The sequence below is a fragment of the Lissotriton vulgaris genome, unplaced genomic scaffold (assembly GCF_964263255.1).
Source record: "Lissotriton vulgaris unplaced genomic scaffold, aLisVul1.2 SCAFFOLD_740, whole genome shotgun sequence".
Taxonomy (NCBI): Eukaryota; Metazoa; Chordata; class Amphibia; order Caudata; family Salamandridae; genus Lissotriton; species Lissotriton vulgaris.
The window spans coordinates 1-944339 of NW_028242705.1; the positions used below are offsets into that span (position 1 = coordinate 1).

Below are 944339 nucleotides of genomic sequence, written 5' to 3' on the forward strand. Positions count from 1 at the left end.
TTACTGCTGGCGGTCACGGTGACGTCACGTGACGTGCCTGCTCCCAGTGATTTCTTACTCTTACTCTCTCTTCAAGAGTTCCCGGCCGCGGCGCGGATCAGGGCCCCAGTGGGCGGGACATACAGTTGAGTGTTGTGTTGTTGCAGGGGCCAGGGCACTGGGCAGGGCTTTGCTGTGGGGGTTGGGGCTGTGCGCGCCAGAGGAAGCGACGCGTGCGCAGATTGCATGCATTTGAATGCACGCGCTTTTTCTCTGCCCGGCCCGCCCTAGCATACCCGCACCTCTCCCTGGCCTCGCCGAGTATCTAGGACTAGGTATTCGCCGCAGCCCGCAGGCCTTTCAAAGTTGCTGGACTCGGAGTTGGGAGCGCTCAGCAGGTGAGGGCGAGGCAGGGCCTGGCGCCCTTATGGTGAATTGGTGATTAATTTACTGGTGGTGGCCAGTCAGGTTTTTCCTGATCCTTATTGATCTGCAGTGCACCTGGACAAGATGGCCTGGGGGGGGAGGGGGCGGGCAGGCCGGCGCCGCCAACGGCCGAAATAATAATCCTCATGAGCTGCGTAGCCACAGGCAGGTGAGGCGAGAAGGGCAGCCAGGGCCTGCGGGCGGCGGGGGCCGCAGGCGCAGGATTCCTTTTTTTTAATTATCATTGTTGATTGGTTATCTAACTTATCTTAGTTTTATCTATCATTATGGCCAAAATAATCCTCATGAGCTGCGTGCGCAGCCACAGGCAGGCGAGGCAGGGCAAGGGCAGGCAGGGCCGACGTTTTTTTAAAATGATCATTGTTGATAATATACACTGGTAAGTGTTAGATTACAATTTGAGCATTGTACAAAATTCGGACCAAGATACGATCTGAGTGTGTTACACGTGTTCCTATCGTTCGAGTTAGAAACCAGAAATTCTTCCCTGCGTTTAATTTGTAAAAAAGTAAGTGTCCGGTGACAGGTCTCTGCTTTTGAGGCCGCTGCAGTTTGCACCACCCACTGCCCCTATCTATCAAACTCTTACAAGCGTGACAATTCAGATTATTCCAGACCCCCAAAGGTGCAAGAATGGTGCGGGCTGGCAGCAGGTATTAATAATTTTAAGGTAGATTGAAGTATTAAAGACTTGTTTTTGTTGTGCTCATCACAAAGTTAGAGGAACAGCGCAGATGTTGAGAGCAAAACTCCGGAGCAGAACACCAGAAACCACAGGCTCAAATGAAGCACTGGCACTATATAAGCAAGTATAAATAAGGGGGCAATGGTTTTGCCCACTGGAGTCGCAGAGGTGTGAATCTGCTTTAGATGAAACAGTAAACTTTAACTTGGACCCCCAGAAACAGTTAAAAAACCAGAGACATACATAGTCAGAAGAGTGAAAATACAGAGCTGGACGCTGAGTACAATTTATAATGTTGGTGCCGGCTTCTAAACTGGCATTGCAGGTGCCAGTGTGTTTTCTCAATGTATATAGCACCGTAGTGATAGGGACACATATAAGCGTGTAATGCAGGCCACTGCAAAGAGAGGGGAGGGGTGGGGGCAAGCCTTTAGGAGGGCCCCATTCAGACCAAAGTCAATGAATCGCGGTGAGATATGGGAGACTGAATTGGTCATTGTGATTGGTTGTCTTACTTTTTTCTATCATTATCACATGAAGATTGGCCTGGGATAGGCGGCGGCGTAGGCCGGCACCCGGCAGACATATCATGAATTAATTAACTAATAAATCTGCGCAGGTGAGGCCTGTCCTACAGATTTACTTTTTTATGTTCATGTCACGCTGCTTAAATGTTGTTTCTGAATGATGCCCTGGCTAGTTTGATCATCACGATGCACGATCATGTTTGTTGCCAGCAGTGTGCACTGGCTATTTGTTGCGCAGTGGCGGGCTGCCCGGAATCAGTACTACAGGATGCAGGCCCAGGGCAGGATTCACTTTCGTTTTCAGGGCAGGCCGGGCATGCTCATAAAATCTGTGGGGGTTGGGGCTGTGCCAGGCAAACAGCGTGCGCAAATGTTCTGTTCTTACACATTAACATTTGTAAAGCAGGGCTGGGGTTTTCTGAAGCAATTGATAATACGACGTGAGGTGAGAGAGACACACAAACCAAGTACACACTGAAGGCAGGAACAATGATGGCGATAGCGCTGTTATATTGCAAGGTGTAGTGTAGTCAATGCATCAACTAGGGAGGGAGGGACACACTAGAATTGAGAGAAAGTGTCCTTTCAGTTTAAGTGATTTTGGTGCTAATAACCCCCATGACCTCCTCCAGTTCTGTCAATACAGGTCACAGGTGCCTTTTACAAGACAGTTAGTGGACTCAGAGCCAGAATTGCCTGCTAAGGGCAGATGTATTATGAGATTACCTGGAAGAGCTGCAAGTCGCATAAGAGCTGCCCTCATCATCAAACATTAAGAGGAGTTGGTAAGGGGAAGTAATAGAATTTGGGGTTAAAGAAGGGGAAGTAGTATAGTGTGATCTTGCTTGCAAAGAAACCAATGGCAATCCGTCACCTGAGCCGGCTCTGCACCAAGAAGTGATGTTGGCAGGCATATGAGATGTGCATGAGGGCATGGGAGCCTCAGCCCCCTGGCCAATTAACTTGTCAGGGGCTCATCTTGCAATGACCCAGATGCAGAGCCACCTTCTTGTGCTACAGTAGGAATCATACAACTCCTTACCCACATAATAAAGAACCTTGAAACTAATTACCCTTGAAGCCAGCACAATTTTGCCACTGATCTGGCCTTAAAAGAAAGGTACCTTAAAGATCTCAGCAATATTTAAATGCACTTTCCCGTACTGTTACTGCAAGGAGAAAGAGACTGCAGTATCCTCAACACAATGTGGCACCAGCTCAGTAAGGCCAATGTATGCTGCCTATGCTGTCCTTTATATGCTCTCAGGCAGAAAGCATAAGGCAAAGCAGCTGGTGCCGAGTTCCTGGGCTCCAGTAATATTCAGGAAAATATTAAAATGTCAAGATAAGTCTGGTGATTAATAGTCTACCTGGAGAGAGCCAGCCAGGAGCTTTGTCTAGGGGAAGCTGTGACTGCTTGAAAGGCAGGTAGTACAGGCCAGGGTTATATACCTGCTGCAAATAACGTTTACCATGCAGATCAAAAAGTGCATATAATGTAAAATAGATCAGTGTGTTACTGCTTCTGTTGGAAAGATCCTTTTGTTACTTGCAGTTTGTAAGTTAAAATGCTACCATAGAACAGCAAGCTATTAACTAGTCTGTCATCAAAGAGCTGCATGCAAACGGCAAGTTATATATTACAGCTATATGTTTTTTGGGCTAATCTTTCTTTATCCTAATCTTGCAAAAAGGGTCTAATGTGGGTAGAAATAACTTCTTATTGAAGAGAACCCCTAACAATGCTGGTATGTTTTGAATTCTGCATTTGCGCTTTTTCAGACTTTGAACTCCTAAACTATATTGCCTACAATGACAATCATGGATGACGTGACTCCTATACCTTGTAGTCCTGTCTGATGTAACATTCCCTCTATACTGAGTTACACACATAGGATTGTATTTATGCAATGTGTGAATGATGCAAAGTGCTCTGACACCTTAGACTGGTATGAGAGGCGCTATTAAACTAAATTAATGTAAGAAACTGGGTACTCCGCTACATAATGCTTCCAAACAGGCCGTTACACGTCGGTGATTGTTCAACAACTTTGAGCAATGTTTTTAATTTTTAGGACACCAAGGTTTTGGTGAAAATATTTCTCTAGTGTAGCCTGCAACTAAACTGTAGTCCAAATTATCTAGAGGACTAAGTTATAATAACAAGCCCACTTGGTAATAATCTTTTTTCAATTGTTTCTCTAACAAAATACTCTAGTGTACTGAATAACCACATACCCATTTGGTCACTGGAAGTGCCATGACTGACTAATTCAAGTACATTGCATGATGTTATTCACTTTCTCCGTTTAGAGTGTTTTAACAACATTTTGGTTTATTTTGGCACATACGCTATGTAAAAGTTGTACCTTAGAACTCATAGACAGTTAAAAATGGCATACCCTACCCCAGTATTGTCCTTTCACCAAATCAGCACATACAGCACTGAAATTGTCCCTTTTCAATGCATTAGTGATTTTAGCTAATTTATTCCAAAATTGTGCTTTAAATGCACTTTTGAGTTAATCTTTTTCAAAATGTTCACAGGGCAAGGGAACCTCCTATCAAAACCTTACTATGAGGAAGGCTTCCTTGCTGAAATTCGGATCAGCCAGATATATATTACCTCTGACTTTTAGCAGAGCCAGTTGAAAATGTGGGTGGAGCTAATATAGTAAGTGGGTGGAGCCAGTGGATGAAGTGGGCGGAGCCAGAGAAAAGTAGGTGTGGCCTCTGACAAACATTTGAGCACCTGCACTTCATATTTTACAAATTACAGAACTACTTGTCCCCTACATAGCTATGTACGGCCAGATTTACTAATGCTTTTGTGCATAGCAGTGCAAAGTGGCGACTGGCGACAGGGATTCACTTTTACGCACAAAAGGTGTTTTGCTTTGGAAAGGTGGCCTTTTCACAGAGGCACATCTACTTGGTGCTGCTTGGCGTCAAAGAGGTGTGTATGGGTATGAATCACCGCCTAGTGAAAACAATGCCGCTCCTCCCCCCACCCCCTCACCCCCTCCGAATCCCACACACTGCACGCTTGCTGCGGTGCACCGCGCACTTCCAGTGCATCGGACCCTTCTACGGGTGTTTTACATAGAAATGTGTACTGGAAGGGTTTGCTTCCAGTACAAACCGTGCAGTGTGCAGGGCCTTTGCCCTATGGCAGGATTCTGTGCACGGTGCAAAGCTGCACCGCTCATCGGCAGTTAGCCTCCTCCCAAATGTATTGAAATACGATTTCATCACCAATATTGTAAAACATTGCAGAATAATATTCATAAAAATAATAATAAATAAAACACCTAATGCACACACGATTAAAAGAACAGCTAGCCAACTTGAGTGTATTTGGCTATAGGTTGTGTTTTGTCATTTGCACAGCCCATCCCTGTAAATTCGGATGCCCGTTGCGTGGAATCCAAGTAAATCTGGCTACAGATAGCAGCCAGCAAGACTAGTGTGTTGTAGCAGTCACTGCTGTGGAGGGCTTTGGTTTCTAGCACGTATATTGCACTCCTTTTTGTGGGTCGAAATCAACAAATGCTTACAAATGTGAAGCATAATTTGGATTCCACACGGGCTCCTATTTTCAAATACAGGTGTGGTAATAGCAGATCTGCAGTTTGTGATACTGCCAGGTGCAGCGTTTTGCTTGTGCACAATGGGAGGTGAGGGGAGGGGAAGGTGCTCGTTGCATTAACTTTCATTCATTCTGTGTCTCAAAACCTGAAATGTATGCTGTGTACTAACAAACATTTCACAAACGTTTTACCTACTGCTTTTTTGTGGTAAAACAACATGGGTTGCGGCAATAGTAAAGTGAATAATTCTGAATCAAGTGTGAACTTTCATTTGCTCCCGATTCAGAATTTGTGCAAGAGTCGAAGTGTATGCTGGAAATACCACACTCTTCACTCTGAGCACAATTGATTGATTGTTAAGGCCAGCGAGGGGACCTAATTTTGACCTGAGTCGAGTCAATAACTAGCGACGTTTGGTAAGCTCAAAAAAGAAATTGGAAAGATTGCAGCTGACTAAGGTTTATTTTAAGGCAAGGGGAGATTAAGTGATCTGCCTAGAATCACAGGATGTTGAGCGGACGCTGGGACTCGAACCTGGTTCCCCAGTTTCAAAGGTGGCAGTTCAGGCCATTACACCACATATCCCCACATTCTATAAAAAAAGAGCATTTCTGAAAACCCACAAAGATTTCTGTCAGGCGTGGTGATCTTTCGGCTCTCAGGGCATCAAGCAGCCAAAAATACCTCTCTGTATAGCCGTCTGTCAAGTTTAAGGCAGTCCAGGCCTCCGCACCGGGCAAGGCTCTGAAATCAGCTAGGCTGCTGAAGCCTGGCCGCTCCCAGTCCCGCCAGGCATGGTGGCTTCGGCCCCTGTGATGAGAGACTCTTCAATACAATGGCCTGCCTGCAGAGGCCTAGCATCAGGAGACCCTCTGGGAGTCTGTTTTACCTCAAGTGCCCCCGCGCGGACTTAGACACCTTGAAAATCTCAGAAGATTAAGTGACCACACAAGAAAAGGGGTAAAATATTCAAAATGTCCGCAATCATTCAAAAAAATGTGTGAGTAGGCTGATAAAAAAAAAAGGCAGCCAAATTACGGTCTAGACGACATTCAGAGATAAGGGATGCTGGGTCCAAGTCACATGGGTTTTACACAAATATGTGGCGCTTCAGAGCACTAAACAGGCAATACCAGTTCAAAAATCCACGTTGTGACTCAAAGAATCATCATAAATTATTGCACTTAAGATGCAGGGAATGGAAGAGGTTTCTCGACAGGTAGAAAAAATAAATAAATGTACAAATGCACATTACTAAATGAGCCAAATTGTTGAAGTGTGTACATCCACTTTAGTTCTGTCACTCTTCTGTGAACAGGGAAGATTGTGTCCCTGAAAGTGTGTGATCCCCGTCATTTAGACAAATGTGAGGCCAGCCCTTGAAATGGTGATTCACTAAACAGACTAAATGAAATGAAATAATATGAAAGTGAGACTTATAGAGCGTACTAATACCCTGAGGTGTCTAGGCGCTGAACTCGGAGCAAACAGGTAGCCATCTAAATTGGTAAGCAGTGAAGAAAGGAAGCTACTGATTGAAAATCCAAGTGTTAAGGCTTTTCTGAATGCTAACAGATTTGTTATCCGTTCAGGTGAAAGTGGAAGGGAGTTTTAGAGTCGTGATGTTCTGCCTACAAAGTTTCTTACACCCCATTGAGACTTTTTAAATTCAGGGACTACCAGATTGTGTGCTGCAACCGAGCGGAGTGATCTTGGCGGGAATTTGGGGGCATGTCCAACTAATCATTCAAGGAGCCGGCAAGTGTTACACTCATGGATATTTGCTCACCTGTTTTCCATTCCCTCTACTTTTTGTCCATGTTACTGATATCCACATTAGTTTGCTTCAGTGAAGCCAAATAACTAAGATCAAAAGTCCTGCGAAGTCACTTTCTGCGATGTCACTTTTAGCGACGCAATATGCAATTAGAGGGGCCTCACATCTTATTTATTATGAGTCTTATATAGCGCGTGGTTACCCTTGGGCATCCCAGCACTAGTCAAGGTATCCGCCAACCCCCTGCAAAGCCAAATCCAACATCTTAAGACGGGAAGAGATATGTTTTCAGAAGCATCCGAAAACGAAGAGTGCATGTCTCCAGACGCATTTTCAATGGGAGCGCATTCCAGAGGGTGGCAGTATGCACCAAAAATCTTCTGCCGCCAGTACGGGCCTTATAAACTCTGAGGACCTGAAGCAGAAGTTTCTGATCCGAGCGAAGAGCTCTGTTCGCTTTATAGGGCACCACTAACTTTCTTAGAGAGGGGGGTCCTTTCCCCTGGAGGATCTTATGGGCAGTGCAGAGAGCTTTAAACTTAACCCTCTCTCACACCGGGAGCCAATGCAATGTTTTCAGGGCGGGCTTAGCTGATTGCCTCCTTGGCGCGTTAGTCAGCATCCTGGCAGCAGCATTTTGCACCTGCTGCAGCTTGCTGAGCGTGGCTTCTGGGGCGTCAAGGAATATGGCATTGCAGTTATCGAGCCTAGAAATAATTAGCCCCTGGATGAGTAACCTCCTCGATGGCAAAGGGAGGAGGGGCAAGACTTTACGGGCTGAGCGAAGAAGCCCAAAACAGATCCCCGACGTTTACTTGGCCTGGGTCTTAGAAGAAAGATCTTGCTCCAACCATACTCCCAAACTCTTGATCTCCTGCTTGGGGCTGGGGAGCTCACCCAGGCAGCCGGGCCAAATGGTCGAGGGAAGAGAGGCAGTCTTGTGCTCCAACAGCATTATCTCGGTCTTACAACCGTTTAATTTGAGCAACGATTCACACATCCAAGTGTGTACATTGGTCAGGCATAGGCGCAGCGAGTCTGGGTTCTTCACCAGTTGGGATAATGCAACCACCAGCTGGGTATCGTCAGCATAGCTGACAATTTTTATCCCAAAAGGGGCAACCACATCTTCCAGGGGGGCCATATAAACGTCAAACAGCATAGGGCTCAACGAAGAGCCCTGTGGCACACCGCACTGGAGGGGGATAGATGTAGACTTCTCGCTGCCTTCCCAGACCTGATAGGTACGACCACACAGAAATGACCTAAGCCACTGCAACGCCACTCCTGTGACCCCCGCATTGGACAGCCGTTGGATCAACACTTAGTGGTTTACAGTGTCAAAGGCAGCACTGAGAAGGATCACTGCCACTGACCCTCCTGAATCCAAAATGCTCCTTGCTTCCTCAACGACTGCCAATAGGGCGGTGTCTGTGCCCTGCCCTGGCCGAAAGGCCGTTTGTGACTCTCGCAGCAGGCCGTTGGATTCCAGAAAGTCAGACAGTCGATGGTTGACCAGTCTTTCTGCGATCTTACCAAGACCCGGCAGCAGAGAAATGGGCCTGAAGTTTGCCAAATCTGAGGAATCCAGATTGGGTTTCTTCAGGAGAGCCTTTACAACTGCTCTTTTCCAGGTCGGCGGCACCACACCCTGGCTAAGAGATGTATTAATCAGGTTCGCAATGGGGGCCGCAACCACGGATGTCACCTGTTTCAGTAATCTCATTGGGGCTGGATCCCCTGGGGAACCACTCTTCATGGATCCTAGCTCCTTTGCGACCTCTGCTACAGGGATTGGACCAAAGGTGTCCAGGCGGGCACAATCTCCTCCTATCTGATTGCCTATGTGTGCAGTCTGCACGACTTGAGGCAATGCAGCTATGATGTTTTCTATTTTTAAGTGGAAATACTCCGCTAGCTCTCTACTCTTCTCAGCTGGATTATCCTGAGTCATCGGGTGCTCCGGAATTTTAAGGAGTTCCTTTACCACCTTAAAGGTCTCTCTCGATGAATTGGAGGAACTTTTTATCCTTTCCTCAAAAAATTGCGCCTTTGCACTGCGAAGGGCATTTTTATATGCTCTTATTGCAGCGCGGTATTCATCCCGGCTAGCAACCCCCCAGTTTTTTGTCCAAGTCCTCTCCAGCCTCTTACATCCTTTCCTGAGGATTCGTAATTCCGGCGAATATCAAGGGGCGAACCCGTCCTCTTTCCCCTCTTTGCCACTCTCTTTTTAGGGAGGATGGCATCCAGTGAGCTAGTTATCCACAGCTCAAAATCTGCATCAGCTGTAACCGGGTCCACTGCTACAGGAGGGCACGAGCTCTCAAGTTTTGCGATCCAGTTATCAACTGATAACCTGGGCCAAGCTCTTTCCAAAGTGTAAACTCTCGGAGAGGGGGCAGTTCTTGGATCAACTTGCAAACTGACCGGGACCAAAAAATGGTCTGTCCAAGGTAAAGGACAAACGAGCAGAGCTGTAAGGTATGGGATGTTTGAGAAGATGGGATCAAGGAGGCGGCCCTTGGAATGCGAGGGTCCTAAGTTTTTTAGACTAAGATTGTAGGCTTTGAGGTCACCCAGCAGATCAGCTGCCACTGAGTCCATCGGTTCGTTAAAGTGGAGATTCAGGTCCCCTAACACCATAAAATTAGTCGTCGAAGAGGCCAACTGCGTGACTGTTTCCATCAGGGAACTAACAAAGCTTCCCATGCCACCTGGTGGACGATAGATCAGGACGCCTGACACAGTCACCGTGGGGGATATCTGTAGAGAGAACTGACAGCTCTCACAATCTTGGACATCGCTGTCCTGCGCCCTACACACAAACGTATCTCTATATATAATGGCAATGACGCCTCCCCACCCCTTAGGTCTATCAAGATGGTATATTAGAAAACCTGGGGGAAGGGCTCGAACCATGTCTGCGTCTGAACTGGCAACAATCCAAGTCTCCTTCAGAAACAGGATGTCCAGATCATGATCTTGTATCAGGTTATTTATTTCTAGTGCATGACACGGGAGAGATCTACAATTAAGCAGAGCCATTGAAACGGTGTCTTTTCCCTTATCCAGTTGAGTAATATGGCATGTACTACAGGCAGTGTAAGGTTTAGATCCCTTATAGACATACTTACATGATGGCCTTTTAGGAGCGCGTAGCGACATAATGTCCTCACGGGAATAAGTTATCTGCGTTTCCAAAGATTGAACCAGGGAATGTGGCCCTTGGCCCATCTGGGCACAGACGGGCTGGACTCTGGCGTGACTCCGGCGTGACTCCGGCGTGACTCCGGCGTGACTCCGGCGTGACTCCGGCGCGATTACGGCGCACCCGCTGCGCGTCACCGCTGCGTGTTTTCATGGGAGGATTAAGTAGGGAGCTCGTGTGCCCAGGTGAGCACTAGAGTGCTAACTCGAATGGCCACTAACGTCCCCAACTACACCCAAGATGGCCGACACACTTCCACAAACAACCAGCTAATGGCCCTCCCAAACAGCGGTGGAAATCACCAAGTTAATGTGCAGGTAGGCGCTCTAATAGCAGTTAAAAAACTGCGATTTAAAAACCGGGGCAAATAACTCAATTACAAATCAGATACTCAACGGGAAAAAGGAATTAAAAAGCGCGAACGCCTTAAATGCAATACTGATAATTGCGCTGTAGATTTCAGGGCAGCGTTATGCAGGAAGCCTTGACCAAGGCCGAATAAACAAAATAACTCGCCTTAAGTAGGGAGCTTGTGTGCCCAGGTGAGTACTAGAGTGCTAACTCGAATGGCAACTAACGTCCCCAACTACACCCAAGATGGCCGACACACTTCCACAAACAACCAGCTAATGGCCCTTTCGCCCGGGGCCTTAGAAGGCCTAGGACCGGCTCAGAGAGAGAGAGAGAGAGACAAAGAGAGAGAGAGAGAGAGAGACAGAGAGAAAGAGAGAGCCAGAGAGAAAGAGAGACAGAGAGAAATAGAGAGCCAGAGAAAGAGAGAGCCAGAGAGAAAGAGAGAGCCAGAGAGAAAGAGAGAGCCAGAGAGAAAGAGAGCCAGAGAGAGCCAGAGAGAGAGAGAAAGAGAGAGAGAGAGAGAAAGAGAAAGAGACTCTGTTTTGTGTGTGGTTGCAGCAAATGGGGGTGTGCGCATGATTGGAACTTGTGTATGTAACCTGAGCCGAAGTATGTAATCTGTAGTTTGGTTGTATGTAGGTAATCGGAGCCCTTGTCTGTCATCCGACAGATAGGTGTCATGTGAGCTAATGAGTGAGCATGACTTGAGTGCCTGATACGAGTTGACTCACACTCCGAGCCCGTTAGGCGATTTGCATCGGGTTCGAGTGAGAAGTAAAGCCCCTGCTGTTGCGCCCTCAGCCGCGACCCTCAAAAAGAATGCAAATCCATATGTGTGTGTTTGCTCTGCTAGAGATGTGCGTGCCTCAGACTGAATTTTGCATCACTTTTAAACTTAAATTTACCGTACTTTGCCACAGTGTGATGTAGCATAATAATGTGGAGTTGGAGCTCTGCAGTGAAGGAATAATAATAAACTTTATTGCACAATTATTTCAAACCACTGCAGTGAAAGAACATAGCTGGTGATTTCTACAAAGCCCCGTGCCTAGGACAAGGAGCCTGTCAAGCGCACACATGAGTGCTGTCAATCACGGGCGACAGAGGCTCAGCTCCTCCGAGGCCCCACTACCCTATCAAACCCTTAGTAATACAACAGCAGCGGGGACGTTTCAAACGGAGGTCCCCCACTGTGCTGTATCATTCTAGACTCGGTGTACATTCCAATGAATACAGCCAGCACCGATAGAACAAGCTGGAAAGACCTTCTTGCTTGGACACAATCACACAATCAAAACGTGCAGTGCGATTTTTCCACAGCAATTACATCGAAGTCTGAGAGCTGGCCAAAATGATCTGGAACTTGGATCGCAGGCATGTTTAAACAAATTCTCCCCAGAAATCATGAAGTGAAATTCCACTATGGTCAGCTACTCAGAAAAGACAGGGAATACTGACATTACATTTAAGCCGCCATCCATTGATTTATCGGATTCTTTTATTTATCGCAAACAAGGCCTGCAAGCACTGAGGATTAAGTTGCGAACAAATAGACATAAGTCGTCCAGCCCGCGGGGAGAGAGTGGTACTAAACAAACTGCACATCTTAACAAAATCAAACTGAATGAAATCCACACGGGAGACACCAAAGTAACAATAACAAATCAGTTTATACTAGCGCCGCGAGTGGTGGAAAACGGTTGTTACAAGTATAACAATTAAAGGTTATATGAGCCCACTCATTCGAATCAATAAACATATCCGCTCAACACAGTTAGCGATGACAACTAACTCCCTCTAGTTCCACCACAAACTGGAGTAATTAATGGAAGTTTTTTTAAGATAACACAAGACTAAACTCGACAACCTAAACCACTAAATTAACCACTAAACTTGGGATCAGAGTAGCATGCTACTCACCATTGAGGTCTTCAATGCCTTGTCAGGAGTATGAAACAAGGGGGATAGTGGCACCTTCCTAGTCACAGCACTTAACCCAAGTAACTCATCATTTTCAAATTCCCTTTAATTTTAGTTGAGGGATTTGTGTGCACACTGATTGACACCCACTATCACAATGCTAGTTCACAAAGGAACTTTAACAGTATACATAAATGCACAGGTGCACAACACAGATTTAAGCAATAAAAACAATTTTAAGTCTAATAATCACAGAAGTAGAATTCCTTAGTATCGATTCTTTTTATTCCAAAAAAACGTGAAGGAAAAAGATTGTACAGCCGACACGTTTTGTCCACTGGGGACTTCTTCAGGGCGTTTTTTTCTAGTTCGAATAGTCGTGTTGGTAGGTCCTAATTCTGGATATAGTTGTAATGAGTAAGTACTCGAGCCGGATAATGGATATCTATTAGATGTGTCCAAAAAAAGTATCTTCACCAGGATAGTATGGAGACCATTGGCGAGAGCAAGGCTCGATCAAAGATTCAGCCCTTCAATTTGGAGTCTATACATCCCAAAACTGAGAGTTGAAAGTAGCCGTGTGGAGTTCAATATCAATGGTTCGGTATGTAAAGCAAGTAGTTGTGGCCGATGTTTTAAAAGAGCCAACAAACACAAGGTATAGCTCAAGAGACTAATCAGTTATAGGCGATTCTTGACTAAGTACATTCAATCTCATACCAACAATAAAAAAGAGCCCTCAAAAATTGAAGAGTGCTTCTTAGCTCATAAATGGAAGGCACAATTCCCATCCATGGAGAGCAGGACGGCTCCTAATAAAACCGTCACAGCCTGTCACGACCTCCTCCAAAAAACGGACAGCGATACCGGGTCCCGTGCAGCACCAGTTTATACTAGCGCCGCGAGTGGGGGGAAACCAAACTCACCAAACTCTGATGGGCTTTCTGCAAGCCCGCCTCACCTCACTACAACAAAGGAGTGGCTCGCTAAACTATTTTTATAATATTTTATACTTTTAATAAGCAGCGAAGCACATGAATCATGCTGCGCTGCTTACGAAAAGCATAAAATAATGAAAAATAGAGTTTAATGGGCCACGCCTTTCTTTTACACGGCACCGCTTACCAAACTCCTTTTGGGCTCTCTGCAAGCCCTGCCTCACCCCACTCCAAAGAAAGGTGAGGCTCGCCAAACTCTACTTTTTCAATATTTTATTCTATTAATAAGCAGTGTGGCACAGGCAACATGCTGTGCTGCTTACTTAAAGTATAAAATATTGAAAAAATAGTTGTGAGCCGCGCCTTTATTTTCTTTCTTTAGCAGACAATTGGGACGGGACAGCAGACCAAGAAGTTAACTGGCTTCGGTGACCAATGTGAGACGGGTATCAAGCTGTGGAGGAGGCAGACGTCAGGGGAGAAAGGGATCGCTTCCGCCTCGGAACAAAACAACAAAAGTTGCGATCGTTGCATACGGTACATATAAAGCAGGCCTGCCAGTGTATTACCTCCGTCTATTAATCAGTTAGTCTGAATCAAAGGAAAACTGTCGGCATATGGCATGCAGCAGAACAAGACGGTGCCGACAGCCTGGCAGCTTAACCCTGCCACAGACTCAGATGCAGACCGGATGCTGTAAAACAAAATTGCTCACTTATCGTGCCAGCATGCCAGATACTAACGTTGGACATTGTGTCTTTCACAGCATGACATGTGCGCCCCTTGCAATGGTCATTTAAAGAAGAGGGCATGGGTTAACCTCCACTGGCCTCGGTGAGATTCATCATGGAGCCATTAGTTAAAAGTACCGGCTTGTGAGCGGCCAAACATTTTGCATGGGCAGGTACAGCTTTTGGAACTCAGGCGGGAGGGAGGTCAGCTGCCACAAACAATTCAGTATTAAGTAGCCCTGCTTGTTTTTAACGTACGCGGTATCCACTTCATGGTGTTTTTAGCCATATTGGGGCAGCCCTCACACTCCATTAAAACTTTCCTCTGCAGAACACAAAACAGCACTGCCTCTTATCCAGTTTTAGCCAGTGCAAAGTCGCGAACAGAATGAAGACAGTGAGCGGCGTGGCTTGGACGACAAAAAAGATGGTCGTCTAGGTCCGTTAGCTCCGCTAACCCTGAGGAACTAAGGCGATTTTAACCAGCCAAACACGAGGATTTAACCTTGGAAAAGCAACCAGCGAGCTGTGAAGATTAGGGCTACAAGGTGGTAGGAGCTGGTGGTCTCAAAGCAGGCTCAAACAGTTAAAACGAACTTTGAAAAGCCACAGCAGAGAAGCGAGGAGAGAAGCAAGATGGCGATCGGACGGAGATAGGAAGAGGAGAGGACAAGACTGGTCGAGCGAAGAGGCTGTTTCCACACCAAGCGACAAGCCAGGAAGTCACGCGCTGCAACCGGTAAGTAGCCGAGGGGTGAGAGCACAAGCGGAGAGGAAGAGCGGGAGAAAGGAAAAGAGGCACCGAGGGGCTCGAACAAAGAGCGCAGAAAGCAGAAGGGAGAGAGGCTGAAAACTGAAAGCCTAACCACACGGGACATACCCGAGAAGGTGCGCCCTAAACAATTACCGGTGGAAAGCGCGGTAAAAGAACCGAAACCGAAAGCGCCGTCTGGAGGCAGCCATTGCAGAGGCGGAAGCAGAAGGACAGAAGCGGAATCGGAAGTGCGCAGCCTGAGAGGGAGGAAGCGGAAACCACGGTGCGAGGTCAGGCCCAAAAAGAAGACAGTCCCAAGCGGGCCGCGACCTACCACCCCCCACCCCCGTGGTACGCGATCGGGAGGAAAGAAGGCCGGAGTCTACAAACTGCAACGCACTACCCCCCTCCCCCCCCCCCCACGACAGGCGCCGGAGCTCACACGCCTCAACCTGCGGATCCTAACAAGGGGGAAAGACAAGCCACAGAACAAACACAAGCCAGACAGCGAGCAGGTTCAGGAACAAAAGGCGGATCGAGCAGTCTGGGCAAATCACAGCTACAGAAGATGGCCGAGGGAAAAAACACAAACAAATGACTTGAAGAAGCTAAAGAAAGACAATCTAGAGTCCCCAGGGAAGCTCAAAACAGAGACTGCAACACTAGAAACAGTGTTGAAAAGAATCAACAAAGTTAAAGATGTGGCAAGAGAAACCAAAAAGACAATAGATAACATGCAACTAGAACTGGCTGCGATCCGGGCTGACCAGCACAACACAAACAACACACTGGAAACGGTGGAGAGTAGGATAAGTGAGGTTGAAGACGCAACAAGCAAGAATATCAAGATCACTGAGGAGCACGCAAAGATAGCCAAGACAATACAGAAGCAGCTGGCGGAGCAGGACGACAGAGCCAGGAGGGGCAACATCAGAATCCTAGGGGTCCCAGAAGGCCTGGAGGACAAGGAGAAATCCTGCGCAGCAATGCTCGAAGACATGCTCCCCAAACTCACTGGCCTGAACTTTGAGAGGCAGTTTGAAGTCAACAAAGCATATAAAGTACCGGCCGGAAAACCAGCCACGGGGAGGCCTCCAAGAGCAATAATCTGCTCCCCACTAAGAGCAGATCCCACCGACGCAATCTTTGCCTTTGCCAGGAAAAACCAAAGCCTTACATGGGCGAGTAGCAAGATCGTGCTCACACAAGATTACTCGAAAACCACAGTAGAAGCCAGGAAGGGCTTCCTAGCCATGAGAGAAGCTCTGCGGAAGAGGAACCTGAACTACTCTTTCACTGGACCTGCCCGCTTTAAGATCACGGACAATTGGAAATCAATGGTCTTTGAGGACCCAGAGGAACTCAGACGCTACTTGAGAGGACCACCGACCGGGGACATGGAAGCGAAGGGCCAAAGCGCCCCAAAAAGAAGCGCCTCACCAAGCAATGAAAGAAAGTTGGAATGAAACTCTATAATTGGAAAACAGACACTAAATAATCCACCTCAAAACAAAGAACCCAGATACACCACATGACTCCCGGCATAAATCCCAGGAGACCAAGGCAAACAACACTAAACTGACATCTACCTCATACCCCGAACAAAGTAACCGGAAAGGACAAGGCGAGAACAACAAGTTTTAGCTTTTAAGCAAGAAGGGACGCAAACCCAAAGAGCGCGCACAAGACTCAGAGATTTGGGAACAGACAATTTGAGGTCCGATGAGAGATTTTGGAATCAGCAAACAACCTACCTCAGGGGATGCGGTGCAAAGGAACTTTGTTGTCGCACACCCACTATGCAAGTAAGGAGGGGCGGGAAGGGAGGGGGGAGGGGGTGCGGGGAACACACACATGGTTTGATACTATTTTCTTCTCTTTTCCTATCTTTCTATACCACTTTTCTATTCCTAGAGAGAGCAGACAGGGAAACAACACACAGAACTATGACGAGTAGGCAGGGGAGCCAAACAGACAGCCAGCTCAGCAAGAACGGAAAATGACACACAACACGCATCACAATCTCACAACGGACATCAAGGTAGTGTTAATGAACGTTAAGGGTCTCAACCACCCAGTTAAGAGGAGAAAAATTCTAGAACACCTGGCCAAGTTAAAAAGTGATATCTATGTCCTGCAGGAAACAAGGCTAGGGGAAGAAGATATAGATCGCCTAAAGGCCAGCGATAGGTCATGTAATAGGATCACCAGCAAGGAGCAAAAAGAACCAGGTCATCACAATACTTAGTAAAAAGCCAAAACTCACACCAGCCAAGTCAAAGATAGACACAGAGGGCAGATTACTAATCACCAGCCTGCTAAGGGGTTAGGAACCCATACATGTGGCAAACATCTACGGCCCCAACACCGAAGATAAGGAATTCTGGGAACAGATAGGCAAGGATCTGGAGGCACTACCCCTGAGGGAGCTCCAAATAGTAGCTGGAGACATGAACCAAGTACTAGACCCAGCCATAGATAGGCACCCACAAAGACAGAGCCAGAATACACAGAGGGGCAACCCGCTACAGAACCTTTGCACAAAACTAAGACTAGCAGACCCATGGAGACTACAAAATCCAGATGGAAGAGAATATACCTTCTACTCCCACACAACTCCTACAGCAGGATTGACGATACACTAATATCAGACACACACACACACCTCACAGAACACACAGAGATTGGCCCAAGAACGATCTCAGACCACTCACACATCTGCCTAACACTAACGGGCAAACACAACGAACGCCCGACACGTAGATGGAGGTTTGATGATGACCTACTCAAAAACACAAACAGCGGTGCTGAAATAGAGCTAGCCATAAAAGACTACCTCAAAAATAATGACAGCCCAGACATTGAAAGAGAGACACTATGGGATGCACTGAAAGCCACGGTACGAGGAACCATAATCAGTATCAAGGGAAGACAGAACAGAGAGAGAAGCAAAACGATAACTGACCAAGAGAACGAAATCAAAAAACTAGAATCAGGACACAGCCAACCTAGAGGACAGGAACACCCTCACGACCCTTACAAAGAAAAAATACGAATTGAACAGGATCCTTAGTGAAAGGGCAGGGACCTGGATTAACAAATACAAAGCAATAAACTTATGCACGGCCAACAGGGCAGGTAAAGCACTCGCATCGTACCTTAAAGGCAAACAGAGACAGCACACAATAGCAGCCGTCAGGGACAGCATGAACAAATCACAGACGACAAACAAGGGAATACTCGACACCTTCAGAGACTTTTACGTGCAACTCTACAGAAAAGACGAGACACTAAGTGCAGACGGGGGAAAAGAACTCCTGAAAAACATCACTACACCAGAACTGACGAACGATCAGCGGGAAAGGCTAGACTCAGACATCACCAGAGAAGAAATAGAAAGAGCTGTCAAAAGCCTGAAAGATAAAAAAGCACCAGGGCCAGACGGCTTCACAGCCAAGTTCTACAAACACTAAATCACCACACTTCGGTCAACGATGACGTCAGTGTTAACAAGCTGCGTACACAATGGTCGTATGGCGCAATCGATGGCTGAAGCCAACATTATAGTGATCCCAAAGGAAGGCAAAGATACACAACACCCGAAAAACTACAGACCAATCTCACTCATTAATGTAGACTGCAAAATCTGTGCAAAGATCCTGGCGACCAGACTTAACACGTACTTACCCTCCCTCATACACTGCGCACAAGTGGGATACCCGAAGAACAGGATGTCCCACGACAACACAAGACTATATGCCACGTAATTAACCACGCAACCAAAAGCAACAATGCGGCGGTCATGATCGCCCTTGATGCTGAAAAAGCATTTGATAGAGTGTCATGGCCATACCTAGACCAATGTTTGCTAAAATTCGGCTTAGGCCCCAACTACAGGAAGATGGTAATGGCCCTATACAATGAACCTAGCGCACGGGTGGTAGTGAACGGAGGCACGTCAGATCTGCTAGACCTAAAACGAGGAACGAGACAGGGCGGCCCGCTATCTCCGGCCCTCTTCCTACTGGCAATAGAACCCTTACTCAACATGATACAAGCAAACCCAAACATTAGGGGTATACCTGTAGAGGGAGAATCTTTCAAATTAGCCGTATAAGCGGACGATGTCCTCATTGTAACAGAAGACCCAGAAAGGTCGATAAACGCCCTGATGGACACTATAGATCAATATGCCCAGGTGTCTGGGTACAAACTCAACGGAGAGAAATCTGAGTGTAAGCCACTGAATATCCACACCAACAAGACGGCACTGGGGTCCTCGGGTCTGACCTGGCAGAGGAAAGCCATTAAATACCTGGGCCTCCTTTTCGAAAGAGACCTGCGTACCACACTAGACCAGAACGAACAAGCAATCTTAAAACAAAATCAAGGAGAAACTCGAGGGATGGTCACCCAAATTCACTACGTGGTGGGGGAGGATAGAAACTATAAAGATGATGGTCACCCCCATGGTTAACTACATGCTCAACATGCTACCACTAACTAACACATCTGACTTCCACAAAAAACTGGATAAATTACTGAACACATTTCTATGGAGGGGGAAGAAACCCAGAATCGGCCTTCAAAAACTTTGACTCCCCAAGGCACTAGGAGGTCTTAACATTACAAATTTAAAAACCTTTCAAACAGCCTGTATTGCAAAACAAGGCCTGCACTGGCTAAGCCCACAGAGTGGCTACACCCCGGCATGGCTCTCTTTAGAGCGGAGCCTGCTAGGGGGGATGGAGCCCGTTGCACTACTTACGGCAACGAAACACCCCGCAATAAAACAAAACGCAATACTAAGGAACACAAGACTGGCCCTACTAAGAATAGATAAACTACTAGACACAAGCGTCAGACAAACCCAGCTAGAGTCCCTCTGGTACAACCCTAGAATAAAGTATAGGAACAACACACTAGACATGCAGACATGGAACCGACACGGCATAACAACGGTGGGCCAAGTACAGAACAAAGGAAATCAAACAACCTTCGACACACTCAAAGAGCAATACAAGTTTGATGGCGTAGAGCTCTATAACTTCCTCAAAATAAGGGTGGCAATTGCCAAAGCAGGCATAAACAATCACACCCCATCAATAATACAATACGCCACCAGCCTGAACACAATAGGGCACCAAGTTGCGCACATATACAGAGCCCTGCGCCCCCAAACCACTAAACTAAATAACAAAATTATAATCCACTGGGAAGAGGCGGTGGGGAGAGAGCTCAGTGAGAAGGAAAGGGCAGACCTCTGGTCTTCCTCATCGAGAAGAAAGGTGACAACAACTCTAGATCAGACAAAATTCTAGCTATTACACAGGGCCTACTGGACCCCGGCACGTCTAGCCACCATGGGCATCAGAGAGAACTACTCCTGCTGGAACTGCAATAAGCAGAAGGGGGACCTGGCACACCTCTTCCATTGCACCAAGATCAGGAGATTCTGGGACTCAATAAATACTCTAGTTAATGACGTAACAGGAGCCACACTAACACTGGACTTTCACCATCTAGCACTAGGGTACACCGACACCTCCATAACAACCGATAATGACAGGGACCTGATTGACCTCCTGCTTACAGCGGCGGTCAAGACGGTGTTGAACAATTGGAAAGACACAGCAAAGGCCACTGTTAAACTGGTTCAACTGGGTCATATTCCTACCAGGAGCTGACACCATAACAACCAACAGCCTACCAAACTCAGGGAAAAAAGCGAGATTTGGTGTCGCTAGACAACTACCTGTCCTCCCATAAGCCACCCTGAATGGCCAGACCAGGTAACACGGCATAAACCACACACATCACCTACTATGCGACACAATGTGCCTCCTCTCTCTCTTTACTCTCTATATCTCTACACCTCTCGTTCTCTTCACGCCACCAGGGGAGCAAAAGACAATCAGACAGTATGTAAGGGGTAGGGGGGAAGCTTGAAGGATTGACGAGAAGAAGAAGAGGCAAGCACGAGAACATGGACAAACAGGCACAAGCAAACCAAGACAATGCTTGGCCTCACGTACCCCTCCTACCCCTCCCCCCACCCCGGGGCACTTTTTTTCCCCTCTTTACCCATCCCCGATGTGTTTCACTCTGCACCATGTATATATGCTTTTTTTTTCAATAAAAAATTACTGAAATAAAAAAATAAAAAAAGAATGAAGACAGTGAGCGTCTATGAGGCGGTAACGCCCATTAGGCTGAAAGGGCAGCTTCTCGGGCACACACACAGCCTCACCTGAGTACTTCACGGGCCTTAAAGCCCCTGCCATCTCCACTCTGGCTTTAAATGAAAGAATAAGCACCCCATTCCAAATTTTTTGTAGCACCCCCCCCCCCCCAAATGTGGCTTTAGTTACGCCTCTGGCACCTTCAGTCCATATCCATACTATGACATGCTTAGATATACACTACAGTGTTTCAGGAGGAAGATCGCTTGTTGCACAATGCCGCTTTGGCTTTTTTTTATATTAATCGTCAAAGGGGTTCATCCTTTCATACCTAGAGCTCTTTTAGGAACCCCTTAAAGCCCTTATTATTGGAACAAATAATATTAAACAACAAGCATTTGCAATGCAGTAGGTCTTGCATTTTCAAAACTTGGACCTATTGGTATTGTAAATGAAAATGCCTTTTATTATTGCAGGTTTTTTTAAGGACATAAATAGAAGGCATTGTCATTTACAATGCCAATAGCTAAAAATCTGACGAACGCGAGACCTATTGCATTGCAAATACTTGTTCTCCTCTCTGTGTGGGTCCAGGCTATCTCTCTGTACCTTTGGCGGCAGGTGGTGGTGGTGGGTGGGCGTGAGCTGTCCCAGGATGGTCGTGGTCCCCAAGTTACCGAAATATCAGGCCTATCTGTTGACAGTTTGGTATGCTTTTATGGGGGCAATTCCCCTCTTTCAAGTTACCTCTCACTGAGCTATACCAAGCTCGGCCACCCTGCCTATCAGTCATTGGGGTAATGGCTGAGCCCACACACCCCACTGGGATGATTCCCAATGTCGAATCTCATTTTCCAAGTTTGGGTTCCCTGGGTGGGGTGGGTATAGATGCTCAACCTAATTGGGAAGTTGGAGTGGGGGGGAGGGCGGGACGGCTTTTACTCCGAGGGATTCAAATCTCGCGCCACTCATGGTAGGCTTGTATTGTCTTTTGTTCTGTTTTAATCATTGCATGTTGTAATGGCGCGTACTCTGCATTGCACCGCATTTTATTGCTCCTGATTTCGTCACTTGCCTCATTGACTGTTTGCATTTTATGACTTACTCTTCCCACACGGATACATGGCTAACACAAAATTTTGGACCTGGAACATCAGGGGTCGGAACGATCAACGAAAGACATGTCTCATGTATGCGCACCCGGTCAGACACCGGGTGGATGTCTGCTACCTTCAGGAGACACACCATCTAGGTTATTATCTTGTCACCGGGGGGGGGGGGGGGGGGGGGGGGGGGGGAACATACACGTCCCTCCATTCGAACTACTTGTGCGGCATCTCCATCCTTTTCAGGAAGGGCCTCCCCTGGCACAAACTCACTCTCTTATTGACACGGAGGACCGATATGTGATCCTTGCTGGCACACTGTATAACAAACTGCTATTATAAGCTGCTCTGTATGGTCCCAACTTAGATGACCCTGACTTCCTCATGCACGTCTGGCAACTTGTATCCTCTCTAGGCCCTTTTCCCTTAATATGGAGAGGTGACTTTAATATAACACCCTTGCAGGAGCTGAACCGCTGTGGAGATCTTATCCAACACCCACAGGCCACCTCTGCCCTCCACTCCATTATGGCTGATAAGTCTCTCCTGGATGTTGGGAGGCATGCACACCCTGGCAAACGCGGGGGAACCTGGGTCTCTGGATCTTGGTCCAGCCTTGACCTCTGGATTACCACTCAGGATGCCGCCTCTTGGGCTACCTCCGTGGACCACATGGCGCGCACCCTGTCCGATCACACTCCTGTACGCTTATGTTTGCGACTCTCTGCTCAGGCTGCGTCATATGTTCACATGGTGCATGCCTCCGAACGCCCTTCGCGGTGCCGCCTTTCGCGAGGATATTCGCTACACTATTATCGCCTATTTCGAACACAATATTGGCTCGGTTTAGTGACCTCCAACCCTTTGGGAAGCCTTTAAGGTCGTAATCAGGGGGGAGTGCATCACCAAACAATACGGGGTGTTACAGTCCATCAGTGGATCCCATGAGCGTCTGGAAAATGACAGAGGCCCTAGTCCTCGAGCACTTACTTAGTAAGCATGACCAAGCTTACTAAATTCTATGAGGAGGCCGATAGAGAGGTCTCCTTTCTCGGTAGAGAGGCCCGCGCCCGGCGTTTTGGCGAGGGCGACAGCCCTGGCAAAACTATTGCTTATCTCTTCCGTCAACCACACCCGCCTTCTTATGTTACGGCACTGCATGATGACGCCGCGGGCAGGGCTACTTCGCCTTCTGAGATCCTAACTAGGATCTCCGACTTCTATTCCCAACTTTACACTGCGGGCATGGTTGCCTAACGTGAGATCATGGATCACAACTTTGACTCCATTGAACTGCTGTGGCTTGGTAACAGTCACCGGGAGTACCTGGATGAGCCTTTTAACCACGAGGAAATTTCTGAAGTTATTGTCGGACTTCCGTGTGACAAAGGCTCACTCCTGCATTTTACAAGCAATATGCGCCCTTCTCGTCCCACATTCAGCAGAAATATATAATGACTCTCTTGAACAGGGTAGACTTCCCCCTTCTCTCCACAAGGATCTACTTACCCTTCTCTTGAAACCGGACAAGACTTTGGAGTACTGCAACTCGTATCGTCCATTATAACTGAAAAATATTGACAACAAAATCTATGCTAAACTCCTGGCCACCCTTCTGCTCATGCTGCTGATTGTTCGCCCTGACCAGTCAAGTTTCATCCTGGGGCGTGCCACCTCACACAACCTGCCACTATCTTCACGGTTCTCCATCAGATCAACCCTACTCTCCTGGCAGTGGCCGCCTTATTGGATGATACCAACGCCTTTGATACACTGGAATGGCCCTTCCTCTTTTACCTTCTCCCTCTATTAGGATTCAGTCCAGATTTTGTGCACAAGATTCCAATGCTGGATACCCTCCCCACAGCACGCATCAGGGTAAACGGGCAGGTCACTGATCCCATCATTGTCTCGCGGGCACCAGGCAAGGCTGCCCCCTCTCCCCTATGCTCTTCGCCATTGCTATGGAACGCCTGGAGGCAAGTCTGCGTCAACATCACACACACCGGGGTATAGGTTTCTCTGCCCGGGCCCTTACATCTCCTTATATGCAGACGACATAACAATGTATATCCGGGAGCCGCAGGAGAATCTTGCACCCATGACCAGGGAGGTTGTCCGGTTTGGCAGCCTCTCTGGAGTCCAGGTAAACTGGAGTAAATCGGTCCTCTTTTCACTCAGGGATGCGACCGTGCCCTTTACCCCGGACTATCCTTTTGTCTGGGCGACTGGCCCCACCAGGTTTTATTGGATAAAATTTCTCGATACCATGATTCCAAAGGGATTAAATGACAGGATAGAAATGTCATGTTTCATTTTAAGGCATTGGCAATTGAGCATTATTTCCTTTCCACTGTATAAATTAGCACACAAGTATTACACATATTTATTCACTAAACCTACACACTTTAGAGATTATTCAGTTTCTCATCATGTTTTCTTACCCACACTGTTCATTCACACCATTAAATTAGAATTCATGACATACATAGGTTATAGCCAGCAGATTTTTCTTGTTCTTTACCACAATTTTTTGTTATCTTGTGCTTATAATTAAACACATGGAATTTTTTTGTATATTTCACACGTCATTTCAGCTTTCTGCATATGATCGACGATCCTAGTTACTTCGTTTCTCACCCCATCAGTATAAATAGCACAGCATTTGATTATCTTCGAACCAATAATCTCTTGGTGTGGAACTATATCGCACTAGCATTATCTATTATCTTTTATCACTATTACTCCATTGTACTTACTACTAGCCTTATTATTATAGAACAGCTTTTTTACATTCTTGATGTGAGTATTATGGCAGCTGCCGCGCTCAACTTTGGAGTTCGTTTTTCAGTTCGTTTTTTAGTATCCACTTTTTAGGTCTCGGCCTAGAGACGCGCGAAGCGTGTTCTCAGCAGATAACTATTGTAATCGTTTCAGCCGCCAAAAAGGAGACAAGAGCTGGGTACGTGCCCAGCATTCCTAATGGGAGAGGGAGCGACAAGTGCTGGCCACGCGCAGATTTGGTCACGATCACGGCGCCAGCCTCCCCGCCGCGCGCCGATGACTGCTCTCTTCCTGGCCGGCATCGAGAAAGTCCTGCCGCTGCGCGTCGCCTGCACTGGGCATGTTCAGATCATGTATGCTGGGCTCTCATGAGGCAACCGTCGAACAGTGCGATGCGGTGAGGTGCGGGAGGAGTGTGAATAAACACCGGAGACACCGGGTGACCAAAGCAGAGGCTGTCACCCCCTGCCGGGGCTGCCAACAGAAGCAGCCGTCCTTTCCTCCGAGGACCGAGCGGCCGCTGGTGAGTGAGGGGGCCTGGTGTGGGAACGCTGCAATGGTCGCCTCCGATGGCGAGTGGCTGGCTAGTGGGGAAGGGAAGAGTGGAGTGAAGTCTGCGCCTAATTCACTGCTTAACTTGTAACGTGGGATCATTTCCCGTGCTTCCTCCGGGCCCCCACTAAACGAGAAGACGTACATAGTTTAAAAGACGACAGCGCATATCTCAACTAGGCACGAACAAGGCTTGGTTGACATCAGAGGGTAGTCGGAGAGTAAATGAACGAGCGAAGTCAACGGATAATAATTGGAACCAATGAATCGTGAACTCGCAGCAGTGGATAAATGGAACGGGTGGGTGGAGAGAATCAGCGGGGAAGGTTTTTGTCTCCCAAACCACACACAACACCACACCATCAGTGCACACTTTCACCAAACACACACACCATCAGTCATCAATGCGCGCTTTCACCGGGCACAAACACCACCAGCCATCAGTGCACGCATTCATAAGACACACACCACCAGCCGACACTGCACGCTTTCACCAGGCATACACCCCCGCAAGCGCACGCTTCCACCCGGCGCACGCTTCCACCCGGCACACACACCACCAGCTCGCAGTGAACACTTCCACCAGGCGCACACACACCACCCGCCATCAGTGCACAATTTCACAATTTCTACAGACACACACAACCAGCCATCAGTGCACACATCGCCATCAGTGCACACATCAATTGTTAACGCATCCACAATTAACTATTGTAGCAATAGCAGTATGGCACACTTTACTTTTAAACATATTAATCTAAAGCGCAGCATGCCACGCCACCATTGCTACACACATTTTTTTGGCGTACAATTTATTGACTTTTGTTGCAGTTGGGGTTGCAATATTTAGCAATGTCAATAGCTCAAACTTAACTAACCCAAGACCTATTGCATTGTAAATGCTTGTTTCCTTTAGTATCCATTTTTTTCCTTCATCACAAGGACTTTGCATGTTCCTGCAAGAGCCTGGAACGTGATACATCCCATCTTGAAGAGGGCCCTTTCTCTAATTGGGAGCCAATGGAGGGATCTGAGAAGGGGAGTGGTGTGACTTGGATAAACCATAGGCTAGGCGGGCAGCTCGGTTTTGCACCAGTTGGAGCCTCCGGATGGCGTAAGCGGGGGCGCCGTTGTATAGGGCATTCCCATAATCCAGCCGGGAGAGGACCATGGCCATCAAGATCAATTTAAGGGCTGAAAAGGGAAAAAAGTGAGATCTTGCGAATGGTGCGCAAAGTAAAACAAGCATTTACAATGCAACAGTTTCGCCTTTGGAAAAGTTTGAGCTATTGGCATTGTAAATAACAAAATTTGTATTTATGTGTTGGTTTTGAAAACAGATAAATAAATGGCATTGTCATTTACATTGCCAATAGCTCTAACTTTTCCAAAGTAAATGCTTGTTTTTCAGGCTTTTATTCTTTTAGCTTCAGTCACAGCCAACATGTGTTTCGTCGCTATTGGGGCGTAATCCCGCGACTTTATCAAGGCTGTATAAAACAAACAAGCAGAATTCCTCTGTATTCAATTCTTCAAACACAGCCTGATTATAAACAATACCTAATGTACATTTAACTCGTTCGCTGCGGCGGCTATTCCGCCGCAGCGCTAAGAGGGCGGGCGGCCGCCGCATGCTGGTGACAGAACCGCTCCGTCACCAGCCGCGGTTGGGCTGTGCTCGTGACGGAGCGGTTCCGTCATGGCCCGCCCCGCTCAATAGAACGCGCCGCGCATGCGCAAAATCAGCGCCGCGCAGTCGCGGCGGCCGGGCCATGACGGAACCGCCCCGTCATCAGAACAGCCCAACCGCAGCTGATGACGGAGCGGTTCCGTCATCAGCATCGAACGGGTTAATATACTAGTAATAAACGTATGGATATCTAGAAACTTAACACAAGGTGTGTTCAATCGACTTGACAGTTCCTTAGTATAGTTGTACAAGAACCTAATAAGAGGAGGTAAATAATAACCCGAAGGCGATGGAGAGAATACCGACATGAGCATCATTTGTAAGTCAAAATGTAAGTGCCACCTTATGGCCCCCCAATAATTATACAGAGATGATCCATGCCGGTGGATAGCATTCATGTTAATCCTCTTTTTCTTTGTGTGGATTGTTGCTGTGATGATTCTGGGACCATGGACTTTCCATCCAAACAGAGCTCTGCTGGCTGCTGGCATTAGCATCAGTGCTACTCCCCGAGTATGTGGCCCGCTCTATTCCTCATGTCCAGAATACAGTAAAATTCCTACTGGAGCTAGTCTTTTCTTTCCAGACTGTGTCCATTCTGCTCTTGCTGATGTCAAGCAGGGCAAGGTTATATTTGTTACTCTCTGCTGTTACTTGGGCTATCTTGCCTGTCTAGTACATGGTCCTTACGTTCTATGTCCAGATGGAGAAGGTCTTGGTCAAATGCAGGTGGATCGACTTTGTGGCTTCCAGGGATCTCCGATTTTCACCACAACGTGTCATAGCACTCCATTAAGGTTATTCCTCTCTCCTCAAGGTCGGAATGAATTTGGTCTTTGGTTGAGGTTTCTGTAGCTAGGATTTTTTACTTTGTGAAGTAGCTAGCCCTACACATAACCCTCCTGCTTTCACAGTTGAACTTGGGACCAGCCATGGCAGATCCCCATACTGATGGGGCCTAAATGCCAAGATTTGAAGTGACAACACTGGGTACAAAGAAGTCATGGGCAACTATGGCCTTGGCTTTGGCGACATGAACAAGAATGGTGAAAGGCTTGCAGTTCTCTGTACCCTGAACAGTCCCGTGATAAGCAGTAGTGGATTACCACACAAAAGAATACACAAGGCAATGAGGGTGGCGCCGGACCATTCAACACAGAATCAGCTTGACTGTGTTTGCATTGCCAAAGGAGTTCCAGAGTTCCCTGCAGGAGTTGAGAGGAGTGAGGAGAGGAGTGGACGTGGCGTGGCATCAGACCATCACCTTCTCATGAACAGGCTCAAGCTGAAGAAAGCATGGAAAAAAACAACAAACCACTGCCAGCACAATAATACCACCCTCCTCAAAATACACAGAACCTGAGTAATAAGTTAGAGTCTGGTGGATGGCCCATCAACATCCTAGGATAGAGGAGGCTAAGGTACCAACTGCCCTGGCGCAGGACCAACTGCGATATTCAGAGACCCCTACTTGTCAGCTGTGGCAGATCCATTGATCTTTTGCTGATGCACCAATTCTGCAAAGAGTTTTGCTTTACAATAACAAACTACCAAAGACGAGGTTTGCTATTGAAAAACAAAAAAAATCAATGGGCATGATATGCTAGGAGCTTTTTCCCAGTGTGTGAGAACTATTTCTGCTGTTCCCTGTTTGGGGCCATCATTCTTTAATAGCGGCCACAAACAGGAAAAATATACATCTGAGGGATCATCCTAAAACAGTGTGACCGAAGTTTCCATTACAACACTGGAATGTCCCATAATTTTGAGAATTTCAAGTTAGGGTTGTTATGCGAAATTCCTGAAACTAAGCCATTAAACTACGCTTCTTAATTATGCTGTGTTCACAGCAAATTTGAGTGTGGGAACACGGTAATAATGCGAATGACCAGTTTGCCGCAGTTGTTTTTAGGGCGATTTTATTATAACAAACTGGGTCCCTGCGTCTAAAAGAAACGCGAGGACACATTTTGCTCTAAACGATACAGTTAAATGTCGGCTTTTCATTCCGTCCCAAAAATTTGCGTAATTTCACGTAATATTCGCTGCACTCCACGGAATTACGCGAGAGAAAATTACATACATTTTTCACACCCCGATAGCCGAAATAGGCTGGTCATGCTAATTCACAGTGATCAACTGGACAATGTCGCAGACAGGTGTCATGATTCAAAGCTTTCCGATGGTGGAGTCGGTTAGGTTTCACTGATACAACCTGGCGTATCTCGCACATCTAAACAGGGCAGGCGAACTGCATCTTTGGTAGATGGAGCATCTGCCAATTTTGGGTGATTGCCCTGGCATCCACCATGCTCTAAATGCGCCATAGAGACCTTCCAGTGCTTGAGAGGCACAGCCCTTCCGAGCGTCATTCCTAAAAGTACTTTCAGAGGTGTAGCTTGAGTTCTCTGTCTGTTTGTTTAGTGTATCAACTGTACTAGCGCCATGTTGTCCCCGGGTGCCCTCTGCGTTTGATGAATAAATAAATAAACAATACATAAATAAATACATAAATAAATAAATACAAACATGAATGAAGGCCCATAAAGCCTCAGGGGAAAACGCCATGCGACATCACTCACATGCACCTGCAAAATATCAGAGGAACACACACACACACACTAGCAGAAAGGGGTCGATTGGGATAAAAATAAACATTGGCAGCAAACAGAAAAGTGGCGCACTTTTATGAACTGTTTTTACTTTGGCAATGCTTAAGGGTAGCATGATTGGATAGATTTGTGAGATGTGTTTTTGTGCCTTCTCTACTGTATGCCTACATGCCTATATCCCTGGCAGTGACCTGTAGCCCCAGCATCTGTTCTACTGCTCTTTTTAAGTACATTACACACGAAATCTACTAACCATTAAGGAACTAGTCCAGCTTGACTCATACAAGCAGTCTACAATGACACTCTCCTTTTTGGGCCAGACCTTCTGGAATTTCATAATTAACAAATGGGTCAATTGGAGCCTTCCTGAAGACTTTCAGAGGCCTGGAGTAACGGAGCTTCTAAGGCACACATCCTAACATTCTCAGACGCACAACCACCAGAGGCACACAGCTGACATTCTCAGACACACAACCACCAGAAGCACACAGCCTCATATCCTCAGCTGCACAGCCACCAGAGGCACACTGCCTCACATTCCTAGACGCACAACCACCAGAGGCACACAGTCTCACATTCTCATAAGTACAACCACCAGAGGCACACAGTCTCACATTCTCAGACACACATCCACCAGAGACACACAATCTCACATTCTCAGAAGCACAACCACCAGAGGCACACAGCCTCATATCCTCAGACGCACAGCCACCAGAGGCACACTGCCTCACATTCCTTGACGCACAATCACCAGAGGCACACAGCCTCATATACTCGGATGCACAAAAACCGGAGGCACACAGACTCATATTCTCAGACGCACAACCACCAGAACACAGTCTCACATTCTTAGACGCACAACCACCAGAGGCACACAGCCTCACATTCTCACCCGCACAACCACCACAATCTTTGCACACTGTGAAAAATTGACTTGCAAAATGACAGAAAAAGCTCACCCGGGATCCTGGCTCGAGACACCCAGTGCCAGATATCCCCACCGCTGCAGCCTCGCGGGCCAGGTAACAGATGTTATGCAAATAATTCCCTAGCACCACACCAAAGGGCTGCAAAGATCAAATGCGCATATGCTCGACTGAACTTCAGACCGCGAAATGTGCAAATGCTCAGAATTGGGCGGATGGCACCAGATGCCTAAACAAACGCGCAGGTTGAGTAAATGTCTGCTGCTGGCAAAGCAGCACTTCACAGCTTGGCACCTGACACAAAGACCTTCCCTGTGCCACCCGTGGCCTCATTATCGAGCATTTTCACAGGCAACTGAACACGTATAGACGTAACATATATAGATGCATATATGCTAATTACTGAGATTGCCGCCTTTTTATATCGCAGATCGTAATTTCACTAGAGCGAGTGATGTGTTAATCAGATCGCTGGTTGTATTTGCATTCCGGGAACCCTGCCAAAAGTAGCGACTTTATGTTCCCCGTGCACCTGGCCACAAGCACGGTCTGTTGTCAAATTCTCTCCAACCGAAGCGGAATATTTGTAGGAAACCGTACAAAGGCAGAACATGCATCGCAAATAAATAAAAAAAATGCCAGAAGGGAAAATTCAAAATCGACTGACAAGTCTACAAACAAATTTAGCTTATTCACGTGGAGGTGACCTCTCCACCTGTTGGTACGGCCAGCTGCAGCAGATCTGGTGGGAACTTTCAGAACATGATCGGGGGCATGGCAAGGGAGCAGTGGGCCCTATTGCAAGGAAGAACAAGCACCTACGGGCACACGGACAGCAGGAGGGGGGACGGACAGCGGGGGGTGGACACGGACAGGGGGGGGGGGCGGGAACAGCACACGGTCAGCGGGTGGGGGGGCGGGAACGGGCACTCACATGGACTTCTTCCAGCGGCTGTGGCCAACATAATGACGGAAACAAACACAAAAAAAACTCCGCCCACCGCCCGATGACGATGCAAAAAGGGTGGAGAGGGAAAAAAATGCAGGAACGCCCACGAATCTGGCCATGACGGACAGATCTCTGTTCCAATGGCTAGCCTCCATTTATGGAGCTAGCCAATGGAACAGAGGGCGGGACTAAGCCCCACACTGTAGGGACATTAGATTTCTCCTGGGCGGAGCTAGGAGCTTCGGCCCCAGGCGAAACCTAAAAACAGGAAGAGACCACTGTGCTGATCTGAGAGTGTAGGGTCAGTTGTTGGTTGAGGGTGATTCCCAGTGTCTTAACAGCGGGGGTAGGAGAAGGGGGGACCAAAGGAGGGGGGCCAGAAGAGGGGGGACCAATGGTTGAGTTTGCCGCCAGTGAGAAGAAGCTCTGTCTTATCAGGGTTGAGCTTGAGGTGGTTAAAAGCACATCCAATCCCTGATAAAGACCATCACCGACTGGAAATTGGAAATAGAATCGGGGGAGTTAGAGAGGTTAAAAATGAGTTGGAGGTCATCGGCGTAATTAAACACCGTGACCTCCATCCTCTGCAGAGCACAAATGAGCGGGCGGACGTATAAATTGAAAAGAAGGGGGGAGAGAGAGGAGCCCTGAGGGACGCCACATAGCACTTTGCGGGCCTCGGGGGAAAAGTTTGCCAGGTGGACTGCCTGTGAGTGGTCGCTCAGGAACGAGCTGATCCAGGCCAGGGCAGAACCTCCAATGCCTGCCGCCTCGACACATGAAAGGAGGATGGTGTGATCTGTGGTGTCGAAGGCGGCCAACAAATCGAGGAGAATCAATGCCTGAGGGAGATTAGCATCTTGCCCCGCTCGGAGTGTGTCAATGACAGAGAGCACCATTTTTTCGGTGGAATGGAGGGGGCAGAACCCTGCTTGGCATGGTGATAGATAGCCGCTGTCCTCTATAAAAGAGCTAAGGACTTTGGTTATGTAGCGTTCGAGGACTTTAGCCAGGTAGGGGAGGAGGGAAATGGGCTGATAGTTTACTAGCACTGTGGGGTCTGGGTCTGGTTTTTTCAAGATTGGAATGATGGTGGCTGATTAATGACATTAAGGGACAGTGCCTGATTTAAGGGTCTCATTGAGAAAGGTGAGGGGGGGAGATGGGCAAGTGAGGAAGATATCGCGCAAGATGTAGGCCGGGCAGATGTCAACGGGGGATCCTGACTTTACGCATGGGAGCAAGGAGAGGAAAGTTTCTTTAGATAGTGAGACTAAGAAGTCGAGGTGGCAGGTGTTGGGTTGTGGGTCGGGGTTTAGGAAGGCTTGGGAGGGTGGAGGTATATTGGCCTTAATATCTGCAATTTTATTGATAAAGAAGTTGTTCAGCGAGTCACACAAGTGCTGGGAAGGTACCGGCTTGGATGAGGTCCTGTCCGAAGAGGCTAGTTCGAAGACTGTGGCAAAGATTTCTCTGGGTTTGTTCTCTGCCCGGAGGATCTTGTTTGAAAAGTAGCAGGTTTTGGCATCAAGGATGGCTTTTTTGTATTCTGCCTGGTTGGAGGAGTACAGTGATTTGGAGGCTGCGCAGTAAGTGCGTCTCCACGCTCGTTCTGCACGGCGGGCGGCCAGTTTTTCCTCCTTAAGTTCTGGGGTGAACCATTTGTTGACGTCGTGGGCACGTCTTACCCTAATAGGTCTTAGGGGTGCCACCTGATCGTAGGCGTTGGACAGCCAATTATTTAGTATTGCTGCCTGAAGGGGTGGGGCCTGTTCCTCTATTGCAGGGCTAGAGGATAGTAAAGAAGAACACAGCGATGGGATGTCAACTTTGCCCCAGTTGCAAGCCCAGATGTTTTTGGGCAGGGGGGTGGGGGGGGGGGGGGGGGGGTTGGTCGAGCTTGAGTTCAGGGAGAAGGAGATCAAGTGGTGGTCTGACCACAAGCAAGGAGTAACGGTAGGCTCACGGATAGGGATGTTAAGGGACCAAACTTGATCTAATATGTGGCCCTGAACATAGGTGGGAGAGTGAATATGGGATATAAAATTCAGGTTTTGAAGTGATTCCGTGAAATCTCTGGAGGGGGCATCTTCTGCTGGGTCCGATGGCCAGAAATTGAAGTTCCCGAGTACCAGGACTGCCTAGTTGTTCACGGCTAATGTGGCTAGCAGGTCCTGGAAGGCTGGGAGGAAGTGCAGCATATTTTTGGGGGGCCGATACATCAGGACACATGTGATAGGGATCTGGGAGGAGTTCGAGTGTGCAACTAAGAAGTCCACTTCTGGGATAGGGGTGTGAGGTAGTAGTTGGAAGTGTAGATCTGAGCGAATGATCAGAGCCACTCCCCCCCCCCTGTTTTGCCAGGGGGTCGATCTGCCCAAAGGGCATAGTAGGAGGAGGGCAGAGCCGCAAGCAAGTTGGGCAGGGAGTCCTGTTGAAACCAGGTTTCCAGTGAGAAACAATAAGTTAGGTTTCTGAGTGTCTAGGAGAATGAACAGGTCAAGGTGGAGTTTTACTGCCGACCGAGTGTTGAGTAGGAGGGCAGAGATAGTCGGAGAGTCACTTACTTGAACAGAGGTGGAACTGGTGCGGATCGGGAGTTGAGTTATTGAAGGCAGGTTGGGTGGTAAAGAGGGTAAGTGATGGGCGCTTAGGATCCCGGCCTCTAAGATATGATCCTTTACTGCTTGATTCAAGTCCCAATGGCCTTGGTGGGCGCACAGTGTTTCAGGGGGATAGGAAATAAAATGGGCATGGAGCTGTGCCCCTGGCCCCGTCCGGTCGCGGACGGGCGCAGTCTGGCTTGCCTTAGGCGCGCCTGCTGCGCTCCTCCGCTGCGCGTCTGAAAAATACACATAGTTATAGTCTAGGAGGGGGGCGTGGCCTCACGTCAGTGGGCGTGGCCTGAGGGTTGATGGCAGCAAAGGATTTCCCAACCCGCGGCAGCGCTAACGTCCACTACGCGGGAGTATTCTAGGTGCTGTTGTTGGTGGGGAAGTGCTAAACAAAAGAGAGCAATCGGGTAGGATCAGTGAGATTGAAAGACAAACAATTTTAAAACACGAGCATTCTCTCCCGGCTTCCGCCTCAGGAGTGTCAGTTACCTCTGAGCGCAAGCTTGTAATCAGCCCGGCTTTTATAAGATGTTTTTTTTAAAGGGGCGTGGCCTCACGTCAGTGGGCGTGGCCTGAGGATTCATGGCGGCGAAGGATTTCCCAACCCGCGGGAGTATTTAGGTGCTGTTGTTGGTGGGGAAGTGCCAAGCAAAAGAGAGCAATCAGGTAGGATCAGTGAGATTTAAAGACAAACAATTTGAAAACACGAGCATTCTCTCCCGGCTTCCGCCTCAGGACTGACAGACCTTGCTAGTTGCGGCACCCTATATTTAACAAGCATTTGCAATGAAATAGGTCTCGCAGCATTAAAGTTTGAGTTATTGGCACTGTATATGACAATGTGTTGCATTACATTTTTAGCAAAGTCTGTATTGGTGTATAAAGATGATTTGCAAGATGATAGCTGTTGCAAAATATTAAGCATTGTTGGCAATAATATTATAATAATATTGTAAGTTACTGTTGTACTTATAAGCATTTTGGTAGCGCATAGTGATGTTGTGGTGCCCCTGAGTGATGCTGTGGTGGTGCCGAGTGTTGCTGTGGTGATAGGATAGATAGTGAGGGCGATAGATAGATAGAGGGAGGCGCGAAAGATAAACAAAGGGAGGGCGAGAGAGAGATAGAGGGTGTGCGAGAGAGATAGAGGGTGTGCGAGGGATGGAGTGTGGGGCGAGGGATGGAGTGTGGGGCGAGGGATGGAGTGTGGGGCGAGGGATGGAGTGTGGGGCGAGGGATGGAGTGTGGGGCGAGGGATGGAGTGTGGGGCGAGGGATGGAGTGTGGGGCGAGGGATGGAGTGTGGGGCGAGCGATGGAGTGTGGGGCGAGACTGTCCCATTGTTCGGGTGCTCAAGGCGAGTTTGGGGATATGGAGCAAGATTCTGCCCTGCCAGAGAAGACGGCAGCTGACTCCGACCGAGGTTGTCCCGGCCTCGGACTGAGATTGACGGGTGTACTGAGGCCCCCCTGTTGACAGCCTCTCCACACTGTGCTTTCAGAGAGCAGGGTGGCCAGACAGCATCTGGAGCCGGAGTTCTACTGCCTAGTGCCGTCTGCAGAACACCCGGCGCTGCACAGGGTCTGCAGCTGGGTTCCTCTTACTAAGCGACCTGGATAAAAGGCGGAGTGGCGCCTGTGACGATCACCTTACTCAGCTCACTAAGCAATCTTTGGCTGTAAAAGTCTCTGCCTCGGATTGCACAGGCGGATCTCTGCAGCAGGAGCACGAACCCCCAGAGCTGTGTTATATTGCAGGATTCCGGATCTATGTAGCGGGCATATTGTTCATTGAGCTGTCTCACTGGGAACCTCACGCTCTGCAGAAGCTGCACTAACACACTGAGCTATCCCACTTGCATTGCACCTAGTGGCTAGGTCTCTGGGGAGGGAGCGTAGACCGGTTGAGCTGCCTTCCTGGGACTGGAACCTGTACACTGCACGCTCTGCAGCAGGTGCATGACTCATCTGAGCTGTCTCACTAGATTAGGGACCCGAGCACTGACTGTCGCGTCTACATCTCTGCACACAGGTCTTTAAAATATTGAGCTGTGTGACTGGGGTTGGAACTGCCGCCCTGCTTCATGCACACGAGCTCCGCTGAAGCATTAACCCACCGAGCTATCTTACCTGGACTCCCTGCTGCACGTGCACACAAACCTCAGAGAGTGCATCCGAGCTGTTTTCATTGGTTTGCAACCTTTCATGGTAGTTGCACTGAGATCTCTGCAAGGGGTGCATTAACCCCCCGAGCTGCGTGCCAGCAAAAGTTAATAGCTGAATTGTAACGAAGAAAATAGAATAATATAACGTTGCAAAGTGTTCCAGGGCAGCGCGTGACTGACAGTCCTCAAATGACTCACTTTCATTAACTGCAGTTCTCTTTGCCGGGTGCCGGCTGAAATCACACCCAGCCTTCACTGTATGTACCCTGTCTTGAAAAACAAAATAAAAGGGTTTGAAATACCTCTTCTCCCATTGAAAGGCGGCAGCTACCTTCCCAGCGTTAAGGCGACCAGCATAAGAACCAAAAACATGCGTTGGGGTGTGTGAGGCCAGAGCACCGCGGGAGCACGACGTAACAGTAACACACACACACATACAGAAACACAGACACACAGAAACACAAACACCCACACACAGACACAGAGGCACACACAGGTATACACACAGAGACACACCCAACACAGACACACACACACACACAGAGCGCCAACACAGACAGCCAGACTGTAACTCTGTACCCAGGCACAGCATTTCATGGGAAGCTCATTGCCTGTTACTAGAACCCTATGTAGACCAATACAACTAAATACATTTTAAAAAGAACATTCGAATGAAAACAGGAGCTAAAGAAAACACAGGCACATGTTACACCTATGTCACACCTTCTGGTAAAACTCCCCGTGATGAAATGCAGTGACAGGAAGCAGGTGCTCGCAGCCTCTGCTCATCACTCATCTCAATTAGGGCCTGGCAGAGACGCAGGCCCCGGGTCCAATTCTAGAGAGGCTGGAAAGAAACAGAGGCCCGGTGCCGTCGGCCCCTTTGAGGCAGTAAATTGCATTTGTGACCCAGATAATGATTCTTGCAGAGAGGGAAACGGCAAAACCCGGGCGCAGGGAGACCTCGCGTTCTCTCTTAGGAAAGGAGAGCTCTGGTGAAAGGCGGAGCTCCCTCGAACCTGCCTGCCGCAGTCTGTGAGATCATGGGGAGAGCTGTGATGTCATACACATGGCTCAGTGAGCAAAGAGTCGGCGGTGACGCCTGGTATCTTCAAAAGATCCCAGCTGGAAACATGCGAGGCGGACTCAGACTTCCATCCTCCCCAGGTCGGTAAATTGACTGCGGTAATTGTAACACCTGTTCATAAAAACACTTAGAAAGGCACAAGAAGGTATTAAAGGCTAAAAAAAAATTAAACACGCTTTTAATATTAAAAGGGGGTTCTTATTAAAAATAGCAATGTTGTGATCTAGACGAGAAATGGCACCGATGCCTTCTAGTCTAAAATGTGCTGCTAGCGTGAAATAATAAAACAGAAGAGTTAGTGGAGTTGCACACTGCAATATAGGGAAAGCGTGATTCTGGTTACCAACCATCACAAAAATCTTTAAACTGCTTATGTCCCTCTAAAGCAGCAGAGTTCTCAATGCAAATTAAACTATGTTATAGGTTTAGCTTGGTTCTGAAATTACACCCAAATTTTCAGGGAATCTGTTGGGAACTCGGGCAGTAGTAGGGAGGACTTGTCAAAGCATTATCGAAGATATAATCTGTTTCAATGTATCCACGCTTCAAGGTTTCGGACTGTTGTATCAGGCACAACGTGAGAACAGTGGCAATAAAATAGTAGTGGGTTAATTAAGCACATGCAACGAACAGAGAAACTGCCGGTAACATGCTCTAAACCCAATGAGATGGCTAAGTTGGGTGTCTGCAACAGCAATCTGTGTGTATACTCAATATCACAGATTCCATTCTAACGCCAGTAAAATAGGGGAAACACCCATTACAACGACGGTGTTTTCACGCGCTGCCATCGCAACGCGACTTTCACATCGCAGGAGGCTTTACATTGCATGCTTTTGGAACGCATGCTACTAATGCGCATTGACACTAACATCGCTTTGACAATAACAACGGACACGAACACGGAAGAAGATAGCAAGATATGCAACTGAAATAAAAGCAGATTATGTCATGAGGGCCAACTAATTGTTAACTGCAGATAACATGCACTTGCTCACAATAAAAACATTTTTGATATCGAGGCTGAAAGATGACCGCGCAGGCAGAAAGATGACAGCTCACAAAAACCTTTTTGCTATTGAGGCTGAAAGATGACAGCACGAGATTGGCTTGGTAGTTTAGTCTGCCCTGTTCCCATGATGCACTGGGCCAGGGACAGACTGATTTGCATATAGCCAGGTTCTGAGCTGGGATGGGGCAGTGAGATAAATAACGGTGATGGATCAAGCCCTGATCTTTGGACTGGGTAAGAGTGGTCTGTTTAACTCAGACACTCTGTTCATCACCACCCCCTTTTCTAAATCGTTTTTGGCCACTATAGGTGTGGCAGGGTATACTCAGACATGAGTCCCTTTCTCACTGCTCCATCAGGATTCAAGCAAGCCGGCCGAAGAAGGCTGAAATGCCAGAAACCGGTCCCCGGTAGCTTGTCTCCTTTCTGGTGAAGAATTGGCTTGGTAGTTTAGTCTGCCCTGTTCCCATGATGCACTGGGCCAGGGACAGACTGATTTGCATTTAGCCAGGTTCTGAGCTGGGATGGGGCAGTGAGATAAATAACGGTGATGGATCAAGCCCTGATCTTTGGACTGGGTAAGAGTGGTCTGTTTAACTCAGACACTCTGTTCATCACCACCCCCTTTTCTAAATCGTTTTTGGCCACTATAGGTGTGGCAGGGTATACTCAGACATGAGTCCCTTTCTCACTGCTCCATCAGGATTCAAGCAAGCCGGGCCGAAGAAGGCTGAAATGCCAGAAACCGGTCCCCGGTAGCTTGTCTCCTTTCTGGTGAAGAATTGGCTTGGTAGTTTAGTCTGCCCTGTTTCCATGATGCACTGGGCCAGGGACAGACTGATTTGCATATAGCCAGGTTCTGAGCTGGGATGGGGCAGTGAGATAAATAACGGTGATGGATCAAGCCCTGATCTTTGGACTGGGTAAGAGTGGTCTGTTTAACTCAGACACTCTGTTCATCACCACCCCCTTTTCTAAATCGTTTTTGGCCACTATAGGTGTGGCAGGGTATACTCAGACATGAGTCCCTTTCTCACTGCTCCATCAGGATTCAAGCAAGCCGGCCGAAGAAGGCTGAAATGCCAGAAACCGGTCCCCGGTAGCTTGTCTCCTTTCTGGTGAAGAATTGGCTTGGTAGTTTAGTCTGCCCTGTTCCCATGATGCACTGGGCCAGGGACAGACTGATTTGCATTTAGCCAGGTTCTGAGCTGGGATGGGGCAGTGAGATAAATAACGGTGATGGATCAAGCCCTGATCTTTGGACTGGGTAAGAGTGGTCTGTTTAACTCAGACACTCTGTTCATCACCACCCCCTTTTCTAAATCGTTTTTGGCCACTATAGGTGTGGCAGGGTATACTCAGACATGAGTCCCTTTCTCACTGCTCCAAGATGACAGCTCACAAAAACCTTTTTGCTATTGAGGCTGAAAGATGACAGCACGAGATTGGCTTGGTAGTTTAGTCTGCCCTGTTCCCATGATGCACTGGGCCAGGGACAGACTGATTTGCATATAGCCAGGTTCTGAGCTGGGATGGGGCAGTGAGATAAATAACGGTGATGGATCAAGCCCTGATCTTTGGACTGGGTAAGAGTGGTCTGTTTAACTCAGACACTCTGTTCATCACCACCCCCTTTTCTAAATCGTTTTTGGCCACTATAGGTGTGGCAGGGTATACTCAGACATGAGTCCCTTTCTCACTGCTCCATCAGGATTCAAGCAAGCCGGCCGAAGAAGGCTGAAATGCCAGAAACCGGTCCCCGGTAGCTTGTCTCCTTTCTGGTGAAGAATTGGCTTGGTAGTTTAGTCTGCCCTGTTCCCATGATGCACTGGGCCAGGGACAGACTGATTTGCATTTAGCCAGGTTCTGAGCTGGGATGGGGCAGTGAGATAAATAACGGTGATGGATCAAGCCCTGATCTTTGGACTGGGTAAGAGTGGTCTGTTTAACTCAGACACTCTGTTCATCACCACCCCCTTTTCTAAATCGTTTTTGGCCACTATAGGTGTGGCAGGGTATACTCAGACATGAGTCCCTTTCTCACTGCTCCATCAGGATTCAAGCAAGCCGGGCCGAAGAAGGCTGAAATGCCAGAAACCGGTCCCCGGTAGCTTGTCTCCTTTCTGGTGAAGAATTGGCTTGGTAGTTTAGTCTGCCCTGTTTCCATGATGCACTGGGCCAGGGACAGACTGATTTGCATATAGCCAGGTTCTGAGCTGGGATGGGGCAGTGAGATAAATAACGGTGATGGATCAAGCCCTGATCTTTGGACTGGGTAAGAGTGGTCTGTTTAACTCAGACACTCTGTTCATCACCACCCCCTTTTCTAAATCGTTTTTGGCCACTATAGGTGTGGCAGGGTATACTCAGACATGAGTCCCTTTCTCACTGCTCCATCAGGATTCAAGCAAGCCGGGCCGAAGAAGGCTGAAATGCCAGAAACCGGTCCCCGGTAGCTTGTCTCCTTTCTGGTGAAGAATTGGCTTGGTAGTTTAGTCTGCCCTGTTCCCATGATGCACTGGGCCAGGGACAGACTGATTTGCATATAGCCAGGTTCTGAGCTGGGATGGGGCAGTGAGATAAATAACGGTGATGGATCAAGCCCTGATCTTTGGACTGGGTAAGAGTGGTCTGTTTAACTCAGACACTCTGTTCATCACCACCCCCTTTTCTAAATCGTTTTTGGCCACTATAGGTGTGGCAGGGTATACTCAGACATGAGTCCCTTTCTCACTGCTCCATCAGGATTCAAGCAAGCCGGGCCGAAGAAGGCTGAAATGCCAGAAACCGGTCCCCGGTAGTTTGTCTCCTTTCTGGTGAAGAATTGGCTTGGTAGTTTAGTCTGCCCTGTTCCCATGATGCACTGGGCCAGGGACAGACTGATTTGCATATAGCCAGGTTCTGAGCTGGGATGGGGCAGTGAGATAAATAACGGTGATGGATCAAGCCCTGATCTTTGGACTGGGTAAGAGTGGTCTGTTTAACTCAGACACTCTGTTCATCACCACCCCCTTTTCTAGCACGAGATTACAGCATGATATGCAACGGAAATGAAAACGAATTAGGATTATGACATGATCGCCTTGACAATAACAACGGACACAAACACGGAAAATAACGGCACGATATGCAACTGAAATAAAAGCGGATTATTACGTATTAGGACATGATGCATATGCAATACAAAAGGCACAAACACAGAAAATGACAGCACGGGGCTCGTAATAAAAGCAAAAAGAACAAGCCGTACGTGTGCACATCTATCCCTACTCGTGTAATCGCTCAAAAATCTGAAACTCACACCCAGGGCTTTGAGCGGGCCAACTCCCGCCACGCGTTGGTATGCAGACTCCCCCTGCATTCCAGCAGGCGCGCGTCGCGATCCGGGCTGCATTGGCATGCTGTGGAGACAAGACCTGGCCGCGCGCACAACGTTATCCTATGGGGAAACGCTGCGCGCGGCCAGGTCTTGTCTCACTTAGTCGGTCTCAGACTGCTGAGACGACGACTATAGTTCTCGCTTGCGAGAACGCGCTTTCATCGCGCTCGTCGTAGGCTAAACCTAAAAAGGACAACAGGATTACAACGGAATGCACCTCTCACAATAAACACAAGTACCCACCAGGTACTTCGGCACCTGGCTAAGTAGGGATGTGGATGAACTGTGGAGGTCCAACATTGGCAAGGCAATAGACTAGCTGGAGTCTAAGATAAGAGCATTGCAGAGACTCCTCGCTATCACTGGCAGGGCACATCGCAATTGTTAAAATGGTGGTACTCCCCAGAGTCCTTTATCTCTTCTTGAATATTCCCATCCCTCTCATGTCCCGCTTTTTTTCCAACATTGCGCTCTCAAATCATCACACTGCTTTGGACAGGGCGCCAACCTAAAATCACCTATGACATTCTGACACTCCGCCAGGCACAGGGTGGTTTGGGGGCTTCCGATTTCAGCTCAATGCGCCCAGGTCAGTTTTCTCCACTACTGGATCCACGCTACGCCTTTCCAACCTCATGTGGCGGTCGAGGCGGGCTTAGCCTCCCCATGGCCGCTGCACACTGCTCTATTTGGGATGTGTTGCGTAACCACACTGGCGCTGAGGCGCTCTATGCACCATCCATACCACTTTCAAACCATCCTTCATTTTCCCCATTGCAGACTGTGGTTATGTCTTGCGGCGCTGCTGATCTGGACGTTCGCACTATGGCGGACATTTACCTCAATAATAACTTCTTCACTCTACAAGACAGCGCTGCACTGCTCGAAAAGCTACTCTATTGCAAGATCAGAGCAACCTGCATAAGCGACAACCCCGCTTTTCCACTCGCTCCCCAGCTCAATGCTGCGCTTGAGCTTATTTATTCTACAAACTTTCCACGGAAATTGGTCACTAGACTATGCTCTCACACTTGTTGCTTCCCCCACCAACATGGACCGTGCCCTCAGCGCATGGGGTGCGGACTTAAAGATTGACCTCTCCCTTGAAAACTGGCAGTACTGCTACAACCAGATTAGACGTCTCTCCCCAATCATTGGCCTGCGGCTTATCCATTTTAAGTATCTACATAGGCTATCGCACTCCAACATCACTACACAAGATGGGCCTGATGGACAGTGACAGATGGGTGAGGTGTTCGGCACCTGACGCGGACTTCACCCACCTGGCTCGGTGGTGTCCCGGAATCTCCTCGTTCTGGCTGGAGGGGTGTGCCGCCATTAGCGAAATTACATCAGAGCGCATTGCCCCTGATCCCTTGGTGTGCCTCCTAGGGTTCGTTAAACACGTATCTGACGCTAGCCGCAAATTGCCTGCAATGCTACTGATACTTGTTAAGCAGCGGGTGGCCATCCACTGGGGCCGCCAACTAGCACCCAGAGCTAAATGCTGGCTGGATGATGCATCCCACTGTCAGACGCTCCTGAGATTTGATGCCTGCGGCTAGCAGGCCTCCAGACATATGGGGCCCTCTTGTTGCCTATCTCCACCACCTTGCCTCTCCCGCAGACCTCACCATTGACACTCCCACTCCTGACGCTCAGGTGACCAACGTTGACCCAACTAACGCAACTCTTCCCACAGACGCGACCTCACATGTATGAGTAAAAATCATCGGACCTGCACAAATGTGCTGAGCTAGGTTTGCTTTTAACTATCAACTGCCATGTTGTGCTGAGTATAATTGTAAATACAACCTGCACCACGCTAACTGCTGGATTGATTACCAGTACATGCCTTGATTTCTTTTTTCAATAAAGGGTTTGCAAATAAAAAAAAAGAAAACTGGAAGAAGTCGAACATGTACTCCCACTCAGGGTGACGATACAGTGAGACGTGGCATTGCCCCATCTCTAGGGAAGAAAGGGGCTTAACATCCCTAGAAATAGACATAACTTCAGACTGGAAAAGATTCTGTGAACAAAACCTAAGAAAGCTACAAAAAAAAAAATCACTGGCTTCAGCTCCAGCTGTCCCTGCTGGGCAGGGTGGACAACAAAATCTTTCGACCGAGGAATAGCCTTGCCGGATCTATGCCTCTACAACAGTGTGACCAAATTTGTGGCAGTTAATGACTGGTCTTACAGAGAGCAGATGGAGCCATCACTAATGGAGGACCGCAAAGTCATGGACCCATAAGGGTTTGCCAACTGTACAGGAGGGATAAACTAACTACCATGCTGACTCAAATATGGTTGTAAAGACGTGGGAGAAGGCAACCGAGAGGACAAGATAGCAGGGTAGGCTAACTCTGGAAACGACACTATGGGAAACATAACTCCTGGCCCTCCTGTGGAGGGTGGAAGGTTACAGAAAATGGGACATGCTGGCCATCTCTACGTTAGGTAACATCTATCTGGGACGGCGCTGGGATGATAACCATCACTGATCTGCAGACAATATGAGCTAATAGGGAGCCAATATATGAGATACTTGAGGATTAGATACATTTTGAAAGATTGTATTGATACACTAAACAACATTCCTGATGAAAAACACATGGAATATAGAGTTTTCGGTGCTCCCCTCCACAGGAATGCCATATCTACAATATACAACTCTATATTGGCAAACAGCCTGCCTCCACTGAAGGTGTTAAGGGAGAAATAGGAAGCTGACCTTGGTATTCTAGAGGACGAGGACTGGGAGCGGCCTGAAAGTGACCCAGGGTAGTAACGACCTGGGTTAAGTTCAGACTGATTAAATTGAAGGTTTTTCTTAAAGCATACTTCACTTAAGCCAGACTGAACGTAATAGGCAGAGCGGACAAGGATAGATGCCTGAGGGGGATGTACACTGAAAGGCACGCTTTTTTTGCACATGGTATGGGAGTGCCCCTAAATTAGACTGTTTTGGATAGCTGTTCAGTAGGGTGTCCCAGGCCCTAGAAGAGCCACAGGAGGCGTTTCTATTTCTGATTAAACTAGGACCATGGGGGGGGGGGGGATCTCTCGCTGGATAGGTACTCATTCTCTTTTGTAACGTGGCACTAACAGTGGCTGTATGTGATATCATCCAAAAGTGGGGAACTGCAGCTATCCTGATGGTGGGTAGATAGGAAGCAAACATGAACTGGTGCATGTGAGCCAAGGAGGAAATGTATAAAGCACATGCATGCCCCCAAACATTTAACAAAGTATGGGGACCTTGTAAAAACCTGACTGAGGAGACAACCTAAAATACTAGGGTTTGAGATCAGATAACATGTACAACTGAATGTGGGAGAAGAAAGGATGAGACACGGAAAGTCAGATGGGTACAGATTGGGGACTGGAGCGCAGGGACTAGACTCCTAGAAGGCATGACATGTTGGAAACCATAAATGTACGCCTGTTTTCCGAAGGTTGCACATATTTCCTCTCGCTGGAGTGTTCTCATTTACTGTTAAAAGCAACATATCCGTAGTCAATAATGCAAAAGAGAATTGAATTTGAGAAAGAAAAAAAAACAACATAGTGAAGTATAAGTGAACATGGTGTGCGGTAGACAACATCATTTTAAAATCAAAGTAAAATTGTTTAAAATTACTATTTCTTATATGAAACAGCAAAATACAGAAACGGCGTCTGCTCATGCACACCTCAGTTTACAGCAGTGGTCAAAGTGCATTAAAAAAAAAAAGTATGCGGCATGTGATCCTGACTCCAATGGCGTCTGGTTCAGTAGACGTGTGGGTGGGATCAACGGTGCAGCTAAAACAAATATTCTGTAATTATTTGTTAGTCTTTCATCTTTAATAACCGCATATAAAGTAACATGCACCGTAAATGCAAAATAAATGCAAGTAAAACTAATGAGTGAAAGTTTAACTTTTTATGTTGTGAAACCACTATTAGTTAACACAATCACTGCAGATATCTGTGTGTTTAACCTGAAAGCCACAAAATTGCATTCGGGTTGGTGTGTGGGGAACAGTGAGTGAATTGAGCATTTTTTGTGTTACGAGGTCCCAGCCTGCGAGAGAAAGCAATGTGAATATGTACAGCATTATAAAAAGTATAAGATAGGCTGCCACAAAGTGGGGAAAAAAATGGGTTTAAGATAAGAGAGTGCTTCCCAAATACAATTCTGAGTAATATGCAGACTGTGCCTGGTGCAACTGTACCTTAAAAGCGCACACTCCAAAGCTTTTCAGGTCACCTTATAATACCTCTCTAAAAGAATGCTCATGTCACTCCATGAATCAAAGCAAATACCATCTACGAAGCAGCCTCTACATTTGCAGATTTACCAATTGCGCACATTTACATTTCTTTGAAGCGTAAGAAGGCTTATGCCGCTGACCGCAGGACCCGCAGGGGAGCATGGGCGGGGCAGCGCCTTAGTCCCACCCGGCTAGCGAGCATCCTATGAGCGCCCCTCCTTGCGTCCACCTCCCTCTCTCGAGCCAAAAGGGGAGGGCTCACCTGGGGAGGAGGGGCGCCCCCCTGGGTACTTAGCGCGGCAGCGCCATTGCTCAGCCTCTCTTCCTTCCGGATTCTCCCGCGGCTCTGCGCTGTTCTCAGCTCGCGTTGCGTCGTTGGATCGCGTTATCACGCGAGGTCGTGCCGGGGAACACGTCGCAGGGACTGGCAGCCACAAAAGATTACCAAGTATATCAGCAGGTAATTACATGGGTGTGAGTCCTGCGGTGGTTGGTTTGGTAACATGAAGCACGCACTAGTTAGCACAGCCGATTCGGTTGTCAGTAAACTCAGCAAGGAGTGGCGCTACTCCACGTGTTTTTATTGCCAGTAGACTCAGCAAGGAGTAGCACAACCTCACGTATTTTCTCACACGTAGGAACCCGCAAGGGCAGAAGCCACCGTGATGAGCACTCGCGGCGCCGCGTTACCACAAGAAGGGCTGTGGGCAGAAATGTTGGCAGTCGCACAGGCTAAAGGGCCAGCATGGGCTCAGGGCTTCATCGAGGCGCGTAAGCAAGAGGACGCTGGGCGAACGAGCGCCCCCAACCCCGAGGACGCGGCGGGCCCCTCAGGTGAAGCGACGCAAAGGTCCACCCGGAAGCGAAAGCACACACGCAAAGAATTCCCGGCCGAGCCAGCCCAAAAGCAACCCCAGTCGACGCCACTTCCCCCCGCGGCAAAGCCCGTTGAATTACCTGTGAGACCTGCCGTGGTGCATAAGACGGCCGCGGGGCTAACAGACTTGGCCCAAATGGGTAAGGCCATGGACGAAATGTTGGGATTAATGGCACTCTTTCAAAAACGTTTAGATGATGTGGCGGCGGCACAGAAAGGGATGGCTCCCTCCCCCGCGCCTACAACCTCTGATCCAGTGATGCAAGTGTGGGCTCAGCAGGGAACTACTGTGGGGTCACACGGTCCTGGGACTGCAGTAGCTGGCTTGCAGGTTCCCGCAGTTGCGGTGCTGCTACCAGCTGCGCCGCTTGTCACCCTCGCCACCCCTCAGAATGTCAGCCAGGTGCCCGCCACGGGGTCGGCGCCCGCCTCGGGAGTGCAGCAGGGGGCGTGGCAACAAGTACGACCAGCGGCACGGCTGGTCCAGCATGATTAGCACGACCTGGTCCGGGGGGGGGGGGGCCGCCCCGGCGCAAGTGGAGGCGGTACAACCAGCCGGTGTGGGGCCGGGCAAGCCAAGCGCTACACATGCCCCGCTGGCATCCGGTCGTTGCTCTCTGGCACAGCAGGTACCACAGGCTGCCAAGGAAGGGATATGGAGGAGGGAGTATATTGATATTTTGACGCTGTTGATGCATGACAACGCAGGTGCAGACACTAGGAGGATGTGGGGGAAAGATGATGAGAAAAAAGTTAGGTACCAGCGCTGGCCAGAGAAGACAATAGAAAATTGGACCGAGGCTTTTAACATCTTAGCGGCAGTAATAGTGCAGAAGGACCCAGCTCAGAGTGAGGCTTTGATGGAATACGCCAACACCATCCAACAGGGAGCAAGGGAGTCCGGGGGAATGGGCTGGTTCTGGTATGATCAGGATTTTAGGAAAACTATGGCTAGCTGCCCTGAATTAGGGTGGGACCATAAGGATATCCAGCTCTGGATCAAACACATGTGCAGGACAGGTAATAGTCAGAGAGACACACCGTACAAGGCACAGGGTGAGTTGGACACTAAGAAGTGGGAGCAGTTCCCGAGGCGTTCCTTCCAGCAGCCCTTTCGTGGGGGTCGGGGGAGGGGCCAAGGGTCCGGACCGAGACGTTTCAACTCTGGAACGTGTAGACTGTTCAACGGGGGAACATGTACCTGGGGTAGAGCTTGTAAGTTTGTCCATAATTGTAGCAAATGTGGTGCCCAGCACGCAGCAATCACTTGTACCAACGGCCAGAACCCCCCCCTCCCCAGCACAGGGAACAGACGGAGCACGGCAGTAGGGCATTGGGAAGCAAGGGCCCCTCTCCCATAGTGTTGCAGAATTTTCTCCCTTTAATCAGATTGTACCCGCTTGTGAAGGAGCAAGCGTTACTGGCTGAGGGTTTTGTGGATGGCTTCAGGATACCTTACAAAGGGCCTCTGGGTTGCAGGGATGCTTTGAACCTCAAATCAGCCAGGGACCTACCTCAGGTTGTTGGCGATAAGATTAAGAAGGAAGTTGATCTGGGGAGGGTGGAGGGCCCATTTCCTCCCCCCCTGAAATTTTTTTTAGTTTCGCCACTAGAAGTTGTGCCAAAAAAGCAGCCTGGGGCATCCCGCTTGATTCATCACCTATCTTACCCAGAGGGCAACTCTGTCAACCATTGGCTGGAGGAAGGGGCGTGTTCTGTGTCCTATTGTTCACCGGACATGGCCATAGATATGATTAGGAGAACGGGCAAGGGGGCGTGGCTGGCCAAAGCTGACATTGAATCGGCGTTCCGCCTCCTGCCTGTTCATCCCGCTAGCCAACACTTGTTAGGCTTCAAGTGGGAGGGCGCATTCTTTTTTGATCGCTGCATGCCAATGGGTTGCGCCGTCTCATGTGCCTATTTCGAGGCGTTCAGTTCCTTTCTCCAGTGGGTCCTCACCAGCAAGCATGGCATTTCCCAAGTCACACACTATCTGGATGATTTCCTATTCTTTGGCAGGGAGGGTTCCCAGGAGTACACAGAAGCCTTGCGGGCCTTTGAAGTACTGGCAGATCATTTGGGTGTTCCCCTGGCTCCGGGCAAAACAGAGGGGCCTACTCAAATACTCACTTTCCTGGGCATCAAACTGAATACCATTAAAGGGGAATCTAGGCTCCCAGCCGACAAGGTTAGCGATTTGAGGCAGGACATTAGGTCACTGATCGGCAGGAGCAAGGCAACACTGGAGGATGTGCAGAGTCTTTTGGGCAAATTAAACTTTGCAGCGCGAGTTATACCAGCAGGCAAGGTGTTCTCTCGCAGGCTAGCAAAGGCTACGGCTAACATTGGAAAGAAGCATCACCTAGTGCGCCTGGATCCTGGGTTGAGAGCAGACCTGATCTGTGATGAATTTTTGAGGAACTTTAATGGCACCGTGATCTGGAGGGCACCTTGGGAGAGCAGTCAGGAACTTTGCTTGTTTTCAGATGCATCTGGTAGGGAAGGTTTCGGGGTGATCTTTGGTGAAGTGGTGTGCCATGCGATGGCCAAACGCCTGGTGCAAGAAAGGGGTGACCGCAAACATAACAGTGCTGGAACTCTTCCCCATAGTGGTGGCACTACACTTGTGGCCGGGTGGACTGGGCAACAGGAAAGTCGTCTTTTGGTCAGATAACATGGCCGTGGTTCAGGCCATCAACGGGATGTCAGCCAACTGCCCAATGGTTTTGAGTCTGCTCAGGGAATTAGTCAGGGCAGGTTTGCGGAGTAACACTGAGTTCAGGGCAAGGCATATCGAAGGTGTGAAGAATGTGGCAGCTGACGCTCTCTCTCGCTTTCAGTGGCTCCGATTCCGAGAGGCCTGGCCGGAGGCGATGACACCATTCCCGGCGCCACTCTGGCGACTCCTTCAGTGGGGGAGCGTTTGAAGATGATGGGACAGCGTTCTTTGGCACAGGCCACCCGGAGAAGATATGCGGCCCAGCTGACCACTTTCCGGGCAATAATACTGTCGCTGGGAGCATCTGCGTTAAGTCCCGTAGAACAAGTTGAGACGTTTGTGGTGTGGGCCAAGGAGACGGGCAAGGCACATTCATGGGTGTTCGGCCACCTGGCAGCGTTCAAGCATGACACCAAGCTTAGCGGAGCCGAAGATCCCACGGGGGCATTCAGGATTAGGGCAGCGCTCAAGGGGTGGGCCCGTGAGGAGGTCAGGTCCTCCGACAAGAGGGTAGGGATCGAATTCCTCGCTTTGCAGCGTATGATGGACATTTTGCCATTAGTGACAAATTCAGCATTCGAAGCCCAGCTTTTTTCAACGCCCTTCTGCTTGGCGTTCTTTGGCGCCTTTAGAGCTGCGAGTTTGTGGCCACATCTAAGTCAGATAGATCTGGGAGAGCTCTGGATATGATGGATGTTTGTGCTAGGAATTCCCTGGTACTGAGGGTTCGGAAATCCAAGACTGACCAAGCCGAGAAGGGAGTGACAATCATATTGCAGGCGCTGGAGGACCCCAGATATTGCCCGGTTGCCACGGTTAGGGAGTACTTAAAGATCAGGCCACTGCTGGGAGGTCTCTTTCTCATCCATGCTGATGGCACACCACTAACTAAGTTTCAGCTTGAGCGCGTGATGGGCGCAGCCTTGGCCAAGGCAGGTTTGTCAGGGTCAGGTCAAAAATTCTCCAGCCACTCGTTTAGGATAGGGGCAGCTACAGCTGCATTCAGGGCTGGGTTGGGTGAGGAAGGAGTCAAAAGGGTAGGAAGGTGGTCATCCTCTTGCTACCAGCGCTACATCCGCCCTTAAGTGTTGCTCGGGCGCTATGCTTTACAAAGCGACTAGTAATCTGTAACATATGTAATTGAATGCCACGCTTTTGGGTGATCAGGTGACTGTATTTATATCTTATCACGTCTTTCGAGTGGAGTTTGCAGTGTTCACTAATAAACAAAGTGTTAACATGACGGTGTCTAATCCTCTCCCTCCTTTTTAGTGGTGGTTTAAACATGGTCTTGTTTCTTTGCAGCCGACTGTTGCGTGTGGGTGATGGGCCATTCTTATGTTCCCAGGCTAGAACAATGGACGACATCCAAGAAATGGAACGTGGCTTTTGCAAGGACACAAATTCTGTGGTTTGGTGTTCCTGGGATGAAATGGGGTCACCTGAAGTACAAGCTTGAACAATGCCTGGTGGTACAGGGCGGTCCTCCCAATATCCTCATTATTCATTTGGGAGGAAATGATCTGGTCACGTTGGGGAGGAGGGCCCTGATTCAGGCCATGCAGAAGGATGTGGCAGCGGTAACCAACAGGCTAGGAGCCACCGAGCAATTTTGGTCAGAAATTGTCCCTCGCAAAGTGTGGAGGGGCGCAAGATCGATGGTTGCAATAGAGCAGTCACGCAGGAGGGTCAACAGGTCCATGCAGAAGTTCACGGAGAAGAGGGGCCTGGGGTTCATTAGGCATGCACTCATGCAAGAAAGAACCGAAGGGTATTACAAGAATGACGGGGTGCACTTGTCTGGGTTGGGAATGGATGTTTTCCTCCTAGACATACAAGAGGCTCTGACAGCGGCAGGTTGTAAGTAGCATGATGGGTCGGCGGGGCTCTGTCATCGACGGGGGCCTCCTCCAGAGTTGTGGCGGAGTACAGGGCGATCTGGAAGCAGACGGACAGTAAGGGTACCTCTGCGGCAGAAGGGTACCTCTGCATGGCACAGTAAGGGTGCCTGAGCCAAGGACCTGGGGCCGAAGGAGGTTCTGGGAAACCGCAACGGTGCCCCGTTAGTCCTTTGGGCGGTCGGAGGGCCTGAACCGACCGGTGGTGTGCCACACCGCTCCGCCCTGACATCGGGGGCGGGAGTTTAACGAAATGGTAATGTGCTGCACCGTCAGAGCATCGACTCGCCGTGCAAGATGGCTCCTTAGGCATGCGGGACAGCGAGGGGCTGCCTGCTTTGGATCGCCCGTAAGATGACCCACCTGTACACATTCGCGCCCTCAACAACTTGATTCTCTTCAGACGGGCCATCAAAACCCACTTGTTCATCTCTGCTATCTAGTGTCCCTACTTTTCAGCTCTGATCTGTTGTGTTGTGCACATGATCAGGCTCCAGGACGCCCCTTCGCTGGGGCAGCTGTTGCGCCTAATAAATGTTATTAACATAACATAACATAACATAACGTCATACCTGTGTTGTATGAAATAAGCCTGCAGCAGTTCTTTCCCACAGATATGTCTCCTGAGTTTCCTTTGTGTGGGAAGTTTAAGTGTGTATTTGTACAAGCGAGCGCATGGCGGTGTGGGCACTATTGTTCAGATGTCTGCCCATCCCTCCTCGGCTACAAAGCACAGGAGACTCTCTTCTCTTCCAGTTCTGCAGAGGCATCTCAAATGTCAGAATTACCTGTCTTGGGATGGCTATTTTTAACACAAAGTAGGAGAACTGGTGTTGTCAGATTAAACAAGCATTTTCAAAGCAAATAGGTCTCACCCATGCAAGAGCTATTGGCTTTGCCAATATGTTTTAGCCATGTCGCACACAAGAGGGCCTGCTGTTCAGGATGGCTACAAGTTAGACAGCTAAAGAGAGTGGCGTGGAGTGGAGTGTTGCAAGGTAGAGTACAGTGGAGTGCTACGGAGTGATGTGAAGTAGAATTGAGTGGCGTGGAGTAAAGTGAAGTGTAGGGGAGAGGAGTTGGCCTAACGGCAAGGGCGGTCGACCTCCAATCTGGGGAAACGGGTTTGAGTCTCTGCAAGGACACTCAACATCCTGCGACTCTGGGCTAGTCACTTAATCTCCCTGTACCTAACAAAAAAATTAATATGTCCTCAACTGGTGCTCGTGTAAAGCACTCCGATACCGATACCTTTGGGTCAAGTTTGTGCTATATAAAATTATGTTAAAAAAGAGTGGAGTGTCATGGAGAGAGTAGAGCGAAGTAGAGCCGAGTGCCGTAGGGTCCTGTGGAGTGGCATAGAGGGTGTTGCATAGAGTGTTGTAGAGTGGCATAGAGCAGAATAGATTGATGTGGAGTAGTATAGGAAAGTGGAATGGCAGAGGAGTTGAGAGTTGTAAAGTCGAGTGGCATAGAGTAGCACTGAGTGGAGTGCCATAGAGTGGCATGGGTGTTTTAAAATCGAGTGGAATAAAGTGGCATGGAGTGGCATAAAGAAAGTTGTGTAGAGCGTCGTAGAGTGGAACAGTGTTGTAGAGTGCGTTGAGTATAATGTCAGAGTGAAGGAGAGCGCCATAGTGTGGGGCAGCCTAGAGTAGAGCCTCCTATAGTGAAGTGGAAAAAAGTAAAATGCTGCAGTGTAGATTGGAGTAGAGTGCATTGGTTTTTAGTAAAGTGGTGTAGAGTGCACTGACGTTGAGCAGAGTGGAATAAAGAATCGATTATTTCAGAGTAGACTGAAGTGGTGTAGAGTGGAGTGGGTCAGGGTAGATTCAAGTGGTGCAAAGTAGATTGCAGAGGTGTAGAGTAGAGTGGTGTGGAGCGATGTAGAATGTAGTGACGCAGAGTGCAGTAAAGTGGCGTAAAGGTGAGTGGTACAGAATGGAGTGCAATAGCATAGAGTAGAGTGGTGCAGAGAGCAGTGGCATAGAGTACAGCAGTGCTGGAGTAGACCACAGTGGTCGTAGAGTGAAGTCACGTACAGCGCAATGGTGCACAAAGCTGTGGTGCTGAGTTAAGTAGCGGAGAGAGAGGTGGAGTGAACTGGTTGTGAGTAGAATGGCATAGAGGGCAGTGTCACTGAGCAGAGTGGTGCACAGTAAAGTAGCATAGCGGAAAGTGGAGTAAATGTAAATGTACATGTATTTATATAGCGCAAATCGCCCACATCGCAGGCATCTATGCGCTTGCTTAGGGAACCCGTCCTGGTATTCCCCTGTGAGATACCCCGGCAGGGTATCCACAAGGTGAAAGCCAGGCATCCCGCCGCGAGGGGCCGTTGTGAGTAGAGTGGGGTACAGTGCAATGGTGTAGAGCAGATTGTAGAAAAAGGTGAACATGTTCCACTCAAACACCCAGACACCTTAATTTAGACTTCAGACAAACAAAACGACCCTTGCACATCCCCAGACTTCCCAGAGAGATCCAAATTATCAAAAAGCTCCCAACCTATACTCAGCTGGCCTTTTCACACGTTCAGTGAGCTCTGCAACAACTTCTGCCATCATCATGTCAGCTAAAACCTCTCTATTTTCCCTTTTGCCAGCACTCAAAAGACCCCTCTGCTCACCTGCGGTCATTCTCAGCCACTTCCAGTGGCCTGTAGGATCCCCATAAGAGCTCTATCAGAGAACATCTGTCAGGAGGCACCAGACACCTTTTGCGGTTGTTGGAGGACCACAGAGGCTCATGCTTTCATTCAATCATTGCTCACAGAATGTCAGCCATTCCTGACATAATCAGCCACCCTTTGTCTGGCGAAGGAGACCATAGTAAGCCCCACGTCGCATCAGCCAGTCCATGATCAACTCACTGAACCCTCGGGTAGTCTTCATAAACTGTGAATTGGCAATCACATATCCTCAACATGTCTGAGGGCACCCTGAGCCGTTGCTAAGAGACCCCCTGATTGGTCATCAGCAGGAATTTAAATATCCTCACCCAGCTCTCATGAAACCCAGGATGGACAGCAGCTTGTCCCAAGATAGACGCAATCTTCAACCACACATACTCAACTATCCCTCGAAGTCGGCCTGCCATTAGAGCCCGTCACGTGATCATCCTAGATAGTCTCCTCAATCCAAGGACACTCATTCCCCTCCCCCCCCCCAAGAGGTCTTTAAATCAACCCAGACCACATTTACTGACTCTTACTTCCACTGCTAGGTTTCCACTGCCTCTGCTCAATTCAAAGTATGTTCCGGCGCTTACTATACATTTTTTTATATTAAAAGCAAATTTGGAACGTTATTATAATGTAAATAATATAGCAGAACAGCGAAGCGGAGAAGGTATGAACTGAAAGAGCAAGGTTTACGACCGAGACCCTAGTAAACATTAGGTGAGAAGCATAGTCTACATTGATCTAAAGACACAGGGGTGCCAGTGTTTGAACACCCACGCCCAGCACGCAAGAAATTCTTATCAAGATCTCTTTACGTCAGACCAGCTTCTCCAACTGGACCAGTACGTCCTCCAGAACAACCACAGTTGCACGCGCCACCACTCGCCCATGTTATGCCCCCAAGCCGCTCCTCGGTGTCATTTCATCCCAGATAATATTCTGCCCAATGCTTATCTCCATTTGCTCAACCCCGCCTGGCCGCACTCTTCTATCAATCGGTCTCTGATTAGATCCGTCCGCCTACTGTCATCCCACCCTCCCCTGGCACAACTTTCCCCTTCGGTGTCACACGGCCATCTGGCCGCACTCCACTATCATTCGGGTCTCTGTCTTCCGTGTCATTTTGTTTCGGCCTTGTCATTCAGCCCCGGTGACCCCTCCACTCACCTGAGGTTAAAGAACGAGCCGCTGAATGAAGACTTGAGAGCAGCGATGCAGCGACGAGAAATCACACTACAGAAACTCAGCAACAACGAGCAGTCGCCTTACCCCTCCCACAGGCCACGCCCACTATCACGTGACTAGTAAAAGGCCGGAAGAATAGCCCTTTCCAGCAAGAGGTCTAGTTGTTCTAGAGTCCGGCGCTACCCTCAGTCGATATGTGCTAAACGGCTACGTCAGCCTCATCCAGCAATATACGGCCTAATTACAAGTACCTGGTAAATAACTAAACCATAGACTTCGTGTTTTTTCGGTCGATCCTGGGCAGCGCATGCGCTGCTCTGCGAGGCTAGCTGTATTAGGGTTTGCACTCGAAGCCCCGCCCATATTTTTAATTGGCTTGTGTCTTTGTAAATGCTGGCTTTTGATTAGAATTTTTTTTAAAGAATTTTTTTATTTAGTGCACTTTTTATAAAGCGCGGACATTGCCCGTAGGTGTCAGAGCGCTGTACAGTAGAGCTAGTTACGTTTTCAATAAAAAAGTGGTACACAATAGAACATTACAAAGACTAAAAATTAAGGGTACACAAAATCCAACACAGCACGCAGGGATGAGGAATGTACAGGAAAAAATACAAATTTACAATGAAGAGCGAACTTCCAAGAGGGGCCTGAGAATGAAGGGTACACAAGCACAAAATCCAACACAGCACGCAGGGGTGAGGAATGCACAGGAAAAAATAAAAAAAGTATTAATTCTGAAGAACAAGTTACCATAGGTAACGCCTTTTCTGGTGGATACAGTATCTGCCTGTGGATTCCTCACCTTGTGAATATCCCCTTGCGTTAGCAACATTCGGAATTTTGTTTGTAGCTTTGCGCCGACGTGGGCGACGTCACAGAGGCACGACACCGCGCGCCACTCCGCTGACGTCACTGACTCCATAATAGGCCCACGCCGGTGCGATGACGTCAGTTCCGCCCTTTTTTCCGTACCTTCGAGGCACATAGACGGACCAAAATCAGTAGAAATGTACACAGTATACATAGTACACAAATGTCAAGATAACACACATAGTGTGAAACCAAGCAGAAAAGCAATAGAAATAAAACTTTTCCTTCAACAAAAATAAAACATATCAACAACACTTTTACTCAGGTATAGAAGAGTGGACAACGGGGAGGCGGGTGGGTCAGTGAGGAATCTACAGGCATATACTGTATCCACCAGAAAAGGCACTACCGAAGGTAGTAACTTGTTCTTCTGATGGATACATCTGCCAGTGCATTCCTCACCTTGTGAATAGAGTCCCACAGCAGTCCCCACTCCCGGAGGAGGGTGTCCACTGTCCTATACCAGAAAATCCTGAAGGTCAGAACGCGCAAAGTGGCCCTCCCTCCTCACTTCGGTATCCAAGCAGTAATGCTTCGCGAAAATGTGGAGGGAGGCCCAAGTTGCCGCTTTACAAATGTCCTCAACAGGTACACCCCTAGACAAAGCAGAAGTTGAAGATTTCGCTCTAGTAGAGTGGGCTCTAATACCATGTGGAGGTTCCTTACCAGCCAGGGCGTAGCAGATCTTGATGCATAGAATTATCCATCTCGAAAGCGTGCGCTTGTGCACAGCTCTTCCTTTTCTGCAACCAGCAAATCCAACAAACAGCTGGTCATCAACTCAATAGACCTTAGTCCTATCAAGATAAAAGCTCACCGCCCTCTTAGGGTCCAGACGGTGAAGCCTCTCCTCCTCCTTGGAAGGGTGAGGGGGAGGATAGAAAGTAGGAAGGGTAATAGACTGTCCTAGATGGAAGGGAGTTACCACCTTCGGCAGAAAAGCAGCCCTGGTCCTAAGAACGATTCGTTCAGCATGAATGGTCAAGAATGGGGGCTTCGAACTAAGAGCTTGAAGCTCACTTACCCTCCTTGCCGAGGTAATTGCAACTAAGAAAAACGTCTTAAAAGACAACAACCTCAAGGGACAATTATGTAGAGGTTCGAAAGGGGAACCCATTAGAAAGGTAAGCACCAGATTAAAATCCCATTGAGGCACAATAAAAGGAGTTGGAGGAAATTTATTTGTAAGGCCCTTCAGAAATCTTAAAACAATAGGAGATTTAAACAAGGACGGCTGATCTGGCAGGCAGAGAAATGCCGACAAAGCCGAAAGATAACCTTTCACTGTAGCCACAGCAAAACCTTGCTGCTCTAAAGAAAGATCAAATAGGAGTATATCTGACAAACGAGCCCTTAAAGGATCAATGGACTTCTCCCCACACCAAGTAACAAATTTAGACCATCTGTAAGAATAGATTGCCTTAGTGGAGTCACGCCTGGCAGAATGACATCCACCACATCATGTGGGAGAGAAAAGGAATTCAGGTTGCCCCGTTTAATCTCCAGGCATGAAGGTGTAAGGTCTGCAGGTGGGGATGTAGAACCTGCCCCTCCATCTCCATCCAGAGAGGAGATCTGCCCAGAAAGGGAGACGGAGTCTTGAGTCCCAACTCAACTGAAACGCGTCCCCCAAAGCTCCCTGCATCGGAAACTGGAGGCTGCAGAATGACGGGCAGTGAACATTCCCTCGAGTGGGGAACAAGTCCACCTGAAGAGTCCCCCACGTCCGAAAGACGCGACGAACCACCTCCAGGTGAAGCCTCCACTTGTGGTCGGCTGAGAACTGCAGACTGAGACTGTCTGCACGCACGTTCAGAACTCCGGCCAGATGATTTGCCATCAGACAAATCTGATGATCCTGAACCCAGGACCAGAGACGCAGAGTCTCTCTGCAGAGACACTGCGACCCTACTCCTCCCTGCTTGTTCACATACCACATCGCAGTGGTGTTGTCCGTCAGGACCTGAACCGACCGCCCGTGAAGGGAGGGGAGGAAGACCTTGAGCGCCAGACGAACAAGTTACTTACCTTCGGTAACGATATATCTGTAAGAAACAGTAGTTAGTATTAGATTCCTTATCTTAGAATATCCCCAGGCGTCAGACTGGATCCGGAAACGTTTGCGTAGCAATACCCCTGCACGTCGGTAGATGTCGTCCGTGGCTCCGCGTCCGTCGCCGGCATCAATAGCGCCGGAATGACGTCGCCAGAGTACTTAGATGCCGCCCTCGCCCGCTGACGTCAGTTCTTATACACAGCTTTTCTGCGCCAGATACGCAGAGCCATGATAGAACCAACACTGGTGCCATGAAACTAGGGCCCTGAAAGGAGATGACCTTAACCCTAGATATCGGTTCGCAGAACGGGGAGGATGGGTGGGTCGGTAAGGAATCTAATACTAACTACTGTTTCTTACAGATATATTGTTACCGATGGTAAGTAACTAGTTCATCTGAAAGAAATAGGTTAGTATTAGATTCCTTACCTTAGAATAGATACCCCAGCAATACCAACCCTGGTGGTGGGTCTGCGAACCAATAATCACACCAGAAAGTCCTGGAGGACGGAACGGCTGAAGAAGCCATCCCTCCGGACTTGGCTGTCCAGGCAGTAGTGTCTTGCGAATGTGTGCAGCGAGGACCACGTAGCTGCCTGACAGATGTCCTGCAAGGGGACTCCCCGACCCAGGGCAGTAGTAGCCGCTGGGGCCCGAGTGGAATGGGACCTCAGCCCAACAGGAGGTTCCTTTTTAGCCAAGGAGTAGCATGCCTTGATGCACAAAACGACCCACCGAGAGATGGTCCGTTTCTACACCGCCCGTCCCTTCTTAGCTCCCACGTAACCAACAAAGAGTTAGTCATCCACTCGGAACTGGCGTGTGCGATCCTGAACGAAGGAAAGCACATGTTTTGGGTCCAGACGGTGGAGCCGCTCTTCCTCTTTAGAGGGATGCAGAGGCGGAAAGAAGGTGGGCAAGGTGATAGACTGCCCAATATGGAAGGCTGTGACTACCTTGGGCAGGAAAGAGGGTCTTGTCCGCAACACAACCTTGTCCGGATGGACAGAGAGGAAAGGAGGTTTGGAAGAAAGAGCCTGGAGCTCACTCCCTCTCCTGGCAGAAGTGATGGCAACCAGGAAAGCAGTCTTAAGGGTGAGAAGACGGATAGGACAGTTGTGAAGTGGCTCGAAGGGAGCGCACATCAGATAAGTTAGTACAAGGTTCAAGTCCCACTGAGGCATCAGGAAAGGAACAGGGGGGAACATATGAGTGATGCCCTTCAAGAACCTATTTACAATGGGGGACTTGAACAAAGATGGCTGATCAGGTAGCCTTAAGAAGGCTGGAAGGGCAGAAAGGTAGCCCTTGATAGTGCCCAGAGCAGAGCCCTGCTGGGCAAGAGAAAGAAGGAAGAGGAGAACCTCAGAAAGAGGGGCATTGAGAGGATCCACAGCCTTTGCTGTGCACCATGCCACAAATCTGTTCCACGTGCAGGCGTATACCGACTTTGTGGAGAGACGCCTGGCTGCCAGAATCACAGTACAGACTTCAGGATCCAAGTCAAATGGCCTCAACTGTTGCCACTCAATCTCCAAGCATGGAGGTGGAGACTGGACAGGTTCGGTGGAGGACTGTCCCCTGCTGCTGCAACAGTAGGTCCTCCTTCAGAGACAGACGAATCGGGGGATCGGCTGACATACTGAGTAGCTCGGGATACCAGTACCTTCGCGCCCAGTCCGGAGCCACAAGGATGACTTGGGCCCGGTCACGCTTAATTTTCTTCAGCACTCTGGGCAGAGGTGGTATAGGCTGAAAGGCGTACAGCAGACCGCAACTCCACTCACGACGAAACACGTCCCCGAGCGAGTGCCGCCTTGGAAATTCCAACGCGCAGAACTGATGACATTGCACGTTGTCTTCGGTGGCGAATAGATCTAATCAAGGCTCTCCTCACTGCAGAAAGAGGCCTTGCGCCACATCCAAGTTCAGACGCCATTCGTGATCCATCATGCACCTTCGGCTGAGCTTGTCCGCCCTGGCGTTCAGAGAACCTGCCAGGTGTTGAACCACCAGGGTCACCCCCTGATGTTTCAGCCACTGCCAGAGGTGCAGAGCCTCCTGGCAGAGGGTCCACGACCACACCCCGCCCTGTTTGTTGCAGTACCCCATGGTGGTGGTGTTGTCCATGAACACCTGCACTACACTCCCCCGGACAGAGGAGAGGAATGCCTTCAGTGCTAGACGAATCGCCCGCAGCTCCAGAAGGTTAATATGGAGCCGGGACTCCGCCGGAGACCAGATGCCTGTGATCTCCGCCTCTCCCATGTGGCCTCCCCAGCCCTGGAGGGATGCGTCCGTCACAACTACGTGCTCTGGTTGGGGAAGGGAGAGGGATTTGCCGCTGACCCAATCGCGGTCCGTGAGCCACCACTGCAGCTATCTTGCAGTGCCCTCCGAGATCAGGACATGGTCGGACAGGTTGCCCTCATGCTGGTCCCACTGAAACTTCAGGTCCCACTGCAGAGCCCGTATCCGCCATCGGGCGCGAAGCACCAAAAGGATGCAGGAGGCCATCAGTCCTAGAAGCCGCAGCGTCAACCTGACCGAGACCCGGGATAAAGGCTGAAAGATTGGGATCAGAGCCTGAATATCCCGGACCCGCTGTTTGGGAGGATAAACCCGAAACTACGCCGAGTCGAGGACTGCTCCGATGAAGAGGAGCTTCTGAGAGGGACACAGGTGTGACTTTGGCACATTGATGGAGAACCTCAGCTGGTGCAGGAGGTCCGCCATTGTCTGGAGGTGGCTGATGACTGTCTGGGGCGAGCCCGCCTTCAACAACCAGTCGTCGAGGTAGGGGAAGACAGAAACCCCTAACCTGCGCAGATGAGCTGCGACCACCTCCATCACTTTCGTGAACACCTGTGGGGCACTGGTAAGGCCGAAGGGGAGCACAGTAAACTGAAAGTGCTTGTGGCCTACCGTGAACCGCAGGTAGCGCCTGTAGGACGGGGATGTGGAAATAAGCGTCCTGCAAGTCCAACGCTACCATCCAGTCTCCTGGGTCCAGGGCAGCTAAGACCTGAGCCAATGTCAGTATTTTGAATTTCTCCTTCTGGAGGAAGCCGTTGACGTTCCGTAGGTCCAAGATAGGACGCAGGCCCCCTATGCCCTTCTTGGGTACCAGAAAGTAGTGGGAGTAACAACCACACCCTACTTCCGGCCCAGGAACGCGCTCGATGGCCCCCTTTGCCAAGAGGCCGTAATTTCCTCTTGCAGAAGTTGCAAGTGATCCCCCGACACGCGGTGGTATTGCGGTGGCATGGCTGGATGGGTCGCCTCGAAGGGGAGGGAGTAGCCCCTTCGGACGATTTGCAGCACCCACATGTCCGACGTGACAGTGCGCCAGTGGAAGTGGTGATGGCGGATGCTGCAGGGGAAGGTGTGGACTGGCCTCGCTGTTGTCCCCGACCGCCGCCTCAGCAGTTTCCACGGCCACCACCACTCTGTGAATTAGTCTGCGGTGCGTGGCTGGCAGCACGTGTGGGAGCGCCCCTTCCTTGGCCACAAAAGGAGCGAAAGGCACCTGTTTGCTGGCGTGGGGCCGAGAGGCCCAAGGACTTGGCCGTAGCCCTGGAGTCCTTAAAACGCTCAAGCGCATGGTCTGCCTTGTCGCCAAAGAGGCGACGGCCATCAAACGGCATGTCCAGAAGGGTGGCCTGGACATCAGCCGAAAAGTTGGCTGTCCTCAACCAGGCGTGGCGTCGAACCGCCACAGTCGTTGCCATCGCTCTGCCTAGTGAGTCTGTGGTATCCAGCCCACACCGGATGGAATAGCATGCCGCATCTCGACCCTCCGCAAGGGCTTGGGCGAGTTTAGTCCGAACCCCTTCCGGACATTGTGGCAGCATGTCCGCGACCGTGTCCCATAGAGTGTGAGTGTAGCGGCCCAAGAGGCATGCGGTGTTGACTGACCGCAGTCCCAAACTCAGGGACGAGAACACCTTCTTACCGAATTGCTCGTACCTCTTGGATTCCCGATGGGGCGAAGCCGTCGGGAAGGCGTTCTGGGAAGTAGAGGCCTAGATAACCAGACTCTCGGGGGTGGGGTGGGTGGACAGGAAGCAAGGGTCGCCTGGAGCCGGGCGGTAGCATCTGGCCACGTTCCTATCTACAGTACAGTAGCGGGCTTGGACCAAGTGCCCAAAAGAACGTCACACAAGGCCTCATTAAACGGTAGCAGAGGCTCAGCCGAGCTTGCCTGTGGTTTAAGGACCTCAGTGAGGAGGTTAGTCCTCACGGCCGCGACGGGGAGCTCTAGGCCCAATGCCTTGGCCGCCCGCATCAACACTACACTGTAGACAGCCCCCCTCCTCCGTAGCCATGGTTGGAGGGAAGACAAAACCAGTGTCTGGTGAAGTGTCCAGCCCACTGGCATCCCCAAGCTCACATATCCAGTCCTGTTGAGACTGGCACTCCTGTGCCAGAGGGTCCACAGACCCCTCCCAATCCCCCTCGTCACCCATCACCTGAAATTCAGGTTCATAGGATGGGGCCGGTTCATTCAAGTAAAAATCTCCAAGCGACGTCGAGAGTGGCGCCCAGCGGCGCCGCTCCGGCGCCGGAACCGAATCGAGGGTAGGATCGGGTCGCTCGGAGGCGGCGCCGGGGGTGACACCCTAGGAGCCGGCGCCGGCGAGGTCGACCGGCGACGACCCGGATCCGGAACCGGATCCAGTGGGGGCTTGCGGCGTCGGGACCGAAGTTGCCAGCTGCGCTGGGGCCGAATCGCCCGGCGGTGTCGGGGCCGAAGCACCCGACCCATCAGGCCCCCCAGTCGAGGCCACTGTGCCCGAAGGCGGCGCGAAACCCGACGGAGGAGGGAGCGACCTCATGGCCAGCGGCATCGCGTCATGCCCGGGGACCGGAAGGTATGGGGCAGGCCGTGACGCCAGCGACTCTGGCAGAGCCACGTGGGCGGAGTCACCTGAACCCCCGGCCGTGTTGCGCGAGTGTCGGGGGGGTCGGAAGAGCGATGACGCCTTCCCGACCTCTCATGCCTTTTACCTGAGGATCTTGAGCCCGAAGACCGATGCCGACTCTCAGAGCTACGATGACTCTGACCCCGCGACCGGTCCCTCGACCTCCTCCTGGACCGGGACCTTGACCGGCGCCGGGCCGACTACCGGAGCTCAAGTCGCTTGCGGGACCGCTCCCGTCTAGCCTTGGACGTCAGAGCCCGACAATCGGAGCAGGCTCGGTCGTCGTGGTCGGGGCCCAGACAATGAAGACACCGGCGATGGGGGTCGGTAACTGACATCAGTCGGCTGCAATCGACGCATGGTTTGAACCCGGGCATCCCTACCGGCACCGTAGGAGTCGAACGACTCGAGAAAAACAGATCAAAAGATCAAAAAAGTTTAGTCAAAAATTGAATAAGGGGTAGAGCTTCTCCGGATCTGCGCTAGCTGGCGTGAAAAAAGAAGAACTGACATCAGCGCGTGAGGGGCGGACAAGGAGCCGCGGACGACGCCTACCGACGCGCAGGGGTTTTGCTACGCAAAAGTTTCCGGATCCAGTCTGACGCCTGGGGATATTCTAAGGTAAGGAATCTAATACTAACCTGTTTCTTTCAGATGTATCGCCCGCAATTCCAGAAGGTTGATGTGAAGCAACCTTTCCTCTGGAGACCAAAGACCCTTGATCTCCAGATCCTCCAGATGAGCACCCCACCCTAGAGTGGACGAATCCGTTATCACTGTGGCCACCACTGGGGGAAGATGAAAAGGCTTTCCTTGAGACAGATTGCACTCCACACTCCACCAAGATAGATCCGCTGCAGCTTCTCTGGAGATCCTGACAGACTCTCTGAGATCTCCGTTGTGTTGATACCACTGCCTGCGGAGGCACCACTGGAGTGCCCTCATATGCCAGCGTGCATGGTTGACCAACAGAATGCATGAAGCCATCCGACCGAACAGACGAAGGACCTTCAGGACTGGAACAACCGCTTCATTGTGAAATAAAGGAATCATTTCCCTTATGTCGCGAATCCTTTAAGGTGGAGGGAATGCCCGACATACAGTAGTATCCAGTTCTGCACCTATGAACAGGTTGCGCTGGGAGGGCACCAGGTGAGATTTGGGCACATTTATCGAAAAACCCAACATGTACAACAACTGAGTTGTGACATGCAGATGACGGAGCACTTTCTCTGGAGATTCCGCTTTGATCAGCCAATCGTCCAGATAAGGGAATACCAGAACCCCTGACCTTCTGAGATGTGCAGCCACCACTGCCATCACCTTGGTGAAGACTCGAGGCGCAGTAGTAAGACCAAACGGAAGGACCCCAAACTGGTAGTGCTGCGACCCCACCGTAAAACTGAGATACTTCCTGTGCGATTTCAGAATGGGGATGCGGAAATACGCATCCTGCAAGTCGATCGACACCATCCAGTCTTCTTCCAGCAGCACTTGAAGAACCTGCGCAAGGGTGAGCATCTTGAACTTCTCCTGCTTCAGGTAAAGGTTCAAAATCCTGAGATCCAGGATTGGACGAAGTCTGCCATCCTTCTTGGGGATCAGGAAATACCGGGAGTAGCACCCCTGACCCCTCTCCTGCTCTGGAACCACCTCTATCACACCCTTATTGAACAGAGCCGGGACTTCTTCCTGCAAGAGCAGTAGGTGGTCCTCCGCACAAAAACCTTGGCAAGGAGGGTAATTGGGGGGGAAATTCTCGAAAGGGAAGAGCATACCCATTCTCCACGACATTGAGAACCCAAAGATCCGATGTAATCAATTCCCAATCTTGTAGAAAATGGGTAAGCCGGCCCCCCACTGGGCCCACATGATCTGGAATGGCGGATCTAGGGCTGCTTTGCTGTGTAGGCAGGGGGTTGGGAAGAGGTAGAGGAGGAGGAGGAGGCTTGACGACCCCTAGGACGAGCTCTTTGCCTGCCTCTGTACGACTTGTACAGCATATTTTGCTGCTGCTGCTGTTGTGGCTGCCTGTAGGTCCGAAAGGAAGACCTGCCAAAACCTCTGAACCTCTTCACCGCAGCACCTCTGGACTGTAGGCCCAAAGATCTCGCTGTCGCTCTGCTGTCCTTGAACCTTTCTAAAGCGGCATCAGCCTTCTTTCCAAACAATCCTGACCCATCAAAGGACAAATCCATCAAGGCAGCTTGGACATCCGCAGAGAATTCAGAGGATTTAAGCCACGCTGCTCTTCTTGTGGCCTCTGCAGAACTCATCACTCTTGCCACCGAGTCAGCAGTGTCCGGACCACTCTCAATGACCTTTCTAGCGGCAGCCTGAGTGTCAACAATAAACTCCTGAAAGTCCTTCCTATCCCCCTCAGGAAGCTTTGGAACCAGCTGTTTAACTGTATCCAACAACGCATGGATATAGCGTCCCATAAGACAAGTAGCATTAGTCGATTTGAGCACCATGCTTGCTGAGGAAATGACTTTTTTAGCAGCCTGGTCCTGCTTCTTTGATTCCTTATCCCCTGGAACCTGTGGAAAAGCACCCGCAGATTTCTTTCGAGCAGGCCGCCTGCACAACCAAGCTCTCTGGTAAGGGGTGTGTGGATAAAAAATCTGGATCACCAGGCACCACCCTGTACCTTCTTGCAATCACCCTTGAAACAGCAGGGGCTGTTAGCGGTCTTTTCCAAACTTCATATATAGGCTCCGCCAAAGCATCATTAAAAGGGAGCATAGGCTCGACCACAGAGGTAGGCGAATGAAGGACTTCAGTCAGTATATTAGCTTTATACTCTGCAGTAGGAAGTGTTAAATTCAACAAGTCTGCAGCCTTCCATATAACCACGTGATAAGGTGTCACATCCTTAGAAGGGGCGTCAGAAACATAGGCCAAATCCCAATCAGGGGACAGTTCAAGACCACTAGCCTCTCTCAGATCATCAAAAAGATCTTCTGAATCCTGCAGCTCACCCTCTTCCATTTCTGCTACACGGTACCTCTGCTCTTCCAGAAGTCTCTGTGCCTCACGCCTCAACCTCTCCTTCATAAATGAAGTCGACGGATCCGGAATCGACACCGTCGGAGCCGTCGCCGGTGTCGAGCCCGAAGCCGGAGGACCAGACCGCTGAACACGAGGTTGGATCGGATTCGGCATCGGCGTCGAGGGAGTCGGCGTCGATGGTCTTGGTGTCGAAGGCTTTGGCGTCAAAGGCTTCGGCGGCGCAGAGAAAAGCCAAGGCGGCGTCGGAGCTGGCATAAATGGCATAAAAGGCGCAGGAGCGTAAGTCTGGGGGATACCCAGATTGTATGCTAATGGACCCGTGGGATCAACCGGTGCACCAGAGTGGTACATAGCTCTTGAATATACTCCGTACATCATCGACATCCTTGCGAAGCAACTTCACCTGCGACTTCGGTCTCGAGCTCAAGTCCTTCTCAGAGTGATGTTGAGACTCATGAGATCTCTTCTTGTGCTTCTTCCTCGATGACTTCGAAGCATGCACCGACGACGACCTCGAACATGACTTTGAGCGAGACCTCGACCTGGAACGACAAGTCCGTGACCTCGACCTCTTCTTATCCTTTTTGCTCTTCAACTTTGCAACAAGGAGTTTCACCTCCCTCTCGCGGAGAGCCTTAGGATTCATTTTCTTACAGGATGAACAATCCTCGACGTCACGGTCCGAACTCAAGCACCAAACAAAGCACTCGTGCGGATCCGTAATAGATATGGTCTTGCCGCACTCTCCGCAGGGCTTAAATCCAGTCTTATTCGTGGACATCTTGACACAAAGAAGCAAAAGGACACCGAAATGAAACAAACAGTAACAAAGTTACCAACAGCTACAGAGGATCCCAAGAAACCGTTTGCGGCGACGACGTGGAAAAAAGGGAACTGACGTCATCACGCCGGCGTGGGCCTATTATGGAGTCGGTGACGTCAGCGGAGTCGCGCGCGGTGTCATGCCACTGTGACGTCGCCCACGTCCGCGCGAAGCTACAAAAAGAATTTCCTAATGTTGCTGACGCAAGGGGATATCACAAGGTGAGGAATCCACTGGCAGGTGTATCCATCAGAAACTGTCTTTGGAAGAGAAGAGATTTGAGATCAGCTTTGAAGATCCGGGTAGAGGAGGTGGCATGGAGCAATGGGGGAAGTGAGTACCAGATTCTCACCGCATTGCTTGAGAAGGACTGCGCCATCGATCTTTCCCTTTTGAAGACGATCTTTCCCTTTCTCCTTCCTACCGCCTTGTCTTCATTTGTAACCTCCCAAGAGGACTGGCCCTTTTACTTCTGATTTTTACACCATCTGTGTTATTTAATCTGTATGCACTATGGGTCAGATGCACGATCCTTTTTTGCGCATTTAAACGGGAGCTTGCACTTGCAGAAAAGGGTAACGGCATGTATAAACGCTATTTTGCAATCTCTGAATCGCAAAATAGCGTTTGCGACTCTCGCTATTAGGAAGGGGTGTCCTTTCCTAATAGTGAGACTCACTGGCATTTACAATAGTTTTGCCACCACTTTTGCGGCTGCAAAACACTCGCAGTTTACCACATACTTCACGTAGGAGTTAAACCACTCGCAAACGCTTCCCCTTTCTGAGTGTGTGAGAAAATATTTTTAAAGAGCAGGCAGTGGTCCTAGGGACCACTGCCTGCCCTTAAAAAATGAAACAGAAAAGTTTCATTTTTCTTTTTTAAATGCATCCCTTTTTCTTTTAAGGAAAACGATCTGCATTTTTTTTTTAAATCTGCTTTATTTAAAAAGCAGTCCCAGACATGGTGGTCTGCTGACCCCAGCAGGCCACCATCCCTGGGAGTGCTAGCCATTCCCATTGGGGTATCAGCTTGCCTTGTGAATATTGATTAGGCATGCAATTTGCTACCCCATTGGGAATCGCAAATAGTGTCTGAGACACTGTTGTACATGGCAATTTGCGAGTCCCAAATTGTGAGTCGCAAAGCTATACAATTTGTGAGTTGTAAAATGCAAGCGTCGTACATCTGGCCCTATTTCATTTGTGAGTTTTGTCTTACTTCAGGTACACGTGCTTTGCAGCAACATTGGGCACACTTTCACTTTCCAAGCAACCGGTACAATGGCTGCCGCTTCTTTGGAATGCCATAGGTCTCGCATTTAGGAGATTTTGAGCTTTTGGTATTGTAAATGACAACAGCTTAAACTCATCCAAATGCAACACCTATTGCTTTACAAATATATTTTTTGTGGGTTATTTCCAGGCACCTCATGCCGCACTTGCACTTAATAGAGGGCAGGCCCCTTTCTTTAGACGTTATGTTATGTTATGTTATGTTATGTTATTCAGAATTTGTTAAGCGCACGGGCACACAGAGGTTTCATGGCTCGTCTAAAGTAAGGGGCGTGGCCTTTAGTAAGTACAAGCGCAATAAGTTGGACTCATAGAAACAAACAATATTTGCAATTCAATAGGTCTTGCATTTGCTAGAATTTAAGCTATTGACATTTACAACGCCAATGGCTCAAAGTCCCGTAAATGCGAGACCTATTGCATTTCAAATGCCTGTTATCGGGTGGCATCTATAACGAGTTGTTGGGGAATGACAAGCGGATTTTCGTGTTTTAACACACCAAAATCTGCATGGAAGGGTAAATACCGTACACATTTTCCCTGTTAAATTTCGGTAGGTTTGGCCTTCCAAAATTCAACGAATGTTAAGTTATTTAACGCATTTGATAATTATTTAATGCGTTAAATAAAACTCCTAATTCCATCCTTTGCATAAACAGAGGTTTATGCATTGGACAGAATTAACCGCCCAACTTGCAATGAGGGCCCTAGTGTTGCTACCAGCCACATCAAATGATTTCAAAGCCAGATCAGCAGGGAGAAATAGATGACGGGCATGTGCTGTCTGCGTCATGGTCTGGCAGTTGTTGTGGCCACCAGCGGGGTGTGGATGGAACAGTTGGCAAACGAACAATATACTCAGCAGCACATGTAGCAGTATTCCTTCCTTGCTGCATTGACATTGACCAGGGTACTCTGGAAGCCATATTGAAATGGAGCTCTTCTATAAAAATCAATCAATGTCACATTGTGTCCTTCAAACCACACCCCCATTAACCCCTTCCCTATCCTTCCTCTCCTCCCGCCCTCAATAACTTCTAATGGTTTGCCATCAAACCGTTACAATTCACAGTCATTATTTATATAGCTGTCGGAAAAAAATAATCACAATAATTTTAAATACAGCATTTACATAGAAATCTGTGTAGTAATACAATTACAGATTTCCTAGACAGTTGTTAGGAGAGTCGTGATTTTATTAACAACAAGATAGGCGAATAATATGAAGTCTCATTTCCTGCTGTTTATCTAAGTAGCAGGTTTAAACTGCAATACATTTCCCATAATCCTGCTCCCCGATGGGAAGGAAATAACACAGAGTATAAATAGAAGCAGTCCACATTAAGAATTGCACATAGGTCAAAGCATGAACCAATTGTAGAAATGCTGAGTTTAAATAAGAGCAAATTTATTTCGGTGAGGGCATATGGCGCCGGGCTACGAGCCTCTTGTTTTATAATAAAATTGCAGATTCCATAACCCATATCTTCGTTTTCATGGTAATTGAAGTCAAAAGTACATAGAAGAAACAAACCAATGTAAAAAATCTACAGAAGCCACCATGAACCTCCAAAAGAAGCATGTCCTCTATCCGCGCGGAATGCTTCTCGCCAAACATATTTGCCACCTGGCATATTAGACCATCACCTGGTTAGTTAAGATTGGCATTAGGAATAATCACAAAAAATGTGTTATCGTCTATTTGAAGGGTGGGCATGCATGCCAGCAGCAGGATAATATTTACCTCCTTTATCTTTAAGAAAATCTGGACTTTCCTTCACAACTGGCTATGTTCTTTCTCGACACCCATCCTGTTAATCATGTCTCATAGTTTGGAGCAGTTCACTAGGTCAAAGGCACTCTATAAATCAATAAAGGCCAGATGTAACAAGCCCCTTTTGGCCTTTACATATTGTTCGACAGTGGCAATTCCAGGTCTAAATCTGGACTGGGCTTCTGTTAAAGCATTGTTTTCCACACCCCCATCTTTCAGGTGAGGCAATAATACTTGGCCCAGAATCTTGGCACTAATAGAAAAATCAGTCTGTAGCACATCGGCTCGAATCTATTCCCCTTTTTGAAGATTGGACAACGGTAGACATCCTCCAAGGGTCAGGGATGGGGCCTAACACGGCAGATCTAAAACATTTAGTATTAAAGGACCCGGCAAATTTATATAAATTTTAAAAAAAGTCAGCTGGCACACAATCCGGGCCAGGAGCTTTCCCTAAAATTAATTTTTTAATGACTTGGGTCACTTCATGGACATCAATAGGTCTTGGGAAATTGTGGAAGAGTTTAGAATTTAAGCTACAGTCTAAAACTGTATCAGTGGGCAAATTGTCAGATGAAAGGATTTTTGTAAAGTTGGTAAAGTTGGTCCACCAAGCATCCACTGTGATTAAAGTTTCTATTTTGGGTGTGTCTAGCTCAGCACAAAAAAGATCGATTGACGACTTCCCAAAACTTTGAACTGTCCCTGGACTTCCCTGCCGCTATGAGATCTCCCCAGGCCTTATTCCTAATCTCAGTTTTTCTTTCTTCTGAAGTCAATTTATATGACTTTCTTCCCTCCTTAATAACTATGCTACATGAGGGTGGCTTGTCAAAGCTGTCAACAGCTGTTTATGGGCAGCAGAACAAGCCGTATTAAACCACGGACACAGCAATGGTTGACGGAAAGATGTACTGAAGGTTAGATTATCTGAGATAGACCTGCAAATATTATTAAATGCAGATTGTATTTTAGCTGGCCCTCCTATTGTATCTTAGCTGGCCCTAAGTCACCAGTTAGACAAATTAAGATAGTACCCATAGTATCTTTCACATATCTTAATTAAAAACAATTGTGACTGCCTTATCTTTTATCCTTGATTCTTGGAGAACCCAATACAATTTTTACTTTTTTGGGCTTGTGCACCCAATGTGAGAGTTCAGTTTAATGCTAAGTGGGTTGTTGTCACTTGCGCAAATACTAGTCACAACAAAATCTATGAGGAAAGGGAAGAGCTCAGCTGATAATAGGATATAATCAATGGTGCTCGCTGCAGGATTTCCCGTGAAGGTTGGAATAGTAATATTCTAAAGGCAGGAAATATTGCTTAAAAAATGTAAGTTATACTTCAACATCATCACATTTTGTGCCTCGCCGTAAACTGTTTGCTTAAAATGGGTAAGATTATCATTTTTCAAATTGCTAAAACCACACACTCAACTGTCGAAATATTGACATAAATCAATGCTAAAATATCCAGCCCAAATTATATGAACGGTACTTGATCAAAATCCTCCAAAAACATCGAATTGATCAATTATATCACTCACCCGCTCATTGAAAATACTATCATAAAAATGTATCAACATGATATCGGGTTCAACAGGAAAGTTTGCAAGAGTGACCAGGAAATAAGGGGAGGACCAATATTTCAAGGTTTGAAAATCAGTTATTTTGATGAAAAAGATGGCGGTGAGTCTACCTTTGGCTCTTCCCGCCTTAGAAGGCATTGCTGGCTAACAAAAGGCATGATACCCTTCAATTCATCCGTCATATAACATAATGAGGAATGAGAAGTATTCTTGTGGGCAGGCCCTCAGCTTCCCGAATTCGGTATACTAAATAGACACAAGGACAGGGGAAACCTAATTTTCATAGGATTTCATGTCTGTTGTGTGTGTCTGAGATAAATGAGCGAAGGGCATCCAGGTAAATTAGTGCTCTCGTCACAATTTCTCAGATATGTGGGTTGTCTGTGTAATAGTATCTTTCTATTTAGTGATGTGTTTATTGTGTGTATATAATGTTGAAATATATTTAAGGTTATTTATTTATTAACCTTTTATCAAATTGTGACTATTTCCTTTTTGATTCTGAAATATATGTTTGGCAAGTAACATCTAAAACTAATGGTAATTATTTGTGCTCCTTGGAGGTAAAACAGAGTGTTGTTTCAGACAATGAAAGTATGTAAATGTTTCTTCTATTTTCACTAAACATCATCAATCACATGCAAAAGTGTAGCAATTTAAATGTTCTATCAACACTGATGACGTTGTCTTGTGGTCAAGGTGCTTTGAGGACTGAAACGCGTAATGGCCGACATTAAAGAGCTACTTTAAGCACATAAGTTTGGGTGCTTGTGTCGGCTTTGCCGAAAAAGAAACTTGACGAGAGGTGAAAAGCTTCTCCTTCAATATATATATATATATATATATATATATATATATATATATATATATATATATATATATATATATATATATATATATCCACGCTCCTAGTCTCCCCTCTCCCAGTTTTCTTTATTCTTTCAACGCTCGCTGCGAGCGTTGAAAGAATAAAGAAAACTATTGACAACTATCCCGCGAGTGCCGTGCTTCTTTCCCGGCTGGGAGAGGGGAGACTAGGAGCAAGGATATTAACACGGAGCACCACCGTGTTCTCGGCACCCGCCTACGAGTGCCCCGTTGCTGACTAGGTGCACTAGGAGCGATTATATATGTATATATATATATATATATATTACCTACTGGCGGTCGCCAGTAGGTAGTTATAGTTAGGATAATTTTCAATGTTAAATCTCAACATTCTATTTTGAATAACTTTGGCGCCGGTTGACGAATCTGCCTGAAATTTTCAGGAAAATGGTCTCATGGCGGTCCGGTCCTTCCCTGAAAGTTTGGGGGGGATTCGTCAAGCGGGGGCCGAGATAAAAGGGGGGTCCCAAAACGCGTTTTCCCCATGTTAATTTCCATAGGGCGGTCGATTTCACTTTTAGCCCGAACGGCTGAATGGATTTCCACCAAACTTGGCAAAATTGTAGGGACTGGTAGCCCGATGTGCCTTTGCTATGTCTCAAGATATGTGCTCCAGTGGATTTTGAGTAATTTAGGTTCAAAAAAATATATATATCTATAGCCGCGCTCCCGTGCGCGCACGGGAGTGCGCTCCAGGCGCGACACGCGACTTGCGCGCAGGAAGCTGATTGGATCTCAGTTGTCTGTAAACATTCTAAACAGTGCGGAGCGGCCGCCATCTTGTGTCTCGGTAAAATCGAGACACAAGGGGTTTGAAAAAAAAAGGGGCAAATGACCATAAGGGGGAAGAGTAGACCCCCTCTGACCCCCTAGGTTTGATGTAGGGACTAAAATAGGGTCCTGCAGGGCATTAAAATTTTTTTTTCGTTTTGCGCGGGGATATGCGCTCTCCCGTGCGCGCACGGGAGTGCGCTCCAGGCGCGACACGCGACTTGCGCGCAGGAAGCTGATTGGATCATAAGGGGGAAGAGTAGACCCCCTCTGACCCCCTAAATCCAGGACTATATTTATGAAGGCCTTGCGCTGTTAGTTTTGCGCTTCCTGTGCGTCAATTTTTGTGACGCATCAGCGGTGTAAAAAAATGCGCATTGTTATGCAATATTTAAAAAGTGACGCATCTATCTAGATGCGTCACTTTTTAAATATAGTGCAACGAGGTACATTTTATTACACTGCTGGTGTTATGCGTCACTTTTCTGTGCGCACTCCTTATGACGTTCCAGATGTGTCATATTTAATGTATGACGAATCATGTTGCAGATACAATATGGCGCAGAGTTTTAAAAAGTGACCCATGTACCTAGATGCGTCACTTTTTAAAAATAGCGTCAGGTATAATGTATGCAGAGGGGGTGTTCTCCCGCAAAAAGCTTTGTAATAGCGACGCAGTGAAATCTTTGAGATTTCACTGCGTCAGTTTTAGGATGCTGTTGCGTCAAAATCTTGTGCCTGCTTTACAGCAGGTGTTAGACTGAGGCAAGACCTTTCATATGCTGCTTTCCCCATTTGAAAGGACACATTACTGGAGTTGCGTCACTTTTGTGACGCACTCCAGCAATGCGTTACTTGGAATGTCATAAGGAGTGCGCACAGAAAAGTGACGCATTGCACCAGTAGTGTAAAAAAATGTGTTGCGTTGCGTTATATTTAAAAAGTGAGGTATCTAGGTAGATGGGTCACTTTTTAAAATCAAGCGCCACATTATATCTGCGTGAGGTATAATGCATGCAGAGGGGGTGTTCCCCCACAAAAAGCTTTGTAATAGCGACGCAGTGAAATGTTTGAGATTTCACTGCGTCACTTTTAGGATGCTGTTGCATCCTTTAAATATAGTGCAACGAGGCACATTTTATTACACTGCTGGTGTGATGCGTCACTTTTCTGTACACAGTCCTTATGACATTCCAGATGTGTCATATTTAATGTATGACGAATCATGTTGCAAGGAGTTACAGATACGTCAGTATTTCTGACATATGTGTAAACATAAAAGTGATGCGAGGCCGGCGCAAAATTTTGACGCAATAGCATCCTAAAAGTGACGCAGGGAAATCTCATAGATTTCAGTACGTTGTTATTACCAAGCTTTTTGCGAGGGATTGCCCCCTCTGCATACATTATACCTGATGCAGATACAATATGGCGCAGAGTTTTAAAAAGTGACCCATGTACCTAGATGCGTCACTTTTTAAAAAATAGTGTCAGGTATAATGCATGCAGAGGGGGTGTTCCTTGCAAAAAGCTTGGTAATAATGACGCAGTGCGTCACTTTTAGGATGCAGTTGCGCCAAAATCTTGCGCCTGCTTCACAGCAAACCTTTCACATGGTGCTTTTTCCATGTGAAAGGACACATTACTGGAGTTGCGTCACTTTTGTGACGCACTCCTGCAATGCGTTACTTTTGTGTTTAGAGATATGTCAGAAATACTGACATATCTGTAACTCCTTGCGAATTGATTAGTCATATATTAAATATGACATATGTGGAATGTCATAAGGAGTGCGTCCAGATAAGTGACGCATCGCTATTTTCACGTAGCGATGCGTCACTTTTCAGAAATGAGGCCTCCAGTTTATTCACTGTGTCATAAATTTCTTTTCTAACACTCACCTTCTTTCAGTCCTCCTACTTCACTTCCTTTCACCTCTCATACCTTTCTGTTCTTTCTTACTCATTCTCCTTTCAATTATCAATGCACTATATTTCACTTACTCTTCATTTTTTAAGATTATAGCTCTTTGATGAGAATTGGAGGTAGTTCTGAAAAGAACTTTTGGTTTTCTTCTTTTAACTGAAGAGGAACAAAAACAGGGAATAGAAACTGCTCAACAGGAGCAAAAAGAAAAGAAAAAAATTAGGGGTGGGAAGGGCAGTGATGGTTCTCTAATGCCCGAACCATGAGCAGGACACTTTGCTCCCCATAGGTGAGGAGTTGATTGCAGTATCTGCATCTGACGACCCCATGGTTGAATGCAGGTTGGATGTTTGCTACCTGCCCCTGAGATTGTTCTCTTCCAGAAGAAGTTGCTCCTCCTGTTGATGTAGAGGCCCCACCTCTGGGAACCTCCTGTGCCAGAGCCCTGACACTTTCTCGGGCAAAATTCTGGGGGTGCCTGGTCTCCACATGGCGAATCATGGTGAAGTTGCCAAAAGAGTATTTTTTTTGGGGGTTACCCCGTGACAGGACCTTTTTGCAGATCCTGCACTCTACTTTTGGTGCATTCACCTTCTTCTGGTCTGCTGGAAATTTAAAGAATTTCCAGATGAAATGTCCCTTCACCTTTGGGGTAGGTGGCTCTTCATCAATGAAGTCATCTTCACTGCTGGATGATCTGGCAGCCATGATGAATCCAGGAATATGGAGCAGCAAAAAAGGCAGGTCTTTCAGTCACAAAAGTGAAAGAAGAAGTGAAGGAAATGGGTGGGGATTTCATTCATTGTAAAAAAAAACTGTTAGCAACCAATGAAAAGTGTTATTTTAGGGTCACATGACCTGACGCGCTTACGATGCGCGCTCGGGTGCACTTCCGGGTGCGTTTACGCAGCGCGATCGTAGGCGCTTCCGGGGCGCACACGTGGCGCGATCGTAGGCGCTTTTGCGTGCGTTTAGGCGCCGCGCACGTATGCGCTTCCGAGGGCACGTACGTTGCGCGCCGAAGTGACGTCATCAATCTTTAATAGAAATGCATAATCATTTTCCATATTAAAAAAAACAAATTTTATTTGTATGGTACGAAATGTTTTGCATTATTATTAACTTTTCATTCATATTTTTTTTTCACGAACGACAGTTGCGCTCTGGGTGCGCTTTCAGATGAGCTCTCGGAGAAGCTTACAGGAGAGCTTAGCTGAAAGCTTCCCGGAGCGCGCACCCAGAGCGCAAAAAAAAAAAATTATAAAAAAAATGAATACTTAAAAAAAACAGCAAATTGTAAAAAAAAAAAAGGTTAGAAACTCGATATACAAAGGAATTAGCATTTAAAAAACCTATGAAATACAATGAAAAAACCATAGGTTTCACACCAGTTATAGTTAGGAATTAGCATTTAAAAAACCTTTGAAATTCACTGAAAAAACCATAGGTTTCACACCAGTTATAGTTAGGAATTAGCATTTAAAAAACCTATTAAATTCACTGAAAAAACCATAGGTTTCACACCAGTTATAGTTAGCTGGAAATTTTACTGATATAAAACCATTGAAATTCCCACGTTATAGTTAGTCGGACTCACTATAACTTGCGCGTGCAATGCACTGCTGATGACGTCACATATTACATCACTCATGACATGGTCAGTGACATCACTCATGACATCACTGATGACACCATCCAGTGAATATGTGTCTTTCTGAAAAATAAATATTAGTGAGTTATGTTTAAATATTTAAATACATATATTAGTGTTTCACTTTGTGTATAAGTGGCTACATGTGTTGATAAGTAGCTACATGCGTATGTATATGGGTTATTTGATATTTTTATTAGTATTAGTATGAGTGTCTATATGGTTTGGTGGAGGTATTACTTAGCACATAGATGCATGAGTGACTGACTCTTTGTTTGTATGTGTTTTGAAGACAGCATATGTACAGGACTGTATGGGTGGATGAGTGTCTATATGTGTTTGTTAGTGAGTGAATGACTGTCTCACTAGTGTCTTTATCAGTAACTACATATGTTTTAATCTAGTATATATGAATATTGATGTATATAAGTGAGTATATGTGAGAGTAAGAGATTGTAAGATTTCCTGTTTAAATAAGTATGTGTTTCTATAAGTGATTGTTTAAGAGAATAAATATGTGTAATTTTCAATAGAAGTAAGGTGGAAGTGTGTGTATAACTCTATTTTCAAATAAATGGTTGTTCAATAGTTTATTTGCACGTGTGAATATGTGTGTGAGTAACTTTTGGATGAATGTCGGTGTGTAACAGAATGTATAGGTGTATCTCTTTATATGATGAGTGAGTATATGTATGAGTGACTATATAGAACTGTTGGTGAATGAGTGGATGAGTATATAGATAGTGGAAGTACAGAATTGCTTGTTGTAACTGATATAGGTATGTCCATTTTTTAAAAATTTCAGTTTCTATTTTTGAATATGTGTCTCAAGGGTTACTTTACACTGAGAGGAGGTCTGTCACTGTGTCACAAGGATGGTGTCATCAGTGATGTCATGAGTGATGTCACTGACCATGTCATGAGTGATGTAATATGTGACGTCATCAGCAGTGCATTGCACGCGCAAGTTATAGTGAGTCCGACTAACTATAACGTGGGAATTTCAATGGTTTTATATCAGTAAAATTTCCAGCTAACTATAACTGGTGTGAAACCTATGGTTTTTTCAGTGAATTTAATAGGTTTTTTAAATGCTAATTCCTAACTATAACTGGTGTGAAACCTATGGTTTTTTCAGTGAATATATATATATATATACATATATATATATATATATTCCGAAAACGTCCTCCAAAAAAGAACGAGGCAGGACCCAGAGGGGAGCAGGTGAGACAGGCTTCATTGTTCAGAGCAACAGCAAGGGTGGCGGCAAATGCATTTCGGCGGGGTGTGCCTTCTTCAGTGCCCTGCACCCGATGCAATCCTGTTGTGTTGAGATTTCCTGCTGCCTAGAAGTAAATGGCGTAGGTCCGCCCCTCCCTAAAACAAATGCAGCACACCTGTGGGAGTTCGTGGTTGAATCCTGAACTACCACTCCCAGGATGCCACATGTTGAAAGCGTCACAGGCCGGTGGAATAGGGAGAGTGTGGAGTTGGAATCCCGCTGCGGCCCCTATGGCAGGATCCATGATGGCAATGGCGATCTCCCAAACAAGCAAGGCCGCCCTCGAGTCCCCTCACTTCGCCACCACCTCCGTTTCAGCGTGTCCATATGAGCAGTGGCTAGATTTGCGCAGTGCAAAAATGCCCGAAAAGAGGTGGCATACCTCTACTGTTCAGGGACCCCCGAGACAGAGGCGGGTTCCGGACAATCCAATCCATGGAAATGTACACTGCCGTGAAGCAACGCCAAGTTATGTCCAGACCCAGAATGTGGCGAGGGTTTCTGCCATGTGCAACTGGCAAGCACATGAAGTTAATTGCGAAAAAGTCCTCCAAAAAAGAACGAGGCAGGACCCAGAGGGGAGCAGGTGAGACAGGCTTTATTGTTCAGAGCAACAGCAAGGGTGGCGGCAAATGTAATTCGGCGGGGTGTGCCTTCTTCAGTGCCCTGCACCCGATGCAATCCTGTTGTGTTGAGATTTCCTGCTGCCTAGAAGTAAATGGCGTAGGTCCGCCCCTCCCTAAAACAAATGCAGCACACCTGTGGGAGTTCGTGGTTGAATCCTGAACTACCACTCCCAGGATGCCACATGTTGAAAGCGTCCCAGGCCGGTGGAATAGGGAGAGTGTGGAGTTGGAATCCCGCTGCGGCCCCTATGGCAGGATCCATGATGGCAATGGCGATCTCCCAAACAAGCAAGGCCGCCCTCGAGTCCCCTCACTTCGCCACCACCTCCGTTTCAGCGTGTCCATATGAGCAGTGGCTAGATTTGCGCAGTGCAAAAATGCCCGAAAAGAGGTGGCATACCTCTACTGTTCAGGGACCCCCGAGACAGAGGCGGGTTCCGGACAATCCAATCCATGGAAATGTACACTGCCGTGAAGCAACGCCAAGTTATGTCCAGACCCAGAATGTGGCAAGGGTTTCTGCCATGTGCAACTGGCAAGCACATGAAGTTAATTGCGAAAACGTCCTCCAAAAAAGAACGAGGCAGGACTAAGAGGGGAGCAGGTGAGACAGGCTTTATTGTTCAGAGCAACAGCAAGGGTGGCGGCAAATGCATTTCGGCGGGGTGTGCCTTCTTCAGTGCCCTGCACCCGATGCAATCCTGTTGTGTTGAGATTTCCTGCTGCCTAGAAGTAAATGGCGTAGGTCCGCCCCTCCCTAAAACAAATGCAGCACACCTGTGGGAGTTCGTGGTTGAATCCTGAACTACCACTCCCAGGATGCCACATGTTGAAAGCGTCCCAGGCCGGTGGAATAGGGAGAGTGTGGAGTTGGAATCCCGCTGCGGCCCCTATGGCAGGATCCATGATGGCAATGGAGATCTCCCAAACAAGCAAGGCCGCCCTCGAGTCCCCTCACTTCGCCACCACCTCCGTTTCAGCGTGTCCATATGAGCAGTGGCTAGATTTGCGCAGTGCAAAAATGCCCGAAAAGAGGTGGCATACCTCTACTGTTCAGGGACCCCCGAGACAGAGGCGGGTTCCGGACAATCCAAACCATGGAAATGTACACTGCCATGAAGCAACGCCAAGTTATGTCCAGACCCAGAATGTGGCGAGGGTTTCTGCCATGTGCAACTGGCAAGCACATGAAGTTAATTGCGAAAACGTCCTCCAAAAAAGAACGAGGCAGGACCCAGAGGGGAGCAGGTGAGACAGGCTTTATTGTTCAGAGCAACAGCAAGGGTGGCGGCAAATGCATTTCGGCGGGGTGTGCCTTCTTCAGTGCCCTGCACCCGATGCAATCCTGTTGTGTTGAGATTTCCTGCTGCCTAGAAGTAAATGGCGTAGGTCCGCCCCTCCCTAAAACAAATGCAGCACACCTGTGGGAGTTCGTGGTTGAATCCTGAACTACCACTCCTAGGATGCCACATGTTGGATCCTCACCCACAGGTACCACCCATGGCTTGCTTCATCATTGGACCCTCACCCAAACACTGAGTGTGCATGGGTGGGCTCAACGCGTTTGTAAGGAGAGCTCTTTTGTTGGAGAAAGTTGAGTCTGAGCAGGATTAAAATAGCCTCTGAATCATAATTTGTAAGTTTAATTTTGTGGATCTAGGGCTAAATTTAAAAAAACTGTGTGTTGCTCTTAGGATGTAATGCTCCCAAGCATCTACAAGTTCAACATGTTTTAGCCTTGGTGCTGCCTGTATAGGGTCATTCGGCTTTCCTCAGGACCAAGGTATAACTCTGCTTTAGTTGATTTTTACTTTTTGGTGTGCAATCAAATTTTAATAAACATGCATGCAAAAATACAGACCACACTTGTAGGACCTTTTCCTGGTATGGTCAAAGCTGAAATGAAAAAGGTGTATATCAGAAGGTGCTCCATTTTAAAGCACAACTTCTTTTTTGGTCATACTAAGGCATGCTTTACATGAGTGAAGAGAACCAATAGTTATTGGATTCGTGTGACACCATTTGTTTGACTCAGCAACCCATGTTTTCTTCAGCTCTCTAATCACCACCTGTGGTGTACTTGTGGCTCCTGTTCTTTCACGGCGTGTACCACTAAATACATCCAGGGCAGCTCTTTCCCAGTGTGCTTTGCATTCAGCCATATTAATGATATATATATCATATCAAGGAATCAGCGAAAAGTTTCCACAGGGCGAGGCGTCCCTCCCGCTCCATAGACAGACGCAGACACGGTCCAATTTAGTGCAACTCGTTTTATTTCAGTACAAGCATATCGTATGACGTTTCGGCTCCGAGGAGCCTTGTTCACATGACAGTGTCAAACTTAATGAGCTGTTCTTTTAAAGGGACAGCCTGTGTTGAAAAAAAGTTGATCACATGCTTGATTTTAAGAGTGGACATAGAAAAAATACTCACAACGTGGAACCGGTTTCCCAGTATATCATAATATTTTCTTACAATGATAGTAATATTGCTTATATATATATATATATATAACTATATATCTAACAGTTCTTTTGGTAGTACTGCACCACAAATATCACTCCGAAGATATAATCCAAGGGATCTCAATGTTGCCAGTAGTCACTTGCCGTGGCGGGTGTTGCTAAATTTACTGCATTGATTGGCAACCAATGGAATTGATTCTGTGTATTCCTGCCATAATCACCATTTTAATGCAAGAGAGCGAGGGATCCGACATAAACGCCCACTCCTAGACAAAGTGGCGGTCGGGCCGAGTAACGCCAGAAACAATCAACGGCCCTTACCGTCAGAATCCTAGGCTGAGCCCCCACCCCAATGGCCACAACCAATAGAGAGGAACTCTTACCACGGTCCGAATCAGCAAAGCGCTTCGTTGTTCCTTTGTTTTCCTTGAGTGGATCGGTGGAGAGCAACCACCTTGATTCCTCACTAAAAGTCCTGAACAAAACAGGGGCACTTCTCCTCTTAGTGCCCGGGACCACGCTTCCACAACGGCCATTGCTATCTGACAATCTAGCTGCACTCTCCTTCACTACTCATGAAAAAGTGCTGCAACACAAAGTCCAGGTGCTCATAAATAGTTATTATAATTTTATATGTCATAGCAACACTTCACATGGAAAGCCTACACGTTTTGGCTCTTCAACCGAGCTATCCCATCACCCACACATTCAGTGTTTAAAAAGCAATAAAAGACTGTTACGTCCTCCTAACACATTTCTTATTAGCAACATTTAGAGACCCCACTCGGCTATACCGTCCTGGGATGTCATTTATATTGAAATTCCAAATTTAATAATACAAGCCAATGCAAACAATAATCTTGATTTTGAACTCACAGTACATCACAGGGGATATAATGATCATTTTGGATGTATGTCACTACCACGCGTACCATTACCACGCGTACCATTACAACGCGGTTGTAACAACGCAAGTCGTTACAACGACTTGCGTTGGGGGGGGGGCGCAAATTTAAAAAATATAATTTACTATTCCAACACCAGTCCCAGTGGATAGTAGGGAAGGTGTTGGGATAGTAAATTAAATCATTTATTATCCTTGAGCGCCACCCAGCGCAATTCGTTGTAACAACTTTCGTTGTTATAACCGCGTGGTAATGGTACTTCGTTGTAACGCTCGCGTTGTCAACATTGTATGCCGATCATTTTTACTGCATTTACTTTAATAGAAAATACCTTCAGTGCCTCATATACAAAAGATGTACGTGAAACGGGTATAAAGATTCTGGGTTGTCTAACACGATATCTGGTGTACACGTGCTCTTATCCATAATATTATCAACATAACTCACTCATAAGTGGTACATATTAATCAAATGTTGTCATTTGATTGTGATATTTGAAACATAATTTTATAATTCACAATATTCTTAATATAAATATTTTCTGCATATACATAAAATGCGAGTGCCTCATATCATACTCATATTGCACCAACCCCAAAAAGTGCACATACTTATTTCTCAATAGTGTCAATATCCAACCTGACTCTAAATAGAGCGCAGAATGGATTGCATTATTCAATTTACTACAACAGCCTCATCCATTGTAAATTGCAAATGCTTCTGTAAACAGCCCACTCTTACTATTAATATACACCATAAAAAGATAAAGAAATCTCTAGAGGACCAAATAAAATCATAAAGCCAGCAAACAAGCATACAATAAATATTTAAATCTCATATCCATGTATAAAGTGCAAATGCATCCAATCCCAATCTTTCTTAAAAATGAATTAAATAAATCATAAATTGTTGCATCTGACTCCCAAAGGAAATGGCTGTACTCTACCCCACAAAAAAGATAAGTCTCAGATGTTGTAACTAAAGTGCTTAAGATCCCTATTCAACATTACTCAATGTTATATAAAGTGCAAATACAATACAGAACTGGCAATCCAAGATAAATACCGAAGGGTAAATCCATATAAAAGCCCATATGAAAGCAAGTGTGCCCCAGTTTTCAGATCATAGAGAGTCAAGCATAAAGAAAATCTCTTCTAAAATCTTAACCAGACTTGGAATGCAGAAATGAAACAGAAAATTTGAGGATAGAATTAGGGATAAGTATGAAACTCGTAAGTTACATGCAGCTCAGCATCAAGATTTTGACTCCACGATCTCTCAGTGCCTAAAAGAATGATCATCCATGGTTCACACTAGTGTAATTCCAGTTACCTATTACCTCTTTGCGGCTGGGCTTTAATGTGTTGTATGCCATAATATTGACAAGATGTTACATTTCCTTGACGCACTTCCCAAAAATGTTTTGCCATGGGGTACATTCGATCCTGAGGCTTGATCGTCCTAATATGCTGCAAAATCATCAGTCTTAGCCTATTGATTGTGCTGCCCACATATTACAAACCACATCCACATTCCAATACATGAATCACAAATTATGTTTCACAAGTAATCAATTCTCTGAACTTGATCACCCTACCCTCAAAGGTCTTGTACCGTTCATTCCAAATTTTCCGTCGTTACCAGTGGCACATTTTCTGAAACTCAAGCTTCTTCTGCTCAGCCAATCTGGTTCTTTGTAGTAAATTGATCTAGTTAACATATATCCAAATGATGGTGCCTTGTGATATCTTGGTATGCTGACCTATCACATTTTTCAACTTTTTCAAATGCTGATCATGTTTTAAAATGTGCCAATTCCTGTTGATTAAGGAACTGATTGAACTCTATTCCATATTGTATCCCATGAAAAAGCGTATCACTTGATCTTGGTTCCCATCCGCCCCCGTTATAATATATATTTATATGCGTAAATGTACTATATATATATGTACACAGTAAACACATCACTAAATAGAAAGAGGCTATTTCACAGACAACCCACGTATCTAAGAAATTGTGACGGGTGCACTAATTTACCTGGGTGCCATTTGCTCATTTATCTCGGACACACACACCAAATACGCAATTCTATGGAAATTTGGTTTCCCCTCGCATCATGTCTATTTAGTATACGGAATACTTCCTTCAACCATGTTTCTTAACAGCATATGTTCTCAAAATAGTTGACAAAAGTGACCCAGTAAGGATTTGTAACTTTTGAGTGAGCTCCCACAATATTCCATGAAATAGGGCTACAGGACTTCCTAGTAGAGCTTAATGTTTGAGTTCTGGGCAATGCTACATCATTCTGTGACTGCTGAATTCTATGAAATGCATTGTCGGGTGGAAGTCTTGAGTAGTAAGCAAGTCCCTTTTGCCCAAAAGTTAGGATGCTTCCTGTTTCGAGGGCCTTAGGTCACGTACACCAGAGACACAGACCAATTAAGACAGCATCAATCCTGGTCTTCCAAAGAGGCTAGTGTTTCAAAAGCATTAACTAGGTTGGCGCATTAAACATAGGCCTATTGGGAACGAGGTGGTTGGTGCTCCCTGTATTATTGATAGTACAGAAGGCCTATAAGAGTAGACCAAGGGTTACACCTATATAGATCCTAGGGGTTGGAATTGGCAATTAAAAAAGTTTAAGAGTTATTTCTCCAAAAGTTGGAGATCTAAAATGGATGAACACACAATCTCCATTTACCTCCTTTCTACCTGAACCTATCCATGGGTATCATCTGACCATTATAACTTCAGATGACGACTCTGAGAGACACCCACCCTTGCGTTTGAGCCAATGAGTTGTTTTGCTCTTCAGCCCAAAATAATCTTCATGTGTAGATGCAGGTATAGTCGGGACATCCTTCAACACCACAACGTACAGGACACAATCAGGGGAAGTTGGGAGAAATAAATTGACTTTATCCCATATATGTTACTGACTTCCACCTTAGCTCTGCCCGAGCCACCTTCCATTCAACTTCTTTACTATTGGGTCGGCTTCCACTTGTGCTTCCCTTGTCAACTTTTGGTTAGGTTACCAATGCTATTGTTGTAGGATGGGTGCCATCTGGTGCATTACTGGAGGCAATAGGAGAAGATGAAGTAGCTGTAGTCATGGCCAAAGGACAAATGGCATCTACTGGTGCCACAATTGGTTGGTTGTCTAGCAGCAGAGAAGGGTTCAATCTGCTTAATTGAGCTTCAATAACTTCCAAGCGAGCATAAATGTGTTCCAACTTGCTCAGCAGGGACTCCTTGCGGTCGGTACATAAATCTTTCATTTTATCAAAGAGAGAGTCTTCTTCTACTATCCCCTTTGCCTGCTTTGATGGAAAGTTTGAAGTCCATTACCTCTTTTAGAGACTACTGCAGCCCTCTTCCCTTTCCCCGAGCCACCTAGTTGTGGTGCCACAAGATTGCGATTTGAGTGCCTCCCCCAGTGCCAATGCCAATGCAGCTCAGAAGGCTCTAACTGCAATGCCAGATGCTTCTGGCGCCTAATCTCCGAGGCTTTGCTCTATGGCTACGGTAATATTTTCAATGCTAATGTCGCAACTTTGAGCTTCTGTCAGGGCCAGGAGGAGACTTTAAGGAGCAATGAGAGGGAAGAAAAGTGATAAGCGTCGCTTAGCAAACTTCCATCTCTTTGGTTATGACTCCAACTGCCCGTTTCAGCAACCCATCCAATGTAGTGCTCCTGGATCCTGGGAGGATTGCCGGGGTCTTGCGCTTTCCCATTTCGATATAAGTTCACTGAAAAGAAAATTACGGGTTTTAGGAGACAGTACATGTAAGTAGCTGTAAAGGGGGTGTAGGTTAATCAGAAAGGGCCACCTCACATTGGGTGGATGTGTATCCCGATGTCATTGGAATACACCATCTTTGTTAAAATACCCCTCACACACCAAAAGGGCCCTTGGTGTCATGCTTCATCATCGGGGTCTTCCCGTCCCGCTGCGGGGCGGGGCAGTGCTGCGACAAGCGGATACGCTGGAGCACCTTTAGATGGAGGTGCTTTATGTGTTGGGAGTGAGTGTCAGTGGGGTCAGGGGTGATATAAGGTGTGAGTTTAAAAAATACCTGGCCTAGTGGAAAGAAAATTTTTATTAAACACTGGCTGGTATTATTAAAAAAAGTGAAACGGAGAGATAGAGCAGGTTAATGGGCTCTCTCTCCTAAGTGGGTCAACATGTTTCGAGGCACGGGGCCTCTTCGTCAGGACCTAGGGGAGATCCCCCTGTCACTCACTAATGTTTTCTCCACAAAAGTAGAAAAAAGTGTATGTACAAATAGTGAACAAAAAGGACTATGTGAGTAACTACAAATTAATAATTACAACACATATATGCTACCACACTAATAATGTAGTATGCCTGCAAGGTAAGAGAGATAGATTAAAAAGGCGCCGATCCCAAGGTGCGCTTAATTCTAATTTACCCAGACCCCCTGGAGAATGAAGGGCCTGCGCTCGGCCTGGTATTCGCCCGGGCATGTGCCCAGGCATGTCCTGAGCTGGGGGATTTGAAAAGCGCTTTATAGCACTGGCATGGGGCAAGCCCCTCCTCCTCCTGGACACACTGTATGCTGGGGGACAAAGTCTCAGCCCAGCAATGGCCACAAACAGCGTCTCACCTGCGCTGCAGGATTAGAAAATCACCTTATAGCGCTGGCATGCGGTAAGCCCCTCTCCCCATGGACACATTGTAGGCTTGGGGACGAAGTCCATCCCCAGCAAAGGTAACCAAAAACACAGTTTCTTGCACACTTCCATACACTGTCTTGTCATCTCACTTGCCACACTACATTAACTATAACTCGCCCACACTTATGACATTAAAAATGATATTATTAGCCAGAACACAGATTATGGTACATTTGCGAGTTATAGTTAATGTAGTGTGGTAGGTGAGGTGACAAGACTGTGTACGAAAGTGCACAAGTGATATTAATTGAAAAGTGGTATAAATGTGAATTATAAGTTTGACTTACAGTAATATGATAGTGGTGCGTAAATTATCTTTTCAAGTAATAACTATAAGTAATGAATTTGTTATGTTTGTGCAGTTTAAGGTGTGTGTGACACAAATAAGATAGAAATAAGTGCTTAAGTGGTGCATAAATCATAAAACTGAGAGATATAACTGTAGAATTTCTAATGTTTGTGGAGCTTAATTTATGGTTTGTTTACCAAACGTAAATAAAGGTTTCCTAACTATAATGTAATGTATGTGGTCTTGTAAAGCGCACTGCTGCCCTGAGGCGTCGTGGCGCTGTAGACCGCTGGGAAACCCGTCCTGGCTATCCCTGTGAGATGGTCCCTACTGGGTATCTCCAAGGTGAAACCAGGCATCCCCGGCGAATGTGGGGGGCCGTTGTAGAGGTGTGGGAAGCTAATGCCCAGAGTTGACAAGTGTTATCCCTGGTTAGAGTAGGCACCGAGGCGAGAATTATCGAGTCCACTGACCCTGGTCCACGACCCTGCTGCGTCGGGAATTGAACCCTGGTCCCGGCCCGTTCTCTGCTTCCGGGTCTGCAGCCTCTAACCAGTGAGCCACACCACTCCACTAACTAACGTGTAACATTTGTTTTTTGTGTGAATTTCAAATGTTTTTACAATGTTAGTAACAATTTTTTAATATTTGTCTAGTTTACTTTAGTGGAGTGGGGTGTTATTAAGGGGAGTGTTGGACAATATAGTTGTGGATAGTGTTGTTAAGTGTCCTCTAAGAAAGTATTTTGCAATATAGTGAAGTGGAGTTAAGTGGAATGAGATATAATGGAGTAGTGTATAGTGGAATGGCACATAGCGATATGGCGTAGACTGTAGTCACATACAGTGGAGTGGCGTACAGTTAACTGTGATAAAGTAGAGTGGCATTTACTGGAGTGGCATAGAATGTAGTGGTATACAGTGCACTGGTATGCAGTGGGATAGCATAAAGTGGAGTCCACAATGCTATATAGTGGAGTAGTGTACAGTGCAATGCCATCCAGCTCAATCGTGTTTTATAGAAGTGTAGAGTTTAGTCGTGTACAGTGAAGTGTGGTTTCGTGAAGTGGTGCAGAATGTACTCTTGTAAAGCGTAAAGCATACAGTCGATTGTGGTAAAGTGCATTTGCTTATAGTGCATTTCAGTACAATTCAGTGGATTAGAGTGTAGCAGCGGAGACTGCAATAGTGTACACTCCAGTAGTGTAACATCAAGTGGGCTATGGTGGTATAGCATGTAGTGGAATAGCAGAAAATTGAGTTGGGTACAGTGGAATAGTGTTGAGTTGCGAGCAGTACAGTTTAGGAGTGTCCAGAAGACTGACATACACAAAAGTGTAATGAAATGCATTGGTGAACAGTATAATAGCGTAAAGTATTGTGGTGTACATTGCAATGGTGTACAGTCCAGTTGGGTCAAGTAGAGTGGAGTAAAATACAATGGATTAGCATAGAATGTCGTGGCATATACTATAGTGTCATAAAGTGGAGTAGCATACTGTAAATTCCATACAGTGCTGTGGCGTAAACTAAACACTTAGACAGTGGAGCAGCGTAAATTGGAATGTGTAGATTTAAAAAAAAGTAGCATATAAGTGTGTCTAAAGATGGATTTTTTTGCCAAAATATAAACTAAAATATGTAAATAATGTGGGGGTCCGAAAAGGTAGGCACATTCAATGCATGTTGCTTAACTTATTTCGAAGTGTGTATTGTGAAATCCATCATTAGGATTTGCTGAAAACAAAGATGGATTACATATTATGGTGCCCAGATGCTTATTTTGGGAAGTGCAGCTAAGTAGTATAACGGTTTTATAGCATACATTTTGTAAAGGTTTTGAGATCAGTGTGTGCGGTATGTTTGTGAAATATGGGTGCATTTCTCTGCACTACCACAGTACATAGTGATGCAAAATAATTAGCTGATTGGCTAATGACTGCCTTTACAAAAGTTACAGGCAGGCCTGTTGTTCTTAGGTACACTTTTCCCGTGTTCTGCGTTATGCCATTTGGATATAGGAAAGAATTTTTTTTTCGTTTTTCCCTACCTATTAGCACTTTACTAAAGTGGCAATAGGTTTTGCAAAATATTTTGTTTGTATATAACAAAGGAGTTGTGCGGTATTACAGCACTATCACATAATTATTTTGTAAGGGTACCATTGCTATTTCAAAAATTCTCTATACTGTTGTGGCAGTCTACTGGCAGCAGCATTTTTTTTTAGGGAGTACAGTAATTTTGAGTAATTAATACACTACTATGTACCCATTTTTATCCTATGCAAACATGATAACATTTGAAAATACACTTTAGCACACTTTATTTACAAAATATAGTGTCCTATTGTGTTTTTCAAAATGTAATTAAAAACAAAATTTGGTACAGCAGAAGTACAGAGGGACTTTGTAATTTGAAAAAATATGTATTTATAAATTAAAAAATATTTTCCATACCTATTACCACTTTAATAAATTCGTAATAGGTATCGGAAAGATACCAAACCTAATACTTACCTACATTGCAAGGTGTAACGCAGAACACAGGGAAACTCCACGTGAAAATAAAATGGCTGGCTTTAACTTTTGTAAAGGCAGTTATTAGCCAATCAGCTAATGACTTGTCATCACTAAGTACCTTGGGAGTATTGTGGTACTACAGTGGCGACAGATATAGATAAAAAAAAACAGCTTAAAACATTGAAATATCTGCCCTACTTCTGTGCGGTACCCCACATAATCATCTGCGCACCATAATATGTAATAAAAAAAACAAAAGTAAAAGTCCAACTGCCGGTTTTCATGCCACGAGTACCCGTAGGCAACAATATTTTTTTCAAACGTTGTATTTTCAGTTATATGAACACCAAAGGCCCTTATTTATATTGAAAACAGAGCTTTGGACTATACCATTTCCCACCGAAAGGCAATATTTCTTGCCATGTGTTCCCGTACCTGGTGTGTCACGCAGTTTGGTGCCTACTTTCCCTCCATGTTAAAGAAAAGTAGATGTTTCAGCACCTAGGCTAATGTGCTGCATAGCTAAATACATATAAGGTACCAAAGGCGAGACCAATTCCATTGCAAATGCATGTTTCTATTTACGTCTTTGATGAAACACCGCAAAACATTCAGGACTTTAAGAATGAAATGGGGCAGCAGGTCTGTGGAGTTTCACAGATATTCATCAAACGGGTGCAAATGTACAAAAATTCACACACACACTTATTCAACCATACATGTAATCACATACACACTTATTCACCCATATAGCTAATCGTAACCCTTCTCATACGCTTATACAGCCACTCAGACAACTCACACACCGATACACACAGTCACACAGCCACTCACATAATATATGTTAGAAATAGTATCAATCATTAGCAGAACACAAAGTATAGTAATGGAACTTTTGTAGTGACTTGGTATATATGTTTAGCACTCTTAAACGTTTAGCAAACACTCACGATCACTGGATGATGTCATGAGTGATGTCACTGACCATGTCGTGAGTGATGTAATATGTGAGGTTATAAGCAGTGCATTGCGGGGGCGTAAGTTATAGTTAGCTCACGTAACTATAACCACTGGTTTTGCACAAGGAAAATCTGAGCTAAACTATATTGTCCCTGTAATCTTTGTTTTTTCCAGTGAATTTCTAGCTTTTTTTTAAAGTTAAGAAAGATGCCCATCGCAATGCACAGTAGTTGGAATGCCAGAAACCGGTCCTCGGAAGCTTCTTTCCGGTCCAGGTAAGGCATGGCTTGGCAGTTCGGGCTGGACTGTTCCCATGAGGCACAGGGTCAGACTGATTTGCATATGGCCATGTCTGAACTGGGGTGGTGTGGAGTGCAAAAAAACGATGGATTTAGGTCCAGATCTCTGTACTGGGGTGAATGTATGACATTGTTCTGCATTCTGTCCATTAACTGTGGTTTTTGCATTTGTCACCCCGAGTGGGATGGGTATGCTCAGACGTGAGTCCCATGCTCTCCACACCACTGGATTCAAGCAAGCCGGGCTGAAGACGGCTGGAATGCCAGAAACCGGTCCTCGAAGCTTGTTTCCGGTCCAGGGAAGGCATGGCTTGGCAGTTCGGGCTGGACTGTTCCCATGAGGCACAGGGTCAGACTGATTTGCATATGGCCATGTCTGAACTGGGGTGGTGTGGAGTGCAAAAAAAACGATGGATTTTGGCCCAGATCTCTGTACTGGGGTGAATGTATGACATTGTTCTGCATTCTGTCCATCAACTGTGGTTTTTGCATCTGGCAGGGTCAAAGGGCAGGGCTGCTCACTCTTGCAGGAATGCCCCCTGCACCCTCATGCCCAGCTTTACCAAGCCCACTCTTTGCATTAAAATGAGTATTTATTTGCCCTCAGAAAAGAACGCCTAAAGCCATCAAACCCTAAGAGGGTTTGGCATGCCCTTCAAACGATGGCTGGAGGAAGAGACGCAGCAAGACGACATGCGCGTGCACACAGGGTGCAGGGAAGTGAGAAAACATGTACCTAGAAACAGGGCTGGCCCAAGGCATGTGCAAACTGTGCACCTGCACAGGGCCGCCAAACCCCAGGGACCGCCACGAGGATCGGATCGGAAGGATCACTGGCGGCCCCCTGGCAGGATTTGGCGGCCTCCGGGCAATGCGTGAGCGTTGTTGTTTTCACTGACTCAGTTTCACTTGCCCGCCCCATCAGCACCGAGACAAACACTTCTCAGAATTGTACTTTCATAAAATATCGATCCCTCTCACAGCCTCACAGAAAGATCTATTTAAATCGAGGTAAACAGTTTACAAGCAGCAGTCACAAAAGAACGAAAGAGAAGATTCATAAAAACGGCACTCAGACCTATTCTGCGTTATATTTCAGTGCGGAGAGTGAGACCAAGATACCGTACGTGCACCTCCCGCCGGTCGTGCAGTGTCAGCACTGAGATCCTCATCCACACATGCCCCCGCCCCCCATGGACCTCAGTTCTATCCTCCAGTACCCAAATGTTCAAAATACTGAAAGCAATATATATCCCGGTACTCCGATCCGCACACTGCCCTCCCATGCACCCATAGTCCTATCTTCAGCACCCACTTAGTTTTGCTCGCAATACAGGTGGGGGGGGACTCGGGAGGGGGGGGTGTTGCACGGGGTGGGGGAGTTTAAAAATAAAATACAAACCTACCTGACTGGTCCAGGGTCCCACGTTGGCGCCTTTAAGTTCTGGAACAGTGACATGAATAACCCAGTCCTGCGCGGTGTCTGGAGACTCAGCCAATCCAGACACTTCATTAGCAGCGCCAGGATACTCCCTACCCATAGAAGACCGGAGGTTGTTGCATGAAGCAACCCTCGGTCTCCTAAGGGAAGGCTAGTAGTGCGCATGTTCGGGCTGATTGTAACAATGATCAGCCCACAATGTAACATGTGCACTATTTGCTGCTGCACTATGCTACCCTGACCTGCAGGCTGTCACTCAGTCAAACACCAGCCCCACCCGAGTCCTACCCCCTTAGCGTCCGAATTCCTCGGGCGTGCAGCGTCAGTGAGCCGCAGCCGTGACTCCGGACGCGAGTTAATGTATTTTTCATTATTGATGAATGTTAGGTGACTGTATTTTCCTGAAGATGGGACAAGGTTAGTGGGGCAATGCCCCGGCGCCCCCAATGGACGCACCGCCACTGGGACTCACGGAAGGAGTAGGCGAGGTTGCAGACATTCTTTAGTGAGATAGGTCTCAGGTTACCACCTTGTAATATACCTGCTTAATGAATTATGAACCATCTTTAAGGAATTGCATGGATGGTAACTGCAAGGTATAAGTTTAGAAACAGTGCTTTTTGCTCAGTATTTCATTATTCAAATTTTTCCCAGAAGTGTTCCTTAATAAAGACGCATAAGTAGTAATTGCTTTTATACACTGTTATTAGTTTAATTACTCGTGTAGATAATTAATCTAGCATTCAGACAGTGGATGTGAAGCTCTTACATTCAGGGGTTGGAAAATTCAAAACCTGCCTTCAGTCATCTTTTAAGGACTTGTGTAACCTGCACACATGTCACTTTTTCCTTCTGTAATGCACTGTGTGCAACCTCATGTATTTTATTTGTTCACAATTGTCACTTTTGCCAATTGTAACTTAACGTTTGCTTTTGTAATTTGTTCACTTGTAATTTTCTCCTCGTGTTTCACTACTGTTCCTAGCAGCACGCGTGACATAATTTTCGCTTTTTTTTTTCAAGGGCCAACAACAATTAAAAGAATGATTTGAGCGGAAAGCTAGGGCTTATGGCAAGTGTAACAATGTGTGTGAATTATATGAGTGCACAAACCATAGATTGCTTAAAAACAACAAGAAAATGGCGCCTTGTTAGAACACCGCTGCTGGTATAGTTCCTTCGCCAAAACACATAACATTTCAGAGCCAACTGGATTAGGTCTTTTTTTTGGGGGGGAAGGCAGAGGAGATTTATTGTAAGGATGAAAGGCTTCCTATCTTGGATCTCACTGGACGTGCTCCTTGTTGTTTTTGAAGCCCGCTGGGGTATTGGTACAGTGCCCTCTCACCAGTCTAAGGGAGACAGGCAGCTAGCTGGTGGCAGCTATGACTAGTGAGTGGAACAGGGGAACTGATTTACAAGCCCCTTGCGCGACCAGTGCCTCACTTTTAATATGGGAAAAAGTGGCACACCGGCGGCGCAAGGGGCTTGTAAATAAAATAAGCCCCAGGGTTTTTACTGGTATCCTTGGTCCATGCGGTAAGTCGTGAGGGGGTGACACCATGAGTTACCTGCACCGGGTGACACCAACCCTAGTGACGCCACTGTATATAGGCATAGAAATCATAACCATATTTAGACTTGGCTCCGCCCCGTCCGGACCCCCTCTTCCGGGGCCCCCACCTACGCTTCCTGCACAGGGCCACCATGAACCTAGAGCCGGCCCTGCTAGAAATAGCTTGAGTTCCTGGTAAGCCGCCGGCCTGATCTGGCACGAAATCCAGAAGTTCGGGAGCGTCATGCCTGTTGTGGCGCAGGACTTCCGCCTTCCGCTGGAAGCCCGTGCCCACGGAGTGGCTGGCCGAGAGCAAAGTGGTGATGCGGGGCTCCCATGCCCGAGGGAGCGCCCCGCGGTGGCGGCAGAAGTAATGAGAATCCCTAGCTTACAAGTGGCGGCTGAGGCCGTCGATGCAAGTGTGGGGCTCCCATGAGTGAGGGAAGCCCTGCGTGTGCCACGTCAATGGAGGCGGAGGAGATGACACCAGAGGGGTCCTGAGACGGCGCCTGTAGTAGCCACAAAAGAGCCCGGCGAGTGGGGCTTAGTTGTACCGTGGGGGCTGGTGCGTGTGTTTGTTATTGAATAATCGAGTATGCGTGCACTGACTGGGGGCGGCTGGTGCGTGTGTGCGCGCCTGGGGGCAGCTGGTGCTTGTGTGCATGGCTGCTACGTGTGTGCGTGGCTGGAGGCGGCTGGTGCGTGTGTGCGCATGGTGCGTCTTCAGAAGCGCGTCCACAGACCCCAATCGCCAAAGCCCTGCGCGTGCCCCGGTCTGTACCACTTCGCAGGCAAGTCGATAACAATAGATCTCTCTGGCGCCAGGCGAGACCTAAAAAGGGGATGTTTTCAGCAGGAATCATATAAAATAAAGCCTATTCGGCTTCTTTTTCTTTTCTTCTGTTTCCCTTCTTAACAAGTTTGGAGGCGGGGAAGTGTAGGGGTAAGTGGAATATAATAAATTAATTTTAAAAAACGTACCTGCTGCTGTGCTGCAGGCCGGAGTCATGGGGTTCTTCTCCTTGGGGTCCCTACATTCTGTGCAGGCTCCTAGATGCGAATCAAGATGCTGATGTCATGAGAGCGACGCAGTGATTGGCCTGAGCAGCTTGTTTAATGCTCACTCAGGGCCTAAGAGCCTAAGCCTCTACTCCACCCAGTTGTACAATACAGCTCACGTATTGAGAGAGATCAGAGTGCGCATGACGGTTTGGAAAGCATTAAACAGCCGGCCAAACTGTCATGCTCACTTTACAGCGTGCACTACTCCTCTCCCTGCACTTCGTATGGCCCCGCCCCACCCAGTCTTTGCTGCCTGCAGCAAAAATAAAAATAAAATGATAATAAAATGGTTTTATTATCATTTTCTTTTTCCCGTTTCTCTGTGCTGCTTGGCACTGAAGCGTAGGGCGATGTTCCTCCGCCATAGAGGGGGAGCCATTGCTGTGTCTGAATCGCGTCTGTTGGTATGTATGGTTGTACTGCCTCTGCCTCTTACTTCTGCCCTCAATGGCCTACTATACTGCCACAGCCTCTCTTGCCTGCCCTCTGTCCTGCATTATTGTTTTTTTGCCCATACCCACCTTTCACCTGCCGTCCATGATCCGTTGTGCTGCCACTGCCTCTCCCGCCTGCCCAGCAAGGTCAACTTGTTGATTCTGCTCCCTTTCCGCTGCCCTCAATTATTCGAGTTAATGCCCCTGATCGCTGCCTCCCAACAGTATTCTAATGAACAACTAGATTGCTAACATTCTATATTTATTACAAAAGTGTCACGCCTGATGTCATCTTGTTGCTATCAAAGCTGTAATACCTAAAGTATTCACTTTAGAAATTATAAAAATTAGAGGGTCTTATTCCCATAGAAATTATGGTTAGTGATCTAAAAAACTAAAATGAGGGCATCTTTTCTAAGTTCTCCAATAGCGACAAAACATTTTAAAATGATTTGCTATCTTTTATGTTTTTTTATTTAGTTGATCAATTGATTATATGTTGCACTTAGGGGAGAGGATGTGGCATTAAGGCCAGAGCTGCAGACTTTGCAGCTGGGGAACCAGGTTCGAGTTTCAGCATCAGTTCGACATCCTGTGATTGTGGGCGATGCTCTTAATCTCTCCATGTCTAAAACCAAAATGAATGTGTTCTTGTGTAATGTAACTGATGCTCATGTTAAGCACTCCAATATCTTTGTGTCAAGCCCTATATAAAACTGCAAAAAACGGAAACATTAGGGGCTAGATGTAGGTAAAGTACATTTACCGATTCTAAAATACCGAATTTTACTGATTCAGTATTTTAGAATCAGTAAATGCTATGTAGGAAAAAATCGGTAAAAATTACCGAATCGGTATTTACCGATTCGATAATTCACATTCATTCCTATGGCTCTGGAGGCCCATAGGAATGAATGTGAATTACCGAATCAGTAAATACCGATTTGGTAAAATAGGGAAAGAGTCAAGGGTGGCAGGGTGTCACATTGACACCCTGTTGCACCCCTGAATAGTGCTTGTGTGCACATGTGGCACACATATATGCCCTAAGGGCATATATGTGTGCCACATGGCACTGGTGTAAATGCACAGATTTGCATTTACAGAGGTATTCCTTATTTACCACCAACTAATAGATGGTGGTAAATAATTAATATTTAAAGCACAGAAGCACTCTTCAAAGTGCTTCCTACATGTCATTTACTGATTCGGTAAATACCGAATCGGTAAATGATGATTCGGTAAATACCGAATCGGTAAATACCAATTCGGTATTTACCGAATCTGTAAATTGGCCACCTACATCACAAAAGCCTAATTCCGGTCGGTAACGGACGAAATTCAGTAATTTCGGCCATTACCGACCGGAATTAGGTTTCCTACATCTGGCCCAAGGTGTTTTGCACACTTCTCTCATTAGGCTATACATGGGCTACATTTGGTGATATTTGTGGTACATTTGTGCTCCTATTCTTTCCTGTGGTGGCCATCTTGGGAGACTTTTTTGTCATGAAGCATCCTAATTTCCTCATTTACTGCAGTATCCTCAGTAGAAAAAGCTTTCAGGTTTCCACTTCGATTCCATCAAAATGGCGTCCAGATGTGCCACACTTTTGGCCTAAATTCATAATGCTAGCACTCTAGTTGCTCATTAGAACACTGTAGTAAAGCTGCTGATTACCAAATGGGCGATATTATTTCCATTTGTGCGGAAAATAACGCTCCTGGTGGGTTGCAAAAATCTGAGCTTTAGTTGCTCGTTTGTGCACAAAATTTGAGGATGAGGCGGGGCCACAAGGAAAAACGTTGCTCATGCCCATACGCATATTGGCTGGGCCATCAATCGTTGATAATGCAAAAGCGCTACCTATGAAAAAGCGCTACCTATGATTGCCCTGCCTCGTGCTGCTGACCTTCCCCCAAAGTGTCTAGACCAATGTGGTCATGAGGGGCAGACCTGTTGTTTTTTTTTTTGTATGATCGGTCAGACCATGGGTTGGATGGGGTGGCAAATCATGCTCCCTCCGTGTGGCATTCGGGATTAGACTTCTGTTGGCCCTTGTAGAATGATGTATGGCAGAGAGGGCACCTCTGGCAGCGTTAGATGTGGGCAGCTTTCCAGTGATTGGCAGAGACACATATAGAACAACCCAGATCCCTGGGCTAACTGTTATTGTCCCTCCGTATCCATTAAGGATCTGCTATCTTGCAATTGACTTGCAGAGGCTGCACAGGGGCACAAGAGGAGAGTGGTGGTAGAAGTGCCAGTTAAAAAGTCCTAGAAGGGTCCAATATTCAAAATTAGTAATTATTAATTGAAGTTGGGCATGATTGTAGAAGTGCATAGGTCCCCATTAAAACTCCTCCCATTATATGCATATTGAACTGGAACTAGATTTATGGTCACAATGTTTCCTGAAGGCTGTTTTGCATACTTTGAAGGTTTCAACTTTGGACTTGTTTTTGAGCTGATACCAGTCTGCGTTGGGCTGAATTTGGGCTTGAACCTGTACAGCTTTGGGTTTGGGATGAGTCTCAAAATCTTGCAACACTGGTTAGCTGACAGTGTGCTGCAGATGTTGAAAGGGCATGTTTCAGTTTGCATGTCAGAATGTTTTAAAGAAATAGAGGAAGATATTTGGGGACTCATTTAAAATATGTACTAATTTTTCTTTTTACAGCACTAACCAAAATTTCTATGACAAACTGAACCTTCTCATTTTGTTCTTTCCTAAATTAAATGAGAGAGCTCCTACGCCACAAATACCCATAAATCAAATAGCAATAAGCTACAAAGACCTCCGTGATTCATATGTATCCAGCACACAAACCAGGCAGTCCAGACTTAGAAACAAAGTCTAGTTTGGGGGTCCAAAATAAAGATACCTCTGCATTCTAAATGTCAGACACACCACAATGTTCGGGATAAAGAATGGCTACCTGCCCCTCATGTAGGGAGTGGACGCCAATCATTTTATTAGACAGCAACTCCCAGTTCCTTTTAATCTTACCTAGCAGATGAAGAAAACGTTGACGACCATGGTGGGGTGGCCCTGCCCTGCTTATTCCTGTTGCAAGGGCACGCCCCCTTAGGCAAGATTCTTCAAGAGCGTCTCCTGGCACTTCAAACGTTGAAGGATGTATTCCCCTTGAGTGCTGTGAGTCTTTAGGCCAGGGGTTAGCTACCCCACAACAGCAGCTCAAAATGTCCTTCGCCACCGGTTTGCACTAGCGCTTTTCAGCGCATTGGTGCAAGGCCACGCCCCCTCAGACACGACTCTGCAGGAGAGTCTCCTGGCGTATTACACGTTGGGGGAAGGATTCCCCTTGAGTGCTGTGGGTGCCAGGGGTCAGCTACCCCAGAACTGCACCTCAAAATGCCCAGCGCCGCTAGTTTGCACTAGCACTTTTCACCGCATTGGTGTGAGGCTACGCCTCCTCAGTCAAGACTCTACAGGAGCGTCTCCTGGCCCGTGAAGCTCTGGGGAATGGAGTCCCCTTGAGTTCTGTGGGTCCCAGGAGGTCAGCTACAACACAACTGTGGCTCAAACTGTCTCCGCCGTAGGACTAACACAAAACCTGTGGTTTCTCAAATCCATCTAGGGGTGAAAGTTAGAGTTTTACAACACCCCTGTCCAATCTTGCCCCCTCCCACGATGTACTTTTCCCAGCAAGAACACAATTTAATTTCTCAGAAATCCCAAGCCTTTCTTGAAAAAATGAGCTATAACAGTGTCATTCCCCCACCCAGCTGTATCTTTCTGGTACAAAAGAAAGGGGGGGAGTCACGCTTAGTGTTGAACCTGAAGGACTTTAATGGGAAGATAGTCTTCTGCAATTTCAAGATGGAGGGTATCCTCCTTTTGAGGGACATTCTCCAAAAGGGTGAATGGATGGTTCGGATGGATTTGAAGGACGTCCCCATTTTTCTTGCACATCAGCGTTTTCTTCAATTCCTTTGGCAAGACATTTGTTACAAACTCCTTCCCTTTGGCCTAACCTCCACTCCATGGTATTTCACAAAGCTCATAAGGCCGGTCGTTAATTCTCTACGAGCATGAGGAGTGCATCTGATAATATACTTGATTTACATCAATTTCATGGCCTAATGTCCTCAGTTAGTTCAGTCTCATTTAGAATGTAAGGTCCTTCACCTTCAGGGTCTAAATTTCATTATAGATGCTCAGAAATTGTTCCTGCATCCTTCCCGGTGGCAGAAATTCATTGGCTTTCATGTGGATTCACTGCTGTCTCAACTGGTGCTACCTCCACACAAAGTACGGAACATCAAGAAAGAATAGACGTCAGTCTTGAGCACACAGACTGTATCCTTGAGGTCAACAGCCCGCCTGGTGGGACTGTTGGCCTCATTAATCCAGGCCATTGTCCCTGGTCCCCTCCATTATTATGCCCTTCAGCAATTCAAACACTTCCACAAGGGTCTCAGATATTCAGAACAGATAATTCTATCAGAGACAGAAATGACTTGGTGGCTAGACCACATGGAAGCCTGGAATAGTAAGGCAATTTCTGGCTAGATTCCGGAGATAATATAATTGGATGCCAGCCATAGGAGTTGGGGAGTTTGCTACTGTCCGATCTCCACAGGGGGTCGCTGCTCCAGGGTGTAGTTTGATCACCATATCTATTGTCTGGAACCCCTAGCAGGTTCTTTTGCCGTTCGGAGTCTCTCCCCGGAGAGGAGGTTTTGTTGCATCCACCTACCGATGGACAATGTTTCTGAGGTCAGGTATGTGAACAAGTTGGGCGGGACCAAGTCTTCTGCCTGGTGGAGGTAGCCAAAGATTTGTGGCATTACTGCCTCCAGCATTGAATTTCAGTAGTGGGAAAATATCTCCCGGAACAACGCAATCTGATTGCTGTTTGGCACTATTGCCATCTGCAGGATTTCAGCCACTGGAGATTTCACCAAAAGGTTTTCAACGCGATTCTCTGATGTTGGGGGCTGTGTACAATCTGTTGGCATCTTACTTTTATCGCCAACTCCCATTCTTTTTCAGTTGGCACCTTGATCCGGAAGCCCAAGCCATGGATGCATTTCTCCAGGACTGTTCACCCTCTCTGGTCTATTCCTTTCCCCCTTTCATGATGATTCCCAGGGTTCTAACACAATTGAGATGCCAGAAGGCAGAATTGATTTTAGTGACCCCACTCTGGAGAACGAAAGCTTGGTTTCCAGGGATTCTGGAACTGACTTGCGCATGCCCCTTACTGATCCCCTTCCCTTGGATTCTCCTTGTGGATCCATTTGGCCATCCCCATCCACTGATCTTTTCGGAACACCTGTCTTTGGTCGGTTGTAGGGTTTTCAGGAACTATGGTATCTCCCAGGTCTCGCACATGACGCTAATGCTTTCATCGGGCAAGCATGGTCCTCTGGAACACACAAGCGATAAGCTTTGGCATGCACATGATTCTGTAATTGGTGGAGTGAACAAAGTGCAGATCCGTTTAAAGCGGTTTGTAGTTTGGTCATACTTTTTTTTCTCATCATTAGTCTCCGGGGACATGGTCTACTGTACCGTGAATAGTTTCAGATCTGCTATTTCGGGAGGTCATCTGCCGATGGATGGTAAGCCCATTGGTGAGCACCATTGGTGTGTAAGCTATTGCGAGGAATTCAAATGGTTAAACCACCTCAACCAAAGTATTCCATCCTTTGGGCTGTTAATGTAGTACTGCATTTTTTGGCCCGCTCATACCTACTTCACTGAGAAAAGGATTCTCCTGAGTTTAATTGATGAATGGATGGCGACGAGAAATGGGAGGGGAAAGGAGTGATCTCTCCTCTGATCGACTTGGGGCTTGGGCGTTTGAAGTGATGTTCAGAAATGTGGTAGTTACCTGCAACTGAAAGTGAATTGCCCTGAAAGCTGTGGATGCCGTCATCTTTGGCTGCAGTGCTGGACATATTGAACGGTAAATATCTATTTGCACTGCAGTCCATATCACACCACAATACTCTTTATTGGTGCATTCTGGGTATTGTAGTACTCGAAGACAACAAAACTACAAAAGTCCATCAGGAACAGCTGTGGTCACTTTGTACTTGCATATCTATGACTAAGGCTCATGGGAGCCAAAAATCGTCAGATGTTACCGCCCCTTCTGATGCCCAATAAAACGCCTGGATTCCCAAGTAGAGTTTCAGCGCTTTTTTGTGATATATATATTTATATATGTTTAAAAGTCCACAAAAAGATCACTCCGGTACCTGGGCGGCCGATCATCTCAGCTCAGGGGAGTAACTTTCAAAATATGTAGCCACACGTGACTAGTCTGCCATCCTATCTAAAGGACACTATGGATTTTTAAAACAAAATTAGCGGTGTGACTTGGTGTTCAGATTATTTACTAGTTGTAACGGATATTGAATCCCTTTACACTAGTATCAACCACTGTCATGGAATCAATGCTACCAGATATTTTCTAGGAAACCGTGATCTAAGCTTGAGACATCATAACGATATGCTATTGGAGATCATTGAGATATGCCTTACCACTATTTTTTTCCAGTTCCAGAACGAGATCTTCCAGCAGGTGCGTGGAGTGGCAATGGGTTCATGCTTCTCCCCCAGTTATTCATGTTTACATGTTGGCTGGTGGGAGGAGCATGTGCTCAGAACCACTCACCACGGTTGGTGGAATCATATAATGCACTACTGGCGTTACATCGATGATGTTTGTCTCGTCTGGAAGGGGTCAAGGGAAGAAGCTTTAGCATTCATTAATGACATCAATTTGAATAATTTAAACTTGAGATTTACTGCATCCAGTAGCGTCTCTTCAGTTGAATTTCTAGATGTTCTAGTATATGTTGAAGGGGGCTCCCTCAGACCCGGTTATATTCGGAAATCTACGGCGGGGAATTCTATTCTCCATGCCCATAGTTCAGCCCTGATTAAAGCTAATGGCAGACAGAGGGAGGAGTTACTTCAGCCTAACCATAGGGAGATCGATAGTGAAGCTGTTGCTAGTAACAAGGAGCAACCAATTCGGCTTATAACAACTTTTTGTACTCAGGAGCAGGCTATTCATAAAATCATCAACTCTGATTGGCCTATTATCCAAACTGATAATATCTTGGGCCCCCCATGTGCACCCCCCTACTCACCGCATGCCTTTCCGTGGCAGCATCACCGCCACGGAAAGGCATCTCCTTTGGCCCATCATAATCTGTCTGGCGGTGTCTATTAGACACCACCACCATATTATTCCTTTTCCGCACCGGCCGCAAGGCGACCGGGGTGGAAAGCGGCAGACGGTCTTTCCGTCTGCCGCGGTCCCCCCGCCATCCTAATATGGCGGGGGGGGGGGGGAATTCTGGTGATGATGTCGGGCGGATTGCCCCCGCCAGGCAATCCGCTCAACATCATAATGGGCCCCTTTGTCTCTGGGGGACTGTGATTTGTTCTTAGTTGAGAACAGGATTAATCTAGCTTCTTGGACAGTGGTTTGAAGCGACAGGGCTCTGTGCTACTAATTATTTGTAGCCTTATAATTTGTAGCCTTGCTACATTGCATCTAACAACCTGGGGGAATCCTTATGCTGTTACTACTCTGAATAGTATTTCAAAGATTACCTTGAACAATGAGTAATATGTTCTTTAGGGTGTAACTAACCTGCTGATTTGTAGATAAATGCAAGGGCGTAAACTCTAGAGACCGAATATAGTTTTATGATGGGAGCAGGAGCTTCCGCCTATGCATTGGTTTAATTTTGAGTTCAGAATTATTTTAGTTGAATACTACTCTGTTCCTTTTACATACCCATATCCAGGGGATCCATATACAGATCGATGATCCATTAGTATATTTAAAGAAGTTGAGTTAAGGAGGCAAGAAGTGATGCTTAATAAAAATGACAGTTTAATAGGGTAAATAAATAGTTCATTTAAAGGTAAAACTAATAGCTCATGAGATCTATAGCTTTATCTTCCTTCATGTATCCTCTTTTACTACAGTGACCTTATACATGTGAACCACAAAGCAGGTATCTTAAGCTAAGAGACAAAAGACCAGGAGGACTTAAAGGCACAGATTTGAAAGGAAAAATTCCAATAAACCATAGTTGAAGTTCAGGTTTACTGCACAGTGAGATTCAATTACAATGTAGCGTCTTAAAAGAGACAAGGAGCGGGATGACAGATCAATTTCAACATTGGGTCAAATCAATGTATAGTGATAACTACCATGAAGTTCTTGAGAAATTCTACCCATTACAGTTATATGACAACTTCCATGCAGTCAGCTGAAAAAGGTGTCACATTATCTGACTCTATGATTCAATGACTTTTTTATTTATATGTTTGTATATTGTTTATAACGTAGTGTATTGTTAAATATGAAGGTAAAATGTTAGGAAAGTAGATTCCTGTGGATCAAATACGAAAGTATCGTGAATTGTTCAATTTTATATATTTTGCTATTTTTTTATTTTTGTCCTCATCTGTGACAATCCAATAAAAGGCAATAGTTATGGTGTGGTCAGGTTCTGGAATCGGACCGAGTACCCACATTGTGCTGAATGTTCCTGCCCCTGATGCACCTACCTTCAACCTTTATTTAGAGATAGTGAGGTTACCTCCGCTTTGCCACTCCATGGATTTGGGTGTCTTAATCCTTGGACCATTGACCTCCTATTCTCTAATTGGGTTTGAAGTGTGAAGTACAAGGGGTTCCCAAGTGCTAATTCTCCTCCCTGAACCATTCACCGTCCAACCTACCAAATTGCCTAGCTGCCCTTAACCAAGCTATTCAAGATGGTATGTTGCTCGAGACCCAGTTTATGCATATTTCCCTAAAGGCAATTATGATTCAATTTAATGAAAGTTGCTCTGATAATTTCCTATTCTTCCCAATGAAGCCAGCATTATCCAAAATCCCAAACCCAATCAGAGATAAGCTTACCTCTATTATTCTTTTCAAAATAGCCGTCAATATCTTAACCGCTTCTAGCCAGTAAGCATAAACTTCTGGGCACTGCCAAAACATGTGCACATCATCTGCTTTGGCCAATCCGCATTTCGGGCAGCACCTGATTTCCCCTCCTATTATGGATATTTTCTTGGGGGACCAATATACTCCTTGTAAAGTAAAAAGATGATTCTTCTTTAATGAAACGTATTTAACAAATGACCAAAGTCAGGGCCAGACGGGCCATAGCGGGCAACGGGCAATCCCCCGGTGTGCCACACGGGTGGGGGCTGGGTTTGGGCCCCTGGGGGGCGTTTTTGTGACAGGGCCGTTTTTGCAGCATAGCTGCAAAATCGTCCCTGTACCAAAATCGGCCGAAAACCGGGCCCGGCATAGAGCTCGACAGCACCTCCAACACCCCCGAGTGGGGAGGGTGGGGGCGGCCAAGCACTTTGCCAGGGCATTAGTTGTACCCTGACCAAAGTGTATTCATACATACTTGCCAAAGAGAAGTTAAGTCAGCATCAGGTAAAATATCCTTCCATTTTCCCTCCAGAGGTATGTTGTGGCAGTCTTCCTCCTGTACCAATATCCAATACAATAGTGATATATATTTTTTTTTGTAGTAGTAGTTTACCGCATAATGCCATCTCCCAGTTATTCGGCCCACCAAGTACTTGACTTCGAGCCCTTCATGTTAATTGGAAGTATTTAAATCGGGACAGCTGGTTATTAGTTTTCTTTTATAAGTGCTCCCAGGAGACTGTAGTATGCTCATCCATTAGTCAGCCCCATTTCTCAATTGCGGCTCCGTGAGTGGCATGGGCAGTGAGTCTTGTAAACACGCAGGAGTGCCAGGTGATTTCCAAATTGGGACCATCTGGCTATAATAAGGTAAGTCTATTAATTTCCAAACTTAGATCCACATATGCGTGCTGTACTCAGGACCTTTAGGTGGACCTTTTAAAAAAATCTAGAGGGCCCGTATTTAAACAGGAAGTAGCTGCCTTGTTCAACAAAGTCATGTGTTAGAGCTCCATAGTATGGCCGAGTCAACTGATAATTTTTGGTTAGGAGTGTTCTAAAAAGTTTCAGCTGAAAAGCCCAACAATCTCTAGAAGGGCAAACCCATCTGCTATTTTTGTCTTGCGTAACTATTTCCAGGCAATTCTTGAGTTCTTACTAGCCCACATAAAACTAACCAGGTCTATTTGTAATTCCCTGAACCACTTTGCCTCGAAGTGCAGTGGTAAAGCATTGAATATGAAGGTGTACTTCGGGAGAATCATCATCTTGATCAGATTTACCCTGCCTATGATTGATTGAAGGCAGGTGAGACAAAAGTTGTAAGAGCCTCTTGGTCCATCTCATGAGTGTCCGAAAGTTTATCTGTGCCATTTCTTCCATGTTTTTGACCACCTGGACTCATAAGTATCCTATCTCTCTTTTCAATCTTTTTTCCAAGATGATGCCAAATTGTACATTCCAAGATAATATCTGTCTTTCCTTCATTGACCTGTTACCCAGCTACCTTTCCAAAGTCTTTTAGTATATGCATGATAATTGGGAATGATTCTATGGGATCTTGAGTATATATCATTAGGTCATCAGCATAAAGAGCCTCTTTCTTAACCCAGCCTTGGTGTTGGAAAGGCTGGATCCTTTATTCTTTCCTAATTCTCCTAGCTAGGGGTTCAATATATAGCTTGAACAGTAGGGGGGAAAGCGGGCATCCTGTCACATGCCTCTACCGATCGTAAATTGTTTAGTAAGGGAGCCATTAATTTCAATCCTTGCTGATGGATTTCTATATATACTTTTTTTGTTTTTGTCTTCATTATCTACCCTGGTTGCACTGTTGAGGTCGAAGAAAGAAAGCGACTCACTGCCTCAGATAACTGGATAGGTGGCCCAGTGCTACCTCTGGGTCGCCTAATCAGTGAAATCGCGATCCCGAGGACCAGCAATCCGCAACTATAAGGGCATAAATTTGCTGCACAGGTATACCTGCCAATAGATCAAGATCAGTAGGACAGGATATGCCAGCTGACATAGGAAACGAGGGGGACCAAAGGCAGCATAATCATTGGACAAAACAAGGGGGGAAAATAAAAATAAAAAATTTAAAAAAACATAAGATTCAAAGTTAGTTCCATTTCAGAAGGTGCCAAAAAGCTCTCTTGTTTATATTCCCTGGTCTCAATAGGTCAAGTTTTGAAACCTGTAACATCGATGTCTGCCAGTCAGAGAAGGGTGGTGGTATAGGGTCCTTCCATTTTTTAAAAAATTCTCTTCTGGCCAGAGGAATGGAATAGAAGAGCAGATATATAGAAGAGCCAGTTACCCCCTCCATCACTCCAAAAATTACCAGTACACGATTTATCAAGATCTAGCAACCCAGGGAAAGTGCAAGTGCAAACCCAACTGAATCCCAAAATTGAGACAAGAGAGGGCACTCATAAAACATGTGTAAGTCCGAGGCTGCTATTGCCCCACACCTTGCACAGGCAACCGGTTGATCTATAGAAAATTTTGAAAGCCTTTGCGGTGAGTAGTAGGCTCTGTGTAGGGAAAAGAGATGGTTACGACAAAGCCATGCTGGTTTAACTATTTCCCATAATATCTGAAAAGAGCTGAACCAAAGACTCTCCAAATCAAGGTCTGAAAAAGTACTTGCCCAGACTTTTTCCAGCAGCTTGAAATCGCCATCAATCTCCTCGAGCAATAAATGATACCAGAATGATATCTCCTTTTATCTAATAGCAGCTGTTCTCGATGGTTACCAACCCCTAATAGAGATCTAAACTTGGCGATGGATTGTGCATTAACCCAGGTTAACGACAGGTTGGGGCCTATTCTTCTGCTCATTGCAGCCCAGGGTATTAGTACACCATCGACAAACAGGTCACCCCAAACAGCAAGCCCGGCCTCTCTCATTAGCAAAGCAAGGCTGTCTTTGAGCTAGCTAGGGCCACCTGGTGAATCCCACAAAGGAGCCTTACTAGAGAAATATCCTAGTTTAATGGAATTTCTAACCTTGGTCCAAGTTTTGGCCATTCCCTGTAAAACCTTCAGTTTTATTTGTTTGAAAAATTTGGGGTCCCCAAACTTATAAAAGAAACCCATTGTGCTAGATTTGCCCCACTGAACATGGCACTAAACATACAGCCAATCCCAGTATTGATGGGTGTTTTTAAAAGCATGCGGGAATGGGTGAGTTGGAATGCCCATGCATACAGTTGGAGATCTGGGGCTGTAAGCCATCCCTTCTGTCTACGGCGCCTCAGCTTTTTCCAGGCAATCCTAGAATTACAGTGGGCCCAAATAAAAGAATTGATGTCTCTATGTAATTTAGTTAAAAGTAACGGCTCAAAATAAAGAGGAATAGTGTTAAATTAAAAGGGGATCTTCGGCAGTATGGTCATCTTTATAAGGATAACCCTACCCAAAATAGACAAGGGCAATGAGGACCAGGAATTCATAAGTCTCCGGCATTCTTTAGCTATAACATAGAAGTTGGTCTCAAGTATTTTATTAACATCTTGAACGATTTCTATGCCCAAATATCGCATTTCCGGCTGGACTGGACCCCCACATCTAAATCATTATGATTCCAGGTCATAACCTCCGTTTTAGAGGCATTAACCTCGTATACCGAGATTCAACCAAACTCTGTGGCTAATTCAATAACAGAGGGAAGTGCTGTACTTATATTTGAGGTAAATATCAGGATATCATCCGCGTACAGAGCCACCATTTTCTCCCACCCCCCATAACTAAAAGGTTTGATGTTAGTATCTTCCCGCAATCGTTGGGCGAAGAGTTCAATATACAAATCGAACAAGACGGGGGAAAGAGGGCAGCCCTGATGCGTTCCCCTATTGATGTTAAAAGGGTCCGTTAATACTCCATTCACCAAGAGACAGGCTGAAGGATTTTGATAGAGTAATCCTACTGCTCGGCGAAATCCTACTCCCACATTGAACTTGCCCAAGACCCACGACAGGTATGCCCAATTCACCCTGTCGAAGGCCTTGGTCGTGTCCAATGTAAGAGCAGACAGAGGCATGCCAGCGGATGATGCAATATTAATTGCACCTATTAGATCGTACGTCAACTCAAAAAGTTGCTGACCCCTGACAAAACCTCTCTGGTCTTGATGCAAAATGTCACCCGCAACCATACCTAACCTGTTGGCCAATATTGAAGCAAAGATTTTCTCTGCGTTTAAGATGGAAATTGGACAATATGACCCACAAGAGGATGCTGTTTTACCAGGTTTTAGGATTAAAGTGATTCAATCACTTTAATCCTAAAACCTGGTAAAGTATATACTTATTATTGCGTTCTGGAACATGTCCACTTGCCCATTCTGACTCATGACAGCATAAAGGAGAGGCCAGCTAACCCTGTGAAATACCTTGACGGCGTTGACTGTCAAAATGGCTAATGGAAGGTTTTTATCTATGGCAACGTCTATGGTGCACACCAAGTCATGAGTGAGGTCATTTATCTGTCTGCCCTTCATGAACTCTTTCTGTGAAGCCCCAATTGGATCTCCTAGAACTGTCTCTAGCCTTTTAGCCAATATTTTATGTATAGTTTATAATCAATTCAATTCAAATATGCTTTATTCGATCACAAATATCATAAAAGCGGTACAGAACCATAACAAATCTGGAATACCAATGCATTTGTAAAATATGAAGAAGTTAAAAGATTAAAATAAGATAATTTGTGATACTAGAACAGGGGTATAGGGTGAGACACTTGACTGCACTCAATCTAATGAATCCTGGTCTAGTCCTATAAGTGGGTGCCAAGAACCTGAGGCCATATACCCCTAGGCCTCCAGATTCAATGCCAGAGGCACTGTGTACAATTTGACAGAATGGTTCAGCACACCATTTAATATACAGTGAAAATATCAATTTAGTCAAAAAAATATCAATAGGCCATCATGTATTCTCTTCTTTCTTTATTTCAAATCTTCACAAGGTAGCCAACGCGTTTCGTCCGAAGGACTTCTTCAGGGCGAAATGATAAGGTACTGTTTTGTATTCTGGACCTTAACAGTAAGAAAACCTCCAGGAATTGTGATAGAAAATCTCCAGGTACTGTAATAATACCAGTCTCCAAGAATTGGGAAGGTAGATGTCCTTTTGTTATGTAACGGATGGATAGAATTTTATGTGATGGAGATATTCCCGCAGAAAGGATGGATGTCAAATACAGATCCACAGACGGTGATAACAGTATTCACCTTGGTCGAGTTGCAGTCGGATGCGGTCTCCTCGGGCGTCGTCTCGGGAAACTGGTTGAACCGAGACGACGGTTTCCCGAGTGGGGGCTCCATGTCGTCCGAGGCACTGTATCAGAGCGGCTCCGTGTGTCAGTGGGCCGCTCCAACGAGAAGGATGGTTGCTCGGGCCCAGAGGGGCCCACACGGTGTTGTTTAGGGGAGGGTGGTGTCGGGGCACGTTGCCGGTGCCCACCCCCCCGTGCCCATACATGTGCAGCGGCCATCTTCAGAGTGGCCCCAATGGCAGCGGGCCGCTCCAGCCTATGGGGCATCATGATTCCAGAGCCTGAGAGCTCCAACGGTTGGGCAATTGTTTCCTTGAGCCAGAGGGCTCCAACGATGGGCCTGTTTATTTATAGAGCCGAGGTGGCTCCCACAGGCTGCCTGTCGGTTTGTTCTGAGCACTTAGAGGGCTCCCAGGTTTTGGTGCAGTCCTTGTTCTAAGGGCCAGTGAGGGCCCTGTCGCAGTTTGGCTGATTCCCAGCTGCCCAGCATTTAGTGGGCAGCTACACCGTTTGGCACCAAGGGAGTGAAAGTCCCTGGGAGGGACAGAGATGGCACAGAGGTGCCAGGCCTTCTACAGCTGCGCAGCACTTAGTGCCAGCTGCAACGTTTAGGCCCTGTTACTGTCATCAGCTGCCCAGCAAGTAGTAGGCAGCTGCCATGTTTAGGTTTGCGCCGTAGCGCACCCCTGACTGGCGCTGCATTGGCAGCGCGCCCTGACATTCTGGACACAGGGCTCTTGAGTCCCCTTGTTGGATGGCCAGTTGGCCAGGGGGCTGGTATGTGGGTAGGGCGCAAGGCCCTAATGTGATTTTTGCGCAATGTGATTTTACTATGTTTATGATAGTAATTGCCTAAGGTGATGTTTGCGCAATGTGATTGTGAGGTTATTTTACCTATGTAGGTTTATGCTAGTGAGAAGTTTTCACTCTGTGAGTTAGGCCCCTAAATATGATTTATTCTTAAGAGGCAGAGTCTAATGTGTTTAGACTAGTGAGGAGATTGCCTACTGTATTTTTACCTGTTAGGCTCAAATGTGAGTTATGCGTAATGTGCTATGCCATTATGCCTGTGACACCTCTGAATGTGTTTGATGCATTATGTGTCTTACCTACACCTCTGAATGTTATTTTGCATCATGTGTAATGCTTCTGACCTATACCCCTAAATGTATTTTATTCTTAGATGGTTGTGTTTTGCCTAGAATAATTTATACTAGAGAGGTTATGTGTTCATGCATGATCTAGGCCTATGGTTATTAGTATTGCGTAGTGTGTACCTACCTGTTACCAGTGGTTACTGGTTGTGATCGTTTATTGTTATTTTGTGATACACTTATTTTAAGTCCTAGAAGTGCTACTTCTGCTAAATGCTGATTCTGACAGTGGCCCACGTGGCCCTGTCCGGGTGTAAATAATCCAGTGTGAATATTGCCCGTGCCAGTTGGCACAATGTATATTGTGTGATTACTATCTGATGTGTTTTGACAATACAAAAGTTATTCTTATATAACCTTGTGTGGATTTCCTTTTGTGGTGTGCCTAGGATGTTGTTGCTGTTGTGTGCGTGCGCAAATGTTTTACACATTGCCTCCGGCATAAGCCTGTCTGCTCGTGGCAAGCTACCAAGGGGGTGAGCAGGGGTTATCTTGGCGTGTGACTCCCTTGCCCTGACTAGAATGGTGGTTTCTGCTTGGCTTTGGCGTAAGCCTTGGCCAACCAAAAATCCAGATCAAAAGCTGTCTTAAGGTCAATGAATGCCAGATATAAACTTCCCTTAGGAATGACTACCACCTTCCAATAAAGAAGAAGGAGTCTAAAAACATGGTCGACTGTGCTGGTGGCTTTCCTAAAGTTTGAGAGGATTCCCACCTCCTCCATCCAAAGCTGTATCCTATTCAGGAGGGTTCTGCCTACCACTTTCTGCATACAGTCTAATAGGCTAATAGGTCTATAGTTGGCAGGGTCCTGGCGATCACCTTTTTTGTAGATGGGTGTTACCTCTGCTTCTTTCCACGAGTTCGATACTCCCACTCCTTCCATTATGCTGTTAATCAGGAGAAGAATGTATTTGGCCCATTTAAGTGGGTCCAATAATAGCAGGTCGCCCGGGATACCATCTGGGCCAGCCGCTTTTGCAGGGGTAATGCTATTGATGGCAGACACCACCTCATTCAGAGTAAACAGGTTTGTGGCTTCGGAGGGGGTTGTTGCCTGGATGTCATGTAGATTAACTGGCTCTCCCTCAGCTATCCCAGAATATAGGTGAGCAAAATGGTCCCACCAAAACTGGCTCCCTATGTGGTTCGGGATCGGAGGATTATCCGACCTTTCTCTCCTCTTAATTAGATCGCAAAAAGAAGCTGAGTTTTTCTTGCTTGACGCCTCCCTTAGATCCTCCCAATGGGCCTCTTCCCAATTCCGCTTAGCAGGTTTTAGCAACAGTTTATAGGCCTTTCTCACAATTTTAATCAAGGGAGAGTTTTTTGGCTTTTAAAGCTGCTAATAGGGCTTGCCTTTTCTCCTTACAGCTCGCCGTGAACCATGGATCAGAATTCCTTTGATGGCTCTTATCTTGTCTCTGGGGAATTGTATAGGAGTCAATCGTTAGCGTCAAGCTCAGACGAAACCCCTCTACTGCCCGGGGAATCTTCCCTTTCTACATTGGAAGCAGATAGAATGGGGTTGCGCCTAAGCTGGATACGCGAAGAGTCTGGGGATGAAGTTCTAAACTCAAGTGCAACCAGGTTGTCAACCAGTGCAGGATCCACCAAAGTTAGCTCAATGTTGCCTAGTGGGGAGTTGGGAGAAGAGCATCTTCAGGCTTTGATAATGTCCTCCCTGATAACAGAATGGCACCCTCGTACATAGCGTATCCAATGGATCGATTTGTTGATTAGGGAGTCACTGGGTTCATATCTGCTGGGGTCGGTGGTTTTAGGAACATTGGCCCAAAAAACTATGTTGGGGGATGTACTCTCAGCCCCAGCATGTTTTGAGCCTAGGGAGGGCGTAAAGGCCGGGAGGGGACCCGAGCTCTGTGAAGTGTGCCGTGTACTTTGAGAAGTGGCTAGGTGACTTGATCTACCTCCCCTCTCGGGGCCATTGTAAGGATCATGCAGAGTCAGAGTCAAAAACACTTTATTTGATTACTTAAAAATCATAAAAGTATAAACATCTTACAAGGATAATATTTAGTGTACGTCTAAAAATCAGTGGCAAATACATATAGATCATCACATAGTTCACAGAATAATCAAAATTAGTAGCAAATATTTCATAGTTCACAACAGCAATATTTAATCTGGTACATGGAAGTTAATTTATACTATCTGGTGCAGAGTAAACATTTACCGCAACCCCAACTGTATTCATCCGGAGTCTCTTCCGTCTAGCACGGATTGATGCAATCAAAAAATGGCTACACAAAACATCACTAAAGGGGTTTCCATTAGTTGAAGATAAAGCAGTGCAGGTTTAAACTGTACAAACCCCTTTTCCCTTAACAGTGGCTTGGTAAATTTTTTCCTACTTTCCAAAAAGAAAGGGCAGAAAAACACAAAATGTATCTGATCCTGCTTAGAAAAATTGTCACATTCACATGGCACATTATCCTTTGGGGTGCACCACTTCTCATAAATACCCAGCAGAAAATGTGCCTGATTAAATCTAAATTTTGTTAGAAGCCACCAATGATAGGGTCTAGTAACAGTAGTAAAGTAAGGTTGTATTGACATTGAAGTGATCAACAAATAGTGTGACCTTACTGTTGGCTTAATGATTTCTCTTGCTTCTCGTTCCAATTCTCGGGTTTTTATAAAATTAGTTTTTACCCAGTTAATATCTTCCTTGCTCAGATTTTCCGGTTTCGAATATAATTCTGGTCGACCCAAATATACTGCTGTTGTTTTAATTAATAAATGTCAACCACTGAATATCAGCCACTCTGTCCCGCCCCATACAATCACTAATAATCTTTTGATTCAGTGTAAGGTTGGGGTTCAGCCAAGTTCTGATCCATAATAAAAGCGGCGCCATATTTAACATATCTGCAATGAACCCTACCCCCAACTCCATGTGAGCTGCAAAAGATGATGTGGATTGGGGGAGGCCCAAGAGGGATCGCAGAAATTTGTTTTCCTCTCTCTGTATCAGAGCTAGATCTTTATGGCCCCAAATTGCTGCCCCATACCTAGCTATGGCTATAGTTTTAGCTCTATAGATCGTCAGAATGGCCTCAGCTGGTTTCCCACCCAACCTTTTCGCAAAGCCTAATATAGCAGCCGACGATCTTTTCACGGCTACTACTTTCTTAGCGACTTGGGGTGCCCAGGACCCTGTGTCATCAAACACTACGCCAAGATAGGTGAAGACTTTTACTCTCGATATTACTGAGCCATTACAAGAGAGAGTTTTAATGTTATTCCTTCCTTTCCCTATGGACATAACATGAGATTTCTCTATATTTATCACGAGGTCCAGATTTTGCATAAAATCCCCAAAGGAATTTAAGAGATGTTGTAAGCCTATAGGGGTCCTTGACAGCAGCACCGTGTCGTCAGCATATAATAAAACAGGCAATGGGGTTCCCCCCATGCGCGGAACATCAACGGATGCTGCAGCCAAGTTAGCTCCCAGTGAATTAATATATAGAGAAAATAGCATTGGGGCTAGAATACACCCCTAGCGCACTCCCCTCCCAGACTTAAGATCAGCAGTACACTTCCCCTCTTGTGTCATACGTATAACCGCTGTCAAGTCTCTGTGCAGCTCTGCCAGGAAGTTCACCAAGGCCTGATCTAGACCCAGCTCCAGGAGCATTGTCCACAGCTTTGACCTATTAACTAGGTCAAAAGCTGTGGACAAGTCCATAAAAGCCAGGTCGATTGACCCTTTTGATGCAACAGTATATTTACTAACTATTGGATGTAAGTTCAGGCACTGATCTTCGGTGCCTCGCCCGGTTCTGAAACCATACTGCGCATTACACAGAATGTCGTTATTAGATGCCCATGTTGAGATCTTTGCTAGAATAACCTTCCCTAGTATTTTAAATGACGAATCCAGTAATGATATAGGCCTATAGCATCTTGCGTCCCCCCTCTGGCCCTTCTTAAAAATCGGGGCTATAATAGACCGTGACCAAGATGTAGGCAATCTAGTTTTGTCAGTACAAGCTATATTAAAAACATTTGTGAGGACTATTGACCATATGTTGGGATTTGATTTAAACATATCGGCTGGTACCCCATCTGGGCCAGGGGCCTTATGACCAGCCGTGTCCTCTATAGCCTTTTGCACTTCTTTGATTGTAAATCTCAGTGGGGGCTCCAGTTGCTCGCTCACTATAGGTACAAAGGGGTCTACTGGGAGGTTGCTACCATAAATTTTTTCCAAATGGTCTAGCCATTCCCGTTCTGATATGTTAAGTTCTAGCGAGGAATTTTCTTTATCATTGAAAAGTGGAGTATTGACAATTTCCCAGAATTTGGAACTATCCCTCAGGGTAGCCCTATCATAGAGTGAGTCCCATGCATTTTTTTTAATGTCATTCTTACGAGACTCAACAATAGTTTTATAATTTTTTCTTAATCTGGCCACTTCCTGGTTATCTCGAGGTATCTTTTTTAGTTCAACCAATAAGTCTCTATGGGCTTTGGAGCACTTTGAGTCAAACCACCCATGCAGTTTTAGCTCCTTATGTGTCGTCTTAGATGTTAGGTCCACAGCCACTTGCTGGCAAATAATTTCAAATGAGGTGATAATATCCCCTCCATGCCTTAGCGGATCTATACAGGTATTAATTTCCTTGCCCACCTTCTCTCTAAGTGTAGTATAGAAATCCTCTGGTATGATTTTACTCCACTTTACCCATCTCCCCTGGTCTTGGACGGCTAGCTCCATGGGAGTTACTGTATTTTATTTTTTCAGAAAGTAGGGATGGGTTTTTATTACGCAATTCCAATACCACTGGGTTATGGTCACTAAATGTAGTTTGTATAGCATTATAAAAAATAACATTTTGTAGCAAGCCTGGAGAAACAAATATAAAGTCTATAATAGTATTACTGTCCCTAGCACTATATGTTGCTACCCGGTCATTGGAGTCAATAAACTCCGGCTCGGATAAATCAACATATGACAGTAATTCTTCTAGAGTAGCCCCCTTTGTTGTATGTTCAAAGTGTGAATGGGGCAGACAATCTATATCTGTATGAACCCTATATTGGCAGTTTAGCTGACACAAATGTATATTAAAATCCCCTAGAAGAATTAGATAAACAAAAGTGGTTTGACCCTCCTTATAATTGACTAAAAACTTTGCTAATGCATTAATGTTTTCATTACAGTACGTACCGTGTGGGGCATTATAGAAGTTGACATACAGGATTTTATGCTTATTAGGCATAGTTAATTCCAAGGCTAGAAAGTTGGGTGTTGCGGTGCTTAAAGTTTTCACAGATCCCATGTGTTTGACAGAAATTAGGAACATAAGCCCCCTCTGTCTCTCCCTGAGCTTGAAGCTTGAGCAGCTTGGAAGTATGATAAGTACCCATCTATCCAGAAATTACATTCCCTATCCCAGGTCTCCTGAATTGCCACTACCTCATAATCCTTTATTTGTTCCAACCATATTCTGTCATCCCTCTTGGAGCGGAGTCCTGCAATGTTCCAGCTCATGATTTTAACTGTGTCCAAAGTGTGAATGGGGCAGACAATCTATATCTGTATGAACCCTATATTGGCAGTTTAGCTGACACAAATGTATATTAAAATTCCCTAGAAGAATTAGATAAACAAAAGTGGTTTGACCCTCCTTATAATTGACTAAAAACTTTGCTAATGCATTAATGTTTTCATTACAGTACGTACCGTGTGGGGCATTATAGAAGTTGACATACAGGATTTTATGCTTATTAGGCATAGTTAATTACAAGGCTAGAAAGTTGGGTGATGTGGTGCTTAAAGTTTTCACAGATCCCATGTGTTTGACAGAAATTAGGAACATAAGCCCCCTCTGTCTCTCCCTGAGCTTGAAGCTTGAGCAGCTTGGAAGTATGATAAGTACCCATCTATCCAGAAATTACATTCCCTATCCCAGGTCTCCTGAATTGCCACTACCTCATAATCCTTTATTTGTTCCAACCATATTCTGTCATCCCTCTTGGAGCAGAGTCCTGCAATGTTCCAGCTCATGATTTTAACTGTGTGCCCTGCTTCCCTTTCTATGGTAGAGGTACAATATATTTGACTTTTAGGGGCAACATGACGAGTCAGTCAATCGTTTTCGTCCAAGTTTGATAGGGCAGTGAATCTATTTGTTAACTCCAAAGTGGCCCTGTTTGTTGATCTAGTGGGATCAGTATGTTTAGGGGTAAAACCTGGTGTTTGCAGGGCCCAAGACGACAACCCGATATTCCGTCTCGGTGCACCTTGTTGACCACCATTACCTAGAGGCAGCTTGGGGGGGTTTGGCCGTGGATAAAAAAAAACCTAGAGGTGCAGCTCGGATCCCTCCTACCTTTATATCAGTAGCATCCCAAAATAAACGGGCAGCCTCATGGGGTCTATTAAAATTTACTATAATGCAATCACCGGGAAGATTTTTTACCGTGTGGCCCAACCAGTCAACTTGTCTCCCCATGGTGAAGTGAGTGGATATGTCCCTTGGGCCTGAGCAATTTTCATCACACCATGCCTTAATATTCTCTAATAGAGTACCCTGGTACTCCTCCTCCTTTGGGCTCAAAGGTGGGATGTTTACTAAAACAGCGACAAAAGGGGTTGCCTCAGGTGGTAAATTTGCACGGGGCTTCACACGCTGCCTCCTTTCCCCCTGTGGGACTCCTCCTTTATATACAATAGTTTTAACAGCGGGAGTATTAGTACAACCCCCATCATGGCCCAGTGCCGCTAATTCATTGTTCCTAGCTATTGTAGTAACTGCTTTTGGGGGTATTAGACGTATTGGCTTTGGTGGAACTGGAGGCAGAATAGATACTAATGGGATAACATTCCCTATCCCCTCCATAGGTGGGTCATGTTGGGCGGTAGCCCCAAGTGTATTAAGTGTTGGACATTCAAGCATTTTCGTTGACACCAACATATTTAACCGATCACATTTCCCCAGTATTTCTGCCACACACTCTTTCAAAGTCTCAATAATGTCGTTTGAGATCTGGGCAAGGGTAGTTTCTATTTTATCAGTGAGCACTTTTTCTACCATGTCCTTCATGCATGTTTCAAAGTTACTTGTAACTGGGCGCGGTTTTGTAGAAAACTGCGTGGTCTTCTTTTTTGGCCTCCTTATCAGCCTTTTAATGCGCTTGGTGACTGGGGTTATAGTCTCTCGAATGGGACCTTGAGCAATGTTTATACCCGGTGGATTAGGCTCATCGGGGCCTGTTGTAATGCATTGAGCTTGGGATATCATGTCATTAACTGTGATGATTTGAACCGCAGGCTCCAAAGGTAAAGCTTGCCTGCCGATCAATGGGGACACCAGTGTGTCTGACAGGGTTTTATCAAGCCCCAGTTCCCGTTCTTTCTCAGCGATCTCTTGGTTAAGTTTTCCCACAGCAGAGGTAAGGTAAGACATGATGTTAGCTGATGTTAAGGCTTTACGGGGAACTTTAGTTTTCCCCGCACCACCAGTAATGGAGGTTTGCAATTTGCGCTTACCCATGATGATGTAGAAGGCTTAAAGGGGGGAGCCTGTCCCGTCCCTCTTCGTCCCTAGACGGCCACAGACGGCCCGCCCTCTGCGCGGAACAGGAAGTGGTTGTGAGTGACCGCAAGGGACGCTGGGAACCGTAGTTCCTCCCCTCGGCGGCCGGGATGGAGGTTGGCACCGGCGGCGGAAGGAAACAGCGGTGTCAGCAGCCCAGCGCCCAGCAGTGGTCTTCTCCACGGCAGGTAAGCTTCTGCCTTGCCCCCAGCAGTGTTGCGGTCAGTATCCACGCTCCTTCAAGGGAGCTCCGTGGTTTTAAGCGCCTCCGGGCGCGCGGAACAGGAAGTGGTCGTGAGTGACCGCAAGGGACGCTGGGAACTGTAGTTCCTCCCCCTCGGCGGCCGGGATGGAGGTTGGCACCGGCGGCGGGAGGAAACAGCGGTGTCAGCAGCCCAGCGCCCAGCAGTGGTCTTCTCCACGGCAGGTAAGCTTCTGCCTTGCCCCCAGCAGTGTTGCGGTCAGTATCCCCCTGTTGCGGTCATGCAGTGTTTCATTTCGTGCTCCCCCAAACCTCCCAGAAGGTTTTAACGAGACCACCAATGTACCCAGAATTTTCAGTTTTTGGCTGTTCAGTGAGTGTGATGGCATTCGGACGGAACGCAGGGTCTGTCCGCCTCCGTTGGGAGTGAGTTCCTGAGTAACTGTAGAGAGAGTGGAAGCAAGGAAATCCGCCAGCATGAATATCAACCTCCCTAATTCCCCTCTAAGTTCCCCAATAACAGCTACGAGGTCCTTAGTTGAGTGATTACAGGGACAACAGAGTGCCGTCCTCTGGTTGACCAAAGGTGGCGGTGGTAGTATGGGGACAGGTTGATCACTAAGGGAGGCTAGGGGGGCATATCTGTTAACACATGAGACAATTGGGCCCACCTCGCCTACCCCTCTCTCCTCTAACTGTACATCCTCTTGATTGTGGACGAAGAAGTCTGGATCCCGCTGTGGCTGATTAGCTACCTCCTTTTTCCTGCCTAGTTTCGATCTGTGGAACAAGTGCGGTATTACAAGACTTTTGGGTTTAACAACAGGGGAATTGGATGTAACTTCTACCTCCTTTGCACTATGATAGTTTGAAAGAATATCTTCACATTCCTGTATGACACTATCTATCCTATCCATTACGCAATTCGCTGCGGCATTTTTAATTGTTTTCTTATGCCTCTGACACATTCCTGCATGACACTATCTATCCTATCCATTACGCAATTCGCTGCGGCATTTTTAATTGTTTTCTTATGCCTCTTTTTCTTGGATTGGGCTACTAGAGGACCATTAGTTCCCCCCGCTCCCTCCATTGCTTTTCTCTTTCCCATTGGTGTTGCTGCTCTTCACCCCTCAGGACACCTATCTAAGCTAAGAGCCGTTACACTAGCAGGTATGCAATAGAAACTCCCCCAGCGAAACTCTTTAGCATTGGTCTCCCTCAAGGTGTAAGCAAGCTTTAGAGTTTAAAGAGTCATACAGATAGATGGAGGGAACCAGTTCCAAAGCAAGTATTAGGGACCTGGCCCAGCCCTGCCTCATTCTGTCTCGGACGGGCTCAGACGGGCCCGCCCTTGGCCCGGGCTTCGCCCACGACGTCCCGCGACGCGGGAGCCCTCACTGCCTCTTATGCGCCACCGGTCGCAGGATTACTGTCGGCGGCATCAACTTCCTGCCGCGGGTCACGCCGGGACTTGGAGTCCAACCGCTGTGTCCTAGCCGGGACGCTGGGGCACTAAGGCGCCGAATTGGCTCACTGGGGCGCTGAGGCGCAGATGCGCCGGGTTTGGGCGGCAGTACAGGTAAGTGACAAGCCTGGAAAGATTCGCCCCCGCAGCTATGGGCTCCCGCTCCACCGGAGCCCTCGCTGCCTCTTATGCGCAACCGGGTGGAGGATTACTGTGGGCGGCGTCAACTTCCTGCTGCGGGTCACGCCGGGACTTGGAGTCCAAGCGCCGTGTCCTCGCCGGGAGGCTGGGGCGCTAAGGCGCCGAGTTGGCTCACTGGGGCGCTGGGGCGCAGATGCGCCGGGTTTGGGCGGCAGTACAGGTAAGTGACAAGCCTGGAAAGATTTGCCCCCGCAGCTTTGGGCAGAGGAAATCAGTCTTGTTACAGAATACCGAAGCTCTCTGTAAGTTTTCTGTAACTTTCACAGAGGTCTTTTTAGTTATTCCAAGCCCCTTAAACACTTTCACGTTCTTGGCACTTTAGGAGCAATGCGGAAAGCAGAGCATGCTGGATATTGTAGTCCTAACCCCCAGGGGGGCGAGAGAATGTCTCTGCTCGAACTTGCAGGAACCGGGTCTTCCTCTGGTTAAAAGTGCCCGACAGTATCGCAGTGAAAGTTCGTCTGATTTACGGAGGGTTTACACAGCACATTTTACGAATTCGGGGGCTTTTAGCAGACGTGCCGCTTTCTCTACCGATACCCAGAGCCTGCCGCCGCAAGCGCTGGTAATGTGGCTGGAAAAGACTCACCCACCGCCACTGCTGCGGTTTTTTTGGTGGGGTGCAGGTCCGCAGTGCTCAGGCTGGACACGGGCTCAAGCTCAGGAAAAGCTCAGAAAAAGATTTATCACCGCACTTCACTGTCTCAGACTGTCTCGGACTTCCTCAGCCACTCCAGAAGTGCCAACAACGCCGAATTAACAAAGAAGCCAGGAGCTCCACGACCGCCAGCTGCCTTCCGCCCTCAGCCTCGTGGAGGGGAGGAGGAGCAAGGAGCAAGGATCCCATGAGTTTATAATCATTGTTAAGTAGTGATATCCGTCTGTAGGACTTGTACTTTTTAGAATTTTTGTTTGGTTTCAGAATTGTTGTAATTGTGGCATCATTCCAAGAATCCGGGACTACAGCTTCTTCTATATAAACTGAGTTAAGTAATGAGGTTAATGCGGGAGTTCCCATTTTTCTAGACTTTTAATTGCTATAGATACTCCTTCCAGTGTTATTAATTTATTAAGAAGGAGTTTCTTATCTTGTGTGATTTTTGGCAGAGGATCAATTAAGATCCAATTAAACATTTGTTCATCAGATAATTTTATCTCTTCCTTGTATAGATTCTAAAAGAAGACTATAAAAGCACTCCCAATATCTTGGTCATCATATCAGATTTCACCTGACTCCCTCTAATACTATTTCCTTTATTGAGTTCTGTACTATGTCCCCCCTGGTCTTCCAAGCCAGTAGCTTCCCGCACCCCTCCCCGAATTCATAGTTTGAAAGTTTACTGGCAAACCATTTTTTGTTTACTATACCTTCTAAGTGCTCTACTAGGTCTTTTCAGTCAGTCAGTCAAGATACTTTTATTCGATTAATAAAAATCAAAAAAAGACATGAATACAAATACATCACAAGGAATAAACAGTAGCAGTCCAATGGGAACAAATATGACATTGGTATAAATAACACTTAATTAAAATACAATTTAAAATGTTTCTCAGCGTTACATTCAAAAACAGACAATTAATTCATATGCTAGGGGAGAATGCCCTGAGACCTGCGGCGACTGTTATTAACACGGACACGCGCTACCAAGTAGCTTGCTACATGAAAAGTGACTCGTGCTCTAGATAGGAGTTGCAAGAACAATAGAGCGGGCCTCACCTGGATGAAACCCGCCTCCCTTAAAATTGGCAGGAGGTATTTTTTCCTAATTTCTGCGTAATGGTCACAAAACATCATAAAATGTAGTGTGTCCTGTGTTGAAAAATTGTCACAGTCACATGGTTTAGCCTTATATGGGTTGGTCCATATAGGGAAGGAACCAAGCATAAAATGTATTAAGTTAAAACGAAATCTTGTTAAAAGAAACCGATGAAACGGTCTCGTTACCAAAATAAGATAGGGTTCGAGACCAGGGGTGGTTAAAAGTGCATAGTTTCTTCTTACAAGCAGTTTCTCCATCTCTGTTGCCTCCCGCTCAACAGTAAATAAATTTAACAGAGCAATTCTAATCTCCCTCACGTCTTCTCTTTTGATTCATCCTGGGGAATGAAAAAGCTCTGGTCTGCCTAATTTCGTGAGCATAACCTTGATAAAGGCCAACCATGGGATCTTGTGAGCTTTGTCCAGAGCAAGACAATCCTTGAGAATCAGGTGGTTAAGGGAGATTTCCTGGTTAAGCCAGGTTTTAATCTAGCAAATCACAGGGGCGGATTTCAATAAATCTGTGACAAAACCTAGCCCTAACTCTGAGTGAGTTGAAAAGGTGGGGGTGGACGGAGAGGAGAGATCTTAAAAATGTATTCTCCACCTTTTGGATGTTATCTTGATTTATGTACCCCCAGATAGCGGAGCCGTAGGTGGCTATCGCCAGACATCTGGTTTTATAAACTTTAAGTATAGCCTCCATTGGTCTGGCTCCCAGCCGTTTAGCGAATCCCAGCAAAGCCGCAGACGACCTGGCGACTGCGTTGCTTTTAGACTTTTGTTGGGGACCCCAGGTTCCTTGCTCATCAAAGATGACACCCAAATAAGAGAAATTGGGAACCCTCTTTACTTCTTCCCCCTCACAGAAGAAGGATCTGCATCTCCTTTTCCTACTACAGGCTCCCACCACAATTACCTAGGATTTAGCTGTATTAATTTTCAAATCTAATGATGGCATTAAGTCACGGAAAGAGGCGAGCAGTCTATTCAGAGCAACCCCCGATCGGGCTAAAAGGACCGCGTCGTCCGCGTATAGGATGACCGGGATATTGGTTACTCCTACACGCGGTACGTCCACAGTGCCCTCTGCTAGTGCTGGCTCCAAAGCGTTTATATATAATGTAAAGAGAAGGGGGGCCAGGATACATCCTTGCCTGACCCCCCTCTCCGACTTAAAGTGACTTGTGCACCTCCCCACTTGGGTGACTCTAACTGAGGCTAAGAGACCACGGTGAAGGTCAGCTAAAAAACCAACTAAGGGAGGATCGATGCCTAGTTCTAGAAGGACCTTCCACATCTTTGACCTATTGACTAAATCAAAAGCCGAGGAGAGGTCCATAAAAGCCTTGTATAAGGACACCTCCTTAGCAATCGTGTATTTGCTGATTAAAAGTTGGAGATTCAGGCACTGGTCACAGTGCTTCTTACGGCCCTAAAGCCGTACTGGGCGTTGGACATGATACCACTATCCTCAAGCCAGTCTGTGAGCCTGCCTAATATGACTCTGCCTAAGATTTTAACGGCAGAGTCAATTAGGGAGATGGGCCTGTAACAGGCCGGATCTCCACGTTGTCCCTTTTTAAAGATTGGTATGATAATGGACTTAGCCCAAGACTGTGGATGATTATTTTCTCTAGAGGCATTAAAAACATTTGTGAGGATCTTGGCCCAGAATTTCGGGACACTCCTATACAGGTCAGCTGGGACCCCGCCTTGTTGATTTGTGTTTAATTAATGGTTTTTTCAACATCTGCCTCCTCAAAGGCTATAATAGGCCATGGTTGGCACGACAGTAGGGTCACTTGAGGAGGCTCAGTACTCGGCTGGGAATAAATGCTGCCAAAGTGGGAAAGCCATAACTCATCTGGGATAGAGCTTTCCAAAATTTGGTTTTCCACCCCCGAAAAAAAGGGCTGATTAATAATGGCCCAGAATTTAGCACTATCTCGCAAGGCCTCTTCTCATAACAGTTCAGTCCAAGCTTCACTTTTAATCTGGCATTTACCGGCATGATTAGTTGTTTGTATAATTTCCGTAATGTTGCTATTTGTGCTCTATCTCTAGGCACTTTTTTCAGAGCTTTGTGAAGGGCAGAGTGTGCTTTAGAACAGTTATGATCGAACCATCATTTGCCTATTTGGCTGCCATTATTATTTTTAACCCTCAGATCATTATTAACTTGTTGACATATTACATAAAAAGCTTCAACAATCTCTGTGTTAGGTGCTAAATTGTCCAAACATATTCCCACATCCTGTTCAACCTTGCTCAGAACGTTATGTAAGAAATTTTCCGGAATCAGGTTAGCCCATTTTAGTCTTCTGCCCTGATCTTTAGGTGACAAATCCATAACGGTTTGAACATGCTTCTCTTTAAAACTCAGAGACCTCCCTGTAACCACCTCTAGAGTCACAGGGTTATGGTCACTAAAAACAGAGTCTACTACCCTATAATTAAAAACTTCAGACAAAACTAAGGATGACAAGAAAATATAGTCCATAACTGTTCCAGTAAGACCACCCTTAAATGTAATTGGTCTTGGTCTACCAACACCACATCCTGATTCATATAGATTCAGGGAGGCCAGGAGGTTCTCCAGAGCTTCACCTTGCTTAGTGTGTTGGAAGTGTGTAGTTAGCGACTTTGGGGGCCCCACGCTATCTTCCATAATACACTCTAGGCTGCATGGATGGATGTTAAAGTCGCCCATGAGGAAAACCTCAAAGATGTTTTGTTTACTTCTGTAATTGTCAAAGAAATCCTCTGGGGACACTAGGGGGCTGATTATGATGGAGGATTTTCCGCATCCTCCGGGCCGGCGGAAGCCACCGCCGGCCCAGAGGATGCGGAAACTCCTCTGCGGACCCACCAAGGACCCACCGCCACATTAGGATGGCTGGTGGGTCCTGGTTTCAGTCCGCCGCTTTTCCACCGCGGTTGACTTACAACTGCGGCGGAAAAGCTGTAAAGTGGCTGGCGGTGTCTATCAGACACCGCTAGCCACATTAGAATGGTGTAAAACAGCTGCCTTTCCACTGCGGCTTTTCCGCTGTGGAAAAGCATGTGTAACTTCACTGCGGGGGCCCGTTGCGGGCCCCCTGGGTGAAGGAGGGGATTGGGGTGCACATGGGGGGTACCATGGTACCCCCCTGCATTTGTATGCAGCAATCGGCAGGCACTGCACGGTGCCTGTCGCTTTTTACATACAAATGAAATGTATGCATTTTTACCATTGCGGCGGGTGCAGCTTGAAGCCACACCCGCAGCAATGGTAAAATAGAGGATGTGACCGCCAGGGTGGCGATCACATCCTAATTTGACAGAAGGGAACTCCGCAGGCCATGCGGAGGTTCCCTCCTCCTCTATGGTCGCGGACGGACTCAAGTCCGTCCGCGATCATAATGAGCCCCTAAGTGTTGATTCAGACCAGTACTATCAGGGGGATTATAAAAATTAATGAATAACACAGTAGGGAGATTCGTGACTGACAATTCAACGATTAAGCAGTTATAGGAACCAGAGTCCAACTGTTTGAGCACTCCATTCATATTCAGTGGTACTAAAAGAGCCAAACCTCCCTTTGGTCTACCTATCAATCCTGGGGTAGCCGGGGTGCTGAAAAGGACATGACCATCCAAAATAAAACCATGTGTTGTATCCCAGGTTTCTTGGAATGCTAAAATATCATATGATTTAACTAGGGCCAACCAGTTTTCATCTTGCAATTTGGATCTAATACCGGCGATGTTCCAGCTGAGGATTCTACAGACATTATCTCTGTGGGTGGCTTGGGGTCGATCACCTCTTGTATATCATTTAATTTGTTTAGTCAATCGATCTCCTCCAAGGAACACAGGGGGGAAAATGATTGGACAGATTTAAACCCCCACTCTGTGGGTTCGCTAGACCCTGCTCCTGGCCCCTAAGGCTTCGTCAACTTAACTAGGAATTCTATCGGTCGCAGGTGCTTTTCCATTTTTTAGACTTCTATTTGCTATAGATACTCCTTCCAGTGTTATTAATTTATTAAGAAGGAGTTTCTTATCTTGTGTGATTTTTGGCAGGGGATCAATTAAGATCCAATTAGATATTTGCTCATCAGATAAATTTATCTCTTCCTTGTATAGATTCTAAAAGAAGACAATACAAGCTCTCCCAATATCGTGGTCAGCATAGCAGCTTTCACCTGACTCCCTCCAATACTATTTCCTTTATTGAGTTCCGTACTATGTCCCCCCGGTCTTCCAAGCCAGTAGCTTCCCGCACCCCTCCCCGAATTCATAGTTTGAAAGTTTACTGGCAAACCATTTTTTGTTTACTATACCTTCTAAGTGCTCTACTGGGTCTTTTGTTTCCCTCATCAATTTGCGCCTGAATCTTATTATTTGAATCTTGATCAGTTACCTCATGCAGATTTTTTTGCCAGGTAGCTATTCTCTTTATCTCCTTGATTTTGTTGTCGTTTTTCTCTTCCTACGGATGGCATATCTGGTTATTATCCCTCTGATGAAGGCTTTATACACGTCCCATATAACACACAAAGAGGCGGAACCCGCATTTAATTCAAAATATTCTCTAGTGTCTCATTTCAGATTTTCTAGTATTTAATGTTCTGTTCAAGTACAGTATTGTATTTGAAATTGATATCCGTCTGACAGCCCACTCCTAAGAAACAAAGGGATCATTAACCGGAGTCCAATCTGAAAGAGCAATTGCTGAGTTTGTCCTGGGAACCAAGCAGTTCTTCCTGGTGCACAGTCAAAATATCGAGTCAATGATGTCGACATGCTGTAACATCGACACCAAAATATCGCAGGTAAGAAATATTGATGTTTATAATAGCGATGTAATAAATATCATTTTTTGATTAGTGTGTGTAATATCGATGTAGGTAATGTCGAGATAAAAAATATTGAAATGTAAAAATATCGTTGTATTATGTTTTGTAAATTGTAATATTTTATTTTTTATGTATGGTTATTTAATTTTTTAAGAAGTATTTAAGAAATTTCAAATTTTATAAATGTTTTGGGAGCGGGATGTTGGGTTTATAGGGGATAAGGGTGGGGAGTGTATTAAAAAAATATAATTGTTTTTTTTTTCAATTATTTCAAATAGGAAATTAAAATTTTGAATTTCGAAATTTAGTTTAAAATTTAGGAGTGGGATGTTGGGTTTATAGGGGATAAGGATGGAAGTGTTTTAAAAAAATATATAAATGAAAAAAAAATGTATTGAAATATGAAAGCAAAATTTCGAATTTCGAAATGTAATTTAACATTTAGAAGCGGGATGTTGGGTTTATAGGGGATAAGGGTGGGGAGTGTTTTAAAAAATATATACATTTTTTTAACAAATTAATTGAAATAGGAAAGTAAAATTTCGAATTTCGAAATTTAATTTAAAAATTAGGAGCGGGATGTTGGGTTTATAGGGGATAAGGGTGGGGAGTTTAAGAAAAATATATAATTTGTTTGAAAAATGTAATTGAAATAGGAAATAAAAATTTAGAATTTTGAAATTTAATTTAAAATGTAGGAGCTGGATTTAGAGTTTATAGGGGATAAGGGTGGGTAGTTTAAAACAATATATATTATTTTTTTGAAAAAATTAATTTAAATAGGAAATTATAATTTTGAATTTCAATTTAATTATAAAATTTTGTTGCAGGATGTTGTGGTTACAGGGGATAAGGGTGGGGAGTGTTTTAAATATTGATATTTTTAAAAAAATTATTTGAAATAGTGAATTAAAATTTGTATTTCTGAAGTAAATTTTAAATTATAGGAGTGGAATGTTGGTTTATAGGGGATGAAGGTGGGGAGTATTTTAGGAAATGTATATAATTCATATTAAAATTTATAAGAAAGATAAAATAAAAAACTTATATTTTTATAAAAATGTGAAATATTTATAAGTGGGCTGTTGAATTTATAGTGGGAAAAGGTTGGGATATTTAGAGAAAAAAATGTTAAATATTGTATATTATTTATTGAAATAGAAAATTCGATTTTTAAAATTTATGAATTAATTATATATTTTAGATTTGAGTGTGAATAGTAAGTTAATGTAGACTGGAGTGGGAATAGTAAATTAATTAGGTTCAGTGTCCAGCACCTACCCCAATTAAATGTACGATGGAGTGGGAATAGTAAATTAATTAGGTTCAGTGTCCAGCACCTACCCCAATTAAATGTAGACTGGAGTGGGAATAGTAAATTAATTAGGTTCAGAGTCCAGCACCTACCCCAATGAAATGTAAACTGGAGTGGGAATAGTAAATTAATTAGGTTCAGTGTCGAGCACCTACCCCAATTAAATGTAGACTGGAGTGGGAATAGTAAATTAATTTGGTTCATCGTCCAGCCCCTACCCCAATTAAATGTAGACTGGAGTGGGAATAGTAAATTAATTAGGTTCAGTGTCCAGCACCTACTCCAATTAAATGTAGACTGGAGTGAGAATAGTAAAATAATTAGGTTCAGTGTCCAGCCCCTACCCCAATTAAAAGTAGATTGGAGTGGGAATAGTAAATTAATTAGGTTCAGTGTCCAGTACCTACCCCAATTAAATGTAGACTGGAGTGGGAATAGTAAATTAATTAGGTTCAGTGTCCAGCACCTGCACCAATTAAATGTAGACTGGAGTGGGAATAGTAAATTAATTAGGTTCAGAGTCCAGCACCTACCCCAATTAAATGTAGACTGGAGTGGGAATAGAAATTAATTAGGTTCAGTGTCCAGCACCTACCCCAATTAAATGTAGACTGGAGTGGGAATAGTAAATTAATTAGGTTCAGTGTCCAGCACCTACCCCAATTAAATGTAGACTGGAGTGGGAATAGTACATTAATTATGTTCATCGTCCAGCCCCTACCCCAATTAAATGTAGACTGGATTGGGAATAGTAAATTAATTAGGTTCAGTGTCCAGCACCTACCCCAATTAAATGTACGATGGAGTGGGAATAGTAAATTAACTAGGTTCAGTGCCCAGCACCTACCCCAATTAAATGTACGATGGAGTGGGAATAGTAAATTAATTAGGTTCAGTGTCCAGCACCTACCCCAATTAAATGTAGATTGGAGTGGGAATAGTAAATTAATTATGTTCAGTGTCCAGCACCTACCACAATTAAATGTACACTGGAGTGGGAATAGTACATTAATTAGGTTCAGTGTCCAGCACCTACCCCAATTAAATGTAGACTGGAGTGGGAACAGTAAATTAATTAGGTTCAGTGTCCAGCACCTACCCCAATTAAATGTAGACTGGAGTGGGAATAGTAAATTAATTATGTTCAGTGTCCAGCCCCTACCCCAATTAAATGTAGACTGGAGTGGGAATAGTAAATTAATTAGGTTCAGTGTCCAGCCCCTACCCCAATTAAATGTAGACTGGAGTGGGAATAGTAAATTAATTAGGTTCAGTGTCCAGCACCTACCCCAATTAAATGTAGGATGGAATGGGAATACTAAATAAATTAGGTTCAATGTCCAGCACCTACCCCAATTAAATGTACGATGGAGTGGGAATAGTAAATTAATTAGGTTCAGTGTCCAGCACCTACCCCAATTAAATGTAGATTGGAGTGGGAATAGTAAATTAATTATGTTCAGTGTCCAGCACCTACCACAATTAAATGTAGACTGGAGTGGGAATAGTAAATTAATTAGGTTCAGTGTCCAGCACCTACACCAATTAAATGTAGACTGGAGTGGGAATAGTAAATAATTAGGTTCAGAGTCCAGCACCTACCCCAAATAAATGTAGACTGGAGTGGGAATAGTAAATTAATTAGGTTCAGTGTCCAGCACCTACCCCAATTAAATGTAGAATGGAGTGGGAATAGTAAATTAATTAGGTTCAGTGTCCAGCACCTACCCCAATTAAATGTACAATGGAGTGAGAATAGTAAATTAATTAGGTTCAGTGTCCAGCACCTACCCCAATTAAATATAGATTGGAGTGGGAATAGTAAAAAAGATAAATGGTAATGTAGTTTCTTATATAGCGCATGTATCACCACAAAGGGTATCTCGGCTTTGGGAACCCGTCCTGGTTTTTCCCTGTGGGATAGCCCAGCTGGGCACCCCCAAGGTGAAAGCCAGGCATCCCGCCGCGGGGGCCGTAGTGGAGATTGAGCAAGCTATTGCCCAGAGTTGCAGAGCGTGAACCCCTGATTCAAGTAGGCACCGAAGCGAGAATTATCAGGTCCGTGGACATTTGGGCTCCAAACCCTGCCGCGTCGGGAATTGAACCCTGGTCCCGGGCCGACCTCTGCTTCTGGGTCTGCCTCCTCTAACCGGTGAGCCACACTTCTCCAGTAAATTAATTATGTTCAGTGTCCAGCACCTACCACAATTAAATGTAGACTGGAGTGTGAATAGTAAATTAATTAGGTTCAGTGTCCAGCACCTACCCCAATTAAAAGTAGACTGGAGTGGGAATAGTAAATTAATTAGGTTCAGTGTCCAGCACCTCCCCCAATTAAATGGATATTGGAGTGGGAATAGTAAATGAATTATGTTCAGTGTCCAGCCCCTACCAGAATTAAATATAGACTAGAGTGGGAATAGTAAATTAATTAGGTTCAGTGTCCAGCACCTACTCCAATTAAATGTAGACTGGAGTGGGAATAGTAAATTAATTAGGTTCAGTGTCCAGCAGCTACCCCAATTTAATGTAGACTGGAGTGGGAATAGTAAATTAATTATGTTCAGTGTCCAGCACCTACCACAATTAAATGTAGACTGGAGTGGGAATAGTAAACTAATTAGGTTCAGTGTCCAGCAGCTACCCCAATTAAATGTAGACTGGAGTGGGAATAGTGAATTAATTAGGTTCAGTGTCCAGCCCCTACCCCAATTAAATGTAGACTGGAGTGGGAATAGTAAATTAATTAGGTTCAGTGTCCAGCACCTACCCCAATTAAATGTAGACTGGAGTGGGAATAGTAAATTAATTAGGTTCAGTGTCTAGCCCCTACCCCAATTAAATGTAGACTGGAGTGGGAATAGTAAATTAATTAGGTTCAGTGTCCAGCACCTACCCCAATTAAATGTACAATGGAGTGGGAATAGTAAATTAATTAGGTTCAGTGTCCAGCTCCTACCCCATTTAAATGTACGATGGAGTGGGAATAGTAAATTAATTATGTTCAGTGTCCAGCACCTACCCCAATTAAATGTAGATTGGAGTGGGAATAGTAAATTAATTATGTTCAGTGTCCAGCACCTACCACAATTAAATGTACACTGGAGTGGGAACAGTAAATTAATTAGGTTCAGTGTCCAGCACCTTCACCAATTAAATGTAGGCTGGAGTGGGAATAGTAAATTAATTAGGTTCAGATTCCAGCACCTACCCTAATTAAAAGTAGATTGGAGTGGAAATAGTAAATTAATTAGGTTCAGTGTCCAGCATCTACCCCAATTAAATGTAGACTGGAGTGGGAATAGTAAATTAATTAGGTTCAGTGTCCAGCACCTACCCCAATTAAATGTAGACTGGAGTGGGAATAGTAAATTAATTATGTTCAGTGTCCAGCACCTACCACAATTAAATGTACGATGGAGTGTGAATAGTAAATTAATTAGGTTCAGTGTCCAGCACCTACCCCAATTAAATGTAGACTGGAGTTGGAATAGTAAATTAATTAGGTTCAGAGTCCAGCACCTACGCCAATTAAATGTAGACTGGAGTGGGAATAGAAATTAATTAGGTTCAGTGTCCAGAACCTACCCCAATTAAATGTAGACTGGAGTGGGAATAGTAAATTAATTAGGTTCAGTGTCCAGCACCTACCCCAATTAAATGTAGACTGGAGTGGGAATAGTAAATTAATTTGGTTCATCGTCTAGCCCCTACCCCAATTAAATGTAGACTGAAGTGGGAATAGTAAATTAATTAGGTTCAGTGTCCAGCACCTACTCCAATTAAATGTAGACTGGAGTGGGAATAGTAAATTAATTAGGTTCAGTGTCCAGCACCTACCCCAATTAAATGTAGACTGGAGTGGGAATAGTAAATTAATTTGGTTCATCGTCTAGCCCCTACCCCAATTAAATGTAGACTGAAGTGGGAATAGTAAATTAATTAGGTTCAGTGTCCAGCACCTACTCCAATTAAATGTAGACTGGAGTGGGAATAGTAAAATAATTAGGTTCAGTGTCCAGCCCCTACACCAATTAAAAGTAGATTGGAGTGGGAATAGTAAATTAATTATGTTCAGTGTCCAGCACCTACCACAATTAAATGTACGATGGAGTGTGAATAGTAAATTAATTAGGTTCAGTGTCCAGCACCTACCCCAATTAAATGTAGACTGGAGTTGGAATAGTAAATTAATTAGGTTCAGAGTCCAGCACCTAAGCCAATTAAATGTAGACTGGAGTGGGAATAGAAATTAATTAGGTTCAGTGTCCAGAACCTACCCCAATTAAATGTAGACTGGAGTGGGAATAGTAAAATAATTAGGTTCAGTGTCCAGCCCCTACACCAATTAAAAGTAGATTGGAGTGGGAATAGTAAATTAATTAGGTTCAGTGTCCAGTACCTACCCCAATTAAATGTAGACTGGAGTGGGAATAGTAAATTAATTAGGTTCAGTGTCCAGCACCTACACCAATTAAATGTAGACTGGAGTGGGAATAGTAAATTAATTAGGTTCAGAGTCCAGCACCTACCCAAATTAAATGTAGACTGGAGTGGGAATAGTAAATTAATTAGGTTCAGTGTCCAGCACCTACACCAATTAAATGTAGACTGGAGTGGGAATAGTAAATTAATTAGGTTCAGTGTCCAGCACCTACCCCAATTAAATGTAGACAGGAGTGGGAATAGTAAATTAATTAGGTTCAGTGTCCAGCACCTACCCCAATTAAATGTAGACTGGAGTGGGAATAGTAAATTAATTATGTTCATCGTCCAGCCCCTACCTTAATTAAATGTAGGCTGGATTGGGAATAGTAAATTAATTAGGTTCATCGTCCAGCACCTACCCCAATTAAATGTACGATGGAGTGGGAATAGTAAATTAATTAGGTTCAGTGCCCAGCACCTACCCCAATTAAATGTACGATGGAGTGGGAATAGTAAATTAATTAGGTTCAGTGTCCAGCACCTACCTCAATTAAATGTAGATTGGAGTGGGAATAGTACATTAATTAGGTTCAGTGTCCAGCACCTACCACAATTAAATGTACACTGGAGTGGGAATAGTACATTAATTAGGTTCAGTGTCCAGCACCTACCCCAATTAAATGTAGACTGGAGTGGGAACAGTAAATTAATTAGGTTCAGTGTCCAGCACCTACCCCAATTAAATGTAGACTGGAGTGGGAATAGTAAATTAATTATGTTCAGTGTCCAGCCCCTACCCCAATTAAATGTAGACTGGAGTGGGAATAGTAAATTAATTAGGTTCAGTGTCCAGCCCCTACCCCAATTAAATGTAGACTGGAGTGGGAATAGTAAATTAATTAGGTTCAGTGCTTAGCACCTACCCCAATTATATGTAGACTGGAGTGGGAATAGTAAGTTAATTAGGTTAAGTGTCCAGCACCTACCACAATTAAATGTAGACTGGAGTGGGAATAGTAAATTAATTAGGTTCAGTGTCCAGCACCTACCCCAATTAAATGTAGACTGGAGTGGGAATAGTGAATTAATTAGGTTCAGTGTCTAGCCCCTACCCCAATTAAATGTAGACTGGAGTGGGAATAGTAAATTAATTAGGTTCAGTGTCCAGCACCTACCCCAATGAAATGTAGACTGGAGTGGGAATAGTAAATTATTAGGTTCAGTGTCCAGCACCTACCCCAATTAAATGTAGTCTGGAGTGGGAATAGTAAATTAATTATGTTCAGTGTCCAGCACCTACCACAATTAAATGTAGTCTGGAGTGGGAATAGTAAACTAATTAGGTTCAGTGTCCAGCAGCTACCCCAATTAAATGTAGACTGGAGTGTGAATAGTAAATTAATTAGGTTCAGTGTCCAGCACCTACACCAATTAAATGTAGACTGGAGTGGGAATAGTAAATTAATTAGGTTCAGTGTCTAGCCCCTACCCCAATTAAATGTAGACTGGAGTGGGAATAGTAAATTAATTAGATTCAGTGTCCAGCACCTACCCCAATTAAATGTAGACTGGAGTGGGAATAGTAAATTAATTAGGTTCAGTGTCCAGCACCTACCCCAATTAAATGTAGACTGGAGTGGGAATAGAAATTAATTAGGTTCAGTGTCCAGCACCTACCCCAATTAAATGTAGATTGGAGTGGGAATAGTAAATTAATTATGTTCAGTGTCCAGCACCTACCACAATTAAATGTACACTGGAGTGGGAACAGTAAATTAATTATGTTCAGTGTCCAGCACCTTCACCAATTAAATGTGGACTGGAGTCGGAATAGTAAATTAATTAGGTTCAGATTCCAGCACCTACCCTAATTAATAGTAGATTGGAGTGGAAATAGTAAATTAATTAGGTTCAGTGTCCAGCACCTACCCCAATTAAATGTAGACTGGAGTGGGAATAGTAAATTAATTAGGTTCAGTGTCCAGCACCTACCCCAATTAAATGTAGACTGGAGTGGGAATAGTAAATTAATTATGTTCAGTGTCCAGCACCTACCCCAATTAAATGTACGATGGAGTGGGAATAGTAAATTAATTAGGTTCAGTGTCCAGCACCTACCCCAATTAAATGTAGACTGGAGTGGGAATAGTAAATTAATTAGGTTCAGAGTCCAGCACCTACGCCAATTAAATGTAGACTGGAGTGGGAATAGAAATTAATTAGGTTCAGTGTCCAGCACCTACCACAATTAAATGTAGACTGGAGTGGGAATAGTAAACTAATTAGGTTCAGTGTCCAGCAGCTACCCCAATTAAATGTAGACTGGAGTGGGAATAGTGAATTAATTAGGTTCAGTGTCCAGCACCTACTCCAATTAAATGTAGACTGGAGTGGGAATAGTAAAATAATTAGGTTCAGTGTCCAGCCCCTACACCAATTAAAAGTAGATTGGAGTGGGAATAGTAAATTAATTAGGTTCAGTGTCCAGTACCTACCCCAATTAAATGTAGACTGGAGTGGGAATAGTAAATTAATTAGGTTCAGTGTCCAGCACCTACACCATTTAAATGTAGACTGGAGTGGGAATAGTAAATTAATTAGGTTCAGAGTCCAGCACCTACCCAAATTAAATGTAGACTGGAGTGGGAATAGTAAATTAATTAGGTTCAGTGTCCAGCACCTACACCAATTAAATGTAGACTGGAGTGGGAATAGTAAATTAATTAGGTTCAGTGTCCAGCACCTACCCCAATTAAATGTAGACAGGAGTGGGAATAGTAAATTAATTAGGTTCAGTGTCCAGCACCTACCCCAATTAAATGTAGACTGGAGTGGGAATAGTAAATTAATTATGTTCATCGTCCAGCCCCTACCTCAATTAAATGTAGGCTGGATTGGGAATAGTAAATTAATTAGGTTCATCGTCCAGCACCTACCCCAATTAAATGTACGATGGAGTGGGAATAGTAAATTAATTAGGTTCAGTGCCCAGCACCTACCCCAATTAAATGTACGATGGAGTGGGAATAGTAAATTAATTAGGTTCAGTGTCCAGCACCTACCTCAATTAAATGTAGATTGGAGTGGGAATAGTACATTAATTAGGTTCAGTGTCCAGCACCTACCACAATTAAATGTACACTGGAGTGGGAATAGTACATTAATTAGGTTCAGTGTCCAGCACCTACCCCAATTAAATGTAGACTGGAGTGGGACCAGTAAATTAATTAGGTTCAGTGTCCAGCACCTACCCCAATTAAATGTAGACTGGAGTGGGAATAGTAAATTAATTATGTTCAGTGTCCAGCCCCTACCCCAATTAAATGTAGACTGGAGTGGGAATAGTAAATTAATTAGGTTCAGTGTCCAGCCCCTACCCCAATTAAATGTAGACTGGAGTGGGAATAGTAAATTAATTAGGTTCAGTGCTTAGCACCTACCCCAATTATATGTAGACTGGAGTGGGAATAGTAAGTTAATTAGGTTAAGTGTCCAGCACCTACCACAATTAAATGTAGACTGGAGTGGGAATAGTAAATTAATTAGGTTCAGTGTCCAGCACCTACCCCAATTAAATGTAGACTGGAGTGGGAATAGTGAATTAATTAGGTTCAGTGTCTAGCCCCTACCCCAATTAAATGTAGACTGGAGTGGGAATAGTAAATTAATTAGGTTCAGTGTCCAGCACCTACCCCAATGAAATGTAGACTGGAGTGGGAATAGTAAATTATTAGGTTCAGTGTCCAGCACCTACCCCAATTAAATGTAGACTGGAGTGGGAATAGTAAATTAATTATGTTCATCGTCCAGCCCCTACCTCAATTAAATGTAGGCTGGATTGGGAATAGTAAATTAATTAGGTTCATCGTCCAGCACCTACCCCAATTAAATGTACGATGGAGTGGGAATAGTAAATTAATTAGGGTCAGTGCCCAGCACCTACCCCAATTAAATGTACGATGGAGTGGGAATAGTAAATTAATTAGGTTCAGTGTCCAGTACCTACCCCAATTAAATGTAGACTGGAGTGGGAATAGAAATTAATTAGGTTCAGTGTCCAGCACCTACCCCAATTAAATGTAGATTGGAGTGGGAATACTAAATTAATTATGTTCAGTGTCCAGCATCTACCACAATTAAATGTACACTGGAGTGGGAACAGTAAATTAATTATGTTCAGTGTCCAGCACCTTCACCAATTAAATGTGGACTGGAGTGGGAATAGTAAATTAATTAGGTTCAGATTCCAGCACCTACCCTAATTAATAGTAGATTGGAGTGGAAATAGTAAATTAATTAGGTTCAGTGTCCAGCACCTACCCCAATTAAATGTAGACTGGAGTGGGAATAGTATATTAATTAGGTTCAGTGTCCAGCACCTACCCCAATTAAATGTAGACTGGAGTGGGATTAGTAAATTAATTATGTTCAGTGTCCAGCACCTACCCCAATTAAATGTACGATGGAGTGGGAATAGTAAATTAATTAGGTTCAGTGTCCAGCACCTACCCCAATTAAATGTAGACTGGAGTGGGAATAGTAAATTAATTAGGTTCAGAGTCCAGCACCTACGCCAATTAATAGTAGACTGGAGTGGGAATAGAAATTAATTAGGTTTAGTGTCCAGCACCTACCCCAATTAAATGTAGACTGGAGTGGGAATAGTAAATTAATTAGGTTCAGTGTCCAGCACCTACCCCAATTAAATGTAGACTGGAGTGGGAATAGTAAATTAATTATGTTCATCGTCCAGCCCCTACCCCAATTAAGTGTAGGCTGGATTGGGAATAGTAAATTAATTAGGTTCATCGTCCAGCACCTACCCCAATTAAATGTACGATGGAGTGGGAATAGTAAATTAATTAGGTTCAGTGCCCAGCACCTACCCCAATTAAATGTACGATGGAGTGGGAATAGTAAATTAATTAGGTTCAGTGTCCAGCACCTACCCCAAATAAATGTAGATTGGAGTGGGAATAGTAAATTAATTAGGTTCAGTGTCCAGCACCTACCACAATTAAATGTACACTGGAGTGGGAATAGTACATTAATTAGGTTCAGTGTCCAGCACCTACCCCAATTAAATGTAGACTGGAGTGGGAACAGTAAATTAATTAGGTTCAGTGTCCAGCACCTACCCCAATTAAATGTAGACTGGAGTGGGAATAGTAAATTAATTATGTTCTAAATGTAGACTGGAGTGGGAATAGTAAATTAATTAGGTTCAGTGTCCAGCCCCTACCCCGATTAAATGTAGACTGGAGTGGGAATAGTAAATTAATTTGGTTCAGTGCTTAGCACCTACCCCAATTATATGTAGACTGGAGTGGGAATAGTAAGTTAATTAGGTTAAGCGTCCAGCACCTACCCCAATTAAAAGTAGATTGGAGTGGGAATAGTAAATTAATTAGGTTCAGTGTCCAGCACCTACCCCAATTATATGTAGACTGGAGTGGGAATAGTAAATTAATTAGGTTCAGTGTCCAGCACCTACCCCAATTATATGTAGACTGGAGTGGGAATAGTAAATTAATTAGGTTAAATGACCAGCACCTACCCCAATTAAAAGTATATTGGAGTGGGAATAGTAAATTAATTAGGTTCAGTGTCCAGCACCTACCCCAATTAAATGTAGACTGGAGTGGGAATAGTAAGTTATTAGGTTCAGTGTCCAGCACCTACCCCAATTAAATGTAGTCTGGAGTGGGATTAGTAAATTAATTATGTTCAGTGTCCAGCACCTACCACAATTAAATGTAGTCTGGAGTGGGAATAGTAAACTAATTAGGTTCAGTGTCCAGCAGCTACCCCAATTAAATGTAGACTGGAGTGGGAATAGTAAATTAATTAGGTTCAGTGTCCAGCACCTACCCCAATTAAATGTAGACTGGAGTGGGAATAGTAAATTAATTAGGTTCAGTGTCTAGCCCCTATCCCAATTAAATGTAGACTGGAGTGGGAATAGTAAATTAATTAGGTTCAGTGTCCAGCACCTACCCCAATTAAATGTAGACTGGAGTGGGAATAGTAAATTAATTAGGTTCAGAGTCCAGCACCTACCCCAATTAAATGTAGACTGGAGTGGGAATAGAAATTAATTAGGTTCAGTGTCCAGCACCTACCCCAATTAAATGTAGATTGGAGTGGGAATAGTAAATTAATTATGTTCAGTGTCCAGCACCTACCACAATTAAATGTACACTGGAGTGGGAACAGTAAATTAATTATGTTCAGTGTCCAGCACCTTCACCAATTAAATGTGGACTGGAGTAGGAATAGTGAATTAATTAGGTTCAGATTCCAGCATCTACCCTAATTAATAGTAGATTGGAGTGGAAATAGTAAATTAATTAGGTTCAGTGTCCAGCACCTACCCCAATTAAATGTAGACTGGAGTGGGAATAGTAAATTAATTAGGTTCAGTGTCCAGCACCTACCCCAATTAAAAGTAGATTGGAGTGGGAATAGTAAATTAATTAGGTTTAGTGTCCAGTATCTACTTCAATTAAATGTATATTGGAGTGGGAATCCATAATTTCATATTTTTATTGTTTAGAATTTTTTGTAAGAGAAATGTTTATTATAGTGGGAGTCATGTTTTAGTTATGTTGTAAAAAAAATAATTAATTGTTATATTTAAGTGTGTAAAGTGTTTAATGTTTTATTTTAAAGTATTTTCAAAATCATATGTAATATAATAATTTTTACATTTTATATTTTAATATGTGTTAAAATATGTATTATTGTAAATATAGTACATATATGTTTTTAAACTTTGTAATATACATATATTTATAAATTCTAAAAAGATACACATTTTTGTACAATGGTAGAAATAGTTCTTTTGAGGTATTAAAATAAATAACACATCTTTTTTAATACATTTTTATTATATAATTTAGAGAGTACATAAATCAAAGAAAATATTTATTATAAACAATAGTAAGAATGTTTTACAAATATATAAGTATTTGTATTTTTTTTATTTTATACAAATAATTTTTCATTTGTATAGTTGTTGAGACAAGTACATTATAGGGACATAGAAACAGTCTAGTCAATGCAAATGCATTTTACATTTGAATATATTTTGTACATATGGGGGTCGATTCCGATTCGGGAAAAGCCGCTCTGAATAGCCGTTCGGAGTGTTTTTCCCGTACGAATCGTACCCTGCAACGTCCCCCGTACGTACAACGAAGTACGATTCATACCAGGAGCTGGACTCAGTACAAATCGTACAGAAACCGTACGAATGAAATCCCTGTATGATTCTCCCTCGGAACCCGCTGTACGCGACATCCGTATGATTTGTGGCTGGTTTTTCCGACCCAGCAAGTACGATTCGTGTCGGGTACGCACCGTACAACCCTTTTCCTACGAGAGCCAAAAACAGCCATAAAAGCAGAGTTCACCTCGAAACAGGTACGGAAGGGCCTCCCCCCAGGTATGGTGCGTACCCCCCAGGATCGCTGGGGTACGGTGTGTACCCCAGCGATCATGCATTGTACACACCGTACCCCGCGATCATGGGTTGTATGGACTGTACCCCATGTTCGCAGGGTGTACGGTGTGTACACCCTTCGATCACAGGGGTACGATGCATACACCGCATGATCGCAGGGGTACGCACTGTACCCCATGATCATGGGGTGTACGGCCCATACGGTGTGTAGGTGATTGTGTGCTTTTCCGTACGAATCGCCCTTACCTGACGTGGGCCGTTCAAATCGGGTCCTCATACCCCGTTCCGGATCGTACTCCTCAGTACGGTTCACGGTTTCAGCCTTGCAATACGTACGGATCATGACGATTCGGACGGATTCACGAAATTCCGATCATACTACGCGACTCGGACGGACGGGTACGATTCGTACGGAGATGTCTCCGGATACGAATTGTACAGACGGTTTTTTACCAGGATTGAAATCGACAACATAGTTGGATGCATTTTTATTTTTCATACTCAAAATTTGTTTTACAATATATTTTTTTATTGATTTTGCATATTATTTTTTTCAAACAATTAGGATATACATGTCAATATACATTTAAAGAAAATGAATTAAATCATATATTGTAAATATTATAGTATACCATTTTTACATAGTAACATTTTAATAAGAATTACATTTTTTAATATTATTAATATTAATATTTCTTTATTAATATTGATAATTTTTAAATGTTAGCAAATTCTTTTTTTAAATAAATCAAATATATATATTATTTTTCACAATTTTTTAACATACATTTTTTGTAAATAAATATAATATTAAATATTATAATATGATAATATTTAATTTTATAATTTTACAATATATGAAAATATTAACACATTTTTAATACAGCACATACAATTTCACAAAATTTGAACAACGTTTTTATAATTTGTACATTTTTTATTGTGTTAAATAAATTATTTAGTCATTTATTTAACTATTTTTGGATTGATATTATTATTTGGGTCTTTTATTTTGTAACCGCTCTTTGTCTTTTTGGGTCATTTGGGAAGATTCAAGCTCGCGGTTGGAAGCTGCTTTGCGTCTGAGAAGGTAAGAGATTTTTTATCTATATTTTAACTATTTTAAGTGTGTTTGGAAGGTAGTAGTTTTATATTTGGGGTGTGTGGAGTTATGTTTTCCAAGTTGTGATGTTTGTAGTCGTTTATTTAGGTGTTAATTTTTTCGGCGTTTTGGGGATTTACGGCTTAGTTAGTATCATTGTGTTTGTATGTATTTAGTTAGATTTTGTTTTAAAGATGCATGTTCTGGTGTTTGAAAATGTGTAATTTTACGTTTTATGTGGGTGGGAATGTTTGTTTCTTCTATTCTAGGTTTTTGGAGGAAGCCTTTTTGTTTCTGGAAGTTTTGCGTTTTTTCTAAAAGGAAGTGTATTTTAGTTGTTTCAGCTAATGATTTTTTTACACTTCCTTTATTATTCGGGTTTCCTGGAGCGGTTTTTATACTTTTTTTACGTTTTTAGGTTTTTTATGGATTGTGGATTATCTATTTTTTATGGATATTCGATGGATTTGGCACAGTTGTATTTTTCCTTTTTGTTGGGGTTTATTTTTATTTGATATGGATTTATAACTACTTGGATTATTTTGGAGAAGTTGGATTGTCTATTTACATCCCTGCTAAAGGTAAGTGATTTTAAATATATTTTATTGTGGGTGGGAAAATGTGTTCTTTTTATATTGTTGGTGTTTTGTTATTGTTAGACCTGACATCATTGGCTTGAGTCTCTCCTCCATTTTTTCTGTTTGCCTCTACTGTTTTTCGATGTTTTGCTGGTATATGCTTTGGGCGCCGTGCCACTGCTGATCAGTGCCATAGCGCAAGTGCTCCCTATGTTAAATTGATGTATCTATGGTATCCATGTTTGGCTTATTTGGTTTACTGTCAGTCCCTAGTCTAGTGCACCAGGAGTGCCGGGGCTTGTAAATACAAATGCCGCTCGTGGGCTTGCAGCATGTTTTGTGCCACCCACAGGAGCGGCCTCGTAAAAGAATGTCTACGGGTCGGTCATTGCGAGACCCACGTGCAGCCTAGTGCTGTCACGCAGGCTGCGCAAGTATACCTACTTGCCAGCCCCTCAAACCTTCCCATGACTTCATGTTAGTCACCCCTATAGTAGGCCCACGGGCAGGGTGCATTGTAAGTGTAAGGTAGGACACGCCTGACCAAGTTGGCATGTCCTGATAGTGAACAACCGCCATCTTCGTTCTTCACTATTGCGAGGTAGCCTGCTCTCCATTAGTTAGAATGGGTCGCCGGGATTATTAATGCTATGATCCTAGCTGGCTCGGGGAGCATGGTGCAATGTCGAGTTTGGTATCCCTGAACTTGGGGTTTAATTACGCATCCATTGGTGTGGATGGTTTTTGGACTCTGGGTTCGAAAATAGCACTTTTAGAAAGTGTCTATTTTCTTGTCTAACCATTTCTGGTTTCTGCTGGTCTTGCGTGTGTGTGACAGGAGCTGGGTGGCTCCAAGAGGTCTGGATGAGTCAGTGTGGGATGAGTGGGACATTTGCGTTGAGAGTAGGGGGAGAGTAGTTGTTGATAGCCTGCCCTGCCTGGTACAATGCTGGCTCCACCTCCTGCCAAGCGGCTGATGGCTCTGTGCCTGCCATGGACGATCCTAGCCCCACCTCCTGCCAGGAGGCTGATAGCTCTGCTCCTGCCAGTGTCAATGCCGGCTCCACCTCCTGCTGGGCGTCTGAGGACCCAGCCCTGCTCAGTGAATAGGCCAGGTACTTCTGCCTGGCTCCACCCACAACAGACCCAGGATGTTGGGAAATTCCCCTGCATGGACAAAGGGATCAAAGCCGAAAAGGGGTATAAGAGAAGGACCCCTGAACCAAGAATTTAGATCACTTCTGACAAGGAACCCTGTAACCAAGGACAAGAGGCCTGCTGATCTGAGGACTTGCCTACCCCTTCTGCCAGTGTGCTGTTTGCTGGGGGGAATCCTGCAGTGCTTCTTTATTTTTGCCAAGGAACCAGGAGAGAGGAACTGTGTGTGTACTCTCACGCTTGCTAAGAAAATCTCCAAGGACTGGAAGAGTGCCAGTCTCCTGCTGAAGTCACAGGGCTAAAGGACTTCATCTGCTTAAAGTGCTATTTGCTGGAACCTGTGAATCCAGCACCTCTGAGAGAGCCGGCAACCTCGACGCCGACGGACGTCGCCGAATCCAGCTCGACATAGTGGGTAACGGCCCCAGTGTCCCGCTTCCTCGACGACCGGCCGCCGGGCCCGACCGACGCCAGCAGCAACGCCAGTGAGTGGGAGTACGGCTCCAGCTCCAAGGGACCTCGTGTCTGCACTGCTGCTGATCGCATCGCCCTCGTGCCCTCTCGACGCCGTGAGTGCTGCTCACTCTGTGCAACCGCATCATCAACGACGACGCCTGCTGAGTCCTGATCGACACCGAAGACGCGACGCCGGATTGCTCGACGCCGCTGATCATCGTGTGCTTCATTATCCAAAGGTACTGTGTTGTTGGGGGTCCGTGTGACTCCGGGCTCGACGTAGCGCTCCTCGCGGTCGACGCCGAACCCTTGGATTAACTTTGCCTCGACGTCGTGTAGCCCCCGTGTGGGTTACCCTGTTGCTAAGAACTGTATTGCCAAGAAGAAGATTTGCTTTGATACTAAAGACTTTTGTGCTAAAAGAAGAAACTACAGTTGAACTATCCTTTTTCCCTTCCCCGAGTATTTGTTAAGATTGTGTACATTTTTGTCGTTATTTGGTCTTGTGCTAAGCCTTATATAAAAATCCTTATTTTTATAATACTACTGTGTCGTGTCCGTTTGTAGTGTATTCACGTTATTACTGTATGTGGTCATAAATGCTTAACACACAGCCTCTGAGATAAGCCTGTCTGCTCTGCCAAGCTACCAAGGGGGTGAGCAGGGGTTATCGAAGGGTGTGATCCCCTTGCCCTAACTAGAAAAGGTGTGTCCTTATTTGTCAGAAGTGTATACTTCTGCCAACTAAAGACAGCCGGCTCTAACATTGGATGCAGCGGTGAGGATTTGGACCTTGCATTTATGACCCATGTGGAGTGATTAGTGTACGCTACATAGTGAAAGCAGACCATAACGCAGTCACAATCTAATTGGGAAGGATCCTATTTTTGGTTCTCCGCTTTTCTGAAACCTGATATTTTTGAACACTGCCAGTTTTGACCATGAGTGACAACGGAGTCACTACCCCTGTTGTTGTTGTTGTGGAGGAGTTTGATAGGAAGAAAATGAAGAAATACAGAAAAAAGCAGCTGCAACACTTTTGCGAGCAGCTCCAAGTTCCTACAACAGGCCTCGAAAGGAAAGAGGATTTTCGCAAAGCTTTGGAGGCCTGGTTGGAGTCCAGAGATCCCACTGATCCGGTGGTGGTACCGCCAGTGGAAGGGGATGAGGAGGCGCCAGTGAATGGGCCTGAGTCCTCTCCTGGAAACAGTGTTTCCTCCAAAGGTCTTTCCCCTGAAGAAAGAGAAGAAAGGGCGAAGGAGCGTGCATACAACATGGAAATGGCAAGGCTAAAGATAAATGGGCAGTTGGAGTTAGAAAATGCAAGAGGTAGAAGAGAAGCTAATTTGGAGACCAAAAGGTTAGATTTTGAAAGAGAGAAGTTAGATTTGGAGCGTGATACCAAGTTGAGGGAGTTGGACATCCAAGCTAAGAAGTTAGAATTGAATCCCTCTGGTGGCAGCATTCCATCTGGGCCTACAGAAAGTAAGTTTTACTTTCCGAAAGATGTGATAAAAGATTATCATAGGAACGAAGATATTGGTCAGTGGTTTAAAGCGTATGAGTTAGCATTGTTGGCCCACCGGGTCCCTGAGAAGGATTGGGGAGCGGGGTTGTGGGGTCGCTTTGTGAATGAGGGGAGAGATACCCTGTTAGACATGCCTGTTGAGGATAGGATGTCGTATGCTCATGTGAAAAATGCTTTAATGTTGCGGTATGGCCTAACCCCCGAGAAGTACAGACAAGCTTTTAGAGAATGTAAGAAGTTGCCTGGTACGACGTGGGTTGAATATGTGTCTTATTTTTGCAGAGCCATGGATGGTTGGGTAAAGGGCAGCAAAGTGGAAAGTTATGAAGCTCTTTATGATTTGTTTGCTTGGGAGCATTTGTCTAATAACTGTTTTCCAGAGCTGCGCCAGCACCTGATTGATAGCAAGATATCTAACCCTAGAAAACTTGCTGAGGAGGCGGACCGCTGGGTCAGTACCAGGGTCCACAAGGGTCCAGTGGGAGACTCAGCCAAAGGTGGGCAGGATCCCCAGCAGAAGAGTGGGGGGGACAAGGGTAAACAGAAGGAGTCCCAGAAAGGGCCCCAAAGTAATCCCCAAGGGAACCAAGGGAAAGGTTCCCAGCCTCCCCCTGAGAAGAAGCCAGGGGCCCCGACGGGTAAACCTGTTCATAGGGGCCCCCTAACCTGCTACACTTGTGGGCAGGTGGGACACCGGTATTACGATCCCCAGTGTCCCATGAAGAAATCGAATGCACCGCCGAGTGCACCCCCCGTCAGTTGGCGAGTGTAGCCTTGGGAGGGGAGGAGATGGTTGTCCATGGTGGGAGGGGTCCCGCAGAGATGTCCCTGGTCTCGCTAGGAGACATGCAAATGGTTCCTCTACCCCCTCTGCCTAGTAACACTAGTAAATATAGGCAGTGGGTGACCATTAATGGCCATAGAGTGGAAGCTCTCAGAGACACCGGAGTGAATGTGACAGCTGTCAAGTGTCACTTGGTGTCCAGAGAGCAGGTGGTTCCCCACGCATTCCACCCCGTGATAGCTGCCGACAACTCCCAGAAAGAGTGTGAGGTGGCTCAGGTTTCCTTTGAATGGGGGGGAGTTTCAGGTACTCTTCAGGTTGCTGTGAGGCCCGCCATGCCTGTCGATTGTCTCCTGGGCAATGATTTAGAAGACTCCCCATGGGCGAAGGTGGAGAGAGAGGCGCACTTGAAAATGTTGGGCGTGCCAGAGTGGGTGTGTGCAACCACTCGATCGATGACAGCGAGTAAGGGTGTTGATGGGGTCCCGGAGCCTGAAAGTACGGCCCAGGACCCAGCTGTGAAGAGAATAGGCAGGAGGCGCGGGAAACCGGCCCCCGTAGTTCCCGTGGTCCAGGAGGAGGTAGACCCTGAGGGGGATGCCCTGGAGCCGACAGGGGAACAAATTGCCGAACTGGGAGACTTGCCCGAGCTGACCCATTGGCAGCAGGATGGTGGTCCCTCCAGGGAGGAATTCTGTGCCGAACAGAAGGTGTGCCCTTCTCTTGTGGGCATGAGGCAGCAGGCCTCAGCCCAATCCTCAGGTGATCAGTCAGGGTCACATTTTGTGTACTGGGAGAACGACCTCCTGTATAGCGAGCCTAAGGCTGCTGAGCCTGGGTCAGCCCGTGTGCTGGTGGTACCCCAGAGCCTTCCTACTGGGTTTGGCTCATGACGTTCCGTTAGCTGGACATCTGGGGCAGGACAAGACCTATGACAGGCTTGTCACCCATTTTTATTGGCCTCAGATGCGAAGGGATGTAGACATCCATTGCAAGACCTGTCGCACTTGCCAGGCAAGTGGGAAAAGCGGAAGGAAGCAGAAGGCTCCCCTCCAACCTTTTCCAGTGGTCAGCACCCCCTTTGACCGGGTGGGTATTGACATTGTTGGGCCCCTGGACCCCAAGACAGCCCTGGGCAACAGGTTCATCCTGGTCTTGGTGGACCATGCCACACAGTACCCGGAAGCCATCCCTCTCCGAACAGTGACGGCCCCGTGGTGGGACGGGCACTGATGGGTGTTTTCTCCCGGATGGGGTTCCCCAGAGAGGTGGTGTCAGACCTGGGCACCAACTTCATTTCGAACTATATGAAGTCTCTGTGGAAGGAGTGTGGGGTAACCTACAAGTTCACCACTCCTTACCACCCTCAAGGAAATGGGCTGGTTGAGAGATTCAACCGGACCCTGAAAGGCATGATCATGGGTCTCGAAGAACCAATGAGGCAGAAATGGGACGTCCTCTTGCCATGCCTGTTGTTTGCTTACCGAGAGGTGCCACAGAAGTCTCTAGGGTTCAGCCCCTTTGAGCTCTTATACGGTCACCCGGTAAGAGGGCCTTTGAGTCTGGTCAAGGAAGGCTGGGAGCAATCTCCCAGGAAACCTCCCCAGGATGTATACAGTTACATGCTGGCCTTTCGAAACCAGACTAGGCGCTTCAGAGAACTTGCTCAGGCAAATCTGGAGGCCAGCCAGGAGGAGATGAAGCGTTGGTACGACCGGAATGCCACTCTGGTAGAGCTTCAGCCTGGTCAGGAAGTGTGGGTCATGTCCCCTGTGGAACCTTGTGCGCTCAAGGACAGGTGGACTGGACCGTTTAAGGTTGTGGAGAAGAAGAGCGATGTCACCTACTTGGTGGACTTGAAATCTCCCAGGAACCCCTTGCGGGTCCTGCATGTCAACCTTTTGAAGCCCCACTTAGAAAGGTCCGAAGTGGGCATGCTCCTAGCTACAGATGCTGGAATGGAGGAGGAGAGTGAGCCTCTTCCTGACCTCCTGTGTGCTAAAGAGCAAGACGGGTCAGTGGATGGTGTGGTCCTCTCTGACACACTGACCCTTGAGCAGAAACAGGATTGTCGCCACCTGTTGGGACAATTCCCGGATCTGTTTTCCTTGGTTCCGGGTTTCACTCATTGGTGTGTCCATGACGTTGACACCGGAGACAGCCCTCCTGTGAAGCACAAGGCTTACAGGGTGACTGACAAGGTTAGAGCATACATTAAGGAGGAGGTCTCCAAAATGTTTGCATTAGGGGTGGTTGAGTCCTCTAGCAGTCCTTGGGCCAGCCCAGTGGTCTTGGTCCCGAAGGCTGCAGCGCCTGGTGCTTCACCAAAACTCCCGTTCTGCGTGGATTACCAAGGACTCAATTCGGTCACGAAGACTGACGCGCACCCCATCCCCAGAGCTGATGAGCTCATCGATCGGTTGGGGGCTGCCCGGTACCTTAATACGTTTGATCTAACCTCTGGGTACTGGCAGATCGCCTTGACCGATGGGGCAAAGGAGAGGTCTGCATTCTCCACACCAGATGGGCTATACCAGTTCCGGGTGATGCCCTTTGGGATGAAGAATGCCCCTGCCACCTTCCAGAGGTTGGTCAACCAGGTCTTGGCTGGGCTGGAGGATTTCAGTGCCGCCTACCTGGACGACATCGCAGTGTTCAGCGCCAGCTGAGAGGAACACTTGGGCCACCTCCAGGAAGTGTTGTTGGGGCACCAAGTAGGGAGCGGCAAGGTTGCCCCCCTGCAACCCAAGATTGATACCATCCTGGCTTGGGCGCCGCCCAAAACCCAAACTCAGGTGAGAGCCTTCCTAGGACTCACGGGTTATTACAGGAGGTTTGTCAAGGATTACGGTAACATTGTGCACCCCTTGACTTCGCTGACTTCCAGGAAGCAGCCACGAAACGTGATCTGGACTGATGCCTGCCAAACGGCCTTCGACACCCTGAAAACTGCAATGTGCACAGCACCTATACTCCAGGCACCCGACTTTTCGAAAGAATTTATTGTCCAGACGGACGCTTCAGAGCATGGCGTGGGGGCTGTTCTAGCTCAGGTAAATGAAGAGGGCCGAGACTTGCCTGTAGCCTTCATCAGTCGGAGGTTACTTCCCAGGGAAACGAGGTGGAGTGCGATAGAGAGAGAAGCATTTGCTGTGGTCTGGGCGCTGAAGAAGCTAAGACCCTACCTGTTTGGGACTCACTTCCGGGTTCAGACAGACCACAGGCCCCTCAGATGGTTGATGCAGATGAGGGGTCAGAACCCGAAACTGTTGAGGTGGTCCATTTCCCTACAGGGGATGGACTTTACGGTGGAACACCGCCCTGGTACAGATCACGCCAATGCTGATGGTCTGTCCAGATTTTTCCGCCTTAGTGATGAGGACTCCCTAGGTCAAGGGTAATTCTCCCCACATTTCAGCTGGAGGGGACACGTGTTAGACCTGACATCATTGGCTTGAGTCTCTCCTCCATTTTTTCTGTTTGCCTCTACTGTTTTTCGATGTTTTGCTGGTATATGCTTTGGGCGCCGTGCCACTGCTGATCAGTGCCATAGCGCAAGTGCTCCCTATGTTAAATTGATGTATCTATGGTATCCATGTTTGGCTTATTTGGTTTACTGTCAGTCCCTAGTCTAGTGCACCAGGAGTGCCGGGGCTTGTAAATACAAATGCCGCTCGTGGGCTTGCAGCACGTGTTGTGCCACCCACAGGAGCGGCCTCGTAAAAGAATGTCTACGGGTCTGTCATTGCGAGACCCACGTGCAGCCTAGTGCTGTCACGCAGGCTGCGCAAGTATACCTACTTGCCAGCCCCTCAAACCTTCCCTTGACTTCATGTTAGTCACCCTATAGTAGGCCCACGGGCAGGGTGCATTGTAAGTGTAAGGTAGGACACTCCTGACCAAGTTGGCATGTCCTGATAGTGAACAACCGCCATCTTCATTCTTCACTATTGCGAGGTAGCCTGCTCTCCATTAGTTAGAATGGTTCGCCGGGATTATTAATGCTATGATCCTAGCTGGCTCGGGGAGCATGGTGCAATGTCAAATTTGGTATCCCTGAACTCGGGGTTTAATTACGCATCCATTGGTGTGGATGGTTTTTGGACTCTGGGTTCGAAAATAGCACTTTTAGAAAGTGTCTATTTTCTTGTCTAACCATTTCTGGTTTCTGCTGGTCTTGCGTGTGTGTGACAGGAGCTGGGTGGCTCCAAGAGGTCTGGATGAGTCAGTGTGGGATGAGTGGGACATTTGCGTTGAGAGTAGGGGGAGAGTAGTTGTTGATAGCCTGCCCAGCCTGGTACAATGCTGGCTCCACCTCCTGCCAAGCGGCTGATGGCTCTGTGCCTGCCATGGACGATCCTAGCCCCACCTCCTGCCAGGAGGCCGATAGCTCTGCTCCTGCCAGTGTCAATGCTGGCTCCACCTCCTGCTGGGCGTCTGAGGACCCAGCCCTGCTCAGTGAATAGGCCAGGTACTTCTGCCTGGCTCCACCCACAACAGACCCAGGATGTTGGGAAATTCCCCTGCATGGACAAAGGGATCAAAGCCAAAAAGGGGTATAAGAGAAGGACCCCTGAACCAAGAATTTAGATCACTTCTGACAATGAACCCTGTAACCAAGGACAAGAGGCCTTCTGATCTGAGGACTTGCCTACCCCTTCTGCCAGTGTGCTGTTTGCTGGGGGGAATCCTGCAGTGCTTCTTTATTTTTGCCAAGGAACCAGGAGAGAGGAACTGTGTGTGTACTCTCACGCTTGCTAAGAAAATCTCCAAGGACTGGAAGAGTGCCAGTCTCCTGCTGAAGTCACAGGGCTAAAGGACTTCATCTGCTTAAAGTGCTATTTGCTGGAACCTGTGAATCCAGCACCTCTGAGAGAGCCGGCAACCTCGACGCCGACGGACGTCGCCGAATCCAGCTCGACATAGTGGGTAACGGCCCCAGTGTCCCGCTTCCTCGACGACCGGCCGCCGGGCCCGACCGATGCCAGCAGCAACGCCAGTGAGTGGGAGTGCGGCTCCAGCTCCAAGGGACCTCGTGTCTGCACCGCTGCTGATCGCATCGCCCTCGTGCCCTCTCGACGCCGTGAGCGCTGCTCACTCTGTGCAACCGCATCATCGACGACGACGCCTGCTGAGTCCTGATCGACACCGAAGACGCGACGCCGGATTGCTCGACGCCGCTGATCATCGTGTGCTTCATTATCCAAAGGTACTGTGTTGTTGGGGGTCCGTGTGACTCCGGGCTCGACGTAGCGCTCCTCGCGGTCGACGCCGAACCCTTGGATTAACTATGCCTCGACGTCGTGTAGCCCCCGTGTGGGTTACCCTGTTGCTAAGAACTGTATTGCCAAGAAGAAGATTTGCTTTGATACTAAAGACTTTTGTGCTAAAAGAAGAAACTACAGTTGAACTATCCTTTTTCCCTTCCCCGAGTATTTATTAAGATTGTGTACATTTTTGTCGTTATTTGGTCTTGTGCTAAGCCTTATATAAAAATCCTTATTTTTATAATACTACTGTGTCGTGTCCGTTTGTAGTGTATTCACGTTATTACTGTATGTGGTCATAAATGCTTAACACACAGCCTCTGAGATAAGCCTGTCTGGTCTGCCAAGCTACCAAGGGGGTGAGCAGGGGTTATCGAAGGGTGTGATCCCCTTGCCCTAACTAGAAAAGGTGTCTCCTTATTTGTCAGAAGTGTATACCTCTGCCAACTAAAGACAGCCGGCTCTAACAGTTATATAATTATTTTGTCTATATATTAAAAAAATGTTATAAATATTAGACAAAATAATTATTCATTTTTTTAAAAGGAAAAGAGTTTGTTTACATTTTAGAAATATTTTGCCTTGTTTTTTGTTTATATAGCTTTTATTTTTAGATATGGGGTTTGGCAATCATTTTTAAGTATTCTAGTCCTTTTGTTGTTAGATAAAGTTGAACTTGTAGATATTGGTACATTTGGGCAGTTTGGGGGTCATTTTGATGACGGGCATACTTTGTCCGCCCGCCATCGTGCCGGTATGCGGAACCGCCCGCCATAAGGGCGGGGGTCCCGGGGGTGGTATTAGGATGTGCCCGCCACTGTGGCACAGTGGCGGGCACATCCCGCATGTAAAGCATTGTGGCGGGCGGTGCTCTCAGCATCGCCCGCCACAATGCTTAAAAAACACTTTTACATTTGCATAATCAAAGCGGCAGGCACCGTGCGGTGCCTGCCGCTTTGATTATGCAAATGTACCCACCTGTGTGCACCCCCCTACTCTCCTTCACTCTGGAGGCCCTCACAGGGCCCCCAGAGAGAAGTCCCCCTGCCTTTCCATAGAGGCATTGCCGCTACGGAAAAGCATTGCCTAAAGCACTTCATAATATGGCTGGCGGTGTCTGATAGACACCGCCAACATAGTATTCCTTTTCCGCCCCTGCCGCAAGGCGACCGTGCGGAAAAGTGGCGGGTAGTGTTTTACTTTGCTGCGATCCCCCCGCCAATGTAATATGGCAGGGGGTGATTCAGGGAAGGATGTCGGGCAGATTGCCCCCGCCAGGCTGGCGGTGGCTACTGCCAGCCTGGCGGGGGCAATCCACCTGACATCCTAATGGGCCCCTTTGTCTTGATAGTTTAGGTTTTAATTGTAAGACAGATTGCTCCGTTCTTATTTCTTGAAAACTTTGTTCTTTTTGGATTGCTATTAGGAGTTTGTGTAGGGTCGGAGTTGTTCGGCTTGTTGAAGATAGGAAGGCATTATGCCAACCCTCAACTGCGTTGTTTGTTTTGGCTTCTTGGTTTAGGGTTGATAGATATACATTCCACCAAGGGATTTGGAATTTTGGTTGTCGTCTACAGCCTGATCTGTGTAGTCTCCCCACCCAGGTGTCCTCGAAATAGTCTAAAAGGGGAGCTAGTTTTTGTTCATTTTTGGAGTAGAATGAACTTTCTATTAACATGTTGTAGTGCTCAGCTACGTCTGTGACTGGCACGTATGCTAGGGCTATTAGGTGTTTTATTTGGTATGCAAATGTCATGTTGGTTGCATAATCAACACTTAGGGGTCGATTCTGATTCAGGAAAAACCGCTCTGAATAGCCGATCGGAGTGTTTTTCCCGTACTAATCCTACCCTGCAACATCCCCAGTACGTACGACGAAGTACGATTGGTACCAGGAGCAGGACTCCATACGAATTGTACAAAGACCTTACGACTCGAATCTTCACACAAATCTCCCTAGGAACCTGCTGTACGCGACATCTGTATGATTCTCGGCTGCTTTTCCCGACCCGGCAAGTACGATTCGTGTCGGGTACGCACCGTATGACCCTTTTTCTACGGGAGCTGAAAACAGCCGTAAAAGCAAAGTTTGCCCCGAAACAGGTACGGAATGGCCCCCCCGGGTATGGTGCGTACACCCCATGATCGCAGGGGTATGGTGCGTACCCCTGCGTTCATGGGGTGTACGCACCGTACCCCGCGATCTCGGGGTGTACGCACCATACCCCAAGTTTGCTGTGTGTACGGTGAGTACACACTGCGATCGTGGTGTACGGTGCGTACACCCCATGATTGCAGGGGTACGCACCGTACCCCTGCGCTCATGGGGTGTACGCACCGTACGGTGTGTAAGTGATTGTGTGCTTTTCTGTACGAATCGCTCTTACCTGACGTGGACCGTACGAATCGCGTCCTTATACCCCGGTCCGGATCGTACTCGTTAGGTCATACGGCATGTATACGAGTCAAACGGTTCACTGTTTCAGCCTTGCAATATGTACGGATCGCGACGATTCGGACGGATTGACGGAATACGGATCATACTACGCGAATCGGATGGGCGGGTACGATTCTTACGGCGATGGCTCCGGATAAAAATCGTACAGACGTTTTTTTTTCCCAAATCGGAATCGACCCCCTAGTGTTGATTTTTGTAAATGTCTCCATAGGCATTGGTTGAAGTGGAAGTAACATCCCTGTATGGATGTGTGAGGGTATATTTTAAGGATGGTATTTATCATGACTTGTTCAAAGTCAATGATTATTTTTAGGGGAAAGAAGTCTGCTGTTTCTTCTTTTATTTTGTTCAACATTTCTGTGTATGTTGAAGTTTGTTTGTTTGGTAACAAACAATAGACAAATGGCATGCAGGTGTTATGGTATTGTCCATGTATTGTATATAATTGGTAGAATGGTTTAGGACATATACTAAAAGTGCCATCCATCATCCATGTTTGGCTTTCTTTTAATTTTTTTATATTATCTACTGTAGAAAAAAGAATTATTCTTTTATCTTTATTGTTGTTATCATAGAAGATAAAAGGTTTATCATTATGAGGTATGGTAAGGTCAGGGGGAATTATTACCTCTTCAAAAGTTTTAGGTGTTGGCATTGTTGGTCTTGTAGTTTTTTTAGTTCTAGTTCTAGTTCTTTTTATAGAAGCTATTGTTGGTAATTGACCTTTAGCTTCTCTAAGTATTTTAGGAAGTACTTCTTTAAGTATTACACTTGTTGGTAGTTCTGAGGTGCGGCTTAATTCTTTAATATTTTCTAGAGTAGATCTCACCTCTATTTCTTAGGTGGATGGTTGTGTTCAGTTGTATTTATCACACTTGTTTCGATGGTTGTTGCACGCCCATAACATTTGTTAGAGTAATACTTTGAACATTTCCAGTTTACTTTAAGGTCTTTTTGTTTTTCTTGAGTATAAATATACCTCATGTAGCACAACAGAAATTTGCCTTTTTGAGATTTAATACATTTTGCATCTTCAGTCATTGTGGAATTCTTAATTCTAGAAAACATGTATAAAACATTATAAGTAAATGTTTTTATATTTTAGGCATTAGTAATATTATATGCATTTTTAATATATACTTACCAATTATATTTTAGTAGAATCTGTATGTAGTTTTGGTCTTGTTTGGTTGATGCTGTTTTGTATTTCAGTGAAGTGGAAATAAAGTGAATTACATTTTAGTGCATGTTTAAATGTTTTTTGGTCTTAGCATTTTGTAAGATACAATGTTTTATGACTAGCATATTACCTTTCTTTTATAAGCATTTAATACAAGTATATAAAAAATGGAAACGTAGTTTAAGTTAACTTTTGACATTTTTAAATATTAAGCATTATTAATAGTACATGTGTTTTTTATATATACTTACCAAGTGTTGTTTATTTTGACTTCAATGTTGTGTTGATGTTCCTTTAATATTTTGCTGCTTTTCTTTATTAAGTTGTCTGTGGAAAGAAAGTAAAGTGTATTTTAAGCTATCAAATTTATTTTTATATGTATTTGCCTTTTTTTAAAGATTAGGTATATGTTATCTGTGTTTAAAAAATGTGTTAACATTTTTAGAAAATATTAAAAGGCAGAATGGCATTTGTTTGATAGTTGGAACATTTTAGTAGTTTAGTCTTTTATTTAGTGTTGAAAAAATTGGAATAGTATACTTACTATTTTGATTTATTGTTTTTGTAGGTAGAAAATGTTCATCTTTTTTTGTAGTTGGATCTGTTGTGGCTATATAGAGAGATAGAAATATAACATTGTATTTATCTTTTGATGATAAACGGCAGGTTACATTTAAATTGACAGTTTATTTATAAAGTTTTATTTACTTACTTTTTGACATTTGTAGTTGTCTTTCTTTTCAGATTAGTCTTTAAAGTTGTAGCAGATGTGGCAGAGTTTCTCTTTGCTTATTTTCCGTGAAGGTGTGAGAGTTTTTAGTTTAGTTCTTTATATAGTGAGTATTTAATTAGTTGTTGTTTTTTATTGGTCAGTTATATTTAAATGTGTTTCTATTGGTTAGTTAGAATTTATTTCACTTTGTTAATTATGTTTCTTGTATGTGAAATTGTAATGCAGTGTTTTTCTCATTTTATGAAGGGTATTTGGAAGGTGTGTTGTTTTTTAAAAGCTATTATATTGTTTCAAATTTTTTTACATATTAAGGGGCTCATTATGATCGTGGACAGACTTGAGTTCGTCTGCGACCATCAAGGAGGAGGGAACCTCCGCATGGCCTGCGGAGTTCCTTCCTGTCCAATTAGGATGTGACCGCCAAGAAGGATGCGACCGCCACCCTGGCGGTCACATCCTCTATTTTTAACATTGCGGCGGGTGCGGCTTCAAGCTGCACCCGCCGCAATGTTAAAAATGCATACATTGCATTTGTATGCAGAAAGCGGCAGGCACCGCGCGGTGCCTGCAGATTACTGCATACAAATGCAGGGGGTACCATAGGTACCCCCCATGTGCACCCCACACCCTCCTTTACCCAGGGGGCCCACAACGGGCCCCGCAGTGAAGCTCCGTATGCTTTTCCACGGCGGAAAACCCGCTGTGGAAAAGCATTTCTTTTTGGGCATCCTAATATGGCTGGCGGTGTCTGAGAGACACCGCCACCATATTAGAGCTTTTCCACCGCGGTTGTAAGCCAACCGCGGCGGAAAAGCTGCGGACGGAAACCAGGACCCACCAGCCATCCTAATGTGGTGGTGGGTCTTTGGTGGGTCCACTGCGGTTTTTCCGTATCCTCCGGGCCGGAGGATGTGGAAAAACCGCTATCCTAATCTGCCCCTAAGTGTGTTTGTTTAAAATGTTTTAGTTTATTTAGTATGGTTAATTATTTTTATTTAGAATGTTTCGTTTTGGTTGTGTTTGTTGTGTATATTACATAATGACTGTATATTTAATATTTATATTTAAAATATTTAAATTATAGTGTGTAAACTGCCGATATTTTTGTATTGTAGATAATATTGATGTATATATTTTTGTTTACGATATTTTTGATATGTGCTATGTTTATTTAAGATTGTCGATATTTTGGATTTCGAAATGTGTGCTTACGATTTTTGTGTGGTCGATGATTATGTTTAACGATATTGTTTACTCGATATTTATGTTGTTTGTTAGATAAATAGAGGAAGTTGATGTATTTGTCATCGATATTTAGTACACAATAATTTTGTATGTCAATTTTTCTAGTTTCGACATTTTGTCATAGATTCGTTCTTCCTGTGTGAGATGGAAGGAAGCTCCAACCCTGCAGAAGGAGCTGACAAAGGAAGGGACAGCAGTAACTGATCTTATCGTATGGGTCCATCCAACAGACTTGCCATCTAACATGACCTGTCTGTGCAGCTGCATCAAAGACATTGTCGAAGTCTGTCTGGCAGTCTCCTTTCATTACCTGCGTCGTTGCCAGCAAGGCACAGATAACGTGTCTGATTGGAAGGGCCCATAGAATCCATGATAAGTGTCTGATGTGGTATCCACTGTGTGTGAGTGCCCAACAGCTTGGATGGTGTGACTGCAGTACTGCTAATCTGTGCAGTTCCAACCAGTACCAAGAAGCAAAGACTACCAAACCTGAGGTGCCACAGGGTAGCCTATAATGAGCAGAGGAACCTGCATTGCTAAGAGGGCCTGTGAAAATTTGAGTCCTAAAGATGGCACCTGGCATCGGAGGTGGTGAAAACCTCAGCGCCCAATGGGGTGACTGCAGTCGCATTGCAGGCAGAACTGTGGCAGGAGCCTACCACCAGGGGGAGAGAACCGCCAGCACCTCATTCCCAGAAAAGAGCCCAGTGCGACTCCCCCTCAGAAAATCACAAGTGAATAAGGACTGGCCTGCCGAAGTCTCCAACATCAATACCTGGAAGAGGGTCAATACTAAATGCCTCTGCTCATTCCTTTGCCTTATGGAGGACTCACTCACCAGCTGGCAGCTGGTCGCATTCAGTGGGTCTCCTAGTAACTGTGTGGGGAAGGCAGGAGAATTGTGTATTAGAATGACCCAGGATGGGCTAGTTCTTCTCTTCTACTGGCCAGGAGGACTCAGACACAAAGATTCTATAGAGTCTGCCCTACTTGCTAGCTGAGTGGTAAGTCTGGAGGTAAAACAAAGGCCTTGTTAGTTCCTCTCCCAGTTGTAGGTGTTCCAATTGAGTCCACAGGAATAGATATCATTTGTCTATTCTACCAACACTAGAAGTCAGGCAACAAGTATATCTTGGTTAAAGTGGATCATTCCTCCTTGGTGCCATTCACAAAACAATGGTTGGTGGAGACTTTTGGCAAGATCTTCAAGAGCATGATAAACTCTACCAGAAAATGTCAGAAGAAAGTGGGATCTTCTCCTGCCATGTATTTTATTGATATGCCAGTAGATTTTGTAGACAAGAGTGGAAATCAGTCCTGTCGAGTGTCCGCCTGGACATCCCACCAGACAACGACTCACTTTGATCAGAAAAGAGTGGAAAGTAACTCCGGAGTCATGTCAAAACATTATTGTGAGCTATGTAATTAGCCAAAGTATGTTGATTACTTGAGCCGGGCAAAGCAAAACCTTCATGCTAGCCAAGAGCTGATGGAGGAAGGCTATGACCATAAAGTGAGACTGACTAGGTACTAGGAAGGGCAGGAGGTGTTGATGCTGAAGCCCATTTTTCTCCGAGCTTTATAGAATAAGTGGTGTGGGCCTTACAAAATAGCGCCGAAGGTTTCTGAACTGAAATATGTGATGACTGTACCTCTAGAGGGATTGCACAGTGAACATCATAGCTATGGCAGAGAAAGTTAAGGAAGACTGAGCCTTTTCCGGATGTGCTGCATAGGAACATGAGGGATAAATCTTCGGATGGAGTATTACTTGCCCCTGACTTGACGCTTAAACAGCAGAGAGAATGTAGTGGTGCTGGTACAGTTCGCCAACCTTTTTCCCCGTCTGTGTTCATGAGTGACACAGAACAGACTTTTTATTAAGAGTAAGACATATTGCAAGTTTGACCGAATCCACGATTCATCAAGGCAAATGTGGCCAAAATGTAGTACCTAGGGGTGATTGAGCATTCACTTAGACGCCCAGTAGTGGTGGTGCCCAGGCAAGGGTCTACAGACTTGTACTTTTGCCTGAACTAACATGGGCTCAACATGGTCAATAAATATGATGTACATCCAATCCCCAGCGCTGATGACCAGTTGTATGCTTAATGTATTTGAGCACTTTTGATCTGACCTGCAGCTACCGGCAGATGGTGTTAGTGCCAAACGTCAAAGATAAAAAATTGTACAGATGGATTGCTCAGACAAAGGAGTTGCAGCAGTTCTGTCTCAACCTGATGGCAATGGGGGCAGAAAACACGGTCTGCCTGAATGGGAAAGAACAAAACATTGGCTGTAATCTTTGCAAATGGTCACTCGTCCTTTAAATTGTGTTTATTTTGTCTCTCCCCTACCAGGAGTTTGTTCAATACACCATATTGCACTGTGGCCTTTTACCCAATGTCGGTCACGTTGCATTTTCCAGAGCCTTTGTTAGGTCGAAAATTTCATTAGTGGTTGCCATCTTGGGGGTATGTGTGTGTTTGTATTCCATTACGTTCTAGTTCTTTGACTGACAATGTGAATATAAGCACAGACGCAGCATGTCTGTGCAGGGGACACTTGCAGCAGATGCACCAAAGGTAAGCCTACCACCCATGCCGTGACCGGGGTTCGGGCGGGAACCTTGCCGTTTTCAGAAGAGAACAATTACTGTCCCATCGCTAATCTCCCCAATGTTACTCACTTCACCCAAAATCTTTACTCAATGCCCTTTTCTAAAACTTGCCCAAGCTGTCACCATCAACACTTTAAAATCAGAGCAATGAACTCCCAACAATAAGCCAGTCACTTTGCACAGAAACAGACCCTGATCTGTGCGGTAAAACAAGCACGGTCTTTAGTTAACATTATGCAGAATTACAAAATATATTTAAAGAGTATGAACTAGATTGACTATATTGTCTGTTTATCAAAGGCACCTAGCTAAAAATCGACTCCTCTCCTCAAATTTCCTTAGCAGCACTGCTTGCATATTTAAAGAAAACCTCGAAGTCTCCTTGTACATATTCCAACGAATATGAGAGCTAAAAATCTAGCCCTTGTATCTCCTTGCTCGTTGTACAAGTGCTTTGTAGGTGTAGACCACCAGGCCCTGTGGTCGTTTGTATCCTCTCCTTTAATTGAGTGCATACCCTCCTGTCTCCTAAACACCAAGAAGCTGATTCAGCTGGGGGATTTTAATACTCATGTGGAAGACAGGCTTGATAGAGAGGCCCAAAATGTGGCTAATTTCAGGGATGCCATGCATTTAGAGAGCCATTGTGTGTGGGTACCCTACATCTTGGTCTTATGACTGGTGGACTGAATTCGGGAACCTTGCCTTCTCCATCTACTCAGGCAAGAAATCTACAAGTCATTATTGATACCAATCTATCCTTTGCAGAACACTTTAGAAATATCAGTGCTACCTGTTTTTTGTCTCCTGATCGTCATTAGATAAATACTAAGGAAAGATCAAATGCAAACTCTCATTCTGTCGAGAGTGGATCATTGAAGCGTTTTGGTAAATTTACCAAAATCTCTTCAAAGATTGCAGATACTAAACAAATGCAGCAGCATGTCTGATTTTAGGGCAGTGGAGATGCTTGGCCATCTTAAATTTTTTGCATAAAGTACATTGGTTGCTGGTTGTGAAAAGATGGTAACCTTGTGTCTTTGCCATAACACAGTTCACAACTCGGGTAAGGGAATACACTGACATTTTTGTTTGACCGGTATCAACCATTGCATGCTTTAAGATCTAAATGTTTTTTTGTGTAAAGATCCCCACATTTCAAAAGGCAGAATGGGTGGTTGTTCAATAAGGGTTGTGACATCTAAGCTGTGGAAAAACCTGCAGCTTACCCTGTGCTCCGAACCTAGTACAAACCGATTCAGAAAAAAACAGAGACCCGTTTTTTCACCAACATTTTCAAATCTCGGTTGAGTTGTTGTTGTTTGTCTTCACTGCTGCTCATCTTTCTTCCTATCTGATTAACACAGACACCACAACTCGCTAGCACTGGGACACTTCTTTTTGAAGTAACTGCTACTCATTATAAATGGTCTCATTCATTCATAAAGGAGGCGTTATTTGCCATAGATTACTACCCAGAATGTAGATATTGACGCTCTCATCAGATGATCCAAAGATAAATCGCCTATGCGGGATCGTGGGTGTTGTTCTAAAGAACATATGAGTAAATGTACTCCGTAACAGATTAAGAACGACTATAATTAAAATATCTTGTTCAATTAAAGTAGCACTTCTCTTTAAATTAGAAACCATAAAGTTGTATTAAAAGATGTATGTATTTTAGAGAGGGCATCAATATGGTTAGTGGTTCAATAATATGCAGAGAATTTGCATAAAGCTTAATCAAATGCAGAAATCAATACCTAGAACCAAATACAGTCTAGTGTTTAGATAATAAATGCTGCATGAGGTCGAATTAGGGTCTTCCTCAAAAGTAGATAAAATAATCTAAATTCAGAGTAACTTAGACCCATGTGAGTCTGTTCTCTAAGAATCCGGGAACAACATCAACTGACTCTCGTCCAAAATGAGCTCTCTTTTATAGCAACATTCAAAGTAAAAATCATACAGTCAGAGCAAAATTAAACATTAATTGAGCAAACCACAATACCGAATACGACGCTACAATAGCTAATGGCATCTCCTAAATGAATAATAGTTAGTACCATTTTGCCCTTATGTCTCCAGATGTGATAGTACAACTCTGGTTCCATATAAACAATGGCAGACATATTAAATGAAGAGGCTCACTGCGCTGCAGGCAGGAAGAACCGTGAGCAGTAATATTTGACAGCAACGCTTCCTCTAGTGCTCCCCAAGAACATCTCATTGAAAAGAGAATTACAGGATCACAAAACCTACTACAGTTGATCATTTTCAATGCACGTTTTTCTGTATATACAGACAGAAGAAATTAAACACAATCCTGCTTGCATTCTAAAATGGAGACCGGGCATAGTGTAGAAAATCTAAGGAATGCATAGTTTTCTAGTGTTCAGGTAATTCATTCCCTATACAGGTTGTTCATGACACCCAGCAGATAATATATATATTTATTCATTAAGAATTCACTCTAATAAACCTCCCATCCTCTGATTATGAACAAATCATCATGATTTACAGTAGTCCAACTAACTCAATTATAACAGTCACCATCAGCTTTTTGCATCTAGATACTTCCAAAACCCTTAATTAGCCCGCCCCTTAATGACCGCCAGTTCAATATTATCTCTCTTCCATTTTTGGGTCATCATTGCCTACTTTTTACACCCACCGTCTAGACCCCTTTTAAAAAAAAAGATTAGTTCTAGTAATTTCGGTAAAGCAATGAAGACTATTTATGTTGAGAAGAATAACTATTAGTTTAATGGGGTTAGAACCTTAGGAGTCATTTTCAACCCACATCACCAAACCATTCACAAACCTTTGTAATTCCATTTCCAATTTCACTAAGCCATGAATTGACTGTCTCTTCAAGAACCTTTGACTCATGCACAATATTAGTATTGTTACTCATCAGGAGAATTCAGCTGAGTAACCCATGCCAGGCTTGAGCCTGGTAGAAGGAAAAGCTATTTTAGTCCATCAACGGCCTTCTCTCCATCTAACACAGACACATGAGCGGTAGATTTACAAAGATGTCACACAACACTGTGCTGCATTGCATGCGAGAGAGAGAGTGAAGGAAAGCACCATATCCAATAAGATATGGCACTGCCCGGCTCTCCACCCAGTGAAACTCGCACACTTTTGCACCAGAGTGCAAAGGTGTTCACATCATGTCTGTGATGTTGTACACGTTCTAGTAGTTGGGTTGGGAGGAGTCCAGGGGTTGGAGGAAGAGGAGGAGTCATGACAGGAAAGGGTCAGTTAGAGTAAGGACAGGGAGCAGTAAGGAGCACATGAATAAAGCTCTTGATAAACAAAGTTATTGTCTGTCATTATTAGAACCAGGACACGACAGCTGGCGACGAGGATGGGATGGTGCAGTCTGCCACCCACAGAAACCCACGAAGAAGCGCCCCTGTCCCTAGCAGCGTGAAAGAAGAAAACGCTGTCGAGATACGTGTGTCTGAAGTGGGTCCGCCGCCCAGATCAAGAGGCCAGCGGTAGCTACCCCTGCTCCACGACATGCTGGTCGCGTAGAGCCCAGAGGAAGAAGACTCCATCGAGCGCCAGGGTGTTTTAAAGCCGGGCGCTGGTTCGCGCCAAATTGCGGCTCACTCCAGATGCGTGCAAATCGGCACGCGATGAATGAGAGGAAGTCGGGTGCCCACCCCGATCTTGCCCACTGCTCCGGTGCCCAAGGAGCGTCTGTAGTGCTGCCCAGGATGAGTGGAAGTGTCCTGACAAGGAGCGCATCTGTGCGCGAAAATACCCAGCTCACCACTGATGCGTGAGGAATGGCGTCCCAATGACGAGCTGCAGCGAGGGGTTTTCCCTGATCGCACCTGGATGCTTTTGAAGTTCCAGAAGCATCGAGGGATCAAGGAAACGCGACTGCCTGCTGAAAGTACCCGTCGGTGAGTCCTGGAGAACATGTGTGCCTCGAGAGAATGACTGAGAGTGAAGTCTCGTGGGGGCTGGAAGTTCAAGAACGGAGGCCATCTTAAAGTCAGGCAACTTTCAGGACAGCCTCCATGTGCAAACTACTGGCGGCCATTTTGAAGTCAGGCAGCACAAGGCCTAAACAAATAGGCATTGATAATTGCAAAACAAGCATTGGACATTGCAAAAACAAGCATTGATAATTGCAAAACAAGCATTGGACCTTGCACAAAAAAAACAAGCATTGACAATTGCAAAACAAGCACTGATGAGTGCAAGGACAAGTATTGATAGCTACAAAACAAGCATTATTGAGTGCAAGTGCAAACAGTGACGACTGAAGAAACAAGCATTTGACATTGCAAAAGTGAGCCCTAGCCAGTATACAGGTGCGTCGCTGACATTTCAACCCAGCCATGTCGAACTCGCCATCCGGAATGGAGGTGGTGCAGCGGTGGTTGCCCCTGTCGTACCCATCGTCTCACACCTGCGACCTCCGGAACCACTGACTCTGGTGGCGGGCAGAAGCATGGGCCCTCGGTGGCAGGAGTGGCTGGAAGACTTTGAAGACTACTTAGAAGGGTCAAAAGTCATAGGAGACAGAGACAAGCTAATTGCACTCCGTAATCTAGTTGGCAAAGAAATTGGGAAGGTGATCAAAGAATTACCAACAGATGACAAAGGGACCGATGACAAAGTGCGTGATGCACTCAACAGAAAGTTTGTGCATAAAAAAATGTGGACTACGAGAGGTACGTGTTTCATCAGGCACGTCAGGACAGAGATGAAATGATGAGCACTTTTCTATCGCGACTGCGTCGGCTGTCGCAGTATTGCAATTTTGACTCATTCTCAACAAAGGATGCCATCCGACTGAGAGTCATTGAGGGCTGTCATTCAGAGACGCTCCGAAGGCGACTGTTAAGAAAGAGCCTTGATCTCTACGAGATTGAGGAAATGACGAGAGTATATGACCAGGCAGAAGAACACGCAAAAACCATGGAGACAGGGCGGGGCGAGAAAAAGGAGCAAGCCTATTGGATTCAAAGCTCCAACACTCAGAGAAGATCAAGTGATCATCAGAGAAGGTCTCGTCCAGCGTCCAGACACACACACCGAAGTCATCGACGATACGAATCGAGAAGGAGAGAAAAGAGGTCGAGTGACACCAAGAAACCAGAACGTCCACGGAAATGCTACAGATGTGGGTATGACTTCCCACACACAGACACCTGTCCAGCAATGGACCAACAGTGCCGGAAATGTGGACGTAAGAACCATTTCGAAGCCATGTGTGGAGTGTACAGCATGGAGAGAAGGAGGGAGACAACCAGATCTCGACCAGAGAAAAGAGACACCACGCAAAGGCTGTGCAAGACAGGGCACTGTCGTCTTCTGGCTCGTCACATTCCAGCAAGGAATGTCACAGATCTCAATGGATCAGAAGGTCACCGTTGAGGGAATTGAGGTCGACTCTCAAGAGACAACATTCACGATGAATACATATGTATGGTGGCTGACCCGGACCGGCTGAAAAAGTATCCTCCGCTAGACATCAAAGTAGGGACTCATGACACCAAATTTGTGCTTGATAGCGGGGCCTCATTAAACTATATGCCTGTGGCCGAATATCACAAGATGAAACCACTACCTGTCCTGAGTCCCGCACATGTCAGAGTGTTTACCTGGATGGCAAAGAAACCACTTCCCTGTCTGGGCAAGTTTGCAACGACGCTCAAACACGAGTCCACAGCGGTACCAGCTTACATTCATGCCATTGAGGGACCGGAGGCCGATTGCCTTCTCAGTCTGCCCACGGCAGAGAGACTCAGACTGGTTGAAATCCTATACAGAGTTCACGACAATCCAGACATTGTCCGAAAATTTCCCAAGTTGTTCAGTGGACTTGGCAAATGAATAAGTGTCTGATTCGCCTGCACATCAACGACCAAGTACGCCCTGTTGCTCAGCACCCGAGGCGAGTGCCTTTCCACCTTGAGCAGGCAGTCGAGGACGAAATTCAGGAACTACTGCAAGCGGACATTATCGAAAAAACAGACGGTCCCACACCATGGGTTTCACCGGTTGTAATCGTCCCCAAAAAGGGTACCCCGGAGAAAGTACGGTTATGTGTGGACATGAGGCTTCCCAACACAGCCATAGAACGGGAACGGCATCCAGGGCCTCACCTGAGTGACATGATATCGGCTCTAAATGGAGCCAGGGTATTTTCAAAGCTGGATCTCAACAAGGGTTATCATCAGCTGGAGTTGCACGAAAAGTCAAGATACATTACAACATTTGCCACTCATCTGGGTCTGTTTCGTTACAAAAGGTTGAGTTTCGGCATTTCTTCTGCAGCGGAAATATTCCAAGAGGTGATACGCCAGACCATCAGGCATATCCCAAATTCCCTAAACTACAGTGATGGCATTTTAGTGTATGGATCAAACACACAAGAACATGACAAAGCCCTGGATTGAGTATGCCATGCTCTCCTTGAAGCGAATTTAACTTTGAATAAAGATAAGTGTGAATTCCATCAGTCCACTCTTAAGTTTTTCGGTCACGTGTTCTCCGGGGCAGGAATGAGACCCGACCCCTAGAAAGTAACTGCGCTCAACACCACCAAGAGCCTTCAAGACGTCAGCGATGTCAGATCATTCCTGGGCATGGCAAGCTATTGCTCCAGATATATCAAGGACTATGCAACGATCAGTCACCCCCTTCTTGCCCGCACTAAGCAAGGACAACCGTTTGTGTGGAGCCCTCAGTGTGAGCGGGCTTTCAAAGAGATCAAGCAAGCGGTGGAATCGGCGAACAATCTGGCCAATTTCAACACCAAGAGGAAGACGGAGATAACGGTGGACGCCAGTCCAGTGGGTTTGGGTGCCATCTTGGCTCAATACGACAGTGACAATGAGCGGCGTCACATTGTGGCATACGCCAGTCGCAGCCTCTCCGACACGAGAAGGCTTATTCTCAGCCCGAGAAAGAGAGCCTAGCGGTCGTGTGGGCATGTGAACATTTCCATGTGTTCATCTTCGGCAAACATTTTACCATGATCACGGATCACCAGGCCCTTGTCACCATCTTTGGTAACCCCAAAGCCAAAATGCCGCCCCGCATTGAAAGATGGGGTCTGCGTCTGCAGGAATACACGTTCACCATCATTCATAAACCCGGGAAAGGTGAGAATCCGGCGGACTATATGTCCGGACACCCCCAAGCATCTCATGACTCACATCCGTCAATGGCTGAGGAATATATACACTTTGTGGTAGGTGTAGCCCGACCACCGGCAGTTCCATTAGAAGCGATCAAGGATGCTACGGCGCAGGACAATATCCTTCAGAAGGTAGTGCGCCGTCTTCACACACATCGCTGGAGACGCAATAGTGAGGACGAAGCGAGTGACCCCAAATGCGTCAGGAAATGCAAGCTTTCCAACATATCAGTGACGAGTTGTCAGCTACCTCAGAGGGGCTCCTGCTGAGGGACCATCAGATTGTGATCCCGAGGCAGCTCCGTCAAGGAGTGGTTAACCTTGCACATGAAGGTCATCGAGGAGTGGTTGCCACAAAGAGAGCTTTAAGGGAAAGAGTCTGGTCCCGCAACTCGATCAAATGGTTGAGCTCACTCTGAAGGACTGTCCCCAATGTCAACTGGTGAAGGCGGGAGAGCCTCCAGCTCCCCTTCAAATGGCACCGCTGCCCAAAGGAGTATGGCAGGAACTCGTCATGGACTTCTACGGACCCCTCCAATCAGGCCGGTACGTGGTGGCTATCATGGATGAATACTCGAGATTCCCGATAGCTCAATTTGTGTCTTCCACCAATGCCTCCAGCACAATTGCTGTGCTGGACGAAGTATTTGCAGCATGTGGTGTTCCCAAGGAACTCAAGACATACAATGGTCCTCCTTTCAATGGTCATGAGTTCAGGGAATTTGCTAAACATCTAAACTTTCGGCACAGGAAGATTACACCGTTGTGGCCACAAGCCAATGGCACCATCGAGAGGTTCATGGCCACCCTGAAAAAGACTTTTCAACAGGCCACGTTGGAAAAGAAAGACTTACAAATAGCTCTGAACGAAGTGCTAAGAGCGTACCGGACTACCCCTCACGCCACCACCGGCAAATGTCCTGCCACACTCATGCTGGGGCGACCCATCAGGACAAGGATCCCGACGTGGGAAGGGGCTCTGACACCGGTGTCCCCAACACGTATCCATCAAGAAACGGCTAGGGCTGACCAAGCGGGGAAGAACAGGATGAAAACTCATGCGGACGCTAGACGGCGCGCCAAGTCTCCATCCCTTTGGACAGGAGATTGTGTTGTGGTCAAACAAGAGCAGACCAAGAAAACGCATTGTTGGTTCAAGGAAGAACCATTGATCGTCACTCAGCAAAAAGGCACCATGATCACCGCCGAGTCTGAGCAAAGAAGGATCACCCGAAATGTGTCTCAATTTCAGAAATGTACCCCGGGCATGAAAGAGACATTTGACAGGGATACAGCCCAACGAGATGCTGGCGGATTGAGTTAACCGAGTCCCACCCTGAGACTTGACAGGCCAATGGGAGATGCGCCTGCAGATGCTGGAATGCATCTCCGACCACGAAGAGACATACTCAAGCCAAAGAGACTGATTGAAGAAATGGACTAGAACTGGATAAATTTCTTTTGTTAACAAAGGGGGAGATGTGATGTTGTACACGTTCCAGTAGTTGGGTTGGGAGGAGTCCAGGGGTTGGAGGAAGAGGAGGAGTCGTGACAGGAAAGGGGCAGTTAGAGTAGGGACAGGGAGAAGGAAGGAGCACATGAATAAAGCTCTTGATAAACAAAGTTATTGTCTGTCACTATTAGAACCAGTACACGACAATGTCTAACATAGATTTGGTAATGCAAGAGTATCCTTCCAATACAAAATACTTACACAATCATGAAACCTTTTACGCTTTGAAAGTGTATTGTACATTGCATCACCTTTGCAAAATTGGAAAAGTGTGGAGAAATAAAAGGCATTTCTCCAAATTAATGTCAATATGAAAGAGTAGTGTAATGTCGTTTGTAAATAGGGTTTTGTGTCAAAACCCAGGGGTGGTTGCAGGTGAACGCCCATGTACCATCCATGTAACATCCCAACACAAAGTAAAATGTTAATTCCAGATTTCTAGCACAAAACAGGTTTTACTCTTGAAAGTTAATTCTAAATAAACATTTTGTGTCTATTTGCACCACAGGAAATCCTGTTGTGTTTTCAGCAAGAACACTTGTTATTTGCGAGCAAAGATGCAGAACTTGTTTAACAGACCTAAAGAGCTGACTAAAACAGTGAAACATAACCCCAAACCTCAAACTGAACTTCCCCAAATGTAATCTATTGCCAAATACAAGGAATCCCATGTTTCTTAAATATTAAAACATTTCCAGCTCTCTTGCAAACTTTTTTGCCTGTTAATAATCTGATCCTAAAGAAGATCCTAAAGAAGAAATTTTTCCAGCTACTCTAAAAATATGATCAAGCTCACCATTTACAAACCGTCACAGTGCAGGGCGAGGCAAAATATATAATGCTAATTAGCTTATCTCACCGATTTCTTAATGGAATCTAACACCTTCCTAGTTTGACTTTCACAATGGCCACAGAACTCATTTGTTTCATATTGAATAAATAATATGCATGTCGTCACATTGTTCTTGAGTTTTGCGCTGAAAAGTAAATTCCAAATAAACATTTTGTCCGACCCAACCAATTTGCGAGTCACATATTGCGTCATTTTGGAACTCACAATTTGTAACTCGCAAATAGGAATGTACAACAGTGTCTCACTGTTTCTTAATGGGGTCGCAAATTGCCTGGCTCATTAATATTTATGAGGCAGTTGCAATTTGTGACCCAAATAGGAATGGCTGGCACTCCCAGGAATAATGGCCTGCTGGGGTCAGGAGACCACAATGTCTCTGACTGCTTTTTAAATGAACCTGTTTTTTAAAGTTTTTTTTTTTATTTTTTTTTTAAATGCAGTCCATTTTCCTTAAAGGAAAACGTGATGCATTTAGAAAAAGAAGAAATGGACCGTTACCATTTCATTTTTAAGAGTAGGCAGTGGTCCGTGGGACCACTGCCTGCTCTTAAAAAATATTTTGAATGTCAGTCACAAAGGGGAAGGGTTCCCTTGGGGACCCCTTCCTGTGTGCAAGTGGCTTACCACCTACTAGAAGTATGTGGTATGTGGCCAACTGGGTCTATTGTTTTGCCATCTCACTCCACCATTTTTGTGCTGTGCCCTTGTGACTGACTTTCTTTCTGTATCACGAATACTTTGAAGCTCAAACTTTTGACCTGTTGCATTCCTGCACGGACACTCTGTTCATGCTTTGGCCTGACACTGATTGACCAGCTAGTGCTCAACCAGTCAGGCAGGGAATTTCTCAGATGCTTATCGTCCTCACCCTGTACATTACGCCCTGCAGGCGTCCATTAACAGGCCTATCCCTGCTTGCTGTGTAATCATACCTCACCTGTGCCCTGAGTGGTAAACAGCTAAATATTTGTGGACTCCATTGTAATAAACATGCCTTTTGCCTACACCCTACAGGGTCCTCACCGTTACCTGTGCTTATCAGATTAACCTTTGTTTGACAAGTAATCATGCTATGCCCTGCCATCTAAATCAGATTAACCTCTGTGAACTATGTAATTATAATGTTTTGCCCATATCCTGCTAAAACCCCAAAGGCTACTCACCTCCATTTGTTTAGGAATGTAATAATGTGTGATTGGTACAACTCCCTTACATGCCCGGGGCAGGATAAAGAGTATATAAGCAGTGAAGTAAGACCATTCTAACAGACTGCCTCCTCAGACAGCTATGTGTATCTGTTGTTGATGCCCTCTCCATCTCATGAGACTGTAATAAATATCCTTTCTCTCTGGCTCCAGTGTTGGTCTCAGTTTGTATTCCGGACTCTAGTGGACTATAGGGTGATCCTGACACCTTTGGTGGTCTGCCAAAAGACCCCCAAATCCACAATTGCCGCCCAGACGTGGAGCCGATCAGAGATGCGGATTGCCCAGTCGTGGGGTCCCGATGAGGAAGTTGAACAGACGGTGGTGGGCCAGCCTACGTGAAAAAGACCCTCGTCTTTGTAGCCACCACCCGACCTTCACTACATCTGAAAAGACCCCCGCAAGTGGCTCCGGTCCTGACTCGGGCCCTCGATAGACTTGGACGATCTTTGCAGTAAAGAGACCACCTGGGGAACGAGACAAAGGATTCTGGTAGGGTCGCTGATTTGCGACACCTTTTTGTTTGTACTTGGTTTTGGTTGTCTGGTTTGTTTGATTTCACTCTTTGCAAAGATTGAAGAAAAAAACGGGTAATGTGGACTCTTTGGCCGACCTTTGAAGTTTGTAGAAATATTATTTAAGACCACATAGAAAAGCATGCCCGTACTTGGTAAATCCACTTGATAAGGTTGTTGATGACACCCTTCTTTTTTTTGTTGGTATTTTGGTTATCCAGACTTGGTATTTCGATATTTGTAAATAACGAAAGTTAAGCAGGTAAAGTGGACTATTTGTCCAATTTTATGAAATTTGTAGAGACGTTTTTTAAGAAACTAGAAAAATATGCCTGCATTTAGTAAATTTGCAAGATGGTTAGGTTGTTGTATATCTAGATCTAGGGTGCTAGAAGATAGTCAGCTGGCTCCCCCGGAAGGTACCTCAAGTAAGGATATGTACATAAATAAGGTATTTCTGACATAATGCATAATGTATAATTCATTATAGCATAAATACACGTCCAAGGATAAAGAGACTCAGTGGCCCACATATGGTTCATTTGAATCTCACAAAATTGAAGCTGTAGAAATACAGCTCTTTAAAAGGAGGTTGCGACAAGCAATGTTTGACGCCCTAGGCCAATGGAAAAAGGAGGGAGCTGAAAGAGAGAGAAGGGCTCAGGCAAGGTTACAGAAAGAGGCTAGAAAAAGCGATAAACAGAAATAGAATTACAACAGGAAAAAGTTGCATCTAACCTTGCGTGCACAGATAGAGAGCACAGGTTGCATGTGTCTGGTCAGTATCCTGTGCGTCATACACCACTAGCGCGAGCAGACCCCCATGAAGAGGAGCTTCTCCTCCATCCCTTACCACCACCATACCATGACCCTCCCCATCCTATCCTATGGCCGGCCAATGGAAATGTACCCTCTGACAATGCCCAACCCCTATCTCCCGATCCCACTGCCCCTCCCGCTCAATCTGACCCCGAGACCACATCTTCTGCTCGATCCCACACACCCAGCATCACATCTGCACAGAAACAGGCCTTGGATGGTCTACTTCACACCTGCCTGGAGGATCTTTTTACCTCTAGCCAGATTTGTGCTATCTATGAGGCTTATGCACCATCTCAAAAGGGCTACTTCCTACTACAATTTGCTTATGAAATATTTTCTCTTTATGAGAAATGCCACGGAGTGACACCAGCAGACCATGTTAGGGGATTGTATCGTAAGTTGACAGAGGGGAGAGAAAGTGTTGAGGAAAGCAACAGGTTGTTAGCGCTCACGCTACAAATGATGGAGGGTCTTAGGAGAGATCAGGAGGAAGAGGAAAAACCATTAGTAAAGGAGGGTGCGACTGGAGGTCGTATGGCACCAATAAGGGAAGCAGCTCCAGTGTTTGTCCCCGCTCGGGGGGCAGGTACTGCTTAGGGACTGGATAGTCCAGACACCAAAAGTAGGACATTAAATAATTGGGTGTACACTCCGTGGCTTTGAGCTGACATTTTAGCTTTCAAAAAGGACTTGCCTGACCCCCGGAAGAATATTACGGGATTCTACGAAGGGTTGGACACGGTTATTACTACCTATACAATGACACTGACTGACATAGACCAGTTCTTTGGGTTAATTTTGCCCCCAGATATTTGGAGACCCATAAGGAAAGTGGATGATGAGTCCTTGTTCAAGCATAAGTGGGAAGATTTGACGACAATGGATAGGGATAGAAAACCAGGTGAAAGGCCTGCAGAAGCTATTTTAGAGCTGCCAGGTAATATAGTAAAAAAATTGAAGGCCACAATTCCAGCTAGGAAGATAGATTGGGCAGCTATCACAGCTTGTAAACAAAAATCTGAGGAAACTACATTTGACTACTTTTCCCACCTCAGGCAGGTGTTTATTGACTATAGTGGTCAGGATGAGACGACTGAGACAGGTCGACACTTACTAGTTCAGACATTTGTTAAAGGATTGTTGCCACCCATCTCCACAAAGTTAAAGGGTAGCGAAAGCACGTGGCCTGCTGCAACACCCACACAGATCTTGACTATGGCCCAATATTATGAACGTCTGCAGAATAAGATAGAGGAGGAAAAAGATAAGAAAAAACTCCAAGAAAAAGTAATGCTCTCCTAAATAAGCATTAGAGAGGGAGGAAACGGTAGAGGTCCACAGTATAATTATATGCCCGCAACTACTGGAACACACCCACCCCCACGCCAACTGTCCCAGGACCAATGTGCATATTGTAAGGAAACAGGCCACTGGCGCGCAGATTGTCCTCTTTTACAGCGAAATGCAATGGGTCGGGGAAGTGGATTGACTAGAGGTAGAGGAAGAGTCACACCCTCCAACGGACAACGCCCCAATGTCTTTGATAACAATAGACAGGCTTTTGCACACAATTTTTTTGGTGACCACTTCCCCGACAATGAATTTGCATGAGACAGCCAGGGACAGGGAAAGGAACCAGTGGAACTTCCAGTTGATCAATCAGGCCCCTATGTCACAGCTTCAGTGGTTGGAACTCAGGGGAAATTCTTGGTCAACACAGGGGCATCTAGAAGTGCCCTCTCACATAAACTGATTCCTAAGGCGCCCCTGTCTGGCTTATCGGTCACATTTGTAGGATTTGACGGCACGCCCTCCACCAACCCCCTTTCTACTAAGGTGCCCCTGGACATACAGGGGAACGCAGTGATGGCCTCTTTTCTGCTCTCACCAAACTGCCCAGACAATTTGATGGGCATTGATCTCTTAAAGCACTTCAGAGCCACCATTCGCTGTTCTCCTCAGAATGTCCGAGTTATACTGTTTGATAATGATTGCCCCCTTGATTATGAATCCCACCTTTATTGTCTCACTGATTACGAACAGCAGGATTTGTCCCAGTTACCTGACACCCTGTGGGCCATCACGGACACCGACGTAGGGGAGATTGTGATGGAGCCTGTCCACATAACAGTAAAACAGAATGCACCTCTTCCCCGCCTCCCTCAGTATAAAATTTCTGCAGACGGCGAAAAAGCTCTCATGACTATAGTACAGGATATGATTGTAGCTGGGGTAGTTGAGGAAGTTCAGTCTAACATTTGCAATAGTCCCATTCCTCCAGTTTTGAAACGTACGTCCACCCCTTTTGTCATTGACCTCCGCGCAGTCATCAAAATCGTGGTCCCACAATATCCTGTGGTCTCTGACATAAATGGACGAGTGTGGCTCAATGGTTAGAGCGGCAGACCCTGATGCAGAGGTCTGGCCCGGGACCAGGGTTCAATTCCCGACACGGCAGGGTCTTGGGCTCATTTGTCTGGGGACTCGATAATTCACACTTCGGCGCCTACTCTAATCATGGGGTCCCACTCTGCAACTCTGGGCAATAGCTTGCTTAATATCCACAACAGCCCCTACAATACTGGGATGCCTGGCTTCACCTTGGGGGTGCCCAGGAGGGGCATCTCACAGGGAGAGCCAGGAAGGGTTCCACAGTGTTATACAGCGCCGGGACGCCCCGATGATGGGCAGCTGTGCGCTTTAAAAGTATCCTACATTTAGAACTATATTGACAATTATCCCCTCAACTGCTACCACCTTTACAGTAATAGACCTAAAAAATGCCTTCTCCATACCAATACACCCTGATTTACACTATCTTTTTGATTTCACCATAAAAAACACATCGTACAGATTCTGTCGGTCTCCTCAAGGGTATATTAAAAGCCCTAGTATCTACAGCGAGGCCCTTAAACAACAGCTCAACCAGATACAGTTACCACCCGGCGCTGTTCTCATCCAATACGTTGATGACATTCTGTTGGCTGCAGACACTCCGGCCCTGGCTCGCACTGCCTCTCTTACTACACTACGCTTTTTGGCATCACAGGGCCATAAGGTATCAAAGAATAAGCTACAGTATTGTAGACAGCAGGTGACCTACCTCGGCCATCTGCTGTCTAAGGAGGGACGTACTCTCACACCTGACCGCATCCAAACAATACAACACCTTTCCTCTCCCACCACCCAAAGAGATGTTTGTGCACTAATTGGACTCCCTTCCTTTTGTCGCCAATTGATACCAAATTTCTCCCTCATAGTTAAGCCACTCCTTGCTTTACTTATGAAAGATACATCCACACCTCTTCCTTGGACACATGAACATGACCAAGCCTTTCAAGACTTACGCCACGCTCTTTGCTCTGCACCAGTATTGGGCACACCTAACTACTCTAAACCCTTCTGCCTCTACACCCATGAGCGCTCAGGATGTGCTCTTTCAGTCCTGACCCAAATTCACGGCACCAAACAACGCCCATGTGCTTACTATTCAGCCACCCTAGACCCTGTGGCCAGAGGTCTACCCTCCTGCCTTAGAGCGGTTGCAGCAGCGGCCGTCTCTATCCGACAAAGTGAAGGGATCGTGTTGGGATCTAGATTGACGGTAATAGTTCCACACGCAGTCAACATATTACTGAATCAGACAAAGACACAACACCTCACTAGTGCACGACTAACAGGATACGAACTTAGGCTTTTATCACCCCATAGCACGCTAAAAAGATGTGCAACCCTGAACCCTGCCACACTCCTGCCCACAACAGATTCTGACATTCCAGACATACCACATGACTGCCTTTTTCGAACAGAAGAACAGACTAAGGGAAGGGTAGACTTAAAATACACCACTCTCACAGAACAGGATGGGCAATTGTGGGTGGACGGGTCTTGTATTAATCTATCAAACGGTACCACATCTGCTGCCTATGCCGTCACCACTACCAACACCATTGTTGAGACTGCACGCATACCTCAGGCCGCAGAACTTATAGCTCTCATCCGCGCTTGTATCCTTAGCCAGGATCTCGCTGTCACCATTTATACCGACAGCCAGTACGCCTTATGGGTAGCCCAGAGTTTTGGTATCCTTTGTGAGGAAAGAGGGTCTTAACATCACATGGTACGCCCATTCAGCATGGCGACTTAGTCACTGCATTGCTCCAAGCCTTGACACTACCCAGAACATTAGCTATTGTTAAATGCCACCATGACTAAAATATTACAGGAAGTGTGGGATAACAACCAACTCTGGTCTACTGCCTCTAGGCTGGTCCAACAGTGTTTGGTTTGTCTCCACTACAATGTAGGTAAAGGGACTCTAGTACCACGAGCAGGATATGTCATCCCTACATCACCTTTTGAAGTCCTGCAGATGGATTATATCCAAATGGAACAATGCAACAACCTAAAGTATGTTTTAGTGGTTGTTTGCGCATTCAGCAAATGGGTGGAGGCTTACCCGGTCAGAGACAACACTGCCCTAACCACCGCCAAGATATTGCTGAAGGAATTCTTTCCCCGCTACGGCCTTTGCCGGGTCCTATGGAGTGACAGTGGGAGTCACTTCATTGGAGAAATAGTCAAGCATTTACTATCAGTATTAGGGGTTCAACAAAAATTTCATGCAGTCTTCCACCCCCAATCAGCAGGCCTAGTGGAAAGATATAATGCCACGATCAAATCCAAACTAGCCAAAATAGTAGAAACAACAGGGCTAAAATGGCCAGATGCGCTACCATCTGTCCCGCATTCCCGCACCTCATTGACTCCATATGAGGTGGTCTTTGGACGCACAATGAACATCTGGGGCGCACCCCCCGCTACCACACTGTCTGATTCTCCTTGTGAATTATTGAGTGATTATTTGTCCGTACTTACACGTACTTTGTCTTCCATTCATCAGCAGGTCCAGGAAGCATTGCCTGATCAATCCACTGTGCCGGGACAACCCATCCTGCCCGGGGATTATGTGCTGGTGAAGAATTTTGCCCGCAAAAAGACGCTGGAACCCCGGTGGAAAGGACCGCTCCTAGTCCTGCTGACCACCAGAACGGCCCTGCGAGTGGAAGGCAAGAAATCCTGGATCCATGCTGTTCACTGCCGGAGGGTCCCCAGCATCACTCAAACTGATCCCACCTTGTCCACCTACAAGGAAGTTTTGACGTGCGACCCCCCTGTGTGTGGTCTACTAGAACCAGAACTGGAATTGTTCAAAGATAACACCGTGCCAACTAAAGAAAGATACAATCTCCACCCACGCACGGCCTCTGGGCAGGGGAGGTGAGCCAAAAGTTGCAGGGCTGTAGTATTATCTGGAAGGGTGGATTGGTGTTCCAGGGTAACGGGGTACTGAGAAGCCTAGCCAGGAGAAGCAACCACCAGCTATCGGCGATGCATAGGGCTCACCTTCACTCTCCAACTGCTGTAGGGCCCCAAAAGAACACTGATTATGACCGACAATGAAACAATTCAATTTTCCAAACAGAAGATAGCGCTATGCAACAAACTGCATAATAACAGGTAAATAGCTTTGACAACAGTTCTTCTCCTCACTATCATCTTCGCCATCCTCTTCTGGATCATAGAGGAAGGGGCACCAGCCAAGGATACCATATTGCCCACTGATGCCACGCCTCCTGAACACTCCCATGTCTCCTTGTCCCCTGATCACAAAAATAGGCGACAAGAGTTTTGGAACAACACCTTCATCCAAATGTTGAATCAACACAATGAGGTATTGAATAAAACGAACTGTTGGGTCTGTGGTCTCCTGCCTCACTCCATGGAGAATAACATACCCTTCCTCCCTTACTCTTACTCCATACATGCCTCTTGTGCTGCCTGGATGTCGCTCATCATGGGCGCCCATCAGTCAAGCGGCCTTGCCGACAGCCCTCTCCAACAATTGCAAGATGAGTTCTGGCAGAAAAGGACAGACAATGCTGTTTGCCCAAAGAACAGTTCTACAAGCATGTCTAAGGACGAGAAGGAGGAAATGCTGGTATTCGAATCTACCAGTAGAACACGCTTCTCCAGCTTCAAAACAAGGACACTTGACAAGCGGACCTCACCGCTAGCTGTTGTTCGCATTTCTGGACTAATGTGTATCAGAGGCTTGGGAACTGGGTACGTTGGGGACAGCTCTTGTGCCATGACAATGACTCTGAATACGACATCTCCACCGCCCCTTGTTGCCTCCCCAAACACCTACTTTGTGTGCAGAACAAAGGCGTACACTTGGCTTCACGAGAACTGGGGAGGCACATGTTACATAGCTTTCCTCCTTCCCCCCTGTCTACATTGCGCCTCCTCTTCATCATCGCGCCTGCCGCAGCGACAATGTGGCCGAACAAACAGACACAACCTCTCAACAATTCCTGGATGCCATGGAGGGCATCCTTCCTTTCTGGAGACCAATGGCAAACAGTGAAGCCATTCGCCACATGGAAGCCACCGTCAACATCACAGCTGGTATTCTGGCCAATAACACTGCGGAGCTCCAAGCGGTACGCCTCCTCACTCTTCGGATCAGAATGGTGCTAGATGTCATTCTAGCTGACCGCGGAGGAGCATGTCGCATCATTGGCGCCAGCTGTTGCGTGTATGTTCCGGATTATTCATCATCTGTCTACGAGGCTATTTCCACACTCCATCGAATAGCCTCCGACCTCCATCAAGATACAGGCTCATGGTCTCTTGGTTCTTGAATATGGCAACTCCTACTGACATGGGGATGGAAGGTACTAATGATTATCCTAGTACCTCTTGCACTGATCTTCTTCTGCTGTCTTTGCCTTCTTTGTGGCCCCCCACTTTGCGGTCTATGTGCAAATGCTATCAAACCAGTCCCCATGAATGCCCATGCCAAAAACGACAAGATAATGACTGAACGTGAGACACAGCTATTGATGAACATTGTAATTGACTGAAAATGGTTTCGCTTATGGTAAAAGGAAGGACTGTGGAAAGTGGGTCTATTGTCTTGCCATCTCACTCCACCATTTTTGTGCTGTACCCTTGTGACTGACTTTCTTTCCGTATCACGAATACTTTGAAGCTCAAACTTTTGACCATTTGCATTCCTGCACGGACATTCTGTTCATGCTTTGGCCTGACACTGATTGACCAGCTAGTGCTCAACCAGTCAGGCAGGGAATTTCTCAGATGCTTGTCGTCCTCACCCTGTACATTGCGCCCTGCAGGCGTCCATCAACAGGCCTATCGGTGTTTGCTGTGTAATCATACCTCACCTGTGCCCTGCAGTGGTAAACAGCTAAATATTTGTGGACTCCATTGTAATAAACATGCCTTTTGTCTACACCCTAAAGGGTCCTCACACGTTACCTGTGCTTATCAGATTAACCTTTGTTTGATATGTAATCATGCTATGCCCTGCCGTGCCATCTAAATCAGATTAACCTCGTTGAACCATGTAATTATAATGTTTTGCCCATATCCTGCTAAAACCCCAAAGGCTACTCACCTGCTGAACCTCCAGATTTTCCATTTGTTTAGGAATGTAATAATGTGTGATTGGTACAACTCCCTTACATGCCTGGGGCAGGATAAAGAGTATATAAGTAGTGAAGTAAGACCATTCTAACAGACTGCCTCCTCAGACAGCTATGGGTGTCTGTTGTTGATGCCCTCTCCATCTCATGAGACTGTAATAAATATCCTTTCTCTCTGGCTCCAGTGTTGGTCTCAGTTTGCATTCCGGACCCCAGTGGACTATAGGGTGACCCTGACACCTTTGGTGGTCTGCCAAAAGACCCCCAAATCCACAAGTAAACTGAGTGTTTTGCGACCTCTATTGCTGTTGCAAAACAATGGTATATACCATTGGGACTTCCTATTAGGAAGGTTTGGCCTTGGCATGCCCCTTCCTAATAGTGAGTCGCAAACCCTATTTTGCAAGTCAGTAGTAGGTTACCGACTAGCAAAATAGGGTTTGTACATGGGCCAGACCTACTTTGTGGTCGCAAACGGGCAAACTTGCCGATTCCACGTTTGCGACCATAAAAATAAAAAGCCGAACATCTGGCCCCATGTGCCTAATTTGCGTCACTTTTGTGATGCAAACCGGGTGCAAAATGTTAGTAAATCTGCTCCCAGGACTTCTGCGTCTTTTCAGCGATTCAAACAATGATGGCAAACAATTTAGGATTTGAATTCCCTGTCTGTTTTTAACAAAGCCTGTTTAATTAGTTTTCACCCAATTGCACAGGATGTTTTCCTTTCCAGTCTTCTGATAAGATCATTACCAATGGCGCTTAATGAACGCAATGCCTAGATAACATGGCTTCTTAAGAGTGTTGTCTACTGGTTCCAATTTGCAAAGAGGAAAATGGCGAGAGATGCAGGACGACAGGAGAGGAATCTGACTGATGGGACGCATGAAGGGTCTGGAATTCGTGGAGGTCTCCCTAGGATGATCCACAGACTGTAACGTTGGGGTTACATGAGGGTGAACACTGAACGGGGGTGGTTGGAATGTATGGGCAAACGACCGCACGGCCGGAATGGCCTTATATTGTCATACATTGCTATTGTGGTCACTATAGGACAGAACTATTTGTTGCTAATGCAATGGGTGTGGGGACCTGGGGTAGGAGCCTCAGGAGCTCGGCACCGACCAACCCCACCGTTGATGGTCTTGTTTGGGGTGACAGGCACTCTGCGAGTTGGGGTGGTGGGAGTTGTAGCACTCGATAGCAGACAAGGGGATAGGGACAGGGGGGAAACTGTTAAGCTTTGTAAAAGTTTTTTGTTGTAAAGTTGTGCATGTTCATGGGTTGTTGCCTTCGAGAGCGTCATGATGAGACAATTAAGACCGGGATGGTATTGCAGGAACGGGTAGTCAGGCAAGGAACGGCTCGGGCCCATTCCGGAGGGCTACGGGTGGGCACTCAGGGTATTACCAGCCTAAATATTATATCCTGGAATGTAAACAGACTGGGGAACCGTATCAAGCGTGGAATTATGTAATATTTGCATCGCCACTCCCTGAGTATTGTGTTGCTTCAGAAGTGCATCTCCAGGGTCAGATGTATCAAGCGCTGGATAGATATGGCTATAGATTGGTAGCACATGTGGGTTATACATCGGGATCCCATGGGGTGGGAATCTTGTTTAAGGCCAGGGTCCCACTAGTGGTCAATAAAGTGTGGCATGACACCCTGGGCAGATTTGTGGCTCTTGCTGGAAGTTGGGAGGCACAGGCTCTTAATCGAGTTTCCTGTTATATCCCGCAAATGGCGCACTCTGAGGCGTTCACAGCACTGGGAGATTTCTTGCTGAACCTTCCCCCGGGGGTGTTGGTACTAGGAGGTGATATGAACTCTATGATGGACTCAGGGCAAGACAGACACTGTGGCAGTGAGCCAGGGGTGTGGAGCCACTTCCCGTATTTACTGAGGCGTTTGGGCTGATCAATCTCTAGAGGTTACACAACCCTGGTGTCAGGCAATACACCTTTTATTCCGCTGCCCATGACAGTTATCCACGATTAAATCACATTTTTGGCACACCGAGGAGGTGAATGGTGGTTTATTAATGCTAGAATCGGACCCCTGGGTATATCGGATCACTCTCCAGTGGAAATAACAATATACGTTGCCACCCCGCTTGAATGCCTGGTTCTTTCAGATTAAAGTGAACACCCAGAAGGTCAAGGAAAGAGCACAACTTTACTTTCAGGAGAATTTAGGGTCAGTGAAGGAGGCAGGTACCCTGTGGGAAGCGTTTAAGCCAGTAATGAGGGGTTACATCCAAGCATACATTGGGATAGAAAACAAGGAAAAGAGATTGCACTGGGATGCATTGGAGACATCAGTACTTGAGATGGAAGCACTCTATTTGGAGGGTGGGAGGAAAGATGGGGAGCTGGTGAATCCAATCGATCTTCGGAGGAGTGAATTACAGGATATGGCTATTAACGCAGCCAGGTCGGCTGCCTTGGCTACACAAAAAAGAATGACCTGGGGATAAGGTTAATACAATGATTGCATGACTAGAAGAACACGATAGAGAGGAACTGGGTGGTGGAAATAAAGGACCGGGATGGGAGCACACACTCAGTGGACACGGCACACTTATTCGCTGACTACTATAAGGAGCTCTGATTCTACCCCGGTTAGGAGGCCCAAGACTGTTGTGACCTTCCTGCAGAGATTCTATAGATAGGGAGATAACATGGACCAATGGACTATTTATAGAACTTTCAAAATGTACAGCCAACACATTAGCTCCACACCTTCTAGCCATGTTTAATGAGGGGAGCGATCGTGGTTCGCTACAGATTAAACAGCGACAATAGTTGTGATTCCCAAGGTCGGTAAACCAACGGATCAGTGTGGCTCGTATCGCCCGATCTCGTTGTTAAATTTAGAAGTCCACATTCTGGCTAAAGTTTTGGTGAATCGACTTCTGGTGCCCATTCTTACTCTGATACACCCGGATCAGTCGGGCTTTATGCCCCACTGAAGTACCAGGCTCAATTTGCGACTACTGTATGGGGTAATGCATCTGGTAAGGTCCAATCCAGGGGTGGAGGTGGGCCTCTTGTCACTTTATGGCCGCATGACGTTTGATAGTATTGAATGGAACTATCTGTTTGAAATCCTGGCGAGGTTTGGCTTCAGGCCCCGGTTCCTCGCCTGGATCAAGCTGCTTTATACCCAGCCCATGGCCAGAGTACGGGTAAATGGCTCGGTAGCTCACTGATTTACTCTTCGAAAAGGCACAAGGCAAGGCTACCCCATCTCACCCATCTTGTTTGCACTGGAGCTTGAGCCCTTGGTGACATGGGTCAGAGGGGATCCGGTAATCTTGGGTATCTATGGGGGCGACCAGTGGAAGAAAAGTATATTGTTGTACACTGATGTCCTCTTGTACGCAACATGACCATGGTTTACAATTAACCTATTGCTCCAGATCTTCAAGCTTTTTGAGGGCTACTCTGGGTATCAGATTGTCACGTAGGAGTGGGGTGGGGTTGGGTGGAGAAGCAAAAATCGGCAAAACACCACTATTTTGCAGGGTCTTTATTTAAATTAAAGCAAAGGTCCAAACATCGATCCAAGGATTTGTAGGGGCCCGGCAGACTTGCTTCTGGGGTCGGGGAAGGGTGATCCTTGGAACCGCTCTCCTTGCCGTGGTCTCGCCTCTCCCGGGAAGGAGTCTCTGTGTTTCTCCGGCGTGATAGAAGGAAAGAGACCACATGTATTACGGATGGGGTTCAACGACCACAGGGTTTCAAGAAGGGGACCGGGTGTGAGGAGTCACCAGGGGCTGCCAGCATACACTTATTTTATGCACAAAAAGTAAGGAACGTAGAGAATAAGGGTGATGGGAGAAAAAAATACGAAACACAGCCCGTGACCTCCCCGACCTATTCTACCCAGTCCGTCCCCGTGAAAATGTAAAGCGCTGTATAAGATTTCGTACCTTCTCCAGCCACACTTCTCCAGAAGCGTGGCGGGCGAATCGCGGTCTAGTTGGCCTCCTGGCTCTTCGGTCCACCTGATTCCGCTGTCTCCTGACGTCCTTGTTCCGCTCTCTCCAGTACACTCCTCCAGCTCTTGCTCCAAAACTCTGTCTCTTCCTCAGGCTTTCGCTCCTTCGCCTTCCGCTCCTCTCCCTTTAACCGCCTCTTCCGCGTTTGACAGGCTCACTGAGGCTGACGTCAGCGTTGTGGACTCCGCCCCCGGGGAAGCCCAAGCCGTGTTAAAGGGGCCATACGTGTCCTGTGTACGGGGTGGAAACGAGCAGCTGTTAATGTCCCCACCCCGTCCGTCCTCCGCGGCGTCACCGTGACACAGATCAATTGGGATAAGTCCCTCCTCTATATGTGATCGGATTGGCCACCCCCGACTAGCCGCCAAAGCTAAACTTCAGATTAAAACTAATTTTAAATACCTGGGTATACAGATCGAAAAATCTGATACAGCGTTTTTGGCAAGGAATCTAAAGCCACAGTCGAATGGTCTGAAGAGTGGCTTCGCACATTGGAGGAAGCTGACAATTTCTCTTCAAGATGATGTCGCTGCCACAGATACTCTGTTCTACAAAATACCCTCTGTCAAATACCAGACACATTCTTTAAGGAGGTAGACAGTGAGTTTATAACATTGCTCTGGGATTGGGGGGGGTTCACAGATATTATTGGCCAAACTCCAGAAAGGTGTTTACGAGGGCGGGGTTTTGGCAGTCCCAGACATCCAAAAGTACTATTGGGCGTCACAACTTATGGTCATTAACGACTGGGCCTTTGCAGATAGGAATGATCCGGCATATAAGGTCGACCACTGGGCAATGGGGGAAGACGGATACCTGCAGGCATTTTATGGTCTGGAGAGACAGGAGGGTATGACCCCGCATATTCAATTAGTACGGACGGCATGAACTAAGGCTACTAGATTGTTGGGCTGGACGGGACGGCTGACGGAGCAGACTCCTTTGTGGACTAGTGACATGCTCTGGGAGGTGGGTCGTTTGCAGGGCTTCTCAAAATGGAAGCGAATAGATATTGTATGCTGGGGGATGTGAGTCCGAGACCGGCGGTGTTATCATTCTCAGAGCTGCAGGCAGAATTTCAGTTGGCACCCACGGAACACTATAAATATTTGCAGTTGAAGCATGCGCTGGGCAGACATCTTAAGGATGTAGACCAGATTCCCCAAGTATAGTCCTTTAGAAGACAGTTGCTGGACCCAATTCCGGAGAAGGCACTGTCCTGTACATACAAGAAACGTATAACCAACTCACCAGATTTACTAAACCAGGTCCGAGAGGTATGGGAGTCCTGCATATGTCCTACTACACGAGCACTTATGTTTAAATTGGGGCGCTTCTTAACTGAGGAGGGTCAGAGGGTTATACCCCGAAGGGAATGTTTTTTCATATCCTGTGGGATTGCCCGATCATACAGATTTACTGGACGAAGGTGGTCTGAATTATGTCAGAGGTGTTGGAACAGGAAGTCCCCCTGATGGCATATATTGTGTGTAACTGGGGAACTGAGGGGCATATTACCAAGCAATAGCGATAATTATCGCTATTGCTTGGTTAGCGGAAAAAAAATATCGCCGCACACCGAGGATTTTTAACGCTGAGATACCTTGATATTATCAAGGTTTATCTCAAAAGCGGTAAAAATCCGGCGAAATGCATGAATATCGCTGAAAAATCAGCGATATTCATGCATTATCATGACAATGCTCTTAGCCATGTTATCCACCTTCCATTGGCTAACATGGCTAAGAACTGCTTTTAGCAGGCGTTAGCTTTTGGAGATATTGCAGTGGCGTCACTGGGGTTGGTGTCACCCGGTGCGGGTAACTCATGGTGTCACCCCCTCACGACTTAATGCATGGACCACCTCTGTCGGAAATGTACGGCGCTAGGTACTGTCTTACTCCCTCTAGCTCCCTCTCTCTGTCTAGCTCCCTCTAGCTCCCTCTCTCTGTTTTACTCCCTCTAGCTCCCTCTGTCTCCCTCTCTCTGTCTTATTCACTCTAGCTCCCTCTCTCTGTCTAGCTCCCTCTAGCTCCCTCTCTGTTTTACTCCCTCTAGCTCCCTCTGTCTCCCTCTCTCTCTGTCTTACTCCCTCTAGCTCCCTCTCTCTCTGTCTTACTCCCTCTAGCTCCCTCTCTCTTTGTCAAACTCCCTCTAGCTCCCTCTCTCTCTGTCAAACTCCCTCTAGCTCCCTCTTCCTCTGTCTTACTCCCTCTAGCTCCCTCTGTCTCCCTCTCTCTCTCTGTCTTACTCCCTCTAGCTCCCTCTCTCTCTGTCTTGCTCCCTCTAGCTCCCTCTCTCTTTGTCAAACTCCCTCTAGCTCCCTCTCTCTCTGTCAAACTCCCTCTAGCTCCCTCTCCCTCTGGCTTACTCCCTCTAGCGCCCTCTCTCTGTCTTGCTCCCTCTAGCCCCCTCTCTCCTTCTCTTACTGCTTCTAACTCCCTCTCTCTCTGTCTTACTCCCTCTAGCTCCCTCTCTCTCTGTCTTACTCCCTCTAGCTCCCTCTCCCTGTCTTACTCCCTCTAGCTCCCGCTCTCTCTCTCTTACTCGCTCTAGCTTCCGCTCTCTCTCTTACTCACTCTAGCTCCTTCTCTCTCTTACTCCCTCTAGCTCCCTCTCCCTCTGTCTTGCTCCCTCTAGCTCCCTCTCTCTAATTAACTTCCTCTAGCTCCCTCTCTCTCATTGTCTTGCTCCCTCTAGCTCCCTCTCTCTGTCTTACTCCCTCTAGCTTCCTCTCTCTCTGTCTTACTCCCTCTAGCCCCTTCTCTCTTACTCCCTCTAGCTCCCTCTCTCTCTTACTCCCTCTAGCCCCCTCTCTCTCTGTCTTGCTCCCTCAAGCTCTCTCTCTCTCTCTGTCTTACTTCCTCTAGCTCCCTCTAGCCCCCTCTCTCTTTCTTACTCCCTCTAGCTGCCTCTCTCTGTCTAGCTCCCTCTCTCTCTGTCTTGCTCCCTCTAGCTCCCTCTGTCTCCCTCTCTCTGTCTTCCTCCCTCTAGCTCCCCCTCTCTCTCTTACTCCCTCTTGCTCCCTCTCTTTCTGTCTTCCTCCCTCTAGCTCCCCCTCTCTCTATCTTGCTCCCTCAAGCTCTCTCTCTCTCTCTCTGTCTTACTTCCTCTAGCTCCCTCTAGCTCCCTCTCTCTTTCTTACTCCCTCTAGCTGCCTCTCTCTGTCTAGCTCCCTCTCTCTCTGTCTTGCTCCCTCTAGCTCCCTCTGTCTCCCTCTCTCTGTCTTCCTCCCTCTAGCTCCCCCTCTCTCTCTTACTCCCTCTTGCTCCCTCTCTTTCTGTCTTCCTCCCTCTAGCTCCCCCTCTCTCTATCTTACTCCCTCTAGCTGCCTCTCTCTATCTAGCTCCCTCTCTCTCTGTCTTGCTCCCTCTAGCTCCCTCTGTCTCCCTCTCTCTCTGTCTTACTCCCTCTAGCTCCCTCTCTCTTTGTCAAACTCCCTCTAGCTCCCTCTCTCTCTGTCAAACTCCCTCTAGCTCCCTCTCCCTCGGTCTTACTCCCTCTAGCTCCCTCTCTCTGTCTTGCTCCCTCTAGCCCCCTCTCTCCTTCTCTTACTGGTTCTAACTCCCTCTCTCTCTGTCTTACTCCCTCTAGCTCCCTCTCTCTCTGTCTTACTCCCTCTAGCTCCCTCTCCCTGTCTTACTCCCTCTAGCTCCCGCTCTCTCTCTCTTACTCGCTCTAGCTTCCGCTCTCTCTCTTACTCACTCTAGCTCCTTCTCTCTCTTACTCCCCCTAGCTCCCTCTCCCTCTGTCTTGCTCCCTCTAGCTCCCTCTCTCTAATTAACTTCCTCTAGCTCCCTCTCTCTCTCTGTCTTGCTCCCTCTAGCTCCCTCTCTCTGTCTTACTCCCTCTAGCTTCCTCTCTCTCTGTCTTACTCCCTCTAGCCCCTTCTCTCTTACTCCCTCTAGCTCCCTCTCTCTCTTACTCCCTCTAGCCCCCTCTCTCTCTGTCTTGTACCCTCAAGCTCTCTCTCTCTCGCTCTGTCTTACTTCCTCTAGCTCCCTCTAGCTCCCCCTCTCTTTCTTACTCCCTCTAGCTGCCTCTCTCTGTCTAGCTCCCTCTCTCTCTGTCTTGCTCCCTCTAGCTCCCTCTGTCTCCCTCTCTCTGTCTTCCTCCCTCTAGCTCCCCCTCTCTCTCTTACTCCCTCTTGCTCCCTCTCTTTCTGTCTTCCTCCCTCTAGCTCCCTCTCTCTCTATCTTACTCCCTCTAGCTCCCTCTCTCTATCTAGCTCCCTCTCTCTCTGTCTTGCTCCCTCTAGCTCCCTCTGTCTCCCTCTCTCTCTCTCTTACTCCCTCTAGCTCCCTCTCTCTGTCTAGCTCCCTCTCTCTCTGCCTTACTCCCTCTAGCTCCCTCTCTCTGTCTAGCTCCCTCTAGCTACCTCACTCTCTGTCTTACTCCCTCTAGCTCCCTCTCTGTCTGTCTAGCTCCCTCTCTCTCTCTCTGTCTTACTCCCTCTAGCTCCCTCTGTCTCCCTCTCTCTCTGTCTTACTTCCTCTAGCCCCCTCTCTCTCTGTCTTACTTCCTCTAGCTCCCTCTCTCTCTGTCTTGCTCCCTCTAGCTCCATCTCTCTTATTCCCTCTAGCTCCCTCTCTCTCTGTCTTGCTCCCTCTAGCTCCCTTTCTCTCTATCTTACTCCCTCTAGCTCCCTCTCTCCGTCTAGCTCCCTCTCTCTATGTCTTACTGCCTCTAGCTCCCTCTGTCTCCCTCTCTCTGTCTTACTCCCTCTAGCTCCCTCTCTCTCTGTCTTTCTCACTCTATCTCCCTCTCTCTCTGTCTTTCTCACTCTAGCTCTCTCTCTCTCTGTCTTACTCCCTCTAGCTCCCTCTCTCTCTCTGTCTTACTCTCTCTAGCTTCCTCTCTCTCTTTGTTACTCCCTCTTGCTCCCTCTCTCTCTGTCTTGCTCTCTCTAGCTCCCTCTCTCTGTCTAACTCCCTCTAGCTCCCTCTCTCTATGTCTTACTTCCTCTAGCTCCCTCTCTCTATGTCTTGCTCCCCCTAGCTCCCTCTCTCTCTGTCTTACTCCCTCTAGTCCCCACTCTCTGTCTAGCTCCCTCTCTCTCTGTCTTACTCCCTCTAGCTCCCTCTGTCTCCCTCTCGCTCTGTCTTACTCCCTCTGTCTCCCTCTCTCTCTGTATTACTCCCTCTAGCTCCATCTGTCTTCCCTGGATTTGCATAAACAAGAGTGCGAGCAACGGGTGGCACTGTAGTGAAGAGCAAGCTGAAATTTGGAACTGGTTCACTGGAAAACTGGACTGTGCAAGATACTGAAAAATAGGAAACCATGCACCCTCAGATGAGCTAGGCTGCTATAGAGTTGCCTTGTGAGCAAAGAAAATTGCAGTCAAGCATTGCAGATCTCCTGCGAGACGCTGGCGAGTGTGAACAGCATGAGGAACAAGCTTGCACAGGGAGCGACAGTAAAGGTGAGAGCAGAGGCGAGGTTGCAGTGCAGATTGGTGTCACCCCATGTGTTGGTGTCACCCGGTGCAGTCCGCACCCCCCGCCCCCCCCTAGTGACGCCACTGGCGTGAATATTTCCAAAAGTTGCTAATAGGAGTTAGAGATGTTAGCGACTGTTTTCAGTCGCTAACATCTTGGCACGCCCACTTTGCATGTCATTAGCGATAATTATCACTGACATGCAAAGTGGGCCCCTAAATGCCCGCTATCGCCTACAAGCTGTCGCTAACTGGTGTTAGCGACAGGTTGGTAATAGGGCGATAAAATTATCGCCGCATTAGCGGGAAAAAGTCCCGCTAATGCGGCGATAATGCCCTTGGTAATATGCCCCTGAATTCGCCCAAATATCAAAGAATCTGGCTACAGGTGCCTGCTATGGTTGGAAGAGGAATATTGCGGGGGAATAGGGGGGGGGGCGATTCAACCGCCTAAGTTCTCACAGTGGAAAAGGGACATGGACTGGTGCTGTGCGCCAGAAAAGACCATTTATGAAAGCAGGGAATGCCCCGGGAAATCTGCGAGAATCTGGCAGGGCTGGGAAGACTACAGGGGGCGCAGGGGGGTAAGATCTAGTTAGGTGGGGAGGGCACAGGGGCTGGTGTGAATTGAACTGTTGAACGCCAAGAAACCATTGATATTATGACATGTCTATGTATATTAGAATGTGTATGCCGTCGACAAAGAATGCAACCCAATGTAAGACTATGATCATGTTTTTGCAAGCTGACTATTTAATAAAAAAAGGTTAAAAAAAGAATGTTGTCTACCTTGTATTTAGCAACTTTATTTGCCACTTCTTTAATTTTGTTAGGGAGATTTTAAAAATGTTTCTCAGCTGAACGCTTTTGGAGACCAAAAAAAGTATGTCTGCCTGTTAAAGTGCATTTATTTGTAACCCAAGCAGCCCTGATCATTACATTCATTTTTTGTCGCTGACCAAGGCATTAGTGAAAGTCTTGACGTGACATCTAAATGCTGGGGTTTTCAGCCCTACAGAGTTCAGCATCTGTCTGCCTTTCTTCCCCACTGGTGTCTCTGCGTTCAGAGGAATTGACAAGAATGACCTGGGTTACTGGAGCCAATGTCAGGTAGCCTATTCTACTTTTACTCAAATTAAACTTTGTTTGGTACAGCAGAATGTGGTTTATATTTATTCCAGATATGCTCTTCTCCTTTGGTTAGAGTTTAGTTATAGGTAATATTATTTGCTTTCACTCTTCTTCCTTGGTCATCTTTCTTTGTTCAAAAAGTAAGCTATTTGAAAGAATTGTTTCATAGAATGGCTTTCCTGTCCTTGGAAGGAGACCAGACGATATATCTTGTCCAGTAAGATTAATGGTGTTTTGAGTTCCTTGTAATCCAGCTTGAACCAAGTCCTTGTCCCATTTAGTTTTTTCAGATGGGTATTTTTTCTCTTTAAATGTGGTGATTGACTCCTCGGACGTTTTAATATAATATTTTAAGAGTCATCTTGCACTCTTTAGTGACCAGCTACCTTCTATTCGGTGTAAAGATCATAGATGTCTGTTGTGTACCAAACTGAGGAATGCAACCATAGGTGCCTTCATGGGAACTACTTTTTATTTTATCGTAAGAATCTTTTAAAGGCTCATAGGGCACAATACTTGATTTTGGTATGACTGGATCTGTTTAATGTCGATCGAAATTCACATAAGTAGTCTATCAAGGTTTATTTTATATGCAAAGCATTTTTAGAGCATTTGACAGAACATTTGGTTGAGCATTCGTTAACACAACTAGCAGACAGTCTGGGAGCCTGGCTTAGTCTCTAGTTGCTTACTGACAGTGATTGGAAGCAATTTCTTTTATTTCACACTTCGAACTGGATGTTGTGCAAAGGTTCTAAGGATACTCCAAGGTCTCAGTTAAAAAATTGATAGAATGTGCCTATTTGTTTTTATCAGAGGAGTTAATAATATAGGCCTCCTACAATTGCCATAAAAACCCACAATACAAGCCAGATGGGACAAGCTAGACCTCTGAACAAAGCTACTGACATTTGGCATATCGTTCAGTCTTCAGATCTTTCTTTCTTATTTTCTCTTGACTCTTTTTCACTATACTTAATAGACGCATACAATTTACTACTATTACACTGTTGTATCCTCTCCATATTGGTCTTTCTTCCCCTTCTTTACTTCTCTCCACGAAAATCTGCAATGTTCAGACATTTGAAGGGATTTCTTTGCACGACGCCATTGTTCTATGTAACTCTGTTTAATAAAACAATCAATATTTTGACATTAAAAATAACTGATTCCCTATTACTAAACATCGTGAACTATGCATCAATGGAGGGATGAATTATATGGCACAAAAGGCAAATGTTACGGTATAATGCGACCGAATCTGTGACATTAGTTTTTCACCTTTTTGTCATTTTAACAGCTAATTATACTTTTTGAGAAAAGTTATACCCCCACTTCGTTCAGGTGTTAAAATAATAATATCAAGCAAGTCAAGTGAAAGGACGCCATTTACATATAGATTCCTCAAAGTCCCCTTTTGCAAGTCTGTATTAGCAATTATTAAGGAATCGCTATTACAGACTCGCAAAACGGGATGCACGTAGAAATCGCAATATTTTTTGCGATTTCTACTGCTTCCTTATTTGCGATTAGCAAATTGCGAATTGCGAATCGCAAATACGGATGCGATTTCAAGGGTGCCAGGGTGTCCAAAGGACACCCTGTAGCACCCCTGAAATGCAAATGTACACAGGTGTTGCTCACATACATGTCCAAAGGACATGTGTGTGTGTGTAACATACAACTTAGAAAAATGCACTGAAGTGCATTTTTCTAAGTTTTCGCTATTTACCACAAAGTTACATTTCGCGGTAAATAGCGGCCCCATATTGCGAATTCGCAATTTTTAAAAGGTTCATGAATAGCATTTAAGGAACCTCTAATTGAGATTCCTTAAATGCGAATCTTCGCAATTTCGAGTTCTGTAATTGCGATTTTTGCATTTGGGATGATGAATCCCAAATGCAAAAATAGCGCTCGCAAACGGCCAGATTCTCAGAATCTGGCCCTTTGCGAGCCGATTTCACTTTGATGAATCTGGCCGTTAATCTTTATAATTTGTTTTGCATTGTGCTGACCCATATTTTAGCTGGTCGTTTACAAAATTTCGATCTGTTTGAGCTATAAACTATTTTTGGGGCGAATCTGCAAATTATGCAGCAGATAGTTTATGTGGCAAATGTGGTAAAACACTAATTATGGAAGAAAATGTGGCAGTTACTGAATCTAAGTATATGTAGGTTTCAAGGTACAGCCCCTGTGCTGGTTCCGACTGATTTTATTGTGGAACTCTTGACAATTTCATTAACACGCAACTACTTTGAGTTTGACGGACAGTATTATTTGCAGGTTAAGGGAACCTCGATGGGGGCTTCTTATGCCCCCAATTTTGCTAAATTGTTTGTGGACAACTTTGAACAGATTTTTATTTATGACTCTAATAAAAATCCGATATATTTTTCGTTTGGACTGGTACAAGCTCTGATTTATCCCTGGTTTTGAAATTGGCTTAATTCATGTTCCCTGTCAGGAATTAGCCAGCCGGCCTGCCTGGCCTCTGAAACACTACATTTCCCATGAGGCCATGGCGGGAGGTATTTTATGTATAGAGCTGACGTTGTGTGTGATTCTGTTCGTGGTTCGTGTTCAGGACGGTGGCTGATTTCCCGTTCTTCCCTGGAGTTCGTAAGACATTTGGCGCCTTTTATGATTGAGGTACTTTTGTTCCCTGGCGCTCCTTTCCCTTGTGGGGGTTCTTGATTTCCGACGGCAGACCCGCTGTTTGTTGCTGTGCGGACTGTAGCGCACGAGACACTTTGATGCGGTGAGGGGGGGCATAAGGTGGAGAGGCTTCTCTATTTTTGTATGTGGCGCCAGAGTTGCAAGGTACAGATTACATGATAGAGCTGTATCGTCGTTGATACAGAGAGAGAGCGGAATGCAGTGGATTTACCATGCATAACCGTTACGAAGAGAGTATGAGTATTGTGTGGACCCCCTCCTGAGGATTATAAATGCCAAAGCGGAAAGTGGTAGTGGTTTTAACTACACTTTGCCGTGTTTGGAGGACTGATCTGGAAATAGTTATAGAGCTCTGTGGCTCACTTGCCAATGCGGAAGACTGTGGTGCTTTCAACTACGTCTTTCCGTATTTGGACCTTACAACTTTGAGTACTCATTATTGGAACCCATGTGGGTCAGTGTGGTGACGGAACCCCATTGATCCGGATAACTTTGTTTTGAGGCGCTGGGAAGGATGCGTTCTAATTTGTTCTTCTTGTATACCATATGAGATGTGATGCAGTACTCAGTCCTTGGTTGGAACTCTGCCTTACTCCGATGACAAGCCTCTAGTCAAGGAGAGTTCCCAGTTGTATTTTGGTTTACTAAAACAGAGGGTATGTTCATAGGCTGAGGTTACACACACATGATATATGAGGCTGGTGATATTAGCCAAGATCGTTAATGTATGTCTTATGTTGTTTAGGGGAAGGAAGACTCTATGAGTTCAATGAAACGTCTGCAGAAGCTGGAATCATAGAGAGCATGATCCAGGTGAATAGTAAACTCTACTAGTGAGAAATTAATGAGAGTAGGTTGCTTATGTGAATGTAATAATCTGGTGTGCTTTCTTTTGCAGCATTCCTTTCCCTGCTGTTCCCTTCCTTCCCTTCCCTCGCCCGATCACTCAAACACCCTGTATAATTATTTATCTCAGTGTGTTGGTGAGGTCCGGAGGTGGAACATACTTGCTGCATCTGGATCCTGTGGAATGTATCCTGACAGAATCACGCACCCAAGTATTTCACTCCCCCGGTCCAGTTGTAGCAAGTATGGCCTCCATGGAGGATGTATTACATGCCCTGGTATTAGTCCAGCAGGAATTGGCCTCCTCCAAGGCAGAGACAGCGACATTAAAAGAGAAGGTAGAGCAGCTTACAAGGAATCCTTTTAATGCCTCATCTGTTTCATCACAGATACAAGTGACTGTTCCCCCACCCATACCTTTAGTCAACCCAGAGATACGCAGGGGATCCTCGCAAAATACAGGTGTTTCTGATGCAGGTGTTACACTTCTTGTGTAAACCTGCTTCATTCCCGAACAATCATTCCCTGAGTAGCATTTGCTATTTCATACTTAGTGGGGGATGCTGCTAATTGGGCAGTACCGTTGGTCAAAAACAATGATGCGATACTGTCCGATTGGTCGGCCTTCAGAGCTGAATTTGAACGGGTGTTCGACCGAAGAGCCACTACTTTCAGTGCCAATAGGGAATTGCTTGATTTGCGGCAATGAAAAGGTGATTTGATAACCTATTTAACTACTTTTAACAGTTTGGTGGCTGAGGCTGAATGGCCTGAGGAAAAACGCATGTCTCTGTTCTATCAGGGTTGGAGAGAGGAATTAAAGGACGTTGTGGCACAGATTGATACTCAGTCCACCTCATGTGTGGACATGATTAACTTAGCATTACAATTGGATAGTCGTATGGCTGAAAGAGGGGGTGACAGGAGGAAATGGGATAGAAGTTCTAATGAATCTTGAATGCGAGCATCAGAATCATCAGGTATTGGTTATGCTAGATTCCGGGGCAACTGGGAATTTCATGGATGATGGGTTGGTGACCCGTCTGGCTTTATCCCAAGTACCAAGGGAGAATCCTGAGGAGGTGTTAGCGGTAGATGGTCAGCCTCTAAAGTCCGGTTGTATCACTGAAAGAACAAGTGAAGTGGTATTGTCAGTTGACGCAAAAGGGTGAGAGACACTCAGAGGTACTATCCTTAAACATCATAGATGCTCCTCAGTATGAGCTACCTAACACCCACCGCTCTCCTGCGCCCTGGTTCAACGATATTTTACAAAATGAAAAAACTAGATGTAAAAATCTTGAACGTCAATGGAGGAGGAGTTACTCACCTGTAATCAAGGAAAAATACAAAATTCAGTTAATAGCGTATCAAAAGCAGTGTAGCAAGGCTAAAGCAGAATTCATCTGCACAAAAATCACAAATGCCTTAGACCACTCCAAAACACCTTTTAAGCTAGTAAAAGAGCTGGCTGGCTCGAATACGTCTCAACTCCCACCTGAACTTAATAAAACTCAATGTGACCTACTAGCTGCCTTCTTCATCAATAAAGTCGACAAAATTCACCAAGACATTAATCAGGCTTCTAATAAATATAAGTTAACCACTAAAGCTACCCCAAACTGTGCATCACCTACCTCGGGTAATGCCCCAGGCATTCCGGATTGCTCTACTCCGGTTAATGCATCTTCTGTCACACTTGATAGTTGGCCCTTGCTGAACCCTGATATGGTTCAAAGGCTGCTAAAAACTATTAAATCTGGCTCACCTAAAGACCCATTGCCATGCTCAGTCTTAAAGCAACTTAACAGCAACGTCTTGGTTACCATCACTGATCTTCTCAATGCTTCGTTACTGGAACAATTTGTACCCAGTGAATGGAAGCATGCAATGATTCATCCGCTCCTGAAGAAAGCCGGCGCAGACCCCAATTTGCCAGCTAACTTCCGCCCAATATCCTTGCTGCCCACCTTTGCAAAAATATTGGAGAAACATGTACATCGTTGCCTCACTGATTTCATTACCACTCATGACCTATTACCATCCCACCAGTCGGGATTTCGTGCAGGCTTTTCCACAGAAACTACCTTGCTGGGGGTAACCGAAAATATCCGCCGCATGGTGGACAAAGGCGAAACAGTGGCCCTTGTGCTGCTCGACCTCAGCGCGGCATTCGACACCGTGTCGCATGCGGTCCTCGCCCAAACACTCCACTCCCTGGGCATCCGTGGGGCAGCTCTCAACTGGATTAGATCATTATTGGAAAACCGCACGTTCTAGGTCTTCTCACAAACTGCCTGCTCCGATACCATGACATTCAAACACGGAGTTCCACAGGGCTCTATTCTTAGCCCGTTGCTTTTCAACGTGTATATAAGCCCCCTGGCCAAAATAGTGGAGGAAACAGGGCTTTTAATGTTTTCCTACGCTGATTATTCCCAGCTGCTTTTTTCTTTATCAGCTGCAGATTCTGATAATTCCTCCACCCTACAACTCGGACTCTGTAAAATCGCCGATTGGATGCAAAAAAACTTCCTAAAACTTAACGGCGAAAAAACCGAGTTAATCGTGTTGGGCAAAAATAAAGAACTTTGGGGACCCCAACATTGGCCAACTGAAATGGGCACCCCCCCTACCCCGGTTACTCATGCTCGCAAACTGGGCGTCATTATTGACGTCTCACTCAGTTTACATCAGCAAGCGGTAAAGACTTCAGCCACCTGCTTTGCCATATTAAAATGGCTAAAAAAGATCTGTTGGATGCTGCCTGAAAACACCAAGAAAACAGTTGTCAATGCCCTAATAACATCTAGGCTAGATTATGGCAACGTTTTGTACCTGGGGGCGAACAAAGCTACTGTCTGCAGGTTGCAATCAGTGCAAAATGCAGCAGCCAGACTACTCTGTAAAATTCCCATCTCTACTCCAACCACTAAATACATCAGGAAGCTACACTGGCTAAAAATTGAAAACCGAGTTAAATTCAAATCTCTATGTTTTATGCACAGGATTTCCACCAACACCGCTCCTAAATATCTGCAAAACCTGGTGCGCCCCTATCGTCCTTCCAGATCTCTTCGGTCTTCCACGGCAAATCATTTTGAAATTCCAAGGACCAAGCTGTCACGTATGGGTGGCAAGTCCTTTTCGTTCCTGGGACCTTCTCTCTGGAAATCAATGCCACATACATTGCGGTCTGAGTCGAATTACATCAAATTCAGAAAAGCCTTAAAAACATGGCTCTTTAACATCTAGTTTTCTGTAACCACATTGCTATTGGGATCTGCCGCGCCGGGAAAGCCTTTGTTGGGTAGCTGTGCGCATTACAAATGTAAACAAATAAATAAATAAATATGAGGTTATTCTAGGAATGCCATGGCTGTGCCACCATAACCCTGCCATTGATTGGAAAACAAAACCTTTTCGGTTTATGTCTGAGACCTGCAAAGATCATTTCGTCCCATATCTCACATCACAAGTAGCTGTTTTGGCTTTTCCATTCTTTGCAGCTACCGCTGCCGAAAAAGAGGTTATACTCCCTGAGGATTATGTTTCATATGGGGATGCATTTAGTGAAACCAAAGCGGAACTACTGCCCCCTCATAGGGAGTATGATTGCCGCATAGACCTGGTGGGTGGTGCTACCATACCTACCTGTACAGTATACGCCTTGTCAGTGCCCGAAAGCACCCATTTGAAGGCGTACTTAGACCATTATTTGAGCATTGCGTTCATTAGACCATCCTGTTGGGGGCGTGGCTTGGGCGCCGATGGTGGAGGTCGCTTGAGCGCTTGGCTCCGCGATCGAGCCGCCATTAATCCTGATTCCCTGGCGATACGGGCACCCCGACCCCCAGATCATTGAGTGCTGTGGGTGCTGACCCGAGGGGCGACTTTGGGGTCCTGCAGTGAGGCCCGATCGAGGTGAACGAGAGTCTACGAGGCGATCGGCGCGGAGCTCAAGATAGCTCAAGATGGCGCCCGCTCCATCTCTGTGGTCCTGAAGTAGCCTGTTGACCCAGGGCGACTCCGGCGACATTTTCCCCTTCCCTCCCTTCCTGGAGGAACGACACCAATGGCGACTACTTGAACGGTTGATGACACCTATGATTTTACTAAGCGGTGCTCATCGAGAGCGCCGGTCAGACGAGCTCTGAACACGACGTACAACCATGGAGGGAAGTGGAAGCGGACCTACGCCTTGCCTTCTTCAGGACGACGCCGATCGCCACCATCTCGGTCCTGGGAATCGGCAGCGAGTGGGCCTATTCGACCCAAACTGGCAGAGTTCTGAGCCCTAGCCGGACACCGGAGGACAGCGAGAGTAGCTGGGCGCAGATCGGCCTAGACACAAACTCTACATAGGCCGCATTGGTGGTCCGGAAGGCCTGCAATTGATGACGCAGGTGACGGCATCTTGTGGAGATCGAAGACCCCGGCTGCGCACTACTGCCTGGCGGTGACCATTCTCCCCCTCCGACACTTTTGCTTCCAGGGGACATGTTGTCGACCTTCACCCGGCCCATTGCCGCTGCGGCTTAGTTGGGGAGACGGTTCATCGAGGACGGATTGATTGACCCTCCTCTTGACTGGACGGCCTTCAGGCCCTCCGCTGGCGACCGTGGCCGCCATGGGGAAACCGAAGAGCACTAAGTGTGACTCCCAGGCCACATGAGACGTGGAGGCGCCTGATAAAGAAGATCGGCTAGACCCGGAGATGTCGGGGAGTACGCACATCCAGCAACAACTCGATCAGATCCAGGCGGCGATCACGGATACGCGGTCAACCCTTCAGCAAGACATTGCCCAGGTCGCGACGAGCCTGGGCTTGCTTAGAGTGGACCACGGTAAGCTCTCGGACAGGGTCAAAGAAGTGGAGAGCTCGGTGGAAATCTTGGGACCGGCGCAAAAAACTTTGGCTGCCGCCATGAAGGACGCTCTGACCCGCATAGATGCTTTGGAGAGGAGAGCGGAGGACGCGGAAGGGCGCAATAGGAGGAATAACATTCGTGTGGTGGGCCTGCCGGAGAAAATTGAAGGTGGGGACATGGTGGCCTACTTGGAGGACTGGCTCAGAACTGTGGTGGCACCTGAGGGGCTCTCCTCCTTTTACACCAAGAGCGGGCGCACCGGGTGCCGGCTAGGCCGCCGCAGCAGGGCCTACCGCCTCGCCCGGTAGTGGCGCGACTCCTACATTTCCGCGACAGGGATCTACTCCTCAATGCCGCCAGACAAAATGGTCCATACCAGGTGGCAAACAGCCGGGTGAACATTTTTCCGGATTACACTTATGAGACCCAGCGGAGACGAGCCTCTTTTTTGGCGATCAAACGAGAACTGAGGAGCGAGGGCATCCAATATTCCTTGCTTTTCCCGGCGAGGCTATGCATCATCCTGGATGGCACCACCAAATTCTTTGATACCCCGGACGACGCATGCAATTGGCTTGCACTATACAGAGCTGGCAAGGATGGCCCTGGGTCCTCCCTCTCGACTACCTCGGAGGTAGGCCTACAACGAAGGTCTAAGAGGATCCAAAGTCGCCGAGGCAGACCTGGCCGACCCTCGAAAGTGGAGACTGCGGCGGAACGGCGAGGGGTCCTGGAGATGGTTTCCAGTTTGTCAGGCTCCCAGGGTGGACCAATAACTGAAGATTCGGAGCCGGGCGGAGGTGGGGGTCACACGGACACGGAGGACTCAGAGACTGATAGTGTGACCCTCCCGGTGATAACTCCAGAGACAGCGGAGGGCCTGCTTGATGGCCAAGGAAGATCCCGGGTGAGCCGGTTTCAATGGAGGGGGAGGTGATGGGGGGGGGGGGGGGAAGAGACTATGTGGGAACTGCTGGGTGACTGACCGTGGGGTGGGATGGGGACAAGCCCTTCATTTAGCCCTCATAACCTAGGGCTCGATCGCACTTTGGTAGCTTTGAGGTGCGGAGACCCCCTATCGACACCCGACCCCCTTTTTGCCCTTAAGGCATACCTGCGGTGGCTACCGTCAGGATAGTATTGGGTTTTTTTGTGGGCGCAGTTTGGATGGGAACTAGATGGCACTATTTGGGATCTGTTCTGGGGAGGGAGGGTGAGGGGATGTGTTGGGGGGTTGTTTTGTTACTGTGGTGGGGGGTACACCGTCGGTGTGGGGCATTCACTGTATTTACCAGTACTTGAGCGTTGCTGGGGGAGGCTCGAAGAGGTACCGTGGGACAATAGCTGATCTTTCCACACTAAAGTGCATAACCTGGAATGTGCGTGGGTTGCATTCCATGTCCAGGCGACATAAGGTCCACGCTTACTTGGTGCGTAGAGGAGTGTAGATTGCTCTATTACAAGAGACAAACTTAACAAAGTCGGAGGGGCTGGCGTTGCAGCGTAGGTGGAGAGGTGTTATACAACACCACATACTCAGCTTATGCTCGGGGCGTGCTGATCTGGGTGCGGGCCGGGGTTCCCCTGCAGATAACTAAACACACAGTGGATCCGGAGGGGGGGTTTGTGGCCATAGCTGGTAAGCTGGGGGGAAAGGACCTGAACATATGCAGCATATATGCGCCTAACGTGGACCAACTGGCCTTCTTTGCAGCGCTGTCGGGCTCTCTGGCCCACTATCTATCGGGGCCTCTCTTGATCGGGGGGGACTTCAACTCGGTGGTGGACATTGATCTTGACAGATCTCATCCTCCCCTTCCGAACACCCCAACCCACCGGATGGCTAAAGGGAGACTGGAATGGCAGACTAAATGGGAACTGACGGATATCTGGAGAGCCCAGCACCCCCGCGCCCGTGACTGCATGTGCGTTTAGATGGGTTTCTGGGATTGGCAGAACTAGTTTCCACGGCCGTGAGATCTGTGTATCTGGCGAGGACTATCTCCGACCACAACCCTCTACTGGCCGACGTTAGGTGGCTACCGGGAACACCCTGTGTTCCGACTTGGAGGCTCTTCCCCAAGATGCTTGAAGACCTGGTGTTCCGGAGGGAACTGGAGGATAGGATCACCGCGTACTTCACGGAGAAGAGGGAATGATTTAAAGTGGTAATTAGGGGCTATTGCATAACGAAGAAGGTGGGGATGCGACGGGTCCTACTGGAAGATCTTAGTAAGGCTGATCGGAAACTCCGTGAGTTGGAGCTCCTCCGCCCCGGCCGCCCGGAACTTCAACAACAGACTGCGGTGCCGAAGGAAGCCGTAGCTGTTGAAGTTGAACGGCTGCGTAGTTTCGATTACAAGGCTTTTCTGACCAGGTCGCTCGCTGAGGGTGATAAATCGGGAGCGCTGCTGGCTTGGCTGGCCAACCCTACGAGGCGTATCTCTCCCACGGTTGCTATGCGGGACGCGGAGGGCGTAGAGGTCTATACCCAACCCGAAATCCTCAGTTGCTTTCTGAGCTACTATGAAAGGCTATACCGAAGTAGGATGTCACCGGACACTACCCACATTGATGTTTTTCTACAGGATTTACCTATCCCCGCTCTGGAGCCTGAGCAGGCAAAAGAACTGGGAAGAGACGTGGAGCTAGGGGAGATCCGCAGCGCCATTAAAAAGATGGCAAGGAACAAAACCCCAGGCCTAGACGGACTTCCGGTGGATTTTTACTCCACCTTCATTGACCTCCTGGCCCCGCGACTTTTGATAATCTACAGAGAGGCGAAGCGTTTGGGACGCCTCCCAGGTTCGATGCGTGAGGCCCTAGTGGTCCCCTTGCTCAAACTTGATAAGGAGGGCAACGATCCGGCGTCATACAGGCCCTCTCGATGCTTACGGTCGATTATAAGATCTTAAGTAGCATCCTGGCCTCAAGATTGCTGAGCCACATGTGCTCCCTAGTGCATAAGGACCAGGCGGGCTTCATCCCTAAGCGTAACACCACGATGAATATACGCCGTTTGTTCCGCCTGCTGGAGGAGGACCATGGTGAGGCCCCCCAACCCATGATCCTATCAGTCGACCTGGAGAAGGCCTTTGATAGCTTAGAGTGGGATTACCTCCGTAGGGTGCTTGGTTGTTTTGGACTAGGCGAGGGATTCTTGCGCTGGACTACGGTGCTATATGCCTCGGCATTGGCTAGGGTGAGATCAGGCCCGCTGATTTCCCAACAGTACCAAGTGGAACGAGGCACAAGACAGGGCTGCTCACTATCCCCGCTGCTATTCGCGCTTGCAGTGGAGTCCCTAGCGCTATCGATTCGCACCGGAGCCCATTATAGAGGACTACGGACCTTGTCAGGGCGCCAGTACATTTCCCTCTATGCTGATGACCTGTTGCTTTTCCTGGAGGATGCTGGAAAGGCATTGGCCGGGGCCGACGCAGTACTCACTGCCTTCGGTGAGGTGTCGTGCCTCAGGGTGAACTGGGCGAAAACTTGTTTGTTCCCGGTTCACGGGGGAGTGCCCTAACCCGACACCCCTAGAGAAATCAGGTGGGCGCCTAGCTGCCTAAAATACCTGGGGGTTTACGTGTACCACAGCCCTGCTGACATCCTGGAGGGCAACATTTCCCGATGCGTCCGGGCACTGAAGGGCAGCATGTCCTTCTGGGCCACCTTGCCCCTATCGGTGGCAGGACGTATAGCATTGCTGAAGATGGTGGCACTTCCTCGACTGCTATATTATTTCCGGACGCTTCCGGTCTGGATCCCACCAGCAGGAATTTGAGCTCACTGCTAGTGGCATTCCTCTGGGGATCCGGCCGCCGCAGAGTCGCACTTAGGACCCTAATGAGACCTAAGGCGGAGGGAGGGCTAGCTGTACCCGACTTTGAAGTATACTACTTGGCCGCCCAACTGAAGACCTACACCCAGGAGATAGCGCGGGAGTTTTGAGGACCAGAGCAGGAGCGTGGCTGGGCATTCCCAGACACGTTCTATCCTATATCGCGCTGCAACAGAGGCTGGCCCTGAGGGACCTCACACTGGAGGAACGCACTATCAGATCGTGCTGGAACCGGGTGCAACGCAAGTCGGGAATGAACCACCCGTACGCCCCGGAGATCCCTCTTGGGATGCTCACTGCATTACCGCATGGAGGCGATTGGTCACAACTACGGGCTTGGGAGGAAGCGGGCATACAGATCATCGGTAAACTTTATGAAGATGGAGTGTTACTGCCTTTCCAGGCGCTTCTGGACCGCTTCGACATACCCCGGGGCGACTTTTTGCTCCATGCGGCGGTCACGAGGGCACTCCAAGCGCACTGGCAGAATGATTTTGAGGAACCACAGACGTCGTCGGCGTGTCAATACGTTATGATGGCGGCGGGAACGGTCAAAACGGTAGCATGTTTGTACTCCAGGATGGTCAACGAGCGGTTGCCTCCGTTGTACAAACTCAGGACCCGGTGGGAAACGGACATAGGGAAGGACATCCCGGAGACCACGTGGGCCCAGCTGATGCACCGGGCCTGGAAGAGCACACGTAACGCTCGGTTCCAGTTGGTCCACTTTTACATATTACACTGCGCCTACCTGAACCCGGAGAAGATTCAGGCGTACTTCGCTTCTGACACGGCGGCCTGCCCGAGGTGCCGGACGATAGGGGCTGACCTTATTCATATGTCTTGGTCCTGCTCTGCTCTGTCCTTGTACTGGACGCTGATAGAGGATACTCTTACTAGGGTGATGGAGCGGTCCCTACAATTTGACGTTGCGGTGGGGATCTTACACTGGTTTCCTCATACTCCCAAAAACAAAGTCACCAGCAAATTTATCGATATGGTGTTACTCCTGGCGAAACGGGAAATAACTCGACACTGGAAGGCACGTGTTGGTCCAACGGGCACAAAATGGCGCAATGAATTTCTTAAGTGGGCTGAGGGAGAGAGCACCCTGCGATACCAGCTAGCGAGGCGGCAGCAGAACGAGAAGGCGCTAGAATCAACACAAGCGTGGGAGGCACTGGTGCAGGCCCTGCGCGATCACAGCACACCCAGCCACACTGACAGTGAGGCCGATGAGCAGCCTGCATCCCCGTAGTGCAACAAAGGCACGGTATTCCCGTCAGGATGCGTAATGTCTCCTACCACACGCTCTTGGCATATTGACCAGGACACCGATGGCGCGGGTGGGAGGAGGGCGGGTTATAGAGGACGAAGGGAGCATCATTAGTTTCCTATAATACTGTTGGATTATTGTATTTTCTGATTGGACACTAGGCCTCTGGGAGTGTTTTATTAGATGGAAGGGGGAGAGTGGGGGTGTTCTTTGTTTGGAAAAGCAGAAGTAAAACCTTTCTTATACCAGGTCATATTTGAAGGCCGCTGGCCCCGAATCATCATTTCAACATTACTTGCCGCCCGACCCCCGGGTTGTGGGCTGAATGGCCGTGTAACATTGTTATTTCATCGTCGGTGACACCATCACCGCTTGCCTTATCACTGACCAATGTGTAACTAATACTAATTCCTGCAATAAAAATATATTTACAAAAAAAAAAATTAGACCATCCAGTTCCCCTGCGGCCTCTCCTTTGTTTTTGATTGCTAAAGCCAATGGGTATTTACGGGCTTGTGTGGACTACCGTATGTTGAACAAGAACACCATCCGCAATAGGTATCCTCTCCCCCTCATTCCTGTTCTACTTGATCAAGTAAGGGAAGCGAAGATCTACACCCGATTAGACTGGAGGGGAGAATATCACTTGGTCAGGGTAAGTGAGGGGGATGAGTGGAAGACAGCTTTCAAGACATGATATGGCCTATATGAATATTTGGTTATGCCGTTTGGCTTGTGCAATGCCCCGGCGGCTTTTCAATTTTTCATCAATGATGTGTTGAAGGAGTATGTAGATCTCTTTGTTGTGGTCTACATTGATGACATTTTGGTTTTTCTATGGAGGAATCGTGTCACACAGAGCAAGTTTGCCGGGTGTTGGACAAACTGTGTGAGCATCGGTTATTTGTGAAACTGAGCAAGTGTGAGTTTGGAGTGACTGAGGTGGAATTTCTGGGGGTGATGCTTAGTCCTGGGGGGCTGCATATGTCTGACCGTAAGGTACAAGCAGTACAGGATTGGCCAGCCCCGAAGGACATGAGGGAGGTCCAAAGCTTCCTAGGGTTTGCAAACTATTATTGCACATTTATTCTTCAGTTTTCACAAGCGGCAATCCACATTACTAAGTTGTTGAGAAAAGGGATGCCTTTTGTCTGGACCAAGGAGGCTGGGGAGGCGTTTGACTATTTAAAAAAAGTCATTTATCACTGCTCCAGTGCTTTCCCATCCTAATGTGGAACATCCGTTTGTGGTAGAAGCTTATGCTTCCGATGAGGCAACTGGGGCTGTGCTATCACAAGGGGATCAACACACTGGGCAGCTCCATCAGGTAGCCTACCTGTCTAAAAAGTTGAGTCCGGCAGAAGCCAACTACACAACAGCCAAGAACGAACTCCTAGCTATTAAGAGAGCATTCCAAGAGTGGAGACATTATTTGTGGGGGGCCCGCCATAAAATCACTGTGTATACGGATAACCGTGACCTCCAATATATGTCATCAGCTAGGCATCTTACGCAAAGACAGATGTGTTGGATGCTCTTCTTTGCAGAATTTGATTTTTTGGTGACCTTTAGGCCAGGCAGTGAGAATCGCAAGGCAGACGCTTTGTCTCGGCAGGAATTGCCTGCCATACCAAGGGAGGAGGACACTCATGCCATTATTCCAGCATCTAGAGTGGTGTATGTGGTGCGTGCTGAAACGTTCTTGGAGGAGGTGAAGGTTCACAAAACCCCTGGTGAATGGGAAACCTGGGCGGCACAGAAAACAGTACGAGTGGTGAGGCGAGGTTTGCCATTTCACGGCAACAAATTGTATCTACCCGCAATTGAATTGCAAAAAAGGCTTTTGCATGGTGCCATGTTGTACCCCTGGCTGGGCATCCTGGCATACGTAAAACTGTTTGTTTGGTTCAGAGACATTTCTGGTGGGATACTTTGGCCAAGAATGCTGCATTGTGGATATTGCGCTGTGAGGAATGTACAAGAGCCAAAGGGGAAAATACCAAGAAGAAAGGAAAGCTCATGCCATTGCCTACACCTCAGCGTCCTTGACAGAACATCAGACTGGATTTTATATCTGGGTTATTCGGCCATTTTGGTGGTAGTAGACAGTCTTACAAAAATGGGACATTTTATCCCTTGTAAAAATCTCCCCACAGTGGGACAGACTGTGCAATTGTTGGCTAGTAATGTCATTCGCCTGCATGGTATCCCCAAGGTAATTGTATCAGATCGAGTCCCACAATTCATAGCACGTTTTTGGCGCATGTGGTGTCAGGCATTGAGTATAGACTCAACTCTTTCAACTAGCTTCCATCCTCAGACCGATGGACAGACGGAGAGGTTGAATCAAACTCTGAAAAAATATATATCTCAGGTGTTACTCCAAGGAGGCTCATGAGTCATGGGTGGAGCTGTTGTGGATGACCGAACTGGCTTACAATAATTCCTGGCATTGCTCCACTGGGATGTCTCCATTCAAAGCTAATTATGGGTATGATGCCAATACCCTGCCGGTTGATCTAACTGAGGATCTCAGAAACCAGCCCTCTGTTATGGAAAAGGTACAATTACTGAGGAGGGTGCATAAAGGTGTCCGGACACACTTGATAAAGGCCAAGGAGGTATATAAACAGTGGGAAGACCGTCACAGACTAAAAGGCCCGCAGTTTGCGGTAGGGAACAAGGGTTGGTTGTCCACCAAGTACATTTGTTTCAAGCCCCGTAGTGTGTTTCACCCTAGATATATTGGCCCATATCCTATAGTTAAAAGGATTAACCCTGTAGCCTACAAGCTGAAGTTGCATGGGTCTCTGCGCATTCACCCGGTGTTCCATGTCCACCTGCTGAAACCTGCCCTTACGTCCAGGAGGAGGACGCCTCCGCCTGTGGTGTGTGATGGTGGGCTTGAATATGAGGTGAAATGCATCCGGGACTCCAAGCTTCGTAGGGGTGTTCTTTGGTACTTGGTGTTTGGAAGGGCTATTCGGCGGAGGATGATTCTTGGGAACCTTGGAGCAACGTACATGCCCCGAGGGCTGTTAGATCCTTCCATCTAAGATTTCCTGCCAAGCCTGGTCCTAGAAGGCGCTTCTGACGGGGGCATAATGTCAGGAATTAGCCAGCCGCGCCTGCCTGGCCTCTTAAAAACTACATTTCCCATGAGGCCATGGCGGGAGGTATTCTATGTATGGAGGGCGGGCCTGAGCTAACGTTGTGCGTGATTCTGTTTGTGGTTCGTGTTCAGGACGGTGGCTGATTTCCCGTTCTTCCCTGGAGTTCGTAAGACATTTGGCACCTTTTATGATTGAGGTACTGTTGTTCCCTAGAGCTCTTTTCCCTTGTGGGCGTTCTTGATTTCAGACGGCAGACCTGCTGTTTGTTGCTGTGCGGACTGTAGCGCTCGAGACACTTTGAAGCGGTGAGTGGGGGCATAAGGTGGAGAGGCTTCTCCATTTTTGTATGTGGCGCCCGAGTTGAAAGGTACAGATTACATGACAGAGCTGTATCATCGTTGATACAGAGAGAGAGCGGAATGCAGTGGATTTACCACGCATTACCGTTATGAAGAGAGTAGGAGTATTGTGTGGACCCACCTGAGGATTATAAGTGCCAAAGCGGAAAGTGGTAGTGGTTTTAACTACACTTTGCCGTGTTTGGAGGACTGATCTGGAAATAGTTATAGAGCCCTGTGGATCACTTGCCAAAGCGGAGACTGTGGTGCTTTCAACTACGTCTTGCCATATTTGGACTTTACAACTTTGAGTACTCATTATTGAAACCCATGTGGGTCAGTGTGGTGACGGAACCCCATTGATCCGGATAACTTTGTTTTAAGGTGCTGGGAAGGATGCGTTCTAATTTGTTCTTCTTGTATACCACATGAGATGTGATGAGGTTCTCAGTCCTTGGTTGGAACTCTGCCTTACTCCGATGACAAGCCTCTAGTCAAGGAGAGTTCCCAGTTGTATTTTGGTTTACTAAAACAGAGGGTATGTTCATAGGCACATGATATATGAGGCTGGTGATATTAGCCAAGATCGTTAATGTATGTATGTCTTATGTTGTCTTATGTTGTTTAGGGGAAGAAAGACTCTATGAGAACAATGAAATCTCTGCAGAAGCAGGAATCATAGAGAGCATGATCCAGGTGAATAGCAAACTCTACTAGTGAGAAATTAATGAGAGTAGGTTGCTTATGTGAATGTAATAATCTGGTGTGCTTTCTTTTGCAGCATTCCTTTCCCTGCTGTTCCCTTCCTTCCCTTCCCTCGCCCGATCACTCGAACACCCTGTATAATTATTTATCTCAGTGTGTTAGTGAGGTCGGAGGTGGAACATACTTGCTGCATCTGGATCCTGTGGAGTTTATCCTGACTTCCAATGCAAGCAAAAATCAGGTTGATTTTTTTTTGGGTACTTGACAATCTTTCCTCATGACTGCAGGCTGTCAATGAGACTATTTACTAAACCTACAGCCCGTAATACATTGTTGGAATACTCTAGTAACCATCCGAGAGGTCTGAGGGATGGATTGCCGTTTGGGCAGTTTCTGCGTACTCGCAGAAACTGTTATTTCAAGGAGGATTATTTCCATGAGGCAGAAACTTTGGCAGAAAAACGAAGACAACTTGGTTACCCCACGAAGCTGATTAAGAGATCCATAAAAAGAGCATGGTATAATCACCACGAGTTTCTATTAATCCCTAAGACAAAAAAACAAACCAATCGAATCCCGTGTGTCACCACTTTTGGGACAAGAAGTAACAATTTCTGGCATTATCAATCAACACTGGCCACTTGTTATGTCAACTGGAATCACACAGGAACAACCCTTATTCTTTTATAAAAGGGGCAAAAATCTCAGAGACCATTTGGTCCGAGCTGCATTACCCCGCACTGAAGCCCCCAATTTGATGACTCTTTGGGGTCTTAATATGCTTGTGGGACACTATAAATGTGGTGGTTGTCTTATGTGCTGTTCTAGTTAAAACACGAAACAATTTGTCCATGAAAACATCTGTCACAATTTGCGTGATTATACCAACTGTAATACACACAATGTTGTGTATGCAATTTGGTGTCCGTGTGAACTCATTTAGGTGGGCCAGACCACTCAAAAGATTAAAACTCTCTTGGGACAGCATGAAAGCCGAATACGTTGCAAAACTGAGAACGAACCTTTTAGTGTCTCATTATTTGGAACTTAATCATGCCCCCTCTGACATGCGCTGGCAGGTCATTGAAGTGATTCGCACTCCTGCAAGAGGAGGGAGTATCACTAACATTTTGAATAAAACTGAATGTTAATAGATACTCCGCTGTGACAGTATTAATCGGGGCCTTAATTCTATGTAGGAATGTCATTCTGTAATATTTGGTTGAGGGACTGGCAAGTAAATATACATTACGTGTATTATATTGTGGTTACATTGTGATGCATTGTCAAATGGCAATATTTACTTACTGTAATTCCACACTGTACCTGCACACACTGATTGTAACCACAGTTTCACATTTTTATATGTAACAAGACAGTTTATTACATCTTAAAACAAATATTGTTATGCTTTGTGATCTGACTGCCATCCCCGCTGAAATTGAAAGTGAACTCTTGATGACAATATTGTGATTGTTTTGCCATTTGCATTATTTTTCATTAATTTACGATTTCCTCATCTAGCTGTGATTTGCTTTTTGAATAACTCAAATGGATTCACACTGTTCTAACTAAGCTGCTTCTTTGTGAAAATGCCTTTTGTTTTCTTCACTTTCATTTCTTGCAGTGGGCAGAATCTGCCATCCTTCACCACTGTTATTATGATTGGGTGTAGATGATACATTGCCCTTACAGAGTGAACTTGTTTTAAAACATGGATTCAGGCTCACTTTGACCACTTAAAGATGGCGCCAGTGGTCAAGCCTTTGAGATACATTGCAGCCCATATTGCATATGATTCAGAAAAGGGGGTGGTGATGGACAGGGCCAGGGACAGACTAATTTGCATGTAGCCAGGTTCTGAGCTGGGATGGTGCAGTGAGCTAAAAAACGGTGATGGATCAAGCCCTGATCTCTTGACTGGGTATGAGTGTTCTGTTTAATTCAGATACTCTGTCCATCACCACCCCCTTTTCTGAATCGTTTTGTTCACCATAAGCGTGGAAGGGTATACTCAGATGTGATTCCCTTGCTCATTGCACCATCAGGATTCAAGCAAGCCGGGCCGAAGACGGCTGTAATGCCAGAAACCGGTCCCCGGAAGCTTGTTTCCTTCCCAGTATAAGAATTGGCTTGGTAGTTTGGTCTGCCCTGTTCCCATGATGCACTGGGCCAGGGACAGACTAATTTGCATGTAGCCAGGTTCTGAGCTGGTATGGTGCAGTGAGCTAAAAAAAAGGTGATGGATCAAGCCCTGATCTCTTGACTGGGTATGAGTGTTCTGTTTAATTCAGATACTCTGTCCATCACCACCCCCTTTTCTGAATCATTTTGTCCACCATAAGCGTGGAAGGGTATACTCAGATGTGAGTCCCTTGCTCATTGCACCATCAGGATTCAAGCAAGCCGGGCTGAAGACGGCTGTAATGCCAGAAACCGGTCCCCGGAAGCTTGTTTCCTTCCCAGTATAAGAATTGGCTTGGTAGTTCGGTCTGCCCTGTTCCCATGATGCACTGGGCCAGGGACAGACTAATTTGCATGTAGCCAGGTTCTGAGCTGGGATGGTGCAGTGAGCTAAAAAACTGTGATGGATCAAGCCCTGATCCCTTGACTGGGTATGAGTGTTCTGTTTAATTCAGATACTCTGTCCATCACCACCCCCTTTTCTGAATCGTTTTGTCCACCATAAGCGTGGAAGGGTATACTCAGATGTGAGTCCCTTGCTCATTGCACCATCAGGATTCAAGCAAGCCGGGCCGAAGACGGCTGTAATGCCAGAAACCGGTCCCCGGAAGCTTCTTTCCTTCCCAGTATAAGAATTGGCTTGGTAATTTGGTCTGCCCTGTTCCCATGATGCACTGGGCCAGGGACAGACTAATTTGCATGTAGCCAGGTTCTGAGCTGGGATGGTGCAGTGAGCTAAAAAACGGTGATGGATCAAGCCCTGATCTCTTGACTGGGTATGAGCGTTCTGTTTAATTCAGATACTCTGTCCATCACCACCCCCTTTTCTGAATCATATTGCATATGGGCATATAATTCGCTTAATTATCTTCTAAAAGGTGTGTAGCAGCAGTACATGCTTTGCAAAGTCGGGCCAACTTATTCATATATCGCAACTTGCATTGTAAGTACAGATTTAGTTTTACATATTTTGTATTACACCATCTTAAAATTGCGCCTGGTGCCGCTGTCCGTTGGTATTTGAATATATCTTGTAGTCCTTTAACTATGTCTCAGCACTGAGAACGCGGTAATACTACGTATAGCGCCTAGAGGAAGCACGTCATGGCTTCCTGACTTTGTTGCTGCAGTACGGACGTTTTTGGTAAGTAGATGCGTGTTATAGCCACTGTAACTACACAAGAGCAAACTTAGTTTGCTGTTGGTCTCCCGTTTGGTATTTGACTCTGGCACTAACGCATCTTTATGAGATCTTAAGTTTGTATAGACAGGACCATTTTTTAGGTCTCGGCTAGCGTAGGCTGCGCACATGCGCAGTTTCGCTGGCGAGATTTAATGTCTCTGAGTAGCAAGGTTAAGCCCTGCCCCTCTTCTCCATTGGCTGGCCTCTTAACGGCGGCCAGCCATTGGAGAAGAGGTCCCAGTGGCGACATTCTCTCGATCTAAGCCCCGTCCTTTTCGGATTGGGGGGCGTGTTTTTTAGTTTCTTTCTCCCCTCTTCTCCATTAGCTGGAATGTAAACAACAGTCAAAAACACGCCCGTTGTTTACATTCCAGCCAATGGAGAAGAGGGGAGAAAGAAAAACACGCCCCCTAGTCTGAAAAGGATGGGGCTTACAGACATGGCGAGCGCTTGTCTAATGGATCATCAGAATCAAGTTTGTGACTACTTTCTTCTTCCTGTTTCTTGGAGCAGACAAGCAGCGTGGGCTAAAGTAGCACGATGGGAGTTGTAGTATTTACTTTGTTTATGATGAAGCCCTGCTCGGCGAGTAAATAGTAGCGTTCCCTATAACCCGGAAGTCACTCGCCAGAAGTCCCGCCCTGTAGCATGGTTTTTCTGAGCGGTGAAGCAGGGGCACTTCCTTTCTATTCGCCATCTCACTGGAGCAGCAGCATGATGGTCGGGATGGGAATAGGGCAAAGAAGAGCTGGAAAGCGGGTGAAAGCCTGGCAGCTCGCACAATAGTAGGATGACCCGAGGCTCCTTGGATCTGAACGCTAGGCTCACAAGGACTCTTCGTCCTCGACGTCGTGCCTGTGGTTCCGAGGCGGACAAAACTGTTATCAAGGGTCCTCGGCATGTTCTACCTCCTTTTTGTTTTTCTCAGAAAGTTAATAAAAATAAAACTCATCTATAAGGACCTCTTCCTTTTTTGGTGGGCTTTAAAGTGGCATCTAATTATGTTCCGTTTAGTCGGGTATATGCGAATCTAAGATGAGCTCAGGCCTTAGCCCACTGGTCTGTGACGCTTTGTAGTGACATCTCTGTATAGTAGGGTATAGATGGAAGGGGAGCAGTATTATATTGGCTCTGGAATTCCTGGCTTTATGTTCTGGTACATCATTCAAAAAGTATCTGATTTTAACGGAGCAGTACCTACAGTGGTGATGGGTCCCCTGTGGGTGTAGCCGGTGTGACATCAGTGCCTGGATTGGTGATGCCTGGGGCACCGATGCATTGTGGGATGTGGGGGGGGACAGGGAGCCGCGTCGTGCCCCCCTCCTTCCAGGGTTTCAATTGAGCCCGCTGTGCCGAGGGGACTGTATCCCTCCCTTTCTTCAACCCCCACGCTTCGGGAGTACTGTCCCTTTCTTGCCGGGTCAGAACGGGAAGCAGTCTTGTGCGCTTGATGCGCGGTGTCTGCGGCTGATGTGCTGGGGCCTGTTTGGGGAGAGGTATTGATAGAGCGCGCAGGTCACCCGGCTCTGAGTTTACCAGATTTTCACGCACTCGGGCCCATGATGTGATTGAAATACAATTTTGTGAGTCGGGCGAGTTTACACGCTACTATCAGTACTTTATATGTGTTTCCTGTAACACTATTACCATGGCACCTGACTTACCACAGGTACTTACTCTTCCTGACGGATCAGGAGCTGTTAGAGGATAGGTGACAACACAATTCTAAACATTTATTCTTTTCATTATATAACACTTGTAAGTCTTCAAAAGACCACAGACACCTGAATAGTTTTAAGAGTTTTTATATAAGAAGTAAAATTCAAAGTGACAAGAGTATAAGGCAGATGCAAATCAAAACATCAATAATCAGGATTACAATAATGATATAACTATGGATAAGGGCAAGCACCATTGAGTGCAAATGGGAAATCTATTGGGTAAGGGTAACAGGGAACATGCTATTAAATTTTCAGGCTTATACTAGGGACGATAAGTTTATACCACATTAGTCAGTGAATTCTTATAAACCTACGAGTGATTCAAACCCTAATCCTAATCTGTCTAACTTAGATCCTAAACATCAATAATAGTCATCACACTTTATTCAAGCAAAAACAGTTTAAATGTGCCCTACAGGAAGGGGAAAAATGGAACATACTAGTAAACAGTTTGCATATGCATCATTAGAGAGAACAGAGAGAATATCATGGGCATAGAGGCTTTATTAAAGAGCAGGAGGAAAGGATAGCATACGGACACCCACGGATATATTTACCTAGGACAGGAATGAGGACTAACCCTGGCCACGGGTCAGCTTCAGGAATAGACGAGGACAAGGACCCTCAAGGATTTAGGATGCCAGTAGGTGAGCAGGTACAGCTCACGGAAAACCAGGACAGGATACCCCTCAGGATTTGGGTCAGGACTGGGCTCACCAAAGGGCACGACCAACACCTGCAGCTTCGGATGCAACGCCTGCGCTACCCCCTCACTGCACGGAATCCGCCAGTAACCCCGATTGGGTTCTCGAATCTCCCAGCAAAGTGCTCCGCCAGCACTTAAGACTATTTCCACCCCTTGGAGTTTGTGGAAAATTCGGACAGAGCGCTCCGCAGCTCTCTGTATCAATCACCTATAGAGTCGTGGGGTCGGTGACAGGTCAGCTATTCGGACAAGTCGGACAATTTTCCCTAACTAAACTAGGCTAGTTATACCCTTTTTGGGTCCTCAGACCACCCACAAATGTTGCAAGTGACAGGGTCCCAATCTACGATTGGTCAGGAAAGGTGGTTAGGTCATAGTCACCACCTAAAATTCTGGGTTCCCATATTAAATATTCAAATGACAGTATCCACCCCTTACATTCCAGTTCCCAGGGTATGAGAAAGGTGTAAAACAATAGAGTACAGATAAGAATATACATTTGTATCAGTTTTAGATACAGCCGAATTCTCTTCCCAGCGCATGGAAGAGGTTCTCAGGCGCATCTCAGCTTCAGGAGCCAGCTGGCTTGGGCTTGCTTCTGCGCGGTTCGGCTTTTCCCTCATCACGTGACAGGGTAGTAGGAGGCTTCAAAGATGGCGCCGCTCCCCACTCCCAGGCCCCAAATACGTGGTACATGAAAAGTAAGCGAAAACAAATTAATATCACAGAAAAATAGAATACAGTGTACACCATGATAATCTACTCTGCACCCCTTACTTCAGAATAACTACAGCTGTTAAAGGTTAAGCGAAAATAGATAGAAATGCAAAGCTGCATGGGCAAGCAGAAAGCGTGTTTAGAGACAAGCGGCCATTTATGCTACAATGCGCATGAGCCAACTCTCCCTCCAAAACTGCGAGTGCGTCACATCACATGGGTATGACCGACGCATGCGCAGACTGAATTTCTGCGAAGCGGCCATTCTGTAGTATGCAAGCGGAGTTAGGATTAATAGACACATAGGCAAGCGTCTCTAGGACACCCGCGTGTACTGTAAAAGTGTAATATTAATGACGAACAGGGTTGGTTAATATTATTACAAGTTAACGAGGTTCATGAGAGAGAGCAAGTCGCTTTATGTGCGAATCCTTACTCCATCAGTATCGGACGGGCAGCACAGCAACGCGAGGGTGGCCCTCGGCTTGCGGTGAGGCACGGCCGGTTGGCTCAGTGGGGTTGCGGGGGCTCTCTCTACCAGGTCCCCGACTGCTGGCAGACTGGCGGTATAGTAGCGACAGGATGCTTTGCATGCCATTGGTTTTGCCCGGCAGCCAGGGGGAGGGGGGACAGTGCAAACGGAGCAACAGGGGTTAGGTTCTGTTCTGCTGCACGCTCCTTTTCCCTGCACTACATGGGCCTGCTCTCATAGCCGCTGGTGGGTTACAGCTTTGTTTGTGTGAGTGTGGGTCTGTGTTTGTGTGTGTGTGTGAGTGTGGGGGTCTGTGTGAGTGTGGGGGTCTGTGTGTGTGTGTGTGTGTGTGGTAAGCATGGGCGGAAAATCCGTTCCGCTCGCGGATTTTGCGGATTTTCGGGAAATTCGCAATCCGCGAGATTCGCGAATCTCCCGCAAAATCCGCAAATCCGCGAGCAGCGGATTTTGCTCGCACTGCTCGCACTGTTCGCGTGAGTTCGCGCCCCGCGAATAAGTGCAAAATTGCAGAAATACGCTCTTAGCAAAACTGAAAGTAACTACTTACCAGGTTCAAAAGTTCAGGCTCATCATTAGTAGCCATTTCCTGTAGTGCTTCCTGAGGGCCCCTCCAGAGTTCAGTTGCCAGTTGAAACTATTATGTGACCCTGCTCTGAACCTCAGAATAGTTACACATATGCCACAAAGGTCCTGAATTACAGCTAAGGGAGACAAGCAGGAGCCAGGCTGGAAGTTAAAATCCATTAATCAGCCCCTAATTCATTATTGTCAGTTGGGGCAGGGCAGGTGTTGTAACTAATTTTGCAACAATGAAAGCACTTAGCAAGTGCAAAAGATCACTAATCAGGGCGCACTAAGGAAGCAGGTGCCAGCTAAAAAAATATTCTGTGACACATTAATCAGCCCCAAATTAATTCAGGTCACTTGAGGCAGGGAAGGTGTGCTTTGCTTTGCCGAAAATAATGTACACTGGACAACCAGAGGGTGTGGTGATGAAACAGAGGGTGGCATGGGTGGGCCAGAGGGTGGCATGAGTAGTCAGAGAGTGGCAGTGGTGACAGAGAGTGGCAGTGATGAAGAAGAGTGTCCCAAACAGGCTGGACACGTAGAAACAACAAGTTCGCAAAACTTGCGACCCGACAGGTAAGTTCGCAAATTGTGAAATTGTAAAAACCCTCGCGAACTGGCAGAAACACGGGCGAACACAAAAAAAAATAATCCGCAAATTCGCGGGAATTCGCGGATTTTGCGGATTGCGAATCCGCAAATCCGCAAAATTCGCGAACGCGAGATCCGCAAAATTCGCCCATGCTTAGTGTGTGGGGGGGTCTGTGTGTGTGTGCTTCGTGTAGGTATGGGTCTGTGTCTTTGTGTGGCATTTGGGAGAGATTAGGCTATTGGCATTGTAAATGACAATGCCATTTATTTATCTGTTATCAAAACTAACACATAAATAAAAATTGTCATTTACAATGCCAATAGCTCTAACTTTTGCAAAGGCGAGACGTTTCATTGTAAATACTAGGATTTCTAATATTGCAATTCCGATGATATTCGGAGTTTGAGTCTAGCTCATGTTGTCTTTAACTGCATAGATAATATTAACACTGGGTTGGTACAATTGAGCCTTTTTTTAAATTAGTTTTGTTACTATAACCCCTGTAAAAGCGATTTACTGTTACAAGATAAGTTAGCCCTGCCTTAATTGCTTCGGCTTTTCACCAATTGGGGATGTAGCTGTGTCGAGGGTCTGATATATTCGATTCCTCGTTTGACGTAGAAGCCCTGGACTTGGTACTATATAGTTTGCTATATATTTAGGTCGTCTCCTTGTCTTTTATTTCTTAGCCTATTGCGGCGTGGAAGTACATTGGTGATTTGTTCACCTGGCATAATCTCCCAAATTATAATGACCAAATGAAGCCTATTGGATAGTTCAAATTCTCGGGGACTGTTTCCATTCATGTCCGCCCATTTTAAGTAAGTGATCGATAACTTAGGATCGTTTTTCTTAAGTTTCTATTGATACAAGGAATTGTTTCTCATTGCAGTTTCCTCTTTCCCCTTTTTTAGTGATAATTTTGGAATTCTACTCAAACCAACACAAATAAGTTTGGATTGTGTTTTTAAACAGGTGAATTTTTATATTCACTTTCTTGATATTTTGATGATGGTGATTCTTTTGCTCTTTTATTGTTCACTAGGTGTGGATAATAGAGTATTGATACAGTTTTTATTCTCTTTGGTATTTCTGGACTATTTTGCTCACGCTATAGGCGTTTTTTCACATCTTTTTTATTAGTTTCATTCTCACTTATCTCTAATTTCTTCCTGAGTAGGCCTTTTCTATAGAAGGAGCTTACCTTTTAAAAACTGTGACCCATATGCATTTTTATTACAGCCTTTGAGGCTCAATGGAATCTCAAGCCCTGATGGTGAGCGTGTAACTTTACAGTGGTCCAAACACTGTTGACTCTTATGTGGCCATAAAAACTAACGAAGGACACATTCATTTTGTCTATGTTCCTTTTTTTTGCAACATGTATTTTTCGGTTTGCCTGTCTGGTTTGTAGTAGTTATTGTTTGTATATCAGCATGCTGTATTGAGCACTTCTGTCTTAATTGTCTTATAATATGTAATACATTTGTTATAACCTTTCAGAAAGTATTTTTTGCATATGGGGTGTCTCTCAAACCTTGGGGGAGCACTTACTTTTTTACCGCCAGGATCTCTGCCATTGCTGCCGGTCTCCCCCCGCCGCCGCAAGCCTCCTGACATCTGGCGCGGCCGAAGTGAGGGGGGGACTACAGGTCCCACGAGTCTCAGCGGCAGGAAGTCGCTCCCGCCCGTTCTGCGCCCGGAGGCGCTTAAGTTCGGAGGAGAGCCCCGGTGGAGCGGGTGTCTCTCAAACCTTGGGGGAGCACTTACTTTTTTACCGCCAGGATCCCTGCCATTGCTGCCGGACTCCCCCCGCCGCTGCAAGCCTCCTGACATCTGGCGCGGCTGCAGTGAGGGGGGACTACAGGTCCCACGAGTCTCAGCTGCAGGAAGCCGCTCCCGCCCATTCTGCGCCCGGAGGTGCTTAAGTTCGGAGGAGAGCCCCAGTGGAGCGGGTGTCTCTCAAACCTTAAGGGGAGCACTTACTTTTTTACCGCCAGGATCCCTGCCATTGCTGCCAGTCTCCCCACGCCGCAGCAAGCCTCCTGACATCTGGCGCGGCCGCAGTGAGCGGGGGACTACAGGTCCCACGAGTCTCAGCTGCAGGAGGCCGCTCCCGCCCATTACGCGCCCGGAGGCGCTTAAGTTTGAATGAGAGCCCCCGTGTCGCGGGACGCATCGCGGGACGCGCGCAGGCTACGCCCGGGCAAAGGGCGGGCCGTCTGAGGCCTTCTGAGGCCGTCCGTGGTCAGTTGAGGCCGGGCTGGGCTACCTTATTGACATTGACATTGGCAAATTGAGTAAGACTGCTGGGGTTTTTCCCTCTTTTTTCTTCTTCTGTAATAACCCATGAGTTATATGATGTAGTAGGAGGTCTTGGTTAGCACCATTTTACATATTGCCTTAGTACGTCGAAACCAAAGTCTGCTAGGATATCATCTTCTGTGACCCACGATTTCCCATGCTAGCTGCTGTTGTGAGGGTCCCTTTTGATATATAGTATATATTTTGATATTACCTAACCATGACTAAACGCCGAGTAAAACCTCTAATGGATAAAACGCATAATTCTATTGATACCTACCTGACCAAAGCGGGTAGTGCTCTGGCGGAAGAAATAGACCGCACAGAAAGACATATATCTTTGGGAACTGTTACAAGGGGAGGGGAACAAGCTAGTTTGATTGCTGAGATCCATACAAATAGGGAGGAAGGATTGGCCATTACAGACTGGGCCATTGATACAATAGAGGTGATACCTGACACAGCTGTAGCTGAAGTAGAGAATTCTCACCTTTCATGCATCTCAGCTACACCCAAATTTATCCAGCCTATCCCCCTCACCCCCGGACTCGCCCCCACCCATAAATCCAACTAAAGGGTGTAAAAAGAAAAATACAGGTCAGGGATATAGAAAGACATAGAAAGACAGTCAAAGAAAAGCCAATTACCACAAGAGAGTTGCTCCTGATAATGAACAATCCAAGTGTACATTCAGTAAGGATGTTTTTATGGAGAAAATAACTGAGCAAATTGATGATTTGGCAAGAGAGATACATAAACTTAGCGGGCACGTGGATAAACTTAGACTAAGAGATCTAATATCCAACCCTAGGGACCAGGCTAATGTGACCACAAATAATGTTACCGCTAATTTGACAAATATTAATCAGCCAACCTTAACGATGGCTGGACCCAGTACAGGTATGACTGTAGTCAGAAGCTTAGATGACAATAAAAACTTAGAGGTACGAAATAAACCATCACAGGAGAATAATGTAATGCCACCAATAGGTAAAGGGAAATCCAGGGAGGAGCCCCCGGAGCAGGCCAGAGGGTCATGTAATACAGATAACCCTAAAGTTACTGATATACCAGCAGTTATAAACTTACCACCAGAATGTGGAGCATATGATGCAGTCCTCTCTAACGTACCCAAATTGCGGGGTGGTCAATCGGAAACATATGATACTCTCAAAAATAAAACTCTTCATTGGCTATCAAAAAACTGTGGTTTTCCAACAATGGGGACTGAACAGATAATACCTACATAAAGAGGGGGGTGGATAGGCCCACTATCTAAAAAATTCAATGGTGACTGTATAATAATTAATTTTAGGTCACCAGGTTGGGCATATAAAACCCTACTTAATGCACACCCCCTTCATGCTGGGATTGTAATACAACACTATTGCCATTGGGTTATTTTTATAGACATTTGTTGGCAAGTGACTCGGTTGCCAATCAAAAGGCTTATCATTCTAATATTAACCTATTGCCTTCACTAGTAGCCCGACCTACATGCTTTTCCATACCGTTGTATAATAGATTCCAGCCCTTTAGCCCACTGGAGGACAATGATTGACGCAAGAAACATGTGGGGGTATCCCCAAAGGATAAATTAGGTCGGAGGGTAGTTGACAGATTGACTGAAAGGGGAAATGAAATAAGTGATGCACAGCCCACATACACAGATCCCAAGCAGGTGTATACATGTTCTGATAGTATTGGGAGTGGTGATTATACTACCATAAATGTTGTCAAAGAATCTATGACTAGGTTACAGGGTGCTGAGATCCCGGTGAACGCAGCTGTGACTACAAACCCCACTGCTAGTCAAGGAATACAGACCGTAATACAGGAGGGTTATACACTTACAACATGGAATATTGCAGGCATTGGCAAAAAAATAGATACCCCTTTTTGGCAGGACTTTATCTCCTCTGGTAATTATTTTTTTTGCCTACAGGAAACTTGGAGTATAGACCCGGTTGAGGTGGAAGGTTATACATCACACTGTTTGAGTGCTATACCCTCCCCAGCAGGAAGAGCTAAGGGAGGACTGTTGTTGCTCATATCTAATAAACTACTAGGGTGCAAAATAATAAGCTACTCATCTATTAATAATCATAGCCAAGGGCTGAGACTTGAGTTTCCAAAGGGTAAGGACTTGTTTTTAATCAATTATTATAATAACACCTTTACCAGCGACAGGGGAGCACCATTAGATGCATTGGGAAATGAGATAGATAGGTTACTGGCACTCTCTGGTAAACTTGCCACCATTTTATGGGCTGGCGATTTTAACATACGAGTCTGTCCCTCAATACAAACTAAATCATGTGGGTTTATGAAGACCTACAACAATACCAACTGAAACAATGATGAATGTTACATTTCCCTCATTGTGGATATGGTATGACTTTAAATACGATAATGGCAAACTTTGACCTTGATTTACTCGATTGTTCTATGAGAAAGGGCCATATTAAATGTCCAACTTTTACTGGGAGGAATGCATACAGCAACATAGACCATATTCTAATTTCAAAAAACAGCTTTTACACTGATCTATGGATATCTGAACAGGTGGTCAGTGACAGCATGAGGAATGGGACCCCCTCAAAAAGAATAATTTGCGACCAAGGAACAGAGGGGAAGAGAGAAATTTGTTCTAGAAAGTTGTTCCTTCAATGGTCATATATATCTATGGGCAGTATACATCAGATAATTTCGAGGAAGGTGACAGACTTATATAAACATGTTTATTTTGTCATAGTTTTTATTTTCATTTACTTAAGTTTTTTTCATTTCAATTTCTCAAATGCAGATTACAAAATTCATCATAGATACATTTTACAGACTCAAAGTAATTTTTTGGGTTTTTTTTAAAAAACACACATTATAAATAACACACTACAAATACAAGAAAGAATTATTTATACACTGAAGAAATTGATTGATTTTTGGGAAGGCCACCTGATATACAAGGACACAGCTCAATTCGCAAACAAACACACATGCATACCACACTTACACTACCAAAAGGGGAAAAAAGGGGAAGAAAAATACGTATAAGTTGACAAGTTCACAGGTTGTCAAGTTTTAGGGTCTCAGAAAGACTTAGGACCCCCGCACATGATTGGTCGACGCGCGTTTCGGTGGATAACCACCTTCCTCAGGACCTTTTTTTCTCTTGTGGGTCAAAGATATCAGGGGACAAGAAAGGCTAGGCCAATATGGACTATCGTCCTCTCGCGATACAGTGGGACGGCATTATAAACCGGATTGGAATCACTGCAAGTCGCTTACCGCCGAGGACCGAGGAAGACCCGAATACACCCCGAGACCCCCCACGTCCAGATGGATGCAGTGTAATGAATGGGGTCAGATTCATCAAGCTGAGAAAAGCATTATCACCATTCCCGGTCCAGTAACTGACAACAGATCACTAGCCATATAAAGGAATGTTTCCTGCGTCTATGCAAATAACGAGACACCACAACTACTGAGACTACACCTTACCAATTCGCTTTATACTACTGAGGGCATCATCAGCCATTTAAAGTTTTTAATTGACTCCCTGGAGAACAAATAATCGTCTCTGAACAGGTTGAAGTAATCGAACCCTGTTTCACAATGAAAAGTGGTGTTTTTAACAAGTATTCAATTTGAAAATCTATCAACTGAACACGCAAGGAATCCATATTGGCCTAGCCTTTCTTGTCCCCTGATATCTTTGACCCACAAGAGAAAAAAAGGTCCTGAGGAAGGTGGTTATCCACCGAAACGCGCGTCGACCAATCATGTGCGGGGGTCCTAAGTCTTTCTGAGACCCTAAAACTTGACAACCTGTGAACTTGTCAACTTATACGTATTTTTCTTCCCCTTTTTTCCCCTTTTGGTAGTGTAAGTGTGGTATGCATGTGTGTTTGTTTGCGAATTGAGCTGTGTCCTTGTATATCAGGTGGCCTTCCCAAAAATCAATCAATTTCTTCAGTGTATAAATAATTCTTTCTTGTATTTGTAGTGTGTTATTTATAATGTGTGTTTTTTAAAAAAACCCAAAAAAATTACTTTGAGTCTGTAAAATGTATCTATGATGAATTTTGTAATCTGCATTTGAGAAATTGAAATGAAAAAAACTTAAGTAAATGAAAATAAAAACTATGACAAAATAAACATGTTTATATAAGTCTGTCACCTTCCTCGAAATTATCTGATGTATACTGCCCATAGATATATATGACCATTGAAGGAACAACTTTCTAGAACAGGTGGTCAGTGACTACAATAGTATTTCTATAGTACTTCTAGATTGGGGTAATAAGTTAAGTAACACTGAGGAATGTATTTCTGACATCCTCCGCGTTAGGACCAACGGTATGAAAATTAAGTGGGATGGAGTAGACCCACCAAAAGTTCAAAAGGAAGTGGTCACTAACTGTAGAAAAGAAATTGACAACTGCCTTAGTGAAGAGGTCATCCCTGACACGCTGTTAATTGCATTCTCTGATATGAACAGAGCAATTAAGAGTTTATTAACTAGAAGCACTTAAGGGCCCTAAAAAGGATGGCTCGAGGTGGTTTGATTCAAAATGTACCCAGGCATTGCATAAGTTGAAACTGGCGCTGGGGACTAAACCTCGTAACCAATCGTATATTCATGAGTTACGAGTCGAATACAAGCAAGTCATAATGGCCCACAAAAAAAGAGCTCCGAGTGGACGCATGGGACAAATTAAGCATGGCAGCCAATCCCAAGAACAGTAAACTTTTTTGTGAAACTGTAAATAGTCCTTTCTTAAAAGACAACTGTACCCCTGTATTGACGTCCTATGTAAACTGTAACGAATGGATTGAACATTTTTCTAATATTTTTAATCCGGATAGGGTACTTTTAACCTTATTTCCAAATGATGATTTTACGTGGCCCACACTGCCTGTGTTAATTGATGTGGAAGAAGTACAGGAGGGGCTAGTAAATAGTAAAGGGGGCAAGCACCGGGCCCAGACGGGGTCCCGATCGATCTATACAAGAACGAAATGGATCTATGGGCCCCGATCCTCACAAGGATTTTTAACACTGCAGCCTTGGGGAACTTCCCAATATCTTGGGGCCAATCATTAATTGTCCCACTTCATAAAAAGGGTTCTCGTTCCGAAGCCTGCAATTACCGTCCAATATCTTTGTTGGACTCATCAATAAAGGTGATGAGCAGGGTTCTTTTAAAAAGATTGGAAACCTGGCCCTCTGATTGTAAGATTTTATCTCCTGTTCAATATGGATTCAGGAAAGGCCTAGGTACCCTAGAACAATGTGTGAATCTAGACCTGTTAATTAACAAATATACATCAGTGAAAGGGGGCAATTTGTTTTTATGTTTTGCTGATCTGAGCAGTGCTTTTGATTTAGTGGATCACTCTCTTTTATGGACCGTACTGCTCGAATCTGGGGCCCCGAAAGAGATAGTATTCTTTTTAGCACGAGTATAGGAGAGACTATCCTGCAGTGTTCAATATGGGCCAAATGGTGAGCAAACGCTCTTTTTTGCTGTGAGAAGAGGTATCAGGCAAGGGTGTGTTTAGGCCCCCCTTTTATTTTCTCTATTTATTAACCAAATAGCCATGGTATTAAGTAAGATTCCAGCAGACGCAACAATGATAAACAACAAGGTTCTGCCGGTATTATTATATGCCGATGATGCTGTTTTATTCTCCTGTACCCAGATAGGCCTTCAACGGCTTATCAACAATTTTACAGATTTTATCAAAGGCAGGAAACTTTTAATTAACAAATCAAAAACATATACCATGACATGTGGGAAGAAAACAAAGTTATCAAGGCCCTCCCTTTTAGATGGTTCTAAAATACAAGCAGTTAAAAACTTTTTTTTATTTAGGTATCACTTTTGCGATAAATGGTAAATGGTCCAGTGAACAAGAAAATATTAAATACAAGATGGTCAGGAATACGAATGGTATATTCAGGTTTGCCGCCAAATTAGGGGATCGTAGGGTAAAGGACATGATGACCATATACAACACAAGATGTGTCTCTTCAGCCCTGTATGGGGTTGGAATATGGGGCTACTGTCCTGCTGTCCAACTCCAAACACACAAACAGTTTCCTCAAACGGTTGCTGAGTGCACCGGCCTCAGCTTCTACTGAGTTAATTCATGCAGAAACTGGACTTAATTATGTATATGATTTGGCTGCTTTACATCCCCTACTTTTATGGCGCTCCATCTGGTCCAAGAGCGAAACTGAGTTTACACAGTCTAAAATTAAGGACTGTTTACGGTTGGATCACTGCTCCCGCATACCGTGGTTAAGTTACATTACTCCCTGGTTTAACTTATTATTTGAGTTTAATATTCATGAGGAATTCGAATATCCAATACCATTATCCAAAAAAGAGATAAAAGACTCCTTTTTGTCCTATAAGAGGGGATAACGAGTTAAATTAATTGGGACCCAAAAGACATTTGTGTTCTAAAGTCAACTTGAACTTAAAAGTGGCCTTCAGGCATATTTGGTAGATGTGTCAAGATCTTCGCATCAATTTATATTAACATGCCTTAGGTTGGGAATTGCCCACCATCTCGTAGCCTTCCCTGTAATGGGAAAAAGTTCTAATGTGAAGTGTCCATGCGACAACATATCGAAACAGAGTTGCTGCCATTTTTTATTATTTTGTAAATTTTATGTATCTCTTAGGAAATTTTATCTAAAGCCTATCCTTTTAAAACATAATATCCGATTAACTGTAAATGCTATGAAATTATCACTTGAGAGCCCAGACATCTGTTTTTATATTGCGAATTTTATAATGAAATGCAGAGCTGCTTAAAATCGATAGTACTGTGAAATTCTGTTCTAAATTGCAAATTTGCACTTATGCATATGTCACTTTACAGCGAATTTGCACAGTTCCGAGTACTGTAACAGTGAGTTGCATATAGCGATTTTGCACATCTGGATCTTGGCACATGATATTTTATAGCACAATGCACTTCGTAAATTAGTATAGGATATTGTAAACATGTATAAATTGCCTATTTACTCGGAAGTATTTATTACCTTGAACTTATAATAGTATGTCTCTTAGTTTTGTTAAAGGTTTTTATGAAGTTTGATCCGCGAGAATGAGTTTATAACAACTGTATAGGAAGAGGGGTACTGATATATTTGTATTTATGACCGTTAAACAGAAAGAGGAGTACAGATATTTTAAACTTTGAATTTTAATGTTGATATAACTGTTCAGCTTATATGGTTGTGTTATGCAAACCGAATAAAGCTTTTTGAACTTGAACTTGCATATGGGTATTGTTTTTCCTTATTTTTTCTATGCTATTGTTTATTTGTCCTGTTTGTGATTTGGATTTATGTGTAAATATTGTACCTTTAAGCAAATTGCTTCTTGAACCATTTGTTAGGACTATACACTGACTGCCCCTGGTTCAGGTGTTTTGGGCTGCCCGGTGGTTGGTAATGACCAATGTTGTGGAGGCATGGGGGTGCCTGAGTGGGAGCGGTCATTCACAAAATAAAAAACAAGCATTTGCAATGCAATAGGTCTCGCATTTAGGGTAGTTTGAGCTATTGGCATTGTAAATGACAGTGCCTTTTAGTTATGTGTTGATTTTTAAAACATAAATAAAAGGCATTTCCATTTACAATGCAACTAGCTTAAACTATTGCAAATGTGAGATCTATTGCATTGCAAATGCTTGTTTTTAACTATGTTATCGTGGCTTGTGGTGTTTCATGCATTTAGGCGGAGGATTATGTTGCAGGGACCTGAGTGAGCCACGGCTCGATAGTGTTGTGCAGTATGTCAATTGCTGGTGTGCTATTGCAGCGCTACTGTGCCTGGACTAGTGGCTGATTAGTTTTGCGGGGTACTTTGTTATTTGGTGTTTACTTGTAGAGCTCTCTGCATACCTACGACCCCTGTGGCACCAGACTTCTTTCAAATGGCAGCATGGCTCTGTTTGGTTGTGGTAGAGTTGGACACATGCCGCAGGAGAATGACCCCCTCATTGGGCTTTGGGGGGAGAGGTTGAGATCGAAGTGCAAGACCCAGACAGGAGTCCGAGCTGAGAGGGGAGGAGTAAGGAGTTGCAGTTTGTAAGGGGCAAAGTCGGAGCTCGGAAGCAGCCGCCACAGTTGATTTCAAGCAAAAGGCAGTTGACCTACTCCCACCCGGCCATGATTTAGGAGCTTTGTTTACAGGGGAAGGAACCAGTGCTTTAGAGGTGCGTTCCCAGGCAGCGAGCGACGGATAAATAAAACAAGATCTATTTGTCTATTTTTTTCAATATTATATGCTTTTAGTAACCAGCACGACACAGGCGGCCTGGCAAGCCGCGCCAGAGGAAAGAAGTGCGGCTCGCTAAAGTCTATGCTTTCAATATTGTATGTTGAGTAGGAGTTGTGCTAACGCCGCGAGCCGTATGCATGCGCATTTGCTGTCCCTTGTGCTAACGCGACGAGCTGTATGAGTGCACATTGCCTGTCCTCCGTACGCGGGCACATGTCCTGTTTCCCTTCGGCAAAGAAATCGACAATAGATCTCGCCAAGGCGAGCATCGCATGCGCTGCGTCACTAGGAAAGACCTAAAAAGGTGGAAAAGCAGCGCAAGGCAGCCAACAAAGAAAAAGCAACAGTGGCTCTCCCCAGTGCTCATCTAATATTCACTGCTCCCGGCTGGAGCCCTTATAATGCACTGCAGGTCTTCATACTTAGCACATCTTTCTCCTTTAGTGCTGGCCTCATGATGGCAGAAGCCCCACAAAGAAGGCACGATGGCCTGGAGGAGTGTAGCAACTCCCCCCAAAGACGTTTTTACTAAGGACTAATCCTATGTTTGCGGGGTCATTAAAACCAGGACCCTGCTGGAATTTTTATTAATGTTTCAAAGGCCTCCCAAAGATGGAGCTTTTGCTCTACAGCTGGAAGTGCGGCAAACTCTAGGGGCTAGTTTGGTTGCATTTTTTATGGCCTAATGATGTGTAAGGAAAGTACATGCTGGACAGTGCATCAAAGGTTTCAGATTTTCGATTTAAAGTGATTAAATTGCCGGTTAATATTACGGGAAAGTGTTTTTCAGCAACAGCATAAATCTTGTTTTCCTCTAGGTGGCAGCAGAGTTTTCCCACCAGTATCCGCGAGGGGAACAGCTTGCTGTTCATCTCCCCCGGTCCTTTTCTGTCGTGAGGGGAACAGCTTTGGAGCCCCGCTGCTTGTGCCACTTTGCTGCTGTGGGGGAGACGGCCAGGCGGAGGAGGACACGGACTAAGCCAGACTGCAATATCCAGAGGGCCCCGCTCGGCGCAGGTGTAGCGCGTCACCTGAAGCCGCCAAAGGCCCTCAAAACTACAGAGGCTCTCCCGCAGCGCAGGATGCGCGTGGGCGTGCCCGGGCGCTGCCCGCGTTAAGCCTGGGCCAAGGGTGGGCCCGTCTGTGCCAGAACGTGGCAGGGCCACCCCATTTGGCCTCAGGAAACTGTACACGCGTGGCTCTATCCTGGCCCTGGAATGGGGCACCGTTTGGAAATAATCCCCAGAACTAACCAAGTGACGGCCTAATTATTACCACCCACTATCCATGGTACGTTAAGACGGCGAGACGATTAATGTACATTACCTCCTCAAAAGCAGCAGTGGGATCGTCCTCTTTCACAAGATTGTGTCTTGATTAGCACTAGTTGATCGGTCTCCTTTTTTAAGCTCGATTTTATAGGTCCTACTGTAGGTATCTTAACTGTGTATAAACTGTGCCCAGCCCTTCAGTATTCTCAGCCCTGCGGGCCCATTACCTGCACCTTGCATATTTTGCATACCTTAGCACCTAAGCACCTTCAGTCTTTTTTACTAATAGTATTTTTATTTGATCTTGGGCCTTTGGTCCACGTGTTTGCACCCTGCACTTTGTCTATATATATATATATATCGCTTAGCACTTTAGATTTTACCTTGCTGATTAATTGTTTTATGTTGTTGGGTATATAGCACTTTTGTGTAGTGTAGAAAAACAACTAGGCATTATTTTACCGAATCGGTAATTTTACCGATTCGGTAAAATAAAAATAAGGTAATTTTACCGATTCTGATGCACCCAGATGTAGGTGGGACTCTTCAGAGTCCCAGAGGCCTTACCGAATCGGTATTTTACTATCAAATCCAATTTGATGGTAAAATACCGATTCCGGTGTGCATGCACATGTGTGCATGCACACCTATGCCATGTGACAGGCAGACCTGCCCTTAGGGCATGTATGCCTGCCACATGGCACATGGCACCCGAGCCTGTTTTGGGGGTGCTAGAGGGTGTCAAAGTGACACCCCCTGCACCCTTGTGAAAATCGGTATTTACCGATTCGGTAACTACCGAATCAGTAATGCCCATTCATTCCTATGGGCTTCAAAGCCCATAGGAATGAATGGGCATTACCGATTCGGTATTTACCGAATCGGTAAATACCGAATTCTTCCGAATCGGTATTCCAGCACATCTGGAATACCTACATATCCATCCCTTAGATTTACCAATTTTTAATTACCGAATCGGTAAAATTCGGTAATTAAAAATCGGTAAATCTATTTTACCTACATCTAGCCCCTAGACCTTAGCCTGTTGAATTTGTCCGACCACATAAGTCCATTTATGATGTCGAAACAAAATTGTAAAAAAAAACGAAAACCCCTAAACCTGATGACCCCTTTCGCTCTACTAGTGATTCTTATTTAGTAAGGGCGGTAAGCGCCATTAACGTAGAAATAGATGGGGCAGAGAACCGCCTATCATTAGGTGTAGGTACAGTGATAAGAGAAGTAGCCGGGCGGGATGAAGAGCTGCCCCTAAGCAATGTTAATACTGCGACCCCTGATCTAGTTCCAGATCAATCTCTATCACCCGAGGCTCTATTAGTTCAATCCCATAGTGACCCACCTACACCGAAAAAGAAAAGGAGTTGTAGGAAAAGCCAATCAAAAGCAGGGTCTACTAATAAAGATAAAAAAGGGCCTCCCGTTAACACTGTTATTAAACCATTGGAGAAACCCTCTGACCCAGGGTATTTGTCTGAGCAAACCCATTACCTTGTAACGCTTTTAACATAAAAATTAGAAGTAACTATTAAACCTCTACATGATAAACTAGATACACTTAATAAAGAAGTTGATAAACTGAGCAACTTGATCAGACATATTAGTAAATACCCGCAGGAAATTGTGAATGGGTCCCAGGTGGGTCAATATGAGCTCCCTAAGCAAGGTATAAATATTGCTACAACCTCAATTAATACCTTAAACACCACTGGTACGAATAATAAGGATCGAGGTCTTAACCCTCCAGCATCTAAAACTGGTGCCAATAACATCCCAATAGGCCCCAGACACCCCGTAATAAATGCACGTATAGAGACAACTAAAATCCCTGTCACGCTAAGGGAGAGCGCGGAATTGGAGGAAAGTACACGTATGTTGATTTATCTTCCACCCGAATGCTGCCCTTATGTGGCAGTTTTGGTGAACGTACCTCAATTAGGGCCTGGCAAAAGGAAACACATGACTCTTTAAAGGACAAAGTAGTGTATTGGCTCAAACAAAATTGCGGTTTCGCTGCGAATCATGCCAAACAGATACTCTTGACGAGACGAGTGAACTGGATTGGGCCCTTAAGAAAATCACTGCATGGGGACTGTGTAATCATTAATTTTAGGAACTCTAACTGGGCCAGGACCTCTTTGGAAAAAGCGGCTACATCTCTGCATAGTGTTTCCAATGTATCACTTCTGCCTTTAGGGTTCTTTTATAGACATTTAAGGCCTGCATTCAATAAGGAAGGGGAACAGGAGCTATGCAGAATTAATCCAGTTGTGTTGCCTCAGTAGTATTAAGGACTACCCACATTTAATAGATTTTTACCACCTAGTTCACTTGATACTAACGATTGACAGGGCACCGTCCGTTTACCCATTGGGAAATCTGGAGGAAACGGGTCGATGGCCGTTGAACTGTCTGTAGACTGTGGATGTAACCCGATTATGTCTGTGCCCAATCTAAATATTCCTGAGATTCTATCTAGGGACACAAATCTGCCTGCATTAAACACTTTAGACAAGGAGTCAGATGCCAGTATAGGGTGCACCCACTCGGAGATAGAGGGTAAGTAATAGAAGAGGCTACTGAACCACTGATACTGCCCCCGCCTTGGACCGGGAGTGGAAAGTAATTGAACAAATGACCAACCCACTGAAACTATAGGAATCTCCTTAGCCAGTGGCTATACTATTGCCACCTGGAATATAGTGGCAAATAAAAAGGATGCACTGGGTTGGATGGACTTTGTTAATAAACATGGTATCTGCCTACAGGAAACGTGGAGTACCGATCATGTACATCTTGAAGGATTTGCCTCTTATAATATACCTGCAATCCCCTCCACGTCCGGAAGAGCAACGGGTGGGTTATTAATCCTTTAGAAAAATACTCTGCCTCTAAAAATCAAAAAGGTTATTAATGTAGGGCATCACTCACAGATATTGTCGTTATACCATAAAGATGTTTGGGATGTCTTATTGTTTAATTTTTATAACAACATATTTGATTCTACCCGTCATAATATAGTCACTAAATTAGCCCCTTAAGTGCTACCTCCCCAGTGCTGCGCACGACCATTGGACGTCCATTCAGCACTAGTTCCAATGGACAGCGCAGCAGTGGGGAGGGATGTTTACGAGCATCTATGAGGTTAGAGACAGAGAAGATAATTTGACCATGGCAGATAATAACAATTTTGCTATCATCTGGGTCGGAGATTTTAACATCCCATCCTGTAGTCTTGCCAAGACCAAAGTCTGCGGGTTTAGTAGCAATGAAGGAGACTTCTGTATCCATTTCCCGCATAACAGCTACGGAGATTCCTTAAACACCGTCTTGGCTAAATTTGACCTTGAGGTCATGCAATGTGCGCAGGATGGATTTGGGAAGGAAATACCATCCTTTATAGGAAGAAACGCAACTAGTATTATCAACCGTGTAATAGTCTCTGCTAATATTGTGCATTTATGTTCTACCCCATGGATTGATGAAATGTTATTGAGTGACCATAACTGTATTATTCTGCCATTATCTGTGTGGGGGAACAAAAGACCAATAGAACAAACGGTTATTAATAATATTGCCCTATGCAGATCAAATGGCACAAGAATAAGGATAAGGTGGAATGGTGTTAATTCATCTAAAATACTTAAACATATCATTTTAGAATGTGGCAATGAGAACTATGATAGTTTAGAAATTAAGGTTGAACCAGACAAGATACTAAGTGATTTCTGCAAAATTATTTACACTATTTACAAAATATTTACTGCACCCTCACATAGGAAACATTTGCGGAATAAGGGCTGGTTCAATCACTCCTGTACCAATTCACTGAACCGAGGACTGTCTAGTAAAGCTAGGGATAAGGTGTTAGTTCACAAATTAAGACTAGAATATAATCTAAATGTAAAACAGAGGAAGAGGGAACTCCAAGAGGAGGCGTGGGATAACCTCGTACTTGCCGCAGATACTTCTAGTAATAGATTGTTCTGGGAAACAGTCAATTCAACATTTGTAAAAAATTATACTTACCCAGAACTCTTATGCCATGTCAGTAGTGAGGAATGGGTGGAATATTTATCTACCATTTTTTAATCCATGCGATTGTAACCCTGTGAGCCCTTTTAATTTAAGTAAATGGCCAGTTATCCCGCTAAACATCCCTCTAGACGAGGTAGAGTTAGGTATTAGAAGTAGTAAAGGGGGTACAGCACAGGGCCCGGATGGGGTACCCATAGATATATAAAAAACTGTGTTGGACTTGTGGGGCCAAATCCTAACCAGGGTTTTTAATGCGGCAGTAACTGAAGGAGTCCCTACTTCTTGGGGTGAATCCATTCTTATTCACATTTTTAACAAGCATTTGCAATGCAATAGGTCTCGCATTAGGAAAGTTTGATCTATTGGTATTATAAATGACAAATATTTTATTTATGTGTTGGTTTTGAAAATAGCGAAATGAATAGCTTTGTCATTTACAATGCCAATAGTTTTAACTTTCGAAAGCGTGACACCTATAGCATTTGTAATGAAATATGTGTTGATGTATTAATATTACAAATAACAATGGCTTTTATTTTTTTGATAACTAATACTTAAATAAAAGTTATTGTAATTTATAATGGCAATAGCTTAAACTTTTGTAAATAACTTCTGGGAAGATTATGTTCAGTGTATTTTATTGTGATGAAAATCCAAGAACAGTAGTGAAATATTAGCATCTTTTGTGACATTTGTAATAAAGCTTGAAACATTGAGAGAAATACCAAAAAGGGTCAAGGCAGCAGACCAGGTCAAGCACTACTAGTTCCGTGTTTCTAAGTTTTGGGTGGTGCAAACTTCTTCCTACACCTGCTACCAATAGGTGTTTAGGTCAAAGATACAAACGCAAAAGTGGAAGGTGCACACAATTAGAGTCCAAAGGAAAGAAAGTGTATTGTTTATCTTCTTCTTTATTAGCAGTTTTTTTCAAATACAGGCACAGCCTACGCGTTTCGTTCCATTAACCTTGTGGAACTTCGTCAGGGCGAATTGGTTCAGTTTTGAGATTGGAATCTATTCAGACCCACCTTGTGGATCACACATTAGCAGATTCTGGGTTTTCAAAGGCATGCAACCTTCGTTTATTCAGAGAAGGTATTGAAAACTGGATACAGATTGGTGCGCCCAGTGGATGTTCTCATGCTATATCTCGCAGTGTTCAGAGTGAAAAGGAACTAGGTATAAAACTGGTTCAAGGTGGGGTGGACATTCGCAGAGAATCTAATATCCGCAAAGATAGTTTCCTGTTATGCCCTCTAGTGTCAGGCTCCAATACGGGCATAAACTCAAAAAGAAGAGGTCACCGGTCCGTAATAAAACTCGGTGTTCGTGGTAATAACCACTGAGCACCTGCAGTCGGGTGCTCCAATTTCGTGTAACGTCTCGTGGCGGCGTCCCGGGTTGAGAGAACATATTAGAACCAGTTGTTGTTGAATGTTGCACAGAGTGATGCTGTGGCCTTCAGTGGTGCTGAGTGATGCTGTGGCCTTCAGTGGTGCTGAGTGATGCTGTGGCGTTGAGTGGTGCTGAGTGATGCTGTGGCATTCAGTGGTGATGTGGCGTTGAGTGGTGCTGAGTGATACTGTGACGTTGAGTGATGCTGTGGCATTGAGTGATGCTGTGTCCTTGAGTGGTGCTGTGGTGTTGAGTGGTGCTGTGGTGTTGAGTGGTGCTGTGGTGTTGAGTGGTGCTGTGGCATTGAGTGATGCTGTCGCATTGAGTGATGCTGTCGCATTGAGTGATGCTGTGGTGTTGAGTGATGCTGTGGCGTTGAGGGATGCTGTGCACTGAGTGGTGCTGTGGCATTGAGTGGTGTTGTGGCATTGAGTGGCGCTGTGGTGTTGAGGGGTGCTGTGGCATTCAGTGGCGCTGAGTGATGCTGTGGCGCTGAGTGATGCTGTGGCGCTGAGTGATGCTGTGGCGCTGAGTGGTGCTGTGGCGTTGAGTGGTGCTGTGGCGTTGAGTGGTTCTGTGGCATTGAGTGGTGCTGAGTGATGCTGTTGTGTTGAGTGATGCTGTGGTGGTGCTGAGTGATGCTGTGGTGGTGCTGAGTGATGCTGTGGTGGTGCTGAGTGGGAGATGGGGAGAGGGAGAAAAAGGAGAGCAGGGAGAGGGTAAAGAGAGAGAGAGAGAGGAGAGAGGGGGGAGAGATGAGAGAGAGAGGGGGAGAGAGGAGAGAGAGAGGGGGAGAGAGGAGAGAGAGACGGAGACGGGGAGAGAGGAGAGGGAAGAGAGGGAAAGGGAGAGAGGGAGAGGGGAGGTGAGGTGAGGGAAAGGGAGAGAGAGAAAGGGAGAGAGGGTAGAGGGAGAGAGGGAGGGTAAGAAGAGAGGGGAGGACGAGAGCGAAGGACGGAGGGGAGAGAGAGGGGAGGGGAGAGAGAGGGGAGGGAGAGAGAGAGGAGAGCAGGCAGAGGTGGAGATGGGGAGAGGGAGAAAAAGGAGAGCAGGGGGAAGGTAAAGAGGGAGAGAGGAGAGAGGGGGAGAGGAGAGAGGAAGAGGGTGAGAGAGGAGAGAGGGAGAGAGAAGTAAGGGAAAGGGAGAGAGGTAGACGAAGAGAGGGAGAGTGAGAGAGTGAGGGGAGGGAGGGAGAGGGAGGATGAGAGGGAAAGAGGGAGAGGAGGGGAGATAGAAGGCAGAAACTGTTATGTCATGTTATGTTACCTGTGTCTTTTATAGCGCTCGGCTACTCCGAGGAGTGTCCCGACGCTTTTATTTATAACCTGTAACAGAAAACACAACGGGCCAAATGAAAAAGAGACCAGAAATCAAAAGAAAGAGCAAATCTAGAGAACAAAAAGCCAAGTTTTAAGGCCCTTCCTAAATGCTAGCAGGTTGGAAGTGCTGCGCAGTGACACTGGCAGAGTGTTCCACAACTGTGGAGCCAACAGCCTAAAAGACCAGCCCCCAATGCGTGCCTTTTTTACCCGAGGAACCACGGCCAGGAACAAAGACTCGGATCTCAGGGATCGGGCAGGATGGTAGAAAGCTAGCCTCTTTTGGAGATATTTCGCTCCAGAGGCATAGAGAGCCTTATGAGCCAACGTCAAGGCCTTAAAAACTATCCGTTTCCGGATAGGTAGACAGTGGAATGACTGCAGGAGGTCAGATGTTCTGGCTCGCCCGCGTAGGCCAAAAATGGCCCGCGCCGCCGAGTTCTGGACCACCTGCAGCCGTTGCAAAAGATACTCCGGCAGGCCGAGATAAAGGACGTTGGAATAGTCCAATCTCGAGCCAATTAAGGCCTGAACCGTGATCTTCCTATGCTCTGCCGGGAGCAAAGGAAGAAACTTGCGGAGCATCCTGAGGAGGCCAAGGCATGTTCCCGTTAGGCCCAGAATCTGGGATCTTAACGTCAAGCCGTTATCGATCTTCACCCCCAGATTCTTGGCTAGCTGGGAAGAACCTGCTGGAGGGAACATGTTAACAGGCCACCATTCCTGCCAGTCTGGATCAGACCGACAACCGTAGAAAAGTACCTCAGATTCATCTGAGTTGCACTTGAGGCTGTTTAGCTGGAACCAATTAAAAACAGCCCCAAGGCACCCACGGATACTCTCTCCGTCAAAATCTGCTCTCTTCCCACACGTAAAGAGGAGCTGGGTATCATCGGCACAGGATACGATCTAGGCCCCAAAAGACTCCGCCAGCGCCGCCAAAGGGGTCATAAAGATGTTAAAGAGAGTCGGGCTCAACACTGAGCCCTGCGGAACTCCGACCGCCAGTGGCGGTACCACGGACGAGCAAGGGGGGGCCCAGACCGTTTGTCGGCGGCCAGCCAAAAAAGATCTAAACCAGCTGAGCACCGTCCCCCTCAGACCGATCTCATAAAGTCTGGCGAGGAGACCCTCATGGGGGACGTGTCAAAAGCCGCCGACAAATCAAGCATCACAAGCATAGCCTAGCCTCCTGAATCCAGCACCTCCTTTATTGACTCTGAAACTTCCAATAGCGCCGTTTCGGTGCTTAAGTTGGTACGGAAGCTGGATTGGGTGGAATGAAGCACATTGTGGGATTCCAGGAAATTGGAGAGCACAGTGTGCACATGCTTCTCCAAGATCTTAACAAAAGCAGGCAGGAGAGAGATGGGCCTGTAGTTGGCAAGAACCTCAGGATCTAAACTAGGCTTCTTGAGTAGAGGAATGATCATCGCCTGCTTCCAAGTTTGCGGGACCACCCCCTCACCCAAGGAAAGATTCAAAAGAGTATTCACCAAAGGATTAATGACCTCCACCACTTTCGCCAGAAATTTGGCAGGGCACGGGTCAAGAGGCGACCCGGATTTTAATTTGGCCAGAAGTTCCAAGGACGTGGAAACTGAGAGCGGCAGAAATTCTACCAAAACCGGATCCGCTCTAGCTATTAAATCTAACCCACCCTCAGTGTTGGGAGATACTCCAGCCGCACTCAGGGGAAAAGAGTCCTCGATCAATTTTATCTTGGTGGTAAAAAAATTAGCTAGTGCACTTACCCAAGGCTCCGAAGGAGCTGCCTGGGTCGATTTCATACGTGGGGCCGTAAATTATCTCACGATAGTAAAAATCTCTTTACACGAGTTGGCAGCAGTCTCAATCCTCCTTGCGAAATAACCTTTCTTTTCAAGGAGGATATCACTATGGTAAGCTCTGATGTCCTGTAAGCAAGCTTGGCCGCGGAATCATACTGTGAGCGCCAGGCCCTCTCTGCCACCTTGCACTGCCATTGCGATGTCACCAGTGCTTCAGTGAACCAAGGGGCAGAGACCCGTTTAGCTGTTTTTTGGGGGGCCACCACAGGGGCAAGGTCGTCAAGCCTATCTGTCAGCCATGCTTGCAGAGACTCTAAATCCCTTTCCAGGTCGCCTGACATAGGACAGGGATGATCCAGACATGCCTGTGCCAGCATTTCCAGGGTCACCCGATGATACGCCCTCGGTGCTTGACACGGCCGCAGGAAAGCAGCCCTAGATGGTTTTTTTGCGCCCAACACATGAAATTTGACCAGCCAGTGATCCGACCAGAGCACCGGCACAGGTGCCGACATCTCAACGAGGGTAGTGGAAAAGACCTGATCCAGGGTGTGGCCTTTTTCATGAGTCGGCCCAAAGTGATAAGGAGAGAGGCCTAAAGGAGCCGTAACATCAATCATTTTGATCGTGTCCGCATCCAATCCATCATCCATATGGAAATGAAAGTCCCCCGCCAAAACACAATGCTCGGATCTCAACACCAATGCTGAGACTACCGACTGGAGCTCTTCAAAGAAAGAGCCCACCGATCCAGGGGCCCTGTAAACTAGGAGCCCTTTAAAAGATTGATGAGGCGATAACGCTATGGAGAAGGCCAAAGATTCACATCCAGTAATAACATCCATAGGAATAATAGAGCACGCGACCAGTTTATTCACCACAAGTGCCACACCCCCACCCCTCCCCTTCAGTCTATCCTGCATAAAGATGTTATAGTCAGGGGGAATTGCTGTGGCAATATCCGGGTTAGAAGACTCCCCTAACCACGTCTCTGTCAGCATCAGACACAAAGGCTTTTCCGTGACCAGGAGATCGTAAATATCCAGAGCACGTCTGCTCAATGATCTTGTATTAAGGAGCAGACATAAATGCTTCACCCTGTCTACCCCGCTATCAGAGATAGTGGCCGGGGCATTGCCTGGCTACCACCCACAGCCAGGACACCGCTTCTTACCCTTATACCGACCTGGAAAGACCCTGTGACAAGAGCACGCTCCCTTTTGAAGGGACAGAAGCTCCGCCGCCGTATACCGAATCATGATATCGGCCGGGGACGGTATCAAAATAGCCCAGCCCCACCCGTCGCTCCGTCCGCCTTCGGGACGCAGACGGGCTTTTCTTTGGCGCTTCTTCGGTGCGACCGCCCAGCGCGTCCGCTGCGCGGAGAAAGGACCTCTAGTATTATGGACGCGCAGGGGGAGTGACTGAGGAGCCGCACCACTGGTCAGCCGACCAGCGTGTCAAGCCTCCTCCCAATATGGCCTCCACAAGGATCCCTAGCTACTCAGCGGCACCTCTACAGCCGTCCTGGGCAAAGAAAGAGGAGTCCCCCAGCGGTACTGTTGCCACCCAACACACTCGGAGAGAAGAAATGCAGGGCAAAGTAAAAGAACGAGAACGCCCAGCCTTCCACCTCCGGCGAAGAAACAGGAGAGGAAGCAGGCAGGAAGCAGATGGAAAAGCAGGCAAGAAGAACAGCAAGGTAGGACTGACCCAAGATGAAATACAGCCTGTCCCAAAAGCGGCCAGAAAAATAGAGTGAAGCGCTAGCAGTCAGCGCGTTGTAGCGGTAACCAAAAGCAACCTCAAATAGAGGCAGGGAGAGGACGCGCTAGTAGTCAGCGCAAAGCTGAGGGAGGGCAACAAGATAAAGTGCTAATCAATCAATCAATCACGAGTTTGTTAAAGTGCGACTACTCACCCGTAAGGGTTTCAAGGCGCTAGGGGTTGGGAGGTGGGGGGGTGCAGGTTCCATTCCATCAAGGAGGGGGTCTGTCGAAGAGCCAGGTTTTGAGGTTTCTTGCGAAGATGGGGAGCGATGTTGTCTGTCTGAGGTGGAGCGGAAGGGCGTTCCATGCTTTGGCTGCAAGGAAGGAGAAGGAGCGGCCTCCCGATCTGGTCTTTCTGGTCCGGGGGACCACGGCGTAGGAAAGCTGGGCTGATCGTAGGGTCCTTTGGGGTGCGTGGAATTTGAGTCGACTGTTCAGGTATGCTGGTCCGGTGCCGTGGAGGGCCTTGTGTGCGTGGGTGAGCATCTTAAAGGTGATTCTCACCTCAACGGGGAGCCAGTGGAGGGTGCTGGGAGATGTGGCAGTGTTTTGGCAGGTTGAGGACCAGTCTTGCGGCGGCGTTCTGGATGTTTTGTAGCTTGCGGATGAGGTTTTTGTTTATTCCGGCGTAGGCTGCGTTGCCGTAGTCGAGTCTACTGGTGACCAGGGCGTGAGTGACTGTCTTTCGGTGTTCGAGGGGGATCCATTTGAAGGTCTTACGAAGGAGGCGGAGGGTGTGGAAGCAGGAAGATGAGACAGAGTTGATCTGGCGGTCCATTTTGAGCTCGGAGTCCAGGATGATTCCCAGGTTGCGTGCGTGGTCTGTGGGGGTTGGCGGGTTTCCGAGGGCGGTGGGCCACCAGGTGTCGCTCCAGGCATCGGGGTTTGGGCCCATGATGAGTACTTCTGTTTTGTTGGTGTTTAGTTGTAGTTGTAGGCAGCTGTTTTTCATCCATTTGGCGACGGCTTCCATGCCTTCTCGAAAGTTGCGTCTGGCGCTGTTGGGCTCGTTGGATAGGGAGAGGATGAGCTGGGTGTCGTCTGCATATGACACGATGTTGAGTCCGTAGGTTCTGACGATGGGGGCAAGTGGAGCCATGTAGACGTTGAAGAGCGTCGGGCTGAGGGAGGAGCCCTGGGGGACTCCGCATGTGGTAGGTGTGGGGTCCGAGAGGAAAGGGGGAGTCTGACCCGCTGCGTCCTGCCAGAGAGGAAGGAGCAGATCCAGGCGAGGGCCTTGTCCTGGATTCCTGCATCGTAGAGTCTGTGTATTAGGGTGCGGTGGGAGACTGTGTCGAACGCCGCTGATAGGTCGAGGAGGATGAGGGCTACTGTTTCTCCTTTGTCCAGTAAGGTGCGGATGTTGTCTGGTGCTGCGAGGAGGGCGGTTTCCGTACTGTGTTTTTTTCTGAAGCCGGATTGGGAGGAGTCGAGGATGTTGTGTTCTTCAATGAATGTGGCGAGTTGGCTGTTGATGGCTTTCTCGATGACTTTCGCTGGGAACGGGAGCAGGGAGATGGGTCTGTAGTTTTTGAGGTCGGTGGGGTCCGCTGAGGGTTTCTTTAGGAGGGGGTTGACCTCGGCGTGTTTCCAGTCGTCGGGGAATGAGGCGGTTGCCAGGGAGCGGTTGATGGTTTGGCGGAGTATGGGTGCGATGGTGTTGGCGGCTCTGTTGAAGATGTGGTGGGGGCAGGGGTCTGTGGGGGCCCCTGAGTGGATTGACGTCATTGTCTTCAGTGTGTCTTCGGTGGTGAGGGCTGTCCAGTCATCAATCGCTGGTTTCCGGGTGTCAGGGGTGGTTGGTGAGGGTTCAGTGTGTTGGTTGTCTTCGTCGAAGTTGTCGTAGATGCTCTTGATTTTATGGTGGAAAAAGATGCTGAGTTTGTCGCAGAGGTCTTGTGAGGGAGGGATGTCGGTAGACTCGCTGGTGGGTTGGGCGAACTCCTTGATGATGCTGAAGAGTTCCTTGCTGTTGTGTGCGTGGGTGAAGATTCTGTCTTCAATCGCTTTTTTTCCTTGTTTCTCTGATGAGTTGATGGTGGGCGTTGGTGGCGGCTCTGAAGTTGTTGTGGGCTTCTGTGGATTTGGTGTTTCTCCAGGCCTTTACGAGGCGGCGGCATGTGCGCCTGGACTCTCGAAGTTCGGTGGTAAACCATCTGGCTTTCTTGGCACGGGTATTGTTGTTTTTCTTGAGGGGGGCTATGGTGTTGGTGCTGTCCGAGATCCATCTATGCAGGGTTCGGGCTGCGGTGTTGGGGTCGTCGTTTTCCGCGATGGTTGGGGTGGAGTTGTTAAGTGAGGAGGTGAGCTGGTCATCTGTGATTTTGGTCCAGTTTCTTTGTGGAAGCAGGTGCTGGTGTCTGTGGATAGTGGGTGTTCTGAAGGTGAAGTGGACGCAACGATGGTCGGTCCATTGGAGTTCGGTGGTGTGGCTGAAGGTGATGGAGTTTCCTGTAGTGAAGAGGGGGTAGAGGGTGTGTCCTGCTGAGTGCGTGGGCTCAGTCACGATCTGGCGGAGTCCAATGTTGTGGAGGTTGTCCAGGAGGCATGTGGTGTTGGGGTCCAGTTGATTGTCGAGGTGGAAGTTGAGGTCTCCCAGCAGGGTGTAGTTGGTGGATGCGATGGCCTGTGGGGAGATAATGTCTGTGATGGAGTTGGCGAAGGGTCCGCAGGGTCCAGGGGGTCAGTAGATGAGGGTTCCTCGGAGGGCGGAGGTGGGGCTGGCCGGTATCTTGAAGTGAAGGTGTTCCATCAGTTCTGTGGACTCGTCAGGGAGTGTGCTCAGGCGGAGGGTGGATTTGTGGACAATGGCGATTCCTCCTCCTGGGTGGGTGGGGCGGTCCTTCCTGGAGATCTTGTATCCTTGGGGGATGGCGATGGCGATGTCCGGTCCCGAGGTGGTGTTGGTCAAGGTTTCGGTGAAGAATGCTACGTCTGGGGTGGTGCTGTCGAGGAGGTCCCAGATTTCTGTGGTGTGTTTGTGGAGGGATCGGACGTTGAGGAGGATGCATTGCAGGGTCTTCGGTTCTGTTGTGTTCATGTGGGCGGGTTGTGCTGGATCCGTGTTCTTGGCGGTGATGCAGGTGTGCCGGCAGCGGTGACAGCTGAAGGGTCCATGGGTGTCGGCTGGTGATGCTAGTTTGCAGTTGTTGTTGCAGCCTGGGTTGAGTGCGTGGAGTGCTGCTGGGTCGTAGCGTTGGCGGAACGGAGGTCCAGGGTTCCTGCTGCTGGTCGCGGACGGGTTGCAGAAGGGCGCAGACCTGCTTGCCTTTGACGGCCTTTGGTGCACCAGCGGCTCACCCGCAGCCCGCGGCCGCTGCGCGGCATCGCAGTGGCCGGCATTAAGTAGGGGTCGGGGAGGGCTGGACAGCTGGGAGGCGGGAGCGGGGAGGGGAGCTGGATTGAGCCTGTCGCCCTGGGGGGGGGGGGGGGCCGCGGGGGCAGCAGCGGCGGGGAAAGGTAAAGGGAGGAAAGAAGGGATAAAGAAAAAAGGGAAAATAAGCAGAAATAAGGCACAAAAGAGCAGAGATGCAGAAAAGAGCAGAAAGGTGGAAGATAGAAAGGGTAGAAAAACGAGTGAAAACGAGTAAAGGAGCAGATGGAGAGAAAGGGAAAATGGGCAGAAATAAGGCACAAAAGAGCAGAGGTGCAGAAAGGTGAAAGTTAGAAAGGGGAAAAACGAGTGAAAACGAGTGAAGAGGGAGAGAAAGGGAAAATGGGCAGAAATAAGGTGCAAAAGAGCAGAGGTGCAGAAAGGTGAAGGACAGAAAGGGGAGAAAAACGAGTGAAGGAGCAGAAAGAAAGAAAGGAGACAGCGGTCCACTGGACCACCAGGGATGAGTCGCAGGGAAACCTGCGGGTGGAGGAGGGCCTCGCTCACCAACACTCAAGAGTGCAGGGGCAGGGGCACCTCACTTAATGGTGGAGCTGCGAGGGTGGGAGAGCAATTTCACTGACAATGAGTCAGTGGTCTTGCTCGCCTGTCCCCGCAGTGGCCGCCATTAAGTAGGGGTCGGGGAGGGCTGGACAGCTGGGAGGCGGGGAGGGGAGCTGGATTGGGCCGGTCGCGCTGGGGGGGGGGGAGGGTTGCAGACGGGCGCAGACGTGCTTGCCTTTGACGGCCTTTGGTGCACCAGCGGCTCACCCGCAGCCCGCGGCCGCTGCGCGGCATCGCAGTGGCCGGCATTAAGTAGGGGTCGGGGAGGGCTGGACAGCTGGGAGGCGGGAGCGGGGAGGGGAGCTGGATTGAGCCTGTCGCCCTGGGGGGGGGGGGCCGCGGGGGCAGCAGCGGCGGGGAAAGGTAAAGGGAGGAAAGAAGGGATAAAGAAAAAAGGGAAAATAAGCAGAAATAAGGCACAAAAGAGCAGAGATGCAGAAAAGAGCAGAAAGGTGGAAGATAGAAAGGGTAGAAAAACGAGTGAAAACGAGTAAAGGAGCAGATGGAGAGAAAGGGAAAATGGGCAGAAATAAGGCACAAAAGAGCAGAGGTGCAGAAAGGTGAAAGTTAGAAAGGGGAAAAACGAGTGAAAACGAGTGAAGAGGGAGAGAAAGGGAAAATGGGCACAAATAAGGTGCAAAAGAGCAGAGGTGCAGAAAGGTGAAAGACAGAAAGGGGAGAAAAACGAGTGAAGGAGCAGAAAGAAAGAAAGGAGACAGCGGTCCACTGGACCACCAGGGATGAGGCGCAGGGAAACCTGCGGGTGGAGGAGGGCCTCGCTCACCAACACTCAAGAGTGCAGGGGCAGGGGCACCTCACTTAATGGTGGAGCTGCGAGGGTGGGAGAGCAATTTCACTGACAATGAGTCAGTGGTCTTGCTCGCCTGTCCCCGCAGTGGCCGCCATTAAGTAGGGGTCGGGGAGGGCTGGACAGCTGGGAGGCGGGGAGGGGAGCTGGATTGGGCCGGTCGCGCTGGGGGGGGGGAGGGGCCGCGATGGCAGCAGCGGCAGGGAAAGGTAAAGGGAGGAAAGAAGGGATAAAGAAAAAAGGGAAAATAAGCAGAAATAAGGCACAAAAGAGCAGAGATGCAGAAAAGAGCAGAAAGGTGAAAGATAGAAAGGGGAAAAAACGAGTGAAAACGAGTGAAGGAGCAGAGGGAGATAAAGGGAAAATGGGCAGAAATAAGGCGCAAAAGAGCAGAGGTGCAGAAAGGTGAAAGATAGAAAGGGGAGAAAAACGAGCGAAGGAGCAGAAAGAAAGAAAGAAAGGAGACAGAGGTCCACTGGACCACCAGGGATAAGGCGTAGGGAAACCTGCGGGTGGAGTAGGGCCTCGATCACCAACACTCAAGAGTACAGGGGCAGGGGCACCTCACTTAATGGTGGAGCTGCGAGGGTGGAAGAGCAATTTCACTGACAATGAGTCAGTGGTCTTGCTAGCAGTCAGCGCGGTGGGAAGTTGCACAAGCAATCAAGAAATAAAGACTAAAAAGGCGCGCTAGTAATCAGTGCTAAAACAAAAGTTAAAAGTGAATAGAAAAAGCACCAACACGCGCAGCGTCAATGGTTAAAAGTCAGCCTTAGATTAAAAGTGCCTCAGCACATCAGCCCGGAGACCTCCGTCTCAGGTTAAGGTGGTATGTTAAATGCAGTAAACCCTGCACTTACCCAGGCTCAGTATTAAGGACGTGCAGGGGGAGTGACTGAGAAGCCGCACCACTGGTCAGCCGACCAGCGTGTCAAGCCTCCTCCCAATATGGCCGCCACAAGGATCCCTAGCTACCCAGAGACACCTCTACAGCCGTCCTGGGTAAAGAAAGAGAAGGAGTCCCCCTGCGATGCTGTTGCCACCCAACACACACGGAGAGAATAAATGCAGGGCAAAGTAAAAGAACGAGAACGCCCAGCCTTCCACCTCCGGCGAAGAAACAGGAGAGGAAGCAGGCAGGAAGCAGAGGGAAAAGCAGGCAAGAAGCACAGCAAGGTAGGACTGACCCAAGATGAAAAACTGCCTGAGAAACAGACACAAAGATGGACTAAGAGAGAAAGGATGGCAGGCTTTGAGGAAGAAGAGTGCCGCAGACAGAGATCATGCGGTGAGAAACAGGAGGGGCAAAGGCAGATATGGAAGACGACGATCCATCGAGCAGGTCAAGCCGCGGAGAGGCACAGGCATAGAGCAGGCAGAGCACGGGGAGAGGAGGGGCACAGAGAGACTGAAGGGCAGTGGCAGATAGATTGTAGGTGCTATGAAAGGAGATAGTGAGTCTGAAAAAGGTACGAGTGGGCCAGAGAGATTGCGAGAGAGAAAGACGAGAGCAGACAATATGAATGAAAAGGAGAGAAAGAGTAAGACAAACTGGAGGGAGACAACGAGAAGTTGTGGAAAAATGAATGCATGGGGCTAGCAAATGAGGGACTGGGAAGTACGTAATACAGACGAGATAGTGGTAGTAGATGGACGAGTTGAAAAAAAGAGATGGGCAAAAGGCAGTACAGTGAGACACAGAGAGAACAAAAGAGAAAGAAGAGGGCATCATTGGGTAAAAGTGACAGAGAGAGAGAGGCAAGAGGAAGTGTAAAGTTTGAGTCCAAGAGAGGAGAGCTATACAGACAATAAAAGCATGGGTGCACAAACAGACACAGGCAAGAGATAGAATACTCAGGGAGACGTATAGCAACGAGAGATAGAGTGACAGCAAGAAAGAGACTAGGAGAGTGAATGGGAAACTCGGAATTCCAATATTTTAAGGGCAGAGTAGGAAAGAGACATGCATTAGACAGGCAATGAGGATGACAAAAACGAAGATCAACGCACAAGAGGAAGAGAGCAATAAAGAGACTTAGTGGAGACAATGAGAAATTATAGAGAAATGTTAGTGCATCCACGGGAGAGACTGGGTGGGGCAGGACAGACAAAGTGCGATACAGAAAAGAGACATGCATCATACAGAAGGGAAGGGGCAAAAAAGAGATAGAGACAGTAGAAAGAGATGGGCAAAAGGCAGTACAGTGAGAAAACAAAGATTAAAAGACATAGAAAAGGGTAGCAAAGAGAAAAGGAGGCTGGCAGAAGACAAACAACGGGTAAAATAAAGAATAAAAAGTTAAAATAAAAGGAGACACGGCCTGGAGGCCGAGAAACTGAAAGTACGGCCGGCCGTGAATGATTAGGGGAGCCTTTGATGCAGCAGGGGGCGGAGCGGGAAGAGCTGCTGGCGTCACCAAGCTGTGAGTGAGATGCAGAGCGTGAAGGGGTAAAACAGACAGAAGAGGGCCTGGGAGGGGGGCTGGGCAGAAATGCGAGTCACGGCCTAGCTGCCGTGAAGTGTGTAGCAGTGGGCGGGGAGGCAGGAGCAAATGGTAAGGGGAGCCTTTGAAGAGCAAGGCAGGGGGATAGAAGCGCATTCACGAGCATGTGCACTTCTACAAATCCGCATCGTGAATTCAGCTTTCTGGTTTGACTGCAATAGGTTTCTCTACGAGACCTAAAAAGGGGAACAAATCAGAAGCCAAGAATTACAAGCCGATTTCTCTATTGGACTCATCAGGTTGTAGGGTTTTATAAGTAAGACTGGATGCAGAAAATGGGATATTGACACAGGTACAATATGGTTTTAGAAAGGTGCTGGGCACGATTGAACAATGTATTAATTTGGAACCTTTAATTGGTAAAAACACTCATGCTAAACAAGGAAGGCTTTTTTATGTTTCGCTGATCTTAGCAGTGCCTTTGACCTTGTGGACCACAAAATACTTTGGCAAGTTCTACTTAATCTAGGAGCCCCAGAGCCCATTATTTACTTTTTAGCTCGGCTATATGAGAAACGAATGACCAGAGTATGGTATGGTCAAAGGGGGGAGTGTACACCTAATTTTAAAGTAAAACGCGGTATCTGCCAGGGCTGCATCCTAGAACCTTTTCTTTTACCTTATTTATCAATGAAGTCGACGCAGTCCTCAAAACGAGGGCCAGGAAGTTCCAGTTCTGCTCTACGCGGACAACGCAGTGCTTTTATACAGAACCCCGATAGGACTTCAACGGTTAATCGATGGGTTTGCAAATTTTATTAATGGAAGAAAGCTTGTGATTAACAAGGCTAAAACCTATAAAATGATCTGTGGCCCCAAACCAAGGGATATGAAATCCTTTTTTATAGACGGAAAGAAAATACGGAACATTGATACTTTCTGTTACTTGTTAATAACTCTTGCCTCCTAGTGTTAGGCGATTTTAACTTTTGGCCTTCTGATCCCCGGGAGGACTCCCATTCCAAAGATTTCACTGATCTCCTTTGTAATTTGAATTTTGCTCAGCACATATATTCCCCAACCCATATTCATGGTCACATCTTAGACCAGGTTTGGTCGGCCAATTTAGACATTTCTACTTCAACTATTAGCCCTGCCTTTGGTCCGACCACCATTTTATTTCCTTTTCTTTTGACCTGCAGGACAAATCTTCGCTCCCTCTCAACACCTGGGTTTGTAACTGGGGACGTGTGGACAATTCCCTTCTTTGTTCTTCGCTCTCATCTTCTTGCCCTGATTTTGCTGATTTTTCTTTCCATGACCAGGCCATGGCCGTTAACAACTGTCTTTCTTCTGCCTGTGACCATCTGGTACCCCTAAAGTTACTGAAGACTCAACGCCTTCACAACTCTAACAGATGGTAAAACAAAAAAACTGGCCCTAAGGCGAGCCGAACGTCATTGAAGGCTTAGTTACTGCCCCATTTTAAAATCTACATATCGCACCTTACTGCATGACTATGAAAAAATCTATTCTTTCTGCCAACTCGGACTATTTCACATCCAAAATTCTCCTTTCTTCCAATAAATCTAAGGATATCTTTTCTATTGTTCATGACCTTGCCACATCTGCAAGGGCTACTCTTAAACCTTCCCCTTCACAAGCGCTCTGTAATTCCCTTAATGAGTATTTCATTGATGAAATCATTACCATTAAAGCAAATATTCCCCCTCCCTCTCCCAATTTTTTTTGCCCTGTTCTTCAGCCCAACACCCAATTTCTGGATCAGCTTCCTCATATTTGCAGGGAAAGTTTTCTATTTTGCTTTCTAAAGTTAAATCGGGCTCCCTACTGATAGTTGCCCAGTTTATTTACTGAAGGAGGTCTTCTCTGCCTGTCCTGATCCCCCTCTTTCTTTGCTAAACTTCTCTCTCACACTGGGGGTGGTCCCTGACATTTTCAAATCTGCTAAAGTTATACCCATTTTGAAGAAGACAGGGGCCGACCCCTCCCTCCCCAGCAGTTTCCACCCTATTTCCTTACTCCCTGTTTTGGGGAAGCTTCTAGAGAGCCACGTTACAACCTGTTTAAGCCATTTTATCGAGACCTCGAAATTCTTGGATCCTCATCAAGCGGGTTTCCGTCCTGTGCACTCAACTGAGTCTGTCATTCCTACTGTCCTTGACGAACTTAGATGTGGCTCCGACGCAAATTATTTTCAGGCCTTGGTCCTCCTGGATCTTTCGGCCGCATTTGACACTGTAGACCATGTCATTTTGGTCGACCGTGTCAAGAGTGCTGGCCTACGGGGATCCTCTTTAGCTTGGATTTCCTCATTCCTGGAGAACCGTCATCAAGCTGTTCAGTTAGCCGGCTTTTCAGCCACTGCCTGCCCCGTCACTTGTGGTGTCCCCCAGGGTTCTTCTCTTTCTCCCCTTCTTTTCAATCTTTATATTCTTCTTCTTATCTTGGCCCTTCACAAACTGGACGTTACGGTATTTAATTACGCCGACGATCTCCAGCTTATCTTTAATATCTCTTCCTCCCCTTCTTCCATCCTCAATTTTCAATCTGTTATGATCTTTATCAGCGACTGGATAAGCATGAACCACCTTAAGCTCAATCCAGATAAGACCGAGCTGGTTCTTACCGATGGTGTTCTTATCCCCTGGTCTTCCACCTTCTGGCCCTCATCCCTTGGTTCTTCCCCTTCCCACACTGTTAACGGCCTAGGCATTAAGGTCAGCAGTGACCTTTCTATGCATCACCAAGTCAGTTTTGTGGTGTCCTCATGTTTTCTTAATTTGCGCATTATACGTAAGATCTTCCGTTTTTTTTCCACCGAGGCGCTTAAATTAATTTTGCTAGCCATGGTTATTTCGCGTCTGGACTACGTGAATACCCTGTATGTCGTTATACCCGCCTACGAGCTTCGCCATCTTCAACTTATTCAAAATCAAGTCACAAGGCTAGTCTACAAACTTCCTAAATACCATCACACCACCCCTCTTCTTAAATCCCTTCACTGGTTACCCCTCACTGAACGCTCTCTGTTTAAGCTTGGTTGCCTGATCTTTAAGGCCTTAGTTGGATCTGCCCCTGTCTTTGTTTCCACTAAACGTAAGCTTTATGTTCCTACTCGTGATCTTTGTTCTTCTACTAAAAATGTATTGCATATCCCCCGCTTCAAAAGGAAGAAACATGGTGGCCTGTGTTTTTCTTACCTGGCCCCTTCCTTTTGGAACTCCTTACCTTTTACTATTAGAACTACGGCTCATTACATTGAGTTCCGCAAACGGCTGAAAACCTGGCTGTTCTCACAAGCTTTCGCTGAGTGAGCAGTTCTCCTCTTACATCTGTCCTCAGCGCCAAGAAACCGCTCGGTCAACATGTGCTCAATAAAATCTTTTCAACTTCAACTTGGGGTTATCGTTTGCTGGCGATGGCAAATGGGTGAATGAAATGTCAAATGTTCGGGCTAAAATGACAAAGTGTGTATGGGGTTTTTAGGTTCGCATCTAAACTGGAGGATCGCCGCATCAAAGATATGATTGATATTTACAAAGGTAGATACACATCAATTGCATTATACGGTGCAGGGGTTTGGGGTCACCAGTCTAGCCAAGATATGCAAATAGAGGAGAATTCTTTTTAAAAAAAGCTTTTATGTCTGCCTGCCTCAGCATCGTCTGAATTGATTCATTGTGAGGTAGGGCTTAACTATTTGTCAGATCTGATTGCACTTAGACCCCTACTACTGTGGAGGTCAGTATGGGCAAAGGAGGATACCATATTTACTAAAACAATTATTAAGGATTGCCTGCAATTGGACAATTGTCTTAAGATCCCCTGGCTTAAATATATAGCTACGGTATATAGAGACTTATTCAATATGCCGATCCTGGAAGATCCAAATGTTGTAACTGGATTGGCTAAACAGGAGATAAAGAATATTTTCTTATACCATAAGAAGGAGAATAGGCTGAGAACTGTAGAGATGCAACCCACATATCAGCTTTACCATCAGCATATAGGGATTGATGGTTTTCAAGGCTATTTAACATCAGTTACGAGACCATCACATCGCCTTGTTTTAATAAGGATGAGACTTGGCCTTGCCCATCACTTAGTAGCATTCCCCATCATAAAACCGAGATCAGCCTTTCCGTGCCCATGTGACGGGCACACTAAACAGAGCACTTTTTACTTTTTACTTTTATGTGATTTGTACTTGAATTTTAGAATTGCCAACCTTAAACCACTGTTTAAGAAATATGTTAAAGGTATTAATGCTGCTATGAGTCTATTGTTTACACTAAGAGAGCCCAAGATTTTTTTTTATGCTGCAACATATATTTTAAAATCAATTAACGCCAGGAAAAGCATGATGTATTAATGATATTATACTGTGATTGGATCTTTGATACTTTTTAATAATTTGCATTTTAAAATTGCCTACTTGAAACCATTGTCTAGGTAATATAATGTTAAGACCATTATTGCTGGTATGAGCTTATGTTTACGTTAAGAGCGCTTGAGACATGACTTTTTGTTGTGATTAACATTCTAAGACCAATTCGTGCTAGAAATAATATGATGTTTTAATGTTAATATGAACTGGGATCGCATTCTTGTTGTTTATATATTTACTAGACTGCAGAATTTATGTATGTATATTTTCTTTTATGGTTGGTATTTCTTAACCGAATAAAGCTTATTGAACTGAACTGAGTGCAGAACTAAATGTTACTAGTGGAGATGAGTTACTGAGATTTCCTGCCTAAGCAGCCAGCAACGAACAAGAGCATCTGCACGGCAAGAGGTCACCCGGTTCCCAATCCACAACCTGAGTGACAGTGGTCATGGTAGCAGTCGCGCTTAACAAACTCCGGATTGACTATAGAACACAGGAAGGAAAAGTGATTTGTAATGAAGCTACCCTAAAACATATAGGACCCATTTTGAATTTGTGTAGCTGAAGCCCAACTATCAATGTACTGGATATAAGCAGCACCCTCAAGGCTTATACAGTCCTCAAAATACATTTGGAAGAAGAGGCAAAAAGTTTAGTCTTTTTTTCTTGGAGGATTAGGGAATATACTCCAGAATTGAGAAAAACAGTGCTGCTTTGAAATTAAAAAAAGAAAGAAGAAACACTACCTATCCCAGCATGGAGAGAATTTGCCTTACTTCTGAAGAGCTGGAGTCTGGCGGTTCTGATTGAATGTAAAGGGAATCAACTCAGCCGTTCTAAGATCTGCTCTGAGAGGCCCTATATGCCCTTATTGCACCGCACCTGCTGCAGCACCTGCGTTTCCCTGACAAGCAGTTCTGAGACCACCAGGGCCTGCTTCCTTCTCAATGCCCACTCCAACAATGTTCCTATGATAAGGGGCCAGAGAGCAATTCATACCTACCTATGCACCTTTGTTTAATGGCGAGTAGCAATAAACCTCAGTTTGTCCCTCATACCAGTAGCACTTTCGACCTCTACATTGCAGTTCTGCCGTGCATGTGCCAGCAGCTTCTGCTGACTCTGCAGCACATCTTCTCACCAGGAGCACACACCCTGAGCTAAAACGAAATTGAGATAGGAAGAAAGCACAACCGACACCCCACCATGGATGGTGCTTGAGCAGCGCAGTTCCACCAATGCTGCCCGACTAGAATAGTGTGTTCTATCTGCAGAACCAAGTAAGATATAGCCTTGCAAAACTGTGTCCTGACTTTGCGCTTTGACTAGAAAGATAGAAATTGAGCATTTATGACAAACTTACCATTAAAGCTCTGACATCATAGTTTTAGCTGCAAGCATTTACTTGGAAGAGAACAGATTATAATCTTTGGCTTCCTGAAGTTATAAAGTACGTCACCGGAGGTAAATTAAGTCATTTTGCTTCTTATAAAAGAATTGACATTTATTTTGTGTGATGAATGTCCCAACTGAGCAGCACTTTCCAGCCCATGTACAATACAGGAGTACCCCATGCGGTCCCTGTTCTAACCTGCTTTTCTGCAAAGAGAGCTGGGTGCCTCAACTGCCACAGCTTTGCGTGTGCAAGATATGCAGGCGTGGGGTGCAGGCCTCGGATAGCCATCTTGAAAGGAGCTCAGAGGTTGTGCTGCCCTTGTCTCCTATAAGGCAAACCGTAAGGTGCCTGCTGCTGGAGATGGGGTGGCTTCCTTGGAGCCAAGTGGATGTCTGTGTTGATTTCAGCTCCGGTACTCTTCTGAGATGATCCAAGAATACTAAAAAAGCCATCTCCTTTCACACATGGAAAGGGCAAAGGCTGATCAGCCCTAATTTGTTTCTCCATGTTGAGTGACTCTCCTACTAGCACTCTAGCTGCCCATTTTCATTGGTGAGTCACAAGGCCTGCTGGCTATTATCTAGATAGGAATGCATAAATAACTTTGGTCCAGGGGCTCCATGTATTTAAAAGATTGTTTTAAAGAAGAGATTAGTGCTGCTGATCCCTCCTCCTTTAACTTCTGAGGTCTAATTACTGTTGGACTTCCTTAACATGGAGGCTTGTGATCTTGTGTTTCCACATCTGGAATTGATATCAAACCTAACTAATAATAAGACACACTTACCTTGTTAAACAGCATTACATCACAATGCACTGGGAAACCAGTGTCCCTCCAATCAGTCATTGAGACGGGTTCCGTAGTGGACAGGATATGTTTACATCTATGATTATAATACCTTTAGCCCAATTATTTTCAGGGAGAATAGTGGAAGTAATGCAGATGCCTGGCTTGCATCCAGCCACCCATAAAAAAAATTCAAATAATGGGAAGCCGTAGCCAACGGCCAATAAGCTAAGAGAGCCATGCGTTGAAGAAGTTTGGGAACCACTGCAGTAACCCCAAGAAGAGCGGACTTGTTGCTGTGAGCCGCCCTGAAACCAGACTGCGAAGGATGGAGAAGCAGATGGGTCTCAATGGATGTGGAAAGTTGCATAGTAACATGCTTTTCCAAAATTTTGGAAAAGATAGGAAGGAGGGAAATGGGCCTTTTCTGTTGGTCAAGATTTTCCCAAGTCATCTTTTATTAAGCGGGGGAGCACCAGAGCATGCTTCCATTTCTGGGGTACAATATCTGAACTCAGTCTTTTCTAGAAAAAAACAGGCCAACTCATTTTTTTTTCTACATATTTTTATTGTTTTGTTGCACAACAATCATACACCTTACAAATACCCCCAAAACAAAACCTCCCCAACCCACCCCTCTTGGGACAGAGGATCACTGTAAGAACCAAATAATCTTCTAGTATTGATTGTCTAATAACCTGATCGAATCAACATGTCCGCAGATAGGTAAAAACACAGCCAACAATCCTAATCAATAACTACACTGAGTTCCCACCGCTCCTCCCCCCCTCCTAACCCCAACCCCTATAGCTCTACCCCCCTTCTCCTCCCCCTTTCTGTTCCCCTGGTGTCGGTGTGTTCCAGCTGTCAACGGATATGTGGCACATGGAGTGTGGCCTCTATTCAGGATTCGTCCCTTTTGGGCGTGTCAGTACTGTCCTGCATTTCATGGTGTCGACCCGGTTCTTCCAGTGACTGCTGTTCTACCAGCGAGCGAACCAGTTCTCTCCACGCTCGCGCTGTGTCCAATGCCTTCTCGTTGTTCATGCGCCTCGCCAGCTTAAGCCTGACTGCCTCCTCTGTGTTAGCCCATTTTAACAGCTCAGCCCTCCATCTCTTACTGCTGGGTCTAGGCTTCCAGCGCATTGTGATTTCTCTTTTCGCTAGCACCAGGCCCATGTCTACAAATTTACTCGTTACCTTTGTTGTGGGAGTATGTGGAAACCAGTGTAGTACACGTGGCAATATCAAAATCTAAGTTGCATTCCGTGACCAAATTCAGGAGTTCCCCCACTTCTCCCCAGTAGTTCCCCAGTCTCGGACAGTTCCATAACATGTGTTCCAATTCCACACCTACTCCGGCACACCTGGGGCACACCACGCACTCAACATTAAAATATCTCATTATCTTGCCCGGCATCAAATATGCCCTATGGATTATAAAAAAGTGACGAGCTGAAAACGCGCGTTCCTGGTGCTTTTCCATGAAATCATCGCACTGGTTTTGTGCAAGAGGGCAGAGGCAGGATGTTACTAGCCACAGAGTCCTTTCACCAGCTTAAAGAGTCTTCTGATAGTGTTGAGAGCTGACAATCTCCTCAGGTTTACAAAGAGCATGATATCTTTTCAGCGTCACCACATACTCAGATTTTGCCTCCTTAGCATAAATTTTCCGTCACTCTTTATATGATTTCACATGGTTTCTTTTCTAATCTAAGGGTATCATTTTTTAACTCCTCCATCATCCCACTTTCATCCAACCACCCTCCCTTTCGCTCATCCATTGTTTCACTCATCCATCCAACCACCCTTTCGTCCTTCCATACACCCTCCCTTTCATTTATCCATCCACCCTTTTACCCATCCATTCTTTCACACATCCATCTACCTTTCCGCTCCATCTGTCCATCCTTATTTCACTTCTTCTATCCATCCATACACCCGCTCTTTTATTCAGCCATCCATCCTTTCACTAACCCATCCATTCTTACACTCATCCAATTATTTATCCATCCTGTAGGTCATTCATCCACGCATCCATCCTTTAACTCACCCATCCATCCACCCACCCTTTCACTCACACATCCACCCTTTCACTCACACATCCACCCTTTCACTCACACATCCACCCACCCTTTCACTCATTTACTCCCCTTTGCCTGCCAAGTTACAGACAGAAGAGGTCCATCAAGAACTCCACCACGCTGTAGCTTATAAAGTTGGAGGTTCACGGCGTTCCAGCACTTTTATCATCTACAAGCTTTCACTCATCCATTCATCTTTTGACTTTCATTAATCTATCCATTGTTCCACTCTCCCCATCCACCCTTTCACTCACATACCTGTCCACCAGTCCTTTCACTTACTCAACCAACCAGTCACCCTTTCACGCTAATTAGTCTTTTTTTCAGCCTAACTGCAGACAGAAGAGGTCAATCACGAACTCCACTCCCGCTTTACCTGCTAAAGCTGGGAGTTCAGGGCACCCCTGTGTAAAGTGCCCAGGCAGATTCAACAGTAAGTGTGCTTCATCAATGAACGACTCCACGATCAATGCATCTTCAAACATAAACATGTTTGGAGGAGCACGCGTCAGTAGAATTGAACATGTGAATGAAGAATGCAGAATACAGAATGTTGAGTAAAGCAGTAAAATATGAAAGAAAGACTAAAACAGTACTAAGTATAGGTAACGTTAGAGATGGTGCAGGGTGTAAAGGGTTCATCTTTGAGTCAAAATGGCTCCCAAGCAAACAGGCCTGGCATCAACTCTCAGTTCTGTGTGTAGCATAAGATCAAAATAAGCAAAACATTCAGCATTTGTGATTTTCATGCAAAAGTCTTGAGATGCTATTCAAAACTTTTGAGACCCTTTGAATGTGGACCCCTTTTTTACTAGCTCTGTCACTGGTGCACTTGCCGTTGCAGTTGGTATGTATCTGGAGACTTAGGGGCATATTATCAAGGGGGTTTATCTCCACTTTTTTGGCTTAAAAGCCAAGAAAGCGGAGATAAAATTATCTCCCTATTACCTAGCTGTCGCTAACACCAGTTAGCGACAGCTAGTAGGAGATAGCGACCATCTTGGGCCCCACTTTGCATGTCAGTGATATTTATCACTAATGACATGCAAAGTGGGCGTGCCAAGATGTTAGCGACTGAAAACAGTCGCTAACATCGCTATCTCCTATTACCAACTTTTGGAGATATTCGCGCTAAGCGCGAATATCTCCAAAAGCTAACACCTGCCCTGAGCAGTTCTTAGCCATGTTATCCAATGGGAGGTGGATAACATGGCTAAGAGCATTAGCTCGGTAATGCATGAATATCGCTGACTTTTCATTGCATTCATGGTGTAGAGCTTGGCAGACTATAAGCCTATTTTGATTTTCCAAAGAAACAAGATGTCATCGCTATAGTTAAGACAGTTATGTATGCCTTGGATTACCACTATGACTTCTTGGAATACTTCAGCCGTAGATGAGACAGGGAAGCTAAGGTGTTGGTAATGATACAAACTGCAGAAGGTGGGGAATGTGATGTATTTTGACCTCTTTTCTAGCTCTTGCTGATATCATTTTCTTGAGATCTAGACTGGAGAACCTATTTGCTCCCTATATTTGATGGATCACGTCTTTTATCCTTGGCGCTAAGTATTCTTAGACTAGAAATGTTCACGTTAGCGCATTGCCCTATATATGATTAGCATTCGCTCTGCCATTTTCTGTACAGGCGCCATTTTAGGCCGTTCGAAACGGATCTAGTTTAATTCTGAGAAATGTTCCACTATAAGTTTCATGTCTGTCATGTTAGACTTGTCCCCTTAGTGAGTACACTGTTCCTTTTAGCGCATACCTTTCTCACTAGATAGAGGCCCTCACCGACTAGTCTGGTGACTGGTCCGAATAGAAGACCTTGAAATTGAGATACTTTGTAAATGATAGAATTGCTGAAATCGTTTTATTTTTATTTTACTGTTTAGCTGCACCTGCCTGAAAAATTCCACTGTGGGTGTGTTCTAGCCCGGTTGCAAAATGTACATAATGTATCTTTATGCTTGTCGATTTCAGCACTCTTAGCGGCTAGGCAGACTGGGCTCCGCTCTGAGTGAATGTGAATAAACAGTTATTGGTTTGTATTCTCTACTGTCTGACCGACTTCATTTGGTATGGAAGGCTGAGAGGGTGTCTTTAGAGATCCATCTGACCCTAAACAAGTCACTTCCTTAAGTTGTTGCCCGAACAGGGTCTCCTTCGGGAGATTAATCCATCCCCTTTCTGCGGATGGTGGCGGGAGGCCAAAGCCATCGTCGGGTCGGACTGACTGCTCAGGGATCTCTGCACAAAGAATATTATTTGCTCGCAGCTGACCCTGCCGGACGGTGCCTCGCCCAGTGGTTATCTTGACTGGAGTCCTGAATGGCAAAACCCTTGGATCTGACCGTTTGGTCTGAAGAGTCGGCAGTGGAAAACTGGTTCATTTGTACTACTGATATCAGGTGAGTTTATTTTCGTTCTTTTTGGATATAGTACCATTGTGGTTTGAGTTTGGTACGGTCTGAGGACTGTTTTGATTAAAAAGTACGTACAACTACTTTGACAGCTAAAAATTATGAATTTGTTTTCCTTTCAAAAGGCCTATTTTCTGTAACATTTGGAATTTGTGTTGTCTTTGTTCTGCATATGCTCGATTGGAAGAAGCTCATCCGGTGCCTCCTGAAGGCAGCCCTAAATTTGATATGCATTTAAAACATGGTCTTGGCCCTATTATGTTTAGTACAGTATGGCACAAATATAGGAGGGACAATGCTGAGTTGCAGTGGCCGTGGACAAGGCACTTTAGATGTACAAAAAAATGGGTTTTCACAGGAGCAGTTCTTTAAAAAAGAAGTAGACAGTCCATGTTTGACTCCATTATGACTTAGCAGAAGACAGAGACTGTTAAAGATGCGAAGAGATGCACAGAAGGGAAAAATGCAAACAGAAAGCTGCGGCCTATGATGGAGAAAAGCAAGAGTCCGGAATTGAATGTGAAGATTGGGTGCATATTGATAAGTCTTATTTGGTCAAAGAAGAAGATGATACTTTTGTAGAGGAGTTGTTAGATACTCGACCCCGCCTCCTTATGTCCCGCAAAGGAAATATTCCACTGTTCCCTTACAGTTCCAGCAGCCTGTTTCGTCTGCTTCGGCTGTTCCCGTATCTATGGCTGTTTCAACAGCTTTGGCTATGGCACCACCTGCTCCTTCTTTATCCTCACCATCTTTGACAACTGTGACCCCTAGTACATCTGCTGTTTCAACTCCTGTATCTTCTGTTCTTTCTCCTACCGTTCAAGCTTGAACAACGATTGTGCCTGTTACCTTTGTTGCTTCTTCCACTATGATTTTTCATGCTCCGACGCATTTGAATGCTGAGAAGCCGATACGTGGGTTTGAGGAAAGTGATTGGATGAAATTCGGGGAACTAGTGGGCCCGTTAGTGCGATCTGGGGTAGGGGATGAAGAGGAACAAGTAATAGCGACCTTTGACCCTGTCACCAGGCAGGTCGCTCCCCTCACTGCCACGCAGCCCCATGTGTGACCCATGAGCCTCGCCTGTATCGCTGCTAAATACTGTTCTGTTTCCTCTGTCCATTTTGCTTTCTGTGCCCTTTTTTTTCCCTGTTGTTGTTGTTCTGCCCATCTTGCTTTCTGTGCCCGTTTTTTTTGCCCCTGATTGTTGTTGTTCTGCCCATCCTGCTTTCTGATCACCTGTGCCCGTATTGCCTTCCTCCCTGCTCCTTCGCCCCTCGCCCTCCGTGTCCCCCCGCTTCCAATTTCCCGCCGCTGCGCCCCTGCCACCCCGCCCCCTTGCCTCCCATTGGCTGCCCCGCTCCCACTTCCCAGCTGCTCCTCCCTCTGCCCCTCTTATGGAGGCCGCGCAGCGGACGCGCCGCTGGCAAGCCGAAGGCAAGCCCGTCTGCGCCCATCCGTGCCTGGACCGCCCCCGGTGCCAGAACCCCTGGACCCCACAACAGCAGACTGCACTACGACTCCAGTACCCTCCACGCACTCAACCCCGGACGAAATCACCCCTGCTACCGGGCCATCCCTAAGCGCACCAAAGGGCCTTTCACCTGCCGGAATTGCAGATTCACCAGCATCCAGCCCACCAACCCACCAACCCACCAACCAGTGAACCCAACTACCTCTGCTGCATCCTCCTCAACACCAGCTCCGCCCGCAAGCATGCCATCGAACTCTGGGACCTCCTAGACTCTACCGCCCTGACGTCGCCTTCTTGACGGAGACCTGGCTGAACACCACCTCAGCACCAGACGTCACCATAGCCATCCCACAGGGCTACAAGATCTCCCGCAGAGACCGCACCAACGGAGTTGGAGGGGGGATCACCATCATCCACAAGGACACCCTCAGAGTCTCGACCAACACAGACGACACCCTCACCACTGCAGATCACATGCACTTCCAGATCCACACCGACCCCAACACGACCCTCAGAGGAACACTCGTCTCCAGACCACCCGGACCACGACCACAGTTCAGCGACACCATCGCCGACCTCGTCAGCACCCACGCCCACGGACTACATCCTCCTCTGGGGCATGAACTTCCACCTCAAGAACAACAACGACGCCTACTCCACCGCCCTGATAGACAATCTCGCCGAACTCGGACTCAAACAGCTCTTGACGACACCCACCCACGCCACCGGACACACGCTGGACCCCATCTTCTCCGCAAGCCCCCACGTCTCCTTCAACCACACCACCGAACCCCACTGGACCGACCACAGATGCGTCCATTTCACCTTCAGGAAACCCACCACACACCACTGCACCCAACAGCTGCCACGCCGCTGCTGGGGCAAGGTCACCAAGGACCAACTGACTACCACCCTCGGCCTGAGACCACCCGCCGACCCCGACACCGCCAACACCAACCTCAAACAGTGGATCAACGACTGCACCAACACCCTCGACCCTCTCAAAATTTCCACAACCAACCACACCAACAAGAAAGCCGCCTGGTTCACCGAAGACCTCCGGACCTCCAAGCACACCTGTCGGAAGCTGGAGAAGAAATGACTCAGCAACCGTTCACCAGACAGCAAGACAGCCCACAAGAATGCCACCTGCAGACACCACCAACTCATCAGGCCTGCCACGAGGACCACCTTTAAGGACCGCCTAGACAACAATGCACACAACACCAAAGAGCTCTTCAGCATCGTGAAAGAACTCTCCAACCCCAGCTCCAACAAGAACGACATCCCACCATCATAAGACCTGTGCGACCGTCTGGCCACCTTCTTTCACCGCAAGATCACCAACATCCACGACAGCTTTAACCCCGACACCCCCGCACCCACCACTGAGACTCCACCCCTGCGACCTCCACCCGCACCATTCGCCTGACCGCCTGGTCCAACTTCACCGACGAAGACACCATCAAAATCATGAACTCCATCCACTCCGGATCCCCATCCGACCCCTGCCCTCACCACGTTTTCAACAAAGCCAGCACAACCATTGCGCCCCACCTCCGGAAAACAATCAACATCTCCTTCGAGCCAGCAAACTTCCCGGAAAGCTGGAAGCACGCCGAGATCAACGCCCTACTGAAGAAACCCAAGTAGAACACCAAGGACCTCAAGAACTTCCGGCCCATCTCCCTGCTCCCGTTCCCGGCAAAAGTAACAGAGAAGATTGTCAACAAACAGCTAACCCGCTACCTCGAAGACAACGACATCCTGGACCCTTCCCAATCTGGCTTCCACAGCAACCACAGCACCGAGACCGCCCTCATCGCCGCGACCGACGACATCAGGATCCTGATGGACAAAGGAGAAACAGCCGCCCTCATCCTCCTGGACCTATAGGCAGCCTTCGACACAGTCTTTCACCGCACCCTATCAGCACGCCTCCAGGACGCCGGAATCCAAGAGAAGGCCCTGGCCTGGACCACATCCTTCCTCTCCGGCAGAACCCAGAGCGTCCGCCTCCCACCCTTCCGCCCAAAAACCACTGAGATCATCTGCGGCGTCCCACAGGGATCCTCCCTCAGCCCGACGCTGTTCAATATCTACATGGCACCGCTCGCCCACGTCGCACGACAACACAACCTCAACATCATCTCCTACGCCGACGACACCCAGCTGATTATATCCCTCACCGAAGACCCCCACACCGCCAAAGCCAACCTCCACAGAGGAATGAAGGCCTTCGCTGACTGGATGAAGGACAGCAGACTGAAGCTGAACTCAGACAAGACGGAGGTCCTCATCCTCGGACCCACCCCATCAGCCTGGGACGACTCCTGGTGGCCCACATCGCTAGGCACAGCCCCGGAACCCACCAACCATGCACGCAACCTGGGGTTCATCCTCGACTCCCCCCTCTCCATGACCAAGCAAGTCAACGTCGACTCCGCTTCCTGCTTCAACACCCCCCGAATGCTCCATAAGATCTTCAAATGGATCCCTACCGACACGAGAAAAACCGTCACCCATGCCCTCATCACCAGCAGACTCGACTACAGGAACACCCTCTTCTCAGGAACAACAACCAAGCTCCTGAAATGACTACAACGAATCCAGAAAGCCTCTGCACGACTGATCCTCAATGTCCCCAGCACAGCCACATCACACCCCACCTGAGAGGCCTACACTGGCTCCCCGTCAACAGGAGGGTCACCTTCAAGCTCCTCATCCACACACACAAAGCACTACACAATACCGGACCCACATACCTCAACGACCGACTCCGCTTTTCCACACCCCCACCTGCAGCCTCCGCTCCGCCAACCTCGCCCTCGCCACAGTTCCTAGTATCCGGAAAACCATTGCCGACGGCAGATCCTTCTCCTACCTCGCCGCCAAGACCTGGAACGCTCTCCCTACGAGCCTACGACAGACTCAGGACCTGCCGACCTTCAGAAGACTTCTCAAGACCTGGCTCTTCGATCAGTAGCAGCCCCCTCCCCCCTTTTAGCACCTTGAGACCCTCGTGGGTATGTAGCGTGCTTTACAAATAAAGTGATTGATTGATAGCTGACCAGGCTGCGCAGTCGGCTTGTAATGCGATTTATTGTGTTGAGAATGTTTGGAAAGTTATGCGAGATTTTGAACCCTTTATACAGCAACATGCTCTTAAACATATGTCTGCTGCATTGATTAGTCTCTGGAAAATACACATTGTGACAAAAGCACCCCAAATTGTATTTGATATTAGAGATCGTGTATTTGTTCCTGATTTGGGGCCAGGCCAAGTGTTTGGCAATGTTACAACTCTAGTTGCCTACAGGGGTAGATTACATGATAGGAGCCCTACCCCGATAACTCAGTGTCCGATGCGTGAGGTCCATCTTATATATCACCCAGAAATACCTGAGTTAATGGTTCAGCGTAGTAATGTAACTAGACCGGCTGTAGCGGCCCATTTCCAGGAACAATGGGTTTACAATCTGTGGAAAAGGAGGGATGTTTTAGCCCTTAAGACTCATTTGCCTGACCATAGGAAAAATCCTACAGCTTATTATAAAGAATAAACAGAGGCTGCCTCTTCTACTATAATGACTTGCTGATATTGAAATGCTTTTTGGTCTCCTTGTTCCGGTTGATGTTTTCGAGACTGGTTCATACTCAAGATCATGTCGGGGAGTTGGGTGGTACACTGGATGTGATTAAAGGATTAGATCAGGAAAGGAAGCCAGGTGAGAAACCCCAGGCTGAGATACTTGCTTTGCCAGGTTGTATTATTACAGATATGCATTCCCTTATTCCACCTAAGAAGGGGCGCCGTGACAAATTGACAGCTTTTCGACAGAAGAAGGATGAAAGTGTGTCTGATTTCTTTACCCGGTTTGAAGATTTGTTTTGGACTATACTGGACAGGATATGTCTATTGAGGGAGGAGTTTCATTGTTTGATAGGTTTGTTTCTAACCTTCTTCCTGAAATTACGACTTGTTTACAGGCATCTGAAAGTACTTTGTCCATGTCTTCCCCCTCTGTTATTTTGAATATGGCCCAGTATTATGAACAGGAAGAAACGGATAGGACTGATATGAAACACTAGTATTTAAAAACCAAGGTGTTGAACAAGTATTTAGGGGAAATAGTAGGGGACAAGGTGGTCCTTCCAGACAGCTTCCACGTACCAGCAGTCAGCCTTCAACGACACCTTTAGGGCCAAATCAATGTGCGTATTGTAAAGAGATAAGTCATTGGCGTAGCCATTGCTCTGTGCTTTGACAGAAAGTTGCAGCTCCTAGAGGGCGAGGTTCTAGTGGGAGAGGTCGTGGGACTGAGAAAGTTCAGAATGCTTCGGTTTCACAGGGTCGTTCTGATAATACTGACAGTCACAAGGGTCAAAGTAATTATTAGCATGATGATTATGATATGGATGAGGTGACAGGTATATCTTATAGCTAGGACAGCCGGGGACAGGGTGAGGGACCAGTTCAGATACCTGTGGATCAGCATGGTCCTAATGTCTCCGCGGATTTGCAAGGCTCGACTAAGGAATTTGTGGTGGACACAGGTGTGACAAAGAGTTCTGTTTCTTGACATATGGTCCCTGGGGCGCTTCTGTCTAGCCACAATAATGTTTTTCAGGAATACCGGTTGTAAGCCCCATTTCACACCCCCTTGCATTGGCTGTTGGTCCTTTCACTGTGGAATCTCTGTTTTTGTTGACATCCTATTGTGAAAATTTGATGGGTTTGGATTTGTTGAAGAAGTTGCATACTACTATCTATTGCTCTCCTCCAGGTGTCTATATTACTATGGGTTCGGATGTGAGTAGTAAACATTGTTTGTCTCAGGATGCACCCATCCCAGCTGAATTTGCTCTATTGGCCACAGTGACACAGCTGACGGGCTGTTGCATATTCCACCAGTTTTGATACAGGTTAAGGATCATTCTATTTTGCCTCACAATATTCAGTATGAAATACCACAGACAGGAGAATAGGCTCTTCAGATTATTCAGGATTTGATACAAAGTAAGTGGTTGAAGAAACGTCTGCCAATATTAGTATGGGTCCTATTCTTCCAATTCTTAAAAGGACACCCTCAGGCTCCTGTGAAGATAATGATAATAGTTCTCGCTTTGTGAATGATCTGCGCAAGGTTACTAAAATAGTAGTTCCACAGCTCCCTGTGGTCCCTGTTATTACTAAGCTTTTGACGAGGATTCCTTCTGCTGCTAAATTCTTTCTGTAATTGATTTGAAAAATGCTTTCTTTAGTAGTCCTATCCATCCAGACAGTAGATATTTGTTTGGGTTCACACTGGCTAGTGGGAGTTTTAAATTCTGTTGTGCTCCTCAGGGCTACACAGAGAATCTTAGTTTATATAGTCCAGCATTAAAAGGTCAGTTGAATTCCTTATTGCGTCCTCCAGGTAATGTATTATTGCAGTATGTTGATGACCTCCTTATCACTTCTGATACAGTACAGGGTTGCCAAGATAGTACAGTCAAATTGTTGTTGCATTTGGCCCATCGTGGACATAAGGTTTCTCATGCCAAATTTCAGTATTGTTGACAGGAGGTCACCTCTTTCGGTCACCTACTTTCGAAGGAGGGTAGGAGATTGACCCCTGAGCGTATTAGTACCATTGCAAAAAATGCCCATTCCTCTAACTCAAAAAAGATGTGTGTGCTTTTATAGGTATTACTTCCTACTGTCACCAGTGGATCCCAAACTACTCGTTATTAATTAAACCTTAGCTTGCATTAACAATGAAAGAAGTGCATGAGCCTTTGCCTTGGATGCCCGAAGGCCAGCAGTCTTTTGAGCAGTTGAAAACTGCGCTTTGTTCAGCTCCAGTGCTTGGCACACCTAAATATGGCAAATCCTTTGTGCTCTATGCCCATGAGATGGCTGGTTGCCCGCTTTCTGTCCTAAAACAAAAGTTTGAGGATAAGCAGAGGCTGTATGCTTATTTCTCTGCTGTGCTTGATCCCGTTGCAAGGGCCTTCCCAAGTTGTCCGAGAGTGCTCGTGGCTGTGGCCACTTCAATCAGACAATCAGCTGGCCTCGTACTAGATACAGACCTCACAGTTATGGTATCCCATGTTTTGGATACACTTTTGAATAAGACAAAGACACAGTACCTCACCAGTGCACGTCTCACCGGCTATGAATTGACACTGTTTGATAAGCATATTATGAATAAAAGATGTGCCTCTCTAAACCCAGCCCCATTACTACCCCTCCCTTTTGAAAATGATGCAGTTGACAAACATGATTGTAGCTTCCGGACGGAAGTAGAAACGAAGAGATAATTAGACCTGACTGATGTTCCCTTATCTGACCCCCAAGGAGAACTATAGGTCGATGGCTCTGGTTTTAAATTACCAGATGTCACCACGACTGCAGCTTATGCTATCACTACGTTGCACACAGTGGTAGACAAATCACTGGTCCCTTTTCAGTCGGCTTAAGCTGCTGAGATCGCAGCTCTTATTCGAGCTTGTGAATTGAGCGAAGGGCTGGTTGTCAATATCTATACTGACAGCCAGTATGTCTTCGGGTTGTGCATAAATGTGGGCGACTCTGGGCATAAAGAGGGTTCCTTACTTCTCATGGCACTTCTCATGGCACCAAGATTAAGCATGGGCACCTCATATTGAGACTTTTGGCCATAATTAAATGTAGTTCCCAAAGGCAGGTTACTGATGTGGGTAAAGGAAATGCTTTTGCAGATCAGACTGCTAAAGAAACAGCCCGAACAAAGATGAAACACATGTTTGTAGCATGTCCAGCTAGGTGAGTGTCTGAAGTTGTCATGTTTGAGAATACCCTTGAAAGTGTAAAGGAGATACAAAGCGAAACCACAATAGAAGAATTTGCGGAATGGCAGGAGAGTACAGCACAGTTGAATGAGGACGGATGTTGGATCGAAAAATCAGGGAAGCAGAGATGGATGTTGCCAGATGCATATGTTGTTCCTGTGGTGACTATGGCACATGTTCCAGCTCATATTCATGCAAAAGGCATTTGTAAGCTGTTAGTCCATGTATGGCAGAATGACAATATCTCTAGGACTGCTGTGCATTTAGTGAAATATTGCATGGTCTGCATGATGCAAACTCCAGGGAAGGGTACTCCTCTACAACACCTGGTAACTTTGCACCACCCACTTTTCCTTTTAAAGTCCTTCAAATGGACTAAATTGAACTAGAGAGATGAAATAATCTAAAGTATGTTTTGGTGGTTGCATGTGCACTTAGTAAATGAGTTGAGGCTTACCCCACTAAGGATAATACAGCCATTACGACTGCAAATGCGAAAGTGATTCAATTGATTTGTGAGGGTCTCCATGTAAAACAAATTTTATGCTGCCAATCATCAACAGTCAGCGGGTTTGGTTGAGAAGTACAATGGTACTCTCAAACTGAAATTGGCAAAAATTCAGGAGACAACAGGGTAAAGTGGCCAGATGCTTTACCATTAGCTCTTTTGTCAACAAGGACAGCACATTCTAGGACAGAATTGTCCCCTTACGAGGTCGCGTTTGGGCGCCCGGCAAATGTCTGGGGTGTCATGTGTCCTCGTACGTTCTGATATTGAGTACCCTGTGTTGCTTGATAACCTTGGCCAGTTAATAGAAATTTTACCTTCTATTCACCAACAGGTACGGTACTCCCTACCTACTACACCAGAGGGACCCGGCCACGATATCCAGCCTGGTGACTTTGTTTTGCTGCGTAACTTCCAGAGGAAGAAAAGTTTGGTGCCACGCTAGAAAGGTCCTGAGCAGCTTTTGTTGGTGACAGCTGCAACCTTCACAGCAGTAGGTCACTCCACGTGACCCACTGTCAGAGGATTCCCTTGCCGTTATCCTACAACCAGTGGGTCACAGACCGAGTTAGAGACATGGAGTGCAAACAGGTGCCCCGGCTTGTCCCTTTCAGCGATACCCAGCTAACATGGACACAAACGGATAAAGAGAATGATGATGTGTTGAATGAAGCTGTTCCCCCAGAAATACGAGCTATCCAAGAGCCTTTGTTCACTGATTACACAGTGCCTGGGGCTCCCAGGTAAAATGTGCGCCCTTGGCTGAAGGATACTGAGTCTAAGGAGAAAAGAGGTTAGGGATGGACTTTGTAAAACTGGTTGTACTGAGTTATAGTACCAACAGAATAAGCTGGAATTAGCGGAGAATTCTGCTTCCTTTATCTTAGCTGTTCGAACATTAGTTAGGGAAGGCTAAATTACAACTTGACGGATTACCATTTGGACCGACGTGGGATACATTAAAAGAGATTAGGACAGAGCAAGCTCCACCGCCGGAGTTCAAGAGCGCCAACGTATTGATGGACAATAGCAGCTTGTACCAGTGAGGCTCTGATAGACACTGGGAACTTGTATACCTTTTTTGCATTTTTGGCCCCCTCTAATTATCCATTATGCATCCCTTTGGCAGACAGACTGCCGTGGAAGAGAAGCCAATGATTCTTGTTGCCCAGCATAATATGGTGTGGACATGAAAACAGTAAATAACGTGTTGCTCTTGTGGTTTTGTTGCTAATAATATTGTGTGGGGTATCATGGGTTTTGGAACAAGATCAAAGTGTACATTTTGCACAGTAAGGGTAAGGTTATATCCCTGAAAAGAAATAAAAGGACAGCCCTGAGTAATTTATTTCTAGACACACATACAAGAGATTATTTGGAGAAGGGACAGCTTGCTACCCCACTGAATCTGTCACTAGTTTATGGACTGCATATCCACTGTCACTTGTAAATTATACATATACTCATCCACTGCAATTTACAGAAGTGAAGGGAGTTGTTGGTTTCGTCTATCCAGGACCTTGTTCATATTATAGAAAGCCACTGAGAATGGGTTACCCAGGTTGTGATAATACATATTGCAACAGTTTTTATATGGAAGAACAGAATGTTACTTTATTGGGCTGACATTACGAGGACTTGACAGTTACCTGGGAGTCTATCTATTATCCTGCTTGCTGCCCCATTGTGAATAGTATGGACACTTCTTTGTATATCAACTGTTCTGGAATAGTTCTGTATAAGAGTACAATCCACTAACTGAATGACAAAGATCTGAGTACTTTTGAAATGAACACTAGATATGCTGCAATAGATTATGAAGGGCTGATTTATGCACAACCGGGGTTTTATTTCTGGTCTAACGGTTCATATTCCAATGTCCATAATGGTATAGATGATGTAGCTCTTGGGTTGGTATTGCCTTGTAAATATGCTAAGCCAAATCTACAATGGGTTAAACAGACTTTGACTAAAGAATTCTGTGAGGGAGTGACCAATACAGAGGTCAATAACTATAGTAATGGGATCACTTTTGGATACATCCTCTCCTCCATTTTCACTTTGGGTGGTGCCTGCATGGACAGCGGTGAAAAAGCTAGAGAACATTTTGTGTGAAAGTTGCAAATTGTATCTAATACTACCATGGCAGCTTTACGCAACATCACCATTCAGTTGGAAAGCATGCACATATATATTCAGAGCAGACTAGATATGCAGTTGATTTTATCTTAGCCAAGAGTCGTGGTGTATGCGCAGTAGTGGGGAGCAAGAATATGGAGAAGAATATTACCAAGCACATTCTAGACATCCTCAAGAATGTCAAGGGAATGGAAAATGGAAAATGGAAATTGGAGTTGGTCTCTTTTTGGTAGCTGGGGCTGGGTTCTTGAAAAAGTGATTTACCGGATTGTGATCCATCATATTGGTGCTTTGCTGTGCTCTTATTTAGTGCCTCCCCTTCTGTTGCTCCTATTGCACCGCTATTCTCAACACTAAACGGAAAATATTGATTCATGATACCAATGCTGCAAATATGGTACAGAAAGAAATTGAACTCATGAATATAGACTAGGGCATTTTCGAGAATTCCTCCCTCCTTACAGTTTCCTCTCCTGATGTTGAAAACTTGGAGTGCTCATCAGGATTTATTGTCCTAAACTTGTATTATTGCTTATGGTTTCCTGTTTTTCTTGTTGTTGCTATAAAATGTTGTAGCGCTTGCTAAATGGAGGGTATGTTAGACTAGATATGTTCACATGTGTGTATTGCCCTATGTAAGTTAGGATTCGCTGCACCATTTTCTTTATAGGTGCCATTTTAGGCCGTTCGAAACTGATCTAGTTTAATTCTGAGAAATGATCTACTATAAGTTTAGTTATTGCCATGTTAGGCTTATTTGTGTAAGGAGTACACTGTTCCTATTAGCACATACCTTTCTCATTAGATAGAGACCGTTGCCCACTCGTCTGGTGACAGGCCTGAATGGACCACCTTGAAATTGAGATACTTTGTAAATGATAGAACTGCTGAAACTGTTCTTTTATATTTTACTGCTAAGCTGCAACTGCCTGGAAAATTCTACTGTGGGCGTGTTCTAGCTCAGTTGCAAAATGTACATAATGTATCTTTATGCTTGTCGATTTCAGTCCCTCTGCAGCGAGTGAGCAGACCGGGTCCCGCTCTGAGTGTATATGAATAAACAGTTATTGGTTTGTATTCTCTACTGTCTGACCGACTAATCATTTGGAATGGAGGCTGAGACATGGTCATTAGAGACCTGGGTGACCCTAATCAGGCCTCTTGCTTCAGTGTCTTTTCCTTTGAATTGCTTAGTCAGGCTGACCTATGTCATGTCGGGTGCATTTATTCCATTTGCATGTCAGTTTTTGCCCTTTTACCAGCGTAATGATATCTTACTCTAGTACGTTTTGGAGTTCTTTTACAGCTGAAAGCTGTCTATAGGTGAGACCTGAAAATGGGAAGGTTAACTTAGACACCATATATGCTGATTGAATAAACAATGGGTTATAAATGGCTTAAATGAATGAGACTAGAAGTCCTAATATGCTTCCTTATTTCTGAGTGGTACTACAAGACATCTCTGTCAGATTACTATAGACCATGGTGCTGTTCTCATATCAATCGGTCTGTAATGGGAGAAAAGAAGTCTAGTTTGGGATTGGAGAGAAGTATGAAGTTCTCTTGAATCAGGAGGGAGAGTGGCATAGTAGGCTAGAAAGGATAGAAACATGTATTTTGTTTGAGACTGTTTTAATTTGATGTTTGAGTGTCAAGACCACAATTGTGTGCAGAAAGTAAAGGGACGTTTTTTCTGTTAAATGGTAAACCATTTCAATAAAAAGATTAAAGAAATTGCAGATGCACAAGTCCCACTTAAGAGGAGGAATATAATACAAACATAACATGACAGTTGTTCTCTAACGTTACCCAAAGAAAGAGTGAACATTAGGAACGTGGAAAGACCTGGAGAAAAAACTCAGATCATAGACTTTTTAGAAAGTAGGCATTTTCTTGTTAACCCATTCTGTGTGTCTCTGCTGCTTTGTGTATTGACTGTCTGTTTTTTTGAGTGACAGGGGCTGGGGATGTGCATTCACAGAGCTTAGAGATCCTGGTTACAAAAAGAACAAAGAGTAAATGTGGTGTAAATATTGGGGCCCTGACCCCAGGACTTTAGAACTCTTTTGGATCAAGTAACCTGCCAAGAAGAGGTGGAGAAGCTGTGAGGTGGAACTACCACTTTTCTGTGTGCATTGTTGTGTTGGCCTGCAGTGGCTGCTTGTGTCTTGGTCAGAGAAAGGACTGGACTGAACCTTCTGCAATTTCTTTGTTTGAGTTTCTCCCAGGGCTAGAGCTGGCCCCTTGTTCAAGAAGTCTCAGGACCAGCAAAGACTTCAAGTTCCTCTGCTACCAGCACTGGGAACTGTGTGTTTTGTGTTGCAACAGAAGTAAAAGCAACCTGAGGCCATCAATGATGCTGCTGCCAGCTCCGTGTAGTGAAGGCACCACCGCACTTCGCAGCGTAACTCTGGTCTCATCATCGATGCTGCCACTGAGCTGCTGCTTGCACCGTGACCCATCGGCACTGCACTTCGCACCGCCTTGCTTCACACCGCCATCCTGTTATCCCAGACATTGCTTCACCATGCTGACGTCGATGCCACTTCTTGCACCATGATATGAGGGCACCGCTCGTGAGTTACATGATGCACAACACATCGCAAACTGCAGCCTTGGCCTACGGAAGCCAGGGCCATCTACTACGGTTCATGAGCCGACGACAGCGCTTCAGCAACGATGCCATCTCTATCTGCACTGTAGCCTGCTAGCACTACCCACTTCACACCACAACCCTAGTCTCACTGATGCCACCGATGACTGTCACTAAGCTGCTGCCTGCAAAGCAACCTGAGGGCACCACCCGCCTCTCCGTTGCACTCTGCACCACAGCCGCCGATGCCAGCGCTACCGACTTCAACTGCACGGAGGTCGATGTGAAACACATGTGACTACAAGGGTCCCGACGACTCCTGCACCGGCCTCTGGAACAGACGCCTGCCAATCCCGGCTCTTCGGAGCACCACCAGGTCCCCGACGCCCTGCATTTCTAAAGGTAATGTTTTGCCGGTCTTCTGGACAACGTAGATGGCCCGCGACGCCGCGGTCATCCAGAACTGTCCGGAATTTCTTGTTCACAACGCTGTGATAGCCCTGGATGGAGCTATCAACTTCAAGGAACTGTAGTTTAAGGCTTTTTTCGTTTATTGATATTTCTAAGAACTGTTTGGTGGAATTTTATCCTTTTTGGTCTTGTAATGTATAGATAAAATATCGGATATTTTTCTAAAACTGGTGTGGTGTCCTTTTACAGTCTTTTCACTGTTTTAATGTTGGTTATGTGCAAATGCTTCACACACTGTGTTTGAGATGAGCCTGACTGCTCGTGCCAAGCTACCAAAAGGGTGATCAGGGGTTCTTTTAGAAGTGTATTGTCCTTAATCTTACTAGGAAGAAGGGTCCCTATTTGGACAGGGTAACAACCTGCCAACAAGAAATCCCAACTTTAACACAACGTGTTCTTGGTGGTGGTGAACAGATCTAACTAGGGTCCTCCCAGTTGCTGGAAGATGCCCTTTGCAACCTCTGGATGTTACTGTCATTTGTGATCTGCTACACCCCAGCAACTGAGTTTGTGCTCCCTGACATTCAAAATTACTGCCAGGTAGTTCAAGCACAAGGAAATATCCTGATGAACAGCCAGCTCTAGAGATGGAGAACCTCTTGGCGCAGGACCCAGGACACCACCCCACCCTGCTTGTTGCAGTATCACATGGCGAAGGTGTTGTCCATTACCACATGACCCATTCTTCCTTTTATGAACAGTAAGAAGGCTTTCAGCACCAGGCACATGGCCCGCAACTCCAACAGTTCAATGTGGAGAAGGATCTCTGCTAGAGACCACAGTCCTCTGATCTCCACCTTTCCCAGATGACCTCCCCATTACAGCAATGATGGATCCATCATCCCTGTCATCTCTGGGTGGGGTAGGCAGTGGGTCCAAGGTTGGTCCAACTGTAGTTCAGCAGCAATCACCACTGCAGATCTTGTACAGTCTCTTGCAAAACGTGGTTGAAAGCTGATAGGTTCCCCTGGTGTAGGGTGCACTGAGACTTCAGGTTCCACTGCGGAGCTTGCATTTGCCAACTGGCCGGATGCAGGTTGCCAAGAGGCCCAGACAGAGGGGGAAGCCTTGAGATCACAGCACAAATGTCCTGGACTCCTTGTCGTAGAGGGAAGGCCCGAAACTGCACAGTAGCCAGAATGTGTCTAATGAAAAGGACTTCAACACATGGCTTGTTAACCCCTATGATGTCAGGATGTTCAACGCTGTCAGGAGGTCGTCTTCAACTGACTGTGGCGATTTTTGGTATGCTCAATGTCCCAGAGTTCATGGAGAAGTCTGTGTCAAACCAGATGCCCAGGAATTCAACTTTTTTTCAGTGTGGGTATGAATCCTACAGAACTTAATTCATTTAGTTGATTTTAATTTTAGATGGTAAGTCTTTATTGGGTAAAAAATAAACTGTCTATTCTGGATTTAGTATCAGGAAGTTTGCCAAAATCTATTTTATGGCTGTTAATAGGGTTTTTGAGAGTGATGACATTCTTGAGTTGTGTGACTTTCTAATGGATATTTCTAACCAGAGATTCCTCGCCTGTAGAAAATTAAAACCCCCATCTATCCCTGGATGCATTATTCTACCTACTTCCAAGATAGCGAGAACTCTCTCTCACTATTCAGACTTCCCTAGCCCCACCCCGTGGTGTGGCTGCTTCAGGGCTACACACACCATGCGAAAATGGCTTGGCAACTGGTTTCAAATCCCTGCTCTCTGTGCCTGCCTGCCTAAACAATGGGGCAGCCCTTCTCCCTAGTGTGACACATCTTCCCTTTAAAGGCTGCTTCTAATTTGAAGCATGCCTTTTTGGGCTAACACCTAAGTGGCTTCCTGCAGGCGTAGGTAACACCTCCTTGGCCAGCAATCCTATTGTGGTTCTGAAAATTATGGGCCCTGCTATAATATGGTACCGAGGTCCAACACTCGTGTCAGAAAATATCATCGTACCATGACGAATTTGGTATCGGTAGACCGGTAATGACTAGGACATTACCCCTGTGCATTTGCGTCATGATCGAGCAATGCAATCACCTTAAAACAGTAGTTTCTGTCTCGAACCTTCGGGTTCCACTTTGTGAGCGGCATCCATCTTGTGGTCGCTCTTATATAGTCAATTGACTCAGGCCGAATTCGAGCTGAAAGGACACGTCCACCTTTCCTGACTCCTCTCTGACCTGGGCGAGCTGCCTTCACTGCCTCCAGCCAAACCTGTTCGGGCAGTCCCCAACCCACTGGCCGAGCGAGATTAGCATCAAGGCACAACATGTCATAAACCATTCACCGCATACAAACCATGCTTATCATACACACACCTGTCCCTGTTTCTTCTTTATGGCTAGTTTTACAAGGAGGAGGTGCCCGATTTTATTGGGGTTTCATCGATATCTGATGGTAGTTCTAGGCCTGGCCGGGTAATCTATCACGAACTAGACATACGAAAATGTAGGCTGGCCATCATGACTTTGCTTTTTTTTGTTTTAGAAATATGTATATGGTTGCATCACAACAAAGAATTCTTGCCCGAAGTATAATATTGTGTGTAAAAAGAGAAGGCTGGCTCTGTAAAAACGAACAGTCTCCTGAGAACTTACAAACCGTGCTGTTGTACTTCTAGGACGCTTGTTACTTGGTTGCAGCCAATAAAAATCGATCTTTGACATCACCTAGAAGACTCTGCGTTTCTGTGGTCCAGAACAGGAAGAACTCAAGAGGTCTTTGGGTGTTTTCCCCTGGCACCACCGGGTCCCTAAAAACCCGGTACCTCAGTTTGGTGCCCAACTCGGGGCGGTATCAAGCGGTGTCGGTCCAAGCCAGATGTTCGTGAGGAGCTTCGTGTGAAAATTCCAGAGGACGGCCAGCCACTTCAGCGACCCCTGTATGTCGACGTGGTTCCGAAGGTCTTTGCTGCAAGGTTCCCCGCGTCCCGACGGCTACGAAGGACTGCTGCCCTGACTATCGCCCTGTTTTGGACCCGTTGATGCTTGGTAGAGCGAAACGATAGACGAGTCTTCTAGTGACGTCATCGATCATCGATACTTCAGCTAAGTATAAGTGGAGCGTCTCCCAGTCCTTAGTTTGAGTTTTGGTATGCTCGAGATGTAACTTTGTTTGGAACTTGCAAGCGCCAAAACCAAGGGATTCGTGTATTCACGAGACTATCGTAATCAATAATCCTTTGAAGTTTGAAGCTAGACTAGTGAGCGAAGATGCCTGGTCTTAGCAGACTTAGAAACTTGTTTTGTCTTGGTTGTAGTAGGGACTCCCGATTAGAGGATTCATGTCCGGTTCCTCCAATTGGAACTCCAACATATGAGCTCTATGTGAAGCACGGAGTAGGCCCCATCACATACAATGACGTGTGGATAAAATACACCAGGAAAGATGGTGTTTTAAAATGGCCCCAATATGGTAGCTTTGATACATAGATTTTAGATAATCTAGAGGTGAAACTGTTCAAGAAGAAAGCACGGCCGGCAATGTTTGACTACTTTCGCCTATGGCGCAAGGAGGCCAAACAGAAAGAAATGAAATTAGCAAAGAAGAATAAACGAAGTATGTCAATGGTACAAGCTGCCATTGCATACATGGATAATGAGGAAGAGCAAGAAAGTGAACAAATGCTTAGAAGTAAGAAGCTCGCAGTAGATAAATGCTACCCAGTGTTGCCACGTAGAGGACAAGGATCAACGGAGAAAATTGATAGCGATCCTCTAATGTCCCACTTGTTGAGTTCACCACCCCCCTATGCACAAGATGCCACTGCACCCCCGCAACGCTTTGTTATACCGCGCCCAGGCGCACGAACACCAGTTCTTACTCAAGCACCAGCTCCTCTTCAGCTGGTTTCTACTCCTCTGGCGCAGTCCTCTCAAGGGCCGCCGCCTTCGCTACATACTCCATTTACTTTTTCTGCGACTTCGCCTACTGCTCCAATTGCTTATCCTGATCCTCTTTCTGCTACTGCCTCGACTTCTACTTTACATCAGCCTGTCTTTTCTGGCACATCTGCCATTCCGCCAGCTTCTCCGTCTGTTCGACAGAGAGTGGCAAGTACTGTCACTGGTCTTTTCTCACCTTTCTTTGGGTCGCCTAAGACGACCCCTAAAACTGAACGAAGATAGTTGCGGAGTCAACTGCCTGACTATCAAGAGAGAGAAGTACTGAATGAGTTAGCACGTAATTGGATTACCAATACTGCAAAGTATGACACTCAGTCCGTTATGGAAGTCTTCAGTCAGTGGGAAGCATCTACACAGAGATATGTATTTGAACAGATGTGTGTATATCTCTGTGAAGATTTGAAGGGAAATGATCCAGAGTCCAACATGAATAAATTATTCCGTATGCGATTCAAGTTTGGGGAAGGCATGATTGTGGGTGCCGATGTTGAACCAGCAATCGACATGTTATTGTCATATAGGAGTAAGGGAAGCAATTCCCGATTACTGTCTGAGTATGACATGCCAGGTAGGAAAAAGGCGTGACAGTACCCCATGAGAGAAGTTCCTCCAGTTTGGAGGGAAGGTGAAGTGAATGCGAATCCAGCAATTCCGCCGCATTTCCAGCGTGTATGGGTACATGTTCCCTGGAAAAGATCTGAAGTTTTAGCCCTAAAACAGACATTGCCTGATCCTCGCAAGAATCCTGCAGGGTATTATTAGGAGTTATCACAGACTGCCAGTTCATGTATCATGAATCTAGCCGATGTAGACATGTTGTTTGGAAATGTTGTTCCACAGCCTTTATGGGGAAAGATTCGTCATGCAGATCATGATCAAGAGTTAGGCGATACATGGGCTAATATCACTATTGCCGATGCTAGGCAAGTTGGTGGCTCCAAGCCCGAGCCTTTAGTTGCAGAACTTCCTGGTAGAATTATCACGTATATGAAGACTTTAATGCCCGAATTGCGTGTGAATTGGGACAAATTGTCTGCATGCAAGCAGAAGAAAGATGAGAATGTGTCTGACTTTTTCACGAGGTTTGAAGAGACTTTCGTCGACCATTTTGGTCAGGATATGGCTACCGAGGGTGGCCAAAGATTGTTTGTAGACAAATTTATACATAATCTACTTCCTGAATTATGTAATAAATTGAAAGATTCAGAAAGTGCTTGAGCTGTTTCCACGTCAGCGCAGATTCTAGCCACAGCCCAGTACTACGAAAATAGGCGCAAAGACGAGCTAGAGAAGGCAGACAAAAAGACTAAAGAATTGAAAACTAAAGTTCTTCTCCAGCAAGCCTATCCGCCTCGTACTGCCAGTCAGCACGATTATCAGCAACCCCAACAGTATTCGAGAAACTCGCAAAGAAATGAGTCTTCTCAACAGCGTTTACCGTATGGTCCGAATCAGTGTGCATATTGCAAGGAAGAAGGTCATTTCAAGAATAGTTGTCCAGCTTTATTGCAATGTTTGAACGGTGTTTCTGGTACAAGAGGTAGAGGTGTTCAGCAGGCTCCTAGAGGTAGGGGCCGTGGAAACGTCCCCCAGAATGCTCGTCCATTTCCACCTCAGAATTCTATGAACAGCTTTGACCAACAGAATAATGCGTCTTCTAGGACAGCTAAGTACCTTGCTGAAGACTACTATGCAGAAAACGAGAATGAGGGTAATGATTGCTAGGACAGCCATGGACAGAGAGAGGGAGTTGTTTCAGTTCCAGTAGATCAGAATGGACCCTATGTTGAGGTGATTACATCAGGTGTGACAGAACTTTTTCTGCTGGATACTGGTGCTACAAAGAGTTCTATTATGCACTCAAAACTTCCTGGCGCACCTTTGTCTGGCGAAATGAATGTTTCAGTAGGTTTTTCTGGCGCCCCGGTTAGAAACCCGATCTCTAGTCCTATGCCCCTTTCTGTTGGGCCATATGAATTAGAAGCACCCCTCATTCTTACAACTGGTTGTGGTGAAAACTTGTTGGGACTAGATCTGTTGAAGAGATTATATGCGACTTTGTACTGTTCTCCTTCGGGAGTACAACTTACCTTAGGTAAGAAAGTGGTCTCTCCAATATATTTGTCAAGGGAAAATATTCCAACAGAATTGTTTTGTCTTCCAGATATAATTTGGGCTACTGGTTCTAATGATGTGGGTCTTTTGGGAATAGCGCCATATGTCATAACGTTGAAAGCCAATGTTAGGTTGCCACGTATTCCCCAATACAAGATCTCTAGCGAAGGTGAAAAGGTGTTGTTAGCGATCATTTACGATCTGATTGAGAAAGATGTCATTGAAGAGACAGCAGGTAATGTTTGTAACAGTCCCGTTTTGCCGGTTTGAAGCATACTGATCGCTCCCAACAACCTGTGTACAGATTTGTGATCGACCTTAGAGAAGTGAACAAGAGTGTTGTGCCACAGTTTCCAGGTGTTCCCGATATCACTGCCTTATTGACTATGGTTCCAGCTTCAGCCACTTGGTTTTCGGTGATTGACTTGAAGAATGCTTTCTTCAGCATCCCTATTGCCGAGGAGAGCAGAGACATTTTTGGCTTCAATTTAGGAGGCCGAAGCTTCCGCTTCAAACGCGCTCCTCAGGGTTACTGCGAAAGTCCATCTATATTTAGTCAGGCTCTGAAATCACAGCTTGACACGATTGTTCTACCTGATGGTGCGACGCGTATTCAGTACGTAGACTATTTGCTACTCGCTGCAGATACTGAGGAGATTTGCAAACAAGCCACTTTGTCATTGTTGCGTCATTTATGTGACATGAAGCACAAAGTCTCTCTTTCGAAACTGCAATTTTGTCGACAAGAAGTGACCTACTTAGGTCACATCTTATCAAAGGAGGGAAGGAGACTGACCCCAGAGAGAATACAGGCAATTGCAAATTTGAGTGTCCCAAGGACACAGAGAGAAGTGCGTGCTTTCTTGGGCATTACATCATATTGCAGACAGTGGATAGCAAATTTCTCATTGGTGGCCAAACCTTTGGTGGCATTAACTTGCAAGGATACACCGAAACCCATTCCATGGTCTGAAGAATGTCAGAAAAGTTTTCACGAATTGCGTGATGCATTATGTTCGGCTCCTGTGTTGGGTAACCCCGACTACAGTAAGCCTTTTACATTGTACTCCATGAGAAGGAAGGTTGCGCATTATCAATCCTGACACAATCCTTTGGGGACAAACAGCGTCCATGCGCGTACTTTTCAGCAACTCTAGATCCCGTAGCTAAGGCATTGCCAAGTTGCTTGAGGGCCACTGCGGCAACAGCTGTCTGTATTCGACAGTCTGCTGGGTTAGTAATGAATAATACACTAATAGTTATGGTCCCACATGCAGTAGACATTTTGCTAAACAGAACAAAGACACAGCACTTAACTAGTGCTCGACTATCAAGTTATGAGCTGACACTGTTAGCAAGTCACATACACATAAAGAGGTGTGATACACTTAACCCAGCCACATTATTGCCCATTCCAGCAGAGACAGATGAGGTTGAACGACATGACTGCTGTTTTAGGACAGAAGAAGAGACAAAAGGGAGAGTGGACTTACAGGACACTCCTCTTCCTGAATGTAATGATGCTTTATGGGTTGATGGTTCATGTTTTAAGTTGCCGAATGGTGATACGACTGCAGCATATGCTGTGACGACTTTGCACATGATTGTTGAAGCTGCTCGTATCCCACACAATTCTACGCAAGCAGCAGAGTTAATTGCACTTACAAGAGCATGTGTATTGGCAAAAGGAAAACGAGTGAATTTGTATACGGACAGCCAATATGCCTTTGGCGTGGCTCACAGTTTTGGGCGATTGTGGCGTGAACGTGGGTTCTTGACATCGCATTGCACAAAGATACAACATGGTCAGTTAGTGAACGAGCTCCTCGAGTCTCTGACCTTGCCACTACAAGTTGCGATTGTGAAATGCAGTGCACACAAAAAGATTCAAGATGATGTTGGTCGTGGGAATGCATTCGCAGATGAAGTTGCAAAAGAGACTGCAAGGAACGTGATGGGTCGAATGTACGTTGCAGGTCCCGCGAGATGGATTGGCGATGTTGGCATGTGTGAGGACACAATTGAGAGTGTGAAGTCTATACAATCCAAGGCCACTGAGAAAGAGGTGAATGAATGGAGAGAAAGCAAGGGTAGATTGGATGCGAATGGTTGTTGGGTCGAATTATCAGAGCATCAGAGATGGCTTTTACCCGACGCGTATGTGCTTGCAGTGGTGACAATGGCTCATGGGATGGCTCACATCAGTGTGAAAGGGATCTGTAAGTTGTTGGCTCCAGTATGGCAGAATAGTAGAATCCCAAAATGTGCAGAGAATGTGGTCAAGAACTGTATGGTGTGTCTGAAGTACAATCCTGGTAGGGGAACCCCAACTCCAGCTGGTCATTTTGCGCCTCCAACGTATCCGTTCGAGGTTTTGCAGCTAGATTTCATCCACATGGAAAGGTGCAACAATCTAAAATACGTACTCGTTGTTGTTTGTGCCTTTTCCAGGTGGGTGGAGGCGTATCCCCTTAAGGACAATACTGCCTTGTCCACAGCCAAAGCCCTGGTCAAAGAATTCTTTCCCAGGTTTGGAATGCCTCGAATGGTCTGGAGTGATAATGGGAGTGAATTTGTGGGACGAGTGATGATGAGAGTGTGTGAGAGTCTAGGCATACACCAAAAGTTCCACGCTGCAAATCACCCCCAATCAGCTGAACTAGTAGAGTGCTATAACGGCACTCTCAAGTTGAAACTAGCTAAGATCCAAGCCAGCACAGGCCTTAAATGGCCTGACGCACTGCCTTTGGCACTCCTATCTACCAGATCAATCAATCAATCAATCAATCAAAGCATTTATATAGCTCACTACTCACCCAGAGGGTCTCAAGGCGCTAGGGGAGGGGGGTCCGCTACTGCTCGAACAGCCAGGTCTTGAGTTGCTTCCTGAAGGCGAGGTGGTCCTGGGTCAGGAGTTGGGTCGGGAGGGAGTTCCATGTCTTCGCGGCGAGGTAGGAGAAGGACCGTCCCCCTGTGGTGGCTCTTCGGATGCGGGGGACGGCGGCGAGGGCGTGGCTGGTCGATCGAAGCTGGCGTTTGGGAGCGTAGAAGTTGAGGCGGCTGTTGAGGTATCCTGGGCCTTGGTTGTGTAGGGCTTTGTGTGCGTGGGTGAGGAGTCGGAAGGTGATTCTCTTGTTGACCGGGAGCCAGTGCAGGTCTCTCAGGTGTCCGGAGATGTGGCTGTGACGGGGGATGTCCAGGATGAGTCGTGCTGAGGCGTTCTGGATTGATTGGAGTCTCTTCTGGAGTTTGGCGGTGGTTCCGGCGTAGAGGGAGTTGCCGTAGTTCAGACGGCTGGTGACGAGGGCCTGGGTGACCGTCTTCCTGGTCTAGGTGGGGATCCACCGGAAGATCTTACGTAGCATGCGCAGGATGTTGAAGCACGACGAGGAGACGGCGTTGACTTGTCTGGTCATGGAGAGGGAGGAGTCCAGGATGAAGCCCAGGTTGCGTGTGTGGTCTTTTGGTTTAGGTGCGCTGCCTAGGTAGGGGGGCCACCAGGAGTCGTCCCAGGCGGAGGGTGAGGATCCCAGGATGAGGACTTCCGTCTTGTCCGAGTTCAGCTTCAGGCGGCTGTTCTTCATCCATTCGGCTACCTCTTTCATCCCTTCGTGAAGGTTGGCTCTGGCGGTGGCGGGGTCGTTGGTGAGGGAGAGGATTAGCTGGGTGTCGTCGGCGTAGGGGATGATGTTGAGGTTATGCTGGCATGCGATGTCTGCGAGGGGGCTCATGTAGACGTTGAAGAGGGTTGGACTGAGCGAGGAACCTTGAGGGACGCCGCAGATGACTTCGGTGGCTTCAGATCTGAACGGGGGGAGGCAGACTCTCTGTGTCCTTCCGGTGAGGAAGGAGATGATCCACTGCAGTGCCTTCTCCTGAATTCCGACGTTGCTGAGTCGCTGCACTAGTGTTCGGTGGCAGACAGTGTCGAAGGCCGCGGAGAGGTCTAGGAGGATGAGGGCTGCTGTTTCTCCGTTGTCAAGCAGTGCTCGGATGTCATCGGTGGCTGCGATCTGGGCGGTCTCGGTGCTATGGTTGGCCCGGAAGCCAGACTGCGAGAGGTCGAGGGATCCGTTCGACTCGAGGAAGGCAGCCAGCTGCTTGTTGACAGTCTTCTCGATGACTTTGGCTGGAAACGGGAGCCGCGAGATGGTGCGGTAGTTCTTGAGGTCGGTGGGGTCGGCTGATGGCTTCTTTAGTAGAGCGCTGAGTTCGGCGTGCTTCCAGCCCTCCGGGAAGGTAGCGATGTCGAAGGAGGTGTTGATGATGTCCCGCAGGTGGGGTGCGATGACGGCGTCGGCCTTGTTGAAGACGTGGTGAGGGCAGGGGTCAGTAGGAGATCCGGAGTGGATGGAGTTCATCGTGCGGACGGTGTCTTCGGTGCTGATCGGGGTCCAGGCGCGGAGGGTGGTGGTGGGGGGCGGTGGTTCGGTCATGGTGAGCGTCGGTTGAGTGCTGAAGCTGTTGTGTATGTCCGCGATCTTGTTGTGGAAGTAGGAGGCGAGGGAGTTGCAGAGGTCTTGCGAAGGGGTGATGTCGTTGTTTCCGGCATTAGGGTTGGAGAGCTCTTTAACGATGTTGAAGAGTTCCTTGCTGTTGTGTGCATTGTTGTCCAGTCGTTCCTTGAATGCGGTTTTCTTGGTGGCGTGGATGAGTTGGTGGTGTTTTCGGGTGGCGAGCTTGAGGGCAGTCATGTTGTCCGGTGTTGGGTCTCTGCGCCAGGTTCTCTCGAGAGCTTGGCAGTTCTTCTTGGAGCTCTTGAGTTCGTCGGTGAACCATGGGGCTTTCTTGCTACCGGGTCTGCTAGGCGGGGTCTTCAGAGGGGCGAGGTCGTCTGCGCAGTTGCTGATCCACTTCGCGAGGTTGGTGGCCGCCTGGCTTGGGTTCGTTGCGCTGGTGGGAGGGTTCATGCTCAGGGAGGTCGCGAGCTGGTCGGCTGTGATCTTGTTCCAGCTTCTGCGTGCAACCTGTTGCTGGTGGTGGTGGATCGTGGTCCTTCTGAAGCTGAAGTGGACGCAGCTGTGGTCCGTCCAGTGGAGTCCGGTGGCATGGCTGAAGGCGATGTCCTTGCTGGATGAGAACACGGGGTCGAGTGTGTGTCCGGCGTAGTGGGTGGGGGTCACCAGCTGCTTGAGACCGAGGTTGGCGAGGTTGTCCAGCTGATGGTGGTGGTGTTGCGGTCGTTGTTGTTCTCCAGGTGGAAGTTGAGGTCCCCGAGGAGGATGTAGTCAGCGGAGAGGAGGGCGTGCGGGCTGATGAAGTCGGTGATGTCTTCGCTGAATTGTGTGCGTGGTCCCGGGGGTCTGTAGATTAGGTTGCCTCTGAGGGTGGTCTTGGGGTTGATGTGGACCTGGAAGTGCAGGTGCTCGGCGGGTGCGAGGGTGTTGTCGGTGTTGGTCGTGATGCGGATGGTGTTCCTGTGGATGATGGCGATGCCTCCTCCGGTCTGGTAGATGCGGTCCCTTCGGATGATCTTGTAGCCGATTGTTCATTCTAGAATGGGACTTAGTCCCCACGAAATCGTGTTTGGCCAACCGGCCAACATATGGGGGGTGCCAAGACCCAAAAAGCTCAGTGAGATAGAGCACCCTGTACTGCTTGACTACTTGCACGAATTGACAACTAAATTGCGTGTTTTACACCAACAGGTCCACAGTTCCTCTCCGCCAGCGTCTGATGATCCAGGACACACAATTGAACCTGGGTCCTGGTGCGAAACTTCCAGCGAACCAAGAACGAGCAGCCTCGCTGGTCCGGACCCTTCCAAGTTTTACTGGCTACCTGCTCTGAAGTACGTGTCCACGGCAAGAAGAACTGGGTGCACGGCACCCATTGTAAAAGGGTCCCGTTACCCCTCCCTTATGACCGGTGGGTCCAGGAGGGAATTGCCGACTCTTAGACCGAGACTGTGCCCCGCTTCTTGCCCTTCAGTGATGCACGTTTGAAAGGAACTACTGCGGACAAGGAGAGCAATAACCCTGCAAGGATCTGTGCCACCGTCAGTGCAATTGGACACTACTGAGCCCGAACTCCTGTTTCAGGACAATACAGCACCTGGCCGAAACCGCTATAATTTGAGGCCAAGACCTATAACTGAGGACAAATAAAAACGTTTTTTTCCCTTTTTGATTGTGCAGCTCTCTCATCCAGGAAACTTGCTCATTTTTGATTTTCGAACCGCCATCCGGTTCTGCTGCTAGGGTCGCGGTTGCCACAGTCTTTGGAGTGCAGCTGGAGACGGTTAGGTCAACAGTTCTGGTTGGTCTAAGGGACCCTGGACTGAACAGAAGCACTCCTAAGCAGAATCAATCTCCCACCGCGGGCAGCAACTTAGAGGATGGAGTTTCCAAAGATGGAGAGACCTGCTAGATCTACGAATTTTGAAAAGACAATATGCACTGTGATGGCAAGAAAACAATTTTTAGTACTATGCATTTTAATGTTGTGTAGCATAATGATGTTTTTGGTGGGCTATGCTCTGTTCACCTTTCGAGTCACATTTGTAGACGACACTCAGCCCACACCTCCTCCTACTGTTTCCCCGCATTCTTTTCACCCCCTACCTGAACACGAGTCTGCCAGAAGATTAGAATTTGTAAATAACTCATTCGTCCAGCTCTTACACCAGCACCAGTCTGTAATAAACATCACGAATTGCTGGGTATGTGGCCTCATGCCACACACGACAGACAAGGGTATACCGTATTTCGTCCTGCCATTTGGCTACCATGGTTCTCTGTGGGCATTTCGAGCAATGTTCCTGTTTGCCCTCGAACCATATGTCCCAGGGAAAAACTCAAGCAACAAGGCACTAGTGGCGGGAATTAGAAATATGAGTAGGGATGTCGACACGTATAAAACGATTCCCAGAGATGAATTGACGCCTTACAGCAGGTGGAATATAACCCAATATGGGATTTCCTTGACTGAGAGTCAGAAATCAAAGAATTCCTCCCCAATCTGGATAGTACCCCACCAAGGTCACCTATGAATGCAAGGAAATGGCAAAAACCCTGGGGCTCAGTTAGGGAAGAGTGTCTGTACTGAGACTTACGTTTTCTCGTCTCAGACCTCTCCTTCATTCCTAGCAGCTAAGGGTACCTACTTCGTCTGCCACGATAGAGCGTATACATGGTTGCCCCCTGACTTCTTGGGCACATGTTTTATCTCGTTTCTGCTGCCACCCACCTACACGGCTGAGGCAGATTACCATCGGACAAGGACAGTTAGGGGTGTCGTGAGTAAAGACGACACTGCGGAACAGGAGTTTGGAGATTTCGCAAAGGGTTTTCTGCCGTTTTGGGGGCCTATGGTGAACAGCAGGAACATTCGCCAATTGACGAGGGTAGTTGAATCCGCCGTGATTGAAACGGCTGGTGCCCTTAGTAACTTGACTGCGGCGCTCCAGTCGGACCGCCTTATGACTCTTCAGAACAGGGTTGCCCTAGATGTCATACTTGCAGACCGTTTTGGGGTATGTAAAGTGATCCAATCCAGTTGCTGCATTTTCATCCCTGACAATGCTCCAACAGTATACCAGGCCATCTCCAAACTACACAAGATCTCTGGGTCCATTCATGTGGACAAAAGAGACTGGTCCTTGCTGGGGTGGTTCTGGGAACTGATATCTGCTTGGGGTTGGAAAATTCTGATATTCATTGGAATGATCTTAGCCATTCTGTTTATGTTCTGCCTGTGTGCAGTGCGCTCCTGCAATATGCGGCCTCTGTGCTACATCATGTGTAAGGAAGCCTGTGTCCAGGGATGAACTGAGCAACAGGATGATGCTACAGCAGCATCTCCATGACTTCATGAATACAGATTTGGACTCAGATTAGCATGAGTTATTGCCTATATAAGGGCAAAAGGAGGGTCTGTGGTTCTGAAAATTATGGGCCCTGCTATAATATGGCACCGAGGTCCAACACTCGTGTCAGAAAATATCATCGTACCATGACGAATTTGGTATCGGTAGACCGGTAATGACTAGGACATTACCCCTGTGCATTTGCGTCATGATCGAGCAATGCAATCACCTTAAAACAGTAGTTTCTGTCTCGAACCTTCGGGTTCCATTTTGTGAGCGGCATCCATCTTGTGGTCGCCCTTATATAGTCAATTGACCCAGGCCGAATTCGAGCTGAAAGGACACGTCCACCTTTCCTGACTCCTCTCTGACCTGGGCGAGCTGCCTTCACTGCCTCCAGCCAAACCTGTTCGGGCAGTCCCCAACCTACTGGCCGAGCGAGATTAGCATCAAGGCACAACATGTCATAAACCATTAACCGCATACAAACCACGCTTATCATACACACACCTGTCCCTGTTTCTTCTTTATGGCTAGTTTTACAAGGAGGAGGTGCCCGATTTTATTGGGGTTTCATCGATATCTGATGGTAGTTCTGGGCCTGGCCGGGTAATCTATCACGAACTAGACATACGAAAATGTAGACTGGCCATCATGACTTTGCTTTTTCTTTGTTGTAGAAATATGTATATGGTTGCATCATAAAACAAAGAATTCATGCCCAAAGTATTATATTGTGTATAAAAAGAGAAGGCTGGCTCTGTAAAAACGAACAGTCTCCTGAGAACTTACAAACCGTGCTGTTGTACTTCTAGGACGCTTGTTACTTGGTTGCAGCCAATAAAAATCGATCTTTGACATCACCTAGAAGACTCTGCGTTTCTGTGGTCCAGAACAGGAAGAACTCAAGAGGTCTTTGGGTGTTTTCCCCTGGCACCACCGGGTCCCTAAAAACCCGGTACCTCACTATGTTGTACTCCTTCCTAAGAGTCATTGGCACCTCTCTCTAAGATGGCAGAAAGTAATCTCGTGTAAAAGGTTCCATGTGTCCCGGAAAGGCACAGGAGTTTTAAAGGCAACAAATTGGCAGCTTTGTTAAAGCTGCACAATGCAATCAAGTTACATTAATTGCGACTTGAGATACAAATTGGGCTGAATGTGATGAGCTAATTGATGCCTCCGAGTGCAAACTCTGGTCGGGCCATTCAGGGGTTGGCACAACTAAGGGGTCAGCGTGTAATCCTGTACTCGCCACTGGACGACCAAATGTTTCTATTCTAAAAACCGGTTTGTGACTGTTTGATGTCATGACAATGTAAACCACATGTCTTGCCTGTCTCATATGTTGCACCTTGCCATGGGACACGGTGGGCCTGCCAAAGTGCTGACTTACACAGATGTACAGGGGAGTTAGTGGCTTTGCCATTGCTTTTGATGGCAGTCGGCTAGTAGTGTAGAACTGCTCTGCAAGCCTGCAGTGGCAGACTGGAGGATTCATTTTAATTGGGGGACTTCCAGGTTTGCATAACCAGTGCTGCATACCTTGTGGTACCCCTCTAGCTTACATGCCCTGGGGACCACGTTACGATATACTATGGACTTGCAGGTAAGTTAGCTCTTGCCAATTAGGTACAGCCAATTCAACATGCACTTCAGGGTCACAGCACTGGCACTGAGGTCCGGTTAGCAGACCTCTGAGCACTTTCAGGGTCCAAAAAACAGCAGCATTAGTCGAAAAATGTGGGTACCTATGCTAAAAGAACCATTTCGTTACAGTTCCCTTCTGTACTGTTCCACAAATGTTTCCCAATGACAGGTGAACACAGTTTTCTAGAGGACACCTGACTGCCAAGATTACATCAACCACCACTGGAGGAAGGTTAAAGGTGCTCAGCTTTTGTCGCTCAAGCTCCATGCATAGAGGTGGAAATTACAAAGGCCTGGGTGTATAACCCTCTCCTGTTGCTGCAACTCCTCCTGGAGGGTCAGCCTAATTGGAGGACAGATGCTAAAGCCCCAGAGTTCTGGATAATGTTATCTCTGTGGCAAATCCAGAGCCATTAGAATGACTTGAACCCAGTCAGTGCTCAATTTCTTGAGAACTCAGGTCAGGAGTGGTATTGGTGGAAAGGCATACAGGAGTCCTACTCGAGGCCGAACGTGTCTCAGAGTGAGAGAGCCTCAGAAACAACAACATGCAGAATTGCTGATATTGCGCATTCTCATCTTTGTCCAACAGATCGAGCCAAAGTTCTCATCATTTGGGGGAAGGGGCCATGCACCAACGCTGGGTCTAGCTGCCATTTGTGATCTGCTAGGCGTCAAATGCTGAGCTCACCTTCCCTGGCATTCATTAATCCTTCGCGGTGTTTCACCACCAGGAAAATTCATTGGTGGTACAGCCATTTCCAGAGGGGGTAGGCCTCCTGGCACAAGGTCTGTGACCCCACCTCGCCCTGTTTGCTGCAGTACCACACGCGGGTGGTATTGTCTGCGAGCACCTGTACTAGCCTTCCCTTGATGGACATCAGGAAGACTTTCAACACAAAGCATATGGCCCTCAGCTCCAGAAGGTTAATGTGGAGCCGGGACTGCACCGGAGACCAGAGGTTTCTGATATCCATTTCTCCCAGGTGGGAGAAACCCACCCAATCCAGAAGCGAAACACCAGTCAGCACTAGATGGGGAAGGGAAAGGAATCTGCCTCTAAAAAAATTGCGTTCTAGTTACTGCGACTGCACATCTTTTGCAACCTCCTACAAAATCTGATTGTGGACCGAGAGGTCCCCTTACAGTTAGTCCCACTGAAAATTCAGATGCCACTGCAGAGCCTGCATATTTCACCTGGCATTCTTGACCAGCAGGATATAGGAGGCCATCAGTCCCAGCAGCCTCAGAGTTGATCTCACTGAAATCCAGGACCAAAGCATAGAGATCGGGATCATAGCCTGGGGAAAAGGCATGTGGCCAAACCTTGTCCAGAATAGCTCCAATAAAAGGGAGCATCTGAGAAGGAGTCAGGTGTGACTTAACCACGTTGATAGTGAACCCCAAATATCACCAGATGTTCACTGCTGTCTGAAGGTGATTGACCACTGCCTGGGACGAGCCCGCCTTAAACAGCCAGTTATCGAGGTAATGGAACACTGTCGCCCCTCAGCCCCTGAGTGGAGCTGGTAAGACTTAAAGGGAGCATAGCAAACTGAAAATGCTCCTCCACCACAAACCACAGGTAATATAGAAACATATCCTGCAGGTCCAATGCTGCCATCCAGTCCCTAGGGTCAAGGGAAGACAAGACCTGGGCAAGGGTGAGCATTTTAAACTTCTCCTTCTAAAAGAAGGCATTGAGAGGGTGCAGATCTAGAACAGAAAGGAGACCTCTGTCCTTCTTGGGCAGCAGAAAGTAGCGGGAATAACAACCATGTCTTTCTTCTTGCACCGGCACCCCTCACGGCAGCTTCAAGGACTTGCGCTTCCTGCTCCAATATGGAGAGATGGTCCTCCATCAGATGCTGAGGAAATAGTAGAAGGTTTAGCCGAGAAGAAAGAAAGGGTAAGGCATACCACTTGCAAACAATATGTAGGACCTACCTGTCTGACGTGATTGCTTGCCAAACTAGGAAGAATCAGTGGATGCTGCCTGTTACCTAGTGGCTGTGTCCCTGCAAGGGCAAACTAGAGAGGCTTGGTAGGTGGGGTTTTAAGGGGAGGATAGGCTGGACAGTGCACTGACCTTAGCCCTGGTGGCGGTGAACACTGTAGCCTCTACCGTGAAACTGCTGGGGTTCCTGTGGGGGCCTGGTTGGGTTGGTGGTAAGGGATACCCCAGCTAAAGCCATGAAAGGAATGGTGGAACTATTGCAGTTGGCGAGGCAGGGCAGGAAGGCCCAGAGAGCAAGCACTAGCCCATCTCTCCTTAAAGCACTCAAGAGCAGAATCCGCTTTCTTCCTAGTCCTATCAAAGCTTATGTCCATCAAGGACGGGACATTGCCAGAGAACCCAGTGGATCGCAGCCACAATGAATCATGAACTTGGCAGCATCAGAGCCATCTTGAATCACCGATGAGAGTAGAAGGTGAAGGCCTTAGGGCACAACAGAGGACTTGAGCCACCAAATCCCAAACACATGTGAACAGCCCAACAAACTGCTGGCATTAGCAGGCCAAGCTGGTAGAAGAAAGGACATGTTTGCCAAATGTTTGCACTCACTTAGATTCCCTGCCTGAAAGAGTGGAGGGAAATGTGTTTGGATTCCAGCAGCAGGTGGAAGCTTGCACCACGAGGCTTTGAGGCTAGGGGTGCCTAGAAAAAAAAGCCAGGTCGCCGGCAGCAGGGTGATGGTGCTGTGCAATTTGTCTATTGACAGGAGGCCAGAGCAAGGTTTGACCCACACTCCCAAACTGGTGTCCATCAGTGTCTTGTTAAAGGAAACCAGAGACTCAGAAGATGTTCGCCCAGGTTGGAAGACTTCCATCAAAACATTAGTTTTCACCTCCAAGTTGGTGAGCTGGATGTCAAGTACTTCTGTTCTCTATGCATTACCATGGCATAGGAGGCGTATTCTTTTATGGGTGGACTGAGGGGGAAAAAAAAAACACCTGACTCCAGGGAGGTATCGAGGGCACTTGCCTCCTTTAAGTCCTCCTACCAATTGTCCTCTTGGGAGGACTGAGCAAACTCATCACCTGAGTTGTAACCAATATCAGAGTCCGTCCCAAAGAGGGATTGGGGAGAATGTTGTCTAGGCTGCAGTAGGTCAAGCAGGGGAAATGCGCCTTGGGCGGATTTGGATGTGATGTCGTCCAAGGTCAAGCCGAAGTCTGAAAGGACAATCTGGGCTGAATTGTTAGGTGAAGTTGGTATCAGTGCTGAAATGCCCGGGTCCAGCGTGGGTATTGGCAGTGGAGTCGGAACAAAAAGCCGGAGGCAAAGTAAAAATGGAGGGTCCAACTGGCCAATAGGTCGAACCTACCAGTGGTATCCCTGGCGGAATGCCTCTTGGCTCCTTGGATTCCGAAGGCATGTTTGAGGGAGTTGTTAGAGATCATAAGAACCGAAACATGGCTGCACAGAACTCTTTATTCTGACGCAGTGCTACTGAAGGCACCAGAAACTTAGATTGTACCAGAACTAGCTTAGAAATCGTGTTTGAAGTTGGTCCATTTCAGAGGCAAGATTGAGAAGGATGAGGTTGCCCCCATGTCTGTTCAAGTAAAGGAGAGTGACACGACGGAGTAGAATCCGGCTACGACCTCTTGTGTTCTTTACGCTTACCTAAGGACTTGGAGCGTGACAACGAGCAACCTCTGGTGTGGCTTCGATGACTCCCGAAACAAGACCAAGAGCCATGGCTCAACCCCAGGAACTACAGGTACACATGATAGGGATCTTTCACAGACATTTGTTTGCGGCAGTCTCCACCTTCCGGAGGAAGGAAGTCAGTGTTCTGCGGATCAGTTTGTTTGGGTAAAACATGGGATAACAGTGAGGGCTTCTAGGTTGTTCACCTGCTGTGCTGATGTTATGGCAATGAGAGACTCTTGTGAGGTTCAGGAGCTGTAGGGGACAGCTATGCAAAGGTTCAAAATGCATACACATGAGTAAAGCCAGGACTAAATGATTTCAAGTCTCATTAGACCTAATGAACAGAGAAGGTGGAAACATAAGTTGTAACCGTTTCAGGAAACGCATCACAACAGGTGAGTGAAACAACGACGGCTGATCCAGAAGCTGCAAAAAAAATTAATATTGCAGACAAGCACTAAGCCCAAAGCGAGGCCTTGCAGAGCTATGGTTACACCAATACCAACACTTCGGACATTGCATCACATGAAATGGGTCCATTGGTCATCATTACACCAAGCTGCAAACTTATCCCAACAGCAGGTGTATACTGATTTTGTTGAGGAATGCCTGGTTTAGCTAAGACTACATTGATAATATTGGGGTGGTGTCAAAAGCAGTCAACTTCTGCCATTTAATCTCCAAGTATGGAGGTAGAGACTGTGCTGGTCCGGATGCAGGACCTTACCTGCTGCCGCAACCAAAGGTACTCCCAAAGAGGCAGTCTGATCGGGGAACACATGCTTATGCCCAGGAGTTCTAGATATCACTTTCTCCTTGCCCAATCTGGTGTCACTAGGATGATTTAGGCCTGATTTTTCTTAATTTTCTTCAAAACTTTGAACAAGAGAGGTACTGTCGAGGGCGTAGAGTTTGGAGTTCCACTCTCAGCGGAGTGCATCTCAGATTGAGAGATGATTTGGAAAGTGTGATGTGCAAATGTGCTGTCATTCTGTGTTCTCAGTAGAGACAAATGGTTCTTACCATTTGCAGAAGAGACCTCCAGGTGTAACTGATATTTGTGATCCACAACGCATTGGTGGTGCAGATGAGTTTGTTTGATCAGGCATTTAGAGAACCCGTCAGGTGGTGTACCACCAGAAATATCACCTGGTAGTACACTCACTTAAGATGCGTAATGCATCCTGACACAGGATCCACAACCCCAGTCTGCCTTGTTTGTTGCAATTCCACATAGTAGCAGTATGGTCATTGAGCACATGCACAAGCCTCTCTTTCATGGATGGCCTACAATGCCAAGTGGGTGGCCTGCAGCTCCCATGTGAAGCCGGGTCTCCGCCCGGGACCAGATGGTTCTGATTTCCACCTCTTCCAGATTCCCTGTCTAACACTGAAGCAAACCCCACTATTAGTGAGATCTAGGTAGGGCAGGGAGAAGGGTCTGTCACTGACCGAATCAGGGTCCAGCAATCATCACGGCAGATAATATGCAGTCTCCTCTGAAATCTCAAAGTAATCAGGGAGGACCCAATGGTGCTATGCCCACAGAAACTTCAGATTCCAGGGCAGAATCTGCATATGCCACCTGATCTGCTTGACCAACATCAGTCAGTAATCAGTCCCAGCAGCCTCAGAGTGCTCCTTGTTTCAGTCCCTGCCCTGGATCTCATTAGGCTCATAGCCTGAATGTCCTGGACTCTGTTCCTGGAGGAATTCATAAAGGCAGCACTGTGTCGATAATGGCTCTGATGAAGGGGAGTGTCTGTGAAGGAGTTTAGTGAGACTTTGGCACATTGATAGCGAACCCCAGTAAAGTTAAGAGGTTCACCATAGCTTGGAGGTGGGTGACGACTGCCAGGGGTGAGCCCACCATAAAAAGCCAGTTGTCGTGGTACGGTAAGATTGAGACCCCTGACCTACGAATTTGCGCTGCCTCACCACCATAACTTTTGTGAACACCTAGGGGACACTGGTGAGGCCAAAGAGCAGCAAAAAAAACTGGAAATGCTCTTGACACCTTCAACCACAGTTAGCGCCTGGTGGCCTGCAGAATGGGGATGTGAAAATAAACGTTCGCAAGGTTAAATGCTACCATCCAGGGTTAACAGCAGACAAGGCCTGTGCCACAGTGAGTATCTTGAATTTGTCCTTCAGCAGGAAAGTCCTGAAAGATGAAGGTCTAAAATATGACAAAGGTCTCTTTCCTTCTTCGGTACCAGAAGCAGCTGGAATAACAACCACAGTCTACTTCTGACACTGGCACCCTCTCTATAGCCACTTTGGACATAAAGGCCTGCACTTTACTACTACAAAAGCAGCAAATTGTGCTTCTTCAGCCATCCTGAAGATGGTGGAAGATGCAGCAGGTGACAATGAAGGTAATGGCATAACCCCGATTAACAGTTTGTAGGGCCCACCTGTTCAAAATTACCACCGGCCACCCCAGTGGAAAGTGCTTGATCCTGCATTCCAAGTGGCAGTGTGTGATGCAAGACACACTAAAAAGGTTTTGAGCAGTGGAAGATAGAGGAATGTAAGACTGGGTTACACACTACCCCTGCTGTCCACGTAGTCTGTGGGTAGCACGGGCACAGCTATGAAAGAGCAGAGGAGTTTGACAGACTGGCTGCACCTGCTGGCAGTACTGAAAGTCCTTTCCATAGCCACAGAAAGGACACATTTGGTGGTGTGGTTGACCTTGTGGTGCAGGCAAAGAAAGTAGGACCACTGTCCATGTTGCACTTAAGGCGATTGCGAGCGAAGTTGCCTTTTTGCCCAAACTGGTGAGACTCACCAAAGGGTATGTCCATCAAGGTGGACTGGACGATGCTGGAAAAGCCAGTAGACCTCACCACGGCATGCCATCTAATGGCCACACTGATGCCAATTGCCTTAACAGGGGAATCCGTTGTGTCATGATGCAGCTAAATGGTAAATTTAGCTGCATCATGGCCATCTTAAATAATTTGTGTGAGAGCAGTACACAAATCTTCCAGAACACCAGACAAGTTTTGAGCAACATAATCTTCAAGGGAGTGGGTATAATGCTCCAGGAGGCAGCTGGCATTTACTAAGTGTAGGGATAAACTAGTAGAAGAAAACACATGCTTCCCGAATGTTTCCAAGCACTTCGATTCCTGATCTGTCGGAGTGGTAGTTAACTGTTGTATCCAAAGGATGACAGGAGAAGGAAGTAAACTTAAGGATTTAAGTTTAATCAGGAATATCAAGTACAGCACTAGATCAATCAGAGTGCACATCCAAGAAGCTTCAGTCTTCAACTGAAGATCAGAACTATAACATTCCATAATAGCCTAGCAACCCAGGCACTAGGATACAACCATATGAAAGAACACATATAAAGAAGAGTATAGCAGAGAGACAAAAGAAATAAGAAAGCATAGGGTATAACACACCTCCTTCCCCATAACAAAAGAAAACAAAAACATGTAAAAAAGGCAAAATAAAGGAAGAAAAGTAACACAGAAACCAAAAACTTCAAACAGGTAAAATAACATATCAAGTGGTATAGTCATCCAAATATTTAGGTGTAAACTTAATTCTGGTGGACCTTGAGCAAGGTACAGATACATCAATGGGCCTAGAGCAAGGTACAGATGCATCAATGGGTCTAGAACAAGGTACAGATACATCAGAAAAGTCGGTGCTACAACTGTCAGTAGTTACATTCTCGGCAGACAAAAGTATCCCATCCCCATGCACATTTGGATTGTCAGATAAAAACATCTCAGGATTATGAGTACTAAGGCTACCAGCATCACTCATCAAAGGAGACAAAACATTAGGATCAACTTCACTAAGAACAATGTTCGAATTCTTTACCTTGGGAACACTTCTTTTACTCCACCATTTGCCACCAGTTACCTTAACAGCATGTTTACTGATTTGAATAATAGTTGTTTCCGGATAAAATGTTGATCTCTTAACCTTACACGGTTTTCGGATTCTAACTTTATCGCCAATGTCTAAAGAAATATCTTTCACATGTTTATCTTGATCATACCTAATTTTGGATTTAAGCTGAGCAGATTCAACCTTATCTCTGACTTGATCTAAATCCGGTACCTCCTTTCCATGAAAAGTTTTGTTGACAACCCAACCAGGAGACAATTCATTAAAGGACTGTCTCCCTCTTAACAAAAGGAAGGGCGTCACTCCAGTAGTCGAATGTGGCGTATTCTTATATGACCAAACTCTGTCACTGACAACATCCTGAACACAAAGACCAGAAGAAACAGCTAATTGGACTGCATCCTTCAAGACACGATTCACTCTTTCCACCAAGCCATTACCTTGCGGAGAATATAAAGCAGTGTGTGGACGTGGGTGAAGGGAGGACCGTGACACCAACTGTAGGGTTTAAGGAGGGTTTTATTTTAATAGCTCTTAAGGGTTTGGTGACAAACGTCTTTCGTGTCCTGAATGTTAGTCTCTCCAGCGCGAAGGTACTGGGGTCCGTGGCGATGCTCGTCTACAGGTTCCTTCCCAGGAAGATGGTTCCTCACTTCGGGCACCGGGAGGGGTCTCGCCACATGAAAGAAAGAAGACCAACAAGGCGGAAGGCCGTTAGGACACAGTCCTCCAATGGGGTTGCACCAGGGGGCCCAGGGAGTGTTAGGTATACACCCAGTGTATCTAACTAATAATTGCCGTGCTCAGTGTAGGAGGTGTTGGAATAGACGGTAAAGGAGGGTAGGGAGAGGGAAAGGAAAGGTAAGACTAAGGGATAAATGCAGCGGGAGCGGAACACACAGTGGCGCTCTAAGCACTAGCGTAACACTTGCCTATCCAAGCCGCCAAACGCCGCCGTACCTGTGTCAGCCACACTCCTCCCTCGGGAGTGTGGCACAGCGGTCCGCAGGGTCGTTGGCCTCCTGGCTCGCCTCGTGGGTCGGCTTCTCCTTCGGCTCCACTGCAGTCTCCCGCTTCGGTTCTTCGGGTCCCGTCTTCTGTTGCACACCGGTTCTCCGTCTCTCCAGGTTCCGCCTTCTTCCTCGCGGTGTTTCCACACCCGGCATACAAGACTTCCTCTGTTTTAACCAATGTGGTCTCAGTGACGTCACGGAGGGCCGGGGCTTCCCCCTCGTACGTCGACGCCCACTTAAAGGGCCCGTTGTCCTCGAACTCGCTGGCAGTCTCGTTTCCGTGCTCCCACTCGAGATTCTGTGGAGAAGCCGGAAATGACAAATCAGTAGGGGTCGGGCTCCACCATTCCCGACGGGTAAGGACGCCGACTTTACACAGTGGTAAGATGCTTAATGGCAAGATTGTTCAGAAAACTTTTCATCTCATGTGACACAAATTGTACACCGTTGTCTGACACTAAAAAACTCAGAATTCCCTCAGATTGAAAGAGTTTTTTGAGACATTTTATGACATTATAAGTATTAGGTTCCTTCAAAAACTCAAAAGCAACCCACTTTGAGTGATAGTCAACTATGGTAAGTATAAATCTGAAACCCTGATTTAAGCCGCCAATGGGTCCTAGAAAATCCATGCCTAGTTTCTCCCATGGACTATCAGGAAATATGAGAGGACATAAAGGTTTGTTAACAGTACGTAAGGATTTCTCAGCATGAGAACACTCATTACAACCATTCAAGAAAGTGTCCACACAAATGTCCATACCTGGCCACCAATAATAAAGTCTCAGTCTCTTCTTGGTACCTGTAATCCCACCATGACCTTTGCGAGCGATGTTGATAACCTTATCCCGAATAGAGACAGGAGGAATAAGAGAAAAACCTCTCAAAATAAAATCACCCTCCAAACTTAACTCATCCCTGATTTTTGAGAAAGGAAGAAGATCCTTATCAACCAGGTTCTCCCTCGGCCAACCTTCAGTAATGTACTTTTTTAAGGTATGAAAGGAAAAATCCTGCAAAGACGCCTTAATCCAGTCAGACTCAGAAATGACGTCCTTTGCTACAACCAAGCCATCCAGAAAATTAACTACCACTTCTTTGTCATCAAGAATAGGGGAAAACTGTAGAGAACTTGATGGACACCTAGATAAAAAATCCGCAGTGAAGTTTTTTCCACCTGGAATATGTCTCATAACAAAATTAAAATCATAAAGTTTCGAAAGAAGAAGACTTAATCTTGGACTAGCATTCCTTAAACCCTTGTCATTCCAAATAAAAATCAAAGGTTTGTGGTCTGAAACCACCACAAATTCACGACCCCAAACATACGTAGAGAAGTGCTTAACTCCCCAAACACAAGCTAAGGCCTCCTTTTCAATTGCACTGTAATTTCTTGCCGAATAGGAGAGTTGACGGGACGCAAAGGCAACAACATTTTCATTACCGCCATTGGCTTGACTCAGTACAGCACCTAAACCAGTATTACTAGCACCTACTGTAATGAAAGAAAGAGAGTTCTCATCAAAAGGTTTGAGAGCTGGAGCACCTATAATTAGATCTTTTAAGGAATCAAAAGCCACTTTTTGCTCTTTGCCCCACACAAATGTAACGTTGTTCCTGGTAAGCAACCTCAAAGGTTCACTAACATGTGCAAAATTCTGTACAAATCTTGAATAGAATTCACTTAAACCTAAAAATGATCTCAACTGATCTTTATTATTGGGTTGAGCACAATCACGAATGCCTTGCAAGAGATCATGTTTAGGAGCAATGCCTTTATGGGAGATAGTATGACCAGGATACTCAACGTCACTGAGGAGAAACTTGCACTTCTGCTTTTTAACAGTCATACCATGATCACTCAAAATGCCAATGACTTGATCTAATTTGATGAGATGTTCAACAGTATTAGTAGAAATCAAGATATCATCCTGGTAGGCTAAAACATCACGAACTCCACCAAACAACTGAAACATCAATTTCTGAAAGACTGATGCTGCTGAGGCAAGACCAAAAGGTAATCTCAGATATCTATAGAGCCCAAAGGGAGTATTGAAGGCAGTTAAATCCCTAGACTCTTCGCATAACTCGATCTGATGGTATGCTGCTCGTAAGTCTATAGTAGAGAAGACCTTTGTACCTCTCAATTGAGCCAACATATCCTGAATACGAGGAAGAGGAAAACAATCCACTTGAATATTTTTGTTTAAAGCTCTAAGGTCTACACATAACCTGAGCTCATCACAGTTCTTCTTAAGTGCGACTACAATTGGAGAAACCCACAACGAAGAATTGATGTTTTCAATGACTCCCTCCTTACTCAGTTGGTGAAGATGAGTTTTCAGTTTTTCCATAATACTTAGGGGAACATGTCTGACCTTATGGATCACTGGAACACCATCAGGCTTCAAAATGATTTTGTGTTCGAAGCCTTTAACTGAACCAAGATTATCAGAGAAAACAGTACTGTATTTACTTATGATACCCTCTAAGGACAATTCCTCAGTAACCAGAGCATTAAATGTGGTAGATCGATCTAAAGAAATAGGGTTTTTTGTACCAGGTCTTAAAACTAACGGGAATTTTCCTTGATCTTTCCAACCCAAGACATTGTAACCTTTCTTAGCCACATAATTTTTTGCTTGAATAGAACGATCTTCAAAGGTTAAGGTATCATTGAAAAAAACCATTAAGTCAATAACCTTCCCATTAAATGCAACAGTACGAATGTCAGGAGGCAAAAGTAAAATTTCTTTCCAATGTTCAAGGAAAAGAAAATCAGCAATAATGGTAATTGGAGATCCAGAATCTACAGTGACCTTAATAAGTATCTCCCCAATTTTTAAATCACAGACAGGATCAACAGACAACAATATTTTCTTTACAATTTGCTCTTCACCAATATTAGATACATCTTCCGAATTAGTGACTTCGAGGTACATTGTTTTAGACTTGAATTTGCAAACTGCAGCAAAGTGACCAATTTTTTTACAATTGGAACATTGTTTTTTCAAAGCAGGACAAGAAGTCGAATTAGCAAGATGTAATTTAGACCCACATCTAAAACAAATGGGAGGTTTGTCAGATTTCTTCCACTCAAGTTTTGGAGGTTGAATACGTTGACTATTATTTTGAGAAGAACTAGATTTTAATAAATCTACATGTGTGGGTTTATTGTTGCTTAACTCTTTAGAGGCAAAAGCAGATCTTTTGATTCCTCTAGCTAATTCTAATGTTTCTAAGAGTGAGGGATTACAACAGCATAAAATCCTTTCCTGAACTTTGTTGCTAAAACAATTTACCACAATTTGGTCTCTGAGATATTGATCAATTGGACCTTCGAATTCACAAGTTGCAGCTAAAATCCTCAATTCAGCTAAGAATATATCAATTTTTTCGTATTCTCTTTGTTTACGGGTGTAAAATTTATGTCTTTCAACAATTACACTCGGTTCATCCTTAAAATATTTTTCTAAGCGTGCAATGGCCTCCGTATACTCATTCCAATCATCTGAAGGAGGTCTAATAATAGGGGGTTGATGATCAAAAATTCTTTGACCTTCAGCACCTAAAGCACTATATAACATTGCATTTTTCCTAACAGCAGAAAATTTTACAGCATCAATAGCAATTATATAACTATTAAAGGCTTTAAACCAATGTGTCCATTTAATCTTTGGCGTACCTGGTTCAGGAAGAAAAGAAGATGGGAGAACCGCAGTTTGTTGAGCCATCCTAAATCAGTAAAGTAGAATTGTAAATAAATATAAATGAAGACAAAATTGTAACTAAATATGTAATTAGCAGTTGTGTAAAAGCTTGAACATTGAAAGAATTAAAGTTTAAAGTCTGTAGTAACGTAGACGCAAAATGTGATAAATAGGCAATGTCAGCTGTGTGTATCAGCGTAAATGACACACGTTGTTAACATCAAATTCAGCTGTGTGTATCAGCGAGGACAAGTATATGTTATCAATTCCAATGTGAGTATGAATATAAACACATGATACACATTGCAAGCACCAAGTCCAAGAGCTGTGTGTATCAGCGAAGAGAAAGAATATAAAAGAATAGTAAACGAAAAAAAATACCTCGTAACAGCGTATAATGACAAAGCTTTCAACAGAAGTAATTGATGTGCGATCGTGTTTAACGTTACTAAGCAACTCAAAATGGCCGTTACGAGGTGCGAGATGACGTGTTGTCATAAACGTCAAATCGTCATGACGTGCATTGTTGTGCAGGCGGCTGATATAAGAAGCTGAAGGAGACGCTGCGTGTCGTTCTCGTGCTTTTCAAGCAGCCGGTGGATGAAGAATGGCGATTTTTGAAAAATGAAGGTTCTAATGAAGTAAGAGCAGTTAGATGATTAGTTTAAAATGTCAAATTAGTTAAAAACATGTAGTGGGAGTCAGAATAAAAGCTGAATATTTTTTTTTTTTTTTTAAACGATAAAATATTTAACAAGTCTGCCGCTTGAGTAGTTGAATGAGCGCCTGCCGCAGGTGCAATCAAGAGCACAATTAAAGTTACAGCCGCTGTAATATTCACGTAAGGAGTGACAGTTAAAAAGAAATGATATGCGGATACAGAAGATAGTTGTGAAGCTGCCGCTGGTGCAATCAGGGCACAATAAGGAGAAACAGGCGCTGGTGCTATCAAATCACAAGTAAAGAAAATAAATAGCTTACTTTCAGATGAAGTTAATGTTGTTTCCAAGTAGAAATCCAATTTTATGGTAGTTCATAGAAGAGTTGAAGTAATAGAAATTCGTAAAGATTCAGAAAATTGATGATGAGCGCTGAAGTCTGATGAGATCTGTTTTTAAAGTTGAATTTAGACGTAGGTTCATGGAAAAATGCTGACTTGACTACCTCGTCGCCAATTTATGTTGTATCCAAAGGATGACAGGAGAAGGAAGTAAACTTAAGGATTTAAGTTTAATCAGGAATATCAAGTACAGCACTAGATCAATCAGAGTGCACATCCAAGAAGCTTCAGTCTTCAACTGAAGATCAGAACTATAACATTCCATAATAGCCTAGCAACCCAGGCACTAGGATACAACCATATGAAAGAACACATATAAAGAAGAGTATAGCAGAGAGACAAAAGAAATAAGAAAGCATAGGATATAACATTAACGCATTTGGGTTGACATTACACGTTAATGCCTGCACAACAAGGCTTTTTGGCGTCAAAAAATCCAGTTAGCTCAGAGTGATGATATTATGCATTTTGCCTGTTCACTATAGGTCCGTAACAGGGTTTCACCCAGGCCCCAAGAAGGGTGTCTGTAATGGGCTCATTAAATGAAAGTAATTGGTTTGCTCAGGCTAGAGCACCTCAGTGAGGACGTTGGTGAGCACCTCTATTGTGGGCAACTGTAGGTTCAGGACCTTGGCCACCCTCCAGATAACCATTGCAAAACAGGCACTATCTTCTTTAGCAGGCCCTGGTGGAGAAACTAATCAGGGTGTGTTGAGATGTCCTGACCACTAGCATCCTGGCGAGCTTCATAGTACTTATCATCGTTATATAGTTGAGCAATTTCATTAGCAACATCATAGAGGTCATAATCAGAGTCCATTCCGAATAAGGCATGTAGGTTGTGGGCTGCAGCAAAGTTGGATCGGTGGCAGCCGCGGTCGAAGCATCTTGGACTTGGAGAGCACATTGGGTTACGCTTCGTTGTCTGGCATCTATAATCCATGATCCGACTTGGGCTATGGCACCACGATCGGAGTCGGCAATGAAGCTAGAATACACCCTTTATAGATCCAGCTGGATCCTAGGGCAAATCCGCCAGCAGAGTCCCAGGCAGAGGTCCTTGTGGATTCTTGGGCCCTGGATCCATGCCAGAAGGAGCAGATAACAAGCCATATAAGCGCAGCTTGGCTTCACAAAGCTCCTAAATTTGCTTTGGTGTCACCAATGCACCTGAGAATTAGGGTTGGCTCTGAACAAGTGTCGGAATTCAGCTCTGAAAGCGATTGGCTTCATAAACAAGACCAAAACGGTTGACCTCATCTCTTCTCTGGAATTCGAGAATGGCAAGAATGAGCCAAGTCCTGCTTGGAGTTTTAAGTTTCTTCTTCGTCTTTCCTTTTTTTTTTTTTATAATTTTTTATTAGGACATCCAACATTTTGTGAATATTACACATGATAGCATCGCATAAAAAAAACATATCGATGTCCAGATTTCAGATTTTACCCCCACCCACCCCCTGTGGATCCCTGCAGAAAAAAAAATACACCGACACAAAACATAGGGGGTCTTCACGTCACAATGACCAATTAGTCCTTATTTAGCCATTTAGTTAATGGTTCCCAAATCTTTTCGCCATTTGCCCTTGCCCTACTCCCCCTTCTCCTAAACACAGAAATCTCCCAGTTGTAAATAAATAATAATTTACTAAACCACACATATATCGAAGGAAGGGTTCTGATCAAGCCACGCAGTGACAAGGCAAAGCCGAAATACAGCCATTGCTATATACACCAATTTCCTATCAGCTTCCTCCATTTCCTGATTGCTTATCCCTAACATTATAACCTGGGTGGTCAATGCGACTAGATATCCCAAAATAGATTCTAGACGTTGTTCGATTTTAGCCAGCAATTGCAAAAGACCAGGGCAGGTGGCAAACATATGTGTACTGTCTGCAGTCAGCAACCCACACCGAGAACAGTGTATCCCCGAAGTCCATCCCCATCGATAAATATGCGCCGGAGTTATATACAAATTGCACCATGTCTTATAGCATTGTACCTGTAGACTTGCTGAGATATATGCCGTTTGGCTAAACAAGAGAGAATCTTCACATTCTACCTGCCCGGCTTGTAAGATCGTTTGCCATCTATCAAAATGTTTGGCTAAATCATCACCCATCTCTTAATTTCTATGTTTATATAGAGAAGATGTTGTGGATTGGCCCCCTAATAAAGGAATTCTGTTCCGGAAAATAAGTTATTTGGTGAAAAAATCCCTTAGCTGTAAATATTATTTTTTTTAATTGTTCTCAATCCCAAATTTCTCTTTTATAACCTCAAAAGTGAGTTTTTCAGCATTGGATATAAGATCCCCTATACACAGAATACCTTTCTCAATCCAGTGTTTGAAATACGCATCTTGAAATCTCTACGGAAGTAATGTATTATTTACTGGGGAATATCTATGTAGCCGCTCAATCCCAAACTTTTTCCTGACAGCTGTCCAGACCCTGAAAGCACCAAGCAAAACCTTAAATTTGACATCTTGAAATAGGCAAAATCTATGTGGCGCATAAGGAGTCCTCTAGCTTCTATTTTATAGATTAGATGATAAATTGATTCTTCCCCACATCCCCACATACAGAGTTTCCTCCTTTTAACAGTTCCCCCATCTGTTTCAGAGCGATTACCCAATAATACATTTGGAAATTAGGCACAGGCCACCCTCCCATGTCTCTGGTTAGGGTCATGTATCCAAGAGCCCTTCTTGGGCGCTGCCCAGCCCATAGAAACCAAGAGACTAGCTGATCTAACTTCTGGCACCATGTTTTATTTAGATCTAGAGGAATCGCGCTAAAATAATATAAGATTTTGGGCAAGAATATCATTACTTCTTCCAATTAATGTCAAGTATAGATTATTCATTCTCCGGGAATCTGATTTGATTTTCTGTAAGGAATTAGTTACTTACCTGTACACTATAGTTCTCCAGTATTATCTTTCATAGATTCACATGCTTGTATCTTCCCCGTCGTCATGGTGGGAGTCTCACGGTAACAGAATGACCAAAGCAGTATCATAGAGAAGAAAAAACTGCATAGAAAAGCCCATGGGGACTGTATTATTTGGTAACCAGACCTCCTCATTGTTTGGTCCAAAAGTCAGCCAATCAGCATTACTGCCCTGACCTCACACTCCCCAGCAGAACCTTCCTGCCTCAGATTTCCAGCCCCAAGTGCGAGACATGGATAAATACCGAGATAACAGGTTCTACCTGAGAAACGGGGAGGTGGGCGGGCGCATGTGAATCTATGAAAGATAATACTGGAGAACTATAGTGTACAGGTAAGTAACTAATTCCTTCTCCAGTATTACATCTTTCATAGATTCACATGCTTGTATCAGAGTAGCAAGTAGTACCCAAAACCTGGAGCGTTTCCATGGTAGAACTCAGTAGTATTGTTCTGCTGCGTAGATACCTATAAAACATCATTTGAATATACGCAGAGCAAATAAGAATAAAACCGAACATCATTCATAGTGTACATGGCAAGTTCTTCAAAGAAAGACTTATTAAACCATCTATAACAATAATAGAGGTCAGGCAGAGACACTGCTGCAAACAATGCCATAGATGTCGCCATCTTTCTTGTGGAGTGAGCATTCACCCTGGAACGGAGCAGCTTTCCAGCTTTTTCATGACATTTAATGATTGCCGACAATATCCATCTGGCAATACTCAGTCTTGACAGAGGCAGTCCTTTCCTCTGACCCTCAAATGCAATAAGTAATTGTTTTGATTTCCGAGACGTTTTTGTTCGCTCAATGTAGAATTTCAAACACCCGAAGATATCCAAGGAATGTAGAGCCCTTTCTGCATCAGAAGAAGGATTGCTAAAGAAAGTAGGCAAAATAATTGGTTCAGTAAGATGAAACTAAGTAGGAACCTTTGGTATAAATTTAGGATTTGTCCTTAGTATCACTCTGTCCTGCCGAAATTGGAGAAAAGGCTCTTCCACTGAGAAGGCCTGAATTTCGCTAACTCTCCATGCCGAGGCGAGTGCTAGAAGCAGAGCTGTCTTCCATGAGATAAATTGTAAGTCTACCTTGTGTATAGGCTTGAATGGTGGCCTCATAAGTTGTGCCAGAACTGTGTTGAGTTGCCAGGGTATTGGCGGCTGTTGAATGGGTGGAAAAGCTCTCAAGAGCCCCTTGACAAATTCCTTGATTAGTCTGTGAGACCAAAGAGACGGCTCATTTGGCACCCTCCTGAATCTTGATATTGCCGCCAAATGCATTTTTAACGAGTAATGAGACAGACCTGCTTTTGATAATGACAGCAAGTAAGGCAAAATACTTTCAGGGGGTACTGTAAGCGGGTGAAGTTCCTTACCAGCACACCAGTGACAGAAACGTGTCCATTTCGCTGTGTACGTTTTGTTAGTAGACGTAGCCCTAGATTGCGATATTATGTCCCTGCAATCTTGTGGTATGATCATGGACTGGAATTCACGCTCAGGAGGTTCCATGCTGACAATTTTAGCGATGTCAGGTCTGGATGTAGAATCTGGCCGTTGCTCATTGATATGAGGTTCTGGAACGCCGGGAACTGCAACTTGTTGCCCTTTGAAAGTTGTAGCAGGTCTGAAAACCATGCTTGTCTCGGCCAAGCTGGTGCCACCAGAATAACCTGACCTGGTTCTGATCTTATCTTGCAAAGAACTCTTGGAATCAATGGAAATGGTGAGAACGCGTAAGCGAACATTCCCGTCCAGTCCAGGTGAAACGCATTTCCTTTGGAATCTTGCTGAGGGTACCTGGACGTAAATTGTTTGCACTTTGAGTTGTCCCGTGTCGCGAACAAATCGAACGTTGGTGTGCCCCATCTTTGAAACACTCTGTGCAGCTGGGTGCTGTTCAGTTCCCACTCGTGCAACACACTCTCCGTGCGACTTAGGACATCTGCCCTTGTATTGAGAATGCCCTGAATATGTTGTACTTGAATAGAGATGTCGTGTCTTATCAGCCATTTCCAAATCCTTTGCGCCAGCGTGGAAAGCTGTTTGGACCGTGTTCCCCCTTGCTTGAGAAGATAAAACATTGTAGTGGTGCTGTCTGTCTGCACAAGCACCGACTATCCCTGAACTCTGGATAGAAAAGCTTGAAGCCCCGAAACACCGCTTTGAGCTCTAACATATTTATGTGAAGATGCGCTTCCCATTCCAACCAGAGACCCTGGATTTCCAGCTCCTGAAGGTGCGCACCCCATCCTTGCAACGAAGCATCTGACGTCATCACATATTTGTGACTCTGAGGTTCGATAGACAGACCCTGATTCAAGTTCTCCCGAACATTCCACCATGACATGGCGACCTTCATTCGATGAGATATGATGATCCGATCTTCGAATGTTCCTTTTAATTGAACCCACTGCTCTTCTAGCTGTTACTGTAAAGGTCTCATCCGAAGACAGCAGTTTGGAACCAGTGGGATACAAGATGATATCATTCCTAACAAGGATTTTTATATCCTCACAGAAGTGAACCTTTTTGCTTGAAGAGAGGTCCCTAGGTCTATCATTTTCCTTATCCTTACCTTCGAAGGATATGCTGTCGCTTCCTTTGTGCATGCATATCCATGCTTCTAGGAATTGGATGCCCTGTGCTGGGACCAGAGATGACTTTTCTAAGTTGGTCCGCAGGCCTAACCGTTGAAACAGTCTGATGCAGCAATGCAGGGATGTCTTGGCCTTTTTGAAGGATGGACCTGTCACAAGTCAATCGTCGAGATATGGGTAAATGCAGTGACCCTTCAACCTTAAGTGTGCCGCCACCAGGGCCATACATTTTGTAAATACCCTCGGGCCGATTTGAGGCCGAATGGCAACACTTTGAATTGAAAATGGCGACTCTCCACAACAAACCTTAGATACTTTCTGTGCTTCCGATGAATTGGTATATGGAAGTATGCATCCGTGAGATCCAACGAAACCATGAAGTCTTTCCTCTTTAGCATAAGAAGGATCTCTTGCAGCGAGAGCATTCGAAAAGGAATTTTCTTAATGTATTGATTTAGATCCCTCAAATAAAATACCTGTCTCCATTTTGTAGTTAGCTTCTTTTTGATGAGGAAGAAATGCGAATAAAAGCCTTTTCCTCTGTGATGTCGAGGTACTTCCTCTATAGCCCCCTTCTGTAGGAGTGAAAGGACCTCCTTTTGCTCATGAGTATGTTGATGGTGCCTGAACACCGGGGGATGATCTGGTGGTATTTGCACAAACACTAGGGTATGGCACCTGTTTATTACGTCCAAAACCCATTTGTCCGATGTTATGGACAGCCAATTTCTGAAGAATAGAGACAGATAGTGGTCGTTTTCGGGAACTTGCTGAGTGGAGAGTGCCATCATGAGATCATTGCTGTCTATTAGACTGCTGATTCTTTCCTCTGTTGGAGGACTTGCCTCTGGACTGCTGCTGAAAGGAAGAGTTGGAAGACCTATATTGTTGACCTGTATTGTATTGCCTATAGCTCTGCTGGTTATAGGGCTGATATCTGTTGGATTGATATGTAGATCGCTGATTGAATTGGCCTCTCGCACCTCTTTTGCGAAAGGACTGAAACCTTCCTTGTTGAAGGGACCCCAGTGCTCTCGCAGTATCTGTATCCGACTTGATGCCCTGCAGGGCTTCATCTACATGCTTACCGAATAGATTTTCGCCATCAAAGGCCATGTCGATAATCTTCGCCTGCACCTCCAGCCGGAACGAGGTTGCCTTTAACCAACCTTGTCTTCGAAGGGAAACTACTCCCGCAATCTGTCTAAAAGCCATAGAGGAGACATCCATGGCGACATCAATTCTGAGGCTGATTTCGCCCCATCACGAAGGATAGCAGTTGCCTCTTCCTTCTTGTCCTCCGGGAGTGCAGCTAAAATGGGTGCCAAATCCGATCACATTTGTCTGTTAAAGCGGCTGAGTAGAGCCATAGCATTGGCTGCTTTAATAGTAGAAGCTGCCATCACTGAAAACTTTTTCCAGCTCCGTCCATTCTCCTTCCCTCCTTGTCTGGCGGCACCATCGAAGTGGAAACTGGGTTTTTGGAGTTCCTTTGCGCCACTTGTGTCACCACCGACTCTGGCCTAGGATGTCCTATCAGGCAGGCCGGAGAAGACTCTGGTGCTCTGTATTTCTTTTTGAATCTAGGAACCGAAACCGCAATGGAAGCCGGTGTTTTAAAATTTTTTAGACCTTCCTCCCAAATATGTTGGATAATTGGGATTGATCGTGAAGACTTCCTAGCGTCGTCTTTGAAGTTGTATAAGAAACATTCAGTTTCTTGAACTTCCATCTCTAGATGGAATCTTCTAGCTGCTTTCTCCATAATGTCGTGGAATCCTCCAATATCTTGAGGAGGAGAAATGGATGGCGCCGGAGTAGGCAAGGGAGCTGATGGCAAAACATACTCATTCCATTCTTGGCCTCCCGAATTATCTTGTAGGAGTTCACCCTCCTCAAGCTGATCATCATCATCGGTTTTGGTCAGGTCATCTCTGATTGTCACCACTGGTGGCGAACGTAGAGTCTGCGTTTGATGAGTATTTTGGGCCCTCGGAGGTTGCGGTGCAGGTGCCGGTGTAGATGACAGAGGCGCATTTGCCTCTGGAAAATGACGATAATAGTCATTAATCATAAGCCTCAGGTCAGATACTAGACATGCAGGCATGGAGACTGACTCTTCTCTTGCTTCTTCCTGCTGTTCTTCATCCTCACCATAGTCCCCAGTCTCCTGGAAAGATTCATACCTTGAAGACTTTGACTGAGCCCGTTCCTTAAATGAAAAAACTTCCTCCTCATCTGTGTCCTGGCTCTTTATTTTAAGCTGTGAGGGACAATAGGACACTCCAGATGACTCCTCGACATCTGAGTCTTGTTCCAGCAGATTGGACGGAGGCAGAGGAGAAATTTGCATCCACGACGTAAATTCCGCCGATTTACTCATCGTCGACGATCCCCTCGACGACTGAAATGAACGGATGGAGATTAAGGTCTTCGACTTTGGCGATTTAAAGGCCTTCCCATCGAAATCACACTCATCGTCGACGCAGTCATCGTTGACGGAGCCATCGTCGATGGAGCTGTTGTCGTCAGAGCCATCGACGACGGAACACTTGACGACGGAGTCCCCGTCGTCGAGGTCATCGACGTCGTCGTTGACGAGGTCATCGTCGATGGTTTCCTCGTCGGCGAGATAGTCGAGCTCGTCGACGTAGTCGTCGTCGACACGGACTTAGATCCTGTCATCGATGCCGCTGTCGTCGTCAAAATAGTCGTCGTCGACAGGGCTGATGTTTTTACCACAGATTTTGAAGCAGAAACCATGGAACTGGTCGCCAGAGCAGAAGATGCCCCTTTCTGACCGGACGACTTCTTGAGAGGACTTAGTCTTTTTAGGCTCCACCATTTCTTCAGGATGTGAGGCCTTCCTCTTTCTAGGTGTTTGAGCAGCAGACTCCTCACTAGAATCTGAATCTGATGCGGCCTTCTTTTTTTGAACAGTGTAAACAAAAAAAGTTTTCCTTTCTGTGACATTCACTATACATAGACTCTAGACCTTGTTATACAGTTTAGATAAACCCTGAAGCATATATCTCCACACACAAACTTTAGATGTTACCTTGATTTTATTTTTTTAAAAACTGGCATTTGATGCCAAAGTTCATAATTTTTCATACATTTAATACAATATTCATAATATATCCAAAAATTGTCAGATTTTAACAAAATACACAATACATATTAAAAACAAATTACAATTAAAAAGAAGTCCTTATGTCGACGCGTTTCGGTGGCTTGTTCTTATTTTGTAAACACCTTCCTCAGGACAGGTCAATATTAAAAAAAAACATCAAATCTGAAAACAAATACATACAATTAATATCTGAAAAATTTGTGCGGATTTCCCTATACTTCATCTAGACTTATAAGTATCATAATAAGGTCAAGTGAGTCTTACTTAAAAACGTGTATCTCAGATTTTTCAATTTATTCAAGTTATCCTTCGAAGTTGACCAGTAATAAACTTATGGTCCTTCTTCCAGGGGTTCAACGGGACATCCTCCTATATTTAGAGATAGCATAAATAGGCTCCTAAGTATGGGGCATCTATTCATAGAAATCGCTTATCCCTATTTTCTTTTTTACAACTGCGGTAACTGGTTAAACTACTTACATTTATATCAGTATTTTAATCACATGGTATTTTTCAAAAGGCAGGGGCATCGTCTTGGATACTGTTGCTCCTGAGGGGAAATGATTCCTCCTTGACTATTTATATCGAGTACGCCTTTATCTTAGTGGTGCCACCTTTCAATTCTCGGTGTACATAGATAGAAATGCACCTACAGTTAAAGAGAAAATTTCATCAGTGATTCTACATGTATCTGTCAATTTTTTGTTAATTAAAAGACTAAACATCCTAACTCGATGTTCATACTCCCATTTCTGTTTATACACCATCATTCTCTTCACTTTTAGTTTAGTTTAAAACCCAGGTGTATTGACAGGCTCGTACCTCCCTAGTAAACCCACATGTCTAAGGGATAGAATTAGAACGTCTAGCGATTCATAATTCATTAGAAACAAGCTTCTTTCTGCCCATATCGGTTACGGAAAGAGCTCAGAATTCTAACGCATAAAAACCGTTGGAACCAATTTCTAATGTCGGGCTCCTAACAACAAATGGTTCCGGTTATACGTCTAACTGCAGGCTCACACACACCTAAGCTGATTCTCGTGCTCCCGAGTGTGTTGGCGTATTCCTTACCTGGCGTAAAAACGAGTGATCGTCCGCTTCGGCCACCTTCAGGGTTCCTTAATGGCATGGCCACGGGATCCTCACTACGCCTCTATATACCTCCCGCCTAATTTTTTAATTGACTAATTACACTAATTGTTTGTTTGCTTGGTTGTCATTATCCTAAACGTAATCGCGCTTTCGCATCACGTGATTGGCCAGCGTACGTGTCACCGGATGTTTATGTATTTTTTGGTTTGCGAGCGCCATTTTGGTAGTTTTAGATTCATTTAATGACGGTATTGTTATCTTCCAACAATAAAAGCACCCCTAAAATGTGCGATAATACTATTGTTAGTACAATCATTCACATTCAGGACTCTGCTAGTGTTATTGGAATTAATCTATTCAGTTCCGGGTTTCCAATGCACGATAGTTTGTGTCTCATAAAATAACCAGCAGAGGTTCCCTGTATATTAAATTCGTATGATAATCATTTGTGAACCTTTTCGATCATGTGTCTACAATACAAGAACCTTTTTTTTTACATATGAGGTTATTTTTCACAGCCACAGTATACTGATTCACCATCTCGAAATTTACTGTATTACCACATATCAAAACCTTATACATAGATTGTGTAGTCAGACATTATTCTCCATAGGAAAGGTGATAGTGCATAAATACAATGATTTTCAAAGGCCTATTTAGTGTCTAAGTATCAAAAATATAAACATCAGAGCTATGTCATAGATCCTATTTACAAACTATAAATCAAATGTATTAACATTATTTATACTCTTTTCATTGCCACCATTTCTAAATATACAGTATTAAAAATATTCACAAACATCAACATTTCAAAGCATTATAATTATAAAAAACATTATTTTCTTAATACCTAATACAACTGCGAGGCCTCTATCCAGATACATACAAATATTATTTCTTTATGCACTTCATGATTGTTATCTGATCATCCTTTCCCACTCTTCCCTACTGTTTAGACCTTGGTGGTAGGTTTTGAATTTTGACATGAAGAATTGCTCTCTTTGTTTACCTTTCTTTTCCATGTCACCACCTCTAAATGAAGGTTTGATTTTCTCTAGAATGAACCAATTCAGGTCCTCTAATCCATATTTGCTGTTAATCCAATGTTCTACCAGGGGCGCATTCTTTTTGTGATTTTTTAGGGCTGATCTATGCTCAGTTAGTCGCAGACGCATTTCACGTCCTGTTTCTCCTATGTACCCCTTGGAACAAGGACAAATGATCAGATACACTACATTTGCAGTCCTGCAATTCACATGCTCATATTCCGATCTAAAGAAGTCAGTTGGTTCAATTTAACCTCATTGAGATAACTCTTAATTTTAACTTTGATCCCACAGTTGTCATTTATATCTTCCGAATATAACTTCTGATAAAATGTTTGGAAGGCAGAGAGTATTGCTCCTGCATCAGTTACCAAACCAATATCTGGATCCAAAATTCCTGTAACCTGTTTGTGCCTCCCTTTCTCTAGCCCATACAGCCAACATATGACCCACCCTTTCATTGCTCTCATAAAGTTTAGACCGCCAGACATCTACCAGCGGATTTGGCAAATGAAATTTCGGTTATGGCAGATTTGGAGATAGTAATCTTAGTTTGTGCTACCTCGGCCTCCCCACCCTCTGATAACACCGTTATAAGATTGGTCTCAGCTTTTCCCAACACCTCTTACGACTTATTGATCGGTTTCCTCTCTTTCTTTTGAGTCTCCCAGCCAACCTGCGTCGTCTCGCCCCTAATCTCAGCTTTGAGAGTGTCTCAGACATTTTGTATACCAGTACCTCCCATATTCTCCTTTAAAAACCTAGTAATCCACTTTCCCATATGATCTATATAGGAATTGTCATTTAACAAGGCCCTATTGAAAGTCCAGCTGGTTACTTGTTTTTTACATTTAATATTCACTTCAAGTTATGGTCGGACATAACTCTAGGAAACGTAATCTAATTGAAACATACATTGAGAAATGAAAAAATAATCCAGTCTTGCATGAGTTCTGTCTGGGGCGGAAAAATAGGTAAACCCTGGATCGTTTCCTTCTAATTGGGCCCATATATCTACTAGCCCATGCAAAGCCTTTAATTGGGAAAGAGACTTCTAGACTTTCGGTTTTCGCCCTAGATGAACAAGTTACTTACCTTCGGTAACGATATATCTGTAAGAAACATTAGTTAGTGTTAGATTCCTTATCTTAGAATATCCCCAGGCGTCAGTCTGGATCCGGAAACTTTTGCGTAGCAGTACCCCTGCGCGTCGGTAGGCGTCGTCTGCAGGCGTCCCCTGCGGCTCCGCGTCCGTCGTCGGCGTCGTGCGCCGTGATGACGTCGCTGGAGTATATAGACGCCGCCTCCGCGCGCTGACGTCAGTTCTTTGTACACAGCTTTTCCGCGCCAGAAAACGCAGAGCCATGAGAGAACCAACACTGGTGCCAATTGAAACTAGGGCCCTGAAAGGGATGTCCATAACCCTAGGTATCAGTTCGCAGAACGGGGAGGATGGATGGGTTCGGTAAGGAATCTAACACTAACTAATGTTTCTTACAGATATATCGTTACCGAAGGTAAGTAACTTGTTCATCTGAAAGAAACACGTTAGTGTTAGATTCCTTACCTTAGAATAGATACCCCAGCAATACCAACCCCGGTGGTGGGTCTGCGAACTAATACATTCCTACACCAGAAAGTCCTGGAGGACAGAACGGCCAAAGAAGCCATCCCTCCGGACTGGACTGTCCAGGCAGTAGTGCCTCGCAAAGGTGTGCAGCGAGGCCCACGTAGCCGCCTGGCAAATGTCCTGCTAAGGGACTCCCCGGCCCAGGGCAGTAGTAGCCGCCGTGGCCCGAGTGGAATGGGCCCTCAGCCCAACAGGAGGCTCCTTCCGAGCCAAAGAGTAGCACGCTTTGATGCACAGAACGACCCACCGAGAGATGGTTCGTTTACACACTGCCCGTCCCTTCTTCGCACCCACGTAGCCAACAAACAGTTGGTCATCCACCCGGAACTGGCGTGTGCGATCCATATAAAATGAAAGCGCACGTTTTGGGTCCAGACGATGGAGCCGCTCTTCATCCTTTGAGGGATGCGGAGGCGGGAAGAAGGAGGGGAGGGTGATGGACTGCCCGATGTGAAAAGCAGAAACTACTTTGGGCAGGAAAGAAGGCCTAGTCCTTAGAACCACCTTGTCAGGATGAATGGACATGAAAGGGGGTTGGACAGAAAGAGCCTGGAGCTCACTCACTCTCCTGGCAGAGGTGATGGCAACCAGGAAAGCCGTCTTTAAAGTCAGGAGACGGAGAGGACAAGAATGAAGGGGCTCAAAGGGAGCACACATCAAAAAGGTTAGAACCAGGTTCAAGTCCCAATGAGGCATCACAAACGGAACAGGTGGATACATGTGTGTGATGCCCTTCAAGAATCTTGTTACAATTGGGGACTTGAACAAAGAAGGCTGATCAGGAAGCCTTAGAAAGGCCGAAAGGGCCGAAAGGTAGCCCTTGATAGTGCCCAGAGCAGAGCCCTGCTGGGCAAGAGAGAGAAGAAAAAGAAGAACCTCGGAGAGAGGGGCAGAAAGAGGATCCACAGCCTTTGCTGTGCACCATGCCACAAATCTGTTCCACCGACAGGCGTATACCGACTTTGTGGAGGGACGCCTGGCTGCCAGAATTACATCACAGACTTCAGGAGGCAAGTCAAATGGCCTCAACTGCCGCCGCTCAATCTCCAAGCATGGAGGTGGAGACTGGACAGGTTCGGTGGAGGACCGTCCCCTGCTGCTGCGACAGAAGGTCCTCCTGAAGGGGCAGGCGGATCGGGGGACCGACTGACATGCTGAGTAGCTCGGGATACCAGTACCTTCGAGCCCAGTCCGGAGCCACAGGGATAACTTGGGCCCGGTCGCGCCTGATCTTCTTCAGCACTCTGGGCAGAAGTGGTATAGGCGGAAAGGCGTATAACAGACCGCAACTCCACTCGCGCCGAAAGGCGTCGCCGTGCGAGTGCCGTCTTGGAAACTCCAACGCGCAGAACTGATGACATTGCGCGTTCTCTTCTGTGGCGAATAGATCTAACCAAGGCTCTCCCCATTGCAGAAAGAGGCCTTGCGCCACGTCCGAGTTCAGACGCCATTCGTGATCCATCGAGCACCGACGGCTGAGTTCGTCCGCCCTGGCGTTCAGAGAACCTGCCAGGTGTTGAACCGTCAAAGTCACGCCCTGACGTTCCAGCCACTGCCAGAGGCGCAGAGCCTCCTGGCAAAGGGTCCACGACCCCACTCTGCCCTGTTTGTTGCAGTACCACATGGCGGTGGTGTTGTCGGTGAACACTTGCACTACACTCCCATTGACAAAGGGGAGGAATGCCTTCAGTGCTAGACGAATCGCCCGTAGCTCCAACAGGTTGATATGGAGCCGGGACTCCGCCGGAGACCAGATGCCTCTGATCACTGCCTCTCCCAAGTGGCCACCCCAGCCCTGGAGGGACGCGTCCGTCACGACAACGTGCTCCGGTTGGGGAAGGGAGAGGGATCTGCCACTGACCCAATCGCGGTCCGTAAGCCACCACTGCAGTTGTCTCGCAGTGCCCTCAGAGATCAAGACGTGATCGGACAAGTTGCCCTGATGCTGGGCCCACTGAAACTTCAGGTCCCACTGCAGAGCCCGCATCCGCCACCGGGCGTGATGCACCAGAAGGATGCAGGAAGCCATCAGTCCCAGCAGCCGCAGCGTCAACCTGACCGAAACCCGGGATAGCGGCTGAAAGATGGGAATCAAAGCCTGAATATTCCGGACCCGCCGTTCCGGAGGATAAACCCGAAACTGCGCCGAGTCCAGAACCGCTCCGATGAAAAGGAGCTTTTGAGAGGGACACAGGTGTGATTTCGGCACATTGATGGAGAACCCCAGGTCGTGCAAGAGGTCTGCCGTCATCTGAAGGTGGTGGACGACTGTCTGGGGCGAGCCCGCCTTCTACAACCAGTCGTCTAGGTAGGGGAAGACTGAAACCCCTAACCTGCGCAGATGGGCTGCGACCACCGCCATCACCTTTGTGAACACCCGTGGGGCGCTGGTAAGGCCGAAGGGGAGCACGATAAACTGAAAGTGCTCCTGGCCTACCGTGACCGCAGGTAACGCCGGTGGGCCGGCAGGACGGGGATGTGAAAATACGCATCCTGCAAGTCCAACGCTACCATCCAGTCTTGCGGGTCTAGAGCAGCCAAGACCTGAGCTAATGTCAACATCTTGAACTTCTCCTTCCGGAGGAAGTCGTTGACGTTCCGTAGATCCAAGATAGGACGTAGGCCCCCCTTGTCCTTCTTGGGTACCAGAAAGTAGTGGAAATAGCAACCACGCCCTACTTCTGGCCCAGGAACGCGCTCGATGGCCCCCTTGGCCAAGAGGGCCGTAACTTCCTCCTGCAGAAGCGTCAAGTGGTCCCCTGACACACGGTGGTTCTGCGGTGGCATGGCTGGAGGAGTGGTCTCGAAGGGGAGGGAGTAGCCCCTTCGGACGAGTTGCAGCACCCACCTGTCCGATGTAATTGTGCGCCAGTGAGAGTGGTGATGGCGAACCCTGCCACCCACTGGCGTCACATGGGGCCGAAAGCACGGACTAGGAGGATTTGGAGGCAGATGCTGCGGGGGGAGGTGTGGCCTGACCCCGCCGTTGACCCCGACCGCCGCCACGGCGGTTTCCACGGCCGCCACCGCGTTGAAAGGATTGTTGCGGCGCGTGGCTGGCAGCACGTGTGGGGACGCCCCTTCCTTGGCCACGAAAGGAGCGAAACGAAACCGTTTGCTGGCGCTGGGTCGAGAGACCCAAGGACTTGGCCGTGACCCTGGAGTCCTTGAAGCGTTCCAGCGCGTGGTCCGCCTTGTCACCAAACAGGCGACAGCCATCGAACGGCATGTCCATCAAGGCATTCTGGACATCTGCCGAAAAGTTGGCGGATCTCAGCCAGGCGTGGCGACGAATCGCCACCGTCGTGGACATCGCTCTGCCTAGCGAGTCGGTCGTATCAAGACCACACCGGATAGAATATTTAGCTGCGTATCGGCCCTCAGCCACAGCCTTGCCGAGTTTTGCCCTCACCTCCATGGGGCATTCTGGCAGCAGGTCCGCGACCGTATCCCACACAGAGTGGGTGTAGCGGCCCAAGAGGCAAGCGGTGTTGCAAGACCGCAGTCCCAAACTCAGGGACGAGAAGACCTTCTTGCCATACTGGTCATACCTCTTGGATTCCCGATCGGGCGGGGCCGACGGGAATGCGGTCTGGGAGGTAGAGGCCTGGATCACCAGACTCTCGGGGGTGGGATGGGTGGACAGGAATTTGGGGTCGTCCGGACAAGGACGGTGGCGTCTGGCCACGTTCCGATCAACAGGCGAACCTGAAGCGGGCCTGGACCACGTGCCCAACAGAACGTCTGACAAGGCTTCGTTAAACGGCAGCAGTGGCTCCTGTGGGCATGACTGCGGTTTGAAGACCTCAGTGAGGATGTTAGGCCTCACGGCCGCGACGGGGAGCTCAAGGTGTAAGGCCTTGGCAGCCCTCATCAGCACCACTGAATATGCAGCTCCCTCCTCCGACGCCACGGAAGGAGGAGAGACAAAGCCAGGGTTAGGAGAGTCGTCCAGACCACTGGCGTCCCCCAAATCACCTGTCCAGTCCGGGTCATACTGGCACTCACGTGACAGAGGGTCCTCAGACCCCTCCCAACCTTCCCCGTACTCTTCATCATCTCCATACTCGGAGTCAACGATGTAGACCGGCTCCTCGGGGTTCACAGGCCTCATCGGCGTCGAGCCCGGCGTCGATCGGCGTCGGTCCGACTCCGCGTCCGGATTCGGGGAGGGTATGGGGACGCGCCGGAGCCCCGGCGCCGGCCGAAGCCGGCACAGGAGAACCGGCGCCGCGCGGGGATGTCGTCGGGGGTAACCCCGATGGAATCGGCGCCGGACCGGCCGGTAGGCCAGCCGGCGTCGACCCCGAAGGCCCTTGCGGCGCCGGGGTCGGAGCCGTCGGCGGCACCGGGGCCGGAGCACCCGATGGCGTCGAGCCAGGGACACCCGACCCGCTAGGGCCCCCAGACGGTAGCACTGGGCCCGAAGGCGCCGTAGGCCCCGTCGGAGAACTGAGTGCCCTCATGGCCATGAGGGACGCCTCAATCTCCTCAGGCGTCGCACCGTGCCCAGGGACCGGAGGGTATGGGGCAGGCCGCGCCGGCGACTCTCGCGGAGCCGCGGTCACCCGAACCCCCGGCCGCGTCGCACGAGCGTCGGGGGTACGATGATGACGCCCCGACTTCTTGTGTTTCTTACCTGAAGAGCCCGACGAATGGTAACGACTTCCGGAGCGCTCGGCGCGGCTCCGCGACCGCTCCCTCGAACGCTCCCTGGACCTCCGGCCGGACCGGGACCGCTCCAGACGCGGGGCCGACACCTGGAGCTCAAGCAGCTTGCGGGACCACTCCCGTCTAGCCTTGTTAGTGAGAGCCCGGCAGTCGACGCAGGCGTCCACGTGGTGGTCGGGGCCCAGGCACCGGAGACAGAGTCGGTGATGGTCCGTGACCGACATTGTGCGGTCACAACCGTCACAATTCTTGAAACCGGGCATCCTACCAGGCACCAAAAAGAGATTAGAAGTTTAACAAAGTTGGTCAAAAGACCGGAGTACTGCTCTTCGGATCTGCGCTTACTGGCGCGGAAAAAAGAAGAACTGACGTCAGCGCGCGGAGGCGGCGTCTATATACTCCAGCGACGTCATCACGGCGCACGACGCCGACGACGGACGCGGAGCCGCAGGGGACGCCTGCAGACGACGCCTACCGACGCGCAGGGGTACTGCTACGCAAAAGTTTCCGGATCCAGACTGACGCCTGGGGATATTCTAAGGTAAGGAATCTAACACTAACGTGTTTCTTTCAGATACATTACTACGTCTTTCCTGAAGACTTTGAGTGTGATCAAGTTTGGTGACAGGAACCATGTTGAGTGTGGAACTGGGTCTGGTCCTTCCCTACAGTCTTGACTGGTCACATCGTGGAGTTTTCCAGTGCTTGGCAAGGTAAAGTTTGGTTTTGAGCTACTGGATAGCCTTGGCATTCATCAAGGTGCAGTCGCTGCAGGCCTTAGAGTTGGGTTCCAACCAGAAGCACTACAGGCAAACCTGATGGAGATCCGTCAGATATTTGCTTGCAACAGACCCTTCAAGTCTTGAACCCTGTGGTTTTGAAGAAGGTTGGGTGGGGAGACATTTTCCCTAGCACACTGGTTTTTAGAATAGAAAAATAATTGAAGGCAAAACTGTTTCAAAGAGACAATTGGTAGCTCCATATACGCATCTAGTGGCGCAGAAAGAAAGAACTAATGTCAGCACACATCATTGGTGCTTATATGAGACTGCACGTCATTTCCGGGGCAGAATTTTGTTGGTTCCGAGATGCATGAGGTTACCTGCTGGCATTTGTGGATACTGCTGAAGATTATCCATATCCAGTCTGATGCATGAGGAATAATCACAGGGTGACGGCTCTCCGGTTAGCCCTATCAGAAATCTGGACACGAAGTTGAAACAGTCTTGCCCTGATGGAACGGGCCCTCAGTCCTTCTGGAGGCTGCTACTTGGCCAGTGCATAGCAGATCCTAATGCTACAGACTAGCCACTTGGACAAAGTCGTTTTCTGTACTGCCTTGCCTTTCTTTGCCCCATAAAATCCTACAAAGAGGTGATCATCTGCCTGATAATCTTCAGTGTGCTTGCTGTAAAAACTAGTTTTAAGTAACAAGGCATACCCAAAATTAATGGTAAGGGACCTTGGGTAGTGTAGTAGTTGGTTATAAATTACAAAGTAGTCCCTGACAAGGAAGATGCAGCAGAAAAACAATAAATATAGGCCTGAAATCAGTGCTATATTGAGGTTGTCCAGCCTGACAGGGTTTTTATAATAGTGTTTCAAATCACAAAAACAAGAATAAAGTGGGACACAGTCCTGCGTCCAACGCAACATATATTACAACAAGCATTTGCAATGCAATAGGTCTCGTATTAGGAAAGTTTGAGCTATTGGTATTGTAAATGACACATTTTTTATTTAGGTTTTGTTTTTGAAAATAGCGAAATTAATAGCTTTGTCATTTACCATGCCAATAGTTATAACTTTAGCAAATGTGACACCTATAGCATTTGTAATGCAATATGTGTTGTATTTATGTGACTTACATGTATTGATATTACAAATAACAATGGTTAATACATTTTTTTAATAATTAATACTTAAATAAAAGTTATTGTAATTTATGATGGCAATAGCTTAACCTTTTGTAAATAACAGTTGTGAAGATTATGTTCAGTGTATTTTATTGTGACGAAAATCCAAGAACATATGTCAAATATTAACATCTTTTTCTTACATTTGTAATAAAGCTTGAAACATTGAGATAACATATTTGAACCAGTTGTTGTTGAATGGTTGCACAGATTGATGCTGTGGTGGAGCTCAGTGATGTTGTGGTGCCACAGAGTGATGCTGTGGTGGTGCTGAGTGATGCTGTATGCTATGCTATGTTTTGTTTTGCTATCCTATGTTTTGTTTTGTTATGCTATGCTATGCTGTTTTGTTATGCTATGCTATGTTTTGTTATGCTATGTTTTGCTATGCTATGCTATGTTATTCTATGCTATGTTTTGTTATGCTATGCTATGCTTTGTTATGCTATGTTTTGCTCTGCTATGCTTTGTTATGCTATGCTATGTTTTGTTGTGTTTTATTATGCTATGCTTTGTTTTGCTATGCTATGATTTGTTATGCTATGCTATGTTTTGCTGTGTTTGGTATGCTATGCTGTGTTTTGCTACGCTATTATATGTTTTTGTTAAGCCATGCTATGTTTTGTTGTGTTTTGTTATGCTATGCTATGTTTTGTGTTTGTTTTGCTAGGCTATGCTTTGTTATGAGATGTTTTGTTATGCTATGCTTTGATATGCTATGTTTTGTTATGATATGTTTTGTTATGCTATGCTAAGCTTTGTTTTGTTATGCTATGCTATGTTGTGTTTTGTTATGCTATGCTATGATTTGTTGTGTTTTGTTATGCTATGCTATGTTTTGTTATGTATGCTATGGTTTGTTGTGTTTTGTTTTGCTATGTTTTGTTATGCTATGCCTTGTTGTGTTTTGCTATGTTTTGTTTTGCAATGCTATGCTTTGTTATACTATTGTATGTTTTGTTTTGCTATGCTTTGTTTTGTTATGCTATGTTTTGTTAAGCTATGGTATGTTTTGTTGTGTTTTGCTATGCTTTGTTTTGTTATGCTATGTTTTGTTATGCTATGGTATGTTTTGTTTTGGTATGCTATCTAATGTTTTGTTATGCTATGCTGGTGAGGGTGAGGGTGGGTGGGTGAGGGTGGGTGAGTGAGGGTGGGTGAGTGAGGGTGGGTGAGTGAGGGTGGGTGAGTGAGGGTGGGTGAGTGAGGGTGAGGGTGAGGGTGGGTGGGTGAGGTTGGGTGAGTGAGTGAGGGTGGGTGGGTGAGTGAGGGTGGGTGGGTGAGGGTGGGTGGGTGAGTGAGGGTGAGTGTGTTAGAGCGAGGGTGCGGGTGAGAGGGTGAGAGGGTTGTGAGGTTGTGTATCCTATGCTTTTTTTGTTATGCCATGCTATGTTTTGTTATGCTATGCTGATGAGGGTGTATGAGGGTGAGTGAGTAAGGGTGAGTGAGGGGGTGTGAGTGAGGGGGTGTGAGGGCGAGGGTGTGATGGTGGGTGAGAGTGTTGGGAGGGTGAGGGGGTGTGAGGGTGAGGTGGAGCGAGGGTGAGGGTGTGAGGGTGAGTGAGTGTGTGAGGGTGAGTGAGGGTGTGTGAGGGTGTGTGCGGGTGAGGGGGTGTGAGGGTGAGGGTGTGTGAGGGTGTGTGCGGTGAGGGGTTGTGAGGGTGAGAGGGGGTGTGAGGTTGAGTGAGGGTGCGTGAGGGTGTGAGTGAGGGTGTGAGGGTGTGTGATGGTGAGGAGGTGTGAGGGTGAGTGAGGGGGGTGAGGGTGTGTTAGGGTGGGTGAGGATGTGTGAGGATGAGAGGGTGTGAGGATGTGAGAGGGTGTGAGGATGTGTGAGGGTGAGAGGGTGTGAGGATGTGTGAGGGTGAGAGGGTGAGAGAGGGTGAGTGAGGGTGTGTGAGGGTGAGTGAGGATGGGTGAGGGTGTGTGAGGGGTGAAGGTGAGTGAGGGTGTGAGGGTGAGTGAGGGTGTGTGATGGTGAAAGGGTGTGTGAGGTGAGAGGGCGTGTGAGGGGGTGTGATGGTGAGTCTGCAAAGAAACAGCAAATACCTACAAAACATACCATTTCTAAATAACAGTCTAGATAAAGGTTACACTCCCACACATAAAAAATAGCCACACCACCCGAACCAGCTTTATTATTAACTGCAGACATTTGATTTACAAATGGCCACTGAAGCGTCCCTTTATCAGCGCAGCTCAGTCTGCAGCACACATCACGTTTGCACCTACTCGCTGGCCTGCCGCTTTTCACGAAATCGCTTTTCTTGGCACGAAAAGCAGGACATATTGCAGGGTGGAGGGAGTGACTGATGGGCTGAGAGCCCCTCCCTGCGAGGAGGAACCAGACCTTCAGCTATTGCAGAAATGCGGTAGTAAATGCAGCACTCACTGCTATGGAGGCTGGCATTGCTTTCCCGCAGATCGCTCGCGGTGCACACGTCCATTTTGGACGTTCTGTTCTTGAAGAAATGTATAAGGCACTGCCGCTCACTTAATGTCAGAACAAACCAAAGAAAAAGAATACAATTAGATGGGGTAATACAGGCGAGGCCCCTGGAAGTGGAATGGTGTCATGTCAACATGGACACAGTCACAGTGTTGGCGAGTCGCACGTTTTTTTTTTTGTTAGTTTTTTATTTATTTTGTTATCTTAACTAAGGCCGACAATTCAAAGTAGAATGGTTTTCGGTTATTCTCACAAGAAATCACGATGTGATCAAATACCAGATATGAGCCTTCTCCGGGATAAATATTCCTGTTTAAATGGTTTTTAAATAATTTCTGTACATGGCTGTTACAACAATGGCATTTTAGTAGCTAGTCGGATGCTTGAACTAAATCTTAATTTCTGTCATCTTTTCTCCTACTCACGTCTCTCACTTGTCCCTTCCTTCTTTATGGAAAACAAGGCAACGCTGGGAGGGGGGGGCTGGGCACGAAGGAAGGAGAAATGTGAGTCACGGCGGCCTTGAAGTGTGAAGCAGATCCCTTTGAAGCTCTCGGAGGCAGGAGCAAATGGTAAGGGGAGGAGAAATGCTGCTGGGGTGTATGCCTGAGGCCAAATCTGGATCGTAAAAGTCAGCTTTGTGGATGGACGGCATTAGGTCTCTCTCTACGAGACCTAAAAAACATAAAACATAAATGAACAGAAATTCACAGAATGCTCAGGCAAGACAAAAAAAATTGCTTGCCAATTATATATGGAAATGCAACAAGCAAACAATAAGTGGTGACACCGTTACACATCAATAATTATTTCAAATGTGTTTACAGTGTGTTTAAGGCTTGCGACGTTTCTTTTTTTTTATTTCAAAAGTTTTTTATTTAGAAGATTTTACAATACAGTACAGTAGTAATGCAGTGATGCTGGGGGGGTGTTACAGCTGGGAGATATTATGCATTTTATGGTTACCTGGGTACATAAAGCATACATGGTATAGGCTGTTTGGGTTGTAGGTCTGTAAACCCCCTGGAGAGTGAGAGAGGGGAAAATAAAGGGGGGGGTGCCTCGGTGTTGCCTTCTTAGCTGTGGCTGCTTGCTAGTGGAGTGTGCAGTGTGTGTGTTTACGGGGGTTTGTGTACCTCCAGGTGTTCATCCAGGGCCGCCCACATTTCATTCTTAGTGTTGTGGCAAGGTGAGAATTTCCCAGTGATGTTGTCTGCTCCTCTGAGAAAGGTGACCCAGTTTACCCAGCTCTTGAATGTTGCCTTGGCTGTGTCTTTCCAGTTTACTAATATGGTTTTGACTGCTGCTGTGAGTAGGATGTCTACTAGGTCTCTCTCCTCTTTGTTCTCTGGGTCTGGTGCCCCTAAAAAGAATATTGGGATCAGGATGTAACTTTTACATGCATGAGAACAATTGAGCCTGTAAGACAGTCGGAAAGGATAAAGACAAGAAGAAAAAGTATGTAAATCATAAAGATGATGGAACGCAGTATCTGAAACAAAGTGCCCATAAAAGACTAGGTCTTAAAACTTCCAAAAAAGCTTTGTATGCTAGGTGTTGTCAAAGGTACACATGCTGGATGAAAGCTACCGTTAATTGCAGAGAATACATTTGTGCAAAATAGAACAAGGCCTTTAAGGTGTAACACGAAGTGTGCTCGGGGTGACCAATGAGTTGTGGCCGTCCAGATTATCATGTGCTGCAGTGAGGTGTGGTTTGTGGGAAGACATAGGCTTACCAAGCAAAATAACATACGGCAGGAGGCTGGCAAAGTATGGGCAGAGGAAAATTTATTTACTCGCTTGTGGGCAGAGCTGAGTTGCGGTGCTGGTGAAAATAAAGGAGGGGGAGCAGTATTAATAAACCATCAATGGGTAGTTGATGTGAGAACTAAAGGAGCAAGGGCTGCTTCTTACCATAAGTGACTGCAGAATTGTTTAGAGAATGAAGGTCCATTCCCATGAAGGGATGGCAATGGAGAAGGCGTAATAACCTGGGGAATAAGAAGGTAAAATTACGCAGAGACAGGTAAGCACAGGATAGAATTTAATTTAACCGCTGCTGAGTTTTACCTAAGTGTGTGAACCCCTAGGCCATCCAAGCAAAGTGAAGCTGAAATAATAACGAGTACCGCAAGGATGATGCGGTTACCCACGCGATGGTGCAATGACCTATATGAGGAAGAAAAATAAACTGTGTCAAAAGCCCAGACGGGCGGAATCTCTGTAAAGAGTTCCGGCCGGTAGACAGGCTTACCTGGTTAACCTTCAGCAATCCGGTGCGTTCGGGGAGTGTGTGAGTAGGGAGTGAATGTAATAAAGGGTCCTGGGAAGGTCATGTGACTCATGTGAGCACCATGAGGCGGGCGGTTTAGCTTTGGTGGCCATATTGGAGTGGTGACATTGGCCAGGCCACGCCAGAGTACAAGGTGGCAGAGAAAAATAGGTGAGGTAGTAAGGGATATTGACAGTAGAAGACATGTAGATTTTATACGGTTTATACATTAATGGAGATATATAAACTAAACTACAAAACTGAATTGAAAGAATGAAAAAATAAAAAAAGACAATCCCATATCGGCCATCTTGAAAGTGGCAATAGGAGCATAATTACAAGAGGGCGGCCATCTTTGAGCTGGGAATCCAGGATTGACATGACTATACCTAGTGTATACATATGTTGCCAGGTAATTCAGAAAATACACAACATTACACAATGTATACAGGTGTTGCCCCATTTGCAGCTTTCTAATCGCATGATTGCTAATTTACTCTAAGCGGGATTCTCAAGATTTAGTTTAGTGGAGTTAAAGAGAATCACATAATACAAACACAGTTAAGTGAGCCTTCGAGTAGTCTAAAAGCCGGTGTCTAAGAATCTTTTAGTCACGCATCAGTGTTTGAGATGAAGAAATTGTGACGGACTGTACAATTACCATACAAAATAAACGAAAATCAAAAACTAAAAATAGAAATGTAAATTACAGAGTGGCATGCAGGAATAAAAGAAGAGCAAGAAAGGGAGGCTAGTGTTCATATAAGCCTCACAATAGGGCAATCCAGTCTTCAAGTCTGTTGAGTCCAGTTTTGATGCTTCCAAGGATGTACCATGTTACAACGCATACTATTACAACTACCTACCGTTACAACGCGACCATTACAACGCATACCATTACAACGCATAGCGCTTTGAGGTGCTGGATAGTGGTAAGTATAATTTACTATTCTAACTCCAGTCCCCGTGGACCCTAGGGAAGGTGTTGGATAGTAAATTATACTTATTCCCTATCCTAGAGCGCCCCCAGCGCAATGCGTTGTAATGGTATGCGTTGTAAAAGTCGCGTTGTAATGGTAGTGCGGAGTAAAAGATGCGTTGTAACGGGTGTATACCGCTTCCAGTGTGCAAGATCCACTTGAATGCCTCTTTGTTCAGGAGTGTGCGCACGTGCTGAGAGATGTGGCAGTGTCTTGGCAGGTTGAGGACAAGTCTTGCGGCTGCGTTTTGGATGTTCTATAGCTTGTGGGTGAGGTTTTTGTTTACGGCCACGCACTCTATGTCGGAATAGTCAAGTCTGCTGGTGACCAGGGCTTGAGTGACGGTCTTTCTGTGCTTGAGGGGGATCCATTTGAAGGTCTTACGTAGAAGGCGGAGTGTGTGTAAGCAGGAGGACAAGATGGAGTTGATCTGGTGGTCCATTTTGAGTTCTGAGTCCAGGATGATTCCCAGGTTGCGTGCGTGGTCCGTGGGGTGGGCGGGCTTCCGAGGGCGGGGGCCACCAGGTGCCGTTCCAAGCGTGGGGATTTGGCCCCATGATGAGTACTTCTGTTTTTTTGGTGTTTAGTTGTAGGCAGCTGTTTTTCATCCATTTGGCGACTGCTTCCATGCCTTCTCAAAAGTTGAGTGTCTGCGTATGACACAGTATTGAGTCAGTAGGTTCTGACGATGGGGGCGAGCCAAGCCATGTAGATGTTGAAGAGCACAGGGCTGAGGGAGGATCCCTGGGGACTCTGCAGGTTGTTGGTTTAGGGTCCGAGAGGAACAGGGGGGGGGGAAGTCTGACCCGCTGCGTTCTGCCGGAAAGGAAGGAGCGGATGCAGTCGAGGGCTTTGTCTTGGATCCCTGCGTCGTGGAGTCTGCCTATTAGGGTGTGGTGAGAGACTGTGTCGAACACCGTTGAAAGGTCGAGGAGAATGAGGGCTGCTGTTTCTCCTTTGTCCAGTAGTGTGCGGATGCTGTTTGTTGCGGCGAGGAGGGCTGTTTCCGTACTGTGGTTTATCCTGAAGCCGGATTGGGAGGAGTCGAGGAAGTTGTGCTCTTCGATGAATGTGGCGAGTTGGCTGTTGATGGCTTTCTCGATGACTCTCGCTGTGAACGGGAGCAGGGAGATGGGTCTGTAGTTTTTGAGGTCGGTGGGGTCCGCCAAGGGTTTCCTCAGGAGGGGGTTGATCTTGGCGTGTTTCCAGTCATTGGGGAACGAGGCGGTTGCCAGGGAGCAGTTGATGATGTGGCACAGCATGGGTGCGATGGTGTCGGCGGCTCTGTTGAAAATGTGGTGGGGGCAGGCGTACGTGGGGGCCCTGGAGTGGATTGACTTTGTCTTCAGTGTGTCTTCGGTTGTGAGGGCTGCCCAGTTGTAAATCGCTGGCTTCACGCTGGCATCTACACAATAGTGTTTTGTGAAAGTGTGTGGTGTAGCCCAAGTTGCTGCTTTGCAGATGTTATCTGGGGGAATGTTCCCTAAGAATGCCATAGAAGCCCCTAGTTTGCGTGTAGAACGCGCTCTGCTTTGCTTTTTGATAGCATATCTGAATGCACTTAATGATCCACCTGGGAATTCCACCTTTTGATATAGGATTGCCTTTATGTGGTGGTGAGAAAGATACAAAAAGTTGTTTAGTTTTGCTAAACGTTTTTGTTCTTTCGATGTAGTAAAAGATAGCCCTTTTGATGTCAAGTGTATGAAGAGCCCTTTCTGCTACTGAGTCTGGTTAAAGAAAAAATACTGGTAGCACAACAGACACCAGGTGGAAAGCAGAAACTACTTTTGGTAGGAATTTGGGGGTTATCCTAAGAACCACTTTGTGATATATTTGCAAAAATGGTTCTTGTATGGTTAATGCAGAGTTCACTAACTCTTCTGAGAGATGTGATCGCTATAAGACAAGTTACTTTCCATGTGAGAAATTGTAATTCACATTTATGCAAAGGTTCAAATGGGGGACCCATGAGCCTGGTAAGGACAATGTTGAGGTTCCACTGAGGAGAAGGTGGAACTCTGGGAGGAATTATCCTTTTAAGGCCTTCCATGAATGCTTTGATGGCAGGTACCCTGAAGAGTGACAAGTGTTGTCTGTTTTGCAGGTAAGCGGCTATGGCGGCAAGATGTAATCATATAGATGTGTATGCCAGATTACATTTTTGTAGATGCAAGAGGTAACAAATAATGTTTTGTACTGAGGCATCTAGTGGATTGATTATGTTATTCTTGCAGTAAATAACAAACCTTTTCCATTTAGCTGCACCGAACGCTCTAGTGGTAGGACGTCTAGCTTCTTTAATGATATTCATACAGTCTGGTGGGAGGTTGAGGTAGCCAAACTCTAATACTTCAGTAGCCAGATTGGTAGGTTCAGTTGAGTTGGATCTGGATGCCTTATTTCTCGATGGTTCTGTGTGAGAAGCTTTAGAGAAAGGTGTAACTTGTGTTGTGAAACTAATGAGAGTTCCAGCAGGGTTGTGAACCATGGTTGTCGTGCCCATGCGGAAGCAACTAGGATCATTGTGAGAGACTGTCGCTTGAGCTTGAGCATCAGTAAGGGAATGAGCGAGAGAGGCGGAAAACCGTACGCAAATCTGCCTGACCAGTTCATCCATATCGCATTGCCTTTGGACAGTGGGTGTGGATACCTGGAGGCGAAGCTTGGGCATTTTGAGTGTAAATGTGTGGCGAACAGGTCTATGTCTGGCTGGCCCCACATGTGAAAAAATGGATGAGGAACTTGCGGATGAAGTTCCCAATCATGGATTTGAGGTCTCTGATGACTGAGCAGACACATAACCTGATTGTGTTGCCCTGGAAGATGTTCTGCTAGAAGATATATTTTTAGAGGAATGGCCCATCTCCATATGGTTTGCCCTAGGCGTGAAAGCTGCAGAGTGTCCCCCCCCCCCATGTTTTTGTTTATAGTACATTGCTGTCATATTGTCTGTCCGGACGAGGACAGCTTTGTGTACGAGGTATACTTGGAATGAAATCGCCAGTAATTCGAGGTGATTGATGTGGAGCGTTCTTTGCTGATGGGTCCACATACCCTGAATAGTGTGGTCTAGAAGATGAGCTCCCCAGCCGGTGAGTGATGCGTCTGTTGTGAGCACTATCTGTGGAACCGGGTCTAGGAATGGCTGCCCTTTGGAAAGATTTTGTGTGTTCCATCAATGCAGAGAGAGATGTGTGCATCTGTCTACCTACACCATCTCTGTAAGCTGACCTTGAGCCTGGTTCCACTGATGTCCTAGACACTCCTGTAAGAGACCCCTTTGGAGCATGAGGTACGATTAATATGCAAGAGGACATCATTCCTATTAGTAGCATAAACACTCGAGCTGCCAGTGAGTGTTGAGGTTCAAACGTTGTTATGAGAGTTTGCATGGTTGCCACCCTGACTGGATTGGGGTATGCAAGGGCTTTGGAAGTATCTATTGTGGCACCTAGATACTGTTGGGTGTGGGGCGGTTGAAAATGTGACTTGGTGAGGTTTATTGTGAATCCTAAGCGGTGCAGCAGCTGGATTGTTTGGTGTGTGTTGTGCACAAAATCGGTGTGTGACTTGGCTTTTATAAGCCAGTCGTTGAGGTAAGGAAACACATGAATGTTGTCTTCGCAAGTGGGCTGCAACTACTGCTAGACATTTTTTGAAGACCCTGGGTGCTGTGGTTACCCCGAAGGGGAGCACTTTGAATTGATAGTGCTAACCGTCTACCACAAACCGTAGAAATTATCTGTGAGCAGGGTGAATAGGAATGGGAAAGTAGGCATCCTTAAGATCTAAGGTGGCAAGGAAATCGCCTGGTTGGAGTAATGGAAGGACCTGTTGGAGAGTGACCATTTGAAAGTGGTCAGATTGCATGTACAGGTTTAACGGTCCAAGGTCTAATATTGGCCTGAGAGTACCGTACATTTTTGGGTTGAGAAAGTAAAGGGAGTAAACCCCTGTGCCTTGATGGTGTATGGGAACAGGTTATATTGCATGCTTTTGCCATAGAGAGGGAACCTCTTGTTTGAGAAGCGTGAGATGTTCCGTGGACACGGGACACTGTTTGGGTGGTATGTTTGGAGGAGTAGAAGTGAGTTCTGGGCAGTAACCATACTGGATAATATGTCTCACCCACCTGTCAGTGGTGATGGAATTCCAAACAGGTAGGAACGGTGATAGTCTTCCCCCGACTGGAGTGGATTGTTTGGAGGGGGGAGGGGAGTGGTGGGAAGTCACTGTTTTGTGGTAGGAGAGGAGGGGTTATTATTACGGTGGCCTCTTCCTTTGGAGTTATTGACTCTGTCCCCCCCCTCTAAAATATCCTTTGCTAGAGGACGTTTGAGTGGGGCTTTTGTATGAAGAGTTGTCTGTACCAATGGTTTTGGAGACAACCCTATAAAAGGAGCAACGGAAGGAGCCACTAGTTGTTGGTAACTGTAGGGTCCCCATAGATTTAGCTGTCTCAGTGTCTTTCTTCATCTTTTCCAAAGACGAGTCTACAGTAGGGCCAAATAGGTGTTCTTGCTCGAAAGGCTGATTAAACATTTGAGACTGCACCTCCTGTTTAAAACCAGATATGCGTAGCCATGTGTGCCTGCACAGTAAAATAGTTGTGTTAACGACACAAGATGCTGTGTCCGCTGTATCAAGAGCGCATTTAATGGAGGTATTGGTAATAAGCTTTCCCTCCTGTATGAGGTTGTTAGCTTTTGCCTTGTATTGCTCTGGAAGATGTTGCATTAATGTCTCCAGTTCATCGTAATGTGCCCTATCGTACCTGGCGAGTAAAGATGGGCGTTAGCAATGCGCCAGTAATTTGCCGCCTGTGACGCTACCAGTTTACCAGATGCGTCCACTGATTCAGATTCTTTATCCGGCGTAGGGGCATCACTTGTTGTCTGGAAGTTTGCCCGTTGAAGGCATTTATAACCACTAGACAATCTAGAGGGAGCTGCACCTTGATATAAGATGGATCATTTGGAGCTGCTTTATATTTCTTATCAATCCTGAGGTTGAGAACTCTAGCCCTGACAGGGTCTTTAAAGAAATCAGGGGCGTGTTTAATCATCCTCTTGAGCATAGGTAAAGTACTTGTTGCACTTTGTGTATGTGTGAAAGTCTCTAGCAGAAAATCTTCGTCTGAAGGGGGTGAGTGTAATTCTACCCCGTGGTATTTAGCTGCTCTGTCTATGAGGAGGACAATGCATATGTTGTCGGCTTAGATGGGTATGAGTCTGTCTCCGGTATATCTAGGGCCTCATCATAATACACCTATGAGTCAGGTGGTGGAATACTCTGGATGTAATGATCAAATAGGACTAGCTATGTTTACAGGGGGGAGGGGGACTCAAAGAAGTACGCTAGCTGGCAAACCTGTTGGTTTGTTCATGAAGCCCTCACCCACCAACCTGGTTGGTGGCATGCTTCATCATCGGGCCCACCACAGTGACACCGAATGTGTCCCGGGTGTGCTTTGACGCCAGATTACTGCGGAGCTGGTATATTCGCTGAGTGTGCAGTGTAGTGAGTGAGAAAGTGAAGTTAAAAGCTATACAGTAGGGTAAATAAATAAGTTTAATAACTGGGCCTCTGTTAGCAATAAAAAGGCAGTTAGACGCGGTGGAGTGCGAATTAAGACCTCCTGCGTCTTGTGTGGTCTACATGTTTCAGCCGGGCCTTATTACATTTAAAACTGGCTTTCCTCAGGACCAAGTGAGTATGTGTATAAAGTGCAAAAAACTAAATTATAGTATTTGTGTTGTTGGTTGAACGACCTATATGCGGATATTAGCATTTATGAGGTAAAGTGAGTGAGGACCTAGAGATCGGGTTTAAGTAGCCCGATCTCTAGGTCCTCACTCACTTGTTCCGGGCACCGCAGAAGTTCAAGTTCAAGAATTTATATGGCGCACTACTCACCCAGAGGGTCTCAAGGCGCTTGGGGACGGGGTTCATTATTTATCGAATAGCTAGGTTTTAAGTTCTTTTCTGAAGGAGATGTGGTTCTGTGTAAGGCGGAGGTGGGTGGGGAGTGAGTTCCAGGTCTTGGCAGCCAAGTAGGAGAAGGATCTACCTCCCATGGTGGATCTTTGGATGCACGGAATTGCGGCGAGGCCTTGATCGGAGGATCTTAATTGGCGGGTGGGTGTGTAGAAGGATAGTCGAGTGTTGAGGCATTCTGGCCCTAGCTTGTAGAGGGCCTTGTGTGCGTGGGTGCGGAGACGGAATGTTATTCTCTTGTTGACGGGGAGCCAGTGGAGGTCTTTCAGGTGGTTGGTAATGTGATTTTGGCGAGGGATGTCCAAAATGAGTCTCGCTGATGCGTTTTGGATACGTTGGAGTTTTTTCAGTAATATGGCTGTAATTCCGGCGTAGAGGGTGTTTCCGTAGTCCAGTCGACTCGTGACTAGTGCGTGGGTGACAGTTTTTCTTGTCTTGGAGGGGATCCAACGGAAGATTTTTTTGAGCATACGAAGTACGTTGAAGCAGGAGGATGAGACGGCGTTGACTTGTCTGGTCATCGAGAGTGAGGAATCTAGGATGAAGCCCAGGTTGCGTGCGTGATCTGTGGGTGTGGGTGCTGTGCCCAGAGCCGAAGGCCACCATGATTCGTCCCAGGCAGAGCGGGATGATCCTAGGATGAGCAGCTCCGTTTTGTCTGAGTTAAGTTTTAGGCGGCTGGTTTTCATCCATTCGGCAACTTCTTTCATACCTTTGTGAAGATTGGTTTTGGCGGAGTTAGGGTCTTTGGTGAGGGAAAGGATCAGCTGGGTTTCGTCAGCGTAGGAGATGATGTTAAGGTTGTGTTGACGCGCGATGGATGCGAGTGGACTCATGTAAACGTTGAAGAGGGTGGGACTGAGTGATGATCCTTGTGGTACACCGCAAATGACTTCGGTAGCCTCTGATTTGAATGGGGGAAGTCGTACTCTTTGAGTTCTTCCGGCGAGGAAGGAGACGATCCAGTCCAACGCTTTTCCTTGTATTCCAATATTGTTGAGACATTGTATGAGGGTGCTATGACAGACTGTGTCGAAGGCGGCGGAGAGGTCGAGTAGAATGAGGGCCACTGTTTCTCCGTTGTCCAGTAGTGTTCGGATGTCGTCTGTGGCTGCGATAAGGGCGGTTTCGGTGCTGTGTTTGGCTCGAAAGCCGTTCTGTGAGGGATCGAGGGAGTTGTTGGCTTCGAGGAAGGCGGCGAGTTGGCTATTGACGGCTTTCTCGATGACTTTTGCTGGGAAAGGGAGGAGGGATATTGGGCGGTAGTTTTTGAGTTCAGAGGGGTCTTCTGTGGGTTTCTTCAGGAGGGCGCTGACTTCGGCATGTTTCCAGCTTTCTGGGAAGGTAGCAGAGTTGAAGGAACAGTTGATGACATCACGGAGGTGGGGTGCGATGATGGAGTCTGCTTTGTTGAAGATGTGGTGGGGACATGGGTCGGTTGGCGAGCCAGAGTGGATGGAATTCATAAGGCGGATGGTGTCTTCGGTGATGATTGGGTTCCAGGCGTTGAGATTGTTGGAGGGCGTTATAGGTTCTGAGGGGGGTGGGTAGGATTGTTCGTTGGTATTGTTTTCGAAGCTGTTATGTATGTCAGCAATTTTGTTGTAGAAGAAGGAGGATAACGAATCGCAGAGGTCTTGGGAGGGGGTGATGTCGTTTGAGTCTGCGGTGGGGTTGGTAAATTCTTTGACGATATTGAATAGTTCCTTGCTGTTATGGGCATTTCTTGGTGGATCGAATCAGCTGGTGGTGTTTGCAGGTGGCTGCCTTGAAGGTGGTCATGTTGTCGGTGGTTGGGTTTTTTCTCCATGTTTTCTCGAGAGTACGGCAAAGTTTCTTGGATTTTTTAAGGTCATCGTTGAACCAGGGGGCGTTTTTGCTGTCTTGTTTGGTGTGATGGTTTTTCAAGGGTGCTAATTCGTCAGCGCTGTGAGTGATCCATTGTTTGAATTTGATGGCAGCTTGGTTAGGGTCAGATGAGAGGGCGGGTGGGTTTTGGTTGAGCAATGTGAGGAGTTGGTCGGTGGTGATTTTGTTCCATTTTCTTCGGGGAATAGGTTGTGGGGGGTTGTGGGTCGAGGTGGTTTTGTAGCTAAAGTGAACACAACTGTGGTCCGTCCAATGGAGAGCTGTGGTGCGATCGAAGGAGATGTGTTTGCTGGAAGTGAAGATTGGGTCTAGCGTATGTCCGGCTGTGTGGGTGGGGGTGTCGACAAGTTGTTTGAGTCCGAGATTGGCTAGGTTATCCAGTAGGGTGGTGGTGTTGCTGTCGTTATTCTTTTCCATGTGGAAGTTGAGGTCTCCTAGTAGGATGTAGTTCTCGGAGGCGAGGGCATGTGGACTGATGAAGTCAGTGATGTCCTCGCTGAATTGTTTACGTGTTCCTGGAGGCCTGTAGATGAGGGTGCCTCTGAGTGTGGTTCTGGGGTCAGTGTGGACCTGGAAGTGGAGGTGTTCTGCGGTGGAAAGGTTAGCGTCGGAGCTGGTCGTGATTTTGACGGTGTTTTTATGGACGATGGCGATGCCTCCTCCTGTTTGGATGGGGCGGTCTTTACGAATGATCTTGTAATTGTCCGGGATGGCTATGGCGATGTCGGGTGTTGATGATGCATTCATCCATGTTTCAGTGAGGAAGGCGACGTCTGGTGATAGAACGTCAAGTAGATCCCAGAGTTCAGTGGTGTGTCTGTGGACCGAGCGGGTGTTCAGCAGGATGCACTTCAGGTGGTTAGGGTCGGACCTGTGTTTGGGGTTAGTGGTTGTGGTAAGGGTCTTGACGCTGGTGAATTTGCAGGAGTGGCATGCGAAGGGCCCATGAGTACGTCCTGGGGCAGCTTCGAAGCATTGGGGAGTACGTCCGGGGTTAAGCGCTAGGAGGGTGGCTGCATCATACTTGATGCAGCCAGAGTGCGGTTTGCGGGGGCCAGGGGGTCTGGCGCTGGGCGCGGTCCAGGCTCGGACGGGCGTAGACGGGCTTACCTTTGGCGCACCTTCGGCACGGCCGCAGCGCGAGGACGCTGCACGTAGGTCCATCAGTCATAAATAGATAGAGAAGGGGGCGGAGCGAGGGAGGGGCCGCAGGGAGGTGTGATCGGGGTGGAGGGGCGGGCTTGCAGGCACAACAACAAAATGGCCGCAAATCAAAACACAAACACGACGAGATCGGCACAAGCAGGGAATTAATTCTGAAATGTGGGCAGAGGCACAGATTATCTTAGTAGCAGGCAGAACCAACAATGTGAATAGCGCAGCAGGCAATTTTAATATTAACTCGCGCTACAAGAATAAAAATCACTCGCGCAATGTGGGCTAAAAGTAAAGCTAAATAGCGCTATGATAATGCAGAGCACAAACTGATGGTGGCAATTGCTAGTCAAGCGCTACGATACACAGTGTCCAGGGAGTGTGGGGAGCGACCGATGCTGCACGAGTCAGGCTGGTCACAGCGGAGGCTCAGGCGGGTCAGCTCTCTACTATCAGTGGGAGGGAGCGGCTGCAGGGAGGTGTGATCGGTGTGGAGGGGCGGGCTGGCAGGCACAACAACAAAATGGCCGCAAATCAAAACACAAACACGACGAGATCGGCACAAGCAGGGAATTAATTCTGAAATGTGGGCAGAGGCACAGATTATCTTAGTAGCAGGCAGAACCAACAATGTGAATAGCGCAGCAGGCAATTTTAATATTAACTCGCGTTACAAGAATAAAAATCACTTGCGCAATGTGGGCTAAAAGTAAAGCTAAATAGCGCTACGATAATGCAGAGCACAAACTGATGGTGGCAATTGCTAGTCAAGCGCTACGATACCCAGTGTCCAGGGAGCGTGGGGAGCGACCGATGCTGCACGAGTCAGGACGATAGGTCCAAGGAGGATCCAGACCGGGAATTCCACGAGTAACTCAACACTACCGCTACAACTGGGGTAAGCAACCTTTCTCTCCCTACAGGTTGGATGTAAACCATTAGTTTCACTATCCTTGTTTTAGGGTCTCTTTCTCTGCCAGGTGACCCAAGGAAGCTTTTGACAGCAAACAGCCTGTGTGAGGATACCAACCTTTACTTACCTGTACCTCACAAATGCTAATATCCGCTGTTTTAGCTCACCACAACAATCGGTTCTTATTAAAACCCATGCAGGTCAAACATGACCACACCATAGCCGCATATATGTCGTTCACTCACCTTACAAGTCGGCTACAAAATGTGATTATTTCCTTACAATACTAAAATGACTCTCCTTTGTACGTTTGTCTCTGTCTTTGTTATATGTAGCAAACCTAGAGGGAATCCCCCTCTTACATGTAATCGCACCTTAGAGAGTGCGACACATAAACCAACAACACAAACACTATAATTTAGTTTCTTGCACTTTATACACATACTCACTTGGTCCTGAGGAAAGCCAGTTTTAAATTTAATAAGGCCTGACTGAAACATGTAGACCACACAAGACGCAGGAGGTCTTAATTCGCACTCCACCGCGTCTAACTGCCTTTTTATTGCTAACAGAGGCCCAGTTATTAAACTTATTTATTTACCCTCGGGTACTGGGACCTAGTGTATAGCTTTTAACTTCACTTTCTCACTCACTACAATGCACACTCAGCGAATATACCAGCTCCGCAGTAATCTGGCATCGAAGCACACCCGGGACACATTCGGTGTCACTGTGGTGGGCCCGATGATGAAGCATGCCACCAACCAGGTTGGTGGGTGAGGGCTTCATGAACAAACCAACAGGTTTGCCAGCTAGCGTACTTCTTTGAGTCCCCCTCCCCCCTGTAAACATAGCTAGTCCTATTTGATCATTACATATAATCCTGGGGATACGGACTAGCCTTTCTAGTCCTCGCTCTCTACTTTGATTTGGTGGAATACTCTGGATGTCATCATCGTCGTCATCCCCTTGTGGGTCTCCCCCATCCCTATCCCCCAATGCATACTCATCTTCCTGTGGTGGCGGTGAAGAAGGAAATAGTGGAGCGTGTGCTGGAGAAAATGGCACAGTTGTAAGTGCTGGAGGGGGTGAGGAGGGTCTAAAAGGTGATGTTGCCATGTCCCTTCTCTTAGAGGGTTGTTCAGGTGCTTCTGAGGTGTCCAATGTCAACTTCCTATTTGGTAATGCTATCACCTGATCTGTAACAGGGTCAATGTGGAGAGTGTTTTGTTTTGGACCCGGTGGATCTGGGTGAAGCAGTTCTTCGTAGCCCTTGTCTTTCTTTGGTACCGAGGATTTTGTTTCTGAATGGTGCTTTGACTTAGTATCTGTAGCTTTAAGAGGGGTTAAGCTTTGGTGGAGTTTCGACTCCGAAATTTCTACGGTTCCGAAGTCTTAAGGGATTTTTTCGGGTCCGAGGCCTTGTTCTGGGTGTGTTTCGGTGCCGAAAGGTTCGGCGTCGAAGCAGTCTTTGGTGCCGATGTATCAGGGCGTGGCACTGTGTCCATTTTGGACCTGTGTTTCGGTGCCAAAGATTGATTGTTGGTACCGATAAGCGTCTGGCTCAGTTCTAAGCTGCTGGAAGGCTTGATTTTAGGCTTAGGAGCAGGCCCAAGGGCAGGGCATCAGAAGCGTTATCCCTGTGTGAACCTGAGCCCGAAGGTGAAGGTGTTACCGGAGCCCTATCTTTAGTTTTTGTTGGGGCAGGGGCGTTGAGGTCATTACTCACGGTCCGTTGCCCTCCAGTAATAACTTGGTCATCGAATTTGAGAGGTCTTCTTCGGAGACGCTGATGTCCTCATCTTCTGTTTGCTGTTATTATGGAGCCTCGGGGCTTGCATCAAAGATGTCATCCGGTGCCGAGGCCGTTGGTCGAGACATTATGTGACGTCGAGCCCGGTGATCACATATGGTCTTTTTCATTCGGGAGGAAGCACACTCCTTGCAGTCTTTATCTTTGTGTTCTGGAAAGAGGCAACGGTTACAGACCTCGTGGAGATCAGTGTGTGGAAATTTCGCACCACACAGGGGGCATTTTAAATGGAGTTCTTCCCATTGACTGCAGGGCCTGATGGCGCCGGTAGGCCCAACGGTCCGAGCAAACGACTGGAATCAAAGTTGTAATGAATACTTTGGATGAGCGTCGAAAGGGAACGCAATCGAAACAATACAGTCGAGCAGAGAAGGGATGTGCGTTGAACGACACCGACCCGGAGATCAGCAGTTTACATCCAAACCCGATGGCAGAAAAAAAAAATCTGAGGGTGGAGTTTATGCCCATGTGCACTATCATACCAAGGAGGAGTCACCTATCTCATGACTACAAAGAACTTCTTACAGGACAAGAACAAAGTGCAAACATCCGAGCCCAACACCAGATGGCGATCTATGCACAAGTATACAATCTACAGCTCATATGCCTCGAACAAATATAGTAGGCTTCATCACATAGGACACCCACTGGCTGCAGCCATGATTACCCTACTAGGAAAAGACGACATTGAGCTGAGATATCAAAATCATTGGGGCCATCTGGCCATAGAACTTATGCTCTCACGATATGTGAGGATAGTGAGAATAGTTCCAGAGAACCATGGTAATATTACAATGTGCTTGAGTTATGTGTTCCACTGGATTAAAAAAAGAGCTTCCCATATATTAAAGCCAAGATTAAGATATGCCACTATGGGAATCCAATTTACTCGATCCCCCCTCACCACCTATCTTAGGTCAGCCTCCTACTTCTACTTCGAAAATAAGTAATTTAGGAATCCTTTTTTTAACTCAATTTCCTTTGCTTTTTCAACTACCTCGGCCTCAGTAACTTCAACTCCTCAAAAGAAACCACTGGGTTGGGCAGACAAGAGCCCAGACTATGGCATGCTCCGACTATTCAGGCATCATTTAAACTGAACTGAAGGAGAAACTTATCAGTAGGGTACATAGGTTCCAAAACCAGGCTGTCAGAATATGACGTACGAAGGAGAATTTCACATATGAACCTGCCCTGAAAGTGCTTCACAGGCTTCCAGTAGAATAGAGAACTGAATAAAAGATTCTCTACTGTAGACAAGGCAATTCAGGGACGTAGGGTTGAGTGGATTAGCACCCTAAAACCCACAGACGTTCTTAAAATCAAAGACTGCACACTTGCTCACCTGAAGACTATTTGAATGACCGAAACACCAAGAATAGGCTCTGGAGTCATAAGTGCAAGGACATGTACGCTGTAGTTGCATTTGAAAATATATCTTTTTCTGCTAGCCAGTAACTGAACTTGGCACTCATAAGGGCTGCAACGGAGAATTAAGGCCTCCAATGCACTGATTAGATTATAATTTTCCCCTCAATGTACATTCTTTTTTCGATATATATTAGCATTCTAAAATAACTGCAAGGCAATGTTCTGTACTTTACAAAAACTTACTAAATGAATAATACAGTTAGATTTACATAAATATTTGGAAGTCTTGTCCCTTCTGATGGTTTATGCTTTCTAAATGAAGAGGCTACTTTAACTGGAGCTGCCTATCTATCTCTAGAAATGGAAGAAGACGACATGAAAACCAAACCTAATTATGGATATATTGAAGACTTTCCTCCCTAGGACGAGTGGTCTTGTTCGGATGATTTTTTTTAAAGCTGATCCTTCTGGTTTATTTTATAGCTGTCTCATTCAAGAAGTCCCTGCGGATAACAGTCTATTAGGACAGTAAAACAGCTGGCTGTGCCGTCTCTGTAAAATTAGTTAAGCATTTCATCGGTTCGAGGGCAAAAATAATTACAGCAAAGAGCAAGTACTGAACTCTTTACTCAGCTTCTTGAGTCGAACTGTATAATCTAACCAAATTTGGCATTTAGAGATACTTCCATGAGTAGTCATTGCTGTATTTTAACCTTGATCACAAAAGACAGTTCAGACACCGATAGGCTAGTCCGGAAGGAATCTTAAAGAGTCTATTCTGCATCTGGTCATCTGTAACAAAGCTTAGCGCTGAATTCAGATTTTTTTCTGAACTATCCAGACATTTTTAGCTATCATTGCAAACAAACCGTTTGACCCTTGAAGCAACAGAGTCATCACCATTCACCTCTGGTACTCCAGTATTAAAACTATTATTGAAACTGGAACCATAATAGAAATTATTACATTTTGCAATCCTCTTTACATTCCACAATTTTCCATCCTGGGTAATTACAGAATTAGCAAAAACTTTTTTGATTTGAATGGGTATCCCAAATTTGTTTAACCCCTTATTCATCAATCCTGGTCTTAGAATCTTAACCCAATTTCCCACAACAAAATCATGAACCTGGACTTTCCACTTGGTATATTGATGTTTGTGGGATAAGAAACGTTCGCTTCTCCAGATTTGTAATAGCCCTACAAGATTGAGTGACTAGACACGACTGCAGTCATCTATGGTTGCTGTAAATTTTATATCACACCCCCTGGATTGAGTCAAACAGTTTTTTCCAAATAGATCTGCCTTCTGAAATGAAACATTCTATATGAATGCCAATCCTGTACTGTTAGTGGGCCAGCAGATCACCAATAGGCTTATCTGATCTGAGGAAGCTTTTTCTGTTTTGATGCTTGATGAAGTGTTTATTGCATCTGTTGGTCATTGAATGAAACTGTCTCAAGGCAGACAACTTGTCCTTCCACACAGTTTGTAGTGTCGGTTACAATTTATTTTAGTTCAAGAGGACCCATCTACACATCACAACTACTCATCTTCAAGCATGACCAGTACTCACTTTCAATTAGCACTATTTATACATCCAACCCTCAACAAACACCAAATGCTCCCTACACAGAAAACCCTGGTACTTCTAGTGAGAATGTAATGCCTTATAAGACATACATTTCTATTTTTCTTGACCAAAGAATGCATGGATTGTAGCATGGATATGAGAGAGAGCACTATAGTATTTATTTTGGTGCTACTTCTCAAAATTTAACATTAGTTGTTGGCTTTATATGTCAATTTGTATTTGTTATTTCAGTATATTTTATGACAATTGTGTACGACCGGCTTCAATTTAAATAATCAATTTTAAAAGAAAAAACAGACCATTTTAAATATTTTTTGTGTGCACATTGTTATTGTGAAACTGCACAGTTTCAAAGTCTTAAATCCAATTATCTTTAAACATGCAATGAAGCAAGTTTTCATTATCAGTTTTATTGTAACTTAATATACATTTTTACAGACCATAATAAAAAGGCGTTTTTTGAGACAGGCCAGGGAGTAATCGGTTACAAGAACATTGCATGCAGTTTACAAATGAGAGGTAGAAACACTGTATTAAAGACCTAACAATACAAACTTTTGTTTTATATATATACACACACAAACATATATAAATAAACATTAAAATTATTGGAATTTCATTCGGATAAATAAGGTAAAAACAACCTCACTTGGTTAAAGTAAAGGAAAACTTTTTTAGTAAAGTACACAAAGGTGATGCATTAGGGATGTACAACTTTGCCGTCAAATATTGCAAATCACTTTGTCTATAAAAAAAGACTAAAAAAATGATTCCATTCATAAGTACAGTTTATTCAAGTATTCAAGCATCTGAGTAACAAAAAATAAAAATATTTCAACACATCCGAGCGGTTTCTATTGTGTGCCTAGACACCCAAGGACAGTTTATGATGAGAATGATGCTCAATTTAAATTTTCTGCATGAATCCTTGTTCTGAGGCTATTTAGAACGTGTAGGCCCTTTCAGCCGAACTGCTTTGTGGGACGAAACTGTGCCTGGAAATTAGTGCACAGAATTCTCCATTTCATTCAGCCATGTTGCTGCGGGTGATTCACCTGAATATTTGTTCCTTGTCCTAACACTGTCCAATAAAGTTGACAGACAAGAATTTGCAGTACACCTAATGGAGATCACAGGCAATAATGCACATTTCACATGCTCAGCTAACAGCCACAATCCATGTAAATCTATATAGATGTGTAAATAGCCAAGTAATCCAAAATTAATTCAGTACTAGGAAAATTCAAAGCAATGGTTGCTCCTTTTACTAGAGCATTAGACAAAAATGGAAACATATTACATGAGTGAAGTCTCAGTGTAGGGTTGCTACTGTTTTAAATGTGAAATATAACCAGTACAAACAAAGCAATAAAACCTTCTTTAGACAAATTATTTGTGCCTCGTTTTTTAACAGTTCCGCAAATGTCAGCGTAATATCGCTCAAGCTAATTAGTGCAAATTGACGTATCTGCATTGCCTGATGAAATAGTTTGGGAGATTTTGCCATACAGGTGAACGGCTTCTTCCGATGAGTTGTGTTGCTACCCTGTATTAAGTGCTTTTCTCATACTCAACGTTGATCCAACTTTGCATCTCTCTTCGAGTGTCAGAACTCATGAGCCGGGTAAACTGAAGGAAGATGCTTGGCTCCTGAAAGGAGTGCTTGTGCCATTTGTCCTGGTACACTCTATGGTTTCACCATGGGCCTTCAACCCAAGATAATGTCTTACCACAACTGCAGGCATTACCATCTTGTGCAGAGAACATAGCTTCACGCACATTATGTAGAACAATGGTGATTCCAAATACTTCTTTTACAGAGAAGGATGGCAGTCCTGTGTACTTTAGGGAGACACGGGTAGGTTGCAAATGTGAGTCACTGTTATTCCGTGGAGAAGAAATTAAAGGTTCCTTGACAGATCCTTTTTATCCAGGTAATAGGCTCTCCTTCACCTTGTTAGTCTCTGTCAAGTACGCACATACAAAAGACTCAAAGACACATAAGTGGTCTATCTGCCACTGTGAAGCAACAAGAACAGAGAGACTGTTCAGGAGCAGCCTTTTCTCTTCCCGAGGTACCTTCTGTAATTGTTAATTTTTCAAAGTTACACCTTTTCTTTGGTAGTCCCCACAAACGTGTTTTGCTCTTTTGCAAAAACAAAATAAGTATCCTTGCTGGAACTAAGACATGGGAAATATCGAAGGTGTGTCAATACAAAAAACCCAGAACAGATTCACTGAGAGGTGGTCCCTTGAGCACGTTGAGGCATGGTCCTGTGGGACTGCTACTGTTCGTACACTGCCACTGCACTGCAGCAAAGAGCAGATAAACGTCCTTCAACACTGGTTTTATCTGTGGATAATATGAAGAGAAGTCAGGAAACTTGTCCAGGTTATGCACTTCATTAAATCATCAAGAATGCTACCAAGCCTATCACATATTCTCAGGATACATTTCCACCCCAATCATGACAGAAACCAATTATTGTATCATTAGACTTATATCACTGACATCCATTTTAAGATATTGGATCTTAACTGATAATCCTTATGAATCTTCTGCAGCCTGGCAGTTTTCTGTAGAAAATATTCTATTTTTTATAAACCAATATTCTGTAGAAACTCATTACTGATTTGACTTCCAATTGCCTACAAACCTCTTTTATAGACACATGATTTCCAACTGACAATTATCTACAGATTAACATTTTGTGTATATGGACACTTTTCCATAGCTCATGGACGTTGGTAAACAGCCATCACAAGGAGATGGTGGCAGATAGCTTTTAGGAGCAGCATATACATCGAGGGTCAAAACCAGCATCATTTAATTTCACCAGTGAAGCTTAAAAGAATAAGTTACTTACCCTTGGTAACACATTATCTGGTAGAGACTTTCTAGCCAAAGATTACTTACCTCAGAATTAACCCCAGGTGTCAGACTGGATCCAGAAAGTGTTCATAAGCAGTAGCCCTGCATGCCAGTAGGTGACATCAATCACGGCAGGAGTGACATGCGCAGTGCATATACAGATGTCACCCCAGCATGCTGATGTTAGTTTCTTTTTGCAACTTTCCATGGCAAGAGTGCGGAGCCACAAAGAACATTGAGTTGGTCGGTAAGGAATCTGCTGACAGATTGAGTCTCTACCAGATACGGCTTTATCGAAGGTGAGTAACTCGTTTATCAGATAGAGACTTGTAGTGGCAGGTTCCGTGCCTTAGAATAGGTCCCTAAGCAATAATTACCTGGATGTGAGTCTACGAAACTGTTTCACACTAGTAGATCCTGGAGGACCGAATGAGCAAAGTGCTCATCCCGACCCACCTGACTGTCTAGGCAGTAAAAGATTTGTGAACGTGTTTAGAGAAGGCCACATTGCTGCCTGGTAGATATCAAGGACCCAAACTCCACGTGCTAATGCAGTGGTCACAATAATATAAAGATTACCAACTACACACTTCTTTTTATCCTCTAAATTGAGGGAAACAAACTAGTATTACTTTTTAGTTTGTTGGGTATCCTTTATTCATACCCCTTGATTTTGATATTTCATCATTCTTATATTTGCATGTATGAGAAAAACACTGGACATTTTACACTTTACACATAAATACAATACAGTTCAACAACACATCTATATACAATTCACATCAAATTTTTACCAACAAACAACTGATCTTCATAGGGTGTTTTTCGGCAATTTTTCTATTTTGGATTCCAGAGACTGAAGCATTAGTCACCGGACTGACGAACGCACAGGGAATGAGAGGTACGATGGTCCCACGCTGAGGAAGCCGCTTGAGTAACTAGAAGAAGCGCGTGAAGCACACAGCGCCTGAACGCGTGTACAGATAAAACAGGCAATGACCGGCCATCCACAGACATAACGACCAGGGAAGAGTGTGATTACAAATACAGAAATAGAGAGAAGTGTCCAAACAAAGACGGAGACACATGCAGGTAGAAACACAGAAGAATTATAGAGTAAAAAGCGATCCTGTGGACCGGCGACAAGCTGGAGAACAGACCAACATAAGAGACAGAGCCCTGAAGAGAACCCCGAAAACTGATGTCATCGGGTTCGAAGCGCGTCTTCATATAAAGGAAAATTGACACTAATTGTCTAGTAGACCAATGAATTAATTTGTGGTTTATTGAGCTTTTTTTCCGCATTAATTTGCTGTTTATTGAACCTTTAGTTGAACGTGACTTTGAACCTTTAGTTGAACGTGACTTTGTCCTGTCGTGGTGTTGCCGAAAAACACCCTATGAAGATCACTTGTTTGTTGGTAAAAATTTGATGTGAATTGTATATTGTATATAGATGTGTTGTTGAACTGTATTGTATTTATGTGTAAAGTGTAAAATGTCCAGTGTTTATCTCGTACATGAAAATATAAGAATGATAAAATAACAGAATCAAGGGGTATGAATAAAGGATACCCAACAAACTAAAAAGTAATACCAGTTTGTTTCCCTCAATTTAGAGGATAAAAAGAAGTGTGTAGTTGGTAATCTTTATATTATTGAGAATTTGATGGTCCAACCAACTACATGTCCCAGGACCTACCTCCTGAATCTAACAAAATGCAATGGTCACAGCCTTAGCTCTGGAGGAAAGAGCATACAAACTAGCAGGGGGTTGCTTCCTGGTCAATGCGTAGCAGATCTTAATGCAGAGGACGATCATCTGGAGATAGTCTGTTTCTGCATGGCCTTTCCCTTCTTCTTTGACACCCCACGAAGAGTTGGTCGTCCACCTGGGACTCTTTTGTGACTTCAAGGTAGAACAGCAACGTTCTTTTTGTGTCCAGTCGATTAAGTCACTCCACTTACTTAAGTTATGGATGCATAGCTACCCCAACATCGGGGCGTCCCAGCGCTCGTGGATGGGAGACCAGGGAAAGTGATGCTAGCTGGATGAAAGACAGCTAGGTATAGTCAGTTATTGAAAGACTAGGGAACACGGGCGCAGCAAACATACATATCATGCACTAGATGGATGAAAACAGCCATGTTTTGATGTGTTTTCTAAATGCCCAATGATCGTGTGTGCTGCGTGCCAAAAGAAGAATAGAGTTCCATAGGGCTGGGGCCAAGAACCTAAAAGAGCACCCTCCCGCTCTACTCCCGAGTACCCTAGGAGTACAAGCCAGATGCAGGTCTGCTGACCGCAATGCTCACGTAGGAACATATTGTGTACAGAGCTTCTGAAGTATCTGGGGGGCCAAACCGTGTAAGTGTTTGGAGCAGACGCTCATGAGAGACAGTGTCGAAGGCCGCACTCAGGTCCAATAAGATCAGTGCCAAGTTGTTGCCCATGTCCAGTGACGCCCTTAGCTGCTCTCTAACTGCCAGCAGGGCGGATTCTGTACTATGCTTAGGCCGGAACCTATTTTGTGACCTGTCCAAAATCCCATTACCTTCCAATTACTTGTTCAAGATGCCATTAAGATGGGATTCCATGATCTTGGCCAAGTAAGGAAGCAGAGAGATTGGCCAGAAATTTTCCGGCAGAGATGCATCCAGTGCTGGATTTTTTAGTAAAGGAACCACCTTGGCGTGTTTCCAGGATTTAGGATTTGCTGACGTCTTGAGCGATCTATTGATCAGTTCCCTGCCCTCAGTCATGATACAGTCCTGGAATTTACCAAAGGTGTCCGGTTTTATTGGATCATCAGGAGAACCTGATTTCTCCTTTGCTGCCAGACTCTCCAGGTCGTTGAAAGACATAGATGGTAAGTCTTGTAGAGAGTAGGGGAGAGCAGGTGAGGAATTGGGGGGCCACGTTTTAGCGGCGACCCTTCTGGAGTTGAGTGTGTTATAAATGCCCTCAACTTTACAGATGTAGTAGCGTGCCAAAGATTCACATTGCAGATTGGAGGATATGATGTTATTAGTTCCTGCTCTGGATTTTGTCATGTCATTTATAGAGGTACATGGTAAGCGTAAAAGGTAGGCAGGGTGATGGACTGGCCTACACAAAGGAGAGAAAACTTTCAGTAAAAAGGAATCAATCTCTAATGCGAAGAACCAGCTTGTTTGGATAGATGTTCAGGTATGGAGGCTTGGATGACAAAGCCTGAAGTTTACTGACCCTGAGGGCAGATGCTATTGCATCCAGGAAGGCCGTCTTGATGACAGAGCCTGCGAGGGCAATTGAGCAATGGCTCAAAGAGGGCGCACATTAGAAAAGTTAGGACTAGATTTAGGTTCCCCATAGGCATGATGAAGAGCAAAGGTAGGATATGTGTAGCAAACATTTCAAGAACATATTTACAACATAGGATTTGAAGAGTGATGGCTGATCTGGCAACCGCAGAAAGGCAGAGATGTCAGAAAGATAGCCCTTTAGGGCGCCCAGAGCAGAGAACGGATAAAGAAAAGGACCTGAGAGAGGAAAGCAAAAAGGGTGAACCGGTTTCTCTGCACACCATGCCACAAACTTGCCCCAACAGCAGGTGTATACAGTCTTGGTAGAGGGGCGCTTGGTTGCCAAGATCACTGTAGACTTCAGGCGGAAGGTCAAAGGCTGTCAATTGTTTCGGCTCAATCTCCATGCCCAAAGGTGCTGCGTTGACAGGTTTGAGTGGTGAACCATCCTCTGCTGCTGAGATAAAAGAACCTCCCAAAGGAGCAGCATGATCATAGGACTCTGAGCCCAATCCAAAATCACAAAGATGACTTGGGCACGCTCAATACTAATCTTCTTGAGAACTCCAGGCAGGAGTGGCATTGGCAGAAAGGCGTACAAGAGGCCTGAGTTTTAATCAAGTTAAAAAGCGTCTCTGATCCGTTTATGACTCTTCGGCCCTTCATGCACAGACCCATTCTGCTCTTCCGGCATTTTTGCTGACACTACCTACTGCAACACTACTCCTAAGGGGCGACTTTAATGATGTCCTAGACGGCTCACTAGATAGATTCCCTATCAGATCGAGGGTACAGGGTGGACGACGCCCCCTTGGTCTTTTAGATGCTTTGGGACTCACAGATAGTTGGAGGTACACACACCCTGACGAGAAGCAGTATACTTACTACTCCGCAGTTCACAACTGTCTTACACGCATTGATTATTTCCTGATATCAGCAGATGGCCTGCCTGGAATAGAAGAGGTAATAATCCGCCCTAGGGGCATATCGGATCATTCTCCACTGCTGCTAAAATACACACTTCACCAGACTTCCAGAAGGCGCATGTTCCCGCTTCAAGCTGGTTTTCTGCATGTTGGCCCTATCATGAAACATCTCACAGTCACTACCAAACAATTCTTTCAAGAAAATGCTGGGTCGGTGGACTCCCCTGGCACGCTCTGGGAGGCCTATAAGGGGGTCCTGCGCGGACAAGCATTAGCCTCAATTACGGGGCATAAACGGTCGCAGCGAGCTGAATTGGATAACCTAGAGGAAGAGCTAGCCACCACACTGACGGAACAGGCGGCGCACCCGTCACTCGCCGCCAACCTTGAGGTTCAGCTTAAACAAACTGCGTATGTGGCATATCAGTGGGAAAGTGCGAAAGCTAACCTCCAAGCGACCAGGCATAGGGTATACGAGCTGGGGGACAAGGCTGGGAAGATGCTAGCCTGGCTAGATAGGAAAGAATGAGCGAATAGGGTCATAGCACAGTTGCTGTCCCTCACAGGTTCCATGATCTCTAAGCCGGATGATACAGTAGACGTGCTGGCTGATCACTATGAACAACTGTATGCTCCCCGGCCGTCTTACACGTCTGAGGAGGCGTATGACTATATTAAAGATTTGACTATCCCTCAACTTTCCCCAGAAGCGGCACTCCTGCTGGAGGCAGATATCACCTTAGAAGAATTGCAGACTGCAACCTACTCGCTCGCGTCCGGTAAGGCGCTCGGGCCTAATGGCCTCCCAGTAGAACTGTATAAAAGGACAGCACAATTGACTGCTCCCTTTTTACTTGAGATGTTTCTTGCTAGCCTCGAAGTGGGAGAGTTACCGAGAGACCAGAGGCTTGCCACTATAGCTGCTATCCATAAACCTTGTAGACCAGATAGGGAATGTGCGTATTATCGCCCCATTTCCCTGATAAACGCAGAACCCAAGATTCTGGCCAAACTACTGGCGTTGCGGCTGACCCCCCCACCTCTCCTCTTTAGTACATCCGCACCAGTCTGGATTCATGCCACACCGCAGCACGGCCCTTAACTTGCGTAGGCTTCGCGCGGTGTTGGCACGTACGTCACATATCCGGGAACCGTCGGTCGTCCTCTCCTTAGACGCCACCATGGCGTTTGATACTGTAGAGTGGCCTTACCTCTTCGCATTGCTCTGTCATGTGGGCTTCGGACCTAAATTCTGCGCTTGGGTTCGCCTCCTTTACAACAAACCCTTAGCGCATGTCGCTGCCAATGGACACATCTCTCGGGACTTCCCACTTGGACGCGGCACAAGGCAGGGATGTCCCTTATACCCGCTGCTCTTCGCGCAGATTGTCGAGCCACTTGCAATCTGGATTAGGTGGGAATCCTCTATCAAAGGATTTTCTTGGACTGATACGTGGGAGGAACGCATATCCCTATATGCGGATGACATATTACTGTACCTCACCTCCCCCAAGAAATCCATTCTAGAATTATTGAACGTCTGTGAAAAGTTTGGTAGGGTATCGGTTTACAATATCAATTGGTCCAAGTCCGTTCTCCATGTACTGACCAGTCCCCCCTCTATTTTACCCTTGAGTTGCCCCCTACGACCTACTGTGACAGCATTCAAATACCTGGGTATTTTTATTACAGCAGACCCGAACGAATTTTACGATTTGAATCTTAATCCCCACCTAGAGCAGTTTCGAAGAGACGTTAAGGTGTGATTGACTCTCCCTCTTACGCTTTTGGGTAAGGCGGCGTTGTATAAAATGATGGCGCTCCCACGCTTCTATATGTCCTTGAAAATACGCCATTTCTGGTTCCTGACTCTTATTTTCGAACTATAGCTGTAACCGTCTCCAATCTTTTGTGGGACGGGAAGCCACCATGCATCGCACAGGACAAGTTGACAAAGAGTTGGTATGATGGGGGAATAGCGCTTCCAAACGTGGAGTTATATCACTGGGCGGCCCATCTTAAGCAGATTAATTACTGGTTGCACGCTCCGCAAACCGAGCCGGCGTATCTCCCTGATATACAGTGCTTGGAGAGCAGATGACTGATGGGTAATCTATATAGCCGACGCGTGCCCTCCGACTTACTCGGACCCACGCACCATTCTGTACACCTTAGGTTTAAAGCGAATAGACGTCTTAAATGCTCTGGGATGATCACACAAATGACACCACTGTGGGACTCCTATAGGTTAGGCTCCCTTGGTTCCAGAACTGGGATAACATCAGCATTTCAGTGGTAGGTGACATCTGGAAAGGAGGTAAGATGGTGGACTTCTCCCACCTCCAAACACATTATGAAATGGCGCAGACAGAGAAGTTCAGATACCTTCAAATTAGACATGCTCTCCAGTCGGTCATACCTCCAGGTACCGACCTACAGGAATCCTCTCCTCTGGAAGTTAGACTTCTGATGGAACACATGCCAAATAGGGCCACTTCTTTGACCTACCGGAAATTGATCAATAACCTTCCTGACTTGACGTCCACGCTGCAACAGAAATGGTCCTGTGATGTGGGCGACTTTGATGAGTCCGAGTGGCAGGAGGCCCTTTTGTCTCCCAGAGAAACGGCTATAACATCCAGGCTGAAACTGGTTAAACTCAAAATATTGCACCGCACATACTACACTAGAAGGACGTTATTCAAAATAGGGTCTACCTCTCATAAATATTGCTTACGACACTGCGGGGACGAGGGGACATTCTATTATACCATCTCGGACTGTAGCCGTATAGCTATGTATTGGACAGCTGTTATGCGTACGATTTCCCAAACTATAAGCATCTCCCCGACGCATGAACTCCGTCGTTGCTTACTGATTGTATGCGAGCCAAATGACCTAAATCACCGACAACAAGACTGGGTAATGCTGGGTCTGATGCTGGCAAAACGTAACATAGCCTTATTGTGGAGTTCGGACATGCTGCCTACCCTCCGTAAATGGTGCAGAAATATGGATGAAATGATGGTGGCGGAAAAGTCAGTGTTTATCCATCGTGGGTGCCCCAAGAAATGGGAGAAAATATGGGGGGCTTGGAATAAATTTTGTGGTAATATTTGTGACCCTCCGAACCTTGACGATGATGGCAGTGCCTCAGACTGACGTAGACTGGCCATGTAAAGATATAGTTGGGCTGCAGTGTTGTGTGCTCGTATAAATGACTCAGATGCTGAACAGGGCTGCTTTGTTCTTGTGATCCGCGCACTGTATGTTATATTGTCTGTATGTATCATTGCCATGCTTGTTTCTTGTTAATAAAACATTTTTTTTAAAAAGCATCTCTGAGCAAAAGCCGCCTTGAAAACTCCAGCACACGAAAGCGCCAACATTGCGTGCTCTCGGTGGTGGGGAACAGATATAACCAACTGCTGAAAAGGACCTTACGCCACCTCCGGATGGAGATGCCACTCATGATAAGCTAGGCATCTGCAGATGAGTTTGTCCGCCCTGGGGTTCAAAGAACCTACCAAGTGTTAAACCACCAGGGATATGCCATGAAGTTACCGTTATGCCCAGAGAAGCAGGGCGTCTTCACAATATGGCCACAACCCCACCCGCCTTGTTTGTTGCAGTACCACATGGCAGTGCTGTTGTCCGTGAACACCTGGACTAGCCTTCCTATAATGGAGGGTGCAAAGACTTCCAATGCCAGCCTAATCGTCCGGTGCTCCAGTAGGTTGATGTGGACTCCGAATTCTGCTGGAAACCAAGTCCTCTGATATCAACCTCTCACAGATGGCCACCCCATCTCAGAAAAGACCCATCTGTCACCACTGTCAAATTTAGTTGGAGAATAGAGACATCTGCTGCTGACCCAATTGCGGTTTGTTAACCACCACTGCATAACTTGCCCAGTTGTTTCAGAGATCGGATGTCAGAGAGATCCCCTGATGCTGCGCCCACTGGTACTTCCGGTCCCACTGCAGAGCCTGCATATTACAGCAGGCATGTGTCACAAGCAGGATGCAGGAGGCCCAGCAGCTTCAGAGTCAGTCTCACCGAAATCCAGGATCGAGGATGAAACACTGGCATCACAGACTGAATATACTGGACTTGTCATTCGGGAGGATAAGCACTAAAATTCAACATGTCCAGAACAGCTACGATGGAAGGGAACGCCTGAGTGGGAGTAAGGTTTCACTTAGGACTCCAGCGTGTGCAGGAGGTCCACCTTAGTCTGAAGGTGGGAGACAACAGCCTTGGGCAAGGCTGCCTTCAACACCCATTCATCAAGATGGGGGAAGATGGTCTTTCTTGGCTATTACTTCTTGGCAGAGCGAAAAGAGATGGTCATCCGTCAGCCTATCATAAGTAGGTGGCATGGGTGGAGGGATGGTCAAGAAGGGGAGGGAGATCTCCCTTCTGACAATCTGAAGAACCCAGCAGCGTGATGTTATAGACCTCTAGGGGGGTAGGTGATGGCATATACTACCTCTCACTGGGAGCCAATAATGGAAAGAGGGCAAACTAAAGGGGTTTTGAGGCTGTGACGGTTAACCTCTGGCTGCCCAACCGATGGGGTTTGTGGGTACCGCTTCCTCGGCCGCACAGAGGCTGGGAAACCTGTGCACTGTGGTGGCTGTGCGGGTAAGAAGTGGCTGGATGCCCCTCCTGTGGCCATGAAAGGTCGGAATACGCTCATATCCCACTTTTTTTTCTGGGAAATAACAATGGGAGTAGGGGGTAAATCTTTAATCCCCCTTTCTCGAATTCTATCTACAAACAATGTATGAGAGCACTTGGGCACCTAGGGGGATGTATGAGGTTTCTGGCAGATGTGCTATCTGAAATGTGTGGTTAGGACTATGCCTACAGTGATGCATGAACCACGTGACCATGGATGCGGTCGGGTCCAGTCATGGTCCTTTCTCATCAGGTATGAAATAAGAAATGTTGGTGGTTATATACTTACCACTTCTCTTTAACAATGTCAACATATGGATGAAGTGATATATATATCTGGCATGAAAAATGGTGTGGTGATGTTGGTGTGATTGGCGCATATTGATTAGGAGGTGAACATCATGAAGGAGTAGTTTCTTACCTGTAACTCCAGTTCTCTAATAGGGGTATCTCTGTTATAGTCCTAATCTAGTGAATAGTCCCGCCCATGTGCGTGGAACCCGGAGCAATCAAAATAGTCTCTTAAGTGGTCTTCTTCTGCAGTCCTGTATAGACACTTAAGAGAAAATCAAAGACAAATAATGCAGCCTAAAACTACAAGGCTACACTGGCCAGCACTTCATCTTGAAGTGAAAAAAGATAGCCAAATAATATTAAATTTTATACACTTTGTAAAGTTTCACACATAGAGAAACTCCCCTTCACAAAAATCCTTTGTCATGATAGAGGAAGGGTTGGACAAACAAGCCCCATTGGCTGCCATTATGTGTCTGGAAAAGGGATACCGTGCCTTTAAGGAACTCTCCAGAGACCCACGGTATCCCAGGATGCACAGCCAAAGGCCTTTTACTTTCAGTTCTTTTTGAAGGTGTATAAAGCTAGGCCTGTAGCATTCAGTACATTATCATTTCATCCACCGGGGAGGAGGGCAGGCGCTTATGACTATAACCGAGATACCCCTATTACAGAACTGGAGTTACAGGTAAGATGCTACTCCTTCTGTAGTAGGGGATCTCTGTGTATAGTCATAATCTAGTGAATAGAATGGCAACAGTTCCCAACAAACCAAACCAGCGGTGGAGGAAACAGATAAAACTATTACTGTGCAAACTGATTTCTCAACGAAGCCTACCCAACCTGAACATCTGCTCTGGCATCAGAATCCAAACAGTAGTCTTTCGCAAAGGTATAGACCGACTTCCAAGTGGCAGCCCTGCAGATATCTGCAATGGGAACATTACGAAGCAAAGCCGTTGTAGCGGCTTTGCCCCAGGTAGAATGGGCCTTAGGCTTACCCCCTAAGGTCTTATTAACCTTTTGGTAACACAACTGGATACAGGACACTATCCATCTAGAGATGAACTGTTTAGATGTGGCAAGACCAGTCCTCTTCCACTTGTTGACAAACAATTGGTCTGACCTACGAATGTCCTTAGTCTTATCTAAGTAGAACTTCAACACCCTTCTTAAATCCAGTGAATGAAGAGACCTCTCCGCCGGAGAGGAAGGATGTTGAAAGAACGTAGGCAAAGTTATCGTCTGATTGACATGCAAATCAGAAATCACTTTAGGCAGGAACTTAGGGTGAGTCCTCATGACAACTTTAGAAGCCTGAAACACTGTATAAGGCTCGTTGCAACACAAGGCCTGAATCTCACTCACCCTGCGGGCCGAAGTTATAGTCGCAAGCAAGGCCACCTTCCAGGAAAGATGCTGCAGAGAAGCCTTATGAATGGGTTCAAAAGGTTCCTTCATCAACCGAGACAGCACCACATTCAGCTCCCATGAAGGTGACGGACGCCTAACAGGAGGAAACACTTTCTCCAATCCTTCAAAAAAATCTTTAATTAAAGGAATGTGGAAGAAGGATGTTTGTGAAGGGCATTTCCTACATGCAGTTAATGCTGCGAGGTGAACCTTAATAGAATGGAAATTAAGGCCAGATTGAGCCAAATGCAAGAGATATGGAAGGATGACATCTTCCTTGCAGGAGGTAAGATCAGCATTCTTGGATGTGCACCAGATGCAGAACCTCTTCCACTTGTAGGCATAGGAAGTCCTGATGGGAGGTCTCTTAGCCTCCTTGAGTATCTCCATGCAGTCGTCAGGCAAGTTCAAGTGTCCATACTGTACTATCTCAGGAGCCATGCCGCCAAACTCAACGATGAGAGGTTGGGGTGCACCATCTGCCCCCCAAACTTCGTTAGAAGGTCTGGCCGACATGGAAGCCGCAGGTGGGGTTGGACAGACCGGTGAAGCAGGTCTGTGAACTACCACTGTCGAGGCCACTCCGGAGCAATGAGGATCATTCGCGCCCTCGACTGAGACAGCTTGATGAGCACTGCCGGAATCAGGGGAATGGGTGGAAAAGCGTACAGCAAACTGTTCGACCAGCTGATCCATAGTGCATTCCCCAGAGTCCCCGGTTGGTAAAACCTGGAGGCGAAGTCTCGGCATTTGCTGTTTTTGGCAGTGGCGAACAGATCTATGTCTGGAGTGCCCCATCTTTCGAAGATGTTTCCTAGCACCTCGTCGTTTAAGACCCACTCGTGGTTCTTCTGAACAAGCCTGCTGAGTGCGTCTGCCTGAGCATTCTGCACACCTTGTAGATGGGACGCCGTTATTGTCAGTCCTCTGGCTAACAGCCAGTGCCAGATCGCCTGCGCTTCTTGAGACAGTGTGCGCGATCTCGAGCCCCACTGTTTGTTGAGGAAATACATTGTGGTCGTTTTGTCCGTCTGTACAAGCAAGGAGTTGGTCTGGAAGGACGGATGAAATGTGGTACGTGGATTCCACCTGGGACCACGTTCCCTGGATATGAAGATGGTCTGAATGCCCTACCCAGCCTACGCATCCGTCACAATAGTCTGTGTGGGAATTTCCTTGTGGAAAGGGACCCCCTTGAGGAGATTCTCTGCCGAACAACACCATCTCAGAGACGGTGGAGCGTGTAGAGACAGTTGGATCCTGTCGTCCCAGCTCCCTCGTTTCTGGTCCCATTGTTCCTCCAAACACTCCTGCAGCGGTCTCATGTGAAGGCGTGCATGTGGTGTGAGGAAGATGCAAGAGGCCATCGACCCCAGAAGAGAAGACACCGTCCTTACTGTCGTTGATGGATCCTACAGGAGAGCATTCGCCTTCCGAAGGATCGATAAGCGTCACTCCTCCGAAGCAGACACGCTTGCTCTGATAATATTGATGGAGGCTCCCAAGTACTGCAGGTACTGAACAGGAGTCGGAACGGACTTGGAAATATTGATGTGCAAACCCAGGTGATTCAACAGAACGGCCGTCCTGTTGAAATGCAATTGCGCTTCCTGGAAGGTGGAGGCTTTGATCAACCAGTCGTCCAGGTACGGGTAGACAAACACCTTGTTCTTTCTCAGGTGCGCTGCCACCACTGCCATGCATTTTGAGAAAGTCCAGAGTGCCGACCTCAGTCTAAACGGTAGTACGGTGTACTAATAGTGATTGGTGCCAACTAGGAATCGCAGGAACTTCCGGTGTTTCCGTGCAATGGGTACATGGAAGTACGCATCCTGTAGATGTATTGCGCAAAACCAGTCTCCTCGCTGCAGCTGATGATAAATCTGGTGCAAGGACAGCATGCAAAATTTCTCCATGCGAATCCACTTGTTTGCTTGTCGCAAATCCAGAATGGGCCTGAACTCATTCTTGTCCTTTTTGCGTACCAGAAAGAACCGTGAGTATAGACCCTTTCCTCTTTGAGACAGAGGGATGTCTTCTATTGCCCGTTTTCTTAACAGGGTATCGGCCTCTTCTTGTAGTTCTCGCAGCTGGTAGTGCGAAGGAACCGGTGGAATAGATGAGGAGGGCTGACAAACCAAAGACTGTATCCATTGCAAATAATATTCAGCACACACTTGTCCTGAGTAATTATTCTCCACTCTGCCAAGTAATTCTGTATGCTTTCCCCCACCAGAGCGGGTAACGGACGAGGGCGAAGTAACTCCTCAGGGCTTAGACCCGGCCGGGCCCTTATTCGCCAAGGAGGACTGCTGTCCGCCTCTGCCCCTCTGACTTTTTGGGAATGGTTGTCACTGGTATTGCTGTTGCTGCTGTTGGCCAGCTTGGCCAGCTTGGCGACCTTGCCCCCGTAGATACCTCTGGGAAGTGTAACGCTTCTAGAAGGGAGGGTACGGCTTCCGCTGCTCCTTCGGTTTCTCCAAACCTACAACCTTCAGCTTTTCTTCCGCCTTCATGCGGGCCATCTCACCGTTCGCATGAGCCCCAAAGAGGGTTGATCCTTAAAAGGGCAAATTAGAAATCCTCTGTTGTGCCTCAGGCTTAAGAGAGGTAAGGCGCAACCAGGAATGTCGCCTCAGGTTAATGCCATGGCCTTACCCATGCGCGGCCAGGAGAGAGGCATCCGCCGCAGAACTGATGACCTGATTTGAGACCATCATGCCCTCATTCAGAATCTCCTGAAAGTCTTCCCTCCTATCTCTCGGGAGAAGCGATCACATCTGCCCAAAAGCGCTGGTGCTCTAGCTGCCTTCATCGAAGTGGCAGCCGTACTACATAATTTCCTTCCTGCCGAATCCATGTGTCTGCTCTCCTTGTCCGGAGGGACCGTATAAGACGGGGCAGTAGAGTGCGGTTTCTTGGCCGCTGTCACAATGACAGAATCCCGTACAGGATCTGCTCTCAAGAATGCTGGATCAGAATCCGGGGGTCTGCACTTCTTTTGAAGTCTCGAAGGCGCAGACTTCACCGAGGCCGGCGTCATAAACAGCTCCATGGCTGGTTCTTCCAGTCCTGGCACCAAAGGCAGCAAGGGTCGAGAGAGGTGCCTGCATTGCAACATTTCAAAGATCACGGAAGTGGAAGGGGTGGGCACAGTCAGTGTGATCCCCAAATTCGCTGCCCCCCTCAGCAGCACATCTTGAAAAGTCACAATGTCATCCACTGGGGACCCTCTCATTGGAGGAGAGTTCGACAAAGTGGGAGAATACCTCCTGTCACTGGATGAGTCCGTCCGCCGACAATGGCGTGACCTTGTCGGGGATTGACGCTCACTGCTAGAGCGATACCTCCTTCTGGATCTTGACCTTGGCTTTCTGAGCTTTGCAGGAACCACCGGCCGCGGGGGCTGCAGAAGCGGAACAGGCAGTGCCGGAACCATAGGCTCGGTAGTGGAGGCGGAGGAGGAGGTGGTGGAGGCAGAGGAGGAGGAGGAGGCGGAGGAGGCAGAGGAAGCTGCGGAAGAGGAGGAGGAGGAGGTGAAGGAGGAGGAGGAGGTGGAGGAGGAGGAGGAGAAGTAGGCCTTGAGGGCGAGTAGGTCCGGGAGTAATCAGATTCCGGACTCTTCTCTTCTTGTGAGCAGGCCTTGGGGAGGACACTCTAGAGGCCGATCTCTCCGAGCGCGAGCGCCGGTGCGACCGGTGACTCGCTGATAATGATGAGATGCTGACCACAGAGCCACTAGACACCATTCTAGCCCTCGACTTCCTTTTAGACATCGACTTTTCTCCCCTCGACGTCTACTTTTCCCTCCTCAACGTCGATCTCTTAGACGTCTCTCTTCTCGACGTCGACCTCCTTGACGTCGACGAACTCCCCGACGTAGAGTGTCTTTGCCTCGACAGCAAAACACACAAGACGTTGGACGGAATGTTGCACAATGACAAACATTCACCCCCAGTCACAGCTCTGGGTTTATTCCATCGTTATTTTGCTCACCAAGCCACTCCAGTTCGGGCTGGACTGTTCCCATGAGGCACAGGGTCAGACTGATTTGCATATGGCCATGTCTGAACTGGGGTGGCGGAGTGAGCTAAAGAATGATCAGTTGATTAGGGGTGAGTGTTTGATTTGCTCAAACGCTCCATCCATCATCCCCTTTCGTATCGCTTTGTTCGCGTCAACAGCGACATTTCCTTCCTCTGCGTTGATCTTCGCGTCGACGTTGACGCGAACGGCGGTGTCGCCTCGATAGCAAGTGCCTGCCTCTTTGAGGTCTCGATGTCCTACCCCTCGACGCCGAACGACAACGTCGCTTCGAACCAGAGCCCTGGGTCGATGGGGAGCAGATGATAGTCATACCTCTCGACACCGACGTCGAAGCAATAGACGTCGACCGGGACCGGTGCCTTTTATTGACTGGGGAGCCCCCCAGAGGCCGATGCACGGGCAGACGATGAAGATAGAGTCCCTCCATGCCCAAAAGTCTCACCTGTTTCTTGAGGTCTCCTCTGCTCCAGGCCTTGGAGACTAATCTTCTCCCTGTCATGCAGGGTCCTCCTGGAGAAAGAGTGACAAATATCACAGGAGTCAGGGACATGGCTGGAAGGGAGACGGAGTATACACACACTGTGGGGGTCAGATTTAACCTTCTCCGTACCACACCCAGGGCACTTGTCAAATAAAGCTGACATTTCGACAATATAGAGGTGGCAAAACTGGTCAAAAAATACAGCAACTGGAAGAGGAAGACCCAGACGTCGAGTGAAACACTCAAAACACTGGAAAAGTTCCAAAAATTGAAGATATACCCAAAAAGGTAGAGCTTAATGCTCCAGGGTCCTGCTAGCAGGAGCCGGAAAAAGAACTGAAAGTAAAAGGCCTTTGGCTGTGCATCCTGGGATACCGAGGGTCTCTGGAAAAGGGATACCGTGCCTTTAAGGAACTCTCCAGACACATAATGGCAGCCTATGGGGCTTGTCTGTCCAACCCTTCCTCTCTATCATGACAAAGGATTTTTGTGAAGGGGAGTTTCTCTAGGTGCGAAACTTTACAAAGTGTATAAAAACTAATATTATTTGGCTATCTTTTTTCACTTCAAGATGAAGTGCTGGCCAGTGTAGCCTTGTAGTTTTAGGCTGCAATATTTGTCTTTGATTTTCTCTTAAGTGTCTATGCAGGACTGCAGAAGAAGACAACTTAAGAGACTATTTAGATTGCTCAGGGGTCCACGCACATGGGCTGGACTATTCACTAGATTATGACTATACACAGAGATCCCCTACTACAGAAGTATGCTTTACTGCACGAGTTGATTCTGCTTCGATACACGGCGTACTTGCCCCTGGATTGAGCTAGTTTTTTTTGGCCATGATTTAATTATATTTGGAGAACAACAAAGTTACTACACAATGATCAATAGTGTAGGAGTAGTCAACTTTAAATACAATCCTCCTAGGCGTCAACTGTGGGCAACATTGTCACCCCATTGCAATATGCAGGACTACTATATTGCAGTATCTAAGTGCACATATTGAACAGAGAAAACCCTTTTGGAACTTGTTAATGGGAATACTTAGAATTATAAGTTATGTTGGCTATATATTGCTAAATAGGACAACTCTAATTATTCAGCAATCTCAAAAGATTTACAGCAATATTTGTTTATTAAATATAGACTAACTTTTCATTTTGTTACATGTTTTCACAATCAGTATATGCTGCGTTTATGTTCAGCCCTATGCCAAATGTTTGGTTTGGGATGTGGAAAATGTAGCTAGGCAGGACAATTTTTGTTTGGGATGTGTTGCATACACTTACCAACATTATTTTGAGTGTATTAATGAATTATGGGGTGGAAGGTCTGTGATGGAAGGACTGTAATTTTGAAAAAAGTGTTTTATTAAAATTTAATTTATGTTATATGTAGTTTGTGTTGGTTATATTTGTTGGTTTATGTATATCCTTTGTGTATTTTTTACTGCCCTGAGGAAGTTCAATGTTCTTGAACGAAACGGATTGGCTATTGTCTAGCCTGCTTTTATGGAAAAACTTGGAAATGCAATACAGAATAATTTGAAGATATATGCAATTGTTGATTGACCATTTCTTGGGTGGACCATTGTTGTATGGCGTTTTAGGATCCGAGCGAAATTTACCGATTCATGCCCTTATATAGGTAAAATTCACATTGCCTTATATAGACATAGAATCTATACCTATATTTAGAATTAGCCCATTCAGTCCAAATACAGGCATGGCTACTTCCACTAGTTCCAAAAAGCCACAACGATTTCTTGGAAAACTAGGCTTCAGCAATCAGGGACATCCCCTTACTTGAATATTGATTTGTCCTAGAAATCACGGCGTTTTCAAAGAACTACCATTCCCTTGGGGTTCTTTGGTGACCTTATTATGTGCGACTTTACGTAAAACAAGGAATCTTCAAGGTATAAATATGCCTACACTTGTCCTAGCAAACACACATTGGTTTGGAGCAGCTCGAATATCTACCTGCCCGACGCAGCTCGCTACAGCAAGTGCCGAAGGAAGCCGAGCCTCCAGCTGACGCACTGACAGAGAAGCTGTCCTTTCTCTTGCTGAGAATCCAGCTCCAGTGTTTCCAAGCTCCCCTCGCGGGGTGTTGGGAAATCGAGTCCCGAGACAGAAATACCAGACCTCCTTCATTCTAAAATCAAGGTACGGAGCTGATTAGACCCTAAGAGAAATCTTGATTAGATTCTTGGCAAAGAAAACTAAACCTATGCTACACCTCACTTACTTCTTCCCTCGTACTAGACTTTGGTTAGGTACATTTGGGGTAGGCGTATTTTAGAAGCACCAGTTGAGTACTTTTAGCCTTTGTTATTTATGTATGTATTTATCTATGGTCTAGGAACCATACAATGCTTTTACAGTATTATTTTATAATACTCTTCTTACTGTACGCATTATACTTTACAACCAGTATTACGATTGTAGCAGTCCACTTTACTTGCTTGAGAAAGAAGACTGTTCAATAAAACCCTTTTATTGAAAACGCCCTTCTCTCTATTTCTCTGCACCTCTGATGAAACGAAGCATGCACGATTGACTGAGTAAAATATCTATCTATTGTTTCCACGACTCTGAAGATCAGTTTTATCTTGGAGAAACAAAGTTGTCATGTTTATGCGGTTGTCAGAAATGAATCCCTTCTTGTTTATTCCAGAAAGTTTCTAGTGACCTCTGAGCTAGCTGGCACTCACAATTAAGTCTAATATATTTGATAGAGACCTGGTCAACTTAAGTCCTACGTCAAATCTATAGGATATATTATTCCAATGCAGAGCCTATTGAGAATATAGGAACTACACTACATGGCGCCCAACGTTTGGTGCGGCACTAATTTAACGCTAGATACTAGAGTAACTCAGTTGTGCTTTTCACAGAGACCCCTTTCTCCTGGAGTGGGTAAAATGATAAAATATCCGCCATTACTGAGTAGGATGAAAATCCTATGTATTAGTTTTTGCTTTGTTCAACATTGAAGGATACAGTGTTCCAAATTATTGGGCACCTTATCTTTGTTTCCTTTAAACTTGCTCTGCAAACTTTCAGTCAACAAAATGGCCGACGAGGATAATCCCGGGGCCAGTGGAACGGCAGCATCTACAGCCCGACCGGGTTTAGACATTAAAGGTTTCCAACAAACTGACGCGGATGCTATAATCATCCCGGAAAACCTAAGGAAACCCATCACTATAAAGCTTATAGAGGTGGTAGGGTAATTTTTGTCATAGGGGAACACGAATATCGGCAGACAGAGTTTTCTATTTCTATTCATGGATTGTCTTCCCTCAAGCAAATCCAGTAACACATGAGTTCCACTTTTACAAAGTAGAGGAACCTCCAACGGAATACACTCCTTTTGAGGACATTGAAATTCCACTAACTTACCAAGAGCATCAGCTCTAGTTTAAAGGCGCCCTACAACATCAAAATCACATTACCAGGCTCGGTCCACTAGGTAGACCAGGAGCAACATGGCCGGTACTAGAAAGATATACACTACATCCTGACATTGAAGAAATGTCAAGTGAAGAACTATTAGTTCAACTAACACAACTAATAAAAATATATAGACAATTGGTTCAATATGTCATGCGGACTCGGACAGTCACACCTCCTATAAGGATTCCACAACAAACCCCTCACCAGGGGAACACAAATAAAATTACACCACAGACTATACAATCAGTCATTGGTAAATTGCCCACAAAAAGGAAACAAATTCCATTCTGGATAGCTCAAGAAATTACTCAAATCGAGGCAGTATTTCCTGACAGTACAGCTCATTAGAAACACACGATTTTAAAAATCTGTTTACCATTGGGGATCGCACCACACCTGGAGGACTGCAACACTTGGAGTACAGTCTTTGCTGCAATCTACACAAAAATACATGGTGTTCCGTCTATGGCGGTAATACCAGATGTCCAGAAACAGATTCAAAATGAATATGGGGGAATAGGGGGAATATTGAAGGTGAAGCCGCATCCGTGGCGATCCGCCCAAAAATAAGAGAAATTGATATAACTGAGCAACCATATGAACTGGCCAGAATAATTGAAAAATCCTATGAAGAACTAGGAAGAGATAGTTTGGGTGGAAAACCAGTAAAGCCCCCAACTAACAGAAAATCCTGAAAAGGTCTTTGTTAAAAACACTCTCACTACTCCTAAAAAGAAGTGGGAAAATACCAAACAATTGAAGCGTTCTCAGCCCCGAGGAAGGTCTCCTGAAAAGGAGCCCTCTGAAAAGAGGTATAACCTCAGGAATAGGGATAATTTGAGAAAACCTGATAGCTATCAAGATACTGATAATCGTTCCTCTCGTACCTTTCAGACTTCCTCACAGAAATCGGAAAGAAGAGGACGGTCAGAACAGAAGGAAGAACGCGTGAAGTCCAAAGACGATCAACACGTTCCAAAAAATAAGAAAACCCAATTCACCAAAAAGAAGGTAGCAGGTCTAAAAATCAGACATGCCAAGGATCTTGAGGACACAGCTCAAGAACGAAGAGTGGGCCCAGACAATGCTGGACAGCGCAGCAGAGGCCACCATAGCTCGCAAGGTCTTGAAGGATCATCTGGAGACAGTGGACTTGAATGAGTACATTCAAGGTGAAACAGCTGATACCAGGGGTAATTGTACCCCATACGTTATATGAAGTAACGCTCCGGATGGAGGGGGACATACCTAGGAAAATAAGAGCAGTCTTTTGGGAGAAGCTCTCTAAAGGTTATGACATTCTTCTAGCTGAAAAAGACTGGCCACCAAAATTTGTCAGGGAGTGCCCTCACGGCGAAGACATCATTATGCCAGCCTTCTCGAATCACATTCCAATTAATTTAAAATACACCTATGCCAGAAAATGGGCAGTAGCCCAGGCTCCAGCATTATATAAAATTCATGTAGGATGGGATGAGGATTCTCCTCACCATAAAATCGAGTTAAAAACTCAACCGACTGCACAGAGGCAGTATTCAGTTAAGCAAGAAGCTAAAAAACAGGTCGAGGAGATATTAGATCAACTTGAATACCAAGGGGTGATTGAAACATGCATCTCGTCAATGAACAATCCTTTGTTTCCCGTCTCCAAACCAGACAATACATATCGTCTAGTTTTGGACTACAGACATTTAAACTCTTGTTGCAAAACATTTGCAGTACAAAATACACAAAGTGCAGCACTAATGAATAACACTGTGCGTAAAAAATATAAAACCACATTAGATATTTCTAATGGTTTCTTCTGTCAAAACATTGCACCTGAAAGCAGGAACTTGACCGCTTTCTCAATTAGGACAAACGTGGCGAGTAAGGCTGCGGGCGTGTATTAGCGCTACTGATGTTTTTACTACTTTATCCAGCAGACTACTAGCTGCTCTTTTTAAAAATTGATATTTTGTGTTTATGCGCAATTGTGTTTGTATTTTTGACTTAGTGGACACGGCAACTTGCTCACCTGATTCCTTCCGCTCTTGACCCCATTCCGCCCCGGCATTGTGCCGTTTGAGCAGAGGGTCGTCTACACGAGCGCCACTTCCTGCTTTCCACCACTTCCGCCCTGCCTCTCCACCTTGCAGGTTAGCGGTCTAGTGGCTGCAGTGCTCCTACCTATTTCTAGCGCGAAAATGGGCTTCCCAGGCTGACAAACGTGGCGAGTAAGGCTGCGGGCGTGTATTAGCACTACTGATGTTTTTACTACTTTATCCAGCTGACTACTAGCTGCTCTTTTAAAAAATTGATATTTTGTGTTTATGCGCAATTGTGTTTGTATTTCTGACTTGGTGGACATGGCAACTTGCTCACCTGATTCCTTCTGCTCTTGACCCCGTTCCGCCCCAGCATTGTGCCGTTTGAGCGGAGGGTTGTCTACACGAGCGCCACTTCCTGCTTTCCACCACTTCCTACCTGCCTCTCCACCTTGCAGGTTAGCGGTCTAGTGGCTGCAGTGCTCCTACCTATTTCTAGTGCGAAAATGGGCTCCCCAGGCTGACAAACGTGGCGAGTAAGGCTGCAGGCGTGTATTAGCGCTACTGAAGCTTTTACTACTTTATCCAGCTGACTACTAGCTGCTCTTTTTAAAAATTGATATTTTGTGTTTATGCGCAATTGTGTTTGTATTTTTGACTTAGTGGACACGGCAACTTGCTCACCTGATTCCTTCCGCTCTTGACCCCGTTCCGCCCCAGCATTGTGCCGTTTGAGCGGAGGGTCGTCTATACGAGCGCTACTTCCTGCTTTCCACCACTTCCTACCTGCCTCTCCACCTTGCAGGTTAGCGGTCTAGTGGCTGCAGTGCTCCTACCTATTTCTAGCGCGAAAATGGGTTTCCCAGGCTGACAAACGTGGCAAGTAAGGCTGCGGGCGTGTATTAGCGCTACTGATGTTTTTACTACTTTATCCAGCTGACTACTAGCTGCTCTTTTTAAAAATTGATATTTTGTGTTTATGCGCAATTGTGTTTGTATTTTTGACTTAGTGGACACGGCAACTTGCTCACCTGATTCCTTCCGCTCTTGACCCCGTTCCGCCCCGGCATTGTGCCGTTTGAGCGGAGGGTCGTCTACACGAGCGCCACTTCCTGCTTTCCACCACTTCCGCCCTGCCTCTCCACCTTGCAGGTTAGCGGTCTAGTGGCTGCAGTGCTCCTACCTATTTCTAGCGCGAAAATGGGTTTCCCAGGTTGACAAACGTGGCAAGTAAGGCTGCGGGCGTGTATTAGCGCTACTGATGTTTTTACTACTTTATCCAGCTGACTACTAGCTGCTCTTTTTAAAAATTGATATTTTGTGTTTATGCGCAATTGCGTTTGTATTTTTGACTTAGTGGACACGGCAACTTGCTCACCTGATTCCTTCCGCTCTTGACCCCGTTCCGCCCCGGCATTGTGCCGTTTGAGCGGAGGGTCGTCTACACGAGCGCCACTTCCTGCTTTCCACCACTTCCGCCCTGCCTCTCCACCTTGCAGGTTAGCGGTCTAGTGGCTGCAGTGCTCCTACCTATTTCTAGCACGAAAATGGGCTCCCCAGGCTGACAAACGTGGCGAGTAAGGCTGCGGGCGTGTATTAGCGCTCCTGATGTTTTTACTACTTTATCCAGCTGACTACTAGCTGCTCTTTTTAAAAATTGATATTTTGTGTTTATGCGCAATTGTGTTTGTATTTTTGACTTAGTGGACACGGCAACTTGCTCACCTGATTCCTTCCGCTCTTGACCCCGTTCCGCCCCGGCATTGTGCCGTTTGAGCGGAGGGTCGTCTACACAAGTGCCACTTCCTGCTTTCCACCACTTCCGCCCTGCCTCTCCACCTTGCAGGTTAGCGGTCAAGTGGGTCACGTCATCTAGTATAAATGGCGACTTGGCGGAAGCGCAGTGGGAGCGCCGACTTCGCGCCGAAGTCGCGCCTAAGTCAAGCCCGTCTGCGCCTGTCCGCGGCCGTCCGAGGCCCGGGGCCACGCATACTGGTTGTCGCATCACATACTCCTCCCAGGATTTACATTCTCTTCAATGCTTTGGTCCCCCTGCTCCCCATGTTGCTGGTATTGCTCAAGCCTGTGGCATATGGACGCCTCACTGCTCTCATCCTAACTGGGTTAGGGCTCCTACCCCTACTCTTCATATTAATGCGGTCCTCACCCCCACCCTGACTAGCTCACCTGACTCCCATTCTATCTCCATCGTCTACCTTAACACTCGCTCGCTCCCCAAACACCAACTGGAAGTGTTTCAATTGTTAGACAACGGCAACATCGATATTTTGCTCCTTTCTGAAACGTGGTTAAATGAGGACTCTTCCCCCGACATCCTTGCTGCTATCCCTTCGGGATTTTATATCCTCCAGTCCAACAGGTCAACGGGCAGATCGGGCGGCAGAGTCGCTGCTATCATTCGCTCTCAATTCCATTTCACTACTTTGATAAATACTTCTATCCCAAACTCTGATATTCTTACTTTGAAATTTACGTCCACTAAATATTCCTTCATCTGTGTCTTAGTTTACCGTCCCCCTGTTAATATGCCCCTTTTTTCTTCCCATTTTGGTGATCTTATTTCTCAGTTAGTTATTAACTCTGCAAGAATTTTGATTATAGATGATTTCAACTACTGGCCATCAGACTCTCAGGAAAGTGGCCTGTCGGTTGAATTCACAGATCTACTATGCGGCCTGAACTGTCAGCAGCACATTTCAGTAGCGACCCATAATAAAGGCCACATTCTTGACCAGGTATGGACGGCAAACCTGGACATTTCCCCCACCCCTCAGTTTATCCTTGCACCTGGTCTGACCATTCTTTTATTTCTTTTTCATTAAAATCTTCCCCGTCTACCCGTCCTCCACCAGTGTCTAATTTCACGGCACGAAATTGGAAGCAGGCTGATACTTCTCACTTTCACCACATCCTGTCTACCACACTCCCTAGCGACACCACTGATATCAACACACAAACCGCTATCCTTGATCAATGGATAACACAAGCCAGTGATGTGGTCGCCCCTGTGAAAACTATCAGAACTAAACGCCCACATGACGCTCAGCGCTGGTTTACTGATCAACTCAAACTGGATAAACTAGCCCTTACGGAAGGTGAGCGTCGGTGGAGACGAAATTATGACCCTTTACTAAGAACCACTTATATGGATCTATTAAAACTGTAAAGAAATCTATTCTTTTGGCTAAATCTTCTTATTACTCCCAGAAAATCCTCAGTTCAGCCTCAAAAACCAAGGACATTTTTTCCATTGTCGCCGAACTTTCTCTTCCTGATCGTTTCATTGTCCAACCCCAACCCTTACAGGCTCTTTGTGACTCCCTCAATCTATTTTTTATTGACAAAATCACAACTATTAAAAACAATATTCCTTCCCCCACCTCACCCAATGTCTGTGTTCTACCCCCCACGAATCCTTGCCGCCTGCACGAATTTCCTCCTATCTCTCAGTCTGAATTTATTTCTCTATTACATGTAGTAAGCTCTGGTTCCCCCAATGACTGTTGCCCCCCTCAAATTCTGAAGGATGCCTTCTTGGCCTGTCCAGGTCCCCCATTAGATCTTCTTAACTATTCTCTTGCTACAGGCTCGGTCACCGATGCTTTCAAAAAAACTGTTGTAATCCCCATTCTCAAAAAACCAGGCTCGGACCCAACTGTTTTGGGCAATTATCGACCAATCTCCCTCCTCCCCTATCTGGGGAAGGTGTTGGAGACTCATGTCACCCGTTGTCTGAGCGCCTTCATTGAAAAATCTCACTTCCTGGATGACCGGCAGACCGGTTTTAGACCGGCCCACTCTACGGAAGCGGTCATTGTGGCCGTGACGGATGCGCTGAGACAGGGGGCTGACAAGAACCTAGCCCAGGCCTTGGTACTATTAGATCTGTCGGCCGCTTTCGACACGGTCGATCATGCTATTTTGATAGACCGTGTCGGAAATGCGGGTATCCAGGGCCTGGCCTTAACTTGGATTGGGTCCTTCCTCCATCAACGTTCTCAATCGGTTCAACTTTCTACCTTCTCTGCCCCCCATTCTTCACTTTCCTGCGGTGTTCCCCAGGGTTCTGCTCTATCGCCCCTTCTGTTTAATCTTTATATGCAACCCCTCTTAGCCTCTCTTCGTCACATCCCTGTCACCATTTTCAATTACGCGGACGGCCTACAGCTCATCTTTCCTATTGACTCTTCTTCTACCTCTTGCTCTAACTTCCAATCCACCATGCTCACCATCTCTGAGTGGATGAATTTCAGTCAGTTGAAGCTTAACCCCAGCAAGCATGAGCTGGTCCTACTAGGAGGGTCTTCAAATCCTTGGAGCCCTAGCTTTTGGCCCCAAGCTCTCGGCCCCCCTCCTTGCCCAGTCAAGTCCGTGAAGAGCCTTGGTGTCATCATTTCAAGTGACCTATCGATGAGACCTCAAATCAACTCTGTTACCTCGGCCTGCTTTTACCATCCACGCAGAATTGGCAAAATCCGTAGGTTCTTATCCACAGAGGCTCTCATACTTGTTATTATGGCCCTTGTCACCTCTCGCATTGACTATGCGAACTGCTTGTATGTAGGGATTCCTGCATATCACCTCCATCGGCTCCAGCTGGTACAAAACCAGGCGGCCAGATTGGTTTTCCAACAGCCAAAATACCAACATGTTATGGCCCTGTTGAAAAGTCTGCATTGGCTTCCGGTCGCTTCCCGCTGTTTGTTCAAAATGGTTTGTACTGTTTTCAAATCCCTTTTTGCTCTTGCCCCTGCCTTTACCTCTCTCAGCCTCAAACGCCACATCCCCTCGAGGCATCTTAGGTCTTCTGCACATAACCTCTTAATCACCCCCAGGTTCAAACGCAAAAAACATGGTGGCTCTTGTTTTTCTTTTCTGGCTCCTTCTACCTGGAATTCTCTTCCTCTTTCAATCCGGCTTTCTTCTGACTACACCATTTTCCGTAAATCTCTCAAAACCTATCTTTTTCAGCTAGCTTATGATTCATTTCTCTGCTCACTCCCGACTGCTCTGTTCTTCCACTTTGTCTCTGAGCGCCATGAAACCAATTGGTGTCCGCGCGCGGTAACAAATTTCTTTAACATAACATAACTTTATGGGGTCACAGCGCCACTTCTCTCTTCTCTCGTCTCCCCCAGGGATTCAAGAATAGTCCAGGGTTATTTTCAGTCAGAGTAACAGAGTTATTACAAACGTATGATGATGAGGCATTATCTTATGTCGATGACATCTATCTAACAGACGATGATTTGGACAGGCACTTGAACAGAGTGAATATCGTTATACTTGGATTCGCCTCTGAAGGGTACAAATTAAATTTAAAGAAATCGAGAATTGCCCACGTCAACGTACTTTTTCTGGGATAAGAGTTATCAAGTGAAGGCAAAAGCCTGGCAGCCAACTTTTTAGAAAAATATGCGCTGCTCCAACCTTCAAAAACGCCGAAAAACTTAATCAACACACAGAAATGTTGCGTTCAGTGCAAACAGACATGTTAACAACATCACATTTACAGACACGCGTACGCAACCTTGTAATCAGAATAATTCCAGGAAGATGCAGATTTACGTACTTAACCTTTAATGAAGATGAAAAAGTACCAATTGCTTACAAATCACACTTGTACACACAAGCTGAAATGAAATTCACTTCAACAGAAAAAATTCTGACAGCAGTTCAAACTGCAGTAGCAAAAGAGAGAGCTCTTGCACAAGGTAAACACATAATGGTCATTACTCCTGTACCTGCCTTAGAAGCAGTGACAAAAGCTAGCATTCCTAATGCAAAGGCTTTACATCCAAGATGGATACAATGGGTTAACTCTCTTGCTGCAACAGACGTTGAATACGTTTTTGACCCCTTCTTGAAAACTCAAGAATTTCTATAACAGAACAAGAATGTCCTCTGCCAACTGATATTCTGCCTCTAGAACAGTACAAATGTATAATTTATACAGATGGATCAGCACAACCTGCAATTGGGGGTAAAAAAGCTTATAGTGCTGCATGCGCAATTGTTAAAGGTCGCTGGCGCGATGGTAAATTCCGACCTATGGTAACACAAACTCAATCAATCGGAGACTGTACAGGTCAGCGAGCTGAACTACAGGCTTTCAAGATGGCGCTTGAAAATACCGATAGCGAATTCCCCACACTCATAGTGTGCGATTCGTATTAATGCGTCCAGTCTTACAATGAATACTTGCAGAACTGGGTTCAAAATGGTTTCAAATGTGGCACGATCAAGCATTAGTTGCTTTGGGAACAAGTAGTTCAATTACAGAAAGAACTACAAAAGACTCACGTGATCGATACACTAAGTCATCAGCGTGATGGCGCTCACGTTGTAGGGAATTAATTGGCTGATGAAGCTGCGTAGGCAGCTGTGCAAACGGCTTCCGTAGCTGCAATCACTCGTTTTAAAACAAAAATAGACCGCGAAATAATGCAGACTGTCACCGCTTCCAATAAAGACAGCGGTAAAACGTTACCAAAAGGCTTTCCACTCAAGTACTCATATATAACTGATGCAAATAATGTTCCTTTTGCTCAAATACCTGGAGTGGGGGATAGAGTAATTCCAAACATGGAACATAGATTAGGACTAGTTTTAGCAGCACATGAAGGGCTCGCATCTGCACATGCAGGTGTTTCCGCCACAGTGTCGTTATTAAAACAAAGATACTGGTGGCCGCGCATGAGGAAACAGCCCAAAAATTATGTTCTGGAATGTGAAATCTGCCAAAAAAATGAAGGTTTCAACAGTAAAACGCACGGCACAGACGCCCCTTCTGATTTCAGATTTAGCATGTGTTTACCTGGACCACTGTGGTCCCTTACAGAGGGATGGTAACTATAAATATATCATGGTTGCAGTGGATTTATGGTCACGATTCATTTGGATGTGGCCTCAGCGCTCGGCTGACGCCCAAACTGTTATAAAAGATTTGCAAGTCTTTATCGGCACATACGCGATCGGCACGCTACATTCTGACCAGGGTCCTGCGTTTAGCTCTCGAGCTTACAAGGAGGCCATGGCCAATTTGGGCGTTGCATTGCGGTATTCGAGTCCATTCCATCCTGAGGAACATTCGGTTGTGGAAATAAAAAACCGTGGCATAAAGCAATCTATAACAGCTAGGGTACCAGCCTCAGGTGACGGGTGGATCAAACATCTAATAAGTGTCCAACGTAGTCTTAATCTGCAAAGAAATTCTCTGGGTGGAATCACTCCATATGAAATGCTTTTTGGTACTAGAATGCTTGTCCAGGACCTTGATCGTCACACTTCAGTGGTGGAGAAAAAAACCTTTGATATCAAAGAACGTTTGGCTGTTTTGCAGGACTTAAACGAGAAAAGAAGAAGAAGTCAAAGCAACACAATACAGAAGCCAACGACCACTGAAGGAGAACCACCCATCCCAGCAAGGATGTCTAGATTCCAAAGATTGGGGATCTAGTCAGAGAAAATATCGCGGATAAGAAGGAATTTGGGACTTCTTACAGAAAACCAGTACCTGTACTAGCAATCCACAGATTAAGAACAGTGTTACTGCCGCCCCTTGCTGGAAGATAAGAGAACAGGTTTGTATCCATCGACCTGGTCAAACCACATCATGTGGCCGATAATAACTAGTAGGCCCAGTGGACTACAAAGATGTAGCAGAAGACCAAATCTTGCTACTATCCAAGAGGTTAAAACTGAAAGACTCATCACCTTTGAAGAATCTGCAGTAAGAAAAGAAGGACAAAGCAATAAAGCAATGGAACTTGTACCTCTTGAGACCCAAATTACAGTTCGTCAAGACACTCTTCTCTACAATGATGTAGCATCGGACTACACTAATGGGACAAAGGATCCGGTAGCCCCAGCAATTTGAAATAATCCTGGTGCAATTCCAACAATTGACAGAACTGCCTCTGGCTATTTCATCAACTTTGATACGTTTTCTGAGGATCCCAGAGAGCCTGAAACTACGCCAGCAAATAAAACTTTTAAAGATCAAGTAACAGAACTCTTTCAGCAACTTGAAAAAACGTATCTGGTTTCACCATGGGTTGAACTTTGGTTTGTGCTAGGCGTACTTTTTCTCCTACTTTGGCTAATCATGGTATTAACTTTGGAGATGCTGCTAAATGGAAAATATAGTAAAATGGACACAGCAAGTAAGAACATCAACTTGCTCCTGAAGCCACACAAATCATCTCATCGTGAACAAAGAGACTTAACATCATTAAACATCACAGCCGTTCCTATACCTGGTGGTATAGCATGGGATTGAACGGATTATGATATTTATGGTCCGGCAGAGCTGCTGAAGATTCCACATCAATTTAAGGTTTCCTTGAGTGACTGTTTCACAAAGCACGTTTTCTGATGATTGGGACTTTGAGACTGTTAATAATATGGTGTCAGATTTAGAGATGTCTGCTAAATTTCCAAAACATGAATACTTAGAAGGTTCATCAAATTATGCACAAATGTATTGTTATCACTATGGCTATCATTACTTGCACAAATCTGCAAGCCCTAGAAATGTTTATACTTTCAATCAATGGGAACATTGTCCAACGCCACCAAAAGGTAGCTCAAAAACATTCTATGAAAAATGTCCATACTTCTCAGGTTTTAATACCACAAATCCGGAAACATTTTACTTTAGAAATGTTAATAAGACAGGAATGAAAAGTATGTTGACCAATACAAAGCAAATTTATTCAGCAGCCTTTTATGCCCAGTTGTCCTCGTTAGGTTTTTACTTCTGGAGTGACAACATAGAAACAAAAACTGTCTGGGGCTCAAAAGACTGGCAAGTGCAGGGAATAGAAGCTTTATTTCGAGCCTGCATTATTCCTGAGCAAATAATGTTTTTGAATGACACTGTTTAACAGACATCCTACCTTGGTCTAGCCAAGATAAAAGACTTAAACAAACCATCTATACTTACACCTGATAGTAAAAACACTTCAGAGGGAGGGGTCGACGTAAAAACAATTATACTTAAAAACAGAACTGATCCTGATTGGAAAAAATTGTTAATCTGGCCCCCAGACACGAATAACTGTCAAGATAGATTCCTGAAGAAGACACAAGGGTTTACAGTCTAGGCCAGATCTAAGATATGTCCAAAGACAACATCCAGGGATAGTAACAACATACAGTGTAGGAAAACTATGCCTTAAGTGGCTACATAAACCTACACTCACAGAGGTTAAACAACACTTATCTTTACTTAAAGATGGCGTTGATTTAAGGGACTTCTTACTAGGTCCTGCGAAACGACGTCATAAACGTTTCATATACGCACGTATATATGTCATTTATAATGAAGCTTGGAAAGAGACACAGGCAGAGACTGCAGAAAGAATATGAGAAATTAATCGTATTCATTTAGAGAAAGCACTCTCTGTAGTTGACAATGGGTTAACGACCCTGTCATCCAGAATGTATTCGTTGAACAGCATAGTATCCTTTGCCATAATGGAACAGGACTTGCTCATGCTACAGCATGGACTGTCAGAATTACGTTCTATAATGCTATGAGGCTGGATGTTGCAAAATCTTCGTTCTGGATATGCGCCATGGCATCTAATCAACACCACGTCATTGTTTTCTGTATTTAACCTTACAGATAAACAAATCACTTTGGCACAGAAAGGAGCAGACTATACTGTGCTGAGAATTGAAAAACTGGAAAGATAACCATCAGAAAAGCCTGCAACAGAATGGATAATATGCAGGATAATCACTCTGCCTGTCACAATTTTCAACTTTCAATACTGTTTGAAACATATACCAGTTGCCGTTTATGAAAGGTTGGGTAAGGAACACCTACAGTCAATCTGGGAATTACCATACACACACACATGTTGGAGTGGGGGAAAAGAGGTATTTCTTAATGGTACACAAAGAAAAAGTGCACTAAGTGGCACACTCTTATGCCAGGGTATTAATTTACACGGGCCTGTGAAGGTTCTTCAAACAACTTATCCTGCCACCTGCAAGGTTTTCCAGCAGAGGAGATAGATCCAAATTTTAGGCAGCTTTCTAACGGGAGCTATATAATGTTGAATGATCACAGCTGTTGTGGAATGATGCCAGGAATAGCCTATCTTCTAACTGTGTCGCCGCTATGGCCTTCACTGAACATCTCTGCTATTCAAATTGATACTTTAAGCAGAATGAAAGCCATTCTTTTACAAAACACTGTGCCACTGAACTCGTCCAAAGAGACGTAGGAACTTCAAGTTGCAAGGTCCTCTGCAGAGATACATGCCCTTTTATCCACGAACTGTCAAATACATTTCGTAGAAATGTTAGGTCGTATCTTAAACATGTCTGATACCAGAGGTATTGTACATGTATTTAAGTTTTTTCGGGACTGTTAGTACCTTTTGAAGCAGTCCTCTGCATTTTTCCAAATTTTGTGCACTGTGTTCGGCGGCCTGCCTCTCATTTTGGGACTCGTAGCAGGAATCCTATTCTTGTTCCTCCTGCTCATATATGGCAAGTCCGGTCAGCAATGACACCCAGATTACCATCGAGAACACTCTCCTGGCAATGAAGTATGAGCGCATGATAAAGATCTTGAGCTTGGCTAAGAGACCTGAATACCAAGCGGTTCCTATCATTGCGACCAATCTGGCAAGATTGCATCTTTCCTGTTCTACGATGCCTGCTATGTGAAGAAGAATGCGTGTTGGACATCTGTCTAACCTTTCCATCAGCACTGCCAACGGATGTTGATGCGTTGCTTGGTTTAGTAACAGCCCATGCATCGTGTTGTCCCCAGCGGCTACCAATCCTGATGACAGCATTCATTGAGATCTCACAGACACAATCTGCTGACAGTGAGATACGTGGGTCGACAGGCACACAGGTACCACATTCATCTCCATCTCTGACGAACATTGCTAATACGGCTATCGCTGACGGCGATGCTTCACATTTTTGTGCTATCGGTTTACTTAATGAAGTGGTCCAACTTTCACCTACTGTGGTAGACTATTTATTTGCCAGCTTAGAAGATTTAATGTTTTCTCCAAACAACGAGAATGACTTTTGAAGTTAGCACACAGAGTTCTTTGGGACTCTGTATTCGACCTTCACTTTTCAAAACAAAACTTCCAACTTTCAGAACTCTATTTTTTCCACGACTAGACTTTTTCCTAAATAGATTTATTTATTTTTTGGCACAAAGTAATCTGCTTAAAGTAGAACTATTCTTAGAGAACAAGAAATCTTTGAAACACTTCCAAGAGGCAATATTTAACCTTGTCCACAACCTAAACAGTTACATATTCTGTCATGGAATGGTCTCAACTTTTCTTTTGTATGTAAGAGCCATTTCATAAATGTTATTTCATGACTCATTCTGATAAGCATTGTTTTATAAGGTTCACATTACATGCTTTGAATGATGATATTGCTTTTCAAATGCGTACTGTACAACTGCTTATCTTTCGTTTACAACCATTTCGAATGCATTTTTTGTATTTTGGAGGGGTTTTTACACACCATGCTTTAAATATGTTTTAAATGCTTAGAATTTAGTAATATCGAACATAATAAAGTGGAGTGGTGTTGTATGGCGTTTTAGGATCCGAGCGAAATTTACAGATTCATGCCCTTATATAGGTATAATATATATTGCCCTTATATAGACATAGAATTCATACCCATATTAGACATAGCACATCCAGTCCAAATCCAGGCATGGCTACTTCCACTAGTTCCAAAAAGCCACAACGATTTCTTGGAAAACTTCAGCAGTCAGGGACATCCCCTTACTTGAATATTGATTTGTCCTAGAAATGGCGTTTTCAAAGAACTACCATTCCCTTGGGGTTCTTTGTTGACGTTATTATGTCCGACTTTACGTCAAACAAGGTACCTTGAAGGTATAATATGCCTACACTTGCCCTAGCAAACACACAGTGGTTCGGAGCAGCTCGACTATCTACTTGCCCGACGCAGCTCACTACAGCAAGTGCCAAAAGAAGCCGACCCTCCAGTTGACGCACTGACAGAGAAGCTGTCCTTTCTCTTGCTGAGAATCCAGCTCCAGTGTTTCCAAGCTCCCCTCGCGGGGTGTTGGGAAATCGTGTCCAGAGACAGAGATACCAGACCTCCTTCATTCTAAAACCAAATTATGGAGCTGATTAGACCCTAAGAGAAATCTTGGTTAGATTCTTGGCAAAGAAAACTAAACATATGCTACACCTCACTTACTTCTTCCCTCGTACTAGACTTCGGTTAGGTACATTTGGGGTAGGTGTATTTTAGAAGCACCAGTTGAGTACTTTTAGCCTTTGTTATTTATATACGTATTTATCTATGGTCTAGGAACCATACAATGCTTTTACAGTATTATTTTATAATACTCTTTCACTGTACACATTATACTTTAAAACCAGTATTACGATTGTAGCAGTTCACTTTACTTGCTTGAGAAAGAAGACTTTTCAATAAAACCCTTTTATTGAAAACGCTTGTCTCTCTATTTCTCTGCACCTCTGATGAAACGAAGCACGCATGATTGTCTGAGTAAAATATCTATCTATTGTTTCCGCGACTCTGAATATCAGTTTTATCTTGGGGAAACAAAGTTGTCATGTTTATGCGGTTGTCAGAAACTAATCCCTTCTTGTTTATTCGAGAAAGTTTTTAGTGACCTCTGAGCTAGCTGGCACTCACAATTAAGTCTAATATATTCGATAGAGACCTAGTCATCATAAGTCCTACGTCAAATCTATAGGATATATTATTCCAATGCGCAGAGCCTATTGGGAATATAGGAACTACACTACACCATTTTGTCTATGATCTTCATATATCCCATAACATGCATTGTCCAAGAAGGCAAAAGGCATTTACAAAACGGAGAGAGGTTGGCTGCGGAGAACATCCTCTTCCTAACACCTCCATACATTTTGATTCCCTGTCAGGAGGAGTAGCGGGATAGAGTTCAGGTTGAATCGACTCGTTGACACCTGGACCGCCAAGCTTTCACGTGTACAGTGTTGCACGCACCAGGGGCAGGTCTGTCTCTTCTGGCAACCTGTCTGTTGATGGGGGGCAAGAGCCAGGTTAGGCCCAAGGACCCTTCAGTGTGTCCATCAGGGCTTCATTAAAAAGTAGTAGCGTTCTGTGGAAGTCTGCCAGGGTTACCGGACGACCATGCGCAGCCCGTGCTGGTAAGAGCAGTGGGGTGGGGAGGTGGGAGGAGGGGAATGGGGAGGTGGGGGGGGGTGAGTCAACAGTCGATAACGAGAGAAACTTGCATTTTAAAGAAAACACTCACCTTGCACTCACCTCATCGGCGATGCGACGAGCGCAAGGTAAGTGTTTTTCTTTTTTCAAATTGAAGCTTCACTTGTCGCAGACTGTCGACTTCGTCCCACCGCTCTTACCTGCATTGGTTGCACCTGCAGACTACCATCTGCTGAAGTACAGATAAATGCCATGATGGAAGTTGCAGGTATAAATTAGCAGCAGTATATCTAATCAACGCAGCAAAAGCCACAGATTACTCTGTGGGTGGGCCAGGGTAACTATACTTTAGTGTCTGGGGAATGTGTCACCCACTAGTATCCTGCAAGTCCATGAAAAGATTGTCCTCATTAGAATAATGGGATGTTTCAGCCACATTATCACTATGTTGAGAGTTCGACCTAAGTCGGAAGGAGGCTAGACTGAATTTACTAAAGGTTGTGGAGGCCGCGACTTTGGCTGAGACTATGTTGAGTTCCCTTCGGAGTCTGTCAAGGGGTTCTTCTTCAGACATCGACATGCGAGAATCAGTGAATAGCATGGCGCTAGATTCAAAGTCGGGTTGGGCGTTGGCCACGGACTTGAGGCGGAATCTGCAGCAGAGGCAATAGGCCCAGACGACATTGAGGACGGTTCTGCCAATAATAGCTCACCGGGGGCCTCCTCACATCCTTGGGACCCAAAGGCTGGACTCTTCAAGGAAGAGTCACAACATGGCTTCCTTGAAGGCATCAACTTGTTGCAGTGTCGCCAATAGAGATTAGAGTTGCGTCTGTTTAAATTGTGAAATTGATTCCTCTGCAGGGGACTGGAACTGAGATCTGGAGCCACCTCGATGAGTGGCAGGATTAGGGAAAGTTACGCTTCAACTCCATTTTTTTTATTTTTATTTGGAATTACCTGACAACTTGGAGGGAGAAGAGGACCTTTTGTAGTAATGTACGAATTACTTACCTTCTGTAACGATGTATCTGGTAAAGACGATTCTAGCCGCAGATTCCGTCATGTAGAATTACCCTCCAGGCGTGAGCCTGGATCCGGAAACTTTTTTGCCACAGCATCCCTGCGCGCCGGGGGCAGGGCGACACCATGTGACTCCGCCCAGGCGTCGTCCGCGGGCGTAAAGTCAGCGAGGTCTCATAAGTCCTGCCCCGGCGCGCCTACGTCAGTTTTCTTCTGAGAACTTTTCCGCACCACAACGCGGAATCACCAGGTTAAAAAAATGTGGATGCATGGGAACAGTGTGCGAAGAGCAGAAAAATTGGAAAGAAGAGGTGACTAACCACACCACACAGAATAGTGGCAGCACCGTAGAACCCAAAGACAGTAAAGAAGAAAGAGCAAGCAGAGCCCTGCGCAGCCACCCTGGCAGTACATAGACAGCCGCCCACTCCCGTGCCTCAGAGGCAAGGAACATGCGTAAAGTCATGGTACACGTAGTAAACCTACCACCCCCATCCCGAGAACGGGGGACCAGTCCCAAGACATACAGGGACAACAACCCTCCAAGCAACCCCAACATAGTGGGCAACCACCACAAGGGACAAGGCAAGGTATGGCCAGATGACCCTTAATCAGGGGATAGCACTGGAAAAAAGGAAGGGGAGGGAAGGTCAGGGATAGAAAGCAACCTCCCCCAAGCCTGGAGTAGCCAGAGCAGCAGGGCACCGGAACACCGTACCCCATCCTCCAAGAACCAGGGAGGAATGAACCACCCCCAGACGGAGCGACAGTCAAAAACGAGGAAGGCACTCGCAGGAGACCCAGCCCCCACTGGGAGGCGCGCACCGAAGACCAACCCAAGGGTCGCGCAGAAAAGGGGAGGAAGGGGGCGGCGTGAAGGAATCTGAGGCTAGAATCGTCTATACCAGATAAATCGTTACCGAAGGTAAGTAACTTGTACATCTGATAGAGACTACTAGCCTCAGGTTCCTTCACGTAGAATAGATACCCTAGCAATACCCCCTGGGAAGGAGGGTCTGGCAAAGGACCCCTACCAGCCAATACAGAACAGAGGGCCCCCCAGGGGACCAGATCTGTGGACCAGGAAGAACCTTGTCCCTGCAAGGCAAGGGGAACCCCCACAAGCAGAACCCCACTGACCTCCAAGGGGATGTAGGAGAGAAAAAAGGCTGAAGAGACTTGTACACTCACAGCAAAGGAACCAAAGGCAAGGGCGGAGAGGCCGAATCATCCCACTCCCCCACAAGGCAACATAAATTCAGCCCAAGACCAAAACAGGAAAACGGAAGAAGAAGAAGACTAGTTGGTCCAAGGAAACTAGGGAAAAGAAGGTGGACCCACTCCAAATGGAGAGCAGCGTGCAAGCCAGAACAGCGCCCGCAGTCAATCCGCCATAAGCAGGAAGAAGAGAAGAACAGCCCGAGGCCCCAGGAAGGCTGAGTAGGCAGCGCCTGGCAAGGGAGAACACAGAAGCGACCCAGACCTCAGGACAGGAGCAGGAAAAGGCGCGAGATGCCTTGGCACACCACTACGAGTGGCCGCACATACGACCTCAAGGAGCAAAAGCAACCTGCACAACTGCCGCGGAGAACAGGCACCTGAAAGAGACCAGAACCCTCCAGCAGAGCGCAAGCCGTAAGACCTAGGGTACGATAAGCACAAAACATGGGAACCCTCTTTGGAAGAACTTCCGCAGCAGAGGAACAAACAAAAGAGCCACGGGGAAAAAAACACCCCTGCAAAAGGCTCGACAAGCAGACCAATCAAGCAGAAGGCCTAATCTCAGGGCCAAGTCTTCACAACAATTCCAACACAATCAACAAAAGTGCCGTCCAGCAGCCAACAATGTCAAAGTCTCAAGAAGGACGCAATGGCCACAAAATGCACTCTACAGTCAGAAGAACCGGCCTAAGAAGGCCCAGACTCAACCAGACTCAGGAATCACTGAGGAGGGGATGGAGGAGGAGGAGGAGGAGGATGATGATAAGGCAGAGGAGGAGGAGGAGGAGGACCGAGTCCTGCCAGGAGCCTCTGGATGGCGGAGTCGGCCTGGGCATGGAACAACATACTGCCATCGAACGGAAGACCAATGAGCCGCTCCCGAATATCCTCTGGGAATACTCCATCCCAAAGCCAAGCATGGTGACGGAGAGCGATCGAGGAAGCCATGGCCCGGCCTAACACCTCTGAAATAACCAGGGCAGAGTGGAGAATAAACGCCGCCAGCTCCCGGCCATCCAACGCATGATGCCATAAGTCCACCTGAGCACCCTCCTGGGACGCTGCAGATCCCAGAGACTCATCCAAGTCCCACAAACAGGAGGAGGCCCGAGCCAGCACACAGAAGGTGTTCAGGGCCCACAGGGCAGCGCTGTTTGAGGTGAACATATTGCGCCCCCAAGAGTCCAGCCAGCGGCCTCGCAGGTCGGCGGAGTCAGAAGGGAGGGAAAAGCAGTCCGCAAAAGAACACTGGAGGCAGAAGGGTGGAGGGAAAGGCATTCCGGGTCACACGGCGCCGGGTGATGCCGGTGCAGAAGATGCTGAGGCACCGGATCCCCCGAGGCAGGACGCCTCGAAGCCCCCGTCAAGGTAGAAAGAAGTGAACCTTTAAAGGGAAGCAAGATTTCCCACCCACCAGAGCCCTGGTGGAGGACCTCCAGTATATGCTCCCCCGGAAAGTGAGCCAACGGGTCACCCATATGCAGGTTGCCTATAGCCGTGGACACGCGCAAGCGAAGGCCACACCTGCCTCCTTTGGGCCCCGCGGCGGGGAAAGCAGCTCCTCAAGGGGCGATGGCTGCAAACTAAGGCGCCCGTCCCCAAGGCCAAGCGGGGCAGGAAAGGGCCAGATCTGGAAGTCAAAATGAGCCGACAAACACCTCTGCCTCAGGAAGGGCGGAGAGCCGTCCTTCGACGCCGGTGAAAAAGACATTACACGGCGACCGGTCTCTGGGGAGAATGACACCAAAATACAGGCTGCCTCCGGAGAAGAAGGAAGACGAATCTGCGGCACGAACCCTGCGCGGAGCCGTAGAGTCCGCCACTTGAAGCGGAGTGCCTGCATCCTCTGGCGTCGCCGGACCAGGTCCCTCCCAGGCACCCCGCACCGGGGACCGGAGCGGAGAACAGAGCCTGACCGGCCCCGGGACAGCGCCGACCAGACCTCCACCTAGGTAGCCATCCGCGCGGGTGAATGAGATGGCCTAGGGGAATGACACGAAGCCCTCCGACAACTGCAGCCCAGAATGAGGCGTAGATTGCTCCGCAACCCAGGAGGCGGTGCCAGGGACGATTCCACCTCTGACTTGCCCCCCGTCGAGGCAGCCGCCTGCGGGGTAGGACGAGAGGGGCGAGCGGTCCTCACGGTCGAGCTGCTGCCGGCACCGTAGTGGCGTCACCTCGGCCTTAGACAGGACCACCTTGTCAAGGGACCGAGAGGGGCTCGGGGATACGACCCGAGCCCCGGCGACACCACAGGGACTCCCGCAGGAGTTTGCGGTGAGGCGGAGATGCAGTGGCCTGAAGGAGGTGCCCAAGCAGAGCCGCACCCCAACAGAGCCACACCCTCCAAGCCTGGATCTGAGCCAGTTGGTGCCGGGGCCGGCGGCGCCGCAGAGGGCCCTGAGCAAGCGAGGGGTCCGCCGATGCCCCAAAAGGGGAAGTAGGGGGATACGCCAGCGAGGCCTGCAAAGCCGCCGCGTATGTCTCCATTTGGACTCTCGACGCTCCAACACTGGAGAGCGGTGGATAGGACGACACGCGGGCCGCATCATCCGCTGAGAGTCCACGCCCCCGGTCGGCCAGAACCCAGCCCCCGGGGACAAACTGCAACACTTACCCACTGGGGAGCGACACTCATGTGACATCGGAGAAGGGTGAGGACGATTACCACGGTCGTATCTGAAGCCGTCTGCTGAGGCTGATCGAGGGGAGGAGGTCGACCTGGAGAGATGTGCCGAAATAAGCGCGGCAACTTCGGCTTTAACTGTTGACAGGCCTCGCAGTCGGTAGTGCTGTGATCCTCCCTTAAACACAACATACAATTGAGGTGCGGGTCCGTCACCGACATAAGACGCCTACAAAACGTACAAGTTTTGAAGCCCGAAGGCATTCGCACACTGTTCTACCAAAAGAACTGAGAAAAAAGGGCCCGAAACAGGCCCGTAGCAAGGACCGGTTCTGCGGTATAAAAAAGGGCCCGAAACAGGCCCGTAGCAGGGACTGGATCTGCGGTGCACGCGGAAAAGGAAAAAACTGACGTAGGCGCACCGGGGCGGGTATTATGCGACCTTGCTGACGTCACATGCACGGACGTCTGGGCGGAGTTGCATGGTGTCGCCTAGGCGCGCAGGGATGCTGTTGCAAAAAAGTTTCCGGATCCAGTGTCACGTCTGGAGATAATTCTACGTGAAGGAATCTGCGGCTAGTAGTCTCTATTCGATTGCGAGCACAGGAAGGATACACATCTTTCACCGGGAAAGACACTCACGCACCTTCTGACAGTTTTCGGCGATATAGAGATTGGTTTGGTAGTCCTGGATCCCCTTCGAAATTTATCTGGGCACAGTCCTTGCAAGACCTGGAGTTGTGCAAAGACCCCAGGCACCAGAGACATAGCTAGTTGGGATCTGTCACAGCCATCTGTTTGTGACAGTCCCTGCAAGGTTAGACCCTATAGTCTTCAGAGGACCCTATAGTCTTCAGAGGGAACATATTACCTTGCACACTAGAGGGTGTTGAATGATGCCACCTGCTGGCACGTGGGAGCAATGATGAAAAAACATCTCCAGATCCACTCAGGCACCCGGGGTATTCACAAGGTGAGGAACTTTCAGTTAGCACTATCCATCAAAAGTATTGTATCCTACCTCTTCGAAAGCAAAGAGCCCAATCAGATGAACACTGCATTCATGAGCTTCAGTTCCATCAAAGCATCAGATCCCCACTGTCACAGCTTTCATTTACACCAAGTAGAGAAAAGTCTTTGATTTATACCAAGTAGCAACAGACTAGTGATTAACATCGAAGACTTACCAGGACAGTCTTCAACAATAAGGATGGAAAGGCCGACAAATAAATTGTAACGATGCCCACAGCAAAGCCTCGCCAGACAAGCGACAGTACGAAGGGCTACACTTCATAGGCCTATAATATAAGGGTGCCTGCCAGATGTTTCACAACCCGTCAGATACATCATGAGCCTCAGCTAAGGACCACAGTCTCAGTGCCTCCATACATGGAAGATGCATATCTCAGATCAGCTGTGTAATCTGTCAGGACATGCAATGGATCACCTGAAGCAGAAACATACAGAAACATACAGGCTTCTCTAAAGGGTCATAACATGCCCGTCTTTTTAACTTTATACACTGGAACACGAATAAAGTTACTAGTCCATGAGTAGGTAGTTTCAGTTTTCACACTTTCCCCCTATTTTCATTGATTGAACATCCATGCTGGAGAAAATATTTGGGCATCAAAATCTGACACCTTACGAACTCCCCCGTACATCAGATTTGTAGCTAACCTTAGTAACCATCCTAACCAATGTGAGGAGGAGCCCTACGATGAAGCATGCCACCCTCTGGGTGGGCGTGGGACTATGTGTTACAATTTTTATTTTGTTAAGCAATTTCTCATATGAAAATCAGAGACATTTAGAGATTTTACACATATATATATATATATATATACATATATATATATATATATATAGTTCCCGAGTACTTCATCGCTGTTCTATTGTCCATGAGGAATCTCCTGTGTGATGGATTTACTGCAATGCATGCATGTCACTGAGTGTGAGAAACCAGTAAGATGCAAGAGACAGGCAGGCCAGTAAGGTATAGAGCTGTCACAGAGTGAAAAAAGATCTAGTTAGAATTGTAGCCTGAATGCCCGAACCTGCTAGTAGGCACAGAAGGCTTTCAGGGAGACAGTGTCTAGCTCCACCCTGATGAAGAGGAGTTGCTGGAAGGGTTGGAGGGGCGACTTGAGGAGATTTGTCGAAAATCGCAGATGGACAAACAGGTAGATAATGGACTGCAGGTAGTCCAACAACAGTTGTGGCAACCCTGTGTTCAGAAGCCAGTCTTGGATACATAGTAAAAGAGATACCCAACCTACAAAGATGTGCCACACCTACCATCTGGTGCAGATGCTAATGCAAATGGTAGCCACAAAAGGTACTTTCTGTGCAACTGCAGGAATTAGATAATGACAAATGTGTTGTGAAAGTCACGAGATACCATCCAGCCTTCTAACTCCAGAGCCAAGAAGACCTGTGCTGAACTTATCCTTGAGGAGGCAGGTGTTCAATGTGCAGTTTAAGAATGGAAGAGAGACAAGTCTTTCATGGAAACAGGGAAATAGTAAAAGTAGCATCCTTGCCAGATATTGTTTTCTGGAACCAAACCCACAGCCCCTTTTCTCAAAAGAGCAAGAATCTTCTGCTGCAGAGTAGGACCGTGCACAGGAATACTACACCCCACTGCAGTAGGAATGTGTCTCCTAAGGATCGGGTCTCTTGGTGGAAACTCCAGTGCGCAGTAATCATGACATTGTGCATTCTTTGCAGTGGCAACCAGATCTAGCCAGGGCACATCCCTCTTGGAGGAAGATGTCCTGTGCCACCTTCCAGTGAATGCTTCATTCATGTGCTGCAAACTGTAATCTGCTGTTCTTGTCTGACCAGGGACTGAGCGAACCCACCAGGTGATTGGTGACCAGGAAGGAAGATCCCATGTTTGTCCAGCCATTTCCAAAGGCACAGAAACTCTTAACACAAGGTCCAAGACCTCCACACCACCCTGCTTGCTTATAGCTGTGTCTGAACTCGGGTGGCAAAGTGAGATAAAGAATGATGATGGATTCAACCCAGATCTGTGACTGAGTGTCTGAAAAGTTTCAGTGCTATGTCCATCATCTCCTTGTGTTTGCTTTGTTTGCCCTAAGTTGGCAGGGTATGCCCAGACATGGGTCCCTTGCTCACTTTGCCACTTGATGCAAGCTATCCCTGCTGAAGAGGGGTAGTTTCCTGAAATCGGTCCCAGGATGCTTGTTTCCGGCCCAAGGAAGAACTGGCTTGGCAATTCTGGCAGGACTGTTCCCATGTTGCACAGGGCCAAGACTGATTTGCATATAGCGGTCTATGAACTGGAGTGGCGCAGTGAGTTAAAGAATGATGGATTCAACCCAGATCTACGACTGGGGGAGTGTCTGAAAAGTTTCAGCGCTCTGTCCATCATCTCGTTGGGTTTGCTTGGTAGTACCACATAGCAGTCGTATTTACTGCTGAGACCTGCACAGACCTTCTCTTGTATTTGAAAAAGGATTTCAGAGCTAACTGAAAGGCACAAAGCTCTAGAAGATGGACATGAAGAACATAGATCTCCACTCCTCCCAGCTGACTGGCCCAACACAGAAACAATGCGTATATCACTACTTTGAGCTCAGGTTAGGGTTGGGACAGATTGGTGTCCACATGCCACTAATGAAGGTACTGGACTGTCCAACAAGCACCCTATTGTTGTGCCCACTACAAACCGAAATTCTGCTGGAAAGCCTGCATATGCTTGGAGGATCTATGAGGCCTGAAATCCAAGAAGCCTCATTAACATCCACACCAGGGATGACACCCTGAATGTCCTGGGTTGGTTGCAGGGAAAGAAAGGCTCTCAAAACCACCTCCAGCATAGTCCCTATGAAGTGAATCTTCTGTGCAGGCATCAGGTAGGACTTTGTTTCAGTGGTGAAAAACGCCATGGATGAAAGAAGCTTGGCTGTTCAGAAGAAGTTCAAGACTGACTGTAGTAAGACAGCCTTTAGCAGGCAGTCATTGAGATATGGGAATATGTGCATCCCCGATTTACAAAGAATGACTGTGACCACCATCATGACTTTCCAGAGGAGCATATGTGAGGTCAAATGGGAGGACAGTACATTGTAAATGTTCAGACACCATAACGAAAAGAAAGAGTAGGAAACATGAAAAGATGCATCCTGGAATTCCAAGTATACCATCCAATCCTCCTGATCCATTGTAGAACGAATTTGGACTTACATTTGTATTTCGATAGAAAGGCATTCAGGGGCAAAAACTTAAAACCAACCTTAGTCCTCTTTCTTGCTTGGGCACAAGGAAATTATAGACATACCACCACTCTTTTTACCTTCAGGGTTCTTGCTATGGCAAACAATGAATGGACATCCTTCAGAAGGATGGTTGCAAAATCTGCTGAATTTTCAGTGAAAACAGGTGGGGTGTGAGGGAGTGAAGATGGGAAAGACAGGGCATAAACCCTCTGAACAATTTTAAAAATAGAAGAGACCCATTTGACCTTTTTTCTGCTTAAGGCACGACTTGTACTTTAATTTACCTGTAGACTTGCTACCAGACAAGGACGTGGCACCGGAGAGGCCAGTAGCATAGCTAATCAGTTGTTTTGAGAGTCATCATTCATGTTTTGCGTTCATGTGCTCCGTTAGGATGCATTTGTTGGAGTAAGTTGAAAAGAACCTTTGTCGTGGTGCCACTGATTCCTGGGCGTCCGCTCCGAAAGCGGGTTTAGTGCTTCTTCAAAATTCGATATCTTCTTGAGAGGAACAGCTTGCCTGAGGATTTACTAGGATCATGCTGGTGCAAAGTTGAATGTGGATACTCCGCTAAATGGCGTCCTGATAATTCAAGTGACACATGGGTCAACACCGGCATGGAGTCCTTTCTATCGAGGACATTCTCATGTATCAAAGATAGTGTGAAAGACCTGAGGGGGCCAGGCCCCGAGCGGGTTGTGGAAAATGTCACATCCAGGGAAACCGAGTCAAAGGGCGTATGCAATTGGTCTTCTGGCGGATCAGAGCAGGCCCAGTGAGAGCGCAGCGATGAACCGGAGCTCACAGGGCCAAATCAGAACCTGACAGCGGAGAAAAACAATCTTACATTGGAACCGATGTACATGCACATTACCAGCAAAAGGTGGAGTTACAGTACATTGACACTCACAAAGACCAATGTTGCGCTAAGCATTCTTGCAACGGACGCATGTGTAACCTAGCATGTAGAACTATGGAAATGCAGGAGGCTAGCATGCCTAGGAGCCGCTGGACTATTCTGAAAGAGTTGTTGATTTATTTGGAAAAGAAGAGGCAGTACCTGAAACGTCTGGATCCTGGCAGAGTTTGGATAGGCTATACCTACTTCCGAGTTGAGAATAGCCCCAACATAGGGTTAGATCTGGAGGGGTTGGAGGTGAGATTTTGTGACGTTGATGGTAAAATCTAACCGATGAAGGTCTATTGTCACCTGTGTTTGTTTGGAGCACTCCAGGCGGGTGGCACTTTTGATCAACAAGTCGTCCAGAAAGGGGAAAACATGGACGCACTGTCAGCGTATGTGTGCAGCCACCACTACAAGGCACTTGGTAAATACCCGAGGTGCAGTGGAAACCCCAAAGGACAGCACTTTGAATTGGTAATGTTTTCAGCTGACCACAAACCTGAGATATCGGTGATGGCCGTATGTATTTGTATGCGGAAATAGGCTTCCCTCAGATCGAGCAGGGCCATGAAGTCACCTTGCTGGAGAAGCAGAATGACATCCTTAAGGGTGACCATAAGGAAGTGCTCTGACAGATTTGTATTCGGTTAGGGGCTTGAGGTCCAGAATGGGTCTGAGGGACCTGTCTTTTTTGTGTATTAAGAAGTACAGCAAGTACACTCCTGGTGCCCTGCTGATGGCAGGGGACGGGTTCTATAGCCCCTTTGAGGAGAAACGCTTTGACCTCTGAGTAGCCGTTGGTGTTCTGGTGAGAGTCTGTTTTTTAATGAGGTGGAATGGTGGGAAACATAGAAGTAAGCTCCAGACCATAACCATATTAGATAATGTGGAAACGAACGCTTGAAGGCGCCCCCCTGCCCTTCCAAGTGGCGGTGTGTGGTTGGGGACAGGGGAGAAGAGGCAATTTAGGGGTTGGTGGTGCCTGTAGCTCCTTTAGGGAAGTCACCTTTGCCTTTAACTCTAGAGTTGTTTCACCTGTAGGACCCTCCATAATAACTCTTGGGGGGGTGGGGAGGGGGAGGAGGGTTGTTGGCCCTGGGTGCTCTGGTAGGACATGGAGGCTTCAGGGAAGGTGGGCTTGAAGCCACCACGTTAAGGTGTGCGGAAAAAGTAGCTCCAGGGAGCAGGTCTTTGAAGTTCCCAATCGATTAAGCTGTGTCTGTATCGTTTTTAATCATTTCTAATGTTTGTTCCACTTGTGGACCAAAGAGATGCTGACCATCAAAAAAGGCATTTTCAAAACGTTACGCTGCATTTCCGGCTTAAAGCCAGAGATATGGATCCAGGTGTCTGTACGTAACAGGGCACTGGAATTTGTCCCCTGGCAGCAGTGTCTGAAGCATCTAGGGCATAGCGAGTAGAGGTGTTAGATATCTGCCTGCCCTCAAACTATATAGTGTCCTCTTTTTCTACGCTCCTCTGGAGGATTTGGAGGAGATGCTCCATATTGTACAAGTGGGCCCTATCATATCTTGCCAGATGGCCAACAAAATTAGTTATACGCCATGGGTTGGCCAATTGCACGGCCACCCTTTTCTCTCCTGCATCTATGCGTTTACTTTCCTTCTCTGGTGGCGGGGTGTCCCCGTTGGCCTGAGAGTAGGCTCGTTTACTAGCGCTAGAGTCGGGTTGGAGCAGACCACAAATATATATGGGGTCAGCAGGAGAGGCTTTAGATTTCTTATACACTTGTCTGTGTTATGACCCTAGCTTGGACCGTGTCTTTGAAAATGTCAGGTGAGTGACGTAGCATGCCCTCCCTTGATATTGGGGAGGTACTGAGTGGAGCAGTGAGTGGGTTTCAAAAAGGGAGTCCTTCTCTGATGGCTCTGTGTGAAGTTCCACCTTATGGAATAATACAGCTCTACTAATGAGTTCCTGACGTGGAATCATCTGGGGGAAAGGGACAGGCAGGGTTAAGGTCAAGGTTGTTGTCCCCTAGTGGATCTACATCGTAGAAGTCCCATGGGTCACCCTGCAGAGATGTGTTAAATGTGTAATCACACCCATGCCCACCCATGTCAGTGTGGAGAACCCTGAGGGTCCCCTGGAGAAGGCAGCGGGGAGAGCTAGGGCGGAGGAATAGGGTTAGGGGATGGCTGTGCATTGGGTAAATGGTTGGTAGCCTTATCTGCTTTCTGTATTGTTTTGTTGCTATCTGAGTGTTCAAGGCTTCCTCGAAGGACAACTATTGATTTGAGGGTGGAGCAGCACGGCCCATAGGGTGGGCAAGGGACCGGCCCTTCTGGGGGTGGATAGCCTGATGTTTCTGTCTTGAGTCAAGATCTTCTTGCAGCTTGTGGAAAATCGGCTCAACTGCGCCAGTGTTGGACTTGGTGGTCGACACAGAGGTCTTCAGCTCTGAGGGTACCTTCTGTTTCAAAGCTGATGGTCAAGAAGGCACAGAGGCAGATGTGGTCAGTGCTAAGGGTTGACTCTATGTTGTGTCTGAGTAGCCATGCCGTAGCAGCCAATCTTAAAGACTTTTTGGCACTGAGCAGGAGCTGGACAGAGTCCTTAGTGGTTTGTCGTGCCGACCATGGCCCGAAGGCAGTGGTAGTCTGAATGCCTGTCTCTGGAGCTCCAGAGGGGCTGCATGCCCTTTGGCAGAAGGCTGCACGGTTGAAAGTAGTTTTGAGGGGGAGGGTTGCCATTCTCAAGGACTGCTGGGCTGGCAGAAGGTCCTCGATCACCAGTGCTTTCTTTAGGGGAGAAAGCCTCTTCATCTGACAGTTGTGGATGAACCCTCAATGACCTCAGGACTGATGAGGACCAGGGTGTTGTTGCCGCCCCAATGCGATATCTCGAGTCAAATAGCACAATAGTCACAAAGAGTCTTCTTGGAGCAGAAGGAGCTGCAGGCGTCGTAGGCAGCCTTGCTGTGTTTGGGTGAGAGGCATGGATTGCAGACCTCATGGATATTGGTCGGAGGATATTTCGCGTGGCAGTGAGGACAATACCAAAATGGCGTTCGTTCAATCACTGATGAGGCATAGTGGAGAGTTGTGATGGAGAGACAGTCACTGGCGAGGCATAGTGGAGTGCTGCGATGGAGAGTCAGGAGTAGGCCCCCTAAGGGGGCCACATTCGACTTGGACCTTGCTCGAGCTAAGTAATCAAATGTCAACAGAAAGCAAGGGAGACCTGATTGAAGAACAATACAGACGGAGGGAAGGAAACCATATAAACCAAAAAGAGCATCGAGAAAGTGTCGACCCAGAGCACACAAACTAACCAGACGACAGAAAAAAAACAATCTAACAATGGAGTCTATGACCATGCACATTATCAACAACAGGAGGAGTCACAGTCTGTAAACAGTGCAAGTATGAACATTTCTTAACAGGATGAATATCTAGGGACAGTTCTTGGGTGGATCAGATAGCAGACTCAACCAATAGACCATCAAGCGCTGTTCTATTGATTTTAAATGACATTAAGAACCAAATCATTTAAACATTGCTTAATTAAGTGTTGGATTGTTCATATTAATTGTGCTTCATGTAGGCTGCACACATCCACTCTAACGTGATATATTTTTAGTAGCAGGGTTTATGGATTCACCTTTGCAACAAAAAATGCCAAATTTCCCATTCTGGAATGGCACTCACAGCTTTAGAAATGCTGATAAGCTACAGTGATGGTGCTTAGTATAGTAAGTGTCAAAAAGAGAAACCAATCAGCATTTTAGATATCTGATAGAAACAGCACCAGGTGTGCCACTGAGAGAGAGAGAGACACACACACACACACCATCTGAGCAACTCCCTGTCATAACTTATTGTGAAATTTAAAGCACTGGAATTCTGCAACTTTAAAAGCTGTGCATGCCTATTTCAATGAAGCATTTGATGTACAATCTGCTCTAGGTGTATTGCCCTCCATACTGCCATACTCACCAATTGTTATATCTCTAAACGCTTTTTTCTTAATTAAACCCTCAAAGACTTATGAACAAACAGTTGTGAAGCACTTTCTATGATGTACCAATCGGACAACACTAATTTATAGTTTGGGGCAAGTTCATGAGTCATTTATCACTTTCCACCCAGCAGTGAAAAGTGCATGTGGTTACAAACACGATCATTCACACATTTCTCAATCTCTTACATTTTTGAATGTTCTCAATATCTGCTGGGTCTTGCAGGATTTTAGTGAGGCCATCAAGCAGCATGGCAGCCTTGTGGTATCGATATGCAATATCCTCCGCCTGCTGAAACATCTCATCTAGCGCTGCAGACTTAACCTGAAATAAGAACCCATAGTTAGAGAGTTACTGACCACAAAGGAGGCTTGAAAGCACTTCGTGTTGTTTTGGTCCATCAAGTCTGGCTTTTTCGAAATAGGTTAATGGAATGACTTCTCCTCCTGCTGAGAGGGAGTTCTAGGAACGCATACCTTTTCAATAAAGAGGCAATTTATTTTAGTTTTCCCATGAACCTGCTTGTTGACAAATCACTTCGCAACCTATTTTTCTACAGTTTCATCTTTACTGGAATATGCTCACCATGATATGTCTCTATTGTATCTCTCCTCCATTGGGGCTCCTTCTGAATACGCATATTTAAGTCCTTACTGCTTACCCTTTACAGTATTCTGAGGCAGACCGAGCACAATATAGGTGGCATTTCTCTGGTTTCACATGTATCTTTATTGTTCTTGAGGTAGTAGACTACAAAATTAGCACCCCTTACTCAAGAGACAGACTTTTTCAGAAGTCGCCTCAAGAACAAATACTTTGCTCTGTACATGGCCAACAGAACTGGATCTAATACTTGATTTGGGTACAATACTTCAGATAACGCCCTGTTAAGGTTGTAAAACCCAAAAACTTAACATGTATGCATGTATCCGACAGACTAATCCCCCTCTGATAAGAGGTACTTCAGAATGTAGGTAAACCCTTGGAATATAGAAAAAAATACTTGTGATTATGTAGAAAGTGAAAACACTATCAGCCTCTTTATAGATTATGAGTCACCCTATGAACAGCTAAACACGTGAGCTCAGGGACTGTAAAGGACTGTCGAAGTACTGAAGAGACCGTAAAACAAGATTATATTCATTCACACAAAGGCTTGTGAAGTTTTTGTGGACCTTCATACTAGTATTTTCTGTGTCTGTCAGAATATCGTATTTATGTTCGAGTATCATACAGCACCAATCGCTATATACTTAAGCCAAACCCAAAAGTGTATCTGGTGTGGTAGCAAGGCAAAGGTGCATGTTACCTCGTTCCTCATCAGCAGCCGTAAGATACAGAAACCACAACTATAAAAAAAAACAAAAGTCATTATTACCATTTCCACTGCACAGCTGTAGATCAGTTTCTCGGCAGTAACGCTGTTAATCTCGTCTACAAATCGCTGTTTATCCGAAAAGAAGCGGTTCAGCTTCTCTGTGAGTTTCTTGCACATGCTGATGCAGAACTTATATCGTTCGTTCATGCTTTTTATCACTGTTGGGAGAAAAAGCCAGAAGTTGTAAAAGAACCTTTCAGGAGAAGGACTGAAGAGGGACAAGGGAAAGAATCTTGGAAATAATACTTGATTTTAGTCCACAGAAAAACCAACGTTTCTTTCTTTCTAGAACAACACAAATGGGATTATCTAGCATTAAAAGCCTGTCTGTCCAGGTACAAAATATAGATTTCTAAACCAATCTTTAAAACATTTGTGGACCTTATATTTTGGTAGAAAGATACATAGTCCAGTAGAAACAGTTATTTTACTGGCAACTTTAACAAGCGTAAAATAATCCATACCACATGCCAATATATTTAGGTTAGGTCATCTGATGAAGGCACGTAAGGAACTGAAGTGTGACACTGCTGAAAAGTGTCAGTCTCTTAGCCAAATGCTTCTTCTTGAGTTACCAAAGCTGGGATTGTAGAAGAGGAAAGTTTTCAGACTTTCCTCACAAAGATAAGGGTGGAGTGAGATCTGATGTGCCTGAAAGTGGTCTGGGTGCAAAAGCATCTGTCTTTTTCACTGACTTGTCAATTTCCTGCGGAGGTCATTATCAATAGGTTGGCAGATTTGAGGTGGCAGCATCAGTGCTTTCCTGTCATTTGTTTGAGACAGCATGAGCATGAGCATAGAACATTTGTGTGAAGTTGCATTATCTAAGCAGCTGAACACTGTTATATAGATGGTTGTGGGAGATTTGCAGGTGAGACAGTACCTAATTTGAATCTGTGGCTACAAGTGGGCCCACCAGCACTCGTATGTAGGAATCAGAATGTACTTATTTGTTTATAATAAGACTGACTCAGAACACGAGTGGGAAATACAGAAAAGGCAGAACTGGGAAATAAAGGAAAACCGTGTTAAAGAGAGAAATAATGGATGAAAAAGTACCTGTAAGAATAACAAAGAGATAGGAAGTGTAAGGTTTGTGGACGAAAGAGACAGGAGGTCAAGATTAGACAGCTTTGGACTTTGGAAAACTTGACAATTCGCAGTAGAGGCAGCAGGCTTCTGAGAAAAACTTTGGGCCTGGCACTTTAAAAACCTTGTGGGCCATGAACTATTGCCCAGGTACCATCTTTTGTTTGGTGTTTGTGAGCAGGTTATTGTAGAAAGTGGGTTGCAAGAAGCATAGGGTTTCATGTGAGTAAGGAGCAAGAGTTTACTATCAATGCTTTGTATTTGGTAACATTCTTCTTGAGGCCGATCTTTCTCAACCAATATCAAATGGCTGAAAAACTAATTTAATTTGGCGAGAAGGCTTCAATGTGGTAAGCTGCTTGTGAGGCTTTTCTTTGGGGTACTGGGAGAGTCAGAGATTACTGGAATGTCTTCAGGTACATGACCCTGTCAGGGTGCCAAGTGTGAGCAGTCAATGCTTGCTCTAAGACATGGGGGTGAGTCTAGAGGTCACTGTTTCAGTGTAACACATTGATGACATTCAAACACAACAAAAACCACTAATGTTAATGGGTAAGTTAACATTACACTTGCAATTATAATAAGGAAGTGGTCAGGTAATTCAGAAAAATAATGGCCTAACTGATGGGATGAAACCACATATATCTGTTTGTGGTACCCAAGGATGCCGAAGAATAAAAGTTATCTCTCATAATAATAGTCCTAGATTAAATGAGAGGATACATGAAATGAATGATGGTCAATGGCAAACACCCACCACCCAAACAACAAGCACACACTTCTAAGAGTTGCCTCTGATAAAGTCCCAGGTGACCCAAAGTCGAGTCATAGGTGTCCGGTTGGGATAGCAGAGTTCCGTTGCTGGGGTCCTGGGATCAATTAAGAGGCCTACTGGTGCCTATGGCTGCGGATGGGCTTACCTAGCAAATAATGGTCCAGTCCGAACTATGAATCCAAAGCGCGTTTTTCTTATAGGAGACTGATGTCTTATACAAGCATCTATCTAAGTATCTACCAGTCATGGCAGTTTATCCAGTGGTTTACTCACCTTTACTTTGCGCACCCAAAGCAAGCCATTATGTCACAAGCAGCAACTAATGACAACTATGGAATTATAAAGGATAGAATGATGATTCATAAAGTAACAGACTCCTAACGACTCCCACTTGCCTGCTGAGCTGGACCCCAAGTAGGAAGTGTGAAGATTAAATGTCTCATGGTCCTTCTGGATGAGAAAAAGGTATACGAGGCACCCTATGGGACTCATCAGAGATGACGCTCGCTTAGTCTTCTTGATTCCAGGTTGTGATGGGAGCAGTTTTTCGACCCGAATGTCTGCTTTGCATCTCTTGGGCAGCTGCGCTAGGGCAAAGATTTTGATCCTAAGCAGCCCCTTTTCCTCACAGCAGTCACTCCAGTCAGCAAGTCCTTGTGCTGCTGGTCTTGAGATCAGGTCACTCCTGATAGGCACAATCCAGCTTCTTTAGAAGCAATACAAGACTCCCTTTTTTCAGATCAAATGGCAAGGCAACCTTGCCAGCATTTTCCAAGACATACACCAGTCAGGAGCAATACTGGCACCCCAGCATACTTTCCACTTCTGGTCGAAGTCTCCATTGTTCACACAGGTTGGCAAGTCTGGTTTTATGTTACTGAAGATTAACTATGTACTGGCAGAAGAAGGTAGTATTTATACTCCATTGATGGCATTATAGAGTCAACCAGAGAGTCTACAAAATTTGAAAGTTTCAAAGCTCCTCCAGTGGGAGTATTTTTTTCTGCTGAAATAGGACAGTTTTGCAGGTTCCATGTCCAGTTTCCATACTGCAACCAGCAGAAGCTGGCTCAGATATGATATATATTGATTTCTGACTAGAGAGCCATTGTGGGTTTGAAGTCTGTCAGGGGAAACATGCTCTAAAACAAAAGGAATGGCAACTTCTCCCACTGGCCAGGTGCACTAGTTTCAGAGAGGGTTACTGGAGACTGTGTTTGAGTAAGCTGGAATGTTTTAGCTGAAGATCACTAGGCCAACAGAAAGGCGAACACCACCTAATGTAACTAACACACACGAGCACACATGCAAGTTCCCTGTCAGGTTGGATGAGGGGCACAAGGCTAGCACGAACGTTCTCTGACAGGATAGAAGCAAGGAATGTGCTAAGACAAAAGGGAGGGTGCAGCTGGAGCTCTCCCCACAGGGATTCAGGCAAAAAGGCTTATGCCCATGCATAAAAAGCCTGCAGTTAACACAGTCGATTGCAACACAGCATGGGCTTATAAGCTAGAAGCCACTTTCACTCAAAAAGGATTACACTGTGGGTGCTGTGCCATCACCCCCTCCCCCACACCGGCATCACAAATCACGTATGATGGTGTCAAACATGTAAATCAAAGAGAGCACCTCCAGTGTGCTTTCCTGATTTTCGTGCCATGAGGGGTAACACACGCATAGCTGATCAAAAAGGTAGAAGGGTAGGGTGGCATTTAAAAAAAAAGCAAAGTTGAGGATTTTTATCCCATCGCTACAGATGGACTAACCTGGTGATGAGCTGGTTTTGAGTTAGGTGCACTAGTGTGTAATTTTGGGTTAGTTTAACTAATTACAAATACAATGGAAAAAAGTACAAGGTAGGATAAATCTACTGAAGCAATGGCTCTATGTGAACATTGCCTCGATAAATACTTTACTCATTTTGTTCTGTATATACAGCAAGTATATAGAGGTGTGAAATCTGGGTGATTTACTATCTAAAAACTTGCAAAAGTGACCATAGCAAAAGTAATACACTTAAAATAAGCAATATTTGTCTAAGTGAAATAGAAAATTATATAATATCTGAGGAGAAAGGGAAAGTAGTTCTGCTTTTGAACAAGGGCTGCAGGGTAGAGGCGTAGATCGGAGAGTAGAGGGTTTCTGAATCCATAGCCTGAACAGGAATAGGCATATTAAGGGTTATTGACATTCTTTGTCTTCGGGATGTAAAGCCTTACTGCTTGTTTATTATGTGTCTTCAGTTCCCTGGGAAACAGGAAGGTTATTAAACAATCTATTATGAGCAGGCAGGAGACATCAGTGTAAGTATTGCTGAACAGGCAAAATGTGGTCTGATAAAAGCTCTGAGATGAGATGGGATGCTGCCAGCTATATGACTTTCAGAAAAGCACCAACAGAGTTGGAAAGTTCAATGAGGAAGACATTACTGCCACATATGCCATCATAAATTCTAAATAAAGGGACTAAGGCATTGATGTTTCTGAAAACATGGAGTTGATAACTAGCAAATTTGGTCATGCTAGACATAGGTTTGTGAAGTTAAAGTTGAAGGTCAAGTGTATATTATAGGAATTTACAATGCCACAATTTCGGGTGTGAAACAACTGTAGCGCCAACTAGATTTGATAAGCAAAACTCTTCAAGGTAGAACAGGATAAATTCAGTTTTTGACAGATTAGATACAACAGATAAGAATTTGGGGGCATGAAACCCCATTGCACATACATATACATAATTTACCCATTTTGGTATGTATATAGATCAAACCAAGGAGGTGTGAAATCTAGATGGTTTACTACCTCACAACTTACAAGAGTGACCATAGCTAAAGTAATAAACTTAGAATAAGCAATATTTGGCTAAGTGAAACTGAAAAATATGATATTTGAGGATTAAAAAGGTAATAGGAAAGTTGTTGCGCTTTTGCGCAAAGGAGGACTGCAGGGCAGGAGCGTAGATTGGAGGATAGAGGGTTTGTGACTGGCCTACACAGGAAAAGGGGTATTTGGGGTTACTGTCATTCTTTGCCTTTGGAATGTAAAGACTTACTTATTATATATTATGTGACATCCGTTCCCTGGAAAATAGGAATGTGGGTAAACATGAACAGCTCTGTAGGTAATATGACCAAGATTGAATCTAATGTTAGCAGGCAAGAGACATCAGTGTAAGTAGTGCTGAACAGGAATAATGTGGTGTGATTTATAAGCTCTGAGATGAGGAGAGATGTTGCCAACAGTATGACTTTCAGAATAGCAACCATGGAGTTGTAAAGTTCAATGAGGAAGACATTATTGCCATGTATGCCATCATAGATTCTAAATAAAGGGACTAAGATATTGATCTTTCAGAAGGGGTGATGCTGATAACTGGCAAATTTGGTCATGATACACATATTTTTGAAAAGTTAAAGTTGAAGGTAAGTGTGAACTGTTGGAATTTATAATGTGACAAATTTGGGTGTGAACTACAACTGTTCAGCTTGGTAAGCCACCTAGGTATAAAAAGAGAAATTCAGCAGGGTAGAGTGGGATAAGTAAAGGATTATGTTACTTACCCTGTAAGCATCTGTTCTTGGCATTTAGGGCTGAAGATTCACATGCTTTGCATACTCCTGCCATCTAGTGTTGGTTCCGGATGTTTGCAAGTTGTTTTTTCTTCGAATAAGTATTTTCCAGTCACAAGATAAGGGGACTCCTCCTTTCGGTGATAGTTCCCATGGGCATCGACTCCATTGTTAGATTGTTTTCCCGCAAGAGGGTGAGAATAAAGAAAATAAGTGTAATATAAAGATGTCAATGCGTTTACAATATGAATTATAATAATAATAACTGCAACAACCATAGGTGTCCATGGAGGAGGAAGAGGGCTTGTGAATTTACAGCCCTACATGCCAAGAACAGATGCTTACAGGGTGAGTAACATAATCTGTCCAAGGCTTGTGTGCTGTGTGCCATAGATACACGTGCTTTGCATAAGCTGTATAGCAACTCTCCCAAAGCAATGGCTAACCAGTGGATGCAGCAGTTGTTTGAAAACGTAGAATTACACACAAATTGAAGCACTCCACTTATAACAGCTTTAGGCAGGTTCATATAGAAGACAAGCCCTGACGAAGCCGATAGGTGTTTATCAACCTCGGCGAAACGCGTTGGTTTGGGATTGGATGTGGACAATAAGAATAAAAGAAGACAATCTTCATGAAAACTTTCTTGGATGATTTCATATGAACTTAGCTATTTTTAAGCGGTTATAAGTGGAGTGCTTCAATTTGTGTGTAATTCTAAGTGTGCCTAATCATCTTGATTACGCAGGGAGGAGTTGGGTGTTTTCCTCCCCTGAACCTTGTAAGCACCCATAGTGAATATTAGTTATAGTGGTAAAATACAGGTGTGTATTACTTCTTGAGCGCTTTGAAAACTCCCATAGCACCCAAAGTTTAATTTGTTTGAAAACGTGTTCTTAGGGCTGCCAATCCTACATTAGCTTGTCGACGTGCTAATACATCCACACAATAGTGTTTTGTAAATGTGTGTGTTGTAGACCATGTAGCTGCTTTACAAATGTCAGCTATATGAATGTTACCTAAAAAGGGCATAGATGCTCCTATTTTATGAGTAGAATGTGCTCTATGAGCTATAGAGAAAGTTCTTTTGGCTTTGATTTAACATGTTTGAATTCATTTAACGGTCCATCTAGAAATACCAGATTTAGAGATAGGATTCCCGTTATGTGGGGGAGCAAAGGCAACAAAAAGTTGTTTAGTTTTGTGAAAATCTTTTGTTCTATTAATATAATACAATAATATTCTTTTGACATCTAATGTATGTAGAGCTCTCTCTGCTACAGAATCAGGTTGAGGGAAGAAAACAGGTAACTCAACTGATCGGTTAATATGAAAGGCAGAGACTACTTTTGGAAGGAACTTTCTCTCTCTGGAAGGAGTTGGAAGAATGGTTCTTCCATGGTTAATGCATGAAGCTCACTGACACGTCTTAGTGAAGTGATAGCAATCAAGAAAGCAACCTTCCAAGAAAGGAATTGCAGTGAGCAATTATGCAATGGTTCAAAAGGTGGACCCATCAGTCTGGTTCGAACAATATTAAAAGGTTCCTTGCAGGTGGAACTTTTGGTGGTATCGCACAAGTTACTACTTGTGTAACGATATATCTGACATTAGTTAGTGGTAGATTCCTTACCTTAGAATATCCCCAGGCCTCAGACTGGATCCGGAAAGTTTTGCTTAAGAGTACCCCTGTGCGTCAGTAGGTGGCGTCCTGTGGCTCCGCGTCCGTCACTGGCATCGTCAGCGCCGAGATGATGTAACAGAGAGTACTTAGGCGCCACCCATGCGCGCGGACGTCAGTTCTGTACACGACTTTCCGTGCCAAGAACGCAGAGCCATGCAAGATACTGACCATTGGTGCATAAAACTAGGGCACTAAAAGGGATGACCTTAACCCTAGTAATCAGTTCGCAGAACGGAGAGGATGGGAGGGTTGGTAAGGAATCTATCATTAACTAATATCTCTTACAGATCTATCATTACACAAGTAGTAACTTGTGCATCTGAAAGAGGCACGTTCGTGATAAGATTCCTTACCTGAGAATACATACCCTAGCAAAACCAACCCCAGAGGTGGGTCTGCGAACCAAATTACACCAGGAAGTCACGGAGAACAGAACGGCCAAAGAAGCAGTCTCTCCGGACTTGGCTGTCAAGACAGTAATGCTTGCTAAAGGTGTGCAGCGGAGCCCACGTAGCTGTCTGACAAATGTCCTGCAAGGGAACGCCGCGTCCCAAGGCAGTAGGGGCTGCAGTTGCCCTGGTCGAATGGGCACGCAGCCCCACAGGAGGCTCCTTCTTGGCCAAGGAGAAGCATGCTTTGGTGCACAGATCGACCCACCGGGAAATGGTCCGTTTGTGCACGGCCGACTTTTTTTGGCGCTCACGTAGCCAACAAAGAGCTGATCATCCACCCGGAACTGTTGTGTATGCTGCAGATAGAATGCAAGTGCACGTTTTGGGTCCAGGCGGTGGAGCCTCTCCTCGGTGGAGCCTCTCCTCTTTCCTTGAAGGATGCGGAGGCGGAAAGAAGGTGGGCAAAGTGATAGTCTGCCCGATGTGGAAGGCGTGACAACCTTTGGCAATAAAGGACGGGTCCTTAAAACCACTTTTTCAGGATGAACTGAAAGGAAAGGAGGTTTGGAAGAAAGAGCCTGGAGCTCACTCACTCTTCTGGCAGAGGTGATGGCTACCAGGAAAGCCGTCTTTAAAGTGAGTCTTTAAAGGGACAGTTATGAAGGGGCTCAAAGGGAGAGCCCATCAGAAAGGTCAAGACAAGATTTAAATCCCACTGAGGCATAATGAAAGGCATGGGCGTAAACATGTGCGTAATGCCTTTCAAGAAACGGTTTACAACCGGGGACTTAAAGAGAGAAGGTTGATCAGGAAGCCACAGAAAGGTGGAGATGGCAGAAAGATAACCTTTGATAGTGCTCAGAGCAGAGCCCTGCTGGACCAAAGAGGGAAGGAACAGAAGGACCACGGAAAGAGGGGCAGAAAGTGATACACAGCCTTTGCTGTGCGCCATGCCACAAATTTGTTCCACCTGCAGGCGTATACTGTTTTAATGAAGGGACACCGGGCTGCCAGAATAAAATCACAGAACTTGGGAGGAAGGTCAAAAGCTGTCAACTGCTGCAGCTCCTACTCCACGCATGAAGGTGGAGGCTGGACAGGTTCGGGTGAAGGACCGTCCCCTGCTGCTGCGACAGAAGATCCTCCCAAAGAGGCAGTCGGATCGGGGGATCGATCGCCATGCTGAGTAGCTCGGAATACCAGTTTTTTCGTCCCCAATCCAGAGCCACAAGGATGACTTGGGCCCGGTTGCGCCGAATCTTCTTCAGCACTCTGGGCAAAAGTGGTATAGGTGAAAAGGCGTACAATAGACTGCAGTCGACTCGCGACGAAAAGCGTCACGGAGCGAGTGCCCCCTTGGAAATTCCAACGCGCAGAATTGATGACATTGCGCGTTCTCTTCGGTGGCGAATAGATCTAACCAAGGCTCTCCGCACTACAGAAAGAGACCTTGCGGCACGTCCGAGTTCAGACGCCATTCGTGATCAATCATGCACCGGCGGTTGAGTTTGTCCGCCCTGGCGTTCAGAGAACCTGCCAGGTTGAGTACCACTAAGGTAATGCCTTGACGTTCCAGCATGTCCAGAGACGCAGAGCCTTTTGACATAGGGTCGAGGACCCCACCCGCCCTGTCTGTTGCAATATCACATGGCGGTGGTGTTGCCCGTGAACACTTGCACCACACTTCCCTGGACAGAGGGAAGGAATGCCTTCAGTGCAAGTCGGATCGACCGCAGTTTTAAAAGGTTGATATGGAGCCGGGACTATGCCGGAGACCAGAGGCCTCTGATCTCCACTTCTCCCAAGTGGCCTTCCCATCCCAGGAGGGACGCATCCGTCACCACTGTGTGCTCTGGTTGGGGAAGGAAGAGGGATCTGCCACTGACCCAATCTCGATTTGTGAGCCACCACTGCAGTTGTTGAGCAGTGCTCTCCGAGATCTGGACAGGTTGCCCTGATGCTGTGCCTACTGGAACTTCAGGTCCCACTGCAGAGCCTGCATATGCCATCTGGCATGTTGCCCTAGCAGGATTCAGGAGGCCATCAGGCCCAGGAGCCAGAGGGCCATCCTGATTGAAACCCGGAATAGAAGCCGAAAGATCGGAATCATAGCCTGAATATCCTGAACTCGCTGCTCGGGAGGATAAACCTGAAACAGCGTTGAATCCAGAACCGCTCCGATGAAGGGGAGCTTCTGAGAGGGACTCAGGGTGCAACTTCTGCACGTTGGAGAACCCCAGCAGATGCAGGAGGTCGGCCGTAGTCGGATGGTGGCTGACAACTGTTTGGGGCGAGCCCGCCTTCAACAACCAGTTGTCGAGGTAGGAAAGACCTCCCCCCCTGCCCTGCGCAGATGAGCTGCTAACACCGCCATCACCTTCGTGAACACCTCAGGGGCGCTGGTAAGGCCGAAGGGGAGCACGGCAAACTGAAAATGCTCCTGGCCTACCATAAACCGCAGGTAACGCCGTTGGGCCGGCAGGACGGGGATGTGAAAATAAGGGTCCTGCAAGTCCAACACTACCATCCAGTCTCCAGGGTCTAGGGCAGCCAGGACTTGAGCTTCGCCTTCCGGAGAAAGCGATTGACGTCCCAGAGGTCCAAGATGGGGCGCAGCCCCCCCTTTTAATCTTTTATTTGTAAGTTTCATAGATTAACAGCATCTAACAGCTTGACATTCATAAGGCAATTTACAATACATAAGCATTAACTCACTATACATTCCATTCAGTCGTAGCACAATGGATATGGTTCTCACATAATGCTCAGGTGTATCATAAACAGAAAGAAAATAAATGTCGACATAAAAATCTGTTAGTGATTAGTAGCAAGTCATGCATCGTCATTACAACATCCATTATCCATAAAAGTGAAGCGTCCCCTGTCCTACAAGGTTCTGTTACTGCCCCAGTGGGATCCCCATATATCACACAGCATCTATAAAGCATTTGCGGGAGGTGAACATGCGCCCTCCATCCCCTCCTGAAGAAGGAAGGTCTGAAGCGGGCCCCAAATATCCCTAGGTCTGGAGGCCAGCGGCTGCGTCTCAGCATACGTAGACATTTGTTCCTGACAATATAAAATATCTGTCAACCACTCCTTAAACTTCGGGGCACGTCCCCTACCCCACCGGCAGCCCACCCTGCATTTGGCTAGCAATAGAGCTTTAGCTATAAATTTCCTATACTGTTTGGGTAAGTGCGCAGTGTAGCCCAGCAGCGCTATTAGGGGATCTTTCTCCAATGTCTTACCTATACATTTTTCAAGGGCCTTATGCACCTGTGTCCAATATTCCCACACCCCCGGGCACTCCCATGTCAAATGCAAGAAACCGGCCCCAGGCTTTCCACACCTCTCATACCGGTCTTCATCTGATAACTGAAATCTGTATTATTTTTTTGGGGCGTGTAATACAAGCGCTGCAGAAATGTATAATGTATCACTTTTCATCAACAGCTAGCAGAGATGATCGAGGTTTGTGTACAGCAATACAACCATTGTTCATCCGTCACTACTTGTCCCAACTCCTCACTCCAGTACTTGCAGCCCGAGCTAGTGATAATCTTTTGCTGTGCATGTATACAGCGATATAGACCAGATACCAGGTGTTTCCCGTCCGTAGAACTGAGCATGAAGTGTATTGGGACGAAAGTTTCTGGTTCCCGGGGAAAAGTTTGAAGAAGTGCCTTCATCCCTTGCCTCAATCGCACATACATGACCACATCTAATGGTGTTGGCTGCACTCCTTGGAACAAATGCTCTAGGGATCGGAACACACCATTGCGCACAGTATTTGAAACCCTTTCTCCTGGAGCAAGGCCATTGTTGGATGGTATGATAATGAGAGCTGTGGGGAGTATAGGAGAGGCGATTCGAGGAGATCTGCCATTCGCATCCACTGTACTAGTGACCGTTGTGGATTGTGTCCCGCGTGTAAGAGCAGGCTCATGAATAAGACCAGTCAATGGGACAGGGTGTGCGAGCCAATCTTCAGTAGCCACCTGTGGCATATACGCTGCGGGTCGCATCCAATGATATGCATAATGTGCTTGCGCACTTACATAGTATACCTCAAAATACAGAACATCAAAACCCCCTTGATCGTATGGCTTCGTGAGTGTCGCCCAGTTAAGTCACGATTGTTTTCCTCCCCAAAGCAGTCGAATCAGTTCAGTGCGTAGAGTTTTGAAGAAGTATGCCCCGGGGTGATAGGGGATTTTTTTAGAAAGAGATAAAGGAATAGGGGGAGCAATATCCTTTTTATAAGGGAGGCTCTGCCCGCAAGTGATAAGGGTAAAGAGATCCAGCATGTGATATTACTGGCTAATAGTGTAATAGCTGTACCATAAATGAAGTTGTACTGTTTCTTTCCTAGCTCTAGTCACCTGTATACCTAGATATCAGAGAGTCGCACCATTCCAGGGGAAAATCCGGTTGAAACTTATGAACCGCAGGTGTGAGAGAAAATATTTGTGATTTCCCCCAGTTTATATTAACACCAGACAGCCTGCCGAAGACGAGAAACTCCCTAAGCAGGGGGGTGATATTGTGTTGAGGGTCCCTGACGTATAGTGTTACGTCGTCAGCATAAAGTGATATAAGGATTTGACGCTGGTAACATCAGAATGCCTTATCCTGGTGAAGTTATCACAACCTAGACGCCAACGGCTCAATCGCTATGACAAATAGTAGTGGGAATAGCGGGCACCCCTGACGAGTCCCTCACGAAATGGTAAAGGCTGGGGAAAGATGTCCATTTATCAGCACCTTGGCAGTGGGTGGATGATACAGCAATTGTACCCATGCAATAAATACTTTAGGGAAGCCCATTCTCTAACACCTCAAGTAAATAATCCCACTCCACCGAATCAAACGCCTTAGTGGCATCTAAAAAAACGGCAGCAAGCGGAAAATCCAGTGCCACTGTTTGCCTCAGGGAGAACAGAGTGCGCAACTTATGAGTAGTGGCTCTACCAGGGACAAAACCTGACTGGTCAGGGAGGATGATCTTGTCCATCAAAAGAGTCAGGCGGGTGCCAGCACCTTGGCTAAAATGTTAGTATCGCAGTTTATAAGCGACAGTCGCCTGAGGGAGTCACAAGAGCTAGGGGGTTTTCCAGGCTTCAAAAGGTAAGTTATCATTACTTTCCTCATCGAGGGAGGGAGTATAGCGACTTCTAGGGATTCCTCGAAAACTTCCTTGAGGATCGGCGCCATAATATTAATGTAGCTTTTATAAAAATTCAGCGGGCAGGCAATCTAGGCCTGGCGCCTTACCATTCTTCAATGTCATGATTGCCTCTCTGATTTCGTCAATCTCGAATGGAGCACTTAGGAACTTTCTGTACACATCACTGAGCCAACACAATGCTATGTCTCCCATGAATGCACCCAGGTCCACTGTCCCCCTGCATTGTGTGGTGTATAGTGTGGCATAGTGGAAGGTGAATGTTTCAAGAATATCAAGAGTGTCTTGGGATAGTGTCCCCTCAGGCTTCTCTATTTCCAGGATTTGAGTGTTAAACCGTGGGCATCGTGTTACTTCAGCCAACACATTTCCCTGGATGCTCTCCTTCGCCATACCTGGGAGCCGTCCAGTAGCGTCCCCGAAATTTCACCTTTGTTACCAGCATCCCCATACTATCTTCCCATTCCTGGCGATGAACAGTTTACGATCCAGTATCCAGTCGTGTCGGTGCTGCGGTCTAAACATAGTAACAAAGGAGTTTAAAGTAGGCATTCGCCCCATTTCCTGAGGAGGTCATTCCACATCTGAGAGGTGTACTCCCGATAAGTCGTCTTGCGTAGATGAGGCATCCTTCTGTTTTTTAATGTTTTTTGAGGAACTCTTCTACCTGCTGTGGCTTTGTGTATATCTTTTGAGTGCCCTGGTGTGTGACCCGGAGGCGTGCCGGGTAGAGCAGCGCATAATCTATCTTGAGCTTGCCTCAGTTTCTGTTTTACTGCGGTGAATTTGTGCCTCTCCCCCTCACATGCGTGGTAAAATCAGGGAACATTGTGAAGGAGACTCCGTTATAATTCAACAGTTTTTTTTCCCTGGCCACACTCAATACTGTGTCCCTGTCTCTATAATTCAGCAATCGCGCAATGATGGGTCTGGGCGCGCTGCCAGGGGGAGTTCGTGGACCAAGGGATCGATGAGCTCTCTCCACGATGAATTGGGGGGAAAGAGATTCTATTCCGATCACCGCAGTGAGCATCTTCTCAATGTATTCCTCAATTTTCCCCGTTTGTGTGCTTCTGGTGTGCCCAGTACGCAAATGTTGTTCCACCTACTCCGTGCTCCTATGCCCTAATTTTTCGCAGCAATGATCTGCAGCAACTTGTCCATCTGAGTCAGCGCACGTTTCATTTGAGCCGCAGTGTCTTCCGTTTCTGATATCCGGTGTTCCGCTTCCTTGATACGTGTCTCGTAGCCGTCCAGTTTACGGATAATTGCGTCCATACGTGTTTTTGAGCGTGTCCATCTTGTCCGCAATGATTGTGAACCCTTGTCGAACTTCTGTCAGGATCAATTGCACATCATTACTAGGTTCAGTATGTTCGTCATGCACCTGTTCAGCTGCTTCGTTCTCCGCCTCCGCCATCTGCTGTCGCATGCCCTTCCTCGCCTCAAAGATGAGCCGCGGTTGAAGCGCGTCCAGTTTTCCCATCCTGTACAGGAGTGGTGCAGAAGATTATAGCGGCAGCAAAATGGCAGACCTGCGCCACAGATCTCTCCTAACTGTAGGCTCCCCTTGATTAGAGAGATGAAATATCTGCCTGTTGTATTGAACTGTGCAAAAATAAATGTCAGCCGTCTGAACAGGGCCCCCGCTCATGGTCTAGTGGGACCCGTTGCATGCGTCCACTGCGAATCCCATTAACTGAGTCTTCCTCGTGGAAGCTGGTATTGATGCTCCAGCAGCGCAAGGAACCTCCCCAGCGCTAGTCAGTATGCAACTCTATCCACCAGTAGGAAACTGAAGTGGGCCGTAAAGACGTTCTTTCAACTGTGCTGACAGGGCTTCTGAAACCATTCAGTTAGTTCCTGCAATCACAAGGATACTGCCAAACAGGTGCATGGCATACACTGCACACTGTTCTCAACTGCCGCCTACACCAGAACAGTGAACAGCCCCACGCTGTGTTCTCTCTCCGTGGCACTTCAGCAATGTGGCAACAAGATACGCTCCACGCAGTTGGGTATTAATCCCAGTCCGGACCCTGTGATCTCTTGTGTCAGCCCCTATTTATTGGATACCAGTCTGCGAATGCGTTGTACTGTGTGCAGCTAGGCAGCGTCACCTGCAAGTCCGTGAGCTCCGCTGTGCCAGCACTCACTTTTCCGACAGCCGTTAATTAAGAACGTGCCAAATGCCAGTCAGCGTTCCTTGCCGCCATGCGTGCCACATGAAGAAGCTATTCCATGCAATGACCTCGCGCTCAGTCTCTGTGGCCATATATCAGAGGGGCACATGTTTAAGCCTGCTGATTTATTATCGTGGTTACGCGAGGCATGTTTATTATCGTATAGTTCGCTGGCAGACTCACTGTGACAGGGTCATCGTATCTGTAGCTCCCCGGCCTGTGCACCGCGACACTTGCGTGCCTGTCATATCCCAGTCGCAGCTCCAGGACCCCCCAAGCGTCCGTCCGCACAGCTTTGTCGGACGTCTGCTGCCGCCTCAGGTCACGACTTCAGTCATTAAGAATTACAGCTCGCACTCTCCAGGAGTTCATCAGCCATATAGCGTTTTTTGCCGGTATTCAGTGAGGGCAGAACAAAGGATAATTGATGGATTTATGGCCGGACTGCGGGAGCCTCACCCGATGGTGGCCATTCCGCTTGTGCCCCAGCTAGCGCCCCCCCGTGGCGCAGGCCCCCCTGGTCCTTCTTCGGGACCAGAAAGTAGTGGGAACAACAACCACTCCCTAATTCCTGCCTGGGAACGCACTCGATGGCCCCCTTGGCCAAGAGGGCTGTGATTTCCTGTTGGAGAAGTACCAAATGATCCCCAGACATGCGGTGGCACCGAGGTGCATGGCTGGAGGGGAGGACTGAAAGGGAAGGGAATAACCCTGGCAGATTATCTGCAGCACCCACCTGTCTGATGTAATTTCGTGCCAGTGGTGGAGGGGGTGACGGACCCTGCTACCCAACGGCGTGGTTGCGCCCTGAATCTCTGATTAGGAAGGCTTGGAGGTGGAAACAGCGGGGTAGAGGTGGACTGACCCGCACACTGGTTCCCAGACCCACCCCTGCGGAAGCTGCGGCCGCGCTGAGGCTGGTTCTGCACAGGCTTGTTGGAGGAGCGTGCCTAGGTGCCTCTGCCCTGGCCACCAAAGGAACGAAACCGAGGAGTGGCAGGGTTCGTCGTAGAACGACCCAAGGACTTGTCCATGGCCCGTGAGTCCTTAAAGCGCTCCAGTGCACGGTCTGCCTTATTGCCAAAGAGGCGGGAGCCATCAAAGGGCATGTCCATGAGCGAGCCTTGGACATCGGGCGAGAACCCAGTCGAATGCAACCAGGCATGGCGCTGCAACGCCACAGTCGTGGAAATTGCCCTGCCCAACGAATCAGTGGTGTCCAAACCACACCTGATGGCAAACTTAGCAGCATCCTTACCTTCAGCAATCGCTTGGGAAAGGACAGTCTGGACCTCCTCAGAACACTGAGGCAAGACCTGAGCAACGGAATCCCACACTGCGTGGGAGTAACAGCCCGATTGCAGCCCTAAGCTGATCGAGGAGAACCTCCTCTTACCAAATTGTTCCAGCCTTTTAGAGTCCTTATCCGGCGGAGTCATGGGAAAGGCACTCTGCGACGTCGAGGCTTGAATGGCCAGGCTCTCAGGCGTAGGGTGAGTGATCAGGAAGGCAGGATCACCAGGCACCGGGCGGTGACACCTGGCGACATTTTTATCCACCGGCGCCCCCGTGGCCAGCAGCAACCAAGTGCCCAAGAGGACTTCCGTAAGGGCCTCATTGAAAGGAAGCAGTAGCTCCGACGATGTAGACGCTGTTGGAGCACCTCTGTAAGGAGGTTGGTTTTGAGGGCCTCAGGAGGAAGGTCGAGATTGAGAGCCTCTGCAGACCGATGGAGCACCATGGTGTAGGAAGCACCCTCCTCCATAGTAGGCGGAGGAGAGGCAAACCCCGGGTCAGAATAAACAGAGTTTGCCCGCGTCTCCCAGGTCGTCCACCTAATCTTGTTCGGAATCACATTGCCGAGCAAGAGGGTCCTCAGACCCGTTCCAGTCGTCGTCCGCCTCTGGCGTAGAGGGAGGCAGCGGCAGAGCACTTGTGGGACACCCCCGCGCCGCACGGCCACCAGCTGCTGCGTGTGCCCCTTGCCTGCCCTCTGCCTCGCTGCTGCCTTGTTTGTGCCTCGTTCGCCGGCTGCCGCCGCTGCGAGCGCTTTTTCCCCTTGTTTTGTTTTGTTTTGTCAGGTATTTGTGCTTGTATTGCTGATCTGTGTTTATCTCTGTTTTTTTCCCGTTTTTGTCGCTATTTTGTGCCTGTTTAGATTTGTAACGTGTGTGCTCTCCTTCCTGGTTGTCCGCCTACCGCGCCGCCCCCCGCCCTCCCTTCCCGCCACCGCCGCTTGTCCCCGCCCCTTTTTCTTCTGTAACCCTCCCCGCTCCCGCCTCCCAGCTGCCCCGCCCACCCGCGCACTTGGCCTTAAATGGCGACCGTGCGACGCAGGTGAGTGTGACCCACTTGTGGGACACCCCCGCGCCGCACGGCCACCAGCTGCTGCGTGTGCCCCTTGCCTGCCCTCTGCCTCGCTGCTGCCTTGTTTGTGCCGGTAAACATCGTTTACCACGATGTTTTAACAACGCAGTACCTTTAGCACGCATCCCTTACAACGCAAGTCGTTACCACGACTTGCGCTGGAGGGCGCTAAAGGATTACAAATAGTATATTTACTATCCCAACACCTTCCCTAGGGTCCACGGGGACTGGTGTTAGAATAGTAAATTATACTATTCGAAATCCGCACCCCCAACGCAAGTCGTGGTAACGTCTTGCGTTGTAAGGGATGCGTGGTAAAGGGATGCGTTGTGATGGTACGCGTTGTACCGTCATACATCCTTTGTGCCTCGTTCGCCGGCTGCCGCCGCTGCGAGCGCTTTTTCCCCTTGTTTTGTTTTGTCAGGTATTTGTGCTTGTATTGCTGATCTGTGTTTATCTCTGTTTTTTTCCCGTTTTTGTCGCTATTTTGTGCCGGTTTAGATTTGTAACGTGTGTGCTCTCCTTCCTGGTTGTCCGCCTACCGCGCCGCCCCCCGCCCTCCCTTCCCGCCACCGCCGCTTGTCCCCGCCCCTTTTTCTTCTGTAACCCTCCCCGCTCCCGCCTCCCAGCTGCCCCGCCCACCCGCGCACTTCGCCTTAAATGGCGACCGTGCGAACGCGCAGCGGTCACGCGCAGCGGGCGCGCCGATTGTGCGCCGAAGGCGCGCCAAAGGTAAGCCCGTCTACGCCCGTCCGCGCCTGGACCGCGCCCAGTGCCAGGACCCCTGGCCCCCGAAGAGCCCGACCGACCCGCCTGACGTACTCAGCCGCCACCCTCATCGCTCTCAACACCGGCCGACTCCCAGAATGCCACCAAGCCACTCCAAGACGCACCCACGGACCGTTCAGCTGCCACGCCTGCAAGTTCTCCTGTAGCCGGACCAGCCCCGCACCAGCACCCGCCAAGTCGAACTCCAGCAGCACCCACCTCAAGTGCATCCTGCTCAACACCCGCTCCGTCCACAGACACGCCATCGAACTCTGGAACCTCCTCGACACCACAGCCCCTGACGTTGCCTTCCTCACGGAGACCTGGATGAACGCCTCATCAGCTCCCGACATCGCCATCGCTATCCCAGAGGGCTACAAGATCGTCCGGAGGGACCGAAACGCCAACCAGATGGGAGGAGGCATCGCCATCATCCACAGGAACACCATCCGCCTCACGACCAGCACCGACAACACCCTGACCAGCGCCGAACACCTGCATTTCCAGATCCACACCAACCCGAACACCACCCTCAGAGGCACCCTGATCTACCGACCCCCTGGACCACGCACGCAATTCAGCGAGGACATCGCCGACTTCGTCAGCCCGCATGCCCTCCCCTCCGCTGACTACATCCTCCTGGGAGACCTCAACTTCCATCTGGAGAACAACAACGACCACAACACCAGCACCCTGCTCGACAACCTCGCCAACCTGGGACTCAAGCAACTGGTGTCCACCCCCACCCACCTCGCCGGACACACACTCGACGCCGTCTTCTCATCCAGCACAGACATCGACTTCAGCCACGCCACAGAGCTTCAATGGACGGACCACAGCTGCGTCCACTTCACCTTCAAGAGAACAACGACCCACCAACACCAGCAACACACCGCCCGCAGAAGCTGGAACAAGATCACAGCAGACCAGCTCGCCACCTCCCTGAGCCAACACCCTCCTGCCAGCTCAGCGAACCCCAGCCAGGCCGCCGATAACATCACGAAGTGGATCAGCAACTGCGCGGACGAACTCACCCCGCTGAGGACCCCGCCTAACAGACCCGGCAGCAAGAAGGCCCCATGGTTCACCGACAAACTCAAGAGCTCCAAGAAGAACTGCCGAGCCCTCGAGAAAGTCTGGAAAAGGGATCCGACACCGGACAACAGGACCTCCTACAAACTTGCCACCCGGAAACACCACCAGCTGATCCGCGCCGCCAAGAGAACAGCATTCAAGGACCGGTTGGACAACAACGCACACAACAGCAAGGAACTCTTCAACATCGTGAAAGAGCTTTCCAACCCCAACGCAGGAAACAACGACATCACCCCATCGCAAGACCTCTGCAACTCCCTCGCCTCCTACTTCCACAACAAGATCACAGACATACACAGCAGTTTCAACAACCAACCAACGCACACCACGACCGACCAGCCACCCCCCCCCACCACCACCACCCTCCACGCCTGGACCCCGATCAGCACAGAAGACACCATCCGCACGATGAACTCAATCCACTCCGGATCACCAACCGACCCCTGCCCCCACCACATCTTCAACAAGGCCGACGCTGTCATCGCACCCCACCTGCGAGACATCATCAACACATCCTTCGACACCGCCATCTTCCCCGAGAGCTGGAAACACGCCGAACTCAGCGCTCTACTCAAGAAACCAACAGCGGACCCCACCGACCTCAAGAATTACCGCCCCATCTCGCTTCTCCCGTTTCCAGCCAAAGTCATCGAGAAGACCGCCAACAAGCAGATGGCCGCCTTCCTCGAGACGAACGGATCCCTCGACCCCTCACAGTCCGGCTTCCGAGCCAAACACAGCACCGAGACCGCCCTCATCGCCGCCACCGATGACATCCGAGCCCTGATGGACAATGGAGAAACAGCGGCCCTCATCCTCCTAGACCTCTCCGCGGCATTCGACACGGTCTGCCACCGCACCCTAATACGGCGCCTCAGCAACATCGGAATCCAGGACAAGGCGCTGGAATGGATCATCTCCTTCCTCGACGGAAGAACACAGCGAGTCCGCCTACCACCGTACAAGTCAGAGGCCTCCGAAGTCATCTGCGGCGTCCCCCAAGGATCATCCCTGAGCCCCACCCTCTTCAACGTCTACATGAGCCCCCTCGCGGCCATCGTACGCAAACACCACCTCAGCATCATCTCCTACGCCGACGACACCCAGCTGATCCTCTCCCTGACCAACAACCCCGCCGCCGCCAGAGCCAACCTACACGAAGGGATGAAAGAGGTAGCCGAGTGGATGACGACCAGCCGCCTGAAACTGAACTCGGACAAGACGGAGGTCCTCATCCTGGGCTCCTCTCCCTCCGCCTGGGACGACTCCTGGTGGCCTCCCGCCCTGGGCACCGCACCCGAACCGACAGACCATGCACGTAACCTGGGCTTCATCCTGGACTCCTCCCTCTCCATGACCAGGCAAGTCAACAGCGTCTCCTCGGCGTGCTTCAACATCCTACGCATGCTACGGAAGATCTTCTGGTGGATCCCCACAGAGACCAGGAAGACCGTCACCCAGGCCCTCGTCACCAGCCGACTGGACTACGGCAACGCCCTCTACGCCGGGACCACCGCCAAGCTCCAGAAGAGACTCCAGCGGATCCAAAACGCCTCAGCCAGACTCATCCTCGACATCCCACGATCCAGCCACATCTCCGGACATCTGAGAGACCTTCACTGGCTCCCCATCAACAAGAGAATCACCTTCCGCCTCCTCACCCACGCACACAAAGCCCTACACGACCAAGGCCCGAGCTACCTCAACAGCCGAGTCAACTTCTACGCTCCCAAACGCCACCTCCGATCAGCCAACCACGCCCTCGCCGCCGTCCCCCGCATCCGAAGAGCAACCACAGGAGGAAGGTCCTTCTCCTACCTGGCCGCCAAGACCTGGAACTCCCTCCCGTCCGACCTGCGCCTGACCCAAGACCACCTCTCCTTCAGGAAGAAGCTGAAGACCTGGCTGTTCGAGCAGTAGCGGCACCCCCCCCCCCCAGCGCCTTGAGACCCTACGGGTATGTAGCGCGCTTTATAAGTGTCACTGATTGATTGATTGATTGAGCCGGAGAAGGGACGAACGGCGCCGAGAACGGGGCAGGGCCGGAGCAGCTTCCCAATGCTCATTCTTTTCCCAAAAATGGTGCAACGATTTCCAAGCATATAGATCAGTGGAGAAACATCACTACGGACAAGTGGGTCCTGGATCTCATCTCTTATGGCCACACATTGGAATTCTTCCAAAAACCGCCCAATACTCCTCCCAGGGGATCGCATCCCCCTCACCTTCACTTACTCAGAAAGGAAGCGCGGGTCATGCTTCAGAAAGGGGCATTAGAAAAGGTCCCTTTTTCCCAACGAAGGAAAGGTTTCTACTCCCATTTATTAATCATCGCAAAAAATCAGGAGAGTGGAGGCCTATCCTAGACCTCAGGGAATTGAAAAAATATCTATAGAGTCAGACATTCAGGATGGTTACTCTTTCAGACATCCTGCGCCGCCTCAACAAGGGTGATTACATGACATCATTAGATCTTGAGGATGCACATTTCCATGTCCCTATTCATCAAAAACATAGGAAGTTCCTGAGGTTCACAGTGGCTGGTACCCACAATCATTTCCGAGTTCTTCCATTTGACCTCAAATCGGCTCCACGGACGTTCACAAAATTGCTAGCTCCAGTGGCAGCAGCCTTGAGGTCCAAAGTTCATCAGGTATTCCCTTACCTAGAAGACTGGTTGTTAAAAGCTCCATCTTCTCGCTTAGTGGAAAAAGCAACAAAGGACTGCCTCACTCATTTTCACAAGCTGGGTCTTTTGGTCAATTTTGAAAAATCTTCAATTTACCCAAATCGAATAATGACATTTCTGGGAGCGAAACTAGACACCATCCAAAGCAAGGCTTTTCTCTCCGAAGAAAGGCAACATCGATCAAGAGCATTAGCACTCAAACTGTACAGAAAAAAGTGTGTTTCAGTGAGAATTGTACACGTCTCTGCTGGGAATGCTCTCTTCTGCAATAGATCTTGTTCCTCTAATTTGATTACATATGAGACCTCCTCAAGAGGAATTACAGACTCAATGGGTTCAAACCTCAGGCTCCTTCGACGATGTAATAAAGGTCACTTTTCGAATGAAAGAAGCCCTCAAGTGGTGGACTCGGACCTCTCATCTCAGACAAGGACAGTCTTTTCTCCCAGTCCTTCCGATTTCGTAGTCACAACAGATGCTTCTATGGAAGGATGGGGAGGACACTTGCAAAACCTGCAAGTTCAAGGAAGATGGTCCTTTACCTAGTGCCAGATGCACATAAACAGACTGGAGCTCAAAGCCATTTTCTTATCTCTTAGAGCGTTTCTTCCTCAAATACAGGGATCGTCAGTTTTGATCCGCACGTACAACACCACGAGGTGAGGAAGAGGTAGCAACATCACAGAACACTGGGATGCAAGGGCTTGTAGGGGCAGACTATGAACTGTTATATGACATGCAGAAGTTGGAGAGAGAAGAGGAAACTTTAAGGGATCTCTCCCAGTCATCTCATGTGGTATCCCTGTTGGAAAATGAAAATACACAGCCAACAAAAATAGTTGGGACTAATGTCAAGCCTCGAACACCATTCAAACAAAAATCAAAATTTGTACCTATCATGGTGCGGGATTCAATAGATGTTTTTAATGAACAATTGATAGCACAAGTAAAAAGACTCAATATTGCTACCGCAAAGTCAAAAAGGGAAATAACGAACCAGGAGAGGAAATATTGGCAGCTTGTTAACAAATTGAAGGACAATCACCAAATTATAATACGGAACTCAGATAAAGGGGGTAATTTGGTGTTATGGCTTGTTCAAGATTATCTGCAGGAGGCATACAGTCAACTGAATAACATTGAGTGCTATAGAAAGGTCCCATTTACAAAGAACAAGGTTACTCAAGAAGCTTTGTTTCCACAATTATTGGCCTGGAAAAATGTTGGGCTACTTAATTGGGAGGAATTTAAATATCTGAAGAAATAACATCCCATTGTCCCAGTGATTTATTTCATACCTAAAGTACACAAAAGTATGTATAAACCTCTGGGGCGCCCCATCATTGCTGCGTGCGATGGCCTCTTGGAGAACCTTTCGAAGTATAGTGACTTTATCTTGCAAAACTTTGTAAGAGGTCTGAAATCATACGTGCAAGATACAAGTGACTTTCTCAGAAAGATACAGAACACACAATGGAAGTCTACTTATTTATTACTAGCTCTTGATGTATCCAGTTTACATACATGTATCAAAAACAAAGATGGCATGCGAGCAATAGAGTACTTATTGCTTAGCAGGCCCATTATTTACTCTAATATGTTGCTCAAAATGTTAATATTCTGCTTGGAAAATAATATTTTTCTATTTGATGGTAAAATATTCCAGCAGACCCAGGGTGTTGCTATGGGGGCCAGCTTCTCCCCCAGTTACGCTTGTTTGTTTATGGGTTGGTGGAGGAGCTGTTCCTCAGGCAACAACATGAGCAGATTTTTAATAAGAGTGTGGTAACATGGCTGCACTATATCGATTTATTTATAGTGTGGGATGGGGACATTGAAAGTGCTATTGACTTTATTGAAACATTGAATTGCAACACAGTTAACCTACATTTTACAACGGAGATAAGTAAAGAAATGGTCACATTCCTTGACGTGAAAGTCCAGGTGGTTGATAATGAATTGACTACTACCCTATATCGAAAGCCCACATTGGGCAATACACTCTTGTATGCTTCTAGTGCGCATCCGTCTCACCTAATTAAGAGCATCCCTTATGGGGAGATGCTACGCATACGACGGATATGCAGCAGAGAGGATGACTGTAATAAGAAACAGAGTGAATGTAAAAGTAGGTTTTTGGATAGGGGTACAGTTCAGATGTTATTGAGTCAGTGTTTGTTAAATCAAAATCGTTGGCCAGGCAGGATTTGTTGAAGTACAGAAAGAAACAGAGCAGTGTGAATCCACAGGAGGAACCCATAAGACTAATCCTTGGTTTTTCACGACAAGAGAAACAGATCAGGGAGATAGTCAGAAGGAATTGGCCAATTATCAAGGGCGATCCTGTGATAGGGGGGTTACTGCCCAATATGCCATCTGTAACCTTCAGGAAAATCAATAGCATGGGTTCCTCTCCGGTTAGGAGTAATTTTAAGACTAGAAGTAAAGGCTCTTGGTTAATGGCGAGAAAGGGGTTCTATAAAAGCTCTGTTTGCAAGGCGTGTCAATATGGTGTAAATACTACCAACTATACAACGGCATTTGGCCCTGCGATCTGCAAAATTAATCAACATCTTTTTAAAAAAAAAAAAATGTAATTAGTTTTTATTGTGATGAAAAATATACAGTGGAGCGAGATCACAGCACATAATGGGACTTGGTCCAGAAGACCTAGATAAAACATAGCCATTCAGCCCACATCCCGGGGGCCAGGCGGCAATATGGTAAAGAGCTAAGGAGCTCCGCATCCATAACCACTTAACATATAGGAGACTGTATCATCACGTTTTGACATTTTTATCGGTGAAAAACTTTTAGGAACATCGAAACAGTCCCCCCCCAAACTAGGCATCATTAGCAAAACATGTGTGTACAGTTTGTTCATCTCATCAGGGCCCATTTGAGCACAGGCATCAGAATCCTAAGCAAACTTTCGGAACACAAAGCAAATCACAATTGCAACAGTGATTATACGTGCGTTATCAGCAGGGCACTACCCCAGGACAGTCCCCCCATCCCCGCTCCCGCCTCCCTCTCCCTCGGATTCAGACTCCTCCGGGGTGAACAGTTCAGCACTGGTGGCGTCCGAGTCACTACAGGACGACCCCACTGCACACATCATCCTCCATGCAAGCAGGTCCTCCTGCAGCTTTTCATCCCTACGGGTGTGCTGCATGTGTGTCTCCTCAGCTAAGGACCATTCCCTGACATCCCTAAGCCACAATGATATGTCAGGTCCCATCCAGGTAATAGCCACCCTTCGTCGTGCTAACACCAGGAGCAGCTGCAACATCTCATAGGATAAATTTCTCTTTTTGGGCTTGGGGACCAAAGCTAACAAACAATGAAGAGGGGGCAAGGTGATCCGGAGGCCCGTAACATTCCGAATGTGCTACACCACCTGCCTCCAGAAGTCCCCGACCAGCGGGCACTCCCAGGCCAAGTGCAGAAATCCCGCCCCCTCCACCCCACACCTAGGGCAGTCGTCCCGTCTGTCTCCAGAGATGCGCCGCAAGGAAACCGGGGTGATATAGGTGCGAAGTACAAAATTTAAATGAATTAATTTAAACCTCACGTTGCACAACACCTTACGGGTGAGAGCTCCGATGCATTTGCGCTGTCCGGGCTCCAGGCCAACACTGAGATCCGCTTCCCAGCCCGCCCAGGATGGTGAAACCGGTGGTTCGGAGTCCCGCCGCATGGCCGAATACAGCAATGTGATCAGCCGTTGTCCCCGGCCGCAAGAAAGGAGGATGTTGAGGGTGTGAGACATCGGAGGCGCCTCCGGGAACTGCGGCCAAGTCGCCTTCACCATCTCCTGGAGTCCCCTATAATGGAGGAATTGCCCCTCACCCAGTCCGAAGGCCTCTGTAGCTTGTTCAAAGGACAAAAAGGAGTCGTCCGGGTAAAGGTCCGCTAAGGTCTCACAACCACCCTCACGCCAGTTCCGGAAGGACATATGGTCCTCCATAAGCACCACGGGCGCCAGAATCCAGACTGGCAACTCCCTGTGAAAGGGGGCCCGTCTCAAAATACTTTCAACAAACCGTTGCCAGATCCCCGCAGCGTGTCTCACGATATATGGCAAGGTCTCATCCGCTCCCCTCCCCCGCATCAGTGCCGCCTGCAGCGTCCTCTCATCCGCTCTACCCGCCAGGAGTCTCATCTCCCAAGTATTCGCGCTCACGAACCACCTCGCAGCCGGTAGGAGCTGCGCCGCATAGCAATACAAACCAAACCTCGAGCCTCCAGGCCCCCCTCCTCCCAACTCCTGACAACGGTGTGTAGAGCGACTCTACTGCGCCTTCCCTCCCAGAGTAACAAAGTGAGTAAGGTGTTGAGCGTGCGAAACATACGCGGGGGGAGCGGGCACAGAGAGTTCTGTAAGACGTAGAGCGTTCGCGGCAGCATGACCATTTTAGCCACAGCCAATCGTCCCATGAGGGAGAGCGGGAGCGTGTTCCAGAAAGACACAGACTGCTGGAGGGATCGTAGCACCCGCCCGGCGTTACGGGCCAGCAATTGCTCGTCCGAAGAGGCCACCTGGATGCCCAAATACGGGAAGGCCTCCAGTTCCCATCTCAACCCCAGGTGCGGGAGGCCCACCCTCGGGTCCGGAGAGCAACCCGCCAGGGGGAAGATTAGGGACTTCCCGAGATTCATTCGCAGACCCGAGGCTGCCCCAAAGCGGTCCAAAAGTTGCAGCAGAATGGGGAGTGACTCACTCGGGGACGTTAAATAGAACAAAGCATTGTCTGCGTACAATGAAATCACATTCACGGTATCCCCCACCTTGATCCCCCATTGTGTCATTTCCGTGCGAACAGAGACTGCCAAAGGCTCAATCGCCAAGGCGAAAAGTAGCGGCGAGAGGGGACACCCCTGCCGAGTGTCCCTACCCAAAGGCCAATCGTCAGATCGTGCCGATCCAAGCCGAACTCGGGCTCGAGGCGCCCCATATAGGATCTGGATCCAGTCGCAAAAGACCGGCCCCAGGCCCACCAACCGGAGAACCTCCAGCAACTACCCCCAGTTAACCGTATCGAACGCCTTGGCCAGGTCAATGGACACTAGGACCTGGGGGTCCTCCCTATCTCGCACCTCATGGAGGATATGGTTCAGGCGCCGTAGATTCATTGCGGTGTTGCGGTCTGGGATAAACTTGCATTGGTCCTGATGTACCAAGTGCGCCATGTGCGCGCCAGTCGAGCGGCCAATAATTTAGTTAGGATTTTCACGTCCGTGTTGATCAGAGTAATGGGCTGGTACGCCGCGGGGTCGTAGCTGTCCCCACCGGGTTTCGGGATCATACAAACTTCACCCTGATTCATGGTAGGCGGGAGAGCGCCACAATCTAGCGCCTCACAGTAAACCTGTAGAAGGAGGGGGGCCAGGACCGCCTCAAAGGCCTGGTAAAATTCAGGCGGGAACCCATCACTCCCCGGGGTCTTAGCCTGTGGTAGACTGGCCAGCACCACCCTGACCTCACGGAGCAAGAGAGCCACGTCTAACTCCTCCGCAGCCTCCCCCGAAAGGGCTGGAGAGGCAATCCCCGAAGATAAGATATGATAGGAGATCTCCGTCACCGAGGGGTCTGCAGCATATACCGTCAGCAAATGCGATTGGAGGACTCCGAGAATACCCGCTTCCGAGTGCACTATGTCCCCCGCGGGGGCCCTCAGGGCAACTAACCGCGCCGGGGCGAACTCTCTCTTGAGAATCCAGGCCAATAATCGCCCAGACTTGTCCCCTTCACGATGGAGGCGCTGTCGGTACTGGCCCAGAGTGTATTTAACCTGTCGGGTCAGTATGTCGGGGACGCACACACGGGCCGTCCGTTCCGACTCTTGATCAGAGTCATCAGGATCCGACACAGTCTAATAATGCCGACGGCGATCCTCCGCTTCCTGCAAGTCACGGAGCAACTGGTTCCGCACCCCATAGGCAAGGCCCATACATTCGCCTCGCACCACCGCCTTCAGGGCGTCCCACTTAACCGAATAGGGTATATCTACCCCCTCCCAGTTCATGTCCAAATAGTTAGTCAGGGCCGTCGCCACATGGTCTCTCCCCACCTGGTCCTGTAAGAGGTCCATCGGCATCCTCCACGTCCGGGGACGGGAGGGTGCGGCGACCCACTGCACAGCACACGTCACCGGTGAGTTGTCGGAGAGGAAACGGGCTTGATGAGTGACCGTCAAGGAGAGAGACGCATCGATGTTAGCGGCGAGGACCCTATCCAACCTACTATGAGTATTGTGCGTCGGGGTATAACAGGTGTACAGTCTCTGTAGGGGGTTGCCCTGTCGCCACACATCAGTGACCCCCAGGTTGTGCATCACCTCCCGGAGTCTCGCCGTCATACGTGGTTTCGTGCCTGCACGGGGAGAGTGTCTATCTAATTCCGGGTCCAGTACACAATTAAAGTCTCCAAGCCAGGGGAGGGGGGCGTCGAGATCCGAAACAAGGACCTCCTGGAGACGGGAGAAGAAATCAGGATCATCAACATTAAGCGCATATGAATTTAATATCGAAAGATCCAGCCCATCGAGCTTCACCCGTAGTAGCAGGCACCTGCCCTCAATGTCTGCCCCAACATACTGAGGCATCTCCTGATGTCCAAAGAGTGTAAAGCTCGCTCAGCCGGTGATTGTGGATTTCGGAAAAATGTCTTGAGGATTACCGGCTCATTTAAATGAAAGTCCGATGTGACCTTGGGCATGTACCTTGGATTGGTACGCAGCACCACCGAATCCGAGGTAAATTGTAAAAAAGGCGATTTAGACGTGAATGCTTGAATGCCACTGACCCTTCTGGTAGAGGTTAAAGCCAATAACAAGGAGACTTCCCAAGTAATAAACTTAAGGTCAACCTTATGGATCGGCTCAACGGGGTGACGCATGAGCTGGGCTAGCACCACATTTAAATGCCAAGCAGGAGGTGGTCGTCGAATCGGAGGAAACATACGAAATAGACCCTTGAAAAATTGCTGGATTATTCTTGAAGAAAACAGAGTTCGATCCGTCCTGACGGAATCGGGAAATGGCTGCCAGAAATACCTTCAGGGTTGAATGCGCCAAACCCGATCTAGCCAGCTGCAGGAAGAAAGGCAATATTTGTTCTGGTCTAGCATAAATGGGATGCAGATCAACAGTCTGGCACCAGGCACACAAACGCTTCCACTTGAGTTTGTAGGTCTTAATCATTGACAGTGCTCTGGCGTTAGCTAGAACCTCTTGACAATCGTGAGGAATGTCTAAGTGGGCGAATTCATTGTGCTGAGGAGCCAAGCTGATAATTTCAGAGAAACTGGGTCCGGATGGTAAACTTTGCCCCTCTAAACTGTCAGGAGATTTGGTATTCGAGGCAGTTGTATTGGCCTGCACTCCGAGAGGAGGAGAAGCTCGGTGAACCAATATTGCCGGGCCACCTTGGAGCAATTAGGATTAGACGACATGGTTGACTCCTCATCTTCCTGATGATCTTGGGAATTAACAGAATTGGCGGAAAAGCGTATGCAAATATTCGACACCAATTCATCGAAAGGGCATCCCCGCACGAGTCTTTGTGGGGAATCCAGCTTGCAAAGCATTGGCATTTCAGGTTCTGATCTGTTGCAAACAAATCCAGGTCGGGATGACCCCACTCTCGGAATATCTGATCCAGGGATCGTTGATGTAGCTCCCATTCGTGATTGCTTCCGGCGGACCTGCTGAGAGAGTCCGCTAGGACATTGGCAACCCCTGGGACATGGACCGCCGACAGATTGATGTTGTGATCCAGGGCCCAATTCCAAATCTCCTGCGCCAGATGGGACAACCGGGCCGATCTTGTGCCTCCCTGCTTGTTCAGGTAATACATGCTGGTTGTGTTGTCCGTTCGTATTAACACTGTAGAGCCCTCCAAGATCGCCTGAAAGGATTTCATGGCGAGAAAAATGGCTCTTAATTCCAGCAGATTTATGTGCCATTTTTTCGGTCGCATGTTCCATTTGCCACTGACTGTCATCCCTTGGAGATGGGCGCCCCAGCCCTCCAGAGAAGCATCCGTGGTCACGATGAATCTGGGACCTTCTGTCTGGAATGTACATCCCACCTGCAGGTTGCCATCTTGCCCCCACCACTGGATGGAGTTTCTCATCCGAGGAGTTATGTTGATGACGTCCTTGAATTAGCCTGTTATTCGCACCCACTGACGACTGAGTTCCTCCTGTAAGGGTCTCATTCGCAGGCGACAGTTTGGGGTGAGAGGAATACAGGACAAGATCATCCAGAGGAAAGACTTGAACTTGCGAAGAGAAATGCACTTTCTTGTTAGTAGTGCTGAGGCCATCCATCTTCACCTGCCTTTCTTTTGATATAAACACTTGGGCGAGTCTTGTGTCCAGCGTGGCTCCCAAGAAAGACTTCCTCTGCGATTGAGTCAGGCGAGACTTTTTGAAATTCACCTAAAAACCCAGGCTCTGGAATAGTGATAGACATCTCTGAACTTGAGTTTTTGCCAAGTCGATGGAACCGGCCTTGATAAGGCAGTCGTCCAAATATGGATAAATTTGAACTCCCTCTAATCTCAGGTGTGCGGCCACCGGGGCTAACATTTTTGGCTGAACGTAGTCCAAAGGGGAGTACTTTGAACTGGAAGTCCCTGCCAGCCACTCCGAACCGTAAGAACTTCCGGTGTCTGGGAAAAATGGGCACATGGAAGTATGCGTCCTGAAGGTCGAGTGTTGCCATGAGAGAAACTGGAGGATTTCTTGAAGCGTCAACATTCTGAAAAATAATTTCTTGAGGTACTTGCTGAGGGCACGCAGGTCGAGGATGGAGTGCCATTCCCCCGACTTTTTGCGGATCAGGAAAAATCTTGAATAAAATCCTGTTCCCCTCTGATGTTGAGGTACCTTTTCTATTGCTCCTTTCCCAATCATTGAGTGTATTTGGGAAAACAGCACTTTGAGATGAGCTGGAGGTGGTCCTTTTGGGGGAGAATTTGGAGGGGCTTTGACTAATTCGAGAATGTGACCTCTGGAAACCACGTCCAGGACCCATCTGTCCGTGGTAATCTTGGACCAATTTGAGTAGTATCGGGATATTCTTCCTCCAATTTGCTTCAGGCTGGGACAAAGTTGTGGCAGGTTGTGTTTCTCACTTGCTCTTGTTGTTGTCTCTTCCTCTTGATTGAGAGTAATTATTTCTCCTTTGGCCATATGTTTGTTGACGGTATGGCTGGTATCTTTGATTTCCTTGGGTGTTATTGTAGGAGCGTTGCTGTGAATAACCTCCCCTGTTAGAGAAATTGCCTCTTCCTCTTGCGCCACGAAAGGAAGACTTTCGAAATTGGAGAGCCCAGCGACTGTGCAGTCTGTGTCTTTCTTTATGGCTTGTAATGCCTCGTCAACATGTTGTCCAAAAAGGAACTCCCCATCATAGGCCATGTCCATGATCTTTGTCTGGACCTCTCGACGAAAGGATGTAGCTTTTAACCAGCCTTGCCTCCGGAGAACAGCTGCTCCCGCCAGCTGTCTGAAACCTGTGGCTGCCACGTCCACTGCAGCATCAATTATTTCAGATAAAACGCTCTCTCCCTCTAGTAGGATCTTTTTTGCTTCAGATCTATCTGGTTCTGCAAGCTTTTCGATGAAAGGCGATATGTCAGACCACATCTGCCTGTCATACCTCCCAAGTATTGCAAGTGAATTTGTGGCTCGGACCGTGGTTGCCGCAATAGTTGACACCTTCTTCCCTATTGAGTCAAGACGTCTACCGTCTTTATCAGGGGGAGCAGAGACCTGTGCAGATGGATTCTTAGCCCATCTTTGAGCTGCCTGCGTAACTACGGAATCCGTTTTAGCCTGACCAATAAGGCATGCCGGTGACGAACTAGGTGCTCTATACTTCTTATCTACCCGAGGTAGTACTGCGGGTAGAGAATTTGGTGTAGCCATTATTTTCAGACCTTCCTTCCATATAAAGTCAATGATTGGAATAGACCAACTCTGTCTTTGCGGCAAATCCTTAAAATCATATAGGAAGCATTCGTCTTGTTTAGCTTCCATTGTGATGAGGAACATTTTCGTAGCTCTACCCGTAATCTTGTGAAAGCTGGCAAAGTCCACCGGTGGAGAATCCGCCGTAGGCGGGCCAGCTGGAGAAGGTGTTTGTGCGTGATAGTCGTCCCACTCCGATGATACTGACTTGTCGTCCAATTCACCGTCTTCTCGTTCGTCTTCCGAAGAATTCTCATCCCCTGCCTGATGAGATAGTACTGGTGAAGAAGGTACTGCGGGCCGTGCTTCCTCAGGTGTCATTTGAGAAACGGATTCTTGAGGTCCTAAAGTTGCCGTAGATGTTCTTGGCCTAGGCGTAGAGACATGAGAATCACCCGATTCTGAAGGTGGAAACCTGCGATAATAATCGCTCAACATATATTGGAGATTCTGGAATAAATCCATAGGCATTTGCATGTAAGGTGCAGAAACAGTCTACCGACTAGAGTGTTCCAGGAAATGTTCCTCCTCCTCCTGATCCAAATCTTGAATCTTTATGAGCAAGTCAGAAGGGCTCCTGGCCGCACGGAAAGTGTCGTCCTCATAGGACTCCTCTTCCTCAGAATCCAGTAATTTATCTGGCAGCTTTAATGGAGACAAAGTTGTGGAGTATGAACCACGCTTCTGTAGGAGCGAAGCAGTGGTAGCCGATGATGGCAAAGGTATTGTGGATGTTTTAGCTGACAACACTTGCATTGCCATACAGGTTGACAGTGGAGGCGTCGACGGAGCCACCGGCGCTGATGACAAGCCTGATTCCCTCTGTGTCATCAGATCCGTCGTCGACGGAGCGCCCGTCGACGGTAGCGGCTTCATCGACGATGAACTCGTCAACAGGGTTGCTTTCTTCTTCGTCGACGGTGTCGACGGAAGTGTCTGCTTCGTCGACGGGATAATTTTCTTCGACGGCGGTAACTTCGTCGACGACGTCCTCGTCGACGAAGTTACCGTCGACGACACCCTCGTCGACGGTAACTTCGTCGACGGGGTCGTCGTCGACAGAAACTTCATTGACGAGGATGTCGTCGACGGTAAGGCCTTCTTCGTCGACGGCAAGATATTCGTTGACGTCTGAATCGACGACGAAGAACTCGTCGACGGTACATTCAGGATTCCCGTCGACGGTGGAGCGTCGACGATCGATGGAACTATCTTCGTCAACAGGATGGGTCTAATTTGTACCTGAACCAACGTTGACGGTGAGGAGGCTGAAGACATCACCATAGCTGATCTTGGTGAGGAGAAAGTCACCGTAGAAGTGGAAGAAGTGGCCACAAGAAGAGATGGTGACGATGAGGCTGTATTTGACTCTGCTGTGGCCAGAGGTGTAAACTGAGGTGAAATTTTTTGAGTAGCTGCTTTGGAAGCTGCAGATTTTCCAGTTTTCCCTGAGGGCGCAGATTTCACAGGTGGAGACACCTTCTTGGAAGTAGTAGGCAAGCCAGAATCCTGAGAGGATTGGGCCTTCAACAATTTCGCCCTAGGAGAAGCCACCTCAACCTCAGTTTTCCTCTTCCTTGAGGATACAGAAGACCCCGAGGCAATGCTCCCTACCTCTGAAACAGGGTTATCCTTGTCCTTTATCCTCTGAAGCCACAGGAGAAGACGACCCTCTCTGTCCCTGAGGGTCTTTTGAGGGAAGGTTCTGCAGATCTTACATTCCTTCGCCTCATGATCCAGATACAGACAGTATATGCATTTTTTGTGAGGATCCTCCTTGAACAGCCTTAGCTTTCCACAGGAATCACAAGCCCTAAAAAGGGATTTAGAAGTAGACATCCTTTGAAGGTTAAAAAACCAACCAAAGTAAGAAGAAACTGAGCAGAGCTCAGGGAGACTCCCTTCACACGACGTGCGGTAGACAATCTGAGAGCCTGAGCCTCTGGGGAGAACATTCTGGTGGGTGCTGTCGCTTGATTGGCTGCAGTTTTGTCTATACAAAATGACTAGGATAGTCATGAGTGTGGGAGCTTTTGCTCCTGTAGCGGAGGGCTACTTTACTTCCTGGTTGGTTATTACCAAGGTTTTTTGGTTATTACAGGCATATTATTGCTTTTTTATATACCGTGGGACTCCCACTCCGACGACGGGGAATGATTCAGGCATGTGAATCTATGAAAGACACCCCAAATACTGGAGAAGTATTGCAGCCAACGCGCCCCTGTCCCGACCTCAGAAAAGACACTCTTTATCCCTAACAAAGCCTGCCACAACGAGTTAAGAGTAAGCATGGGCGGAAAATCCGTTACGCTCGCGGATTTTGCGGATTTTCGGTAAATTCGCAATCCGCGAGATTCGCGAATTTCCCGCAAAATCCGCAAATTCGCACGCAGCGGATTTTTTCTCTTTGCGGTGTAAGTTCGCAATTGCGAACATGTAGGTGCGGCGGGCAGCAACAATCTCGCACTCGCGAAATTACAAAAATTGCAATTCCGCACAAGAAATCTACCAGCAAGCAGCATAGACCTTCTGAAAATGATTATTTTTATCAGAATAACTCCTCAGGTTGACATTTGCCTGCACTTTTTTAGATTTGAGGCCTTTTGATTTTCTTTGGAAAACTTTTGGATTAGAAATCAACTTTCTCATATAAGCTTGGTGGGGCATTAAAGTTGCTGTAATGCTGCTCTGCAGAAAAACGAGTTTTGCAAAAGTGAAAGCAGGTTCAAAAGTTCAAACTCATCATTAGTAACCGTTCCCTGTAGTGCTTACTGACAAGGGCCCCTCCAAAGTTCAGTTGCTAGTTGCAACAATTGTTCAGTTGCTAGTTGCAACAATTGTAGGACCCTGCTCTGACCCTCACAGCAGGCTCATAGAATAGCTACAAGTAGGCCACAAAGGTCCTGGAAAAAAAAATTGCACTGCAACAGAAAGCAAATTACAGATAAGGATGCAGGTGCCAGACTGGAATTTTAAAACAGTGACACATTAATAAATCAACCCCAAATTAATTCATGTCAGTTGAAGCAGGCAGGTGTGCTTGCTTTTTCCCCCCATAATCTACAGTGATGATGAACCAGAGGGTGGCATAAGGCATTGATGTACCAGAGGGTGACATGGGTAAAACAGAGGGTGGCAGGGGTGAAACAGAGGGTGCTGGGAACCTATGATGATGAACCAGACGTAGAAACAACATAATCGTGACCGTTGCGAGCCGACATGTAAGTTCGCGATTGCGAACTGTTACAAAACCCTCGCGAACTGTCAGAAATCCTTGCAAACTGGCAGAAATCCTTGCAAACACACAAAAAAAAAAATCCGCAAATTTGCGAGAATTCGCGGATTTTGCGGATTGCGAGTTCGCAAATCCGCAAAATTCGCGAACGCGAGATTCGCAAAATTCGCCCATGCTTAGTTAAGAGCAGTTCAAGCCCACGGGAGGCAAGCTTTGGAGAACAAACTCCTTCCTCTCACTCCACCAAGTCTGCGATACTCCACGACTGGTTACTCAAAGTAATCATATTACAACAGTAGCTCAAATTCATGCAGGGCATCTTCCACAGGAATCTGTCATTCATTTAAGCTCCCCAGTCTCCTTAGAGTTACGATCCCCTCAAAGGGAGTTAATTCGACGTAGCACATCAGACCCAGAGTCTGGACCAATACCTGAGGAATTTTTAACAACTTTAAAGGCTCAAATAGATGCTCAAATAGAAGCATCACTGGCCCAAACGCCATTGTTCATGAAAGGAACTACCTCCAATTATTAGTCACTGCATCAATCACATGAAGGGGAGAGTGGTCAAGTCAGTACTGCAGGCCCAGTACATTTATTCCAGGAGGATTCTTCCATATGCAAACAGGATACAATAACCAAAGCCTTACTTTGGCAATCAAAAAATAATGAAGTTACAGATTGACTTAATTCAGTCGATAGCAACAATGTTCGCGGACTTAGGAAACCGGTTAATACAGATTGAATACAATCTTGGCCAGATAGACTAGTGCCAATTTTGCTCATGTACTCATTTGATGGATAAATTATTACCAGACATCTTGTGGGCCCTACTTGACAACGTAAAGAAGAACTGCTCCCTGAAAAATTCTCAATCAGATAACCTAGCAGTGGCAGCTAGCTCCCTTCCATTAACAGGGGAACCAGTAACCCACTTGGCAGCTTGCTCAATTTCAACAACAGCCGAACCAGTCCCCCACATGGTGTTCCCCACCCGAATTGGAAATATGGCCACTAATGACAATACTGATATAAGTAACTATGCCAATGCTACTGCAAACTCTGTAAAACAACTTCTGATACATGGGAGCTCTTCTCAGGACATCCCAAACTCTCACACATTGGAAGAGCCTTTCCTCTCTAGAAAAGAAAGAAGAAAGAGAAAAACCTTTTAAAAAAACAGCGCCTTCAATAAAGGCTATTAGGTCTATGGTCCAGAACTGGCCCAACCAAACAAGAAAAGCCAGCTAAATTATTTTCAATTTTTTTATCATAGTTCTAAAGCAAGCAAAAACCTCAGTATAATAAAATCAATAGCAGACAATCTAGGGGCCTGGAACCAGGAAAAGCAACAGCCAACCAAACTAGGAACACAGGGAACCCAAATAATGTCAATTACTAACAAACACAGATACTGGCAACTTACGTGACCCGCCGCTGATTTCCCTCCACACCACGGATACACTAAGGCCCTGGGGAGAAATGACACTAGAGCAAGAGTCCAGGTCGGGAAAATGGATTTCCAACTTTGAAAGTCTGACCCCACTACATGGAGCTTACCCCCAGAGTTATCTTCCCTTTCGCTGGTTCACTTACGACGTACAACCAAATTCCACAGGGCGCTCCCAAGGTAACCAAGAACACTCAAGCGAGACATGAAGAACAGGTACAGGATAACTCGAAAATGGGTAGCAGAATCTCTAGGGACTCCACAAGAACCACTTTACAGGGCATAGCCTCAAAAAATGAAGGCATACTGAATCCTTCGCAATTTAGTACCTCTTCAAAGGCTAATAAGAGTACATGGGAGACTGGCCGCAGCTACATGCAACAAACAAGAGAAGGTTAATTACAATCAAGCGCCCAGTGCCGCTGTGCCCAATGACCATCATATAGGCCGCTCAGAAAGAGAAAGTCCAGCACCTAGGAGAGCTAATACTTCTTAGCACCAAAGGAGCTGTGCGAATGGGGGAAGACAAGTCTACGGCCGGCCTAGCATTTACTCCCCCCACCCCTACTACACTTCCAAATGGCCAGCGGATATCCTGAACAGAGGTAACCTTTTAAGATTATTCAAACACTTACCAACACTGAATCATCTTACCACTGCAGAACTTAAATCGGTAACAATTTCCCCGCATCCCGGCTCAAGGGTACTCAAATCCACTATATCCAACTGGGACTCAGTAACAACCTGCGACACCATCCTCGGAGAGGCTCCAATCTTTAAGGACTGGGCAACTGAGTTAGAGCCCATCCGGCCTCGGAAATACCCACATGATATAACTGAAGCCCACAGATTTCCCCCTAGAGGACGCATACTGAAGGGAGTCTGGTGAGCCACCCATGAATGGCTGGTGGCATCCACGATGAAATCTAATCTCCTAATGATCCATTGCGGCTCTGTGCACCGGACCATCAGGTGGCAATCTGCAGCAGAGATCCAGGAGGGGTCATACCAGCAGCGAACGCCGAGGGATAGCAATTTTAATCTCGATTCCTAGTACTTTTTCCTTCCTACCATCCCTGCACCCTCAAGTAAGTAATCCAGCACCAAAAGATCAACTTTCAAATATCAGCTGGAATGTGGCAGAGCTGGCCTCAACGTTAAGATCGAAACAGGGGTGCAACTTTTTAAACACCTGTAACATCCTGTCTTCAGGGGACATGGTCACTGAATCCTATGACAACATATGGATTCCATGAAATCTTTCAAACCAGCCACGCAAACAAGCCTTTTTTGGGCGGCCCTTGGGGGGAGCCTCTCTATTTTTCTAAAGCAAGAAGATATAGTATCAACTTCAATACCCACGCAAGACTATAGGGACTTACAAGCTCTATCAACGGAAGGCCTAAAATGTTGCCAGAAGACCTTCTTCTTGTTCCTCATCAATTGTTATTTGAACCCTTGCATATCTTCTAAAGCACGCACCATAGGGGCCCTATGCACGAGTAAAAAAGAAATGATTGGAAACTACCCAACCCATGAAATCGTGTTAGCAAGGGATTTCAACACCAAATACCTTGGCCAAACATAATCACGCTGCGCAAAAGTCCAATGAACAAGTCCAATTTCACGAACTACTATCCACATTCGGGCTAATGTCTGCAAACCAGATACAACCGAACGCAGGGAACGTGACCCACCACACGTTCAAAAAAACATTCAACAATTAATTACATTTTCATGTCAAACTGCTTAATAAGGAATCTCCAGAGTTTTGACACAGTAACTCGTGGAGAAAGAGACCACAATCCCCTGAACATAAACGTCCTGGAAGCTGATACAGGCCAAGCGTTCGGTCTTTCAACAGGAGATGAACTAAACAACTTAGTCCGGAGAATCAAGGGGTATCCTTATCAATTGCCCCAGGTGGCAAAATGGCTCGAGGATTTGACACTTTGGGCGATGGACCACTCAGGTGACCAAATCTTATTAACTTGGGATCGTAAGATTAGAACACTAGTTGCATTTCTCAAGGGACACAGAAGACCTCGAAGGTGAAATTAGCAACATCCTAACCAGTACAACTCAACAGCAACAGACCATTAACCTCATGTGGAAGAACTTGAGGAAGAGAACCCGTCTGCTTAAATCCAACTTAACATCTGGAAACTAAGCAGCAGCAAAGGATGCACGGAAAGTACAGTAAAAAACACCTGGGCCTTACAACGTGCAAACCAAGAGGAGGAATGGAAAAAGATACTTGTAATTCTCAAGGAAGGATCTCTAGCCCGATTTGGCAGTATGTGAATAGGATAAAATCCCCTAGGCCACCAAAGGCAAACGCAGTTTCAGCAACAGATTAGGTGAACCATGTGAGGTGTCAAGTTCCTTGCTCACAATCCTTCAGCTACCTCGTAGCCCGCCAGGCCAAAAGCAGAAAAACACCAAGCCCAATTTCATCTACGGAAATGGTCAAATTAATCAAAACTATGAAAGCTAGCGGAGCACAAGACCCAAACGTGCTCCCTGCTGGGATTTTTCAATTTGCCCCTGATAGCTGGGCCGATATTCTAATCCCTCTATTTAACATTGCATACACCCTGGGCAAAACACCTGAATCCTGGAGAGGTTCAATAATATGCCTAAACCACAAAAAAGGTAACCTCCTCAATCCAAATAATTATCGTTTAATTACCTTGTTAGACCTGGAGGCAAAAGCATATGCTCGAATTCTACTGGAAAAATTGGAAATCTGGGCAGAAGAAAACAAGCTGCTGCCTTTTTATCAAACAGGCTTCCGAGGAGGAGCAGCTACCACTGACAATATATTAGCCCTATCAGCCCTTAGCCACCAAGTCACACAGACAAACCAACCTCCTCTCCTTTGCTGCTTTGTTGACTTAACTGCAGCTTTTGACAAGTGGATAGGCCTAATCTTTGGAGGAAATTGGCAAACTGGGGCATTCCATCCTCGCTCCTAATGGCTATATCCCTCTACTCGGACACCTGGGGTACGTGTGAAAACAGGCCACCTATCTCTGTCTGCTAAAATCTGCATGTCCAGAAATTAGAAGCAAGGATCTGTCCTCGCCTTTTTACTTTTTAATCTGTACACAGCGGACCTGGGTAAAGCTCTCTCCAACAGCCGTCTGGTCCCTTCTCGACTAGGCCACCGCTCCTTACATGTACTTGAATATGCTGATGACATTGTCATCATGGATCAGATCAAAGTAGGACTGCAACGGGCAATGACCAGCCTGCACATGTAATGTATCTCAAACCACTTTATCATCAACTCAGAAAAAAACAAGATTCTTGTACTTGGAAGACAAAAACACAAAAAGCAAATTACTTTCTGCAAAGGCACTAGGACTAATATTTCAGCCCCAAAATACAAATACTCGGGGGTCAGGTTTACAGAAACCGCTCAACCCTCTGCTCATAAAAAATATCTCATCAAGAAAGCGTTGGCTATTACTTATGGACTAATAAAATTAAGCAACAAGCTAAAAAGCCAGTCAGCAGAGGGCATAAGAAAAGTCACACAAGGATGTATGATTGAACAACTACTGCCTAAACCACGAATTCCTAAACCACGCAGGCTAAACGGTCAATGCCAAACCACTACAAACAAGAATCATGGTTGCACCTTCTGTGCTGCTGCCCAGCTGTAGCAAATGAGAGGAGAACCCTTCTTAGGGAACTAAACCTGAAAGGAAAAGCAAGTACCTGCCTACAGGCTTCGGCTATATGTTTTACTCAAAAGATACTCTACATCCTGGCTCGCTGCGGGCGTTTCATACAAACAATCAGGACAATCAGGGACGCTCTCCAGCCTCGCCCCGACCTAGCCCTAGGAAGGTTCAATAGGTGATCCCGGATTACTTTAAAGGGAAGTTAGCATGAACCCTAGACAAGACCAGATCAAAGGAATGCTCTTACTTACCTTCTCAATGATACGGCAGAAGCCGTAGCATTCAGTATTACAATAGAACTCCGTCCCAGCCCAGGAGGCATGATGTGAGACTAGAGTCTTCCAACAAATAATACTCATCAAAAGGCTCATACAAATTTGGACTAAATCGCAATGCATAGGCACTTTACCTGGGAGTACGTTCCAAAGATGGAGCTTGATAAATTCAAGGGGAATGGGAGGAAAGTAAGACAAAGAACTTTGAGAAACAGTTGGGCAATTGGGGCCGGTCGCAGAGCACAAGACAAATGTAACTACGCACAATAAGCTGCAAGTCAAACGAAAGCACTTAGTAATTGCACTTTATTAGAACTTTTGATACTTGCGTTTGGGCAGGTTCTGAACTATGGCTTTCCTTTTTATGTTTTTAATTTTAACTACTTTTATTACTGCATTGCAATTGTTTTAATTAACTTATGCAAGTAAATAAATACATTCCTTGATAATGCAGAGAGATTAAAGAAAGCGTTGGGTGGAAGTGAGGGCTTCCACAAGGAAATCATCCTCCTGCAGCAGCACATGGAGTTCTGCATTGTGGAAAGTGGCAGCTCTGTATAACACCTCATGGTATGAAGTGACATCATCAGGAGGTGATGGCTTAGTAGTGTACAGATCATGGTCTGTGTCCATGGAAATTAAGTATCATCCCATGTGTCCGAACCTAGTGAGTCATGAGGGTGGTAAAAGGGGTCACAAAGAAGCCTAGGACAGTCCCCACCTCTGAATGTGAAGAGCCTGTAGGTGAATGATGTGGCGATCCTAAAAGCAAGACAGAAGATACAGGTGGAGGAGGGTGCAAGGGAGGAGCGGAAGGCTGGTGGTTACCTTGTCATGCCTTTTTTGTTTTTGGGAGCTGGGAGTGTGTTGATGGCTTTCTCAAAAGTGAGTTTCCTCTTGTGAGGTGCAGAGTCCTTTGTTACATGCGGAGGCTTTGCCACAAGACGACCTGTACCTGGTTGGATATGAATGCGCTGTTGTCAAGTATCCAAGTGTTCCTGCTCGAGAATTGGTCGATTGAATTACTCTAAAGCAACAAAGGATGTTGTAGAGGAAGGATGTCTTGATGGAAATGCAGAGGTTTGTCGGCCAGACGGTGCTGAGCTCGATCTCTGCTCCGATTGCTTCAAATCGACAAGTCTCAACACAGTATATTGCCCCGGCTCAAAATGACACAGGACAATATGTCTCGGCCCCAAAGATTTCAACACCAGCTCTTTTGAGTCCGAGGGTGGCCGAGGATGTGCCTTCAGGTCCAGAACCAAAGCTGAACTTGAGGCTTGGAGTGGGACTTTGGTGCTAGATCGGTCTCTGAATGCCGGTGTCGCCCTAGGCCGGATGGCAGTGGAGCATCAGAGTCCTCATAAGTAACATGAGACAGGCAGGCCGAACAGGAGTACGAACAGTGGTCTTACGACAAACAGGTGTTGCAGATTTCAGGGAGGTCCAATTTAGAGAGAATGCATCTGAGGGCCCGACGAGAACACCACGAAGCATTGAACAGGAGCTACGGCTACGTCTCAACCAAAAAAACAATCTAACAATGGAGCCAATGCCCATGTGCAATACCACTAATAGGTGGAGTCACTAGACCTCATGACCCGAAAAGATTTTCTTTGAAGAAAAACAAGTTGTGCACGTCTAAGCCCAACACTAGATGAGGGAAGTATGCATAGCATGTGCATCTACAGCCTCGTATGCCATGAACATTCAGTTTTTGACAGGTTAGGCAAAACAGATAAGAATTTAATGGTACCAAAACCCCGGCGCATATACTGAGGTGGCTAGCGCATACCTTGCTTTACAGCAGAGGACGGGTTCATTTTACCAGACTTTATCTGGGATTTGGCGAGTTGCAACGAGGAAGCCAAAATCTGGGCGGCTTTCATGTACAATACAAGCTGCTCAACTTGCCTAAGAAAAGAGAACAAAAGAGAGCATTATAATGATAACATCAATAATACCAATATTGTAAGTTGCACACATCACAAACACAATTGTGTTTTGGTGTTTCCATTACCAAACTCAACAGTACTCACTTTGGCAAACTTGCAAAGCTGAAAGTATGGAATGGTGAGGTGTTGTGTTGCAGAATTCTGTATGGATTGATGCTCTGAGGGCTGATGTGGGAAAATGTGTTGTGGCGCAATGCAATGCATCATGTGTGGGTGTTGTTGTATGGCATGGTAGACGGTGATTGGATATGTACTAGTAAAGTGTTCTATAGTTTGGTATGCAGGGGTGTGACATAGGATTGGACAGCCTGGATAGCATCAAACACCTTAAGAGGGAAGGGTGAGATTTGACAGTTTGCAAAGAAGCGAATAAGTCTAGCAGAACTGGTAGAAATGCATTATAAAACTCGTGAGAAAAAGGTCACTGGGGACTTTAAAGATAAAAAAAAACTTGGTTGTTTCCCTGCCACTACCTCAGGCAGTTGTATATTTTAAACAGGAGATGCAAGCATATTGTAAAATCATGTTTGAAAGTACTTTCATCCCAAGTGCTATTTGGGTTTTATTGTCTGCCCAAACTGTACTGATTGCCCCGAACAGGTTATGCTAGACTGGCCTTTCAGCAACACAGGCACGGAAGGAGCATGAATAGGAGGTATGCCAGAGTGGCCAAGTTTGAAAAAGTTGGCTTGAGGAGCAGCACTGCAAAAAACGTGGTGTATTTAATCATGGAGACACAAGGTCATTTTGGTCAATTCGTAGAAATATGGGTTAACGTTGGCCTAACTAGGAAGATAAGATTCAAATATGTGAATAAGAAGTCTCCATCAAGTTTTGGGGACTTGAGTTGTGTGGGTTAGACCTGAGTAGCACACATGTAACATGGCAGTATGTTAAGTAAATTGGCAAACGGAGTAATATCAATGTGTTTGTATTTAGCCAAATGCTTTGTTTAACACTAACATGCTGATATGAAGGAAACATCAATATGTCTAGGAGTGTAAGATGCTAGGAGGAAATAAATGTATGCACAAGACATATCCTTAGTGTTAAGTCATATGCCTAAAGTAAACATGTATGTATATTGTGACATTTACATTTTTTTTTTTATTTAATGCGATTTTCTATAGCGCGAACTTTACCCAAAGGAGTCAGAGCACTTTACATAAGAACCAGTTGCAAAACATAAGGACTGATCTGATCTGGTTATGTGTTTGACAGTACTGCAAATTGGTAATGGACTGTTATGCCGCTCTGGCTAAAGCTTTTTTGAACAGTATAGCTCTTTTAATGGCTATAACAAGTTAATATGTAGAGCTGTAAGAAGACAGTGGTAGTAAGAAATCCATGAGCCTGTTTTATTTCCCAATACTCAGGATATCTGTGGCCCAAGACCTACCCCCATTCTTTGCTGAGCTGGCTGATCTGGTCCACGACAACGCTCTCCTGGATTTGGTAGAGGGATACTGCTGAGGTACACAAGTCTGAATTAGCTCCTCTGGCTGCTGTCAGGTCCATTACGCATTCAGTGAATGCCAGCATCAGATTCAGGTGGCGAAGAGTGTCTGTGTGCTCTCTCTGAAGAAGAGAAGACACAAAGCTTGAGAGGTGTTCAGGAAGACAGTATTGTCATGCTTATTAAAGTAAAGTTTCTGGAAGAGAATAGCAGGGCTTTCACCTACGTCTTCACCAGTTCAAACAAATTTAGCCAAGTGGCACTGTGTCTGAAGCATCCATTCATTTGTGCGGACATGTTTGTAACAAAATACAGGCTTTCAGAGCAGTTTCATTCTCTAGCCAAGTGGTGAAGACAGATCAAGAGTAATAATTGTGAGCCTTTAGGTCATACATTTGTAGAAATTGGGCTCAGCAAGTAATTAAACTATTCATCAACAAAAGTACCAAATTTAAAACATCCAAAGTGTATGCCTTATAAAATAAAACTACACTACTATTACACAATATTCGGACTTTATACTGAGCAATTGTTTTAGACACAGTTCAAAATATAACCAGCTATGAGCTATAAAGAAAAAGTGACTTACCTTTGGTAGTGATATTTCTGGTGGATCCTATATTGTCCTGCAGTGTCTCCACCTTATGAATATCCTCTAGGTGGTAGAATGGATCTGGGTAGAAAACTTTACTTACCCTGTAGGCATCTGTTCATAGCATGTAGTGCTGACGATTCATATGCTTTGCATAATCCTGCATACTCCGCCATCTAATGTTGGGATTGGACAATACAACTTGTATTTCATCTATGAAGCTTCAAATGACAGGATGTTGTGTGACTCCTCTCTTAAATCCGCAATGCACATAGACCAACACCACCTTAGTTTGTCCTTCTATCAGGGGGTGAAAGAAAGGTGAGAGTGAAGTGTAGGGTAAGACTAATATGATGTGCCCTGTGCACTATAAATTCACAAATTAAGAGCAATTAATAAAACATGTTATCACTGCAGGATCCTGGGAAGGAGGCTAGATGCATATGAACCTACAGCACTACTCGGTTTGAACAGATGCTTGCAGGGTAACAATTTTCATTCCTAGTGAGTGTGGCTTTGTATCAACTGTAAGGCAGTTTCCTCCCGGCACAGACTAGCGGGCATATGATGCAGATGTTTGTAATAACAAAAGTGGAAAGGAAATAGTAGCTACAGATTAAAATAATTAACATACACAAGGAATTGAATCAATGCGCAAATGAGCATTTCTTTTAGTATTGTTTAAGGCCCTCTATAAGCACCTTGACATCCGAAATATTGAAGAGGGATGAGTGTTCCCTGTTTTGCATGAGAGGAGGAACATTATTGGAAGGAGAGGAAGAGGCAATGATATGCTGGAATGTTACTCGACCAATAATAATGGAATAGAAAGGAAAGAGAAAGCGAGGGACAGATAAAGGAATGGGGTGGGCGAGAGGCTATAAAAGCCAGGTTTCATATCAAAAGACAGAGATTGGCTACGTGGCAACACATTCCCTTACCACTAGTCCTGCTTCTTTCCAGGCTAGTATAAGGGAAGAAGCTGTGGGAAACTGGCAACGTGGCAGCATCCTTCCTTACAATAGGTCATCTTTCTTTCCAGGTGGAAGGTGCTAGAATTCACTAGGACGTAGAAAATTACCTGGAGAAGCCAGGTGGATGAGACCGATTCCTGTGAATTACGAAGGAGTGCAAATCCATTCGAGCACAGGAAAGAAAGTTAACTCCAAGGAGGTAGGATTTATGAACTTGGGATCATAAGCAAGGCTAACATCGACAATCCTGCCTGTGAAGATTTACAGTGCAAGTAAAAAAATAACGACCCGTGGATATGCCATGAAGGAGGTTAAATTGATGCATGAAAATGAATAAACCGGTTTGTCATGAAACACAGCCTTTCTCGGGATCTGTCATTGGCTAGCTGACAGCTAGGCACTGGTGTCTGCTGCTGCTCTTGATGAGGCAGTCATCAAGATATGAAAGATGTGGCTGCACACTGTGTAGATGGCCACCACTACCAGACACTTGATAAAGACCCTTGGGGCCGTGGTGACTGACAAGAGTAGAACTGTGAATTGGTAGAGCTGTCCACTTACAACAAACTACAGATACTGCTGATGGGCAGGGCGGATAGGGAGGTAGATGTAAGCATTCTGTAAATCTAACAGCATCATCCTAAAAGAACAGCGGGATGATGCTCTGCAGGATTGTCATATGAAAGTGCTTTGAAAAGGTGCACTGATTGATTGGTATTCGGTCTAGAATGGGCAGGAGGGAGCGGTCTTTCTTTGGAATGAGCCTGTAGCCCTGCCGAACCACTGCTTGTACCCACCGATTTGAAGTGATCACCTCCCAGCAAGAGTCGAGCTTGCTTAACAGACCCCGCTCACACCCCACCGAAAAGTTGAGTGGTAGGCTGAAGACAATGGATGAGTCAGTGCTTGGGAACAGATGCTCCTTTAACAGAGCTGCCTCTACCCCTGCCCTTCTCGTTGTTATCTCTGTAATCTCCCTCAAGTATCCTCTGGCTGTCTGTGACTTGTGAAAGGCCGGTTGATGGCAGCAATAGCACTAAGCCTGAGAGTCTGGTCTTGCTCCTACCCCTAGAATAATATCTGCGAAAAATGCTCCTCTGTATCACAGACTGCAGGCCAGTGAAGGACTTTGAAATCTCAGAGTCCTTTTAATTTTCTTTAACATCTGATCAACCTGGAGATCAAAGAGACCTTCTCTATTGAATGAGGAGTTAAGGAGGTGTTGTTTACCTCCAGTTCGAACCCTGAGATACAAAGCCATGCTTGACGGCAGAGTAAGATTTGGTATTAACACTGCCTGAAACAGTACCCGTGGCATCTAATGTGCAATGGATATTAGCTTTGGAAATTATCTTTCCCTCGGCAATGAGATCCTCACCGCTCTTTTGGTATATCTACGGGAGGTGCCACACTAGAGCCTTCATCTCCTCACAGTGATATCTGCCGAACCTTAATAGCAGACCCACAGAATTGGTGATTCGCCAGTGAATGATTGCACCAACAGCTACACGTTTGCCTGCGGTGTCGAGGCACGTGCTCTTTTTATTTGGGGTGCGGAGAGGAGTGGAGTCTCAAGTTGGTTGGGCAGAGGCCCTCTTCCTTGCCATAGGGACCACTAGAGAGTAAGAGGGACCCTGCCCTCTGATGTAAAGGGGGTCATTTTGAGAAACCGTGAGCTTGACCACCTTAGCCCAGACCAGGTCTTTGAAGTTGTCAAGGCATGACTTGAGCATGCCCTTAAACATGCGCATGAGCTGGACCACGCATTCTGTCTAAGATAGGGTCTCCACCAAAATGTCGACCTCGACCTGTAGAACATGCATGTCAAACTAAGGGTGGCGGGCTGCTCTCTGAATGACAGCATAGTACAAGATGGCATCATTTGGGAAAGAAGGTTTTGCTGGGTATTGCTCAAGATCTTGATCGTCTGCATGGCCAACGCTGTAGTCGTCCCAAGGGGAATCCCCACCTCCTGCCGAAGCAGGTTGGTGATAAGGGTCTCTCTCTCCCAAGATGGGCTACCGAGTGGGAAGAGGAATGGAAATATCCAAGAGAAGATTTTGGTAGAGAGTGAGGGTTGGTGCATATGGTGGCTGTTACAGTGGTGGAGGAGGTGGTGGTGGTGGCAAGTGCCTGGGTGTGACAGTCTGGCAAGGAGGGCTTGTGGCCTTGTCCTAATGGCTATTAAGAACTGGGTGCTGTGGTGTGTCCAAGGGAAGCTCCCTCCGAAAGTTTAACTCCATTTTTGGGAATCAAGAATGGTGTGGTCAATAGTTTCCTAAATTCAGCTCTGTAGAAATCTTGCCAGTATCTGAGTATATGAACAGCAGCTTTTGATTATCATCAAGTAGCTCAACCAATGTCTCTCAAATAGGTGCACTGGAGCACACTGAACTCTGTTTTGAATGGGCCCTCGACATCGATGTGGCATTAGGTTTCAAAGGTGCTCTCTGTGTCGATATCAGGTCCGCAGGGGGAGACTCAATGCCCTTCGGGCAATAAGAGTGTTGCGGAATGTCCATTCTGGATGCCTACTGCTGGGAGCTTGTTCTACTCCGAAGGCTTTTCTTGTTGTCGAGCAGAGTCCGAGGGCAGTAGTGGGCTGGCGACCGAGGGTGTATTTTCTGTCCTGCTCAGGGCTTCACACCAAACTAACACGGGAGCAGGGCCCTGCCTCCCTCGGTGTTAGAGTGTTTGGGAGGGCAGTGCTTTGCCCCATGCTTTGGAGCTCGGGTAGTATTCATGGTACTCTTCTTTGTGAATGGTCCTGTTAGTGTTAACGCTGAAGGCAACTCGTCTTGATATTCTCTCTCAGAGGTGCAAGAGGAGAATGTCTTGGGGCTGGGCTTCGGTTAAGCTGCTAAGATGCCAGAGGGACATGCATTTTCTTCCTTGATTATGATCAGGACCTGTTCGCCAAATATGTCAGGAGTCTTGGAGGATGACAGTTGCTGTATTTTCAAGTGCACCCAATATCTTTACCTCCGATACCTCAGAGTCCTTTTACATGGAAAGGTCAGGCAGAACTCACAGGACAACTCATTTTGTTCGGGAAAGAGACAGATGGTGCAGACGCCATGCTGATCCTCCCATAAATATTTAGCACTGCACCTGGGGCAAAAGAAATGCGTTACTTACCTGTAACTGCAGTTATCCAGTATTGGTATCTTTCATAGATTCACAAGCCTGAATCATTCCCGTCGTCGGGGTGGGAGTCCCCGGTACATAAAAAGAGTAATGTCATATAGACATATATATAGTAATGGGCCAGAGGCCTCTCATTAGTAAAATATCCATGTCCTTTTGTAAAAAGGACCAAACTTTGGCTAAGAGCCAATCAGCTATCACCACCCTCTAGAACCTTCCTGGAAGGAGCCCTAGTCCCTCGATTTTCGTTTGCACAGTGCTAAGTAGTACATACTGAGAGAAACTAAGGTGAGCTCTTCCAGGGGAGGTGGGTGGGTTGCATGTGAATCTATGAAAGATAACAATACTGGATAACGGCAGTTACAGGTAAGGAACGCATTTCTTATCCAGTATTATGGGTATCTTTCATAGATTCACATGACTGAATCAGAGTAGCGAGCAATAACCGGCCCATTTCGAATGGTACAACATGAAATCTCACTCGATAATAACATATCAATTGTGAAATGCAAAAGGTACCAAAATGCAATATAAAAGAGAAATGTGCATGTAGACAGTAGGAAGGTGGGATGTAAAGAGAGAAGGCTCACCTCTAGTGAAATAGATGACGGAGCACAGCTTGTCCTACTGCTGCATCTTTCATAAGTTCAGTATCCAAGCAGTAATGATTGGTGAACGTATGCGGCGTCTTCCATGACACCGCTCTGCAGATGTCAATGATGGGCACTCGCGCAAAGAGCGCCATGGAGGTTGAGACTGCTCTAGTGGAATGAGCCCGAACCTTGGAATGCAGAGGATGTCCTGCTTGCTGATGGCAGAAAGCAATAGCTGCAGAGATCCAACAAGAAATGCTCTGCTTAGCCAATGGTAGACCTTTTCTAGGTCTGCTAAAGGCAACAAAGAGTTGGTTAGATTTCCGAAATGGTTCATTAAGGTGAAAGTCAGATGGGACCTTAGGAATGAATTTAGGATTACTACTTAGAATTACTCTGTCCTGCTTGAATTGTAGAAAAGAGTCTTGAATGGAGAAGGCCTGGAGTTCGCGTACTCGTCTCGCTGATGTAAGCGCTAGTAAGAGAGCCGTTTTCCAGGAAAGGTATTTGATGTCAGCCTTGTGTATTGGCTCAAAGGGATGTTTCATCAATTGAGCAAGCACAATGTTTAGCTGCCAGGTAGGAGGAAAAAGTCTTCAACGGAGGGAATGTCCTGAACAGGCCTTTCAGAAATTGTTTAACGAGTCTGCTGGACCAGAGGGAAGCACCAGTTGAGGAACGTCTGAAACGAGATATGGCCGCCAGGTGAACGTATATTGAAGCAGGAGCCAGACCTGAGTTTGCCAAATGAAGAAGGTAAGGCAAAATCTGAGCAGGTGAAGAAGAAAAAGGATGTATGTTCTTTGATTTACACCACATGCAGAACCTTTTCCATTTTAGGGAATACGTTTTGTTGGTACTGTCGGCCCGGGCCAGAACCACTCTGCAATCCTGTGGGATGTCTAAGTTGTGGAATTCTCTGAACTCAGGATCCAAGCCGATAATTTGAGAGATGCTGGATCCGGGTGCTGGACTTGTCAGTGGTTCACTGTGAGGAGAGTGGGGCATGTTTTGAATGGGATTGGCGGTTCCAGCGATAGGAGATGAAGCTCTGTAAACCAGTGTTGGCGCGGCCACGCTGGAGCTATCAAGATGAGGGTACAATGCTCCGCCTTCAGCTTCCGGAGGACCCTTGGAATCAGGGGAAATGGAGGAAATGCGTACGCAAAGATGTTGCACCATGCGATCGAAAATGCATTCCCTAGCGACCCCTTCTGGGGATGCCAGCTTGCGTAATGTTGGCAATTTGCGTGGTCTTTGGTTGCGAACAGATTCAGTTGAGGCCTGCCCCATCGGGAGAAGATGTAACTGAGAGGTTGGTGGTCCAGCTCCCACTCGTGGCACACAGAGCGCTGTCTGCTCAGTGAGTCTGCAAGAACATTGTCCGTTCCCGGGACGTATTCTGCCCGAAGGGAAATGTTGTGTAGAAGTAGCCAGTTCCAAATTTTTTGAGATTCTCGAGACAACGTCAGAGAGCGAGTCCCCTCTTGCTTGTTTATATAGTGAATTCTGGTGGTGTTGTCTGTTCTCACAAGCACTGGGGAATCTTTGATCCGAGGCAGGAATGCTCGAAGCGCCAGGTGACTGCTCTTAACTCAAGAAGGTTTATGTGCAGTTGTCTTTCGGCAGGGGACCACTGTCCGCTGATTCTGAGCTCTTGAAGGAACGCACCCCAACCTTCTAGGGACGCATCTGTGGTTATAACATGTGTGAGAAACTGGAAGCAGGAAAGGCAGACCCCCGCATAAGACTCTTTGGGTGAATCCACCACTGTAGAGCTTTGACCATGGGAGGAGTCACTCGGATTACATCGTCGAATGATCCTGTACACTGGATCCATTGAGTGGATGGCGCCTCCTGCAGAGGGCGCATATGAAGATGGCAGTGTGGAACTAACAGGATGTTTGAGGACATCATCCCTAGCAGGGATTTGTAAAGGCGCACCGTGATGGTCCTTTTGGTTTGTATCCGGGCCGCCAAGGATGCCAGCTTGGATTGACGCTCCTGCAAAGGTAATGCTTTCTTCTGAGCTGTATCTAGGACCGCGCCTAGGAAAGTGAGACGCTGGGAAGGTTGAAGGACAGATTTCTCGTGATTGAGAATAAGGCCCAGGTCGTTAAAAAGTCGAAGACAGGCATTGAAGGACTTGGTCACGCCTACAAAAGTAGGCGCCTTGACGAGCCATTCGTCCAAGTATGGGAAGACTTGGTGATGTTGCCGGAGGTACGCTGCTACTGGAGACAGGCATTTTGTAAAAATGTGTGGTGCCGACTTCAGGTCAAAGGGCAACACCCGAAACTGGTAGTGTTTGCCAGTCACAGCGAATCTGAGGTATTGCTTGTGATTCTTGTGGATAGGTACATGAAAATAAGCGTCTTGAAGGTCTAAAGACACCATGAAATCATTTGCATTGAGGAGTTGCAGCACTTCCTGAATGGACACCATGCGGAATGACTGTTTCTTGAGATATTTGTTTAGATCTCTTAAGTTCAATATAGGGCTCCATTTTTTCTCTTTCTTCCGAATTAAGAAGAATCAGGAGTAGAACCCCTTGCCTTTCTGACCACGAGGGACTCTTTCTATAGCTCCTTTCAAGAGCATTAGTGAGAGCTCCAATTGCAGCAGATGCAAATTCTTGTGTAGCATTGGGCGAGAAGGACTTTGAGGCGGAGTTTCGGCGAACTCCAGAGAGTGTCCGCAGCGAACTAGTTGGAGGACCCATCGATCTGTAGTAGTCTGTTTCCAATTTTTTAGGAAAGATTAAATTCTTCCTCCAACTTTGCATGGCGGAGAAGACCTGTGGCAGAGAGAAGTCATTGTCTTCTGGCTGTGTCTTTCTTTACCCCTCTACCACGAAGGGAAGACTTATTGTAAGAAGACTGTTGTTGCTGTCTTTGTTGTGGGGTTTGTACTGCTGATTTGAGCTGTACGAGGATCTGTAACCTTGAAAATCACCTCTTGAAGACTGGCCTCTCCCTCTTGAGCCCTGAAAGGGAGGATTTTTAAACTGGAGGGTACCCAGTGCCTTCGCTGTATCGGTATCTTTTTTAATACCTTGAAGTGCTTCGTCAATGTGTGCTCCAAACAGAAGTTGGCCATCGTACGGCATGTCGAACACCTTGGTTTGCACTTCCGGTGGGAAAGTAGCTGCCTTGAACCAGCCTTATCTCAGAACCGCAGCTCCAGCTAGTTGGCGGAACCCCGTCGATGCGATATCCATCGCACAGTCAATCCTCTCAGAGGCTGAACGTTCGCCTTCTAAGAGAATTTTTTTTGCTTCCTCTTTTTCTTCCTCCGACAATGATCCCAAATATGAGGCGATATCAGCCCACATTTGACGGTTGTAGCGCCCTAAAAGTGCCATAGAGTTTGAAGCACGAACTGTTAAGGCGGACATCGAAGAAAAACGCTTTCCAATATTGTCCAGTTTTCGTCCCTCTTTATCCGGTGGTGTGCTGCTTGAGTAATGACCAAGTCCGTCTTGGGATGGCCAGTAAGGCAAGCTGGAGCAGTGTCTGGAGCCCTATATTTCTTGTCTAGCCTGGGCAGAACTGGGGGCAAAGAAGAAGGATTTTGCATGATCTTAACCCCTTGGTCCCAAATGTAGTCGATGATAGGGATGGACCTCACAGCTTTTTTGAATGGTTCCTTAAAATCATAAAGGAAGCAGTCCTGTTGTTGTGTTGTGATTTGAATCTTAAACCGCAAAGCCGCCCTTTCCAGGATATTATGGAATCCTCCAATGTCTTGCGGGGGCGAATCTGCTTGCGTTGGCACAGGGGATGCTGGACATGGAATGACGTAATCATCCCATTCGTCATGTGAGTCCTGGAGTTCCCCTTCCTCCTGCTGTTGCTCTTCTTCTTCCTCATCTGATGATGGCGGAGGATGCGAAGGTGCAGGATCTGGATGAAGCACTAGAGGTGGAGGCAGAGGTCTAGGCGGAGGGGAAAAACTGGAGGTGGAGGAGGCGTGGAGGGAAACCTTTGTTTGTAGTCCCCAATCAGGACTATGTGACTACTGTGACTATGGATGTGGGTAGACACACCATAGGTTGTGGGGAGGAGGAGGCGGAAATTCCTCCTGGTAATCCACTTCGTCCTGTTCTCATACTCTGAACTTTCATGATATTTTATGTGCAGTTGAGATGGGCTAGTTGCTGTCTGGAACATAGAGCCCTCATCTGCCTTCGTTGTCCAGTAGATGCACAGGTGGTAAAGCCTGGACTCTGCTCAGAGAGGTTAAATCCGGTGTCAGAGTACGCTTGGTAATCCTAAAGTGAGTGTATGTACACTTTAAGGTAGGTGACTCTGTCGTCGACGAGCCCGTCAACGGGGTGGTTGTCGACGGAGGGATGTCGACGACTGATCCAGATGGCATCGACGACGTCGACGGTTGCGTCGTCAACAGTGATTTCTTCGTCGACGGCCTCATCGGCGTCTCGTCGACGGTGATGGTGTTGACGTCGATGGAGCCTTTGTCGACGTCGATGATGTTTTCGTCGACGACGATGGAGCTTTCGTCGACAAGGATGGAGCTTTCATCGACAAGGATGGAGCTTTCATCGACATGATGGAGCGTTCGTCAACAACGGTGATTTAGACTTCGTCGACGTGGAAGAGCTCGTTGACGATGGCATCGACAACGATTTCTTTATTGTAATAATAGAAGAAACGGACCTACCCGTCGACGACGAGGATGTTGTAGACGTCGACGTAGATAACAAAGATGACGCCACCAAAGTGGAGAGGGTCGTTGTCGACGCTGTCACAGGCAGTGCTGATGATGATGTGAATGGTTTCTTGAAGGTGGAAGCAGAGTCCTGAGGAGAAACCTTCACAGACACGGCCTTAGAATGAACCTCTGAAGACTTCTTTTGAGAAGCGTCTTCTTTTGAGAAGATGGTCCTGGGGATGTCACTTTAGGCCTTTTAGGAGAGGAATGTATACTTCTGATGGAACACTCATTCTCCCCTGAAGAGACTGCCTGGTCTTTATCTTTCAGTCTCTGAAGCCATATTAACAGGCGCCCCTCTCTGTCCTTGAGGGTTTTAGTAGAAAAAGTCCGGCAGACATTACAATCTTTAGATGAATGGTCTGGGTAGAGACAATAAAGGCAATCCTCATGCCTGTCATCTACATGAAGCCTCTACTTGCCACAAGAGGCACAAGGTCTAAAAAGTCCTTTTTAAGAGTATCAGCCATGGTAAACTGAAAACCCCACACAACAGAAGAAATTCTGTGAGAAAAGTTGTGGAAAAATCCAGAAAATGAAGGAAAACTGAGCAGAGCTCAGTGGAGACTCCCTTAGCACGACGCGCGGTAGAAAATCTGAGGGACTAGGGCTCCTTCCAGGAAGGTTCTAGAGGTTGGTGATAGCTGATTGGCTCTTAGCCAAAGTTTGGTCCTTTTTACAATAGGACATGGATATGTTACTAATGAGAGGCCTCTGGCCCATTACTATATATATATGTCTATATGACATTACTCTTTTTATGTACCGGGGACTCCCACCCAGACGACGGGGAATGATTCAGGCATGTGAATGTATGGAAGATACCCATAATACTGGATAACTGGAAGGGTGTGAGCTTCATCACCCCATTCCTGTCTGCATTCTCTGAGGTGAGCTCTCTGGATATCAAAGAGGACCTTGCGAGTCAACTACTTGGGTGTAGAGGCGAAGTGGTGGGTCGAAAAGAAGCAGTGAATCCATAAAGGGGATCTGAGAACAGAGATTGTTCTCCAGTTGTCGGTCTCAAGAAGTAGAATAGTTAGGCCCGAAGCTGCGAGGAATCAGAGCCGTTGTTAAACAATTTCAAATCCAATGGTGGGAAAAATCTATGGTGGAGTCGGGCCCGGGTGCATTGTGGGAGAGCCAAACATCATCCTGTGACTCAGAGTCTTAACGAAAAGCAAGTTGTAATGTCTGACCCCCAACCCTGGATGATAGGAGAATGCAAAGAATGTTTATCTACAGTCACACATGCTACGAACACTTTCTTTCCTAGCCATAGTTCTCCAGTGCCCCCAGGTGTTGCTGGGACTTCAGCTATAACTCCACCCACCCCATTCACAATATGGGAGACTATAGTGCACTAAAAGACACACGTGCTTCAGTTCTTTGTACTTTTTTTAAGGCCACAACAAGAGACACTGAGAACTCAAAAACATCAAAAATACAGTATACAATATGTTGTGTACCATAGGCTTATCAGCTATAGCACAAATTTCTTATAGAGAGGGGGAGGTGGTAGGGCACCTACTGTATACACCACAAATACCTTTATGTTATGCAGCTTTATTGAAAGCACTATCACTCGGGAGGGTATCCTGGTGCTGAGCAGTTGCTAGTCTTACCAAACCTAGGGCATAGCGGGAATACTCGAAAAGCCAGGTCTTCTGCTTCTTGCAGAATTCAAGAAGTGAGGAGGAGGCTCTTGTGCAACAGTACGTTCCACAATTTAGGAGCAATAAAGGAGAAGGCTCGACCGCTGGATATGGATTTCTGTATGTGTAGAATGTGTCCAAGTAGGAGTTTAGACAAATGGAGGAGACTAGAAGGTTTGTGACAACAGATGCAATACTTAAGGTATGCTGGGCCAGTGTTATGCAGTGCCATGAAAGTGTGTGTGAGGATTTTGAATTGTGCTAGTTTCTGTATCAGGAGTCAGAGGATCTCCTTCAAGTGTGGCGTGATGTGAGTGCAGTGTGGGAGGCAGAGAGTGAATCTGGCCTTTGAGTTTTGAACGGTCTGCAGCCGTCGGGTGAGTATGACTCCAACATAGAGGGTTTTCTGGTAGTCCAGCCTGCTTGTGACAAGGATGAGTAACACAACTTTCTTGGTGCAGACTGGGAGCTATTTGAAATTGTTCTTCAGCACAATCAGTGATTGAAAGCATGAGGCAATGATGGCATTGACTTGGACGATCATGTCGAGTTTGCTGTCAATGATGATCCCGAAGTCTTGGAATAGGTAGTGGGGGTGGCTATCGGTCCTAGCTCTGCTGACCACCAGGTGGAGTCCCACAGTGAAGAGTTCTTCCCGGAGATCACAATTTCGATCTTGTCATTCAGATTCTGGTCTTCATCCAGTGGGCAATTTAAGGCATGCTAAGGTACACAATTTATTATTCCGATTGTGATTTATTTCCTTACCTTATGAATGTTTCCCACCTCTAACATGTACAGAGCAGAGAAAGAGGCAAAGGGCTTTTAACAGATCGGTGAACCACATCCAACTTGCCTTGTTTGGGGCGATCATGGGCAGCTGTGCTTGATCCTCGTGCACATTAAACAGGACTCTCAAAAAAAGCAGGATTGGTGAAATGTATACAGCAGGCCCCAATTACCAAATTAACCTGAAAGCATATCCCAAGGAACCATTCAGAATTAAGTGTACAGCACAAAACAGAGGAAACATTTCTATTCAGAACTGTGTCAAGGAGATCAACTCATGTACACCCCAATCTGAAGGATAATTTCCTTCACTTTGGAATGAAGTTGCTCCTAATGGTCCTCGAATGAGAGGTAACTCCGACATTGAGCATCACGCTAAGGTGTGCCTTACTGGGAAAATACCCCAATGCTGCGCCCGCCATCACAGCCACATAGCCTCTCAACACAAGGACTATGATCCAAGAGTGCTGTGTCTTTTGATTTAATAGACATTGTTGTTCCTATGTGATAAAATCTGAATAGCGTTCCCTGAGGTGGTAGAAAGGAAAGCTCTCATGACAATATGAATTGCCCACAGCTCCAACACATTTTTATAAAGACGCTGTGCTAACAGGGACCATAAGCCCTGCATCTTGTTGTTGACCAGATGGGAGCTTCAGCCCAATGAGAAGGTGCCAGTAACAACAGAAGTCTGCAACGACTTTGGGGACTGCCTGCTATCAGATTGGAGGGACGCACCTATAAACTGGGAGATCTGTGAAAACAAAATCGAAGATCTGCAGCAGAACTGAGAAGCCTCATCGATGCTGGAGCCAAGCTATTATTTTCCCTCTTTTGAAATTAAGAGAGCAGTTAAGATTCTGCTTAGTGTGGCCACTCTGCAGCGACGGTGCTCCACACCAGAGGACCCATTATCGCCTTTTGACAAACATAATTAGTGAGCGTGTGGGTTTTTTTCTATTTATTTCCCCAAACTGTCTGTTATCTTTAGGGTGCTGCCTATCGATATGCTGGCCCTGTAAGACTCCTTGTAGTCATACCATCCTCTGGACCTCACATTATTAATTTTCTGTAAGGAACTAATTGTACCCGACATCTATCCCTAATTTGAAGCAGGTATTGATCGCTACTTATTCTTCAGGGATGATATTTACTATAGGCCCATTTGCCCTATTCTAATTGTATGTAGTTTTGTTCTTTTTAGATTAAGTATACTGGCGCAGAAGCTGGCTTAAATTGATAAGACGTTTATTGAGAGATACACATTCATATTTCTCATCGAGGGTAATCATTTCGGTTCGAATATTCAACACGAATTATACCCTATTTCATTTCATGTATCCACTAAACTATCTGCACTTTATCTATAGACCTCGGGACGTAACCTGTAATTTTTGGGTGTTTTCCAGCTCTTTTTCCATACAGATGCTGCTTCATGATCCTTGCTGCTTAAGTAATAATACCTATAGTAATTTAACTTTCTGAAGTAGGGTTGGCACCTATAATGGCATGACATTATTAGGTGCACTCTCTCAATTGGAATTTATTCCTCCCCTCACTTTTCCATCTATTAGAGAACTTTGATATGCCTGTGCTTTATCTTATTATCATTTCTTATATATGGTTCCTGATCTTGGGGTATTGGTATGAGCACTACAATTCATTTTTTCTCTCACTCCTACTTTTCATCTCTATTATTATGCTGCTGTAAATATTTTTTTATTTGGTGAAGGTATGTGGGTGATCGCCTTTAGTTTTCAACCTGAATCTCAATGTATTTTATTCAGTTTTTAATTCACTTTGTAGGTAATTTTGTGGCTTTCCTGGTGGAGGCGCAGTGTGCGCCGAAACGTGCGTAGAAGACCCATCTAACAGCCACTTTCTGTTTATCACTGTATTGTATGTCTTTTGAAAATTGTATTATTTACATAAATATTTGTTGCTTGTACCTTTTGTGTATGTGGAACAGTTGTGTATTTTTGTAACTGGTCTGTTTGTATCATGATGAGAAAACGTTTAAAACGAATTATCTTTATAAATTATACTTGGATACATTTTTAACTAAATTGAATTAAAGAAATGATTTATTTTAAATACTATCTCTGGTTGGGGCGTAGCCAAGATGGCGGCGGAGTAGGACATGCTTCTCAGTCCCTCCGGCGCCGCCTGACATTGCGCTTTGTAAATAGCCCCTGCTAGTGCCCATCTACGCTAGCAAAGGTGCGCTACGGTGTCCCCCAGTTGCCCTGCCGCTGTTGGGGCCTCTATTTTGGTGAGCGGTGTAGCCAACGAGTGGCTCTGAAGGGTGAGACCCTGACCGGCTCTGGGCCGGGCGAACCTCGTGGCGGAAGGACCGAGTGGAGGCCTGTACTCACCAGAACGGACGAGTGCTGGAGGGGCGGAGAGTGGCGCTGAGGCTGTGGCCGCAGAGGAGAAGGGCAGCCGCATTCGGTGCGGCGCCTGCAGGAAAGTGGAGCGGCGGGCTGGCCGAGAGGAGCGGGGGCGGCCTAGACGTCTGGGGCGGTGGCAGCAGTTGAGACCCCCGCAGGGCGGGCGTGTGCTCCCGCCCTGCGAGACCCCGAGCAGCGGCTGCAGGCGCCTTCAACCCCAAGTGAGGTGAGGAGTAAGGGTGGGCGTTAAATCCGTTTCGCGGGCAAATTTGCGGATTTTCCGCGATTTCGCGATCCGCGAGTCTCGCGAAATCGCGGTAAAATCCGCGAATCAGCGGGGACGCATTTTCAGCCAAGCAAGGGTTACAGCAGCAGGTGCAAAAGTTGAACCTAATTTCTTTGAAACCTTTTACAAAAGGGTTACAAACAAATTAACTTCAACTTGGACACCTGCTGCTAATTGCTTCCTGGCGCCTCGTTGCCTACTTGCAACTATTCTCTGACCCTGCTCTGACCCTTGAAGCAGGGTCAGAGAATAGTTACAAGTAGGCAACGAGGCACCTGTCCAAGGAATTAAACCTCATCAGGAAGCACTTACAGATATAAAAAACAGGAAGAAGGGAGAGGATGGCAAATACACCCATTTTGAGTTGTCAGGAGGGGTTAAACTAAAAGAGACCTTTACAGCACAATTTTCATATGCATTTTGCTAAAAATAAAAAGCTGTATGTTCTGTAGGGGCAACTCAGGAATCTGGCCCTTCAGAGATCCGGCCTCTCTTTCTTTCTCTCGTTCTCTCTCTCCCTCTCTCTTTCCCTCTCTTTCTCTCTCTATCTATCTATCTATCTATCTATCTATCTATCTATCTATCTCTCTCTCTCTCTCTCTCCCTCTCTCATAAACGACTGCATGGGTAACTTTGCTATGCAAGCGGCCCGCGAAGACGCAAACATCCCCGCGAACACGCAAAAAACCCCGCGAACACGCAAAAAAACAAAAATCCGCACATTCGCACAAATTCGCAAATTTTGCGGATCGCGAATTTGCAAATCCGCAAATTCGCGGATCGCGAATTCGCAAAATTCGCCCATGCTTATTGAGGAGTACAAGTGCAGCCCCAGGGAGACCGGCAGCGGACAGTGCGGGGCCTGCGCAAGTGTGCTACGCGCTATGGCCCCGGTGTTGAGGGCGGGAGCGGCCTGCCGTTAGTGCTTCCAGCGGCTCCTGGATCTGGGGTCTTGTGGCCTGGAGGGGCCGGATTCCTGGGGGTAGATCATCTGCGGACGGCTGAGAGAGGCCTTGTCGGGGGGGCATTGGACTGTGCATCCGCATCTCGACCTGCGGGGAGGCCCTGTTGCATGGTGGCTTTGGGAGCCGCCGGTCTGCTGCGTGGTTCTGTGGGCAATTTGGAAGCCCCTGACAGCTTGGCCCCCGATCCGTGGTGCAGCAGGGGCTCACAGGAGGATGCGAGGGGCAGGCATTAGCCCTCTGGAGTGGCCGGCTGTTGGGCAGCGAGGCTGGGGTCTCCCTGTGAACGGGCCCCGGCGGGCGAGTCCCTTTCACCCCTGTTTCTGGTCCCGGGTGCTGCAAACTTCTGTGTTGGGGTGCAGGGAGCCCCCCGCCAACTTGTACCTTTGGGCAGGAGGACTGTTACTGACTGTTACTGAGCTGGCCTAGACTGTGCTGCCCCTCTCCCTTTGGCGACGGACTGCTACAATCTGGGCGGGCCGCTGGGCAGTTGAGACAATGCCTGTTCTTCCAGGCACGCGGTTAACTGGCTTTCTCCCCACTCTTCCCCCCCCCGACCCCCCACTTTGGAGACTTCGGGTGGAGCTAGACTTGTGTCTGGGGGCGACGGTGTGGGCTCTTGGCTGGTGCCCTCTCCGGTAGCTACACTTCCTGCATAGCTTTGAGTGCTGGGGCACGGGCCCCCTCAAGGGGCAAGATTGCGGCGGCCAGAAATCTAAAAGATAAGCCCCTGAAGGACGTGCCCCAGAAGGTGCCGGGCAGTCTACCTCGCTGGCTGCTGATAAATCCCCGTGACCTGATGAAAGCGACGCACCGGCGACCAAGGCCTTCGTGCTAGATTTGTTCTCTGCCATCAAGGAGGACATCTTAGAGATGCGCTCACAGCTTACGTCCGACCTGAGGCAGATGAGGCGTGATGTGGACGCTGTGGGGGAGCGGGTGGCGACTCTTGAGGAGCATGACCTGGGAACGGCGGAGGACATCCATCAGCTCCAACAAGATGTGATGCGCCTCATGGAACAGAACCTGGACCTTCAGGCGCATGCCGAGGACTTAGAGAATAGATCTCGGCGGAATAACATTCGGATTCGGGCAGTTCCGTGGAAAGGCGAGGGGACTGATCTACGCGAGTATGCGGGAGCCCTTTTCCGTCAGATCCTTTATGAGGAGGACCTACAAGATATTCAATTGGACCGTATCCACCGTGTGGGTCTGCCGTGGAGGGCCAAGGCCCCTCTCCCTGACATATTGGTATGTGTGCACGATTTTCAGCTCAAGGAGAGAATCCTCCGGAAAACACGTGATCTCAATCCCCTTCAATTCCGCGACCACCACCCTGCGCTTTTCCAGGACTTTTCAGGCCTCCACGGTTGTCAAGCGCAGGCAATTCAAGCCCATCACTACTCACCTGCGAGAGCAGGGCATTCCCTATCGTGGGGACACCCGTTTCAGCTAATTTTTAAGTTCAAGAGCAAGCTGGTTCAGGTCTACTCCCTGGAGTCGGCCTTCGACATTTTGGTCCTGGAGCAGGCCGCTTCCGTGCCTAGAAAGGACAGGTCGCCTAACAGACAGTGCAGGCACTCCGCGGAGTGGCAAAGAGTTGGAAAGCCTGTTTCTGCTACAAGGCCTGACTTGTCAGCGAGCCTACTGGAGAGGGGGGCTGTGGTTGCTTCTGTGGCCCTAGTCACCGACACGTCTGGGATCTCTTGAGGCCTGAAGGCTTGGCACTAGCTGGGCCAGTAGCTGGCGCCAGAGGCGGACGTTTATTCGATGCAGTTTGGTGTCACCCTTATATCCTTGGACAGTGATGAGTCCTGTATCTGGAACTGGGAGGGGGAGATGTTGGCGCCATGTTCCCCTGCTATTGGGGCCTGTTTAATGGACTGTCGTTTTTTCTCCTCTTCTGTGAATCCTTTGTTCCTTTGGGTTTTCCTGTGCTTGGGGTTTGGGTGGGGGGCTGGGGTTTGGGTTGTTTTGTGGGCTCCGCATCAGCTTTCGGGGAAACTAGGCGAGGATCCAGGGAGCAGTTGGGGCAATGTGGTACAATAGGGGCCTTAGAATAGGAATGTGCATTGGCTATCTGTTCCTTTCATTGACACGATGGCAAGGGATTTGAAGGTAGTGAGCCTCAATGTCAGGGGCCTCAATAGCCCAGTGAAACGCGCTGCTATTCTATTCCTCCTGGAAAATGCGGAAGTTGGTGTGTGCCTGTTACAGGAGACCCATCCCCTCTCTAAAGATGTCCGGCGCATGGCAGACAAGCGCTTCTCGCTCCAGCTGTGGTCTTCGGGACCGAATAAAAAGAACGGGGTGGCCATTCTTTTTAGTGCGCGTGTGCATTGTAAAATTATCTCCCAAGTGGTGGACATTAAAGGTAGATTTCTGGCTGTTCGTGTGCAATGAGGGGGGAGATGCAACTCACAATAGGGGCCATTTATGCGCCAAACGTTAAACAGGAGTTGTTTTTACAGGCGGCTCTCTCACAGGTGTTGGCATCTCCGGACTCCCTGATTCTGGTGGGTGATGATCTAAACATTGTTATGGAGGCGGGGGATGACAGGTCTGAGCAGCTGTCCCACCAGACAGGGGTGATGTCACAGGGGGGAAGCAGTGGCTCTTAGAGGGAGGGTTGCATGATGTATGGCGCGTTCAGCATATCCAGGAGCACGATTACACCTACTACTCGGTAACCCATAAGACATATGCACGCTTAGATCACTTCCTGGCCGCACAAGGGGGGAAGCAGTGGCTCTTAGAGGGAGGGTTGCATGATGTATGGCGCGTTCAGCATCCCCAGGAGCGTGATTACACCTACTACTCGGTAACCCATAAGACATATGCACGCTTAGATCACTTCCTGGCCGCGTCCTCTCTTTTGCCTCATTTGTCAGCAGCAGATATTGTGCCGCGTTCCTTATCAGACCATGCGCTTATCTCAGTTGTCCTTACTTACAGCGGCGCTAGGTGGCCGCCGGCTGGCGCCTTCGTGACTCCTTGCTCCACTCAGACTCAGTGGTTGCGAAGATACGTGACACCATCATTCATTACCTTGCAGAAAATTAGGGGGGATACGGCTCTAGCATCGGTCTGGGAGGCCATGAAATTGGTAGTTCGGGGCGAATTTATAGCGATTGCAGCGACATATTCCCGTCTGTGCAAAGAGAAGCGCGCTGAGTTAGAGAAGGAAGTTAGTGGCTTGGAGACGATTCATAAGAGGACTGGGGCGCCGAGGGTTTGGAGGGAGTTAGAGGTGAAGCGGCGCATGTTGAAGCACCTTGACCTAGATAGGGCTGCGCATACCTTATTACGTCTGCAACACAAGTTGCCGCTTGTAGTCGCAATTTAAGCCAACTGTTGCTGGGAGCTGATCTTGCCCGATTGGATTGCACACTGTGGGACTGGTGTTCTCTGTGCCGTGTCTGGAACTGCTGCTCGGGGCTGCGGGACTGCGAGGACCACAGGTCAGTGCGCTACAACACCATGCACACCTGCTGCCTCTTCCCGCAGCTCCTCCCTGCTGAGCCTGCTGCCTGTAAAAGCGACTCGCGGCCCCCGCTTCTCGGGTGCCGCTTGTAGTCGCAATTTAAGCCAACTGCTGCTGGGAGCTGATCTTGCCCGATTGGATTGCACACTGTGGGACTGGTGTCTCTGTGCCGTGTCTGGAACTGCTGCTCGGGGCTGCAGGACTGCGAGGACCACAGGTCAGAGCGCTACAACACCACGCACACCTGCTGCCTCTCCCCGCAGCTCCCCCTCCACCCTCTACTTAAAGCACACCTATAACGCCACTGCGGGACGAAGCCCGGGCCAAGGGCCGGCCCATTGTAGCCCGTTAGAGACCGCTAAAGACCGGACCGGGCCCCCCCTCTAAATTCTTATTGTTAAGGTGTAGCCTTTAAATCGCATGTAATCTTGTATTACTTCTTTCAACTCCTTAGGCTATTCTGTAATCCCAAATCTATGCTCCCAGTGTATTTATTTAGTATAATCAAACTCTCCTTAACATGGCAACTCGAGGAAGCAGAAGCAAAACCGCTGCTGGGGAGGGTCAACTTATAGGCCCCTTAGATAGCTTTTTAATCAGGGCAAACTCATTAATAGATCAAAGTATTTCTATTATGGAACGTAGAGTGTCCCAAGATCTAGCCTTCTCGAGAAGATCTTCTATGGGACACTTAGTCGATGTAAGAACACCGGAACAGCCCAGGAATACTGAACGGAGCGAACCCCAAGGTCAAAGGCATAGCTTACCAAATATGGTAGATCTATCGGCCTCACAGCAATCCGATTCACAACTAAGTCTGGATCTAGAAAAGACCCCAGACCTAGTGATTCAAACCACCCCAGAAGATTTAAGGCAGTTGAGAGGGAGGAGGGAGGGTGCGGTAAGGAAAAAAAAAGCACCAGGTTTAAAATCCCCTAAAACTAACAAAACCAAATATGTCTGTAATAAGCCAGGGGAGAAACGACTAGGCACCCCCACAAGAGGAGATCAGCATAGTCACACAGTAATTGTACATCAAGCACCACACGATAACCAGGGCCCTATCAGTTTAGAACTTCCGACAGCTCCACCACCAACAAGCGACTCATTTGATAATAATAACAACCAATTTTTAATAAAAATCGGGGACCTACTCAAATCATTCCTTACACCAATAGAAGCCAGATTGTCACAAATAGAAAAGCAACTATCAGAATTGACAACTCTTGCGAAAGTCCAGCCAAATCAAGGGGCACAAAAGATCGGGGGAAACAAGCAGACAGACCCCAACCACCTCTACTGGTCAACCAATTAAAAAACAGGTACCCCCAGCTAAACCAATTCAACCTACATTAGCAAAAAGTAGCATAAAAGAGAAACCATCAAATCCTACCCCAACCCCAAATATCATTCCAAATATCACTTTAGAACACAATAACACGGCCCCAAAAGCACCAGCTACACATTCCAATAGAGGGTGGGATAAAGGATCGTTTGATGGCAGACTCCCTGTAAATATGCCACCTAAGGCCAGTCCCTTCGTAGTAGTAATGACCGGCGTACCGGAACTGGCAGACCAAATCTAGAACCTACCTGGTCCCTAAAAAACAAAGCCCAATATTGGCTTAATACGTACCGCCCACTTCCGCCCACCGGGTCAAGTAAGATCCTGATGGTACGAAGGGCCCCCTGGGTAGGGCATGGCAAAAAAACAATACAGGGTGAGCGTGTCCTTATCACTTTTGAAGACCCTAGAGTAGTTGACTATATCTGTTCATGGGATTACTCTGGTCTAAATGGCGGAATAGTAACAAAGCGCCTTTCTTTCTTCTACCCCCCGAGATACCGTAACGGTCCTCATTACGAAGGATCTTGGTATACGGTAGGTCCTCGACATCGGGGTGGAGACTGGGAAGAGTGGGGAGGACATCACCAGAGGGATTACCATAGAGAACCATCGAATTGGGTGAGCTGGAGCGGCATCCCAACAACTAATAGATATAGCTGCCTAGAGATGGTTGACTGACCATCATTGGTCGAAGACCCCTCTAGGTCTCAGCTAGTGCGGTCTGAGGCAAAACCTCAAACAGTTGACGTGGTCAACAATGACCTCCAAGTTCTAAGTGTTGTTTTTTGGAACATTGCTGGTCTTCGCACTAAGATTGAAGATGGGAGTGCCTTGAACTTCCTGGGGAGGGAAACAATTATTTGCCTCCAGGAGACATGGGCTGTGTCGGAACTTCATCTCCTGGGTTTCAGGACGTACTTTTCTCCAGCCTTGGCAGGAACAATGGGTAGGCCTAAGGGAGGATTAATTATCTACATAGCAAACACCATCCAGAATTTAAGAGTAATCAAGGTAGAACTTGACACAAACTTCTAGCCTCTCTCTCTCTTTTTCCAGCAATGAGATTGTTATACTTGTTAACTTTTACAATAACTTAGAGGAAGGACAACTCCTGAGGGTGGTATTGAATCTCTATGAGAAACTCTCCCATCTTAGATAGGCTAATGGAGGAAAAGGTACTGTGCACTTCCTAGGGGAGGTGGGGGGATTTCAATTTACATCCCTGTCCACATGATGGAAACAACGGTGGCGGGATAGTAAATGAATATGACATCCCCCTTATCCACTTTACCCATAATAATAAGCCAGGCACAGTCATGAATGAGGTATTATCAGACCTAGACCTCCAAATAATAAAGAATCCGATTTCTGACACCAAACAGCTACAACCAACATATCTGGGGAGGGGTCACCAATCAACAGTCGATTATATTCTTTTATCGGAAGGTCTGTCAAATAGAGTTAAGCATTTTGAGGTTCTACCAACTATACTAAGCGACCATTTGGCCCTTAGGAGAGAACTTTCTCTAATTCACCGACAATCCCTCGCCCTAACCATAGCAAAAGCACTGCACCAGAACAAACTATATATAGCACAGACAAATGGGTATACTTTAAAATGGGGGAAGATAAATCCTGGACAAATTACAGAAGATCTTATAAAAGCAGCCAACCCCCATATAATAAAATGTCTAGACCTAACAGCAACAGAGGAGGAAGTTTTAAGCAATTTCTCCTTAATATTAGACATAATAAAGGGGCTCATGACAGCAAAGCCAAAACTGGAAACATCAACCATGAAAGGATGGTTTAACCATAGCTGCACAGTGGCACACTCCAAATTAAAAGTGGCACTGATTAATGATACCAGAGATCCGCAGTTAATTACAAGACTCAGAAAAGAGTACACGTCTGCTCGAAAGCAAAGAAAGGCCGAGTTAAAACAGGCATTGTGGGACGAACTCTACAAAAGTGCCTTAGAAAAAAAACAGTGAGGCCTTCTGGAGGGTAGTCAAATCCCCATTTCTGGCTGACGACGATCTTCCAAAGATCGAAGTGGCCATTGAAGAAGAAGTCTGGGTGTCTCCCTTGTCCAAAATATTTCAGAAAACTCAATTTTCAGCAGGGGCAGAGATTGTCTACCCAGCGGTTGTCTACCCCATTCCCTTAGAATTCGACATCTCTGAGGTCCTTTTGGCCTTAAAACTAAGTAAAAATGGTAAAGCACCGGGTCCCGACGGGGTCCCGGTGGATATTTTTAAATATAACCAGGACCTCTGGGCTCCCATACTCACTAGGGTCTGTATGGCAGCCACAAAAAAGGGCTGTTGGATTCTTGGACCAAGTCCATCATGGTCCCAATATTCAAAAAGGGGGACCGCCAGGAGGTCTCATGTTATCGCCCTATCTCACTGCTGGACTCGCTGGGCAAAGTAGCTGGTAGGGTTGTCCTCGAGCGACTCCAGCAGTGGGCTGAAGGGGGTATTTTGTCCGAATTACAATTTGGCTTCCGGGAAGGCTTCGGCACAATTGAACAGGCCTTAAACCTATCTATGATCTTAGGTAAATATACCCACGCAAAACAGGACAAGCTCTACATGGTCTATGTGGACTTGTCCGCAGCTTTTGATTGTGTGTCCCACTCAAAGCTCTGGTCGGTCCTAAGACAAATGGGAGTGGATCCCCCCTTCTAGATTTCTTGAGGGAATTATATTCTAAAGCTTCCGCGAGAGTCCACTTTGGTGTGAAGGGTGAGTTGTCTAGATCTTTCGGCGTGGAGTTAGGCAAGGATGTGTCCTGGCCCCCTTTCTCTTTTCCCTGTATTCAAATAGCTTGGAAATAGAGCAACTGAGGGGGGGCCAGGATCTTCCGCAAGTAAAACAACGCCTGATTCCTGCTCTGCTCTATGCAGACGACGCCGTCATACTGGCCCGTACCCCGCGTGAATTACAGAAGGCCTTGTCCAGGTATGCGGACTACATGGGCAGTCTTGACTTACATATAAACATCAAGAAGACCTTTGAAATGGTAGCAGGCACAGGAAGAAAACATTCCAAAGATATTTTCCTCAACAAGCAAAAACTAGAAGTGACGGCCAATTACCCTTATCTAGGTATTATAATAGATAAAAAATTGAACTGGAAACCAGCAGTTGAGGCCAGAAAACATCTTTTTAAGAGAGCCATAGCCGCCCTGATAAGCTTTTCACAAAAATTAGGCAAAAGGTCCCCCGTGGAAATATAAAAAATTAATCAAGCCAAATGTCAAGCAATAGCATTATATGGAGCTGGCGTTTGGGGACACGAGGATGTTAGTGCTCTACAGGTGGCAGAAAACATATTCTTAAGATTCCTCCTTGCAGCACCCAGTGGAGTTTCTACATATGCATGCCACATGGAATTAGGGATAACACACAGAGGATCTGGCAAAAATTCAACCTTTGCTACTCTGGCGTTGTATATGGACCTCTGAAAAAAACATGCTAACAAAGGCAATTGTGGCTGATACAATGGCCCTAGATCACTCGGCGAAAATTAGATGGCTCCGTTAAATCAGAAATTTCCTCACTGATATAGGCCTAGAGACTTTCTATAGTACACCCCTAAAGATCAGAGAGATATCTAAGAAGGATCTGAAACTAATGGCCTTGAGCCATCTAGAAGGACTAAGTCTCGCTAATGAGTCAGGTAAAGCCTCCGTCCTCCATTCAACTATGGTTCAGACCACTATCATGATTCAGCCTTATTTAACGCTTGACATTAGTATCTTTGACTGCTTTCTGTTAACCAGATTTAGACTAAATCTCTTCCATCGCCTAGTAGCCGTTCCAACGAGGAACACCTGGGAACCAACCCTTGGGCTTTGCCCCTGTGATGATACATCAGCACAGACTACCATACACACTGTGTTGTTCAACAAATTTTATCATGTTCATCGCAAATTTTGGCTGTTATCACTGTTAAAGCTGTGGGGTTTCAGATAGTGCCGTCCAGCTATGTTGCGTTTCCAATTTTTAGAATCCGAATGTATCTGTTATCATGTGGTTAATTTCCTGAAATGTATTTTTAGGCACAGGAAAAACCTCTGAAAGAGCATGTTTAAATTCCAGAATAATGTTTTTAAAGTGCAGAGACTCTCTTTCAATTATTTTTTATGGGAACATAATCTCTATTGTGTAATTGATTAACTAATTCGTATTGATGTGGATAATGTTCCTTTTATGGATTTCTATTTTGAAATACTGAATAAAGAAATTTAATAATAACACAAGTTCTATCTATGTGGGGACAAAGGGGGAAGGATGCTTGCGCATAGGTTGCGGGCACGCACTTAATGACCACTATCCAAACCATCAAGGACCCTCAAGCGACAGAGCACACCACTGATGCTGCCATTGTGGAGACTTTTCGCCAATTCTATCAGTCCTTGTATAAGAGGGAGGGGGCGACTTCTAAGGGAGTGGCGAACTATCTCGTGTCGTGGGGAGTTACGCCCCTCCAACGGGAGTCGCCGGAGGCTTTGGACTCGGCGATCCGCATTGAGGAGGTCATCTCGGCTATTGCAAAGTTGAAGGTAGCTAAATCCCCTGGGCCAGATGGATTCTCCGCTATATTTTATAAAACTTACTGTGTGGAGCTGGGTCCTCTTTTGACTCACCTTTTTTTATTCCTTTCTTGATACGGGAGGGGTGGCTCCGTCCATGGCAGAGGTGGCGATAACGGTCATTCTTAAACCTGGGAAGGACCCTAAAAAGTGTGGCTCGTATATGCCGATCTCGCTGCTCAACATCGATGCCAAGTTGTTTGCGGGTGTGTTAGCTGCAAGGCTTAGCCCCTTGATGGACGGAATCATTGAGACAGATCAAGCGGGATTTATCCCAACTCGGCAAGGGGGGGGGACAACACTAAACGGTTGCTTCACCAAATGGATGTGGTTCATCGCTCTCGGACGCAGGCTTTCTTGCTTTCTATTGATGCGGAGAAGGCCTTCGACTGCGTAGACTGGGACTACCTGTTCGCTGTGTTGAGGGCTATCAGGGTGGGGGATAATTTCCTGCGGTGGGTTCAGTGCCTCTATGAAGCTCCTAAGGCGGCTGTGCGTGTAAATGGCTGCAGATCTGCCCTTTTCCCCATTACTAGGGGAACGCGACAGGGGTGTCCCCTCTCCCCATTGCTTTTTGCGCTCTATATGGAGCCCTTTGCTCAGTGCGTCCGGACTAATGTAGATATCACCGGGGTAAAATTTGGGGCCGATACTCATAAGATCAGTTTATACGCAGACTATGTCATTAAGTCATTAACCCACCCTCACTCCTCCTTGCGGGGCCTCTCGACGGAACTCTTAGAATTCCAGAAGGCAGCAGGATTTAAAGTTAACTTTTCCAAAATCACTAATTCTTAATATTTCCGTCCTTGAGGCAGACGTACTGGATCTGAGGCAGGACTTTGCCTTCCAATGGGTACACTCCGACATTCCATACTTGGGTGTCCCATTGGCCCCATCTATTACTAAAAGTGTCCCTGAACTATAAACGGCTGGTTGATCAGGTTACTAAAGCCCTTTCGGACTGGTCCTGTCTTAATTTGGCCTGGTATGGGAGGTTGGCTGCACTAAAAATGACTGTACTTCCCCGTATATTATACCTCTTTCAAAAGCTACCTTTGAGTCCCCGGCAGGGCACCCTGCGGAAGCTACAGGGGCTCCTCAATAGGTTCTTATGGAACAATAAAAGGCTGCTGCAGGCGCTGTCCGTAGCGACTACCCCGAAGGCGGCAGGGGGGCTGGGCTTTCCCCTTCTGATAGCGTACTTTCAAGCATCTTGCCTTAGGTACATAGTCGAATAGAACAGGCCCCTGTCTAGTAAGCATTGGAACTTTATGGACCAGACAGTGGCAGGTTGTAATATATGGCGGGAGTTGTGGTTGACGCGCAAGCATAGAGCTTGGGGTCTTTATTCCTTCCCAGTGACTTCCCCGACCCTAAAGACATGGTATCAACTGGTGCGCCGCAAGGGGAGGACTATGCTCCCCTCCCCAATGACCCCCATCGTTGATAACCCGGACTTTCCACCGAGCCGCACGTCCTCAGTCTTCAATCGCTTGGCAAGAGGAAGGCTGTAAGAGGGTGGGTTCCCTCTTTGATTTGGATGGCCTGATTCTGTTCACCCGGCTACGTACGGAGTTCTTCCAGCTGCCGATGGCTGATGCTTTTCACTACTCGTAAGTGGCACATTGGGTGACCCAACCAGCCAATGTTGCCTCTATGTCCTGGCCCTTGAAAAATGGTTGGTCTGCAAGAAAGATGACCGGAGACTCATCTTGGAGCTGTATGCGATGATTTTGCGTCAGCCTCGGAGGCAGCGTACGCCTGCACAAGTCCGCTGGGAAGCTGAGTTGGGACGTCCGTTGACGAGAAAAGAGTGGGAGCATGTTTTCTATCGCGCACAGCACACGGCCTCTAACACTGCGGGTAGTGAGTCGGCCTACAAGGTAGCGGCCTATTAGTACTACACTCCAGCGCGCATTAGGGCATGGGATGTCACCAAGTAGGGCCTCTGCTGGCAGGGGTGTGGTCTCTCAGGGACACTGGCGCACTTGCTATGGCACTGCCCGAAGCTGGGGCGGTATTGGACCACGATATTAGAGGAGTTGGATGCTGCGTTTCAGATTACACTCCCCCAGATGCCGGAGCATACACTGTTGGGGCTCCCCACCCTAAGTTCTATCCCCTGCGCTCGCTAAAGGGTAGGCAGATTGCGCTGGCTTTGTTTTCAGCGAGGCAGGTTCTGCTGCTGCACTGGGGTTCCCCGACTGTATCTGGCCCCCGAGACTGGTTTCAAAGACTCTGGCACATTCTAGCTATGGAACGACTCTCGCTGGGAATGGATGGGAAGGGTTCTGAATATGGTAAGCTTTGGGGCCCGTTCTTACAGCTCCTATCCAAAGACCTCCGAGAAGTGACTTGCCCGAAGTACCTGCAGATCCTGCAACTCATTCCTTTAGAGCAGGAGGGGGTTAAGCCTGTGGATTAAGTTTTGCCTGGTAGAACGGGTGGATCCTGGAGGGTGAACAGTGCAGATAGAAGCTGATGCGGAGCGGGGTGGGCATGGGACGGGGGTTGTTTTGGGGGGCAGGGTGTTGAGGGGGCTTTTGTATTTTTTCGTGTTTGTTACTTGATAAAAGCAGAGGTCATTGCTCAGGTGTTTTCGTATGTGTGGGAGGGGTTAGGAGCCCCGTCTCCATGTGTCCTCCATGAGGGCCAGGCCTTGCTGAGGACGCTGCACGATGCGCTGCTTTTCTTTTAGCAAGATTTTTATTTTGTGACCATCATAACGGCATGATTAAAAGCAGAGTGACAGACCGAGGCAACAACGGACAGAGCGTGGCCTCTTTGACCTGAGCGAGCGCCAGGCATGGCGAGGCCGTCTCCATAACATTTATGGGAGAGTTCTTGTTATATACGATATGAGACTACCATAGAGTAAAGTTTACCGGTAGGTCTACATCACTATCACCTATTGTGTCTTTCAATCACTGTTGCAGTAGTGCATATCAAAGGTCCTGATGAAAGCCTGTTGAGGCTGAAACATGTTGACCAACTAACATCTATGACTGATAGTAATTTTTCCATACTATCCTCACTCTGCTTTTAATCATGTCGTTATGATGGTCACACCCAATAAAGTAGTTCCTTGTCATCATAACAGGTATTTCTAATATCACCACATTTACTTTCCACACTTTTGAGCACTGCAACCTTTCCCTTCAGCCTACTAATATTACCTGCTGGCTGTCCATCTCACTGGAGGATCCAATACTAGTACTCCTCGAAAGAGATCAGAAGTGGTGTCTAGTGGATACCAGTTTCCAATTCCAAACCCAGATGATGAGGTCCCGCCAATGGGTGGGCTGATGGGTACTTTCACTCTTCCTTTCTCCTCTGGACTACTTCCTCCATACATTACAATTGAGTGTTTAGTATCCCCACAGTATCTTTAGAGACCCCTGGCATCCTTTCTGTGTTGTGTGATACTCATAAATATCCAAATACCTTTATTGGTAAAATAGGTAAAATACAAAGAAAGCAGGCAAGCGCCAGGACACACAGCTAACTGCTCCAGGGAACAGCTAACCACGGACTCCAGGAATTAGAACACAAAGCCTAGCTACATTCTATGGCTCGCTCAGTTACGAGAGTTAAAGATACACTGTGCATTAATATATGTAAGTAATAACTGATTAAACAGAATATAACAACCTGTTAGGATGTCATGCTTCATCATTGGGCACTCCTCGTCTGGCCGGCGCAGCAAGGCCGGACGGGCCTGGGGGCTTCTTTGTCAGAGATCTTTGATGATGCTGTGATGATGAATGCAGGTGAGGGAGTTTATTGAGTTTAGTGAGTGAATGAGTGGGGACTAAAATAGTCTCTGGTAACCACCCACAAAATGTTTTAATGAGAAAAGGGTACCAGGACTAGGTAAAAACAGTGGTGCTATCTTGTGGTCTTTAGGTACCAGGATAGCTACTAGTCAAAAGAGGTTACTAGTATGGTATGGTCATCTGGCCAATGCCCGGTGGAGCTACCTGATAGCTATAGATGAGATGGGTTGTGGACTTCCCCCTCGACCTTCACCTACCCAGCCGGACTTTGGACAGTCTTTACTTCGTCTTTCAGTCGTATATCCCTCTCACCTCTTTACCCTACCCCTCTATGCTCCTTTCCTCTCATCTTCTAGGCTCTTTAAATGTTTTTCAGTGGAGACCTAGCCATTTGGCCGATGCCCGGTGGAACTACTGGATAGCTATAGAGGAGATGGGCTGTGAACTTCCCCCTCGGCCCTCACCTACCCAGCTGGACCTTGGGCCGACTTTACCTTCGTCTGTCATATCTCCGCCCTACCCCTTTTACCATACCCATTTCCCCTCTTTCACTCCATTTCCGAGTCTTCTATGTTCCTTAAATGTTTTTTGTCTGTAACTAATGTAATTGTAACTGAAGTAACTCTGTAACATTGTTGAATCTCATGTAAAGCGCTCTGAAACCCTCGGGTCTAGCCAGCGCTATATAAAACTCATTAAATAACATGTTTTGTGCCATGTGAGCCTAATCTTCGGGCGGCACTTTGGCAGGACCAAAAGTCAGTTAGTCTCCTCTCTGGGGCGGAGGGTCTCCTCGAAAATCGAGGGGGACCTCTTAGTGTATGCCGATATCCCCTAATAGGGCGCCGGTCAGCGATTCCACCTAAGAAAGGGAGGCATAAGGCGAAAGGAAACAAGTAAAAGTTATTATTAAATAAAGGTCAAGGTGTGCCATACAGGTGCAATAATTTGTATGCAGTTGCAGTAGTGAATTTACACTAACTAAACTAACACTGCCTGGAATAAGCAGAAACTCTTTGAAATAGAGAAGCACTAGTTTTTCCGCCTCTCATCCCAGACTACAGGCCCGAATGACGAGATTCCATGGAACGAACTAAATATGTGACCCTCTGATGTTGTGCATAAAACCTTATCTGCACAAATACATTCCCTTTCAAGACCATGGGTAGACCACAAGAAATAGGAGGAGCGCATCATGCCCCACCAATTTCTCATACTCTATACATGCATTTTCTCTGTGGACGTGCGCAATAGCAACCACAGAGTAAAATGAGGGGGGTCTCAATAGGACAAATACCACCAGCTTCGATTAGCTCTAACCTATAAGACTGTAACATTATGGGGCAGCAGTCTTACACTACTCTTGGTAGCCAGACCACCAATAGAAAGACTATATTCTTGACAGTCTAAGATGGCCACCACACAAGCCACACTTGCATAGCCTTTGTCTTAAGTACAACACCCTCTGAGAGAAAACCACTAGCTCCGCACCCAGTTCCTACGGACTAGACTAGACACACAAGTGAGCGCCAACTTTGTGAACTAATTGTTCCCTGACCCCGACGCCCTAACTATACAACTTTTCACATACCCAAAGCTAATTCTGGCCCCTTCTCCAAGATGGCCGCCACATCGACCATTTAGCCTCTTCACATCGGGCACCACTGGGACGTGACATGGCCCACACTACTTAGACACGGACACTGCTACGCCGCCACTGCAATCCAGGACAGATGGAGGAGGGTAGGTTTGACAACAGTGTCCTGCTCGACTATCAAGTAAGATATGCGGGGAGGAGGCCGACATCTATTGCGTGCAGCATAGAAACCCTGTAGAGATTTTAATCGGTCCTGGGGCTTTTGCGGCCCTTATATCCTGCTCACAGGTGAACTACTTTACAAAACACCTTATTCTAGGGAGCTCCTTCATAATTGAGACACACAAAGCCCAGTACTAACAGTGCCAGGGGGTGGAATACAGGTGGGAACAAGTGGGAGCCCTGAGTCACTCAGTCGACGAACCGATATAGGGACACAAGTGATATATACGGCTGCACCTTCCTTGCCTCATTGAACAGAGGTAAGATTTGCACGAGTAGACGTCTCCTCCCTAACCTGGCCCTCGATACTAATCATTGGAACGGACCCCGGAGGATGGATAGCAGGCTCCAACACACTCACTGCACTATTACACCAAACTTGCATCCCAAAATATGAGATGACGTCCCTAATGGGTTTAGATCACAAGCACGTCCTGTGAAAACAAAGCACGAGTCACCAACTTGGTTTGCCATATCAGGGTGGTTCTGACTATTGAGATAACTACCATGCACAGCAGGGATTTCAAATTTCAAGTACGACTCATCCCATTCAAAAGAACATAAAGTGTAATGTTTTATCGCTAACGGTAACACTCCTGATCAGAGAATGTTTCTAATCAGTGACTATGGATGCTTCTCCTTTTATGTCTTATGAAGGTGTCCCTCACTGTGGTCGAGACCGTCCAATTCGCCTAAGAAGCATTACCCAACCTCAATTTAGATAAGTCATTACAATGCCAAAAAATACGGGATCCTTCATGTGAAATGTACAAGGCCATCGTTTTTTTACAATACATAGCAATGTCCTCAACCTACTTGTAGCGCAAAAGAATTTGTAATTCCTAATTTTTAATCCAATGCCTGTTGAACCATGCACGATGAGGAGTGATTACCTCACTGCAACACAGAGCAGATACACGTCGCCCCGTTCAGTAGTACTTGTAAATACACTACTGCACCTGTATACAAATTGTTGTACTTGTATGGCACACCTTGACCTTTATGTAAAAATGTGTTGCTTGTTTCTTTTCCTCCTTAGGTCTTCCTTTCTTAGGTGGAATCACCGACCGGCACCCTAGTATGGGGATACCGGCATACACTAAGAGGTCCCCCTCAATTTTCGAGGAGACCCTCCACCCCAGCGAGGAGACTAACTGACTTTTGGTACTGACGAAGTGCCGCCCGAAGATTGGGCTTACATTGCACGAAACATGTTGACCATACCATACTAGTGACCAATTTCAAGTAGTAGCTATCCTGGTACCTAAAGACCACAAGAAAGCACCACTGTTTTTACCTAGTCCTGGTGCCCTTATCTCATTAAAAAAATATTTTTGTGGTTACCACAGACTATTTTAGTCACTACTCACTCACTAAACTGCCTCACCTGCATTCATCATTACAGCATCTTCAGATCAAAAGATCTTCGACAAGGAAGCCCCCAGGCCCGTAAGGCATTGCAGCGCCGGCCGGACGAAGAGCACCCAATGATGAAGCATAACACCATAACAGGTGTGTGAGGGTATTAAGGCCTGATCTCCAGATCTTCTAGCGGCACGTACCCTAGCCATCCGGTTCAACTCTCTGTGTCCACTTGGCAGAAGAGGAATTACCCTGATATATGACCTAGTCACTGTCAAAAGCTGAGGAATGTTGCCAGAGAAGCACCAAGGAGAAGTTTGGACCTGCATGTACGAAAGACAGAAAAACAGGACCTAGCACGACTACTCCCATTTCGTGTTGAACATAATAATATTAATAAAGATTTATAAAGCGCATGGCTACTCCAACTGAGTGTCCCAGTGCTGGGGTCCTGGTACAATAGAACACAGGATACCCAACCTAAAGGGGAGCACACTCTAGATCTTCTAGCGGCACGTACCCTAGCCATCCGGCTCAACTCTCTGTGTCCACTTGGCAGAAGAGGAATTACCCCGATATATGACCTAATCACTGTCATAAGCTGAGGAATGTTGCCAGAGAAGCACCAAGGAGAGGTTTGGACCTGCATGTACGAAAGAAAGAAAAACAGGACCTAGCACGACCACTCCCGTTTGGTGTTGAACATAATAATATTAATAAAGGTTTATAAAGCGCATGGCTACTCCAACTGAGTGTCCCAGTGCTGGGGTACTGGGACAATAGACCACAGGATACCGAACATAAAGGGGAGCACACTCTAGACAAAAAAAACAGGTCTTTAATTTCTTTCGGAACAAGAGTTCAGAGGGTGCTTGTCGAATTTTCACAGGGAGGGCGTTCCATGCTGTAGGGGCTAAGTGGCCACATGAGCTCTCTCCCGCTCTTGCCCTTTTGAACTTTGGAATAAATGCCAATTTGGTTGCTGCTGATCTGAGGTTTCTGTCAGGCACATTGGAATTTACCATTGGTCTAATAGTGAGGACCTTGGGAGGAAAAAGCCTTAAAACATAAGCCAAGTGCTTTAAAAAGAACGCTGTGCTTTATCAGGAGCCAATGTAGTTCCCACAGTGCAGGTCTCGTGGAAGACTGCTTGGAAATCTTTTTTTTTTGAAGTTCAAATATCTTTATTTGGTCTTACACAAGTAACACAGCCGTACGCCAACAACCCTGGGGCCGGCAGCATGTATCAATAAGCATGTTCAGCAGAATAACACAGCCCTGTGGCCGACAACACGGGGGTCCGGCGGCAAGTCAGAGGTATATACAGTAAGGGCGATCAACTTTGTGTAGAATAGAAATGGTAAACCATTTTGTTAGAACTCATTTTTAGTTTTAGCATAAATAGCAAACCCTCAAAGAAACAAACATTGATCACTGCACCACAGCATTCTCCCTCCCGTCACCGTACAATTATATTTTAGCCTTTAACAGCGTGGCATACCTGTCATCTTCAGTTTACTCAGAGCATTCCAGCGGTCGCGCTTTCAGATAATCAATTAAATAAAACCAGTAGCCTTTGGGTCTAGAACTGGCTGGGAGATCCTCCTCATAGGTCGTCATTGTGTCTTTGCAGTAGGTGAGGTCTTCCAACCAGTGCCGCAACGATGGACACCCCGAACCGCTCCAGTGGAGCGAGATTCTACGTTTCGCCATTAACAACGCTATAACACAGAACTTGCGTTTCCTCGCTCTTACGTGAGGGACGAGGCCCAGTAAGCATACTCGTATCGAACATTCAATGGGTACCTCAAGCATAGCACTCAAAGCCTCCGTCACCTGAACCCAGTAGTCCGCAATTTTGGGACAGTGCCAAGCCAGATGAATGAAGTCTGCATCTTCCATTCTACATCTTTTACATCTAGAATCTGCACTCAAACCGTATTTATAAAGTCTTTGCGGTGTATAATACATTTGGTGTAGATATTTATAGTGAATTATTCTTAAATTGCCATTTGGTGTCAGCATGTTAGTTAGCATACATGTTGTGGACCATTCTTCTGTGGATAGCGGTTCAATCATTGTATTGTTCCATTTGTTCCTCATTTTCTCAGTGTTGCCTGCGATATCCTCCTGCAATCTAGTATATAGTCTAGAGACTTTGTGAGCTGCAGTAGGTGCCGTTAATATAAACTGCAGTGAGGACATTTGCTGGGGTTCTGCCGGATAGGTTTTGTAGAGTTCTTTCATTGACCTTTGCAGTCGGTAGTATGTGAAATTAAAGAGTAGTGTTGGATTGCTGATATAGCTCAGTCTCTCTAATGGCTTAAATTGACCCTCATTGTATAGATCGCCCATTTTGTCTATCCCGGCTTGTTCAAACAGACCCATGCCAACAGCCTCTTGGGTGACCGAGAGCGCCGGGTGATGTGTTAATGGTAGGGCCGGCGCATATAGTCGAAGTTTACCCGCCTTTTTTCCCATCAGGTACCAGGCTGTGTTGGTAGCGTCTATAGTGTTTATGTCACGAGTATGCAATGGTGGTCGTTTGTGTGGTAGTATGGCCGATAGGGGAATAGGGAAAGCATCTCCCGTCTCAACCGCAACATGCGACATGAATGGTATTTCATGATACCAATAGTGTGCAAATTGCGCTTGCGCACATAGGTAGTAAAGAAAGAAATCTGGTACTTTAAATCCTCCCTGCACATAAGGCAAGGTTAACGTTTGCAATTGTAATCTGGCGTGTTTGCCTGCCCAGATGAGATTGAGATTATTACAAAAAGGGGGGTTGAACCCATGCAGTCGCGGGGACCTGGGCGTTATGTAGTAAGTGTAAAGAGGAGTCCCAGGAAAGAGAACGTGTTGTGTGAAGCACACACTGACACAATTATAAGACAAAAACCATTTATCAAAAATAATCGCAGGTTACTCATAACAAGTATTGTCATTTATTTAACAACACTAGGTTTAAGTCAATAAGACATTACATTCATACATGTTAAGTGAATAGCCCCAAACGGGAGAAAGGAGAGGGGAGAGAAAAAAATTGTGCTTAAAGTGGTGTAAAGTCAAAAAAAGTACACAGAGTCGTAGAGAAGGGGTAATTTGCAGTCTTCAAATCAAAAGTGGAATTATTCCATGAAACACAAAGCCTACACAATTGTGGCGTACATTGTATCACTATTAACCTGGGGACATTCAACGGTCACATACATAGTTCAGTGTAGTCAGGGGAATGTGCCGGAGGTCCCAAAGGAGAAGGAAAGTCGTCAACCTGGGGACATTCAACGGTCACATACATAGTTCAGTGTAGTCAGGGGAATGTGCCGGAGGTCCCAAAGGAGAAGGAAAGTCGTCGACGTTTCGACCCCTAACCGTAGGCTACATTAGGTCCTTTAACGGGGTCTTCATCAGGACAGGTGCAGGGGGAGGGGAAGACGAAGTAGGGTGGGGCAGTCCTTTCTGTGAAATTAAAAAACCAAGGTCAATTCAATGAATTCAAGTGACCTAACAGTCATCATCCTGTCTAGCAGAGTACTTTATTTATGAAGTGAAACTAAACCATGGAGTCCGAGCCTGAAAAAGTCTCCGGACAAGGAAAGTGAGAGAGAGCAAGCATAGAGTCATGCTCAAACTCAATGATATAAATCATGCTTGCAGAGTGAAAAATATTAACCAACCAGGACTTTAAAAACAACGTGGTAAAAGAACCCTATTCAGTAAAGACTTACTTCAGCTTAGAACAATCAAATTGCTGAAGTAAAGTTGCTATTCCAGGTAAGACAAGCTGCTCCGAGGATACACCAACTGTCGGTTAGAGGTGTAACAATGTTATTAGTCTATTAGTGAAATTAAGCAAAACGTACACATAACAGTCTACAATTCCAAATATAACTTACATTAGCTACACAGGAGTAATTACGCTGGTAGTTTATGCGATTCGGATGTGGTGCCTGGTGTCACTTTGCCTCACGAGATATCACTGTTGGGAAGTCCCAACGGACTTTATAATTGAACTATTAAGTATTGCAATGAAACAAAATTTTTTCATCTTTCAGGAGAAATTCTATGTACAGACCAAGGGCGTGGCCATGGGTGCTACCTTTGCCCCCAATCTGGCCATCATTTTCATGGACCATTTTGAACAAGAACATGTTTTCTCACCCAACAATCCTTTCTCAACAATGCTGGCCCTTTGGGTCAGATATATTGACAATGTTCTATGTATCTGGGAAGGCAATAATGACCAGCTGAAAGAATTCCATGAGTGGCTTAACCAACGGAATCCCCACATTCAATTTACATTGGAATCTAGCAACATAGCTATACCTTTTTTGGACATTTCCATCAATGTGGATAACGATCACCTGCAGACCACACTTTTCAGGAAACCGACAGAACGGAACTCCCTGTTACAATATGAGAGCCATCATCCCAGAGGCCTCAAAGACAATTTACCCATCGGCCAATTTCTCAGAATTAGGAGAAATTGCTCGACACGAGCCAACTACATCAAGGAATCTGAGAACCTGAATGAGCGCCTTGTATCTCGTGGTTACCCTGCCCGAATGGTAAGACGCGCCAGGAAACGAGCGTGGTACAATCCACGGGAGAGCCTACTGAATCCAGAAACTCGTGATCTAACAGAGCAAAATCGAATGATCTGTGTCACCACTTTTACAACAAGAAGTAATGAAGTGAAACAAATCATTAACAAGAACTGGCCTCTGATAGCAGAAGAGATCAAACAACCACACCTCCCCCTTCATTCTTTCAAAAGGGCCAAAAATATACGAGACATGGTGGTACACTCATATTTGGAACCAGTGAGTCCTCCTACGCTTACAACTCTATGGAATCTTCCACCAGTGATCGGACACTACAGATGTGGCACATGTACTGCATGCGAGACCACCATCCAGACAAAGACTTTTGCACATGGCGATAAGGTCTATACCTTAAAGCACCACAACAATTGCAATACAAGTAGTGTAATTTACATCATAGTATGCCCATGCAATCAAATATATGTCGGACAAACGCAACAAAAAATCAAATCTCGCATCTCCTCTCACTGCAGCAGACTACGATGCAAGGTGCTGGGTGCCCCTTTGGTAGACCATTGGCAAACCGCTGGACACATGGTGTCTGATTTAAAATGGTTGGTCATTGAGAAGGTGTCCTTGGGAAGAAGAGGGGGTAATTTACCTACTATCCTGAATACACGTGAATCCAAATGGATATCCCTTTTGGATTCTATAACAAATGGGCTGAACGAACAAGACAGTAGCCTGGCACAATTAGCAGCATTAGGATGATGTATCCGATTACTGTTGTTGTGCCCTAGTGTTTGCCTTCATAATTTGTACTTATGCTTGAGAAATGCACTAGTTACCTTATTCGCATCTGGTCCACAAGGTTCTTATTAAATCTTTGTACAGGAATGTGTGCGCTCGTTTACACTCTCATGCTAGAGAAGTGCACGAGCTGTACCTTAGGTATCAATGGTCTTTAATTGTCCTATATCATAATATGTGTACCTGTTTATACTAATATGCAAGAGAATGGTATGAGCTGCTCCACAAGGTTTTTATAAAATGCCTGGAGTGTGTGCGCTCGTTTTCACTTTCATGTCAGAGAAGTGCACGAGCTGTACTTTTGGAATCATTTGTCATTTATTTTTCCTGTATTATAAAATGGGTATTCGTTTATACTAGCATGCAAGACAATTACTTATGTCCCAAAAATCCCTTCGTTGGTCTAATGACTCACGGTACCCTTTCACACGCCACCAAATATTGAAAGGGTTCGTTTCATAATTACCTATATTAAATATATGTAATTTCCCCTATCAATACCGAATATTGTTTTAGATCTGGAGTCGACTTTGTAGCACCGACATACTTGTAGCCATTGAGTAACTCTTCCATGTCCTTGAACACAGTCTAAGAGTAGCTCCGCCCCCAACTCCGCGTAGCTGCCGGCGGAGTTTGCAGGGACGAGTCGGACTTCCTCGACTGCGCCTCTTCGTGGTTCAGTAAGTAAAATCGCCTGAACAGCTTTTAAACAATGATTTCTCGGTCGAGATTCAATTAACACTCCCGTCCTCCTTGACCCGTGATTTGTTTCCTTCTTAGGATTCATCTATCACGGAGCTTTCATTTCTAACGGGACGTTGAAATATGGCGGAATCCTCCTTGTGTACCTAGAAGGGTTGTCTCAATTAGCTTTGCCCTGTCGCCAATAGAAAAAGTTTTTCCAATAAGGTATGCTACGGGGCACTTTGGCTCTTTACTCGGAGCAGTTTTACTGTTTCAATCCACTATGTTACCAATATCGCTTGTCTTACTTTTTCACAGCGATTGAACACGCAACAGTGTTACAACAGAATCCCTTTTGGTTTTGCCCACACAAATATAATTGGCTCTATCAGCATTCTCCTAAGGTATGACTTTTTAGCTTTATGTAGTGATTTTTAAGACGTTCAACCACATAAGTATGTTACTAATTAGGGTGTCAAAACTTCCCAACAGTGATATCTCGTGAGGCAAAGTGACATCAGGCACCACATCCGAATCGCATAAACTACCAGCGTAATTACTCCTGTGTAGCTAATGTAAGTTATATTTGGAATTGTAGACTGTTATGTGTACGTTTTGCTTAATTTCACTAATAGACTAATAACATTGTTACACCTCTAACCGACAGTTGGTGTATCCTCGGAGCAGCTTGTCTTACCTGGAATAGCAACTTTACTTCAGCAATTTGATTGTTCTAAGCTGAAGTAAGTCTTTACTGAATAGGGTTCTTTTACCACGTTGTTTTTAAAGTCCTGGCTGGTTAATATTTTTCACTCTGCAAGCATGATTTATATCATTGAGTTTGAGCATGACTCTATGCTTGCTCTCTCTCACTTTCCTTGTCCGGAGGCTTTTTCAGGCTCGGACTCCATGGTTTAGTTTCACTTCATAAATAAAGTACTCTGCTAGACAGGATAATGACTGTTAGGTCACTTGAATTCATTGAATTGACCTTGGTTTTTTAATTTCACAGAAAGGACTGCCCCACCCTACTTCGTCTTCCCCTCCCCCTGCACCTGTCCTGATGAAGACCCCGTTAAAGGACCTAATGTAGCCTACGGTTAGGGGTCGAAACGTCGACCACTTTCCTTCTCCTTTGGGACCTCCGGCACATTCCCCTGACTACACTGAACTATGTATGTGACCATTGAATGTCCCCAGGTTGACGACTTTCCTTCTCCTTTGGGACCTCCGGCACATTCCCCTGACTACACTGAACTATGTATGTGACCGTTGAATGTCCCCAGGTTAATAGTGATACAATGTACGCCACAATTGTGTAGGCTTTGTGTTTCATGGAATAATTCCACTTGTGATTTGAAGACTGCAAATAACCCCTTCTCTACGACTCTGTGTACTTTTTTTGACTTTACACCTCTTTAAGCACAATTTTTTTCTCTCCCCTCTCCTTTCTCCCGTTTGGGGCTATTCACTTAACATGTATGAATGTAATGTCTTATTGACTTAAACCTAGTGTTGTTAAATAAATGACAATACTTGTTATGAGTAACCTGCGATTATTTTTGATTAATTGTTTTTGTCTTATAATTGTGTCAGTGTGTGCTTCACACAACACGTTCTCTTTGCGGGGACTCCTCTTTACACTTACTACAGATGAGATTGAGGACTAATTTGTATATATTGCGGAAGACTTCCGCTGGCGGCTTAATGGGGATGTTGTTGAATAAATAGAGGAATTTAGGTAGAAGTACCATTTTTACTATGGCCCTATCCGCTAGTGAAAGTGGACACTTGTTCCAGCGGTTAATTTTCTCCTCCAAACCGGAAATGACCTTCCCATAATTTGTGCGGATGACCAGTTCAGGGTCTCTGTCGTACCAAATGCCTAGATATCGCGTGGGTTCCTCCCGCCACTCTAGCGGGTAATCCAATGCAAATGAAACTGTGCTATCTGATAACGCTATTACTTGGACCAGTTAATTTGCAGGCCTGAATCTTGACCCAATGTTATGTATTCACGCAGTAAGGGATTGAGGTTTTGGGCCGGATCTCTAACATAAAGCACCATATCATCCGCATACAAGGATATGTGGAGGGGTGGAGGGGTCGTGTTGGGAATGGAGTGCCGTGTGATGATGGTGTTGCCTAATCTTGCATGCAAGTGGTTCTAGTACCAGTGCAAATAGCATTGGGGACAGGGGGCATCCCTGCCTTGTTCCTCTGCCTATTTTGATCGGGTCCGAGACGTAGCCGTTCCCTTTTACGCGGGCCGAGAGGTCAGTATATAGCATCGATATCCATTGCGTGAACATGATCGGAAAGCCCAAGCGCTGCAACACTGCATGTAAATATGTCCATTCAATCGTGTCAAAGGCCTTGGAGGCATCTAACCGCACCGCCGCAGCTTTGGTCTCGGGTGACAGGTAATGAGATAGTGCAAATAGCATTTGTGTATTGTGTGTCGTGGACCTCTCTGGTATGAAGCCAGACTGATCCGGCCTAACCAGCAACGGCATCGAGGGCTTGACCCGTGAAGCAATTACACTTGCAATAATCTTGGTATCTACGTTTATAAGTAATAATGGCCTGTATGAATCGCAGTTTTCCTGATCTTTACCCGGCTTCAGCAGCGCCACAAGCATTGCTTCTCGAAGAGACGCTGGAAGAGTTTGCTTTTCATGAGCATCTCCGTACATTCTTACCAGATGTGGGGCTAACAAATCCGCAAATGCCTTATAAAACTCGCCGGTAAATCCATCCAGTCCCCGCGCTTTGCCGTTAGGGAGGGCTTTAATTATGTTGGTGACTTCCTCAACCGTGACAGGACGGGATAGGTATGTTATGTTATGTTATGTTATACTTTATTTTTATAGCGCACGGCTACTCCAACGGAGTGTCCCGGCGCTTTGTTTGGCAACTCAGAAAGAAAAACATAGCAGAAAAGAGGATTTACAGACCAAACAGAATAACATAACTAAAGAGTAAAAAGCCAGGTTTTTAAATTTTTCCTAAAGGACAACAGATTCGAAGTGCATCGTAGAGCCAGTGGCAAGGTATTCCAAAGCTGGGGTGCCCTCACACTGAAGGAGCCCCCCCTCCACCCGGGCCTTCCTGACCCGGGGAACCACCGCGAGAAACAAAGACTCCGAACGGAGAGCTCTAGTTGGACGATAGAGGGCAAGCCTGCGCTGAAGGTATTTCGCTCCCGAGCCAAAGAGCGCCTTATGGGCCAGCGTCAATGCCTTAAAAACTATCCGCTTTCGGATAGGCAGCCAGTGGAGTGACTGTAGCAAGCCGGACACTCTGTCTCGTCTGCGGAGGCCAAAAATGGCACGCGCCGCCGCATTCTGCACAACCTGGAGCCGCTGCACAAGATAATCTGGGAGACCCAAGTAGAGAGCGTTGGCATAATCTAATCTTGAGCCAATCAGAGCGTGCACCGTTATCTTCCTATGCCCTTCAGTGAGCAAAGGGAGGAACTTTCGCAGCATCTTTAAGATTCCGAAGCATGTGCCCGAGAGGCCCAGAATCTGAGATATCATTGTCAGATTGTTATCAATTTTAACACCCAGGTTTTGTGCCACCTGGGATGCCTGTGCTGGAGGGAACATGTCGTTCGGCCACCATGCCTGCCAATCCGGGTCTAAGGTACAGCCAAAGAACAGCACCTCCGACTTGTCGGAGTTGCATTTAAGGCTGTTCTGCCGAAACAATTAAAGACCGCACCGAGTCTCGGTGCTCACATTGGGCCGGAATCCAGATTGTGAAGGGTGCAGCAAATTGTTCGTCTCCAGAAAGGCGGAAAGCGTGCTATGTACGTGCTTTTCCGTAATTTTAGCTAACGCTGGAAGAAGCGAAATAGGCCTGTAATTGGCCAACACCTCGGAGTCAGAGCCCGGCTTTTTGAGGAGGGGGATCACCATGGCCTGCTTCCATGCCTGTGGGACCAACCCTCCCTCAGGGAGCGGTTCAAGAGTTCTATGCACATCTGACAGCCATGCAATTTCCATATCCGCCATGTAGTCTAGCATGTCAGCCGTCGACACAGTGAGGCGCGATTCATACAGTTGCCCATAAGTGACTCTAAATTCATCCAGTATGCCCTTCATGTCGTACTTGACAGTGCCCACAGGGTCTCTTACCGTGTAAATGTATTGTGGGGCATGTCCAGTGCAGATTTTTTGAGCTAGGGCCCTACCAGGTCTACCTCCCTCCCCGTATGCCCTCGCCGTCTAGCGTTTCGAGACATAGTTAAGCTCATCAGTGGCATACTCCTGGTGTTCTGACAGAACCGTCTTTATTTCACCGAGTATGGTGGAGTCTCTTGAGTGTTCATATCGTTGCTCTAACTCACACAATTTGGATTCCCAAATATGTAATTGCTGCCTAATATCTTTAAGGATTCCCGCAGTGGTGCTAATGCATTTCCCCCTTATTGTCGCTTTAAATGCTTCCCATAACAGCCCCGGGTCCGCAGTTGTTGGAGCGTTGAGGTCAAAATATTCCACTATAGCTGTGTGAATGGTGTCTGTATATACGGAGCCTAGGAGTGCCGTGGTAATAAACTTCCAGGTGAAGGGAGGAGGGGTGTAATATGGCATTTGTAAGGAGAGTAGCACCGGGCTATGGTCAGAAAGTGTGCGCGGTAAGTGCTTAATGGAGGTCGTCCATAGAGAAACCTCTCCCGTCCCTAACCAGTAGTCAATTCTCGACCAGCTATTGTGCGCTGCAGTTATGTGTGTGGCTTCTGAGTGGTCTGGGTGTTGTGTCCTCCAAATGTCGCTTAGACGTAAATCTATTATAGCATCCTGTAGCGCCGCTAGCGCCCTTTTGTGTGGTTCCGCAGTATTTGGTGAGCGGTCTAGTCCATCCTTCAGGGCAATATTGAAATCACCCCCCCCCCCCCCCCCCCCCCCCCCCCCCCACACTAGGTTCACTACGTGTAATTCAGAAATGGTGTGCCATAGTTTAGTGTAGAACCAAAGTTTGTCTATGTTTGGACCATATGTGTTTATTAACGCTACATTTTGATTACGAATAATGCCAATCACTATGACATATCTACCTTCCGTATCCTTTAGAACACTCGAGACCTTGAAGTGAACTCCCTTGCTTTTGAGAATACTCACACCTCGAGAATAGGAGGAATAAATCGAGCTGTGTACTGCTTCAGCCCATCTATTACCTAGTGTTGTTGGTGCGTTAGCTGCAATATGCGTCTCCTGGAGAAATGCAATATCCACCTGGAGCCTATTAAAATAAGCAAATATTTGGCAGATTTGTTTTGGGCTATTTAAACCCCACACATTCCAGGTGATTAGGTTCAGCTGCGCCGATTTTACCACATTAGCGAGTAAAATATTTGTAACACATTAACTTGGTGACCCACTCTTAAGTATCTTATGATTTGGTAGAGCATCAAGAACAAGGTAATCAATAATGACGTTCATTCTGTGTGATCTGGAGTTTGCAATGCGTCTCAGGTACAGTGATCTGTGCGTAACAGCCCCAAATGCCCCCTCCCTCCCCCCTCCCACTTCAGCATCCCAACCTTGCCAAAGCCATATCCCTAAATTAGTTAAACTGTAGAAGAAACTTGTGTTGGGGGACACCCACATAGAGGGTCCACCAGGTGCGCACATCTCCATCCACATTGTGGATGTGGATGGGTGCCCTGCTTCAATTAACCCCTTCCCTGCTCATGACGAGCTCAGCTCGTCATGAGGCACAGTTGAGCTGTGCTTATGACGAGCTGACCTTGTCATGAACAATGGGAAAATATAATATTCAGCACAGGAGGAAAATATCACTAGCACCCAAGGTGTTAACAAACGTGAACGTAGTGCTGCAAATCATAGAACAACCGGTGCAATGGACATTTTGCAATGGGGTGTGACATCATATAACATTTCAGCATTTGGTCATATCTAGCAATATCGCCTGGATCCAATCATCCCCACCCAGGCCATGGTGATTTAGTTCCATTGTTAAGTCGCAACTTGTCTGTCATGTAAACAAAGGCAGTATGTATAGTAGTAAGACATCTTACGTGCATATAACTATAGTTGGGTGTTTTAGAGTTGGCACATAGTGGGCTGCCCAGTTTTCGGAACACCCTACCGTCTGGCAGTTCAAAAAGGTAGATGTCAGCGACATTCAGGTGCGGGACCACTGCAAATAGTATCAATAGTGCAGTTCGCCCGATCACTATCGACTTACAAAAAATAAAGCAACTGTGAGGCATAGGAAAAAACTCCCAAAGAGTCCCTAGTTTTTTTATATAGTCATGGGCTTCTTGCGGCGTGGGAAGTATCGTGGAGCGGCCTGCATGGGTTACTTTGAGTTTTGCTGGGTAGAGCATGGAGTATTCGACGGCCAGGTCTCATAGCTTTTTCTTTGCTGGGTGGTATTCTTTGCGGGCCAGTTGGACTGCCATGGTGTGATCCGGGTAGAATTCCAATGTATTACCCTGATGAGTGATGTCTCCCTTTTCCCGTGCCAGTCTGAGGACCGTATCTCTGTCCCTGTAATTCAGCAGACGAGCAATGATGATGCGTGGGGGAGCACCGGGCTTTGGTCGAGGCCCAAGGGAGCGATGTGCTCGCTCCACCCGGAACACTGGCGACAACTCCCAGTCTCCGAAGAGGTCTTTAATTAGATCTTCCACATATTTTTTCCATTTTCCCAGTGTTCGTCAATTCCGGAAGGCTTGCTATACGAACATTATTGCGGCGGGACCGCGCTTCCAAATCCTCTGTCTTGTTACGTAGTACTTCCAACGGTTTCTCCATATTGGCGCAGGACTTAGTGGTGTTACTGGATTCATCCTCTACCGCCGACAGTCTCGTTTCCGCCTCTACTAGTCTCTCTCCGTGTTTGTCCAATTTGGCGGCCATGTTGTCCACTCTTTGCGTTAGATTATCCAGTTTCCCATTCATTTCTTGTAGACTGCGCTCTTTGGCTCGGAGCACGCCCTCTATACCTTTCCCCTCTTCTGTATCATTTTCCCCCTCTGTCTCTGACAGGGCAGCGGCCCCCTTGTTTTGTTTTTTTGCCTCAAACTGGAGCTTCGGTTGCTGTTTCTCCGGCTTACCCATCTTGTTTGCATGGCACGGTAGGCTCCAGCTTCCACGCGGGACAACGCTAATGGTGGAGAGTGCTCTAGTTGTTGAGGTCACACGGAGACAACAGGGCCACTAGAGTTGTGATGTAGTTGTAATGGAACAGATGCCAGGGGGCGATGACCAGGTCGACAGTTTTGCGAGTAGCACACTCCAGCTCTCCGTCACGCAGGAACGCTCAGTTCAATAGCCAATTACGCATATGGGGCCATACCAGCAGTACAGCCGGTGGCCTCGGGCTCCGCTCCAATATAAGATTTGCGCTCCCGGTTGTCCCGGGCGATGAGCTGCAACGGACTTCCTCTCAGGGGCGTTGGATCCATGGGCTGCGCGCCAGTGTGGTATAGCGCTCGAGTAAGAGTACGGTTTTGGCAAAGCACGTCTCCTTTCTCAGTGTCCATGCCAGTCAGGCAGGCAGGCGTAACATCGTGTGCGGACGGGGACCCGTGCCCCAGCCACCTCATAACGCACCTTCGCCGTTATTAATGCTTATAGCCCATATCGCAGTGTACTATAGACTGTACACGTATGTATTGTGTAAGTTACTTTAGGATCTCCGAGCCGGCAGGAATTTGGAGCACAGTATTTATGTTTGCCCTGGGAGCCCTATAGCAACGCCAGTCCGCCATGTTAAATCATATCCATCGTGTCTTGCCGCTTCGTGAGTAGCGCTACACCGAGACGCATCAGTTGCAATCACAGGTTGGATGCAGGTGCAGAGCGTCTTGTATCGGGTGGTTGTTGTATACAGTGGGTACAGGCATTAAAATATTGTCCTCGCTCCTTTTACAGTCTTATCACGGTCTCAGTCTCTTTGCGTTCCACCGGAGCCGCCATTTTGCCCACTAACGATGCCTCGTGCAACGCATCCCTCTGGGTACTCACATGCAGCGTGTTACGTGGTGAGGTGTCGGTCGCTCCCTCTTACAGCCTTGCTAAGTCCCAGAGAGTCTTCAGGGATCACGTTAGGACAGACCCCATACGCCGTAGAAGCTCCTCATTGCTCCGCTTCATATCGCAGGCGCCGCCATTTTGGGACATCGGCCGCAGTGCTCACCCTTTTTGCCTCACAAGCGGCTCTTCAAGCGATTATCGGCACAATGACACCCGCTGGTCATTGCCCAGGTGTTCCGACGCTGATATCTTCTAATAGAATTTATAGCGCTGCCAGCAGCACAGCGTTTTTTGCGGCAACAGTCACCCGTCCGGGGGAGTTGCCTCAGGAGCCAGCCATTCCGCAGTGCGCCCTCTAACGGCCCCCCAGACTGTTTGGAAATCTTCAACAGCTGCATTATAGACCTGCTGTAATCTATCAAAACTCTATTGTATGCACCAATGTTGTAACTTCTTGGGTGCGCAATGTCTCCACTGACGTGCATGGCTCTACCAGGTGGTGCTGGAGAGCTATTGCAGGGGAATACATGTCCAAAATCAGTGTGGTGACCCTGTAGAACATTTTTAAGGTGAGGAAACTGCAGGAAGAATCATTTATCAAAATTGTGAGTTTAATAGCTACTGACAACAAATGAATGATTCTTTTTTTCTTCATCACAACAAATTGTATGTTTTAAATGTGGCCCAAGTATTGGTACACATTTCTGAAAGTAGAACAATAAAATACATAATCAATAAAAGTGACTAATGAATCCATAGTGCAATAACATTTACTTTCAGATTTAAAAATGTCTATATTTAGTTGCCCATGTCACAAGTTATTAGAAATAAACCAAAAGAACTCTATGAACCAGGAGATCAGAAATAGCTTACAGTTAATGCCTGGGTGGCTTGTGTACCATAAAAAGGAAATAAGACTATTGATCAGTACTGTTAATTTCTTATTAAAACACATTAACAAAACTCCTATATGAAATGTGTATCTTCACCATAGCTAAGCAATCACTTCACAATTCAGGCGCAACAAGGCGACCAAATGTAATTTTGATAGTGTTTGTGCAATACAGTGGTGAAATAGTTTCCACAGCCAGCATTCAAGTAACTGCTACCACCTATTCCTCTACATAAAACCATCATGTTATGTACAAACTGTTGGTCACACACTAAATGTTTTAGGAGGCATGATTACAATATGTTAGAACCTCCCTTCCAAATACAGAAGACGGTCGGACAACTTTTTTTAATCTTACCTCCATCAAGGTCTCCTCTGGTAGCTCAGGGGCTTCGAACGTAATGAAGTCTTCCAGGCTAGGCGGGGACGTTCCATAGGACATATACCTTGAATATGGCGCTGCATCTGCCGCTGGCGGGGAGGAGCCCAAGTATGCAGCTGGGGGGGAGCCAATGTGTACCCGCCCACTGGTGGAGCACAGAGATCCCCCAGAGCTGTTCGAACCAACTGAAACGAATCGGAAATGCATTTATAGCACAGATTTCCACTTCATTGATTCGCACAAAGGCATTGGTTTCTAGTTTGCTTAGGAGCAGCCATCCCCAGAAGAAATGTAGGAGATATGATGGGATACAGTAAGAGAAAAGTGCAACTGGGATCAAGTGAGTCCATCACTAAGTGCAGATTGGAGGAAGCGATAATAAAACAACTGTATCATGCTCCATGAGGATATATCTAAGAAAGTTCTTCACAGTTAGAATCAACTGGCAAATATGAATGATGTACCGGTATTTAAGAAGGTGCGGCCAGTTGGCTGCAATACAGGTTAAGCCAGGCAGATAGCTTTTTGATCAACATAATGTTATGAGATGGATTGGTGACTCTATTATCTCATGGGGTTATGTTATCTTATGTTAATGTCATTTATAAGGCACTCGAATCACCCCAAAGGGTATCTCGGCGCAACCAGGCCACAAGGCAGGTGGTGCAGCTAGCTCAGAACAAAATTGTCTTCAGTAATTTCCTAAAACAAAAATGATCCGCACAGATCCTGATATAGTGTGGCAGGTTGTTCCAATATAAAGGAGCCAAATAAGAAAAGGACCTGCCACCCAAACGGGCCCTCTTAACACGAGGAATGATTAACAGTGATTTATTACTTGATCTCAAGTCTTGGTGGGCAATAGTGTCTATGTTTGGTACCCAAGTAAGCTGGGCGTGTACCAGGTAAGGTTTTATTTGTAAGACATCATCATTTTAAAATGATACTCTTCCAAACTGGAAGCCAATGCAAGGACTGAAGAAGGGGGGGTGGGGAACGTGGCCCAGTTAGCAAATTGCAAATGAGTCGAGCTGCGGTGTTCTGCGCCAACGGTAATTTTTATAGCAACGTCTTGTTTGCTGAAGCCAGCAACATGTTGCAGTAATCCAAGCAACTAATCACAAGGGTCTGGACCATCTTTTTCCTTGCAGAAAGTGGAAGGACGGGGGGGGGGGGGGGGGTCTTTTCAACAAGTGCATGATATGGTATCAGGAACCTGAAGTAGACATCACCTGCTCTTTCACTGTATGAGGTTGGTCCAGGCGAACTCTCAAGTTCTTAACCACCCACTTGGGTTTAGGAAAAATTCCACGTTCAGCTGGCTACCAGTCAGCAGTCCAAATTTGTTGCGCCTTGCCAAACAGCATAATCTCAGTTTTTTCCGCATTCAGCTGGAGACCGTTTTCTATCATCCATGCCATTATATCAACTGCTGTCAGCCCATCTAAAAAACATTGTTTTGTTTTGTCTAGGTCTTTCTCAAAGGAGATTAATAGCTGTGCATCATCTGCATATGTAATGATCTCGAAACTGAAGGCTCTTAAAATATGTTGAAGAGCAGAGGGCTAAGACAAGAGTCCTGTGGTACCCCTTTGTCTAGTAAAATGGTACGAGATTTAAAAGAGCCAAAAAAGATGTTTTTGGTTTTGTTGGACAGAAAATCGTCAAGCCAGTTTGGGGCTGTCCCATGAATGCCAATCTCTTGTAGACTATATATTAGTTTGGGATGGGACACTGTATCAGAAGCAGCCGACAGGTCGAGCAAAATTAGCTGAGCTGGTATATTTGCATCTAGTGAACCTTTAATATGGTCGGTCACCGCTACCAAGGCAGTCTCAGTGCTGTGGGCAGTTCTGAAACCCGATTGTGATGGGTCTAAGATGTTGATGGCCTCAAGGAACTCTGAAAGTTGTTTGTTAATTAGTCCGTCCAAGAGCTTACCCATTAAAGGAAGCTATGAGATTAGACCATAATTAGAGAGGTTTGAATATGCTAGATTAGCCTTTTTTTAATTTATTTTTTAATCAGCTTTTCCAAGTGGTAGAGATTTTTCCAGAGTTTACCGAAAGATGGAATATCGAATGTATGGCAGGATCCAACTGATAGGAGAGAGCAACAGTGATCTTGGCAGAACAAATATCCAGAGGAGAACCCGATTTGGCTGAAACAAGAGTCATCTGTATTTCTTCCAAGGAGAATTCTTTGAACTTTCTCAAGTTAGGGACGCCATAGACAGGAGGAAGTAAAGAACACCCAGTTTCTTCCAGATGACAGGGAAAATTCTAATAGATTATATTTACTGTTTCCTCAAAGTGATTAGCCAAGGAATCACAAAAAGACTCAGATTGCTGGATGGCTGGAGAACACGCTCTAGGGTTTACAAAATCATTTAGGACTTTAAAGAACTTTTTTAAAGTGTTTTTCGACTAAGAAATTTGATTTGAGATGTATAGTTTCCGAGCTATCTTTATGTTATGATGGTAGCATGTAAGTGTTCCTCAATACAGCTCCCCGTCACAAGTATTTTTTTTTAACACCTTCACCGTCTTTCCAATTTTTTACATAATGCCTTCTCCGTTCTAAGAGCTGACGTATACCAAGGGGCATTGATACCATAAGTCAAATTATAGTTCCTTTGAAAAGGGATGATCTTATCAAAGGCCGAGGCAACAATGAGGCAATCTTTGTTACAAACGTTCCTCGAGAAACACTAGTGGCAGTGTGCTAGATCGGCTTAGTGCACTACATCTGAACAAAAACAAAGCAATATATATAGCAGATAAACTTGAAATGGGATAGTATTAAAAACATTGCAAAAAAACGTACTTGTAGCATGGACAGAACGGAAAATCTGTGAGTATCGCAGACCACTGTGGGACATTTATAATCGGAGTCTGCCTCATTGTTGATGTTCGGTTTTACCTATGAGTATCTTGCTTTGTCTTATCTATATACATATGCTTGTGTTGACAAGAATGTTACATAAATATGTCAAACCCAATTCCCTCACCAGTAACCACCACTCCTGAAACTCGGCCATCCCCACCGGGATAAGCATGCTAACCATCAACTATGGGGCCTTACAGTTTTGACCACATAAGACCTTGACTGCTTTAACCACTTGATATTACTAACCCGATGAAAATAACGAGTCTGCCAGCTCCATCTTCTAACATTACTTTGATCAAAAAGTCATGCGCCTGACTTATCCTGGATTGCAAACAACTGGCAGCAGCTTTTTAAATCGCAATACATCGTTCATATTTGCCAATTGATTCGAACTGTGAAGCACCTACTTAGATATATCCTCATGGTACATGATACAGGTGTTTTGTCTTTGCTTCCCTCACTTTGCACTTGGTGATGGACTCAGTTGATCCCAGTTGCAATTTATGACTTACTATATCCCATTATATCTCCTGCAGCCTTCAGAAAGCCCCACGCTAATGGACAATGGGGGGGAAACACGTGTCGGCTGCCTCGACATCTGTCTACTTGTGAAACATTCTATGTATGATGTGAATACATTCTGAAACAACACACAAGAAGCGGTATTCATATTTATTACAGTGCAGAATATCTGGATAAAGGAACAATGATATATTCAAATCAATTGGGAGGAAGCGCTCACACCTTAACAAACTTTGATATAGAGGCATAGAAGGTCCTAAACCTGAGGAGCGATCCACTCACAACAAAAAGGGTAATGCCCAACAGGGAGGGAGAACTGGACCTTGTAACTCAATACCATCCCCAGAAGAAATGGTGAACTGTACAATGAAAGAGGAGAGCTCAGGGTAAAATTATGCCTCATATATAACAGAGACGTAACCAAACGTGCCTTTTACGATTAAGGTTTTATGTACAAGGCATACACAGTTTGCATAACCGAGCAAGCACAATGCTGGAGCTCACACTCCTATGGTGGCTCCTCTGGAGCTCACCAACTAATGACCCCAGGAGTCTGCAAGTAGTGAGCACTCACTCCCAGACAAATGTCCTGCCTCTGAAAGGAAGGGCAGGTGGCAGCATCAAGTGCTTGGAGGCAAAGCCTGACACGTGGCAGTCTACTCCTAGCTCTATCTGCCTGTCAGACAAGGCCAGGCAAGCTCGTCTGCGCTCGTCCGCGCCGAGACCGGGCCGAGGGCCATACCCCCTATGCCTCAGACACCAGAGACCAGGCTCTACAACGCTGAAAATCTTCACAGCCTAAGGCCCCCTGCTACGAACTGCCCACGGCACCGCTATGCAGCTGAAAACATTCCACAAACATGCCCTAAATGTAATTCTACTCTTAAACCTAAGCCCATAGCAGCACTAACCTACGAGTATCATATGCTCCTGTTAAATTGCAGATCCCTGCCGAAACACAGGACAGAAATCGCCCTATTAGAAGAACTCACCCCGGATATACTATTCCTAACAGAAACATGGCTCACCACAGACTCCGATCCTGCCTTAGCTAGCGCTCTCCCTCCTGGCTTTCAAATGACCCGGAAGGACCGGCCTGATGGGAGAGGTGGAGGTCTAGCAATTATCCATAAAGAGCAGTTTCAGTGCCGTGTTATCCCCGAAACCATCCCCGACTTTGAGTGCCTCGCAGTCAGCATTGACCTCTCACCGAATAATTTTTCTCCGGAACTCTTATCTACCGTCCCCCAGGTCCCCTTAAGCAATTCCACCTCCTTCTTCCGCAGACCGTCGCAGACCGCGTTAGCACCACGTCATGCTTCACTTTGCTAGGCGATCTCAACCTGCATTTTGACTCTACATCAGATCAGGCAGTCACCACACTGACAGACGACCTAGCTGGGCTACAACTCACCCAATATGTCAAAACCCCCACCGATGTCAAGGGCCACCTATTGGACCCATTATTTAGCAATTGTGCCTACCTTACAGCTGACCCGCCGATCCCTCTCCCGTGGACAGATCACTTCCTTGTGCCCTTCACATGGACCACATTTAAGCCTCTGCAGAACGGACCCACCACTAAAATTACCCGAGCCTGGTCCCGCCTCTCAGTTGACGAGTGGTCTTCCAAGCTCTCCATTAACCAACCCTCTTACAATGAGGATCTAGGCCTAGCCAATCAGGCCTATGCTAACTGGATCACGCAAACTCTCGATAACACCCTCCCAAAAAATAAAATCACGCTAAAACGCGCCCACAAAACAGATCCCTGGTATACGGAGTCTCTCAGGGACAAGAAACGCCTATGTAGGAAAAACGAAAGACGCTGGCGTTTAGACTACTCACCAGGCAGCAAACTCTGTTACCGAGAATCAATCAGAGAATATAAAGCTGAAATCAAAACCGCCCAGACCACTTATTTTTCGAACAAAATCCTCCAGGTCAAATCAAAACCCAAAGAAATTTTCCACATTGTGAAAAAATTATCCAAACCCCCTCCCAGCTTGCACGTTACAAAATCGATTACCCATTGCAACAATGCTGCTGAGTTTTTTCATCAAAAAATTAATACCATCTACTCTACCTTTCCCCCCAGCAACATCACCTCCCTAACCCAGTCCAACGTAGCTCTACTCACCTCTCCTCCCCAGCATCAACATACTCTGGATCACTTCCCTCTTTTTGATCTCGCCACTCTAGAAAACACAGCCCGGAAAATAAAAACTGGCTCACCTGACGATCCAGCCCCTCCAGACATCCTAATGTCAGCATCTCAACTCACTCTCTCAATCATCAAGGATGTACTGAACGCATCGATCACTTCTGGCACAGTCCCCCCAGTCTGGAAACGAGCTATGGTCCGCTCACTACTAAAAAAGCCGAACCTGGACTCGTTAGACCTCAGCAACTACCGGCCAATTTCTCTGCTGCCGTGGCGGAGCAAAATCTTAGAAAAATTCATTAACCACCATCTGGTAAATTTCTTAGAAGACTCACAACTGCTAGACCCCACCCAAACGGGCTTCAGACCCAAACACGGGAACGAGACCGCCCTCCTCATGGTCATGGAGGAAGCCAGAAAAATCCTGGATCAGGGAGGATCAGTGGCAATGATCCTCCTTGATCTCAGTGCAGCCTTCGACACGGTCAGCCATGACACCTTGCTGCACCGTATGTCCAACGTCGGAATTAAGAACAAAGCCTGGCGCTGGTTTAAATCTTTCCTGGAGGACAGATCCTTCCGAGTCTTTGACGGTGAGGCGGTCACCACTAGTAGGCCACTGAGGGGCTCCTCCTTAAGTCCCGCCCTTTTCAACATCTATATGAGGCCACTGGCTGATGCCGTCCGCCGTTTTGGGATTAAGATCATCTCTTACCCGGACGACACACAGCTGGTGGTCTCACTGGCGCAGACAGCCAACCCACCTGCGTCAGGCGGTCTGAGAGACTGCTTAAAAGAAGTAAAAAGCTGGATGTCCTTATCATCCCTTTAACTGAATGGGGACAAAACGGAGCTGATGCTTCTGGGACCCTCCGACCCCCTCCTCTTCAACTCTGTGGCCCTCCGAACTAGGCCACCCTCCAGCACCCAAGGACAACATCAAGAGCCTTGGGGTATGGCTGGACAGTTCCCTTTCATTCAAGACCCAAGCCACAAAACTCTCTGCAACCTGCTTTGGCCTCCTCAAAATGCTTAAGAAAATCTTGCCCCTCCTCCCTATGGAAGCCAAGCAGGTAGCAATACAGGGCTTGATACAGTCCCGCCTGGATTTTAACAATGTGTTGTACCTTGGCGCCCCAGATTACACCCTATGCAGGCTTCAGATAGTACAAAATTGTGCGGCCCGTCTACTGCTCGAACTTCCCCGATCACAATCAGTGAGGTCCGGTCTGGTCAACCTTCACTGGCTACCAGTGCGTCAAAGAATATGTTTCAAAGCCATGTACATTGCACATCAGGCTTTCTGGGACACAGGTCCTGTGATCACCCGGGATCTAATCACCCATTACCTACCCACCAGAAACCTCCGCTCTAGTCAGACCTTCTTAGCCACACCCCTCAGAATAAAAAAAAACCAGGTCGGGCGGCAGAACGTTTGCCTTTAACGCAGCCAAAACCTGGAATACTCTCCCTCTGCATCTAAGATCCAACTCCGACTACTCTTCATTCCGAAAGCAATTAAAAACTTTCCTCTTCAACCTTCCCTACTAATCCTCAGGCAGTCTCTCTAGGGGTCCCCTTTATTTATTTATTTTCAAAGTTTTATATAGCGCGAACAAGATCTTTGCAGATATCAGAGCGCTTTACAAGGACATGGGGTGATAGCATAATAGTAGGTAATAGTTGAGGTAGTTAGGTACGATATGCATAGTTACATAGGTAGGTCAAAATACAAGAGGTAGGTCATAGTTGAGGTAGTGTAGGTACAAGGTGCATAGTCAAACAGGTACGCCAATAATATGAAAGTACAAAAAGAGGGAGCATATACTTGTTTAAGCGTGCTTAAACTACTTTTGTAAATAGCATAGAGGTAGGCATAGTTGCGGTAGGAGAGTACAGGGTGCATAGTCACGCAGGAGAATCAGTAATACAACAGTAGGTAATATTTGAGGTGGTGTAGGTACAAGGTGCAAAGTCAGATAGGTACTTCAATAATATAAAATAAGATATACAGAGAGGGAACGTATACAATCAAGTGAGTCGATAATACAAGTAATACAAATAGACCAAGGGGTCAGGTAGGTAGTACAGCGCGGAGTCCTGGGAAATACAGAATAATAGTTCATGTGTATTTAGCCATGAGGATCGCTTTTACTTCTTTCTTAAAAAGTTTGTTGGAGGAGATGAGCCTGGTTTCAGGAGGGAGTGAGTTCCAGATCCTAGGCGCCATTTCTGAGATGGAGCGTTTATAGGTTTTTACCTTCCGAAATCTTCGAGGCTTCAGCAGAAGATTGTTTGTGCTTCTAGTAGTTCTAGAGCCGCCCGAAATTGTCAGCTTTTGAGAGAGGTAGGCGGGTGAGTTCATGTGTATAGTCTTGTGTGTCATGCAGGCGATTTTCAGATGTATTCTGGCTTCAAAAGGTAGCCAGTTCAGGGATTTAAAGTCAGGGGAAATATGCAAGTGTTTTTTTGAACCAGTGATGAGTCTCGCTGCAGCGTTAAGGGACGCTCTTAGGGGTGCCGTTGTGGTTAGGGGGAGCCCACAGAGGGCAATGCTGCCGTATTCTATGTGCGGGATGACTATAGATTGTACTGCAGTTTGAAAGTCTTTGGCTGGAAGGAAGGGTTTGAGTTTTCTCAAGGTATTGATTTGGAAGTTCGCTCCTTTGGTTGCCTTGCTGATGTGCTGATGCATGTTGAGATTGGCGTCAAGTGTTATGCCTTAAGATTTTGCTGAGTCAACGACCGTAGGTTATACATTGAGAGCAGTTAGGTGCTTGAGCTAAGTTTGAGCGGTAGAGATTTTAGCGGGCGGTGAGATCAGGAGGAACTCAGTCTTCAACGCATTGAGTTTGAGGTGATTCTCTGCAAGCCAGGATTGGGTGTTTCTGATCGTGGAGTTCAGAAGCATGATGTCCTTGGGGGATTGTATTTTGAGATAAAGGTGGGTGTCGTCGGCATACATGTGAAAGTGAACATTGGATGCTTGTAACAGAGTAGTGAGAGGTTCCATAACTAAGTTGAACAGTGTAGGAGATAGGGAGGAACCTTGAGGGACGCCTAACGATACAGGTACCGAGGAGGACATCAGGTTGTTGCTTTTGAATCGTTGAGAACGGTTGTGTAGAAAGGAAGTGAACCACTTGAGAACAGTCCCAGATATACCCATTCTTGTGTTTAATAGTTCGAGTAGGTTCTCATGTTTAACTGTGTCGAATGCTGAAGAGAGATTAAGAAGGATGAGGAGGCAGGTATCATTTTGGTCTAGGATTTGGAGGGTGTCGTCAACTATGTGAGTCATAGCAGTTTCGGTACTGTGCCCTGCTCGGAAGCCTGATTGATGAGGGTTGAGGAGATTATTTATGTGATTAGTCAGTTGTAGCTGTACGCATTTTTCCAACAGTTTAGCGAGCGTGGGAATATTTGTAATAGGACGGTAATTGTTTAGATCAGTGGGATCTCCTGTTGTTTTTTTTAGTAACGGTGTGACTTGTCCGACTTTGAGGGCGTTAGGGATGGATCCTTGTTGAAGAGAGCTATTGATGATCTTAGTCCAAAGTGGGAGGAGCGACAGGGTAAAGACTTTTAAAACGTTAGCAGGAAGGGGGTCAGAGAGGTGATTTGATGGTTTCAGGGTGCTGAGCAGTCTGCCAATTTCTTCTTCGGAGTAGGTGCCAAAGGATGACCATGTAGCATTGTTCTTTGGTTCAGGCACTGCTGTGTGTTGGGGGTTGGAGTAAAGGATTGCGTCATTGAGGAGATCGCTTCTTATGTTGTCGGTTTTTTGGTTAAAGAAAGCAGAGAAGTCTTCACAGGAAGGTGTAGCGCCCATGGTGCGGAGTGTCTGGGGTTGTTCTTTGGATTGTGTTCTGATTAGCTCAAACAGTTTTCTTGGGCGGTTTTTTGCTTGGGCGAGCTGGAGGCTGAAGAAATCTCTTTGAGCGTTTTATTTTCCTGAAGTAGGCGTTTCTCTCTTTTTTCAGAGTTTTTAGGTGCAGTGCAGAGGGGGCTGATCTCCAGGTGCGCTCTGCCATTCGCATGGCCCGTCTATCTTCATTGAGGCTCCCGTCATACCATGGGTTGGAGATCTTGGACGCGACTCTTTTCAGTTGCATGGGTGCAGCCTCATTGATTATTGTGGTCATAGCATTGAAATAATGGTCAGTCAGCAGTTGAACGTCCATAACGCCGGACAGAGGAAGTAAGAGATTGTAGCTGTTAGGCGGTAAGGAGTTTGGGTTGAGTTTCTTCATGTCTCTTTTCCAAACTTTGGGCTTGGAGGGTTGAACTGGGTTAAATTTAACTTTTTCATTGATGAAGAAGGAGACAATATGATGATCTGACCAGTCACAAGGTTGGATTGACTCAAGTTGAATAGAGTCCTCTTTGGAAATGATGAGGTCAAGGATAGAGCCTTTCTCATGGGTCGGGCTATTGCAAATTTGGGGGAGATCAAGGGCAGTCTAGGAAGTTTTTGAGGCTATTCACCACTGTGTCACAGCGATCATTCCAATGGAGATTGTAGTCGCCAAGGAAAATGTGGCTGTTTTGCCGTCCTGAGTTGGTTGAGATTATGTCCATGAGTTGTTGGGAGAAGGAGAGCTTGTCCCCAGGTGGGTGGTATATGATGTGTAGTGAGCATACCGGCTTGCTTTCGCTGATGACATCAAGGCAGAGGTATTCACAGGAGGTAAGAGAGGGGGCTGTCGCTTTAATAACTGAGAGGTTGCTTCTGTAAATACAGGCAATTCCACCGCCTGTCTTTTTGGACCTGTCAAGTCTACTGATACTGTAGTTGGGGGGGACTAGGATATCCATGATAGGTGTAGAAGAATCAGACAACCATGTTTCAGTCAGAATGGCTAGATCCGGTTCCAGAGACAAGATGAGATCGGCGACCCCTGCGGAATGTCTTTGGGCCGATCTGCAGTTGAGAAGTATGCATTTGAGTCTGGGGGCGCAGAGGGTGGAGGAAGGTTTTATAGTGAGGGGTAAATTTTTGAGGTTGTTGGGGACGGAGCCTCTGGTGTTATGCGTGTGGTGTGGTGCCTGAGGGGGTTAGAGAGAATCGTTGGGATGGACAGGTGGTTGGAGGCTAGGCGATTTTGGGGAGCCGAGACGTAAGAGTGGAGAAGGGTGTGTATGTCATGGTCTGAGAGCGTATTGGTAGTGCGTCTGGGGCGATTGGTGGTATTGCGGGAGGGGATAGAGGTCCAGAGTGGGGCGTGTTGTGTGGTAAGGCGAGTAGGAAGTGAGGGGAGAGTGTTGTTAGGTATAAAGGTGGTGGTGGGGGGGGTGTCTGAGGTGTGTGATGAGCAACTCTTTGACGGTGTGTAGTTCTTCTTTCATTTGGAGGAGGGTGGACATAATCATGTCCAGCTTGGTGTTGGGTACGGAGTTGGGGAAGGGTACTGGCGGTGAACAGGAGTATAGGTTACTGGAGAGGGGGGGGGGAACAGGGTGGAGAGGTGGTGCTGGGGAAGGGGTTGGAAAAGTTAGAGAGAGGGTTGGTGCTAGGGTGGGTGTTGGCTTTGTTGGGCAGGGCGACAGTGCTAATAGGGGAAGGGTAAGTGGGGGAGGTGTGGAGGCTGGGGGTTGCGGGGGTGGAGGTGGGATAGTGGGGAGTGAGAATGGGGGGTGAGAGGTTGAGGGAGGGGTGAAGGCTAGGCGTGGCGGGAGGGCCAAGTGTGGGGGGGAGATAGGAGGAGAGTCATGTTGTGTGGGGTGCAGTTGGGGGAGGAGGAGTGTTCTGAGAAGATTGGTGTGCGGGACGGAACGGGAGTGCAAAGTGTACAGGGGGATATGGGAAGAGCGAGAATCATGTTGCGTTGGGTGCAGTTAGGGGAGGAGGGGTGTTCTGAGAGGCTAGTCGGAGGTGTGATTGGCGGGATATGTGGGGGAGGGGACGAGGCTGTGGCGGTGTGTGGGACGCAAGAGGAGGTGGGTTCGGCGTCTAAGGTTGAGGGGTGTGAGGTGTCTGTAGATGGAGGGTGATAGAGTAGAGTAATGGGGGGAGGGAGGGGGTGCGTGTTAGTGTTAGGAGGTGCTGATGAGTCCAGGGTTTTGGGAATGAAGGCTGGAGGGTGTGGGCTCTGAGGTTTAGAGAAGTATTCTTTGAAGGTGGGGAACAGGATGTCAAATAGGTCTAGGTTTCTGTCTGTGGATTGAATTAAGATGGTGCTGTTGTTGTAGATGGTGATGGTTGCTCTAGCAGGATAGCGTTGTGATGGTGTGATTGAGAGTGTTACACCATAGGCAGTTTTCCTAGTGGTCGAGACGGTGAGTAGAGTAAGGAGTGCTTTTCTCCATTGTGCTCTGCGTGTAGTGTATAGGATGATATCTGTGCTCTTCGTTCCATTGTTGAGGGAGAAGTAGGTGTCTACAAAGGGGGTTTCAGGGTGGGACTTCAAGAAGTTGTGCTTAAACTTTTTTGCGTTTTTTTGGGTGAGCCCGGTGGGGTAATTTATTTTATAAGTGTGTTTTCCCATGGGTTCCATGTTGGAAGTAGGGGGTAGGTGTAGTGCTGTGCTGTGGGGATAAGATAAACTAGTAATAATAGTATCAGCAGAGTGGAAGACTAGCTAGTGTAAGATGGCCTCCAAAAAGGAGAAGGGGAGACAAGAATGGAAGTCCTCTGTCTGTTGTAGTTACAGTTTAGTTTCCCTTTCTAATCTGAGGCAGGTCGAGTTAATCCAGCTGCTAAGAGGGGAGGAGAAAGTCTTATCTGTTATTGGAGAACTCTGGCCGAGATGTTGCGCAGCCTCTTGGAAATCTGGGGGCCATGAAGGTGATTAATTGCTCCAGGTTTATGGCCACGGCCATTTTGGGCAGTAGAGAGGACAAGAATGCAATGAGAGTCAGCAGTTACTGTTTGAAAGTGCATACCTTGTATTCTCAGCAAACATTGAGGTCGATAACAAACACGATGTACCAGCCCTATAGTGACGAGCCAGACTATAGTTCTGTGCAGCAGGCAGGCATCCCCACGCCGCAGTTCAGGCACTCCAGAGCTGAATCATGGACATAAAGCTGCCGAGGGGATCCACACCACGTGACATGTGTTTTTAGCCAAGAGCCCTTTCCCTGCCGTGCATTTAATGTTCAAACTGTAATCCAAAATGATAGAATGAGGCTTGCAGGTGGCTACACCCCACGCCTTTGTTATCTCCCAGCGCTTGGACGCCTCCGGGCAGCAATTTGCGCTCTACAAATACACTTCCAGAAAAAATACACTTCCAGAGGCAAGTGCCTACACTGAGAGAGGCTGTCACTGAGTTCACATGACATCCCTTTCTGCCTCCGCGCTGAAACATAGCATGATCCTTGTCTTACCAGAAGTTGTCCTCGCTCTCATGACCATGTGGGTGCAGGTGGGAGGCGTGGAGCTATTGGGCGGGGACCCCACTGTAAACATCACCACCTTGGGGTTTGTTCCTGTTGTCATTGGGGGAGTCCCCATCGCACTGCCGCAACACCCTACAAGATTTGTGAGAAAAAAAAGATTTTCAGCAATCATGTAGCAGTCTGAAATCATGTCCAATAAATTGCACGACTACCGGTGTAAGCCCCTAAAAAATTTCAGACCCCCAGGATGGCAGGTGAGAAGGAATACATTACTGCTAAGTAAAGGTTAGGGGAGAGTTTGGCCATGGCGTTCCTTGGGCCATATGGTACGCCTTGTAGTGACACCAATAAGTCTTTCTAGATCCTGCCACAAGGTGGCAGCAGATCCAAGCGTGACAGGTTCCCAGACACTGCAGCATCAGCACCTGACTGTACTAAAGAAGAAGAAAAACACACTGAACCTGAAATATTCGGTTTATTGTGGAACATTTGACTGCCCTGGTGGAAACCCTCCGGAACAATTCTTTTGTTCTTACTCCTTTTCCATCCCTGCCAGGGGAAGTTGAAATGAATTGCAGCCAAAGAGAGCCAACTGAATTCGTAACTCAAGATGTCACACCTGCGGTGGGGACATAGGAAGAAGGGCCGCAAGCTGCCCTCTGCTGCGCACAGATCGTGCCCCAAGATGTGAGTTATTACCAATCCTCGAGTTTTACCCCATTTAAATTCCTCCAAGAGTCACAGGACAGTGGTGGAAATTAGCAAGTGATTCCCCATTCTAACCTGTCAAACTAGTAAGAGATGTACCCAGGGCTGACTTTACCATATGGTCATTCTGTAACAATCGTAATGAGACCATTTGTAAAGCTACTCTGATGAAATAAAAATGAATTTGTCAATTAATAGCTAGTCAAGCTCTGCAGATAATCTAGTCTGATATTTTTGGAAGACATTCTCGTTCCAGAAGAAAATCCACATATTATCACACAATAGCCTGTACCACGGTTGCAGTGAGCACCCACAACCAATATTTTAGTGCTGCCAGGCGCTGCGTCTAGGTGCTCTTAAGTCACAGTTGAACACATTTGCAAAGGGAAATAAAGAGCATGTACCAAAATCGCATAATGTTAAGCGTTTTACTCAATAATAAAGGGCCTGAAATCACCCAGTATGTACAAAACCCATTCAAGCCACTATACTGCTCACAAGGAAAGTTTAAAGCGCTGGAAATGATGTCGGTACAATTTCAGCCATAAAATAATTTGAACATAAGACTATTTGCCGTGTCCACTTTCAATTTCCCCAAGTGAAGCAATAAGCCCATGGCATCAGGACCCTCCAATAATTTCAAAATGAAACCTTTGTGGGTGGGGGTTTTTATGGTCAAAGGAGCCGAAAAGGTAATGGGAAATTGCACCTATACTGGCCCTAGGAGATGAGCAAGCCCTACCTGTGTCCATTGGGCGTTCTGCGTTGAGGCTGTCGGTGCTTCCCTGATAAAATTGGACACCCAGCGATGGTCTGGCCTGCTGGTCTGACAGTTTCCCTGCGCTCACTGACCTGTGCAGAAAAACAAGAGAATATTTTACTTACCCAGTAGAGGTGGCTCACGCATGCTAGGGACTGAGCAACTTAACACTTGTAAAGGGGAGACCAACTAAAATCCTCCTCATTGTTGCCCTATAGCACACAGATGAAGGGATCTAAGTGTGTGATTCAGTGACTGAGATTCAAGTTTATGCCCTCGTCTGCCAGAATCCTCGTGCCATGTCACTTGAAAATAAATACCTGATCTCAGATTCTGGCTTTCCACCCTTAATTACATTGATCAATTCAGCACATAGGACAGTACTGGAATGTGTGCATCCATTGCAAACATCCATTGAGAGGAGATATTTTTGAAAAATACTGCATCACTGACATATCAGGTCTTCACATTTCCACCAACACTGCACCTTCACATTTCCACTGACACTGTTCCTTAAGTAGGGAGCAGTCTAGCAAATATTGCACAATTTCTACCTACTTCTCTGTCCACAAAAAGCGTCACACATGCAAAATGTATGATAGGATCAGCGCAGCTACAAACAGGCTTTTTAAAAATGGAAGATAACACAATCCACTGTAGGCGATACAGTATATCTGAATTCAGGTTTCCCGATATGCTAAGCCAGTGTTAACGGAGCGGAACCTTAAACAGAAACTAATTTCTTTTTTTTAACAATATTTATAAATGTATACATGATAACAAAGCATTATTTAATTAACGCTGCAAATCTATTCCAAAAGTGTTCCCAATGATCAGCATATCAAATCTGCCTTCCACTGAAATTGAACCATGCCAGAACAGTAATGTGAGCTAGGAAACAGCCACCAGAATTCCCAAATTCATTCTCTGCCCAGAATAATTAGCATCGAAAGCACTGAGAAGCTGATTTCAGAAACGGTACGGATTAAGAACACCACAAGGCCAAGATTAGCACCTAACTCCTCGCAGGGCACTTCCACACACCAGCTGTCTGAGGTTTTTCCCACAACAAGAATTAAGGAAAGCGTCACAGTCTGTGCTCTGAAAAGGGCTAACCCCAGTATACAGCCAAAGTTAAAATCAGCAGTGAACCTTAGATGTGTGTACACAGAATTGATCCTGTGCCCAGAAGCACACGGATTGCACAACGCAAAGGTTGCAAAAGAACTGTCCCTCAGAGAGACTGCCATCCGGAGGCCTACATGGTTACCACCGAAAAACAGTGATCTCAGTAAACAAAAATCTGCTGCGTTTCCTCCCGAGTTACATCACACCAACAGACAAAGCAAAGCAAGGGGAAGTGTGTCTGATGACAGCGCACAAACAGAGGCTGCGTAGACAACCACTGGACAAAGCAGCTAGAAGGACACTGTGGCAGAGACTGTGTGGACATTCATTTCTACCACACACTCTGCATCCCAAGACGTCTCGCTACAGGGCCACTTACTACAGGCCTTCTATGCCTACACAGGAACACTAAAATAATTGGGATCTCTTCTGCCATGTTGACTACTTAGGTCTACCTTGGGATAATTCCGTAGTGAAACTGTAGGTTTGCTATCATTTTCTGGAGTTTTGTGATATCCAAGTGATGCGTAACCTTCCCACTCGGAGCAGCAGAGTTGCAGGAGCTCTGAAGGTTACTGAGGGTGGGCAGGCCGGTTAACAGCTTTACAAGTGGGGTCTGAAAGGGAAAGTGTACTTACCTCCCAAACGTGGTCTTGCAGTATTCACCAGATGCGTGCCTCTCTGCTCCATGGGCACAGAGAAAGTGTGAGAAGTCCCTTTGGTCTGGCATGTCCTTCGAGGAAGCGGGATCCCCCACGCCCTGGCATCTTGCCAACGCCAGTAAGTTTGAAGACGCCTGCGTTTTCGGAATCTTGCAGGGAGCCGTTGCCTAGACAATGAAAGACATTTAATTAGGATAACCTTTAAATGGCAAAACTTTGCACAATTTCGCTGAAAATGAAAACCTCTAAATTTCACTTCCTCACAAAACGATGCTCTAATACCAGGCATTGTGAAAAAAAAACAGAGCATCCCGGCTAACCCCATATAAAGCCGAGCTGCCCGGTTGATTTGCAGTTGCATATTATTACTAGCTTCTAGTTGCAGTTGCATTGACTTGAAAGTGTTTGCCTTCTTCACACTGTAGCCTGAAATCAGGACCGTTACCACGGTACATGAATAGTTTGTCCTTACTTGGCTGAAAGACTTTTACAAACATCAAACAACACATCTTAAGTAAAGTCTTAAAGGGCACGCGATGTTTTACACACATGCAAGAGCCTTAATAAATCCACTGTCCTCCCACGCCTAATATTTGCTAAGGGTATCCTTATGTTGGCTTTGAGCTGCATGTAAATGTAACAGATATTAATATCGTCTGTTATCCCATGAACAGTAAAAAACACACGCTTGTGTATCAGGGTTCTTTTCAAAGGAGTCACCCGAGTTGCTTTGAGTAAACATGCCTTTAGGAAGAACTGACCTGCCCTGCCAATACTTTGCACTATATTATTGCAGGAATGACTGACTCTTCCGCATCTGCCTATGAACCGTAGAAAGAGTTGGGAAGCAGTCAGTCACAGCCAGATTAATGGCCAATTTTGAGCTATATAATTGCCAAATAATGTCTGCTTAGAGCTATATACCAAGTGCGATATCCACAGTGTACTCTACCATATTAGCAAATAACACTGCGAAACTCTGAAGCCAAACGTAATGTTAAAAAAGTGAACTTGTAGTCCCACAGAGCCAAGGGCTGCTGATTGAAAAGTCCAGACTGGGCGAAGGTGTCACACTGTAACACATGTTATGGGGAAACCAGACAGCATTGCAATTATCTGTCAGAATCAGGAGCACAGAAGATGAGAGGCAACATATAAGCGAGGCGAGGCGAGCCGGACGGCACTGCCGAACAAAGTACTTCTCAGGCGGGACTACTGCTTCCAGAATCTATTACTCGCTTGTGCGAACAGGTCACATGTTGGTTCACCATAAGCGGTGGATCACACATAACATTGACGTGAGTTGGATAACGCTGGATCTGCGGACCCTGATACGACCTTGCTGCTAACAAACTTCATTGTTACCAAAACAAGACTTTTTTATGCCCAGAAGAAGCCGTTGTTTGGGACGAAAAATGTGGTTGCGTCTGTTTGTCATACTTTCAAGACTGAAAGACAGAAAATAAAAAAGAAACATTCAAGCAACACTGGACTCTTCGAATAATACTGGCAATTACCCGAATAGTTGATTTGATGCCCTAATTGATTTTCCTTGCTTAGGTGTTGCCTCTCATCATCTGTGTTCCTTCATGTATGATTTGTGAGCATTTGGCAGCTGGTCATTTGAGGAGGGCAATACTGGTGTTAAATATATGTGTGCCTTCATTATGTGGTGCAGTTACTGAGCTTACCGAGCTGCCCCTATTTCTTCGATCTGTCAGAATCACCTGGGCCCAGTTGGAGCAGAAACCTGCGGGCTAGCATGACCGCAGGCAGGCAGAGGAAGGAATAGATCTACATCCCAGCCACCAGTGCTGGGTATGGGTCAGTCACTGATGGGCTGGTTCAGAACAGTTACTGATTAGCGGTGATTCCCGGCTGAGTTGTGGAAAGAGCAGTCATCTCGGTCTGGCATCGGAAAGGTCAACAAGTGCTGGGCCAGAGTCAGCCACAACCCAAGCACCCTCATACTTCTGAAAGCCCATGTCTCAGCACTAACACATCACGAGAAATTCTAAGTAAGCATTAAAAAACACAGATGTCAAAGTTGAAGAAAACTCTCCTGCCTGGATGCCTTTCCATACACAACAATAAAGCAGGGTGCTGAAGGCTTTTCTGTGACATGGTTTATGACCCCGAGCAGGGATCTGTGGTCTGGAGCGGTACAACATGTGCACCCTCCTTACAGGACGTGATTACCGGCAGCTCACCAGCTTGAAGATGACTGATTGTGGTGGCAGCGATAAGACTGTGGTGGCATAACAGACATTGTTTCCTATCTCTGCCAGAGAGACTTATTAACTGGCCTCTCTAGATTTTTTTTAATTGGTCTGTGGGTCCACAGAAACCATGTCTGTAGGCCATCCATGTAGGACATTAATATCACGTGGATACATTACTCCTGTGTGTAGACGACGAGTGTTCAGTGTGTAACATGTGGTAACGGGAAACATCATTTTCAACGAAGGCTTTTCTACGCGTGACGTTTACTACGAGGCACTTACCTCGCAAACGTCTTTTCCACGCGTATGCCTTCAACGACAGTCTTTGCCACGCATATACGTTCTGGCTAGGGGGTCGGCTGGGGGAGGGGCTGGGGGGGCCTGGGGGGTCTCCCCCCCAAAAATAAACAAAGGAGCGGGTTAATTAAATAAAAAAAAAACGCACTTCAGTACCAACGAGGTAAAAGGAAAGTGCCTCCCCCAAAGACGTGCCGTTACGTCAAAATAGCAGTCCTTTTTTAATTTTGGCAGACGTGTTTTGACGCTTGTTTCGATGGTGGATGGAAGTACGGGCTGCTGGTGAAAGACAGGAAGGTGTCAGGTAAGAAAATAATCTTTATTATTTGTGTTTAATGGAAGTTAAAATGCGTGGTGTAATCCATCGTTGCAAATTCCAGCGTGGTAAAGCCACTTGCGAACTAAAATTTGCGTGGTATTGCCATGCGTGGAACTTGTATTCGTGGTAACATCATATATTCGTGGTAACGACCACACTGGCACCCCACTTAGCTCGTCATTCATCCAAGTGGTACCTAAAATGGAGTGCTGGAGGATGTCCCAGACATGCATGTGAATTACAGGGCGCCTCCAGGACATTCCATGGATCCTTTGCAGTGGATAAACATTCAGGTATTGATGTGTCACAGGGCCCTTTTGATGCTTGGAGAGTTTTCCCTGCCTTTCCTGCCCCACTGTTCCCTAGAAGGGCTATCTCCCTCATGGTAATACGTAGCTAAGTGGGACATTTCCTTGTCAAGTGCGATATCCACAGGTTGTTCTGGCAAAGTCAAACTAGGAGAAGGGGAATAGAAGAGAAATGGTAGGACAAACAAATGCGGTCTGCTGCACCACAAGATAAGGACCTACACCACTGTGCACGGATGAGGTCTGGAAGCCCCGCAGTCACTACAACAGCATGAACTGAATCAAATAAGCCAAGAACCAGAGGGTGCTGTATATTGCGACCCCATCCAAGTTTCTCTGAAGAAGCCATACACCAAGAAGCACCCAGGCGGGAGAGAACCGGACTATGATGCATACTCTCCTGTGAAATATTCAGAGGGAGAGTAGAGACACTACTGTGACAGGGAGGCCTGCACCCAATCAGCACGATCTGCTGGACCGTGAGCACTGCAACCCTTACGCAGACCTTACTCGAGGGGATCCTGCTGCTGCCAGAGACCTAAACCAGTATGTGCAGGCCCTAAAGTCACAGATTGCACCGGCTAGCCCGCGGCAAGCACAGTGCCATCCTCAGTCAGTGAGCCACGCTGAGTGCCTGCAACACAACCAGCCTGTCAACAGACAACTCAGGCATTGCATGTCTTGTCAGGCATGACATTGACAATTAGGTCATGTGCAACTGGGGAAGATACCAAACTTAGGGGGCGGGGGGAGTAACAAACTTATACAACAGGGAAGAAGTTGGTGAAAGCTTTGCCCCAGGCTAAAATCACCTTCCTACAGACAACCAGTGTTCTTGACAACCCCGTGAAGAAACTAACTGTTCGCAACATTCTGCATTTAGTGCACCACTGAAGGTTGTGCAACAAAAGCAGCCTGAGCTATCTCCACCATCCGCATTAATCATATTGCAGAAGTATAATATGACTGTTGCTGTCTCTATATGTACAGTATTGAGTTGTATGTGACTAGTAAAGTACTTTTTCTCTATCAAAGACCAAACACTAACAGGATGTTGGCTTATCAACTTAAAATGAATGATTTGTTGACTTCAGAGTCTCAACCCCACACCACCTTCCAGAGTAGGGCTTGGGCTGTTGCACTTTGCTACACTGTGGGCCAATGGCTAAAGGGGTGTGATTGGTGTTCACTATTGGGCTCAGTAGTCAAGTTCAAGTTTGTTTCACGTTTACTTGGACCGTTGGTCCACAAACAATACATATCGATAAAAAGTTCATCCAAAGAGTTAAATAAAACATTTCATTAACACACATAGAAACCCTAAAACATATTTTAAAAATACTAATTATTAAAACTCGTTTAAAAGATATAAAACTGCCTTCACTTTTTGCATATATTTCCCCATTGCCACAGCAATATCTAAGTGGGACATTTCTGTCATCAGTGTCACAGCCTGGGTCCTAGTTTTAATATCATATTTCATAAGAATCGGTTTTAAAAATTTGATACGCAAGTCCAAAAACTTCAGACAATCAAATAAGATATGCAGCATATCACATTTAGACCCTAGAGAGCAAGTACAGGTTCCCTCCTCATTGATCATGGCCCACTTTACCGAGTTGTTCATATAACAAGGGTTAACCCCAATTCTAACCCTCAGAACCTCATTTCGTAATCGACGGTCCGGTAACTTATCTATGTAGGGGAAGCAATAAACACTATTCCATGCATCAATCATAAAACTGGTCGAAGTTTTACTTGCAAGATAGATTTTGTCATGTGCATGCGATATTTCCTTCCCCGTCGACCTGAGTAACTTTTTATCAATATTAGCCACGGAGACAGTAGGGCACACATTAACTCTCATCTTAAAGCATAGCTTTGTTACTTTCCCCCTGGTCTCTCTTGGCCATTTTAGTTCGCTGTCCTGTATTTCATTTTTGCCCCATTGAGATATTTTGGTAATTGTGCCTATTTCTAGGCGTTGCCAAACGCGCAAAAGGGCCATTACAACTTGTATACCCCATGAAGTCAGGCCTAGTTCCAGTCTTACTGCCTGAACCATTGCTGACCGGGGGAGCGTAAATAACTTTTTTAGGTTTTTACCTTCTTCCACATCCCAGTTTTCCTTACCACTTAGGAACAACAGTTCAGCGCCATACAAGTAATGCGGGGGTACAATAGCAGCATAGGCTTTTAGCACTGGTTTGTCGGTCATAGCACCATAGGCTTTATTAAACAATATCAGACCGCTAATCGATGCAGAGGTTCTTACTTTAGATGCCTCTAAGTGGGTATTAATTTCAAATTCTGCTGGAACCATAACCCCAAGTATCTATACTCTGTTACTGATTCCACTTTTTCTGACCCAATCCACCATGAGAACTCAGTTTTCCTCCGGCCAAAGCTCAATGTTTTGGTCTTATCCATATTTATCACAAGTTTTTTTCTTAAGCAGTAGTCATTGAAAGCATTTAATTTTCTTTGCAAGCCAACCTCGGTCTGGTCCATAATCACCAGATCGTCGGCATAGAGTAGGCATGCTATCTGCTTGCCATTTAGTTTCGGGCTTGCCCCAGTTGTGTTCCCCAACATTGATGGTAGGTCTGCTAGGAACAAGGAGAACAACAGGGGAGCTAATACACATGCCTGACGTAGACCATTTCCAATTTCTATTTTCCCTGATAGACTACAATCTATGTCTAAAATTATCTGTGCCCAGTTTTTTAGTGTGGAGCATTTGTAGCAGCCGCAGTATATCATTAGGAATTCCCTGACTAATTAGGGCCGCCCACAGCAGCTCCCGGTCCACTAGATCAAAGGCTGCACGGAAGTCAACGAAATAACAGAACAACCTACCCCGCGATTCCATTGACTTCGGTGCTAAGGCCCAAAGAGCAAAACAATGGTCGATAGTAGAGTGGCCGGCTTTAAACCCACCCTGTTCCGGGGGGATGGTTTGGTTTTCCTCTGCCCAATCTTTTAAAAAGTTTAAAATTACTTTTGCAAAGACTTTTACCCCTATATCGTGTAGGTTTATAAGCTTATAATTTTTCGGTATTGTGTGGCTACCCTTTTTTATGAATAGGCCTAATATTTGCGCCCTTCCAACTTTCTGGGATGATTCCCGTATCCAGGATTACCAGGAACATCTTTGTAAAGAACTCTGCCCACCATTCAGGCCTCGTTTTAATTATCACTGCCGGGAGGTTATCTGGTCCTGCGGCACAGGTAAGGTTCAAACTAGCTATAATCTCCGTTATATAACTTGGGGTAAAGTAGTCCTTTATATCATCCCTCATCCGTGGCCAACCTAAGGTTTCCGGTATTGGTTGTGTCGGCCATCTTCCATAGATTTCTTTCAGATAGCCTACCCAATCATCTTCCGGGACCATACAGGTCAAGGAACCGGATTTACCGCCCAAACTCTCTTGGATTAATTTCCAGAACCCTCTCACATCCTTGAATTCAATCACCTCCAACATATTTGCCCAACATTTCTCTTCATACCTTCTTTTTTTATTCCGAATTAATGTTTTATACTTTAACCTTAGTTGCTGAAGTGTCTGATATAGGTCCACTTTAAACATGGCCCTTACTCTTCTCTCCTTCTGTCTTATCAGGGTCTTAGCTACCCTGCATTCTTCGTCAAACCAGGGTTTCCTATTTTTATTAACTACATAGCTGCCCAGTCCTGACTTTTTTACCTTGAATTCCTTCTTGAGGGAATCTGCCAGCTTACCTATGGTCAATTCAAACCATGGGATTCCTGCATTAGAATGAATGTCTTCAGTTGGGATTGACTGTTGAATTAGCCCAAGCTTTTCTATCTGTTCGTCTGATATACAGGTTGTTAATCGTTTGGGGTAATCCACATGGACCTGTAGAACTCTCTCTCTACTTCTACATTTCGGAATGCGTATTCCTAACTTCAAAGGGAAATGGTCACTACCTGTCATTTTCGCCACCTCAAAATTTCTTATTTGATTAAAGCACCAGGCCTGACAGAACATATAATCTATTGGGCAAGGTTGCTGGCCCCTCACAAAACTCTTTCCCGCGGGCTGGTCTTGCTGAAATCTTCCATTTGCACATACCGAGCCCAAGGACCCCATTAGCTGACTAAGTGACTCATCCTGCTGTGAGAGCTCCCCCCTTGGAAAGAGTGCAGCTTCAATGTTATGTGCTTCTAGCAATTCTTTGTGCCAACTATCTACCTTTTTGCGGTCCAATCTATGGTTAAAATCACCTACTACTAGTACTAAATCCTTCAGATGCTTGCCACTAGTTGACTCCAGATCTTCTTTCAGTCTACCCAAATTCTCCTTATATTCATGGGCTTTCCCTTATGTATATGCACATTCATATTGCATATTCCCTCATATCTGGGATCTGCCTTCTGCAATAGGATTCTGCAACTTAGTGCCCACTCACTAAGTAAATTTAACCTTTCAACCCTCCTGACTATCTGTGTGGAGATTAGCGTTAGTTGACCCCCTGATGGCCTCCCCAGATTATTTTTCTTTGCTGCTTTAGAGTATTGGGCAAATCCTTCTATAACTAAGGGTATCGTCACACAGCCATGTCTCCTGAAGGCACACAATGTCGTTACTCTTTATAATTTTATCGAACTTGATCTGTGCCGATATTTTCTTGTAGCCATTTATATTCCATGATAGAACTGAAAGGCTGTGTGACGACCCATTCTCCTAATCGATTTCGCTTGGAAATCCCTCCTCATCGTACTCCCTAGATTCTAGGGGTGCCTAGACCAGCATGGTTCGTCAGGAAATACTGTCCCTGTATTTCCTACTTCCTTACCAGTCTGATCCCCTCCTTTTGTAACTCATTTTTCGCTTTTTCCACCGCTTCTTTCACCCAAGCAGAATGAAAGAGGACTTTAGTCGCCTCTTCTCCTGTGCTGCTTGCAACAAATCCTACTTCTTTGAGGTCCATTGTACCAATACTCCCAAGACTTGCACATTTACCCATTATGTATAAAAGCTGAGATCGATTTAATGGGTGTAGTTTCCTAGCTTTACCACCATTTTCGGCTTTTAGGAAAATCCATAGATCATTAGAGCCTGTTTGTCTGGCCCCGTGGTTAACCCCCTTTGAGGTAGCTTCCCTTTTCATAGACATTTGGTTCCTCTTGTTGTCGTCAATCCCGACCCTGCTGCACCTTGACGTTTCTCGAGATCCTGAAGGCTTCCTTTTCATACTTTCCTCCTCTAACCTCTAACTCCCTTGTTATAGGAGCCAACCCACTTTTATTAGGCTTTGGTTTTACTGATCTGTTCCATTGTTCTTTCTGTTCCATTTGTGGCTTTACATTATTCACCTTTGAACTCTGAATTTTTCCCCCCTTGTTACCTCCTACTTCCTCAGTTTCTCCTTTCCCTCTACTCAAGATCCTGGTAGGGTTTTTTTCCAGGCAACTTTTTATACGAGTAGCCTCCCTTCTTGGGAATCTACCCGTATGATATCTCGTTTCCCCCCATTTTTTCACAATCATTGGCTGCCTAGATATATATACTGATGGTTCCTCTTTCATTAAGTTTGAGGCCCCTAACACATCTTCCTCCACCTTATTACTGCCGTCCCCCACCTGGCTTCCATATATTGGCCTAACCAGGGCTGGCATTAAACTTCTAATTTGGGTCAGCTCACCCAAGATTGCTTTAGACTGGTCCCCCTGAATTTTTAAAGGATTGTTATTTATTATGGAAATCACTAGCAAGCCTTGCAGGGTTTTTTGGAGGATACACAAACTCAAGCATAGAGGTACTAGAGGCTCCTGTAACCTCAAGCCCATGCAGTGGTGATTGCAAATGTTCATTTCCTAGATGTTCATTTCCTAGATCAAAGGAGCAGTTTACATCCACATTCAAGTCCACATTTTCCTGAGGTTGCTTCATAGTTCCATTTTGAACATTTGAGCTTAGACCATTAGTATGTATGGATACGTCATCATCTTCGTCCTCTAAATCCCCTTCAATTGACTGCTGGAATAATCTAGGTGAAAAAGACAAACGTGGGTTCAGCAGTACTCCTGATAAATTAAGGGTGGACTGATTCAGGGAGGCTAAGACATCGTCGCTCCTGGACTCAGAGTTTATGTCTATATCTATGACAGCATTTGGCTCTTTACTGGTTACATCCTTCCCCTTAAAGTGTTTTTCCAGAAAGACTTTAATTGGGTTTGATACGGACAAGTCATTGCTTGTTCCTTTTAGCTTCACGGATGTAGGTGTTAGCGACAAGGATTGGGTATCTCTTAAGGCTCGTTTCTTTTTTCTTGTTGGCTCACTCAGCACTGCATCCGGAATACCTATCTCATTATCATCCCCGGACTCCGAGGAGTTCTTCTCTGGCTTTTTCCCCGTTTTAAAATTTTTACGGCCTCTTGTTTTAGCCGGTGCCATTTTTATTAACTTATATATTCCTTCTCCGGGCTCGGATTAGCACTGATAAGGCCTGGAATTATGGTATTTCCTCCCACTCCCGCTGTTACGGGGGGAGAGCAACTCCTTCTCACCAGGCTTAGCTTTTTTGTATTGGAGGACCAAATTTACAATTTTCCTGTATTTAAATTACGAGTAGAACTTGGATAGACTACACCCCACTTACCTCTGTTCCTCGGTCTGTTGTCACACACACTCAAAACCACATGTCAAGGTCCAATGTTCCACAAAACCTTACTGTGTAGTCCAATCAGCGCCTGGGTACCCAGATTTGCCAGGGCCCTCCTTCTGCCGGGCTACTGAATCAATAATCGTATTTGAATTCTTTATTGGCGCCTTTTCCTCCACCGCCTGCAGGGTCTGCAGCCGAGGTTCGCCAAGGTTAGTCTTCCCCCAGGTTCGCAGGCTAACGAGCCCTTACAGCGCCGTCCTGCCGAACTTCTGTGTATCCTCTCCCCAGGGGAAGTGTTTTGGGCGTTGTGGGAACGTTTCCTTCCCTCTCCGCATCTACTAACTGCTGCGGGGTTCTTTGACGATGACTGAGGACGCGAGAGTCGCGAGAGACGCGAGCCGCAGGAGCCGTGAGAGCGCGCCTGCGCGCTGGGCTCATTCGAGCGTCTCGCTGCAGCTGGTGAGAGATTCCCGGTGATCGTCCTGAGCGCTGGGTGTGTGGCAGCCGGTACGGAACAGAAGTGAGCGCTACAGTCAAAAAGTACTCAAATGAGGACTCAGCCTATGGTGGTGAGAGACTGGCTCAGTACTAAGTAAAAGCCCCAGAACACCAATGGTAATAGACCCAGATTGCCACAATAGTGGCCCGGTAAAACCTGAATATCCCAGGGCACCTGAAAAACGTTCTACAACAGAACAAGGGTATTTGTAGAACGCATGTTTAAACTCGGTGGGTCTCTTGATGCTACTGATAGACCATGGCTGACTGCCCCGCCTTAGTGGAACGTATTTTTATCAATCTCTGAAAAATAAAAGGCTCAGAGAATCCACCAGGACCTGAACCTGTGCCAATGGGGTCAAAGTTGCATTAACTTTCTTAAGCTACTCCTCCATGTAGGAAGAATCCTCTTTTCCCAACTTTAGAACCAGTTACAAGAGTGGAATGATAGAGACCTAAAAGTACCGGCTGTGCATTTCACACATTACACTACTGCTTTCACAGGGAGTGGCCAAGAAAATATGCCTTTTGCTCAAAGGTGTCTTACCATGATATCTGTGATAGTATGATAGTATGTCATGTTCATCTTTCTTCTTTAAAGCACGACTTGCAAAGTTTGCAATGGGTTTTGTACCTTATTATAGAGCCCCGCTCTAAAGCTGCACATATTTCGTCAGAAACAAGGTAAAGGAAACCCACTCCAGTGAGAACCAGCTGTCCAGTCATGGGTCGCCCTTGAATTTTGAGTCATGTTTGCCCTGTACTGTTTAAAGCTTTTCCGCATCACTTCTGTACCCTCCATGATACAGCCTTTATGTCTAAGTACAATCTGCAAAGTTCTCTGAGCAGAGCTTCCGTCTCAGATACTATACAACCAAATGAAGCACATTACTCCAGTGTAACCATGGACTTGAATCCTGTAATGTTGTAGATTCATCACCCTCTTCTGCCAAAAGCACTAGGTTAGGAATATTATACTGTACTTATCTTCAAAACTTATTTCGGTTTTTGGTATTTACGCATCCAAATATGAATGTATGTTACTTGAAAGAAATGTGAACATACATAGACCTTGTGTCATCTTACAACTGCAGCAACTACTTCATTATACCTCCATGGTATACCATGGCTTTGTGCCCGTTATATGCCAACTGAGCCATAGCAGAGTCACATATTTAGTCAGATCTTAAAATGATACATAAAAAGTGCCCCTGCACTTAGACAATGCACATAAAAAAGAGAGATCGATGCAAACCTTGGTGGGAGATCCAATAATGGTTGGAAGGGGAGATTTGTAGAGCCAGTCTGAAGTCCGGGGCGATGTGCCCATATGCTTGGTTGGCGAAGCCCCAAGACTGACAGGTCTGGGGGGTGGAGGCGTGTGGCTGTATCCGCACCCCGCATAGGAAGGGTACACCGGGTCCGAATGCTGTTTCCTGAGCTTCTGCTTGGTCTGGTAGATATCTGTTAAAGTGGGAGCACTCTGGAGGCGAGCACCGAGCAACAGAGACTGCGGTGAATGTGACGGTGGAGCCGGAGACCCTGGGGAGAAGACAAGTGAGATCTCTTCTATTTAACCAAACAAACAGTCGAAACAACAAAAAATGTCACATTCAAGTGAAGCACAATACTGCTTGCACTGTACAACCTCGGAAGGCACTGTGGATGCTGCAGCACTTTAGAGAAATGTGTGTATGTGGCACAAAATAAAAACAACCACAATGTGTGCCTACACAAAACAGAGAGACTGAGACGGAATCTCACAGTTTAATTGGGTCTCCGAGTTCGGTATCTGGCCAGATGGCATGAATGGATGATGAAGCCTCACTCTGGGATCACATGCACCGAGGAAAGTCATTGAGAAAATGATTCACAACGTGAGCAGTGTCTGTGGGGGCTGAGGCAGCTGGCAGGGCTCCCACTGAACAGCTGGACTGCTCGAAGAGTGCGGCAGGACGTGTGCTCCCCGCCTCTCCAGGAGCCAGCACTGAAAAGCAGGTCACAGTAGCAGCATGACGCGAGGGAGACCCAGGGAGAAGGTATTAAAGATGAATGGGGCTGCCAGCTGCTGTGTGCAAACCCATCTATCTCTGTTCACGTGGAGAGAGAGCACGCATGCTGAATCTGCAAAAGGAGCCCAATTAGCCCTTGAAGATTTAGAAAGAAGTGTTTCTTTATCTGTGCACGAGGTGCAGGGGTAAGAACCTCTGAGCGGAATAAGCCTGTAAGGCTTGGGCAAGGGGCAGGAGGCAAACTAAACGTTAATTGGAGTATGTGGTGGGTGTTAAATCGCCAAGTGTAAATTGTTGGGAGCATCCATCTGTGATGGATTCAGAAAATGGCCTTACGTGTACACAATGTGTTGCTAGGGGTGTGGGAGATGAAAGAGGGATTTAAAAAGGTTTATTATGTGCATATAGAATTCATGGACATTCATGGTAGTTGTTGGCTAAGTAGGGGTTATGAGTCCCACAAAAGGCACTGGATTGCACTGTGTTACGTTTGGGTATTTGCTTGACATGATGCAGACAACCTGGCATCATTGCTTCAAAAAATGCTATAACGCTAAGCAGGTGTAAGGAATGGGTGGTAGGAGTAGAAGTGTGGTTATGCGGATGTCGTTAGAAATGATAGGGCTTCAATTTAGGTATGACAAATCTTCCCGTCTGCCACTCACTATGGTTTCTCCTCTGTAGAGTATTCTCCAGCGCCAGGAAGCCTGCAAGGTATCAGTTGCGCTTTATAAATACTCAAAATAAAATAAAAAAATAACAATAGGAAGACGAGATGGGCCTGTACTCAATTTTCTGCTTTCAATGTATGCATGGTCAAGGCTGTATCTTATGGTAATTTAACAACTGCATTTCTCAATGGCATCAGAGTCACAGCAGCTAGTGAGCAGCCTTCCATGGTACTTCAGTTGAGAATACAAACTCATTAAGAACGGTAATACAATGTCCTTGCAAACAGTTTATGGTGTATGCTACATGTACAGTGCTGTGATTCTTCTTATACCATCACTGAAAGTGGAGAAATGAGGCCGATTCCAAAATGCACATTCGCTGGTTGAGGTCGATAAGACAATTGGCATCTACCTTTTGATTCACTGCTCCTTGTATCCACGCCTTCTAGGGTACTGGGCATAGTGCTCCATATATCCACACCTTCTAGGGTAGTGGGCACAGTGGTAAGAGGCAAAAGCTTGGCGATCTAACTCAAGGCAAAGGAGAAAAGTACACCCTTGCCATGAATCTATGTTCAAATCAGAACTATTCAGGTCTAACTGGTACTTCCATCTTAGAGAAAGGATTCAAGTAGAAGCGCAGAAAAAACACAGAAATGAATTAAAGAAAACTGCTATTGGCGTTACTGGTAAGCATCTTTGATGAATTTGGTAACAATATGAGTCGCGGTTGGTTGCTTAGGTTATATATGAAATGATGTACTAGGTGTTTTACATGAGCTGTCACATTCCTCTTGAAAATGTTCCTATGGATTGAATTAACTTGGTAACATTATGACTCTTCCCTGATTGTCTATGCTGAATATATACAAAAATATGTATAAGGTTCTTGCACATGAGTCACCTAACTTCTCGTAAAAAAAATTCTTATGGATTGAAATATTACATTTAGTTGTAGTCAGTCTCCCGGTCCATGCAAAAGTTTCAGCAGGTTAAAATTATGTGAAATATGACAAATAAATCAGAGAAAATATATTGTTGCAATGTAAATATTTGTATATATGGTTACCTTTTGTGACATATTTTGGTAATATGATTTGCTCTTTCAATAATTTCTCGCCAGTGTTTGTTTGAGCACTGGTTTTAAAATGCAAATATTGTGTGTTGTCAGTACTTATTTTAATGCATATATTATGTACTTATTTGTAGCCCTGAAGAAGACCTTCTGGGTCGAAACGCGTTGGCAATGGTTGTCTTTAAGTAGATTTTTTCAATAAAGAAACCAAGAAATAAGAACCTGCTGAAGTCATGTGCCTCTTCTTACGCTGCTTATATATGCAAATTACACTAATTTCTTAAATTATTGGAGTGCTGATAGGCTGTTTTTGTTGTCAAATCAGAATTATATCACCTGGCATGGGCCCATTGAGAATGTAATAAACAATAATGGTGCAAAGACGATGTGAATGGGAATAAAGTACAGGGACTGTCCAGGCATACGGTCTGCGTCTGTCAAATGGTCTTAAGATGCTTCACAAAGTAAAGAGGCAATTTATATCGACATAAACCCCAAAGAAAAAGAACATACCCCCGGAAGAGTTTCGGCTTCGTGACTCGTGGCCTTGCGGGTTCCCACAGCAGCAGTGTCCGAGCTGCTCAGGTATCGTGCCCACTGCAGTAAGGAGATGATGCAAGTGTGGTAGATTAATGCCACTTAGATTACAAAAAGGAAACAACAAAAACTTTTTCAAAATGTGGAGCGCACTGCTTTGCAGCGCATAGCACAACTAAGTGCCTGGGTTCTCTACAACTTTAGAATGATAAAGCATGACCCTCCGCAAACCAAAAGAGCACTGATAAGGGGAAAGGAGAGAGAGAAAGAAGGCGAGGCAGTGTACTCAAAGGACCCAGGCGGGACAAGATGACTCAACAATGAGCTCTGCTTAGATGCTGTGATTACTTTCGGAAGGCTTACAGCACACAGTGTGCACCTATTGGGGTAAATGTGCCTCACCCTGGGATTACTGGTCTGCCTGCTTACACTGACCCTTTGGTCACAATCTCTGCCTAACAACATGGTGCAGATAATCTGCTCAGCTGTGGGCAGTAACTTCTGTGGAAACACTGAGGGATGAACTAATAATGCAATAGTTTGCTTATTTCATCAGTGTCTTGTGATGGGCTAAAATCTGTGCTTCTGCGCTTTTAGGTAGTAACAGGACCAATGGACTCCGCTTCAGAAAGCAGGTGTTCTTAGTAAGAGATTGCAAACTCACAGCTTCTGCGCGAGGCTAGTATCTGGGCTAAATCTCCAAGTAAACAGCATGTAGGATGGCAAGATATAATAAATTATAAGGCTGACAATCAAAACCATTTACTACCGAAGCAACTGATAATAAACAAATGAAAAAGACCACAGTAAACATTACCCAAAATCAACATAGGAGGTATGAAACAGCGAGGTAAGTGTACAAGACAAGACGTAGAAGTGATCTAATTTCTACAACATGCATAAAAAGTAAGCCTGGGCGTAGTTCGCGAAGTGCAAAGAAAACTCCGCTGTGTTACACAGAGCTCTGCGAGCGGCGGAGTGCGGTAGATAAAATGCTGTTCGCAGTGATTTTCAGTGCCGGGTGTTTGTCCGCACTGTGCAATCTTCGCAAACGGCACCATGCACAGGGTCAGGTTGCACCGCTTCCTTTCTGCCACTCGAGTAGATATTTTTACTCGAGGGGCAGCTTTCTCTCTGCGAACAGATGGTTTCTCAACACAAGCGGTCAAAAGCATACATGCCCACTCACAATGAGAAATCCGGCTGCCCGCGTAGAGAAATCTCGCCGGGATGTTGATTTTCCAAGCTCGTGTTTGCCAACTTGACGATCGCGAACAAGGAAATATCTCGCTAGGAGTGGATTTTGCTCGCTCGCGCTCGCCAACTTAATGTTGAAGAGCGCGAGCGAGGAAACAAACCTCTGTGAGCTTTGTGAAATGCAGAGTGCGGAAAACTCTTCAAACTCAGCGAGCGGAGTTCACTGCCCAGGGTTAATAAAAACCACCAATATAAAAAAGATTCAACTAAAAGGCCAAAGTGCCATGGGGCTGCTAGCTACCACAATCTATATTTTCTCCACCACTGCGGTGGCTACTTGATGTCAGGCTTTATGATCTGAAGATGTGACAGGCTATAAAGCTTAAAGCTCCTGAGGGAATGGCTGCATTACCCAGTGGTGACGGGGAGTAAGGCCTCGATGATCCTGTAGATAACCTACGAGTCACGATATTGTCCGATGGGGATGGAGAACAAGAGCCAGACTTCGCAAAACCCATGGGGCTGGTGTTGGATCTTCTTACCACGCCAGATCTGAAAAGAACAAAACATAGTGAGCTTCAATGTGCTGAGAGGATGGCAAGGCTTGGATAGTGCTGCTTTCAGTGTCATCGAACTGGATGCGATGACGGAAGGGTCTAAGCATTTAACAGTTGACCAATCACTCAAGCTCATGGGAGAAACAATGCTTATTGTCTAAAATTTTAAGTATTGGTGCCCTAAGTGCTGCCCAGATATCCACAGCCGGATCTATTAAATCTCAGTGCACAGAATAGCCATGCTTCATAGTCTGGAACCCACCTCATTCCTCTTTAATCCACTATCAGACACCCTCTACCACTGCTCTTGCAGGTTCTGGTTTATCCTCTTGGCGACTGATATTCTGTTTTTCACCTACTCCTTCTTTCTCCTTTGTGTCTTTTCTCCATCTCTTGCTCTTGGGAAATAATAAGTGCTGGTCCCCAAAAATTTATGTCAGTGGCCCACACCGGTGACCACAAGCTCACATTAAGCACAACACAGCACATTTTTAATCGATAAACACATGCTGAATGCTACCTGCAAGCGAGAGCAACACTAGCAGCAGGTCCGGCTGTAGATGTAAGACGTAGCAAGACAGACTGGTCTCAGTGGCAATAGGAAGGAAAACGTGAAATTAGGTGCTGGAGTTTTCTGGCCTAACTATTAATTCAAAGCGTTATTTCATTTCTGGTCATACAGTGTCATTATAGAAAACTGCCAAAAATGTCTAACCTTGTTATTTAAAAGTGAAATAGAAAGTTAAGTTAAAAGCAAAGGACAGAAACCAAGATGAAGTTTGATGAAATGCGACCCAATGCTTCAAATTCCAGAGTAAACCTTTGTTACAATGCCGACGTGGAGTAGGAGGGACTAAGAATTCAACGAGATCACTATTTGATTAAACCTTCGAGGGCATCAAACGTTTCCACATTTCCTAGGGGCAACTGAAATCATCAAATGAATAACGTGTGGTACAGTTTATCGCAGGGCCACCGTGAAGGCTTTCCGCTGTTCTTTTTCTACTGCCCTCGCCTGCAACTCTTGTGAAACTCCTTCCGCCACCTAGCTTCATCAGCCAGGAGAACTTCTTGTTCTAGTTGGAGGGAGGAAAACCCCATTCTACTTGTATCACCCACCCCCCTCAAGTTTGCATCTGGTTGTCTAGCTTAGGCGTCCGCTTACAATTACTTTGTGTGTGTTGATGTTTTTACCACTCACCTCAACAGTACTCGTTTGATCAAGAGCAGAAACATGAAATGCTGAGGCCTCCCCCTCCAAATTGGGATTCCGACCCTTTGCCCTACAACTACTGCGCTCTCTGCAGCAGGCACACTGCCCAACACAGCTACCCTAGCAGCACCTAATCAATGAATGCTGCACTAACAGCATTACCTGGCACAGCTCCCACAACCGTGGGTGGTACTCCTCCAGCGGCCACTGCCCAGCAGCCATCTCTGTAATTCGACAATAAAAACGAATGGAGCAGAATGGAAACGCAAGGACTTCACCTCGGGGTTTCTTACCTGCTCCGTGGGTTTTATTGCTAGTAGAACATAAACTGGTGTTCTCAAGTGTGTTAATGGGCATGGTATTACCAAATGACCTGGGCATTAGCAGGCCCTCGGCGCGGATACAGCCAGAGAGCTCTTGTATGTGAACGAGAAGCTAGTAGGTTTGGGAGGTTCTCGATGGAGCAATAAATGATCCAATTGAGGTCCTTCTCTGCATGTTCCAGTTCTGCTGGTTGTGAAACTCTTCTCTATGGCCTCAGGCCTGCGCTACACCCATGCTACCAACAGTCAATGAGCCTACGTGCACTAAGCTGTGCCACAAGTATGATTCCAGGGAACTATGGATAGTGGGTCCACAAGCGAGACTGGTTGATCAATCAATCAATCAATCAATCAGAGTACTTGTAAAGCGCGCTACTTACCCGTGAGGGTCTCAAGGCGCTATGGGGAGGGGAGGTGCTGCTACTGCTCGAAGAGCCAGGTCTTGAAGAGTCTTCTGAAGGCGAATAGGTCTTGGGTCTGCCGTAGGTGGGTAGGGAGGGTCTAATGTTATATATGATATAACTTCTCTCTCAGGTTACTGAACCCCATCCTTGTAGCCGCAACATAATCTGATGTGCTCTCTATATTCTGGTAGTGTCTATGCTTTAAGTCCATTACTGTGAGTTACACACAATATTTTGTTCTGGATGACCATGCTTTCTTGCTATTGGTCTGGATTTCGCTGCTTCTGTTGTTCTGGTACCCACATGTTCTGGGCGTCTCCGTGTTCTGTCACACTTTCCAGCTGTTGTACTGGGTGCTCCAGTCCCACATGTTCTGGACGTCCCTGTGTTCTGTCACACTTTCCAGCTGTTTTACTGGGTGCCCCAGTCCCACAAGTTCTGGACGTCCCTGTGTTCTGTCACACTTAACAGCTATTGTACGGTGTGCCCCAGTCCCACATGTTCTGGGCATCTCCATGTTCTGTCACACTTTCCAGCTGTTGTACTGGGTGCCCCAGTCCCAAATATTCTGATTTTCTGTGTATCTCGGGGTTCTGTCACACTTTCCAGCTGTTGTACTGGGTGCCCCCGTCCCACATGTTCTGCGCATCTCCATCTTCTGTCACACTTTCCAGCTGTTGTACTGGGTGCTCCAGTCCCACATATTCTGATTTTCTGGTTGTCTCCATGTCTGTCACACTTTCCAGCTGTTGTACTGGGTGCTCCAGTCCCACATGTTCTGATTTTCTGGGTATCTCCGTGTTCTGTCACAATTTCCAGCTGTTGCACTGGGTGCCCCTGTAGGAAGGTGGATATCTGACTATGGTTGCCCTCAACTTTTTGCCTGGTGTTTTGCTGGTTTTTCGACTTAGTTGACCTGGGACCCTGCTAGTCAGGACCCCAGGCCCACTGCTCCCTCTGTAAAATGGATTCCATGTACCTTAGGTACATATCTAATTGGATACTGAGTCACCTTATCAGTCCCTGTACAGTGTACCTTAGGTACCCAGGGCATAGGTGCACCCAGGGCCTACCAGGGCTGCAGCATGTATTATGCCACCCCTGGCTGGCCATCCAAATCTGACAACTGGCTGCACGACAGCTGGGGCAAGGTGGTGTAAACACCCTTTGCTTTAGATATAGTGTTCCTATATCTAACCCTAAAATGGACACATATATTCATATCAGTCACTCCTATGGCAGGCCTTATCAATCCTGAAGGCTGAGTGCTTGGAATTATGTGAGATGGTGCTCTGGCATGAGCTGAGCCCGTTTGCAGCTTGCGGAACCAAGTCCTAATAGCTGTTCCATGATAACGCTATACCATATACTCTTAAGTGCATTATGAACCTCGCGGTCAAATGCTAACTTTGGCATAGCATTATCAAAACATGTCGAGTAAGGTGTCATACGAATTGGAATACTAACCCCTCGCCAATTCTGGCGACGGGGTTAGCCTTCCACCCTTCTAGAGGGACACGACATGTATGTAACTGTGAACCCCGGTTAAAGTTAACTCGAGCCTCAGCATCACAAAATGGATGCTGCCACCACAGACACAAGTCTGACCACCTGCTGCTGGGAGTCCTTCCAGCGAGGGAGGTTTAGACAAAGGGTTTCCTGCCTTGGGAGGTGCTAGCACCACCCCAGACAGAATTTTGTGTATTAGGTAGGACAGGGATCAAAGGAATGAGACATGCCTGGGGCACACAAGGTGCCCTGGGCATACACCGGTCAGAACCAGTTCCTGCGGCACTCCTACCCCAGAGCTGGCGCAAGACCGGACAAAGGAAAGGGGGTGTAACCACCCCCCTTCCTGGTCCCACCCAGAGGAGGGACCTAGTCGTAGTGCAACCCCCTTTAGCCGGCTAAAGGTAGGAGCTGGTCCCATTCCAAATCAGATTATCCTGAACAACTTCCCAAGAAGAAACTCTGGACTTCGACGTTCTGCTCCACAGAAGACTGAAGATATCTCCCTTGTGGGCAAGGAGTGTCCACCCTGCTCCAGCAGGCACCATCAGCGTACAGCGGCTTCCCTTTGTCGTCTTCCTGCAAGGATCCAGACTTCAGAGCCCGACGAGACACGGATTCCCAGACCTCTCTGACCTCTACCCACATCTGCAGCACAGCTGAGACCCGTGGGTGCGATGAGACACGTGGGACCGGCCATCTTGGAAGAAGCAGCACTTCGCTCCAGCACGACTTCAGAGGCATCCTTGTCCAAGTGCTTTGGGGACTGAGCCCTCGCAGGCGGTCGCTCCCTCCACGCTGCTCTGCCGCTCGCCTGCCTGCCTGCTGACTCAGCTGCTGCCTGGCCGCTCCCTGATTGCTGAGACCTCCGCTCACCTCCTCTACGCTGCTGCCCTCCGCATCTTCCTCGGGCTCGCCTTCTGCCCGCAGCCTGCCGCCTCTGCCCCCGCTCCTCACAGGCCCCGCTGCCCCGGTCACCTCCGTGCTTCCCGCCGCCGCTGACCCGTAGCTCCGCCTCCCCTCCTCTCCCATTGGTCCTCCCGCCTCCCGCCTCCCGGCTGACCCTCCCTCCCGGCTCCTACTTATGACGCCCCCTCAGCGACCGTGCAGCGGACGCGCGCAGCGGGAGCGCCGACTGAGCGCCGAAGGTGCGCCAAAGGTAAGCCCGTCCGCGCCCAGTGCCAGGACCCCTGGCCCCCGCAGACCCCAGCCCACCCGCCGGACCTACGACGCCACCGAACTCTCCGCACTCAACGCCGGAAGAATCCCGGGGTGCTACAGTGCCACCCCGAGACGCACCCACGGACCCTTCTGCTGCAACGCCTGCAAGTTCACCTGCAAACGGACCTGCACCACTCCAGCACTGCCCAAGACCTCGACGAGGAACAGCAGCAGCCACCTAAAGTGCATCCTGCTCAACACCCGCTCCATCCACAGACACGCCGTCGAGCTCTGGAACCTGCTCGATACTACGTCACCAGACGTCGCCTTCCTCACGGAAACCTGGATGAACGCCTCTTCAGCGCCCGACATCGCCATCGCCATCCCAGACGGATGCAAGATCATCCGAAAGGACCGCATCAACCACACCGGAGGAGGCATCGCCATCGTCCACAGGAACACCATCCGCATCACGACCAACACCGACGACACCCTCGCAACTGCCGAGCACCTGCACTTTCAGGTCCACATCAACCCCAAGACCACCCTCAGAGGCACCCTCATCTACAGACCCCCGGGACAACGCACACAATTCAGCGAAGACATCGCCGACTTCATCAGCCCGCACGCCCTCTGCTCCGCTGACTACATCCTCCTAGGGGACCTCAACTTCCACCTGGAGAACAACAACGACTGCAACACCACCACCCTGCTGGACAACCTCGCCAACCTGGGACTCAAGCAGCTGGTGACCACCCCCACCCACTACGCCGGACACACACTCGACCCCGTCTTCTCATCCAGCAAGGACATCGCCTTCAGCCACGCCACCGGACTCCACTGGACGGACCACAGCTGCGTCCACTTCAGCTTCGGAAGGACCACGATCCACCACAACCAGCAACAGGTTGCACGCAGGAGCTGGAACAAGATCACAGCCGACCAGCTCACGACCTCCCTGAACATGAACCCTCCCACCAGCACAACGAACCCTAGCCAGGCGGCCACCAACCTCACGAGGTGGATCAGCGACTGCGCAGACGAGCTCGCCCCCCTGAGGACCCCGCCTAGCAGATGCGGCAGCAAGAAAGCCCCATGGTTCACCGACGAACTCAAGAGCTCCAAGAAGAACTGTCGAGCCCTCGAGAGAACCTGGCGCAGAGACCCAACACCGGACAACATGACTGCCCTCAAGCTCGCCACCCGAAAACACCACCAACTCATCCACGCCACCAAGAAAACTGCATTCAAGGAACGACTGGACAACAACGCACACAACAGCAAGGAACTCTTCAACATCGTCAAAGAGCTCTCCAACCCCAACGCCGGAAACAACAACATCACCCCTTCGCAAGACCTCTGCAACTCCCTCGCCTCCTACTTCCACAACAAGATCGCGGACATACACAACAGCTTCAGCACTCAACCGACGAACGCCACGACCGAACGACCGAACCACCGCCCCCCACCACCATCCTCCACGCCTGGACTCCGATCAACACCGAAGACACCGTCCGCGCGATGAACTCCATCCACTCCGGATCTCCGACCGACCCCTGCCCTCACCACGTCTTCAACAAGGCCGACGCTGTCATCGCACCCCACCTGCGGGACATCATCAACACCTCCTTCGACACCGCCACCTTCCCGGAGAGCTGGAAGCACGCCGAACTCAGCGCCCTACTCAAGAAGCCATCGGCCGACCCGACCGACCTCAAGAACTATCGCCCCATCTCGCTGCTCCCGTTTCCTGCAAAAGTCATCGAGAAGACCGTCAACAAGCAGCTGGCCGCCTTCCTCGAGACGAACGGATCCCTCGACCCCTCGCAGTCTGGCTTCCGGGCCAACCACAGCACCGAGACCGCCCTGATCGCAGCCACCGATGACATCCGAGCGCTGCTCGACAACGGAGAAACAGCGGCCCTCATCCTCCTCGACCTCTCCGCGGCCTCCGACACTGTCTGCCACCGTACCCTAGTACAACGCCCCAGCAACGTCGGAGTCCGTCTCCCCCCGTTCAGATCTGAAGCCACCGAAGTCATCTGCGGCGTCCCTCAAGGCTCCTCGCTCAGTCCAACCCTCTTCAACGTCTACATGAGCCCCCTCGCAGACATCGCACGCCAGCACAACCTCAACATCATCCCCTACGCCGACACCCAGCTAATCCTCTCCCTCACCAACGACCCCGCCACCGCCACCGCCACCGCCAGAGCCAACCTTCACGAAGGGATGAAAGAGGTAGCCGAATGGATGAAGAACAGCCGCCTGAAACTGAACTCGGACAAGACGGAAGTCCTCATCCTGGGATCCTCACCCGCCGCTTGGGACGACTCCTGGTGGCCCCCCGCCCTAGCCAGCGCACCCAAACCAACAGACCACGCACGCAACCTGGGCTTCATCCTGGACTCCTCCCTCTCCATGACCAGACAAGTCAACGCCGTCTCCTCGTCGTGCTTCAACATCCTGCGCATGCTACGTAAGATCTTCCGGTGGATCCTTACCGAGACCAGGAAGACGGTCACCCAGGACCTCGTCACCAGCTGTCTGGACTACGGCAACTCCCTCTACGCTGGAACCACCACCAAACTCCAGAAGAGACTCCAGCGGATCCAGAACGCCTCAGCACGACTCATCCTGGACATCCCCCGTCGCAGCCACATCTCCGGACACCTGAGAGACCTGCACTGGCTCCCGGTCAACAAGAGAATCACCTTCCGTCTCCTCACCCACGCACACAAAGCCCTACACAACCAAGGCCCAGGATACCTCAACAGCCGCCTCAACTTCTACGCTCCAAAACGCCAGCTTCGATCGACCAGCCACGCCCTCGCCGCCGTCCCCCGCATCCGAAGAGCCACCACAGGGGGACGGTCCTTCTCCTACCTTGCCGCCAAGACATGGAACTCCCTCCCCACCCACCTCCGCCTGACCCAGGACCACCTCACCTTCAGGAAGCAACTCAAGACCTGGCTGTTCGAGCGGTAGCGGACCCCCCTCCCCCAGCGCCTTGAGACCCTCTGGGTGAGTAGCGCGCTATATAAATGCGATGATTGATTGATTGAGAAGCCACGACCCCGAGCAGCTCCTGCATCGAAGATCAGCCCTCCACGAGATCTGCATGGGGCCCTTCTGCCTGGTTGCTGCTCGACGCGTTGTCTGGTCACCTGCCGGCTGGCTGGTGACCTCCTAGACGACGAACTCCGACAACTTTGCTGCTGGTCTGGTTGCTCCAGACTGGCCCTTGCTCCCTTCCAAAAGAGGAGCACCCCGGACCCTCCTGGTCCACTCCAGACGCCGTTTCCACTCACCGCGTGGGTTGCCTTTGCCAAGGCCTGTTGAACCCGAATCCAGAGACGACACCGCCGACAGCGAGAGCCTGCGTGGGACAGCTCGTGCCTCCATACTGGTCGTTGAAGACACCACCTGGTCCACGTGGCTGCAGAGACAAGCGTCCACCTTCACCAGATCGTGACGACATCTGGTTCCACTCCAGTCACTGGCTAGTGACTTTGAACATTGTCCCCTCTGCTTTCAGGTTCTTCTCTTCACTGATCCACCCTTGGATCACACCGGACATCTTCCTCCTGACCGCCTGCAGCATCTTTTCCTCCAGGCTCCATTGACTTCAACGCGGGAACCCGACATGACTTGGCACCTATGCACCCGCAGCCTGTGGGTGAGGTAACACAAGCATTTCGGTGCTCAAGGGTAGCTTGACTCTCCTAGTGTCCAGTTCCACAGTCGTTTTAGTCCTATCTAGTCAGGGACGTCCGTACTCACCTTTTCTTTAAACGGTACTGTCCATAGACGATTGTACGCATCTCGCGTGTGAGTTCACACTCTGCACACGCGTTCCGTGGGCCTCCTATTACTTACCTCCAGTTAGTATAGTGTGGTCCCAACGATCCTACAGCCTCTGGACAGCTCCATTCCTTTGATTGACTTTCGCATTCCATTTATTTAGTATATGGTTTGTTGCACCCCTCAGGCGTTCTTGTAAATACTGTGCGAACTCGCATTTCCTTTCAAGTATTGTCATGTGCTTAGCCCTCTGACCTCAAAGAGTTCAGAGGTGTATGTTAGTTAATAAATATCTGTTTATTTTCATAACAACCTGTGTGGTGTCTTTTCACTTGGTATTCAAGGGGTTATATGTGGTAAAACAGCTGGCTTCACATGCCATTCAGAGTTTAGCCTAAAGACTGCTTTTGTCCACGCTACTAGGATAGCTGGTCTATAAGGTTGACGTACAACCAATCACCATAAGGGTTGTTTGGACTGATACAAGGTGATCACTAGAACTAGTGAGCATCATATATCAGACCAACTTCTCACATTGGTGTGCAGCGGTTGGGATTTGAGCTTGCTGTTTTTACCAAATATAATCTTGAGATATCATTTGAAAGATCACATAAGGTACCATAGGTACATATAACAAAGCTTAGAAATACTCTGAGTTCTACTGAACCAGCTGTTGTAGTAGAAAGGGAGTAGCACACCCTGACTACAACTCTTAGCAAGGGATCAGTAGGTAAACCCATAGTGTAGCTAAGTGCACCACTTACACCTCACTAGAAGCATGTCTTCCCATGGAGAGTCTGCAGAGACTCCCCTTGTGGTTGTTGCCCCTCCACAGGTCACTTCCAGATATGCAGTCCTTAGCTTCCAGGAGATGAGACAATTGTGTACCTCCAGGAAACTAAAACAGGGTTCTAACCCTCCCACTCCTTTTCTGATAGGTCTCTTATAGACATATGATGCCAGAAGGGCTTCTAACACAGGCCCCTCTAATCCAGATGGGAGCATGCCCCCCTTAGAGGGAACCCTTGGTGATCCTGACCTTAACCTCCTTGGAGCAGAAAGTGAAGAGGAGGATGAGGAAGAATTATCAGGGGACGAGGCAGACAAAGGTCCAGTAGTAGTCAGTAGGCTCACCAGGACCAACTTAAGCATCCATGAGAATGGGCATGGGGGACCCCCAGGACCACTCTCAGGCAGGCTTAACATTGGGAATAGACTAGTTAGGTCTCACTCCAGAGGCTCTAACAGATCTATTCATACCCATGTCTCTCAGGCATCTTCTCAGAGAGGGATGACATCCCCTCAGAGAAGAGAGCATGAAGCTAAGATGAGGGAAGTCAATCTGAAGATTGAGAGGAAGAACTTGCCCTTCCCAAAGAAAGACTTGCCTTTGCCAGAGAGCAGAAATTGAGTGGGGCAGACCCCACTGGTGGCAGCATTATCCCTAGAGATAAAGACAGGAGTTTTGATACTAGACACCTCTGTAAAATAGTGCCCCCCTTTAAACAAGGGGATGACATCCACAAATGGATGACTGCTTTGGAGAGGGCCTGCACTGTCCAGTGCATCCCCCAGAGTCAGTGGGCAGCTATACAGTGTCTCTCCTTTGAAGGTAAAGGTAGAGATAAGCTCCTCACTACTAGAGCTGAGGATGCTAACAATTACCAAGTCCTGAAATACACTGATTGATGGGTTTGGCTTAACAGCTGAGTAGTACAGGTTGCTGTTTAGAGACACCCAGAAAACTCAGTCTCAGGATTGGACTGACTTTGTTGATTGTGCCACTAAGGCTCTAGAAGGCTGGCTACGGGGGAGTAAGGTTACTGATTACACAGGATGGTAAAATCTAATTATGAGAGAGCAAGTCTTAAATAATTGTCAGAACCAGTTATTACACCAGCACCTGGTAGACTCTGATCTGACCTCTCCACAAGAATTGGGTAAGAGGGCAGACAAATGGGTCAGAACCAGGATTAGGCCTAAGAACCAGGGTGGTGACCAAAAGAAAGAATCAATCAAGCCTCAAGAGAAGGGTGGGAATAAATCTTCAGATCAAACCCCAGGGCCCCAAAAATCCTCAGAAGGGGGTGGGTGTCAGAATCCGTCCAATACCCAGAAGAAACTTTATTGCCATACCTGCAAACAGGTAGGCCATTGGAAAACTGACAGCAGTTGCCCAAGAGCCAACAACAATAAGGAGAGTATACCCCCAAGTAACACTTCTAAACCTCCTGTTACTACTAGTGGTAATACCCCAGGTGGTGGGAGTGCCCCCAAGAATTTGGGTGCATTTACTTTGGGAGTTCCTGGGGACTCTGGCCTAACCAGGTCCCCTGACTTAGATACTCTTGTCTGTGAGACTGGCATGGGGTTTGCCAACTTCACAGCTTGTCCCAACACTTTGGACAAGTACAGACAGGAGCCCCTCATCAATGGTATAAAAGTTGAGGCCTATAGAGATACAGGGGCTAGCATCACCATGGTGACTGAGAGCCTAGTCCCCTCAAGACAACTTTTACCTGGGGCCACATACCAGGTGACCAACATTGATGGAGTGCAGAGAGATCATTCCATAGCAGTGGTCAATCTCAGCTGGGGAGGTGTCACTGGCCCCAAGAGAGTGGCAGTGTCATCAAACTTGCCTGTAGATTGCCTACTGGGGAATGATTTAGAGATCTCAGCCTGGGCTGAGGTAGAGCAAGAAACCCATTTTAAAATGGTAAACCTCCATGGTAAGGTTAGTGGGGCAGTGATAGCCACAGCCCCAGTCCAAGATTTCCTCCCTGAACAGGTCAGGAGGGCTGTGCCAGTCACAGCCCAATCTCAGACAGATTCTTTCCCTGAACAGGTTGGCAAGGCTGTGATGGTAACAGCCCATACCCAAATGGAGTCCCTTCCTGAAAAGGTTGGTGGAGTTGTAATGGCCACAGCTCAAACTCAGACAGATAATAGTGTTGTGAAGCCTGAAACTATGGATCACTCCACTCAGACAGAGAGCATTGAGGAGGAAGAGAAATCTCCCTCCCACCAGACTTTAGGAAAGGATCAGCCTCCTAAGGGAACTGATCTGACCCCTTGTGAAAAAAACTGTCCCAGAGGTAGTCAGGCCTAGCCTGATGTCAGTGGACCCTTCCAAGGTGGGACCCAGTCTGGAGCAGGTAACCTGCCCCTCTCTACCCTATCTCAGTCAGCCCAGGGCTGTAGAGGTCAGGAAGGCCAGTGGTGAACCCCAAAGGGCCCCCTGTCCAAAAGAACTCCCCAATCAACAGATTAAGGGCACTGAAGCTAGTAGTCCTAGCCAAGTGAAAATAAAACAAACTCCTGAGGGATCCCCCTTAAAATTAGCTAGGGACCTCCCACAGATGGACACTGTTGGGCACAGCCAAACCTGGGACCTGAGGGCCCCAAACCTGACCTGTCCCTCCAGGAAGCCAAACAGAGGGACCCAGCCTCCAGCTTTAGGTAGCCAGAGGTTGACCCTGAGAGCATACAGCAACTCAGTCCTGGAGAGAAAGGCATATATGGTGGAAAGTGATTGGAGGAAGTTGAGCCCAACATTAGTGGAGTCTCACTTCAGTACTCCACCCCAACACCAGCCTTTTACTTTGCCAAAACACACCACAGGTAGAGATTCCCTATGGTGGAGACCCTCAGATACCCTTTGGGTGAGGGATTGCTTAGTGGACCATGAGATAGGGGGTAACCATGCCAGTGCATATACCACCTCATATGGCCACTCAGGCAATATAGGCTTACCTGGTCAAGGATAGCCTTATCTCCTTTCGTTGGGGGGGGGGGGAGGGGTTATGTAGGAAGGTAGATATCCGACTATGGTTGCCCCCAACTTTTTGCCTGGTGTTTTGCTGGTTTTTCGACTTAGTTGACCTGGGACCCTGCTATTCAGGACCCCAGGCCCACTGCTCCCTCTGTAAAATGGATTCCATGTACCTTAGGTACATATCTAATTGGATACTGAGTCACCTGATCAGTCCCTGTACAGTGTACCTTAGGTACCCAGGGCATAGGTGCACCCAGGGCCTACCAGGGGCTGCAGCATGTATTATGCCACCCCTGGCTGGCCATCCAAATCTGACAACTGGCTGCACGACAGCTGGGGCAAGGTGGTGTAAACACCCTTTGCTTTAGATATAGTGTTCCTATATCTAACCCTAAAATGGACACATATATTCCTATCAGTCACTCCTATGGCAGGCCTTATCAATCCTGAAGGCAGAGTGCTTGGAATTATGTGAGATGGTGCTCTGGCATGAGCTGAGCCCGTTTGCAGCTTGCGGAACCAAGTCCTAATAGCTGTTCCATGATAACGCTATACCATATACTCTTAAGTGCATTATGAACCTCGCGGTCAAATGCTAACTTTGGCATAGCATTATCAAAACATGTAGAGTAAGGTGTCATACGAATTGGAATACTAAACCCTCGCCAATTCTCGCGACGGGGTTAGCATTCCACCCTTCTAGAGGGACACGGCATGTATGTAACTGTGAACCCTGGTTAAAGTTAACTCGAGCCTCAGCATCACAAAATGGATGCTGCCACCACAGACACAAGTCTGATCTCCTGCTGCTGGGAGTCCTTCCAGCGAGGGAGGTTTAGACAAAGGGTTTCCTGCCTTGGGAGGTGCTAGCACCACCCCAGACAGGATTTTGTGTATTAGGTAGGACAGGGCTCAAAGGAATGAGACATGCCTGGGGCACACAAGGTGCCCTGTGCATACACCGGTCAGAACCAGTTCCTGGGGCACTCCAGCCCCAGACCTGGCGCAAGACCGGACAAAGGAAAGGGGGTGTAACCACCCCCCTTCCTTGTCCCACCCAGAGGAGGGACCTAGTCGTAGTGCAGCCCCCTTTAGCCGGATAAAGGTAGGAGCTGGTCCCATTCCAAATCAGATTATTCTGAACAACTTCCCAAGAAGAAACTCTGGACTTCGATGTTCTGCTCCACAGAAGACTGAAGATATCTCCCTTGTGGGCAAGGAGTGTCCACCCTGCTCCAGCAGGCACCATCAGCGTACAGCGGCTTCCCTTTGTCGTCTTCCTGCAAGGATCCAGACTTCAGAGCCTGACGAGACCCGGATTCCCAGACCTCTCCGACCTCTACCCACATCTGCAGCACAGCTGAGACCCGTGGGTGCGACGAGACACGTGGGACCGACCATCTTGGAAGAAGCAGCACTTCGCTCCAGCACGACTTCAGAGGCATCCTCGTCCAAGTGCTTTGGGGACTGAGAAGCCCCGACCCCGAGCAGCTCCTGCATCGAAGATCAGCCCTCCAGCATCCACAAGATCTGCGTGGGGCCCTTCTGCCTGGTTGTTGCTCGACGCGTTGTCTGGTCACTTGCCGGCTGGCTTGTGACCTCCTAGACGACAAACTCCGACAACTTTGCTGCTGGTCTGGTTGCTCCAGACTGGCCCTTGCTCCCTTCCAAAAGAGAAGCACCCCGGACCCTCCTGGTCCACTCCAGACGCCGTTTCCACTCACCGCGTGGGTTGCCTTTGCCAAGGCCTTTTGAACCCGAATCCGGAGACGACACCGCCGACAGCGAGAGCCTGCGTGGGCCAGCTTGTGCCTCCATCCTGGTCGTCGAAGACACCACCTGGTCCACGTGGCTGCAGAGACAAGCGTCCACCTTCACCTGATCGCGACGACGACATCTGGTTCCACTCCAGTCACTGGCTAGTGACTTTGAACATTGTCCCCTCTGCTTTCAGGTTCTTCTCTTCACTGATCCACCCTTGGATCACACCGGACATCTTCGTCCTGACCACCTGCAGCATCTTTTCCTCCAGGCTCCATAGACTTCAACGCCGGAACCCGACACGTCTTGGCACCTATGCACCCGCAGCCTGTGGGTGAGGTAACACGAGCATTTCGGTGCTCAAGGGTAGCTGGACTCTCCTAGTGTCCAGTTCCACAGTCGTTTTAGTCCTATCTAGTCAGCCACGTCCGTACTCACCTTTTCTTTAAACGGTACTGTCCATAGACGATTGTACGCATCTCGCGTGTGAGTTCACACTCTGCACACGCGTTCCGTGGGCCTCCTATTACTTACCTCCAGTTAGTATAGTGTGGTCCCAACGAACCTACAGCCTCTGGACAGCTCCATTCCTTTGATTGACTTTCTCATTCCATTTATTTGGTATATGGTTTGTTGCGCCCCTCAGGCGTTCTTGTAAATACTGTGCGAACTCGTATTTCCTTTCAAGTATTGTCATGTGCTTAGCCCTCTGACCTCATAAAGAGTTCAGAGGTGTATGTTAGTTAATAAATATCTGTTTATTTTCATAACAACCTGTGTGGCGTCTTTTCACTTGGTATTCAAGGGGTTATATGTGGTTAAACAGCTGGCTTCACATGCCATTCAGAGTTTAGCCTAAAGACTGCTTTTGTCCACGCTACTAGGATAGCTTGTCTATAAGGTTGACTTACAACTAATCACCATAAGGGTTGTTTGGACTGATACAAGGTGATCACTAGAACTAGTGAGCATCATATATCAGGCCAACTTCTCACAGCCCCAGTCCCACATGTTCTGATTTTCTGGGTGTCTCCATGTTCTGTTACAATTTCCAGCTGCTTTACTGGGTGCCCCAGTCCCACATGTTCTGGGCGTCTCCGTGTTCCGTCACACTTTCCAGCTGTTGTACTGGGTGCCCTAGTCCCACATGTTCTGGGCATCTCCATGTTCTGTCACACTTTCCAACTATTGTACGGTGTGCCCCAGTCCCACATGTTCTAGCAATCTTCATGTTCTGTCACACTTTCCAACTGTTGTACTGGGTGCTCTAGTCCCACATGTTCTGATTTTCCGGGCGTCTCCATGTCCTGTCACACTTTCCAGCTGTTGTACTGGGTGCCCCAGTCCCTCATGTTCTGGGCATCTCGATGTTCTGTCACACTGTCCAGCGGTTGTACTGGGTGCAGTGCATCTCGATGTTCTGTCACACTTTCCAGCTGTTGTACTGGGTACCCAGTCCCACATGTTCTGGGCATCTTTATGTTCTGTCTAACTTTCCAGCTGTTGTACTGGGTGCTCCAGTCCCACGTTCTGATTTTCAGGGTGTCTCAGTGTTCTGTAACTTTTTCCAGCTGTTGTACTGGGTGCTCCAGTCCCATATGTTCTGATTTTCTGGGCGTCTCCATGTTCTGTCACACTTTCCAGCTGTTTTACTGGGTGCCCCAGTCCCACGTGTTCTGGGCGTCTCCGTGTTCCATCACATTTTCCATTTGTTGTACTGGGTGCTCAAGTCCCACATTTTCTGATGTTCTGGACGTCTCTGTGTTCTGTCACACTTTCCAGCTGTTGTACTGGGTGCTCCAGTCCCACATTTTCTGATTTTCTGGGTGTCTCCATGTTCTGTCACACTTTCCAGCTGTTGTACTGTGTGCCCCAGTCCCACATGTTCTGGGCATCTCTGTGTTCTGTCACTTTTTCCAGCTGTTGTACTGGGTGCTCCAGTCCCATATGTTCTGATTTTCTGGGCGTCTCCATGTTCTGTCACACTTTCCAGCTATTGTACTGGGTGCCCCAGTCCCACATGTCCAGGGCGTCTCTATGTTCGGTCACACTTTCCAGCTGTTGTACTGGGTGCTCCAGTCCCACATTTTCTGATTTTCTGGGTGTCTCCATGTTCTGTCACACTTTCCAGCTGTTGTACTGGGTGCTCTAGTCCCACATGTTATGATTTTCTGGGCGTCTCCGTGTTCTGTCACACTTTCCAGCTGTTGTACTGGGTGCCCCAGTCCCACATGTTCTGGGCGTCTCTATGTTCGGTCACACTTTCCAGCTGTTGTACTGGGTGCTCTAGTCCCACATGTTATGATTTTCTGGGCGTCTCCATGTTCTGTCACACTTTCCAGCTGTTTTACTGGGTGCCCCAGTCCCACATGTTCTGGGCGTCTCCGTGTTCCGTCACACTTTCCAGTTGTTGTACTGGGTGCTCAAGTCCCACATTTTCTGATGTTCTGGACGTTTCTGTGTTCTGTCACACTTTCCAGCTGTTGTACTGGGTGCTCCAGTCGCACATTTTCTGATTTTCTGGGTGTCTCCATGTTCTATCACACTTTCCAGCTGTTGTACTGGGTGCCCCAGTCCCACATGTTCTGGGCGTCTCTATGTTCGGTCACACTTTCCAGCTGTTGTACTGGGTGCTCTAGTCCGACATGTTATGATTTTCTGGGCGTCTCCATGTTCTGTCACACTTTCCAGCTGTTTTACTGGGTGCCCCAGTCCCACATGTTCTGGGCGTCTCCGTGTTCCGTCACACTTTCCAGTTGTTGTACTGGGTGCTCAAGTCCCACATTTTCTGATGTTCTGGACGTTTCTGTGTTCTGTCACACTTTCCAGCTGTTGTACTGGGTGCTCCAGTCCCACATGTTATGATTTTCTGGGCGTCTCCATGTTCTATCACACTTTCCAGCTGTTTTACTGGGTGCCCCAGTCCCACATGTTCTGGGCGTCTCTGTGTTCCGTCACACTTTCCAGTTGTTGTACTGGGTGCTCAAGTCCCACATTTTCTGATGTTCTGGACGTTTGTGTTCTGTCACACTTTCCAGCTGTTGTACTGGGTGCTCCAGTCCCACATGTTCTGGGCGTCTCTATGTTCGGTCACACTTTCCAGCTGTTGTACTGGGTGCTCTAGTCCCACATGTTATGATTATCTGGGCGCCTCCATGTTCTGTCACACTTTCCAGCTGTTTTACTGTGTGCCCCAGTCCCACATGTTCTGGGCGTCTCCGTGTTCCGTCACACTTTCCAGTTGTTGTACTGGGTGCTCAAGTCCCACATTTTCTGATGTTCTGGACGTTTCTGTGTTCTGTCACACTTTCCAGCTGTTGTACTGGGTGCTCCAGTCCCACATGTTCTGGGCGTTTCCGTGTTCCGTCACACTTTCCAGTTGTTGTACTGGGTGCTCAAGTCCCACATTTTCTGATGTTCTGGACGTTTCTGTGTTCTGTCACACTTTCCAGCTGTTGTACTGGGTGCTCCAGTCCCACATGTTCTGGGCGTCTCCGTGTTCCGTCACACTTTCCAGCTGTTGTACTGGGTGCTCCAGTCCCACATTTTCTGATTTTTTTTTAGGTGTCTCCGTGTTCTATCACAGTTTCCAACTGTTGTACTGGGTGCCCCAGTCCCACATGGTCTGTAAATTAACAGTCACTCTTGACAAATTTCAGCATGAACACTTTCGCTCGAGCTCTTCTCTCTCTATGGAAACTACCCTTCTCTCCACACCTTTCCAAGACATCTGATCTGTGGCTCATATTTTGAGCCTTTTTTGGATGAACGAAAGGAGCCTAAAAATGAACAACTGGTGGGAGCGATAGAGCCTGTTAAGTGTTGATTACAAATAACTATGGAATACAACTGGTTTGTGTCCTCTGCATTTTTGTTTTCAATGACATTGTCACTCACTGTACAACACAGGCCCGTCCGCTCCCAGAACACTATCATGACTCTAAGGATAGAAACATTTTGTAAAGTAATATGTAGCGGTACAGCGGCATAAACTTTCAAATAAATAGATTGCAGTTTGCCCAGTCTCTGACTAATGAAATCTACCGACCCCTTAAATGAAACATACTGTCAGATTGGTACGAACCTGAGAGTTAAAGCAAATTTGTGCCCACAAAAATAAATCAAATGGTTGGTTGCAGGGGCTGTAATTTAATTCGATTTACCAACCAGAGACAAGTCAAACTTTGAGCAGAAAAGTGCAGGATCTTTGCAAAAGGTCGAGCCCTGCAAGACCCGTTTCATGCCAGTGACCACTGGACAAGTTCAACAGGCTCTGTACATGCTATGCCATCCTGGTGCAAACCATGCGTGCCAAGCAGATACCCCATGCCAATGTCATATTCCTTTGATAGTCGGTCCTCTTGTTCAACAGGTCACCTGTCAGAGAGAGAAGCTCAAGAAAAGTCGATGCATTTTATGAGTCTCAGTTTGCAAGGTACTGTGCTATTGTTTCATCTAAGTAACCATTTACGTTTCCAGAATTGATATACTTTGGATCGATTTCAAAATAGTATCTTTGTTACATTACTGTTTGTAAGCATCATGTTTACAGTCTGCGCATCATGAGTGTAGACAGCTTACGGCTGCACTACCAATGTTGGGCAGTGGTACAGCACCTATACAAAATGCCAAGGTATCTTTTTCTCAGCACAGCGCAATTTGGACCGTGCTGGTTAATAGGACAATTTGACACATTCCACAATTCACTCTTCCGTACTTGTCATGTTATAAATGGTAAAGAAGTAGTGGGGATATTAGAAAAATGGTTGCACTCAGACCTACAGTAATTTGTGTTGCCATTGTTTTAAGCTGTTATATTATCTTTATGTGCTTATTTTTAAATCGCTCTATCTGAATTCAAGAAATGTACTAGAACCCATCAAATATATTGCCGCATAACTAACGTGTAGAAACGAAGGCCCCAAGAAAGGAATGGACAAGCTACGAGCTTCCCTAAAGTGGTGCTAGTCGGGTCGAAGCCGGATCTGCAGCGCCTAGATGTATAGATTGTATTAGCTGCAGACAGTTCTCAAAGCCTTGGCAGGGTTCAGTGATTAGCTCCATGGGCTAGAGGGGCTGAAAGCCGGAGAAGTGGAGGGAGGGAGGGAAAGTTTGAGAGATGGAGATCCAGACAGAAAGAGTCTAGGGTGACAATAACGGTAAGAGAGGGACAAGGTAGATACGAGGAATGAGAAAACCATGTGCGGGAGAGCGAAGAAGTGTTACAGGAAATGTTATTTAGGTGGGAGAAATTACTTTGGAATACAGGAAGATGTTTCTGTTAAAGATGGGGATGCTGTGGTGGAGTTATAGTGAAGCATTTCCTATTGTTATTCCAAGAGGTTTCTGATACTATTTCCTCCAAATTGGCGTTCTTTGAATGACAGATTAAAATCTGCAGAACGTCTTCAGGGATAGCTTTGCAAAAGAGGTATCTTCCAGGACCCACGATTCAATGACGCCGTCATCTCATACAAGGGAAACGTCGGTTTTACCAAAGAATTTTTCACAAATAGTCTTCACAACAATCGCTATACATACTCAACATTGTATAGCAGATCCCTAATACCCCCCAGAGGACATACCCTCTCCGTTGAACAGTACGGTTCTAGAAAAACGTTCTCGATACAAAGGGATTGGAGGTCCAGAATGTTTACTGGAATCACAATCCCAACAAAATACGTTTCAGTGTCTAATTATGGAAACCTGTAAGTTCCTGTACCCAGGAAAGTTCTCTGAGGACAGCTGTCATTCAACACAGGCTGATAGTTTATCCACATTTAAAGCAGGTGACACGGAGAGCCCACATTGTCTCAGGTAGACAATGCAGTTGGCATCATGCTTCCACTCCAAAGGAGTCTAGGATGGTGATACTGTAGAGACTAAAGCCATCAAAGTATACTTTAAAGGTTACGTAGTGATATGAAGGCACAGCTCCATTGCCTTGTAGGACTCTTGGGTTCCTAGGGAAAGGTGATCTTTTTTAAAGGCACCATCTTGAGCTGTTACTATTAACAACATAAAATTAAAGAATCGTCTTTGGCATTCGGCTAGAGCTAGTCTTCTTGATCATTGGCTCAGCAGTCTTCACCAGGGACACAAAATAGAAGCCTGGCTTGATAGTACGGCAAGGAAGCCCAATTATTTTATTTGAGGAGTCAAACCACTTTAACTTGTTTCTTAACATGTAGCGTTCTTTTTTTAACTTGATCGTTTTATATAGCTCTCAAGCTGCAGCTGGCTGCTTCAGAGTGCGTAAAGAGAGGTTACACAGGAGTGGGTGATTATGTCGATACGCTAGAGCATTTGCAAGAGGCGCTGTCTTAGGAGGTATTCTATAGGAATCCTATAGAGAAGAACCATTACCATGTAGGGATCTGCTTAGAAAATGTTTTGATGATGCCTGGGGGGTGTAAGCCGTGTTTTTGCAAGGCGAATGGTATTCCACCATCCACTGGGTAATGTTTAGGGCACCTGATCAAGCAAAACGTTAAGCACCTGGACCGGTATGCAGACCCTTTGCTTGATCTGAAGCTAATGAATACTCTTCAATGGGGTGAGATAACATGCAATCTATTTCAATGGATAAAATAAGGTGCGTCACCTGATTTTAAACACATGAAATCACGAACATCATCTTGGCGGGTAGTCTCCCACACATTTCGCTTTACCATCTCAACGGGAGATGACATGAGCGAAGACGAGCACTACCTGCTGCAAAAGGAGCAGCAGAGACATACTTTCAAACATGCCACATAGGCACATGCCAATCTCCTAGTAGAAGAAAGAGGTTACCAGACAAATGTTTCTCTATCAACTGAAAAATTCTGTAGCTGGACCGCTAAAAATTTAACAAAGTTTAAAAACTTTTTTTTTTAAATGCTGAACTACACATTTCTGTATCCAAACATTCGATAGAAAATAATAGCAAGCTTGTGTATCTATAACAAATAGAAACTTTCTCTAGACTAAAACCTACCACATTATGATATAACATTCCATAAAAAGATCATACCAATCTGTAACACACCAAGCTCTATGGAGCACAACATTCTTATCATCTCACGAAAACTACCATAACCTAACATGCATAAAGTAAACTACCACAAAATACCATGTTATGTCATAACACTATCATGTGAAATAAAAAACCTGTATTCTGTTATGTACCACACTATAAACTACTATACTATGACGCACCATGCTATAACGCACCACATTGTAAAACAAAACACCATCACAAACATATTGTCTTATTACATACATTGCATAACATTCTGCCAAATGTCATAACACACTGTAGCTAACACCCCCTAACACAATATAACACGTATAACCGAACATACCATAGCATATCTTATTAGAAAATATCACAGCATCCACTTATAACACATCCCACACCAGGCAGCATATGCCCTGTGTGGAATGGTATGTGATATTAAACGATCACACAGTAGGGGCCAACAAAAACGTACCATATCATTATTCACAACATACCATAACAATACACTTGCCAAGCTATGTTTAGTTAAGGACTTTTATACAGTATTGCATAGTGTCTTGTAGCTACTAGCACGCATACTAGAAGATTCAATACTGGACTCCATTGCACTTTCAACAACCAAAACATCAAAATTATAATATGCCATATTAAAAGTTTAAAACCATTGCGCGTACGTGATGACAGCAAATAAAAAGTGCCTTTGGATGTCAGCATCTCACAGCCAGCAGGCTAAAAATGTTTCCCTAACCGAGTCAGGGCATAGCTGCCCACAGTGCCCTGGCACCGAGAGTCTTGGGAACCAAACGCACTCGCATGATGGTAATATTTCACTATCAATGAATGGACTGGAGCCCACAACAACCTTGCTACGCTCCGGACGTCAGTCGAAACCACAGTCAGGCACGGTGCGTCGCACATACAGGCCAGGGGCTCCCCTTCCTACCTGGGGGATCCGTGCGGGTTGGACACCGGGCTGGTGGACGTCAGGTTCTGCTCCAGACGCTGGTAATTCCGCAGCTGCGTGGGGACCGGGATGGGCGCCGTCTCACTGCGTGGAGACACCGCCGGCTGGCTGGGCCTGGAGTGAAAGAGCATTAAAAGAGGCAGTGAGCAGCGGCTGCGGGGCCGCTCGACCGTCTGAACCATGGCGGCAGCAAAAGAACAACCTCAGAACCAATGTCGCTATAGCAGCGATGGCAAAATACGGAGAATCGGTCGCTCTTGGATTAACTCGATGTTATTAAAGGCAAGTCTAGAACAGAATGAACTGGCTGCCAGTCCCGAGGCTCCAGCTGTGAGAGCCGAGCAGAGACTTAGCACACACCCTCCAAGACCGCACTGAACTCGGCATACGAGCCCGCAATCTGCTCTTTTCCCGGGTCAGAACCCCGTGTGCCCTGCATGCCAAACACAAGATTTCATTCCAGGAAAAATCCGCAAGTAAAGACCAGAAAACAGGGCAGGTCAACTACTGTGTTCTCAGAAAGTCACAGAGGCATGGAAAAAATAAATACTCGCCAAGATTTACTGAGCAATTTAAAAAAAAAATGAAAACACGTTATGCAAGTCTACAGTTACAACAACAACAAAAAAAGACTTCCCCCTGAACAATGAGGTCACCGCGAGATAATGGTTAACTTTCCAGAGAATGTACAGGTGCTCGGAGTGAGTTCAGGTGTCCCTTTATGTACAGATAGGTGTTCAGAATGTTTTGATAGGACATTTGTAAACTCAGCCGAGTCTGGGTAAGTGAGCTGAGGTCCACAGAAGGTGGCAGAATCGTGCTCTGTGAATATACAGACCCACAATCTTTGTTACACCAAGCTTTCATTGCGGCATAATAATACGGCTCCTAACGAGCCTATGTATTTAGACATTTTCTGTATTTTTTAAATATATTTCCCCAAAATTCCAAACAAGTTTAACACATTAACTTCATCCCTGATGTGAAGTGGCTTGATCAGCGTGGCTCGAGGGTCTACTGGCTGAAAAGCCAAGCCATGGACTGCTGCAGCTCACTTGCCTTGACTGGCCACATTGGCTATTTAAAGTTTTTACCTTTATCTAGTGCTCTGTGCATGAACAGAAGAAGTTACAAATATTAACAGCATAAACCTTGATGCCACAGAACACATCTAACACAAGGTTGACTCTATTTTCTGTAAAAGTTGGAAAACCTGACTGGTTTTCCAACTTTTACAGAAAATGGAGTACAGTGTTAATCTTAGCTAACAGAAGCCAGCTCCAGGGACGTGAGCTGTTAGCTGTTCTAGCCCATTTTTTTACTATTGGCAGAGCACAGAAAGTGTAGCTGGAGCTCTTTTCCAAACACGGGAGACAGGCAATCTAGGCACTGGGGAAAGCTACAGATCTGCACCGTGCTCCATTGGCTGGGTTGTAGCTACAGCAGCCTTCGCTTCCACAAAGCACAGGAGCGGGGAGAAGACAGGTGGCGATCAGAGGAGGTGGTGGGAGGTGTATCTACAGTTACAAGCCATTTTACCCCACAAAGTAATTGATTTGGTTAGCACAGGGGTTACTAGGTGGGATAGAAACGCAAATCATGATGTTGCATGAGAGGACGCTGCATGGTAAACTTAATGTACAAGTTACTTACTTTCTGTAACGATGTATCTGGTAGAGATGATTCTAGCCGCAGATTCCTTATCTTAGAATTATCCCCAGGCGTGAGACTGGACCTGGAATTTTTTTTTGTTGTCACAGCAGCTCTGCGCACCGGGGGCGGTACCACGTGATTCCATCCAGCAGTCGTCCGCGGGAGTGACGTCAGCGAGGTCACATAAGCCCTACCCCGGCACGTGGACATCCGTTTTCTTCGGAGAACTTTTCCGCGCCACAACGCGGAGCCATCACAAACCAAAAATGATGAGAATATGGGAACAGTGTGCGAAATAACAGATAAACTGAAAGGAAAGAAGCGAATGGAGGGGAACAGCCCCATTCTGGGAAGTGCCAGGCACTGTGGCACCGAAAGTCATAGAAGGGAAGAGCAGAATAAAGCCCCTGCAAAGCAACCCTGCAAGCAAATACAACATTCTCCCTGGAGACAGAAATAAACATGTGAAAAACTGTGCAGCATACTAAAGAAACCTGCAACCACAGTCCATTAACAGTGAAGGACAAGGAGTCCAGAACAGAAGAGTAACGACAATTTACCCCAAGACAACACCATCAAGTAGAGTCGCATCCCCTGAAAGGAACTAAGGCTGAGGCCCAGCCAAGAGACCCCAGCTCAGAGGAACTACACACGAGTCAGAAACTCCAAGCAAGAAAAAAGGGGAAGTATGAGAAGGCCCCACACTGGAAACACCAGGGTGTAGGGATGTAGGAGTACCCATGAACCTACCAATCAAGTACCAGAAAGGAAGGAGTGGAGGCAAACACACCGAACAAAGCTTCCCGCTAGGGAGGAGTGAAAGAGGGCACTCGCAGAAGACAAAGCACCCAGAGACAGGCAAGTGCGGAAGACCAAGCTAAGGGTCCTCTCAGAACAGGGAGGAAGGGCAGGGCGTGAAGGAATCTGCGGCTAGAATTGTCTCTACCAGATACATCGTTACCGAAGGTAAGTAACTCGTACATCTGATAGAGACTACTAGTCGCAGATTCCTTAACGTAGAATAGATACCCTAGCCATACCCACTGGGAAGGAGGGTCTGCGAGAGGAGCCCACCAGCCTGGACATAACGGAGGGTCCCACAGAGGAAGAGTCCGACGGACAGGGCGAGGCAGAGAGAACCCCTACAGTCAGAACACCACCGATCCCCAGTGGGGATGCAGGAAGAAGAAAAGAAGAGGAAGCCTGTTCACACTCAGCAGAGGAAACAGGGGCAAGGCAAGAGGAGGCAGAAGCACCCCACACCCATATCAGGCCACAAAACCTCCATCCAAGGCCAAGGCAAGGAAGAGGAAGAAGATCAACCTGGAGACCCCAAGGAGACGAGGCCGAAAGAAGGCAAGCCCCCCACCGGGAACACACCCCGCAAAGAGGTTAGCTGAACCTATCACAGCCAGAAGTCAATAGACCAGACAGAAGTAGTTTCTTACCTGTAACTCCAGTTCTGTAGTAGGGGTATCTCTGTTATCGTCATAATCTAGTGAATAGTCCCGCTCATGTGCGGGGACCCCGGAGCAATCAAAAATAATCTCTTAAGTTGTCTTCTGTGCAGTCCTGCATAGACACTTGGGAGAATTAAAGACAAATAGTGCAGCCTATACCTGCAAGGCTACACTGTCCAGTACTTCAACTAGAAATGCAAAAGATATTCCACCAACATCATATTCAGCACAGTCTGCCAAGTTTCACCATAGAGAAACTTCCCCCCTTCACAAAATCCTTGGAATGATAGAGAGGAAGGGATGGACAGACAAGCCCCCCATAGGCTGCCATTATGTGGCTTAAAAAGGGATACCGTGCATTTAAGGAAACTTTCCAGAACTCTTGGTATCCCAGAATGCACAGCAACTCCCTCCACTTTCAGTTCTTTTTGGAGGTGTATAAAGCTAGACCTGTAGCATTCAGTATTTTATCCTGTTCTCCACTGGGGAGGAGGGCGGGCGCTTATGACTATAACAGAGATACCCCTACTACAGAACTGGAGTTACAGGTAAGAAACTACTCCTTCTGTAGTAGAGGATCTCTGTGTATAGTCATAATCTAGTGAATAGAATGGCAAGCCCATCCCCACAACCAAACCGGCGGTGGAGGAAAAAGACAACACCACTACTGTGCAAACAGATTTCGTAACGAAGCCTGCCCAACCTGAGCATCTGCTCTGGCATCAGAGTCCAGACAGTAGTGTTTCGTAAAGGTATGGACTGACTTCCACGTGGCAGCCCTGCAGATGTCTGCAATGGGAACATTACGGAGCAACGCTGTTGTAGCCGCTTTGCCCCTGGTGGAATGAGCCTTAGGCTTACACCCCAAGGTCTTATTAGCCTTTTGATAACATAACTGGATACAGGACACAATCCATCTAGAGATGGACTGTTTAGAGGTAGCAAGACCAGTCCTGACTGACCTATTGTTGATAAACAATTGGTATGAACTGCGAATATCCTTGGTTTTATCCAGATAGAATTTCAACACCCTTCTGACATCCAGGGAATGAAGAGACCTTTCCGCTGGAGTGGAAGGATTCTGAAAAAACGTAGGTAAAGTTATAGTCTGGTTAACATGGAAATCAGAAATCACCTTAGGAAGGAACTTAGGGTGAGTATGCATCACAACCGTAGCAGCATGAAATACTGTATAAGGTTCATTACAACACAACGCCTGAATTTCACTCACCCTGCGGGACGATGTAATGGCCACGAGGAACGCTGCCTTCCAGGACAGGTGCTGCAGCGAAGCCTTATGAATAGGCTCACAAGGCTCCTTCATCAACCTGGACAGCACCACATTCAGTTCCCATGAAGGCGAAGGAAGCCGAACAGGAGGAAACACTTTCTACAAGCCTTCCAAAAAATCCTTTATCACAGGAATCTGGAAGAAGGATGTCTGTGAAGGGCATTTCCTGTAGGCAGTCAGCGCAGCAAGATGAACCTTAATAGAATGGAAGTTAAGGCCAGACTGCGCCAAATGCAGAGGTATGGAAGGATGACATCTTCCTTGCATGTCGTCGGATCATAGTTCTTGGACGTGTACCAGATGCAGAACCTCTTCCACATTTAAGCATAGGAAGTCCTAGTGGAAGGACGCTTAGCCTCCTTCAGTATATCCATACAATCTTCGGGAAGATTCAAATGGCCATATTGCACTATCTCAGGAGCCATGCGGCCAAACTCAAAGACGAGAGGTTGAGGTGCACCATCTGCCCCCGAACTTCGTGAGAAGGTCTGGCCGGCACGGCAGCCGTATGTGAGGAGGGAGAGACCGGTGAAGCAGGTCCGTGAACCACCACTGTCTGGGCCATTCCGGAGCAATGAGGATCATCCGCGCCCTGGACTGGGACAGCTTGATGAGCACCGCCGGAATCAGGGGAATGGGTGGAAAAGCGTACAGAAAGCTGTTCGACCAGTTGGTCAATAACGCATTCCCCAGAGTCCCTTGCTGGTAATACCTGGATGCGAAGTCTCAGCATCTGTTGTTGTCGGAGGTGGCGAACAGATCCACGTCTGGAGTGCCCCACCTGGCGAAGACGTCTCCGAGCACTTCGTCGTTTATGACCCACTCGTGGTTTTCCTGGATCAGTCTGCTGAGTGCGTCCGCCTGAGCATTCTGCACACCTAGCTGATGGGTAGCCGTTATCGTCAGTCCTCTGGCTAGCAGCCAGTGAAAGAACGCCTGCACTTCCTGTGACAGTGTGCGCGATCTCGAGCCCCCCTGCTTGTTGAGGTAATACATTGTGGTCGTATTGTCCGTCTGTACAAGCAGAGAGTCGGCCTGGAAGGACGGATGAAAGGCCTTTAGGGGCAAGTGAACAGCTCTGAGTTCCAGGAAATTGAAGTGGTCCGTGGACTCCGTCGGGGACCATGTTCCTTGGATCTGGATCTGTAACTGTCCGGAATGCGCTCCCCAGCCGTGGAGAGAGGCATCCGGTCACGATAGTTTGAGTGGGAATGTCCTTGTGGAACGGAACCCCCTTGAGGAGGTTTCCCGCTGAACACCACCATCTCAGGGACTGCTGAGCGTGCAGACAGTGGTATCCTGTCGTCCCAGTTCCATCGCCTCTGGTCCCACTTATCCTCCAGACATTCCTGCAGCGGCCGCATGTGTAGGCGTGCATGTGGAGTGAGGAAGATACAAGAGGCCATCGACCACAGTAGAGAAGACACCGTCCTCACTGTCTTAGATGGAACAGCCATGAGAGCCTGAGCCTTCCGAAGGATCGATAAGCGTCTTTCCACAGAAGTAGATACGTTTGCTGACAGCGTATTGATGGAGGCTCCCAAGTACTGTAGGCACTGGACCGGAGTCGGGACACACTTTGACATGTTTATGTGCAACCCCGGCTGGATCAACAGAACGGCTGTCCTGTTGAAGTGCAATCGAGCTTCCTGGAAGGTGGAGGCTTTGATCAACCAGTCGTCCAGGTATGGGTAAACAAACACCTTGTTCTTTCTCAGGTGTGCCGCCACCACTGCCATGCACTTTGAATAAGTCCTGGGCGGAGACTTCAGTCCAAACGGTAGTACGGTGTATTGATAGTGATTGGCACCGACTTGGAAGCGCAGGAACTTCCGGTGTTTCCGTGCAATGGGCTCATGGAAGTACGCATCCCGCAGATCTATTGCGCAAAGCCAGTCTCCCCTTTGCAGCTGAGGGTAAATCTGGTGCAAAGACAGCATGCGAAAGTTCTCCCTGCGAATCCATTTGTTTGCTTGTCGCAAATCCAGAATGGGCCTGAACTCGTTCTTGTCTTTCTTGCGCACCAGAAAGAAGCGCGAGTAAAGACCCTTTCCCCTTTGAGACAGAGGGACGTCTTCTATCACCCTTTTTCTTAACAGGGTATCTGCCTCCGCCTGGAGCTTGCGCAGTTGGAACTGCGAGCAAACTGGTGGAATCGCTGGAGGCGGGCTGAGAAAACGAAGACTGTATCCATTGCAAACAATATTCAGCACCCACTTGTCCGGACTAATTTTTCTCCACTCTGCCAAGTAATTTTGTATGCTTCTCCCCACCGGAGCGGGTAACGGACGAGGTGGAAGTAGCACTTCAGGGCTTAGACCCGGCCGGGCCCTTTTTCGCGGAGGAGGATTGTTGACCACCTCTGCCCCGCTTATGGAATGGCCGCTGCTGGTACTGCTGCTGCTGCTGTCCAGCTTGCTGACCTTGCCCTCTGCCCTGCGCACCGTAACGTCTTTGGAAGGGCCGAAGGTCTTCCTCTGTTCCTTCGGCTTCTCCAACCAGACAGCCATCAGGGTTTCAGCCTCCGCCTTCATGCGGGCCATCTCCTCATCCACATCCACAGGGTCGCTCCTGAAAACGGTAGGTTGGCGAACCTCAGCTGCGCCTCGGGCCTCAGTGACGTTAGACGCAGCCAGGCATGGTGCGCAGGTTGATCCCATGGCAGTACCCGTGGGCTGCCAAGAGCGAGGAATCCGCAGCCGAGCTATCACCTGGTTGGAGACCATCATCCCCTCATTAATGATCTCTTGGAAATCCTCCCTTCTGTCCTTGGGAAGGTGTTCCAGGAACTGCTGCAGGGACTCCCATAAGGACCGGTCGTAAAGGCCCAACAGAGCCGAGGCACTCGCGGCCTTCATAGACGTGGAGGCCGTACCGCAGACTTTCCTGCCGGCCGAGTCCATCAAGCGGCTCTCCTTGTCAGGAGGCACCGTCGACGACGGGGCGGTGGAGTGCTGTTTTCTCGCCGCCGTCACTATCACCGAGTCCGGTACAGGGCCCGAGCGAAGGAACGCCGGGTATGAGTCCAGGGCCCTGTATTTCTTTTGCAGCTTGAAAGGTGCCGATCTTGTAGAGGCAGGGGTGAGGAAGAGCTCCATGGCAGGTTCCTCCAGCCCTGGCACCAAGGGCAACAAGGGGCGAGGCAGCTGTTTCTTATGAAGGGTCTCGAAGATGACTGAAGTCGATTGCGTGGGCACCGTGAGTGTAATGCCCAGTTTCGCCGCCCCACGTAACAACACCTCTTGGAATGAGACGATGTAGTCTACTGGAGACACCCTCATCTGAGGGGAGTCCGACAATGTAGGGCAATAGTCCCAGGCACTGGACAAGTCCATGTGGCGGGACTCAGACCTGTCCCTCCTGTGGCGCCGTCTGGACCCTGTGGAAGAACGACGGTCACTTCTTGATCTGTCCCTCCGCCTGGAGCGAGATCTCGTCCTCCTTGGCCTTGGTTTGTCCACTGGCCGTAAAGGAGGGATCTTAGTACGTGGCAGTCCCGTAGGTGGTGTCGGGAGATAAGGCAACGAGAGAGACCTCGGCGGAGGTGGCGGTGGAGGAGGAGGAGGAGGTTTATGAGGAGGGGGAGGAGGCGTAGGATTACGCGGAGGAGGGTCCTTGGGCAGCGGGGGAGGCGTAGGCGTCCTAGGCCGTGATGGCGAAAAGGCCTGGGAGTACTTCGAGCCCGGAGACTCTACCACTCTCCTTTTCTGATGGGGGTGACCTAGAGGCAGACCTCCTCGTGCACGAGCGCCGGCGCCGCCACGACCGTGGGCTCGTGGAAGCTGAGGAAAGGCTGACTACCGAGCCCTGGGACTCCGTCCTGGTCTGAGAACGCCCCCTGGACGTCGATCTTCTCCTTCTCAACGCTGACCTCTTTGTCGACGTCGAGCATGTTGGCGTTGAACGCCTTCTCGACGTCTATGATCTTCCTCTTCTCGACGTCGAAGATCTTCGTCTCGACGTCGATGATCTTTGTCTTGATGACAAACGTCGAGTAGACGCCGAATGGCGGTGTCGCCTCGGCGGCGAGCACCGATTCCTTCCGGACCCTTCACGATGTCGATGGCGTCTCGACGACGAAGTGGTCCTCGACGTCGACCTCGTCCGAGGTCTCGACGTCACTCCACTAGACGTCGAACGTCTATGTTGCTTCGACCCAGAGCCCTGGGGAGACGGGGAGCAGACAATAGTCATCCCTCTCGGCGCCGACGTCGAGGCTGTTGACGTCGACGGAGCCCTGGGACGTTTTCTGGCCTTCTCTTTCCTGGGGAGCCCCCCAGAGGCCGAAGTACGGACAGAGGAAGAGGCCTCTCCATGCCCAGACCCACCTTGATCTTGCGGTCTTCTTTGCTCCAGTCCTCGGGGCAGAGTCTTCTCCCTGTCCTTCAGGGTCCTGTTGGAGAACTGATGGCAGATCTCACAATCCACAGGGACATGAGAAGAAGGAAGACATAGGATACACACCCTGTGTGGATCAGATTTGGCCTTCTTCCTGGCACACTCAGGGCATCTGTCAAATAAGGAAGGCATATCTGACAAAAGAGTGGCCAAACTCACCAGAAAACTCCAGCAAAGGGAAGAAGGAACAAAAACACGTCGAGTGAAACACTCTAAACACTTGAAAAGTGAAAAAAATTAGACAAAACACCCAAAAAAGGGAGAGCTCAATGCTCCAGGGTCCTGCTAGCAGGCGACGGAAAAAAGAACTGAAAGTGGAGGGAGTTGCTGTGCATTCTAGGATACCGAGAGTTCTGGAAAGTTTCCTTAAAGGCACGGTATCCATTTTTAAGCCACATAATGACAGCCTATGGGGGGGCTTGTCTGTCCATCCCTTCCTCTCTATCATTCCAAGGATTTTGTGAAGGGGGAAGTTTCTCTATGGTGAAACTTGGCAGGCTGTGCTGAATATAATGTTGGTGGAATATCCTTTGCATTTCTAGTTGAAGTACTGGACAGTGTAACCTTGCAGGTATAGGCTGCATTATTTGTCTTTAATTCTCTCTTAAGTGTCTATGCAGGTCTGCACAGAAGACAACTTAAGAGAATATTTTTGACTGCTCCGGGGTACCCACACATGAGCTGGACTATTCACTAGATTATGACTATACACAGAGATCCCCTATTACAGAACAGCGCCAACAGCAATATAGGGCTTTGGGAGGGGCGGCCGACCAGCAGGAGGCCTGCCCCCCCAGGGGGTTTTGGGCCAGGGGGCAGCCAGTACCTTAGTGAGGGCTGGTTGGGTTATTTTGGGCTCAGATTGAGCTCGGGGCCTTTATAACCGGCCTACTCGGGTCACAAGCCACCATTTTGGTGGAAGTGACCCAACAGGGTGATCACGGGGGGTTTTTGCCTTTTTTCGTGGCTTCTGAGACTGTTCCGCTAGCAGCTGTCGATGTGTGGTTGCGGGGATTGCTTACCGCTCGGGTGATTGTCATTGTGCGATGGCGCGTTTGGAAGACTCGCGAGTGCTGGAGGCCATCCGCCTCCTTGAGGACGCGGGCCGCATGGACATCTTGCGGCCCGACGCAAAAAAGGTGAGGCTGCCGAGTCGCGCGGCAAATGACGCGGCAGTGCTCGCCTGCGAGCCTCCGCGTGCGCGGCAACTGCTAGACGCGGAGGAAGGGGGGGCGCGGCCGTGTGGCACATGCGGCAGCGCCGGGGAAACGTCGGCGTGAGGGGAGGTGGGGCGAGGCACCGAGGCCCGCTTTGATCTTTAAGGAAGGTGCTGGGAGGGCGATGCGGGCGAGAGACAGGACGGCACCGCGGGAGGCTCAATGGGAGGGGGCGGCGCACAGGGCGAGGCAATGGACAGTAGGGGGTGATGCTCCTGCCCAGAATACGAGGGGAGGGCATCGCCCCTATTGATTGATAGCTCAGAGGATGGGGAAGAGGCGGAGGGGGATGGAGCAGGAGGGGTAGGTGGGGGTTTCGGAGGTACACGAGGGGGAGTTGGGCTCCAGGGGGCATCAAGCAGGCAGCAGAGCCCGGGGATGGGGCCTGGTGATCTAGAGGCGGGGGTTTGGCATGAGGGGCGCGGGGGTTGGCAGAGAAGGGGCTGGGGGCGGCGGGTTTGGGTTTGCAGCTGTTGGGGTCTGGGCCGGCGCAGGATGCGGCGACAAGGCGCGGGAGGGTTATTGCGGAGTGGGGGACCATTTTAACCGAAGTATGTTGGACGCCACTTATTTCTTTCAACAGTAAAGTATGGTGAGGTGCTCAGAAGAGCAGCATGTGGCTCGAATGGATGGGCCGCTCTGCGTTATGCGGGCGGTCGCGCTTCCACGAGGGACCAGGCGATGGCGTCCTACGGGAGGTGGGGCAGTAAGTCCCTGCCAGCCCCACCCCGAAGAGTCGAGACGGGCGCCGCGGGATGGGGCGGAGGTCCGTCAGTGCAGATCGGGACCCGCAAGAGTGCCATGCGGAGAGGAGGAGGAAGAGTGTGGATTTGGGAGAACTGCTTAGTACTTGTAGAGAACGGGCAGGACTGAGAGAGGCTGGAGCCCACGGAGGGCGGCCGATGGCAGGAGCGGATTGGGTTAGCAGGGTTGGACCACTGGGAGGGAGACATGTCCCAGCTAGACTATGGCAAAGACAGCACTGAGGAGGGAGAAATACGGGAAGGACGGGGGGAGGGACGGGATGGGGTGGGGGGGATCGGAGTATTGCTGTTCCTAGTTTTTTGCAGGCACAACAGAGGTGCAAAGCGGATAGAGTGGCGGCCCCCCCTGCTACACTGGTTAGGCGCAGGGATCCGGTGTGGACGCCAACCTTGATGCCAGGTAAGGAACGGCGCGGAGAGGGGAGCGTGTCAGGCAAGGCCCAACGGGACAAGGTCTCGGTCGGCACAGATGTGAGGGGGAGAATGGGGGGTGCGCCTGAATAAAGGAATGTAGTGCGGGACACGGGGGTGGGACCAGACGAGGCGGGTACCGGCAGGGGCGGGTCTGCGGACTCAAAGAAGAATGGGGGACGCCCAAGGATGGTAAGGGAAAGAGTCATGATATACCAGTGCGCAAGCTGGCGTATATGGGCATCACAAAACCCTGGGGGCGCACTTGTCATTGGCCACCAAGGAGAAGATTTGGAAAGGGGACTATGTAGATATTTTACAGCTCCTGCACCGCAAGCTGACAGCGAAGGAGGGGTCGAAAGAGGAGGAGCAGGAATTGGCCAAGCGGCTGAAGGTCCCCATGAAAATAGAAAATTGGACCGGGTTTCTTGATTTTTGCCAGCATGTACTGCGAGAAGTATCCGGACTGGTTGGTCGCGCTTTTTAAATATATGGACGGTGTCCGGCAGGCATAGGTCGCGTACGGGGGTTGAGCGTGGTCGCACTATGAGGAAGAGTTTAGAGCACACTTGGCGGCGGACACGGAGGCGCATTGGGGGGAAATCGACTCGGATCTGTATCAGCAGATCGTGGGGGTGGGGGCGCGAAGTTTGGAAAAATTATCTACACAGTCAGCGGTTTACTGCTCGCGCCTCGCCCCTTTAATGCCCGCCCCACCTGTGGGGGGGTGGGACAGGGAGAGAGTACCGTTGGTGCCACAGAGGGAGCATGTTGGGACTACAACAAAGGCGCGTGTGCCAGACAGAATTGTAGATTTCGACCCGAAATGCTGGGGTATTGGGGGCGGCGCTCATAGTCAGCAGTCCGCAGTGACGGGGCCCCAGGCAGGGGGCCGGGGAGGTAAGGTGGGTCAAGGGACATTGGAAAAAGGCTCCTACGCCAGTTAAACAGGACCGGCTGGAGACCCTTCTGGCATCTTATCCACAGACCAAAGATGCGGGTTTGGTATGACAAGGGTTTCCGGCTGGGGTACGGGGGTCCGAGAATTGCCAGGTGGGTCGAAAATCTGAAATCGGCCAACACGCACAAGACGGTGGTACTGGACAAATTGGGCAAGGAGGTGCGGGAAAGGCGGAGGGCGGGGCCCTTTCTAGAGACCCCCATTCCGGACCTGATCATCTCCCTATCGGAGTGGTGCCAAAGAAGGAGCTGGGTAAATATAGCCTGATTCAACATCTGTAGTGGCCGGAAGGGACGTTGATAAATGACTATATATCGGCGGAACTATCGGCGGTATCTTACTCTACCATGGATGTGGCACGACGGTTGGTGGCGACTTTGGGTGCGGGTGCCCTCATGGCAAAATGCGATATCAAGTCGGCTTTCCGGCTGTTACCGGTACACCCGGATGACTACCAACTGTTGGGGATCTAGTTTGACAGCACCATATTTGTAGACAAAGCCTCGGGTGTTCGTGTGCGCTTTGTTTGAGCGTTTTAGTATTTTCTTGCAGTGGGCTTTTTCCTGGCACACAGGCAAAGAGACAGTGACGCACTACCTGGACAGGGAAAGAGACGGTGACGCACTACGTGGACGAAGACTTCTTGGTGGGACGGCCCGGTTCGGTAGATTGCCAGAAGCAGCTGGATGGTTTCACGGAACTCATGGGCTACCTGGGTGGGCCCCAGGTGCCAGAAAAAAGACATGGTCCCAGCACAGTGCTGTCATTTCTGGGAATAGAGCTTGACTCCGTGGCCATGGAAGCACGCTTGGCAGTGAACAAGAAGGCACACATGCTGTAGCTGGTGGACAACATGCTGAAGAAACAGAAGGTGACGGTACGTGAGGCGCAGGTTCTTCTGGGGCATTTGAACTTCGCGTGCCGAGTCGTGCAGGCCTTACATTTTGCGGACGGCTGGGCCTGACACTGTCTGGACTGACACTGCCACATCATCACTTGCGATTGTCGGCGGGGATGAAGGAGGACCTACGCATGTGGCAGGCCTTTTTGGAGCACTTCAATGGTATACCTATAGCGCCTCCCGAGGACTGGGACGTGACCATCTCCTCAGATGTGGCGGGGGTGGGGGGTTTCGGTGTGTACTGGCAGGGGAAGTAGTGCGCAGAGGCCTGGCCACCGCATTGGCAGGACGGGGGGAGGAGCATTGTTTTCTTGGAATTTTTCCCATTGGGAATCGGCCAAGGACCCACAGGAGCTCAAGTTGATGAGGGTGTTTGTACTGCGATGTTTGGAACACAACATCTTTTTCAAGCCCGACATGTGCCAGGGGTGTACAATGACATTGGGGATGCTTTGTCTGGTTCACAGTGGCAGAGGTTCCATAGGCTAGCCACGGAGGGGGACAAACGCAAGATGCCGGTGCCAATGGGACTGTGGTCAGTAGGAGAGACAGGGTCGTACAACTGGTAAGAGGTGGCCATTTCTACCTGGAAAGCGTATGAGCAGGCATGGCGGGAATTTTTGGAAAGTGGGGCAGTGCGGCAGGACAATCGCTGACTGCGGGGCGAACAGGTAGTGCAGTTTATGCTGAAGATGATGGACAAGGGGATGTCGAAAGCGACAATTGCCAGCAAGTTGTCAGCCATCGCTTTCATGGGGAAGTTGAGGTGGGACTACGCACCGTCAGCGGGGGATTCGGGCACGCGTATATTGGAAGGTTGGGTGCGGGGCGCCAAGGTTAGTCAGCGCCGGCCCATCACAGCGGGTATGCTTTTTGGCTTGATACAGCTTTTGCCGACGATTTGCCGCAACCGGGAGGAGACCATTCTGTTTTCCACACTCATGTCGCGGATGTATTTTGGGGCCTTTCGGGTGTCAGAATTTGTAGGGCCCAGAGGGAGGCCGGTGTACGATGGGGGAAGGTGGAATTGAGGTCTCGGGGGGGGGGGGGGGACGGTTCTGTTACCGCGATCAAAGACCGACCAACGGGGAGTGGGGAAGTGGGTCGTCATGGGTCCTGTGGTGAAACGCGCGGTATGCCCAGATGGGTGGGGGGAGGCTCTGGCATCCAGGAGGAGAGCGGCAGCAGGGGAGGTTTTTTGCCGGGTCGACGGGGGAAGGGTGACTGCGGCTCAGCTGCTATGGGTCCTTCGGCACGCCCTGAGCGCCATGGGTGAGGACCCCAGGTTTTTTGGGACCCATTCTTTCCGCATAGGTGCGGCGACGGATGCAGCAAGGAAAGGGTGGGGGCAGGAGGAGCGAGGAGCACATGCGCTTGGGGCGTTGGATATCGGACTGCTACAGGACATACATCAGGTTGATAGGTGTTGGGATGAAGGATCAAGCCTGATTTACGGTTCCCTTGTCTTACATGTGTGTCTTTTCAGGTGCAGTGGCGGGGCCGGGCGAGGCAGGCATGTCCATTCTCATTGTAGACACTCCTTTATGAAACGAGTGGAGCGTGCTGAGTGGGATAAGAACAGGAATCTTAATCTGGAATTGGACCCTAGACTTTTCACTTGTCGTTGGCAGGGAAAAGGGGGCATGAGGTGGCAAGAGCTATTGCCATCATTGAGTGAAGTGGTCAGGAGGGGAGTTTGTCCGGACGTTTTAGTCATCATCTGGGACAGAACGACCTGGTATAATGTAAGGGCCTAGCTTTGGTGAAGCAAATGAAGCGGGATTTGCTGGAGATTCGGCAGCAGTTGTCAGGTTGCCATATAATATGGTCAGAGTTTATACCTAGGAAGATTTGGAGAGGAGCTGAGCGGCGGGCGGCCAGAGATAGGAAGATTAATAGGGATATGAGGATTTTCTGCAATAAAGAAGCTTTTGCTAGGATGGAACACCCAGATCTGCGATATGCGGCAGTAAACTTTTTTTAGAGAGGAGGGGGTTGACCTTTCGCGATATGGGATAGACTTGTACATAGTGCAACTGAAGGAGGCTCTGGACAAAGTCATAGGGGTGCGCAGATATCCGAAATGTCAGGATGCCTAAGGGGGGGGGGGGTCAAAAGCCATCAGGACGACTTTTAAGTGGCGTTTTTCCTAGGTCCTGGGGGATTTAATGAGGTTTGTGTTTACAGTTGAGATAAATATAATAAGTTACCTAGTTAGGTAGGTGTAGGAAAGTTAGGAATTGCAAGTTTGTGTTTATAATTGTTGCAGGGGGAAACATGTTATGGGGAGGGGTGGGGGGGTATGTTAGGAGGACTATATTTAGCTAGCTTTAGTTTTTTACGGCACAGGCAAGTTATTTGTAAGGTGCACCTGTTTCCAATAAAGCGGCCTTTTTCACACCAACAAGCTGGTCTGTGCTGTCCCCCCCCCCCCCCCCCCACCCCCTTGTGGGTCCAATAGGGCTTTGGGAGGGGCGGTCGTCCAGCGGGAGGCCTGCCCCTCCCGAGGGTTTTTGGGCCAGGGGGCAGCCAGTACCTTAGTGAGGGCTGATTGGGCTATTTTAGGCTGCCTTTTGGCTCCTTGGGCTCCGGTTGGCCTGGCTTTCAGCTGGGGACCTTTATAAAAGGTCATCTCGGGTCACAAGCCACCATTTTGGTGGTAGTGACCTAGCAGCCGAGTGCAGGGTGATCACAGGGGGTTTTGTCTTTTCCCGCCCTCCCTCCCCAGATTGTTTTTTTTCCTTTTTTTTAGCTCACCCTTTTTCAGCAGGTTTCTACAGCATTAATTCATTTTTGAGGTGGTCTTCTTGGGAGCCTGAGGGATTTAATGAGATGTGGTTTACAGTTGTGATAAATATAAGAAGTTACCTAGTTAGGTAGGTGTAGGAAAGTTACGAATTGCAAGTTTGTGTTTATAATTGTTGCAGGGGGGAAACCTGTTTAGGGGAGGGGGTGGGGGTATGTTAGGAGGACTATATAGTGAGGTTTAGTTTTGTACGGCACAGGCTAAGGTAAGTTATTTGTAAGGTGTTTCCAATAAACCTGTTTCCAATAAAGCAGACTTTTTCAAACCAACAAGCTGGTCTGCGGTCTGTGCTGTGCCTCCTTGTGGGCCCAAATGCAGGAGGAAGCAGAAAGAGTAGCCCGGGGGCACCCAGGAAGACGAGGCAGGGTGCGCCTGAAAGAGGGAGGAACAGAAATGCATGTCAGCCACCAGGACAGAGCAGGAAAGTGAAGAAGTCCCCGGACACACCTCAGGGAGGGGTCTGCACACATGACACTAAAAGACGTGGAACCAGAGCCATGACGCCAGGGCCGCAGACAGTAGGTCGTACCAGGCTAACAGCGCATCGACCCTGGAGAAGGATACCCTTGGGTGCCATCAAAGGCATTCCAAACTAGAAGGGAAGTGCATCTGCAACGTACTTAAACGCCAGGGAGAGCAGAGGCCCGAAGGCTACCACAACTCCCAAGCACAGAACAAGCTATATAATAGCTACCACTACCCCACATAGGGTATGTTAAGCTCCAAGACATGGGAACCCTCTTAGGAAGAAACTTCTACAGCAGAGGACAACAGAAAAATCTGTGTGAAAACCCCCCGCAGAAGGCTTGTCAAGCAGCCAAAGAGAAAACAGAAGGCCTAATCTCAGGCCAACCTGGTGTAGATAACTCAAGCAAAAACACAAAGTCAAGAAGAACCGGCCAGCAGCCAACAGAACCACAGCCCCAACAAGGAGGACTCTAATGCACATGAAGCACACAGATCACACAACAGGGGCGATCCGCCGCAACGAAAGAACAGTTCCCAAAAACCATATCAACTCACAGGTCACTGAGAGGGAGGAGGAGGAGGCTGAAGCTCCGCCAAGAACCTCTGGATGGCAGAGTCTGCCGGGGCGTGGAACAAAAGAGTGCCATCGAAGGGAAGATCTACCAGCCGTTCCTGAACACACTATCCGGAAGCCAAGCATGGCGGCGAAGGGCAACCGAAGAAGCTATGGTACGACCAAGCACCTCCAAGCACCTCCGAGATGTCTAGAGCAGAGCGGAGCGAAGAATAAACGCCGCCAGCTCCCGGCCATCTAACGCATGGTGCCGCAAATCAACCCCAGCACCCTCCTGATAAGCGGCAGATCCCAGGGACTCCGCCGAGCCCCACTAGCAAGAAGTGATCCTAGCCAACACACAAAGTGTTAAGGGCCTGCAGAGCCGCATTGGTCGAAGCGAATATATTGCGCCCCCAAGAGTCCAGCCAGTGGGCCTCCCGTGATAGCGGAGACCACAGCGGCAGGGAGGGAAAGGCAGTCTGCAAAAGAGGGCTTCTGGCAGAGAGGTGGAGGGAAAAACACACCGGGTCACGCGGTGCTGGAAGGTGGCGGTGCAGAAGGTGTTGGGGCACCGGATCCCCAATGGCGGGACAACCCCAAGCCCCCATCAGAGAAGAATGGAGCGAACCCTCAAAAGGAAACAGCAGCTCCCTCCCACTAGAGCCCTGGTGGAGAACTTCCAGAAGATAGTCCGCGGGGAAATGGGCAGCCGGATCACCCGTGTGCAAAATCCCCACAGCGGTGGGGAAAGCAGCTCCTCCGTAGGCAACGGCTGCAAGCTAAGACGGCCATCCCCTAAGCCAAGAAGAGTGGGGAAGGGCTAGGTCCGGAAAGGAGGAAGGGGGGCCGAGGAGTGGGGGACCTGTGGCTCCTCTGGTGAAAAACGCGGAAACGGCGAGGAGCCTTCCTTTGAAGACGTCGGGGAAAAAAGCCACGACACGACGGCCCATCTCCGGCGAGGAAGACACCAGCAGGTACCCAACCTCCGGGAAAGAGGAGGCGTCCGAAGAAGAGTCCACGACCCGACGCCTGCCCGGCGCCGTAGAGTCCGCAACCTGAGGCAGGATGTTGTCGTCGTCCAGCGCCAAAGGAGGTGCCAGACTTTCCTCCGCCTCCCCACACGGCGCAGGAGACCGGGGCAGGGCTGGAGCCGAGGCGGCTAAGGGACGGCGCCGACCCGACCAGACCTCCGACGAGGCAGCCGCCTGTGTGGAGGGATGACAGGGACCCGGGGAATGACAAGGAGTCCCTCGCCAGCCTTGACCCATGAGGGGACGAGGGGGGTCCACCGACCCCTGTGGCGCTGCCAGGGCCAGCAGCTGCCGGTGCCGAAGTGGCGTCACCTTGGCCTCGGACAAGATCGCCGCCTCTCCATAGGGCCAAGAGGGGCTCGGGATGCGACCCAAGCCCGGTAACCTCCGTGACACCACGAAGGAGTTTGCGGCGAAACAGGGGCGCCATGGTCCGAAGGAGAGTTCCCCGAAGGGCTGCACTACAACAGTACGACATCCTCCAAGCCTGGAGCCGAGCCAGTCGGCGCCTAGGCCGGAGCCGCCCCGGAGGGCCCGCACAACGCAAGGGATCTGCCGACGTCCCAGGAGTAGAAGGAGGGGAAGCCAGCGAGGCCTGCAAAGCTGCCACATAAGTCTCCATCTGGGCTCTCGACGCCCCCTTACCGGGAAACGGTGGATAGGGTGATGATCCGCATCACCTGGGGAGAGCCTAAGACCCCAACAGGCCAGAAACCTGCCCTCGGGGACAAACTGCAACACTTACCGACAGGCGAGCGACGCTCTTGCGGCGTAGCAGAGGGACGAGGAAGACGCCGGCGGCTTCGAAAATCTTCTGCAGAAGCTGATGAAGGTGAGGAAGCCGATCTGGACATGCAAGCCGAGAGAAGTTTTATCCGGCGCTCCCGCCGCGACTTCGGCTTCAATTGCTGCCATGCCTCGCAATCAATGGAGTCGTGATGTTCCCCCAAGCACCACATGCAAATGAGGTGAGAGTCCGTCACCGACATCAGGCGTCCACAAGACGAGCACGTCTTAAAGCCTGAAGGCATCAGCACACTGTTCCCACAAACATATGCAATAGCGAAAGAGAAAGGCCTAAACAGGCCCGGAGCACGAACCGGTTCCGTGTTGCACGCGGAAAAGGAAAAAACTGATCTTGGCGCGCCGGGCTGGGGCTTATGTAACCTCACTGACGTCAGGCCCGCGGACCACGTCAGGACGGAACCATGTGGTACCGCCCCCCAGCGTGCAGAGATGCTGTGGCAAACAACATTTTCCGGATCCAGTCTCATGCCTGGGGATAATTCTACATTAAGGAATCTGTGGCTAATAGTCTCTATCAGATATGCAAGCTGGTAAAGGTGGTGAGTTTATCTCAGACAGTGGAACGGGTGATAAGATTATAACGTGAGCTGGTGAAAAGGGTGGTGGTGTTATACGAGGAGAAGCGATGATGGGTGAAATTATTTTATGATATGCAGAAGCAGGTGGCAAAGCTCTATGATCTTGACAGGAATGTGGGAAGGTTATCTGTGGCAGCAGCATTCCCATGCTAACCACAGAAGTGAAGGTTAAAGCTATAAAATCAGCCAGTGAAGTGAGTGTGACCAAGTTATTATCTGATCTTGTAAAGCAGGAGAGGAGATAAAGTTAAACAATAAAGCTGGAGGTGAGTGTGGTGTGTATATACACTACAGTTAGATACAAGATATTAACTGACTCATGCCTTATGATCTGAGGCTAGGCCTGTATAAGAACCCTCTGACTAAAATTAGAATGTGGTGATGTCATAGGAACATTAAGCAATAGATAAGACAGTTGGTGGTGCAGAGTGTTGGGTGTCAGAGCTATTATGTTTGTAATACAAAATAAGTAAGTGGGGGTAAAAGATGCAGAATATAACCGCTGCTCCTTTTTTTCTGACAAATCCGGGGGAATCTCCTTTAAACTATAAAAAATGGAAAAATGTTTTGAAAGATATGCTTAAGAATGTAGGATAAATTTAACTCTGGAAAGAACAAGCATTTGCAATGCAATAGGTCTCGCAGCATTAAAGTTTGAGTTTTTGGCATTGTATATGACAATGGGTTGCATTAAATTTTTAGCAAAGTCTGTATTGGTGTTACTAATAGCAGAAGGATTGGGCCAATCAGTATTATACGTTAATATGGTTTCAAAAGAATGTCTTTGTTGAGGAGATTTGGAAATCAGGTGAGTTTCCCTTGAAGAGGGTAGGACCGGATAGTGGTGGGTAAGGGTGAGGCCCTCAATAAATGGTCGGAAGTCCTCTTTCCCTGCTTTGTTTTTGTGCTTGTGTTTGTGGCCCCTGAGATGCTATATTCTTTTGGATGATGTCACTGAGGTTCAAGACCCTAAAGAGTGAGGCAAAAATCTAACATCTGTTGATGTACCAAAGTCTAAGAATGTACCATTGAAGTATGGGTGGTGAGCAGAGATGGAGGCTCAGGAGACCAGGCTGAGGGCAGTTGTATCTGAAGGGGAAAGGGACGTCAGGACAGAACTTTCCATGGAGAGAGGCTGGGGTGGGAGCAGAAGCAGGGGGTTTTGAGGATTTGATCGACTCAATTAAAATAAATAAATAAAAAAGCTGGTGTGAGGTAGAGCGGTCGTAATGTAGGAGCGGGTGGGAAACGGAAACAAGTCAGCCCAGCACCATGTGACTCTGGGCAATAAATTGCGTAATATTCCTGACGGCCCCCAACGCCGGGATGCCTCCGGGTAACTGTTCGTGCTTTACAAATACAGGATTTACAACCCCCCTTGACTGTCTTCAGCTTGGGGACAGGGGAGAAGGGAAAAGTATGTAAAAGGAAGATGTGGAAAGACCGCGAAGAGAAGGTTAGGTGTGGTAAGGGGCAAAGAGAAGGTGGGGTGAGGGGAAAGTAGAACAGAAAAGGGAGAACACTGAAGGAGCAGAAAGGTGGAACACGGATACAAGCACTGTGGAGAGAGAGGAAAAAACCAAACGAGAAACCACACAAACACGGGAGGAGCACATGAGACAGGAGGCATAGAGAAAGAAGAGGTTGAAATGGAGAAGAAGAGAAGACAACTGGGCAAAGAATGGGATGAGAGGAAGAGCGTGACTGAGTGACGCTGTGTGCACACGCCTAGGTGCCTTGAAGCGAGCAGCAGCGCAGTGCCTGGTGACTCTCCTTGATGGCGGCAGTGTGTTTGTAAGCTGGCAGGGCACACTGCACTTAATTACTACCTCTAGGCGCGGTCTAGTGTGTGTTGCGGCTTCCAATGCACACTGAGGTAGTGACGCTTTGTGCAGCGCCGAGAGTGCATCTGCCATTACTGCAAGGCGCTGTCCATACCACGGGGCCTGCGTGAGGGTGCTACGAAGGCAGAACTGTCACTGATGTCAGCACAGCGCTCTCTGCTGCTGCCAGGCACTTTATCGCACATGACCTCCACTCTGCTTCTCTCCAAAAGTCATCCTCTGTAAATTAGATGCCCCGCCCACATGCATTAGACACCCCCAAAAAGTAAGTCACGTAGAACTTGCCGCTCCCTTACCGTGTAGTACGACAAGAGACCCGCGTTGTAATCCAGCACGAACCAGCGGTACTGCCAACTTTTCATAACGTTCGTCCATTTGCTTAGCGGACCTTCCATGATAGACGCCATATTGGGACAGAATAACAACACCACCAGCGACGTCACGTGGCACGTTTTCTGTCGGGCGAAGTGATGACGTGATGACGTGGACTGTGGCGCGCGAGGAGAGGGGATGCATAAACTGGTGTCCTGCGCAGCTTGTGCACGAGATGAGGGGAAAGACCGGACTGGCGGTAAGTGGGATGGGGGGCGGTGCGCTTGTGTGTGCGAGCGTGTGTGTGTGTGCAACGGAGGAGCGTGTGTGTGTGCGCGACGGGGGTCTCTGTATGTGTGCGTGCGTGGATGTGTGCTTGTGTGTGTGTCTGTGTGTGCGCATGCGTGCAGAGGGTGCCTGTGTATGTATGCTTCCCAGGAGACAGACACGGCGAGCGCGTTCGCGCGCGCGCGGCCGGCGGAAAAGGCAAAGCGCGCGACCCAGACTGTCTCCTGGGAAGCATGCTCCCTGACATAAGATCTCGGCGAGTACAGCGCTGACGCGCTGTATCGCTACGAGACCTAAAAACTGAATTACTAATACACCGTTTGGGCTCGGCAGGTCAAGGAGTTTTGACCACTTGGTTGAAATTACTGAAGTGGAGGCAGGGGATCTCAATGAATATAAGACATGTATTATTAAATTAGATAAAAAATACTTCCCTAAAGAGAGTGCCATTTTGGAAAGGTAGCATTTTGGTAGACATAATCAAAAAGAGGTAGAAAAGTTAGAAAACTATGTATAAGCCTTCAGAAAATTGGGCTCTTTATGCAAGTTTGCAGGGCTGGTAGAAGAAAGAATTAGGGATCAATTCATGTTGGGGTGTAGTATTGATCTTGACATTTTTCAATTTTAAAAGAAAAATCACTCACAGGAAAATAATTTATTGTTTTGTTGTTGCGTGCCAGCAAATTGGGATTGCTAGACCACACAACCCCCCTTGAGTAGGCTTTGGGTTAGTTTGCTTCACTACCCTGAGAGTCAAGTGCTACAGTGAGGTACTTGGTTGCCAGTCAGAAAACAATTATGAATCTATTACTTGTGAAGAATTCACATCCTTTGTAATTAATAAGAAATGCGTTACTTACCTGTAACTGCAGTCATCCAGTACTGGTATCTTTCATAGATTCACATGCCAGAATCATTCCCCGTCGTCGGGGTGGGAGTCCCCGGTACATAAAAATAGTAATGTCATATAGACATATATACACTAATAGGCCGGAGGCCTCACATTAGTAACCTATCTGAGTCCTTTTGTAAAAAAAGGACCAAACTTTGGCCAGGAGCCAATCAGCTACTACCACCCTCTAGAACCTTCCTGGAAGGAGCCCTAGTCCCTCAGATTTTCGTAAGCACAGTGCTAAGTAGTTACTGATAGAACCAAAGTGAGCCCTTCCAGGGGAGGTGGGTGGGTTGCATGTGAATCTATGAAAGATACCAATACTGGATAACTGCAGTTACAGGTAAGTAACTCATTTCTTATCCAGTATTATGGGTTTCTTTCATAGATTCACATGCCTGAATCAGAGTACCAAGTAAAATGGAACGACATTTCGCATAATATAGCATGTTATGTTATGTTATGTTAATAACTTTTATTCGGCGCTCAGCTGCCCCAGCGAAGGGGCGTCCTGGCGCCTGATCAGGTACAATAACATAACAGGTCAGAGCTGAAAAGGGAAAGAATCAATTAGCAGAAGCGAACAGGTGGGTTTTAATGGCGCGTCTGAAAAGAGTTAGGCTATTTAGGGCACGAATGTGCACAGGAAGGGAATTCCACAGATCAGCCGCCAGAACACGGAAAGATTGTCCTCCCATCCTACTCAGTCTGAACCTAGGCTTAATGGCCAGATGGTGAGATTCAGACCTGAGGGACCGCGTGGGGACATACGGAGAGATAAGGCTCGCGAGGGCAGGAGGGGAGGAAAGCTTCAGGATTTTAAATGTCAGACAGAGAGCCTTAAATTTGACTCTCTGTCTGACCGGAAGCCAGTGAAGGGAGGTCAGAACAGCGGAGACAGAACATCGTCTCGGAAGGCCCACAATGGCCCGAGCCGCAGCATTCTGCACCCTCTGAAGCCTAGTAGCCTCAGCCTGATTAACTCCCAGAAGCAGAGCACTCCCGTAGTCCAGCCGGGAAAGGATAGAGGCCTTAACCACCAGTTGCCGCGTGGGAGGGTCGAAGAACTTGAGGATCGGTCTCAGTCCTCGCAGAATACCAAAACAGGTAGCTGCTGTCTTCTTTGTATGACTGGTGAAAGAGAGGTTAGAGTCCAGCCAGACCCCCAGATCTTTAACTTCGGCCGCTGGAATGGGGGACACCCCCAATTCGGGAGGCCACCACTGGTCTCCCCAAAGTTCCGCCTGCTTCCCTAAAACCAGGACCTCGGTCTTCTTGGCGTTGAGCTGTAGGCAGTTGCTACGCATCCAGTTGGCCACAGCTATACGTCCTGCCCGGAATCTGGGCGCATTCACCTCAGGGTCCCCACTAAGTGTCACCGCCAGCTGCGTGTCGTCGGCGTACGATGTCATGGTAAGGCCACATTGCCTGACGACAGCAGCCAGCGGTTTCACATACAGGTTGAAAAGTGTGGGGCTTAAGGCAGAGCCCTGAGGGACTCCCAGACCCAGAGAGCGGAAAGAGGACTGGCCAGGTGGAATGGCTACTTTGAAAAACCGGTCCGAGAGGAAAGAGTGGAACCACTGAAGAGCCTTCCCCACAATACCTACTTCCTCCAGGCGCCGCATCAAGATGTCGTGAGACACCGTGTCGAACGCGGCGCTCAGGTCTAACAATAGGAGCGCCGCAGTCTGTCCCGCGTCCAGCACTGACCGCAAATGCTCGGTCATAAAGAGCAACGCAGTTTCAGTGCTGTGTTGTGAGCGGAACCCATTTTGACTCTCGTCAAGAATATTATTACGAGAGAGATGGGCAGACAGGATGGAATTTACGTGTGCCTCAGTGACCTTGGCGGTCCAAGGCAGGAGGGAGATGGGCCGATAGTTCTCTGGGAGCAAGGGGTCTAGATTGGGTTTCTTCAGAATAGGGCTGACCACCGCTTGCTTCCATGAGGAAGGAACCACGCCCTCACTGAGGGAGAGATTGATCAGATCCAAAATGGGCTCACGACAGAGGGGCGGGAGAAGAGTAAAAAACTCCGGCTTCAGCGGGTCTAAGGGAGAACCAGATTTAATTTTGAGGCTCAGAGTGTCAAATACCTCTTTAGACATGGCCGGTAAGGAGGACAGAGCTTCAGACACCGAGACCTTCACAACACTAGGAGCATCTCCAGGAGCAGATGGTATAAATCCTCGGTAGATTACCTGCACCTTCTCCACGAAAAAGGATGCCAAACTTTCGCAGTGCGAGTCCGTGCAGATTTCTAGCAAGATGGCCCGCTTCCCCATCAGGTCTTTGAGTACCTTGAAGATTAATTTGGAAGGGTTGGGGCTGTTGGAAAACTCAGTTGCGTAATAGGCGGCTCGGGTTTGACAGATAGCTCTGTGGTAGATCTTCAGCTGGGCAAAGTACAGCGATTTTAACGTGGAATCAAAGGATTTCCTCCAGGCCCTCTCAGCTCGCCGGCAGGTTCTCTTAAGCTCGGCAAGAGTCTCATTATACCAAGGACTGCGGGTTTTGGCGTGACATTTAGACCAACGCAGGGGTATAAGAGAATCGAGGGCAGTAAGGACCCAGTTACAAAACTGTTCGTATCCCTGTTCCACATTCTGCGGTTTGCCTAGGGGCTGTGCCTCCAATATCCTAACAAACTCCTCCAGCTTGAGTTTGCGCCAATTGCGCTTTAGGATCTGTTTGTCCACAGGTTTAAGTTGTGGGTTATCTAAGGGACATGACACTTTAACCAACATATGGTCCGACCAACCCACCGCCATCGGGTCAGATGTTCTAGCCCGGACTAAGGTGGTAAAGAAGGGGTCAAGTATATGTCCTCCTGTGTGGGTGGGGGAGGTGACTAGCTGTTTAAGTTGCATCGCTTCAAGGTCCGCTAACAGAGAGCTGATGGGTAGAGATGACGTCTGATCGAAATGTATGTTAAGGTCACCTACTATGTTAAAGTTGGCACATCTAGGAGCCAACGAGCTAACCACATCAGCAAGAGCGGCCTTGAAGGCAGTGTCGTTCCCAGGTGGGCGATAGATAAGTACGCCACTCAAGGTAAATTGATGACGGACCGTTACCTTAAAAGAGGCGCTTTCACACATCGGAAGATCCAGAGCTTTCCACTCAGCCGGGAAGCAGGATTTAGTAGCCATGTAAGACACTTGATGATACCTTATCAATAGTGCAACAGAATAAACTGCAAACAGTAGCAGGATAAGAAATGTGCAATTAGGAAATAGGAAAGGTGGGATGAAAGGAAGAAGGCTCACCTCTAATGAAATAGATGAAGGAGCACCGCCTGTCCCACTGCTGCATCCTTGATAAGTTCCGAATCCAAGCAGTAGTGCTTGGTGAACGTATGTGGTGTCTTCCATGTCGCCGCTCTGCAAATGTCCACAACGGGCACCACAGAAAAGAGCGCCATGGAGGTGGAAACCGCTCTAGTGGAATGAGCCCGAACTTTGGCGGGCAGAGGATGTCCCACATGTTGGTGGCAGAAGGCGATGGCCGCAGAGATCCACCTTGAAATGCTCTGCTTTGTCAATGGTAGTCCCTTCCTGGGCCTGCTGAAGGCAATAAATAATTGGTTGGACTTGCGAAATTGTTCTGTTCTATGAATGTAGAATTTCAGACATCTTTTCAGGTCTAAGGAATGTAGAGATCTCTCCGCTGTTGAAGATGGATAAGGGAACAAAGATCTCAGGACAATAGGTTCGTTTAGATGAAAAGCAGACGGAACCTTTGGTATGAATTTGGGGTTAGTCCGTAGAATGACTCTGTCCTGTTTGAACTAAAGGAAGGGGTCCTGAATACAGAAAGCCTGCAGCTCACTCACCCTCCTTACTGACGTGAGAGCCAGCAAGAGAGCTGTTTTCCATGACAAGTATTTGAGATCTGCTTTATGCATTGGCTCAAAGTGGTGTTTCATCAACTGCGCCAGGACAATATTGAGCTGCCATGTAGGGGGTAAAGGTCTCACTGGAGGATAAGTCCTGAATAAGCCTCTCAGAAACTGCTTGACCAGTCTATTGGACCATAGGGAAACACCAGACGAAGAGCGTCTGAACCGAGATATGGCTGCCAGGTGTACTTTGATTGAGGCGTGAGCCAATCCCGAGTTGGCCAGGTGAAGCAGATAGGGCAGAAGTTGTGCCGGAGATGACGAGAACGGGTGCAGTTTGTTAGCTTTACACCATAAACAGAATCTCTTCCACTTAAGAGAATATGTCTTGTTAGTACTGTCAGCCCGGGCCCGGGCTAAGACGACCCTGCAGTCCTGAGGGATATCTAAGTCCTGGAATTCTCTGAACTCAGGAGCCAAGCAGATAATCTGAGAGATGTCAGATCTGGATGCTGGACTTGCCCCTGGTTCATAGTGAGGAGATGCGGGTAAGGCCTGAATGGAATCGGAGGCTCCAGCGATAGAAGGTGGAGTTCTGTAAACCAGTGTTGGCGTGGCCACGCTGGGGCTACCAGGATCAGTGTGCAATGCTCTGCTTTCAGTTTCCGAAGGACCCTGGGTATCAGGGGAAATGGAGGAAAAGACGTTGCACCATGCGATCGAAAATGCATTCCCTAGAGATCCTTTCTGGGGAAGCCATCTTGCATAATGTTGGCTTTTTGCGTTGATCTCCGTCGCAAATAGATCCAGGTGAGGTCTGCCCCATCGGGAGAATACTGCGTTGAGAGCATGTTGGTCGAGCTCCCACTCGTGGCAAATGGAGCGTTGCCTGCTTAGTGAGGCCGCCAGGGCGTTGTCTGCTCCTGGGACGTACTCCGCCCTCAGCGAAATGTGTTGGAGTAGCCACTTCCAAATTCGCTGTGATTCTTGAGACAACGTCATGGATCGAGTTCCCCCTTGCTTGTTTAAATAGTGCATTGTGGTGGTGTTGTCCGTCCTCACAAGCACTGGGGAGTTTCTGATTCTGGGCAGGAATGCTCATAGTGCCAGTTATACTGCCCTCAACTCTAACAGGTTGATGTGGAGCAGTTTTTCTGCCGGCGACCACTGACCGTGTATCTGAAGTTCCTGCGGGAACGCACCCCACCCTTCCAATGATGCATCTGTTGTTATCACGTGTGGGGAGATTGGAAGCAGGAATGGAAGGCCCTGGTTCAGGTTTTTTGTTTGGAGCCACCAGTGCAGGGCCTTCACCATGAACGGAGTGATCCTGATTAGATCGTCGAAGGATCCCGTACACTGGATCCACTGAGATGATAACGCCTCCTGTAAAGGACGCATACGGAGGCGGCAGTGTGGTATTAGGAGGATATTGGAGGACATCATTCCTAGCAGTGACTTGAAGAGTCGCACCTTGATGGTCTTTTTGACCTGAATGTGAGCTGCCAGCGACCTCAGTTTGACCTGACGCTCCTGTGATGGAAAGGCCTTCTCCTGGTGTGTGTCTAAAATTGCTCCCAGGAAAGTGAGGCGTTGAGAGGGCTGCAGTACTGACTTTTCCTGGTTGAGTGTAAGTCCTAGACTCTCGAAGAGCTGTAGACAGGCGTTGGAAGATCTGTTCATGCCTTCTAGAGTGGGAGACTTGATGAGCCAGTCGTCCAAGTAGGGGAATACCTGGTGATGGTGCTGGCGAACGTAAGCTGCCACTGGAGATAGGCATTTCGTAAAAATGTGTGGCGCCGACTTCAGGCCGAATGGCAACACTCTGAACTGGTATTGTCTGCCCGCCACAGTGAACCTTAGGTATTGGCGGTGACTGTTGTGGATGAGTATGTGAAAATAGGCGTCCTGGAGGTCTAAGGACACCATGAAATCTTTGGAATTGAGTAGCTGTAACACCTCCTGAATGGATACCATACGGAACAATTGTTTTTTGAAGTATCTGTTGAGGTTCCTTAGATCCAGTATAGGTCTCCATTTCTTCTCCTTTTTTCGTATCACGAAGAACCGTGAATAGAATCCTTTCCCCCTCTGACCTCTCGGAACTCTTTCTACGGCTCTTTTCTGAAGCATTAGTGAGAGTTCCGCTTGAAGGAAATGAAGATTCTTGTGCTGCATGGGACATGGGGGGTTCGAAGGAGGAGTTTCCACGAACTCCAGAGTATGGCCAAACCGAACCAGCTGGAGAACCCAACGATCCGTCGTTATTCTTTGCCAATTGTGGAGGAAGTTGGAAATTTTCGCTCCAACTACGTAACGTGGAGAAGAAGTGGAGGCCTGTTGGAGAAAGAAGTCATTGCCTTCTGGCGGAATCTTTCTTTCCTCCTCTTCCTCGAAAGGAAGACTTATTGTACGAGGACTGGCCTTGTTGCTGTCTCTGTTGGTATTGAGGCTTGTATTGCTGGGACGAGCCGTAGGAGGATTTGTATCCCTGATAGCCACCTCTTGTCTGCTGGCCTCTTCCTCTGGAGCCCCGAAAGGAAGTATTCTTTTACTGGAGGGTACCCAGGGCTTTTGCGGTCTCGGTATCCTTCTTGATACCCTGCAGCATCTCATCAATATGTTTCCCAAAGAGAAGCTCTCCGTTGAACGGCATGTCCAGTACCTTAGCTTGGACTTCCGGCCGGAAAGATGTAGCTTTCAGCCAGCCTTGGCGCCTAAGGACCGCTGCCCCCGCCAGTTGGCGAAATCCTGTAGAGGCGATATCCATCGCCACGTCAATCTCCGAGGCAGCTGGGTTGTTGGATTTCCGCTGCGCAGCCTGTGTAATAATGGAGTCCGGTTTAGTATGGCCTGTAAGGCATGCCGGAGCCGTGTCCGGAGCTTTTATACTTCTTATCAAGCCTCGTCGGCACTGGAAGTAGAGACAAGGGATTGTTCATTATCTTTACCCCCTGGTCCCAGATGTGTTCAATAATAGGGATTGACCGAACCGTCTTCTTGAATGGCTCCTTAAAGTCATATAGGAAGCAGTCCTGAGGTTGCGTTGTCATCTCTATTTTGAACCTTGCTGCTGCTCGCTCTATAACATTATGAAACCCCCCGATATCTTCTGGAGGTGAATCCGCCTGTGCCTGGTCTGGGGATGCCGGATGTGAAATGATATAGTCATTCCACTCATCATCCTGTATTTCTCCCTCCTCCTGTTGACCTTCTTCGTCTTCTTCCACTGCTTCCTCTTCATCCGAAGATTGTTGAGGAGGCAAAGATACAGGATCCGGATTAATGACCAGCGGAGGTGGTCTAGGGCGAGGAGGAGGAGCTGGTGTCACAAGTTGTGGTGGCACTACTGAAGGTGGCGGAGTAGGCGGAAACCGCTGTTTGTAGTCCGCTATGAGGAATTGGAGGTTCCTTACTATTGAGGCCGGGTGGCACACCATAGGTTGTGAAGGAGGAGGCGATTGATATTCCTCCTGGTATGGGACTTCTGCCTGACCCATATCTTCGTAATCCGAACTCTCATGGACCTTGACATTTAGCTGTGATGGACTAGTTGCAGTGTGGAACATGGCACCATCATCAGAGTCCTAGTCTCCAGTAAGAGGACCGGGGGCAGTGGCTGGACTCTGCGAGGAGACGTAGCCTCTGGCGTCAGCATACGCGTTGACATCCTGAAGTGTGTATAGGTATACTTCAGCTTAGGAGAGCCTTCCGTCGACGTGGTGGTCGTCGACGGTGGGATGCTGACAGCCACAGTAGACCTCTCTGTCTTCTTCATCGACGACTACGTCGTCGACGGTAGCGTCGTCGACGGCAGTGTCGACGTTGGAGTTGTCGTCGATGGCGTCGTCGACGGCTTCGTCGACGCTGGTGTCGACGTCGATGGCTTCGTCGTCGATGACATCGTCAATGACGATGGTTTCGACTTCGTCGACGAAGAAGCTGTCATCGATGGGGGGCGTCGTCGACGCTCTTTTGACAGGAATAATAGATGTTATAGACCTACCCGACGACGACGATGCTGAGGTAGATGTCGTCAAGGTGGTGAAGGCCGATGCTGTCGACGTAGAGATGGTTACTGTTGGCGCTGTGACAGGCATGGCAGAAGACACCAGCACAGGCTTCTTGAAGGTGGCTTCCTGAAGAGGAGTCTTAACTGCCATGGCTTTTGGACGACCCTCTGAAGACTTTGGCGTCTTCTTTTGAGGTGGCATATCAGACGGACCTGGAGATGTCTGTCTTGGCCTTTTGGAAGAGGAGTGTGAGCTCCTGAGGAACACTCGCTCTCACCTGAAGAGACTGTTTGATCCTTGTCCTTCAGTCTCTGAAGTCACAGAGGCAGGCGTCCCTCTCTGTCTTTTAAAGTCTTGACGGAGAAAGTGCAGCAGACCTTACAATCCTTGCATGCAGTCTCAGCTTACTACACGAGGGACAAGGTCTAAAGAGCCCTTTTGTAGGAGTGGTAAACATAGTATAATCTATCACTCCTCCACAAGAGTAAATTTGAAGAGAAAAATATGGAATAAATCCAGAAATACCAGAAACATGAGCAGAGCTCAGTGGAGACTCCCTTAGCACGACGTGCAGTAGAAAATCTGAGGGACTAGGGCTCCTTCCAGGAAGGTTCTAGAGGGTGGTAGTAGCTGATTGGCTCCTGGCCAAAGTTTGGTCCTTTTTTACAAGAGGACTCAGATATATACACTAATAGGCCGGAGGCCTCACATTAGTAACCTATGTCTATATGACATTACTATTTTTATGTACCGGGGACTCCCACCCCGAGGACGGGGAATGATTCTGGCATGTGAATCTATGAAAGATACCCATAATACTGGATAACCCAATTTCTTACAACCATGACACATAAGGAAACGTGCAGGAGGAAGCTTAAATGCCATGATATCGAATGCCCTTTCTGAGAAAGATCTAAAATATCAAGTTCCATGAAAAGCCGTTTGGTGAGATTATTACGCAAGTATGAGAGACAGTGGTGATATGATTAGGTGAGCCAAAAGAAGAGGTGCCGTTATAATGTGAGGTGAACTGGTTGCCAGTGAGGGTAGTATGTGAGTATTAAAAGGGAGCTGATAAAGCAGTGGGTGGAGTTATGTAAGCTGATTAACAAGAGGGGTTGTTATTTGAGCTTTGGAAGCAGGGAGTGAGAATATGTGAGCTGGAGAATACGGTGGTGTGGCTGTTGTGTTCTCAGCCACAGCAAGTATTGACACTTATGTGAGCGAGTGAAGCAGTTGATGAGGTTAATATGTGATCTGGAGTAGCCAAAATCAGAGAAACACATGGGAGGCACTTTATTTGGAACTAGTGAACTTGGTTAACTAGCACAGTTGCTCATTCAGCCTCTTCACCGCTCTAACAACAAAGCTAGCATGTGAATTTCACAGCAAACAATCTTTGTTCAGAAGCTCCTTAGCACTGGTCTGTATCTAATGTACACATAAGCTAATTTATTTATTCATAAGAGTGAAGTACATATCACCAAATAGCCTAGTGCTTTCCTAGTTGGAAGATATGGAGTGACAAGCATATTGATGCAAATCCAGTGCAAGCCAGGCTTTTGTTGTGTATGTCAAGAGAAAAGAAATGCGTTACTTACCTGTAACTGAAGTTATCCAGTATTGGTGTCTTTCATAGATTTACATGCCTGAATCATTCCCCGTTGTCGGGATGGGAGTCCCCGGTACATAAATAAAGTAATGTCCTATAGACATATAGAGAATAGTAGGCCTAAAGGCCTCACATTAGTAACATATCCATGTCCTTTTGTAAAAAGGACCAAACTCTAGAGAAGAGCCAATCAGCTGTCACCTCCCTCTAGAACCAACCTGGCAGGAGCCTCAGTCCCTCAGATTTTCGTACGCACTAAGCTAAGTAGGCGTGTTACTGAGAGAATTAGGTGAGTCCTTCCAGGGGAGGTGGGAGGGTTGCATGTGAATCTATGAAAGACACCAATACTGGATAACTGCAGTTACAGGTAAGTAACATTTCTTATCCAGTATTATGGTTGCCTTCATAGATTCACATGCCAGAAGGGGGGCGTGGCTTGGACGCCAAGGGTAATGGCGGCGTGAGCCCAGAGCTCCGTGCCTATTCCCCACGTTAATCCTGATCAATAGTGCAAGGAGCCCAGGAAAGCGCCGGAGACGAGGGGTCCTAGCACGGGGGCTCGAGGAGCACACGTGGAGCCGTCGTTGGTGCTGCCTGACCGAGTGCAGCCGCCGAAGACCGGAGCCGGAGCGAGGAGGAATCCAACATGGCGGCCGCGAGGAGAGGCTGATCGCGCTGAGGCTAGCCTGGCCGTCCGCCGGAGCGCGGCTCTGCGGCCGGATACTGCCGCCGGCTAAGGAGTGATCGCCAAGCGGTGTCCCCCGGGAGCTGGGGGAGCAACGTGTCTCGCGCCCACTGTTGCTGGGGACGGTGGAACCGGATAGCGGTGTGACGCAGGCGGCTGCGCCGCGGAGGGGGGGCCGCCCGAGAGCGCCCAACACTGCAGGCGGAGCGGAGATCGGGCCGGCGAGACCGGGACCCGTGAGCCGGAGCCTGCCCCGGACCCTCTCCCGCGGGAGAACTGGTGAGAGGAGGGACCGAACAGTGGGCCAGTGGCGGGAAGGAACAGACAAGAGCTACCGGCGGCCCCGAAGGGGTCAGGTCGCTTCCCAGTGCGAAGCGGTCTGCTGGAAGGGGCGAGAGCCGATAAGGAGGCCGGGGCTGCTGCCAGGAGACGCCGCGAGAGGCGACATCGGCCCGCCTAAGAGCTGCGGGGGGAGCCCAAAATTGCACAGGGGCAGCTGGCTGAGGCCGGGTTGTACCCGCTGAGCGGCCAGTGGAGAGCGGCAGGCAGGGATCGGTCGCCGGAGTTCGGAGACGGCAGGGATAGGCGGGATCCCCCGCTACCCCAGGAGAGAGCAGCAGAGACCGCGGCTGGAACCGCGGCGGCCACACAGAGGGACCACACCATCTGCTAGGGGGCCCACGGGACGGCAGGAGGCCCGCGGGGGGGGGCCGGACGCTGAACAGGTGCCTGAGGTGAGACACTGAGCAGCATGGGGAAACCCAGAGGCAAAACGGAGGGGACGGCGACCTCAGATGCAGCGGACGGTGACCCTGTTGAACCCACGGAACTGCAGCGGCTGCAGGATCGCATCATGGAGGCCATAACGGCCACGCGAGACACGCTGCAAAAAGACATTGCGCAGGTGGCGTCGGGGCTGGGCCTACTCCGAGCGGACCACGATAAGCTGAAAGACAGGGTTAAGGACGCTGAGATCACCCTAAGGGACATGGCTCCCGCTCAGAAAACCTTGGAGAGCAAACTTACAGATGCCCTGGACCGAATCCAAGTCTTAGAAAGGCGAGCTGAGGATGTGGAAAACAGGAGTCTACGCAGCAACGTTCGAATAGTAGGTGTGCCGGAAAAAGAGGAAGGGAAGGACATGGTGACCTTTCTTGATAATTGGCTCAGAACTGTGGTAGCACCAGAGGGTCTGTCGCCCTTCTTCACCTTGGAGCGAGCACATCGAGTCCCGTCCGGATCGCCTAAACCAGGACTGCCGCCTAGACCGATTATAGCCAAGCTGCTACATTATAAGGACAGGGACCTGCTACTACAAAGAGCCCGAGATGCTGGCCCATTTCACCTTTGAAACACAAAGACTGCGGGCCTCCTTCTTAACGATTAAAAAGGAATTGCGAACCGAGGGCATATCATACTCCTTGCTATTTCCAGCTAGACTCCGAATAGTGGTGGATGAAAAAACGCTTTTCTTCAGTACGGCAGCGGACGCTTGGGACTGGTGGGAAACATATAAGGCGGGAACAGACGGCGCCAAGGTCCAGGAGGAAAGGGAGAAGGAACGGGAGCGAACACCAGCGGGCCTGCGGAAGTCGAAAAGACTGCGAAAACGGAGGCATGGGTCGCGCAAACCGACGGCCTCTCAAACCGAAGCTGAACGGAAGGCCGCGCTACATGAAGTGGAAAAGTTAGCACGGGCCTGGGACTCCCAATCCAAACAGGGCACGGACACGGAAACGCATGCTTCGGCCTCAGGTTCGGAATCGGACCTGTCTGGGATCCATCAAGCCAAAGGCCTGTTGGTGACGCCGCAGGCGTCGGAGGAGATCCTGAATGTTTGACTTGCACCCAGCGGGTAAAGGGTAAAGGGTGGGGCAACTGATGGGAGTACCCAAACTGGCAAGTATGAGGAACCGGGGCTGGGCACTGGGCTCACAGCTGGATCCTATCATTGGGGACTGGGGGAAGGGCGCGGGGATGGGCCGCGTGGCTCCCTTCTGTGCAAGGCCGCGCTCCATAGGCCCTTAAGGCACCCACGGTTACGGCCGTGTATTAGCAACCTGGGTCGGCGGTCAGGTGCGGGAGTTTCGATGGGAACTGATATCTTGGTATTAGGGCCTGTTCTGGGGTGGGGGGGTTGTACTGTTGGGGACTGTTTGCATTCTTTGACACCGCTGACCCCGAAACTGCTGGGGGTTGGACGGTTGGGAGTTCATGGTTTGTTTGGGGGGGGGGGGGGACCACCATCTGCGAGGGATTGACAATGGAGGGGAGACACCGTTCTGATCTGAGAGACAATGGCTAATATGAACTTGTTGAAATGCATTACCTGGAACGTGAGGGGGTTCCAAGAACTTCAGGAACGCTTCGACCTCTCAAGGGGGGGATATCTCCTTCACGCGGCTGTGAGCAGAGCAATTCAGACGCACTGGGGAACGGGGCTGGCGGAGCCTGAGACGTCTACGTCTTGTCAATATACTATGATGGCAGCGGGTACAGTCAAGGCGGTGGCATGCCTGTATAATAGGATGGTTCGCGAACATTTGCCACCCCTCGCGACGCTAAAGGCTAAGTGGGAATCTGACTTGGGTAAAGACATCCCTGACACGACTTGGGCGCAGCTCGTGCGCCGGGCCCGCAATAGTAAGAGAAATGCGAGATTTCAGATCATCCACTACTATATACTGCACAGGGCATATATGACCCCTGGAAGGATTAAGAGGTATTTTGGAGCGGTAGAGGCGGCGTGCCCTCGTTGTACAGAGGAGGGAGCTGAGCTAGTACATATGTTGTGGGCTTGCCCGGCCCTTCGGGACTATTGGCAGGCTATAGGGGAGACCCTGAATGAGGTGACGGACAGGACCATCGACTTCGACCCGGCGGCGTGTATACTGCATTGGTTCCCTCATACCCCCAAAAACAAACTCTCGAGCAAATTCATTGATATGGGATTGATAGTAGCCAAACGAGAGATAACCAGGCACTGGAAGGCCAGAACAGGCCCAACTCACAGACGGTGGCTCAACGAATTTTTGAAATGGGCGGCCTGTGATAGCACACACAGGTACCAGATGGCGCGCAGGACTCCTAATCCAAGGGCGCTAGAAGTGGCGACAGCCTGGGAGGTTCTAGTACAGGCCCTCAGGGATAGCGGGGTGGAAGAGGATGAGGAGACCCTCAGCGCAAGCAGGGATGGCACGATAAACTAATTGAAAGAGAACAGAACCATTTGTTGCTGGAGACCAGAGGTCACGCCCTAGGCGGACATATACGGAAACCCTCAGAGACCCTTTGAGCAGATGGTGGGGGGGCGGAGGGGGAGAGGGGGAGAAGGAGTTTCACTAGTTCACGGGAGGGGCTATATAGACCAGTTAGGAGAGGGACAAAAAGTAGTCATGCACACACTACTGCAGAACGTTATTCCTGCAACATCGTCATCAGGCATGGGGGGGCTGAGAGTTTGCTGCCGCCCGGCCCCCGGGATGTGGGCTCGCAGGCTGTGTATGATGGGATAAGAAATTATATACAGCAGCGCCCTGATTAATATGGTACATGTCTGAGCAATGGCTTGAGCTATGTGTGGCTACAATCAAAATTACTTAAAAAAAAAAAAAAATAGATTCACATGCCTGAATCAGAGTAGCAAGCAATACAGAGAGCCCATTTCGGATGGTACAGTATATACAAGTCATTAGATAATAACATATCAAGCGACTAGTAAAAGCCAATAGACGCCAACAACAAGAATCAGTAAAGAAATGTGCATACAAGAGAAGGATGGAGGGACGAACGTGAAATAGATGGCGTAGTACTGCTTGTCCCACTGCTGCATCTTTCATAAGCTCCGTGTCCAGGCAGTAATGGCTAGTGAAGGTATGTGGCGATTTCCATGTTGCCGCTCTGCAAATATCAATGACCGGCACCCCTGCAAAGAGTGCCATAGAAGTGGACACAGCTCTCGTGGAGTGGGCTCGCACCTTAGAGCATAGTGGCTGTCCTACTTGTTCATGACAAAGAGATGGCTGCAGAAATCCAGCGTGAGATGCTCTGTTTGGTAAGTGGGAAACCCTTCCTAGATCTGCTGTTAGCGACAAATAGCTGGTTTGACTTCCTGAACGCTTTTGTTGTGTCGATGTAAAATTTTAAGCATTGCTTGAGATCCAAGGAATGCAATGATCTCTCTGCTGCTGTACTGGGATTTGGGAAGAAGGAACGCATAACCACAGTCTCATTAAGGTGGAAATCCGACAGAACTTTTGAGATAAACTTCGGATTGGTCCTCAGGATCACCCTGTCATTTTTAAATTGCAGAAAAGGATCCTTAATTGAACACGCCTGCAGTTCACTCACCCTCCTTGCAGAGGTGAACGCAAGAAGGAGCGCTGTCTTCCAAGAGATTTATTTCAGGTCAGCTCTGTGCACTGGCTCAAATGGATGCTTCATGAGGTTATTAAGAGCTACATTCAGATGCCAGGTAGGTGGCAACATCCTTACTGGAGGGAAAGACCTGTATAATTCTTTAAAAATTGTTTGATCAAACTGTTTGACCAGAGGGATGGACCCGCAGAAATTCTCTTATAACGGGATATTGCAGCCAAGTGGACTTTAATGGAAGAGTGGACTAGGCCCAACTTTGTCAAATGTAACAGGTAAGGTAAAACTTGTTCCGGTGAGGAAGAGAAAGGGTGTATCCCTTGATCTGTACACCAAACACAAAACCTCTTCCATTTCAGGGAATACGTTTTGGTGGGGCTATCTGCTCCTGCTCTGGCTAGGATGTCTCTACAGTCCTGCGGAATATTCAAATTTCAAAACTCCCGGAACTCAGGAGTCAGGCGGCTAACTTGAGAGATTTCAGATTTGGATGTTGAACTTGCCGGTTGTTCATTGTGAGCAGAGACGGACACTGCTTCAGACGGATCGGCGGTTTCAGGGATAGACGGTGGAGTTCTGTGAACCAATGTTGTCTTGGCCAAGTTGGGGCTATTAGAATGAGAGTACAAGGCTCCAATTTCATCTTCCTGAGGACTCTGGGAAGCATCGGGAATGGCGGAAAGGCGTACGCAAAGACGTTGCGCCATGCGACGGAAAATTCATTCCATAGAGACACTGACTGGGGATGCCAACTTGCGAAGTGTGGTCATTTGGCGTTGATCCTTGTAGCGAAGAGATCGTTCTGTGGCGTGCCCCATCTGGAGAAGACTTGGTTGAGGATCTTCTGATCTAGCTCCCACTCGTGAGATGATGTTTTCTGCCTGCTCAACGAGTCGGCGAGTACATTGTCCATGCTTGGGACATATTCCGCCCGTAGGGCTACATTGTTCGTTATAAGCCAGTTCCAGATTTTCTGCGACTCGCGAGAGAGTGTCAGCGAGCGCGTCCCTCCCTGTTTGTTGAGGTAGCGCATCGTCGTAGTGTTGTCTGTCCTGACGAGCACTAGGGAGTTTTTGATCCTTGGTAGGAAAGACTGCAGGGCCAGGAAGACTGCTCTCAGCTCGAGCAGATTGATATGGAGTTTCTTCTCTGCAGCTGACCATTTTCCGCTTATCTGCAGCTCCTGTAGGAAGGCTCCCCAACCTTCTAAGGATGCGTCTGTTGTGATGACATGAGGAGCCGCTGGAAGCAGGAATGTCAATCCTTGAGACAGGTTTCGTGATGACATCCACCATCGCAAAGCTTTGACCATCTGAGAAGTCAACTTTATGCGGTCGTCGAATGACCCTGTGCATTGGACCCACTGCCTCGAGAGTGCCTCCTGCAGAAGACGCAATGGTAGACGGCAATGAGGGGCCAAAAGGATGCACGATGACATCATCCCCAAAAGGGATTATGAAGAGGCGGACCGTCAACACTCTTTTCGAGGCTACTCCAGAAGCTAGTGATAGGAGTTTGTTTTTCCTCTCCTGAGATGGGAACGCTTTTGCAGAACGTGTGTCCAAGGTTGCACCCAGGAAGTTGATGGTTTGAGAAGGTCGTAGGGTTGATTTCTCCTGGTTGAGCATGAGACCCAGGCAATTGAAGAGACTTAGACAGGTGTTGGAAGACCTGGACGCGTCTTCGAAGGATGGTGCCTTGATCAGCCAGTCGTCCAGATATGGAAAGACTTGATGGCGCTGTCTGAGATATGCCGCCACTGGGGAAAGACATTTCGTGAAGTGCAGGCGCAGACTTGAGTTCAAAGGGCAGGACGCAGAACTGAAAATCCCTACCTGGTACTGCAAATCTCAAGTACTTTTTGTGATTATTGTGAATTGGTATATGGTAGTAAGCGTCCTGTAAGTCTAGTGACACCATGAAATCTCCCTCTTCCAGAAGATGTAAGACCTCCTGGATCGTTACCATGCGAAACGACTGCTTCTTCAGGAATTTGTTGAGGGGCCTTAGGTCTAGGCTTAGCCTCCATTTTCTTTCTTTTTTCTGGATCAAAAAGAAACAGGAATAAAATCATTTTCCCCTTTGGGATTGTGGTACCTCCTCTATTGCTCCTTTCTGCAGCATAACAGAGATTTCTCGTAGAAGCAGCCGTAGGTTTTTGTGATGCATTGGGCGAGGCGGAGTTTGTGGAGGGGTGCGTATGAATTCCATAGAATGGCCGAATTTTATTAATTGAAGGACCCAACGGTCCGTAGTAATTATCTTCAAATTTGACAGAAAATTGGTAATTTTTCCTCCAATTTTTAATAAGTGAGATAAGGTCTGGACTGGCTGAATAAACAAGTCATTGTCTGCGTCCATTGTTTCTCCTTTGTCCTCTACCCCGAAAGGACGACGTTCCATACGAGGATTGTTGGCCTTGTTGCTTCTGGCGTTGCTGGTACTGTGGCCTACTCTGATTGGAAGAGTAACAGGACCAATCGAGGGATCACTGGCGAAACAGAGGCGGGATTCTGCATAACCTGAACCACCTGTGTCCAAAGATAATCAATAATAGGAATTGACCTCGTTGATTTTTTGAGAGGTTCCTTGAAATCGTACAGGAAACAGACCTGCTCCTGGGAATCCATAGTAATTTGGAAGCGCTTAGCGGCCCTTTCCACCACATTATGGAAACCACCGATGTCAACAGGTGGAGAATCCGAGGTTGCGGGCACTGGAGATGCTGGCGAAGGTATGACGTAATCCTCCCAGTCCTCATGGACAGATTGATCGTCCTGCAATTCACCTTCTTCTTGCTATTCCTCCTCTTCTTCTTCATCAGAAGATTGAGGACCTGGCAAATCCAACCGTTCCTTTTGAATGGTTAAGGGCGGGGGTCGCGGTCTTGGTGATGGAGCTGCCGTGGAAGTTGGAGGAGCCGGAGATTCTGGGAACCTCTGCTTGTAATCTTGGATGAGGTATCGCAGATCTGTAACTAGGGATGCTGGAAGACAGACCATAGGTGTAGGTGGTGGATGAACTACCTCTTCCTGAACATCCGCCTCATCTGAGCTCTGGCATTTAACATGCAGTTCTGAGGGGCTAGTTGCCAACTGGAACATATCCCGGTCGTCAGAATCCTCATCTTGAAGGAGACATGCTAGTGGCAATAGTTGCACACAGCTAGGAGAAGTTAACTCCGGCGTCGGCGTCTTTCTCGTGATCTTTAGACGCACAGAAACTGTTTGGAAGCCAGAATCAATCACCGTCAACGGTGAGATAGTCGACAGTTGCCATAGGCCGTCGGCGATGGTATAGATGTTCCTGCCGTCGACGGTACCTTCGTCGACGGTGCCTTCATCAGCGGTGTCTTAGACGATGAGGCCTTCATTGACAGGGCCTTCGTCGACAGTGATGATCTCGGTGATGATCTCGTCGTCGACGCGGTCGTCGGCGAAGCTATCGTCGATGGGATCTTGGGCGTCGACGATGATCTCTTGATCACTATTGTAGACAATAAAGCCTTACTCGTCGTCGATGATGATGATAATGACAACGATGCCATCGTCGTTGAGACCGTCGTCGTAGACACATAAGCAGGAGACACTGCTTTCTTCGTCGCTGAAGATGTCGTCGACGATATTGTCATTGTCAACAGTGCAGGCTTCTTGAAGGTGTGAACCTCTTTCTCAGAAGCTGTTTTTGACATAGCCTCTGAAGACTTTTTTGATGTCTTCTTTTGAGGAGTGTCCAAGGGGAGAATGGAAGCTACCCTTGGCCTTTTCAGAGATAATTTTGAGGAGATTGAAGAACATTCACTTTCCTCAGAGGAATCCAAGTTATCTCTATCTTTAAGCATTTTTAGCCAGATTAAAAGGCGTCCTTCTCAATCTTTGAGGGTCTTAGTTGAAAAGGTTCGACATACCTTGCAGTCCTTAGCAGAATGATCTGGGTATGGGCAGTATAGGCAGTCCTTATGTTGGTCATCAATGTGTAGTCTTTTCTTGCCACAAGAGCCACAGGCTCTAAAGAGACCCTTCTTTGGAGTGTCAGCCATAGTGTATAGCTTTCACTTGAGGAAAAACAGGAAAATATTCCAAAATACTGAAGAAAAAGCTGTGAAGAAACAAACCTGAGCAGAACTCAGGGGAGACTCCCTTAGCACAACGTGCGGTAGAAAATCTGAGGGACTGAGGCTCCTGCCAGGAGGGTTCTAGAGGGAGGTGACAGCTGATTGGCTCTTCTCTAGAGTTTGGTCCTTTTTACAAAAGGACATGGATATGTTACTAATGTGAGGCCTTTAGGCCTACTATTCTCTATATGTCTATAGGACATTACTTTATTTATGAACCGGGGACTCCCATCCTGACGATGGGGAATGATTCAGGCATGTGAATCTATGAAAGACACCCATAATACTGGATAAAAATAAGTTATTTTCCTGTAACTGTAGTTCTCCACTATTGGAATCTTTCAGAGATTCACATGTTTGAATCATTTGCCGAAGTCGAGATGGGAGTCCCAGGTACATTTAAAAAAATTATATCACAATAGTTAAAGGACTCAAAGGCCTAAGGCCTCATTATTTAGCAACAGATCTGTGTCCTTAGTTAAAAAAAGTATCAAACAAACAAGTTACTTACCTTCAGTAACAATATATCTGTAAGAGACATATATTAGTTATGGATTCCTCACCTTAAAATTACCCGCAGGCGTCAGACTGGCTCCGGAGAATTTTTATTCAGCAGTACCACTGTGTGTCGGTAGGTGGCATCGGTCGACATTGCGGTATCTACTTGGACTCTGCCCTTGTGTGCTGATGTCAGTTCTTTACACGACATTCCACGTCAGAAGCGCAGAGCCATGCAAGGCACTGCCCACTGGTGCACAAAACTAGGGCCATGAAAGGGAGTCCTTTACCCTAGAAGTCAGTTCGCAGGATGAGTGGGGTGGTGAGGCATCCATAACTAATGTATGTCTCCTACAGGTATATTGTTACCAAAGGTAAGTAACTTGTTCATCTGAAAGAGACTATTCGTTATGATTCCTCACCTTAGAATAGATACTCCAGCAATACCAACCTCGGAGGTGGGTCTGCGAACTAAGTTCGCACCAGAAAGTCCTGGAGAACTGATCGGCCAAAAAAGCCGTCCCACCGAATTTGGCTCTCCAGGCAGTAGTGTTTAGTAAACGTGTGCAATGAAGCCCACATGGCTGCCTGGCAGATGTCATGAAGGGGAACTCCACGTCCCAAAGCAGTAGTGGTTGCCGTCGCCCTGGTGTAATGGGCGCGCAACCCCCCTGGAGGTTCATTTTTTGCTAAGGAATAGCAGATTTTGATGCAAAGAACGACCCATCGAGAGATGGTCCGTTTGTGCACGGCCCGAGCTTTCTTGGCACCCACATAGCCAACAAAGAGCTGGTCATCCACCCGGCATTGCTTTGCGTGATTCAGAAGAAACTAAAGCGCACGTTTTGGATGCAGACGGTGGAGCCTCTCTTCCTCTTTAGAAGGTTGCGGGGGCGAGAAGAAGGTGGGTAAAGTGATGGTCTGTCCTATGTGGAAAGAGGTAACCACTTTGAGAAGGAAAGAAGGCCTAGTGCGAAGGACAACTTTGTCCGGATGAACAGCAAAGGAAAGGCGGTTTGGAAGAAAAAGCCTGAAGCTCACTCACCCTGAGAGCAGAGTTAATGGCAACCAAAAGACAGTTTTAAGTGTCAAAAGTCTGTGAGGACAAATTTGTAACGGCTCAAAAGTAGCGCACATAAGATAGGTCAGAACCAGGTTCAGGTCCCACTGGGGCATTATGAAAGGAATGGGAGGGAACAAGTGAGTAATGCCCTTAAGGAAGCAATTTACAATAGGGGACTTGAAAAGAGAAGGCTGGTCAGGAAGCCGAAGAAAGGCCGAAATGGCTGAAAGATAGCCTTTTAGAGTGCCCAGAGCAGAGCCATGCTAGGACAAAGAAAGAATGAAAAGGACAACCTCTGAATGGGGTGCAGAAAGGGGATCCACAGCCTTTGCTGCACACCATGCCACAAATTTGTTCCATCCACAGGCGTATACCGTTTTGGTGGACGGACGCCTGGCTGCCAAGATAACGTTACAGACTTCAGGAGGAAGGTCGAATGCTCTCAACTGTCGCTGATCAATCTCCGCGCAAGGAGGTGGAGGCTGGACAGTTTTGGGTGGTGGACTGTCCCCTGCTGCTGCGACAGAAGATCCTCCCGAAAAGGCAGTCTGATCGTAAGATCAAGGGCCATGTGCAAAACCTCGAGATACCAGACTCTTTGTGCCCAGTCCGGTCACAAGAATGACTTGGGCCCGGTTGCGCTTGATCTTCTTCAGCACTCTGGGCAGAAGTGGTATAGGCGGAAAGGAGTGTAGAAGACCACAACTCCACTTATGACGAAAAGCGTCGCCTAGCAAGTGCCGCCTTGGAAATTCCAACGTACTGAACTGCTGATATTGGGCGTTCTCTTCGGTGGCGAATAGATCTAACCAAGGCTCTCCCCACTGCTGAAAGAGACCTTGCACCATCTCAGAGTGAAGACGCCATTCGTGATTCATCATGCACTGGCGGCTGAGTTTGTCCACCCTGGCGTTCAGAGAACCTGCCAGGTGTTGAACCACCAGGGACATGCCCTGATATTACAGCCACTTCCAGAGACAAAGAGTCTCCTAACATAGGGTCCACGACCCTTCACCGTCCTGATTGTTGCAGTAGCACATGGAGGTGGTGTTGTCCGGGAACACCTGCACTACTCTCCCTTTGACAGAAGGATGGAATGGCTTCAAGTGCACGTCGGCCAGAAGTTCCAGAAGGCTGATGGAGCACAGACTACGCCGGAGACCTGAAGCCTCTGATCTCCACCTCTCCATGTGGCCGCCCCTCCCTAGAAGTGATGTATCCGTCACCACTGTGAACTCTGGTTGGGGCATCAAAGGGCATGTACATAAGCCAGTGAACCTCAGCCAGGTGTAGCGTCTCTGGGCTACTGACGTATGGCGAATTTCCCTGCATCTCTCCCTTCTGCAGAAGCACGTGAGAGCACGCCCGGGACTCCTCTGGGAACGGAGGCAGCACCTGCATGACCGTGTCCCACACAGAGTGGGAATAGCGGCCCAGGAGACATTCAGTGTTCACTGACCGCAGTCCTAAGCTGGAGGAAGAAAACATTTTCTTCCCAAGGTGGTCCAGCTTCTGGGATTCCCCATCAGGTGGAGTGGTAGGGAATGCGCCCTTGCAAGTTCAGGCTTGGACCACCAACCTCTCAGGGTTGGGAGAGGAAAATGGGGTCACCCGGGGCTGGGCGGTGGTGTTGGGCAATCATCCTATCCACAGGATGTCCGAGAGGGACTCATTGGATGGCAGCAGGGGCTCCAAAGAGACCCATCCGGGTGAAGCACCTCGGTCATGAAGTTAGTCCTGACCACCAACGTAGGAAGCTCAAGGTTTAAGGCCTCAGCCACCCTACGACACCACTGCGTATGATGCACCCTCGTCCATTGCCATGGTAGGGGGAGACGGCATGCCAAGGTCTGGGGAGGTGTCCAGAACACTGGCCTCACCCTACTCCTCTCTCCAGTCCAGTTCTTCTAACTGGTCTGCCAGAGGGTCCACAGACCCCTCCCAGTCCCCCTTACGCTCCTCTGATAGCCACTCAGGGAAATCGGGAACACTAGGGGAGAACAGTGGCACAAAAGTACCAGTCGGTGCCCGTCCCGATGTCGGTCGACGTTGGCCGGGTTCCGTGTCCACATCGAGGGGGAGGCTGTGGTCCGCGTCAGCTGGGCACACAACTGGCGTTGAAGGGGGCGGAGTGTAGCCACTGGATTTGGCACCGGAGGAGGTGTCACGATGTTGACCGGTGCTGATCCGGATACATGCGTGGATCCCTGGGGACCCTAGGCGCCGAAGCCGCCGGCATCGAAGACCTAGGGCCCCCGGCAGAGTTGACGGAGGCCCGAAGGCACACGGGCAGAGTCAGACTGCCCAAAGATCAAGTGAAGCGCTTCGTAAAAACGACGAAGTTGGGCAGGGGCGCCCCGGCTCCCAGAAAGAAAAGGAAGCTCAGGGTCGACCCAACAGGCTCCGCAGGCGGAGCCAGACGACTACCTTCCCCAACATGCATCGCGTCAGCCGACAGACGGGGAGAACGTGAAGAGTGACCATGCTTCTTCATCTTCTTTTTGTACTTTGACTTACCCTTGGACGAAGACTTCGACGATGAGTGGTGGTGATGGCTCTGCAACCAGTCCCGCGACCTCCCTCTCGACCTGGACCTCGAGTGGAGAGGACTGCCAGGCCTCAACAAGCTTTTGGGTCCGCTCCCGCAAAGACTTCGGGTTCAAGGCCCGGCAGTCGGAGCAAGACTTAGGGTCGTGGTCGCGCTCCATCCACCAAAGTCACACGAGCTGCTGGTCCATAACCGACATCAATTTGCGACAGGAGTCGCAAGCCTTGCAGCTGGTTCGAGGACGGGACATCCCTACGTGCACCAGGATTCGAACAGCTCGAAAAGATGTCAACAAAAGGTCTCAAAAGGAGAGTCAGAAAGTGACTTGAGGTACTGCTCACTTCGGATCTGCACTGATTGGCGCGGAAAAAGAAAGAACTGGCGTCAGCGCGCATGGGCGGTGCCTAAGTAGATACTGTGACATCATCACAGCGACCACGACGTCAACGATGAACGCGGAGTCGGCCGATGCCACCTACCGACACACAGGGGTACTGCTGAAGAAAAATTCTCTGGAACCAGTCTGATGCTTGGGGGTAATTCTAAGGTGAGGAATCCATAACTAAAAGTCTCTCAGATTCAGAAAACAACCAATCTGATGACACCACCCTGTAGAACCTTCCTGAGAGAAGCTCTAGTCCCTCAGATTTTCTTAAGCACAGTGCATTTAAATTGAAGTAACAGAGACATAAAGATGAACCTTTCCAGGGGAGGCAGGTGGGCCGCATGTAAATCCATGAAAGATTTCAATTCTGGAGAACTACAGGTAAGTAACTTATTTTCTTACTCCAGTATTGGAACTTTCATAGATTCACATGCATGAATTAGAGTAAAGAGCCATTATTAGCACTTTTGTCATGTAATTAATAAAGATACAAACATAACTATACAAGCAATATGTAACAATGCTCTGTGTGTATATATATCAGTAAATAAATTGTAAATAAAATTGTAAATTGATACTTGTATAGCGCACTACTCACCCGCAAGGGTCTCAAGGCGCTTGTACGAATATCGCTGTGGAACCCATCCTGGCTTTCCCTGTGAGGCGTCCACTCCTGGGCACCCCCAAGGTGGAAGCCAGGCATCCTTAGCATTGTGGGGGCCATTGTGGAGATTAAGCAAGCTATTGCCCAAAGTTGTAGAGTGGTACTCCATGATTGGAATAGGCACCGAGGCGAGAATTATCAGGTCCGTGGAATTTTGAGCCCAAGACCCGCCGAGGCGGGGAATTGAACCCTGGTCCCGGGCTAGATCTCTGCATCAGGATCTGCCGCTCTAATCATTGAGCCACACTTCTGCAAATAAATACACTTTACTCAGAAATAGAAAATGTGCACCAAAAAATGGATGATGGGAAAAAGAGGTCTCAGCACCACTTGTCCTACTGCAGCATCTCTAATGACCTCAGAGTCCAAGCAGTAATGCTTAGTGAATGTGTGTGGCATCTTCCAGGTTGCTGCCCTACAGATATCCGATAGGGACACACCGGCAAACAGTGCCATAGATGTAGATACGGCTCTAGTAGTGTGAGCATGGACCGTTGACGGCAGAGGTTTGTCCACCTGTTGATGGCAGAAAAGAATTTAACTAGATATCCATCTGAAGATGCTTTGCAAGAGGGAAACATTTCCTAGGTGTGCTGTAAGCTACACACACTTGAGTGGTGTAGGGAAGGATTTGGTTCTGTCAACGCAAAATTTTAGGCATCCTTTGATATCCAAGGAATGCAAAGCCTGTTCAGCGGACGTTTGAGGATTTGGGAAAAAGATTTTAGGACAATCAGTTCATTAAGTCTGAGGGTACTTAAGGGATAAACTTGGGGTTAGTGAGTAGAATGACCTGATCGTGTTTAAAGTGTAAAAATGGTTCATGGATAGTGAAAACTTTGAGTTCACCAACCCTTCTTGCTTAAGTAGGGGCCAGGAGGAGAGCAGTCTTCCAGAACAGGAACTTTGGATCAGCTCTATGTATAGGTTCAAATGGGTACTTCATCAGCTGTGCAAGGAAAGTGTTGAGTGGCCATATAGGAGTAGGAGCGCTCACAGGAGGAAAAGTCTTGAACAATCCTTTCATGAATTGTTTTACTAGTTTGCTGGACCATAAAGAAGGGATCTCAGGTGATCTCCGAAAACGAGAGATAGCCGCTAAGTGTACTTTGATTGAAGCATGAGCCAAACCTGCACGTGCCTGATGTATGAGGTATGGCAAAATCTCCTCTGGAGATGACCAGAGAGGGTGCACCTTAGCTGATTTCCCCCAAATACAGAATCTTTTCCACTTTAAAGAGTATGTTTTATTGCGGCTGTCTGCTCAAGCCCGAGATAGGACTCCTCTGCATTCCTGTGGAATGTTTAGTGTGGAAACTCCTGCCACTCAGGAGCCTAGCAGATAACCTCAGAGAACTGGGATCTGGATGTTGTACCTGTCCCTTGTTCATCATTAATAGAGTTGGAATTGGTTCGAGGGGTATCGGATGTTGCAGTGACAGAAGATGGAGTTCCGGGTACCAGTGTTGGTGGGGCCATGCTCAGACTATTAAGATAATTTTGCAGGGTTCCGCCTTTATCTTCTTTAGCACCCTTGAAAGGAGAGGAATGGGAGTAAAGGCGTAGGCAAATACACTGGACCATGTTATTGAAAAGGCTTGGGAAGTACTGGCATTTGGCATTTTCGCAAGTTGCATACAGATCTAGGTTTGGTTTTCCCCAGTGGGAGAAATTTTTATTCAGAATGCTTTGATTCAACTCCCACTCATGGCAGGATGTATGTAGCCTGCTTAGCATACCTGCTATGGTGTTCTGCTTCCCTGGTACATACTCCTATGCTAGTGAGACCTTGCGCTTAATTGCCAAGTTCCAAATCAGTTAAGATTCTTGAGACAAAGAAAAGGAGGTAGTGTTCCCCTCTTGCTTATTTAAGTAGTGCATTGTCCTAGTATGTGAAAAAAAGAGGAATTCTTTATTCTGGGTAAAAGATTCATATCAATACCAAACTCTCTCAATAAAAAAACTCTGTGAAATAAAAAAAAAAGGCTTGTAGAGCAAGGAACACCACTCTTAGTTCGAGAAGATTTATATGAAGGTTCCGTTAAGATGGTGGCAATTTGCCACTGATGTGAAGTTCTTGTAGAAAAACTCCCCAGCCTTCCAGAGAAGCATCTGTTATCACCAGGAGAGAGGCTTGTGGCAGGAATGGAAAGCCTTGCAACAGATGACAAGGCTGTGTCCACCACAGTAGTGAGGAAACTATGGGGGAAGTTACTTGAATCAAGTCGTTGAATGTCCGGTTGACCTGCACCCATTGGGTGTTCAGAGCTTCCTGGAGAGGACGCATGTGCAGGCGACAGTGAGGGATGAGAAGAATAAAAGAGGACATCATGCCCAGGAGAGATTTGTAGAGGCATGCGAAAAGAAACTATCTTTTTTTTAATGCGGTTTGCCAAAGTCATTACCACTGTTGTCTTTCCAACATGTTTAAGGTAGTACCCTGGATGGCTCCTAAGAAAGTTAGTCGCTGGGAAGGTTGGGGACTGATTTTTCCTGATTTAAAGTGAGACCTGGTTCACTGAAGAGGTGTAGACAGGCCTTGGTAGATGCTTTTGAGGTGTTGAAGGGTAGGAGCCTTGACTAGCCAGTCGTCGAGGAAAAAAAAATCTGGTGATGATGTTGCCTGAGACATGCTGCTACTGGTGCTAGGCATTTTGTAAAAATGTGAGGGGCCCATTTGAGCCCGAAAGGCAATACTCAGAATTGATAGTGCCTGCCGGCTACTGCAAATCTGAGAAACGTTTTGTGTTTCTTGTATATGGGTATGAGGAAATATGCCATGTAGTTGTTTCCATGAAGCTGTAACACATCCTGGATGATGATCTTGCGGAACAACTGTTTCTTGAGGAATTTGTTTAGATTTCCCAAATCTAGAATTGGTATTCACTTCTTTGACTTCTTGCGAAGTAAGAAGAAACCGTAATAGAAACCTTTCCCCCTCTGGTGAAATGGAACGATTTCTATTGCTCCCTTTTTAATCATGGAAACTATCTCCACTTTAAAAGGTGTAAATGCTTGTCAACCAGAGGTTGCAGAGGAGTTAGAGGCGGCAGTTCTTTGAATTCCAGAACATGACCAAATTGTACTAGGTCTAAGACCCAACGATCTGTTGTAATTTGTTTCCAATTTTGCAGATAATGGGAAAAGTTGCCTCCTATTTTGGAAGGAGCTGGGAATATAGCAGCTGGCAGTAGTGGATGGTAATTGCCAACGGTTAGTATCCTTTTTCTGATGCCCTGCCTTCCCTCGGAGAGTGGACTTGTTGTAGGCAACTCAAGGTGGCTGCAGTTTGGCAAAATGTGGTCTATATTGTTGGCTGGAAGAGTATAAGTGGGATACCAGCACTATTGGTAGCTTCCTCTGTAGGATGACTGACCCTTGCCCCGTGCACCACGAAAAGGCATCTTTCTATACTGTAGAGTGCCAAGGGCTTTAGCAGTGTCGTAGTGAGCAAAAGAACAATAGATTTAACCCAGATCTCTTGACTGGGTGATTGTTTGATTCATTTAGCATTCTGTCCCTAATTTGTTGCTGCAGCACTTTTCGCCCTAAGTGTTATAAATGCCAAGACATAGTCCCTTGCTTGCTACGCCATTGGATTCAAGCCAGCCTGGATAATGAGGTGTGTCACCCTGATTATGGTCCCAGGATGCTTGCTTCCAGTCTACGGAGGACCCAGCTTGGCAGTTCGGGTCGGACTGTTCGCATGAGGAACAGGTGTGAGACTGATTTGGATATGGCTGGGTCCAAACTGGGGTGGCGTGGTGAGCGAAAAAACAATGTCCCCCCTCCCCAGGCCGTTTTCTGCCCCAGGGACCCCATCCCCCAGGGTCCGAATTATGTTTTGAGGGCAGATGGCGCACGGCACCCCTAACTGAACCGCTTGCGTCCGCAGGGACCCCACCCCTCGGGCCCAATGTCTGTTTTAGGGGAGGGGGGAGTGAGGGCTTTCCAACTTAGGTCGTATTGGGCCCCTGGGACCCTATTCCCCAGGGCCCACTGTATTCTGAAAGGGGCAGGGGGCACGCACCCCCACCCTGAGCCTATACCATACTCCAGGAATGCTAAACTTTTGAAAAGGGAGGAGGGCCCAGTTATTAATGGCCCTGGGGTCTCATCCTCTATTGCCGCCACACTAGCTATGTGCCAGGGAGCCGACCCTTGGGACACAGTGGTGTGAGCATTTTCAAAACTCCTGCAACGAGGGAGCAAACACAAAGTTTGTTCCCAGCTGGCGGGAGCTTTCAAAATGCTCCCACAATTTCTGATCAGGCTTTTGATCTGTTTTCCTGCCCACAGTGATGCAAGCAGGGAAACAGATCAAAATATTGCTTCCGCCTAGAGGGAGCAGCAAAAGTTGTTGCTATACTTGCGCCCTCGCCATGTACTGCTAATTACCCCACATATTACACTCATGACATTTGACTTTTGATAATATCACTGCAAAATTTGCAGTTAAATTATTGACGAGAAAACTGCGCATGGAGGGGGTGCTAATTATAATTACCTTTGGGCACGAGTTATAGTTACTTGAGATAACTATAATTTGTGATTGTCAGTGGTTTTTAGAGTTTAAAACGTTACTTTGTTACTGAACATTTCACCTAACTATAACGTTACTTTAACCTTTGGTTTTGTTTAGTGAATATATATATAAAACTTTAACTATAACTCCAGCCTGTGTGATGCACAATGTTATATATATATATATATATATATATATATATATATATATATATATATATATATGAAGACTTTGTATCGCTCGATGCTGCCTGCATCCCAGTTCCTCTGCTCCAACTGGTTTAAAACGAACAAGCCAGACCCGGTTCTTGTGCAAAAAGGAAGTGTTTTATTCCATCCAAAAGTTATTAACACTCAAGCAGTCCTGCTGTGTGAAGCACAATGATATATATATATATATATGGCCCATGTTTGTTAGAATATCTCTTGATCTTGCAGACTGTATATTATAAGTTCATGAGATGCCGTTTGGACCATTGCTACCATCTAGTCCTCCTGTGAAGGAGGGGTGGGCGATCTCCATGGTCGTAGAATACAGATTTTAGTAGTAGTGCGGTGTGCATAAAATGCCGTTGTGGGCGTGTAAGACCAGGTGAATCTTTTATATTGTGCAGTAGGATGGTAGAGGGGGTAAGAGGAAGATTTAAGGGTATTGTCTCACTTAAGAGTGTCTTCTGTGTAAGCCCAAAAACGGTGTATAGAGGGACATTCACAAAGGATGTGGGGGAGGCCACAGTTTACTCCTGAACATCTCCAGCATTTGGAGTGTGACAATAGTTCTGCTCGTTATAGTTTCAGAGGTGTCCAGTACCAGTCATGTAAGGTTTTGAACTAACCGAACTTCAGTTGTGCCTTCCCAGTACCTTTGTCTAGGGCTACTAAGACATCTGACCAGACTGCTTCCTCTCTAGGGACATGTAGGCATGTCTGCCTTTTTTCGTGAAGGCTTCTAAGAAGGGGTTGTGAGTATAGGTGGTCAGTTAGTGCAACATATAGTCCCAGCATTACACCCTTTTGTCGTCCCACCAGGTTAGGAGATAAGTCAGTATTGGTGAGGATTTAAGAGTCCAAGGAGTAGGGCCAAGGCATCTTCTCAGAAAGCGCTGTAGTTGTACGTTTTGCCATGCTTGTTGCATAGGAAGATTAAATTCCTCTTGAAGCTGGACAAAAGACCATTAATTTGAATGCTATCATAATGCCCCATAATGGAGCTTCACGATGTATTCAGTGGCTCCCACAGAAAAGGCGATGTGCTCTGTGCCATGCTTTATAAGTAGTCTGTAGCACTGGGTGTGGAGGGGATGTGCCCAAGGTGGAGGTTCCATATAAAAAATCAAGTCTGTCACAACAGCAGAGCAGTGCTATTTATTTATTTATGGGATTTTTTATTTATGGGATTTTTTATGCGCAACTAATACCCTAAGGTGTCTAGGCGCAGCGAAATACTCCAGATTCCAGCACAGATCAGCACGTTCTTATTGATTAAAAAGCCAGGTCTTCAGTAATTTACGAAAATTAATAAGGGTGGGAGCGGTTTTAATGTGCAAGGGGAGTGAATTCCAGAGCACCGGCGTAGCTACCAAGAATCGCCTGTCACCCCAGGTGGCCGTTCTTGTGCGGGGGACAGTCAAAAGATAGCTAGCTGCTGATCTTAGATTCTTTTTGGGGGTATACACCTGAAAAGCCTCTTTTAGAAACTTTGGTCCTGTCTGATGAATGGCCTTATAGGCTATACAAAGAGCCTTAAATTTGATCCTGCTCTCAACCCTTAACCAATGAAGGTGGCGTATGGCTGCAGAAGTGGGATGTCGCCTAGGGATGTTAAGCAGGATCCGTGCTGCCATGTTTTGGACGGACTGAAGCTTGTTTAGGATGTATTTATGTGTGCCAAGAAAAAGAGCATTTCCATAATCTAATTTTGAAAATACTAGTGTGGTGACTAACGTTTTTCCTGCAGATACTGGTAAGTACGGCAGGAGTTTTTTTATTTTCTTCAGTACAAAGAAAGCAGCCGAGACCACCTTATTAATATGGCATCCAAAAGTTAACTTATTATCAAAAATCACTCCCAGATTCCTGACCTTGGTGGCTGGCACTGGAGGTGGACCCATCTGACTAGGCCACCATATGTGAGACCATTCTGGAGAAATTGTGCAAAAAGTCATGACCTCAGTTTTCTCCGCATTAAGTTTCAGGCAGTTACTGTGCATCCATGATTGTACATCCAGTAACCCCTCCTGAAACCTAGCTGCTGCCACGGGGCCATTCTTGTGCACCGCCAACACAAGCTGGGTATCATCAGCATAGGTGGTTAGGCGCATCCCATGGGATTTGATGACCCTCGCCAAGTCCGAAACATAAATGTTGAAAAGAGTAGGACTTAGCGAGGATCCATGAGGAACCCCACAAGGCAGTTCAGTGGTGGGCGAGTAATAATTGCCCAGCTTTACTGCCTGTCTACGGTTGGCTAAAAAGGAGGCTATGAGATCTTTGGCCAGATGATTGATCCCAAAGGTTGCGACACGGTCGACCAAGATGGTGTGGTCGACCGTGTCGAAGGCCGCCGACAGGTCTAGTAGAATAAGAACTGCAGCTCCTCCTGAGTCCATAATCTCTCTAATTTCGTCTGAGGCTTTTATTAATGCTGTTTCCGTTCCGTGTTCCCTCCGGAACCCGAACTGAGTATCATCTAAGTGTTTATGATGTTCAATAAACTCCGAAAGCTGTTTATTCATAGTTGCCTCTATGATTTTGGACGTAAAAGGGAGACAGGCAATAGGCCTGTAGTTAGATGAAATAGTGGGGTCTAAAGAAGGTTTTTTGATTAAAGGTTTAACAATGGCCTTCTTCCAGCTTGCTGGGTAGACACCAGATGTAAATATGGAATTACATATTTCAGTTAGCGGCTGTGTGATAACGTTCTGTAATTTATTCATTGTTGTAGGTGGGCAAAGGTCAAGTGGGGAACCTGATTTGATCTTACAGATCAGCGCACTGATCTGAGCTTCAGTAGCTGGCTGAAACTTATCAAAAGAGGGATTATTGGGCATTGGATAAAGGACGGGTGTAGCATCAGCTTTTCTTGCCTGTTCATCAGAAAAAGTGGAATAAATGTCCGTCACCTTGGTTTTGAAGAAAGTGGCCAGTGAATCACATAGTTCCTGCGAGTTTTCACTTATAGGTCCCTTTGGACTAGAAAGAGAATTCACAACCTGAAAGAGCATCCTGGCTGAGTTGTGTGCTTGTTCAATTTGGCCAGTGTAGAAAAGATTCTTTTGTGTGTTGATGGCTTTTTTGTAGATTGCTAGAGCGCTCTTATAATCCTGCTTAGCCGAAGGACTGTAATGTTTCCTCCAGCGTCTTTCAAGATTTCTACAATACTGACGTTGCAGGCGCAGTTCCTCTGTGTACCATTGAGCAGATGGCGTAGCTCTATTGGGGCGATAATATTTTTCCGGCGCAACTTGGTTAGCTGCCTTTACAATCCATTCCTGAAAATTTGTGGACATAGTCTCAATATCACCTGTGTTTTCTGGGATAGATGACATCAGGAGATTAATAAAGTGCGGCATATCTGCCTTATTCCAAGTCCATACCCCCACTGGCGGGCGGACTTTATTCACCATACTAGTTCCATAGTAACCCATTGAGGGGGATCTGATATGTTTGGGAGGAGGTAAACTACTTGTGAGAACTGGAGTGCCAAGCAATAATACTCTAAAGATGGCAAACTCAGTCCACCATGAGAGCGACGAGCTATGAGTTTGGTTGCTGCCAGACGAGGGCGAGTGGAATCCCAAATAAAGGGCCGAATACGGGCTTCTATGTGATGCAGAGTTGCCGATACTACAATTGGTAACATTCCCAGAACATATGTGAAGCAAGGTAGTGTGACCATTTTAACGGCCTGCACTCTGCCCCATGTTGAGAATCCCAAGAGGGATCATTTGGCAAAGTGTTTCCATTTGTGCTATGAGGGGCATCAGGTTATCAGTGACCATACTTTCTAGACCGCGATTACTCAAGATACCCAATAAAAGGTTAGTCAACCATCGATGCCATCTTGGTGCCCGAGGATAATGGGAGGGCCTCACTCTTATCCCAATTTACCTTGTATGCGGATATAGTTGGAAATTCATCAATAATCTCTAGTAAAGCTGGTAGAGAATGTGGGAGGTCCCTGAGAGTGAGGAGTATATCGTCAGTGTAAAGGTATATTTTGGATATGTCACCTGCTATGGGAATGCCCTGTACCCGCGGAGAATGGCGAATGAAGGATGCAAGGGGTTCCATGGCTAACCGGAATAGAAGGGTGGATAGAGGACATCCTTGACGAGTGCCTCTTCGAATGAGAAAAGCGTCAGATATAAATGCTCCGCTGTTGACCTGGGCAACAGGGTTGTCATATAGCAGGCAAACTTTGGAGATAAACTGGTCTCCCAGGTCAAAGTGTTTTATGGTAGCAAAAAGGTAATTCTAGTCAATGCAGTCTAATGCTTTCTCTGCATCCAGGGAGAGTGCCACTGCAGCTTCTGGCATATCGTTTGCAGCCCACAAAGTATGAGACAAAGTACGAAGGTGACTTCTGGAAGATTGACATGGGACAAAGCAGACTTTCGTATGGTGGATGAGTGACGGTATAACCTTACATAGTCTTGCCCCTAGAATGCCTTAGGTGAACAGTATCTTTGAATGTTCAGCCACCATAGCTTGCGGCATGGAGAGGTCAGACCCACATCGATAGCAAGTAAAACCAGGGAATTGTCAAAAAGAGCAGCTTCCAATATATGAGATTCGCTGGTGATGGAAACTACCAAATGAGATATTAGGAAGTAGTTTAACCTAGAATTGAGTACCGTGAGCTGAGGAGAGAAAAGTATAGTCCTTGTACGTAGGGTGGCATTGGAGCCAGTGATCCACTATTCCATGGTCAGATATATTGTTGTCTAACAAAACTCTGTCTCCGTTGTTAACCCTGTCTAGAGGGCCTGTCCTATCTAGGATGGAGTCACGGGCAAGGTTCCAGTCCCTGCCAATGACGTAGTTAGACGCTCCAATTTCCACTAACAGTCGGTTCAGGCTGAGGAAAAAGGAGCGTTTTGCTCCTGTGGGGGTATATACTGAACCCAACATAAGGATCCGTCTCCTAGTCTCAACTTGGCGAAGACGTACCTACCATTTGGATCTATCCAGATTTTGACAGTTGTCACTGGTAGTGGCTTACACAAAAGAATAGCCACCCTGCATTTCCGTGGGTGACCCTCTTCAGCAGAGGCCTGCGATTTTACACCACTATGAATGACCTTGCCCACCCACTCTCAACGTAATTTGGTCAACTCAAAGGCATCTATAATTGTCTCTTGTAAGAGGGCTTTGTCCGTTCTTTTCATTTGTAAATAGGAGAGTATTTTCTTCCATTTTATATAGTGCGTGAGGCCATTAACATTCCATAAGATTATAAGAAGTGCGTGGAAGAGGGGAGGGGTTGTAGTCGCCATCTGTGTTCTGGAGATGGAAATAAGTAGTTGATCGTAGAGAAAGAGTGGGGGAGAGGAATTGGTGGGTTGTAGAGTAAGGGTCCAGGGAGGAAAAACTGGAATAGAAGTGGATGCTGTCTTAGCAAAAGTGGATGGGTGTCGGGGACAATGTTTAGTAGAGAAAAAAAGGGGGAAGAAGGGACAGTTCGAGCAAGGGGAAGAAATGAGGGAAATTAACTACAGATAAGGGAGGAAGGTCAGATGAAGGGGCAAAGTTGTTCTCAGGTGATCTATATAATCTGGGAGAGGGAGGAGTGAAGGAGCTTCTTGCATTCGCTGGAAGGGATAAATTGGAAAAGAAGGAGGGGATTAGTATTGATGAAGGCTGGTGAGAGTAGGAGGTGCAGATAGGCGCTGATGTTCCATACACAAAGGTGCCGCTCTAGGAGAGAGTAGAAAGGGTAAAGAGGGGGAGAGGGGAGAAGGTAAAGGGCTGCTTTCTGCTGGTCTAGACTTTCAGGATATGCGTGTCGGAGGAGCTCCTTCAGGCAGCAGAGTCAGCCATGAGTTGCAGGATATCACTAAAATTATCAACATTAAGGGTGGTAGGTGGTTCACTGTGCAAGGAGGGGGATAAAAATGAAAATAGACGGAAGGAGGGGGAGAACTGCATATACTGGTGGTTCAATGCTAGTGGAGAGGAGAGGGATCAGAAAGGGAGTAGAGGGTGTAAAGGTTCACAACTTCAAAAGTAACTTCAAACAGGCTTCATAAAACTATACTGAGGCAATTTAGGCATCATTGTAAGTACATTGTGATAATAAAAGCGAAAAGAGAATAGGGAGATAAAAGAGTATCAGGGTGAAAAGAGCAATATATGACAAGTACTACATATACATAGTAAATAAACATGCACTTAGCCGGCTAGCTTCTTCGGTATGCATAGAAACAGCAATGTTCAATCTTAACCTCGATTGTAAGGGGTACAGTTAGTTACAGTGCAGGATACCCCTTCTTCTGACGAAGCAGGCTTTAGAGGAGAGCGTGCCTTCTCCCTATCTCTCCATTTTGGTGGAGGCCACTGTCTTGTAGAGCTTCTGCCCTATTTCCCAGGGATCGTACAGGTCGATCCTGATCATACCCTCTGCTCCGGGATTGGCTAGAGTTGTGTCGTAGTCCGCCAGAAGGTGTCGGAGAGTTCGTTGATATGAACTGAGATTTGACCTCCGATAAAGAAGTAGCATTGTCCATTCCCTGAGGAGTGAGGTTATCCAGGAAATAACAAAGGACCTCTGGATTGAATAATTCTTTGGATATTCCATCTTTAGTGATCTGCAGATGCGCAGGCTCAAGAGGCCATATTTGATGTCTAACTGTTGTAGGCGGGATCTGAGAGAGAGAAAGCTTTGAGACGATCATTTGTTTTCTTTGAGACATCCACTGCCATTCGTACTTCATGACCTTCAAACATGTACGTACCATGAGTACGATCCACCATGATCAATAGGCGAGCCTGCTCGTGGCATAGGAAGCAGATCACGAGCAGGCGCGGTAGTGTATTCTGGCCTGTTTTGGGTGGTCCTATGCGGTGAGCCCTCTGCATCTCTAATTACAGATCAAAAGTAAGACCTGTGAGTTTTGAGAGGGCTGCCTTCAGAAAGGATTTGGTGTTTGAACCTTCTATTTTTTCCGGAAAACCAAAGAGACGGACATTGTCCCAGAGACTTCTGTCTTCCAGATCAATCCCTTTGCTCCTGAGGGAGAGAAGTGGTATCAAAATGTGCCTCTACTGTGGCAACCTGGTCTGTAAGGCCATCCATCTGTATATCCTTGGAATCCAGCAATGTCTGCACGGATGGACTTCGTGTCAGTTGTGAGAATAGATATGGATGACTCCATACACTCTAGATGACGGCCCACAGTGGAAATTTCTCGGAGTATCCTCTCCAAAGTGAAGTCAGGCAAGGTGGATCTAGCAAATAGGAGTTGTTTTTGCAGGCTTTCCAGTCATCTTTTTAGAAGGCATTCCAAACACGTCTGTGATGGTCCTCAAGTGTGTAAGCTTTGTCTACCACTTATGTCTTTGTTTAGTGAGTACAAGAGCTTAGAAAGTGGGCAAAGGAGGAACGACCCAGAATCAGTACAGACCGCTGCTCTGATAGAGGTTTACAAGGAGGCTTCTTACTGAAAGGTTTTACACAGCCCGTAGATTACTCCAGGTGTGCCCGTGGTTGGATCTAACTTTTATTTCAAATAAAAGGATGATGGTGGGATCAGTATGAAGCAGAAGAGCTGCCTCGTGCTTTCAGGTCCCCTGCAGTATAACCTCCCTTGCAATAAAAACCTGTTGTTGGTAGTCAGACAATTAGCAGAGGCGAAAGTCTTGGGTATAATGATCTACCTTCTCTCAAATGGGTTTGGGAGACAATAAGGGAGCATCCACATGTGGGGGGATACACAGGCAGTATATCACATCAGTATATCACATCACCTGAGAGCATAACATAAAGCTGTAATGGTCAAATTTTCCAGCTGTACACATCAAGAATAGGTTCCTGTGTGAGGATCACTAGTAGGCTTGCTTATTGAAGGGTTGAAGTGCAATGCTCCTATCCAGCCTACCACCGTTGTGGGAGAGGAAATAATGACAAACGAAATCCGCTATGAAAAAATGAGGTGAAGGTTGGTCACTCATTAATAGGACGTCCCCTTTAGCATAGAGCTGTGCAAGTCTTCCATAAAAACGTTTAACCCAGATTTATTAATGGCGTTGCATGGGTTCTTCTCAGTTAATCTCCTCAAGACACTTGAAATACAATGTCTCCTCAGTTAATAGTCACACTTGGCAGAGCCAGGTCTCTCCCGCCAAAATCACCATAAAGTCTCACAGCTAATTGGACACAGCAGGCAGGAGGGAATACAGAGTCTTACTGGAGAAACTGCCCTCAGCCGGCAAAGAAAAGAGAGGACGTCAGCAACAATGTATCTCAAAGCCTCCCTCTGGATACAATGCTGGCAGGCCACAGTCAGACAACGATTGCAGAAGCCCAGAGCTGGCCTGTTTTGCCGGAAGGTGAAGAGAGAGAAGCCCACACCTGGCCTGTTTCGTTCAAAGGTAAAGAGAGAGAAGCCCTGACTGAATCACTGCACGCTAACATGACCAATGAAATAATCCGTCAGACTCCACGTTAGAGAATCCGACTGTGGCTTAGAGGGGGGCCAGAACTTCCGTTTACCTCAGCATTGTACGGCAGCACGTCTGCCTCACCTCACCACTTTGGGCTGTGGACTCTCTCACAACACCAGGCCTTGCGACTGTGAGGGGAGAGATGGTATGCCAGTAGACGGAGCACACACTGCAGCATACTTGTCTCTGCGTATTCCTTCGTCCTCCCCAGTCTAAAGACAGGGCGACAACATCAAAATAGTGTCCTGGGAAGATCGCGCTGCCATTCGGGGCTCCTAACAACGTGGAGCTCCGGAGTCAAGAGGCCATCGTCTTGTATGGCCAGTCCACACCCTCTGTGGGCTCACAGTTTTAAACTTTAAGGGAGAGAGGGGTACATTTTTTACCACTGGTTTCGGTCTCTTTCAAAGTCACACGTCGAGAACACTAGCTCAGCAGGGTGTGATGAAGCAGACGTAAGGCAGGGGTTGTCCCACTGTACAATGCACCCTTGGCTTATGTCGGAAAGAGGGTGTAAGTGAATATAGATATATGCATAAACTGCATCATTTGTTAACGTGCAGGCAACAAAGTAATAGAATGCTGAAGACTGAAGCCTATGACTGGACAAAGTCTTGCTCGACTGTTTGCTGCATCTTTGTACAGATATAGCGCCTTAAAGCATTTTGCAGCAGCCAAAATACACCACAGCTGCACTATATAAAATATCGGATTTCATATTTTGGGGGAGTGGTGTATTGGATGGGGGGGGGAAGAGGAGGAGGAGAGTATTTTAAGAAACATACCCTCCACACATTAGGAAGTCGCTGGAGGCACGTCTGCTGGCGGCAGCTCCTGTTGGCATATCATCTGCAAGGGAAGAGCAACTTGTGAGGAAACAACCATGGCTCCCACAAAGGTCTTGAACGTGTGAAATCACATCTTACTGAACATCCTACGCCATTACATTCATAACAGTATCCATTTGCCAAGAAAAAATATGTGCAACCCAAAGCAATCACATGTACATTTAGAGAGCACAGCCAATGCCCACACTAGCAAATCGCGGTAACATTATTTGCATACAAACAAAGAAACCCACTTACAGGTGTTTGTTTTCTCACTATTACTAGCACTTTGTCTTGCCAACTTCTGATTTATTCATTATTTCATTTAACCTTGAGACCTCGGTGAAAGTTCAATTAAATGTTACAACATGAGACAAAAACTAAAATCTTAATTTTTGCCTTGTTATCAAAGAAGTTTATTAAAAAAGTAGCATCCCTGAGATTTCCGTTTATTAATGTATGCTCTAGAACAGTTTAAATTGGCGGTGGGAATGTAATGAACACTCAGAACAAACTCAACAAGATGATGGACGGAGTGCTGAAATTCTCCAACCACTCAACCCCAGTCAAGAGATCTGGGTTTAATCCATCGTTCTTTTGATCACCATGCTACCCCAGTTTGGACCCAGCCACATAAAAATCAGTCTTGACCCTGTTCCTCATGGGAACATTCGAACCTGAACTGCCGAGTCAGTTCCTCCCAGGACTGGAAATAAGCAACCTGGGACTGGTTTTGGGGTATCACCCCTCATCAGCCAGGTTAGCTAGAATCCAGTGGTGCAGCGAGCAAGAGATCCACGTATTGGCATACCCTTAGCCACTTATGGCAAACATAGCAAATATAACAAGTTTCTGTTTGCTATAAACACTCGGAACGGCACTGCAATTGTTAATTAGAAAAAATAACAAGTTTCGCCAGCATTCCTTTGAGCATGAAATCGTGTCTTCTCGCTCTCACAGAAGGCCGCACCTTCATATATACTAGGTCTACATGGAAACGTTAAGAAAAATACCCATTACCTCCTCAACATATTTCTTGCACCATTACTTACTACATGAGGTGTACAACCTCCCATACAGGCACCACATGACCCAGACTGACCAATTACAATTTGAACCCTACCACCCAGTCTCCCTTCATCTGCCCTCCTCTTGCTCGTGTAATGAGGAGTGGAGAGGCCTACCATTCTTCCTGTTCCTTCTGTCTGACTCTGCAATCATCACTAGAACCCGACCGTCGGATTAAGAAGATCCAGCAGAAATATGGCTGTGGGAACTTAAGGTAAGCCCTGGGGCTGCAAAGTTATCTGGTGTAAGTCCAAAGTCTTCTCATCTTAGAACCTACAGTAAGTATGACAGTTTGCTGGGCAATCTTTCAGGGGTTAACAAGACTGAAACTCCAGGGTTATTAATATATATTTGAAGGGCTGTGCTCTTTTTCAATTATTTGATGGTCCCTATGGAGTTGTTCTTGTTCTGGGAGGAAGCTGGGGGGGCTCATGGGTGTTCCCAGAGAAAATGCTTTTAGGCATTATGAGGAAATGATGGGGTTCTGGGATGGGTCCTAGTGCAGGACCTTCATCTTTCTATGGTTAATATTTATAATTTTGCCACAGCGTTTGTTGTGTCATGACTGTGAAAAACTTGGAGACACGGAATACACTGGTATGGGCCTGCGAGTAGAGTTGAGAGTCACCTTGGCAGTGAGACTTTAAGTCTGGAATGCCAGGAAAGCATAAGCACAATCTGGAAGCAGGACAGCCACAAAGTTCTGTGAATGGACCTGCAGCCCTGTCGCTTACCTCTGAGTTGATTGGTGTTAGCCAGTTTGCCATATGTGTTCCCTTCTTTGAGGCCTGACTGAGTGCACATGTCCTGGTCTAACATACCTGGGCGGAGACTAGCCACAATTTAGTTTCTTTAGTTGCTACTGAGCTGATTTATTGCTTCATTCAGCTGCTGCTTTCAGAATAAATCAAAGGTCTGCTGGGGTGCGGGTTTGGGTGGCAGACTCTTGCAGCAAAATGTAGGAATTTAAATCTAATCTTGTCATATAACTTTTGGTAAAACACAGCAAGAAGAACAAAGATAATGATAACCTTTATAGTTGGGCATTACTGCTGAATTGCATTTATTTTTATCAAACTGATATATGCATAAGCATGAAGTATTGAAAAAAATAAATGAAGGATTTAGAGGAAAAGAGAATACCTCTGCGCTGACATTGAACAGGTCACCCTGGGTCATTTGTAGGCAATTAAACGGCATTCTTTCAATGTAATGCTTTGTGTGTGCTTTGTTATGGATCACATGAAACATTTCACTGACAGACATCATTGTCCTAGAGATGATGATGATGATGGTGGTGAAGTCAGGAAGAAGCACAAGGAGGAAGGTTCTGCCCCTCCAACCTCTTCCTTCTGGTTCCGGGCTATCGGAGGAACAATGGCATTATTTAATATCTGCTTTAATTGAAGGCCTTCGGAAGTCAGGGACATTGCTAGCACTGAGTATTCCCCTTCTCCCACTTCCTCTGTGTCTTTGGTAAATATTTCTTCCACCTCCTCTGGATCGCCCTGGCCTTCTCCTGAGTAAAAGGTGGAAAAGTCAAATACCTCTACCTACTCCGAAGGGTAAGGTAAAAATCAAAACTGGCTACCCTATTTAGATATCTGAGGGAGAATTTGCAGATACGTGATGGAGGATGAATTACCAAGTACCAGTTCATGGATGTTTCAACAATTACAGTTTCATCCACCCCCTTTTTAGCAATGACTTTAAAGATTAAGGAAATACATAAAAAAGAATGGAAAGATCCTTGGAAGGCATATGTTTCAAAATTCTTAATTCGTGTGTATACTCAGAGTAAAGGTACTTGGAATAGCTGATGTAAACAGTGACATTTTACAAGTCTTAGCTTTCTCTATGTTGTCCATTATGGCGGCTCAACTCTATGCTTTCCTCCGGGATTGGAGGCAAAAATTTACCAGAAATCTGTACAACTCCAGACTGGAGAATTGTGTTGCATACCCCTTAAGAATCAGAAGCATGTTCAGTTATTCAAGTCTCAGTTAAGAAAAATCTTCCTTGCAGAACCTTTAAATAGAGACGTCACAGGGGTTAACAGCTGTATACAGGTATGAATAATTTCAATCAGTTCTTTCTGTTTATAGGTCAAAATTCCAGACATCCTCCTCCTCCATTGAAACCCGAGAAGCAGTCCCGAAGAGAACAGAATCCCAGTAGGGCAGCCGCCTTTCATATTTTCATTATCCATGGCAAGAAGATGAAGTGGATGCATGGGTCCTGCAGATAATAGAGCAAGGTTACTCCGTGGAGTTTGAGTATATATTCCTGTGGATGCTGGCCCAGTGCAACTAACCTATGTACAAGATTCTATTAAGAATTTGACTTTGACCCAGGAAATTTCAAAGCTTCTAGCAAAAAATGTGATGTGTCCTGAGCCAAAACTAGAGTAAGGACAAGGTTTCTATTTTACAGTCTACCTGGTGGAAAAATAATCAGATCAAAATAGAAAAACCAGATAATCCATAAGTTATTTTCGGTTTATAATATCAAATCCAAAATCAACCATGTAGAATGAATTACTATAGCATAAAAACTAAATACCAGAAAAACGCAGGCGCAACAAAAACACTCCACAGAAAACTCACAAAGTCAAACCCAATAGCAAACTCATTTATTCACACATGCCACAGAATCAATCATGTCTAGTGGTTTACAAATAATCTCTAAAGAGAAACCTCGCCCCCCTTCCGATACAGTGAATAACACTTGGTAAATACAAAATATACATTGGCGAAACCAATGGTATCAAAACAAGATACCATTGGACCAGAAACAGGTATCCTGGTACTGGTTTCGGGGTATCACCCCTCATCAGCCAGGCTAGCTTAAAACTGGTGGCACAGCATGTACGGGACCCACATCTGGGCATACCCTTAAAATGGATTAAGAATTTGAGGTGTATGGCTTACACTTCATAGAATGCTTTCTAACCAATTACAATACAATGCTGATTTGCATGTAGTATGGCTGCAACTTGGGTGGACGCATTTGGAGCTTCAGCAGCAGATATATGTAAAGCAGCTGCTTAGACTACGTTGTCTGCTACTGTATCACACTAAAGGGTGGATGTTAATGATAGTGAATTATTGGAATTTGGTTTTAGAATATTAGCACCTGCTATGTCCTAGATGACTGATTGTTCCATGTATTTTTGCAAAGTTTAATTACATCTGTTTTTAGCTCCATTTTGTGAGTTCTGGGGCTCAAGTTGCTATGTAGTGCTCTGGTATATCTCATATAGCAAGGAGTGGTACAAGAAATGAGGAAGGAAAATGCTACTTTCCAGTATGCATCTGTTCTTGGCATGTAGGGCTGCTGACATTCATATCTTAGCATAGATCGCCGCCTAGTGTTGGTTCTGGATGATTGCACCTTGTTGTCTTGGAAGAATCTTCGAAGTATCATGAGATAGGCGACTCCTCCCTTGGACTACAGTGCGCATGGGCATCTTCTCCATCCTCAGATTGTTTTTCGCCATTGTGGCAAAGATGGAGTATAGTAAAGTAAGAGATGACCATGCAAAAGAGAATCCTGCAGCTGCAAGAGGCACCGGGGGGGGGAGGGTGGGGTGATATGAATGTCAGCAGCCCTACATTCCAGCTGCAGCAGTCTGAAAAAGAGTTTTAAGGACAGCCTGGCCTACAGCAGCTTGCTGCTTTGTTTGCACGTCTACACAATAGTGTTTAGTGAAAGTGTGTATGGTAGACCATGTAGCTGCCCTACATATAACTTCAAGGAGAATATTCCCTAGGAAAGCCATGGATGCCCCCATTTTACCCGTAGAGTGTGCTTTTGGGGGAACTGTTAGAGTGTGTTTAGCCTTTTGATAGCACATCTGAATGCATTTAACTAGCCATCTGGCTATTCCTGATTTTGAGATGGGATTACCTTTATGTTGTGGTGAAAAAGCAACAAACAGTTGCTTTGTTTTCCTAAATCAATTAGTCCTGTCAACATAATATAGCAGAGCTCTCCTTACATCTAGTGTGTGTAGGGCTCTTTCAGCTACTGACTGTGTTTTGGAAGAAAACTGGCAATTCTATAGATTGATTGATATGGAAAGTGGATAGGACGTTTGGCATAAGCTTCGGGTTGGTTCGAAGTACTACCTTATTTGCATGTATTTGCATGAAGGGTTCTTGAATAGTTAGTGCCTGTAGCTCACTTACTCGCCTGAAGGAGGTAATGGCAATTAAGAATGCCACCTTCCATGTTAGAAATTGCAATTCACATGAATGAAGTGGTTCCAAAGGAGGTCCCATAAGTCTGGTAAGAACAACATTTAAGTTCCAGACTGGTGAAGGTGGGTTCTTTGGAGGTATTATCCTTTTAAGACCTTCTATAAAAGCTTTGATTGGTGGTACCTTAAACAGGGAAATGTGTTATCTGTTCTGGAGATATGCTGATATAGCAGCAAGATGTAGCCTTACAGAAGAGTATGCTAGATTGCTTCTTTGAAGATGCAAGAGGTAACAGATAATGTTTTGGATGGAAGCATCTAATGGATTGATTTGGTTATTGTTGCAATAAATTACAAATCTTTTCCATTTAGCTGCATAGCATGCTCTAGTAATTGGCCGTCTTGCCTCCTTGATGATGTTCATGCAATCAGGAGGTAAGTTAAGGTATCCGAACTCTAAGACCTCAGGAGCCAGATCGTTAGTTTCATCTGATTGGGATCAGGGTGCCTGATTTCTCCATTGTTCTGAGTTAAAAGATGGTGCGAGAGGCGCAGTCTTTGGTGGGGAACTACTGAAAGTTCTAGGAAGGTTGTGTACCATGGCTGTCTTGCCCATGTGGGAGCAACCAGGATCATTGTGAGTGACTGCTGATGTAGTTTGCGTGCCACCAGCGGAATCAGTGGGGCTGGTGGAAAAGCGTACGCAAATCTGCCTGACCAGTTCATCCATATCGCATTGCCCTGTGACAACGGATGTGGGAACCTGGCGGCAAAGTACTGGCATTTTGAGTTTTCGTTTGCGTCAAACAGATCTATCTCTGGATGGCCCCATTTTTGGAAGAATGGTTGGAGAACTTGAGGGTGAATCTCCCATTCGTGTAGCTGTTGGCTGTGTCTGCTTAACAGATCCGCTATTTGATTGTCTTTCCCTGGCAGGTGCTCTGCTAGGAGAAAAATGTTTCTTGGAATTGTCCACCTCCATATGCTCTGTGCGAAGTGGGACAGCTGTGGAGAGTGTGTCCCTCCTTGTTTTTGGATGTAGTACATGGCTGTCATGTTGTCCGTCCGGATCAACACAGCTTTGTTGTACAAGTATTTCTGGAATCCTTTTAGTGCCAGAAAAATTGCTAGCAACTATAATTGGTTGATGTGCAGTTTCTTTTGTTTTGTTGTCTCTCACTCAGCTATCCCCCAACCTGACCTCAATCCCAGCGCGTAATCGCAACAACCGGCCTCGTCGCACCCACAACTCTTCTTCTGACCTCGACACACTCACCCTTCTCCACTCCTATGACCCAGCCCCCCAAAATCACACAACCACCCCACACCTCAACATTGCCACGATACACTCAAATCCCCTTAGACCCCCCACACTAAACAGCAGATTCTCCATCCCCAACAACCTTAGAAATGTCCCTCTCTCTTTAGAACCATCTACCACCCTCAACACACCCCGTCTCAAATGCACTCTTCTCAACTGCAGATCGGCTACGAAACATTCCGCCGCCATTGCTGACCTCCTCTTATCGCGGGACCTTGACCTAATCATCCTGACTGAAACCTGGCTAACTGAATCTTCAACACCTATAATGGACATTCTGGTTCCTCCCAACTACCACATTATCAGACTCGACAGAACAGGCAAAATAGGTGATGGAATCGCATGCATCTACAGGAACAACCTCTCTGTTCAGAAAGTCAATTCCACCGCCCTACCATCCCCAACATCCTGGGAACACATCTGCCTCGACATTATTAGTGAGGGCAAACCGATATGCTCTCTTCACAGCATTTACCACCCACCCAGGGACAACTTCACCTTTTCCCAACAAATCATGGATATGATCTCAACCAATTCCGGACGGCAGCTCACCCAAATATACCTTGGTGACTTCAACCTCCACTGGAACGATCGCAACGACGCGGTGGTAAATAGTCTTAAAAATGTCCTCGATGCCCTTAACCTCACCCAAATTTGCAACAGCCCGACCCACGAGAAAGGTTCTACCCTCGACCTGATCATCTCCAAAGAGGACTCTATCCAACTAGAGTCCATCCAACCCTGTGACTGGTCAGATCATCATATTGTCACATTCTTTATCAATGAAAAAGTCAAAGTTAACCCGGCTCAACTCCCTAAGCCCAAAGTTTGGAAAAGAGACTCGAAAAAACTCAACCCAGGCTCTTTGCCCCCTAACAGTTTCAATCTCCTACTCCCACCGACTGGCGCTACGGACGTTCGAACCCTGACTGACCACTATCTCAACGCTATGACCTCTATAATTAATGAGGCTGCACCTATGCAGCTAAAAAGAGTCTCTACTAAAATCTCCAATCCATGGTACGACGGGAGTCTCAATGAGGATAGACGAGACATGCGAATGGCAGAGCGTACCTGGAGATCAGCTCCCTCTGCAATGCACCTAAAAGATCTGAAGAAAAAGAGAAACGCCTACTTCAGGAAAATATAACGCTCAAAATCAAAATTCTTCAGCCTCCAACTCGACCAAGCAAAAAACCGCCCGAGAAAACTGTTTGAGCTAATCAATTCACAATCCAAGGATCAACCCCAACCACTCAACACGGGGCGTGAGGCACGCTCCTGTGAAGACGTTGCTGCTTTCTTTATCCAAAAAAATGACAAAATAAAGAGCGATCTCCTCATCGACGCAAGCCTCTACTCCAAACCCCAGTGCCTAGCACCCACTGAACCAAAAAACAATGCTACATGGTCAACCTTCGGCACATACTCGGAAGAAGAAATTGGCAAACTGCTCAGCACCCTGAAACAATCCAATCACCTCACGGACCCCCTCCCTGCTTCAGCAGTAAAAGACTTTACCCCTTTGCTTCTCCCTCTCTGGACTAAAATTATCAACAGCTCTCTCCAACAAGGAAGCATACCTGACTCCCTCAAAGTTGGTCAGGTCACACCTCTAATAAAGAAACCTACAGCCGACCCCTCTGATCTCAACAATTACCGTCCCATCACCAATATTCCCACTCTCGCCAAACTGCTGGAAAAATGCGCACAACTACAATTGACTAAACACATTGAACAATTTGATCTCCTCAACCCTCACCAGTCAGGCTTCCGAGCAGGACACAGCATAGAAACTGCTATGACTCACATAATTGACGACGCACTTCAAATGCTAGACCAAAACGACACCTGCCTCCTCATCCTTCTTGATCTCTCTTCAGCATTCGACACCGTTAAACATGAGAATTTATTAGAACTACTAAACACAAGAATGGGTTTATCTGGAACTGTTCTCATGTGGTTCACTTCCTTTCTTCACAACAGGTCGCAGAAATTCAAGAGCAACAACCTGATGTCCTCGCCAATACCGGTAACGCTAGGCATCCTCCAAGGATCCTCTCTATCCACAACTTTGTTCAACCTAGTCATGGAACCTCTCACCACCTTGCTACAAGCATCCAATGTACACTTTCATATGTACGCCGATGACACCCAACTTTATCTCAAATTACAATCCCCCAATGACATCTTGCTCCTGAACTCAACGATCAGATGCACCCAATCCTGGCTTGCCGATAATCACCTTAAACTCAATGCCCTGAAAACAGAGTTCCTTCTGATCTCACCTCCAGCGAAGATATCCACCACTCAAATTTGGCTTGAACTCCTAACCGCACTCAATGTCCAACCCACCATCGTGGACTCAGCAAAATCTTTAGGCATAACACTCGACACCAATCTCAACATGCAGCAACATATCAGCAAGGCAACAAAGGGAGCGAACTTCCAGTTCAATACTCTGAGGAAACTTAAACCCTTCCTCCCAGCCAAAGACTTCCAAACCGCAGTACAAGCACTAGTCATCCCACGAATTGAATACGACAGCACCGCCCTCTGCGGACTCCCCCTAACTACAACCGCACCACTAAGAGCTTCTTTAAATGCTGCAGCGAGACTCATCACTGGGTCAAAAAAGCACTCCCATATTACCCCTGACTAGAGATCCCTGAATTGGCTGCCTTTTGAAGCCAGAATTCATCTGATAATCGCCTGCATGACACACAAGGCGGTACACCTGAATTCACCCGGCTACCTCGCTCAGAAACTGACAATCTCTGGGGGAACTAGAAACACGAGAGGCACAAACAATCTGCTGCTGAAACCTCGAAGATTCCGGAAGGAAAAAACATATAAGCGCTCCTTCTCAGGAATGGCGCCTAGGATTTGGAACTCACTCCCTCCCGAAACCAGGCTTATCTCTTCCACTTCACTCTTTAAAAAAGAAGTAAAAGCTATCCTCATGGCTAAATACACTTGAACTAGCATCTCGAACTCTGTTAACACTCTGCACCGACCTGTACTTCATGTTTGACCCCTTTGCTTATTTGTATGAGTTGTCTTATTACTCACATGATTGGCCTTGCAGCCACCTATTTGTACTGTGCTATCTATTGATTTATCTGATTGACTATGTTCCCTCATGTACCCCTCTATGTAAAGCGCTCTGATATCTGCGAAGATCTTGTTCGCGCTATATAAAACTTTCAAAATAAATAAATAAAAATTGTCCAGAGCCCTTGGACTGTGTATAGAAGTAAGTGGGGTACCCAACCTGTCAGTGATGCGTCCGCTGTTAGTACTACTTGTGGAACCGGCTCTTGGAACAGTCGCCCCTTGGAAAGGTTTTGTGTATTCCACCACTGCAGAGAGTTGTAAGTGCGACTGTCTACCAACACTAGGTCTTTTAGTTGTCCTTGAGTTTGGTTCCACTGCCGTGCTAGGCATTCCTGCAGTGGACGCATTTGAAGTCGTGCATGAGGGACAATGAATATGCAGGAGGCCATCATGCCTATGAGCTGCATGAACACTCGAGCTGGAAAAGAGTGCTGTGTCTGAAATTTTTGAATGAGAGTCTGCATGTTGGCTATCCTAGCTGGATTTGGATATGCCTTTGCTAATGAGGCATCTATTGTAGCTCCCAGATATTGCTGTATGTATGAGGGCTGTAGATGTGATTTTGGGTAATTTATGGAAAATCCCAGGCTGTGTAGCAGCTGGAGTGACTGAGACGTATGGCTTGCACATTGCGTGTACGAGTTGGCTTTTACGAGCCAATCGTCCAGGTATGGAAACATGTGAATGTGTTGCCTTCTGAGGTGTGCTGCTACTACCGCTAAACACTTTGTGAAAACTCTTGGGGCTATAGTTACCCCGATGGGGAGAACTTTGAACTGATAATGTTGACCTTCTATTGTGAACCTGAGGTATTTCCTGTGAGCTGGATGTATAGGTATGTGAAAGTATGCATCTTTGAGGTCTAATGTAGCAAGGAGGTCGCCTTGCTGGAGTAACGGGAGTACTTGTTGAAGAGTAATCATATGGAAATGCTCTGAGAGTATGTATTGGTTCAGAGGTCTGAGGTCCAATATTGGTCTGAGGGACTCGTCCTTTTTAGGAATAAGGAAGTATAGTGAGTATACTCCTGACCCTTGGTGTTAAAAAGGGTTTGGCTCTATGGCTCCCTTTGCTAGCATGGATGTTATCTCTTGTTTTAACAGCGTGAAGTGCTCTTTGGACATAGGACGGTGTTTGGGTGGTATGTTGGGTGGAGTAGAAGTGGGTTCCAGGCAAGAACCATACTGGATAATTTGTCTCACCCACCTGTCTGTGGTAATTGCGTTCCAGACTGGTAGAAATTGTTTGGCTCTGCCTCCGACTGGTGTTAGATGGTCTGGAGGGAGTGTGATGAAGTCACTGTTTGGCGGCAGTGGAGGCTCTGGGTTTATTGCCGCCACGTCCTCTGCCCTTGTTCTTGTTGATCCTATAACCACCTCTGCTGGAGCCTTTATTAAAGTAACTTTGGGTTTTGCTTTTGTATGTAGAGGAATTCTGTGATGTGTTGCCTCGTGCAGCGCCTCTGTATGAGGAGCGACGAAAGGAACCTCTATGTTGTTGAAACTGCAGTGCGCCCATAGATTTAGCAGATTTAGCAGTTTCTGTATCTTTTTTCATTTTGTCTAAAATGGTATCTACTGCAGGGCCAAACAGGAAGTCTTGGTTAACTGGTTGCTTTAGGATGGTGGATTGTACCTCGTTCTTAAAACCAGAGATGCGTAGCCGTGCGTGTCTGCACAGTAATACGCTAGTATTAATGGACCTGGCTGATGTGCCAGCTGCGTCAAGCGCACATTTAATGGAAGCATTAGTTCTAAATTTGCCTTCCTGTATGAGGTCGTTAGCCTGAGCTCTGAAAGTTTCTGGCAGGTGTTGCAGTAAACCTTCAAGTTGATCGTAGTGTGCTCTATCGTAGCGAGCCAGTAGAGCCTGTGTGTTTGGAATCCTCCATGAATTAGCAGCCTGTGAGGATACTCTCTTGCCTGAGGCTTCAAATATTTTAGACTCCTTGTCAGGAGGGGGAGCATCTCCTGTTGTTTGTGAGTTAGCTCTCTTGCGAGTGTTTGCTACTACTAGTGAGTCTAAAGGCAACTGGCCTTTAATATAAGTAGGGTCTGTAGGGGCCGCCTTATATTTGTTCTCAACCCTGGGATTGAGTACACATGCTCTGGCTGGATCTTAGAATAAGTCTGGCGCGTGTTTTAGTAGCCCTTTCAGCATAGGAAGTGTCCTGACATTCTTCTCAGAGGTCGGAAAAGTGTCAAATAGAAAATCTTCTTCTATTGGGTCAGTGTGCATGTCGACCTTGTGGTATTCTGCTGCCCTATCTAGCAATTGGTTAAAGACGATGGTGTCGTCAGTAGGCGACAGCTTTGTAGGGTATGGAGAGGTGTCTGGGATGGGTTGTGTGTCATATGGATCATTCTGGTCCTCCAATGTGTCATCCTGTGCATGAGGATCCTCTGGTTCATTAAAATCATCCTGAGGATCTTCCCCCATTTTATCCCCATCATTATAATCTGAATGTGTAGGAGAGTAGGGCAAAAAGGGCATATTAGGATAGAAAGGAGGAGGAGTAAAAGGCCTAGAGGGAGATGTCCCGTAGTCTTTTTTCTTTGGAGGAACAGGGGAAGGAGTGTTTGTGTCCAATGGTCTCTTTTTCCAGTGATAAACTCTAAGTTTTCCTGTTTTAGGGTCTATATAGTTTAGATTGTTCATCAGATACTGGATCAGGATGTAAGAGTTCTTCCTCAACTGTCCGTGGCTTTGGCGCCGATGTTTTTGGCTTACTGACTTGTTTTTGACTTTTTGGTCTGAGGGCCTTCGGTTGTGGAGTTTGTTTCGGCTCGACTGTTGCTTTGTGGTCGGTAACCTTTTTTTGGTTCGATGTCTATTCTTGGTTTACCAGTCTTTTTTGGTTCGGCGACTTTGCTTGGGTCGACGACCTGTTTCGGATTGACCGGAGCTTTTGGTTTGATACGTGTTTTATGCTCGACGGCTTTTTTCAGCTGAAGGTTTTTGGTCGAGTCGATGCCTTTTTTCGGTTTGACGAGCTTTGTGGTGTGATCCTGTTTTTGTTGATCAACACTCTTTGTAGGATCGACGGCCTTTTTTGGGTCGGGTGTTCTTTTTGGATCGACGACCCGTTTTGGTTCGAGGCTCTTCTTTGGCTCGATAGCTTTTGACTCGATAACCTTTTTGGGTTGGGCGACATTCTTTGGTTCGACCACCTGTTTCGGTTCGACGACCTTCGGTTCGACAACCCTTTTGGGGTCGACAACCTTTTTGGGGAGAATGTTACTCGGTCCTGGGCTATCAGAAGGCTTGGTTTTGGGCTTCGGAGCAGAGCCGGAAGGTTGGGGCTTCTGAAGGAGCTTGTCGATCTCGGCTAAGGTCTTTAGGCGATGCTTCGACCGGAGCCTTAGGTTTTGCGGTAAGCGATGTTGGGGGCTGTGTACTCACTGTTTGACCCGGCGTGATCTGGTCATCGGAGTCCGACTGGTCCTCAACGGTGACGATTTCTAGATCCAAGTCCGCCGCTTCTGCAAGGTCGTGTTCATCATCGAAGATGTTCTCCGGTTCCGGTGTCGGTCGCTGCATCTCTTGCCTAGCGGCCCATCGAATCTGGATGGTCTTCTTCGAACGGAATTGGGCACACGCTGGGCAATTTCCTTTGTTGTGCTCCGGTGAATAAGCACTTGTTTCATACTGTACGTTTGTCAGTATGCGGGAATTTGGAGAGGCATTGTGGGCACCTTTTGAACAGGCTCCTTTCCATCGACAGCAGGCCCACATGGCGTCGAAAGGCCCAACGGCCAGCGTCGACGACCGGATCGAGATGGAAAGTTTGGTCGAGTTAAGGAGTACCGAATGAGAAAAATACCGTCGAAGTCAAATGCCTTTTGGCCTTAGAAAGTAGTTTAGTTTCGGTTCGGTTCCGAAGTTGGGGTAGAGGAATAGCATCCGAACTCAATGGCGGAAAAAAACAATCTGAGGATGGAGAAGATGCCCATGCGCACTGTAGTCCAAGGGAGGAGTCACCTATCTCGTGATACTTCGAAGACTCTTCCAAGACAACAAGGTGCAATCATCCGGACCCAACACTAGGCGGCGATCTATGCTAAGATATGAATTCAGCAGCCCACATGCCTCGAACATAATGATATGGTTGCTTACTGGTAATCCTCATTACTTCTTAAACTCCTTACTACCTGCTCAAAGAAAAATAAAATAGTGTCAGCAGCACTGTCGTTTATGAGCCCAAGATGTTGATCACACTCCTCACAGAACTTAAGAGTTGCAAGCAACTCCTTTTGTAAGAAGGGCTGCTCTCCATTCACATTTCCACTAATGGGAGTCGCCCCAGTGATATTAAGATGACATGGCGTCATGTTAACCTTTTCAACAGTGCCATGTTCTCTATCTGGGTCTAGGAGTATACAGTTTCCAACACATCGCCCTTGTCTACTGGTTCACCATTACAAGTATGGAACGAGAAAGGTTTTCCTTTCAGTGTGAGTTGGCACAATACTCACATGGATCCGAAGAGATGTTGTGTGGCACGAGGACAAAGTCGTCAGTGTCACAGGAGGAGGTCTTGCTGCTGGTGCTTGCAGAATCTTTGGAGACTTGAAGGTAGTTTGGAGGTCCAAGAGGCGGGGAGGACAGAGGGTCTTCTTGAATTTGCTGCATGTCTGGCAGGGACTGGAAGAAAAGACATGAAACCTTAAAACCTGCATTAACCGTAAGACGCTGGAAAGCATACAGTATTTTTACCAGCAGACAAACTAAACAACCTGCATTATATTCACTCATGCTCATCCAACTTTCCTACTTTTTATGGACGTTCTAGGCAATTAAGTGCTCTAAAACAGTCAATTGAGGCCTAAAGTGATACTCTAAATACTAACAACGAAATGCTTACAGGATGATTGTATAAAGAAAGTAACATGAAAGAGAAGTGTGGTAAGACTTTGAACATTTTCATGAAAAGAGCAAACAGGTGAGGGGTACTGCAGGCCACACAACATTAAGTCCCTTCTATAGCACCAAGGCGGATCGTAAGACCATTTAACAGGGAAATTGATTAATATAAGTCAATATGTTGGAATCAGTTGATGTTTTGACCAGAGAGGAAGCACTGCAAAAAACAGAACGTGTGGCAACCCAGCAGCTGGAGCATTAAAGAGGCTGGCATTAGCAAGATCTGTTTCATCAAAACTCATAAATAAACAAGAAGAATCCTACTACCAGTGTGTAAAAGGAAAAAAGGGGGGAACACTTAGTGTTGTGTAAAATACCCCTCACACACCAACAGGCCCCTTGGTGTCATGCTTCATCATCGGGGTCTTCGCACCCCGCTAAGGGGATGCGGCACGCTTCGACCTGCGACTACGCGGGAGCGTTGACAAATTAGACTATGTGTGGTGTGTGTTGAGTGTAAGTGAAGGGGAATAGATGTGAGTGGGAGGTGTAGTGAAAAATTAAAAAGTACCTGGCTAGTGGGTAAAATGAAAAAAACTTTATTTCGTACCCCTGGCTGGTGCTGTTAAAAAGTGTGCAAAAGAACGAGGTTTTTTGTCTTAATTAGGGACAGAACCTCTGGTGTGCGTCGACATGTTTCGGTACTGGTGTACCTTCTTCAGGACGGGGCACAACTCCCAACCCTACTCACGTTTTTCTAAGGAAAATGGGTTTATTTTAATTTTTCTAAAAAGTGATAACACTCATTAAAAACGGCTACAATGTGCCTACAGCGGTTCTCTGGATCATGTAATTACATGTCCTGAAAAAAAGAAAAAAACATTAGGTTTGGTTACCATATAGGATTGGCTCAGACAGGTGCAGCCTGGGAACCTATACCAGTGGCCAAAAACGTTAATCATTGGGCCATTGTATGTACCACCCTCTGTACAGATAATAAGTCGCCACAGAATTGAATATATCTGAATGACAACCCCCTCCAAACAACCAATATAGTGCACCAAATCCCTGAAAATATTAAGCAAAAAAGCAGGCACGGAAAGAGACATTGTCATTTCATACTTAAACCAATGCCCTTTCTTGTTTAGATAACTAACTGGCAATCAACAACCGAATGCACCCTGAATGATGATATATTTTGGTAAACTGGAGACCAAGTACCCTCAGTGACTAGCGCCAATAACATAAACATCATCGCGCATGCTCTGTCGACAATCGGCTTTGCGCATGCTCTGTCGACAATCGGCTTTGCGCATGCTAGAAGAATGCGCCGAATAACCCGTTGTGCGCATGCGCGTACGAGAGACAGCCGCGCGGCAGCTGCACCCCATGGGCTCTCGATCAACGCGAGTCACAGCAACAGCCAGTGAGTGGCTGACGAGCGGAAAGTCCATATTTGGACATACCCAAACCCGGCAATGAACGAATAACAGAGGGTTACATGTTACATGTGACTAGACCACATGCGTGGAGGGGGCGGCAACACAGGTATCCTCCGTACATGGTCACTTGCCATTTCCGCTAATCAACCAATGGAAACACACCCAATCCTCCTTTATATACCGCCTAGCTCATCCGTACTTCATTCACGGCGGACCAGCTCAGGGTGGTAGAAGGAGGCCAATATAGGCGGATTTCGTGAGTATTTTTCAAACAAAGTCCAGCCTGTCTAGGTGTATGGCGGAGTTGAAAAGTGAGTAAAAGCAACAACACTGAATCCACTTCTCTATCCTTATAGATTGTGGATCCACCTACCTACCTTGATGCTCAGGACTTGCTCATGAGGCAATAGACAGCAAAGACCATGAGTATGTCCAAAGACAATAAGTACAAAAAAAAACTAAATGTGTCTTATATGTTGTTGTGTGTTTTGTATGTCTTTTTCCTTTACAGGTTTAATTAACTGTTTGGGGCTCCAGGTGACTGCACCTGTCTGAGCCAATCCTATATGGTAACCAAACCTAATGGTTTTTTCTTTTTTTCAGGACATGTAATTACATGATCCAGAGAACCGCTGTAGGCACATTGTAGCCGTTTTTAATGAGTGTTATCACTTTTTAGAAAAATTAAAATAAACCCATTTTCCTTAGAAAAACGTGAGTAGGGTTGGGAGTTGTGCCCCGTCCTGAAGAAGGTACACCAGTACCGAAACATGTCGACGCACACCAGAGGTTCTGTCCCTAATTAAGACAAAAAACCTCGTTCTTTTGCACATTTTTTAACAGCACCAGCCAGGGGTACGAAATAAAGTTTTTTTCATTTTACCCACTAGCCAGGTACTTTTTAATTTTTCACTACACCTCCCACTCACATCTATTCCCCTTCACTTACACTCAACACACACCACACATAGTCTAATTTGTCAACGCTCCCGCGTAGTCGCAGGTCGAAGCGTGCCGCATCCCCTTAGCGGGGTGCGAAGACCCCGATGATGAAGCATGACACCAAGGGGCCTGTTGGTGTGTGAGGGGTATTTTACACAACACTAAGTGTTCCCCCCTTTTTTCCTTTTACACACTGGTAGTAGGATTCTTCTTGTTTATTTATCAGTGCCCGTGGAGTAGGAATCCTACGTTGTACTCTACCTCCCTTCTTTGTTAAGTATAGTCATCAAAACTCATGCCATGATGCTATGGGTGCGATACGCCCTACTGAAAGATATATGTGTTCTACCAAAATAGAGAAATATCTGAACGGGTTGTGGACACAATATTGGCGATTCTGAAAGAATAGGCAAAAAGGTTTATATGAATGAAATATAATGTGCTAAAAAGCAGACATATATATATGTTTTAATATTTTAATCTATATCTCCTATCCTCCTTGCAAATGTCACAAATATCCCATCACATTAGGTTCAGAGGCTGTGATATCACAGGTCAATCCCTTCATGTGTGTTCGAAATATTGTAAAAGAAAGACATCCCTGACAGCTTTCCATAATATGGGGCAGAACAGCTATATTGTCTGTTCTATTGCATGATTGTGTTGTTTTTCATACTTCATGCAACACGAATTCATATTTATTTTTAGCATTGAAAATTGGGAACAAAAGAAAAAAATTGATTACCAGATATTTCCATTAATGTTTAATTTGGCAAAAAAGGGAAGATTTCCAGGGGCATTCAATTCTGCACTTACCATGGCGCTTACATGACCTACAATCGAACAGGAAGTCAGTGGTGGAGTGTACCGGTGGCAAGAATGATTATTAAAGAGTCCTCGGTTTATCTCGCCTTGGAGGTTTGTGTCACTTGAGAACAAAAAGAAAAAATGTAATCCCAGGTGGATTCGCTAACTATCAATGTGAGGACCAGAACGGCACGGAAGGTGCAGCCAACAGAAGCAGCTTGATTCGAGGGTCCTTAGATTGCAAGGTTTGGCCTTAATAATAAGGCTGGGAGCACCAATCAAGAGTAATGGGTATTTGAAGCAGGCCACCTGAACAATTGTTTTCTGTCTAACTGTAAACTAGTCAGCAGGCATGGACTGAGGATACAGTCCTAGGGCACAGTCCTACCACCTGAAAACAGATCTCCCGTGGAGGGGTCTGCACACATAAATCGATATATCATTGATGACAAACAATGAACTGCGTGCAGGAAATTGGCCGCTAAGTAACACTCCACCAGCAATTTCCTGCATTGGATGAACTGCAGCAGAATTGAGATAGGTAACAGAAAAGCTGAATACACCAGAGTGGCCCACACGTTTCTAACCTGTAGAACAGCATGGTGGAACTGGGAGCACAAGGTAGCAAAAAAGCCCCCTGGTTCAACGATGACCTTAAGAAATCCAAGAAGTTCTGCCGTACCCTCGAGAAAGCCCGGAGAAAAAACCCAACCACGGACAACCTGGCCACCTTCAAGAACGCCACCCGCAAACACCACCAGCTGATCCGATCCACCAAGAAATCAGCATTCAAGGATCGACTTGATAACAACGCCCAAAACAGCAAGGAACTATTCAACATCGTCAAAGAATTTACCAACCCCACCGCCGGCAACAACGACATCACTCCCTCCCAACACCTTTGCGACTCTCTATCATCATTCTTCCACAACAAAATCATCAACATACATAACAGCTTTGAAAACCAGTCCGAAGACCTATCCACTCCACCCACCTCCGAACCAAAACCACACTGGAACCCAATCACCACTGAAGACACCATCCGCCTGATGAACTCCATCCATTCAGGATCGCCAACCGACCCATGTCCCCACCACATTTTCAACAAAGCAGACTCCATTATCGCACCCCATCTCCACGACGTCATCAACTGCTCCTTCAACTCCGCCACCTTCCCGGAAAGCTGGAAACATGCCGAACTCAGCGCCCTTCTGAAGAAACCCACAGCAGACCCCACTGAACTTAAGAACTACCGCCCCATCTCGCTCCTCCCTTTTCCTGCCAAAGTCATTGAGAAAACAGAACAAAATGGCTGATCAGGATAATTTCAATGAAAAATCTGGACCCACGCAGCCGATATGTACTGCGTGGCCAACAGTTTTATATTACAAAAGAATTTATTTTCATTTGCAATCGAATTTCGTTAATTGCTCAAAAGATGACATCAAAGGAAAACACTGTCAAAACAGTCAGTTCAAAAACATACAATTGTGTGTACAATATATACAAATATACAAACATTTAAGGTAGAAACTCAAAATTTCTCGACACCAAACAAGAGACTTGGTACACAAAATAACATTTCACACCAATGACAACATAAAATGACCTTTACACAAAAAACTATATTTACACATTAGAAAGAGCCAGTCCTTAGACTAGAATCCAGTGGACAGGCGGATGGAATTAAGTTGCTGCAGAAGATCAGGCACAACCGGGCCCAAGTCATTCTTCAAGCCCCAGACTGGGATCGAAGAGTTTGGTATCCCGAACTACTCAGTATGAGCGTGTATCACCCGATCAGACTGCCTCTTCGGGAGGATCTTCTGTCGCAGCAGCATGGGACGGTCCTCCACTCGAATCTGTCTAGCCTCCAGCTACTTTCGTGGAGATGGAGCGGGGACAGTTGATTCCATTTGACTTGCCACTTGAAGTTTGTGATATCATTCTGGCAGCCAGGCGTCCCTCCACTAAATCAGTATACCCCTGCAGGTGGAACAAATTTGTGGCATGGTGCACAGCAACGGCAGTAGATCCCCCTTCCGCCTCTCTTTCAGAAGTCCTTTAGTTCCTCCTTTCTTTGGCCTGGAAGGGTTTCGTTCTGGCACTATTTATACCTTTCTGCAATTTCGGCCTTTCTTAGGCTCCCTGACCAGCCCTCTCTTTTCAAGTCCCCTGTCGTAAATTGATTTCTCCAAGGCATTACTCACTTTTTCCCTCCTATTCCGTTTGTGATGCCCCAGTGGGACTTGAATTTGGTTCTTACTTATTTGATGTGCGCTCCTTTTGAGTCGCTTCACAACTGTCCTCTTTGTTTACTAACTTTAAAGACTGCTTTCCTGGTTGCCATCACCTCTACTAGGCACATGAGTGAGCTCCAGGCTCTTTCCTGTAAATCTCCTTTTCTGTCTGTTCTTCCGGACAAGGTTGTGCTCCGCACGCGTCCTTCCTTCTTGCCAAAGGTTGTTACTTCCTTCCACATTGGGCAAACTATCCCTTACCCACTTTCTTTCCGCCTCCGCATCCTTCCAGAGAGGAAGAAAGGGTCCACCGTCTGGACCCAAAACGTGCGTTCTCATTCTACCTGAATCGCACACAACAGTTCCGTGTGGATGACTAGCTCTTTGTTGGCTACGTAGGCGCCAAGAAAGGTCAGGCTGTACACAAGAGGACTATCTCCTGCTGGGTCGTCTTGTATGAAAAAGCCTGTTATTCTCTAGCTAAAAAGGAGCCTCTGGTTGGACAGCGCGCCCATTCTACCAGGGAGACAGCGGCTACTACTGCATTGGGACGTGGTGTCCCCCTGCAAGACATCTGTCAGGCAGCCACGTGGGCCTCGTTGCACACTTTTACTAAGCATTATCGCCTTGACAGCCAAGTTTGGAGAGACGGCTTCTTTGGCCGTTCTGTTCTCCGTGACTTTCTGGTGTGATCTTGGTTCGCAGACACACCACCGGGGTTGGTATTGCTGGGGTATCTATTCTGAGGTAAGGAATCTATCACTTATGTGTCTCTTTCAGAGGCACAAGTTACTTACCTCCGGTAACGATATATCTGTAAGAGACATTAGTTAGTGATCGATTACTTACCGCCCCACTCAACCTCCCCGTTGTGCAAACTGATTTCTAGGGTTAAGGTCATCCCTTTCAGGGCCCTAATTTCAATACACCAGTGGTCAGTCTCATGCATGGTTCTGCGTTCCGGACACGGAAATTCGTGTACAGAACTTACATCAGCACGCTCGGGCGGCGTCTAAGTAGCAGCTGCGACGTCATCCCAGCGATTACGACGACTACGACGGACGCGAGCCGTACGACGCCACCTTCCGACATGCAGGGGTACTGCTGACGAAAACTTTACGGATCCAGTCTGACGCCTGGGGATAATTCTGATGTAAGGAATCTATCACTAACTAATGTCTCTTACATATCATTACCGAAGTTAAGTAACTTGTGTGATGTGTTTAGGAAGAGGTGCAGGTCTTGATGTTCAATGGTATTGCTGGAGACCTCAGCGAAACTAAGGCTCTGTAACAAAATTACACTTTGCAGCTAAATTGAAATTCAGAGTTGAATCAAATGGGTTTTCTGCAGACGCGACAAGTTCACTTGTAGAAAGCCACTACTTTACCAGGAGACAAGCACTCTCACCCTTGTCACAAGTGTAATTACCATATCTACCAGAGGGGGTAACAACTCCAGTCCTCACCTGTAGGAGGATATATTTATCTCAACACCCTGAAGTGGACCACACCTGTAGAACCCTTCAGTACCCACTGCGAACAACTACTCAACTGCAGGAGACCAGCACACTACAAGGGACACCCACTGAAATCTTCACCTATAGGAAAACATTGAATTGCATCCTCAGCAGTGCGAGACTGAGGAAGCCTCAGCACCAAGAGGTGTGGACCACCTGTTGAATGTATTAGTACCCAGAGAAGACACTAACTCCATCTGCTGGAAAACCACATATAATTAAGAGCTGGCACCCACTGAAATATTTAACTGTAGGAGGAAATCGCATCACACTTGCTGCAGCCTCACTTGTAAGCGGATACCTCAGCACCAAGCGGTGTGGACAACTAGTCTTTAACTGTTGAATGCTTTAGTACCTAGAGCAGAGTACTACTCTGTCTGTTGGACAACTACATATAACTCAGAGGTGACACCCAATGAAATATTTACCTGGAAACGAATCACACCCTCACTTATAAGGGGATACCCAGCACGCAGAGATGTGGACCACTACAGTCTTCACTTGAAGAACCCTTTAGTACCCAGAGTGGATAAACACTCCATCTGTTAGAAAACCACATATAACTCAGACTGGACACCCACTGAAATCTTTACTTGTAGGAGGACATCACATCTTCCGGGGTCTTCACATGTTAGATACATCACCACCCAGTGAACTAAACCACTCTAATCTTTAACTGGAGGACACTTTGTAACCAGAGCAGGTACCTACTCAAGCTATGGGAGAACAGCACATCGGGCAGAGGGGACGTCTTTTACACCCTTTATCTGTGGATCAACAACACATCACCCAAATGGGACAGACTGATTTTCTCACCTGCAGAAGGTAAATGTATAACAGATGAGACGACTCCTCTAACCCTACCTTGTAGGCAGACACCACATCACCCAGGTGTGACAACCAATGTAGCACAGGTCTCATGGGGAAGAACACTGCGCTGTTTGTAAACAACACCTGTTAAGCTGTGCATGAAGAAGAGAGTTAGGCCAAGGGCTTTACAGCAAGTCTGTGTCTGAGGTTTAATTGCAAACAAAAAATGACCAACCTTCTCTGCCACGTCATTGCCATGTAAATTCCTTGCTTCCTGCGCTGTATCATCCAACTAGAGAAAATCATGTGGCAGAATTTGGTGAACTATTTGAAAACATGCAAAGGACTTACTGGAGGAGAGGCAAATCGGCAAGATGGAGAGCTATTGCAAGCGATGTTGGAAGTTGATCCGGCATACGTAGGCACCGGCACAGGACAGGCTGTAGGAACAAAACTAAGCATTAGTACAGAACGCTTCTCACCAGTGGACAAGGCTTCCTTGGGACAGGTGCCCTTGTTTGAGAGCCTTCCAGAGATCAAAAGTTGCCCTACATTGGGGCTATTTGTTTTGTCATTCTTTGTTTTTCAGCTCCCACCTCTTTAGACTCTGGTAATTATGCTTTTCCTTTTAAAATATAGGACTTAAGACGAACTAGAATGCAAAGTGACTGGGGTAAAGATTACGAAGCACTGACATCATCTGGAGAAACTGGAATTTCATAGGAACATAAAAGTTTACTGGATGTGTAGTGCAGGTTAACGGTTTATATGAGAAACATGACGGTGTTTCTAAATGTCATAAGCACCTCCTGTACCCTCTTCTAAGCTCACTTAAGTGTGTCTCTTCCGGTTTGAATTTTCGTTTTAGTCAGGATTTGGAACGGTGTGCCTTTGAGTGTGTTCCACATTTGTCTTGATGTACAGTGGTCTGGTTTGCATTTCCTAAACTGAATAGATGAGTATAATTCACATGTGGAGGGTCACTCAAGCCCAGCCTGGCCTTGTATTCAGGACACCTAACAGGTATTTAGAAATGCATTTTGAGCCCCTCACCCTTGTCCTATTCAATTTGCTTCAAAAATGTTGCATACATATCACCACCCACATCCCTCTAACTCACACACCCCTCTGTATCTTGCACTGAGATCAAGCTTTTCCCTCAACGGTCAACACATGTTTCTGTTGCACTTTTTATTTGTGCCTGTTAATGAGGCACTGTGATACCATGTGCAAATGTAACATACATGGCTACCTTCAAATATAGACAATTGAATAACTACATCAGGATTCCTAGTGTTGGCAGCGACAAGACAGACGTTTGGTGTAATAAAATAATTTGCATTATCTGCGCACAAAGGGTAGTGCGCACAATGCCACTAACAGCCATCAAAGACATTAAGGAAGAGACCACACAAGTTAGGAAATCATTGGAAATCATCTCAGATACGTACATTTTTTGACTGCTGACACTTGTTCCAAAAAAGGGTGGTTGAAAAATGAATCTGCAAAAGAAGAAATCAAATGCTAAGACCAGGCAAATAACAATGTATTGCAAGGCAACACAAAGTTTCCACACAGCTTATTAGTTCGACCTAAGTCTCACTGAGGCGACCCTCTCTCTACCAGGTTACTAGATCTAGGAAAACGTATTTTCGGCTTCAGTTCAATTTCTATCTCATTAGCTTCAAATCTAAGAGCACTGTGGTCCGCTATAGGCACACAAGGAGACCAAGTCTTTATAGCTAGGTGGATCGCATATCCGTTTTAATTTGGATTTAATCAACATACGTGACAAATGGCTTCTGTTATTAGTGGTATAAAAAGCTGTATGCAACACAGAGGTAGACGAATTTTGGAATTCTCATTTTTCTGATTAATCTCACCACACCACCAAAGCATAAGACAACTGGCAGGCTGCAAAGAAGCCACATCTAGTGATGAGGCTGGTTATTTGTGAAAGATTTACCTGAGCCCCATCTCCCTTCTGCGCCATTTTCCCACTCCTTTCACTTCACTTCATTTTATTATTGTGCTTTAGTTGTTTTTTCACTGTGTTGCGGCCTAGCAATTTTCGATGTATTTATGAAAGGTCCAAATGCATGACAGTATTAGAACCAATATACATTTGCAGAATACTTTCTTGGCAATCTATGAAGAGTGTATTCATTACATGCTGCTTATAACTGTGTAAAGGCACTCTTGGGTGAATATCTGAAAAAGATCTTAAAAACCCCTACAGGAAATTGCTTTAGCCTTGACCCATCGCAACTTGCGTTACATCATGCAGAGGCTGGCCACACAACCTGCACTTCTTCCCTTCTGTTTTCATGGGGCCAGAGTATGAAATATGTTCACACACTAATGACGGGTATCTTTTTAAAGTATGAATTTACGAGGTTTTGTCAAACTTTAAATAATAAGAAATAAATATGATATTCACCCACAGTTAAAGAGGGTGTTTTTATATTATTTATGCATATGGTGGCACCATTAGCTCAGTTGTGCAAGGTACAAGGCAAGTTTGCGAGAGAAAAAAAAAAGAATCGAGTAGCAACACCAAACTGCAAACATGGTCATTACATAACCAGTGGTTGAGTTACAGCAATAAAATGATTGCAGCGCACCTTGTATTGGTCAAATAGCGACAGTGATATCACTTGGGACTGGAATCTCCGAAATGGGTGAGAAAAAATTGGATCGATCATGTGATGTTTCATGAGGTAGTAGGACAAATTACACAGGAACCCTTCCCATGGCAGTTTTAAAATGAGGTCTTACACGCTACAGAATCGGTTTGCCTATTAATGAATTTAGTTTGAAGACCGCTTACTAGGGGAATTGTGTTACTCTGAAAGTGGTATGAAGAGTGGAAAGGAGTGGTATGAGTGAAATCCTAAAACAATATTTGTTATTTAATTGAAAACGCAATGACTTTAGTCGAATAGGACCAAATAGTAATGATCCTTGAGTCGACCTGAGCCATGTCCAATAAAATAATACTGCCCCCTAAACCCAATGTAATAAGCAATCCAGCACCAAGACGCCATAATAATATTTAGGGGTTGTATCTAAAACCCAATAGTTCCTACCACCATCTGCTGTTGTGTTTATGTCTTCTTTTCAACTATATTTGTTTTCTACAGTAAAGAACTGTACATTGACGTAATTGGGTTACACTTAATAGAAGTTTCTACCCCCTCAATATCTTGAAATAAGACATGACTTTTTGCCCTCTCTGCTAAGAGAGAGTCAGGGGCCCAAGGGGAGTAACTTGGCCACTCTGTTGGACTTCATTAGCATTGGTGGTCCTGGAACTTCAGTGGGAAATGAGAATACTCACACAAGATACTGCCCCGTAACCACTGACTGCCCCAGGCCCCACGAAGAGGTGTCATACAGGTACACATGAAACAACAATGCAACTATTAAGGAATTAGATTATATCAAAGTTGACATACACGTTTCCGGAACATTTCCAATGGTTTCTTTTTATCTAAATGTTTTCTGAAGCCAAGAGTGACATTTAGGGCATGTCCACTTACAGAAAGGACAGTGCCAGAGGGGTGAGCATTATCCTCTTCTCACTGCTGACTGGTGTGGGAGGAAGTGGTGGTGGAGAGGAGAAGCTCCTTTACGCTTCAGAGATCCAACAGTCAACAGAGGCCTGGTGAGTCACAGTCGCACAACATTCACTCTCCAGCACAGAAGGTGCCAACTTTTCATAAGTCTATTATGGTTACACAATCAAAAGGACGTCACAGCCGCTGAATCCTTTAGCATGTCTCGCCAACCCTCTTGGCAGGAGAAGCTGGCAAGTTTTGAGACATGCCATCTACGCAATGATGTCTGACAAGCTTCAAGAAGTGTTGTTCAGAGCTTAAAAAAGGCAAGCACCTGACAGGGTACGAGGGCATATGATTTGAAGGCGATTGACCCGTCAGAGACAGGTATTTTCCTTTAAAGTCCATGACAACGACCTGAACACAACCCTGAATGACAGCGCAGCTACTAGTTAAAGTCCACTGATGGAGAGCACCCGGGTAATGGGTTATGAAACAATAAGAAATCCATGTTTAAGCCCTCTGATACTTCAGCCCATTTTCCAACATTCAAATTTGCGTGCTGAGGGAGGTATTACTGTTATCCAGATGTAACCCAGCATCAGCAACACAATAACACGCCAACCTAGACAACCATTCAACATGTGACTGAACTTCAGCCATGAGTTCCTTGTAACCAAACTCCAAACCATGTACTTTGCTATCATCTATTATAGATTCAAGATCACTAATCTTATTGCATGGAAAGAAAAGCATAAAAATGTTACCGTAAGTAAATTCATAGAAAATGTTATAACGGAGCACTACTACTGGTCAAAAGTGGGCAAAATTACAACCTGCCTCTACCTTCTGCACAAGGTAATGAAACAATTAATTTCTAGCCACTTAGTTGATCAGGAGTGTAAAAAAAATTCTGGAGGATCACAAAGCATCACTTTTCAGGATACCAGATATACTACCCCTCACAATAACAATAAACTGGTGATACAAATGAGTTATATCATTTTACCTGGTTGACATGTCACAATTAATGATGCCACAGTGCTCTAAAAAGTCTACTTTCTAAAAACAAAGGCTGTCCCCATTCGGCCATATGCCCAACACCTTTTTCTCTGGGCCACTCAGCTGTCCATTTCCCCACATCTCAATGATGTGCCAGTATCCCACAGTTGATCCTCTGTCTCCAGCCCAACAGTGGCACTTAGGGATCCAATGCTGCACAAATTAACTCTTGCTACATCAGTCCCCCACTGTGTCAATGACAAATAGCTATTCCTTTTCACACCACTGATATTGGATCCACATCACAGGACTTGTCCACATTAACTGGCAGCCTTCTTAACACCAGAGGTGTATCAAAAGTGAATGCAAAAATCTGGAACCTAATCAAAAAACAATTCCCTACAATTCTTTACCGGCACAGAGACTTTGTTCACTAACGATTAAGGTTCAAAAAGAACCAAATCATTGCCATATAACTAGGCCATCCTTGCCAACAACAGAAAACACTGCCACTCCATTTGAGCGGAGGAGTGTTGCCCCGCCTGCTGCGAGCACAGCAGGCACACATGAATAAGTAGAATGGCATGTCAATGCCATTTTATTTAAACACTGCAGTGCGGCGCCAGGGGACAGGCCTGAAACCTGTAATTGTAGGATTACAGCTGATCCTGCAGTGTGCATGTTGGTTTGGCCAGCTCTATTGCTACGGCCAGCCTGACATGCGCAGTGCACACCCAGCAATCCCAGGGCTGTGAAACAGTGGGGGAATTGCTGGCACAGGCCCCCAGCCTCAAAACGAGCACTCAGTTAGCCTGCTCCCATCAATCCTGGAGCTGCTCACAACATGACAGAAGATCCAGGATTGGTTGTATTGGTGTCAACAAAACAGGAAGGAAGTCCTTCCCTTTCATGCACATGATTGCTGATCGCGAGAGAGATGCGTACCCAGGGAACAAATATGTGTTGGGTTTGGTATCGTAGCGCCTCACCATTTTCTTATAGTTGTAGCCTTCACTGCTTCCGAAGATGCAGCGTGGAAGTCTTCTTCAAAGATACATTTTATGTAAGAAGTACTTTGCTCTATATTGGCCCATCCTTATTGGTTTGACAAGCAATATATCACGCCCACAAGAAAATACTGCCCTCCTTCCCCACCAAATTCCTCCACCTGCCTTAAGACATGCTCATAGTCTCCAATAGAACCCTCTTCATCCACGATCTGAATATCTGGGCTGACGATCATTCAGCCACCTTCATCCACAGGTTAGTGAAAGACATGAACTCCACTGGCTACTGCAAGCTGATTAAGGAACCAACCCAATCTGCACATATTTCACCCAATTCAGAGCAACCCAATCACTCTTCATTACTGAGCTACCCACAAAAATGCCCTCTACTGGTAGTCTATCGCTTGAAGTAAAAGAGTCACGTCAAGCCCTTGGTCAAATGTTCAAGAATCGCGTCAAGTTTTTGGCTAAGTGTAACCCCTCAAACTGCACCGCCGTAAATGGGACAAAATACAGGCCAATATATGGAGTACCCAGTGATCTTGGAATCATGAAAGAGGGCAGTAGATGGGTTGAAATACAATTGGAGGACACCATAACTACCAGTGGTCATGCAAACTGCCGGACACAAATCAGTGATATGAATAAGTCCTAACTGGGGAAGGAATATGCTATTTACCAGTATGCATCTGTTCTTGGCATAGAGGGCTGCAGAGTGGTACATTATGAATAGATCGCCATCTGGTGTTGGGCTCGGATGATTGCACTTTGTTTTTCTCTTGGAGAGTCTTTTGTATCTTGGTGACTCCTCCCTTGGTTGGTAGTGCGCATGGGCATCGGCTCCATCCTTAGATTGTTTTGCCATAGTAGGGTTAGATGGAGTAGTATGATAGAATACAGATAAGAATGCCCATGTAAGTGTATCTAAATAAGATAATGTTGGAACAGACACAGGTTTCCGGGGAGGCTGGGAGGGCATGTACCACTCTGCAGCCCTCTATGCCAAGAACAGATGCATACTGGTAAGTAGCATATTCCGTTCGAGGCATATGGGCTGCAGATGGTACATTATGAATAGACTATACAGCAGTTCTCTCCCTAGCGGTGGTCGCCCGTGTCTGTTGCAACTGTCTGAAATAAAGTTTTTAGTACCGGTTGTCCCACTCTAGCTTGTTGTGTTGTGTGCACATCTACACAATAGTGTTTTGTGAATGTGTGCGGTGTAACCCAGGTAGCTGCTTTGCATATGTCATCTAGTGGAATGTTTCCCAAAAATGCCATAGATGCTCCTAGTTTACGTGTAGAGTGAGCTCTAGGAGGAACAGTTAATGTTCTCTTTGCTTTTAAGTAGCATATCTGAATGCATTTTACAATCCATCTGGCAATGCCCGCTTTAGAGATGGGATTGCCTTTATGTATCGGAGAAAACGCAACAAATAGCTGTTTTGTCTTTCTGAAAGTTTGTGTTCTTTCTATATAGTACAATATTGCCCTTCTAACATCCAGTGTATGTAGGGCTCTTTCTGCTACTGTTTGTGGTTTTGGAAAGAAAACCGGTAATTCCACTGACTGATTGATGTGGAATGCTGAAATTACCTTTGGTAAGAATTGTGGGTTTGTTCTAAGAACCACTTTATTTTGGTGTAACTGCATGAATGGTTCTTGAATCGTAAAAGCCTGCAACTCACTCACTCTTCTAAGTGACGTGATAGCTACGAGGAAGGCCACCTTCCATGTGAGGAACTGTATTTCACACCTATGCATAGGTTCAAAGGGTGGCCCCATTAGTCTGGTAAGTACTATGTTGAGATTCCAGACTGGGGAAGGTGGTCGTCTTGGTGGAATGACTCTTTTGAGTCCTTCCATGAAAGCTTTAATTGCTGGTACTTTAAACAGGGAAAGATGTTGCCTGTTTTGTAGGTACGCCGCTATGGCTGCGAGATGAACTCTGATAGAGGTATATGCTAAGTTACATTGCTGCAAGTGTAGTAAATAGCAAATGATTTGTTTAGTGGATGCGTCCAGAGGGTTGATGTGCTTACTGTTACAGTGTATAGCAAACCTCTTCCATTTTGCTGCATAGCATGCTCTGGTGGTAGGACGTCTTGCTTGTTTAATGATCTCCATACATTCTGGTGGTAACTCTAAATATCCAAACTCTATGACTTCAGGAGCCAGATCGCTAGGTTCAGTTGTTTGGGATCTGGGTGCATTATTTCTCCATGGTTCTGTGTAAGATGCATGGGTAATAATCTTAGTTTTTGATGTGGCACCTGTGAGAGTTGTAGTAGCGTGGTGAACCACGGCTGTCTTGCCCACGTGGGTGCCACTAGTATCATTGTCATTGAGTGTTGCTGCAGTTTCCGAACCAGTAACGGAATTAGTGGTAGAGGAGGGAAAGCGTAAGCAAATTTGTTGGACCAATTTATCCATAGTGCATTGCCCTGGGACCGTTGGTGTGGGTACCTGGATGCGAAGTTTTTGCATTTTGCGTTCTGATGATTGGCAAACAGATCTATCTCTGGTTGCCCCATCTCTGGAAGAATGGCTGCAGTATTTGGTCGTGCAGCTCCCATTCGTGTACTTGTTCTGACTGTCTGCTTAGGATGTCTGCTATCTGATTTTGAACTCCTGGTAGGTGTTCTGCTAACAGATAGATCTTTTGAGGAATGGCCCATCTCCAAATGTCCTGTGCTAGTTTGGATAGTTGGAGAGAGTGTGTCCCCCCCTGTTTTTGAATATAATACATTGCAGTCATGTTGTCTGTTCTGATCAGGACAGCCTTGCTTGTTATTTGCATTTGGAAAGCCTTTAGTGCTAGAAATACTGCTAATAGTTCCAGGTAGTTGATGTGCAGTTTCTTTTGCTGCACACTCCACTTCCCCTGCACTGTGTATTTGTCCATATGCGCTCCCCATCCGGAGAGCGAAGCGTCCGCTGTTATTATCACTTGTGGAATTGGCTCTAGGAACGACCGTCCCTTGGAAATGTTTTCTGTGTTCCACCACTTCAGAGAGCGATACGTCCGGTCGTTTACCAACACCAGATCTGTAATCTGACCTTGAGCCTGATTCCACTGTGTCGCTAGACACTCCTGTAGTGGACGCATTTGTAGTCTGGCATGTGGTATTAGCAGTATGCAGGAGGACATCATGCCTAACAGTTGCATAAACACTCGTGCTGGTAGTGAGTGTTGTGGTTGAAATCTTTGTATTAACCCGACCATTGTCTGTATCCTGATTGGGTTGGGGTATGCTATTGCCCTTTCTGTGTCTATCGTAGCCCCCAGGTATTGTTGAATCTGGTTTGGTTGCAGGTGTGACTTTTTGTAGTTCACCGTAAACCCTAGGTGGTGCAGCAATTGAATTGTCTTCTGTGTGTTGTGAAGGCATTCTTCTTGTGACTTGGCCTTTATTAGCCAATCGTCCAAGTAGGGGAAGACATGTATTTGTTGTCTTCTTAGGTGTGCTGCCACCACAGCTAGGCATTTTGTGAAAACTCTCGGTGCTGTTGTGACACCGAACGGAAGGACTTTGAACTGATAGTGTTGTCCTTCTACTACAAACCTTAGGTATTTTCTGTGGGCTTTGTGAATTGGGATATGAAAGTAAGCGTCTTTTAGATCCAGTGTAGAAAGAAAGTCCCCTTTCTTCAGTAAAGGGAGTACTTGTTGGAGCGTGACCATGTGGAAATGCTCCGAATTTATGTAAGCATTGAGAGGTCTGAGGTCCAATATTGGTCTTAGGGACCCGTCTTTTTTGGGGATTAGGAAGTATAGAGAGTATACTCCTGTCCCTTGTTGATTTTTTGGAACCTTCTCTATTGCATGCTTTTGTAGAAGTGCTAGTACTTCTTCTTTTAACAATGTCAGATGATCCTGACTCATTGGACGCTGTTTGGGGGGGATGTTTGGTGGGGTAGCTGTGAGTTCCAGGCAATAACCATGTTGGATAATCTGTCTCACCCACTTGTCTGATGTGATGTTTTCCCAGACAGGTAGGAACTGTGATAGACGTCCCCCGACCGGTGTTATGTGGTCTGGGGGGAGTTCTATGAAGTCACTGTTTTGGGGTTGAGGCGTTGCGGTTGTTATTATTTCCGCGGCCTCTACCTTTGTTGTTGTTACCCCTGTAATTTCCTCTTGAATTACCTCTGGGTGATGTAGGTGTGAAAGAGGTGGATTGCTGATGTGTTCCTGTATTTTTTGAGCCCCCTCTATAGGTGGATCTACGAAAGGAACCTCTTTGTGTTGGCTGTTGCAATGCTCCCATTGACTTCGCCGTTTCAGTATCTTTTTTCATTTTTTCTAAGGTCTCATCTGTGTTTGAACCAAAAAGTGTCTTTTGATCAAATGGTTGGTTCAGTAAGGACGTTTGTACTTCCTGTTTGAATACTGAGATTCTAAGCCATGCATGTCTCCTTAACATGACGCTGGTGTTGATGGATCTTGCTGCAGTGTCTGCTGCGTCTAGGGCGCACTTGATGGAAGTATTAGTTATTATTTTACCTTCCTGTATTAACTGATCTGCCTTTTTCTGATGTTCTTTGGGGAGATGTGTGATGAGTTTTTCTAATTCATCATAATGTGCCCTGTCATAGCGTGCAAGTAGTGCCTGTGTATTGGCTATACGCCAGCTATTTGCCGCTTGTGATGCTACTCTCTTGCCTGATGCATCTATTAATTTTGACTCTTTATCAGGTGGAGGAGCCTCTCCTGTAGATAATGAGTTTGCTCTCTTACGAGCGTTTGAGACTACAAGAGAGTCCAGAGGTACATGCCCTTTGATAAATATTGGATCCTTTGGAGCCGCCTTATATTTTTTATCAATTCTTGGGTTTAACACCCTAGCCCTCACTGGGTCTTTGAATATTTCTTCTGTGTGACTGAGAAGACCCTTCAACATAGGAAGGGTACCTGATGTTCTTTGTGCATAAGGTAGCGTCTCTAACAGGAAATCCTCTATTTGAGGTTCTGTATGTATGTCTACTTTATGATATTTTGCTGCCCTAATAATGAGCTGTACAAACCCTGTGTTATCATCAGGTGGTGAAGGCTTAGAGGGATATAACTCTGGGTCGTTGTCCTCATCTGACCCTACGTCATAATTTTCCCATGGGTCATCCTCATCTGGGATGGTTTCATCATCCCCTTGAGGTTCTCCCTCCCCTGGATCACTGTCTACATCAGACTGAGGTGTGACTGGTCTTGGTGTGGAAGGTGTAGGAATATTTGGCATAGTGTGAGGAATAGGAGAAGAGGGTGTGACTTTAGGTTGAGGAGAAGCAGGAGGAGTTGTATTTGTCCTCAGTGTTCTCTTTTTTGCAGGAAGAGATTTATCTTCTGTCTGTTCATTCTTTCTCTTCTTCGTCACTACTTTGCCAGTTTGCGGATCGATAAACAAGATCTTTTGTTTGGGATCTGTCTGTTGCTCCTGAATCGGTACCGAAGGTCCTGGTTCCGAAAGGTGCTTATGTTTTCGATCGTCAGTGTTCGGTGTTTTCGGCACCGAGTGTCTACTCGATTTCCTAGGTATCGAGTGAGTCTTGGACAACGAATCATGTTTCTGTTTCGACATGGAATGTTTCGATACTGAGACTTCCCTTGTATGGAGCTTCGGTGTCGAAGTCGATGTCGACCTTTTCTCGGATCCGACATGGTGGGAGGCCGAGTGTTTCGGTTTCAGTTTCGGTTTCGTTGCCGGGCCCGAGGGCGGGGCGTCGGAAACTTTTTTCTGCGGTTTGACCGGGCTCGAAGGCGGGGTCGTTACCGCACGGGGTTGGTTTTTCGGTAAGGGGACGTCGTCACTCACGGTTTGTTGCACGTCGAGTTCTTCAACATCCGACTGGTCCCCTTCTGACACCGACTGATTCTCTTCTTCCTCCATTTGCTCGTCTCCGAACAGCTCCGGGATCGCCTCCGACATTCTGGAAACCTCGTGTCTTCTAGCTCGACGATTTCTAATCGTTAGCTTGGAGGAGAATGCTGCAAGGCTTCGCAGTCCCTGGATTCGTGTTCAGGCGATAGACAGAGGTTGCACACCTCGTGTAGGTCATTGTGTGGGAACTTAGCACCACACGTTGGACATTTTTTGAATGGAGTCCTTTCCATGGACCCCGGGCTTGACTGCGTCGAGAAAGGCCTCCTATTCGTCGACGTAGATCCAAGTTTTTTCTCTTCGATTTTGAATTCGCAAAGCGTCGGAATGGAAATGAAAGGCGTTCGATAACAATACCGTCGAATTGGAAAGGGAATACGCGCCGATAAATCACTTTTCTCTGAAGTTGATCTGGAGCGTCTCGATCCTCATCCGAACCCGATGGCGGAAAAAAACAATCTAAGGATGGAGCCGATGCCCATGCGCACTACCAACCAAGGGAGGAGTCACCAAGATACAAAAGACTCTCCAAGAGAAAAACAAAGTGCAATCATCCGAGCCCAACACCAGATGGCGATCTATTCATAATGTACCATCTGCAGCCCATATGCCTCGAACAAAAGAATTACTACCAGACATGCATATGCAAGTCCGACAACTCTTGGAAGGACCTCAATACAATTTTACAGGGGAAAGAAACTCCTAAATGCAGCTGCTCCTAAAGTCTTTGCAATTACCTCATGACTGAGGACATACCAAATTAGTGATAGAGAATATTTCGTGGAAAATGCAAATTTCTTAATCCACAATTAGATTTTGGGAAATATGGAAAACTCCTGCACATGCTGGACATTTAACAAATTTCCCACATATTTCCTATCTTTCCCTGCATTATCTGGTAGGATGAAAGCCTGAAAAATTATCAGAAAGGATGAAGGGATGGCAGGAACCAAGGCAAAAAGGCAAAGAGGCAGCTATAAACATAGAAGAGCAATATTATTGGCACAAATCGAGGGGCTCGTTTTGGAAATGATAGCTCTGATCAATTGCAAACTCAGTCAAGTAATAGGCACCTCTATGTTGAGCCCTCTAGGGAGGCCAATCAAATGGAGTTACTAAATCACCTATTGACTCTAGTTGCTGCTTTTAGAGGAACTCACACAAAAGGGCATGGGAAATGATGTACTGGGGTGACGAGAGCCTAAAGAACCAAAATGCAAATGGAGCTGACCAGAGATGTGTTGAGTTTTGACGGAGCTCTTGACATCACAGTGCAGAGTGGCAAGTCTAAGAGAAACAAAACAGACAAGCCCTGTGTATATATATATAAATTTGCTTACTCTAAGCATCACAAATGTTGAAAATATATTCAGTATGTGCAATTTATTTCCTGACATTGTAGTACATGAGGCCAAACTTTCTGAAATTTGTTGGCTTTCCTTACAGATTTTACCTAATGTTTCAGTGCAGAAGATTAAAAATATTTCATAAGATTAGTTCACATTTTCCCGCACATTTAAATTACCTCTGCTCATTTTATTCTTAAAGGACAGGATCACCACACTTGTGCCAACAAAACCACCTCTGTTTAGCCTACCCTATCTCACCATTCGGCAAGCCCAAAGGCCATACGATTTTCCACACATTTTGCAAAATCGTAATAGTCTCAGTAATCAAGATCCTCAAATTACGTAAACGAGCTCCCCTGCTAACTAGGATCTGCAGCACAGCGGAAGTCTAATTAGGTTTACTAGCCCAGGCTCTTCCCATCTTACAGCTCAAACGCATTCCTCAGCAATTGAAATAGGACATCTTCACTCCACTAAGGAAACATTTAACATACCCCTTAAAAACCCTTACTAATTTGAGCCAATAGCTGCATGTCAAGGCCCTGAATACAATTCAGTTTAACTTTCCATCCTGGCTGGTGAAAAATGAGTCACACCTTGTGACCACCCATGTCTTCTACGGACCAGGAAGGAAATTTGATCATATAAGTCTCTGCATGGCTTAGCTTCACCAACTAAGTATTTCAATACTGTGCTGCGAAGAGGATAGGAGCTAGAGTGTTAGAGGTTCAAGACCTTACTCCTGGATCGCATTTACCTGTTCCATCTCTCCTTTTTAAGTTTGGCATTAGCCAAGACCTTTTGATTTTTCTAAAACTAGATGTGTACTATACTTAATTGTAGGGGCTTTAACCCAGCAATCTAGTCCATTGGTACGTTATTGTGTCATTCATATTTTGCTTCTGCCCACTTCAGCGTATGACACATGGCAGTGCATCGGCCCACTTCAGCCACTAACTAACCTCACTGTGAGTGCATTTATGCCCTGCTACAAGGAGTACATCCACACACTAAGAAGTATGCCTCTTACGTGACAGGGAGTACTATAGCCGAAAAATATTTTTGCCTTTTGCCAACTTTTTAAAATAAAATGATATGGGTCCCCCAGCCAATAATGGAATATTGCAAAAAATGTGACAAAACAAGCACTGAAAAAGCTAAATGGGTAGAAGCCTACATCAGGCTTATTGGGTTTGTCAAAGCCTGTTTCTTTTTTGTTAAGAGTCACGTGCATCATCTGTGTAGCGCCCCTAGGTCCCTGTCCACAACACTCTTTAATTGGTTCCACGTGTGAGGATCCTTCAGAGGCTCAAAGTTGGCTGTTTTGGGCAAAAAGATAACAATCAAATCCACTGCAATCTGAAAAGTGGGCTGAGGTCACCAACAAATCTCTAACAAATACACATCTGGATGCACAACACTGCTTCTTCTTAATGATGATACCAAGACTGAAGTCCTATTTATCGAACCAGGAACTACTTTTGTTTTCTCTTTTGGTTTGCCATCTCGCACAACCTAGGAAAACAACCTGGGAAGGTAAGCAGTGGAGTGGAACGTGAAGCCTCAATATAGGGCCAGGCAATGTTTTCTGCATTTTTTCAGGGATACACTACTCCAAATACTCCAAGAACTGAATTTGGTGAATGAAAGAATAAATTCATACTAATGTTAGACATAACATTTCTGGACATAAAAACCAATCAGTATCTTTCATATAAGGGGCTATACAAACAAATGGAATACATCTAATTATTACGTCTAACAAGTTTCCATCTGCAAAGATTAATAAGTGGGTTTACTGCAGAAGCCAATACTCCGACTGAAATGTATAATTTCCAATTAAACCAAATTTCAATACAACAGTTTCAAACCAATTTAAAGCTAGAGCATATGCAAAGAAAAATACTGCCATAGTGTCTACAAAAGTAGATTACTCTACATACAATGCTAAAGATTATTAAGCAATACTTCACTCATAAGCACATATTAAACTCTGGAAAAACTAGTTAGAAAATTAAACAAAAACATAGGTCATCCATAAATGTAGGCAAGAGTCTATCTCACAGAAGTTTCTGTTATGGAACGGACGTTTGTATACAATTAAAATAACAAGCATACCAAAAGGTCCAACCATTATAATGAGAGTGGCAAGCTATTGACTTTGTCAATACTAGTTTGTAGAGCATCATTAACAAACAAAAGGAAAAAAGAAAATATTGAGGGAAAGCAAACCCAAATCTTAAGATAGCTCAAAACTGTACAACAAATGTAGTATGTATAATCTTTATAATTGGCATGGTTTATTTTTCAAACTATTTACACTCAAGAGAAACCGATCAGAATTTAAAAAGAATTAGGAAGTTTAAAGGAATATGCTTGCCAAGGCCTAAATTACACTCCACGGGTCTCCAAATGATAATTGCTTCAGCCATTTGATCCTCTGCGTCAGCCTAGGTAGCAGATTTATGGGCCTCCAGGGTAAGACCATCTGAAGGACGCAGGGGGCAGTAACTCGCCACCCTTACGCGTCCTGTAGCCTTACTTTTAACCGCTGGTGACGGCCCAGTTATTAAAATTTAATTTACCCTCGGGTACTGGGACCACCACCAAGCCGTTTTAAATCACAACTCACCCAACCTCACTGCACTCTCAGCAATATACCAGCTCCGCTGTAATCAGGCGTCGTAGCACACCCGGGACATACTAGGTGTCACTGAGTGGGCCCGATGATGAAGCATGCCACCAACTAGGTTGGTGGGTGAGGGCTTCATGAATACACCAACAAGGTGCCCGTGACAGAACTAATTTGAGTACTGTAACACTTTGGTCAACTTAAGCTAGTCCTTTTTGTTTAATCACCTCCAGGATAAGAGACATCCACTTTTCAGTTATGCCAATTACATCTACTAACTCACACATGAGCTGAGTTTAGCAGCCAGCCTGTCCCGCAGCCCCATAAAAACCTGTGTGTGCCAAGGCCTGAGCTTTTTTGTACATTGAAAGTAGGACATAAAAACAAAAATTACCTAACATTCTACTATTTAGTCACATCACGGGCACACATAAATACACCTGTAGCAGTGTTTTTTACAGATAAGCTGGGGAACTTGGAGCAACCAGGACACAGGTGTGTGTTTTTTTTGGTGGGGGAAAGCATCACACAGGGGAGAGAGCAAGAAAGCATGCACTCGAGTGATGTGCTGAATGAAAAAGGAAAAATAGAAGTACCCTAAATGTGAGCAGTGGAAAAATACAAGTCAGTTGATCAAAAGGATGGCAAAGAGACTATACCTAAGTGGAGGTACAAACACACAAAAAAGAATGTGTGACCAGTTTAAATGTATGAGACTTTTTAAATGATGTACAAATAGTATATGAGGATCACAAAATGCTCTGAATACAAAATCCAAATATATCAAATAATTTATGGAAATGGATCTAGATACAACCAATAAATATCTGTAAGTTAAAAAATAAGTAAATTTGTATGAAATAGGCTAAAATAAGGCGAGACTTCAGAAATCAAGAACATTTCTTACAATAATAACTTAATGGCAGCATATATTCCATGGTTACTTGATACACTATGGTTCTAAAGGTCAAATGACCACAAAACACTTATTATTGCTAACAGAGTTAATACTGTTAATAAAACCAAGGACATATCTTACCATTATCGTCTGAATGTTGGAATATTCCCCAAAGAGAGGTGACACTACTATTGCCGCAACACTGACACACAGTTCATGCATACTTATTACCACTATTGTCTTAAACCTTGCAAACAAAAGGAACACATTGCTACTCTGGTATTAACACTGGCTAAAGCCCCAAGGACATGTGTTACCACTAATGCCTTAAAGTTGGCAAACCTTACAGGGAAAATAGGTCCCTTGTAATCACTACTTGTAATTATGGGTAACACACCAGGACAATCATCTCATTACCAATCCCTCATTAATATTGAAACATGCCAGTAGTGACAGCTGTCTACTTGCAAGTCCTCCGTCTTTTAATGCTGGCAAATCCCCGTGGACACTATTTTACTTCATTCTAAAAGAAGAAGCCTATTTAAAAAGCTGGCTTTAATTCTCCCTGACATTAGCTTGCCCTGGAATCCCTTTTTAATGTTTTTATGGGGTTAATGGGAGAGGAACATCCCACTGAATGTCTTCTGGTCCGCTATGTAGGCAACAGCATCTGCTGAGGAGCAACTTCTTATCTATATGACGAAGGCACCAGACTTGAGTTTAAGAACTCCACTCCAGGTTTGTGTGTTTAGTATGTAAGAGCTTCATTGTGAGGGCTGCATTGTTAACATATGTCCCTTATGAAAGAAACAATGGTGCATCCACAAACAGTTCTGAATCCAACAGTGCTGCTTCTGCAAACGGTACTGCTTCCATCAAAAGTGCTGCACCAATCAACAATGCTCAAAATAGATGGGCACCTGGGTATGCAAGTGGTGCCAATGACAGTCCTAAAATGCATCTGCTAAAAAGCACAACTTTGTGTAATAGTCAAGCTCCAAGAAAGAATTCGGTTGGTGAAGTGCTCTGTCAATATTAAAATCACAGCACTAGATGAGAGATCACTGTTGTCTGCAACCGATCCAGACAGAGGTATTGCTCCATGGGAATGCAGCCAACATACTGCCCCACAGCCCACATGGGACCACCTCTGTAATGCCAGAGGCCCTCACTGGTCTGCAAGGCTACAAGTTAACTACTAAACTTAAGGAAGTGGTAACAAAGTACGGATTCTTCATTTCATGTCCATTTCACTTGAGTAATAAAACATTCCATGGCATTCTAACCACATCTACTAGAGGAGGCACAGAAACTTTGCATTCCTGGTCGTGTCGGATTTTGTGCCAAACTTGTTTTGTGGAAGTCTGAAATGTCTCATCTAAGTAGAACTGCTATTACAGCAGAGGCTGGCGACCACGAAATAGCAAGGACTGGGTAGAGTTTTACCTGGGTCCATGGTATTAGCAGTGTTTATGCTGGATTAGCACCTATTGGCCTTTGGATTACAATGTAACTATGCAAACTGGTTTCTTTTTAATGCTGCCTCTTTACCTTGTCCTTTGGGGTGTGGGACTTTATCAAGACTAGGTAAGTAACATACAATTTAGATTGTTTTTAAGACATTAGACTGTGGTACCAAGGTCGATGCAAAAAACTGTTTTAAGTTGGTTATTTCAAACGAGGTATTTTTTAATGGAAGTGTTGTATTTTATTTTATGCATGATCTGAAGTCATATGTTCGAGTTAATTAAATTACTGACCATTAGGGGAAAATGGGAGTAACAAACAAAAAGGCAGAGTAGGGGATGATTATCATGTTACTTTAATTTTCAAGTATCCAAGAAAAAATCTGTCAAAGGAAAATCAATTATTTTTGGAGACTGGCTGATGGAACATGAATAGGTGCTGTGCTTCAAGCTTCACGTGTAGATGAACAGATTAGACTGCTGACCTCAGCCGAGGTCGTCGCAAAATCAGACCAGGGATCACAATTGTATACAAGTGGGAACATTATCCCTACTCGAGCATTTAGATGCTCTCTGCTTACAAAACCATCACTACCTCTGGGGTAGTTACAGACAAGTGTCTTACCCCTAAAAGTCAAAGTTAAGTAATACTGTAGCAGGGGGAGTGTATGAAATACCACTCCCTGGTCACTGCAAGGACACTTGTCATGTTCATCCAGATTGTGGAAAAATGTGAGGGAGACATTCGGTGACTAAGTGTGATTAGTAGTCATCGGTACCTGCATTAAGAATGTAAAAAAGAAATAGCAGGCAATGTTGGTGTGTAGTCCGTTTTAGTCTGCATGTAGACTGCTTAGATCTGCAGGTAAGCTATCCCAAAGATGTGCGTCTCTAACTTTGATACACTCCCCTATATATTAAATAGTACAATATTTGCATGCCAAACTAGCACCTGGGCCCAGCGGAGGGGATGCCATGGAGAAGTGAGCTTTGTAAAGGCAGAGATGTTAGGCCTCAGCATGTTCAGTGTGAATAAAACAGGGATTTAAACTATGTGGCAAAGTGTTTCTCAAGACACTGTAGGGTTTTCAAACCTCCCTGCGCCAAAAGAAATGCAAGAGACCAGGAAAGCAGCAGCCTTCCGATTTGTGACGTGACCTTTGTTTACATGTTCTAGAGTAAGGCTGGTGTGCATTGCCTTTTTAAAATTATGGCGGGAACACAAAGTTTGAATGACGGACATATTTGACTATTTTGAGACAGTAGTGTCAAAGTCTTTTTTATAAACTATACAGATATCTTGTGGGTGCTAAGAGCTTTTATGGTGAATATAGTTACAACTGATAAATTAACGATGTTGCATTTGAAATTATTTAATTATGGTGTTTAGAAGTGTGAATATTACCATTGTTTGGTTAAGTCACATTTTCGTAAATACACCATTTTATTAGGAAGGATGCTGTTTCCAGTGCTTTGCTCATCCTGCTCATCAACCCTCCCAAACAATATCTCCCACAATCTTTGTAGAGCGCAGGACACTGTGACGCAATGGACGATATCCTCTACCTTAGAAATGGGTTGGTGCTAAGCTTGAATTACAAATTTGAGTCTGATTTGTCCAATACATGTTATCGCTAGTCATGCCATGTGAAAATCGCAGTTTTGGTTAAGACTTATGCATAAAACGAGTATGAAAACCCATGGTTTGGGGGAAAGTTAGAGACTTTTTGTTTTTCTAAAAGAGCTATGTCCAACTATTTGGAGAATTTTTGGATTTGCCTAATCGGTCAGTTCATTTATTGAGGGAGAGCCCTTCCAGTTCCTTCTCAGATGATGTCTGTTTTATTTATGTTTTTTGGAATTTGTACTAAAATTTTGATTTCTATGTACACTGTACCCTGCGCCTTTATGGCATTTACTTCATTTCTCCTTATTGTCTATTTTGAGATTTTTAGAATGAAACTTTCATCTTTACTGATCTAGAACTTTATTGAGTGGTCCCTGTCACGATTTGATTTACACTGCTAATTTGTTGGGCATGATGTCAAGAAGGGTGTTAACAATTACCAATAGGATCAAGGGTGCAGGAGCTGAGCTGCCAGAGGTAGATTTTGGAATAATCAAAATATTTGGGCTCGATGAAATAGTGGGTTAGGCTCCCACAGTAGCATCATTCATTATGAAACGGTGCTTGAATGAAGGCTACAGAAAACATGAAATGAAGCCTACACTGCTGCTCTCTAAAATCAAGTGAATAAAAATCCCGCCCTCCAAGTCTAAAAATGCAAACGAAGAGAGACCTAAAAGCCGAGCCTGTCAGATGCGCACAACAGCAGGAACAAAGAACACCTCGCCTCTCGCCCACTAGTCTCGCACCACGAGCGACAACTTGCCAACTCAAACAGAGCGACGTCCGCCTGAAAAGGTTGACTAATTAGAACACACTGTTCTTTTGTTAGCTTCCACGAAACACCTACAAAAAAAGAACGGAAGACGCTGTCAATATAGATCCGACCTGTCCAGCTTGAGCCGAAGCATTTGTACCAGGCGAGACCGGGAATACTTCGGAGAACAAAACACTGGACAGCCGGCCCCGAACAAAGGTCGTCAATGAGCATCGCCCACACACCATGGGCACTGAGGCAACAAGAGGAAATGCCAGGCAGAGACCACATAGCACACTTAATTCAGAGGAGAAATTATACGGAGATGCCAGCTGCGCCCACACATCAAGGACGAAGAGGTTTAAAGCGAACAGGCCAGGTGGCAGACAGGCAAAGAGCAACAGGGATTACAAGAAAGAAAAAAAAGCCAGCTGCCACTGACAACGGAGGAACTAAAATCGTATGGAAAATATGCGGTACCTTCACGCAATGGTGAAGGAGAACTGCACGGAAAGCTGTCAGATGTCACTGTCACACATCAAGGGGAATCGAAATCAGATAGCAAAAGCTCAGGCTACACATAAACAGTAAACAAAGGAATATGGCAAGACGGGAGACGGCACACAAACACTCCACAATTAAAAAGACACACCAATAATATACACATGTAAACATGCCCACCACACATCTCAAACATAGGAACCAAAATAATGATCGAAGAGGTCAGGTGGTACAAACATCCGAATTACATGGGAAGATGTGGTGTAGAACTCAGGCTGACAAGATGGGTCCCAAATTTGATGTAATAAAGCCAGGCACTCGAAACACATCAAGAGAATCAAGATTTACTTGGCAAGAAACCGGCCGGACTGAGAACCAAAACCGACCCTGGCAATGTGCTCGGCCGGCCCCCCCCCCCACCCTCCGGGGGGGTGGGGGTGCGACCGCGCTCGTTGCCAGGGCCGGTTTTCGGCCGATTTTGTTACAGGGCTGTTTTTGCAGCAACGCTGATAAACGGCCCCGTAACAAAAACGGCCCCGGGGGCTCAAAACCGGCCCCCACCCTTGCGGCGCACCGGGGGATTGCCCGTGCCCGCAACGGCCAGTCCGGGCACCCGCACACATCAAGGACAGCCTAGATGTCGAGCTGCAATCAGACATAGTAAGAGAAGCCAGGATTATGCGGAAAACACCATTTAGCTGCCACACAAAGAAGAACTCGAATTATGTGGCATGATGAGCTGTGGAACCTGCATACATGAAGATTAAGCAATATTACCTGGAAATAGGGCAGGTGGCACCCACTGACCATGGGAATAGAACCCAGAACAATACTCGTTCTACCAAAATAAGCATGGTTGAGTGCCATAAAACCGTACAACAAGCACACCATAAAAGTAGGACAAGCACTCAACCTAAGTTTGGGAGCTACATTCAACATAACCTCAGATTGACCTTGAAATATAGATGGAATGTAATAACTACACATCTCCAAGCAATACTACAAGCAACCACTTTTACTCGGTTGTATATCGGAACAATGCATGCCTTTACCACGCATGCTGTTACTCCACAGGCTTTACAACGAATGAGTCTTTCCCACTCACTCCTTTACCATGCATATTGTTACAACAACATGCCTTAGGGAAAGCACTGGCCTTTGGAGCGATGATCATTTACTATTCCAACTTCAATCTGCGCAACAGTAGGGAAAGCGTTGAACTTTAAAATCCAATGCCGCTTTTCTTAAGGCGTGCTGTTTTAACACTATGCATGATAAAGGAATGTGTGGTAAAGACGCATTTGTTGTAAAACTTGCATTGTAGCCACAGCGTGTGGTTCACACTGTGTTGCAAATGTAGTTTCCCCTGCTACTTGCAACCTGAAGACTCATAACCTAACTAATGATCCTTGGGACTCTAACAATAGCATAGCAAACACGCTTTACCCCCAAGATTTCACAGACGAAGTGAACTATGTCTATCCTATTTTTTACCTATAACCACAAGATGGTAGACAGTAAATTTAGTCTGTATGATGGTCTTCCCATTATATTCCATGCTATCATGTCATATACCAGTTCATTATATAGTCAGTGGTCGTCAATAGGAAAGGCATATAACATATGAAAAAGCCTTGGAACTCTACTGGCCAATGAATGCCACAGATGCAGGACATGCCAGCCTGATTAAAACAACCACTCATTACTATATAGACAGACCTTCCAAGACCAAAGAGACCTGCTACAAATTGGTGGTCAACAGAGAACTCTTAGACAAGTCCACCCTGCAGGTATGAAAAAGTACCATACTCTGAGCACAGACATCCTATTATGGCAAATCGGATGACAATAAAGCAGTCCATCGTGGCCAATCTCTTCATAATGACAATCATATAAATGAGGCCTTTAACAAAGTCTGTCCAGGCAGATTTGATACCTCCTCACTTGTTATCAATGTCTGCTACCTCCTGGATACCTGTGAGGTTAGAGAGTGGACGAACCCCTGCATCAGCCAGGATAGGCTATCAACACAATACAGTGCCTACAGAGAGAATGAGAGCTGGCAGCATAACACATTACTAAAAATGTGCGTCTACATCTCACACTTCCTCGTCCATCACACTGCTTAGTACTTCATTTCGTAACACAATAATAGTCTCAGTGGTCATCAGCCACAACATGTAATCACTTCTCACATAGACTGAAAGCAAAAACAACACTCTACCGACCATACACCCACAAGGTGTGTAGTGTGATACCCACCTGGACTAGCGCTTCAACACCCAACAGAGGGATAGTAAGCGTTGCACAAATAGAACAGTAAAATAAAATCAAAAGGAATGATAATTACATGGAAAGATGCCACATGGCAACTGCACATATCATGGGATGCCATAATTACATAGAAAGATGACAAGCAGTGGCGACACATAACAAGAGATGCCATAATTTCATGGAAATAATTCCAGATGACAGGTGCAAACATCAATGGACACCATAGTTATATATAGAAGGCAGGTACAACCACACACATTAAGGTGAGCTATAATAACATGGAAAGATGCCAGATAAACACATCCCGTCGAGCCAGAAAGATATGGCACGTTACCAAGCTGCCCATGCAGAGATCAATATAAGTTTAAATAATACAGAAATACACCAGGCAGCACCCACAAACATGAAGGAGAATCAAAATAATATAGAAACATGTTCGGTGGAATGCACAAATCAAGAAAAACAATCAAGATGACAGGTGTCATCTACACGCATCAAGGAGAACCAAAATAACATGGACTGTGCCAAGTGAATTCATACTTGTCAGGAAGAATCAAAATAACCAGTGGCAGCTCCGCCGCTAAGGCGGAGGAGCATCGCCCCACAGGAAAAATAAAAATTATAATACAATGTTATTGTCATTTTATTTTTCTCGCACTGGTCCAGTTGTGTTTTGTTTGAAGTGTGGGGCGGGGCTGGGCTGTGCTGTCAGCCAGAAGGGGTAGGAGTGGTATGGGCACTTAAGTGAGCATGACGGTTTGGCCAGCCAAACAGTCATGCGCACTTAGGGTGTTCTCCACCAGCTGTAATACACAGCCTGGGTGGAGAGCATGCCCAGGCTCCCAGTCCCTGTCTGAGCGCCGAACCACAGCAGTCAGACCAGTCACAACACTGCTGTTAGCTAGGGGAGTCTGGGAGCCTGTGTGCTTCCTGTTCCAGCATCGTCGGAGTAGAGACGAGAGCCAGGTAAGTCGAATTTTCTTTTTTTTTTTAAACAAAAACTACCACTGCCCCATACCAGCCGCCATTGAAAATTAGACATCCAAGTTCTGAAGGATGAGAGACAGCCATTCAATGAGCAAATAAGCCCTATGCATAGGGCGTGTACTGAACCCTAATGTATATGTTTTTAGGTCTGGCCTAGATACACCTGCCTCGTCAGACTCATGTAACAACTAATTAGTATATAAAAAATATAAACACACAGACAGGCTTTGGGTCAGTCCTCTTTATCTACTGGTCAGTTCATCTGTTATTCACATTTTGTTTCCTCTCACCACAGCATTCAACAATCCACTTCAAACCACAGTACTCAGTGAGGGCATTTTGCACCTCCAACTAAAAAGAAGTGTTCTTTAATGCGACGGTCGGTGTGTCAATAATTTGAATGCCAATGCTTTTTTCTTCATGTTTTTTATTTTTTCAGTCATCCTTACATATTATGAAGTAAGCTTTCTGGTTACAGAAATCCTGAGCCAATAGTACATGTTTTTGCACGCGTAAGAATCATATTTTCCCGTGATGTTCATTAACACTACAAGGGTTTCTGTAACGGTTCTAAATATACCTGCCTGCTAGGAAGCAATCATACTATTCAAATTATAAGCAATGGTGATTATTGTTTTATTCAATATTTTCATTGCAACCAAACCGACACCTTGCTCAGGTGGAAAAAAAGTGTTTTTTCTTTTTGTGACGTACACTTGAAAAATATTTTTTTAATTTACCATTGCACTAGCTTGGCAAGACCATACTGGCTTTGTCAATCCTTGCTTAAAAAAAGCTATCTGGCTGCAGGATTGCGTGGTTGAGACACAAACCACCCCAACCAATATAATCAGGGCCATCTTAACAGCATTATAGGCCCCCAGACAAATCAGTGCACTGGGCCCTGCCTACACAAGGACTCACAGGAATAAAAATGTTTAACGGAAAATGAGTGTTAAATTCTGGTCTGCAGGGGGCCCCTATGCTTCAGGGGCCCCCGGTCAACTGCCCAGCGTGCCCATGCATTAAGGCTGCACTAAATATAATACAAGTCACTCAAACAAGGTACCGGCCTGAATAGGCAGTCTCAAATTGTTATCCACAGGTCACACTTCGATAAATACGCAGGCCAAAATGCATTAACAGTAGGAATGAAAATGCTGCAATTCGTACTCTGTCCTCCATTTTGTAGACATGTGTATTTGTCACAGCCAGCCTGCAGCTGTTTGACCGAATAACCTTCTCTTGGTAGTAAAGGCCAGTGATAGAGACAATGCTTTAAAAAGTCCAATATTAAATACCCGGAGTCAGTGATGTTCTAGACCTTTCCTATCATTACCCCTGTCTGGCTTTGATTTCAGCAGCATTGTGAGGGTGTAGGCTATCAGTCAGTAAAGTGTTATAGGCCCCAAATCCCAAGGATTCAGCAACTTAACTATACGTAGGGACGTTCTGAACCTGGTTCACAGTGAGCTGCTTAACACCAGTTGCCTAAGTAACTGAACACGTGCTGCATACAAAAAAGACTTCACCACAAGAGCTTCACCCAGAAGGCAGTTTCACATTATGAAGACAGGGTTGTGACAACCCTGTTCAATGCCCGGATGCAGTGGACTGTCGATTACTTGATGAGAAGGGCATCATATGCTGAAAAAGGACTGTGAAGGCCCTCTAAAGCCAAACTATCTCTAGTTTTCTGAAGTCCCACAGCCAACGTTTCTCTAGTTGAATGATCCCTGCGCGAAAGCAGGGGTCAGAAATAAACTCATAAAACCATTGTCTAGTGTGTCACGCTGGTGGACAGCGAAAGCCGCAGTAGAGTCTGATCCAACATTGACTGAACACAACTCACCCCTATAACCTCCTTTACAAGGTGCCATTTTCAATGCAGTCTTCACATCTCAGCTCCCTAGAGTGCCTGGAACCTAAGGGCATCAGGATACATGAACAGCACCTGCACAGCACCTGGGCTGTCCCCAAAGTGCTTTGATGGATGGTGGCAGGAAGCACCAGGTATTTTGTCGGTGTTTGAGGATGGGATGAGAGAGCGTGACATAAGACACCACATACTAGTTTGCAAAAGTTTGGGGTAGTCATGAGGATGACAGTGGTGAGTTTGTGAAGAGACACCTGCCAGGTTATCTGATGTGTGTGGAGAGCTGCAACTGAGGCTGGTAGACACCATGGACATTTCATGCTACATACAGCGTCTCTACAATGCTCCACCTCACTCGTCTGCAATTCCAGGTCCGCGAAGGTCGATTAGGGTGCAGGAAGTAAAGAGCAGGAAGATACGGCGTCATCATCAAAAGCCTGTGACTTTACAACTTTCGACTGGTTTGACATTGTGGGCTGGACCTCAGACAGCTCACTTCAATGAGAATACACCCCACCTTGCTGACAACTGCCATGGTGAGGGCACAAAAAAAGAGCTCAAGGTTGTGGGAAGAAAAACAAGCAGGGTGTTGAAGGGGAAAACTCAGGGATTTGCAGAGATGGGGGTAGATATGAGAGAAACAGGAACTTGGCGGGAGAAGAGATGGGAGGTTTGCTGAGGCGCAGACCCTCAATCATCATAGCAGGTAAAAAAATCAATAAGAGGATAAAGGGGCAAAAAAAGTATAAAACTGGGAAATGGGCAGGAGGGTGAGAATGGACATGGGTAGAGAGAAACAAGTACGCAGTTAAGTGTAGTGGATAGGATACCTTTATTGGGAAGTCTTCTGAGGAGAATGCTATGGCCAACAGTTCCTAAGGCAGCCTACAGGTCCCCGCAGAAAAGGGTATAGCAAAGATAACATAATGGGCACCTGTAAGGCCATCCAAAACAGCTATAAAGAAGGCTTCTACACCTCGCTCCCCCCTACAGGCTGAACCCAACAAGCAGAACAGTAGACATATGAGCTGGACCACCTTTATATGATCACGGCCACAGGACGGTAAAGAGAAATGGTGGATAAATAACTAGAAGAGAAGGAACAAGAGAAGGTTTTTTGAGGTGAAGCAAAACAACTGCCCTGCAATTAAGGAGATGACAATAGACGTGACAAATGCTACCTGCTACTGACTTATGATGTTTACTAGGGCATGGTTTAAAAGCGGTGCCCAATGTGAGGCTGAACGCACGTGTGAAGCCCGCTGGTGCCAGGAGGAGTAATGTTACTGAATAGGTGATCTGTGGGTTGGCTCTGGAGAACTCACTGATGTGCTCTCTAAGACACATAATCCTGGCACTACTAAAGAGAGCTCGCTTTGCCCTTCTCCTAACTTAAGGGTTAATTTTAAATGCCTCTTTCTAGTAATTATATTATTTGGCTGCACTTGTTTCCAGATTTTATTTAACCTTCTGCATTTTTAGGTCGAGCACATTAGACAGCACAAGCTGTCTGTTTGCGGAAGACATATTGTGGGCTTATCAAAACATACAGGGGCTTGCAGTCAACCCATTGCCTACCATTGGCTGACGTTACTGTCACTCTTATTTGCTTGATTTCAACAGGATGGTTTTGCTCGTTTCAGCTTGTCCATCTTGTGTTTGTCTCTCCCATGGAGCATAGCCTCTTTATCATCTCTTTGACCGGCTGGCTTCTAGGATTCCTCTGCTTGATTTGAGGGAACTATTTTTTTATTTTTATTTAATCACTCCATGAGAGTGCATTTGTTTTCCAACTATCTTCCTTAAGCGCTGCTCTCCCCTTCTACATTGCTGTCTCTCGCCCACGTGCTTCTCTTCCCACTAGCACTCATGTTGTTTTCTCTCACACCTGTGCTTCTCTGCTGCCCTGCATTCACATTGCTCTCTTCTGTGCTCTTTTTCTTCTCCCCGTCCGTTGTTTTGCTTTTCTGTTCACTGGTATTACTGATTCTTCAACTGTGGTGTTGCTGCACCCACTGCCACTCCCTAGCTCTCTTTAGCAACCCACTCATCTGTTTACATTTCTTTTTTAAAATACGCGTTTTTGTTCTACATTTTAAAAGACCACTTTTGCAATATTGTTTTCTTTTTTTACTGATCCATCTTGGATGGGTAAATTAAAAAAAGCCTCTGTTGTTTTGTAGGCATGCACATGTGTGTTGAATACATGTAGGTCTACAAAACGAGGTGGCTGCTACGTAATGAAGTCTTTAAGCCATGCTGCTCAGCAGCTCCTATGCAGTATACAATGGCTAAAAACGACACTGCCCAAGCCAATAGGTCTTATATGCAATGAGTGTTGGAATATTTCCACTACTTTTAAAAAATAATGCAGTTTAGGTGTTTACTATTTATTCCCCATTCATTAAAATTTTTCCCAGAATGAGATCAGAACCTGTTTTCACGTTTTCCGCTCCAGACGGTCTTGCCTCTAAGAACTGCACACCACTTTGGCCTCTCAGAGTTCCCTTTCAGAGAGTACCTAACAGAAAACATACTGTTCCATCCATAATATTCCATAGCCTGGATCTTCATCCCCACACCCTTCACTGCCTCCTCCTCCTCCTTCCCCTCAAAACCAGCTGGGGCACCGGTGACAGCAAATAAAAATCAATGAGCTGTCTATTACGTACAATAATGTTCAGGCAGAGGAAATGGCAGCATCTCCATTATAAATAATTAAGGTGATCTTCTGCTATCCCGAATCCTTTAGCAGTCTCTTGCGCAGCTGCAGAGATGAAAGTCCTCCTCCTGGAAAGCACAACCAGTTTGTTTCTGTTCATTCTTTTTTTTGCTGACCAAGCAGCAGGTCCGCCTGCCTCTTAAGCGTTTCTGTCAATCAGTGAGTGCAGGAGTTTTGACCAAGCAAGTAGCAGCACTCCATTTTCTGCTGCTTTCAATGCGTACCTGCAGCTATGGTAAAGCGTGGATACTTACCCACTCACCTGGCTTTGGAAGGCTGGCAGCGGGGATTATTGTGAGGGCACATGCCTTTTTACTTGAACCTTTGAGTGAGGAGCCTGCAATCTCCTCCCTGTAAAGTTCATTCAGTGCCCCAGCTGGCTTCTTTCACTGCCCACCTTAATGGATGTGGATGATACACATGCTTGCTGTGTGACTGATTACCTTGATGACAAAACAATGACTGGCATGATAGACGTTCACTCATTCCTCCATTGTGACCACAAAGCTCAGCGTGCAAATTCTTGCAGAAAGTTGCTGTCCATCGAAGAGCTGTAGAGATACCACATTCAGTCCTTTCCATGCCTAGGTTATCCTAGAGAACATAAGGCTGACCAAAGCTCTCTTTGCTTCTTAGGAAATGGATTCCAAGGCAAGCAAAAGTTAGCTTACCCTACGTGGGCTGCCGGGTCCACCACTCCTTGAATACCCATCCCTGTCGCCATCTATACTATTACTCGCGGTCGTTTCCTGGGACCTGCCTAGAAATCTCGGAGACCCCACTCAGGAGTTTTCCACATTCTGGAATGATGCACATTCCTTTGACTATTTAGCAAAAGACTTTCCCCTCCGATGTGAAACCAGGGAAATAACTTTGCAAAGATGCTCTATTCATTGATTGGCTACGGCTATGATTCTTGAAACTGGCATCCTAACTTGACTGGCACTGACTTCTCACCAGTGAAACCAATTTCAATTAATTCTGAGCCCTTTGAGACGCTTGTCTGTATCGGTCTAGAATCCCGGCAGAGGTTTATAGCTTCAGCTGAAAGACATCTGATCAGGAACGGGAGTTTAAAAACTGGTGTCTCCTAGTAAGGCTAGGAACCAGCCTATGACTCTAGAAAAGCTCTGCTGCTATCGCCTGTCCAGGAAGAAGAGGAGGCGGCGGTATTGTCCAGTTAGGAAAAAGGAGCTGACCCTAATTCACGAGGGCAAATGAGAGGTCGAGCAGATTGTAACCTGTACATCTGGTGGAAGGCAGACAACAAGGGGCCATGAGAACTTTGCATCCCAGCTGGCAAGAACCAAACCATGGCAATTTGCTTCATAAGAGGGCTGATGGCCTGAAGGAGTCATTAGATGGTTCCAAGTCTATTGCATCACACTAACATGAGCCGTACCATCAATGACCTTATGCTAGCCTGTATCGCTCACATTCCAGCCTGACACTTACATGAGGGTATCTTCCTTTCTCCTCAAGTCATAAGGTAGTAGTGGTAATTCACGAGGCTGGTTGCTTTGACTTTAGATTTCTTGAAGCCATATGGTTGTATAGACATAGCAGATTGAATGTGTGACACAACTCTCACCTTAGATTCCAGTTCCCCACTCCTAGTCATAACCTTTGGGCCCTGCTCACATGGATGCCCCTCCATTTGAAAGTCTTCACCGTCACAGAGGTCTACGAGATACAAGCTTAGGAAATCAGGCACCTGTGGGCCTTCCTAAAGTGTTGAATCCAATCTCAACATCAACAACCTCGCTTGATTAACATTAACGTTGGTGGCTAGTTGAGGCTGTAACTAGTCTCACTTTGAACTGTGTCCATCAACTCCTGGCCTGTGTTTTCGGGACCAGTCTGTTAGGAAACCAATATAACCTCTTTCCAGTAGATTATGAAAACAAATTCATAGTTGTGTGGTGTTCAAAATATGCTTGGGCTTTGGAGAGTTTTACAGACTATCAGCCCTCCAACTGCAAATCCATTCAGTTTTCCCTTTTTGCCCATAGAGCCACTAAGAATATTTTTTTAACAGGGGAGCCAGATCATCGCAGACTTTGGAACATTGTTAACATACTACCTGGCACCTGTATCCTTTAAAAAATTCTTTCAATAGTAAAATAAGAGTAACTGCGGGGATTTCCAAAGGATGTAAATAAAGACTTATTCTAGAAGGCTCTCACTAGACATGGAGCGCAAGTGTGACTGCTGTGTCAAACTGTATCTGTTATATCATACTGAGGAGGTTCAGTTAGGTGCTCCTTAGCGCTTGTCACTTAACCCAGCTTTATATAACCACTACTTTGTTTCTGTGGTGAGAACAAAAACAAATTTTAATGTGCATAGAAGACAACATGATTGATCACCAATCAGAGCTCTGTTCGCCGTTTATTCTGGAGAGGTGTAGCTGTGCTGGAGAATGACCCACCTTCTATTCTCCGTTACAGACACCTCATAGCGGTGAGTAACTCATCTGGAGGAGCACAGACTTTACCTACAACAGTAGGGCATGGATTTATTCCAGACCTATTGCCACCACTTGCAGAAGGCTACAATGGCCTGACAGCTATCAGTCATAAAAGACTACTGACTACAAATACCATTGGGTAAGCACGGACTATTGTCCTAGCGTCCAGAGAAAGGGACTTAACCCAGTGGGCATATACATAACCTTTACAACAAGACATGGCAATGAGCGAGCACAGTCCTGGGGATCAAAGAGCAGCTTCCAAGCGGGACCTATTCTGAAGAGATAAGAAATGACGAGGGCTCCAACACACTGATTACAATTGTGGGAATGTTGAGAAATGAGCACGCCTATCAGGGTGGTAAACAGAGAACTTTGTACATGGATGAGTGATAGAGATTTAATAGACAGCCGTCACATGAATCCTGAAGGCGTTGCAACCATTAAAGGTATTACAGGTGTTTTCATATCAGTGTTGTCCTTTAGTAGCATTGTAAGATAGCAGATGCTGCGGTCACCAAATGCAATCTTATACACATTCTAAGAATGAAAGGTTGATTTCGTTCTTCCGGCATCTGCAACCCAGTTTCCAGATGTCTGCCGCTGGTGCGGAACCTTCTGACCTACTTTACTGGGGATGCGCAATGAAAGTGGTTCAGCGGTTTAGCTGAACATGCATTTGCAATGCAATAGGTCTCGCATTTACGCGAGTTTGAGCTATTGGCATTGTAGTGACAGTGAAAACCAAAACATAAATGAAAAGGCTACAAAGGTTCTCCCTGAGCACTCAAAACCTAATTATTAAACAAATGTCCATCCAAAGACATCAAATTATTCAAAATTGCAGGAAGACAAATATATTCTAGTCCTTATATTGGTCCAGTCAATACAGTCCTTATATTCCGATTTTATTCATCCACTGTTTTCTTCAAAACGCAGCCAACACGTGTTTCGTCGTGCTATATAAAGCACAATGACTTCCTCAGGGCTGTCCTACACAATCTTAGTGCGCTGGGGATGCCCAGACGTGGGTCCCAGGCACTCCATACCACTTGGAGTCAAGCTAGCCGGGCTGATGAGAGGTGTTACCTTGAAACCGGTCCGGTCCTCGGATGCTTGATTCCGTTCTGGGAAGGACATGGCTTTTGTAGTTCGGACTGGACTGTTCCCATGGGGCAACAGGGTCAGAGCTGATTTGCATATCGCCATTGTCTAACCCAGGGTGGTGTGGAGTGCAAAAAAACGATGGATTCAGGCCCAGATCTTTTGACTGGGGGAATGTGTGACATTGATCCACATTCGGTCCATCACTTGTTGTTTTTGCAATTGCCGCCCTAAGTGCGCTGGGGATGCCCAGACGTGGGTCCCAGGCACTCCATACCACTTGGAGTCAAGCTAGCCGGGCTGATGAGGTGTTACCTCGAAACCGGTCCGGTCCTCGGATGCTTGATTCCGTTCTGGGAAGGACATGGCTTTTGTAGTTCGGACTGGACTGTTCCCATGGGGCAACAGGGTCAGAGCTGATTTGCATATCGCCATTGTCTAACCCAGGGTGGTGTGGAGTGCAAAAAAACGATGGATTCAGGCCCAGATCTTTTGACTGGGGGAATGTGTGACATTGATCCACATTCGGTCCATCACTTGTTGTTTTTGCAATTGCCGCCCTAAGTGCGCTGGGGATGCCCAGACGTGGGTCCCAGGCACTCCATACCACTTGGAGTCAAGCTAGCCGGGCTGATGAGAGGTGTTACCTCGAAACCGGTCCGGTCCTCGGATGCTTGATTCCGTTCTGGGAAGGACATGGCTTTTGTAGTTCGGACTGGACTGTTCCCATGGGGCAACAGGGTCAGAGCTGATTTGCATATCGCCATTGTCTAACCCAGGGTGGTGTGGAGTGCAAAAAAACGATGGATTCAGGCCCAGATCTTTTGACTGGGGGAATGTGTGACATTGATCCACATTCGGTCCATCACTTGTTGTTTTTGCAATTGCCGCCCTAAGTGCGCTGGGGATGCCCAGACGTGGGTCCCAGGCACTCCATACCACTTGGAGTCAAGCTAGCCGGGCTGATGAGAGGTGTTACCTCGAAACCGGTCCGGTCCTCGGATGCTTGATTCCGTTCTGGGAAGGACATGGCTTTTGTAGTTCGGACTGGACTGTTCCCATGGGGCAACAGGGTCAGAGCTGATTTGCATATCGCCATTGTCTAACCCAGGGTGGTGTGGAGTGCAAAAAAACGATGGATTGAGGCCCAGATCTTTTGACTGGGGGAATGTGTGACATTGATCCACATTCGGTCCATCACTTGTTGTTTTTGCAACTGTCCTACACAATCGCAACAGAAAATCCTCTGTTGTTCCACAGAAAGTCCTCACAATCAGTAACCGTATGTGCGTGGTCCCACGCCGTAAATTCGTAATCATCAATTATGTCAAAATCCTCTACTCGTCATTCGTTCCCCATGGTTTCAAATCAAATTTCGAAAGTCTTCCAATTTCCCAGCGTCGGTGGCCGCTTTGGTAGCACTTTTAAAGTAGCTACTAAATGTCTCACCAGGGCAGCGCATGCGCTGGCTCAGGCGAGACCTAAAAACGATCACAGAGATTGTACCCTAACACCAGGTTCTCTCATATTCCAAACACTTACTTAACTTCAGCAGCCCGGGTCTGACATGCTTCTGTTGCAATGAAGAGTTATCTATAAGACCCTCTGATGCTCCTTGTCCTTGGGGGAAGGCTTGCTAACGCTAAACATATAAATGAGAGTTACATAAGTAACCGAGTTGCCTTTGACACAGGCCAATACTTGACCTCAAGAACAATCCATGGCATCTCAAAATTGATGTACCCGCCCTATGCAGGACCTGGACGGGGTACAGCAGGCTTGGTATGAGAAAGAGTTCTCTATGCAAGTCAGAGCCACAAACAGTGCTGCAGGGACCTCATTAGACCGTAAAACGTGAACAGAAGGGGCAGACCTGTGCAGAGACCTCGCTGCTGAAAACAATGACGTACCATAGCACTAGTCTGCGTGCAGGTCTGGGTAGGGTGACCAACCGTCTGTAAATTTCACCGACTGCCCGTTATTTGGGCCTCTTGTCTGTCAGGAAATCTTTCACGGACGCCTTTTGTCCATAATTCTGGGTGTTGGTGCAAGCTGTCCCCCTTTGCAAGCAGCACGAGAGTTCTCTAACTCTCCCTGCAGGGGGCCAGCTAACACTGCTGTGAACTGAAAGGCCTGCAGCAGCCCCTCGGGGCACAGATTGCTATCGGCCATTATCATTCTGTTGTCTGTCTGATTATCAAACACAGAATGATAATGCGACCCTCTGTACAGATACAGCATTTGCTGGGCCTCTTCCTGGCAGAGGTCTTCATACAGTGGGGTGCGCCCCCACTGGGGGTCTGTGACTGCATTCGCAGGGGAGGGTGGGGGGGGGTGCAAATGCCTTAGAAAAGAAGTGCAAATGAAGATGGCCTGCAAGTGTGGACTTCCCGGCGGTTTTCATTTACAGACTTGAAGTGTAAAATATACAAATCGTGCATTGGTGGCTGGGGTCATTGAGAGTGGTGGCAGGGTCAAAGAGGTGGCTGAGAAGAACAAACTATTCTGTAAGAACTTTATTTCATATGCAGTTACGAAGGCAAAAAAGTAACCCACACACAATTAAATAAAAAATAAATTCAGGTTTAAACATCGTGTTATTCTAGCAAATCCCTTAATCTCTGATGCCTACAAACTAATGTGACCTTGTGTAATGTAATAGGTGCTCATGGCATTCTCTTTTTGTTCAGAAACTAGTGATATATGAAGACGCCCAAAGGTATTAATGTAAGACGTCTGATATTTTTCAGAAGATACTTCTACTATGTCACACCAGTAGGTACACTGAAATAACCTGGAAGGGTCCAGAAATATACAAATGAAAAAAAGTCCAAATTGGTATAACATACATTATATTTGTGAACAGTGTGGCAAACTCAACAAATGCATATGCCAGGGTCAGTTCACCCAAACTGATTTTTTTTTGCGAAACTTTTTATTGTAGTAACAAGCTCCATAATATTCGCACATTAGTCGGCATCTTAAACTCATTGGCACATAAAAGGCAAAGTCAATCATACAATCATCGTTAACAGTTTGACCTGTATACAAAGACCAGGCTCCAGGATATTCGCCCATTAGTCAGCATCTGAAGCTCGGAGGACACATAAATGGAGAAGGCCATCATAAAATCATCAGTAACTGTTCGATCCATACATAAAACCCAGCTCCATGACATTCACTCATTAATCAGCGTCATAAGTTCAGTGGGCATATAGGAGGCAGAGTGACTCATAAAATCATCATATACAATACAATCAGCAAATAAAGACCCAAATTATATACACAATATTAGCCGGGGTCAGACACAGGCTGGGTAGCCATTGATTCTCCCCTATACAGTCTCCATGCCGCCCATATTTTCTCCCATTTCTTGGGGCATCCTCTGCTTTTATATATTACTTTTTCGGCCCGCTGGCACTAGTCCAGATCTCATCCCCAGTCCTCCACTGTTGGCAAGACATCACTACCCCATAGCCTTGCTATGTTTCTTTTGGCGACCATACTCGCTAATGCCAGCCAAACCTTATCCCACTTCGGCCAGGTGATGTCGCTCGTCACACCCTAAATATGCCATCTGGCTTCTAATGGAGCCTCAGCGCCCACCACTTCCGACATTATGTCTGTCAGCCTGGACCAATATGCCCGGACCCTGGAGCAATCCCACAGAATTTGAAAGAAGGTGCCCACCTCCCAACAAGCAAAACTGTGAGTCCACATAACCTATCCGGTATTGTGTCATGTGTGGTGTGTAGGAACGGTGTAATATGCGTAGCTGAACCAGCCTAAACCGGGCAAGAATCGCCACCTCCCGGGGACTCTGTAGGGCCTCCCTCCAGTGATCCTTCTCCAATAGCCCAACACCAGATTCCCATTTTTTCCCGCAGAGGCCCCAGGGCGTCAGTCAAGTTATTGATTAGCTTTTTGTACGTGAGGGAGAGGGCTTTGTCGATCATGGGGTCCATCACTAACCTATATTCCAGCGGAGCATAGTCTGGTATTTGCTCCCCGTGGTGTAGATGTTGGTGTAGGGCATGTCTAAGCTGTTGGTAGTGAAGGAACTCCCCGTTCCCCAGTTGAAATTCGGCCTGGAGGGTAGTGAATTCCAACATGTCCCCTCTTTTCCATATACCGCCCAGCACATCAATACCAGTTAGACTCCATTGGCGAAGACCCTGTAATTTCGCAACCTCTGGGAGGTAATTCCCGGCCCACAAGGTTGTTTGTGCTGTAAGTTTCCCCTCCCAACCCAGCCGTTTCGTCGCCCGCTTCCACGTCTCCACCACGCAGCCGTTTGAGGTGGCAGAGGTAGGCCACGTCTACCCCTGCGATAAAGAGCCGCCAAGTAGGTACCACTTCCGAAGACCATACGGTCCACCCTATATGCCGGCTCCTTCATCGGGGCAAACACCCACCCATTGATGTTGACCAACTGCATCACCCAATAATAGAGACGGACATCCGGGACGGCGAGCCCTACTTCATATGCCCCCCGCTGTAGCTTCTGGAGAGCAATTCTCGGGCACCCCCCACTCCACAGCAGAGAGCACTGCTCTGATTCAATCACCCGAAAAATCTTTTCCAGGACCGGAAAGGGCGTACTTTGCAAAACATGTAGCAGACGGGGAAGGGCTATCATTTTAAATAAGACAGAGCGCCCCATCAAGGAGAGCGGGAGGGTTCTCCAATGCTCCACATCCCCGTTTATCCGCTCCAATTGAGCCGACACGTTCAGGCGCAGGAACTCCGCTTCCGACTTCGTAACCCAGATAACCAGGTATCGGAATAACTCCTTCCAAACCAGCCCCCTACATTCCTCAGCTAAGCTCGGCAGCGGCCCCACCAATACATGAGCCAGAGACTTATCCTCATTGATACGATATCCGGAGTATTCACCGAACGTGCGCAAACTTTGCATCAGCCTCTGGATTGAGGCGGCTGGCCTTTGGACAAACAATAAGACGTCATCAGCATATAACGATATACGCTCTTCCCAGCCGCCCCCAGGTCAATGTCCCACACCATGGGGTTCGTCCGCACCCAGGTCGCCAACGGTTCCAAGGCCAAGGTGAACAAGGTCGGGGAGAGCGGACAGCCCTGACTCGTGCCACGCCCCAGCCGAAACTCCCTGGAGAGGGCGCCGTTGACACGGACCCTCGCAAGTGGCTCGGTGTACAGCAGCCTCACCCACGTCCGGAAGTGGACTCCAAAGCCCAGTTTGGCCAAAACTGCATATATATACTGCCATTCCATACTGTCAAAGGCCATATCGGCGTCCAGAGACAGCAGGGCCGCCGGTAGGCTCAGACGGTCAGACACCGCCTGCAGCACTCCAAAAAGGCGCCGCAAGTTACGCCTTGTGCTCCTGTGCGGCATAAAGCCTGATTGATCCGGGTGGATCTGGGACTGCACGACCGCCCCCAATCTGGTGGCCAGGATCTTACCAAGGACCTTTGTTTCATAATTAAGGAGTGAAAGGAGCCTGTATGAGCTGTACAAATACTGCGGGTTGCCAGATTTATGGATTACAACGATTGTTGCAGACCTAAGATCCTTTGGAAGCATCCCCTCTTGTTTAGCCTCATTAAACATTCGTAACATATGTGGAGCAACTCTACCCGACACACATCCAAACGCCTCTGCAGGGAACCCGTTGGGGCCCGGCGCCTTCCCGGTCTGCAAATCTCCCATGGCATCTTCTATCTCCTTCACTGTGATTTCGGACTCCAAGATGTCCCTATCTGCCGGGTCCAGGGTAGGCACCTGTAAGGGGGCCAGAAATTCATCACACTCCCACTCCTGCCTTTTAATTTGCGGCCGATAGACCGCCTCAAAATAAAGCGTGAACTCCTCCGCTATGACCACACTTGTGACTTTCAGAGTCCCATCTGTCTTTCCGATCCCAGGCACCCAATTACGCTCTCTGTCTCGTTTCTCGAGCCAGGCTTTCATCTTATTTGCTTTGTCCCCTAAGTCATAAACGCGCCTCTGGGTAGCTATTGCGCGCAATCTCGCCTGGTCACACAGCACATCCTTCAGTTCTTTTTCTGTGAGCCGCAGCCTGTGTCTACGTTCCTGCTCCTGCGTTTCCCCCCTAGCGCCCTCTGAGGCGTGAAACTCTGCTTCCAGTCTGTCAATTTGTGCATGTTTGTCCTTACGGCATTTCCCCATCTCCACCTGAACAAAACCCCTACCCACAGTCTTGTAAGACTCCCATACAATACAAAATCTCGGAGATGGCGCATCCCCCCCCCCCCCACGGTCAGGCAGAGTCTGTGACCTATCAATGTCCCTAGCCATGACATCATTCATATCCCCCCCTAAGAGCAGGACCCCAGCCGGCATATCCAGGAGCAGTTTCCCAATGTCGGGGAGAGTGGTGCCGTGCAGCTTTGGGGGAATGTAAAGTGAGCAGAGGTTAAGCATCCTACCCTCCCACTGCTCAGAAACTGCCGCATAGCACCCCAGTGGGTCTAGCCATTGTCGCCCAATCACCAGTTGAAGGGAATTCTTAATTAGGATCCCAGCCCCCCTGGAGCCTGTGGTAAAACCTGCATGGGCCCGTAACGTGTATCCGAATCTATTAAGGGTCTTGTAATGGTTTCCTATCAGGTGATGTCAACTCTGTCAACTCTGTGAAAAGCCTCGGTGTAGTCATCTCTGGTGATCCATCCATAAAGTCTCAGATCTCTGCGGTAACATCATCCTGCTTTTTCCATCTACGTAGGATACGCAAGATTTGTAGATTTCTCACCAGAGATGCACTCATCCTAGTCATCCTGGCTCTTGTTATCTCCAGAGTTGACTTCGCCAACATCTTATACGCAGGGATCCCCGCCTACCAGCTCCAGAGGCTACAGCTGATACAAAACCAGGCCGCTCGCTTAGTATACCACCAGCCTAAGCACCAGCACGTCTCGCCGCTATTACGGAGTCTCCATTGGCTTCCTGTGGCCAAACGTTGCACCTTTAAACTTGGATGCACTATTTTTAAAGCCCTCTACAATCTTGCACCTGCTTTTATCTCTTCCAGTTTGAAGCTGTACATACCAGCACGTAACCTACGCTCTTCTGCTGATAACCTCTTGCACATCCCTCAAATCCATCGCAAGAAACATTGTGGCCTCCGTTTTTCTTTTTTAGCCCCTACATTTTGGAACTCCCTCCCTTCCCCTTTCCGTCACTGCCCCTCTTATGAATGTTTTCGCAGGACACTGAAAACGTTCCTTTTCAAATCTGCATTTGAGTAAACTTCTGCCCTTGCCCTCCGCATCTGTTATGAGCGCCAAGAAACCGTTTCGGTGAACGTGCGCGGTATAAGAATGTTTAACATAACATAACAAACCAGGTGTGTCTCCTGGAGGAGGACTATATCTGGGGCGTACCTATGGAGATACTGGAGGACCATGGTGCGCTTAATCTTATTCTGCAAGCCGTTCACGTTCCAGGACAATGTAGTGACTTTTTGCGCCCTTGATGTGTGCATCATTGACATCTATCAGAAAGAACTTTAAGGACGGTTGCCCATCCCCACCACCTCCGACCACTCGCATGCCCACCTTTAGTGCCGTCTGAGCCAAAATAATTATACTGTGCATAAACATAAATGCAAAAAACAAACTTTCAACAATCCCCCGCCCCCCAACCTCCTGAACCCCCCTCCCCACCCTGCTTCCTTGCTTCTCAGGCTGTAGTGTAGTTCCTATTTTCCCAATAGGCCCTGCGCATTGGAATAACATAATCAGTAGTATCGACGTAGAAGTGCGGATCTTCCAGGCCTCCACTGACTATGCTAAACTTAATTGGGTTTGTTACAAACTAGCTCAGAGGTCACTGGAAACTTTCTTCTCTGAATAGGAAGTGATCAGCTTCCTTGGTACAGACAAGAAGGGATTCAGTTTTCCAACAACCGTGCAACATGACAACTTTGCTCCTCAGATAGGAGTCAATCTTCAGAGTCGTGTGAACAATAGACAGTTATTTTACTCAGTCAGTGGTTGTGCAGTTTACTTTCACAATATGTAGAGAATAGAGAGACGGGCGTTTTCAATAAAGGGTAACATTTATTGAACAGTCTTTCTTCTCGTACAAGAGAAATGAATTGCCACAATTGCAAGACTTGTTATTATAAAAAGTACGTACAGTAAGATGAGTATTGCGAAATAATACTGTAAAAGCATTGATATGGTTTCTTAGCCATACAATGGTTTAAAAAGAATAAAACATATATACATTCATATATATATTAGGCTAAAATACTCAACTGGTGCTTCTAACTACGCCTACCCCAGTGTACCTGACCTAAGCCTAATACTTGGGAGGGGAGTAAGTAAGTAGCATTAAGTTAAGTTGGTTTTGCCAAGGTTTGCTTCAAGAATTCTCTCTAAGGGTTTAGTCAACACCATACCTCTGGAATAGAATGATGGAGGTCTGGTATCTCCTTCAGGGACTCGATATCCCAGTCACCCGCAAGGGTAGGCTGGAAACACCGGGGCTGGACAGCGTCTCTCTCAGCGCATCGAGGAAGAGGAGGGGCAGCGTCCGCGGGCAGCTTGCATCTGCTGGTCTCTTGCAGGGGGGCGGCTGTTCAGCTCCTAAGTTCACCACACCATCGTTCGCTCATTAGCAGCGATAGCAGTAGCGATAGCAGTTATGGTATCATCAGCATAACAGCAGCAACTTCAGCAGCGTTTGCTTAAGGCAACGTTGGTAATATTTATACCTGAAAGATGCCTTGTTTGACGTAAGTTTTTGGACAGAAGACATCAATAAAGATGTCACTAGGAAGTGATCGTCTATCAGTGCTCATTAGAGTTCTATTACTAATCAAAACATAGCAAGCGGGGCTTTCCCAGGTTGCTGAGTTTTTATCTTGTTGAAGAACTCAGAGTGTTAATCTAGGAATCTTAGATAGTAACTTCTGTTATGTCATTGCACTAATTAGCTGCAAAGGAAGTGGCAGAGGAAGCGATTCTGAAATGTGGCTCTGTTCGTATGAGGCCAGAGACGAGTTTCTGAATATTGCATTTGATCGGTTATGCCAATATAGGGGTACAAGGGGATTATAGCCGTATAGAGGCATAAGGTCACAGTATCGATCAGGGTCCTAGATTAGAACGCTACAAGGCCAACATGGCCAGACATACCCCAACAAGCAAAGCGCCTGTAGCCCATACAACGAAAACCTAGGGGGTGTGTGCTACAACCAGTCTGGCAACCTGAGGGTCTCACCCGGCCCACAGCCATATCGATCTAGCCATCTCACCATGTCGTGATGGGAGACAGGGCAAGAAGTGTAAGCCTACTGATTGGATACTCGAACCAGCCTCCCCCATCCCGTTTATTGCTACCAGTTCCCTGTGACATGTCCGATAGAGATCAGACGCCCCTGCTAGACACCTTTTAGGACAGGGTCCCCTCGCCACATCAGTGTCCCAGCAGTCTTACACACAGGAGTCAGTATACTTTACGTGCACTCCCATCTGGGCCCTTCACACCAGGACGCCCCCATCAGCTTCATCCTATGTCCGGCGAGGCAGAGCGGCTCCGTGCCCTAGTCCTACCAGGCGCTCGAGGACCGCCCTGCATCCGACGCTCCCTCCCCGTTAAGCCCATAGAAGAAGTCGGAGACGGGGCGACCGTGTTCCTCCAGCTGTCTCCGGGCCGTGGACCATCTGATGGCTGCACGTTCTCCTCCAGCCAGGCGTGAACCTCCTCCGGGGACGTGAAGAAGGATTTCCCGTTTGCTAGAAGCTTGAAACGTGCCGGGAAGAACATCATATATTTAATGCCATGATCACGAAGCTCTTTCTTGACTCCATTAAACGAGCGGCGCTCCTGTTGGACCTTAAGGGTAAAGTCGGGAAAGAATCTAATAGTGGCGTTGTCAATCCGAAAGTCTCCATGTTGGCGGGCCGCCTGCAAAATGGCGTCCCGGTCCCTATAATTGAGGATCCGGGCTATTATCGTTCTCGGGGAAGCTTCGGGACGAGGCAGGGGAATAGGTGCCCGGTGTGCCCTCTCAATGACGAAAAACTTTGAGAGTCGTTTGGGCTTGAGATGATTTAAAATAAGGTCCTCCAGGAACAGATCAACACTCGGCCCTTCCATTTTCTCCGGAACTCCCACCACCCGTATATTATTCCTACGGGCCCTTCCTTCCTGGTCCTCCTATCTGGCCGCTGCTTGCTTCTGTTGGTGGGTCAGGTGCTGGACCTGCTGTTGCAGCAGCTTGGTGGTGCGCTGAAGCTCCACTATGGCCGCGGCGTTATGAGTGGCCTTCTCTGATGTTTTATTTAGGTCCGCACGTTGTCGTGCCATCTCAATGGTTACTTTGTCGATCTTGGTCTCTAGCGTGGTGCCCAGAGTTTGTATGGCCTGCATGATGGAGGTCAGGGAGGGTTCTGCCGCATCAGTCAAGTTCCCAGTGGAGGCCTCCCCCACCCCACCCGTTGAGGCCGTATAATTGTCCATTGTGTTGGTTTGCGTGGTGGTGGATTTTTTGGGCTTCATAGCTGTCCTAGATAATGCCCACAAGGCGATGGAAGAAACGCACCACTTCCTACGTCCACGGTCACCCCGCTACTACTCCGACCGCGTGCTCCTGGCGTTGTCCACCCCTATCCTGGCACTCGTCTGCGTGTATACTGCTGTGACTCTCGACTGGACCGCCTGTCCGTTAGGTCTCCTTGCGTCAGTCACTGACGCACAATCTTCGGCATCCTCCAGAATGCGGGGGCGGCCCCCTCCCGGTGCGCCGGTGCAACTCTCCCCCTGGATCTCCTGCTGGGGGCCAACTGTGCAGTGCGTCGGTATGTGGCGCCTTCCTTCCCGGGGTCCAACCACTCCCGGGAGCCGTCGCCGTTAGGGGGTCTCCCCCCGCAGTCCACGTGACTCACCCCCGGGATCAGGGTCCACAGCAACGCTCCAGCAGCCACCAGTTTCGGCTGGATCCAGTGCCCTTCAGTCCTCTTGCTCGTCTCCGCTCCCGTTCGACTCGGGCTGCCTCTTCCCGCCGCCACGTGGGTCAGAGACCTTTCCCCCTAGGCCATCTGCCCTTCCGATGCGTGTGTCTCGTGGCCGGCCTCCGCCAGAAGGCTCAAAGCAGTGTTGCCGGGGGGGAGAGGGGCTGCTGTCAAGACGGGGCCAGCTTCATTCTGCCCCCGGGCCCACGTGCTCCCCGCTGGCCGACACGCCCCTGCTGCACCCGGCCCGCTCAGTCACGCAAGGCCGGTGCTCTCCGTCTCTCGCTCCTCCCGCGTAGGTCCCAGGGGTCTCCCCACCGTCGGGCGCCGCCGCGGTACCGTTTGTTGGAGAGGAACCGGGACAACTCCCCCTGACTCCGGAGCACCTCCGCCGGCGGAATCTAGCGTTTAGGTCGGCGGAACAGCTGGATGTGTGCAGGATTTTAGGGCCTTCGGTTCGCCCCCAGCAGCGCTGCGATATTATGCGGCCATCTTGGTTGCCGCCAGGCCCACCCAAACTGATTTAAGTGTTCCTGAGCATCTGCATGATGCTGGTGTCTCATCTCTCGCACAAGGGACAGGATTCCTCTCCGTTCATAACAAGTTGTGCAGCCTGCAATAGATTTACTCAAAACACAGCTTTGATAGAACTGGCTCTGGTCTAATACCACTGAGGTAGTTGAGCCTGTGGATGAGTGTTCTCAAGTAAATTTAAGAAACTTAGAATCTGGGGTCAGTTTTTCATTATTCACCATAGTCCTTTCCCAATGCGGCAAAAGTGCTCCATTTTCAAAAGTCTTTTGCCTTCATTTTATTAAGGACTTTTGCCGAAGTGTACACCACACCCAGAGCGGGGAAGGTGTATTTTCTTTTTTTTTTAGACTTAGTGGGCTGCCTGCTCTTCTGCCACTGTAAAATGCTGACTCAGCAAATATAGGAAGTCAATAACAAAGGTTTTCCAAACATTTGCCAATTTTCACATGTTTTAAGCATATATGATTTAAATTTATGGTTTGCGACGGTGAGAGGTATGTGTGTTTATGTTGTTTTAGCAACTTGTAATGTCATTAAATTTATGTGCGTTCCTACTCTGTGCATATGATGTGGCATGTGTGCCTGATGGTCTGTGTGTGTATGTGAGGGTGCATCTTTATGTGATTATGTATGATGTAGGGTGACTAACCATTCATAAATTTCACGGTCCGTCCGTAATTTGGACCCATTGTCCGTTGGGAACCCTTTTACGGACGCCTTTTGTCCGTAATTTTGCAGGGAACAGCACTGTTCCCTGCTCGAAGCCTCAACTCCCTGATGGGGCTGCCTTGCACTCCTCCTCGGAGCACAAGAGCAGCCCCACATGCCCATTGTCATTCTGTCTGCGGCTGATTGCCACATACAGAATGACAATGGTCCAGTCTAGGCTGGTAAAGCATGTGATGGCCTCCTCCCACCTCTGTCTAGGGCAGGGCATTCTGTCAGACAGAACAAATGTGCAAAAATGCCAATGTTGCTACATGAGAATACAACTCAACAAAAGGAGCTGGTGAAAGAAGTTAAAAAGAAGGGGCTAGAGTTCTTTCACAGTCTTGTCATTTTAGAACTAATGCATTTTCAATATTATATTCAAGGACGCCATGATTACTACTTTTTTATTTTATGCAACTAACAACCATTGACAAAGCCAATAGATCTGGCTTGTTGCAGGTATAACATTACTTGTTGTTATATATCTGGATACAAAGACAGAAGAGGAAAAATACCAGTCAGGCAGCACTCTATACTAAGCACAGATTTTTAGCTTATGTGTTTTAAGCCACGCCCTTAATTACACCGAACACCCCCATTGGAGAGACCCCCAGGAATTTTCATCCCACTTAAAGCCCTGGAAACACCACCATGTCACAGTTAACTCAGGGCCTGGCACTGTGCATCATGCATGACCCATGAATTTCATGTTTTCAGATTTCCTATGTGCAGTGGCATAGGGTACTGGACCCCCACCCATTGCTTTAGTAACTACAGCAAGGGTGAAATTCTTGATGGGCCTCTTCTGTCTGCAATTCTGCAGACAAAAGCTCAGCTAAAAAAATAATAAGAAAAGGTGGGCGAGTGAGTAAATGAAGGAATGGGAGGATGGCTGGATAGATTAGTGAAAGGGTGAACGGATGAATGAAAGGGGAATGGATGAATGAAAGGGTGAATGGATGGATAATTTGGAGAATGGATGTATGGGTGAGTGAGTGGAAGGATGGATGGGAGAAACGGTACAAGGATGTAAGTATGGGTGGAAGGGTAGATCGATGGGTAAAAGGGTGGATGGATGAGTGAAAGTATAGATGAGTGAGTTAACAGGTGGGTGATGTGTGAGTTAATGCGTGGATATATGAGTGAAATGATGGATGGATTGATAAATTGATAAGTAAAAGTGTGAATGGTTGGGCAGATGAGTGAGCGGGTGGATGTAAGGATGGATGAAGGAGTGAAAGGGAGGGTAGATGGACAAATGGATGGATAGATGAGTGAAGGAGTGAAAGGGTGGATGGAGGAATGGATGAGTGAAATGATGGATACATGATAGATAGGTTTGCAAATGATTGAATATGTTTGGATATGGATGGGCTTAAATATATTCTATTGCGCGACCTCCTCTGATGTGTCTGTAAAACTTACCTTTTGTCCCCAAGTTTTGTCCTGAATTTTGACCTCCTGTCCTGAATTTATGTCTGAATTTTAACCCTTTGTCCTGCATTTTTACACTCACCGTCCTGAATTTGCATCCATCTCAGTTGGTCACCCTAGGTCTGGGCGCCCTGCACCATCCGGCCTCTGTGTGCAGGACCCATGAGATCTGCAGGGATCAGCGAGGGAGAGACGGCTGCTCCGCATCACTATTCACGGACATCGTTCACCGCAAATCCCTGCAGAGGCCATATTCCGAACAGCCAGGAACTATCGGCGAAAGGGGAGTTGGTTTCTGCTGACCACGGCCGTTTTTGTATCCAGTGCTGCACGAATGCCCGAGACGCCGCCAAGTGGATTTACGTATTTGTATACTGCGATCTGGGGGTAACAGCGCTTCACACAATGACACACATACGTCATACATTAAACAGCATAAATAACGGATAGCAGACAGCAGTGCACGTTATGCTTTATCAATTATATAGAAGATTTAAGGCCGAATTCCTGCGTAGTCGGTACGCGTCAGACAGACTCTTCACTTCCAGAAGGTTCTCCACACGCATTAAACGAGATTCCGTAGTCTCCGGATTGGTACCTACTTTGGGGGAGAGGAGGAGGCAGTATCATTCCGCGAGTTTGTAAGTGACCTCACAGAAGCGCAGGAGGTGCCTCATTTGAACTTTCTTACTGAGCTATCCCCTCCCTACAACCCTTCCTTAACAGAATCACCTCTTACCTCCCAACGAGGAGTGGTGGTGAGGTGCAGGCCTCCTCAGACGCGGTACGGAACTCGCAGGGGCTCAAACGCGACCCTAAGGTTTCCCAGGAACTTTAACCTTCTAGACCTTTGAAGGGCCGCAGCACCAAGAAGAGGTAAGCAACACGCACTCAATGCTACAGCACCCCAAATCTACAACCGACAAGAAATCATAGCAGTTAGTCTATGGAGCGAGCAGTGCTTTAAATGGACCGCCGCGAGAACTATAGCTGTCGGCTCAGCCGACAACGAGGGGAGACAAGGGCTGGCCACGCGCACATTGAGGAGCATGGCAGAGTCGGATTCCGACGCGCGCCTTGGGATTGGGTCGCATGCGTCGGAATCCGTGCGGCGGAAGCGCTGGAGGAAGGGGTAATGCTTGTTTATTTTGTATGCGTGCAGCCCTTTGTCTATAATACGCGCCTGCTTTTATGTTTCTTCTTTATTTTTACTCTGTTTAAACAAAGCAAAACTGTTTAATCTGCGAAGTAATTTTGTGATGTGCGCGGTCACTTCAGAGTGTTGTCGCGACGGCGCTTCTTCTCACAGTGAGTCGCGGTTGCATATGAATTGTGTAAATTCGTCACCCCTGCGTTTTTTAACGGACACTCATTCTAGTGTGTCAGCGCTGTGAACCACAAAATGCTCTTGTTTTCGCTGAGTTAGAGCGAGACACGTGTTCCCCGTCTCTGATAATGCGCCTCTAGTAGTTGAACGTGCGTGTAAACACCGAGTGAATAAACTGACATTGTTCCCCAGGAAGTCTCTTCTCGGTGACAATTAAGCGTTAAAGGCATCTGAGTTTCTCTGCTACCTATAGACGGTGGATATGTGAGAGTGTTCGGTGCTCCTTGAGAAGGGTGCTGCCTGTTACACTTTTTTTTTTTTGCAGTTTTTTTTTTATATAGCTCTGATTTGTCCCGAATCCGAATCGGATATCAGAGCGCTTTACATGGCACTAGTTACGTTACACGAGGACACACATTCATTTTGTTAGGCACAGAGAGATTACGTGATTTGCCCAGAATCACAGGAGGTCTGCTTTTTGCAAACACGATGGGCAGGTTTCATATTGGTGTTTCTTCTGGGTGAGCGTGGACTTTCCCGTTCCCTGTGCCACAACGAAGTCCAGTTTTCCGTTTCTCTGTCTGCAGTTTTGAAAATGCAGCGCCCTTGTGAATGCCTCTATTCTCAGAAGACGAAGCGATGATTGCCTCTGTGCTCCGATCAGTGAGAACGATAATCTTGTGTGTGTGAGGCTTCTTTGGTGGTTGGGATAGTCTAGTTCCTTGATTGGCTGCTTCTTTCCCAAGTGCCTTTCTCCTTCATTGTGAATACCTGTTCGCTGGAATGAGACACTGCACGCTCTGGTTCAGCTAGTTTCACTTTTTCTTAGTAACATTGATACACTGATCCTCTATGCGTGTCTGCTCTGTAACACGTACTGGTCACCTGCGCCCTTACAATGACTAATCTTCTGGCAGAAGGTGCCCTCGCCCCTCACAATTGCAAGCATTACGGAGACTCCTATCCCCTGATAGGAGGTAGCTAAACAAGTCTTTAGCAGTCCCCAGCCTCCGAGAGGAGTCTTTTACTTAAGTCTGTTTTCCCATGACAGGTGAAGGTCTTAAAAGAGACGCTTTCATCATTGCAAAGGCAAATATTGCAAATTCTCTCCTCAGTGCCTAATTTGAGCCGGGGGTTCCACAGGCACTTATTTTTCTACTTCTGACATTTGCCCAGTGCTAAAGAGGGTAAACAAACAAAGCAGAAAGACGAGGAAGAGGATGGTGGAAAACCCTTCACAGAGGGAGTACGCAGGAACTTGCACGAGTGATGTAAAGGGACAGGGAGTCTCTAGTAGTGGATTTAGATAGCTAGTTAGATAATTTTTATTGCATAATTAAAATCATTGCAATCTTGCTCGTTTGAAATCGGTATGAAGTGCATTTTTCTAGAATTATAAGAGATATATAACAGTTTGTCATCCTAGTATGCTGGGGATAAAAACGTTTAAACACCGCTTTATCAACTTCAAAACATGGGTAGAAAAACCATTTACGCAGCATTCTGGATTCATAGTTAAGTGTGATTGTTAGGGACCAAGACCGCTTTCACTGTGGATTAAATAGGCTTGAGATGGAATCGAGGCTGCGCAGCCCAATCCTTAGTAATGAGCCCGCTGACATTCAATTGCACCAGACGCGGGTTTCTCAGCAGAGTTTTGGGCTCATTCTTTAAAAAAAATAAGCACAGATCTGCTTTTTCACGTAGCTGCTCCATCTGACAGTCACCCCCCCGGAAATAGCGGACCTTCCTACGTAGTCTCTTCCCCTAATCTGGCAAGAACCACTCTTTTAGAGAGTCTCATCCTTTAGCAAGAGTGGCGTCTTTGCACAGAGACTGTCCCAGGCCAACAGCAGCTGACGTTGCAGTCCAAACTCGCCCCTCCTAGGTAAGCAGCATTATAGGGCAAGCGCCGTTAACTACTACCACACAGAGACGGCCTTCTAAAAACGTGAACTCTCTTGAAAGTCTCTAAATACTCGCTCACCCGCCATCAGTGGTCATCCTACAAAGACTGTTTGTTATCCCCTGAAGGAACAGGTATTACGAACACTCAGAACCCAGATGGCCGGTCTACGTACTCCCAGGTGGCGCTCTTTAAACCAGTTATTCAACAAATTTTTGTTTTTTCAGTCTTGTGACTTGGGTGCACCCGTAGGTGCATATTCAATTCAGAGGTACATTTCATGCCTTTGGCAGTCTCAGAGAAGAGAACAGCACCACCACAGCGTCACTCAGCACCACCACAGCGTCACTCAGCACCACCACAGCGTCACTCAGCACCACCACAGCGTCACTCAGCACCACCACAGCGTCACTCAGCACCACCACAGCGTCACTCAGCACCACCACAGCGTCACTCAGCACCACCACAGCAACACTCAGCACCACCACAGCAACGCTCAGCACCACCACAGCAACGCTCAGCACCACCACAGCAACGCTCAGCACCACCACTGGGGTTGCGACACAAGTAATTCCGTTACTGGGAGGAATGCATTGATGCTTTATTAAAGGGGTTGCTGCAAGGGAGTGCGGGTTGCGGTACACCCGTGGGGGCCTCAGTACACCCGTCGATCTCAGTCCAAGGCCGGGACAACCTCGGTCGGAGTCAGGCGCCGTCTTCTCTGGCAGGGCAGAATCTGGCACCCTATCCCCAAATTCGCCTTGAGCACCTGAACAATGGGACAGTCTCGCCCCACACTCCATCCACACTCCATCCCGCGCCCCACACTCCATCCCGCGCCCCACACTCCATCCCGCGCCCCACACTCCATCCCGCGCCCCACACTCCATCCCGCGCCCCACACTCCATCCCGTGCCCCGCGCCCCACACTCCATCCCGCGTCCACCCTTTATCTCTCTCTCGCCCTCCCTCTATCTCTCTCTCGCCCTCCCTCTATCTATCTTTCGCCCTCCCTCTATCTATCGCCCTTACTATCTATCTATCCTATCACCACAGCATCACTCGGCAACACCACAGCATCACTCAGGGGCACCACAACATCACTATACGCTCCCAAAATGCTTATACCTACAACAGTAACTTACACTATTATTATAATATAATATTGTTGCCAACATTGCTTAATATTTTGCAACATCTATCATCTTGCAAATCATCTTTATACATCAATACAGACTTTGCTAAAAAATTTAATGCAACACATTGTCATATACAATGCCAATAACTCAAACTTTAATGCTGCGAGACCTATTGCATTGCAAATGCTTGTTAGACATGCCGGGGTCAGGTGCCATGAAGCAAAGAACCTGCAAAAACACTCTTGACTCTGCTTCACGGTCTCCCCGTTCTCCAGGCTAATAAGGAAATACTTTTGGAAACCTGAAGCTGAGAGCAGCCTGCGCGACTTGCAAAGGGCAGGAGGCCAACAGATGGGGCAAGGAAGACAAGCTGGGGCGCCGAGTATCACACATCTTTAACCCCTGGATACAGAAACGAAGAGTCATCTGGGCCACAAACACACAGCTCTCAATCAAATCTAAGGTTTAAGGGCTAGAGATTAATACAGTCTAGATTTTACAATTGCATTCTGGTACTTGCAGTCCTGATTTTATAATGAGATAAACAAGAATAGAGAGGGCGCAGAATGGAACCTAAAACTGTACCTGGAATATACCCTCATGCACGGCCCAGGGAAGCAGCTTCAAAATCACTCGACCCTACTTTTTGGCCTTCATTTTCAAATGCATTTCTTTTAAAAAATACAGTGTGATATCACAGTCAGCGACACCTCCACGGCCTTTCTGATGCTGTTTGAACAGGACCCTTTCCAACACTCCCTCCCTCCTTTTCCAAATACATCCGTAATGACTTGCACCTTTAACGTCAGCCCCATCCTGTTACTCTTCCATGCAGAAGAAAGGTTTGGTTCTGTGTTTTTTTGCCTACTTCATCATGTGAATTTATTAACAGGCGTGACCAGGGCGAGTTTTAGGCTCTGATTACAAAAGGACTGAAAACAAACAAAAAATGTTTAGCGTGTTCCTCAGATTGAGCATTTAGATATGAAAGCTTGAAAATCGTAGCAGGAAAGATATGTCTTAAATATATGCATATACCTTTGGGTACTCAGTAGGAACGGTTGCCTTTCCATGTGTGCTCTCGCAGCGCCAAGAAGCCACTTGACAGCAACAGTTACCCTTAACAAATGGTAACATCAATCACACAATCCTCCCAGATCAGGGCTTTGCAAGTGCCACTCACCGAAGTCCAAGCGGTCCTTCTGGTTTCTCTGCAGCAGGCCCAACAGCAGGTCAGTCAGGGACGCAGACGTCTCGCGGGGGATGCTGGGAACCGGGGAAGAAAACACACGATGTTAAACGCTGCAGGTGTGACCCACTTCTCACTGCCTGGTTTCAGTCTCAGAAGAGCAGGGGGGTAAGGTCATATTTTGGAGAGGTAAAGAAACAGGGAAAGAACTGCACTATCGGAACTAAAAGCAGCAGCAGGATAGGCATCCCCAAGCAAGTGCGCTTGGCACGAAACCGTTTCGCTAGCATAAATGACGCAGCACGCACACCCCCAAGGAGTCAAACGACCAAAATCACCTGCTCACCTGGGAAGCAAATTCTTGTTCTTTTCATAGAAGAGTCTCAGGTCCTGGGGGCTGTTGGCCTGTAATGACAAAAAGCACCAGCGTTACAGACGCCATTCAAAGCTAAGTCGCTCCCAGCGGCGTAGATTCAGGGGGGTGTTTGGGGCGTTACACCCTGTAGTAAATGCATTTCCTGGTGGGGATTCAAGTGCTTTCAGTCAAGTAGGTTGAGGTGTCTGTCTGATTTCACAATTAATTATTCCATACACACAAATAAAAACGCGCACACACTCTCCCTCTCCGTTCTAAAAGTCTTCAAAAATGTTTGTTATTTTACAAAATATTGTATTTTCTCTCACCCGTACCAATCGTCATTCGTCTCCCTTTCCACTTTCCCTTTAGCCCTTTCTCATGCACACTGCTTGTCGTACTATGTATTTTAATATTATGTTACAGTGCGATTGCGCTGCACTAGAAAAACGACCTCTTGCAATCACTTCAGCTTTCCTAAAAGCTCGTGCATGTGGGGCTCAGACGCCTTTGGCCTTTGCGTCTGGCTTTCTAACGCAATTGACCAAAGGCGTGTGGATGTCCCAGCTTTTTTGGAAAGGTTTACTCCCAGAGCATTTTGCTCTCGGGAGCCAGCAGCGGCGTGCAGAGGCAATCTGCTTTTCGTCAGCGTGGGCGAGCTTGTTAACCCCTTCGACGCTGATGACGAGCTGGGCTCGTCATGGCGTACCCTCCTCGCACGCTGATGACGAGCCCAGCTCGTCACGTAAAGTGCGTTTCCGCAAAACCCAGCGTGCGAGCGGAATTCCGCTAGCGCGCATGGTGTTAATTAATGCTTTCCGCCCGTCGCCTCTTGCACCCTTCTGCTTGTTTCTTCTTCTTCCTTACAGCGCGCGCACCACTCGCGGGACGCAGTTGATTGTTAGGTGTGTTGCTGATAAGTGATCTCTGCTTGAGAATCGGCTTGTTGATTGTTGACGAAGTAGCTACTCCGTATGTATATTATTTTTATGCTAAGGACAAACAAATACTCCAGTTTTTTATCTTGTTCCTGGGCGTCCTTCGGTGCATGATGGATTGAAAGTGTGTCAATTGTAGATTATCCTGCGTAGGAAAATCCTTGGATGCCGTGCATGAGATTTGGAAGCGGCTAGAAGTGTTTCCTGTAGCTTCAAGCGCGTGAGCACGGAGTTGCTAAGAGTACGAGAGCTACTCAGACGCTGGCACTTGGCAGAGGTATATTGGTATTGTTCTATCTCCGTTGATGTTAGTTGTGCCTGCATTGCGCACAGCACAGCAAAATTGTTGCCCTCCAGAAAGTGTAATTTTTGGTGTGTCCTGGCATATTTTCAGCACGCTGCGTGCCTTGAATTCTGCTCACAACATTTATTTAGCACGGGAGCCTAAGTTGGGTTGAGCTGTAGATGTCTCATTTCACTTTCACACGCCCGCAAGCAGTGGAAATTCGAGAGCAGCTCTTCAAGGTAAAACCAGATGTAACCTTCGATCATGTGTAAGCTGTTTTATTTTGCTTAGTATTTCGCATTGCGTGTATGTATGGATGGGGAACAGCCGTCTGAAGCTGAACTCGGACAAGACGGAGGTACTCCTCATCGGACCCATCCCCTCAGCCTGGGACAACCCCTGGTGACCGACCACACTGGGAACAGCACCAACACCCACCGACCATGCACACAAACTAGGATTCATCCTCGACTCCTCCCTCTCCATGTCTAAGCAGGTCAACGCCATCTCCTCCTCCTGCTACAACACCCTCTGCATGCTCCGTAGGATCTACAAGTGGATCCCGACCGTAACAAGAAGAACAGTGATACAGGCCCTCGTCCGCAATTGACTGAACTACGGCAACGCACTCTACGCAGGAATCCCAGCCAAACACCTACAACGACTACAACGCATCCAAAACGCCTCAGCCCGACTGATCATCAACGTCCCCCGCCGCCGCCACATCACCCCCCGCCGCAGCCACATCACCCCCACCTGAGAGACCTACACTGGCTCACCATCGACAAGAGGATCACCTTCAAGCTCTCACCCACGCACACAAAGCACTCCACAACGCCGGACCAGCCTACCTGAACAGCAAACTCAGCTTCTACACCTCCACCCACCAGCTCTGCTCCGCGAGCCTCGCCCTAGCCGCTGTCCCCTGCATCCAACGAACAACCTCCGGCGGCAGATCCTTCTCCTACCTCGCAGCCAAGACCTGGAACACCCTCCCTACCCACATACGTCAGACCCAAGACCTACTTGGCTTCAGAAGACTCCTCAAGACCTGGCTTTTCGCCTTGAGACCCTCACGGGTAGGTAGCGCACTCTACAAATATTATGATTGATTGATGGATTGATTATTTTGCAATATACTTTATTGCGGTTTTATCACTCCACGTTATTTTTATTTTTTATTGTGCCGCCTAACTTGTAATCGGCCTTTGTAACCTTAGCTCGTGTTTATGCTATGAAGGTTACAAAAGCCAACTGCAAGTTAGGCGGCACAATAATAAATAAAATAAAACTAGTTTTTGTATTGCTGTGTTACCTCACCACGATTTCCAAGATTCTTATCCGGATCAAAATTATTCTTCAATTATCTCTAACTGTTTATAGGACTCACACATTCCACTGCTACAAAAACACACAAGCTTCCTTTCAAGGCCTGCGATCACTGTTGTTGGGTGATCACTCAAATAAGGCACTGCAACAAAATGTTCAAAACATGCTGTGCACACTGCCTCTTAAAGAAACATCCTCCGCACCAGCTGTCAGTCAATAAGCTTTATTCGGTTGAAACAAAGCAACCATAAAAGCACAGTGCAAGATTAAAATACATTCATATCTATACATTAAAAGGGAATACCATTCCAAAGAGTAAATGTGTACATACATACAATAAGTTTACAAAAATATAACAGACAATTTTTAAATTATACAAAAAAAGTGCAAAGTGCGTTGAGAAGGAGATTCATTCATATGGAAAGGGGGATACAACCCTCACTCAATCGGCATTTAACCGGTCTAGACGTAACATCATTCCCCCACTTAGAGCCGCCTCCTCTGCAGTTCTAAGCAGCCCCAGGCATCAGAGATTTATTATCAGACCTTTCAGGGTCGAATTTCCAGATCAATGCGAAAAGTGATGCCAAGTGGGTAGCTTGTAGTTGCTGAGTGTATTGTTGCCCCTAAAGTAATTTCCTGTCTTAAATCTTACATGGGGCATGTATGCGGCTCTGGGGTAAAAATCTCTCAATTCCCTTACAACTATTGGGCCGTCCCCCCTTTGTGGCTGCCAGCCCAGAAGAAAATGGACAACCCGAGGATCCCTAAAGTTTACAAGAATCAGATCTCCCGCTATATCTTTGGTTAGAGGACCCAGCCATTTCACCCTTCTGACATTCAGTATTTTCCCATGTAAATTTGGTGGAAGGGGCCTATTCGTTGTTAACCAAGATGATACCTTGTTAGCCAGCTCGGTTTGACCCTCGATATTTCCATTGCTTAATTCAGGCACGCCTGATAGGATGCAAACAAATGGAGCTGCCTCCGGCGGTAGGTCAATTTGATTACTTTTTCTATGCCTGTAATAATTTTTTGAGAGAGTCCCCACTAAGGGCGTTGAATGTTTAGATGACCCTACTCCGTTATCAGAGTTCAAAGGTATTACCTTTTTTGAACTACTTCTGTTAGGTGTGGTCTGCCGGGTATTAGATGGTAATGACTTTTCGGATTTATTAGGTGCAGAAGGCTGGGTTGGGGGAGTACTGCTTTGTGACATATCGGCAGTGGCTGTGAGTTCACCTTTGTTAGCTCTAACCAGACTTTCTAAGAGGATAGCGTTCGCCTTCGTTGTTTCTTCTATAAAGGTAACTTTTTCCCCGATGACCATGATTTTTTTAACCAAAGGGGATATTAAAGTTTTAATGATGTGTTCAATCAGGGTCAAAGGATCAATTGGTGTTGAAGGTAGGGGAGAATAAGAGGTAGAGCGTGCCCTAAATGATTGCGGGGAAATAGTACAGACCGAAGGGAGACTAGCATCCCGCTTTCTTTTGGTGGTGGGTGTCTGAGGGTTTGAAACTGAGGAGTGGTTTCCCTGGTGGGTTAGTTGGGGGGTAGGTAGTTTGTTAGGACTAGGACTTAAATTTAGTGGGGCACCAGTTAATTCGTTACCCTCTTGAAACAGGATGTAGTTAGTTTTACAAAGCGCATTAAGTTCATCCAATAGTGATAGCGGTTGGCAGTAGTTGGTTGTTACTAAAGGGGATTGACGGCAGACATTTAAGTTATCCAAACTCCCGTTTCCAGTCCCCCCACGGGAGTTAGTATTATTTATGACCCCTGTGCCATCCATAATGCTGAAAGGTTTCGTATATAGCAGCAATATGGTAACAACGACAAACACCAGTACTGGACCAGTGTACAATGTCATAAGCCCAAATCTGTTAAGGCGGGAAGGGTATCAAGGCAGTCACTATTATGAGTCAATATAATTTACCTCCTGTATCCAGTGGATGGTAGGACAATATAAAAAAAAACGGTACCACCTCCTTCGTAGTAGCCAAGAGGGGTGACCCGTCCCGTCCTCCTTGTGCCTCTGAGGGCCACAGAGGGCCCGCCCTTTGCCCGGGCTTAGCCCGGCGGCGCCCGCGCGCGCGTCCCGCGACGCGGGGGCTCTGGCTGGAGTTATGAGCACCTCCGGGGGCGGGACAGGGCGTGCGCGACTTCCGGTCGCGTGGGGCGGTGGGGAGTGTAGTCCTGGTGATTGTCAACCCCTCGCAAACAGCGCAGGAAGGCTGTGGCGCTTCAAGGACCCTCCGGGACTCCTGGGTCAGTTCTGTGTGTCCCCCGCTCCCCCGGGGCTCTGGCTGGAGTTATGAGCACCTCCGGGGGCGGGACAGGGCGTGCGCGACTTCCGGTCGCGTGGGGCGGTGGGGAGTGTAGTCCTGGTGATTGTCAACCCCTCGCAAACAGCGCAGGAAGGCTGTGGCGCTTCAAGGACCCTCCGGGACTCCTGGGTCAGTTCTGTGTGTCCCCCGCTCCCCCGGGGCTCTGGCTGGAGTTATGAGCACCTCCGGGGGCGGGACAGGGCGTGCGCGACTTCCGGTCGCGTGGGGCGGTGGGGAGTGTAGTCCTGGTGATTGTCAACCCCTCGCAAACAGCGCAGGAAGGCTGTGGCGCTTCAAGGACCCTCCGGGACTCCTGGGTCAGTTCTGTGTGTCCCGCACCAGCTGTCCTACTACCTATGTTCAGCCTGTGGTAGCACAGCTATAACAACATGCATTGGCATAGCCAATAGGTCTCGCTTTTGGGACCTTAAAAGGTTTTAGTTATGGAGCACAATATCCTTGGTGCAACAACATCAACTGTTGTATGGCTAAACATTTATAAGGTCCCAAAGGCGAGACCTACTGGCTATGCCAATGCTTGTATTTTTTGACACCACACCGGCTAGCACTGTCTACAGCACGAGGGTGGGGCTGGGCTGAATCCTGAAAATGCAGGATGTCAGCACTGGTCTACAGTGCGCATGTCAGATTGGCTGATCGTCTTGCAACAGCCAGCTTGACATGCGCTCTGTAGACCCAGCAATCCAAAGGCTGTGAAACAGCCTGGAGATTGCTGGCATGTCCCAGCCTCAAAATGAGCGCAAGGTGAACCTGCCCTCACCAATTTTGGAGCTGCTTTCACAGCATGAAAGCAGCTCAAGGATTGGCTGGAGTGCCGTATCACAAGCAGGAAGGAAGTCCTTCCTTTTTCTGCTCATGGAATTGAGAAGTGCAGTAGCAGTCGTGCTCCAGCCCTGCGTTTATGGTGAGTAGCGCCTTCGCGCCTCACTATTTTATTTTATAGAAGCTAGCCGCCAAAGGAACCTCACCTTCCAATGCCCCCCCCCCCCCCAAAATGTGTATTCAACAAGCTACGCCCCTGGAAACCCCCGTCCTAGGAATGACCAACTGTCAATCAGGAAACACTGTAGAGGAAGTCTACAGCTAAGAGCAGGCTGCACAACCGGCAAAAGGTAGGAGGCCAGCAGCTGGGATATAGACGACAAACTGTGTCCCACATCTTTAACCCCTGGATACCGAAACGAGGAGTCATCTGATCCACAAATACACAGCTCACAAGTTTTAGGTTAAAGGGCTAGTAACTAATACATCATACGTTTTAAACTTGCCTTCTGGTACTTGTAGTCCTAATTTTATAATGGAATTAACAGGACTAGAGGACCCAGAATGCAAACAAAAAACGGTAAGTGAATGATACTCTCACACGTGTACCTGGGAAGTATAAAAGGGAACAAATCAAAAATCATCTAAATCTCACATCAAGTGTCCCAGACAGGAACCACGAGGGCTACAAATAAGGGGAAGCCAGATCAATAAAGCAGAAGCTAAGAGTTTCAAAAACCCGAACCTTGAGATTCTGCAATGACGAGCCACCAGATGCACAAATAACTACCAAGTTTACAAATTGGAAATCACGAAATCCGCAAATCCAAAACATTCAGGTTCACAAGTTAATAGCTAACAGGCCAGGCATCAGAAACCCAAATGCCCATAATAAATAATTTTCTAAATTTTACAACACAAGAGGTGGGCATTTCAATAGCCACAAAATCAGGAAGCAACAGGTTATATCCACCAGGTACCATCAATCCACAGTGAAGCAAGACATTCCCTCTCTGACGGCAATCGAAAACTATGGTCAAAACAGGTGGTAAGATCCCAGTGACATGATTTGTGAGTGATTATCATCATCAATATTTTCACTGATGAGGTCATGAATAACGCAGCTCTTGATGTCGGTGATGAATGGTTACTGTGATAAGTGTTAGAGCTGGAGGGAGAAGATTAAGTCCTAAGTAAACCACAATTATGTTACTTGATTATATTTGAAGTTTTAATTGACGATCCACAAAATTAATTCACTAAGTTATCAACTATCCTTTCAGGTGTGTGGGCGCTTTCACACAAGCTTATACGAATATATTTTGAGACGATTATTTCTATTTCTTAACTTGCAAAACACTTGCCTAAACAAGATCTCAACGGTATGTAAGCTCCTTCTAAATCACAATATTCAAACATCTTTCCATTTGTGCCTCACCAATGACTACTACTGTAACTTTCTCTAAATATCTGAGAGTTTTGTCCTTCGCAGCACAGACACGGAGTGTGGCCACCCGCCCGACAGCCTTTCAGGATTTCACACATGCACTGTCACAATCATGCAACAGCTGCAAACCTTACAAAAGTCAACGTGGACAAATCACATTAGGTTCTCTTATGAAAAACACTGCAGTCGGGGGGTCTTTTTATGTCTATATATCACTCTGCACACTGTTCACTGTAATATCCTGTTTTTGTTTATACTGTCCCTATGTACCTGGTTCTTTTCTGCTCAACCAGCATGGAATGTTGGTGTGATGGACATGTTTGGAATGCTTGGGTGCCTGGTGTGAGTGTTGACAGTTGAAGATGGGCTGAGCAGCAGGGCCTGCTCCTGGTGGGGCTGTTCTTCAGAACCTTCACAACTTGTAACTACAACTTAATAAATCTATATGAAACTACATTCTGGCCACGGACTTTATCACTACACTGACTTTCTTGACCAAATTGAAACAAAAGCCAGAAGGAAACTTTCCTGAGAGTCAGGGAAGGGTGTACAAGGAAGCATTCCCATGCACAGTAAACTAGAGGCACCTGGAATGGTGGTTTTCCCACAAGACACTGATAGATGACAGTTCCAATACTCCAGAGGTCCGCCTTGGCGTCATAGTGCTGCGACATGATAACTTCAGGAGCCTAAAGAAAAAGAAATAAATGCAAACAGCATTAACTAAAAAATGCCCAAAACAGCTGAGTTTCAGAAAAATTTCAAGACATACTTTACCACTCTACAGACTCTTAAGAAGCCTTGGTGTGCTCAGCCTCGCTATTCTGAGAGACAAGTGCTAAAAGGGTGTACTTAGTATTCAGTTTGGATAAAATAATACAGAGGCACCTGGACACCAGAAGCAAACAAGTCTGAGCCATGTCTCACATTTAGTGATTATACTTGCCCCCGAAGAATGGCCTTGGTGGCAATGTCTGTATTTCTAGAGGAGATGTCAGTGACCAGACCTCCACCTGAAAAAGGATTCCGGAACCATATCGTCTTTAATGACCATCAGTGCCTTAAGGGCCCCACTACTTCAGCTGTCTTTTGCGGCTTTCGAAGCCACTGTGGCTAAGCCTGCAGTATTGAATAGGCAAGTATTTGAAACCAAAATATCCAGCCTACAAAAAGGTCTCTGAGAACATACCTGCACCCAAAGAAGGCTGCAGTGACCACATGCATTCTTCTGGAAAATACTTTATGACCATACCTCTTTGGGAGAGTCCTTAGTAACCTTACCTCCCAGCTGGGAAAGCCTACAAGACCATACCTCCATATTGGGCAGGCCTACGAGACAACCCCTCCATGTTGGGAAGGCCAACAAGATAACACCTTTGTGTTGGGAAGACCTACAAGACCATACCTCCATGCTAGGAAGGCCTACGACACAATACCTTCCTGTCAGAAGACTATTGGACCATACGACCCTGCTTAAAAAGGTTTAACTGGCCAAACCTGCCCCTGAAGAGGAACTCAGAGGAATATCCCCTGCTTTTATTTTTAACAAAAAAAACGAAATTTGCCTTTGAGGAAAGTCAGAGTTAGCATACCAGCCTCTCTGGAAAGGGGTTAAGGACTACAAGTACCAAGTCTTTTTGAGGTAGCAAACTGACCAATTACCAGAATCAGGTTTTTTGAAAAATGGAAAAAGGCATTTTCAAATGTACACAGTCCAAATTGCAATTTGGTAACAGGTTACCGATCGCAATTTAGGTTTGCGAATTGGTATTTGGAAGGGGCGTGTTTAGGGCGTCCCCTCCAAATTCCAATTATATTGGTATGTACAAATGTTTTGCAACCATTCGCAAATGGGAAGGGGTTCTGAAGGAACCCCTTCCCCTTTGAGAATGGCTGAAATTTTTTTTTAAGGACGCAGTGGTCCAAGGAACCACTGCTTATGCTTTATCTTAAAAAAGGAAACAAACGTTTCAACTTTTTTCCTTTTTTTACAATGTATCCCATTTTCCTTTAAGGAAAAAGGGCTGCCTTAAATTTAAAAAAAAAAGATTGCTTTATTTAAACGGAACTACAGAAATGGTGGTCTGCGGACCCCAGTAGGGCCCTATCCATTTGATGGCAGCGAATCGTTGTGGGTCACAAATTGCAACCTACTTCATTATTATCCATGAGGTAAGTCTATTTGCAACCCGATACGAATCACTATCTAAGGAATATGGGCTAAATAACCCCTCTATACATTAGTAATAGCGATTCCGTAATAGCGATTCGTAAAAAATCACTATTTGGTAATCACTATTACTATTGTTCGTACATCTAGCCCATAGTCACCACACCTACTCATTGATAACAAGTAATGTTCTTTAGGCCGGGGTGATAATAGCGGCTTCTGTACAGTTCTCCCATTAGAAAGATAAAGAGGCACTGCATGGCATCTGATATGTGTGAATGATTAAAAAAGAAACGTAACCAAATTACTCACCATGTACATGGGGGATCCACACAGTGTGGCAGCCATCATGTTACTGTGCAGATATCGTGCAAAGCCAAAGTCAGCTACAAAACAAATAAAAACAAGCAACAAATGAGACACCAGAGAGAAAAACGTGGCTTTTAACACAATTTAGTTATTCATTCATTTCCGGCTCTCTGCTCCCTACTACACAAGGGTACAGGGTGGCTCGGGTCATCTCTGATGGGCTTTCTAACGAGGTCTGTATTTACAGCTTATTAGACAGACAAAAACAGACATTACCAAGTGTTCAGTACCCATTAAAGAATGCGAGCCAATCCTGGTGATTGAGAAATGATTTATAACATGAATTGTTTTCAATAAAGAGTTAGAGACCTTAGGCTGTGCACCAGGCGAGAATACGGAACTCCTACCCACTCAAAGAATTTGCAGACCACAGCAATATTTCTTGAAAACATTTACGTCATATTTATTACACATCAAACAGTAATAAAGCTGTAAATAAGGATGGTACTATTGACAGCTGAATTTATGAACAGAAATCCAGCAATCATTAGTTATGAATGAAACACTGGTAACTCAAACACTGAGAAATACGAGGCAGTGGTAGTGTCCCTGCCTGCAATTTCTCCTCCTCTTTCCATGCCTGCATATGTCAGCCCATCAATAAAGCTGGCACTCACATTGCTAGAGTGCTGCATATGAGAAATGATTGCGTCGCAAGTTGTCATTCTGCAGTAAATGTACCATCACCGAGAACGGCTGGAGAAAAGACCTTTTGGCAGGATGGCTCCCCACATTTAACATTTGCCACTGACAAAATGCGTTGTCCCGGTAAGCCAGACTCCGTCCTCCATCTTTTCCAGCTCAGTAAATTGAGAACCAAAAACTAGTTAATATTACCACTTAAAAAAGCAGCAAAGTGCGGTATGAAGCGATGTATAAAAATATGTTTTCACTATCTACATAATACGATCCAGGGGGAAGCCTATTAGACAGAAAAGGGCAGTCCTGGCAGAGCCATAAGCACGCCATGAGAGAAGCCTATCATAGACATACAACCTCAGGTGGCTTCTCAAGGGTTTGGGCTGAGTTCCATCATGGACAGAACAAGAGCTCATTGGGGGATTGCCCACTGTGGGGGGACTTAAGCTGTCCCCTAAAAAAGCAAACAATTAATGTGGACACACATCATTGAAAGACACAAAAGGACTCCTAACGGGAAGCCCAACAAGGACATCACAAGATTGCTGCTTGGATGATGCAATAGCATCAGGAATTAAATCAAAATAGACTGCTACAGAGAGTAAAAATGACCCATATGAGGAGTGGCTACCACGAGCAGATATAGAAGGATTCAAGAGGGAAGCCCATCAAGGATGGTCACTAGATGCCACCAGACAAAAGATCATCTTGAATGAATGAGCACAAGAGGACTTCAAGTAGAGATCGATATGAGAGAACTCTAAATGAAAGCCCATCATGGACAGACCTAAGAGGAGGTTCTAATGGACCAACACAACAGAACTCCCAGACAGAAGCACACCAAGAAAATCACAAACCTTCTGTGAAAGGCTAACACAAGCGAAAAAAGCACATTCACTTAGGTGGGAAAGACTCTAGAGGTGAGCGCAAGATGATTCCTGGGAGAACTCTAACATGGCTGAATACAAGGTCACTGCTGGCAGAGTGTTGGCCATTACAAGAGTACTCCAGGTGGAAGCCCCCTACACCAGCAAACAACTGGTAAGAAGCACATCTTAGATTGCAATGCAGACTCCTGGTACAAGAGCAGAATAGTCAAAAGCAGAATTCAGAAAAAATAAATCACTGAAGGTCACCAAAGGGCAGCTGAAGAGAGGCTCATCACAGACAAAGAGAAGACGATCACTTGATTGACACCTATTAAGAATACCACAATAAGACTCTTGAAGTCCATCATGGACGGACTCAAGAGGGAACTAGAAAGCTATCATGACTAAAAACAAAAGGTCACTTGTGTTGGTGGAAGACATTCATAAACGGACAAAGACAGACATCTGGGGGAGGATGGCGGTCGATAGGCCACTAAAATGTATAATAAAATCAGTACTTTGAGGGTATGTGTACAAGACAAGGTACGTCACAGACTGGATACCCAGCAGGCTAAGTATACCTCAAATCATTCATTACCAAGTCAGGTACCTTCCAGGTAATCCATCTCCAAGTCATTTATCTCGCACGTCTGAAATCTTCTTTTGACACTACCAATTCAGCAGCCCAGTAAGTCAACCACCTGCCAAGCAAACCATTCTCCCAAGACTGAATACCCTGCAGACTAAGTATACCTCAAATCATTCATCACCAAGTCAGGTACCTTCCAGGTAATCCATCTACAAGTCATTCATCTCGCACCTCTGAAATCTTCTTTTGACACTACCAATTCAGCAGCCCAGTAAGTCAACCACCTGCCAAGCAAACCATTCTCCCAAGATACGCCACCATTCAGGAAAAGGCCCCATCGTCACAGACCTTTGGATCTTATTTTCATGGATCTTGTACCCTTGATATTACCGATTTCCAGACAACAAAGAAAACAGATGAACCTTAGTGCCATTACATCCAAGTAATAAACATAACGTAGATGTAATAAAAAGCTATGCACCACAAATGTGACTGCTTAATAATATATTTATAGTGAGCTCTTGTATATTATCATATATATATATATATGAGTGGTGCCACCGAGGACTGGACCTCGGCATTGGTCCTAAGTCAGTCTCAAAAGCAGGCTGACATGGGGATACTTTGTCATGTGCTTATCTAGGTTCCTGGTCGATACTGTGACCTTATGCCCCTATTCGGCTATAAATCCATTTATTCCCTATATTGGCATAACCGTTCAAGTACGATTTTCTGTAAAGTCATCTCTGGCCTCACACGAGCAGAGCCACAGAGCCACATTCCAGCATGACTCTCTGCTACTTCCTTTGCGACCAATTAGTGCAATGACAGAGCAGCAGTCACTATCTGATATTCCTAGATAACACTCCGAGTTCTTCAACAAGATAAAAACTTAGCAAACCTGGAAATCCCCGCTTGCTATGTTTTGATTAGTAATGGAACTCTAATGAGCAACTGATAGCTGCCACTTCCTAGTGACATCTTTAATTGACGTCTTATGTCCAGCAAACTTGCGTCAAACCCGGCACCTGTCAGGTATAAATATTACCAACGTTGCCTTAAGCAATGCGAAGCTGTGAGCTGTGAGAGCGAAGCAAACTGCTGTTGAGCGTTGCCTGTCGCTGCAGCCTGCTATCCTGTGGTGGTGAAGCTACTGATTACCATTATCGCCGCTACAGCGCGACCTATGGTGCAGTACGCTTGAGGAGCCGTGCAGCCGTCCTCTGCGAAGACATCCAGCCCAGCTGCCCGCGGACGCTGTCACCCCTCCTTCCTCCAGACGCGCTGAGAGAAGCCGCTGCCTTTCTCGTGCAGAGAAATCCAGTCCCGGCGCTTCCGGTTTACCCTCGCGGGTGACTGGGATATCGAGAGAGACCCCTGAAGGAGATACCAATCCTCCATCATTCTATTCAGAGGTATGGTGTTGACTAAACCCTTAGAAGAGAATTCTTGAAACAAACCTTGGCAAAACCAACTTAACTTAAGCTACTTACTTACTCCCCCTTCTCACGTGTTAGGCCTAGGTCAGGCACACTGGGGTAGGCTTAGTTAGAAGCACCAGTTGAGTATGTTAGCCTAATGTATATATGACTGTATAAATGTTTTATTACTTTTAAACCATTGTATGGCTAAGAAACCATATCAATGCTTTTACAGTTCTATTTTGCTATTCTTATCTTACTGTACGTACTTTTTATAATAACAGTTATTGCAATTGTGGCAATACATTTCTCTTGTACGAGAAGAAAGACTGTTCAATAAATGTTAACCCTTTATTGATACACGCCCGTCTCTCTATTCTCTACATACTGTGAAAGTAAACTGCACTAGACTGACTGAGTGAAATCTATGTCTATTGTTTCACACGACCCTAGAGATCGACTCTTGATCTGAGGAGCAAAGTTGTCATGTTGCACGGTTGTTGGAAAGCTGAATCCCTTCTTGTCTGTGCCAAGGAAGCTGATCACTTCCTATGCAGAGAAGAAAGTTTCCAGTGACCTCTGAGCTAGTTGGTAACACAACCCAATTAAGTTTAGCATAGTCAGTGGAGGCCTGGAATATAGCCAGTTCCACGTCGATACTACTGTTTATGTTATTCCAATGCGCAGGGCCTAGTGGGAAACTAGGAACTACACTACATGGCGCCCAAACGTTTGGTAAGGCGATAAACTAACGCAAGACTTGTAGAGTAACTCAGTCGTGCATATTTCACACCCCTTTCTCCCTTAAATACTCCAATAGACGTCTGGAGTGGGTGAAAGGTTAAAATCCGCCCGACCTTAGTAGGAAGAGATTCCTATGTAAAGCTCTGGTTTATTCAACGTTGAAGGATACAGTGTTCCAAAATATTGTGCATCTAATCTTTGTCTCCTTGGAGACCTACTCTGCAAACCTGCATTTTTTGAAATGTCAGTAGAAAACAACGGAACCTCTGGGGCCGCAGTAGATGCGACTCAGCAAGGTCCCGAATACACAGACCCGGATGCTATTATCATCCCGGTCCAGTTAAGAAGATCTATAACTTTAAAACTTATAGAAAACGGACTGCCACCTCAAGGTGGTACAGTAATTTTCGTGATAGAGGCTCACGAGTATCGGCAGACAGAGGTATTCTATTCATGGATAAACTTTCCAGCGGTAAACGCTATAACACAAGAGTTTCACTATTACAAAATAGAGGAACCTCCGGATGAGTACGCCCCTTTCGAGGAGGTTGAAATTCCACTTAAATTTCAAGAGCACCTGCTCTGGTTTAATGGCGCCCTAAAACACAATGATCACATAACCAGGCTCGGTCCACTAGGTAGACCAGGAGCCACGTGGCCGGTTCTAGCCAGCTACACACCACATCCTGACATTATAAAAATGTCTAGAGAAGAGCTGTTAGTACAGCTAAACACATTAATAAAAATACATAGGCAATTAGTCCAATATGTACTGCGGACTGCAACAGTCCAGCCAGCTGTTAATTCACACCAGCTGACCCCTCATCAGGGGAACACAAATAAAATTACACCACAGAACATACAGTCATGTCTTGGTAAAACACCCGTAAAACGGGAACAAATTCCTTTCTGGTTAGCCCAGAAAATCACTCAAATAGAGGCAGTATTTCCTGATACTACCCCTATTGAGAAACACAGAATCTTGACCATCTGCCTTCCTATGGGAATCGCACCACACGTGGAGGACTGTGACACTTGGGGTACAGTCTTTGCTTCCATTTACACAAAAACACACGGTGTTCCGTCTATGGCGGTAATACCAGACGTGCTAAAACAGATTCAAAATGAATTCGGTCCAGAACCCGCTTTAAATCTAGGTATGAAATTACTGAAAGATTTCAAGCAGGTCACGGCTATATTATTAGCCAATGTAAAGGGAGAAGCAGCATCTGTGGCGATTCGTCAGAAGTTGAGGGAAACAGATATAAAAGATCCTGTTGAGCTAGCAAAAATCATAGAAAAATGCTATGAAGAATTAGGTAGAGACAGCTTGGGTGGAAAACCAGTTAAGCCCCAACTGCTCGAAAATCCTGAAAAATTATTTATTAAAAATAATTTAAACACTCCTAAAAAGAGCTGGGATGGAAATAAACAATCCACTCCCAAGGAAAAAGTTTTCCAGTCCAGAGGAAGGTCTCCTCGACGGAGGGAAAGAACTCCGACTCGAGAACGCCAGTCTCCCCAACGGGAGCCCTCTGAGAAAAGATATAACCTTAGAAATAGGGATAATATAAAAAGACCTGATAGATATCAAAGTATTGATACACGTCCCTCTCGATCTTTTCCACAGAATTCGGAAAGAAGAGGACGGTCAGACCCAGGAGAGCACACCAAGTCCAAAGACAAGGAACCTGCTCAAAATAAGAAATCTCAATTTCCTAAAAAGAAGGTAGCCAGTATTAGAGTAATCAACCATGCCGAGAATACTGAGGACACAGTTGAAAAACGGGGAGTGGGCATTGACAATGTTGGACAGTGCAGCAGAAATCAGTATAGCGCGCAAGAACTTGATGAGTCATCTGGAGACAGTGGACACGAATGAATACATTCAGGTTGAAACTGCCGATGCCAGGCTTAGCGAGCCCCATAAAATATACGAAATAACATTGCGTATGGAGGGTGATAAGACTAGGAAAATTAAGAGTCTATTTTGGGATAAGCTCTCAAAAGGCTATGATATTCTGTTAGCTGAAAAAGATTGGCCCCCGGAGTTTGTCAGGGAGTGCCCTCGTGGCGAAGAGGTAATTATGCCTGCCTTCTCGAATCACATACCGATTCACAAAAAATACACATATGCAAGGAAATGGGCAGTAGCCCAGGCACCTGCATTGTATAAAAATCATGTAGGATGGGATGAGGATTCTCCGCCTCACAAAATCCAACTAAAAAGTGAACCAACTGCCCAACGGCAGTATCCCATAAAGCAAGAAGCTAAAAAACAGGTCAGGGAGATCTTAGATCAACTTGAGTACCAGGGGGTGATTGAAAGATGCACCTCTCAAATGAACAATCATTTGTTTCCTGTCTCCAAGCCAGACAATTCATATCGTCTAGTTTTGGACTACAGACATCTTAATACATGTTGCAAAACTTTTGCAGTACAAAACTCGCATAGTGCAGCCCTAATGAATAACATAGTTAGGAAAAAATACAAAACGACATTAGACATTTCTAATGGTTTCTTTTGTCAAAACATTGCACCAGAAAGCAGATGTTTGACCGCTTTCTCTGCATTTGGGTCACAGAAAAAATTCTGTCGACTCCCACAGGGGTTCAAGAACAGCCCAGGACTATTCTCAGCTAGGGTAACAGAGTTACTACAAATCTATGATGATGAAGCATTATCTTACGTAGATGATATTTATCTCACAGACGACGACTTGGATACTCACTTGAAAAGAGTGAACACCATTATACTTGGGTTCGCAGCAGAGGGTTACAAATTCAACTTTAAAAAGTCTCGAATTGCCCATCTGACAGTACTGTTTTTAGGGTACGAATTATCAAGTGAAGGAAAAAGCCTAGCGGACAACTTCTTAGAGAAGTGCGCTGTACTCCAAGCTCCAAAAACGCTGAAGAATTTACAATCAATACTAGGTTTTCTGAATTTCGGAAGAACATACATACTAAATTACGCAGAGAGGGTTAAACCTCTCTACGAACTAATAAAACCTGATTTGAAACAAATCGATTGGACTCAAAAACACACAGAAATTTTGAGATCACTGCAAACAGACATGTTAGCAAAAACAAAATTAGATACACGTGACAACACACGTGATCTTGTAATCCGAGTCATCCCAGGAAGATGCGGATTCACGTACCTAACCTCTAATGAGGGAGAAAAGGTACCAATAGCTTACAAATCACATTTGTACACAAAGGCTGAAATAAAATTCAGTTCAACGGAGAAAATTCTAACTGCGGTTCAGACTGCTGTAGCGAAAGAAAGGCCCCTAGCACAAGGTAAACGAATAATAATCGTAACACCAATTCCGGCTTTAGAAGCGGTAACTAAAGCAAGCATTCCTAATGCTAAAGCTTTGCATCCGAGATGGATTCAGTGGGTTAATTCTCTTGCTGCAACAGACGTAGTTTACGAATTTGATCCTAACTTAAAAACACAGGAATTTTTACAATATGAATACGAATGTCCTCTGCCAATTGAAATCCTGCCTCTCGAAGAATACGGAAGTATTATATATACTGACGGATCAGCACAACCCGCAGTTGGGGGTAAGCAAGCTTACAGTGCTGCGTGCGCGATTGTTAAAGGTCGCTGGCACAAAGGAAAATTTAGACCATTGGTCACTAAAACACAATCTCTAGGAGATTGCTCGGCTCAACGAGCTGAATTAGTAGCATTTAAGATGGCGCTAGAAAATACTGATCGCGAATTCCCCCCACTAATAGTGTGCGATTCTTTTTATTGCGTACAATCTTATAATGAATACTTGCAGAATTGGGTGGAAAATGGTTTCAAAGATGCAAAAGGTGGCACAATAAAGCATAAAATGCTTTGGGAACAGGTAGTTCTTTTACAAAAAGAACTACAAAAGACTCACGTGATACATACACTGAGTCATCAACGTGATGGCGTTCACGTTGCAGGGAATTCATTGGCTGATGAAGCCGCGAAGGCAGCTGTGCAAACGGCTTCCGTAGCCGCGATAACTCGGTCACAAACAAAAATAGACAGCGATATTCTACAGGCTGTCAGTACGTCAGTAAAAAATTATAAGAAAACACTCCCAAAAGGCTTTCCTGAAAAGTACTTGTACTTAACGGATACAAATAATGTTCCTTTTGCTCGAATCCCTGGAGTGGGGGATAGAGTAATTCCAAACAAGGAACACAGACTAGGACTAATAAAAGCGGCACACGAAGGGCTTGCTTCTGCACACGCTGGCATTTCCGCAACAGTATCACTATTGAAACAGAGATATTGGTGGCCTCGCTTGAGAATACAAACTAAAAAGTATGTATTGGAATGCGACATATGCCAAAGGATAAAAGTTTCAACAGTGAAACGACCAGCGCAGACACCCCTTCTCATCTCGGATAAACCATTTGCATGCGTTTACCTGGACCACTGTGGTCCCCTACAAAGGGACGGTAACTATAGATATATCATGGTAGCAGTGGATTCCTGTACGAGGTTCATATGGATGTGGCCCCAGCGCTCGGCTGACGCTAGAACGGTTATAAAAGATTTGCGAGTCTTTATCGGCACATACGCAATTACCACGTTCCATTCTGACCAGGGTCCTGCTTTCAGCTCTCGAGCCTATAAGGAGGCCATGGCCAGCATGGGAATTGGGTTGCGGTATTCTTGTCCGTCGCATCCCGAAGGGAATAGTGTGGTAGAAAGAAAAAACCGGGACATAAAGCAATCTATAACAGCGAAGGTATTAGGTTCAGGCGCTGGGTGGGTCAAACATTTAATAAGTGTCCAGACTAGTCTTAACAACATGCCAAGAAATTCTCTAAAAGGTTTCAGCCCATACGAACTATTGTTCGGAATAAGAATGAACGTTCAGGACCTCGATAGTCAGATGTCAGTGGTACAAGAAAAAACGCAGTTTGATGTAAAAGACCGTTTGGCTGTTTTACAGGAACTGAATGAAACAAGAAAATCATTAAGCAACATAAAGTTAAAGCAACAGCCAAGTACCACTGACGAGGCACCACCCGCAACAGCCCCAGCAAGGCCTGTCTGGATTCCAAAGATTGGGGATCTAGTCAGAGAAAAGATCGCGGTTAAGAAGGAATTTGGGCCTTCTTACAGAAAAGCAGTACCTGTCTTGGCAGTCACCGGAACAAGATCAGTTGTGCTACCGCCCCTTGCTGGTAAAAAGGAGAACAGAGTCGTGTCCATCGATCTGGTAAAACCACAAGCATGTGGCCTATAATCAACAGTAGGCCCAGTGGACTCCCAAGAAACAACAGAATACCCAAACTTGCAACAATCCAAGAGGTTCAAACTGAAAGACTAATCACATTCGATCAGCCTGCAGTGCACAATGAAGGACTATGCAATAATGCCATGGAACTCGTGCCTCTTGAAACACAGATTGAAACAGTTCGTCAAGAAACAACACCAGTCTACAATAATGTGGCATCAGAAAGTGCTACCGAGAGACAGATTGAAAGAACAATCCCATCAATTGACAGAACTGCCTCTGGTTATTTCATCAACTTCGACAACTTCTCTGAAGATTTAAATGACCCCGAAGTGATGCCAGAAACAAAAAAGTCTTTTAAAGAAAAAGCAACTGAACTCTTTCATCAACTGAAGGAAATCTACCTAATTTCCCCTTGGCTAGAGTTCTGGTTCGGTCTAGGTGTATTTTTCCTCCTGCTTTGGCTCATCATGGTACTGTGTTTGGGAAAATTCATTGAAGGAAAATATATTACAATGGACACAGCAAGTCAGAACATCAACCTAGTCCTGAAACCACACAGATCATCCCACGTGAAGAAAAGAGAACTGTCAACAGTAAATGTCACAGCAATTCCAATACCTGGTGGGGTAGTATGGGAGAAAACAGACTATGAGATCTATGGTCCGGTCGAAATCCTGAAGTATCCTCATCAACTAAAGGTTTCCTTAAGTGACTTTGTGACACCAAGTACATTCTCTGATGATTGGGACTTTAACAGTATTAATGACATGATGTCTGATTTAGTAATGTCAGCTAGATTCACAGATCATGATTATTTACAAGGTTCATCTAGTTATGAGCAGTTATTCTGTTATACCCACTATGGGGATCATTACTTGCATAAATCTGCACAGCCTAGAAATGTTTTTATGTATAATCAATGGGAACATTGTTCTACACCACCTAAAAGCAGTTCTAAAGCATTTTTTGAGAAATTCAAATATTTTTCAGGGTTTAACACCAGTGATGCAGAAACGTTTTATTATAAACTGTTAGATAAAACAGGAATGAAAACAATGCTGACAAATTCTAAATTGATATATTCAGAAGCATTTTATGACAAAATGATGACATTTGGTTTTGATTATTGGAAAACTAATATTGAAACGAAATCAATTTGGGGTACAAAAGATTGGCAGGTGCAAGGCATAGAAGCACTGTTTAGAACCTGCATGATACCAGAACAAATGTTATTTTTAAATGACACTGTACACCAAACATCTTGTCTTGGCCTAGCCAAGAACAAAGAAATGAAAACACCGTCTATACCAAAGCCAATAGCTGAGAATGCAACTGCAGATAATGAGTTAGACGTGTCACACATTTTACATTTCAACAGAACACATCCTGATTGGAAAAAATGGTTAATCTGGCCTACAGACACAAATAGCTGTCAAGATAGATTCCTGAATAAAACACAGGGTTTAAAAATGACCAGATTAGACTCAAGATATTCCCAGAGACAACATCCAGGAATTATAACCACATACAGTGTAGGCAAACTCTGCCTAGAATGGCTAACTACATCCACACTGGCTGAAATTAAGCAACACTTGTCTTTACTAAAAGATGGTGCTGATTTGCGCGATTTCATTCTTGGACCACGCAAACAGCGTCAAAAGCGTTTCATAGCGACCAGCATCTATGCAGCTTACAACGAGGCTTGGAAAGTAAAGCAAATTGAAACTGCTGAAAAGATACGAGAAATTGATCGTATTAATTTGGAAAAATCACTTTCTGTGGTAGACAATGGGTTAATGACTCTGTCTTCCAGAATATATTCTTTGGACAATATTGTATCCTCTGCCTTTGATGTGATAGACAGAGATTTGCTAATGTTACAACATGGCCAGTCTCAATTACGCTCTATTATAGAACTAGGCTGGACGCTGCAAAATCTTCGTTCAGGCTATGTGCCTTGGCGTCTGATAAACACAACGTCATTATTTTCCATTTTTAACCGTACTGATAAACAGATCAGTTTGGCACAGAAAGGAGCAGACTATACAATCTTGAGCATCGAGAAACTCGAGAGATTACCATTGACAATGTCAGAGAGCCCTGTCATTGAATGGATAATACACGGAATTATCACAATTCCGATAACAACTTTCCGATTTCATAAATGCCTTGAATACATACCTGCTGGCCAGTATGAACAATTGGGTAAGGGATATGTTAAATCCGAATGGAAATTACCATACACTCATTCTTGCTATAGTGACAGCGACAAAAATGTATTTCTTAGTGGTGACAACTGTAAACACTCACTAAGCGGTATACTTTTGTGTCAGGGTATTAATTTACACGGAGCATGTGATGGGAATTCAAACAACCTTTCATGCCACCAGCTAGTCACACCTGCAACTCAGATAGAGCCCTTCTTTATGCAACTCGCAAACGGGAGTTACATTCTAAGAACGGATCACAGGTGCTGTGGCCTCGCGCCCGGACTAAGTTATCTAGTAGAAGTAACGTCCATGGTCAAATGCTGTATGCAAGCATTGTTCCGGAGCGGGCCTCCAGACACAGTGACTCCCCTCTGGCCTCGTCTGAATCTCTATTCTATACGAATTGATACATTAAGCAAAATGAAATCTGTGCTTTTACAGACAACAGTGCCTATAACGTCATCTAAAGAGACGTATGATCTTCTAGTCGCAAGGACGGCTACTGAGGTCCATGACCTTTTATCAACAAATTGCCCCGTGCATTTCGTACAAATGCTTGAGCAACTCCTTAACATGTCTAGTGCTACGAGCATCCCAGGCATATTTAAGACAGTCTTTACGGGACTGCTAACACCCTTCCAGGCAATTTTGGGAATCTTTCCTAATTTTGTGCACTCCATCTTTGGTGGTATTCCACTATTTTTTGGGACTCATCGCAGGGATTCTATTTTTGACCATCCTGCTACGTTATGGCAAGCCTCGGCTCAGACATAGCTCCCATGGGAATGGAAGAAACAATCCTAGCAATGCGCTACAGGGACAGGATAACTAACGTCCTCGGATTGGCCAGGCTGAGAGATCTAAACATGACCTGGTTCCTTTCATTCAGACCAATATGGCAAAATTGCATTTTACCTGTGCTACGGTGTATGCTTTGCGGCGAGGAATGCGTGTTGGACATCTGTCTTTCACTTCCATCAGCAGTACCAATGGACGTCGATACTTTGCTAAGTCCAATAACGGCTCACGCATTGTGTTGTCCCCAGCGGCTACCAATCCTGATGACGGCATTCGTGGAGACTCCTGTACTACAGCCAAGTGGTAACAGTGGAGCGAGTGACAAAAGCAACATCATCCAGGTACAACGTTCTGTGAGCATTGCTGATCCTGCCTTCGATGACAGCAATCATTCTCACACCTGCCAAGTTACAGCGCTATCTAATTTGGTTGAACTATCACCTGATTTTGTAGACCAATTCTTTGCGAGCCTGTCTGATACGATGTTCTCACCCATAGAGAAACAATAACTTTTGAGAAGCTTTCCGACACACGGCGTTCCCATGAACTCTGAATTCGGCCTTCAGTTTTGATCAACATAAAACTGCCAGGAGCTTTGGTAAACTGATTTTTCTTTGAATTGGACAATTTTTTTAATATTGACCCTTTTCCTTTTTGGCACGTACAATTCTTTGCTTAACGTAAAAACTATTCTTAGAGAACAGAAGCTTCACACTTCTATTTCTAAACACATCTAGAGACATAACAACATAACACCAGCCTCTAGCACACATGTTATTACAATGCATTTTTATGTGATGATTTATCTCGCATTTCTTCTGTCAGAGATACTTCATGTGTAATTCTTTTTGCATAATCGTTCATTGATTTCATATGCAATAATTTTTTGAATGATTACTATGCTTTTAAAAAACGTACAGTACCTAAATTCCATGTATTACAAGTACGCCTATTTCGAATGCATTTATGTATTTTGGGGTGGGCTATGTTACACAATATTACACATACATCTAATTGCTTAGTTTTAGTAATTTTGATGGACATGAATTCGTGGAGTGGGTGTCATGTGCTTATCTAGGTTCCTGATCGATACTGTGACCTTATGCCCCTATTCGGCTATAAATCCATTTATTCCCTATATTGGCATAACCGTTCAAGTACGATTTTCTGTAAAGTCATCTCTGGCCTCACACGAGCAGAGCCACAGAGCCACATTCCAGCATGACTCTCTGCTACTTCCTTTGCGACCAATTAGTGCAATGACAGAGCAGCAGTCACTATCTGATATTCCTAGATAACACTCCGAGTTCTTCAACAAGATAAAAACTTAGCAAACCTGGAAATCCCCGCTTGCTATGTTTTGATTAGTAATGGAACTCTAATGAGCAACTGATAGCTGCCACTTCCTAGTGACATCTTTAATTGACGTCTTATGTCCAGCAAACTTGCGTCAAACCCGGCACCTGTCAGGTATAAATATTACCAACGTTGCCTTAAGCAATGCGAAGCTGTGAGCTGTGAGAGCGAAGCAAACTGCTGTTGAGCGTTGCCTGTCGCTGCAGCCTGCTATCCTGTGGTGGTGAAGCTACTGATTACCATTATCGCCGCTACAGCGCGACCTATGGTGCAGTACGCTTGAGGAGCCATGCAGCCGTCCTCTGCGAAGACATCCAGCCCAGCTGCCCGCGGACGCTGTCACCCCTCCTTCCTCCAGACGCGCTGAGAGAAGCCGCTGCCTTTCTCGTGCAGAGAAATCCAGTCCCGGCGCTTCCGGTTTACCCTCGCGGGTGACTGGGATATCGAGAGAGACCCCTGAAGGAGATACCAATCCTCCATCATTCTATTCAGAGGTATGGTGTTGACTAAACCCTTAGAAGAGAATTCTTGAAACAAACCTTGGCAAAACCAACTTAACTTAAGCTACTTACTTACTCCCCCTTCTCACGTGTTAGGCCTAGGTCAGGCACACTGGGGTAGGCTTAGTTAGAAGCACCAGTTGAGTATGTTAGCCTAATGTATATATGACTGTATAAATGTTTTATTACTTTTAAACCATTGTATGGCTAAGAAACCATATCAATGCTTTTACAGTTCTATTTTGCTATTCTTATCTTACTGTACGTACTTTTTATAATAACAGTTATTGCAATTGTGGCAATACATTTCTCTTGTACGAGAAGAAAGACTGTTCAATAAATGTTAACCCTTTATTGATACACGCCCGTCTCTCTATTCTCTACATACTGTGAAAGTAAACTGCACTAGACTGACTGAGTGAAATCTATGTCTATTGTTTCACACGACCCTAGAGATCGACTCTTGATCTGAGGAGCAAAGTTGTCATGTTGCACGGTTGTTGGAAAGCTGAATCCCTTCTTGTCTGTGCCAAGGAAGCTGATCACTTCCTATGCAGAGAAGAAAGTTTCCAGTGACCTCTGAGCTAGTTGGTAACACAACCCAATTAAGTTTAGCATAGTCAGTGGAGGCCTGGAATATAGCCAGTTCCACGTCGATACTACTGTTTATGTTATTCCAATGCGCAGGGCCTAGTGGGAAACTAGGAACTACACTACAACTTCTTGCCTGGAAGCGGGTGATTGTGCAACAGGATTCACTCACCACCCACTGGAGGGTTTGAAATATGAACAGCCGTTCGGACCGCAAGCCCCAGAATGCAGCAACAAAAAAGAAGTGATCTCACAGAGTTGTGCCATCGGAGGAAAGAAAAAAACAAGGTCAAAAACATCGGGCTGTGGAACTTATGGCATGTTCTATTGGTGAAGGACAACTCTTTGAAAAAGTTTCCACGGCGAAACGAAACGCGTCAGAACAGTCCCAATCCTGCTGTCCCCTTTAAATAAAATCGGCTTAAAAGTGAAGTAACGTGTGCGGCTCAATTTCTCTCCGCAGGGGGAGATGTTTTGAACATGAGTATCGGCGTGGTTCTGCCGAAGAGCAAACGCACCGCCACAAGAGCGCCGACGCTCTCCCAGCTTGAACCCAAGTGCAGACCCGACAAAACGGATCGGGAGAGTGGTGCCACCGAGGACTGGACCTCGGCATTGGTCCTAAGTCAGTCTCAAAAGCAGGCTGACATGGGGATACTTCTTGCCTGGAAGCGGGTGATTGTGCAACAGGATTCACTCACCACCCACTGGAGGGTTTGAAATATGAACAGCCGTTCGGACCGCAAGCCCCAGAATGCAGCAACAAAAAAGAAGTGATCTCACAGAGTTGTGCCATCGGAGGAAAGAAAAAAACAAGGTCAAAAACATCGGGCTGTGGAACTTATGGCATGTTCTATTGGTGAAGGACAACTCTTTGAAAAAGTTTCCACGGCGAAACGAAACGCGTCAGAACAGTCCCAATCCTGCTGTCCCCTTTAAATAAAATCGGCTTAAAAGTGAAGTAACGTGTGCGGCTCAATTTCTCTCCGCAGGGGGAGATGTTTTGAACATGAGTATCGGCGTGGTTCTGCCGAAGAGCAAACGCACCGCCACAAGAGCGCCGACGCTCTCCCAGCTTGAACCCAAGTGCAGACCCGACAAAACGGATCGGGAGAGTGGTGCCACCGAGGACTGGACCTCGGCATTGGTCCTAAGTCAGTCTCAAAAGCAGGCTGACATGGGGATACTTCTTGCCTGGAAGCGGGTGATTGTGCAACAGGATTCACTCACCACCCACTGGAGGGTTTGAAATATGAACAGCCGTTCGGACCGCAAGCCCCAGAATGCAGCAACAAAAAAGAAGTGATCTCACAGAGTTGTGCCATCGGAGGAAAGAAAAAAACAAGGTCAAAAACATCGGGCTGTGGAACTTATGGCATGTTCTATTGGTGAAGGACAACTCTTTGAAAAAGTTTCCACGGCGAAACGAAACGCGTCAGAACAGTCCCAATCCTGCTGTCCCCTTTAAATAAAATCGGCTTAAAAGTGAAGTAACGTGTGCGGCTCAATTTCTCTCCGCAGGGGGAGATGTTTTGAACATGAGTATCGGCGTGGTTCTGCCGAAGAGCAAACGCACCGCCACAAGAGCGCCGACGCTCTCCCAGCTTGAACCCAAGTGCAGACCCGACAAAACGGATCGGGAGAGTGGTGCCACCGAGGACTGGACCTCGGCATTGGTCCTAAGTCAGTCTCAAAAGCAGGCTGACATGGGGATACTTCTTGCCTGGAAGCGGGTGATTGTGCAACAGGATTCACTCACCACCCACTGGAGGGTTTGAAATATGAACAGCCGTTCGGACCGCAAGCCCCAGAATGCAGCAACAAAAAAGAAGTGATCTCACAGAGTTGTGCCATCGGAGGAAAGAAAAAAACAAGGTCAAAAACATCGGGCTGTGGAACTTATGGCATGTTCTATTGGTGAAGGACAACTCTTTGAAAAAGTTTCCACGGCGAAACGAAACGCGTCAGAACAGTCCCAATCCTGCTGTCCCCTTTAAATAAAATCGGCTTAAAAGTGAAGTAACGTGTGCGGCTCAATTTCTCTCCGCAGGGGGAGATGTTTTGAACATGAGTATCGGCGTGGTTCTGCCGAAGAGCAAACGCACCGCCACAAGAGCGCCGACGCTCTCCCAGCTTGAACCCAAGTGCAGACCCGACAAAACGGATCGGGAGAGTGGTGCCACCGAGGACTGGACCTCGGCATTGGTCCTAAGTCAGTCTCAAAAGCAGGCTGACATGGGGATACTTCTTGCCTGGAAGCGGGTGATTGTGCAACAGGATTCACTCACCACCCACTGGAGGGTTTGAAATATGAACAGCCGTTCGGACCGCAAGCCCCAGAATGCAGCAACAAAAAAGAAGTGATCTCACAGAGTTGTGCCATCGGAGGAAAGAAAAAAACAAGGTCAAAAACATCGGGCTGTGGAACTTATGGCATGTTCTATTGGTGAAGGACAACTCTTTGAAAAAGTTTCCACGGCGAAACGAAACGCGTCAGAACAGTCCCAATCCTGCTGTCCCCTTTAAATAAAATCGGCTTAAAAGTGAAGTAACGTGTGCGGCTCAATTTCTCTCCGCAGGGGGAGATGTTTTGAACATGAGTATCGGCGTGGTTCTGCCGAAGAGCAAACGCACCGCCACAAGAGCGCCGACGCTCTCCCAGCTTGAACCCAAGTGCAGACCCGACAAAACGGATCGGGAGAGTGGTGCCACCGAGGACTGGACCTCGGCATTGGTCCTAAGTCAGTCTCAAAAGCAGGCTGACATGGGGATACTTCTTGCCTGGAAGCGGGTGATTGTGCAACAGGATTCACTCACCACCCACTGGAGGGTTTGAAATATGAACAGCCGTTCGGACCGCAAGCCCCAGAATGCAGCAACAAAAAAGAAGTGATCTCACAGAGTTGTGCCATCGGAGGAAAGAAAAAAACAAGGTCAAAAACATCGGGCTGTGGAACTTATGGCATGTTCTATTGGTGAAGGACAACTCTTTGAAAAAGTTTCCACGGCGAAACGAAACGCGTCAGAACAGTCCCAATCCTGCTGTCCCCTTTAAATAAAATCGGCTTAAAAGTGAAGTAACGTGTGCGGCTCAATTTCTCTCCGCAGGGGGAGATGTTTTGAACATATATATATATATATATATATATATATATATATATATATATATATATAAAAGCCTCATTTAATCCATATTCAATCGAGGCAGCATTTGAAGCGGCGCGCCTGACCTTAAAATGGCGGCCGCGCGAGACAATCGGTCCAGCAGCAACTCCCGGTGAGCAATAAACACAGAGGAGACTGAAATGGAAGCAGGACTAAATTATAATAAACAGTGAGAGAGGACAAAGAGCAAACACCAATACCTAGAAAGAGAGAACAGACTATTTGTTAAGGTTAGGGAAAGAGAGAAAGTCAGCCGACCGGAGCAGTAACTCACAAATGGCGGACATCTTGCAATACCCATTTTGAAGGGAAAAAAGAAAACTTCTATTATTAGTAGCCACACAAAAAAGGGAGGACATGCTGTAATATAAAGATTGTAAAACAAAAGAGTACAACTAAGGACAGCTTAAGATTGTGATCTAAAATCGCAACAAATAAGTGCCCTAAGTAATATTTGGGAAGAGAAACTGATTACCATCTAAGCAGGAGAGTATCCAAAGAGAAGTTTGGTCACATAACCGCAATGATGGAATGCTACTGAAAAGCTGGATGCCTAGCGTTATGCATCGCTAACTTTAGGGACAACCTAGTGTTAAAGAGAAGAAACTTTATAAGGACCTATATTGTGTAGTAAATATGGGCGAAAGATACCCAGAGGCGGGTGGTTTAAATGCCCTTGTCATAAAATATCCACCTAAATTATCCAAAAACGGAGCCAAAAAGTTTAAACACAATATCTTGAGGAAAAATGCGGACACACTGTTCTCCGACCCTTACTTTAATTCAGATAAAGGCACTATAACTAATGACCTGATATTCTATACTAATAAAACGACAAAATGGCGCAATGCCTTCACCGGAATGCTCAACATAAAAGACACTAAGAACACTCCGCATGGCACAAAAATAATGACCGCACCATCAAGAAGATGCAGAGCAGAACTATGCATCACCATATATAAAACCGGTATTATACTGATACAGGCAGCTAACAATGAACTAATGAAGTTCGACAAGGTATTCCCTACTATAAAAGGTTCACTTGAGGGCGTAAGACACCAACGACAGCTGACCACACCAGAAAAGGAGACAGAACGGACAGAGGGATCCACGATCCATATGAATATTGAACAAAACCAGCCCCAAAAGGAGAAGATCACAAGCAGAGACGATGATCAAACGGGAGGCAGCCGAGAGCCAGATACCAAATCCGGAAAGAAATCCGAAATAGAAGTGTCTATAGCGAATAAGGAAACAGTAGGGATAGATAGATCTACGAGTAATGTGAATAGAGAACAAGACCAACCCCAAAAGGAAAGGACCTCACCGGTGCTAAACACTGAGCCTACCCAAGCAGAACCTACAGGGGCACAGAATGAATCATTCAAGGTGAATCAAGAAACGGGAAAGAGAGGAAACATCATCTGTTCATTACCTATTTCGAATATTGTACTAATGCCAAGCAAAACCCCACCCACAAAAACGCCCCTAACCTTACAAACCATAGATAACTCTCTAAACAGTGCAAAAAGAAACGGAATCAACAACCGAACGGATGGTAAAAAGAATGTATCAGTGGCACTAAATAAAGATCAAAAACGGAGAAGAGCTTCTTACAACCTACGGACACACCGACCAAGCATCCCTAAGCACTCACTCAGGAATCTGAAGGTTATCAAAGATCTTCAGAAACTAGTCTGCAACTTGACTCAAGCCACAAAGAGTACCATACAAGCGATTGAAGATATACGAGAAGTGACGGCAAGCACCAACTCAAAGATCATGAATATACAAAATCTCGTACACTCCTTACATAGAAAGAGCAACGAGAGGGACCTATCCCTAGCGAATAGGACCAACCGCCCAAATAGGACGAAAACACTGTCGAAGGAGGAAGCCCTTGCCTTACTCCGAACTTATGAAGCACCAGAACGGGAGAATGTGGAGATCATCAAAACAGTCCCGATTGACTATAATAGAACAACAAGAAAGAAGGATAGAAAACCCAATCATAACAATTTACAACAAGTCCAGTTTAATTCTGAATACGAAAACTTGAATAGTAATAACCAGGGGAAACAACTGACTTGCCTCCTAATCAACTGCCGATCGGCTACAAAACATGCATCAGACATAGCAGACCTCATCATTGACAAGGAAATTGATCTAGCAATCCTCACAGAAACGTGGCTATCGGAAGCATCATCTCCGACCATGGATCTCCTAGTACCACCTCATTATAACATTGTGAGACTGGATAGACCAAGACAGTCAGGAGGAGGAATTGCCTGCATTCACCGAGCAGATGTGGAGGTCAGCCAATTTCAAGCCGACCCACTAGAATCCTGTGAATACTTAGGCATTAATATAAGATCAGCCACCAACCAAAGATGCAATATACACGCATTCTACCACCCACCAGGTGAGAATGCAAAGTTCATTGAGCAGCTAATGGAGATCATCACGATCAACTCAAACACAGATGCTAATAACATATTCCTAGGAGATTTTAACTTACACTGGGATGACTGCAACGACAAACTAGTCAACACACTTAAAGATTTCCTTGCTGAGCTAAAGCTCAACCAAGCATGCACGGAACCTACACACACTAAAGGAGCAACATTGGATTGGATTATATCAGGCAACAAAAACACATCAATCCTCTCAATTGACCCGTGCGACTGGTCTGATCACTATGCAATAACCTTCTCGATACCGATTTTGAAAAAAGGCAAGACCGTCCAACCTCCTAACTGCAAAAAATGGATCCGAGACACAAGAGAGGCGAACATTGAGCTGCTAATAGAAACTTGCGAGAGAGACTTAAAGACACCTAACAACTTGCAGAACGTAAATGAGCTGACAGAACACTATCTAACTTCAGTTGGAAATATAGTCAACAACACCTTGCCATTAAAACTAAAAAGAATCACGGAGAAGACGAAAAATCCTTGGTTTGATGGATCACTAAACGAAGACAGGCGCAAACTAAGAATGGCAGAAAGAAAATGGAGACAACACCCATCATCCCCTGAGCTGAAAGCCCTGAGAAAAATGAGAAACGAATATAACAAAAAGATCACCAATTCCAAAAAGGAGTTTATAAGAGCGGAATTGGACAACGCCAAAAATAGACCACGAAAACTCTTTGAAATCCTGAAGCAACAATCGAACAAACTAGCCAAAACAGCTCATGAATGCGCAAAAACGACGCTGAGCAGTGAGGAATTCTCAACGTTCTTCACAAAGAAGGCCAAATCGCTGGAAACAGAACTCCTAAGCGCCGCGACTAAACACCCCAACCAACTAATGGCTATAGGCGAGACCAACCCGACTGCAGGATGTAGAAATACAAAAAATAAGGCAAACTGGGACACATTCGAACTTTATGATCAGGCCACGATAGCCAAAACGCTTTCCAAAATCAAACCCAATAACCATTATCAAGATCCTCTACCAGCGAAATGTGTAAGAGGAATTAGCCATATTGTGGTACCAATCTGGACCAAAATAATAAACGCATCACTATCACAAGGGATCCTCCCAGACTGCCTGAAAACAGGTCAAGTGGTCCCTCTGATCAAAAAAGCAACTGCGGATATTAATGACCCGAATAATTTTCGACCAGTGACCAACATTCCCCTATTGGCCAAATTAATCGAGAAATGCGTGCAGGGCCAACTGAGCCAACACATCTCCAAGTTCTCACTACTAGATGAATGCCAATCAGGATTCAGATCAGGACATAGCACGGAAACAGCGATCCTCCATATTGTGGATGACGCACTACAGGCACTTGATCGGAATCAAGCATGCTTACTAATTCTCCTTGACCGGTCATCTGCATTCGACACAGTTAACCACGATGCTTTACTAGCCAGGCTAAAGGACAGAATGGGACTATCCGGAAATGTGCTGAAATGGTTCGACTCGTTCCTACGAAACAGAACACAACGTTTCCTGGTCAACCAAGCCATATCACCACCATGCCCCAACACGATTGGGGTTCCACAAGGATCAACACTATCCCCGGACTTGTTCAACCTGTATGTAGAACCTCTTACAGCAATTCTCAGCAACTCAAACATATCCTACCATATGTATGCGGATGACACGCAGATATATCTAAAGATATCCTCCCTTAAAGACATTGAGCGTATGAATGAAACACTAAAAATGACAACGGAATGGTTGACTACGAACCACTTGAAGCTAAATGCTCAGAAAACCGAATTCTTACTAATCTCTCCACCAAGGAGCGGTACAGAAATAAAAGAGTGGACCAAACTGGTGACGGCGCTCAACTGCACCCCGACGCTCGTCAAATCAGCCAAATCACTGGGAATCACTTTAGATGAGAATCTTGACATGAAAGCTCACATTAATTCAATGGCAAAAAACGCCCGCTTCCACCTGAACTACCTTAGAAAACTGAAACCATTTATCTCGGTATCTGATCTGAAACTAGCAACCCAATCCTTAGTCATCTCGAGAATTGAATACGGCTGCACTACCTTAACGGGTTTACCAAAAACATCCACAGCGCCACTAAAAGCCTGCCTCAACGCTGCAACGAGACTCATCTCAGGATCAAGGAAGTTTGACCACATATCCCCGCACTTGAAAGCTCTAAACTGGCTACCATATGAGGCCAGGATTCAACTAAAGATCGCATGTATCACCCATAGAGCTCTTCACCACAATACTCCTGGATACCTATCCAAGAAAATTGAGCTGTCAGGAGGAAACAGACCGGCCAGGAGCGCCAAGGAGTTGGTGCTGAGACCAGCCATCTTCAAAAAGAAAAAAACTTATGACAGAGCGTTCTCCGGAGCAGCTCCTAGAATCTGGAACTCACTCCCCCCTAGCATTAGGAAGATTCCGAACACAGCAACATTTAAGCGGGAAGCGAAGAGCTTCTTAATGAGTAAATACCGTACATAGAAAATTGCATGGAACGCTGTATGCTACATTCCTGGACTCAAACTAAACACTTACGTCCTCGTAAGGAAATGTTCGACTGGAATCAGATGAAAGAGAAACAATGAGGCATAACCGATGACACCTCCTGTGATTAATCTGAACACCTACTGCTACCTCGTGTTATTTGATCGTATACCACTATCTGAAACCTTATAACCTACTACCTCTTATTTACGACGAAAATGACTTTGCTAATATCTTATGCTTTATAGTATGGTATAATGTAATAGATAACCTCTCTAATAGAAGGTAGTTATCTATGCTGTCACTTGAGCCTTATAATTATCTACCTCACACCATATATGTTCGAATGGAAGGTGGCTATTTATGCATTCACTAAAAGCCTTATAACTATCTACCTCATACTTATATGCTGTTTAATGGACTTCAGCTTATTATTAATTTGCTTAGCTTACCTCTATGTCATCAGTGATGTCATTTGAGATGTCATCAGTGATGTCACTGACCATGTCATGAATGATGTAATATGTGACATCAGCAGTGGATTGCGGGTGCGAGATATATAGTTATTGCAACTAACTATATATGCGAATTTCTATGGTTTTGTGCGAGTAAATTATGGTTTTGTAAATGCTAATCCCTAACTATATATGGTCTATAACAAGGGTTTTTTCAGTGAATTTTCTTGGTTTTGTAAATGCTAATCCCTAAGTATATATGGTCTATAACCTATGGTTTTTTCAGTGAATTTCATTGGTTTTTTAATAGCAAATATGAAAAGCTGTAAAATGTCAAGTACGTGGTAAGTAAAAACATTTTCGTATTTATGCACGCTGATGATTCTTGGAAGAGGTTGACACAGATGACATCTTAAGGAACAAAGAAAGACAAATTAAGGATGAGGAAGTTGTCACTTTAGTTTTTTCATCAGCTAGCGATAGCAACAAACACATTGTAATGGAGATTAGAGAGGCTACGGATGGGTGAATAAATTTTGAAAAGGAATGGTGACTCCCCCCTTTAGTAGATTAGCTAAATCTTTGCGTAATTTGGGCATAAAAGTTATATTATTGGAAGTAGATGGTTATAGTTCTGGTTAATTTCCATTCAGAGTGTCCTACACAGCACCACTCTAGGTAAACACTACTTTATGTAAAACCTGGGACTTAGCACTCATTGGAATGTTTGTGATCTTTCCTCTTAAGATGCATCATAAGTTATTTTAACCATTCCATATAAAGTTATGCATAAAAATGAATACACAGACACAAATAACGTGTATCCAAATACAAAATACAGATTTCGGCCTTATTTATTGCCTCTAGTTTTCAAAGGCAAATTTCTGTGGAAAACATGCACATTAAGGGTTGCCTTTCCTTAAACCTCTGTTTTTAAAAAAAATTGGAAGAAACAAAAAATCTTCCCTTCCATAAATAACCCAAGACTTTTTTTTTGTTATGGCAAGGTAACGAAATAGAGAATAAACTATAGTTGGTCACCATGGTCCGGACGAAAATGAAAAATCAATTATACTAAGTATCTGTAAACACTGAGCAGACATGTGAATGTGACATTCTGATTATTGCTATGCCCGAATATGTATATAACTGCTACAATCACTATGCTAATAAACAATCTTTTGTTCTGTTTTGTAAAGTAAAACTATTGTGAACGCAAGTATTATACATAGTAAGTGTTTAATATAGCATTTGTCAGTCATTGGTTAAGCAGCTAGGACCTGTTCACTCTTGACACCCCAGGTGCTGTGTATGCAGATTTCGGCCTTATTTATTGCCTCTAGTTTTCAAAGGCAAATTTCTGTGGAAAACATGCACATTAAGGGTTGCCTTTCCTTAAACCTTTGTTTTTAAAAAAAATTGGAAGAAACAAAAAATCTTCCCTTCCATAAATAACCCAAGACTTTTTTTTTGTTATGGCAAGGTAACGAAATAGAGAATAAACTATCGTTGGTCACCATGGTCCGGACGAAAATGAAAAATCAATGATACTAAGTACCTGTAAACACTGAGCAGACATGTGAATGTGACATTCTGATTATTGCTATGCCCGAATATGTATATAACTGCTCCAATCACTATGCTAATAAACAATCTTTTGTTCTGTTTTGTAAAGTAAAACTATTGTGAACGCAAGTATTATACATAGTAAGTGTTTAATATAGCATTTGTCAGTCATTGGTTAAGCAGCTAGGACCTGTTCACTCTTGACACCCCAGGTGCTGTGTATGTTGCACTATAGTGCTGAATCGGGTACATTTTTCTATTTTTTTCTACAGCACCCTCAGTGCATGAACAACTATAGCAAGAGTAGAAAATATGATCATTGCCTTTTAGTCTAGACTTCATTTTATGTGTTTTGAGTGGGAGAAACGCCGTCTTTCGCCATTTTATGTGTTTTGAGTGGAAGACACGCCGTCTTTCGCCATTTTATGTGTTTTGAGTGGGAGACACGCCGTCTTTCGGCGCAGCATTGTAGGATGGCCACACCAGTGCGGCAACGTGCTGGACACCACCCTGGTGCCATCCGGATCTCGGCGCGTTGTGCTGCCTTCGGCCTATTCGCACATCGGTCCGCTACTGACGCCGCCTCATGGGCCAACGAGTTTTGTATGCTTTTTATAACCCAAAGCCGCATAACAGGTCATGTGACTTGTTTATAAAACTTTTCATTGGTTCATTTTACTTTTGGTTTCCTAATGATGGAAGGCTTGATCATATGACCTAAAAATAACACTTTTCATTGGATTAAAACATTTTTTTTTCCCAAACGATGAAAGACCCACCTTTTTTTTTCTCACTCGGCAATCAAAAAAGGTTCCGTTAGATGACAACAGAGGGGACAGGCAACAAGAACCATCACTCAAAAAAGGGGAGGGCAAGTTCTTCCCTACCGGGTCACGTTGGGGCTCCACCGGAACTCATCGAATTGATAGTCTACAGTGTTTCTGGATGTTTCAGACTGAAGCTGGCGTCAGCATAAGAGCACCACCATCTCGTAGCTCCGTCGTGGCCATTCCGCAAGCAATCATGGCAGCCGCTCCCCAACGGAAGCCTGCGGGAGTCGGGGGACCCCAAGACTTTTATAGAATCTTCAAGGCTGAGGGGACGCTTTCGGGAATGGGGCCCATGCCCTAGCAGACAAGCGTCCGAGTTCCAAGGTGTCCCAGGGCCATTTTAGTGGACCACGCCCAAATCCGAAGAGCCGGCCGCCACTTTAAGAGTCCTGTGGCAGCCGCCTATCGCTGCACCGCAAGAGTGGAAGCAACTCAACTACATGGTGAGCGAGACGCTGTAGCTGCAAGAGCGGGCGGTAAACAGCTGAATGGCGGAAGAGGCACAGTGTAGCAAAAGCGGGCGGAATGGCAACTGAAACGGTAAAGGGGCGCCCCACTACAGCAGACGAGCCTCCACCTGGGGAGGCCCATTCACGCCGCCTCTCCCCCTACCCCCCCCCCCCCCCACCCCCCCGGGGCGCCCCACGCCGTTTTTCGGTACAGCATTGTAGGATACCAAAACCAGTGCGGCAACTTACTGGGCATGACCTGGGTGCCGTCCAGATCTCAGCGTGTTCTGCTGCCTTGGGACTATTCGCACAACAGACCGCTACTGACAAGACACAGTGCAGCAAAAGCGGGCGGAAAACCGCTGAATGGCAAGTGAAACGCTAGAACAACGCTAGAATAACATCTGGAATAATTGTCGCTCAGAAGAACAACACACAAAACTCTGTAGTGTCTGAGGAAAGTAAAACAGAGAAGGTCACTGTAGTTTCAGACACACTTAACACTAATGACTTAACAAAGATATCGTCTGTCTATGAAGCAGCTGTCATGTTCACAGAATTGACAAAGAAGTGTGCAGACACCAATGCTATTAAGAAACACAAGGAAATCCCTAACGCATCTGCATTCTCGGAAGAGGTTGACACAGATGACATCTTAAGGAACAAAGAAAGACAAATTAAGGATGAGGAAGTTGTCACTTTAGTTTTTTCAATAATGGAAAATATGCAGTCATTGGCTATGAAGGATGTCTAGTGAAGCAGAAAAAAGGCCATTTGATTAATCATCGAAAATTGAGTAATTGCGTAATTTGGGCATAAAAGTTATATTATTGGAAGTAGAGGGTTATAGTTCTGGTTAATTTCCATTCAGAGTGTCCTACACAGCACCACTCTAGGTAAACACTACTTTATGTAAAACATGGGACATAGCACTCATTGGAATGTTTGTGATCTTTCCTGTTAAGTTGCATCATAAGTTATTTTAACCATTCCATATAAAGTCATGCATAAAAATGAATACACAGACACAAATAACATGTGTATCCAAAAACAAAATACAGATTTCGGCCTTATTTATTGCCTCTAGTTTTCAAAGGCAAATTTCTGTGGAAAACATGCACATTAAGGGTTGCCTTTCCTTAAACCTTTGTTTTTTTTTAAAAATTGGAAGAAACAAAAAGTCTTCCCTTCCATAAATAACCCAAGACTTTTATTTTGTTATGGCAAGGAAACGAAATAGAGAATAAACTATAGTTGGTCACCATGGGGTTTAAAAAAGGGATGGTTCTTCACCACATTAGATATTTACCCAGACCCTCATTCTCCAATGTGATGAACTAGGCTAAAATTCTTCTGGTGCCTGCACCATATTACAGAATATCACCCCAAAACATGAAAGCGCCCAAACACCAGATTGAGTTGAACCCCACAGTAAGCCTTATTTCTTCAGGGCCTCCGAATTTCATTTGCTTTGCTCATGGAAATTGTGGGATATAGGACAGATAAGGTGTCACCATTAAGAAAGGGTAGTATTTAAATTTGCATATCAATTATGTTTAACCTTTTAAAAATATGATATGCTAGCTTGAACTTATGCTTTACATTTGAAGCCGAATTCAACAGCTTAAGTAAGTAGGTTTTCGTAGTTGTAACTTTAAAGGGTGATGTAGCAAACTGTAAAGATTTTCTAAAACAGTGGAGCGTATTTAGTTTTTTAATGTACATGTTTTTGAAACGATTACACAAATGAAACATTTGTGAGTTTTAAATTTCCGGAGAAGTATAATTTACCAATAGTTTTCTCTGCAGATGTTTTTCCATTAACAAACCCAGTTCCATCACCCGCCCAGGATATCACTACTGTTCTCCATGTCATAAAACCTTAGGATGTTCAATAACTGAAACAGCTAATATGGGTTTACTTACAGGGGACATCTTTTGTTCTGTTTTGTAAAGTAAAACTATTGTGAACGCAAGTATTATACATAGTAAGTGTTTAATATAGCATTTGTCAATCATTGGTAAAGCAGCTAGGACCTGTTCACTCTTGACACCCCAGGTGCTGTGTATGTTGCACTATAGTGCTTCATCGGGAATACGGACAACCCTATTGATGTCAATTTTTCATTATTGATTATTGTAAAGAAATGGCGACTCCCCCCTTTAGCAGATTAGCTAAATCTTTGCGTATACTGACCATTGTTCCTTCTGTTTTAATAAAAAATGTTTTAAGGTGTTTACTGTTTTTGTTGCGATGTATATATTTATAAGTTATTAAAGTGTTATAATCCTACTACTTTGTTGGAGTGCTATATATTTTTAATGTGACACATAATTGTGAAGACTTTGATGTACAAAAAGGCATCCCTGGAATCTTCCTTTTCAGGCTCGGTCCCACACACCCTCACAGTGAGAATCCCCTCCCTAATCACAATACAGGATGGTTATCAGATTGTAGGAACGCGTGTAGTATGACGGATCTCATCGGGTGGGGGCCTTGATCTACTGTAACTCCTTTGAAGAGGGGTGATTCTTTACAGTTGAGGCCATAAACTACATCCGCAGGGCTTGGTGATAGCCTGGCACCGGCCTGGACAATCGGACACAGAGGAAGAGGAGTGTCAGAGGGTGCGGTAGTGAATAGGGTGAAAGGGAGGTGTCGGACGGGCACAGGGTGTGATTCTCAGGGAAGAGCAGCGCAAATGGGGGGAGGTTTATGGCCCATGCATAAGACAGAGAGCGGGGTGACCAGTGCGTGGGGGAGATGCTTGCAAGGGTGGGGAGCCATGCTGAGGATCGGCAGCATGCAGAGAGTGGGTCTGGTCAAAGCATCTAAAATGGCTGCCGTGCAGGACAAAAGTGTGGCATTGGAAAAAAAGCAAGATGGCGCACACAATGTTTATCAATACGGATTAATTTATAACAATTATTTTTAACAATATATTTACTCGCAGTGTCAAAATGGCGGTCAACACTTCCTGATTTCCTTCGAATCGAACGTCAACAGACGTCACGCAGCAAAAAAAAAAAAAAACGCTCAAGCGCAGCCGCTGGAAGACAAGTATCAACATATATGAGCCTCCTCAACCACCCTCAGAAAACATAGGGGGTCAGGATACGTCTCCCGTACCCCCTTATACCCATTTCTCACATTGTTTTTCCTCCATCTTGTAATTTAATTAAATCGAAACACAAAATGGCAAATTCCCGTTTCGCTACCAGTTTGCGACCCGGTTCGCGAACCGGGAAGCACTTCTACCGCGAAAAATTAATTTTTTTTATTTGCCCCACGGGACCCTTTAATAACCCCAACATCATTCCTAGGGGGTCAAGAGGGGTCTACCTTGCCCCCTTTCAATAAATTCCCCCTTCGTTTTTCTCCTCCTCTTGTCTCTCGATCCTACCGAGAGACAAGATGGCGGCCGCACCGGACTGTTTAGAATGTTCACAGACACCGGAGAGCCAATCAGCTTCGCTTCGCAAAGCTCCGTTACGCGAAAAGTACGCGATCTGGAGCGCTATCCGGGACGCTGTCACAGATATATCTGTTTTTTTAAACGTTAATTTCTCGAAATCCACTGGAGCACATATATTGAGACCCAGCAAAGGCACATCGGGCTAACAGTCCCTACAATTTTGCCTAGTTTCGTGTAAATCCATTCAGCCGTTCGAGCTAAAAGTGAGGCCAAACGCCCTATGGAAAAATGAATGGGAAAAACGCGTTTTGGGACCCCCCTTTTTTCTCGGCCCCCCCTTGACGAAACCCCCCCCAAATTTTCAGGGGCTGCTCAGAAACAAAATGTGCCATTTTCCTGAAAATTTCAGCCGATTCCGTCCACAAACACCAAAGTTATTAGACATAGAATTTTCAAAAGTTCCATAGAGAAAAAATCCTAACTATATATACCTACTGGCGACCGCCAGTAGGTAATATATATATATATATATATTATATGCGTTCTGTTATACTTAACAGCTGTTGTCTACAGAAGGCAGCTTCCCGCTTCACTACGACCAGTAGGATATATATATATATATATATATATATATATATATATATATAATATATGCTTCCTGTTATACTTAACAGCTGTTGTCTACAGAAGGCAGCTTCCCGCTTCACTACGACCACCCAGCCTGGGAACCTCCACAGGCAATTATTGAAAACGAACAAAATTATTTCATTGGAGAAAAAAAAAACATCTTCCGACAGAAACATGCATCAGCTCCAGGGTTTAATTAGTAAAAACAAATAAATACGTACATGAATAAATAAAGTGCCTGGTGCCCAAATAGTTTATAGGAAGGCCGCTCCCCTCTTAGTGCTGGCGCCAGCATCCCTTGTGAGGCTATAAACCACACAACTACATATGCATGCTAACTCAGTTAGATGCAGCTCCCGGTAGGGGCAACAATATTTTCACTTTCTATTTCCATCGAAGGCAGAGATCTTCAATACGTGGGGCGCGAGCCACAGGGGGGCCATTGATGCATGGGAAAGTGATCGCACTCTTCATTTGCTAAAAGAAAACACATCAGGTGGTTAATTCCGGTAGTTAAAATGCTTTCCCTGGAGTGTTAATCAGGGATTCTCCTGTGCCTGGAAATTGAAGCCAGGCAATCAGCTAAACACAACTTTCTACCAGTGTGTTGCTGGCCTTAAAGAAATGCAAATGTACACAATGAGTTAATCTGCAAATGTAAAGGATTTGCATATTAAGCCAGACGCCCATTTGGCACCTGGCACAGGCGTCTGGCTTTGGCGTATGTGTGACTACAAGCCAACCCCCTTTCCCCCCCTACTAGGATCTATGGTGTAAGTTCTTTCTACATCTCATAACTGTCTTGCTTTCAGAAATTGCTGAAGGCCAACTGTAAATCATAAGTCTTGCGGTATTTAGGTGTCACAGGTGAGGGTGCACCTTAGCGTGTGAACACCCCATGGCATTCTGGTCCTGAAGAAAGCCTCGCTACTCGCAGCCGGAGGCTGAAACATGTAGACATGTAATTGCACTTCCAAATTAGGATGTGAATGGCCAATTTCACCAGAATTTACATCCACTTTCACCATATTTTAACCTTGCCTTACTTCTTCACCAATAAAAGTATTTGAGATAAGTAAAGACAATTTTAACCTTTCACTTTCACTGACTGCACTTCCTAAAGAAACCCGCTCCACTGTAACCAGGTGTCAAAGCACACCCGGGCGGCATTCGGCCCCTCGGGTGGGATCCCAATGATGAAGCATGTCACCAACTGGGTTGGTGAGTGAGGGATCTTTTAATACACAGGTGTGACTCCTCGTGCAAACTCTTTGTTTGGAATCACTCATCTGTTTGTTTATTTAGATCTGGGAATGTGTCAAAACCCATAGGAAAACCCACACCAACGCCCATGGAAAGCCCTCCTGATACAGTGTAAGGCAACGCATTGACTTGCACTGGGTTGCCTTTCACCATATGTAGGAGGCCATGAAAAGCTGCCGCGTAGGTATGGGTCTGCACTCTGCGCAACCAGAGCATCATAAAAAAGGATGCACCGGCAGCACAAAGGGACTTATATTGTTTCTTATTGATGTATTTGGGTGTTAAACTGGCACTAATAAGGTGCAACCACAGATTGACCGTTTCTCTGGAGAACATTTATGGTTGCCCATGATAAGGAGTACCAGGTTCGAGAAATGTTTGTCTGGAGGGCGTCCTTACCCCTAAAACATTTTGATGGGGGTCTCTGCATCAAAAAGTTTGCAGACCACTGATCTAAGGGGTGCAAGAAGAGATGTCTATCGTAAAGCAGAGCTATCCATACCCTATCACCAATTTAATCACACAAGAATGACTCGGTTACCATCACACTATCAGAGGAAGTGATTAAATGTCTGCAAGCTTATCAGGTGAGCACAAGAGTTTAAAACAGTTCATCATGGGCAATGTGAGTAAAGTCAAACCACCGCTTCCAATATTATTAGCTCTAACACAATACCTAAAAGCTGTTGCATCAGGTATGTCTTAAAGTCCAAGACATCAACTTTGTGTCAATGCATGAAATAAAGTTATACTGCAGAAGATTCCCTTTCCTTTTTAACTCAACTGCCCTCTATAGTTCTATTTCTATATACCTTTTCAAGACAACAGGCCGTTTGCCGGAATAGAGAGTGGAAATCTCGCCACGTAACGTGCTGCGGCCATGACCGAGCTGCCACAGACTGGCATTACTCCCCCAGACTGTCCCATTTACTGCCGCTGGGGATGGGACAGGCGGGGTGTTGAATATCCCTTACCAAAGATTAATGAGTTGTTGGCCAGAACGAAGGGCATGAGATGGTTTTCAACAGTTGATCTATCGTCAGCGTACCATCAGGTTCAATTGCACAAAGATAGCAGGAAGAGAACGTTCTTTATTACACCTTTTGGATGTTTCCAATATGTCAGGATGCCGTTTGGACTAGCCTCTGCGGCGGCAGTTTTTCAGAGGATTATGAGTGAAATTTTAAGAGGGATTTCAGGAGTGTTGTTTTTCCAGGACGACATATTGGTGATGGGAGAGAATAGGAAGATTCATGACCTGAGATTGAAGGATGTTTTCAATGTTTTGAGAAATAAGGGGTTGACAGCAGAATATGGGAAATGTAAATTTGCTAAGCAAAAAGTGGCTTATTTAGGTCATAGTATTGGTTCAGATGGTATCTCTCCAAAGAAGGAATTACTACAAGCAGTGAGTGAGGCTCCGGAGCCTAAGAATAAGGATGAACTCCGTTCGTTTTTAGTGCTGACGGAGTATTATTCGAAATTTGTAAATAATTTTTCAGAGAAGTCCTATGAGTTAAGACAGTTGTTGAAACAAAAAAGTAAGTTTGAATGGAATGAGAGGTGTAATAAAAGTTTTGAGGTCCTTAAAAGAGATATTTGTTGTGCCACACCAATTTAGGGATTTGATCCGGATTTGAGGAGTGTGTTAACAGTGGATGCAAGTGGAAAAGGTTTGGGTGCGGTTTTGACGCAAAATGAAGGTGGGGAGAAAGAGGTTGTAATTGGATTTGCATCAAGAAGTTTGACACCAGCAGAGGAACTGTATTCGGTAATTGAAAGGGAGACCCTTGGTTGTGTGTGGGGCATGGAGCACTTCAGAGTGTTTTTATGGGGAAATGAGTTTGATGTAAGAACGAACCATAAACCACTAGTGAATTTGTTGACCACAAAAGGAATGGTTAGGGCTTCAGCGAGAATTGCAAGACTTTCTATGAGATTGCAGGATTACAATTACAGGATTAAATATGTTCCTGGGATACAGAATAAAATTGCAGACTGTTTAAGTAGAATGCCTTTACCAATCAAAGAAGTACCTAAAAGTGAATGGGATGATTATCAAATTGCTGTTGTGGAAGAAGACTTGGAGGAATTGATTGCAGAAAAAGAGTGGCTTGAGCATTATGGAAAAGACGAGTTGTTGGAGAGAGTAAGAGAGAGGGTTTTAGAAGGTTGGGGTGGAAGGAAACCAGATGTGGAAGAAGAAAGGAGCTTTTGGGAGGTAAGAAGTGAGTTGAGTGTAGAGTCAGGATCTATTTTCAGAGGAGGAAAGATTGTACCACCTAAAACCCTGAGGAAAAAAATAGTAGATTTATGTCATGAAGGGCATTTTGGGATTGTTAGGACCAAGAAAAGAGTTAAGAACTCATATTGGTGGCCAGGTGTAGATATTGAGGTGGAAAGAGTGGTGAGGGAATGCAAGGAATGTGCTGATTCGGATAAAAGTTTGACAACGTTGAAACCACCTTTGTCATCTGTGAAGTGTCCTGAAATGGTTTGGGATTTGATTGCAATTGACTTTGTTGGTCCAGTCCATTACAAGTATGAGGGTAGGTTTATTATAGTTTTAATAGACTACTTTAGTAAATGGGTCGAATTGGATATCGTAAAAAAAGCTGATGCAGAAACTGTAGTCTATTTTCTTAAGAGTTTATTCTTGAGAGAAGGATTGCCGAAAAGAATTATCAGCGATAATGGAACACATTTTACGGCAGTGAAGGTAGAAGATTTTTTTAAAAGGAATGGTATTACACATGCGTTGACATCTGTGTACCATCCCTCTGGTAATGGAGCTGTTGAGCGATTTAATCGCGTCATTAAGGGAACAATACAAATTGCATGCCAGAATAAAAAGGATTGGGAAGTTGAGCTTAAACAAATGCTGTGGGGTTATCGTCTCACACCTTCTCTCACCGGTTTGAGTCCATTTGTGATGATGAGGGGTAGAGAACCGATCACAAGAGACAATTCTGGTTGGATGAGTAGTACAAAAAAGTTGAATGGTCACCAGAAAAAGTAAAGGAGAATATCATAAAAGCACAACAGGTGTACAAAAAGAATTATGATAAAAAAAATGTAACAAGAATGGAAGAGCTTGCTGTGGGAGATTGGGTAAAAACCAAGAAGTGGGGAAAAGTGGCAAAGGGAGAAAGTGTTTTTTCTAAACCTTGTAAAGTTGTGGAGTGTCTTAAAAATTCGGCCAGGCTTAGCGATGGTCGGGAATGGCATATGAGTCGAATTGCAAAATGTAAAAATGTAAAAAAAACAGAGGAGGAGGATGTTGGGGAAACTGCAGCTATGGTTGGGGAATGGTTGTGGGAAGATGAAGTGGAGGATACTATGGAAGATGAGGAGAGAGTTGAGGAAGGGAATTGCATAGAAGGTGAAGATTTGGGTGAACAACCCCATACAGATACAATGAGATTGGGAAGATTTGGAAGAGTCATTCATACTCCTCACAGATTTAGAGATTATATGTTAGTCTGATTATTTATCATTTGTTTTTTTCTTTTCCTCTTTGTTGTTGTATATAGTTCCTTTTGTTTATTATTATTGTAAGGGGGAAGATGTGTTGTGTTGTTGTATTCTTATAAAGAATTGTGGGTAGGTTCTAAGAATAGGAATGTCAATGTGGGGTTCCAGGGTGGGACAGTTGATGGGAGACTGAGAATTTGTGAAGATCGTTCCTGCCACGTTAAGCAGGGTTGCCAATAAAGTTCTTAAAGAAGATATCCAGCCTATGACCCATCATTACACGGGGACAGGCAAGGGCTGGACAGCACGGGCCAGGCCACTGTCAGAGCAACAGGGCAGAGGCAGGTCCTGTGGCCCAGGTGCCGTGGCCGGCCAGAGGCTTAAAACACGCCACAATGTTACTGCGGAAGTCTACCCCGCTCCAGAGCTAGCAGCAGTCACGAGATAAAATGCAATTGACATCTCGAGGCATAGACCGTTCTTGAGTTGAGCACAGAGCTTACATTAAAAAAATGAAATTTTTTACTGCAAAACAATCTAAAAAAATTCACATGGGGCCGCCTGAAAGTGTCCCGGTTTGCAGAAGTAAGGGTCAACACTTGTCCCGAGGTGCTTCTAGACACTATCATTCGATAATCTATATGGGGTCAAGAGGCAGTGGCCATAGACAGTGAATTGACAAATCAATGTGGCTATAGTAACCTACAAACGGAAAAGTAGAGCAGGAACAAGAACGGATAAGAGGAAGACATTTAAAAAAACAGTGAGGCTGAAACCAACCTAGTGCATACGCGGTGTACTATCTCGAAATACTCCAAATACTGGAGAAATAGACTTCAGCACTACCAATAAGGTGAGATTAATGAATCATCAATGACAGTTAACAGAAGCGGGCCGGAAGGAGCGGTAAAGGTTTCTGTTTAGATCCGAGTTGCAAACATTCAGTTTTCGACCCACCAAGGTTTGGGACACGTGGGCACTTCATGTCTCAGCACACTGACGACATGCTTGGAGATCTTAAAATATGAAGGAAACTGGGTGCCCTCTAGTTGTAAGTGGAGCAGGGCAGCAAGTCACCAAATCCATTTAATTAGACAAAACACCTAACGTGAAAGGGCGATAGATACCTTGAAAGCCCATAAGTTAATACTCCGCTAACAAGTGGCAATGAATATGTGAACCGCAGTAATTCAAGGATTTCTTGAATCCTCGGTGAAGCCACACTTCGCCCTCCCTTTACTACGAGTCGGCTAGTTGAGGCTCCTGGGCACTTTCTGCCCTCCATGCTGTTGACAACCTCGGTGGCTACACAGAAATGTCTTGTCCTAGCACTGCCGCGCTCTAGCCGGGACTGAAGCGCAGCCACAAAGACTGACCACAGCAACAATACTCAATAATAATGGCTGCATATGTCAAACAAGCATTTGCAATGCAATAGGTCTCGCATTATTTAAGTTTGAGCTATTAGCATTGTAAATGGCAATTGTTTTTTGCTTTATGCTATATTTTTTTTTTACATAAAAAGCTTCATATAAAATATGTTTTATTAAAGTTATTTATGCAGTATCTAAATTTTGTTTGCATAAAACAGTATAATAATATCTTAGTAAAAAAGTCAAATATTTTAATGGAAATTCACCAAACGTTCATTTATGTGTTGGTTTTGAAAATAGCTAAATTAATAGCTTTGTCATTTACAATGCCAATAGTTATAACTTTCGCAAATGTGACACCTATAGCATTTGTAATGCAACATTTGTATTTACGTGACTTAGATGTATTGATATTACAAATAACAATGGCTTTTAATTTTTTTTAATACTTAATAAAAGTGATTGTAATTTATAATGGCAATAGCTTAAACTTTTGTAAATAACTTTTGTGAAGATTATGTTCAGTGCATTTTATTGTAACAAAATCCAAGAACAGAAGTGAAATATTAACATCTTTTTGTGACATTTGTAATAAAGCTTGAAACATTGAGAGAACATATTTGTGCTGTGGTGGTGCTGAGTGATGCTGTGGTGGTGCTGAATGGGGCTGTGGTGATGCTGAGTGATGCAGTGGTGGTGCTGAGTGGTGCTATGGTGGTGCTGAGTGATGCTGAGTGATGCTGTGGTGGTGCTGAGTGGTGCTGTGGTGGTTCTGAGTGATGCTGTGGTGGTTCTGACTGATAATGTGGTGGTGCTGAGTGACTGTACTCACTGTCACTCTGCACTCACTGTCACTCTGCACGCACTGTCACTCTGCACGCACTGTCACTCTGCACGCACTGTCACTCTGCACGCACTGTCACTCTGCACGCACTGTCACTCTGCACGCACTGTCACTCTGCACGCACTGTCACTCTGCACGCACTCTGCACTCACTGTCACTCTGCACTCACTGTCACTCTGCACTCACTGTCACTCTGCACTCACTGTCACTCTGCACTCACTGTCACTCTGCACTCACTCTGCACTCACTGTCACTCTGCACTCACTGTCACTCTGCACTCACTGTCACTCTGCACTCACTGTCACTCTGCACGCACTCTGCACTCACTGTCACTCTGCACTCACTGTCACTCTGCACTCACTGTCACTCTGCACTCACTCTGCACTCACTGTCACTCTGCACTCACTCTGCACTCACTGTCACTCTGCACTCACTGTCACTCTGCACTCACTGTCACTCTGCACTCACTGTCACTCTGCACGCACTCTGCACTCACTGTCACTCTGCACTCACTGTCACTCTGCACTCACTGTCACTCTGCACTCTGCACTCACTGTCACTCTGCACTCACTGTCACTCTGCACTCACTGTCACTTCGCACTCACTGTCACTCCGCACTCACTGTCACTCTGCACTCACTGTCACTCCGCACTCACTGTCACTCCGCACTCACTGTCACTCCGCACTCACTGTCACTCTGCACTCACTGTCACTCTGCACTCACTCTGCACTCACTGTCACTCTGCACTCACTGTCACTCTGCACTCACTGTCACTCCGCACTCACTGTCACTCCGCACTCACTGTCACTCTGCACTCACTGTCACTCTGCACTCACTGTCACTCTGCACTCTGCACTCACTGTCACTCTGCACTCACTGTCACTCTGCACTCACTGTCACTTCGCACTCACTGTCACTCCGCACTCACTGTCACTCTGCACTCACTGTCACTCCGCACTCACTGTCACTCCGCACTCACTGTCACTCCGCACTCACTGTCACTCTGCACTCACTGTCACTCTGCACTCACTCTGCACTCACTGTCACTCTGCACGCACTCTGCACTCACTGTCACTCCGCACTCACTGTCACTCTGCACTCACTGTCACTCTGCATGCACTCTGCACTCACTGTCACTCTGCACTCACTGCATGCACTCTGCACTCACTGTCACTCTGCACTCACTCTGCACTCACTGTCACTCCGCACTCACTGTCACTCTGCACTCACTGTCACTCTGCATGCACTCTGCACTCACTGTCACTCTGCACTCACTGCATGCACTCTGCACTCACTGTCACTCTGCACTCACTCTGCACTCACTGTCACTCTGCACTCACTGTTACTCTGCACTCACTGTCACTCTGCACTCACTGTCACTCTGCACTCACTGTCACTCTGCATGCACTCTGCACTCACTGTCACTCTGCACTCACTGCATGCACTCTGCACTCACTGTCACTCTGCACTCATCATTACTGTTCCTTTTGTGGCATAAAACGGGTACCTCTTCTGCGTGCACTGGTTTATGTCAGAGGAGCTAAGCTTGGTCAATGTCTGAACAAAATGGCAAAATGATATGTTCCTGCAACAGCACAAGGCCGTAGATTAGAAGCTACGAGGTAAGAGACAAAATGTACCCGCAATACCAAAGTACTAAACGTTTCACTGTATCTTGGAGGAATGTACTTACAAAAAAAAAAATCAATCACCCATAACAACGAACCCACCCGACCCGTCCTTATCAAAACAGATCAGACGAAGACTTGATGGAGAGGGCCAGGCACACAACCCGGCCATCGGTCGCCTGGGAAACCAGATCCATCCACGGCTCAGGAGTCCTCTGTGCGTGGACAGGGTGTAATTTTCTCATAAAAAACTCACTGCGCATTCCACCCTCAACGAACAACACGCTTGGCAAAACAACATGCACGGCAAAGGAAACCGGCCGCTCGCACACTCTCCTCTCCTGCCTCCTTGTATCATACCAAGTCACGGACATGCGCAGACGTCGTGATGCGCATTTGATTCAAGTATTTTACAGTTTTATGAAAAATACTCACTGCGCATTCACCAATCAACGCGCGCGGCAAAGGAAACCGCCGCGCACACACGCTCCTTTGCCCTAAGGTAAGCAATTACGGCGGACTCCCGCTTTCGTTTTCCGCCGGCCTGCGAACAGGAAGTCAGGCAGGCCGGGCGGGACAACCGGAAGTAGGAGGGCGGGAGCCTACCCCGCCTCCCACGGAAGAGCCGCGATTGTTTGGCGCACCGGAGCAGGCAGGAGCCTACCCTGCGCCCCGGTGCCGAAGAAGGGAAGAAGAGTCTTGCTGCCGGTGGGAGCCGCTGCACTGAGGATGCCGGTGAGTGGGGCGTCGCCTTGTTGGGGGGGGGCGGGGGCATCTGTGTGCGCGCGCGCGGCGGCGGACTGTGTATGTGTGTGAGCGTGCATGTGTGTGTGTATGTGTCCTGGAGTCTGTGTGTATGCGTGTGTGTGACGGGGGGGGGGGGGGGTTGCCTGTCTGGGTGCCTGCGTGTCTGTGTAAGTGTAAATGCGTGTGCGTGTGTGTGGAGCCGAGAGGAGAGGGGCTGGTGTGTGTGGAGGGGTCTCTGTGTATGCGTGTAGGTGACGGGGGTGTGCCTGTGTATGCGTGTGTATGTGCGCATGCGTGAGTGCTGTGTATGCGTGTGGCTGTGATGTGCGCATGCGTGAATGTTGACGCGCGTGCACGCAGCTCAATCCACGCTCGTCACAGTTTTGTGTCCCTCATTCCCCCGTGTCAGCCGACTATAAGTCTCCGCCCTGGACGCATCCTTCGGATGCGAATTCCAGGGCGAGACCTAAAAAACGTGGACAGCAAAATGATCTTAGCTGGCATACTCCAAGTAGTCTCACTGTTGAAGAAGACATATGTCTAGGCCACACCCACCCTGGGAGACATGGCAAGTGAACCGGTTTAAATAACAAATGGGGTCGGTTGAGAGGCGATGTACTGCTATTGTTTCCACAATTATTAGGTGCTCTGTGTAAAGTAATACATGTTGCAGGGCACTGGAACCTCCAGTTAACAGGAGCTCAAGGGTCACAACTGCCTCTTGTCTCTAAGCATGTTGAATAGGTTATATGACTTTACCACACAGCCTTCACAAGACAAGGTAGGTATATTTATGGTACGAATATACTGCTCGTTTCTGTGTGGCAGTTGTAACTTAAGAAATATCGTCTTTTGCACTGTGTAAGCTTCCTCATCTTTCATGGACATATACTAGATGTTGACATACCTACATTACTTCCATGTACTCATGTATCTTTACATTTATTACTTCACTCCTAATTTAGCATCTCCGATGCACTACCCTATATCTCACCCTAAACCTCTCTCAATATATCTTCTACCTCAACTCTGACTACTTTGATACCCAAAAAAAGACCCTTTACAGACTCAACCCTCCTCCATCTCTCCCTTTTATCATCTCAAACCTCTTTTACTATTTAAATCTCCTAAACAAGTCTTTCTAAACCCTCCTCTCTGACTAGTCCCCCCACTCATCCCAAACCCCCTCCTTCTGCTATGATCTCCAAATAAATACTTTCTAGACCCTTCTCTCCTCTATCCTTTTCAATCTAAGTAATAGACTCACATTTACAACGCTCACATTAATTTCATATTTCCCCATAACAGTTCACCACTAATCCTGCTTGGGTTCAGGAGTAGCGCGCTACTCGCCGAAAATCGCTTTGATGCCTCATCAGGGGTACCAAGCGCTATATAAATGCAAATCCCTCCCTCTTCTATCCCTTTCAACCTAAATAACAGACTCACATGCCCACCCCCTCAAATTAATTTCATATTTCCCTATACTGATTCGCCACTAATTCTTTTTGGGGTTCGGAGTAGTGTGCTACGCGCCAAAAAGCACTTCAATGCCTCGTATGGGGTAGTAGGCGATATATAAATGCAATTTACAATTACAATTGTGACTGGTGTTTTTTTTTCTTCTTATGGGACCACAGTTTTATGCACAACGGTTTAATGCTAGGCTGGGTTTCATAATGTGCTGGGTGGGGTAATGGGAAAGGATTTTTGTTACATTTTTGTGAACAGCATCTCCTTCTTTAACACATGAAACTACAAATCCTCCATAGCCGTCTGTGCACCGCAGGGCCACCCCTGAAACCGAATAGCAAGACACTTAATCCGAACTAAAACACAACAGAGGCTGTGGGGATGAATATTCTCTCTGTAAATAACCACACAGGGCTTATGATTAGGTTTGTAAGACAGAAAAGGACTACTTACCAATTTTGATCCGAATGCCATTGAGGGCCGCTTTTCTGCGTGTCACATATGACAACAAGATGTTCTGTGGCTTGAGATCTCGGTGGATGATACCCTTATTGTGCAGGACCCGCATGGCGGACGCCATCTGCTGAAGAAACACCCGGATGGTGTCTTCACTCAAAGTGCCCTTAGCTGTCAAAAACAAATTCAACATTGTGGGGGAAAAAAATCACTCTAATGTGCAGCAGTGAAGAAACATTCTCTATGATCATCTATATAACAGAGAAGGAAAATATTGTACTTGGACACCGTGGGTGTTAATAAGAAATAAACGTTTTTTCAATCATCTTCATTAAAGACATTGATACCTCCTCGTGGCTGTGTTAAATAGGATTCAAGTAAACTACAAACTATTTGCCAGGCTGCTTCACTCTACCAAAACAAGCATTTTTTATTTATGTGTTGGTTTAGAAAATAGCAAAATTAATAGCTTTGTAATTTACAATGCCAATAGTTATAACTTTCGCAAATGTGACACCTATAGCATTTGTAATGCAATGTGTTGTATTTACGTGACTTACATGTATTGCTAATACAAATAACAATGGCGTTAAATTTTTTTAATAATTAATACTTAAATAAAAGTTATTGTAATTTATAATGGCAATAGCTTAAACTTTTGTAAATAACTTTTGTGAAGATTATGTTCAGTGTATTTTATTGTGACGAAAATCCAAGAACAGAAGTGAAAAATTAACATTTTTGTGACATTTGTAATAAAGCTTGAAACATTGAGAGAACATATTTGAACCAGTGATGCTGTGGTGGTGCTAAGTGATGCTGTGGTTGCGCTGAGTGATGCTGTGGTTGCGCTGAGTGATGCTGTGGTTACGCTGAGCGATACTGTGGTTCCGCTGAGTGATGCTGTTGTTGCGCTGAGTGACGACGCTGTGATGGCGCTGAGTGACGCTGTGGTGGTACTGAAGAATGCATTCTTGGCCCTTAGTGATGATGTGGTGTTGCTGAGTGATACTGTGGTGGTGTTGAGTGATGCTGTGGTGGTGTTGAGTGATGCTGTGGGGGTGCCGAGTGATGCTGTGGGGGTGCCGAGTGATGCTGTGGGGGTGCCGAGTGATGCTGTGGGGATGCTGTGGGGGTGCCGAGTGATGCTGTGGGGGTGCCGAGTGATGCTGTGGGGGTGCCGAGTGATGCTGTGGGGGTGCAGAGTGATGCTGTGGGGGTGCAGAGTGATGCTGTGGGGGTGCAGAGTGATGCTGTGGGGGTGCAGAGTGATGCTGTGGGGGTGCCGAGTGATGCTGTGGGGTGCCGAGTGATGCTGTGGGGTGCCGAGTGATGCTGTGGGGTGCCGAGTGATGCTGTGGGGTGCCGAGTGATGCTGTGGGGTGCCGAGTGAGGCTGTGGGGGTGCCGAGTGATGCTGTGGGGGTGCCGAGTGATGCTGTGGGGGTGCCGAGTGATGCTGTGGGGTTGCCAAGTGATGCTGTGGGGTGCCGAGTGATGCTGCGATGGTGCTGAGTGATGCTGAGCGATGCTGCGATGGTGCTGAGCGATGCTGCGATGGTGCTGAGTGATGCTCTGGCGGTGCTCAGTGATGCTCTGGCGGTGCTGAGTGATGCTGTGCTGGTGCTGTGGTGGTGCTGTGCTGGTGCTGTGGTGGTGCTGAGTGATGCTGTGGTGGTGCTGCGTGATGCTGTGGTGGTGCTGAGTGATCCTGTGGTGCTGCTGAGTGATCCTGTGGTGGTGCTGAGTGATCCTGTGGTGGTGCTGAGTGATCCTGTGGTGGTGCTGAGTGATCCTGTGGTGGTGCTGAGTGATCCTGTGGTGGTGCTGAGTTATCCTGTGGTGGTGTTGAGTGAAACATTCTTGTCCCTGAGCGATGATATGGTGTTGCTGAGTGATGCTGAGTGATGCTGTGGTGGCCCTGAGCGATATTGTTGTGTGCTGAGTTATGCTGTGGTGGTGCTAAGTGATGCTGTGGTGGTGCTAAGTGATGCTGTGGTGGTGCCGAGTGATGCTGTGATGGCGCTGAGTGGCGCTGTGGTGGCGCTGAGTGACGCTGAGTGACGCTGTGGTGGTGCTGAGTAATGCATTTTTAGCCCTGAGTTATGATGTGGTGTTGCTACAGAAGCCCGCGTGACCTCCTTGGGCACAGACCATCCATGCTTCAATGTGCTCGACAGCCACATTCAGGAATGCAGACGATACATAAAATACACTGAGTGCAGTAGATTACGTTAGGCAATGAATTTAGAAAAAATGATGTGAAGGTTCACCCAGATTTATTTTTAGGAATGTGACTGCTTCCCGTTAGGGGAGGGACACTCCAGTTCGCCTCCCTCTGTCCTTTTCAGACACAAATCCTGCACGTGCTAATAGTTCCGCTCCCAGTAAACCCCCAGGGTCTAAACCAGTTTCCAGGTGACTTGAATGTCAAATATCTTTTTCAAGGGAGGAAGTGTGGTCTTTGTTGGTGACGTTATTTGCTAGCAAGCAGCGAGTTTCAATCCCGGCTGGCCGATTTGTTATCACAGTGTGATCCGGAATAAATCATTTAATGACAAATTTGGCAATCCTTAGAAACAGACTGTCCGCCGGTATTAAGAACTACATAAAAGTGAAGTAGCTGTGGTCAAAGAGCTGCAAAGGCTGGCTACATAGTTCTGTGCAACTTCAGCCTACAAAGAAGCCACCCCCCGTGCACCAAATATTCTAGGTTTGGGATGGATGTAATAGTGCGATTTTTCCTTCTCTTCCTTTGTATCCAGGAGAGGTCTGTCTTATGCAGGATAGCTGTGCGGCCGAGGACCCGACGTTGCCGCCCCTGCTAAGTACTGCTGTGCCTATCGGCGTTGTAATAATATTGCACTGTTGGTTTTTGAAGACTGTCAGAGTTTTAAAACAAAAGTCGACGGTAGCTATTTTATTGATCTTTTAAGGATGAAACTCCGAGTGAGGTTTGCAGGGGTTGCCCATACTTATTGCTTCCACGTTTGCGATGGTAACAGAAACCCACTGAGCTAACTTGACACCTGGGACTTCTCCCCCCTCGCCTTATTTTTACACATTTTCCTTTACAAATGTTTAATGAATAAAGATGTCAATATTCTAGGGAAAAAATCCTTCACCACACTTAGGGGTTAGAGTTCGAATGTATAACGGTTTCACGATAGTCTCAAAATGCTCCTGATTTTAAAAACTATCACATTCCTGTGTAATTCGTATTCTTTATACGGGCCATTTGTTTGTTTACAGTACGTGGACTTTGCAAACCCAGTCCCAGGGTCAACGGTGCCCTTCACTTACAACATAGACAATTTAGGGAGGCTTTGAAAAAAAAAGTCAGGAAAGGGAAAATCAGAATTAGAAGCTGAGATAAATTCTAAAAAATGTGCCTTTAAGTTGAACTACAATGGCAGTAAGTGCGCGTGAATAGGGGGAGGTGGGGCACAGGTCGCGGGGAGTAGCCAATTGGCTGTCTCAAGCAACTAAACAAGATGGAGGGAGGCCCATGTGCCAGCCTACTCTATCTGGAGTACATGCGGCATGTTTTAAGCAGGCAGTGGCGCATGTGGTCTGCAGAATCACAGGGCAGGTAACCGAGTGTCCCGGATGCTATGCATGTTTTTATAGCTCGCTGTCTCTTAGCTCGTATCGTTCGAGCTGCACAGCACTAGCTAGATGCAACAGAGGTCACAACACCCGCTATGAAGAGGGGATACAAATAAAAACAAGTCATTTGCGCAGAAGAATTATCGCCAGCATCACTATGGAATGTAAAAGGGTTTTCATCAAAACACTGGGATGAAGAGAAATGGGTATGTGGTGGAGAAAAAATGGTTTATCAGCTAAATTATAGTATTCAAAAGGATGACAATGACTTTGGATGCATTTTGGTTTATGTAAGAGATTTTGAGCAGTTTCTTGAAAACCGTGTTTTTATACCAGAAGCATGTTAGATGCTCGGTCAGGCTCGACCTAATTAATAAGAAGAGTGGGCGAGAAGGGAGGAGGAATGCCGAGGAGGCAAGGACCCAGAAGGGGGAGGAGGGAAATGCGAGCAGACTTCAAAGGGATGGGCTGAAAGGGAGGGGAGAATGCACGGAGCGCATTCCAATGAAGTCTGGTGCGAGGCGTGGGGGGCGGGGGATGGGGAGCAGGCATATGGGGTGTGAGTGAGGCCAAGCACGCGCCTGGGGAAGCTTCACGCTCCAGTACACAACATGCATTGTGAGAAATCCGCTTGGTCAAGAGAGTTTATTCTAACACAATAGTTTCGAGTAATAAATTACTCGACCTAAAGAAGTTACATATCTGTAACTAAAGTTTCCTAGTCGAGTTACTTGTCACAGTTTCACAAGCTTTGAACCATTCCCAGTAAAAATAAAGTTATAAACCCAGGAAAAACCGAATATACATCACTATTAAAATGCACACATTTAATACAACATAAATCATTTCTTTGGTTTGTATTTCTGCTAACGAAATAGAGAGGTTTATAACTTAATTAGCCTTTATGGTCCTAAAAGAGACCATGTAAGAAAATAGATTATTTGTAGGTGTGTGATTACTCACCTCAGGAATAATCACAGCTCTGATCAGGGTGACCCTTAAAGTCACTAAATTAACCTGAGCTCAACACCCGGGTAGTTATAGCAAATAGCAGACCCGCTTAACTTAGGGCAAGGTGTAAACTATTTATGCAGTACCAAAACAGTAATAAAGTCACAATACAAAACAATAAAAGTAAAATTCACTAAACCAAATAATGCAAAAATGACAAACTCCAATAAGGGGAGCCGGAGCTATGAATTTCACGTTTTAAGTAGGAATAGTGTCAAGTAGCATAAAGTGCTGATGATAGTTAATAATCACCATAGTCCAAGATGTAGACGCAATTTGACACTGACCGCGAATTAACGCAGGTCGGGTGGACCAACTAGGTTTCTTCTGGTCAAATATTTACCATCTAACTGTAGTTCATTAAGTCCTAATCCACCACAGGAGTCAACTTCTAAAGACATCCATGACCTCGGTGAGGCACTCAGACTCACAAGGAGTCCGGCAGAGGCCAACAGGAGGGTCCATTCCAGGTCTAGTTGCCACATATCAGCAGGGCAGGTGCAGGAAAGGCATCTTGCAGCTTGTTGTACCCCTGTAGCTTGCACAGAAGGTTTGCCTTATTACCCTTGGAGCCAACTTTTTTGTCCCAAGTACAAACAAGACCATGTCCAGTACTTCAGGGCTCTTCTCAGGCCCCAGAGAGCAGGTTCAGTCCTCTGCTGATCTTTCTATGGTCCAGGAATATTACAAAGTGAGTGCCAGTAGAGGCCACATTTATGCCCAACATGAGCTTGTGAATGGGAATAACTTCTGTGCACAGCCTAACCAAATTATCCTGGGGCTAACCCTATTCACTTTGATCATTTTTAAGACAGCAAAAGTTTTGGCCCACAGTAAACACGGGCGCTGAGGGTGTGTGGGGGCAGGAGGGATGTACTATGGTAATGATAATGTCCTTTCCACATCTAATTCCAAAATTCAGTATAAGCCAGCCAGTGTCCCTCAATAAACCAGAGACAGACATCTGGTAGAACAAAAGGAGGGGTTTCAAGTGACCAGACATTGGATACATTAGAATTGTTTTGGGATCAATTTTCCCTTCCTTTCAAGTGCACCCCAAAGTGCTATATGTAAACCCTGCAGACCTGTAAAGCAGAATTTGACAATCTAATGTCAAAAAGGATGCTCACAGCCCAACCCTGAATATTCTGGGAGGTACTGAGAAGTTATCACTGCCCATTCAGGTGAGATTATTGTTTGCTCCTGGGGGGCATTTTACATCTTTTTCACACCTATCAAATGCTAATTCCTGGCAGAGATAAGTCCTCACTTGAACCCCTTATTTTTTTACAATGCGTCCAAACCTCTGCCCCCTCTTTCCTGAGGCGCGTGCTGAGTTTCTGAAACATTTTTGAGTGGTAATCACTCCTAATTAAGAAGTAATTTCAGACAATTAGTCTGGCAATCATCGGTGCCTCTATGGCTAAAAATAATTTTTCTAGAGGTCGTCTAGATCTGAAATGGCCTTTACCGAACTCTGAGATTTTCCCTGATATTCCGCTAGAATATGTGGAGCATCCTCATCAGTATTATTCTGAGTCATGGAGACAGAGGTGGCAGTCAAGCTTGATGGTGAATTCTGGAGGTAGCACAAACAATGCTAGTTCACAATGACATCCTGTGCCTAGCTGCAGAATGCCAGGAAGGCGGCTTAATCACTACGAGGTAAAACATCAGATCTGGGTACAACACACATAATCCATCCATTAACTGTGAAGGAAGGCTAAGAAGCTAAACTGTACCTGGCCATGGAAGGAAGAGGATATATGACACTGCGTTAAACCGACTAACGATTGGAGGATGGTGAGAATAAGAAACCGTGTTCTTTATGATATTCCAAATCTTTGGTAACTAGGAGGAAGTGGATCTTTAGCAGTGCAGGATCTGGCAGGGTTTCATAGACTGAGAATTCATCTCAGTTGTTTGCCCTCTTTCTTTCAGAAACAGGAGGGAAAAAATTAATCACCAGTAGCGGCAGGATCCAGGCTGGAAACAAGGGAATTGAAGGCGTACTTCTCCTGGTGGAACCCAGACCGACGAAATAAAACCACACATACACTCTGAAGACGACGCTGGACACCGACTGGCAGAGGGGAGGGGTGGAGAGTGAGGACACATCTAAATATCAATAATGAAAATGCAACAATCGTATTGGGCCCGGCAGACAAGTAAGAACAGGAACAGAGGACTATTTAAGGTAATCAGGGCCTATCCGACATGGTAAAAGACTGCTGAGGAGGGGTCTATGACTTTGAACATGCTGTCTATATGGCTAACCCTCGGATGCAGAAGTACGGGAGGGCGGTACAGACGTGGCTGAGCCAGCCAACTCCAAGTTGTAGTTACATTGTTTTATTGGGGCGACAGCCGCTCTGCAAATTGGGGAGGTGGGTAGTTCTAAACCTACAGTGCAGGGTAGGAGGAAGGGGGTAATTACAACAGAGATTTGTTTTTTGAATATGAGACTATATTTGGTGTATGTTATTGTTGCGTTATGCATCGACCGATCGTTTCAGACCAAATACACCTGGTGGCAATTGGGGAAGGGAGGGATGGAGAGGGAGGTCGGAATGGACACTCACACGCATAATACTCAGACATGGCTAAAGCACCATAGACCACAACCACACTAAAAAATTTGACCTGGAACGTGAATGGCCTGAGGGATGAAATTAAAAGGACTCAAATTAAATGAACTATGATCATGCAGAATCTTCGTAGGCAGTCCCCCCACTTGGTCCTGCTCCAGGAGACGCACTTGAAAGGCAACCAGTGTCTAGCACTTAATAGACACGGCTACACGTTGGCAGCCCACGCGGGCTTTACGATAGGATCCTGAGGAGTAGCGATACTGGTTAAAAGCTCTGTGCCATTGATAAGAGACCGTACCTGGCAGGACCCATTGGGCAGATTTGCCTCAATATATGTTCAGTATACATCCCACCAAAACTTCATGCAGGCACCCTCCCCGAACTAAGTAAAACACTATTGGGCAGGACATTCGCTAAGGCAATGGGTCTATCAGACCTATGGCGAGTGCATAACCCAACCAGCAGACACTAATCACACATTTCTGCGGCACACGGATCTGGGTCGCGTATAGACTATCTTTTCACACAATGCATGCTTGTGGGACACTTTCGAGGGGCACAACATAAAGCCAGAGGCATCTCGGACCACTCACCAGTGGAGGTCCTTCTCTTCTTTAAGGCCCAGTTGGGACTTATACCACACCCCCACATATAGCACCCGGCCCTTTCAGAGTAGAGAGTTCGAAGATAACTTTAGCGAGAAAACGCAGCAATACTTCAACGAAAACTCTGGGTCGGTGGACTCGCATTCCACCCAGTGGCAAGCATACAAGGTGGTGGTGAGGGGGTACTTGCAGGCGACTATAGGGGGAATTAAGAAAGAGTGGGCGCTCCAAATGTATTACGTTAGAGCATGAGATAAGTCTACTAGAACAACGCACCAAGGGTGGTGAAGCAGAGATGTTCAGGAGCTGCAGCATTCAATATGCCGTAAACAAAATGAACTTCAGGACTTCGAGGAGGAGACGGCTTGCCACCACGCAGTAGCTACACCGAGACAACTGTATGACCTAGGGGGACAAGGCCAACAAACTCATTGCATGGCTAGAGCGGAGAGATAGAGAATTGAACTGGGTCGCTGAAATCTGTACAACAGATGGTACAAAGCGAGGAGCGGGGGCAGGCATAGAAAAGGCTTTGCTTCTTAATATGAGTCGCTTTACCAATCAGCAACCGCTAGATTGGGGGACGAACGTGTAGAACTCCTAAGAGACATTTCCCTCCCAACCCTTAAGGGCTACGACAGGGATGTGTTTGACGACAACTTAACAAAAGAGGAGGTGGAAGGGGCCATAAGAAACCTACAATCTGGGAAGTCAGCTGGTCCAAACGGACTACCCACGGAACTCTTTAAATGTGTGGCGACAAAAGTAGCACAGCCGATGCTGGATATGTTTACGGCTGCGCTGAAAGAGGGATGCCTGCCCGAAGATCTAAGGTTGGCCACGATTGTAGCTATCCCTAAAACGGCAAACCAGCAGACTTATGCCGTTCATACGGACCCATATCCCTTCTCAACTACGAAACCAAACTACTTGCAAAAAGGGGGCGTGGCTGCGAACAAGATGGAGGAAGACAGATCCGGGTAGAGCTCCATCGGAGGCTCCCCCTAAACAGGCCTTACACTCAGCTTGTGGACGCCAGAGGCGGCTCTCACCGGGCATCGCCTTATTGGGAACATGACCCGAGTCCCAGATGCTGTTTTTGCCCTTTCTGCCCCCGCTCCGAGGACTTTGCCTGAGCGGGCCGCCCAATGCATGATCCCCATGGCAGGAATCAACTAGGCAAGCCGGGGATTGGCTCCGCCTACAAGGCCGCACAACAATGGCGCAGCATCGACGGCCTCAGGGTGTAGCCCCAAACTCTGCTGCTGATCACTTAAACATTGCTGTTGGGCACTGGGCCACATCTGGTGCCCCCACCGGATCGCCCATCTACTTTAGTCAATGAAGGTCATGAGGTCGGCTGTTGTCTGCGGGGCAGAGTGAAAGATCTGTGGAAGGCGGCGCCGCACGAGCTGCCCACACTGCTGTTGCCCTCACGACGTACCTGTGCTCGGGGAGCCTCCGACACAGCGGAGGACACTGGAGGCCGCCCGCATTGCAGACATCGGCGGGCGGCCCGACGTGGCTGTAGCCCCTGCTGGGCCGGATCTGCCTTTCCCCCACGAGGCACTCCCGTCATCAGATGCGATTTGCTGCGGCGCGGGAGGCGAGTTGACGGCCGCGATCGCCGCCCGCATTGCCTACACTGCCCTGCATCCGTTTGGCAGCGGAGAGACACCGCAATGAGAGGGGAGTGTGGAGGTCTGCCCCGCTGCTGCCCTGAGTGCCTCCTGGGTCGTGTGCTGGGGCGCCTGTATGCGGCTGCCGTGTGAGTCTCCCGGTTGAGCTGCTGACTGACTCTGGTGGAAAGTATTGGGCTAAGGAGCTGCTCGGTCTGCTGGTGCTGCAGTCGTCTCTGGTGAGGTGAATCCCTGTTGCGGAGCGACTTGCCACGATCAGTAGCTTTGCTCTTGAACCATCAAGGCTCTCTCAAATGGTGCTGCTGCAGGTTCTGATACCTGTGGTGAAGGCCTTTTAATTCATCATTGTGGCTGTGAGGTGAGGGCCGGGCTGCTTGTGCCCATGTGGGAGTTGTGTGGTGGTAACCGGTAGGGGCCTGTGCCTGTCCCGCCTGTCGCCCGGGAGAGACGGTGTTTGTGAACCTTTCTACGCTGCCGCCGCATAGAGGTATGCGCCATTCTAGGATCAATGCTGGCGCAGGGTCACACATAGCTGATTTGGCCATTGTAGAACTGCTGCATGGGGACATTCCTGTACCAGCGTGCTGCGCCAACACGACACTGAACATTGCCTGGGTGACCCTTAGACGTGAGCTTTGCTGACACCCATGTATAGCTGCGCCACTGGCTTGGGAGGCACCTACCCTTCTCTGAGACAAACCTCAAGGTCGCCGCCATGAACTACCCACATGGCCGTGACCTGTGAATTGTAATGGTATCAATGTGGTGACACCTGTACTCAGAGGGAGTCCCCTACTACTAAAGTCTCGGGCCACGAGACAGTTGCTGCTGCTGTTGGGGTCCTACTGAAATCGCTGCGGGTCCCGCTGTGGTCTACACACCATGGGGCATAGTCTCCGGACCCTACCCTACACAGAGCGGCACAGGGGTGCGATGTCGGCGACTCATGTCGGGTGGTACCTGGGCGCGGACCAGAACGGGAGCGCCACAAACCCCGCAGCTGCCACCTAAGCCCAGAACAAACAAAATGGCAAAGCATGGACATGCGGATCAAACTGAAAATAAATTGGATGCAGTGCTTGCTTCAATGGAGCAAATGGAAGAAACCCTCAATCAAACCAGCACCTCCCTGGAATCCAAGATCGGTGAGGTGGCCATCGACCTCACTCACCTTCGCGCGGATCATCGGAAGCTAACGGACCGCACTACCAATCTGGAGACCACCCTTGATGACATCAAGCCACAGGTGACCCAGACAGACAAACATGTAAAGGATTTGCTCAACTGTGTGGAGTTTCTGGAGGACAAGGCAGAGGACGCTGAAGAACGGGCGCAAAGAAATAACGTACGCATAGTAGGTGTGCCGGAACGCTGGGAGGGGAGAGAGATGGCCCTGCACATGGAAAACTGGCTTAGAGACCTATTACCGGATGGAACTCTCTCGCCTAAATTTGTCATAGAACGAGCGCACAGAGTCCCTGCAAGACCAACTCCCACGGGTTTGAACCTTCGGCCCATGCTCCTTCGACTTCTCAATTACCGAGATCGGGATACCATCCTACAAGAAACCAGTAAGTTGCAAGATATCCAAATAGACAATCATAAAATAATGTTCTTCCCAGACTATACTATCCAGGTGCAGAGGCAAAGGTTTTCATTCATGGCAGTGAAGAAACTTCTCCGGCAGCACAACCTCAAATATTCACTGCTCTTCCAGGCGCGCCTGCGGGTGGTAGCAAGTGATGAGACTCACTTCTTCACTACATCAGAAGAGGCAAGGGACTGGCTAGACACCTTTACTGCTGCGGAACCTCCGGATGCCTCTGCGACGACGACCATACCGAAACTGAGGGGCCCCTTTCACTGCCACCGGGGGGAGCAAAGATAGTCAGGGGCCCGGATGCCACCCTTGCCTGCGATGGGACCACACACGGATTTGATTCTTAGCGGTCAACGGGATGCCCTGCAGGCGGTGGCAGAGAGCAGTGGCTCTCTGGTGGCTGAGGACGCATCCAACTCAAGTCAGCGTGACCTATCCAGCGGCGATGAGCGAATATATGGCCTGCAAAACTAACAGGACTCAAACGAGCGGTCGGACGTCACTCCGCAGACAGCTGACTTAATAATATGAACACTGCGAGATCCTATCCTTAACTGGATTGTGACATTAGGTATTGTGGTTTCTGTATGGGAGTATGCAGTTGATAAAGTTGTAGTCATATGTAATAGCCACTGCTGAGAGTTCAAGTACCATATGGAACGGTGAGTGGCATCATGATATCTGAAGGGAGGGCGGGACCTGTTTACATGACTCGCCGCTACTGTGCAGGCATCAGTACAAATTGATTGCCTGGCGAGTGTCCCTGAACTGGGGTACACAGTTTGCTTTCATTATACTGTATTATGCCTATAGACGGGGAGCCTCTGCAACATTGGACACATATATTGTAAGTTATCTATACGGAGCACACACCCCTGGATTGTTTTTGACTGTTGCCTCTCTTGAGAGTTTGGATGATTGCTAGTTGCATTATCGCGCTTTTGGAATTTTTCTTATTTATGTCCTTGTTCAGGTTTTGTAATGAGATGTCTTATTATATGCCGTTCTCACACAGCACACAATACCACAAGACATTATGCAGGGGAAGCCATATATGATTGGGCCACCTATGCTACCCATGTTCGCTGGGCTGTTGCAGACGCAAGGCTGCTTAGTACGATGTCTAAACTATGTCTGCACTTAAAATAGGTACATGGAATGTGCGGGGCATGCACACACCGTCACGCAGATATCAGATATACTCATACCTCAAACACATATATTGCCATGAAGGCAATAACTAACTGGACTAGGCAATGGCATCTCAGCGATATCTGGAGACACCGTCACCCCCACGACAGGGTGTACTCCTACTACTCCAGTACTCACGATCTGCATGTACGACTAGACCGTTACATGCTCTCGGAAGAACTACTCCCACACATATCCGCAGTCTATTATTTAGGCAGGACATATTCCAAACACAATCCGCATATTTTGGAGGTTTCATGGGAACACCCCAGCCGCTGATCCAAACCTGGCGGCTGCAACCAGATAGGTTATTGGATGCGCCCTTCAGAGGTCTGCTAGCCACAAAAATTACATATTATTTTGAAGAAAATACTGGCACAGCCACGATGCCTCAAGTAGAATGGGACACGTTTAAAGTGGTGGTCAGGGGGGCGTGGCCAAGATGGCGGCGGAGTAGGACGTCTTGCTCGGTCCCTCAGTCGCAGCTTTGATAATCGCATTGTTTTCTGCCCTGCGGAGTTCCTGTCCTGGGGCCCACGGCTGCTGACTGGCCGTCGGACACGGCCTGGGGGACTCTGGCAAAGATTAAGGTTACTCCAGAGCTGCGTGGCGGCATTACTGATCGCGGCCGAGCCGTGGCCCGAGACCGGGCAGTCGCGCTCTGAGCTGCCGGAGCCCACAACCGGCGCGCCACTGCGAGAGGCGCTGCGGGCCAGAGCCGCCAAGGCCCTGTGGGGGGGTCCCTCGTCGGAGCAGAGCAGCGCAGAGGTACACCAGGCGGCAGGAGACCCATCGGACCCCGCCCCAGCGACCGTTCCGACCGCAGGTGAAGGGATCCAGCGGCGTGGCCGGGCACCGCACTGGGGACCACGAGCGAAGCCCGGGGGCTAATCGGCGAACCACCGAGTGAAGCACGGCAGCGATCCCCTCCAGGCCCACATTGCCTGCACGCCCTCCTGCACCGCCACAGATAGGCGCTGAGCCCTGACGAGGGGCATTATCCACGCCGAGGGACTCGCCCCGGGGGTCTGCGACAGGAGATTGACTGGCACTGCAGGGGTGACAAGGGGGCCCCGGTGGACCGCGTCCCTGTGAGTCGCTTGCGCATCTACACTGGGCACTGTGTGCCGTGCACTTAGCGGTCTCCTGGGCGGTGAGCCCCCTGACGAGCCGGAGGCTTCTGGACTTGCCTTCGAGCCCCACCTGTTGGGGCTTACTCCGGTTGGCGCTGGCCTGGTGGCGGGAACCTACCTGAAGAGGGCCCGTGGCAGCAGGACGGATCAGTCAACGGAAGGCCCCCTGACGGCTTGCTTCGGGACTGTGGGTGCGTGAGCGACGAGGGACCACCTACGAAGCATCCCACGGGCGCCGCGCGCCGCCGACGACCTGGTGCACCGGTGGGAGGGGGCAACAGCGAGCCGACCGTGGTCTTGGTGCGCCGGAAGAGTTGGGGCAACATGGCGGCGAACAGGACAAAGAAGGAAAAGGCCCTGAAGGAAGGGGCCCTGAAGAGCTCGCCGCTGCGAACCACCCCAGTAGGTGATAAGCCCCCTGCTACGGACGACAATGAGACCCCGGCCACCAAGGCCACCAAGGCTTTCATGCGAGAGCTCTTCGCGGCCATAAAAGAGGACATTCAGGAGCTGCGGACACAGCTAGCTTCAGATTTGAGGGAGGTGAGGAGAGATGTCGACGCCATTGGTGCCAGAGTTGCGACCCTGGAGGACCACGACCTGGAGACGGCCGGAGACATACATCGGCTTCAGCAGAATCTTGACCTGCAGGCGCACACGGAGGACTTGGAGAACAGATCTCGGCGCAAAACCATCCGTATCCGAGCAGTCCTGTGGAAAAGTGAGGTGTCAGACTTGAGGGAATAAGTTGACGGCCTCTTTCGCCACATTTTGCAAGATGAGGACCTCCGTGAGATCTTCTTGGACAGAGTTCCTAGTGTGCGTCCACGATTTCCAGCTCAAAAAAAGGATCCTGAAGAAAGCACATGACCACACTCCCCTCATGTTTCGTGATCACCGCCCGGTGCTGTACCAGGGTTTGGCGGCCTCCACTCTGGCTAAGCGAAGAGACTTTCGGCCGGTCACCACCTTTCTGCGGGAACAGGGAGTCCCCTATTCCTGGGGGCATCCCTTCAGGCTGGTCTTCCGATGGAAGGGCAAGTTGATCCAGGTACGGTCCTTGGCAGTGGCTCTTGAATTATTGGGACTAGATGCTGATCCCCAGACAGAACCCTCATCCTCCCCATCGAGGCGACGCCGCCGCTCCACAGAGTGGCAAACTGTGGGTAAACCAGCGAAGCCCTCAGGTCCGGACCTGTCCATCAGCCTACAGGAGAGAGATGCTGCGGTCGCATATGTGGCAAAGGTGACGGAGACTCCTGAAGGGTCCTGAATTCTACTTCTGATTGCTTGGTCTCTGCAGGATGACTGCTGGCGGCGGAGGGGCCTGACCGATGGACTTTGATGGGTAATGTACTGCCACGTTCCCTGAGTATACTGTCCTGTATCAGGATCTGGGTTGCTGGTGGGGTTAAGTCCATGCCCTCAGCCCTTTGGACTTTTGTGACAAACTTTCGTTCCCTCCTTTTGTCCACTACATGGGAGGGCACTGTCAGACTGTTGGGGATTCTGTTTTTGGGGTGGTTCCTGGGGGGAGGAAAGGGGTGGGGAGTTGGGTCGGGGGGGAGGTTGGGAGGGGGGGTTACTCCGCATCAGCCGTTGAATGCCTCTATTTTGATGCTACATGAACTGCTGTCTGGTGGTGATGGGCCTAGCATTGGAAGAGCTCTATGTGTTTCACCTTTGCAATGGGGAGGGAGCTGAAAATTGTTAGTCTGAATGTTCGGGGACTTAACAGCCCAGTCAAGCGTGCGGCGATTTTATCGCTGTTGGAGGGTGCGGCGAGTGATATCTGTCTATTGCAAGAAACGCACCTCCTTGCTAAGGACACCAAGAGGATGAGGGACAGGCGATTTCCGATTCAGATGTGGTCCTCTTGTAATGCGAAGAAGCAGGGAGTGGCGATACTGAGGTGGTGGAAGTCAAGGGCCGATTTCTAGCGGTTAGGATTCAATGAGCAACACCCGCCTTACCGTGGGCTCCCTCTATGCTCCTAATGTACAGCAGGAGCCCTTCCTGACCTCGGTGCGGACGCTCTGGCTTCCCCGGACCCCCTTGGTGTTGGTGGGGGGCGATTTGAATATGGTGATGGATTCGTCCCTTGACAGGTCCGAGGCGCGCTCCCACCCAACTGGGGCCATTTCCAAGGGGGGTCTGCTGTGGCTCCAGGAAGGGGGACTCCATGATGTTTGGCGCACCCTACACCTGCTAGAGCGCGACTACACCTATTACTCTGCAGCTCACAAGACCTACGCGCGCTTAGACCACTTCCTCGCCTCTACCTCCCTGATGTCCCAGCTCTCTTCGGCGGAGATAGCTCCGCGTTCTTTATCTGATCACGCTCTTATCTCAGGGAAGGTGTCGGGGGTAGCGGCATGCGGGCATCTGGAGGTTGGCGCCTGCGTGACTCTCTCCTCAATTCCGCCTCAGTGGTGGAGTGCCTGCAGGACACGATCGTACACCACTTTGCCACTAACGACGTGGACGGCATGTCGCTCAGCTCGATATGGGAAGCGCTTAAATTGGTGGTGCGGGGTGACTGCATAGCGGTCTCGGCATCGCTAGCTAAACTACGCAAAGAAAAGCGAGAGGAGCTGGAGCGCGATGTGCAGGGGTTGGAAGCGATCCACAAGCGGACCGGAGCGCAGCAAGTCTGGAGAGAACTGGAGACGAAAAGGCGCATGCTGAAGCATTTAGACCTTGACCGCGCCGAATACGCGCTCTTACGTCTGCGCCACAAATTTTATCTTAGCGGCGATAAAGGGGGCAGAATGCTAGCACACCGCTTGAGAGCGCGTACGCAGCAGGCGGCCGTTCCGGCTATTAGGGATGCGCATGCAGTAGAACAATCGCGGTCGGCCGCATAGCGGACATCTTCCAGCAATTCTATCACACGCTGTACACACGTGACCCCCCTGACCCCAGTCGAGTGCAAGCATACCTAGCAACTTGCGGCGTCACGCCCCTATCCCAGAGCTTGGCAGCATCTCTCGACGCAGAGATACGCATTGAGGAGGTTATCTCTGCTATTTCCCGCCTAAAGGTGGCCAAGTCGCCGGGACCTGATGGTTTCTCGGCCATTTTTTATAAGAAGTTCTGTGGGGTGCTGGAACCCTTCTTAACGCGCCTCTTCAACTCCTTCAGGGAGACGGGGAATGTGACTCCCACTATGGCGGAGGCGATTGTCACGGTCATCCCCAAAGCCGGTAAGGATGTGAAGGAATGCGGTTCGCACCGCCCCATCTTGCTCCTTAACATTGACATGGAACTGTTCTCCGGTATCCTGGCGGCGCGCCTTAGCCCGTTCATGGATGGAATCATTGAACCTGATCAGGTGGGATTCGTCCCGACGAGACAGGGGGGTGAAAACACCAAAAGGCTCCTACAGCTGATGGACTCGGTGCACCGGTCCCGTACGCAGGCCTGCCTCCTCTCCATAGATGCAGAGAATACTTTGAGTTGCGCGAATCGGATGCAATCCCTTACTCACAAGTTGCTCACTGGGTCACGCTGCCCGCCAACATAGCAGACATGTCGCGCCCTATGACATCCTTGGAGCGCTGGGTGGCCTTTAAGAAGGATGACCGTAGGCTTATTTCCGAACTCTATGCCCTCATCATGAAACGTCCACGCACACAGCGCACCAAGGCGCAGGTTCGATGGGAGACGGAGTTGGGCCGCCCACTAACACACAAGGAATGGGACAGGGTGCACTATTGCGCTCACCACACTGCCACTAATATTGCTGGGGCTGAAGCGGCCTACAAAATGGTGTCCTACTGGTATCATACACCGGCTAGGATTCACTGGTGGGATACCAAATGCTCTCTCTGTTGGAGGGGCTGCGGTGCGACAGGTACCTTGACACACTTGCTTTGGCACTGCCCCAAATTAGAGCGCTACTGGCGGGGGGTCCTGGACGACATAGACAACGCATTTGGTATTGCATTTCCCAGGGCCCCGGAGCATGTACTACTAGGTCTCCCCCATCCTAAAGCGTTCCCCCTGCGCTCCCCGCGAGGGAGACAGATAGCCCTAGCTCTATTAGCCGCGCGCTTAGTTATCCTTGCGCAGTGGCGCTCCCCCGATGCCCCCGACCCGAGAGATTGGCTTTGGCGGCTTTGGCTGCTGTTTGGTATGGAGAGACTTTCCCTATGTGTGGATGGCAAGGGGGAGACATATGCGGAGCTATGGGCACCATTTATACACTTGCTGTCACGGGACCTGCGGGAGGTAACATGCCCCAAGTTTCTACAGATTCTGCAGCTCATACCTTTGGAACCGGCAAAAGCGAGCTCGTAAGGGGCTGGGAATGGCCTTCTGAGGATGGAGATATGATAGGGGGCAGTGGTGGAGACGGAGGCACGGGCAAGGCTGATGCGGAGTGGGAGGGAGGGTGGGGAAGGGGGGGTCCGTGGTGGGTGGGAGTTGGTGGGGATGGGTAGGGTTCTGTTTCTTTGTTGGTGTTTATTTTTCTTTCTTCATAAAAGGCAGCATCGATCTACGAATTGGTTGCACCATCTGGCAGACAGTTTCTCCTCGCCGGGTCGCCCTCCGGGTTGCAGACCTCCTGGCTGTGTTTCATTGTTGTCTAACTACGCTCTGCCGGCCGGTGGATGTAGGCAGCCCAGCTGTGTTCCTTGATATGTCTCTGCTGAATAAAAAACGTTTGATTCTAAAGTGGTGGTCAGGAGTGAGTGCCTCTCTGTACAGGCGGGCATGCGGAGGCAGTTGGAAACTGAACTCACACATCTTGGAAGTGACCTGCTCCAAAAGGAAGCAGAGGCGTTAGAAGGCGACGATGGGTCCTTGGCACGAATCAGAGGGGAACATTCCAGATTGTTAGACCGGCTCCGTAATTTGAACAATGCTTCACATTCGGCACGCACCCACCATATGGGAGACAAACCTGGCAAGCTGCTGTCGTGGCTGATTCGACAGGATGCAGTCACCACACCGTGACGGCCATACGAAACACACACGGTGACATAGTATGTACCCAGAGGGCTATACACAATGCCTTTGTAGAACACTACTCCACGATGTACAGGTCTTGTTTGTTGGCTATTGACGCAGACATATGCGAGTATTTTTCTACCGTGACACTGCCTCTATTGACAGAACATCAGCAAGAAGAACTGGGTACTCCTTTGCCACCGGAGGAGATACGTGATAGCATTTTTTCCCTATCAAATGGCAGATTTCCGGGTGCGGACGGACTACCGGCTGAGTTTTATAAAGCCTACTCAGATATATTAACACCGGAACTGTTGCGAGTATATGCGGCGGCCATTGAGGATTCGGCCCTCACACTCACGCAAAATGAGGCAACACTGGTCTCCCTTTTAAAGCCAGGCAGGGACCCTGAAACCCTTGGTTCTTATCGCCCACTGGCTCTGCTGAACACGGATTATAAAAGACTTGCCTCCGCCCTAGCTAAACGAATAGCCCAGTTTGTGCCGGATCTGGTCCACAGTGATAAAAACGGATTTGTCCCGACCAGGAGCACCTCACTCAATATCCGTAGATTATTTAGAGTTCAGAAATACGCAACACAGTCCTGGCCACGATCTGGATGCTTAGTGCTAGACCTAGAGAAGGCTTTCGATTAGTTGGAGTGGCCTTATCTTGCAGCAGTTCTGCGTAAATAGGAGCTAGGAGATGGGTACCTGCAGCTGGTGCAGTTACTTTATCAGCAACCCACAGTGCGGGCCCGCACTGGTAAGCTTATCTCTGAAACAATAAGGGTCAGACATGGAACAAGGCAGGGATGCCCTTTGTCCCAATTGCTTTTCTCCCTTACCATGGAACCCTTAGCAGCTCTACTCCGGGAGAGCGGCGCTGACTGGGGTATCCCCTTGGATTATGGTCTCCATACGGTGTCCTTGTACGCTGATGATCTGCTGCTATATATAAGGGACTTGAATGCTATACCGCCGGCCATATCCGTGATATTCTGCAACTTCGAGGAAGTGCCGCCTTAGGGTGAATTGGGGCAAATCGGGCTCCTATTCCTTCCACAAGGATGTGGTTGCGACAGATGTACACATCAATGGAGCTGAGCTTGCCTGGTACCCGACCACGTTCAGATACTTGGGCATATATATATTTACAGATCCCCAGAAGACATCCTGGAGGGTAACCTGGTGCGAACCATCTCCTCTGTAAAGGCACAGATACAATTCTGGAAGACCCTACCGCTCAATGTGATGAGCCGTATCACCTTAACCAAGATGATAGTATTGCCAAGACTGTTGTACTATTTTGCAAACCTTCCAGTATATGTTCCGGTGCGACTATTTCGGGAACTGGAGGGATTGGTAAGAGGTCTAATTTGGAATACGGGACGGCCCAGGATAGCACTGCAGAAACTGTATGCACCACCGGAAAGAGGGGGCTTAGCAGTTCCTCACTTAGAATTATATTACCTTGCTGAGCAGCTACAGTGGGTTGCGAAATGGTTGAGTGGCAGGATTCTGATGGATACTGCGACTGAATCATCATCCTGGACAAAGACTCAAATCTATGGTTTGTTTCACCCACTGGCAAACTTTCCCACCCAACATAGATACACATTGAATTGGCTCACAAGTGTTACCGTAGGAGCCTTCAACTCACAAAGGACACCATCCCTTATGCCCCGATACTGCTGCTCGTCGGAACACGCAGAGGCCGAGCTTTCGTAACGGATGTAGTGCTATCCCCCTGGGTCGAAGCAGGGATGGAGACACCAAGAGACCTGTATGCGGACAGTGCCCTGTTGCCTTTTGCGACCCTAACGACAGACACCGGTTTGCGGGTGGGTCAGTTCCTCCAGCACGCGGCCATCATGCGGACACGGACACTAACATGGGGAGACTTGGGAAGCGAGCCGCCGACATCAGTTGTTGCAATATATGTCCCCTACCATCTTGGCCTCCCGTCTCAGTGAGACGGGGGTGAAGTGCCTGGCTCTGAGCCTCCTCACTTCCTTTCTTAACCATCAGGAGCAAAGGGTCAAATTGGGTGACTTCCTTTCCAACGCCAGGCCTCTGCAGTGTGGGGTCCCGCAGGGCTCTGCTTTGAGTCCTACACTCTTCAACGTTTATGTGGCCCCACTTGCTAGGCTCGTTAGAACTTTTGGCCTGGAAGTGCCCTCGTACGCAGACGACACCCAGATCATGGTCTCTCTGTCGCAATCCGTTGAGACCACGGCCCTAAACTTTCGAAATTGTATGGAAGCAGTGGCAGGCTGGATGGCCTCGAACTTCCTTAAATTAAACGAAGAAAAGACGGAGATTCTGGTCTTTGGTGGAAATAAGGAGATCTGGTCAGCCGAGTGGTGGCCCCAGACACTGGGAACTTGTCCCCAGCCTTCTTCCGTCGCCCGTAACCTGGGAGTCATATTTGACACCTCACTTGCTTTTGACAGGCAAGTAAACAGAACGGTCTCAACCTGCTGCTGGGTTTTAAGGGTGCTAAGAAAACTTACCCACTACCTCTCTCCTGATGCCCGGAAACTGGTTGCAGTTGCCCTCCTATCCTCGCCACTGGACTACTGTAATGCCCTATATCTTGGCATGAGCAATAAACTACTCCATTGTTTGCAGGACGTCCAGAACGCTGCAGCGAGGTTTGTCGTCAATGCCCCCAGACGCTCCTCAGGTACCAGGATCAGGAGAAATCTCCACTGGCTCCCGGTATATGCCAGGATAAAATTAAAAATTCTGACCATCACTCACATGGCTCTTCATGGTGCCGGTGCTGAGGGCATCAGGACCCTAGTGTCGACCTATGTCCCTGGTAGAGCCTTGCGCTCTGCCGGACAGAATTTGTTGAACGTCCCCCAAATCGCTAAGGCGAGATGGGGAGGTGGGGAGGTAAGGTTTTATCCTCTCTCGCCCCTAGACTCTGGAACGAGCTCCCTTTGGAACTCAGGGACCAAGAATCTCTTCTTCTCTTCTGAAAGGGCCTTAAAACTTTGCTCTTTACTGAAGCCTATTCCTAGGCCTCTATACCCTGTATCTCTATTTCTGTACCTGGCTATATTCCATCATTTGCGCCTTGACGCCTTCGGGCAAAGTTGCGCTTTACAAATCTCTATTCAATCAATCATATCTACATGTGATGAGGGGGGGGAGGGGGGTCAAATGTGATCCACTGACTGGTGCAGGCCTTACTTACGCATGTGTTACAACCACCACAGAGACTCCGTGCATGATGGACTAAGGACAGAGGTCGACCCTGGACTGATAAAGAATGGGAACGTGTCTTAGCCAGTGCCACACACATACCACGCAATTCACTGTTTAAACTCATACAAACATTCAAACTACACAGAGCGTTCCTCTTGCCAGACAAGATTAATAAATACTTTAACAACACCTCCTCTGATTGCCCGGGATGCCATTTGCCAGATGCTGATTTACTGCATATGCTGTCGTCCTGCCCTCCTCTTCTGTCCTACTGGCACATGATAACAGAAACACTCAGTAGCAGCACTAACTCTGAGGTACCGAACACGTGGGAGGTTTATATTTTGGTATTTTACAAGCGTACGAAAGCCAACAAAGTAAGTTCTAAATTTCGGGACCTGGGCCTAATAACTGCAAAAGATTGATAACCAAGAGATGGAAACATAAAGACGCTCCGGAGGCACCCCACTGGCTAAAATCCCTGGAGAACTGGGCGCAGGCAGAGAGCACCATTCTCCACAGGGAAGAGACGGCTGGGTTGAGCAAGTTTCCCATCGCGCAAGCCTGGGATGACATTCTGAAAGCCCTTACACAGACCAATGCCGTGTCACGCACACCCCCCCACGCAGCAGGCGGGTGATGTTGACTAGTAGGTTGGCTGGGTGGAACTGCTGGTATATTCTTACGAGCCATCTTGGCTGTGGCTGCTGGGTGGGGCAATGGCCCCACATTCCATCATGATACTTCACAGACATACTTTCAACTACGAAATACCTTAGCGCCCAGGCGACTATACATAGTACAGGACAAGTAACTTGCGTCCGTCATGTATGCACGGCCCCTGAAATTACTTCACTCGAAAATCGCATATTACACTGGATGAACATTCCTTCAAGTATTGGACATCTTCTTTTCTTTTCTTTTTATTTTATCCCCTTCTTTTTTTTTCAATTTGGTTGTGATTATAAGGTTAAAAATGAAGATACATTGCAATCAGTTGTGACATTCACTTGCCATCGGCCATATAATACGATCTTCACTGACCGGAGTGTTGCTGACGGCCGGGCTTGGCTCCGACGGGCTGCATGAAACTACAACCCCCAGCAACCTCATCGCGGCAAGGAGGCCGCTCTCGCAAACAGGAAGCGCCTGGAGGCGCATAAAGGCTCCCTTGCCACAGAGTCCAGGGGGAGGCGATTTTCACTGACCGGAGTGTTGCTGACGGCCGCTGTGTGTTCCTGGCCGGGCTTGGCTCCGCCGACCTCTGTCCCTTACTGTGGTGTCTGAGGGCCGGGCTAAGCTCCGCTCGTGGCCTGGCCGTGCTTGGCTCCACCGGGCCGCATGAAACTACAACCCCAAGCAGCCTTATCGCAGCAAGGACGCCGCTCTCGCAAACAGGAAGCGCCTGGAGGCGCATAAAGGGTCCCTTGCTTCCTCGTCCCGCGGGACGCGCGCGGGCGCGCCCGGGAGAAGCCCGGGAGAACGGCGGGACAGTCTGCGACAGTCCGAGACCGGACGAGGCCGGGCTGGGCCCCGGACTTTGATCCTTCGCATCCATCTAACCTACTGAATTGTGAGTGACTATTCTATAGCCTGATAATGACTAGATTACGCTCCTCCAAAACACCTACACCTGCTGGTTCGATTGAAAACTACATGGTTAAGGTTGTTGAGAAAATAAACTCTGAACTGCGTAAATCCATAGGTCGACTTAGTCCACCTTCCTCACCTATAAGTAATTGCACCCCACCTGAGATAGTTGATTTACTACCAGGGAACGTCCAATCTGTTCTATCGGGAGGGGACATTGATAGAACTGCATTAACACAACCCATACTGGAGGTGCTGGATAATTCTATTCCCTCTACATCGCAAGATCCACCACAAACACAAATACAAACAATAATACCCCCAGTACCCCCACAAACGTCCTCACCTACGCGTAGAACTGTGAGGGCCTGTAGAAGGACACAGAACAAACGGGTAGTGTATCATAGAGTCAAGAAGATGGCCCCTACTGTTGATAAACCAAGGTCCATTCCTGACCCTCATACAGAGGATGACATAACTAACCTGAAGTCGAACCAACTTGATTCCTTGGTAAACATGTTCGCGCTTAAACTTGAGGACATGATTAGACCATTGGCTGAGAAAGTAGAGCAGGTCATTAAAGAAGTATCTAGATTGGGCACACTATTGACATCTCATGTGGCTGCACCACAAAACGCTAGTGTGCTTAGTAAGGGCCCTGTTGCCGCAAGTAAAGGGGAGGTGGCTAAACTAGATCAGGTTGCTAAGGAGGTGTCTAAATTAGGGGTTCTCTTATCTACTCATCTGACTTCAGCAAAATCAGTTAGGAACATTAGTACAGGTTGTGAGAAGTTGGCCTGATATGCAGTGCTCACTATTCTAGTGATCACTATGTATCAGTCCAAACAACCCTTATTGATGATTGGTTGTAAGTCAACCTTATAGACCAGCTATCCTTGTAGCATGGACAAGAGCAGTCTTTAGGCTAACCTCTAGAGGGCGTGTTAAGCCAGCTGTTATACCAATTTTATATACCCCTTGAACACCAAGTGAAAGGACACCACACAAGTTGTTATGAAAATAAAAGGATATTTATCTATAACACAACAACCCTGGACTCTTTATGAGGACAGGGCGCTAAGCACAATACAAAGGTCTTAAAGAAATACTGAAAGTCGCACAATTTACACAAATGCCCTAAGGGCACGAAAAACCATATACTCTACAAGTGGAATGCGAAATTACTAGCAGGTAAGTACTACTCTCATAGACTTTAGAAACGCGGGACCTACAATGCTGAACCCTTAGATTAGAAGCAGGAGGCCTAGGCACGTCGTGTGCAGAGTGGAAACTCTCACGCGTAATGCGGGACAAAGTCTATGGTTGCTAGAAATTACAAAGTTAGTGTTCTCGGGCGAACCCGACTAGGTAGGTCAAAAACGAAAGTGGATCTAGACACTTAGAGAGGGGCTCTACGCTGGAGCACCGTGGTACTCTGTTTACCTAGCCCAGGGGCTGCGGCTGCATAGGGTTCAAGTGTCGTCGGGTTTCTTCGTTAACTAATTAGGAGCCTGAAGTGGAAGTTGCTGGCAGGCGACCAGAGAAGATGTTCCGGGCCGATCCAAGGACTGGATCAGCTGAAGAGAGGGTAAGCAGAGGGGACCAAGTTCTGAATCACTAGCCAGTGATTAGATGGGCACCAGGATGGCACCGGATAAAGTCACCTCGACCAGGTGAGTAGGCGACGGTGGGCTCTGCAGTCTCTCGGACCAGGAGGCGTTGTTGGCGACCAGGATGGAGGTGCGAGCTGTCCCACGAAGGTATCTGCTGTCGGCGATGCTGGACCCAGGATTGGGGCAACAACTCTTGGCAAATGCAAGCCCACGCGGTGGACTCAAAATGGCGTCTGGAGTGGACCAGGAGTGTCCGGGGTGCTTCTCTGTTGGAGGGAAGCAAGGGCCAGTCTGGAGCAACCAGACCAGCGATGGAAGTGTCGTCGTTCGTCGTCAAGAGGGCTACAAGCCAGCAGGCAAGTAGCCGGACAACGCGATGAGCAGCAAAGAGCAGAAGGTCCCCACGCAGATCTCGTGGATGCTGGGGGGCTGGACTTCGGTGCTGGAGCTGCTCAGGGTCAGAGCTTCTCAAACCCCAAAGCACTCACTCGAGGATCCCTCGGCGGTCGTGCTGGATAAGCGTAGTGCAGTTCTGAAGATGGCCGGTCCCTCGAGGTCTCGTCACACCCACGAATCTCAGCTGGGCTGATGATGCAGGTAGAGGTCAGAGGTGCTAGGGAAGCCGGGTCTTGTCGTGCTGGTCGGTCTGATTCCGGAGGAAGGACGTGCAGCAAACCGCAGGTTACTTAGTTGGTGCCCGCAGATGCAGGGTGACTACTCCTTAGTCACAAGGGAGAAATCTTAGGAAGAAGTCTTGAGTTCCTTTAGTAGAAAGTAGTTTCAGGATTCAAAGATGATCTAATTTGGAAGGGTCCCCGCTCCCACCTTTATTCTAAAGAAAGGGGCTGGTACGGGACTAGGTCCTGCCCATGGGTGGGACCAGGAAGGGGGGTGGTTACACCCCTATCCCATGCGGACTTTCCCCAGCTCAGGGGCTGGTGTGCCCCTAGAACTGGTTCAAGCCGGCCTATGCATAGTGAGCACCGGGGTGCCACTTGCAGTCACCTTCCTATTCAGCCCTGCCTACCGAGGATACACAAAACCCTGTCTCGGATGGTGCTAGCACCGCCCCTGACAGGAAACCCTTTGTCCAAGCTCTCCTCGCTGGACGGACTCCCAGCAGCAGGAGGTCAGACTTGTGTCTGTGGTGGCAGCATCCATTTTGTGATGCTGAGGCTCGAGTTAACTTTAACCGGGGTTCACAGTTACATACATGTTGTGTGCCTCTAGAAGGGTGGAATGCTAACCCCGTCGCCAGAATTGGCGAGGGGTTAGTATTCCAATTCGTATGACACCTTACTCGACATGTTTTGATAAAGCGATACCAGAGTTGGCATATAACCGCGAGGATTATAATGCACTTAAGAGTATATGGTACGCGTTATCATAGAACAGCTATTAGGACTTGGTTCCGCAAGCTGCAGACGGGCTCAGCTCATGCCATGCACCATCTCACATGATTCCAAGCACTCTGCCTTCAGGATTGTTAAGGCCTGCTATAGGAGTGACTGATAGGAATACATGTGTCTATTTTAGGGTTAGATATAGGTATACTCGCAAGCAACTAAAAACCTGGCTCTTCAACCAATGAACTTCTGCCCTATGAGGCTTAAAACAATGCAGCAACTCTAGCGCCGAGATGCCCAAGGGCCGTCGTTCGCGCTTTATAAATGTTTTTATAAATAAATAAATATAAATACTATATCTACAGCAAAGGGTGATTACATCACTTTGCCCCAGCTGTCGTGCAGCCAGCTGTCTCAGATTTAGATGGCCAGCCAGGGGTGGCATAATACATGCTGCAGCCCCTGGTAGGCCCTGGGTACACCTATGCCCTGAGTTACAGGGTCTGATAAGGTGGCCCAGTACCAATTGGTAAATGCACCCAAGGTACACGTGTCAATTTAGTGAGAGAACAGCTAGGCTGTGGGTCTGATTAGCAGGCCCACAGCCAGAGAAGTCGTAAACCAGTGAAGCAAAAAGCAAAAATCTGGGGTGATCATAGGATTGCAGACCCTACTCTCCTACATGCCCCCCCCCCCCAAAAAACTTTGGAACAATAAACTAACCTTGACCAGGTGAGTCTTCTTGCTCTAAGTGGAAATACCTGGAGAGCCCATCTGCATTGCCATGATCAGTGCCAGGTCTATGCTCCACTGTAAAATCCATCCCCTGTAGGGAAATGGACCACCTAAGCAGTTTGGGGTTTTCACCCTTCATCTGATTTAGCCACAAGAGGGGCTTATGGTCGGTCTGAATCTTGAAATGAGTGCCAAACAAGTATGGCCTCAGTTTCTTCAGGGCCCAAACCACAGCAAAGGCCTCCCTCTCAATAGCTGACCAATTTTTCTCTCTGGGGGTCAGCCTTCTGCTAATAAAAGCAATGGGCTGGTCATGACCATCAAAATTCAGCTGAGATAGAACAGCTCCCACACCCAACTCAGAAGCATCTGTTTGGACAATGAATGGTTTGGAGTAGTCTGGACTCTTTAGGATAGGTGCTGTGCACATGGCCTGCTTTAGGTCATCGAATGCTTTTTGACAGCCTGCTGTCCACTGAACTTTCTTTGGCATCTTTTCACTTGTCAGGTCATTAAGTGGAGTCACAATTGATCCATAATTTCTGACAAATTTCCTGTAATAACCAGTCAGGCCCAAGAAAGCTCGAACCTGAGTCTGTGTGGTTGAAGGAGCCCAATCCTTGATGGATTGTATCTTGCTCTCCAGTGGCTGAACCTGGCCTCCACCTACAAGGTGGCCCAGGTATACAACCTGTGTCTGCCCTATCTGGCACTTTGTGGCCTTGATAGTGAGACCTGCTGCTTGCAGTGCCTCTAACACTTTCCTCAGGTGGACCAGGTGATCCTCCCAGGTGGAACTAAAGACAGCTATATCATCAAGATATGCTGCACAGAAGTCATCCAGCCCAGTGAGAACTTGATTCACCAGCCTTTGGAAGGTGGCAGGTGCATTTTTCAGACCAAAGGGCATTACCACAAACTGATAATGCCCACCAGGGGTAGAAAACGCTGTCTTGGGCTTGGCATCCTCAGCTAACCTGATTTGCCAATACCCAGCTGTCAGGTCAAATGTACTTAAGTAGTTGGCAGAAGCCAATCTATCTATCAGTTCATCTGCCCTTGGTATTGGGTGGGCATCAGTCTTAGTGACTGCATTGAGGCCTCTGTAGTCTACGCAAAACCTCATATCTTTCTTACCACCCTGGGTGTGAGGCTTTGGCACTAAAACTACTGGACTAGCCCAAGGGCTATCTGAGGGCTCAATGACTCCCAACTCCAACATTTTCTGCACCTCTGTCTTGATGCAGTCTCTGACATGATCAGGCTGTCTGTAGATTTTACTCTTGACTGGCAGACTGTCACCAGTGTCAACCTCATGGGTATAACAATTGGTTTGACTGGGTGTCAGAGAGAACATATGTCTAAAGGATTGAAGAACTTGTTTGCAATCCTTTTGCTGATGCTCAGAGAGGCTGCCACAAAAGACAACACCATCTACTGACCCATCATCGGGGTTCTGAGTGAGCAGGTCTGGGAGAGGGTCACTCTCTTCCTCCTGTCCCTCATCTGTGGCCATGACCAAGCTCATGTCCTTCCTGTCGACATATGCCTTGAGCCTATTCACATGGAGCACCCTGAGGGGGCTCCTGGGAGTTCCAAGGTCCACCAGGTAGGTGACCTCTCCCTTTTGCTCAATGATTGTGTGGGGCCCAGACCATTTGTCTTTGAGTGCTGCTGGGGCCACTGGCTCAAACACCCACACCTTCTGTCCAGGCTTGTACACAGTCAGGACAGCCTTTTGGCCATGCCAAGCTTTTTGGAGTTCTTGGCTTGCCTCAAGGTTTTTAGAAGCCTTTTCCATATACTCAGCCATCCTGGAGCGGAGACCAAGTACATAGTCCACTATGTTGGTTGCAGGCTTTTTGGGAGGTTTCTCCCATCCTTCCTTCACCAAACACAGGGGTCCTCTTACAGGATGCCCATACAGAAGTTCAAAAGGGCTGTAGCCAACCCCCTTCTGTGAGACCTCTCTGTAAGCAAACAAAAGGCAGGGTATCAGGACATCCCATCTACGCCTGAGCTTTTCAGGTAGTCCATGAATCATCCCTTTTAGGGTCCTGTTGAACCTTTCAACAAGCCCATTGCATTGTGGATGATAGGGTGTAGTGAACTTATAGATGACACCACATTCCTTCCACATAGCAGTCAGATATCCTGACATGAAGTTTGCACCTCTGTCAGAGACAACCTCCTTAGGGAAGCCAACTCTGGAGAACACTCCAACTAGGGCTCTTGCCACAACAGGTGCTGTAGTGGTCCTAAGGGGAATAGCTTCAGGATACCTGGTGGCATGGTCCACCACCACCAGTATAAACTTGTGCCCTGTTGCTGTCTGGGGTTCCATTGGACCAACAATGTCAATCCCCACTCTTTCAAAGGGCACCCCCACCACAGGCAGTGGTATAAGGGGGGCCTTTGTTGTGCCACCTGACTTACCACTGGCTTGGCAAGTGACAGAGGAGCGACAAAACTCCTTGGTATCTTCGTTCATGTGAGGCCAGTGAAAGTGTGAGACAAGCCTGTACCAAGTCTTTGTCTGGCCTAAGTGTCCTGCAAGGGGAATCTCATGGGCCAAGGTAAGAAGGAAACCTCTCTGTGACAAGGGGATGGCCAGCCTCCTGGTTGCACCAGGTTTGGGGTTTATTGCTTCAGAGTACAGGAGTCCATCATCCCAGTATACCTTGTGGGTACCTGTGGCATTCCCTGCAGCCTCAGCAGCAGCCTGCTGTCTGAGGGTTTCAAGAGAAGGGCAGTCTAACTGTGCCTTCCCCAGGTCTTCTCTGGAGGGTCCCCCTGAACCAAGAAACTCAACCTGATCAGGTTCAAGTTCTTTAGGCTCAGTTTCCCTCAGCTCTTTGAGGTCAGCCTCCTCTGAGACTTGTTCCTCAACCTGGGGCAAGGGGGAAGGCAATGCCTTAACCGTACTGCTCTTCTTCTTGGAAGGTGTCTGGTCCATTGTTCCAGGATCCAGCACCTGTTCAGTGGGGCATCTTCTGGCCTGAGACCTAGTCACAGCAAGGAAATGTGCTGGCACACCTAACATCTCCATGTGAGTCCTCTGCTCCACTTCTGACCATAGTGAGGACTCCAAATCATTGCCCAACAAACATTCAACTGGGAGGTCTGAACTAACCACAACTTTCTTCTGGCCACTTACCCCTCCCCAGGAGAAAGCCACAATTGCCATACTATGGTGGATAGTGACATTGCTGGCATTGGTCACTAGGTAGTCTGTACATAGTATGATCTGTCCAGGGTCCACAAAGTTAGGTGTCACCATTGTGACACTGGCACAAGAGTCCCTATAGGCCTGAGCCATCTTTCCATTTATTAAAGGTGTCTGCCTGTATTTGCCCAAAGTATTGGGACTTGCATCAGGGGATATATCCATATCCCCTGTACAGACAAGGACAGCCTGAGTGAGTGTGCCAACTAAGTTGTCATACCCCTCAGATCCCAAGGTTAACCCAACTAATCCCTTGGGAGGTGCACTACCACTGCTGACTGTACTAGGGGGTGCAGGTGCCTTAGGGGCTGCAGTGGTAGGAGTTTGCCCTCCTTTCTTGGAGCACTCACTAAACCAGTGAGTTTTACTTTTACAGTTTTGGCACCACCTTTTAGACTGGCCTTCTTGAGTCTTCTTTTTCTGCTGTGAAGCCTGACCCCCACCCTCTTTGGTTTGTTGGGGGCCTGTCGAAGACTTCTGGTCATTTTGCTCATTCTTATTGTTACCCTTCTGGTCTGCTTTCTTCTGACCACCCTGGCCGGAACCCGAGCCGTAGCTTGACTGCTGGTCCCCTTAATCCTCTTCATTATAATAGAGGTCCTCTTCCTCTTCGTGCTCTGGAGTTTTCGGCGGATCTTCAACGTCGAACTCCTCCTGTTGTACCACCTCCGCGACGGACGTTGCTGGCCTCGAGGGGATCTTGTAACTTTTCATTTTGTCGTCGAAGTCTTTCTTTCTCTGGAGGTGGTTCTCCATCTCGGCCTCGAGCCTTCTTTTCTTTCTCAGCATCTCTGCGGCCTGGTTGTCGTCGAGCGTTTCGGCTGCTCTTTTCGGCGGTGTCATCGACGTCGACGTCGAAGCTTTCTTCAGCTCCTTTTCCTTCAAAGTCGAAGACCCTTTTTCGGGGGCTTGCTTCGACGACCTCTGCTTTTCGCATGTCTTCTGCCTCCGGGAGTCCTTGTCGAAGGATCCGCTGGGCTCTTCTTCAGAGGATGCAGCTTCGGCCGTCGAACTTTTCGGCGCCGGTGCTCCTTTCGAGGCTTTGGACTCTGCCTTTCGAGGGTCCGCCTCTGGTTTTCGAGGCCCTGATGGGGTTTTCGGGGTCGTAGACTCTCCTACCTTATCAGGCGTTTTCTTATCGGTCTCTGCGACCGTGAAGTCCTCTGGACCTTCGGCGATGTTGTCCTCGTCGTCTGTGGAGAGGCCCAGTTCGTAAAGCGTCGGGGCCTGGCCCTTGCCCTGCATCGTGCGATGAGCTATCCTCTGCTTCTCTCGAACTCGGAGTGTCTTCGGCTTGAAGACGGAGCAGGCGTTGCAGTCTCTGCTCACGTGGTCGACAGGCAGGCAGAGGTTGCAGACCTGGTGTTGGTCCTTCTGCGCAAACTTGTGGTGGCAGTTTTTGCAGAATTTAAACGGAGTCTTGTACATCCCTGCGCTCAGGGGGCCCCCTGTATGCACATTCCTCCAAGGACGTTGCAGATCTCGAAGTTCTTCTCTTTCTTCGTTGTCTCCTCTCTGATGGTCTTCTCCTCAACTTTTCTGGTCTTTACCGTCGAATAGTAGTTTTATTTTCTCCTTTTTTCCTCCAAAAAATCCAGGCCCAACGGCGGAAAAAAGAATCTGAAGATGGTGCCCAAGGGTGGTAGCTTCCGCCGGAAGCATGCCGACGTCACCGAAGGTACACCAAATGGTGGGACGTTGACGCCCACCTGGGCTACAAAAAAACAGAGAAAAAAAAGACTACGATTCTGGACCCAACCACCAGATTGCGGAATATGCACAGCATAGTGAATCCAAAAAGATTCACGCTGCAAAACTGAGGTTTCAGTCTTTAGTGACCATAACCCAGTTCTAATGGAGGTTTTGTCTAGGGATCTGTTACCTTTTAAAACAGAGTCTCACAAGGGAGGCCAGCGAGTGATTCCGATAGACCAAGGACGCAGACTAAAATGGGAGAATATAGAACCAGAGGCCATTTTACAGGATGTTCTGAATAGGGTGGAGGTTGATGTAGCTATGTGTTTAGACCCACAGGCTGCTAGCGAGCAAGTAGTTCGTGCATTTGACAGTATTTGCAAACAGATCAACCAAACTCTAACGGTGGTAAAGGGACCCCTTAAAAATTCAGAGAAAGTATGGTTTGATCGCTCTTGTTCAAAGGCACATGCTGATTTGTTAAAAGCCCTAAAGTCTAACAGAAAAGACTGTGCACTAATAGCCAAGCTGAGAGCTAACTACAAAAAGGTTATACAGACCAGGAAGAACGCTGTGAAAGATAATGCTTAGTCACAGCTACTTGATCCAGAGGTATTAAAAAATAGTAGCCAATTCTGGAAAGTGGTAAGTCACCCCTTATTTTCACCGTTAGAGAACTGCCCTCTTGAGTCCAACATTGCTGATGAGGCTTGGATTATGCATTTTAGTAACATATACTCTAGTACCGCTCCTCAAGAGTCATTAAACATGACAACCGAGAGAGATGAGGGTATTTGTATTTCTTTCAAAGTCTCAGATGTGGAAAGGGCAATAAACCAGACCTTGAAAAATAAGGCACCTGGCCCTGACGGGGTCCCCGCCGATATTTTTAAGTGTGCTCCAAAATTATGGTCATAGATTCTGTGTAAGGTCTTTAATAAACTAAACCATAATAACATCCCAGCATCCTGGAAAGAGTCCATTATTGTCACAGTCTTTAAGAAGGGTAATCGGTCAGATCCAGCTTGTTATCGACCGATTTCCCTAATAGATTCGTCATTTAAAATTCTGGGACGGGTCATCCTTTTTAAATTACAGGATTGGCTTGAAGAGAAAGGGATTCTGTCAAATGTTCAATACGGTTTTAGATCCAAAAGAAGTACTGTGGATCAGTGTCTTAACTTACAATTGTTAGTGGACAAATATACAGTTGCCAAGGATGGGTTACTATATCTGGGGTTTATGGACCTTTCATCGGCTTTCGACCTTGTAAACCGATCGAAACTGTGGAAGATTTTAATCGGATTGGGTCTCGATCCAATCTTGGTAAATTTCTTGACAGACTTACATACTGGCCTGCGAGCCTCTGTCAGAGTGAACTCAGCGGGACGTTGTTCTAGCCATTTACACCCAGAAAGGGGGGTCAGACAGGGGTGCATTATGGCCCCTCTCTTGTTTACAGTCTATATAAACGCTCTTGAACCTGTACTCAGGGAGGCCATGGCAGACATACCGCATATAGGAGATCTGGGTATACCGGTTCTCCTGTATGCGGATGACGCTGTGCTCCTATCACGAACTGGGGTGGGGCTTCAACGATTGTTGGACGCATTCGGTCTTTTTATGAATTCCCTAGATATTAAAATAAATGTAGAAAAATCACGAATAATGACAGCTGGGAGAGGATCTCGAAAGAAAAATATAAAAACTTTTTTCTGTTGCAATGAGGAACTTAGCAGAGTCCCCACCTTTCCGTATTTGGGTATTATTTTTGAGGAGAGGGGGGAATGGGACCCACAGATTAAAGCAAGAAATATTGCTTTTGCTAGAACCTCTATGGCAATCATGGCCTTCAGCAAAAAACTTGGGGCTAGGCCCATATCAGCTCTGTTAAACATCTACAAAGCTAAGTGCTTGGCAGTGATCACGTATGGCTGCTCACTGTGGGGATACAGTACTACGGACTGCTTGCAAATCACCGAAAATAAATTCATGAGATCAATCTTATCGGTGCCGCAGTCAACCCCTTCTTTTGCAGTGCATTCAGAGTTGGGTGTTGGTTTATTCACAGACATGTTGAAGGTAGCCCCACTAATAACTTGGCTGAAGACCTGGTTGAACGATGAACTCTCCCTGAATCATGCCATTCTTAAGGATTGTCTTAGTTTAGACAACCTAAATAAAATTAAGTGGTTATCCTACGTCAAACAGGGTTTTCAGAAAATTGGAAGACCTGAGCTTTTTCACTCCCCAGAAAGTGTAACTCGTAGGGACATAGCATTTACAAAGGGGACTATGTTACAGATGCTATCTCTCGACAGGGAGGAAAGGGAGCTCAGAAAAACCATTGTTAGATCCTTCATTATGGTTGCTAACCCCCCTGGTCCAGAACTTTACTTGGTTTTAGTGAATCGACCCTATCATAGGTTTCTTTTAACGCGTTTTCGCTTAAATTTGATTTATTTAACATTGGATCAACTCACGGAATGGAACACTTCTGATCAGGCACCGCCGTGTTCCTGCGATAATTTTTTAATGCAGGACACAATGCATTTTGTAATGTTCTGTGGTCATTATATGGCCGCAAGGAGGACGTTTCTTGTGCCTATCCTTAAGGAGGCAGGCTTCATTCAAGTGAGGCACGCACTCCTATACCTACAACTACTAGACAGTCCGAGGGTTATTTCCCATTTCGCTAGTTTTTTGGTGGGGGCAGTGCGGGAGAGAAATAAGATAATGAAACTCCGTGCTTAAATGTACTCCTATAAAAATGCACTTTCTGTATATATTGTGTTTTTAAACAAATGACCTATCATGGTAGCTACCATTCTGTGAACTGATCGTTTTTAATGTTTTTGAATTTTTAACGTCTTTTTAAATTTGGCTGGTTTTTTAAAGAAATTTTAAAATGTGTGCTTGTAATTGATTGTATTTTGTTCATCATTGTCTTTTTATGATATTGAATTATCGAATAAAGTATTTTGACTGACTGACTGACATATAATATGATCTACTGTGATCCTAATGATGTAACCTTATATGGGCCTTGCAACTCTAGCACCTGTCATGTCCGCATATGGTTAATTACTGATGAAACAAGACACATGCGATAAGCATGCCCTGCTCCTCAATTAGAGGTAACAGTATGCGTGGGTTGTGGATACCTATGTGATAGCACGTCAACTTCTGAGATACAGAAAAAAACAAGAAAAAAAAAACTTTGAGATACAGATGTTGCTTGTGTTGTAAACATAGGATGTTAACACCTAGAACTGTGGATATGGCGACATAGTAACGTTGATGTTGTATAAAGTGCTTCATGTACAAATGCTTAGATTGTTTGTATCAGGAAATTAATTTTAAAAAATGTAATGAAGATAATAAAAGAAATAAAAAAAGTACTTGCAAAAGTACTGGCCAACTGACTCATACCTATAATCTCCACCATAATACACCCTGATCAGTCTGGGTTTATACCCCCACAGAAGCACCCAACTTAATCTTACGTGATATACGGTGCCATCCATGCCATGGTGGCACGAACACACATATCAGCTGCTCTTACGTCATTAGACACCAGAATGGCGTTCGGCAGCATCAAGTGGCCCTATCTCAACGCTGTGTTGCTCAGGCTGGGCATCGAACCACACTTCTGTGCCTGGGTTTGTCTTTTGTACCAATGTCCGAAAGCCTTGGTGCATGTCAATGAGTCGGTCTCGAGAACGTTCACACCGAGGCACGAGACAGGGATTTCAGCTGTCACCAATATTATTTGCTCTTGCACTGGAGCCGCTGGCGGCATGGATCCGAATGGACCCCCTGATGTGGGGCATAGACATCCGCAGGGGATGGAAAGAGCGTATATCACCGTACGCTGATTTGTTGCTTTACGCACACAGGCCCAAACAAATGTTCCATAGGCTATTAAACATACTGCAGCTTTTCTGCATCTACTCTGGGTACAAGATAAACTGGTAAAAGTCTCAGATTTATACTCTCGCGGGCACACTCCCATCACTCACGACTCACTGTGTGGCCCTAGTTCACCATGACAAATTCAAATACTTAGGCATATGGACCACGAGGTTAGATGAGGAATTTGTTAGCCTTAACATACATCCTCAATTGGAGAGGCTGGGCGGAGACATAAAACACTGGTAGAATTTGCCGATCTCCCTCATGGGCAGAGCAATATTATTCAAGATGATGGCTCTACCACGCTTGCTCTATGCCCTGCAAAATACCCCATGCAGAGTCACAGATTCCATCTTCAAAACTATAGAGGTGGGAGCAACGCAACCTCCTGCGGGAAGGAGGTAGGCCTCGGATAGCTTTGCGCAAACTACAATGCGGGGTGTGTGGGGGCAGACTAGCAGTTCCGACCATTCAGAGTTATTACTTAGCGTCTCAACTGATCAACAACAATGGTTGGGTTTTTGAGCCGCAGACAGAACCGGCATACAGGCTCAACAGACATGCAATGGGAAGCGTAGGGCACTTAGCGGCATTCTACCGGAAACAAAGGGAAATCATTGCCATCGCACACACACGAGGTAATAAGAGCATGGAACTCCACTACTAAATTGTAGGGGTGGAACTTGAGGCTGACTCAGCAGACACCACTTTGGGAGAGCGACGACCTGGGCCATGTTGGGCGCCTATGGGGATTGCTAAATTGGAGCTTGATAGGTCTGGACACCATTGGGGATGTATGGTGGGGTGGTATAATGTTAGCCTTTGCAGAACTCAGACCGAATATCAACTAACTGTAATAGAGCGTTTACGCTACTTACAACTAAGACACGCCATGCACCGCTACATATCAGAGGAAGAAACTGTTCCTGAATATTCTCCTTTAAAGGACTGATTGTCACTCAATCCTATGTTAGAAAAAGCAACATTCCTAACCTATCGGAAAATTATGAACAATCCCCTCGATCCTCTCGTTTCCCTGACAGCCAACTGGGAATCTGACCTAGGACTAACAGAAGATGATGATTGGCAAGAAGCAATTCAGAGCCCCAGAGAAACTGCCATACGGGCAAGATTTAGATTGGTTCAGTTGAAAATCCAGCATAGATACTACACCCCTCAGACGCTTCACAATAGACTGGGCTGGGCAGATTCAGACCATTGTATAAGGTGATGCGGTAAGACAGGCACTTTTATCCACATTATATGGGAATGCCCGAAGATACAACGGTTCTGGGTCCGTATGTATGTCCTAAGTACTAGGCACACAGGTAACCCCAGACGCTCGCTGGCCTCTACAGGGCATCACAGGGAAAACAACTGGCCATCTCCCACGAAACCTTGGTGAGCATTAGCATCCAGAGTGGTGAAGTGCAAAACAGCCAAACTCTGGGGGGCACGAGAACAGCAAAGCTCACCAACTGGAAGCAAAATCTAGACTGGTGTAGCCTGGCAGAAAAAAGTTGTATATAAAAGTAGGGGGTGGCCCAAAAAATGGGAGAAAATATAGTCCATGGCACAAATACAGATCATAGGTACACGAAGGCACGAGGGTTGAGGAACGAAGTCAGAACGGTTTCTGAAACAACTGAGGGAGGGGAATTGCCTTTTGTGGTAGACAACAAAGTAACCCTGACCTGAAACTACTGATGGCGTTACAAATAATCACCATCTAGGACGATGAAAGTTTGTATGTTTATTTGTTAATAAAAATACTTTTTTTTAAAAGACACCCAGTAATATCTTAACACAATTTACATTTGTGATTTAACAAGGTTGTAATATGGTTTGATTGAGTGTTTGGGTGCCATTAAGGTACATAGGTAGAAAAGCTTTCATCTTGAGGTCCAGTGAAGTAACCTTGCCACTTGAAACTGCCGAGAAGCAAATAAGCAGCAAACGTTCAAAACCAGATCAGAGAATGCTTTAACACTTACACATTAATAGGGCAAGTGGGTAAGTACTGATTCCAGTGGAATATTCCAGAACGTTTGTCACCGCTAGTCGGTTTCATATTAGTCACAATCTTTTGATAAGCCCTATAAAGAAAAACACCTACCCATTTTTCCAAACATTTACTTATACCCCACTTGGGCAATTTTGTGGTAATTAGCTCACACATTTCCTGTATAACAACTTATGTTGGTACTTCTATTTTTCATTTCATTTCATTAGGCCTCGGCTAGCGTTGCAGCACATGCGCTGCTCGCTTTGCGAGGCATGCAGCATACACTATAGTGGGGAAGCTTTGCGGAAGCTCCGCCCACATTTCTTAATGGCTACTTTCCTCAATATGTATGTATGTATGTATGTATGTATTTGTGTTCTTATATAGCGCTCGACTTACCCTAGGGCATCTCGGCGCTTGCATTGGGAACCCGTCCTGGCTTATCCCCTGTGAGATAACCCGTACTGGGCATCCCCAAGGTGAAAGCCAGGCATCCCGCCGCGGGGGGGGGGGGAGGGCGTTGTGGAGATTAAGCAAGCCTAATGCCCAGAGTTGCAGAGTGTGAACCCGTGATTAGAGTGGGCACCGAAGCGAGATTTATTGAGTCCGTGGACCATTGGGCTCAAGACCCTGCCGCGTCGGGAACTGACCACCATCCACAGACACCAGCACCTGCTTCCACAAAGAAACTGGACAAAATCACTGACGACCAGCTCATCTCCTCACTCAACAACTCCACCCCAACCATCGCGGAAAACGACGACCCCAACACCGCAGCCCGAACCCTGCATAGATGGATCTCGGACAGCACCAACACCATAGCCCCCCTCAAGAAAAACAACAATACCCGTGCCAAGAAAGCCAGATGGTTTACCACCGAACTTAGAGAGTCCAGGCGCACATGCCGCCGCCTCGAAAAGGCCTGGATAAACACCAAATCCACAGAAGCCCACAACAACTTCAGAGCCGCCACCAACGCTCACCATCAACTCATCAGAGAAACGAGGAAAAAAGCGATTGAAGACAGAATCTCCACCCACACACACAACAGCAAGGAACTCTTCAGCATCATCAAGGAGTTCGCCCAACCCACCAGCGAGTCTACCAACATCCCTCCCTCACAAGACCTCTGCGACAAACTCAGCACCTTTTTCCACCACAAAATCAAGAGCATCTACGACAACTTCGACGAAGACAACCAACACACTGAACCCTCACCAACCACCCCCGACACCCGGCAACCAGCGATTGATGACTGGGCAGCCCTCACCACCAAAGACACACTGAAGACAATGAAGTCAATCCACTCAGGGGCCCCCACGAACCCCTGCCCCCACCACATCTTCAACAGAGCCGCTGACACCATCGCACCCATGCTCTGCCACACCATCAACCGCTCCCTAGCGACCGCCTCGTTCCCCGACGACTGGAAACACGCCAAGGTCAACCCCCTCCTGAAGAAACCCTCAGCGGACCCCACCGACCTCAAAAACTACAGACCCATCTCCCTGCTCCCTTTCCCAGCGAAAGTCATCGAGAAAGCCATCAACAGCCAACTCGCCACATTCATTGAAAAACACAACATCCTCGACTCCTCCCAATCTGGCTTCAGAAAAAACCACAGTACGGAAACCGCCCTCCTCGCTGCAACAGACGACATCCGCACCCTACTGGACAAAGGAGAAACAGTAGCCCTCATCCTCCTAGACCTATCAGCGGCGTTCGACACAGTCTCTCACCGCACCCTAATACGCAGACTCTACGACGCAGGAATACTGGACAAGGCCCTCGAATGGATCTGCTCCTTCCTCTCCAGCAGGACGCAACGGGTCAGACTCCCCCCTTTCCTCTAAGACCCCACACCTACCACCTGCGGAGTACCCGAGGGCTCCTCCCTCAGCCCGACGCTCTTCAATGTCTACATGGCTCCACTTACCCCATCGTCAGAACCTACAGACTCAACATCGTGTCATACGCAGACGACACCCAGCTCATCCTCTCCCTATCCAACAAGCCCAACACCGCCAGACACAACTTTCGAGAAGGCATGGAAGCCATCGCCAAATGGATGAAAAACAGCTGCCTACAACTTAACACCAACAAAACAGAAGTACTCATCACGGGCCTAAACCCCGACTCCTGGAGCGACACCTGGTGGCCCACCGCCCTCGGAAACCCGCCAACCCCCACAGACCACGCACGCAACCTGGGAATCATCCTGGACTCCGAGCTCAAAATGGACCGCCAGATCAACTCTGTCTCATCTTCCTGCTTCCACACCCTCCGCCTCCTTCGTAAGACCTTCAAATGGATCCCCCTCGAACACCGAAAGACAGTCACTCACGCCCCGGTCACCAGCAGACTCGACTACGGCAACGCACTCTACGCCGGAATAAACAAAAACCTCATCCGCAAGCTACAGAACATCCAGAACGCCGCCGCAAGACTGGTCCTCAACCTGCCAAAACACTGCCACATCTCCCAGCACCTGCGCACACTCCACTGGCTCCCCGTCGAGGGGAGAATCACCTTTAAGATGCTCACCCACGCACACAAGGCCCTCCACGGCACCGGATCAGCATACCTGAACAGCCGGCTCAAATTCCACGCATCCCAAAGGACCCGACAATCAGCCCAGCTCTCCTACGCCGAGGTCCCCCGCACCAGAAAGACCAGATCGGGAGGCCGCTCCTTCTCCTTCCTCGCGGCCAAAGCACGGAACGCCCTTCCACTCCACCTCAGACAGACCACATTGTTCCCCATCTTCGCAAGAAACCTCAAAACCGGGCTCTTCGACAGACTCCCTCCTTGATGGAATGGAACCTGCACCCCCACCCCCACCCCTAGCGCCTTGAGACCCTTACGGGTGAGTAGTTGCGCTTTAACAAACTCCTGATTGATTGATTGATTGAACCCTGGTCCCGGGTCTGACCTCTGCTTCAGGGTATGCCTCCTCTAACCAGTGAGCCACACTTCTCCCTGCAACCTTCCCATAGGTGTTATGCTTCTTAGTCCCGCCTCATGACGATCATGCCGTCATTTGTATCTTACAAAAGGGGGTGGTGATGGACGGAGCATCTGAATCAATCAAACACTCACACCCAGTCAAAAGATCTGGGTTTAATCCATCACCGTTCTTTAGCCCACTCTGCCACCCCAGTTCAGACATGGCTATATGCAAATCAGTCTGCAGGGAGGAATATGGTGCTGTGTGAAGCAAACTTTTTGTTATCATTTCGGTGGGTTCTGCTAGGTGGAACAGTAATGCTGAGGTGAGCACATCCCAGTGCTGTGAGGAGCAGTAATGCTGTATTGAGGAGAGTGGATAGTGCTGTGTAACAGTTATTGTACAGGGAGCACATTGCACCATTTCTGAGCTGGGAGTGCACCGCTCAGTTCTTCCGTAAGTACGTTGTGTAGTGTCCCGTTGAGCCTTCATGCTGTAGCGCCCACGGTACATTCTGATGCACAGCACTGCAAGTGGATACGGCAATGCCTGACGAGAGCATCCAATATTATCAAGCAGTATGCTTTCTGGAGGGAGCCTTATTGGGCCAACTGAAATCAAGATGATCGTCAAATGAAGCTTGATCCAAGTCTGTTACTGCCAAGGAGGTCTGTGATGAGAGGGCACAGCATGCAGCCTGCCCAAACAAGGTTTTGTAGTTCACTGCACACAGCCAGAACATGCTAGGATTGCACTGGTAAGAGCTCTGCCTATTGTAGAAAGAGTTTACTGTGAGATCACTGTCTGCTGTCGGAACATACTAAAATTGCAGATGTAAGGCCCAAACATGTCACCACAAGATTCTGTAGTTAGTTTACTGTGTGCACCCAGAACTTGCAAGGACTGTATGGTTTGGTGGCTGCATGCCGCAAGAATGTGTGAAGATCGCGCTGGCATGGTCCAACAATGCGGCCGACTCTCACAAGAAATCAGTGGTGAGGTTACTGGATTCAGATACAACATGCCAGTATTGAAGAGCGAGGTTGCTGCAAGCAGCTGTGACAGGTGATGTCTGTTGAGGCGAAGTCCATACACACAAGCGGCCCACACTAGGATTGTATTGGTGGGTTAGTGAATGCAGTCAGCCTACACAAGAAGTGGTTGGGGAATTGATGCAGAAGAACATGTGAAGAGTACAGAGGTGAGGTCCATTTACGCAGCTAGAGCATGCAAAGCTTGCAGAAGGAGGGCCCTATATGCATCCAGGACCTGTGAAGGTGGCAGAGGTGAGGTCACAGCCACCCTCTGACAGATTCTGATTCGGCATCCTCATGAAGTCAGAGTACCTCAATGTTGCATGATAAGGTAATTATGCTGCCAAAACACTCGAAGCTTGATTAGATGAGGGCGTTGTATGTAGTCAAAATCATGGCAGAGCTGTACTGTGACATACTGTTGGTGGATGCAAACTGAATATGGATTGCTTTGTGGCTATTTCTGTGCTTGCAAGTAGCTGCCTGCACATGCAGTGACTTGATGTTGGTGCTTGTTTAAAGAGAGATGACCCCTCTCACTGCTTGGATGAGTTAGAGTGAGGGATGCGACTCGAGGGCTTCTCAAAGACACCCTTGTCCAATCTCACTCATCTCTCTTCCTTGGTTTTCTGTCTTTATTTTTTATCCCTTGTTTTTGTAGTTGCTTTCCTAAAATGGATCCTTTTAGGTTTGTGTGTTGTGTCGCACATTGCCTAGTTAACGTTGCAGAAGTCGTTATCTCTTTATATTAAAGTGTGCTGAGTTTGGAGGACCAGGCGACAGGGGATGTGTGTGGATCTCTGTAGAAAAACTGCTAAGTCGTGCACCATTCTGTGATGAGCCTCTCTACCGTTTTTATTATCCATTCCATGAGGGATCCCAGACGTGGTTCCTAGGGTTATTTAAAATAAGGTTTTGATGTTCTTCATGTGATAAGCCTGTTGTAAGACGCAGTCTCAAACATTTAAAACACTGCCAAAAGTTAAGCCTGTTTTGAATTATATGCATTTTTTCTTTACATTTTTGCACTTTTTTTTCATTTTGACCCTTTTTTGCTCAGTCTCCAAGTACTTAGAAATTACTTTTTTTAAGAGGTTATCTGTAATGACATGGCTGGTACTCCTCGACTACATACTCCTCTTTGCTTCAAAAGCTGCTAGTGGATGTCTAGCTTGTGCCCCGCCTGGAGAGTTGCCAGAGTGTGAAGGTGAGGTGGTGGCGCTAAGAAAAGGTTCCTGAAATGGCTCTATGTACACACGATGTATGTGTCTGCTGGCACTTTGGAGTTAGGAATGCAGTTGTTCCTTTTAGGTGTGCATATCAGACACGTAGGTTGCAGTTGATGTTTGTCCTGTACTGTGTATCTTTGTGACGGCACACAGCAGAGGTGTGCCAGTGCAGATGATGGGCATCCGCCCCCTAGTTCCCCTTCCCCTGGCTGTGCTTGCTCCCCTGCAACCTGGCTGGGCTTGCTTTCCTGCCACCTGGCTGTGCTTGCTTCCTTGCCCCCTTGCTGTGCTTGCTTCCCTGCCCCTTTGCTGTGCTTGCTTCCCAGCCCCCTCGCTGTGCCTGCTTCCCAGCCCCCTCGCTGTGCCTGCTTCCCAGCCCCCTCGCTGTGCTTGCTTTCCTGCCCCCCTCGCTGTGCTTGCTCTCCTGAGTGTGTCTGTGGCTCTGGGTGGGTGGGTGTGGCTCTGGGTGGGTGTGTGGCTCTGGGTGTGTGTGTGTGTGTGTGTGTGTGTGGCTCTGGGTGTGTGTGTGTGTGTGTGGCTCTGGGTGTGTGTGGCTCTGGGTGTGTGTGTGTGTTTGGCTCTGGGTGTGTGTTTGGCTCTGGGTGTGTGTGTGGCTCTGGGTGTGTGTGTGTGTGGCTCTGGGTGGGTGTGTGTGTGTGTGGCTCTGGGTGTGTGTGTGTGGCTCTGGGTGTGTGTGTGTGTGTGGCTGGCTCTGGGTGTGTGGGGCTGGCTCTGGGTGTGTGGGGCTGGCTCTGGGTGTGTGGGGCTGGCTCTGGGTGTGTGGGGCTGGCTCTGGGTGTGTGGGGCTGGCTCTGGGTGTGTGTGGCTGGCTCTGGGTGTGTGTGGCTGGCTCTGGGTGTGTGTGGCTGGCTCTGGGTGGGTGGGTGTGTGTGGCTCTGGGTGGGTGTGTGTGGCTCTGGGTTTGTGTGTGTGGCTCTGGGTTTGTGTGTGTGGTAGTAATTGCTGTCTGCTGAGCTCGTCCGTAGGGTACAATAGGTCTCACATTTGCGAGAGATTAAGCTAATGGCAATGTAAATGACAATGCCATTTATTTATGGTTTATCAAAACCAACACATAAATACAAATTTTGTCATTTACAATGCCAATAGCTCTAACTTTTCCAAAGGCGAAACCATTGCATTGTAAATGCTTGTTTGATATCAGTCCAACTCCACTTCAGCCATGGCCTGGCTCATATTCTCTGCTCGTGTGGTTTTACGAGTGCTGCCCTGGGCCAGGTATTGTATCCAATGTCCAGGTGCCTGCCCCCCCACCTTAAACTTGGAACTCCAGGGGTGATGGGGACACGGCTGTGGTCACTGTCGATCCCTAGCGCCCTGACGCTCTCCTCTAGGGGCATTATAAAAATGTGTTGAAAAAGGTGCCCCTACCAAGGCTTTATGTTTCATCCCCATGACTCCCGGAATGTTTGACGGTTCTTGGGACACAATGCGGCTACTAATGTCCCTGGTATCAACTGGTTATGCTGTGCTGCGCCAGGGTGTTACTAAACCCCACTGCATGGCAACAATCTAGTGTTATGCCGGTTTGTGTTTCGATTTCAAAACATCTGCTTCCTGTATAACTGTGGCACTGTTTACTTTAAGGTCACACAGCGCTGCGATATGGATGACAGTCTCTTGGTGTCCCGCACCTTGGCTTCAGGCTCGGGCGCTGAGCGTTGTATGTAGCAAGCCACAGAGTTTGATGCTTACTTTCTTGACATTCTAAGGAACAGTAGATGTTGCATCACCCAGACTAATGTGCTGCATTGCTAAATACATATAAGGACCCAAAGGCGGGCCAATTGCATTGCAAATGCTTGATTTTCTACTGGTTTTAGTGTTAATCATTCGACTCACCTCTGCCGTCCTTCACAGTCCCCTCCACCCTTCCGCCCTCCATCACCAACAGTAGGCTTTACATTGATCCGATGCTATAAAAAGGTGAGGCAAGGGCACTTTTAAGGAGGATTGTCCGTGACCTGCCGGCTATGAAGCCTTAATCATAGCATATATAACCAAAGGTATTTGCCCACTCCTCTCCAACTTCGCAAACAGCTAGAGCATTTTTCACCGAAACAGACGTATTTTACTCCTCTGCACACGGACTTCTATCTGCCATCTGCAATTTCTCCATGAGCTGCCAAGTCTGACTTGAAACACGAGGTTTTCCAAAACTAGGCCAATTATGTGTTTCTACCGCCGCCCACGTCTATCAAGTTTAGTCATAACCTAATCTTAGAACACTGCCTTTGGCTTCACTCTGAGAGCGCGCTCACACACGGTCTCCGAAAAAGAGAAAAGCCCAGACTACGGCTTATGCCAGCCCCGAGGCAGGTGGAAGGAAATCTGACTACTTGTTGAAGGATAATAAAGGCACCAGGAGACAAAGATAAGATTGCTGCATCAGAAATCCGTGGCTGCAAAGAAAATATGGTAGGTAACGGTCACAAATAGATTTCGCAATGCGGATCTGCAAACGGTCTCAGGGAGCGTCAACTTACTCATAGCTCACGTTCAGGGACATCGGGCGCGTCCCTGCAAAAGCTGGCTTGAATGGGCAGAGTCAGTCAGTCAGATCAGGCTGATCGAGGGAATGGAGGCAGTCTAATTAATGCCAGTCACCCCAAGCAGGCTGGTTGTCTATTATGCCAGTTAGCCGGGTCAAAGCCAGGCAGAGCCAGATTTCCCAACACGCAGCGCCTTTGAAAGAGTACTGGAGTTGGGTGAAACTCAGCCAGTTATATCTGGTCTTTCAGAAGTGCCACCAATGGGAGGAAACCTTTCCAATATAGTTCGGCCAACCTCTACTGCTAAGTAAGCATGAATGAAGAGGTATGACAAGGACTCTCAAATGACAGGTGAATCTTAGGGATCGAGCAGAGGTAACTGCCCCTGGCATGTTGACGTGAACAGCTGTGGCACCTCTTGACAGGATCCATGGTACTGCTCTAATTTTCCCAAAAACTAATATTTTTAGCGACACCAATTCAACTGGTTGTTCTCACTGCTGCATTTGAATCTTCAGTACAAACACGCAGCCACTCTGGGAGCTGTCCTATAATAGGATTACCTGCCAGAAAGGAGAAAGGAAGGTGGAAATGGGAGCAGGTATTGATTGATCAGGAAAATACTGCCTTACCTCCCCACCTCAGCTGGGAAGACCCTGGTCTCCACCCTAGTGTTTTCCAAAATTGACTACGGGAATGCCCTCTTCCTTAATACTCAGAAACTCGTTCTATCTAAGTTGCAGTCCATACAGAATGCGGCTGCAAGAATTCTTCTTGACATCCCCCGCCGTCAGCCAACCACCTCAGCCATTCGTCACCTGCATTGGCTAAGAGTAGAGGGCCGTATTAAATTCAAGGCCCTCTGCATCGCCTACAAGGCAGTGCATGGCGTCGGTCCAAAGTTTCTGATTGAAGCGTTCCAGTTGTATAGCCCCAAGAGACAGCTGAGATCCACCAACACCTGCCTGCTTCCGGTACCTCGCACGAGAACGGCAACCTGGGGAGACAGGCGCTTCTTGGTTGCCACATCCAAACTTTGGAACCTTCTGCCACTCACCATAAAAACTGCCCCCAATCTGATGAGCTTTCGTAGGCTCTTAAAGACATGGTTGTTCAACCAGTAAGCCTGCTGCTCGGTCTCTCTATCCGCCACATGCGCCGAGATACCTTCGGGTATTTGTTTGCGCAATAAAAATCTCGAAAATAAATAAATGACGGCATTGCATAATAGGTGAATACACAGAAATCCATACGAAGGGATGTTTTCACACATCAATTTGCTGCATTACTCAGAAATAAAGGATTTGACTTTATTTTCAGGAAGAAAGAGCCAGATGTAGCATTCCTATTTGCACCATCCCACCCGTTGCCTGAGGTCTGCTAGTCAGAACCTGCTAATAATCCCCAGATTCAGACTGGCTACCAAAGGAGGAAAATCTCTCTTCTTCCTGGGTGCTAGGGCTTGGAACAAGCTTCCACCTTACCTTAGGTCATTGTCCCACGAAACTCAGTTCAGGAAAGCTTTAAAAACTTGGGTGTTTTCTCTTACAGATGTGGCCTGCAGAGCGTTAGTGTAAAGTGTAAAGCATTTTCCATCCATCTCTTTCCCTCAACCTTGTCATCTGGTTGTTTGAGCGCCAAGATACTCCTTGGAGTGATAGGTGCGCTATAAAAGTGTCCTTTACATTACATTACATTACAAATTGGTGATGTGCAATTTGCAATCAAACTGGAGGCAAGATGGCACCCACGAGAGTGGACGTGTAGGCTGACCACTCCTCGTTCACCTGCAAGCCCGGGAGAGCAAGTGGAGAGACCCGGTAGCAAAGCGCTGTACTACGGCTGATCGGAGCTGTGGTGTTGCGAGCTGCAGTATTGAAAACACGCTGGCTTCATTTTTACAATTAAAGTGGTTCGAAGGATTTGTGCTGGCGTTTTTCTGTCTTCAGCTGAGTGGAGCAGAGCAGCGGACCTGTGCCTGGTTGGCTGCATAGTGTGGCCACAGCAAGAAGGACGGGATTCCGAGACAGAGAGGCTCTTTTGTGAGCTGCAGTATTGAAGTCCGGGAAAAGCGTTGTACTACGGCTGTACTACGGCTGATTGGAGCTGTGGTGTTGTGAGCTGCACTATTGAAAACGCCAGATTTGTGCTTGGTGCCTTTCCCTCTCTTCCTGACCGCCACACTCACCTGTACCTGGCTGGTTGCATAACGCGGTTTCGGCAAGAAGGATCCTGAGACAGAGAGGTTTTTTCTTTGCTAGGCAGCTCTTCAACACCGGGACTGAAATTCTAGTCTGGGAGTTGGTGGACGAACGGAGTGAGGGTGCTGTAACGTCAGACATGCTGTTGAGAGACCCGTGTTGTTACAGCGGTGAGGGTCTCAGCGCAACAGGCTCAGAGCATCGGTGTGCGGCGGAGCGTGTTGGATGGTGCTTTTTGTTGTTTAATTATATCGGAGGGAAAGTCAGAAAAAGCGACCGCCATGCCTCCCAAAGGAACAAGGGGGAAGCAGAAGGTGCCCGAGGAGCAGGGGGAAAATGGTGTCCCCAGTGAATCGGGTAAGACTGTTATGGGCAAGAAAATACCACCTAAAACGCCAGTGGAGGCAGTAAAAACAAAGGGGGTACAACCAAATGCAAATATAACAGGAGCGGGGACAGGCAAGAATGTAGTAATCCCCTCTATTTTCGCAGCAGCAGCATTAGGGAAAGATAAAACTAAGGGGCTACCTGCAAAAGGCTTAATAGAGGCGCCCTCTCCTAAAATTATTTCCAATGTTGGCGAGATTCAACAACCTGGGGAGAACCCTCTTGATGGCAGCAGTATACCCCCGGTATTAGGAGTAGGTGGCGGAGAGGAGGAGCAGTATTTACAACCGGATGGCGAGTCTGGAGACTTATTTTCAATGCCTGAAACATCGCTACCTTCATCCTGTGAGGATTTAGCAGCACAATACGCTCAGCATTTGAGCCGTAAAAGGAGGGAGCCCAGCAAGTATTTTGTGTCTGGACGATTCTATAGATATCACGGAGGATAGCACCTCCACTGTTCGTGATTTAGCTATTGAAGCTTCAACCCACATAAGTGAAGATGGTACGGCAGGTCAATCACAGGACTAATCTGCTACTGGAGCGAGCACTGATATTTTTACTCGCCCTAATATAAGAGTCCATAATGTTGTTGCACGACGAAACAAGGGAGGAGAGCCGAAGAGTGCAAAGCTTATGTCGTAAGCTCCAAAACTCAGTCAGAAGGATTGCGAAATCACAGGCAGATTCTGCAAATAGGTTTAGTGAGGCTGAGACTCGTATTTCCAATCTTGAGGTCGCAGTTGAGCAGCAGAAAGGTGCGACACAGGCATTGAAGGGCATAAAGGAGGAGTGTTAGACGGACCGGGAGGGTCGGCCGAGGACAAGGGGAGAGGTCTCCGGGGAGAGCCGTCTCTAGCGATCGTACAGACAAGTAACTTCCCCCCCCACAGACGGACACCACACCAGGATAAGGTTCAACGATACTTTATCAGCAATTCTTTAGGTACGGTAAAATTATACAAGGAGGTCTGGACTCAGGGGTCCCCTCGATTCTGGTCTCTGGATTGGGAAAAGGGTAGCGGGACAGTCTTGTTACCAATAGATGAAAATAGCTCTCAATCCTCGAGCTCGGCGTTCTAGATGATCGGGCCGCGGCGGAGCCAGGCAGGTCCCGAGATGGATGAAGGAAGCGGCGGTCCGCGGCGGAGCCAGCAGGTCCCGATGAAGATGGTGGTTACAAACGGTCCGCGGCCACGCCAGCAGGTCCCGACGACGATGAAGGTTACGAAGGTTGCGGCAGCGCCAGCAGGCAGGACGATGGTTCGCAAGGCAGGGCTACGGCAGCGCCAGTAGTCCGTCAAGGATGAGTTCTTCACTGCGTCTCTCGACTCCAGGATACAACTGCCTTCCTGCTCTGGAGCTGCCCCAGTTATAGGGCTGGTGCCCTTTGATGTCCGGACCCTCGCACTTGGAGGTTGGGGGGTCCGGGATGAAGGGGTCCAGACACCCAGCAGGGGGGTGGAGCCAGCGCCCGGGGAGGTTGTGGCGAGCGGCACCTGGCGAGGGAGAACCATCGACACCTCTTTCTCCCATTGACCTGCCAAGTAGTCCGCTCACCTCCTGGGTGGATGGTGGTGCCGGGATGTCTGAGGCCTGGCCAGGCCCAGGGTTGGGGTCGATTGGGGGCCACGCGGCCTCGTGGCGGAGTGTCCAAGATGGCGCCCGGGCTGGGCGCGCGGGCCAGTAATGGATCGGGCCCACGAGGTCGATATGTTCAGAGGCAAGGGTCCCGGAGGGGACGGAAAACGTGAAGTGGTGGTGTGTGACACTTGAGGGACCGGGCTCGGGCCTGGTCGGGCAGAGGGGGAGCGGCCCTTCACGTGGCCTGTCCAACATGCGTCCCCCCCAGCTGAAGGAGGGGAGAGTCACCCATCCTCTTGGGGACTCTCCTCGTCGAGGCGGAAAAACCGGGACAGGCCATCTGCGTTGGCGTGATCTGGCCCAGGCCGGTGTTCAACAGTGAAGTCCATCCCTTGTAGGGAGATGGACCAACGTAGTAGTTTTGGGTTTTCCCCCCGCATCTGCATCAGCCACTGCAGGGGTCGATGGTCGGTCTGCACCCGGAAGTGTGTGCCAAAGAGGTAGGGCCGGAGCTTTTTGAGGGCCCATACCACGGCGAAGGCCTCCCTCTCGATGGTGCTCCAGCGTTGTTCTCGAGGTAGGAGTCGCCTGCTGATGAAGGCCACTGGCTGATCAAGGCCTTCGGTGTTCAATTGAGACAGGACCGCCCCAATGCCGTGGTCGGAGGCATCCGTCTGGACGACGAATTCCCGGCTGTAGTCGGGGGCCTGGAGCACAGGGGCGGAGCACATGGCGGCCTTCAGTTGTTCGAAGGCTGTTTGACAATCTGGGGTCCAGTTGACCTTCTTGGGTTGATTTTTGGACGTGAGCTCTGTGAGGGGCCCCACTATGGTACCATAGTCTTTCACGAACCGTCTGTAATAGCCTGTGAGTCCCAAAAAGGCGCGGACCTCGGTCTGGGTGATGGGGGGCTGCCAGGACTGGATGGCGGCAATCTTGAGCTGCAGAAGGGCCACCAGGCCGCTTCCCACCTGGTGTCCGAGGTAGGTTACGGACCCCTGACCAATTTGGCATTTGCTGGCCTTGATCGTGAGGCCAGCTTGCTGAAGGGCCTGTAGCACCGCTCGGAGGTGGTGGAGGTGGTCGGACCAGTGGTGGCTGTACACAGCGATGTCGTCTAGGTAGGCGGCGCTGAATCCTTCGAGCCCGGCCAAGACCTGGTTGACTAGCCGCTGAAATGTTGCGGGGGCATTCTTCATGCCGAAGGGCATGACCTTGAAATGGTAATGGCCATCAGGAGTGGAAAATGCAGATCGTTCTTGGGCCCGGGGTGTGAGGCCGATCTGCCAGTAGCCCGCCGTCAAGTCGAAAATGCTGAGGTAGCGGGCAGCTCCCATGCGGTCGATTAGTTCATCCGCCCGGGGGATGGGATGTGCGTCTGTTCTGGTGACCGCATTCAAGCCCCGGTAGTCGACGCAGAACCGGAGTTCCGGTGTGGTGCCGGGAGCGGCTGCTTTGGGGACCAGTACTACTGGGCTGGCCCAGGGGCTGTCTGAGGGCTCAATGACCCCGAGGGTTTGCATTTTGGTTACTTCTTCCTGGATGCAAGCCCGTACCCGATCTGGTACGCGGTAGGCCCGGTGGCGGATAGGGGGGCTGTCCCCCGTGTCCACGTCGTGCACACACCAGGAAGTGACACCTGGGGTGAGGGAAAACAGGTCGGCGAACTGCAACAGAAGGTCTCGACATTCCTGGCGTTGGTCCAGGGTGAGGGCTCCCGAGAGCCGGACCCCATCCACGGAGCCATCTTTCTCCCAAGTCCGTAGGAGGTCAGGAAGGGGTTCGGAGTCTTCCTCGGCTCCATTGTCTGTGGCCATCAGGAGGCTGAGTTCTGAACGCACAAAGTGGGGTTTCAGCCTATTAGCGTGGAGGACTCGGAGGGGGTTCCGTGAAGATTCCATGTCGATGAGATAGGTGACAGGACCCTTACGCTCGACTACTTTGAAGGGCCCCGTCCACTTGTCTTGCAGGGCGCAGGGCTCGGTGGGGGACATCACCCATACCTGTTGTCCGGGTTCAAATTCGATGGAGGAGGCATTTTGGTCATACCACTTTTTCATGTCCTCTTGACTGGCCTCCAAGTTTGCTTTTGCCAGCTCTCTGAACCGTCGGGTCTGGTTGCGGAGGGTTAGGAGGTATTTGAAGACATCTGGGGGGTTCTTTAGAGGGGGCATTTCCCAGCCTTCCTTGACTAGACTGAGAGGCCCCCGTACGGGGTGTCCATACAATAACTCAAACGGGCTGAAGCCGAGGGACTTCTGGGGGACCTCTCGATATGCGAAGAGGAGGCACGGCAGCAGCACATCCCACTGGCGACGGAGGGGCTCTTCCAACCCCCCAATCATCCCTTTGAGCGTGCGGTTGAACCGCTCAACGAGTCCGTTTCCTTGAGGGTGATAGGGGGTCGTGAATCGGTAGGTGACCCCACACTGTTGCCAGAGGGACTTCATATATTTGGAAATAAAGTTTGTGCCCCTGTCGCTGACGACTTCTCTGGGGAAGCCCACACGGGAGAAGATCCCCATCAGGGCCCGGCCGACCACCGGGGCTGTCACAGTTCGCAGGGGAACAGCCTCGGGGTAGCGGGTGGCGTGGTCCACTAGTACCAGGATGAACCGATGTCCTTGTTTTGTACGGGGGTCCAGGGGCCCCACAATGTCTATCCCGACCCTCTCGAACGGGGTGGTGACCACGGGAAATGGTTGCAGGGGGGCCTTTAGTTTGCGGCCGCTCTTTCCACTGGCTTGGCACGTGGGGCAAGATCGGCAATGCTGGAGTACATCATTCCTCATTTTGGGCCAGAAGAAGTGGGTTACTAGGCGGCTGTAGGTTTTATCCTGACCCAGGTGTCCAGCCAGGGGGACATCGTGGGCCAGGTTTAGCAAGAAGTCCCTAAAACGGAGGGGCACCACTAGCACTCGGCTGGCCCCCAACTCCGCGATCCTTTGTTCACTGTATAGCAGATCATTGTCCCAGTAGATCCAATGTGTTCCGGAGGTATCTCCTGCGCTCTGGGCGAGGGCTTGTTGGCGGAGTCCCTCGAGGGAGGGACAGGTCTTTTGCTCTTGGCGAAACTGTTCCTGTGTGGGTCCCCCCTCTTGATGCCACTGGTCGAGGCCAGCGAGGTCCGGAGGTTGAGCTGGTTCTGGGGGGACGGCACGGTCGGTGTCTTCGACTGGGGCGACCGGGGGAGGAGGCGCCGGCCATTCGGGTTCCTCTTGTCGGGGATTGGCACGGGCGGCCATGGACCGGGTGGTGACGCACGCCCAGTCCGGGACCCCAACATCCCCAGGTGTTCTCTTCGTTCTACGGCTGCCCAGGGCGAGCTTTCAAGGTCATTCCCCAGGAGACAGTCTACGGGAGCATCATCTCGGACCGTTACTTTCAACATGCCGGAGACCCCTCCCCATTCGAAAGGGACGCAGGCCATCCGACACAGACTTTCCGAGTTATCGGCTGAACGGACAGGGCAGAGAATGTTTGGTATGAACTGTTCTGGGGTCACCAGGTGACAGCGGACGGCTGTTACACTGGCCCCGGTGTCACGGAGGGCTTCGGCCTGGCGTCCATTGATGCTCACCCATTGGCTGTACTTCCGGGTGTTAGCGGGTAGGGGGACCCGCGGGACCATGTCTTTCCCCCCTAAGCATGCTAAAGTCATGGCGGCTGGCTCCCATTCTTGATGCTCTTGTTCGTATTCTTCCTGCTCCTCGGAGATCTGTTCTTCCCCTAGGGCAGCAGCGGCCACTTGGCGGGGTCTTGGGCTCTGGTACTGCGGGCAATTTGGGTCGTTTGCATAGTGGCCGACTCGTTGGCATCGGTGACACGTGACATTGGCTCTGTATCCCGGTCGCGCCGGGGTGCTGCCCCGGTTGGCCAGGGGGGTGGTGCTGGTAGCGGGGGCGACCGGAGCGTTGTCTCTTCCTCGCCCTTGGCCCCCCCCTCCTCCTCGGGGACGGTGCTGACCGTGGTTGTTCCGGTTCTGTTCATAGGACCCATTTCGGCCCACTCTGGTGATTTCCCACCGGTCAGCCTCGGCTGCGAGCTGCCGTGGATCAGTCAATTTGCTGTCGAGGAGGTGCTGCCGGAGCTCAATGAAGCAATTGTTTGATAGATGCTCCCACACCATGAGGTTGAAGAGTTGTTCGTACGTTGTGACATTGCTTCCTTTGATCCAGCCCTCGAAGGCTCGGCTAAAGTAGTTCACGTAGTCCACCCAAGTTGTACCCGGGATGCGGGTGCAGTCTCGGAACCTCTGACGGTACATCTCGGGTGTGAGCCCATAGCGGGTGAGGAGGGCAGCTTTCATGTGGTCATAGGAGGTCATCTGATGGTCCGGGAGCTGTAGCAGGGCATCGCGGCCCTCATTGAGGAATCTCCCCCATAGACCGGCTCCCCAATCGCTTCGATCGATCCGGTGGGCGGTCATAGCGATTTCGTAGGCCTTGAACCATTGCTGGATGTCGTCCTCTCGGAAGTATTCTCGTACGACATCCTTGGGGATGTGTACCTTTTTTTCTGTTGCCCCTGGGTCGCGGGGTTGCTCGGGCACCCCTAATTCTCTGTTCTGCTTGCGTAAGTCTATCTCAGCTAGTTTGCGCTCGTGTTCATACGCCAGCCTCTTTTCCTCGAGCTCCCTTTGTCTCTGTTTTTCCTCTCTTTCTTCACGGAGACGCAGGTGCTCTAAGCTTATTTTTTGTTCGGCCAGTTTAAGTTCAACATCCATTTTGAGCCGGGCCATTTCTAGTTCATGTAGTCGTGTTTTTTCTCGTTCCTGGATCTCGTCTTGCGAGAGACCCGTTCTTTGCTCCTCGGGGGCCGTGGTGTTTTTTCCTACTGCTGCGATGTTTTGGTTGGTGGTTCCCACGGCCCCGGTTTCTGCCCAGGACTCTAGGGCCTGCTTGAAATCGTCTTTGGTACTTAGACCGGTGGTAGCGATACCTAGTTCGATGCAGAATTGTTTTAGTTCACGATGGCTGTACTCGTCCAATTTCTCCATTTGAAATTTCTCGGTGGATCCGCTTTCTTTGGTTGTCATTGTGATTTCGTCGTGGGGTGAGCTACTCTCTGTACGATTATGCGGTGATTCGGATCGCGCCGCTGGCCACCAATGTTAGACGGACCGGGAGGGTCGGCCGAGGACAAGGGGAGAGGTCTCCGGGGAGAGCCGTCTCTAGCGATCGTACAGACAAGTAACTTCCCCCCCACAGACGGACACCACACCAGGATAAGGTTCAACGATACTTTATCAGCAATTCTTTAGGTACGGTAAAATTATACAAGGAGGTCTGGACTCAGGGGTCCCCTCGATTCTGGTCTCTGGATTGGGAAAAGGGTAGCGGGACAGTCTTGTTACCAATAGATGAAAATAGCTCTCAATCCTCGAGCTCGGCGTTCTAGATGATCGGGCCGCGGCGGAGCCAGGCAGGTCCCGAGATGGATGAAGGAAGCGACGGTCCGCGGCGGAGCCAGCAGGTCCCGATGAAGATGGTGGTTACAAACGGTCCGCGGCCACGCCAGCAGGTCCCGACGACGATGAAGGTTACGAAGGTTGCGGCAGCGCCAGCAGGCAGGACTATGGTTCGCAAGGCAGGGCTACGGCAGCGCCAGTAGTCCGTCAAGGATGAGTTCTTCACTGCGTCTCTCGACTCCAGGATACAACTGCCTTCCTGCTCTGGAGCTGCCCCAGTTATAGGGCTGGTGCCCTTTGATGTCCGGACCCTCGCACTTGGAGGTTGGGGGGTCCGGGATGAAGGGGTCCAGACACCCAGCAGGGGGGTGGAGCCAGCGCCCGGGGAGGTTGTGGCGAGCGGCACCTGGCGAGGGAGAACCATCGACACCTCTTTCTCCCATTGACCTGCCAAGTAGTCCGCTCACCTCCTGGGTGGATGGTGGTGCCGGGATGTCTGAGGCCTGGCCAGGCCCAGGGTTGGGGTCGATCGGGGGCCACGCGGCCTCGTGGCGGAGTGTCCAAGATGGCGCCCGGGCTGGGCGCACGGGCCAGTAATGGATCGGGCCCACGAGGTCGATATGTTCAGAGGCAAGGGTCCCGGAGGGGACGGAAAACGTGAAGTGGTGGTGTGTGACACTTGAGGGACCGGGCTCGGGCCTGGTCGGGCAGAGGGGGAGCGGCCCTTCACGTGGCCTGTCCAACAAGGAGACACTGTGGAAACTTGCCGATTTTGAAAATAGGGCTTGTCAAAATAACCTGAGGGTTCTCCAAGTGCCAGAAGGCAAAGAAGGTTAAGACCCCCACAAGTTTATAGTAGATTTGTTAAAGGACGCCTTTCCGGAGCTAACTAAATGGGATTGGGACAGGGAAATCGAAAGAGCGCATCGCTTCCCATTTAATTTGCAGGGGACTGCCAGCCAAGAAACTGATAAAGCGAACGAGAGAAATAAGGGCAGATCGAGGGCTTTTTTGATCTCCTTTAATAGTTTTTTAGCTCGGGAGGATGTTTTTAAACTTGCAAGACCTGACAAGCGACGACCTGGCCCAGGCTTTGAGTTTTTTGTAGTCCCTGACTTTTGCAAATTCATGATGGACAATCGTTGGCAGCTTCGACAAATAATCACCCCGCTGCAGGCCAAGGGAGCACAAGTCTTTCTTCTCAATCCCGCGAAATTGAAGATTGTATACAAAGAACGAACAACATTTTTCACTAATGTGGGAATGACTAAGGAATTTCTGAATAAGATTTCTGGATAAGAAATATCTAAACTGGGGTCGAAAATGAGGAAGTCGGTGGGTAGTTTAACCCAGGAGGTATGGGGGATTTACTGCTTGTGTTGTTCTAACCTTTGTCTGGTGCAGTATGTTTGCCTTATGTTTTTCTTTCACGGAGTGGGTTTACTTTAATAAATGTAGTATCCTCTGTTAATATACAGTCTCTCTAGATAGGAAGGAAGGATTTCCTTCTTTCCTTTTGAAATGACTAGTATAGTAGAGGTCTTGCGGGTGGACACGAGGAAACGGTCAGCTGCATCTACAGAACCATAAGTCCTAACGCCTCGTTATTGGGAAGGGTGGGGGGAGGGACAAGGGGGATGGGGGAAGAAGGGGGATGGGTACTAGGAGGGTTTTGGTGGTGGGGTTAAAAATGATAAGGACTTGGAAAGAGAGTTAATAAAAAATATGACAGGTAATGTGATAAAAGGTTTTTGTGTGGCAATTGTTATGTTAAGTAGGGTTAAAAGGTGGGGAAATTTAGTTGAGATATATGGCTGCTGCTAGAGACCTTCGAATATGCTCTTTAAATGTCTCAGGGTTAAACAACTTCAATAAACGGAGAAGAATAGCGGCTGAGCTACGCTATGTTTCCCCGGATATGGTGTGTATACAAGAAACCCACCTCCTATGGAACAAACATCAGGTACTAACGGAACTGGGCTTTTCTATCCTAGTGTCATCTCAACAACTTGGAATGACTCGGGGGTGGCTATTTTAGCAAAAAAGAATTTGGTCACTGTGCAACGGAAATTAACATACAAAACTAGTAGGTGGGCAATAGTTGAATGCGGGGGGCAGCTTGGGAACTTTACAGTATCCAATATTTATGGCTCCAATGTAGATGAACCAGGGGTTTTAGAAGTACTTCATGGCGAATTCGCTGCTTGGGCTACCCCCTTGATTATTTCTGGGCATATGAATATTAATCTAACTGCACAGGATATTGCTGTGGGAGCTAAGGGTTATAAAGGCCGGAAACCGCAGGTATGTAGGGCGCTCTTTAATATACTAAAGGACTATGGGTTGGCGGATGTTTGGAGCACCCTATTTCCGACGGACTAGGGATATACCTTTTACTCCCACCCCCACAAAAAGAAGGTTAGGCTGGATTACTTTTTCATGGAATTGCCCTACTTAGCTAAAGTTAAAATGCAGATTTATCCGAGGATTACATCCGACCACTCACCTATTGTTCGAACATTAGCTGGCTGGGGGGCACCGGGTATAGTGAGGAAATTTACCTTTGACCGAAAATTGTGTTTGAATGACGAGTTTTCAGTATACATGACAAGGTGGTTAAGGGAATTTTTTAACAACAATAGGGACACTGCCCCAATCAATATCGTTTGGGATACATTTAAAGCCTGCTTTAGGGGAGAGGACTTAAGCTTTGGGCTTGCTCGGCAAAATAAAGTTAAATCAGAGATGTAGTTGTTATACCAGGGACTACGGGTAGCAGAGGAGAAGCTTACGGATGGGATCGCTACTCGGGGCAATATTGATACTTTAGAGGTTGAGGTGGCAAAGAAAAGGGCAAACATTTTGGGAGTATGGGACAGTGAAAACGCGAGAAAATGTTTAGTACAACGGAAGATCTGCCACGAGTATGGTGTAACAGAAGGACGACCTTTAGCTTTAAAGCTGCGTATGAAGGAGGCTAGTCGCAATATACCAGCTATGAGTCGGATCCTAAAGACATTTTGGCTATTTTTCATAAATTCTACTCTATGTTATATAAGACGGAAGAAAATAATACAGAGGAGTTAAATTTCACTGTATTAGGGGAGCTAGTTAAACTAGAACCATTAGCGGTTGATTTACGGATGCACCCATATCACTGGACGAGTTAACTAATGCAGTAAAAATGCTGGCAATGGGGAAAGCAGCAGGCCCGATCAATTACCAGGGGAAATATACAAAGTGTTTTTTGAGGATTTAAAGGAGATAATGCTAGATACATTTAGGGCTGCTCAAACTGGGTTAGCGCCAAAGTCATGGAATGAGGCTACTATTGTACTCTTCAGCAAGAAGGGTAAAGAGGCTGATCTTCCGGGGTCATACCGACCCATCTCACTTTTAAATTGCGATGGGAAGATATATTCCAAAATAATGGCTAATCGCCTATCTAAAGTAATTGCTTCACTAGTATCTATTGACCAGCACAGCTTTATTCCCGGTCAAGGAACGGTGGCGCATATAAATAAAGTCATTACCTTGTTTGATATAGCTGAGGTAGAGAAACTCAGATTTGGGTTTATTTTGCTTAAAGCTGAAAAAGCGTTCGACCGTGTGGAATGGAAGTATTTAAGGCTACTTATGGAGAATATGGGATTTCCTAGAAAATTTATGATGGCATTGCAAGTTCTATATGAGGAACCGATAGCGAGAATAGCGTCCATGGGCACAATTTCAGAAATAGTTCAGATTACCAGAGGCACAAGAGAGGGGTGCCCCTGCTCTCCCCTGCTTTTTGCAGTGACCCGGTCACTCTACTACCGCTCGGCCCCCGTGTGCCCGGATTCTGCTGCCACTGCCTGCTTGGCCCTCTTGCTGCCGCCTCTCCTTAGGGCCCCTGCTCTCCAGGCTTGCCCTCGCTCCCCAGGCTTGCCCAGGCTTGCCCTCGCTCTCCAGGCTTGCCCTTGCTCTCCCCCGCTCCGCTTTTCCGCTCTTTCCAACCCCCCCTCTGGTCCCCGCCGCTGCTCTCCTGTGGCCGCGCCCCCTTCTCCTGTCTCCCACTCTCCATTCGCCGCCCCGCTCCCGCCTCCCAGCTGCTCCTCCCTCCCACTTCGCCGTAAATGGCAGGGACCGCGCGTACGCGCAGCGGGCGTGCCGATTGCTCGCCAAAGGCAAGCCCGTCTACGCCAGTCCGCGCATGGACCGCGCCCAGCGCCAGGACCCCTGGCCCTCAACAATACCAGCCCACCCGACGGACTTACGACGCCGCCACCCTCCACGCACTCAACGCCGGCCGGAACTCCGCCTGCTACCAAGCTACCCCGAAACGCACACACGGACCCTTCACCTGCCAAGACTGCAAATTCACCTGCCTCCAAACCTGCACCGCACCCGCCAAGTCCAGCACCAGCAACTATCACCTCAGGTGCATCCTGCTCAACACCCGCTCCGTCCACAGGCACGCCGTCAAACTCTGGAACCTCCATGACACAACAGCACCAGACGTCGCCTTCCTCACAGAAACCTGGATGAACGCCTCCTCGGCCCCTGTCATTGCCATAGCCATCCCGGATGGCTACAAGATCACCCGGAGGGACCGAGTTAACCAAACCGGAGGAGGCATCGCCATCGTCCACAGAAACACCATCCGCATCACGACCAACTCCGACGACACCCTCACCGCCGCCGAGCACCTTCACTTCTAGATACACACCGACCCCAATACCACCCTCAGAGGCACTCATCTACAGACCCCCGGGACCACGCACACAATTCAGCGAAGCTATCGCAGACTTCATCAGCCCTGCATGCCCTCACCTCCTCAGACTACATCCTCCTAGGGGACCTCAACTTCCACCTGGAGAACAACAATGACAACAACACCACACCCTGCTGGATAACCTCGCCAACCTCTGACTCAAGCAACTGGTGAACACCCCCACCCACTACGCCGGCCACACGCTTTACCCCTTCTTCTCCTCCAGCAAGGACATCTCCTTCAGCCACTCCACTGGACTACACTGGACTGACCACAGCTGGGTCCACATCGACTTCAGGAAAACCACAACTCACCACCACCTCACCACCACCCGCAACCGGTTCCCCGCAGAAGCTGGAGCAAGATCACCGCCGACCAGCTCACCACCTCCCTCAGCCAGAACCCTCCCACCAACACGACAGACCCCAACGAAGCAGCCCGCAACCTCACACAGTGGCTCACCATCTGCGCCGACGACCTCGCACCACTGAAGAACCCACCCAGCAGACCCGGCAGCAAGAAAGCCTCATGGTTTACCAAAGACCTCAAAAACTCCAAGAAAACTTGCTGCACCCTCGAGAAAGTCTGGCGCCACGACCAAACTACAGAAAACCTGACAGCCCTCAAGAACGCCACCCGCAAACCCCACCAGCTGATCCGCATCACCAAAAGGACAACATTCAAAGAACGACTGGACAACAACACCCACAACAGCAAGGAACTCTTCAGCATCATCAAAGAACTCACCAACCCCAGCGCCTGCAACAACGACATCACACCCTCACAAGACCTCTGCGACTCACTCGCCTCGCACAGACGACGCTCCCAACCGCCGAACCAGTGCACCCAACCACCACCCTCTGCGCCTGGACATCGGTCAGCACCAAAGACACCACCCGCACGATGAACACCATCCACTCCGGCTCCCCTACCGACCCATGCCCACACATGTCTGTAACAAAGCTGACTCCATCATCGCACCCCAACTCCGGGACATCATCAACAGCTCCTTCGCATCCGCCACCTTCCCGGAGAGCTCTAAACATGCCGAGCTGAGCGCCCTCCTGAAGAAACCCACTGCAGACCCCACGGACCTCAAGAACTTCCGCCCCATCTCGCTCCTCCCTTTTCCTGCCAAAGTCATCGAGAAGACCGTCAACAAACAACTCTCCGCCTTCCTCGAGACTAACGGTTCCCTCGACCCCTCGCAGTTCGGTTTCCAAGCAAACCACAGCACCGAGACCACCCTCATCGCAGCAACTGACGACATCAGGTCCCTGCTTGACAACGGGGAAACAGCTGCCCTCATCCTCCTGGACCTCACAGCAGCCTTCGACAGCGTATGCAACTGCACCCTGATACAGCGCCTCAGCAACACCGGAATGCAAGGAACGGCCTTGGAGTGGATCATCTCGTTATTCGCCGGACAAACCCAGAGAGTCCGCCTCCCACCGTTCTGATCCGCGGCCACCGAAATCATCTGCGGCGGCCCGCAAGGATCCTCGCTCAGCCCCACCCTCTTCAACGTCTACATGAGCCCCCTCGCAGCCATTGCACGCCAACACAACCTTAACATCACCTACGCCGAGTACACCCAGCTGATCCTCTCCCTCACCAACGACCCCGCCACCGCCAGAGCCAGCCTCCAGGAAGGAATGAAAGACGTCACGGAATGGATGAAGCTCAGCCGTATGAAACTGAACTCAGACAAGACGGAAGTCCTCATCCTGGGACCATCCCCTTCTGCCTGGGACGACTCCTGGTGGCCCCCTGCCCTGGGCACCGCACCCAAGCCAACGGACTATGCACGCAACCTGGGCTTCATCCTGGACTCCTCCCTCACGATGACCAAGCACGTAAATGCTGTCTCGTCTTCCTGCTTCAACATCCTGCGAATGCTCTGAAAGATCTTCTGGTGGATCCCCACCGAAACCAGGAAGACGGTCACCCAGGCCCTCGTCGCCAGCCGTCTGGATTACGGGAACACCCTCTATGCTGGAACCACAGCCAAACTCCAGAAAAGACTCCAACGCATACAGAACGCCTCGGCAAGACTCATCCTGGACATCCCCAGTCATAGCCACATGTCACAGCCACATCTCCGCCCATCTGAAAGACCTGCACTGACTCTTCACCCACGCACAGAAGGCTCTCCACGACAAGGGACCCAAATACTTCAACAGCCGCCTCACATTCTACACACCCACCCGCCAGCTCCGATCCGCCAGCCTCGCCCTCGCCACCGTCCCACGAATTCGCAAAGCCACCGCCGGAGGAAGATCCTTCTCCTACCTGGCGGCCAAGACCTGGAACTCCCTCCCCACCCACCTATGGCTGACCCAGGACCATCTCTCCTTCAGGAAACAACTCAAGACCTGGCTGTTTGAGCAGTAGTGACTCCCCCTCCCCCCTCCCAGCGCCTTGAGACCCTTACGGGTGAGTAGCGCACTTTACAAGTTTGTTTGATTTGATTTGATATATATTAACCCTTTTATTTATATGCTTTCCAGCAGTGAGGCTATTAAACCATTCTGGGTACGAAACATCCCGCACATAGTCTTCGCCTTTGCGGATGATATCGCGGTAACATCCGAAGATCCTGCCCCCGCTTTGATAGAGATTGAACGGTTGGCCAAGACTTTTGGACAACTGTCTGGCTATAAGCTAAATACTGCAAAAACGCAGCTGGTTTGTTCGGAAATGGTGAGAGTTAACGACCCTAGAGTAGTTGTGGAAGCAACTTATTTGGGTGTTAAGATAAGGGCAGCTATGTCTGAGGTAGTGGAGGAAAATTGGGGTTCGCTTTATAGAAATATAGCAGAGTCCTTGGGGAAGTGAGGGAGGCTACATTTCACCCTAATTGGTCGAACAAATATACTAAAAATTATATATTGCCAAGGGTGATATACCTTTTTAGAGCAGTGCCACTAGAAGTAGTACCAGCGCAACTCCAGAAATTACAGGCTCTGTGTGCTAGATTTATATGGACCCCCGGAAAGCCGCCGAGAGCTATGAGGTTTATGACAATACCAAAGGACAGGGATGGATTAGGAGTGCCCGATTTTGTGTTACATTATTATGTTTGTTTTCTGCAAAGAATGTGCACTTTATTGTTCGGAGGGGAAGAGGACAGTACAACAACATTAAGCCCTAGCAGCTCTATTTATCATTTAACCCTAGGAAAGGAAGCTAATCGGAGCTTATTCAGAGAGATAGAATGGAGTTACTTTAAAAGAACTAGGTTTAAGACGGTAGCAGCAGCCAGTAACGTATGGAAGAAAGTACGCAAATTGATTAATTTAGGAATTTTAACGCACTATACCCCAATGAACGAGGTAAAATTGCTCCCATCTATTTTTGGGGACAATGCGGCGAGGGTTTGGCAGGCAAAAGGGATTAATGTATTAGGGGATTTATACGACCAAAGGGGAGTGATTGAACAGTTCGCTAAGTTAGCACAGGTTTATAGGCTACCGCAGTCACAGTTTTTTAAGTTCTTACAACTTAGGGATTTCTTAGTTAAACAAGGCGGATGGGAGGCCCAAGGACCTAGCCATGGCCCTGGAGTCCTTAAAACACTCCAGCATGTTGTCTGCCTTGTCACCAAACAAGTGACGCCCATCAAAGGGCATGTCCAAAAGTGTAGCTAGGACATCACCCGAAAAAAGCCACTAGACCTCAACCAGGCATAGCATCTAAGGGAAATCGTCCTGCCTAGTGAGTTGGCTGTGTCCAGCCCACATCGGATGGCAAACTTCGCTGCGTCTCTCCCATTGGCAACTGCACGGGAGAGCATGGCCCGGGTCTCCTCATAGGCACGGTGGCAGCACCTGCGCAACTGTGTCACACACCAAGTGGGAGAAAGACCCAAGAGACATGCGGTGTTCACCAACCGCAGTTCCAAGCTAAAGGAAGAAAACATCTTCTTCCCAAGGTGGTTCAGCGTCTTGGATTCCTTATCAGGTGGTACGTTAGAGAATGCGCCCTTGGAAGTCGAGGCTTGGACTACCAAGCACTCAGGGGTGGTGAGAGGAATATGGGGTCTACCGGGGCCGGGCAGTGGAATCAGGCAATCTTCCTATTCACAGGAGCCCCTGTGTTGGGCTTGACCCAAGTGCCCAAAAAGATGTCCGTGAGGGCCTCATTGAACGGCAGCAGAGGCTCCGAAGCGGCCGCTACCAGCTGAAGCAGCTCGTAGCAGGTTAGTCCTGACCGCCACGGTAGGAAGCTTGAGGTTTTAGGCCTCTGCCCCTCCTACGCAACATCACTACGCAGTAGCCACGGTAGGGGGAGAAAGCATGCCAATGTCTGGGGAGGTGTCCAGACCACTGTCATCACCCAACTACGCTCTCCAGTCTGGCTCCTCTAACTGATCTGCAAGAGGCTCCACTGACCCCTCCCAGTCCTCCTCACCCTCTCCTGGTAACCACTCAGAGTGGTAGGAAACATCAGGGGAGAACAGGGGTACAAAAGTACCGGTCGGCGCCGGTCCCCCCGTCAGGCGACGTTGGTCCGGTTCAGTGTCCTCATCGAGGGGGAGGCCGAGGCCGACGCCGGCTGGGGACACAACCGGTATCGGAAGTGGCGAGGGTGACATGAAGCCCAGCATTCTCAGAGTTAGTCTCACGGACACCCAAGATAGAGGTTGAAACCTCGTTATCTCGCCATTTGGGCGGATAAGCCCAAAGCAGCACTGTGTTCAGAAAAGCTCTGATGAAAGGGGGCATCTGAGAAGGAATCAGGTGTGACTTTGGTACGTTGATAGTGAACCTCAGCGAGTACAGAGGTCCGCCATAGTCTGGAGGTGAGAGACACATTCAACAGTCAGTCTTCGAGATAGGGGAAGACTGGCACCCCTGATCTCCGCAGATGAGCTGCAACCACCAACATCACCTTGGTGAATACCTGAGGGGTACTAGTAAGGCCAAAGGGAAGCACAGCAAACTGAAAGTGCTTGTGACCTACGGTGAACAGCAGATAACGTCTGGGGCAGGCAGGACGGGGAGGCGGAAATAAGTGTCCTTCAAGTCCAAAGCCACAATCCTGTCTCCTGTGTCAGGGGAAGACGGGACTTGTGAGAGCATGAGCATTTTGAATTTCTCCTTTTTCAGAAAGAAATTGTGAGGGCACAGCCTAGGCTAGGATGAATACCTCTGTCCTTGGGCACCTGAGTGTAGCGGGAATAGCAACCACACCCTACTTATGATGCCAGCACCCTCTCTAAGGCTCCCTTGGCCAAAAAAGCTGCTATATCCTGGCGGAGTAAGGAGAGATGGTCCTCTGTCAGCCCATCATAAGCGAGTGTCTTAAGAGGGAGTCAGAAAGGGGAGGGAGTAGCCCCTTCGAACAATCTGGAGAACCCAGCGTTCTGATGTTACTGACATTCAGTGGTGCAGGTGATGGCGCATCCTACCTCCCAGTGGTTGCCTGTGATGCTCAGAGGGCAAACTAAAGCGGCGTGGAGGCTGAAGGGATGGAGGTGGACTGGTCTGACCTTTGGCTGCCTGACACACAGGGTCTGTTGGTGCTGCATCCATGGACACGCAGGGGTTGGGAAACATGTGGGCAATAGTGGCTGGACAGGTTGTGACGAGGCTGGAAGCCCCTGCATGGCCACGAAAGGAGCAAAAGGTGGACTGGAGTTGACGGGGGCAAAAGAAAGGCCCATGGACCTGGCCATACGTCTACTGTTGAGTTTGCCTTGTCGCTTAGACAAAGGACTTGTCTATAAGCAAAACTTAAGCATCTTCTAAAAAGCCAATTGTCCTCAGCCAGGCACGGCACAGTAAAGCCACCGACAAGGAAACCATTCTACCTAGTGAGCTGTTAGTGTACATTCCACATCTGATAGTGTATTTAGCTGCGACTCTCCTATCGGTCATAGCTTGCGAGAGAAGGACCAGGGCCTCCTCCGGGACCATAAGCAGCACTTGCGTGACCAAATCCAAAAGGGAATGGGAGTAGCGGTCCAAAAGGCATGCAGTGTTTACAGACCGCAATGCCAGCTGAAGGAAGAAAACATTTTTCTTACCCAAGGTGCCCAGCATTTTTGATTACCTATCCATTCGGGTGGTAGGGAATGTGCCGGGATTTTTACAGGAAATGGAGGCTTGGACCATCAAACTCCTTGGGGTAGGGTGCAGTCGCAGTCCGTGCAGGTAACAACGGTGGGGCAGTGAGGCCGTGTACGGGGAGATTCCGAGTGGACGATGCACTTTTCCCTAGGCATCGTCCCTCAGAATCCCCCCTTACACGGCCTCACCGCCCCACCGCTGTTACCTGCACGGACCGCGGCTGGTTGGGTGTTGGGTGAGAAAAGAGGGAACCTCTGTGGCAGGGCAATGGCAGCAGGCACTGAGCAAGACATCCGCAAGGACTTCCTTAAATGGGAGAAGCGGTTCTGATGGGGTGACTCCAGGTTGAAGCACCTCCATCAAGACGTTAGTCTTGACAACCATGGAGAGCAACTGAAGAACCAGTACCTCAACTGCCTTCCTCACCACCATAGCAAATATGGCACCCTCTTCTGTACCCACAGTAGGAGGAGAAGCCAAGCAAGTATTGAAGTGTCGTCCAGTCCACTGGCATCCACCAGTTGCTCAAATGGTCTATATTTGGGTCTAGAGGTTGTTATTCTGCAGGGTCCATTGGCCACTTCCAATCTTCCCCAACTCCTAGCCCATAGTGATAGGGTACTGGCCTAGAGAAAATGGATCCAGTTGGCACCAGATTCCGCGTCAGATGATGCCCCTCCGGCTTCTTGTCATAGTCGGGGATAAGAATTGGACGGCACTGGGAGCATCGACAGCAGGACCGGCATCGGGGTATGGTTGAGGTGGCACGAATGGCGCCAGTCAAATCCATATGAGGAACCAAGGGGCCCGACTGGTGCTAAGGGAGGACCCCGCCTGTGGTGAATTAGTAGGGGCCCATCCCCAACCAACGGGGCCCAAAGAATCTTAAACAAGCCCGGGCCGCCCAAATATGAGGTGCATGGCATCATAGAATTCTCATCGTTGGGCAGCGGTCTCTCTGCCTTCCGTATACTTGAGGAGGTGTGGAGACGACGTAGGCTGAATATCGAGCCAGGACTCAGTTGATGACCCTCCTTCATCTCATCGGATGACTGTGACAGAGAGGGGGGGGGGGGGGGAGTCGAAGACCTCTTCGACTTCTTACTCGTATTCTTTTTGTGGGACCTAACCGAGTGGGATCACTGTGACAAAGATCTATGGTGCCGCAATCAATCCTGGGACCTTCCTAACGACCGGGATTGAGACAATCGCATTGTCACATGTTGGGCTGCAAGGAGCTTGAGGGACTGCTCCCTCAAGCTTAGAGAAGCATGGTGCCAAAACTGGGAAAGGTCTTTGCGTCGTGGCTGCACTTAAGGCACCAGAGACAGAAGAGGTGCAGATCCGTCACGGACATTTGCCAGCGACAGGTGCTGCAAGGCTTGAATACAGCCTTACTCATGGACATCCCTGCCACACCAGGAGACAAGTTTAAAAAATACAGTCAAAAAGTGACTGGGGTTAGCGCTCCCTGTATTTGTGCTGACTGGCACGGAATAAAAAAAGAACTGACGTCAGCACACAAGAGTGACACATTGCAAATGCTACTTACCAGTATGCATCTGTTCTTGGCATGTAGGGCTGCTGACATTCATATCTGTGCATAGTCCGCCACCTAGTGTTGGGTCCGGATGATTGCACATTGTTGTCCTGGAAGAGTCTTCGAAGTATCACGAGATAGGTGGCTCCTCCCCTGGACTACAGTGCGCATGGGCATCGCCTCCATCCCCAGATTGTTTTTAGCCATAGGCAGAGATGGAGTGAAGAAGTGAGTGATGACCATGCTATGAGCATATGTTTGTATATGAATACATACTGCAGCTGCTACAGGCGCCGGGGAGGAGGGTGGGCGATATGAATGTCAGCAGCCCTACATGCCAAGAACAGATGCATACTGGTAAGTAGCATTTGCAGTTCGAGGCATGTGGGCTGCTGAATTCATATCTGTGCATAGAATACATAGCAGTCCCTCCATTAGCGGCGGCCGCCCGTGCCAGCTGCAGCAGTCTGAAAAAGCGTTTTTAGAACAGCCTGACCAACAGCTGCCTGTTGTTTTGAATGCACGTCTACACAGTAGTGCTTGGTGAAAGTATGAGTGGTAGACCATGTGGCTGCTCTACAGATGTCTTCTAAGGGAATGTTACCTAAGAACGCCATAGAGGCCCCCAACTTCCTAGTGGAGTGGGCCCTCGGTGGTATAGTGAGAGTGCGCTTTGCTTTAGCGTAGCAGATCTGAATGCACTTTACTATCCATCTAGCTATTCCTGCTTTGGAGATTGCGTTTCCCTTGTGTTGAGTGGCAAAAGCAACAAAAAGTTGTTTGGTTTTGCGGAAATCTTTTGTCCTGTCCACATAATACATCAAGGCCCTCTTCACATCAAGAGTGTGGAGCATCCGCTCCGCCAGCGTCTCTGGGTTTTGGAAGAACACCGGCAATTCAATAGTTTGGTTCATGTGGAACTGTGAGACCACTTTGGGCAAGAATTTAGGGTTAGTGCGGAGCACCACCCTGTTGGCATGTACCTGGAAGAAAGGTTCTTGGATGGTGAGCGCCTGCAGTTCGCTAACCCTCCGTAGCGATGTGATTGCTACTAAGAAGGCCACCTTCCAGGTCAGAAACTGCAGTTCGCAAGAGTGTAGTGGCTCAAAGGGGGGACCCATCAGCCTTGTAAGAACCACATTGAGGTTCCATTCAGGAGCTGGTGGAGTCCTTGGTGGAATGACTCTCTTGAGTCCTTCCAGAAAAGCTTTGATAGCAGGGACCTTAAAGAGTGACAGGTGTTGCCTATTTTGGAGGTATGCTGCCATAGCCGACAGGTGAATGCGGATGGAAGAGTAAGCTAGATTACACCGATACAGGTGAAAGAGGTAACATATGATGTTTTGAATGGAAGCGTCTAGCGGGTCAATGCTGTGCTCCACGCAGTAGACGACAAACCTCTTCCATTTAGACGCATAACAAGCTCTAGTAGTGGGCTTTCTCGCTTCCCGAATGATGTCCATGCAATCGGGAGGAAGATTGAGGTAGCCAAACTCTAGGACTTCAGGAGCCAGATCGCCAGGTTGAGCTGTTGCGGATCTGGGTGCTGAATGTCGCCATGGCTCTGCGTCAGAAGGCTGGGAGTGAGATGAAGCCTTTGGTGCGGTACCACGGAGAGTTCCAGAAACGTGGTGTACCATGGTTGGCGAGCCCACGTTGGAGCAACCAGGATGAGAGTCATCGAGTGCTGCCTGAGCTTGCGCGCCACCAGCGGTATCAGAGGTGCTGGGGGAAAAGCATACGCAAATCTGCCTGACCAGTTCATCCACATCGCATTGCCCTGTGATTGGGGGTGTGGGAACCTGGCGGCGAAGCTTTGGCATTTTGCGTTCTCCTTTGTGGCGAACAGGTCTATCTCTGGATGACCCCACTTTTGGAAGTACGGTTGGAGTACTGATGGATGTAACTCCCACTCGTGCATCTGATGGCTGTGTCTGCTGAGCAGATCCGCCATCTGGTTGTCCTTGCCTGGGAGATGTTCTGCCATGAGGAAGATGTTCCTCTGAATGGCCCACTTCCACATGCTCTGAGCCAGATGAGACAACTGTGGAGAGTGTGTTCCCCCCTGCTTCTGGATGTAGTACATGGCCGTCATGTTGTCCGTCCGGATCAACACGACCTTGTTGCACAGATGTACTTTGAACGCCTTTAAGGCCATGAAGATTGCCATCAGTTCCAACACATTGATGTGCATCTTCCTTTGCTGAAGTGTCCATAGCCCCTGCACTGTGTAATGGAGTACATGAGCTCCCCATCCCTGGAGAGAGGCGTCCGTTGTCAGGATGATCTGTGGGACAGGCTCTTGGAATGGTCGGCCCTTGCAAAGGTTTTGTGGATTCCACCAATGCAGAGAGTTGTACGCCCGACCGCTCACCAACACTAGGTCTGTCAGTTGCCCATGAGCCTGAGTCCACTGACGTGCCAGGCACTCCTGAAGCGGACGCATATGTAGTCTCGCGTGCGGGACAATGGAGATGCAGGAGGCCATCATGCCTATCAACTGCATGAACACCCTCGCTGGAAGCGAGGTCTGGGGTCTGAATCGTTGGATCAGCGCCTGGATACCGGCGATTCTCACTGAACTCGGCTGCGCAGTGGCCGCCAGAGTGTTGATTGTCGCGCCCAGATACTGTCGCACGTGGGCGGGCTGGAGATGGGACTTTGGGTAGTTCAGAGAGAATCCCAGATCGTGCAGGAGGTGAATGGTGCGTGACACGTGGTCTACGCACTGCTGTTCCGTCTTTGCCTGAATAAGCCAGTCGTCTAGGTATGGAAAGACATGGACGTGCTGGCGACGGAGATGCGCTGCTACAGTCGCTAGGCATTTGGTGAAAACTCTTGGTGCCGTGGTGACCCCGAACGGCAGGACTCTGAACTGGTAATGCTGGTCTAAGATCTTGAATCTGAGATACTTCCTGTGTGAAGGATGCAGGGGAATATGGAAATAGGCATCCTTCAGATCCAGCGTTGCTAGGAAGTCCCCCCGTTGAAGCAGGGGAAGCACCTGCTGCAATGTGAGCATATGGAAGTGCTCTGAGTTGATGTACCAGTTCAGGGGCCTGAGGTCCAGGATCGGCCTGAGTGATCCGTCCTTTTTGGGAATTAGAAAATACAGGGAGTAAACCCCTGTTCCTTGTTCTTGCAATGGAACGAGCTCTATCGCCCCTTTTTGCAGCATGATTAGTACTTCTTGCTGCAACAAGGTCAAGTGCTCGTCGGACATAGCACGGCCTCTTGGCGGTATGTCCGGTGGAATGGACGTAAGTTCTAGACAGTACCCGTACTGGATAAGAGACCTCACCCACCTGTCCGTGGTGATGGACCTCCACGCCGGCAGGAACTGCTGTAGTCTCCCCCGGACAGGTGTTGTGTGATCGGGGGGAAGTGACAAGACGTCACTGCTCGTTGGAGGCGGTGGACCTGGAGGCATTGTTTCCACGTCCTCTGCCCTTGATATTATTGCCTCTGTAGCCACCCCTGCCCTTGTTGTTGTTATACGAGGACTGGGTGTTACCCTTGTAGTATTGCGTGGTCTCGGGTGCCTGGCCTCTTGAGGTGCCTCTTGAATTGGAGCGGCGAAAAGAACCACCCCGAAACTGCTGACTTTGTAAAGCCCCCATAGACTTGGCAGTTTCGGTATCTTTCTTCATTTTTTCTAGGGAGGCATCCACCTCAGGGCCGAACAGATGGTCAGGATTCACCGTCTGACCCAGTAATGTGGTTTGTATGTCGGGCTTGAACCCAGAAATTCGAAGCCAGGCATGGCGTCTGAGTAACACGCTTGTATTGATAGCCCTGGAGGCAGTGTCTGCTACATCTAGGGCACATTTGATGGATGCATTAGTAATGAGTTTACCCTCCTGAATGAGCATCTCCCCCGCTTCCTTGTATTGGTCAGGCAAGTGTTGTAGGATGGCCTCTAATGTGTCATAGTGGGCCCTATCATAACGTGCAAGCAGGGCTTGGGTGTTAGAGATCCTCCAGATGTTTGCTGCCTGTGCAGCAATGCGTTTGCCTGATGCCTCAAAGATCTTTGACTCTTTGTCTGGGGGAGGAGCATCACCAGTAGTCTGCGAATTCGCCCTCTTCCGAGCGTTGGACACCACCAGGGAGTCCAATGGCAAATGTCCCTTAATATACGTGGGATCCGCGGGCGCCGCCTTATACTTCCTGTCGATGCGAGGATTGACCACCCGTGCCCGGGTGGGCTCCTTGAACACCTCCTGTGCATGCTTCAGCACCCCTTTGAGCATAGGTAGCGTCTTGACTTGCTTTTCGGCTACCGAGAAGGTGTCGACCAAGAAGTCCGCATCCACAGGGTCTGAGTGCAGTTCGACGTCATGGTTCGCTGCAGCTCTCTCTATTAATGCATTAAACGCCGCCGAGTCCTCCGTCGGGGACGTCTTCGTGGCGAAAAGTTGAGTGTCCTGACCTGACTGCAGGTCGTCCGTGTCGCCTCCTGCCGTCCAGGGCACCTGCTCCTCGTCCGGATCCGAGTACGCAGGATAGTTGTACTCGTCGTCCTCCACGTCCACCTCAGGCACTGGGGAATGGGCCGGCGAGCGTTCCCTGGCTTGTGGAGAGAGAGGTTCCATCAGAGCCGAAGAGTCCGCAGAGTACTTTTTGCTCTTAAGTGGAATTCTAAAGGGTTCCAATGGCGGCTCCGACGTAATCTTTCGTTTGAGGAGCGACAATTTTCCGGTGTTGGCGTCGATTGTCACCTCTCGACGTTCCTCCACCGCGAGCGGTTGGAGCCGAAGCTTCGATACCACCAAGGCAGCTTTCGGCGTCAATACTTCCTGAGAATGTCCGCTCTGCTTAGGCGCGAAGGCCTTCGGCGCCGACTTGGGAGGAAGGGTAAAACGGATGGGCGTTTGTTCCTTGGCAGACTTCGGCGTGGGCCTAGGCACGACAGTGTCCTGGCTGGGAACCACAGTGGACTGTTGGATCCGCTTCAAGGATTCTCCCACCTTCTTAGTAAGGGATGCCGAGGGCTGAACTGTCTCGAGCGACTCTTCGTCTCCGAGAGCCCGGTCGCCGGCAGGCCTCTTCTTCGGTGCCGACGCCCCCTGGCCTGTCGCACCGTCGGCGTGACGCTTCTTCGAAGCCGTCTTCGGGTCCGCGACCCCTCTCGGTGCCGACGCAGCCGCGTCGGAAGTCTTCACCTTCGGTGCCGACCCAGAAGACTTCGGGTCGGCCATTTTGGCGCGGCTTTTGTGGTCGGCCATCTTGGCGTGGCTCTTCGAGTCGGCCATTTTGGGTTTCGTGGAAGTTGACGCCTCCAGAACCTTCTTTACCAACGCCAGTTTCGGTTTCGGTTTCGCATCCGAGGGTGCGGGACCGGTTGGCTTCACTTTCAGTTTCTTGCCAGAAATGTCCGTGACCGGGCCCGGAGGCGGGGACGTAGGACTTCTAGGAAGATCTCGGGTAAGGCCCGAAGGCGATCCCTCGACCTGGGCCGTATGACGGGGGGAAACCCCGGAGTCTGTTTGGGGATGCTCTTCCTCTGAGCTATCTCCCATCGCGGCACAAATCAGTTCGTCGTCCCCTACCTCACCGGAGACTTCGTCGCAGGCCTTCTCGTCCGCGTCGTAGGCCTCTTCCTCGGACGCGGGGCCAGAGTCCGACTCTTGTACGCCGGCCTCCTCCTCGATCGATTCCTGAAAGATGTCATCAGGTGGGGGTGCCGAAGCCGACAACTGTGCCTGGAGTCGATTAGCCCGGCGAATTTTCTAAGTTTTCTTACTCCTAAACTTTGAACAAGCCATGCAGGTGTCTTCACGGTGATCCGGTGACAAGCATGTGTTGCACACAGGGTGCACGTCGAGGTGCGAATATTTCGAGTGACATAGCGGACACTTCTTGAATGGAGTCCGCTCCATCGCAAATGCGTTAGTGTAGGCCGGTCCGCGTCGAAGCACGTGGAAGGGCAGTAGGAGATTGGAGCTGAGAGTCAGTAAGAGAACCCGAACGCAACTATACCGACGCCCAGCCTAAAGACCTTTTGGTCTCAAGTAAAATCGAACAACTATCGGTTCCGAAGGAGGGAACCGAAAACACATCCGAACCCTATGGCGGAAAAAAACAATCTGGGGATGGAGGCGATGCCCATGCGCACTGTAGTCCAGGGGAGGAGCCACCTATCTCGTGATACTTCGAAGACTCTTCCAGGACAACAATGTGCAATCATCCGGACCCAACACTAGGTGGCGGACTATGCACAGATATGAATTCAGCAGCCCACATGCCTCGAACATATAGGCACCGCGCACGTCACTTCCGGCGTGGACGACGCCATGGGGACCAAACAATGCCACCTACCAGCACGCAGCGCTACTACTTGAAAATAAATTCCAGGTAAGGAATTTGCGCATAGAAGCCTCTATCAGATGTCAAGTCCTCTGTGGTGTCGGTAACTGGTGAGTGATTTGGGACTGCAATTTCAGTGATGCAGTTAGGGGGGTGGGGGGGGCACCATTTTCATGCCCTATTCTTTTTTTTACATTGCGGGAACTTGACCCGAATCGGGTATCAAAACACTCTACATAGCACCAGTTGCATTACATGAGGACACATTCATTTTTGTTAGGCACAGGGAGATTTTGTGATTTGCCCAGAATCACAAGATGTTCAGCTGTCATTGCCGAGACTCGAACCCAGTTCCCCAGAATCGAGGGCGAGAGCCCTAGCCGTTAGGCCAACTCTTCTCCCCAATTCTAATTGAAATTGAGTCTTGAAACCCATTTTAGGATTGCTAGTGTGTGTGGTGTGGCTGATCACTCCTGAGGCGGAAGCCGGGACTTGAAAGCTAATTCCTAGTTTTGCTGCTATCTGGATTTTAAAAAAGCGCGATTTTACACTGTGTTTTAATCTGCGTATTTTGCACTATAAGGGTTCGAACCTGAGCTATATCGTCCCATTTGGTCCCGCCATCTTTAGTGAGGAGCAGGAGCTGGGCGAGCAGACTAGTGCTCCACCCCTCCCGCCCCTGCTTGTACAAAAACCCCGTGTAAACGCATCACCAGATGATTGCTAGTGTGTGTGGTGTGGCTGATCAGTCCTGAGGCAGAAGCCGGGACTGGAAAGCTAATTTCTAATTTTGCTGCTATCTGGATTTTAAAAAAGCACAATTTTACACTGTGTTTTAATCTGCGTATTTTGCACTATAAGGGTTCGAACCTGAGCTATATCGCCCCATTTGGTCCCGTCATCTTTAGTGAGGAGCAGGAGCTGGGCGAGCAGACTAGTGCTCCGGCCCTCCCGCCCCTGCTTGTATAAAATGATGCCCAGGAAGCGAAGCGGACGGGCGGAGCGGGCACGCCGGCGGCGTGCCAAAGGCAAGCCCGTCTGCGCCGGACCCGCGCCCAGTGCCGGAACCTCTGGTAGGATGTTTCTAAAACCAATTAAGCAGTATTTCTATAACCGCAACACCTTGTGGGCGCTAGGGGGCAACATCAATACAACAGGCTGCGTTACCTTGGACATGGGGGAAGACCTGCCGACCAATCCTCATCATTGCGCCAACTGTAAGCAGGCTCTTCCCAACCTACGCTGGCAAACCCTAACATCTCCCACGGTTTCACACATAACTACCGAGAGGAAAGAGCACCCCACTGTGAAATGTCTGCTACTTAATGCCGGATCCATGGTGAAACACAGTATAGAACTGGCAGATCTTATTCAGGACTCTAAAGTCATGATAGCATTCATAACCGAATCCTGGACAGACGCAGCTTCTGGCCCAGACATTGTTAAAGCCACTCCCCCGGATTATGAGTGTTTTACTCAGAATAGAGAAAGGAAGAGAGGCGGAGGACTGGCTATCATCTATCACAAATCAGTCAGAGGGACCTTCCAGCCTGGCGTAACCGACCTAGACGAAGCGCTAGTTTTTAACTTTATACTTTCTGACCACCAAACCCTCAGAGGCTGTCTACTTCATAGGCCACCCGGGGCAAAAGCACCACTTCTTACGGCTCTGAGTAGTTTGCTAGAGAAAGCTGTATGCGCCAATACCTTCACACTATTAGGGGATTTTAATTTTCATCTTGAGAATGTCTCAGATCTAGACTCTCGGGATCCTTTAGAACTGTTACATGGGGTGGAGTTAAAACAAAGGATCTTTGGCCCGACTCATAGGGCAGGACACACCCTAGATGGGATATTTTCCAACCATCCCAACCTAGAAGTCACGGAAGTACAGCCGGTCTCCTGGTCGGATCACGCCGCAGTCAGACTTTAAAATTACTCTAGCCCCCGCTCCTAGACTAAGCAAGGTTAAAATTCTACCCAGAAAGTTCAGAAAATGGAAAAACATAGAAGGTGAGGCATTAGAGGGCTTACTGAGAACCTCAATGTTGCCCCCCCAGGAAATGTTGAGGAGGCGGCCACAGCCTACACGAGCTGGCTGGAGGCGGCATGTATGCAACTAGCGCCCTCAATAATCTATCATTCTACGCGCTCAAATCCTTCAGCCCCTTGGTTCTCAGAACAAATCAGGGACCACAAAGTTCTCTGTACAAAATTGGAAAGATCTTGGCGGAAAAACTACAGGGAGGCTGACAAAAAACTACTTAACGCAGAGCTGAGAGTGTACAAGGAGATGATCCGCATGGCGAAACATGCGTTTTTTACTAAACGCATTAAGGAAGCAAGTAATTCCCCAAAGGAATTATTTCTTACAGTGTCTTCCTTGGCAGCCCCTAAACCAGTGGAGATACCCCCAAGTCGTCAACTTTGTGAAGCCTTGGCCAAATTTTTTCTGGGAAAGGTAGAAAAGATTTTCTACTCCCTGGACAACCAAGACATGATTGATGCCTCAGAAACAAATGCCCTAGAAACATGCCCAGAGACAGACAGGAAAATGGAAAGATTACTTAACTTAACCCCAATTAGTGAGGAGAAGGTAGCTAACCGGTTACAGAGGATAAAATCAGGCTCCCCTCGTGACCCCTGCCCAGCCGCCATTGCTAAATTAGCTCCCTCTAACATTGCCTCAGGACTCACTCCACTGTTCAATGTCATGCTGAATAGCGGGGAATTTCCCTCACGATGGAAACAAGCCTCCATCTTGCCCCTTCTAAAAAAATCCAACCTAGACGGAACCGACTTGAACAACTACCGTCCCATCGCCAGGTTGCCTCTCCCAGCTAAAATCATGGAGGGCATATTAAACACACAGCTGAGTACCTTCCTGGGGACAGAAGAGCGTCTAGATCCATCCCAGCATGGATTTCAGGCGGGGCACAGCACAATATCGGCATTGATCAAGTCAGCCGAAGACATAAGAATGGTGATGGAAGCAGGTGGTAGAGCCGCCCTGATCCTGCTGGACTTGTCTGCGGCCCTCGATACGGTCCACCACAAATTATTGGTGGACCGACTGAGGGCCTGTGGGATCCAAGGAAAGGCACTTAAAATCTTGCAAGCCTTCCTATCTATCAGGACTCAGACGGTGGCCTTGGGGGACTTTGAATCGGATTCATTTGTGCTCCCCTGGAGAGTTCCACAGGGGTCCTCCCTGAGTCAGACTCTTTTTAACGTGTACGTCTCTACCCTAGCGCCAGTTATCAGATCCTTTGGCTTTAACCTTACATCCTACGCAGACGACACGCAGATTGTGGTGTCGCTGCTTCCGGGTGAAATGGAAAGCACAGCAGATAGGTTTAGAGGCTGCATGCGGGAGGTCAGCAACTGGATGGCAGGAAACTGTCTTAAGCTCAATTCAGCAAAAACGGAAGTGTTGCTGTTTGGGTCCAGAGATAACTTCTGGCCCCCTCGATGGTGGCCAGAGGAAATGGGCCCCCCCACTTCCCCGGTTGAGAAGGTCAAAAACCTGGGTGTACTGATGGACGATTCACTGTCCTTAAGGCCACAAATTAACGCACTGTCCTCAGCTACCCACTATGTGTTAAAAACTATTCGAAAAGTTCTGCCGTTTCTTGCGGATGAACATAGGAAGACAGTGGTAACAGGACTGGTGATGTCCCGACTAGATTACTGCAACAGCCTGCTGCTGAATGCCCAACAGGGGCTGTTAAACAAACTTCAAATCCTGCAGAATGCAGCAGCTCGTCTCATTACGGGCACACCCAAATTCGCCTCGGTAGCACAGGATTTAGTGAAGCTACACTGGCTACCAGTATTTAAAAGAATAGTCTTTAAAAACGCTCTGCGTGATCTTTAAGGCTCTGCATGGCCTAGGCCCCCAATGCATGACTATGCTCTTTCAATGGTACAAGCCTGTAAGATCTTTAAGATCAGCTGAGCAGGGGCTGGTTGTAGTCCCAAGAATTAGGAAAGCCCGTTGGGGAGGTAGGAGCTTCTCCCTGGGAGCCGCGAAGGCATGGAATGGGCTGCCGATGAGCCTCAGACAGATTCCAGATCTGCTGTCATTTAGGAGAGCCTTTAAGACATGGCTCTTTACACACTAACTCCTCAGCTCATGCATACTAGTGATCGCTCAGCGCCAGGACACCTTTGGGTAACAGTGCGCTTTAGAAATGTAAAAAATAAATAAAATAAATAAATAAAGAGTGGATTTTCTGACTCGGAAATTGGTTTTCAGGTATATCAAAAACTTTTTTGCAGTCACAAACCCTGTAATTTTGGGATCACATGATCTGGATCAAAAAATGGGTTTCTGCATCTGACCCTTTATATATATTTAAAATGAAAAATTATTTCTCATAGGATTAATTCATAATAATATGGTATTGATATGACTGAAGAAGCTCATGTTGCACAAAAATGTGGTGTTTGATACCCATATAAAATGTGAAACAAATTAGATGATCGAATAAAGACTGAAAAGCATTAAAAATATAACATTTTATACATGTCAGCACAGTTAATGTGAAATATTTGATAGTGATTTACTCGCAAAGCATATGCAGCACAGATCAACAGCAGATTAATCGTGGTGTGTGATCATATCCAATCTATAGCCACATTTATGCTAAGTCAAGAGCCTCAGGGAGAACTGTTCAGAATGTTGATTTAGCAACATTCGCTGCTTAGTGTCGCAAAAAAAAAAAAAACTAGCTGTAAGAGCACTGCATAAAAATCAATTACCTTGCAAGTAGTCTGCCAGATCTCCACCATTGCAATACTGTGAACAAAGAAAATGTAATTAGTTGACTTAACTAGACATGCAAAATATTAACCAGCTAAATACAGCTAACCCGTAATATTTGGCAGAAAAAGTCACGGTAAAAGCAAGTTGTGACACTGTAGTAACTGTTCCAGTCCCCAAAACGCCTCATCAATACTAGTAAAATAGGATTAATCCTGTCAACGTGTAGAAGTTTATTGTAACGTTTATTAAACTTTATATACAAGACCACCTTTTTGTGGACACTAAGAAAACCAGAAAAAGTCTTTCTCTACGTAGGGTGGACTATAAATGGTGGAATAATTTATAGTCTAAACTAGGACTTGTTTTAAACTAATATTCATAGCCCTGGGCATGAGAAAGTCTGGCCACTCAAACAGGAGTATAGGAAGAATTGAGGGGTCGAGGAAACAAGTCTGTCGCTGCTTTCAAAGGAGGACACGAAGTGAAGGAGCAACAGGGCGTTCTCTGGTTACTGATCAGCATCATATCTCACTAACACCAGCGCGACACCACCCCCTGACTGCAGAAACAGGCGGGAGAACTACGTGCTGCTTTGCTAGGTCCTGTCCAGTGTCAGGTCCGCGGTGTGGGTGTCTGAACCCAAAAAAACAAAACAATATGAAAACCAATATGATAAATAAGACTTGTGCAGATTAGTCACACACATTGCTAAACCAAGGTAGAAAGATGGGATCAGGCCGATATAGTACAGGACGCAGATGAAGGGGTCTTGCGGTTTGGTCCGCAAGGAGGCAGTAGCCCCTTAAAGTCATTTTGTACAGTTGTTCAGCCATAGCCATGAACACGTTTCATTACCTGCCTGTGGGAAAAAGAGAAGCTCTTCTGCAGGTCCTCAAAAGTACCCGAGGGTGATGTGGATTTAGCTGCATTGGCACATAAGGACGCAGCACACCTGGTTGGGCTATTGTATATGGCCCTGCGTCACACGTTAGACCTACTGGCGTGCCTGTCATGCTCCGCTGCCATGAAGGTAGGAAATAAAGCTTCTGAATATAGCGGAAAGGGTAGGTGGGAGTGAAGATAAGGAATGGGACAGCAGCATCAACAGATTTTTTATTTTATACATTGTGCCCCAGTGTCCCTTACCTACTCACTATAGATGCATGCCCCTCACTATCATTCTTTACTTTTGCCGACTTATAAGCGAGTAGCAAAGAGGAGAAACTGATGACGCTGAACACCATAGTCACCTAGGTGAAGTTATCTACAACAGGGCAGGATTTGTAGCCAGTGTCACAACATAACAGGACACAACAGGAGAGCTATTTGCTCTGATTATCTATGACGAAAACAACAAGGTGATATTAGGGATGCTTAGTTTAATCTCGGCTGCAAACAATTGCTTGGACGGTATAGCAGAGCATCGTTTTTCATCCAATGTGCCACTCTAGACAGAGACCTACCTAGTGCAAATCGGTCTTGGTCATGATCCAAAAGGAACAGGCCACTGGACCAGTGGAACCAAGCTCCATCTGACTGAAGAGGCCCAAATTGGCTGAAACAGGTCTTGGGATGTTTGTGTTCCGGTTCAGGGTACCTGGCTTGGCACTGCGGTCTGGAGATTTCCTATTAGAGTATGAACATTGTTGATATGCATATAGCTCAATCTGAGGTGGTGTGGTCAGTAAAACAAATAATAGAGTGTGATTTGGCCTGGAGATGAATTCAAGCATTCCATTAATCCCATTTTTGTAATCTTCCTTCTGACGCCCCAAGTGTGACAGGCATGCACATAAGTGGTCTAGTGCTTACTGGATCCAAGGCGCACCAAAGTGAAGATGTCCAAAAAGGCTGAAACCGGTCGTGGGTTGCTTGTATTCTGGTTTAGAGAGGAGAGGATGGGCAGTTCGGACTGGACTGCTTATATTGTAATAGACCAAGGCTGCTTTTAATATGGCCTTTATGCCCTTTGAATGTAGCTAGGTTATAATGTTGGCATCCTGTGTGTTTTCTTTCAGCCATCACAGACTTTTCACTAATTGGCGGACTTTCCTAGAGTACGTTATAGCTTATTATTGGTAAGGAATAGTTTTTGTTGTGTTATTGATTTGTTGTAGACATCTTTGGGTGTGAATAATACACTTGTGTGCGCTGATGGTGATGTACTTTAGTCAGGTATTTTGATCGCAGTAGCTGTTTGTGGGTTATTCTGGTCTTTTTCTTGGCACCGGTTCTTCCTGTGGTTCATCCTTTGAATTACTGTCTGGTAGTTGGCGTTTTTCTTTTCTACTTTCTGGCACCTTATGCTTGTGAACACTTCTGTACATTGAAGCATCATTTAAAGAAAATACTGCGTGCAATGAATATGTAAATCCCTTCGACCAAGATTAATGAATAGAGACCCTACTTATGAGTTCATAGGAATCTTGAAATGTTTAGGGAATTTTATGTGTATCTTATGATTTGTATCTTTTACCATTGTGTTGATGTTTGAATGTATTTGTTTGACAATTACTCAACCAAGCTGTGGCAGGGCTTGAGGGAGGGGTGTCAAACTTGCCGAATTACCGATTTTAGTATTTGTTTTAAAAATTGCAACTGTGTGCTGGGAATTAGTGGAGCTGTGTCTAATGTTCCGGGGGGGCATACTCTTTTAAAATATCGTCCTGTTAGGAGGCTAGCGGCTCTGACTCACCGCTTCACGCCTCGCTGTCGCACACGCCCTGAATAAAAGGGGGCAGATGACGCCAAAGTTAAGCCCGTCTCTGCCCGTCCGCGTCTGGATCGCGGACAGCGCCAGCCATGCTGCCCGTGAAGACTCAATAACGAATAGTTTCTTACCTGTCGGTGTAGTTTTGCAGCTTGAAGATCTTTCTGGATTCACTATGCTGTGCATATTCCGCAATCTGGTGGTTGGGTCCGGAATCGTAGTCTTTTCTCTCTTTTTTTTTTTTTGTAGCCCAGGTGGGCGTCGACGTGCCACCATTTGGTGTACCTTCGGTGACGTCGGCATGCTTCCGGCGGAAGCTACCACCCTTGGGCGCCATCTTCGGATTCTTTTTTCTGTCTCTTTTTCCTTTTCTGTGTTTGTAGTGAATCCATGGCTAGGTTTGTTAATCCTTTTTTTTTTTTTAATTCTTTTCACGTATCTTGTAAGCTTTAACTTTCTTTCTTTAAGTGTTTCCACCTTCTTTTCCAGCCTCATCTTTCTGGCGGAGGCGGGTGGGTTCGCTAGTGAATCCAGAAAGATCTTCAAGCTGCAAAACTACACCGACAGGTAAGAAACTATTCGTTTTGCAGCGTGAATCTTTCTGGATTCACTATGCTGTGCATAGATTTTGTCGCGGTTTCTGTTACTTTTGTGGCAGCTGGGTGGAAGATGAGCGTTGGCTGTTGAAAATATGTTGAAGCACTTTTTGTCCTACTTGTGCTTCCTTGTTCATTTGAACATCCACGCAATAGTGCTTAGTGAACGTGTGCACTGAAGCCTATGTTGCCGCCAGGCATATGTCCTGAATTGGTGTGTTGGCCAGAAAGGCAATTGTTGCTCCTTTCTTCCTAGTTGAGTGGGCCTGTGCCCCTCCTGTTAGTTCTTGGCCCGCTTGCTTGTGGCAGAACTGAATAGTTTGTGCGATCCATCGAGCTATGGTGTTTTTCGTCACTGGCTTACCCATGTAACTGTTTGCAAAGGATACGAAGAACTGTTTTGTCTTCCTGTGTCCTTTCGTTCTTTCCATGTAGTGCATCACTGCCCTTCTTGCGTCTAGAGTGTGGAGTGCTCTCTCAGCGCTTGTAGTGGGGTTTTAGAAGAAGCTAGGGATCTGAATACTTTGATTCATGTAAAATCTCGACACCACCTTCGGCATAAAGTGTGGGTCCGTTCTCATTACGACCCTGTCACTGTGTATCTGAATGTAGGGTTCCTGTAGTGTTAGAGCCTGCAGTTCGCTCACTCTTCGTAGTGATGTGATTGCTACCAGAAAGGCTGTTTTCATAGTCAGCATTTGCAGTGATGCTTTGTACATTGGTTTGAAAGGTGCTTTCATGAGTTCTGTCAGTACTACATTCAGGTTCCATGCCGGTGGTGGCATTCTTTTTGGTGGCGCTATTCTTTTAGCCCCTTCCAAGAATCTTTTCACGACCTGCGATGTGAAGAAACTTCTCCCTGTTTCTCCTCTTGTGTATGCCACAATCGCTGCCAGGTGTACCCTTAGCGAAGACGAGCTTAGTTTTGCCTTTATTAGGTGCGTGAGGTACCTCAGCACCGTAGATTCCCTTGTCATTTTTCTGTGCAGTTTTTTCTTTCGACACCATTGAGTGAATCTTTGCCATTTTGCCCCATAGCATTTGCGTGTGCTGGGCCTTCTTGCCTCTCGCAGCACTCTCAGGGTGCTCTCTGGTAGTTTTAGATGTGTGAACTCTAAGTCCTCAGGAGCCAGGCTGAGAGGTTGAGGCTCTCCGGCTCTGGGTGTAGCACTTCTCCGTTTTCCAAGGACAGTAGTTCTCTTCTTTTTGGGAACTTGTGGGGAGGCCCCTGCGCCATCTCCATTATCTGAGAGTACCAGGTCTGCCTGGCCCATTGCGGTGCCACCAGGATCAGGGTCATGGTGCTTGTCATGCATTTGTTCAGAACCCTGGGGATCAGCGGTATCGGGGGAAAAGCGTAGGCAAATGTCTTTGCCCAGCTTATCCATAAGGCATTCCCCTGTGATTGTGCTTCTGGTTGCCTGGATGCAAAGTATTGGCATTTTGCATTCCGGCGTGTTGCAAATAGGTCTATTGTCGGAGTGCACCATCTCCTGAATAGTTTCTTTGTCTCCTGCATATTGAGTTCCCACTCGTGGGATGCTGAAGTCTGCCTGCTGAGCCAGTCCGCTTCTACATTGTCCTTCCCTGGCAGGTGTATGGCTAGCAGGTCTATTTTGAGTGGTATTGCCCATCTCCAGATTTCCTGTGCCAAGTTCGACAGGGGAAATGATTGAGTTCCCCCTTGTTTGTTTATGTAAAACATTGTTGTGGTGTTGTCTGTTTGTATCAGCACCTTCTGGCTGTACAGGTGTCTCTGGAAGGCCTTGAGTGCCAGCAACACTGTTTTCAGCTCTAGGTAATTGATGTGCCTGACCGCATCTGTAGGTCTCCACAGGCCTCTCACTCTGAGCTTGTTCATATGTGCGCCCCACCCCTCTTGGGATGCATCTGTGGTAATGGTCACTGTTGGGTCAGGTGGTGTTAGAGGTTTCCCTACTGTTATCCGTTCCTTGGTCCACCACCTTATTTCTTCCTGCACCCGGTGCGTCACAACCACTAGATCCTCCCAACTTCCTGTAGCTTGTGACCATTGTTGTTGTAGCCACTTTTGGAGTGGTCTCATCTGTAGGCGTACATTGGGGACCAGGTGTATGCACGACGCCATTATCCCTAAGATCTTGCTCACTGTACTCACTGTCAGAGCTCGCCCCTTCAGGTAGTGACGTTTCTCCCTCAGTAGGCTGAGTGTCCTCTTTTCGCTGGGTGACACTCTGCATTGGATGGTGTTGATTTGAGCACCCAAGAAGATCTTCACCTGCTCCGGTTCCATTGAGCATTTTCCCCAGTGTATGGAGAAACCCAGGCCAGTTAGCGTTCTCGTGACTTGCTGTGTGTGATCCTTGCATGTCCTGTACGAGCTTGCCTTTACCAGCCAGTCGTCTAGGTAGAGGTACACGTGTATCCCCTCCCTTCGCAGATGCGCGGCTACTGCCACAAGGCATTTGGTGAACACCCTTGGTGCGGATTTTAGACCGAAGGCCAGGGTTGTAAACTGGTAGTGATCGTTGTTCACTGCGAACCTTAGCATGTGCTTGTGCTGCCTGTTCATTGGGATATGCAGGTACGCGTCCTTGAGGTCTATGGTGGACAAGAAGTCCCCGGCCTTTATCTGTGGGATGACTTCTTGCAGGGACGTCATCTTGAATTTTTGGGTCTTTACGTATTTGTTTAGGAACCGTAAGTCTAGGATGGGTCTTAGGCTTTCGTCCACTTTCGGTACCAGGAAGTAGTTGGAGTACACTCCTTTGTTCCGTTCCTTGAATGGGACTGTTTCGATGGCCTCTTTGAGGAGTAGTTCTTGAGCTTCCTTTTGGAGCAGTTGTAGCTCTGTTCCAGAGTGCTCTCTTCTCTTTGGCTTTCTGTTTGGTGGATTCTTTAGCAGCTCTATGCAGTATCGGAACTGCATGATGTTCAGTATCCACTTGTCTGTGGTGATTTTTCTCCACTCCTGGAGAAAAAATGTTAGCCTGCCTCCTACAGGAGTTACATGATCTTTTGTGTCCCGTCCGTGTATCCCTCTCCTCTTTGTTTCTCCGTGCTCTTCCCCCAGAGGGTTTGGGTGGTTGAGCACCTTTTCTCGTGAGCAGTCACTTAGAGGGGGGTTGTTCGCCGCCTCTTCTTCTTTGTCCTCGTCCATTTCCTCTTGAACCAAAGGACTGGCCCCTGTTCTGGTAGTTCCAGTTTTGTCTCTGTTGGCCCTGGTGACCTTGGTTGTTACTCTGTTGTCCCTGGTGGAACGTCTGGTGAGAATCTCCCCGCTGGCTTCCACCTCTGCCGTTTGGCCTCCGCGTAGGAGTGCCCCTTCTCATCCCCCTGAATTGCAGGGCTCCCATGGACCTTGCCGTCTCATTGTCCTTCTTCAGTTGTGTGAGCTTCTCATCAACTGGGGCTCCGAACAGCGTTTCACCATTGAAGGGTGTGTTCAGGATGTTATTCTGAACCTCCGCTTTAAAGCATGAGATCCTGAGCCAGGCTTGCCTTCTCTCTGAGATGCCTATAGCCATCAGTCTGCTGGATGTTTCAGCCCCATCCAAGGCTGTCTTCAGGCACGAGTTAGCAATGCTTTTCCCCTCTTCCACAAAGTGTGATGCCCTCTCACGGTATTGCTCCGGGAGGTGCTTGAGCAATTGCTCCATCTCATCCCAATGTTGGTATTGATGTCTATTTAGGAGGGCGTTCGAGTTCGCCATCCGCCAGTGCGTTGCGGCATTTCGCTCTATTTTCCTGCCCGTTAGGTCCATCCTCCTGCTTTCCTTGTCAGGTGGAGGGCCAGATGTTGTTGGGACGTTGGCCCTTCTTCTGGCCGTTGCAGCGATAATAGAGTCAGCTGTGACGGACCCCTTGATATAAGCTGGGTCCTGTGAGGAGAATTTGTATTTCTTTTCTGTCCTCGGCGTTACTGATCTACATGTAGCCGGGTCCTTGAAGGCTTCCTTCCCCTGATCTGTGATGCTTTTCAGCATGGGAAGGAATTGGCTTCTTGTCTGTGTGGGGAGCAATGTTTCCAGCAGGAAATCTGCTTTTGGCTTTTCCTCCTCTAGCTTCACCCCATAAGCTGCTGCTGCCTTCCTCACGACCTCGTTGTATGCCCCGATGTCGTCCGGTGGCAAAGGCCTCGACGGATATGTCTCCACCGCCTCCTCCGGGTTTTCGGCCTCGATGTCCTGCCATTCCTAGTCCTGGGCCGTCGAGGAACCCGAGCCGTAGCTTGACTGCTGGTCCCCGTAATCCTCTTCATTATAATAGAGGTCCTCTTCCTCTTCGTGCTCCGAGAACTCCGGAGTTTTTGGCGGATCTTCGACGTCGAACTCCTCCTGTTGTACCACCTCCGCGATGGACGTTGCCGGCCTCGAGGGGATCTTGTAAATTTTCATTTTTTATCGTCGAAGTCTTTCTTTCTCTGGAGGATGTTCTCCATCTCGGCCTCGAGCCTTCTTTTCTTTCTCAGCATCTCTGCGGCCTGGTCGTCGTCGAGCGATTCGGCTGCTCTTTTCGGCGGTGTCTTCGACGTCGAAGACCCTTTTTCGGGGGGTGCTTCGACGACCTCTGCTTTTCGCCGGTCTTCTGCCTCCGGGAGTCCTTGTCGAAGGATCCGCTGGGCTCTTTTTCAGAGGATGCAGCTTCGGCCGTCGAACTTTTCGGCGCCGGTGCTCCTTTCGAGGCTTTAGACTCTGCCTTTCGAGGGTCCGCCTCTGGTTTTCGAGGCCCTGAGGGGGTTTTCGGGGCCGTAGACTCTCCTACCTTATCAGGCGTTTTCTTATCGGTCTCTGCGACCGTGAAGTCCTCTGGACCTTCGGCGATGTTGTCCTCGTCATCGGTGGAGAGGCCCAGTTCGTAAAGCGTCGGGGCCTGGCCCTTGCCCTGCATCGTGCGATGAGCTATCCTCTGCTTCTCTCGAACTCGGAGTGTCTTCGGCTTGAAGACGGAGCAGGCGTTGCAGTCTCTGCTCTCGTGGTCGACAGGCAGGCAGAGGTTGCAGACCGGGTGTTGGTCCTTTGGCGCGAACTTGTGGTGGCAGTTTTTTCAGAATTTAAACGGAGTCTTGTACATCCCTGCGCTCAGGGGGCCCCATGTATGCGCATTCCTCCAAGGACGTCGAAGATCTCGAAGTTCTTCTCTTTCTTTGTCATCTCCTCTCTGATGGTCTTCTTCTCCTCAACTTTTCCGGTCTTCACCGTTGAATAGTAGTTGTATTTTCTCCTTTTTTTTCCTCCAAAACTTCTGGAGCTTCCTGCGACGATCCAGACCCAACGGCGGAAAAAAGAATCTGAAGATGGCGCCCAAGGGTGGTAGCTTCCGCCGGAAGCATGCCGACGCCACCGAAGGTACACCAAATGGTGGGACGTCGACGCCCACCTGGGCTACAAAAAAAAAAAAGAGAAAAAAAGACTACGATTCCGGACCCAACCACCAGATTGCGGAATATGCACAGCATAGCGAATGCTGGAAACTGCAATAGGCCTGCATGCCTGGTCCCAGGATTAGAAGGACATAAGGAAGGCAGTCTCTGTGAGTATTATTGCCAGACTTGTAACTTCAGGTTGGACGAGGTCAGTGAAGATAAAGACAGGCTTGGAGTTCATTCACCTGGGCTATACACGGACCCAGAGGCGCAACTAGAGCTAAATTTTGTGGGGGGCTAAGAAAAGTTTTTTTGGGGGGGGGGGGGGGGGCTGAACCTTTAATCAGTAGGCAGAGTGGAGCCGCAGGGGCTCTTAGAAGGGGTGAAACAACTGCAAGGCCTAATCAACATTCAAATGGTCTTTTAAAGACCTGTGAAACGTTCGGTGCGGCTGTGTGTGTGCCCGGGATCTGTCTCAGCCCGGGCTGCCACACACGACGGGGGGGCGGGGCTGAAGCCCGGTGAGTTCAATGGGTGTTACGCGCCTGCACGGACCCCAAAGAGAATGCCATTAAGGCATGCCTTATAAATTGTAGATCGCTGCCAAAACATGCAAGATGATATCTGGTTTAATTTAAAGACGAATGCCTGAGACATTATGTTCCTAACTGAAACCTGGCTGCGAGATAGCTCTAACCCATGGGTACTCACAAACTTTCTCTCGGGGGCCAAATTTACAGTGTGGTTTGTGTCCGAGGGCCGCACCGGTGGGGGCGGGGTTAGTGGGGGAGGGGGCGGAGCTAGAGCAACAAAAAAAACTGTGACCATGAGGTTTATCACAGATCCCTGCAGCGGACACCTTAGTCCACTGAGCCACCAGACCCGGCATACACACATCTCTCTCTCTCTCGTTCTTTCTCCTTCCCTCTCTCCCTCTCTTTCTCTTTCTCCCTCCCTCTCTCTCCCTCCCCCTCTCTCATCCTCCCTCTCTCGTTCACTCTGTCTCCCTCCCCCTCACTCTGTTTCCCTCTCCCTGTTTCCTTCTCCCTCCCCCTGTTTCCCTCTCCCTCCCCCTTTTTCTCTCTCTCATCCCCCTGTTTCCCTCTCTCTTTTCCTCTCCCTCACTCTGAGGTCTCCCTCTCGCTCCTTCCCTCTCTCCCCTCTGTCCCTCTCCCTCCTCCCCTTTCCCTCCTTCCCTCTGTCTCCCTCTCTCTCCTTCCCTCTCCCTCCTTCTCTGTCTCCCTCTCTCTCCTTCCCTCTCCCTCCTTCCCTCTGTCACCCTCTCTCTACTTCCCTCTCCCTCACTCTGAGGTCTGTCTCCCTCCCTCCCTCCCTCTGCCTCCCTCTGCCTCCCTCCCTGCCTCCTCTGCCTCCCTGCCTCCTCTGCCTCCTTCCCTCCTCTGCCTCCTTCCCTCCTCTGCCTCCTTCCCTCCTCTGCCTCCCTCCCTCCTCTGCCTCCCTCCTTCCCTCTGCCTCCCTCCTTCCCTCTGCCTGCCTCCCTCCCTCCTCCCCTCCGTCTCTCTCTCTCTCCTTTCCTCTGTCTCCCTCTCTCTCCTTCCCTCTCCCTCACTCTGAGGTCTGCCTCCCTCCCCCTCCCTTCTGCCTCCTTCCCTCTGTCTCTCTCCTTTCCTTCCCTCTGTCATCCTCACTCACTCTGAGGTCTCCCTCACCTCCTCTCCCTCTGCGCCCGTGCTGAGACACACACACACACAGTTGCTGCAGGCAGAAGTGCTGGAAAGCAGGGAAAAAAAAAACGATGGATTCGGGCCCAGATCTTTTGACTGGGGGAATGTGTGACATTGATCCACATTCGGTCCATCACTTGTTGTTTTTGCAATTGCCGCCCTAAGTGCGCTGGGGATGCCCAGACGTGGGTCCCAGGCACTCCACACCACTTGGAGTCAAGCTAGCCGGGCTGATGAGAGGTGTTACCTCGAAACCGGTCCGGTCCTCGGATGCTTGATTCCGTTCTGGGAAGGACATGGCTTTTGTAGTTCGGACTGGACTGTTCCCATGGGGCAACAGGGTCAGAGCTGATTTGCATATCGCCATTCTCTAACCCAGGGTGGTGTGGAGTGCAAAAAAACGATGGATTCGGGCCCAGATCTTTTGACTGGGGGAATGTGTGACATTGATCCACATTCGGTCCATCACTTGTTGTTTTTGCAATTGCCGCCCTAAGTGCGCTGGGGATGCCCAGACGTGGGTCCCAGGCACTCCACACCACTTGGAGTCAAGCTAGCCGGGCTGATGAGAGGTGTTACCTCGAAACCGGTCCGGTCCTCGGATGCTTGATTCCGTTCTGGGAAGGACATGGCTTTTGTAGTTCGGACTGGACTGTTCCCATGGGGCAACAGGGTCAGAGCTGATTTGCATATCGCCATTCTCTAACCCAGGGTGGTGTGGAGTGCAAAAAAACGATGGATTCGGGCCCAGATCTTTTGACTGGGGGAATGTGTGACATTGATCCACATTCGGTCCATCACTTGTTGTTTTTGCAATTGCCGCCCTAAGTGCGCTGGGGATGCCCAGACGTGGGTCCCAGGCACTCCACACCACTTGGAGTCAAGCTAGCCGGGCTGATGAGAGGTGTTACCTCGAAACCGGTCCGGTCCTCGGATGCTTGATTCCGTTCTGGGAAGGACATGGCTTTTGTAGTTCGGACTGGACTGTTCCCATGGGGCAACAGGGTCAGAGCTGATTTGCATATCGCCATTCTCTAACCCAGGGTGGTGTGGAGTGCAAAAAAACGATGGATTCGGGCCCAGATCTTTTGACTGGGGGAATGTGTGACATTGATCCACATTCGGTCCATCACTTGTTGTTTTTGCAATTGCCGCCCTAAGTGCGCTGGGGATGCCCAGACGTGGGTCCCAGGCACTCCACACCACTTGGAGTCAAGCTAGCCGGGCTGATGAGAGGTGTTACCTCGAAACCGGTCCGGTCCTCGGATGCTTGATTCCGTTCTGGGAAGGACATGGCTTTTGTAGTTCGGACTGGACTGTTCCCATGGGGCAACAGGGTCAGAGCTGATTTGCATATCGCCATTCTCTAACCCAGGGTGGTGTGGAGTGCAAAAAGACGATGGATTCGGGCCCAGATCTTTTGACTGGGGGAATGTGTGACATTGATCCACATTCGATCCATCACTTGTTGTTTTTGGGAAAGCAGGGACAGACACAAGACGTGAGAAAGTCGTGCATTATTTGTAGGAGAGGGTAGAAGTACTGGAAAAACCAAAAGTTTCATGCAGTGAACGCAGAGGTGTATAAAAGTACTGAGCGCTGTGTGGTTAAGGCAGATGGCGTGGGACGGTCATGCAGTTTGTGAGGTGAAGCCGGGAGTTTTGAATGACTCCTACATCATTTCAGGAAGCAGCAGAGGGTGCATGAAAGCACGGGTGCTGTGGGTGACAGTCGAGGTACTGTCAAGCGATACTTTCTCTGAGACGAAGACAGAAGAAAAGAGCAAGTCTTAGGTATTGTGATGTATACATTGAGCTTTCAGGAGTTTTGCGAATAGAACACGTTTCCAAAGACAACATAATACCTATTGCTTTTATTTTAAAGAATCAAAGTAAACCCGCTGTTCTGTGAGTGTCATGGAAGCTGCTTCAGAGGCAAACAAATGTGTACACAGAAATAGTTGCATGTGCAGTTGGACTAGGTTTGATGCCTTATTTATGAGGCTGTCACAAGGGAAGCTCCTGTACATTAATCTGCATTACAGGTTCCGGTTAATGCGCTGCTACTGTGTGCTTCTGACGTCATGCTTCTGTCTCTTGCGAAGCATTTAGTGCGTGATCCGAATTGTTTGCATTATGGAAAGCCACTGGGCTCATTTTACCCGCTACTGACTGACCACTTTCCCAGCCGGCACACACAGCAGTCAGTACCCTGGTAGTCACTGAGGGCTGTGCTAATATCTAGGTGCCGAACAAATGTGTTTTTCAGCATGAATTCTTTCAGAAATATGCAAGTTGGCATGTGCTGAAAATGGCATGGAGGCGAATCTAGAAGGGTCCTCGCCTCCCCTTCAGGGTGTGCTGTAGCCCTGCTGGGTCACACCTCGTCTATCGCACGTGCCAAACCCCACATCGAAGGGGTGCAGTTCGTCATGTGATGAGTTGTCTTCCGGAGGCTTTATATTAGTTTTTGTGCTGCTGTGTAAGATACTTCTGTTCAGGACCACACTGATTAGATTACAATAGCACAATTATATATGTGCAGATAAACACACACACACACACACGCACACACACCACCAAGCATTTCACAGGTCTTTAAAAGACCATTCGCGTGTTAATGAGGCTTTGTTCACCTCTTAGCGCCCCTGGAGCCCCACTCTGACTATGACAGGAATCGCCCGGCCCCCACAGAGCTGCTGTCTGAGTCTCGCTGCCGCAGGGGTGTTTCCTGACACACTTAAAAAAAAAATGTAAAACACAGGCGATGTCTGCAAGGTTCGCGGGCCGCCAGGGAAGGCTTGCCGGGCCGCTGGCGGCCCGCGGGCCGTACCATGAGTACCCCTGCTCTAACCCATGTATAGCACTAGCTACTCCAGCAGGCTATAGGATTTCCACGGTAAATCGGGCAGAAAATAGGGCTGGTGGGGGCCTTGCAATTATTACAAGAGACTATTGGCAGATTACATTCAAGGGAATTGAGAACCTGGGGCAAATTGAGGCTATGTCTTACTGTGTTAGACCCGCTAAAGTTTCTCCGATGGCAGGATTATTGGTCTACAGACCCCATAATATCCTCGGAGCCCAGTTATTGAAACTTTATGACATCATTGCTGGGTTATCATTGAAATATACCAACCTGACAGTTCTTGGAGACTTTAATGCCCATATGGATGATTCCAACTGCTCTTTAGCGACGCAGTTGGAAGATTCCCTAAAAGGATTAAATCTGGCACAGAAGGTAACAGCACCTACACAAATGGAAGGCCATATGCTAGATTTAATCTTCACTAATGATCAAACATTACAGGTGGAGGTCCCGCTTCCTATAACTTGGTCGGATCATTGTGTGGTACCTTTTAGCATTTGCAGGCCTCACCGCAAAGACCTGGCTAGTACTTTCCACGAGGTCAGGAGAAACTGGAGTAGGGTCTCTACTGACTCTATGGCTTTCCTATCACAGTCTACCTCCCCCGTGCTTACTGGAGATCCTAGCCATGATGCACTGATTTTTAATCAGTGGGTCACCAAAGCATTGGATATCAAAGCCCCAATGAAAAATAGGAAGTGTACCCGGAATAAACCCTCTGCGCCTTGGTTTATGGATGAGCTCCGAGTGGAGAAGAGTTTGTGCAAAAGGTTGGAGCGAGTTTGGCGCAAACACTACGAGCCGGTGGATAAGTGCATTTATAAAACAGCGCAAAAAAAATGTCATGCTTTACAACGTAAGTCCATTAAAACTTTTTTTGCCAATCAAATTAGCTCCTCAAACAAATCAGTGAAATAATTTTTTTTAATTGCTCAGGGATTCATGAAACCGGTAGTATTGAAAAGTACTATTCCGTCTAGCCATCTAGCCACCTTCTTTATGACAAAAATTCAGGATATTTATTCCTCCTTTTCACCCCCGAGACCATCAGACCCTCCATCTCAGACATCGTCGGTGACTCGCACGTGGGAAGAGTTCCGTCCTTTAGTTTGATTCAGCGGTGGGGGAGCTCAATAAGTTAAAATCAGGCTCTCCTATGGATATATGACCGGCCAGATTTTTCAAACTTTTTGCACCCTGGTTTCTCCCGCTACTGCTTGAAATCTGGAATTCATCGCTGACAACAGGGGTCTTTCCAGATAGTTCGAAAAATGCATTTGTTCAGACTATTTTAAAAAAGGCTATTGCTGATCCTTTGGAGCTTAAACATTTTAGACCAATTTCTCTTCTTCCTTCTCCAGCAAAAATCTTAGAAAAGGAAGTATAGAAACAACTTAAGGATTTTCTAGAATCGAACCATCTTTTCCACGACTCCTAATCCGGCTTTAGACCCGGGTATAGTACGGAAACAGCTCTGCTGGAAGTAGCAGAGACTATTCGGGAAACTGTTGATCAAGGAAGGTGTGCGATGCTGGTGCTGCTGGACTTGTCCCCAACTTTTGATACCTTGTTGCACAGGATCCTTTTAAACAGACTTAAGGATCTTGGGGTGTCAGGCACGGTCTGGGCCTGGTTTCGTTCATTTTTAGAGGAACGTAAGCAGCAAGTGGTTCTCCAAAGTGTGGGTTCCACAGGGCTCAGCTCTGAGCCCATCTCTTTTTAATGTGTACCTCACTCCTTTGGCAGCAGTAATTGAGAAATTTGGGGTGAAGGTCGTCTGATACGCGGATGATACACAACTAGTGTTCTCCTTTAAAGATAATAGTGAGATGACCTTTGTTAATTTCAAGGAATGTCTTCGGAATATTTCCTCATGGATGTCAGAGAACTGTTTGAGATTGAACACAGAAAAGACAGAGGTTCTCTTCTTTAATCAATCCACCACTCCAGGGTCAGTGCTCTGGCGGCCAGGTGAGCTAAACCCTCCGCCTCTTCCAGTTATTTCTGCCAGAAATTTGGGCTTCAAGTTTGACACACAATTGTCCAGCAAAGTTCAAATTGCCCATGTGTCGGGCAATGTTTCTGGAAGATGAAGGCTCTGCGGAGCTTTCTCCACTATCATCCCATGGAATTTAGAAAGACTGTGGTGCATGCATTGGTTACCTCCCAACTGGATTACGTGAACAGTCTGTATATGGGACTTCCGGAGTATTTACTAGGAAGACTGCAGACTGTTCAAAACGCAGCAGCAAGGCTTGTGCGTAATGTCCCAATGTGACACAACATAACTCCTCATGGGACGGGGCATAGTGAGAAATAAAAATAAAAGTTAGGGACTGCAGTGTGGTACCGAAAAACTGTCAATAGCCGAGATAAATTCAAGCATTCTATCCATCACTTTCACATTCTCATTATCTATGAGACACTTGGGGACCCCTTCGGTTCTAATATAACACCCCACCTACACAATGTTATGAAAGCTTCCCCCTTTCTCATTTTCTGCTGACGGTGGTTTCCTTATTGATTCTCGAACACCGAACACACACCAACAGAACATTTTTAGAATTTTAAGAATTTTTAGAATGTCACACTTTTCAGCAGTGTTTCTCTTCAACCAAAATCTGCAAAAGTCTGCCCAGAACGCCGAACAGATTACCAGGAGTTTGATATACTTTGTGTTTTCATACTTTCAGAGTGAAAGTCTACATTTTTATTTTACGAGTTTTCCTGCAAAAAAAATTATAATTTAAAATCCACCCATGTTAACATATTTTGCAAAATTGAGGGATTCTGCATTTGGCTGCAAAGGACAAAACAATTCGGTGCCAAGATGCAGGGGTCTGTGGTGGAGCAGACGTCTAACTGGAAATGCTCCTTATAATGAGGCGGTAAACATCTTGGGCCAAATTGTTCTAAAAGAGTAGAGCAAAATACAAGTCCATCTTTTTGAAACTGGAGCAGTGCAAGTATTAGTAGATAGATAGATAGATAGATAGATAGATAGATAGATAGATAGATAGATAGATAGATAGATAGATAGATAGATAGATAGATAGATAGATAGATAGATAGATAGATAGATAGATAGATAGATAGATAGATAGATAGATAGATAGATAGATAGATAGATAGATAGATATAGATAGATAGAGAGATAGATAGATAGATAGATAGATGGATAGATAGATCTTTAGCCACACCTACCTCCCAGTCAAAAGATAATTAATGCAGCTCTCAGCTGTAATACATGCTCCTTGCTAGTGGTTTTGTATAAGGACTGACTAACTTACTTCGCCTTAAGGAAAAGGTGACCATTGCTCCCACGTTTAAGAGTATGCCTGTTTATATCGGCACACGACTAAAGTAAAACAACTCCATAAATAAGGAGAGTAGCTGCTTCCACTAATTCTCAGCTAGTCTAATTTGGTTTGCTACATCTGGCAACCAACTAAAACTAGGAACTGACCAGTTAAGCATGAAGTCATGATAAAGGCATTAGGAAATGTTCGTGTTGGTGGTTTTTACTGTACTTGTTTGTGAGACACTGCTGCAAAGGGCACTGTCTTGACACTGCATTTCCAGCGTTATCCTATATGGACAGCAAGCTATGTGATGTGGCCTTGAAATGCCTCACATGCCTTCAGCTATCGCCAATACTGGACTTTATTACATCATTGCTTAGCTGAAGATACCACTTTTGTCTAATTCTGCTGGCCCAGATGATCATCAAATAAAGATATATTTAAAACTCAAATCACAGTTATTAACAAAGGGCAGAGATTGAAGCAAATTAGAGAACCTATAAACCACTAGGCCATTTACAAAAATTATTGCATGATCCAGAGTGCGAAGCTCCATTGCCATTACCCAAAGTCTTGGAGAATAGTTCAGTTAAATAGCTCCAGCTAAATCATGCACATTTAGGAGCATTTCTTGAAGTGAGCTGTTCTCATATCTCAATTAGTAGCCCCACTCTGAATTTCCTGGTAAATTGCACCCATTTTATTAATGTTTTTGGAACACTGAGCACTCTGCAAGAAGGATCTTCTACTCACTGGCAGTAGGTAAGCACAAAAATTCAGAGAGAAAATTGTGCCAGTGGTGTGACTTGGCTTTGAAAACTAAAGCATGAGCTAAGCCAACAAATCAGGGGCGTCTTCTCCATGTGGGCAGAGGAGCCTCACCCCACTGTTTTCTCACCGGGCGAGAAGCAGAAACATAAAATGGTATTATGAATACCATTTTATCTTATAATCCCATTTTATGTTTCTGCTTCTCGCCCTGTGAGAAAGCAGAACGGTTTGGTTGGGGGCGGGCAGTCCTGCTCTAGGGCAGGGAACGAGTGTCTTGCCCACTCTGAGGGCGCTGACTGTGTGGTCGACCAAAACAGTCATACGCACTCTCCCTTTTCTCTATGTTGCAGCCAACATAGAGAAAATGGTCTCCCCATAGACGCCTGTGTGGTCGGCGTCCCAACCAAGCAAAACGCTGCCACTGCAGCGTTGTGATTGGCTTAGGGGAGGGGAGGGAGGCTGCCTGCTCCTGTGAAGAGCAGAGACGACTCCGGACCCGGCCGGGGAAAGTAAGTTAACTTTTATTTTTTATTTTTAAATTAAACACCCACCTCCCCCATCATGACCTCCTCCCAGCGGGCCTCCCCACCCCAATCCGCGACTGCAACAAACACTTCAGAGATAAAACATGCAACAGAAGCGAAGATGCAAATGCATAAAAAGAGTTAATCAGTCAATTACAAGTATTATTCCTCGAATATGCACTCATTTTTTTAACTAACTTAACCAAAACATTTCAATAGTATTTGTTATATTAATGGCAGAGCCAGATATTTGGTGGGAAGCACCATTTATTTTTCTATACCTACAGAGAGGGCAGAGACAATCACTTGGAAGAGTTTCCCTGAACCCCGACCTTTAAGTTAACCCCATCCACTTTTAAAAAGGTGATTTGAATTGGAGGGTGACAACTGCAAGATATCATCACCTTTTTTGCAAGGATAGGTGCATGGAAGATGGGTAAATGAAGCACCAAGGGCTATCATCCCTCCAGGGAAGGCTTCATTATTAGCACTTCATGTGGCAACATTTTGAGACTGCTTTAGGGAACACAAATTACTAGCAAACCCTCTTATTCAGTGCGGAAAATACAAAATAGATTTCATAATGGAACCCAGAAAACATTGTCAAGCAACTTCATAAGCAAACAGATTCATTTCATATAGAAACATTTATTGTAAATGTGTAAATTTGCATACCTCCATCACAAGGAAAACAGAGTTGGGCATTTCCTGAAAAGAGAAATATAAAAAAGGACACAAGTTGGAAAAAATGACTTTTTCGGTATTAAAATATACTTTGGCTTCACACTTCAGGAAGCTATTTATTTCCAACTGTGGCAGAGAGATGGAAACTTTAAGGATGTCATATTAAGTTCAGCGACCAAGACTCTTTTGAACCTCCCCAGCCTATACATTCTAGGAGACATCACTATCTAGTTCAACAAGATGAATCTAACTACAACACCACCCATCAATCCTACCTTGAGGCCTTCAATATCCCACAAACTGTATATGGCACAAATCACTCCTCTGGACACACTGGGCATTCTAGTTTCCCCCTGGTGCATGCCACAGTAACTGACAACTTCCTGGTAATCTGGAACGACTACAGCATCATTAGCATGAGGATTAACACCTATCAATAGCAATATTTAAAAAATATCAACAATCACCACTACCAAACGCATGTGGACACCATGGAAAAAATTAAACTTCATAACGCTCAACTCCCATCTCCGAGGAACACTAAGTATGCAAACTCAAGACATATACACCTTCTACAACTGGAACTCCCCTGCGCTCGCCACCCAGATACCATTACAGAGCACATCCATGATTAAACACAAGAAGAAAACTACATGGATTAATGATTGCATCAAAATAATGAAAACACAATTCCCCCAACTACAAATCGTGTTGAGGAAATCAAGGGATGAAAAGATAAAATCATACTAGGCCAGTATAATCGAGCTTACTAAGCAGCCATCAGAACAACAAAAAGAAATCTATTCTGCACGTGTAATTGACTCTGACTGTCCACCCTAAGAAACCACAAGATTCTAGCAGAATTCTGCAGTCCAGAGTACCAAAATACGCATACACTTCTACTGAAAGCCTTCTGTGCCAAAGTTTTCATTGAACTTATGTTGAAAATTGAAGAGATGGGAAAGTACCTTAATAAGGCCAGATCCAACACATGGCACAACCACAACAAACAGGTACAACACCAATCTTTTGCCACTTAATACTTTCAACACACTCTCAGAAATAAATGTACACTACATTATTATCGCAAACACAGAACCTTCAAAAATATTTAAAGATGTCCTTGGCACAACCCATTTCTGGAGGGTAACTACAAGCTCACTGAACTAGTCCAGTGTAGTAGGTTATTTTCAGCCACAGTTTGAAACATCATACATTAGACCACTCCTCAAGAACCTAGGTCCATTCAACTTGGCAAACTACAAACCAATATCTAGAAGCCTGTTTCTAGGTAAATTCGTAGAAAGAACTGTTTTTATTCTGCTTTCCAAGTTTACGGAGAAAAATGGCTAGGTGTCAGACCAACAACCTGGATTCAAATCAAGGAGAGGCACATAGTAAGCCCTCATAGCTATAACAGATTACCTGAAAGTCACAGTGGACACCCCAGTGACCACCCAAGTGCTGCTTGACCTATTAGCAGCTTTTAACACTTTACACCAACAGACGTTACTACAAAGACCACATCATCTTGTATTATGTGAAAATGTCCTGAAATTGACTGCCTCATGTCACAAAAACAGACAAACCTTGGCTTAATTACCAACTTTTAAGTCATCCCCTTCATTTCTCCTCTTATAGAACATCTATTTAACCTACCTTTCCAGACCCGATTAGAATGTTCAACCTTACCTGTAACAACTATAAAATATACCTACATATTAAATTCAAGCAATACAAACAAAATAGGACACTGCCCTCTAGGCTTGCACCACTGACTGTCATATGGGCTTACTAGAAGAAATCAACAGGAGGCATCACTTTTGTGGTAAATGGTTTCTATGTGTTTTCCCTCTCTACCACTTTATCAGAATGTCCTGTGACATCATGGAATGTTAGTGTGCCTCCCTGTGTTGAGATTGTCAGTTGGTCATCTCAGGCTGAGGAGCTGGTAGCTCTCTCCTGGTGGGGTTTCTCCTTGTAACTTCCTATCTTGTAACCTGCCACCTTAACTACCTGTCAATAAAGAGGGATCTTCTACTACACCTGGACTACGCATCCTTGTTTGTGTACCACATTTTTGCGACGTTTTTGTACTAACCTTTGCTGCAAAGAAGGAATACTGGAACTCAGCTATAAGGAAACCAAGGACTGTTCTACATTTAAGTAAGTTTATCTCCTGGAGATCAGAGTAACGCCCAGTTAACCCCACCAGTGTCCTTTTTACCTTGGACAGCCTGCACCCTGGGCGTCTGTGTTGTGAGAGAACTAACTGCCATTTCGCTGTCATCTGGACACTGTCTGTTCCCAGCTACAAGAGCCACTGTCTCAGCGGGCCTGATCACCCTGTTGTGCCTTCTGGTCTTCTTGTGTGCATTGACAGTTCGCTTCTATTACAACCAGTGTGTATATTGTGGGTTTTCACACAGTGTGGGCATTTATTTTGAGCACTATTTGTGTTTGCTCTTATTGAGGTGCCCTGGCGCTGGCAGTACACTCTCAAGCACAGCAACCTTCGTCAGTGAAGTCACGTTTTTTTTAGTTGGTTTTTGTGGAACCTGAGTGTCACTTAACATTTTCAGTGTGCCGTTGGGATTTACCCGTTCTCGCACTTGTAGGAATGAGTGACCGCCCCTCCTTCACTTTTGTGCCGGCATCCTTCAATTTGGAAGTACGGAGCACGGAGCACATATACAGCTTTGTGGGTGCGAGTGGCCGCCCATCCTTCACTCTTGTGCCGGCATCTTTTGGATTGAATATGCACACGGGCGCATGTACTACTTTGGGGGTGTGACTGGCCCTTCATGTTTGAATTTGAAAATGCGCACAAGCCGCGCACATCTTACCTCTTCACGAGCGACGTCTATGACATTCTTCTTTGTTCCTCTTGCCTTGGCTGCCCTCAGGAGTCTTCGCGCAGCAACGTGCCTTGAGCCATCCTGTTTGCGTCGTGCGGACGTACCGCCATCTTGGGTTTGCATTACCCTTGTCAGTTTCCGGCAGCTTTCTATGCAGTTCTCCCGCACGAGCGTTGCCAACCACGGTGTTATCTTTCAATAAAGTTACAAGTGTCAGGCAGTTTCGCAGATTCGTTGGTGCCTGCTCTGCAACTGGCCGAATTACTGGGATTGTGGACTGTGGATGTCTCAACTTTTGAAGAACTCCTGCAGCTGTCTTCTTGTTTTGGTCGGAGGTTGTCTGCACGTCACCCCTCATCAGAACTTTTGGGCAATTCTGCCTAAGAAGACCTCGGGTGAGATATCGCTCACCGGAGCTGAATTCTTTTGTTTATTTTCATGCTTATGCTTCAACTTATTTGTTTTTCAGTGTATGTTGTGGGTTGGTGTGTGTGTTGAGCATAATGGTTTATTATATTTACCTTTGGGAGGTTGTTGTAGGTCAGTGGTTGTTTTATGCTGTACCCTACCATTGTGAGTTTGGGTTGGGTTCCTAAGGCAATGTTTTAACCCTACGGTGTACCCTTATTTAGGGGAGGGTCTGTGGCAAGTCAATGCCATATTTTGAAACTAGGGCGATGTTGTACCTTATGGTGTACCCTGTATATTTATATATATAGGGGACGTTTGGTCTCACAGGGTGTGTTTCCTGTGTTTCACACTGCTTTGCCAGCTTGGGTGTTTGTGTCTCATTAATGCCCTATCCGTGTACTTAGGGTTAGTACTTATGGTGTACCCTTACTTAGGGGAGGTTGTGGGGTTGTGGTGCCAGTCAGTGCCTACATTTTGTTTCCTAGGGTCTTGTTGTTACCCTTTGGAGAAGTTATGTTGCGCACTTTCACGTGGTGTACCCTTTTATTAGGGGAGGTTGTCTGCATGTAACTATTTTGTTCAAAAGTTTCAAGGATTAGTATCCTTGTGTACCCTTTTGTGGGGAAGGTGGTGTGTGTAGTCAGCGCCGCCATTATGCGATGTTGCTTTGAACAATTTCTACTTTGTTCAATGGTGTACCCTTTTGTTAGGGGAGGTTGTCTGTGTTGGTCTAAGTTGCATCACTTTTTGTGGGTAGTCGGGGTGCGTTGTCAGCGCTACCTCTTGGTGTAGTTCCCCCACTTTTGTTAGTGTGTGGATACTGTGTATTTTGTTCCAGGGGTGTTAGTTTCCTCTGGTGTACCCTTTCTTGGGGAGTTGTTTTGTTCCACAGTTTAAAGGTTGCCTTTCTTGGTGTACCCTTAAAGGGGAGGTTGCAGTGCACGTCTTGCATTAGCGATGAAGACTAGTGTTGTCTTTATTTCAGGCCTTTTCCCCTTTTTCTGTGAAGGTTGCTAGTTCATCTTTTTGTGCTTATTTCCATCTGCACTCATTTTGCCATTCAGTTGTTACACCCTGCTTGATTTGCCAGGATCGCTACCTTGTTTTATTAAGGAGGGTGGATGGGCATGTTATGTAATTTGCATTCTTGTGTTTTTTCTAATCATGACCATTTGTGCATCTTATGTTTATCTTTCTACATGCCTCTTTTTATTGTCCCTTGTTTCTGCTTTCACGCTTGAGTTTCTTGCTTTTCAAATTGTCTCTTTGATTAGCTCTTGTGTCTACAGTCTCCTCTGAATCCTTCTGCTCCATCTTGACTTCTTACTTGCTGTTGTTCTCTAACGGAAGAGGATGTGTGGTAAATGGTTTCTACGTGTTTTCCCTCTCTACCACTTTATCAGAATGTCCTGTGACATCATGGAATGTTAGTGTGCCTCCCTGTGTTGAGATTGTCAGTTGGTCATCTCAGGCTGAGGAGCTGGTAGCTCTCTCCTGGTGGGGTTTCTCCTTGTAACTTCCTATCTTGTAACCTGCCACCTTAACTACCTGTCAATAAAGAGGGATCTTCTACTACACCTGGACTACGCATCCTTGTTTGTGTACCACAACTTTCTCATTACAGGAAGCGAAGAAGCTCTGAAAATCACTACCAGTGAAGATCGTAAGCATCAAAGGACATTTTCAGCTCAGGAGAGAGAGGAAAACATAGCACTTCAAGATTACAACAACAACAAACCATATCCTTGGGTAAACCCCAGAACAGTAATCACTACTTTAAGTACAAATATTGTCCACAGATCTGGAACAGCCCATTCAGTACACTGTCCTCATGTTCGAAAACACTGTAAAACGCTCTATGTTCAGACAAGTTGCGATGGGCTGACCTGTTTCTAATCTCGGTATGATGTAGTTTCGAAAGCAACTTAAGACTTGGCTCTAAACTCGCTAATGAGTTATTTTCTTTTTTCTGACTTTTTATTTCCCTCCTAGCACTGGGACACACTTTGGAGTAGCCATGTGCTTTAGAAACCTCTTAATTAATTCATTCACTAATGCAAACTCTTACAAAACCCTCTTGGCCCTCACTAATAATATAGCCTACAGCCATCGCACAGCTGACTGTAGTTCAAACAGGCTGCATAATACTTCCCTTATTCTGCTTGGCCCTCATACTCACATAGAACTGAACTGTAAGTCATGTCTATCACCCTGTACTGTGCCAGGCCACAGCAGTGCAGCACCCATCACCAACTGAACAGATGTGGATTAACTAAAGATATCTACCACATACCTTTGGCCACTAGATGGCCAATTTAGTCCACCACTGCAGGTCCCTACTAACCTCATGCTGTGACCGCTTAGTGACATCTCATAATGATAAGCAAATAAGGAATGATAATAGCAAAGCTCAACTCAGAAGAACTTATCATCTATCGCTCCAAGCTATACCTGCCCAGGACCACAAATAAAGAAAAAAAATATCTGAGACGGACAACCCCGTGCAATGACCAACTCTCCAGATAGTGACCACAAGTAATTCTGTAATGGGACCCGCAGAGCTGCTCAAAGCTGCCAGCTAAATGAAAACCATAAATTGTGTGCCTATCTCACACTTCTTCATCCATCACAGTGTTAAGAGCTACGATAATCACACCACAGCGTTCTTAAATCATGACATGGAAACACTTCCTGCACCGGCTCAAAACAAAGACAATACTCTAACAACCAAACACCCTTCATGGTATAGTGTACCACCCATAAAGAAAAAAGCTTTAGTGCTGCACATAAGGGTAGTAGGTGCCATAGAAACGTTACAATAGGAACCAAACTTTTAGCTACTTGAGAGAGATGCCTGTGTGTTAGAAGCCCCACTTTAATAGACACTCTGCATTCAATCTGAAATATTCACACACTTCGGTCAGCTGGTCTGCCTGATTTTTTATCCCAAGAAGTCAACTTCTCTAAATGTGTTACTTTAATTATGGTGAGTTTCTCTGCTGAGAAGGTTACAGAAAACAAGTTTAGACATTCCCCAAACAAAACATGGAAAAATGATGAACTATAAAATACAAGCCTGTAAACAAAATAGGGTATATGTTCACCTAAAAACGGAGAACTTACAAAGTAAATAAAAAATACAAAATCTGTAAACATTTATTGTGCTGCTGAAATGTCTTGCCATGCTACAAATCAGCAAATGTACAGAAGCAAGGACTCTATAAAAACAAATTATCACACTGTATAGTCTTTGTGAAAATATTTAGAATCGGTCAGTCTAGCAAGACTCAGTGTAGCAGAGAACTTTAATATCAACAGGAAACCACTTGACACTTACAAAACCAAGTATTGGAAAAGTAAACATGTCTAGTTTTTATAAGAACATTTTGATAACAGCTGGGCTACTTTGTGTATGCTGATCCTTGCTATACTATAGAGAAACTGTACCATCAAATGAGTCTTAGGGAAAGGAGTAAAAGAAGATGAAGTTTGTATTGCTGTCGTGAACTGAACCCTTTAACTACTGAAATTTTTTATCCCCACTGTGAGACTTTTTTTAATGTTTGGGGCACTTTGATTTAAAGCCTTCATAACTTAATGTTCACAAAAGGTATGCAGGCCAAATTTTCCCAGCATGTTGAAGATTCCCAGAGTTTGTGGATTCCCTGGAGGGAACCGAGAAATGAGTCAAATATGGTATTGTTTTGACAAAATGGTACACCCCCTCACCCCAATACAACCTCTTGTACGCCCTCTCAAACACCCAACTAGCCAGTCACATACCCATTTATAGACCCACAAAAGTACTCATTCATCCACTTACTCATCTATAGAGCCACTCACACACACACAAAACCACTTACACTCCCACTCACTCACTCATACAGGCTCTCAAACAGCCACTCACTCACCCATACAGCCAATCACACTCACTAAATCACACACCCAACCACTTACATACCCATTAACACATCCACACAAGTACTCACACGTCCGCTCACTCACCCGTACAGCCATTCACTCAGACTCATAATCTCCAATACAGCAACTTACACACCAACACACTTAACCAAACTTCACTCAATGAGTCACTCACCCATACAGCACACATACACACCCAGTCAATCACTCAAACAGCCATTCGGACACCCACTCACTCGACTATACAGCCACTATAACACCCACTCACTCACCAATACAGCCACTCACTCACACAGCTACTCCTACACCCACACAAAGACCCATAAAGCCACTCAAACACCCATTGACACACGGATAAATACAATCACATTTTATATGTTATAAGTATTATCTCTCAGTAGTACACCTAGAATATTAATTCAACTTTTGTAGTAGCTTAGTATATACGTTTAACACTCATAAATTATTAGAAAACCCTTACAATCACTAGACGAGGTCACTGACCATGTCATGAGTGCTGTAATATGTGAGGTCATAATCAGTGCATTGCGGGGAGTAAGTTATAGTTAGCTCAGGTACTATAACTGTTGAATTTCTATGGTTTTGTACAAGTAAAATCTGAGCCTAACGAGAACATCCCTACTGCTCCCACTCTCCATGCCTCATAAGCACAAAGTTCAGCACTCACGGGTGTGGGTTACAAAAGTTTTATTTCTTAGTAACACTTTGCAACAACAGATGTGTTTCGGCTAACGCCTTCCAATGGTGTGGAAACAAGTATACGTGTGCAGAAGGATTAAATATACACAACCCCCGCCAGGTGGCCCATCAAGACCAATGGTGGTGAGGTTGTTGAACTATAGAGACTGGGGCGATATACTACAAGGGGGGTGAGCCAGGGGACATGACCAGTCATAAAAGTCAAAATTTTCCGAATTACACAACCACAGCAGAGGTCAGGATAGGGCTTTCAGACAGCCAAACAGGTACTGTGAGCACTGAACATATCTTATGGCCTATTGTATCCTGCTAAATCGAGGCTCACATCTAACAACAAGACGCAATTCTTTTCCACGCCAGAAGAGGTGTGGACCTGGCTGGAGGCTGAGGTCCACGCCATCTTGCAGCTTCGCTCTCATGCCCAGAGACCAAAAGGGGGATGCTGACTTACACTGCAAGCTGTGGATACCTACGGGGGACCCCACAAAAGAACTCGCAGTGGCGGAACAAGAATCCTTCATTGAGGACATTCACACAATGAGGGAGGAAGAACATTCCATCAACATCTGGTGAGGTGCAAGGAGACATGAAGGCTTCGCTCACAGATGACCAGGAATCACTGGCAGCAGCCCCTGGTCACTCCTTGGACAGCTGATGATTTAATTTAACCTGGACAAATGCTTGTCTTCACTGCACGGTCAGTCCGACTGGAGATATGCGGACTTCATTATGGCATTGGTGTGTAGACACTCCAATTTTGTTGGTGGCGGAGAGCTCACTGATGTATATTCACAAAACACACCTCCCAACGAGATACCAATGGGTAAGAGCATGCAAGTTATAGTTCATTTGTTGTTAATCATGTTTCAGTTCTGTTTTATTTGCTATTTACTGGTTGAAGCGTGTGGGGCTTGGAAAAGGCTACGGGAACAAGCACTCACATGACTAAATGATGTACACTTTCACACAAAATATTCACCACAGCAGTCATTCCCCCGCCCCCGCGGACACAAGGTGTTCACAAGATACTACTCTCCCGCTACATTGACAATTAAATGTGCCATGTACATACAACTTTATCAAATGGAGTGGGAGAGGAGTGGCTCCCCTGCCAAACGTCACGGGGTACTCAGTGTCCTCAAACGCGGACACATACATATATGCCCATTACAGTAGACACTCGACAGGTGTCGAGCTTCGCAGAGTGGAAAAACGCTGGATATCTAGAATTTATGGGGCTACTTATCCAGCCTATGTAAGAGGTACACTGGTATGGGTGGCCCTACTTACACAACAGACTGAGATAGATGCAGAGGGCAGATATACAATATTAGAGGGGCGTACTGCTGACCCCCAAACAAAGGGAACTGAATGTCCTCCTTCAGAGTTGAAATCATCGCCAGAACTGGAGGAATCCAAGGCACCCATCCTGGAAAAACTGACCTTGGAGCTCGACGCCAAGCAAAAGCGACTCTTTTCCACCAAAAATTACTACTGAGCTGCCCTGAGGAAGGCCTTCAGCCATGCTGTCCCCAATTGCAAAGAAACGTAATCTAACCTTTGAGTAGGAGCTTGTTTTCAATGCACCACAACATCTAATGCTCAAGAAGCACATGGACAAGGCTACAATCCCTCCACCCAACCTCTCACTCACAGGCAATCACCACCTCCACCTACTTCTCCTCCAACATACCCATATTCAGCTACCCAACACCAGAGTCTCTTGATTGGTCACTGCACTCATAACTAGACCCATTCATCCAAAATGGGATGGAGACCCCTACAGCCAGATCTTGGGGCTGCAGACAGAGATGATCCTGCCATTTTGTGCTGAGGTTGTTGTGACTGTTACTCTGTGCCCACCATCTTGTTGGCCTCGACGGATTCCTGGATCACTGCTTGCTGCCAGTCCACGGCTTTGGCCGCCTGCCTGTCCATTGCCCCTGGATGGCTCCCTCTGGGATGCTCTCCCCCCACCCCAGACATTAATGGCCACAAATGAGGCTCCCTTATTTTCATCCAAAGTGCGGCACTTCCCTCAGGAGTGTCGTCTCCTCGACGCACTCTGAAATGAACTTCGCGTTATTTGAACATAAAGTGGTTTAGTCAATTGTTTGTAGAAATTTCAAATGTTCTTTAATTCATTTTATTCCTTCATAAAATGTGTATGAAGGAATAAAATGAATTAAAGAACATTTGAAATTTCTACAAAAAATTGACTAAACCACTTTATGTTCAAATAACGCGAAGTTCATTTCAGAGTGCGTCGAGGAGACGACACTCCTGAGGGAAGTGCCGCATTTTGGATGTTAGTTAGCTCATAGCACAGTGAGCTTAACCTTGACTGCACCACCCACCTAGACAACCAGTGTCTACAAAGCACACACCGAGTGCGATTGCGACCACCAAAACGATTCTAACAGGCTCCCTTATTTTCACCCAGCCTTAAGGTCCCCTAAATTACTGAGATGACCCAACACAGTGATTGAATTTGGCACTGGACTTAGTGACTATGTGTCCCCACTTGGGTTTGGGCCCGCTTACTCTAATCTTTTTGGGCTGCCATAACTGATCTGCCAGAACTGATCTGCTTCCCATCCCCCTGTTTCTACTCCCCTCCCCATTTCCATCCATTCACCATTGGGGACTTGTCCTTACATAGTTGTCTATGCAACTGTAACTAAATGTAACTATGCAAAACTGTTGTTCTTGTTATCCCTGACATCGGAGACCTGAGCATCATGGCTGATGCCCTGTGGAGCTGCTGGACATCTATAAAGGAGATCGGCCCTGGTTTTCCCCCTCGGCCGTCACCTACCCAGCCGGACCTTGGGCACAGCTCTTCTGGTCTCCCCTCTGTGTGTCCTTCCTCCCCCTCCTTCCAACGAACTACTGTAACATTGTTTTTTGCCTGTGGTTTTTTGGGGGGTTTTTTGCTGGCAATTATTTGTTTTATTTAATGGTGAAATATACAAATCATGGTTTTAAAGTCAGGCTAAAACATGAATGCAGAATTAGCTCCAACATTTGTTTTACACTTATGTAGAAGCTGTCTTACCAATGTTTGATAACTAAACCTTTTGAGAGCATTTTTCTATAGGCAAATCTGGAGCTGAGGATAGGTGGTCATCCATTCCTGCCTTTGTAGAAAATAATTGCCATTACAGAACCAGACAGGATGGACTGTGTTGCAAAGCAGCTTTGGTACCTACGAGACAACAAAGCCTTGTAACCCATAAGAGAACAAAGCTGGAAGAACAAAACAGAACTAGGGCACAATACGATTCTAAGTGAAACTCTTTGTGAGCATAGTATAACAATTATCTCCCCCTTAATAATGTAATGGATAAATGTTTCATGACTGGGGCACACTGTGTAGAGAATCATGCCCGCTTCCCAATTTTCAAATAAGTTAACTAAAGGACAGGGATAACACATTTTGCCACAGGTCACACGGTCTGGTCAAGGGGGAAGCACAAATTTGCAGCAAGGTGTACAGCTTTTTTTCAAATTTGTAACTGAGCCACAGGAGGTCATGTCTTGGCCCTCTATAGAAGTTTGTCAGTAAAGATCCATTTTAACAAGCAACCCTCTTGTCAAATCTGTCATGTACCTTTGGTCTCGCTCCATTATGGGGTCCCAGAGTCAGGGAGTTAAAATTATGTACTGTGTGTACATCTTACTGCACACTTTTTTTTTGAAAATATATTTATTTGCATTTTTGAAAAAATACAATACAGCTTCTGTAAACATATAAATTCACACAGTGTTCTCTCAGTAGAAACACGTTCAATTACGACACAGTCACGATTATATATTATCTCAATAGTTGTGGTCTGACTTTTCACTGCTTGTCGGGTTCCTAAGGCCCTATTCCAAGTCTGAAGTGGCATCTTCAGTATCTGTTGGTGGTTCACAGATGTTCCCTCTATACGTATTCCATGTCCCCCAAATGTTCTTCCATTTATTTGGGCAACCCCTGTTGCGAAACACTGCCCTCTCCGTTATCATGGCCTCATCCATATCACCCCTCCATGCAGCTAGGGTAGGTTTCTCTGCTGCACCCCATTTTTGAGCTATATTTCTCTTAGCAATCATCATACCTAGTGTCGCCCAGCTTTGTAGTGACCGTGTAAGATCATTGGGTTCCCATATATTTAAAAGACAATGTCTGGGCTCTGGCAGCAGGGAGACCCCCTCCGACTGTAATATAGTTTGTAATACCTAGGTCCAGTATTCCGCTATCCTGGGGCAGTCCCATATGCTGTCATAGAAAGTCCCTTCCTTACCACATCCTCTTAGGCAGTAGGGATGATCTATCCTTCCTATCTTGTGTAAAGTGGCTCTAGTGTAGTAGGAGCGGCGTAATATACGCAGTTGTACCAACCGGAGACGTGAGGGAATGCCCCACTTCTTTCGGTGACGCCAATGCCTCCTCCCACTCTGAGTCATCCATCTCCCCACAGTCATGAGACCATTTCTCCCGCAGGGTTCCTGTTGGATCAGGTAAATTGTTTATTAACTTACGGTAAATTAGGGAAGTCGCTTTCTTTGGCATATAGTCTGTTAATAGCCTGTCCTCCGGAGGGGACGCCTCCTGGACTTCGGCGTCAGAGCTGTCATTAATGCGTGTCTTACCTGTACATACCTAAACTGTTCAGAGTGGGCTAGGTCATATTGCTGTCGTAGGGTAGCAAACAAGAGTACTTCTGCTTTCTGCCACATATCCCCAATCGTTGATATGCCTATATCATCCCAACGGTCATTTGCCTGTGTTTTTACTATGCTCTCGTAACTGATTTATTTGTATCTTGTAACTCAATGTTCCTCATGTAAAGCGCTCTGATAACTCCGGGTCTAGCCAGCGCTATATAAAACTCTTCAAATAAATAAAATAAATATGGTGTTGATACCATGTGTGTATAATTTTAAGCATTTATATATAACCCCTTTTTTATGGTGAAGGAATGAGGCACGCCTTTTTTATACAATTTTGTGACGGGGTATCGGGGCCATATCTCTAGTTCCTCATTCCTTCACCATAAAAACCGTGGTACACGCATTTCTTAATTTACCTTTTTTTACATATCAGACTAAGTAATTATTTCCCAGCCTCTGTTCAATATTGAAACAATAAAGTTTTGTTTTACTATATACCAGAGGTTGGCACTAGTTGTTGCAAACTCCGGCAGTAAGACAGCAACCACGTCACGCGTTACCTTGCGGTGTCACGTGACAGTGCTTCGTGTATTTCAAACAGGAAATCTCACAGCACGCTAACATTCGGGTCGGGTAGAACCAAATTAGGTCCTTAGCGGAGCGTACGTAGTGGGAAGTAAGTAAGAATCTGTTTCTGATCCCGCTTTCTTACGCTTAATTTTAAAACTGAACGGGCTTGCAATGTAGAATTATTTTGCCCTTCCTTGTTCTAGATACCGGGGTGTGCGTTCCTCCTCCCTTGCGGACCCATGTTGTATTCCACAATACGAGTGAATGTAAGCCCCCTTTCTTCTCCATAGTGTTACGTTTGTTTGTCTCTGTACTCGCTATATGTTATAGTGACCGCCTTACTGGACAGGCTTCTATTGATTTTTATAGCGAGTATGTCTGAATGTTGCATCGCTCTTTTCAACTTTCTTTGAGCACTTGTGAAATTGAGCCATTTATCCAAAACTGGATGTTTTTCTATATTAGCTAACATGAATGCTATATATAATTTCTATTGGATTAGTTAATCAAAAGGAAATTTCACAAATTGTGATTTCTGGTATAACTCAAACACAAATTTCTGCATGTTTTGGGTTACTTCTTTTTTGATAATTGTTGAGTGGACTAATGCTTTCTTCTGAGCATGAATTATAGCCCGGACATCACCATATTGATACAGAATGTTTGCCTGTTGTATAGAAATGTACTAGCAGCCCGTCCCGACGTTGTCCGGGTATGAATTGCTGCCGGCCAGTAGTATATTGTTTCGTAGGATTTCATTATGATAGCATTTCTTATCTGTGACAGGCCTGTGAAACGCTCCGATTCAAAGTGCACTGCTGATGCACTTAAGAGTGCGCGTTCAGTAGTGTGTGAACTCGAGTTTCCCTACTTTATTTTCCTTGCAATATTATATAGCGCGAACTAGACAACATGGCATGAACACAATTTGCATTACAGAAGAACACATTGATTTGTGGTAGGCACGGGGAGACAAAGCGATTTGCCTGGAATCACAGGATGTTGAGCTGATGCCGAGATTCTAACGTAGCTCCCCATCTCTAAAGTTCGCAAATCTAGAACTTGTGGTGGGAAGAGTGTCTAAAAGTGTATGTCGGTGCTGGGCATCAATGAGAGAGACCAGTGCATTTTTCCAATTGGTGGTGAAAAAATATGAGTATGTTGCTGGAGATGTAGGCCACCGTGCCACCAATGTACTTACGGGGGAGGGTAAACACCCATTATTCCGCAAATTTCTTTCCGCATACCATCACTCTGCATACTTTCATTACGAAAGTACCATGACTCCGCAATGCCATTATAACTAGGGCTCCCGGTTTTATGGTATTTATTTTTTTCACATTTCCGTCTGTATTTATCCATATTTATTTTTTGGTCATTTTTTCTGTATTTATCCACATTTATTTTTGACGCAAGAAAAAAAAAACGCTAAAGCTAGTATTTTTCGACATTTATTTAAGTTGCACTAGGTTGTTATAGCTGTTTTTTAAATTGGAGCCTATGCTAAGTGCACTTTACATATTGGGAGTACATTTCTTCCCTGTCCTCTAAGAAAAGCTGTGTAGAATTAGTGATTTTGAGTAGGTCTCATTTGCGCATTTAGCTATCTTTCCAGGAACAGATCTGCTTCACAACTTTTCCTTGGGGCATGGCTCTTTTCTGCAGCCGTCTCTCTTAAGGCACATCCCACTACTTTTGGGTATCTATCTAGGGTATGTCACAGCCTACAGATATGTTTCTCCCCCTAAGGATGCATCTCCAAGCTCAAAGCTTTCTTAGAGAGCACCAACCCCTGCCGATCTCTCTCCTAAGTCACGCCTTGCCTCCTGCGTCTTTCGTTTCTAGCACACGTGCAGCTCGCACCATTCAGGTCTCGCTCACAAGTTGTCTCACCCCTGGAGCTCTCATGCAAAGCACATCAACCTTGCAGAATTGTATCTCCTGGATGCGTCCACATCTCTTCTGGGCCCCTCTCTGTCTCCATGGCACCGCACTTCCTCTGCAGCTGTTTCTCTTTTGGAACAACACTCCATGAAGCTTTCTCTCCCATTGCACTTCACCTACTGCATCTCTCTCTCCCAAAACTCATCATTGCTTGCAACAAGCCCAGCCTCCGGGGACATTCTAGCCAGCAGATGTCTCTACCAAGTCACCTCATACATGCAGTTCTCTATCTCTGCCCACATACCAGTAAGCATGCCTCTCACTCCTCCACTGAGCACAACACCGCCTGAAGCTTTCTCCCATACCAGCCCCTCCATCCTCCCTCAGGAGCAAATTGCTGTCTCTGAACGACGCCCCCTCCAATCCTATCACTGCTGTTAGCGCTCGCTCACGTGTCATATTCACCTTTCACAACTCTCCCCAACTATTTAGCAAAACAGTGCATATTTCCCAAGACATATTTTGCCAATTGCTCCCAGTTCCTAAAAATCTCTTTCCTACGGAATATGTAAACCCCTGTGGATTTTTCTCCCATGGCACATCACCCCTTGCAGCACTAGCTCCCAATCTGTGTGTCAAACGGCGATTACCTAACTTTGCTCTTGCCTGCCTGTAGTTCCCATGTGCCACAACACTTTGCTTATGTCCCTAGGCATTTAGATCACATTGACTACACCCACGGCCACCTCTTTCAAAAAACGTCCAGCCTTTCACTAAGCAACCCACCCTTCTCAAAGGCCCACTCAGATTTGTGGCAAAATTACTTCCCATTCAAGTTGTGCTCTATATCCCCTACATGTGAGACCTAACAAACAAAAGGTTGCTGGAGCTGCAGACGATGTCCTGAGGTGTTTTCACACCTCTTAATGGACATCGCTGCTTGAAGTGCTCCATCAATTATGTTGCGTGAACTGCCGCTGTGAGGGGGGGCTGGAATGTCTCTGCAGACAGGGCAGCCACCCCTCCCCTCCATGTCTCTGGAGCAGTTTCAGGGCAGCAGCTTCCCATTTCTTTTCGACGCCCCTGTGCACCTCTGAGGCTCTGACTCAGATTTTACAGAGGAGCACAGAGGCAGGAGGAGCATTGGCTTTGTTAGTATTTTCCCGTTTTTATATATAAATACAGACAAAAAACAAAAAGCTTTCTGTCTGTATTTATATGTAAAAATCCGTTTAAACGGAAAACCGGGAGCCTTAATTATAACGCATGGCATTACATTTTATATGCTTTTACCACGCATACAATAACAACGAAATTCGTTGTAAATGCATGAATGGTAAAAGCATGTTTTTTAAAAATGTTTGGATAAGGCAAGTATGGGTATAGGGGTATATGTTTTGGGGTACTGAGGTATATGTTTTGGGGTGTTTGGGTATTTTAATGGTTCAGATATAGTTTTGGGTTACGGGGTACAGGGGTATTTTTAGGGTTCAGGGCTAGGTTTGGGTATAGGGGTATTTTTAGGGTTCAGGGGTAGGTTTGGGTTTTGGGGTACAGGGGTATTTTACGGGTTCAGGGCTAGGTTTGGGTTTTGGGGCACAGGGGTATTTTTAGGGTTCAGGGCTAGGTTTGGGTTTTGGGATACAGGGGTATTTTAGGGTTCTGGGCTAGGTTTGGGTTTTGGGGTTCAGGGGTATTTTTAGGGTTCAGGGGTAGGTTTGGGTTTTGGGGTACAGGGGTATTTTAAGGGTTATGGGCTAGGTTTGGGTTTTGGGGTACAGGGGTATTTTAGGGTTCAGGGGTAGGTTTGGGTTTTGGGGTACAGGGGTATTTTTAGGGTTCAGGGGTATGTTTGGGTTTTGAGGTACAGGGGTATTTATAGGGTTCAGGGCTAGGTTTTGGGGTACAGGGGTATTTTTAGGGTTTAGGGATAGGTTTGGGTTTTGGGGTACAGGGTATATTTATAGGGTTAAGATAGGTTAGTGTTTAAGGGTGTTGGGGTATTTTATAGAGTAAGGGTGGGTTATGATTATGGGGTGCAGGGGTATTTAAAGTAGGGGTGGGCGGAATTGGCGCAAACTTGGTACAATAAATCCGCAATATTTCGTTCCGTCAGATTTCCAATTATTAATACAGAAACATCATATATTCAAGGTAAAATAACAAGTATTTCTACATGCTAAAATGCATTTAGTCATTTCACAAAAGTGAAATTAGCTTCCAGCAAGCAGTGAGAGAGGTGATGATTTTGAGATCAAGCCCCTGCAAACCATTATGGGACAAGATTAGCAGTGGGAAGTGAATATTATAGTATCCAAATAATACTACAAAGAGCTGCAGTTCTCCCCAGTTGTCCCCAAGAGGCAAATGCAATAGCATTTAAAATATTATACATCAAGCTGCAGTTCACCTCATGGTCCCTAGATGTCCCTGATGAGGCAAATTCAATAGCATTTAAAATATTACACATCAAGCTGCAGTTCACCTCATGTCCCTAGATTTCCCTGATGATGCAAATGCAATAGCATTTAAAATATTATATATCAAGCTGCAGTTCACCTCGCCGTCCCTAGATGCCCCTTATGAGGCAAATGCAATAGCATTTAAAATATTATACATCAAGCTGCAGTTCACCTCGTCGTCCCAAGATGTCCCTGATGAGTAAAATTCAAAAACATTGAAACCCTTTCATGAATGCTAAAAATTATGCTAAGCTTATCCCATAATGCTTTGCAGGGCCTTTTAGTTGTATTTTTGCCCATAACTGTGCTTGGTGTGGTTCTAAGAGAATGGGACCTCCACTGAATTACTATTTAAAGGGAGCAGGAATGTATAGAACCTGGGAAGAAAAAACAACACTCGTGACGGAATGCCCCCAGCGATTGCCACGCCCCCAGCACACACCCACAGCACAATGCAGACACGCCCACAAGGGACTACTTTTCTGGCACGGTTCTTTTACATTTAAAATGTATATGGTGGGCGTCTGCATAGCCTATGTCCTTCTGCTGCAACTGCCCTTTCCAACGCTGTATTGCTTGTTGTGATTGGTGCTGTGGTTCCCGAGTTTACCTGGCCAAAAGGTGCAAGTTCTCTCTTTATAATAGTAGTATAGATTTACTTAATGCTGAATTAGTGTTTTTTTTACTCTGTTTATTTGCAGGCTCTAATGGTCTAATGAAAACAAGAAATTGACCACTGGTATAAACTGTGAGTTGTTACCACTGATTGTTCCCCAGGTTAGGGTACGCCTTAGGGTGCGCATACCGCCGAGGAACCACGAATAGGTCCTGATGAATGCTTAGCGATTAGCAACTAAAAGCAGAAACATGTTGACCAACCTTTCACTTTTAAATCGGATGACACTGGTTACTTTATAGACCCAGGCCACATCCGACCATTTTCTTTTAATGACGATTCGCCAGCTTTGAATAAAGTAGTGGATAGTCTATAACCAGTGGTCTATTAATCTTCACTTTTTTCACATAAACAACAGCTTTGTTTTTTCTGCTCCGCTGTAACAACAAGCGTAGAAGCACACCAGGGAGGCATTAGGCCCTCCTGGTGGAACCCTATGATGAAGCATGTCACCGACCAGGTCGGTGAGTGAGGGTTCTTTTAAAAACACTGGTTTATGTCCCGAGCTGTTTTGTTGTGTCGAGCCAGCAGTCTCCTGGTGTGACTTTAGTCACTCCTTTGTTGTTGTTTAATACCTTCAAGGTAGTCATACAGGGATAAGCATTAAGACTTCCAATGGAGTTAAGGCGAACCCTTGTGAGGGAGCTCCTAGATGTAGAACGAAGCAGGGACCTACAAAGGGCAGTAGTAGAAGAACCTGCAAGATAGACCATGCCTGATAGAGCTGATGAAAACACACCAATCCCTAATAGAACGTTTGTGCTTCCTGCACTATGAAGAATAACTCATGTGACAACGTGGAGAAGGGGATCGATCGCTTGAGCTGCCTATTGGCTTGGCTACTGTAGTTGGAGACTCTGCTGAAACCTATAGGTGCCATCCGACAGCACACAGTCCATATAGCCATGAGTCAGGGAGCCATTCATTGCATACTTGCTGAATATTATAAATCTCTCTACTCAACCACAGAGACTCCACAGAGCACTCATATTTCTCAATTTCTAATGAGGGCCCAAATACAGAGACTTACCACAGCGCAGACCAAGGCTTTGGAGGCGGATCTGGAGTTGGCGGAAGTGAGTACGGCCATACACCAATTACCAGGATGGAAGACTTCAGAGATGACAACCTACCTCCTGAGTTCTACACACAATACTGGTCCAAACTGCCCCCTAGATTACTCCACATGTACACAGAGGTACTGTGAGTAGGTCTTCTCCTGGAGTCCATAAGGGACGCCATTAGACGTCCAAGCCTACAGTCCGCTCTTGTTACTGGACACAGAATACAAAATACTGGGAAGGATCCTTACAAATAGGCTTTTACCTTATTTACCACAGTACATGTTAGTACATCCGGATGTCCCAGGATGTAAAACACACTTAAATACTTGCTGTAACCTACACATAATGGAACAGGTGATGCAAGACCCTGGAACCCCGACAGAATTATACCTGGACATTGCTAAGGCCTTCGATACCCTGCTATGGCCATACTTGTTCTCTGTGTTATCAACAATGGGAATCGTCAATGGCTTCTTCAAGTGGATACATTTACTCTACACAAAATCTCTAACTAGGCTCCGCACAGTTGACATTTATTCAGCAGATGGCACCTGCAGCAAGGCACCAGACTGGAATGCCTTTTTCCACAATTTTGTCTTTGCCCTAGAGCTGTTAGATGGTTTGATGCGAGTAAAGGGCCACGAGTGGTGAATTTCTTGGGGAGGGACAAACATCACGCAGCAGCATGGTATGCAGATGATGCATTAATATTCCTAAAAGACTTGGAATGGTCATTGCCCCTCCCAGGGCCTCTACTGACAGAATTCGGATGGAAATCAGGCCTCAAAATTAACTGGGAAAAGTCCTGTACGTTCCAAATGAAATGTCCATCGACAACGGATAGATCCTCTGATCTTGGGGACACGGTACACTGGGAACCCACACTACACTGGGAACCCGTCACTTTCAAATAGCTAAGCATACAGATTTACAATACAAGATCGGAATTAAAGAGTGGTAACCTTAATAAATGTGCTGCAAGGATATGCGGCACACTGCAATTCTGGCATTGCCTGCTGCTCTCTTCCTTTGGTCGAGTGGCTATTATAAAAATTGTGGTTTTCCATGATTGTTGTATTTATAGCCCTACCCCCCATTTATCAAAAGCGTTCCTTCAGGAGTTGCACTCCTTATTTTCAGAATTAATATGAGGGGGCGCAAAGGAGACGCTTAGCAATTAGTATGGCCATACGCCCATTGGACAAGGGAGGCATGGGGGTAAAGACCTCAGACGTCTATTATATAGCGGCTCAGCTAATATGGATGATGTGATGGTTAGTGGAAACGACCGACCCAAAACACCAGGACTTAAAATCTTTACTGCAAGAGGGGACTCTCCCGAAATTGCTTTATGAGGGAACTAAAACGAGACACACCTACCCTCTGGCAGTCAGGGTTATAAAGAATTGATGGGACCAGTACATTAAAACTGGGAGTAGTGCCCACATATTCCCCCCATCTCCCGGTGTGGGCAATACCGGGTTTCTCTGACATAGCGAATCCCCACACTACACAGACATGGACACAGTTGGGAATTGATACACTTGGTGATATATAGATGCGGACAGTAAAGCACTCGCATTCTGAACATTAATTGACAATTTTGGACCGCATAAAGGGTAGCTCCTAATCTACGAACCGGTGCGTGATGCGTTCCGTGGTTAATGGGACACAGAGGAACTAGAACCACCTCACTCTGAGACTCTCACATTATTACTGACACACAGGACACATCGTGAAGCAGTGATGTGCATGCATGGTGCTTTTGCCCCATCTTTTCAATGCCATTGGCTCCCTTGAAACTCAAATGGGAACAAACACTTGGCTACGACATATCGGGAAAAGAATAGGGGAAGATTTCACGTAACCCAGTTGATCCTCTGAGAGGAGCATGAAAACTAGACCTGGGACTCCAGGAAGACAAAGATTGGGAGGAGGAGGTGCAGAGTCCTCGTGAAGTGCGTATCCTCCACGGGTCTTAAGCTTACAGGACACAGCTGCATCGGTGGGGCCTGGGGACATCTCAATACTGTGCAAGGGGGTGTGGGGAATTGGGCTCCTCCTTTCACATTCTTTGGGAATGCAAGTACATTCACCACTACTGGAGGAAAGTAACAAGAATAATGGCGAAGACTCTGAGGAGGAGATCTCATTAGAACCACGATGGTTAATTGTATGTGTTACGGGCGAGATAAAGTGGCCCAAGTACGTAATGATTTGGCTGAAAGTTGCGGCAATAGTGGCAAAAAGGAATATTGCTAGGGGGTGGGGAGCATCCAGAACGCCGGACCCCCGGCACTAGGAGGAAGATTTAGACTGGTGCTCAGAGGCCGAAAAGGAAACTTACACTGCTACAGGTTGCCCACGAAAATGGGACAAAATATGGGGGTGGTGGACTATGCATAGAGGAATTTAAACGAGTATAAAGTCTCAAGGGAAAGACAAGGAGGGCATAGAATGTACATGAAAGGAGAGGAGCGCTATCTCCCAGGGGTGCTACAACAACAGTTGATTACAAGTTGTGAAAATGTGAACAATATGTTATATTTACGGTGTGAAAAGAGTGTTCATATTTATTGTAATATTGGTGAAAGAGGAAGCACTGAGCAAAATTAATAAAAAAAGATGTTAAAAAAAACAGGGGAAGATGCTGGAATACACTAAAATGGCGAATAGGAACGCACAATTCAAGTAAGTATACACAACTCAACTATTTACACTGTACTTACCTCTCCCAGGTGTGCATAGCTAACATCTACCCAGGGCTTCAGTTGAACTGCCTCCACTCCAGTTCTGCGTCTGCAGACTTTATCAACATGTTATGGACTGTCCCCAAATTTCCCCCTACTGAGCCAATATCCTTACACTTCTGACAAACTTGAAGGGCAGACTGTTGCCTACCACAGCGGGTTTGTGCCTATAGGGGCGTTTCCCAAGACCGAAGTTGGACTAGCATACCTCAAGATTCATAGATTTTGAACTACTCATAGGGAAGCAGGCGATAACTATGCCCTGGAAGCCAAGCGAGCCCACATCAAGTGCATCCTGGCTATGGGCACTAAATAAATGCGAACAGTAGAGTTAAATATACAGACTCACATTTACCAACAGAGGAGGAAGGGATCTGCACCACTGAATGGGACACATTACTCCTGGCCTCACAAGCCAAGTCTGATGACAGGCCCTGTGACAGGACAACAGCAACCACAACTACCTCCAGACAATGAGTCTTCCACATGTACCTAATCACCCCAATTTAGCAGATGTATAACACCATTATATAATGTCACAGGGGTTCTGGGGACGATACTAAACACATACTGCACGAAGTCTCAATTGAGGCATTACAAAACACTGGTACAAATAGCATAGATGTAAATACAGAGGATAGTGAGGTTTAGTGGGAGGGTGTATTCGAGCTATTCAGAAAATACTTTTTATCTATATGCTCCGGCAAGTGATGAGACCAAAGCACGTATGTATATGCTTTTGGTCAACGACTGTAACGGTAACAACTCCTGACATATACATGGGGCTATGATCATTTCTTGGAAACTAATGAAGATCAACCGAGAAAAAAAACTACATTTTGAACCGTTCCATCCTTCCCATCAATATTAAAATGTCAATTTCTGAATGAAAAATGTCAATTTTTGTATTTGTTTGATGTGTACTTAGTTCTGTATTTTATGAATTATTTAGGTGTACAACTCGTAGACCCTGCTTAGGGGGGGGGGTCCCCTGGGTCCAATAGTGATTAAGTGGAGAGCCACGGAAGTCAAACGGTTCAGAACCGATGCTCTGGTCGTTATGTTGCATACTCAAAATTGAATACCAGCTTCCCATTTTGGTGAATGGTGTTATCCTCTGCAAATTAATGAATACCGTGTGCCTAATTTTGCTTTCCAGAGTGTGCCTCGCAAGAAAATGTATTTGACATACGCTGTCTGAGTGGGTCTGTGTCCCTCAAACACAAAATGCTCCTAAACTGCCAAATATATCCGGTAAAGCTCTTTGACGCACAACTGCAATCACTTATGTTCAGTTGTTTACTGCCACATCGCCATAAGCCGGTGAGAGTTCAAGGAAACAGATCTCCGTTCCCACCCAATATATATCGTTGTAAAAACAAATACAAAAAAATGCATCTAAGTGGAAATACTGTCCCTGGGAGAGAAAGAAAGGATGGATAGGTAAGAGAATGAAACATGAAATAAGGAATACGTGTAAAAAAACAAGGAAGGAGAAGCATTTGCACATAGCAGGCTGAGTTTCACGTTTTTATAACCTTATGCAGGCGTGACCCACTAAGCACATCTTTTAAATACTACTTCAGAATGACGTTCATAAAATAAACACCCCGTGTGCCCCTGGACTGTTTGCTGTGACACAAGGAGGCAGCCCCATCGAACCGAAGTGTGGGTCTGGGGCAAACCAATTCAAATCCCTCCCCCAAACCCCCTTTTAGCTACAACCTCTTTTAGCTACAGTTCCCTAAAAAGTCAACACCGGGAGGCCTCAGGAAGCCTCACTAACTGAACATCAGTCCGAGTAGATGCATTCCCGCTCTACTTCCCCTGTCTCTGGAGACCTCGGCGGGACCCTGGAAGAGTTCATTTCACGTTCTCAGGCGCAGCAGTGACGTACATCCAGGAGAACAGATTTGTTTTTGTTCTTTTTCTCCGAAAGAGCAGTTCTAGGAATCGCTAATCTAAATGTCATAAAGGCAGCCGGACCCAAGTTCAGGCCTCCACAGAACAAGAGGCAGGCGGCTCGGGTTTCAGCAAAGCAAAGGTCTGATTTGTTCCACAGTCTGGGTGCAGCTTGGGGTCCGGGGCCTTCAGCAGTCATGTGAGCTGCAACCTTAAAGTGGCGCACAACACCCACCCCCTGGAGCGCTGCACAGCCTGAGCGTGCTCAGGTGATAAAGAGACATGAGCACTGCCTGCAGAAAACACGAACATGGTCTGGGGAAAAGAGGCCGCTGTTTTGTTTTTGCCCCTTGTGCTTTATTGAATAAACTGGTTAGATCTGTCACTTCTTCCCCTTGTAAACGGTTCGTTTCGTTTATCTGCTCGCTGTGCATGTATATCGATGTCCTACGCCGATCACGGGCTTTTTACTCAGACCAAGTCCACTTAGCTTTCCATCCTTCCATGGCCTATTAAAACAAGCATTTACAATGCAATAGTCTCGGCATTGTTAAAGTTAGAGCTATTGGCATTGCTCATGACATTATTTTTATTTATGTTTTTGTTTTTAAAACATATAAATAAATGGCATTGTCATTTACAATGCCAATAGCTTAATATCTCGCAAATGCGAGACCTATTGCATTTGCACCCTCACACAGAGCCCCCCCCACACACAGAGAGCCACACACACACACACAGAGCCACACACACAGAGAGCCCCCCACACACAGACAACCCACACACAGAGCCCCCCCCCACACACACAGAGCCCCTTCACGCACACACACAGCCCCCCCACGCACACACACAGAGCCCCCCCACACACACAGAGCCCCCCCACACACACAGAGCCCCCCCACACACAGAGCCCCCCCACACACAGAGCCCCCCCCACACACAGAGCCCCCCCCCCACACACAGAGCCCCCCCACACACAGAGCCCCCCCCCCACACACAGAGCCCCCCCACACACAGAGCCCCCCCCACACACACAGAGCCCCCCCACACAAACACAGAGGCCCCCACACACACACACAGAGCCCTCCCACACACACACATACCCCCCCACATACACACAGAGCCCTCCCCCACACACACACAGAGCCCTCCCCCACACACACAGAGCCCCCTCCACACACAGAGCCCTCCCCCACACACACACAGAGCCCCCTCCACACACACACAGAGCCCCCTCCACACACACAGAGCCCCCCCCCACATACAGAGCCCCCCCCACACACAGAGCCCCCCCCCCCACACACAGAGCCCCCCCCCCCACACACAGAGCCCCCCCACACACAGAGCCCCCCCCACACACACAGAGCCCCCCCACACAAACACAGAGCCCCCCCATACACACACACAGAGGCCTTCCACACACACACAGAGCCCCCCCACATAGACACAGAGAGCCCCTCACACACAGACACAGAGAGCCCCTCACACACAGACACAGAGAGCCCCTCACACACAGACACAGAGAGCCCATCACACACAGACACAGAGAGTCCCACACACACAGAGAGCCCCCCACACACAGAGAGCCCTGCACACAGACACAGAGAGCCCCACACACAGACACAGAGCCCCACGCACACAGACAGAGAGCCCCGCACAGACACAGAGAGCCCCACACAGACACAGAGAGCCCCACACAGACACAGAGAGCCCCACACAGACACAGAGAGCCCCACACAGACACAGAGGGCCCCCCCACAAACACACAGAGCCACAGAGAGCCCCCCACACATACAGAGACAGAGAGCCCCCCCACACACACAGGCCCACACACACACAGAGCCCCCCCACACACACACAGAGCCCCCCCCCACACACACACAGAGCCACCCCCACACACACACACACAGAGCCACCCCCACACACACACACACACAGAGCCCCCACACACATACACAAAGAGACCCACACAAATACACAAAGAGACACACACACAGAGCCCAACACACACAGATCCCCCCACACAGAGAGAGAGCCCCCCACACACACAGAGAGCCCCCCACACACACAGAGAGCCCCCCACACACACAGAGAGCCCCCCACACACACAGAGAGCCCCCCACACACACAGAGAGCCCCCCACACACACAGAGAGCCCCCCACACACACAGAGTCCCCCCACACACAGAGTCCCCCCACACACAGAGCCCCCCCCACACACAGAGCCCCCCACACACAGAGCCCCCCCACACACAGAGCCCCCCCCACACACAGAGCCCCCCCACACACAGAGCCCCCCACACACAGAGCCCCCCACACACGCAGCCCCCCACACACGCAGCCCCCCACACACACACACAGAGCCCCCCACACACACAGAGCCCCCCCACACACACAGAGCCCCCCCCCACACACAGAGCCCCACACACACGCAGCCCCCCACACACACACACAGAGCCCCCCCACACACACAGAGCCCCCCCACACACACAGAGCCCCCCCACACAGAGCCCCCACACACAGAGCCCCCACACACAGAGCCCCCACACACAGAGCCCCCACACACAGAGCCCCCCCACACACACAGAGCCCCCCCACACACACACAGAGCCCCCCCCCCACACACACAGAGCCCCCCCACACACACAGAGCCCCCCACACACACAGAGCCCCCCACACACACAGAGCCCCCCACACACACAGAGCCCCCCACACACACAGAGCCCCCCACACACACAGAGCCCCACACACACAGAGCCCCTACACACACAGGGCCCCCCCACACACACAGAGCCACACACACAGAGCCACACACACAGAGCCACACACACAGAGCCACACACACAGAGCCACACACACAGAGCCACACACACAGAGCCACACACACAGAGCCACACACACAGGGAACAGAGGCCAGAAAAAACGATCACAATGAGGGAACAGAGGCCAGAAAAAACGATCACAACGAGGGAACAGGGGCCAGAAAAAACGATTACAACGAGGGAACAGGGGGCAGGAAAGCAAGCACAATGAGGGGGCAGGAAAGCAAGCACAACGAGGGAACAGGGGGCAGGAAAGCAAGCACAAATAGGTATAATTCTATTATTACACGTCCCTCGCAACGTCTACCTTCTCTGTTGACAAATGTCCCTAGCCCTTTACCAAGGTGGCAGACAGGTCGCACCACTGTGCTTGGTTTCTTTTTGAAAAACGCACCGGCCACTAAGAACTTTGAAATAACAGTGACTTCATCCCCGAGACAGGGGGCCGGTGGGGGGCTTGATAACGGCTGAGGGGAGCGAGGCGTTGACAGCGAGGCAGGTGCCGGGGAGTGCCCCCTTACCGTGGCCACCGGTCAGCTGGTCCCCGCGAGCGGGCGGGCAGCAGGCGGAGGGAGGCTACGGGGTGCCGGTCGAGCTCAGGGCAGAGGGGCGAGCTTGTTCCAGCCGCTCGTCCTTTCCCAGGATGCTCGGTGATGCCGCGGCCGACGTGTTTGCTGCCACCGCTAAAACGCAACAGCAGGCCCACCTCTGTACTGTAGCGGGGGCTCTGCGGCACGCTCCCCGCGGCGGCGGCCGATGCTGACGCGGACGGGGCTTGAGCGCGAGCCGGGCTCAGAACAGAGCGCGAGCCGGTTTCCGAACAGAGCCCGAGCCAGGCTCAGAACCGCGCTCGAGCCAGGTGCAGAACCTAGTGCGGACAGGTTTTAGATAGCAGCAGGAGCCCTTTTGGTTTTAGGTCTGGTTTTAAACACTTTAAAGTGTTCCATACTTCTACAATTTTTAGGCAGAATATCAGGAAATACTTATTGCATAACTGGATGACTTAGTACAGAGAAGGTATTACACTGAGGCAAAATTGTGCCAGTGTCATTCAGAAACAAATCTTGGTTAACAGCTCCATTGATTTCATTAGAATGGTGTAATTTGGAGTTTGGGTGCTAACTGGGACACCAGGTACATCAATGGTGCTCATACCACGGACACTCCTAAGAGGCCATGAATTAACACACTTATGTAACGTCAGAATTATACCAGAAGAGTCTACCATATTGTTATGGATACCCGTACTATGAGAAAAAGTACCACCAATATGCGATGCCGACATTTTACCAGACTTTGAAAGCCCCGTCCTTTTCGGATAGGGGGCGTATTTTTCTTTAGAGAAAGAAATTTAAAAAACATGCCCCGCAATCTGAAAAGGACGAGGCTTACAGCGAAAAGAGATCATCAAAGAGACCTCTTCTCCAATGGCTGGCCGCTGTTAAGTAGGCCAGCCAATGGAGAAGAGGGGCGGATTTAAGCCTCGCTACTCTGAGACATAAGATGTCGCCAGCAAGACTGCGCATGCGCAGCCTATGCTAGTCGCGACCTAAAAACGCCTTTCAGTTGGGTGACACCTAGATTTTCAGTGCCACGAGGAAATGTTTGGCTGCATTTACTGATTGGCCGATTGCCAGGTTATATTTATTTGTACAAAATTCGTATGCCAGAATTTGGCTTCATGGCGATAGGCGACAAAATCAAAATGCGCCTAAAATGTAATTATGGATCGTCATCACTGAACAAACATGACCATGTAAAGAATTCTGCCAAAAAGCATTGGCAGAGCCATTAGTTCTCGCCTTTGGGGCCTAGTGGATTTGCCAATGGGTTTTAGCCATGCTGTATAGCATCCCTGATCCTATGCAGCACTGCTAAAGAATGCAAAAGAAAGCAAAGAAAACACTTTTGGGCTTGAACGGTGGCGTCAAACATGCACCTGCAAAATTTTACTAGCGCTTTTTTACAGATCCGAGTTGGATCAGTAACTAACATGAAAGAAACATTTGCAATGCAATAGGTCTCGCATTAGGAAAGTTTGAGCTATTGGTATTGTAAATGACACATTTTATATTTATGTTTTGTTTTTGAAAATAGCAAAATTAATAGCTTTGTCATTTACAATGCCAATAGTTATAACTTTCGCAAATGTGACACCTATTGCATTTGTAATGCAATATGTGTTGTATTTACGTGACTTACACGTATTGATATTACAAATAACAATGGCTTGTAATTTTTTTTTCAATAATTAATACTTAAATAAAAGTTATTGTAATTTAAAATGGCAATAGCTTAAAGTTTTGTAAATAACTTTTGTGAAGATTATGTTCAGTGTATTTTGTTGTGACGAAAATCCAAGAACAGAAGTGAAATATTAACATCTTTTTGTTACATTTGTAATAAAGCTTGAAACATTGAGAGAACATATTTGAACCAGATGTTGTTGAATGGTTGCACAGATTGATGCTGTGGTGGCGCTGAGTGATGTTGTGATGGCTAACGAGTGATGCTGTGGCGTTCAGTGATGCTGTGGTAGCGCATCGTGATGTTGTGGTACCCCAGAGTGATGCAGTGGTGGTGCGGAGTGATGCTGTATGCTATGCTATATTTTGTTTTGCTATCCTATGTTTTCTTTTGTTATGCTGTGTTTTGCTATGCTATGTTTTGATGTGTTTGGTATGCTATGTTTTGCTATGCTGTTATATGTTTTGCTAGGCTATGTTTTGTTGTGTTTTGTTAAGCTATGCTATGTTTTGTTATGCTATGTGTTGTGTTTTGTTATGCTATGTTTTGTTATGTTATGCTGTTTTGTTATGCAATGCTTTGTTTTGCTATCCTATGCTTTGTTTTGTATGCTATGCTATGCTATGTTTAGTTTTGCTATCCTATGTTTTCTTTTGTTATGCTATGCAATGTTTTGCTATGCTATGCTTGGTTATGCTATGCTGTTTTGTTATGCTATGCTATGTTTTGATGTGTTTGGTATGCTATGTTTTGCTATGCTGTTATATGTTTTGTTTTGCTATGCTATGTTTTGTTAAACTATGCTATGTTTTGTTGTTTTTTGTTAAGCTATGCTATGTTTTGTTATGCTATGTGTTGTGTTTTGTTATGCTATGTTTTGTTATGCTATGCTTTGTTTTGCTATCCTATGCTTTGTTTTGTATGCTATGCTATGTTTAGTTTTGCTATCCTATGCTTTGTTTTGTTATGCTATGTTTTGTTGTGTTCAGCTATTTTTTGTTGTTTTTTGCTATGCTTTGTTATGCTAGGCTATGTTTTGTTGTGTTTTATTACGCTATGTTTTTGTAGGAATTCCAATAGAATGACAAGACGCCTGTTAAGTCAAGACTCTTTTATTGACCATCCACTCTCCTCACTGACAAGAGCACCAACATTCTATTGTCAGCTTCGTTTGTGAAATACCAACTGGGACCAAAGGGAAGGGGTGGACGGAAGATACCACTTCTATAATTCGGTTACAACACATCTTCCTACCATATTGTGTGACAATGAAAACAAACCTAATTCCCCGGTTGTGGGAACAAGGGTACTGCAGAAGGCATTGGACAAAGTAAACCAAAAACAGAACTAAATATGTGCATTTACAATATTATCAAAACACCAACATTGACCGTTTTCAAGTTGTACCACATTTCTTAACACTTTGACAATTTTACAAGGTGAGTAGAATTTACTTTGGGTCGCCCCCCTTTTATTGTTCTTCCTGGCTTGTACCATGTCACCTACCTCCCACTTGCCACACTTCACCCCGTGTTTTTTGTCGTACCACTGCTTGTAGTTGTCTTGGTGTTGCTTGATCTTTTCTCCTACTTCCTCCAGATCCACTTCTCTAGCCTCGACCCCACTTAACCAACTGGGATTAGGTCTTTTGTCCAAGGTTCTCTACCACGCAAGGCCACAAAAGGAGATATGCCCGTGACCTTATTAGGTGAGGTGTGGTATGCCCACAGACATTTCTTAAGTGAACCTCCTATGTCATGTCCATTGGTGGCAGCTAACTGGATATGTTCCTTGATGATCCTGTTAGCGCGTTGCACTAAGCCATTGGCCTTTGGGCAATACAAAGCTGTGGTCTCATGCTTAATGTCCATCTTCCTGAGGAAATCTCGCATTTCTTCTGAGGTGCACTGTACCCCGTTGTTGGTCACAAGGGTCGCAGGTATACCCTCTTCACAGAACATCATCCAAGAACTCAATCACCAGCTTGGTGGTGACACTGTGAACAAACTTCTGCTTGATCCAATGTGTAGTGTAGTCGATCAGGACTATCACGAATCGCTTGCTTTCTCCTAAATCCTCAATTGGTCCAATGACGTTCATGGCCAACTTGCTCCATGGTTTAGTTGGCACCTTTACTGGGGATAAAGGTGCTTTTTGCACTGCCTTGGATTTGTCGCTCCTGGCACACGCCCCACATTCTTTTACAAGTTGTTCAGCCATAGCATCCATCCTGGGAAACCAGAAACTTGACCTTAGCCTGGCTTTGGTAGTGCTACGCCCCAAATGGCCTTCATGTGCCAAGTCAATGACCGTCATCCTGAGTTCTTTGGGTGGTACCACCCTGTTGTTGCGATAGATTCTCCCTCCAATGACACTTAATTAGTTCCTGACTTCCCAGTAATCCTCAATGCTGGCCTCCAATTCATTCTTCTTATTCAGCCATCCTTTTTCCATGTATTCTTTTAGGGTAGCTAGCTCTTTGTCTTTCTTCATATTCTCCTCCCATTCCTTCTCCGTGATCGCAGGTATCTCCATCATTAATATTGGACTGTCAAGAGCTTCTTCTGTAGTCTCCACTCCTGGTAGTGGTGACCTCGACAGGAAATCCGCAATTTTGTTTTCCTTGCCCGGAACATATTCTACTTTGAAGTTGTAATGTTCCAGTCCTAGAATCCATCTGCTGATACGAGGAGTGCAATTGTCAAGTCCCTTCACTGACAATATAAAGGTGAGGGGCTTATGATCAGTATGGATGGTGAACCTTAAACCCCACAGGAAAAACTTGAAGCGTCTTACAGCCCAGAAACAGGCCAAGGCTTCTCTTTCGTTTACCGAGTAATTGCGCTCGGGGTTTGTGAGGTTCCTGGATGCAAAAGCGATGATCTTCTCCCCCTGTTCATCCTTCTGAATTAGGGTTGCCCCTTGGCCATTATTGGAGGCATCTGTAGCCAGTATGGTCTTCTTGAATGCGTCAAAAGTACCTAAAGCAGGAGAGCTTATCAACTCTTCCTTTAATGAGTTCGCCGCCGCATCATATTCTTCATTCCATATAAAATCTTTGTTCCTCTTCAAGAGCTCTCTCATCGGTTCACATTTGGCAGCAAAATTGTCAACATACTTAGACATATACTCCATAAGTCCCAGGAAGGACTTTAACTCCTCTTTATTCTTGGGGCTGGGAGCCTCCTTCACCGCCTGGATCAAACTGCTCTTTGGTCTGAACCCCTCTTCTGATATGGAATGTCCCTGGTATTCTACTTCTTTTACTTTTATTTTACATTTCTCTTTTTTTACAGTTATACCCGCATCCATGAGCCTTCCAAAGACTTGTCTTATTCATGGTCATGTTCCTCCTCAGTTTGACCATAGACCAGTATGTCGTCTTGGAAACACATGGTTCGTTCGACTCCTTCTAAGATCTTTTTCATAGCTTTTTGAAATATGGCCGCTGCAGACGCCAGCCCAAAAGGCATCCTTTTAAACATGAAAGCCCCTACTGGGGTGATGAACGCCGTGAGTGGTCTCGACTCTGGATGCAGCTCAATCTGGTGATATGCCATGGATAGATCTATCACACTAAAGTATTTTGCAGGACCCATGGTACTCAGCATTTAATTTATTATAGGAAAAGGATGTCTTTCCACCCATATATTGTCGTTGAGACTGCGCAAATCCACACAGAGACGAATCCCATCCCCACTGGACTTGGCCGCGATAACAATCGGGGCCAACCATTCTGAGCAGCTGATAGGGTGGATTATGTCTAAGTCGCACAGCTTGCGCAACTCTTCCTCCAAAGGAGTTTTTAGCTTGTGCGGCACAGGGCGTAATTTATGGACAACGGGTCTCGCATTGTATTTCAACTTGATCCTATGTTGAAACTTGTGCCAACACCCCAGCTCCTCCTTGAACAGTTGTTTAAACTCTTCGCAAATGTTTTCACCCTTTAGGGACCTATCTGTGAGCAAAACTTGTTCAACGCTATTAGGATCTAAGATGATACCCAGCTCTTTCTGGTGGACCCACCCTAGAAGATTGGACCCCGATTTCACCACATACACTGTTCCATAAGTCTCCCTGTCCTTGAAACGTAACTGTACATTTTTCATGCCTAACAAGGGTATAATTCCTTTGTTGTAACCTGTGGGAGAAATATCAGGCATTTTTAATTCATTCACATTGCAATTTCCCATAGCCACAAAATCATCCTTGTTCAATAAGGAGAATGGTGAACATGAATCAGCGTACATTTCTACACACTTCCCATCAATGAACACATCGCACTTAGGATATATGGAGTTTATGGTACCATTAAGATCCTTTAACTGCAAGATTATCTTTCCACATCTCTGCCCTATGCACTTAACTTCCTTACTTGTACCCCTCTCCATGTTCCTCTCCTGATCTCTGATGTGCAGGTTACCATCTCTACATACTCTCTCGAAATGCCCTCTCCTATTACATTTTTTACAGGTAACGTACCTAGCAGGACATTGGAAAAATGTAGCAAAATGATTATTGCTACCACACCTGTAGCATTTGGGGCCCCTTTCTTAGGTTTCTCCTCGGATGTTGCTATTCTCCTTTAACTTCACCTTGTACACATCACTCCTGTCCTCCTCATCATTTATAGAAGCCACAACTTCACTGCTAGGTTTCATTTCTTTAATACATCTAGCAGTATGCTCCACAGATTTAGCTATTTCGATAGCTTCCCTTAATCCTGGATTTTTGCCAATAATTTCTTTGGATGCGAGGGTTGTTAGTGCACCTCACAAGCTGGTCCCTTATGAAGGAATCAGTTAAATTACCAAACTCACATAGTTGAGTAAGACCCCACAGCGAAGCTATGTAATTCTGTACTGATTCTTGTTTACCTTGGCACCTTTTAAAGAACTTGTGGCGTTCTAACACCACATTTACCCTATCACCAAATGCTTTTACAGTTTTCTCATGGTCTGCTCATAAACATCTATGTCTCCTTCCAACTCCCCCTCCTGTTCTTGCATAGGCAGTGACTCATACACTTTGTGCCCCTGTATTCCCTAATTGTGCAGCAAAATGTGCTTCTTCCTTTCTGCTTTGTATTTTTCACCCCCTACCGCTATTAGGTAAGATTCAAACAATTTCACCCATTCCTTCCAACTGATTTCTGGTTCACCATCCCATCCTCGTCGCCAGTGTAGGAATTCTGTAGGAAATGGGACCCCCGGCCGGCCAGGGCTTGCGCCACAGCCAGTCAGAGACCGCCACTCCTATGTAAAGTCGACCCCTGCTCACCCTCTAGGTAACGCGGCGTGGGCAGTCAGGCCTATCTCGGAGGACATGTGTGAAGCATTTGCGCACGCACCCACCAACAACAACATCCAGGGCCTCCCACAAAAGGAACTCCACACCAAGTATATATGAAAATAGTCTTTGTATTAAGAAGGACACACAGGAACATACACTTTACAATGTGCGAGAGGCACGGCAGGGGTTACAAGGGAAAAGGGTACAGGGCAGGGCCCAAGGGCCCCTGCCAGGTGTAGACATATCGATTGGGAACTTCCTAGCACTAGCAGTAGAACCCATTCTGACCAGGAATCACATACATGGGACATCGGGTATTCAGGAGGGAAGGGACAAGGTACATAACACAACAGAGGCCCCCATCAGCAGGGCAACACATAATAATTCTCAGCATCACATTGATATTAGTCAGTAGCACCCCATAGGCCAGATGGCCTTCCTGGGGCAAGGGCGCCCAAGAGTCTCGATGTTCAGGGCGGGCTGCAAGGAGCCCGGGGCAAACCTAAATGTGGCAGCTGCCCACGAAGTGCTGGGCAGCTGAGGGGCATGGTGGGAGCCTTGCAGGCTCGGAAGGGCCAGGGACACGTGGTGGAGCCTCTCGGGGCTCAAGGAGACAAGGGGAAATGGTGGAGCCTCCCAGGGCTCAGGGATACGTTGGAGCCTCTCGGGCCAAATGGGCTGAGGTGGAGCCTCTCGGGGGTCAGGGATACGTTGGAGCATCTCGGGGCTCGGGCCAAATGGGCGGAGGTGGAGCCTCTCGGGGCTCAGGGATACCTTGGAGCCACTCGGGGCTCAGGGGCATCGTTGGAGTCCATCCAGGACTCAAGGACAAAGGGAAGGGCCCTCGAAACCTTCGCCGACACGCGGCCCTCCCCTCGCACAGGAGCGACCTGGAGCACGCCCGCACTCACCGGCTGTCAGAGGCGGCGGCTCCTCTCTCGCTCTCCGGGGCTCCCGCTCGCTCCTGGGGGCCCCGGGGGGGAAGCGGCAGTTGTCCTGGTGGACGCAGGGGCGCGGAGTAGGCTTCCGCCGACCCCTGCCTTCCCGGCTCTTCTCCAGTCGTCTCTTCAGCTCCTCGGGCCGCCGGCCAATCACAGCGCGGCCCGGGGAGACGCCAGCAACCAATCCCGGGCCGGCAGCGGTGACTCGGGGGAAATGACGAGGGCCAGGCTCCCTCGCGAATTTAAAGGGGCAATTAGCGAGGTAGGCTCTCGCTGGGGGTGCAGACCCTCTGTAGCACGGGGCAGACGCCGGGTGGGCACCGGTTGGTTGAATATAGCGCTCCCAGCGCTCGTGCAGGAGTGAAGCGCCCCAAAGCGGTAGGGGGCAGGGGGCAGGGAACAGCGCTTCCAGGCGCTGGGCAGAAAAGACAGCGCTCCCCACGCGCTAGATGCAGGATAACAAAGTCTATAGGTATTCCAGGACCTCAGGGGGGCCCAGCAGCGCCAAGAAGGGGAAAGGGCCATCCGCAGTCCAGGAGTAGGGCAGGGCGAGGGTGAGAGGGTGTGTGAGGACGAGAGGGTGTGTGAGGACGAGAGGGTGTGTGAGGACGAGAGGGTGTGTGAGGACGAGAGGGTGTGTGAGGACGAGAGGGTGTGTGAGGACGAGAGGGTGTGTGAGGACGAGAGGGTGTGTGAGGACGAGAGGGTGTGTGAGGACGAGAGGGTGTGTGAGGACGAGAGGGTGTGTGAGGACGAGAGGGTGTGTGAGGACGAGAGGGTGTGTGAGGACGAGAGGGTGTGTGAGGACGAGAGGGTGTGTGAGGACGAGAGGGTGTGTGAGGACGAGAGGGTGTGTGAGAGTGAGGGTGGGTAAGGGTGGGTGAGGGTGTGTGAGCGTGAGGATGAGGGGGGTGAGGGGGTGTGAGAGTGAGTGAGGGGGTGTGAGTGAGGGAGGGGGTGTGAGTGAGGGAGGGGGTGTGAGAGTGAGGGAGGGGGTGTGAGAGTGAGGAGGTATGCGAGGGGGTGAGGGTGAGGGGGTGTGAGGGTGAGGGGGTGTGAGGGTGAGATGGTTGTGAGAGTGAGGGAGGTGAGGGTGTGAGGGCGAGAGGGTGTGTGAGGGCGGGTGAGTGAGGGTGTGAGGGTGAGTGAGGGTGGGTGAGTGAGGGTGTGTGAGGGTATGTGAGGGTGTGTGAGGGTGTAAGGGTGGGTGAGGGTTAGTGAGGGGGGGTGAGGGGGGTGAGGGTGTATGAGGAGGTGTGATGGTGAGGGGGTGATGGTGAGGGGGTGATGGTGAGGGGGGGTGATGGTGAGGGGGGTGATGGTGAGGGGGTGTGAGGGTGAGGAGGTGTGGGGGTGAGGGTGTGTGAGGGTGAGGGTGTGTGAGGGGGGTGAGAGTGAGGGGGGTGAGAGTGAGGGGGAGTGAGAGTGAGGGGAGTGAGAGTGAGGGGGAGTGAGGGTGGGTGAGGGGTGGGTGAGGGTGAGGGGTGCGAGGGTGTGAGGGGGAGGGTTTGTGAGGGTGAGGGGGTAAGAGTGTGAGGATGAGGGGGTGTGAGGGTGACGATGTGTGAGGGTAAGGGGGTGTGAGGATGAGGAAGGGTGAGAGGGTGAGAGGGGGTGAGGGGGGTGTGAGGGTGAGGGGGTGTGAGGGTGAGGGGGTGTGAGGGTGAGGGGGTGTGAGGGTGAGGGGGTGTGAGGGATAGGGGGTGTGAGGGATAGGGGGTGTGAGGGATAGGGGGTGTGAGGGTGAGGGAGTGTGAGGGGGAGGGAGTGTGAGGGGGTGTGAGGGTGAGGGGGTGTGAGGGTGAGGGGGTGTGAGGGTGAGGGGGTGTGAGGGTGAGGGGGTGTGAGGGTGAGGGGGTGTGAGGGTGAGGGGGGTGTGAGGGTGAGGGGGTGTGAGGGATAGGGGGTGTGAGGGATAGGGGGTGTGAGGGATAGGGGGTGTGAGGGATAGGGGGTGTGAGGGATAGGGGGTGTGAGGGATAGGGAGTGTGAGGGGGAGGGAGTGTGAGGGGGTGTGAGAGGATGTGTGAGGGGGAGGGTGGGTGAGAGGGTGTGAGGGTGAGGGAGTGTGAGGGTGAGGGGGTGAGGGAGTGTGAGGGGGTTTGAGGGGAGTGTGAGGGGTGCGAGGGGATGTGGGAGGGTGAGAGGGTGGGTGTGGGAGTGTGAGAAGGAGGGAGTGTGAGAAGGAGGGTGTGTGAGGGTGAGAGGGGGTGTAAGGGTGAGGGTTGGTGAGGAGGTGTGAGGGTGGGTGAGGAGGTGTGAGGGTGGGTGAGAGGGTGTGTGGGGGTGTGAGGGTGAGAGGGTGTGTAAGGGTGAGGGGGTGTGAGGGTGAGGGGGTGTGTGAGGGTGAGTGTGTGTGAGGGTGTGTGGTGTGTGGTGTGAGGGTGTGAGGGGGTGAGGGTGTGAGGGTGTGAGGGTGTGTGGGGGTGTGAGGGTGTGTGGAGTGTGAGGGTGTGTGGAGTGTGAGGGGTTGAGGGGGTGAGGGTGTGTGAGGGGGTGAGGGTGTGTGAGGGTGTGAGGGTGTGTGGGGGGGTGAGGGGGGGTGGGGGGTGAGGGTGTGTGGGGGGTGAGGGTGTGTGGGGGGTGAGGATGTGTGGGGGGGTGAGGGTGTGTGGGGGGGTGAGGGTGTGTGGGGGGGTGAGGGTGTGTGGAGGGGTGAGGGTGTGAGGGTGTGTGGAGGGGTGAGGGTGTATGGGGGTGTGTGAGGGTGTATGGGGGTGTGTGAGGGTGAGTGAGGATGAGAGGGTGAGTGAGGGTGAGAGGGAGGGTGAGGGTGGGTGAGAGGGCGTGTGAAGGTGAGAGGGAGGGTGAGAGTGAGGTGGGTAAGGGTGGGTGAGGGTGTGTGAGCGTGAGGATGAGGGGGTGAGGGGGTGTGAGAGTGAGTGAGGGGGTGTGAGTGAGGGAGGGGGTGTGAGTGAGGGAGGGGGTGTGAGAGTGAGGGAGGGGGTGTGAGAGTGAGGAGGTATGCGAGGGGGTGAGGGTGAGGGGGTGTGAGGGTGAGGGGGTTGTGAGAGTGAGGGAGGTGAGGGTGTGAGGGCGAGAGGGTGTGTGAGGGCGGGTGAGTGAGGGTGTGAGGGTGAGTGAGGGTGGGTGAGTGAGGGTGTGTGAGGGTATGTGAGGGTATGTGAGGGTGTGTGAGGGTGGGTGAGGGTGTAAGGGTGGGTGAGGGTTAGTGAGGGGGGGTGCGGGGGTGAGGGGGTGAGGGTGTATGAGGAGGTGTGAAGGTGAGGGGGTGATGGTGAGGGGGTGATGGTGAGGGGGGGTGATGGTGAGGGGGGTGATGGTGAGGGGGTGTGAGGGTGAGGAGGTGTGAGGGTGAGGAGGTGTGGGGGTGAGGAGGTGTGGGGGTGAGGGTGTGTGAGGGTGAGGGTGTGTGAGGGGGTGAGAGTGAGGGGGGGTGAGAGTGAGGGGGAGTGAGAGTGAGGGGGAGTGAGAGTGAGGGGGAGTGAGGGTGAGAGAGGGTGGGTGAGGGGTGGGTGAGGGTGAGGGGTGCGAGGGTGTGAGGGGGAGGGTTTGTGAGGGTGAGGGGTAAGAGTGTGAGGATGAGGGGGTGTGAGGGTGACGATGTGTGAGGGTAAGGGGGTGTGAGGGTGAGGAAGGGTGAGGGTGAGAGGGTGTGAGGGGGTGTGAGGGTGAGGGGGTGTGAGGGGGAGGGAGGGTAAGGGGGTGCGAGGGTGTGGGGGTGTGAGGGGGTGGGGGTGTGAGGAGGTGTGAGGGGGAGGGTTTGTGAGGGTGAGGGGGTAAGAGTGTGAGGATGAGGGGGTGTGAGGGTGACGATGTGTGAGGGTAAGGGGGTGTGAGGATGAGGAAGGGTGAGAGGGTGAGAGGGGGTGAGGGGGTGTGAGGGTGAGGGGGTGTGAGGGTGAGGGGGTGTGAGGGTGAGGGGTGTGAGGGTGAGGGGGTGTGAGGGATAGGGGGTGTGAGGGATAGGGGGTGTGAGGGATAGGGGGTGTGAGGGATAGGGGGTGTGCAGGGTGAGGGAGTGTGAGGGGGTGTGAGAGGATGTGTGAGGGGGAGGGTGGGTGAGAGGGTGTGAGGGTGAGAGGGTGAGGGAGTGTGAGGGTGAGGGGGTGAGGGAGTGTGAGGGGGTTTGAGGGGAGTGTGAGGGTGAGGGGTGCGAGGGGATGTGGGAGGGTGAGAGGGTGGGTGTGGGAGTGTGAGAAGGAGGGTGTGTGAGGGTGAGAGGGGGTAATAGGGTGAGGGGATGTGAGGGTGAGGGGATGTGAGGGTGAGGGGGTGAGGGTGAGGGGGTGAGGGTGAGAGGTTTCCGAGGGTGAGGGGTGTGGGGTGTGGGGGTGAGGGTGAGAGGGTTCTGAGGGTGAGAGGGTTCTGAAGGTGAGTGAGGGTGTGAGGGGTGTGAGGGTAAGGGGGTGCGAGGGTGTGGGGGTGTGAGGGGTGGGGGTGTGAGGAGGTGTGAGGGGGAGGGTTTGTGAGGGTGAGGGGGTAAGAGTGTGAGGATGAGGGGGTGTGAGGGTGACGATGTGTGAGGGTAAGGGGGTGTGAGGATGAGGAAGGGTGAGAGGGTGAGAGGGGGTGAGGGGGTGTGAGGGTGAGGGGGTGTGAGGGTGAGGGGGTGTGAGGGTGAGGGGGTGTGAGGGTGAGGGGGTGTGAGGGTGAGGGGTGTGAGGGTGAGGGGGTGTGAGGGATAGGGGGTGTGAGGGATAGGGGGTGTGAGGGATAGGGGGTGTGAGGGATAGGGAGTGTGAGGGTGAGGGAGTGTGAGGGGGTGTGAGAGGATGTGTGAGGGGGAGGGTGGGTGAGAGGGTGTGAGGGTGAGAGGGTGAGGGAGTGTGAGGGAGTGTGAGGGTGAGGGGGTGAGGGAGTGTGAGGGTGTTTGAGGGGAGTGTGAGGGTGAGGGGGGCGAGGGGATGTGGGAGGGTGAGAGGGTGGGTGTGGGAGTGTGAGAAGGAGGGTGTGTGAGGGTGAGAGGGGGTGTAAGGGTGAGGGTTGGTGAGGAGGTGTGAGGGTGGGTGAGGAAGTGTGAGGGTGGGTGAGAGGGTGTGTGGGGGTGTGAGGGTGAGAGGGTGTGTAAGGGTGAGGGGGTGTGAGGGTGAGGGGGTGTGTGAGGTGAGTGTGTGTGAGGGTGTGTGGTGTGTGGTGTGAGGGTGGGTGAGGGGGTGTGAGGGTGAGGGGGTGTGTGAGGTGAGTGTGTGTGAGGGTGTGTGGTGTGTGGTGTGAGGGTGTGAGGGGGGGTGAGGGTTGTGAGGGTGTGTGTGGGGTGTGAGGTGTGTGGGGTGTGAGGGTGTGTGGAGTGTGAGGGGGTGAGGGTGTGTGGGGGGGTGAGGGTGTGTGGGGGGGGTGAGGGTGTGTGGGGGTGAGGGTGTGTGGGGGGTGAGGGTGTGTGGGGGGGTGAGGGTGTGTGGGGGGGTGAGGGTGTGTGGAGGGGTGAGGGTGTGTGGGTGGGGTGAGGGTGGGTGGAGGGGTGAGGGTGTATGGGGGTGTGTGAGGGTGTATGGGGGTGTGTGAGGGTGAGTGAGGGTGAGAGGGTGAGTGAGGGTGAGAGGGAGGGTGAGGGTGGGTGAGAGGGCGTGTGAAGGTGAGAGGGAGGGTGAGGGGGCGTGTGAGGGTGAGGGGGTGAGGGGGTGTGAGGGTGAGGGAGAGTGGGGGTGAGGGAGTGTGGGGTGAGGGAGTGTGGGGGTGAGAGGATAATAGGGTGAGGGGATGTGAGGGTGAGGGGGTGAGGGTGAGGGGGTGAGGGTGAGAGGTTTCCGAGGGGGTGTGGGGGTGAGGGTGAGAGGGGTTCTGAGGGTGAGAGGGTTCTGAAGGTGAGTGAGGGTGAGAGGGTGTAAGAGAATGGTGAGAGGGTGTAAGAGAGGGGTGAGAGGGGGTGTGAGGGTGAGGGGGTGTGAGGGTGAGGGGGTGTGAGGGTGAGGGGGTGTGAGGGTGAGGGGGTGTGAGGGTGAGGGGGCGAGGGTGAGGGGTTTCCGAGGTGAGTGGGTGAGGAGGGGGTGAGGGTGAGAGGGGGTGAGGGTGAGAGGGTTCTAAGGGTGAGTGAGGGTGAGAGGGTTCTGAGGGTGAGTGAGGGGTGAGAGGGGTGAGGGGGGTAAGGGTGAGGGGGTGAGGGTGAGGGGGTGAGGGTAAGGGGGGCGATGGTGAGTGAGGGTGTGTGAGGTGAGTGATGGTGTGTGAGGGTGGGGGAGTGAGGGTGTGTGAGGGTGAGATTGAGTGAGGATGTGGAGGATGTGTGAGGGCGAGAGGGTGGGTGAGGATGTGTGAGGGCGAGAGGGTGGGTGAGGGTGGGTGAGGGTGGATGAGGGTGGATGAGAGTGGATGAGGGTGGGTGAGGGTGGGTGAGGGGGGTGTGAGGGTGAGGGGGTGTGAGGGGGGTGAGGGTGAGGGGGCGTGGTTGTGAGGGGGTGAGAGGTTGAGGGGGTGTGAGAGTGAGGGGGTGTGGGTTGTGAGGGGGTGAGGGGTGAGAAGTTGTGTGAGGGTGAGTGAGGGTGGGTGAGGGTGAGTGATGTGTGTGAGGTTGGGTGAGGTTTGTGAGGGTGAGTGAGGGTGAGTGAGGGTGTGTGAGGGCGAGAGCATGTGTGAGGGCGAGAGGGTGACTGAGGGTGATTGAGTGTGGGTGAGGGTGGGTGAGGGTGGGTGAAGGTGAGGGGGTGTGAGGGTGAGGGGGTGTGAGGGGGCTGAGAGGGGGCGTGAGAGGTTGAGGGGGTGGAGAGGTGAGGGGGCGTGGGTTGTGAGGGGGTGAGAGGTTGTGTGAGGGGGTGAGAGGTTGTGTGAGGGTGAGTGAGGGTGGGTGAGAGGGTGTGTTGAGAGGGTGTGTGAGGGTGAGAGGGTGTGTGAGGATGAGAGGGTGTGTGAGGATGAGAGGGTGTGTGAGGGGGAGAGGGTGTGTGAGGGGGAGAGGGTGTGTGGGGGGAGAGGGGTGAGGGGGAGAGGGTGTGTGAGGGGGAGAGGGTGTGTGAGGGGAGAGGGTGTGTGAGGGGGAGAGGGTGTGTGAGGGGGAGAGGGTGTGTGAGGGGAAGAGGGTGTGTGAGGGGGGGAGGTGTGTGAGGGGGAGAGTGTGTGTGAGGGGGAGAGGGTGTGTGAGGGGGAGACGGTGTGTGGGGTGAGAGGGTGGGAGAGGGTGAGAGGGTGGGTGAGGGAGCGTGTGAGGGTGAGGGGGCGTGTGAGGGTGCGGGGCAGTGAGGGTGAGGGATGTGAGGGTGAGGGGTGTGAGGGTGAGGGGTGTGAGGGTGAGGGGTGTGAGGGTGAGGGGAGAGGGTGAGGGGGATGAGGGGTGAGGGGGGTGAGGGTGAGGGGGGTGGGGGTGAGGGTGAGGTGGGTGAGAGATGTGAGGGAGAGGGTGTGTGAGGGTGAGAGGGAGTGTGAGGGTGAGAGGGTGTGTGAGGGTGAGAGGGTGTGTGAGGGTGAGAGGGTGTGTGAGGACGGACGAGAGGGTGTGTGAAGACGAGAGGGTGTGTGAGGGCGAGAGGGTGTGTGAGGGCGAGAGGGTGTGTGAGGGCGAGAGGGTGTGTGAGAGTGAGGGTGGGTAAGGGTGGGTGAGGGTGTGTGAGCGTGAGGATGAGGGGGGTGAGGGGGTGTGAGGGGGTGTAAGAGTGAGGGCGTGTGAGAGTGAGTGAGGGGGTGTGAGAGTGAGGGAGGGGGTGTGAGAGTGAGGGAGGGGGTGTGAGAGTGAGGGAGTGGGTGTGAGAGTGAGGGAGGGGGTGTGAGAGTGAGGAGGTATGCGAGGGGGTGAGGGTGAGGGGTGTGAGGGTGAGATGGTTGTGAGGGTGAGATGGTTGTGAGAGTGTGAGGGTGAGAGGGTGTGTGAGGGCGGGTGAATGAGGGTGAGTGAGGGTGGGTGAGTGAGGGTGTGTGAGGGTATGTGAGGGTGTGTGAGGGTGGGTGAGGGTGTAAGGGTGGGTGAGGGTGAGAGGGTGTGTGAGGGTGGGTGAGGGTGTGTGAGGGTGGGTGAGGGTGTGTGAGGGTGTGTGAGGGTGGGTGAGGGTGTGTGAGGGTGGGTGAGGGTGTGTGAGGGTGGGTGAGGATGAGGGGGTGGGTGAGGATGAGGGGGTGTGAGGGTGAGGAGGTGTGAGGGTGAGGAGGTGTGTGAGGGGGTGGGGGTATGAGGGGGTGGTGGGTGAGGGTGGGTGAGGGTGAGAGTGTGAGAGGGGTGTGAGGGTGGCTGAGGGTGTGTGAGGGTGGCTGAGGGTGTGTGAGGGTGGCTGAGTGTGTGTGAGGGTGGCTGAGTGTGTGTGAGGGTGGCTGAGTGTGTGTGAGGGTGGCTGAGTGTGTGTGAGGGTGGCTGAGTGTGTGAGGGTGGCTGAGGGTGTGTGAGGGTGAGAGGGTGTGAGGGTGAGAGGGTGTGAGGGTGAGAGGGTGTGTGGGGGTGAGGAGGTGTGAGGGTGAGGGTCTGAAGTAAATGGTGGCAGGGCAGACATCATAAGACAGAGAGAAGAGACTGCGTTGGTCAATTTCAGAACAAAGAGGGGCAAAATCAGCACAGTCTGCGAGGGATCAACATGTCTAGAGGCAAAGCATAGAGGATGGAGCATTGCAGCTAGCAAGTCGAGTGTTTTGAAGCTGACTGTCCCTAGAGAGATGGCAACAGAGCAACAGCATTTGAGGAGCAAGGCTACTGTAAACAAGCATGGTAGGCTTTCACTTTCGTTCGGAAAAAAAACGAGAAATGTGCAGAGAACGCTGAACAAAACACGGCTTCCCCGCAAAATGGATGCAAAAAAAACAAGCTCTCTGCATCGCTGTGGCGGGGGCAGGGCGGGAGCGCATTCCTTTTAAGTCTGATGCCAAGGCTCAGACAAATGGCATACCTTTCAAGTCTGATGCGGAGGCGGGGGAGCAAATGGTGAGTGCGCACCCAGCGCACATGCACTGGCCATAATCCGCATTCCAAAGCCCTCTGGCAGCATTTCCTGGAGCCCCTACATAGGTCTCGCCGCATTGCCTCAGGCGAGACCTAAAAACAAAAGTGAACGCGTGCATGGGGCACAGACAAAAAACACGAGAAGCACCCTTTATTGCTGCGAGTGGTGTGTGTGTACCACTACGGTGACAGTTAAATGGCTGCCTTTGTAAGAACAAATGCAAGTGAAAGCATGCATGTCACGCAGACAATGAACACAAGAAGCACCCTATATTGCCACGAGCGATGTGTGTGCCGCAGGACGGTGAAAGTTAAATTGCCGCAATTGTGACAAACAAATAAAAGTGAAAGCGCCCAGGGCACCAGGAAAATAAACACGAACAATGCCCCCAATGCTGCGAGTGGTATGTGTGGCGCCCACCACCACCATTGTAAACAATTCAAATGAATCCTTATAGTGCGCACCGTGCATGCGATTACATTGACAAACAATGATGAGGGATGGCGAAAGTCAAATTAAAATAAATAAAGAGGTGGGCGAGCCGTGCATAACAAAAGAAAGGCGCGTAACTGCCATTGTTAAAGAGAACGTGCATCATGCCGTGCTGAAAAAATATATATAATTTCGGAAAAGTTGTGTTGAGCGAGCCACGCACAACAAAAGAAAGGCATGCAGCAGCCATCCTGAAAGATGAAGTGAGGGCTGCCTAAAATGGGAAAAAGAAATAAAGGTAAAAGTCTTTGGCCAGCAGCGCAGCCTAGTTTGAAGCTCTAAAAACAAGAAAAGCGGACATCAAAGGGAGGGTGGGAGGGAACGAGCATATGTGGTGTGAGGGACAACGAAAGTTAATTGTTGTAAGAGTGGGAGCAGGAAGTGAGGCTGAGCGCACGCTGGCGAAAGCAGTCTGCTGCTTTCAAGTCCGATGCCAGATGCCAGCTTCGCGCTTGAATGCCTCACATGCACTGGCCATAAACCGCATTCCAAAGGTCTTTGGCAGCATTTTCTGGTGCCCCTTAATAAATATCTCGCAACAAGCATTGCTAAAGCAATGCCTGAGGCTCGACCTAAAGCGCTGGATGAAAGCAGTCTGCTGCTTTCAAGTCCCATGCCAGATGCCAGCTTCGCGCTTGAATGCCTCACATGCACTGGCCATAAACCGCATTCCAAAGGTCTTTGGCAGCATTTTCTGGTGCCCCTTACTAAATATCTCGCAACAAGAATTGCTAAAGCAATACCTGAGGCTCGACCTAAAAACACCAGTGAGGTGAGCAGACAAAAAAAGAGGGAATGCGGGTAGAGGAGCAGTTAAGCAACTCAGAAAACAGAAACAACACAGATGTGGCAGAAAAGCACATGATGAGACAAAGCAACATTGACGAAAGCCTAGAACCACATGGCAAGACAGAGCAACGTGGAGAAGAGGGACACAAACACATGGTGAGGCAGAGAAGCACATAAAATGACAAAACAAAGCAAAAGAGAAGAGGACACACACCAAAGCACATGTGAGGCACAGCAACATGAAGATGGAGGGGCAGAGAAGCATAGGAGGGAGACAGCTGGAAAACACATGCACTCTTGTAGAAGGTTTAACTAAAGAAAAAAGCAGCACCTATACAGTATATGGATACAGTAATGGGTACATGAAATGAAATGAAATACAATTATTTGTAAAGTGCACAGCTACCTCTAGAGAAGTGTCCTGGCACTAGGGGCCATCGGGAAGATTGAGCAAGCTATTGCCCAGTCATATGGTGCTAGATTAACCTGCCGCCGGAACCGGGAATCGAACCGTGACCCCGTGGTCCGGAGTCAGGCACCCTGGCCGCTGCGCCACACCTCTTACATGGTTCAGGGAAGGATCAAACTCACAATAGGAAAGTAAACCCCACACAAGACACCAAATAGGAAGCAAATAAAAGAGCGGGACAAAAAGGCCGACCAATGGTAAACAATGAGCGGGCTCTAACTGTAAGCTAACAAAATATCTGCCAACGGATCTAAAAATGATGGTTTTAAGAGCCCGTTTAAAGTAGGAATTGTCCATAAAAAGGTCAGCAGCACGCCATGCTGGTTCAGAGATGCGCTCAGGCTGGGAACCTGACGGAGGCTGCATCATATGACACTATCAGGCTGTCCAATGTCCACTGCCATTAGAAACACTGAACATAATCCAACATGGCACTAAGCATATAGTGTGGATTCAGCAGAGGGTATAGCAAAAGTATAAATTTGGCAGTATGTGCAGTTTGCAGAGCACATGCAGCGGGCAGGCCAGTTGGTCTGCGGAACACATTTTTAGAGAGCATGTAAAGGGAATACAATGAACGTTATTATGTCTGCACTATGAAGGTTTATGGAGGCCTACAGAGAGAAAATTAACAGCAAGTGGAGGGAGTGGAAAAGTAGTATGCAGTTTGAGAATGTCTGCAGTGAAATCGTAGTCTGAACAAGATATTCAGGGGTAAGCAAATACTGTGGTTTGGCTGAGGAACTGCAGACCACAAGGAGAACGTTTGTAGGCAGACTACAAGGGACTGTGGGTTTGTTGACATTATGAAACTGGCAGAGGGTTTGCAGGGAGTCTGCAGTAGGCAATGGATGTGCATACAGTATGCAATGGGCAGAGTGTTTGCAGGGAATCTGTGGCAGGTAGTGGGTTTGCAGACAGTATTAGAATGGGCAGCGGGATTGCCGGGACTCTGCAGTGTGCCTGCAGACAGTATGAAGTGGGCAGAGGGCTTCTAGGGAGTTTGCAGTAAGCAGTGGGTCTACAGACACAGCAGGGAACGCAAGACTGGCACAGCGCATGCAATAGGTAAATTGACTGTAGGGACTTTGCAGTGGGCCTGCAGACAGTTTGCAGACTGCAGTGAGTTTATATGGAGTCTGCAGAGGGCAGAAGATCTGCAGACACCATGTAGTGGGCAGAGTTTTAGCAGAAAGCATGCAGCGGGTAGAGCATTTGCAGGAGTCTGCAGAGAGCCTGCACATAGTACACAGCAGACAGAGGGTTTGCAGGGTGTCTAAAGTGGCTGTAGAGTATGCACGGGGCAGAGGCTGCAGGAAGACTGACGCAGGCATATGGTTTGCAGAGAATATGCAGTGGACTGTAGATAGTATGCAGATTGCAGAGGGTTTGCACAGAGTCCACTGAAGGTTGTGGGTTGGAGACAATATGGAATGGGTAAATTGCTTGCAGGGGAACCTACAATTGGTCTGCAAACATTCCAGACAGTATGCAGCGTGCAGAGAGTTTGGAAGAAGTGTAGTAGGCAATAGGTCTGTAGGGAGGGGCTCTACATGGAAACTGCAGTGGGATCACAGTGGGCTGGTGAGCTCTCATTATTCACCCTCACACCTCTACAAAATGATCCTTTTAACTGCAGGCCCGCTGCTGTGTGCCATCGTGGGCTGGAAATGATTAGATTATATGTTCTTAATAATTCTTTCATAAAGTATGGTACGAAGACGGCAGCCGCTGCAGCCGAGAAGCAGCTCCCCAAATTGGATACTAATGTGGATTAAACCCAACGTTCATCTGAAGGGTCAGCTGTCTATCCTAAGAAAGTGCTGTCCACGCATCACCAGGACATACTTCCCATGTTAACCAATCTTCACTGCAGTGTGTCAGGGATACCCTACGAGCTACCCCAGTGGAAAATAATTGTTGCCTTGAGGGGTGCTTGATACAGGATCGCTTTGGACTAGAGTTATCACTCGAGACCAGATATCAACGCCGTGCACTCCTCGCTCTGAGCTAGACAAGATGGCGTCAGCTTGCGATGAAGTGCAAAGTCTTGCATGACACAAAGAGATGTATTTAGAGTAAGGTCTAATAGACTGTGGAGGCTTTTAAAAGATCAGGAGTTGTACTGCGGCCACATAAAAAGATCTTTGGGGAATTGAACCAGAATTTGTCAAAGGTGTACAAAACAACATATGAATGTTAAGATTTGGCTGACCGATATGAGAGATTTGTACAGTCGCCAACATTCCAACCTTGGAAGCTGATGTTGATGTCCTGAAGAACAACTCGAAAGGCTCAGATATTTGTGTTCTGGGAATTTTTTCTTTAACTGATGCAGAGGATTTACATACAAGTTATTTTTCTTGGTGAATACGTGAATTCTAAGGATTGTGAATGTATACGAGTGTTTGTACTGCATTACAATAGACTGCCCACTAGAGGTCTGCCAGGAGTAGACCACAAAGAGTGGACCTTTCTAATAGAGTAGTACAACCCAAAAGCAGAGAGTGGATCACAGGTATAGCGAAAAATTAAGGAAATCTTTTGGTGAAACAATCTTGGTTGCGTATCTTTCTGGATCTCCTAGCTTGTGGATGTGGCATCACTACGGATTAATGGGCTAACCGTGACATTTGTGTTTTAAAAACTCCAGGGGTGTCCACAACTATCCATCAAAGAAGGGCCTAGACTCTTGACTTTTGTAGGGGTATTGATCACTGACCGGTTCCAAAGTATTATTATTATTAGTCGGTAGTGTGTAGGGACCATGCTGGTCCGATTTTCCTTTGAATGGCTGGAGGATGTGCTGTATAGCTGTAATACACCCTGATAAGCTGTGATGACAACCCCAGATGGATTTTAGTTTATAAATTTTTTGGACTAAGAGTTATATTTTGGGATGTACATTCACACCTTCGTTTTCTCTCGTAGATGACACGAGAGGCAGAGAGAAAAAAATGGCCTAACGATGTGATGTTTAAAAATTGAAATACCAGTGTTCGAGACCGGTTTGTTGTGTTTTTTTTTATTATTTTGAAACCCAGAGCTCCATTCCCTCAATCTTGTATCGTTTGGCCTAATGTCGTCGGTTTGGGTTTCGATACAGATTGACACCATTCAGGACGGCCCCTTTAATAGGACAAAGGTCCTCTCGGTGACTTCTCAACACTTGTTCAGCAACACGCTGGATGCGAAACTAGCAGAGCCGGAAGTCAAACCTGGAAACAGATGGAAGGTCTCGAGCCAAAGCCACACACTAAACACAACGCTGATAACAGCGCACGTGCAAGAAGAAAGCTGGAGCGGGAACCCTCCAGTCAGGCGAAGCAGCAGCGTGTCCCAAAGATGACCCACTTGGAAGCCAGAAAGGCTCGTTTGTCAGAAGAAGGTGGACTCCAATGCACACGGCGATTACGCACACAACTGTCCGATGCCAACAGCGGCCTCACAGACCGACGCACAGGCTGGCCTAACATCACAAAGTCCAGCTGCTTCGTAGGCTGACATAAGCTGCCAAGCACCGAATACTGCAGATGTCCATGTTACTCATTGCCCGTCCATGTCCTCTGCGCGCAAAACTGGCCATTGGCATAGTTAGGAGAGACAACCAGGCCTTTTCAAAGGGTCTAGGAGGCCCACCACTTCCGGTGTTTAGGGACAATTGATAGCTTCTATCAAATAACAAAATATGAGAACGTGTCAAGATCTGAGGCCCTGTGGAAATAACCCCCTCGGCCTACCCTCTGGGGGAGTGTGAACAGAACACTTTATTATCGACCTATGATGCAGTATGCCTGTCCATGTGCTTGAAACACACAAATGGTGATGGGAGGCTGCTTGCATTAAGTCTAACCACTGTTCATGTGCTACCAGCCATTTACAACCTACTCCCTCCACCCAACAACCTTCTGTAACTACATCACTAGAATCAATTTCCAAATCTTAATTGCAGGCACAGAATATACTGTGCTGGGGATGAAGCTGGCCTGTGAAAGAGAGTCCTCTATGGTTTCTCAGCACACAGACATTGAAGGCACAAAGAACCACCAGGCCCATCTAGCACACCTACTCCACTGCGCAGTTACTTTGTTGTATGACACTAAATAGCTCAATGTACTGAGGCGTTGTAAACTCTACTAAGGTCTATTCCAGCTCTAAAAAAAGGATGTATTTTACTTCAATGCACAGGTCCCCTTTAGCTCAGCTGCCCCTGGTGCAGAACGTTATCTGAGTCCATTCCCATGACCAGAATAGGGTGCAGAAAAATAGAAGCTTTGGAGGCAGTCTAGGTTTATGAGTGACACTCCTCATTCTGACACTGGCTAACAACAACATTAAATTGCATGAATTGGGACATAGGGAACTGGATGATTCTAGGTATTCTTTATTAAGGGCTCCACATCTGTGAGATGGATAAAGAAGAAAACATGACCTGGCACTAGCTACAGTAATAGCATCTTGGACACTCCAAACGCCTGGAGTTCGCATTAGGTAATCATCGTTTGCCTACCTCACGGAAAGCGATAGGCAGGGCTTATATAAAAAATAATTAATTTCCCAACCTTGACAAAATCATTGGTGTGTCATAACAGAGCTAGACTTTGTGGCTTGATTTCACCCATGCCTGAGATTTCATGGACGGTGCTGGCGACTGCACGTCCCACCCCTGCTGGGTGTGGGCTGGGTGGCACAGTGGTCCAATACAGTGTTCATCGATCTCATGGAATCCCATCTACCACGGTAGTTTAGATCAGGTCATGACTCAGTATTTTTGGTGGCATCTAATAATCTGCACTAATTTGTACACTATAATGTTTAAAACCCTTTTAACGGGTTATCACTTCACTTGAGTCGGCTCATGAGCAAAGGTTAACAGATAGTTTTGCTAAAGCAAATCACATACAGAAAACCAGATCATAAACCAGCGTACTGTATGATGAGACTGTAGAATGCATTCAATACGCAGGAACATGAACTCAAAAGAGGCTGACAGACGGTACCACAATCAGGCCAGGAACTTGTGTTCCTAGACAGGACCAACGCAAGATGCACTGCATACTACAGCCAGCTCTGCTTCCAGCAAGGGCCTTCAGAAGACAGATGCTGAAGGGAAATCAGCTAACCTGCTAGAAACTCTATGAAAGGCCTAACAATGGACTGCAGTCCGCTCATTAACCCTTGTTCCATGGGCAGAACAACACTGGGTAGGAGGGCTCACTGTCTATCACAGTACATTGTAAAACATGGTTCCATAAAGGGTCATTCAAAGGACAGAGTAGATGCCATAAACACATCACGAAACTGTCTATGTATCTAAGAAGGAAGACAAAACATGGCAATAACTCAAAATTATCTCCTCCAACAAAGTTTTTTTAAATGGACCTTACAGGACGCTTTAAACATCACAATCCGCTCATAAACAGAGTGCAAGAGTCACCACAGTAGAGACTAAATACACTACCAAGCACATCTACAAGCGTACAGGGAGCACACTGGACTGCCACAATGAGCTCATGAACAAGTGCTGTTAAGAAGTTCAATCACAGGCAAACCACCGCAGAAGACAACCACCCCAACACCGCAGCCCGAACTCTGCACAGATAGATCACCGATAGAGCCAACACCACAGCCCCCTTCAAGAAGAAACCAACGCCAAGAAAGCTAGATGGTTCTAGAAAGCTAGAGCGAAATTCGAGAGTCCAGGCGCACCTGCCGCTGCCTCGAGGAGGCCTAGAGGAACTCCAAATCCACAGAAGCCCAAAACAACTTCAAAGCCTCCACCAATGCCTACCACCAACTCATCAGAAACACAAGGAAAACAGTGATCGAAGACAGACTCTCCACACACGCACACAACAGCAAAGAACTCTTCAACATCATCAAGGAGTTCGCCCAACCCACCAGCAAGTCTGCTGACATCCCTCCCTCACAAGACCTTTGCAACAAACTCAGCACCTTCTTCCACCACAAAATCAAGAACATCTACGACAACTTCACTGAAGACAACCAACACACTGAACCATCACCAGCCACCCCCGACACCCTAGCGCCAACAATTGGTAGCGGACAGCCCTCACCACCGAAGACATACTGAAGACGAATTCATCCCACTCTGGAGCTCCCATGGACCCCCGCCCCACCACATCTTCCACAGAGCTGCCGACACCATGCCACCCATGCTCCCCCACACAATCACCGCTTCTTGGCGAACGCCTCCTTCCCCAACGACTGGAAGCATGCACAGATCAACCCCCTCCTGAAGAAGCCCTCAGCAGACCCCACTGACCTCAAAAACTACTGACCAATCTCCCTGCTCCCGTTCTCAGCGAAAGTCATTGAGAAAGCCATCAACAGCCAACTCGCCACCTTCAGAGAAGAGCACAACATCCTTGACTCGTCCCAATCCGGCTTCAGAAAAAACCACAGCACTGAAACCGCCCTCCTCGCCGCAACAGACGACATCCGCTCCCTACTGGACAGAGCAGAAACAGTAGCCCTCATCCTCCTCGACCTCTCAGGCCTTCGACACAGTCTCCCACCGCACCCTAACACGCAGACACCACGACGCAGGGATCCAGGACAAGGCCCTCGACTGGATGTGCTCTTTCCTCTCCCGCAGAATGCAACAGGTCCGACTCCCTCCTTTCCTCTTGGACCCTAAACCAATCACCTGCTGAGTCCCCCAACGTCTACATGTCTAGGCTCGCCTCCATCGTCAGAACATACGGACTCAACATTGTTTCATACGCACACGACACCCAAATCATTCTCTCCCTATCCAGCGAATCCAACGCAGCCAAACACAACTTTCAAGAAGGCATGGAAGCCGTCGCCAAATGGATGAAAATCAGCTGTCTATAATTCAACACCGACAAAACAGAAATACTCATCATGGGCCCCCACCCTCGGAAGCCCACCCACCCCCATAGACCACGCACGAAACCTGGGCATTATAATGGACTCCGAGCTCAAAATGGACCGCCAGATCAACACTGTTCCATCCTCCTGATTCAACACCCTCCGCCTGCTACATAAAACCTTCAAATGGATCCCCCTCGAGCACAGAAAAACCGCCACTCACGCCCTCGCCACCAGCAGACTCTACTATGGCAACGCACTCTACGCTGAAACAAAAACCTCACCGCAGGCTACAAAACATCCAGAACGCTGCGGCAAGACTGGTCTTCAACCTGCCAAGACACTGCCACATCTCCCAGTACCTGCGCACACTCCACTGGCTCCCCAAAGAGACTAGTGTCACCTTCCAGATCCTCACCCACGCACACAAAGTCCTCCACAACACCGGACCAGCATATCTGAACAGCCGACTCTACTTCCATGCACCCCAAAGAACCCTACGATCAGCCCAGCTCTCCAACGCCGTGGTTCCCCGCGCCAGAAATACCAGATCGGGAGGCCGCTCCTTCTCCTTCCACGTGGCCTGAGCCTGGCTCTGCCACTCCACCTCAGACAAACATCATCACTCCCCATCTTCACGAGAAAACTCAAAACTTGGCTCTTCGACAGACCCCCTCCTTGATGGACTGGAACCTGACCTCCCCTCTTCCCCAGCGCTTTAGATCCTTACGGGTGAGTAGTCGTGTTACAAACATGTGATTGATTGAACTATGTTCAACAACCGGCTCATGCACAAGTGTTCTACAAAAAGTGAAACAGGCCAGACTGTATACCAGATCAGCAATACATTGACAAAGTAAAGGCAATACATAATTGGCCATTTAACTAAAGTTTTTAAAAGGCTGGGCACGGGGTAGATTACCAGCATTCACAAAATGGATAATTACAGTGCAGGCCGTATACTACAATCGCCCCTTGAACCAGCATTGCTGGAAAGGGTGGACACAGCATAGGGCAAGGAGTGAGAGTGAAGTGTTCCTAGGCTGATGGCACAAATGAGTCTTTAACCCTCACATTAGTTAGTTTGGGAGATTATGGAATAGGTGATCCCTTTGGGTCACAGTTACGATGAGTAGATTACAATGTTTGCAGGCGAATCTCCCAGCAGAATCAAGAGACAAAGATTAATCGCTACATCAAATGAAGAGATGTAGTTCTCCAGCAGATGAATCGTCTTGAGGATAACAAGCTGTATGAATCCCAGAAAATGTTGTAGTCTGATAATACAATATTTAGCCAAGAGGCTGCATTATCCTGCAATTAGCCATGATGGGAGCTTACAACCTCACACCTTTTGGTACCCTTCTTGTATGCAAAAGGTTCGCTGAATGTGGCCACATGACACTCAAAAGTGGAGGAAAGAAGATCGCATGAGACAAAAGAAATCCTACGATAGAGCAACTGTGTACACCCACAACAAAAATAATGTCCCCTAGCCATCCAAAGGAGACCCATTTTCAAATAGAACTCCTTACTTTGCTGGCATAGGGTCTTCATGTGAGGAAAGGCAAACAGAGCACAGAAATTTGAAAAACAGGAATACCTTTCACCTGCAAAAGATTTCCAGAGTGACACACTGCAGATTTATAAATAGAGCGCACATAGCTCAAAACATCTGCAGTTGCAAATCTACATCGGCACTAGGGCTGGCCCTAAATCGGAATGACAGGGACAGCAGCCAGGGCAGAAAGAAAATTTGGTGTTTGTTGTGGGGGTAGGGGGTCGTTGCGGTGGGACGGCAGGAGATGTGAGAAGATGTAAGGAGGGCAGGGGTTGATGGGGTGCTAACAATTATGCTGAGGTACATTAAGGATGATTACAAAGTCTTTAACGAGACCCAAGTGAGACTGAGTGGGATGGATGAGCTACTGTTTGTGTAAATTAAGTCAGACAGCCCATCAGTATATTAGGGCCTGGACCTGGCCCAGCTGCCTATGCCCAAGGCCCAGATCGGCAAAATTGCGGTGTGCTCGGTTCAGGTCAATATAATAATACAAAGAAATCTCTACTCGACTAAGATTTTAATCCCCACTGCAACGGCTGAAACAAATAAGAAAATATTTGCAAGCAAATCAACTAAATAAAATAAAAATATTAAATAAACTATAACCGAGACAGTGCCTCCAAAAAAATTGTCCTTCAACAAAAAAGTGAAAGTAATGAACCTTTTCAACTCTTCCATTGTTATACTTATATTTTGAAATTCGGATCAATACAAATATAGAAGAGTTGCCTCAGGTTTCAGTTCATTATTTGCATTTGTCTGCCTAGAGGAACTCGCACCTAGTTGCAGGGGGGGCCATTTTCTGTATGCTACTTTCCCAACTCTTCTGACAGTAGTCAATGCTGCTCTGAAGGAACCTTCTAGTGGAAAGCCTCAACATGCAAAGCCTGAACAGATACGGTCTTCAGCACGGAGATTAAAGTATTTCAGTAATCAGACAAAGTATTCTGCACAGGACCTACCTAACCTGGTCTTCACCGCACAGTGTCTAGGCCACTAAACACAGGCGCTGAACGTGGTACCTAATATCATGACGACAGAGGCAGAGAAGCTCAACAGCTGAGCAACTCGAAACTTTCAACCCGGGGCTTACAGCTGATCACACCGCCCAGGGTTGGATTGGGATAAAAATCGGCCCGGGCACACATAAAAAAATTTGGCCCATATTAGCATAATGCCTTCCCTCAAATCACTGCTTCAGCGTAATTTTACATAAAAAGTGGGGGGGGGGGGGGGGGGTGAGAGGAATGCATGCATCAGTTTACACTAGTGAAACACACCTGAAAACAATTGAGGCCACTTCTGCTCAGGCCCCCTGCCCCTCTCAGTAAGCCTTCATTAATGAGAGGCCCAGCGAGAGAAAAAGGGTGCCACCTCTACCTGTTGTTGCTATCAGTGGCGGTTCGTCCATTGGGGCGCTGGGGCGTAGCCCCACTAGCCACATGGCCCTATTCACGCAAGCAGCAAGCAACGTACTTAGTTGTTCGTTGCTCCGCTGGCAGTCGGCGCTGGCAGTCAGGCAATCGGGCTTTAATGGGGATGGGGCGGGCCGGCTGCGGCTGCAAGGGTTGAGTGACAGGCAGCAGGCTGACAGCAGCTCTTACAATAGAGTGCGCATGCTCAATTTTGGGCTCAAACTAGCCTGAGCATGCGCACTACAGGCCAGACACCTACTGCCATGGAAGAACGAGGGGGGACCGAGAGGCCGAGGGTTGCATCATGCAGCAGCCCCCGGTCTCCAAATGGGCAGGCTGTCTCCATGCCCTAGCCATTCCTGGCGCTGCTAATGCAGCGTCTGGATTGGCTGCCTGAGACAACACGCAGCTTGAGCCTGAGTGAGAGCTGTTGTTGTTCAGAATGCGCGCCGCCGGACCGGCCCAGGATAGAACAAAAGCAGAGGCGGCGCGGACTGGCCATGGTCAGGTAAGTGTTTTGGGGGAGGGGGGGGGGTGGCAAGAGGGAGGTGGGCGGCTGGGGGAGTTTTAATAAAATAAATAAAAGTCTTATTTATTTTATTAAAACTCTCCCAGCCGCGCCTAACCAATCCCCCCCCCCGAACCCCCCCCCCCGGGTACTCGAGTATTGCGAGCCGCGACTGCAGGGCCTTGTTAATTTACTCTGAATGGCTGCGCACCAAAGGATGCGGATTTTCTGCCTTTAACTTTTCTCGCCCGTGCTGCACATGAGTTCGAAATAATTACAGCGGTAGTGAAGTGAGTGAGCGCGGGTAGGCTGTAATAATTACAGCAGTAGTACAGTGAGCACACCTAATGCTGGAGACGGTGTAATGACTTACAGTGGGAGTGCGGTGCTGTGTGAACGGAGTTTGTATACGGAGTTTGTATAACGTTTGTAATAGAGCGGTACTGCAGTGTCAGTTTGGGTGACGCTGGAGCCCGTTGAATCTCTCATTTGGTGGGCTTTTAGAGAGTGATGTGTGTGAGGCTGTGAGTAGCAGTCCTTCGTTTGCTTCAGAGCGCTGGGGATTTCATGGAAAAATCAGGTTTCTGCACGGTAAGAAGAATTTTGATTTTAATTGCGTGAGCTGACAACTTTGTGCGAGGTGCAGGGGCTTGTCTTCAGTTATTTGTTCGCAAACTAGTACCTCCTCAAATTTATTAGTGAACGGAATGTACTCTGCCAGGAAACGTTTGTGACTTGATCTTCTTTGCAAGGTTTGGAATTTGAATTGTGGATGTAAAGTAAAGTGGCTGTAATAGTCTCCAGACAACTGCCTCGCAGTTGACATCTAATCTGCCATCTGATTGGCTCACCATTGGGCATTTAGCGCTGCTGATGTAAATAGAGGTGCTGAGCAGCACACACAGAAGACAGCCATCCTGCCTGCACATAATAACAAAGCAATCACTCCCCGCGGCAGGTGAAAGATCCCCAGGCAAGAAGATTTAAAACAAAAGTACATCTGCAGATTACATTACAAACACCCTGATCACCTAGAAATGCAGTTCATTATTGCTGGCGGAAACACTCGGGATTCTGATTTGCATGCATGTTTCTATTGCATCTGTTTGAACAAAGTGACAGGCAGAAATATGGTAAATGTTAATTTTGTGAAAGCAGTGCCCATATTAAAATCTGTTTAGCTGTCGGGGAAAATGTGGCCAAGCCATAAGCATTAATATTTTACATTGTGTGTATATTTTTCGTGCTGAACACAAACATGTTTCTGTGTCAGGCTCTTTTTGTTTTCCATTTTTTTGTTTGTAATGAATTGGGTGTTCTGTGCACGACTGGTATAAGTACTTAACACAGGGCTAAAATCTAAAAATGTTTACCACAATTTAGCCTTCTTGTTTCTCACTCTTTAATCTGCTTGTAATAGTACTTTGGCATGCCTTTCTCATAACCTGTTACGCAATCTCTTTAACTATTTTTGATCTCTTCATTCCTCTAAGGCCCTCTTTTCATTTCACACTCTTTCTCTCTTTATCACTCATGTTGTTCTTTTTCCTCCTCTACACCTTTTGTATTCTATATCTTCCTCTCCCGTCTCTTTCACCCTGTCTCTTTAAGCATGTCTAGCATTCTGTCTCCATCATTTACAAGCCCCCATCAGTGGCAAAAGTTCCACTTTGCCACACACATTTGCTCATTTTCACCACTATGTTAGAAACAGCAGTTCACTTGTTGGCTTTGTGTAATGCTATTTGCACTTGAATTGTCTTTAAATTGAGCCTTCTCTGTCTTTCATGAATATTTGACCTTTAATAACCTGTTATGTTATGTTATTTATTATTTGTTAAGCGCGCATACGCCCAGGGGCTTCTTGGCGCTGGTGAGAGAGTCAAACATAACAGTACATAAAAGAAATACAATCACTGTTTACAATAGGCCTGGGAAAAAAGAAAAGTTTTAAATGCCTTCCTAAAAGCAAGGAGGTCCTTGCTATGTCGCAGAGTCAAAGGGAGGGAATTCCACAATGAGGAGGCTAAAAATTGAAAACTGCTGCCTCCCTGACGTTTCTTTTTGAAACGGGGGACCTCAAGTAGGTCTTTGTGGATTGATCTCAAACTGCGCGACGGTATATATTTGCGCAGTAGTAATCTAAGGAACATGGGACCCTTACCCTCCAGAGCCTTAAACACAATGCAACCCACCTTGAAAGTGGCTCTCTGTTCCACAGGCAGCCAGTGCAAGGTCTCTAGTCCATGTCTGATTGATTCCCACTTAGGGATTTTGCAAATAAGTCTCGCAGCTTGATTTTGCAAGTATTGCAATCTTTTAAGTTGGCCAATAGGCGCCCCCAGATAGAGACCGTTTGAGAAATCAATGTGGGACAGGACTAGAGCACTAACTGTCTGAATTAAGGCCAGACCTGTAAGAAGATGTGCTATTTTCTTGATCTTCCTCAGTTGAAAAAACCCCGAGGAGACCACAGTTCCGACTTGACTTACCTGTAGTTGTCGTTTGATGATTAAAACAGTAGGAAGAGCGATTGAAGTTTAGTGTGGGCCAGGTTCTACTGTGAAATGTATTTTCAATGAGTGAGTGGACCACATGGGTTATAGAGGATGTTTCACATGTTCTGTCTGTGCAAGGGTTCAGTTATATTAACTCCAAGGTGTAATGTTCTGGGTCTTGCAATTGCTTGTCAGTCATTGAATAAGTCATTCATATAGGTTGCACAGCTGCTTCCTCAATGGAAGAACATTATAAGAACTTGCTGTAGAACTCTATGTAGCCAAAATGTGCTCAGCCTCCGCATATTTATTGGTGGCGCATGAGTCTGAGCAATGACCGGGATGGAAGAAAGCACACCTGGGATAATACCTTCTCACTTTCACACAACTGCATAATCAAAGCACCGGTCATCTCCTTCTCATCGCTACATCATATGTTTTTGTCACTCCAGAACATCAAGCACAGACAAGTTTAGAACGCACCTTTGGAGTGCATAAGGGTCTGATTCTAACCTCAGGCTAGAATACTTGCATAGTGCTCACAAAGGGATGCTGTTTTAACTGCAGATTACTATAAAGTTTAGAAAGCCTTGATTTTCCACACTGGCCATGTATTAGACCGGCTCAAATGTGTAGAAACTGCGGCCTAACTTTTTTTTAAGAGACTTGAAATAAGAATGATCTAAGATACTGCTCTCTAAATGAAAATGGGTTTTGGCCTCGAGAAAGGAGTGTTATTAATAAATTCCTGATATTCTGTAGATGACAGCTACTGAAAGCAGTATAAAGATCATGACCCTAGGAACGTCATATTTAGTGGCATATTCCCTTACCAATTCAGTGATCCACTAACATTGGGAAAAGTTCTGTAGAATTACAGCTGCAGATCCATTCCAGAAAACTGAGGACAAAAAGTAAACAGAACCCCCCACCCCCAAACCCTCCGTAGGTGGTTCGCGCTCGCTCGCCGCAGTGCAGTACAATAATTGTTTTACGCCTCACCACTTTCAAATGTCACCAGCCACCACTGGTTGCTATACGGGAGGAAATGAGCGCCCATCTCCCTCATCAAAGGCCACTCAGACACCCACTGGGCTGCTGGCGGTATAGTCGAACAACAGATACACTGCTCAAATTGGCCCTGAGGCTGCTCAAAAGCAGCCTTCAGGTGGAACTCGGACCCCGGCCTCTCGGGCATTGCCCGAATGCCCCCGTTACCAATCCGACGCTGACACCGCCTCAGCATCATCAGCACAGAAGATCATGGTCATCAAAAGGAGGGAACAGCCACCAGTTCATAGTTTTCAGTGCCTCCCAGATACCCTCGAGCTCAGTCCCTTGTCAGATGTAAAACCTCCCTAACAGCATTTAGTGTTCCGTCTGAGTACCTTCAACTGTTGCCAACTAAAAAAAGAGCAACATTTCCTCACCGGGAGCTCATTTCAGGAGGGATTTAACCAGGCGGAACATGTTGCTGTGTAAGTGGTTTAAGGGGTTTTCATTCCTAATACATAATAAATAAAAAAAGAAGAAAGCTAAGACAAGGAGAATAGTTACTGTTAAAGTGCTGAAAAGGAAAAAATAACAGGACCTGTTTACAACACAGACATCTCCACGATCACTCGAGCAGGAATCTAACTTGGTAAGTAAGGTGGACACGCCTCTCTTAGGCATTCTCCAAGATCTCCACAGGCTGCTAAGCTTTTATTACTAGTGTATGATAGCCCTTCTGCTCATCAGCCAGCTCAGTTGAGTTTCGTCAAAAGACGGATCTCCCCTATGATTCTGAGCCCGTTCGTCGTGTGTCAGATACATTGAATCAGCGCAAGCTCCGGGTACTGCTTCTCCAATGCAGGGCCCTCCAGACCAAGAAATAAGACAAGCATTTACAATGCAACGGTTTCGCCTTCGGAAAAGTTTGAGCCATTGGCATTCTAAATGGCAAACTTTTTATTTATGTGTTGGTTTTGAAAACAGATAAATAAATGGCATTCTCATTTACAATGCCAATACACACACCCACACAAGAGCCCCCCACACACACACACACACACAAGAGCCCCCCACACACACCACACAAGAGCCCCCCACACACACACACAAGAGCCCCCCCCACACACCACACAAGAGCCCCCCACACACACCACACAAGAGCCCCCCACACACACCACACAAGAGCCCCCCACACACACCACACAAGAGCCCCCCACACACACACGCAAGAGCCCCCCACACACACGCAAGAGCCCCCCACACACACGCAAGAGCCCCCCACACACACACGCAAGAGCCCCTCACACACATACGCAAGAGCCCCCACACACACGCAAGAGCCCCCCACACACACACACGCAAAGAGCCCCACACACGCGCAAAGAGCCCCACACACGCGCAAAGAGCCCCAAACACACGCAAAGAGCCCCACACACACGCAAAGAGCCCCACACACACGCAAAGAGCCACACACACACGCAAAGAGCCCCACACACATGCAAAGAGCCCCACAATTAAGAGTGGAACTACGGATAGATAGATTTTTTTTTTTTTTTTTAAACGAGATAGAAAATTACTTTCATATGTAAACCTAAGGAGGCATGCAAGACTACTCCCCGGTGACCTACGGTTATACTAACGCCCTGTATATAGAGTCTAAGAAAGGCTAACAAATCAAAGAAGCTGTCTGAAGGAGAACATTTTTTAAAGAAGCAATAAAGCTAAGGATAGAAACATGGTAAATGTTGACTCCATGGCAGGCATGTGGTATTGAAAATAGGTAGGGCAAAGTGTAAAATAATTTGACATGGCAAACATTATCTGCCCTAAATTTATCATACGTAATAAAAAGTAAATCATTAAATACCTGAAGGAAAACCTACACCAGTGTAAAAAAAAATATTTAGATAACAGAAAGCAAGGTTCCAAGTAAACCATCACTAAATGGGTGAACCTATGTGGCACAAATCAAATAAAATTGTTTCAGGAGCACCATTACATATCTCCTTGGCATCCCTTTTATGTACAACTCCCTTAAACATGTATCTACTCCATACATTTAATCACCTTATTATCTACTTAGACTCCTTTGAAACCTCAACCCTCCTGTCTGTTTATCGAAAGCAAAGGTTAAATGGAGGGCAAGGGAATCTACTTTCACTTGCTAGATAGACCTACATCTAATTTGACAAATAGCAGTAGCAAAACGTGGACATTATATTTTGTAGACTCTGGGGGGAGTTAATATCATTGAGGTCATACCAGAGAAAGATCTCCATGTTCAGCACAATTATTTTGGCATTATGGTACCCTCCCTCAAAGGTACTCATCTGCTCCTTGTGCCAGCTCCGATTCTCTTGATCTAACCACGAATGTTTGACAACCCAACTACCTTCACAAAGTAATCACAGCACCAGATAGGTCCTTCTCCTCAACTACTACCTAAGCATCCCTGACATACTTACTGTTATTTTCTTCAGCTTCGTTCTCTGTTCTCATCGGAGATGTTTTAAGGCTGCCTTTTTCTTTAGTCCCTTTAGCGGACTTTTACATAAGTCCATTGACTACCAAAGGATTCTCCACAGGACGGCCTTACTTATATATCCTTCTGTTCTTGCAACCGCTGTAAAATCTTTTCCACTCTTCAAGACCACCGAATCTGTTTCCAGGCTCCTCTACCAACTTCATCATATTCGACGAAAATGTCTCATCGTCAGAGCGCCTCCGAAACTATTCACCTCCTTCTCTTGTGGCACCAATGCTTTATGTCTAGCTCAAGCCCAGCCCACTGCCCTCTGCTCCCCCGTCTCCTCATTTACAATGACCTCTCTTAACCTCCCAAAATGTACATTTCAGTTCACTTCACCTAATCGCCCACCCCTTCCCTCGCACTGTACACCATCAGCTGGCCACTTTTTCTCCATGCTACATTTACACCTTCCCCTGGTGAACTGACGGCCCCACTCCCGCCCCCATCGCCCCACCCTTTTAGAGGTTATCCTAAGCTCTTGGTTATCCTGGACCCTTTCTCCCCTCCATCTATCGCCCCATAGCACCATCACACCCTCCGCCCCATGTGACCTCTCACCTCCTCTTCGCTCTCGCTCCTGAAGCACAGACAGGCCGCGCGTTTCTTGTAGCCGTCCCCATCGTAGGTGCGCGTCTGGTTGGACTTCAGCTTCATCATTCTCTAGCGGCGGGGCACAGGCTGGTGTGAACGTGGAGTCCAAGGGAACACGGGCAGGGCGTTCTAGGGGCGCGGGTTTAAAGAGAAAGGGCCGACAGCAAAGGCAGGAAGGCGGACTGGGGACGAGTAGGCCGTTATAAACAGGACAGGGAGGATGGGTATGGAGCTCCAGGGGCTGAATGGGGCGGTTACAGAAGCAGGCACAAGGTCGGGAAAGGTGGCAACCAAAACAAAAATAAAAATGGGACAGACGCCGGCACTAGATTGGGGTGTGGGGGTCGTAAACCACGTAGAAGGGCAGGGCTGCGATGATTAACGGACGAGGGCAGATTCAGGCCTGGCGCAATGAATGCCGTAATAAGGGTGACAGGTCAGAGGGAGCACGAAGTAGTAACAGGTTAAGGGGGTTTACTGTAGGCAGGGACGGTCCAGTGGGTGGCGACAGGCCGAGGGAGGGGGTAGGAGCAGCCGGGGGAGCACTGGGACCGGACAGGTGGTAGTACCTCACTGGAGCCCCACGGGGAGGCCTGAAGGCCCCGGGGGCGCTAGGTCAGGCTCGGCCCTCCTTGCTGCTCTCTCTCCGGCTTTACCGCTCTTAGCGCTGCCTAAGCCGCCGCCTGGTCTCCTCCGCCCGTTCCTCCTCGCTCAAACCCGCCATCTTGGGTCGCGCTACGTAAAACACGCATATGCGGCGAGCCCGCCTCACCAGATACTCCTGGGACTCCTTGTTTACTGATCACGCTCAGCCTCGCAGCCCCGGTGGATTTAGGCGCACCGCGCCTCACAGAGCACACTCGCTCCTTGCCCCGGCCGGTCCCAGCAGCCCTCCGCCCGCTCTCGTTTCCTCGGGGAGCGGCGGAGGACTAGCGCTGCGTTCCAAGCAGGGACAGGCAGGCCAGGGGCAGGGGGCACTCACGGCGCTCCCTCGGCGAGGTCGGGTCGGTCTTCCCCGGCTTCGTCACTCCCACGCAGCTTCCTACCAAGCAGGGCGCCGAGGACCAATCCGGTCGCGGCGTTCACGCCAAGCCTCCACACACGCCCGGGAGTCAGCCAATGACAGCGCGGCTCCCGGGACCTGCCCCTGGATGATGCTGAGCCGGCAGCCAATCAGTGCGCGGCCTCGGCGATGACGCGGCGGCGCTGGGCCAATCCCAGCGCGGCGTTACTGGAGGGGCTCGTCTTGCTGGGCCAATAGGAGCGCGGCAGCTTCGATCTTTGCTGCTGCAGCTCCTGGTCACGAACGGCCGCTTTGGAGGGTGTTTCTGGCCCCGGGCCGCGACGGTGATTTGGCGGCAATAGATTTTCGGGGCCCCAGGTCGCGGTTAGACCGTTTCTAACCAGCAGATCAACAGGGGGGATCCTGGGCGCAGGGAAACACCGCGGGCCTCGTTTCACCCCTGAATCTGTGCCAGCAGCAAGCACGGCCCGGCCGGACCAGACACGGGGGCGTTCCCGGCGTCGCGTGACGTCGGCAAAAGCCAAAGAATCTCGGGAACGCCCCCGTGTCTGGTCCGGCTTTGACGGACGCCTCTCTGTTCCAATGGCTAGCCTCCATTTATGGAGCTAGCCAATGAAGCAGAGAGGCGTGTTCAAGTCACCCATACTAGAAACTACAGATTTCTCTGGAGGAGGAGCCTAACGGCTCCGCCCCCCAGCGAAACCTAAAAAGGTACTGCGGTTTCACGCTTTATCCTCTACCAGCTGCCAAACGTCAGTGCATTCAACGAATCCGCAGTCCTGTGCTAACAAGGGCATGTGGCATTTCTGCCGGTGGTCCTTCTCCATCCTCATTTCAGTGTCTGAATTTCCACCCTCCAGCCACAGGAATGCAGGCAGAGCCCTTCACTATCAAAGGAAGCTGCATCCCCCTCCATTTTGCATTCTGCTAAACGGAGGCATTCAAATGAGTCTCCCTGGCCCCAGCGCTTGGACTCCCTCATCCACCACACAGAGTCCTATTGCTATACATGCACTGCACGCGTACACACTCTTGACATACCCAGTGGATGGCAGTGCTTGGTTCCGCTGCACTTTTCACGAGGGGGGTCACTAGACCCCGCTCTCACTGGCACAGACAAAGGTTTAACCACACTTCAAACGATCCAGACACCCTTCACTGCCAACACATCTTAGTCATGGCTCTAGGGCAAGGATTGCAGTTGTTTGCGTGGGATGAGAGCGCTCTTGGCGCGCCCCTGCACGGTACAGGACCGGTCCTGGGCCTAGCATTGTGGTGGACAGGGACCATCATCTCACGCTTCACCCCCTTTATTCCCTCTTTTCTCTTCTTTCCTTTGAATCCTCTTACACTCTCAACTCCCATTTCCCCATCTGCTATTCCAATCTTCCCATCGCACCCTCCACCTTCCTTGTCTCTGCTACTTGTTCTTTCCTCTTTTCCATCCACATTCATCCCCTTTATTACCTCTTTTCTCACCTGCATCATGTTGATCCCTTGTGTCTCTTCCTTTTCGAGTCCCTCTCATTTTCTTCCTTTTTTTAGCCCCCACACAGTCTCCTACTACCCACTGTCTTCCTCTCTGCACCCTTCACCTCAACTCTGCCCCATCTCTTTTCCTCCTCTTTTCTCCGTTCCTCTCCCATCATTCCCCGCTCTCTGGGCTTCCTTCACACCCTCCCCTCCTTACAGGTGTACCTGTAGCCTCATTGTGAGTGGATCTGGGCCATGGTGTGCGCCCCAGGGCGGAGTGATGGATCACTGGTGCCACGCTGCCCCACTTTGCCGCTCCTCCGGAGCTGTCTGGCAGGAGATGCAGTCCCAGGCTCAGGGAGGTGGACGGATGGGTGCTGAGACGGGCTTTTTTTAGATCAAGAAAACCGATTTGGAAGAAAACGTTTCTAAAGTGTTGTCGCTGCTGACAGAAGAAACTAGATTGACAGTACTTGAAGAGCTGCGTTTCCAATTATCCACACAATGTGGTCTGTGTGCTTTTTTGCACCCTCCCTCTCCACATTCACGAGGAAGCTTATCCTTCAAAGTGCGACAATCCTCTGTCCTCTCAGACGAGAGACAAGGATGGGATGGGCGAGAAGAGGGAGTACCCCTGACCCTCAAATTGGTCCTTCAGAGAGATGCCTGGGATAGACTGTAAAGGGGGGGGGTGCACCATTCCACACACCACCACCACCGCTCTTCCCAAAAGATAAAGGAACTTTTTTAAGTTGGGTCACCTTGAGAAAATCAATTAGTATTTTTGTTGCCAGGCTTCCAGTAGCACTGCAGTTTGGTAATTTGTATGGGTGACGTAAGGCTGCAGCATCTGTTGTTCAGAGTTAGATGGGTCCTTTAGGAGAGTCCATACTTTTAGTCCCTTCCCTGATGATTGTTCTTGTTGATAAATAGGTGCAGAAAATGTGTACCTCTTTGTTCCTCTGTTGTGGGTGCCCCAGGCTGGAGACTACTGTGCTGTGATGTAATCTCTCTCCACAAAGGCTGTGTCTCGAGAACAGTCTGGAGAGGACACTTGGAGATCCACCCAAACTAGTTCTGAAAGTGCAGACAGAGAATCCATATCACCTGTCTTTTTTGACTGTATAAAATTGGGAGTCACTGACCCACTCACGGTTCTTTCTGACCAAAGAAGGGAGCGCTGTCCTGGGTACTCCGCGCACATGAGTTATGCGCCCATTACCCTGAAGGAAAGCACCAAACTTAAATTTAACCTAATGCAGTCACAAATACAGGCTCATCAAGTCAAGAGCCTGAAGTGGGTCTCGCTGTAGCGTCTGTGCATAAAAGGAAAAGGGAAAAGTATAAACCTGCCTCCCTTTGACCACACCCAGCAGCAAACTCCCACACTAGGCAACTGTAACGGTCTGTACAACTATGTGTCCATAATCAATGAATATAGGGGCGTATTCCCACCTCAAGGTCTCTCTTGGGTATCAATAAAGCAACTTGTGTCCCATTTGACCTCTCGTGGCTGCAACAGCGAATTTCAAGAATGTGCTCCAAAAAGCTTAGAAAATTGTCATCTGATCATTGAGTTTGTAAATTATCCGTTCATAGGAGGATAGGTTGACCATTGCATCTGACAAACCAGCTATTGTCGATACAATCGTAGTTTTCCACCTCCGCAGGATGCACCGTTTTGCTGTCTACAGAGAAGATGCCAACCATCTCTTCCTGTGCGAGGATAGGCCTGATAAGCCTCGAAATTGTGCAGGATCGCCAAATTCAAGGACAGTTGAACCTATCTGGTTTACATAACGTCATACGGTAAGTCGGAAGGCAGACGGCTACCAACACGATCAGATATTGTGCACTGTGCCACTCCTCTTGTGGCCACATCTCCACAATGCGGGGAGGAAGCGAGGGTTGCCTAGTGCAGTTGGTAGGATGACCAGTGCCAATCGTGCAGGATGTTGTAATAGCTAAATTATAAACATACCTCATGTAAGTATCTGTCAAGTGTCCGTTAAAGTTCGGACCCTACATCTGTCTCAAATTCCAGCTTGCAGTTATCTGACAAGATCCTTTGTAAGGGTCTTTTGGTTGGTTTGGAGTAGGGCCCCATTTATTCAGGTAATCATGCACTGGAGACCGTACAAAGGAGTCTACAGACGTGGCAAAGGATGCAAATTCTCTGGTCACGTCCAATAGGTGAGACAGTAGACGAGCAGCGGAGTTCCGTAGTGCAGGAATTGCACTATCACTCTCCCTTTCTTTTAGTTGCAAAGCATGGAGACAGCCACCCCCCTTCGTAGATTTGACTCTTGATGCGGAAAAGGGTCTCTTCCGCAATGATGGAGTTCATTATATTGAGGTCATACGTTTTCTTTGTTAGGAGGCTGAGTTGGTCATCTGAGGGGGTCTTGCCTGTAATCTTACTGCATATCATGTATTTCCCATTCCAGGCTATCTCTTGTAGTGTGGACCTCTGCCCGTCTGGTTGCTGCATCTTAAATCAGCAAGCCTCTGATGTATGCTTTTTCTACTTCCTAAAGGCTTTGAAAGGAAAATGTGGAGCCATCTTTGAACTCCAAGAAATCTTGAGCCAGATAACAAAGGTTTCACCTTGCTCTGTGGCTGTCTAAATTGAAGGGGGTTCATACTCCAGGTCTGAGCAGCAGTCTCACAGTGAAAGTGAGCCTAGGCAGGCATCACAGATAGCGGTTTTCGCTGATGCTATAAGGAGTTGTGTCCAAGGCAGTGCGAGCTGCCATCCAGAAGTTCTGCCTGCGGTGGAGTGTGCTGCCATCCAGAAGTTCTGCCTGCGGTGGAGTGTGCAGCCATCCATAAGTTCTGCCTGAGGTGGAGTGTGCAGCTATCCAAAAGTTCTGCCTGAGGTGAAGTGTGCTGCCATCCAGAAGTTCTGCCTGCGGTGTAGTGTGCTGCCATCCAGATGCTCTGCCTGCGGCGGTGTGTGCTGCCATCCAGAAGTTTTGCCTGAGGTGGAGTGTGCTGCCATCCAGAAGTTCTGCCTGCTGTGGAGTGTGCTGCCATCCAGAAGTTCTGCCTGCTGTGGAGTGTGCTGCCATCCAGAAGTTCTGCCTGCTGTGGAGTGTGCTGCCATCCAGAAGTTCTGCCTGCAGCGGAGTGTGCTGCCATCCAGAAGTTCTGCCTGCGGTGGAGTGTGCTGCCATCCAGAAGTTCTGCCTGCGGTGGAGTGTGCTGCCATCCAGAAGTTCTGCCTGCTGTGGAGTGTGCTGCCATCCAGAAGTTCTGCCTGCTGTGGAGTGTGCTGCCATCCAGAAGTTCTGCCTGCAGTGGAGTGTGCTGCCATCCAGAAGTTCTGCCTGCGGTGGAGTGTGATGCCGTCCAGAAGTTCTGCCTGCGGTGGAGTGTGCTGCCATCCAGAAGTTCTGCCTGCAGTGGAGTGTGCTGCCATCCAGAAGTTCTGCCTGTGGTGGAGTGTGCTGCCATCCAGAAGTTCTGCCTGTGGTGGAGTGTGCTGCCATCCATTAGTTCTGCCTGTGGTGGAGTGTGCTGCATTCCAGAGGTTCTGCCTGCGGCGGTGTGTGCTGCCATCTAGAAGTTCTGCCTGAGGTGGAGTGTGCTGCCACCTACATGTTTTGCCTGCGGTGGAGTGTGCTGCCATCCAGAAGTTCTGCCTGCGGTGGAGTGTGTTGCCACCCAAAAGTTCTGCCTGCTGCAGAGTGTCAATCAATCAATCATGAACATTTATATAGTGCACTACTCACCTGGAAGGGTCTCAAGGCGCTGGGGGAGAGAGGTCCGCTACTGCTCGAAAAGCCAGGTCTTGAGTAGCTTCCTGAAGGTGAGATGGTCCTGGGTTAGCCGAAGGTGGATGGGGAGGTAGTTCCATGTCTTGGCTGCCAGGTAGGAGAAGGATCTTCCTCCGGCGGTGGCGCCGCGAATGCGAGGAACGGCGGCGAGGGCGAGGCTGGTCGACCTTAGCTGGCAGGTAACGTGTAGGTCAGGCGGTTGTTGAGATACTTGGGGCCTTGGTCGTGGAGAGCCTTGTGTGCGTGGGTGAGGAGTCTGAACGTGATTCTCTTGCTGACGGGGAGCCAGTGCAGGTCTCTCAGGTGGCCGGAGATATGGCTGTGTCGGGGGATGTCCAGGATGAGTCGTGCGGCGGCGTTATGGATGCTTTGCAGTCTTTTCTGGAGTTTGGCTGTGGTTCCGGCGTAGAGGGAGTTTCCGTAGTCCAGTCGGCTGGTGACGAGTGCCTGGGTGACCGTTTTCCTGGTTTCAGTGGGGATCCATCGGAAGATTTTTCGGAGCGTGCGCAGGGTGTTGAAGCACGATGATGAGACGGCGTTGACTTGTCTGGTCATCGAGAGGGAGGAGTCCAGGATGAAGCCCAGGTTACGTGCGTGGTCCGTTGGCTTGGGTGCAGTACCCAGGGCCGGAGGCCACAAGGAGTCGTCCCAGGCGGAGGGCGATGACCCCAGGATGAGGACTTCCGTCTTGTCTGAGTTCAGTTTCAGGCGGCTGTTCTTCATCCACTCGGCGACGTCTCTCATCCCTTTGTGTAGACTGGTTCTGGCGGTGGCTGTGTCGTTGGTGAGGGAGAGGATCAGCTGGGTGTCGTCGGCGTAGGAGATGATGTTCAGGTTGTGTTGGCGTGCAATGGCTGCGAGGGGGCTCATGTAGACGTTGAAGAGGGTGGGGCTGAGTGATGATCCCTGTGGTACGCCGCAGATGACTTCTGTGGCCTCAGATCTGAACGGGGGGAGGCGGACTCTCTGGGTTCTTCCAGCGAGGAACGAGATGATCCACTCCAGTGCCTTCTGTCGGATTCCAATGTTGCTGAGGCGTTGCACTAGGGTGCAGTGGCAGACAGTGTCAAACGCTGCGGAGAGGATCAGGAGGGTGAGGGCCGCTGTTTCCCCGTTGTCGAGCAGGGACCTGATGCCGTCAGTGGCTGCGATGAGTGTGCTGCCATTCAGAGGTTCTTCCTGATGCGGCTTGTGCTGCCATCCAGAAGTTCTGCCTGCAGCGACGTGTGCTGCCATTTAGATGTTCTGCCTGCGGCGGCGTGTGCTGCCATCTAGATGTTCTGCCTGCGGCGGTGTGTGCTGCCATCCAGAAGTTCTGCCTGCGGTGGAGTGTTCTGCCATCCAGAAGTTCTGCCTGCGGTGGCGTGTGCTGCTATCTAGATGTTCTTCCTGCGGCGGCGTGTGCTGCCATCTAGGTGTTCTGCCTGCGGTGGAGTGTGCTGCTATCTAGATGTTCTGCCTGCGGCGGCGTGTGCTGCCATCTAGATGTTTTGCCTGCGGCGGCGTGTGCTGCCATCTAGATCAAGGGTCTCCAAACCGGTTCTAGAGGGCTGGATCCATGCCAGATTTTTTAAATTACTACATGTATCTCAATGGGGATATCCAAAAAATCTGGCATGGATCCTACCCTCCAGGACCGGACAGGAGACCCCTGATCTCGATGTTCTACCTGCGGCAGCGTGTGCTGCCATCCAGAAGTTCTGCCTGGGGCGGCGTGTGCTGCCATCCAGTAGTTCTGCCTGTGGTGGAGTGTGCTGTCATCCAGAAGTTCTGCCTGTGGTGGAGTGTGCTGCCATCCAGTAGTTCTGCCTGTGGTGGAGTGTGCTGCCATCCAGAAGTTCTGCCTGTGGTGGAGTGTGCTGCCATCCAGTAGTTCTGCCTGTGGTGGAGTGTGCTGCCATCCAGTAGTTCTGCCTGTGGCGGTGTGTGCTGCCATCCAGTAGTTCTGCCTGCGGCGGTGTGTGCTGCCATCCAGAAGTTCTGCCTGCGGTGGCGTGTGCTGCTATCTAGATGTTCTGCCTGCGGCGGCGTGTGCTGCCATCCAGAAGTTCTGCCTGCGGTGGAGTCTGCTGCCATCCAGAAGTTCTGCCTCCAGTCAGTGCTTCTCGCAGCAGCGGGAATGACGTGAGATTCATTGTGTAGTCCCCCACCGGCAGCTGGAAGCAGGCTACTTAACCTGCACTGTAGCGAGACTGATCGTAAACAGTGACTTGTTAAATAACTGAGCGCTATGAACTTCACTCCCAGGAAATCTACACCTAAGCCTTGATGTTTGTCTAAGAGAGACTCTAACCCCAAGGGGAGAGCTGCCAAGACATACAAATGGAGGGGGTCGTAGGAAATACCCAGGAGAGGAAGTGGGATGGGGCAGGACACAATGCACAGGAGCCAGTACATGTTTTGTAAAAGTTACCTTTTCTGTGGCGTATATTGTTTGTTTGTAAATGAAAGTACTTTTCATGACTAAAGTAAAGCGCTGGGTTGGACAATTGTGTTACCCCTGAGAGTCAGGTGCTGAAGGGGTCGTTACTGGCCCAGTTTGCAGATCCATAGTAGAAAGGACCCTAGGACATCCGAGGGAAACCTCTCCCAGCCTTCACCGCTGAGAACCAGTGGCCCCTGTGGCCCTCTGACTGGTGTCTGACATACTGCATCAACTCGTGCCCTGAGGAGCGGTGGTCCCCGCTGCATCTTTTCTGTGCTTAGCCTTCTTCATCCCAGTCCAGCTGCTGGAACCGGCCCCGTGCGCTTTGCAGCTCCTCGAGCAGTGCTTCTGGCTCGACCCTGGCATGGCGAGTTTGAGAGCTCATGAGCATTGGTTTACGAATGGGAAGTGTGCAGAGTCGGAGTCCGTGCTCCTGGGATCTTCCAGCACCAGTGAGTGCGTACCCCGTGAAAGCCGCGGCTTCAGAAACACGAGGCTCGGCAGGTAAACCCAGCGATCCGCCCTGGCTCAGCACCTTGAACGAGTCGCAGTGGGCTGAGATGTGTACGGTGCTCTCTTACCTACCACTGACTGCTTCCAGAGCGCCGTTGGTTGTCATTGCCCATGCCCCACTCCTTGTTACACCGTTTATAGCGCGTATTTAAAATGCTGGGCCCTATTGCTGGGTAGAGGAAGCAGGACATTCTGCTTGCCTCGGTTCGTCGCCATTCCCGGAAAGAAATTCCTTTTGTGCGTTTCTGTGAGCCCTTCTGTTTAGGCCATACAGCACTGGCCTGTGTGTGTTTACTCTTTTCCCTGCGAGTGTTAGAGCCAGCCAGGCTCTGTGTGTTCTCGGGCGTTGCACATACCTGCCCCGACTCCTTGTGATGATCTGTGTGCGTCGGTGTGTTCGTGCGGGGCAGTGTGCTGCTGCGCCCTGCCCTCGCTGGCAGCGGCCTCTCCGGGAACTCGAACACCCCCCCCCCCGTCTCCGCCGCCGTCTAGCAGTGCCGGGGCTCAGCTGGCAGCGCCCACGCGGTTGTGAATGAGATTTGTACCAGCAATAAAGCGCCAAGAGGCGGCTGATGAAACTCGTGTTCAGTGCCCCCCGCGGCCCCTGCGCGCCTTTCCTCTGCCTGGTGATAGCCGGGTCAGGGGCCCGCCGGTTCGGAAGTAGGCCACGCTGCCCGCTGTGACTGTAGCGCTTGCTGGCGCGGCGAGGCGCTGCCGAGTGCGCAGTACAAGTCCCTCCTGCATGCCGGGCGGACACAGAGCTAAGCAGGTTAGCGCAGTGTACACTTGCTCCACCGCAGCTCTGGGTCCGGGTTGTATGTGCACTCTCTCCATCTGTCCCCAGGGGAGTTGTCTGTCTGTGTACAACTTTTCAGAGTTTATCGTAATCGTTGTACGGATACGATCTGTCCCACCCTTCTGTCCCATTTCAGCATGTTTTAGCTCGTGTCTGCAGATGGGTTTATCTGTCCAAGACCTGCTGTGGACCGTACCCATTATTTACAGGGGGCCTGGGTGAGCCTGTTGCTTCTATCCCCTGGATTTCTTGTCACTCTTGCTTGGATCTTGATCAATGACTTTCTGTTGGTATTAAATGTCGGATCATGCATACATCGTTTCATGCAGCAGGCTGCTGGTAATCATGCATACTACATTCAGAGGTGTTCGCAAAAAAACTATTTCCTTCATCCCTGTTCCCTGCATCAGCCTCCGCAGCAACTCCATAGAAGCGACCAGAGTAACAGATACACATCACCACTTAGTCTCGAGGGTACCACCCTTCATCAGCTGAAGATGTTTGCACCCATGTAGGAAGCAGGGAGGGTCAGTATCATCAGGTGCAACACGAGCTTCTAGTCGGGCGAACATGGTGTATCGAAGTCCGCCTTGTCTACCGTTCAGTAGCGTGGAAGTGAGATGAAGGCTACTTCGTAAAATGTGTGTAATTAAAAATCAAGAGGTATTTTATGATTAAGCAAGACCAACACTGCTAACATTGAACCAGTCACAGCAGAGTTGTAGCATTTCAAAGTACCAGCTCGTTCCATGGTAGCTCCTCCATTATGCATGGACAGTCAGTGACCTTCCTGTGCAGTGCTCAACAGTGGTCATTGGAGGCACTCACGGCGCTCCCTCGGCGAGGTCGGGTCGGTCTTCCCCGGCTTCGTCACTCCCACGCAGCTTCCTACCAAGCAGGGCGCCGAGGACCAATCCGGTCGCGGCGTTCACGCCAAGCCTCCACACACGCCCGGGAGTCAGCCAATGACAGCGCGGCTCCCGGGACCTGCCCCTGGATGATGCTGAGCCGGCAGCCAATCAGTGCGCGGCCTCGGCGATGACGCAGCGGCGCTGGGCCAATCCCAGCGCGGCGTTACTGGAGGGGCTCGTCTTGCTGGGCCAATAGGAGCGCGGCGGCTTCGATCTTTGCTGCTGCAGCTCCTGGTCACGAACGGCCGCTTTGGAGGGTGTTTCTGGCCCCGGGCCGCGACGGTGATTTGGCGGCAATAGATTTTCGGGGCCCCAGGTCGCGGTTAGACCGTTTCTAACCAGCAGATCAACAGGGGGGATCCTGGGCGCAGGGAAACACCGCGGGCCTCGTTTCACCCCTGAATCTGTGCCAGCAGCAAGCACGGCCCGGCCGGACCAGACACGGGGGCGTTCCCGGCGTCGCGTGACGTCGGCAAAAGCCAAAGAATCTCGGGAACGCCCCCGTGTCTGGTCCGGCTTTGACGGACGCCTCTCTGTTCCAATGGCTAGCCTCCATTTATGGAGCTAGCCAATGAAGCAGAGAGGCGTGTTCAAGTCACCCATACTAGAAACTACAGATTTCTCTGGAGGAGGAGCCTAACGGCTCCGCCCCCCAGCGAAACCTAAAAAGTACTTCTTGTATCTAGCCTTTCCATTTTTTATGTTTTATTGTTCACTGTTGCACCATTTTATCTTTTTTTCAGAAACGTTATTTTACCACGTAGAATGAATGAAGAACCTGTGGCAGCCAATGGAGCCAATCCTTCCTTTCCGTTAGAGGCCACCTTACGATCATGTTAGGAGCTAAAACAAAGGAAAAGGCGCCAGCTCTCACAAGATGCTTCCTCACAAATGTGTATGCGAGCATCTTAGAATCAATGGACGTCTTTCAAGGCTTAACAAAAATATAATTTGCAAAAGGGCCCCAATAAAGCTTTATTAGGGCGTGGCCGTTATATTCAATTCAATTCAAAAGAACTTTATTCGGTATATTTCAACCATAAAAGTGCATTAAAACATACAATACATACATCACATTTCAAATTTCATTAAGGATCCAGAAGAAAGAGAATTACATACATTAGTTCATTCATTGGTCCAGACAAAGACGCAGTTTAAGAACCAGTTTTAAAAATTCAAGGACTTGAAGAACACTTTCACTATATAATAATTGTAAATATAACAAGCATTGGAAATGCAATAGGTCTCGCAGCATTAGAGTTAGTGCTTTTAGAATTGTTTATGTTTTTTTTTGTAAATCTTTAACATTTTTGTTTCCTGTAGCCAATGCTAAAGAATTAAAAAAAAAAAGCCATAAACATTTCTAAAAGCTCTAACTCAAATGCTCCGAGACCTATTGCACTGTGTGAGGGTGAGGGGTTGAGGGTGAGTGAGGGTGAGTGAGGGTGAGTGAGGGTGAGTGAGGGTGAGTGAGGGTGAGTGAGGGTGAGTGAGGGTGAGTGAGGGTGAGTGAGGGTGAGTGAGGGTGAGTGAGGGTGAGTGAGGGTGAGTGAGGGTGAGGGTGAGGGTGAGTGAGGGTGAGTGAGGGTGAGTGAGGGGTTGAGGGTGAGGGTGAGGGTGAGGGTGAGAGTGAGGGGGTGAGGGTGAGAGTGAGGGTGAGAGTGAGGGTGAGAGTGAGGGTGAGAGTGAGGGTGAGAGTGAGGGTGAGAGTGAGGGTGAGAGTGAGGGTGAGAGTGAGGGTGAGAGTGAGGGTGAGAGTGAGAGTGAGGGTGAGAGTGAGGGTGAGAGTGAGGGTGAGAGTGAGGGTGAGTGAGGGGTTGAGGGTGAGGGTGAGTGAGGGGTTGAGGGTGAGGGTGAGAGTGAGGGTGAGAGTGAGGGTGAGAGTGAGGGTCTTGTGTGTGCACATGTCTATGTATGTGCGTGCATATCTGTGTGCATGTATTTGTGTGTGTGCTTGTGTGTGTGTGCATATCTGTGTGTGAGCATGTGTGGATGTGTGTTTGTGTGTGTGCATATCTGTGCGTGCACGTGCACGTATGCATGTGCCTGTGTGTGTTTGAGGTCATATCTGTGTGGGTTTGCACTTGTTTGTGTGTGTTCTTACCATATGCACAGCTTTCATTGTTGGATGCTTCAATTAGCACCCCAGCACTGAGTGCCCTGGCGCATGAGACCGTTTAATCATTGACTGTCCTGGAGAAGGCTGCTGGATTCCAGACCTGATGCCTGGGCAACAGGCTTGTGCTGTAGAATCATCCCACGTTCAAGGGAATGGATGCACTTATACCTTTCTTGTATGACATGCGGCATAGTGGCCAGAGAGGAGGCATGATTCATCTGCATTCTGCTATATTTGAAATTGAAGATGATTTTTCGCTTGAAATGGGAGAGATCACAAGTAAACTCGTTTGTGCAGCTTTCAGATGGTTGTGTGGGGAGCTGTCACCAGGCCCAGGGGTGGAGCTAGACAGAATGTAAAAGTTCTCACTCTAAAAAGTCTTCCTGCAGACTAGATTGAAGATATAATGCCTCCCTGCAGATAAATGTGTATCGATGCTAAACTCTCTCTCTGCGGTCCTCAAACTAGTGGCAATATGTTCCTGTGAGTACTTTTTTTTGTTGTAAAGGTTAATCACAGTGAGAGACGGCAAGAGAAAGACGGAAAGGGCTTGTCTGTGCCAGAGCGGTCGGTGGACGAATGCCAGCATGCATGCACGAGTGGACGGAAGGCAGCATGCATGCACGGATGGGCGGCTGACAGCATGCTGCAAGGGTGGGTGGATGACCGCATGCATGAAGGGGTGGACGGAAGGCCGGAAGACAGCATGCATGCACGGGTGGACGGAAGGCAGCATGCATGCATGCACGGATGGACGGAAAGCTGCATGCATGCATGCACGGATGGGCGGATGACAGCATGCATGCACGGGTGGACGGATGACAGCATGCATGCACGGGTGGACGGATGACTGGATCTGAACCGTTATAATTTCGTAAACGTTGAGAGCTGAAGCATCTGGTGACATTATATGTAAGAATGTACGCCTGCAAGATGTGTTTTGAACCCAACAGTATGGTGGTAGTAAAGTAATGCCCGTTATCTGTTCGATTGGTAGTCATGCCTGCACTCGGTAGAAACATCTGCCATGCCTGCCCACCGGATGGCATTTTTTCATCACATGATTGCAGGGAGAGATAAAACAGCGGAAAGAGCTGTCTCGTACCATCGCCTGATACTACCCTCAGGGTACCCCGCCCATGTGGATGTTCAAAAGTGAAAGCGGTGCGGCGCTTTGGGCTACGGGCAAAAGGCTCCACGGCCAACGTTTGTTGCCAAGGTATACCTAGTTTTCTCACGGTGTTTCCCAGACTGAAAAGCCAGTGCACATGAGATATACGGGTGGAATGGCTGTCTTTATGTGGCTAATGTAAAGCCGCACGCCTACATACACACGTCTTGCTTTAAAAGCAGATCTCCTTTTATTTAACAAAAGCTCATGGAGTGCTAAAACGCCAAAAAAGTGCTTGGCGCGGCGTGGCTTGCAGTGGCCCGTAGAGGAGGCTCGAGAGGACGAGGGCAACAAACGGCACCGAACCTCCCGGCCAGAGGGGCACACAGAAAAGAGCGCAAGGCCGTACAGAGAGTTAGGGGGTGAGAGGCTGTCACCTAAAGCAGCAGCACTGGAACTCACACCTTGCGTGGCACTAAAAGGGCGTCCCCATGGTGCATCCACAGCGGCCTGGAAGAAAGAGAGTGTGTAACTGCCTTGAGTGCACAAAGCGATGAGCACTAAGTCACACCCAGAGACTTGTGGACCACAAAAGCGCATAAATGGCGAGCGCCAGACTAAACAAGAAAGGGTGGAGGGGGCAGGGGAGGAGGGGTCCGGGGAGGAGGGAAGGGCCAGAGGGACTTGATGGGAGTGGTGGGGAGGAGGGGGAGGGTATAGAGAGAGAGAGGAGGAGAGACAGGACAGGGGGAAGCAGCAGAGACACGGCGACGGCGGGCAGGGGAGGGGGCGCCTGATACGGGTGGAATGGCTGTCTTTATGTGGCTAATGTAAAGCCGCACGCCTACATACACACGTCTTGCTTTAAAAGCAGATCTCCTTTTATTTAACAAAAGCTCATGGAGTGCTAAAACGCCAAAAAAGTGCTTGGCGCGGCGTGGCTTGCAGTGGCCCGTAGAGGAGGCTCGAGAGGACGAGGGCAACAAACGGCACCGAACCTCCCGGCCAGAGGGGCACACAGAAAAGAGCGCAAGGCCGTACAGAGAGTTAGGGGGTGAGAGGCTGTCACCTAAAGCAGCAGCACTGGAACTCACACCTTGCGTGGCACTAAAAGGGCGTCCCCATGGTGCATCCACAGCGGCCTGGAAGAAAGAGAGTGTGTAACTGCCTTGAGTGCACAAAGCGATGAGCACTAAGTCACACCCAGAGACTTGTGGACCACAAAAGCGCATAAATGGCGAGCGCCTGACTAAACAAGAAAGGGTGGAGGGGGCAGGGGAGGAGGGGTCCGGGGAGGAGGGAAGGGCCAGAGGGACTTGATGGGAGTGGTGGGGAGGAGGGGGAGGGTATAGAGAGAGAGAGGAGGAGAGACAGGACAGGGGGAAGCAGCAGAGACACGGCGACGGCGGGCAGGGGAGGGGGCGGAGAGGGGAGAGGAGAAATGCGACACGGAGGGAAGGGGAGGGGGCGGAGAGGGGAGAGGTGCGACACGGCGTTAGACGGAAGGAAGAGAGGGGAGGGGGAGGAGAAAGAGAAATGCGACACGGCGGGAGGGGGCGGAGCGGGGGAGAGGGTGTGTGTGTGTTAGGAGACGGACGTGCACGCGCACGCGCTTTTAAGGTCAATGCGCATGCGCATAAGCTCAATGCGCATGCGCATTGACCTTAAAAGTCACGGGCACTGCAAGGAATCGCCACGATTCCTTGCAGTGTGGATAAAGAGTGGATAACTCGCAATAGTCTCGCTTGCTCGATGCGCATGCGCATCGACAGGCGAGACCTAAAAAGGCTGGTCGTATCAGTTTAAAATTCATTTTTTTTAAAAGGGCAATTAAAAAGCGTTTGCGGGGGAATTCATAATATTTACATAGAAACATAAAGTGCATCATGTCCTGTGGAGACTTTCCGTCGCAGCCACAGGACGAAGGTTTTTTACAGAAGCTCTCCTTTTTAGGTCTTATAATCAGATGATGAAACTGGTTAAATCTAAATCTTGTAAGCAGGAACTTATCATGGGTGCTAAAAGTGCCAAGTAGATAAGGCTCAGTTGTCAAGCATGTTTTAACCATGATAAATTTCCTCACGCTGACTTTTTGTAGCTCAGTACCCTCCCTGTCAGCCTTCTTTCGCTGAGTAAACACCTGCTTCACTAGGTCAATGTCCGCCTTCACAATACCTGATGGATTTTCAAATAGATCCGGGCGGCCCATCTCAGCAAAGCATGTTTTTAAGTACTTCAGCCAGGGAGTGCCTAATGCGTTCTCAAGAACCAAGAAGTCATTAACAATTAGATGTGTAAGGGGGATTTCTTCACATAGCCACATTTTCAACCAACATAATAGAGGTCGTAGGGACAGGATATCGCTCAAATACCCCACTCCTAATTCTTCGTGTACCATAAAGTTGGAAGTAGAGGCCGGAACACACAAGAGTCGTTTAAAAAACTTGTTTTCTGTGATCTGAAGTTGGTCCCCGACCATATAGCCCCAGAGCTCACTCCCGTATGCTGCGGTTGCTACAGATTTTGCGTCATATAATTTAATCATAGCAGCCGTGGGTTTTTTACCAAGCTTTGACGCAAAGTTAAAAATAGAGGCATTAACCCTAGACACATCACATTTTTTTTTGGCAAGTTGCGGGGCCCAGGATAGTTTCGAGTCAAAGAGTACTCCTAGATAAGAAAATGTGCTAGAAAATGGTATAGCTACATTATCTAGTTTAAAGGTATATTGTCTCTTTGGCTGTTTCCCCACCTGATTAATGAACGATTTGGAGTTGTTCACTAACAAATCTCTATCTTTCATGAACTTTTGGAATGCATTAAGCAACAATTGGAGGCCTTTTTCTGTTCTTGCTATCAACACTGCATCATCTGCGTATAGCAGAACAGGGATGCTTCTATTCCCCACTCTTGGACTATCTGATTTCACCTCCCGCAAGGCACCATCCAACTCGTTTATATAAAAGTTAAAAAGGAAAGGGGCTAATATACAGCCTTGCCGTACCCCCTTCCCGGTTCTAAAATCATCCGTTACTAACAGGTCTTGAGAGTACCTTATATTTGCACTCGTATTATTGTGGAGATCAACAAGAAAGTTTACAATATCATTGTCCACTCCCTTGTCCCTCATGGACCCCCACAGCTTCCCCCTGTTAACGCAGTCGAAAGCTGAGGATAGGTCCATGAAGGCCAAGTGGACCGTACCCTTTTGGACAACGGTATATTTACTTAGTATTAGGAAAAGGTTCAGGCACTGAATTATGGTCGAACGACCATTACAAAATCCATATTGGGCGATAGACATAATATTGTTGTCCCGTGTCCAATCTGAAAGTCGCCTCAGTACTATTCTTCCCACAAGTTTTGCCTTGGAGTTGATCAGGGAAATAGGCCTGTAGCAAAGGGGACTATCCCTATTCCCCTTTTTAAATATCGGAACAATGGTGGAGAGCCCCCAGGATGGCGGGCATCCCACCTTTGCGGCGGCATTGATAACTGTCACAATAATCGGGGCCCAGAAATTGGGATCAGATTTAAAAAGATCCGGGGGTATCCAGTCTGGTCCGGGTGATTTGCCCGCCGTGAGCCCCTCTATTCCTACCACAACCTCATCTATACTAACATTCATAGTAGTATCCCCTGTAGTGCATTCGAAAGGTACCGCATTTATTTCAGATCCCCCGTACAATTGTTTAAAATGTGCAACCCATTCTTCTTTTGTAATGACACATTCTAACCCCTCCCCAGAATCTTTCACCAGGAAGGGTCTCCTAAGCACCGCCCAGAATCTAGCACTATTTTTCAAAGTATGTGGTTCCAGAATCTCAGCCCAGGCATCATTCTTCAGTACCTCCTTTCTCTTAGTAATGACTGATTTGTACTCTTTACGTGATCTCTGAACTAATTCCTTGTTTCGAGGTTTTAACAACAAGGCCGCTCTGAGATCATGTGCTGCCTTGGAGCATTCCTTATTGAACCACCTCGGGCCCACCCTCCCTCTGCACGGTAGAGGTTCTGTCATTGACATAGCTATTTTATCAGTTAGGGTCTGAAAGTCCAATAAAACCTGGGTTGGTTCAGAACCATCCTGAGTATATCTATCGATGATATCGCTACAGTTAATTTGGATGTTCTGATATATGAGGGCCGGGGTACACATGGACCATTTTAAGCGGCGTCTGCCATCAGTTACTGTTAACCTACCCATACCCAGATTACGACTTTCTCTAGCCACCCAGGGCCCCCTTAGATGTATAGTCAGAGGGTTATGGTCACTATGTACATTATTATCTATAGAGAATGAGCGCACAAACATCTGCATGGGCATGGTTAACAGCATGTAATCAATGAACGTCCCCTTCCCATGCCCTTTAAATGTTGGGGTAAGAAAACACTTAGAGGGATCACATAATGCCATTCCGATGGTGAGACCATGTTCATTAAGTAAGTTATTTAGACAATCACCCTCCATGGTATGCTCCAGGTGTAAACCATTTAATCTAGGGCAGAACAATTCCTGAAGGTTTTTCCCTAGGGGATCGCCGCAAGGGTGAATATTAAAATCTCCCATGATCAGCAAGTTATGGGAACAGTCCCTCATTGAGGTACCTATATAATCACTTAAGGATTCTAAGTTGCCATAACTTGTGTCATTGTTAGTGGAGTTATAAAAATTGATCAGACCAACCTTGCAGTTGCCTGCAGATAAAACTAGCCCTTGAATACCAAGGTTACTTGATGGCCTGCTAACAATTGTGCATTTCAGTGCTACCGATATAAACATAACCATACCCCCCTTTGGTCTTCCCCGCAATACTGATATAGCAGGTACAAAATATGCCTTATATCCTTCAATGTACATATCACATTTTACAGACCAAGTCTCTTGTAAGCATATAATTTGAAAGTCCTTAATGAAAGCTAACCAGTTTTCATCCTGCATTTTATTTTCTAAACCCGCCACATTCCAGCATATAACATTATTTTTTGGTGTAGTTGAAGAGATCACCTCTATATGTTGAACTGCGGGAGACTGTACGGTGCTCTGACCCTCTGAGACCGTCAGTCAGTCCCAGGCATCCAACCCTGAAAGCATTTCAAAGCGGTTCTGTATGGGGACATTGTACCCTCTAATGTTCTGGTTGCCGGCATTAAAATTTACTGCAGGTGTCCGCCATCTATTGGCGTTTACCGCCGGTGTTTGCCAGCCATTCAGCCCGCTAGTATTATTATTATACATGTAAGGTACTCCCGGACTTGGAACCTGAGCTTGTGATATGGGTCTGTACCCACGAAAGTTATTAGGGGGATTTTTAGGGGAGTTCTGGTCCGGCGCATAAAAGTAACCCAGAGGTCGTACACAGACACTATTTGTATTATAAACCAGTGAGGATGCACGTAATAAGACCGTGGCGACATGCTGGGGGTGCTGGAAGTTAACAATCACACAGTCCCCTGTAGTTGATTTCCTTGACGGTCCTACCCAATTAACTCTTTCTGTAGATATGATCTGGTCATAATAGTGAGATGGATAACCACAGTTTTTATTTAGCCATGCCACTGTTTTATTTTTTAGAGAATCATGGGATTCTCCATGTGGTTGGGTTGGTACTTCCTCGTAACGTGGAACATTAGTTAACACTACCACGTATGGGACAGTCAGGGGGGAGATTCACGTTCCTGAGTCTGGGCCTCTGTGAGCCCGCTGCAGTTACCTAGGGGTACAGGGACATGCGGGGTAGGCTGGTTTACTGGAGCTGCAGGTAGCACAGCCACATCACTAACCAAAGATTGAGGATTTGGCTGCTGCTTCTGCTGCCCACTCTGTCCCCTGGAAACAACCTCCTTCGCTTCCCCAGCAGGTACAGTTTTAGTTGTTATCACGCTTGAGGTAGGAGTCATGTAACTCGCCACCAAGCTGCCCAATCTTTCTACCTCAGAAGCTACTATGTCAAGTTTGGACATTAATGGAGTAATAAGATCTGCAATTTTTGCCTCCAATTTTCCTACTATTGTGTTTATAAGTGCTTCTAGATTGGTATCAGATAAGGTCACATTTCTCCCGTTGTTACTAACCTCTTTATTAGTTTTCTCCACACCCTGATTACTTGCACTATTAATAATAGTGCCTTTGGAGTTATTGGGTGGATTGGTGTGAGATCTAGTATTTGCAGACTTTCCCCCAGGCCTCCCCTGAGTCTTTCTGCATTTCCTCACTGGTCTTTGAGTGGAGGGGACCTCCACTAGCTCTTCTACTGCGGAGTCTTCCTCTGAAGTAACAAACGGATCCACAGGCTTCTCAGAGTGAACCTGTGCCTGTACTAATACGCTGGGTCCCTTTGTACAACATGTGACCTGTTCTAAGGTGCTTTCCAAACATTCTGTGATCACATTAGGCACGATATCCAAGACAGGGGGAGCACTTTTACTACCCAGTGATGCCCTGCGATCATTGTTAATTTGCGTAACTTTTTTTACGAGAAAGTTATCCATAGTTTGTAGGCCCGATGCTGCTGGGTCCATAGTAATTCCAGGCATGCTGACTAGTCTCAAACGGGATATGTTATCCCAATGTCAAGCAACAGTTGCCCAACAACACACAAGTGTACAATGGTTACGTTATGGTCAATGCAGAGTCTTACTTGATTGATCTGGGTCCTTGGGGCCAGGATCCGTGGCCCGTCCCGTCCTCTTCCGGCCACTGAGGGCCAAAGAGGGCCCGCCCTTGTCCCGGGCTTAGCCCGGCGCACGCCCGCGCGTGTCCCGCGACGCGGACGAAGCCTTCGCCCTTTGAAGCGCCTCCGGGCGCGCTGGACGGCGGAAGTGGGCGGGAGTGCCTGCCGAGCACTCTGGGAGCTGTAGTCTCCCCGCGGCGTCCACAGGCTTCACTGGACCCCTGCGGCGGGAGAGAGCTGCAGCGTGAGCACCCCAGAGGCGGCAAGGCAACGAGCAGGTAAGTGCCCCCAGGTCCGATGACAGCTGTCCCGCTCCTGTTCCGCGTTTGATAGATGCCCCCGCTCCTCAGATGGAGCCTTCGCCCTTTGAAGCGCCTCCGGGCGCGCTGGACGGCGGAAGTGCCTGCCGAGCACTCTGGGAGCTCTAGTCTCCCCGCGGCGTCCACAGGCTTCACTGGACCCCTGCGGCGGGAGAGAGCTGCAGCGTGAGCACCCCAGAGGCGGCAAGGCAACGAGCAGGTAAGTGCCCCCAGGTCCGATGACAGCCGTCCCGCTCCTGTTCCGCGTTTGATAGATGCCCCCCGGCCGTTATATAGTTATTGTTTTTTGATGCTTTTGTTCTCAAGAAACAGGTCATTTGTTTTCATTTCTCTGAACTGCTTTTCGTGTCTGCTCACAATGTAAGAAGAACATAAGCCTGGCCGCTCTACCAAGGCACACAATGGGTACTTGTAGACCAATTATTTATTGAACATCAGACTCAAAATGCCATGAGGGCCATCGGCCTTCATATGCACTCATGCGGTCACACTAAGAAGATTAAAAAAAAAATGTTTTAACTAATTCGTAGCAAAAGAGGCCATATGCTCAACCAAAAACATGATAAAAGATAACCAGCATTTGCAATGCAATAGGTCTCGCATTAGGAAAGTTTGAGCTATTGGTATTGTAAATGACATTTTTTATTTATGTTTTGTTTTTGAAAATAGCGAAATTATTAGCTGTCATTTACAATGCCAATAGTTATAACTTTGGCAAATGTGACACCTATAGCATTTGTAATGCAATATGTGTTGTATTTACGTGACTTACATGTATTAATATTGCAAATAACAATGGCTTTTAATTTTTTTCAATAATTAATACTTAAATAAAAGTTATTGTAATTCATAATGGCAATAGCTTAACGTTTTGTAAATAACTTTTGTGAAGATTATGTTCAGTGTATTTTATTGTGATGAAAATCCAAGAACAGAAGTGAAATATTAACATCTTTTTGTTACATTTGTACTGAAGCTTGAAATATTGAGAGAACATATTTGAACCAGGTGTTGTTGAATGGTTGCACAGATTGATGCTGTGGTGGCGCTGAGTGATGGCGAACGAGTGATGCTGTGGCTTTCAGTGATGCTGTAGTAGCGCATAGTGATGTTGTGGTGCCCCTGAGTGATGCTGTGGTGGTGCGAGTGATGCTGTATGCTATGCTATGTTATGTTTTGTTTTGCTATCCTATGTTTGGTTTTGTTATGCTATACTATGTTTTGCTATCCTATGCTTTGAATTGATATGCTATGCTGTGTTTTGTTATGCTATGCCATGTTTTGTTATGCTATGCTATGTTTTGTGTTTTATTATGCTATGCTTTCTTTGCTATGCTATGTTTTGTTATGCTATGCTATGTTATGCTTTGTTGTGTTGTGTTTGATATGCTATGTTTTGCTATCCTATTATATGTTTTGTTTTGCTATGCTATGTTTTGTTAAGCTATGCTATGTGTTGTGTTTTGCTATGTTTTGTTATGCTATGTGTTGTGTTTTGCTATGCGTTGTTGTGTTTTGCTATGTTTTGTTATGCTATGTGTTGTGTTTTGTTATGCTATGTTTTGTTGTTATGCTATGTTTTGTTATGCTGCTTTGTTTTGCTATCCTATGCTTTGTTTTGTTATGCTATGCTAGGTTTAGTTTTGCTATCCTATGCTTTCTTTTGTTATGCTATGCGAGGTTTTGTTTTGTTATGCTATGCTATGTTTTGTTATGCTATGTTTTGTTATGCTATGCTAAGCTTTGTTTTGTTATGCTATGCTATATTTTGTTATGCTATGTTTTGCTATGCTTTGCAATGCTATGTTTTGTTGTGTTTTGTTATGCTATGCTATGTTTTGTTTTGCCATGTTTTGTTATGCGGTGTTTTGTTTTATGTTATGTTATGCTATGTTTTGTTCTGCTATGCTTTGTTATTTTATGCTTTGCTATGTTTTGGTATGCTATGCTATGTTTTGGAATGCTATGCTATGTTTTGTTGTGTTTTGTTCTGCTACGCTGTTTTGTTGTGTTTTGTTATGCTATATGCTTTGTTGTATTTTGCTATGCTAGGTTTTGTTTTGTTATGCTATGTTTCGTTTTGCTATCATGTGCTTTGTTTGGTTATGCTATGCCAAGTTTTGCTATCCTATGCTTTTTTTTGTTATGCTATGCTGTGTTTTGTTATGCTATGCTATTTTTTGTTATGCTATGCTGGTGAGTGAGGGTGAGTGAGCGTGGGTGCGAGGTGTGAGGGTAAGGGGGTGAGAGGGTGTGAGGGTAAGAGGGTAAGAGGGTAAGAGGGTAAGAGGGTAAGAGGGTGAGAGGGTGAGAGGGTGAGAGGGTGTAATGGGTGAGAGGGTGTGGGGGTGTGAGGGGTGTGAGGGTGAGAGGGTGAGAGGGTGAGAGGGTGTGAGGGTGAGAGGGTGTGAGGGTGAGAGGGTGAGAGGGTGAGAGGGGGTGCGAGTGATGGGGTGCGAGTGATGGGGTGCGAGTGATGGGGTGCGAGTGATGGGGTGCGAGTGATGGGGTGCGAGTGATGGGGTGCGAGTGATGGGGTGCGAGTGATGGGGTGCGAGTGATGGGGTGCGAGTGATGGGGTGCGAGTGATGGGGTGCGAGTGATGGGGTGCGAGTGATGGGGTGCGAGTGATGGGGTGCGAGTGATGGGGTGCGAGTGATGGGGTGCGAGTGATGGGGTGCGAGTGATGGGGTGCGAGTGATGGGGTGCGAGTGATGGGGTGCGAGTGATGGGGTGCGAGTGATGGGGTGCGAGTGATGGGGTGCGAGTGATGGGGTGCGAGTGATGGGGTGCGAGTGATGGGGTGCGAGTGATGGGGTGCGAGTGATGGGGTGCGAGTGATGGGGTGCGAGTGATGGGGTGCGAGTGATGGGGTGCGAGTGATGGGGTGCGAGTGATGGGGTGCGAGTGATGGGGTGCGAGTGATGGGGTGCGAGTGATGGGGTGCGAGTGATGGGGTGCGAGTGATGGGGTGCGAGTGATGGGGTGCGAGTGATGGGGTGCGAGTGATGGGGTGCGAGTGATGGGGTGCGAGTGATGGGGTGCGAGTGATGGGGTGCGAGTGATGGGGTGCGAGTGATGGGGTGCGAGTGATGGGGTGCGAGTGATGGGGTGCGAGTGATGGGGTGTGGGGGTGAGGGGTGTGAGGGGGATGAGGGCGAGGGGGGTGAGGGTGATGATGAGGGGGTGTGAGGGTGAGGGGGAGTGAGGGGGTGTGAGGGTGAGGGGGTGTGAGGGTGAATGAGGGCGGGTGAGGGAGGGTGAGGGGTGTGAGGGTGAGTGGGGGGGTGTGATGGTGTGTGAGGTTTATTAAGGGTATGTAAGGGTGAGGGTGCATGAGAGTGAGGGTGGGTGAGGGGGTGTGAGGGTGTGTGAGGGTGAGAGGGTGTGTGAGGGTGAGAGGGTGTAGGGGGTGTGAGGGTGAGGAGGTGTGTGAGGGTGTGTGAGGGTGAGAGGTGCGAGGGTGTGGGGGTGTGAGGGGTGTGAGGGTGAGGGGGTGTGAGGGTTTGTGAGGGGGAGGGTGTGGGGTTGTGAGGGGGAGGGTGTGAGGTTGTGAGGGTGAGGGGTGTGAGGGTGAGAGGGTGTGAGGGTGAGAGGGTGTGAGGGTGTGAGGGTGAGAGGGTGAGAGGGTGTGAGGGTGAGAGGGTGAGAGGGTGTGAGGGTGAGAGGTTGTGAGGGTGAGGGAGGGTGAGTGGGACGGGAGTGTGGGTGAGGGGGTGAGGATGTGTGAGGGTGAGAGGGTGTGTGAGTGAGTGGGGGTGAGTGGGTGTGAGGGTGAGTGGGTGTGAGGGTGGGGGTGAGGGGTTGGGTGAGGGGGTGTAAGGGTGAGGGGGTGTGTGAGGGTGAGGGGGTGTGTGAGGGTGAGGGGGTGTGAGGGTGAGGGGGTGGGGGTGAGGGTGAGGGTGAGGGTGAGGGGGTGTGTGAGGGTGAGGGGGTGTGAGGGTGAGGGGGTGAGGGTGAGGGGGTGTGAGGGTGAGAGGGGGTATGAGGGTGAGGGGGTATGAGGGTGAGAGGGTGTGTGAACTTTAAAATGTTCTTTATTCTGATTGCATGATCTGTTATTCACTTTTTTGTGACTTCACTAGAGTCAAAGGTTGTGGTATATCTTACTGTGATATCACCAATAAGATCAAGATGGGTGTGAAGTCTGTCATCCATTTAATTTAGTCACAGGGTGTTTGTTGATGGTTCCAGCAACTCCGTCGAGGCAAAATTCACTTGCAATCTATTTAGCGCAAAATATTTGGAAGAGGCTCACTAGAAATTTCACCAGAACCAAGGCTTCAGCTTCTTACCTATTAGAGAGGATGTGTAGAGCTAGAGTTCGGGGCAGGGCGTTGGAGGTGTATGCAATAAGACTCGGTTGCGCTCGGTTTACGGTCAGCACTTCCTTAAGTTGAGACAAGAGAGCAGCCTTCTGATGCCAACTACGGAAGTTGCAAAATGTCTATTTTCAATGTATAGGGAGCGCTCCATCAGGCTGAAAACCTTGCACGCAATACCTGACTCAGTTTATAACTATGTTGGGTGATACGGCACAATACACAACTGCTATATATCGTTTAGCAAATATATGGAATGTAAGCAATATTAATTAATTTCAAAAGTCTCTTTTATTACTTCTGCACTTTTAACAACGTGGAGCAATGGGGAGCTGGCACTTCTTTCAAATACGAATATTATTCCATGTACACAGAATCAAGCAAATTTTAAGCACGGTAATAATTCAACTTCCCAATTACAACATCTTTATACTTGTTAGCATGGTCATAAAAGATTGTACAACATGTACTGTAAAATGGTTATCGTGAGCCCAGGCTGCCCAGGCCCAGACCAAGCTGCACCAGGCATAGAGAGCGAGTATGACGCCCTCCAGGTAGGTTCGAGTAAAGGATAATTCTTCCCCAACAATGGCAAAGTCAATAGGTCTCGCCTCTGGGACTTGCTGAATTTGTCAGTGCTTTTTAGCGATGCTGAACATCATCCCTGATGCTGTGCAGCAAGGCTAAAGAGTAGGAAAAAAGTCCTTGACGGGGCCAGATGATATTTAGAAGGCATGCGCACCACGAATGCGTGCCTACAAAATGGCACAGGCTATTTTAAAATTGTTTTATTTATTGATTCAGGTTAGAATAAAGTAGTACACAAGTGTTTTTCTTTTCAAATTAGGTTGAGAAAGCAACACAGAATGCACTGGTGGTGGGTAGGAGTAACAAGCAGGTTGCAGGTGGGAGAAGCAACATGGTCGGAAGCAACACAGAGTGCGAGTGGGGGAGCAACACTGAGGGTGCGGAAGGAAGAAGCAACACAGAAGATACAAGTGGGGAAGCAATGTGTTTGGAAGCAAAACTGTGGGTGCGGGAGTTACACTGTGGTTGGGAGTTTGGAAAGCAACACAGAGGGCACGGTGGGGGAAGCAACACAGAGAACATAGTGGGGGAGGCTACACAGAGGGCACAAGTGGGGGAAGCAACACGGGCACGGTGGGGGAGGCTATACAGAGGGCACAAGTGGGGGTAGCAACACATTCTGAAGCAACACGGAGGGGGCGGGTGGGTATAAGCAGCACGGAGGCACAAGTGGGGTGAAGCAATACATGGTGGGGAAGAAGAAACACAGAGGGCTGGGGTAGAACAATGTGGAGCGCAAGGGGAAAAGAAGCACATGGGCGAGAGAATAACAGAGCTTGGGGTGAAGAAGCACATGGGCGAGATAGCATGGGGGAGGAGAGTCTCAACGGTAAGTTCAACACAGGTGAGCGGCTGAGAAGCACGTGGGCAAGAGACCGCAACACGGAGTTTGGTGGATGGAAGAAAAGAAGTAAACAAGGGAGACCACTGAAAAACACATGCATTCTTATGGCGTGCTTAACCAAGTTATGGAACTGGTGTAGTTACATCGGATGGAAGTGGTTAGCACTGAATCAATCACATTTAAGCTGGGTAAGCTTAAAGCAGAGCCCATGTTCTGCTGCCAAGAAAAAAAAACTTTTAATACATAGTTCGTGGACATACTTTGTTCTATCTAACAATATTAAATTATCGATAATGGGTTCCTATCGGCCCGAGTAACGCACTTCTTCGTCGACCTATTGCGCCACGGTTCTCAGTGTTCTCCCTAACTCCCTTCTTTCAGTTTCCCCTGCGCGCTGGACACAGTTAAGCGGTGCGCAGGGAGTGGAGGCGCAGATGTTCGGCCACAGCGCGCTCCCTTACAGACCTGCCATGCTGGTTTCCCAGCAGCTGTGCGGCCATTTGCCAGCCAAAGTGGCAGTGTAAGGCAGGAGCCAAGCATGAATATTCATGAAGCGGAGGAGGCCGCGTGTGCGTGTCTGTGCGCGTGAGGACTATAGGTGTTTTGGCACACAGGAGAGACAGCTGCACCAGCCTCTACAACATACACGCGGAGCGCGGGGGCCGCAGCTGTCGCTGCACGGACGCGAGCTCTCGAAACGGGGTAGGCAAACAGGCAGAGCGACAGACGGCCGCCATACCGGCCAGCCGGTTTGCTTGAACATGCACACGGGGCTCCCGGAACGACTCTACGTAAAACAAGACCCTGGAGTGGTGGAGCTGACGAGTAGTGTGCGTGCCTTTCCTGCCATATGCTTTGCCCGCGATAATTTAAAGCATATGTCAGTAAATGCGCGTAATAGACACCATTAGGCCAGGGGCGGAGCTATGCGCCCGCCTTTGGCCTATTGGTGTCTACCTTACAAAACAGCAAGCAGTGAAAGGCCAATAGTAGGCCACAAAATGAAAATCACACGCACGAGCGTGTGGAATTTTCAGGGCTATTTTTAAACCCCTTTCAAGAGGGCTCTCTTGCGAGCCCTAAAAAAGCATAGAGCTTAATCTAATCACGTCCAAGCTACAAAACTTTGATGGTGTAATGCCTCGTGGCTAAGTACAGAAATACCTTCAAGCCAAGGCTGAAAGCTGCACACAACTTTCCGTAACTTCATTTATTTCCTTGTATTGTGAAGCAGTGGCTTGTAGGAGAAAGCCACTTCACAGTGCTACTAAACTGTGGAGAAGTAGTTCTTCTTCTGTTGTCGCCTGCCCATTCCCTGATGGCTGGCGTCTAGTATGAAAGAGGGCAGGCTAGTGCTCCAGAGTCTGGAGATATCCACTACTTGGGAAGAGTATTGCAGCTGTCCCTGGAAACGCAGATACAAGATACTACTGCGAGTCGTTCCTGCATTCTGTGACTGCCTCTGGCTGCGGCGCGGTTCCCCGCTCTTCATCAGGCAGGAGGTTTCCTCGTCAAGACTGTCTCCGAGAGCCCCCGAGCTCGGTTCCTGCCTTCCGTGACAGCCTCTGGCTGCGGCCCTGCGCGGTGAGTGACGCTAGCGCCCAAACCTGCTGACCCTGCACCGGCAGCAAATCTACGTGAACCCCCAGGCTCACTGAGCACACTGATTCCGGTCACAGGCGGCGAGGGAAGCCAGTTTGAACCACAGCGAAGCCAGGCAGGTGTCCATTGCGATTCCGGCTCCACTCATCCCTGCTTCCGGCCCCTACAGAGCAGGTGACTCCCCAGGCCTCTCTATGTGGCCTAGGTGCGATCTTTCTGAGGCTCATAACTGCGAGGAGAATATCCAACTGGAGAATTTTCTTGGGGTTGAGGGTGACACAGCAGCTTATAGAGACCTCATAGATGTCTTGTGCCGTTATCTTGACTTTGTACTCTCTTGTCAAGTGTCTTCTAATGCTGCAAATATAAAGAAACAGCTCACTAAATATTACCACAAACTCTGCTTCCAGATTCGGGCATTAACGTGGCAACTTAATGCATTCTGGGTGCTGTAGTATTGGTTGATGCTTGCTGAGCTCGTTTTTTTTACATCAAACACAGCTGAACAACATTAACCAGGGGTCTACAAGTACTGAAAAGAATCCCCCAGAGTTCCTGGACGCCAGTGCATAAAGATGACGCTTAAAAAGAAATGCCCAGGTATGGAGGTGGAGGATAATCCCACAGGTCCTGACAAGGACGGATAACTAGGAGTGCAACTACCCTACAAATTCAGGAACACAACAACAGTAATACCCTCCCTCAAGGGCTCATCACCCACTTCTTTCAAGCCCCCAGCGGTCTAACAGACTCAGACGAGGGGAAAGGGCAGACAGAGACCATCACCGAACCATCAGGAACCCTAAAGAACAACAAGGGTCAGCGCGGACACTATTCCTGTGAGCCCACCACCACACAGAAAACAGGGAGTCCTGAGTCCAGTCCTAAATCAACTGCTAGGGCGAAAAGCCCAATACTGGTCATAGCTGATATCCATCAGTGACCTATAGAGGAGGAGGATGATGAGCATAAGGAGGTGGTCGTGGCTTAACCACTAATGAGCACATGTAAGAGAACTGCTCCAACAGCGACACCCTGGGGAACTCAGAAGACAACTTCACCAGGAAGACATGATTTAACTACCTTCCTTCCTGGAAAAACTAGAACAGACCATTGAAAGAACACTGGATGCCACTCCAATATATCACAACATCAATAATTCCCAAACAGAGGGTTGGAGCCCGATGGGCCAAGCAGATCAGCAAGATGCAAAGGAAGAGGCCATTCTCAAAGAGTTAAACCTGTTAGCAATAAGAGAAGTACAGGACACAATGGCTAGGGCATTGCTATGGCAGTCTACAAAGATGGAAGTACAAATCGATTTACTGCAGTCATTGGCTAAGCACCTGGTGCGCCCAAGATGATAAGCTGGCAAGACTAGAGGCGTTACTTGAAGTCCAAAAAGCCAACGCAGTACACACTAGCTCCTATGCCGCCATCATAGAAAAATGGTCAGGGCTACCAGAAGTACTAAAGGACATGCTGGCACTAGCCAAAGGACAGAGGGAGATGCTCCCACTAGAACAATTAATCCCAAAATCCCAAAGGCATCAGTAGTGAAGACTGCGCCACCAGAAAATACCAACTTTCTCCCAGCAAATAGCTGTGCATCTAAGGAGCCGCCGGAACAGCCAGGTAATAAGAACATCCCAGTAGCACAAGGGAACAGGGACTCTGAGGCCCGACCACTTGTTACAACTATCGAAGTCTCAGAGGGTAATGCATCCCTGCCAGAGAAGGGGGATGGAGCAGTGGCAGGGGCAGAAGCCCCGCTCTCAAGGAAGGCCAAGAAAAAGCTGAAGAAACAACAAAAGAAATCCAAAGCTAAAAGAAGACCAACATTGACAGCACTATCAAATACTGGAGCTAGAAAGAACAACAATAATTCAAAGCCACTTTTCCCCATTTTCAACTTCAAACAGGTAGCCAAGTCCAAGATGACAAGGGAAGAACATTCTGTGTCAGGGGAGGATCGAAGTCAACAGAATACTCGCTGGGAGGGCCCACAAATAGTTGGACAAACATTAGCGAAGACCCTAGACGAGGCAGTTCGGCAGCGAACACAACATGAGGTCACTAGCATCCAATGTAGGGCCTTTAGCTCTCCGGGCCGGGAGCCCCAACACAGGATGGCGAAATATCCTCAAAGCAACCATGACGAGCAGCAAGAAGCACAAATGGAGGCGGGATCGCCAAATGGGGCGATAGGCAGACACCAGGCAGGAGATCTCCATAAAAACCCACCAAACCTGAATTTTCAAAGGTATATCGCCTGGGGCGATGGACAGACACGGCGCACCTTCAAGCACAATAGTCAATCAGTAATCCATGAGGTGATGCTCACTCCCAGATATACAGCCAAAGGCTCTTTCGACATTCTGAACAGATCCAACATCGTCCGCCTCTTTGGCCACATTGAATCCTTGGCACAGATCACGTCAGATAACAGAGTGGGTAAAATTTAGAAGTCTGGAGAGGGACACCCATGGTGATTCCACCCTGGTCGGATTCATACAACAGCAGGTCCAACATGCCGTCCTCAGCAAAGCTTCACATCTCACAGACTGGGGTATTGAGGTTACCGCCCTCAGTGAGCCGAAATATCCACAAGTTCTAACGCCCAATTATGATCAGCATGAACCTACATCAATCCTCAAAGGCACAATGAAAAAAAGTCTAGGTGGGAGAGAGAACCTAGGGAGACTAAGAAACCCGCAAAAATTCAATATATCGCACAGAGATACGCAGCGTAGAGTTCAGCCGCTCCAGCAGGTGCTGGTCCATACGGAGGATATAAGGCAATAGTGTCCCTAATCAAATATATAGCAATGATTACAGAGGATGCTCAACCTCAACTAGTGGCCAAGATCGCAATCTAACATTCATTTCCTGGAATATTGCTGGGTTAAGTAACATCTTCAGAGATAAAGTCACACTAGACTATCTCGCAAAGGTGGACATATTGTGCTTTCAAGAGACCTGGGCCAAGTCAACCAATCCAATTGGTGGCTTCTATGAACATCACACACCAGTGACCAAAAAGACCATCTTTAGATGCCCGTCTGGGGGTTTATCCATTTTTCTAAGTCACGCTTGCAAATTTAAAATCAAAGAAATAAAAGTAGATTCATCTGCCCTTCAAGTCATTACAATTGAGGCTGAAATAGGGTCAACAGCCTCACCCCCTGCTACTAATTAATTGTTACATTAACCCAACTAAACTTCAAACGCAACAGGCCATGGAATCCTTTACCAACATCCTGGAAGAAATACTCATTAGTTTTAAGCATCATAATGTGATAATTGCGGGAGACTTCAATACAAGAGGTCTGGATCAGATCCCTGTTGCACCCAGCAATGGGAAGAAGTCGGGCTCATTGATCTCACTCCTCTCCAACTTTAATCTACATTCCACTCATGGAATAAAAAAAAACAACTGTCCTTCTTGGATCCCTAAGTCGACCTACAGGAATGTATCAATCATAGACTATATTTTCGTCAATGAAGGGCAGGCTCACAAACTATGTGACTTCACTGTGGACGGCAGAGATGAAAGCGACCACAGGCCTCTCTGTGCCTCCTTTAATCTGGCCCGGGAACTGGAGGAAGCCCAGGAAACAATTGGCACAACCACAGGTGATGAACGTCATCTAGCACTCAAAAGAATAAAATGGACAGCCATCCTTAGTCATAACCTGTTGGAGTATGTAGCCAAAAGGGAGGCGGAACTAAAGATACAAGATATAAAGAACATCACACATTATTGGGAATTACTGATAACGGATTTACGGAAGAACTTGGGTAACACCAACCAACCGAGAACCAGCCCACACTCAAATCAACCCTTGCAGGAACGAAGAAAACCGAGGTGCCTGACACAAAGTAAACGAGCCCTTAATAAGGCAATTAAGGCAAAAAAGAAAGGTGTCTACTCGTCACAGATGACCTCCAACCCTGCCTTGCGAGCTACACATAAGAAGAAAGTCTGGGAGTTGAAAACAAAGTGGACAGAAAATGTTGGACAGACCTCGTGGCATGCCCGACCCCTCCCCGCATGGCGGGTCGCGGACCCCTGCTTCCCGGACAAGAACAACTCCTGCAACCCGTCGGGTCAACCCACGACCCTTTCCCGACGGAACCTTGGCTCCTGAACACAACAGTCTCGGCTGGCCCGGGTCCCTTCCCGAACCACTGTCTCCGGCCCAGCCGCCATTTTGGACACTCCACGACCAGGCCTCGTGGCCTCGGGTCGACCTCGGCCTCGGGCCCAGCCAGGCCACGACATCGAGGCACCACCATCCACCCAGGGGGTAGAGAGACCACTTGGCAAGTCAATGGGCGAAGGAGTGTCGATGGCTCCCCTCCGCCCGGTTTCGATCACCCTCGGCCTCCCTGGGCGCTGGCTCCACCCCCTGCTGGGTGTCTGGACTCCCTCATCCCGGACCTCCCGACCTCCAAGTGCGAGGGTCCGGACATCAAAGGGCGCCAGACCTATAACTGGGGCAGCTCCAGAGCAGGAAGGCAGTTGTATCCTGGAGTCGAGAGACACCAAGACGAACTCATCCTTGGAGGCCTGCTGGCGCTGCCGTGGCTCCTCTTCGTGAACCACCTTTGAAGGCCTGCTGGCGCTGCCGCGGCTCATCCTCGCCATAAACCATCTTGAAGGCCTGCTGGCGCTGCCGCGGCTCATCCTCGTCGTAAACCATTGTGAAGGCCTGCTGGCGCTGCCGCGGCTCATCCTCTTCGTGAACCATCGTGAAGGCCTGCTGGCGCTGCCGCGGCTCATCCTCTTCGTGAACCATCGTGAAGGCCTGCTGGCGCTGCCGCGGCTCATCCTCTTCGTGAACCATCTTGAAGGCCTGCTGGCGCTGCCGCGGCTCATCCTCTTCGTGAACCATCTTGAAGGCCTGCTGGCTCTGCCGCGGCCCCTCCTTGCGAACCCTCCAGCTCGAGGATTGTGAGCTCCACCCCTGCTACCCTCGTACCGGATCGGTACTCAGACTGTCCCGCTACCCCTTTCCCCAAAGAGACTAGAATTGACGGGATCCTCGAATCCTGGTCCTCACTGTATCGTCAAGTTAACCTGCTTAAGAATACCTATTAAAGTATACGTAACCTATCTTGGTGTGGTGTCCATCTGTGGGGTGGAAATTACTCGTCCGTAGAATTACCGGAGAGGGCCCTCGCCAGGAGGCCTCTCCCTCTTGCTCGGCCGACCCTCCGGGTTCCCGTCTAACAGAAAAGAACTGGCTTAAAGTGTTCTCACTAATTAAAGAAAAAGACAACAGCAAGCTATGGCGATTTAGACCATCCTTAATTGTGAAGCGCTCTGATATCCTTCGGGATCATGTTCACGCTATATAAAACTTAAATAAATTAATAGTCTGAGCTCTGGAAGCCAGCACAAAGAAAAAAGTGTTGCAGGCAACATGTGGGAACAGTACGTGAAGGGTCTGTACACTAGTGGAGCAAAGATGGGCTCTCTCAGCCCAGAGCGGTCACAGGTGGCAGCTGTAACCATTAAAACTCAGAGCGTGCAGAAAGAAATTACAGTGCCCATTCAGCCCCTCACTTATACAGTGGAGGAGACTGTAAGGTACATTAGGGCGATAAGAACAGATGGGGCCCCTGGCCCAAATGGCATTCTTCCCAAGTCTTCAAAGCCGCTCCTGCCTTTTTTGCATCCATACTTACCCCGCTATACAATCATTCATTCTTCACAGCAATTTTACAAACATCCTGGAACGGCTCGGTCTTATTTTCAATACATAACAAAGGAGACCATTCGAGCCCTGCTAATTATAGGCTCATAGCCCTCCTTGATATAGAAGCAAAGGTTTACGCCCAACTATAAGGGACCAAGAGACTTGGGCGGCCAAGAACGGTATCCTCCCACCTTTCCAGACTGGCTTAGGGGCAAACAGTTCCACCATGGGCAACATCTTAGCACTCTCTCACCTCTCGAAGCAAGCCATATTGAGTAATAAGCTGCCCCTGTTTTGCTGCTTCATAGACCACTCCACGGCCTTCTACCGAGTCAATCGAAGACTGTTATGGGTAAAACTTGAATCTTGGGGGATCCCAGAAACCTTGCTAAAAGCAATAAAATCTCTCTCTACGAGGGGACATGGGTCCAGGTCAAACTAAGTCCAACAATCAATCGTAACAACAAGAATCGAAACGAACACCGGACTAAAGCAGGAATGTGTTTTGGCCCCCTTACTATTCAACTTGTACACAGCAGACTTGGGGCCAGCCTTGAAAGACGCCAGCCTAGTACCTCCGAGATTGGGGAAGTTGGCTCTGGGAACTCTCCAGTATGCGGACGATACAATGATCTTGGACCACACTAGGTTGGGGCTCCAAAGAGCATTAAATAGTCTTGCAGTATACAACAAGAAAAATAGCCTACAGATAAATGATAGCAAGACCAAGATAGTAATCTTTGGTAAATACCCTCACAAAAAACAAGCAACATGGTCTTTGGGTGAGCACCGAATCAGGACAGCTCCATCCTACAATTATTTGGGGGTATGGGTGTCGGAGAGGGCCACAGCAGCCTAACACAAAGTAGTTGACCCCGAGAATTAACAAAATAATTCTGTCTCTCAGACATCTAAGCCATCGCCTAGAAAGTCCATCTATAAAACCCATGCTGACTGTACTTAGGGCAAAACTAATTCCCGCAATCACTTACGGTCACTTAGCCTTCCCAGGAGCACTTGAGAAAGTCATCAATGCAGCCCAGATAAAAGCTTACAAGACCGTGCTACAAGCTCCTAGGCAAGCAAGGAACACCAGGCTAAGGCTTGAAATAGGATTGCATAGACCGGACTTGGCACTACAGGGGGACCTAATAAAATATTACATCAGAGAACTGAAAGCCCCTGAAAGCAATCTTAAATATTTCCTAAAATTCATTTTCAGGGCAGAGTGTTCCCCATGGCACTCCAAGTTGGAACAAGGAATAGACCAACTGAAAATCGAGGCAAAGAGCATGCCCCTTCACGAAATTCCTTATTCTGCCTGGGCCAAAGCCGTGAAGCGCCAAGTCCAGACCATCTCGTCTGAGCTGGATCTTTCATCACTCCGGTATAACCCTCCTCACACTGGCCCTAGATAAGTCATATACTCGTGGGAAAGCTCAACCATATTTGCGAGACTCACTCTCAGCCCAAGCAAGAAAGAAAATTCTGTACTTGCGCCTCACGGCCCTCAAGATTTCGGACTTTAACCCAAAATGGGCACCTACTGACAGCATCATCCCCTGCCGGTTATGCAATTTCCACAGAGAATCCTGGCTACAACTCTTATGCTGCTGCCCAAAGCTGGCCAGCGATCGTCATCGTTTGCTGCGCCCGGCCCTAAGGGACATGGGCCTCAGAACTTGCAGTGAGGCCTCGGATTGGTGCTTTTCAGAAACCACAACTTGCTTGCTTGCTTGCCCGAGTTGGCAAGTTTATCCATCAAATTAGAATTGCACTTGATTCCCATCAAAAGGACTGAGAATTCAGGGTTCCTGTCACTCTGCAATGAAAATCATCTGGTGCCCTAACCCTGTCAGTCGTTACCTAATACAGGAGTTTTTCGCAAGGTCACTGGAATCATAAATCAAACTTGGGGCCCACCATGGGGCATGATGAGAACTCTTTTTAATGACAATTAATATCACGGAGGGAATTACCCTGTTGGATTTTTATATAACCATTGATCCCAATAGATATAAAAATGTGAAAGCGTGGTAACCCAAAATGTTAACTTTTTTTTTTATTGAAGTTTTAAATGGACGCAAAGCAGTAAATCAGCCCATGTAGCCACGGTGCTATTTTAAAGCTGAATACTTGGTTGTTTCTGGGGGAAGGGTGGTTGGGAGGGGTGCGCTGTTCATGTGTTTTACACTGTAAAGATTTTAAGTAATCGCACAGTTAATAAGAGACTGTAATACTACTGCGAGCTCATGTGCTTCCCAATGTTCTGCGAGGGTTTGGTACCCCCACAGTTTTTTTACAGCTTCCTTGATATTTGCAGTATAATTTTGATGTTATGTAATTAATGTCAGGCTTTCCTGGAGCCAATGTAGTCCATAAGCCTTACATGGCTCTCAAATAGGAGAGTCAGTATTTAGTCAAAGAACCCTACATCTCCATTCCAAAAGGTTGTGATCAAGATTATTTTGTCGGGGGGCGTGGCTTGGATGCCGAGGAGGTAGGCAGCGTGAGCTCGGAGCTCCGTGCCCGATCCCGGTAAATATCCTGAAAATCTGATCGGACCCCGATGTAATCGACATCATCCGGTACTGGAAGGTACTGCGGAGGGTCCGGTGCCCACGGTGGACGACGCCGAGCCATTCCACAGCAGGATTTCGACTTTGAAAGTTGAACCCAGGCAAGAAGTCGCAGACCCTAAAATGGCGGCGGTGGCATGAGACTCGAGGACGACGGAGACATCTGCCCGGAGACCCGCTGAGGACTGCACCCTGACAAATCAGAGGCGCTGGCGATTGTATCGCGCCTCTCCCTAGGTGCCGGAGTGGACCTTGGGCGCACCCTGGGACGGTGGCTGGGGACCGCCCCCTGGTAGTGGCGACGATAGTGCGGCAGTGACCCAGTGACGGAAGCCCCGGGCCCCTGGCACGACTGGCGCCAGCCGGGCTGACGGTTGTTCAGAGTTCCTGCTTCTTGGAGACAATCTTGAATCCGGGGACCCTGCCGGAGGGCGAAACCCGGCGACGCTCGGAGAACGACCAGGAACATACTCGGAGGCCACCGCTCAAGCCGGCCCAGATGGGGAAAACGAAGGGGAAGGGAGATGGCGCGGCCGATACTGAGGCTGCGGAGGGAGCGGAGCGAGACCAAGCGGCATTACAGCGGATGCAAGATCGTATCCTGGAGGCCATCGCCACCACCAAGGACGCCCTACAACAAGATATAGCTCAGGTGGCGACGGGCTTGGGCCTCCTGAAGGCCGACCATGATAAACTTAGGGACAGGGTGAAGTCCGTGGAGATCACGGTTAAGGAATTAGCCCCGGGCCAAGCAACGATGAGGGCCCAGATGACGGATGTGATGGACCACTTGAAGGTGCTGGAACGGAGGGCCGAAGATGCGGAAAACCGGAACAGGCGCAATAACGTACGCCTAGTGGGCCTGCCGGAAAAAAATCGAAGGCGACGACATGGTGGGCTACCTTGATAACTGGCTGCGGACGGAGGTGGCACCGGAAGGATTGTCCCCCTTCTTCTCCCTGGAACGGGCCCATAGAGTTCCAGCGCGCCCGCCCGCCTTGGGCCTTTCTCCTCGCCCAGTGGTGTTCAAGTTGCTTCATTACCGGGACAGAGACTGGCTTTTACAGAGGGCGAGAGAGGCAGGGCCCTTCCAAGTGGACAACAACAGAGTCACCATGTTCCCGGATTATACATTTGAGACGCAGCGGCTCCGGGCAAACTTTCTGTCCCTCAAGCGGGAGCTCCGCAAGGAAGGCATCAAGTACTCCCTGCTGTTCCCCGCCAAGCTGAGGGTGGTGGTGGACGAGCAATCACTATTCTTCACGACCTCCGCGGACGCTTGGGACTGGTGGGACACGTATAAAGCAGGTACGGGCGGTGCTAAGGCCAGGGAGGAGGAGGCTAAGATGGCGCAACCGATTAGGCAATCCCAACGGATCAGGAGGAACCGCAGGAGGACCGGAAAACCATTGATGTCGCAGACGGAGGCGGAGAGGCAGGCGGCGCTACAGGCGGTAGTGGACTTATCCAAGGCCGCCAGGAGTCAGTCCGGGAAGGGCACGGACTCAGAGGACCCGGGCACGGGCTCGGAGACGGGACAATCGGAATTTGGTGGAGCCTGGGGCCCTATTGTGACACCACAGACCTCGGAGGTGATACTAGAGGCGTGTTGAACTGAACTGGTGGAGTGAACTCGTTGGTTGGACACCGGGGCACTGGGCCCGTGGCAGTGGAACGCTATTACTTGAGGTTTTGGGGAGCTGTAATGTGGGGATTGCGGGGTGGAGTGCGCGGGGCTGATTTGCTTTGAGGTTCTATCGCATCGAGCCACGCCTTACTGGCCCCTAAGGTCACCGCAGTGGGGACTGCGATCATTACCACCTTTCCTTGAAGGGTGGTCGGGAGTGTTGGTTTGGATGGGGGTACTTCCAGTTGCGGGGGGGCCTGTCCTGGGGGGGTGGGAGTTGCGAGCAGTTGGGGTTGCTCGGGGGGTAGTTGTTGTTGGGGGGGTTTGGCTTCCCGTTCGGAGAGGGTGGGTGGGTGGGCCTGTGGTCGCGGGACTTGTAAGGACACTGTTCTTTGTTATCTGGTCCGGTTGTGTAGGGGGGGATGGCTAGTACCGGGGCGTTGAAATGTGTGACCTGGAATGTGCGGGGTATGCAGTCTATGACGCGCAGACATAAAGTCCAGGCGTACCTCAAGCGTAGGAGGGTTCACATAGCGTTCCTGCAGGAGACGCATCTAAATAAGCAGGAAGGGGCTGCTCTGCAAAGGCGCTGGAGGGGGCAGCTATTTTACACGACATTCTCAGCTTTTGCAAGGGGGACACTGATTTGGATACGGGCGGGGGTCCCCTTCCAGGTCACAAAATCATTGGTGGACCCGGAGGGCAGATATGTGGCGGTGGAGGGGAGGTTGAGAGGCAGGGTGATATCTCTCTGTAATGTGTATGCTCCTAATGTAGACCTGCCCGCCTTCTTGTCTACCATCTCGGGCAAATTGGCGGGTTATTTGGCAGGGCCGGTCCTCTTGGGGGGGGGACTTCAACTCGGCTGAGGATGTGTTACTAGATAGGTCCCATCCCCCGCTGCGCGCGTCCCCAGTGCATAGGGTCGCCAAGCGTAGGATGGAATGGCAGGAGAGCTGGGCCCTCACGGATGCATGGAGGGCGTTGCACCCCACCACTAGGGACTACTCCTTTCACTCACACCTACATGACCTGCATGTGAGGCTGGATGCGTTTCTTTGTTCGGCGTGTGTGCTCCCCGCGGTGGGAGGAGCGGAATACTTGGCCAGGACGCTATCGGACCACAACCCTTTGTTGATGTCTCTGGACTGGATGGTGACTGTTAACTGCGTGCCAACATGGCGCCTGCAACCTGACACCCTAGATGACTTGTTGTTCAGGGAGGCCCTGGGTGAGCGTATTGAGAGGTACTTTGAGGAGAACAGTGGCTCGGCCTCCACGAGGGCGGTAGAATGGGATGCGTTTAAGGTGGTGGTGCGGGGACACTGTATTGGGCACACGGCTGGGGCTCGGAAAACTCTGTTGGATGACTTAGATAAGGCTGAGGCACGGTTGAGGGACTTAGAGCAGAGGCGCCCGAATCATCCTGAGTTGCAGGAGGAGCTTAGCGGGGCACGGGAGGGGCTGGCGGTAGAGTTGGAGCGGCTGCGTAGTTTCGATCACAAGGCGTACATGACGAGGGCGCATGCGGAAGGTGATAAGGCGGGGTCGATGCTGGCCTGGCTCGCTAACCCAGTTCGGAGGGGAGTGCCGATCATGGGGATCCAGGAGACAGGGGAGGAGCCCTGCCACACTCAACCCGGGATCCTGAATAAGTTTCGTGCTTATTATGAGGGGCTCTATGAGAGTGGTGGAACGGGAGGCGCGGAGGAGCTCGAGGAGTTCTTGGACGGGTTACAGTTACCACGGGTGGAGGACTCGGAGGCGGAAGAGCTGGGTCGGCCCATCTCTCTTGGAGAAATAGGCTGTGCAATAAAACAGATGGCCAGAAATAAGACACCGGGACTTGACGGGCTGCCGATCGAATTCTATAGTAAATACCTAGAATTTCTTGCCCCACGGCTGCGCGAGGTGTACAATGAGGCACAGGCGAGGGGTCGACTCCCGGGCTCCATGTGCGAGGCCCTCATGATCCCGCTCTTGAAACCGGGCAGAGAGGGTGCGGCTTTATCCTCGTACCGTCCGTTGTCTATGTTGACGACGGACTACAAGATCCTCAGCAAAATTCTGGCCAACAGACTGCTGGTACACATGACAAGCCTGGTTCACGGTGACCAATGTGGATTCATACCGACACGCAACACCACTCATAACATTCGTAGACTTACGAGACTGATGGGTGCGGACTGGCCGGGTGCCGTCTCCCCATTTGTCCTCTCCATTGATATTGAGAAGGCATTTGACAGCCTTGAATGGGGATACTTGTATGAGGTGATGCGCCGCTTCGGGCTGGGGGACGGATACATAAAGTGGACCAAGGTCCTGTACACCGAGGCGGTAGCGAGGGTTCGGGTGGGCACACTGATCTCGAGACAATACCCGATCAAGCGTGGCACTAGGCAGGGTTGTTCCTTATCCCCGCTCCTCTTCGCATTGGCGATGGAACCCTTCGCTGCGGAGGCCAGTCTGGGCCGCCACTACGCAGGTTTATCATTCAGGGGAAGGCCGCACATCATCTCCCTGTATGCAGATGACTTGCTTATGTTTCTGGCCGATGCGGGCCCCGAGCTCCAGGGAGCGCGGCAGCTACTGGGGCAGTTCGGCCGGTTGTCGGGCCTGAGGGTCAACTGGCCTAAATCCTGCCTGTTCCCCCTGAGGCCGGGAGAACCGTGCCCACTCACTGCTCAGGAACTCCGGTGGGAGCCGCGTTGTCTGCATTATTTGGGGGTCTATGTTTATCATACCCCGTCTGACTTACTGGACGGCAACATCACTCACTGTATTAATGCCCTGCGGGGGTCCATGGACTTCTGGGCGACTCTGCCGCTATCCCTGGCTGGTAGAATCTCCCTGCTTAAAATGATAGCCCTGCCCAGGCTTTTGTACTACTTTAGGACACTCCCGATATGGGTCCCGAGCTCTGTTTTCAAACGCCTGAGGTCGTTGGTCATAGCTTTCTTGTGGGGCACAGGAAGGAGGCGCATAGCGCTCGACACCCTGTTGCGCCCCAAGGATGAAGGAGGTATGGCGGTGCCAGATTTCGAAGGGTATTACCTGGCCGCGCAGCTGCAGATTTTTACTCAGGAGGTGGCGAGAGTATATAGAGGCCCCGAGGACGCGAGAGTGGAAGGCACCCCGCGGCACGTCCTGGCGTACATTACGCTACACCAGAAGCTCCGGGTGGGAGACCTGACGGTCGAGGAGCAGACGTTCCGGCTATGCTGGGACCGGGCCCGTAAGCGGGCGGGTGTCCGCCTTATGTATGCCCCCGAAATTCCGCTGGGAATGGTCACCGCCCTCCCACATGGAGGCGACTGGTCACGCTTGCTAGGATGGGAGGAGGCGGGAATACAAATGCTAGGTGATCTCTACGAAGATGGGGTGTTGCTGCCGTTCCAGGACCTGCAGGAGCGATTTGAGCTTCCGAGGGGCGACTACTTGCTGCACGCAGCAGTCACGGGCGCTATGCAAGCCCACTGGGGGGAAGGGCTGCAGGAACCGGGTGCCTCGATGGCCTGCCAGTACACTATGATGGCGGCGGGTACTTTTAAGGCTGTCACGTGCTTGTACTCCAGGATGCAGCGGGAGGCCTTGCAGCCTTTGGCAGCCCTGAAGGCCAAGTGGGAGCTGGACCTTCAAGTGGAGATACCTGACGCGACCTGGGGCCAGCTGCTAAGGCGGGCACGGAAGAGCTCGAGAAATGCCAGGTTTCAATTAATTCACTTCTATGTCATCCACAGGGCATACCTCACCCCCGGGAAAATCCAACAGTATTTTGGGGTGGCCGACGCTGCTTGCCCCAGATGTAACACAATTGGGGCGGATTTGGGCCATATGCTGTGGGATTGCCTCTCACTGGGAGATTATTGGCAGGAAGTTGGGCGGGCCCTTAACGGCGCGACAGGTAGGGATATCCAGTTCACTAAAGCGGTTGGCGTCCTTCATTGGTTCCCTCACACGCCTAGGAACAAGACAACTAGTAAATTTATGGATTTGGGGCTTCTCCTGGCCAAGCGGGAGATCACGCGAAACTGGAAGTCCAGAGTGGGACCCACGTATAAAAGATGGTATGGGGAATGCCTGAGATGGGCCGCGTGTGAAAGTACTCTACGGTACCAGATGGCCTGGAGGTTGAATGACGAGAAGGCTCTGGAGAGGGCGACTGCATGGGAAGTGATGGTGCAGGCGCTCCGTGATATGGATGATGAGGGGCAGGAAGGCGAGAGCGAGCTGGACCGGGCAGACCCTGTCACTACACAGGAGAACACACCTTAGTAAATGACTACTTCCTCCTGCGACACACCGGACACTTTTACACTGTGAACCCAGCGCAGAGCGACCACGGGGGAGGGTGGGTAGGAGGCTGGTTTGGAGAGGGGTTGGGGTACCGAAATTTGGGGAGGGGGAGGGGTGAAAAACACAAAAGCAACCCAGAGATATTTGCCTAATATAGCGGTCAGACGTTGTAAGGAGTTACGAGACGGGATCAGGGGTGAGGTCACCCACACTGAGGACGAGGTGCACCCCCCGGATGAAGAAGGACTGGACCATACTGATCTTGTACATGCTGTATGTTTACTGATGATTATTTTGTCTGTACATTTCTATTGGTGATGCAATAAAAATGTTAAAAAAAAAAAAAAAAAATCAAGATTATTTTGTCCCGCTTAGAACCTTGGGAGGTAGGGCTCCTCATACTTAGAGGTTACTGGTTAGCAAACTGGTCTACATTTTCCTTCCTGATTGTGGCAGTTGAGTTTTGTGCCTGATGTGGTGTTTACCATCTATGCAGTTTCACTACTCGGGTCAGGGCCTACAGGATATGCATGAGACATCAGTTGTTAGTACTGTAACAGGTCAACGGTTTTCAATCTTATATACTGCTGGAACAGCCAACAGTGATGGACCTAGACTCAACCAAGCAGAGGTTAAATGGATATTTACTTATTGAAGTATTTGATATAGGACATCACAGCATCCGATTACAGCAAAAAGGGAAAAGCATAGGCCCATGTTCCAGGGCCCTGATCCGGGCCCCTCCAGGCGGAGAACTCATGCTGCAACTGAGGTCACGAGAGATGCCTTTGCCAGGGAAAGAGGTGCTTGGCACTCCTGCAGCCACGGAAGTACTCCCACCAAGTCAAATCTACACTTCTGGGGGACACTGTATAGCTCAGTGATGTGGGTGGCTCTGCAACACTGGGTCACCATTCTTTTGTCACCTGCCCTTTGCTGTATATAGCAAGAAGCAGCAGAATATTTCTGCTCCATTACTCAGCTGGCCTTTGTTGGGGGCAGTTAGATAAATTTAGTGACACTAGTCAGGATGGTCCTGGGATATGCCACTTCTTTCATCGGGGCATTTGCAGGTCGACAGACAGAGAAGTTCCGATGATCCAGGAGACATTTGCCTAACTGGTCCCACTTGGAAGAAGGCTAGGCTCCAAGTTCACTCCCTGCCAGTCTCTTGTTTCGCCTTGTTTCGCCTACTCAGTCCCAAAGCTTGATGAAGCTATAGATTCCAGGAGGCCATTATTTATCAGGTTTGTAGAGTTTTGAAGTTCTCCCAATAAGAAGGCATGTTTTTCGAGTTTTTAAATCCTTGGCCAGTCAAGGAATAGACCATTTGCCAAAGTATTTTTCTCACAGATCAATTTGTTTATTTAAGCCAGCCAGGTCTGAAAAAGGACAAGCAATGCTGGTTTCAAAAGTCCCTTAGGGGAGAAAAGGTCAAATGAAATATATACAGGTTCACTAGAGGAGGGCTACTAAGTTTAGGGAACCAGGATCATTGGGTTCCTAAATCCCTCTGCAAAGGATTTACTTATTTTAAAAGCAACATTTCACAAACATGTGATGGGCAAACTATGTTTCATTACAAAGCACTGCATAGAATTTAAATGGAGGGCATAGGCACCTTCCTATCGTATAGCAATCGCTGTACCCATAAAAACTAAAGACTGAAACCGAATATGCAGTCACCCCAAAATCAGTCAACGGAGATTATCCGAGTAACAAGGGTGGGTCCACTGTTGTTGCCCTGACTGTCAGGCGCAGGCGAGCGCCCCACAGGGTCACACCAGAGTTCGCACCTTGGTGTTCTGGAATGAAAAAAATAACCTAGGGAAAAGGAGGCAGGAATAGGGGAAATACACTTCGGCATAAAGCTTTGAGGTTTCGTCCTCACAATGCTCATTAGAAAAACAGAAATTTGTATTTGCGAATCTAACTTTAAAGAGCAGATCTTAAACGCATAGGACTGCATGTGTGACGGGCAAGCAGAACCCTTTATACTAACTAAATAACATGTTGTCTAGTTATCCAAATAATACAGCAAACCAAAATGTTTCTTGGCGCTTACATGACAGTTATCATGTAACCCAATAAGGAGGTACTCGTTTGGTCAGCTAAGCAGGCTTAGTTGAGTTTTGAACCCGTGGCCTGCAAGCCACACATAAATCTCATGTACCAGGTGTAGATGAACAGACACGATGGATGAAAGGGTGAATATTTCCCAGGATTCCCCGGGCGCTGTGACCGTTCAAGGCCAGAATTCTTGATGCAGGATTCTCCAGACAGCAGCAGGAGCCCGGGGCGGGGAAGCTGCTTCATCGAGCCACAAATAGAACTGCTTCCCGTGCATTTCGCTGTGATTCACAAATAAGCGAACGCGCGCACCCCAGGGAATGCGCCCGCTCCGACAGCAGCCTCGTTCCAGGAAGGCTGCGAATGCATCGATTTTCAGGGAATGTGTCCAATAATCAGATCATTGGGCTGCAGGTTGGCTTCTATGAAACCAACCGCAGCAAGGGACCCTGGCTGGTGTCCAAGGAATTACCGAGAGGGCAATGAGGCAGCCAGGAGTAGCGATGTATACACCGACGGTGCCTCGCCCCCTCCTCTCCGCCTAGGCACAGCTGTCCCCGTTTACCAGGCGGCGAGCGGTTACCTGCTGGGCAACAAATGATAATGCTAAAAAAATTGTTCTGTCTTAGTAACTATATACACATTGAAAGGGTTATTGATTGATTCATGCACACAAACGCAGGAGAAAAACAATTATTGTACAAATAGCAATTTGTAATGTAAAATGTAATGAGAAGAGTACATTGTTTTTCGAGGCGGGTTTAGTTTTTTGCGTCATCAATAGTAAATAAAGAGTCAACTGCCATAACAACGCTTTTTCGGACTACTCAATGAAAATTACTTTAGGGATTGATTGAAGCTTCAGGTACACACAGCAGTTTGATAGACTGTATTATATCCTGTTGGTGCACTGCACAGGCACTTTTTTGCTCTCATCACGGAGCACCCTTCTCGTTGAATTTTACAATGCTGATTAAGTCAGAAATTTCTATTTTCGTAATGGATTGTTCTTGTCCGGTGGTTGTGCGCATGAATCAATCATTTAATAGTAATGACAAACACCTCTGGTAAGTACAACTCCAAGTTTAATAGTCCGGAGTATAATATCACAGTGCCTCTCAGATGCCAGCGCTCTGTCACAATCCCAACATTCTAAGGCAGGCTCCCACGCCGTGATCTAAGGCAGTACCACTTACGCTAGTAGAGGAGGGATGTCCGGAGAAAGGGGAATGGGCGATTAGAACACATCTCCCTCTCAACACAGAAGGAGAAAGGATAGGGAGGGAACAGGGGAAGGGGAAGAAGGGAAGATGAAGGGCCCCATGGTATGAGGCCTGAAATATCCTAGTCTGAGCATTACTGAAAGAAGTACAAAACCTACTGTCAGTCAGTCATTCAAAATACACTTTATTCGATTAAAATCTTAAAAGCAATAACAACATTAAAAAGACATTTTAAGATTACTGTGCAAATAAAGCAGTACAAAATCTACTGGTAAGAACAAATGAATACAAGGCTATACAAAACCAAACAGCGTACTCACAGGAATAAGCATCAATACATGTTATACTCATTGTGCCAGAAAGGTAAGCTACTGGACCTACTCCCTAGCTTTCCCCTACACTCTTCCCAATCTTGTCTCAGTAGAGGATGTTGTTCCCTGCTTTGGATAATACTTCTTGCTCGGACAGGTGCAACTCGGTCCTGGCTTCACATTTTTCCGCTGTCCTTTAAGAAATTTTTCATCTCCTCAGAGACTAACTGAACTCCATTATCAGTGATGATGGTTGACGGAATGCCCTCTCTCGAGAAAACTTCAGTCAGAATTGCAATCAAGGATTTCGCATTGATGTTCTGCACAAACTTGTGCGGAATCCAATTGGAATGATAATCTACGAGTACTAAGATGTACCACTCCTGTGAACCTCTCAAGTGTAACGGACCTGCTATGTCAAAACCCAGTTTGTCCCACGGCGTGCTGGGAACTTCCACTGCTGATAATGGCGCATGTCTAGTTATCTTGGATTTATCGCTCATCCCGCATGCGTGGCAGTCTTTTACTTTCTCTTCCATTTCCTTGTCCATCGCCGGAAACCAGTATTCTGCTCTGAGTCTGGCTTTGCTCAAGCTTCAGCCCAAGTGTCCCTCATGAGCCAACTCAATCACCTGGCTCCTGAGAGCCTCCGGGGGAATGAGCTTCCCGGATTTTAAAATGTAGTTCCCCTCTATAGAGAGGTCATCTCGCATGTTCCAATACAGCCGTGTTTCTGAATCAAGCTCCTTGCATCGGTCCGGCCACCCTTTCGCAAAGTAATCTTTTACTCTCATTAAACAGTTGTCTTGAGCCATGTGGACATCCCACTGATCCTTAGAAAGGGCTGCTTGATTTATCTCCAGAACAACATTATCTTCCATCTCTTCTTCGCATTCCTCCGTCACTGGAGCTCTTGATAAGTAGTCCACAACTTTATTTTGTTGACCTGGAATGTGTATTGTTCTGAAGTTGTAACCTTGAAATCCTAGTAACCATTTAGCCAACAGTGGGGTCATGTTTTCTATGTCCTTTTTCTGAAACATCGCCACTAAAGGCTTGTGGTCAGTGTGGATCTCAAAAGGCACTCCCCACACGTAGAAGCTGAAGTGTTTGATCGCCCAGAATACAGCTAGTGCTTCTTTTTCCACTGTTGAATAATTTACTTCGTCACCTATAAGGGTTCTAGATGCAAAGGCAATAACTTTCACCTTCATGTTTACCCTTTGTGCAAGAGTGGCACCTACACCGTTATTGCTGGCATCAGTCATGATAATGGTGTCCTTTTCACTGTCAAAGTTGCCTATGAAAGGGGCTGCCAAGATAGCTTGTTTTATATTTGTTAAGGCAATTTCCTGTTCTGTGTTCCAATTAAAGATTCTGTCCTTTTCTGGCCAACTCTCTGAGGGGTTGAGACATTTTGGCGAAATCCTTGATGTATTTAACCATGTATTCAGCTAGACCCAGGAAATAAAGGATTTCTTCTTTATTTGTGGGGGTAGGCGCATCTCTGACTGCATTGACCAGGTCAATCTTTGGTTTGATGCCCTCCTCTGAGATTGAGTGTCCCAGGTAATCCACTGAACTGACTCCGATCTTGCATTTGCTTTCTTTTGCAGTGAAACCCACTTCTCTTAGTTTCTCCAAGACACTTCTTGCATTGTCATTGTGTTCTTCTTCATTGGCACCAAATACAAGAATTTCATCCTGAAAGCACATGGTTTTCTTACACCCTCTCAGAACGTGTTGCATCACTCTTTGGTATGGCGCAGCCGCGGACGCCAAGCCAAATGGCATTCTAAGAAATGTGAAGTTCCCGAAAGGAGTAGTGAATTATGTTAATGGTTGGGACTCTGGGTGTAGTTTTATTTGATAATATGCTGATGACAGATCCAGTACGCTAAAAAATTTAGCTCCCTGAATAGTGCTCAACATCTCATGGATGCGGGGTAGAGGGAATCTGTCTACTAAAATATTAGCGTTTAAGTCCCTGAGGTCCACACAGAGCCTAAGGTTGCGTCCTCCATCTTTGGTCGTGATGACGATGGGCGCCAACCAAGCAGCTCCTTCAATCTCTTGGATTACTCCCTGTTTCACTATTTTATCCAGTTCCACTTTTAGTGATTCTCTCATAAGTAATGGGACAGAGCGTGTCTTGTGTACCACTGGTACAGCTCCTTCCTTAAGTATTATCTTGTGCATATAGTTTTTTAATGTACCCAGGCTCTCATTGAACACATCTTTATAATCATTGACCAAATTGGAACCAACCCTGGCCGGTTCTACTGCTAGAACCTGTTCTCTATTGTTCAGATAAAGTTTTATTCCTAATTCTCTCTGGTGCTTCCACCCCAATAGACTCGACCCTTGAGAGGTAACGTACACCTTCCCCACAGTGTGTCTACCCTTAAAAGAAATTCTCATGGTGACCATTCCTTCTAAAGGGATAGGTTCTTTGTTGTAGCTTGAGGGGTGTATGTCAACCTTCTCTAACTGTACCTTGTATTTGTAAAACTTTTCCTCAAAAACTTTTTCATCCACCAGGGTAAAAGGTGAGCATGAATCAGCATATACATCCAGCTTTTCCCCATCAAGACATATTTCGCATTTGGGATAATTAACATCACTTTTCACATTTTCATCGTCTATTTCGAATACATAAGTGCTTCATTTTCTCCCTCATTTTCTTGACATTCCATGGCATGTACTTTAGGACTGTACATTTTACACATTTTACAATAGTGACCTTTTCTATTACATTTTCTGCACAGCACACTCCTTGCAGGACATCTCCAGTTATTGGCCAAATGGTTGGGGCTTCCACATTTAAAACATTGTAACCCCCTACCTTGCTCTTTTGTGGTTCCTTGATCTTATCCCAACCTTGCATACCGAATCATCGTTAGATGAGGTTTTTTACTCACTTCTACTTTTACTGTCCCCATAATGAATTCTCATTTCCTTCATGCATATGGCAGTTTGTTCTAATCCTTTGGTTATACTCAAAGCCTCATCCAAATCAGGATTCCTAGTAAGTAATTCTTCCTGTATTTTGGGACCATTGGTGCATCTCACCAGTTGGTCTCCTATTAAAGAGTCCGTGAGGGTACCGAATTCACAGGTAGCGGATAAGCCACTTAGGACTGCAACATATGATGTTACCTTCTCCTCCTCATTCTGCGCCCTCTTAAAAAACTTGTGTCTTTCTAGGACTACATTGACTTTCACTCTGAAATGTGCTTCTAATTTCCTTAAAGTATACTCAAACACATTTGTCCCTTCATTCTCCTCTTCATTCTCATTGTCCACCATTCTTCCTGTTATATCTTCAGAAATCTTTCTGTCTTGTATGCCAAGGATGTGTAGTAAAATATGCTGTTTCCTAAGGTTATTAAAATTACTACCTCCTATTGCTATCGGGTATGATTTAAAGATACCCTCCCACCTTCTCCAAGGTATCTCTGGTTCTCCTAGTTCATTAAGAAGGGGGGGGGCTGACTCATCCCTGCTCCTGCCATGTTTCCTTTAAATAGGTGAAAATTTACCACAGGACAGAATTTACACTCACACAATAGTAAATCAGTAAATGTAATATGGGAAAGAGTGTAGGGATAATGCAGCCGATATACTCTTACGGTCACACACACCCCAAAACCAAACCAGTCCTCTTTTTATTGCAGTTGGAGTTTCAATAGTCACTCTCCAGGGGAAGGAAACATCCGTGAAGGCGGGGAAAGAAGCAGGAAAGGAAGTTCCCTGGAGACCAAAATACTACAGGACACCTTGACAGTGGCCCTCCGACCATTGTTCACTGGCAAAATTACGAGCTTCCCAACAGGCTACTGTTCAAAGCGCAGGATAAACGCTGGCACACGAGGCAGGCGGGGCTCACAATGTACACTGGCAGTCTCTGCGCTTCCCGCCCGATGGTTCTGCTCGCTGTAGGGAAGACGGAAGCGCAAACACCACCCGCTTAACTGTACGTACCTAAAACCCGCTGGAAAATGGGTCAAGGTAATAGCCCCCAACAACTGGAAGCCCGCAGCTAGCAATGGTGCAGTGAGCGGAAAAAGTCAAAACGGGGACGTTAAGCCGCCTCAGGCTCCAATCGGCGCCGGACGCGCCCCCCAAGAGACAGTAACACTCCCCCAGGCGGTCAATTGAATCATCAGCGGGGAGATTGCTGGGGGTTCCGTTTTCTTCAATTCCGCGCTGACCCCGTGCGCACCCACTCACCGCAACTAAACTTGCTCCTGCCTGTGCCCCCGAGCAGGGAACCCACAACATCCAGCGGAAAACTCTTCTCACCGGGCGACTCAGGAAACAACACACCAGCTGGAATGGGCACCCGGACTCCGATACCGAAACAGCTGACGACGCCCAGAGTCCCTTGAAGAAAGCGGTGGGCCGACTCAGGCACCCAGGGGTAGTACCGCTCTTGACAGCATCTGGCATCCACAAAGTCACGTCAGGGGAGAAGGCACTTCGCTGGCCCTGGCCCAGCGTGCCAATCTCGTCGCCAAAAAGGTGTAGTAATGACAAACCCCTCTGGTAAGTACAACTCCAAGTTTAATAGTCCGGAGTATAATAGCACAGTGCCTCTCAGATGTCAGCGCTCTGTCACAATCCCAACATTCTAAGGCAGGCTCCCACACCATGTTCTAAGGCAGTAGCACTTACGCTAATAGAGGAGGGGTGTCCGGAGAAAGAGGAATGGGAGATTATAACATCTTTTAATGTGTTTATAGTTACTTAAAACCATTTTTTTTTATTAGAGTCCTGTTTTTTTTTAGCAAAATACATAAACAAATGCGCCATGTATACTTTATGGATGGAAAAAACGTGAAACCACAAGGATCAGCATGTTTAGGGCTGTTGAATGAAGAAAAAAAAACAGGAATATCTTCAAGTATCACTCGTGGCATGGGGCAAGTTGGGGCAGGTTGAGGCAGGCCATTCACTCCTGCACAGATTTCACAAGGAATGTGATCAATGAAAATGGGATAGGAGTCGTGCCAAGCACTGGCGTGGACTCAAAACACTCTGCATCAAATGCCTACTTGTCAATTATAACCCTCTCCGGTGGCGGGAAAGCCATGTCAATCATGTCATAAACCCATACATTAATAGAGTGACAGCTCCTTCAGTGTTTGGCTGCATTTGCAATATAACCATAGGCCTTAGGCCCCTCCATCCCTGCCTACAAAGAGGGAATGGGACTGCAGGTTAAAATAATATAGGCCAGTAGGCCAAATGAACCTCTTTCAAGGAACGCATCGACAACAATGCACACAACAGCAAAGAGCTCTTCACCATCGTGAAGGAACTTGCCAACCCCAGCTCCAGCTCTAACGACATCCCACCTTCACAAGACCTCTGCGACTCGCTAGCAACCTTCTTTTACCGCAAGATCATGGACATCCAGGACCGCTTCAACACTCTAACCCCGCCCAAGCCCCCCCCCCCCCCCCCGACAGCATCGACACCTCAGATTCACCGCCTCCCAGCCACACCGGCCTGCTGCTCTCCTAGAACCACGACAACGACATCATCAAAACCATGAAGACCATCCACTCCATCTCACGGTCAGACCCCTGCCCCCACCACATCTTCAACAAAGTGAGCTTCATCAGCAAACCTCAACTCCGGAAGAGCATCAAAATCTCCTTCGAGACCTCCACCTTCGCGTACAGCTGGAAACACGCCGAGATCAACGCCCTACTCAAGAACCCCAAGGCAGACCCAACAAACCTCAAGAACTTCCGTCCATCTTCCTGATCCCGTTCCCAGCGAAAGTCATAGAGAAGCTTGTCAACAGACAACTTACCCGCTTCCTCGAAGAGACCACCACGCTGGACTCATCTTAATCCGGATTCCGCAGCAACCACAGCACTAAAACCACCCTCATCGCAGCCACCAACGACATCAGGACCCTGCTGGACAACGGCGAAACCGCAGCCCTCATCCTCTTAGACCTCTCGGCCACCTTCGACACTGTCTGCCACCACACCCTACGCAAACGCCTCCACAACGCGGGGATCCGCGATAAAGCCCTGGACTGCATCACCTCCTTCCTCACTGACAGAACCCAGAGTGTCCGCCTCCCTCCATTCCGATCCGAAGCCATCAAGATCACCTGGAGCGTACCCCAAGGATCATCCCTCAGCCCGACCCTTTTCAACGTCTACATGACAACGCTCGTTAACATCTTCCGATCACACGACCTCAACATCGTCTCATACGCCGAACACACCCAGCTGATCCTCTCCCTCAACAAGGACCCCATCACCGCCAAGACAAACGTCCACGAAAGAATGAAAGAATGAAGGCCGTAGCCGAATGGATGAACAACGGCCGTCTGAAGCTTAACTCGGACAAGACGGAGGTCCTCATCCTCGGCCCCCCTCCCCCCTCCTCCCTCCTCTGCCTCGGACGTCTCCTGGTGGCCGGCCTCGCTAGGAGCTGCACCGACCACGCACGCAACCTGGGGTTCATCCTAGACTCATCGCTGTCAATGACCCAGCAAGTCAACACGGTTTCCTCCTCCTGCTTCTACACCCTCTGCGTGCTTCGCAAAATCTAAAGATGGATCCCCATCGATACCAGAAGGATGGTCACCCAGGCCCTCGTCACCAGCAGGCTAGACTACGACAACGCCTTCTATGCAGGAATCACAGCCAAACTCCAGAAAAGACTCGAACGCATTCAGAACACCTCCGCACGCCTTGTCCTCCCACGCCACAGCCACTTTACTGCCCACCTGAGAGACCTGCACTGGCTCCCCATCAACAAGAGCTTCACCTTCAAACTCCTCACCCACGCTCACAAAGCACTCCACGACGCCGGACCAACATACCTCAACAAATGACTCACCTTCTACACTGCCAACGGCCAGCTTCGCTGCGATGACCTCTCCCTCGTCCCACACATCCACTGAACTTCCTCCGGCGGCAAACCTTTTTCCCACCTCGCAGCCAAGACATGGAACACCCTCCCCATCCACCTGCGACAGACCCAGGACCTGCTGACCTTTTGGAGACTTCTCAAGACCTGGCTGTTCGAACAGTATCAGTTTCCCCCCCTTTAGCGCCTTGAGACCCCCGCGGGTGAGTAGTGCGCTCTACAAATATTGATTGATTGACTATTGCACCCACCCTGGAGCGTCCGTTTGCTCTCCAAGTCTCTGGTCCCTTGGAGCAAGCTCCGTTACCTTTGTTTGTGCTGGCGGGTGATCTAAATACTGCTCCATCGTCCTGTGTGCAGCTCAGTCCACGCACACCTCTGGATACCATGAGCCACCACCAGAGAGAAACAAACAATATTGTGTCACCAGGGACGTAACGCAAACCCTGCAGTGCAAAGGGGGAGAGGGGTCGCAATCCTTCACGGGACACCATTCAGCACAAGGTAAGTGAACATCTGTGTGATATGGGAGACTTGGGGGGCACGTTACATTCTGAAGAGGAGCCCCATCCTTTTGTGTCATGCCTCGTAGTGTCACATGACAGCCCATATACGTTTTTTTGCCGTATCCGGGGGTACTTGCTGACCAGTGCACACAAGCCATCTATCTACAAGTGGCTCACAGCTCTGAAGCCACGTGCATTGACGCACGCCTACAATGCTGCACATGTGCACTGTTCAGCAGGTGTAGTTGCACCCACTTCCTTTGGCAGGAAGGCTTACAAGTTACATAAAGTCTTCAATTGCATTGTTGCCTCACTAAGCCCCGCAGGACGCCACGGCCCTTCACTAAGCCCCACAGGACACCATGGCCCTTCATATCATCTGCCAAGGTCTCTCGGTATAATTCAAGTACGGCTAATGGGTGATCTATGCATGCTCCCAAATACTAGCATGTAGCAAACGGGAAAAACAGCGCCTCTATAGTTAAAGTTACACTGCACGCTACACATAAAATGCATTTCTGAATCCCGAATAACCATGGCATTGTTTAACTTCACAAAAGACCAGAGATTTAACATCGATACCTAGCGGAATGTAGCACATCCACCGGGGACATGGGTTCGAAATAAGCAGCCCCTAAATTCCCAAATGTAGGTATGGGCCCAGAGGGGCGCCGGAATGTGCCTCACCGCCCATGATTCAAGCACATGGGAAGAAACGTCAACAGCTGTGTCGGTGCACAATATCCCCCAGTAGGCAGACGCGGTCTGCATCAGACAGTGCAGCATTATCATAGGGAAACCTGTGTCGGGGAGTTGAAGAGCACGGTTTCCTCTGAGCACTATTGCTTTTTCGTCACGGTTCTTAGAAGCTCCCTCCAATGCTGGTCTGCTAACGCCCAACCCTCGGGTCATGCTCAAAAGCTCATACCTGGCTACTACTCCAACAAACCCGGAAATATTCCGGCGAATGCACTGCTCACAGGGGTACTTCACATGCAAAATCGTTGAACTATTATCGTATCTTAGTCCAGTGTCCACCATGACTCCACTTGTTCGCCCTGTTTGGAGTTTACCCTTCTTGGTTTAGCCCTGTGTATATTCTATACGATTACACAAATAACAGCTCTACTCTCTGGGTGTCTGGTCTGCAATCCAATTTGTCAAGAAACAATCTACTGGTGTCAGAATGTATTCCGCCCCCTAATCGAACTACGAGTCGAAAGTGTATCAAGTCCGCCCATTTGATGAACTCACACACAAGCACTTTTTAACATGAATTATCTGAATAACTTTCATTGTAGTGATCTTAGTTTTAGACTGTTCTTATCTGTTTTTAACTGATAAAATCTTTAATTGTGGATGAGGTCAAGCACTAGCACTTTAAATATGATGAATAAATCAGGAATCTTATTGAGATGATCTTACTTTTCAACATTCTTTATGTTTTAACTGATTGTGCACAAGTTAAACAGAATGTTCTTATATCACGTAATGGGTTTAACCAACTATATCATGACCAATAAACATTGACATTGACTATTGCTTTACCTGACTAGCCTAGTGCGTTATTAGTGGGCAGAGCTAAAAATCTGACTTCCCTGGACATTTTCATGCCCCACTATTCACTGCCAAACGCCATGAATAGCAGTGTGTGAAAAATGTTGGGCTTGCTAAAAAAAATCTCTTTAGGCTATGTGAGCTCAGCAGCCCCTTAATATCAAGCTCCCCAAACTAGCAAGTACACTGTTGGGAGAAACCAGAGACAGGCACAGGTTGTAGTCCAAAAGCCACTGCCTGTAACTAAACACTGTGTGTTAAGTAGACTTGCAATTTTGAGGGTGTTATATCTGCGGTTTAATCCCTTTCTGCTCAGATATGCCCTTGATCTTCAACCATTTTGTGCGCTCTTCTTGTGCGCACACATGCGCATCACACACGATCCTTCTACATATAGGAAGGATTAGTTACTTACCTGTAATCCTAGTTCTCTTCCAGGGGTATCCTCATCAAAGTCATAAGCAGTAGAATATTCCCGCCCATGTGCGGGACCCCGGAAACACTATATTATATGTGCCCCACATATAAATACACATATATATATAAAAAACAAGCAATAGCAGCCAAATCACATTAGAGCTGAAATATGCTGTGAAGAATTTCCACCATACATGAATAATAAGCATTAGAAACAGGAGAAAACAACACCAAAGTTTGTTTAGGAATTGTTTTAATGCTCAGAAAGCAGTAGAAATTCTCAGAACTCACTGGAAACATAGGAAGCTCCCGGGCTGCATTGCAAACACACAGTCTAACAAGACTGAAAAGCTAACCTGTAGCTAAATAACAAAAAACTGACACTGTGCCTTTAAGGCACTCATGACCCCCTGAATCCCATCATGCCTCAGGAGTGGCAGTTAGGTCAGTTGTTCTTTTCGGAGACTGAAAACCAAACCCAATAACACATAGGTTAACAATATCTCCTTATTAAAGAGTATCCTTTGCCCGGGGAGGCGGGAGGGTTGCTTATGACTTTGATGAGGATACCCCTGGAAGAGAACTAGGATTACAGGTAAGTAACTAATCCTTCTCTTCCAGGGGATCCTCATCAATAGTCCTAAGCAGTAGAATAGAATAGCGAGCCTCTCCTCATCCCTGCGGGCAAAGGAAAGATAAGACAGAAATCTCATCAATAAGCGTGAGTAGACAAAACAGACTACCCAAACAGATTCCTCAAGGAGGCCTGCCCTACTTGAGTGTCAGTCCTGGAATCAGAGTCGAGGCAGTAATGCCTCGTAAAGGTATGCACTGATTTCCAGGTCGCGGCCTTGCATATTTCCGACATGGGAACGTCATGCAAGAAAGCCACTGTAGCCGCCTTCCCTCTAGTGGAATGCGCTTTTGGAGACATCAACAAAGGTTTTCCTGCTAGTTGATAGGCCAATTTAATGCAAGAGACAATCCACCTGGAAATGGACCTCTTTGCCGCTGGAAAGCCAGTTCTCATTGCACCATAGTTCACAAACAGTTGGTCCGTTTTCCTAATCCCTTTCGTCTTTTCCAAATAAAACTTCAGCACTCTTTTAAGATCTAAGGAGTGAAGTGACCGCTCGGCCGGGGTCGTCGGATTTGGAAAAAAAGAAGGGAGGGAAATAGACTGATTTATATGAAAATCAGAGATGACCTTAGGCAAGAAAGAAGGGTGAGCCCTTAGAACTACCCTGTTATGGTGGAATACCGTATAAGGTTCCTTTGCACAGAGCGCCTGTATCTCACTGACTCTGCGTGCAGAGGTAATTGCCACCAAAAAGCTGCCTTCCAAGAGAGATGTTGTAAGGAAGCCTTGTGGATGGGCTCGAAAGGTGGAGACATTATCCGAGATAGAACCAGGTTCAATTCCCACGGAGGAGAAGGATTTCGCACAGGGGGATACACTTTCTTCAAACCCTGAAGGAAATCCTTGACCACCGGAACCTGAAAGAAAGACACCTGGTCAGGGGACTTCCTATAGGCCACAATAGCTGACAAATGTACTCTAATGGAAGCGTACTTCAAACCAGCTGTTGCGAGGGAAAGGAGGTATGGTAAGATGACGTCCTCCTGCCCTATAATAGGATCCAAATGATGATCCCTACACCACAAGTAAAACCTTTTCCACTTGAAGGCATAGGATGCTCTCGTGGACGGCCTCTTAGCCTCCCTCAAAATGCTCATGCAGTCTGGAGGCAGGTTCAAATGTCCGTATTGCAGGACCTCAGGAGCCATGCTGTTAGGTTCAATGATGGGAGGTTGGGATGCATTATCCTCCCGTTCATTTTGCTCAACAGGTCTGGTCTGCAAGGGAGTCGTTTGTGTGGACACACAGACAGATGTAGAAGGTCCGGATACCACCACTGCCGAGGCCAGTCTGGAGCAATCAGGATCATCTCCATGTTCGTCCTGAGGAGCTTGGAAACCACGCTCGGGATCAGAGCTAGGGGAGGAAACGCGTACGCGAACATCCCTGCCCAATCCAACAGAAGAGCGTTCCCCTGCGTCCCCGGCCTGTGGAACCGGGACGCGAAGGCGTGGCACTTGGCGTTTTCGTCGTCTGCAAACAAGTCTATGGACGGACGTCCCCAGCAACGAAAAAGCTCTTCCACCACTTCGAAGATCAGCCAGACTGGGTGCTAAACGACGAAGTGCCTGCTGAGTGCGTCTGCTTTGACGTTCAACTCGCCCGGAAGATGCACCGCCACCACTGTGAGACCTCGAGCGAGGAGCCAATGCCATATTGTCTGAGCCTCTCGAGACAGTGGGCGAGATTTCGTGCCTCCTTGTTTGTTCAGATAGAACAAGGTTGTTGTATTGTCCGTCTGAACCAGGACCGAGTTGGAGGTGATCGCTGGCAGGAAAGCTTTGAGAGCCTGGAATACCGCTCTGAGTTCCAGCATGTTGATGTGGTATGTCTGCTCCTGTGCAGACCACCGGCCTTGAATCTGAAGCGGACCCATGTGTGCTCCCCAGCCGTGCAGGGAGGCATCTGTCACTATAGATTGGGACGGAATGGGCTGATGAAACGGCACTCCCACCATCACATTGTGTCTCCGAGTCCACCATCTGATGGACTCTTTTGTCACCTGGGAAAGATGGATACGGTCCTCCCAACGACCTGTTGCCTGGTCCCACTGATCCTCCAGGGTCTGTTGCAGAGGACGCATTCTCAGCCTGGCGTGTGGGATGAGAAAAATGCAGGACGCCATGGAACCCAGCAGAGACGCCACCTGTCGCGCCGTTGGAGGCCGAGACTCTAGCAGAATCCCGCATTTCAGGTTCATGGAAGAAAGTCTCTCCTCCGAAGGAAACGCTCTTCCCACGCTTGTGTCCAGAACGGAGCCTAGGTAGTGGATGGATTGCGTAGGCCGCAGGACTGACTTCTCCAGGTTCACATGGAGGCCGAGCCTGTGAAGCTGTTGCAGGCACAGATGCAGATCTTGCGTTACCCGTACCGGAGATGGACCCTTTAGGAGCCAGTCGTCCAGATATGGGTAAACGAAGAGACCCTTCTTGTAAAGAAAAGCCGCCACCACTGCCATGCATTTGGTGAAGACTAGTGGTGCGGACTTGAGACCGAAGGGTAACACCTTGTACTGGTAGTGTTTGTTCCCTACGACAAACCTCAGGTACTTTCGATGTTGCTGCGCAATCGGGATATGAAAGTACGCATCTTGTAGATCCACCGAGCACATCCAGTCTCCGGCTAGTAGATGAGGACATATTTGGTGAAGCGCCAACATGCGGAACTTTTCCTTGACGATAACCTTGTTTAGGAGTCGTAGGTCGAGTATGGGTCTGAACTTGTCCTCCTGATCTTTTTTGGGGACAAGGAAATATCTGGAGTAAACTCCTTTGCCTCTTAGAGCGTGAGGAACTTCTTCTATCGCTCTTTTCTGCAGCAGGATTGTTACCTCCCGTCGGAGCAAGCTCAGTTGGTGAGGGCAAGAGCTCTTCGGAGGGATGCTCTTTGGAAGAGCACGGAAACGTATCCTGTATCCATTTCGCAGTATATTCAGCACCCACTGATCTCTTGTGATGCTGACCCACTCTGCCAGGTGTTGTGAAGCACTTCCTCCCACTGGAGTGGGCAACGGCGTCAGAGGAAGCCACTGTTCAGGCCTTTCCTCCTCTCGTGGTGTTGGAGGACTGCTGGTGGCCCCCTCTGCCCCTGCTGGGCTTACCACGAAACTGGGGTTTTCCCTGAGCTTTGTTCTGGGACCACTGAGGGGTTTGAACCCTCTGTTGGGCCCCTCTCCCCCTGTTGGACTTGAAGCGGCGCTTGAATTCCTTTTTCTTCTCTAAGCCCAGCGCCTTCACCGTGTCCAGCTCAGTCTTCATTCGGGTCATCTCTTCGTCCGCGTGTTCCCCGAAGAGAGCGGAACCCGAAAAGGGGAGATTTAGAATCCGATGCTGAGCATCCGGCTTTAGACCTGTAAGGCGCAACCAGGCCGATCTTCTGGCACAAACTCCATGGGAATAGGAATGAGCCGAAAGCACCGCCCCATCCGCGGCCGTGCTGATCATCTGGTTAGCCACCAGACACCCCTCCGTAACAGTTTCCTCAAAGTCCTGCTGGTCCTCTTTCGGCAGCTTGGCTTTGAATCTTTCCATCGAGTCCCATAACGCTCTGTCATACCGACCCAGGAGCGCAGCTGCACTGGCGACCTTAAGAGTGGAAGCAGCAGAGTTGCAAACCTTCCGACCCCAGGAGTCTTGGGTCTTGCTGTCCTTATCTGGTGGGACTGAAGATGAACCAGCAACCGCATGTGTCTTCCTCGCCGCTGCCACGATGACAGAGTCCGCCGGAGGGTCAGACTTGACAAACACCGGGTCAGAAGCCGCCGGTGTGTACTTCTTGGTAATGCGTGCTGGCACTGCTCTGATTGCTGCTGGGGTTAGGAAAACTTCCTTGACAGGGTCCATAATCCCCGGAACCAAAGGCAGCAGAGGTCTGGAGATGGCCTTTTTGTGCAAGGTTTCGAAAATGACTGTCGTCGTCACTTGAGGGACAGACATTTCGATGTTCAGTTTAAGCGCACCTCTCTGCAGAACGTCCAGGTACGTGCCAATATCATCCACTGGGGAGGACCTGGACGTTGGACTGTCCGTCAAAGTCGGTGAGTAGTCCCTCTTGGACGATCTGGTAGATGAAGTGGAGGAGGTAGACGGAGTACGTCTATGTCGATGGTGAGAACTGCGTCTCCGCTCCCGCGACCTCCCGGAGCGCTCCTCCCGTCTAGGAGAGCGAGACCTGACCCGATCTCTTGTCCGATGTTCTCTTCTAGGGAATCGGGACGCCCTGGGGGATTTGGTCGGCGACCGCACAGGAGATCTGCCCCGGGGAGGGACAGAGTTCTTCCGACCTTCCAGTCTAGGATCCTTTGCAGGCGATTTAGATCTTCCCCGACCATCCCGTCTAGCGTCCCTTGTAGGCGAACAGGACCTCCTTGGCGCTTTGGTGGGCAGCGTCACAGGCGTTGAGCGCCTGGGAGGGCTACGCTTGTCCATCTCCTCCACCAGGTTTTGGAGAGGTGACCTGTGGTGTGGGCTGGCATACTCCTGCATACGCTTGGTAGGCCCATCGTCTCTCCAATGATCCAAGGACCTGTACCATCTAGGTGACAGTCTGATGCGCCCCGCTGAAGGATCTGGACGACGTTCAGGAGTCCTGTGTATAGGGCTTCTGGATCTTGAATGCGCAGTAGAGGAGCCAGAGGACCGATAAGATGAATGGTGAGAAGCAGATTCTGTCACCATGATCGTATCCGAGTGCCTCGACGTCGAGCGCTCACTTCTCGCAGCCGACCGCTTCCGAGGAGTCGGAGGATCAAACAATCTCGACCTCGAATGTCCATGAGAGTGTTCGTAGTCTCTCGACGTCGAGCGGCGATGAGCAACCGCCGACGGAGCTTTCTGCCTCGACGTCGAGCGACGGTGTCCGGTCGTCGACGGGGACCTCAGCCTCGACGTCGAACGACGATGTCCTGTCGCCGACGGAGGCTTCTCTCTCGACGTCGAACGGTCTCGCCTTGTCATCGACGGAGCTTTCTGCCTCGACGTCGAACGGCGATGGTCAGTCGCCGACGTAGAGCCATGTCTCGACGTCGAATGCCTATGCGACGACGGCGGAGGGGTATTGGGCACCCTCGACGCCGAGCGCTGCTGCCGCACCGACTGAGACCGCGTCCTCGACGCCGATCGACGAGCCACTGTCGACGGCGGAGTCACCCTTCTCGACGCCGGTCGTCGCCTGGTTGACGACGGCGAGGTGACGTCCCTCGACGCCGGTCGTCGCCTGGTTGACGACGACGGAGGAGTAATGGATCTCGACGCCGACCGTCGCCCGGTTGACGGCGGCGGAGTAGCCTTCCTCGACGCCGATCGCCGCCCGGTTGACGACGGCGGAGGGGATTTCGACGACGGCGCCGGTGCCTTCGATGTCGTCGACGTACCTGGTCTTCCTCCTGACGGCGAGCCCGCTGTCGACGGCAGCTTCTCAGAGGAAAATCCCACTTGTGGATCTTTTCTGAGCGCCGAGCCCGACGCTGAAGTAGAAGGGTGTGAAAACTTCTTCTTTGAAGAGGAATGGGTCTTCTTGGAGCCCTTCTTCACTGGAGATCTCCCTCTCGAAGCTCTGTGAGCCAGGCCATAAATTCAAATTCTCTCCCTGTCCTTGAGAGTCCTTCCTGACAGGTTCTCACAATGAGGACAGGTGTCTGGATCATGGTCTTCAGGCAGGCAAACGATACAGACCTCGTGGCTGTCTGTCTTGGCCTTCTTGCTGTTACAAGAAGGACATTTATCAAAGAGTGAAGGCATTTTCAGAGTAAAATGCCCTCCAAACTCCTCAAAACAAGCAGTATCTTACTTGACCAGATGTAAGACGTCGAAGTAAGAGCAAAAGTTGTCAAAAAGAAGCAATTTTTCTGTAAAAAACCTGAAAATTAGTGGAGCTGTGTAACCAGGGTCCTTCACTGAAGGAGCCGGAAAGAACAACTGACCTAACTGCCACTCCTGAGGCATGATGGGATTCAGGGGGTCATGAGTGCCTTAAAGGCACAGTGTCAGTTTTTTGTTATTTAGCTACAGGTTAGCTTTTCAGTCTTGTTAGACTGTGTGTTTGCAATGCAGCCTGGGAGCTTCCTATGCTTCCAGTGAGTTCTGAGAATTTCTACTGCTTTCTGAGCATTAAAACAATTCCTAAACAAACTTTGGTGTTGTTTTCTCCTGT

At 47.3% G+C, this 944339-nt stretch overlaps 1 protein-coding gene and 1 long non-coding RNA gene across 2 annotated transcripts; one reads left to right on the top strand and one right to left on the bottom strand.

Moving 5' to 3' along the window:
* The first annotated feature begins 120632 nt into the window (after positions 1-120632).
* LOC147668866 (uncharacterized) lies at positions 120633-179253 on the top strand. Its single transcript, XR_015303793.1, has 2 exons — positions 120633-120724; positions 176469-179253. It is a non-coding gene; the product is annotated as an uncharacterized LOC147668866 (long non-coding RNA).
* A 159388-nt stretch (positions 179254-338641) lies between these two features.
* On the bottom strand, positions 338642-819180 carry ULK2 (unc-51 like autophagy activating kinase 2). Its single transcript, XM_086948387.1, has 24 exons — positions 819150-819180; positions 800671-800707; positions 722245-722418; positions 680511-680584; positions 678616-678717; positions 670907-670965; positions 670555-670637; positions 620700-620750; positions 619600-619688; positions 611101-611269; positions 596877-596940; positions 536445-536579; positions 514404-514543; positions 512771-512854; positions 509755-510041; positions 498196-498386; positions 496412-496521; positions 494950-495093; positions 482019-482227; positions 434140-434318; positions 432581-432699; positions 390354-390511; positions 389164-389299; positions 338642-340603 (listed from the first exon to the last, which is right to left on the bottom strand). The coding sequence occupies exons 1-24, from the start codon at positions 819177-819179 to the stop codon at positions 340536-340538; spliced, it is 2892 nt and encodes a 963-aa protein (XP_086804513.1). The 5' UTR covers position 819180; the 3' UTR covers positions 338642-340535.
* Positions 819181-944339: the final 125159 nt, after the last annotated feature.

Coding starts and splice junctions, on each gene's coding strand:
- ULK2 (XM_086948387.1), bottom strand. CDS start 819,179: ATGCCCAACTCTGTTTTCCTTGTGATGGAG. Junction 670,638..670,906: donor AACAAGAATTTGCTTCCCAG/GTGAGCAGGTGA, acceptor CCCGGTTCCCAG/CATCCCCCGCGAGACGTCTG. Junction 620,751..670,554: donor GAAGGACCGCTTGGACTTCG/GTGAGTGGCACT, acceptor CTTCTTTTGCAG/ATTCATTTTTCAACCACCCT.